The 981,633-nt window shown below is 47.1% G+C and overlaps 13 protein-coding genes and 8 long non-coding RNA genes across 58 annotated transcripts; 10 read left to right on the top strand and 11 right to left on the bottom strand.

Annotated features, from left to right (window-relative positions):
* The first annotated feature begins 2,395 nt into the window (after window positions 1–2,395).
* LOC106047603 (uncharacterized) lies at window positions 2,396–141,341 on the top strand. 3 transcript variants are annotated; one of them, XR_007168350.2, is made up of 4 exons: window positions 2,396–3,597; window positions 23,810–23,958; window positions 128,575–128,740; window positions 140,760–141,341. It is a non-coding gene; the product is annotated as an uncharacterized lncRNA (long non-coding RNA). The 3 variants fall into 3 exon arrangements; XR_007168348.2 differs by lacking the exon at window positions 2,396–3,597 and adding an exon at window positions 5,579–7,927; XR_007168349.2 differs by lacking the exon at window positions 2,396–3,597 and adding an exon at window positions 15,592–16,315.
* LOC106047598 (uncharacterized) lies at window positions 58,289–64,381 on the bottom strand. The gene is made up of 3 exons (XR_001213865.3): window positions 64,255–64,381; window positions 60,395–60,471; window positions 58,289–58,572 (listed from the first exon to the last, which is right to left on the bottom strand). It is a non-coding gene; the product is annotated as an uncharacterized lncRNA (long non-coding RNA).
* Window positions 141,342–150,929: 9,588 nt separating the features above from the next.
* Window positions 150,930–378,221, bottom strand: FGF12 (fibroblast growth factor 12). 9 transcript variants are annotated; one of them, XM_067002500.1, is made up of 6 exons: window positions 378,199–378,217; window positions 361,813–361,940; window positions 226,763–226,873; window positions 220,396–220,499; window positions 159,272–159,470; window positions 150,930–151,241 (listed from the first exon to the last, which is right to left on the bottom strand). In XM_067002500.1, exons 2-6 carry the CDS (start codon window positions 361,823–361,825, stop codon window positions 151,123–151,125), a joined length of 546 nt encoding a protein of 181 aa, XP_066858601.1. In that variant the 5' UTR covers window positions 361,826–361,940; window positions 378,199–378,217; the 3' UTR covers window positions 150,930–151,122. The 9 variants fall into 9 exon arrangements, with proteins under 9 accessions (XP_066858601.1, XP_066858599.1, XP_066858603.1 ...); XM_067002498.1 differs by lacking the exon at window positions 378,199–378,217 and adding an exon at window positions 362,036–362,145; XM_067002502.1 differs by lacking the exon at window positions 361,813–361,940 and having other exon boundaries at window positions 378,199–378,221.
* Window positions 349,384–354,596, bottom strand: LOC136791456 (uncharacterized). Its single transcript, XR_010833586.1, has 3 exons — window positions 354,402–354,596; window positions 352,150–352,271; window positions 349,384–350,925 (listed from the first exon to the last, which is right to left on the bottom strand). It is a non-coding gene; the product is annotated as an uncharacterized lncRNA (long non-coding RNA).
* On the top strand, window positions 360,574–363,908 carry LOC106047600 (uncharacterized). Its single transcript, XR_001213867.3, has 3 exons — window positions 360,574–360,855; window positions 361,071–361,122; window positions 362,771–363,908. It is a non-coding gene; the product is annotated as an uncharacterized lncRNA (long non-coding RNA).
* A 152-nt stretch (window positions 378,222–378,373) lies between the features above and the next one.
* LOC106047599 (uncharacterized) lies at window positions 378,374–379,657 on the top strand. The gene is made up of 3 exons (XR_001213866.3): window positions 378,374–378,551; window positions 379,086–379,186; window positions 379,583–379,657. It is a non-coding gene; the product is annotated as an uncharacterized lncRNA (long non-coding RNA).
* A 6,153-nt stretch (window positions 379,658–385,810) lies between these two features.
* Window positions 385,811–477,983, bottom strand: MB21D2 (Mab-21 domain containing 2). 5 transcript variants are annotated; one of them, XM_013199187.3, is made up of 3 exons: window positions 477,605–477,983; window positions 476,266–476,434; window positions 385,811–389,488 (listed from the first exon to the last, which is right to left on the bottom strand). In XM_013199187.3, the coding sequence occupies exon 3, from the start codon at window positions 389,484–389,486 to the stop codon at window positions 388,224–388,226; it is 1,263 nt and encodes a 420-aa protein (XP_013054641.1). In that variant the 5' UTR covers window positions 389,487–389,488; window positions 476,266–476,434; window positions 477,605–477,983; the 3' UTR covers window positions 385,811–388,223. The 5 variants fall into 5 exon arrangements, with proteins under 5 accessions (XP_013054641.1, XP_066858594.1, XP_013054646.1 ...); XM_067002493.1 differs by lacking the exons at window positions 476,266–476,434; window positions 477,605–477,983 and adding an exon at window positions 442,128–442,359; XM_013199192.3 differs by lacking the exons at window positions 476,266–476,434; window positions 477,605–477,983 and adding an exon at window positions 440,616–442,052.
* An 8,309-nt stretch (window positions 477,984–486,292) lies between these two features.
* On the top strand, window positions 486,293–575,087 carry LOC106039287 (uncharacterized). Its single transcript, XM_067002528.1, has 132 exons — window positions 486,293–486,524; window positions 487,990–488,039; window positions 488,125–488,274; window positions 489,966–490,228; window positions 490,922–491,003; window positions 493,169–493,234; window positions 493,499–493,743; window positions 495,147–495,430; window positions 496,105–496,382; window positions 497,560–498,155; window positions 498,371–498,935; window positions 499,534–499,733; window positions 499,829–500,209; window positions 501,238–501,524; window positions 502,241–502,512; window positions 503,639–503,788; window positions 504,395–504,651; window positions 504,755–504,839; window positions 504,961–505,029; window positions 505,143–505,384; window positions 505,479–505,762; window positions 505,806–506,149; window positions 506,395–506,990; window positions 507,206–507,770; window positions 507,931–508,130; window positions 508,232–508,612; window positions 508,974–509,260; window positions 509,786–510,057; window positions 510,333–510,416; window positions 510,888–510,980; window positions 511,385–511,626; window positions 511,721–512,004; window positions 512,114–512,391; window positions 512,637–513,232; window positions 513,448–514,012; window positions 514,173–514,372; window positions 514,474–514,854; window positions 515,193–515,479; window positions 516,005–516,276; window positions 517,122–517,271; window positions 517,880–518,136; window positions 518,240–518,324; window positions 518,446–518,514; window positions 518,628–518,869; window positions 518,964–519,247; window positions 519,357–519,634; window positions 519,880–520,475; window positions 520,691–521,255; window positions 521,416–521,615; window positions 521,717–522,097; window positions 522,459–522,745; window positions 523,271–523,542; window positions 523,818–523,901; window positions 524,373–524,465; window positions 524,870–525,111; window positions 525,206–525,489; window positions 525,599–525,876; window positions 526,122–526,717; window positions 526,933–527,497; window positions 527,658–527,857; window positions 527,959–528,339; window positions 528,701–528,987; window positions 529,513–529,784; window positions 530,630–530,779; window positions 531,388–531,644; window positions 531,748–531,832; window positions 531,954–532,022; window positions 532,136–532,377; window positions 532,472–532,755; window positions 532,865–533,142; window positions 533,388–533,983; window positions 534,199–534,763; window positions 534,924–535,123; window positions 535,225–535,605; window positions 535,967–536,253; window positions 536,779–537,050; window positions 537,326–537,409; window positions 537,881–537,973; window positions 538,378–538,619; window positions 538,714–538,997; window positions 539,107–539,388; window positions 539,589–540,225; window positions 540,441–541,005; window positions 541,166–541,365; window positions 541,467–541,847; window positions 542,209–542,495; window positions 543,021–543,292; window positions 544,138–544,287; window positions 544,896–545,152; window positions 545,256–545,340; window positions 545,462–545,530; window positions 545,644–545,885; window positions 545,980–546,263; window positions 546,373–546,650; window positions 546,896–547,491; window positions 547,707–548,271; window positions 548,432–548,631; window positions 548,733–549,113; window positions 549,451–549,737; window positions 550,263–550,534; window positions 551,380–551,529; window positions 552,138–552,394; window positions 552,498–552,582; window positions 552,704–552,772; window positions 553,055–553,120; window positions 553,579–553,665; window positions 553,966–554,052; window positions 554,352–554,432; window positions 554,734–554,829; window positions 555,927–556,174; window positions 556,457–556,634; window positions 557,534–557,642; window positions 558,150–558,241; window positions 558,871–559,047; window positions 559,503–559,705; window positions 559,988–560,132; window positions 560,894–561,132; window positions 561,799–561,963; window positions 562,417–562,541; window positions 563,196–563,464; window positions 564,535–564,743; window positions 565,186–565,327; window positions 566,575–566,825; window positions 567,453–567,582; window positions 568,599–568,767; window positions 570,012–570,188; window positions 571,489–571,619; window positions 572,370–572,569; window positions 573,210–573,348; window positions 573,662–573,793; window positions 574,361–574,466; window positions 574,801–575,087. Exons 1-132 carry the CDS (start codon window positions 486,457–486,459, stop codon window positions 574,955–574,957), a joined length of 33,279 nt encoding a protein of 11,092 aa, XP_066858629.1. The 5' UTR covers window positions 486,293–486,456; the 3' UTR covers window positions 574,958–575,087.
* Window positions 575,088–577,215: 2,128 nt separating this feature from the next.
* On the top strand, window positions 577,216–584,975 carry PLAAT1 (phospholipase A and acyltransferase 1). Of its 3 annotated transcripts, none has more exons than XM_067002779.1 (4): window positions 577,216–577,473; window positions 577,875–578,096; window positions 578,633–578,901; window positions 584,561–584,975. In XM_067002779.1, the coding sequence occupies exons 2-4, from the start codon at window positions 577,958–577,960 to the stop codon at window positions 584,621–584,623; spliced, it is 471 nt and encodes a 156-aa protein (XP_066858880.1). In that variant the 5' UTR covers window positions 577,216–577,473; window positions 577,875–577,957; the 3' UTR covers window positions 584,624–584,975. The 3 variants fall into 3 exon arrangements, with proteins under 3 accessions (XP_066858880.1, XP_047932649.2, XP_047932651.1); XM_048076692.2 differs by lacking the exon at window positions 584,561–584,975 and adding an exon at window positions 579,255–580,756 and having other exon boundaries at window positions 577,217–577,473; window positions 578,633–578,881; XM_048076694.2 differs by lacking the exon at window positions 584,561–584,975 and adding an exon at window positions 579,255–580,756 and having other exon boundaries at window positions 577,231–577,473.
* ATP13A5 (ATPase 13A5) lies at window positions 580,747–612,332 on the bottom strand. Of its 8 annotated transcripts, XM_048076672.2 has the most exons (30): window positions 612,103–612,331; window positions 607,975–608,148; window positions 606,845–606,991; window positions 606,567–606,637; window positions 606,410–606,490; window positions 605,788–605,857; window positions 603,855–603,989; window positions 601,445–601,517; window positions 600,505–600,636; window positions 599,710–599,880; window positions 599,338–599,495; window positions 598,920–599,108; window positions 598,612–598,673; window positions 595,973–596,123; window positions 594,649–594,732; window positions 593,416–593,572; window positions 591,901–592,018; window positions 591,235–591,359; window positions 590,923–591,086; window positions 590,067–590,186; window positions 589,219–589,298; window positions 588,911–588,953; window positions 587,998–588,107; window positions 587,096–587,192; window positions 586,438–586,510; window positions 585,667–585,841; window positions 584,969–585,156; window positions 583,388–583,476; window positions 582,503–582,583; window positions 580,747–581,834 (listed from the first exon to the last, which is right to left on the bottom strand). In XM_048076672.2, exons 1-30 carry the CDS (start codon window positions 612,163–612,165, stop codon window positions 581,640–581,642), a joined length of 3,576 nt encoding a protein of 1,191 aa, XP_047932629.2. In that variant the 5' UTR covers window positions 612,166–612,331; the 3' UTR covers window positions 580,747–581,639. The 8 variants fall into 8 exon arrangements, 7 of the variants coding, with proteins under 7 accessions (XP_047932629.2, XP_066858875.1, XP_066858876.1 ...); XR_007168345.2 differs by lacking the exon at window positions 584,969–585,156 and having other exon boundaries at window positions 581,778–581,834; window positions 612,103–612,332; XM_067002774.1 differs by lacking the exons at window positions 584,969–585,156; window positions 585,667–585,841 and having other exon boundaries at window positions 612,103–612,332.
* Window positions 612,333–620,242: 7,910 nt separating this feature from the next.
* On the bottom strand, window positions 620,243–663,345 carry LOC106039277 (probable cation-transporting ATPase 13A4). Of its 5 annotated transcripts, none has more exons than XM_013186312.3 (33): window positions 662,605–663,345; window positions 661,792–662,150; window positions 661,095–661,182; window positions 660,334–660,643; window positions 652,325–652,498; window positions 649,762–649,899; window positions 647,881–647,951; window positions 647,697–647,777; window positions 646,760–646,829; window positions 645,808–645,942; window positions 645,312–645,384; window positions 644,514–644,645; window positions 643,115–643,285; window positions 642,521–642,678; window positions 639,336–639,524; window positions 638,999–639,060; window positions 638,144–638,294; window positions 636,627–636,713; window positions 635,782–635,935; window positions 635,072–635,183; window positions 633,054–633,178; window positions 631,923–632,086; window positions 630,789–630,911; window positions 630,081–630,160; window positions 629,677–629,719; window positions 628,669–628,778; window positions 627,331–627,427; window positions 626,517–626,589; window positions 625,790–625,964; window positions 625,125–625,339; window positions 623,844–623,932; window positions 622,109–622,189; window positions 620,243–621,628 (listed from the first exon to the last, which is right to left on the bottom strand). In XM_013186312.3, the coding sequence occupies exons 4-33, from the start codon at window positions 660,394–660,396 to the stop codon at window positions 621,407–621,409; spliced, it is 3,618 nt and encodes a 1,205-aa protein (XP_013041766.2). In that variant the 5' UTR covers window positions 660,397–660,643; window positions 661,095–661,182; window positions 661,792–662,150; window positions 662,605–663,345; the 3' UTR covers window positions 620,243–621,406. The 5 variants fall into 5 exon arrangements, with proteins under 5 accessions (XP_013041766.2, XP_047932635.1, XP_013041763.2 ...); XM_048076678.2 differs by having other exon boundaries at window positions 625,125–625,288; XM_013186309.3 differs by lacking the exon at window positions 660,334–660,643 and having other exon boundaries at window positions 620,244–621,628.
* A 101-nt stretch (window positions 663,346–663,446) lies between these two features.
* OPA1 (OPA1 mitochondrial dynamin like GTPase) lies at window positions 663,447–716,630 on the top strand. 4 transcript variants are annotated; one of them, XM_048076665.2, is made up of 31 exons: window positions 663,447–663,628; window positions 667,449–667,767; window positions 668,087–668,183; window positions 669,299–669,406; window positions 670,633–670,686; window positions 671,348–671,415; window positions 676,985–677,095; window positions 681,843–681,896; window positions 682,356–682,460; window positions 683,403–683,489; window positions 684,423–684,536; window positions 684,900–684,980; window positions 685,411–685,485; window positions 685,791–685,862; window positions 686,016–686,115; window positions 686,679–686,809; window positions 687,313–687,385; window positions 687,477–687,549; window positions 687,862–687,977; window positions 688,628–688,692; window positions 689,318–689,394; window positions 690,726–690,891; window positions 691,466–691,618; window positions 692,106–692,214; window positions 692,800–692,879; window positions 694,199–694,339; window positions 695,408–695,524; window positions 696,685–696,778; window positions 697,229–697,339; window positions 714,011–714,102; window positions 714,635–716,630. In XM_048076665.2, the coding sequence occupies exons 1-30, from the start codon at window positions 663,600–663,602 to the stop codon at window positions 714,073–714,075; spliced, it is 3,045 nt and encodes a 1,014-aa protein (XP_047932622.2). In that variant the 5' UTR covers window positions 663,447–663,599; the 3' UTR covers window positions 714,076–714,102; window positions 714,635–716,630. The 4 variants fall into 4 exon arrangements, with proteins under 4 accessions (XP_047932622.2, XP_047932623.2, XP_047932624.2 ...); XM_048076666.2 differs by lacking the exon at window positions 670,633–670,686; XM_048076667.2 differs by lacking the exon at window positions 676,985–677,095.
* A 30,809-nt stretch (window positions 716,631–747,439) lies between these two features.
* On the top strand, window positions 747,440–771,422 carry LOC106039282 (uncharacterized). Its single transcript, XR_007168344.2, has 5 exons — window positions 747,440–749,465; window positions 751,353–755,623; window positions 756,201–756,323; window positions 759,679–759,989; window positions 761,553–771,422. It is a non-coding gene; the product is annotated as an uncharacterized lncRNA (long non-coding RNA).
* A 29,259-nt stretch (window positions 771,423–800,681) lies between these two features.
* LOC136791453 (uncharacterized) lies at window positions 800,682–801,675 on the bottom strand. Its single transcript, XR_010833571.1, has 2 exons — window positions 801,046–801,675; window positions 800,682–800,970 (listed from the first exon to the last, which is right to left on the bottom strand). It is a non-coding gene; the product is annotated as an uncharacterized lncRNA (long non-coding RNA).
* A 26,161-nt stretch (window positions 801,676–827,836) lies between these two features.
* Window positions 827,837–829,531, top strand: HES1 (hes family bHLH transcription factor 1). 2 transcript variants are annotated; one of them, XM_067002362.1, is made up of 4 exons: window positions 827,841–828,036; window positions 828,112–828,207; window positions 828,294–828,381; window positions 828,799–829,531. In XM_067002362.1, exons 1-4 carry the CDS (start codon window positions 827,929–827,931, stop codon window positions 829,281–829,283), a joined length of 777 nt encoding a protein of 258 aa, XP_066858463.1. In that variant the 5' UTR covers window positions 827,841–827,928; the 3' UTR covers window positions 829,284–829,531. The 2 variants fall into 2 exon arrangements, with proteins under 2 accessions (XP_066858462.1, XP_066858463.1); XM_067002361.1 differs by having other exon boundaries at window positions 827,837–828,207.
* A 237-nt stretch (window positions 829,532–829,768) lies between these two features.
* On the top strand, window positions 829,769–831,930 carry LOC136791442 (uncharacterized). The gene is made up of 2 exons (XR_010833529.1): window positions 829,769–831,459; window positions 831,622–831,930. It is a non-coding gene; the product is annotated as an uncharacterized lncRNA (long non-coding RNA).
* A 16,512-nt stretch (window positions 831,931–848,442) lies between these two features.
* Window positions 848,443–859,992, bottom strand: LOC125184410 (slit homolog 3 protein-like). The gene is made up of 4 exons (XM_067002526.1): window positions 859,048–859,992; window positions 856,966–858,588; window positions 855,651–855,772; window positions 848,443–854,187 (listed from the first exon to the last, which is right to left on the bottom strand). Exons 1-4 carry the CDS (start codon window positions 859,318–859,320, stop codon window positions 851,238–851,240), a joined length of 4,968 nt encoding a protein of 1,655 aa, XP_066858627.1. The 5' UTR covers window positions 859,321–859,992; the 3' UTR covers window positions 848,443–851,237.
* A 195-nt stretch (window positions 859,993–860,187) lies between these two features.
* LOC106039228 (leucine-rich repeat-containing protein 15) lies at window positions 860,188–876,606 on the bottom strand. Of its 4 annotated transcripts, none has more exons than XM_048076873.2 (2): window positions 876,467–876,604; window positions 860,188–863,058 (listed from the first exon to the last, which is right to left on the bottom strand). In XM_048076873.2, the coding sequence occupies exons 1-2, from the start codon at window positions 876,492–876,494 to the stop codon at window positions 861,335–861,337; spliced, it is 1,752 nt and encodes a 583-aa protein (XP_047932830.2). In that variant the 5' UTR covers window positions 876,495–876,604; the 3' UTR covers window positions 860,188–861,334. The 4 variants fall into 4 exon arrangements, with proteins under 4 accessions (XP_047932830.2, XP_047932831.2, XP_047932829.2 ...); XM_048076874.2 differs by lacking the exon at window positions 876,467–876,604 and adding an exon at window positions 864,206–864,973; XM_048076872.2 differs by lacking the exon at window positions 876,467–876,604 and adding an exon at window positions 863,481–863,926.
* Window positions 876,607–877,230: 624 nt separating this feature from the next.
* ATP13A3 (ATPase 13A3) lies at window positions 877,231–935,732 on the bottom strand. 4 transcript variants are annotated; one of them, XM_067002033.1, is made up of 35 exons: window positions 935,540–935,732; window positions 934,956–935,102; window positions 934,649–934,698; window positions 914,572–914,665; window positions 912,113–912,286; window positions 911,077–911,247; window positions 910,683–910,753; window positions 906,755–906,835; window positions 905,848–905,917; window positions 904,883–905,017; window positions 903,997–904,069; window positions 903,116–903,247; window positions 901,963–902,142; window positions 900,937–901,094; window positions 900,090–900,278; window positions 899,095–899,156; window positions 898,367–898,517; window positions 897,784–897,900; window positions 896,189–896,206; window positions 895,938–896,091; window positions 895,722–895,842; window positions 894,854–894,978; window positions 893,855–894,033; window positions 893,269–893,391; window positions 893,107–893,186; window positions 892,260–892,302; window positions 892,055–892,164; window positions 891,110–891,206; window positions 890,198–890,270; window positions 889,133–889,310; window positions 888,261–888,448; window positions 887,108–887,196; window positions 886,595–886,675; window positions 883,123–883,212; window positions 877,231–881,625 (listed from the first exon to the last, which is right to left on the bottom strand). In XM_067002033.1, the coding sequence occupies exons 4-35, from the start codon at window positions 914,620–914,622 to the stop codon at window positions 881,428–881,430; spliced, it is 3,762 nt and encodes a 1,253-aa protein (XP_066858134.1). In that variant the 5' UTR covers window positions 914,623–914,665; window positions 934,649–934,698; window positions 934,956–935,102; window positions 935,540–935,732; the 3' UTR covers window positions 877,231–881,427. The 4 variants fall into 4 exon arrangements, with proteins under 4 accessions (XP_066858134.1, XP_047932827.1, XP_066858135.1 ...); XM_048076870.2 differs by lacking the exon at window positions 934,956–935,102; XM_067002034.1 differs by lacking the exons at window positions 883,123–883,212; window positions 934,956–935,102.
* Window positions 935,733–954,661: 18,929 nt separating this feature from the next.
* LSG1 (large 60S subunit nuclear export GTPase 1) lies at window positions 954,662–966,689 on the bottom strand. Its single transcript, XM_067002039.1, has 14 exons — window positions 966,533–966,689; window positions 966,314–966,431; window positions 966,037–966,157; window positions 965,588–965,674; window positions 964,536–964,622; window positions 962,390–962,450; window positions 961,561–961,737; window positions 959,871–960,284; window positions 959,479–959,580; window positions 958,509–958,652; window positions 958,061–958,184; window positions 957,427–957,506; window positions 956,657–956,830; window positions 954,662–955,293 (listed from the first exon to the last, which is right to left on the bottom strand). Exons 1-14 carry the CDS (start codon window positions 966,605–966,607, stop codon window positions 955,114–955,116), a joined length of 1,944 nt encoding a protein of 647 aa, XP_066858140.1. The 5' UTR covers window positions 966,608–966,689; the 3' UTR covers window positions 954,662–955,113.
* Window positions 966,690–971,470: 4,781 nt separating this feature from the next.
* Window positions 971,471–973,638, top strand: FAM43A (family with sequence similarity 43 member A). Its single transcript, XM_013186104.3, has one exon. It carries the CDS (start codon window positions 971,687–971,689, stop codon window positions 972,776–972,778), a length of 1,092 nt encoding a protein of 363 aa, XP_013041558.2. The 5' UTR covers window positions 971,471–971,686; the 3' UTR covers window positions 972,779–973,638.
* The last annotated feature ends 7,995 nt before the right edge of the window (window positions 973,639–981,633 follow it).

Genomic DNA, 981,633 nt, shown 5'->3' with positions numbered 1-981,633 from the left:
CTGAGTTCATTTTGATATTTTAGGGCCTGTATCAGAGCACTGCCTGACTGTTTTGAATTGCTTTTACATCCTCTTCACCTCCCACCGCCTCCATCTCAGAGTCCCTTAGGTATTGCTAGTGAGCAGAGGCAGAGACCAACAAAACAGATAATTAAAAATACTGGGACATGGCTAGCGGAGGAAGAGCCTGTAAATACAGGGCACTCAGAAGTGCCAAGAGCTCTGCCAACTTACAATTTATTTTAGCCTCCTGTCTGAAATTACTGGGTTGGTCTGTTTCCTTTGAAAGGCTCCTTTCATGCCAGCCTTGGCACTTGTTTAAGCATTAGGCTGCACTGGGCTGTGGTGGGAAGGGGGCCAGCTGGAACCCCGAGCAGCATCTCTCACCTGCTGCGTGAATGCCTGCATGGAGGATTGTATGTAGGAGCCACAAAAGGAACATTGAAGAGTGCCTGGGGACTTTTAAAAGATTTTTGGCTGTACCAGAGGAATTGCTGATCTCTGGGTTTCCAAGTCACACTCAGCTCAAACTGTACGGATGTGGCTGGTGATCCATCATGCTGCTGGCGATGGATCCAAGTTTCCCAGGTATTTTCCACCTGTGAGAAAGGTAAGCCAGCAGAGACTGCTTGAAGTCAGCATTGCTGGGTACCCAGCAGCCCAGTTGCCAATCTGGCTGCTCCATCCTGCTCTGCAAGGTAGGATTTGCAGATTGCAGCTGCCCTCTCCCACCTGCGCACACTCCCTGATGCTCTTCTTCCACGCCACACTGGCTGTGCCAAATGCCCCTGGTTCATTTTGCTGATGGCAGGCAGCTGCTCTAGCACTGACACCTCAATTTTCACATAGTCTCCTTTCCCCTGATGCTGCTCTTGCCTTATTAAACACTCCCCTGGGCTGCCCTTTCCCCAAAAGTGTCTTCCTAGCTCAACTCTGGTGACTCACTTATGGCCTTTCAAGACCCTGCTCCAAGCAAACACAAACAGCCCCTAGCTGGTGCTGGGGCTCCAGCACCACCATGTGACTCCTATTTACATCTTACTAGCATAATGCCACATCACAGGATATTTTTTTCCCTGCCTGTTTTAGATTTGGATGCTGCCCCATCTTTATTAAAACACGGTTGACATATCCACTGTCTAATTACGAGGGAGAGGAGCATGTGCCTGCCTCACTAGTAGGGTTTCTGACCCGTGCAGCAGGTGAGCTGGTGCAGAAGCACACCAGCACCTGGCCTGAGCACAAACCCAAAGTGCACTCCATATTGCAAGGCCGTACATGTGCTTGTCACCACAGAGTGCTCCAGGAATGTAATTTGTAATTGCCTCCAGCAGGAGAAGTCCAGGTCCTCCTGGTGCTTGCTCCTCCGGGATCCTAACCCAGCTCTCGTGATGGCAGGAGTTAATTCAGCGAGTTAATGCCAAATTGATTCTCTGTAGGCTAAGGGGACTGAAACAGCTGACTGAGGCTGATACCTCCGAGCCCTGCTGTTCTCAGTCCTCTGCACTTCCAGCTGGGAAGAGAGCAGCACCCTCGCAGGTCCTGAGCAACAGGAACAGACCCATCAGAAGCAGGTAGGTCCAGCGGGGGGGGGGGGCTTTTCTTCTCCATGGCCCTTCTCTGTGGTCCTCAGGCAGGTTGGATAGAAGTTGTCTGCTGGAAATCAGGATGTGCTGCTTGGTGAGACCCCCAGGACCACTCACTGCAACTCGGAAGTTGCTTGCTGCTCAGCTGGAAGCACTTTGTGTTCCCTAAATATTCTTCCAATCTGCTGAAGAGCAGGTGTGCATATAGAGCAAATCCCCAGATTCCCAGAAACAAGGGAAGATTTCACCATCTGGGCTACCAAACCCTGTGACCCAGTCCAGCCTACCTTAATTTTGAACAGAAAATATTCAAAATGAGCTGGTAATCCTAAAAATAATAATAATAATAAAATAATTAAAAAAAATCACCAAGAGGGGATTGGGAGTTCTTGCAGGAATAAAACAACAGGTCATTTAAATACAAATTATCACCACTGTAATTGTTACTGGGATACTCACGAAGGCAGTATGAACCTGGGCAAGGAGGGGAGCACCACGCAGCACGCAGTGTGAAGATCAAAGCTAGCTCTGATCGCCCTGTGACCTGAACGTGTGCCAAATGCAGCTCTGGGCAGCTTTGGGATCAGTCCCCAGAGCAGTTCAGCTGCATGAGCACGGCTCGGGGCTGGAGCACGCAACCCGGCCTGTCTGCAAGGCAAATATATTCAGATAATGGGTCGAACTAAACTGCTGTTACTTTTGGATAAAACTCCATCACAGGTAACACTTTGAAAATGGGCCCCTAGCTCCCATGGAGGTGTTTTGATGCCTTTAAGCCCCCAGTTACTGGTATATTATCAGTTTTCTTCATCCATTCCTTGCATGGCTCAACTCAGCTTCAGTGTCAGCCATGGCATGCAATCCAGTCCGTTCTGGTGAGAATCCTTTCCCCCAGAATATCCCATAGAAGAAGCATGAGAACTACGTGTCGGTTCTGCCTACTCCTTCTCCAAGCCCAGCTCCTCCCTAGGAAACTGAAAGCAGATCAAAAATAAAAGCATGAAAACAAACTCGGAGTAATAAGAAAAATAAAAGACAGCAATCTTGTAGGGGGAAAAAAAAAGAAAGGAAAAGAAAAAAGGGGAAAAAAAAAAAGAAAAAAAGTAAGGTGGCAAAAAAATGCTTTCTTTTTCTTTCCAGCGTTTTTTTTTAATCTTTTTTCCACCTGCGGGTGGGAGCAGCACGCCTGATGCCGGGGCTCTCTCTAGCGGCCGGAGCTGAGCAGAGCAGCAGCGCCCCGCACCCCTGGGCTCTGGGCTCCCTGCCGGCAGATGGGGGCCTGCAGGGCCTGATCCGGCCTGGGAGCCGTGCTGGGAGCCGTGCTGGGAGCCGTGCTGCTGCCTTGCTCCTTCCAGCCGGAGCCTGGGAGCCCTCTGCTTCTGGTGGCGCTTGGCAGGGAGGTCGGTAATGGCCTGGTGGCACCTAGGCTGCTGGTGGCCTGCAGGGCGAGGTTTGGGCCGTTTTGCTATTGGCAGTGCTGCACTACAGAAGTGTACAGCTTGTGTTAATTACAGAAATCACGGGCCAAAAACATATTTGTAAATAGAAGTCGCTTGTTTGGCAAAGACAAGCACTCAGAAATTAGGAAGCGGCAGAACTCGGATCACCCAGGTGATGTTAATTTAGCTCCTTCGCTGCTTGGGCAAGATCAGGGTCAGGGTTTTCCCCTGGGCCTGTGCCTCGCCCCGGGGTGAGCTGGCTGGGTGACGAGCCGCGACTGCTGCACCTGAACAACTTAAACATTTAAAAAAAAAAAAAAGGCATTAAATAAATAAATAAATAAATAACTTCCCAAAGAATGGGGAGCCCTGTTTCCTGACAAGCAGCAAAACCACCTACCCCCAACTCCAGCCTCTTACAAGCTCCTGGCACCCTCCAGCATCTGGCTCCTTCCTCTTACAGCCATTTTCACCCAGCCCACAGCCCTGGGACAGGCCCTTTCACACTGGGAAGGATGAAGGATGCTTTCTCCCAGCCCTCGGAGGGATTTAAAGTTCTTTCTGCTTGTGCTGTGAGTATTTTGGTCCCCAACCCCTCCCAGAGGATTAGGAATGCTCTTACACGCTAAAGTGCATTTCGGAGCTTCCCTCCTCACCTAGGTGCTTGCATTAGCTGTTGGTGTGAGTCGCTTAAGCCTGCAGTTCAGAAAGGAGCAAATGGGTTTCTCTGGTTTGCAGTGCTTTGTTGTGCTTTAGGGATCCTTTTCTTACCGTGGTGTGAGCAAGATCCCAGAGAAACCTGTGGCTGCCGATGGCAAAGACGCCTGTGTGATACTTAAAGGTTGTTTCCAAAAACTCCATTTTAGCGATACAACTTCTCGCTGTGCAGCACTCGGGGAGCTGCGCTGGGCACCACGCATTGACCAGTCTGCCTGAAAATGCGGCCTTGCTGCCCTCTCTCCCAGGGGATCAGCCAGAGGCGGCTCCTGCAGCGCCGTGAGCTCCGTGTGAGCTCTGGGCTGTTACAGAGCAGTGCCCGGGCCCCGCAGCCGTTTGGTTTTGTACGCTGCCAGGGGCCATTTTAAAGCTCCCATTGATCTACCTGTATCCTGTGGAAGAGAGATGGTCTCTAGCAAAATCCCCACTTAGTGCTGTAAAAGGAGGGCAAAAGGCATTTAAGGAAACCTCCCTGTTGCTAAATCATTCCCAGTTTTTCTGTATGTGAAGGCAGAAAAAGCATCACTGCTGTGAAGGATATGAGTAACTTCCATTGCAGGGGTTACCTGAAAATCCCTCTGTTGGGGCTCTACCAGCTTGAAGTAGGAAAAACTATTCTTGCCCCAAATTGTTTGAGGTGCCTGCGCAAGAGGAAAGCAGTCCAGCTACAGAAATACCAGCTTTCTGCTGTTTCTGCTGCTTTAAGTTTGTTTTGGTCCAAAAGCACAGCTGTATTTTTTCCCTGAATCCCATGGTCTTAAGCACATAACTGTTCTTGTATCTTGCCCTTCTTCCTTTTTGCAGTATTTACCCTTTACAGCTTAATTGGGTTCTGTATTACTGAAGGCTGCTTGCTACTTAAAGGACATTAGAGAGTTGCATTGAAATATTTATGTCCAGTGCATTACTTCATTAAGGAAATGATCTAAAATGAATGAAGATTGAATTATGCCCAAAATGCCCTATAAAACTGGATGCCGACTGATTACTTAATGGTTCTCCTGATACATGATGCATTAGAGGTCTATGTTGCCTTTAATTTTTCATGGGCTGAACTGTCTTACAGCAACCCTAGCATGTTGGTTAATGGCATTTCCTTGTAACAAAAAGCTTTGTTCTTTTTTTCCTTGACATAAGTGGTGTTTTCATGATATATGAATTGAGGTGCCAAAATATGTTTTGTGCTTGAGAATGTAAATGAGGTTTCTAAAGGGATCACTCCCATTTTGGAGCTAGGAAGAACAGTTCAGGAGACACGTCTGTAGCTCGGGAGAGCCCTTCAGATGCGTTTTCCATGTAGCCAGGTACATGTAAGCGGTCTCTCCAGCTTACCAGTGTGTGGCAAAAGGATGATTCTGTGATTAAGAATGAAAGACCTTAATTTGGTGCTAAGCACCCAACAGAATGTTTGGGCAGCAAAGAGCTTTATCCAAACCTTTCAGGTTTGGGGGCTTTTAGCAAGCTCGCCTTCACTTGGTCTTCAAGGCTGAAGAATGAATTCTTCCAGCCGTGAGCAGCTAGTGCAAATATTAATACACGTATTACAGGATGCAAAGAAACAGCACTGCGATAGGTATTTTAGACACGACTGTCCTTTGTGCATTCCTTTCTCTTCTGGAGTCTTCCTTCTATTTTTTACATTCCTAATGAAAATCATTATAGACTTGTATTGTGGAGAAACTCCAGCCCATGGACACTGGAAAAGGCTCAGAGTGAACCTGGGAACAGCAGAGCCTGCAACAGTGTACCCAAACCTGGCATGTCTGCTCTGCAGCAGCATTCCCACTTCTCCTGGCCTGCAGAACCTATATGGACGCAACTTGTTTTCCAAGACCTGTGCAGTGCCTCTTTTGATGCCTAGGAGGAACCTGGACACCTACATACAGTGCTGTCCTGGCTTTCTGCAGGAGTTTTTGAACCTTCATTAGTACAAAGGAAAATGTCCTTGGTTTAACAGAAACATCTTATCTTAACAGAAATGTCAGCCCTATTTCCTTTCTGGCCTGTCCCTTAATCTTGGTCTCATGCACTAGGAAAATCCAATCCTTGCAAAGTCAATTTTATTAATTGATGTTTATTGGATTATCTTTAAAATCAAATGAGCTTTAGCTGGGTGAGCTGGAAAATAAAGAGCAGGCAGGAAGGAGGTTCAATTCAGCAGAATCCCTTTGCTAGTAAAATGTAGCTCTTGAAGAGCCCAAATTTCTGAAACAGAGGGGATTTCTCCACTGTGAGGGAACAGTGGCAGAAAATGTTGAATTGGGGGCTGGAGAGCTGGGTCCATCTGACAGATCAATGCAAACTCCCAGGCCGAGTTAAGGGTGCAAGCATGGAGTTCTGCACCAGGAGGTGCCTGACCCCCAGCAAGGATTAGGCAATAATTTGCCAGCACCAGGCTTCTCCTGGGGAAATCTGGTATTTTGGTGGTATAATTTAGAAAATCAGTGCATTGACATGCTTGGTGTTATTCACCAGGAAAAATGGTACATGGGTGCGTGCGCCTGGCTCGGGCTGGCATCTGTTTTCATGGTTTGAGGGCACTTAGATTCCCTCCAGGCAGCACCCAAAGCACTAGCACATCAATTTTCTGCATCCAAAATGTAGATAGTTAGCCAGTTGGAAATCTGGGTTTTAATTCTTCTGCTCACTGAGCTACAAAGCTATGTCTCCTTTGTGCCAGGAGAGTGTGCTGGCTACACAAGTTTAGTTTGATAAGACCGTGCTCTGCAGTGCTTGCTGATCAAGCTCTGCTGCCCTGTGGTGAACTGAGCACGCCCAGGGCCAGGGGAAGCCTTACGTGTCCCTAGGAAGGAGGGAGCCCTGGACCAGTTCTGCTTCTATATTGATTTGTGTATTTGATGCTGTCACTGCACTATATCCTGAAATATCCTGGCTGTAGGGACCAAAGTTGACATTTCAGGGAGCCCAGTTCTTGGGCAGGTGGCTCCAGTTGGAGTTTCCGTGGCTTCCAAGGCTTGTTGCTGGCTGTGCTCGGAGCGTCTTCTGGGTGCTGTGTCCCTCTGGGTGCTGGCACGCAGGGAGCCTCGGAAGCAAACGGGTGTATGCAGTGACCAAACAACCAGCAACTGTGTGGGTGCTCACAGGGGGAAAAGAATTGGGTCTTGCACAAAGAGGGAGATGAGGAGTCAGGGTTATTGCAGCTGTGCAGAGTGGGACATGGGGGAAAAGGATGCAAATGCAAAAGAAAGCAAATTAGCATTTTTATTATCCTGCCTCTAGAACAAACTGGTGTTTTTGCTTTGCCTTCCTGGGGAATAGGAAATATCTACTCCTTGTCTTGCAATTCAATGAAAACCCAAAGCACATCATCTGACTCCTGACAGTTTGAGATTTTTAACAGAGCAAATAAGGCAACATGTTTCTTTTTTCTTTTTCCTTTTTTTTTTTTTTTTTTCAAAGTCAAAAAAGGACTTGGGATTTGTGGTAAAAGTTATTAATAAAAAGTGTTCTCTGGGGCAGCGAATTCAGAGGTTGCCTCATCAGACAGTAATTACCAGCCCAGCACCACCATTCCTGAGACAATTGAAATTTAGCCTCCTGACAAAAAATTGATTTTGAAGATTAATTGTCCCCTGTAGCACAGTTTTAGTCCAATCTGAAATACAGAGAGGACAATTGTCCTCTGAGTTTAATAGAGCTGTCTCTCTTTGATATTCACAGGGCTGGAGAAACTCTCCTGGGAGGAAGCACTTTTCGGGGGGGATATACTTTTTTCCTTGTCTGGCTTCCTATGGTTCAGGTGGTGGAAAAAGTCTGTCAGTGTCCCTCTGATCTTTGAACCTATAGGTGAGTTTGAGTCAGGTATTGAACCACCCCCCCGAGGCAGCAGTGGGACACTGGGGAGAAGGGAAGGAGAAGAGGCTGGGTGTGAGGGGGGAATCTGGCATGCTGCCTTTGTTCAGAAATACAAGAGCTGCTAACTCATGTGGGTGGCAGAACCTTACTGTGAAACATTGGTCTCTTGGCAGGTTTAACAGAGGTTTTCTGTAACTCTGCCTGCATCCATCGCCCATGCTTCCCCGGCAGCAGAGCTGGGGCCTGTGCCTGGCGGCTGGGAGCAGGAGGCAGGAGGCCGGGCCTGGCACCTGCATCAGTGCCAGGGCCCCGCTGCCCTTCACAGCCAGCTCCGCTTAGGCTGGGCAGAGACAGTCGGACAGTACCAAGGTACGAGTATCTTTCCTGTTAAAAGTAACTTGCAGCAGGGTGGCCGAGAGTGGAATTAGCTCGGAGTACCCTGGTGTCCAGCCTGGCCTGCACGCTGGGGCTGGGGCAAGGCCTTCGGCCTGGCCTCTCCGTTCAAGGTCTGTAGTCTGCCCCAGGATTCTTCCTTCTTGTTCCTTCTAGGAAATGGGGAAACTTGGAGAGTTGCTTACTCCAAGCAGCAGGGGCTGATTATGTTCCTGTAATTACAGCAGCGAGGTTTGGGATTGCTCCCTGCTGCGGGGTTTGGCAGTTTGATCACAGGAAACCCGTAGGCCTGGCCCGCAAAAGCAGTCGCTGCCCTCCACCTCTTACACCTGCACACAATTACCCCATTACTCCTCCCTTTCTTGGTTTCTTGTGTGAGAAACTTCATATGAATCAATGTATGTAATACAAAATTCAGTAAGTTGATGCCCCTAAGGTAATGCCAGGCCTCTGACAGCATCAGCAGCCGGGGTTGGTACCGACCGGCATCACTGGGGTTCCTGGGCTTGCTGTGAGCTCCTCGGCTGCATTCCCTGCTTATCACAGGGCAAGGTGTGGGAAGGAGGAGCAGCTGACAGGAGCTTTGGGCTAGGATAAACTTTGAAATGTTTTCAGCTCTGAGAGAAAGGCTTCTCCCCGTGGTACTGACAACAGCAAATGATTTCCAGCTTTGCCAGGCTGTCTTCCATTACGCTTTGTGCTGCTGATAACCCTACACCAGGGAGTCAGGGAAAAAAAAAAAAAATTGATTTACGTTATACAGGGAGAAAGAGAAAAGGCAAAATTGAGGAGATAAGTTGCACAGCCTGATGACTTACTCTGAAGTCTCTCTTTCCTGAGCACAGGCTCCAGTGCCTGGGATTGCTTCAGCAGACTGTGAGGGGCTTTGTCCCTTTGTCAGAGGTGCTGCTGGTGGGGAGTGGGGATGTGTCCAGACCATTCATTCTCCAGGGATCATCTTGTGTATTTTTTACCTTGCTTTTGATAGGCTCCTAATCAGAAGAGAGAGAGAATAAAATGAAATACCATATAGTAAAGACACAGAGGAAAACAACTTCTTGCTGAGCTGTGGGTGGCCCAGCTTTGCTTAAGCTGAGGTGCCCCGCTGTCCTCTCTAGCCATCCCCGGCAAACTCGGCAGCATCTCTGTATGTGCAATTAGATTTTTTGGCCACTTGATGTCTCTGTGGGTTGTGGAGAGCCCTGGGTAAATGGAGGTCAAGTTAGAAGTGGAGCTGCATGGAAGCAGCGGTGGAGATAGGTTTGCTGCTCAGAGATGAGGCTTGATGGATTAGCTCAATTCCCTTTCCTCTCTCTGTTTCTTTTAATGGGCTTCAGATGCTTAGCTGAACTGGGGAGCCAGGGAGACTCGGGTGTCCAGCATCCAAAGGAGCTGCTGAGGGCCTGCGCCGATGTGTGCTGCAGGTGTAAAATACACCAAGAAGTTCCCATAGAAATGTGAGGTGAGGGGTCCTGGCCGGCCCATACCCCACCTGCTTCCTCCACGGGCAAAACACCATGGCAGGAAGGGGCCGAGCTACCAGGGTCGTGCGGCGTGCTCCGTGCAGGGGGAGGCGAGGCCTAGTAAAAATCAGATCAAAATAATTGCTTAGCATATATCAGATTGAAACCTTTGCCATTCTCTCATGGGGTCCTGCACAAGGGGATTGCCGTATGTTGCCAAAACCGTGAAACTCAGCTCTGTGTGGGGTGCACCATAAGGAGACACGGGGCTACTCCCGTGGCTTGCTGCAGGTGCGTGACGCTTCCTCTGAGACCAGGCACCCAGGGACATTCAGGCAAGGACTGAGGATTCAGATGGGACAGATGTGCTTGTTCCAGTCCGACATCCTCACAGTCCTAAAGGCAGTGTTTGCCACAAGGCTTCTGTTTGAGTGCTGAAAATCTAGATTAGCTTTTGCTGGAGCCAGACTCTGTGGTATCTCTTTGCCTTAGGACATGGAAAGATGGATGGGCTTGAGCTTGCTTTGGGCACAGTGTAGATAAAACTGGATGTGTTTACAGACAGAGCTGCACATGGAAATGCCTCGGGGAAAGAAGTTTCCACTAGCAATTTCTGTTGGGAGTACTGAACTTCACTGCAATAGTAGCTGGAGGACCCAGCTGTCCCATGCTAAACGGTGTGTATGTGCACAGTTACAGATTTCTTTCCAACCCTTCCAGTCCTAAAGAGTTTTTGAAATTTTGCTTCTGAAAACACAAATCTGCCTGGATACAGGCTTTTGTCATGGTGATTCAGCAGGTCTGTTGCTGCTCCCTAGGAATGTACAGAGCCGTATATAAATCAGATAACTTTTTTTATTTTTTATTTTTAAATTATAAATGACCTTTTTTCTTTTCCCAGCTCAACAAAAAGTTCTGCAGTGACTTGTCTCAAACAGGCAGCTCTAGCTCACGGCATGGCTTTTCTTTTTGGATATTTTGTAATGTTTCTGCCTGCAGTGCTTCCATTGCATTTGCCAGAGCTACTTCAGAGGCAGGAGAGCGCTGTACTGGGAAGATGGGGAGTGGGGAAATGTGCAGCTCCAGCAAAACAGCTTCATCAGGCAGCTTCCCAGCCTCAGGGTGCTCGAGCAAAATTGTGTACAAATCTCATGCTACAATTTTCTGTTACTTGTGTGGGAAGATAAACCTGAAACATCTCAATCTATCTGCTAAATTGCTCTTCATGAGCTACAAATGGCTGCGTCTTAAGAGGAGAATAACACGTTTGAACCCAAATCCTGCTGCTCTGCCTGTGGAGGCAGAGACCAGTGGAACGAGGAACTGTTTTTCTGAGTGAGGCATATAGAGTTACAGAGGGGATGAGGAACCCGCTCACAAAGAAGCACCATGGGGTCTGCTCCTCAGATGAAAGCAGCTCAGGGCTCAGAAGTTCTTAAAGTGAAGGGCAAGGACTCGATGGGGAAATGGTTTGGGAAATGTGCAGAAAACAGGCGTCTCTGTTCACATACTCTGTTTCTGTACAGTTCACAAGAGAAAAAGGAGGAATTTGTTTATTAAACAGCTTCCTGTGACTTATTAACTCCATTCATCTGAGGCTAGAGCAGCTCCCCCCAGAGTGCTCGTTATTGCTTGCCTGAAAATCAGTCAGGATCTGGCCAAGATGATGTTCTGGTTGAAACTCCTTGTTCAGGCAGTAATTTATGCAACTGCTAGGAGACTGCTCAGATGGCCAAATGACTTCTATTAGCATAACTTTAATTCTCTGCTTTTAACAGAAATAATTTGTGCTTTGTATGTTTCTTCAGGACCCTTTATTAGACTTCAAGCCCAGCTTCGTGGAGAGATTAGGGCTCTGTCTCTCCACCAGTGATTGCTTCAGGAGTAATCTTTGAGGCTAAAAGCTGCTTGAATTTTTTTTCAGGAGTCAGACTGGGGAAAAAATGGAACAGGTCGTGGCAGGTATCAGTTCCTAAATCTCCTGTCTTTTCTCAGGGTAGTGTTTGACAAGACTTAGCTGCATAGACAAGTACGGCCAGGCTGGCTTCCTCAGGTTGGTGCTGCTACTTGTGAATTTAGCCAATACTTCTAGCAAATGCTAGCGGTCTTGACTGTATTATCCACCGAAGAATAAAGAAGCAGAGACCTGGGCAAGTTTGACCGGTGTTTGATGTGATAGCTGCTCTCACGCTTGCTGTGGTCTCTCCCAGCAAGTTTCATGGCTGTGGGTTCTTGCAATAACCAAGTCAGCTGGTGCCCTGGCAAAGGACGCATGGGTCTGGGTGGCACTGCTGGTCTGGCAGACGCACGGGGCTCCTGAGAGCCTCTGCTCACACAGGTTCTCAGAGGGAGCAAGCCAAAACAGGAAAGTTTCTTAGTGTTTCATATTTATGACCTGATTGCTCTCTGGAAATCAGCTTATTTTCAAGCCAGTAGCTTTTGGTCAAGGACCAGCCAGAAACTTTTCACAGAACCGGGAACTGCCAAGGCACTGTGGTGTCTGACTTGTGTTGTGATGTGCAGATACCTGGTTCATCTAGAAGTCATTCATAGCGCGTTATGGTGCCTGATGGTGTTTGCTATGCGCTGGAGTGAGGGAGCCCAGCAGGGAAGAGGCTGGCAGAGATTTTGTGAACACGTGGCTCCGGCGGTGGCTGAGGCCAGCTGGCCTCCAGGGTCTGCCTCAGCCTCCTGCAAGGACACGGGCCTCCAGTGCCCCAGCCCGGCTGTGTCAGCACAACCTGTCTGTGGGCAGATGGAAGCAGTGTCAAGAAACCCCAGATCCAAATTAAATTCCCATGTCTCCATTTTTCCCCAGTCAAGAGCTGAGGCAGTTGCTTAAGGGAGGTTATGGCCTGGCAGTGAGACCTAGAAGGGAGGGAAAAGAGTCTGAGAACTTAAGACAAAGTACCTAAGAGATGAACAAGAGCTGCCTATTGAACATAAAATGTGGCAATAAATCCAAATCTGTGTTTTATTAATGGTGATCATAATTAACACTAAACGTCCAGCTAGATGCTGCATAAGCTGGAGAGCAACAGCTGCTTGCTTTGTGCTAAATGAAACCACGAGTGCACAACTGGCAGTATGGGAAAATTCCTGAAAAAGTTCTCCTTCTATCATCTCAGAGGAGGTGCTTTTAATTGATACCATGACACGGGATGAAAAAATAAATAAATTAAAAAAAATCTACTTGGAGCCCTTTGCCTGGATTGCTTCGTAATGCAGAAGGGGGAAAGAAGTCCATCCCCAATTATGGCAATATATTTTGCCAGCCTGCACTGCTGGAGTGTTGCCAGGGAAATTCTCTAATCATCAAAGACCATGTTAGTGTAAATGTGATTTCTGTAGGTCTCCTAAGGGAACGGCTTATGTCCTTCCAGGAGAAAGGCACTGCTGAATAAATCATCGAGCTTTCCTTACCAATGGGACCCTGCTAAGTGTATTGCCCAAATGAAGATTACTTTCCTGAAAGGAGAGGAGCTTTTCCTCCAGGCAGCACACCAGGCTTGCTGGCAGCTGCTGCCCAGAGGCCTGCGAGCAGCTGAGGTTTTTCACGGGGAATGCTGCCTGGACAGCCCTGCAAGCTACCCGTGTGGCTGACGGGACAACAGGAGCATTGTGCAGGCAGGTCAGTGTCTCCTTTTTGGGGGAGAGGATAATGAAATCCAGCGGCAGAGGTTTCTGGAGACTATAGCTGTCCTGTGCTGGTTTGCCCCCCTGCATCTGAGCATCTGCCTGTTGGGCTTTCTGCCTTCTCAGCCCCTGCTACCCAAGGGCAGAACAGCATCAGACAAACTGCACGAGCATTGCCTGACCCGTGGGGAGCTGTGCCTGGGGCAGCAGCCAGCACCTCTCCCCAAGGGGAAAGCAAGAAGCTGCCTACCTGCAGCAGCTGTGGGGAAGGGGCTTAAATGCAAGTGGTCTCCACCCCTGGGGCTGTGTTAAGTGGGAGTTTGTAGCTAACCAGATGCTCCTGGGGCTGCAGTGCTCTTTATCTGGGCTTTCAAGGTGGATCCAGGCAGCCCAGAGCCTGTTCAAATAGACTGTCCCCTCTCGTAGGGGAATTTTAATGGTTAGAGCTGGGAGATTCCCGCTGATTTCAGGGGTAAACAGGTACCTGAATGGCTTTGTGGTTCAGGATTTTGGGTGCTGGCCATGGAGCCCACCCTGCAGGGAACCCACGTGGGCTGCAGCCACTGACTGTTGGAGCAGATGTCTTGGTCCGAGCTGATAACCCTTCGTCTCTGGTGGGGAAGCAGCTGCAGACTGAGTGGATGATGGCTGCTCTAGCAGCTCAGAGCACAGGCTGTCGGAGAGGTTTCCAGTCCCTTTCTGCTGGGGACAGCCACGGGCTGGCTGAGCACCAGGTGGGAGAGCAAGGGGGAGCAGGCGGGCAGCCGGTGGGATGCTGGGCTGCACTGGTACTGCACAGCACCCGGTCTGTGGTGATGCTGGAGACACCGGCAGGGGTACCCTTCACCCACTGTGCTCTGTGGAACCACGTAGGAAAGCTCCCCAAATGCAGCCCCAAATGTTTCACTGTCCTGGCGTCCCCTAGTCCTAGAGCTCAGCTGGGATTTTAGGAACCATTTGAAGGGGGATCTGGACAATGCTGCTGCTCAGATGGGACTGGGGTCCGCTCAGTGATCTCATCCAGCCCTGGAGACAGGGGCAGCAGACACCAAGGTCATGAGCAAAATCCCAGCACTTCTCTGCTCAGCCTCTTGCCATCCCTTCACTCCTCACTTTGCAAAAAGCATCTGGTTGCTCCCTTGCTGTCTTTTCCACCAGAAGGTAATGAGGATGGGAACAGCCTCCGCAGCCAGTACTGTACCTAAGGCTGCAGGGCAGGGTCCAGAGGCAAGCTTTGTTGGCCAACCTGGTGTTGCTGGAACCTCCCATGGCACCAGGAGTGCCACCTAAGTCCCAGCAGCCCCCCACCATGGCAGAAAACCCCACAGGTGTTGTGCTGTGCCCCTTCCCTAAGGTGGAAGCACATTGCCTCTGTCTCTTTATGCCTTTTTGGTTGAAAAACTCACCCTGAAGTCAGGCAGGCTGTCTTACTCCTTGCTTACAGGCAGCCAGATTTACTTCCAGGGCTGCTTTGTGGGAGCATAAGGTTTACCAGTGTGTTGTCCTGGAAATCTCTGCTAATATGCAGCCTGCATCAATTATATGTCTGAAGAAGTCTTCCCTAGGTGGCTTATTTTGTTCTGCCCCTTCTCTCTCCAACTCTGTGTAAAACAAAGTGTCTTGGCAAAAGTCGAGGAAACGCACTGAAATCTTCCTGGCAGTCTGCCCACAGATCTTCCCTGGCTATCCCCTGAGTGCCGAGGAAGGTTAATGAAATAGCGAAGGGATGTCTGATAGCTTTGGCCACATCTGTGATCCGTCGCAGCGGGTGGTCTGGCGAGCAACAGAGTGACCAAGCTGGCTTCTGGCTGCTGGCAGCAGCCCGTGCTAGAAAGCTCTCCGTGCTCTTGTTCTTCGTTCGCTCTGCCAGGCAGGTCTCCAAGTGTGCAGACGGGGCCCAAGAATAATTGAAATGATTAAGAGAAGGAGGGAGGAGAGGAAAGCTGTGCTTATGGGTTGCTGCGGCAGGGTGTGAATGTGGAGATTTCCACCCGGAGGCCAGCGAGGAGCCGGCAGCTCATGTGCTGAGCTCAGGGCCCTGCTGGGTGCCGTGGGAGAGAGCCAGGTGCCTACAGGTCACGGTGTGTTCAGAAGACAAATCCCAGCCTAAAGGTGCCTGTACCTTAAAGCACTGGGCACAGCCCACCTCCTCCACTGCTGCCCAGCTGAGCCAGGCTGTGTTTGTCCTCGTCGGACTGGGGCTGTTCCGCAGGACTCGGCAGCTCTGGCTGCAAGGCTGGGTACCCGACCTGGGGGCGGAGTTGCTTGAAATGAGTGGGTGCATTAGAAAAGCTTGGCTCCAGCGTCTAGCTGGAGACCACCAGGACTCGGAAAGCCAGAGCTGGGGAGTCTTCACACGCTGCTCCTGCCCCTGGAGCATGCAGTCACCGGCCTCTCGGTAGCGTACCCAGTAGCTCCGGATAACGTTGGCTAGCTGCGTTACATGAGAATCTGTCCCAAAGAGACAGAACTGGAGAATTTGGCCCAAATTCTTCTAACAGAAAAGTAACAGCTGATGAACTAGATCTTAAGTAATGTATAGTTGCCGTCTTGTTACAATTAACACTGTATGACAAGCCGTGCATGAGATTCAACAGGCGTTCATTAAAGGTTAGATCCAAGATGCTGTATCTCTTCATCTCCTCACTCTCCTTCTTTCTCCCAAAGCACTGTTCATGTTTATACGGTGCTTTACATTTTTAAAGCACTCTGCAAACATTAACTAATTAATCCTCACAGCCCACTATACATATGCTTTAATTAATTAGCTCTCATTTACTTAACTCACACTGTCTCATTAAATATAAATTGAATGTATGTTTGGGAACTTTAACTAGAAACATTACTGGGGATTTATACAAAGCACGAATGCAAAATATGTTAATAGTAGCTGGAGGCAGCAAAATTCAAATATCAAGGTATTTAGCAAAAAATATGTTGTGGTGTCAGTGAGCAGACTCAGACAATTAGCTGTTCCTATAAAATGCATATGTTGTCACGGCCTTGAAGTCATCGCTCACTCTGCGTTGTTGCCATAGCAATCCTGGTAATTTGCATCCCATAATGCCCGTCTATGCACTTTGTTCCATTAGTTTAATTTTTCAGACTTGCAGAAGCTTGGTGCTGTGTGGGCTGGAAGCTGGCTGTGAGTTGCTCGGATCTGGAGAGCACGGATACAGGCATGTAAATGCCAGTGCTCGGACTGGCTGTGGACGCTGGGTAGCCTGCTGCATGACAACCCCTCAGCAAAGCAGCACTAAGACCGGTACAATTCTCTCAGCTCTGTCTCTTCCTGTTGCATCCTAAAGCACTGAAGAGTCTAACAAGTGCCGCATGCCACCCAAGAGGCAATCACAGCTCGGTGATGACTGAAGTGTTTTTCTAGGAATAAATTTGTAAATCAGAGCATCGAGAGCTGAGAGAGCTCTTATGGGGGCTGTGAGTGTTACTTAGGTTGTGGAAATGGGGCTAGAAATGAAGCATTATCTGGACACCTTAGGTCTGAGTTAGGTCCTCCAAATCCCATAATACTTACAGAAAATTATGATTGTTTGAAGTTTTGTGGGTTATTTCACCTTCTCCATCTTCCCATACCTTGGAGAAATGGTGGGCCAGAACTTTGACTTGTTGCCAGGAGCCAAACCAATCCTTTCCTCCATATGAAATTGAGAGATCTCTAAGCTTTGTTCCCCCAAAGACAGAATTATTTGTTTTTTGACTTTTTTTCTGAATACCTCACTCTCTGTATGTAATAAGCAACGTGCAATTCCCCAGTATTGACCGGAGCTGTATGGTGCAGGACAGAAAGCCTGGTCCTGCAGATGCTGGTTGTGGTGGGAATGGTAGCTGCAAGCATACAGTTTCAGCAGGGTTTGCACATACAATTGTAAGTTTGAATGCTTGTTCATTTAATTGCTGTGCTTTTAAGCTAGTAAGAGCTTTCCATGCACACAAACAAGCTCTTAGCCTGACCTTTTTACTAGAAATATGCATTTCCTTACAAGCTATGTGGTAGCTTGTTATTCCTAAGGGGTATTTCTGGGAGCCATTCCAGGTCTGCTCCTTCCCTTGAGTTACCCATCTCAAGAAAAGTCGTGCAGGCCGAGCACAAACTCCTCGTGCAGCCCTTGCTACCTTCAGGAAGGCTTTCCTCAGATGCTTGACTGATCAGCTGGTTTTCCTGGTGACAGGCAGAAGGTAAAGCTCCTCATTTCTAAAGGCAAACAAGTTAAAAGGAGCAGAAACGTGTTCTGTCGCTCAGGCCGGCAGATTTGTTTGAGGACACACACAAAGCACAGGAATGGATTGTATGGCATAATAACGTTTCCGAGCAAGTTTCACTCAAAAGCATAATGAGGAGTACATGGCACAACACCAAAGTAACTGCTGGAACAAGAAGTATGACTACAATTTGGGAAGGATGTTATAGATGTTGTTTTCAATTGAATTTTTTGGAGCAGTATTACATCTTTCTCTTCCTTTTTTTATCAGAATACCTAAAGCATTCAATAACATCATCTCCTAGCCTTGTTTTACCTCCCAGCAATCTTTCGTCTTGTCCAAAGAAATCTTATACGAATATAAGAACAAACAAGCCTAGTGTCTCATTTACAGCAGCACAGGGGCAAGCACAGTGGTAGCATTCCAAACACTCTTGCTTACAGCAGTTTGCGGTTCAGGGTTTTCATAAAACAAAGGCAGCGTCTTTCTTTTTAGCAGCTCTTTGTACATTTTTCTTCAATGCAATTTTTCCAGTTTTAGCCTGTCTCAGCTTCCACCATCCACAACATCCTGAACAAGGATTTCCCTGGCTGCAATACGCATTTATGATGAATGACCTCCTTTAGATTGTTTTGAATCTGTTTTTATGATGGTTTCGTATGATACCCTCTGGTTCTTGTTCTGAGAGAGTGCATGTTCACTCAGTACCTGTTCCCTTTCTCCATGTCACTCCTGATTTTATGGATATTTTTCTATTCCCCTTAGCTGTCTCTCTTCAGGATAGAAGAAACACAATCTATTTAGACTGGAACCATTTCAGCTAGCTTTGACAGCTACCTCAGGATGAAGATATGAGTACATGGAGCTACCATTCAAATACACTCACCAAACTGCTGTAACTTGTGGGAACAAGTTAACTGAAATCAGTGCCATTTTCAGAAAATGGAGCTTCGGTGCCACGTATTTGGACCATTCAGACCAGTCCGAGGGCACACGAATATGGTGACTTTGCAGGATTTTGTAGATGCTCCTTTTGTAACAAAGAGGAAGAACATAGGGGAAAGGGAATCCAAAGCATTTTCCTATTTTATTTAAGACCTTTCTGGTGGTTTGCAGCTGTACAATATCACAGCTATGAAAAGGCTACTTCTTAGAGCACTGAAAAGAATGTAGGAGGATTGATTATGCTGTTCTGCTCAGGGTGATAATAAGGGTTTGGAAGAGATGTGGAACGTGTTAAGATGTTAGGCAAGCCTTGCTGGTGCTTTTTAATTTTCACCTTGATAGCTAAGAATAATTCATTTTCCTCCAGCTGAGAACTTGTCTCCAGTGAAAAGGGTAAAAAAGTTGAATTAAAAACCTCTTGAGACAGTTGCAAACAGAATAAGCATTGCCTGAGAAGGTGCACGTTGTTAGCCAGCTGGAAGTCAGCTGCTGCTTGTCCCTTCCTCCTGTAATATTTCAGACTCCTTCCTTGTGATTCACCAGTTCATAACAAAATTTACTCTATCAGACAGATTATTCAATTCTCTTGAATAAGTCTGCTTTAGTGCTGTCATGAGAGCCGCCGTCTCTCCCTTTCTGTGGTGTGTCATTCATCTTGGGCAGCTGCAGCAGCAGAGTCCTCAGGAGAACCTGCAAATGGATTTCTTGGGGTCTTGCCTCTTAATAACTTATTTCTTAAGTGACAACATTTCCTGTGGTCTTTATTAGAAAATAACAAGAGGGAAACTGTAGCAATTAAAGTGCCCTGGTCCTTGGAGTTCTCTGTTCTGCACTGATCTGATGTGAGATCCTGCAAGTATCTGCAAAGCCCGTGTGTAAAGGTCCGTTCAACACTTGTACCAATGGCACCTTGAAACCAGGACTTGAGGGAGGTGCGTTGCAAAACCCTCGGGATTTGTCCCCACAAGGACAGGCTCTCTTTTGTGATTGACTTCCCTCTTAGCTGGAGCTGTTTTCTAGGCTTTGCCAAGCAGTGAGAAGATCAGGTGAAATCTAATAGCTTTGCCAGTCATCCAGAACATGGGTGGGAGGAGGAAAAAGTTCCAGCCCAAATTTCTGGCTAGCCTAGAAAATGATGTGATTGATGCCTGTGCAGGGTGCTTGCATGTGAGTTTTCAGCATCCTCTGGACTCATGAAATGTTGCTGGGAGTAGTTTGAGAGTGATGGCAGATGAACTTCCGTGGGGTTTTGGTTCCAGCTCTATTCCTAGTTTTTCTGTTATGGTTCAGTTTGCCCCAATTAGTGCTTTTGGCTCTTGCCAGAATTCTCAGATCAATATTTGCAAAGGGATTTTATGTGGAATCAGCCAGAAAACAAAACAAACAAAAAAATAATAAAATTGCTCTGTGTGTTTATGTGCATAAAGAAATTTAAGACCATTCTTCTTGACCAGCAGCAGAATGGAGACACAAAGTCAGTGTCTGCAAAGAGCTTGCATGGTTACATTTCAGAACTAATTGAGTGTGATCCCAAAGAAACCTCTCAGCTTGTTTTAAGACCCCAATTTGAATTTGGTGACTCTCTTTGAATAATTTTAAAAAATTGTTAAAAACCCTGGCCTGTTGCAAACAGTAGCATAAACGTAAAATATCTGAATAATCCATTTGAAACTGCTACTCATGAGATTTTTTTGAAGTCAATTCTGCAGCCTTCAGAAATACCTGAGCTTAATTTACTTGAGAAGGAACTCACTTTCTGCTTGCCTAAATCCATCCCACCTGCACATCAGAGTTTCAGCAGGTTACAGGAGATTACTATACTGCAAAGTTTCCAACTTAGAGTGTTGCTCTGGGTTGTTAAGAATGCAGAATCATGCCCTCCCCCAAACTTAGCATCGTTGGAGTTGTGATGAACTCAGAGAGAAACACCACGATAAAGCATGTCTCCCGCTCCTCCTTTCCTCTCATTATTTTTCAGTTGGGAAAAGATTTTTTTTTAGTTATTTTCATTTCAATAAGAAAAGCAATATTGCTTTTTTAATAGATTTGGAGTTTTTCCTCTCTGCAAAAACCTCATGGGAGAATGTGGTTAGGGAGAGATGACTTGACTGTTTTTCTGTTTTGTAGGAGATGGAAAGGAGGCGAATGGGAAAGACTGCAATTAAAATGCCTTTTTTCCTTTGCTCTGTCTTTGGCAAAATATGTTCAAGGAAGATGAGAAACTGTTCCATTTCAGTGAAGGAAGCACTAACAATAGAAGTCACAGGAGCTGCAGAAAATTGGGTTAGAAAGCCCAAGAGTGACTGCCTTTCTTCTGGTTTAAAGGCAGGATTGGCTCGCCTTGCTGTGGCCACGACAGATGCTTTTCTAAACTGCTCTTGGAAGATCTTTGTGGCTGGAGAATCCAGGTTCCCTATGCGAGGGCAATTCCAGTGTTTGTCTGTCCACTTTGCTTGGTTAGACATCAGCAGTAGTTTCTGAGTTTCCTCTGCTGCTGTCCAAGCCCATTGCTTGCTGTGGGTCCTGAAGACCTCTGTGAGGGGCTTTGAGAGCTGGAGGCGAGGAGAGGCAGGGACTGAGCGCCGCTGCTCTGAGTGAGGCTAGAGCCTGAGGACTAAGGACAACTTACCTGAATTCCCCTCTTCAGCCCATTTGTCCCAGACAAACGTCTCTGGCTGAGGTGGGCAGGCAGCTGCTCTTCGGGTTCAAGAGCAGGAATAAGCTGAGTTGTCTGTCCCTGCTTGTTAAAGGTGGGTGCAACTGAGGGGGGTGTAACTTGGTCAGAATTCATCACCAAAGGTGCACGTGTGCACACATGCAGGTATGTGAGTCTCCTTAGAGGTCAGAACTACCCTACACAGCTAAAGTGCTTTGGTTACTTAGAATATGAGGAATTAAATCAAATTATCTCATTTGTCTAGCTTTTCGGGGTTAGCAGACTAACCTTGTTAATCTACAGAAATATATACTATTCCTCCATAACACTGTACAGTTTCCCTTTTTTATTATTATTTTACCCGTTAGCTGTTCCTATGTATGTGTCAGGTGGGTTTGTCCTGCTGTATTGGTGAATTTGTTTCCTTTCTGAAACAAAAGTGCAACTGATGTAAATGAGTTCCTCATTTTTCTTTTGGGCAAGAGCCATCCCAGAGCTGGGGCTGAGCAGCTGCTGCTGCGTCACGTAACGAAAATCACAGCCCTGCTCTTACAGCTACCCAGATGAAACCTGCAGCAAATTAAGGCAGCCCCCAGCCTCTTCATGCCGTTGCTGCACTGCCAGGAACTGTTAGATGATGAAATGGGAGGATAATGGACTCGCCCAGAGGTATCCCCCACCCCATCAAAACCCCACTCCTGAGACACGCCTGGAAGGTCGAGGCTGCAGCTCTGCGCTTCGGGAGATACCTGTGAGCTGCGAGGGGATTTCTGAAGGGGAGGAGCAAGCCCTTTGCTTATACCATCCTTTTCCCCGCTGCGTGATGAAGATCTCCCCTAAATCTGCATCGCTGTCCTGAAGGTCTGCGGCTCCCCCGGGAGGGACGCGCAGCTGCGGGGACAGCGGCAGTCACGCGCCGGCTGGGAGATGGACCTGAACGGGATTGATTGCTCTCGGGTTCATCCTTTAAAACTGAGTGGCAGGCTAAGCTGTTGTTTCAATCAATAACATAAATACGCTGCTCGCCCAGCCCTGGGAAGGTGGGAACTCTGTGTGGGGGAGTAGGCATTAAGGTTATTTATTGTCACAGGGCGCAGAAGTGAAATACTGGGCTTCCCTGGCAGATTAGAGATTTAAAGCTCATTTAAACCCACTTTTGGAATCTAATTAAACAGGGACAAATTCCTCTGAACACCCTTGCTTTACTGCAAAAACGGCTTATTCTTCATCTAGGAATTTATAGCACTTTCGTTAACTCGACACAAAGGCCAAATTTGCTTGATAATCAGGAATAGGTTATACCGCAAAACCTTAACGTCTCATCTCGGCACTACTTCGTTAGGATGGCCACAAATAGCCCCACCAGGGACGGGAGGAGCCCTGCAGCACTGAGCCTGAACGCAGCGTGGTAACTGTGCAGACAGAGCCTTTCCTCAGCCGCTGCTCACACCTACGGGAGGAGGTTTCTGTAGCTTGGATCACGGCAGATGGGTGGTGGCAGCTTTCACGGAGGAAACCTCACGCCTTAGCAGCAGAACTTGTAGCCAGAATAAATTCTGAGTGTGCTTGGATGTGCCTCCCCAGCAGCTCCCTGGTTGTCCTGCTCCCTCTTTCCTTACCTTACCTCGATCCAACAGCTGGGCTGGAAAAGCGAACTTCCCCTGAGAATTAACCCTTTCTTATTTTCTCCCCCTCTTTCTGCAGTGGCTGCATTCCCCTAGTGCCCTGCTCCACTCCTTCCTCCCTTCTCCAGGCAGCCCCAAACATCTTCGCCCATCTCTGGAGCAGCCAGAGTCCCTCCAAGGGCTGAAGCCTGGAAGGGGGAGGCAGTTCTACCTCCCCTTCCCCTGCCCAGGGATTACACTGGCTGGTCCAAGGCCCAAGGTGCTTTTCCTCCTTGGCTGAGACCTGCTGCTGAAATACCAGGCAGTCCGCTTTGTTTATCTGGCCGCTGGCCTTTTGAAGGATGGGGCTGCCACGGAGTTGTCAGGAGCACGGCTCTCCAGAGCAAATGAGAACAAATGAGAGGGAGGCAGATTACGGCCGAGCAGCAGTAATCCTGCCAAAACCCACCCTGACGCCCAATAGCTCTTAACCTGTCTGATGCCTTGGGCTAAGGGAGAGGGCTGCCCGCGGGTGCCAGCCACCAGCAGCTCTGCCTGATTCACCTTCCAAGGGCAGCTCTGCCAACAATATTTCCAGGGTGCTGCAGGCTCGGAGCAACGAAGCAAATGAAGCGTTGTGGTCTTACTGCAAGGCATCGCCTCCCTGCACGTCCAGGGGGACACCGTGTTACCCCCTGTGGGGACTTTTCATGGGGTAACGGGGACTAGAGGTGGGAGCAGGAGGAATTGGTGGCATCTGACACATCGATGGCAGAGCTTATTGACAACCTTTTCTATAAATTTTCCCTATAAGTATCTCCTGAAATGGGAAGTTTATAGCAACCAGGATTAAGCAGATAAAACCGAGGTCTGGGAAGGGGAATTGCTTGGTTGGAGCTGAGATCAGGTCTGGTTTCTTGCTAGTGCCCTGCGTGACCGAGGTGCTGTGGAGCTCATTTCAGGCCATGGAGAAATCTGATTTAGTAATTGTGGTTTTGTCACGGGGGCTGGGACTGGCTGCGCCTCCTCAGTGCCTTTCACAGGTTTTAAAATAAGGCAAAGTATTGATAAGGCAGCTATAAAAACAGGATTCCCTAAGTGAGGCAGGAAGCTCAAGCTCTTTGTTATCTGCAGTTTTAGAAGCTATTTCTGAGAGCGTAGCACAAAGTGAGTTGGCCTCAGAGAAAAGAACTTTTTTTTTTTTTAACTGTTACATTGTCTTTCAAATACACTTTGTCTTCCCATAAGATGGGATCAAAGGGACATGGTGAGCTAAGTGCCTGCAATGGTCGAGTTTAGGTAGGTTGAAAGTTTTCTTTCCTCATTATTTCAGTGGAAGTCCTCAAAGGAATCTCGGGGAAAGCAAGAGGAAGCCTACGTCAACCCTCAAAGCTTGGCAGAAGCAAACACGACAGAGCATGCATTGATTTCTTAGAGAAACAAAGAAGAAACCAGGCTGTTCACAGAAAATCTCCCTCTTCGGTGAGTAAGTCAAAATATTTTGCTTCCTACCTCTCTTCCTCAGCCTAGAGGTGTCAGCTGTGTCATCAAATGTGGGATGGCAGGGAAAGGAAGGACTGGGAACTGATGGGAAGGCCGCAGCCCCGTCTGAGTATGGCACAGGGTGCCCAGAAAGAGGAGGAATTATCCAACTCTGCTGTTTCAGCTAACTGGTTCTCTTTATTTTCTTGGCATGTACTAAAAATGACTAAGGTAGTTCTTATTTTCCTACACTACCCTTCTCCTGTAGTTAAATAAAATAACGATGATTAAAAAAATAGAAAAGAACAGAATGAGGAACTGTAACTTCACAGCATCACCTAACCTTAGACAAGTAGAAGTGACTATCTCATAAACATCTTCTCAAGAGACCTGAGTATGTAGCAATGTCCAATAACCTTTAATTCCAATATTCCTGAAGGGCAGCTCTATATTAGTCTTCCCCCACCCTTGTCTCCGCTTCATGTGAGTTTTCTGTCTCATGGAATTCTGAGAAGGGTCCAGAAAGCAGAGGAAAAATACGTATTTCTTTTTGTTGTCATTGGCCAGTGATTCCTCATCACTTTCACCCTACAGATGAGCCATCTCTTTAAATCTAGACTCACAATTCACCTGCTGGTGTTGCTCAAACTCACGTTGCTTTCTGAAACCCCACATTTCTCAGTGTGCTGGTAGATAAACATAAAGGTCACTGAGAAGTCTGCAAACACTTCTGGTAAAACAAGGGTTAGGTTGTATTAATGTAGGACTGTAATTCCCGGTGAGCTGAAATTTGTGGGAATTATGTATGATAAGAGATTTACAGCTCCTAGTCGCCTTATCACTTTCCAAATTAAGACTGTTTGCAACTGCCTTGCAAAACAATTTCTCCATCAGAAAAAAAAATAACTCAGAAAGGCAGAAACATTGCTTACACTTTCTGCTCTGCATCCATCAACATAATTCAGCAGTGATGAAGCTGAGAGTCCAGGTAATGCTTCAGAAGACTGCATTGCACCAGGGGCACGGCTACGGGACAGTGTGGGTGACTTGCTGATATACTTGGCTAGAAGCTGACTTTCCAAATTGCTTGCCATATAGAAAAGAAATAAACGAAGCATGTTAGGACAGATGAGGTCCCTGGTGTGACTGAGTGGCCGTTGTATGTATCAAAACCTAGCGTGCTGTTTTTGTCATTGCACAAGCAGTGGAAAAGGCAATCTTGCTACCTTCTGTCTCAACTCCTATTGCCTTGGGAACAGTCATTCTATACCTGCTAAGCAGACTGTTTGATTAAGTACTAAACTTCAAAAAAAGTAAACAGCCTATTTGAACATGTTAAACATAACCTGTCACCTACTTAGACATTGTTTAAACATAACCTATTTAATTATGCCTTCATCTAAGTCTGTGTGGATCTTGTTTCATGCCGCATACCTTGCAAATGTCCGATAGTAACAAAAATGAAGTGATAAAATATGAGAAGAACCATCAGCTTTTCTTAAAAACGCAATGAACGGTGACACAGGGTTGCAAATCTGTTGTACTGTCAGTATGTGATTGCCTTACATTAGTGTATGAGATCAGGAAATTCATTAGTACAGCTCCCCAGCTGGTACCTGTACCACACTACCACCACCACTGCTGTTTGTGAGACTTTCATACTTTTGTACCTCCCCTTCATTTCACTGTATGGCTGAGTTTGTCTTCTGTATCATCCATTGATTTCAGAATGTGTTTGAAAAAGGGAAACAGGGACTGGGATACAACACATTTTAGTCGTTGTACCATTTTTCTTGCCCATATTTCCCTATATTCCCTATGTAAACCTGCAGGACAATGCTATTCTGCATCTCCTTGCACAGGCTGGGGATGTCCATGCCCACCCCCAGCCTGTTTCCCTATATACGGGTCAGATTCCGGGAAACTTTGCAAGCCTGGGAGGTGGCAGTGTCCCCTAGGGACAGCAGGGCAGCCTCGGGTCAGTAGGACTGTGTCCAGCTGTGGCATGGCCCTGTCCTGTGATCTCAGTCAACCCCTCCACTTGGGTTTTGCTGCACATACTTGCCCTTTACATTGGGACTATGGGTTCTTTGACTTCTTAGAGTCTGTGAGAGGATCTACTGCAGTGGTTTTGTCTAGGGCAATGAAATTGTGATATGACATTGCTAGCAACAAATAGAGCTGAGACAAGGAGAGGAGACAGTGCTGGGATACATCTCCCCCTGCCCACCTTGGGACACCCAGCACGGAAACTGCACTGGCAGGTCCCTGGGGACCGCTATGGACATCTGGAGTCACTGCAGCTTCTCTCTGTCCTGCCCTCCCCTCTGCCACACAAAGGGCTCCAACAGCATCTCCTCTAAGCTTGAATGAAAGCGGCTTGGACCATGACTTTTAATAATGCTGTGGATTCAAAGTTAATGTTTATGTGAAGAAGAAAACGTCTTTCCCTTATGTCTCCTTGTGGAAATCCAGACAAGCAGATGGTCCTTGCTCTCTGTCTGTATGAGAATATGAAGGGTGATATACTGCCATTTCCATTAACTGCTCCTAATGCAAAGAGGAAATGTTAGTAGTCTCTCCTCCCTGGAGGAGAGATGACGCTTGACCTTCTGTTGAAGGAAGAAATGAAGGAGGAAAAATGCTAAGAGAGGAAGATCTGCTGGGATGCTGTCACTGGTAATAGCACTGACCTTTTCCCTGTGGTCAGCAGCTGGCATCATAAAGACAAATGACTTCAACTTGCAAGTTTAAAGATGTTCTTTGTACTGAGCAAGAAAATTAAAAAACCCTCCAGAAGTCAGCCAGTATTTGCAACTTCAGTTAATGCTTTCTGTTCCCTTTGTGAAAATAGTTGCTGTGCATGAAAATGGTAGGCACCTATCGTAATTCAATCCCTGAAATGGGCTGGTTATGAGTCCATTGCAGAGGATTTTAGTTGCAGGTTTCTACAAATTTTCTCTGGCATTCTGATGAGAATGAGAACTACGGGAAGGATGTAGGTGCTCCCAGCCTTAGGGGCCACTGCCACTTAAAGAATGCTTTTATTTATTTATTTATTTATTTTTCTCCACTGAACCTCAGGGTCTCTTTAGGGAGGATAATCAGAGACAGTACATCTATTTCTACCTTTTCCATACGTTCACTTCCAGCACTTACACTCAGTAGCAGGCAGACTTACCTTGCGGTCACTATAAAATACAGTCTGAAGAATAGCCATGGTGATAGCTGCAGTCCCGCCTTTGTGGTTCCAGGTGACCTGGGAGGGCAGCCCTTGCTGGTGCCTTCTAATTTACTGCTCAGCCTCATTTTCTGCCTATGGAGTTTATAAGTTTGCCTCCCCAGGAGTTCCCCAAATGGAGGTCCTGAAGGGAGTTGAGTACACTTAGCACAAACCTGCAAACAGGGCTGGCTGAGAGCTCAGGGTTCAGCCCTGGGCTGTGCGATGATTTCTGTGTGGCGGTACGAATGCCTGGGTGCCTCGCACAGTGGGATGATGGTGTTGTAAGGACATCTCCGTGCTCAGACGGGCTCACCTTGCTGACTCCTTGCAGAGAGCATCTTGTTAACTTCACCGGTGAGAATCACAAGTGAAAACTACCATTGCCAGGGTAGAAAGCTGGGATGGAGATTTCAAGTACTGCAGTGTGTGTAGAAATAAGGGGTTTGAAATAAGGGCTGAGCCTCTCTCAGGAAGGAAAGGGATGAATCAGAAGTGTCACACTTGGAAGAGGTCGCAGAAGAGTTCAGGTGGGGCTCTGTGTTAATTCTCTCTCTCTGTGCCCTCCCACAACTCACCTTCAGCATTATGCACTTCCTTTGCATTTTTAGATTTGCTGGAATCAGTTGCCTTAATATTACAATACTTCTCAGAGCTGAGGGAGTTAACAGTTTACTTTGAGGACAGCACTCTCCCTTTTTTATTTATTTTTCTTTTAAATGACAAGGAATATTCTGAGAGCCATAGAGAAGATGTTTACCTGGTCTTAACTGCTGAAATTTAGGATACCTGCAGCCCTCGGGGTAGTCAGTGGCATTGCAGGGCCCTAGGGGGAGCCTGATTTGGGTCTCAGGCTTGAGGTGAGGCACAGCTGATTTTAATCCTAGCAGCACAAAATGTGGGGGCAAACAACCCCAGTGCTTTAAGGGCTTTTGCATGAGAAGGCAAAGCATCGACAGGACAGTCTAGCTGGCCACGATGGGGTTGATATGCTCTCCACACCACACCACCAGTGGGAGTACCCACTGCCTCAGTGCTCTGCAAGTATTTCATTTGGGAAATAACCCGAAGCTGAAATGCAGGTAGATGTGGATTATGTTTGTCTTCATTGCCGAGTTGTCTCCCCCAGCTCAGGGAATTATTTTTCTTACGGTAGAACAACTGATCATCCCCAAATGCATCCCTTGAAAGGTCTTAGGCTGCGTGCCAGGATATTGGAGCTAATAGGGAGCTCCAGGATGGGGATGGATGGGGCTGGCTGCAGCCTGGAGATATTTATGTGTATGTACACACATTATTTCAGAGAGAGCGAGAGCAGCGTGCTCAGACTGAAATTTACCATTCGAAACCTCTAAACCCATTTTCAAACCGGCCGCATCATTTAAAGGGCCTTGCAGCCCCTGGGATGACTCCAGCAAACCTCCTCCCTCCCTCCCCCTTCCCTGTGCCTTTCACATCTCACCTTGACTGCAGGTGGCTGGATGTGACCGCGGGGAGGAAGGGGACGGCTGCTGTGACCAGGGGACTGCTGGCAGGGGGCGGCCCTGTGCTGCTCATCAGCTGTCCCCAGCTAGGAGGACCAGGATCCGCCGTGGGAACCTCGTCCCCTTTGCCAGGACGGGATGCTGGGGACAGGGGTGTCCCCTTTTGGGTGATTCCTCCTGTGCTGTGTGCCCTAAGCTGCGGCTGTGTGCGCTGCTCGGTGCTCGCTAACTTTCTCTCAACAAGCACCTGGCTTCGGTGGTGAGGACAGCAATTGCTGTGCAAACCCGTGAAGCATCTGGAGGGGCTGTTCGGCTCGGAGCTTCTCCTGGCGCTGCAAAAAGTGGGGCAGCCTTCCTCTGCCTGTTAGATTTTTTACAGTGAATGGATTTTGAAGACAAAAGCTGTAAGTCAGCCCTTTTTCTCTCCTGTTTAGTATATAAAGATCTGTGCTGTGTACAAGAGTCGGGGCTGTGCAGGCTCTGTTACAGCAAGGGGAACTTGGCACACGTACTGCAGTATCATCCCCGTTCTGCAGCCGGCAGTGCTGTAAGAAAATGAAATTCATTGTCTGGTCCCAGAGGGATCCTGTCCATCCATCTGTTACCTATCATTGTCTGTCTGTCTGAGAAATTTAAGCAGCCGCCTTCCTCCGTGCCTTTCACAGAACGGCAGGAACAATCGCAGCCTTTGCCATGCCCAGCCCTTTTCTCTCGTTTCAAAGCTCCATTTAAAGCAGAGCTTTTCTGGGGGTGGGAGGGAAGGAGAAACAAGAACAGACAGGCACTGTGTTTGGGTTGGAAGTGATGATTTTCAGGGAAAGGGTTTTCACACAGGGGATGGCATTACAAAGCCACACAGAGGAGCTGGTCTCCTTGGGAGTGCTCAGTCCCTGCCTTGGCCCCCTGGCTGGATAACTCTTTCTCCCCAGCTCCCATAAGTTGCACTGGGGGGCACAATCCTGGGGGAGCATAGCTGCTGTGAGTGCACAGGGGGAGATGTAGGGGGAGAAGTGAAGGCATTGACATAGCCAGGGCTTAACCTCTGGGATTTTTGGAAATTGAGGACCTGTACTTTGAAGCAGAGGCAGGGGACAGGCCCTACTCCCAGCCCTGCCCTGCTCAGGGCTGCCCAACCCATGGGGCAGCACCCAGCTCTGCTCCTCACCAGCTGGTGCCCCCAAATCAGGTATATTGTGTGTGCTGGGCTGCAGCTACAGCCTGGAGGAGACACCTGCAGCTACCTGCCCTGCGAGGACAACCAGCAGATACAGCCCCAATGGGAAAAGGGGTGTTCAGTTGCTATCATCCATTTGTGCTTACGTCAGGACACGTGGCAAGAACATTTTCTTAGGTTCTCATCTAAGATGAGAGGACACTGCACCCTAGGAAGGTAGGGGAGGAAAAGCACAGCCAGAAATCCAGGCTTCCCACTCATCCCCTCAGCAGGGAGTCCCGCTGGACCCCACTGCCTAGAAGAAACTGTCTGTCAGGGCTGTTTCTGCAGAATACAATCTGCTCCTGAGCCCCAGCCGCTTCAGCCTTGCATGGGTTCAGCCTCAGCATCTGTTCGTCATCCCAAAGCTAATTTCCTGGGGATGTTCTGACATTTTAGAAGTGGTTGCATCACTTGGAAGTCAGGCTTGTTGCTGAATTCCACGGGAACAACGCTGGGCAGCTCGCTCTCGCTCACGCCTAGCAGGGGCACGCAGAGAAGCAGGGACAGCACAGATCCCCTGGAGGCAGCAGATGAGCCCTGAGTTCAGCGCGTTGCCTGAGCTTCCTCTCTGAAACCTCAAAGACAGCACACTGGCAAAAAAAACTTGCTAAAAATGTGTCATCTTTGAACAGCTGCCAGCTTCGTGGTGAAGCTGACCGTGGAGAAGTCTCAGGTTTGCCCACTGTGGTCTCGGAGCTTTACCACAGAATGAGACTCAGGACTCTGTGTTAATGTCTGAAGGTTTGCTCCTTGTGAATGTCTGGCTCCCTGTAAGCCTTAAAAGAGACATCTGGTCTCTTTTTACCACTGAAGAATGAAATATGTGAATTATTAGAAGAGTGGTAGAAGATCTAGGAGAAATGATGGTGTTGGCTAATAAGTAAACAGTTCATCTAGGAATCTGAAGGTGGAAGATGTTAGAGACTTAGTCTGGCAGTGCACATATCATGTGGCAAACACTGGCCAAACGCACCAAACATTTCCTGTCCCCAAAGCTTACAAGGACTAGAGACATTGATACTGAAGGCTTGGTTTCTTTGTGAGATGGTTACCCCTTGGTGTTCTTTAGGGTTGCTAAATGGTGCTTAATGAAAAATAAGAAAACTGTCTAGGCAGTTTAAAAAGATAACTCCGCTTCAAAGACTCTAAGGGCAGCATAGAAAAATGCCAGAATTTTTTCAGTTTGCTTTAGAGACATGTCAGCAGAATACCTCACTGTGGCAAAGCAATGGTCAGAATCATCAGATGGGGTAGGAAATGTGCTGGGCTCAGCTGATACTCTTACACTGGTGTGGTCTTTCTCAATGGATTATCTCCCTCAGCGTGCCCTCTGAGGAACAGCTCATCAATAAATAGATTTGCAGCTTGACTCTGGCTCCAGTTTTCAACAGGCTTCTGAGACGGTTCTGTGAAAACTGGGCTTGAGGAATTACACACCACAAACAGCAGTGGGCATGCACAGTATAACACCTGGAGGCAGGTCAGGCCACGGTGAAGCTCTGTTTCTGCAGCTGGAGTTCCTCCTGGGCATTGCTTTACAGCCTGGTAAAAAAGGTTCATGCTGGGCCAGGCTTGCAGTGAGCAAAGCCACTTTTGGTTTCTTGGAGCCAGAAGGGCCCCCAAGATTCAGTGTCTCAACTTTCCCTGCTCAAGTAATTCATACTTGAATTAATCAAGTCCTTGCTTCATTTGCCTCTTACGTCTGGAAGGTGCAACTCCCTCCAACGCAGATCCTGTGGTCAAAGCTCGAGCCCCTTTTGCAAGACCCAGCCAGTCTTCATGATCCCCTTCGGACCTGCTCGATTCCTAGGCTACCAAATGTGGCTTAGTGACCCTCTCTGTAGCACACAGGGAAAAAGTAGGGGGTCTCTGTTATTGGAAACCACGGGATGTTCTGTACCTGGTTGTGAATACAGATTTCACTTGTTAAGCACTGAGACAAAAGATTTGCAAGAATCAGTCATTTCACTGCCAAAGATAACCGGTTGAACAATATATTAAGGACATTTGAGGAGTTTGGGTAATAAAATAAAACATTTAATGAAGAATACTTTGCAGTTCTGTAATGTCTTTCAGCAGTGGAGATTTACCATCAGGGTGCTGCTTGGATATTGCAAAGAAGGGTTTACTAGAAATACAATAGGTAATAAATTAGAGAGATTAAATCTCATTCTCGTGTATATGTGTTAATAAAAGATCCCCATAATACTCCTGAAATGCAGGAGGAATAAAAGATAATAGCAAAGGTATGCAGTGGAAATAAAACGTTGTGAGCCCCTAAACTAATCAATGGATTAATGCATGAGCAGTGTGAGCAGAACTCTGTCGGCAGCCCACGCAGATCCCAGCAGAGCTCAGCGTTGCATATTGAGATTAAAACTGACCTTGATACGGTGGGCTGCAAAACGTCTGAATGCACTTCCCTGAGATATTGTGCATAAATTCAGTTCCCTCATTAATGCATAACCCACATTTCTATTCTGATGAACCCAACTCATCTTCTGGGGACCCATTGACGAGGAGTGATACAGTTTCCAGAACAGAAGAGGGAAAATGGAACTGCTTTGTATCAGCTCTTCTGCTCTCAGTGTCCAGAATATAGGGGCAGGTCCACAACAATTTTTTTTTTTCTGGGAATTTGACCTCAGGAAGACTTTAGACACCTTAATACCTGTAGATACCTAGCTCATATGTATTGTCCAAAATAATTTTAGAGGACAGAAACCTCATGCTTTGGCCTCTAACAGACTTTTACCCTTTTTTTTTAAGATTCCTTATGTACTAAATCAAGGTGGGATTGCTCTGCTAGCTTCTGACAGCACATGCTGTCTTAGCACCCCATTTTTCTGGGTGCTGGGACTTTCTGGCATTTGTGAGATGATTCTGTTCTTAACAAAGCAATATATAGAACTGGAATGGGTGCCTTCCCAAATGCATCCTTGAAATCACTGCTAGTTTTTACTTCATTTTCTGCTATGTCCTCTTGGATAGACTGTCTGAAAGATGGGCACGTGAGCATGTACATACACATTCACAGACATACATAAAATCCAATCTGGCCAAATGCAAGTTTTGAAAAATATCAAGTCTATTACTCAGAGATCAAAAGTGGATTGAAATTATAAGTTGTTTTTTTTTTTTTTAACCATATGTTATTTTGACTTGAATGTATACTTGCTTCAAGCTGCTCTGTGCAACCATGGAGATGAGAAAAGTACTTTAAGAAAATGAAAACTGGAAATTTTTAAACAGGATAATTCCAGGAGCTGGAGCTGCAAGAGGAATATTAAAATGTCTTGAAACTCACACTGACGAGGCAAATTTGACAACGGTGAATATGAAATAGGTTGGCAGAACTCAGTTGTGTGACCCCGGTCCCCCGTCAGCCAGCAATATGCAAATGCCTCTGTGTGTTTACAAGCAGGCTCTGTTTCCTATGTCTCCCTTATTCTGTTTATTATCTCCCAGTTCTTCTGCAATGGAACAGATTAACTGTGTCAAATTATGTGCTTTTGAGAGACACATCTGCATGGGTAATTCGCTGATGAGCAAAATAGTGTAGCCAAGAATGAAAAGGGGCCGGAGTAGTGGTATTTCACTGAAGACACCAGGGGTTACAGCAGCTTGTTAGAATACTGATCTAGGAAACTCAGACAAACCTAGGTAACAGGACCTGGGGAGAGGGATATGATTTCAAAGCAAGGCTGTCTATGGTTAATATCAGAGGCTGACAAACATTGGAAAAGTTAATCAAGAGTGTAGAGAGAGACTCTGATGTTCAGAGTGTGTTTGCTTCATGACTCTGGCAGGAGAGGATCCCAGGTGCTCTGCGGGATGCTCACATCAACCTGAAATGTCCCTGCTGCAGCAAGAAAACTGGAGCACGGGCATTCACAAGGGGTGCCTCACCTCAAATCAGGGCTTTTTACGTGCCAAGTAAGGAGGAATTGTGTTTAGAAACCTCCAAGTCTCCTAGAGGTTACTGAAGAATTACAGTCTGAACTGCAGGAGGTTAACAAGCTAGGAAAAAGTGATCTTAAGCTGCTGGTGAACTGGAAGAAGCAGGGCTCACCCTGGGCCACCCAGTCCCATTTCTGCAAGGCAGTAAGAGAGACACCACCTCCAGACAACCCCCTAGCACCACCGAGGTTGCACCTTGGCTCCTACCCATGCCAGAGGCTCTGCGGGTGGCTCGGTGGCCGTGCCACTGGGCTCTGCCAGCAGCAGCTGCAGCTTTGGGCTTTGACTTCGCTGGCTGGGAGGCTCCCGCAGAGCCTGAGCGCAGCGGCGCTGGATGCACCAGTTCGCTATGAATGTCTAAGTAGCTTGGCGCATTCAATTAGCAGAAAATTTGGTTTGTCTCCTTGCTGAACAATTGCAATGTGGAGAAATTTAATTTTATGGTGGCTGAGATCCTTTTGTGTGCAATGACAAACTAAGGAAACTCCGGCAGTGCAGCTATCCGTCATGGAGCTATTTTACAATCCTTTCTCCTGCATAAATGACACAGTGAAAAATTCCCTTATTACTTCAGATGGCAACAGTTCTCTTTCACTAGCAGTAATGGATTGAAATTAGTTGTACAGTCCTTGCATTGCCCGGTCATGGAGGAAGGTCTCCCACTCAATTAGGCACAGTTAATTTCATAAGAAGCCACGTCTCCGTGTGTCAGGATCCTCAGCTACTCCCTGGCCCCCATCCCTAAGAGAGAGAAGGATGCAAGTTGCATCGAGTGTGGTGATTTGTTCTCCTGTCTCTGTCTGCAAGACCTTGCCTGGGGGAGCTTCAGTCTCAATAGTGGGCAGGAAGAAGCTTTCTTTCTGTGCAGCTCCTTCCATTGCTGCCTCCTGAAGTTTCTCCTTTTATTGGCACCGACTGCCTTCCTCACCGCTTACATCAGGCATCAGTTTTTGTTAAAGAGTGGATAAAATTTTGTGGTTATCTTTTTCAATACTTTAACAGCAGGTGTGTTGCACCCAGACAAAGGGATAGATGAGGAGACAGGAAGAATTTCCTAGTGCTTTGTATTTTTTTTATTTTATTTTGTAAGTGAGAGGTATTACTGTGGGTGCCAGCATCTGAAAGAAGTGGTTTCATTTTTCTTCCCTAGTAGCACTGTGCACAGAAAATAGCTCTGATCAGCTGTTCTCCTCTCTAGAAACCTTACCCTAAAGATGAGGCCACGAAAATCAATTCAGTCTGCAAAGTTTGGATTTGAAGTCTGCTGTCTGGGTCACAAGGTTTGACTCTATTTCTTATTCTCAAGGAACCAGCCTCAAAATTTAGCTTCAGAAGCAGTTGCAGCTTCCCCTGCCGCAGCAGACGTACAGAGCTGATGTCCGTGCACAACCAGAGAAAGAGACAGAGGATCACAGGACCATGCCCTGGAGGTGACATTTGCAGGAGAGGAGGGAAAGACATCAAAGGGGCTCTGTGGGGAATGTCTGTGTAGATGGAGCGTGTTCTCACTCTGATATCCGGCATTTAGAAACACCATTCCAAAGACAGCATGTACGGAAATACAAGAGAGAAAAACCAGCCTCAAGCTTAAACTTTTTAGAAAGAGAGGTCAGAGGTGACTTGCTCAGAGTTGAAATGGGGAAGAGATTTTTGAGCACAAAGCCAGCACTAACTGACCAGATGTAATATTTAGTGACTTGGAGCTGCAGACAGATTTCTGGTGAAATGAAAAAAGTAAGCTCATCAGTGAGGATAACTTAAAACTTATCTGAAGATGCGGGGAGTCTTGGAAGCTTTACACTGAGATGTTCATGAGTTCAACTATGAGACATTGGCTGGTCATGGGTGTTCTGGGTGAATTTCCCTCATTCATGATCTGCAGTTTGGGGTAGATGATGGCAACAGTTCCTTCCTACCTTCAAGTCTTGTGTTGCTGTTATTTGTAATGAAACTACTCTGTGGAGTGATCTTCTAGTCTCCATGGCTCTCAGCAGAGCATTTCTGCCAAAGAGGGAATGTACTTTGAATACACACTGAAGAACAATGAAGGTGTCTTGTTGGCAGAGTCTGCTATATTAGTCTTTGATAAGGGATGCAGATCCCTTACATTATTTAGATGAAAAGGGCCACTTAGTTTGTCTGAATGTCAGATCTCCTGGGTGAGAGCAACCAATTTATTTATAAGAAGAACTGCACTTTGTGTGTCTGGAGGGAATATTGATTAAAGGAAAGGTTGGAAAGGAGATGCAGGATAGGACAGGCTGGGAGATGACCGACGGATTAACACAGGTTAATTCTGAAAGGGAGAAAATGATTCTTTCCAAATAGCGAGCAGGGATGGAGGAAACCAGAGAAAGCCTTCAGAGCTTTTAGATGTGTCATTTGTATCCCAGACATGTTGGGATTTTCCTTCAGAGATGCAACACTGTTGACCGATGAATGGCCCCAGAGTCGTGAGGAGCTGAGATGATAACATTGCCATCGGTGTTGCTGAGTTCTGAAAAATGGGAATTCCCACTAGTCTCAGGTGTGCTTTTTGTACCTTTTGGACATCACTGGTTCACTGTCTTTCACCTAGCAGGATCATATAGCTCATCGCTGATGAGCAGTCACTAGCTTTATTTGTTTGTTTGTTTCCCCTATATGTCACAACCTCTGAAATTTTGGAATTCTAAAGAGTGTTGGTCTTGGCAGTTTGATGGCAATCTCAGTTTCAACCAACCATAGAGGTGGTCAAAATCAGCACCTTCTGGTTAGTTAAAATTTGAAACTTTTGGTGGAGGAGGGACATTTTCCTTCTGCAATTTCCTATTTAGTTGCCTTTCAAGCCAGTTCTAGGCAGTCCTAAATTTCCACTGCAAAAAATTCTTTTTTTTTTTTTTTGTAAAAATTTTTCTCTGTGGATATTCTTTCATGAAAATAACCTTTTCCTTTCTGAAGATTCCATAAAAGATGTCCTGATGATGCCAAAGAAATCCTGACCCTACAGTTTCCTGTGGGAATAACTGTTTGGCTGAGATATTCAAGTCCGTTAAACAGCACAAGTTTGGTCTCTGTTGCATTTTCAGTGGAGTTGCAGTCCTGATTTTTTTTTTTCTGATCCCGTGTATCATCTGTACTGTTTTACAGTGAGAATGTAATTTACTGAGCCTACTTCTGCAGAATACCACCTGTTCCTGCATGCCAGGAGAGAGTAATCTCTATGTGAATTACTTTGGAGGCTTTCAAGCTGTGGTCCATGGAACCCCATTGATCTAAGGATTAAGTTTTACAAGCCTGTGGAAAATAACTTCAAAAAACAAAAGCTTCCCATCTGTAGGCTTACATTTGCAACCACAGGGGGCCACATTTCTGTTTGAACATTTTTAGGAGTTTACAGATCTAAAGAATTTCGAAGCTTCGCATGCACTGTGATTGAAATGGAAGCTTAGAAAAGCTGGCGTAGAATTGCGGGAGACTTACTAGAAAACCTCTAAAACAAAACTCTACAAAGTTCTGGTTTATGTGCTTGGTAGAGCCAAGAGAACTATTGTTTCTCCTAAAAATGCTCTCCTAAAGGCTGTACAAGAAATTCAATATCGATAAACAGCAACAATGGAAGAAAAGCTTCTGAGAGCAAGACCTCATTGTGAAGAAATTCTAACTACCTACCATTAAAAAACAAACAAACAAACAATTGACCCCAAAGAAGGAAACTGTGCCATGTTTTGTTGCTGCTGGAAATGAGTTGCTCAGTTGGGTTACTATATTGGGTTACAGTGCAGATGCTACTACAAGGCAAGTCAGGTAGGAGATTTCTGATCATATTTAAGAGTCAGGATCTTCAAAAATTAAATATAAACAACAACAATAATAACAACAATAAATAAATAAATAATGAAAGCAGAGACGAAAGAGTCTTCCAGGACTTCTTTCATCTCCATGAATAGCATCTTCTGAGATAGGCCATGTCACCAGTGTCCATGTGCTATGGAGAAGATAGATCCAGGTGTGCTACCATGACTATGATGTGGTGTGAACTCACAATACATGAGACGTAATTACTGTTTTTTCATCTGAAGCGTCTTTGTTAAGGAATATAGGCACTCACTGTCCTGTGGAACGTAGATTAAGGCACTCGCTGGCCCGTGGAAACAGTACATTACACTCAGTGGTACCGTCAGTGATTAACATGTAAGACGTAGTGTGTGTAGGTGCATAAACAATCTGCATTCTTGAATAGGCATTCATATTCTGATCTTTGGATTCTGATTTTTCATATATATTATCATAAATCTTCAACAACTCACTCAAGAGAGCTAATTCTGATCTTAGTGACAAAGCATAGATTTTTCTCTACAGATATTTATGAAGTTATTTTGGTTTTATATCATTTTGACAGAAGAATTAATTATAGTGAAATGGCTTTGTGTGTGTTTCCTGTTATCTGCAGGGCGTATTTTCAGTGAATAATATATCCAAACTAGGTGGAATACCAGAAGCAGACGAGCATATTTCTGAACAGGATAAATGAACCCTGGTGAAGCACTGAACTAAAATTGCATCTCTGCTTATATCCAGCTAATTCACTGCATCGTACAATATATTTCTAGGTCTATGAGAGAATTTTGAAGATATATGTAGAAGCGATTCAATATGTAATGAATGCTTATTTTCAGCAGAGTCTGGATGCTTAACTGATATTAAGATCCTTGAAAATTGCCTTTGATATTCTGAACAAAAAGTCAAAGAGGGTATTTTTGCTTTTGATTAAAAATTGACTGAGCAGGTGTAAAGATATATTTCCATTAGCTTAAGGGGAAAAGTATGTCTACAAAGTCTTCCTTTGTTTTTTATTTATTATTCATATTAAAGGTTACAAGAATAAAGGGAGAGAGGATGAACATGTCACTTCATTATCTGAAGTTAATCATATCGCCCTACTCTCTTCGCTTTTAGGAAAGTCTGTTAGCCAGCAAGGCCAGGAGGGTGCCCGGCACCTTTGCTATCCTATTTCTAAGCATCTGTAACATGGTGCTTAAATGCCTGCTCTGCTTGTCACATACCTGATGAAAAACAGCTTGATGGAAATGATGTGGGGAGAGGAGGACGGAATACAGATTTCCTTATTTTGTCCTTCTGAGGTAGATGCTTTGCATTGCTTTACAAATCAGCCAGATGAGCTATCTGAGATGCAGCTTCCAGGCAGACTGGGGAGAACTGATTTGGAATATCCTGGAAAGGGGATTGTGCTGTGGCGTCACGTTTGGGTGAAGGAGGATATCCTTGTGAGAATGGCATTGAAGCAGATGAGGCTGGCGTGGTTTACATGAGGATGCCGGGGGGAGGACACGAAAAAATGCACACGCTCTGTCTGATATCAGCGTATGTCAGCCAAGCCGCAGCATGGCCATAGGTGTGCTGACAGGGAGGAGATTCTGCCAGCTGTCAAGTGGGGCACTGCTTTAATTAATCAGCAGCGTGACACTCCTGCCCAGGTTTAGGATCAGCAGCGCTGTGGTGAGGGCTGCTTTGCCCTTCAACAGAGGTCAGTCAACGACAGGACTGATAGAAGCAGTGAATTGTTCTTTTTGTTTGTTTGTTTTACTGGATCATATTGGTGTTTGGGGTACAGACAAGGCCTCAGTCTCCTGAGATCTCAATCTAGCCCTTGCATCTAGTATTAAATGAATATTCTAATACTTTTTTTTTTTTTTCATTAGAAATACGTGGTTTTCATGCAAGGAATTTCATCCTAGCTGCTTCTTACTACAGAAAAATAGGTTAGTGGTCTCTTGAGAGGTCCTTACTTATCTCGTCTACTCTTGACCCACCACTTGTCATTTCTACTGAACATGGTTGCTGTTGACAATATTTATCTGGAGAGGAATAAAGTGAGCCCTGAAGGGACAGGACAGGCAGTTCTCATCTGCTGCCTTTATGGCAGTCCCCTGTCTACAGTCTGATTTCTGTGCTCTGAAAGAAGGGAACAGGAACTGAATTCAGCAGCCAGCTACAGAGATGAGGCCGTTAGTAGGCACCAGGCAGAGCAATGTGCCAGCTGTTGGCTATTTTGCAGTCCTAAAAAGAATGCTGGATGCTAGGCCAGTAACCTACACTTACACAGTAACCTACACTGAACCTTTGCTTTCCTCTGCTCAACATCTGACAAAAATGGGAATTGTGATTGGGTTTGGTTTTAGAATAATTATTTTTTTTCCACTTTATTTGACAAGAAATGTGAACTAAGTTCTGTCTGGTTCTTATGTTTGCTGTACAACAGAAGTTTTTAGTGATTTCCAATAGTAAATGGGGGCCTCTGCAGTATCATCATTAATTGGTCTCTCTATGCACTAATTGCATCTTGTATTTTCTTATAATTCCTGTTTTCCTTGATGGTGCTACTCTGCCATAGACCATTCTAGCAGTTGTCCTTACAAATATTTGCTCAAAATGCTCACAGGGTTTCCTAACAGCTCCTCTGTTTTTCCATTGAAATCTCTATGGACTTTCCTCACCAGCTAGTTAATTAGCAGAGGTAATGAAAGCAAATCTAACCGTGGTGTCTATTTCCATTTAGCGTGTTGTGTTCTGAGCTCTGTTCACTGCTGGTTGAGGGCTCAGTGACTGCAGCCCATGCCGTGTACCACAGCGGCTGGGGAAGCTGGCCAGCAGCAGCGGGCAGGAAGGGAATATAGAGCATTTCTTCTCCAGCTCATTAGGCTAAGATCAGCTCAAGCTCATTGCTTGCTGATGGATGTGTTCAAAACCAGTGGGGAGTGTCCTTAGCTCTTGTGCAGTTCCCAATGCATAGCAGATTGTGTTGTAAAGCTGCCTTGGTAAATGGGATGGTCAGGGAACAAAACTTTCCTTTGCCTCATACAAGTGGCTTCTCTTGGAAAAGGACTTGGATGCAGGAGGAGGCTGGGAAAGAGCTGGGAAGTTTACGGTGCGGGCTGCCTGGGCTCTGGCTCACCTGTACACAAACATGAGGTTTCAGGACTGCAGCTTGCAAACTCATCGCTGAGTTATTTTTAATATTTAACAACAATTTTCCAATATCGGTTAAAGGAATTAAGATGACAAGACAACAAGCTGCAAAGTTTTCCAGTTTTCCTGTAGCTTGCACATGCTACCAAGGTCTTGGAAAATGGGTATAATCAAAACCGATGCCAACACTTGTACTACTTTTTAGTTATAACTCCTCATCCTCAGTTACTGTTTCAATGCTTGCATCCTTTGAAATCGAGCAGGAAAATGCAGAAGTAGGAAAGTGCAAGTGGAGGCTCTGCTCCCGTAACCTTCTCCCTACCCGATGAGAGAAGATGTAGTGCTCACATAAGCAGAGACACGAAGAGCTGGTTCTTTTAAAATGTCTTACTACTCTCATTGGAACAGTGAATCTCTGCGGAGAAATGCTGGTATCAGTTCCCTTGAGGATGTTTTATTTCTGTCAGTTGGAAGCTTCTGGTGAGTGCTTCAGAATCCTCCTGTTTATTTTTAAATAAAGAAAACACCACAAAAAGAAAAAGAAAAATGAAAGAAAGAAAAGAAAAAAAAGGCAGAAGACAAGAAAGCATCTATTCTGCAGCCCCTAGAAAGTGACTTCACCTGGTATTTTCTTTCATTGTGGAATCAAAAAGACTCTACCAGGATGGATTAGAGGAAGAAAATAAGAAGCAGAGAATGCTACAGGTACTGACAGTGATACTGGCCAGTTTAAAACAAGATGCCAGAGTCCAAAACCAGGCAGAGCAACTTGGGAAGGTTTGTGGTAGGAGATGAGAAGAGTAGGAGTCAGTCCTAGAGTAGGGGCTGAAGACATGGTACAATCCGATGAGGACAGGCAGCAAATAATAAAGCAACACTCATCAAATCCCACTGTTGGCATACTCAGCACTGCACCCTGCACCCTGGGCTAAATTCCCACCCCTCCTGAAATCCAGGTAGCAGCAGGACTAGGCAGACCCTAGATTTCTCCAGGGGGCTGCAGTAAATATCCCACAGCCAGAAGGAGCAGTGTATCAGGACAGGATGTGAAGATCGATCAAATTAATATCAGAAGCTGGAATGTTTTAAAGAAAGTCAGTTGTTTAGGACTAAATTAAGAACCTTTTATAAATTCTCTAGGCTGGGACAATGCCACAGTATGAAAATGTACTGATTCCCTCCAAAAATATCCCACTAAAAAAAAACAAACACAAAAACACCACCAACAAAAACTACTACTAAGAGGTTATTACTAGGTATAGAGAACAATAAATAATTAAAGCTGTTGATTTTAATGTTTCAGAATTGACAGTTGGAGATGAAGAGTTTGCAAGCTGAGTGAACAGATATCTTTCAAAGAAAAGACATGCATAGCCATTGTGCAGGTTAATTCTAGGCTATTTGCATATTTTGCCTTGAAGAGTAACCTGAACAAAGTCAAATATGATGCTCATTTCAAAATCTTCTGAGGAAAAGGATGGAGCAGAAAGTGGCTGCTGCTGGTACCTTTCCCAAATATCAGCACCCCCAAAGCACTTTGCAGACCACATGTCCATAAATCTTTGGGAGGCTAATGAAGTAGCACTATGCAGCAGTAAAATGAGCAGATGTCTACAGTACTGAGGAATTACAAGAAGTTTAGATAAGGTGTCAAGAATAACTTCACTCACTGTCTTGCAGGCTGTAATTTTAGGCAAGCACAGCATAATTACTGGACAAATGTTGCAAAATAAAAATGTCTATTACAATTCTTTAATTTTAAAATGTGACGACTTCAACAATTCTTGTTCTGCTTCACTAGCAATAAAGTTTTACTGACAAAATTTTCAGTAAAGTAAATTTTAGAGTTACATGTACTACTAAGCTGAAATTAAAACTTCCCTCAAAGTGATTGTCATCCTCTTTCCCCAAGACATAGAAACCATAGTGTGGGCAGTTCTGCCAAGGTGCTATAAAGCAGCACATCAGAGCCTCATGGATGCCAAAGTCCCATGGTTACATGCTTACAAGTCAGCCATCAACAGCATACTGAGAAATAAAATATTTTAGTAAGTGCAATTAATAGAATTGTATAATCAATTTACCTGAAATAATCAATATCAGGTCACAAATAGTCCTTGAGAAAGCAAAGTGGCAAAAGCTATGCCATAAACTATCAAAGATAATTTATTCAGCTGGTGAATGATTAATGTGGCTGGAATTTGGCCAAGACACAGTGGATTTATTTGTTTATTAGAAGACTTGCAAAGGTGATTATAGCATTAACACTGGATTAGTTTTGTCCTTTTAAGCAACTGTTGCTTTGTCAACCCACTCTTAGGTATTTAAAATGGCCTAGCAGCAACGCAAAATCCATCCAAGGCAAGTCCTTTGCATCCATACAAGTACATTGCATCCAGCACGTTGGAAGGATAAAATTTCTTTCCTTGCCAAAAATGTCCTTTTTGACCACTAATCCCAAACAAGCTATGATCTCATTTTCCCACTTAATAGTACTTCAGTACTCTGAGAGTCTTGCTGATATTTTGGGAATCATATGTGAAGTATGGTGTCAGAAATGAGCGATGTATGCAAACCTGATCCCGTAAGGATACATCCTTGGCAAAGCTCGACGCTGTTGCATCATGAGTGAATTAGAGACAATTCATTCTAGGAGAAAAATCCTTGTAAATGGATTTTTTCCCTTTGTATTTATTTTGAGGAAAAGAAAATACAGAAATTGACTTGTTGCAGTTTTGTGACTTTTTTTTTCCCCATGAACGGTCATGCATTTCAATTTTATCAAAAAAGGATATCCTACATCAGACAGCAAAAAGTTAAGTGGATTGTCTGACTTGTCACAATTTTTGTGGTGATTCCCAGGAAAACTGGCATCTCTGAAGCCACCATGCCGAGGTACTCCAGCTGCAGGGGTCCAGCACCAGGATTGACAAAGCCCAGTCTTTGTAGGCTCTGTGATCCAAACAAGCTTATTTATTTATTTATTTATTTAAAATTTCTACTGAAAAGCAAGGTATATTGTATGTTTAGTTTGGATGCCTTTATTTAAGTAGCTAAATTTAAGTCCCAGGGATCCCACCCTAGCAGTAGACACATTCCCAACCAGAAGCAGGGGATGAAAGGGTTGCCCTTCTGCTTTAGAAAAATTTAAACGAGAAAAAAATAATTGACTATAAAAGCTGCCAATATGATTTGAAGTGATGCAATTTCAAATCTGTTGAGCAATTCCTTTCTGAATGACTGAGTAGGTCAGAATTACAGATGTGGGAATATCTTCTCTCATTAAAGTCCTCTCTATTCTTCAAGACCCTACATATGCACAATTATATATTCAATTTGCAATTGAATTTAATTTACATGCTTAATGATCCAGAAACACAAGAACACAGTTATAGGCGAATAGAAAGTTTGGCAACATTCATGAAATAAAGAATGGGTAATCAATCAGATGCCTAGGTTATAAGAAGAGGGAAAGAAAATAAAGGCAGGCGATGGGTGTCAATTCAAAAGCGGAGTATGGACCACTCCGAGAGCAGATAATCAGCCAAAAGGCTAAGAAAAGTAATGACTGCAATGCAATGCCAGGTGCAAGCCTTGTTTGTTGCAGATTTTCAGTGTAATGATACACTTAATCCTGTTGTGCCTCAGTTGCTCAATTTGAAACTGAAATAATCAGATTTTTTTGTTTATTATATCCATTTTAAGTCTTATTTCAAGAGAATTATCATTTGGTTGGTGTCTTTGAACCATAATACGAATATGGTCCAAACAACTTTCCACGACGCCTGGCTTTCTGGCTAATTTCGAAATGATGCAAAGCAGTTAGAAGGTCAGCAGTGTGTCCCATAGAAACACAATTATAGCACATTGGGTGAGTAAAGAGGCTGGAGGGATCTGGGCTGTGGAGGAGATGCTGAGGAGGTCCCTCCGCTCAAGCAGTCGGGGAGTGGGACGTCATAGATACATCCTCTAAATGAGGTTTGCAACAAGGACACATCCACAGAGCAGATCAGCACAGACACGTAGGGTAACCCAAGCTGATTTTGATTTGCCTAAGGAATTTCCAGGAATAAACTTGAGCAAGGAAGAATTTTGGCAGGGGACCTACGTTGTTTGCTGGACAGTTATTGATGGTGTGTGAGAATATGGTATTGCCAGCCATTGTAAGAGGTATTTTTCTTTAATTTCACACTTGACTAGAGGAGATTTTCAGCTTCTGTTTGTTTTGTAGCCTTCAGGATTGGGGAGAGAAGATTTAAAAAGTGAGTTCTAAAGGCTAAAGAAGTGAAAAGATTTAAATGAAACAAATGTTTATTATTGTGACAGTTACATTATTTTTCAGTGCAGTTTCCTGTGTTCTTATACACTAAAACACACAACGGAGATATTTTCAGGCAGATAACCTTTGCATGAGATGCAGAAAGTGTCGGTAGTACAAAAATTCATGTCAGGCTCAGTCTAGCAATCTGTGAACCATTATTGGCCTCATCATCAGGGACCATCAAGTCACTTAAAACACATTGTTCAGGATCAGAAACTGGCAATAGGGTGGTGAGTCCTTTCGGAGTGATCCCTGAAGGACAATACTGAGACACAATAGGAGAGGAAGAGGTACTCACACCTCACTGCAGCTCTTGCAATAAATCTGACCTTCTTCTCACTTAAGGGGTTCCCCAGCAAATTAAACATAACAGCTTCAGGAAAACAAGCCTTGATGTAGTCCAAGCTAAGTGAGAAGAATAAAAAAGGATTTCTTACAGCTGTGGAACTGCTATGCAGTGATTTCAGGAATGCTGTGAGTGTTCGATCAGTGACATAAAGTTAGTCTTTACTGCACCGTCAGGGTTTCTTGTGTAGGTGAATTGCCTTTGCTTAATAGGGGAGGGGGAAGAGAGGAACAGGAAGCTGCATAAAAGATCCAGACACCAAACATGACTCTGTTGAAAACGGGTTGCAAGATTTATTCCGTTAATTCTGGGTACTACTAGAAAATAGACTATAAACAATGTGAGAAAGAAAAGAATTATTTTCCTGCTGCTTTTGACAGCAGTCTCTGTGTGCTTACACTGAGACTCCCTACGCCAGCCTCCAGACACTTGCATCCGTGTTGTCTTGTTTCATCGGTGGCTTACTCCGATTACATCTGTGTGATTAGAGACAAGCTTCATTCCCTACCTTCATTCACTACCTTTTATGCACTCTCACGTTTTCCCTGAAATGTCTCCCCTACGTGCAGCATTTTTACAAAAGGCCACTGGGGCTGGGCAGCACGGGGACAGGACAAGAGGACATGGGAGCATGGGAGAGCTCACCAGACTTTCTGGGATACTGCTGGAGGATGAAGGCTTTGGATGAGGAATACTCAGGCAGGCCAGTGATCAGGACAGTCGTGCTGTCCTTAGGGGCTAAATTTCGAGATCCCATCCTCAGCTGAGAAATCGGACTGAAAGAGGCAATGTACTTGGCAAGATGTGACTGTGTCTACGCAGAGACCAGCCTTGTAAAGCAGCCAGTCGTCTTACTTAAAAGTGACAACAACATTTACATCACTTAAAATAAGGTTTTTGGGTTAGGAGGCATGTTGTTGGTCATCTCATCTACAGTAAGTGCAAACAATGTGCAAACTCCCTTTCTCCAGACCTCAAGTCATTTGCTGCTCTAGGTTGGTTGTAATAAGGCTGTTTAACTTCCCTTTTATTGTGATGTTTTATTCTCCTCTGTTTCTATATCCTCTCATTCCAGGGGAGCAAGAAGGTAAAGAGAACCAAAGGGAGAGATTTCGACGAGATCACATCTGTTAGTGAGAGAAACATTACTGGAATATTGTCTTGTCATTTGCTAGATGGTGCTAATGAAAACATTATGCAATTTGCTGTGGGATAAGAGAGGCTCGTTGCGGATGCAAACAGATGTTTCAGTGCCAAAGTGAAAATGCTGGGAATAATTTTAGGTGTAATTAAAGTACTGCACATTATAACAAGTTTGTACCTTTAAGAGTGTCTCGAAGCATTAACCTTGAATTATATGATTGCTTTATGATAGGTGGAGCATTGCGGAAATTTACCGTAGGAAAGGAGAAGACATTGCACTTTGCTTGTCTTCACAGGGGCTCCTGTAACTATTTAGTGCAATTGCTCTCTCTTAGCCATGGCCCGAAGCATGTTTGAAAACCAAGCTCCATCCCTGCCTTCCCAGCTCGGAGATCACTTCAGTCCACACCTTTCTGCAGTAAAACTGTTGCTGAGGAGAGGTTTCCTCCTATTTCCGTCTGGTGATCAGCTCCTGAAGCCTTGGGACGGATTTGATAGCCCTTATAATTTCCATCCTGCCTAGCAGCAGTGGCCGTTTTCTGGGATATCTTGTGTAGCACAAGGGATGAGTAATACCATTTAAAGGTTTGTGCTGAGAATGAAGGCATTAAGAAATGAGCCCTTAGCAACAAATAGCTCTTCCCCCAGAGGACGATGGTCGCCACACTGTGCCCAAGGCCCGTGGCGTGAGGACGGCTGTTTGCCTGTGTCAGGAGCGCACCAGCCTCATTAGTGTCAGTGAGAGATGCTCACATTAATAATCCCAAATGATGTTCTCACTGTGCCAAAGCAAAAGGGATGTTCTTTTGTGCTCGGAAACAGCAGCTGCGTGAGTTACTGGCGCGGAGGGTATATCCTTGTCAGCCTTAATGGTAATTTATGCTCCCGGGTCAGGCGTTTACAGGAAGTCAGCAGAGTTGGTAGGGGATGAATCAGCAGAAGCAGCATTTGGGGAAGTAACCTCTGGAAGAGGTCTGGAAACCAGCATCCCGCAGGCTGTTATGCCTCCTGATGTACTCAGAAGGATGCTCTGATGCACCCTGCTAGCGGGGATGGGGCAAAACTGTCCCTCTGGTTTGTGGGTCCAGGGCTGGAGATTTCTGCTTGGCCCTGATCCATGCAAGCCGGTACTGATGGGAGAGCCAACAGCGTGATGAGCGGTGTGCGTGGGGAGCCATGAACATGGTGGCTGCATCTGCAGAGAGGCACATCTGTGGGACTGTGAATATAGGACACGCAGGGGTAAAAATGTAGAAAAATAGGATTATGTGCTGAATCTGGGAGCACTCAGTCCAAAAGGAAAGGCTTTCCTGTCCTTAAAGTACCTGAGTGGGTACTTCATCAGTGCAATATCTGGCGTTGGTTTGGGTCCTGCCTGCACAGTGCCGCACAGCACACCGTGATGCTGAGGCCATGGCATCATGAGCACAGCATCTCTCTCTTTAAGATCATCGCTCATCTCTCTCCCACTAAATCTGAAGCTCCTTTCCTTCCTGATGCTGCCTCTGTGTTACAAACCCTGAGCATTGTCCCAGCAACTGAACACTTCTCCCTTCTTGTGTTGAGATGTGGGGCATCGCACCAAAATGGTACAGCTGGGAGTATCCAGGCAGAAGTGAGCACTGGGCCTGTGCAACACGTACAGCTTGGCACAGTGCTGGCAAGGACACTAATTTGGACTAGGATTGTAATTGCAGACTATCTTTTGTTTTCTTTCCGAGGACGTATAGTCTGTGATGCTGTCTTTTTTGCTGTTACTGTTGTTAGGTAGCACTTTTTTCCTTCTTGTCAGCTGAACATTATCACCTCTTAAGTCATTGCCAGGACTTGCCAGATACTTATTTTACCCTTAAATCACTGACAAAATCCCAATAGGAAGCTAATTTATCAAGTAACTGCACAAATTCCAGTAACTGTACATCAATGGGAAAGGATTATTTGCAAACCCAGCCTATGGACATAGTTTTTCTTTTCTTCTGGCCTTACAGATAGGGTGATCTTGTTAAAATGCTTTATCGACCCATATGAACCCTACTCTGTTCACTCTAGTCTGCCCCATTTTAATGCTAATGGATGGCATTTGCTCCCCAGTATTAATGGGTCAGATCTTGATCTGTTTCACACTGATGTAAATCCAGAATAACTCCCCTACAGAGTTCCTTCACAACAGCACTGTTGTATTGTGGTGGACAAATCAGCCAAAATTTCTTGTAAAATAGAAAAAGGTAGAGATCTAGCAGGACAATGGCATTAAAATTCCCGGTACTGAGAAGTAGTTTTGTAAGATACCTGTAACTAAATGTTAGGAGATGATATGGTAAACTGTGGAAGCGGAGAAAAACCCTACCTTTCTGTAAATATTTTTCGAAATAAAAATGTTAAAACCACTTCAGAAAATTTGGCAGGTGATTCAGTTTAGGAAAAAAAAAATCAGTAGGTTAGTTTTAACGTCGATGGTAGCATGGGGAACTTGTGCTGGTGTTTTCCAGGTGCACACAGTTAAATAGCAGGCAGCTGGGTACTTAGTGGTGCTAGTTTATTGGCCTTTATTTCAGGTGAGGCTGGGGACTGAGCCTGAGGTCAGGGCTCAATAGTTAGAAGTATGACTTCATCTTTAAAAGACAAGATGATGGACTCAAATGAAGGTTTTGCAGTAAAAAAAGTGCATGGGCTAGTTGGGAGTTATGGGTGGAATTGTCAGAACGCTGTGAAAATAGCCAAGGCTGTTGTGGCTCTTGTAGGCTTTCCTCAGTTCTACCTTTAAAAGAAACTTAAAGTTACTCATAAAAGAAATAACCATTCATCTGTCTGCAGGGAGAGTAAGCACAGATTGCTGACTTCTTAGAAAAGTGAGCGTCAAGAATCAAAGCAGCTGCTAAATTTGATCGTAAGCTTTCTTTTCTGTAGACTAATGCATACTAACCTCTCTCCTTTGCCCAGCATTAGCCCTACACAATGCAACCTAGAAAACTAGTTGCAGCCTATCCTTACTGTGCTTTCAAGCATGTCGAATACAATCCAACAGATCCGCACATTCAAACCTGCTCAAATGCTTCATTTCTTTGAAAAACATTCATTGAAAAGGCCAGAAGCCTTTGAAAAAAAAAATAAGAAAAAAGTAGCATCGCGTCCATTTTAGTGTGAGTGGGGGGTTGTGAGCGCACCTGACTCTGCCTCCTCATCTGTTCTCAATCACATTTGCAGAGCTCTGAGTCTTAAAGCCCTGGGAGGGAGCTGGTCCTCTTCCCCTGAAGGGCAGTTGTGCTGCCTTGCCTGCTCTCTAGATTTTGAGCTTGGCTGGTGAGGACGTTTTACTGAGACCTGCAGGATGTGTTATGACTCCACTGGCAAAATATGTCTTGTGCCGCACAGCCTGGCTGTGTCCCTACGCACCTGGGAGCTCTACTGCTGAACTGGGTCATCCGAAGGTAAGAGGTACCCCTCGGAGAAGTATTTTGTGTTGGTATAAAATTGTGAATGCATTTAGGCTGAGAATTGCAGGGAGGTTTCTGTGTGGATGCTGAATAACCTCTTATGCTATATGTATATAGGGCACGCGGCTGTTCAGAGCACTGTGTGAAGTGTGTAGCAAAAATAGCCCCCAGCCAGCCCCGCTCAGTAGGTGCGGTAGGTGTTAAATGCTTCCAGCCCTGAGCTGCGCTCCCAGTACAACCTGGTGGCAAGCTGTTTGATCCGGAGCAAGTACAAGTGAGACAGTTGGGCTGACTGCTGGGACTGCTGGTCAAAGGAAATCTGCGGAGGTTCCCTGCGATGGGGGAAAGCTTGGTCAGCTGCTTGAAGGTGCAGCCTGGGGCTGATTCTTTTCCCTCCTCTAAATGTGCCCCAAAGTTAAACGTTTTCTCTCTCTGACCGTGGGAGGCTGTTTGCAGAGTGTGAGAGCCGTGAGTCTCTTGGCTAGGTCCCTGGGCCACTTTCTCCATTGCTAGAAGTCCTTCAGTAGGAGAGGGGGGAGCGTGCTGCAGAAGCAGACATGGGATCGTGGCCTCCAGCTGGTGTGCTGGCATGGTTGACCTGATGCTTCCCCCTCCTGTGACACACTCATGTTTATCGTGTGTTTCCACATCTGTGGACAACTGTCCAGAGCCTTTTCCTCCTGGCATAGTGATTTTGGGACAGTTCTGAGGAGCAAGTCTGTGCTTGGAGGCTGTGGCTAAAATATCTTCTCTGTTGCTTTATTGTCTGCAGCTGAAATCCCAACCTTCACCTGAGATAACTGTGTTAGGAGCTGTTGTACTGATTGTTGCTTGGTTTTTCTAATAAGGCAGCCTGAGATCTTTCAGGTGCTGTGAGAATCTCATTGTAATTGGGAAGGGTGTGGGAAACAAGAGCCTCCTCTTTCCCTCTGCTCCCATTCAGATGAAAAGAGAAATTAGAAATGCTAAGCTGGAGCCAGTGTTTCCCCTGGTCAGCGTTTTTCCTAATTCTTTGTCAGTCTCATTTACCGTTTTGTAGGCTGCGCCTCAGCTATCTGGATTAGATGGAAACCCCCAACAATGACTTAGAGCAACTCAGTGTGCACAGCACAAAGGAAACTTCTCAAATACAGAGATGCTGTGTACATACCTGACTTGGAAAGACCCTGGTGGAACACAAGTGATGTTGCAGGAGGGTGAAACCAATTGCTGTTTCAGTGTCAAGGGCACGATCACTGAAAAATATGATGGTGTAATTGGCTGCAATGACCCTGAATTACCAGAACTCCCCTTTTCAAGACATGGCAGTCCAACATGCTAGCATGCCTTTTCCTGAAAGGTGTACAGTCTGATGTAGCATTGCTAGCAAGGACTTGGTTCCTGCAGAAGCCAAAGAAATGTGGGAGGAATAGAGCCTAAAGCAGGGTAAGAACAAATGCCAGCGAATTCCAGCAGGTGTGCTAGAGGTACAGCTGGTGGCGGTACTGAAGAAGGATGGCTTCATTATTCTGCCTTCTTGAGCAGACAGGAATCAAGTCTGGAGCATAATTTCTGCGCCTTAGTGTGTGACTCTGGTTTAGATCTGAGACTTTGGAGTACGTTGCAATGAGCTTCTGCTCCTGGGAACCCCAGGAATGTTTTAAGAGCAATAATGTACATTGCAACTATTTGTTCCTTGCACCTGAGCAAAAGGGTCCCCCTGACCTGTTCCCTGTTTTGTGCCCATCCTCAAAACCTGTGAGGAACACACAGTGCATTGCAGTGCTAGTGGGCAATCACAGCTGGAGCAGGGTTAATGGTTCTTATTCTATCTGTCCTATTTCCCCTTGGTTTCTTGTGCTTCTGCTCTGTCTTAATTTTCACGGTGTCTTCTTGGTATGGGCTGTTTCTGTTGCTGTTCCCAGGATACCATTCAAACCCCAGTGAATTCAGTCCCCCTGAACTTTGGATTAGATACTGAAATTTTCTTCCTGTGCCTGCAGTGTTCATGACGAATGAGCAGGATCTTTATTTTAAAGCTTTGTCTTAGAAGTCCTGACTGGGACTTACCAAAGTATCTGCTCAGCCTTTCCCACCTCTTACATTCAGCCCCCTATCTTCCCTGATGCTTGTTACCTTTTCTACAGCATGGCTGAAATCTCAAAACGTAGTTTCAGGGCAGAGACCAAGCTTTTATGTTAAGATCATTACTTTATTTGCTTGAGCTAGGAACAGGGTTGAGGAGATGAACTTTAATGCACCATGCAAGCACTGAGCTGTGCTTGCATGAGCACAGCTCATGCAAGCACTGAGCTGTGCTTGCATGGTGTGTTAAAGAGAAGAGGCTGATGCATTTCAGGACAAAGCTCTTCCTAGAGCAGTCTCTGCCTTTGCACCAAAGCTTTTTCCATCTACTGAAATTTCTGAGACTTAGTCGGGAGGCCAATGGGACAGCAAAAATGTAGAGGAAAAATCCTCAAAGGAGTGGTTTCTTCTGTATACAGGCACTCCATGTGTATGAGAGCTTCCTCTTGGACCAAAAAGCAAGACAAGCTAGAGATGCTCAGATCCAAATACTTTAAGTTGCGAGAGCAGGATCCTAATCACTAAACCAAAACTCTGTGCTACCCTCTGAGTACTGACAAAGGCTCTGAGCTCTAAAATAGGAGCTAAACTGAAGGGAGACAAAGAAACAACTGCAGGTCCAGCCTCCAAAGGTTTGGTTACCTCAGAGCAGTAGCTCAGCTTGTGGTGCTCCCTCCAACAACCCTTCTCGCTGTCTGCACCTTGACCCTTGCAGGAAGGGGTGTGGGGGTCTGCCAGGCTAATTCTTCCCTTACCTCTTCTTGGGAGTTGAATAGCGAAGTGATAAGCAGCAGGTCTGGCTGGATATAAACATAAGGAAGAGGAGGTTTTGAGGCCAGATTACCTCTTTACGCTCCCACAGTATCTAACAAACCCTTGGGGGGGGGGGGGGGGGGGGGGGAAGGCAGAATCAAGACAGTCCTTTTTTCTTTTGTCTAACGCTCAAGTATAAAAATACACTTAAAGTAAGGTGAATTTCCAAGATTTAAGATCCCTGCAGTAAACCTCAAGATGCCTGCAAAACAGCTCATTTCAGTGGTGCAGGTAGCTATTGCCTTTAAATGTTTGCTTTTGATGATTTTCCTATTATGCCCTAGCAAGCAATGTTCTAAATCCTTTGCAGGTTAACCCCTGTCGTCGGTGACCATCTGAACTAAGACCCAAAAAAGCACATCTTTTGAACAGGGAGCTTGGGTGAGGAAAGTGTCTCTTTAAATATTACTGTGATACTTGGTGGTTTATTGTTCCAGAACTTGGTGTCTGGACTTCTGTGACCTCCAGCTTTCGGTTTTTACCCCTCACTCATGCAAGGCACAAGGTGAAACCACAAGTGAAGTGGGTTTTGTGTGTGGGAGATTACACCAGCTCATAAAGAACCCAGGCTATGCTGAAGCTTAGTTTGAAAATTGGTAATTTAAAATGAATTTGATTAATTTGGTGGCATGACTCAGTGCTTTGTAACGCATTCTGGTTCAGCAGCAATATATTGTTCAAGTAATCTGCTAATAACATCTTTAGGCTGTTGATACTGAAAACAGCCTGTTTGGAATCGCTCCTCCAACCCCCTGTAACATCGCGGTGGGGTATTTGCCGTGCTGTGGGAGAGGAATGCAGAAAGCTATATTTCATGCTGTAATTTAAAACCACAATGGAGGGAGTTCAGGATTTGGTGGAGGATGTCACTGGGGGAATTAAGGTTTTCAAGCAGTCTGATTTGGGGGCTAGATTTTTGCTGTCCTTTACAGACTGATTTAAAAAAAAAAAAAAAGGATTATCACTGGGAGGGAAGGACAGAAGTTGGAACTAATTAACTTTTATCTTATTTTAAGTATACTTGCAGGTATTGATAACTATCACATTGAGTGTCTCACTCCTCCACAGAACTGCACGACAGAGCATCTCAGAGAATTTCCTCATCTGCTTGCTGGGCCTCCTCCTGTGAGCAGGAAACCTTTAGGGCTCATTTCTAATGATAAGAAATGTCAAGTACTCCAGGCATCCCAGCAACAAACCAGAGCCCAAGGGGCTACCTTCACAACCAGCTGGCTTAATATCTTTGTCTCTCAGACATGTTGTTTCTGTAAGAAAAAGCTGTAACGCGTACCCGATGTGCCGCACCGCTCCTCTGACAGCAGTCAGAGCCAAACAGGGCTGTAAACTTCCCGGTGCTCTCCAGCACTGGTGTCTCATCTCTGCTTCCTGTCCTCTCTGCTCTTTGTGCTGGAAGAATGCACTCTTAAATATCACGGCGTTATTATTTAGACTTTTCCTTTTTTCCTCACGTATTTTTTAAGCAAAACATGATCGTGTTCTATTATTGCTTGCCTCTTTAAATCCCCAACCAAACATTTTCATAGCAAATACTCTCCCACCATATAATTTGTGGGAACTGCCTTGGATTGCCGCTGAAGCGTTTAAGCTTAGCAGCCCTGTTATTTTGAATTGTTTGGTAATCATGCTTGACATGGGATGCTACTGGATCACTTCATAATAAGGGGAGATTGTGAAGAAGACAGGGCACTGTTTTGTACAGGAGTACGTGAGAAGTGCTCGAGGTTCAAGAGCTCCAATTTGAGTGATGATGAACTCTAAGCTGGTAAATAGGCATGTTCTTCTATTTGATGACTAGTTCCTAGCCATAGCAGATGCAAGGAGGGCGTACAGACTCTTCCATTGCCCTCAGCAGCAATATCAGCGTAGCTAATTCTTCCTCACCCTTCTCCCATCCTTAATCTTCTTGTCCTGACTCCCTGCTATGTCTCGCTTTTCTGTCATTGGTTTGCTTAGGTTGCTCTGTTCCCAGCGTGTTTCAGCAACTGTGCAAGATTTTGTTTGTCCTGATAAGGATAAACTTGCACGCTTTGTGGAGAGGTGTGGAAATATTGCTCAAAGTTGACAGTAAAGGCTCTTTGGGGGATGGGGGCGAGCGGCCTTGTTGAGCACACCAGAACAAAGCCAGCTTGAAAGAGGCATTGACTTACCTGTGTAGTCTATTGCTGAAAACGGATGGTTGCCCATTTCCTGGTGGGAATATATTATATATCTGCTTTAGGGCTGCATGGGGACTTGAGGTTGGCTGGTCCTATTAATAATGCATGGGATGGCTGGATTTAAGTCATCATTATGCACAGAGTATAGTGCAGTGACATACTGGTGCAGAAAACGATTCCTTTAATAGGCTTGTTCCTTTTGGCTAGATCCTTTAGATAGCTAGTTTGTTTGACAGCTTTATACTTTTTTTTCACCTTAGTTTCTCATTAAAGCCCAAACATTTTTGCTGAGCAACTGCACGGTGTTCAAGGAATCTCTTCAGGGCTTTCAAGGAGAGCTGGGGCGCTCTCCTGGGGACTGGTTTTCTTGCCATAAAACATGTCCCCGTGCATCCTCCTAAAGGGGCAGATCTCTGAGGCAGGAGGCAGGCTGCACAACCTCCGTGTGCAAGTGTTAAAGCCCTTCCTGCTGGTTTCCCCTGGTCTCCATGCAGGTAGCTTTGACAAGAGCTGAAGACTCTGGGAGGATTTTTTTTAATTTATTTTTTAAAAAAAGACCCTAAGAGGTGTCAGAGGCATAGTTCTTCCTATTTGGATTCTCAGGGGCTGTTACTAATACAGGAATACTCCAGCCTGAAACAGGGTGGTTTCTTTATGCGCGGGTTTCGTAAGCACTTTGCTGCTTTATTTATTCATAAACTGCTGCCTTCAGAAGATGGCTAGGAATTGAAAGTACGTGAACACTGAGTGCAGTACGCTGTAATGCATTCAATTACTCTCTTTAGATTAGCCAGCCTGAAGTGGTATATAGAAAGGATCTTGTAGGGACTGATCATAAAGGAATTTTAATCTGTTTAAACATTGACACCGGTCTCACTGCTGTGGGGTCAGAAAATGGTCTGGAATTCATTTCTGATTGCACAAAACTCTTCTATTTTTCCTCTCTTGCACCATATACTGCTTGTTCAGGACATAGCTTTCTCTTCACTAAATGCAACAGAAGATCAAGTGCACCACCACATGTGACAGCTGATATGACACGAGCTCTCCAGGTGCACCAGCCTCTGATTATTCTTCTTTTGTATTACCTTCATCATCAGCCAGGGACTTTTGTGGGGAAGAGAATCTGGGAATCCCATACCAGTTTGTGGCAATCTGGCAATCTTCACTTAATGAACTTACTACTAACACTTAGCAGCTTGTAACTTTTTTTTTTTTTCCAGACAACATTTTCACGCTAGGTCCCCCAAAAGCTCCACAGTGTGTTTAATCGAAGATATGATAATTGTGAGTTACATTGCTGCAGCTGTTTAAAAGTAAAAAGGGAAAAAATCCATTAAGACTATCTGAATTATATCACAGGAAAAAAGTCTGCTTTCTATTATATATGCTACCCTTAGGCTGAGCTAAATTGCTGCTTTCATAGCTCAGCTGATGGCAGTTAGCTGAGCTGCTTGTATTCCACTAATTTTTTTTTGAATGATTCAGAGATAATGTTAATGTCCTTTCCTGAGCTGAGCAAACCAAGAGAATATCACTGCATAGGTAAAGATGAGCCTGTTTTCTTCCTTTCGAACTTCAGATTGGTGGTATCCTGAGTATTTTGGCTTGGATGCCAAGCTGGTGAGAAATGGTCAAGAGCCAGTTAGTGGCGGTGGTGTGCAGATCTTGCAGTGTCAGCCCCAGGGAGCCAGGCTGCTTCTGCCCTTGAGAGAAATGTGTGGTGCCTCCATCGTCAGCGCTGGTGCTGTGCTATGTCCTCTTCCCCCACATCCCTGCCTATTCAGTTGGGGAATCTTTTGCTGATCCTTTTTTTTCAGAAGGCAGGAAATGGCTGTGTTTGTAAAAGGCTTTTGCATGGTGAACGTAGCCAGGAACCCTTCAGCATGATGGCACCTTTACAACCTAAGTGAAGCCATCCTGGAAGGTGGAGAAGGTGAGATACCTGGGGACCCTGACTGTCCCCAGCTTCCCCTGGAGTCAGCAGGCTTTAGGAGCATTTATCCCACAGGGAGGTTCTCAGGCTCAGTCTAGTTACAGCATCATTGAGAGATGACCTGCAGAGAGAGACCATGGCTTTGGGTAATGGGATTCTATTGCGAACTGCTAATTCTTTTGTCTGAACAGCAGGACGTACCCTAAAGCTCTGTTATACCCATTAACAAGGGCAAGCACGCTACAGCCTCAGAGAGCAACATTAGTAAGTGATAAAACTGTGTGTATGTGTGACTCTTTCAATGGGCAATTTGTTCTAATAGTGTATACGGCTGATAATAAACAGTCATTTTAAGGGGTTTGTCCTGTTCCCTCTAGTTAAAAGAAATGCGCTCCTATTCCTTCATTTACAAAGCTACTTCTTACTGAAATGCACCCTGGTATATACCTACCACACAGGCATGAATAGAAAGTTTTGGTGTTTTGGGTTTTTTTTTTTTTAGTTATTGGCATGAGCTCTGAGTGTGTTAGATTCAAGTTTCACAGGATCCTGATGTAAACATATGATAAAAATGCTTTATCCCAAATCTTTAAGACAAGTCTTAAACAAGGGTTAACTCTGAACGGATCAGGGGAATCAGATTGTTTGGTGGATAACCCATCTCCAAGACTGATAATGGCCATATGTAGGTGGCGTTTCAGCCATTTGCCAGTGGCAGTTTCCCACAGAGCATTATCCAACCTCATGGGAACTCAGGTTAATCCCACTTACTCTTTCCCCTCTGTCTGGAAGACATTGCGGTGGGAACAGATTTGTAGAGCAACGTGGTGCCGAGAAGCTGATGTCTATGCAATATGGATGTCCAGGAGTTGCTCTGCTAGCTCTAACCTGGGACATGCAAGCAGCTGGAGCACACTGGTACCCACCAGGAGAGCACTTCTCAGTCTTGTTTGGAAGGAAATGTGTAGAGATGAGTTCTTGCATTTAGACTGCTCCATGATACAGACCAAAGCCTTGTAACAAAGGATGGGTGGGAGATTTGCTTCAAAAGCATCCCCCTGCTCTGAACTAAACCACTAATCTAGAGGCATCAATTATTTCCTGAAATGTTTCAGGCATCCTCAGAATGAAAGAGAATCCCCTGCTACGCTTTACCTTGGACAGGAGCTATATTGCATCTTGCTTTATTTGTTTGCACCCTGCCTAGCCTTTGTGCTCAAGGACACACTACCCTTCCTTAAAACCGAATGCCCAGGATGGCTTGGGAGCTATGAGGGATTGGAGGTGTAACAGTTTGCTGTGTTACTGCAACAAGAATGTATTTTCTGTCCAGAACAATCATTATGGGAAGAGGGTGTTTGAGAGAAATATTCAAAACCTTCTCAACAATGATGAGGCGAAGGAAAATGTTAAAGCATAAACAAACCATCCTGGGTGAATTAACACTCCTTTCTTATTCCCCACCACCACGTAAGAATGAAGCACAGGTTCTCCTCTCATCCATTACCAGTTCCCGAAATGACAGCAATGCCTATGGGATTAAAAGCACACTGAATCAGAGATGGCTGAAACATTTTATTCCAATCCCTAAGGAATAGCTCTTATGCACAGAGCTTGCTTTTGAGCTTTTGATCAGGAATGTGCAACAACTCAGCCTTGGGGAATGTTTGCAAAGGCATTAGTGACATTTTTCTATCTATTCACATTTGAATTTCACACCCATAGAATACAAACACCCTGTCTTGTGTTTTTTAAGTAGTCTCTAAAAGAAAAAAAACAACTCTGTACTGCTACTCCAGGATTGATATTAGGCTGGTATTGCGCTGAACCTCGCTCTTCAGGGCAAGTGGTTTTCTTGCTGTTTTGTTTTAAGCCTACAAATGATCTGGAGTGACCAAGCCAGGGCTCCCTCTGCTGCTGCCACAACCCAGTCACATCGCTGTCACCTCCAGCAACTTAACAGTACAGCTACATCAGCTGCTGTTCCTGGGTGCTAGGAAATGGGCTGATATAAAGAGCAGCCCTGAGAAAGATTTACAATGATATCCATCTTGGACAATGCTGCTGAGCCATCAGCCCTCAAGAGAAAACTGCCTATAGGGTTTTTTCACTTGTTTTTTAGGGCAGCTTTTAAATACGAGGCTTTTCTCACTTTTTTTTCTGGTGCTAAAATGCAAGTGTCTTCCTAACCTAATGTGGTATGGGGAGAGGAAAGCATTTTCTAGATGAAATGGAAATGCTTGCAAAACATGCTGAGATTTCCACAAGGGACATTAAAATAGAGTGCAAATAACAGGCAAAAATTCCCTGAACTCATGACTTGTGATACTCTGTCCTCTTATACAGTTATTTGCAAAGTCTCATTCAATGCTCTTTGCCATCAGGGATTGCCTAGGCCATGATTTGCAGAGACACTTGTCCTGCAAAGCACCTCTTTCCAGCAGCTGCTGAAAGCTGGGTGCTGACATACTGCAAAGTTAATTTTTTTCCCCCAACTTACTTTGAGAATCACTTGGAAACTTTTCTGGTGAGCATGAGGAATGGTATAGCCCAGGCCACCAGAGAAAGTTCATGTCTACAGGCTCATGTAATAAAAGCAGAGCATATACAAGTATCATCTTTTTTTCTGCAGATGATATTGCGACCTTTGATTCTTAAAGTAGCTTTCCAGAAAGGAAGCTGTGCTCTGATTTCAGCCCCATTCTTCTCTCTGTCCTGACATAGCCAAAAAAGCAAAGCATGCTCTGATGTTGGCAGCCCAACAAAAGTGATATTTTTTAAGGATGAACTGTTCATGAACCATTTTTTAATATATTGAGCACAAATAACCTCTGGATCAAGGTTAGTGCACGGACATTTTTTGGTCTAGCTGTCTTGGAGGAATGTATTAAAAAAGCAGTGTCAGGCATGATTTATCTCACATTTCTTTGCTGTCCCTCTCTCTCCCAGTGAAGGAATACAGCCTTCTGTTTTGGAGCAGATGAGGCATTATCAGAAAGGACAGATTCCCCAGAGCCAGGGCGTCTCTCCAACCTTCCCCATCCCAGGAGCAGGTGGGTGCCTGCCAGTGTGGCCGTGCTTCTGGTGCCCCATGGGAATTGCAACCGGCTGCAAAGCTGCTCAGAGTTCCTGCAGCTGAACTCTTTCTCCTTCTGGAGAACCAGTTTCTTTTGAATCTATAGCAAAGCCTTGGTACTCAGAGCCCACCCTTCATCGGCTTAGCAGCTGGTGATGCCTCTGCTAAGCTCTCAGCAAACTAACCTTTCCATCATCCTTGGGGGTTAATGACTGCTTTGCTGCAGTTGTCTCTTTTTCATTGACTCAACTGTTGTATTTTATTGAAACTCTCCTACCTTTATATAGTCTTCTAGAAAAGCCATTAAAACTGTGACATGTGTAGTCCCAAATCTGAAATTCTCCGAGAGCCACTCTACAAAGAATAAAAATCAGCTCCAGTTTTATCCGCTTCAAACAGTGACTCTGGTGTGTTCCCATTAGTTGTTTGATTTTTTAACTTTCCTTGTTTTGTGACAGAACAAATTAAAAGAGCATCTCAGCTCCCTCTGACAGCGACGCACTTGACTACGATGTACTCGTGTTACTGAATATTCAGGGCTCCTCCTTGCTGTCAGTGCCAGTTTGCAGTGCGTACCTGAATAAGACGTAGCTTTGTGATCGGGTCCCAGGGGGTTTTAAATCCTGTGGCTGCTGGGGAGCTGTGAGGCAGAGTCACTCGTGCAGGCAGCAAATGTGTTGGCTTCCTCTGTGCACTTGGGAGAAGTCGGGCTATTTAGGCACGAGGCATACAAAGCTGCTGCTTTGTAAATTGAGCTCATGTGTTGTGCTTTTTGATTGTTGAATCATTTGTGAGGTTTTGGAGAGCAGCTATGGAAATTGGCCTTTGCTGTCTCTGGCAGGGCAATAGCTTCATGAAAGAAGCCTTATCTGCAGTTATACTGCACACAGAGATGTCCTTGTGCCTCTTTGTGTGCCGCCAGCTTAAACCAGCATTGAGGCAGAGGGTGTAAGGACTTCTTAAAAATCATCATAATAAAAATACCCTCCCATCCCTTTCTTTTGTTTGGTAACGTGGGGATGAGGATGTTGTCAAAGTGAATGAAGCAGGGGGAACAACCCTCCTGCAAACTAGCAAAGGGTCCCAGGGCAGCTGATGCCTTGGGATGTTTGAGTTGCTAAGGTGTAAAATAACTAAGAGGAGGTGGAGGTGCCCATATGAGAAATATGATGTGACCAGCCCTGCAGGAAGGGTGATCACGCACCTTAAGCGTGGCCAGGCCTGTTGTGTCAGTGTATGACCATTACCCCACACACTTCTGCATATGAGGGTGGTATTTCCGTAACTACGTCTCAGTTCTAACGTCCTATCCATCCTTGTACCTCTGCAATGGAGTCTTGCCAAGGCATGGCTATTGGCTAGACCTTAGGAAGAGCTTCTTTTTTGTAGGCAACTGGTATATTCCAACTAAAATAATTTTGTAAAAATATATTAACTAACATAAAGCATGAACTAATTATGTGAATGACGAAAATCCTTGTAAAAATGGAAGCAACAAATCTTTACAAAATCAAGAGCCAACCACAGACTCGAGTAGTGTTCAGTACTCTGGATGTGCTGTACCGGGGATAACGTTTGCCCTGGAACACAGGGTAAAAATTTCCTGCTTTTCAGCTAACTGCCTGCAAGACCAGCCTCAAACAATAGGCTTCGTAGAGAATGGAGATTCCTGTTAGTCACAGGAATCTGTCTGAGCAGTGCATCCAGAGCTCTCATTTTTTTTCCCTTCTCCTTACCATTGAAAGTTATCTTTTCTTTAACTTTGTGCTGGAAAAGCAAATTTTCTTAAAGCACCTTTTTAACAGTGTACATTGTAAAGGCGTGTCATGGAAAAAAAAAAAAAAAAGGCAATGTCCAGACCCAAATAAAATACCATATTTTTCTTTTAGTTGGATCTTTTATTAAAAGCATCAAGATGTGGTAATATGGCCTTATTGCTGATTTCATCAAGCTTATGGCTTTAAAATGTCCTTTAGGCTTCAAGGGTAAAAATACAGCCATCATTTGTCAAAACAAAGTATTTTGAACTGTTTTGTTTCCCCAAAATCTAAGAATTGGTTGTGTGTGTTTTTTTTGTTCCCCACCCTGAGTGACTGATACTTTTTTTAAAGTGAGGGGAAACTCCAAGGATAAAGCTTGAGCCCTCAGGTAGGAACATCTGTATTAATAGTATATGGGAGCTGTGATCTGAGAAAAACGGTTTAAATTCTGTTTAGGCGAAAGGGGTGATGCATTTCCAATATTATTCTATATTCCATGTGGCAAGCTTATTGCTTAAGTTTTAATCCTGCTTGTTCTCATGTTAGTCCCTGTGGAGTTAAGGGACAGTGGCTGCAGTGCCTGATGCCATACGGAACAGGGCTGAAGCTGCCAGAACAGCGTATTGCTGGGCGTGCAGATGTGCTGTCATCTGGATGTCTCAAAGTCTTAGTCCTTCACAAACGACCCCTCTGAGAGGAAGTTAATAGGGAACTGAATTAGTGCCCAAGGTCCCAGCAAGGAGCATGCAGGTGAGGGTGAAAATCAGGGTCCAGACTTCCCTAGCCAAATTCCTGGCGCTGTGCTGGTTTGCCTGGAGGCATCTGTAATTCACTGCAAATGTTAGTTCCCGATTTTTCTTTTTCCTTTATATCTCCTGTCAAATCTGGGATGTTTAATCTTTTCTTTCACTTGTTTGCAGATGCAAATTGCAGAAATCCTCATGAATTGCATCTCCCTTCGGCAGCCAGAGACCCGTAGCACAGAAGCAGTGCAGTTCTTAGAAAGGTGCCGTGGGAAATCCTCTTGCTGAGTCACCCGCTGCTCGGGTGCGAGCTGCTATGCCAGTCCCAGCAAGGCATCCGAGCCAGGGCTTGCCCTTCTTCTAATGGCTTCATAGATTGGAAAGCCTAATTCATTTCATTAGCTAGGTCTGGGGGAAGTTTCGTCTTCACCCGACAACTGCTGCCTTCTCATCCCTTGGTCTCTGCCCTCCTTTTCATCTGCCTGGTTTCCTCTAGATGGCATTGCAGGAGAAAGGGAATTCAGATGGAAAAGCAGATTTCACTGCTGGAGAAAGCAAAGTTGCAGGAGCTGCTTTGCATTTTGATGGTGCTCGATTATTTTATCCACTAGACAAGCACATACAATATTAATACCTCCCGTGTCAATCTCAAACAGGATGCAGATAAGCATTTGCTCTGAGCAGTATTATTGATTGGTTCCTCAGCTAAACAGTTTTTTCCAGCTTTCTTTTTGGGTAATTTGCCAATGATTTCCCAGGATATTCATGTTTGTGCAGGGGAAATAAAAAGGAAAGTACAATCATAAGTACATCTTTGATATAAAAGGACAGTGGAAACTTTAAAAGAAATAAAAACAAGTGAAAAAACACCTTGCCCTTCTCACTTATCTTGTTTTTTACAAGTAACTCACTCTGAGATTGCAGAAACAATTTATTCTGCTCTATTTTTTCTAGTTTGTTTTCCTTCCTGCATTTGACAGTGCTATCTGCATAATCAATTTCACTCTTCCACTGTAGTAATTCCTCTTTTTATGGGATGTTCAGGCAAGCTGCAATGAAGGAAAGATTTAAAGGAAAAAAAAAAAAGAAAAAAAAAAGGCATTCTATGGCTGTCCACACTGGCTGCAGGACTGTGATGCGGGTTGTTATCTGGGGAATTGAGGGCCTATCTTGTCCTTCAAAAATAAAAAAAAAAAAAAGTGCACTCTCCAGATTTTTTTACTCTAAGAGATTTTGGGAACTAAGGAGTATGAGCTTCAATTTTAGTTCTCATAATCTTTCCATTACTCAGACTGTGCTAAGTCCTTTCTCCCTCTGAGTTCGTCTTTTCTAAACTGTGCTAGAACTGCATGCAACCATTTAAGATGTGTATTTCACAGGTGCCTTGCGCATGGTATTGAGCACAGCCACGCTTCCAGGGGCTGGGTCTCCTCTCGTGTACGCTGGGATCACAGTAACCTCCTTTGTGGCTTCATTATGGTGACTCTGTCAGCATAGGATTCTTCAAATGTTTCCAAGTATAGACATGTAGTTTAAAACAGGAATTTAATTTGTACTTCAAAGTTAAGCTATTTTTGGAGTGATCTGAAATTTTAGATACCAGTTCTGTTAATTGAGTAGTCAGTCATCCATACCTGCATGATATTACAGTCCCCTGCTGTCCTGGTGAGGCCTACAAAGCTGGCATCACTTGCAAATGTCATCAATGTACAATTGTTCTCAGTGCTAGGGAGTACTTGTGATGTCGAGATGGGAAGTAATTGTTGGAAATGCCACCTAAAGTGTCAGTAAAGGTTACAGTGCCTGTGTCTCATTTGCCTCTCCTGACAGGGAAGGATGTTGGGTCTGCCAAATTCAAACTGTCTGTAGATAACATATGTGTTAGGACTCTGGTTTCCACTTACTCACAATATACTTTGGTTCGAAACATCTTCTAAAGACCTGGAGGCTATTAAAGTCAGGCTAATAGATTTCTTACCAAATAGACTAGGTTGTTTCCTTTTTGTTTCTTAAATACAGACCCTGTTCTACAACTAAAAGGCTATGTCTGCAGCCTTGAACTATTGAAAAGTCTTTCTTATAAAATCTGCATATTCTGTTACTTTCTTCAGGAGGGATGGATACTCTATAACTTAGAATATAGAGATTTTTTTTAACAGACATTTCATCTCTGTTAATTTATTTGCACCTTTTCTACTACTCATCTTTCCCACATAATTTGCTTGGTCAGGCTGTGTTTATAATATGCTTTTCTCCTTGGTATCCAACCAAAAAATATTGATTTAAAACATTAAGTATAAAAAATTAGCAAATTTTTGTATTCATACCTTTTAAGAAGACATCAAAACAGGACCCATCCAAGACAAAATGTATTTCTGAGGGTGTTTTTCTAATTTCTTCAGGTCCTAACCCGTGTATTTGGAGAATAATGTTTCAGCTGGCTTATTCTGACCAGGGTGAAATGCAGTTTAAAGTCTTCTGGATAAAAATCTTCTAGAATCTAGATTCTCCTTCAATACTTTGATGTGCCCACAGGTATGCAAGGGTGTGTGGAGAAGCTACTGCCTGACCTGCTGTGGGGCCAACACACCGAGAGTGACTCCGGTGCCTGCTGGGTTGAGCTGTGCCTGGGGGCTGGCAGTGACATGAAATCCGTGCCTTGGTGCATGAGGATTGTTGATGTGCTTGGGAGAGGCCCAGTGCCTTGGGGCTTTGCAAGAGGAGACCCTGGGGAGACTGAAGTCTTTGAAACAGTATTGATTCCTGCTTTATAAATCCTGGCTAAAGTCAGGGTCATAAGATTTTAAGGATACTACAAATGATTCGTGTATGTTCCACTGCAGGGAGTCTCTTATTGGTTTGATATTCCCCATTTAATGCACACTTCTAGCATTAGCTCAGCTGCGGTGCTTATTGGGGGAGTTATTGGCTTTTCTCATCCTTATTCATTTCTTTCTTCCTTTCCCCTTTCTTGGTGATTCCACTTAGGGTTGGCAAAGCTGTGAATTTAAGCCAATGCACTAGCTAAGGCACGGGCTGAGGGGAGTGGGAGTTAAATTTAATTCTTACGACATACTCAGAGTGCAGTCTTAGGGAGAGACAGAGGTAACAGGTTATCATGTACCTCAGCGTAGGGTAAGAGGATTAGCCTGGGCCTCATTACAATTATAAAATGATCCATAATTTGGTCGTGGGTGTTAAATCCTGTGGCAGGTGTATGGCGTGCTCCTGTAGGAGGGGGGCACAAAAAACGAGTGTCACTTTGTGGAGAGAACTGGAGTCCTTTGAAAGTGCGAGTTAGCTACTCAAATGGAATTAAGCACAAAACCTTAGAGAAAATTCCTTATTTCTCTGGTTTCGTTTTGGTTTTGGCCCTGTCTTAACCAAAAATATTTACTTAAACTGTTTATTGATGCTTATTATTAAACCTTAGTTTTTGAGAAGCAATATATTTTGAGTAATGCTTGCAATAAATATTCCGCTTACATTCTTTGAAAACTTAATTTAAAAAACATACAGTTGAACAATCAAAGTGTTGGCACTGGACCTTGCTTGGACAAAGCACTTGTTTCCTCTCTGATGGATTACGTTATCTTCCCAGAGCTGCTGTTGCTGCTCCACAAGGAATGCTACTTGTGCATAATAGTCCTAGTCCTCTTTATTGTTTGGTTGATGTTGTTGAAAGGAAAACTAGGAAAAAAAAATGACAATGTTCCTTGATACAAATGTGAAAAAGAGCTCACATCCATCCCAACTTGATTAGCTTCTTTTTCAGCTGTGCCCATTCATTTTCCCCCTGGGTGAAGTGTTCTTGGTGCAGTTAACTGAGTGATGTAGCACTCCCTGCTCTGAACTAGCAGATGTTCGGGTCCCTGATTCCAGGTTCCTCTGTTGTCAGCAGGCCTTGTATCTAGCCATATAATTATGGAGAAATACCGAGTAGAAAGAGAAATTTAGGGCACATGTTGGAGCTAAGCTTTGTATTAACCTTATTCTCCTGCTTCGAACCATCCCCTCTCATCTTGACCTGGCAGCTGCTGCTGCTTCACCTTCTGTGTAGGCATTGACTCACTTTCCCAGCCTCAAACCAGCTTTCTGTTCCTTCTGGTTCACTTTTTCTTGCAGCATTTTGGAGAGGTTACTCAGGTGGCAGAGCTCCTGATGCTTCCTGTCCCCTGTGTGCTCTGTACTTGAACAATTTTTTTTGCTCCAAATATGAAATTCAGGCCTGGGGACCTTACAGTTCAATTTCAGTGGAAGTTTTCCCAATTTATGCTAATTAAGCAAGGCACTACCTTGCTTTATGTTGATCAACTGTTTACTTCCCAGGTTGTGCTGAGGAAGTAACACTCTGGTTTGTGCAGAGCAGTGAAGAGTCTCAATGGAAATAAAACATGAAATCTGGGGCAATTTCAGCTTTTGTGCCTTGCACAGGGAACACTTGCTACTGATATCAAAGTAAATCCAAGTTTCAGACACACATAATCCTTGGCCAGGCTTTGCATGGTGCATTGTATCTTGATTAAATTTAGCCCTGAGAGCGGGGACACCATCTTCCCGCAGTCCTGTCGAGGCTGTTGGGATGCTGACACCTGGCATCCTTCATGGAGATTGATCCCTGCGGTTGTGACTATTCCTTTGCCTGAATCTTTATTGCTCTCTCTATACAGGCAGTTGGATTCCCATCAGCTGCGCTGTGAATGAATGAATAGGGGAATTTTACAGATGGAATCAGAATAAAAGCCATTAGGAATGCAATATTTTTATGAAGGAAATGGTGAACATTGGGCATTAAACAAATCTGGGTTCTTCTGACAACCATCAGCCTTCCTCCCCGCCAAAGTTTGCTCTGTGGAAGCAAAATGCGCCAGTGTGTTTCTCTCCACATTAGGTATTTTGGGCAGAGCTGGTAACTTGTTTTTACACCAGTGTTCCCCCTCTCCACAGAAGGGGGGGAGTTTAGATGGGTCATGATGGTGGGATCTCGTCTCAGATGCTAGGAATGTATTTAAGCAAGAATTATCTCTAAATCACCCTTAGAGCTGTACCAGCTTCTGTTCAGTGAAGGGGCTGATGCCTAAATTAAAACACCAATATCTTTTCTGACCTTGTGCTTGTTTGCAGAGGTAAAGGAGGGCATTGAGCAAACTCACCACCTAGCTCCCCTGGAAACTTCTTGTTCTGTTTTCTTCTCTGTCAGGAAACGAGTGCTTCTTCCAAGGGAAGAAACAGTATCTGCCACGCAAATACTTAGAGCCAGGCAAAACTGAGGAATCCCCTGCTCAGCTAAGCAAGCTGCAGCTCAGCAGGGTGTTAAGAAACAACAGCTCGAACTAAAATGGAGGCTGACAAATTGAAGGAGGTCTAAGATGCGTGTAGGTTGTTTTTATACAGCATTTTCTACGGCTGTCTGATGAAGCACTTAATGGCAAAGAGACTTGTTGAAGTAAAATCAAAGAGGAGAGGCTGAGATTAAAAATTGCAGCTCGCGTACGGATAAATGAGGCTGTTTTGTCCTGTCTGAGTTTGGAGAGGATTCTTGAAAGGCAGGAAAGGAGGATGCCCCCAGGTTCCTTGTTGGAGTGCTGCCTGGGTAAATGGTCTCTTCCAGGGAGGCCTGTGCAGTAGCAACGTGTGTGTGGGGTGGGCTGTGGTGCTCGAGGCTGCTCTGGAAGGGATGGCCCTTGCAAACCAGAGATGCACTGGTCCAGGTTGTTCCTTCAGGTAGCCAGGGTTACCCAGCAGCTGGTGGGACACACGAGGACTGGGGCTTGCGTTTGCATTCAGGGTGAATTTATTTGGGAAAGTGGTCAATTTTCGGTATTTGGTCTTTATTTTCTGTACTAAAAAAGTACCTTCCCCCATTGCAAATGTACATGCAGATTTAAAAAAAAAAAAAAAAGGCAAGCTAAAACACTTTTCTGACCAGCACTGATCTTTTCATTTCTGAAAGCTGAATATGAATGAAACTTGGTTCCAAACTTCTTCTACCAGATGTTGCTTCCATTCCTTGGCAACTGTTGTTAATGTTCTTCAAACCAACGTTACCAAAGAGAAATCCTTCTGGGTTGCTTCGTCTGCTTATTAGTATGCTAGAGCTGGCTGCAAACTGTTCTTCCTGTATTGTGTCCTTCCCATTTCCATTTCCTTCCCCACCCCACCCCCTTTTTTATGGCGATAAATTGGCAATTGAAAAGTCAGAAACTGATTCCAGTTTGAACTATGTGTTTTCCTAAAAATGTCCCTTAAATGCAAATTCTTCCTTTTAGAAGGTGAAAAAACAGATTTAAAAGGCACTTGAACGAGAAGAGTGGATTTTTTAATGCAATCCCCAATTTTTCATTCAAAAACACTTGGAAATAGAAAACGTTACCACAATTAATATGCATTAATCGTTCATCTTGGCAGCATCTATTCTGAGCCAGTGCTCCTTCAGATAAATACTATTATTCTTCTAGTAGAAGTAAATTCTAGTGCTCGCTGTATGTTTTTTTTTTTTTGTGGAATCTGAATATTCAGTTTTCTTGCTTGCTTTTGGAAAATATGGAAGTATCCCCCTCAAAACTACCAATGTTCTTCAGCTGGCACAGAGTCCAGTGGATCATCCTAGGGATACATAGCTAATTTATATAGTAGTCAGACAAGGTACAAATTATAAAAGCTAAACACCATATAGTTCAATGTCAAGTTCTAATGTGAACACAGCATTCAGGCTCAGTGGATTCATTTGAATGACAATAATTAGCGAATATCAGATCTCACCAAGGATATATGTTTAAGGTGGTTGCTTTGGGGAATTATATGCACCTATAATAACCCGGTGGTGTCTCAGATGCTCCATCAGAACCCCTTTTTCATGCCCCATGGGGATGCTAGGAGCGTGCACCCTTCATCAGAAAGGTTTCTTTGCCTGAAAGACCCGGTTATTGAATACAGAGAGCTCATTAGTGCAGGTCAAATACTGCAAAGCAGCATTTGCAAACATTCACTTCTATTCAGCAAAGCTGTTTGGTCCAACTATGTTTATCCTTGTTGTTTGCTATTCTTGAATATTTGCACATATGTTCTGGGGAAGCCTGCTGTTCCTGCCGATATCCAATCTGCATGCAAACCAAGGGATGTGTCAAATGAGTGCATCACCTCCTGATTATTTATTATTCCCCAGGGTAAAAACTAAGCAAAACTTTGTAGTCTTCCACAGAAGCATGGAAGAAACAAACAAAAAAAAAGACTTCATGACTTAGCATACATCATAAATGATTGAAACTGCTGTCAAAGTAGTCCCAATTCCTTGGAAGGAAAAAAAAAAAAGACAGTTTGAATGCTACTATTCCATTTCCCACTATTAGAGGAGCATAGTCATCTAACTAGCATGCTTGGGAGATGCCAAATGAAAGGTTTCATGCTTGGGAAAATGGCGTGTGGGTCATGTTTGCTAATGCCTTGGAAACTGGCACCGCTGAACATCTCTTTAAGGCTATGATGAGGTATTGAGTAAGGTTGTGCCTCTAGTGTGAGGCTGTGGTAGAGGGAAAGGGCACGTGTGATCCTGGGAATGCTGAGCCAGGTTGCCTCTCTGAGAGGCACAGCAAGACTGATGCTGTTTCTGGTGTCCATATTTCAAAATGATACTGAGAAGCTGAAAGTCATCTAGAAACATGGTGTTCAGGTGATCCCAAGCTGAAGAATCTCCAAAAGTGATTTAAGACATTCAGTGTATCTTCCTCATTCAAGAGCAGCCTAGAGATGGGTCATGGTTTATGAACTCCTGTATAGGAGAGAACTGAAGATGGTAGAAGATCAGGCCAGGCTCTTTAGTCAAAAGACTGTAAGCTGACAGTAGTTAATCTACGCTAGAAATAATGTGCAGACTCTTAATGAGTCAAGTATTAGAATAGTTTACGTAAAGACACATTAGATGCTCCATTGCTTGTCATCTCTCTAAAGCCTTACTGCCTTGCTCGAAGGAGAGAGGTGAGAGACCTTGTACAGGAACACCTGGAGCTGACGGCTGGGTTTGCACTGAAGCAGGAGCTTGGGGCTGATCTCTGCATCTGAGGACTGAACGTGAAGGACAAGGTGCAATTTGCATTATGGAGAGAAGGGATGATGGAAAGGATAAGCAATATTGCTTGTTTATTTTCAGAAAGAAATAATGAAATGACTGAAGCCAAGTGAGATACTTTATTTCCTAAGTCTTCAGAGAGATTTGAGATTGCTTTTTAATCAGCCTTTGACAGCTATTTCCCTTATGCATGTAGTTTTCCCTCTTTTCTGTGCTAAGCAAACTTTCAAGGAGTTAAGTGGGGTGATTTATCTCTTGCCTGTAGGATTTGTTTCTATAGTTGGAGCTCAAGAAACACTGAGCATTCAGTCATCTTATCAGCACCTAGCTCCTGATCATAAGGAGGGAGGTCTCAAGGAGTTTGTGTGTGTATATATATGTGTGTATATATATATACACATTATTTTTTAAAAAATATTAGGTTGTGCCTGCAAATGCAGCATGTGCTGCAAGTACAAGAGGCATTCAGTCAGTGATCTGGTAATGGAAATGTCATCCACTTGCATTTCTTCCAGGCAGTATTAAACTCCAGCAGGAAAGGGCTATGAGCTCTTTTTATTATTTTAATGTATGAAATAGGACCTGACTGTTGGTAAATGCATTGCAAGTATTGATTTGAAATCTTTCTAGTGAGAAGTCAGGGGAAGGAGACAGTGAACACCTGCTCTGAAAACTGCAATGTTGGCTCTGAGCCCACCATCCTCAGCTCCTATTAAAGTGGAAGGGTTCCTGGATAGTTCACACCGAAACCTTAACCTCGTTTTGTTGAAAGAAAGTCGTCATCTGCATGATGATGTATTGAATTGTGCGTAGCAGCATTTAAATGTTTTTCCCTTGTGTAAACTGGGAGTAATTCAACTGATGCCAGAAAAGTGACTTGGGGACAGCTAGGTGTGATATCTGAATAAAACATTCAGGAGGTTTTTAACCCGATATTGTTTGAGCTGTTTAAGTATGTCAGAAGTTACTGTTATCTTGGGGGCAACAGGTTGCCTTTAAGCTCTGAATAAGCACCTAATGAAGCATGAAAGTGTTTCCCTATGGATTTTTCACCTATAGCCTCCTGCAGCCTGAACACAGGGGAGGCAAGCTGCAGAGATGTGAGGTCACCGAGCCAAGGTTGTCCAGGACCCTGGTAGCTGCTGGGGGTGGGATCAGAGTCTCTGCAGTCCCAAACCAGTGCTTAATCTGTAGAGCAGATGTCCTCTGAAGATTGATGCATTTGTGTTTTTTTTTTCCTCCAGAACGTTTTAATAGACTTATTACTAACCAGATCTCTTCTTTATCCACATAATAAAATCAGCCTAAGTGGCTGTTTCCAGACAGCCATATTTTTTCTGCACCGATACTACTCTCCTGCTCGCTTTAGTTGCTTGCCTGAGTGATTGAGGGGCCGCGCAGCCCAGCGAGGAGAAGTTAATTGCCTTGAAGATGCTGTGCCGCATGCTGGGTTTGGAGCTCCGTCAGTGCTGTGGCTGGGACAAGGACAAGTGACGCCCAGTAGTGACATGGAGCACGATGCGTCCCGTTGATGTGGGAGCCCTTGTGCACAGAGGCGTGCTTCTCCCCGTGCTGGCTGGGCTTTGTCCCTGCAGGGCACACGATGCTATGGAAAGCTGCTTAGGGGTCTGCCCACATGTGCTGGGCGGAATGCTGCAGCACATGCCGGGATGAGACGGAAATGCAAGCTGGTGGGCCAGCTTAGAGCAGGGACGCAGCTCTTAGACCAGTGACCCAGCTTCTTCTGGCCCTCGTGTGTAGAGCTGTGGGCTCCAGGCTGGCTCCAGAGCAAGCATCCCAGGGAAATTCTTCTCTTTAACATACACGTTTAATGGAGTGTTTATATGAGGGATGGTTTGAACTTGAGTTGGTCCAAAGGTTATTTTATTCATCTAAGTTAAGTAGTCTCATGGCTTCAGGTAGCTTATATCATTTCCCATCTAAATCTTGTAATTGCTTTTAATTCCCAAAATTGAGTGTTATGATCTTCGCAAACATTAACCCTTTCATCCATTGATCTGCAGTCAAAGCAGAGCTGCTAACAGCTCTCAGCTGCAAAGCAACAAGAGATGCTTTGTGGGAATCCCTCCCAGTGCCATCTCATCCATTTCTCTGCCGTGAAGGCAAAATCAAGCCCTCCCTTGCAAATACTTTGCTTTTTGAATCCTAAAGTAGGAGGAGACATTGCAGCCTTTCTTTTTTTTTGTCCTCCTCACCAAGCAAGACTCCATGTGCCACTAACATGGGTGACTTCCCCAAGGTTGTAAGGAACCTGCATTAAAACAGGGAGATGGCACCATAATCTTCAACACCAGGGCCAGTCTAGCATATTATTTCTGTCCTTTCTTTGATGCTTCTTGTTTGGATTTTATGTCCGTGGATGCTCCAAGTCAGTTGGCAGTCTATTGCCCTTGCTTGTGTATATATATTTTATTATAATATTATTATTTTCCAGGAGAGCTACCTTGCTTCTCTATCTAGATGCATTTACAATCTCAGTAGAAGATGCAATTTCTGTGGATGGCCCTGTCTTGAAAAGAAAAATAAGTGCCCACCATTAAAGAAAATAAATGAGTTCATACTTACTTAAAACAAAAACACTTTTTTTTTTTTTAAGAGGATGGAGGGAAACCTTATTGTAAAGCAGATTTCTTTACTTTTTTGGAAAGTAAAGGAAATGAGCCGTAAAGAAGTACATTACCTTATATAAGGGCTTGTTTGTATGTGTGTAGGGAAGAAATGTACATGAAAAATGACCATGGCTGCTACATCATTTTTCAGACTGGGGAAAAAAGAAAAAAAAAAAAAGCAACCAGTTTGAGACCAAACTTCCTGAACTTGCAAGAAATTTTTTGCATAAACATCCAAACCTATGAGTACATCAGTGAGAGGAAAGCCTATGTGAGGTTTTGCACACACCTTTGGCTACGGGAGGGGTGAAGTTAAGCAAAAAATAAAAATTATGCAAAACCCCCAGGCGCCCTAGATTTTGCTGCTAAAACTGCAAAGATCTGAACTCTGCTTTTGCAGCATAATAGCATTCATAACTGGTGATTGTTACTCCTGTGGCGGTGAATTATTCTGGTTAAACCGCAGTGCTCTCTCCTATCAGCTGCACTCTGCTGCGCCTGCACAGCCTCCCACCTGAGCTGTGAGCCTGCTCACCGCCTGCTCACCTCTTCCTGGGTGGGTTTCCCTGGCCTGGCCGTTGGCATAAGCTTCAGCCTCCAGAGTCCACCTGCACCCTGCAGCAGCGGGCAGGGAGCCTCCCGCTGTTTGCCCACCCGTGCGCTCAGCCAGCCCTGCAGAGCCCCAGCACTTGCAGGGACTCGGTGCCCCGTTGCCAGCCCAGCCCTGCGTTGCCTTGCTTTTTTCTCTTACCTCTTTGCACTGCGTTTTGCCAGCCAGCCGAGGTGGGCGGTGGCTGGCGGGGGTTTGCCTGTCATCCCACAGCTCGGGCTGTGGCAGCCACGGAGTTAAATGACTGCGCCAGCTGCAATGTGCTAAGCTCAGCTGATGGCAGAGCGCTGATTTAATCTTTGGAATGATTCCCCTGAGCTGCGGAGATGGCTGCCTTAAATCTTGTTTGCTTTCCCCGTTGTCTTGCACGGGGAGCGGGGGAACAAGTTGGGGAAATATCCTGCCTCTGGTTATTGTAAGGAATTGCAACCGGCTTCCCCGGGGAGCTGGGCAGGCGGAGGGATGACTGGGTTTGTATAGGATGGCCGCTGAGCTCGTCAGCATCGCTCCTTCCTCCTAGACCAGCACACAGGCAGCTGAAACTGGATTTCTGTCTTTTTGTAAGCGGTGCAAGCAGCAGCCAGCAGCACAGGCAAGCATCTGTGGCAGAGCTTTACTGGAAACAAGTAGCTCCAGAGCAAGAGGAGAACACATCTTCCAGGCATTATGTTATCCATAACACTAACGCTTTTAAAATAGCATTTTGAGGCTATCTGCCTCCTGTGCCTGCTTTCTGATGCAGGCAGCAGGAGAGGAAAGTCTCAGGCACCATCTGCTGAGGGGTGAGATGGGTCAAGAGTTAGGGATGTGGAAACTTGGACTGCTCAGGGATGTGAGCCTTCACCCCCACTGGAAAAGTGCTGTTTCCTGTTCATGCCTCGCACCTGTTTTCTCTGCCCTTGTTTGTTTTTGTTTTTTTAATGTTGTTTTTAATGTTGTTTTTTTTTAAAAACTTTTAAATAAGTTCTAGAAATCTGGAGAAATAACTGTAGCTCAATCCTTGATGCTGCGCATGCGAGCAAAATTCAGCTCTAAACTCCTTAGAAGACTGTTTCTAACTCAGCCATCCTAACCAACCTGTCTGTATTCCTGGTGGGGAACCACCTTCTTTTCTAGCCTGTTCACAAGTTGTGAGGAGGTCTCTCTTTTATGCCAAGTGTCTGTGCTGCTGGTGCTTTCTCCTTCCCATATCCCACCGCAACCCCTTTGCAGAGCTGTTGTGACCAGTGGCATCACTTCTTGGATACTGAGATTAATCTGAAGTCTGTTTCTCTGCCAGTGACAGACAGGAATGTGTTGCACTTAATGTCCCTCCAGGATATAAAAGACGGGAACAGGGAAAAAATAATAGTATTGTATATTGTTAAAAGAGTGAAAGCAGACGGCATCGGGTGCCTTATTCCATCATCAGCCAGAGCACAGTCCCTACAACAGCACAGCTTTAGTAGATCTGTGGTCAGCTGGTGGGATTGTGATATATATTGTGTTGGAGTCCTAAAATATAGGCTGGGTTTAAGTGCCAAGGAAGCTCTGTCCTCAGGTTTGGATGCTGGTATGCAGGATTTGGGCTCCTCTCTCTTTCCTGGGGCTAGACCGTCCCTCTAACTCAGCCCCTGCTGGTGGTTCAGATGATGAAGCCCACTCTCATTTGAGATCCATGATTTCAGTCCTTGTTATCCCAGAAACACAGGAGATTTAAAAATGGGATAAAACAGACTCCCATCCAAGATTTTGGTTATACACCCAGGGTTTGGATGTGTCTAATAGTGATTCAAATGTGACTTATGAATCTGCTGTGCTGTTCTCCAAGGTAATGAAACCAGCAAGGTGCAGATCTCTGGTGCTAGCCCCCAAAGTGATTCAATCAGTTCCCTCCTTCTTGGGTGGTTTTGAATGTGAGAATTACATATTCAGCCGTGGGATGTCTTGCTGTGAAGTGTGTGCAAGCAGATATGTAGGCCATATCTGTAAAGACTGGCAAATATGATTTCTACTGGTGCTTAAACAGTAAGGACAGCCTTTGCTGCTCTGTAGATAACATAATCTTTGTCTGTGAGTTTTTCGTCCAGCACTCAGCTGAATAAATTCCCAGCTCTGGGTGTGGGAAGAGGGAAGAGTGAGGGGGGAAATGTGAGTGTGGGGTGGAGTGATGGGGCAATCATCCTGCAACCAGGGGAAGTGGCTCAGCCTGCCATGGAAAAGACAAAAAAGCGTGCCACTTATTACCTGTCATCACTTGCTAAAATAATTATTTTGATTTATAAATGAGATTCAGAGGAATCCAGCTATGACTTTAGTGACTTTATTTAAAAGCATGAAAATGACTCTTAGGAGAATGCAATTTTATTTTGTGTTCACACACTGCTAAGCATGGTGAAGCCTGATCAACAGTCAGGCTCCTGGGTCCAATCTCAGTCCTACTAACAGTAATTCAGAAAAGCAGAAATGAACTGCAGCTCCTTGCCCTAGGCATCCTCCTCTTTCCTCTGCAAAATGCCAGTTAACATAAACCTACCACTTTAGGGAAGTCGTTTGTTTGTAACCAGGTGGTTCTTCACCCTTTTCAGTCACCACTCATAAAAAGTTGGGCCTTTTAGTGTAATATATAGATCAGCAGCTGTGGACTATTTAATAAGCTGGAAATACTTTTTCTCTTTGACAGGTGGAGAACATCTTAGCTCCATAATTTAAAGCTAAATCATATTGGTTCTCATCCTAAATTGGTTCCTCTACATAGCCTCTCTTACAGTATGACTTCAGTACTGACGTGCAGCAGTACCAGAGCAGCCAGGTACCAGAGCACTCTGAGGCTCTCCTAGGGTGCACATGATGCAGAAAGAGGGGTGAAGCCTCAGGGCTGTCTTTGTTCATCTTTAAAAGTGCTTTATTTCAGTGGGACTTGTGTTTTGTTTCCATGAGTGTAATGTGAAACAGATCTGCTATCTTTGGGGCCATTTGGCTTGCGGTGAAGCTTGGGAGCTCTTTTGGGGTGCCAGGGGCCCTGCACTGTGTGGTTAGTCCAAGGCTGAATACAGAATGCAAATTCTGTGAGGGATGCTATTTACTTCTTAAACTATCACATTTGCTTTCAGATAACTTTGGAAGTTGGTCTTCTATTTTTGCTTCAAAAATCAGATTCTTTCATTAAAATCTTGTCAGATGTTCTTTATAATGAATGACAAGAAAAAAACATTGCCATTCCTTTTTTCCTTTCACTCCCTTCCCCCCAACACACACAGAGACTTTAAAAACACCATTATTTTGAGCCAGCTCTGCTCTCTTCTCTGTCACTAGAAGATACGTTTCAAGTGTGGGAGATAAGAGTGGTAAGGGAAGCGTGGGTCATAGCAATTGCTCTCCTTATGCCACCTCTGTCCTGCAGGAGATCAGGAGCTGAAAGGCCAGCAGCGTGTTTATTTTCAGATTGCACCTACTTTAAATCAGTCTCAAACATGCCCATGTGAAGCTGTCCAATGGGATTGGTGAGGTCTTAACTGGAAATTGCATTGTTATCGGTGAGAGCTGACATTTCTTCTTGATGCTGACAAAAGGCTTTAAATTTGCTTGGGTGAAGGGGACTGGTTCCTGTTTGAGACCGGGGGTAGGGATGTGATGGAGATGGTTCCTGTACCCAGTGCCTGGAAAGTGAAGTCCTCACCCTTCTTGCCCCCGGAGAAAGTCCCTGGGTACTCCTGTGACTTTGCAAATGCTTTCAGACCTGTACGATACATGGTTCAGGCCAACAGCTAAACCCTGAGATGCTTTTTTCCCTTGGGCTTACTCCTACCTGAGCTCAGCAAAACACTCCTACAGCCAAGGCCCGAACTGTTCTCCCTTAAAATAAAGGGCTTCTTTCTGCAATAATTCTGTGGAATTCAATAGGTTTGGTAAACGTGTGAATGAGAATGTATTATTGGTAATGTGATCTCATCAAATTGGGCCGCAAAAGTTTGTTTTCAGCTGAAGGGTTGCAAATTTTATTTATACCTTTTACCAGCCAAGCCTCCTCCAAAGCAAGGCACAGGGCTCCCAGCTGGGGACTTCATTAGGAACGTAGCGAAGCCCTGCATGCTCTGCCATGATTGCAAATGGAGTTGTTTTTTTTAAAAAAAAAAAAAAAGCATTAATAAACACTTTAGTCTTTTTGTTCTGTTTTAGACCATTTTATTAAAAATAAATGCATGTCATGTTAAAAACCTCAGTGATTCTACTTCTGATTCCAAATCAACAAAGAAAAGTACTAAAACCCCCTTAAGTCAGTGATTGTACCAATTTCTAAAAGACTGTCACCAACTGCTTTAGAAATGACGAGCTTTTCCAGAAGATTAAGATGTTTTCAGGAACAGTTTGCCAGCTTGTTTGAGTATCTAATTTCAATATTTGCCCAGTCATTATATTTGTTAATAAAATTGAATTGGGAAGGGGAGGATGCCAGAACAGGGGGAGACATTATGAATACGGTTGGGGTTGTTTCTGTCTGAAGTCTGTTTCATCCTGAAGTGGAGCCCTCAGTTCTGGCGAGCTGTGCCTCCTTGGATGCTATTAATGGCATTATTATCCCCAAAAGAAGCAGTCGCGCTTGGAAGACCCATCTGTTTTAATATCACACAGCCACCCTGTATGTGTATGCAGATGGGGATGATTTTTTTCCTCAATGGTAGATCTGCTGTTCTGCCACAGCAGCTACTGCTCAGTACCCACGATTTTCTGGTGAGGTAGGGAGATACCTGGCTTCACCAGGTATTGAAAACAAGCGGTTATGGCCTGCCCCTCCAAACCCTGGAGGCTCGTAGTGTGGTTTTTGAGTTTGAGGTTGGTTTCCTTTTAATACAGAACTCAGGTGTTTATGAATCGAAGCTTAGACTATTGTTCAAGACTCAAATTAATGGGTTTTCCTTCTGTCTGTGGTTACCTTAGTGGCTTGTTCTCTGGCCTGGAGATGTGACGCTTCTATTTTTCTTCTTAAAGATTCCCCAAGCCTCAGGAGAACAGATGGAAGACCTCAGTCTCTGCCTTCCCAGCTGGATGACTTTGCATTCCTAGAACTGTTAGTCCACCTTCAGGAAAGCATTTATTTGACACGTGTTCCCAGGGGTAAAACGTGCCTTTTTGTTCTTTGTGAAGTAGAGGAGCTGCCTGGGTGGAGGACGAAATGGAGCTGTTTGCTTGCAGCCCTGCTGTAAGCGTCAGGGCTCTGTGCTCAGGTGGTCCTCAGAGACTATCCAAAAGCACTCCTGGTTTCACACCACATGGGTGCAGCTCAGTGCTCTCTGGCCCTCAGATCCAGGGTGCCTTCTGTCCCCAGACCCAAGGCACAGCTATGAGGATCACTCAGTTGTGCTTGGGTGTTCTGATATCGCTGATGTATTTGGCCAGCTGTTATTTTCTCTGAAATCTGTATGAAATCAATATGTCCCTCTGAAATGCCATTACCCCTGACATGAAAACAAATGCTATTCTGCTGCTGTGGAAAGCCAAGATTTATCTTTTTAAGAGACCTGTCTGCTGATAGCATCTTAATACCTTGAAGAGGTCACCAGGACTGGAGTGACTGAAACTTTCACTTTCAACTGCATGATACTTTTTTCTGGTGTTAAGCAAAACCATTTCAAGCGAGCCTTGTAAATTCTTGCCAGCCTGAGGCAATCAGTTCCTTTAAATGGTATTTCCTATTTTAAAATACCATAAAATAGAAATAAGTGCATAGGGAAATATACAGTCCACCCACTACTGCTGTATGTCTTTATGGTATAGGCATACATTATATACCCTCCTATGTGTCTGCCAACTGCTCAGCTTAAAAGGTTCTCAGGCTTTCCTTTCTAAATCAAATTTTGTGCAGAGAATTCTAAAAGCCCAGTGAGATATGCAAATAAAATGATTTGCCAATTAACTTGCAGCAAAGCACAGCATCAAAACCTGAGACAAAAAGGTGTATTTCTGGGTCTGGCTTTTAACGCTCAGAACTTTACAGCTTCCAGAATTGCAATACATTGCTGTAGAAAAGGACCCCAAGAGTTTGGTTCCCTCTTCTAATCGGTGAGGCCTGCCAAGTTGTAATCCCAGTGCCACGGTAACTTGTTTTCTACAGAGATAGGATACTAAGTAAAGAACACACCTACACACGCAGCGATGCTGATATCTCAGTGGTGAGGAACGCCTCACTTCACCCTCCCCGTGTCGTGCACTGAGTATCTGCAACCACCAGAGCAGTGCAGTCAGAAGGAGCTTGGGCAGCACCACACAGACACTGCCACGGCTAAAAGCGGAGCCTGGTCATTGCTGGCCTTGGCATAATGAATGGCGTGAGCCCCCTCAGCTGGTCAATTGGCCTCCCCTTTTGCCTGTGGCTGGACCCTTTGACCCTTCAGTCCCAGTGCCAGGCTGTTAGGGAGGGGTAGGAGGTAGCAAAGACCAACAGGCTGACAGTAGGCCTGGGGGAAGAGGTTTGGAAAACCAAACATCAACAATGATAAGATTAGTCAGGAGAGCAAGGTCATTCCTGCAGTCTGGAATTGATTCCGGTGGGGGATTTTGCTGAAAGCAAGTTACAGCCCAAAGCTGTGATTTAGTGCCCGTATTAATTGTCTTTAATAAAATCAAATTGTCTGTAGAGATGAGAGCTCCAGATCTGGAGATCTGAGAAGAGCTCAGCACTCCCTGTGGTTTTTATGCTTTAACTCACAAATATATCTTTCATCTTAAGAATGCTGCTGTATTATTTGCATTCCACTAATGCTGTAAGCCTGTGTGAAGCTTAGGAGGTTGTGTTAGATACTGCATGTACTTCTAGCAAATTTTACAGAGATGCAGCAGTGATGTGTGCACTTAAACACACTGGTAGAGGGCAGGCTGGGATGCATGGTGGATACGGAAATAGGTCCAGTAACTAAAGGACACCGAGAAGTGAAGAGCGGGAGACAGCATGGGAGACAGATGCATGGTTATTCCAGGTTTGAGAGAGATCAAATTATTTGTTCAAAGCCAGAAACCAGGACTGGAAATCCTTCCTTGTGCTGGTAGGTTATCAAACGCTTTCTGGTTTCCTTCAGCTCTCCGGTTCTGCCAGACGTGGGTAACTTTGGTCGCATGCCATATCTGTAGAAATTAGATCTGCTGTTCCAGGCTGCCAGATTGCCTATAAGAGAAAGACCAGCTGGCACTGAGCAGGGTGTTAGGCAGACATGGAGAAATATGAATTCAGCGATGACTGCAGTTGGTTTCGTACTAGTCATGAGACTTCTTATCATAACTCCCCCTGGAAACAGTGTGGAGAGCAGCCATGAAGTACACGAGAAGCCTTAATTGCTTTGTGTTGTCCTGTACGCGGTGCAATTAATATGTGTCAACGTCTATAATGTACTCGGTGAAACAGGGTGAAAGTTGTCAGATGAGAAACTGGGGGAAGTGTTTTTCATTGTTTTCCATCTCTTCTTGTTTTATTTCGTCTTTTCAGCAGAGCAAACTGAATCAGCCAAAACCCCATCAAGAATTGCCAGATGAGCAATTTACCAACAAGCAGAAAGAAAGTGGCAGAGCAATTGAAGTCACGTGGCAGTTACCTTTTAAATTTACTTGTTACCTTGAGCTCTTTGTCTGTTGGGTGGCATAGGTATAGCATTGGCAATTATATTAGTGTTACAGAGTGGAGAACTGGGTATAGACCCTACAAAAACAATCTTCACCCTCCATATGCTGCATGCACCCCAGCATTGCTGGGCTGAGGTACACTGCACTGGGCACAGAAATGCTTTTTGCTTTCCAGTCCATCCCAAATCCAGATGCAGTTGCTACAGGCTCCCATCAAGTTCATCCATGATAATTAGGCTCTAAATGTCAAAAATAATTTATGCATAGATTTCATACTTGAGCTCGGAGGGGTTGGAGGGAAGCTAGATTCAAGCCAGCAGTGCTCCAGCCCTGGCACTCCCATACTCTGTTTTCGTGTGTTTAGACAGATAAAAAGTAATTGCTTATTTCTTGACATGTTTTGGACTTCAGGAACGTTTCTCCACTGCCTCTTTAGTTTTGTTGCACTGCAGAGAAGTATAATGAAGCAGTCATGGTCATAGTCTTCTAGGTCAGTATGTCACATGTGACATCCTCTACTTTCTACGTATATGCACACATTTATCAGAGTTATTAGTGGTAAATGTGGATTCCTCAGGTGAGGAGGAAAACCCTATTTTTGTTTCATTTGTAGTATTGATCTTTTAAAATCGCTGGCTCAAAGAACATGGTTGTGCGCAGAATTTTCATACTTGTCAACAAAAAAGCAATGGACTCTGTCACTTATATGATTGATGTTGTTAATTTGTAAGTCTGGTGGTACATGCAGTTGCATTTTTAATTTATCTATAGATATCATAGCTTAGCCCACTAAAACTGGGCTATTTGCCACCAGTCCATCTTGTGCAAAGCCTTTTTTCAATAGTAGTCCACTTATCCCTGCTGTTTCTTCCCCAATTCCTGCCCAGAAGTCCTGAAATAATTGATTCCATTTATTACCAGTCATACGCCTGCTTATTTGATTTCTTTGTAACATGCAATGTCTGTCTTCATGGTAGAAGAAACAGTAGCTTAACCTTTGGAGCCTTGATATGAGTTGATGGCGCATTGTGTTGGCAGTTTCAGATACTCTGGTGTCCAGCCATAAATGTCTTTCTAAGAAAGACCCTGTCGGAGGTGGCTTTCTCTTCCCTTTTATTGCCGAGGCAGCTAGCTTTGTGGGTGCATGTGCTGTCCTGCAACAGTGATCTTTCCATCTTTGGTCGTTGCTTATCGTAAATCTACTTTATTTAAAATTAACAATTTGCAATAAGCATAAAACAGGCAAGCACAACTCAAACTTTTGTAGGTCCCTTCACCACGATACCTGAGTGTTCCACAAAGGGTGAAAGAGCTTATCTGCACAATATTCTAATGCACTGGAAAAGTAAATCCCAATTTCATCACTTCTTGACCCAAGAGATTTGGGTTCAGTTCTAATAATATTCTTTCTGTCTATAAACCATACCCTCTTTTTTTTTTTATGGATATTAAACTGGGCTTTTCTGTTGCGGAATAAATCTGAGCATGTAACTAACAATGATGCTTTCCTAAGCTCAACCTGAATGTCTTAAATAGCAGAGCATTCATTTACTGAGAGAGAGAGAGAGGGTCTGACAGCCCTTTTAGCTTCCTGGAAAACTCCTGTCTGAAGTAGCCTTTCTCAAGAAGAACTCGAAATGTCTGGTGTCATGGGCAGCCAAAAAAATTAATAAAATCTTGGAAACCATTTAGTAAGAAAGAGCCCTCCACTGACAGGGGCAATGCTACCTGGCCTTAATGGCTTTTTCTGTTTGATTTTATCACTGGCAGTTTGGCCATTCTAGGAGAGAGGCTTGGTGAGTGACAGTCTTCCCTCTTGTGTAGTGCTGATCAAGAGAGATTATTCCTACTGAGATAAGAATTATTCTGACAGTCTCATTACTGTCAAGTAAAAATTAGAGCAGTCCAGTAACTGCAAGTCTTAGCCTGGAGTATCTATTAATTGATGCCCAGATGGAAAGACACCCTCCGTGGACTGCAACAGACTTCTTCATTTTGGATAAAACAACTTACCCAAAGTAATTACACAACTAGAAACTAGACACAGCCCTCTGAGAATGAGATGACTTGCTCTGCTCGGGCACGTCTTCTACTAGCAAAGAAATGTAAAGGACAAAGACAGCACAGGTAAGTATGGCGTTTTTAGAAAGAGCTTTTAGGAAGACGTATTCCCAATTTTATTTTTAATGTACGGTGCATATAGCTATAAAGTGGTTTATAGAAATACAATACATATGAGAAATCCATTTTAAGAGACCTTACAGGCTAATATTTTAAAGGGGAAAAGAGTAATTTGGACCATCTTTCACCTTCCACCTCCCTCATTTTCTTTGGAAGGGTAATGGTAACTGCATTGTTCCTGCTTTTTGTGAATTTCTCGGTAAGATAAATGACACATTAAATATTACTAGTGCTGAGCATGTGACAGGCTGTTGAGTAACTAGTTCTCTTTGAAGGAGCCCTCTGCTGTATATGATATTTGCATCCTTACTTATACCTTGAATAGATTAATTCTCTTCAGCCTCAGTATAAGTGATAGAAAAGCAGAGTTTAGAAAGGTTACAGAGAAGATTATTGACTTTCACGCTTCAGCTGAAACTGAAGCTTATCCTGCCTGGGCTGTTCCAGCAGCCCATTTACAAGTAAGTTTCACATGTATTCCCTCAAGTATTTCACTTTCTGTTTTTTCCACACCAGAGTCTTCCCTTTTCCATCTGTACCACGCAATCCAGAGAATGCAGACTGATCTGGTTTACCACTACCTCTTCTCCACCTTTGGCATATTAATGAAATCAGTATAGTGTTTTCATATAATGAAATCAGTCTCTTGTATTTTTATGGTGTGTTTAAGAGTTTCTATGCTATCTGACCCTGACTAGTTTCAATGACTCTGGGAATTGGCATTTCACTCAGTGGTACTCATCATCCCAGCCAGCCTCAGTGCATGCTGTGGTCTCTGGCTGGTTGTGCACCTTATCCATTCACTTGCTTTTCCTATTTTGAGTTTGCTGCTGCCAAAAGTGACAAATATGACAAAATGGTGACATTTTCAATTTATTGGTACCTATGACCTCGGGCAGGACACATCTTTTGGGAAAATTGGGGCTTTAGGAATCCAGAACAAAATGAAAGAGGATTGAATTATAGATGAGAGGCTATTTGACTTCTTCACAAATCCTAAATCCGAGGCTGCAAACTATAAAATTAGCAGCCTGTGTCTCATGAGAGCTGCCCTCACACCTCCTGGTTCATACTGAATCCTCATCCTACATTCATAGCCTTCTGTCAAGACATCTTTTCCTGGACTGACTTGGCACACTCATCCCCTAAACACTTGCAATAATATCTTCCCCAATCCAACCTGCAATTTACAGGTTTCTGCATTGCAGCGTATTTGTATCACCCCTCAGCATCGTTTCCACTCTTTGGAAGGGCAAAACTCACAGCATGAGAACTGCATAACAGATTAACAGATGCCAGAAGCAAAAAGACTGCAGGCTGAAGTCAGCGGTGATAGCTGGGCTATTAGGAGCCATTTTGGAGTGGGATATGTTACAGGCTGGGGTGTGACGAAGCTCCAGGAAACCTTTGTGGTGCTCATCAAGGCTATGTGCCCTCTTAGTCTTCCCTGTATATTTGTCCCCGACTCTGTCCCTATGAAATTGCAAATGCAAAAAAAACAAAACAGGCTATTAAAACTCGCTGTACATGCATTAAAAACAAATCACACTGTCCCAGCTCAGGAAGGTAATTGGCAAACTCAGAGTGCATGAAATCTCTGCAAAGCTGAGAGCAAAGGAAGAAGCGATGAAAATATCTCTCTCCAAACTGTGTGTTGGTGTTGCACTCTGAGTCATAAATACCAGTTGCTGAGCCACCAGGTGTAAGTCAATATTTTAGTTCAGGGCTGAAACACCCTCTTTCCCCTACTTCAGTGATTTTAAAAAAAAAAAAAAAAGTTAAAATATCTTGAAGATCTTGGACCTCCAAGAACTTTACTTTTGCCTGTATTTTGCAATAGTGAATTACAGAAGTAACCTTGTTGGAAATTACCTTTGTCAGAAATCCCCTAAATACACAAACCAACCTTATCCAGCCTTTTCAGAATGCACAGGGATAGCACAAAGTTGCCTAAGTCAGACTGACTGGACATTGGGGGAAAAAATTCTTTCCCATGAGTGTGGTCAAACATTGGAAAAGGCTTCCTGGTAAGGTGACTGATGCCCCAGGCCTGTCAGTGTTCAGGAGGCATTTGGACAATGCCATCAGTAATGTGCCTTAACTTTCGCTTAGCCCTGAAGAGGTCAAGCAGTTGGGTTTGATCTTTGGATGTCCTTTCCAACTGAACTATTCTATTCTTTTTCTGTGCCTCCTATAATCTGCTTTGCTGTTAAACCAGGGGCTGCTCTGCAAGGTTTGCCCTCTGCAAGACTCAGATCTGTAGTCACAACCAAGAGGCAGAGGAGTTGGGGTGGAAGGATGAAAACTGAGCAGACTTTTTCCACGTTCCAATGTTATAAGAATGCGCTCGTGGATATCTGCTCTTGTTGTGTTTCTTGTCCTCTCTTTCCTTGGGCACAGAACAGCAGCAGAATAGCTGCTGGAGCAAACTATTTCTGCCTCATAGCAAGAACAATACTCAACACAAAATCTTTACAAAAGTAACAGTTAAAAGGGTGTCCTTCCTACTAGGTGATGTTCCGTGCACTAACTGGGTACAGTGTTTTCAGTATGAAACGGGTACTTGTCAGTCCTGCACAACGTTCTTTAGAGATTAGGATGATGTGAGTGTGACCTATTAAAACATGATTCTAAGGGGAAAAAAAAGCGAAAGTATTGGTTTTGCCCTCTTCTTCTCTATAAATAATTGCTTGGTTTTGCAGTTTATGTATCCAGAATGTGAATTCAGATGTTTGCTTGAGTTCTGTAATTGCTGGTAACAGTTGTTTGTAGGATATACAGCAGGTAGTGATAGGGTTAATGCAACACGCTGCAGTGTTAAGCTCTAAGGGTAGCAGTATGCCCTGTATACTCAAGGTGTTTGGATTTGAATCCCATCAACAAATGGTCAGCAAATAAGGTTTAGTGCCAGGCTCATAAATTGCCCCCCTCAGCCACTGATTAAAAAGCCTTCATTACCTCAGCTACTTCCCAGTCCTCTGTGTTTTTGTTTGTCCTGATACCAAGACGGTGTCTGCATTTTTATAACATCACTTATTGCTTGTGTAACTCCTCTTGCCTTTCTCCAGAAGTCATTAGGAGTTTGCTCACCAGCCCCACTGTGCTTTGCGCAGTCTGATGCTGACACGGTGCCAAGGTTTGCACTGTTATGTTTGGATCACTAAGGGAAGAGAAGGCCTCCGGCTATTGATGGCTTTCCATCAGGTCTTGTATCTGTTATCCCTCCTTGTTAGTCAAGAGGGAATATTCATCCTGGGCTGGTTCCCCTTGGCAATCTGGTTTAGGTAACTTTGGCCCAAGAACCCACATGGCTGAACTGAATCCAAATGGGACTTCATATTATCTTTGTGACAACTCTGCCAGGTCCAAATGCTGACAATCACTCTTAATTGCACCTGTTTTCAAGCATGGAGGTCTGCTTTAGGTGTTTGACCACCTAAATGCTCTTGCTTTGACTTCTTTTTCAAGTTTCCTCTACTGATGTCAAGCTGGGGTTAGAGCCTTGCAACCTTTCCGGAATGATCTGCTGAGCTCATGGCTTCCAGGCCAAGCTGTAGCACTCTAAAATTTCAAGCAGAGGCTTAAGGACTGGTCTCTGATGAGGTGCAGAGCTGCTCTCAATCTTCAGACAGATTAGGTGAGGTTAGTAATATTTGCAGACTCACTAAGCTGAAGTTTTAGTGCGTAAGGAGCTCACTGCTTGCGTTATGCGTTAGTGAAAATGAGGATGCTGGTTTCCTTTGCAGAAACTAATTCTGAAAGTCCAGGTGAGTGGTGTTATCTCCTGTTTATTTTGGTGAACAAGTACAGTTCGTCTGGAGCTTTATATCAAGACCTGACATTTCTTGGAAATCCACCTTAACTCCTAAGAATCTCAGGCCCAGCTGATGGAACAAACTGAGAGGAGTTTTACAGAAAACAAGTTTCCTACATCATGGCAGTGTATAAGTCCCTGTGATCTGATCTTTACTCCAAGTTCTTGTATCTTGCTGGCTTTCTTGTTGGGAAAACCCTGTCCCAGTGTGAATTGTTGCACAAGTAATTCTGTAGCAGTGAAAACCTAGGGGTTGCTCTTTGCTGAAACACAGTCCAGTCATTAAAGATGGGTTGCACAACAAAGCTCCGGGACAAAGACAATATTTCTAAAAAGGAAAGCGTGTTTCAGCTGTGTTGGGTGTATGGGACAGTGATACTGTTAGCACAAGCGTCATTAGTCTAAAAGACGCCTGTTGTGTCTTTCTCAAACTGAAGGTAAAATCAAGCATTAATGCAAAATGTGTCTGCAAGCCTTATTGAAGCAAAAAGACTCTTAACATGGATGATTAAGTAAAACATCTTGTGGGGTGCAGTGTGTTTAAGCTGTTCTCAGGAGCAGACATGGTCCATTATGTTTTGTAAAAACTGGAAACTTAAAACATTTTTTTTATTGTTCTCTGCAATATGGAGTATTTAAACCCTCTCATTTTCCCCTGTAATTTTTGCTCTGCTGACTTAAACTATTTTATCAAACAAAAAGTGTGGTTGAACGGAATACTCAGGAATTGCTTTCCTAGTGCTCATAAAAAATAAAGAAATATGTATAAAACAGTCCGTAATGCAAAACCGCATGTTTTCTTGCCAGCCATCATCTGCATCTTTTCACTCTGTATGCCTGTGGGCTTGAAGGATGGAGATTTTGTTTCCTGATCAAAGCAGTAATGGATGGAGATGACAAGGCTCATCAGTCCAGTGCTGCTGATAGTCTTCTTGTCAGAAACACTTTTTCCATCAGAGTTGGTTCCTGACTTACTGCCGGGAGAAGGAGGGTAATTAGATCTGTTGGCCTCGGCCAGGGTGGCTGTTAGTTGTATTTTGAAAAGCCTTGCTGGTTGGGTGATGGAATGGAGCTAAAACATTGGAGGATCCTAAATGTTTGACACCCCCACACACACTTCCATGTCACTTCAGTTACCAGATAGATGGGGTGAGCAGGATGGCTTTGTGTTTCAAGAGGCAGAGGAGAAATAGAGACTTGAGTTAATCTCCTTTTTGTTCGTGTGTTCCGATGTACTATTTATTTGTAGCCCAATTTCTTTTCTAAAGTATCTAAGCCTCATTTCCCCATCTTGGCAGCCTCAGCAATCCTACTTACTTACTCCATGGGGGTCTTATGAACATTAGCACGGATAATGCGCTGTGTGATTCATTGATGATCATGGGCGTGTATTTGTGTGTCAAATACCATTAGCTTGGTCCTTTTCTTAAATAATGCTTCTCAGTCTATGAGCGGTGGTGATGGGACTCCACACGAACACAATTTGCATCTATAGATCATCTGCCAGATGCCACAGCAATCCTTAATGTAAAGCTAATGACTTTTTCAAATGAATTTAAACAGCCTAACAATGAGATGTAACAGAAAATTAAGGACGCCATCACGTTCAGAGGCTAAATGCATGTGGGATGTGTAATAGGATATATAAATGCATTGTTAATCTCAAATTGCACGTTCGCATCCAAACTACAGCCCCAAACTTTATTCAGATAGCTAACGACAAAGACAGGGAGGTGTGCTTTCATCCTTACCAGAAACAGAGGAAGTTTTTATCCAGATCAGCTGAATACTTTTATCTTCAGATATTGCTGGGTCATAGTTTTGGTTTGATTACTTGCATGAATTGAAAATAAAGTAATGTTTTCCCATTGTGGGTGCGAAAAAGGTCGTTACCTAGAGCTGTCCAATTATTGGTGGCTTTTCACATTTTTATGGGCTTATTTAGTCACAGAGAGCAATCCACCTTACATGAGCTCAGGGGCTAGATGGCAGTGTAATTGCTCCCTGTGGGAGATCTTTTGGGGGAAGGAGAGAAGGGGGAATTTTAAAGCCTACTGTCAGGAAAATTGACGTTTAGGTTTGGCTGCTCAATCTCCACTGCTACAAGTAGCCAAGTGTTTCTGACGGAACGGTCACAAATGAAAAGAGCTGCTATTTTCATGTCAGTGCTAGGAATTAGCTCTGGTACCTTATTCTGCTAAATAGATGACATTTTTCTCTCCACAAGCTGTTGTTTCTTCTGTTCTGCAGCCTAAACTTCAAAGTATTTTTGGAATAGGTCCCGCCCTGTGACTTAGAGTAAGGAAAGCACGTAGATTTACTGAACTGCTTCCTGAGGAGATTATTTCCTTGTATGTCTTAAAATTTACTTTTATTGTTCATTTAGAAGTTGTTAAAACTTCAGAAAGTGTGAGTCTAAAGAAGTAAACGTAAAATACAAAGAAAAGACATAATCAGGAGGGATTAAAGATAAATGTGTTCTTTATTGCCTAGGCCTAGTGTCAACCACAGGATGGCCTACTGCAGAGTGCACAGCCTCTTAGGGGGATTTTGAAGGACTAAAATATCGCCTTGACTTTCTTCCATTACCTGCAACAACCTGGAGTCTCTTCTTCTATCTTGTATCACTTAGGGTGGCACTGAAATTTTGGGGCCTCAATGTAAGGTGTCAGATGAAGCTGGATGTGCACCGTGTAAATCAGCACATAGAGCAATGTGTTTGCTCTGAAGGCATTTATTACTTGCAAATACTTTTATTCGGAAACGTGTTGGAATCATTTTCTTATTAAGATCATGTTCTTCTGGTTGTACTTACTTCATTTTTTCCTTTATTTTTGTGCACTTTATTAGGCAGCAGGTGAGAATGATCTCTATTGATTTTTTTGTTCACCTCTGCTCCAGGCTGCCTTTGATTATTCCTCTGTTTGTTTCACATTGTTTGAAATAATTTAGATTCAGGTTTAGTGCTATAGTTCAGCTCCTATTCATTGCATTGCAAGCTTTTGTGTGTGCAACCTACACCAGACTTCCCTTGACAAGGGTAGGAATAGAGGAAATTCTAAAGACGTTCAACATTTTCTTAGTAGCTGTTAAGACTGAGTACAGATTCTTCTCTAAAATCCTGGTTCAAAATAATCCTGGCCCTGCAGATGTAATCACAGATAGATGTTAGATCAAATATTTTACTTCTCAAAAGTAATGTAACAGGTATCCGTTTCCATATAGACTTTTAAGCTGGCTAAGCTCTTCTTGTCTTTTTTTTTTCTCCAAAAAAAATGGAAACTCAGTTAAAGCAACTTGGAATAATTTCATCATGAACAAATTCTTTCATGTAGCTAAATCTAGATCTGGAAAGAGGGTGTCTCTTTGCTGCCAACGATGAGGTGTTTGTGTTGGCAGAGGCGGATCATTTAATAGCAATGGTTTGTTTGGCTGCTGACATAAGCTGTATGACTTGTTGATGTACACTCTGTTTATGATGTAAAATTATTGTTGATATTCCAGGGGTTTATCAACAATAATTTTATCTATACACAACTAACAGTAGTGCTTTCAGTTCCCCCTGTGGCTGCTTGTTCTTGGTCGGGGAAGCTTGTGGGACTGAAGTAGGTTCCCTTTGCAAAACACAAGTCCACCCAAGCCATGGGGACTCTCTGGCCGCATGTTCTTTTCCCACACCAAATGCAGGGTAATATAATGTGCGTGAGGAATAACCAAGCATACTGGTACCATTGAGGAGCAGCTGATGTTAGCTGGCAGACTGGCACACCTCATCAGTGTGCCTTAGTCCACACTAAAACCCAGCAATGTTTACACTTGGCCAAGTTTCAGATGCAGTGCGCAGCTGGCAGAGCCGTAGGCTCGCTCTTTCACAAGGCGGATGGGGTTAGCTTTTGCAATCCGTACAGGTTTTCACTGAGATGCCAGAGAGTGAACCTGGACATCTGAGGTACAGGTGTGTTCCTCCTGTGGGTAGCAGAAGGCCAGTAGCCTTTGGTAAGGGGTGATGGCAAAGATCTGTAGGGGTTTCTGTAGAGTCCTTTCCACTGGATTAATGTATGGTGCAGCCACTGGGATGTGGAGGATTTAGAAGGGCTGGGCCTTAATGCTGGTTCCCATTAACTACTTCCTAGGATAAATGCTAACACTCCCAAAAGCGCATCATGAATGCGTGTGTATACTATATGTATGATCACTTCTTGGACACAAGGGTAGCTACTTGCACAGGCAGATCATGTGTTGCAAAGAACAAAAATTAAGATATTCCAGAAGCACACAGTGCTGTGGGTTCTCTTTTTTCAGTACTCAAGAAATTGCCAAAATCTGGGAGTTGAGCTCCCAGGAACTTCAGCCCTGATAAACCAAAGGAAAGACCAGTTCCTTCCTCTCCTGGTTCCACTGTTAGTGTACCACAAGGACCTCCAGTCTTCCTGACATGCCACAGCATCCCCTCTGCCCTGTCAAGGTGACAGCATCATTACTCCCAACAAATTCACTTCCCGTACGGCATTCTAACGATACGCAGTTCATTCAAATGTACCAGATTTAAATGTATCTTAATTTATGACTGTGTTCTAATCACCAGAAGATGATGAATATAATTAAAGATAATGAATAGCCCCATTAGTCTTTTTGCTAGCTGTGACAATACCTTCAGACAGACACTTCCTTTGTCTCTGTGTGGTGTGAAAAGATGCCTAAGAGAGGGAAAGTTCTCCTGTTGCAGCTGCCTCTCACCCTGGAGTTTAAGAGTTGTATTTAATAGCAAGAATTGGGAGCAAATAAAGAAGTGAGAACTATTTCTCTGTGCTGAAAGGTATATGAGTAATTGCTGAAGATGGAGGTAGAAAGAACTGGCCATACCCATCAAATTTTATATGTCCTGCATGGAGGTCTTGGCGCTCCCACATGCTGGTATTTGCACCTTGCACTTTCTCTGCTCTGCGTTTTTAAAATTCGGGTTTTACGCATCTCACAGAAAACTTTGCTGGCACCTTTATGATATTCACCATCCTTCCCTCACTTCAAGCCTTTTCAGACTGGCTCCAGTACATGCACTCCATTTGCTTGGCATGTTGGTTTTTCACCTCTTGCCTGGTTACAGAACGAGGCTGAACACTCGTATGCTCCAGCAGCACTGTGGATTTCTCCTGTCAGGACTGCAGACAACTAAATGAGGACTGTGGGACTGTGTCTGACAGGTTGTCATGCGTGCAAGATGTACACCCTGACTTGCTGCTTTCATGACCATGTGATGAATGCAAAATGCAAGTCCCTCGGTGTTTTGTTTGGGGGGAAGGGTGAGGTGGGAAGTGCAGGCATGAAGTTGAAGTTTCTTGGAGAAATTTGTTGAGCATTGAACTGGAAGTTGTCTCCAAAGGTGGTGTAGTCTGCAGGCTTCATGATTTGGCTGTTTTTCATGACCTTCACGAGAACCTAGAATAGCATTGCTCCAGGAAGGATGCTGGAAAAGCCTCGCTTGATGACGTATCTGAGGACATCAGCACAACCTCAGGACTCCTTACTGAAAGCGATCTCCAGACCAGTCAGGCTTTGCGTGAGCTTTCTTGGCTCACCAAGAAAGCAAAGATATGAGCAGTTATTTTTGCCTTGGAATACTTTTGTGAGACCACGCTGAAGCTCTGAGGGAGGATTGCCACCCTTTGTGCCTTCTCCACAGCATTTTCACTCAGGCTTCAAGTTTGTCTGGACAGTGACGCTACAAAAGCTGCTGCCAAAAGTTTTCCAAAATCTTCCAGATTATTCAGGATCTCAGGCCTGTCCGAACACCATGGTACGAGCGAGAGGCAGACCATGTAACTGCACATTTGTGCCTGCTGGGGCTGCGCCTTCTTGCTCCCAGCAGGCTACTGAAAGTCATTTGCTGGGCTCTAGCCCTCTTCCAAAACATGATCATGAAGAAAAAGGACAATTTAGCTCTCAGAGTGTGCCTGAGGCAATAGTATTTCTGCACCAAATGAGAACTACTCCAGGCCAGAAAGCAGGGGATGCTGCTAATCTCTCCCTGTTTTGACACTACCCCTTCTGGGCTGTGCTCAGCAGTTATTTATGACTTAAACCTGTCAGCAATGGTGATCTGATCCTTCAAATCCTTCTAGGCCCAGTAGGAAAATTTAATATCACTGGATGAGGGGATGTTCAAGTTTGTCAAGCTCAGAGATATCAGATGTGCCGTGAAACACGGAACTTCAGCAGTGTTTTCCAGCTTTTGATTTCTGGTTATTAATGCATCTGTAAAGAGGTCTGCATAATGTTATGAAAATATGGGGGAGATATCTGTTCACGTGCTCCTGCTAAACCACACATCAAAGTCCTGTAAACATCAAGGGAGCGGAGTTTATTGTATTATGTCCATCACAGAGTGCACTGTTTTAATGTACCCCCAACCCTAAGCCCGCAGGTCAGTGCCAGTGCTCCATCAGCTTCTCTGAGCACAGCTTACAGAAGTGCGAGCCTGGGGAGAAGATGGAAATGAAAAGTAGGGAGGGGTGAAGAAGAAACAGAAACAGCTCCGTGGCCACAGAAGCTGTCTTGAGCTCACTTTCTACAGGGCTTGTTCTATGTGCGCTGGTATTTCTTAGGTGTAGGGGCATCAACTAACAATTGAGTTTTATAGAGGATCAAAAGTCTTTGAATTTGTTCTTGCTGAATAATTTCACTACAAAATAAAGGGAGCTTTTTTTCAAGTGGTGGAAGATTCAATTTCTATTTTTAAAGAGGAAAAAAGGCCACTTCTGCTGCAATGCGCATTTTTATTTTAAAAAATTATCTACACTTGAGAAAAAAAAATGAAAAACTTGAAGAGGAATCTAGTAACCTCAAAATGACATTTAAAGCAAACCAGAAATAAAAACATTTAACATGGAGCAAGCACTGGGCTTTCTTATGAGCCCTCCCACCCCCAGAGCTGGCAGTGGGCTCTGGGACGTGCAGCAGCGCTCGCAAACAAATTCCCTCTGAATTGCAGGAACGGGTGCGTGCTCCCACCAGGAATAACAGCCCGGGGAATTACCAGGGCTGCTGCTGTCGTGTAGCTGAAGTCACTCCCAAAGTGTTTTCCTTCTGCATGAGGTGCCAGAAGCGAGGACCTGGCTGGCAGTGCGCTGCCCCCTTCCCAGGCTTGCCTGCCACGCTCTTCAGCCGTCCTGACAGTTGATTAATGCCTCAGCTGTGGAGTGACAATTCTGTTCTGCACCTTCATCCATCATTCCTGTGCCATTTCCTAGGGGCCTCGGGACCCTGGCAAATTGTCACATAACCTAGCGGGGACTTGGTGTCCCTCCAGTTGTCTGTCTGAATAAACGCCCTGGTTTTTCACAGGTTGCAAGAGGGAGGAAAGGAAAGGGCTTGGGAACCGGCTCAGATCCCCTCCATTGGAAAAGGGGATTGGTGTGGTTCAGGAAGGTGGCTACTTCACTTTTTAAAATGTTTAAAGGAAAGTTGCCCAGAGCACAAAGTTCAGTCCCCAGCTCCCCATGGATGGAAGGAGCGAGGGGCAGGGGAGTCCCAGCAGAGCAGGGAGCTTCAACAGCTGATGGTGCAGGGCTGGTGCTGAGCTCCTCTGCATCGCTCCAGCCCTGCCTCATTTGCCTGTCTGTGCAGGGGGATAATCTGCCTTAAAGGTCTGGCATCTGTTTTACCACTTTAAAACCCAAAGGAGCTCCCCTGATCCCCTTCATTGCAATGTCACGTTGTAATTTCACATGGAATTGCTGATCTTGCCTAGTGAGAAAGCGAGATAAAATCAAGTTGAGAGGCATTTATCTTTTTGCCTTTTGGGCAGGGATGCACAGCTGCTTTTTTTGGTGGTTTTTATTCTGAGTCTGCAAGGACCCCTTGAAGGAAGGGAGAAGCAGGCGTTAACAAGAAGCCCCTGCCTACTCCAAGCAAGAGATGCACAGCTGGCGATTTCCCAGGGGCTGGACAGACAGAGGTGACTCATTCTCAGTGCTAGTGCCTTGCACAACCTCTTTCCCTTGTTAGGAGGATCAAGCTGAGTTGAACACAAGCCTGTGCCTCTTGTTAGCACAGAGCCTGGGGACCAGTCAGCCCCTTACCCTCGACACCAGCAAGGCGCTGCTCCTGCGGCTCTGCCGAGCTCATTTACCTCGTGGCCTGCTGGCACCTTCAGCACGGGGCTAAAGTGAAGGAACGTGAGAGGCACAGCCTCAAAGCGATGGTCTGCGGTGGGAGCTCAAGGATCGCTTTCCAATAGTTCATAAAGAAGCATTAAATTTTTTCAGATCTTTAGGCTGCAGCCACCAGACTAGCTCTCATATAAGCAGGTTGGTTCGTCTTTTGGAGGACTGCATGTGCAGCCAGGTGAGGACCACAGTCCTCCTGATGGGTATGTCCTTAAACGTACACAGGAGCAACAGGTCAGAGCCACCAAGGGCTCTGGCGATGCAGGGGAGAGACCAGGACCTGGTTTCAACAGACTGTGCAACCCTGCACTGAGACTGCTGCACTTGGCAGTGATGGTGGTGAGTCTTTGTATACGTTTAGTGTCCAGGAGTCAGTCACTGAGCCCAGTTTGGGACAGATTAAAGGGAACAAGTATTTTCAGTTCCGATCTTTTAAGATGCGTTTTTAAATTACAGATAAGATTCTTGGGTTGATTTTTGAAACTAGCAGATGTTCTGGCACCCTTTCTTTCTCCTCATGACATTGGACCTGGAACAGGTTGGCAGAGAGACATAAAATAAGTAAATCAAGTATTTATAATCTTCCTCAGGGTCTCATGTGATGGCCTGGAGCGTGGAGAGATGTACGGGACAACCTCATGTGAGGTACCAACCTCCTGGGCAGAGGCTGGTGTGCGCTGGAGGCACCTGCCTGTCTGGGAGGGTTTTCAGATATGCCAAGAGTATTGCTGGATGAATGGGAGAAATAGTTTCTTCGGTGTTTATATCACACCCAGTTTTGAGATTCAGCTAAAGGCACGGATAGCTCTGTCCTCGCCGGACTGGTTGGAGAGGGGGCAGCTCAACGTGGGTTTGGTGGACTCACCTGCAGGAATTTCCAGCCCAACTCCAGCTGCCACTAGCAAGCTTTAACTTCCACTGTGACTCACCTATTTTGTTTAATTTTGTCTTGTAAAACCCCAAAGTGAGCTAATGCAGATCCGTGGCATCTCCAGGACCTGCTGGTACTCTGCCTCCCAAGCCAGCAGCAGCAGCTTTCCTTCTCCCCTGAGGTGCCCGGGAGCAGTGGCTCCTCCAAGACCTTGGTAAGGGAAAAGGCATTTTGAGCCTTCCCTGGTCTCCTGTGACAGTGCTCGGGAACCCTGAGGAGCATTTCAGGTGAATTTGGAGCCTGGAAGTGAGACAGCAGAGCAGATTGCTTTCTCTTGACCCGTGGCAAGCATTAGCTGTGGAAAAATGAAAATGACAGTGATATTTCCTGATGTCTTCTCCTCCCTGCATTGAAGTACTGCTGCAGAGCACAGAGGTGAGCTTGCAGGGCAGGGAAGGACCCACCTCCAGGTCCTGCTTCAGTGCTACTCAGCTGGGGAGACTTGTCACGCAGGGAAGAGGACAGTGAATATATAACAACAAATCAAGTGCCTTTTCCTGGATGGTCTGGACAACAGGATAGGTTTCTTTGCAAAACTTGCACCGTCCTCTGCCATCTGTCTGGGAACTCCGTTAGGGCAAGATGAGTCTTAGAAGGACGTGCAGGGAGAATGGTAAAAGCTAACTTTGAGTAGCACCTACAGTGTGCATACTCAGAGCATCTCTTTCTGCCTCCAGCCAGCTCCCCTGAGCTGCCTGGCTGCTCCATCTCTGGGTCTTGCAGCCCTGCCAGTAGCAGGCAGAGCCAAATCCTTCCCAGGTGGGAGTAGTGTCTGGTGTCACACTGCTGCTTCTGGCTGTGAGCTGGCTGTAATGTTCCTCCAGGCTGAAGAACTGCCTCTGATCACCCTGAGGGATGTGTGTTATTTCTTCCCCAACAGCCTACGTTTCCCAGCCAAGGGGAGCCCTGGGTGGTAACCTTAACGCCACCTCCTGTTGTCCTGAGTAGCCCTCTTTGATGTGGGCAGCACGTCCAAAACCAGGCATCGTGTGGAAAAGTGTCCCTGCCAGGACATGAGCTGGAGGAAGCCCTGTCTCCCCAGTGGGCAGGCTTGCTTTGGGGCTCATCCAGTATGGTCCTGGTGTTTCATTAGCAGAAGAGTCAACAAAGCTGCAGGCAACAGCCGGAGAACAGAAGTTATTCAGTTCTTTCATAAAAATAAAATAAGCTCTGTCCTTTTCTCAGCCAGTGCCCTACGTACTCTTTGGTTTAATAACAAGGTGACATTTTGAGGCCTGGGGAACTCTTCCAGTCTGTCTTCGCTTTTATATTTCAACTATTTTCTGAGATAAATGAAAGGCCTAGAGCCAGCTACATGTCTGCCTAGAGCCAGCTGCCCATCTGAGGTGTCACCTGCATGCTAGAGCAGAGACGGGGTGTCTGTAGTTCGTTGGAACTTGTGTTTTCCTCCTGAATGTAGAAACAAATCTGTGAATGTAAGCGTACATGGTAGGTTATGGGGATTCCTTGACTTTATTTTAAGGGGATGCAGATGCATCCTCATCTCTGATGCCCACTGTTTTTGCGTGTATGTTACCATGGGATTTCTTGGAGCTGTTGCACAAGCCCTACTTGTCTGCTCCTGGAACCAGTGGGGAAATGAACAAACATCCCCTGTGGACAGGGGAGAGAAAGCAGCGTTGAGGGTTTTGAGAAATCCCTCTTCCTCTGCAGGAAGGCTCACTTGTGTCCTGTGTTCCTTTGATCAGATCTGGAGCTGACAGACATTGGTGCTGAGTTTGTTGCTGCTGTCATTTCTGTTTGTGTTTTGAATTTGAAGGGCAAATTTGATTTAAATCAACCATGGTCACAAGTAATCAAAGCTAATGAGCAGGTTCCTATCTGTATTAAGGTAGGTAAAGAATTCAATAATTTTCAAAATTCTTTGCTAGTAAGTCACTTTGCATTTGTCCAGCCAGGGATGATGACATTGCAAATCTAAACAAAACAAGTTGAGACGTGTGTGCGAGCACACTGAGTGGGACTCACATGGGAGCGGATACAATCTGGAGGCACAGTTGCTCTCAGCCAGGAGAGGCAGAAAGATGCTCTCGAATGGGAGAGGTGCACAAGTGAGCCACAGGAAGCTCTTATGGAGACAGGGCAGAGAGAGCTTCTTAGGTCTTCCATTTTGTGACCAGCCTCTGCCCTTTACTCTCTGTGCTACACTTGTCTTATTGCAGGACCAGGTCCTGGGCGCTGCTCCCTGCACATGCCAAGCATGCTGTCAGGGAGTGCCTGTGCTCCCCGTGTCTGCTGTACAGAACTAACCATGGCTCTTGCTTGCTGTGGGTAGATCTCCCACCCTCTCACCTCACCCGTGGGCACCTCTACAGCTCAAGTCCTGAAAGTAACTCCCCATCTCAGCAGCAGGGGCAGGCAGCCACACGCAGGTCTGCACATCAGAGCATTGCGGTTCGACGGTGGCCAGGCAGGAAGCATATGGCAAGCTGGTGATGGGAGCCTGCCCGTGATCCAAAGGCACTTTCATAGCCAGCCACCGCGTGGCACAGAAGATGTTTGTGCAGCATCAGTGGTTTGTTGCAAAAGGCATCCTTTACCAAAGGCATTTCTTGAGCACACAACGCAAAAAGACAGCGAGCCCAGGTTGTGTTTGTCTTCTTTTCCTGTAACTGTTCCAAAGAGTTCTCACGTCAGACTCTCCTGGTTTATTTTTGGGTCCAGTTTTTTCAGGTCTGTTGCCATCCATAACCAGTTCTTGTCTGTTTGAGTTGCAACGTGTATCGTTTTGGCTTCCGTGTGCCTTGTTTGCTAGCACCACTGCTGAAACATAACGAGGTGGGAGCATTATTACACAGAGAGCCTCACTGGAAAAATACTGTACTTAAAGAAGAAGTTGAGAGCATTATCACCACTTAGAAAATACTTGGAGGAGTGACAGCATATGCTGCTCTGTCATTAAAACAAAAGCTGTATTTCAAAAGCTTCTTTCCCCCCAAAGATATTATGCAGATATTACAAGTCTACCAGGAACGTGAAGCAGAGGAGCAGCTGAACGGAGTAGCTGCCATGGAGAGAGGTGGGGGCAGGTGACAGGAATACAGATTTCAGTGGGATGCATTCAAGGAGAGAGGCAGCAGTGTAATTTGCTGAAGACATCCTGGAGAGAGTTAATAAGTATGCAGAAACCTCTCCTTGCTGCAGAAATAAATTAGCACAAGACGAGGTGAGGGGCACCAAATTTCTTTTTTGGAGGGGGGGAGGGGGGGAATACTGGAGGGTGCCTTGGCATGGCTCTGCTTTGCCTGGAACATCCCCCCCTACCTCTTGCTGGGTTTGGATTTTGCTGGCTCACTGCAGCAGGTTGCTGGCTCATTTCTGCCCCGGGTTCTCAAGGGAGAAGAGGAGGGAGCGTGTTGGCAGTGCAATGCTGAAGGGAAGCCCTGAGGCAGAGCCAAGCCTCTAAGGATAAGCCCCGAGTTGATCTTCGCCAGTCGTGCACTGATGGCACAGGCCAAGAGGCTCACGTCCCTTGGGAGCAGGGTGTCCAGAGCTGCTCCACATAGAAAACTTTGGCAGAGCTGAGGATGCAAAACTATGGTAAAGGAGGCAAAGGGATCAGGAATATTTGTTTCAGCAAAGCTTTAAAGAGAGATTGTTCCCAATATAGCAATAATTGAATGCAAAGGAGAAAGGTATTTCTCCTTTGCAGGCTTATTGCTGAATGCTGCTTCCCAGCCTCCTCTCTTTTCCAGATGTTTTGATCGGTAATTGTGTAAGTAATTAAAAATAGTGAAGCTAAAAACCTGAAATGCACCCCCCTTTTTTTTTATTCTCATTCTTGATTCGCAAACCAGGCCAGCTCTGAACGATTGAATTAGATAGGAAAGTTGGAAAGTGTTTTGTGATGTTTGAAACCACGCTTTCACAGCTGCAGTGTAAAACATTCACATCCCATTTCTTCCCCCCCAAGGACGCTCCCGCTGTGCAGTAAATGAGGGTAACGGTACAGATCTTCAAAACGCTCCTAGCCTTTTGCCAGGTGAAAGACAGTTTAAATGTCTGTTGAAGATCATTTAAAATCCACGGTGAATTTTTATTCCTGCAGAAGTTCTCCAATTCATCTCTATTTGTTATATTTGACGGAAGGTGAACACAAGGAAGGTTTTTTGCTGCCCAAGTTAAAGCTGAGCCGTGAGCACGGTCCCTTGTGACTTGTTGGCCATGCTGCCCTCTTTTCTAAGGAGGCAGGTGCTCAGATACAATGAGGCACAATGAAAACCAAGACCACCCTCTTTCCCCAGGGAATCCTTTTTCGTACCACTCCTGCACCCCTTCAGCTGGTTGAAGCCTTTCCCGATGCAGGAGTTTTCCTCGCAGTGCTGGGTACAGAGATTTCTCCTCCATTGAACTCCTTTCCCTTCGCCTCTACTCCGAACTTTTAAGTGTGTTTGCTTCTTGAACTCTCTGTTGTTTTTAAATTTAATCATAAAGGGGAGGAGAAGGGGGGAAGAGAGTGAAAAACGTGTTAAATGAAGAAGAAAATCAATTTTGCATTTGCCTCATCTCAGCAAACATTTACCCAGCCCTTCCCCTCCCTGCCTGTCAGTGCCAGGCACCGTGCCGTAATCCTTTCTGCATCTCCTCAAGCTGGTTGCATCAGGGACGTGTTGCTTTTCGGTGCTTCTGACCTCTGAGTGTGGACCTGAGTCCTTGAGGTATGAGGGAATTTAAAATCTCGTCTCTCCGCATTTCACAGAAACTCGGCACCCAGGTGTGTTATCAGGCACCAGCGCTTGGTGAACAGCATCTGTTCTCACCATGGGTGACACCTCCAGAGCCACCTGTGCTGCTGATGAACTGGAGGGGTTTTGGCGATGGGCAAGGTGATGGGGAGCAGGGGTACTGGCTTCCTGCCTGCCCCCATCAGGGACCTCGCCAGGCCAGTGTGATCCCACTGGTCGGCTTTGGTTTCCTTCCCACAAAACCCCACCTCTGACCCAGGCAGTGATGTGTGCTTGGGGGGGTCTCACGAGGACGTGGAATACAGCAAGGGTGGAAAGTGGTCCTGGGTCCTGGAGTTCAGACATGCTCGTAAGGTCTCTGCAGGCTGTGTGGTGTGAGGTTCCCTAGGAACCTGACAAGTAAAGAGCCACGAACAGCCTCAAAAAGCCGTAAACTCTTTGTCAGTGTCTGCTCACCAGAACAGAAATGTGAGAAAAAATCACAATTTGGAAGCAGACACACAGAGAAAAAAAAAAAGTCATGGATTTTTTATACAGATTTTTATTTCATTTAAAGACTTTAAGTGTTTTTGAAGAAAAAAATGATTTTTAGCAAGAAAAATAAGGTCTGTGCACAGCGTGGACAAAAATGTTGTTAGAAAATGTCTCTGTCCCACTGTAATAATAATTTTGCTGCAATAGAAGAGTTAAATATATATGTATGTATATCTTTACACACACATTGATTCTTCCTCCAAATCCGACATGAATTGGATATTCATTCTAGATGCCTAGAGTAACAAGAAGCACAGCCATGGATATCTTTGTTTCTAATGTTAGTTAGCTTGTTTAATTTGACTCGTCTGCGTTATCAATAGCTATTCATGAGTGTGTTACATGGTTTGAAATCATTTTGCAAGCATCAATTTCCATCAAAGAGCCCAAAAGAGCAGCACAAAGGATCTTCCTTTTTTTTTTTTTTTCCTGCAAAAGCTCGCTTCCAAAGTACCAGGGTATTTGTGCAGTTCCTGCTGGTGTTTCTGTTTGTAGCCGGGTTGTTTGGCTGATACACAGCTGTAAATGAGACGACAAGAAATACTTCCTCAAGATGGCTTGGTTCAAAGCCATCTCCTCAATAGAGGTTGATTGTTAGACTTGGGCCCAGTGCCCAGAGGAGACAATCTTACATAAGTAAATAAATATTCTGTCTGCTTTTCATGAGGGCTGAATGGACGCTGGATGCAAAAGTCCTGTAAGGACTTAATTTATTTAGGACATGAGTAAAACTTTGGTGGAACGCAGGAATGCCCTGAGCCATTTGAAGGCTTTGGCATCATGTCCCTTAAAATGGCAAGGAATTGGTTCTCTTTAAACCTTGGAGATCCTGAAATGGAAATCTCAGGCACCCACAGAGGTGTTGACCAATATGAATTTTTTAGTTCCTCTTTCTTCCCAGAGAACAGAGGGGAAGACTGAGAGCCTTGCCTTCAGTGGGTTTACTGCTGGAAGGGCCTGAATTTCTCACTTTGAAAGCCTTGGCTTAAAAGGACGTTCCCTTGTCTCCTCGTTGTCAGCTAGAGGAAGCCTCACACTTGTGTGCGGCATTGGGTGAGCAGAAACACAGGATTTTAAGCATAATATTTTGCACGTTTTTGACATTGATCTGTGGTCCCTGACCTCAGCATAAAAGTAGAGATGTTTAGGAGTGCTGTAAAGGAAAGGGAGGGTCTAAAGTTTGGGCTTGTTTTGCACTGTAATTCCGCTGGTTCTGCAGTTGTTGATGGCACCAGTCCTGGCTGTAGCTAATATCCCTGCAGGTTATTTCCCGCTGCCTTCAGGTCAGGGAGTACTTCGGTGCTTTCTAGCCAAATAAACCCATGTGCCTCTGTGATTTAAAGCAGACGTCTATCCGCTTTAAAAATAGAAGTAAATAGAAATAGGGATTATCCTCCTAGCATCTAAACTATCTTTTTTGATTGCTTCTTGCATCAAAATCTCTTCAGCTGTAGCCAAGGAAGAAATCAGCCCCCCAGCAATGCTTCTGAGGGGAAGGGAGGCAAGGAAGCTTGCGGGGGCATCGTGCTGGGAGCCTGAGCTGGGTGTTAGCTGTCAGTGTGGCCACTACTGAGCCAGCTGGGATGGGGAAGGTGTCCCCACCTCTGCTCAGCCCTCCCAATGCTGCTTGCCATAGCAGCACATCATGCAGGCCACCCGCCACCAATTGCCTGCCCTGTTTCTGGTTCAACTCTATTGCAACCAACACTAAAAAATAACTCCAGGCAATTATTTGGACCAATGTTTGCTGCAGCAAAAGCTTTAAGAGATTTGCAGAAAGACCTTTTCAGGCTCTTGAGAATCCAAAGTGAAGTCCTAGCTCTAAGGACTACTTTAATTTATTCAAAGATAAGAAATAACCGCTCCAGCTGTTGTTTCCAATTCAAAGGTCAGACTACAAATACCGTGTCCTTGCAACAGACTTCTCACTAACAAGCTACAAGGCTGTCATTAATCTTAAAAATAAGCCAACAAATGGTTTCATGTTGGATGTCTGAGAGGATGGCATTCCGTACAGACACTTTCTGAACTGGAAAAGGATACATTTTGCCTTCCAAATTGTTTCTGATTTATTCAGTTGCCTGCATGTGTAATAAGCAATCCCATAAATACAGTGGTTCTAAAGGAAGAAGTGTTAAAACTGTTTTGAGTAATATCCATGGTCATGAAGAAAAATCCTCAGTGTAGGAGCAACCAGCAGAGGTAGGATCAAACGGGTGACAAAAATTGATCTGAAAATACCAATGGCAACCAGCTAAAGTTTGTTGCATCTCTGTTGTTTCTGTGGTACGATGACAGGCCACCTACTTGATTTACATCAGCTTACTTGGAGAAAGCAATCGACTGTCAGAGAAGGATAGTTATTTAAATGAGCTGATTTTTAAAGATTAAGTCAAGGCAGGAAATTGCCAGAAAGCGTCAGTGAAAAGCAGGGAAATTCAGGTAATCTGCACCACCAGACAGACGGTGATCTGAGCTTATTGTGAGCTCATCTCCCATCGTGTGTGGGGCCGTGATGGACCAGAATGGCTCAGGTGCAGATGCAACAAGAGCACAAAACCTTCCCCAGTCAGAACAGAAAATGAACTAGTTGCAAATATGGTAAGGTAACACTCATAGGAATGGTCTTGTGGCTTGAGAATTATCCCTACAGACCTATTCCACTTACTGGTTATTTATTACCACTCTCCCATTTTGGAAGTGCTCTGTTCATATATGTGGTTGTCTGGTCTAATATGGCATCCAGCCCTATTTGAGGTATAGTCCCAAGCCACAATTAAAGTAATGCTCTGGATTAAACTATTTAACTTTTTTTAAAAAAATAAGTGAACTATTTCTTCTGTAGATCATAAGATGACCTTTATATCTTGCTGATCTGGAAAGATTTAAGCTCCTGGTAGTCACATATTTGTAATATTGAAATCATTTTTTATTTATTAATGATTTGATTTCTGTGGTTGACATAAAAAAAAAAGGTAGTTTGACATCTTCTGTTGTTGTTCTAAGTACTGCCAAAGCCTATTTAAAATAACCCATCTGGATTACATCAAATGAATATAATTTGGAGATAATGTCAATGAAAACGGACTGTTATCAAATGGTAACGGTCTCTTGCTGCTATATGAATACAGAGTATTTATCAGAAATGAGTGTCAAAGGGGAGTGAAAGAGCCACATACTGTAGGGATATTGGAAAGGGATCAGTGTTCTTATATAAGTGCTGTCGTGTGTTTGTAAGGGGGCACTCGAGAGCAACGCAAGATGCTCTGGTGTCTGTGGCATTTGTGAGCCAGGAGGAGCTGCCTGTGTGGCTGTTTATTGCCAGCAAAATCTGCTTGTGTTTCATGGTGAGCGTTGTCAGGCGCTAATGGCAGGAGTGTTGGCATTGCTCTCCTCTTGCACAGTGATGTGGGACTGGGGGGCAAGATCACCGACCGTACCATTCATATTTTTAATTTATCTTAGGACAAACAAAGGTGAAAATCCTGCTAAAACGTGCAGAGTATTTTGGGGACAAGGAGGAATCAAAACCAACTTCAGTGAATGGGGTCTTTTGTCAAGCTGGCCTTTCTTGCTCTCATTGACTCTCTTCTACTATCTCTGCTAAGCGGTCCGGTAAGGATGCCAGGCAGGGGGGCGCTGCAACTCGCCCCGTTATCAGACAGGCAGAAGCAGGGGTGTTGGGTGTTTTGTGGGGTTCAGCAGCTCAGCCAGTTGCGTGCATCCGCTGCGAGAGAAGTAGGGAAGTCTCAGTTCCCTCCAGCGCCTCCAGGCACAGCAGCTGATCCTGCACCAGTGCAGAAATGTTAGCTCCGTTGTTGTTCTGGAAGTTGTTTCGTCTCTCTTGCCAAACACCTGTCATTTTTGGAACATTAATAACTGTAATAACAAGCGGGGATGAAACTGAGTTCCTCGATTGGCAGACTTTTAAAGATAATTCAATACTGTATAATGACTTTTAAAATTAATTTATAAATATTTAAAGCTATGAATATTTCAGTCCTTTCAATTCATTTTGTTAATTATTTAGCTTTAAAGTACATATCACGCTCTTTCCCTCTTGTTCAAATTATACTTTTATTGCATTTTGAAAGCCTCGGTCTGCAGACTGCAGCTGCAACAGCAGCTCACGATCCAAGAACATATTTACAAGGTGGTCCTTGGGCCCTTTTTTCTTTCTAAGGAAGAAGAGAGGACTGCTAGCTGCGTTCATTTTGCATGCTGAGTTTTTTGTGTCCACAACCTGGACAATGATTCCAGTCACACAGGCGCTTGCTGCCCTCGTGTGCTTTTGCAAACCAAAGCTTGGCACATGCACATCTAGTGGCTGAAAATAATGCACGGTCAGGAAGGAAAAAGCGCTCCTGCCTCCTTGCTGAGACCACACCTTGCTCGTGGCCAGGCACAGTGACAGCGCTCCTTTGCAAATAGTTGGAGCCTTGACGATGTAATGAAATTTAATTAACATCTTTGTGATAAATGGACAGTATCACAGACTGGTCCTTCTGAATACCTTAATCACTCTTTTATTAGAAGGATAAGTAGGTCCTTTGTAATTATCAGTCTCTTGGAGCAGACTGGCATTTTATTGTAGGCTTGTGCAGCATCAAAAGCAAGGGTGTACACGTGCACCATGACAATCCTGGGGACTGCTGCATTGCAGCCGGTCCGTTTGGAAGTACTGTTGACCCCATAAGGACAATGAAAGTAGTGCTGAGCTACAGGAAGCTGAACCACAAAAGCTGTTGCAAATATGCTCGTTATTACATTTGAGGAAATGCATGCCACCCCCAAGAGCAAGACAGATGGAGGGAGACCTAAGGAAGGTATTGGACAGCCATGTGGATAAAAGATGCTTTATTTCTCCTGAAATGACAGAGGAAGACAGAGCAAATAAAGCCCCAGTTTGACTTGTCTGGGGTGCCTGAAGTAGGGTAGGATGAGGATAAAACATATTATCTTTTTCTCTATTCCCAGTGCTTCCTGGTCACTTCTTTAACCGAATTCTCTGGGAGCTGTTCTGGAGGATAAAGATATCAGGCACCCTAAATGCCCCTGAGGCTTACATGTCTCACGCTGGGCATCCAAAACAAGTGTGTGGTGTTGTCTGTGTGCTTAAAGTCTGCAAAGTGGGAGGTAATACTTCCTGATATCACGGACCTGCTGGCAAAATGAATTCATTAATTTTTATGAAGCATCCAAATTGCATAGTAGGAGAGTCCTGCAGAAATGCTAATGAGAAAATTTAAGATGGCTTTGTCTGGGGGCAGGCTGGTGGGTGGCGAACAAAACCTTCAGTCACATAACAATCGTCTCTTCAAGGAGAAGGTAAAGATTGTGTTAAATAATGACTTTCTTGCTAATGAGGGTTGCCCTTGTGTACCTGAAGCAAACACTGCAGTCAGGGTTCTCCTTCTGCACCTTGCTTAGCTGCGGATGCTGTAGTGAAGATTACCTCCCATGCCTTGCATTGCTCTAAGCAAAGGAGATCACCTTTACAGCTGGCTGGAATTGCCCTTCAGTGTGCTCCCAACCAGGAAAAAAAGCTGCTTTCTCGAAATCAGACATTCTCCAGGAATCCTGCAATTGCAGGGACCGTTCGTCAAAAGCAGCCAAGTTTTGGCAGTCCTTGTGCCAAAGCAGCAGCTCCTCTGCAGGGCGGACGACCTGAGAGCCAGTTGCTTCGCATACAATGTGAAATAATCAAATGGAAATGCAGCTTTAATTATAAAAACTTCACCTGTTTCCACCCCCTGGTGTGTTCTTGGGTGCTTGCCTGGATGAAGAGGGTCATTGCTTGAAGTGCCACGATGCTTCAGGGAGGAGGAGGAGAAGGAAGGGGGTTACGTGGCAGTGGCACGTGCCTCCCCTTGCACTGCTGCTCCTTGCAGGGGTCTGCGTGGACCTCTCCCACCTGCCTCTGCCAGTCCAACGCTTTGTGCAGCTTTTCCAGGCTCAGCAGCCTCTGAATCCCTGCCCTGCTTACAAGTGACCTTGGGACTCCACCCAGAGCCAGATGCTGCCGTTCGTGCCTCTGCAAGGATTCCCTTCTCCCATGAGGCGTGCTGGTAGCTGCAGGGCGCTTTCTGCAGTGACAGAAATCTTGCTTGCTCCTGCTGTGCGCTATCAGGTTGATGTTTTGTGCTGAACATTTGCAGAATTTTTCTTTTTATCTTCCCTTTAGCGCTCAGTTCTTTCCAAATGCATTTCTCGTTGTTAGATGTGGCTTTATGCTGCAATTATCTGTGCTCTGATGTGGCAGACAACAGGGGTGCTCTGTGATGATGGGTGTCTTTTCTCATCTCTCTCCCGACCTGCCCAGCCTGTCCTCCTGGGCTCACTTGTCACGGTTTCAGAAGCCCCACAGAGGAGCAGACTTACCCCGGCTGGATTTGATGTGTGTTCCTGGTCCCCTTCTCTTTCCCAAACAAGCTTTGCTTGGCTGGTTCAACTCCATTTAATTTCTTTATTTTAACTGGGCTCCAAAGTCTCTGGGAGACTTTTGAAAGAACCATCTCTGGTGCCTTGCCTGCAGCCAAATGAGAGCCTGAAACAGTCATGGGCAATCCCCAAATCCTGTCCCTATTTCTCTCTGCCTGCTGGAGCTGAGCGTGAGGACACCAGAGCCAGCACTTCTCAGGTGGTGCCTCCTGGGAGCGCAGCTGAGAAACCTCCAGCTGTGATGAGGCTAAAGTAGCAGGAGGTAAAAAGAAGAAAGCTGTGAGTGCAGGATGTGTTTGTCTTTCCATCAGGATGATCTTTAGTTCACGTGCACCGTACATCAAAGTCAGAGCTGCATTTCATCCCATGCCCCTACGTGCTTCCGAGCTGCCTTTGGCAGCGATTCAGCTGGCCCAAGTCCCCCTTTCTCTTTGCCTTTATTTTAGTTCTGTGGCCTTTCCTGTGTCATTCAAGTGCGTGTCTCATTGCTGAAGCACTCTTTCGCGAAGAACTCGCCCTGATAAGCCAGGTACTCAGCAAGGGAAAGTAATGATCATGAAGAAAAACAGGAGTAAGCAAGCTTGCCACCTCCCTGCCTGTGTTTTGCCTGACTCAGCTGCACGCAGGGTTTCTGACAGGAGCAGCTCCTTAGCACCAAGGTCACAGAGGCCTCAGAGAAAAGCGCCGCAGTTCCCCACGAAGTCAGAGAAGTCTCTGGTTTGTACGTGTGAGCACTATGAACCAGTTATTTTCAAGTCCTTTCCTTTGGGATGCAAATCCTCCACCCTAGGGGCCATGAATTGCACACGAGTCAGGCGGCTGAGCAAAGGAAAAAGACTTCAAAGGCTTGTTGTCCTGCTTCAGGGGAATGCAGGCTTTCCGTGCTGCTCCCTCTCCAGATCCCAGCAATTTTAGCTGGCTGCTTGAACTTCACTCTCTGATCTCAAGTCCCATGTGAGTTAGGGCAGAGTGTAACGCTTGAGAAAATAAAAACAGCCTTCTGCCCCGGGCAGAAGGAGGATATTGGGTTTTTGTAAACTGCCTCGTGGTCATCACCGTCATCTCTGGAGCAGCAAAAATCAGAGTGGGCTGGTGGAGGTGGTGAGGTGGGATCCTGGCCACCTCTGCCCAATGCCACTGAGGCCACATCTGCCCAAGGGCTGGCATTGGGGTCACCATGATACCCACTCTGTCCCAGCCTTGGGAAGGTTCCTCTGGCCAGGACACCAGTGGGAGTGACGGGGACATGGAGAGACAGGGACTTGTGCCTTGCAGGCTTTAAGGGTGACTGCTGTCTTGAGGAGAAAAAGAGAAAGCTTGGCACAGCTCAACTCTTTTTTTTTCCTGTTTTGTTCCACTACTTCTACTATTCACTAATCAGGCTGCTGGAAGCTGATGATAAAAAAAAATATATAAAAATAACTAAATAAACCACCTTCTGTTCCAGCTACTTGTTTTTTATCAATTTCCTGTGGTACTGAATGTCTCGCCCACACTTTGGAGCATCAGGCAGGTTATGATACCTAGTGGCGTATGTGCATTCAGTTGGCACCATCGCAAGTGTATTTAATGACAGATGTGTCCCTAAATATAACAGGAAATCATGTTCATGTTTGCAATGAGCGGTTATTTTTTTCTTGGTAACACAACAGGATCAGGATTTAAATAAAAGAAAACTGATTATTTGTGGACAGAGATGATGTTCTTCAGAACTGTTTGTCCACTGGGTGTTTGTTATCATAATTAAATTTATTGTTCCAGTTAAACAAAAGCAAGCTTTTCCCCAAAATTAATTAGTCTTCATAATTAGAAATTGTTTTTCAAGAATACATTCAATTTATATGCTAGAAATTACCTAGATTATGTTTTGCTGACAGCTATCAGAGTTGGCCATGCATACCTAATGTTCAGAGATATATTAATTACCTTGCTTAACTAGCTTGCTCAAATATATTAATAACTCCCTGCCTTGGAGAGCTGCTGCTCGCGGGAAGCTTGTTATTGAGATGCAATTTCTCATGATGCACAGTCCCTGCTTAGGTGACATTCATGTGTAGACAGAGGTACAAAAATCAATCCGAAGGAAAACTAATAAAGCTGGCAGCCCTTTCGCCTAAACCTGGTGTAGATGGACAGCTGGAGAGCAGTGGCTTTCTCAGATTAAGCTGAAGTGTGCTAGAAGTAAATGTTCCTTCTTAAAAATGCACACGAAAATGCCGTCCCATCATTTTTCTAGTTTTTCCATACTCCTGGCAGCTTTTGCCCTCCTGCTTGTCTTTTCTCCTTTTACTCAAGATGAAGAAACTGTGGGTTTCTGTGTTCCCCTGCTTCCTACCTTCTTTTGGGAAGGCTGAAGCCTCACCTGTGCCCATAGGACAGGGCTTGTACTGGGGGAGCCGTGCCAGCTTGGGCTCCAGCAGCCCTGCATCCTGCAGCTCCAGGACTCTGAGTCCTTGTCTAGTGCTTCAACCACAGTTTTCTCGGTTGCTTTTCTAGATTGGAAAGATACGCTGCATCTTAGGTTTGGAAGTATTATTCGGATCTTGAAGCAATCTTGCAAAGTTATTCTGTTTTGAATGTAAACAAGAAAGGACTCCCACCTGCTTTCAAGCCACGAGAGACTCTGTGCATCTTATTTCCTCCTCCAAGTTTTATTCTCTTGGTGCTGTGTTTCTCTCTGGATCTCTTCTTCATGCTGATAATTGCTTTGTTGGTTTGTGTCTCATCAGAAAAAAATTCTATGTAAGGTATTCAGCAATGTCTCCCCTTCTTTATATTTAGTTCTACTTTGGGAAGAAAGCAGCAGATTTGGTGAGCTTAAAAAATTCCAGTTAAGCTTGTTCGTCCCTATCCAGTTAAGTACTTTGGCTGCAATTTTCAACAAAAGGAGGTTAAATTCCCCAAATCCCACTGAAAGGCGTTCAGCCCTGTGAATAGTCTAGCCTTAAATACCTGATTTACTGGATCAAAATAAACTTCAGCATGTGCTCATATACCTGGAGAGCTGATACAACAATTGTATCTGGCTGTAAAAGAGACCATTAAAAATTCCTTGTCAGTGTAATGGAACACACTGTGCTTTTAAAAAACAATCTTTCTACCTTAAAAAAAGTTATATACTATGTTTTAGTTGATTCAGTACCCATGACATTCAGCTATATACAACTCTGAGTTGAGGCAGTAGGAATATATGTGCTGTATATACCGAAGCCAAGGTAGTCACAGCTGAGTGTTGAATTCCCTGATGAAGCAACTTGTTCTTAAGGCCCTTATTCCTCCCCATTTATTTTAATTGATCCCAGCCTGTGCTGAGTTATTTTAATGGTCTCATTATTCTGAACTTCTAATAACCGACTTTTAAAAGGAACATATTTCACAAAGACAACTTCAATAAATAAGATCAAAGCTATTCTGGGCTGACTGGGTTGGGTTTTGTCCTCTGCAAACAGAGACGTATGCCTGATGCATTTTTCAAGAGCGGGGACTAAAGGAAGTCGGTATTTAATATTAAAGGTAGGGAAGGTTGGACCATCCAGTAGTTTGCTTTGCAGATGTCAAAAATGCTGTATCGCTTACTTTCACCCAGGGAGCAGAGGTTTAGCAAAAGCCCAGCTGGAATTTTAGGTGCTCAATTCCCGTTTTAAAGATCTCTTGGAGAAGAATACAGCATTCCCTTTGTGTGCTTTGAAAGCCTCACCTTTATTAGGGATACAGCAATTTGTAAATGCAAACCAGCAGAGAAAAATGCCAGGCAGTGATAATTGCAGCTCCCAGAGCTATTTCAGTAGTACCTGCTAATGGCAAGGAACACCACAGGGGCAGGAGGGAATGGCCTCTGTGGTTGGAGTGTGCTCTACTGACAGCTGGAAGGGTGAGGAGAAGGAGAAATTACATCCTTATTTTTCTAAATAATATGAAGTATTGGTGTGTGGGAGCTCCCAGGAGCATGGCACAGTTTGCAGTCAGGCATTGGAGAGGAACACTTACAAACAGCCTTGCGCTGCTGTTGTGGGAGACAACAGGGAGAACTCTTCTTTATCACTTTTTTTTTAATGCATAGAAGGAATTACTGGGCAGACAAGTGAGGCTGTGCTTTGCCAGGATGTTTGTTTGTGATCTCTTCTCAAAATAGACGTGTTATTTGGAAACGTGACACCGATGGGGACGTTTCTGGAGGACGGGATTGTCTCGCATGGCCTGATGTAAAGTTCTCGAACTGATGCAAAAGTTACCCAAAAAAGGTGAACTTAAAATAACATCTGAACACTGCATTGCTTGTGTTTTCTCCCATTGAGAAGCTGACTGAATTTCTATGATATCTGATATTAATGAGCAGAGATTGTTGGGACATCAGAAATGGGGTTTGGGGCATGACACCAAGTGAAACCTCAGCAGTTCAGATTTCCTTCTTTGTTTCTAACAGAGATATGGTATCATGGCTTAAAAATAGACAAATAAGTTGTATTTCTATACTCTTCTATATTCACAAATCAATTTTGTTTTTGACCAATCGTCTTCTTGTAGCCCGATGTTTATAGGTTTATGGCTCAGGTGCATGTTTCTTATTACTCTTAGTGTGTTCAGCTCATTCTGTGGGTGCTCAACTAGTGCTAAAAATCAAGTTAAGTCTTCAAATTTCACTATCTGTAAGATGAGGTTGATGTTAGTTACGCAGGCTACCCACCAAGGAACCTGGAGGAGGACTGCTGGTTAATTTTTGTAAATAGCTCCAAGGCTATAAAGCACCCTGTAAGCAATAAATACTGGTATTTTTATCATGGCATTTTCGATGGCCCAGGCAGTTTCTCCACGGAGAAGTCCGGCAATGTCAGCCATCAATTTAACAGCACGAATCTATCAGGACAGTAATACATTAGCTTCTAGCAATGCTATGTCCTCCCGTTGCAGTTACCTTGACAAATCGCTCGCTTCGGAGGCACTGCATCAAGCACCGTTTCTCTGACGGGGAAACCTGGGTGCTTCAGAAGTGCTGTGCTTGGAGGTGGAGACCTCAGCTCAGTGAAAGACGGGGTGCTGTGGGGTGCTGCAGAGAGGGGCTGGCACTCAAAGAGGCTGAGGGGTGATCTCAAACATCACCCCTCCTGTCTGCAGAGGGATGTCTGACAGAGGACGGGGTAAACAAAGACTAAGCAGGGAGATCTTCGCCGTCCTGGGAGATGGAGGAAGGCAGGAGGACCCTGAAGCTGCTCATGTGCTTCAGCAGGTTGGATGGGAAGGCTGCAATTTTGGCTTTAGGGAATGTGTTATCGCAGTGCCCAATCTGAGTCAGTGTGGTTTCACGGCTCTCTTGTGGAGGCTGAGCAAATTGAGGTCAATCAATGGTATCTATGGGTTTATAGGGGAGAAAAAAGATTTTTTTTCTACACTTGCCCTGTGTAGCATTTGTGTTCCTGATGCAGAGCAGGAGCAAGGCTATTTCATCTCCCCTCCAGCTCTATCAGCACTGCAGCTGGATCTGTCACCTCCACGGAAACTGAGAGCAAAATGAAGGCACTAAAAATTCCCAGGGACTTGGGCAGGGCAATGCCAGGGCTGCTGCTCTTGAGCCACTGCCATTACCTGGGTTAGCCAGGCTGAGCTGTGGATGCTCTAACACATCCAGCTCTCCCCTGCAGTACCAAAATATGGGTGATTTTTGCAGGAAGAAGGGAAGCCAGTAGGCTGGGTGTCTTACATTCAGCAGCTTGTTTGTGGCTGCGTATCGACTTGATGACAAAGTTAAGATCTGAATCCAAGCCCACAATAAGCTGTCAAAAGCCTGTGGCACTACAAACCCCACTGAGCTGCTTGCTAGCACAACAATAAACGCCGTCGCTTTTATTAGTAAGGCAGGCACTGCCAGGACGCTAGCAACACTCCACCAAACAGCTTTGAAAGCAATCGAAAGTGGTACAGGTAATAAAAGAGCAGTGCAGCATTGCACTGACTCAATGGCTCTCAGAGAGAAACTGGGACCTTGACCCTGCAAAGCCTGAGAATGTATTTAACGCGAGCCCCGAGCTGGTCTCCCTGACCTCAGCAGGACGTTCTCTTGTACAGAGCTGCTGAGGGAGCGCTGCTGCTTGTGGACATCAGCTGCCGGGGCTAAAACCTGTGCGCACAGGAGACCCAGACCCTGGCAAGGTGCGGTGGTCGTTCCACTGATGTCCCAACGCTGCTGCCTCCAGCATGCAGGGAGAACAGGGTCTCCTGAGCAGGGTCCAGCAAAGCTGCATCCTGTGGAGGCTGCACGGCATCCCACCCAAACAGCACATGCAATTTTGTGTATTAAAGTCTTTCACCTTTCTTTAATTGCCAAGAGTTGTTCTTACAGGGAGCAAACCTCCTGAGGACCAGAACAAAGTTTATTTTGCAGTCGTAGCCTATTAAAGGAATTGGTTAAAATTAGGTGCATGCTTCATTCAAGTTGTGCATAGAAGCATTTTTGGGGAGAAAAAGCAAATACAGGTTTTTCCTATTTTTCCTCAATCTCTCAGGGTAACTGGGAGATTAACATTCTGAATGATAAAAACCCTGAGTTAAAATTATAATAATTAACTCCAACATTGCATGTAATATCAGGAGAAAACTTTCTTATTATGTGTGTTGTCTTTAATTATAATTTAAAGGTTCGAGAAGGAGAAATTAATTATAGTTTTTATCCTGAGCTTGACAAAACTCAAAACATAAAGCTGATAGAGGATGCTCTGGAGAACATCTTACCCACCATTCAATTTAAACATCATTTAAGAGCCCAGCCTCCTGACGAGTTGCTTAGATTGCCAAATCATGATATTCCCTTGTCATTAAAAGCACAGTGGGAGACCAGTTTCCAGACCTTGTGCAAATGATAATATCTTTCAGTAACCTGAAATAAAAACGCTCGGGTCATGATACCCGGCATTTTGCGGTAACCCTTTTCTGAGGGCCTGTAAACATTCATTTCTCTCGCCAGGTTGCAGGTGTTATTGTGACACTGGTCTGAAAACAGCACTTCTGGACATGATCTTAAGCTAACTTTCATCTGCGTTTGTATGAGCAGTCCATAATCTGCAGAAACACTATGCCGTCCTTACCATCGTGTTGTAGATCCTTTGAACCACTACAGCAAAAAAAGCAAGTTTGCATTTTTTGCTTATCTCCTCCCATGGAAAGCTTGAGATCTTCCCAGGGTGTGGGGCGCTGGTGGCTGCTGTGTTCCAAAAAGTGAGGAGGCTCTGAAGATGCTTCCATGCACAGCCACGGTAGGGATGCCCCATGGCTGCCCCTAGGATGCAGCAGGGTCTCCAGCACTGCGTCAGCGTGGACTGAGGAGCAGTAGAGCACAGCCATCGTACCAGGACCAGCAGCTCCAGCCTGGCGTACAGCCTAGCCTCTTGGAGTTCGTTCTGCTAAGAGAAAACTCTCTCTCCACCATGTAGATCCTAATGAAAAACTCACAGATCTAACACTGAGTTTATAGTGCTACCGCTCCTTTAGCAAATAGAAGCTGCTTTTCATAAATGCTCCTTATCAATAAGCTTAGATACATTTTACAAGTCATAATATCCATCAAATGCCTAATTAAATGAATCAGAGTTTATTTGTTATTGCTGCCAATTACAAGTGATCGTCAGAACATTCCCAAAGTCATTAATTATAACTTATCTCTGTTTGTGTAATGGTTAAGCATTGTGGCACTAAAGAGCAAACTAATATAATCAAATAAAGATGGCATAATCACATATCCCTTACCACTGTGGAATTAATAAGATTTATACAAGTCCGGGTTTACAATTAAAGGAGGCCTGGAGAAGATTTCTTGAGCCCATGAGAGTTTTGTTTCGGGTTTGAGGAAGAAAGTATTTAGCCTTTACAAAATATACATTGTTTTAATAGAAAATAAATGTTCTGTGTGCTGCAGCAGTTTCAGATGAAAGAGAGGGATGGCGCCCTTGGAGGAGTGATCTGTTGATCTTGGAAAGACGAATATTTATTCTCAGGTTGAGGGAGGCTTATAATGCTAGATCATTTGAAATGTTCTAATTTAAAGTAGGTAATTAGTTATTTTAAGTAAACTTCAGAGATGAATTTCAGGGGATGAGATTTTCTCTCGGTCTTAGCGTGTTTTCTCAGAGAGAAGAGGCCATACGCTGCAAGCACACCTCTCCACAGGCAGCCCTTTGTGATACTGAGTCGGTTTACGTGGCCCTTCTGTGTACAGTGGGCACCTCTGGTCCTCTGTGCTACACAGGTGTCTTTACTGGGGTGCACTCTTCTTGCTGTAATCACAAATATCCCAACATTCAACTACAATGGTAGGATTTTAATGATATTTTTTAAAGAAAAAGTCATGCAGCATCTCCAGCCGTTAACAAACAAGAGGCTGTGCGGAGCCATTTGGAAGGAGCGGTGGTCTGAGCTCCACGTAGCATAGCAAATTTCAGCTGCATTTTATGGCTTTTGGGGAGCCTTTCGGCCATGCTGTTATGTGCAGTTTTATGAATTTCTTCCATCTAAATGGACAGGCATTTTGATAGGGAGAAATGCCTACTGCCTTCTGTGATGTACTTTATCACCTGAACACACATCGTTTAACTTTGTGCCTCCTTCTTTGATTATTTCTCCAGTTATAGCTCAAGTTCAGAAAGTTAACGCTAGTGTCGAGTGGTACTGCTGTACTGTGCTGGTCACGGGCAGGCCCAGTTTGTCCTGGCAACCAAAGCAAAACCATTTGGGCCTGGTTTCTCCTAGCTGTTTGTCAGGATCCACTTGTGCCATTTCCAGATGCTTTTGTAGGAGTTATATTTAAATCTAATTTATTGGCTTCATCCTGAACTCCAGATGCCACGGATTAGGACAAGCAATGCCCCTTGGTGTTGAAGCACAGGCACGTGCGCAGCGCAGAGAGGTGAGATTACTCCGCTGGCACCAGTTGCGTCCAGAGCAAACCTCTCATAGGAGATAAAAGCTCCTCGCTTCGAGAGGTGCAACTTTGGGTTGCCAAAACCAGCCCTCAGTGTGTCAGCCCTGCCTGCACGTGAGCTCTGCGCTCACATGGTTTCCCCAGACCCTGAAGCACCTTATAAAGAATTTTTCCCCAAGTGCAGATGCTAAAGGACACCTCTAGCATTTCAGACCTCTGAAGAGCACAGGCTTCTAGCACTTCGCCCCAGTAGGGTGTTGTCAGCACAAATTAATCTTTTTCAACACAGCCAGCGGTAAATGCTACGCAGCTCCCAGCAGAAGCATCAGGAGTGATACAGCCATCTAGTGCTGCCAGCTCTCCTCTCCTCTCCTGCCCCTGAATTGCAAGGTAATTTGCTTAAGGGGCGATGCAGATTTTGTGGTTTGATCTTTAACGTTATTACACGGGGCAGTTTGAAAAAAAAAAAAACAACAAGAAATGGATATTGCAGGCACTGGGGAAGGGCATTCAGCCTGTACTTGATTCAAGCAGCTAGTCTCCAGTGACCGTGAGGAACAACAACATGCTTTTTTTTAATTATTATTTCCCCGTTCCAGGTTGGGAGTAGGTTTATGTCCTGGTCAGATGAGTGGGGGAGTTCCCAGCAGAGAGATTATTTCTGGTTAAGGATAGATCTGGCTTGGACCAAGTTCTTCCTGAGTCAAACCCACTGCAGAGCTGTGCTACATCAGTGCACGTTACCACGCTGTGCACAGCTACCGTCCCACTGTACCTGCTGCAGGTCTGCTCCCATGTTGCATGGTAAAAAAGTTTTTATCCGTGGAAAAGTCTGTTTTCATTAGCATTTTTGATATGAAAACATTTGGGAATACCATCCAGCCTGAGGGTTTGATGTCTCAAAGCAATTTCCTTCTCTTTGTTTCTGGGAATACTTAAGCCAGATCCGTCTCTGAATCTCCTTGGTCCTGTCCTCATTGACGTTGTGCCAGGGGTCTCTTCATGGTCTGTGTCAGTCTGCCTGGTTCTCTGGACAGACCCCAAATACCAGCACTTGTGTCTGCCATGCTTAGCCTGTGTTCCCTGCAGCTCTGTTCACGTACTTTTTACAGATGGCTTTTCAAAACTACATTTCCTTGCCAGGCAGGGAGTGCTCAGCTCTGCCTTGTGCCAGCCGTGGCAGGCTGGTGTCAGAGAGGTGGAGCGATCCCAGGGGTCTGGAAGCAGAAGTGCTTCCTTCATCCTTTTGGGGCTGGACTTGGGTCTTGTTGAGCATCTGTGCCAAGCCCTCACAGCAGCAGAGCCCACAGAGAAGGGGTGGAGCCCAGGACACCACTCCAGGCCTTGTTATTAATTTTTCCTCCTGCATCCACCTCCCTCCCCATCATTTAACCACAGACCCAGTTAGTATTTCGTGTAAGTTAGGAGGAGCAGCTTGTACACGTTTAGGCGTATACATGGACACGTATAAGCATTTCCCTTGGCAGCCAAGAATTAGAAAAGTCTTGCGGAGAGTCAAAAACGTCCTCTAAAACAACCCTCCTGATGATGCCAGCCAGGTTACCTGGTGGTAAAGGAGACCAACTGTGTCTTGAGTAAGGAAAGAGCTGACTCAGCTGCCGGCCTGAATAGAGCCAAGTTCAATAGCTTCTGCAGAGCAAGTAAATATCAGGTGTTAAAAGAGACCCAGATAAATCTTTGAGGATGCTTTCTGTGAGGTAAGGGGTTTTTGTTTTAAGACACTGGATTAGATTTATTGATATAGGAGTTAGTGGCTTATTTAAATTAAGAACCAAATCATCGCAGGGAAGTTTGTTATTTGGATGGTCATTTAATATTTATGAACAAGAATTGCCTGTAAATTAAGGGCTTAATCATCCAAGAAACTCCAGCAGAAAATTTCTCCCATATACAAATACAAGGAGATTCCTGAGCTATTACCCCAGAGTTGGCTTTTGCCCATCTTGTTATAACAAAACACTTGCAAACCTCCTCGTAAAGCTATAAATTACAAATTAATTACAAAATACCCATGGAGAACAGAGATGCAAACCCAGAGGAAATGCCTAGACAGAAAATGGTAGGACTGGCTTCCTTCCAGAGCGCTGGCAGGTCCCAGGGCTCGGGGTCATGCCACAGCAGCCCATTCTCAGGCAAATCTCAAAAATGCTCAAAAAAAAATCCAAATCTGCAGGAATGGTTCTGTGAAATAGACACAGTAAGATACTCAGAATAGAAATCTTAATGTACTTCTATGTGGACAGCAAGAGCTGGGAATTCTGCAACAGACACTGCATGGTAGTTATGTAAAGAGGAATACATATATGTACATTGACCTATATTTTTCCCCATAATTTTGTTCAGAATTACAGATTTATCAATAAAAGGGTGTGGATATTTTTCAAGACCTCCTATATGATTGTTTTATCTCCCCGCAGGCCTCCTTATCTCACCCTTGCAGCAATGTGTGGGAGCAGCTCCCTGATTTACACCTTGCCAGCTGAGGGGAGCTGTTTGCACAGAAGCTTTCTCAAGGGGTCCTGGCTCAAGCCCCCTTGCTTCCAGACAGGCGGTCCAGTCCTTTAAGCAGAGCTTGCCTGGGGTCTGCAAGCAAGTCGAAGGCCAGAGCCAAAGCAAGCATGTTGGCATGTCACAGGTCTTGTAGCAGATCCTGGGGCTGGAGGCAAGTCAGAGCTACCAACCGTTGGCCAGGGAGGTTTGAGCCCTAGTATGCTGGATTTATTCTTCTCTTGGAGCACAGTTTGTCTTGCACTGATTTGATGGGGCTGCAGCCTCATATTAAACCACATCAGTAAACAAATAGCAAGGTAATATTAAGGGAGTGCCTTGAAGGTGCCTCACAACCACCTGGAGAATCTCTGCTGATCTTTCCATGTCGTTGTAAGAGCATGACACGTTCCAGGTGTCCTCCTGAGGTCCTCTGGCTGTCCAAAAGGATGGTGCTCAGGTGTGCCTGCTTAGGGTAGCTGAGATGAGTAGTTACTGAAATCACACTTATGCCTATGTGCTGCGGTACTAACCAGCCATATTGTATCTGCTGTGACTGCGTAAGCCACTGGTGTCCAAGGCCAACTTCAGTTACCAGGTCAGGGCTGCCCCTTGAGCTGCTGTAGTCAATTCCTCCGGGTGTATTTTCCCACTAGCAGACCTAGCTGAAGGTCAGCACGTTGCCCTGCCGTTTTCTCTTTCTAAGCTGTGTGTTAGGAGAGGCTTGTAGCCCCAGGTGAGGCGGAGTTCACTGACCTTTAGAGCCCTCACTTCTTCGAGTGAAACTCCAAATCTGGATTCTGCGAAGGAAAGGATGAAAATGGCATCAGAGGTGAAAAAATAATTTTTCAGGGTGAAAAATCCAATTTCATTGAAATTATAGCAGTAGCCCTAGAAAAATGTGAGGGTGGGTTGGCAGTAAGTTTGGAGGCAGTCCATCTGCTGATTAAATTTGATTTTGTACGTATAGCCATGCTAAACCCCAATTATCGTTATTCAAGAAAAGCACCTGGATTAATCAGACCTGCCACATCCATCTTTTTCTAATGCCTATTCCAAATTTATCTGACTGGCTGTGACTTCCAGAGAGGAAAATTTCACCAACTGATTTAAAATACTGATTACTTTTCCAGCCCTGATATTTCCATGCTGTGGGAAGGAAGAGTCAAAATCAGACTGCCCCGCTTTGTTCCTCCCTGGTGCGTGAGGTGCCCAGAGCCGGCTGTGTGGCACCTGGGGAAAATGCCTTTATCAGGGCTCCTGGGGGCAAGGGGCCAGGTCAGGTCAGTGCTGGGGTTTCTCCCCTTTTCCACTGGTAGTGTCACAGAAAGAGAGAAGCCCCAGCGTTGCTGTTTTTAAGGTGAGTGACAAAGTCTATGCAGGGGAGCATGATGGGATCCAGTGTGGGGATAAAGGCAGGAGTTTGTCTTGAGCTGTAGGAGTCTGCAAACACCCAGTGCAACAAGTGGCAGAGGGTGCAGCGGGAAGGTGATGGGTTGCAGCTCGCTGTTGGAGCCCTACAGGCCAGTCCCCAGCCCTTCCCCTGGGCCTCCTGCCCCAGGAGGGGCTTTGCACAAAACACTCACTCCAAACTTTGCAACGAGCGCAGAAAGCTCCAGCACCCGCTTCCTTGCACAAACTGTGAGTTATGCAGCCACTGCTGAACGTCTTTAAAGAGTGAGTGTTACAGCCAGGCACGTGTGGAACCGGGCTGTGCTGGGAGGAGGTGCCCCTTGGTGGGGATGGTGCTGCTCTGGAGAAGGCCGCAGGGCGAGGGCAGAGGTGCTGGGAGCAGGCCGCGGCTCGGCTGGCAGCTTGTGTGCTACGGGCAGTGGTGGAGCGGCTGGAGATGGGCTTATGCGACTGGTTTGGCCTTTATTAATGCTTCTATTTCTTCTGTGTCACGAGGTCATCTGGAACACATCTAGCGATAACCTTGTGTCAGGGGAGAAGAGGATGTGTTTTGGTAATGCGGCTGAGAGAGAGACTGTTCGGCCTCTGACCACCAGCGATAGCCGGGCTGTCTGAGGGACGCAGGCTGACGAAACACCCAGCCGAGCTCTCTGATTGCTTCTGGCCACTGATTCAGTGTAACAGCCTGTGGAGTCTCAGGCTAGTCCCTGCTGGCTGGGATGCCTGAGGAAGGACAGGCTTCGCCACTACTCAGGCCTCTCTCTTGAGCCAAAGGAAATCTCTCTTTAGTTTGCTTCAGCAAGCAAGGTGACAGAGCTCCGTAGGTGGACCAACATACTGAAAACCTGTCAAAATTGGTAGTATTTTCAGAGATGCAGAGATGTTCAAGCTAGAAATAAGTAGCTGGTCTCAACTCCTTCCTTTCTCAAAGGTAACTTCTGTGCTCAACCAGGCAGCTCTACAATTTCCAAAGCTAGCAAAGATTGATCTAAAGGCAGAGTTCAAATCTCCAGCAAGAAGGCAGCCAGTGCTGGAACACACAGATGAGAGACAGAGTAGATCCTCCATTGTTTGTGATCTTTTTCTTGCAGTAGGATGACGTTCCTTGTGATGAGCTGGTACTAATCGGAATTATTTACTAGGTGTAAGATGTGCCAACTGGTATCCTCTGGTCTGCATTATGCAAGGGAATACAAATGCTCTGTTCTGCCTCTGGCATCCACAAATCTCTGAAACCTGGAGAGACAGGGTAATGGCCACGTGGGCTGTGGCTTATGGTGTGTGGCAGATATGATCACTAGGAACCCAGCGACCTCCAGGGGAAAGTTTGGGTGCTTGTGTACATTTGCTTGGATGAAGATTAAATATTGGTCATGAAAAATGCACCGAGAAAGTGCTTTAGTGAGTTTTGCAATAGCCAGTCTGAAATATTGAAAATGATTCAGAAACTGTCAAAAGTTGGTTTCTTCTCCCTTTTTGATCTTTGGCTTCACTGCACCTTGCTCTTGTGAGGAAAGAACACAAGGCTGTCTGCTTACTTTCTTAAACAATTCCAACTTTCTTCTCTTCCTACACAGAATGTTTATAATCCTCCTGCCCTCTCTTGTCTCCCAGAACATCTTTGTCCTTTAGTTCCAGTGGACCAGCTTCCAACATTTAGACTCAGTGCTCTGAAGCCTCCCCTGAATTTAAGTCATGTGGTAAGATTTCAGAAGTTAATAACACATTTTTATGGAGAGGAAAAGCATTTGAAGAAAAGCACTGGAAATTATGCAGAGATCAGAATTTCTGAAAGATTTTGCAAATTCATAAAGCCTTATAAATACAAAATGAGCTTCTCAGAGGGACAGCATGAACACTTCCTGAAGCCAGGAAAATCACCATGTAAATAGCCTGAGCACAGTGCAGTGCTTTCTGCATACTTTCTTGCAGCACAAATGCTATAGCCCTCTTCTTAGAGGTCCTACCTTTATAAGCAGCCACCAGCACAGCTTGTATCTTTGCTGGATTTCCCCACCCAGTTTTGAATTGCTGCCTGACATCTATTCCATGCACAGTTTTGCAGCTCTGTGAGTGTCAGTCCTGGGACAGAATTTCCTCCTCTCCTTCACTGCACTGCTGCCAGCTCCACACAGTTTTTGATCTCTCCCCAAGCAGACCTCGCTTGCTCCACAGCTTTTGCCCTCACAGTCTGTTTCCCAATGAACCTCAGTACCTTACTTCCTAGAGGGCAGACAACCCAGCAAAGGGAAATATTTGAGGACTTATTCCTCCTCACTCTCTCCTTTTGCTTCAGTCTAATATCAAAACCTCTTTTTGAAGCAGCAGTCTTGCTCTCGCTTGGAATAATTTGGCTTTCCCCATCTACTCTGTAAAGATTTTTCTTTTCTGTCTATCACTCTGACACAGGCAAAGATCTAATATTGTGCCTCCTGAAAGGCTCGAGACATCTCTGATGGCTCTGCAGAGCAATTGGAGATGATACAGCCAATGGGACTGAGCACTTGCGACGATGGTGAGTTTGGCCAGAATTTTGGTGCTGTTTGTCATTGTGCCTTGTGTATATCCAGATGTTACTGCAGCGCAGAATAATTGCCAATTTCCCATTGGCAGTGGGAAAAGGATGTGGTCAAAAGATGAGATAATCTTGATTTACTGAGGACATAATCAGAAGAAAGACTTTATGAGACAAGTATGATCCAAACTATCCAGGGCCAGACCAGGAGATGAGGGTCTTTGGATCCTACTGGAGAACAGCCTGCAAATGTTAGGGATGCTAATTAGTTAAGCTAGATGCCATTATAAATAGAAGAACTGACTGAATCTTTTTGTGGCAGTTAAGCTGTACAATGAACTTATTCATTTCCTTTTTAAGAGCATGCTGATATTTATAAGGTTATTTGTAATTGTTCATTAGTGATAATTACTTGGTTACCGAAAAAAAAAAGGGGGGGGGGGGGGGGGGAGGAAAAGCTTTATGGAAGAATTGAACTGTATGTTTATGAGAAATTAACATCAACCAGAATGCCCCGTTCAAGTCAGCAGCCAGGGAAGATTGTCGAGCAGGCACATCTACTTTTAGCCAGTGCAACAGTGATTTTTCTGGCTGGCATGAATTTCAAGCACTCACATTTCTCCTCTCCCCATGTTTTTTACTGTAAAATAAGCTCTTTTTCCACTGGCCATGGGACAGGTGACAGTGGGGCTTTACCTTCAACAGGTAAGAGATGGTGTGCAAGGCCCAGTCTTTGCTCAAATTACTGTACTCATCAGAATAGTGACCCACGATACATGGAGTAAATTCCTGTGCCAGAAAATCCCCTGATCTTTAACATGCGGGGAGCTGCAGCAGCCTAACAGCTGGTGCCTCATTGCCTGTGTTCCAGTGTTGCCCACGTGCTTGACAGTGAATTAGCTGCTAATAATGGATAGCCAGGCTCTTCTGGAGTGAAACATTTACAAGAACCGACATGCTGCCAAGTTTAAAGCCTGGGAACACAAGGCAATTTCAAACCTGTCATTTCCTCTCAGAAAGGGGATTATTGCTTTGTTATCAGCAAAGATACTGTGTTATGTAGCTTTCCTGCCCTTGAATTATCTAGGTCATATGGGATAGCTGCGGGTTATGTTAGAAAATACATCTTCTGGGTCTGTGTGTTTATATAAGGTGTATATATCTACATAAAGCTCTAACATGGAATTTGCTGCTCACGTGCATACACGGCGCAGTTGCACAGAGCACAGATATGTAAGCATTAGTACTTACAAACTTGCCAATTGCCTCAGACAGCTGCTGTATCAAAGATTTATTGCTAGCTCAGCTCCCACTCTTTTCAGCATTCATGGTGCTTCCTGTCAGGGGCCTAAGAAATTGGTGCAATACCTGAGGCACTGATTGAAGGTAAAGTTGGCAAAAAGAGAGCAAAACAAAACAAAACTTGCTTTTTTTTCCTTGAGCCATAAGTCTTTGGCTTCAGTAGCTGAAATCCACTGCTTTATCCAGACTTCAGGGAAAGGTGCTCTGCGAGCCATCTCCTGATCACAGCATTTCTATAGCTATGCTTATTTCTGGTCTTCAATACGTAAAGGATCAGGTAGGTTCATGTGGAGTGTGGATTACACTGTTGCATGAGGAAAGCTGCGGTTGATCCCACTTTCACTGAGAGTAAGGCATCTTGTGCTCACCACGGGGTTTTGCAAGGCATTTCTGTGGTTCCTGATGCTCAGAGCATACATACTGGAGCTAAAGCACTCACAAGCCTGTACTGCAGAAAAGGGAGCAATGCAGCTGGGTTGGACCTAGTTCTTGAAAAGACTTGGAATCCTAAACCAGAAAGAATTGCTCAGCCATTCTCTGGCTCTTCAGTAAAGCCATGCTTCTGCTGCTGAGCATCTAGTGAAAGAGCAAAAACCACAGTAGACAAATCCATAGTAAGCTGTGGGTTTGTAGAAAAAAAATAATCACAAAACCCTTCTACAACCGTAAGCCTTGTTTCATTTCTGATATGATATTGAAGCATACAATGATGATAACATACACTAATACTTCATTCCTATCTGGTAGGTAACAATACAAGTATTCTCAGGGTGCTCTCCAGTCTTTTATTTTGCATATGTATTTCTTCTGCTCCAAATTCTTTCAGCTACATTGGCCTGAAAAATCACATTATTCAGAATGTGAATATTTCCCGAGGAACAGTTTTAACTTGAATATAAGTTGCTTTCTTGCAGCTCCTCAAGAGCTGAGAATATATTTAGAATAGCCAAGGCTAATAGCCTGTAGTTTTCAAACAGACATTAGCATGATATAGAAAGCAGCGTCCAGCCTTATACAAGCTATAACAATGATTCCATCATCTTGTGCACTGCAATAAATATGTATGTGTGGTGTATGTACATATGTACAGTCTATGTCTATACATATGTGTCTTTGGTACTTAGCTTATATATGTCAGTTAAAATAATGTGTTTGACTAATTAGACTATACACAAAGCATTGGGAGATTATAAGCAATGAATTAATTCTCACAGTTATTGCTTAGGTGCATCTACCTTTGCAGGGCAGTACCTGCTAAATAACATGGTGTCATACTGCAGAATTGCCTTTGATTTACAGCAGCAGCAATGTGCTGATTAACTCAAAGGAATCAGAGACAGCAGGTCTGGCTCTGTCATGGGATTTAATGCATTGCTTTTAACTGTTTCTTTCTTACTGCAAAGCAGCTCCATCACTCACTAGGCATCAGTAGGTTTTAAAAGGGCATTTTCCTCACAGGTACAAGTCATGGGAAATTTAAATTCCTCCCTGCATGAAAAGCACAGGGTGAGGAGAGGCTGTTCGCAGGACTCATTGTCAGAGAATTTCTTTTAGGAAGCATTTAATTGCTAAACCTGTAGACTTCAGTGCTTCTTCTTCTAAGCCAAGTAAGAGAAAATGCAATTTTTCCTGTCAACACCTTGAATAAGAAATGATGAAACAAGCACTCGTGGCAGGTTAATTGTTCCTTGGGTATCTGCAAGCCCCGCACCGAGTGGGTGTGAATATTAACTCCGGCGAGTGGCAGGCTTACCGCGTGGGGAGGCCGTGCTAGCCAGACACACGCGGTCCCCAGAAGGCTCCCTACCCAGACAGCGTGCACACAGCAAGGTCAGCTCAACCTTCCCCAGCTGCCAGCTGAATCAGTAAATACGTCGCTACAGAACTCGCGAGGCAGAGCAGCAACGCAGCCTGCAGTGGCAGGAGGAGAGGAGGCTGGGGTAGGAGTAAAACTAGTGCTCTTTAAGAAGCCCAGAGTGTGAGTCCTAGCTATAAAACCACAACACAGAAATCTTTAGTTGATGCTTCCATCTCCAACCTAAATATCCAACTCACTTGTTAACACACAAGCACATAAACACAGCTTCTTCTCTTTTTCCGAAGGACCTATGTTCGCGTTAAAGCAAATAGCTGGTACACTGACATTTGGATTCATCTTAAACAACCTGCTGAGATATCCTACTAGAAATGCTCCCACCTGAGACCGTTACATGAAGAACTCTGGACCAATTAATCATGTTTCCGGATTTAACTTTTGCTTTCAGCTGTATTTAGTCACAGTGGCCCAAGCCCCACTTCCTTCTGTGGATGAGGGGAAGTAATGATGTCTCAGATATCAACCAAAGAGTTAATCTGCCAAGGTTTTGTTTTGTTTTGTCTTCAGTTCAATATTTGCTGCAGATAACTAAGCGCAGTGACCAAGAACCAGCCCCCAGGTTCGATATCTTGGTCCAGCTGCAGCCACCAGAAGGCCTGGGGGCTTGGCAGGGGGGCAGCCCAGGGACCCCCCTGCCCTACAGTGAATTTCCGGGCTGTGCTCCGTGAGGAGCTGGCAGAGCAGGTGTGTGAGTGTGATAGCACCTCCTGCAAAGCACCGGGCTGGTTCCTTTGCAGGTGTTTTCTTTTTCCTTTTCCTCCTGTGCTGTTTTTACTGTGGTTTGAACCAGTGTTTAATTTGCCTCTTTTCACTTCTTGCTTCTAATAACAGTTCTCTCTCATCTCACTGCTTTGCCTGATCATTTTTCCTCCTCTTTTGTTAGATGTCTGGCTTCTCATGTTCTCCTTTCTTCTCCCCCTGCATATTCAGCCTTGCACACTCCTCCCCACATACGTTTTCATGCACTGCTTGTATGCGCAGCATGTTTGCTGAGTGTCTGAAGAGGCACGGGGAAGATCCCAATCCAGCTCAGACACGGACCCAGAGAGCCATTTCCACGAGTGGGGCAGATCAGGAGACTGATCTCTGCTGGAGAAAGCCAGCTCAGGCAGCCCATCAGTTCTGAGCAGGCAGTGAAAGGAGACTGCTCCTTCTGATGCAAAATTTGCCCCTGGAACCGTGACCTTGCTCTCCTGTCTCTGGGTGAGGGGTTTGTGCAAGACCATGCAGCAGCTCCGTGGCCGTGCCAGAGTTTGGATCCAGGTCACCAAATGCACTGGACCACAATTTTCCTTTTGATGAAGCTGTTGCAGGTGATCTTTTACTTTATTCCTGAGCTCCAGCCTACTTTCTCACCCAGCTTTTTTGCTGGGGTGTCTCACAAAGTGCAGCACGCTACGAGTCCCTGTGTGAGAGTTGGAGTTAATGAAGTCTAACTTCCTCTGGGCTTGTTTGCCGTGGTTAGCTGACTGTGATCTCTAAGAACAAAAGGCCTTTTGTGTTGTCGGAGCTTCATGTGGCTAGCTCTGTCCCTTCTGTGACATCTCTGTAGTCTGTCCCCTGTTTGACACTACTCAGACACCTGGTTTCAGAAAACTGATGGGAACTCCCTTACCCTCCTGTCCTCACCCACTCCAACAGACTGCTGAAAGGAGGCTTCAGCAGAAGCCTACGGCATTGCAGCATGACTGTAAAAGCCACATTTTCATCGGAAACAGGGCAGCTAGGCATTCCACAAAATCTATTTTTCTGTCTTTGTGCCTTTCAGCTCTGCAGCAACAATTGGGCTGAGCAAGTTCTCCCCACCCTGCTGTGGTTAAATGCACGGGGACCTTCAGCTACGCGTGCGTGGCTTCACCTGCAGCAGCTCCCAGGACAGGCTGGCTCAGCTCCTGAGAGCAAGGACAGCAGTTCCTTCAGACAGGCATGTGGTGGTGAGTCTGGGGGATGATCCCTGGCCAAGGACTCCCCCTTTTCTCTGGGGTTTGTAGCAGCCTGGTGGGTGGCCGTGAGGCTCCAAACTGAGAGGCAGGGGGAGGGAAGGAGGCAGGGTATAAATAAGGATGTTGCTGCATGACTCTATCTACATCTGGGATTTAAGCTCCCATCTAGCCAGCTCGCTCATACATGAGTTTTTGAAGAGTGGGAGTAGTCTGGTCAAATTTTCCTTTTGCATTTTCAATTTGCTTCTCTCCACCCCCACCAAATTTCTGTCTCTCTAGCAGGAAAAGACCGGGAGAGCAGAGTGCCTGGCAAAGAACTGCCAGATACAGAATCACCTGCAGATAAAAAAAAAAAATAATAAATCAAAGGCCTGTTTAGTTATCCTTGTATTGCTCAGCAGTGCTGAGAGCCTATCCCAGGAGAAGCCGTTTAAATGCTCAGGCCCAAATCCTGCCAGGCCCACCCTGAGGGAGCTTTCCTTGCCCTTCTTGGTGGTGTCGGGTCAGCCTTCAGTGAGGCTGTGCCCTGTGCGTGGTCAGCGTGGGACGGTGCAGGACAAGTCCCAGGCCACTGCGGCCACTTGCCCTGCAGGAACCGGGCCTCCTGCTGGGGTAGTCAATGTGGTCCCATCACCTGCAGGACGGAGCTGGCTCCTGCCTCCACGGCTGGGGAGGCCAGGTCTGAGCCACTGAATTCGGAGCTGGAGCAGACACGGTAGTTTTCCAGATGGCTCTGTGCAAATGTTATGGGTTGCTTTTTTTTTTTTTTTTCTGTGATAGTTTTGCAGATTTGTAAATGATGCTTGGGGTTTTGGAACAGAAATTAAAATCAGATTTGGAAAAATAACAAGGAATTGGGGCAACCTCAATACTTCATCTTTGATTTTGACTTTCTAACATTTTGTTTACTTCTTAAAAAGGCAAGAAATCAGTTAAAATCTAGAGTAAAAATGTTTCTCATGCACAGAAAGGAAGAAATGTCTTCCATCTTCCTTTTCCCACAGAAGGCTTAAACTTACAACAAAGAAACAGGAAAAAAAAAAAGGCTGGTGAGAGCAATAACTGATGGCTGAAGTGGGTATTGGAGATGCGCTGTTTGTATATCTATTATATCATGAGCCAAAGCAAAGAGTCAGACTGAAAGACATCCAATTAGTTAACAACTTCTCCATTTAAGTACATTTCAAAGAGTCAAATAATGGCAGGAAGAAGCTGGGCTCGCAGCCGCTTCTGCCCCAAAATATCGTTGTTCATCCTCATAGCCTGGCCAGAGGCCAGCTGCTTTTGGGCTTTTAGCCACAGGGTGCATTTAAAAACCATTCTGTGCTCCTGTTTTCTTGTCACTCAGAGTGAAATCATTGTAAATAACTATTTTCAAGTGTGTCCATGTCAAAACAGAGCGTGGTGGTGTTTTTTTTCTGGGGTTGGTTGGAGCAGGGAGCAAAGAGGAAGAGCAGCTCCAGAGCAGAGCACTCAAGCCTCTCCAGGATCTTCTGTGAGCATCTGCTCCATCCTGCGGGTGGTTTTCCTGCTAGGACCAGGGTCTTCAGCAAACACGGGGCTGTTTGATGCCTGCCCATACACTGATTGACATCTGGCCAGTTGTTTTCATCGATGGTGTCAGTTCGTCAGAGCCTTCTCTGGGATGAATAAAACCCCAAGGAAAAGGAAAACTGTGAGTGGAAACAGAGTGGAAATACCCAGATGAAGCGGGAGGAAAATCTCCAAGGAAAGCTTCTTCCTGAGAGCGTTTGTTTGTTATTTTTCCCATGGATCTAGGGATGGCGCTTGTGAGCATCTCAACTAGCCTGACAGCTGTAGAATATATGACCTGTCAAGCCCTCTTTTATTTCTCTTAAAGTACCTCTGTAAGAAAATGATTTGAAGTATATATATGTATATATATTTCAATCATATTTAGGGAGTAAAGAACAGGCTTGTTTTGTTTTGCTATGTTTTGTTTTGTTCAAAAACCTTTTATATTTCTTATAAACCTGGATATTTTTCCTTGAAAATAAGTGAAGAAAGAAAGAAGTAGAAAGCCAGTTCTGGTTAAATCCCAAGCGTCTCAGCTGTTGCATTCACATCCTTTGCCTTGCTCTCTGAAAAGCCTTCTCCATCATGCAGGGCTCTTCTGTGTCATTTGGTTAGTGGGGACATGGGGCAAGGTGCTGGTGGTGACTGCTAAATCACTGCAACTCTGGAAGTCATCACTCTGCTCCCCGCTAGCTCTTGCTCCCACTTGCCAACATTTGCCTGGTGCCTCGGGGGAGCTGGTACTGCCAGATCCAGGGCTGTACTTGGTCAGGGAGGAAAGCAGTGACCAGCTCCCTTTCCCTGTGCTTGCTGAGCTAGGGACCGAGGCCCACTCACAAAGCATACCCGGTGCAGCCAGAGCCACCTATTTCATTCCCAGTCTTCCCAGTAGTTAGAGGACCCGCTGCTGCCTTCCCTAGAAGTGCAGAAGCATTTCCAGGTGGATTTCTACCCTCTCATATGTGAGCTGTGGGCTGGTTCGCTCATTTCTCAGTACTCCTATGTGTGTGTGTATATATATATATATATTTATAGCATGTCTCTGCCTCTGAATGCATGTGCTCGTACGCATGCACTCGCACAAACTGTAGGTGGCACTTTGAGAATTAGCAAAGATGCTGCTGGGGCCTGCGTCGGAGCACGGCTCTTTGGACACCGAGCCAGGGGGAAGGAGGAACAAAAAATGGATCAGTTACTAGTGAGGATGGCAGAGAGGGAGCAGAGGCTCCCTGGAAAAAAAATACCCCTTATTCCTCATGTTTAGTTCACAGGGACTGTGGCATTGAGCTGCTGGCAGCCCCTTTGGGAGAGATGTGCTGATACCCCATGCTTTTCTTTACAGTATGTCTCACTTACTTGCCTCAGAGGAGGAGGGCTGCTGTACTTATCGCCCCAGGAGCTCAGCTGGACATGAATACTAGCTGACCAGAGGAGAAACAGCTTGCTGAAAAGGTTTTATTGCTGTTCAGCGTGGAGCGAGCGAGTGCCAGACACAGATTATGTGTTTGCAGAGCTCCCGGCCCTCGCCTGCTTGAATTGTCAGGAGAGAAATTCAAACCCCACAGTGATCAATCTGCTGTCTGTCAGCATTTGGGAACCAAAGGGCAACCCTGGATCAATCTGTTCTTGGAGGCCTGTCCTCATTTCAGAGATTACCTCGTGTCTGCTGTGGCACATTAACCCTTGAGGTGCTGGGTGAGAGATCCATGTGCTCACGTGGGTATCACCTTTGCATGATGTCTTGCAGAGGGGTGCACAAACTTTGCCCCAGATTTGCTGACTGTATGCTTAATGCTGCTCTGTATGAGAGGGGGATTGGCCTCTCAGCTGTGTACTATAGCTCTACAGCACACAGAGGGCTTTCTTCTTCATTCTGGGCAATTTGTACCTAGATTTTGGGAGATTATTCTGCACTTGTAAGGCTCTCAGTGTCCCTGGAATGTGCATCTCCGGATGCAGTATTAGAGGATGGTAATGGAGAAGAGTTTGCTGTGGTCAACATAAACTGTGAGAAGCCAACAAATATTTCTCAGCCTGCTGAAAAGGTGCGGCAGGAAAACTTGCAAAGTTTCTGGCCTTTGCAGCATCTGGGAAAAGATAGCGAATGCCACCATGAATTTTTCAAAAGCACTAAGTGTCTTCAAAGTCTCTAGGAGTGGGGCCATGATGTGGAGAGTCTTGATCAGTGGTATTCAGGAAATTGTTGCTCTCTTACTCCTTGGAGACGTCCTTAGGGTCCCCAAGGTGCCAGACTTTTAGTCTCACACTGATAGAGCTGTTCTCACCTGGGGTGAGGCAGCCCCCAGTAGAACTTGGAAAAACAGCCATGGGAGGGGAATGCCATTTCACGGGCATGTGGGGTATTCTTAGTTTCTTGCAGTGAGACTTAGCTGCCAAAAAGGTAGAAGTGGAATGGGACCACGTACCTGTAACCTGCTGGCAGATGCTCTCAGAGGTAAGCCCAGTTAGAAAAGCAGGGCCAGGGCACGCCCAAGTGCAAAGCATCTTCAGCCACTGCTCCAGCTCAACCAGTGCTTGCTCTCACCACGTGGACACTGGATTGGGATCAGTCCCTTCTCTGCTGACCGTTGGGCAACTGATTTCCATTCCTCTTTCCCTCTCCATGGTGAGCTCCCGAGAGCTCCTTTGTGCACTGACTGCAGCAGGCCTGGGTGAGGCAGGGTGGGCAGATGGACTTTATGCCTAGGGCTATGGCCAGCAGTATGCCTTTATTATCATCCACCCTGGAGCTGGTGGTGGGTTCTCTGCTTGAGGAAATAACCTGGGAGTGTGTATAATGTGAGGTCTTCTCTACAGTCTTTTCATTCTTTTTCTTTCATTTTGTTTGAAATTGATGCCTGCAAGACACTATTGTATTAATCATGGTGTTTAAAGTGCAAGACTGTATCTTGCCTGTGTCAGTATAAGGGAATTAATTTGCAGGGCTATCCAGGGCTTTGCATGAGCACAGCGCCAGGTAAATCTGCATTCATAATCTGAGGTGTCCTGGGGGATGTTTCTCTAAGAATGCTGCGTATCAAAAAGATACCGAGACTGATGCACTCCCAGAACCGTGACTTCTTCCCATCCCATCCCATCAACACTTTCTGAAGTTTTTTAATGATTAAAAAAAGCAGCCATGTAAAATCTACAGCTCTGCTTCTTTTTTCTTCCCTCCTCTCTCCCCACCAAACTCCCTTGAGTATGACATCATCTGAAGCACTGCTCATTTAGGATCTTCTGCTTTCAGTGCCAGATTACAATGGAGCCAGCAAAGCATGCTTTGTTAGCTTTGATTATGTTCAGCACGGCGCAGGGTGCAGCACAACAGCTGGAATAATTGAGATAATTTCTCAGCTCACGTGGGGGGGAAAGTGATGCAAAAGCAGGAGGAACGAGGAAGCAGAACTGGCAGTACAGGAGCAAGAGCGCAGCAGTGCCGGGGTGTTTCAGCAGCCGGGAGGTTTCAGCAGCTCTTTGGGAGTGCTTGCACCAAGACGATCTGGACTCGTTACTGGAGGGTTGTGAAAGTTGCATCTTTGTGAAACTGCATTTGTCTGAGGCTCATTTCCTAAAGTATAAGGTGGGATCGGTGTTTCTGGCTCTCCCAAGGGGTTGTTTGTGATGCCCCATCCACTGCAGCGTGAATGCGCCGGTGGCTTTTATGCTGAAGATTCCCGAGGTGCTTTGAAAAAATTCTGTCCCAAAGCTTGTTCATAAAGAGGGTCACAGTGACAACAGCTCTGAGCAGCCACTTGAAGCTGGCAGAGGACACTACGTCTCTCAGAAGCAGTGTGAGACCTGCCTGTGCACACAGGGACCTGCTCCCCCAGGAGCACTCTGCAGGAGTAGCTTTCTTGACTGTTTGTACTGCTTTATCTTAAAGGCATTTAGCTGAGTTGGGAAGTAGTTGAAGCCTGCCCAGGCTCACTCTGCTTTAGCTGTAAACGCTGTCTGTGCAACCAGCCAAGGCACGGTGGATCCGCCCTTAGCTTAGGCTTGTTGTGTATTCGGCTGCCCCTCCATCCTGCCAGGACAGAATATCTGTGAGGCCAGTTTGAGATTTTGGGGACAGAAGGAAGTAAGTTATCTCATATCTGTAGTGGTTATACAGTTTTGGAAATTAGTGGCAATGTGTATACTTCAGGACTCTCTCAGTAAGATATTACCCCGGCATCCGCTTCCATGTATCCTGGCAATTAGGTTTTTGTGAATGGCAACTAGCCCACTTGCAGCAGTTACCCTCTGTTTCCAGCACTGGTCACCAGCCACTTGAGCAGAGATAAGATTTGCCTTTTTGCCTTCCTCTTCCATCACTCTGCTGTCCTTCCCCTCGCTACAGAGACATCTCTGTTCTGCAGGTGTCTGCAGCTCCAAACGAGTCTCAGGTAATTCTTCAGAGTCAGTCACATATTTCTAAAGCAAAACTAACAGCCTGATAGGAAAGCCAAGAAGCGTGTTTTGGATGCTACATGTACACAGCTATGTATTACAAAAAGCCTAACATGCCATGGTAAACTTTACTTAACAGACTACTTAATCTCTAAAAATGTTAACCTCCAGGTTTTTATTTACTGAGCTGGTGGTTTATGATGCTATTGTCTAATTGAAATGTGTTCGTTCCTTCTCCTAGTGCCACCGCCAAGCATTTTACTGATATATGGCATGGGAACTGGATGGGATTTGTTTTCTTTCAGAATAAACTTGGGAGACAGATGGTGTTCAGGCGGTACAGATGTGACAGCTTCCATTGCCTTTTTAATGGAGCTTTTCTTGCCAGCTAAGCACTTTTATTTTCAAATGAAAAAAAATGTCGTTTTTCACTGGCACTGTAGGAAAACAAGCAGCAGTACAGGAGGACGGATATTTAGATTTCTACATCCTCAGCAAAGAGGGTGTTTGCATCCAAAACCAGACCTGGAGGAGGCCTGAGCCCATTTCTCATCATCCCTCAAGCTCAGGCTGTTGCACACAGAGCAGCAGCGAGGAGAGTTCTCGTCCTTCCCTCTCCCTGCTGCTGCACTGCGTGCCTGGAGCTTTGCAAAGAGACCGGTGGCTTGTCCTTTCGGTACAGGTAGGGGGGTTGAGGCTCAGAGAAGGGCTCTGAGCTGCACAGCATCACAAAGCAGAGGGAGGGCTGGGAGCAGGGCCCAGCTTGCCTTGCTCTGGGGTCTGCATAGCAAGCACAAGGCTGAATTGCTCCCCTCAGGGTGGGCAAGGGCAGGCGGGCTGGGAGCAGGCTGCCAGAGGCAGCTGGCATTTACTGCAGCATCCAGACCTTTGCAGGTTGGGAAGGCTCAGAACAGCAGATTTATTAGCAATGTGCTTTTTTTTTATTTTTTTTTATTTTATTTGTTAGTTTTCCCCTTGTACAGCTCAGGAGCTTGACCCAACAAAAGAAGTGCTATTTCATTCAATTTCAGTAAAACACTGTTATTTACCATGGGGAGACACAGCACTGCTGCTTTGCATGGAGGATAACTATCTCGGATTATCACAAAGGTGAAGAGTCCAGTAGAAGTGTAGTTAACTCCTTTCCAGAGCATCTTACAGGCAGTCTCACTGTGACGTTACTGCACACCTCAGCCACCTGGCTGTTCCAGGGGCTGTTGTCTCCAGCAGTCCTCGGCTCTCTGCTTCTACTGTGGGTGCCCTCCCCTGCTAGCTAGTTGCTGGCCACTTGCACCAAAAGCCCTGGAAAACAGTGATAAGGGAGGCCAGGGCTGGCTCCAGCCCATCTCTTAGAAGCTGTTCACCTTCCGTAAGCCAGTGCTTTCAGCACTGTAAGCTGGAGAAAGAAATCAGAGCTGCCCTGAAACCCACGGGACTCATGCCAACTGGGCTGGAGTTTCAGTCCAGAACAAAGACTGGAGCTTTCTGAAATGCTGCAAAACGGGAAATTTTGGCCACAAGCCTCTTTCACTTTTGAATAAAAAGGGCTTTTTTTGTTGTAGTTTGGTTGGATTTTGTTTGTTTGCTTATTTATGTATTTAAACCAGAACCAGACTTGCTCCCAGCTCTGAGGCCAGGCTGTCAGCACGGGCATGGCTGAAGCCGTGTCCCTGGTGCACCCAGAGCACAGCTGGCAGCCTGGCACAGCACTGCTACAAAGCTCAGGCCATTTATTTGCTGTCAGGAAGGCCGAGCAGGCTGTCAGCAGGCTGCCGTCATGTATCGCTCTCTGCAGACTGCCTGTGGACACATGGCTGGGGGACCTGGGGGTCCGTGGTGGCCCCGGCTGTCTCTGGGCTGGTTGGTTACAAACACTGCTAGAAATACTCCGAGCAGCCATCTGTGCTGAGATGACCTTGTCTCTGTGTATCCGTCGTAGCTGCGTGGCTTTAATGTGCTTGTGTTCATGGATTGTTGTTAATTTTCATGTCTGACACTGGCCAGCAGAGGAAGGAAGGCCTGGTTTGGTTCAAAGCAAAAGCCAACCTAGGGCCTTGGGTCTCTCATTGATCTAGTGGTGGCTAGAAATCTTCCACAGCCCCCTGATCCAGCTGTTGTGCCTGGGGTGAGGACAGCTGGTGCTGGGGACGTGGTTTGACACCACGGATGAGGTGACCAAAGGGCTGCCTGCTCCCACAGCCGCGGGCCTGCAGCCAGGTTCTTCCTCACTGCTGGACACGAGCTCTTGTCCCACGTGCCAGTGCCTGCTCTTGGCTGCCTCTGGGGTGAGTTTGGTCAGGGGCTACACCAGCAAGTCGTTGTCTTCTGGGTTAGTGCTTTCGACTGACCCCAGAGAGGGGCAGGTGAACGGCACTGTGAGCGCGAGGGGCAGCCCCAGCTCTGGCAGCAGGTAATGGCTGCTCCGGCCTAGCTGGGCCCAAGACACAGAGACAAATGCTTTTCTGGTCTGGGACCAAACCTCACTTCAAACCCACGGATAGCTGGTGCAGAGCATGGCATGAATTCACTCTTCAGTTTTGAAGGAGATGATCTGTCTGCAGTGAACCAGGGAGGCTTTGTGTAGACTGGCTTTTGTGCCAGACGTCAACTGGGATCACCACACGGCTGACACGAGCAAGTCCAGGAGGTTCATAACGCACCTAGATGATAACTTCTTGGTGCAGGTGCTAAGAGAGCCAACTAGGAAAGGTGCCCTCCTAGATCTGTTGCTGGAGAACAGAGAGGGTCTTGTGGGAGATGTGGCAATTGGCGGCCATCTCAGTCATAGTGACCATGAAGTGGTTGAGTTTAGAATTTATGGTGACAGAAGGGAAACCGTCACCAAAACTTCAGCCCTGGATATGGGGAAAGCAGACTTCAGGCTGCTCAGGGAACTAGTCAGCAAGGTCCCCTGGGAAACTGCTTTTGAAGGCACTGGTGTCCATCAGTGCTGGTCAGTCTTTAAGCACTGCCTCGTAAAAGCACAAGATCAGGCGATTCCAAAATATCGGAAGTCAGGCAAGCAGGGCAGAAGGCCGGCCTGGCTGACCAGGGAACTTCTACTGGAGCTTAGGCAAAAAAAGAAGGTGTACGGCTGCTGGAAGGAGGGTCAGGCGACGAGGAAGGAATACAGGGATGCTGTTTGTGTTTGTAGGGAGAAAATTCGTGTGGCCAAAGCCCAACTAGAGTTGAAGCTGGCCATGTCTGTGGGAGACAATAAAAAAGGTTTTTTTAGATATGTGAACAGAAAAAGGAGAACCAAAGAAAACATATGTCCGCTACTAGATGGGGAGGGTCTCCTCACAGACAATGACATAAGCAAAGCAGAGACGTTTAATGCCTTCTTCGCCTCTGTCTTCAACACTGATGATGGGCTTTGGGACCCAGGGTACCCTGAGCTGGAGGACTATGACGGTGGGAATGATAAACTCCCAACCGACCCTGAATGTGTGTGGGATTTGCTGCTCCACCTTGATCCATACAAGTCCATGGGTCCGGATGGGATTCATCCCAGGGTGCTTAAAGAGCTGGCTGACGTCATCGCGGGACCTCTCTCAATTATTTTTCAATGATCTTGGGAATCTGGAGAGGTCCCATTGGACTGAAAGCTGGCAAATGTTGTGCCAATTTTCAAGAAGGGTAAGAAAGAAGACCCTAGCCTGTCAGTCTCACGTCAGTGCCTGGTAAAATTATGGAGAGGATGATCCTTGAAGTTATTGAAGCGCACCTGGGGGATAATGCAGTCATTGGTCCCAGCCAACACGGGTTCATGAGGGGTAGGTCCTGCCTAACAAATTTGATTTCTTTTTATGATAAGATCACCCATCTAGTCAATCAAGGGAAACCAGCTGATGTGATCTTTTTGGACTTCAGCAAAGCTTTTGACACGGTTTTCCATAGGATCCTACTGGACAAAATGTCCAGCATACAGCTAAACAAAAACATCATGCAGTGGGTGAGCAATTGGCTGACGGGCAGGGCTCAAAGGGTTGTGGTAAATGGGGCCACATCAGGCTGGCGGATGGTCACTAGTGGGGTCCCTCAAGGCTCCACATTAGGGCCAGTCCTCTTCAATGTTTTTATAAATGATTTGGATGTAGAACTAGAAGGTGTTTTGAGCAAATTTGCCGACGACACCAAACTTAGAGGAGTTGTGGACTTGGATGAGGGTGGAAAGGCCTTGCAGAGAGATCTGGACAGATTGGAGAGCAGGGCGATCACCAACCACATGAAGTTTAACAATGGCAAGTGCCGGGTCCTGCACCTGGGACGGGGCAACCCTGGCTATACGTACAGACTGGGCGATGAGACGCTGGAGAGCAGTCCCGCAGAGAGGGATCTGGGGGTTGTGGTTGACAGCAAGTTGAATATGAGCTAGCAGCGTGCCCTGGCAGCCAGGAGGGCCAACCGTATCCTGGGGTGCATCAAGCATGGCATTGCTAGTCGGTTGAGGGAAGTGATTGTCCCACTCTACTCTGTGCTGGTGCGGCCTCACCTTGAGTACTGTGTGCAGTTCTGGGCACAACGGTACAAGAAGGACATTAAACTGTTGGAGAGTGTCCAGAGGAGGGTAATGAAGATGGTGAAGGGCCTAGAGGGGAAGACGTATGAGGAGCGGCTGAGGTCACTTGGCCTGTTCAGCCTGGAGAAGAGGAGGCTGAGGGGGGACCTCATCGCAATCTACAACTTCCTCGCGAGGGGGAGTGGAGAGGCAGGTGACCTATTCTCCGTTATCACCAGTGATAGGACCCACGGGAATGGTGTCAAGCTGAGGCAGGGGAAGTTTAGGCTGGACATCAGGAAGAGGTTCTTCACCGAGAGGGTGGTTGCACACTGGAACAGGCTCCCCAGGGAAGTAGTCACTGCACCAAGCCTGTCTGAATTTAAGAAGAGATTGGACTGTGCACTTAGATGGTCTAAACTTTTGGGCAGACCTGTGCAGTGCCAGGAGTTGAACTTGATGATCCTTATGGGTCCCTTCCAACTCGGGATATTCTATGATTCTATGATTCTATGATCTGTCTGCAGTGAACCAGGGAGGCTTTGTGTATGGCTCCTCTTCACGGTGCGGTCTCTTGCAAATCACCCTGCTGCTAGGTGGCCGCGGTCTCAGTTCATCCAGCTCCTAACATATTTTGCTGTTTATCAGTTTAATTGCAAGGGGCCTGCTGCCATGCTATCTGACTGCAGAGCACCAGTTTAAGTGGCTATAACCCTGGAAGTCCGTGCCTGTATTCTCAGGCCCAAATCCCTCTGCCTCATGCAGGCATGCTGTGTCAAACTAGATAAGTGGGTAAATGCTGAAAATTTAGCAATTTAGCACATGTGCAAAGCTGCCAACTGGCAGGAATCCTCAGAGTGGTAAGATGAAACGTTCTGAGTTACAGAACAAAATGTCTGTGCTGGGGTACCGAACTACACATATTTAATGCACTATTACTGAGGTTCAGTGGAAAACCAGAATGAAAGCTATTTAAACAAATCCTTGCCTCATGTAACGTTGTCGTAGTCCAAGTCATTGCTGAGTATATCATGAAAGACAACATTATGCGGCTTTTGTTCAATACCAATTCCTTGTCTGTTTCAAATAATAGCAAGCATTTTTCAAAAAAAAAGAAAAAGGGGTTGCTTAGACATTAGGGAAAATAAAGTTAACAGACATCAGAACTCTGTCTTGGGGAGTTCGCTGCAGGGCAGACACGGGTATAGCAAAAATAATTAGCACTGAATACTAATAATTTATCTACTGGGATAGTAGCATCGTTAGAGATGTCCAAATTTTATTTTATCTGCATCCTTATGGGTTGGATTTTTGGAAGAGAGCTTCCATGTTTCCAGCAGTGAGTTTCTGATGAGGCTGGCAGAAGCACAAGGACTCTGTTGCAGCAGGGAGGAGGGCTCACGTCGGGGTTCGGAGCCAAGTGGTCCCATGGTCCCCATTCGGGAAGAGTTCATCCAGAAGGTCCGTGTTGGACAGCGTTCCTCTGGGAATACCGATTCAGTGTCTGGGTTGCATCGTGTAGGGATGGTTGTGAAAGTCACTTTGGCACTGACTGTGCCCTCCTGTTTATCTGACTTACAGCTATCAGCGGGTCTGCTCTAAAGCCCAGTGAAGGTGAAGAACAGGTCCTTTGCTGAGGAGATCTTCGTGGAGCTCACTGAGGAGCTCTTGCCACTCCAGAAATCTCCTTCTAGCAGGGAGTCGTGCTGCATCCCAAAGCAACTAAGCGTACATGCGCTTAACGAACTCAAGTTCAGCTCCTTTCACTGACCAAAATAAATTGTTTCCATGCCTGCCCAGATTGTAAATTAGTAGAACAAACAGTCATTTAAAATGAATGATTTCAAGTCAGAGGAATACAAATCAGAGACTGTATTTCTTCTCACTGGAGGAATAATGTTTCACCAAAAATATTACTTAGATTTTCAATCTTCTGTAGACCAGACAAAGGATCTTCATTATCAAGCAATCAACAGACAATAAAACCAGCTCTGACTCCACATCTGACATGGCCTGGCTTTGACAGATGGCACCCTTTGGTGCCTTTACACGTAGCGAATGTTGCCAGCTGCCAGGGCGCACATCTTTATTTGGCTTGTGTGGAGCTGGACGCGGAAAGGTTTTACCTCAGAATTCACCAATTCTCTTAGACTGCAGCTCCATCTTTTCTGCCATCCTCACCAGCGTTGCTTTCCTCCACCTGGGCCACGAAGCTGGGGGGTTAGTGGGTGAGCCAGGGTCATGGCTCTGCTGAAGAGGTGTGGGTGAAGGCAGGACAGCCGTGTGGACCACGTTACAAAAGGTTGCCCTCGGACTGGTTTAGATGTCTGACGAACCCGTTATTCAAAAGCGAGCTCCTAATTTGATACAGACTGCTGGAAGCATGGGCACCGAAGTCCAGTTGCACGAAGTACAGCACAGCCTGAACTGCAAACGCTTCGGGCCTGATTCGGGCTGCAGCAAAGTCACCAGGACTCTCTCACTGCCTCCAGTGGGGTTTTGATGCGATCCTTACTGAATAAACAATCAGGAAGTAAACATGTATAGAATCTGATTACCTGGTCTCCAGCCTCTTGATGAACTCTCTGCTGCATCATGTAAATACAGCTTTGGCACGTCAAATTCCAGCAAAACGCAGCAGCCCTTCCATCGTCCCGCTACGCACCTCTGGCCAAGCTCATCTCTGACTGCTGGTCATACGTCGTGAGGGTCTGCTACACAAGTGGCAAGGCTATGATTTACATCTGGCCTTTCTGGCCTAAATAATCAATGGTGAGATCTTTTTTACATGAACTTTAAACAGCTGCAAGTGCCTGCACCAGGTAGCAAATCTTCCCCATAAGCCCTCAGCCTTTCCATGACCCACCACGGCTCCAGGATTGCCAAGACGCTGCCCTGAGATGATCCGAAAGCTCTCTCTTATTTTAACAACACGGCTGTTTGCTATTCTGTCCAGGAGCAGTAAAGCTATCAATCATCCAGAAGGAGACCATTTTAAAGCACACTAAACAGCAAATAATTCTCTGCCCGGGATATTAAAATATCACAAACCACAATTTTCCCCATGTTATTGCCTTGTAGCTGACATCTGTCTGTGTTAGCACTGAGGGACCACGAACTGAGGAGCAGCTTGATCTATAGACTGCAGGAGGTCTATAGACTGAGGAGGTGATGCACTCATACTAAGACTAGGGTAAAAGACTGTGCACAAGAGAGCCTTGTGCAGACTGCTCCCAGGCTTTGCATTGCTTTTGCAGCCCCTTCTTCTCCAATACATTGACTTATAATCACTGCTGTGTTTGAATGACGTGTCCATGGGGTAGGTACAGTTGGACATGTCAGGTAGGGGCTTGGCCAGCATGTCTGCCACAGACCTCTTTGTGAAGGAGAGGGTATCTGCATCAATTGCTGCCTCATTTTGGGGCCCATCTGCTCTTTTGGACCTGGGAATTATTGTCCTAATGACATGCATGCAGTACATCTGTGCCCTCAGCTATTCAAAAACAGTGTTTAGGGTGCTGACCAAGTCAGAGTCTAAGTTATCTTCACATGCTCCTGCAGGGTCAGATCCATCCAGACATCACATGTCCTGGCACAAGGAGTATTACTGGGGAGATAAGAAGGGCACGAGGCTATAGCCATACATAGACTGACACACTCTCTCTCCAAAAAGAAAAAATTATTTGTACAGTCTGCTTGTCCTTCCCAGCCCTTAGGTACTGTTAGATAAACACTGTTAAATAAAATCCTGCAGATGTGGAACAGAGGAGCTTCTCCTAAGTTAAAATCAAGAATGAGGGGCATCATCTGGCATTAAGGGAGAGGTTTTGGAAACAAAGGAGGACAAAGCCCTGTACTGCCCTGTGGAAAGATACTGTATATAGCTTTGGGTGACACAGGAAAATTGGCACATAGCAAATACAAGGTCTGGATTTTAACACCGAGAGACTCTATGTTATTTCCTGTGATCCTCTGACACTGTGCAGTCATTTTGTAGCTCCGAAAATGATGGTCAAGGTTTGACAAAAGGTATAGCTCATCAGTATGTGCAGAAGCATCTGCAAAATCCAGATGGGAAAATGACCTTGGCTCCTGCAGTTAAAGAGAAAATGAGGCTTGGGCAAGATTAATTCCCAGGGTTGCACACTGATTTCATTGGAGATGCCCTAAGGGTGAGTTTGATTCTGAATCCCTTAGAGTTTCCAAAACAAAGCAAAATCGAGGTGGGTGGCAGTATGGAACTGATGTGGGGTTTTGTTCTCTTGTTGTTTTTTTTTGTTTGTTTGTTTTTGCCAATTGTTTCAGTACAAGCTACCATGGTTTAAAACTTATTCCTGCAGATTTGCAGTAGCAGACAACTGTTTGACAAAGAAAAAGTAAGCCTTCACCTTAAACAAGCTCATGCTGCCTTTGGAAAGATTTCACTTCATTGATGAGCCTGCCTTTCCATTCCAAGTACCTCCAGCTTTGACTCTCCGGAGTGCATCCATTCTGCCTCTTTGAAGCCACCGCCTGCTGATGTGTTTGCAGAAGCTTCTCCCAGGGAATGTATTTTTGAACAGAAAAATGGTTTTATTGAATTAATAATAGATGGTCTTAAGCTGCAACAGTTGAAGCTTGATTTCTATATGGATGTGGACTCCAAACTTTGTGCAGGTCTACAGCGAGGTTATCGTGATCCTTGACAGTCAGATATATCCCACTCTTAATCTTTGTGTTGTTTGAAATGCCGTCGCTTTATAAGAGGCCTATTCCATCAACTGAAATAGTGCACTACGTGTATTTGGAGATTAAAGAAAAAAGAGGCAAGCAGAGAATTTTAAAGTTGGCTTCTGTTCTATAGGGGAAAGATGCGGAAAGAGAATCTGAAGATGGAGAACTTGAATTTAAGCCTCTTCCATAGCAAAGTTGTGTCTCTGAGTCTGCGTGGTTAGCTGTGGTGCCACACACTGACTGTACGGTGTGAATTCAGATTTATGTCCTACACTGCAGCCCAGTGACCCTGCTGGGAGAATCACCCAAGCCTTGCTAGTGACGGGCAAACCTTGCAGTGCCCTGAGTGCGACCTTGTGAAAGTTCATTACAAAACTGTGTGAAAACCACCCCTCTGAAGCTCAGAGGAAAACTTCTGTAGATTTATGGCTGAGATGGGAATTACTTGTGTAGCCATTTATTGGTGAGACAGTGAGTGGTTCCTGCATCCATGCCAGAAATCAATGTCTTCCCAGTGAGTTGCTCCCTATTGCTTCTGCTGTCTGTTCTGTCTGATGTGCAGGAAGCACAGAAAATAGCGGAAATTAAACACGAAGATAACACAAAGTGAAACACACCTCTTTTTGATCTTCAAATTGCACTGGCTTGCCTCTTTGTTTAACGGTGAATTCTGCAGAATTATTTCATTTGCCAGTTTGTGCAGTAAGTTGGAAAGCAGAATTAATAAGAAGGAGTGTCAGCGTCAGAGCTGGTAAGTGACCTCTGTGAGGCATAGTCAAAGTGGAAGCTCTTTGCCTTTCCAGGGTCCCGTTATCATAGTTATCATATCCTGTTATCATATCATAGCAGACTACTTCATAAGCCAAAACCTTGTCATCCTTGTCCCAGCCCTGCAGCAGGGCTGCTTGCCAGCGGGTGGAGACCTCGTGCACCACGAGCACCGAGCAGGGACACCAGCACAGGGGTGCTGACATCTCCGTGTCACAGAGTTTGGGGTGCTGGCTCTGCCTCGTCTGGACCAGGGTGCCCTGAGGACTCAGCAAGCACAAGCTTCCAGGGAATCCGGCCCCTGAGAAAGGAAAGCAGCACTGCATTTACCAGCCAAGCCAGGAGGAGCTGGATGAGACTTAAATGTCACCAAAGTCCCAGTTTAGGGACTGGCACTAAGATGGAGTCAATGATGGCTTTTTTCCTTGCAATTTGTCTCAGAGCTAAAGAAATTAAATTCACCCAAGTACATCTAGAAGACATTGTCTGACCTACATCGACCTTCACAATGCCATTTAGTTTGACTGCCTGGCCAACAGTTTCTTCCTCCTCTGTGCTGCTCCTTCATCTTTGTATCAAGCAATGGGCACGAGGGGTAGTCAGCAGCTACCTAAGATGCAGATTAACACACGAGGTTAGCACAGCAGAAACACGCTGCTTTCTTCTACTGGCTCTGCTCAGTATTTAAACTGAGATATTTAGTTCCCATGGGGAAAATTGTACTAGAATAGAAAAAGGCACAGCATGTAGCTATTATTGGGGCAGTGATTGTAATGAGCATGGAAAATGGAACAATATATAACCCATTCTTAATAGACTCTTGGGATGGTTATCCTCTGCTCCTCCTCAGATTCCATAACCAGACACTTTTTATTTTTTTAATTGGTAATGCATTTTTTTTCCTCTCTGGAGAGCTCAGATCCATTTGTATTGCTCAGTAAACATTAATGGCATTTCCCAAAGATGAATTACCTCCATGCCTGCACCAGAGCACAGTGTAAATGAAACAACCTATATATCTTCTCTCTTTCGAAGCAGCTGTTTCACTAGAGTTCCTTGCCCTTTCCAGAAGGCTATGAAAGGTCAAATCCTCCAACTGCCTCAGGTGGGGATGCTCTGGAGCTTGTGTGAGCTCCTTACGACATCGCAGTGATCCCTGACGTTTGCACTGGTGAGATGAGCCCTGGATCTATGGTGACCAAGACCTCTTTTGCCCAAAGTCCGAGAGGGCAGCAGGCTGGGGAGGCATCCAGCTTTCAGTGCATTTAGCAGTTAGTTATCCAGGTATCATGAATTGAAATGCTCTGTGATGAATTGGTACTTTTAGCTTTAACTTTATGGTCACGAAGGTTTGAGCAGATTTGGGATGCTCATATGCCCAAAGACAATGCTGAAAATGTATCAGCTGGCTTATGGCATTTCATTGTCCTTAGTCAGGGTGTCCAAGAAGACCATCACAAAATTTGCCGGTGCCACGATAATTCTTCAGCAGTAAAAGCAGAGCAGTCAAGGCTTGCTCTGTGCTGCTGAGGAGGAGGTAAGCTTTGCTGCCTTTTACTCCATGGAAACAGCCTTCAATCAGCCTGAGGGCTGAAGCATTGGCTGTGGGAGAGGGAAGACGTGAACGCCATGGAAACCATTCTGCTTCTCTGAGGCAGTGCCGTGGTGTTTCTCCTGATTTTACTCATAGGTGCTTGCAGGGGTCATCCCAAAGCAGCAACTGAACACCTAGTTCCAGTTTGGGGAGAGGAACCTGGCCCTGCAGACACTCACGACTTTTCTTGTTGTCTTTTTCTTGATGGAACTTGACATGCAAACATTTAGGACCAGGACTATACCACAGTTGCTGGGGCTCTAGTGTTGGCCATATTTTGAGTCTAAACCCTCCCTCATTGTTGGAGTCCCTGTGTTAAAAGTAATGCATTTGAGTTTATGCCCATTAGGAAAGCTTGGTTTTGTTTGCTTAACTGATGACTGTTCAGAGCCTTCTCTTTTAGGAACTGTAGCTCTCAAAAAGACAGTTTTTTAATGTTTGCCACACGTCTGTGTTTCAGCTTTGCTGGCATGAAACCAGGCAAGATGGCACTTTTCATTTCCTGCTAGCTGCAATCAGCCTGGGGAGCTTACACTGCTCGCATGTCAGCTTTGCTGAGGGAATGCGGACATTGCATCCTTCTGGTGAGTCCGCACTCGTGGTGCACAACCGGTGCACTTTAAGGCATAAAGGTGCAAAGTGAGGCTGGTGACAGCTTGAAGAATTGTGTGGGCTCTATCAGCCAGACCCTATCTGAGCGCAAATTTTAAAAAATGGTGTTGACAGACAACTTTCGTAACTTGCTTTGTTGAGTGTTAGCTTCACTTTACAGCACATCGTCATATGGCAGTGCTGACACGTGGCATGACTTGCTGGCACGTCTTTTGTGCTGGTAGCTTTTTCTGATTTTTTTTTTTCCCCAGTAAATCCCTGATGGCACAAACTGGAGCTGTATTATCAAGTTTTGCTCTTGATGCATAAGCAAGAAGAGCTTTTTTTGTACAGCATGTACTGGCAGAGCAGTGCAGCCATCACAATTAAAAGACAGTCAAGGGTGGAACATAACGATTCCTTTACATTAAATGTATTTCTGTGTGAGGAAGAGCTTTCTGCCGTTGGACTTAAAAATGTCTGAATTCTTCCATTCATTCAAAAGTCATGGCAGCATCTGTTATTTTGAGAGCAAAGGTTTGCTGCAGGCTTAGCAGAGCTAACAGTTGCCAGGGGCTAGGTGAGATGAAAACATCTTACTTTTATGACACACATTTTTGGGCCATTTTCTGTGCTAGAGGTACTCCCAGTGCCATGCAACCATAGCTGGGAAGAGAATTTGTCCTCGTAGTATTACGCAGGCTAGGTAAGGCTTGTAGCTGCTATAACATTAAACTGATTCACAGAGTTCCAGAAATGGTTGTGGCACATATGGATAAATAAATAAATAAATAAAGTCACTCATCAGGACTTTGACACTGGGAAATAACAGTGAGAAACAATGACGAGACTGTAGGAGCCTCACAAAAAAAAAAAAAATCTCTCCTGACTCCCCTTTTCCTTGATGGATAGGCGACAAAACCCCTACGGCCTCATTGAGAGGGAGCCTGGAGAGAAAGCCTGCGAGGCACCTGAGTCAAAAAATGCATGGAGCCCTATGTGGTGCCTGCAAGCTGTGAGTTTTCCCGGGCATGTGGAGAGCGCTGGGGCACCTGGAGCCGAGCAGCTCCTGGGCAAGAGCTGCTGCAGCCAGACCCAGCACGGAGCTGGGCTGTGAGGCCCCAGTGGGTTTGAAGCTGTCCTGCTTCACCTGCGTTACCCCATGAGGGGTAATTCCAGCTTCCTTACAGGTCAGGAGGTGCACGGTGTTTCCTGAGGTGTGTGAGAGGGTTTCATTGTGGTTAGACGCCACCAGCTGTGGCTCACTGTTTGCCAAGGCCTGGCAGAGACCTGCTCTCCACGCCCTCAGAGGCAGTGCAGGCCCTGGGTGTGACCAGGACTAGTTAGCTCTCACTGTGGGCCTGCACAGTGAGGGTCACATGGAGGTGATTAGCTCAAACACAATGGGCCAAAACAGCAGATTATTTTCACATTTGGGCCTGAAATGGCATTTCCAGGGGCTGTAGCAGAGTTTGGCAAAAGAAAATTGGCAAGGCAGAGGCCCCACGTGGGCGTGGGGGGAGCTGCACAACAGAAAAACCAGCACGGGGACCCGCTGGAGCTGCTGTTTGCTTGCTGGGGTCTGGCAAAGAGCGTCCTGCACACAAGGGCACAGCAATTTTTGGTCTCATGTTCTGGATCTGCTGGAGATGCCAGCAGTGATGTTAGCAGGTTGCACAGGGCTGGGCCCGAAGAGGCGTGTGGTACCAAGGTGTGTGGTGCCAAGGGGTGCTGCGGCTGCTCTCGTCCAAGGCCGGTGCTGGGCTTTCCACCCAGGAGAGCAGCCGGGGAAGTTCATGCCTAGCATAGCCCTGAGCCATTCCCTGGGGAAAATGCTGGGAAAGCAAGCAGAGCCCAACTGTGTAGCTCCAAGGTATTTATTAAAAGTGAAGGGAGACCCTTCCCTGGCAGGTCAGCCAGGACTGGTGCAAGGTGAGGGGCTCCCAGCTCTCAGGCGACTTGAAATTCAACTCTCATCCCCCCCAGGAGCTACCACAGAAGCAGGAACCACAGCAAGTTCTGTGCCACTGTGTGAACTCCAGGGCTGCGGCACGAATGCCCAAACCGTGCCCTGGGTGCTTGGTGGCCTGATTAGTTCAGGGACCTGCTTGCTCAGCGCATTGCTCTTGAGGCTCCAGATCTTTTACCGCACATCTGCCCAGTGAGTTAGCAGCTGTCGTGTCTCCCCACACCCCCACCGCCTTAGTTTGGGGGGGGGGGTATCTATAGTCTGTGAGGAAGCTGAAATGTAGACCACGCGCTGTATCAGGTAAGACTGGGCTGGGAGGATGCCCCCAAGGTAAACCTGTATTCGTGACCCAGTGTTGTGGGAGTGGGTGTTCTGAGGCGGGAAGGCGTGACTTACCCCCAACATGCCCCAGCAAGCTTCACTGCCGGTGTGTGCCTTTTAAAGCTAGCGTTGGGCTGCTGTTGGTGCTGTGCTGTCAGCCCACAGGCACCGGTCCCTTGCTGTCCCTACAGCACAGGCAGGCTGCCTGGAGGTTGATGCAGCACCGCCACAACACGAGGCTCTTTACTTTATGGTTTCAGCTTTTCAAACCACAAAAAGCCATGCTTGAAATGCGTTCCTTCGTGCTGGTCCTGGGAGTCTTCCATAACCTTGAGATGTGGCTGTCTCCTTGCCCTCCCCTCTCAGGGCCTGTGCAGCCACTCACCCAGCCCTGCCACGTGCCCATGCTGCCGAGGGCTGCTCAGCGCCTGGGTCAGCCACAGCATCCTGGGGACGACTATGGCCCGAGCAGCAAAACCTCCCCCAGCCAGGGCAGCGCATGCTTTTACAACAGCATCTCCATCACATCGATACTTTGCTGGTCTCTCCTGCAGCTCCTGGGTGCAGAAAGGTCACAGGCCACCGTTACTGTGTGTGGGCACAGAAATGCCAGCTGCCCATAGCACTGCCCATGGAGTGAGGCTGTGTGGTTCGCTGCTGACCCCAAATGGCAAGGAGAGCAGGTGAGAGGGAGAGCCCTGCTCACACCGCAGCTGATGCAGGCTGAAGCAATGCCCCCGGGCTCTCTTTAGGAAGCCAGGGGGGGTTTATTCTTGGCACCTGAGCCTGACTCAGAAGTGAAAACGGCAGCTCATGCTTTCCTCTGTATTTTGGAGTAAGGCCATACTCATACCCAGGCTGCCGCATCATCTCAGGGCTTCCCTTCCTGTAACAGACTTGGCTGTGGTGAGGCTTTGTGTTAGAGGGGTTTGTAGCTTAGGCTACAGGTGTAAAATGAGATGTGTGGATCCTCTGCACGCTGGCAGAAAGGGCAGCAGCTCCTCACCCCCTCGCTGCCCTGTACCCACCTACGCCTTTGTTCCAGCGTTGCAGCCCCTGCCCCCCCCACGCAGTGCATGTCTGCTTACTCCATCTCTCCTTCCCCTTTGCTTCTAACTCTCCCCTAATAAATATGATCATTTCATCCAGCAAGACCTGAAACCCCATTTCTAAAACTCCCCTGGCAACTAATACAGTAAAACAAGCCTATAAATATAAATAATTATGATAAAAAGGCATAAAAGGGCAGACGTGGGTCAAACGTACTCGCATAGTGACACGAGCAACAAATAACTGCACAGTGCTTGACTGTAGATGGAAAAAGCTGAATACAGAGCTGCTAGTTTGTTGCCTGTAACTGTCAGACTCCTAATTCGGACAGGCCATATTTTATTGATAGCAGGGTAAACACAGCCATAAGCCATCCCTACCGTTCCTGCTGTGTAAAAAATCCCATCCATCCCCAGGGAAACGGGAACGGTAACGGCAGTGGTGTGAACGTGAGGTGAAAGGATAAGACAGAAAGCACCGCCCTGGTCTGTGTTTCTTGCACATCATATGCTAAGTTCAATATTCCAAAAGCTTTGTTTTATTTTTAAAGGTAACATCTTTATTATTATTATTATATTTATTAGTTGTTATTATTAATATTATGCAGAGATGAGATTTTTTTCCCCCTTTGATCACAGAGCAAACAGTTTGCTTTTGAAAATGTTAATGGAGTCCTGATTTAAAACATTTTTTCTTCACTTATTTTTTTTTGTGTGTGTGTGTGTTTTCGTTTTGTTTTGTTTAAAACGTTGCAACAGGCAAGATCTGGGGTTCGGTTTCCTCGTCCTACACAAAGAAAGCTTCTTGAGTTCGGACTCCTAGCCACTACCGGTAGGTCCTGCCTTGCTCAGCTGTCGTCGTCTCAGTGTGGTTTCGCCAGGTGGGGTGGGAAGGTGGGTGGGAGGGGAGGAGCTGGAGGTAGGGAGGGTGTTTGTCAGCTATGTCGAGTCTTGGTTAACAACTTTGCCTCCATTCATGGTTGGTGTCCCTGAACTTTTTCTAGAGCGTCCTTGTTTTTCTCCAATTTCATGCAGCGATGGCTCTCTGTACATGCACACTGCAAACAGAAAAGACACCCGTTAACAGCCCTGAAGTCACAGATGTCAGTGACCAGAATGAGTTAGTTCTTTGTATGGAGCTGAAATTTTCACCCCAATGCAAACACACACAGGCTTATGAAAACCCCAGTGACCCAGCAGTAGATCCTGTTCTCAAGCAAGACCTGTTACCTGCCTTTGCTGCCGTGCCAGATCCTCCTTCCGTACTTGGATCCTTCCAACGGCACAGATAGAAACAAGGGATTTCTGCTTTCTCACAGGTAAGTCTTTCTAGGTTTTGTGTGCTTTACTGTTTTTTAGTATTACATTCACATACATAAAATAAACATTCCAGTTACCGGCATCAGCTACTGTCTCAGGATGCTAATACCATCTAATAACAGGTCCAAGAATTACCTGGTGCCCAGTCCTTAATCTCCAACACAAAGTAACTGGCGTCTTGAACCAAAATCACACTTTCATCTGGGCCATCCAAGTCTTCTGGGTGTTAAGCTCTGGATCTGGAAGTGGTGACTGAAGCCCATCTTGGTGCCTTCAGCCAAGACCTGAGGTTTGTTCTCCGCACTTGTTTTTTTTTTTTTTCTCTCTAAATCAACAGTCAGTCAGGGCAAACTCTGTGAGCAGACACGTGGGGATGAGTTCAGTGACGGCAAGCCAGGAACCATCCCAGCTCTGCACGGTCACCTGGCAGTGCCTGAGAACGCAGTGGCTGGAGGGCACCTTCTCTCCAGACCCTGGCTAAGCGACGTGTGCCTCCAAACACGAATCTGCTGGAGCCTAGGCAGTGTCTGCCCAAGCCGTGGCACATCCCCATGCCCTGTGCGGCGTCAAGCATTTGTCTAACTCACCACTGGGACTATGTCCTCGTGGCTGTCCTCGTGCCACGCGAGCTGTGCCAGACCAGGGGCAGGTGCTCACACCGAGAGGAGCAGCTCTGATGAGCTCATTGCAAATACTGAGGCATTTCAAGGGCAGGCACTTTGGAGTGGAGAACTTGAGATGGGTCCAGACTTTAAATCTCATGTCCGGATCTTTACAAAAATTAGGAATGAAAGAACTGATTGCCTACTGCTTCATTTTGTAAAGCTGTCACATCACAAACAACTGCCTGGAGCTCAAACACGGGTGATAGAGCCCATCAGGTTTTGGTTCCGGGTAATCAACAAGAACAAAATTTCAAAAATTATCTGAAGAAATGAAACAAATATGCCATGTATAGAAAAGCGATGTAAGCATTTATATTTATAACCGCCCCCGATTTGCAAATAAATCCTGGCAATTAGAGGCAGGCTGCAAATGACATTATTGCTCTGCATTTTACTCCTAGCTAGATAAACAGTTATAGCAGTGTGCAACAATACAGGACAGAGATAAAGTGCAGTCAACTGTGTATTAATAGGCGGGATATTGCATTGAATATGTGAGCAGTGAAAAAATATGACTTTTCCCATAGAGCACCTTTAACAAAGCTTTCAAAGCAGTTTAAGCACTAGCTGGGCCTCCCAACATGTCTGGGAGGCAGGGGCTGCGCTGCAAACTGTTATTGCAGCATCATTATTTGACGAAAACAAGAAAAAAGAGAACATGAATAACTCATCCCATGTGTCGGGGCCAGAATGAGCAATGCCAGGACCGCCGTCAGCTGCCCGGCGGGACCGCACGGTCTGAGTGCTGCAGGGACAGCACGTAGCCTGTCAGCGGCCTGCCAGGAGGACAGAAGTGAGCTCACGTCCCCTTTCGGCTGCTGAGCTGTCCCACACACCTTGGCGCGTGTTCCTCGACAACCTTGTGGCAGTGACTTTCCTGTTGTGCAAAGCGCTGACCTTACGGCTGCCCAAACTGCCGCTCAGGTGGCCTAGCACTGGACAGTAAGAGCTTAAAGAACAACATGGAAAAAGTTAACGACTGAGAAAAACCTGTGCGCGTGTTCCCTTGTGGGTTCTTAGCCCAAGATGTATGGTCTTTTGATGACACTGAGGCTGCACATCCCTTCTGAGCCTGACCTTGAGCTCTGACGTGATGCTTGCCCCAGAGGGCTGGGTTTTTGTGCCGGTGTTGCCCTAGAGCTGTTCCATACACAAAGTTGTGCCTCGAGTCCAGTGTTGGCTTCACCCTGACCTCTCTGGTCCCAGGCTGGAGCTTGAGGCCCCCTGGGTGAGCTTCCCCCCAGGCAGCCGTGCTTATTGAACTCGTCTTCCCAGCCCCCAGCCCCAGTTCGCCCACATGCCCAGAAAGACAAAGAATCACGCTGAGAAATTCAAGCCACAGTTTGGGATTTTGCATCTACACTGGCCCACAAATCAGGCTGCAGATTTAAACAACATGTGCAACAAAAAAATAAAGAAACCCTGCACCTAGCAAGCAAATAAGGCAGGAATTAGATATTTATCTTCCCGTCTAGCAGGTGATACAAGTACTGACAAGGGGCCTGGCTGGAGGCTGCTCACATTGTGCTTTGCAGCCAGCGCTGTCAAAGCCTCAGCACAAGACAGGCTGTGCCAGCAGACCACGCCAGGAAATCTACAGCAGCATAGGACCGGCGTAGCGTCAGCATTTAGCTACCCCTACAGTATGAGGGTACGCAGTATTTGTATGGCCTCACGTACCAAATATTGCCTGGAGAGTCTCAAAAGGCTTGCACACACGCTGAGCTGCAGCCTCTGCACCACGGTGGCTGCAAACCTGTGTGCACAGCGGCTGCCCGGTGTGCGTAGGCACGGCACCACGAGGGGATGCACGCGGACGGGTGCCCGTGGGGCTTTGAGGACAGGGTGACATGTTGTGCAACACAAGCGCTTGGCCTGCAGTTTGTTACTCCCTGTACTGGGAAAGCTTGAGCGTGACTCACACGCAGAGCTGTTCGTCACGGACCGGGGAGGGGGTATGTTTGCAAATGGCCTGCCGTGCGTGCCCAGATTTTCCCAGCTTTAAACTAAATCTTTGTGGTTCAGGATCACCAGCCCTCGCTGACAGGTGAGTTTGGGGTCCCTGTGTGGGGGGGGGGGGGACACGCTGCCCCCATCACCTGCATTGAGGTGAACCAGCAGCAGCGTGGCAGGTGGCACGCCCGGACGCCGGGGAGGTCTGTGGCTATGCAGAGCGCCAGGCAGCTCTGGAAGGATGAGCAATTAGGCTAGAACAAGACTCCCCTCCCTGCTTTGCCTCGCTTCTCCCACCCACCCACACCCACACACCAAGCCAAATACAGCCCTTAATGTCTGGAAACCAAGCTAATGCTTTGGAGCTTCAATCAGATAATCAGCTCCTATGTCCCAGATTCTAATCAACACATCCATATTCATGCTGTAATTGGAAAGCACCGCGAGCCTGATCCGCTGCGCAGCCACGGGCGTAAACGGCAGGGGGAGAGCGGGGCCGGGCCCCGGGCTGGTGCTTGCAGCTCTCAGTTCTCTGCCTCCCTGCGCACCAGCGGTGCCTGCCTTTGGCATACCCAGGAAACAATTTTGCAAGCAGTTAGGCAGGAAGGGGACTGGGGGTACAAGCAAGGGAGACGGGGAAGGCAATGAGCATCCTTCCCAAAGGTTAAGGCACGGAGGGGCCGCCCGTCACCCAGGAACACACGAATCTCTCATCTGCATGCTGGCACAGGAGCCCAGCCTCGTTTCTGCTTCCCAAGCACGGCTCTGGCACACCACCCACACGGCGAAACGGAATTCACCCCGTGCGGTCTCCTTGGGCATCAGGGGCTGGCTGCGTTTGGGAGGCACCCGCCTTTGTGTGCCCTGACCCCTGCCATGTCTCACTCAGCATCGCTGCAAGCGGAGGAGGCTCAGGGGGTGCCAACAAACCCATTGCCTCCCTCCAGAACACAGGGCAAAGCTTATTAAGTGCATGTCCCATACACCCGGCTTTCCCTGCCTCAGGTCCTAGGGAGCTAGGAGGAGCCAAATTTTCTCCACGTTGCCATTCAGCAGGCGGGTGGGCAGCCCTGCGGGATCGCAGCCTGGCCCCACGGCATCCTCGGCAGCCCGGCCTCTTCCCCTCGGCGGCTGCCACGGCCCCGGGTGTCACTGCAGCAGCAGGAGGCCACGGCAGCTGCATCAGCTACTGCTTCGGTGGAGGGAATTAATTGTCTGAGCAACAGCTAGGGGCAGGAGGGAGCAGGTGATTATGCACCCTCGTTTTCTGCCTCTAATTACTGTGTTCCAAACCCAATCCCAGCTGATGCGTTTCAGAGGCGTTTGAGCTCACGGCTACCCGGCGGCTAAATGTGCGGGGTGCTGCCAGATGGAGTCGGTTTGTTCAGGTAAGGAGCACGGCACAGGATGACAAAAAGCCAAGCAAAAGCATAGTTAGAATACATTGCGTTTGCCCTCTAATAAGATGATTAGGAGTTTGATAGATGAACAAATGAGCTAGTGTGGAACAGCAAACATACCACAGCCTGTCTGCCTGAGAGACAAACCCAAAAGAGGAGCAGTGTTTAGGTAGGACTGAGAGTATTGTGGTGTTTTTTCTTTTTTCAATTAAAAAAAAAAAAGCACTTCTAGGATTTTGTGTGGATTAAGATGATCTCTTTAAAGTGTTTTCATTAGGCCTACAACATCTTCCTACTCAGCAGTGTCTTGCACTTCTTTGCAACATCTGAAGACTGCTTTACTAGAACTGGGATGTTGTCTCTGCAGGAAAACACACCAGGAAGGATCTGGCAGCTGTTTCTTGTGTGTGGATATCCATCAGTGGCAGTAAAGGGCTCAGACTAGTCATTACCAGGTCACCTTCCCATCTGATACCTGTCCAAGTCACAAGGGCTGAGGCACCGTGAGTTTGGATTTAGGGGCAGCTCTGCTGACTCAGAGGGAGTAAGAGTCATCTTCTGCTTTCTGTGGCCAGATTTGCCACCCCAGGTACATCCTGGTTTGGGCCAGGTGAGAGATGAACTGACACGTAGCTCTTTTCAGAGAACAGTCTGGAAGTGATGTCTTCAAGGAAAAGGAAATAAAAATAGCAGAGCACATCCACAATAAGCATCTGATAAAATTCTTACTTGAGTGACTGGAAAAGTCTCCCATTAGTTGAGGTGGGCTTAAATATGGAAATGAACAAGAGGCACCATGGACAGAAGTGTTTGTCCAGCACTAATCACTACAGACACTTAAAGAGATTGAAATTGCTTTAAAAGATTACTTGGTGTCCAAGTGACAATTATACTCAAGCTAATTTCTTGTGCAGTCTGGTTCAATCTATATGTCTGCACTTTAAAGGCTCATTTAGCTCGAATGATCAGTGATCAGAAATAAAAATATCAAAAGAAATGTGTTGCGTATGTGTGTTTTTAACCAAAAGTGGCCCCACACAGTACATTAACTGCTGCCTGCCAGGCTGTTTGCCTTGGCTTTGCCTGTGCACAGATGGGAGAGGAACTTAACGTTTCCCCTGTTGTTACTTAGGAAGTTTTTTGTGCTTTTATATTGATTAAGCTCGATGCTACTCTCAAAAACAAACAAGCAAATCTACCTACACTAAACCAAAACCAACCGCTCCTACCAACGAAGCACAAAAACCTTCCTAGTTGCTTTTGCTCGGAGCAGCTCCAGCATCCTGATAATCTACAGGAGACAAAGCGACCTGTGGGATTAGCACAGCATAAAACTGTGGCTGTGATAGGTCACACACACACAGGTACTACTGCATATATACGTATGCACATGCATAGATGTGGTCCTTAGAAGTTACCTGGGAGGATATTTCATAGTTATTTATTAGCTTATTACCCATTTGCAATTCTGAGGGAAGGACCCTGAATTCAGAAAGCAGTACGGAGCAACAGGCTTCAAATGAGCTCCGTGAGCAGCCTGGGCTTTCTTGCGTTTCCTTTTCCTGCAAAGGTTCCCTTCACTGAGCTGCTGCATAATTTTTCTGCACACGGCGAACGACTGGGAAGTTTCAGCTCGGAGATAATTGCCATTGGAGTGGTGGGTGAAGTGATTCCTGGCAGTGTACACAACACCTCTCCTTCCCAAGGGACACGATCCCCTGGCATCCATTACCCTGCCAGCCATCACGTCGCAGTATTAATGCCGGCGGTGGGATCTGAGCAAACGCAAACCCGGGTGCGTGCTGCGGGTCGAAGCTGGGAAGTACTGGCCTGAATAAGCGGCAGAGCTCACACGCTGGGACATGCCACGGCGCTCAGCAAAAGGGATGTGCACATATAGCAGGGGAGCGCTTCGAATGCTTCCTTCAAGTCACGTCAAAGGGAAAGATGCTGTTAAACCAGGGAAGGAATTGCCCCCGTTCTGTAACATCTCTGCTTGCAAGCTCTGCTCACGGAGACTTTGATGGATGCGGCACTGACAAGTCACGTGGAGCTGAGCGCGCTTTACTCCAGCCCTCCCCACAACCCTCTGCTACCTACAATGAATCTTGGGCTTGGGAACAGAGTCCTCCTGCTGGAGTCACAGCCCCAGACAGCTGAATGCTTTGGGAAGCTGACACGTGCCTCGGCTTGGGCGGCTGCCAGCTCTTTGATGCAGCAGCGCTCGCAGAGGCTGCCTGCAAAGCGTGTGGAGGAGGGAAGGGGTGGAGGAGCCCTTAATTTGGCTGCCAACTTCCAAAGCGCTCGCTCGCTCGGGAGGTTATGTGACAGCTGTGATTGAAGCGAGCGTGGGAGGAGGCAAATGCAGGAAAGGGAAGCTCTCGGGCTGGGCTGGGTTTTTCAAAATGAAAGCCAGAGAGGCATTTGCTGCAATGAGAACTCCGCTGCGGGTCAAGAACCTCTATTATGGCAAGTCTTCCTGTGCGGAGAGCCACAAGGAATATCCTAATTTAATGCATGCAGAAGACAACTATTGAGCCATTCAACAGATGCCACGCATGCTGCATCAAAAAAGAAATCTGGATTCAAAGGAACCCACTGATCAGTGCCAACACCCAGCCACACAGCAAAGAAACACCAGAAGGAGCTGGAAACCCAGCTGGGAAAGCTAGCACTTGCAGAAGCCTCTCGTCCCGCCCAAGGCAGGAGAGGAGGAGACGGAAGAGAAGCTGGTGACCAACCTCATGCCTGAAACAGGTCCCATTCCTCAGCAAAACTCAAAGTGGGCTTAGGGAGTGAGTATCCCTGGTGCCTCAAATAAACAAGAAAAGGCTCCCGGCTACAGAAAAAATAATGAGCGACCGCACAAGAAAAGCAAGCTTGTGCTGTTCTCTGTTCTTCCACCACCTCCACCTTCTGCACAAAGGCTGCAGATGCCCTGTGAATGCCGAGCTGAATTTTTCTTGAATTTCCGAGCAACAGAAAAAGGATGCTTGCTTGTTTCCAAAATCAAGTTAATATCTGTTAATGAATAGGCTTACTGCACTACTTCTCCCCATTTGCCAGTTCCCAGCCCATAAACAAATGTCATGGCATGAGCCTGTGGCACGCTTCAGTAGCGTACAGTCAGCAGTAGCAGGAGGGCAAAAATTCAGCTCCACTATTTCCACTGAAGCCTCGTGCTGTGATGAAGATGTGGCGTGAGAGCATCTTGTCCAACTGTGGACATCTATGATAAAGTTTTCTCTACCCCCAGTGACTTATAAGCCTGTCTTTACAGACAAGCAAAAACATGAGCACCTGTAGATGTATAAGCACATCCCCAGCTATGCTGGCAGGACCCATTTGCCTCCTGTTACTATTGACAGAGTCCCATACTCTAAAATCAGCTGAGATAAACCCTACCTCTAGTGACTCTACACAGAACTGGAAGCCCACTGACTGATGTTGAGAAGTGATCCAGGGCTGCTTTCCCTTCCCAGTAACTTCTCATATGGCTGGGTTTTTAAACTCATCCTTTAGCAAGCCAAAGCTGAGAAGCTTTTATGGGATGACGTGCAGAGTTTATTATACAGGAAAGCAAGTAGATGAAACACTAATAGTGCAGCCCAGCACCTCTCTGAAACTTTACAACCATCGCCCTTGCTTTGTGGTCTTGTTTCCCAACACCCCCATCCAGGCAGCCCCAAATCTGTATCTGCAAACTCACCCACCCTCCACACCACAATGATGGAGGGAGAGATTCCATACCTTCAATGGGTTTGGGTACAAAATGTGATGAGGGTTTGGTTTTTTTCACCCGGTTTCCCTTCATAATTTGACCTTCTTTATTGAGTCCCAGGAACCACGCTCGTCCGGATTCTTGCTGCCGGTACAGCGTGGAAGAATAAATAACGTAGTAGTTTTCAAAGACAGATTCTTTAAATTTGCACTCTGGTGTGAAAACATCCTGCAGTGAGAGAGAGAGAGGGAGACAGAGAAGAAAAAGCAATGGCAAGAATTAATCACTGATCTCCTAAATTAGGCATCGCCGAGTGATACATGGTGGTCACGCATTGCAGTTGGTTTAACAATAGAAAACAACAGGCATCAGCAACACCAGCTCCCAGCAATGATCCTCATCCAGAACACTCCCCACTGAAAGGGAAGGCTTTATTTCCCTGACAAGGCAGAGCTGTGGTTTACAAAACAACCCACAGTGAACGGGCTTGAAAAACGTGCAGGAAAAGTCAGGAATTTGTGTCCCAGTGAGCATGCAAACCCCATCAGAGCAATGCCCTCGTTTGCGTGGAGTATTGTCAAGTGTGTATGTTCTCCCAGGTCTCATCAACAGGGATTTAGGCTGAAATAGTAAGCAAAAAACGCAAGAGAGCTGAGAAGCAAGGAGGCAGCCCTGCTGCTCAGTGCTACTCCCAGTGCCTCGCCCAGCTTCGCTCTTACCTTCCCTGTGATGGGTAAGAAATGTGCAGTGGTCATTGTCTGAAACACTGAGGGTTCTTCAAATATTTATGGGCAAAAAGCAGCTTACCAGGGGCATTTAAGTGGGTTTGGGGAATACAAACCAAGTAACCAACTTAGTTATTTTCAAAAGGGGCAGGAGGAGATGCTGGCACAACGCCTGTAAATCTTTCAATAAAGATAAATAATAATGATAATAATCAAAGACCAATGGAGAAGTCACTTTAAACATACATGATATCTAAGGATTTCTTCAGATACAGAGAACTGGTCTCTGACCTGCCCAGGAACAGAACACAGGGGCTGTCCCAGGTGTCTCCTGAGCCTGCTGGCTGGGGGCTGGCTGTGCCTGGGCCGCCTGTGCTGGCTTTGCACAGACTGCAGGAGGAGGCTGTGCCTGGCTGTGGAGGAAAACTTGCTGTGTCTCACAAACTTCTCAAGATTTTAAAAACGGGGAAATGCTATTAAGCCTCTTTGAAAAGAGCTGGCTGGCCAGGGGGCTCTGGCAATGGGCTCCCAACCCTTCACAGTCAGACACAGTTATTGGTCTGAGATGGTTTTTTTCCCAGACTTAAATGAAAATTCATCCTGTCCAAACAAATGCTCCCATTGGGTTCCTTAAAATTATGATATTATTGAGAAGAAAAACAAAAACAAAAACAAAAAACCCTCAAACTACAATGAATAAGCATTTCTCAAGAAAAAACTGTTTTATCAAACAAAATCCCATTTTGCAGGAGGCGTCTCAGAGCCCCGTGAGTGCAGGCAGGTGCTGCTACGGGCAGGCGATGCGCTCCCAACCCCTCACCACTCAGGTTCCCCCATCCTTCCTAATGGAAAACCCATGACCAACGTCTGAGCAAAGCATCTGGAGTAATGCCACGTATTTACTGCAGACCTCATTTTAAGAGTGAACGTATTTTGAACACTCAGCAACACTCAGGCATGTATTCCCCAGTGCCCCGGGGGTTATATAAAGTGTTGCTGGTCCGACAATAAATCCCGTGTGCAGCAGACCTGCGCAACCAGGCGGGCTTGAAACCACAGAAGATAAAGCGCAGCAGAAAGCGCAGAGCTGGGCTGCACAAACGTGAAGCTTGCATCCATCAGCACCACGCAGATAAAACCACTTTCAGCCCAATGGGTCATTTTGCCCTATCCCTGGGAGCCTTCCTTGCTGGAGGTATAAATATTTTAGGACGAGGGAGTGAAGCAAGTTGAGAGAGAACCGGATGACTTAGAGCACTAGAAAATGGTGTTTGAAGTAGCTTCCCCAAAGATCCGTGTTTGAGCACTCCTTAAATCCACTCGTTATCTCCAGGCTTCGCCTGGCCTTGGAAGACGTGGCTCAGGCAGTTTGCAGCCGAAGTCCTCCCTGCTCTGCCCAGCACCACCGCCTGGGTCCGGGGCTCTCCTCGGCACCGCGCCCAGCCAGGCAGCAAAGCCCATGGTGGGGAGCATCTCTACAAGCAGAGCATCTCTACAAGCAGAGCGGACGACTCAGTCCCTTTTCCCAAGCCTTGGGTACTCCACCAACACAAACGTCTTAATAAAATAAAATTCCCTTTAGGAGGATTGAAAAGTTTTTCTCTGGGGCGGGGTGGCTACCACCTTGCCCAAACAAGCAGCAAAATATTGTATTTTAAAGCAGGTATATTTAAAGGGATCAATTTAATGAAGATATAAAAAATAAAGCAAAAATAACAATTTCCACTAAATGCTTAAGCTCCCCTCAAAATGACACCAGCAAACAAGCCTGCCCAACTGTTTCTGTGAGTTGCCTGGTCAGTTCCTCGTCCCCCCAGTTCAGCTGACATACAGCTCCTGACGCTAACCACGGCACCACCGCCACCACCAATTCTCCAGCTCTCTGTATTAGGCAGGTTTAGAAAACCCATCGATTTGACAGCTAAGTTCTAGTTAAATAACGCCGTTTTATGCACTATTATTATCTTTCTTATTACACGTACCACACCATTAGCAACAACTAGTTCCCACTGTCCCCCAGCACAATTCCTCGTACTGCCAAATCAGCAATCCCCGGGCTCTGCACAGGTTTCAGCTCCAGAAATCTTTCACACAACTGCTGCGTGAGGACCTGACACAAAAACCAAGGGGATGGAGACGGAAAAGCAGGTAAAAGAAAAGAGAGGAGGCAGACAAGCAGGACACAGAGCACTGTCCCAAGCACCGGGGATATTTGGTGTGTCCTCTAAACCTATTTACCACGAAAACCCTTATGGTTTTCTTCATCGATATCTTCTTGGTGGCCAATGTCAAGCCTCCCAAGTTTACAAGGCCCAGCTGTCATGTCAAGTGGTTCCTGCCCAAGTCTCTTGCTGATGGCTTTGTGGCGACTCATAACAAAAGGCTATTGGGATATTAATGGCAGAACCTCTCTACACGCTTTGCTGTCAAAATTAATTGTGGCAATGGTGCCAAAGCAGGTGGGACATGCCGGTTCAGTTGTCTTGTGCTGAGAACTGGGAAGGAAGAGCAGAGCGCAGGTGGGCAGATCAGGCTTCACGCTAACCAAGCTCCTAGCAGCAACTGCAGCATGGGCTGAAATTGGAGATACCTGAAGGTGTTTGTGGAAAACCACTCAGTTATTAGCCAGATCTCTGTTGGTTGTTTTGGTTTTTAAAATAATCTCAGTGTTGATGAAATGTGCTAGATGGGAAGACCCATAATCCAGTATTTTCTCAGCATCACACAGACACAGGGTGGGTAAAAACAGCAGAAGGACCCTCAGGCTGCGTCCCCCACGTGCTTCTGGCAAGCCATAAGGACATCCTCCTCCACAATTAATGCTGTGATAAGCCCTGGGGTCAGCAGCACCCACTTCTCTCCCTCACTTGGTGCAGGGACCTTTCAAAACAGGCTTATTGCAAACCCCACTCAATTATTTTCCCAGCTCCCTACTTGATAGAAATAACATGACCAGGTACAGATGGCTTCGTCTTTTAATCATTAGCCTTTTGCAGTCTTTAAACAAAGAAATAAATCACGCTTCTGTTTCCTGTACAAACTCCACAGTGCTCTTCGTCCCTTGGCAGCACCATCCTGAACCCAGCTCGCTCAGGAAAGCCACTAGTTCTCCTCATCAAAGTGTGGGATTGTGACTTGGAGAAAAAATAAATACACTTGTCTGTGTTATCTTCATGCCAAAATACGTTGACTAAATTATCTTCAGATAGAAAGGAAATAAATACATTTATTTGTTCACTATATGGAGATTCAGAGCTTGAGGCATTTTGTTAAATGTCTCTAGACGTTACTGAAAATGATTTGAAAAAGCAGATTTTTTTTTTTAATTGTTAAACTAAAAACTTGTGTGAAATACTTGTAAAAGAGATGTTAGCCATTTACATGCAAAATGATTAGCATCTGCCTCCAACTTGTTTTCAGTATCTCAGCACAACCCCTTGAACAAAAGGCAGTTCCAGTACGGCAGAGTAATGAGATCTGCTTTGAAAAACAAATGTGGGTCTGGTTTGTGCTAACTCCAGTTTTATTGGAAATCGGAAATCACACAGTTTAGGAAAAAAAAAAAAGTCAAATGGCAGCTATCTCACAGAAAATCACAGAGACTACATTCAGTGGCATTTTGAATCAAAGAAGGGAGCCAAATGGATGTAACTGGCATTCTGGTGGTTTTTTTTTTTTTTCAGTGCATCAGACCTGCTCAGGAAGAGTGTAAGATACCATGGTTTGCCCCAAAAGCTGTTTCTGTTTTAGAAAAACAAGATGTTTAATTTTCCTTGATCCCAGTAGTGTCTCCTGCCATCTGTAGATGGAAATGTGGTTGGGATTTCCAGGCACAAGCCATCCTCTGTATCAAGTGAGCCAGTCTGGTCCTTCAGGGAGGTGTCAGGAGCAGCTGGCTGCCTCTGCCCCCAATCCTGACATGGGCTGGGGGGGATGTGTGAAGGACAGACTTTTTCTAGTCTAACTCATCTTTCACCTGCCATGCTCAGGTAAATCTATCCCAGCTTAGCTTTGAGCAAAACAAGCTTGATTGGACTCTCCTTTGCACTTGTGTGAGGACGGAGAAGCTCCACAAGGCACTGGTGGAGAAACATTGCTGTCAGACCTGTGGACATGATGCTTCAGGAGGCACAGGGTGTTCCAGGAGTGCACAGCCACCCAAGCAAGCAAGGGAAGCACTGACCCCTGCCCGTACCAGGCTGGGGCATCGCCTCTGCCGGCACCCTGAGCATCCTCAGCTGGGAGGTGCATACAGGGCCCCCCGCTATGCACCAGCGTGGTGCTCCTGGGTACCGATCACAAGAGCGGGCAACTTGCCCCTTGCTTTGCTTGGGCCAAGCCCTGAGCAGCAGAGAGGCCCTGATGTCCCCAGAGCATGGCAGGACCGGTGACAGGCAGCAGGAAGGCTGTCACTGGCTGTCGTACCCAAACCCAGCTGTGCTCTCAGCATCCCCCAGGACTGGGCCACTTGTTTGTATGGCTTGTCATTTCCCTACAAACATTCTCAAAATTGCCAAATAAATAAATAAAGATCTTTTTATGTATATATATTTTTTCCTGAAGATGTCCTTTTATTATAACCCAAAGGAGAACGGCAAATATACACATCCACATGCAAACCTAATGACTTAATAAATTTAGTCACTGAAATGAGCGGCAATAAAAGAAAAAGCCTATTCTGCAAGTAGTTTGTGCCACAGTTTAGGAAAGGGATGTTAATTATGAGTGCTGAAATATCTAACTAACATACTCCCAGAGTAACAGTTTTCCTTTGTTTACAGCACTTACGGGTTTCTCTTTTATGTTCTGCACAATTACTGAGCCGGATCTTCCGATGGGATAAAAACACCGAACGGCTCCCTCCCAGAGAATAAGGCTTGGGGTACTTACCAGTGCTAGTGCTAATAGCTGAGAGTTCAGCAAGTCAGTTAAAACATATTAAGGAGCGCCTAGTAAATACGGAATCATAAATATCATGACAGCTGTCAGCAACCAGAGCATCTGCACCCCTTTGATGCCAACAGCACCGACAAGTTCACCATCGGTAGCGATGCGCAGAGACCCGCGTGGATGAAGACACTGGCTTCTCAGAGACACGTGGGCTGCCAGAGGGAAATGGAAATGCCCACAAACCTCATACCAAAGTGCTTGTTGCTGCCCTTATTCCTAGGACAGGGCTTTCGCCCTGTAGGTCCTGTGCACAGGCGAAGCCCCCCTGCAGCCCACAGCAGCACCCCCCCAGGCGCTGACGCCCTGCGTCCAGCCTGCTGAGTGAGCTCAGCGTCCTCCCGCCCAGTGTAGCTTCCTCCACGGCCCCGGGCTGCATCTGTCTGAAATGCTTGGGAATAATTGTGGCTGAGCTCTCTTGGCACGTGATCAAGAACCGCAAAACTGCATCCAAACTGTACATCTCATCACATCTTTGTCCAGATGGCAGGTGATATTCTACTGTTCACACTCCACTTTTCCTCCCCCTTCTAGCTCCATGAGAGATTGGTGACAAGTCTTCCTGGTGGCCTTTTACAAGTAGGAGAGAGCAGATATGTTTTAAAATAACAAGCTGCTACATGGGAGCGCACAGCCCTGCTGCAGAGCGCAGACTCACTTGATGAGACAATATGGTTATCTACAAGTATTTTGACTCTGCCCGAGCCATCTGTGGGTTGGAGGGAACACATTTTCAAATAAATCACCATCCGTGGCAGGTCCAGTCCCCAGCGAGCTGGGAAGCAGCGTTAACTAGCAATCCAACTTACCGCCCCTGAAAAATGTAACGAGAAGGCTATTTGCTCTCACTTTTGCAGGAACTGTCTGTGCCCAGGGTACATACTTGGCGTGTTGGCTTCATTATAAAACACTAAAGCCTGTGGTGGAGCGCAGGTCTGCCGAGTCTGAGAAACTGCCCCAGCACTCCTTGGCAAAGGAACGGAGACATAGGTGTGATTGCAGCTCACGGGGATGTGTCCACGGTAACCCTGCCGCAGAGCAGCAAGGACATCTGCCCAGGCACGTGGCAGGGGATTGACTAAAACCCAGGGAGGTTCTGCAAGACATGCTGAGCTCCTGGTTGCCTAAACTGAGCTGGCTGCCTGAACTGAAATGAGCTCGTATGGAGCCACACGTGCCATGGTCTAGCAGCTGGCTACAAAGCAGATGAACCCCATGAGTTTTTGAGATCCAAACCCAGACTGGTCCATCCCACTGTACCTCAGGATTGCATTCTGCTTTCAGCTCTTGTCCAGTTCACCACACAGACACATTTCTTCTAAACACTTGATAAAGTTAAAAATGCCTGGATTCACTGCACTGGCCTTTGGCAGCTGCTCATGCAAACCTGATAGGAACACAGCTTTCAGTTTAATGAGTGCTGACAAGAACATAACTCAGGACGACTCCTCAAGCTGGGCTGCTCGCTTCCATGCCTCCCCAGAGAGCCTGGGTAGGCTGGGGAAGAACAGGCTCCGGGAAGAAGAGCTGGGTACCAACAACGGAGCAGCTCTGTGTGCAGTTACCCAGGAAAGGCTGCACACTGCGCAACTCGCAGATGGGACGCACACAGAAAAATCACATATTTCATCTGTTGCTCAACTTTCTGTTACTGATGGACCCCAAAATCGAATTCATGGTTGGATGGAAAAAAATTGTATCCTTTCTTTTCAAAACATTAGGCATATTTAGGTTTTAACTGACTATTTTTTAAATTTTGGATCTCATTTCAAGGTGGAATTGGGAAGTCTTTCAAAATGTGGATCTGTTAAGAAGTGGAGCAGTGATCACAGCACACATACGTGGTTCATTCACATGGCACCTGGCCCATGAAGTCCAGCACCACTCTTCTGGAGAAGCAACTGCTTCCCACCAAAGGGGTTTTCTGACAGCACTGTCTCTGATATCGCATTCCTGGCAGCTTGGAGATCTGGTGAAACCCCAGGATCATTTATAATCTAGGAATCCCACATTATCTATTGTCTTCTCTACATTCTGTTTTTCTAACAAAGTGTCTGGAATTGGTAACGCCGCTATTAGCTCTGCTTACTCCAAAGCGGTACCCAGAAACACATCTTTGCATTCAGAGATAATGATCATGAGACAAGACGGGACAAGATGAAGATATGTTAGTTGCATACAAGAAAAACAGATTTCCTAAATTAGCATCACACTGCCTCATCTGCTAAAGCCTGAAATAACCATGAAGAAAAATAATAATGTAAGAACCCTAGAAGCAGGGCCAGATGGGCTGCTTTGGGCCTGTCATCTATCCATAGGGCCACAGAGAGTTTCTTGGCATTCATTTCAGCCCGAGTACAGGGCACAATGAATTGACTTGTGGCCTTTGGACACTTTTGCGATATTGCTATTTTTATTTCTGTTGACAATAATAACAACAATGTATAAACTAAAATAATGATTACGCTTTTTTAAACACGACACTATTTTGTTCGGATATACAAAAGACAACTCTTATTGGAAAACTAGCAGTAAGTATTAGATTTATCATATTATTATTGATACTAAAATTATCCTCAAAGGCTCAAACCACAGTAGGAGTACTTTGGGCATTTAATAAAAACACCCTTGCCATAACAAGAGGAAGGGAAAACCATTTATTTCCTACATTTTTTGTGCAGAGATCCTGAGCGCTGAAAGACCAAGCAGTTTGCTGAGTGCTCTGTAAAACCAGAGGTGTCAGAGCTAGCGGAGAAACTTATTTCCCCTGGGTTCCAGTTCATTTTCTTAGGCAAAGGTCCTCTCTTTCTGATATAAATGAAGTAATACAGTTATAACAACATCGGGGAGAACAGGACCGCGGGCAAGCCCCTGTCTTTGTAAGACAGTCTCCTGCGGACGGCGCTTCAGCACGCCGACAGAACCCAGCCTGTCCTCGCCCCCGCGGCACAGCCGGGCACCGAGCACAGGTCCGAAGAAAGAAAAAAGGCTCTCGCACAATTTTCTGTGCAGCTCACTTTTCGGAGTAACACGCCACGTGGGCAGCAGGTAAGAGGACTTGCCAAGGAGCTCGCCAGGCCTATTACAAGTGTAAGCTGGTGATACACCGAGATAGCCTCTTGGCTTTGACTTAGATTCAAACCACAAGACCGGGTGGAAACACAGCACACTGACACGCTCCCTATCTGCTCTAACGCTGGGAAGATCTCTCCTGCATTAAACCAATTTCAGAGCTGTCACGACCAGGGCTGGAAATTCAATTTCTTGGCCGCTAAAACTTCCACCCTGAAAATGAGTGGTAAAATGAGTGGTGCTAGATTATTAATATTTTGACAGCTTCCTGACAGGGTGGCTACAACCGGCCAATTAACCACAGGCCCCGCGGTCTCAAGCATCAGCTGAGGTTGGGGTGAGCTGGTGTCGGACAGGCTGGATCTCACAGCCAAAAAGGAATGTTATGAAGTGTGAATATTCATGTGGCTTTTGCCTCCCCCTCGTTACAGCTGCTGCAGCGCCTACACAGAGAAAAGGAAAGGTTCGTGGCGTGTTCTTGGGAGAAGGCCAGCTCTGCTGCCCACCAGGAGGGCCGAAGGGAACCCACCAAGATCTCCACCTGTAAGCCTACACCTCCGCATGGTTTCTGATGACCAAGCCAGAAAAAAAAAAAAGAGTAAACAGTGCTTCCCTAAAACCTGTTAGGATTACCCTAAGATCTCTGCCCTGTCTCTGCTGAGGCTGCTCCGGCTGCAGCCAAGCAAACAACCACGTGCCCAGTGCTTCAAATCCCTCTGCTCATCATCCAGAGCACCAGTGAAGGTGGATACATGCTACAAAGCAGATTGTGAAGAGGGGCTGCAGGTTCATTTCTGCTGGTCCTGAGCATCTTTTACAGCCGGTGGAGGAAGTTTGCTGGTGAACATCTATCATGTAACTGAGGCATTGGACTTCAAATTCTGACAGCAGGCTCCTCTGCTGGTCCTGAGTCCTCCAGACTCTGTGTCCTTGAGCCAGACACTTTGGGCTACCGTCTCATCTAAAATTCTTTAGGTTGCTCATCGTGTATGAAAAGCCTGTCTCTGGTTGCACACAATAGAGGGATATTCAGCCCGAGGAATGAATGAGACTCCAGCTCCTCAGAACATTTTTGGGAGAGAGAGAATGAGACGAGAAACGAAGTGTTTGGCATGAAATGCAGACAGCCCTTTGTTCATCTATTTCCTGGGAAGTCAGAAAATCAGCCAACTCTGCTGTGACAGAAATCGCATCCACATATTGACCACGGTGTCTCTGCTTAGCCTGAAAGAGCTGACAAATCCCATAGCCCAGAACAACTTTACAGAGAAGACCAGGCTTATTTATACCTTGAATGGATTTCCATGATACGTACGTGCTGACAGCCTGAGTTATTATTATTATTTTTTCTGTTACTTTAATTTTGATGTGAAATAACTCATGGACAATGCACAAACATTTTGAATGGACCCAAACTATGCCACAGCATAGATCCGACTGTTCAGTGTAGGCAGCCAAGTGACCCACTGTAGCCGACTCTTTGCTTCCCAGGAATCAGACAGATGGAAGTGTATCATGAGGGATTTTGTAGCAATGGCTATAGTGAAATTTTTCACTCTGTTGCACACTTTGCTAGAGAACTCAGATTAGCTTTGGCATCTGATCCTGTTCAGAAGCCAACTAATGACTGCAACTTCCAATCTAAGATAATATAGTCACTCTAGAGAGAGTAATATAATACAGCAACTCTATTTGGCACAATGCACGGTAAAGCAGGAGATCATTTTACTGTGTTACTAATATATAGAAGACTCTGCAACTGTCTTTAAATTATATGACCCAAAACACATCAACAAAGCAATCCTGAATTAAAAATTGGTATCTCCTATTTGTAGCTCCTTACTGCAGCACACACTCTCAGTGAGATCTAGGGTTTGCCATCAGCTCTGTGAGCATTTCATTTAAGTTTACAGGCTCTGTGTTTACAACGCAGGACCAAATGGGTAGAGTGAAAGCGCTGGTGGCGAGGACCCAACAATCGCCCTGCGCATGTTTTGGGACGGGTTCAGTTGCTCGTCTGTCACCTAGTCCCATGGCATAAACATCGGGCACATTAGAGGCACTCCTGGGGGGTACCCTTCAGTTTGCCTGCATCCAAAAGGAACCAAGTTTGCACAGCCTCAGATCGCTCTGTGACACGAACCAAAGAGCAGCATGAGTGCAATTCGGATATTTGCTCCAAAAGTGCACTTCTGATCTAACTAAAACACTGATCCCAGAGATGGCTGGGATGGTTGCCTTACTACAACAGGTTATAATAAAGCAGGCATGTGATGGATGCGAAATGTCAGCGACCTCTTGCACATTGTCTGTCCTTTAAAGGAGCTGGGGGCCCTTTGTGCCCACTGGGAAAACAGGGAAGTGAGCAGCACGTGGCAACCCGGGTGGTGGCTGCACACACGCTCCCCTTCTCCTGCAGTGTGGGGTTTGCACTTCAAGTAGTTCCTTCGTCATCTGAAATGCCTCACAGTCACACTGGGGGTAAGCACAAGAAGCCTTCCAAAAAAGCACTTGCCACCAACATCCACAACAAGAAATAGCCACATTAGCAGTAATAACAGAAAGGTCGTTTGTTGAGCCTGCCTATTTCAATCCCAGTACACTGCTTGCAGGAAGCTACAAGCTGACTATATGTCACAGCTGGATCCTTCAGAGGTCTGAAAATACTCTTGGCACAGTAAGTTTTAAAAACATCTAGTTGATCTGTTCTAACAAACAGGTTAGGAAGGGGAAGAAAAGCTCAGGGCTGTCCTGACCATATCACTGGAGAAGGAATGTATCCTTACCTGCCTTGTGTTGTTTTTTTTTTTTTTTTTGTGCTAGCCCAGAGCAGGGAAAAAAAATGTAAAAGAGAAATCTTGCTCATTGACATAACAGTCCTTTCTCAATATCCACAATATTTCATAGCTTTCGTATGTTTTCATTGACGCTAAATCCTGAATCATTAATGCAGCAACAAGAGCAGAATCAGATCCCCTACGAATCGCTAAAGCTGGACTACACATTCTGTTCAAGGAATAAACACTGACTCATGAATGTTTCAATTAAAATGGATATGATCACTTTCATAACAAGGGAAATGAAGGAGAAGATTAGAAGTCCTGTGGGAACATAACTGCTGGTGCATGGAGTAAAAGACACAAAGATAACCTGAAGTCCCAAAGTGTCTGACTTCACTCATCCGAAGGCTGGGACTTCATGCAGGCAAAATGATTTAGCAAAACCTTATTATGTGATGGCGTATTTGTACTAACGGACCCGGACAGTCACTTGTGTCCCTACAGTCCATGATGCTGGGCTCAGCAACAGGCACACGGTGTCCCACCCTGTTCAAAACTGTCACCCAGGGCAATGAACATTGTAGCCACAAACCACTGTCAGCATATTTCACAACATGAAAGCATTGGGAAGGTGAAAACCTGTGAAGCAGAAATTCAATCAGGCAAGCGGGAGAATGCTTACAGAATCATTGGACTTTATTTACTGGTTTTGCACTATTGCATCTCTACTGACCTAACTGAAGCATATTAACGTGTTGCTAATATGCTCAGAAAGACATACAAAAAGCCCGTGCACTTGGAGGAATGCAAAGAAAGTAACAGCACCATTGGGATCGTTTTACTTATAAGAGGGCAGTAAAAAAAATATGAGGCATGTGAGGCACAAAAGAAAAATAATGAGAGCTGTGAAATTTTACTTTTTAAGCCAGCCATAAAATATAACCTTTCAACTGACAAGGATGCTTTAAGAAGTCTGCTTGCTAAATTTAACTTTGATATAGAGAAGTCTTGTGTTTTGTTCTTTTTTTTTTCTTTTTCGTTAGCGTAAACTTGATAAAAAACGAGGCGTGATAATCCTGGTGCTACACATTTTCAAAAGCCATTTTTTAGCTTTAGACTCTTCAGAGAGCACAGATAACATTTGCATGGATACAAAGCCATTGCAGAAAGACTGTTCCTTAAGGGCAGAACTGGCTGCAGGGTTTAATATGATAGGAACTGAGATTCATAATCAGCAGCATTCACATTAATAGCCATTAAATTATTTATTCATATCAGGCTCTGGAAGCCTGTAGGATGTCTAGGTTGTTCTGAAGGGCTCAACTCTCATAAACTTTGCTGCGTGCCTTACTGTCAGTTACTGTTCTGAGCGACATACCTTCATTTTCACAAGGCTTGAGACATGCTGTTGCCTCCAGCACAGCCGGACAGAGCAGGCAGTGTGCAAGGGCTCCCTGAATTATTTGATCCAGTCCTTGCTACAGCCCACCAATTCTCACCAAAGCTCCACATTATAACCCTCTCATTTCTTTCCCCCACAGCTCATACTGCAAGGCTTTTTCAGAAGCCCGCTGCTGCAGGTTGTTTCTGGTTCCTCTATTCCTCCTGGTTGTTTCTCCTTCCTCTACTGAAAAAACTTATCAAACAGCCCTCACATCTTGCCTGTGAGGCCAGAGGAACGAACAGCAGGGTCACAGAAACTAACCTGAGCTGCAGAAGACGCCAGCGAGGTGGTATTTTGCCCTAAAGCATTCTCACCCTTTTTTCCCCCACTTGTGTCCCCAGCGCTACTGCTGACCTTGATCCATTTAAATACCTCTCTGACAAAATTACACTGTAGTAGAATGTAATTATGCAATCAAGTAATGAGCTATGGCTTTGCTCTTGGTCTCATACACAAAGCCACCCTTGAAGAGGGCGATAAAAGGGGCGATTATTACGAAAGGCCAAAGCAGCCCCATGTACCCACTACCGGGCAGGATGCACGGGACGTGAGCTCTAGACCGTGGTGCTGAGCCGCTCCTGCGGACACCCGCCTCTCCGGCACAGGGGCTGGCGGAGCTCCCTGGGGAGAGCCGAGAGGGGTCTGAGCCTGGAGAGGCTTCGGGGAAGCGTGACGGCATCGAGGTTTCCTGGCCGGGCTGGGTTTGGAAAAGCAGCTCCAGCATTGCACCCTGCTGCCCGGCTCCAGGCCAGACCTGTCAGGCTTCGGCCCGTGGACAACTCATAGATTTTGGGGCGGGTGGGAGGGCATGGGAAAAGAGAAAGTGATATTTTAGGGAGAAAAGAAATTGCCAAACAGTTTTGACCACTGTGTTACTCGGCTGGGTCATGCTAGCGTCACACAGGCAGTTCCACAGAAGCAGGATCAACCCCTTCAAACCACAAGCACGGGGGGATTTGTTTCTCTGCGTAACCAAATGATGCCGTTAGCAGAGCACTTGAATATTGCCAGCTACCTCGCTCACACAGCAGTCCTATGAGGGCTGCAGGAAACCCACCTCAGTGAGCAGGTAAAGGACAGGGGGAATAAGGCTGGTTGCATAAGGTCCTTGGAAAGGCTGTGTCAGAGTCAGAACATGGATTTTCTGAATCCCAGCCCAATGCTTTTGGCATATGTAAGTGCTCAGGACAGACTAGGAAGGCACTGAAATACCGGCACCGAGTCACAACATCGCTGTGGCCCATCCCTTCTCTCTGACTGCAGCAGAAAGAGCATCACTGTCTGGGAAACATGAAGTTGTCAAGCAGCGATACCAAGCACAGACACGTCAAAAAGCCCCAGAAAGTCCATGGAAATGAATTCCCTATCGTCAGTAGCAGCTTCTCCCTAGGCAAAGATAAATAGCTTGTTATGTATGCAGTCTATGTGCTGGCATGTACTCTACAGCTGACAACGTTCAGCCTCCAGTGTAACTTGTCAAAGCCTGATATGCCTTCCCTTAATCAATGTGGCAAGCTCCTGAACACCACGAGTTTCAAGCAGGGGGCTATTGTCCCTGCAGGCAAGAGAACGAGGCGCGCTGTCAGTCTTGCTGCTGCACTTCAACACATGCACCTCCCAGTCATCTGATGCCAAAACAGAGCTGGATGCAGCTCGCAGCTTCACCAGCACAACCCCCCCGAGCTGTGGCTCCTCAAAAGGCCCCAAGACGGGGTGCTGCCACGTCCCTTGGCTCAGCACGAAGAGGAGAAAGAGATGACAGGCAATATGGGATGGCCGCAGTGCTTCAAGGGTCCCTCCTCGTCCCAGTTCTGATTGTGCTGTTTCACGCTGTTCGTTTTGAGCTGAATAGGATGAAGGTCTTTTTGGCTACCATCCCAGCCTGAATCACTCATAAAGCAAATTCCCCCTGTGTTAGCTGCTCCACATGCCTATGCGATGCTGGGACAAAGGATGAGTCTGGGCAGACAGTGACTAGAATACAGCAGGGTTAGGAAAATTTGTGGTCGGATACTCAGGAGTGCTTACAAGGGGAACTGCTGAAATGAGACAGTTTATGAAATTTGACCACCACAGAGCAGCTGGGGACACCTGAGGTGCGGCAGGCAATCCCTCAGCTCCAGAAGCCATTTGAAAGCTGAAGGTGTGCGCTCAGGACAGGGCACCGGGGAGATGTGGCTGCATTCACAGCTCATGCATAACAGCTGCACTGCCTGCACTTTCGGAAGAAATGTGCTGGGGACAGCAGGGAAGCACAGCGATTTCATCTTCATCATATCTGACAAGAGCCTTTTCAGGGATGACCCTGCAGGGTGTTGCTTCTCAGGACTGTCTGGACTGGGAAAGGGATGTGCTCCCTCCTGTGCTTTTCAGGACACCAGTTTGCTGTAAAATCTGTCCCCAAACCACTTGTCTCTTTTGAGTCTCACAATGTGGGCAGTGCCACATCATGTCAACATTTTCCCCTTCCTTCCACTCATAACCTACATTATCTTTTGTCCACTTCTGATTCTTTCTTCTCTATTCCCTGGCACTTTATTTCAGCACAGCGAGCTTCTGTTTCTTCCCGAGCCACAGTTTTACAGAAACAAGACTGCCCAGAAATGCAGCTGCTCTGCTGGGTCCTTCAGACGCAGGCCACACCATGCCATACTCTGAAAACATTCAGACGCAATAACAGAATCACAGAATGTATCACTATTCCTTACAGTCCTACTGGATCCAGTGCAAATGCTTACGTTCATAAGTTATTTACAGGCTGACTTTCTAACACACTCTGTCTCAACTTCATCTCTGTCTCAACTTCAACAGGCCATAAGAGAACTCTCTGGCCACTTCCACCATGAGTGACTGCACAGAAATGTGAGGCAGGATAAGGACATTTTCAGCAAAGTAAGAAAGGAAAGTACTGTTCTCCCAGGGGAAACTTCTGGGACATGATGGAGCAAGAAAGTAACAGGACCAAGGTGACTGTCAGCGTCTCCTCCCAACACAGAGAGCCCCGGCAGCAGATATATATATATTCAGCATGTCCTAGTGAATCAGTACTGTATGGGTGCTGCATAAAAAGCCTGGGTGAGTGCAATACATGCCACGTCTTATATACACCGTGATCCGATATGTGCCAATCACATCTGCATATGTGCTTTCATGGGATTTATGGAGTTCTGCGATCCTGGCTGGAACCCGAGCAATGGCCTAACCTCTCTGCTTTTTTCTGGGGGAATTTTTGGTGTGGATAAGAAGTGTCCTGTCCTGCTGCCACAACTCTGCAGCCAGAACCCCCTGGCCTGCCCTCCACCTCCTCCACACCTTTGCAACAGCCGGTAAGTGGTGAGGAGAGGTGGCTCCTGCCCAAACACAGTTTATTGCTGTTGTTGTCAACTCACTCTGTTGAAAATAATCCATACAGCTGCAGTGAGAATCTCTGGCCACACAGGTTAATTTCTATAAAAAAAGGTGATTCCAAGGCAGAAAAGAGTTGATCGACGGTCAGGAGCCACCACCCTCAGAAGTTCAGACCCTGGGTGTATTTGTTGGGACTGAATGGGGCTTGCATGTAATGGGCACACTGCAAGGAGGCTGCCAGTGCTCCAGTGGGGAAAGGAAAGAGCAGGAGAGCAGAAAAAACCCTCGTGCTGGTGCCCAGCCGCTCCCCTCTGCAGCAGCCCAGGCACCAACCACACTGATGGCAATGCCAGAGCTGAGCATGCACCACGGGCAGCCCCGTTCTCACATGCAAAAGGCCATCAGAAATTGAAACTCAAATCCATCTCAAAACCCATCCCTCCTCCTCCCCAAGAAGGTAACACCACTGATTTGGCAGCGTGGAGGTATATCCACTTCCCACAGCACTTGCACATAAACCATTTTTTTTTCTCTTAGTAGGAAATTTCTTTTGAAAAATCGACTTCTTATCTATTGGGTTCATCATGTTTTTAACCTAAAAATACAGAACGATAATGCAAAACATGCCTGGACCACTGCAGGCAGGCTGAGGCATCTCATCTCTTCTGTTTATCCCTGTACTTAAGAGCACATCACCAGAGGGAATTCCAGTAACTCTTGCCCGTCTATTCCCACCTTATCTCCAGAAATGATCCAGGCAGGGCCTGCTATGGATGGAAAAGGTGACAAAGGAAGGAGAGCGGCTGGCAGAACCACAGCCTCCACGTCCTGACACCCTGGGACAGCTCTGTGACAAATCAGGGGACCTGACAGCTCCAGGACAGAGGCACATTTTAAATAGAGGCTCTCTGCACAGACAGCAAGTTTAGCGCCAGCACGTTATATGGTTTGTGCTTTTTAGGTTTGATTTTGTGCAAATTCATATACTCCTGGAGAAAACAAAAGCAGTGCTGCAGTTTGGTCTGCCTGCAAGGAATTCATTGCAGTGTGCATCTCCTCATCCCTTTGGGGCACACAAACCAGGGACCAGATTCTCCAGGGAATCTGCAACTCCAGAGTAGTCTCTGTTGTAAGTGAGTGAGTATTTAGGGCAATGAGTCCCAAAGTCTGAATATTTTATCAGCGGTGCGGGGACTGGAAAAAACATTGACGTGCATTAAACTAAGGCTGGGTACCCTGACTGACTGCGTCTATCTTGGAAGTAAATATCAAAGAGCTCATCAAATTCTGAACGTCCTCCTTGGTCTCATGGTGCCTGAGTGGAGCAGCAACCATTGTGGTGTTAGTTGAAGACACCGGGGGTCGTTCCTGGAAGGTCTCTACTTCTGCCAGGGATGGGATAGGTTGTGGCTGGCAGCAGGATTGCCCCACTGTTCTGTCAATACAATAATTAATTGCAAGTTTCATTGCCTTCAAATACAAATGCACTACCTACAGATGGGTAAAACTTTTCTGATCTCCCGTGACCTTGAATATCCCTTGACAAAACTTTCCTCAGTATTTTAAATGCTGTTTCTATATTATTGATGAACCCTTCAGTCGTGCCTAGTGAAAATCCTTCAGACATTCATAATGTCGGAGATCGGCTATTTGGACAGGTGACAAGCCCATTTCTGCTAAGCCAATATTTTTCATATCAGGAGTCACCAAGCAATGGCAATAAGAGTGAAACAAGATGAAAGCTGGAGATATCATCCCGGCTCCCAGCTGATTTCCTGAGTGTCCTGCCAGCCGAAGCGTGCTTCTGTGCTTGATTAATTTAAATTGGGAGTTTCTGAAAACAAAAAGTGTAACACTCAGCTTCTAATCAGAGCGTAAAGGTCCTGCAACTGATCAGCAGGCAGTGTGTGCTCAGCCGCACTGCTAGGTACTCCTTCTTCTGAGCTCTTTTGCCAATAATGATACAATCACCAAGCAGCTCTTTAAACCGAGACAAATAACCTCAACAGCAGGGCCAATAGCCTCCCACAGCTGTGGATCCCAAGTAACTATTCCGGGGACCTCTATGCTGGTCCCTCCAGCTGCTTTCTATGGTCCCTCTACACGTTGGAGTTTCCACCTGAATGGGGAGATGGACTTTTCTTCATGCTGCATGTTCCTGGCCCCAGGCTCTCCAGGCACCACGAAAATACAAACCAGGGGCTAACAGAAATGGTTATTGCTAAAAGACTTTGTGCTACATTACTTTTTATATAGACTCTCATTTTACATCGAAATGTCCACCCTTTTCTAACGCATGCACGCACACTCAGTAAACTGTGAAAGTACAACTTTATTACCATGGATTTACCTCAAAGGGTAAAACTGAGCCAAAAATCAATTCAGGTTTGCTGACAAAAAGCAAAATGCTAATACTGGTGTTAGGGAATCAAAATGTCACTCCCCAGCACCTGCAGGAATATCAATCATCTTGGTTTTTACATTGTATTTTCCTTCCTTTGCTCTGCAGCTACTTTGCAGAGCAGCTGGTACCCAACTCTGGCCTGAAACCAACTCCTGCCATTTTCTGTGTCAGGTGTGGTTTCAGGTTTGAGGGTCAGAGGCCCATGGCATTAAAATTAATTGATTTTGAATGGTTCCCTGAATTTTGTCATCAGCTCTGTAATAAGCCTCAGGTTTAATGGTTTCAGATCTGTGTATGTAATATCACAGTGGATGGCCACAAGTGGAAATCTGGCCCTGGGTTTCTGGACCTGAAACCATCAGTCTTTCCTACTTTAATTAGAGCCATAGACAGACTGTACCCAGGAACAGTACATGCTTGGATGCCCATCTCCCAAGACAGATATTTAGCAGTTTTGACATGTAGTTCTTGTACTCACTAAGGCTATCAAACAGCTTTGGCACCTTAGCTCTAGCTGAGCGTCAAAGGGAATTAGGCACCTAAGTCATTTAAGCACATCTGTAAATCCCACAAAGCTTCTGTAAGCATCTTTCCACATCCAAATACTGAAAATCTGTGTTGAAAAGTAAGTAAGTAGAAGACCAATAAAGAACTGTAAGTAACCTAACTATTAGTGTTATTGGAGACTTAGAAGTGGCTATGGTATATTATACATACGGGGCTCCTTAATAACAACAGGATATAGGACAAATTCTAATGCTCCAAAAATAGATAGTAAACAAATTTCTGCATGCAGAGCTGGTCAGGATTATTATCCTGGTCCAAAACCATCCAAAAATCTTTAGCCTGATCCCAGCAGATCACAGAACAGCCATCTTGCAGAGGTACTGCGTGTTTGCAGCTCTTTTTTGTCTTTTTTTGCCTGGCAGCAAAGCCCGGCAGCCAGGGCTGGGAGCACAGCATCTCTGCAGCGGGGGCATTACACTTGGCTGTGCTCGCTTTCATGGTTTGAACTCTTTCAAGGGGAAATGTGCTGCTGTGATTAGCTGGGGTTATTAACAGTGCTCAACGACTTGTAATGTCACCGATAATCAAAAAGGTCTCAAAAAGTGGAAGAAGACAAATTGAGTTAAAATATACAGCCTACCTGCAGCTCACCTTCCCAGGTCAACGTTGTGCCTGTGCCTACAGCCCGCTATGTATACGCAGCAATTAATTCAGTGACTGCAGGTGTACAGGTGAGGACAGAACGTGATTCCAAACGTCTTTGCTTAGAAGACACTCTCAAATAGTCAAGCCTAATTTTAATGAGAAAATGCTGCTGTCATATAAATCACTGACTTCAGGGCCAGGAAGTATCTCTAGAGAACTCAAATCTGTCTGCTCCGAGGCACGAGCAAATATACCAGAACCTATGTTTATGGGTATTAGCCTAACATTGTCTTAAATGACGACAGTACACCTAACTACTTAGTCCAGAGCTTTCCTAGCTAGAGAAGTTCTTCTACCCTTTGTTGCTGAGAGTTAAACCTGTTGCTTTTTGCCCTTCCCATGATGGATATGCAGAACAATTGGTTACAACCATCCCAAGACAATTTCTGTGTCTGTTAATGTTGCTCTCACGTCTATCCGTCCATCTACATGCCTCTGTGTCGTACTTGATCTTCTCTAAAAAAACAAACAAACAGACTAAAAAACTAAAACCCCAAAAAATATTTTCCATCCTTCTAATATTTTATATATTTCCCTCTACACCTTGTAACTCTTACTATTTTCCTCTGGACTTTTTTTTTCCTTGCCATCTTTTTTCCAGTTCTGTGGTTCTGTTAAAGTACAGTGCCCAGAACTGGCTCCAGTCCTCCAGCCGAGGAGCACAGTGACAACGCATTCGCTATGGCTCCCATTCGGAGCCAGAATGAAGGGGGCCTTTTTTATAAGCTTCCTCTTCATTTTTGACTCATGTTCAATTTGTGGTCTGTTGTAAGCTCCTGTTCCTTTCCTGCAGCCTTGCTGCCTTTGATATTTTCCTTCTCTATCTGTGCGCTTAAGTTTTCTTTCTGGAGTGTAACTCATGAGAAACTCATCTTCACTGAACTTTACTCTATTGATTTTCACTACTGCTCCAATGTATCACGGTAATACTTGAATTCTGACCTTATCCTCCAAAGTGAATCCCAATTTGGTACAATCCACACACTCTCCTAGGGGTACGGTCTCCTATCACTCGCACCGTTAATGAAAACGTTGGCTTGAGCCAGACTCAAGACTGACTGTGCCTGACTCCTCAGAGCATGTTCCCCATTTAACCACAACACACCGCTGTGCACTGAGGGCACTTGTTGCAAGTTTGTGTCCTCCCACCTTCCATTAATTTGACCCATTTTTGCCCGTTTTGCAGACAGTAGTGCCTCGTGGAGAGCTCTCAAAAAGGCTTACTAATATCAACATGCATCGTATATGCATCGTATCCCCCCCTCCTTTCCTTTCACCTGTGAGGGCAGTTAGCTGCTCCACCAAAGAAGGCTGTTGAATTGGTTTGAAATGATCTGTTGCAGCATTTTGTGCTTTATACTAATGCAAGATCTGAGTCCTGGAAGAAACGAGCAGGGCTCATCACCCTGCATCCTGACTGAAGTCAATGAGTAGACGCAATGGGACTGAGAGCAGAATAAAGCCTGGGTTTTTCAAACTTAGATGCTTTTTAGATACATAAATCTTTTCTGTTCAGAAATATGGGTTCAGGTAGTTAATAACAGCACTGAAGTGTGAAAAAAAATCAAGGTAAGTCTATAAAAAGTGGATGGACTTTCATGCAGCTAATTCTTTCTACAGAGCTTTCTTTTCTGTATTCTCCAGCTGCTTAATAACTATTTCCCCTTGGAACAGCCCCTCTGTGTCCTCGCTTTTGTTTTTTTTTTTTAACCTATCTTCAGTTAAATCTTCCCAACCCAGCTCTCCTGGCTATCTGAAAGCTGCCTAGCTAAGTGATTTGCTACAAGTGCTCCGTTTGACAGAGGTGGGCTAGGAGAGCTGGGAGGAAGGGCAAGCCCTGAGGGGAAGAAGCAAGCGGGTCTCTGGAACTGGTTCAGGTTTTGTTAATGAGCCTGGCAGGTGAAGGGAAGAAGCCAAGTGTCTGTTTGGCTTATCAGCAAGGACCCTTTCTAGTCTCTAGTTAATTGGCTTTTATTGATTTTCAGGATAAGAGAGATTTCTGCTAGATTCTGAGCAATTTTAGCAGGGATGCTGGACCGCCAATAAGTATGGATTCTCCCCACCCAGCAACTAAGATGCCTCATTTTGCTCTCTCATGGGCTCAGGTTTCAACTTCTGCCAGGGCTGAAGACATGCACGTGCCAAGGAGAAGGAGAGAAACGCCACGTCCTAGAGAGCTGTGTAACATATATCTGGGGGAGCGTTCACAGCCCTGGCTATGGGCATGCTGCTCAATGTGCCTGGTCCACCCAGATCTGAAACGATGGGCTCACGTCCCAGTGGCTGTGACATCCCCTACAAAGGCACGCTGCTGCCCCTGCACAGCCCTGTACTCGGGGCTGTACACGGTGCTCCTGTGGCTCTGCAACACCACCGTGACCTGCCGAGGGCTTCCTCAGTTCAGATTCCTTGAAATGAGAGGCCAGTGGTGATGCTTTCAGAGCAAAGCGTTGCCTGCCCTGGGTTATAGCTCGTGGGGATGTTAAAGGATATAAGACCTGCTAAGATAGTTTTGGAGGACCACAGGATTGGAAGAAATCAAAGCTAGCCTGCTCTCTCCTCCACACTGCCTTCTGGGCAACAGGGGGAACCAGGCGGTTCTCTCTAAAAAAGAGCTTGGGATCAAGCTGCCATCCTTTCAGGGCGAGTACCAGGGAAACTGGGCCAGAGAGCACAATGGAGAGCGAAATCACCTGACAGTACAAAAATGTGCTAAGATGAATTTCTCTTATAACTGGAAACAAAACAGCACATGACCTAGTGAGAGCGAGGAGCCTGCACCTCCTGCTGCTGCAGGCCGTGGCCACAGATTTGCTAATTGCTGCTGTTTCCTCCCCCAGCACCCCGTTATTCTCCCACAGGGCTCCCAGTTCCTGCAGGGACAGCATCCACCACCCCCTACTACGCTGGGTTATGCTAGTGCTGCTGCCAACGGGAGCGGACTCCCCAGGCTGCAGCCCAAGTCTCACTGTGGGTGCTCTCTTGCCCCCCAAGTCCAGTTTCTGGAACTGTGGGCAGGGATTTTCCTTAAGAAACAGGAATTTAGCAGAAATGGAAGGAAATTAGAAACCAAAATCTCTCGGTATATGGAAGTCGAGCACCAACTGAGTAATCCCTATTTTCTGATTATTTTAAACATTAAAAAAAAAAAAAGCATGAAAGCATGAACTGTAAGCTCAGAATGCAGCTATTAAATGTGAATTAACCAGGTGAGGACGTGATGTCCAGCACAGGTACCAGCACTGGGAACCATGCAGAAGACCACAGCCTCCCACAAGTCTGTGACTCCTCCTGCAAGAGCAAGGTGAGATGGCAGATGAGAATCTGAGCTTCTGGAAGACACTGAGTAATTACAGGGATATCAAGAATTGATGTCAGTAAAGACAAAACATACTTTATAAGACTCTGATTCTGGTTTAAATCAGACTTCCTATCTTAAAGACCGTTCTCCAAGCCAGCAGGAAGGATGGGGTAGGGTTGGCAGATTATCTCTGTCCTATTTGCTAGAGATTTGTTTTTGCCTACTCTGAGTGGACAGGACTAGCTGGGACTACAGGACTGACCTAGTCTGGTACTTTGTTTTATGCTTATCACAAGTAAGGATGACTCTCGCTGTGTTCGCCATACTGATGATGTAAGAGGCACCCCAAATGACTGAGTTTTGCAAACTCCAAAGCAAAAGCAAAGGAGGAAGCTGACAAGACATGCTCTGTTCATTTACTTGTCATGAGTAGTTTGGTTTTTAATTATGCATGCCACCGCTTCACGGGGTGCTGGGGACCATTCCACTGCAGCTTATTGTGAAAAGTAATTTAATTCTCAGTAACAGGAATCCTTGCTGCTACTCTGCCACGGCTGCTGAATCCTTGCTTGAGATCAAAATAGAAACCATCACTGGTGTGTGCGTGGACAGGCTCTGAGTGCGCCAAGGAGACACATATGGACACACACGTGCTACACAGGGGGACAGCTATCTACTGGTCATGGGAGCTGTAAATCCAATGAAATGATTAAACCAACTCCAATCGCTAAAATTTAACCTGTAGGTGCATGAAAATGCATAGTTGTACAGGTAAATATATGCAGCAGTACCTCTGTTCAGCATAAGTCCTACAGATTTAACTGGTAGATAAATGACCCTACTACAGATAACAGTGCGGAGCTGCAGGCTGAGAGCCCTGCAGTCAGGGAGGAGACACAGATCCTGCTTCTCATCCCCAGCAGTCTCAGTCCCTGGGTGGGACAAGTGTGTAATGCCAGACACCGCCTGGCAGGGCAGGCCCGAAGGAAAATGAGCCCTGTGAGCTTCTGATGATTTTACCGTTATCTGCAACTAATACTTGGGCTCTGCTGAGACCAAGGGGATACTGGTTACTGAACCAAGGGCAGGGGACGAAGGAAGAAATATTTGCAGAGATCTACTGATGTGATCATTTCCAATAACTGCCTCTGGGTGCTGTGCTAATGAAGGACGGTGTGACTCGTGCAGAGCTCAGCTCAATAAATGATCCTGACACACGAGAAAATCCTTTTTGTGTCTGCAAGGGTTTAACTGTCAAAACCACCAAGGCTTTTTTCAGCTTGCATTTCTCCGTTTTTATCTGTCATCAGTGAAGCCTGGGTAATATCTGTGTTGGACAGTCAATTCTGGCCCCAGATTTTATTTCTTGCATGCAAGTTCTCTTACTATACACGGGAGCTGCCACATCAGAAGAGACTGGGGACTGCCCGATAAAACATCCCCTCTCTGAGCAGCACCAGCTGCTCCAGGGAGAGTGCAAGGGCTCCCATCATGGCAGTAATGGCATAACTTTCCTCAAGGAAAATTCCCTCTGTACCCTTAAAACTTAAAGGTTGGCTTAAATGAAAAGTCACTGCATCAATTCCTCAGCTCCCGGGGAAGCCAAATCCACAGCCGCAGCATTCCTGAACCTCCACGTCCTACCCCAACGCAGTTCATTGCAGAAGAGGAGATTGAACTGATGCATAAAAAGGTAATAGATTTTTAAGTAATAGAAGGGAAGGTAATGTGGCCTATAAAGGGCTATCATAAAAAATGTCACACTGACCAAGGACGGAAAATGACACAGGCAGGTCTGCCCAGACATGTTGCAGCTTCAAGGATAACAAAAAAAATGCAAAAAATACGCAAAGAAACATTACCACTCCATCAGACCCTAGTATTTGTGTCTGTGGGGCCGTGACTATGGTGGCTCCATGTGGACATCCCCACCAGAGGGTGGCCCTGGTCCCACAAGACACGAGGCTCTGCTTGAGGACTCTCTCCCATCCCTGCCGAGCGGGAGCGGGACGGCTGGATTAACCTCCAGCAGCACGTTTGATGTGCACAGAAACCCTGCCAAGGCAGCCTGTCACTTATTAAGAACATTTGTCAAGGTTGTTAAACAACCTTGACAACAAACCCACAGGCAGCAGCAGCAGCAGAAGGGGGCCTGCGACGCTCCCTGGATTTGCTTTATTAATCGTAGCTTCATTTGGATCACACATCAAATGAACTGGCTGCGATCTCTCCCGGCTGAGGGCCGAGAAAGGCTCGAGAGCCGCAGCCCGCACAGGTGGCTGCTTCTCACCTATGGAAAATCTTTCAAAGTGCTCCCAGGGGAGCACCCATGGGTGCTGGCGGAGTATCTCCCTCCTTCTGGTGCCTTCGACCCTCTCCCTGGAGCTGCACTGGGGCTTTGCAAGGAGGCTGCCTCCCTTCTCAGTCTGTCCACCCGCAGCTGAGGCCTGGCCATGGGGCAGCTCCCCAGGCGTGCCCTCCAGCTTGCAGACACCACATGCAGCAAGGAGGGAGGCTGCACGTCCCTGCCACAGCCACAGCCCTGCCTGCCCCAGATGGGTTTGTATGACTGGCTACGGGATTCCCGAAGTACATCTAGGTTGCGTTTTCTCAGGCTGTTCGGCAGAGCTAATGAATGAAAAATTAGCGACGCATAGCACTGCCTAATAACCCCAAAGCTTAAGAGAAACTTCATCCATTGAGAAGTGCTTCATCAGAATGAAAATATCAACGCCTTGCACAGTGGAGGCATGGGTTTGAGTGCTCCAGCAGAGAGCGGCACCCCCATCTCATCCTCTCCCCGTTCCCCAGCTCCCACGCTTGCAGGGCACGGCGAGCTCCCTGGAACAGAACCATTTCCAGCCACCCTTCATCGCTCTGCTTATTGAGGCCTACAAAGTGGCTTGAAGAGCCTACACAAGGAGGAGGTTTGGGATAGTGGAGGTGCTCTAGGCAAAGACTTAACCTGAGCTGTTGACTGGAAGATGAGGCAAGAAAACCAGAAACAACAGCCCTGACCACGAGACTCAGAACTGGACACCAGTTAGCGACAAGCATCGTCCCCGTGCACCACCCAGCTCCTATTCAACACAGACTCCCAGTTAAGAAGACATTTTTAGTCACTGCTCCCTTTTTTTTTTTTTTCCCCCATCTAGCAAACCGATGCTGGAAATAACAGCAGAGGCTTTCCCCGTACAAACCATACCCCTTTTACTTATGCGTTCATGCTGTATTCATCAACCCATTGGCAATGAATGCTGTGCTGGCCACTGACCATGGAGAGGCCCGGGACTCAGAACACCGGTTATAGAGAATAAAGTAAGAATTTATCTGTAGCTATATAGGGCAAGTGGAGTATTAATGAATTCACAATTCATAAAGCTGTTTGCAGTGTCTAGGTATATTCAGCTATGTTCATATTAGGGATTAAGAGGTATTATAATAACAGGGGGCTGGCGATGGTTTAATTAACTAAACCATTTGCATCATCTTGGTCCACTATACATAGCTCAGCTGTATTGCTAGAAAATTCGGGCATTGGCTTGGCTTATGGCTCACTCTGTGAGCTCAGTTCTGCTCCCCCACACATGGATATCCTTGATTCCTCTTCTCAAATTTGCTTGAACGGAACCATTTTCATCCCCTACAGCCAAGGAAATAGTATGTGTGAATGATGACTGGGGAATTATATATTTTATGAACAGAAGAGGCGGGCAAGTGGATTCTCTGATGGATATATTCTGCTAGATAAAGGATCTTTCTGCGATTGGAACACACTGTTTGGGAGAGAACAAGAGCCACTAAATAATATTCGGTCAAAATGTTCTGAGCTTTGCTTTGTATTTATATAAAAGTATGGTTTCTTTATGAAAAGTTTGAACATAGTGCCTCTTTTCTATCCTCTGTGGTTGTAAAATTAACACTGTTATTGTGGTCTTCAGCATTTTCTATTATGCCCTTTAAGTTTGATCTTTTTAGAGAAGCATTTTGTGGGACTCAGGGTGGATATTCTGTGAATCTTTATCTAATAAAACATGACATAGTTACCTGTAGTTGTAGAAGAACAGACGTGAGGAACAGGGTATATACCCTGCCCCACCGTTTGTTCCTAGGACACTCTGATTCCTCATCAGAGGTGATACTGAAATGCCTTATGCCTGTATTCACAACGCTCAGATAAACAACACTGCTGTTCCTAGATGTTCAAGGTGTGTTATTCATTTCTGCCTTGCTAAACCATTATGGTGGTTAGTGGGCAATACGTAGTCAACATCAGACGTGGGAGTTGTAGGCCAGGTTGGCAGACAAATAGAGAAATTAACTGATTCTTCTTAGACTTGTGGTTTGCATTCCTGAAAAGTTTACTCATGACAATTTTCATCCTGATGTGGAGCCCAAACACCCATGTTCAGCTACCTGTGAATTCACCGCAGTGTAGGAAGACCTCTAGAAGAATGGGACAAAAATCAGAACCTTCAACCAAGTTTAACAGGCAGTTTGATATAGAAGAGCCTGCAAGGACCCTTCTCTCAATGCAGATAAGGCTGAGAAAAAAAAAGAGATTATGGACTTCTGAGGGCTTTTCCATCCCCAGTCGCTCTGAAGATCAAAGGCTGAGCCATCTCCCTTGGCAAGGAGAGGAACAACGTTAGTGTCAGTGATGAATCAGCCTTAGCACAGATGAAAAGAGATACTGTTCTGTTTTGCTGAGCTTTCTTATCCAAATATCAGGAGAAATCCTAATGCAGGATGAAAAATTGTTCTTCTGAATGTACAATTAAATATATATCTTCGGGTTTAAGACATTTTTTCCTTTTCTTTATGTCTTTAAACTTGGATAATTTAAAACCAAAGCAGAGCGTATCAGGATTGGAAAACATTTTTGAAATGCAAGATGAATCTAAATCAACCCTGTCAGTCTCAAATTGACAGAACCTCATCCATGGTTGCAACAAGGACCTGCAAAAACAGGCATTGCACAGTTGGGCCAAAGTGTTGCAAAAATGTGGGGGTTCAGCACCTGGGTACAAGTTCACATTTTACAGATGAATGCTCTACAAGTTTAGTAAAGCACCAGCTCTGCAGAAGCACAGCATCTCTCTCTGGTTAGACTAGATCAATATCAGTATAATGAAACAGCAACTCTTTAAAACTGCCTTTGCATTCCCCAGAATCTCAGTTTTCTTTTTTTTTTTTTTTCCTTAAGAAAAAGTCTCTGCACTTTTCAAATGCAAACAAATCCAGGAGCACAAACTGAGGACAAAGGGATGCATGCAGGACGGCTGCTTGAGTTTTGGAAGGTGTGGGAGGGTGGCCCTGGCAATGTGAATTCCCACCTCTCAGAAGTGCAGGTGAAGCTCACATTGTAAGCAGAAGCTGGAAGGCTCTTCCCACCTGGAGCACCCTGCCAAAGACTCACCATAGTCCTAGGGGAGGTGCCCACACCACCACGCTGTGTGGGATATGACACGGCAGTGAATATATACGACACATGGAATTGGTTCCAGCATGGAACAGAGGCAGCAGGAGGACAGCCAGTGTGGGTCCCCAGTAAGTCCATTTGGGGTACTTGGGAATATTCTTTCCATACACCAGCTCAACTGAAAGAGGCTTTTCCAACTCATTCTGCCAAAAGTCCCTAACAGTCTGATCCACTCCCTCTGCTCTGAATGTTTTCCCAAACAAGGAGACTCTGAATCCTGGGGCTGCATCAGCCTTAGAAAGAAAATCAAATAACTGATCACCCAAAGTGACTTCTGTTTCCCAGCCGAGGTCACTGAGGCTTTCTTCCCTTCCATTTCATCCATTCACTTTCATGTTTTACATAAAATAACCCCTATTTCCACTGTCTCTGACTGAGTGGGAGTTCTAAGCTTTTTATGACTTCTTTTTATTCTTGTATTTTAAATAGGAAAGCAGCTTTAATGGAGAACTGGGATTCTTAGTTACCAGCAGATGGGAAGGAATGGAGTGACCACAGGGGCTCCGCTCGCTGCATGCAAAAGGCACGGCCAGCCCACCACGTGTGGCACATCGAGCTGGGGGCCCAGCTGGGACAGTGCTTCACTCTGCCACTTGGTTTTACCCCAGGTGGGGGCAGAGCCCCACACTGATGGGAGAAAAGTCTATTGAAACAGCTTCTGCAACAAACACAGAAATAGAGTTTAAAATAATGTGCAACTTTTGTAAACCATTGGGTCACTCCACTGGTGCTTTGTTTGGAAACCCAAGCCATGTCCTGCTCACGTGGTGATGAAAAATAACAGGCATCACAGTTTTACAGAGGCCAACCTTCAGGACATGCCTTGTTCCTCCTGGAGCCAATGTGTTTTTCAGTGTTCCCTTCTCAGCCCTGTCTTCAGGACGTACACAACCACTACCCCTTCCTGCCACCATCTGATGAACGGATCTGCAAATAAAGCTGGCTAGCTTTTTTCCATGAGTACAAAGAAAACACATTGAAAGTTCCCTTTGTACTTGAACTTTCATTGGAAAAAAGTCTTGAAATGATTGAGGCTGAGTGGCTAAGGAAGGAGGAGGAAAGTAATCCCAAGGAGTATGCCAAAGTGCACTGCATAGAGACTCACAATTCCTCCACACAAGAACCCAGCAAAAACATCCAGCTAATTCTCCTTTGACAGCCTAATATTGATTTTAGACTAATTCTCTATATGTAAATGAAGCCATTAAAATTCCCCATTCTTTGCAATTAGTCTTTTATTGTATTTTTCCAATAAGCCAAGTCTTTGAGATTGGCAAGAACAGGAGACGCACAGAAAAGATGAAGGGGTTTGATGCATCTCCCCCATGCTTCCCCAGCGCATCTCAAACAAACTGAGGACGATGAGATCTAGCTATAAATCCTCAGCCATGGCCCAGAGGAAATCTGGTCTGAATTGGTTTAACAGCTCCTTTTCCAGCCAGAGATTTTGCTTTTACTTTGTTTTCATTTTACTCTTTAGGCTTAAGAAATGTAAAGTGCTGCGAGAGATCCAGTCGCAATACTACTTTGGTTCCAAGAATGCAGTGGGGCCAAATCTTGCCACTGTTCTGCTCTCTCAAAGAAACAATTTGGTGAGATATTGAGATGTGTAGCCAAGATATAGCAGAGGGAAAGGCTGCAGGGCCTCACGTCACGGGCTGAGCAACTGCGTATGTGACAGCAGAAGTGAACCACCAGCCTTGCTAGGAAAAGGTTATTTTTTCTGGGATTGTCTGGAATGTTCTCAGTTCAAGGCAGGACAAGATATTGATGTATTGAACATTAAAAAAAAAAAAAAGGGCAGGAAAGGGAGAAATGAAAGTGGAATCACTCAGAGCAGAAAGGACATTTTCAATCAAATCAGTGTTATGACATAACAATGCCAAACTGAATTTTTTGTTTCAATTCATCTAATTGAAAATTTGTAATATCTTGTCAATGCTGTCATTCTCCTTTTGAAAAAGTATTTTTTTGATACTCAGATTTGCCAGCTACAAAATGCATTAGACGGGACTGGAAGAAGCTGCCTGCATCACCTACTCTGACCTGTGGATTGTGCCGAGCACATCTTTGCGTGGCGTCAGTGTCTGTAACCTTCAGATCGCTTCCAGTTCTCATGGGCTCGCAAAACTGGGAGCTTAAAACAAGGTTTTGCACTTTTGCAGCATCTTTTGTCCCAACATGTCTCATAAATTATACACCTTTTAATGAAACGCATCCCTGCTGGATGAAACATGACAGTAATACACACCATCGGCTGTGGTCTGGCTCCCCGTACCTTCCCAGGTCATTTATATTTGAAGGTGAAGTGCCAGCTAATCAGAAACATGCTGAACAATTACACAAGCTGGGACAGGGCCCCTCCGTTTCAATCATACCCAGGATAATACCACTCTGTTCCATGAATGTGCTATATTCTGCTTGTGTCCTTTGCTAAACCCAAGGCTGCCTGAAAAACGAACGGAGCCTGTGTTAATACCGTATGACACAGTACATTAACGGCAGAGAACAATTTCGATGTAGCCTATACAGGCTGATTCGGAGATGAAGTCCTCAAAAGGCAGCCTGGCAAATACAACTTCCTTTTAGTGTGTATTGTAAAAGGGCAATAAATTACAAACGTCAATATGGATAGTAGAAATCGGAGCCTGTGGGGCAATCTTGTGCTGAATTAAAACAAATATCGCCTTGACTACAGCTGAGGGAAATGGCTGTGGCATCATATTTCATTTTAATAGACTGCAGAGAAGTTTGCCTGGGGAGAAATCAAAGTGACTTGATTATCCCATTGTGTTAACTAACATCCTTTCACATTCAGGCTCTGTCCCTAAACCAATTTAAAACGCTCCCATAAGAGGCTTTCAAGAGGGAGAACCGGGTTAAAAAGCATTCGGAACAACCACTCTGCTCTAACCCTTTATCTCGTGTTGTTACAAGGAAACGTCTAGGTATGTTTTTGGATTTGCAGCAGCAGGAGGACAGAGGAAAAGCACCTGATGCCGGCAGCCTGAATTCAACCTGAATTGTTGTTTGGGAGCCTGCAAGGGCTTGAGGTAGAGTCCGACCAAGGCTCTGTCCAAAATGAAGCATCACCCTTGTCTAAAGCTCTCCACCACTTCCTCAGCTTTCTGTCGTCTAACTTCTCTTGCTCTCCAGGAGCAACTGCAAACCCAGAGGAGAAGACAGACTCACGCAACCTCTCAGCTGCCTCCCACCCCATGTGCTGCGCAAACCACTCTGCCCGCTCCTGTACTTCTTAGGAGCTTGTGACTGAGGTTCACAGCACGCAGTGGTTTATGCATCACTCACAGCGTGGCGTAGCTGCACGGGAGGGGCTGGTTTCTCCAGGGTTTAATGGACCTGTGCAGCCGGAGCCAAGGAGCTGCTCTGCTTCCAGCCTGCGCTCACCTGGCCACCTGAAGTAGCCATCAAGAGAGGAGGAGCTCGCGGTGTCTTTTGTGGAACTCCCCCTGCCTTGCAGTTTTGTTGTGTTTGTACAGAAAAGCCCATGGAAGTGGTTTGCGGTTATGAGAAACAGTAAAAAATACTTTTCTAAAACCAAATAGCATTTGGCAAGCAGTTTGAGAGGAGGAAGGTTATGCCTTCATACTTTCCTGCAAGAAGGAGAAGTAACTGAAGGAGAGAGGAAGTTTGACACTCACAGACACTGACGCAATCTAAAACTCAAGAAATGTTTTGTTTTTTTTCCTAACAAATTAACATCTTCAGCTGTCTATTTTCTCCCCAGAATTTTTCACTGAGATGACTTCTTTGTCAGACAGCTCAGCTTCTTTTGCTGTCTGCGGCGCTCAAGGCCAAGCACAAAAGCAAGTCCTTGTCTGTGGCAGAGCCGGGAGGGAGCCGGGACACAGGTGGTTCCTCGGTGCTGCCTCCTGTCAGCTCCAGCGCAGCAAAGACAGGATCTGCGCCAGCTTCTCTCGCTGTCTTTCTATACATCTATTTTGGTTCCTATGCAGCATCCATAACCATGACAACTGCCTGCCTGCCCAGCTATCAGACATATGCAGAAGCTGTCTGGTTGTCTAGGCAGCAGTGTTTCTGAAGGGTAGGCCGGCTGAAGGAGAGCCTGGACTGAATTCTCCAAATGGTGCAGCACAACTGAGCCCATTTAATGAGGAGAGCGAGTGGAAGCAGCCCTGCCTTTCCCACTGGCGTTACCCCACTGCAACGCTAGCTCCTTGCAGCAGGAAGAGAATCCTGAGCTAATGTCACAGCAAAGCACTTCCAACACTTGTGTGCAGGCTCCGCTCAGCAAACCACCATGACCAGGATGACTTTGGAATCTTCTCCTTGCACAACATTGCGCAAAATACGAGAGCTGCCCAGGTCCAAGGTCTCTGACAGTAACTGGGAAGGGAAGTACCCTATTTTGGTCTCATCCTGATCTCTAGCAGTTAGAGAACACCTTCAAGCTCAAATCACTTTCATCATACCTTACACATGGCATGGAGCAGGTCCCTCTTGGTTCTGCTCATAAGCAGGGCTTGGAATTGAAAAACCTGCAGAAGAGTTGAAAATATCCTCCCGAGAGCCACGGGCAGCTTCCCCGGTAAAAACTCACAAAGTCCTTTTTCTTGACTAAAGTCACTCTCACATTTCTGTTTTCACATTTTCAGATGTACCCTGTTGGAACACAGAAACTGAACTCACCGTAAGTCAATATTATATTTGTAATAGGTTTGACCGTAACTGTCATAAAACCAAACAAGAGAGGGCGAGAACAACTAGGAGGCATATATGCCATTTGTCCTACACTTTTTCTCTTCATTCTGTTCAGCAAATATGGGCTAAACTGACACACAGACTCCAGGATGAATCTGTTCATTACACCTCAGCAGAGAAGAGCGGTACACAAGGAGGAAACCTGCTGGGGATGGATATCTTGTACTCCCGGTACTGACACGGGGAGAAGTTAGAAATTCTACCTTGCAAGCCTCAAGCTCGATTGATAAATGGCCTGGAGTTGCTCTCCTGGACTTTCTCAGTCAGCTTTGTTGGCACACTCCGTGCTGTCAGGGAGGACACTTCGGAAAACGGGATCGCCATCAGTCAGTTTGGCACCGCCACGAATCTCTCTCAAACCTGAGCCGGGTGATGGGGAAACGCAGGACCGAGAACCAGACGGGATGCCAAGGTGTGACAGTGCGTGGGACTACCCATGTGGGCCTTGTTACGCTCGCATTTTAGGAACAAGAAGCTCTTTTCCCCTTTATTGTTACGCTCATAAGCTTTACAGACAGAAAGGTAAAAGCATCGCCGTAAGGGGCAGGGCAGTGGTGTTCTGCACTTCCAGGCCCCATTTATCTAATGGTGCTCAGCGGTGCAGTGCTGATGCCTCAGAATTACATTGCATTACTGAATTTTGCTGTTGTAGGTAAAACTATTATTAAGGTTGTCTGACAAATCCCATGGTAAACCCCTGCTTTCAGACGCTTTTAACTTTGTCAAGTATTAAGTTTGACTGATAACTTCAACTACTTCAAGATGAATTCACCTGGAAACTTTCAGCCATGACAGCTCATACATTTCCAGTTTAAAAAAAAAAAAAAAAACAGGAAAATGTGTTAATTCTCATGAAATTTTCTTAACATCCTTCATCCTCACCTTTCAGAGTAAAGAATATTCACCCAGGCTTTAGCTAAGCTGATGATCTGTGAAAATGAGCAGTTCACACTTGAGTACAGGGGAGATGTGCTATAGTTCAAGAGCTGTTATTTCCTACTGATTCTGTCCAAACTGAATGCATTCCAGTGAACAAATTCCTGGCAATTTCAACTCTGGATGGTTACAGGCTGTGCCAGGACTGCTCTGAATTGACAGCAGAGTGATTTCTTTTCATCTATCTTCTCTGCTGGATCCTGACAAAATGGAGGCGTTGGCCAATTTGAATACAAATGAGAGAAAGCTGGACCAGCAGCCACAAAGAGACACAAAGGGAAATATGGGAAACAAGGCAGGCAAGAGGTGAACTGGGACCGAGTGGGCAGGGATCAATACAGTGAGCTACTGGGAGTATCAAGTTCTGAGTGTAAGATGAAGGAGGAGTTGGTAAAGGGACTGCTAGGAATTAAGAAAAACAGATCACAGAGGAAGCAGGGCTGGGCTGGAAATGAAAAGCATGGGGCCAAGCGAGGTGAGGCAGGCAGAGGATCTGTCTGTGCTGGAGACAGTCTTGGCGGTCTCTGGGGTGAACGTGACCCCAAATGATGACTTCCTTTTTCAACTCAACACTTCAAAAAACCCCAAAGAAATGATACAATGAGACTAGGAATAATACCGATGTTTCTGGGTCAAGTGTTCAAAAACACAAAAACCACAGTTTATCAGGGCAGAGTAAGGGTCTCTTGCTGCTCACACCCTGCCTCGTACAAATAGCTGATCCTTCACTTATACAGGGATCGGGCCCCAGGTCCTATACATTGGAAGGACCCCTCATGCCAGCTTAGAAGACCACTGTCCCTCAGTCCAGCCATTGATGCTTTCTATGAACTGGATCACGAGATGCAGAACAGATATTGAGGAAGAGGGGGACACATTTATTAAACAAATATTCTCTCTACTTACCCTCAGTAACACACCAATCCTTGTACAAACCTCTGAGGAGCAAGGTGGGGGACAGCAAAATTCATGCTCTTCTCTGCAGGGAAGCCAGGACGGTGCAGGACAGGGTACACAGCTCCTGCTGTGGTTCAGGATTGTACCAAGAGACCTTCACCAGAAACAGGTTCCTCTGGCAGGGCAACCTTTGCCATCCAGTCTCCCTTCTCTAATGCACACAGGTCTGGACTGCAGAATACTCCTAACTGAGCCTGATGTCATATTCTCTGCATTTTTTTGCCTCTGCTTGCTGTTTTCCTACACAATTAACTCTCCAGGTGGATATTAGCAAGAGGAAGAAAACCAAACCAGACTGACTTAAGTACCTTAAGTAGAGCAGGAAATCGTGGGTCTCCATGAGCTCAGCAACGTGCAGAACATTAATCACTGAGCCACAAGTGAGACGGAAGCATCATAAACACGTGTATCTCTCAGCACAAAGCAAGGGAACTATGAAAATGCGAAGAGATGAGCAGGTGATTAACTTCATTTAGCTACAGGGAAAAGTAAAAGTTTGCTAAACTAGCGTTGAGCTGGAATTGCCAGTGCAGGTCCCAGCCTAAAGTGTCTCCCCTTCTGAGCCCCCATCACTGCATGAACAAAGGCTCAGGCACACGCACGAGGTCCTGTGGGTTTCTTGCTGAGGAGCCCTAAGAAACAGACTGAGTTCAGGCTGCAGAGAGCAGCCTGGGAGGCCAAGGGACACCTCACCTTCACCTAGCAAACCCGGCAGACTGACCAGCCCTGCTCCTTGTCTGCGGCTGGTTGACCAAGACTGGCGTCCACTGCCCTGGCAAAGGCTGTGACACAGACATTCAGCAACGAGAAAACAGCTCAGGCCATTTCCACCAGCTTATATTGCAGGATCCTTTGTAGCACCATGATTCATGTTTTATAATTTTCTTCCGTTTATGTCTTCAAATTCACTGGCAGCATCCTGCAAAGGTGCATTTACAACCATTTTTGCAATTTTCCAAGGCAATACTTACAGGGCTTACGTATGCCGTTTGTAATTTCCTCCTTGATGTCATTTATAAATTACTTCCACTTAAAAAAAATCTCACCATAACTGGACTTTTATTAAGCCATATATATATGTATATATAAAAGCTGTTTCAAGACAGAGAAAAAATACTAGAAAGTACCCTCTCGGTTTACACAGTCCAGTTCCTGGCAGTATCTCATCATCTGTTTCGTAAGTCCATCAAGTTTAACTTCTAAATGAGTTATTGGGTTGTACTCACTGCCGGGCAGTGACCATTTGTTCTTGTGCCAGCTTTGGCCTTCAGCATAAACATTGCTGGTATTTACCCCGCAGTGTTAACTTACACAGTAATTATAACACATTTCCATCTTCCACTTTGCTGGGGAGTAAACAAATCAGTTGAATGCAGAACACATGAAGAGACCTTCTCTGAACTCGCTCTGCTCAATCTTTTTTAATACAATTACTCAGAAATGCATGCAGAATTACACTGGGTCTCAGTGGCTTCTTCAGCATTTCAGCATGCCCTTAGCCCTCTGCAGGTCACCTGTGCCGGTGACATCCTGCCCTGTCACTTGGCGTTTTTTGAGCTACATCTCACTAATGGTTCTTAGCTGCCTGATGTATGTAGAACAGCCAAAGCTTAAGCTGTTGTTTCCAGCAAACTTAACAGCTCAGAAATTCTTATTATTAGGCAAAATTCTCTAATGTCCACTTACTATGACAACTTTTTTGTGACTGATGTTTCTGTAACTCCAGTCTCCCAGAGCTACCCTTTTCTTCAGACTCAATGTTCCAGCTGCCCATCGCAGTGCCAGCAGCTCCCAGATCCACCCAGCTTCACCACACACTTTGCCAGCCCCGACTCGAGCAGCTTCGCAGCCCAGCCAGTCGCACCCTGCTGGCATCTCTGCGGCAGGGCTCCTCGCTCCCTCTGCAGTTCTCTCCGCTAACCCTGCCCCTCCCAGCTGGACCAGTAGCATGTGTGAAATGACAGCAAATGCTTTGCCGAAGTCCAGATAAATCAAACTTACTGCAGTCGCCCCGTCTAGAAAGTCAGTGATTTTATAAAGAACGGTAACGGGCAATTTACCCTTATTAAGCTCAAGTTACATTTTATATCATTTATGTTTTTGAATGATTCTTCCCTTTTCTGGATAATATTGAAGTTACAAGGATAACAAGCCTGTATATGTTTATAATGTTTATTTGCTCCTAAGATGCTGCTGCTGCTTCTTCCTAGACTTCTCTTTCCCCATCCTCTCTCGCAACACCCTCCCTGCCAGGCACTGAGGAGCACGGTTCCTGCTGTTCACGTATGTGGTCATCTCTTTAAATCACCTTCAATCTCTCCTGCCTCCTCACTGCAAATCAGGCCCACTTCTCCTCTCCTGCATTGATTTTAACAGCCAAACAGCATTTTACTGTTATTATTTTTTAATGGTATAACTCCTCCTCATATTTGTAATTCTCATTTATCCTCCACGATTTCTGACTGGAGAGCAATTGCTCAATTACATTTTGCATTTTTGTGGTCTTCTTGCCTGCATCAAGTATCTTTTATTTTTATTTTTAAATCTGTTTGACTAAGTGTCTTTCCAGACCAGATCTCTGTTTTCTGGGATATTCATTCTACAGTTTTTCCTCTCTGGCTGAAAAAAAAAAAAAAAAAAAAAAAAAAAAAATTTCAAAGCTACTTTTGCATTCAAGCCCTGAGCTCTGCTGCCTAGTTTCCCTCTGTAACTAGTTTCCTTCACTTTTATGAAATCATGAATCTTAGTTACAGCCGAATGTTTAGCCTACCATTTAAATTAAAATGAAAGAGCTCATGATCTCTCAGCTGAAGGTTGCTTCCTATGTCTAAGTCTTCTGTAATAATCTCACTGTTTTGCAAATCTACATTGCTTTTTCTTAGTTCAATAACTATTTGGAAAATATATCCTCGAATTATCACATCCTGGTATATCTGGGCCCGGCATTAGGAGCAGCATTTATTCTCCAGCATCTATTTGGTGAATGGAAAACTCTCAAAATAACATGATTTCTGTTAGTTTTTATCTCACCAATAATATGAATGAGATTTTTGAGTCTCAAATACGCCTTAATAAAATGAAACAGTTTTTATGAACTACTTAAACCTAAAATAATTTCATCACACAATTATAGCCAAATCTCATTAAAGCAGGATGACTACATATCTCTGTACCTATGCTTTCAGCAGAGCTCATATGAAAACATTCTGACACTCTACATCCTCCTTATTCCTACTGAAAGAAGGAAGTACTTTTCCTGTTAATTCCAAATAAAATAATTACGTCGTGCAAGCCATAGTGCCCTAGCAGAGGGCACAGAGAGGTGCCCAGCCCTTGCTGTGTGACAGAGACCCCTGCCTGGTCCCACTGCTGATGGAAACCCTCTCTGAAGCCCCAGGCCACAATGCCTTCTTCACAGCACAGCCACCCCCTGCTGTAAGCAAAGCAGTTCGGGTGTCACTTCTTTCCTGATGTTATTATGAGCCCACTTTAATCACGCTGATATAAATCCAGACTGACTCGTGCCATGTTGCTGTAATTCTCACTTCTTTCTCTTTACCCTGGTCAAAACAGAGATTGGGTTGTGCTTTCTGCCTTCCCAGAGAGATGAAGGAAGAAGGTGCTGAGGCACCGGGCTGAAACACTCTGCTCGCATCTCTTCTGACAGGAGCTGACAAGCTGGGACAAATCCTTGCCCATCTCCCCACTGCCTTTTTCAGATTTCCCATGTACTCCAAACAGAGAAGCCCTGTGTCCCAATGGGAAGCAAGCTGTGGGGTCACCACAACGCTTTCAGAGCCACCAGGAAACGAAATACCACAGGAGGTAAGTAGCAGGCGGTAAGTGAGAAGGGGAGCAAGTGCAAGGGAATACAGACAACCTCCAGCTACAAAATGGAGCAGAAGGAAAACAGACACGATCCCTCCTTCCTGACACACTGGAGCCCAATAGTCAGAAGTCAGGACGAGAGCACATACAGCTTCCCTAATGAGATGGGGAAACAGATCAGCATCAGCTCAGAGCCAGGAGTCTAGATGTTCTGAGATAGCTTTGCCATCCGATGCACCTATTCTAGATGTACATGCACAACAAGTCCAAAATCCAGCAGCCCCAGAACATATGCAGCACACAGCAGAGAGGTGCTTCCAGGAAAACCCAACAGGTATAACAGGTGGGTTAAAAGGATGCTGTCATCGCTGCAAGGAAAAGCTGCCAAGAGATCTAAAAAAGCTGAGACGGAAATGCTGCCAGCATCCGTCTTGCAGGAGGACTGCTGCAGGCTCTCCTCGGTTCTGTGACCGGGCTTCCCAGCAGATCCCAACATCTTTTCCGGAGATGATGGTTAAGAAGAAAAGTGGCAGCTTCAGGGCATTTTACTTAAGCACCTTCTACTAACAGTTCATTTGTGAGACAGACAGTTAATTAACACACAATCGTTGGAAAAGAAAAGCTTTCTTCAGCTCCCAAATTACTTGTTATCTTTTGCAAATGAGAGGGATTTTTCTTCTGTTAGAACAAAAATGTCCCTTGCATACCAGTACCAATAGGGAGGATCTGAGAAATCCCTGCCCTTGGTTATGGGCCGCATCAAAGGACACATTCCTAACGGTGGAAAGACAGGAAAATCACATACCTGCACCTATACTGGCTGCACACTCAGAAACCTCCAATTTGTTAAGCTAAAATCACTGAATTAGTGCATTCCCACCACTAGGTTGGAACTTCCTAACTCACTCTTGCAATATTTTCTGTTTGTTCCCCATTTCCTGTAAACATCCCAATTTTTATCCAGTAGAGCACATTATCTGCTCCATTTTCTCTCCTATCAAATGCAGCTATTTTCACCCTCAGCACTTCTAACTCAGCCCTCAGCCCCGTAACTGTTTCTGTCGCCCTTCTCTGAATTCCTTCCAACCTGTGACTCATAAAGGAGGATTTATTGGACTAAAGATCCACTTTTAATAATGCCTTCTGCTGAAGTTAACTCAGGCACCTTCTGTCCTGTTGGACTGTGGCTTTGAACAATCCACGACAGCATGTCTGGACGAATTTTGCTGAATAAACTCCCAATCAGTGAAATGTCAGATACGTAATGGCAGGAAACATCCTTACAGAGGGAACTTGGGTGACCGGAGGAAAATGCCATAGAGGGAAAATGGTGAGACAACAACATCACTGACCTTAGTCACTTCTGCTGTGAATGTCCCCGCAGTGATCAATACACAAACGTGGAAGCAATTACAAACCATCAGCATGTAACCCCTGCTCTCCCCCACTTTAGGAATCAGTGGGAACAAATCGCAAATTGTAATAAAAACTCACAGATGGTTTCTGGAGACCTGTTAATTAACACTGCAGTTTCCAAACCCAGCAAGATAATCTCCCTGGATTCTCTCTGAGTAATAGCAACAAATGAGCTCTCTTTAAAGGCAGATCAGGGGGAATGTTATCTTCTCGTTCAGAAATGAGAGTGCAAATTAAGTGGCAACACTTTTATTACTGATGATTGCAGGATCATCTGAGTTTCTGGAGTGCCTGGGAGTAGGGATGGTGCACTGAAAGGGAAGCAACACATTTATCAATGCACTGTTCATTAAAATTTGCTAACACAAGAACAGAAGCTATTGTCCAAGACAAATGTAGAGTTGGACAACGATCAGCCATACCAGCCCCCAGACAACACATCATCAAGCACAGATCATCAAGCACAATTTCTCTCCAGTCCCAGCCAGTCTGTCCAAACTGACTTTCTATCCTGGTTATAACAACTCACAGCAATTGTCACCAGTGACCAATGATATGCCCTGGATGCGGATACTAGCCAAGAGGTGGAGATTTGTTAGGGTGGTATTGAGTTGGACAGAGAGGAATGTGGACATGGAAGATGATAACATCATGTAATGAATAACCTCCACCACCCACTCTCCCTCACCCAAGTCTCTACCTTTCCTTTCAAAGTGTCTTTCCTGTCACTGTTTTTTCCTACCTCCTTGAAAAAAAGTCATTTTATGGAGCAGAAAAAAAACACACTATGAACACAGATGCAAATTTGCAAAATTTTTTGGAGGGAGACCTTTGTATTGTTGCTTTTTTAATGGTAACCAGATTGTTCCTTCAAAACAACTGGGACTTTCAGAAAGTTAATAGCTTCAGTCTATATCTGAGCTATTAACACTGCTGTGCCTCCCCTCTTTATTATCACCTAAAAGCTGATACTGCAATATATTAGACATTCACGTAGCATAATGCAGAAAAAGGTCCGTATGCTTCTGAGACATTGAAGACTGATTATTACCTATCTCTTTGATTTCTGGCTTCCTGGGTAAGTTTTAGTGGCCTCTGCAGATGGCTCTGAACCCCTCTGCTGGGATATTTATGTATGAGCTTACTGCAGCAGGTTATTCTGCTGCTGCATGTTTCTGTGGGTCTAATCTTGGCAACATATTTGCATTTGAACTTTAAAGTCATCTAAATACATTCCCTAGCTTTATTCTATTCTGTGACTCTGGGGTCAAACTTACTGATGGGAAATACTGTAGAAAACCTAGCCATAAATGTCAGAAGTAAAGAAAGGGAAATTTGCTAACTTTCTGGTATAGAAGACCTTGGCAGAATATAACCAAACATTCTTATCTAAAGAAGAAAATGAATAACCAAGAGAAAACGAAGTGGTATATATAAATAGCAATACAATGTGGTTCTTGGGTAAGTTGGATTTTTGTTTTTCAGTTTGTTCTTTGAAAAGAAAAGGAATCAGGCATTTCGATGAGCACCACAGAATGAAGAGCTCTGCAGCCCGCAATCCTCCATGCTGCCAGACAAAAACCAACTTGAGGTAGCTGCTACCTGAGAAAAGGATGCCATCTCTCTTCCCTTTTTTCAGTCAAATATGCAAACCCAAACAAAATGGCTACTCTCAAAACACAGATGACCAAACTGAAACTGAAAATCCATTTTGCATAGTTGATGAAGGAAATAGGATTCCTTTCTTCAGCTACCTTCTGGTTGGGTATTTCACAGTATCCAGCTATTAGTACTTAAAACCATCCAGTTCGGCTGACTTCTCTGTTCTTTTAGGTTTGTGTGAATGCTTTACTTATAAAGACTTCCTGGCTCTTTGAGGTCACACCTCCTTGCTATTCCCGAACAACTTCTGTGTTCCAAACACTTGCCATGATTCTTTGCAAAGATCATTATAATCACAAGGCATGTGAGGTGGTGAGCGAGAGAAAAAAGAAAGAACCTTGAAGTCGCCAATTTTTGATATCATAGAAACATTTAGCACTGAACTGAATCCATATTATTTCTTTTATTCTCCAGCAGTGCTCATTAAAGAGGGAGAGTGTGGAGATTAAAGACATTTACTTTCTCGCTCTTGGAGCCAGCTGAAAAATCCAGCTCTGCCGAAGCATACCCCATAGCTTCCCAGGCCTGCGGACTAATGCACTCAGTACATACGGCTGTGAGAGAGAAGACTGTATTAAACACGACGAGCTAAAGGGAGGAAAATGAGCCCAAGAGTTACGGCACGAGACTAATGAATTTTCATCATGATTCTAAGTAAATGCCCCGGTCTTCAACAAACTTGTGTGACGCTGGTGGACTTGCATGAACGTCCTAGAGCTCTGATGTCCTCTCGTCAAATGGGCCTAGCCAGCCTTTTTGTCAGAGACGGCCTTGCTGATACACCCATCGCTATTTTTGAGGGATGTTTGGAGGTTATAGAAAAGTGAAGGTTCCTTCAGCTCCTTCAGTGCATGCTTGTCTACCCCCGGGCTCCTAGGTCCTCTCAGAGACAGGCTCCCTTAAGCCAGAGGCCCACCTAGCTGGGTGTTTTGTTGCTGGCAGGGATGGGTACTGGGTGTACTGGTGAAGAGTGCAGAAACATGGCCTACAGGCCTCAGCCTCCAGCGATCTGTGGTATCCTTGTCTTTAACAGTCCTCACACATTATGTGAAGAAGACTCTTCTCTGCTTTAAACTTGCTAATGTCTTCCTGGCCAATGTTGGCAGGGGTGCTCAGAGAACGAGGCTCACCCTCATCTGAAACTCTCTGTGAGGCTGTTTCCAAGACTCACCTCCAGGCTTGAATCTTTCTCCTTCTCCTTCCTGCTCATAAACATATATGACATTTTTACTGACTGGAGGACCTGCTTTGCCTCAGTGTCTGCATATATCTAATTAGTCCACTATTTGCTCTGCTCTGTCACATAACATAAAGCTTTCCAGGCTCCTTCAAAACTGCTGTGAGAGCACAGCCAGTCACTCACTCTCCTTAAAGGAGAGATGAAAACCCTCTAGTCCTGGTCCTGTTGCTTCATTAAAATATTGCTCCAGGTAAAAATGATTCAACCAAGTTTGAGAGAGGCCTCACAACCTGCTTCCCACAGAAAGCCAAATGGCCAGTTTAATCACACTTTTTACCTTGCAACTCCTTTCACAGCCCCTCTCAGAAATCTGCAGGTATCCCACCACTAAAGGTGATGCATGTCCTATGCAGAAAAAGGATGGCCTAACAGAATTACTATTGTTATGGGAAATGAACATCTTCTTTTAAAAACAAAATATCCAAACATGAAAACAACCTAATGGCAGAACTTCCTTAGAAGCAGATAATTCAGTCTGTTGAGGTTGAAAAGGGCACAGTTACTGAACTGGTGAAGAGTGAAAACATTTCTCCTTTTCATTTATTCAACACAATCTAATGCCATGTTAAATCAGCTCTTCTTTGCAGTCTCGACTGTTATTTTCTGCTGACTCCACAGTTGCGCATTAAAGAACTATTCAATAGTTTTTATTTTACTACCTATCAGAAAGAAAAGGCTCAGAAAATAAAAAAAGCAAAATGGTTGATAGGGAATTCTAAAGAGGCACCTAATCAGGAAAAAGCATCATTTCAAATGTTTTCAAGCCAGAAAATACCATAACAGGGAAATAAAAACTGCAGTACTTTATTGGATTTGTGGATAATCCCCCTATTTACTGGAAGAATTGTTTCTCAATCTTTTATTTTTCTCTGAATATGTATATTTGAGGGGTCACACTATTGAGTCCGCCATGTATTAAGCTAATATATTAGCCGATTTATCTAAATGAACAGGAAGCATATGTAAGCCTACTTTTTCAAATATGTAAATCTCGTTTTTCTCCTCAAGTTTATCATTACAACAGCTTCAGAGCGTTATAATTTACCTACCTAGCATGCAGTGTTCTTCACTATGCAACTACCTATTCTGAGTATGTAAATTAATCTTTATCCTAGTAAATGTGGATTTAGCTTTGTATATCTGACAATGCAGTCCACTGAGGCATTCCTCCATCTTTCCTCCACAAATTTTTCAGAGGAAATACGGTCAATATTTGCATTATTATCAAGAGATTAGGGACAACTGGGATGTTCATTTTAAAAAATACACTGCAGGTTTGAGTGGTGACAGAAAACAAGCAGGCGGCTGTAGGATGGCTGCACAGTGCCCACCATGTACTAGCAGTCATTGCACCACCGGTTTCATCACTAGAGGACTCTACTTGGATGGTCAGACTCTTAAGCACAGCCATCCGTTAGCGCCTGGGAAGATCAGACAGGCAGATGGCTCCTACAGAGAGATGAGTTAGAAAGAAGCAGAGTGGAATATTTTCACCAGATGGATGTTACCAAATTTCGCAGGGCACAAGAGATGCCCTGAGGTCTAGATCACAAGCTAGTATCTCCCCTAGGATCTTCAGGAGGGAAACAGTTCCTCAGTTCGGCCAAGTACTTGAGCAGAGGAGTAACTGGAGGCACAAGAGTTTTCCCCTTGAATTGAGGATGTGCTCAGGTCCTTGATAAGTTAGCTATTGTATAAGGCTACTGAACTGGCCAGAGAAATACACAACAAGAGTCGGGTGTATACGAAGGGATCCTGATTCCAATTGCTAGCAGCGTATGGGAGGAATTACAGCAGTGGCCATCGTGGCCTTCTCAGAGTGTTCTCAGTAAAAACCCAGTAAAGTGAGTGGAGAATCCATGCAATGCCAGTGACTTATAAATGCACTTAGATGGCCTCTTGTTGGCTTGTACTCAGGTTCTGGGTGTTTCAATGTCTAGAGATTCAAGAGTTGCAGGAGGGGAAATATTTGTTGATAATAATACCAATGGACTGTTCACAGAAATGGAGACACTGCTAACCATAAAGAATTTTACAAGCTGAAGTGACACTACTGAGAACAGATTATACCCAAGTATTTGAACGTTAATTGATGACTGCTGGCACAAAGGGGACACCGTGAAAGAGGATATAAATAAAAGGACATAATCACCTAGCGTGCGTGCTGCAGTCTCTCTCTCAGGGTCTTTAGAAAAAATGTACATGGTTACTCAGTTGTGTGCCTAAATCTTGAGCTGGTAAGCATGGACGTCTTGCCATGGACGTCCTGTTTTTGTCCACCTCTCCCACTGCACACGGGAGTGCTTTGTTGTAAATAATAATGGTTTAAATTTTCAGGGGAGACCTGAGGAAGGAGATTACCTAACACCCTGCCCCAGGTTTCAATGGGGTCTGTAGCTGTGACTGTCCAAATTGCCTATGCTAGTTAGGTCTCACGTCCTGCAGACTGCTAGTATGCAGATTTGAAAAGATCGTTGGCTGCATAAAATTTCTTTCGGACAGTCTCCAAATGGATGCTAGGAAACAGAGTCCTATATGATGAGCATGAAACTGAGCTTTTGAAGTCTGTAAATAAAAGGGGAAAGAACTGCAGGGATTGTGATTACTTTGAAATCCCGCTGAAACCACAGGGAGCAAGTATTTACAGCACCACTGGCAATGAAGTAACTAGGTGCCAGAACAGTGATTTAGCTGAAAAATAAGATAGCTAGGTTCCTGGCTGATTCTCTTAGGTGGTGCCAGGTCAATTTATTCCATTTTTAAGTCAAACCATTGATTTCCCCTACTTCACTGCACCATTCCAACTTGGCAGACCTAAAAACCAAGAGCCTCTTTTTGCTTTTTCATTTTTAATGAATAATAGAGATATCCCAAATGGAAGCTCCCTCCAAATGCTGCTGAGGCATACGCACACTTCTGTGGCTGACTAACTTGGGGCAAGCAGGGCCAGGATGGCTGAATTCAGATGGAAACGCAGCTAGATCTGGAGCAATGTCAACCCAGGAAGGCTTCAGGTGTGAGAGGCACGTGTGAGCTCATTGCTGTTTCACAGCACTAGCATCTTGATAGAAAAAGGACACGTGAAGGAGAAAATCTTTTGAGGTAAAAAACAAAGCAAAAAAAAAAACCCTCATGCTGTCATGTAGTTGCTCTCTTATCTATTCAAGCTCTTACACAGTGCCCTCAACGTAGCATCCGAGTGCCTGTCAATCTCCAGCACACTTATCTCCACACTGTCTCTGTGGGAGTAGGAAAGAAATCTTATCTTCACCGTATAGATGAGCGGCTAAGGCAGAGAAATTCAAGGCTTGACTTAGTTACCTAAATGCAAGTTTCTAGTATTATTTGAGATGTCTTGGGGCACACAAGACGTGCACATGGCTGGCAGGTAGGACACGGGATCTATGGGAGAACCATGGTTTTCTGGGGGCCAGGCAGAATATGCTGGCACACTGCAGAGGGAGATAAATATCTAGGTTTAGGCAGCTCCACTGAATCCTGTGTGATGGGGCCTGAAGTCAAGGCAAGGTGTTTGTGGCAGAGCAACGAGCTGGACCTTACAAACTGCCCCACTAGCACCCTAAGGACAGGAACTGCTTTCATCTGCAAAACACGGACATTTGCTTTTTTTTCTTAAATTTTGATTGCAGGCCTATATTATTTCTAAAGCCAAGTTTCATGTGCCTTGAACCTCCAAAATAACCTATGGTTGTCAGTAGCCTGTGCACTGTCCTTTTTCTGGCAGAGTATGAGCACAACCATCTTCCAACCACTCTCAAGAAGAAACCCCCTACAGAATATGGATCTACTTTCTGTCCAACTCAATAGAAATACTCAGGTTGTCACACAAAGAGACAGAAACAGTATCAGAGTAGCCTTCTTCCACCACGTCCATAAGCCCAGACCTCACGCTGAAGGGTGAGCCTACCTCCTCGTAGCAGCATTTACAGAAAGGCACTTTAATTGTAGCTCATGGCAAAACCCTCTCGACAATTTAGGAGCTTGCAACGAGCTCACTGAGGAAGAACAGGAGGATGGTCAAGGTCAGAACCCCCATAGGAGTGCTATCAGTCTTGACATGTACAGCAAATAAAGTTCTTAAACAGCTGCCAAATCAGAAATAAGCTGTATGCAGAGAAGCTGTGCTGGCCTTGCTGCAAGCTGTTATTTGGTGCATTAGGCTGAGGACAGATTTGCAAAACCATTCAAGCAGTTCAGACACTTGGTTCCCCTTCGGATCAGCTCAGTGAAAGAGGTGGTGGTGAAGCACCAGGCTGGCAGGTCTGGTTGCCTGGCTTCCAGAGCATCTTCCTGCAGTGCAACCCGCAGTAACACAGACATCTGCTCTCTGCCACTCGCCCCTGCTGGTTTGGGCTGTGTCTACATGCCTTGCAGGTAGGTCTGCATCCCAGAAACAAAGGGTTAACCAATCTACCTCCAAGGATGAGGCTGGTTTCAGTCCTGCCTTCTGGCCTCTCTCCTGGGACAAAAAGCACACATCAGACAGCATTCTTCCCCCAGCCACACCAGGTACCCTCCATTGTATTCACAACAGTGAGCAGAATCTGAGCAACGGTCTTAATTTACTTAAGTCTCCTGAATACTTGAAAGAGAGGCATTATTTTTATGTCTTTTTTTTTTCCATATGTGAAATCTGATTAGAATAATCCTGGCAAGGCAGAGAGAGTGATAAGCAAGTAGAGTAGGTGAAAAAAGGTAGGTTTGAAGGAGGAAATTGATTTCCTTCTGCCCTTCCAAATTTGAATAATAAACCTTCACAAAGAAGTTCTTTGGAAGAAACTCCTGGAGATATAAAAATTGTAATTAAAATACTCTAAGAAATTATGACTTGGAGCTCTTTACAAAAACAGATTGTTGCAAAGTAAAACGTTTGAGACACTTGCACTTGGAGTCCAGTGGCCAACACTTTCACAGGGTTGCAGGAGAATTAAAAAAAAAAAACACTTGGAATTAGCCAGGGTCATGCAAAAAACCTGGGCCTATGGGATACTGTGCCTGCTTTGCATCCAAGGAGTCACAAACCAAAGAGAAGTGTGACCAACAAGCTTCTTCCGAGGTGAAAAGGTAGAAAAGGTTCTATACTTCAGTTTTCTTATTCTAAGAAACTGGATAATCTCCTTTAGTGGAAGTCAGTTTGAGGTTTCTAGTAGAAAAGTAGGTCTTGCCGTGACTTCACAAAAGACATAATGATTTCCAATTTGCAAAACTGATTATTTCTATGAGATAACCTCTTATTCACTGGGTGCCCAACATCTCTGAAATTTGGTCTTTAAAATGTCTGAAAAAAACATCACTGATTTTGTTACTGCAAAGTTTTCTTGTGAGACCTGGCTGCTCAGCTCCTGGGGCACCACCACATCGCAAGTGCTTCTTTCTGGAGCACTGCTGCAATCCGGAGCTTCTCAGGAGCCGGTTCCAGTTCTCCACCTGCCATCTTGTGAAGCTGACACTGTAAACAGCCCCAGCTCCTTGGGAGGCTGAAAAAGAGATAGCTGCGGAGCTCTGAGCAACTGCACTTGACATATGGCATTAAGATGTGCAAGGGAAGATGGCTGGCAGAGTACGACTCTCTTGTGGTTCTTTTGCCTGCTCCCATTATCCTCAATGAAGATTGCTAGGGACATAAACGCTGAGGAGCCAGAAAAGAAGTGAAATGGGAAGACAGAGAGGAAGAAGCAAGCCCTGCCTACACAGCTTTCAAAGCAGACTGATTTGCTCAGACTTGAGATACTACATAAGTTGTGCTGCTGCTGATGCACCAGTTCCCTGAATAACCACAGTGATACAAAAGAGAGCTTCTGATCAAGGCAAAGAATTAGGATCAGGAAGAAGAGAAGGACTAATCCAGTCTCCGCACATGACCTTGAGCATGTCACACCGCTCCTCTTTGCTCGGTTTCCCTAGCTATGCGATGAAGCTTTCCAGGGTGAGTGGAGAATTATCCGAGATTGTGGGAGAGCCCAGGAGTGACTCGGAGGTAAATGATAACAGATTCATTCTGGGGCCTCTGCAACCCCAGCTGACTTAATTCCTGCCACTGCCCATGATCCAGATGACCTAAACACCCTCAGACCTGCCTTATCCTGAAGGCCAATCATGGGATAGAGCTTCAGGCAGAAGGACTGCATTTCAATGACTCTAACTGGTATGTGAGAGCCGCAGGCTGGGCCCTGCGTTACGCTGACAGCACCGAGTGGTGCTCCCATCACACTGAAGTGGTACTGCACCTCTCTGACCTGGCTGCCCATCAGAGGTTGCTGTTCAGCTCCTCGACCCACCAGGAACGGGAAACAGTCATTTTAAAGAAGCACGATGCCTGGCATGAGTACGCGGGGCTTGAACACTGCGGCAGGGATGCAGAGAATTGCCCTTCTCAGCTCCTGCTTAGGAGAGATTCCTGCTGGTGAAAGTGATCGCCCAGCACAGCGACTGTGCTTGTGGAAACGGCAGAATTACCCTGAAGCCAGCTGCTCAGCTCATTTTGCACATGTCTAGAAAGTTGGACATCACTTCTCTCAGTGCCTCCTCACCTAGCAGACTTGTTCAAAATCCCCGAGGCTGTATTTTCCTCCCTCTTCTATTTCACGCTTACAATGATTTAATGGTGGAAGAGAAAAGGCTATGCAGGAGATTCATGCTGATTTCTATCTTCGAGGCTTTAGAGAGAAGCAGACAATCTCTGCCCAGCTGCAGTAATTCCTCTGCAGTGCTCCAGACAGCATCTGGGAGGCTGTAATGTGTGCATGTGTGCATGCAACTCCCACGCGCAGGTATCAATAATGCATTCGATGTGCAGCCTTCAGAGCAGCCGACCAAGGAAGCTTCTTAAAAAGACAAGTCAACCCTTCAGCCTTCTCAGGAGGAAAGCGGTGAGGAGATAGGAAGACTTACCATCTTCATGCCATGTCTTATTTATGTCAAGAGGGTGTTCATATTTTGGAAGGCTTTTAGCATGGGGCTGATGCCGAGGTATGTATTTGGGGGATTGGAGAGTACATTGCTCTGAATACCAAAATAATTCCAGCTTCCTGGGATTCAGATAATTTACAAAAAAAAAAAGAGCAACATGAAAGCCTACCATTGCTCCCCAAACACAACACCTCTGCACCTCAGATGCCGTCAGTATGCCAGAGGTGCCAGGACACTCTCATAGCCTCTTGACTGCCTTCTTGATGGCTCAGGTGTCAAAACACCAGATTAACCCAAGATTTGTGTGGAGGGATATTTATCAATGTCAGAGAGGGATAATTAATTTAATTTAAAAGTCTTAAGGCTTGTTGGGCTTTTCCACAGAGTGCATTTCCCTCCACTCATCATAGGATGGGATCAGTAGTGCGTCAGCGGGGAAGAAGATCCCCTTTTTAGTCCTGCAAAAGCTAAAGGGAAGGCCTACAAGTGTCCATCCACCGAGATGAATCCTTTCAGCATGTAGTCCAAAACCACACTGACAGAAGATTAGTGAAAAGTGGTTAAGGAACAAGAAAAACAAAGAAGGCAACAAGGTGAGCAGCAGAAGCCTTTGGATGATGTAACTAAAGAACAGAAAAACCGTAAGTGAAATTAGTCACAAGAATAAAAGATCAAACACGTAGCCTAATTGCAGGCAGAAAGGGGAATGGTACACCATACAGGGACTAATGGGTATGATTGCAACCGCGATTACTTGGTTTTCTAGTCCTGGGAAGTCTAAAGATGAGTGCTGGTGCAGCAGAGAAACTTCATTTTAGCTTGGAACATAAGGACCAAGACAGGATTCCAGATTCCTAACTCTGCTCTGAACCATCTTGTCTGGGCTGTGTTCAGCAAAGCCATGATTTTCTCCTCCTATTTTTGACAAAAAATAGGCCATGGCTTGCCTTTTACTATGTGAATTTTCAAAATCTCTCATTTTCTCCTAATCCTATGTCTCAACATTCTGTCTGCCCCGATCTCAAGTCTCCTGTACCATTACAGAGAAAAAAAATAACAAGAAAAAGCTTTGCAGCAGAGTATTTTTAAAAAGCTATTTTAAGTCCAGATTCTACTTAGTTTATTCATCCCCTCAAAATTTACAAGTTGGATAATATAATTAAATACCCCGGGAATACACAACCAAAAAAAAAATTTTAAAAAAAACAAAACACAAAGAAACAAACAAACCCGCTCCCTCTATTCAGGGCTTACATGTTGAGCCTTCCACAAGGGTCAGAAATATTTATAAAACAAAGTCAGATCCTTTGTCAGCGGATCCAGCTGGGGGGAGAGGACGGGCTCTGCCTTTGATGCTCACTGCTGTTCTCCTGACCACTGACACAGGGCCAGATCTGGGCTCAGCCCTCACCAGCACACCCAGAAAAGCCCTTGCAGGGCCTCTTTGGTGAACCAGGCACCCCGAGGCCAGATGCACAGACCGGGCATGGTTCAGGAGGGACGGGAGCAGGTCGCATCCTGCCTGCCGCCAGGATGCCCCTGGGCAGTGCTGTGGGCAAGGTGCCCCGCTGCTCCTCCCCACCAGTGAGCGTGGAGGCTGCACAGCTTGCAAGCGCCGTGGAAGGAGCGCTCTGTGGCCATCCCACGCGCTCCGCAGAGCTGAGCACGCCGCCAGCACGCAACACAGCACAGCAGCGAGGGGCTGCCGGCAGCACACACAGATCCCTTCCACCCCGCTCGCAGCTACACGGAGGAATTGGCTTAGAGAGAAAGCGGGTGGATGGGGAGCTTTCCTTGCGGCGGGGAGCGGCGCTTTCAGGAGAGGTGCCAGAAGATGCAGCCGAAAGCAGAGGGTGATCCCCAGAGCCCACATCCCTGCTGCAAGGGAGAGCTGGGAGCACAGCTTCAGCCGAGCACCCGGGAGCATTTCCACCACCTGGCTGAGCCCATCCCAGCCCCCCGGCCATGCTCCCAACCCTGGCTGAGCACCTTCGCTCCTCCAGCTTCAGGAGGCTCCTGGCAGAGTGTGGCACTGCACCATGCACTGTGGGCACCAGGAGCCAGCCCTACGTCTTGGGACTTGGCAACAAATAGCTAAGGGACCTGAACTCAGCTCCCATGATCCAGAGACTTCAAGAAAATAATTTCTGCCTTCCAAGTCACGACGGTATGTTTTCACAGCACAGCCAGGGATGGTTCAGGCTCCCACCCCACCCCTTCTGCTGCAGCACATTACATTCCCCACTGATCCAACCAGCCCGGCCTGAAACAGCCCAAGTATTTTGCACTTCTCTTCCTTTTCCCTGGAAAACCGCATTACAATCCAGCCATGTTCCCCACTTACAAAGTTTTCTGTCGCTTGGCTCCCAGTTCTAATTACATGCACACACTCAGTAAGGTTTCTTCTTGGGTTTTTCAGCCTGCCTATGACTGTCGTATCTCCTGCCTTCGCCTCCAGAGCCATTAGTCACTGTTTGGCAGAGGCACGCCATTCACTAGTTTTATCCATTCTATATTTGACTTTGGTGCTATCAGAAAGGAGATTCGAATTAGTTCATTAACACACACCTGACCTCAGCCAAACATGTCCTCGCTCAAAACCTGCCAGGAAGGACAATATTTATCCTCCCTCCACCACAAAATAAAATGTTAATAATTCCACTCTCACCTTTGACACGCTGGAGATTTGTCGAGATTTTGCTTGTGGAAAAGAGACAACGTCCCTATTTATGGGCAAAACAGACACAGGATAAATGGCATTAAAAAAGCAAAGCAAGTTGGCGAGTTTGAGGCAAAGCAAATTAATAGCCCAGGGAGAAGAGCTCAGTTCCTGGCTGCTCCTGCATCACCCAGGCAGCAGGATGCAAAGGGAAGGCAAGGAAAGGGAACTGTGCTGCCATCACCTCTCCAGAGCGACCGTGGGGGCTGGAGAAGTGTGTCAGCACCAACAAAATCCAGAGCTGCTCTTGCCATTGAAGCCACGGTGGGCCAGAGCAGTTACCTGCCCAGCTCGGTCCCCGCAGCCGCAGGCTGCCCAGGAGGAGATGGAAAGCGAGGCAGTTCTTCCCGTGACCCGTCAGCTCCATTTAGCAGGCCTGACACCGTTGCATTTTGACGCACCGTAATGCAGACAGCTGTTTGTTTTGTGGACCCCGAGCTCCTGACAGGGTGGGTTGGTCTGAATGTAATGAGTCTGGCAGTTCCCAGCTTAATTTCTTGCAGACTGGTGCCTGTGCCACAGGCACGTAAAAGCATCTCTCATGAGTGGACATTGAAAATACAGCTCGGGAAGCAAATACAGCATAACCCTGAGCAACCCTTGGGGACCTTCTGCCACACCAAATCCACAGCGAGGTGGAACGCCAGCCGCAGCCTGGGCCCATGAGTTTTAATGAATGCTGTCTGCCTACAGAGGAAAACATTACCCTGCCCATCCAGAAAAAAATATCCTTTCTCAAAACACTACTCAAAAACCCCGGTTACCCAGGTTCATCCTTATAAGACTCAGTTATCCACAAGAGCAATGCAGACATCCCTGCCACCAGCGGTCCACATCCGCGGCAGCGTTATCCCCTGTGCACCGCAGCTGGAGGAGCTGCTTCAGTCTGCTCCGCTCAAGTCACCTCTGCTAACTAGGGCTTTCCCTGCACGCCGCCCGATTCTCCGTCCAGACATTTTCTAGAGTTCCCTTCCAAAATCCGACTTGAAGATCGGATTGCATCGACCGCTCTGTTCTGCTTCAACCTCGTTGTTTCCCCTGCAGTGGTTAATTGATCGCACACCATGCACGGGAGAAAAATGGGCAAGCTGTATGCAATGCTACTGCTGCTGGGGACCTGTTCCAAAGACTTGCCTGCCTACTGATCAAAGGTTAAAGCCTGGACTCAAGGAAATCAGCAGCAAGAAGGCTGTGCAGAAGATGGTAGCCCTGACTGCGATTTATCTTTGAGATTCCTCATCTTGCCTCCCTTACAATGTGGAGCAATCCCCCCCACCAGCGCTTTGCCCTCCTCCCCCTTTCACACTTGCAGGAAGTCATGTGGGATCAAAATGCTCCACCAAAATCTCAACATTTTGTTCTGATTTTATTAGGAACGGTAAAGCAATATAAAACACTCTGAAGTTCTTTCAAAATGGGAATCTGTAACATTTCTTTGGGGAAGTGTCAAAATGAGATGAGTCAGCACCACTGGAGTGTTTTTCCCTGATTTTCTTCCAAAATGAAATTTCAGCAAAAGCTCGTAATGCGTCCCAATACTGAGAGACCACTGCTTACAAGGGGAAATGTCCCATTCCCTCTCCTCTGGATGGCATTACATGGAGCATAACACATTTCTAAACGTCCTGCGCAACCCAGGCTCAGAGAAGGCACTTGTTATTGAAGCACACTCGTTCTTTATAATTTGCACTGTTCTTACATAAGCTAGCAAAAACAAGGGATTATGTCCTGCTGTTACTGATTATGGCCTCCAAACAGTCTCGTGCTTGAACAGAGGAAGCCCAGGTCTGACCCGATCCACCTGTGACGCTGACAAGGAGCAGAGCAGCACCGTCCCGCTGGGAGCCTCGCCGTGGTGCTGTGCTAGGGATGTCCTGGGGACACAGGTCCCTCAGGAATGTGCCAAGTGGGAAACGTGCCCACAAAGCCACAGTACTACAGCACCCCAGCTCTCCTGCCAGCCCTCCGGGGCTGACGAGCAGCCCAGGAGGTCCTGCCAAGTGAGGTCAGACCCGTTTCTGGCACATGTCAATCACACGGCCACGTCTGCTCTTGTAGCATCGTGAAAAACCCCTGCACCCAACCACTCACACGGGGGACAGGGAGCTTGTACTGCCAGGGCCCAAGGAAAGCTTTGGAGAGAAGGGGGCAGCCAAGCCATGACGGTGGAAGCACCTAAAGGGGGAAAAGTGACCACTTTGCTATTGATAGCTGTGTTTACAAGTTTCCAAGCTACCAGGGTGCTGTGCCAGGGCACTCATCAGCTGTATTTTAGGAACATTCAATGCAAGGCAGAAATCTCCTCCCAGGGGCTGGCTTTCCTCAGCACAACTGCTTGCCCCACGCCTCCATTTCGCTCCCTCCATACTTATAATTAAGCCTGGGGACAGAAGGAGCTTTCCCAGTTAATGCCTCCGTTCAGCGAGCCCCCTTAAACCACCAGTGAAGAAGAGTGGATGCTCTGGAGGGAAATTAAAAGTACATTAAATTGGGCTCTCGCTGTGCTTTGCCTTTGGAGACATTTCTCTGTCTCTGCTGACCTGGCTCCCTAATGAGGCATGGAAACCAGGGAATCCCCCCAGCTAGCCTGCTCGCTCCCGAAGTCTGCACAAAGGAGATACTCAGGATACCTGTCTGCCATATCTGCACTTCTGACTCCATCGGCTAGCAGGACTGGAGGTCAAACAGGAATTAAAGAAATGGCATCAGTAGAAGCAGTTTAACACCCCAAGCCTATTAGGGGAGAGAATGCAGCGTTTTTGATTCCAGCCCCTGACCTTGAAATGATGTAAATAAGAGTGCAGCAACCCTAGAGGAGTTGTAGTGAAATAGTTACAGCATCACAAGCAGATTAAAAAATACAGTTAATATACATACTTCCCCAGATGCTTGTTTATTATTATGCAAGACATGTTTATTATGCAAAATGATAGAGCAGAATAAAAAAGCAGAGAAAGGGAAAATGAAAAGACACACTGAGCTCTTAACATGACTTGTTTTTTTTCAGTGCTGTTTAGATTTTTTTTTTATTGTGCATAATCATTCCCTTATTAGCAGGAATCTTTGAAGTGATTCAAGCTCTAATTTCAGCATTTCAAACTCACAGGTTTATACTGTAAAACCATACTGAGCCCTCGTAAGCGACCCATTTTTTTCCCTCTGTATTCCGTATCTCTGCTAAGGTTTTTTCAGCCTTTCCAATAAATTATGTATCACGATTTGCCGTTTCAAAAATAATTAGAACTCAGAGTTAAACAACAAGGAATATGTGCGAGCAATACATTTTAGAAGAGAAGCGGTATGCACTTGGGGCAAATCCCATCCCGGCTGCAGCACCACTGAATTATACATACTGTACGGAGAGCTGCAATTTTGGTGTACTTGGAGTGATCGGGTGGGTCTGGGGAGGCTCTACAAGCCCGTGATGAGCATCTGCTCCTGGAGAACCAGGCTTGCACCTCAGAAAAAGTATTTTTCATGCGATCCTTTCCCTACGCTCCTGTGAGATGCAACAGGGGTGATGGAGAGCCAAGCTGGAAAGCTGGGAGCCAGGAGCGAAGGGAAAGCTTCGACTCCACGGAGAAAGGTTACACCAAAGCAGGAATTTATTTGGTAGGGAAGCTATTAACTCCAGACAGGTAGACAGGAGAGCATGTTCTGTGTCTTCTGTTACGATCAGGCTGTAAAGTCACTGGAGCAGGACGTACCTCTTTATTCTGTGTTTCCCTGTCCTCTGCAACAACCAGCCTTTGGTCTCAGCTTCCCAAGAGCTGAGGCAGTACAAGTAACACCCTGCCCTTCATTCATTCTGTATATTGCTGCTTTGGTGTTAAATGCTAACAGGGGATCCTCAAGAGGGCTGCTTAGCTCCCAAAACCAGGTGCTGATAAAAACCTTTGTGCACCACCAGGGAATTTACAGCCACCCCATACCACAACAGATCTCAATGGGAAATCACCAATGACTCTGCAAGCTCGCAGTGAGGACAGTGTTTTTGCATCCCGCTGTCTGCAAAGCCAAGTGCCTCAGACCAAGACGTGGTTTTCTTGCCTACTCAGCACCTAATTCCCCAGCAGACCTCAGAGTTAGAAGCAAGCTAGTCTGGAAAAAACCTCAGGTCTCGAGTGTAAGTAAACAACCCACAAAAGTCATAAACAGCTGCTTCCCAAGCAAACAAGCTTTGGCATCTAATGCATTTAGGCCTGTAAAGCTGCCTGGGGATCTAGGGATGGCTTCAGGCAACAAATCAACCCCACACCGTCCCTGCCCATCTCTAACTACATAGAATAAATGAGGAAACTCAATGTTAAAGATATCAACGTGGCCAAGCACATTGGTCTAGGAGGGTACTGCATGTTTCTGCAAAGAGCTTTTTTGTTGAGTCTGGCTTTCGAAACCCCACTCAGCTCTGCTTTTGTGCTGATTGGCACTGGGAAGACTTTTTCCAAGGGCTGCTTATTCTAAATGCATTCGTTCAAGAGCACACTGGCCCAAACTCAGAAGGAGCTGGCACAAACCATCTCCAAGACCAGGCTGATAATAGCTTCTGGTTTGATCCAGGGCAGAGGATGTCAGCCAAGGTCTCAGCTGGCATACGCAGATTAAACACCACCAAAAAAACCCAAACCCCACAGCGATGATGTGTTCAGCTACAGACACAGACAATCTGGGCTCAAAAGGAGGAAAAAAAAAATACAAAAAGAACCCTTTCCCTGGACAGCTGCATTTTATCTGAAAGCAGTCCCAGGCTTGAGGGTGTTACAGCAAGTCCTAGCAGGGCTAGTCTGGGACAGACAGCAGGCGAGGCAGCCAAGCAGCAGAAAAAGTTCATTTATCAGTGGATCTGCGTGAGTGAACAGTAGCTATGGGGAATATTGACCCATTTTTCAAAAATTCCTCAGAAAAGGTTGGGGACAAAGCAGGTACAAGCACAACAGCAAAGGAAGCTGGCCCGAGACAGAGCAAAGCTGTAGTTCAGGGTCTGCTAAGCAAGGGAACGGGGACAATGTTCCCCTTCTACTTCAGGGTGAGCAGCGGCCAGGTCCGGGCAGCGTGGCCAGGGGCCTGCTCGCCCCAGAGAGGAGCAGGCTGTCAGGTCCTGCCAAAGCAATTCCCCAGCACAGCCTTCGAGACTGATACAGCCAGGCCAAATGTTGGCTTGAAGTGGGATCCCGGCCCCACAAGGAAAGCTGCAGCATCCAAAAGAGTCTGCTTGGATAGGCTGAGATCTTCTGAGCCACATCCAGTTGTTGTATAGGACCCTGGTCTAATCCCGTCTTTGGTGCTATGAGGGATTTGACCTGTGCTCCCTGCTCCTAACAGGCTTTATCCACAAATTTTCTTCTTTCTTGCCTTGGGGTCTGCTCCAAAGCAGAGTGAATTTATCGATTTACTGTTGTAAGACAGAGCCACCAGTCAATACAAGAAGAAAAGCTAGCCCAGGAAGCTCCATCTCCCTGGAGCAGGGATGGGCCAGTAGCATTCGCTACAAACAGAAACCTTAAATCATGTTTATGAAATTAACAGCTTTACTCTCTTATTAGTTCAGACAGAGCTGAATGCTGTCAAGCCATAGCATGCAACGAGGTTCACTTCACTAACCACACTGGCCATCATGGTACATCCCTTATTAACCCTCCCATTTAAGTCAGGCACATTTGCTGGGAATAAGCAGGCTCCATTAAACCACCTTCATTTCAATACATGTATGATTTGATGCCTTTTAGGACAATTCATATAAATAGCAGATATCTTTCCTGGATACGTGGTCCTCCTGCTAACAAAATCTCTTGGTACTTCCCTCCTACCGTCTTCTTTGCCTCACTACCTGCTAGCTGTGTGCTAGCTAGCTTTTCCTCCTCATCGTCTCTAATCTCAGCTGTCAAACATCACGCTTCCAACTCTCCATTTCTTCTTTTTGCCTGAGCCCCACACTTTTCTCTCCTTTGCACTATTTGTTCAGAAAATGTTGACCCCCCACTGCTAGAAAAAGACCCACCCCGGCTGGCTGTGGCTCTAATGCCACACGCTGCTGTCCTGCAGTGCTCAGGTAAGGGGCACTGGGGGCACGAGGAGCCATGGTTCTGGGCCAGGACCCCTTCGTTCCCAGCACTACACAGGTACAGGGCAAAACTTCAGTCCTGACCCCTGTGACACTGTGCCTACAGGGAAGCAACCCTGATAATGCAGCACCACACCACACTTGGTAGTACCTCGATCTACCTACCTTTAGGACTTGATAGCTTTACAAAAAAAAGGAGATTTTCATTGTTAGTAAACCAATGTAATTTATTTAGAGGCAGTCATTTATGTTTACTGGGCTATGAAAGAACAGGAAGCGTCTGGCATCCACAGAGATCCAGATTGATCTCTCTGTCTCTTTTTGACAAGCAGCCAGTTTTGAGACCTATCTCGCCAGGCATACTAACACATCGACTTGCCATTTTCAACCCGGAGCTGCTGGGGAGAGGGAGCTTTGTTACCTCCCATGGGAAAGGGGGAAATCCCAGCCATGTGAGAGGTTTAAAACTGACCAGGAATGCAGATGGATGGTATGGGTCAGGAAACACAGGTGCAACTCAGCCTTTTTTATCTCAAGCTACTTGGATCATGATGATAGCAAAGATTTTGATCCCTTGTCAGTGACCTTGCAGGGGAAGCACCTCAAAATACAGCCACCAAGAGCTTGCTGCACAGAACACCCACAAGGAAACCTAAAGCAAAATTAACTGACAGCTATCAGAGGCATAAATCAAAGCTAGAGCGGTGGATCTATCCTGGTGTGCTTATGCATATCCTAAGTGGTAACGCGTTTCGGTGGTACCATTTTGTTATGCTACAAGCTACGAAGTGGTGTGCCTTTTTCAAGCTGCACCTTATGTGACAGCACGTCGCGCTTACTGGAATTATAATGACAAAAGGAAACCCCACACTGCTAGTACTGTGAGCCCGCAGCCTCTTCTTACTGTAGGAGCTAGCATAAGCATCAGCTTTGGCTGAGTACATGGTACAGCATGTCCTTGGGTCCAAAGGTTTATAGGAAGGCACACAGGAGACAAGTTAGGGAAATGGGCATTTCTGCCCCACGCTACACAGTCATCCTTTTGGTGGTCCTACCTCCGATCTCACGTACGCTTTTAAAGCACAGCAAATGCCGAGACAAGAACAGAATCATTATACTGTAAATTTACACAAATGGAGATGAGATTAAAATCTTGCCTATATGTTTTAAAGATATCATAACCACAGAAATGAGCAGAGTATTATTAACTATCACTTCTTACTATGTAGAACTAGAGCAAAGTTATTTGAAGCATAAAAATTCTGGCAAAGGGCTGCCATATTTAATAAATCACTGAATCAATTATTCACTGTGAAAATCAATTACTTACTTCAAATGAGAATCTTATGAATAACCTCATGCCCTTTCATGCCATCTAAGAAAGTTATAGGGGAATTAGTCAGTAAAAAATGCCTCACTTATCTTTTATGTGCATTAAAAAGACCACACAAATACAGGGTAATTCTGCTCTGGTGAAGCACTCTGCCAACAGAATAGTCCAGAACCATTTTAATGAAGTCAGTGTATTACTGTGGATTTACACTGCAGTCAAAAGCAGAGTATGACCCATTGGGGCACCACCCCCAACAGTTTCTGGGTGCAATTCAGAAGCAATTCCATTCACTCCATCCCATTTCACAAACAGGGAACCAGAATATAACCAGTAAACTGTATAGCCTCCTCTACAACGCGACCTACATTAGGTAACTCCTCAAAGGAGCGCAAAGTATATCTTCACAGGTCAGGAAATATTACCACGACACTCCGTGGAGACACTTTAAAGTGAACATTGCATGGCTTTGCAGCAGCTCCCACCACTCCTGCTTTTAAATGCTTTCCGATACGTGACCATTTTCACAAAAGCTGGCTACAAGTCCCATTGGGGTCTCCTCCCTCCCCCTACAAAACCAAACCATCCCAGGAGCCCAAAGGTGCCAGGTACTCACCGAGCTGTAGAGATATCCCTCAGCGTTCATGGCAACGTACAGACCTGCCTTCACCCCTTGGATTGCCACCACACGAAGACCCACAGGAATTAGATTGAAAAGGGCTGCGGAAGGAAAAGAAAAGCAAAGGTTAGGCAGACATCACCCCGCGGGGCCGCCACTGCTTCTTGCCCCATGGCCAGCCCGTACAAACCATATCGAACAGGGAACAAACGTCTTGCTTCCAGCTACAGGAAAGACCTGCAGCCATAGGGTCAACGTTAAAAGCAGATTTTAAAAAGTACTGAGCTTGTTTGCCTCCCAGAAGCCTAAATATACCCATCAGGATGTCTGATCACAGCCTTTGCAATACCAAGGGCTCGTACATGTGCTCAGGCTAGCGTATCTTAACAGCTTTCTGTGGGCCAGCTGAGCTGTGGTAATGCACGTGTGCACGTCTTTGCCTGTGGCAAACGAGCAACACCACTTCGTTTAGTTTACCTTGAAACAGTTTCAAGCCTAGCCACACTCTCGCATTTGCCATATGCTAAAAGCATATAGACAGGGACCATGGCCAGAATGAGGCACCGTAACTCATCTGTGTGCCTGCCCCTGTGGTCCCCGCTATCAAAGGAATAAAGACACTCAGGAAGTGATACTGCCCTGGTCCTGAGCTCTGCTCCACATTCAGAAGCAGCACTAGGCAGGACGGAAGAAGACAAGACCTTTCAATACTCAATTTTACTGCAATCTTATCGATTAAAGCATTGCAGCCACTTCCTCTCAATTATTTATCTCACTGCTCAATTCTAAATAGACCCTGTGTCTCAGTGAAAGAGCTTTCCCCTGAGTAAACACATTAACGTACGGTCAGGCTTTGGTGCAATGAGCTATCATTTCTATCACAATGAGCTTAACGGTGAAAGGACTGAGAGCGTTGATAGACTACACACTCAGACATTAGCGGGGCTTTGTTTCCACTGAGAATTGTAGGACAAGAGCTTCCAGATGTGGCAGGACCCTTGGTGCTTCAGTTTGTGGACAGGTAACTGGATGCTGTCCCAGGAGCTCGGGATATGGTGCTTGTCTCCTTGCAGTCAGTGGCACAGGCTACAAGAGCTTCATCAACGTCTGAGGAACTGCACGATTTCTAAGAGGAAAATGAGCTCAAAGGGTATGGCTAGCGTAATGGGAACCTGATTACAATGGAACAGAACGCTCGGTGGAGTTGCTTAAAGGTTACAGACCGATACCTTTTCAGATGGAAAACCTGAAAAACAACATAGGGAACAGAAAGCAATGTTGCTTGAGATATCTGTCAGGTGCCCAGGCTAAGCTGGTTTTAGGGTCATCTCCAAAAAGGGATTCATGAATTCTCGTTTCAAATGAACACCCCTTCCTTTCCATCCTTCCTCAAGGAAGACTCAAGGAAGATTCCCCTCGGGCAGCTCCCTGGAAGGGAGGCACATCACGGCTGGTGAAACGAGCCCTACCCCCAGACACCTTGCCTTTAAGCACCATATTCAGTGCAACATTAGTGTGTGCTTAAGTCTCACAAAACCCAGTGCCTGTATTTCTGTGATTTCATGGAGGTGAGGGAAGGACTTCAACAGTATATGGCAAAGACCAGTGTGGGTACTGGTCTGTCAAGGAGTGGAGTCAAGGATGGCACTACTCTGAAACTGTCCCAGGAGGAGATAAACACACCGCAGTGTAGCTACCTGAATTCAAAGAGCTGTGTTACAGCACAGTTCTGCTGTTGAGCAGCTCACTAAACAAGGCGGGCTTATATTTCTATCAGCTCTCACCACCATGAAGGTCTAAAACCCTCTGTAATTAACAAGTCTCTAAGTAATTCCCCTTCCCTATTTCCATACCCCCACCCCCACACTGAAAAATGGAGCATATTAGTGCAAATAATGAAACAGAATGGGCATCATCATTCATTCTCTACAGCCAATTTGTCTTGCATAGAAAACTTGTGACAGACCCCTCAAAGCATCCATTAGGCAGTGGGGTGATAATGCCCAGAATTAGGGGGTGAGAAGTTCCACTTGGAAGCACCCACCTCTCCAAACCTCTCTTTTCTGCATGCCGAGGTAGCACAGCAACAACCCTGTTGTGCTCTGTGTTACACTGCTGGCTCCCAAGCTCCCTTGGAGCCTCCTGCAGACCATGGCAGCGACAGCCCCAGTCATGGCTTTTAGGCATGGCAGAGCATCTCCTGCAACATGCTGCAGAGCAGGGGAGCGAGTGGGTAGGCAGGCAAACAGAAGGGCACGCATCTGACATAGGTAACTGGCAGCCAAAGTCGTTTTAGGAAGCAAATGTTTTCTTCTATTAAAAGCATTTGGGGGTCAATCAAAATTTTGCGAACTCTCAGAACTGTTTCTGCACTCCAAATGGGAAATATGTTTGAATAAGTTAAAGCCTCTGCTGTCATGCGTTTAAATGGATACTTCATCTTGTTTTGGAGCAGATTTCAAAGCTTGTAAGCTTTGAAAATTCTGCTAATCCTGAAATACCAGAATTAGGGATTGGGAAGAGGACTAGCTGTGGTAGGGTAGGACTGTCCACAGGGTGTGATGTTAAAAAAATGAAAAAAAAATATCTAATGCTTTTAAATCTTTCTGTTGCACATGGTAAATTTTCTATGCTATAGACAACTGCACGAGACAGACATGCTCTTTTGTTTCTCATGCAGAAGACAGAAGAATTAAGATGTTTGAGGTCTACCAATTTGCCTTCATTACATTTTCCCACCTCCACCCGTTCCTAGACTTACATCTCATCCTGCTCATTGATGATACCATTTTTATCATACTCCATTCCTAAACCCTGTATCCATGAGTTATGTTGTTCATTGTTACGTTATGGTCATTTATCAGATGCATCGCATTTCTAAACTCTGAAAGCTTACTTGGCTAGGGATCCAAGCTAACTTATTACAGAACTGGAAGACTAGGGCAAGAACTGCCATAGAGAAGATGCGGTCCGTATGCTCAGCTGATATAAATCAGTCAGAGGAGCTAAACTGATTTATACCCAACAATGGCCTTTTACACCCCTGGAACTGCTCAGATTGAAAGAAAGTTCTTCATATATCCCAACACAAGTAAGAAGAGAAGCTGTCTTCATGCTTGTATTAAGATGGCGTGCCTTTAGCCACATGGTAGAAGGAACAGATGTCCCAAGAGCTGTTTCGCGGGAAGCTGGCTGGATGCCCATTCAAATGCCATTAGAACTTGGCTCCTGTTCCCCCCCCCCTCTTTTCTTTAAGAGAGAAGAAGTGGAAAATAAATGTCATCAGCTTCTCAAGAACACACACGGAATGGGCACCAAATAGATAATTCATTCTAAAATTGCTTAAATATTAGCAGTTCCTCTTATATAAATAATTGGGTTTTTATTAGAACTTTTAATTTCATCAGATGTATCTAAGGGACATGTCGCGTCTCATTTTAAATGTTTATCTTGCCAGAGTAAACCAACCTAATGCATTCCATGAAGACTAAGATTCCTGTTGTAATGCTAGTTTGAATAGTCAGGGTGTGGATAAAGCGTGCAGAGCTGATGCATAGAACAGTGCTCACTGGGCACGTACCTGTGTTAAGACGGTTTCTGAGGGGAGAACACATCGATGGCCATGCAGGGTGTCAAGGACCCTGTCACAGCCATCAAGAGTGTCCTTCCGACACCGGATGTAAATTAACCAACCCCTCCCCATGGAGAGGGAAATACCAGTTATCTACTTTTTTGTGAGTTTTGTCCTTCCACAGAAACACTGCACAGACTTCTGAATGGCTGGCCAGGGATCCTCTGGATAAATATTTTAAAACAAAAAATATCAATGAAGTCTGCAGCTGTTTACTTGGATGAGTATGCTTTGACTTTTTTTCTGCTCAAAAATTGAGAAGTTTAGAGGGATGGAAAAGGAAGAAAAAATAGCACACCTTTTTGATATTTCCAGAGTGAAAAATGTGATTTTGTTTTGAAGGTGTAACAGGAAGCTTCATATAACATAAAACATTGACTTAAACTGAAGATTTATAAAGGAGAGTGAGTGATCAGAAGTGAAATAAAACTGAATAAAGCATACTCTTGATTTCATTTTCAGGAGCCAAATATAATCAGGTTGGATTTTTTTTCTCTTCTAATATTCCCTAAGGTCAGAGGATGGGGAAACATTTGTCCTCTATCTTCTCTCAAAGACTTCAATCCCCTGTATAGGCACCAAACTTTCCAGCACAGCCCATGACTTTGAGTGACTGGCTTGGCACATTTCAGCTAGATGCCTCCTGTCCCACCAAGCTGCCAAGGCAGGGCTGCCACCTCACCAGGAGGATTTATGCTCTAGAAGTGCCCTTCAGCCCATCTATTTCCAATTAAGGAGACAGGGGGGAAGTAGCTCCCGAGTTCTCAGCACCTCGCCGATCTGATCTCTGACATTTGAGATAAATAAGAGCCGTTTGGGTGATTTGGTGCCAATGTCAGACTCAGGAGGTTCCTCCTGCACCCACTGAGGTGCAGCCAGAAGCAGCTTCCCTTGTCTCCCGTGCCAGCCTGAAATATTGCAGAATTGTCCTTACATTTTATTTCCCTCTGCTGTTTACCTAAATTCATCTCTGCTTCCATTTAAGCCCATTACTTTGTTGTTCGGTCCTCACTGATAGATGAGGGTAATGAATCCCTGTCATCTCCAGCAGCTCTTCGCATGTCGTTGACAAATAGGCCTCCAATGGGATTTTCTGCAGATTGAGAACATCCTATGTCTTCTTCCTTTTAAAAAAGCAGCTAATACCACCCAGCACTGGGTCATTACTCACCCACTAAAGCCCACTGAGCTCATCACGTGTTGGTGCCTGCCTGACAAAAAAGCACAAGGCCAGACTTCTTGGAGGAAGAAGCCTGCTCAGTCCTTCACAGAGGTGTGCATGCAGGGGTTACGTGGGGGCTGGCTGCAGGTTCTCCTGCTCCAACATGACTTAGAGTTGTGATTGTAATTCGTGGCCTTTCGTTTGTTAAGCACCAACATGTGAACTGTGGGACTAAGACCTGACACAGCATGCTTCAGGCCAGGTTTCTGGTGAACGCAGTCTTTTGGGTTGTTTCACGAGGGCTTTGCCAGCCTCTCACGATTTCAGTCACTGCTTTCTCAGAGCTCCTCTCGTGTGCTGCTTCGCATGTGGTCCCCAACTGCACGCATTGTCCCACCATGGCACCCCACCAGCTCCCTGTCCCAGCACACCTTCACAGGACAATGTCAACGCCTTGCTACATGGGCTGCATCGCTGCAAACAACCCTCACCTGCAGCCCAGACCCTGCCCTCCTGAAGGAGCAATGCCTTCAGTCCAACTAGGAGCTTCTGTAAAATAGAACAGCATGATTTGTCCCCAAACTAAGTAGGTTCTTCCTGCCACAAAGTACATGAAGTTTGCTTCCATCAATTCTACCACACACACCAACTTTTTTTCATCCCTAGTAACGACTGGGACGACACCTTCCACATTGGGCAGGCTAGATGTGATGTCCCTTCACCAGTGGCACAGAGAGCTTCAGACCAACATAGGATGACCCAACTCAAGACCTGAGTCCTAATCTGTTGACTCAATTTGTGGCGCAAGAGACCTGAGCTTTGGTGCCCTCTCAAAAGAATCCATCTGACACCTGTGAAACGAAGAGATTCTGTAGGAAACACCTTGCACTGTTTTTTTTTAACCTTTCTATGAGATTTGGTGTCAAGAAAACTATGTATTTTCCAAAGGGACATTGGTTTGTGTTTATTTAAACCAATATGGCTCCTGCACATGAGCATCACTTTTAAACCTACATGGCTCTGCTGCACTTTGGTAACCTGTGATGGACAGCATGAATCCAATCCCTTTCAATCGGGTTTTGGAAGAAAACATCCATTTAGAAAGGTCATTCAATACCCTCAGCCTTAAGAGTAGCCTTAAAGCACGGGATTTGGGTGAACAGCTGGTTTTCTCCAGCCTGGAAATTCCTGATGCTTGCTGAATTTTTCAGGATAAAATAGTGAAAACAATTACCTCCTCCTTGGAAAGAGAATTCCCCGTATCCTTTGCCCACGTGGCATGTGTATAAATATAATCTCCTTTCTCTTTTGGCAGTAGTTCAAATCATGGGTTTTATTCTCCACCCCACCCAGATGGCAGTTACAGAATCGGGGCGGGAGGGAACAAGATGGGAAACATATGAAATTATACAGGCAAGATTTAAAGGGGAAGTATAGATAGGAAAAAATGTTCAGAAAACAGCTGGCTTCTTCCTAATTTGATCTTTTCAAAAATGAAGCTTCAAAAGTGAGACCCACTAGGTGATGCATTTGATTGTAATTGGGTTGCAAAACAGGCTAATTTTTCTTACTGTAGTCGCTGTTTTCGTCCTTGGTCCCATCAATTGTACCATCTGGGTGCATCTGCAGGAAGTATTCCTGCTGGCTGAATAACCTTGTCACAATTCCTTTCAGCTGGGGTTCTGCAAAGAAAATAATAATTACTATTAGATATACCAAACATGCAGCAAGTAGCAAGAGACCCAATTTGCATGGTCCCCGTTAAACCCTGAGTAAATAAAAAAGTGCTTGGCAGATAAGACAGCTTTCTGTGATTCCTTTCAAGAGTGGTTGTAAAATATTCATATAGACATACAGGCAAATAAAATGGAGATCAGATAAGGAGGTAAAATGCAATGCATAGTTGGTGCAGCATAAAGTACCAGATTTATGCAACACCGCTTCACTGAAAGTTACCTGCCAAATTCAAGTCTTTAGGCACCTTACTATTCTGAATATGCCACTCATTTAGAAGAGAACTTGCTAGCAATGTTGCAAAGCATTTGCTCGTTTCTTATCCTGCCTGTGAAGCCAGCTACCCTGGTTTCTATATTTGATCCACTATTATCTAGTTCCAGTCTTATGCCCATGAAGATCTATTTAAACTGGTGGTATTACAGTGGTGTAAAACCAAAGTAACTGAGCGCTGAATCAGGCTGTGCGAGTCCAACTGTGTGGGATTCGGGGAGCAAAATTCCTAAAAGGAACAGATGCGAGACACCTCCAAAAACGACCTCTGAAGCATTTACGGGCACCTGAAAACGCCTCTGTTTTAAATCCCGTATGTTCCTCCCTTCCCAAACATGTGCCATATACTCTGGTGGGTGAGAATCACTCCTTGTCTTTAGCAGGGTCCTTTCCCAGCCCCATATACCAGGAGACAGCCATGGGCTAGGAGCCCCCCTACCACCCCGGCAACATTTTATAGCCATGCTGAGGAAGAAAAGGAAAACATGAGGAAAAAGCAGAAACAATTTGGCTACGAGATAACTTCACCTGACAGAGCTCTGCAGTCTCCCTGCCATCCCACTGATCAAACACAAATTAAGTGGTCAAAAATTCGGGATAAATTCAATTTTACCATGCGAGGCTTACAATTTGTCACATGCATTGCTTCCGTAACGCAAACTAGCCAGCTACACGCGGAGGGGCAGCCACGCTGGCTGGATGACAGATTTTCCTCGTGTGGTGGGAGTTTGCTGCTCTGTGACCACCCACCAAAAGTAAACAGGAGCTCGTTACTGCTGGCTCAACAGAAAGGGAAAAAAACCACAGTGCAGCGCACCAAAACCAAGTGAGCCTCCCATCCTTCCTGCCCCTAGTGAGGCTGTTTAATAAGCCACAGTCGGTATGTAACCCCGCTCACGTTGTGAGCTAAGTGCTCCCATTAGGAGCCCCCATCTCGAGCGCTTTTGCACCGAGCTGTCCCACCTCCGTGCGAGGATGGAGCCCCCATCCCGCACCTCTCCACTGCCCAAATCCCCCGACACAGGCAGGGAGAGTGGATGTGGATGGGCTGAAGGTGCAAAGGGTTTCAGCTCCAGTCACCCCTCCACCAGCCGGAGGAGGATCAGGTCCTATTTCCCATCTACAGAAGCGTGTGCTTGCCGCTGAGTAAGTCAGCGTCAGCTGGTTTCTCTGCTGGCTTAAACAAGTGGTTTCATCGCAGCCCAACCGTTGTAGGCTTCAGACAGGGTTTTTCCCAGAAAAATTCCCAGCTCCAGGACAGTTAAGTACACACTGGCCATCTACTAAGAGATGATGTCCATCCAGCCAAAATATGCCAAATCGAGACTGTTTCGCTTTGTTCTTCCCAAAATGAAAGATCTGTTTTGTTGGATGTAGGAGCTCGATTTAACTTGCTTTTCTAACAAAGATGTCAAAGTGGAAGGAAATGCAAAGCTGCATCCTCAGGCACAGCCGACTGCACCACCCTCCCTGAGCCCATCCCCTTCCCCCTTTATCTAATACCACAAGAGTAAAGGCGCTAACGGGCATTCTCTGGCATGAGACCTGTGTTTAAGTCCCTGAATGAGTCTCAGCCTCATTTTTACTCTCTGGTTAAATTTTAATGTTTAAGTACTTTGCACAAAATGGAAGAGCTCCCAGCAGGACGGATTTAAAGACACTCCTGCAGCCTGAAGCTCTCTGTGTACTGGGGAAGGGGAAAGACCTTGTCTTAAAGCCCCTCAAGGATAAGAGCAGAGATAAAAAACCAGTCCTGACCCTTCCTCCTTTGTAGGGAAGACAATTTAGACACAGGACAGAAGGCCTTTTTCTTTCAGGGTCCAAGCTATACTTTGATCATGCAAATCATTTTGGAAGAAGTTAAAAACCTCTCCCACTTACACTAAGTAGCCTACCGAGTAAAACACAAAGCAGATCTTCTCATCATTAGTAGCTTCCTATCATCTTAGAGCTTATCAAAACAGCACCCGAGGTCCCCTAGAGCCCCCCTGCATCGCTGCTGTAGATGAAAACACGGCTGTACCAGAAGGCTGTGTCACCACAGTAAGACACAGGGTAAAGCCCCAGCATCCCTCTTTCATCACGGATCTGACAAACACTCAGCCAAGGTCTGACTCAAGCTTCAACAACCACCTTCTTCGTAATCCTGGGCTTTTCTCAGTCAATGCCTGCCAAGGGATGGGTTGAAAGAGAAATCTTATCTTGCATGCACTTTTTTCTGACCTGGTTTTGCTGAAGTTTGAGGCTCACTCCCAAACTCACAGTAAGCTCAAGGGGAGCAAAAGGGAGCTCTACGCCACGCACAAAACCACCATGTTCCTTCCGTCCCTAACGCCGTCTGACAGCAGCAGTGTTCCTGTCTCTGAGCTGCACAGATCCTTCTCCGCAGGAGCATCCCTGTTCCTGAAGCCCTACAGCACCAGCAAACAAAAGCCTTTTCCAGACACCAAAGGGCCAGAAAGCTCTTGTAAGACATACAGGTCTCACCTCTTCTGGTTTCGGCATTTCCTTGGGTCTCTTCCTAGAGGCGAGGAGCAGCACTGGCGAGCAGCTGCACCTTTGGGTACCCTCCTGAACAGATAAAAGCAGCGCAGAGACGTGCGCGGCCAGCACCGAGCTCTCTCCCCTACGCAGGGCACAGCCCAGGAGGGTGAAGGAGTTGTCCGGGCGATGAGGGATTCATCTCACCTAGCACAGGCTGCTCCACAACACAGGCAACACCTGAGCAGGAGTCCCTTTGCATCCCAAAGCCACAGGCACCCAGCTCCACAGGGTGCTGGAACAGCCCGTATTTCTCTGTCAATTGTAAAGGGACCAACGCAAACAGGAGCGGCTATGCCGGTGGCAGCTCAGGGGCTGCTTTACCCCCGGGCATCTCCTGCCTGATGTCTGGGCATGAAGTGGGACACTGGGGCTTGTCATTCGTGCAGCAAGCAACGTGCCTGGGAGGCCTACAGACAAAATTTTACATGAAGCTTGCTTTTAACAAGGATGCACCCATCTTCCTCCCAAAGCTCACTACAGAGTTATTACTCGAAGAGGGGTGTGTAATCACAAGGTAAGATTTTTCCTGCTAGCCCTGAGGCAAAACTCTGCAGGTGGCTTTTAGGAGTCTCTCTACTGTTGTCATATATTTTAGCATCACTTCTTTCCAGCCACAAAGAATGACAATTTTATCAGTCTTCCAGCATTGCTACACCTTATGCTACAGCAATCATGGTTTCTACACTGCCCTTTTTTTTTTTTTTTAATACCAGAAGCAGCAGGTCTCCTGGTCACTTAAAGATGGTGGGACATCCTGGCAAGTCACAGCAGAAGGCAGAAAGACAATTAAATAAGGCTGAGAGCTTTCCATACTTTAGCAACAAAAAACAGAAGAGAGCAGTCCTTCAATAAACACTGGGGGAGAAGACAACCCTGAGACTGTCTAAAATTCCCCCCGTGATACTGCCCCAGGCTATAATAAATAGGAGACAGAAACAAACCATAAAAAAGGAGGAAAAAATTGCAGCACAGCCAAGCACAAGCCCCTCCTTGACCACTTCCTTCCTATAACCCTCAGAATTCACCAGAAATCAAGCTCTGATCTATTCTTTAACCTCATCATCGTGTAGCAATGGGAACTCAGATTTCCCTGCTTTTAAAGGAGCAATATGGCATAACACACTTGAGCTAAACCCATTCCTCCCACTCAGGCTCCTCCGTACATTCGTCTGTTCTGCTGTAGCTTTCCCTACAGAAATGGAACTAAACTAACATGGACAAGGCTTCAGCTGCAACTTAGTGGCTCCCTGAAGACAGAGCCAAGCATTTCAGAATGGGTTTAAGAAAAAAGTTATGACTGCCTTGATCTCAAAGTACTGACTGAGCACAAGAGACTTCCATGCAACATGTACTCCCACCGCAGCCCCATGCTATTAGGATCCCCACGGGATATATAAAGGAATGTTTTTGTCCTTATTTTATAAGGCATACCATTAAGCGTTAGAATGCTCACATTAAAGATCCTGTTCTGGCCATTCATACACAGCCCTTCAGGGCTGAGGCATGGCAGAAAAAATGCAGCAGACCCACTGCATACACCAAGGCAGCGCACTCAGATCCCCCAAACATGACACTCCCTGAGGGCACAGGGGAAGATTGCCCCCCAGAAACATCCCTGGGGGGCAGAGCCACAGAGCAGACCAAGGACAGTACCAGAGAGCAAGAGCTAATTCATGGCTCTGCTCCTGGTCTGCAGCATCTGTCAGGCTAGGTAAAGACACAGCACTCAACTGCTGTTCCTTCCTAAACCAGTCACCCAATAACCAACTCATCGCACCTCCCCTGAGCAGCATCTCTCCTGCTCCCCTTTCCCCAGGCCAAGCTCCCCAGCTTTGCATGCCTTGCTTTTAACTTCCTGGCCCATTTGATACAGCTGAGGGCAACTAAGTCATGATCTGATTGCTAATCTCCTCGTCACTACTTAGACGGTAATGCGATGCTGGCGTTATGCAGTTCAGCTGTCCTGCTGCTGGGGCTTAAAGCCATCTCCATCCAGCATGGGCTGCTGTGCTTCCTGCCACTGCGCTGTATGGCAGCTTGCGTCCCCCGGGGCTTCCCAAAGGATGTGAGGAGTGCAGGGTGCTCACACCGATCTTGTTTGCTCTCCAGGCACATGCTTGCAGAGGCCAGGGGATCATGCTGAAATCAGCTATCCAACAGTCACATCCCTCACCCCCAAAATGCAGGCACTGCTGCAGGTGTTTGCTACGTCGCTAGGAAAGAGAGTAAAAGCTCTGCAGAGTCACTGGGAGAAAAGCTTTTTATCAAAAATATCACTGTCTCTTTAATGACCTCTCCTTTAATTTCTGCTGTGTAAGGTGAACACGGAGCTCCCCCCATAACTGCAAAACGGGAAACACACAAGCAAGACATACTCCCCTAAATGCAGAGGGGAGCTGTGGGATCGTGCACCCAACGCTGCATTCAGCAGAGCCCCACTGAGAGCGCGATCTCACCTGTTCTTGTCGGCAAAGCAGCGGTACAAACACGGCCTGGGCACGTGCTGCAGCATAAACCCCACGGTGAAAACCACCTTATTCTCTATCATGTGCTGCAGGGGGGCTCAATAAAATCTAGTCCCCAAGCTTTGAAAGACCAAGGAATAGGGTGTGACTTTGATTTCCAGCCCAAACTCCGTTGTGGAAGGCAGCCTGCCACGGCCTCGCTTCTTGCAGTTCCCAGAACCCCTCTCGTTGCTGCTGTGTCTATCCGAGGCTTTGGGCTAGGAAACCTGGGGGGACTCAGCAAGGCCCCATTCACAGGAGCCACCTTAATCTCAACGCAGAGTTAATGGCAGGGATCTCTGAGGGCTTTAATAACCTCTTGAAAAGATGAAGGGCTTAGTGACCTCTCAGGGGTTGGAGCCACTGGCTCCGAGGACTCCAGCAATTCGCAGCGATGCTCCGGTTGGCCTCTACCAGAGGCTGCTGGTGCAGAACTGCTTTTAAATTCACTCCAGAAGTGCCAGAGGTCCTCTGTGTTTGCTATAGCTTAAACTCTGAAGCTCTTGGGTTACTGTTCTCCGCACAATAAGCTGTCATTGTCCTCTAGCTCACGCACCAAGCAGCCATTTTACATCCAGCAACCTACAGCGAGGCAGAAGGAAGGCACCTACTGAGTAATTTTGACAGGAGACTCATCAATTTGCCCTCTTTCTGCAGCAGGATGGGCTCCGACTCAAGGCCCCTGCCTGCTCCCAGCACAGCAAGGCTGGCTGAGGCTCCAGCGGCAGGCTCCCAAACCTGGCCAGCACCCGCTGCCCAGCAGAGGACAGCGGTCTGCCGAAGGAGAGCTCCTCCTGTGCCGACCTGAGCCCCGGCCGGGCGTCCTGCTGACTGTCCTGGCGCCCGTGCAACAGTTCTGCTGAGGATGGGACTGTAAACGGGGGGCCTGGAATGCATCTCAGGAGTGTATTCCACCTAAGTGTATTTTAAACGTTTGTTTATTGCAATTAAGCATTTTAGGCTGGATTTTACACCTTCCATTATTCTCATTTTCCTCCGTTCAGGCTGCGGCTGTCATAATGGGAGGCTGATTTATGACTCACTGACTGCGCTCAAACCCGCACCGAAACCAGCATTCGGGTCGGGATGCAAACTGCTTCTAATTTCCTTAGATTAACTCCGCATTTCAAGTGCCACCACGGAAACTGCAGCTTCCCTCCCCTGAAAAGGACGGCTTCCAGAATACTTAATAAGCCAAATACCGCAAACACACGCTGACAGGGAAGGGCACCGAAATCCCCCTTCGGAAGCACGGTGTTAATGAAGGCTCGTACTAACTCGGCACAAAAATGCACCAGCGAGCTCCATGCAGATTACTATGGTGACAGGCATCGGCACAGAACTCGGGGAGAAAAAGAAGATGAAAAGCTGCAGGAGAAAAACGTGTTGGGGTTTTTTCCCACCCAGGAGCTGCTGGGTTCTCTGGGGCGTTGGGAGTTAAGATGAAGTAAGTGGTTTTCTCCAATTAAACGCATCACTGTCGGCAGAAGTTTAATGGCTCAGCTCACTACGATGATTCACCGAACCCACCCAAACTGGGAAGCTGAGGAATAACAGTGCTGGCAGCTGCGCCGGGAGCCGCTGCCCTTGCAGAGCAGGGGTGCCTCGCGACACGAGCTGCGACCACAGTGGAGCAGGAGCGTTTAGCAGGTGCTGTGCACCGGTGTCTGGGGCTGCACCTGCAGCGAGCCGTGCACCAGGCAGGTCGGAGCCTCCTGAGCCACGCGCGGGGCTCCCGGAGGACACTCCAACCGTGCCACTCAGGTGCGGAGGCAGGAAACCCTTTCTCTGCAAATAGGGCACGACGCTGCAAAGCGCTGAGCGTTTTTGGCTCCCATGGGAGTCACCGAGTATGAAAATGCATGCAGGCGGAGGCAAGGAGGGCGTTTCCCAGCCCTATAAAATGTTTACCCATAGCAAAAAATCACAGTAAAATCGTTCTGAGCGGAGGAACGTGCTCCACCACTGGCAGGTCCCGGAGGGACTGGGCAGTGCAGCCCCTGGCGTCCCGAGCTCCAGGCTGGCAGGGGGCAAAGGAGCGTGTGCAGTGCAGAACGAGGGGGCTGCCCCAGCACCGGGAGGCTCCGTAGCAAAGCGAGGCATCCAGCCCCACCTTGCAGAGCTGCCCCAAACCTCTTTGGTTTAAATACAGCCACTTGGGCTTAGCACATGTGCACCTCACCCAGCCCACAAGGAGGATGGAGAGGTGTAACCAGAGACTGACTGATGCTAAGACATTTATTCCTGCGGACGGTGATGCTGGGGGCACCAGACAGCTGATCCTTTCCTGGTGACGCAGAACGAAGGCCATGCCTAGCTCCAGTCCACCGTGATTACAGGGTTAGAGCCACCCTCCAATTACAGGGAATTTATTTTGAGAGGAAAATGGCTCGGGGACAATAGGGCTCCACGGCACGTGTGTATTTACTCATCTCAAGTGTAAATCTCCACCCAGGGCTAATAACTACAGCGAGCCAACTGGTGTTTCCAGGATGCATTACATGAAATAACAGGCTGTGCTGACAGGGATGGCCTCTGCAGCTGAAGGACAGGCTTCCGAAAATGACATTTCCCTAACTCAGAAGGATGATGGGCTCACGTTGATGACAGCACCCATCAAAGCAATCACCCCTTGTCACTGTCGGTGAGTCACTAGAGCAGAATGGCACCTTGTAAGCAAAAAGAGCATCCAGAGAAGTGATTTCCTTTCCTGTGCTGATGTCTGCAAGGAGGAATAGTAATGAGCCCTCCGGCACTGAGCACAGCTTCCTGCCCGCACCCCTCTACCAAGGAGCAGACACGTACAAAGCCCTGCACGACGCCTGCTTCGCTGCTACAAAGCCGAGACCCGCCAGGGAAGGCTGTTGCTCCCTCACAGAGGAGGTGGAAAGGCTGTGTTTGCACCGCACTGGTGTTCACGCAAGCCCTCCCATGTCCAGGGAATCGGCTTTACAGAGATATTAACACGAGCACGAGGCAAGGGACAGAAGAAGGAGTCACAGAAAGCACTGGAAACGAGGGGTGCAGCCACGGGGCCACTGCTGCACGCCTCTGCCAGCCCACCTCTTCCTAGGAGCCCACGGGCACCAGACGGAGGCAGCAGCCAGCCCGCAGCTCACCCGCTCCCCTGGGTCCTGACCCCGTGTGACAGCCATCTCGGGTCCAGGGCTCAAGGAAAAAGAGGTCCCAAGTCTTGGATCAGTTCTCCTAGAAAGCAAATGCCAAACTAGCATACAGGACACGTGAGCTACCCCCCGTGAGCAGTTCCAGCACACAAGCTAGGGATGGCACAGCCACCCCAGCGCTAAAGGCCCGAAAAACGTCCCCAAAGCCCACCACAGCTGAAAGCAATGCGATGACAAGAGGAAGAGGACTGATGGCCTCACTGCCACCAGCTATTTTGGCACAGAGTCGCTGACTACCTCTGGGTGCAATTATTCAGCTGAATACTTTTATTGTTCAGAAACGCAGAGTAAGAGCAGCTGAAGCTATACACAAACTCCATCTCATTAACGGGGAGAAAAGAGATCTGAAAAGTGTAAACGTTTTGATTTTTTTCTTTTGAGACAATGCTTTCTTTGGAAATGCGATGAAAAAAAAAAAGATTTTAAGAGTTGGCGATGAAAGCCGAAGTTTCATTTTAAGAAGAATGAAATATTGCATTGGATCTGAATCCCCTCCTCCCTGCAAACTTCTTTTATTTGACTAGAGAGCTAAAAAATCAATTCTTCATACAGCTGCACTCCTGGGTTTGTTTTCCTCTCCCCCAGGACATGGTTTGTGTTGCTGTTGATCCAGTGTGTTTCAGCAGCAGTCGAACTTTCAAAATCTTTTCCTTTAAAGCGCAATCTTCTACTTCTATATTGACTCCAGCTCTGATGAGGAGAAAGCCAATGCCTGATAGGAACTGAAGGTGTGAAGGAGAGATGCAGGGCTGTTCCAGGATTTAGGCAGGGTGAGCTTTCTTAGGCAAAGAATTAAGAAAACGAGAATTTTAACGGACCAGAAGTTGTAGCTAAAGCTCCTAAGCTGTCATTTTGCAGCACAGTCGATGCCTTGGCCACTAAAGGCTAAGGCAAGCTCATAAGTATGGACAGCAGAGCGCACAAGAGATATTATTTATTTGGAGGAAAACCCTGCAATTATTCCTGACATATTGTGTAATTAGCCAAAATTACAGCATATTCACCCAGAGTGAAACGGAGGATAGCATAAACATTATGTGTGAGCCCACAAGCCGTGAGCGCATTTCACGGGGGCACAAACGTGACCCCACGAGGCAGCCACGCGTGAGCCCCTCCACAGCAGCTTCTCCCCAGCCTGCGTCCGCCGGTGCTGGCTCCCGAGCAGCTCACGCAAAGAAACATCGGGAGGAAAATCCACGCTCCTGTGCTGAAGTAAGATTTAGCAATCAGGCGTCACCACAGCTATGTTGTCCCCAGAGCGTGGAGGGAAGGCAGGCTCAGACGGTGATGCCCGAGCTGCTGCTTTCTGCGTGCTGCCGGGCTTTGCTGCCCGGAGCTGGAAGGAGGGAGGAGAGAAAAGCAGCTCTGCCCGCTCCCCACGCTTGCAGCGCCTCTCACCCTACAAATGGGAATGGAGGGGGAAAGGGGCTCCTACGGGGCCACGTGCGACCCTGCAGGACCTCATCCGAAGGAGATGTTTGATGGGTCACAAATCCTGGGCGATTTTGTGGCAGCACTTTGCTGCTTATGTTAGCAAGGTTGTGTTTTGGTTTGTTTACTCCAATGCGCAACACAAAACTTCTTCGCTGTGAATTCACCAGGTTTCTTCCTGGTTTCCTACAAAGAAGATTTACGGTGGTAATGCTTCTACCAATGCTACCAGGGTAGGACCTAGAATCTGCTCCGCGGGGTGAAAAAACAAGATTAAGAAACACCTGCCTGGGGGACGCATGCCTGGTATCAGTGCAGGGCTAGAGCTTGACTAGCCAAACTTGTGGCCCCTTTGTGTGGTGACATTATCACACTTCTGCACCCCAAGTTTGTCAGAGGGCTCCACGGCACGGTCCCCTGCTCCCCCACGAGGCCCCCCATCGCTAACAGTCCTAGCCCGAGCTGAGCAGAAGCCATCCCTGCTGTTCACGCCTGCCACGGCGCTGTGATCTGTGCTATTCTCAGCTGCCGAAGCTCTCTGCTTCCTCCAGCAACCCGACAGGCCTGAAATACCGCAGAAATGCCGAGAAGCCCCTCACGCAAACAAAACACACTATGGAAACGCCTACGTCGTTCCTCTGCTCGGCTCCACAAGCTCAGGAAAGTAAACTCATTAAAATAGAAAATGGACAGAACACGCTCTGAACAAGGGCTGAGCAGAAAGAAATCCCTGGAGATGCTGTCGATGAGCCCCGTGTGGTCACTGGGTGGCAGCTCAGGGTCCCAGTGTCACCGTGCAGGCACGCAGTACCAGCAGGCATTAAGGTCTCCTGTTGATGCACTGTTCCTCCCGCGCTGCCTCAGCGTTTCTCCAAAGGGATGAGAGGCGTTAGACTTCTTTATTTAACAGGTAATGAGCCTGGCATGTAGAAAAATCAAAGCTGGAACCAGTCGGGCTGTGTTTCGAGATTTTCTTTTTTGCTCCACTGCACTAATGCAGATTAAGCCTTCCTGTAGCGGTTTGCAAGCGTTTTTTGACCCAAAATTATGATGTTACTAAATTTCGGCAATTATTACACAACACCAAAATGTGCATACAGAAAACGTGCTGCTTGTGACACTCTGCCTTGAAACAAGATTACACTTCAAAGAGCAAGATAATGCTAAGACCAGCCAAAGCCTGCCGTGCAATTCCAAGTCCTCTTTCCTTCCTTTTGCTTTGTGAAAATACGCTTTGTTTACCTGCACAACAATTTCAATTTACCAGTGGAGCCAGAAGATTCCTTCAACCTACCAAAAATGCCTGTGGTTTTGGGAAGCCACCACCCACTTCTCTCCATCTAAAGCTCTGTTTTAAATAGGGAGCTGCTCAGTGATGCTTTGAGGTTTGGGTCTTGCTGCAGACACCTCGTTCCCCACGTCGGGCAGCCCCGAGGGTCCCAATGAGACAGGGAAGTTCACCGCCTGCCCTGCTGCTGGCTCGGGAGAGAGCTGTAAGCACAGAGATCTCTCCCCAGGGATTCATGTGCTCAGGATGACACAATGCAGACAGAGCGAAAAAGAAATCCTGCATGTCCAACAGGTCTCTGGCTGCAGCTCCTGCTTCTCCGGCCGCCCAGGAGCCTCTCGCCACATGGGAACTTGGATCGAGCATCCCAAACTTCAGCTGGGGGTTTCTCATCACTCAGGAGCTGCCAGCAGGCTCTAGTTCTAAAATCTAGGATTTATTTCATGGAAAGCAGAGATGTATTTTTGTCAAAACGAAGAAATAAAACTAACAGATGAAATGTTTAAGGAAGTGGAGAAGGCACAGAAGGAAATGAAATAAAAGCCAAAATAAATGTTTATGAGTTGTAAATGACGATGCTGTGTGTCAGCCGGCAGGCAGATCCCGTCCTGAAGAGCAGACAACCAAGCTACGAGAAGCCAGCAGAGCACCGGTAGCAGCACCGCAAGCTCTGCCAGCCCTTTTAGCCACTGTCACAGGAAATCCCCACTGGAGCATGATGTCGGTCCCCGGAGGACGCATGCACGAGTGGCTGGAGATCGATAACTGAGATGTGAGGTGCCTGCAGCCAGCAATTAAGACCCAGACCTGGGTACAGGAGCCGTGCCAGGGAAAGGACCAGCCCCGGGCGGGGCGGAGGGTCCGATGTGTGCGACTCTTGCATCTCCTGTAGGCTCTCGGGTCCCCGGGGAGCCAACGCTGCTGTGCCTTCTTGCTAATTTCTCCCTGTCTTTCAGTTTTCCAGAAGACGTGGACTGGCTTTTGGCAGCCTGGCTTCGCTTGCAGCAGTCCCATGCAACTTGACCTTTTGCAAACAGTTTTGCTTTGGGGAATGAAGAGAATGTATTTATTTGGCAGGTCTGGCGAGATGGGTGGCAACTGCTAAGAAACTATCTGTGCAGCCAGCAAGGGGAGGGGAAAGCAAACCGTGCTGTTCTAGATAAATATCAATTAAGTGAGCATGTTCGATTAACCCCAAGGCTTGGCTCTTTTCTTCCCTCATTGCCATCAAAAACGCTCAAATATTTCAAGTTTTCTTTTCCTGAGAAAGGAACATTTTTTTTTTAATATATCTTTATCCTGACCACAATCAGCTTGCAGCTGGGAAAGAGGAGCCAGTCACAGAATTGTATTGCCTCTCGGTGGATGCCCTGCCTGTTCACGGCAGGTAGCGTTCACCAGTCACACGTCCTCTATACGGAGCACGCTGCGGGAGGGGAAGGAGTGCCCCAGGACAGTGCTGCAGTACGGGGGAGCAGCTCCGTGCTGCACCCACCACAGTGGCTGCATCGAGCCCGGGATCTTCATCCTCACATCCAGCCCCCCGCTGTTGGAGGCAACCAGCCACCTCGCATCTCCCCTTTTCTGACGTCTACCAAAGGAGCCAAGCTCTCCCAACATGAACGCTACTGTCTCCTCTGAAGGAAGCACCACCTGGACAAAATCCGCCCTTCCTCCCCTGTACAGCTGCAGGCACAGCAGAGACATGCGAGGCTGAGAAGGGAGAGGTGTTGCTATTCCTGCCTGCCACCCTGACCCAAACCAGGGGCTGCAGCACAGCTCCACATCCTCCAAGCTCTGAGCTCTCCTGGGAGCAGCACGACCCCTAAGGCATCTCCTTGCAGGGACACCAAGCCACGCCAAACCCCAGCTCCTGTCAAAGCACAAAGCCCCGTTTAAAAAGAATTTATTCCCAGGATCTCTGCTAGTGTTGTTCGCTGGGTGAGGGGCCCAAAGCACGTCTGGGGCTCCAGTGCAGCTTTTAACCGAGATGCAGAGTAAAGCCAGCCTCCAGAAAGGCCGAGCTATTTCAGGACTCTGCTATGTGTCAGAACAGAGTAGAAGCTAAACAATAGACGTAGCAGTTTGCCTTATGCTCACGAAGGATAATGTATGAATACAAAGAATTCCATGTTAGCTAGGCAATAGAGACAAACCCCGTATTAAACTGGAGAGTATAAAGATAGCTTCCTGACGGACTGAATGTGTGCAGCCCCAGTACAGAGCAAGCATTTCGATGCAGGGTTCCTCACAGGACACTTCCAAGACTGAGGTACAACCATAACACAGCCACGGCAGTGATGCTAACCTCGAGCTGGAGGAAAGGCAAACGTGCAGCCCTTCTGCCGGCAGAACACGGAGACGTACGCGTGTTTAAGGGTTAGCCCTCTGGAGCTGCCTTCCCTGAACTGCTCTCTTCTGTACCCTTGGTCCCCTTCTCCTGCCAAGCCATGCAGCTTGCAAATACGAAAGGGATGTCAACCCCTCACATGTTTTGCTTGTTAAAACCCTTCCTTTGATTTTAATAATAATAAATCACAGCTTGGCTTCAACTGTGCAGCAGAGAAGTCCCAGAAATGATGTGCACATGGCTGGTCAGAGGGACGGGTCTAATGGAGCAAATGCCAGAGGGACGGAACAAATGCCTACCTGGCCACCGTGCTATCTGCCAGCTCCTGGTGTGCACGTTTCGGGAGGGGAAAGAAGGAAAGCAGATAAGCCCAAGTGGGCTTGCACTTGCTCCTCACCACAGTGAGGCTCATTATCACGTTTGTCTCTCACAGGAGTGAGATTCCTGCAGCCTGCTCAGCTCCCGTGGCAGCTCTCCGCTCCACACTGCCCGAGTCAAGCTGTTGAATTTTGTTGTAATAGATCTCTTATCTGTTAAAATATGCAGTATCTGGTCTGCCGAAATTATTCTAAGTTCATGCTGAATTCAGCAAAGCAAGGAAGGAAGGAAGGAAGGAAGAGAATTTTGTCTTCCTTTTATATTTTTGGAACTCAAGCTTTCATTTTTTTTATTTCATAACAGCATTTTGTTTAAAAGTATACCTGAAAATTAAAGAAAAATGCACATGAAAAATTCTCCAAATGAAATTGAACCTTTTTTTTCCCCCCAAAACCAGATAGATCAGTCAATGATAAAACGATTTATATGCATCTTTTATTCTATGGGGAGCAAAAATAATCGCTCGCGGACCTCTTTTCCCCATCTTTTCCATTTGGCTGGCGACGGAGGAATCATTCATTTGCATTGCTCTAACGGGGAACCTCCTCTGCTGGCAAATAATTCCCACCGCTCCCACAAGCACAGCTACCCCCGAGGCCGCTGGGGAGAAAAGACACCCATCCCTCCAGCAGCTTGGATGGCTTCCACAGATTGTCTTGGCATCGGCGGCGCCCAGCGCAGAGGTAGCACTGCGGCTCGCTGAGTGACACGCTGCCCTGCCGCCCGTGCTGCGAGGGGCTGGCGGCTCAGCTCTCCGCGCTCCGCAGTAACCCCGCGGCCTCCTCTTCCTGCCCCACGTCAGAGCCGCAGAGCCCGGGGGTGCTCTCCGACCTCCTCACCGCACCCGAGCGCAGACGCACGCCGTGACAGTCCCCACGTTTGGGAGTCACGAATGTGAGCGATGCCACCCCCGGGGCTCGATTTGAGAAAACGAAGCCTATTTGCTGAGCTGTCACGACCGGGAGGGAGCCTTTTTTCCCCCCTCCGGATTACTTTGCCATTTATTAGCACTTGGCGTACACATCTTCATCCAGCTAGTGCTGCCGAGGGCTCTGCTAGCAAGGCGATGCCAGCATTTCCAGCCATTTCCATTGCCCCACTCCTCGGATGCAGGACAGGAGGGGCAGACAAGGGACAGTACCAAACCCTGCTGAGCACCAGGCAGAAGAAGGTGCTGGGCCACCCTCGGCTGGGTGCACACCCAGACACGCTGTATAGAACAGCGCTGGGATCCTGAACCATCCCGCGGGCAGCAGCTACCTGCTGAGTTAATTCGGACACCGGAGGGGCCAAATTCCACGGGTTTGCCAGGTATGGCAGCTCTTCTGAGATGGACGGCTACAAAAGCGGGCAAGGACTAGGACAAATTTGATGGAGAACTTAAAAAGTGCTTTTGCCATGAGCTTCAATCATCATTTCCACCCTACATGAAATCAGAAAGGGCTTCAGGATTTAACTCGGGGCATTTAACAGCTTACAGAGATGACAGACTTCTCAAACGTTTTAAATGAATCTCTGAATCAACAAGGTCCTTCTGTGTCCTTCAGCTAAAGTTGCTCTCATATTTTACTTATACTGCTGTAAAAAGATCTACATATATATACTTTAAATTCCAAATCTCCATGTATTATTCAAACTGAGAAATACCGCAAAGGGAAAACATGTTTTAAGTTACTGCTTTTTTTTTTTTTTTCCTACATGTGAGCCATTTCCTTCACTTTGGAAGAAACCTTTAGATCTCCTTAAGGAAAAGCATCCTTCTCCTCGAGGAACACAAAATATATATCAGAAAAAAAAAGGAAAAAAAGAAGGGAAAAAAAACAGGTTGTTGTCATTGCTGTTCTTCTTCTTCCTGGGGGAAAAAACCTGTTTGACTCTAAGCTCTGCATTCTGAGCTGGAATCCCTCCTACAGAAACGATGCCTGAAGAGACAGAGATGATGCTCTGCAATGGCTGCTGCTGCCTGACCCAAAGGTGACTGAATTCAAACATCACCTCCCCGAGGAAGGGCACCCCTTTACCGGGCTCTGCTCGGACAGACCTGTCGCCACCCATCACGGACGCTGTGCCCGCTGCCCCGGCCTGCTTTCCCCTCCTGCAAGGCTCCCAAACTCCTTGAAGAACTGCTCTGCAGCCTGGCCATGATGAGAGGACAAGCCCAGCCCAGATCCCTGGGGTGCCCTCTGCCTCAGAAGATGAGCAATGAAGCAACAGCCACAGCTTTCGTGAGCAAGCTGGACCCACCGGCCCAGGGCTTCCAGCAGAACTACGCATCAAGCTGAGGAGGAAGCATGCCCGGCTGCTTTAATTCAGCCCGAAAGAGGATGCAACAGCTTTGTTCAACCATTTGTTGGCTGAGAAGCCGTATAGGGCTGATTTGTGTTGTCTTCTGCATTCAGCTCTTGGATCTATCACTCTCTGATTAAGAGAATCTCTACATCTCTTGAGCCTGCATCAAAAAGCCATGCCATACACTGATTTCTTTTGAACCCTCTATCAAGTTACCACAGTCAGAACAAAACACGTACTTTAATCTTTTCTAGATGTACTTTATACACATAGTTGTGCAGGTGGTCTTCAACATACGCGTATTTTGCTCGACACCTGCACCACTGCTGCCAGCAGCCTGTATTAATTCACAATGATGGAATTAAGCCTATGTGTCCAAATTTCCAGCTGCGTCCATCAGACTCAGTGTCCTTGTTTGGCCTGGCTCAAACTGACAAGCCACACCTTAGAGCCAAACACATAAAAGAGAGAAAGAACACAAGAAAGAGAGAGGGAGACCACGCGCAAGAGAGCTGCCTTTGCCCGTCAAAAAGGCAGACGAACCATGTGCTGGTTTTACAGCACCGTGCTTATTGCGGCCGACAAACAAGATGCCTCTGCAGTCTGTTTTCCCTAGGCGCTGATAGCTTTGGTTATACAAGATGTCCCTGCACGGACCTGCTCCCCCACAGCTTCCCAAAGCCCACAGTTACTCATGCCCACCACTGAGCCAGCCTGAGCTTCTCCCAGATGCGAGTTCTCCCTTCCCATACGGGAGCAGGAGAATTTCATCCTCGCTTCGCACGAGCTGTGAAGCGGAGCACAGGGTGCCAGCTCTGCTCGCACCCATCCTTACGGAGTGTTTTAGTTCCGGCACTGAGTTGCACATCATAAACATTTAACCGACGTAAGCTCCCAGCACTACTTTTACAAAAGCAAAGAGCAGAGGGGACACAAGCCCCATCAGATTCCATTTCTGCGGCGGTGCTCGTTGCTGTGGCTCCACCATCGCAATCTCATGAGCAGTGGGTTGCTTAAATCGCAGCGTGCTGGAATGAACATGGGGAATTAGGTCTCTGTGTCAGGGAACTGCCCCACACCTTCGTTTCACCACCTGTAAAATGGGGAGCATGCTCTCCATTTGGTAGAGCCTGTTGGGTACTATAGATGTAAATCACTCTGCGAAAGCTAAGGATTTGGTCGGTTACTCCCTACAGCTAGAAAGCAAGGTCACGTTTAAAAAGGCACCAACAGCTCCCCTCGCAGTGTACCACTTCCAAATGGGATTTTAGCCCTTGTGAACGCGGATGTTTCTCACATTCCTCTCACTGTCTTAGGAACTACTGAACCAGCATATCATTAAGTACACATAATCACTGGGGTTGTGGGTCACTGCACAATGTATGCACATCCCTTAAACCAGTTTCTATTCATTTGCATGTCATTTTCTATGCACGAGAGTGACTCTGCAATGAATAAGTAATCCGGCACAATACACTCCCTGAATAAACAATCCGAGTGGCAGCAAACCCAGCGGCACGCTGCCTCCTGAGCAGCACACCTGAGTCCAGGAGTAGGGTGTAACGCTGAAAAAAAACTCAATTTAAAAGGCTGATAGAGGGAACTAAAGCAGGAATTGTCGATAGCCTATTAAAGGCCAGCTGACATTTTAAAGCAAATTAATTTCTCTTCATTTTTAATTTTATAAAATGAATACAGTGCTGGTTACAAGTGATTGACTGACAGCTCTGAAGACCGAACAGCTCTATTTTTACAGCACTGACTAGCATTGATCGTTCTTCTGAGTCAATAAAAAGTCTTCTTTAAATTACTCTGGTGTGTAACTTATTAAACACCTTCCTTAGCAAGACAGTCCATGTAAGTCAAGGGAGTTCTTAGATTTCAGCGACTCTTTGCAGGCGTTTAGTGAATCCAAGGGAAGCAGAATCAGACCCGTGCAGCTGGGAGCACTGTGGTAGGACCCATAAAGACTCACCACCTACATCCTACTACAAAAGTCACTCAAACTGTGATGCGACAAAGCATCTTGGTATCTAGGAAGCAGGTCTGGACTTCCCACCCTCTCAGTCCTTGGTCTGGGTTACATCATTCAATAGCAAATGGAGATGGAGAGCAATGAGACAGTATTTCATCAGTGAGACTCCCAGGTCCCACTCTTGATCCTACAAAGAGTGATTCCTGAGACAAAATGACAACACTTTTTGGGCAAGAGCCATTTTTTGGTCTGGACTCACAGGGTAATTAATATAGAGGATGGCCCAGCAGGCTACCACTCACCATAATGTGAGGAAAAAAAAGGCAACGCATTTTTTTCCCTTTGAATATGTCAAGCCATGCTATATTTCAGATAGTTTACAACCTCTTTTGGTAATTGCTTTAAAACAGACTGTTAAAAGAGTCTGGTTTTCATAGCATAGCCCACTGCAAGTCTTGAAGCATTTGGCTAGCTAAATGCAATCCCTGCCCCACAGCCTGTGCACCAGGGATGCTGACAACAATGCTACACCATAATTTTCTTTCCTCTTTACTGACAACAGCCAGAGTAAGTGGCCTTTCATGGTGAGAGGCTTTTCCTCTGTTTTTGTTCCTCCCTTGAGTGCAGGTCAAATACCTCAAACCAGAGACCAGAAGAGCAACCATCAGCTAGCTCTGACACCTTGCTGCAGTCGTGACTGAAAGACTTCAGATGTGGAAATGAGGCTTCATGAAAAGATTAATCAACAAAATATTAATGTATAGGGGAACCATGCAAGGATTGCACAAGTTGATGGCATAACGGAAGAGATGAGTAAACAAGCATCAGTCTTTTAACCATGATACTAACACCTGAGAAAAGTACCTGTTCATAGCAGCTTCTCAAATCAATCCGTGTTGTTTTTTTTTTTTTCTCTTTACCTTAGTGGTGGTTTATAGCAGTGGAAAAACAGAGGAAGAAGTAAATAATAATCCCACTGAGAAACCACGAGGGGCCTTCTGCCAGGTACTGAGTTCTCACACCTACCAAGGACACCTGAGAGCACAGAGCACCGCTCGGAACCGAAACTGTGGGCGGTGGTGGGACTTCATCATGGAAATGTGAGCAACACGTACACCAGGGCTGAAGTTTTCCACAAGGAACCGAGACCAACCACACACACACACACGTACAGAAAGATAAAGGAAAGCAAGGAAGAAAAGACAACCCCAAAATGCATTTCTAGGTCCTCACAAGCTCAGTATTAGGTGCAACAGTCATGCAGCTGCCATCTGGAAAGCTTTCTGAGCTAATGAAATTCCCTATGCAACTCCGCTCAAGAAGTAGCACTTGATGGATCTAGTTATCAAATGGCCACGATTCTAATTGATCCTCAGCTCATCGATTTCCTTGTCACTATGCAGAAATTAAGAGCAGACTGTTGAAAAAGCGCACCTACAGGGAGGTGGAAAAATCCAGTCCCGGGTGAGGCCAACCCCGACCCAGCCACCGGCTCTCTGTCGCCGGAGGACCCCCGGCGCTCGCAGACGGGGCAGAGGCGGAGGGATGCTCGGAAGGATGCTCGCAGGGGCTCGGGGAGGAGATGCGCCAGGGCGAAAGTTGGGCGCCGAGCGAGCCCGTCCCCAGCCGGAGGGGGAGAGCCCCCACCCCGGGAGCTGCCGGCTCCGGCGGCTGCCCCACGCCTCGGAGCGGGTCCCCAGGGCCCCGACCCTCTGTACTCACCCGGTCTCCTCCTCACCGGCCTTTTCCTGCCGCTGCAGAAGCGCACTTTGCTGAAGACCCCCAGGACGTGCCTCTCGCACAGGGAGCGCCCGTCCTTGCTGGGGCTGGAGCGGCGCTTGGAGGCGGACACCCGGTCGCTGTTGGACTCCCTCGCCTGCCGCTTCTGCCGGATCAACGAGCTGGCGATAGCCGCTGCCATCGCCGCTCATGGGCCCCCCGCGCCTCGCCAAAGCCGCTCCGCTCCGGGGGGCGCCGCCGGGGCTGGCCGGGCGCGCTGCGCCCCTCGCCCCCGGGGGGGGGGGGGGGAAGGGGGCCGGGGGCGCCCCGCTTAACGCGCTGCGGCCCCGAGTCCCGGCAGCGGGGAGGGCTCAGCCGGCCAGGCGGAGCAGGGAGCCCGGGCTAACAACCATGGCCGGCCGCCGGACCCCGCCGCCCATGGGGTTGCTGTCCCCGGAGAGCGCAAAGCCCGCTGCGGGAGGGTCGGCGGCGAAGCCCCCCCGGGTGGGCGGGCGGGCGGACGGGCAGCGCCCCCGCGCCTTGTAAATCCGGGAGGCGGCCGCCCCGCTTGCAAAGGTCCGTCCGAGGCAGCTGGGGCCGAATCGGGGGAGCGGGGGGGGTCGCGGAGGATCCGAGGGGTTGGGGGGGAAGAGTCAGAGCCCCCCCGGCCCGCGGGCGGCCCCGGCCCCAGCGCGGCGGCTCCCGGGCGCGCACATGGCCGCGGCTCCGCTCCCGGGCTCAGGGCGAGCCGCGCTGCATTTCTGCTCGCACTCCTCCTCTTCCTCTTCTTTTTTTTTTTCCCCCCTCCCCGCTCCGCTGGCGGAGAGGGGAAGGAAAAGCAGCCCCAAAGGAGAGAAAGAAAAAATTTAAAAAAAAAAAAAAAAAAGCACCAGGCCGGCGAAGAAATAAAATAAATAAATAATTAAAAAAAAAAAGAAGGCGGCGATGCAATAAAATTAATTAAAAAAAAAAAAAAAGCGTCCCGGTTCGCGGGCGCGGGCTCACATCGCCGCAGCTCGGCGGCCCGGGCTCACACCGCCATGGCTGGCGCAGCTCCCCCGGCCCTGCTCGCAGCCTGTGCCCGGGCAGCGGGGCTCTCCCCGCCGCCAGCGCCCCGCATCGTCCGGCCCGGCGGGGGGCTGCGGCCGCTCGGCACCGGGGCGGCCCCGGGCCCGGCTGCAGCGGCAGGAGGAGCGACGCGAGGACGAGGAGGAGGAGGAGGAGGAGGAAGAGGAGGAGGACGGCGGGGGGTGCGGCTGCCGCTCCGCGCGGGGCTCAGGATGCTCCGCGGGGCCGCCCGACGGCGGCGGGGCGAGGAGGAGCCGCGCCGTGCCCGCTGCTCGCCCGCATCCTTCGGTCCGGCAGCGAGGAATAACGGGGGGGGGGGGGGTGCCGGGGGGAGGAGAGGAGAGAGGGGAAGGAGGGGCCGGGGAAGCCCCCCCCGGACGCCCACGCCGAGCGGGGCCGCTGCCAAGGCGGCGGGGAGCTCCGCAGCCCCGCGGCGGCCGGAGGGGGGGGGGGGTCGGTACCGGCCGGGGGCTGGGGGAGAATTGCAGCTGCTCCCGCTCGCCCTCCTCCTCCTCCTCCTCTACGCAATCCTACGTGATCGAGGTTCGGATGAGAAAAAAAAAGCTCGCAGGCAGAGCGAGCAGACTGCAGCTCCGCGCCGCCTCTGCCCCTCCGGCCGGGAGCCCCCCGCCGGGCTTCCCCCGAGCAGCCAGCGGCGTGCGGCCACCCCCAGCATCTCCTCGGCCGCCGCCCAAGGCTCCCGAGAGCCCAGCCCCGAGCAGCTCCGCGGCTTTCCCCGGCTCTCCGGGCAGGCAGCGAGCGGCAGCAGCCCCTAGCTCCCCCCGGGGCTGCCTCCGCCGCCAGGGGTCCCAAGGCAGAGCGCCGCGCCCCAGCCCCTGTCTGCAGCCTCTAGGCTGCACCGAACACAACCGAAGGCGCAGAAGTAGCCTCTGGTCATCCCCGCCAGTAACTGCTGTTGCTGCCACAAGGGTGGTGGCTCACCAGATCTCAGGTCCGAGTAACAGCTACCGTGTCTGCGTGCAGAAAAGGCGATGAGCCGTAAAACACTCGGGGGAGCACAGAGCGGGAGAGGGGATCTCAGCTGGGAAGAGAACACCTGCCCCTGGTGCACATCCAGACCAGAAGCCGTGGGGTGAAGCGCGTATACTGGTTGAAGAGGGCACTTGCAACCAACTGGGGATGCCCCCTGGGAATTACCAACTTCAGCAAAATAATCTGTGTCACTACTTGGCGGCATGAACGTCAGCTCTAAACTATTGTAATGCATCAGGAAAAAGGCAAGTGAGATATCCACCCATTGTGACCACAAAGATTAGCCAAACTCTAGCATTAATTCCTGATTTTCACTCTTAATCCTGTGCATGCCAACACGAGGCGGAATCGGGTTCTCCAGGAGAGAACAGGGGAGGAAGAAATTCAAAACCGTTTGAGAGATATAAACGTCTGGCTGTTGATCTCTTTTTAACCACTGCCAATTTTTTTGGAGCAGATTTCACTGTCCCAATCAATAAAGATTTTTCTTCCCTTTCCTGTAACTAAAGTGCTTCATATTTTAATTTTCTCTGCTGGATTATTTCACTTGACATCAAAGAGTGTTGCAGTACAAGGTACAGGCATGGCCTAAAGAAAGCTGTTTGCAATCTGGGAATCACTGCCTGAACTGCCAGTGAATTATCCAAAGCTTCATCTTCAAAGGATGTGAGCAAATCTGATATCTTCCCAAGAAAGAGGTTTTCCATCTCTATATGAAGATACTTTCTGCCCGTAGTCTTCAAATCTCTGGTAAAAGAATGCCGTTTTATCCCCCGCTGTATTAGATAAGTTTCACTTACTTTGTCATGCGACTCATTTGTTTTCTCGTGTAGCTGCAAACGAAAAGCAGCAGCTCTGCACTTAAAAATGATTCTAATCAGTGACAAAGCTGGTCCCAGGTTCTCCTGGTGATTTGTGGGTCTGAAAAGAGAGTCGCTGCAACCCCGAGAAGAAATGCTTCTCCCAGGTCTCTCTGCCTCTGCAGTGATGGAATTAAATTAAAGTAGAGCTTGTGAAACTGAATATAGTATTGCATTTGCTAACACACAGGTCTGTCTTTATTTATAGATGGCCAAGTAGTCCACAGGGTTTGGTTCTCAATGCAGGCACAGCGCCATGAACTCCTGGTGACATTACTGGCATGCGCATCTGCTCTGCACCACTCTGGATCCCGCCCCAGCTTCACAACATTTTCTGAGCAGCCCATGCTTTCACAAAGACTGAGCAAGCCCAGAGCGGTCTCGAGCCAGAGAACCGAAGGCCAATCTCATCATGTCCCTGCACTGTCATTCTTGCAGGTGAAATGGGTTATCTTGGGTGGGCTGCCAAGCAAAACAGAAAAGCCTCTCATGCCTTGTACCCTGCCAGCAGAAGTTCTCTCCTCCAACTTCCAGTTGGGTGAACGGAGCTGAAACCATCTCCATCCATGCATCAGCTATCCCCCTTGGAGGGTGGTGCAGCACACGCTGCTCCGTGAGCCAGGGCCGAAGGCAGCGTCTACGTTCCTTGCTGCTGCCAGTGGAGCTTGAATTGTTTGAGTGAACTGGGCCAATGGGGCATTTTTCCTTAAGGCACATCGTTCTTTATATATCTATCTATCCACATCCTTTTACCTCTCTATAAAAATACGAATAGAATATTAATATCTCTATATTATATAATTATTAAGGCAGCTTTTCTCCCCTGGGCTCCCTCCTCACTTCCAGTCCCAGCCAGGAAGCCGCACAGCCTGCGCTTTGAAGAGGGAAGGAGAGAACAGCGCCCATTCATAAAATGAACAAGCAAGATCGTGTCGTGATCACGGTGGAGAGACCCCAATGCTCCTCCTGTGGCTTGTGGAGAAAGGCCCCATCCCGCACACAGGAGCGAGCAGAGGGTCAGGCTGCGCACGCTGCCGGAGAAGCAGACTGCCGACGCTTATTAAATATCAGTAATTCTGCACCCTGAGCTCAAAGGAGCCTACGCATTAGGCACGGGCTGTGGAAGGAGGCCAACATTTCACTGTCATCTCTGAGGTTTTGCTCACTGGATAAATAAACTCTTCTCTCCTCAGTACTGAGGTTTAAAATGAAGACCTGGATGAATTTCAGGGCTTTGGTGGCTTGAGCAGAGAAGAGATCTAGAATTGCCTTCCCTTACCTTCCTAAACAGAATGATCTATCTAGGTCAAAACGGAGGTTACTGGCATCTTTCCTCAGCAAAGTGCAATAATTCCCGCAGGGCTGCTAACAGAATATCCTGTTTATTTTTCATAGAGCCTTCAAAAGCCATGGGCTATGTTCTGTAGATTCAGTCATTAGACACATCTCTGTTTTACTAATTCTGTACACAGGGAGCTAACTACAGATAGAAATGTATGCCTTTTATTTTTTCCTCTCTCTTTTCTGCATAGCTACTGAAAATGCATGCACGAAAGTTAAGGAAGAGATTTAAATTTAATGCCACTTTAAAATGTATAAGTGCATTTCTGTAGCTGAATGGGGAAAAGAATGACACCCATGTCTGGCCAGTAATTCTGAATGGCCTAATTCACCATTTTAGAGCAGCATAGCAACAAAGCTCTTCCAATAGGAAAGCACCGCTGAGTTTGAAAGTCTGCATGCAGCCACCTTTTAAGAATTGTACCCAATTTCCACACTGGGTAAATTACATCTAAAATATGTGCTTTGTCAGGTCTGCTTATTAAGTGGAATTAAGCCCATATCCATGCTTTATTAACTTTATTCTTTACAAGGTAGCCCTTCGCTGCATGTCTAGCATAATTAAAATTCATGCAGCTTTGGCATTCCCCAGTCTCTCTGCGTGGGTGGACTTTTTTTAAAAAACATGCCTGGGTAACCTGATAAGGAAAAGAAAAGACCTTACAGTATTTTGCTTGTTTTATGCGCAGGGTAATTCCGTTTACAATGCATGGCTTTATATCTATGTTTGGATGCCTAATAAGAATTCACACGGCCCCTTAAAAATCTGCTGTTCTGGGAGAGAGATCTGGCCCTAAAACAGCAGCGGAGCAGGGAAACTGGCTGGCTTTCTGGTCTTTTCTCGCACAGCTGAGCTCTGAGCTGACTAGGCCTTTTAATACACACAGAAGAGCCTGCATCATCTGACTGCTATATTAAAATAAATTATTTAATGGGCCCCTCACCCCCTTTTTTTGGCTTCAAAGATTCAATTAAAACAAAATTTGCAACTCATCATGAGAGTATTCATTAGCTTACGCAGTGCCTTTAAAAACAACTCTAGCCCGGGGAGAAGTTGGGCTTGGCTGTGCCTTAAGAGCCAAGCAGGTAAGCGGTTACGCAGATTGCAGAATGAAACCACTGCTGCAAAAACTGGGCCACAGGCAGCAGCGACACAGCAAAGCCAACTGGAGCCCAGAAAAGGAAATAGTTCTGCTTGGGTTTTATACGTTCATATATAAGTTTTTGCTTTCTAAGAGAGGATTTCTGCTTAACAAAGGTTTTATTTCTCCTCAGTGACTTGTTGCCTGCACCAGGTGGAGGCAGGGAACGCGAGAAAGCTTTACTTCACTGAAGGCGACTGTGGCTGTCTAGGAACGAAAATATCTTGGTGCATTTTCCTTCAAGAAGCTGAATATTCTTTGTCTCCCAGTTTCTGGAAACACCTGCTCAAAGCGGCAGGGAATGTGATTGTCTAGGGGTGCTCCTGCTGCCTGCATCCTGCTGCAAAGGTGGTCTCCACCAGACAGACTCAAAGGGATTAGCAGCAGGGGAGGCATCTGAAACTGCTCCCACATCGGAAGAGAGCCTCGCTGAAGGGTCTGCAACCAAGGAGCAGTGAAAGGATAGGAACAGCACTTGCAGATAACCTTGCGCAGGGCAGAGCCTCTCATCCCACACAAGGGACGCAGAGGCAACCAGCTGCTCTAGGCTTAGGGGCACACACCTCAGGCTGTGGGAAGAAGACCCAAGTGTTGCCTTGCCTGTACCACAGCTGCTGCATTTGAAAGACAGGACAGACAAGTGCCTCCCTTCCTTCCTCCCCCTGCCTCCTCTTCCTCAGCAGGCTCCCTGCACCATCCAGCAACTCCTCCATCTGCCCCCTTGGAGACTTTTTCACCTGCGGCCACCCACTGATAGCCCTAAGCCACAGGAGCCTGCCAGGAGCTGCAGGGGGAAGGAGCGTGTGGACTTGAAGTTTCACCCCAGGTCTTGTATCTGTATTCACAGCACGAGAGAAAGAGGAAAAGACCACGTACCTTGTGCTTAATGCAGAGTGTGAGTTAGATGCTGAACCACCACAGAACCACCCCGGTCGTGAGCCTGAGACTGAATACAGAGTCCTCCCTGTCTGAACAGAGACCTAGGCCTCGGGCCGCAGGGCAGCGGCACTTTCACGAATGAGAAAACTCCTCCAGCCTTCCCCATCGCTCTCTTTGATCCTATTTGAGGACAGCCTCCAGGCTACAGCCCATTTCAGCCCACACCTTCCACAGCGTGAGAGGTGCCCACTTCCCTGAGGTGATGTGGTGTGGCTGGGGACGGGACTGTGGCCCGGCGGCCCAGTTTCAGGCCCAAGGCCAACGAAGGCCTGGGCTCAGGAGGCCTGAGGTGCTGCTCACGCTTCTCCCCTCCCCGTGAGGAAGGAGAGCTGCTCACGCAGTGAAACCTCCTCACGTTGTAACCACGCAGCCAAACACCAATTCCAACCAAAACTGTTTTCAAAACAGTTGGGGAAAAGCCTTTCAATTCAAAGTTTCTGTGAAGCTGACTTTGCTGAAAGTCAAACAGAGCCTCCCTGATTAGATCTTGGCTGAGGTAAAACAGCCCGATGATGTGACTGAGAATGATAAAAAGAAGGGAGGGAGAACAAAACCCCTATTGCATTCCTCCAGCAGGGCTGTGGGACCATCTGCTCCCCAGCAAGTCAAGGCTTGGTGGCATCAACCTCATTAATGCACGTGTGTGGCACTGGCACAGGCCAAGACGGGGAGGAAAGGAGCAAAGCTGTCAAGGAGAACAAACAAACTCTCTCTAGCCCCATAAATCTCTCTATCTGCACATAATGGATTCTGACAGATCTAAAGAGGCCTTGGAAAGTTCCCTGACCCCAAACTTTGCTTGTCTCTTCGCAGTCTCCAAATCCACGAGAAGCCCAGCGCTCACAGCCTAAGGCAGGTCGTATCTCTAATCCTGCCGGGTTGGGAGAGCCGTGCTTCAAAGGGGCAGCCGACTGCTCTGTCACTCGGCAAAGACTCCTTGCAGCTCAGAGAGCTCACGGGAAATGCAGCGACTCTGACAAAACCTGGTACTCCCACTGCCATCGAGCCCTGCAGAGCAGGAGTGCTGGGACATTAATCCTGCCCGCAGGATGCCTCTGAAGTTACATGCATCCAGATCGCATCTTATTTAACCAAACCTGCTTATTTCTCCCACATACTGCAAGGGCATACTCAACACTAAATGTAAATAAGAGATTACAATTGTCATACAGACAGGACGAGGCTTGAAGACTCCCACATTCCCTGTTGTCCTAAAGTGCAGCGTAACGACGACCTAGGTGAATACATCTCTTCCCCCACACACCTCCCTGCCTCAAAACACACCTCTTGCTATTTGTTTTGCCATTTATTTCCCTCCCCAGCAGTAAAACAACTTTTCCATCTCTCCAGTAAAATGAAATCCCGTATCTTCTCTCCCCTGAGTCTCACAAACAGTTATTGCAACCCAGACAACAATAAAGATATCAGGAGCCTGGAAGCAAGTTTAAGTTTGCCAAGGATACAAAGACTAATGCAGCAGTAATTAATGATCGCAGCAGGTCTGGTGAAGGGACAAACCCGAAGTGACCGGGAAATGGAGTGCATTCAAACAAGTTTCATTTTAATGCAGCCAGAACAAACCCCCGGGGACAGAGAGTGCAGACTATATTACTCCAAGACTGGGCACACTTTTCCAGAAAGCAGTGACTCTGGAACTGGGAGCCGTGAGAGATATATGACCGAACAAGAGGTCTCTCTGCAGGACTGCAGCTGAGAGAGCCCAAGCCACCCTGGGGTGCCCCAGCAGAGCAATGCAGGGCAGAAGCAAAAATGAGGTTCCAGTCATACCCAATTTTGCAAACACCCTTAAGGCAGAAGACACGAAGTCTGGTGGCCAGCTGATTATTGTTGATCTGCTGTGCTCAGTCTGGCGATACTGTGGCCACTGATAGTTTGCTGTTGCTGAAAGTCTGGCCATGGGAGGAAAACGTTTGAGGCGCTCTGCATCCAAAAGAATGACAGAGAGGACTTGGCCCTGACTGATAAATCTCTCACCTCTCAGGAAGAACATTTTGAAAACAAGGGACTCTTCAATCCAGCAAAGTCAGGATGAGATCCGGAGGCTATAAGTCAAGGCAAGGCTCGTATTTATTGTTAATAGCAAAGGTAATTCATCAAGAGAATGATATGGCAAGAGTTGTGATGGATTCTCTATCGTTTTATCCTAAGAGTCAACCTCTTTCAAAAATAGATGAGCTGATATCACAGCACACAGGGTACAAAGGACCCTGGAGAGGTCACCCCTGCACCGTGCCAGCAGCGCCTTCATCACCGCTGACAAGGTTGGTCCGAGCCCTGCTGAGGGACCTGCAGCAGTGGAAATCCCACAGCTCCCTTGGGAATGTGGCTCTGCACCACCCTCAGCCGGGAATGGCTCTTCCTAACCTCTCATCCAAATCTCGGTTCTCTAGAATTTTCTTGCCCTATTGATATTCCTGTCACAGAAGACTTCCTGGGCTTGCTCTGTGCAGACTCGAGTAACACAGGAGACCAGGCTGTGCAACCACAAATAGTCCCTTCCGCCTGACCTCTGGGATTCGCCTAGTGCCAGAACTAAAATGAACAGAAAGCCACTTTGCAGAAAACCTCGAGGTTTCAAAGTTACGTCTGTTCCCCACAAGGAATGAAAATGAGACCTTTTGGAGCTCACTGTGAAATGCCAGAGGAGCGAGAAAGCGCAGCGCTGCGGGGGAGCTGGTGGTCACGCCACTCTCAAGACCAGGACTCACGTTTCTGCTTTTGCACGAGGCAGAGCAGTGCCATGAAACCGAGACTTTAAATCCCTGTGCAGTGGACTTTTTTTTTAAATGACTATTTCCTTTCTCCCTCCCACAGTTTTGACAAAGTGGCATTTTTGAAGGGAAAAAGGCTCTATTACCAGTTGTTTGGCTGCTCCTTCTACAGCCATCCGGCACAGCCTCTCAACCCGTATCACTCACACGTGTCTCCCTCCCATGAATTGCATCTTTGGCCTTTTCTGCCCTCAGACTGCTGAACTCCAGAAGTACTTGGGGCAGAAGCTGCAATAGCTGCTTCAACCACTTTGTAGGATTCTTCTAGGGCTTTCCAAGAACTGTTGGACATGGGCAACCCTGTTCCCTTGCTTCCTTTATTCGTACCATCTCTACAGCTCATCCTGGGCAAGGATTTCCCGTACTGTGTGATTTCTTTCCTCCTCTCTGTTTGGCTATGCGTTCCTGCTTGCCTGTCCTCCCTTCGTGTGTACGTTTCTTTACTCACTTCAGGGAAAAAGCTAGTGTTTCTTTAGTCTTATTCTGCTAAGTAACACAAAACACATTACTCAGTTAAAGGGCTGTTGGAGCCCTCATACAGACAAGCCATTGACTGAATTTGGGGCACAGAGACTACCTCTGTAAAACAGCAGAAATAACTGGAGAGAGCAATGCCCTTCTACCAAGCATGGAGAAACAGGCGATGGATCCTGCTTACCCATCGAAGCCCTGTCCTAAAGCTTCCCCTTTTGAAAACAGCTGGGGTTACAGCACAGGAACCCCTGAGTTTCCCTTTCTATCTCCACAAAGAGGGCTGCAAAATTGGGAGCTCTCTTTTCCCCAGCCATCCTCCCCCATTCTCCTTCCCCACCACCCCAGGCACTGTCAGCTCCCCCCCCACCCCGTGGCACCCAGCACAGTGGCCATGACCCATCCTCGCCGCTGGCCCCAGGGCATTTGCAGGAGCCTGTGGGCACTGGCGGGGCAGCAGGGGCACGGGGCAGCCTCTGGTGATGTGACGAGCTGGCAAGGCAGCCAGCAGCACTCCAACTACAGGTGCTGTAGCGCTGCCAAGTGTTGTCGGATGCAGGGAAACTCACAACAAGACCTTTCATCTTTCGTTATGATTGAACACGTCTGCTCTGGCCTGTTGGAAATGTCGTCTTCTGGGATGCTATGGGCTCACCGAGGTTCATGCAAGGTGGTAGGAACCAGGGGGCAAGTTATTTGTGTTTCTTCCTGCCAAAGCTTTTCCACAAGATTAGCTGTGCTTGCAATTGGAAATTGTATGAGTGTGGGGGTGGGGAGTCTAAATTAAAAGCCACTTAAGTGGGTGCTTGAGTAATTATTGGGAGGCTTCTGAAGAGACATTTTTGTCAGTAATTAAGGAGAACATGGCTTTGTGCTGGGTACAGGTGGCAATATGGCAGCAGAGATCAGCAGCACCCCATGCAGGGCTGACCAGCTACCCATTAACCGTACAGATGTGCTGGGATTTCCTGCCCAAAGAGCATCCTTCAGAGTTGAAAGAGGGCCAGGGCAACAGAGAAGAGGAAACCCTGCTACTCTCAGACTCAGATCCTCTCCACCTGGGATGCACAACATGTTTTTTATAAGGCTCCCTAACTCCTGAGGCCCCTGTTCCTCAGCAGAGGTGGATCCTGCTGCTGCCTCTGTCTACAGCATCTCCAGAGGCCCTGAATCCCTGGAAAACCTCCCCATCCAAGGGAGCTGAGGCTGAACACGCTGGCTAGTTCCAGCCTTGAGGATGGTTGGCTTATGCCTCCATCAGCAGCATGAGCAGGTCAGTTGTGAGACTGGCTCCAAGGCTGCTCTCTCTCTTCCCTGGCTTGTTTTCACAGGCCTCATGCAGGCTTTGCCTCCCATTTGCTTGGCTTTGGGGATCCTCCTGTTTCTTCAAGAATGTCCAAACTACGTGCCCCCTTCTCAGTGCTGGGAGAAGCATATTGTTTCTTCACTCTGCTGTGGCAGGTACTTCCAGAAACTGGCGCATCTAATACCTCTCCAGCCCACCTCAAACGCTGCCAACTGTGGGGTTCAAAAAAAGGTGCCCTCGTATAAAAAGGCGGATGTGACAATGAAGTGACTGAGAAATAGAGCCACCTCTAACCCTGCAGCAACTTCCTCAGGCACTTAGGAAATTAAGTCTGAAGATCCGTAGCTACCGGGACAGTGTCTGCCTCCTCATTAAAGATGCAGGTAAAGAATCTCAAAGACAGGAGCAGCAAAAGGAACATATGCAACGCAAACATGTCCTTGTGACGGAGCATATTTCACAGACACTTCATTACCTTCAACAACTTTCAGGTCCTTGCTTATTCACTAGCAAGTCTGAACTGTCACGAGCCAAAAACCGCTGGCTGGGATGATCAAAACGGACAGAATGAAGACGGCTTCCAGACCCGACGATGTTCCAGGGACCCCTCTGCGAGATGCAGCCCCAGCCCCTTGTGCTACCATTGCTCCTGGCTGAACTTGGGGCATGCGAGACACCCCTGTGCTGCACGCACCAGCTCTCGCCCCAATTACACATGCCAGACAGACTGCTGCGACGTTCCCCTTCAAAAACCAGCCAGCACAAGGAGGCGGGCCCCAGGCAATCATTCTAGAAAAAGCTACACGCTACTCCCAGCCTTGTTATTTTATACCTCCAGCAACTGATGCAAGCCTCTCACTTTTCTTTCTTGACCCCTGGTACAACGCAGGGTCTGAAAAGTCTTCCTTCTGTTGCTATTTATTTAAACTACTTCACACGGACTCTGTCAGCTCAAATTTGGCCTAGCTTCTCAATTTTGTGAAAAAAATTGAGCATTCATAACCCTTCAATCAAACTGAAGATATGCCCGTAACATTACACAGCTTGAATGAAAGCTTTTCTTTTTAAAACAAAGGATGTTCCCTTGCGTTGCTTGAAGCCCTGGCACTGGAGCAATTAAGAAAGTGAAACTGGCTACAGACTAAAGTAGAATGGACATGTTTCATAGATCTTCATTGCCCAGGCAGAAAGAAATGTAAACAGGGCATAAATTACAGCAGCCAGAGGACAGATAAGCTGAAGGACAATGCTGGCACAAGAGCAAACGGGCAGAAACTGGCCAAGAATAAATTTAGACTAGAAATTAGACATGGTTTCTAGCTATCGGAGGAATAAGACGCTTCCAGGAGGACTAGCGGGCACATCTCCGCTCTCATCCTGCCCCCTTATTTTTGCACACATTTGTGGAAAGATGACAAGGCACAGCCTGCAATACAGTAAGCCAGGAGACCCTTTCTCTCATCTGCAGCAACAATAACTTGTGTCTTTATAAAGCCCCTTTTTAAGGCTCTAAGAACAGGGAGACGTTTGATGTACACTCAACATGTTTTTTAAATGAGCACTGTCCCCTTACCCTTTGCTAATTGTTCTATCTTAAAATATATCTTTCCTAATGGCCCTTCTCATTTAACTGATGAATTAAAATAAACAACGGCAATTATTGAGTGTTTTTATTTAGTGGTGTCATTAAATAAAGCGCAAGAAAATAAGATCCTATAAAACACAACCGATGTTATGTAAGCGTTGTTAGGGATGCAATGACAGGAGGGTACTCAGTCAAGTGTTTATACTGTTACTATCATTCAGACAGCAGCTCAAAAGCTTATCTAATTTGCAAGCCACTCCTGCGGATCTTTGCTATCGATCGGCGCGGGCTGCAGGGCCGCTGCTTGCCACAAGCTCAGCCCAGGATGGGGAGGATGCCAGCCGCGGCCCTCCTGCCCGCCGGGCTCTGCCTGCTGGACACCCTGGGGATCCAGTGTCAGCTGGGGCAGGGGCCGTTCTGCTGGACTGGGTGGGTCGGGGAGAGAAATAGCCTCAGGGATATAAACTGTGCCCTCGGAGAGCCGGCTGAGCCTCCAGCCTCACACAGCAGCCTGCCCAGAGCCCAAACCTGATTTTTCCTCCACCAACTCTCTTGCAAGTGCTGCTCCAGGGACTGTCTACAGGGGTTCTCTTTGCTGCTCTTAAAGCCACGACAGATCCATCAGCCCCTTGCAAAGCCGGGCAGTGTCACCTTCTGCATTAAGCGTTCCCCTTTATCCATACAACACACGGGTCCGCATGGGCAAAAGGAACGGGTGAGCTGCGTTCGTGGACGGCTCAGAGCAGGAGACCCGCCAGGACTGCTGTCTCCCCTCTTCACCTCTACTCAGCCTAAGGAAAACTTATGCTTATGCCCGTAATTTCTGCACTGAAGCGCTACGTTGCCAGCTAATGCTGTTTAGAAATGAATTGCTGCTGCATAATGTAGGGCAGAACAACAAATACACATTAGCTACATATCACAAATCAGATAATTACCGACCGAGATATTCTTACGCGTGTTCAACCTCTTACACAATGTAATAGGACACTATCAAAATAGAGTTCGCATTACAATGACAGTTTTGGCTTCTAGCACTTTGGCTTTTATTGTAATAAATTCTAATTTTCTGATTTTTATCTGCTCCCTCCCCCCCCGCTTCTGGTGGCACAGGAATTATGATTATGCCAGCTCTAAAACCAGACTGGCTGATCTTAGAGCAGGCTTTCTGCCTGATTCACGAGCACAGCACTGAAGCATTTGGGACACGACCACTGCAGACCATCCTCAACGCCAAGGGCAAAGCACCACGTCAGCAGGCTCGCTTCTGCTCCCAGGTCCACCACCGCCCCGCAGTGACCACTGGTGTTCCTCCTGCCCACGCTTCCGATCCCTCCCATCCATAAACGAGGGCGATGATAACGCTTTTGAGAGCCTTCACCACAGGAAAACTCACAACGAAACTTCCCTGGAGGTGTCCGGAAGGGCTCCCCTCGTTCTGAAAGGACCAGCACACCCCTCTGCTGACACGGCTCTGCCTCCCAGCTCAGCTCCTCTGCACCACGAGCCGTGACCCCCTTGTATTTTACTTCCCCCTGCGAGGCTGTAAGGAGAGCGCCTGGCCCCGCTGCTGCAGCACGGCCTCGCCCCCCCCAGCCACGCTCATCCCCTCGCTGCCTATTTCAGCGGATTTACAGCTCGCGGGATGTCGGTGGCACTGCTGGAAATGACAAGGTTGCCACCTTGCTCCACCAGGACTTCAGTGTTCAGCACCACGGTCCCTCGGCAAGCAGTACAAAGACGCGAGAGCTTGGCAGCCCCGAAGCGGGGAGGACGTGGGATGTGCCAAGCAAGGCTTTGTTTTGCTTAATCTTGTTTCTTTTTCCAGATTATTTAACCCTTAAAAGGTTAATTTGGTGAAAATCCAAAACTTAAAAAAAACTTCCGCTGTATTTTTTCGGAGACGGGGATTGCAAAATATCCTGGAACTTGATGTGTCTCGCAAGTGCAATTACAGGATGGTTTGGAACACCGTAGGACGCCTCAGATTACAAATTCAGGTATTTTTTTCCAAAACAGTGAACAGAACTCATTTTGCCTGTAAATCCAACACCATTTTTGGTTGTGAGGGGCACCCTGGTCACCCCTGCACATCTGAGCCAAAGCTTTCCCAGCTTTGTTTCTAGCGGTCTCTAGTTTATAACAACAACCCCAGTTTTTGCTTTTTCCACAGGGAATAGTCCTGATAAGGTATTGAACGGGGATTGGAAGGGGTGCAATTCATCCGTTTTATAATGAAGCTGGACAGTCCCAGGGTGGAAGGATCCAATGACTGATATGCAACAGAGGAGGACGGCAGCCAGATATGGGGTCTGGAAAGGGACAGAACCTGCCATGCAAGGGGAACCGCCCGCACCAGTTTTGCTGCATAAACTGACCAGAAATACAAGACTCACCAACCAAGCGAGGAAAAAAACAACCCTGACTTTCCTTTACCCAAGCTACAAAGCTTCCCTTTGGGGCTGACCAGGTACCACAGACCTCCGGTGGACCAGGAGACACAAACCAGCCGCTACGGTGTCTCTGGCAGCAGCCCAGTCCCGTACCCTGCGCAGCGCCCTGCACTCTTGTGGTGGTTGCACACAGACAGCAGTTCAGCTCCACCACGCCTCAAAAGAACAGGGGGAGAAAATAGGATGAAAAGAGGCTCGTAGCTTGAGATAAGGAGCAGTTTAATTAAAGGAAAAGAAAAAAAAATAGCAAAGGCCACGCAGAAGCAAAAGGAGAAAACAATTGGTCTCTGCTTCCTATCAGCAAGCGATGCTCAGCCATGTCTTGGGAAGTGGGGCCTTAACACACTCGCTAGTGGCTGCTTGGGAAAGCCAAGGGTTTCATAACGAGAGCTTTCCTTCTCCTTCCCTAGCTGTTCTTGCTGAGTGTGACAGCACACAGTGTGCAATATCCCTTTGGTAGCTTCGGGTCAGCTGCCAGCGACATCCCCTCCCCAGCTCTCACCCACCCCAGCCTGCTGGTGTGGGGGGCTGGAGCAGGTTTTATTTATGTTTTATAAATATGTTACATTTATTTATTTTATTTTTATTGCTCAGCAATAGGCAAAGCACTGGGGTGATACCAACGCTGTTTCAGCTACAGGTACAAAGCCTCAGCGCTATCTGGGCTGCTGGGGGGATATTAACTCCATCCCAGCCAGCCCCCGTACAGCTGTAAGAGGCATAGGCAGCCCACGGTCAAACCCACGTGGGTTTAAAAAAACAAGGATAAAATCAACACCTCCTGACATCAGTCCGGACAGGTGCACGCACCCCGTGTTCGCAGGAAGGGCTCCGCTAACAACTCCTGTTACCCCACGTCCTTTGGAGGGGTAACTCCCCTTCCCTTCCTCTAGTACCGTCGTTATTAATGTCTGCAAATGCTTTCAGAAGATACACCGATTACCAAAAAGCACTATTTTTATACTAGCACGTTTTTCTACACTTTCAGTTCTTTTTACGGCGCGGTTGGCAGTGGGCTGGGACGTGTTTTGGGCCCTTTCGCACAAACCTGGCACCAGCTGCACCAGCTGCCGGGACGATGCCGAGCCCTGGGGCTTCCCGGGACCCAAACGCGTGAGATGGGGGGGCCGTTCCGGAGGGGATTTGCTCCGCAATTCCCAGCCGGTCAAACAAGGCTCACCGGGAGGCTCGGCCCTCCCTCCTGCGGGCACCGTTTGGGAGCAGCAGCCCCGCTTGCCGGCGGAGCGCCGCTGCCCCCCGGCGGCCGCTCGCTGCTCGGCACCGCCGCGCCGCCGCCCCCCGGCTCCGAGGCGAAAACCCTTGCAGAAATCCTCCCCCCCCACCTCCCCCCCAAGCCAAATTTGCCAGACCCCTCCGCATCAGCACGTGATGGGGGCGCGAAGGTGGAAAGACAGCGAGGCAGAAAAGGAGTTTGGGGTCCTTGCGGAGGCCGGGGAGCGTGGGCCGGCACGGTGCCCTCGCTGCAGAGGAAGGGTCCTGGCATCCTGGGGGCGGGACGGGGCCAGGCCCGTAAAAAGAAGTTATTTATAACACCGGGGTGCCCGGGGACAGGAGGAAAGGCAGCGGGCACAAGCTGCGGCACGGGAGGTTCCCTCAGCACCGGGGAGCGCTGCTGCGTGGTGCAGGCTGAGCCACGCGCAGGCTGCCCGGAGAGGTCGCGGAGTCTCCGTCCCCAGACACCCGAGCGCTGCCCGTGACACCTGCTCCGGGTGGCCCTGCCTGGGGGGGGGCTCGGACCAGGTGACCCCCAGAGGTCCCTGCCACCCTCAGCCACTCGGTGACTGTGACAGGCCCCAGAGCCGGGCAGCTTTTGCCTTGCTCCCTTGTGCCTGGGCTCACCCCACTCCAGCAGCACCTCTTCTCTGGCCCCCTTCAGCTCTGCCTGCTCCGAGGACACCCGGCGCAGCGTCCCAGGCAGGAGGAATCCTCCTCCGGCTTCTCGGGGACGGAGATCCTCCGAGATCCTCCCTCCCAGCCCCCGCACGCACTGCTGCCGCAGGTGGAGCTGCAGTCACAGCTCAGGTCGCGCTGGCAGCGAGGGCAGAGCATCGCAGAGGGTTTGCCACGGGCCGGGACTTACTGTAGGGTCAGCTGGAGGGAATGCTCCTCTCAATGCCTGGGCTCAAGAGGAGTGAGGAAAATGAGGGGCCTCCACCAGCCCTCCAGGCTAGCAGAGCAGAGCAGGGCAGCTCCGCACCCTGCTTCCCAACAGCAACCACTGCAGCCCCTGTTTGCTGCGTGCGGCAGATCAGCACCTTCACCACGCCCCAAATAAACCTCCCTGACTCAAACCCTGAAACCCGGAGGTTTTCGGTTGAACAGAAACTTCAAGTAAACCATTTCAGCGCAAACTCTGAAGATACGCCTGCCCTTAAAATTGGTGACAAGAGAGAGAGATGCTCAGCGCCTGCCAAAGTGTGGGGGGGAGGCTCAGGGACTTCCCCAGGAAAGCCAGGCCCTTTCTCAGGCTAGGTTTTGTCCTGTGTCCCCACAGCGAGATGAAGGGGGGACCGGGGACCCGCTGTCCCTGTGACACCCCCTGCGACAGCCAGCAGCTCACTGCCACCTGCTGCTGGCCAGCACACACGCAGCGCAGCTGCACCCCCCGAGGGCTCCCCCAGGGCTGCGAGGCGAGCCCCCAGATGCGATTACCTAGGAGAGAGCTTCTGCAGCGAGCTGGTGGCCCTCCTGCCCGCCTGCGGTCACTGCTGCTGCTGTCACAACGTCACAGCCCCGGGTCCTGCTTAGCCAGGCTTCCCCTGCCAACTACGAGCAGCTCCAGGTGCCCTGCGCTGCAGGCCAGCAAAGCAATCGGTCTCACCGTCCCCGGGCTGGATATCTGCACGTGCTTTGACCAGGATATTTGGTGAATTTGCACTATTTTATAGCATCAGATTGAAAACAAAATCTGAAAGACCTGAAAGCCAGGAAAATGTTTTTCTCTGTAAGCCTGACGCCTGACTGTTCTTTTATTCAGTGCGCTTTATTCGATGGATTTTTAACAAGTTAGAAATAAAGCGTTTCTTTCTGTTGGGGTTTTGGACTCAGAGTTTACGCTTTTTCTCTCTGTCCTGTTCGGCACTGCGGGACAGCCCAGCTCTGTTGTGCTGCACTAATTCAAGCTGCCCGTGCAGCCCCTGTGCTGCTCACCCCGAGCCCAAGCTGTGAGGCAGCGCTGCCAGCCGCCAAGGGCCAGGTCTGCACCTTGCACTGCAGCGCCCGCTCGCCTCCCCAGAGCTCGCTCTGCCCCAGAGTGCAGAACACTGAGCGCGCACCGCGGTCACCTCCCCTCCTGCTGCAAACCCACCCAGTAAGAGGGCAGAACAGCCCCAGCAGCGTGCAGCAGCACCCGGCCACGTCCCCGCGAGCACAGCCCGGCAAAGGGAGACACCAATTTTCAAGCAAGCCCCAAGCAGCCAAGTCAGAAGCACATCAGAGCTTTGGGGTGGGCATCATTAATCACCATGGCCACGTTTTACAGCTGATCACAGAGACCATAAGGGTTTCAGTGCTTTTCTCTGCCCCACGAGGGGTACGAAAGCTTCTTGCATGCTCCTCCCCTCCTGTCTGGTCCCGGGCACTGCAGCCCAGGGCTCGCTCAGAGGCAGGAGGCACCTGAAATAGTCTGGACCTGCGGTTGCCTCACACACAAAATTTACAGCGGGGAGACAGTTTCTGCTCCTTCACCACCCATTTTTACCACAGTCATCCTACACAAACAGCGAAGCTTAGCTTAAGACCCCCGCTGCCAGAATACACACCCAGCGAAATCTGGCGAGCGCCCCTGGGCACATCACCCAGCAGCAGAGGACACCAGGCAGCACTGCCCCATCAGTCCTGGGTATTACAACCCGCAGGGCAGTGCAGACGCACAGATTACAAAGGAAAACATTAGCTAACTAGCTTGGCCTTTGCTGCATTGCTTGTTCATTTGTCTGCGAGCTGTGCAAGTCCCCGCTCGCTCTGTTATTCAGCTCTATTTGTTTATGTAGCCTCCAGCGGTTCTTGCTCTGCCAGTCATGCAAGCCGAACGTTTGTAATTTGTCCTGTAAAATAGGAAATTAACGTAGGAAAAAGGCTGCGTACAGCTTTCCACCACCGCATTAATACCCAGCGCTATATTCCATTTTAATGGAATAAAGATCAGTTTGTGCTGCACCGGCTAGTTGCTTGCTTGGGAAAAGGAAATTTCCACAGACTTGGTCCCACATCCTGACTGCAGCAACAACTGAGATCAGATCATGGGGGCAAAGCTTCTGAGTTTCTTCTCTGGAAACAGGTTTACTCAATATTTATTCTCGAGATCTCCAAAATTTGCAGAAAACAAACAGAAAAGAGACACAAATGCAGATATTCCTGCCTGACTGCCCATTTCTCTCCACAGTCTCTGCTGGACATCGCTTTAGCTCGCCACGGAACAAGTACTGCAGAGCCACAGCCGAAATGAACTTACGCTGGAAAAAGCTGGGACTTCACTGCCAGCTGCTCTCCGACTAGCACATACATCACAAAGGGACGACGGACCAGTCCCTCGCATCTCTGGCCTATTTAAATAAATCTTTGAGGTTACCTTGCCCAGTAAAATCACCCTCAGAGAGCCCATTATCTCTAACACACCACCGCTTTCTCTCCCGGGTGCTGTGTGCCGTCCCAGCACAGCCTGTTTGTACACCGAGGCTTTTCCTGCCCTGGGACGTGCCCTTTGCAGTGCCATTGATCACAGCAAGTAACAAGTACGGGCAGGATGCTGCAAGGCCTCAGCGGGCCGGTGCTCCTTGCGATTTTTCCAGCAGATTTTGTTTTGAGCGTTAACTTTATTGGGAATAAAACGGCCTGAGAACACCGTGCTGCACCTCGTTAGCTTTTACGCCAGAGGAAGTCGTTAGGGGCTCTATGGGACAGTTCCATTTTATAGGGTTCTTCTGGCTTTCCTGGTGCTCTGCAATGCCTGTTACACTGATATGACCAGAAGGCAGCGTAGCCCCTTGTGCTCTAGCAGGACTCTGGCTCAGGCTCCGACCCAGTGCGGTGCTGGCACGGAGCAAGCCCGGGTCTCACCTCCCTGGCTGCCTCCCCGTGGTCCCACAGGCACCTTCTGGCAGCCCCCGAAAAGCCAAAATGACTCGTCGTGAGTAATTATCATTACCCTGGAACACTGTTAATGAATGAAAAGGCTGGCTGGAAACCTGCTGGGCACAGGAGCACGGCTCCAAGAGCGGGGCACAGAGGTGCATTTCTGCAGGCGTTTCCCAAGCTCCTCGGTGGGAGGTGCTGGGTTGAAATCCCCCTCTCGTTAACTACACTTGGGGCGCAGATGTCTGCAAACGCTGCAGGAAAAATGTTCATTTTCACTAAAGATGTTACGTGCATCGCAAACCGGGCTCAGAAGCGCTTTCGTTTTCCTCTCCACGTGGAAAAGGCCTTCCTGTGCTGGGTCCAAAGAGAGGAGTACAGAGAAGTGAAGCAGGCTGGGCTTGGCGGACACGTTAAGGGACTTCTAAGCAGGGCTATTTGGAGCTCCCAGAGCCACGTGCCCATTTTCAGGCTGTCCCCCAAGGGAGGGGGCTCTCAGCCACCCACCAGCTGTGATCACTGCGCCGGTTCTGCCGCTGAGGGTTAATCCGTCCCTGCCACCTTGTCACCAACATGCTGCAGAGCGCGTGGCGCTTTTATCCCTGCCAGGGCTGCTGCTGCTCTGGGGATTCGGCTGCTGACAGAGGGAGGAAGGTTTGGGAAGGCTGAGGAGCAGTTCCTGTCCCTACAGCATAAGAACTGACTTGTTTGAGCACCAAAACGTGCTCCTAGGAGCCCAACTTCACCTTCCCGGCATTTGGCTCTGCAGGTGAGGGCAGCAGCCCCCTCCCCAGCCCCAGGCTGTAGGGGCAGAGGACAACCCCCTGCAGCTCCCCAGCTCAGCAGCCACGGGGTGGCATCCAGGGGATGCTGTGCCTCCTCATTGCACCTGGTGAAGGGAAGGCCCTGGGCATAATTAACTTAATGAAGCTGTCAGCTCTGCGCACTAACAGGGCCTGATGCACGGCATTTGAGGCGCAGCTGCACACACACAGCCACCAGCACTCGCAGACCTCTTAGAGAGCACAAACACCCAGCAGAGCAGCACCTGCCTGAAACGAGCCCAGATACCCACGCTGCAGGGCAGGCGGGGAGCTTGCCCCTTAGTTAAACGTAAGCTCCTGGAGAGCATCTGGGCAGCGAGCGGCCCCGGTGCTTCCCTGCTTCCGCAGCAAGCAGCTCCCCCTGCCAGCAGCTGCCGGGTGCCAGTGGCGGTGACATTCACAGCGATGCCCACACGAGGCCGGTGCGGTGCCAGCAGGCGCAGCAGAGAGCAACTGAAAGGTGGGCTTATTTTTCCTGGCCTTTAGAAAGGACCGGTAACGTGCAGGCGATGGAAAATTAAGAAGGTAGGAAGAGCGGTGAGCGCTTTGGAAAGCAGACAGCAAAGTCCTGCATCCTTTGGACTCATGTTCCAGCTGTGGCAGGCACACCTCCAGTTAAGGCTGGCGAGCACTGAGCACAAGCAGCCCTGTAACACACAGCACCGAACGTTTCAAAGCCGTGGCTGCTCCTGCCCTGATCACACCCAGGTTGCAGCCGGGAGGAGCGCAGCAGCAGCTGCAGGGGCTCGGGGCGAGCCGTGGGCAGGCGGTCGATCGGGCGGCCTCGTGGCACGATTCCCTGCTCCGCTATGGAAATGTACCAGGACACGCTCGGGATTGGCCCCGCACTGACAGGGCACTCTTCCAAGGTGGCTCAATGGGCTCCTGCTCCCCGACCCTCGGGAATTCGCAGTGGATTACCCCCCATCAGCATCTCTGCTCCCCAAATGTCATTTATTTCACTCCACTCATTACGCAGCTTTTTGCACGGTGCCACAAAAAGCAGAAACAGCACGGAATTCAAGTGCTTCATTGAGATAAGCATGCAAAGCACTTTAACAGGTATCACAAATTACATAAAAATGCTCTTTCCAGTTCCCCATTGTGCTTCACTCTATGAATATTACAGCACAGACAAAAACATCATCATGAGGCGTTACTACTCACAACGTGGAACAACTTTTCCCCCAACAAAAAGAGAGACCAAAACAAGGCTTTTATTTTTTCTTCACGGGGCAAGCTATGTTCTTGTGGGAAAAAGTAAAAGCCCAAATCCAAATGTCTTTTTCTAGCAGCTTTCCCCTCCGCTTCCTTCCCTAGGGCCGCAGTTTCCAGAGAACTTTTTGACTCTGGGAGCAAAGCCAGAAGGCAGCCCCCATGCCCTGCAGACTGCTGGCCTCAAATTACTTAGTGGATTATTTCCTTATGATTAAAGGATTCTGGCTCGTGTTCAGAGATGTTACAGCCCTTCCCCCAAGGGGTCCCTCTTTACTCAGCTCCATCAGCATTCAATGTCAGTGTAAATGCTTGGAGAAGGAGGGACGAGCCCCGGGTCTGGGTTCAGCTCGGTGTATTCCTGGGAAAAGCTGCCGGGAGCTGCTGGGTTTGGGGCCAGGGTGGGCACAAGGAGGAGGAGAAGCAGGAAGACTTTGGTTTTGCCTCTTGCTGCCTCTGGTTCCTGAATTATATGAGTGCATATAACAAATAGCTGATTCCAGTAAAGTCCTCGGGGTCCTGCAGGTAGAAGCAAGGGCAAAACCATATATCTGTACATCTGCTGCCTCTTTTCTTAACGCAGCACCTGTTCTGTACAAATACTGCCACAGCTCTGGCTGCTCTAGACGTATACAACAAAACAGCGTTTACATAATTCTAAATAATTCTGAATTCTTAATTCTAAACCAAAATCAAACAACATGCTGTATGTACCCAGCTTACTGCAAGGACTTTTAAGTCCCCCTCACAAAGCCTGGCAGGGACAGGGCAGCGTTGCTCTGGTGGCAGACCCTGTCACCCTGTCACAGCCCAGAGAATTTCCTTGCTCGGCACAAGGATGGGAGGAAGAGGGGATTGTGCTCCAGAGAGCCTGTCTAGCTGGCTGCCTCTCCTCCTGCCCTAATGGGATGGGATTCATAGCACTGCCTGCCCCGAGCTTAAAAATAACTCAATTGAAACTGGTTAGGAAGATTTATGCCTTTCAGCAAGCACCTTGCTTCCAGCCTGCACAGCAGCGATGTCCTGACACAGCACAGAAATATCTCTGTAATAGGAACAGGAGGTCAGCACCACGTTCACAAGGGCCATCCCAAACCCAACCAGGCGTCCTTGCTCCACTATGTGCCTTGAACGCCCGGCTGGCCAGAGGGCTCCTAGCTGCCAGGTTGGCCAGGTTCACTCCTCTCTTTCGCTCCTGTGGGTCCAACCTGCCTGCCTGTGCGTCAGCAGGTCACCAGCAGCACGTGGGCAGCCCTACGGGAAGCCAAACGAGTCTTGTGCACGTTTGGCTAAAGCAAATCCCCCAGAAGGCTGGATGAGTCTGTCTGCGGGGACAAGCCACAAAGTGCCTGCTCCAAGACCTCTCCCTGCTGCTCCTCTGCTTTCTGTGCCATCTCTCCTTGCCACACGAACTTGCAGTGCCAGGACTGAGTGGAGTCCCCCTGCTCAGGAGATGCCCCAGGACTGTGGAAGCTCGTCAGCCCTCCCATGCCTTGGGCTCTGCCACCTCCTGCCAAGGCCTGGTGGCACTGCACAAGCGCTGCCCAGTGGGTGAAGCAAGGGGCTGAGAGTCTCAGCGCTTGCTGTGCTCCCCTGCATGCCCCCTGGTGCTTTGCTCTCCTGCACAGCTGGCAGAACACTGACCCCCTCAGCAGGGCCTGTCTGCCAAAAACCCTTTGTTGCAGGCTGATATCAAGGGCAGGATATTTATCCTACCTATCAGGAATGGATAAATGAAGACAAAACCTCCACAGCCCATTGCTATGTGTGGGTCAGGGTCTTGCTGAGATAACTACATGGCAAGGGCAAGTGCAGAGGCAGGTAAGTGGCCTCGGTTTGTTTAATCCTGGGGTCAAATGAAGTTACTCAAGAAGGCCTTGTACCCATTGTATCTGCCCTTCCAGTGGGCAGACACAGCTCCTTTTAAGATTCAGGCTGCGTGCTGGCGAGCACTCAGAGTGCGAGAGGACTTGCATTTCCAATGCGAAATGAAAATGCCTGAGTCACCATTTTATCAGGTGCCGAATAAGAACAAGTTTATTTTTTCATATGTATAATTATGTTTGGAAGGGGCTGGAGCAGCTCTCAGAACGAGGAGGGGAGGTGCTCGAGGGAGCTGTGCTGATGGAGAGGCCGGGGCGTGGGAAGAGCGCTGCTGGGGCCAGCAGAAATGGATGCTCCCCGGCAAAATGTGCTCTGCCCGATTCTTTCCAATGTTTTTCCTCATAGCACAATAAACGTGTGTGCTTTGGGATGGATCAGGACTGGGCAGGAAGAAAACAAAGGTTTTGTTTGGCTCGGAGGACTCTTTGGCAGTGGTAACACATTTCTGTAATTAAATCAGTCCCAACCTAGGCCAGGAATGAGCAAGGAGCAGCAAGGAGCAGCTGTCCCACTCAAAGCACGTTAACATCCCAGCATTTCCTAGCTAGCGAAGTGGCCAGGACTGGCATGTCTAACACCTCATCCACAGAGATGGTTTCTTCTCAACAAGGAGAGAGAGTGTGGAGGAGAAGAAAAGAAGGAATCACACTGCTGGTATAATTCCTGACATATGGCTTTATCTGGGTGTTTGCCTTCAGCGCTTCAGTGCCTGCCACATAGCACGGCCCCTCCATCAGGCAGCTGTCGATATGGGAAAATTAAGTTTACCCTTAATGAAAGGCCACAGCCAATAAGCAATCAGGCGGCGTGCTCTCCACCCCGGGATTAATGAGCCAGGGGATGTTTGTCTCCTACAGCGCTGCCAACCGTGGCTCTCCCACCTCTGCACCTAGAGCTCTGAGTCACATCCCACAAGAGGAGAGGCACCGAGCCTTTAGCAGGGACTTATCTGTATCTCCGGATGGAGAACATTTCAGGAGCAATGAATGCAATGTGAACGCCACCAGGAGGGGTGCATATCCCACTGCCTCCATCCCAGCTAAGCGGGGGCAGCTGCCGCTGGGGGCCATATGACCCGTTCCTCTGCCTCCCACCGCACCTTTCCTGCCCCTTCCCCTCCTGACAGCAGCAGCACTTGCGTGGCCCCGTAACGACTCAGCTAGAATTACTGATTTGACTGAAAATTAGCCTTAACAAAAATAATTAAAAAAGAAAAAACGTTAGTTTCCTGCTCTGGCTTGTCACCCAGAGGGAGGGAACAAGAGTACATGCACACAGACCACAGATGTCGGAAGCACTGAGGCCCCGGTACCGTGATCCCATGAGAACAACCTCCAGGTCCATCCAAAAACTGAACATGTCCCACAAATCCCTAACCTGAACCAGGTTTCTCAGCCTCTCTGAAGAGAACGCTCAGGAGGTTCTTCCGTCTTTCCTTTTCAATTTATCACATTTCAGACAAAACAAAAATGCCACCCTGACACCAGTAAATGTCCCCTGCATGCACAGATCTCCTCAGGAGGGAGCAAGAGATTTGACAGATGAGTGTCGTAATCCTTTATGCGTGCCTGGAGAGTGCTTAAATATTACTCTGGCCATTTAAGAATCCATAGACTCCAATGGGATCTGAGTCTCTGAACTGCAAGATCACCCCCTTAGATGAAAGAACCTCTCTTACATCGCGCCAAGTGGACCTGAGAAGGAAGCAGAAGGGAATAATCAGCTCCAGGCTTTCAACAAACGTCTGAAAGTTGAGAGGTAAGAGATGAACGGAGATCAGTAAACATATTACCACGTTAAACTTCCACGGGTAATATTTAGACATCACAGAAGCTGGTGCCTTAAGAAGGAGACAGAGAAAACAGAGCAGAAAAAGAGAGAAATCTCCAAAACTGCTCTCAGATGGCCACTTCCAGTGGCAATCATGCTAATTGCACACACGAATTAGGCAAACAATTAGGAATGCATTTTTCAAAATCAAGCCTCATTTGTCTTACTTTTGCAAGAGTTTCCAATCAACAGTTCTTAATTTCAAATACAGAACAGTTTAGTCATCAAAAAGCAAGAGGACGAAGAATACAGGGAACACGACAGGAAAACAATCTCTTCCCCATCTTCCCCACGCTTCTGTAACCAATTCCTTCTGAACATTTCACAGAACGTTTTCTATTGACACAAGCCATAAAACAACTTGGGTTTAATGAACTCCTCTCATCTTAAAAAATCAGAGATAAAAATGTAAATGCACGAAAGAATGTCTCAAGTAACTTTGAAGGGGCTGTTACCCAAGTACAAACACGACTATCTACCATCTGACATCCTGACTGCTACTAACATTCTTTATGGAAATTTAAATTATTGTTCAGAAGCGTAATTTGCCCTTTCATCATTAAAATCACTTACATGTTGTAATTCACCTACCTGGAGCAAGGAAAACACAGTCAGCTTCCCTTCTCTGAATAAGCACAGTTTTAGCAAATCACTTAAGCACGGGCTTAAAATGAACTAGCTGATTGAGGTCACAGCCCACTTCGCCCGTGCACTAGCACACTGCTGCAGGTGATGCAGAGCCGACAAGCAAGCCTCAACCCAAATCCTCTTTTCTATGAAATCTACCTCCTGAAACACTGCCATTAATATTTAGTGCCATGAATGTCTCTGCCTTCGCGCAGAAAAGATAACTGAGCACTTCAAAATGAGTGCTGTTGTGGATTCAGCGTCAGACACCTTCCCTGAGCAAGGCTTTTTTGGAGAGGCGGAAGGGCAAGGCGGTGGGTACCCACACACCCACCACTGCACGACCCCGGCTGCTCGCCGGCCACCTTCTAACCCTGGTCACGCTTAACCCTTGGAAAGCAACGGCCTGCATCTCTTCCTCCGAACCTCCCTGGTAAGCTGCATTCCCACTGAGCCTTAAATACTTTTCTGCAAGAAATGTATAATGCATGGACTTTTAATGGGAGCTTAGTGAATGGCTGGCGTCTCAAACGAGTTTCCAAGCATGAATGAGGAATCGCATCCATACTCTAAAATTCTCAGTGTGTTTTCTGCTAAATACTTAAAATCCAAACCCATTTCCCCAGTTCCAGTGTCCAGACTTGGAGTAATATCAAACCACTTTGAAATCTAGAGTTCTGCAGTGGCCCGAGCTGGTCCCACAGCCGCCTCACAAAGGGTGTTACTGTCTGTGCTGTACAGACGGGACAGACAGAAGGAGGTGCGCTGCCACCCGGGGTGGTTACACGCAGACACCCACAGCCTAAACGTCAGGCTGAGAGCATCTCCCTGCCTTCCCCAGCACTCCGTGGACACCTCACTGATACAATCAGAGGGCTTTAAGCTTCAGCTCGTCTCACCATGCAGGAGATGCGTGCTGCAGGACCTCGGCTGTGCCCAGACACTCTGGTTGCTCACTCTGGCTGTGGGGGAAGCCCAGGTCGAGATGGGCTGCAGAGATCTGCACCAGGAAGGGCAGGAGGGGCAGCAGCTCCCCGCTGCCTCCCATCAGCTGCTCCTCTGCACCATGGCAGCCCACCCTCACCACAGCTCGCCAGAGAGAAGCACAAGAGGAGGTTTCAGTTCATTTTTCCCCTTTACCTCTGCAATGCTCAAGCTATGGTTTGTGCAAACTGCTGTGCTCCCTCCGTTGCAACAAAGACTTACCAGAACTGGGAATGGTTTAAAGAAAGGTAGCAAAGACACTTCAGACTGCAAGACAGACGGCTCAGGAGGGATATGTCTCAGGTCTATGAAATCACAAGTGCCGGGAGAAGAGGACAGGACCAGTTTTGCACCAGCTCACTCAGTACCTGGTCTCAGGGAGGCGTCAAACCAAGCCAGCAGGAACCATGTGCAAAATGAGGGAAGGGAGAGACGTCTTTGTGCATCAGGTAGTGGAGCTGGGGAAACCGTTTCCACAGGACACTAGGATGTTAAAGATGTATGTGAACTCAAGGGGAGCCTGGTCAAGCACATGGAAGAGAAATCCACTGACAATCTCGAAATACACTGAACCATGACTGGCTCAGAAAACTTCCTAAGCTGAAAATAGCAGCTGGGAGAACAGTTGGGGAACATGCCCTATTGCTGTTTTCTCACTTTTTTTTCTATCTGTTTAATGTGGATGGAGAAGGAATACTACTGGGAGAGATGGACACTTCATTCTGGCCTATTTTAATTGCTCTCATGTTTTTCTGTTAATTGATGCTGACTCCATATAGGTTTTTTGCTGGCTTTTTTCAAATGGGCTTCTTTTTTTTTGCCAAATAATGCTTTCCAGCATATATCAAACCCAGTGACGATCTGGTTCTATAACACAACAGTGCTGTGGATAAAGCAAAGCCGAAACAGGGAGTAGGGCATGCTTGCTCCTGGTCTCAAGGCTTAAAGAGAGATTACAGAAGTGCTACAACAGAAGACTGTCCCTTGGCAGTGAGTGGTGCAACGTGCTTATTCAGTAGCAAGCACATCCTTCCAGTGTTTAAACGCAGTGATGTTTTACCAGCCAAGTGAACATTCCCATAAATAATAGAGGCGCACTACCTTTCTCTCCTCCCCAGCTCTGCGCTGGTTTCCCCTTCCACAGCCTGGGAGCACAGAAGCAGCGAAGGCTGGTGGCTGAAATTTGCGCCAGGTTGAAATTGGCACCAGATGTGGAGCTCACCCGAGTGAGTAGGGGGCCAGGAGAGAAACAGAGGAGGCACCTCCAGGTGCAAGGGGGTTGTACACAGCCTTCCCTCTTCTGGATGGGAGGCAGACACGCACCTGCCTTTCCAGCATGCTCTGGGCTCAGCATTTCTCTCTCTGTACTTCTATCATCAAAACCGTGTTTCCTGGCCTTCTCCAGGAGGCTGGAGGATCCCTCCCTGGGGGCTTGCCAGCCAGCGTGCTAGACAGGGAAGTGTCAACCCAAAGGGCATGGGCTGTGTGTACAGAGAAGGGAGGCTCTCAGCATCCAGGAATGCCCAACAGGAGTGAAATTAATTCACAGAAGTGTTTCACCAGAAAAGGATGTGCTCCCACTTAACTGTACTTTTTATTCACGCTTGACATGTCATCTGAAGAAATCCCATTGTTCTAACTCACCTTTCCTAACATCAACCAAAGGGGGAAAGAAAAAAAGAAGAAACCACCAACAAGCCAACCCTGAAAAATAAACAACAAGTCATGTCACCTCTTGGGCGAGGTGCTGTGAATGAGCTGCAGGGCAGTAACAGATCTCCCCAGAGATGTTGCAAGATGTGTGTCAGCCATTTACCAGGCTAGGTGGAGGCAGGGAAGGAGCATTTCCCTTGCTGAGCAGCCTGCAAGCAGCTGAGAGACATGAATCCTGTCCCCAGAACTGCCTCTCCAGGTTAAGGGTAAGAACAGGAAAGGATTCATCACACAAACTCCAGCAATTCTGAAGCAGAGGAAAAAGCACACCGAGTTTCTGTCTTATCCATAAAAGATAAACCCCAGTCATCCGAGAGGAACGCCGGAGCCCAGCAGCAGGAAGTCGAGCCATGCCTGAATGTTTATATACAAATTTGTCTGATCAGCCAACCAAATATTCACAAAGATTATACCCTGCTTACACAGAACAAAAATGCCAGGGGAAATCAGCCTTTCAAAAGCAGCGCGTAAGAGTGCCTCCAGCCCTAGCACCACACCGACTGCGATGCTGGGGAGCTGCCTCTAAACTTAGGAAGCAGGTAAGGAAGCACGGTGCGCTGGGACATGGGGGCTGTCCCCAAAACGTCAGGGTCTGCACATGAATTTCACCGCTGCAATTCTGCATAGAGCCAGGCACACTTAAAACATGCTCTGGCTGCTGCTGGATTTTGCTTCTGAAGGATGATGGCCTGCAAGACCCTGTGAGAGACCAGAGAGTCAGGGCTGCCCACACAGAAAGGAAAAGCTGCTGTCTCCGCCAGCAAAAAACCACCATGGGAGAAGGTAAGCAATGGCAACAGTAAGTCACAGGAATTCAGACAAACACTAACAGCACGTTGGCTGTCTGGTCCCATCGGGCTACCAGTGATTGTTCGGTTTGGTTTGGTTTTCATTTCACATTTCAACAAAAGAGGAAATGCAGAACTTGAGAAGGAATTTGCAACGGAGAGGACTTGGCAGCTCCTTTCCAGCAGTCATTTCTAGATATACCAACACTGAGATGCTTGAGTATCATCACCGTGGGAGTATCAGACACTTCTGGTCCTTCTGCTTTTCCAGTTCAAAAGCTCTGTTTAAGCACGGCCAGCTCCACCCCATGCCCCATAGGGAAGGCTGCTGTAGCCTGTCCCTCCCTTCTTGCACACCTGGGGTCCCCCCAGCACACTCCCCCATCCTGAAACTTCCCTAGACTAAGGCAGAACATTGGGCACTTCTACTCACAAAGACAGCACAACATTTTCAGTCAGATTTTCTACAGCCAGTTTCATTAAGAGTCCCCCCCTTCTCCATCCCTCTCCCTTGGCGAGAGGGTCCCTCATTCTACCCCCATGTTCGTGTTTCCCTCCCACACTGCCCATGTCTTCCCCAGCTGGTGCGCATCCAAATTTAGTGTTCAAAACACTTTTCCATGTTTTCGTATGCCCACACAGACCCATTTTCCTGCTCCTGGACGCTTCCTTTGTATCCTGCCCGGGTGTCCCAGGCACAATTGCCTGGTCCCTGGCACGCCACAGAAGCCTGTTTGAGAAGACAGTGTGGAAGACAGGCTAAAAATTGGGACCAAACTGATTGGATTTGTCATCAAAACAGCACGGGGCAGGGGATTTTCTTGTTCTTTCAAGCCTTTGTCCTGTTTCCAGGAGCACCAGCAATCTCAGCAAGAGGGGACCAGGCCTGCCACCTGGGGATACAGCCTCAGGTCAGACTCCTGACCTGGAACAAACGGGATGCCCCAGCTGCTCCCATGCACTGCTGTCGCTTAAGAAAAAGACTTGCTGGGGAAGTACTGGGGCACATACAAGAACAGAGGGCAGTAACCGTCCATCTCAGCTCTGACGGAGCCAAGCTGCCTCGCCTCGCCGTGCTTGCTGTTGCCCGCCCGTCCCCTCGGTGCACGAGGCAACGCAACGAGGATGGAGCAGCGCGATCGCGGTGCCACGCACGAGTGAGTTTTCAAGTGACCAAACGGCTGTGAATGCACATTAAAGCGGGAAGAGGACACTAATAAGGAAACAATTAATTATTGCATGGGTTGCAGAATGGAATTTTTCCCTCTTATCTGAAACAAACAAAGCTTTGAGGGAATAAATACAACTCCAGAGATAATCCCCAGCTTGGATCCTGGAAGCATTCAGTGCTGAATGTGGAAAACAAAACAATGCTAATGACTCACGCTGGGCCTGTGGGTGGCTCATCACTAAATTAGCAGCAGCTTCCATGCTCCCAGCTGAGCCTGGCGTTGCTGGCTTGCTGTCACAGATCTCCAGGACCGCAATTGAGCACATGCAAATGGGCCCGGCAGCCAATCGCAGCCACAATACTCGAAAGACACAAACATGCCATTTAGAAAAATGCTTCGCCGTACAAAACATGATTACCTCCTTCCATGCCATTTCAGGCTAAGGGAAGAAACGCTATTTTTATTATTAAATGTTACACATCTCTTTTCCTCCGAGGGGCAGAATCTATTTAGAGGCCTTTTAAGCAAACATCTCTTCATACAATTGAAAGCCCTGTGTACTACCATCTCATAAGCAATCTCATTTCGCTCCCAAAGCCTGCTGAACTGTTGATGATATCTCTACCACCTGGCTTTAAACATCTACGACGAGCAGCAGTTTGACCAGTAAAAAAGGAATAGTTTCCTTCTGGTAAGCAACAGAAAGGGCTGTGCAAAGGGAAGTGAACTGATTTGGGAACAAAATTACGTAAACGAGCAGCAGGTCGTTCCCACAAACAAAGCCATGGGATTTCAGTTTCTTTAAGGAACAGGGCTTTGCAAACTGTTCATGAATACCTCCAGAATGGCTAGCAAAAAAAAACCAGAAAGTAAGCCTACCACCAATAATGTCAAATTTATCCAACGATAAACAGGAAGAACTTTAGGGGTGATGCCTGTTGGAAAAGGTTGAAAGCCACTCATCTAAAGCAATGACTCTGCTAAGCACATGATCATCTTAAAATGGGATTAGGTGCATGCGTAGAGTTAAAAGTGCACTTAAACAGTTCGCTGAACTGAGACCCAGGTCCGGAAAAACTCCTTGGTCTTGGAGCGGACGTGACCTCATGATCTTCACACTGCTCTTATGTTGAAAGCTTCTGCTCTGAAAGTCAGCCGCTTTAAGCATCTGCTTATGAACGTGGATTATTTTGTTACTTTCACATTGGAAAAACATTAACACAGAAGACAGAACTATGTGTATGCAGTTATTCAGGAAAACCAATGGAAAAGTAGGAAAAATCCTTCACAAAATTCTTGGTTAACATTTCCCACATGGACTTAAAGTTTACAGCGTGTTACAATTGCCCATAGTGTTTAAACTCCGCCCTTGGTTTAGCTTGGGAGGTGGAGAGAGTGAAACTTCCCTCCTTTGCAAAACCCTGTAAAACTCACGCTGACAAGTGCCACAAACCAGCCAACCTCTGCTTCAGAGTTGCCTCTCACCCTGATTCCAGCTGCTTAAGGAAACTCAGATGAAGCTTACTTTGCCTGCAGCTGTTCGTTCACCAGAAGAAAAGCATTTCACGAATATTCAGTATCAGTGGTGCTCTGGTAGGACCCAGAGAAGTTTCAGACCCAGAAGACCCGCTGAAGACCTGCCAGTTCCAGGCTCCCAGCTCTGGAGCCCAGCCACCTGGCTGCCAGCCACGCACCTCACACCCAGGAAGCCTCCAGCCCCCCATTTGAAGATTTCTGAAAAATTTTATCGCAAAGCGAACCATAAAGCCCTGCATGAAATTGAAGACTTTCCTTCACATAGCTACACTTACCTGGCTGTGAACGCTTAGAAAAAGTTATACATGTAATCTTTAAAATCATTGTAGATCTCTGAACTTCTGCATGATAGAAGCCAAGCTATTTCACCATAAGAACTCTATCAAAGCCATCACTTCTAGCTCAGACAGGCCAGAGGTACCCCAGCACCACAGCTTCCAGGAGAGATACTCAGCATATGTCTACACAGGAAGGTTACTTCAGAATAAAGGAAAGCGGGGATTTAAAATGCTATAGCTATTCTTGAATAATACCCTAGAGGAGTGCTCCTATTACAAAATAAAAAAGAATTTTCATAGTTTTGCTTAATTCATCTCCCAGATGAATTAAACTAAATCAGACAAAGGTATTATTTCAGCTAGCGTATGAGTGTCAACAACAGGAATTACCCTGCAACAGCACATGCACTTAATTTCCACTGGTCAGTACACATTAGTTTCCCAAAGACACACAACGGGATGGGGAAGCCTGAGCAGAATGCACACAGGGACGCTGACACACTTTGAACAGCGGCAGGTAAGGGAGCTGGCGCAGGAATGAAACGATGCCGATAACCCCCAGTGCAACGGCATCGCTTCTCAGCCCCGTGACCAGCTCCTGCCTCCAGCTCACTATTACTTCCACTAACGAAGCTGAGGGCACAGTGCATGTCCTACACCTAACTTGCTGTATACCCGAATAAAGAGCAGTGGGAAAAATTTCCAGAACTGGTGTACATAAGTGTACACAAATGCACAGATCACTGCACAAGCCAAACAAGGAATGCCAAGCAAAACAAGGCACGTTGGTTTTGTTTGTAAGCCAAACGTTAATCTTGAATGTGCAATTTTACATCTTATGTGTGTGAGTCCATTTGCACCTGCAAGTGCAGGCACATTATGGCAGTGCCCCAAATAGTCTCAGGACAAATGCAGAGATGTGTACGGAGAGTAACAGACAGGCTAATAGCAGAGCCACAATCTGACCTTGCCTACCTAGACAGAATGCTCATTGCTATTGCCCCAAATATCAGGCTTAGTGTTGTGATGCATGGAGAAATATAAAGACACTCTGTGCCAGACAGCATTTTAATCTGCCATAAAGCCAGCATCAATCAGCATATTTCCAGGAGCATCTCCAAATTTTACCAATGTTAGAGTCCCAGTGAGGCCAAGTTCAGGGGTTACTTTCAATATGATCTTAATTTCTACTGAAGGCATTGATTTGCAGAAAAGGGATTTAAACCGAGAGATACTTTTTACCCAGAGGTTTGAAAATAGATCAGTCTCTGGACACAGCCAGGCCTCTACACTACTAAAAACAAGGCTGAAAATGTTGCTGCTAGATGCATTCATTCTGGTTGATGAGACAACGTGAGAAATATCTGTGGTTTTAGCAATAATGCACCCAGAGGGGAGTCTACACAGGAGCCTAGGGCAGAACAGGCAAGAGAGAACCCCATGAACAGCCAAATACTAAGTCTTACAGACGAAGACTAAAATACTCACCAGCAGAAGTTTTCATGCTCCTACTAGTGTAGTTAGTACATGCTTTTTTTACATCAAGTCCCTGCAAACCAGGTACTGGCCATCTGCAATGTTTTTTCATAACTACAGTGACAGTTATATCTCTAATTCAATGGTCATCAGATGTTTATCTCACCCTTCGCATTGTAGCAATCTATTTCATTATTTTGACTTCGAAGCTAAAAGCAAAAGTGATTCTGGCAAACCGCACATCCCAAGCAAATGGGGAAATTTATTAGCAGAGAAAATAAATTAACCAAGAAATAAAGATTCAACAAAATTAATTATGATATCATCCAGAAGGGAAATAACTCTGCACGTGCAATACAATCAGTCAGCTCACGAGTTGTGAAACTGAGATAACAAGAGATGTGCATGGAAGATGAGACAGGACATCGCTGTGCCAAAATACTTGCAAAGAAATCCACAAGGGATTAGGAATAAATCTCTTGTTCTGTACTGCTATGAATTACTTGCACTGTCGTGGTACCTTAGGGACCCATTAAACCACATTTTGCAAGGTGCTGCTCCAACAACCAGAGAAGTCTGCCCCTGCACAGACTGAGACAAGTGGCAGCAGACCTCAGAAGCGAAGCATACAAAAACAGCAGCCTAGAGATAGCTAAGAGTGGAGGTGGGGTGTCTTAGCATAGTGGTAACAAAAATCTCGCTAAGATTTCTGCTAGCATCACAACAGAGCTGCACAGCACTCTACAACCACCTTCAGTGTTTTGCTGTTTTTCTTTGAAGTATTATGCCTTAGTTTCTGTCAGTCAGGAGTGGTCTAGGGCTCTGAGTCAGCACCACACACAAGTATGAATCTGACTTTAAGCACGCGTTTATATCCTTATGACTTGTTTTCATGAAAGAAAACGTAGGTAGGAGGAGGCTGAAGGTCTTGATCAATCTGTTGGGTAACCTTAGTGCACAAAAGGCCAAACAGTTTGGCATAACCACCTGGCTATCAGTACAACTGCTCAGACAAGATGATCAAGGGCATGGAAGTAGCTCACAGCACTTCATGCCATTGCTGCTCTAGTCTGTGATTCCATGGTCCTTCCTCTCCTGTAATTTATCATTCTTATGTTGGTTGATATCTCTGATGGGTGTGGTCCCACTAGGCACAATGCCACACGTTTAAGGGCTGTTGCAGGAGTATGTACCTATTTCCTGAGGCATGCTGACTCTATGAAGCAGTAGCAAGGAGATCTCTCCTCCAGCAGGCCCAGCCAGTGACCTCATCGTAAGCAGCAGCTTTCTTCCTTCCCCCTCCCCCCCACATTTTCATATTTTTTAAAAACGTAAAGTCCAACCCCAATGGAAGGGGGAACAAATGCAGCCAGGAAGAGGAAACATATTTGAGCAGCCTGATCCAAAGCAACATGGCACACCTGGAGCGGTCTGTTGGTGGCCTTGTGGTGGTTCGGGCCTAGTACCCGGAGAACAAGGCCAGCTGGGTGTAGTGACAGGAGAGCGTTCCCATGGGCTTTTATAGGCCTCTTTATAGCACAGCATCATGAAACACAGACTATACAACGTCCAGTATCACCCAAAGCAGAAGAAATGAGGAAAGATTCAGTCACCGCATATCCATCAATCACGTCTTAGGACGGGATCCATCAGAAAAGCCAAACCAGCTCAACAGGGTAACCGTCAGGGCACCACATCCAGCTCCTGGTGTACTGAAGTTAGAGGCTACCACAAATGCTAGGCCAGAAGGGAATCGAGGCTACCTCAGCAACAGCTCCCCAAACACCGCCCGTCTCTTCGATGAGTAACAGCGAGTGCTTACGCGGGAGGTGTGGAAAATTCTCTCTCACGAGACTAAGATCTCTCATAAGGAAACAACATAAGCATTAAAAAATGATACTATAAAGACATCCTTGTAAGCATCCGGTACCCAAAGATTGCAATGGTCAGGGTTCAATAGGCAGATCTAGCAGAAAGCCAACTAGGCACTGAAACCCAGTCAAGCTCAAAGCAGCAGGCTCAGTGCTATAACTTCTACAAATCTTAAATAATAATAATAACAACACGGAGTTTCTTTCCATTACTGTTTACCCACTGTTGTAGAAAGGAAAAGTCAGACTCTTGAAACACGCACAGCACAAAGGGAGCTGCAGAGACACCACTTAAAGGACTTCAGTAGGATCACCCTAAAACTCGGGAGCAGTACCACACCAAACCAAGGCGCTTGTATACTTAGTCCCCTCTTCAAACACCACTTAGTTACAGCTCAGGATCAAGCACATCTTCCAGCCCTTCACCCCACTGTGCCCCCATCCTCGCGCAGTGCTCCTTCCTCGACAGGCTGGGAGCCCCCCACCCCCCATCGGAAGCAGCCAGGGGTTCCCTGTGCTCCTAGGGGCATCCCCACTCAAGACGTTCACCACCCTCCAAGCAAACATTGGTACTGCAAACAAAGGGTACGGGGAGACCTCACAGCGTGCCCAGCCCCAAACCTGAGTCTTGTGGGGCTGTGGGCACCCTGAGGAAGCTCACCCCTAAACTGAGCAGGGGTTAACGCCTAGGGTGGGGAGTTCCCGATGGGGTGGGGGACGCACACATGAGGGCTGCTCACGAGGAGAGGGTTCTGCGGGGGGAAATGAGACCCGTGGGGGGGCTGCCGGTGGGATGCGGGATCCAGGTCAGGAGGGGAACGCGGGGGAGGCACCGGGGTGAGAACGGGGCCGAAGCTTTGTGGTCAGCACCTCGGACAGAGCCCGGGCACCTGTGGGAGAAGGAGGAGGAGGAGGAAGGGGAAACGGGGCCAGCCCAGGCCGAGCGGCGCCCGGGCTGGGAGCCGAGGGCGGCGGGGACAAGGACGCGCGCTCCCCACCTGGGCTGTTGCTGGATCTCAGGCGCCTTCCACAGAGACACTGCAGCATATGCGAGCCTTTCTCCAGGAGAAGCCCGAGAATCCTCATGGATTTCACTTTGTGGAGCCCTCCCGCTGCTCGGAAAAGGGACCGGCCCCGCAGCGGCCGGCTCTCAGCGGCGGGGCGCCGGGAGCCCCCCTCGGCCCCAAACTTCCCGGCCCATCGCCGCGGCCCCGCCGCGCCCGGGCTCCGGGGGAGGATGAGGAGGGGGATGAGGAGGGGGACGAAGGGGGGGCCCGCCGCCACTTCTCGGGACTTCTCCGCCGGGGAAGGGCAGGCTGTGCCGGGAAGGGGGTCGGGCTAGCTGGAAGGACGTCAAGCCCTAGAAACGCGAGCGGCCGGCTCCCAGCCCTGCCCCCTGCCGGCACGGCCCCCGCCGGGACCCCCCCTTCCCCTCCTGCCCTCCCCTGCTCCCTGCCGAAGTCGCCCGGGACCCGCCCGGGAACGGGGGGCGCCCCCCGGCCCTGCCGGCAGCGGGGCTGCGCCGGGAGCCCCCGAGCTGGGCTCGGGCAGCGCCGGGCCGGGGCTCCCCGCTCGGCCCCGAGCACGGGACCCGCACCGTGGCTGGGCCGGGCCCAGGACACACCTCCCGGCTTCGGGCACCACTAGCAGCCGTGCCTGCAGGCAGGGCTGGGCCTGCCTCCTTTCGCTTACGGGTCCTTGTTTCCACTTCTGGAGCCTTTTTTCCCCACTTACAGATCCTCGCTTCCACTTCCAGATCCTACAGCGACAGCGCGGGGCTGAGGGCACTCTGCCCAATCTCAACGTTTGGTCTCTTTTCTCTATTTTTAACCCATCACAGCTCGATTTACTCCAAGCTCGGTTTCTGAGCTGCACAGACCAAGGTTGTACCCGGGCACAGGCAGGCACCTGGGGGAAGATGCTCTCTGGAGAGCTGTCTGATTTATTTATGAAACTACTCAGTGCAAAACCCACCCCACACAGCCTGCATGGGAAGCATCCTCCATGGAAAGGGGAAACAGTACACAACAACCTCTGCCATGAACTCTTCCACCTGAATACATCGCAATTCAAAAAAAAAAAAAAAAAACCAACAAAAAAAACCACTGAAGTTTTTCTGGGGGCTGCACTTAGGACATAACACTCTTTGTGCACGTGGGGACAGAGGCTGCGTTGTTAACCCATGGCAGGATGCCCCTCAACTCAAAACAAAAAGTGAGGCACAGTCAGCACCTGGGCTGCAGCACTGGGAATCCCACTAAGTTGGAAAAGTAAAAGATATAAAACACATGGAGATCGGAGTACCAAGGCACATGAACCAGTCCCAGGGATAGCAAGATAAACATTGTTCTACTGGGAGAGGCTATTGAGAATTTGTGGCAAAACCAGTGTTTGTGAGAGCACCACAGTCTTTCATGCCCTTAGTAAACACCCCCACAGTTTCAGTTTTCCTCTAGAATATGAAGAAAACAAGACAAAAAATGAAAATGCTAAATGTTTCATGAAATGGAAGCTCTTATTTTCCAGTCCGTCCTACTTAGTACACCGAAAACAGTACTTAGCTAGAAGCAGAGCCAGTAACATAGAGCTCAGCACCATTAAAAGGATGCAAAGTAGCACAGATCCCAGGGATTAGTTATTAATAAACAATATTACACAGGACCTGGCAAACTTACCAAGTCACAGAATAAAGCCAAAGAGAACCACCCTTCTCTCTGCACGTCCCCACTTACCCGGGATCTTTGTTCCAGCCGAAACCCTTAGCAATGCCTGCTCTACAGCATTCGGGGAGCACTGCCAGGGCCTAACAGGGCTGACACCAAACTGAGATTGCAGCTGTTACCTCTGCCCACCACCCATAGCTTTCATTTCTCTGCTGTACCTGATCAGTGAGGAAAATTGTAGCCCCTCTGAAACAAGGCCAGAAGCAGCTTGCACAGTGAAGCCCTAAATCACAACCGGTGGTTCTCGGGTACTTCTGTAATAGCACAAAAAGCAACAGCCCTGTCTCTGCAAGTGCCCCGGCAGTGTGTTTGAGACGAGAACAATTCTGGATCTGGCAGATCAAGGACAGCACAGCGAGATCTGAAGTCAAGGTGCCCTCCTTGCTTAGCAGCCAGGGAGGAGCTGTAAATGAGGGGGCTCTGATTTAGAGATGCCAACGCTGAAGTGCAGTGCTGGGTACCAGGAGAGAGGTGCACTGAGGTGTTATCTATGTTAAGGCAGCATAGGAAGAGGTAGGTGCTATCACTCGGACATACAAAGATGTGTATTAGACAAGCTACAGAAGTCTGTAAGAAGAACAAATTAGAATGCAACAGGCAGCTGAAGTTTGAGACCTCTGTTCATTAAAATAACACTTCTTGGAAAAACTACTCAGAAAAGTCTGCAAAACTACCAACAAAGTAACCCCCATTTCCTTGAGGGGTTTCCATCATCATCCAGCCAGGATGATGAGCCAGGCTTGATAGGTTCTGATCTGCCAGCACCTGTGCATGAGGCAGGCTCCAAAGGGGTCAGATCCTGACTTACAACAGCAAAGGGGAGCAGAATCAAACTGGTGAAAAGAGCGAGCAAGTGTTCCTTGACATTTCTAAAGGAGGGGCACGAGGACAGCGACAAGCACACGTTCTTTCAAACTGAGTAAGTAGGTTTAAGTAAGCCTAAACAGCAAAATGGAAGCATAAAAAAGGCAAAGGATGATTCTTTAGGAGCCGTGATGCATGACTCAAATGTGTACATGCCACAAAACACTCAGTAATACCATGTACCCAATTAGGTAAGTGTTCTCCCAGTAAACAAAGCTTATGGAACTTGGAAAGACAAAGGGAGCTGACATAAATCAAGATATTGCTAGATAAGTTAACTCATTTTAATCCAAAACCAAAGCAAACCAAAATAAAATTTATTTCTCTGCAAAAGGTCAGCATACGTTCAGACAGTTTTTTTAGTGGGACGTAAATCTTGCTAAGGCTCCACTGACAGACTTTATTACTAAATAATAATGCAAATAACGTATAAAAAGTTACTGTGAAAACGTTACAGATATTTAAGTTTTGCCAGGTAGAAGCTGGGTATTAGAAAGAATAGAGTTCTTCAATAAAAGCGGAGATTGCATTTGCTGAAACATAACGAAAGCTGGGAAAGACTCACTGAGGTCAGAAGACAGTTGCAGGGAACACAGTGTCATGTGTGTTTCTCCCTTATTAAATTAAAATGCCATTGGCCTTCTGAAGCACAGAACAGAAACGAGAATATGTTTGGGATTATGGAATTTAAATTAATACCTTCTACTAAAAAGAGGAATACACTGTGCTCCGATCAGAGAAAAATAAGGTGATTTAGCAGACAAGGCTCTTTGCTAGGTATTAAAATAGCATAATGTGCAGGAGTTTATCAGTTAGTAAAGCCCCAAAAAGAAAGTCAACAAAAGCTCAGACGAGACTAGGCAGGTAATGCAATCCCCTTGTACTCACAGAAAGGCAGGTGCTGATCTTTCAAGGTGCTGGGTCCCTTCTGCTTCTGTTTTTACCTATATTGACTACCTGCAGGCCTTTGAACACCATGACTGGTTCGCAGATAAACAGCCTGCACAAGTAGGTCATTTTTGCGAGTCTTTGCCCTCATTATATTTCCTGGCCAAGCGCAGGTGGATGTGGTGAGAAATGGTCCATGAGCCCTGGCAGCTTTGTTCAGGCTGGCACCAATACAGCCCTCAGACCTTGCCCCCATTTGTAAACCTACACGTCTCCCTGGGAGCACCTGGGGCTCATTTCCCGACCGTCACCCCATAGATCCATCTGTGATCCTTTGGTGTATGTTCCTCAGCGAAGACATAACTGCTTCTTCTCAGCATCTTTCTCTGCAGGAGCCATTTGAGCAAAACCTGCTCAGGAACAGGCTAAAAAATTACATCCCTTTACAGTGCAAGTGCTTATCCTGCTGTCATCATGGTGTTCTGAGTATTCCTGCTGTCCTTTGTCCCTCCTTCGTGAGGCAGAGCGCTAGCACAAGAGCTGTGCTTGCTGTAGAGCCATGCTAACCACACACAGCTTCTTCTCACCCAGCTTCACCGAGGTGCAGAGCACACATCCCAGAGCTGGTGGGGAACTGCAGCAAAAGTTCAGGGGTTTACTGAAGGCCACAGGACGATTTGTGTAAGGAAGGAATCTCCTGTCATTGCTCGGTCTGGTGATTCAGTGAGCCTCTTCCTGACCAGTAAAAAATTGTGCCCATTATAAGGCAAAGATTGCAGCTATTCTGCTGGAAACTACCAGGGAAAAAGTATATCACACACACACCTTCTGACAGCAAATGGAAGATGAGAAAAAAAAAGACAGCTTGATTTCGTACATCTGATGAGAAAGACCAATTTCTTAGTTGCCTTTCCGCGCTCAGAAAGCAAAGCTCACATGAACGCACGTGAACAACCCACTTACTCCAGCTGCTGGTGGGGAGACTTGCCTGGTAAAACCTCAGCCTTCTCTCAGCTCGCCAAAGCAGATTCAGGTAAATAAAGATGTCCCATAGGCTTAATCATTTAATAGGTTTATCCTCAGACATACAAAAAGCTCAACGTAGTATTTGCGTTTCCAGACATTAGAAAGAAATTTAGTGTTGTATGTATCAAATATCTTGAATCAGAGTTAGTGAAAAGTGGTTGTTTGGGATATTTTTCAGCACAGGGACGCTTCCTCAGAAACTGGAACTTTTAAGACTTCTCCAGACATATTTTGGTAGTAGTGCCACTGGCTTGGAACAGATGCTCTGGAAAACAGAGCAAGAAAGGGGCAGCCATACATTGTTCTGTCCACCCACTGCCAGTGCCCCGCAGCTCTGCGATTTCCTCATCCACGGGATGTCTCACAATGCATTTAAAAACCCTTGATCGATTTCTCCGCAACAAATTTTTATAATTGGTTTTTGAAGCCAGTAATACTGCTGGTCTCCTCCCTGTCTTTTGGCAAGAAGTTCTACAGGTTAATCATGCACCGGGAGAAGCTTTCATTAGTTTAAAACCACTTCTTGGAAGCTCCATTTAATGCTCACCTTAGTAGTTATACTGTGAAATGGTAATTTCATGTTCTCCATGACAGTCATGGCTTTAGACGCCTCCGCCGTATTTCCCTTCTCAATTGTTTCATTTCTGAAGACGCTGAAAATGCCTAATCTGTCTCATCTCTCCCCGGGCAGCAGCTATTCCATATGCTCTGCTGACCTTGTCACTGTTCCCTGCATCTTTTCTAGTTCTGTTCCTTTTTATTTGTTGTTTGCTTGAGAAGGATAACTAGAGCTGTACGCAGTATTCGAGGTGCGAGCGTACCAGGGATGTCTACTGCAGTGCAATGAGAGCTCCCATTTGCTCCGTACCTTTCCCAGTAATTTCTGCTTGCTTCTGCTGAGCTAGCACTTTCAGACAGATCCACAGCATCTCTGAGGTCTTCTACCAAAGAGGAAACGGCCCCAGTAGCAACCCCTACCATTAATGACCATGAATAGATGTGTTTCATCCATGGGTGCATTACCCTGCACCCCTCGCTTTATACTGCTGTTAGCTCGCCAGACACTCTGTATCAGGAGATCCTTCTACAACTCTTTCCTGCTCAGTTCTGCTTTCCTTTCTCCAAGTGATTTTGTTCTGCTTGGCAAACTGTCTCCTCTCCATCCCCTTGCTCTTCAAGATCAGTTAGGACCACGCTGGACCGCAGATGTCTCTTCCTCCTCTGATAGTTTCCCCACTCATGAGACCTGACCTGTTTTCTTTGAAGGAACCCCTCAGTGGGGGGAACATCTTCAAAATCCAAGTTCATGACTTCAGCTGGATCACCTTTACCCAGATGAGAGAACTCAGAAGGCAGGATCCCCCCAGCCCTTCCCTAGCCGATCACACCTGACTGCCAGACCCCCATGGGGAGAGGGGCTCCAATGTCTTGCAGGTAGCTGAAGTCCAGCACAAGCCCCGGACATTGATACATTCTCCTTCACACCTGGGAGGGGCAGAAGCACCTTCCAGAGGTGCCAGCTCTGCTCGCTGCTCCCCATCCGACCAGTCTCTCCAGCCTCTCACAAGGGAAAAGCGAGCAGGAAGGCAGGAGATCTCCCCGTCTGCTGATCCCTCCAGGCTCGGAGATCATGCGAGAGAAAAGCAGATTAAAGAGCCGTAATACAGTCAGCGCTGGGAAGTTCTGACCCACGGCGCCCCGGTAATTGAGGTTATTAATCCAGAACAGGCAGCAACAGCTTTGCCTGAGACATGACCCATGCTTAGAGGGCAACAGCTCACCGCTGCGCCAAGGGGCCTGGAGGTGGGTGAGCTCCCCAGCCAGCAGGCCTTGGGGCATCTCGTCTCCTGCGCCTTCAGCAGGTGGCTGCCGATATGAAGCCAACACTGGAACTTGTACTTCAATGCTGGTGCATCTTCTATGTTCAACCAGGATATGCTCTTGGTTCATCCCCAGCCTGCTGCATAACATGTGAGCAACTGGCAGGCCCCTTTCCTCATTTAAGAGTGCACAGCTAATCCATCCGTCTCACAGGGAAACGCTGGGAGGCTTAATAACGGAGATTTTCTGAGGACAAGTGTGGCAGACCACCTCTGCAGGGAGCCAGCTCCCCCTGCCACTGCTGCTGTTGGAGTGCCCCTGGGGTCAGGCATTACGAGCGGGCCCATCTGCCTGCTTCCAGTGACACTCAGAGCCTGGTGCTGTCGCCCAGCTCTGAAGCTGTTTATTCAGGCACACCGACAGAAGACACCTAACGCAGTCTCATCTAGACAAGCAAGTACTTGCCCAACTCCCCGCCTTGGGAGCAATGGTACAAGAAACGCTTTCTGCTCCAGTTCACAGCTCCTTAGTCCACAGCAAAGTTGCTACCAGGACACATCTGCTCGGGCCCTCACTCAGTAGCTGGCCATCACAACTAAAGACACATTTGAAACCCTGACTGCACTGGCAAGACCCCTCCTCTGGAGCCCACGGCTCCCAGCTCCTCCAGTGCAGCATTGCTACAGCTGTGGGGGCTTTACCAGACCCATGCACAGGTTGTCCCTGCTGGTCCTCACGGCAAAGAAATGACAGAAGCTGGGCATTAAATAATAATATTACAGAGGAGTTATAATGTGCCTATACGCGTACTGGAAAGTTCATGTATCAAGAGAATTGAAGACTGGATTTACGAGACCTTTAGAAAAGCCAACCTTGAAAATCCTGGCTTCTTAGGATAGGGCTTCCCACCGCGTACATTTTTTCCATGAACTTGGTTTACAGGATTTTGTGTCTGGGAAAGTTCTTTTCAGAAAACATCTCTCATGTAGTGTCATCCTTATCAGAGAATAAGGGAGAGAAAGAAAGATCCTCAGAACCTCCTCTCTCAGGGACCACCACTGCTTTTGTTTGGGGCAGATGCTCCAGATGTCCAAAAATCAACACCCACTTTTCTTTAAAATGACATTTTCTAAATTATTTTAACTTTGCTGAAATACTTTGGTTGACAACATGATGAAAAATAAAGTCTCAAGGAGAGACTTTGACCTTATTAAAACAAAACGTTCCCGCAAGTTTCTCACACAACATTTGACAGGCGTGCGGGAACGAGGAGAGTTTGGGCTGCCCATGGTTTCAGGACAAAGAGTCGATATTAGCCACCTCTGACACTGCCAGCCACGAGGCAGAGCCATCTCCTCCATCCTCTGCTGTGGCGATAGAAACAAAGCCAAGTAACACCTTTGGGGTTCTTCCCTGCCTTTGACTCAGGTCTTTTAAGGTTCCTGTTGTTAGCGTTTCTCTGCAGCCATTAGAACCAGAAAATAACTAACTATGTCAGGTTGCGATTCTTACGTAACGGCTTGGGGATTTAAGAAAGGCCCCAAATCTGCTGAAAGTTAGCAACACTGCTTCGCAATAATCATGCCAGTGACAGGTAACATCGCCAGCTCCCAGGGATGGGAACCACTGCTGCCTTGTGACATGCTCAGTAATGGCCTTGCCCTGCTGCTGAGGCTCAGGCTGATTATCAGCCCCTGGGAAGCCCTGCTCCCCTATGGCAAGGTAAAAATCCTTCTTTCCTCAGCAGCTGGAGATATCGGACCTCCAGCCAGCCCTGCGTTAGCCTTGTGCCTGCCTATACCAGAAAAGCCACAGACATCGTCCAAACAAGTGCCACGCGATGGCAGTACTACATTTTAGGAATCCTGTCCAGTGCTTTGCAACCCTGAGCTGAGGAAGCCCCTGCAGAATCAAAAGCCACAAGTGCAGACCTCAGTCACCCCGAGTCCTCGGTGCTGCCCAGCCCCACACACCATTTCTTGCCGGGAGCGAGGGGCACCACAGCCATCGCTCCCTGTTCCCAGAGCTGCGGCCTACACATTCAGCAGCATAAATGAGAAGAAATGTACAGTGAAAGCAAAAATGCTCCAAGCATGCTCTCACATCACACGCAAACCCCCGGACCACTGCCGAACGATTTCCTTGCAGCTAGCCTTAAGCACCTGCTTAACCCCCAGCAGAGAGGCAACCTGAACTATGCAGTAAAGTGGTTCACACAAACCCTCCGTACATATTACACACAACAGGAAATGTGGAGGAAGCCACAAGGCCTCCCTTTGCTCTACCTGCTTATTTGGAAGGCCATCCCCATGTCCAAATCCCAACACAGAGGTTTGACTCCTTTTCTCCACCACTTCGGTTCCTTCGCTGCTCCCCAGACTCCCATAGGAGACCTCCATCCACCCCGCACCTCTCTTCTCACCCCGCTGCGTAGCACAGATCTAGCAGGGTGCCAGCTCAGTGCTCCCGGCTGTGGAGCAATCACTGCACTTCTCCACGAGGTCCTCGTGGGGCTGACTTGGGGCTCCTGTGCCAGGGAGAGAAGCAATGGCTGCTTCATGAGGAAAACAGACAAACAGCGGGGAACGTCCTGCCCAAGCCACAGCTCCTGCTGCTTCCCTGTCCCCGCTTGTCCTTTCTCAAGGCCCACTGGAGCAGCTTGTTGTGAAAGACTAATGTAGAAGACCAGCTTAGCTCTTCATTTCCCAGGACGGCAGAGCCAGGAGCTCCTGAGTACACGTGATATTTGAGGGTGTGAGGAATGGAAAGGTCGGCTCCCAGGTGGCTTTCCTTTCCTTTCCCCTGCTGAGTTACAGCAGGGGTCACAGCCACATCATCTGCTTTTCATTCCCTTGTGCTCAGTGTCAAGCCATAACACAACCATAAGCAACCCAGCATCGCTCAGCAGCGTACAGAAGTGCTCTGGTCCAGCTCTGCATGGCCGGATGGCACAGCACACAGAGCTGCAGGGAAGGGAAGACACTGATACTGAGAGATCAGGCTCCCCGTTTTATTTGCTTCACTTCTTCTGCAGCGAGCGGCAGCGAGGCATGGCAGAGAAGAGCTGTGCTCCTCTCCCTGCTCCCTCAGCCACCCTCCCGGTCACAGCAAGAGCTGTCAGGCAGGACCACAAGCGTCCAAGAAGGTTAGTGCCAACGGCACTCTGTGCAGGGCAAAGAGGGTGAAAGGAGAAGGATCCTTTCAGGATGATGCTCTCGTGGGACAGACTGCCCAAGGGACCTTTTGAAGCTACTAAACAGGGGTCTGAGCCTTCAACCTGCTGCACCCCTGCCTCCTGGCGAAGCATCTCCAGGCTCAGAGACAGGAGGGCACCAGAGCTGCCTCTTTGCCCTCTCATCTGAACCAAAAGAAGAGGGGACATTTCTCAGCAGAGATGCCAGCTTTACTTGCACACCATCAGGGAAGCGCCGGGTAATGGGCCTACATTAAGACAGAGTAAATTAATAATCAAGAGCAATCTCTGAGCTGACGTCTGCTCCAGCCTGTGGGACAGCCTCTGAGCAGCTAAAACTAGAGCAGGCCCATTCCTGGGGAACAAGTCACTGGGAAAGCACTGGTCTGTCAGGGATGGAGACAGCCTTGCTTGGAAAATCTCATTTTAAAATTTCTTCCTTCTATTCCTGCCGTCTTGCTTCCTCACATAGGTCCTCACCTTGTAGAAACTGTTGGCTCATGCCTGTGGTACCCAAGATTTCTTCCTTAGCGTCGCTCCCACTGAGGGATGTTTAACGTGGGATTCTTGCTGAGGCCAGTTAGCATTTCTCTCAGGGGTGCTCACACCGACTTAGGATCGATGAAGCTGGCTTGGCCAGTATAAGTGATGCTGTTTATAAAACTACACGGAGTACTTTCCCAGAGCTTAATAATTGCACAGAGATGGGCCCTTCACTGCTGGCAGCAGCAGGGGTCACTGCAGCGTGTGGTAAGTGGGAGAACTCAACTAAAAATAAAAAGCTAAGGGGAGAAAAAACAACAAGCTGAACATCTTGTGACAAGTCACCCCAGAAGCCCTGTCAGTCTGCCAGGGTTGCACTACCTGGGAACTTGGAGGGAGGCAAAGCCATCCACTGTCTGATGCTCAAGAGCTCTTTAGCCCACTCCAGCTTCAGCTGCTTTCCGTTGCTGGCTGCTTTTAACCTAGTTTTCCTCTTCCAGAACTCTTATTTCTGGCTGCAGCCTTCATTAGCAGAGACATGTTCCCCATTCTGTTCCTTCCAGAGATGTAGGCTACATCCCCAAAGTGCCTTTTGGGAAAGTCAGCCGAGGGTGCAGTGCCCTGGAAAACAGGGAGGAGCGGAGCTTCAGGGGTGCGTTTCCCTCCCAGTTCTCAGGAGCCAAACCCAGCTGGTGAAGCTTTTGGATGGGAGTGTTCTTTCCTAACCATTGCCAGCTTTATTTCCAAATGTGATGGAAAGGCTGTTAAGGACAGAGACCTCTTTCCCTTTTCATCATCTGTTTTCTTTTCCTTTTGGTAGGTGATGCAACGCTTTCTCTGTTTTTTTTTGTTGTTGTTGTTTGTGTTTATTTTTAAATCTCCATTTCTGATGCCCTCTTATACAAGGAGCTGGGGAAGAGCTCCCATTTTGCACAAAATGGATGTCCATTGTCAGTGCATGGCAACGCAAAGGCTTCCAGGAACCTCAGTGATCACAGCTGAAAAAGCTCTTTCCTGCTGATCCAACTGCAGAAAAAATCCAAAAAAAATCCAAGAAAGAAGTTTCCCTGAGTGGGATGGATGCAAACTGTTTCCTATCCCAAAGCCTCGCAGCCTCATCAGCAGAGCGCTGCTCTTAATTTAGGGCTGCTGGGAGCCTGGATCAACTCCGACACCCAAGCAATTACACCGCCTGCAGTTTTGAACCACAGTGAGCTCAGCCAGCCCAAAACACAGCCCAAACAACTTTGCACCTGGCTGCCAAAGATGGTGTAAGACATACCTATGACTACTGGCATTAACTCAGGATGTGTCATCGGTTTTGGAAAGCATCAACACCAGATGATTGGGGATCTATTGGGGATGCTGAACAGCAGCAGCAGCGCTGTCCCCACGGCAGCTGCGTACAAGGCTAACAAATCTTGTACAGAGACGCTGAGGTTGGCACTTCTGTCCCCTCTTTCCAAGCACAGATATTGCAGCAGGACTGAAAAAAAAAAAAACCACACCACTTTTTTCCCTTTAAGGTGGCCTTCTCGCTGTGTTTACTGCCCCATCAGGCTTCTGGTCTTCCTCTGTCTCAGGGTTTTTGTAGGCTAAATCCTGCTACCAGCACAACAGGCGCTGGCTGCTCTCCACCCCGAACCTCTGCCAGGCTGAGATGGATGGAGGAGGTTTTAAACGTACGGCGATTTGCAGCAGTGCAAGAAGCTACCAACAGTCCTTCTGCTGAACGTAGCAGCCTGCGTCCCAAAGGACCTCAGCGCAGCTGATTTACAAAAAACACTCAAAACAACACTCTTACATTTCATGGCATCTCTTGTCAAACCCAGTCTCTGCAATGCTCTTGCAATTAGATCTCCTCTGAAAACCCTTATAAATCCTCCCTGTATGTTTTAAGTAGGGGAACTATGGAAACACCCAGCGCAGAAATGCATTAGGGAAAAGTCCACGTACTTTCCAACAGTGCCTTTATTTTTTTTCTTTTTTTGTGCCATCACACCAGCCTCACACCCTGGACCCTTTCAGTTAACAACTTTTTGCTTCTTACAACCAAGGTGCCTTTCAGAGCTCTGCCTGGCTGACAACTTGACCGAGCCCACTAGTCCTCCCTACACAGGGCACAGTTTTGGCAACACGTGGCTTTTCAAGCTCACAAAGGAACATGAAAACCCAAGGCTAGGAGCTAAGAAACGAGAAGAGTGAAGGTGATAAAGCACTGGAACAATTTAACACGGTGAATCTTCCACCGCTGGACAATTTTAAATCGAGATGCGATGTTTTCTATGTTTGATGCTGCACTTCAAGCAGGAATCAATCGAGGGCAGTCCTGCCGCTTGCTCTCTGCAGGAGCTCAGACTGAGAAGATCACAATTGCCTCTCTGACCCCATAACCCAGGAATTAATGCCTGGGAGGAGCTTCTTGTAAAACCTGCCAAACCACTGCCCTTTAAATCCTTACCTATGACTCCTCTGCCATGAAGCCACGACACAGAATCAATTAGAGAGCGGGGAAGGAAAAAGGAAAATAAACAAGAAGTCACTGAATAACAAAGACCAAGGCACGGTGACAGGAAGGTGCAGTTGTGAGCACTGCCCTGCACCAGGCTGAATAGGACCTATTCTGGGCTCACGGAGATCACAGGAGTTTTGCTATTACTGACATCACTGGTACTCAGTTTGTGTCCTCTGCTCAGCTGCAGAGGACACGGGTTTGCTTTCTGCAGGGTCACAAAGCCAGCATCGGTCCCAAACACTGAACAGTCCCACGGCACAGCCAACCTAGGCACGAAGCTGTTCCTTCATTTTAGCTCACTGGCCAAACCGCCTTTGCAGCTGTAATGCTAGGCTAAAAGAGACTGGATATAAACAAAAGGAAAAAGAAGAACAAATCAAAGCTGCCTTTCCATTATTATTGTACCACTGCTTTGGAATCAGCAAAAATAACCTCCCTCGTCAGATCTGGGTTTCTCAATGCATCTCCTATAAAAAGTTGGCAGGGGACTGAACAAGGAATGAAAACTATACCACACAAGTCCTCAGAAAGCCACCAGAGGGTAGCAAAACATTTTAGAGAGCAGCTAACCGGAGCCCAGACAGAGCAGCCTGATATGCACCTGCAGCTCTCCTTACCTTCCTTCCTCTTACTATTTCAGTTATTCACGTAAGTCACATTTTTACTCACCCCTGTCCATTCTTTTCTCAAAGATTCCACCTCGATTTCTTCGCAGATGAGAAGGGAAATTATATTTTGTGTTACTCTCACCCTGCCCCTTGGGAAGAGACTTGTTTCCCCCCGCTTTTCCCCACAGTGCCTGCATTGCCCCCAGGCCAACTCTCCCCTGCAGCGGAGGGCAGCGCACAGCCTCCCACCAGGACGGAGGGGCTGTGCAGCGGTGGTGCCACACGATGGGGAGGAGAGAGAAGGGGATGAGGGTCCGGAGGGCAAAAAGCTGTGTCCAGCAGGTTGGGTGAACCAGCCCCGTTGGTAAGTCCCTATAGTAGGAGCCACGGGATTACTGCAATGGCTTCACTCATGCAGAACGCAAACACCCTGCCTGACATGCTGATGGCCAGTCCCGAGGTTCTGACTTTCTCAAAGCTGGGAAAAGTACAGGAGGGGGAGGAACATTAATTTTTGTAAAGCCTTCTCCACCTCTCCAAAAGCCTCCATTCTCTACCTTGCAGGTTCCCGTCCTAGTTGCATGGAAGCCCCTCAGCATCGCAAGTGCCCCAGAGCCAACAAATCAGCCCTGCCCCAGATCCTCTCGCACCTCTTCTGCTGAGTATTTGGGCAGGAAGACTTGCACGATTTTTTATTATTATTTTTAAGGCTCCCACGTGTGAAATTGTCACCAGGATTATTCGAATCAGGATGCAAGCAATCCTGCTGTCCTGTTTGGAGATGCTCTGTATGGAACAAGGAGACCAGCCAGGAGCTCGGCAAAAAATGAGTCTGGCTTTTAAATAGCTAACTTTTCCTTGCACACTCTGCAGGAACCAAAAATAGCTCCTGAATATTTCAGCAAATCATTCCCAATAATTAAAATTGTGATGTGTTTGCTGTCAATCCTAAATGCGGTGAGAGCCATCAGATAGATTATTCACTACAAATTATTCATCCAGCTGCATTTGCAGAGTTGAAAATTTCCGTTCGCTTAGACCTAAGCTCAAAGACTCCATCAAGCCTCTCAATCAGAAGTTCTTTCATATCTGCTCATTGCTAAAAAAATACACAAATTAGCCTTCCTTTGGCCATCCTATTTGTTAAATACAGGTATATCTCACCAAGCAGGCTAACGCTGTAGTGCAGCTGACACACTGCACTGATTGTTGGGTTATATCTGTCCAGTGCAGCTGCTTTCAGTGCATATTAGAGAGATGGAAGTCATTAAATATATTTTATGCAAACTATACCCCAGACTGGAGCATCATCCTTGTTCTGCGGAGGTGCTGTGCCACATCTGAGGATCAGTGCTTTGTCACAATGTCAGGAAGCAACGGGAGGTAAAGAAAAGGCTATTACAGACCTCCAATTTTGGGGTAAAATGACTGCCCTTGTAGAGAACTTAGCTGCCAGCCTTGCCTCATCAATAGTTGAAACGAAGCATTTACTCACAAGCTCCCTGAAAAGGCACTATCAAAGCTAAAGACCTCAGAAGCACCATCTTCTTGTAGCATCATGAAAAATTTCTAGCATCATCTAAATCCAGTCCAGCAGCTCACTCCTCCATTACATCTTCTGCTTGAATGACAAATGTGAAACAGAACACACTCAGCACAAGAACACATTCTGGGCAAGGTCCATTTAGATGTCTTTTTAAAGAAAGTATCCAATATTTAAGGGTATCTTCACTTTCCTGTACCTGAGGTTAGGACACCTCAGGAGGACGAGATATTTTGGAAACACTGAGCATCCCTGCTAGGACAGTCAGAGCATAGGCATCTCCGTTTGAGATGGTCCCCACTGTCCCCCCAACACGTCTGGATGTTTAATATAAACATTATTACAAATGACTCCACCAACTTCCCCCTAATCTCCAGTCTGACACACTCCAGAAGAGAAGACTGTGAGCTCGAACAGCCCCTTCCTCAGACTGTGTGGTATGTGCATTTCCAAATACAAACCCACTCCTTTTCATCATTTTTGCCCCAGTAATCCTTGTGTTTCACAACACAAAGAAAGCTGTTGCCAATGTCCAAAACAGAGCAAGTACTTGGCAAAACGAGCTGCCTTGTTTAATAGGAGGGCTGCATTTCATTGCTATGCATTTGCATGACTGTCGCACTTTAACGATCTCACTAGCCGCCCCATTCAGTAAGAAGCTACAATTAATTTTTGCTACACCAAATTAAGTACACACCTTCACAAGACAACTCTCTCCGCTCTCCAACTTGCAAAAAGCACAAAGAAGAATCTTCCTTTTCTGAAAAATTGGCAAAGAGGGTGATGGGCAGCCCTCAAAGTCCTCTCCTGGCTACAGCCTTGCCACTGCATGTCTGTAATAGTCCTGCCAATGTCACAACTTCAGGGGTTCGACCTGCGTCTAAACCCTCTACTTCCAAACCCATGAGGAGCTCCATTGAAGCTATTGTATGAATACAGAGAGCAGCTCCATGCAACTCTGGGGAAGAATGACCCAAATATAAATATATATATAAAAGACCTGAGAAACTGGGAAGTTCAAGGTATGGTAACTGCAGGTACTACGTAGCATCTCCAGCAGATGCAATTAAGACCTCTGTTTTGTGAGGGGGAAACGGACAGAGCTTAGCGACCTGCTAACCACAGCACAAGGCTCCACGTGCTGATCTGAGCACCCTCGCCCACCCTGTTTGGGGTCTGGCTCTGCATCCATGCAGCTCAGTTTCCCTGTACTCCAGGAGCTGTAGGTTGGTACCACGCCTGCAACAAAAGCCGCACATCACCAATTTTTCTGGCTGTTCCTGCTTAGGAGAGTGTGACTTCCCCTCATGACTAAGGGGATGACTACTGGGGATGAGGCCATAGGCAAATCTGGAGGGTCACTAATACCCCTTTGGGAAAAGACCCTGGTGCTATGGGATAACATCACACCCAAGTCACAGTTCCCCGCTGAGCGCTTCTCCTCCTCCTCAGTGACGTGTCGCACCGTCGTTCCTCAGTGTCACCTTGATGGAGAGAACAACTTCGTAGGAGGAGGAGTCAGCCTGGAGCAACAAAAGCCACCTTCTTCAGAGGTACACCCACAGAGGTCTGCGGGCCAGGACAATGCCATCACGTCAGGCCAGAATTAAAACTTCTGAGTAGCTCCAGCTCCTCATTGACAGCCTTTATGTAACGACTGAAAGCAATTAAGGGAACGACCTTCCCCCCCCGACATGTCTGCGCACACATGGAATTACAGCACGGATGGGAAGGAGCCTGACAGGCGATTAGCTCAGGGAACAAGAAACCTGGTCAGGAGGCCCAGAGCCCGGCCTTGCTCCTTCTGACTTCTGCAGGACACCGTGTCAAGCCTCGAGGGCAGGGACGGAGGCCAGAAGGTGCTTGCACATGAATGAGTCTTTCCTGCCCAGAAGGTGCCCTCCCTTGGCAAAACGCTCCCTTTGCACAGAGGGTCAAGAGCGTGTTGTTGCACAACTGAGTGGCAATTTTAAGCTCAAGCTTGGACTTGATGGCTTTCTGGGGGTACAGGGAGATGAAGCTATCCCTTACCTGGGATATGCCTGATGTCCTGATAAAACAGTCAGCTCTGGCTTCTCACTCAAGGAACATCCACAAGCAGACTTTTTCCCTAAACATTTTAGTTCTGTAGCCAAAGTGGCAATTCAATAGCAGGTGAACGCAGACAGGGTAGCGTGAGGAAAGATGATCAACAGAAAAAGAGGAGTTATAGCCAAGTTTACATAGGCAGAAGAAGCACAGAAGTGCTGGGGGAAGACAAAGGCATTCGTTTTCAGGTTTGAATATGTGAGAACTGTACAAAATCTGGACCTAAGGCTAATAAAAGCAAAAGCTTACTAAGAGTGGTGAGATTGCACACGTTCACATAGAGCCTGCATGGGTGGCTCAGACTGCAAGATTTTAAATAGAAAGTATGTAATAAATGGGTTTAGGAGAAGCCTTAGTCTACAGAAAGTGATAGTTGCCTGGACATCAGATTGCACCTGCCCCATTCAGCCACTGGACCCCATCCTGGAAGAGGTGACACAGAGCTAAAACCTGAGGTGGACCAGGTGTGGGCAAGGCACGAGGGCTAGAGCTTTGCACCGTGTGCTCTCTGGGAAGACACAAGTCCTCTCCCGTGAAACCCCTGAAATCCCACTGTAGCAGAAATTATCTTACCAGGGAAACAAACAAAAGACACAGCAAGACAACAGCTTTCAGTCTTTGCACATTTGCATCCCTGTACTAAGAAAATTTCTCCAACTCTTACCCCCAGCTGTGAACACCCTTGTTTGTAAGCCAACACCTCAGTGCCGTTCTAGATTCAGCTCTGACACATGTTTTTGCAGGCTCAGTTTAACAAAGAGCCCAGAACAGTGGCTCAGACTCAATTATAGCTCAAGGAAAAAACAACAGAGCACATGTGGTTTCAATGAGTGTCAGTTCATTAGAAATTTGGCTCCAGAGTGCTACCCGGGAAAGACAGGGCTGGCTTCTCATCTGCTAATTAGAGCTGTGGTGCAGAGATTAGCAGGGAGCTGAGGCTGGGCAAGCGCCCTCCCCTCCTGCAGGTATTTGTAGTTCATCGCTGGTGTCTGCAGGGAGCTGCTCCCACCCTGCTTTGGGGACTGCATAACGTAACCCTGTGAGTGTGTCAAAAGCCTGTGTAGGGCTTACAAAGCTTTTGGGGAAGAGGCAGGTAAGCAAGCACAAAGCACAGTGTTTACCCAGCTCAGTGGGGTTTTACCCATTTGTTCCTGCCACTCCAACACAGGTGAACGACCAGCACCTCCCACCGTTCCTGCTTTTCCACTTGGTTTGGTCCCTCTGGCTTCTGTGCAGATGCTGCTGGCGGGCTTCCACACCCGAAGGTGCTCTCATCTAACCAGGGCTTACAGATTTCTGCTTAATTTGTTCAACAGCTGAGCTGTGTTTCCCCAGCTGAAAGATCTGTAGGGTGTCCTGCCCGGCCTCCACGCACTCCAGAGGGCTGCAGGCTCCCGAAGGTCCCACGGTCCGTCTGCCCACGCTAGTGCCCATATCTCAGGCTTCCTGAGGAGGCCGAAGTGGCGCTAGACACCCGTATTCAGAAACAGCCTCACCCACAAAGACTTTCCAGACAATTCTGTTTTCACCTCAAGTCAGATGACGTGCAACGTGAGCAGCTTGCCAGAATTGTCAGCAAATGCTTCTGCTCCTGCTAAAAGCCTTATGTCAGGGCTGAGCAGTAAATCGCTGTATCAGTCCTTAGCCCAGCCCCAAACATCTCTAAGACCATCTCCAAGTGCCCTAAGCACCTCAGAAACACGTTGCCCGTTCTCACACGCTTGGTCTGCACTTTGCCATGGGTGTTGGCCAGTGCAGGTTGAATGTTTCTCCTCCACAAAACGTTTTTTTTTTTTTAATGACATTTTCCAGAAAAAAAAAAGTCATTGTGTTTTTTTTCCCCTCAGTTTTGAAGAAGTATTGTAGTTTGGCTGACTGGGGAAAAAGTTCACATTTCCCACTAAGAAAAATGTGTGGGAAACTAGCATTTGCAAAGCATGTGGTGTAACAGGAAAGGATCGTCAGATTACCTGAAGAACTGCTACTTGCCTCCACTAAAGCTCTATTTTGGTTCAAAGCCCTACTTGCAAATTCTCAGGAAGCAGATAATACAGATTTTCTTACAGTATTTCAGACTAATTGCTTCATAAGAGATGGAATATCCTCAAAATAGGATATCTATAAACTTCTGATTCACGTATTTGCCATTTAGGGTTCTTATGTATACGTGTATTTTTAATGAAGATATAGAACATCATGGGAAAAATAATCCGATTTGCAACTTTACCTATGGATTAAGTTTAGTGTGCAGTGAATCCAGGTTGTGTGAGTGTGCTTTCGACACAGCCCTCATTGCATTCAAAACATGATGCAGTGGAGAAGCCACAGGCTGAGATGGATCGCACCCAAAGGGTTCTTCTAATGCATTAAAACCTTTTTGCCATAAATTGATCAGTATCCCTAACACATCCCATCTCAGATGTGCTCAGAGTTCACAGTTTCTTCTTTTTCCAGAAGATTTCAACACAGCGTTGCAACTAGTAAAAGCTATGATAGGAAGTTCTATAAATGAAGCTTTTAAAGAGAAAGTTGAGCAGAAAAAGTTATCTAAAATTTGCAGACAAAACACACTGGCTGTGTCCGTCCCGACAGCTTGATACGGTGCCAAACACTAAAGCACCTCCTGATATCTACGGGCAAAAGGCTCTGCCTCACTTAAAGGGTGAGTTTCAGAGTTTAACCCAGGAACACTGAACCAGTCATGGCACACCACACGGTGGGCATAACAACACCCCAGAGCTTCCAGGGCAAAGCAGCTCCTGGTTGCAGAGTGGTCACAGAGAAGTCACTCCCAGACCGCAAACCTATATGAATAAGCCTCTCCACACCTCCCCATCACCCTGAGGCCCCATTTTTACTTCAACGTTTCCCAGAACATTGAACATTTTTCCCAGTATCAGCTTGCAGGGGCAAGAGCTTTCTCGTGTTTTCATATTCAAGGATGAATTCGGAAGAACAAAAACTACTTGTTTTCAATGTGTCATCCTCATGAACAGACCCAACAAGGTCTCAATGGAAAAGCACAGGCTTTTATTCATTACCATCTACCTACCTATAAACACACAGAGAATAACCCCAGAAACAAGGAGCTTGCCACCCTTGAAACCTTCCGGAGACACAGCACACTTACGTGTGCTTATACCCACACACTATCGGTGCTCTTAAATACATTTTAAGTTATCGGGCCGGTGAGGGAACAACAACCTTCAGAAGAATGTGTTCAAAGTGATTAGGAAAGCTGATGGAGCACAACAGCCACGGAGATTTTCTTTCCACCTCTCAGCAGACACAGAATGAATTGACTCATCCCAGCACAGAACCACAACACCAAAACATTATACCTAGAAATGTTTTTTATGCTGTATGTTACTAACGCTGTATGCTCCGCATATACAAGGAGACAATGCAGCAATGACACCATGACAAGAAGTGTTAATTTTACAGCCCCAGCTCAAACTTTTTTTCCCTCTAGCAGACGTAAGCAAGCAAAGTGGGATCCCAATTCAACCACGAGCCAACCCTGGCACCGCACTGTTGCTGATCCAACCATCTGGTTGGAAAGATTTTTCTCTCCCTCAGCTAGCTGCCACCTCGCACTCCGTAAGCGACGTCTTATGACCATTATCAGCACCAATTATAAGAGGCATCTGCCTGCAGCGAGAGAACTGAAAGCAGCACAATAAGGTGTAAGGAAGGCTCCAGGCTGCCTGGGCTTATGGCAGCTCCCACGGGTTCACTGATGAGAAGGCACCGACACCTTTTAGAGGAGCTACTTGGGGAACTGCTGCTGGCAACGAGGCGCGGGACGGGGGAGTTGCTGAGCTGTAGGAGAAGCAGGAAAGGGAAGCGATGGGGTGTTTAGGAACTGCCCTCATCAGTGTTCCCAAAGATACTTTGGGCTCTCAGCAACAGCAGGGGAAGGATAATGGGAAATAGAGGGTTGGGCAGGGGGCATAGTACAGCAGCACCCCAGACCCCACCCAGCATGCAGGCACTTTCCTGACCTGATTCAGCAGCAGCCCTGCCGCCCAGGGGGAGTCACCTAAAGCCAAACCTGCCCGGGTGTCCACAGCACAAAGGCAGCAGTGTGGGGACACTCCCACGATGTTTCATTTCAGGAAAAAAACAAAGGAAGCCACTGCAAGCACTATCTTGAATGAAACCCGCAGACAACTACTGTTGCTCCAAAACATCAACTGCCCTGTCCCATACATCCATCTGTAACTAGCATGGTTCAACACTTTAAACAGGTTCACCACAAAAGCTTAAAAGAAAACATTAAAAAAAGAACCAAACAGGCTGTTACTCCTAGAGGAGGCTGTTCCAGAAATTTGTCCTTTTGCTAGTCATAAATTTTCCTTCCAATTTCCAGCCTAAGTTTATGGCCGTAATTCCAGTACTGGCACAATACAAGGCCCTACACATCCTGCACATAAGCATCAAGATTTGTAAATCATATACAAGAGACACGAATATGCTGCCATCTGCACACAGAGGAGCTGCTCTGCAGTACACGTGTGCACGTTGCCATCCCAGGGGAAGGGGAGGACGAGGAAGGGGCAGCTGTAAGGTCACTGGGAAGCTGTTGCTACGCGATGGCTCTTTGGTGACTTAAACCAACATAAATTTGATAGCTCAGATTTAATCGAGCTATCTGCAGTGGGTGCTAACGGGAATCCCTGCTGGCAGGCACAGCAGAGGCCAGGCACCAGCAAACAGAAGAACAACAAAAGGTCTCATCCCAAGAGATGGCCCAGGCACAGGACGTCACCTGCTGTCAGTGCTGTGCCGCAGTGCCGGGACACTGACAAGGACTGTCAATCCACACCTCCTTGTAGCTAAGAATGGCCTAGGCTGGAGAATGTGAGACTGTTCTTTGTTTGTATTTTGGGCTCGACAATGTGTGAAGGTTCACAGCCCTGTGGGGGTCAGCCCATCACAGTAATAGAAAGGTCAAAGACGAAATTTAGGATCAATTCCTCCTTCCCCCCTTCAGATTATAGGGGAAGAAAGGAAGGATTTTAAGGCATGTCTTATTTTATGGCATGTCTTTAAATGAAGATGTTCAGTCCTTTAAAATCAAAAGACTCTAGCATTTTTCATATCAAGTATTTCCATAACCAGGTGAACACCCCAAGGGAACATAGGAAGGCAAAACACTTTATTCCACAGCACAACACATTTTCGCTGTTTAAAAAACCCCAAACCCTCTACTTCTGTATTCTACCAAATTTACCAGTGAAATAGGAAATACTGTGCTGTCCTTCCCTTATTGCAGAATCTCATCCTCATCTCCAGTTTCAAAAACTTAAAATAAAAGCTACAGTCTGGGGAGCATCAGGAGCATCTGCTATGATTTTCAAGTAATGCAGAGAGCTACCGCCAAGCTAGACAAAGTGTGATGGTCCTGCGAGTGGCTGCCACAGGCTAAACTAATTGAGCTGCATATTACACAGATGAGTACACAAGGCGAGATGTTGTAGCAGTGGATTGCACTGTTTGAATGACAATCTCAGTCCACAGGGTGTGTGAACACAGCCCTGCAACAATGCTCCTGGGCAGAGCTCAGTGGGGCAAAGCCATAAGGGACCTGGACTCTGGAGAGCTGGGCAAATTGCTCAGCCTCTGACACTTGCAGCACAGTTACATTGCTCACAGAGCAAACTTTGTGAGCTGTACATGAATGACAGATTTATCACTGCAGTAACAACTCCTTTTCAGTGTCTTTGTATTTGTAGAGCTGGGCCTTTCCAGCAATGGGAATTGACATTTTGATGTAGGCAAGGTCTGGGTCCAAAGTCATAAGCACACAGAACAGGTAGGAGTCACAACTACTCACATATCCTAAGTGTGGCAACACATTCACATACTCAGTCGCATCCCCCATTTTTAAAGGGAATTTAACACTCTTGTAGTATAAATATATATTCAGAAGCGTTAGTTTCCATCTAAAGTTTTTACTCAGGCACTATTCCCCCTACACGAGAAGGAAAACGGTGGCCCAAGCTGTGAGACTTCTCCTTGGCTCTGCCCAGCTCCCAGCACTCCCTCCACAGCACTCCTGGCCCCTGTAGGAGTGTGGCACCAGCAGCAGGCAGGGGACTCAAGGGAGTGCACGGTGTGAGGAGTAACCCCGGGACTGCTTTGCCATTTAACAATGCTAAGGAGGTTGAGGACAAAAGACCAAGGAGATGTCATAGGGAGATAAACTCTGGCCCGAAGTGGGGCAGACCAATAAATGCCATCACTAATTGCTGCTCCCCAGGTAGAAGCTCGGGCAGAAACATCACCAGCAGCTTGAATGGCTTTATTGATATTTACTGTCCCTTCACCCCGGTAATTCACACAAACAAGAGATTAAAAGAAAGAAGGAAAGGCACAAATAGTGGGAGGGAAGAAAAGGATAATTAGTGCTGTCAGGAGCAGGAAGATCAGTAGGGCCCGAGCGACAAGGAAAAGACAAGAGGGAAGGAAGGGACGAACAGGCATTTAGTATTTCAAGCACAGAGAGGTTCTTGCAGCTAGGGATGCCAAAGCGAGACTTGCTTAGTATTATGACTATGACAAAGCAGAAAAAAAACAGAACACACATTGATTAAAGCAGCAGGCATCTCCCTTGGATGCCGAGACTCAGCAAGGGGCTGCAGCTTCCCAAGGAGGCGAGCATTTAGATTTCAGCTATTCCGAGACATGGACCATATGTCGGGGCCATCTGGAGGCTGCTTTATTTGATGGATGTCGGATGCCTCCAAAGACACCAGGGAAGGGAGCTGAAATATTGGGAGCTGATTGATGGTGAGGGCACTTAACTGAAGATGACCCCACTTCTTACACATTCACACCTGCTCTACAAGAGCAGCTCAAAAATAGTCTTCCCAGGGGAGATGGCATCTTCTGCGGCTCTCAGAAAGCAGTGGCTTCTGATGAAAAATGCAGTTATTTCACTGACAGCTGGTGAGCTCGGTGGGGTGGCCTTTTTTGTGCTCTCAGCCAGCAGTCAACAGCTGATCCACGGCACCAACTGCAGGGTCCCACTCAGCACCAGACCTGGACCGTCACTGCATCGGGAGGTGCTGTAGCAATGGACAAGGCCTATGACACCAAGGGTCCTCTGTGCCTTCAGAGACACAAGCACCTCTTGAGAAGGTTTACCAGGAAGAGCAGCTCTGCCAGGCCACCATCATGGTGCAACGTAAACAGGAGGAGAGGACACCTGTGCAGCACTATTCATGAGGCCCATTTCCTTTCATCCACAGAAGACAGGATGCCTGGGCCCTGGCATTGACAGGCCAGTTAGCTTTGGGCTAGGCATCTCCTTCTCCAAGTTACAGGAAATCTTTATTTTCCAGTTAAAAATAAAATAAACAAAACGACAAGAACCCCAAACTCTTGCAGGCAGGGGGTGTTACTCACATCTACCAGACCCCAGCAGCATCCAGGCAACAAAGGCCAGCAGGTAGGAACCCTCCTGCCCAACCACAACCAGGCCTTTTGCTGAGATCTGTGCAGACTCCTATTTTGTCTCACACCAACAGGGGGTGAAAGGAAGCACCCAAAGCCCCGTCTGTCTCTGCACAGCGAGAGAGAGCAAGCAAAGAGCCCAAACCCATCTCTGAGAACAGCTTTCAGAAAGCAGCTCGATAAAGCACCTTGCACTTTGTCCCTGCCTGGTAAAACAACAGTAAACACTTTTTCTTCCCAGCATTCAACAACATGCAGCTTGAGAAGCCATCTGAATACAAATGCTCATTACCCTCAGCAGACGGAGATCTCCATGACTCACAGCCAAGGACAGTGTAAAATATGCTGCCATTTTACAGCTCTTCCCAACAGCCTCTCCCAGCTTGCTGCCCTGTTTTAATAGGCCCCGGGATTACGGCGCGGGCTGAGCTGAATTGCTGAATTACAACCGCCAGGGCTCGGCGATGCGATGCCGTCCTGCTTCGTGCTCTGCTTCTCAGGGAGAAGAGGGAGCTGCTCCGAGCAAGGCAGCTGCAGGCTGCCAGCACCCTCACGGACGAGCTGCGGAGATGCCGTGGCTGTGATGTGGCTTCGCACGGGCTCAGGTGGAAGGTGCCTGATGCCCCACTGCTCCAGCATGGCTCCAGACACTGGGAGCTCTGAGAAATCCCATTTTCTCTTGGCTGCTGCTGAGCAGCAGGGCCTGAGTCATTTGTGAGTTAAAACGGAGTCAGGTGAGGGAGCTGTGAACACGAGCACCAGCGAAGAGCTGGGCTCTGCGTTTGCAGTGTTATAGAGATGTGCCTCTGGAAGCCATGTGGGGACAGGAGGACTACTGGGGATTTTGCCCCTTCTCGGTTGCCCACGGAGGACTTCAGCTACCCGTACACTGAGTCAGCCGGGACTCCGAGGGCTGGGGGGATTTGGCTAAACATGGGATCGCAGCCCACTGGCTGTCTTCATCAGCAGGCAATGAAATGATGCCCCCTTACTCGTCTGGAGCTTGAAGTAGGGCAAAGACAAGACAAGAAAGTCCTTCCAACTTCATCCCCACTTGGGCTGCAGCTTGTGCTTTGTATTGTCATCCACTCAGACAAGGACTGGGGTTTGGTGACAAGTCAAGTGACAAAAAAAAGTACAAAGAGTTATAAATATGCATCAGAATCTCAGGTTGAAGATCAAGGGCAATTTCATGAGAAAATCCTTTTAGAATCAAAAAAGAGGTGGTAAGGGGAGGGTGTATGCATAAAGCTTCGTAATGGCAAGCAAATGAAAACCCTGACCTTCCTCCCTGGATAGGAAGGATGAAGAGCCTTCCTGTGCAAACTGACACAAACTTTGGAGATTTAAAGCTCCCTTCATCTTCTCCAAATTATTAGTTTTTGCAATGAAGGCAGTCTTTTAGCATGCATTTCTTCACCCAGTCAAATCTCAAGGAAACCTACTGCAGCAGCTGACAAAAGAGAGCAATTAGACAGGTCTGGATGTAGCCATATGCCTCCATCAGGCAGCCACAGTCCCACACTGAGTGAGGAAACCAAGTGTCCGTCAATAAGAACGTGTTTGCTCTGGCGATCCCCATTGCTAGCACTGAGGACGCAGTAACACACAAACCTTACCAATCTAGATACTTCAAAATAGGGACTTCTTAATCGGGTTCTGAAAATCTCCAGAGTAAAATGCACAGAAAGTGTCTTTGTGGGATAATTTACGTGAACAGACTTTTGGATGGTCAGCAGATCGCACGATGATTTATTTCCCCTTGGCCTAGGAAACGTGGAATCAGCACAAAAGGTATAAACTAACGGTAATGCTTGGACCTCACCTAACAGAAGAGAGAGAAAAAAACTCTTGCCAGGAATATTCCACTCAGTGACACCAGTTACCAGGAAACAAATCACATATGCTTTGCAACATTAGCTTAGTTCTTTGGAAGAGCCACCGAGACCACTGCAATGCTCAGGAAGGAACACAGAGCGACAAGTGATGCTGCGCTCATTTCCACAGTGCTGGGGCTGCTAACTTCTCTAGCTCAGCATTATGAGCCATAGTGAGTCACAGGCTGCTTCGTTTTCCCATGTAGTTGCTAGTTGTCCCATTTCTGGGACAGCTAGCAGCCTAGCAGAACTGCAGCCCCCATGCTTGGAGGAATGCATGGGCTGGTTTTTGTAACGAGAGAGATAATGCACAAGGCAGAGCCCTCTCCACACTGCTTTTATTCACCATAACCACCTGCTAGCATCCACATGTAGCACTCACCTGGCTCCGTGAATTATTGCCAGATTAGGGTCCAAGATTTCCTACAAATGCCCCCAAGACCTCTTTGAGCTCCGGCAGCACCAGGTGAGACCATGCACACACACAGTGGCAGCAGGAGGAGGGTCGAGGCAGCTGTTGCTCTCAGGACTGCATTGTTATCCCTTACTACCCATGTAAGTGATCGACTCAATCTTATGTATTATCTGGGCCATATGTTAAAACAAATAATATCTGTCACTTCCGCAACATCCTTTTATCCAGATGCTCTACAAATAGTGCATCTGGTCTTCTTCCCACTGCAAAGAGAGCCAATAATTCAGTAGGTGCAGGAACAGAGTCCATTAAAGCTTACTGCATACTAGTACAATTATCTCCATTAGTGGGGAGGTAAACTGAGACACAGAAGGACACATCTTTTCCTCCAAGGTCACACAAAATCTACTGCAGAGCAGAAAAAGAAATCAGTGCTGCTTATTTCCAGCCCAGGCTTTGACCATAATTACAAATGAGAGATGAAATTTGGCTCCCATTCTAGAGGTTGGGGAAGTTCAGGACCCTGAATCTATTCCTGGCTTTTGCTTTCAGCTTCAACGTGTGACTTTGGATAGGTCAAATTTTGATGCCTGCTCATTTGGAGTGACTGACCATGCTTAGGCTCCCCATATATGAGAACAAGATGCATCCATTAATACCGGGTTAGACAGTTAGCATGCAAATATAAACACATTTTGTTTTAAAATTGGAATCTTCTGGTGACAGGTAGCTCTGTCTGCTGTACCCCACCAGTGAGCTGTAATGTCAGTGTCCCTCACTTAGCAAATATTCTGATGACAGATGAGTTCAGGCAAACTAAACTGGGGAATACACACTCCAACACAAGGAACAACCATCCCCACCGACCTGCCTCAAACCTTCTCTTGCCCTGTGAGATGAAACATACATCAAAGGGTCTTCCTTGACTAAAGACCCTTCTGCCGTTATTAAGAACTGCTTAGGATCTCACAGGTAAAAATGCCACTGTTGGAGAACACCAGCTCATTTTAACGGAACTGTTTTCAATGGAATTACTGTTAGAAATGAAGCTTACAGTTAAAAATATATATATACAAAAAAGAATAAAAACAGCAAAGCAGGGAGAGGTGCTGATGCACAAGCTCCCTTCTGCAGTACTGCCCATTTATCGTCCTGCGCTGCCCAGCCTGGAGCAGTGCTTGCACACCCTTTCCTTGGGGTTTTACACAAGAGACTGAAAAGTTCCACATGCAGGCAAGATACACCAAATCCACACTTTTTTTTTGCAAGACAGAACTCGTGTTTTGTGGCCAGACGGCAGGTCAGCTCACCGCTGCGTCAGGCAGCCCGGCGAGCGTCAGCCTCCTGGCAGCGCTGGGGGACGGGTCTGCACGCACCTCTCTGCAACACGCGCTGCAAACGCTCCCTAGGTCACATAATGTCCTTGGAACTAGCCGGCAGCATTAACTCCTGTTTCACAGGAAGCTCACCTCATCTGCACTGCAATAATAAGGCGCAAATTGGAGATGTACCTCTGGAAATGCTGATTTTCACAGCTGACTGCTGTATTTTCTCCAGCTGCTGAGTAAACTCCAGCTGAAATGTAAAGGCTTTGGAGTGTTCAACACTCTTCAAAGTCAGCACAGGAGAAATGTTGGCCTTGACAAATTCACTTGTAAAATTGCCTTTGAACTCTACTGGAGCCAGGACTTCACTGCCAGTACTTAGAATCGGGCTGTCCCCATTAAACCTGCCCAAAGCCACACGGTGAATTAATAAAGGTCATTTATATAGGTATTATGCATAACAGGCCAGGAGATAGTCCTGAATCAATTTCCATGAAAGCTGGAGCAGAAAACCATTCAGTCTCGATTTTAGCATTTCTAGCAATGGAGAGTTCACTGAAATCCTCAGTATCAGTTACACTGCTCCCGTGCCTAATTATCTTCACAGTTAAACTTCAATTTATTTCTGGTCAGAATGTGCCTACCTTTTATTTCTAGCCACTGGATCTTGCTGTACATTAAAGAGCCGTTCCCCATCTAGATACAGACGGATCAAATCACACTTTGATAAATTGAGTTAATCACATTCCTCTAGCCTCTCATTATAGGTCATAATTTCTGGTATTTTTCCCCCGGTGTCCTTTTTTTGGTTACAGGTATGACGAACAGCCTCAGGTATTTTACATGAGATTGCACCAGTGCCAGTTTCAGATCACCTTACTGCTGCTCCGAATTTCGGCGGGTGCCCAGCCACAGAGGACATTTGCCTGTTGCCAGTTACCAGCCGGGGCACCCCGTGCAAATCTTCTCTTCCAGGGAAGCAATTGCACCCCTACAGCACCCGTAAGCACAGCCACGACGGATGGGGATAGGGAGAGCTCCGGTTATGTCCTGCTGCTCTGGTTCAGCCAACTCGGCAGTGGCCCTGCACCTTTTCAGACTGGCTGCTTTTCGGGAACAGCTCACCCCTGCAGCTCTCTGCGCCCAAATGGATGCTTTTACAAGCAACACTTTACATGTGACTTGCTTCCAGTTCACCAGCATGACAACTCTGAATGATCTGTCCTCATCTTTACCCTTCGAGGTCACTTATCAAGCACTCAACAGCCATGAGCCAACCTCTGACAGACCCCACTAAAAAACCCCAAGCCCTGAACCCAGGGGCCCCAACCCGTTTGCTACACTAGCAGCCACTTCAGGGTCCCACTTGTAATTCTGAACAACAGACTCCTAAATTCATAGATTAAGTTATTACTTTTCAAGACTGCCATAATAATAATACTTAACATTCCTTGAGCAATTTACATTTTCAAAGTGCTGCAAAAATGTTAATTAACAGCACGCTTACACCAGCTTCAGGAACCAGTCGCCTCACAACTGCTGCTCCCTTCACATCCACTTTTTCCAAAAGGATGCGTCAGAAATCATTTAAATCCCACGTTACAGGCAATATTTTATTCTATTACTTGAGCTTAATTTAAGGTCCAGCAATAAAGTGGAACTAAGGACGTTAATAGCATCTTTAATAAATTCATGTAATTCTTACCTTCTATTAGGAGTACAGGGGAAAAACTTATCAAATCTCAGTCCTCACTGCACTGAACAGCTCTGTTTTCTGTGCAACTCATAAGTGCAAAGAAACCTGACTTGTAGCTGGATCCCAGCATTTCCAACATTCCCCATATTTTGGCCCAGCACAATTCGGCTGTAACAACCTTTGAAACTCACAGTAACGGTATCTTATTTTGGAAGAGGCTGGCACAAATCTGCAAAGGATCATCTATTTTTATATTTTACTGGATGACACATTTTATTCCTGCTTTAGGGAACAAGCCCAAATCTGGATGTTGGAAGAGGCTTTTCCTGCAGAAGCATCGATCTGCTGCTGCTCTGCAAGAGGTCTCTGTAAAGCACTGGCCCCTGGATGCTGTCAGGGAAATAACAATGGGCAAAACCAACCATAAATTCCAGCTAGTGTGATAATTTCCATTAGTTGGCACTTGTCAGACTCATAGCTGGATCTCAACGTCCTAAACCCTCCAAACTATTTGGATCCAAATGTTTCTACGTTCCCCAGCCTCTCTGGAGGCTGGCAGAGCTAAGTAGGCACTTTGAAAAGTGCTGGCAAAAAAGTTGAAAGTGAAATCACCAAAAAACGTCTCCTGACATAGACCTGGATACACAACATCCAGAAAAAAAGGTTGCCAGCAACTCTCGAAGCCTAATTTCATCCGTCACTGAGAGCAACACACAACAGAAAGCAGCTTATGCAGTGCCCTGCTGAGCATCATCTGTTTAGTGTGTATACTGCAATTTTAAAAAATGTGTGAAAAATGAAAAACTATTTAAGTCCAAATGCTGAATTTGCAGACTCCAGCCTTATGCCAGACAAGATGTTGATCTTTAAGCTTGTCAACCTGAAAGACTTTTTATATTTAAGGAAAATGGCTCGCTTGTGTTACAGCATCTGAGTGAGATGAAGTCCATCTGGAGCAGGCGCAGAGCAGGGTCAGCAGGATCGGCCGCCGAACGGAGCCGCCTGTGACAAAGACTAAAACAGCTTGGCCCATTTAAGCCTAGCAGAACCAAATGCAAGAGGGAATATGATCATCCCGGAGGTATTTATAGGACAACCTCCGTACTGGAGCCAGTACAGATAAATATGGCCAGGAATACACATAACCTAGAAATCAGAAGAGTTTGATCGGCGCTGGGAGGCTCTGAAACAGTTTCCCAGCAGGAACAGTGTTTTTAAGAGGGCACTTGAAGTTCACGAATGCGACGTACACATTTAGCAATGGGGGAGGAAAGCAGGCCAAGTGGCCTAGGTCTCTGCCCCTCCTTATTCAGTATAGTGGCTGGTTATGTTGGAAAGGGATTTTAGTCAGTCCCACCTCTCCAAAATACACTTCAGTTTCCACCTGCGGGCCAGCTGATGCCTAAATGTTGTCTTTCAGTTTTGAAACACAAATAGCAAGAGGGAAAATTCACACTGATGTTTCTCTCATGAGATAACAGCTGCTCTCTATTAGCGTTTCTTACAGACTCTACTCTTGCTAAATGCCCGCTCAGCTCGGCAGAGGTTTGACAGGAGAAAGAACAAACTAGCAACTCACCAATTTGATTACCGCAAGGCTAGGGAGAAAACCTGCCAGTTTCAAATAAGAGCCAGCACTGGGGCTTGCGTGCATGCATGTAGGAGTAAACTTTACTTACGTAAAAGCTCAGCTGTCTTCAACCCTGTGCGGTGAAAAAAACTGCCTCTGCATCAGCTAGCAGCATGCACAGGCTCAGACAGCCAGCAGCAGAACAGCCATGGCTAAGGAAGCCATCTGCAGTAAGAAGGGCTGCACCAGCCTTCTGCTGCATGAATGAAGCAAAACCCAGCCATGGCACCGTCCTTGTCCATGGAGCACCTCACCTCTAACTCAGGTCAGATGCTAAAGCACCGCTTTGGTCTACCACGGACTCCCCAGGAGAGACAAGGTACCAGCTGCACAGTACGTGACAGGCGTCTGAGCGCGCAGGCAGTCAGATTTTCTACTTAAGTGCTGTGAGACAAGGGATCTTCCGCTTGGAGACATGCTTGCATGCTACGTTTCTTCTCTGTGCTTCCTCAGGACACAATTCCAAATACCTGGATCCCAAATTCCCAAATATCCACTACAATCAATATCGCTGCACAACTGACTGTGCTTGTGGGGAGCACTTAAACCAGACAGCTCGGTCCTGATTTTCCTAAGAGAAGCCAGAGCAGGACAAAGCCAGGTTAACTGGGGACAGAGCGAACAGAGAGAATTAAGTTTATGTGCCCACTGACATAGCCTGGGGGATTTGCTGAGAAACTGCAGTATTGCCTGTCCAGTCCACAGAGAAATTTCTCCGAAAAACATCAGAGCATTATCTATTACTCTTCCTGTTAGCGACTTGCTTGTGCTCCTTCCCACCGTGGAGTCTTCCCTGTTTTCCTGGACAAGCTGCAGCACAGACACAACTGACTTATTTTCTTTCACATTTCTGATGACCTAAGAAAAGCGTGCTTGACCCCAGACAGTTTAATTTATTCATAAGACAGCCTCATACCACATATCACAGCTATGGTTTATTTATGAAGCACACTTGATCTGGCATGTTTCCAAAATATGTTCCACTTAGCTCATAAGCATCTTTTTATTGGAAATCAATACATTTAATAATTGCCCTGCACACACCTCCGGAAATCCTGTTATCACACTCAGCTTCATGATTTTATGTTGACACCTGCAGCACAGTCTACAGAGGGAAAGAGAAGCCACCATGGGCGTGACAGAGCCAGGGGTTAAGTAGCACCAGTCCCCAGTTTCTCCAATTTAGAGATGATTTATTTATTTTTTTACTAGGAGACCTAGGATGAGCTCACAACACAGATGCCTGGGAGCAATGGGCTGGGCCAGGCACTGAAATGCTGTAGATGCAGACACCGGATGAGACCAGTGATCAACTGGGATGACGCTTCAGCCCAACAGGCCTAAATCCTGCTCCCTACCTTTTCCAGGTTGTCCACAGACATCCCGAACACCAGATCCTCACTGCGGGACCCTCAGCACACCTCACGGTAAGCTTCTAACACATGCCAAGTCCTCTCTTTATTCCTGCCCTTTCTTTCTCAGATCATTTGTTGTCATGGATGTTACCTCCAGAACTGCCAAGACTCAGTTTCCTTTACAACTTCTCGCAAAGCCCTAGCCCTTGGTGCTAGGTTTAGGAGCCTAAGCACAGGCAACAGCTTTGCATACGGTACGACTGGTGGTGCAAACTGCAGTGGATAATGCAGCCAACCACTCATGAGGACAAGCTGAGCAATTCTCTCAGGTTATGAGGAAATGATGCCGTAGAAGCAGGAACTGCTACGCCCTGCTAGGCTTTTTCAGGACTGGCACAAAGCAGCCCTTGTGCTCAGCACACCAGCGGCCTGTCAGCAGGAGACAAAAGGGCATTGCAGCACACAGACTAGGAGTACAACAGCACACATGCAGGTGTGTATTTGCCCTCAGCACTCCACGGCACCCAGCACTTTCAGCCCAGCTGAGCCCATGGTATCTGACAGTCAGCATCTCACATATCTGAGCAGGCAACACAGACATCATCTTCTGAAACCCAACTGGTGAACCATCCTCTAGCAGCAGAGGGACACAAACCAACCTTCCCAAACCATTAGAGCTTCACAAGGGAGTACACAAGGTTCGCGGTCTGTCAGGAGCAGTGATTACTGTGCATGTTTTAGGGCACTTACTAAGTTGTGCCTGCTAATAGCATTGTTTTCCTTCTGCTTACAAAACAGGTGTGGGATATTACCAGTGCTCAGAAAAACTTCTATGGTTTCCTACAAAGCAACATCTCCATCCCAGAAAACCTACAGCATGGCTGAGACCCCTGGGAAAGGTCACTCTTCTCCTTTGTTTTCATGAAGCTGGAGATGAAACAGCCATCCAATGAAGCCTGCCAAGCCCACAGAGAGAACACGGCTGAACTTGAGAAAAGCAGCTCACATCAAGCTCCTCTTTTAGCATGTCACCAGAAGGCTGGCTCTGCAACACGCCGAGCGCCTACCAGTCGGTATGGGATGGGATAACTGGTAGGAGAGCAGCAGCTGCTATCGGGTCTAAGCAAAGTCAGTGACACTTTGAGCCCAGACCAATTGCACTTGCAGCCCCCAATGCAGCCACAGACAGATGATTTCGTGCCTCACGGGTGGACTCGTGGTGCTGGCCTCGGTGCAAAAGAGAGCCAGGGGGCACAAGGCCCTTTCCTCCCAGCTGCACTCAACACAGTTCTGAGCAACCCCCTTGGGCCCCTTCCCACAGGCTGAGCTTTCTCCAGAGTCACCCCAAACCACGAACTGCTACCAAACAAACTGCTCAGGATTCGTCCGTCCCAGCTGGGTTACGGAGTCACCACCGAGGACATGGCCACAGAGCCTGAGCACCACCAAAGCCACCCCGAGCAGCAAATAACTGTTATGGTCAATATAGCACAGGGCCTGGCCTCATGTTGGGTCAGCTGGAGGCTTTTATCTTGTATTTGTCCCTGCCCCCTACAAGAAACAAAAATTCTTTAAAATGATTAATTGTCCTCAGCAGTAATTAATTATCCCCAAGTAGTGAACTGAAATGACAGCCTGATATTTCTACTCAATCCTCAGGGGAAAATCGGGTTGTCTTGCTATGCTCTCTCAAGCTGACAGAGTTAAAAATAGGAAGTTTAATATGCAGTCTGTAGGACTTTTTCTGCCTGTAAGCCAGTCCCAAGGGAGGTCTCAGTTCAACTGCAAACCCACAAAGTCCCGCTGTCCTACACCAGCCAGTGACATTTATTGCCTTCCCATGCAGCCTAAGCTCAATGAAATACTAGCAAGAACCAAGGAACTTCGCCAATTAACACAATAAATGATGATTTAAAGCAAGAACTTTTAAAGCTGTGAGCGACACCTGCTAAGAGCTACATGCTAGAAGCAGCACATGGAAAACCAGAGGTTTTAGCTCACTGCAACTGGTCTGGGAGCAGGTGAGAGACAACGGGGTGGGCAACTACACATCTACTTGTGCTTCTGCTTGTCCCAGTGGGTCGGAAACTGTAACTCAGGGAACAAATTAGTTTTGTCCTAGAGGTGGTTTTCAGGCTCAGGTTTCTAGTCTTGAGACAGGTAACAAGTACAGACCTTTCTCACGCTGATCAAAGATCAAGACTACAAAACATATTTTGGTTAATTTGTATCAGTCCTTCATTCCAAGCAAAAGCTGTTACAAGCTCATTTCATCAGTGTTTCTGAAAAAAAACTGAAATCACCTCTTTTTCTATTTCACTAATAAAGCAAAAACTTGGGGGTAAAAAATGGAAAAATTTCCCACAGGATTAACAGTTTAATTTTCCTCCCTGTTGAACTGACTTTTCCCTAGCACAACCCTATTAAAGGAACAACTACAGAACGGAAACCAAGCTTTTACTCAGCATTAAATCCCAGTGTGCTGCAATAGCCAGGCGGGTTGTCAGATGCTCTAAAGCACTGAGAGCTGCTTTAGGGAACATCTATTTTCAGAAAAGGGGGAGGAAAGCATCTTTTTCTATACCTTAAGCAGCAGCCTCTCTTCTAGCTCCTTGGTGTCTGTAGTGTCTGTAGAGCTGTGCTGGAGAAACCCAGCTGCTGCCATGGGCAGGATCCCAAGTAAAAGGCACCAGCACCTCAGGTTGCTCCTGAGGCCAGTGCAGGTGTGGCAGGGTTTGTCACCTCCACTGTGACTTTTGGCCTGAGTTAACAAGGCCAGGAAGATCTGACTTGGCAGATCTGCTGTTCTATGCTGGCTTCATAAATCTGCCCAGATTGGGGATCTACAAGAACCATGGTGCAAAGATACCCAACCAGAGTTTGGAGACAGAAATCCCTCTACTAGCCAGAATTTAATTTTTCTATTATTATTTAGTATCCTAAATTCCCATAGTAACAACAGCAGCACAGCATTTCTCTAGGGTAATGACAGAAATAGTTTCTGCACCTGTGTAAGTTTATACCTGCAGTCATTTCAGGCAAAAAAATCACCACCACCTGTAAGAGGGCTCCTTCCTCGGCACAGATGTGCACAGCTTTCCCCAGCCCACTTCTAGCTGTGGCAAGGGGGGTGCTGCAAGCTGTTTGACACTGATCTTGTGTTACCTGTGACCACCCTGCTCTGTCAGAGAATGAAGAAATAACTGCCAAGCGTTTTGCTCCTGCCACAGGGGTTAGATGTGCTGTCTTGAGAAGAGGGGCTGGCTCTCAGCACCACCGCACGTGCCCCTGCACAGCCTGCTTAGAGCCTGAACACAGCAGCAAGCACGGGGCGGTTTAAGGCACAGCACGTGGTTTGCAATGTTTGTTTCCCTGCAAGGCTGGGACCCCAGCCCAGACACAGCTCCCTGTGTGACACAGCATCCACCAACATGCTGCCCCATATGCCACTGCCCATGGGTGTGCTGGAGCAGCTCCAGCACCACGGCAGAGCTGTGTCCAGCCACACACGTGCCTCAGCAACGCTGTGCATGCAGACATGGAATTACACAACAGACCCCAGGGGACACGTGGCACAGACCCTCATCCTGCTCAGCTTCCAGCCCCGCAGTGCTGGAGCCCAGATGCTGGGAACCCACCACCCCTCGGAGCAGGAGGTGACCCCTCCTCAACACCTGAACCAGCCCCACGCTACCTTGAGCTGCCCTGTCCCCTCCATTGATCCCTTTCTTGGAAAAATGAGGTAGCAACTTTACCTACACTTTTTTTTTTCCCCCTCATCCCCCAAAAAGGATGCAGCACTGGGAGGCACAGAACTTCTGGTGAGGTTTTCAGGCTGCTGCTGCATGACAAATCAGTCATCCTTGTCCCCTACCTCCCACTTCATTTCAGAACACCACTACGCCTTGCTAGCAAGCTTTGTTGGCTTTAAGCTGATGAGTGTTGCCTGTTGATGTGCAACAAAGGTTTTGTGCCCATGGGCAAGAAATAAGTCTTTAATCCAAAAACATGCAGTTCTCCCCCTTCTCATCCCCCCAAGCTTTTCACTACATTTGCCTTTCCATGGCCATCACATTGATACTACCAAAACCCTTGCAAGACACAAATGTCTTTTGGTTGTTTCAGTCATGACTTAAGACAGAGAAAAAGGAAAAGAGGAAAAAGAGCAATCTTGCAAGAGGCATTTGCTGTGCTTAAATAACTGCTTGTGGTACAAGCACCAGCCTCCTGAAACAGCTGCACCTGAGTGCAAACAACACTTTGCTCCTCTACCTACTGACTGAAGCTGTGCAACACATGCAAATGAATACATGGGGACGCTGTTTGGTAGGTGGGACCCTGCAACAGTCAGAGAGGGGACCTATATTCCAGCTATAGAGGTGCAGCCCCTTTACCGTGTTCACCCCAGAAGCCTATTCTAAGAAATGCTCAAATTCCAGCCAGGTTTCAAACGCGCAGAGCCTGCAGAGCACCCCACATACCGTGCAGCTGGTGCCGGAGCTGCCTCACACTCCCAGCCTTCTGCAGGGGGAGTTGCAGCTGGCACCAAACCTCTTATATACAGCTCAAATCAGGGTTTTAAAACCCTGGCTCAGAGGCACCCATTGCAGGTCGCTGCCCACACGGCTGCTGGGGGAGCTCAGCAGAATTAAACCCTTGCACTAGCCAGCGGCGGCTGTTGTCCCTCGTAAGCACAGTGGCAGCACTGCATCATTTACTACACGTCTCCTGCAGCCGCTGCCAGATCCTGCGCTTTAGGGGCATTTATTTTAAGTGTCATTGTTTTCTGTGCATTAACATATGCTCCAGCCAAACCCTTTATTCATCATTGCCAGCTACCTCGCGGCTTGTTGCAGCCAAAATTAAAGAGTCTTGAAAGCACTACCTTAATTCATAACCAGGAGAAGGAAAATAGATCTGTATACATTTGAAGAACTTTTTAAAAGTCAAAACCCCTTTTCCGATAAAAATAACTGCCACAGTCTTTAGTTAGAAAGACCAGCACCCACAGGGGTGTGAGCTAAGCAGCTGTGATGGGACACGGAGAGTCCTCCACCAATGCTGGAAGGGACACGAGGTCCCTTGTACACACAGGTCATCGCACTGCTCCTCACGTCTGCAAGAGAAGGCTTTATCGAGCCACCTTTTCTTGGTGGGAGACCACCTAGCAGATCTTTGTATGCAAGTAAACCCTTGGAAATGTAAAATTACAACCTGCTAGGACTAGCTAGTAGCATCAAACCCCAAGAGGACCCAGCTTATTTCATGGGTTGGGCTGTCATTGCTAGAGGAAACTGAGGCACAGGACACCCACCTTTTCCCAGAGCAGCCTTTTTTTTTTAAAGACACATTCAAAACCAACCATATGAGTTTTTTTGTTTTTGTTTTTTTTTTAAGAGAAATCACATTTGCTGGATCTGATTGCCTCAGGTCAGCTGAGGAAGTTCTCTGAGGGCTCTGGGAGTCATGGCCTTGAGTGAGAGGACCAACTTCTGTGCACAATTACATCTGTGTGCATGCAAAAAGCCTCATGAACCACCACCACCGTTAATGTCAACCCAAAAGAAGAAAATCTAGTTAATAGCACGTTAGGAAGTTCTATTCCATTATTAACGGAAATGTTTTCACTAGAGCAATTACGCAGCACACTGAAAGAAAGCTGCCAAGAGACAAAGCACGGCTGCCGATATATGTTTATATATGGACTGGCTGAACCACTGCCATCCCGTGCCTACTGTACCCTCCCCAAGCAAAAAATATGATTGCAAACATTTGCGTAGCTAATTACTGACCTACAGCAGCACGATAATGAAAGGCTGTAGGGTGGGGAAAACAAAAAAGACATTTGGTGCTTACAGAATTAAAACTCACTACTCTTGGGGATGCAGAATAAACAAACCAACTCCGCACAGCAGCGTAAGTGCTGAGGAAGAAATACCACATAGGAGGCCGAAAAAACAATTTTAGGTTAATTAAGATCCATGAGTCAAAGCCTTCCTGACAGCAGAAGGGACAGAGCAGCCTGGCTGAGTACCTGGGCCCTAAGAGCTGCGCAGCAGCCCTTGTCCTGGGTTCCCCAGGACCTGCAGGCTCCTGAAACTGGCTCAACAGCAGCTGGAAGCAGCACCCATGTTAAATTCCTGAGAAAAACCTAAAACTTCAGAGCTAACAGTACAAGTTCCCACTATCAGATGCAAAAAAAAAGTTCTTGCCTTTTCACATGGGACAAGGACTCTTGGAGAAAAAATTGGCATTAAGTAGTTGTAGCAGAACTGCCCGTGGTATAGGAATAGCAAGAGCTGGCCTTGCAGTTGTTTGATTTTCACACTAATGAACAAGTTAAGTTCATTTCTATCATCTTTATCATTCGCAGTGGCAGGCAGCTGAGGAAGCACTCGAGTTTTCCATGCATCAGCTTCTAGGCATGTTTGCAGTTCTTTGTGGCTAAGCGTTATGTCTCCTGTTGTTACTGGTGATTCAGCCTCGCTTCAGGTTTTTCCTTCTTCCTCAGTGCGAAAAGTCTAGCTTTAAAAAACTTCTCTCAAGCAGGTTGTGAACAAAATTGAAATAACTGCAGTGAATTAATTGGCAGAGACAGAGAAGCACCCCAGAGTGTTAAAAAAAAAAAAAGACGACTACAAAACTTTCTAGAGGGTGAGAAAGATACACATACAGCCAGGTGGCCCTCAGCCTTGCGCCCTATAAAGGTGTGCAGAGCAGCTGTCAAAGCTGCAGCTCTGCAGGCTTTCAGGCTGACCTTCGCACAGGCACAAAATAAAAGGTGTGCATGGAGAAGCCTGCCAGCCGAAAGGAAAAGAACCAAACCACCCTGCCTTGGAGCATGCCTTGCAGTCATCTGTGCTTTGGCAAAGGAAGAGCCCAGCGCTGGTCGTCAGCCCAGTAACGGCAGCGGGGAGGCAGGAGCAGGGGGTCAGATCTCTGCTTCTTTCAAGATGACCCCTGAAACGCTGAGCTCGTGATGTTATTAGCATCAGCAAGCAAGGAAGCCAGCCAAGAGCAAAACGTGTTTTATCTTTCAGTCGGTAATTGAAGTGGGCCGGCATTCAACAGCACACGGTGCCAATTTTTCTTCGAACGCCCAAGTGGAGCGCACCTCTCCGGCACGGGCTGCAGAGTGAACCCGCCGCATGCTGCGCTTTCTGAAGTTCAGCTCTGACCGCTGCTCAAGATAGCCAGCAGCAGTCTGCAGTGACATAGGGATAAGTTTTCTGCCCCGCATGAATTTTCACCACGATCAGAACGGATCACTCAAGTCAAATGAGAAGAGAGCAAGGGAAGGGCTGAGCCTGCCCGGGGCTCTGCAAGGCTGAACTCAGAGGAGCAGGGAGCGCGTCAGGACAGTCCTGGTGATGTGCAGCGTCTGCAGTCCGAGAGACAAAGGCACAAGTTCACTGCTCCAGAAAGAGAAACTGCACTTCAGAGCAAGAGAGCTAAAATAGAAACTATAGCCTTCATGTAAAAAATAGATGAGATGAGGATTTTTGGTTTCTCGGCTGACCTATGGGCCAGGACAGGGTGCAGAAAGGACTCCTCCGGGGGTGCGGGTGCACCAGTGAGACCAGCCCTGCCCCAGACTGGCTGATGATCAGGATGCTGCTTCTGCTGTGCAGCTCAGGGCACAGCCCCCAGCCCAACCCGTGCTCACATCTGGGCAAGTTTTGCAGGTGATGAGGGGACATCCTCAGGGGCTGCACATCTGCATCCCTATGCCAGGGTAGAGGCTCCAGAAGGGAATTCTCTACTTCTGCTCCCTCCTCTCCAATCCTGTTCCCTGCCGTATTTACCCCACTAGTGGGAAGGGTGAAAGATCCCCATCCCTCTCCCTGGGGCAGGACAGGAACCAGATGGGGACAAGCATCAGGAAGACAAAACTCTGCCTCAGAAATGCTGAGGGGAAAAAAAAAAAGCCTTCTTTACAGGCAAAGTATGTACTCAGCTGCCTTACTCAACCGTAATCAAGACTAATAATCTCCCATAGCTGTAAGGTCTTCAACTGATGGGCAGCCCAAAAGCACAACTCTCCAACAACTGCTACAGGCATCATGCTCCTCACAAAACCCTTACGTTTCTGCTGGCCTGCAGCAAAGCACCCCCTGAGCAGCACAGCAGCTCCTGAAACAGGAGGTGTTCCCACTCCTGCCAGAGGACACGGCTGTCCTCTGCCTGGCGAGTCACATCAGGCCGAGCAGAGGGGCAGCATTTTGCAGCACGTGGAAGGAGCAGCAGGCGAGTCCTCCGCACGCTACTTGCTCCTGGGAGCGTGTTGAGGCAGCCCCAGGCACTGCAAGCCTCAGCCGGGATGAGCCTTAAGCACACAGCAGGAGCGCGGGTGATTAGAGGCTACAGGCCATATATCATGCGCTAAATGGCCAGCAGCCTTTGTCTCACCAGAGCTGTCACCTCGTGCTGTAAGGAGCAGAAGAGCCTAGTTATGCAAGTCTTGTTTAGTGCTTGCAGTCCTCAATGACACCCTGCGTTTAGGAACCCAAGACACGGAGCAAAATTAAGCCCAGTGTAACTGCCCTGTCCACTCCTCCAAAAAACAAAGTGACTTGTGTTCCTGCAAGAACAACCGAAAGCCGATCACTTGGGAGGGTTATTTTGTTCAGAACGCATGTTTTTAGCTTTCTCTTGGACCTTCTAGCTGTAACACATTTTTCTTTAATTAGTTTAGCTTAACCAGCAAAGAGCAGAGTTGAGGAACAAGGGTCTGCACATAAAAGCATCTGAAATTGCTGGCTGGCTAATATAGCCTAAATAGACACTGCAATCTGCCTGTCAGACTTATTAGAGGGTAGTATTGTGTTCTGTGTATTACATTACCATTATTGTATTTTCCAGGAGAATGAATTATCTCCTGGTAATGATTTCATATGGGTAAATGAGGCTGCTAGGCTTGCTTCATTAGCATCTTTTCTGCAGCCACCAGCATGTAAATTAGAGATTCTCCTGGACCATGTGAAGGAGCAAGTGTTTACTCAAGTGTTTTACCAGGCTGCCAACACAAGCATCTGTGTCCTGCAGGTCCTGCTTCTGCTGGGATTGTGGAAGCTACAGACACTGGGGTATAGTGGAGATCTGCGGACAGAGCAGCTCCAGGCAGAGATGGGATTTGATCCCCATCTGTAGCGTTACCTCCTGATGGCATGTGATAGGTGACCTCTGACCAGAGCAGTGAAGTTTTTCACACATTCGTCTCTTTTATAAGAAACACCCTTTGAATAGGTCAAAGTGAATAGCAAGTATTTTTTGGTATTTCCTGGAAGAAGGGTGCGGACAGTTGTGCAAACTGCCCTGAGAGCACTTCTGGGACTTCCACCCAAATTGCCTGCCCAAGCTCACTTCTTCCCACCCTTGCGTGGACCCAGCCAAGGGGCAGGCAGAGCTCCTACTGCCCATGCCCAGGCCCATTTTGGATGAGCAAGGTGGGCAGTGCATGGGCAGTGCAGGACTACGGGCAATCCTCCCAGGGAGCACAGCGCCGTGACACTCAGGGCTGACATCGCCCTTTCATATCCTCTCAAACCAGCAGCCTTCCACAAACGACACATGGTCCCCATGCCAGCACCCATGCCCACCTTCAGCATCACAGCTGGGTCACTTGCACAGCCCCCAGACCCTGCACAGCCAACAGCACAAGGCAAGGCACAGGCAGGAGGGGGCTGCAAGCACTGCACAGGGATCAGCTGCACTGAGACAGCACAGGCAAGGCCGGAACAAAGAGAAGTTGGGCACCAACCCCAAACCCAGAGGTTTAAAAGTGCAGTTTGCCTCCACAGGGAGGCATGTAGGGGTTAGTACAGATATACAAACCAGGCTACAGAAAGTTTACTGCACTCAAAGATGGCCACGGCACAAGCAGAAAGCACAAACTCAAACTCTGAGAACTGTGCGTCCTTCTCGCTTACCCGAAGGTAGTTGTTTCCAAAAAGAGGGACTCAAGACAGTTAGAAGTGTGGCTGCAAGCCCAGCAAAACCTCAGCTACAAAATGACTTACAGGGTGAGGGCAGGTGTTGTAGTGGGAAATGCTGGGAATCACTGCTGCAAATACAAGTGCTCAGAGCTCCTCCGATGGCTTGGCTGGCAGCAGCTGGGGAGAAGGGGCATTCCTCCATCGAGGTTTTGTCCCAGTCCCCCAGACTTCCACCACACTGAGCTATTCACACTTGCATGAAAAATAAGTGACGCTGAAGTCAATGATAGGACTGGGTAGAGAGGAGGTCACGTTATATATAACAATACACGATGTGATGCAAAACCACATGTAAAACCCACCACGCTGCTGGCAGGAACAGGAACCAGCAGAACTACCAGGCATATGGCAAAATCCAGTTCCTGGAACGACGGAGCAGGCAAAAAAAAAGGGTATCTTAAATTTACTGCTTTAACTCCCTTCTACTCAATTAGTGGGGTGGTTAGCTGGATTTATCACTGGATTATAAAACAGAAATACTTCCACGCATATAACCTGTAAAACAGCGCCAGTCGAGACTCACGAAGTCCCTTTTATGACGACATTAGCTTGTCTTTTAGAAGGCAATGTGTTTGGTAACTAGCTGGGGCATTCCCAAGGAGAGCTCATTTCACCAGTGCTCACCACGCCATCAGCTGATCACAGCAGCCCTGCCGCTGGTGTAATAGGAACTGCAGCCAGCGTGCACAACAGAGCAGTGGCCGTCTAACAGCATGTCACTGCCTCTTCACAGGAAGCACTGCAGTTATTTGTACCTACGTCTTCACAACCCCACAATTTCTCAGTCGTTCCACAGTCACGGAAATCCAGGGAGAGATGAAGTCAGGGAGGCCCAGCAGGCTCCAGAAAACTCCCCTTACCTGGAGGGAGGTTTTACTCCTACTTGGCCAGAGCACTAAGGCAGCTCTCAGACTCCCCTAGCCTTAACAACCAAAAAGCTGGGCCGAAAGTTATGCAGGGGCTGATCGCTTGGTATTTAATTCTTTTAGAATCCCCTAAGCAGCTGGAGTACCCCGGTATTTAAGGGTTTGAGCTTTAGAAACAGCTTTGGGAGCAGGGAAGGGAGACCCTGTACAGCAGGTCTGTATCTAAGGAGGCAATAACAACTAAATTTCCCAATCATACTTTTCATCTGGTGCCCAGGGTTCAAAGCACCCTCAAACCACACAGACGGGAAGTAAAAGCAGCTCAGCGTGGGGGACAGCCCTCCAGTGCCTGTCAGTGCCGGTGAGGACGGCTCCCCCCACATCACCCTTGTAGCCTGAGGGTCTGCTTTCCCCAACAGATGTAGATCTTTTCCAAGAACTCTTGGATTCAGCTCCAAACTGAATCCCAGCTTTTCAGCAAATTACAGCACTGATTAGATTTACGAGATGATTAAGAGCCCTTCCGAGTCCAATACTCAGGTAGCTAAGCTGTAGCAGGATGTTCTACCACAAAATCCTGAAGGCAACGCCAATTTCAGGTCGAGTTTCCAAGAACGGTGCGTTCTCTGCGAGCAGGCTGCACTCCGCAAGGTCTGCCTGCGGCAGCACCTTCAGGAAGTCACAGCTACAGTCACGCGCAGTCAGCTGTGCGAGGCCATAAAGGCTTCACCTTTATGGCCTCATACCCAGCCAGTAACTGCCATAGCTCTGGGCTTCAGCCTCTAGACATGAGCTACATGGTACCCAAGGCAAAGCTCAGCCACAGCCTGCTAGTAACCGTAACAGCTCAGTGACTTACTCCTACAAACCAGACCATTTTACAGCCAATGTTCCCGAATCCAGAAGATACCGAAGTATTTGCCAAACTTAGCCTGCTGTAGGTGAGTTGAGAAGCCGACGAGGATGGCACTCACCTCTGAGGATGGAGCAGGGCTGGTGTCACTCGGCATGGCCGCAGCAGGAACACGCATAGCACTGACAGCATGCCACGGAGCGAGACACGCTACCTTCAGAGCAACGAGCTCAGGGTTTGACAGCAGGTGAGCCAGGGCAGGCTCAAACACAGCACAGCCTGCAAAGCCCCAACCAGTCCTCTGCACTGCCCGGGCCAGACTGTTGCCGCCGGCAGAGGCAGCTCTGAGAAAATAAACCCGGGCCTGACATCACAATGGTGCCATGTAAACGCACCCTGCGCACCGCAGCCATGCCACACAACGGAAAACCCTCCTTCAGCAGGGAGCAGCCCGTAGAAAGTAATTAGTTTTCATTAGTTATTAGGAACGTGAGCCACTGTGGGTACAATTATAACCGTGCTGCAGACACTGCACTCCGACTGAGGGCAAGGCACAGCAGAGATTTGTTTGCCGTTGATAATTGTTCCCTGCCTCAACTTTACTCAAGCAGCTACAATTATTAATTTGTAAATTTCAACGTCAAAAGCAGAGCTGACTAAACAGAGGCAAGGTTAGTGAGAAAAACAATCTACTTTTCTCCATCACATTAATTTTTTCCAGCCGAGCTATCTTTCTTTTTGAGCTGATACTAAGGGCATACATATTTAAAGTAAGTCCCACTGGCCACATATGCCAGAGTGCAGCATAGCAAAAAATAATTAAAGTAATTGTTTTTAAGGACAAATTATATTCACTTCAATTTTCCTAGGATAACAATTTGCACAGTTGAAAAGAAATCAGACACGAAACCCCGTGCTGAATTCATTTCACTGCTATAAGCAATTCTCCAGATCCTTCTCTGGGAAGAGCGAAGGTCCCGTTTACAATGGGGGTGGGCTGGATGTCACTGCCATGTGTTTGGACCGAAGTCACACAGTGGAAGAAAGCCCTGTTGAGGATAAACTCTGTCCATGGGGAAGGAGCAGACTCCAGGACCTCTGTTCCTCTACAGAGAGCATGGCAGGAGAATGCTCTTAGCCTAGAGACAAAAATGAATGTACGTAATTACTTCGAATAACAAGAAGTCCATTACAAAAAATAAAATAGATATTTGCCTCTGACAATTAAAGAAAAAGCTTAACTTCTTCTACAGCCTAATTCAAGTAAAAAGTGAATAAAGGAAAGAAAAGGGTGCCTTAGGTAAAAGAACAACACTTTTTCCTCCCAAATCATAAAAGCAGAAACTGACCATCACTGTTCCGAAGTGTTAAAGTATTTTCATGGAACATGGTCAACATCTGGGACCGTTTCAGGCTAAAATCACATTAGCACATCTCTCAGAGTGCAGCCAGGTTGGTTCTCACCTCTGTAAACCCCTTTCTGTCCAGCAAACAAGCAAGTTTGTTACAGAAATACCATCCTGTAAGGACAAATCTGTCTCGTGATTATCTCCATAACAGCAGAATCCCACAAGGGATGAATTAGCCAACATCATTTTTCCACCTTTTCCAAAATGATGACTCGGTTATTTTCAAAATCCTTTTTCCATTCATCTCTGCTCACGGCATGTGTAGCTTGCAAAAAAAAAAGTTCCTTTTACCATCTTCTGTAATTAATTTTCTCCCAGCTGGACAGCAGAAAACAAAACCCCCACGAGGCATTTGTGCGTGGCCCTCAGTGGGCCGCAGCAGCACCGTGTATCTGAGAAGTGGCCTCAGCACACTCGGTGTGCTGCTGCACCGATTCATTGTCCTGCCACTGAACGTACCTGGATGTTTATTAACAATGAGGACAAATATATTTTATCTTTTGTGCCAAGAACTGTCTTCTTGAATAAATGGGGAGAGGCACTAAGAAGGAACCGAGGTATTGGTATACTTAATACAGAGTATCACAGCATTTGACAGGATGGTTACCACACAAGCAACAAGAAGTTTAAGTGTGAATTGTCACAAATAACTCATGTTTGTTTAGATTTCTCCCCCCTCAACAGAAAGATGGGCTGCACAGCCCAGTACCCCGTCTCCTCCAGAGCATTCACAGGCAGTCACAGCAAAAGCATCTAGGTACACACCATGAATATTAACTACTTCTCACAGTATTCTCTTATTCAGTGATCATTTCCTACTTCTCAGAGTTTAACACCTTCCCCCCCCCCCCCCCCGAAATTCAGGGATCTAGGCATTCATTAACCCCACCCACAACGCCCTTGCCAAGCGCAGCCGAGACCACATCAGCTCCCGGGGTTGAACCCAAACCCCTCCATGGAGGACCTCAGGGCTGCACCTGAATTTCCTTCCTGAGCCATTCCCCAGAGCAATCCCTGACCAGGACCTCAGCTCCCGTAGCACCGATCATTTAGGAGCACTGTGGGACAGGGGATGCAGGAGTAAAGTTCCCCGGCCGCATCCTAAAAATCTGATCTCAAATTTGCCATTGTGCCTGGCAAAAATACAGCTCTTGAAGGCAATCCTGTGTCAAGATCATTTATCTGAAGCTATTTCTGAGATGATTCAAATACCACTTAGCCCACAACAAGTTCACAGCCCACTGCTAACAGACAGACTTGCTCATGGGCAAAGGGTAGTTTCTCCAAAGCAGACTATTCATCTCTCACAGGCTATTCATCTCTCAAAAGTCATCATGCACCGGTCATCAGCTTCAAAAACAAAGGAGATCTCTCAGGCATCTTTAAAGCCCTGGGTTCGCTCCATTAAGTTTAAAGCTTGCAGCTATTTCTTTGGTAGAAGAAAGGATTCCAACAGCATACTGCTGTGCAGGGAGAGGCAAAAGTCCCACCACACTACTCTAATTAATAAGGACCCGGTACCTCCAGTCTGTGGCTAGGAGACACAACAGTGGTAGCTACACCCTCCATTACTGATTTAAATGTTTAGAGCATATGCAGGTGAAGCAAACTTACAACAGGAAAAAAAGAAAAAACAAACCACAGTATAAAAAGTAAAAGGAAAGAAGAATGTGCTTTGCGACTCCCATCTGCATTAGATCAATTTAAAGCACCAGTTCCTAACTACCCATAACCTGAGCCTGTTTATCCAAAGGACATCCTCCCTTTTGCAGGAACAGCACGTGCCTGGCAACACCTGCGCCTGCAACTACTCTCAAGGGTTCTGACTTGTGAGCACACCTAACCAGCAGCCCTGACAAGGGCCATATTTAATTCCATATATATTTACTGATTAAAAGCTACATTAAAGCAGAGCACAGGTTGAAAGCATGCATACCAATAGCACAGAAACCAGCCCACAGAGACCTGCCAGCTGCCACAGGCAAGCGCTCAAATTTCCAAGCCTGGACATGCGGGCTTACAGCTAACCCACGCGGTTCACATTTTGCAGTTTCCAACTTTGCACAGTTACTACCTGGTGTAACAACACACATCTTCATTCCCACCACGTCGCAGCAGTGACAGGAAATTCAAGACATCACATTTGCTAGCTCCCCGCATCGAAATCATGACTGCTGAATAAACTTTCAATTACGACGGGGAGAGGCTGAGGGTAGGGGAGATAATCCTTAAAAGAACTACTTCAAATGCAGACTAGGATGAGATTTCAGAAAGGCTAACTTATAAGCTGTGTGATGCTTTTGTTGTTTTGATATCAAGGTCATTCATAACACCCAGATGCTATTTTTTCAAAGGAAGCCTTTAGAAAATATTTTCTATTTGCCTTTTTTTCAAATCAGCTGATTCTTATTACAAAAATCCCATTAATTGAGTGCCACACAAACCATCAAAGAATTCCTTCTCAGGAAAGAAGACAGACAAACAAGGCAGCAAGATGATCAAGGAACCCTGTTTACACAGAGCTGAGGAAACCCTGAGCTCAAACCCAATGTGAGATAACTTGAATCAGCTCAGCTTTCAGTGAAGGAAAGCTGAGTTTGCCTGGGTTGTGTTGGGTTTGCTCCTCTGCACCCAAAGGCTGTGTACTTCACAGATACTATGGATTAGTTTATTCTTGGTACTATGCAATAGCTTATGCATGCAGGTCAGCTCAAGCCATGAGTCTGAGGATGGTTTTGGGATGAACACACCATTCTGTCCCTGTGAAAGCATTAAAAAAATCCATTTTATCTACCCTGAATGGTCCTTTCATTAGGATGCGTTTGGGGGGATTCTCACCCTGCAAGCCTTCTACACTGACAGCTTTTGAACCTTGGATGGAAAGAGGATGTGTTCTTCAAGGAGGCAAGAGAAGAGCAGCATGGCCTGCTGTCCTCCCAGATCCAAACAAGATGCAAACTTCAGGGCTTCTGAAGTTGGCTGGCAAATATCCCAAGGGACTAATAGCATACAGCCACATTGGAGGAATTCACGGGAAGAGAACACCTCGCTGCTCCTCCATAGCAGCTTTTTCAGCTCAAAAGTGCCCAACCAAGCAGCCCTGTGGGGCACAGAGGAGGCTGACGTTGTGCTACAGTGCTCCTCCAAGAGCTAGAAGGTGTCTTAAAGAAAGACCCTCTCTTCTAGGTTTGACAAGCGAGAAGCCAACAGCAAAACACTGATGCTTGAGAAAAAAGTTGAAGTAAATGAACCTCAGGATTTGTTTCTTCTCTGCGTGTCTCCTATTAGGTTAATTTGCTTTATCTGTCTGCGCAGCTGAAGCAGGACTAGCACAGAGGAGCCAGCACTGCTCATTTCTGAGAACTCTGCTACTCAGCAGTGCTGAATCTGGGCAGACAGTCACACACCAGGAATATGGGGAAGTCAGTACAAGTCCTATTTAGGAATGATAAGTACAGAAGGGAAAAAATGGAGCAACTCTCAAAAGGAGAACTTCCTTTCCTTTTTTCAGAAAAAGGATAAAGCAGAGATTTTACTCTTGTTCCTCAAGTATCATCAGGAATGGATGAGAATAAAAACTGTGCTACTGCAGTGGATTTCAGCAAGGAAAAACTAGAGCCACACGGCTGTTACCAAACGCCCTCCAAACGTTAACACCACCGTCCGGATGACAACGTACGAACTCGAAAGTGCTGTGTCCAACACTGAGCCACTTAGAAGCCCAGGATTAAACACATCACCCTGGAGAAAGGGAAAGGTGATGACAAGGAGCCAAAAGCAAGGAGCTGTACGTTTATAAAGAAGGGTGCAGGGGTGAAGCTAGCTAGTAAAATTAAGAACCATACAGATTGGGTTTTTAAGATATTAATGATTATTTCAGTGCTATTTTGTTCACTTCCACTTGGTGGTGAGGAGGAAGCACAAAAAAAAACTCACAGATTAACACTTCTTTGCACGGGGACAGCAGTTTGGTGCTGTATGCGTGTTACATCACCATCTCTGCGCTCCTTTCTCTACTACCGACTAAGCAGAACCTTAGACTGCAGCTAATTAAGCAGAACGTGAATTCAGCAGGATTGGATGACTTGCACCAGTTTTAGAAGAACGTCCTGAAACCCTCTATTATTGCTATCAATTTTAAACTTGGGCACGTGGAAGTTGGGGTGGCTGGAATAAAACCGGCTGATGTGACAAGTATTTTAAAAGGTAAATAGAAAATTCTAACAATGATCCCCAGCAAACTAAGAGTGATAAAACTGTATAAAATGGAACTTCTTCAGAACAAGCAGTGTCTGATATTAACTTTATTTTATACCGTTACTCAACTTGCTTTTACTCTTAATTTTGTCAGTAAAGTGATACTGCTGATTTTCCATGCAGAATTTAAGCTCATACTACACGATTTGAATAAGATGAGGAAAAATAATCTGACATGTATTAACGTATGAAAAAGCATTTCATGCAGTGACGACTAAGTCACAGGTACACATGTATGTTCCTACTGAGGACTTGGCAGAGGCTGGTTCTTGAGCCTGTGTTAACACATGTCAATGAATAGAAGGACCTAAAATCATTACTAATTAAGTCTGAAGATGACAAACAGTTGACAACTGAGATGTTACCAACAAATCTGCCTGGCTAAATAAGCTGCATCAAGAAATGTAGTACAGACTTCTGCACTGCCACATGCAGCAATTTTAAGTGATGGGAGCAGCATCCTGTAAAGCCGTTGATTTTGGCAGGAACTCACTGGTCAACACTCAATAACAACATCGAACAACAACAGCCAAGCACACTGTGCTGGAAGAGTCCTGAGGTCAAGAGAGCTCAGAGACTTTGGATGGATGATGTCAAATGAAAAATTAATGTGGTGTTTGACATCAGTACAATCAACATTACAATAAGTTTTAACGCTTGTGATTCAAGAAGGATACCAAATAAAACTGGATCCAGCGCGAAGAACTACCAAGAGAATGATTAAAGGACCAAAAGCTCAGCTTGGAGAAAGGCTCCAGAAGCACCATCTGTTCCCCTGAACGAAGGGGAAGGTTAACAAGACAGTCTGATCACAGTTTGCAAGTACCTACGTAAGGAACAGAAACATGATCAAAGAACTCTGTCCTTTAGCAAATACAGTCTAACAAGAGGCAACACAGAACTGGACAAACGCGTGCCCAAAGCAATATGTGTTTATGACAGCTAGCTCATCAGCTCGCAATGATGTTGACAGTGTTATCAGTACCGATACCCACCAGGCTGAATCCATAGCAGTGAAGGCTGTCATGGATTCTCCAACACATTAAAATTGCAGTATGATATTTTTTTTCCTTCCTCAGATGCAACTTTCTAGCTAAAGCAGGGATTCATCCAGGGCTGCCAGGGGATTTTCACAGCACAGGCTTTGCATGAGCAGCTCTGTGCGTCCCACGGGGCCCCTGCAGCAGGAGCGGTGCGCCGAGGTGGGACTGCGGCGTGCCGCTGGGGACAGGCTGTCACTCCGGCAGCTCTCAGGAATCAAAAGTTTAAGCCTGAAGCATCGCTGCTATGTCATGGGCTGCCCAGCATTCTTCTCCAAGCTGCTGTTTATCACAGCACCTCACCCCTCAGCTTCTCCCACAAAATGTGACTACTGGGGTAGGACATGGGGATTCACCTGGAGCCCAACGGCATGGAGCTTCAGCTCAGATCTGATGCTGCAGATCCCCAGTCCTATAACCAGGCACAAAGTCCTTATTTAAAGAAACTCCATTTTCAGCTTAAACATTGTGTATTAATTTTTTAGAAGGACGGGGGAGGTGGCTTTCCTTCAAATGTTCTTCAGCTCAGGAAGCTGAGGGAGCAGAGCACCAGCTGCAGGACCCTCAAGTTCCCCACTTGAACCACTTATTTCTGGCTCAGGAGGTTGTGCAGAGGTTAGTCACCGCCCCTGGAAGGGCTTTAGGATAAACACTCCCTTATTGCAGGCCTGGGCAGCATATTTAACAGTCACCTGGGGGAATAACCCCACAGAGTTAAGAAATGAGCAATTTAACCTCTCCAGCATGGTTTCATAACAAGCTGCGATTCCTGTGTGCCCCAGGTCTCTGGCAGGACATCTCCTCAGAGCCAGGAATAAGAGCAGAAGCAAGCAGAGGTTGTTTTCGGGCATGTGGGATACTTTGGGGGAGCCCAGTGGATGCACGAGGTGCCCTGGGGCTCCCTGCTTCCAGCCCCAGCTCTCTCACCTCGTGCTCTGAAAGCTCCGCTGCCACCCCCGGCTGGGTCCTGCCGCTCCTGCATGGAGCCACTGATGTCAGGGAGGGAAGGAGGGAGCCCGGCCCTTTCTGGCAGCGCAGGCACCTCATGTAAATTCATTGAATAAATGCAGTCATTTCTCTCAGCTGATCCATCCCCACGTGCGCAAGCTGAAGCTGTGCCAGACCCTCATTGCAGCCAGCTCTCCCACAGCTCGCCACTCCTGAAGGTGAAAGCGTTCGTCACCCTTATCAGCATTTCCTCTTCCCTTCTCACCCCAAACTGCCCTCCCCAAATTTCCTGGCCCTCTTTCCTCAGGCAGACTTGCTCTGGACAAGTCAAAACGCAACCCAGGCAGAGCCTTGAAAGAGACCTTGGTGAGAAAAGGACATTATAAAGTTATTTTAAGTAAGGAAAACTGCATTTCCCTCAGAGGCTGACTTCAGTCCCTAGAACCCTTGAATTTTCAGGCTTAAACAAAAAAGCTGTTTCCTTGATAAGGCTCCACAGCAGCTGATACCCACAAAGGCATTTCACAAGCACCAGTACACATAAGTGACTAGAAACAAAACCGGGGCCATCTTCACTGGATGCGGACACAGGCTTCAGTTCCTGCAGTCAGTCCCCAGGAGCCTGTTTGTTAGTCACCCAAAAAAGCACAGCCCTCAGCTCTTTGTGGAAGAGGAAGGCTGAGCTGGATCAGCTGGAGCTGATCCTTTTCCCTCTGTTTTGGGGTAACCACCACCCCCTAGCCCGACCTGAAGAAAGGAGTATTTAAACACGTGAGGCTCTCAGTCAGCAGAGCTGCAGTCCAGAGCCCACCTCACTCAGATCTGCCAGGCCTGCAGCACCATTTACCACACGCCACAGGGCTGGATACAACATGAAACATCCTCTCCTGTTTGCCACCTCCACACGATGCTCTGAGCAGAAACCTACACATCACCACGTAAACCCGGGGCTTTCAGAGTCTGCCTTGCTTTGTGCTACACAGCTTCCAGGAGCTCAAACCACATGCACAAAACATACCCCATAAATCACTGACCCTGGACTTTTATCCAGCTGTGGAAGATCTTTGCGTTTAGCTTCTCCCCTTCACTTTTATTAACTGTAGCTGATAGATGAAGCTTTTCAAGTAGAAAGCGGAGTTTGGGTTCTCCAATATCAAGCACAGGCATCTTGGAGAGAGAAAAGCAAGGGAGGCACTGACAGCATGAAGTGAGAGAACTGTCAGAGGAAGGGATGGCAAGAATCTATTCCAAAGAAAACAAGCAACTGGCCAGCTGAGGAATGTTTGAGACATTTTTCTGTGTTTTTCTTTCCCTGTAGGGAGGGAACAATATAGAAATTGGTGCCACGTCCCTTTCCAGACTGTCATACAGCTCTTGCTCCATCCATATGCACTGCGAACAACATGAAGCATTGCTTGTTTTCCAGAAGTGACTGGTGATTGAGGATGCCCTAAATTGAGACTCTTCAGATGGCTTTTAATTGCATTTAAGATAATGTGCAACAATTTATCAAGTCTGTTACCTTTCAAAGCATCTCCAACTCATCTCTAAGAAGAGGCACTGCAGTCCCAGACCACTAGGAGATCCCTGCCCATACCCCACCACCTTTTCACTGCACATTTTCACACCCAGGCATCACAGGGCAGCAATGACAGCAATGACAGAAGTCGCCCTATGGAGACATGCACGATTGCTTTAACCACACGGTAGTTAAGACTTGCTTCCTTAAAAAAGCATCTCCACATTTGGGACTCAACCCAAAATTCAAGCCTCAGAACAGCTGGGATTACAGCTCAGATGCCTTCGGCTCCCTCCCTGAGCTTCTCTGCTCAGAGGAGCAGCTTTCTGCTCCTGCTCAGCACAGGCCCCGACACACTTGGGCTGGCCACGCTGCCAGAGCCAGGAGCCACCACCCTGCCTGCTGCGAGCAGCCCAGCATGGGCATCTCACCTCCAGGAGGGGAAAACAAAAGCCAAGAGCAGAACTAAAAGCATTCACATTTTTCTCCCTGCCTTGCATGTTGTACAAGATAAGCTGTCACTGGATCTTTTGCAATTGAAACTGGATTATAATCCAGTCTGGAAGACAAATATGCCCAGTTTTGCCCAATTCCTTGTTGTTTTCCATGTTTTCTTTTCTATTGTGCCTTAATAAGATCAACCCACTGCTTCTAGGTTTCGCACAGCTATAGGGAACTTGTTACTAGATGTTAAATATGTGTAAACCATTAACAGATTCTCAAACACGTCCCCTCCCTGAAGGACTGGGTGGGGGGAGTGGGGAATAGTCTGCCTAAATGTTCACATTCAGCTCCTTTATGCTTTATAACCACTACCAGATTATTTTCAGCTCAGTAATACCTCAAAGGAACGACTGGAATCAGGACCAAAAGCATGAAGCATCATACACAGACACCACAAGAGGTACAGCCTGTCACCAAGCACTTAACCTCAACAGGTAAATCAAAAAAAGCAGGCTGCACATCAAAAACAGAGAGGGATGAGGCTTGACCAAGGTCTCAGAGCAAGTCCGTGGAGAGGCAATGTTATTACCTAGGTGTCTGGAAACCATGCCAGCAGCTTGTTCTCCTTCCCTGACCACAGTCACCAGGCCACTGATCTTGACCCCTAACTATAGCTTCATTGCAGATGTAAAAATATTAACAGTACGTGGGATCTGCACCACAACTGCAGTCATCATCAGATATTCTCCTCAGCAGCAGCTAGGGGATGATTTGTCACTTCTGCATTCACATTCACTTAGGCTCTTCAGCTCCACACACACAGCCCAAACAGCAGTCACTCATTCGCCATTTGATCCATAAATAGACCGGGTTGGCAAGAAGCAGGTCACCAGGAAAGTGCAATTCAGCAAACAGCACCGGCACCTATCACCAGCCCCAGCAAACCAAAGTGACCCTGGATACTCCAAATCGATGGATCTACAAGCACGGCCTGCCCAATTCCTGATGCTGACTTGGCCATCACAAATGCACTTCCACTCATCTCCATCATTAAGACCCATCACTGTACAAATCCTGACCTGGGTGCAAGCAGGGGCTCCGAAGAACAGATTTTCCAGCACAGCTCAGAGAAGGTCCATCTCTGTATACACGTCCAGGCAGAGGTGTCTCTCTTATACATGCACAAAGGTTTATGCCAGATCAAGCAAATATTGTTAGAGCTGCAGTCCTGACTCTTGATGTGTTGATGCAGCGATTAGCCATGAACTTAGCTGTGTAGCAATGTAAATACCAGACTTAACTAAGAGGCACCATTTGCATCACCATTGCAATTATGCTGATTTGCTACTAAAGATAGTTCAGGTACCATTTGCTATCAGTGTAGCCCACTGGCTGCAGACAGTGTGGTAAACGGCTGCTGTGGTAGCAAAATTAACAAACATGGGCATTGCAGGGGGGTATGTAGAAATAAAACAACAGTATGTACATTTAAGTCCATAGTCACTGGACAAATACAGCTGCCATTTGGTAATACCAGAGCAATCCCTGATGCCAAAGGACAAAGCTGCAAACCTGGTACCATTCAGGGTGCCTTCCAACCATGGGGTCAAGCACTGAAACAGCCCAGTGAGCTGCAGGGGCCCTGGGGCACTTTTGACACCCCTGGCACAGCCAACAGCTGGAACTGCTGTCTCCCAGAAACCCCCCGTGGGGAAAAGTCCTCCCAGCTGGCTTTTTTTGTATTAGTATTTTTGTATTAGTTTTGTTGTTATGAAATGCCTTTCAATTGTGATTGAATTAGAAGGAGCAATCTTGATTAAATTTACATGAGAAATGTGTTCCTCGGGTCCGAGTTGGAAATAGAGACCAGGACTCTGATCAGGATACCTGTGTCCCAGCTATTCAAAGATCATTTCAAGTCCGTGTAAAGAAGGAGTAGGAAGAACATCTATAATACCAGAAAATTGTGGGGAGAAAAAAAAACATTGATTTTAACTGCTAGTAAAATAAGCTACTGCAGTTGCTGTGTATGTGGATTCACACAGGCAGGACTAATTCCTCAAATCCTTACTTGGATTTTGCACAGACAAGAGGCAAGTATTTGTTTCTCTGCTCACCAAACACTCAAGGAGCTAGAAAACTAAGAACTGTTTCTGTGAAGCATATTGTTATTGTAAGGCTACATCTTGCATGGCTGTACTGGCCAGAATCCCTACTGAGAGGGCGAGTTTGGAGTGTGGTTCCCTGCTTCAGTCCAATCTTCTTCTAACACTGCAGCAACTGGCATGAAAACCCTTCCTTCCAGGCTGCTATGGAGAAAGCAGAGATTTATGCTTGTCATGTCCACAAAAAAATTGGACCCATCACACAGACGGGTGGCTCTGCTCAGAGGCAGAATGTCAACAGCTATATTAAGCAGAGGTCCGGAGCGTTTCCAAAACAGCTTTTCTTCTCCAGGCACTAACCTTAACCCTGGATTTTACCTACTATCATTTTCCTTCTCTTCTTACTCAGAACACCTCCATGTGATAGATGCCAGATGAATATTTGTTTCTAAGCCAAGCCTCTTTCTGATTTTTAACTCGTGAGTGTTTCCAGCATCTCTGCATACCTCACATCATGAAGATGCTGGTGCTTCCACGCGCCTGCCGTGCCAATGAAGACATTTGGGGACTGTTATAAGTGCAGGTACCACCCCAAAGCTCAGAACATTTCATGAGCACTAAGCCTTATAGCAGCCACAGGGAAACATTGGCACCTTTGTTTCACAGACAGAGGCTGGGATTTGCCAGTAGCCAAGGCTGCTGCTGGTCCTGCTTCTGCCCCAGTTCACAAACACCTTGGCAGAGGTTGCTGCACCAAACACTGCCCTGGTGATGGAAGACACTACTTCCCCACACATTGCCCAAAGCTTGCACCACACCTGACTCAGGGAAGGGATGAAGCCCAGCCAGGCCCTGCAATGCCCGAGGGGCTTCTCACGTAAGCCTGGAGTTCAGAGGCGTGACTGTGCTCAGCTTCTGTTTGACGTACCTAGCTTTGAAAGGCAAAGAGGAAAGTTTGAAGTCAGCCCATAGAGGAGATGTGTGCACATCTACACCAAAACACAGCAGAAAGAGCCCTCCTGAATCAGTTTTTAAAGCCTAAGACATTTCTCCCCACGTTAACAGGTCTGTCACCAGGTTCCAGCCCTGGGACACAGTTATCAGCAATCGCTCGTCCAGTACTAAGCACGGAGCTGTACGGAGACACACAGCAGTTGTCAAAGCAAGAGAGGCCCATACCCTCCATTCCAAAGCTTATTTGATGCTCACAGGCTCGTATCCAGATTTCTTCCCCTACTACAAGCTATTTAAAGGGTTGCTAACCCAAAATGGAAAATAGCTGTTTTATTTTAAAGCATTAACTAAAATCACAACAAAGCTCCGCGTGCCCAGCATGCCAAGCCAACACACACAGAACAAGACAACCAAAATGCACCATTTTCTTACTCAGCTTCATAGCACCTTCCTGCTTCTCCAGAGACCCTTCCTTCACTCCCCACTTCCCCCTCCTGCCTGGCATATCTTCATAAGCCCCTCAGGCATCACCTCTGCACTGCTGCTTCATTCTGCTGGGCCGGGTGCACGCTTTGGGGGCTCAGGGGGTTTTGCCTTCAGCATCCCAAAAGGTGCAGACAACTAACCTGTAGCTTGCAGCCTTCCTTTTCCCGAGTGGACGGATGTTAAGTACATCTGAAGCTATTAGGGAAGACAAACCAGGTTTCCATGGTTATGGGAGCCTGAGCTTCTTGTCTCAGGAAAAATGCAACGCACGAACTGCGGGTAGGAAAGAGCAGAAACAAGGCCAGACTCATGGGCAGTGTGTAGCGCAGCTCCTCGACATTTTTCATGCAGGCACCAGCAAAAAAAAGGCTTTTATTGACCGCCTGGAGATCTGCAGGCTTCGGCAACACTAGTACTATACACAAATTCTATTGCACTTGTGCTGTGACAGCATTAGCAGCGTGTACCGAGGGGCAGGGCTGCACTTCTGGCCCCTGCTCACCTGGGCGAGCCCCCCCACCCCTAAAAGAGGCCGGTGCTGCAGGATATGGCATTCCTCACCACTGAGATCAAGCTGCCAAGGGATCTGAGCTGCCCGTCTCACAGCGAGATGGAACAGGTGCGGGCTGCTCTCTGGGGCCCAAATAAAATGCTTGCGCATGAAAACCCTGGGAAGGCAGGATTTGCAGGTGTGAATTTGCAAATCTGTCCCATTAAGTTAGGTTTGGGCTCAGTGCTGTGAAAATACAGACGCACAGAGCCCCAGTCCTGCCCTCCCCTCCTCCAGCCAAAGCACAATGCAGTTCCCTTCCCTCACACTGCCCTGAAAGCAGAACGGTTTGCCATCAAAGCCCTTGCTGCTTCGAACCGAAACACGGCTGAGGCAGAGGCTGCTGATACAATGGGGAAAGGCCGTAACTGCAGGGTCCCGTCACATGGCTGAAGTAATGGCTCTCCAGGGCACAGATCATCACAGCCTCCATCCCTCTTGAGGTGCTGGAATAGCAGCAGAACCACATTCATTTCCAGGCAAATTCATTCTTTCAGAGCAGAAAAAAAAAAAAGACTTCAGGCTTATTTTGGGAGCTCAGACCAGGGAATCAGCAGCTTGCACACTGGCTGATCGCATTTCCCTAGCCTCCTCCTGTAACCCTCCCTGCAGCTACACAGGCACCGCCTGTCCTGACATCCGTTGGCTAAACCAGAGCTGCACAGGCTCACCAACAGCTATACCTGGCAATCAAATGCCTCTAAACACGTGAATCCTGTGCTGGCAAAGCCTATCTGAGCAGCAGCACCCAAGACTGAAGTCAATAGGCACTGCCCCTGGGTGCTGCTCACCCATCCCAGCTCCCTTCAATCCCAAAATCACTGTCTGGTTGTGTACCAGCAGTAACGAATGTGGGAGCACAGACTACTATGGGATCGGATCAAGGTAAGCCAATTACTCTTCCATAGTGTCTGAGCCTGATCTGCAATTAACAAATCAATTAAAAGATTATTTTCCCTTCTCCTGAAGACAGCCAACCTTTCACCGTCAATAACACTGCACCCTAGTCCTTGGGACTCCCCAGCAGAGCACAGGATGAAGTTTTGGGGGAAGAAGCTCAGAAGAGTCCAAGAACAACAAGGACAGATTTCTCCTATTTCAGGACATCTTTGGCTGGTTTTGACCGCTCATGGATGACTGCATTTTCCACAGAGTCATCTGTGGGAGACTAATTTATTTGGCAAATGAGAATCCATGGGGTGCAAAAGCACAAACACACACACAGTGCCAGGACAGTGCTCAGATCCACATTAAAACTTCTCCAAAGTGCTTAGTTGGAGAACAGGCTTTCATAGGTTCATATTCTGTAGGACAATGATTTGGTAATTTCTTTGACTGCATCCTACTGTGCATTGCAGCTAACCCAAGCAATCTCATTAGATCCATGTGAAAATTACTGGAACTCAGCACCCATCGGGGTGTCTTGGGCAAGTTCCTTGCTGCAGCAGACATTTTATGCACTCCTTAAAATACATGTTTGCCTTAGCAAGGGTTCCTCCTAAATGATTAGCCTCACTCTCCTTCAGGCTGTATGCTACTCATGTAGCTCCCCTAAAGAATCCAAGGGTTCAAGATGAGCGCAAGAATCCAAGGGTTCAAGATGAGCGCACACAAGACTTACAGGTACTGTACACCCAAAGCAAGGATTTGACCCTGCTCTTTCACCAGTTACCTCAAGAATGTCCAGAAAATCATTGCTAAAACACTGCTGGCCAAACCCATCTGACAGAGCCACTGAGCTGCTCGGGCTGCATAGCATCACATTCACGCCTTGTGGTTTGTCCAGCCTTCTGTTAGCTCCAATGACTTGTGCCATTAAGCCTGATTTACCTGACTTTGTCACCCTCTGATCTCTGCATTCATTTCTGCCCTCTGCACCAAGCATCGATGCCCTCTCTGCATTCAAACCCAAGCACATTTTTAACAAACTCCCCAGAAATTCCACAGGACATTCAGATAGGGTTTACTTTTCTTAGAGAAGGAAAGGCTACATGCACAGAAACCATATGAGCACTGCTGCCCTGAGAGGGGAGAAAGTGTCCCTTCTACTGGTTATAATCCTCAACTCAGTTTGGTTTGCGTCAGGAACTTTCAGGTCCCCTTGGAACATCCAAAGGGATGACTATCCCAAAGCAAGCCAGGCTGTTCCCACAGCTTGCTAAAGCCTGAGTTGGGGAAAAAACCTTTGCAGACTACACATGTAAATATCTTTATGTATGTATAGACAGATAGCGCCCAGAAGACCAGCAAGCAGGACAGCCTACAGACAAGTGAAGGTTGTGTTTGCCATGCTTGTTTCCTCCAAAGACAATGAATCAAAGACTGAACAGAGGGAACCTTCACATCTATCAGATACCTCTCAATAGAATTCTTCCATGTAATACGCTAATAAGCAGTGGTTCAAAATAAATCAATAAACCCAAGTAACCAGAGGAAAGGATTTATCGATGACAAATATCCATTAATATCTTGTTGGTTGAGCTTCAGAGAAGGCCTGGCAAATATATAAATAGCTACATGTAATGTTTCATATGCAAAACCAAGCTTGAGAATGAAGTGCAAAAGCAAGCTGAGCTGTAACGCTGGTGCAACTCTAGAAGCCATCCAGCATCTCAGCCTCCATCTGCACACAACTCGCTTCTGCTGGAGAGGCAATGCAGCATCTGGTGCTGTTCCAGCACCTCAGAGACAACCCAGTGCTCCCACCCCTCCTGGGTAGCACCCATGAGCAGTGGTGGGACACGACGCAACGCACCTCCGCGGCAGCTACGCACAGATCAACGTTTCACAAGACCTGGGACTGGGAAAGGCCAGCACAAGCCTGAGAAATGAGACTGCACCAGCTCTGGGACCAGTTCACGGGCATGGCGAGCTCTGCAGCACCAGGATCATTCTGGAGCTCTGCACTGCCTCGTGTAGCTCAGTCTGTAGCAAGTCTATCTTGGGCTTGTTTCCATCCATTCCTCTGGAGAAGGAGCCACCAGCCACATTCAGTGAAGTGCTGCCCTTTGGTTTTAAGATACCACCACAAGGGAAAGCATACAGAGCTTGAATTAATACCTGCTGACCTACCAAGCCATGGTTCGTGAAAGCAAAAAAAACATATACTGAAATAATTCTCATGCCCACCTTTGGTTTCTGACTACTTTTCACATATGATGTAGCCTTACCAAATTTTTGGACTTAAATAAGAAACAGCCTGTCACCTGGGTGCACTGCTTGAAGAAAACCAGCCAGAGGGACAGACTTTCACAAACTTAAGAGAATTTCTTCTGCAACACACTGCTTCTTGAAGGATGCACTACGAAAGTCTTTATCTTGATTCTTTTCCTCCAGCTGTTGAGATGTGTTTTCTCATTTGTTGCTTTTCAATATTATCCAAGCAGAGATTAGACCTTCCCTGATACAGTGAACACTAAGCAGAGATCTTTGAAAAATATCCATCTTCCATACAGTACAATCAACCATGAGACACTGAAACATTGAAAGCAAGTGTTCTGAATTTAGAATAAAAGCAAAAACCAACACTACCCAGAAGTATCTGTTACTTTCAGAATGGAGGAAGTCTAGGCTTTCTGAAAAAGTATTAAGTTACTCTGCTTCATAACACTGCTTTCCTGGTCCCCCAGTTTCTTCTCTTTTTACGAAGTATATCATTATATAGATAGGCTAGAGATAAACACTAAATACTTATATGTCCTTTTCCATTACAAGCAGTGGTGTCACCTACATTGAAATACTTCTGCACGCTTCCATTTCTACTAACTGCTTGGTACCCCAGCTCCTATAATTTGAAAAAAACATCCACAAGAACATGCACACACCTCTAAATCACCGCACAGCTCACATCAACCTCTAGGAAAAATACACATTTGAGTGAGTTATGCAACTGTTCCTCTGGACTCCCCGATTTTCCTGCTGGTAACTTTTTTTGAAGTTGGAATTCAAAGGCTGGCTCTGAAGGTTTGGTTATGCCTCAGAACACAACTCCCGTCCCTCGCCACCCCAAACAAAGGCAGCGCTGTCCTCAGCGCACTCCTCTTCTGTGTCAGTGTTACTCCTTCGGGCAGGCTGATGGCACGAGGCAGCCAACAGCTCTGCAGCAGGGCATTCAGCTCCTATTTATTAGGACCACAGTAATCTCTGAGGACAAATAGGATGCTGGCAGGTGGAGGAAGGAAGCATACACCTGCGAGACCTAGCTTTCTCTTAACTCTGCAAAAAAAATCTTCATTTAAGATGAGAACTGATACCTCTAATATCTGTCTATACATACATAAAGATATTTACATACCTGGGTCAACAGTGAAAAGCATTTAATTTCCTCAAAGCTCCCTAAACCCCAGGAGTAATAAGCGCTGGAAGTGGGCATAAATACTGTGCCACTTACTGCTGCTCTAAGCTGACCTTCTCACTGTTTCTCTATGCCAAAGGAGGGCAACAACATAATACTCAGAGAGAAATCATCTGCTTGTGAACCAGGCCCACAGATGCTTCCTCAACAAGCCCCCAGGCTTCCTTCATTACCACCATTGAGAATTGTATTTTTTTTCCCTGCATAATGGGGAAAAATTCTAAAAATCTGCATTTTCACCACAGACAGTCTCACCAGGGTAACTGCAGTGAGGCATCTGACACGGGGCCAATAAGAGCGCTCTGCCATGTTGAACTGACCCAAAATATTTGAAAAAGATCTTTAATAAATTCAGCCACCTTCCCCTACTACCACACTGCTTCAAGGAAAAATTGTGGCTCATGCCTCTGCTCTCTGAGGGAAAATCCCCAGAGAATTACATCTTCCACAAAGCAATGCAGTCTGCCTTTCATTAAGCATATGAATTTCCTCATGTAACACCTGAAAAGGTGTTTCATTGCAAGCTGTTAGAAGAACTCATCCTTTCACTTTGGAGGGTGACCTTTAGCAAGCTGCTCCTGCTCAGTGCCTCATTTCCCTCTGTAACACCAGCAATGCTCAGGGCTTCTGGTTTTGTGGCACCGATACCCAACCGAGTGCTGCACGTTACGAAGTGCTGGAGTTTCGCCTGCTGGACTGACTTGATGGGAGGAAAGAGGGGAGTCCAGCTGCCAGACTCAGCTCCTGAAACCATATTCATTATGAGAAAGAAAACATCAAAGTCAATGGAAGTGAAGCATTTTGGCCCTTTTGGCAAAAAAGTAACCTTCATATGATCATACCTCACCTGAACATGCTTTAGATGTTGAGCTCATTTTGAACAGACATCAAAACAAAACAACTCAATGCTGCTGAACTGATTCTTTTATGTCCCACAAATTTTCCATGTTTTTTTTTTTGTCTGGGCAAAACAAAATGTTGGAACACAAACTTTCCAGAAGATGGATATTCTGAAAGTTGTTCAAGTCTAAACCAGGTTTGAAAGGCCTTGGCTTTAAGTAGTCTAATGTTTCTAATTGGCTGCTGGGTCCCTTGCTGTATACAAGATGAGCCTCGTTACTCCAAAAGCTTTCTATCCCCAAAAGGAGCTGACACTGCCGGCTCCTGGCTGGGCATTGCAAAAGAACAAAATGGAACAATTTCAGACAAGGATTTTGATTTCCCAGGGATCTGCCGTGTGTTTGTGAAATGGCTGCATTATTCGAACAGACAATATCAACTTTACAGCACTATGGGCACCTTTAAGTACCAGCAATGTAAATACAAATGCACGAATAGGGAAAGAACTAGGGAAATAAAACCAAATAAGTACCAAATAAGCAAAAATAGGGAAAGAGACTAAATAAGCACTCACTGATACAGATGCTTATTGACTTGGGCTTCTTCAATGGTGGATGCAAGGTTTTCCATGAGTATCTCTAACTAGGGAGGGAAATGCCACCAGTCCCAGGCTGTCACAACACCCTCCCACGTGCACAGCTATCCAGAAGCCAGCAGCATATAGGTAGGTACCTTCACCCTGAGTTCAGCAGCAGCTGCTGAGAAAGGTTGGATCAAGGTCAGATATTACAAAAGCATCTCCTGCTACTAGACCAAAAAAAAAGAGGAGACTGGGACTAGAGCCACTGAGTCCCCTTTTTGCCTGGGGGACACACAGAACACGTCTTTGAGAAGCAAAACATGTCACACACTGGTTCAGCAGCAGCTCTCACTCCCTCAGCACAGGATGAAACCAAGACCCAAGTGGCACGCCCCTGGCAGGGTCTGATGAGACAGACTTGCTGATCTCTCTGGAGCAGTCCTGGATGCATCTGGCACCAACTAAACCAAGTAAGCTACTGCCTGAGAGATCTCAAACATTAAGGCAGCACAACTTTTCTAAATCCTGTCATTCAAAATTCCTGATCCCCTCCCATCATAAAAAGGTGATGAGTACCAGACAGCTGAAGCACGCATTCACGCATCCCTAGGTATTCGCCTTGAGTGAAGATTCGTAAGGAAAAGAATAGAAACAATTATATAAAGAATAATGTTCTTTGACACTATTTCTCCATGTTGCCTTTTCTATTACTGCAAATATTTGTCTCTGAAGATCTTTTCCTGCATGAAGAGTGAGATTTACTGTGCATGGAAACTTTACAGGTTATTACTTCAAGCTAACTACACTTTAAAACTTCATAAAAGAAGGTTATTGTAATAATTCTATATAACATTTGTACATTTTAAAATTAAGCAGCAGATTATATGCAAGATTAATAACATTTTTGTAGCTCTATAAGTATGCTCTTGTATTTTAAAATATGAAATGTATTATAGAAGTAAAATCTCTCTTATACTGAAGGATTTAGGTCCCACCAGAAAGTGCATATAAAGCAAGCCTTATCAGAAGGAAAACTGGGATCGTCTTTCAGACAGAAGTCTGTTGTATCCTGCAAAATGATGCAAACGCAAATGGAACAGTCTTGCAATTATAGCTTATAGAAATGTTACGCCATTCAGCGTAAGACATGAAGTGGGCAGTGATGCATGCCGGCATTAGATCACACACAGCTTCATTTACCATTCAAGGTAACATCCATCCAACCAGGTCTTGTGGCAAATCAGCCACAGTTATGGAATCCCCAACTTCTGCCATCACAATAAATATGAGACTGTAAAGCGGTTATTGGAGTCGACAGCATAGGAGGAGAAAAAGATGTTATGAAATGCCAGCTGATTAGCAATTGCAACAAAAACATGACAATTACTTGGACTGTTCCTTAGGTCTGTTCATCTTCATTTCCATAAGGATGTCTGTCTTTGGGTTACAGCCCACTGTTAGAGAAGCAGTTCTCAGACCTTAAGTTCTTTCCAGTGCCTTCTGCCACACCATCTTTACTAGGGACAAGATCAGGGCTTTGTCTGAGGCATGGGAGAGACATTACCACATCCTGCCTGCCTCATAGGTACAGGCCTGACAAGAGCTCAAAGGAAAAACCGGAGAACAAAACATGTTACAACAGCAATCACCTCAAATAGATAAAGCCAGAACAGAGGTTTCCTGCCATCCTTGCCTATCCTGCCAAACAGGTCAGGAGGGCTCTGATCCTTCTACAATCTTTGACCACCATTTAGGATGCTGCAGCACAAGTGTGTATGTCCTGTATGTCCCCGGGCCTGACACTAAGCTCTTACCTTCTGTTATTAAACACCGCTGCTCTATTTGTTGCTGAACTGCTGAAAAACAGACCCATCATCTACAGAACAGAGAACTGCTGCACTAACTCTGCTAGCCATGAGAGCAGCGGGTGTGGGATGCATCCCGTAACCTCGGCTGTCTCAGGGCATCACTGAGCCACGAAGTCAGAACAAGAGGGAGGAGCTGACAGCACCAGCAGCCCAGGCAGAAGTATGTTCTAGTGGTGAAACGGCTCCAAACCTTTAGGACGACCAGAAGAAAACAAGAGCTCAGTGCCCAGCTTCCAGCAGACTGTTTGTTCTCCCAAACAGATCCATTTCTGTACACCCACCCCCTGCCACTTTCCTGCCTTCACTGCATCAGGCAATTCGCTTTTGGACTTCTCATCACTCTCATTCTCAGGTGCAAGCATCGGCTGACCTCTGAATCCAATGAGCTTCCACTCTCCTGAGCACCAGCCCAGTACGAACAAATACAACCATTCACACTCTCAGACCATGCTGTTACCTCAGTGATCTCCTTACCATTCAGCAACAAACCAAACAGGGTTTTAAAGCGATGTCAATACAACATGAAAATTCAGAGGGAGGATTCAAGCCTGGAGTCCTGCTGCTCCATGCCTTCCACTCCCACACCAGCCCCAAGTCCCCTTCCCAAAGCCCCCAACCTCTCCAGCCAATTCCACAACATTAGGATCTGGATCCAACCACTGCCAATGGCACATATCACCCAAGCGAGGTCTGAGATCAGCAGGGTAAGATACTAAAACCACACTGGCTTCCTAATACAAATCCCTGCATAGGTACTGAAGACATGCCTCAGCCCTAAAGTGTGCACAAACAGTACTGCCGGGACACCAACATCCATCCCATTTATTACAAAGCCAGACTGACACACCACGCCTTCTGTCCCCATGCACAAAAACTTCTGTAAACCAGAGGTTTAGTCGCCTTTCTCCTCCTGTAGAGCACTGACATCAGGGGCTGAACCCAGGTGATTTACAGGCTGGTGTCCTGGACTTGGCACAGCTGGGCAGAAGCCTGGCTCCCGATCTCCACACTTTTTTGCCAGCAGGGGATGAGCTGAGAGCCAAGGGGTTTCTTTCCTGGAGGAGCAGCAACTGATTTATTGCCTCATGCAGTTGCAACCAGCCCCTCCAGGAACAGAGCAGGCAGCCCGATGTGTCTTTCAGCAAAATGAACCGTCCGACACCAGACCCATCCAGGTTTGTCTTCCAGCAAGAACCGAGTTCACTGTCCACGCTTTGCTATTTCTGTATTGCTCTGTCATCATCTGGGGGCACAATTAGAGACAATTTGATTGCATTTTTCCTCTAGGAGGAAAGACTCCTTCGTTAAAGTCGTGACATCCAGCAGCCGTTGGCTGATAGCCACCGTGGTCACTGGTTCTGGTACCCTGCAGCACCACCACACATACACGTAGCTCGTAGCTACTGGTGCCAACTGGGGCTATTCTGAGACAGAGGGGCAAAAGGCACGTGGCTCACAAATCAAGACAATTATCTGTTTTGAGTAATACTTTTTTCATAAAGCTACAAGATAATCCATCCAGGTAAGGCCAGAGCAGCAACCTTCATGGGGCTAACCAGTTTCACAGGGCCTTGGATAAGCATTTGAGCCAGTAACTGCTGACAGAACACTTGTAGCTGAGGCGTACATGGAAATACCTGATATAGTCAATTATAATACTTAAAATCTCATAACCACTTCTTAACTGTCCTGGGGAATTGCATGGAAAAACAAATATTTAAATTTTAAATGAAGCATTTGTTTGTTCTGTTTGAAGTGGGCTTTGTCTTTTTTTTTTTTTTTAAGTGAAGCAATTTCAAAACACATTCAAACTAAAGCATAGTATTTGGGACTGAAAGACACTTGAAAAGAAAAATACAGGATTTCCTGCATGGCCCTCCTTTCCCAGCAAACACCACTGTTTACTTTTGTAAAAAAAATGGTTTAGACAGCTAGAAGCAACTGTTTCTCCCAACAACTTAACCTCTGTACTTCAACAGACAGACAGAAGAGCTACAATGCTGATTATGGAAATAATACCATTGAAAATAATTATAGTGCTTTACAATCCATATGTACCTCTACCTGGGAAGGCTTTAAAAGCAATGCACAAAATCAACAGTGGCTCTGTGAAATCACCAAGAGTTATTGTGGTACCTCCTTACCACACAGCACGCAGTGGAAGTGTCGGGCTGAAAAACAGTTGTTTTGTTCATTGCACCTCAGGCATTGGCACACACCAATAGGGTCCAAGGTAATAGTAATAGCAGAGGGTTTTCTACAGGCTAGAAAACCTGACATTTTTTTTAAGGCAGTTCCTTTTGTCTGTCTCCGTGCCTATAGCCCACCACAACCACTTTCAGGATAAGATGGAAAGCTGCACTAAGGACATGCTCTGTTTGCCCTGGATGACTAAAGAGCTGTGCAGCTTTTGGGTAATAACGATGACTTCAGGAAGAGCAGTAAAGCAGCTCAACACCAGACTTACCTTTGAGGTTACTGAGTATAAACTCAGTGTCCAGGTGAGCATAAACTTGTTTCAGTGGTGGTGACACCAGCTTTAACAGTTGTTGGGATTCAGCAAGACTCTTCCAGACTATTCCTGAAAACCTTTAAATAAAAGAGGAACCGCGTACGGTTGTATATGTATAGAAGTACTGCTATAACAGACCATCACTCTAAAAATTGCCACCGTTTGACTGACTTGCACAGCTCAAAGCATTACTTGCACTAGAAGATCCCTGGGCATGCAAAGCTCAGCTTCAGCCCCAGTTCCCTGCTCTCCATTCCACAAGCAGCACAACACAAGGCTAAATTCTGCACTCAGCTCTGCTGTCACCATCCTCAGAGTGTGCACAGAAGGGGCAACTTTATCAAAACCAGTATTTTCTTACTATAAAAAACAATTAGGTTTTTAAATAGTCTGTTCTGTCCTCGTATACTTCCCACGGCTGCATACTTGCATTGCTTCAGCATGTCAGGCCTGTCCTCACTATTTCTGGGAACTTTTTAATCAAAGGGGGTGGAAAATTTAATCTTAGCTGGTTTTGTTACAAGTCTTGCTATTACTAGATGCTGCATTTTCTTTTATTTTGGGGAAAACGCACTATAAATACAGTTTAGGTAGGAAAGCCTGAAACTCATGTTACTGAGAGATGAATCATGCAAATGAAATTGCCAGGTAAATCTAGATGCCTGGTGCTATGTTCAGTAGTATGAGAGCGAGGGGTCTCTACACATAGCCACTTGTTATAAACATACTTCATAGTCATTTTTAAGATGGGGTGAATATTCTTACTCTTGAAGACAGTGCATAATGATTTTAATAGCAGTTGCTAACAAAATCCTCAAAGCTATATGATTTCAACCAATAAGGCAAACTATCTGCCTTCAAAGCAGCAGGAAGAAAATCAGAAGTAAATCAAGCCACAACTGTTTGGTATTTTAACATTCCCTTAAACCAAAACGAAAAAAGTCTTCTCCAAACCTACTTAATTCATTAATAATTAAGGGCTCAAGTCATTTAACTAGGTCTTCCAGCCTATAATCACACAACTATCTCCACTGTCTTCTCAGTTCGGTAAGGCAGCAGAGACCTGGCCTTCGCCTACTGACCAAATCGCTCATTCACTTCTCCAAGTGCAAGCTCAGGGTAGCTCCACATGGGCTTTATTTAAAAGCTCAACTGGAAAAGACTCAGGACAGTAATTTTTAAACTTCTCCACTGATTTCTCCCTCACTTCTCATATGGCAACAAAATGGCTACGATTTACAGTATGGAATTTCTCCACTGGGAGACACTGATGGGAAGAAAAAGTTTAAAAATTAACAGCTGACTTTGTCAGTGCAATTATTTGGGAATGTATGGCATTGGTTAATAGGCAACATCAGAATACCAGGCTCACTGGTTGATAATAAAAGGAAATACGAATTGAAGGCTAGAAGATATCTGAAAAGCTCAGCTTCAGCCTTCAGAAGAGATCAAATATGCTCAAAGTGTTACAGAAAGCAGGTCTTGCTGAGGAAGCTTATTCTGCTGTCAACCCAGTTACACTGCATGGCTTGTTAGTATCAAATTAGGAAATCAAGTTTTCTTTTACATAACTTTTACATAAGTTTTTTTTCCCCTCCATATACTAGAAGGTGCTGGATTCTGCTTTTTTTTTTGCTGGTTTTGTTGGCATGTCTGCTATTTTCCTCTAGTTTATGGTATTGGAACCACTGAAGTTTAGGAAACTGGATGGGGGACTACTATAAAGCAGCAACAAAGTGCACACTTCCGCATCATAGCAACGATTCTCAAGAATAAGTTCATACCACGTCTTTTCGTCGGCAAAGTTTCAGAAAACCAAACAGTCTCAAAGACTACCTGTGATGAAACTGAGTAATTCTGGCCATTTGCATTATTTAATGTTTTGTGTTTGCTTCTTGGCATTCTAAAGCCATGGCTGTAAGACGTTCCTAACTAAAGGTCAGGCAAGTTTTACACCCGGTGAAGCTCTCTCCCAAAATACACATTCAGGACTGCCCATCAGTAAAGGGGGAAGCTCTGAGGGCTGTCCTTCAAGGCAGAAGATTATTCCCCCGCTGAATTTCATATAAGATTTGACATAACCACCTGTAATTTTCCCCCTACTGTATAGATCACAGCCAAGTTGCAGCTGCAATGCCTGGAGCCAGATCTTCAATGCCCAGGCAGTGATAAACACTCGGCTATGAAACGAGGATATGGATAAGTACCTGAGTGGATGATGAATTCTGAACCAGAGTCGGGGTTCAAACTCCTCAGCAGGATCATGTCAGAGATCAACATCAGCTGGAAGAGACCTCAAGAAGGTCTCTAGTCTAACGTAGGCCTGAGAAAGGATTATCATAAGTCTTGAGCACGCCCATCCTACCAATAACCCTTGGCTTGCTGGACTTGGAGAAAGAAAATCAGTGATAGTACTTCACATTGGAGCAAGCGTGGCATAAGAAACTTAATGACCAGAAATGCTTCATTCTTCCTGATGAGGCCTTCTTGCTTGTCAGACTCTTCACAGATACCGTTAAAATCAAGGAAAGTGTTTTTGCATTAATAATACATTCTTAGTGACTGAGAAGCAAGGACCTTCCCTCATTATGCCAATAAAACATTCAGTACTTCTGACTTTTCTTCATAAATCCCCCAAGCAGCCATGTTCAGCAAACTAACAACTTACCTATTCAAGACTGATGGCAAATAAAGTCCATCTAAATCAGGTTTCAACATAGGGATGAAAAAAAGCTACACAGATTAAGAAAAACAGATTTCCTAGTTAGAAACACTATTCCATACTTTCCTGATTTGTTTCACACATGCTATTAAAAATAGTGAATAAAACACCTTGCTTCTGGAAGTACACATCCTGGTACGTACACAAGACACTGCAGTATTGCTCCCAGGCCTCCAGACTATTGAGCAAACAGCCATCATCTCAAGCCACAAGATCTCTTCTGAAACATGACGACACTCTAAATAGTTTAATTCAATCCTAAGGAAAAGCTGGAGCTTTCAATGTGTATCCCGCATAAATATCAAATCATAAGGTTCATCCAAACCTGGGACCTGGGAGAAGAAACTCAATGAATTAGCTCGATGATCTGTACTCTTTTCGAGTACAAAGAACACTTAGAAAAAGCAGGGAGGGATATAGGAGCTATAAAAAAAGGGAAACATCCTTGTATCACTGACAGAAAAATAGTAAATGCTTTCTTCAGTCATTTTAGCATAACAGCATTATTCAAATCTTTATATTTTGAGTGAAAGCATTAATTATTACACCCATCAGGAATATTTTTCATTGTCAATTTGCCTTTTACCATGCTAATAAACACCAAACTTTGCATGTAAAAATTAATCATGTTATCTCATTTACAGGTCAAAAGACAGACTAAAATAGTTTCTGCAATTCTCCTAAATAACCAGATTTTGCATATCAGGTTTTATGGCATATTAGAAATGAATGCAATTCAAACAGGATTTGAACAGCTGAGTAGATAGAGAGGGAAAGATAAGAGCAGATAAGAAAAACCTTGCAGTAAGCTAAGCCTTTTGAAAAAATGCTTTTAAAAAGTTTTTTGTTTTTGTTTTTTTTTAAATTTCAGGACCCTAAATGAACTAAGAATGGAACAGTTGCGTGCAGGTCATTACTCAAAGTATCCACAGATTAGGCTTCCAGCCACTGCACATATAAACAGTATGTCAGAACAACTTAATACATTAAAAGAAACATTTTAAAGTACTCCAGCATTTCATTCACGCTAAATGCGACTTCCACAGCTCCCACGTAACTCAGAAAAGTGGGGTGGAGGAATTTGTCTGCTCCTTAGGTATTTTAATAATAGCCAGATGACTAAGTCCTCCTCCCGATTTTATAATATTTAAGCCTATTTCTAGGGTCCTCTTTCCACTTTGTTTTGGTAACACGGCGGGTTGCAGGTATGAACAGGAGCACAGCCACTTCTTCCTCCTCGCTATCAGGCGTGTTGGAGCACAGCCGCTTTCTGGGGTACCATGCCCACTGCCCCCAGCATCAGCTGGGCTCCGGCCATCCTCTCATCCAGAAGCTGCCCAGGCCTACCCACAGGGTCTCAGCAGCTCCCTGCGGATGGTTAATAAAGGCACTACGGACCCAGTTATCAGCTCTTCTAGGTGGCAGCACATCGCCAAGGTTTGCTCACTAGAACATTTGCCAGTCCCACAGAGCAACCCAAGCTCTTGCCATCATGGAGCTCTCCCAGGACATGGCCATATTTGTGCTGCATTTAATGTGATTTCTAATGTCTGTGAAAGGAACAGACATTTGTTTCACTTGCTCTCTAAAATGCATTAGAGAACAGCACGCACGCAGTCGTGGCTTAGCGCCTTACACTCCTCCAGCATCTTCCAGCAGGGACCGAGTCTGAAGCAGAGGAACAAAACCTTCACAAAACCCTGCTCCAGCTGAGGTGGAAACCCAGCCTCAGAGACACGAGTACCTCTCTCTCTCCAAGTGCAGGTGTTAAGGTCAGGCAACCAAAGTGCTCCCCTGCTACACACAACACTGGTTCCCCCTGTGGAAAAGCACAGCCTGGGGCAGGGGGGTGGATAAAATACATCAGGACATTTATCCCCACCCCAAAATATATTTCCCTGTGTCAAACCTCAAGCAGCCGTTTTGAGAAGCGTTGGCCTCAGTAACACGTCCCGCACAGCACAGCACCGTGAAAGGCAGAGCGCGTACGCAGCGCCTTCCCTAATGGAAAGGGAGCCACGTGGGGAAGCTTCTGACCGACCTGATGGAGGTTCAGGTGTTCCCTGGGAAAGGAACAGTTTCGTAACAAAAGCAACTGCACCACTGCTTGGTTTCCGTCACACAGAATAAACCAAGACAACACATGTGACCCCGGTCTCCAAAGCCACCCACCTTACTACCTATTTACAAACTTTGTGTTGAAGTACGTGCCGCAGGCTCACAATAACCAGGACACCTCCAGATAACGCATGCTGTAGTACCTTTTCCATGATAAAGTACATTTGACGTCAGCACCCCAAACAGCTCCAGGCCACGAGCTACTGCTGGGCTCACCAAGATCTTTTCTTTGATCACCAAAAGAAAGCCACGAAGGTGGGAAGAGCACACAGCAATCTCCAGAACCGCCTGTTCTCACTCGCTGCCCTCTCTCCCCTTGTCCACAAAGCCTGTCTGCAATCCTGACGTTCACCGGCTCTGTTAAGTTTTGATCACAAATTCTTCAAGGTGACAACGCTGTCCTTTTGGGGCACAGGATGCAGATAGCTGCACAGAGAAAGCTGGCCATGATGCTGGATCTGGCCAAGGAGGCTTCAGGGGGTGTAGATCGATCAAACCCCCCTGCCCATTCACGTATCTGCGAAGCAGCAGGATGCAGAGACCTCAGAGCTGTTAGCCAGTCCCAGGAAGGGCAATTCCATGCTCTTGGGTAAACCAGACCTTACTAGTGTTTTTACAGAATCTCATTTAAAAGCCTGAACATTGCAAGTCTGTGAACAGCAGCATTGTGGCTTTCCTGCAAAAGCAAAAAGCCTGTTCCTAGTCTTTGCAACTAGAAAGAAAACAACTTTGATAGCACCTGCCTGGGACAGTCACTCTGCAGAGATGTCCTCTGCAGACACCTCAAAGCCCTGCTGCTTTGGGACTCTCCAGCAGAAGAGAGCTGTAAGGCCAGATCCTGTCTCCTGCCACCCAGCCTTCTGGGCAGGAGGCTGCTCTTCCCCAGGGAAAGAGGACCTGCTGCACCAGGGATACATCTCCAGGCCAACACCACAACCAGCAGGGCAGGACCATGGCTCAGAAGACTGACAGGAGCACACCCAGATGCCAGCGGGGCAGCCAGCAATCTTGCTTTAGCTTTGCTGTCCCAGCAGACCAGCCACATGGCTGACAAGAATGAGTCCTCCTGCATTTCCCAGCCACCAGTATGCATCCAGTGCTGCCAGCAGCCTGCCCTGCACAAGCCCTCTCCACGGGAGGAGAGGGCACCGAAAACTGGCTGGGCCCTGGCAGAAGGTGGGCAGCGTACCCCTGCTCCCCATGCAGCACACACAAGTCCTCATCCCCACCTCAGACAAGGTACAAGGGATGACATTTCTCTCTCACTGCAAGAAAGGGATTTCCTTACATCTCCACTGCTAGAGAAAAGGGTAGAGGAGCTTTGGACGAAGGAGGGCTCCCTGCAGCAAGGCTCCTGCAGTCCGCCCCCGCTCCGTCCCGAAGCCTAGGGCCATGCAGCTCGACTCTTGCTCGGCTGATTTCTTCCCCAGCCTCCGAGTCCGAACAGCACCGTGTGATGCTCCCTTCCCTGCTACACGTCTTTCTGACTGACAGAAGAACCTGGCAAGGGACCAAGTATTCTTTAACCTCCACATTAACTATTGTTAGCTTTGGCAAAGCCCAGCTCCCGGGATGCCGCGAGCGGTATCGCTTACTGCTGCAGCCCGCAGGAACTGCTGTAGCGGCGAGATTCAGGGAACAGGGATCAGGTAGCAGATGCACAAACACAGCGCTCACCCACAGCGTCCTCCCTCCCCCATCACCTACAGAGCTTCGGGAGCAGCTACAACTCTTAAGCTCCTCTCTGCTGGACAAGGTTCGGGGACTGTGAACAAGCAGAACCGAGCCCGTTACAGAAGCTCAAAGTTAGATGAGGCCAAGCGTTACTTCCAGGCCACTCGGATGTGCTGGTAGCATTGCAGATTCACAGAGGGCAGCAATTATTTATCCTTTTGTACACTGGGGGAGGTCAAAACGTTTGTCCCTGGGTTTGACTGTTAGACAGAGGCACAGGCTGCTCCACCACCTCCCTCTCCAGCCCATGGCAGGACCCCCTTGCCTGCACTCTTATTGCAACAGCCCAAGAGACTGCAAAGCCCTTAGTCCTGCCGTCGCTGCACAAAGCCCAGGGTGCATCCATCTCCGTCGTTCCCAACCCGCCCAACCACCACAATCAGCTCCAGCGGCTCTGAGCAGCTCCAGAGATGAGCCTCCAGCCCCCTTTTTACAGAGGCTTTTTTTTTTTTTTGCAAAGCTTCGGCACCGGCCACATCCAGGCAGCCAAGTTGTCCTGGGATGGCAAATCCCAGGCAGGAACATCCACAAAAATCACTAGGCACAGCTGAATTCAGGGCCCAGAAGGGAGGTGTTGGTTTTACCACCACATGCTCTTTTATAGCACATGCTCTTTACCAGTACCTGCACAAAGCTGAATTTGGACGTTCTAAGACTTGCACTGGGGAGGTCTGTGGGGTGCGAGAGGGCTGCAGGAGGAAACATTCAAAAGCACGGGATGACTTCAGAGAAACGCCTTATCAGGGAGTACACAAGCAGCGGTCTCCTAACAAGGCTTGCAATGCAGAGGCTTGCTTAATAACGTACACAAAATGTAAACAAGTCCCTAGCAAGGCAATGCAGTTGCAGGTCCATCTAAGGTCAGTCACAAAAGCTCAGGATGTGAAAGGACTGGGCTGGCTTGTACCTTCCCTCTGGGGAGGCAGCCTGCATTGTGCCTCGCTACCCAAGTACACAACTTCAGCCCATTAGATCTGTGCACCGCAGGCCTTCCCGTGCTGCTCCGCCATGAAGGGAGTTTCAAGAATTACTTCAGTGCCAATACAACTGGACCCCTATCACGAACAGACTACCTGCCTTCTCATTTTTCCATTGAGATGCCAAAGTTGCTGGCATACCTCCTTTAAAGCCATCTCTGCTTTGGACCTGTCCCATTCTGGTGGCATGATTTCTGCCAGGGTTGCTCTGAAGAGCCGTCTTCTCTGCCTAGGTAAATCAAACCCACAGAGGATGTTTCCCACCTCTACCCCAACACAGAAAACCTCTAGTAAGTGCAAACTGCTAAAACATTTTGGAAAACCTAACAGGATGACTCTTAGGGTTGTCTCGCCACCAGTAGCCCTTCCACCAAAGCCAAAAGCCCAGGAGCAGAGCACCATGGAGCCTGTCTTGCAACCAACAAACACCAGTACCAGCAGCCCAAAAGGCTGCCTTGCCCAGCTGCTCGTTCCCAACTCAGGCAGCGATTGCATCGTAACAGATCGGTTTGCACAAGACAGGAATCAGGTGGCTCTCTACCAGGTGCTGCTTTTGTCACCAGCTAGCTGGATCCTTTTCCTTTGATTTCATCGCAGATGTTACCTTCCCGTCCCCTGCACAACTCCTCTGGTTGCGTGAGCTCCATCAGAAGTTCCAGAAAGCTTTTTGCCTGCATGTGCAGCACATGACAGGGCACATAATGTGCTATTGTGAAGTCACAGTCTACTCGCTTCGCATCAAGGCATGCACCAGTAGGACATACAAAAAGCTAAAGGTGTCCCATCTCGGGTTAACTGTGAAAAGAGTGTCGGCAGCCAAAAAAGAAACCAAGACTAGCCTGACTGCTATGAGCTTTTGATCTAAATCAAGTCTTTGCAGATGCATTTAAAACAAAAACTTACCTGTCCTCAAGCCCTACTAATTCCATTGATTACTGCTCACAAGAAACTGTACTTTGTAGGACATGCTGCCTCCATATGATTGAAATAGCTTTCCTTAATCAGCATATAATCAGATATTCCCACACAGGAGAACTATAGCCCTGATTGACAAGATAGTTACAAAAATAAACCTGAGGTTTAAATATAGCTTGCTCAGCTCCCTGGAAGGTATGTACTATTGTGTTATACAAGTCTACCATCATTTTCCTTGAATTAATATAGCCCATATTCCCCCGCTGCCTTGATATCTATCAATTAAGCAGCTACCGGAGTTGAGTTATAGAGGAGAGCTGGCAGCTAGGGTTAGGTGGGAATGGCAGCTGGCCTTGTCACTGCGTGGACTGACTTACCATCAATATTTCATCGGCAATTAACATTTACAGATTTCGAGTTCCCGTACCAGTTGAACGTGTGATGTCTGATGCAACTGTAGAGGTAGGTAGGTAAATAAACGTGCAGGACTACACAGCTACGTGCAGAAAAATACACATCCTTTCGTGTGGGGCACATACGCCTGGGTTGGATCCATGTCTCTGCACGCAAACACGAAGCTCGGCAGGCGATATTTAACGATTCCCTCTTCCTAAGGTGGACAGTTCAATAGCACAGTACTCGGTGCATTTCTTCCGATCTATCAGGATGTTCTGATGTGTTAAATATGCAGCGTAATGAGGGCAGAGCTCTATAGCCCCGCTCTTCCCATCTCCGAAAAAAAACCAAACCTGGGGTATTTTTAAAAGCCATCCAAATTACGAAACGCTCTTAAAAAATCTCTTAAAAACATCCCCGCCGCTGCCCGAGCACGGAACACGGGACAGACCTCCTGTTTATTATGCAAATCCCCGGCATTAAGAAAACAAATCGCCAACTACCAGCTGGCTCGCCCTCCGCGCAAAGAAACCGGGAGCAAACGGCGCCCTTCGCCGCGCTGCCCCACCTCGGGAGGCACCGACACCCCCCGGGGGGGGGACACGGCGCCTTCCCCGGGCCCCCTTCCCCACCGCTGCTGCAGTGGCACGGCTCGGCACGGCACGGCTCGGCACGGCTCCCGGCAGCTCCCAGCCCCGTTCCGCGCCCGGAGCCCGGCCCCTGCGGTGCTCTCCCCGCCGCCCCCCCGGCACCCACCTTTGCCTTCCATCTCGGAGCCCTGCTGCGAAGCGTCCGGGGGCAGTCTCCGGCGGCCGCTCTCCCTTCCTCACCCCGCAGCCCGGAGCCTGCTCCGCGGTGGGGACGGCGCCGTCACAGCCTGGGAGCTGCAAGCAAGCAAGCAGCGGGGGGGGGGAGGGATGAAGAGGAGGAGGAGGAGGAGGAAGGCCGGGAGGCCGGGCTGCGGGGCGCTGCGCGTTACCTGGGCGCCGGGCGGGCGCTGTCCGTGGCGGAGCGGTGCTGGCGCTGCCGCTGCGGGGGCGAGAGGCTCCGCCGCCCGCCGCGCTGCCGGGGGCCGCCCGCATGCGCGCCCCGCCCGCCGCCCGCCTCCGCCGCCCGCACCGCGGCAGCGCCGGGCACGGCTGCGGGGGGGGTCGGGGGAGAGCCCCCCGCCGCCGGGGGATGCGGAGTGGGGCCGCGCCCCCCGCCCTTCCTTCCCCGCTCGGCTGGGGAGGGGGTGGGGGGGGGAAGCAGCAGCCCGGGGCACGGCATCGGTTGAATTCCCGCAGGTCCGTGGGCAGGGGGGACCCCCTGAAGTGCCCCGCTCGGGTGGGGGATAGCGCCCTGCTCGCCCCCAAAGGAGAAGCCAAGCCGAGCCCGCAGCGCCCACAGACATGGAGAGGTTCCCGGGGAAGCCCAGCCTCAGGTTAAGGCCTGCCCTGGGTATGGATTTGGGAGATTAATTATGCTGATTCATAAAACGTCCACCTTACGGATTTGAGTTTTTGCATCCACCACTGGATTTTGTTCTCCCTTCGCTTACTAGTGAGCAGCCCTCCGCTAACACATTGATAAAACATTCGTACCGGGATCAAGTCACCTCTACATAGACAGTAGGTTGTCGCCTTAAGTTTGTCCCTACAAGGAAGTTCCTCCAAACCTGGAATTACTCCTCTATTATTCTCAATTTCCCCCCCACACTTTTCTACTTGAACAGGGATCGTAAAACACAGTTCTGGGCTTCATTTTATGAGCTGCGTTACTGAAAAAGCATTGGAGAGCATCCCCTCTGCGTGCTGGGAGCTGCACATGGAGGATAGATGGTTCCTGTACTATGTACGTTCCTAAATAAAGGAGCAATTATTCCTCTCTCCTGCCCTTTCCTAATACAAACTGGTGGTTGTGTTCACCTTCTCACCTGCATGCCCAATACTGGCAAACCAAAGTCAACGGTCCCAGAGGCTTTCCCAAGCACCTCATCCCAAGCTACCATAGCCCATTGAGAAGAACATCTCATCTATTCCAGGACTCAATATTCAGGCTTTCTGGGTGAGCAGAGTCCAAATACATCAGAGAACTGACAAAGCACAATTACCTTAATTTGACTTTCTAATCAAATCAAAATTTCTACTGTTTTATAAGTTTTTAATTTACTGATGGACTCCTACTTCCCCATTGCTGTCTTTACCCACCACAGATACCAAACTGACCAGACTACATTTGCGGGGTCAACCCGTGTGCTTTCCAAAAAGCGATGAGGGAATGGGTCTTTCATAGCCTATTATTCCTTATCAGTGTTCCAACGTGCAATCAGAATACACACCAGAGTGCTCAAGAGCTCCTCAGCCAGTTTTTAAAACTCTGAATCAAATGATCAGCTCCCACAAACTAAAACCAGCCAGCCAAAGGCTGGAGGAGCAGACTTGTAGTGACTTTGTACATTGGTGTGAATCTTGATCAACCAAGAGACAGAACCACGCGGTAGGAAAATGGACTGAGGTGAAGGGAGAAGTTGTTCAGAGACCACGCGCAGCACAGGAGAGGGAATACAGCCAGGGAGCCAGGCGGCTCTCGGAGGACGTTAAGGTTCCTGGCACCAAGAACAACTTTCACAGGAAGAAGTGAGGGCAAAGGGACACCGTAACTGGTAGGGTATGGCTGGGCTAGTCACCAACAACTTGTTCTGAGGCAGCATTTGCAGTATCAGGTGCTGGACCAAGGAAGCAAAAGACTTTTCAAAGCTGTATGCTCCCTGGAAAGCCAACAGCCAGCAAATTCAGCTTGGCAGGAAAAGCTGGGGAGCTTTTTCCAGTGTCCTGAAAAGGAGACCTGTAACATGCTCTCCATGTGCAAAGACTGGTTGCTTTTGTTTAGGTTTTGTTTTCATCATGGAGCTCCTCTTGACATAAACAGACTTGAATTAGGACTCACTCTTGGGCAGTGATGCAAAACAGAACATTTGTCAGTTTTTATTTTGTTTTTGAACTCCGAAGCCTTTCCTCTTTTGACATAACAGGTAGGAGCAGAGTTGTGCAGAACACGCAGCCCCACCAGTCCACACATTCATGCTCAATCACAGCTTATCAGATCTTTGTGGATCACATCTGGGATATCACAACCTCCCTTCCTGTTCACGAAACCATTACCAAGCCTTAAGATTTACATTCTTAAAACCAAAAAACAGAAAAAAGGGAGAAGCCCTCCTATGTAGAACAGTTGCACCCCTTGAAGGCTCCTCTCCTCAGTTTGAAGCAGCAAATTCGGGGAACAAATCTGGTGGCTATATCCAACTGCCATTCACAGATAGTCTTTCAAACTACTTCCCACTAGAAATGAACATAATATTGCCTGTACTGTTCTCTGCATTTCAACTGCAGCCTACATTAAAGTCTCAGAAAGGTTGGACTAGCTCAAGTTAGATCACATTACTGTTCCTCCTCTAGCATCTCAGGAAAGTCAGATCTGTTTCTACCGTGGCTTTCCAAGTAAGCAAGCATCAAATAAAGATACATGCGTTAACAACATCTCAGTAACACAGCAAGTTGTTCTCTGAACCACAGAAAGATCGAGCACTGCGGCACTCAGGAGAGGCAGGTGTGCTGACCCCAGACCCCTTCCCACCCGCACCTTTTGAGCCAAGGTAGGAGAGCTTCTAGAGCACCGCTCTCCTGTATTGAGTCCACGGCATTGCCAGCAGCATTTCCCTTTCTTGTTATCTGTTTTCCTCTCATGCTCAAGCTTTGGGAGTAGACTGGAATCGTGGTACAAACAAGGAGGTTGCTCAGTCCAAGCACAGGCCACCCTGTGCAGATCCCATCTTCATAGTGCCCTGGTGTGTCCCTGGCTCATGCCATGGCAAGGGAATTGTGGTTGGAAAAGGCAGAGTTATTCACCCTTGAGGTACAGGATGGGGTGTGTGGAGGTGAGGCTTCTACGTGGCAGAGGAAACCTCAGCCTGGACAGATGAAAAGGGACTCGACCAGGGCTCAGCTTTGCTGCTCCCCCATGGTGCTCCACAGCTGGAAGCATTGCCTCTGGGCCCCAGGAACCCACTGCTTTCCCCACTGATGGGGGCACAGCCTGCCACTTCTGCCTGCCCCCTCTCTGCACCGGCTAGGTTAGGAGCTCCCCTGAGCACAGACACAACAAGGCCAAGCGGCCATTTCGACACTGCTGCAGACAGTAAGCCCGTGTGATGATCATACATGGTGTCCCAGCTGCTGCTGTTCCTGCCCATCTGCTCCCCTGGCACCGTGCCTCCTTCTCCAGAGGGAGCCTCCATTGGCGAGGGCACAGGCATCAGCCAAACCAGGAGGTCGTGCCTGAAGCCGTGCACGTGCTCTTGTGTCTGCACGGGGCACTTCTACGGGAGGGTGGATGCGCCAGGAAGGAGCAGACCACCAGTGGTGGGATTTCATCTGCTCACTGCCAGTTTCTGGTGATGACCACCTAAAAAGGGCAGCAAACCCAGGCACAGAGGCACTAAGGCAATGGCTGGGGACAGCTTCTGTACTGAGCACTACACAACACAGCTGGCCATCAGCCTGCTTCAGTTCTACGCTTTGATTGCCAGAGAGAATCCAGGTGCCAATGACACAACGGGTTCCCAAAGTGCCCAGAAGCCAACCTCAGCATCCAGATCAGACAGATTCCTGCTGCTATCACTGCTGGTCACAGAAAGGCACTTGCCCTGCCCAGAGACCCTGAAGATGAGGAACAGTTCAGCCAAAAAGCAGCTGCACTGAGTTCTGACCAAGGAGGTAGAATAACTGCTTGCCTCCATGGTCAGCATGGGCCTAACCTCGAAACCAGTGCACCCCTTGAGGAATGGGGAGCAGGGCTCAGCCATGTGCTTCTGGAAATCCCATTTTCTGTAGCATCTGTTCCCCCAAAATGATAGGCATCATTAGCTAACTGCCATCATTAGCCAGTAGAAGACTCCTTTAGGACAGAAAATAAGACTGCTCCATTACCACACCAGTCTCAGAAGACATCCAAGGACTATGAGCAGTGCTCCGAAAAGCACAAGCCAAAAGAGCAGGTTGCAAGAAAATAGGCTGGGACACTGCAACAGCAGGCAGGACCTCGGGTGCTACTGAGATAAGGAGTGGGGCAGGGGAAGAGGAGGAGTAAACAGAGAGCAGAAGCTGTTATCAAAGAAAATAAGTATTTACAAAGTACAAAAAAATGTTCTACAACCTGCCATCCATCACCTTGTGATGATGTACACAGCTTCTGATTGTGAACAAGAAACACCATCACCAGCTGAGGTCACTTCCTCACATCACCCAAGTAATTGCTGCACGCAGAGTGCAAGCGCATTAGGAGCTGGTGTGTGGAATAGAGACTAAAGCATGCCACAATCTTTGAGCAAGTGCAGTTTAATTACATAAAACTGCTGATCAGACGTTGAGATTGATCAGACAGTATTGTATTAGTAAAGCAGAAAGCACTAAAAGCCACAGAGGTACCAAAACAAGGGAGCAGTTTTGCAGTTACATGCAACTGAAGTCTAAAATCACCGTGGAAGAAAATCAGGAAGGTAACCAGCCTTTTACTGGCTCACAAGAAGGTCCTTCCAAGCACCAGCACTGGGCTGGGAGAATACCACCAGCTTTCTACTGCTGTTCTTTATAAGTATCCTTAGATGGATGTTTGCATCAGTTTGTTCAAACACTGAATTCAAAGACTAGATGTTTGATTCACCAGGCTATTAAAAAAGTCACAAGAAAGGTCAGATAAAAAGTCCTAGGATTTGTGCATCAAAACTCCCTTAGAAGTGCAGAAGTATATTGGAACACACCAGCCCATTCAGCAAGCAGCTCCCCAGAACATAACTTGAGAACTCCCCCCCAGCTTTTTCTGTCTTGCCAGGCTGGGAAAAAGGCAGGGCGTTAGATAGCCACCCGGAAGAAACCCTAGCACCATTAACAGGAGTCTTGGTGTTGACTTTAATGGTAGCTGGATCTGACCCAAACTCCTCAACTCCAAAATGTCATTTTCTGGGAGGGACTGAGCATCCTGAGCTCCTCAGAGCCCAGGGAAGCTGCTGGTTGTTCCCCATCCTTGCAGAAAGTGCTTTCAGTGCCAGCTCCTGGGCCCTCTGAGCCCCACCACGGACTTCTGGTTATTCAGTTTAGTAAATACCTGGGTCACCTCCTCTGCCAGCTGTGGGCAGAGAGCTTTCAGAAGTCAGGTTATTATACCATTATAGAAGCTTAAGGCTTTCATGCAAAAAAAAGTAAATATGAAAATAAGCTGCTCAATGGAGCCACTTAAGCATTAGCCCCTTTTTGACTTAATTGAAAAAGGTAATTACATCCATTCAGCATGCTTTGCACAAGAAAAAGGAGGCTTTTCAGAGCAGAGGCAGGAAGGAGCTTCCTGCTGGCAGCTCACCTGTGGCAGCAGCAGGCAGCCTGCCCTCCTAAGAGCCAAGTGCGAGGATGCTTGCAGGGGATGGACTATTTATCTTAAAATCCTATTACCTATTTGCCTGCTCCTGTTTCCTACAATAAAAAGCTATTAGCTCATCACTACTCTTCAGCCATCAAGGCTGAGCAACATTCATATCCTTTATATGCTATTACAAGACATCACTGCAGACTGACCTCTGCTGAGGCCCAGCTCCCAGCAGGCAATTTCTTTGCCTTATTCCTACCATGTAACAACTGTTTCTAGAGCACTGAACTCTGCCCTCTGACCCTGCAGTCCTGTGAGGTGCACACCAAGAAGACTATTTGGTACCCACCAAAATCCTGAGCAGTTGCCAGACCTTCCCAGCGTCACTGAGGTAGGGAACAGGCAGAGCCTCGGGCACAAGAAGTCGCCTTCTATCGAGATCCAATGCTTTTTCCACTTGCCTGTGTTTACCCTGCTCATTTTCATCATTTTCCGGAATGTTACATTCAAACAAACGCAACCAAACCTGCAGAACCAAGACCAGCAGCATTAGTGTATTCACAGTGCAGCTTTCCCCTGCCTCAGGGAATCAGATCTTGCTGCGATAGCTCGGGCTGAAACCCATAGTTTATCCAAATACAAAAGGCAGAAAAATGGTGTATCCAAATACAAAAGGCAGAAAGAATAAAAAGTGCTGCATGATACCAGCACCTCTGGCAGCCATTTGACCTGACCACTAGAGCTTGAGTTCCTCTTGGCAGATACCATGGAAAGAGCATTGACAACAGCAGCAAAATTCAATTAGGAGACAGATATGCAATAGGAAACAAAGAAAAGGACTGAAGGAAGAAGAATGACAAAAGCTGACGGTAATGCTAATTAAACTAATACACTCAGCTGCAAAACGGGAAGACAGACCAACCTTAGGTGTGAAGTTACTTATCTCTGCATTAGTTGCCCAGGCAGTGACACAAATTTTAAGCACTTGAACAGCCATGGTAAAGGCAGAACCCATTCACATGCTCAACCTGAAGTACAGACTCATGCATTTTGCTTGACTAGCACCTACACTCCTAGCGGGGAAAATAGAAGTGGAAAAAAGCTGCATCAGTCCTCCCCAAAATCAAACCCACAAGAATGGGCAGCATGCAGGGTTCTTCCATCCCTGACGTGAAGGGTTGTAAGGTTTGCAGGAAGACTTGATCCCTGAAGGGAACATTGTTAGCTCTAGCTTGCCTGGTGAAGCCAAGCTCCAACCCCATTTTAACCTCCTGGCACCAGCACCCAGCCCATCTAGCACCAAGAAGCAACGCTGCTTTCCTAAGAGTGGGTTGCTCTCTGTTCCTACATCCTCTCGGTGGGATATAAGGTGTGCAGTGAGAACACTAGACCTTGTGACTTGGTTAGAGCTGCAAGGACAATCCTTTTCCCCTGGAGGAAGGGGGTCTGTCACCAACAGGAAAGCACCAGTCATGCACAGAACACGCCCAAAGGCTGTAAAGTTTAGCAAACCCTAGTTTTCAGTCAGTTCTATATCCAGAAAGGGACTTCACCTGCCTCCTGTCCCCAAATCCACTGGACACTAAGCATAAACACTCTTCAGTGGGTTATTTCATAAAGTCTGCCAGGATACTGCATGTGTCTGCTCTTCTCTGCAGAGGTTTTTCTTATAGAAAAGCTTGGTTGGCTTGTTTGCTTAGCTTGTATACATAAATAGCAATTTCTTTAAGCCTTGCTTTCATTGATTGATGGGATCTCACTGTTTTCATCCCAGAAGCTTTGGGCTGCAACCAACCCAAACAGTATGAAAATCAGCATGCCTGAGCCTGAAAGTATGAGCAGCATCTGGAAGATGTTGCTTGCTGCCCCCTTGCCAGCTGTGGCCACGGCATAGCCAGGAGATGGATGCAGGGGATTCAGCTACATCCCCACCCACACGACCAAACCACACACATTCACCACATGGTCTGCAAAATACAGCTGCTTAAAAACTGGCAGGGACTCAGCCCTACCTGGTGAGTACGTCCCCTTCCATGGGTGGATGAGACACAGCAACCTAGCTATAGTATTTTCTTAACATTGCAGCATCATCTTCTAGAGACAGCGAAATATAAGTGTGGAAAGTCTCAGGTTCAAATTTGACAGTAAACCCAGCTGCAAGATACCAAAAACCTGTTCACTCTCCAGCACTTCTCCACCTCTGCTCTTGTTGCAAGCTTTTCAGCAAAGGTTAACACAAGGTTTTGAGGTTGTGGGCAGTGTCTGTAACCTGCTGCTGGTTGGATAGTCAAATGGACTGCGGCAAGCATAGAGCTTTGAGGTAGAAGCACACGCACCGGTACATATTCTTCCTTTATTCTACAGAGTCCAACATACGTTAAGTTTTTATATTTTTTCCCCATCATGAAGAGCTGTCCAGGTGGGGTTTCAGAGGTCAATTCAAGAACCAAGTCCAGAAAGCACTCAGCTTACACCCATGTAGGATCAGACTCACGTTCTTCTTCCCATCCTCCGACCTTACCCTTGAAGATCCTGCTCTGGCCCAGAAGCCCTAGGAAGGCAGATTTTTAGCTGTGTCACAGTATTACACACATCTGGTATGTAAACCATAGCTGGCAGAACAGCCAGGTCAGAGGATATGTCAAGGTGCAGTTTTGCCTCGGCCTGCCCCAGCCATGCCCAAAGCTGACCTCCATGTGCTTCAGGAGTCAGAACAGGCTCTCCACTGCTCCTTCCCTCCAAAGCTCACTCTTGGGATCTCATTTTCTGCAGCACGCAGAACTAATCTTCCCTCCTCTGCATTTCTAGAGCCCTTTTCTTAGCTCTTTGTTCAGAGAAAAGGGAATTCCTCTTCCTTAGTCAAAGTGACTATTTTCCACAACTAGAACACCAGAACCAAGCAGCTTCTTCACACAGCACTACGAGGACATTCCTCTCTTGTCAGAGGAGCAGCTGTGCAGAGGATGAATGGTGAGAAGAAAATCAGCTCCTTGGGCAGTTTTTACAGTATATGCTGCATTAGCCATTGGATTGAATTGAGGTGAACGCTAGGGACACAGCAAGAAGGCCTTGGAGAAGTCCTGCACTCATCCTGCAGAGGTATGTTGAAGGCATGTACCAGCTAGCAATGCAGAAATGCCAACTACAAGAGATTTTCCTGAGCTAGGGAAAGGACCCCCTGGAAGTAACATTCTGGATGGAGAGGAGCAGCCCGAGGTCATCCCCAGCAGGGGAGGAGGCGTGGGGAAGTAATGGAAAAGATGCCAGGGAGGGCTGGTGTGGGAAAGGGGGACTTCTGCAGAGCGTGCGTGAAAGTAGCCACAGCTTGGGAAGCCACTGACATCTCCAAGGCAAGTGACACACAGCTTGAGGGGCTAATGGCAACGTCCACTGCCACTGGGAAAGCAGGAATCAAAAATGAGGGAAAAAACGAAGAGTTCTGATCTAGACCAAGCAGATAGCTGAACTGGCATAGAAATCTTCAGGCTAGACCTGTCTCCTCCTGTCTCAGCCTGAGAAGAGATGACAAAATACCTACAAAAGACAATTTACTGCTCGGATGAAGTCAAATGAGATGTAAAGGGAGGAGAGGAAGGGCCCAGAGACAGACTGATGTGGGACACTTGCACAAATTTGGATTGAAAAGGGCCAAAGCACAGCATCTTCCAGGGGACTTTGTGGAAGACAGTCTAGAGAGGGAAGGGAAGAGCTGAGAAGTGTCCCAGGCTGCACGAGTAGGACATCAGGGGACAGAAGGGCCGGCTCTGATGAAGGCATTTAGCAAGTCAAGGTGCAGAGACAGGCTGTATTTAGAGAAACATGTGGGGGCTTGAACAGCAAGCTTGTTTGGTAAGGAAGCGCTGCCAGAAGAGAGGGTGGGCTGAAGGGGAAGAATAACAGCATGGATAGGAATAGATACAGGGAGTCTGGGAAATGGGAGAGGGTGCCTGCGCTCATATCCAGGAGACAGGGAGGAAAAAGGAGAGCACATCATCTTGCACGTCTTAAAAGCAGAAGAGATTTTGGTCAGAAAAAGAAATGAAGGCAGAGGAAGGAGGTTTGGAGTGACTCAAGGTGGCAGGAAGCCAGCTGCAGCTGAATCCCATGCCAGCAAGCAAGCTGGAGAAGGAAAACTATTTAGTCAGCAAGGTGGCAGAACTGGAAAAGTTTAGCGCATTCAGCATGGCAGTGGAGTTTGAAACCCTCTGAGTAACAGAAGCAGAGGAAGCCAAGGCTGGAATGAACCAGGACTGGGCTTCAACAGGCTCCACACTGCACTGGGGTGAGAAAGCGAGAGGGTCGGGGTGAAGAGGGACCAGCAGGAGCAACCAAGAGGACAGACAGCAAACAGAAAAGATGCAACATCAAGGCTGGGTGCAGCATAAACACTGAATGATGGCACATGCAGTAAACTGGCAGCAGCAAAAAAAATAGAAAGAGCAAGTGGGAAAGCAACAGGGTTGTTTTCCTGTGGGATGTTTTCCTGCCAGCACCAAGAAAGCACGAACTGACAAACATCTCCAGAATGAAAGCATCTGCTGGAAACACCTACTGCCCGATCCTGAAAATTCACCGTGTCATGAACATCCAAGAAGTGCAGCAACATAGCACTCAGGGTGCCACCTCCCGGGGCCAGCAGCGGGCAGGGGTCACACTGAACTGAACCCCCCTGGCCCTGGTGCTTCAGGCTGCGAGGCAGCCCTGCAGCCTGGGAGCTGCAGCTAAAACACCTCCCCAGCTCCCGGCCGCAGCCTCCCACAGGCACTGCAATCCTGGCACCTGCACGCAGGCACCAGCCGTGCTCACCACATGGAGGAAAGCTCTGGCCTCCCTGCCCAGCACCCAGCCGTGCCATCGCCACCTGATACTCCTCTCCCTTCCTGCAGCACCCACCCTCTCCCTTGGTTTTTCGTTCCTCCTTTTTTCAGGTTTTCTGCTCAGCCCTGTGCTGGAGCAGGCTCCCTCCCCAGACAAGGCTGAGCGCTCGCCCGGTCTCGCTGGTGTCCCCTGCTTCCTCCAGCACCAAGGCACAGGGGGCACACGCCGCCCCTGCTCAGCCCCCCGGCAGTGCCCACGAAATGCCATCCCTCCGTGCCTGCAGCCTCCCGAGGCCACGCGAGGCTGTGTACCTACCTCTGCCCTCTCCTGGCTGGAACAAGAAATGGCGAGCTCGGTTTTTTTCTCCGTCCCCTGCACTGCAAACACTTCTCTGAAAGCCGATGCTCACACTGTAGGCTTACTTTAACCATCCCTGCAAAATTGTGGGCCTGTGCAGTGTATATGTTTTATGCCTCCAGGCATATTAGCATTGCCCAGATGCCTTCCTAACAGATCACACATGCACCGCGGTAAGAGCCCTACGTAAATTGTGACAAGGAGTACAGAAAGCAGCTTGCGCTCAGCTAGGCATGGAGCAGCTCCAAGTGCACCCATTATTCTCTAGTGTCTTACAGCAAGCATCCCAAATCCTAAGGCACCACCGATCATTCTGGGCTAAGACTATGCTCGACTGCTAGGGCCAGGCAGAGCATGAGAGCACACACGGAGAAAATTGCTTCTGCAGTCCCTTTAGTGGCTCTTATTCCCACACGCATATTTTCAGGTGGGCCACATAAGGTTTTAATCCAGTTTGGGCTTGGGGAAGCTGGCTGTATTGGACACCTTTTATTTTTTTTCCAGGACCTTAGCATGCCAGGTGCTCCAGGTGTGAAGCCATCCCAATCACCGTCTTTTGCAATTAAAAACCAACACAAACACAGTCTCTCTTCAGGCACTTCTACAAACACATGCCTAAGCAGCTCCATTCCCAATCCCCACCGGGAGAACCTTGCCAGAGCTGGGGTCAGGACAGGGAGCACACCACCCAGCCCTCCCCCAGAAGCAGGTCTCCTTGCCTGCTGCTCTCTCTGACAGGCAGGTTAACACCACCTGCTCTTCTTGCTGGGCTGGATCATTCTCTGCTGTTCCAGTTTGTTTAAACTGGCATCACATACCCGTCCCCTCTCACGCACACTTGATGAGAACTCAGAAATCAAATACAGGAATCTGTCTCACCCGAGCCACTCCATAGCGGACTTCCCACCTATGAATGGTGAAAAAACAACAGGAGGCTCCAGCTGTGATGCCAGTGGCCACACAGGTACATTCACTTAAATGCATTACAGATATTGCTGCAAACAGAGCCCCAAGTGCTACAGATGCACAAAGGGGACAATCACCCATTATTCCTGCCTGATCCTGGCCTCGCAATCCCCATCCTGATTAAATTACTGAGGCCAGGATTATCAGCAAGATAATCAGATGCTCTGTCTAATCCAGATAACTCAGCCTTACTGGGTCTCACTGCACAGGATTTCACTGACCACCCAGCCAGGGCATCCCGAAGCATTACATCTCATTTCCACCACTTCGAGGACTCAGACATCCACAGGACTAGTGCATAAGGGAAGGCTAAGAAAAGAATTCCCAAATTTAGTTGAATGCTATAGCTTGCTTAACTGCTGTGGCTCTGAGAGCTCCCTGGCCCAGCGCAGTCAGGGCGGAATCTCCACCTTTGTTTTTTTGATAAAGCCTCAAGATCCCAATGCATCTCTCAGGAGCAGGGAGGTGCAGCTTTGCCCATTCCAGACAGCATTTTTGGTCAAGATAACCCCCCTGTAAGGTTTCCATTTTCTTGGCCTTAACCTTGCCAAACAATGCTTGTGCTTACAGAAGACATGAGATCACCTTGAGAAAAAGATCCTGGAGAGGGGACAAGATCTAGAAGTGAGGGTTATTCCACGCTTGGAGAATTCAATATCTGGACAAAGGCAAGAGACTTTCAAAATTCTATGCTCAACCCTGCCCCTCTTCAGCTGAGACCTTCCTTCCCATGTTTCTACAAGTTCATCACCCTGGAACAAGAGCTAGGAGCTCAGCGATGCTCTGAGAAGGAAGTCCAGCTTCGGGCACCTGAACCTCGGCTAGCAGCTGCATTGCACAGCAAGCGGGGCTTTGTTCGATAAAATGGCACGGACAGGGCGCGAAGACAGAAAATGTACCTGATCTTTCACCAAGCCCTGCATTGTTCTCAGACAGCATGAGAGGGTATTTTAAAATCTCTTCTGCAGACCTGCACAAACTGAACTCCTGCTCTGCTTGAAAAATGAATAACTTGGAGGCTTTCATCACCTTATCAAAGTCCCTAGTGGCCCCTGCCTGCCCTCCCATGAAGAGTTTGATCTCCTTTTAGGAGGAGGATAAAGCTGTCCTTGAGCAAAGCTGCTTTTCAGAGAGGCATTGTGCTGTTTTCATGAGAACATCAGACACCTCCAGGTGTCCCTCAAACACGTATCTATCAATAGTTGCGGCTCAGATTTTTTCCAAGCAGCTCACAGAAAATAGACCGTAGGCATCTGACTTCTGTGAATCGCATTTCTAATGTGCCCTTCAAACAGAATAGATGTCTAGATTACATTTCTGACGCTGCATAACTATGTGGGTCCAGCTTATCTCCAATTACAAGGGCGAACAGGAAGAAGAGGACTGGGAAGGAAGACGTTGAGCTGAGAACAGATGAAAATGTTGCTGGCTGCCATCAGTTCGCGCACACTGCCAAAAGCAAGGTCATGCAATACTATCTTTCTGCATTGTTAAAATCTCAAAGGTAAAATGGCACTATCACTGCAAGGGTATAAATGGCTGCATGAAACAATCTTATCTCCCACCAGAGACAATGGATTGTTACCTGAGATAACCACATCCTTCAGCAGTGATGAAAATTCACCAGATCGAGAGCATCGATGCTGTTTTAGGCCATCTCCATGTGGAAATCAACAGCCTTCCTTCACTAAGCTTCAGGGAAAGGAAATAGGAACAGCAGCTGGCTGGAGTCAGACACTGAGAACTGAGATGTTCACTTTTGTAGCGAAACTGTTCATCGTGCATTTATACACAGTCGGTATAAAAAGATCTTAACAAAAAACATCCTTGTCGTTAGATTTTTCAGATTCATCCAGCAGCTGGAATCCAGGGCAGCTCCCTTTCTCTGACCTGTAACAGAACCTAGTAAGACATATCCATGAGGAAAGTTAAAAACCTCACACAAAAGTGTCTAGATGCAGTTGCTAGAATCTGATAGAAAAAGGGGGACAGGAAGAAAAAGGGGTTAGCTTTTCTTTTCATACTCAGTCATGGAAACTTTGAAGTTGAGAGTTCTGATTTCTGCCTGTTTTCACTGATATGCTGCTAATCAGGCTGTGCAGAGAGCAACGAAAACGCATCTGCCACCTGTGGCGCAGAGACCTGCCTAAAATTCTTATTTCAGGACTGACAAAACGAGCCGCCATAGCCCCTGGTGGATTTACTTCTTTGGGCTCAGTGAAGATAGATGGTGCAATCATATCCCTCAGCTATGTTCACAGGTGAGTGGAGATGGAACAACATAACGATGGGATGGAAATTGTGGTCTAAACACCTTCTCAAGAGCAGGACATTAGCTTAAAAATAACGACACAAGCTGGAAAAAATTGCTTTTCTAGGCTATTTTTCTTTCTTTGGAAAGGTGGAGAAATGAGGTGGCATAGCACAGGAAGGAAGGAAGATATTAAAGTGCAATAAGCACAATCATTGTGCTGATACACTGGAGAACACCTTGTTGCACAGTTTGTGATTTTAACAAGCCAGAAACTTTGTGGAGGTAATGAGGACTTTGAGAACAGAGTCTGTGACACTCAGACATTAACAAAAATACAACACACCTGTGCTTTGCTGAGGACTCTCACACTGTTCAGGTCAATGAAATCATTACTGCAAGCATTTCAGGCAGGGATAGTCCAGAAGGAACAGTCAGTGCCCAGCACACCAGGGCTCTGGGAACTTGGCATTTGCCATACAGTACGAGCTATCTCCCCCCCTCCTTTTGTCCCACCATGGGACAACATTAGTGGAGGTAAAGCAAAGACGTTATTGTTAACTTGCACTGCTTTTGTGAGAGCTCATGAGGCTGAACTCAGATGCCTCTGGACAATTGTGGGAAGATGAAAACATTTCTCCACTCATATCTAGCTCCACGTTTTATCACAGACCACAAATTACAATATATTTCTTTTTAACTCACAATTTCAACAAGTGACCTATTAGGGAACTAGCAACAGAACCATCTCCCCTCCCTGCCAGCTGTGCTTAGCCAGGACAGCATCACAACCCTCTCTGCAAGGTGCGTGATGCACACAGCAGGGATATCCCTGCATACGCTGGCAGCCCAAGATGTGATCTGATGGCAGAACTGTATCAGTGCCATGAAGTGTCCAAGCTGAACCAGTCTCCCTGTATTGCACCACTGACACCTCACATCACACCATTCCCCACCACACATCTACAGCATAGGTCTGCTGCTGCTGAGCAGCAATTGAGCTTGCTGAGAATAATTGTGAGCTTAAAGATCCTGGACTGAAAAGAGATATTTCTCTTTGCAGGGGAAGGATGGTCTTCTGCTTATCAGCTTAACTAATCTGTGCTTGGCTGTTCTTTGAGATTCAACGGCAAGTCCTCTCACAGCCCAACAAAAAGAAACCTGGCATTATTCAGTGCTCATCTTTTTTTGTTGTTTGCTACAGCACATTTTCCTGCTCAGAGTCTTATTTGCAATTCTGCAGATGTCTCCAGGATCACGCACAAGGAGACCGACTCAGGTTCCCCCATCTTCACTTACCCAGGCATACACAGAGCTCAGCTCTGTTCTCACAAGCCCAGGCTCGCCTGCCACCACCCACCAGCAGGCAGACTACATGCTCCTGAGGTGAGGTTTAACTAAGCAGCTGCATTAGCTTGCTCAGGAGAGTTCAGCTGCCCTCCTGAGCAGGGCAACTGCCTGGCTTCACAGCAGGACCCCTTCAAGGCTTCCAGTGCTTCAGCCCACCGCACCCAGCAACACAGCACAGGGGCTCTTTCTGATGTACCCCTGTACCGAAGCTGGGTTCAGGTGAGCACCCCATGAGACAGATACAAAGCAGATAGTCTGCAAGGCTCAGCAGGCTCATACTCAGCTTCCAATGGAAATGAATGCCCTCTTCCTTGCAATTAATCACATAAGCCAAGGAACCCTTTCTCCTTCCCTCCATGATGCTTTGCAAGGGTATAAGATCACCAAGAAATACCTGTTGGTAACTCAGTTTGTTAGTAATAGTACCAAGTAAACTTGACAGTGGTCCAAGGTATGTCCTTTCTTTACAGTCTGACCACATTCTTCCCCACAGATGAAGACGTGCAGTTGTTGCTGGCTGAGGCATTATTACCACACAAGGAACCATCACCTTCAGACATCTTAAGCCCAGCAGTGTTTCCAAGGCTTCAACACCAAGCAAATCTCCCCTGCTGCTGATTTATTACCTTGGCCCTTTCACAGTGAAAGGCCAGGCAGCAGGGCACTTGCTACTTCCAATAGCCCTATGGCTGGCTCTGGCTCTCCAGGCCCACCAGCTCCTGGCACACACCACCAAGCTCTGGCCTTTCCTTGTACTCACTCACAAGTTTGCTTCCAGCTTTGTTAAAATCTCCTGTTGACAAAATAATTGAAGGGAAAGGGGAGAACATTCACCCACATCCTTTGAGATGACAATTTCCACCACTTCACAGTTTGGGGTTCAGCCTTATCACGACCACAGGGCCTACCCAAATCTCCTCAGGAGACCAGGCCCAGAATGCAGGGCCTACTCCTTATTTTGTACACAGATTCACGCTAATCCCACTTAAAAGCCCACTTACTTCTCAGTCCATCGCTAGCTTTCCTCTACCTGCAGGACCCACTATTCCTTGGAGCAGAAACCCAGCAGGGTGACCTTCATATGGCATCCCTTCCTCCTTTATAACCTTGTGCCACCAAATGGCCGCTAACACAGATCCTCCTCACCTGGGCTGCTGCACCCAGGTGGCTGTGCCCCCGGTATGAACCTTCCACAGCTGCTGCTTGTATGTGACGAAGGGTTACTGGGCAGAAGGAAATAAGACAGCTAAGGGATTTTCTCTTGTTCCACTTCTTTGTGCTTTATAGATGGGAAGGAGACACAACTGCTGTGAAGCTCAGCCACCGCTGTCGTTACTCCAGCTTGCAGATGGAGGTAAGAAACGGATCCCAGACCCTCGGGGCCTGTCATAACATTGTTCTCCCTCTATGCTTCAGCTGTGTGTTCAGAGCTAATGAATTGGCTTTTAACACAAGCAAATTCCAGGTCTGGCCACTGGTAACCCTGAGTTCACACAGGTCCTGTTAATCTGCTACAAGCAGTAGGTGCTCAGCTACTGGGGCAGGCAGGGCCCAGGTTCAGGATGAGCCGGGGGTCAGCAAATTACAATGTCAGGCTGTGCATGGGGTGCCCAGGACCTATACAGAAGGATTTAATGCCCCCGTATGAGTCCAGCCCATGATTTGTAGCAGGAGCACATGTGCCTACTCTGGTCTGTGTCAGGGTAGGGGTCAGTAGGCACTAAGCAGCTGGGGGTGACAACCCCCTGGCTGTGTCACAGTGTGTCCACCTGCACTTGGGAGTGTGCACAACCCTCACTTGTCCCAAAAAGAGAGGTGTTATTTTGCTAATTTTGGCTGCTGCTACCATCTCCAGTTTCTGCAACTCTTTTTTTTTTTTTTTCTTAAGATATGCAAACCATGAGAAAACAACAGGAAATGCTGGCAATCATTTAGCAAATTGAGCAGTCAATCTTATTCCTTTGCTCACTTGAGCAGGCGTGCTCTCTGGTGAGTATTAGTGTTTGCATAAGGAACATTAGAGCTGCACTTAGCAGTTTCAGCCGCTGCAGTTCCCGCTATTGATTGCTACCATTCAAGCCCAGCTCTAATGCATGTCAGCAGACATAAGCTAGGAGGCAGCTATGTCCCCACTGGGAGCAATGATATATTATCGCTCTCTTCAAATGAACCTGGAGAAATTCTATATATATTTAACAGAAATTCCTGGCTCTACCTGACTGCTAGGGAATTTCAGTGGCTGCAGTAGTACAAATCAACATAACGTGTGAGGAGAATGAAAATCGGGTACTAAAAGTGAGTTATGCATACAGGAGATTATTCTACAAATAAATTCATGAATTCTACCCCACCCACTTCCCCCATCCCCCTCTTCTTTGAATTCAGGCTGGTAAACGTGGACATTTGCTGAAGTCCTGTGTGTAAAACAGAACAGCAGAAATCTTCCCCATCATCACCCTGGCCATCAAAATGTTTGATCTTGCCAGGCACGTGAAAGGACAAGGCCACAGGCAGACAACAGCAGGCTATTTCCAGTAAGAACCGGGCACCTGCAGCGCTGCTGCGAGGCTTTGTTCCTATTTAGATTTGTAAGCAGAGTGGATATTTCCAAGCTGGAGAATGTTGTGCAGTCGAGAGATACCTGAGCTGGCGCTAAAAGAGCTCTTCCCAGAAACAGAAGCTGCATGGGGTCTAATTAGTGCTGCTGAAGGGAAAAGCAGATCAGCGTGCATGGAGAGTGGCAGCAGCAGAGCCGCCCTGGCTGCTGGTCCCGCATGGAGCTGTGCTGTGTGGGCACACCGGCTCTTTCTTCAGCAGGGACCGCGCTTGCTGGGAAGATGCACTCAGAGTTACTTGGGAGGCAGCTCGCTGGATGTGGTTAGCTGAGGTCTTCGTGATAAATAAATCCCACCCCTGGTCACAAATAAACTGCAGAAATTCATAACCCCCCGAGCTTTGTGCAAAGATATGTTTAGGTCTTTAAGCCATGTGCAGCTGTATAGCCGGAGTTTTTCATGCCTGAAATAAAAGCAGTTGACAGGATTGGGCCACTGGGACAGCCAGGCTCCAAGCGGACACGATCACCCAGGCGTCCCCTCTACTCTGCTCCCAGTGCCTCCAGAGCACAGCTGAGACCCTTCTGTGCATGCTGGTGTGCGAAGGCACGGCAGGGCAGGAAGGGCAAACCAGGCAGGACCTCCTCTACAGACACCATAAAGACCCCCTGGCCCATCATATGGGAATTGCCTAACATGCCTTGCCCTCGCACTGCTGCACTGCACTGTCTTCCTGGCTTTTTTAGGCATAAGCACTGAGGTGGGAAACATCTCCTGCAGAGCTTCTCTAATCAGAACTTCCAAGACATTGATATAGCAAGAAACTGGAAGACTAAAAGCTTATGAAGTTCATTTTCCCTCTCAGCTTTGCCCTGTGGAGGGACTGTCCGCAATGCACTGGCTTTTAAATGGTTTGAGTTTTTCCAAGGGAAAGGAGGCATTTTTGAGAGTGTATTTTTTTAAACATCCACAGCTGTGTGGGCTTATATCAGACTGCAGGCAAGAGACCTGCACTGTGTCTTGAGGGGGGAAGTGACAAGACCTGAGCTGATTCTCAGTCTTCAAAGCACAGCCTGTTTTCCATGAAACCCAGCTGCTCCCATTTGTGCTGTGCAGCTCTCAGGCTGATTGCAGGGATGGGCAAAATAATCCTCATTACTCTGGTTTGCACTGTTCCAGCACTGCCCAGGCATGCAGAGGTCTGGGCTTCCTACAGCCTTTTGTCTCCTGCAATAGGGTCCAAACTCACTCAGTTCCTCCAAGACAGGGCCATGGTGTCCCCAGTGCAGTAAGATGCACAAGAGGAAAGCTCCAGGAACACAGGAGGGGTGTAAAGGTAACAGCCAGGAGCCTGGCTGGACTTCATGTGTGGAGGAGCCTGTGTCTGCTCCACAGAGCTCTCTTCCCGTACTGATTTCTTTTATTTATTAACAAATACACTTCTCTGGGCTAGGAAACAGCCCACGTGACAAGTCATGTTCCCCCAAGGGGAATCCAGCCTGGAAGAACACCCATGTCTGTAATGGCCCAGTACTGGGCATTATTCACCCATAAAGCAGCTCCCATCAGCATCCACTGTCCTATTCCTTTTCCCCGTGATTTCAGAGGAAGATGCACATTCCTTTCAACCACAGAGCACTGAAGAGGAAAAACAGGCTGCTGGCTTATTATGACCACACCTCTCTTTTCCAGAAAGCACCAAAACATTCTTCCCTCCTCGCAGTCCCACTGCTGGGTTTCCACCTGCCGGGTGGGCTGCAAAGGGAACAGCCCAGAGGACTGACTGGGTTGTCCTCGTAGCTTGCGTTTCTTTTGAGAGCGTGATTTCTGTGTGTGCTGGACCAGCATGCCTGGCAGCCCTGTGCATCAGAAGAGCAAGCCAGCACCTCTGAATTATTTACTCCAGCTCACATGGACTTGTATTTCTCTTCCTTTTCTGCACAGTCACCATGACGCTCGCCACTCCATGAATAAGCTGGAGAGCCAGATGACACAGACGATGAGGTTGCTGTAGATGATTATAACAAAAAATGACAATGTATTTGCAATCCAGCTCCTCTGAGCAGCATCTTATTTCCTTTTAATTCATTATTGTGTAGCAGAACACCTCTGGAGAGTTTATTTAAAGATGTTTTGAAGGGGAGCATGGGGCAGGTTGGGTGCAATAGGGAGGGACCAGTTGGGCAGCGTTTGCTTTCCATCCCTCCTTGATGCTGGGTTTCACACTCTCTATCTTCAGCGTGGATTTTGATGCTGAGTAGAGCTGTGCCTTGGGGAAAGAACAACTGAAGAACTAGCCTCGTACTACTGACCTGGTAACATACACCTCGGTGGACTTATGGGTCCTTTAGTCACAATTGGCTGATGGTGTTTCAGGACCCTGTGGTTCAGTTTCTACACTTCCCTTTAATTGATGGTCTTGTGCTTTCTCTGGAGGCCTTCTGTAACAACTTCACACCATTGCTCCTTCCATTTCTGTTAGTAGCAGAGACAACGTTTGTGGAGCTAGCTAAAATATTTAGCAATTTAACATCTAAATATACTCAGAGCTGTCCAGGGGTTAATGACATCACTTACAGATGCCAGTTTTGCCACCAGTGGTCAACAAAATAATGTAATGAATCTAACACTGTGCACATTGATCGAGAATAGACAAAACCATTGGCAAACAGAGGGAACCTCAGAGGAAAACTAAAAGGAGGTTGCAGGTTTGGGTGTTTTTGCACATGTACTGCACAGCATGGGAGGCAGAGGGGAAACACGGCCCTCACAGAGACATTGTTCCTGGTCCTCGTTCCTCATTGCCCTGACTCTTGTGCATTAGCTCAGTGGCTGCTGTGTGACACTCACAAGCTCCTGGACACAAGCGTGCCCTCCTGGCAGCACTGGTCGTGGAGTCTTCTCATGGTCACTACACAGGTCACGCTGCTGATGGCAACAGTTAGATTTTGCAGTGGGCTCCCTCAAGGAAGGATCTTCTCGTCTGTGCTGTTTCAGCATCTCTTGCAGTATCTCTTGACGTGGGAGGTGCAGGATGCTGCCCCCCAGCCTGCCGTCATCTGCGGATTCAGACTCAGTGCACCCTGCAAGCACAACAGCCGTGTCTGCTCTGAGAGTGCTGACTTACCCTGCAAAGGAGGCACAAGGTCGGGAAGGGGAGCTGGCTGGCTTGCACAACAGCACCTTGGCCTTTCTTCTCTAATCAGCTGAAGCCGTTAGCAGTGGCTATTAACATACTGTGCGCATGAGCCTTGGCACACAGGAGGCAGGAGAAGGACACAAGGTCATTCGCACCTCAGGAAAAAAAAAAAAAAGTCCATTCCTTTCTTCTCACAGTTTTGTTGTGAATTGGTTGGACAGATCGTAAAATCCTCTCCCTGTCCTGCCAATGTCATGATGGGATGAAAAGTAGAAAGGAGCTTTGGAGATAAACAGATGCGTTAATTAAAGTGTCTAACAACCTAAGCTAAATCTAAGATTTGTACTCACTGGGGTAGACAAAATCAGCTCACCTCTCTCCTCACCACCTCCCAAACAGAAAGCTGAAACAAAGGGGTCAGAGGAGATGAGAATCAGGGACAGAAATATCTGCTTGGGTGCAACTTTCACCTTGCACTACAGCTTGCTTAACACTTGAGAATCATGCATATCTTCAAATGGCTTCTCTCTTCCTAGCAAGACCGCATCCATGCCTTGATTATTGATTATTCCTAACGCACAAAATCTGAGGAGGAGAGACAAGTCAACTTGAAAAGCCTGATGCCAAGTCAGTTGAAGAGCCTGATGCCCCCTGCATGCACCCACATCTCTCTGCTTGGCAAACCAGGCTGTCTGGTGAGTGAACGAGTGTGTGTTCCTCTACCACAGAAGGTCAGTAAGATAAAAATAACCCCCAAAAGCCCACATTCAGCTTGGAAGCACAGTGCTGAGCCAGGGACAATGATAATGGGAAGACACAATAGTTCCTCACATCAGCCCTAAAATTATAGATTACAAATGGGCAATGGGAGGAGAAGGGATGGCGGACTATTTTGTCACTATTCTAAAAGCATTCAGAGGAAATAAATTGGGATCCATTTGACAGACAGTTCTCAAAATGTGCTAAATATAAAGCTGAATTTCCCTAAATATAAAACATGACAGCAAGAGACCAGCAACTTTCTACTATATATACATATATATATTTTGCACCCTTACCCCCTTCACACTATGCCCCCTTGTTTAGCCTTTGCCCCATGATGGTTATTTTCCTTTCTGGAGAGCTTAATCAGGAGCTATTAAAGACAGTAACTCTCTAAGCTGTATAATGTTAAAAGTCCATTAGCTCACCCCAAGCAAGCTGGCAGGAGGGAGATGATGTACTTGCTGAAGTTGAACAAGCTATTTGCATGCTGAATATTTCTAATCACCGAGCAGTGCCAGGAGAATCTGAACATCACTGCACTCACTTGCCCAGTGACCTTTCAAACGCACTCGCTTTAATACAAAACCAAGTGGCAAAATGTATCCTGTGCTGAACCTGCAAAAAGGGACTTTTTTTTTATTTAATCAATTCTAGGTTACAGCTATGCACATGCTACCAAAAATTGAAGAAATAATCATTAGCAAAGCCTATCTTCCCTTTCCCTCTGCCACATTCACTTGCACTATGCACAGTTGCTTGCATTATGCATAGGTTAATAAAAGATGACAGATGTCTGCTTACTTTTCACCTGATCACAATCAAGTTGATCCTGCAAAGAATACACACTCAGTTTCAAGCACATTTTCAAGTCCCAGTGGACTTGAATGGGATTTGAAGTCTGTCCCACGGCCCTCCAGTCCCAACTTTTGGGCTTCAGTCACTGACCTGTCTTTTTGTAGCAGACACAAGTCTGCCTCGCAATGCGCTATCATCCTCCATAAGGACACCAAATGCAGAAGGGTGCAGAGCTCAGGTGCCCCTGCCAAGACCAGAACTGCCGTGGCTGCCAGAGCAAGGTTGCTCCCCACTGGAACAAAGCAGTCAGGGAAAGCCCAAGAATTTAAATCAAAATTAGAGCTATTTCTCACAGTGACAGGAGGAAAATAGGAAAGGCAGACCTTCAAAGAATAGCTCTTTCTTTGCCTAGTGGATGGTTAAATTACCAGTATATTGCCGAACCTCCTGCAATGAGTGACTGATGCCCAGCTGTAGCTTTCTAGTTACGGCACTGACATTTCTGCAGGCTGGAGTAGTGGAAAACATGAAGAAACTGATTTATCACAGCCAGCCAGAAGTGACCGAGGCTTCACATAGCATGCTTGAAGGAACAGAGATTGCAGCCTTTCACAAAGCTCTTGGGCTCTCTGTTGTCTCCCTGTGCTCTGAGTACTCCCTGCCAAGCTGGTGTTTCTGCCAGCAGCTCAGGTATATAGCCTTGCACAGACAGTCTCCCAGAAGTGACAACTGGAACCAGTTAAATGAGCTGTTTCTCCCATCGTGCTACTGGCCAGAAGCCCTAGGGAAACTGCAAAGGCAAAAGCTTGTCCCAGGAGTAGGACCACAGCCAGGATGCCCAGTGGGATGGGGCGCTCTAAAATGCTTGTGCGAAGCACTTTCTAGAACACCCCAATAGGAAAAGCACTGCAGTCCCCTCGAAACTTGCAGGAGGTAGTGAAGAATAATAGGTCTTTGCTATCTAAACTGCCTGAGTGCTCTAAATCCCACACAGAGACCTATGCATTTTGCAAGTCTGCCCTGATGTGTAGTAGGAGGCAAGAAGGGAGTAGGAGAGGGAGCAAACTGAGCCTCTGTCTGACAGACAGAGCACACAATGCCTCTCTGGGCTGACAACATTCTTCATTAAGTAGCGCTGTAAGTTTGTGGAAAGGAGCAAATACTAGGCTGCGAATCAAAAGCATCTGGAGATTAGGATTCCGCCTCCTTGGAAGACAGACAACCCAGGCAGATGATACAACGCTTCCCCAGACCTACCTGGGAAACTGCTTTCCAGTCTGGTAAAAGGCCAAGTCTACATTCCCCCCACAAAAAAAACACACACACCTTTTCCTCATAGCGCATGAAGACAAAGATGGATACTTTTCAATATGTTTTTTAATTAAAACTGAAAAGAAAGGAGCACACACCAGAGCTTGACGTGGGCTAGCCAAACCGCTGGTCATCGGGACGCTGAAGTGGCATGAGGAAGGCTGAGAGCTGTGCTCCTGCGCAACGCAGGAGCAGCGCCACAGACGCTGGGGCGCCTGGGAAAGCACCCTGCCTGCCGGAGGGCTTTCTGCTGAGCAGATCTCTCACGTGGCGATGGGGAATTGCATCCTGGAGCCCAGCCTCTTTTCCCAACAGACAGAAGTCCTGGAGATAGGGGAAAAGACGGTTTCAATGAATCTGCATTTTCGAAGCGCTTCTGGAGAGGATTCCCAGATGGTTCTTTTGCCCCCGCTGGCAGGCTACACGGGTTTACAGAGACTCATCTTTGGCAGTAGCCGTGCTGGTAGGACCCAGTTCTGCTTCCACTGAAGTCAATTCACGTCCTTCCCCGGCCATAACTGCAGCTGCACCGGGGCTCACCATCACCAGCCGATTGTGCTTTAAGGTTAAATCCTCATCCAACATCCATCTAGCCAACAGCTCCTGAGAGCTTCTTCATGCTCGTGTGTACCAGTAGATTCAGGTAAATGTGAACATCTTGGCTGCAGCAATGAGATAAACTTTTCAAGCATGCCCAAGAGATGGAGGAGCCAAAAATTAATTTTAAGTTGTGACCTGGGCACTAGATAAGGTATTGAAACCTCCCTGCTATCTAATAAAGCAATGCAGTTTCCAAAGCTGCTGGTGTGTTGCTCCACCAGCCTGGTTTCTTTACTGGACAGGCTGGGCTAAAGAAGTGACACATTTTTCACACACAATTTTTATCTGTTAGAATTTACTAGATACGCTCCTCATTTGTCTGCCACATATTTAAAAAATACTTCAACCTGCTCTAATAATCACATTTTAAAACATGCATCAAGTTTGGATCAGAACAGCTTCTCTGGGAAAATCAGTAAGCCCAAATTGCTGATTTAAGGCCTAAACATCAGTCACTGGCCAGCCAGCCACAAAAAGCCACTCTATCCTTGAAGTTGGAATCCTTGGAATTATTTTTATGCTTGGAATTATTATCCTTGGTATGGTTATTATCCTTGGAATTTTTTTTTTGGCTCAGACTAACCCTTGTTAGTGTTGCACTACAAGTTTATGTGCAAACAACTTCTGCAGACACGAGACCAAGGTAAGATCTCGTATGTCCCAGGGTAAGTCAGAAAAGTCCACAAGAGTCAGGGGACTAGTAACTGCCGTAAGGGATCAGGCCTAATGCATGCATCAGAGAAGCAAGGTAGCTCCTTTGCTCGAGGTCTGGCTGATTCACTTTGCACACACCACTGCTTTAGCATTAAGTCCTTATCTAATGGCAAATCTGTTTCAACAACATGCAATACATATCAATGCAATATGCACTGCAACACACAATACGCATCCAAAGAAATATGCCAATGCAAAAATCTGACTTCTCAAACATAGCAGGGCTAACAAGGAAGTCTTTTACAAAAGACAATCAAGAAATCACCTGAAACCATGAGACCCAAAGGGCCTCAAGCAACCGGTACCTAATAACAGATGCTAATTCATGAAAGAAACATAAACAGTGGGGCTGAGGTAATGGCAGAGATTTCATTAGTGCAATTAACATTTATAATGGTATGTTCTTTAATAGAATTTAAATAAGGCTTTGAATAATTACACACACTAAAACTAACATTCCATAACCTTATTCCGCATGGAAAAGCAGCAGAAACAACCCTCTGGACTGTACAGGGTCCAATTATGAACAATTACATTCAAAAAGTAGATCAAAACAGAAACAACTCTTCCCCCCAAAAGCATCAACATCTCTAAAGTCAACCTCCTCCCCTAGCGTGAGAAATGTGAAAACAGATGAACTGGGCTTCAGCCCAGTAGATTTGGCCTCATCAAATTACCAGGAGTGCTTTCCAACCCAGAGTCTCTCTCATTTCTTTAGGGTCATGGAAGCTCAAGGAAAAAAACGTGAATTTCCTAAGCAGCAGAAGGTGAGTGCTCCCTTCTGGGGGCCCAACAGTGTCTATTAATTATGGAAGCTTGAAAAAAAATCTATATAACACTGGTATATGTGTTTATGGTGCCTGTCCTCCTTTAGAAACTACTCACAGACAACAGGGATGGGTGCGTGAAAAAAAAAAAAATCAAAGCAGCATATGAAATACTAATATACTGTTTCAAAATCTGCACCGTCCTGCAGAACCAGGAATTATAATTTATTCAGATTGTTCTCAACAGATCCAATCTACGCTGGATATGTAAAAAACAAGAGACTAAGTCATCAAGGAAAACCAACTGAAAAAAACTGCACACTGTTTTGTTTTTAAAAAATGAAACAAAAGAAAAAATCCCAAGAAACATTAATGAAAGCTCAGAAAAATTTGTCGTCGATTCTGAAGTGGGGCCTTGTGACATCATCTGGGTTAATGAAGACAGAGATGGACTTCCCTGGGTTCTCAGTCACTAGCTGCTGCAACTTTTTGGCTAGTCGGTCATCGGGCTGGTTGGGGTCCCCTCCGTCTGACTGCGGGGAGGGGATGCTGGTGGTGCTGCCTCGCCGCTGGAGCTCTAGCGTGAGCCGGTTGGCTGCTTTGACGTGCTCGATGGCAGTTCGAAGGTGTTCGGCAGGGTCTGAGCGGACTGAGGACAGCTTCCGCGCGTGCAGCATGACGGTTTCTTCAGAGAGGTGCTCCAGCATGTTGCACTGGGGGATGAAGTAGTTAGGGCACATCTTGTTGACCAAGCAGTGCTGGAGGTCATCAATGAGACCCAGGAGGAAGTGGGCGGCGTAATCCTCCTGGGCCAAGTAATTGGCCGGTAGCCTGTCACACGCCCACAGCATCATGCTCCGCAAGTGATACGGACTGATGGCTTTGGGGCGGGACAGCAACTTGATGATGATAGCTTTGCAGGCCTGATAGGCTTGCATGAGGCTGCTGGAGATGCACTTCTTCAGCTGCACTTCACTTCTGGCAAATGACAGCCTCCATTCATTGTCCTTCTTCCCCTTGTAGGAACATGCAGGCACTAAGTAAAATCCACTTATGACTTCCTCCTCTGTGATCTTCCCATCCCAGAAGTGGTTCTCCATCAGCCAGCTCTGGGCCACAGCTGGCCAGCCTTTGAAGGACACCACAGGAACAATGTCGTACAGCATGCGGCTGCTGCCCACTCCCAAAATGATGGATATGATAGTCCCATTCTTTTCTACCTTCTCCACCTTTGGCATCCCTCGCTGTGGCTTTTTCTGGATCTCAGAGAGGACAATGCTAATGGAGTCATAGAACCAGTCTGCGACTTTCGTTGGGGAGAAGAAGTAATTGGTAGCTCCGTTGATATGGTCCACGATCGTGCAGCAGTCCTTCCATTTGCTGATGGTTCCCTCGTCAAAGAGCCGCAGGCTCAGCCAGGAGTGGCACAACGCTGAGTGGCGCATGTCCAGCGTGACTGGTTGGTTGCGGTCATGCAGCTTCAGCGCGGGCACAAGCAGGGTGAAGTCCATGTCATAGTCTGTGCCTCGGGCATACACATTCAGCTCATCAAGGTCAATGTCCACTACACCTTCCCGCACACCGCCTGAGAGCAGCAGGTACTCATTGGCTACAGGCAGCTTCTGGTCAAGTTTCTGAACCATGCCTGCAAAAGAGAGAAAGAGGAATCCTTCCGTGAGAAGGCAAACAGATTTGGGATACAGGACTTAAATAGGACTAAAACTCATCCCATGCTCAGCAGGAAAATAACGCCTCCAGGGGTATCTATCACTGTTAATGCAACACAAACGTACATCAGGCCAACTTTTAGTCCACCCAACTCAAGGCAGGGCCATCCCTGCACTCCTGGGAATGGCTGAAGTCCATCCTAAACATCATATCAGGAGCAATGGAAAAAAGAAAAAGCCTCTGTAAAAACACAGCAACACCATTTTGAGGAATAAATTCAGAAGGGAAAACATCTTGTGGCAATATTTGGTGTTCCTGTCCAATCCTCCATGTGAAATTCCTTGTAAAATATACTTTACCTGTTTTATTGCTTCCAAGAGCACTGGACCCAGTTCATTTTCTGCCATGAACTGGGATGATTTTCCTGCCAGGCAGGTAAGGGCATAACCTTTTTCATTTCATGCAGCTCCAGAGGCTGCAAGAGAAGGAAATAGCTCTGGAGGAGTGCTAAGAAACTTTTCCTGCTAAGACCTGAGCTAATCCCATTTTGCGATCTTGCCACACGCTGCCCCATTCATCCTTAAAGGATAATAACCAAGAAAAGCTTCTGTCAACCTCAAAGACATTTTCTAAGGCTAAGATACACAGCAAATGACATTACCCTATGGAGCACAAAGCCTTGTGCAGGCCAAATAAGTGGCAGTCACTCCTTCCTTGCACCCAGATGACTGGGATTTCTAAAGGGTACCTAAATCAATATGACTTCTGGAGACAGTACTGACACAGCTTCCAAACCCTAACATTGAACCAGTGCAAGCAGTGCACTGCTTTAGACCCTAGTCGATCCTCGGTGCTGTATACCCCAGTCGCAAGTTGTGTTTGAGACCCAGAGGGTGGAGGCTGGGTCAATCACATCACAAGGACGGGGAGCAGTTGCTTTTTTCCACGCATACAAGTCAGCACCAACCCTTATTGTGGGGCAGCACAGCTATTCAGGATTTGTGGTGTCCCAATGGCCCATCCTGCCTCTACACTGATCCAGAATTTTTCACTCAGGACTGTGATCTGTGGCACCCACCACACAGATCTGCAGATGTTCCTGAGCGAGACAAACAAGACATGACCATCCTATAGTATAAACTGTTCAAACCTACAAAATTCAATAAAGGATGCATTTTTTCTAAAGAATTTTTTTTTTTTTTAATTTGAGGGATGAAAAACGTCCTGTGAAGTTCTGTAGTGTCCCCTTTGCATCAAAACTTCTATCCTATGTTACAGTCAGAACCTCTGACTGAAAGAGATCATATAATTTTCTGAAAGGTAGAGATTCTGCACTGGGGAATCTACGCTAGGATGAGTTGCTCTCCGTGACCAGAAGAGATCCTCTGTTCTTATTCAGAAGCAATAAGGCTGATGAACTGACTTCATTCAATCAACAGCAAGTGAGACTGAAGTCTTGCCTTTTTACACGCTCCAAGGTCATCTGCTGGGAAAACAATAATGAAGCTCCAGGACACGTATGATCTACCTCCAAAGCCAGATAAGAGCAGGAGCCACTCCTGCAATGTTAATTCGAACGCCAGCTTACAGTGCCCCCGACTTCACTGGCACAAAGCAGAGCTTGCACTGGACAAAGCCTGGGCAGCCGGCTCTACTGCCAGAGGGGCTGCAAAATGCCAGGTAGCAGAGAAGAGGCTTCTACTCCTGGTGAGTGGAAAACATTTTAGTAAGAACTATCCCACAGAGTTAGAGCCACAGCTGTCCAAGCACTGTCACAGACACTCCCACAGAAGAGACACTTCTCTTCCCGATAGGAGAGAAAGAAAAGGAGAACACCAATTTCAAACATCCTTGCAATAGGAAATGCTTTCTGCCCACAGAACGCTCTTCACACTTCCTCTAGAGAGAGGATGTTTGTTGTGCTCTTCATTAAGTCCAGTTTGCAAGGCTGAAGACTCCTGAAAGGGAAAGGTGCAGTACACTGCCAGTAAGTCACTTGCTCTTCTCCCTCCAGAACTCTAGATCTACCAACAAAGGAAGAACATAAAAAAATAATCAGGCAATGGCTACAGGAAACGATCCAATACATCATCAAAACCTCTCTACCTGGATGGCTGCAGAGTTTAAATCCAAACCCTTGAGCCATGCCTGTCACAAATTTTCCCCTTCAGGGCTTTGACCAGGAACATCTACAGCTCTGCCACAAAGCTAGAGAAGGAATTTCTGCTAACAGGTCACAGCAGCATCGCTGATCCAATTAAAGCTGTGGAACAAGGGGTTGAGATGAGGTCCCTTTGAGGAAAATATATTTAGAATAAGCATAGAGTGTTCTATAAATAGCTGGGACAGCCAAAATCAGGATTCAGTAAGGCTTTTGGGGTTTGCGGTATGTTCAGACTGACCCCCTTACTCACAAATCTATTTGATATGTGAAAGGATTTCAAGGAATCCCGTGAGCCAGCACTGCATGGCATACACTACCCTGGCACAAAGCTTTCGTCCCAAGTTCCAGCAACCCAAAAGCAAGCTGCGAGAACCACGTGTATGCACAGCAGAAGCAGGTACTCCAGCTCAGCAAGCACGCAAGTGCAAGTATGTAGAAAAGTAATCAAGATTGGTACTTGACCCAAGTACTTAAGATAAGAGCACCAGAGAGCCATTGGGATTCTCATCTTCCTATCTTCGTACCATGAGCAGCCAGGAGGGGTTACAGATAACCTTGGGGAAGTTGTAGAAGCCCCATGGAGTTGTCTGTAAGGACTGAACCCAGAACTTGTAGGGTCAAACACAGGATTTTTATCTTAGCAGAAGCACCAGCTCTCATGGCATCAGAGGAGGTTCATAGCTATTTAAGAAGACTCTTGCTGCTACTAGGGAAAACAATTTGCAACCATACCTTGCATAATGTTCTTTTGAAAAGGTTGTTTGGCAAAGCTGGCATCTCGCTAAGAGATCTGTGTTCAGTTACCACTTCTGTCTGAAGTGCCTTAAAGAAGCTGTTTTCTTAGTTGTGTAACCAGTTTAAGACATTCCCAAGATACAAAACTCAGCATCATAACAAGTAACTGAGTAACTAGGCTTACAAGCATGAGGAAAGCAGAGAATACGACAAAATAAGAAGGAGAAACTGTAGGCCAGGCTTGCTGGTTAGTTTTCTAAGCAGTGAATTCAGAGTGGTGCAGGTGAGCAAATGAGGTCTAGAGAGGTTTTCATTTCTTTGCTGTTCCTTCAGTGGCAGGAAAATAGGATTTATTTTTACTCCAAGCACTGAAATACAAGGAGAAGGAAAAAAAAAGGACAGAGAAAAGATATTTTAATTTTACATAACAACTAGATTTGGGATACATCCTTGAATGAACTGGGACTCCGATGCACATGACACAGAGACTGTTCTGTCCATTAAAAGAAAAAAAAAGAAGAAAAAAAAAAAAGCAATGCAAAGATGTTCTCCAGCCACTACAGAATTTCAGATGAACTGATTTCACAGTCTTCACAGTGTGTGCTGGGATCTGCTGCTATTTCATGACCAGTTTTGTGTAAATAAGGAGGAACTTACAGACCTGTCTTAGAAGAAACTGACCACAAGAAAAAATTACACAAAAACTTATTTCTAACATATGCATTTCCTTATTTTGGGTTCCTTCTTGATGCCTTCCTTCCTGAGGCCTTATATACGCAGCTGTTACCATTAAAAGAAAATGTGAGCAGAAAATACCAGTATGTTAGCCTGACCTAGTCTCATCAAACTCAGTGCGGAGATGTCCAGGGCAGTCACTGAATTAAGGGACGCTTCTGCTGCATGTGAAATTGAGAGGCCAAAAAAGCACTGGGGTGCTCAGAAAGGCTCCACAAAGGAGGAGCTTTCAGAACTTCGCATGCAGCAGAAACATATCACAGGAGTGCTTCTGGGAGCCGAGCCTGACCCAGGCACTAACTCTGCACTGCTCCCTGCTGCACCTTACACCCCAGTGCCTGCAGTTGCAGACACCTTGCTCACATTCCACATCAGCCTGCTGGGAAGGAGACAGCCCAAAGAGTGCACGGCCTCCACTTTCCTCCTGCACAGCCTGTGGTGCTCCCTGCAAGCTATGGGGACCCAGAGTTACTGTAACATCCCTGTCCTTGCAGGCTTTCGATGCCAGGAAAGGAGGTGTTTGCAAGCTTGCTCAGGAAGCTAATGTGGACCCTCACATACCGTCTTCAAATTCTTCAGACCACAGGTGTGTTCTATACATCAACAGCACAGGAAGCAACAAGAGGCTACTAAACCAGAAAGATACCAAGAAGGACCCCAGGTTAACAGCAAGGGGCTGCAGCCCACAGGCAGCTGCACAAGGGAGTTGAGCAAGTAAAAGCGATGTTAGCCAGCTGCTGCTCCTCATTGCCAAGCTTTCTCTGCTCACCTCTGGACTTCCCCATCTAATCTGATCTGAGAATTTCTGCACAGCGCCAGCTGTTACAAATAGCTGCAGCACAGAACAAACATGCCCAGTTCCTGTCTTTTGGCCCCGCACCGGAGTTGAGAAGAAGCCCGTGGGTCCCCTGTCCAACCACACTCGGGCACAAAGCGCTGTGGGTTCAGCCCAGGGACAGGGTGCAGCCCGTGAGGGATCGGAGGAACTTTGATACTCAGATGCTTTACATACTTAACACGCGTACATCGACAGAGGGCTGGGAAGGGAGGACTGGACAAAACTGGCAGTATCCTTCACCCAGCTCCTTTCTTTCACACACACCAGGAAAAAGTCTACAGAATTAAAACTGTGGGTTTCTCTTGTGAAATCCAACACCCAAGCTGGTATTCTCACCGATATCTTCTTGCCCCAGCTCCGTTTTACTTTGCAGGTAACTTGATTTCCACAAAGCAAGGGAGTCGGATGCTCATTTCCTCAATCAATAGCAATGGTGTGGTGTTCTGGCACTCATCATTGGTTGACCTTGCCTTTAAAGCCTGCCCTCTCCAAACCATTAGCCTGCGCTCTAACACAAGTCTCCGGTTACTTGCAGCCAGCATTGCGCAGACCTGCCTACTGTCTTAAGCAACATTTTTTAGCGATCGCATTGAAAGAGAAAGAAAGAGAGTATCAGACTGCTGCAACTGCAGCCCCAACACCTGGGAAGAAACATAGCTAACTCCCCCTCAAAAGAAATCAGCCTAAATCCCCCCTGACATCAACAGGGCTCTATATGTACATTCTTCTGTAGAGCCACCCAGGGTAGACCCATCCAAGGTGCCAGGGACAAGCGAACTCCCACACCAGGAAGCTCTCCAGAGGGGTTCCAGGAAGGAACCACGTCTCTGAGGAGACAGAAATGCTGGCAGCAGTTTTGATTCAACAGATCTCATTTGCCCTCAGTTGTTCAGCACTTGCAGCAAGAGTCCCATGCACGGACGCCTGGTCTGTAGAACTGCATGCCCCAGCTCCAGGCGTGTTTTCTGAGATATGCAGAAATATCTAACAGGGAAACTAGCTATGCTTTATTGGGAAGAATAGCCGAGCCCACCCGTTGGCAGGAGCTGACTTACCAGCTGTCAAAAGCAGGGGTAGGGTCCATTCCTTCCACTAGGGTGGCCAAACAACACTATGCTGGGTGCCTGCCACCCTCATCCCCTGGCAGCCTAGGAAGCAGCCATGTACAACCGATCATCCTTGTATAATGAACTCTTCTACAGGAAGGGCTAGGAATCACCCACATACACCACTTTGCCTCCCTTCTTTACGCTGGTTAATCTGTCCAAAGGACCCAGCGGAATCAGGGCTCTCGAGTCCATCCCAGCTGTACCTAGTTCAATGCTTAACCTTGGGTCTGTCTTTTTTCTTCTGTATAAAACCACTGCCCCCCTTAGCACCAAAAGCTAAGGAATTTTGACCTCCAGGATGCTCAAAAAGTTCTTGGAGTTGCTCAGACAGCATTGAACGCACACCAGATGTTACCAGCAGAGAACCAATTTGTACACTCATGATAAATCTCAGGATCTCTCACTTCGGCCAGCAAAGTCTTAACCTTGACTGCCGAAAGGAATCCTATGAAACCCCAAGCTAGTCAAAACCAAAAAGCTTTTGTCATTTTTAGTAAAGACACTAGATAGGCACTCTGCAGTTTCTGGACAATTCTGCTGCAAACAGCAGATCCTGTAGAAAAGGAACATTGTTCAAAGGCAAGCTCCCTGCAGAGGTCTCCCAGCTATGCCCAAGTGACGCGTGCTGAATGTGAGGGGCTTCTTTAAGACAGGGATGAGAGGCTAACTCTGGCGCAGCTGGCTTGCACCGATTCTTCTGTTTCTCCTGCTAATTGCAAATCTATTTATGAGCAGCACGAGTTGCTGTTACGCAGAACTGAAAGAGTCAGCTCTTTCGCAGTGTCTTGAGTTACGAAGCACTTTGTGAGATGGCTCTTGGCGGAAGCAGGCAGGGGGTGGGAGGGGAGCGGGGAGACTGCACTGTGTGATACCATTTAGTCAAACATGGGAGGCGAGTGAGGGAAGCTGCTCTTTGCAGGCTGATACACCAGTGTCCTACTGATTTTGCTCCTTTTAGAAATCTTGTGATACAGTGACAGAACACACTGCAGGGGCCCAGCACCCCCTTGTAAAAGAAACCAGCTTCTTTTTCCAAAGTCTCATTTAAAAACAATCTTAAAAATAGTGTCCCACTTTTTGTGGTTTTTTTTTTTTTTTTGGCTCCCATGTGCACTAGTGGAAGTCACCCAGCTAGCTGAAATTCTGTATGCCAATGCAAAGGGGTATTTCATAGTGCATTGGGGAGGGGGGAGGGAAGGAGAGAGAAAAATGAAAAGAAAGAAAAAAAAGAGAAAATTTTAAAAAAGAGAAAAGAGAAAAGAAAAAAAGAGGAAAAGAAAAAAAAGAAGAAAAGGAAGAAAAACAGAAAAGAAAAAAATATGTTGGGTTTCCTGCCTGCCGATTGGCTTATCCAATGGACTTACAACAGAGTTACATTAGCCAAACTGCAATCAGAGGGTCTGAAAGCCTAGCAAAGAATATGAAGTGCAGGTGAAATAATTGTTTGAATATGTGTGATGGTGACTGAGAGCAGATGACAAGCAGAAGAAAGATGGGAAAGAAAGTATCTGGGTTTTCCCAAACTAGAGGAAGTATTTACAGCTTTGTCTTTAACAGCCCTGACAGACTTATCTGGGAATGTCTCGCTGCTTTGTAAATCATTCATGCTTTTGGTAGAGTCAGTGCCTTGCAGCACTGCTTCACAAGGTCTATGGTGCCAGAAAGCATTTCCTTTTGCTGGTGTGGCAGGAAATGGAGAAACTCACCTAACCGCAGCACCTTCCACAGGTCGCTCATGAGTTTACAAGGCACAGCCAGTCAACTTTTCTCCACACTGGGAAAGCTAGCTTATTTAGGCTTTGTACGCCTGACTTAACGTGTTAAGGTGTTAATGTGTTAAGGTTAAAAGGTGTTAATGTCACACCTGGGTGACCCCTGGGATTGCTGGGCCCTACAAGAAATGAGGTGGCCAACCCTGCATGTTGCACAAAAAGTGACTTCTCTGTGGATGTCTTCACAGCCCCCTGGAAAATACCTCAACAGCCCTAGCTGCTAAAGTAGCTCCACTCCACTGCCAGGTTGTTCAATGCAATGGAGTTCTCCCCAGAATTTCATCTCACCTTCAGGATATTCCACCTGGAGAAGCCAACACTGATCTCACCACTTTACAAAGGGCACCGATGACACTGGAAAATAACTGCAAGCAGGACAGGGGAAGGCTTTGGAGACTGCACAGGAGAAAAAAACCCTGATCCTCCTTGAAGCTCCCATCCAGACCTGGCTACTCAGCGCCAGGTGCCTCTCACAGACGATGCGGCAGCGCTCCAGCAGTGAGCAAAAGGAGAGCAAAGCCCTTCCCTTCTCTTCCCAACCCAGGAACTCCTCGTGCTGCAAGTCAGTCGGACGGGCACGTGTACATGATGGGCAGAACGTGACTCCAAGGTTGCAAAAGCACTTCGGGCCACTCTGGGATGGTTTTCTGTTCTTAGTTCCTGCCTAGTCTCCATTTGCCTGTCCCGACAGGGCTCAGATGCTACAACACTTCATGCTCCGGTGCCGGCCGTGGGCTATGCCCAGAGGAATGCCAGCACACCCTCACGTCCTGTAAATAACGCAAGAGCCTCCATCATAAATGCACTGCGAGCTGTTCCTGGCAGGCTTCCTGCTTGCAGTTATCTAGCACACTGGGAATTTTCTCCCCAGCTGCCTAACCACCAGCCAGTTTTCTGTTCCCGTGGACCAGGTGTTTTCTACAAAGACAAGTCACAGTCCGAGCAAATCACAGCACTATTCCTTACGAACTGGGCCTGAACATACACTGCCCATCCTCAGTGCCTGCCTGTTCTGTAGTAACAGCTCTGCCTTGTTGCAGAGCAGCACGTTTGTCCTTGACTGGAAAAATTGTCACTAAATTATACAGGAAAACTTCCTTGTGGGGTGTATATGGCTACAGGAAGCCATAAGAAAGCTGACGGATAACCACAGTTGTAATTCAATTTACTGTTCTGGATTGCGTCCTGAAATCCATCACACATGGCTCCTGGGGTCAATGACATGATCAGAATGGCATCCCATTCAGTCACTATCAACCTCTTCATCTGCCTATGACTAAAATCTGTTTAGCTTTTTTTTTTTTTTTTTTAATTATACCATGGGATAGGTTAGAAAAGGGGGAACAAAGGATGATTCCAAGAAACCAACCAACTCTCAAAAGAGCTCTGGACACAGGAAAGCTCCGTTCTCTAAATGCCAAAGGAAAGCACATGTCTTCAGAAGCCCTTCTGAGGCATCTGGTGGAGAAGACATGATGCAAATCCTCTCCCCATCCCCTAGAATTCATTGGACTGTGCATACATCCCTGGCCTGGCCCCTCTGACAGATCCCATATCCAAAAACTGGGACAAACCAAGACAAACAGACCAAACACATCTGAGCCACCCAATGCCAGAACTACAAACCAGTCTGCTTTGTCCCTGCAGATCAGCACAGATTAGACTAGCAAGACAAGGCAGGGAATGCAAATACTCGGTCAGAAAGCGCTGAATTCAAAAAGGCTTAAACACTACCGTGCTGCCTGACACCATGAAGCTGACAGCAAGCTTCCCTGCAGTACTAACCAATTTCCCACTCACCACAGAGAACATTACCAAAGCCATGTGGAACCTGATCGACTAAAATATCTATACAGAATGTATTTGTTAAGGCCCCATGTACAGCATCAGCTGCACGAAAGAAAATTGCTGCTTGGCTTTGACATTCACGCATACACATTGCCAGAGGAAGAAGTTATAGGCCAGATCTTCTGCTAGCAGAAAACATAGCAGCTCCCCTGAAGTGTGTGGGAACACTTGGCAGAAATTGCAGGGGCATTCCTCCTCCCTTTCCATGGGAGACAGACAGAGGAAAACCTTAGCTTTCCAAACCTGCTTGCACATGTCCCATTGCTCCTACCCTCCTGCCCCAGCCTCATCTTGCAGTGGTTGCATTTGACAGCCCATGAAAGCAAGCAGAAGGAAGGGAATGGATGATCTTTTTTCTAACAGTGACTGTCAGTCCCTAAATTCTCAGATTTTAGAGTCGCTTATGTGCGGCTGAGCACTGTTATCTGCTAAAGAGCATAGCAGGAAGCACTGTGTGGATTCCAGCTCCATCGAGTGCCAAGCCCTCAGCCCTAGCAGCTGTCAAGGATCTCTTATCCCCGCAGCACAGGCAGAGGCCAGGAAGCAGAGAGCCGGGACAATTTCAGCAAGAGAGCAAAACAATCTCTGCTACGACACAGCAGAACCTGGGCCACCTTGAATGAATGCACGCACAAAATTGTCACCGTCTGGCACAGGACTCTGAAGGTGCAGAGCACTGCGATTTAAGAAAGCAGCAGTGAGAAGTCACGTAGCCAGGTGGCCCTGCAGGATCCTCTGCCTTCCTTCCTCTGCCAGGTGTGAAGTGTTTGGTGGGGAGGAGGAGCAGGGGGAGCTCTGGCAAGGGCTGGCAGCGCTCACAGCTACCTGACGCCCCGCAAACATCTGCGGTGAGACAAGGGATGTGGTTTTGGAGCAGTGCTCTGCTACCAGGAACAGGATTTGGAATGCTAGTGCCAGTACAGGCATGAGGCACTCACGGTCCTTTGCACAGCACTCTCACTCAGTTTTGCCTGCTCTGCTCACTTGGGAGAAAGTCCAGGAGACCAGCCCCACATCTGTCACAAAGCCTCTTCATGCTCACCTGGTGTGAAACAGAGCCTCACAGAGGCATTTAGTTAGAGCAGGCCTGGTGATCTCCCAGCTCACCAGGACGACAGTTAAATTGTGAGGTTACGGACAGAAGGGAAAAGCAAAATTGTTGCTGATCACATAGACAATTCACAAAATATGTTCCACAAAGACATTCTCTCTGAAGTCCTTTCTCATCTAAAAAACCAGTGGAGTGTGGACATAAGCAAGAATTGGGTTCAGAGAACTGTCAGAAAGTTATGCAGAACACCTCATGGAGGTGCTCGAGGCCAGGCTGGATGGGATTTGGGCAAGCTGGGCTGGTGGGAGGTGTCCCTGCCTATGGAACGGGGTTGGAATTAGATGATCCTTACAGGACTTCCAACCCACACCATTCTATGATTCTATGAAATTCCCTAATATTTCTGTAGCAATAATGAAAAATGCTGAAAAGCTTTGTTGACAAGTGCTGATAAAGAGAAGTTAGGCTTAGAAGAAGCAGGCACATGGAGGATGCAGAACTTTCACATGAAATCAGTCATCAGAAAACTCACTTATATTTTATAGATGTTGTTGTGAAAACACTTTACAAAATTTCCCCATGGACGCTCAGCTCCTGCAGGGCCTTGCCATTCTTTGTATGAAAACACTTCCCAGTCAGCACAACAGGAGTGGATGTTGTCAGAACACAGCCCTGCTACAAAGGAAGCAACAACTGATAGTGTCCTCACTAGTTTCCCACTGACAGCTGGCCCCTCTCCCCATGATTAATGGACAAACAAAGAAGATTATAGACCTAAATTTGCTAACAGTTAATATAATTAATTGCACACGGTTGAAGCAGGAACATGTGGGTGTGGGATGGCCCTATAACAAGGATGTTCGTTCCTGAAGTCAGACAAAGCTGATGTACAGCTCATGCCCCGAAGACATCTGAGCATAATCCTACTTATTTGTTCCTGGCTGCATTTGGGGAAAAGCCTGGCAGAGGCAGAAAGAGAGAAATACTGATTTTTAGCTGAAGCCAATCAGCAACAAAACACAAGCCATACACTGAGCTGCACTGGCCTTCTGGATGGGAAAGACGCTGCTGTGACAGGCAGCTCCACTCACTAATCACCGGTCCTGCTCTGCGTGTGCAGCCCCAACGTGTCACCCCGACGGGCAGATGGAGAGCTTTGCCACAGCACTGGGGCTACAAAGAGCACTAGAGCACAAACAGGCCCACGTGCAGGAAAGAAAAGGAGGCTAAAGTCTTGCCTGGCAAGGAATAATGGGGGATTTGCTTCCTTGCTGTTCTCATCCTGGGATTTTGTATACATCTCCAGATACCTGCTGTCCTCTGGACACCTTCAGACCTCAATTATGTAATTTCTTCTACTCAAACACACGCTGCTCTGCTCTCCCTGCCTCACAAAACAACCCACCAGGAGGAGCACTGTCATTAGGCAAAAAAAAAAAAAAAACATCTCAGATTTGCTTCTTCACCAGGGATGGAAGGTCTCATACTGAATAGAGCTTGGGGCATCTCCAAGCTACGCTCAGACATCAGCCAACCTTCACCCACAGGCATAGCCTACAGGAGCACAAAAGCATGCCAATTCCCGAAGAGGCAATGTTTGCTTGCGCTCAGATATGGCATCGGTATTCCCTGCCTACAGACAGAAGCATCTTCTAGAAGGACCCTGTAAAGTAGAATTAGCTGCTAAACCACAACTTCCTGCCCAAAATTATATTCTGAGTAAGCAAAAACTATCCCACAGAGCCTTGGGTTTGAGAAAGAAACACTATTCTTCCCCTTGGCAAAAAGATGGCTTATGAAATCACGATGCTAATAAACATCTCTTTGCTTTACTGAGACATCCTGCTTTGCTGCTGGCTCTTGAGAGAATAACATCGAGGTTCAAATCCCCATTCAGACTAGTTATCCAGCCACCTTAACAATAAGACAGGAAACATTCCCCCTTAGTATTGACACATTCATTCTTGTTCTATGTATGAAATCCCCACAGGAGTTGTAAAAAAAAAAAAAAAAAAAAAAATCCAGGAAAATCGGGACATGCAATCACCTCTTCCGTCAATAGATGGCACAAACGCATCAGTGTGCCCGGGCTGCAGAGCTCCGCACGCCTCTGGGATTTGAGCAGAGAGAAAAAGAATCGGTGAAAAACAAAAGGCGATAGTTTTCACACTGCAGCATGGGCAAGGGAAGAAGCCACATACAGGCACACAAACATCTTTCCCTGCCACCTGCTAGGGTTTAAAATGAAGAGAAAGCCAGCTCTGACACAATTATCACTACAAGGGAGAAGATGAGACCTATAGTACCAGGCTGTCTCCTACCAAACCACATTTGGTATACAATTTTCATCCGCTGTATGTTAGAAGTCTTCAGGTAGCACACAGAGCATGGGGTGAGAGCAGGATGCAAGTCTAAGCATGGATAAGCCAGAAGACAGACAGCAAACCTGTCCACAAATCCTATTTAATGCCAGCTTTCCAGCCTATGAGGACTGAAGGGAAAGGCCAGCGTTCTTCCCAAGCCATCTGTACAGGGAGCCTTTTGTGCCATTTCTCTGAGTATTTGTGCCGCTTTAGCAGCAGCATAACAGAGCCGGCAATGTGCACTGTGGCTTCAAAGCAGAACAATGGCTGGTTATAGAAGCACTGTTAACAATTTATTGCTAATGCATTTTAATAAGTTACGGAAAAAGCACTGCTCCAAATGAATCACAGGTAAATGTAGTTCAACATTTAGATTTTCTATTTCTCCACTGAAAAACAAGCAAACTCACAGCGAGCACCCATGCAGAGGCACAGCTCGTACGTTCGATGCCAGCAGGTACTTCATTTTAAGGAAGAGATCCCTTGGATGATTCTGACTAAACACTGAAAGATGAGGCCAGCACTTAACTAGTCAGTTTCCCTTATTTATTCTCATCCTCAGAGCAGAGCGAATACAACAAAAGTAATCTAGGAGCACTCTAAATTAAATGCAGACAGGGTCATCTACGAACGCGCATACATCCACGCTATGTATTTGAGGAGCAGCACTGGGATTTTGGAGCTGTTTCAAGGCAATAAATTGAGAGCCTTCCCAGAGATGGTGGAGAGGAAGGGGAAGCATTAAGAAAAAAAAACAACATGGTCCTTGTAAAGCAGCATTTGTATGTTTAAGACCAGTCTATAAAATTTCTGAACTAAATAAACTCGGGTCTCCTACAAACCCTTCTGAAGCTGCATTTACACAGCTATTGGTACACCCACATGTCAGGTTTAAGCAGCAGAAACCTTCGTGGGTGACACCAACATGTTTCTCCACGTACCCCAGGATGCTCCCCACTCTAGAACCACCGCTCAGAGGCTCTCATGGGAGATGCTGCTGGCATCTCTCTCCTGCTGGCTCAAGGCAAACATTACCACAGGTGATCTATACAACAAGCCCACTTCAAGGTCCAGAACCCATGGTACTGGAACGTAACACCTGCACAGCTTGCCATGGGTTCACTGATGCTCTAGGGCAGGAGGGGGAGATCACTCGCTGCTAGGAGGCTGGGTAGAAGGAGCAGTTCACAGCCGACAGGAGGAAATATTCTCGTTTGGGAGGTCAGGGTGGCAGGGACATTAAAGGTCCCTGAGGGCAGTCACACAACTGCCGAGTACCAGAGGAACCAGAAGATGCAAATGAAATGGCAAGAGCGAACTGAGCCCTCACATAGCCCCAGAACCTGCAGATTCCCTGAGGAACAATTGTTGAACTCTGGGTTTAAAGCAAAATCGTGGCAGCTCGGAAGAGTATTTCAGCTCACAAGCCTGAGACCAGAGTTTGTGTAAGAGAAGAAATAAATGTGGAAACAAGTGAAGCAAAGATTGCTTAAGGCAAGGAGGAAATACAGGAATCAGGCTTCAGGGGAGCCCGCACTGCGGAAGAGCAATCACTTGATTGCGTGAAGGACAAATGCCGGGTGATGGCTGGCTCTTGCCCACTTGAGATGCTCGGCATGTAAACAGCTCTGGTTTAGCAAGCCCCCAGACCACAGCTGCATTCCCCATGTCAGCAGCTTAAGAGACAGCAGCCGCTCTCATCCCCCCCCCGCTCAGCTGAGCTGACCTGAATCCATGGCCATCACGCAAGCCCTGTGTTCCCTGCAAGCAGAGGCGCTCATCCTGCTTTTCCCAACGTGCAGCCAGCTAGATCAGAGGCAGCTCTGCCAACTACTGTGTTCAAAGCCTGTAACAGGAGCTCAAGTATGAACCTGGCCCACAGAAACACACAAGAAACTCGGGGTTTGTTGCTACCTTTGCCTCCAGGCTACAAGCTGCCAAACTGCATTTCCAGACTTCCTTCCTCAGAAAAATAAAACTGGGATTCTCACAGCATCATCTACTGACTCCAGAAGTTGAAGCTTTAATGAGAGCATAAAATTTAATATCACTCTTGATTAAAAACAGAAACAAAAACTGCAATTATGAGCTGGCAACACTGCATGGCACCCAACTGGTATTTTGCCCCCTGCACTGGAGAAAGACAGGAGCACGCCACAACTGCACCAGAATTGCACCAGCTCAGGTACAAATCACCTTGGCCCTTGAATACTCTGGGCAGAGTTGGTGTGTGATGGTGGAGAGCCTCCCCCTCTGCTGCTGTGACAGCAGCATGGCATGCCAGCAGTCTCCAGGATAACAGGGAAGGCATTTTTACCTCCTCTCTGTTGCTGCAACTGCCTGCCTCCCCAATGCTGATCCCACTCAGCGCCCTGCAGTCCTTGTGCACACACTGCGAGGTCACACACACACACACACACAAGCCATCCAAGGCAAGGGCTGGGACAGAAAGCTGCACGCTGTGTGTTGCACGCATTTTCTTCCCGTTTTATTGTCTTTTAAAAGCTGTTAAGACGAAGGGGGGAAGAAAAAGAATCGATCGATGGAGGAGTTGCAATCTCTTATGAGTATCTGGAGAGCCTGGCTCTCAGCTATTTTCAGCAAATTAGCGTGGGGCTCTTACACCCTTACTTCTGCTCTCTGCGAGGTGAAAGCAGGACCGCCAGCTCCGTGACTCACACAAACACAAGGAAGCAAACATTAAACAAACCGCCTGCTTGCTCTTTCCCAGGGCTTATTCACACCCTTCGCAACTATTTGATCTGCCTGCTCCAGCGCATCCCCAGTCGGTTCACACAGAACCGCTGGCAGAGTTCAAGCCAGATCTCAAACTTTCCAGTGAACAAAGGGGAAAAAAGAGAAACATCTGAACTTTTATGACGGTAGCTATCAACGGCCCCTGGCAGTTGGGCAGAAATCATCATTATGTTCTGCTTCAAACCGTTTCTGGCTATGACACAGAAGACCCATTCTTATCCACCACCTCCACGTACTAACGTAACAAACACCTACAGACCTTTGCGTCCCAGAGATTTCAAATCTTGAGCCATAAATATGCGTTTGCATTGTGTTTGGGTCCTGTCACTAAGCAAAAACATGCTGGAGGTGCTTGACAAGTTTTCAACACTCAGCATTTGGTCATGTTACCAATTCCTACCAGCCTTCTGCATCTGTCCTTTTGCTGAAGACCCCAGTTTCTGAAGTCATAAGACTGTGCAAAAGTCTCAACTTAAATTTATGGAAAAAATGAGCAATTTCCATCCATCACAGCTGCAAATAACCAAAAATACCTGAAGGAGATGAAGCTCAGAAAGATTAAAAAAAGCTGAAGAAAACAGAACAGAAGTAAAAATACACCAGGAGCTTTTATTTTTAGAGTCAAACTTACAGCTTCTGAGTGCCACAGGTTTAGCAAGCCAGCTCACTGCTCTTCCCTGTGAGGTTTCCCTTGGGTGGCTGGCATCAGCTCTCTCTACAAATTTACTTGGTAAAACAATGGCAAAGTAAAACTCACTGGGCAGAAAGGTGGCACTGCTAGGAAAGGGGCAGAAGGAACATCACTGATAGTTATCCCCTGGGACGGTGATGCCCTGGGAAAACACACCAAAAGGGGATCTGTCTGCAGCCCTAGGGATGGCAAGAGCCTTGCATGTGCCTCCCAGGACAGACAGCTTCCTTCTCTGGGGAGGAGTGATGCAGTGCATGCAGGGCTCTGCACACCTCCAGGCTCCTCCACCTTCAGCTGAACACCCCAGCACATCCCCCGGGCCGCTGACTAAAGGAAGGGGAGAAGACCATCAGCACCCGACTTGACTCAGCTCTCAGGGCTGGCAGACTCCTGCTGACACCCACAGCACGGGAGCAGCAAACCTCTGTAATGCCACGCTCTGACGCCAACAGCTGCAGCCTGCAGCGCTGCTTGGGGATTATCCTCCTGTGACCCCCTCCAGCTCCGTTCTTTGATCTGCCCACCCGGCTCCACGGGCTGGCACAAGGCCAGGCTCCCCAGCCTCCCTTCCCCGTTACTCCATCTGGCCAAGTCCTGGCCTTTTTCAGCACGCAGCTGATGCAGCGGGCACGGGCACTCAGCCCCAGCGCCCAGTCCCTGCTCTCCCGTCCTTCAGACGCCCTTACAAAGGGCTCCTCCAAAGCTCTGAGAGGCTGTGACAAAAGGATGTTTTGGACACGAGGCTCCTTGCGATCACTCGTCTGTCTTTCCACGTGTCTAGGTGCACGCAGGGAGCCAAGAGGCTCCCTGCCTTGCTATTTCTGGATGCAGGCAGACCCTCCTCTGCCTGTGCCACTGAAGATGTCTGAAATAGCAGACAGGCCAGCTCCTGGCATTTGGTTACCTTCCAGGCTCTCTGTTTAGCTTCCATCCAGTGATAACGGATCCCTGCCAAGAAACTTAGTTGTCAAGGAGACACCTTTCAAACAACAGTTTGGTAGAAACTCTGTTATTGTCAAGGGTAGCACATCTCCGAGGTAGAACACGGAGGTTAACTGCCTGCTAGCTCAATTGCAGTTGGAAGAGATGGAAGAGAAAGCCAAAAAGGAGTTGGCAGCTGAGCCAAACCCTGGAGATCGTAATTTCACACACATACAGGATGCTTTGGAGGCAACTGCAGAGGTCACCAAACAGGCCTGTGCCCCTCCTGGCTGCCATGGCTCAGCCTCCCTCTCGCTCTCCCACACTCCAGAATGCAAAGAAACAGATCCCAGCCTTTAGCTGACACAGACTGTCTCTCCTCTGGGAACTGTCTAGGGCCTTGCATCCTACAGGTGGCAATATTTAACTTAGAAATAGATCTAAACAGGAGCACCCATCTGGAGAGAGCACAGGACCAGACAGGTAGGGATCAGTGCTCAGCAGACAGTTGGCAGGCGCTTCCTAACGAAAGACATAGCCAAAGGGTATGCAAAGAACATGCAATTCTCTAGCTCCTGCATGTTTGCTCCCAGTCCTAGCAGAGGACAGATCTTCAGGGCAATAAAAACTGCTTTCTCATTTGCCTGCCTTCAGCAATACCACTTTCTATTTCCTCTTCTATGTTCCCACCTTCAGGGGCTGGGTTAGCTAGGAGGGAGCAATGGAAGTCCCATTTGCCACTTCTAGCCCTCTAACTGCAAATAAAGCCACCTCACAGCAGCATCACTAGCTACCAAAAGCTTCACAAACAGTCAAAAAGCAGCCAGAAAACAGCAGCCAGAAACAAAGAACATATGTGGGCAACTGGGGAGAGTTACCCAAACGTAACCTTCAAAAACAGGCAGAAACGAAGCAGTCACAGGGAAGGAAGATATCTGCAAAACCACCAGGAGTCAGCTGATGCATTTCTAATTGCCTGAAATGACAGCTCCTGACAGCATAAAGCTAATCTTTTATCTCTTGAGAGGAGTTTCAAAGGTAGGAGACATTTCCTGGCATAAGGAAAAAGCTGAGCTGGGAATTCAGGTTATAAGGCACACAACAGAGAGGGAGCCATTTTAAAGTCCACAAGCACTTACTACAACACGTAGCTTTATTTGGTGCAGCCTCTTCCGTATAAAACATGTAAAAATAGCAATTGGTAAGACATGAAAATCAGAGACAGCGGGCCTGTGCCAGAGACATTTAAAGGGAATGATAATCTGATGTTACGGTTTCAAGTAGCGATTTAAGACTCCATAATTAATTATTTGCTCTATGCCAGCCATGAATGAGGAGGGAAGTACCAAGGTTTATAGCTCCATTCTTGAGATAAAGCAAGCCTGAAAATTCAGTGGATGGTGATGAACAAAATTCATCAAAGAACTCAGCCTGTGAAGCTGAGAATTTCTTTCTTGCATCAATTTTTTGCTCAGTCTCCCACCATCATACAGAGTTAGGCAGTTAAGCCTCTCATTGTCTGGTAGCTGCAATTCAGCACCAATTCTTCACATGGCAAGGTCTTCTTTGAAGAAACTTCTACTAAAGAAGAAGAAAGTATTAGCAGATAAATTGTTAAATACTTTTTACTGGATATATTTATTGAAGTCCAAGGGCCATTCAGCCTACAGAAGCAAATCAAGAAGTACAAGAAAATTTGATTTTTTTTTTCTTTTAGGAAAGATCAGTTGCTACACCTTCACACTTCCCTCCCAGTAACGTGAACTTAGGATCCCTGCAAAATTGTATAAACTCTACAAGTCATCACCACAAGAACTGCTATCTTCTCAGCACCATGGTGAAAACATGGTGACATGTCATCTCAAGTGACACCCTGGGAAAATGGGTACACAACCATCCCCCAAAGCTACTATCTCCATTGGTAAGCCAACGGAGTCCTCAGAAGAATTAGTGCTCAGTGGAGGGATAAAGAAACCCCAGTGTGGAGAAAGGAACTTCAGAAATGTGACTCTAGTGAAACGGTGGGTCTTATAAATAAATTGGAAACGAAAGGTAAAAATTGTGCCTCTCTATGTTAAATAAATATCAAACAAATCCACAGAGCTGTACAGATGATGAATGCATTATGATCAGGATTTAAACATTCTGAAAATTTGACTTCTTTTTGAGTTGAAACAAAGGCCAAAAACCTCTGAAATTATTCACAAAGGGAAGAATCTAAAAATATTTCAGATAGCTGGGTATAGGAAATAGAAAATACGCAAAATGCTTTTAAAACAACTTGAGTGCTCTGTTCCAGAAAAGAAATGTCAAGTCTTGTTATTTTTCCTTTCCAACGGAAACTGAGGCAAAGCAGTTTTGTGAGTTACTCTGTTCAGATGGAAAATGGTCAAATGTTTTTGTAACAGCTGTGTTTATCAGGTGTTTAAAACAAGGGAGCTGAATAGGATGCTCCCATGACTGAAAGGCTGAATGTTCAGCCGTGAGCAGCACAGGCAAGCGTTTCCCTTTTGTAAAGCACCGAAGGACACGTGCATAGCTTCCTCTTCCCTCGCTTTTGCACACGAGAAAGGTAGTGCCCATGTGGATGGACAGAACTGGGATCCTGTCCAGCAATACCAGAAGCCTAGGCTTGGCTTGGCTACCAGGCTTGGCTGCCCCAACACACATGGGATAAAGGCGAACAAGCTGGAATCCAGCCTGGAGCACTTTGCCAAAGCTATTTGCCAGGGGGAAATCCCAAAAGAGTATGGCCTGGATCCAAGGATGTGGGGAGAGAGAATTAAAGAAGTCCATCTGAAGTTGACCGAATTTCCTTCTCTTCCAACTGCTACGCAGTGTCCTCAGGACTGACGTGAAATAGCTGTGGATCTTTCTGTGAAACAGGTATCAGGACAAGGAGGACGCTTCACTGGAGAAACAAAGGAGAATGGAGCAGAAATATGTTTGTGAGCTTGTCCTACCCTCAGCACAAGCCACTCCTTGCACTCTTGCCGGACTGGCCCCACAAACCCCTGTCTCCATGTGAACACACAGGAGGTCAGCGTCTTGCACACCTAGGCAACATACGACGTGGGCAGGCAGCACCGGCACGGGACTTAAGCCAGACTTGGTGCCAAGACAGACACCAGACAGCTGATTCAGAACGACAGAGCCAGTTGGATTGTCCCCAGAGCAGGAACGGGCCCATACCTTTCTAATCCTGGGAAATGCAACAAAATGAGAGTTTGGAATCCACGGCTCACACCAGGGCTTGGCCCTCTCTGCTCAAAAAAAAGCCCTGGAGAAAATCATTCAGAAAGAAATGAGATAGGGAGGCCAACCAAAAGTAATCAGCAGACGCCAGCCAGAAGGCAGAATTATCCTAGCCGTTAGTGGTGTGCTGAGTTTCAGCTGCAGATGAAGGCCACAAACTTTGACAGTACGGGAAAATTCGCTTCAGGGCCCCCGACAAGCCAATCCCAAACCACAAAGTTAGGTTCATTTAACAAACAAAACACATTACAACTAGCCTCTTCTCAGGCTTAACTTAGGATTTTCATTTATCTATCTATTTATTTATTTATTTTGTCATTTTTTTGTGAATTTATAGCCTTCAGGAAGCTTGTTTCTCCCAGCCACAAGCCCTGGAGGAACTGAATATTCTTCACCTTTTATGAACAAAGTTAATTGCATTGGGCTGAACAAGCAAAATGACAATCAGGCAAACATCAGCATGTTCTCAAGGCTCAAAGATCCAGAGGGGTGGCAGCAGAAATGAAGAGCTGAAAAGCATGTGGTGTCTGCATCCCCAGCACTCAACAGATCACTTTCAAGAGATACCTCTGGCCCTTCTTTACATGGCCAATTATCCCTGCTCATGCATGTGTGCTGGCAGATACCAATCCTCTTCCTCGGTATGAGAAGCAAGCAGCAGTCCCAAAATAGCTCTACCAATATCCAAGAGATTTCTCTCAGAGTCAGGTACAAGTCAGTGTAAGCAAGGACACTGAACATAGCCTGTAGCAAGCCTGTAGCTCTCCTTCCCTGGATCAATTTATTAATTTCTCCTGTGCTGGTGATTATGAAGAGGGGGAAGGGGATGGGGAGACAGAGACAAGGCCCTTGTGTGCCATGAAATTAAATGCATAGCAGCAGCCATCATTAATGATGCATTATGGAATAACAAAGGGAGCCCGGCTGATTGACAGTCCCTAACAAGTTGTGTATAATAAACACTTCTCTCCAGACAGAACGTTCCTGATTATGGGATATGTTCCCCTCATGTTACTGGCGGATCCATTGTGATAGATGTGCCCCACTTCAAAGGGGAGAGACACCCAAAACAAAAGGAGGATTGACTGTGAGACGCTTGACTGGAGGAGGCAGGAGGCCACCTTGCTGAGGTCTGTACCGAGCGAAATGCACAAGGCCAAGAAGTTGTCCAGGAAAATAAATGGCTGTGAAGCAAGCATGAACATCAAGGTGAAATATCACCCTGCAGTACCGAAGTAAATCCTCCAAATGCCACTACAATTGCTGTGGATTTAGCTTTCTCAGAGCAGGATCAGGAGTGTGCTTTTATGATCTCCTCTGACAGGGGGAGTATTAGCACAGCTCTACACCTGCATCCTAAGAGCGGCACCCCAGTGGAGGAGACAGACTCCCTGCCTTCCCTCGGCACCAGCCTGGTTTGGGATTGACAGATCTCCAAGCCTGGAGCCTTGGCACTGCGCAGGGCCTGCCCACACCTCTCTGGTTACAGACCCAGCCGGCTCGTGCTGACCAACATTCCCGGGCCCCGGTGTCTCAGCTGCCCTGAACAGCCCAAATCCCTCTCCCCTGACACCACTTAGTGCAACCACTGCTGCCTCCTTCCCACACCCTTCTGGCAGTGCTCTCCTGCCCTCCCACTCGACCCCAAAGGCCAGAGGCTGCACAGAGCTCGCACAGGCTGCTGCTGCCCAAGCTACGCCATAGCCCCTGAAGCAAGGAGTAAGCCGCACAGGCAGGGTCCATCAGCAGGGCAGTCCAAGCAGAGGCTGTAGGGTCCTCACAGGACTAGGACAGACACCACCACTCAAACTATGCAGAACTGCTCCAGTTCAGAGTCCCCCAACCCCGTCCCACCAGCCCAGAAGGTATCTCCAGCAGGAAGAGGCAATTCCTACACCAATTCCTCAGCTACTAGCATTAAGGCTACAGCTCAGCTTAGTTGGGGCAATTGTATTTCCTGGAGGGGACAAATTTCCTTAAGGGGAAAGACAACATCTCTGTAGGTTTTGAACATCTTGGACCTTGCCCCTCAGGACTGAATCCAAACTGAAATGGGATGGAAGGACACAAGCTCAAGAGATGCAGAGGGAGCACTCCTAACCCTGGAAAGTTCATAATCAGAAAGGTGCCTGAGCAAACCCCCCTGACCAAGCCTATTTCCAGGCTGCCTGCAAGGCAGAGGTTAGGCCCTGTAGCACGTGATGAGGAAGTTTGCTGGCAGACGTTGAGAAGAGGGTGTACACTCTGAGTTTCCTAGAGAGCAATTAAAAGGGAAAGGCAGGAAATTTGCCGCTCTGTAATTAATGCCCGTGAGAAGTCAGAACGGAGGGTGACATCACTGCAGTTAATTACAACTAGGGGGAAGGGTAGGACTAATCATTATCCTGACCCTGTGATCCATATCTGACTTACTGCAATCATGCTCCCCGCTGGATTTCACAGGGAGAACGTTTCCCATGCTCAGAAGCATGCTCCAGATGGCTCTGCTCATGCCAAGCATGTGTGAAGCCAGCCCTCACGTATTTCACATGGATGTTAAAACAGGAGAGCAGCCAGTAGTGGGGTCTGGGGACAGACAACAGGGCTGCCCATGGGTGCTGCAGCAGGCCACACACCCCCTTGAAGCTCCTGCTGTAAGATCCTGCAAGGCACTGAGGAGCAGCCAGGCCTGACCTTTCTTCCCCATCCAGCTCTTAACTGCCTAAATCCCTTTTTCCACATCCAGCCCAGATCTGGCATTACTACAGCAGCCAGAAATAAACAGACATCTGGCACCAAATGCAAGTGAAGCACTTCTGCACCCCTTGTGTCAAGACAATTCTCCCCAAGCTGTCACCATCGGTGCCCTGGAAGCCGCTATTTCCACTTCCACACACAGGATGGATGGGAGCTCTCTGCAGCTCATTGCCATGGCTGGGTAGATGGGTCTCACAGAGCAACGAAAGCCAGAAAAAGCAGGAATTGCACAAGGAAGGTCTGCTCTCATCTGCCACCAAGGCCTGGGAACACACTATTGCCACGTCTTGTTTTCCTGATCAGCCCAAGGAAGGGACTCTGGTTCACTGTAGGAAAAACTCCAAGGTAGCTCCCTTTCTGAAAAATAATTGTCATCATGCTGCACAAGGTCACAAAGTCCGTGGGGTACCAGGTTTTCAGACAAGGTCTTCAGCTGCCCCGTTCAGCCATTGCAGCCAATCCTTGGAATCTTGTCAGCCCTCTGGCTTGGTGGCATTTGGCTCTCCCACTGCCATGCAAAAGGATACAAGACTCTTGTCAAGCGGTCTGCAGAAACACAACACCACAGCAAAGAATCCCTCTGAAAAAGGAACTAAAACAAGGCGGATGGCACGCTACCTTGTGCCCTCTGCCACCCTGGACAGACATGATCCTAGTGTGCAATGTGAAGGAAATGATTTGCAAAACTGTTTCAGAGAAACAGCGTATCGCTACCTAGAACTGTCGGTTCCAAAGAAATCTGCATGAGGCTAAAAGTTACCCAGCTTTTACAGACAGAAAAAGAAAAGCCAGACCCTGAGGGAAGGGAAGGGGAAGTTGCATGTTTTTACTTTTATTAAGAAGATTGTTCTTTGCAGAGAGTGTGACGTTAGTATCCATAGCCACTATTTTGGCACTGCATGAAAGCAACAGGCTCAAAGCAGAAGCAGGGAAAGTAGCCACTCTCTGATGAACTTTTCAAGTGCAGCAAGTTAAATGTGACAGCATAAAGAAAGAAAACCCACTGTCCTCTACTTTGTCTTGATACAGGCGGTGTTATTAACACAGAGAAATGATTTTTAAACTCCTTTTTAAAGTCTGTGTATATGCAGCACTCCACAGAACCTGCCAAAAATATTTAAGTATCGCATTGAAAGACTGTCAGAGACCCCACATATCTTTAAGTCAATGAAAACCTCCTGGTATTATTTAGATACGCTTCAATAATGCTACAAAGATTAAAAATATGATGCAAATCTACAGAATGGCTTCAAAGTAAGACATCAGTTTATTCAGAAAGCCACACTAACAGGCCTGTAATAAATAACTGTTTGTCTGCAAAGGTTCATTACAAATTCTTTTAAAAATCTTTTTCACATTCTCCTCCCCTTTCCCTATTCTGGTTTGCAGAAAGACTGTAGGAATCCCTGGGATTAAGGGAGAACTCACAATCCAGTAGCATGCAATATTCAACCAGTCCTAAGGCTATTACAGCACAGTGCTCCCATGCAGAGATAAGCAATGGTTTAGAAAAATATGTTAGCAGTTCTAAACATCAAGATGATTTCACACCCCAATGGAAAATATGCAGGCTAATATCGCAGCAGTCATTATGGCATTCAGCATACAGTCATGCTAAAATCCACAGAAGAATACGGCTACATTCCTTCACACGCTAAGAAGAGTGATCCAGAGACCACTGAAACCAATATGATTTTTTTTCCCCTTAAGTGGGACCTGGACTGGAGCCTATAAAACATTAAAATCTGCAAGCTTCCACAAGACATGGAGGTGAAAAACAGCTGCATGGGCACTGCTGAGATACAGAAGCACAAGGGCAATTTGTAACACAAACTACAGTATGTGCTTATTTTCTTTCCTACTAGATGGGAAGAACTGAGTAGAGAATGGGGTCAGCAATAAGGTCACATAGCTGGGCATTGCAAATAACTAATAAATATGAATAAATAAGTGAACTCATGATTAACTAGGGAATGAAGCTAAAGTAAAACCAACCGCATCGCTTTTGCAAAGGCCAGAAAGGTCATACATGGAGCTTTTGAGAATGGAGTCAAATTTTAATGGGATGTTTTGAGAAGGGAGTTGAGGTGAAACTAGTAAGTAGTCCTAAACAAGTGCAATAGTTTTTCTTCATGAAAGAGCTTTAGGTTGCAAATTTTTGTAGCACATAGACTAGCATTGTATTACTTCCAAGCACACAGACTCCCTGAAGGTACAGAAACACAGTAAGGTAACCTAACACACAGATATGACCTTAAAAATCAACCTAGCCATCTGCCTCACCTGCTGTTGGAGGAGGAGAGGCTGACCCAGAGTGTGTTTGAAACTTTCACCCAGAGCCCCAAGGTGGGTGATGAGCTGACAGGGAGCAGAGCGAGTGCTGGGGAAAAGAAAGGCACACCTATCAGAAGAAAACTGGAACAGAAACCCAGTCACATTGACGTGCTGTGTGAACAGTTTGTGCAGGAAGAAAAAAGCTCAGCAGTGAATGCCATCAGGATGCCTTTGCCTAGCAGTCCAGGGCAAAACTTGTCCAACAGCAGCAGCTAACTCTTCACAGACCAGCGCTCCCAACAGGGGAAGCCTCCTCCTTTGATGAAATTTTGCAGCAAGGACACGAAAACCTGAAGCTCCTCTAGGAAGAAGCCCTTTCACCGGAGATCCAAAGCACCTATTGACTGGTGGGTGACATTCCTGTCTACTAAGAAACAGCAGATAAACTTGATGAAAAGCAATTAGCAGAGGGCAGAGTGGTGGAGGAAAACCAACGAGAAGTTATCAAGCTGCAAAACACAACGGTGAGCACATCACAGAAGCTCACACAGGTATAAAAAGGAAAAAAAAAAAAAAAGCAGCAAAAGAGCTGATCTGTCTGCACAACTGAACTGCTGTGCCATTTATTTTTAAACACCCTTATTGCTCATGATACTTGTGTCTGCCTTTCCTCTTTTCTCTCTCACCTGCACCGGAGCAGCAGCCCTACTTGCGTGAAACCTGTAAGCTCCAGCACTCATTAGGACGATGTCTGCACGACACGTCTGTGCAAAAGGCAAAAGTGACAGGGGTGGGAGAGAGAGCTTGACAAAGCAACGGTCAGTGTTCAACACCAGTGGAAAAACAGTCCTGGGTCAGTTCATCTGCCGCAGACTGTCTGACCGTGGCAAGTAGGAGAAACGTCAGGGGAAGGTGTAAAGCAGCAGAGAAAACTTAGAGCAATACCTCCTCTGATACACCTTCCCCAGCTTCAGGCAGCGAGTGGCTTTAAGGTTTCGGCATGAAGACTTCTAAATACTAAATAGCTCCTGGCAGATGAATTCTCTCTGAATTTGCACAATTCCTTTTAAACCTGTTTATATTTTGTCCTTTACATGCCCAGGACAAAAAGCTCCATTCTGTAACCACAGGCCATGGGAATTGTGTGTATTTCGCTGGCCACCCAGTAAGTTTATTGGTGCCTGTCATTCCTCTGTGGTGCAGAAAACGGACAGAAGCCCTGTCATAATCACCTTCTCCACACCACTCACTACCATTCCGGTCAGGGGACAAAGGAGGCTAGCACAAAGAAGAGACTCATCTTAAAACAGAGGAGCAAACGCCACAGGTCAGGAGTTCATTATTTTAAGCTGCGGCTTTTCTAGAGAATTATCTCAATGGTTTGGGCCTCTCTACTGCTGCTTTAGAAGGAAGAGGGAGATTATATTCAGGCCCAGGCCTGGCAATCAGAAAGAATCGTCTCTCCCAGCCAATGCCAGGTCCGGGCAGAGTGCTTCTGTGAGCGATATCAGCATTATCAGCCCAGACAAATCCCATTGCATAACGGAGGATGGGGCAAAGGGAGGAAGGCACCAGGGCACGCACATCCCTTCTAGCACTGCTGGCTAATTAGATCTTGCTCTAGGGGAAAGAACTGACAAACTTGCTCTGTCTGGTCCATGCACTGCTAAATTGAAGCTGATATTTGAGGGATTTGTAAGAAGAGCTGTAATAGAAGCATGCTGTCATGGCAAAAGGGATGATACAGGGATTTGTCAGCAAAAAACAGTTTCTTTGTCCAGCCCACCCTGCAGAGAGCTGGAAGAAGAAGAGGATGGGAGCCCATCCATGGTTAGGGCTTTAGTTGGTCTTGCTTTAAAGAATCTGGATGTCAGCAAAAATAGATTCATGCTTGGCCAACTCTAAGCTGCCTCAAAAGCTCGCTTGTTGTCCCGTACTCCCACGGGTGTATTCTACTCCCACCTGAAGAAAAATCTGTGGACAATAATCTCAGCCCTAATAAAAGCATTATTTTTTTCTTTTTTTGTTGAAGCAGAATAATAGATCTAAGGTCTATTTCTCCGGGTGATTTGTTTCCTTCCTACATCCTGACCAAGTCTACCCACACAGTAGCACTTTCATTTAACAGCTCAGGTCAAGCAAGAAGAAGCAACTCTAGAAACAGCTCTAGACTAAACACAGCTCTGAAATAAGAAATAGCTAGCCAAATGGCAAGCAGGGTGCCGATATGTTCCTCTGCTCATCACATACTGGCCAATGTGAATGGCAAAACTAACACCTGAGAGCACACCAAGCCATAACTGACAGTTTCACATCCAGCCTTCAGCCTGTCGGGCTACAGCAAGGCGAGGCAGCGGCTCTCAGGGCACCATTGCAACCCTTTGCTCTTCCCAGCAGCACCACAGCAACGTGGACCAAACTGTCTTGAAAGGCAGAGTGAAAAGAGAGCACTGCTGCACAGAGATTTCATTTCCATAAAGCCAACAGCAGTGTGGGTATTAGAGGTGATTTTTCCATCCAGGACATTTCAGGCCCAAGGCTAGCACTTCAAGAAAGGGACAGAGAAGAGCAATACTTCACAGGTTTTGTTTCTCCAGCCTTTCCTTTCAAGTGTCCTCTAAGTCCCCAGCATGCAGTAGAGTCCATACTTAGTGGTGGTGCATACAAATCTTAACTACAGACTCAGAACCGGCTGGGGATTGATAGAGAAAAGAACAAGCAAGCCTGGCTTGTTCCAAAACAAACTCAGCACAGGTTGCATTCCTGGTGCTCCTGTCAGCTTGGAAGACACCACACGATCCTAACCAAATCCATGGTGTCTATTCCTCTGTCCCTAGGACAGAACATAGTATGTTGTATAACTATGCTGCACAATGTTCGTGTTGCCAGAAAACCTGCTTTAGTGAAAAAAAAAAATAATAATTTATTCAAGGTACTTTGCAGTATAAAAATTTCTCTTTTCCACAAAGGTGACTGGGTTGTGTTATCATCTCTACTAGGCAGTGTCGTAACCTCCTCCAAATACACCTGTAACGTCTGCTCCCATCTAGTTTTCTTGTTTAGGTTTACTCCAGCTAAGCAATATTTTTCAAGAAAGAGGAGAGCTCCTGATGGTAACACATATAATCAAGCCTTTTCCAGACTACCCATTACGGTCTATCAGCCTGGACTCCTACCCACTGGGTAGACAAGAGTAACCCATTTTACCTGTGTTTTTTCTGTCCCCATTAATACTAAAACTAAACCAGCCTCTGGAATGTGCTGCAACCTAGCACTGAGGGACCTGCCACTCACGTGTACCCACCTTTATTCATTTACTATAAGGAAACTTTGACCTTCATTCCCTTCCTTCTTGTCTTTGCTTATAGCTTTACCCTGAAGCTACGCAAACATAGTGCATAAGTGGTACAGTAGCCATCTGCATAATAAGATCAGCTTGTAGTAATATCACGTATTTAATGACAGAACAGCTTCATCCCTGACCTCAGGAAGCTTCCTGGTAGCATCATTCTCCGGCTCAGCTGCTCACTTCGCCCACAGACTTTTACATGCACGCTGCTTTTGACGGCTGCCTCCATCAGTTACATCCTTGGCTTTGTGTTCCTCTCCCTTGATGAGCTCTTGCAGATATTACACCCTTTTGTGCTGGCTTCAAGCAGCCCTCTGTTGTTTATAGGCACTTGTTGCCTCCTCTGGAGCTTTGAGATATATTAGTGTGCTGGGTTTTCCCTCCCATTCCTCTTGCTAAGGCTGAACCTGTCTCCATAGGTCCTTCAAAACACCTCAGGATGCTCCATGACATGAGAGAGAAGGGGGATAAAAACAGAGGGTGGAGAAACACAGGTTTTTTCTATTTATTTTTTTTTTCTCTCAGTCTGCACTCAGAGGGTCCTCCACAAGGTGTGGGACAATTGTGCCTACCAGGGAAATTCAGTTTAGCTACTTAATGGTCTCCCTGCTCAATATTTCAAGTGTTTAATTCAGGAACAAACTCCTATTTAGCTCATAAGATTAACTCAGCTCCAGCCTCTCTTGCTCTTTGCTTTATCAGCCTCACTTGCCCCTCTTCTAACAATGTTTGGCTGTCACACTTTTTCCTGGCACTGCCGCAGCTTAGCCCTGCTGACTTGCTCAACTTCATAGACCAGGCTATTTGTAACGTTACTTTGTAGAGCCATCTCTTCCCTCCAGGTTATGCCACCTGTTACAATTTATGAAGGTGTTTGGTGGCTCCTATACTCCTTCCTCACCTCTATCGTGTAATAATATGCCTATCCCCAAATCAGAAAATCCCATCAGTTTTAGTCACATCGTCATGCTCCAGTCCCACCTACACTAAGAAGGTCCCCATTTCTCCTCCACTGGGTGATTTCATCAGACTTGCACCTTGGGAGAGAAACTGAAAGGCCAGTGAGATTCCCGACCGGTTCTATAATGCTGTATGAGAAATTTTTCAGGGACTGTGTACCTGCTGCTTCCAGCTGTGCTGCGAGCCATAATCACTAGGGGCGCATGCACAAAGACCTTGGCCATCTCATTCAATTCACTCTGGAATTTCTCTCTCATCTTGAAAGCCTCTGCTTGGTTCAGCTTGGTTTCCATCCCATTCCCTCACATAGAGACACCTTTGTGTCTGTTACACCCCAAGCAGACTTTTCCTGTCCAACTCGGTCAGTTCTGCACATACCCACCGGCAGGCTCACATCACTGCACAAGGCCATGTCTCTTCTCTCCCACAGCTGCCTGCTTGTTACCTCTGGTTAAGGCAGAGCCATTCCCATCCTGAACAAACATCCCAGGTTTATAGACCTCATACTGTCTCCCAGATGGTCATTTCTCTGACAGCTCCTCCCTAGCTAAGGGAGGATATCAAGGAGGAATACACAGGAGACTCCAAATCCACAACATAAGAATGCCTCCCAACCACCTCATCGGTGCAGGTGGGTGCTACAGCCATAGGATTATGCCTTAAGACACTTCTAAGGGCCTGGGAAGACTCTCAGGGTGCCATCTGCCTCTGCACTCTGCAGCTGAGCTCATGAAAGGGTCTGAGATCAATGGTTCCCCTTGGCATTTTTGCCATGCTGTTTACCAGACAGCTTTTGTTTCCAGATATGATAGTTAGAGGGAAACCTAATACTCATGCGTGCACCTGCTGACACAACAGGAAGACTGTGAAGCAGTAGATGTGTGCAACCTGATCTCCTGCATCAACTGGCCCAGGCTGAGCACGAAGCTTAAACCCATTAGAGGGGTCTTCGCTGTGACTAAGCAGCACAATGAGATTAGACAGGAGGAGTGGGGGCCAAGTAGAGGGCCCCGCAGCCCTGGGCTTATGGCCACAAGATATTAGGCACTACACATACAAAAAACAAAATGCACATGGGAGGTAGGGCAGGCTTTGGGTCCAGATGACAAGGTAATTTTTTTTCTGCAGAAGTCGTGTTCGGTTTGCTGCAGCCCAGAGCGTGGTTGTATATGGGTAGAAGAAGACTCGTGCAGGAGAGGAGAGTGCAGGATCGGGGTCAGGACAGCAGAGGCACCTACCCTGAGGCAGAGAGGAGAGCGTGGCTACCAGGGAGATTTGCCTCCTCTCCGAAAGGGGCCCAAGGGGATTCTGAGGCTTCTGGATTTAAATCCTGGCAGGGGTCAGTGCCAGCTTCTTTTCAATATCCCCTAAGAAGGTCAACATGATAAAAGCTCACCCCCTCAGTGCTCAACAATCAGCAATTACCAACCACTTGAACAGCAGCAATAGGTTCTCCTCCTCTCCCCGAGTTTTATTACCCTGCAAGTCTGTGAGTGGGTTCAAAGGAACAGATGTCTTCATTGTGCCTTCCCCCTCCTTTTGCTCACAGGAAGAGGTGGGGCAGGGAGAAATGAATTTTCTCCAAATTACGTCCTTAGCCCACTGCATCCTCTCCACTATTCAATGGTCACAGAGCTAGGAAGGGAACTGCAAACTCCTGGTACTGCTGCAAGTTATTCAGAGCACAAGTGACTGGAAACTTTCACACTGAATACACAAACAGCCTCTTTATCCAAACAGCACCCACGCTTCCATTTTAAATCTTGGTGGTGAAAGTAAACACAGGCTTGGTAAATACATTTTACTTCATCTTTACATCCACCCAGGCTTGGGTTTTGTGCTAACAGGGCGGTTTTTAACCTACCAGTTCACACCTCAGCCTGCAATATGCAGCATTACACTGTTTAGCATCAAAGTGTGCACGCTGTTCTGAATGACATTAAAGGGACCACAAAGTACTCCAATATTTAAGAGAATTTGGTAGCAACCCAGAAGTAAGGTCTTCTGCCAGCACAGCCAAAAGGTACAAGAGATGCGTGTGATTCATGATTAACAGAGCTTTGCCACTTAAACACTCACCGTATAAGCCCAGTCAATTTGCCACTTGGTGCCGCCTTTTGCTTAGACACAGGTGAACGCAGGAAAGAGCCTTCCTGGCATAAACTGTGAGCAGCTTCGCAAGATTTTGCTGACAGTGCCTGGCCTTACTGACCTGAAAGAAGAGCAAGCTTCCTGCTTTGAAAGCACCAGCCCCTGCACTTTAAGCAGAAGGAAAGTCTTTAGCGGCTGGGTAGAGAACATCAGACACAACATCAAACACTGAAGAAATGAGAGAGGCGCAGCTGGGACCCCAAGAACCTTATTTAATAATTACATAGAAAGTGGCAAGCCAGACCATGCAAACACTGCTCCCCGAGCTGTCGGGGTCTACAGGCACAGAGCTGAGGGAGCACCACATGCTGCTTGAAGGACCACCGTCTCCCACAGGACACCAAGACTGCACCCAGTGGTCTGTGGCAGCCCAACGCTTGGTCTCTCCCAGTTTACTGGGAGAGGTACCAAGGGCATTGAGCAGAGATCGCTGTGTCAGCTGCTCTGCTCACTAGCACCGCAGATCTGGTTTACAGTCTACAGTCCAAACCCGAGGAACAATAGGAAGAAATCCTAATTTGTAGTGAAGGCAGGCAGCGCTGCTGAACCACGGAGAAAGCTCCAACAGAGGCAGACACAGAGAGGAACCGTTGTGTCAAGGTGCAAACAGCTTTCCCACGGGAACATAATGACAACTCTGCACTTCTCATCTCCACCCCTTCCTGACTCAGCAGTCACAGAAACAAACCACAGCTCTTCCTACAGTTCCCTTTATTAAGGGCAGAATATGGTATGGATTTCAGCAGAAGACTTGACAGAACTGGAGCTCTTCTTGGACTAAGAAGGGGAGACAAGCCCTACCACCACCACCTGTACTTCTCTTTGATGCGTCTATGCGCCAGGCTACTAGCACCCGGCGCTCTGGATGATGGAGGCAGCTGGTGGTACCCTGCAAAAGTTTTGCATAAATGGGACTTCTGACCATCACAGACACAAAAATGTAGAATCCCCATTCCCCAGTGCCAAGATTTGCTACTCTGTGTACACCAGAAACTCTCTCTGTGCAGTAAAACGTCTGGTTCAGTTGTTCATCAGTCGAACTTAACACTTCCTTATTATGGGTTGCCAAACCACCAGTTTCTGCTCTTCGGGACTCCCCAGGCACCAAGAGCAGCACACAGGTCCTTGGACTTAACCCCTGAATAAAAGTTTAAACTGGTTTGGAGTTGAAATGCCCCAATTTACAACATCAACGCTATAGTCCAAAGAGCTACCTGCTAAGATATGGACTAAATGCAACTAAGCACTTGTCATTTCCTGCACTTCTCAGTCTCTATATAAGCAAGTCTTAAACAAACAAATATGCAGTTACAGTGCAAGACTTCAGGCAGCTGCCCAGTCCCATCTTTGCCATGAGTCTGTGTATATATATAGGCGCCCCCCCACCCCCCAAAAAAAAAAACTTATTCCAGCAGCTCTCTGGGAGGCTGCCAACTATGACTGCAAAGAGAAAAATAGGTGAGCTAAATCACACATCTATTTATGAAAACAATTTCCTCCATCTCAGCAGAAGGTGGAAGGAAATACAGTTGGCCAATAAGACCCCAGTGATCTCTATGCTGATGGTATTTGACAATAAAGTAACACCTGGAAGGGGAGAAACCGTGTTAATTTGGGCACAGACTGTCTGTAAGTATCTCCATGTACTAACCAGGACTATTGCAAGACGTCTGTGTGCATCTCTCATCCCACCATTCTCCTAGACCTTTGCTAAATCAAAAGGAACTGTACTTGCCATGGCTGCAGTTACAGACGCAGCCCAGCCATTTGATCAAGTTATTACCCTTCTAAACTCGAAAGCCAGCTGAGAGTTCTGGAAGATGTTTTGGCACCACTTTTAGCTGAATCATGTAGTAATATAAACCACATCTGTTCCACGCACGTGATCTGGAAAGCATCTTTTCTTCAACAATTTCATAGGAGGAGAAGGTAAAATTGATAGCAGCTTGGCTTGTGGCCTTGAGCACACAGCAGACTGAGGGAATCAGCTTTTCTAGTCCAGGCTGCAAAAGAGAAATCAATCTAGTTTATTCTCCATAACTCACTAAACCACCTCAATTATCGCTGCAGACAGTGAGCACAGCCCTGCCAAGCTCCTCAGCAGAACTTCCAGGAACAAGTAGGACAACCTCCGAAAGACGATCAGCAGAGATTTTTGCTCAGGTATGAAGAAAAGCAACCAAAGAAACAGTCAAAGGCAACAGCTCAGTCAATGGTTAAAACAACCCAATGAAAGCAAAAGTTAACAAAGGATCACAAGCTGCCGGGCTACTTAAAATGCCACTGCTACTTATATCCTAAGGACATGCTTCAAAGCAAAGGAAACTGTGTCCTATTAATTGTTGCACAGACTTGAGTACTAGAGGGCTCTGTCCCCAACCAAGACTACTGATTGTTACTGGCAATATAAACTAAAAGCCTCTGATTTTCAACATCATATGCTAGTTCAAGCGCTACTGCCAAACATTAACTTGACACTTTTGGGATGGCACTACTGGATGCGTATCGGATGAACCCATATTGCTGGTTCATTTTCTGCCAAGACCCCACTGGAGAGTGTGGGCGCTCCTCTGACTGCAGCACCGGGAGCTACGTGAAGATGTCTGTCAGCAGAACATTCTTCTGGGGCAGAAATCTTGGGTAGCAAAGCCAGCTATCGTGTCGTCTCTTTTTTGAAGCCTGACATTTGGAAATCTGGCATGTACAACATCACCTGTGGTAAAGATAAGGTGTATGCATCTGTCCTCCAGAAGAAAAGTCTAAGAGATGGAAGAGCCCGAGCTCCTTGCAGAGCACTCAGTACCACCAGGCACTGTACACCATTTCAGGTCTCTCAGCTCTTCAATAGACAGATTAAAATTCCTTGTTGCATTGTCACGGAAAGAAAAACAAAGAAAAAAAGAGAGATTAAAAAGCTTTGCTCACTCACAGGCCTCCTTAAAGAAAAACAGCAAAGAGTTAAGTAAGGACTGACCACAGCTTAGGTTTCGTCCTCATCAACCTTGGCTGCATGCTTTCAATACCAATGAAGACAAGAGTTAGAAACAGAAGAAAAATAAAGTAAGAACAGGCAGATAAGGGGATTTCACAATGATCTAAGCCAAGAGATGCTGCCCTATGCTGTCCTTGAAACAAAAAGTGAGAGATCTTTTCAGAGACATCACTAGAAGCATGAAATTGATCTGTCTAGGAGCATTTTAGGTTGAAAAAACATTATAAACTGAATAATATTATTATTAATAAAAATAATAATAAATCTTCCTTTCCTCTTGCATTTGGCACTGAAAACAAAGCAAGCTTGCAGAAAACGAGTAAAACCTTCCAGTGAACCACAAAGAAGTTTTGTTTGTTTTTTTCTTTTTCTTTTTTTTTTTTTTCAAGGGCATCTTTTTATTATAAAGTGCTATGGTATAGAGAAAACTGATCCAGTCTGCACAGCAAGTAATATGTGTCTCAAACCATAGTGGACAGAGTGATCAAGGAATGAATGCCGTTCAAAATGACTTCAAGAATGGCCTTATAAGCAATATGGGGGGGGGGGGGGGGGGGAAGGATCAAACACCTTTCTCGGCATCTTACAGGCCATGACACCATTTGTTTCAGTTAAGCTGCAAAACACCTGTGAAAGGACACAAATGCATTTCTGTCACAAATTGGAGCTTCCCGATACTGCTTTACACGACAGATTTGTTTCCCTTACAGAAGCAACAACCAGGAATCCCTGAAAAGCCCAGCCCGGTTAAAAGGACGTTAAGTAAACTCTCAGTCTGTCTCTCTTTGCATAACGCACTGCACATGGTTACTCCTACGCAACTTGCCCAGTTAAATAGCACAACCAATCTGAAGCGATCAAATTCAAAAGATCAAATTCAAATGCTGACATTATTTATTAATTTGATATCACTTTCAAACTACCTGAACTAAATTAGCTGTTTAAGCCAAAAGCAAGAGCTGCTCCGTATTAATCTGGGAAAAAATGCATGTTGCCTGGAACAAGACTCCGGGTTGTTAACCCACTGTACATGAAGCACACGCATCCTGGCTGCTATGCCATCAATTTCAACCATCCAGTGTTTATAGTGAGCCTTCCTGCACCACAGAGATGACCCCTAGCCTACCCGGGTCTTTGGTATTCAGATCTAACTAACCATCCTGATGGGCAGCTGAAGAATGAAGGACACGCTTGGAATTGCCAACCTAAAACATGGAAAAACTCTGAGTTCCCTCCTTATTCCCAAATAAATCTCCCCTTTTTGAATGTCTACTGTTTGTTAGTTCAAGATTCTCTACATAATGGGAGGGGCTGGAAATTCATTTTAATTTTTCTTAAACGTATGAGAAATAATGAACCTCCCCCAAAGCCTCCAAGCTGAATTACCCTCTTTCCAGGAATTAGGAATTTGTACAAAAGTATTCTTGACCTGCCAAAACAGCAGTTTGGAAGAATGCTACATAGCAGCAAAGAAATGGCAGACGACAAAAAGTCTGTTTGCACATTATATGCTTTATGATACAGTGCCATGTACATGCCATGAATCACAGTCCGCCAAATGCCTTCATTACTTGGCTCGTGTATTCGTATCCAACCAAAGCACATCAATTAGCTCTCCTTTCCAAACAGCTAAACACATAATAGTTATTTATGGCTAGAGACATTTTGTTTCAAAATAGCCCAATGCAAAATTTGCAGCATTGAAGCTAAACAATAAGATACTAGTTTGCAAGTAATCCTGCTGGCCTAGGAGATCAGAATTCCTGAATTGTTACCTTTTTATTATTGGAAAGGAAAGAAATTTGCTTTTACAGGAAACAATGAGTACGTAGTTTGGACGGACAGCAATCACACCTCCAGATGGATGGAGAAAAAGAGGGTGGGAGGCAGGGTGAAGACACAACCCCTCCCGCCTATGAGATGGAAATAACCCGTACTGTTTGCAAACAGCCTTTACATCAGAAGGCTGAGGATGGACAAGTGAACAGACATCTCCTTGGTCTGTGCAGACAGATGCCACCGGGGCAGATGAAGCTCTCCCTGTGTGGCAGAACATGCTTGTGCTGTGTCAGTCTGGTGGCTCTGTCGGATACAAGTGCACTTCAGGTGTCCACAGCAATTCAGTATCAAGTCACACTGTAGTCTGGGTGAGCACTGCGTGTACACATCATTTAGGAGTGCTTTTGGCAATTTGCAGGTGAGGAAAATACGGGTGCTGGCAAAAGCAGCTCATAAATAAACAAGACTATTTAAATATAAAATAAAATGCAATGAAATGCACTCTGTGGCCACAGCAAGTCACTTAAGAATTATGAGACGCTTCCTGACAGATTGCTGGTAAGCACAGACTATTTCACCCTCCTTTAGACAGCTAACAGGATCCAGCCCTTCCCACCACTTAAAATTCAATACTGTCAGAGACTGCCGACTCCTCTGTACATCGGAAGCAATGGGGGAAGCGAACAAAGCTGCTTTACTTTCCTCTAATCTTTCTCCCTTGTGTGGCTGCACCAGATGGTGCCGTGCTGCAGGTTGGAGGGAGATAATAAGCCCAGAGGAAACAAAATGGTAATATTAGGTTATAAAACAGCTGACCTTCAAATATGACGTCAGCTTGTGTTTAATTGATGGGACAGGTCCAGACAGACAGACGCATGCACACCGGGATGGCTGTGTGCAGCACCTTCCTTTCTAATATGGGAAGAAGCCATACGGCAGCACTGTTAAAATGGTCTGTTCAAACTTTACAGGTGTGAGAACAAGCAGAGAAAAAGACAGTCTCCATTTCTCTCGAGATGGGCAGACCCACTCAGGGAAAGCATTCTTGCTGAGAGTGGTTTTCCTTTAACCCCTGGTTCAGCATCTCCATTCTCTGCCGTCGCCTGCCTCTCCCACTGCAAGCAAAGTAAAATAACCCTACAGTTAGAGAGCACTGATCTTCTGTAAGAGGAAAATTATCAAATACAAGACGGTTTTAAGCATCTGGCTACTCTGGCCCAGAGCTTTACTTCCAGCTGCCATCACTGCAAACACTGCTAGTGGTTTTATATACCTCGTTGAGGGCTGGGGATATCTTGCTTCGGTCAAGCACTGGCTCGGGAGAACTCTGCCACAGCATGCAGTAAAATTCTGCAGCCTTGTTTGGTAGCTGGCCTCAAGAATTTCCCACCAGGCTAATGCTGAGTGATGACTTTGTGTGATGCCCAGCTTTAGGATAAAGAAAGCAAACCACACTACACATGGACACTGGCCCAGCCACCCGTCCAATAGCGCACGGGTCCCCCACCAAACCTTCTTGTCCCACAAACAGCCCTGTAACTCCTCGTTGTCCTCAGAAACCAAGAGTTGTCACAGGCTGCTGGCAGGGGAAATGCCTTCCCAGGAACTCGGGAGTTTTGCACAGAGCTTGGAACTGGGACAGCAGTGATTTAACATCTACCATTAAAAGCAGTTTAAAATTTAATGGTCAGAGCATAATAAATCCTATCCTTACATTTTCAGCTTGCAAGCCAGGCCACCGGTAGGACAGAAATAGCTTTGCTGCAAGGCAATCAAGAACAATTTCAAGAACAAAAGTATTTTACAGAGAACACAAACCTTGGATTGTCTCAAACCATGGCCTTCTCCAGCACCTTTGATGCTAAGACACGGAGTCAGGAAAGGAGGTACTCAAGCAACCAGTAGTTGCCAGTTAGATTGGGTACAGACAAGAAATGAGGAATCAATCCTGAACTGTAGTGCAAAACTGGAGCACTGTCCTCCTTGGTGCAGAACAGAATAGCAACAACCCTAAAAATAACCTTACATTTTACTTCAGGGGTCTCATTTGGGTCTAGTCTACTTCTCATTCTGTTCTTAGCATCTCAGAGAGCTGGAATCACTGCCAGGTTACTAAGCAGGGCACTAACACCTGCACGTACAGGCGCTGCATGCTCACAGTTTGGGCGGCACTCCCAGATCACTGCTGGAGGGATGCTGGCCACACGGTTGTTCTGCTGCGCTGAGGACACAAACTGTTTTGCCTTCCTGTGTCAGCAGGTTTCCAAAGCCGACAAGAGGAGGAACCTTTCACCTATCCACCAGACGCACAGACCCATCCCTTCACCCCCTGCTGCCATACCTGTAGCTGGAAAACAAAACCACAGACTCGCGCCACCTTGCTGTGCAAGGCACCAACAAGGCAAAGACACACAACACAGGGCCGTGGACAAAGCCAAGCAAGTGGTGGGGTTTGTGTGACCAGCTTAGCTCCTGACCTTTTCACGTCCTTCAACAGGAAGGATTCAAGTGGATGGATGATAAAAATGAGGCTGCTTTAGCACGGAGAGGACATCAAAAAGAGGTTTTCAAAAGCAATACCACCTCCATCCTACGCACGCACTTTCTCCTCTTACCTCCTTAGGTCAATTGCCCCTGTAATTTAGGGCGATACACCACTAACTACAGCCTCTTTAATATCCCAGTCACTAAAGTTTTAATGCCTTAAAAACAAAGGGATTGGGAGAGGGGGTGGTGAAGGGAGTGGTGTGAAGCTGTGCTGTGCCAGGGAAGAGAAGAGGCCTCTCTGCAGCGTTTTGATGTAGGCTCCTGCTGTTCTAATGGAACCTTACCCAGAAAAATAAATCTTTAATTAAAGAAGGCTGCAAACAACCACAATGGGGCTTTTTCGTGGCGATACGAACCCTACTGCAGTTTCTAAAGCTCTTGGTTGAACAGAGAGCGAGCAGCGGCAGCCCCACACGGTGCTGAAGTCCGCATTCCTAAAATTCCCCGGCACAGGCAGGCATGCTCAGAGAAGGCTGCTGGGTGGCTCAGGGGTTATTAGCTGAGAGTTCAGGTTCAGATGTGCCACGGGACAGAGGTCAGGGCTCCTTGTCCCTCCAGGGTTTGCTTTTGGAAGTCTTCAAGTATTCTCAGCCTGGCACCCTCAGTGTCCTTTCCTCACCCACTATTGCACAAAGCAGTTTCTGCTTGCATTCCTCCAGCCGTTACAGCCCAAGCAAATGCTGTAAGGTCTCCGGGGCAGAAGTGCAGGAGATCTGGACTGCAGCAGCCTCCTGGGAGGTCTCATGAAAACAGCAGCAAGCAGCTTCCACCCTACTCCCCCCCATAACCACTACATCAGCGTGAGGGAGGAGGATCGCGTTAATGCAGCAGGAATCAACAAGCCCGCTTATTTCTCATTCCAAAGCGAAGACAAAGGTGGGGTTTGTTCAGCTAGGCGATACAGCCAAGGCTTGCAAGGAAGGCAGGAAAATATGTGGGCATTTTAAAATTTTGTTTTGGACCTCGTCCCTTCAAATGGAATGTGTAGGGGAGTATTTTATGGAAAAAAGCACGGACAAAAAATGGAAATGCAGATGAAAAATACCTGGCAGTGCTCTACACCTGTTCAGTAACACTGCTCCTCTAGAGAGACAGGTGAGTGGGAGGAAGGGACAAAGCAGAAAACAAAATCCAGTGCTTTAAGCTTACTTTATCCTAACTTCAGAATGGGAAGGAGTCAATAAAAACTTCAGAGTTTTAGAAGAGAAATGGAAATAAACATTTAATTTCCGGGCACATTTTAGAAAAAATACGGCACACTAACACTGGAAAAAACAGAGCTGAAATGTAGCAGGGAAGCCTGGCTGTAAAATAATAAGATATGAGTGAACGAAGGTCCTTAAATTCCCCATGCTTCCAGCAGAGGAACACAAACAGCAAGTGGAGAAAATGAACTGCAAAGGTAGACATTTAATTTCTATTATATGGTAGAAGTTCCCTGACAAATCAGCTTTGACAAATGTGCTAGTCAAATTGCACAATCCTTGTTTTTAAGCTATTCATATGCAGTGTTTAACAGGAACATTTTCAGCCATAGACTCTGAGCTGTATTTGGTAGCTACAGTGCTAATAATAAACTGTTAAAATATCTTGCTCATTCAGCTGACCAACTCCCTTAAAACATCTTGTGGAAGAAGCCAATGTGCTGTTTGACCAGGAAATAGGTTGTCTTGGAGATATCTTCACAGTCAACAAAAGCTCAGTCAGTCACTTTGAGTGATGCTACCTAGTAATCTGCACATTAACTTCAAAGAGAAAATGAGGATATCAAAGCCACTGAAAGAGAAATCAACACCTGAAAGAAACATGCTGCTCGTCTCCCATGCACTGCTAGCTGAAGGAAAAGCTGCAGCAAGAGGAGAGCTTTGATCTCAAAATGTGCTGCTACCTCCCAGTGTAATTAGGTCACAAGGAGGCTAATGGTGTTCCTGCACATATAGCCATTTAGGTGAAAATTACAATCTATGCTGTTCTTTCAGAACCAGTTTCAGGTCAGACTTGCAGCCATCACTCCTTAAAAAGAAAGTTACCGCAAGGTTAGACAAAGAGGCAATCCAGAAGTGCCACCTAGTTATGGCTAAACTGCAAGAATTAGGAAGATTTTAGTACTACAAAGCATGCAGCAGCTCTACAGCACTGGGCATCATTTTACAGACTACCAAATATTTGCTTCCAAAATAAATCCCTAAAAGCAGGTTATTACGTAACCAGATAAGATGCTTATATCCTAGACCTTTAATGGGATGCTAAAAAGAGATGCCATTCTCCCAAATAAAAAGTGGAGCCAGTCCTGCCCAGCTCAAAGATGCATCAAACTCCCCATCACCAGCACTAGACACAGAGACAAAATGTCATGACAGAAAGTAAGTTGAAAGCCAGCAAGATTAGATTCATGCTAATGCAAATATTACCCCATGCTTGGAATTCAGGATTGTGAACGATGGGCATGAGGTCTCTAATCTCCCCCCAAATGCCTTACCATGCAACAGGCCTTCTGTTGGGCTTTCTCCTCCCCCAAAAGACAGATTGGTGCACTAGCAGGTGCTGGATCTAGAGAAACATGGACCAACACCATCCACAAAGCATCCTAAATTCCATTTAGCACACGCTCTGATGATCCACCATAGTCCAGAACTGATGGATGTTTATTCCCCTCCTGAGCTGCTGCGAGGTCATTGGTACAGGCAGCCTTGAGGTCTGCCGGAGATGGTGTTCCCCCAAGGCCTTATGCAAGCACAGAGATGCACTTAATGGATCAACATCTCTGCTAACTCAATAGCGTCTGAAACCACGAATCCATTAACTGTGGGCCTGCATATTTGTAGCACAGAACTGCTGCATAATTTTCTTAATAGTGCCACATATGACTTGGGAGTAGGCCAATTCCTAGGCAAACAGGGATGTATGCAAATGCTTAGAAACGTCAGGAAGAAAGACACAGTCCCTGTATAGAGCATTCCTGTCATCAGCTCCAGTTAAGGGGAAAAAGAAAAGCCTTGTCCCAGCTGTAATGAAGGGTCCCCCTGGTAGCAAGAAAAGTGGCTTTGCTCAGAGAATATTTGCATCTCAGCTGAATTAGTTAATGTGTGTTGAACACTCTGAAAATTGTGAAGTAGTATATAAATGCTAAGGATTGTTATTTATTATTGTTTTGGTGCACAACAGCGGAAAGCACTGCCATTTACAGACGCAAATTAAGAACAACAGGAGGTCTATGGACACGCTGTGGGTCTGGGGATTTTGTTCATTTGTCTCTCCCCATTCCTATAGAAGCCTCTTCAATAGGACTGCTGCAAGCCTCATCAAGCAGGGCTGTGTGCCACAGTGGAACAGCTTTGCCGAGATGGGACAAGCCCTCCACCTGCAAACCTCAGCGGCACCATCTCTCTACACACACCTCTCTCCTACACTCCAAAGCACTGTCATCGATGCCCTTGATTACCAGAATGTTGTCACCTAAATTATTTGGTTTGGGCAAAGTAAGAAATGCATACGTACATACATAAAGACACGTACACATTCCCAGGGTAACGAAAGGGTTAGTCACAAAGAGCTGAGAGCTCCGAGTGACACGCACTGGCACATTAGAGTGAGGTGATTCATACACACAAGTGATGTCTGACAAGACCGGTCTCAGCATAAGAGCAAATTTTTAGACATCAATTTCTTTACCTGCATTGTTAAGAAGCAGCTTAGATACAAAGATGATTCTAAACCTCCTGTCTGCGGCTTTGGTGAGGGAGTAAGAGGGACTGTCTGGCTTTTAAAGCAACTCAGGAGTGCTCATTTTTCCAGAGCCAGAATTTATATTTAAGAAGATCAAAATCACTTTTTTCCCTTTAATTTTCCAGACTAACTTGTAGCTTTAATGTCTCCAGCTCTGACTCAAAGAATGCTGTGCTTAAATAGCACATACGACCCCCCCCTTCCCCAAGATAATTAAAATAACTGCAGAGATATTGTCATTCTTTGGTGTTGCAAGTCTGCCAAAGTGGCTGTTTTCAGATAACGCTTCTGCCTCACCTGCGTGCTTTACACATTCACAAAGTTCAGAGGGTATTGGGGAAACCTGGGAGTACAGGGTCAAGCTTTTACAGACAAGTTAGCACATAAAACAAACCCCTCTGACAGATGCTCAGGCAAATTCTAATATCTCCTTTTTCTCAATACTGCACTTAGATGTGCATTACAGATTGCACACAGGAGAAAAAAAAAAACACCAGGCATTTAATTCAAACGGTGCAGCTTGTTCAGAGATATTGCATTTGCAGAGAGTTGCATTTTCCTTAAGCTAGTGATTGCTTACTTGGTTGCCCTACTGTCTATGATATACAGACATTTCGGCAACTTAAGCTTGGAGGGCCAAATATCAAGGGGCCGATATCAATACCTGATCTGCCATTCACCACGCTTTATGCAACTTCCAAAAGGCAAATTGCAGAGGCAGAAGGCAACAGAGCCCCTGAAGAGTTGTTACAGCAACATTCCCTCCTCTATTTGCAGAGCTGAAAATTGTTTTATGAATACCATTCAACCCAAAGATTAAAATAAACAGTAATTCACTGTCCATGCTGGAACAGAAGCAAGCTGTGCTGGTTGTATGGCAGGGACTGACCACGGGAGAATAGCTGTACAGCTTATCCCTGTGTACGGATCCGCATCCATACCCAGGCTTCAGAACTATATATAACAGAACAGTGAGCTAAGGCACCTCTGAATCAATAAAACCACACCACTCTGAATGCTGGCAAAGGAAGAAGCGTATTTGGAAGCACATTAGGATATCTATCTCATCTCTTCTCCCAAGACAAGCCTTATTCCATCTGAATGAAATCGGCTAGCTCCTGTGCTTGCACTCAGCTCCAGATTCCTCAGTGCACCAGGCAGTGCTGGACAACCACATTCAAGAGTGGCAACATAAAAAAAAGAGTTCACACGAATCAGTCACAAAGTACCTACAAGAGCTCACAAGCTCCTGCAGAATGTCCTCTAGAGCAGGTTCCTGTCACACGGAGCTAGGGACAGAGATTAGAGTTATCAGCTTTGACACTCAGCAGGACTGTGTCACAAAGGATTAAAACATTATATCATGAGGTGTCAGCAGACGTAGCTTTCCTGCTGTTACACCACTAAGTTATACGTTAATTAGTGAGGCACAAAACAAACATGAAGTATCTCCAAGCACCTGCCCCATGGATCAGGCCCAGCCAGAGCTATTAGCACAGGATTCCTTTCCAAGAGGAAGTTCCACTGGGTCCCAGGATCACCCAAAGCATCACCAAGAGAGCCATTAAAATGCAAATGTAGAAGCCTGAAGGGAAAAACACTGAAGTTGATTGCATTGTTTGCCTTAATATTTTTGAGAGTTCTGTAATGCAATCCCTTCCTCACAGTCTCAGCATCTGATTTTCTAAACCAGGTCATATATGCACCAGTGAATAAAAACATCCTTTCTTGAGAGAGGTGTGCAACAGCATCAAAAGACCCTACAACACGAGCAGAAGAGCTGAAATAAGTAATTGTAGAACAGAAAAATCACATGGCCTAACTGTTTTTGCTACAGAGCGAGAACCAACTTACCTATTTCTGGATGCAACTGCTGAGAAATGTTCCCTAGCTACTCAGCAATTCAGGACCAAATCATTTATGAACCCTCACTCCATCAGTGGGTGAAGGAAATTCCACATGGTCTGACTGAAAGCCACAGTAGAGAAGATCTAAGAAGACCAACAACATCCCACACATAAACCTCTACTTTTCATCTAAATCATGACCTAAGAAAGGTGTCATAGGACACAATAAATGATTCTGTCCCAATTTCTTACAGCTACCTCAGCAGCATTTCTAGCTTCAGCTCTGTCTGGCATTTTCCCCTTGCTTGGCATTGCCAGATTCTGCCAAATTACATCAGCATACAGCCTGTACCCAGGTTGTATTCTTTAAACTAATTTATCAGAGTTTTGGGATCCCTTCAGAATAAAATGAGATTACTTGCTACAACTGCCTAACCCAGTCAGGTTGTAATATCTCTCCCAGAAGCTGAGCTGTACTTGATCCCAAAGCCACCACTAGATCAACACATGATGGCAGAGCAACTACCTGTCGTCACTACTGGAAGACTCCCTGAAGCTCTCAAAAGCAGACTTCCATTTCCAGCTGTAGTCTCAGAGGGTTGCACGGTTAAAGTACTCTAAGATGAAGAACAGCAACACCACAACCTTTCACCAACTGCTGAAGCACAGGAGACAGGGGAAGCCTTGTAGTAGCACTGAGGTCTCACATTATTAGCCTCAGAAAGTTGCTGTGTGAACTGGGGGACAGCTCAAAATGGAACATAGTTCTAGGGTGTCTGGAGTCAGTATTTAAGCGTGATTTTCTTTGGGTGAAATGGATACCACCCACCTCCTGTTCTACCAGCCGAAACCACCCAGAGCAGTGCAAACTTCTGCCCAGAGCCCTAAACATGAGCGGGCGGGAGTAGCTGCCACTGCTGTTTCAAAGGCGAGGATGTTAGGAACCTTAAAGGAATGAACTCCCCCCATTCGGTGCTGTGCAAGTTGTACTTTTTACAACAGCATGCTCACAACAAAATGCATTAACCACCTTCTAATTAAATACTTTCAATTAGATTAAAATTATACTGTCCGACAGATTAAATATAATGCATTAACAGGACTGTAATAACTTCCTTAGCATCAAGTGTTTATTAAAAGCTCAAAAGTCAAATATGCTGGGGGGGAGGGGGGAAATTAATCTTCCTCAAACTGAATACTACAGCAGATGTTAATTCCAGAAAGTCACTGAAATGGTGCTTTGAAAGAACTAAAGGAAGTCTATCTGACAAGGGTGTACATGATTCAGGAACCTTCAGGTTGGCTGAAGTACTAATCCACTAGGTCCAGGACAATTCCTCTTTGCAATAAAAGGGAATATAGCAAAGTGGTAGAAATGAAAGCAGACAGCAGAGTTCTCCGCAATAAAAAGAAAGGAAAATCCATAGCAGCATCTGTCAATTGGAACGTCAGCTGCTGCTGAAAGATTTATTCTGAATGTCTCATAATCTGCCTTCCAGTTGCATTAACAAAAGAAAGAAGCCAAATCCCATATTTTTCGCAGTTAGACAGGAAGACAGGGTTGTGCTAACAGAAGTCATAAAACTTCGCCAGATATAAAATCCATAGGTAGGATAGGGAACCTATGAAGTATAGCTGCAGCTTCCAATAGAGCTTCACTTCAGCCTGCTGAACTCACACCCCATTACTAGTGATCTGAACAAGACTTGGGCAAAGAACTTGAGATATTTATCTAAAGGTCATTTTTCAGCTCTCTCACCCTTGCTCCCATGCATGAACACCTCTCTTTTCTCAATAAGGGAAGTTCTGCAAGTGCAGCATCCAAAGCAGTCTTCTGCTTTATCTCCCGTGGTAGATTGTCTGCTTTTCCTAAGAATACCAGGGGAGATACCCTTTCCTTACCCACAGCTCCATCTACTCTAGTGCTTGTGTCATACCCTACAGATTGGCAAATTAAAGAAACCTCTACATGTACGTTCTGTGATGAATGGACTGTTGGTCTCAGGAAATTTTAACTCCTCTTTCAGAGGCTATCTCACCAAGATACCAATGGACAGAACTGATGGTTTTATTTTAGCATACAGAACTTAACCCAGCCCAGCTCTCAGTTGCTAAAGGAAAACCCAGCTCAGGAGGGATGTCACCCTGCATAATGCATTCAATTCTTAAAGCTCACTTTTCATAGCAAATAAACTACAGCTCTTGCTTTCCCAGTTAGCACCTACATAGTCAAACGACAAGGTTCATACACTAGCATCACCTAGATGTAAGTAATGGATTCAGTGGCAGACTATTTTTCTTAGACTCCAAGAGAATTGAGAGGTCCATGCCAGGACCTCTACCTGCAGCTGCCACTGCAGGGTCTCACAAAGACATGCCTGGAGCTCCGCTGTCACCTCAGTCACTGTTCAGAGCATCATGCTGAAGCAACCCTGGCGATTTGAAGCCCCCTCGACTGGAAGTGAGAGCTCATCTCTCGGTCTAAACCACATTTTTTTCTAGACTGTTCCCATCTAACTTACCTTGCAGAGTACAGACATGGAGGGTCTGTGTGGACAGAGAAAAGAGAACAGGGATGGCTTTCAGAGACGTACCTGGGAAAACTGTCTTTGCAGCCAAAGGATTGGCTGCACAGGGGCAAAACTGTATGGAACAAGGCCTGAGAAAAGATGCAAAAGTTTTGTCTGTACAAGATATTGTTAAAGTCATCAGGAACCTGGCTTTTGACAAATCAAAATGAAGAAAGACAATCCACGCTATCCAAAAAACTTGCACAGTTTAGGGGCTCCCTTTGAGAAGACCAGGCCGAACTAGCACCTAGCCTCCTCCAGGCTGGACTGTGCGTGCAGGCTGCTCTGCCTCTCTGACTACACATCTGTCTTGTAAATCACCAAAGCTACAGAAAAACATGCCCTCCAGCCCTCCTGAGCAGTGCTGTACGTGCCTTTGTTTAGCTTCACCTATAATCAGCTGCCGAAAAGAAAGTTGAACAACTGGTTTCTGACTAGAGCTGCTCCAAATGTTCCAGCATTCGTGCAAAGTCATGTAGAAGAAAAATGGAAAAGTCAAAAACCCAACAACTCGTGTATCCTGGTTACCATCCTCCACTATAATTATAAAATTGCCCTTAAAACATAATTACATAATTGGGCTTGGCAAGCATTCACCCAAATCTTTTACAAATATTTCCCCAGACTGAAGGAACAGGCGGTGGGCAGCCTGACAAGCCTGCCATGCGAATTTGTGCCCTTAGGACATGTTCCTAGCTATTACACTAAATACTTTGCATCACAGCCTAATGTTTCAAAACAGTAGTTGAGCAAGTGAAGTGCCGGTGTCTTAAAATAAATTGAGAGAAAATGTTCAAGCTATTTGCACCGCACATGGCGAGCGACCCCCCTTCGAACAAAGAGACGGAGGAGGCTAGCGGTCCTTTTTAACTGGTAACAGAGACAGAATCCCCAGGGGAGGTGAAATTGGTTAGCTTCTGATAGCTACAGCCAACTGGAAGCTATCGACGCCTTGCTAGGGTTATACCGCCAGCGTAGCACCCTGTCCCTTAAAATAAAACAAAGAAAAGAAAACACGACCTCAAATGCAAGCAGAGAAACCTGTGGTCTGCAGGGAGTGGGAACCCACCAGAAGCCAGAAATGAAATCTGCAGTACAGTAGGGCTGGTTTTAGCAGCTGTGCATTATGCATTCAGCAGCACGGGGAATGCCAGCAGGGAGCCTTTATTAACATAGGCCTCCGAGTATACAGTGTGCTCCTGTCATGATTGGCCTCTCTTGAGAAAAGGTGCACACATACAAAAGACTTAACCCCAGAGAGATCACACCAATCCTGTTGCTATTTCATCAGCCCGACGCCACAACAGAAACAAGAGAATTTCTGTGATTTATCATAGATGAACAGGCAACAGTTCCAACAATGCCTGAAATCTAGACTATATTGGAAGGTTTCATCGGCAAGTTACACCAAGTAGGGAATGGGAAAAAACGCCACACAAACCCACACAGAGTCACACTACCAACGTTGTCCTGATATACAGACCTCCAGCGCAAGGGAGGCCACGAAATGCCTCTCTTGTAGAAGATGCTAATAAAAGCAAGCTGTTGTCAGGACACCTGTGTCCTCAGCACAGCAATCTGCACCTCCACCACGTTTTAGAGGCCCCGCAGTCCAAGAAGCAGCTGGAAGCCCTGCTGCAGATGCAGGGGCCAGCAGGGTAACTCCATGTGGGAAGCGGGTACTGGCAGCAGAAGGCTTTTGCTGGCACCAGCTCTGCCTCCGCCACAACTTGCCTCCATCGCAAACACTTGCTGGCACACCCAGCTCAGCACCGGGAAAACACCCCAGAAAAGAGGAATCATCAAACCTCAGCGCCAGGAAATGCTCCGAGCATAGGCTCTCCACCTCTCCCGTATCAGGTGCTGATACAGGCTCTCTTGAGGTCTTGTCAGCAGCTCGGAGTGGCAGCTGGCTGCCAGTCCCTGACGTGCAGCCTGTCGGCAGCCCAGGCCCAGCCCTGGGGTGTGCAGCTCCTGTCCTGTCCCACACAAGTGAGGTGCAGCCGCTGGAGCACCAAAAGAGGGGCACCAACTGGAACTAGTCCTTTCCCCGATTCGGGGGGGGGAGAGAGCAACAAGAGCAAAGGGAAGGGCATGAAACGCCCTGAGCATCCCCGTTCTGACCCTACAGAGCAGAAAAGGTCTCATGATAGGAAATAGAAACAAAATGCCAGCCTGAAGAGCTCAAGAACTGCTCTAGACAACTGACTGCTAGTGCGTGCCTAGAGTGGAGGAACGGTCTGTATCTGTTCATAACTCCTTGCTCTATTATTTTTGTCTCCTCTTGTTAAGAAGTAAAACGTGAGAGTCAGTATCCCTAACAGCAGGAGCTGCTGTGAGACAGCAACAGCACTAAAAATTTCAAGAGGCTGTTTAATATGCAATGTTCTAGTTCCCAAGAGCATAATATATGTTTTCCCCCCCCCTTTTTTTTTTTTTAAGCCTAGCACATTTGCACTTTACAGCACTTTTTTATTTAGGTGCTGAACAGAAAGAGACAGGTAGTCTTTATTAAATAAGTTTCCAGGAAGTACTTGTACTGCAGGAACAATGCTCTCAAGGTTAGGTACCCCTAAAAGGTTTTGCAATATTAATGCTGTGCTCTCATCACAATTGCAGCAAGTGCTTTAAAAACCAAAATAGCATCATCTGTAACATTATCACTCAATAAAAATAACCCTTTATCACTCCTTAAGCACAAAAAACCACCAGAGTCACGGACAGACTAAGTAATCAGCTCTTTTTGCGACTGGCAGGCAGAGACTTGGTCTCCCAGTCAATCCCAGCCAGCCCATCATCTACGATACAAGACTCTCCTCCACTCCTTTTCTTGATTAATGCAGCCTCCCCTCCCTTGAGGCTCAGTTATACCTGTGTTGGAGACAAGTAATTATCAGGCACAGATCAGCACGAGTATGGATGGTTACCCAGCACAGGCACGAAAAGCCACCTGTTGTTTCAGGGCAGGGTGCTGGCAGGACCATATGGTTGGTTTTGGTGATTAAGTATGGGATGCCCACGGATAGTCTACATGCAAAAAATAATTCCCCCAACCAATAGCCAGGTCATTTACAGCCCTATTCTAATGCTTGGGGCACAACATTTTGGACAAAGGTATGGCAAGCAGAACCTCTCCCTAATTTTATCGCAGCACAGCTCTTGAGATCTCCCATAGTTCAGACATTAATAGCTGTGCAAGACAGCACACGGAAGAAAATGAGTTAATATAAACAGAAAGCCAAGATCTGAGCGAGAGGGCAAGCCACACAGAGTACAAACATCTGAGAATCTGTGCAAAGTCTGCTCGCCTATCAGTCATCCATGAATTACGGACCAATGTAATTAAATCAGAAAAGCTACGTTTAATTTTCCTATCATCACCCGATGAGATAAGAGCAGTACGTATGGGAGGGATCAGGCACAGGGGAAAGAGCCATTTATTAATAAGTTAAATCATTTTTAGATTTAAGAGCCTCTCTGGCTAAGATAGGTCTGATCTACAAATGTAACTTCTGGGTCTAAGGCAGACGACTCAGATACCCCGTCTCTATTTCTGTCGTGGGCTTGGTCCTGAGGTCTTGCTTTTTACAGAAACACGTCTCATTGCTAACTGTGAGATGTAACTTCAATAGAAATATAGCTTCTGTTTAAACCCATTTTTAGTCTATACATTGAAAATTGAAGAATGCTTATCTCCCACCGGTTACATTAACAGATAGCCATGTTAATCTATGCTATTCCTAAACAACCCAAAGCTGTTTTCATGAACAGCAAGCCCTTAGGGTGCACCCGCAGAAATACAAGGTACACCACAACCTATTCTTTCTTCTATTGCCTATTCCTGCCAGTGAGACAGGAAAAAATGCCGTGGTCCCTGTCCCCTGCAAAGACAAGCAATGCTTTAACACGATCACATCAAGCTTTTTCTACCTACCAGCCAAACACTGAGAACTGCTGTTCTCACTGTTTTCTGTCCTCTCTGCTTCATCTCATCAAGCCCTTCTTCCTCAGCCAGTTATTTAAAGCCCTGATAGAAAAATGTATCACATCATAATAGTGGACGACTTCCATGGGATCAGGTTTTCAATAACAAAAATCCTACAGACTTTGTTGCAACCAGGGCTTTACCATGTAACTTTTTTTAAACAGGAAGGGAAAAACATTTATAACAGCAACTATAAATATACATGCTACTGACTTTTCAACTTGTTGTCCTTGTTCTCAAGCTAAATTTAGTCTGTTATATCCTGTCCAGCCCTTGGTGAAAAAGCAATAAACAAAATAGTCTGTGCAAATCCCAGAGCAGACAATTATACTTATCCGGGTACTTTATAAGATAACCAGCTGAACAGGTAAATGGTCATTTGGTGAGCGTAGGTATGTTCATGGCTACAGAGAAAGTGGTCTATTTCTGGGATAGGATACCCCCACGATACAGAAAATAATTATGATCACAACGGGATAGCTCTGTGCTGCTGAATCAGAAAAGTGATGTAGGTTATTCACTGTGTACACACAGACCATACATTTGGCTTGTGCCACATATGCTTCAAGGGTCTACGTGCACCTCTGAGCCACAAAGAACCATTCCCTGGCCACACCTGCTGATTACCCGTGTTCTTATTTTACACCCAGAAACGGCTGGGATATCGATTCAAATCCAGAAGACTGATTTAAACTCTAACCTGCAAGCGAAGAGCATCCTTTTGTATCTTGAGGGCTCTCGTTCCTACGAGTTATCTCTTAGTCAAAATAAGGTAAATATTTATCAGGAAATTAATGCCTACAGAACCAGAGTTGTTTGTCATTCCGCTGCTAATCTTAATAAGCCTTAGTCATGCCAGAGCCCAGGTGATTTCTGCAAGGGCCAACGCGTCTCACCCCGGTTTCAGGATCCCTGCCCGCGATTCAAAGTTTCGCGCAGACGAGGACTCCCCCGCCACAATCTGACTTGCTCCACTCGCCGCAAGTTTTGCAACCCAGGCAAGAACCGCAGCTCAGAGGATGCTCCTGCTCAAGCATCAGCCGGTCTAATAACCAAAACGAGTGGAAAAAAATACATAAAAATAAAAACCTGTGTTTCCTACAGCTTGGATAGCTGGGGGGAAAAACAATACAGGCTCGGGCTCGCCTCGCCTGCAGCCCTGCTGGCTCGGCGTACTCCTCCAGCACCGGCCGGCTCTGCCACCCTGCTTTTCCTCTCTGCTTGTACACACAGCACTGCCGAAGGGGAGGTGGAAGGGGCCAGGAAAAAACAGTTTGCTGGCGGTGAGAGCGGCCCCGCGGCCGGAGAGCCCGCAGCGGGGGAAGGCTCTGCCGGTGCTGTACGGCCGGGAGCCCTGCCCCGAGGTCCCCGAGGTCCCCCAGGTCCCCGAGGTCCCCCAGGTCCCCGAGGTCCCCCCAGGTCCCCGAGCGGCACCGCCACCGCCCCCGGTCCCTGCCCTACCCAGCATGGAGAAGATGAAGTCCTTCGCCGTGTGGATCTCCAGGGCTCTCTGGTCGTCGTACTCCCTCTGGTCGTGCTTGGTGAATTCCTGGATGAGTTTATTCAATTCCTCCACCCTCGCTCCCGATCGGAAATCCAGCTCCGGGAAGGGAGGCTTGCTGGTAGTGCCGGCGGACCCTGCCTTGCTGGCGAGAGGCGCCGCCATCTTCATGCAAAAAAAAAAAAAAAAAAAAAAAAAAAAGGGAAAGAAAGGCGGGGGGGGGGGGCGGAAAAAAAAACCCACACACACACGCACACGGGAGGGGTTTGCAATGGTGCAATGGAAGAAGGCGGGCGGGCAGCCCGGGCGCGGAGGCTGCGTGCGCGGGGAGGTGCGGAGCGGGGCCGGGAGGTGCGGAGCGGGGCCGGGCACGGCGCTCAACAAGCGGCCGCGCTGCCCCCGCCCGCCCGCGGCCCCGCCGAGCCGCCCGCCGGGCTGGGGGCCGGCCTGAGCCGTGCCGAGCCGTGCCGAGCCGTGCCGGGCCGGGCTGAGCCGTGCCGAGTCGGGCTGAGCCGTGCCGGAGCGGCGTGGGGGCCGCCTGCTGCCGGGGGCGGTGGGTTTTGGGGGGTGGTGCGGCGGCTGGAGTCGGAGCTCCGGCTCAGAATCTGATGCCTTTATTTATTTATTTGTTTGTTTGTTTGTTTATTTTTAATTTAAATTGAATTGTAAACTTCAGTAAAAGCCTTGTCCTGCAAGTGGGTTAATAATCGGCTTGGAACTCTGCTCTTCCCCCGTGTTCCCAGAGGCATTCTGTGCTTATTCCTTTCTGGCTCCATAAGGCATCCCGTGGGTTTTGTGTGTATATATATGTACACACACACATGCATACATGAAGTCATTTTATTGTATGTTCGTGAAGCAAAGACCAAGACAAAGTATCCTCACTTCTGCACCAACACCGGGAGCTCCACAGACAAAGGGTAGGGGAGGTGGGGTGTCTGAAGACTTGAAAGTCCAGCAGCTTGTGCCAAGGACCCAAACCTCTGATCTCCATCCATTCCCCCACTGTCAAGACAGCATGCTTTCCTTCGGTATGTGTTTTTGACACCTACTGACTTTTCAACCTGAAGTTACATCCTCCCCTTAGCCTGATATTCTGACCCTGGTCCCATCACGGAGCATATATAGCATGATCTGTTATCTACCTTGCTGCATCCATTTGTCTTCCTGCCCAGGGAACCCACAAATACATTGTTAGCTTCTGCAGGGCACTTCAGTGCTATGGCACTGATGCAAACTGCATCAAAAAGTATTATCCTCTGAAGCTTGGCAGAAAACAAAGCTTTTGTCTCAGTCCCAGACAAAGGTAAACTCTCTGTACCAAATTCTGGAGTGAGGCATTCAGACAAAAACCAGGAAGGTGGAACTAAGCGTTCACAGGCTGGTTTCCCTGATGCATGGTAAATGCAGATATTAGCGTTTAGACCTGTGCTCAGGGCTGTGGCCTGGTTCCACAGGACCACTAACCTTGGTCAGAAATGGGAGCTCAGCACCCCTGGCAGTGGGACCTTATCTGAAACAAGAATGAAAATCAAGGGTAGATTTGGCCCCTGTGGCAGAAACCACAGCCTATTCAAAGGAGAACAGGCACCGCCTGTGGCTTTGTTCTGTATTGCCTTACACAGACTCTGAGGGCACTGATATCTCATTATCTACGAAATTATGTCCCAAAGGCAAAGGTAGGAGTGCCGGAGTGTGCATCCACATGCCCTCTGCTGGGTGCACGGGCCTCACTTTGCACAGACGCCACGCACAGCCAACTGTGACACACATGGACTTCATTCTCCGGGCGAGCCTTTGGAGACCAGCTGCATTGCCACATGAACCTGTTTGACTTTGACCAAGCACCTTTCCTTCATCTCCCTCCCCAGCAAAGCCTACAAATAAAACCAATTTACTGATGGTGTTAACACACTGTGGGACCTGAATTGCAGAGGAGCAATTAGAGGTGTTTGGTGGTGGTGGCCTACCCAGAGTGGTGTTGCTAACCTGGCTCAGCCCATGCGCACCCATGCTGCCCTGCTGTAGTCTGTCTGAGCGCTCAGAACCTCTTGCTTCCTGCCCCTCAGGTTTTGAGAGCCCTGTTGCTATTTCTCTGCAGTGTTTTTGTCTGGGGTGTCAATCTCATGCAGGCAGACAGCTCCCTCTTGTGATAACACCGCTCCCCATCATCAGCATGCACAGAAGTCGCATTAACTCCTGAACCCCAAACCATGCCGAGACCTTCTGTTTTGTTCTAGGTCTCGTATGCCTGCTATAACCACTTCTAGTTGTGTGGGGACCTTGTTCCGCTTCTGTGTAGTGCAAACGGCCAGCTGCTATGGTGCATGCGTAGCTGGCACCACTTGGTGAAGTAGCTGGACCTTTAGATATGAGCTGTGCTTTTCAGCCCTAACTCTCCTGCCTCATCTCTTTCAAGCTGATGTTCTCCACAGGCTTCATGGACTGGCGGGCTTTCTCCTCTACCTTTATCTTGGTTGCTGCATCATATTTCAGTACTGGAACTTCCAGTAGTCTCTTCATGAGTGTTTTGTCTCAGATCCTGTCCTTCAGTGGGTCTCCAAATGGTCAGACCAACTCTCCACCCACATCAGTCTCAGACATACTTCCATTCTCTTTTTTTTACCTCTGTTCAAAATGGTTAAAGCCCATTCAGTAAGTTTTATAGCTAGCTTTGACTGCCTGAATTCACGAAATGCCTATGGAAAACACAAAGTACTTCAGAGACAACAAATGCCAGAAGCAATGGAGATCTCAGTTTCACTGTCTTTTTTCATGGCACCCCTGCCTGAAGTTATAGTCATTTTCGTATTTCCAGAAGGTTTCCATTAGACAAGGGTGTCAACTGCTCCATGTTTCTTGCTCGTCTGGAATTTGGTTTGTTTCTGGTACCATGCATTATTCAGACATTTGTCAGACCCAAAGCATGTGTTCATTTAGTGTCTGAGCTCAAACCAACACTGCTCACCAAGAGCACTGAGCAGTCAGATTGCATTTTCTTCAGGAGTCTGACAGGTACTGAACCTCTCTGTCCCCACCCCAGTGCTAACAGAAATTCACCTTCAAGAAAAGCATTGTACTTGCAAAACAAGGAGCCTCCTTACTGTCTTCCTCAGAAACCTCTGAATGGGCTTGGGTCCCTCAGTGGCAAGTGGGATCTGCTGCACTGTCATATGCTTGTTAATACCCTTGAAACTGCATCACTTTGCAATTTTCCCTCATCACATCAGTGCAATTTAAGATCTCTGAATAAATACACAGTTAATTCAAGTCTTACGTAAATCAAGCACTGGGGATTATTTGAGCAAATAAATGAGAATGAGATTGCAAGTACGGTTGGCCAGGGGTTTTTCTACCAAATCTTTTTTCTTTCTGAAACAGAACTTTTTGTGGAAACACAGCAGCATCCCTAGAGCTCTTTCTGTGGGCATTATCTGGGACCTTGGAAGAACCTATGGCCTCTCAATAGTGGGTCCAAGACTTACCAGTAAGGATACTCACCTTATTTAGGATAGGGATTGAACACCCTGACTACTAAGCTGTTCCTTGCCTGCACTGGAAGCTGTGCCCTCCCTCTTACACATACCCCTCCTTTCTCCTATGTTTTCTCTTTCCTTCAGTGTCTTCCTCTTTTGCTCCTGCAAAACAGATTTCCCCATCTTTTTCTCCAGCAGAACAGATACCCTCTTTTCTGCTCAGTGCCACTTCCAGCACTTAGCAACAGAATAGGCCACAGAGAAATGAATCGAAAGAGAAGAAATAACTGTTCTCACTTCTGTTGCATGACCTGAGACCTCAAAATGCTTTTCACACTTGAATAGGCTTTCTCAAAAAACTGCTGGATAGCAAGTGAGTATTAATACCACCATCCTAAGACTGAGGAAACAGGTCTGCAGTAGCTATGAAGACCAACTGGCCCAGGATACCCAGGGAGAAAGAGCAGACAGCCAGGGCCTGACCCTTGGTGCATCTCACTGAGGTGCTGAAAACTGGTAGGGGAAATTAATTGGAGCAAGACACAGAAATAGCATGGAGTCAGATAAATCGTCTTAGGCTATTTCACTGCAATTGAAATTATGGTATGCCACAGAATGAGCTAGTTTCATCCCTCACTTCATAGGAACTGTACGCAGATTTTCTGAGGCTACAAGTAGACTTGAGGAGCATATTTCCTTTCTGTCCTTAGCACTGAAGCAGCTGTAGCTCAAAGCCTCATGTGGCAAGGGGCTTCACCAGAAACAAAATTATTGACTGGAAATGCTCTATTTCTCCTGCCTGGTGGCTGCAATTGATGCCTTATGTTTTTGTGGTACATCCGAAGGTGTTCAAGGGCCCTTTTTGCCTTGTGTTGCAGAAACCTGGTCCTGGCCTATAGAAGAGGCTGTCTGAATGGATTAGAAGAGTGACATGGAGCAGGGAAGTGAGCCGTGCACAGGCAGGGAGATGCTCAGTGGCAGCCTGGATCCTGCTGTGCCATCCCCCTCCCTCCTTCACTGGCTCTGCTCCTCCAACAGATAGCTGAGCCCAATACAAATTTTCCCTCCTTTCCCAGCACTTTCCCACACGCCTCTTTTTTCCTCCCTGCTCACTTCTTCTGCGTGGCCTTAATTCCCAGACCTGTGACAATCCCGGGAGTAGGGAGCCAGAGCAGCTGAAACCAAAGCTGATTTCACGTTTATTGGGAGCTCACTTCCATTATCCTGCCCTGGTAATACCTTGTGTACTTCTGCCGCTTTGCTGATCTTCAGATCTTTCCCTCCACTAGCAGCCCCTAGGTTGGCTCTGGAGTGGGGCCTTTCGGGGGTCCCAGGCAGGACCTCACCAAAGCATTCCCCGTGCTTCTCTACATCAGGACTTCCTCATACTGGTGCTAGAAACTTTGCTTCTGCTGCACACACTCTAAAAATGTCTTCAAAATGGCAGATACAGCTAGCAGGCTTTAGGCTCACCAAGGCTGGGATCAAAAAAGACCAGGTTTAGTGCAGACTCAGGGCAAAAAGAGACTTTCTGATGAAGTCTGGCAAGACTTGAGGGAACTGTACCGAACATAAACTCATGCAGCCCCACCAGAGCACACCCAGACTTGGGAGATCTGGATCAGTCAAGGAAATGGGCTTCTGCCCTGTATCCACAGGGCTCCCCCTCCCATTTCCCAATTTACAGAGCAAAGTCAGTGTCATTTTGGCCCGTGGACCCCATTCATTTTACCACCTGGAACTGTCTCCACGTGGCGACATGTGTGGTACCAGCTGTGAAAGTCTGCCAGCCAAAGCAGCATGGATTCTGTTCAGCTCTGTCCCTCTCCAAACACCTGGTGCCCAAGATACTTCCCAGAGACCATGAGATGCTTCCCCTGCCCTTGTTCTCTCTCCAGACACCAGAGACTATTTCTCAGTGTCTGTAAGTAAAAATCTGGGTGATTGCAGGCACAATTGCTGTATACAGAGGATTGTAATAGATCAATAGCACCCAGCACATACCACAGTCTCGAGACTGTTTTAAAAAGGGATTTGTCGCCTCCTTGACAGACTTAAACTTTTCCTCCAGATTAAAAAAAGAATATGTCCCTCCCATGAAGAGTTGTGATGTACATCCTGTCAGCAGAACACAGCATCGAGCCATCCACATGGCACTGGAGCTGTGCTCATTAAAACATTTTGAAACAATGGGATTGCATCTGTCATAGCCAACCTCAAAGTATCCATACTCAGGATGCTTATAACATTTTCTAAAAAAATAGCAGACACTTAGAGCATATCCCAAGCAAGAAATCTATCATTGCAGCTCATATATCTACCAAGGCTTTTGAAGCAGGGTTCTGAGAAGTAGACTCCTGATTCTCAACTAACTACAAACACTAAATATTTAAAGACCTCAGACAAATCATTTACTGTTCTTAGTGTCCTTTAAATATATACATACATATATATATATACTGGTCATCTGTTTATCTCATTGTTTAACATAACTAGATTGTACAATGGCTCCTTTGAAGTTGATATGATAAAGTTAATAGACTCTAAGTGGGTTGGCTCAGGGCCTCTGTAAGCAATGTTTGGAAATATTTCTGCTGCTCATTTCCATGGTTTATGTCAATTTTCTGTCATTAGTTTTATTTATAAATTGGGATTATCTCAAATAGTAAAATTTGGATTCAGATCTGAGCAGTGTTGGGAGTTGTAGTGCTGCACTGGAGCTACAGCTCTGGTACAGGGATATGTCCAGAGCATGAAACACCTGATCCATGTGCAAATTCCCCCCTACACAGAGAGGATACAGATTTGGTGTTTGCTTTTTGTTCCATATAGAATAAATAAATTCTGGTTGGGCAGATTGGAGAATACAAACAGAAAGACACATTCCCTTTCACATCTCCATGCATTATGTATGGCTTGACTACACTCATTGATGTTCGTTTGTAGTTAATTACTTGTATTACAGTAATATCAAAAGCCACAAATGAGAATCAGGGTCCCATTGTACTGGAAATCAGATATAAACATAATGAAGAACTGGTCATTAGCACTCCTGTTTTATTTCACTGTATATACTCAGAGATCTCACTCAACAACTCGCTTCCTACTCCCAGAGCTTAGAAAAATTACCAGCGAGTCTGTGCCTGCAGTGATGGATAGATCCAGGGTGAGAAAAACCAATTACACCATTTCTCCTGCATCATCCCGCTGCTCACAGGGTGGCTGCCGGCAGCAGTTTAAGCCCCACATCAAACTCTGCAGCTCTTGAGCAGATTTCAACATGGCACCCAGCATGCAGACTGTCAAATAGCAACTGTCCTTGTGATTTAGACATACCTGCTACTTCTTTGGAGCCTCATTAAGAGCAATCCCAGACTATGGGACAGTGGTGGTAGTTGTAAAAGATGGGCATTTTTTCCAAGTTTCCCCAGCCACTCTTCTGTGTCCCTGAAGAATGCACTACTTACAAGTTGGCAGAAAGCAGTGGGAAAACAGGAGGTTTGCAGGAAATGCTACAATTCCCTGTAACAGCATCCACACAAAGAGAAAATGCAGTCCCTTGGTCATGTGTTAAAAGCCAATACTCCCTTTCCTCTGCCTTTCCCCACCTTGTGCTCCCCGTTAGAATATCCTAATCTGTAACTGATTGTCAAGCCACTGATTTCTCAGTTTCCCATTCCTTAGGATGAGGAGCTAAAAGATTTCTGAGTGTATTTCTATAAAAATACATTAGCATAAATGAAATCCAGGAGACCTGAGCTCTGTCATGTATTTAACTGCTCTACTTCACACATCTTCTACTTCTACCTTTCCACATCTGATGACAAAAGGGAAATTCCCTGGCCACTGCAGACACATTGTTAAGAGCTTTTTTTTCTTTCCTTTTTTTTTTTCTTTTTTTTTTTTTTTTTTCTGTTGCTGAGAAGCAGAATTCAGCAAAACTCTAGCTGGCAAAAAGTTTCATTCATGGAAGAAGGGAAGACCTGAGATGAAGAGAAACAAAAGACAACAAAAATCTATAATGAAAAAAATCTCCTGTAATGGTTGTTGCAGACTGCCAATGTGTCACATAAAACATTTTAGTGGTCTCTAATAAGGGGTAGGCGTTCATGTCCTGAACACAGGACTTGTCTGTCTGCCAAGACAGACACTTGCAAATGAAAAATAATGAAAAAATGAGGGGGAAAAGGAAAAGATACGGAAAATCAAGGGTATTGTGCTTTTCACTACAGAAAGTTATTATTGTGCCAGGACCTGGACATGAATGGGGTTTTCTAGTTTTAGTTCAACTTATAAATCAAATAACTAAAATAATTTTTCTACTTTGAGTACTGGGCATGCTATTTCCTGCTTGCTGGAATGATCTGCATTTCCTGATAAGTGTTTCGTGCTAGCAGCTGGCCATACAAATACCTGAAATACACACGGATCCCTTGGAAATGCAGAACATTCTTTGGTTCAAGGTTATCAATCACCTTTTGTCCCATGGACATTCAATGCATGGATGTGCAGTGTTGGGATATTTGCCACAGTGACACTTTTGAAACATTTTCCTAATTGAATTATCCAAACAAAAAAACAAAAACAAAACAAAACCGAAACTGAACAAAACCATAGCCTTTGGTCCTAGAATCCACCTATGACTCCTGTTCTAACAGTTTGGCATGTTGTCTCCTGAGAAGAAAATCAAATAAAGTCACCATGTTTTTCCTTCCCTCCCCAGCTACTTTGCAGACACAGGCAAATCCTGATGTTGCTCCTGTCAGCTTTCTTTCCTATCCCCTACTATGAACATGCAAGAGGTGAATGACGATGGATGCCTGGACATTTGCTCTTACTTTTGTTGTTCTCAGCCCAGCAGACACTTGCATCTGACAGCCTTAGCTGCATGGCTTCAACTCAGGGGAACTGCGGCATAGCGCTAGTGTCAGGCGCTGTTCAGCATGTCTCCCTCCCATCAGGTGGTAGAATAACAAATCTGCTGAAAAGCCTACAACTACAGTCAGCAAGGAGTTTTCCTTCAGGGATTGTATTAATAACAACAGAGCAAAAGCAGTTAGCATAAGCAGAAAAGGGAACAGAAATGCTCATTAGAAATGGAAAAGTCTCAAAACAGATATTGTGTAGCCACTACACTAAGTCTCTTGACCAGTGAGTTTGGAAGAGGAGCTCAGCACCACTCCTAAAATATACCAAGTCCATGACAGCACTCTACCATGCTCTGAATCCAAGAATCCCCCAAGAAAAAAAAAATGTGGGGAAGGAAGGAGGAAAGAAAATAGAAAAAAAAAAGAATAATAAAAAAAGCAGCAGCTTAAGCAAGGCAGATGCCACTGGATATAGCTTTGCTCCAGGGCTCAGTTCTGGGTACACCATTCCTGTCACTGTCATTTGCTTGCTGGAGAAATGACATCTCCTCATCATAAGCCCCATCCCCTGCAGCACCAACGTCATTAGGGAGACTGGAGCGGTAGGATATGACCTGGAGGCCTGAGTGCCGTGAGCGCCCTCAACAAGTAGGAAAAGTGATGGCTATAGAGAAAACTCCCCAGAGCTAGAAGGGAATACAAGAGTCTCCCTCACAAACTGGACAGCCGTAAGTGTTCCAGCTGACACCATTAGAGATAACCTTGATGTTGACTGAATTTGCAGCAAACGACTGCACCATGGAGACCCAGAAAACTTTACAGTTCCATGGTGCTATTGATGTCTGTGAGGTGGGAGTGAGGGTGCAGAGCAGGGTTCAGGGAGTCCAATTCTGTTAGGTTGATGAGTACTAGGGGAGAAAGAAACAAGCTGTGGACAGCAAAGTCCACCCAGGAGGGGTCTGTAGTTGCAGCTAAGGGACCAGGCTGCTCAGCTAAAGGAAGCAAACAAGGAATTGATCAGTTGCTGCTGTATGACACATGCAGTCACGGCTTCTTGCATGCAAGCTTCCAGGGTACAATCAAACACCATTAGCAACTTATACTGTTAGTCCGTGTACTCATGTAATCCTAAGTAAAGCAAGCTCTTTGCACCTCCCTAGAGCTAGAGAGTTTAGGTAGGGTCAAGGGTATGCCAGTGGGAACTCTATGCAGGATCAAAATCTCAGAGTTTTTCTGCCATTTTTGCTATGTGCAATGCATTTTCATGGGGTTATGAGGATGCTTTCCTGTGATTTCATGCTGTCTTTCTTTCTCAGAAACAAGATCACTGGTCTCTGCTGTCTATTTTTGCCTTTCTTACCCTAATGAGTGTGCATTATAAACTGAGGTGTACAGCATTAATAGACCCCCCTGGAAGTATTTGTAAATAAAAGACTCTTGGAAACCTTTTATAGGGAAGCCCTATAGACATTAATAGATAGTGAACACTCTTCTATAGGCATTGTTTTTCCATTAGTCTATACAATTCAATAGCGAATTACATTCCTGCTATCAAATCCCAAAGGATGATTCAGAAAACCATTAGAAAGGATCTAATTCTCTGTAATTTTCTGTAGTAATTGAGATAAAAGCCTTTCAGGGTGTCCTCTATTACTGTTCATGGGAATTTTCCATGGGAAAATAAATGATCAGTTTAAATTCTCCTTGGTTACTTAAGCAACGTAACACCAGTAAATTCTGGACATTTATTCAGATAAAATTTCCTTTCATTTCTGTGGGAAATTGGCTTAATTTTGGGAGACAGTGGGGGCTAAGGATTAGGTCTACTCTTTGTGATTTTTACAGCTGGACATCAAACTCCACCTTCTGCTTGACCCAAACAACCACAGTGATTTTGCCACTTCTTTCCTGTGGGCTGGCAGGGAGCGTGTGCTTTGTGGAGGCATTGCACTCCATTAACACATGCAGGCTCAGTATTTCAGCGAACCCTGAGCTCTGAGGCCCATGGTATGTCTGGACACTCTCAGAGTGTTAATTGAAACACCGCTACTATTTTTTCCAATCGTGATTGAAAGACCTTTTGAGTAGCAACTTTGCTTTGTGCCTACCTGTGTCTTGTCCAGGAAACAGAGATGATGTTTCTACAACATTGTGCCGAGCTCCTGAGAAACCCAAATGTTTCTTTGTCCCTTTTCTCTCTGTTTGCTGCATCACAAGAGGCACTAATAGCCTCTGCAGGGAACTCACTGCAGAGCCTTGGGAAAAGGTCACACATATGAGAGAAGACAAGGTCATAAAAGCCATGGTGACACATGAAAGACCTTAAAGACAAAGATCACTCTTGTGCTATGCTTTGTGGGAGCTCCCCTTGTGAGGTTGTGACCTGTATTTTGGACTACATAAAGTAGACAGTCAGACCTCTGTGAAATCCTGACCTTGCTGACAACAGCAAGAGCTTGTTTGCTGACTTCCCTGGGTTTCCGGTATGAGGGGTTTGTCCACGGACCTACCATGAGCCCCCTCCAGGTACTGCCCTCTGCACATCCTCATGCTTTTTCCTCCAGCCTTCTCCATTCCACCCTGTCCTCCACCACTCTTTGAGGTTAACAGGAAGCTGCTCACAGTAAAATTACAATTATGGCTTCTTCTCGTTTCTCAATCCTACATCTCTTCAGAGCCAAGTGTTTTAATATCGCTGGCTTCTTTACATGCAGCTTACAGCTAGCTCTCCTTTGGAAAAGCCAGAGATGAAGCTGGGTAGAGAATAAATCACTTTAGCTTTAGTCGTCTTCTCTGATTCTTGGATCTGTATTTTTCCCTATCTAATTGTCTGCCTCCCAGACACAGTGTAAAAGGAAGTTATTCCTATAACCAGAAAATGGGCTAATAAAACAAGAAAGTCATTAGAAGCTAGAAGTTGTGAAAAGCCATCCCTTACCTTACTGAAGAACAGAAGCCTGCAGAAATGTCTTATCAGAGATGATCATCACCTCTGCTTCCAGCAGGGCTTTGGAGGTGTTGGATACACTCATCAGCCACAAGACTTTCTGCTGGAGTTACTGCATCAATTAGCCACATAAAAACATCATACTCTCCCCACTTCAAGCAGATCCTTCCTCTCAGTGCATGGGGCCCTCCTCATCTTTATCCCACAGTCATTTATCTTTTCTGGTGATGCACTGCACAATTCCTGGCCTGTCACTGATATCGGTGACCTGTCTTGCCTCACAGTATCACAGTATCACAGATTTCTAGGTTGGAAGAGACCTCAAGATCATTGAGTCCAACCTCCGACCTAACACTAAGTACTCCACTAAACCATATCGCTAAGCTCTACATCTAAACTTCTTTTAAAGACCTCCAGGGATGGTGACTCCACCACCTCCCTGGGCAGCCCGTTCCAATGCTTAATAACCCTTTCGGTAAAGAAGTACTTCCTAACATCCAACCTAAACCTCCCCTGTCTGCAGGGGGACTGCAACTTTAGCCCATTCCCCCTCGTCCTGTCACCAGGCACATGGGAGAACAGACCAACCCCCACCTCGCTACAGCCTCCTTTAAGGTACCTATAGAGTGCGATAAGGTCACCCCTGAGCCTCCTCTTCTCCAGGCTGAACAACCCCAGCTCCCTCAGCCGCTCCTCGTAAGACTTGTTCTCCAGACCCCTCACCAGCTTGGTCGCCCTTCTCTGGACTCGCTCGAGCACGTCCATGTCCTTCCTGTAGCGAGGGGCCCAAAACTGAACACAGTACTCGAGGTGCGGCCTCACCAGAGCCGAGTACAGGGGCACAATCACTTCCCTAGACCTGCTGCCTCCACGCACCAAAGTGTGGCTTTGATTACATCGGTGTCCCAGCCACTCTAAATCCCAGCCACTTAGCAACAAACTTAAAGTAGGTCACAATGACTTGGGAAACAAATAGCTTACAAAGCTAAATCTTCAACATGTCAATGGCAGCACTGTATAAGCAAGTAAAGCGTAAATCCTCGCAGCACCACTACAGGATGTCATTGTAATATTCCAGAGACCAAGGAAGAACAGAGCGCTCTCTGAATGAGCTCTTTCTGCTTTTATTAATTTTAAAGGCTTTTGCTCTGCACTTTATGAAATTACCATAACTTGTGAACAGTGCTCCTTCTTCATTTGTCACTGGCAGAGTGAGTGGGTAGGGAAAGGACTCAAGGATTTTCTGTTTTACTCCATACTAAATTCTTCTGTGAACTTAGGCAAGCCACCACACCGTGAGTGTCTCAGTTTCCCCATCTGCCAAGCACAGGCATTATTTGCTCTGCAGGCAAATTGAGCGCTGCTGACCCTAATTCAGTAAAGTCCTTAACAGTCTGCCTACCTTGGAGCTCTTGTTGAAGTCTTTTGGGAACTTTGCTGTGGCTGTTGACCACAGTAGACATTATGATGCTCCAAATCCTCCCAGCCTCCTGCTCCCCACCTCTTCCCCTGTTAAATTGGAGGACTCAGAGCATCTTTAAGTGCACTGTGGTCAACAAGCACATTTTCTTCTCTACATTAATTTGTATTAGGAGCTTGCAAATGGATATAAAATCCTCATTTCACAATGATTTTTTTCCCATGTTTAGAGTGACAGAATTCAGACTGCACCAGTGGTTTTTTTCAGAGTTTCCATTGGGCTTGTTTTAGCTAGCTGTATAAACATTCATTCAGCTGTAGCAAAACCTTCACAAATCATTTCCTGTTATTTTTACAGACAGGTGTTTTGTTCCCACGTGACAGTGAGACCCCACAGTTTCAAATACTTACTGCCCATAGCTGATGTTTGCCTTAGTGCACTGTGTAGGTACACAAGAACTTTCATAGTATTTTTTGTGTGACTTTTGCTGCACGCAGCTCCTTCAGCAGTTACTTTACATGAATGAATTTCATTTAAAAAAAAAAAAGTTTTGAGATTTTGAGCTGAAAAGCACTGTGTAAGCGCCTAGGGTTATTTTCAATTAACAATATCTAATTCCATGCGCACCATGAATCACATTTTTCCTCCCTCTTTAGAGCCAACATATTAATCCTTTGAAACAAAAATGGCTGCATTTTAATGAGAGTTTAAAAGGGTGAAAGTTCTGCTCTAGTACACGGAGCATAATAGATTATTGTTGTGATGTATATCTTCCATCCGCTCACTTTAATGTTCAGAATAATATCTGGAAAGCAGCCCATTTTATCTCTGGTCTCTCCCCATTCACTCCACTTAGCTTTCAGCGTGTGTATTGCAGTTAATTTGAAGCTGATATGTGTTATTCCTTATGGGCAGTACGTTACCATAACACCAAGAAAGATTACAGGGTTGTCCTCTGCACGTTGGCTTGCACAATGAATCTCAGAGAAGTCCTTTTAATTGTGTTTTCCTACATTACTTGGAAGTACTAGAACATAAATGAATCCCTGGTTAGATGAAGTCCTCAGCTGAAGACACTGGGCATGGAAAAGCCTTCCTTTGCAGGTCTGCAGTGGGTTAGCCCACATCTGTCCTCCTTCAGGGGCAGCTCAAGTCACATCCAGGCAATGCTGACTAGCAGGAGCTCCCTCCCAGACAGACCCCCACCCCTCTGACAAGTGTCTGATGTTCTCATTTATTTCCATAGCTCCTGTAAAAGTAGTCAAGATAATCAGGAAGGCCCCAGAGGGAGCCTGTCACCTCTCCTGATGTGGGTTGGAGGGGAAGGGAAGGGATAACCTTGTCCACCCGTGAAGCATGGTAATACCTGGCAAGCAGCAGGAAATTGCCTATCCCATTCATGCAGGACACCAAAACTGATACCTTGTCCATGCACCTGCCTTCATAGGGGTGTGAGAAAAAAGGGAGATGTTTACCAGTACCTCTGTGTGCCCTTTTATCCAGCTGTGCTCTGCTCTAGAGCTGAGAAGCCCCGGTAGGCATTTGTGTTGTGATGGAGAGGGGAGAAATGTCTATGGAGGAGGCATTTCTGAAGACTTGTTTTGCATTGCATGGTCAGAGGAGAAGGCCATGAGAAACAGGCCCACTGAGCTGTTCATGTCCTGCGCACAGATTAAGTGATAGAAAATAAACATGAGAAAACAGATACAGGACATCACAAAACCGATAAGTAATAAGGAAAGATGACCACAGGACTGCTTCCCAATCTGTTTGCCAGTGAGGCAAATTCTGCTTACAAAGAACCTCGGAAGGTCACCATGATTTCCTCTTGGCCCACCTGTAACTAAAACAATAGCATGCATGCATATTTGATTAAACCTGATCAGCTTCCCTATCTCCATTAACTGGACGTGCACCATGGCACGTCCTAATGTAGGCACTATATTGTGTCACCTGATGTCACCAACACATTCTCTCATCCCACCGTGTACTTCTCAACTGGTTGTACCTAGAAGCAAGGGCACGGCAAGGAAACAGTCTCAGACTTAGAACTGTCTGTTGTAGTGTAAAGATGCTTTTATACAGTTATTTTGTATTTTCAGTATCCTGGCTGCAGTAACAAAAGCTCTGCTAAAACATCAGTTTAGGCATCAGAAAATCCACTGGAACAGCTTTAGAAACCTCAACAGTTCAGTTGCAAATTTTACTGTTTTTATGGTTTGTATCAGACTTCTGTATATCAGCTAGGCCCTATGTAAACAGGAAATAAAAGGATTTCCTCATATATAGAGCTCTGAACTAAAGTAGATGAAGCAGGTGGATGAAACTACAGTGGCTGTGAGCCCAGTGTGATAGCAATTCAGTGCAGATGTTTACTTTTCCCACTGATGTATAGACAAACACAATCTGATTTTAAACAGTGTCTTGAGCTGGGCAGAACTGGTTTCTTAATTCTGAGGACAAAGGGAGAATTGAGGTAGATTGTATAATGCTACCCCAAGGTTTAAGGAAAGAGCCTGCTCTTCTGCAGAAAAACAAACTGAATGAACTGACCATCTCTCAACTTCCTTTGATGACTCTGCTCAGGGCATGTTAACAACAACATTCCTATAGGAGAAGAAAATGAAGAGTTTGAGCACGCAGAAGAAAGACTCTATCAGATGCTCATGGAAGAGTAAAGCAGACACCGGACTTGGTTGCAGAATGCTGTGGATAAAACTCCAACAAATCATGCCTTCAGCCAGGGCAACCCAGGGATATTACAAGCAAAAGTTATTGAGTCATTGACGTCTGCTGCATTGTATTGCACAGGAAAGCAGACGCAGGCAGGTCCATAATGCAGGGTTGTTACAGAGATGGATAGATGACTGGCTGACCGACATTTTGGCTATAATACACAGTGGTACTGCTGATCTGTTATCTATGCTCTCCACAGGTAATTTAGCTCCCAACTCCTAGAGCTATCTTGTTCTTACTTTCTCAGTTCTGCTCAGTTATTGTTAATGGACTGTGACTTTTTAGTTTGTTTTGTTTTAAGTATATTTACTCAATTTCCAGCAGGAAAGCTGTAATAGAAACTGTGCCTTGCAGTGTGTTGGGGAGTGGACACTGACAGCTGTGTGTTATAGCCAAAAGATTGATCAGCCCCTCAGTTGTCTGCCCATCTCCCCATACAGCCCCATACAATGAAGATGTCACGGGTAAGTTAAACCTCACTTTCTTGCTGGCATGTTTCTCTAACAACACTAGCTTCCTTTCTCTTAACGAGCCTACGTAGTGTTGGGATGCTCCACTACAGCCTGGCATCCTCCAGCAGAACTGTGTGAGCCTGCCAGAGGAAAGGAAGTTTCAAAGCTGTTATCAGTCTACTTGAGGGTCCCTAAATTCAGAGGGGAATACAGTCTGCAACTACGTGCTCTGCAGTGAAAGCAGAGGGTGAAAAACACCTCTGAATTTAAAATACAGTTTTGTATGTGCAAATCTCTGCAGATACAAGAATTTGTACCTGCTCAGTTACCAAAATTAAGGACAGGATGGAAGAATAGTTATAATTACGACAACCTGTGAATTTCATTCACACCCAGGGGCCATCAGATGTTCTGTAGTTATTTATGAGGTAAGAGCATGAGGTAAGCAGACTTATGCAAGGTCCTCATGCAATTTTGCTTCTCTGCCTCATCCACATATCCTGTCTGCAATCTCTCACTTCTGTCACTTGTGTCCAAATCAACTCAGGATAGGAGAGAAGCAGTAGACAGGAAAGGACAATGCTACCAGTGTTAGTATGCTAATTTGTAATGATGGCTGGATTCTTGTGGCTCATTTAGACAGAATCAAATGAAAATTAATTTGCTATTGGCAGTTAACCCTGTAGGCATAACATACACCTTGCAAGACCTGATCCTGATATCACTCAGAGATATCAGGAGATTTCAGATGCGTTTTTCATTGAGTTCAACAGAATTTCTCTGGATTTAGCAAGGAAGATCAGTCCTTGCTTTCAGCATGTTGTTTAAAATAACACATGAAAAATTTCCTCTCCATTGTAGCAGAACAAAAGCCCTTCTTACTGCTGTAGCTGGAGAGGCTTTGGGGCAAAATGCACGTCGGCATGTTACCCTCAACTGTCTGATTTCCCTGCTTAAGAGATGAGCAAACTAGGAGTCATCAACTTCAGCTCATCACAGGAGTCAGAGCACCTGTCCCTTTGCACTATGCGTTCTGCATGAGATGAAAGAAAAAGCAAGCAGATCAGTGCTTGTGGAGCACAGCAGCTAACTGAAACAGAGTCTCACAACACCCCTGGCCTGGCTTGGCCAGTCCCTGTTGGCCCAGATTGGCATCTCCATTAGTTCAGATAATGTGCTTAAGCACACTGCTCCTGCTCCCCCCTAACCAGCTTCTTCCCCTACAGCAGAGATGTTTGGCTCTTAATAAGTGGGTAGGATGTTTTATTATTTCATTGGGGTGAAAAAGAAACTGGAAGACAAGACTTTAGAGCATCACTTCCAGGCTGTGTTTCAGCATAGCAAGTGTTTAGCAGCAATGCACACTCACCCCAGCCCTACTGATGATTCCCACTCGCTGCAGTGAAGCCCTCGAGTTGTGCTACAGTCTGAGAATCTGCTTAGTGGCCCAGCTATGAATATACAGCTTCACTCTTTTGCCTTTTTCTTCTTCTTACAGACAGATCAGTTCCCTATTCTTAGCATGGGCCTCACAAACAGTTGCACTGATACAACCAAGTGGGTTGTATCTTCCTGCCCTAGAGCAGGAAGAGATGTAGGCATGGCAATTCCCTAAACTGTTGTCTTTGCCACATCTTCAGGACAGGAAACCCTTACCCTTAAGATTTCAAAGGACTGGACTGAGTTTAACTGTACACAAAAGCCTAGCACAAGAGAGAGGTGCGTTTTTAAAAAGCTGATCAACAAAGCTTCAACAGTGTTTCTTGGAAGCGTTTTATGCTTCCACACAGGAGTCAAATGCATAAATTCAAACCCCACTGTATATGATGCTGTACAAAAAAATAAAATAAAATAAAATAAAATAAAATAAAATAAAATAAAATAAAAAATAAAAAAATCAAAAGGAGGATCTCTGCTTCAGAGAGCTCTCATACAAGCATAAGGCAAGAGTCTGTGAAGAAACAATTGGCCAGCGTGACAGATGGAGAGTCCTGCACCCACATTCACCCAACACCACTTTCCCATTGGTGCTGCAGGAAAGGAGACTTCTAAAGAAGTGAAAATCACAAGTTTGTTTTATTTTTCTTCCAGTAATGTGGAAGGCTTGTAGAAATTTCAGATTTCTGTCATCTGTCATAGGCTGACTGACAGATGAATAGTCTTAGCAGACCTTACAACAGATCTAAATTTTTTTGTGAGACTCAGGACATAAGGTAGGCATCCTCCTGCAGTCACACTGTCTTTGAGTCTGATCACCTTTGACCAACCTGGATGACTCCTTCTCCTCTTTTCTTAGAGCTGAGTACTGAAAGCTACAGAAACAGAGACAGGCTTTGGCAATGCTTTATTGGCATGGCCAATAAAAACACACACTTGTATACAGAGTGAAAGACCTAGGAAGTTTTCCAGAGTCTCAAAAGGCCAATATTTGCCTTGCAATACTTCTAACTGCCATGAAATGCTTCATGTTTATTGTAGAGCAGCAGTAAGTGTTGGGATTATGAGCACTAATAACTGTATTTATTCACAGGCCTATCATCCATAAATAAAATATAACCTTTCCTTGTACTACAGGGAACTAACTTCACAGCAAAACTCTATTGACACCTTGCTTATGGCTACAGTGTCACTAACACCAGCCAGCTATAGCTCTTAGAAGGCTCTGATGCTTCAGCCAGATGCCAAAAGGAGGATTTAGAAGACTACATTTAAGCACCTTTGGAAAGGTTTCCTGGCAGAATTAAGACACGTTATTTAGGAAGACCCACCACCAATTTTGGAGCTGATCTAACAATCACTGAAGACCTTGAAGTAAATCTGAGGACTTCACTCTGCTGTGGATGAGTTCCCATGAGGCAGAACCCAGGATGAAGTAACAGTGTCAGCACGATGGAGAAAGTATAATAAAAGGGGATACATGAGGCTCCTGGCAAAACACTGCAGGCAGGATGTCAGTGAGACTGTTTGGAGTTGGGGATTGAGAATGGGGCTCTAATCAATAGCCTTGAACAACATAGGAGCCATTTCCTACAGCCTACTTAAATCACCTGAATTTCAAGAGGTGCTGCTTCCACAGACAACCAAAGAGTAATGTATTTAAGAAGGTAAGTAACGGTACACTGTTTTAGCAGTCTTGGCTCAGCAGAAATGCCTAAACTCAGAGATAGGCTATGATGAAGTTTGAATCCAGAAGCAACATTATTCATCTGTCAAGAGAAATGGGCCCAGAGCTAAAGTTCAAAGCTGTGTAGGAGGATGCAGCCATGAAGCACACAACAACAAGACCCCCAGCACAGCAACACTGGGTGCTGGCCTAAGCAGATGGAAAATGGGGAGGTGAGAACAGGGACTGCCTGGACAGGAGCCCCACTTTGTTCCTTGCAGCAGGGCCCATACAATGGGCAATGCTGCATGCTGCAATGCTGGCTGTAGAAGCTTAATTTGGGGATTTTCTCCCAGAAGTCTGACCTAATGAGACACAGCAATGTTTGCATGCTGCTTCTACAGCTACCTTGTCATTAGAGATGCTTATTTCCCAGGTGGGCATGTGGTTTTCTATCTCTCTGGGTTAGGAAAACAATGTGATTACACAGTGAATTCAAGCCTGCTGAGTTTTAGGGAGAGGTAGTGTCTGATATGCATCATTTATAAATGGACATCGTATTGCCATTGCATAGGCAACACTATCAATTTCTCTTCTGCATGATTTTTTTTCTTTAGCATTTCATAAATTCCTTCCATTTTTCTTAATACTTAAAGCCCAGAGTGAATCAATACTAGTATTAACATTGCAAAAAGAAAGTATCCCCAGCAGAAACACAGAAACAATTGGTCATTTTGCTTAAGAGCCAGACTATTTGTACTGGTGACCACAGGAACAAGTGTAATCTGTCAACAGATTTTCACTTTCATGCAGATACATTTCTTTTTTCATTTAATTTTCATTTGCTTTTTACTTTTTTCATTTACTCACCTTGCACTTGACTGTGACAGTGGATATCTCATATTTAAAACATAAATCTGTGAGTCTTGGATTTTACTGTAAAACCATGCAAAACTGTCTTATTTCTAAGGCTTGCCCATTAAAATTTCACAGATGAGAAATTTAAACACTAGGCTTATGCAGACCTGAGCTATAAACAACCCCTCTGGATTGGAAAGGCCCTGGTTTTCAGACACTTTACTCAGAAAGGCTTTGGGCTTTAAATGCCCATAGTTGAGAAATGGAAATTATGTTGTTAGTTGCTAGATGGAGATATGCCAGCTATTTTCTGTTTTGCTTCCATTTCACTGGGCTAGAGGATCATTGAACCAGGGTGGCCTTGAATTTGGATCGAGAGCTCACTTCAGCACTTGTCTGCGGAAGGCCTGCTGCTTCAGGTGAACGGGCACCGTGCTTTGTACAACAGTTCAAACCTCAGGCAAGGGTGAAGTCTACCCCCTTTTTGGCAACCAGATCCCATTCGAGATGGCAGGGTGAGCTCCACAACTCACACTCCTCTCTCCAAATTCTGCTTACATCCCAGCCAACCTCCTTTCCTTCCCTCAGAGAACCCCTCATTGCTTCTACTTCCAGAAAGCAGTGTGTCCTCTCCCCTGCAGCATCCCATATTCGTGCCCTACATGCTTGTGCAAGGATTTTCGGATTGCCTCCCTCATTAAGACACAGTGAAGGTCTCCTCCTTGTGTCCCAGGAACACCAACTCCACGCTGCCCTTACAGGCTGCCATGATACTGAGTACCAGCAGTCCTGCAGGCTCTCTGGGTGACATTTCTCACTCTTGTTCTGCAGACATCTCCTAAGGGCTTTCCTGCTGTCCCCTCCATGTAGTATGATAACTGGACTCCTCTAGCTCTAAGTGGATCATTTCCTCTCTCATTTGTCTCATCTCACAGCAGCCTGGAGGTCTGCTCCCATTTATTTTAGTCTCACACAAAGCTGATTTCCTTGTTTCCGTTTGATTTAACTTCATTCCCAGACAATTTATGTTTTCCCTTGTTAGGGAGACCAGTTCTTGGATTAAATGAAACCAAGCTGTTATTACTGGTGTAATTTTTTCCCCACTCCTCACTCACTGGGACACTGGATAGCCTGTCTCCACCGGTAAACTGACAACTGTCTTCAGTCAGGGTACCCTGACCTATGTGCAGTGAGCACAACTCCCTCTGCAGCTTACAAAAAGCTTGTAGGCTCCTACACAGCTTGAGCTGGAGGATGGATTTCAAGCATACACAAAAGCCAACAGCCCTGCTTTCAAGCAGGGGGCAGACAGGCCAAGAGATGCTTGCCCCAGCACGCAGGGAGTGCCTGGGGAGCTGCTGCGGGGGAGTTCTCAGGGGACCGCAGGGCAGGACTACAGCACACTTCACACAATACAACTGGAGGCCTCCTGAGGGGAAAAAAAACCTCATGGTCTCCTGCCTAATCTTGTTCTTCTGATGACCCAACATAGCAATTAGTTTAGTAAATTTCCAGACTGCTCTATTAGTGCCACAGGAGCAGAAGCCAACTGGGTTCATGGGTTGGAGAGCTCAGCTTTCAGCCCGTTGTCCTAACGGCCTGCCGTTCCCTGCGTGGCACTGGAAGCGCTCTGCTGCTGGTGGCGTTTGGGAATGACAACTGCGTACTGCTGCAAAGCGTTGGAGAAGGCCATGTGCTGGTGAAGGTGGAACTGCCTCGTGGCAATCGGGCAGCATGGCCCTGCTCCTCCTCTCCCTGCTCCCTGAGCATGGCCTCAGTTCACCGGATCTGTGTACAAGGAATGGCAGAGCAAATGGGAGACACAAATGTGCTTCCAGGGCTGCTACAGAGCCACCTGAGGGTGCAGCCTCACTCCTTACTCAGTTTGCACTGAAGACAATGCAACTTGGACAGACATAGACATTATTCCTCCACCTCTGTAATACATCTCTAGGATCTGCAGACTGGGCTGACAAGGATGTTACAAGGCTGATTTACTGGTAGGGGAGTAACATGCTTTGCTCCCATGAGGGAATGTATAGTTCATGCCCCACCAACAGAAATTCTGAGCAGAATATTACTCCCTACATCTTGCTGTAACTAAAAGAGCCAGGGAGAGCTGCTCCCTCCCCCTCCTCATGCTTTAAGACAGGGATTATGGTGTCTAAGGAACCATGAAGGAGAAACTCTCTCGACAGTATTTCTAGTCTTCTCTGCAGTCTGTTCTTGCCACTGTCCTGACAAGTGTAAATCATGTTTCAGTGTAAGTCTGGACCCAGTACATCTGTCATGTCCTGGTGGCAATGTTGGCTAGGCTGTCTGTAAATCCACTGAGAATAATGTATTTGTGCTGCAGGATGACATCCCATAATGAGATTGCGATATTCCGTAGCCTATGATTTGCTATTTGTGACAAAGATAGATTTCATGAACAGCAAGGCTGCTGGGAGACCTGCTGGGCTCAGGGGACATTCATAAACTGGGGATATTGCTCACCTATTCAGCGATAACTCAGGTACACAGGAGGCAGTTTCTTATTGCTTCCTAGACCAATTGCTAAACACCATTAGCTACAAATCTGGCCACATATTTGCATTCAAAACACCACACAACACAAAATAACTAACTGTAGAAAAGCACAGTCAAGAACTGCATGTATTTACGTGCCGGCCTATCATATCAATCCAACTACATTTAATATAGCAAGTATAATAGTAAAAAAAAAAAATAATTTCCATGTCTTGAACAACTCTGTTTATTCTCCTCAGAGATTTAGACAATTAATCCCTTTCATAATGAAATTCTGCTTCTTTCTTTGCTCCCAGTTGTAGCTTATTTATGGAAAGCTTAAAAAAATTCTTCATCCTTATTTATGGAAATACACATATGCCATGTTCTTCCCTTCTGTGGTGCGAGCAGAAGTTGTATAAGACTGCATTTATGCATATGTACAAATCTGCACATACCTTCATGCTACTCTAGCCCTCTTAGCTGACAATACAACTTAAACCTAACTTATTTTCCCTATTTCATTGGGAATTGTGATATAAATCATACTTGAGACTAGGTGCCTAAGCAGTTTGCAACTCTAAAATTAAATAAATGGATGTACGTATTAAATTCTGCAGAAGATGCGCTGGTATTAGAAAGGTTTTAGTATACATCATTAAATGTTGTGGTTTAATTGCTTTTTGGCAAAGCATGATGCAACAAAACCTGAAAATTGCTGTAGAGTAAAAAACTCACCTTCTGCTACCAGGGAATGAGCACCAAGAGAAATGACAGACGGATCCTACTTTATGGACACCGAGAAAACATCTGCTTTATTTTCACTTGAACTGAAGTTTAACAGTGTTACTGCTGATTGCAATTTGTGGAAGAGGAGAATCGGGCCCATGGTTTAGAGAAGACCTTAATCAGCCCAAACTTAGTAAAGCAGATGAATGAATACATCTACCTCATTTTATGAAAGCAGACTCAGAAATGCTGTCTTGTTCAAAGCCAAACAGCTAAGAGGAAAAATGTTTAAATTCAGCCTCTCTGTGGAGTTTAGCAGAATTAGGAACTCAGCCTAAGTCTCTTGAGCCTCAGGCTTGTTTCTCTGGCACTGAGATCAGCTGTCTCGTCTTAATTTGGCAGGGGGCTGGAACTAGATGATCTTTAAGGTCCCTTCCAACCCAAGGCATTCTATTTAAATGCACAGTCCTTTTAAATGACTGTTTTATCCTACTAGACTTCCTGTTCTCCTTCATTTACATCAACATATGTAGAAACATGGCATAGAGTGTCATGTAAGTCAATAAAATAAAATAGAAGCCAGGGTACAGCAAAAACCCCAAATCCCCTATCCATGCACAGCCCATGGCAAGAGAAATGGATGGAGTGATTGCTATGTTACCAGCAGCTGAGCGCCTTATTATTCTGAACTGAAAATTGAGTTAGAGTCATTGTGAAGTTGATGCTGCCTGGACTACCACATAGTTGTACTCAGTTTATTCCGAGTGTGCTTCTAGCCCTAATTTCCCACAACTGGATCACAGACATCCCATTTTACAGGTGGATAAAAATATGAGAAAGCAAAGTGAAGCCATCTGTCTGTGGACATACAAACACGTATGTAACAATGCAGAACAGATCTCAGTGTCTCCCAAGCCTGTCCTATCAGTCCCTGCAGGTAAAGCTGCATACACTTCACCTGTTCTGGGCACTGTGCATTCACATGTACAAGTAAATGTATTTCTGTTGTTTATTTCCTCTGCTTCCCACCGTCACGTATCTTGCTCTCCCAACACAACAGCTGGCCACAGCTGCAGATGGGTATGAAATGCTTACACGTGACTCAGTACATTTTGGAAAGCTGCCACCTTCCAGTATTGTCCCACAGATGAGGGCATCCAGGGTCAAATCCTACAATTGGCGGAGTGGACAGGGCTTCCCTGACTTCAGCACTGCTGTGTCTCCTGAACCACAGTAGGCACTTAGCTCATTCTCTATAGCCTCCATCAGGCAAAGGGCTTCTAAAATAGCTTAAAAGAACCATTGATGAGTTTTAACATAAAAGGTAGAATCAGGCCAGCAAAGCTGACCGTTTAAATCCAGCAGGTCACTGACTCTTTTGTGTTGATCTGAACCAGCATAATCAAAACCTGGCTGGGTTGCACTGGTGGTCTCTCCATCACATGTTACTTGCCATCTCAATTTCAGAGTGTTTCAGAGAACACTCCCACCCCTTCCTGCCCTGCTCTATGAAGAAACAGTTGGTTTGAATAATCAGATCCTTTTTTTTTTTACAACATTCTCTCAGAAATCCCAAATGCCAGAGACTGCACATCAGCACGTACAATCTCAGCCATTCACTGACTGACTGAATATGACATACTGTTTACAAATGAATACTACATATATTTCTGCCCTGTAAAAACAAAACCAAAACCAAAAAAAAAAAAAGTAGTGTAGTGACACTGCAGTGACAGCCCAGTACATCTGCAGAAGTTGTATTCAAGAAATACTACCTGCAAAGGGTGAGTTTGTCTGTAAAGAAGAAGTTTGTACAGTCCCTGGGCATGGTTTCAAGCCAGTGTTTGCATGAAAAGTCCACGAGGTTTTGCAAAGCAGGTAACAGAAGGACCTTGTAGTGTGTTTTGTGACCCATATTTCAGGCTTATTACTACCAAAGGACAGAAGCTCCCTGTTGCATTACAGATCTTCAGCAAAATATCATGGCCACCACCACTAAAAACACTAATGCTTGATTTATTGCTGGAATCTGGAAAAATGTTAATCCACTGATGTCTCAATTTTTACCATGCCTGCCCAGACCTTTGCCTGAAGCTAATTTCTGTTGCCTTTGGGGGCGATGAAGTAGTTGTGCTACTGTATGTTAGGTGACAGAGATCCTGTTGCAAAGTTGGTTCTTTTGCCCCAGTGAGTGTTTTGCAAAAGAGAAGAAAGTGAGGGTAAAATCTTAGAAAATAATCCAGGAAGACAGACTTCAAAAACCCAGGATACTGCTGAAGACCTCATGGAACGTTTTGAGCCTCCCTTTTGCAGCCAGGCCCTCTCATTTCTACATTTGATCAATGCAGCAGGCCTAAAACTTTGTAGCAAATACGTTCAAAAACTGGTGTTTTCTCCTCTATTAATGGTTGCCACAAATGATGCAATGTTTGGAGCAGCGTCTATGCTACTTACACATTTTTTATTTTAAATCAAGTTTAAATCACTAGGCTGCCTCACATATTCAGCTTCATGTGTTCTGATCTCCATGTTGATAGCTCAGCACGGGTATGCAGAAGCTGTCCCAAACAGAGCCAGTGAGAACAGTGGGAAGGGAAGGCAACGAGCGCTGGCCAGACAGGCATAGATGGTAATTTGGGATGATGAGCTAAGTAAATTAGCTGGATGCTTCTGTAATATGATCAGTGACAAAATGGAACTGACAAATGCACTGCTATGGTAGTAACAACAGTAATTCACTTGTGATGACTGCATGTGGATCTCCCAAAATTAGTTTTCCATGTTGTTTGCAGTCTCAGGTAAGTAGTAGTTTATCAGTGACATATTTTCTGATTATATTTCTTAAGTTTTTTCCACTGCTATAAGCACTTGTGATACTTGTTCTTAGTGATATCTCCACCTGCAGAGGATTGCTGTGTGGCAAGAAGCACTAGACTATTCATCAGGTTGTAGAGCAGTGCACTGCCACATAAACAGGCCTGTGCCTCTTAAGAGATTCCTGCCAACCTTGTGGGACCTGTGCCTGCTTGCATCAGCTCTTAATTCACCCTGAAGAAAGCTTAACGATGGGCTGGATTTGTTCTTAGTACAACTCTCTCGACTTCAGCAGAGTTTCCTTTGCAGTGAACTCGTCCTGACACACTCACATTGTGCAGCCAAGCACAGCAGCAGAGGCTCTGGCTGGCAGGCCATAATCAAATCCCATTTCAAGTAACCTGGCCAGCCTCCTGCCAGGGATTTGGAGCAAGGAGAGATGCAGCATGCCAAAGCCATCTCCTGCAGAACAGCATTCTTCCCTATTATTTAGTTATACTGATACTGACAAATGTATTTTTGAATCCTTAATTTCTGCTATCTGGGGCTACATCATCAGTGAATTGAGTGTTCTCTTCCTTTCAGAACTTCCCATGAATAAGGTTCTCCCTTTCCTCAGAAAAACTGGTGAGCTCTCTCCTTACCCCGAAGCAAGGGAAACTTGCCATTGCCAAAGAAGAAAATGCTGGGCTTTGCTTATGGAATTCTGATGAAGAAAAGGAGTACCTTTTTATGAGGCACAGAAAATACTTGTAGGAGTTTGTGCCTTCCCCCCACCAAGGAATAAGCCTTCCCCAGTTGTTCCTGTCCCCTCCCTCCTAATCAGTACCAATGAAAAGAGTAAGCAACGAAGGGCCATGGCATTCCTGTAACAGCCCAGCCATTACCCAAGTCAGAGGAGAAAGACTTGGTTGAGTGAAGTTTCCACGTGATGAAAGAGTGATTCCAGGTCTCTCCTGCTTCCTAACAGAGAAGGACTCACAGAATGCGTATCTCAATGATCGCCTAGTTGCTGTGGTTGCAGAAGGACTGGGTTTTGTCATTTTTGCAGCTTCCTTCAGGTCTGCATTCCTATTCTCTGTTGCTGAGAAATAAAGAGATTTGGGAGACAGCCCAGACTTCCTGAATTGTAGCAGTAGGTGTCTAAAACCTACTCCTGAATTCCTGACAGCATTCTACAAATACTCTGCGTTGTATGAACCACAACAACATTCAGTTTGCTCTCTCTGTCTGATCTGTATTCAGATTTTCTGTGCTCTGTTTCTCATGAATGCACCAGAGTAGTCAGTGTGAGTTCCCAAGGTGATGGACTGGAAGCTGTGTCTTGGAACCCATGATTTAGAAAACACCAGCAAAATACCTTTTGATCATTGGGTCGGGATCAGATATGTCTTGCTGTAATAACAGGTCCTTTTTTTCTTTCATGATTTTTCACTTTTTATCATTTAAAATTAAATTTAGCTGTGGTTTAAAAGACCGTCATTATAACTGGGAGAAGTGTTACTGTCCAGTATTGCAGGTACAAAGATGAAGCTTAGTAATAACTCCTTGCTTCTAGGTAAACAGAACTGTGATTTACAAGCTTGTAAGGCTTGACTGTACTCAGAGTCACAGTCCAAGTACTCAAGTATTCGGCAGTACTCAACATTCACAGCTAACTGTGAAACATTAGAGGGAAGGGCTGGTGAAGAGGGACAAGGAACGGAAAGCCTGCTCCACTGAATCTGTTCAGCTTGTCTGCAGCTGATGGTCTGCTGCTGGCATTTCCAGATTAGGTTCCAAAAGATCACAAGCTCCATCAAAGGCAAGTTTCTTTTACAACATAAATGCTGATGTGTGGCAGGCAATAGTAACGATAGTACTTCAGACAAAGCAGGGTATATTTTACTATGAGACTATGGTACCAAGAACTGATTCAGACAAGTAAAATCTGGAAATGCATGGAGGAACTAAGAACCGATCAGACTGCTAAAACCACCTATGTGGAAATGGATACAGGTGGGATCTTAGCCTGAATAGAAACATGCAGTTCTCCCGGCAGAAATCAACCAGAAAGCCTGCCTATCACATACCGCTGCTAGACTTTGAGTAGCAACATCCAAAAACACAGCAAAGGCTTGTGTCTGGAGAAATAATATTGTTGCCCTTTGCATCCTATGGACCAGAAAGAAATGAGATACGATAAAACCCAACAACATTGTTTGGGGTTTTGTTGTTGCTGTTCTGGGAGTGGCCTTTCAGAGTATATGAACAGCAGGGCTGGCTCATGGCAGTCTCATGGCCCCTGATGATTGACACTTGGCTAGTGTCAGCCCAGTTTGCACTGCCACCTCACGGTGCAACCCAGCAAGAGCAGTGGTTTGGTTGCTACTGGAAGATCTGTAGGAAAAGACCCTGCCAGTCCTTCTTAAATTAAAATCCTAGATGGTGGAGGCAAACGAATCTGCACTAGAACAGTGAAAGCAGCAAGGCTAAATGAGCACTGGTGGAAAGAAAAAATCTCGTTTTTGTCTCTAATTTACGTTCAGAAGTAGAAATGGCAAGAGACCTTTCAGAACAATGAATGTACTTTGTTGCAGTCCAAGGCAAGCAGAAACCAGGGCTACATTCAGCTGGTGAATGCTCTCCTACAAAAGGTTCCTGAGCATTCATGCAGGCTTGAGCTGTTGGAAAATGTGCTGGTCTGCTACAGGCTGGCAACAGTTCGGACTCCTTTCTCTTGCCATTCCTCTGTCATCATTTTCAAGAGGCATCCCCCTGAGGCAGTCAGGGTGGTCCCTGATGGAGTACCATGGCCAAGTTGGAACTGTGCTGGAGACCATGGAGACCACGGCCAAGTTGGAAGCGTGCTGAGGTCAAGAATTCCTTTCACCAACGTGTTACTATGAGACTTCACCTACCGATGCAGAGGAGTTGGCTGGTTCAGTGCCTGCCCGTTTTTCTGCTGTGGATAAATCCCTCTGCCCTTTTACCACCCACAGGGATACAGAGGAAACTGTGCACCACCACACATCTGTACTGCAGCATCAGCAGGCCTTGCTGAGGTTGGGACAATCACATGCCATATTTAACTAGCGGCTTTCTATTGCCATCTCTTTGTTATTCAAGAGTCTATAATTGGAAGGCTGTAGAGCGGGGGTTATTTGAGAGCTGATGCCTCCCACTAGGGAACCAAGATATAGATTTTCTGATTACCTACGTCCATCCTTTTCCAAAGGCTTATACAGCCAGCACTTTCTTACGACTACAAGTTTCCTTGAGAGAAAAATATATTCTAACAAGCAACCCTTAATCTTTCAACCACTGCTACACAGAAGTCTTAGAATAAGAGTTCCTGCAGTATAACACTTTTGAAATGTATGTGCCAGGAGTGATAAAAAAGCTTTTATATACTCGGAAAACAAATCTGTTTCAGTTGGGTGCACTCAGACATTCCTCCTGATTTGTTTAGCATACATCTTCTGTCCAGTCTGTCTGAACAGAGACCAACGTAATGAAGCCCAAAGATGTAAAGATTTTAGATCTTCTTGTTATGTTGTGGATGAAGCAAATCTTCGGTGGGGTGGTGAGCATCAGACAACAGAAAAAAACACATCTATATGTGCCTTGATTTATTGCATAGCAGCCATATGGCAAGGTTTGTAGTTCCTGAATAGATAGCAGATTTTTTTTATTTTTCAGAAGTTGTCACATGGGAAATCCATGAAGAATCCTTACAGCTAAGAGGCAGGTGGCTGACAGCTACCATACCACACATGCTGCTGTCAGATGGAAATATCCCCACGAGCTGCAGCTCTCTGCTCCATAGTAGCGACCAGTTCCTGCCTGCCTCATCTAGCTTGGTTCTTTTTCTGCTGTGCAGTCCTGCTTTCTGGTTTAGGTCATCTCCAAGGCAGACACAGGTTTGTAGGAGCTGGCATCACCTTCACCTTCAAGCACTGATTATTTTCCTCATGTTTTGGGGATGAGTTTTTTAACTCCTTCTTCCCTATTGTCATCATTTATTGATAGACAGTGTCAGCTTGTTTGTTGAGTTATCGTGTGGCTTGTATACTTTCATATTTATGGAAGAAGACAAACCCATCTTACATATTAACATTTATTTGACTACAAAAATAAGTTCTTCACACTCAATGACCTGTGTTCTTCCCCACCCCTCCAGGCAGAAGCCTCACCCAAAATATAACTCATGTTTATTGTCCTGTCAATCTATGCAGTCTTGTTAGACTGAGGGAGGGTTTCATAGGCAAAGGCAGGGCTCTAAGTAATTCTTTTGGTTCCCCAGTGTACAGATTTAGTGGAGACGTTCTGCTTGACTGCTGTTGTGGTGATACATTGGCAGAAAGGGGCTCTGTAAGGAAGAATAGATCAAGTCCTGATGGTTTCCTAGGTCAAAGGCAGTGAATAAGCTGCACCACCTAGCAAACTGGAAACCACTGCATTTTATGGAGTTATGACAAGCTGCAGCAAAACTGCATTAATCAGACAAGGATTTATTGCCACCCACAGACAGTGTGACTCTGCTGAGATCAGGCTTCACATAAGACAAGGTGTAGTACAAAAGCACTTTGGCAGAAAGGCAGTGCCCAGAAGACCTTGCAGTCCTAATACGCATCTGAGAGAATGAAAGGATTTGTCTCTATACTAAAGACAGATGATGGAGCAGATGTACCTCCAGACTGTACACTGCAGCTCAGGACCCCAAACCAGCTGATAACACTCAGTGTTAAAATCACCATTTGGACAGGCAAGAATAGCACCCTACAACATTTTCTTGAGCTAGTACACCTCTCATCCTGACTTACCAGATCTGTCCTATCTCAGTATGGCTAGATCACTTTCTTATAATTTCTTTGCATCTGAGTTAGCAAGACCAAGCCAACATCTGGACGTACACTACAATATCCACCCATCACTATATAAGTAGGATGCAAGAATTAGGATTTAACCCTGGGTCTTCTGTTCAGTATCTACCTGAAAGTAAACTTTCAAGTTGGGCCCAGTGAAGAGGAGTGTGTTTCATGGTTGAGGAGCTGATGGAGGGGAATACCCAGTTGCAATCATTTCACCACCAACTCGTTTTAGTCTGAGGGATGTTGAACTTTCCTGCTGGCAATCGCTGGGCTATAAAACTGTGATGCTTATTTAGCAATCACTGTAGTAAAATTAGATAATATGAATACATTTTATTGCTCAGCATCATCCATCATCATGTACGTCACTTAAAGAATCTTGATAAAAAGAGATGAAGAAACACTCTTGGATAAAAAGCTTTTTTTTTCCTAGAAGTTTAAAACCTTTTCAGCAATTTGTGGAAATTTCTTAGATGATCTTTTATGTAGCATGTAAAAGATAATCTTTTATAAATTACTGTAATTATTAATCTTTTATAAGTTACTGTAAAACTTACTAAAGAATCTTTTATACAATGTATTTCATCTCTATACATCTCACAGTATGTCTATAGTATGTCTCTATATTGAGACTAGTTTTTACCCATAGGTTTCAGGAGGTGCTATTGAGCGGCAATGGTGCCATGTTAAGGACCCTACCATGACATACCAGGAAATGCTGAAAAATATTTAAGCTGCCTAAACTGCATCACCCATCACTTTCAATATTGAATGACTACAGTGCTTCTGTTATACCCCTGCTCCGCTTCATTAACCTGGCAACCAGATAACTGCTAAGTTTTCATTCCCTAACAATAAGGTTACCATTATTTTTGAGTTTTCACTTTACATTATGCTCTAAGTCATGCAATGGCAAAGGGAAGCATTTAAGATAATCACGCTACTGTAGAAGACTCCTTTTATCTTTGTACTTTCAGCTGCAATCTGAGGCAATCAGAGAATATGACTCAGGGCATATCTACGCAATGCAGAGATTTTCAGTCTACCATTGATTCACTGCATACAGGAAGTTTCCCCAATGCAAAAAAAAAGAGATTAAGAACAGTTTCCAGAGCTGAGACCTCTACTACTGTAGTCTGGGTCTTGTAGTTCTTTGAAAGCACCAGAGAAAACGTTATTCAACTACAACGAGTTAAATACTGTTATGCATGGACAAATATTTTAAAGGGCATCCTTTTCTTATTCCTAGTCAAAGGCAGCCTAAAATACCAACAGATACCTGGCAGAAATTGAAAGCCTTCCATTTTGAAGTGCCAGGTGATCAGGACACTTCACTTCTGACTAGCTAGAAATTACCTTGAAGCTTATTTTTCAGAAACCAGCAGGAGCTCAGCACCTGAATATCTTGAAAAGGAAATAGCTAGAATGACTACTTACTTTTGAGTGAAACTCTCTGCTGCTTTCTTCAATTACTAATGATATAACCAACCTGAACAGTTTGGGCCAACACTTCCCATAGGATTTCAAGCCCCACGTTTGGTTCTTATGGCATACTCCAGCCAAAACAATGGTTAGTTGAAAGAAACTCCCAGAAAATGAGACGGGGAGTTTGGCCTGTATTTTTAAAATTCTACTGACCTTTTCCTCATTAGAGGCTAATTCTATTTTCACCTTTCAAAAAGAGGCTTATAATTTGGATGGGAGGGATGTGTACTTACCAGAACTATGCTTTTTGACACCACATCTGTCCAACTTCACTAAGAATCAGGCTTCTGGCCAGAATACAGTTTGGCCAGATCCCTGTAACTGAGTTCCCTATTTCGGCTACATTAAGTACATTCAGCAAGCTCCAGCCCAACTGTATATGGGCAAAGTCTCATTTGCCCAGCACCAAAAACGCTGTTAGGGAATAAACAGGTAAGTTATGAGGAATCACTGCTGGCATCCTGCCTCCTATTTACCAAGAGAAAGAGAGCGTCTAGTTCTGTTCTGGGCATAGAGCCACATGGAAGACGTATTGGGACAGAGACCAGTGCAGCAGCTGGAAAGAAAATGAAACTGCAAACAGCAGGAGTTGGAAATATGATTGTACAGAAATAGCAAGGGCGGAACCAGGGGACATCCCATGGAAAGAGCATGAAAAATGCGTATTGGTGTAGAAGTGGGGACAGATCTTGGAAAGCAGTCTAGGACTGGCATAAGGTAAGGACATTAAAGAGCAACCTGAGGCAGGGTGAGAGGAAGGGCAGAACATGGCTCAGGCACATAGAAGGTGAAAGAAAGGACACTGTACTGCCCAAGGTCTGCTCTCAGCAAACAGCAGCAAAAGCAATGGCATAGTAAATAGACCAGCTCACGGGTGAGAAACTAACAAATGCCACCAGTAATGCCATAGTACATCAGTGCTCACCAGTCCCACCTCACCAGTAACTTTAAGGTATCATTACAGGAAAACTTGAGGAAGTACTTCTCATTTTAGTGTGCTCTAACAGAAGAGAAAAATATGACACGCAAGTTTCTACTATATGCATAAATTTGTTAAAAAAAGCAAAAACAAAAGCTCCCCAAAATAATTAAATTCATGTTCTCATACCATTTATAGAATCCAAAGCTTTGTACTTTGATAATGATAGAATTTAAAACTACCTTTTCTACTGTAGTTTGGCCTCATTTTCCATGCACATTGACATTTAATTGCTTTATCACATATTATTTATCCAACAATATAATGTTTTCCAATACTCTAAACATCTACCTATTCTCTTCTATCCATACTTTCAGCAACTTTCTTTACATTTTGGTTCCAGACTAAAATATCATACTTGAACTGAGCAAAACAGCTTAGCAGACTACAGCTCCCATGCACCCCAGCTTTCGCCCAAAAATCATATCAACCCTTCCTTTTATGATATTGAATTCTGCTGACTGTACAGTGTGAATACCCAGTCTTTCAGAAACCTTCCTTTGCCCTGTCATTATCCTTTAAGTATGGACTGTATTTTGGTAACAGAAGTATGACTGTATATTTGACTTAAGTGAATATGCACTGCAGATATTTGTGCATCATCTTCCTTATCTAACATGGCCATAAATCTGTGTCACCTCGACACCTCATCAGTCACAATTTTATGGTGTACTCCAAATCATTGCTCAGAATATTAAAGACTGTACGCCCAAGAACTAAGTCTAACTTAACGGAAACACACCCACACTGTGACAATCCCTTGTTTTTAGCTACCTTCTGGGGTTGCATGTCTACCATTTGCAGCACTGGATTTATCTAGGCATTAGTGCAGACTGGCCCTACTGGATGTCCTCCTCCCTGTGCTCTTACCTTTGTTTTAGGTGGCCTCCTCAGTGTCTGGTGGTGTCCAGAGACAGCAGAGGTCACAAAAGTTAGCAGGAATAGCATCAAACAAGTAGACTAGTGAAACCAGTGTCTTTCCTCAGTTACTGGCTGCAGTCCTGATGACAGTGATTGACTCCATGGATTTGGCTTCAGTCTGTTAAAGAAAATTACTCGTGAAATTCATTCTTAAAATTTGGAGAGAAAAGAGAGGACTGTGCCTAAAGATACTAATGAGGAAACAAAAATGTTTGCCAAACATGATGGAAGGTTATCCTCAGTTTCATAGCCTTCCAGGACTAGAATCAGCAAAATGCTCAAGAGACCTCAAAGCCATTTGAAGCCTTGCCTAGGCTCACTCAGACCAATAGGGCTAAACATAGACCCGACAGAAGACACTCTTAAATGTCTCACTGAAGCAGGTCTGAATTGCAAAAAATTGGAGACAATCTTAAACAGTATGTCCTGGAAAAGGAATCAAAAGGCAAAGGCCATAACGTCTGTCTGTCTGTCTCAGTCTTTGAAAACTGCTCATGCTTTTCAGGCTTATGTAAGCCAAGTTCAGACATTAACATCTAACAGGATAACAGAAACAATAAATCTTGTTTTACTCATTTTATCTGCAGTACCAAAGCAGTCAATAGATTTGCACATATCACATGTAGTGACTTGTGATAAAGAAATCATTTGCTGTGTGAGTGGCAGGAACCAGATGATCCTGATTGCAGCGAGCTAACCACTGGGCCCTGCTGTTCTAATGGCATGTATCACACCTCACCACCTCAAATGCCAGGTGTGGTGACAATGGAACTTGGACTTGAGGAAGAAGTTACTGCCACGGTGCTCGCTGAAGAACAGATCCCCGAACAATCTGAACTAACACAACAGATCAAAGTCAGACCAGACACTGAAAACAAAACTACAAAGCAACTCCAGCACGCACAGAAAATTGCTATCGCATTACAGTAAGATCTACTAAACACACAAGCCCCAGAGGGAATTATATAATAGGTAAAACAACCTCAACCCGGAAGATTTTTTGCTTCATTTAATTCATTGCCAAATAACAAACTTCTAATCACCAATTCAGGAACTGTAAAAAAGAGAACATAAATAATCAAATGCTTAAGCAGGCACCTTTCCTCTCCCTTCCCCATGCTCAGTTCACAAACATCTATCTTCTGCCTCCACCACCTCAGCACCCCTGGCTCTCACTGCACGTTATGCTCTGCCCAGCCACCTCCTGCTCTGAGGAAGCTGGGGTGCTGCGTGCTCGTGCTGTGGTTTCCTTTCACCGCCCTGACGTACCGCTCTTATCTTCACGTACCGCTCTTATCTTCCCTTCTGATCCGCTTGCCTGGACTGCGGCACAGACCACACCAAGCAACTCCTGTCAGCAAGGGCACTGCACCGCCCGCTGCAGCCGGGGCCTGTCACGCTCCCAGCCCTGAGCTGTTTCTGGTGGGTCCAGGACAGTTCCTGACACCCTGAGCTGTGAGTCAGCAGAAACAGGGCAGGATGAGGTCCAGTGGGGAGAAGCAGGGTCAGACACAGCCAAGACATGGGATGGAGTGGGATGAGGTGGCTGGCAGCCCACAGGGCACATGGCTGGGCAGAGTAGGGACGTGACAAGGCCCGAGCATGGCCACAGGCTGGGCTGGAATGAGGCTGAGGGCAGGGCTTTTGGGTGGAGGCCTCAGGTGAGGCTAGTCAGGGCGCATAAGTGCTCTTCTTATCCCCAACACTGATCAGCTTTTTCTTTTTTTTTTTTTTTCAGACTTTTTAGTACCAAAACCTCTCTTACCACCCACTTCTGTTATTCACATCTCTGTGACACCTCTCAGCCCCCTGATTGGCACAGGGGAACATACCTTAGCAAGGCCGGCTCTCCCAATGGTTTACCACCGTGAATCCCAGAAGTGATTTACCCTCAACTCACCAATTTTATGCTTAGAAAAGCCAAGCAGTCTGGTAGTGTCTCAACTACCAGCCTTCCAGAAAGAAGCCTCGCCCTTCTCTGCACTTCGCAGTGCTTGGAGTTTTCTTGCCTAGACAGCTGGAGCAATGAAATTAAATCACCTTCAAGTCTTAAACATTGCTTCTCTGCTGAGGTACCCACAGCTGGCATCACTGCTGCTGTTTCATTTTGGTGTTTTACAGCTCAGGTGAGTGCTTTGAACTAGCCTGGTAATTTCACTCACATTTTTATTCTGTGGGCCTGCTCATCGTCTGTGAAAAATAAAATACCTTTTGGGCTAGAAACACAGACTGACTTCTGTGGGAAACCAAGGAAGATGAGCTCACTCCATTGAGCAGATGCTTGATATGAAGACCTGGCTTCCTTTCCACTGTGACCTCTGCCAAATCCTGTAATCTCATGCTGTTCCATCCTGGCAAATGGGAATAAATCAACAGCTCTGAAATTTGGTCTGTGCAAAGCTTTTTAAGAAATAAGGAGCAAGCCCATGTGGTGAATGTAACTAGAGTAATTTATTACATTTGGCCTTTAAGCACAGCAATCTGGAGATTTCTGCTCCTTGCTGTCTTAATGCAGAGAGCCCAGAAGAATGTGTTAGTGCCTCTAGTTGCTTAGAAGATTTTTCTAAGTATTCTTGTCTTATTATTTTCTTCACTTTATTTCTTTTCTGTATTTACATGTTAACACAAGGGAATAAAAAGGCTATGGGATAAAATGAAAGCTCTTTTCCATAATAAAATTGTAACTAATTAGTATACTTTTTTTTTTTTCATAAATCTTTTCTCATGCTCCTCATTCTGTGATGGATATATATTACCAACTATATATAAAACAGTTTTCACAATGGGAATGCTCAAACACAGGAATCAGAGAGGGACTCAGAAAGGCCATGGTATTTCCATCATGATTGGACAAGGCCCAGTCTAACTTGACATAATTTTGAAGTTACCTGGTCTTTAAGCAGGGAGTAAACCTGGTGACTTTCAGAGTTCCCTTCCTTCTTAAATTATTGCAGGATTCTGCATTTTCTATGTGTTGGCATGGGATTATTCAGCTGGAGAATGTTGGCTGACATAATTCTAGCTGAATCAAAACATTGCCACATTTTTACACATACAGTTACACACATGGGCATACTATCCTGAAATAAAGGTAGTATATTGTGATATTATTGATTTGCTTTGGAAACTATTGTAGTATTGTTTATATTCTCTATGCACAAGAAAAGAAGGAAGAAGTAAGATTGTATGTGGCAGATACATTTTTTCTGCACGAGGAATAACTGCAGGGGTACGATGAAAGTATTTTCCAGCTCTGTATTGTTAAATATGAAAAGGTTGCTTATTTCTACAGAAACATCTAAATTTCTGGGTTCATGCAAGTTTTTTAGTATAATGGCAATATATCCTTCTGATAATCTTAATAGCCATTCATCTTGTAACACTTATAGAGATACTACAAATCAATGATGCTCAGCAAGAACCGGACGTCTTTGCTATTTGCTTCCAAGGTTTGGTGTTCAATCCCAGGCTGCATGCTTCACTCGTGATCTGTCTTTCAACACTGAGAAGCAACATTGGCCTCTCGCCCTCCCTCTACCTGCTGAACTCTAATGTAACATATCCAGAGGCTTTCTTCTTTGGCCCCCATCCACAGTTGTCAGTACTCTTTCTCAACAGATTATATCATATTTAAAGGTTAAAAGAACTCTCACTCTCTGTCTGTCTCTCTCTCTGATCATAAAAGCAATATATATGCATATGTTCTGGTTGATAACCAACATTTACTTCATAGCAGCATGGTAATTGATATTCTTCATGTTTAATCTGTATTTGTTCGACTTTGATTATCCAATTATTTTCAGACTCAGTGGCAAAGAAGGAAGCTTGGAGGTCTGAAATGTTTTGTTTAAATTTTGACCAGCAGAACCCAAAGCAAATTATTTTAGCATGTTCAAAATACAATTATGTTTTCTACATTGTCACATTTTGAGCTTACTCAGTCTGATAGAAAATGCTATCCAACTGTCTTTAGTTTCTGGAGAAGGAAATACCATGCATATGATAAAATCATCATCATCATATGTGGTTAGCTTTACTTGCTAAACTTTGTTCACAAAAATATGGATATATATGTATGCAAACACACTCGTATGTGAGCTAGAGTCTGAAATGCTTTGCTGATGAGGAACCTTGCTTACTTGCTGAGACAAGCCTTGTTTTCCTCTATAGCTCAAAACTCAAATACTCTATTTATAAATACAGTTGACTCTAAAGCATACAGTAGAATGCTGATCTCTCACTCCACACTGTTGATGACACAGGTGGTCTCCTTTCAGTTTAGTTCATTTCAGACATAGAGCTTGCAGAACAAAGTACAAATAGCAGTGCATTTCACAAGCTTCATATCTTGCTAGGGTCTTACTTTGTGATCTGAGAATGGACTGAGCAACAGGTTAATGTCCCTCTCTCTCTCCACTTGTAAAAGCAGTAGGAATTGCCAATCTGGGATTTTAAATTTTATTTTTAGATCAACTCAGTCACCTCTTGGTCGGTTTTCCTGTAGGGATGTGATCTAGTTAGTGGTGAGCAGTAGTGGTTCCAGTAGTTGTGGGAAAAGTAGGATTTAGATCAGCAAAGTCTATATGAAAAAATGTTGACAAGTTTCTTCATTTTTACATAATTTATAACTGCACATCTCTATTTAAATAAAAAGGAAATTGTACTAGAAGATTTTTGTGAAGCAACTGCAGTAACCAGTTTTAATAGCTTAATTGCAGGAGCCATTGGATATTCAGAGAGCTCTCATACTGTAAGAAGTGTCCATACCTTAGGACCATACTTTGAGAAGAAGAAAAGTGATATCCAGGAGTAACAGATGGAAGAAGTCACCTTTCTCAAACCGACTAGGAAGAGGTAAGAGGTTTGCAGGATTACTCGGGACACAAGGAAGGGGATGGAAAGCAAAGAGCTGCACCAATTCGTTTTTGTGATATATATGAAAAATCAACCAAGGACAAACAGCTGTTTAAAACTGACTTCAAGTAAGGCTTGCTAACACTGGAGTTCTGAGAATGGGAGGAACAATGCAGGCTTCGTCAGCTTCAAAGTAGCTCACTACAGTGAGCAGAAAATTCAAACAAACTTCAGCATTCATTAAGCCAACCTGAGATTTCTGAATTTAGACACAGCTGTGTCTGTAATACCAATTTTATTATAGAAAAGGAGCCAGGAGTCCCTTTAATTTACACTAGAATGAATTAGGACCAGCACCACCAACATACAGTACAACATTCGAAGTGAAACTGTGCAAGAGCAGAATCAGACCTTTGCAGTAATGTAAACTCTTTATCTCTGTAGGTAACTTAATTTAACAAATGATATGATTCAAATAGAATGCACTACTCTACCTCTGAAAGAAACTACTGTTAGAGACTGGTCTTTGAACTCCCCAGGTTTGTTACATATTATAGATCCAAGTCAATAAATATACTATACATCAAATGATATACAGATGTGAGATCACTGAACTTCAGGAAGCCGGAGACAGCTGATTGGATTATCACTGAACAATAAAATATTTTTTAAAAATCCCTGCACAAAGCAGGCAGTGTAAAGAGAACAGTTTCCTTTTGCCAGAGATCTGCTCCCAAAATATATATTCAAAGGTATCCTTTATATCTCTTCAACATGTAATATACTAATCAACAGACCTGGGAAAACTTCTGGATTTTTATATACTGATTTACTAATCTCATAATTGCAAGTGTAGCACCCTAAAATTAGAAATAAACTAGTTTTGCCTATCACGGTCTTTACTTTAGACAAATACCCATTGGAATGCCAGCAAAAATATTGTCTCATGTTAAGAGGAAAAACGTTATATTCTCCTCTTTGGTATGCTGGAAATTAAATACATTGTGAGTGTATTTCAATTCAAATATAAGAAAGGCCTTAAAAGTTATAACTTACGTAATACATTTTCTGTATGGTACACATCTGTAAGCACCTAATAAGCTCATGAATATTACCTTAAAAATGTATTTCTGTTAGGTTACAGTGTAAGAGTACTGTTTGCACACAGGAGTTTTGTTCAGAGTCAATTGACAGCTGAGAATATTGACAAAAAGCTGTTACCTTTTTATTTCTGATAGCTCTGCACTGTTCAAAATGTAAAAAAAGAGAATGAAGTTTTTATTATTAAAAGTGCATCTATACTCTAATAATGCTATATTTCAATTTCAATATCATTGCAACTATCAGATCAAGAAGTCAGTTTAAATTTCTAAACTAAGCTTCTGATTGGAAAGCCAGCAGTTAGAAAAACAACTTCATTTATTTCTCTACAGAACAGAAGTACACTTTACTCATCGAAGAAACATCCCTTTATTTTCTAGCAACAGATTTTTTTTGTATGTACTTCCTTCTCAGCCTATCAAAACTTGTTGCTCAACAGAGCAAAGGTGGGATTAATTGCACTGATGTGTAATCTAAGTTTCCCTGATTATAGCTTTATGGGTCTTGATTGTTTGTTTCATAACTCCCTAGTGGGGGTTTACCAAAGTGCTGACTTGGGGGTAGCTCCAACCAGAGTCCAAGACAGAAAGCTTTTTCAAAGAACCAGAGGTCTGTCGATGCCTTCTCAGACACAACGTCAATAAAAGCAAAGCAGAGCCCAGAGGGCACTGGGAGTTCCAGAAACTGTGACAGAGGTCTTGCGTGTTGCAGAAACTGATTCAGTCTTTTGTTAGGAGAGAGGAGGAACTTACTTATTGCCTGAATAGAAACAAAACGTGAAATTATAGGAAGATCCTTCTACTCACACAAATTGTATCAATTTAACTAAAATTGACGCAGAAACCCAATGAAGTTAAATTTTTACAAAGCCCAATGAGATACACTTCTATTGCCTGAAAATCAGATAAAGGTGTTTAATTTATATGTGCAAGTTTACTGAGCCATATATATTCCGAATTAAGAGAATCTGTGCAGGGTTCTGCCATTTGAAACACACCATTTTGTTAATCTAATTAAAATTTCTTCTAAATATAGCTTCAGAAAGAGTAGACCCTGGAATATACCTGTGCTGCAAAAGCATTCCAACAGGATAACCAGGACTTCATATCAGGAAGTGACATTTCGGCTGTGTACTAGGTAGCAGTTTCCTTTGATGTCACTATGAGGTTCAACTAGCCCAAACTTGTTAGCTTAGAGGAAAGAGATTTTGTGTAATTTTCCTCATTCTTTAGTCTTGCCAAGCTTCCTATTTTTATACTGTCTACAACATCACAGGTTGAACATAACACAGTAAAGTGAAATTGCTATTCATTGGAGAACATCAGGACTCAAGAAAAATAAAATGGAGTAACAAGGTTTAGATACTTGTGGACAGTAGATATGCTGGAATAAATGTGCAGCAAAAGCTGAACTAGACAGTACCATCTAGAATTAATCAACTGTTTTTTTTTTGTTTTTTTTTTTACATTTTTACTGTTTGATTTTTCTTGCTTGGGACATTTTATTTTATTATTTTTTTTGTCTTTATAGTGCTGTTCCTTTGCTGGGGTATTGAGCTGTTTTTGTCTCCTGTGGCATGTAGCTTCATTCTGCAAACATTAAAAGAGAGTCTCTTTAAGAGTCCCTTTCTGACCACCAGCCAGAAATAAAGTTGTATGCGTTATATTTCAGTATATTTTTGTCCTGTTGAGGATATTGCAGCTCACACTGTTCATTGAAAAGCCTTACTATTTGCATCTTCTGCAGATTTTGTGTTGGAGATCCATTTGTGTCACCTAAAGGTGTGCCTGTCAACAGACAGAACGGAGGAAAATTTCTAATGTTGGCTGCAAATTTGGGAGAAATTTGGTGTTTGGTTTCAAAAAGAAATATAGCAGTATAGAGTATTAGGAAGCCAGTCATAGGGATTAGCTACTAGGTATGTGTCAATTGCATCCTTGGTTTAAGGCAGAATTAAAATACAACTTCTTTGTAAGATTTTCTGTGAATGCCATCCCTTGGAAAGAATTTTAGCTTCATTGTATTAGAAATGAAGAACTGCTGTTCTTCTTCAGGTTGCTGTGCAGTCCAGGCCGGTATTTTTATATAAATGGTTGCATCTCCCAGATTCTTTTCAGGGATACAAAGCATGCCCATGGAAAAGAGAAACATCAGGCCTACAAGGTGATCAGCTTGACTATCGGGACTGCAAAATACTATCACAGCCCAATGGAGTCAAATGGCAAGTCCTTTCCTTTTCATATTCTCCATATGTAAAAGAGGATATTAATATTTGTCCCTCCCTGAAAAGCCAGCAGTACTCCAGTTTGTCATTCACAGAGTACCTGAGCTGGCATCAAACAGGAGTGGCAAGGTGATGGAAAAGGCCACGCAGCATGGCTGGGAGCAGCCTGTTTTGACTGCAGTGTTCATGGTGCTGCAGTGCCCCACATTTGCCATGGATGAGGAGGGCTCAAAAACATTGCATCATCGGGATGTAAGGATTTACAAGATGTTGATTTCTTTCCAAAGTGGGCAGCATCTCCTGTCCACGGAAGACTTTTGTGTCTGCTTGCAGATGGACTCACATCTTGTTAGAATCCTACAGAGCAGCATCAGTTTCATGAATGAGGAATCTGTAAACCATCTGCAGAAGGAAAGCATCAGCATACGTGGAGGGTAACTGCTACTCATTATAGCACTAGGGACAGCCATTGCCCAGTTACCACTTGCTGGACCAACATCTCAGCAGCCCTGCTGCTAATGCAGTGTGTTCAATGCAAATTTTATCTGAAGGTCACTTATATTCCACTCCTTGCACTGAGGTCTTCTCAACTGAACTGGAAAATTGTAGCCAATGGTTTTATGCAGCGAATAAGTCTCCTCTGTCTCTAAATCACAGAAATGCTCTTCCTTATGTACTGATTGGCAAAAATACAGATATTTTCTAAGGAAAGGATTTTCTTTGGAGAGGGAAGCTTACCACTCAAGCAAACATCAGCTGCCCCCATATGCTGACTTTTTGATGAGCTTGTGTGGGGCATGAGTTTGTACCAGAATACAACCCCAGGAAAGAGAAATTAACTTCAAATATATTTATGTTTCTGCTCAGCCTCCTCTGTTCCTTCCTTTTTCTCCTGTTTCTGCAAGCAGCCTCCTCAGTTATTCCTTAATGACAAGTGAATATATTTTGTGCTGAGTAAGGGGAAAGGGAGTTGAAGAAATCCCAGACATTTAAATAGTGAAACCATAATGACCTTAATCCTGAGATTTACCATCACAAATGGAACGTGGTTGTAACCAAGAGGCCTCTCTTCCAGAAATCCCTACTGCCAGAGCCACCTACCTTTAGATAAAAAAACTAATAATAACAATAAAAAGTTGTGGTCTGGGTTTTCCAGGCAATGCAAAGTAACATTGTATACGCTCTGATTTTCCTTTGATTCTCATCACTAATAAAATCTAGGTGACATAAAAAACGTAGCTTCCTTCAAGCCATTTCTTTACAGACTCCAATGCAAGGGATGAAGAACAGTGAAGGCCCAAGTGGTAGAGGGAATGATCAAACTTCTTTTTCTCTGCCTACAACTAACAGAGATTTTATTCACAAGGCCCAGAAAATTATCTTTCATTTTTCAGCAGGGCAATATGCTGGCAATAATATTTCAGCATCTTCATGAATTTTGCCAATGACAATCTGACTGTTCTGAGTAAATTAAAAGCTTGTGGTCTGCTGCACTGAATGTTAGTTTCAGAAAGGCAGAAAATACAGTGAATATAAGAAACCCCACTTACACTAGCAATAAAAGCTGGGCAGAAGTTTTAAAATTAAGAAAGTTGTCTTGCTATCTATCTATCTAGCTCTATACATATAAACCTATAAAAATGCAAACTAAAGTTTTAAATATACAAAAGCAGCAATAAAAATTTCCAAAATCAAATCAATTTCTCCAATAGGCAACAAAGGGTGTCAAAACAACTCGCACAGAATAGGAGCTTTCCATTAATATGTGCTTTCCTTGAGGAAGATAACCCAGGGAGCCCAGATGGTACAGGATTGGTCAGAATTTTACAATCGCCTCCGCCCTGTGGTCAATATATTCTTCCGTTTCACCGTTGGTCGTCCTCATTTCCCTCTTGCTGAGTACAGCTGGTGGATTATTATGTAGACTGTACCACACAGAAGACTTAACTCTGTCTTCTAGTATGGGGACCCTCTGGCACTTACAATGCACTTTAATTTTATTTTGTCTTTCAGTGCTGAATACCACAGGGTAAGTAGCACAATGCTGAATGTACCTTAGTTCAGGAAGCTTAGCTACTGTTAATGATAAATATCCTTTCTTCACCTTTTAAACATGGAATGTTGTACAATTAAACTGTATCATTTTTAAAAAGAGGAAATAATAGATTTTTTTTTCCTAATTCTGCACTGGCTGCTGTCTGTGAGAGAAATTTGTAACACAAATTTCTAATGGCACATCTGAAGAGGAGAGATCTTGACAAAATATCTGTTGTAGTTATCAAATGTTTGACTCTCTAAGTTTATCTACAGTATCATTTGCCTTAGGACTTGCCTGATGTGTAACAGTTTAAATAGCACTGAGTGGAGACTAAATGGCAACTTGTCACAGCTTTCCCTTTCTTGTGGAGGAGGAAATCCAAGAAGGAAAACAGAGAAAAAGTTCTTACTTTATCTCTCTTCACACCTCTTTCCTTATTGAGCTTTAGCTCAATCTGTCTTCTAATTGCTTGGTGGATTTCATTGATGAACTAGCTACTGTTCGTGTGATATTTAGTCCTAATCTCCCTAGTCTATCTGAATCTCTCTGCTTAGATTTTGATGGTCTGTTGGGACATTCACTGTGATGGATTTGCTTAAGGATAGATTTTCTATACTGTGTCAAGTACAAGAAGGGTAATTGGGGTGGAGGGCACCACAGAGGCTGGAGCTGGACCCTGCCTCCTGATGCTGTGGACCACCGTCAGAACATGTCAGAACTGCTTTGTAGCCTTGCAGTCCTGGAAATCCCTTTCCTATAAAAAAAACTCCCAAATAAAAGAGCCATCTATGCTGTGATCTGTGATGGGATTTCGGTCTTGTGTCAGCTCATGTCTGCAGTATTTTTTAGCACCATAAGGAATATACATCTATGTATATGTCTATGTCTATGTCTATGTCTATGTATATGTATATGTATATGTATATGTATGCTCCTTGCCCTGCAGCATTTTCAGGGTAAGTTAGAAGAAGAACTGAATGAGATGACAGCTTGTGGTCATAAGAGATATGCTGTGGTTAAAGGAAATAGCCTTCCAACAAACAACATTGTTATACAGTACACCAGTTTATTGGCATTTACACACTCTTTTGCAAGAGTGGGGATGACAATGCCATGAGCAAGTTCACAGCGAGTTTTTTTATGTTATCCTGGTATTGTCTGAGCATAGCTGCATCCAGCCATCCCTCCTGTAGATCCCTGTACCTAGAACTGGTCTTTCAATTCAAAGGGATACAGAGCAGAGGATACTTCTACACTCAGATAAGGTGAACATATCCCACCTTTTACTCACTCTCAGAACTTTTTCATGAAGGAGTAAGGACAGATGGGAAGAGAAGGAATCAGATATGGATGAGGCCCTGGGTCTGGGCAGTAATTCAGTAAGAACACCTAAAAACGTACATTGTTCCTGACATTCTTTCTTAAACTGTTTCATTGTGTGTTTTTTTCTTGGCAGTCTCAGACAAAGACCAACTGGTGGCTTGAGAACATGGGATCCTGAAACAGGTAACTGCTTGTCCTTAGCGCTATTGTCCAAGGCTGGTTTTGAATATACTGTATCCTTTTCCTTACTTTAATGTGTGTGTTTCAGCTTACCTCACCAGATGTGATTTTAATAACAACTCAAGACCATTTTGTGACTGGACCCAACCTTGCAATGTGAACCAGGGTGTGTGGATACGAACCAAGCATGACACTCCAACTGATGGAACAGGTCCTGATGGAGATTATCCTGATGGAAGTAAGTGCTTGTTTGTGGTATTGTTAATTTCCTTTTGAAGACAGCCTGACTATCTATCTTCTTTCTATTTTATGAAGAGATTCATGAAATCCTTTGAAATGTGTCAGTTTGGTTGACATGTGTCTTTGGCTTTTCACCATGCTCAGTCACAGGTAAATTAAACTAAGTTGCACCATCGTGTGTTGGAAATCTGCACTGGTAAGTGCAGTAGAAGAAAGCAGAAGAATGTTAGCTACCTCATGCTTAAGACCTCACAGAGAAGTCAGTGACATGCAACAGATCATTATTCACGAGAAATTTTGTGGTCAAGTTACAGTGATACCTGCTAATGACAATAAATGTAATGAGTGCAGTACTGACACTAGGTAATGTTCATGATAGCAAAGTTTTACAAGATCAAGTCGGAAATTAAAGAATGCCTTTAAAAGGCTTGTACTCAGCTACATGTGATTGAAAAACTGAGGTCTAAAGTGCTCATGTCATCAGAAGAGTGCTTGGCATGGCTCCACCTCTACCTGTATGAACATGTATCCTTGTACTTGTATGTATCCTTGTATATGTATGTATCCTTGTACTAGCAGATCTATTTATAGGAAATCAGTCTGCAGTGATATTTTTTTCTGTAATTATCCTGAGATTGGAATGGTCACCTTCTGCCAGACTCAGTTAGTAAGCAGATTAGGACAGTATCAGTTTGGATTTTTAGTATTTTGTTGAAAGAAGAAGTGAAATACTTTAAACAGAGATTCACACAACTAAATAATAATGTCTTTTTTTTTTTTTTTCCCAATTGGCACAGACCATATAACTTCAAATATTACTTAAATTTTCTTACCATCAACAAAGTCCTAAAACTTTTTAATGAGTATTAGATAATTTTTGTGGAGAAATACTCTACAATCTCTACAATGTAGAAATGGTCTTTTTTTTTTTTTTTTTTGGATTTCTTTCCACAGTCCACAGTCAGATGGGAGAAACTTGACTAACTGCATTGAGGAAATGTGGCTTTGATCTTAGTACATGGAAGTGATGGGAAGTAAAAAGCTTCAGCCCTAGAAAAGTAAAATGAGTTCTCATATTGAACCAATTCAAACTAAAGTATTTCAAATCCTAAAAGCAAATATTGTGGGATTCTGAATTTTGAGAAGTTTCAGTCATTTTGATAATGTCAAACCTGAATATTTTAATGGAAATCTCTGTATTTCTTTTTTTCTATCCCTCCTGTTTTGAGACAAAAACAAATGTTGAGGGGTTGGATTTTTCCTTGTGCCAGGGATTTGCTTATCTTGAGACCAAAATACTTAGAGGAAAATATATATCCTGCAAGAGAAGTTGTACAGCAGATTGCATAGCAGATCACATTATTTTCCTTTGAGGAAAGAAGAAACTGAACAACCATCAGTGGGGCACTGTATCTGGATGTGCTGTCTCTTGAAAGAGGTCTAAATTTTGTTTGTGATGCCAAAATAACCGTTCATGTGTGATAAGATATATTTTCTTTGCTGTCTAATTTACACTCCACTTTAGATAGCTATGCAATGCTAACTATTGCAATGTAAATTACAAATCCCTTCTACTTGGCTTCTTTGTAGTGTTGATGCACTTGAGTTCTTCTGGAGTTGTACTTCAGTTTTAAGTTACACCTTACAAGTTACAAAGATTCAGCCCTATTTTTTTTTTTCACTCTGCAGAAGGCTATTTCATCTACCAAGAAGCAAGTAATCTGATCCCATTTGACACTAACAGACTTGAGAGCCCAGATGTTGTGGTTTCTGGAAAAGTATGCATAGACTTCTGGTACTATATGTTTGGGTCAGAAGAAATGAATGAGTTGAGAGTGATTATCCAAGACAGCACAGGGGAGTCTGTGGCATGGAGTCGGAAGGGAAACCAGAGTTCCTCTTGGAATTATGGTGCTGTCATTCATACTTTTCCAACACAGAGAAGGATAAAGGTAATATATTTTCAGAATAAATTTCTTTGTGCAGTGTCAGCATTAATGTTTGTTCTCCCTTTGCAAGCTGTAAAAGATTGTGCATGTAAGCTAGAAAATATAACCAAGAATTTCTTGTTTTACTTTTTGTAAATATAATACCCAAATGCTCTGTGCCAATGAACCAAGAGAAGAAACAAACAACCCTGAGTTTTATTAGTGTTTTTAGCTAATGGGTAAAATATATTTACTTTTCTCTCTCTTTCCTTTCTTCCCACCCTCCCTCCTTCCCTCATTTCATTGTGAAGACAAGGACTTTAGGTGCCTAACTTAAGTGCAGGTTTTTCTGTTGCAAGCTTAGGTTTAAACTTTGGGGTGCTGCCTACATTCAACTCCTCTATAGAATCCAGACAACTAATCTTAATAAGTCATCAATCAAAAAATAAAATAAAATAAAATAAAATAAAATAAAATAAAATAAAATAAAATAAAATAAAATAAAACAAGCAGAGTGCAGTGTTTCATCAAGTCCTTACCTTGCTACAGAATATATATTTTAGACTTCTGAGGAAAGCTAGGAAAACTGTTCCACCCTCAGTTCCCCTGATGTCCTTAGAGATAGACCAGACAGAGTATTTTGAAAACAGGTTGAGGGAAATTCTGTCACATTTGCCTGAGTAATTGTTGCAATGATTCACTTTACATCCTGCCTAGGTCATTTTTGAGGCTGTCCGAGGACTGACAGAGTATGGGGATACAGCACTGGACAATGTGAGAGTAAGGGATGGATCCTGTGGTAAGTTTTATATTTGTGCCTTAGCATACACTCCTTCCTCATCTCTGTTTAAGCTGTTGACCATTATTCAATTCCATATACAGTATCAAAACTCCTTGTAATTCCAAACCACAAAAGAAATGGCAAAAGCTTTACAGCTCACTTCATTTAAATGTTATCTGTTTTGGTGTAGATTCTTCCCAAATCTTTCCTCACTACCTCAAATGTAGAGAATAAGCTATCCGCTTCTCTGCAAATGTGATCATTTTCACACAGTTCAACAAACTTTAAGTTTGAAGTCCGTCTCTAAACCCACCCAAGGATATGAACATTGGTCATGAATTACAGATTAAATGATCTAATCAACATTTTACAGCAAACCTCTGTTCATATGAGCTCAGTAAATAAACAGAACTTCCATATGTAGCAATAAATAAATAAATAATGGTGAGTCAATAATGCTGAATTGCACTACATATACTGTCTATGAATCAGCAGTTTGAACTCGATTACTGATCCTCTAACAAATCAGCCAAGACTTGCACAAGCTGTGAATGATTTGGATTCAGAAATGAATTACTGTTACATCCCATCTTTACTGTTATGAATGCAAAACTTATAAAATGTGAATTCTACAAGGAACCTGCTTAATATGGTATAGAAAATGTCATTAGGTATAAATAGGCCTCTCTGTGAAACACTACTCATATAATGATGATAAAATGGTTCAAACTACACTAGGCAGGATTTTTGGAGGGTGAAGAGTTCCATTCGGGTCCACACCCTCAGAATATGTTATTTTCTTTAAAATTCTGTGCATAATACTTGGGGCTCTTTTGGAGAGCCAGTTCATTTTTTCCAGGCTTATTACCACACAATTCAGCCACTGGATGGTGCACTAAATGTAACTCCAAGAGGCGAGAGAAGTGCTCCTCCCTCTGTTCAACTGTGTGGCTACTAATACGATCAGTTCAGTGAATTATTAGGTCTTGTTAAAAATAAAATAAAATAAAATAAAATAAAATAAAATAAAATAAATCCCCCCAACTTTTTGCTTCTAGAAAAATGCACAATGGAATAAACATTTTAATCAGACTCATAAAAACCTAAATGTATGTCCATTTGTCACATGAAAAATTAGTTTCCAAGGCAATTTTAACAATCAGTCTTTGGGTTATATGTTTGGTACTCATATTGTCACTTGCAGAACTTCTTCACCTTACATCTCGAGAGACAATCTTAGAAAGAGGTTTTCTTTTGTTCCTTTTCTCAACTCTACAACAAAGTTAACTTAAAGCTTGAGAGTAAAAAAAGAACAAAAATAAATTTTTGTGCTGCATATGCGAAATCTTCAGTTGCGCCAGACTAGGGAACTGGATGTGAAGAAGTGGGCATATAAGAAGGAGGTGTGCAAGAAGCCAGTGCATGCAAAGCAGCTGATCCCATTTTGCAAGCAGTTTATTAAAATGTGTCTTCAGCTTTGAAGTTAGAGATCATCAAGTGAATGGGATCATTTTATACAGAGCTTTATCAGTATATACTGAACATCAGTTTATGTGAAGTCTATTGTCTTTTTCTAAATTATAATCATAAGTATCCTGCAAAACCCCCCACTTCCAGCTGAGTCTGAATCACATGGTGAGCACAAAAAAGTATGTAGTTGCTGTATCATAATTTACAAATCTCTACCTTGTCCTCTTATGACTTTTCTATACTATAACCAGACTTGTTTTCTATACTATAACTGATTTTTTTTTATAAATAATGCTATTAGTAATGTCAATAATAAGGTTGGATGGGGCTTTTGGCAACCTGATCTCGTGGAACGTGTCCCTGCCCACGGCAGGGGGGTTGGAATTAGATGATCCTTAAGGGTCCCTTCCAGCCCCAACTATTCTATGATTCCATGAAACACGCATCCAATTGTAAATACACTTACAGTTCCAGAGAAGCATGCGGGGACAAGCTTAGTCACTGTCACCAAGCTAACAGTCAGATGAGCTCCTAAGAACTCAAAGGACCTACGTGTACTCATTTTTAAATATAGGTCATTCCACTTGCTTCAGTGAAAATCTTCTAAGTTTAAGCTGGTGAAGAGTAAGTTGAAATTCGTGTATGTTGGTTAGTATGTAGTGTTTACGGAGTAATGTTATAACTCATTGTTACCTTGTCTTCTCCATTGACAGATGCAGTTTCCACCCCTGTACCACCAACACCTACACCAACAGAACCTATACCACCTCCACTGACAGGTAATTTTATCCAGTCACATATGCTAGTCAAAGCATTTTAGAAAGGCATTTCTACCAGTGCTACTTAAATGCTTTAGTTAATTTCTCTGTGCGTGTTTCTATGGCACTGCCGTATGAATCTGTTTTTTTCTGTTTCTGTCCTTCCGTATGTAATCTATAAAATGAGGGTGACTGTGTTTTCCCACTGCACAATGCAGGTATGTGGTGGCTTTTCTGGATGCACCAATATGTTGATGAGAACATATTCCTTTTTCCTATCTCCAGAAGCAATTTGTAGCATACATGGGGATCCTCATTATTACACATTTGACAAGCAGCGTCATGACTTCATGGGTACCTGCACCTACACCCTGTCCAAGCTGTGTGAGAGCAACAGCTCGCTGCCCTACTTCAATGTGGAAGCAGCCAATGAACACAGGGGAAGCAACACTCATGTGTCCTATGTGCAGTACGTGGATGTCGATGTGTATGGCTACAGGATCAATCTGGGTAAAAACAGAGTTGTTAAGGTAAGGCTGAATGACACTATCACCAGTAATTCAAGAAATTGTAGTGCAATGACTACAAGCATACAGTGATATTTAGGGGGCAGTCAAATATTTAGGACTAGTAGTACTATAGAGTCCTTAAAGTAAACATTGGGATTTCGGAACTGAAAACACAGATTAAAATGTTGTACTATGTTGCTAGGAGGCAGGACCAGAGCTGATGCTCCAGATAGCTTTGGTGGGCTAGCCTACCTTTCAGGCTTGCCCCCCATTCGCAAACTTATTCTGCAGCAGGGAATAAAAAGGCCCTTCATTAACTGCGTCTGAGCTGGTGGTTATTTTCCAGGCCCATGTGGTGGCCTATAAAGCTGCATGCTTATCCGTGATTTCTATTTATTCCACATAACTGCTAGCTTCACTTAATATCTGGCATTTGCCATAAAACAGGGCCAGATGAGAGTCCCAGAGAGTATCTGATGACTCTCCTCAAGCTGAATGTATCACTTGGCCAGCTATTGTATTTTAAGACTTCTTTTTGGCACATTTCCATGAAGGGCCAAGGTAGCAGATACATGTTTGATTCAAAACCCACAATAAATGAATAGCTCACCTTATTTGATCAACACCCTTCTTACTAAAAAAAAAAATAATAAAATAAAATTGCAGTGATCTATGTGAGAGGAGATAAAGGTTTAAATATACACAGAGACCTTTCCCATCTGATCTTTGAAGCACAGTGAATTTGATATCCACATTTCTCCAACAGTTCCTATTTTATATCTTTCCATTGTATTTACATTTTTCATTACGTATGTTCCTAAGTAAACTAAACTTTCTTATGTATATAATAAGAACAAACGTTCAAAGTAAATATTAATTTTATTAAATTAAAAAAAAAAAAACCTTTATTTGAACATGTGGTTTCTGTTGTTTGGCATCTCGTGAAAATGAAGAAGAAAGAGAAAAAAAAAGAAAAGAAAAAAGAAAAAGAAAAAAAAACTTTTTCAAAATTTGTCCAGTCTGAGACTCCATTCTAGCTACATCTTTTGAATATTATACCATGTTCTTGTTTTATCCAAAATTAAAAGGTCTGCCAGCAGTTACTCCTGAAAGACCCTGCTAAGTTTTGGACTTTTTCCAGCCGGGTCTGGTTCACCAAGCTTGTTTTGACCACAGTCGGGACCTCAAAGCTAAGTAGTTGCATTGCTAGGTCTTAATGCCTTAGATCATTTGTCCATATACAGCATTCATGTTACATAAAACTTTAAATAAAAAACAATAACACTATGGTATGAGTTCTTAATGCTTGTACAGGCTCACCGTGCAAATCCTACGCTCAGTATAGGAACATGGTCTAAGAGGATCACCATTAAAAATACTTCTTTTAAAGTGATTTTAAGGATTGCTCTTCTCTGTCCCTGCAGGTTGATGGAGTCATTCAGGTGCTCCCTCTGACCTTGGTGCACCCTGTCAGTATTTCCTTAAGCGGGCAGTATGTTGTGGTCGCTACTGACTTTGGGCTGAATGTCAAGTTTGATGGAGATCACAGAGCAGAAATCACTCTTCCCAGTACCTATATGTCAAAAGTCTGTGGAATATGTGGAAACTATAACGGGAACAAAACAGATGACTTTCTGAACCCAGATGGAGGGATGGAAACAAACTCGGCCAGCCTTGGAAACAGTTGGCAAGTTTATAATGACTCAAGGTAGGACTCCAACCAGAATGTTTGGCCTTAGCTATTGGTTATGCAATGAGCAGTATTTTATGCAACTTTTGTATGTAGGCCAAAAATGTCAGGAACAAGGAATAAAATATGTTCTTGTCAGTGAAGTTCCTTCACATATCTGGGTAAACTTTCCTAGTAAATTCAACAGTGCTTAAAAAGAGAAAACTTGAATATAACACCTGCAGATGCCTACTAGAATTTCAGTTACTGTTATAGTATATTAATGCTAATACTTAAAGATCCTGTTTGAACTCTTCTGAGATACTTCACCATTTATTTTATAATTATACAGTATGTTATTTAATGATGACAGATGTTTAACTTTGAATGCTTTTATTTTTTGTTTGCTCTTCCTAGGTGTCTGCCATGTCTAAATCTTGTTTAAACTTAAAAAAAAAAAAAAAGAACCCAAAATGAATGAATTAATGTGGGTTGATTTTTTTTTTACAGGCCTCACAGAAGTTATAAGGTTGAGATCATATTAAAATCTGAATCTCTATCCTAATTGTTTGAAACGTTGAGCTTTAAAATATGTCATCCTCAGCCTGGGGCCAGCCCTGCAGTTTTGTTAGATGCAATTTGAAAAGCATCTTGGATGCAATTGCATGCAAAGTTTGCCAGTAAATTTTTACACATCATTTTTTCCACACCAGGTGCTTGCCAGATGATGGCCATACCCCAAATTGCACTGATGCTGAAAAACATATCATCCAAAGCAATGACTACTGTGGTCTGGTCACTGATCCCAGTGGTCCATTCCAGAACTGCCATTCAATAGTTGATCCACAGAGTTATTTTGATGCCTGCCAATATGATCTCTGTGAACTTCATTTGAGCAATGCAGCCCTTTGTCAAAACCTGCAGGCTTATGCGGACGTGTGCCAAGCAGCAGGAGTCCAGCTACAACCATGGAGAAATGCAACCTTCTGCCGTATGTATCAAAGATTACTGGAAATTACCACTTGTCAGAAGGATATAATTAGGACTGCCTGAGGAAAGAGCATTATAAGATACTGTTTTAAATTCCTGTAACACTGTGAATCTTGACTGATTAGGATAAAGATTTCAGAATTATGTGTAGTCCTCAATTTGAGTCCTTTAGGAAGACTTCAATGAAACTACTTAAGCTGTTTCTGGATGAAGGGAAAAAAACACTTTCTAGTCCATCTTCAAATAGAGTTGAGGGCTTTTCCATTGAAATCGTATAGTGTCCCTATATCTTTGTTGAGGGGTATTACGTATGTCAGGGACATTTGACTTAGAGGTTTTTTTGCCTTCTGAGGAAGTTGTAGCTAACTTAAGTGTCTTTGAGAAAAAACAAAACAAAACAACAACTTGTTTTGCAAATGCTTAGTTGACATATGAGAGTTTCACGCACTCTACTTGCAGAGACACTGAGCTATCTTCCGCCATTCTGTAGAAAATCAGCTGGGTCAGATTTAATTAATGGGACAATGGACAGAGAGGTGTATAATGTAATTCTGTCATCTCTGTCTGCTTAGGAAAACAGGCTAAAACAGAGCAAGGTTATGTCATTAAAAACTGAACCACAACGAGTAAGTATGCAAAAGCTGGAAAAAGATTGTTCAAGAAATGTTAATTCCAACACCTTATCACTTGAAAATCTCAGTCTTTAAAACCTCTAATTAGCTTTTTTTTTTTTTACATGCCCTATGTCTAACAAGGTCTAAAAATAGAATAGGGCACTTGTACATCCTGATTATTTAACAAACATTAAACATATTGAGGAAATTAAAAAAATATAAATCAAGAAGCTACAAGACTAGAATTCAATACCAGACCTATATGGCACATATCAAGGACAAATAAAATGACAGTGACATCCTCAGCCCAGTGCAAGTAACCAAAGAAAACACCTACAAGAGTAAGAGGTCTCCTAAGAAATTCTCACCGTGAGGGAGACATTAAAAAGCTCAAAGCTCAAACTAAATTAAAGGATGTTTAAACAGGAAAGGCATGCATTAGATTGCCAGACAAATCCAGGATGTCCTCAAAATTTCAGAACAAAATAGAATATGTAATTAAACAACCCCAATATTTCAATAATTAAAAGATAAACCTGTGTATTACTATTTTTCATAACACAGCACTAGCCTGTCCAGCCAACAGTCACTACGAGCCCTGTGCTGCAGCCTGCCCTGCGACCTGTGTTGACCCATTAGCACCCTATAAGTGCAGCCTGCCGTGCGTGGAGGGTTGTGTGTGCGACAGCGGGCACCTGCTCTACAACGACCGATGTGTGCCCAGCCAGCAGTGCGGGTGCTGGCACAATGGGCAGCACTACCCGGTGGGCTCGGAGTTCTGGACGGACAACACCTGCTCCACAAAGTGCACGTGTCCCGCACGGGGAGGCAAAGTCCAGTGCTCCAGCGCCTCATGCCCTGCGGGCCAGTACTGTGGTGTGCAGAATGGGAAACCCGAGTGCCTCGAACACTCCTACGGCATCTGCCACGTCCACGGTGACCCTCACTACGTTACCTTTGACAAGGTGACGCACGACTTCATGGGGAACTGCACCTACACGCTGGCCAAAGTGTGCTCCAACAGCTCCGTGCCCTACTTCAATGTTGAGGCAAAGAACGAGCATCGTGGCAACCCCCACGTGTCCTACGTGCGCGAAGTCCTGGTCGAGGTGTACGGAGAGCGCATTGCAATAGTCAAGCAGGAGAGGAGCCAAGTGCTGGTAAGGAGCTGGGCTGGCACAAGCACGGTGGGTCTGCAAGGCAGGGCTGGCTTTTCTTGGTAGGTTCTTGCATGTACTAGGGAAGAGGGGTCCCCAGAGTGCAGCACACATATGGCCGGGCAAGCTGCAGGGGTGTCTGTGCGAGTGGGGCTCGTGGTCCCGTGGGGCTGAGTGCCCCAGAGAGACCACGGTCCATTGCGGTGCGTCTGCCCTAGGTGAACGATGTGCGCCGGACCTTGCCGGTGAGTGCAGCAGGAGGTGCCATCAGAGTGAGCACAAGCGGCCGCTACATCGTCCTGGAGACGGACTTCAACCTCAGAGTGTCCTACGACGCCGACCACTCGGTGGAGGTGAGGGTGCCCACCACCTACTCCAACCTGACCTGCGGCATGTGCGGGAACTTCAACAGCCGGCGAGAGGACGATTACATGATGCCCGACGGGCAGCAAGCCGCAGACTCCAATGCGCTGGGGGAGAGCTGGAAGGTGCCGGACGGTGACCCGTCTTGCGGTGTGCCCGTCCCCCCGGAACCCTGCAGTGCAGAAGAGGAGAAGCTCTACCAATCGGAGCAGTTCTGTGGCATACTGACTGCCAGACCAGGCTCTTTTGAGAGCTGCCATGCCGTGATCAACCCCCAGAGCTACTTTGAGACCTGCTCCTATGACCTTTGTGCCCTGAGTGGCAGCCAGGAGGTCCTGTGTGGTGCCCTGGAGGCCTATGCTGACGCGTGCCAGGCAGCCGGCGTGACTCTTCTCCCCTGGAGGAATGCCACCTTCTGCCGTGAGTTTCTGTACAGAGCTGAATCTTTGAATAGTTCCCTTGCTGTCTCAGGAGGCTGCTTTCAGGCACTAACTGACATACAGTTTAGAGATCTTAAATTCTTCACATATTCCCCCACAAAATATGAGCAGATAATGTTCTACAAAATACATCTCATTAATTTTTACTGCCAGAAATGTGAGGAGAACTCTGTTCATTATCCCCGGAATCTATGTCAAATAACTAGCAGCAGGTCACTGATAACGTGGAATCACATCTGAGATTTATAGGTTGTTTTGCCTTTAACAGGTTTGTTCCTTTCCAGTGTACATTTAATGACTTCCATAATTCACATACCAGCTAAGTAGTAGACCTAACATAGCATTAGTTTTCATTTGGATTTTAGGTTGCTAAACATCAAGGATATATGTTAACATTCAAGCCTTTTTCTGGTAGAGTGTTTTTCGTTTTTGCTTTCTGATTTCAAAATAGGAAAGAAAATTTAGTCTCCCATGAAGTTTCTGATAAATTATTGTCACTAGTTCAAAATAATCCCATTTTGCATTGTGGATGTATGTGAGCTGTGATCATCAATGAAGAGCCTTTTACTGTTTTTCAGCTGTTGCCTGTCCTCCTAATAGCCATTATAATCCATGCACCAGTGCTTGTCCTGCAACCTGCACTGACCCTCTTGCATCAAAGAACTGCAGCAAACCTTGTGTAGAGGGATGTGAATGCAACAATGACTTTGTCATCAGCGGGGGACAGTGTGTGTCCATGAACAACTGTGGCTGTCTTCTCAATGACAAATATTATGAGGTTTGTCTTAGCACATAGTTATGGGGCTTTTTTCACAGTTCATCGTTAACTCTTAACTTTTTAAAATTTTATTATTATTTTGTCATTTCTAACAGAAAGGAGAAGCTTTTTGGCAAACAGACTGTGCAGGCCAATGTGTATGTACTGGAAGTGGGACTATAAATTGTAATTCCAACACATGCAAAGCAAGCGAAGTTTGCAAGGTGCAGAATGGACTCCTAGGATGTTATCCATTGAACCCCAGCACCTGCCACATTTTTGGGGATCCACATTATGTAACCTTTGATGGGAGACTGTACCATTTCCAAGGAGACTGCAATTATACAGTTGTTGAGGCATGCACAAATTCTTCTGAACAGTTTTCAGTGACAACCAGAAATAAACATAGAGGAAACCCGAACTGGACAGCCTTGGACTCAGTTGCTGTCACACTGAAAAATCTTCATATTGTTGTGAGGAGAAATAAAGAGACCTATGTAAGTGTTCTACTTTAAGCACAATCTATCATATCTGTGCACAGCATTTTCCAACCAGAAGAACTGAATCAGGTTTCTCTACTTCATTCACCTTCAAGACTACATATGCCAGAAGGCACATAAGTATTTTTTTCAAAAAGTCAGAAATCAGCATAGCGCCATTATGCATTATGTCCAGTCGAATCATGTCTGCATGAGGTTTTAGGAAAAACAGCTCCATCTGTAACTTCATCCTTAAATAGAGAGCTTTTGCTGAACTAAATCTCAGTCTGGATTTTACTGTTCTGGTCTTTAAATCAGAAGTAATATTTTTGCTATACACTCTCAGACCCATACATACCAGAGATAGCTTTAAGTTAGCTAGTCCAAGTATTGCTATGTGTGTAGCTGTGATAATACAGTGCTCAACTTGTGCTATAAACCCATATTCATTGAATCATAGAACAGCTTGGGTTGGAAGGGACCTCAAAGATCATCCAGTCCCAAACCCCCTGCTATGGGTAGGGATGCCACCCACTAGATTAAATTCCCCAGGGCCTTGCCCAGCCTGGTCTTGAGCACCTCCAGAGACGGAGCATCCACAACCTCTCTGGGCAACCTGTTCCAGTGCCTCACCACTCTCTGAGTAACGAATTTCCTCCTAACAGCTAATATAAATCTCCCTCTTTCAGTTTGAAACCGTTCTCTTTTGTCCTATCATTAACTTCCCGAGCAAAAAGTTACTCTCTATCTTTTTATACGCCCACTTTAAGTATTGAAAAGCTGCAATGAGGCCTCCCTGGAGCCTTTTCTTCTTCAGGTTGAATAAACCTATCTCTCTCAGCCTTCATTCATAAAAGAATATTCAATATATGAGATAAGTATCTAGCTGATTAGTCCCTGACCAACTTCAAACTTTTTTGTCTATCTTGCTCCTTAGAATAAGGCTGACTTGGTGAAGAAAGCTACAGTATTAGCAGTGTAGACCGCTCCTTTGTTACTGGGAGCTTTATTGACTAACCTGTTTGTGTGGGCTTTGTTTTCTTTAGGTGGATGGATTTCAGGTTTCTCTTCCTGTGGATCTGAAGCATGGAACAAGAGTAGCTGTAAAAGGACATTATGTAGTCATTGATACCTCTCTAGGGATCCAGGTGAAGTTTGATGGCGACCAGGAGCTTTTTATTCAGGTTGATGAAAGTCTCAAAGGACAGCTGTGTGGTCTGTGTGGGACATTCAATGACAACCAGCTGGATGATTTTCTTAAACCAGACAAAGTCCTAGAACAGGATCCAAATAAATTTGGTGACAGCTGGCTAGTGAAGGATGACAACTGGATGTAAGTATCCAATAATATTAAAGGAAACAGCAAAATACCTGGAACACAGAGCTTCTACTTAAGAGATAAACACACATAATATACATTTCATAGAAACCTTTTTTTGATATTACTTGTTGGCTAGAATTGTCACCTTTGAAAAATTCCACATCTCAGTAGAAAGCACTTTATTTTTAAAACTACTCTTCAGTGGTTTTCAATATGAACTTTGTACATTTTATTTGAAATTGGGCTCCTTTTTTGCATGTTAACTTGATTTCTTCTTGTTTCTCTATGCTAAAATATCTCCTTTATATCATCCAACTACAAGAAAGTTAAATATATGCCTCAGATTCACCTCCTAACATAATTCTACATTGATTAAGATAAGCACTGTCTATTAATGCTTTCATACACAAATTAGCTATCTTACTATCCACAATAGTGAATTGAAATTATCTTCCTTTTGTTAGATATCTGGTTAGCTGGTTTCTTTTGCCTTCAGTCTATGGATGGGTAGTCATACCTTAACAATTCACTATTGTACTCTTAATGGGGAATTGTGAGTCAAATTGTAATATTTCTCACCTTTGGGTTTGACAAACTAAAGATGAGAATACATAGCAAATCCACAGAATTTGGCATAGAGTTCTATTGTTGTTGAGGTGTACCTTACAGTGTAGAGCAAAATATAAATATGTATTATATAACCATGATGCTGTTTATTTTTGATGCAGATGTAATCCAGTTGCAGTTGTACCACCCACCTGTGACACAGAAAAAGAGAAAGAATATGAAGAAGTCTGTAAAATTATTTTGAAAAATAGTGGGCCTTTTGCAGTCTGTCATTGGTACATTCCACCACAGCTGTACTTTGAGAGCTGTGTCTATGACCTGTGTGCCACAGAGGGGAATTCTGAACAATTTTGCAAAATTTTAGAGGCATATGCTGCTGCCTGTGAGCTTGGAGGTGTAAATCTGGGAGAATGGAGGAAAGGTACCATCTGTGGTAAGTCACAAGGCCATTTAGCCAATAGCAATGCAATTAAATCCTCATGTTACAAATATAAACTCAAATGACTAAAAAACTGAGAAGAATTTCAGAGAAGGTGATTCAGGAAGACATAGAAAACTTTTGATTGCTCAGTGTCTTACAAAATCAAGCTTCTAACCTATGCATTTAATGGTCTTTCAGTGTTCACTTTAAGCCACAATGTTTGAACATTTTTGACTTCAGAGAATTTTTCAGAATTGGGTCATGAAAGCCAACATATGCTGGCAGTTAAGTGATGAGCCAGGGAAAATTAAGCACTTACTGTTTTCTTTCAAACCAACTTGTTATTTTTTCCAAAAAAATCACCATTCTGGCTTTAATAAAATATTTTTTTTTGTTTTTGAGAAGTGTTAATACAACATTTACACCACTAGTCTACAGTTCCAGGTTTTAATCAAGCATGTCAAATAACTTTAGAAGTGTATAAACCAGAGCTTAAAATTAATAAGGGAAAATCCTGCAACTTGACTTGAGCTCCATTTAGCCTCTGAGTCATTACACTGTTAGGGCCTTATTATCTAGGTAGACTAGTTAACATAGAAGTAAGGCTAGAGACATGAAACTGCTTCTACAACTACCAGAGGTGATCACCAGAAACAGAAGAAATGACAGCCTGAGTCTATGACATGAAAAGACATTCCATAACCTCTTTCAAATCTGAGATAATATTTCTTATCACAATTTAGAAACTGTAAAAGAAATGTTAGGTCATTCTCATAATGATGTCTAGATTTCTACCCAAGCTGCACTTTGAGAGCCAGCTGAATACCATTGTGCCAAATAGGAGAGCTTTGAGCAATTTGCAGTGACCAAGGATTAAAACACAGCCTAAAAATAGAGGATATTAGTGCATTATGATAATAATTAAGTAATGGACTTGTAAAGAACAGATGTTCTCAGATACATTTTGACATTTAATAACCAGTGTTTCTGTACGGATTGCTTCTACTCACTCTGTTATAACATCTACCAGTCTTTAATGGATATGAGTACATGAGATCTAGAAGGACATTATCAGAACAGTGAAAAGATTCCAGGCCTCATCGTGGAAACTGTTTTTTTCTATCTGCAACATCTACAGCTGCACCAACAGCCTGCAATATATCCTGCACATTTGATGTTGACTTCTGTGGATGGGAACAGGCGATCAATGACAACTTTGACTGGAAAAGGAACAAGGGGCCAACACCCTCACCAGACACCGGCCCTTCCTATGACCACACAACAGGAGGTAGGAACAGCAACCAGTATCTGGCTGTGCTTCAGATAGAGCAGTCTCTGAGAAGACTGCAAAAAGCCTCTTTTAATAGGAAATCCAGGCAACATGTTTCCAGGGCTTTATCCAGAGCCTTCTGCAGCAGTCAGGAATTTGTCTTGGGATAAATGACCAGTGCAGCATGTGGATGAGTGTGTAACATGTTTGCATAGTTACCTGCAGATAGGCTTCAGCAAAGACATACCCAGGCTGAGACTGGATCACTTCAGTTCCTGACCCATAATTTAGGATGCTAGCCTTTCCCTAGGGAGGAGAACAGTGTAATCTGCTGGAAATCCATCTGGGGACAGGAAATTTAATGGTGGTGCTGGGTGAAGGAAAGCTGTAGTATTATAGACTGACTAAAGGTCCATATCCTAACACCCATACACTCACTGGCCAGTGATGTCTAGACTTCTATTCTGGAGAGAACAGCGTTCCACTTCAAGTACCACGAACACTATGTGCAGACTGCTGTCTTCATGTCTCCCACAAAAATGCAGCTGCATTCAAAATGTAACTGAGGTATTTTGTGTTGCCCTGATTCAGCAATATGAGAACTTACCACTCTGCTATTTCCAGATGGCTATTACATATACCTGCAAGGAAGTGAGCACAAGCCAACTGACATAGCTCGCTTGGTCAGTCCAGTGTGTGGTTCGGAAGGACCGCACTGCTTCCGCTTCTGGTATCACATGTACGGGGTGGCTGAAGCAATGGCCCTGCGGGTGTACGTAGCTCACAATGAAACATCAACGCTGGAATGGAAAGAAGCTGGAAACAAAGGGGACAGATGGCATTTAGTAGAGGTCACGGTGCACAGCAAAGGAAACATGCAGGTAAGGGCAGAGGTTCTAACTGCCATCTGAGACAGAGTGTGCTTTGAAATGGCACACAAAGTCTGTGGCTGCAGCTAATGCTGGAAACCATCCCTTCCCTTAGATCATCCTCGAAGGCATGATAGGTGAAGATTTCCGCAGTGACGTAGCACTGGATGATCTGTCCATTGAAAAGGGATACTGCCCAGGTACCTCATCACCCGGCTTGGGAAAGGGCAGCTTGCTTGTCGGGGCAGTCAATGTAGTTTCTGCCGTGAAGAGGATCTGGTCAAGGGGATTGATTTGCATGTGCCATTGTGTCTCTCGTAGGCGATTTGACTACAACGCCTGTCCCCAGCACATCAGCGCCTGGGACACCAACACCCTCACCAGGCTCAGGTGAGTGGAGCAGACGAGTCATGGGGCTGCAGCGCTCTGGGCAGGGTGGGCTGTGGAGAGGAGGTGGCAGGAGGTGCATCACTGAACGTTTCCTCTGGTCCTTCCTCTGCCAGGGACCTGTGTGGTGGAAGGAGACCCTCACTACCACACGTTTGACAACCAAATACACCACTTCATGGGCACCTGCACCTACACCCTGTCCAAGCTGTGTGAGAGCAACAGCTCGCTGCCCTACTTCAACGTGGAAGCGGCCAATGAGCACAGGGGAGGCAACACTCGCGTGTCCTACGTCCAGTACGTGGACGTCGATGTGTATGGCCAGCGCATAAGGCTGGGGAAGGGCGGCGTGGTGACGGTAAGCGCAGGGTGGAGCAACGTCGGGGCTGTGTCAGGACAGAGAACGTTGCAAACGGGTTGCTCCAACTCTCTCTTGGTTTCTGTCCTTGCAGGTCAACGGAGTGGCAGAGGTGCTGCCCTGCACCCCATCGGCAGGCGTGCAGGTCTCGTCCAGCGGGTTCTACACTGTGGTCGCGACAGACTTTGGCTTGAGAGTGAAGTTTGATGGGAACCATCTGGTGGAGGTGACGCTTCCGAGCACCTTTGGGCAGAAGGTTTGTGGCATGTGTGGGAACTACAACGGGATGGCAGCAGACGATTTCCTGAACCCGGACGGGGTGCTGGAGCCAGACTCCACCAGCCTGGGTAACAGCTGGCAGGTGTCCAACAACAGCAGGTGCGTGTGGCCCCCGCGTAGGCCTGGGGACGCGTCGGGCAAGGGGAGGGGGAGGCACCAGGAGAAGCCCACAGATAACCCCGGGGCCCTTCTCCCTGCCTTTCCACAGCTGCTCAGCCGGACAGCCCGCCCCGCCAGCCTGTAGTGAGGCCGACAAGCAAGTCATTGCCAGCAGCCGCTTCTGCGGACTCCTCACTGACAGCAGCAGCCCGTTTCAGGTGTGCCACGCTGTGCTGAGTCCCAGCGGTTACTTCGACACCTGCCTTTACGACCTGTGTGAGCTGGGGCTGGATGGCGAGGCCCTGTGCAACAGCTTGCAGGCCTATGCGGATGCCTGCCAGGCGCTTGGTGTCAAGCTCCCTGCGTGGAGGAACGCAACATTCTGCCGTAAGTCAGAAGCAGGGAAGCACCCCGTTTCCCTGGGCCGGCTAGCCACCGTGGCAGGGAGCACCCTTTGTCTGTCAGATCCCCCTCGTGGTCCTTTCCCTGCAGAAGGCATCACGTGGGAGCAGCTGGTGGGAGCGGGGTGATGATGACAGTTGCTAAAACATGTGGTGGAGCCTGGCTACTTTGAGGGCATTCTGAGTGTAGGGTTACCGATGGTTTCACTGCTACTCCTTTTGCCTTGGCAGCCATCACCTGTCCAGCCAACAGTCACTACGAGCCCTGTGCTGCAGCCTGCCCTGCGACCTGTGTTGACCCTATGGCTCCCGTCACCTGCAGCCTGCCGTGCGTGGAGGGTTGTGTGTGCGACAGCGGGCACCTGCTCTACAACGACCGATGTGTGCCCAGCCAGCAGTGCGGGTGCTGGCACAATGGGCAGCACTACCCGGTGGGCTCGGAGTTCTGGACGGACAACACCTGCTCCACAAAGTGCACGTGTCCCGCACGGGGAGGCAAAGTCCAGTGCTCCAGCGCCTCATGCCCTGCGGGCCAGTACTGTGGTGTGCAGAATGGGAAACCCGAGTGCCTCGAACACTCCTACGGCATCTGCCACGTCCACGGTGACCCTCACTACGTTACCTTTGACAAGGTGACGCACGACTTCATGGGGAACTGCACCTACACGCTGGCCAAAGTGTGCTCCAACAGCTCCGTGCCCTACTTCAATGTTGAGGCAAAGAACGAGCATCGTGGCAACCCCCACGTGTCCTACGTGCGCGAAGTCCTGGTCGAGGTGTACGGAGAGCGCATTGCAATAGTCAAGCAGGAGAGGAGCCAAGTGCTGGTAAGGAGCTGGGCTGGCACAAGCACGGTGGGTCTGCAAGGCAGGGCTGGCTTTTCTTGGTAGGTTCTTGCATGTACTAGGGAAGAGGGGTCCCCAGAGTGCAGCACACATATGGCCGGGCAAGCTGCAGGGGTGTCTGTGCGAGTGGGGCTCGTGGTCCCGTGGGGCTGAGTGCCCCAGAGAGACCACGGTCCATTGCGGTGCGTCTGCCCTAGGTGAACGATGTGCGCCGGACCTTGCCGGTGAGTGCAGCAGGAGGTGCCATCAGAGTGAGCACAAGCGGCCGCTACATCGTCCTGGAGACGGACTTCAACCTCAGAGTGTCCTACGACGCCGACCACTCGGTGGAGGTGAGGGTGCCCACCACCTACTCCAACCTGACCTGCGGCATGTGCGGGAACTTCAACAGCCGGCGAGAGGACGATTACATGATGCCCGACGGGCAGCAAGCCGCAGACTCCAATGCGCTGGGGGAGAGCTGGAAGGTGCCGGACGGTGACCCGTCTTGCGGTGTGCCCGTCCCCCCGGAACCCTGCAGTGCAGAAGAGGAGAAGCTCTACCAATCGGAGCAGTTCTGTGGCATACTGACTGCCAGACCAGGCTCTTTTGAGAGCTGCCATGCCGTGATCAACCCCCAGAGCTACTTTGAGACCTGCTCCTATGACCTTTGTGCCCTGAGTGGCAGCCAGGAGGTCCTGTGTGGTGCCCTGGAGGCCTATGCTGATGCGTGCCAGGCAGCCGGCGTGACTCTTCTCCCCTGGAGGAATGCCACCTTCTGCCGTGAGTACCTGCCTTAGATTTGCAGAGGAAAGCGGGCCTCTCCCTGTGCCCAGTTCCTCTGGCAAAGCACCGATCAACGATTCGTTGTTCTTCCCCTTCCCAGAAGGTAGCCCCTTACTGGCGGGCTTTGCAGGTCCTAACTGTCCCCTTCCCGTTGCAGCCCTGCGGTGCCCTGCCAACAGCTACTATGACCCTTGCATGACTGGCTGTCCTGCCACCTGCGTTGACCGACAAGCCCCGCAGAACTGCTCCAAGCCCTGCATGGAGGGCTGCGCGTGCACCTCTGGCTTCCTCCTCAGCGGAGACACCTGCGTGCCCGAGGCCAACTGTGGCTGCCTCTTTGAGGGCAACTACTACAGCGTGAGTGAAAACCCTGTTGTGGCTCGCTCCCCTCCCGAGGCACTGCTTTGCCTCTACTTCCCTGCCTGACGTGATGGGGCTCCGGGTTTCTCTGCCTGCAGGAAGGAGAGCACTTTGTGAACAAGAACTGCACGAGACAGTGCCGATGTGAAGCCAACGGCCAGATGGTTTGCTCTGTGTTGTCCTGTGGTGAGGAGGAGGTCTGCAAGATCCAGGACGGCCAGCGGGGCTGTTACCCGGCCAGCACAGCTCTCTGCCACATCTACGGCGACCCGCATTACAGCACCTTCGATGGGAAGCTTCACCACTTCCAGGGCTCCTGCAACTACACAGTGGTGACGGCCTGTGACAACTCCTCCCTCGGCTTCAGCGTCAGCACGCGCAACGAACATCGGGGCAGCAAGAGCTGGACGGCTCTGAACTCGGTGGCACTGTCCGTGGAAGGCCTCCACATTGCACTGCGCAAGAACAAGGAAGTCTACGTAAGCGCCCCTCACTTTTAGGCCTGGGAACACAGATATCCAAAGTACCATTAGTAGCACGGTTCCCCCAGAAGAGCTTGATGTTGCCTGAACCTGCTGGCGTGCTCACACGAGAGCACAGCGAGTCTCTGAGTGGGGCAGATAGTTCTGCTGGCGCAGCAACAGAGTTTCTGCCTGCTGTCCCGAGCTTTCTGTGTGCTGTCCGTGGGGTAGCTGCTGTTCTCGTAGGGCTGGGCGCGGTTTCTCATGCCATCAGCGCTTATGACTCGATGGGCCCTGGCACCATCGCAGTGAAGAGGAGTGAGCTGCCAGCGGAGGGCCCGTCTTTATGCTTGTCTCTCCCGCTCTCCTCCCTGTTCAGATCAACGGTGCTCTGGCCTCCCTGCCTGCTTCTCCAGCCCCAGGTGTGAACGTTTCCCTGAGTGGCTCCTACGTGCAAGTCTCTACCAAGCTGGGCCTGCAGGTGCAGTTCAACGGGGACCATGAGCTCCTTGTGAGGGTGTCCGAGAAGCACTGGGGCAAGCTGTGTGGGCTGTGTGGAACATACACCGGGAGACAAGAGGACGACTTCACACGACCCGATGGCGTCGTCGTGCCTCACATCAATGACTTTGGAGACAGCTGGAGGGTGCCGGATGACGAGTGGCCGTGAGTCCTTGTTGTGTCGTGTAGATGACGAACAAAGGGGAGCATGAGAGAGGGGAGCTGTGAGCGGCCCGAGGAGGGAGGGTTGGTAGCGGCAGGCAAGGGGCGGGGGGCAGGAGGCAGTTGCGGGAAAGCGCGAGGGAGCGCATGGAGGCTCCACAGCAGCAGGCCCGTGGCCCTTGTGTCTCACCTCTGTGCTGCATCCACCCGTGGGATGTGCTGTCTGCAGCTGGATTCCAGACATGTGGCTGTTCCCCTTTGTCCTCAAGGCTGGCTTGCTAGTGGCAGTGCCCGGGCCACACCACACGGTCAGGGTGCGTGGTGCTGTCTCCCCGTAGGCGCTGTGCCCTGGGGCCCTCGGTGACCTCCATGCCGGGCCCTGTGTCCCACTCCACACACCGCATCTCGCTGCTCCTGACCTTGGAGAGGGTGGGCCAGGGCATGAGCATGGTGCTATTGCCAAGCTGGTGTGGTCACAGGTTCCTCAGCCATCTGCTTCTGTGTCTCTGATGTCTGTCTGCTTTGCAGGTGTGAGACAACCCCTGAACCATCTCCGCCCTGCTCCCCCTCTGCGGAGGAGGCAGCTAACAAGGAGTGTGCAATCCTCACGCAACCCAGTGGCCCGTTCCAGCCATGCCACGCAGTTCTGCCACCCGAGACGTACTTTGAGAGCTGTGTCTATGACCATTGTGCCACAGGTGGCAGCACGGAGCAGCTCTGCAATGCCCTGGGTGCCTATGCTGCAGCCTGTGCTGAGGCAGGTGTTGCTCTGGGAGACTGGAGTGATGGCACTGTCTGTGGTGAGTGTCCCGTTGATCTCGTTTGGGGTGCGGGTTCAAGGAATAGGGCGGCACGGGTTGCTCTGTGTATCACCAGATGTTGTTGGGACAGTATACTGGTCATGCTGGGATGCATCTAACTTTGTTTAGCGAGACTCCTTGTGACAGGGATACTGTGGCATTCTTGACCTTCACTCCTTTTGCCATGGTATTTCGTTGTCTGGGAAGGGTGGAATAACTGCATGGAAGAAATCACCATTATGAAACACAGCTTCTATACCTCTTTCTCATTGTAGGTCCAACAGTTCCTCCAACCTCGACCCCCTTGCCAGGTACCACAATGCAGCCTCCCCACACAACATCACCTGGGACAAGCACAGGTATGTTTAATTCTTGTCCATGTTTTTTTACTGGCTGTGGTAAGCGCTGGGCTGAAGTACCTTCACTTGGTTGGCCTCCTCACCTGGCCATGAGCATACCAGGGATGTAGGTGTGCCGTGTGGGACACTGGGCAAACACGGTAGCCATCACCAGCAAGACCCACATGGTGCTCAGGTTCTGTCCTGTCCCATGCCCACCTTCTGCTCGTGGCAACTGTTCAGGTCCTTTCCTTTAAAGCCCCCGTTTGAAGGACAGAGGGGCTGTAGGGAAGGGGCTATGCTTCTCCTTTTATCACCCAGCTACGCTGGTGGCACAGCCTGGGAGTAGTGTGCCTCTTTTTGAGGAGTGATCCCTGTGTGCTTTCTTCCCTGGGCTTCTCTTGTCATGGCGTTGGGGTGTTTGGGCAGGGTGGACCAGCTGCCTGGAACAAAATTCCCATGTTGACACAGACCTCTTCTGCCTATCCGTAGGCCCGCTGCCTCCAACAGCCTCGACTCCGTTGCCAGACAGCACAACACAGCCTACACACACACTGCCACCAACCACACCTGGGCCAAGCTCAGGTATCGGAGCCTTCCACCCCCTTTTTTGCAGTTGTTATTAGCTGCTTCAGTTGTCTTCACTACTGTTAGAGGACAAACGGAGCATTTGCGTTGGAGGGGCTGTTACTTTCTTTGTGCCACTCAATTGCTGTGGTAACAGACATTGACTACTTGGACCCTTTCTAAGCTGTTACGGTGGGATCACTGCTCTGGGCACCAGTGCCTGAAGCATTGAGGGGTATAAGTGATATGGAGTGGCACTGTAACAAAAAGTCCAGTGTTGACACAGATTTCCACTAGCTCTGTCTCCCGGAGAACAGCATAGACGAGTTAAGGGGCTGCAGCGTTCTGGGCAGGGTGGGCTGTGGAGAGGAGGTGGCAGGAGGTGCATCACTGAACGTTTCCTCTGGTCCTTCCTCTGTCAGGGACCTGTGTGGTGGAAGGAGACCCTCACTACCACACGTTTGACAACCAAATACACCACTTCATGGGCACCTGCACCTACACCCTGTCCAAGCTGTGTGAGAGCAACAGCTCGCTGCCCTACTTCAACGTGGAAGCGGCCAATGAGCACAGGGGAGGCAACACTCGCGTGTCCTACGTCCAGTACGTGGACGTCGATGTGTATGGCCAGCGCATAAGGCTGGGGAAGGGCGGCGTGGTGACGGTAAGCGCAGGGGGGAGCAACGTCGGGGCTGTGTCAGGACAGAGAACGTTGCAAACGGGTTGCTCCAACTCTCTCTTGGTTTCTGTCCTTGCAGGTCAACGGAGTAGCAGAGGTGCTGCCCTGCACCCCATCGGCAGGCGTGCAGGTCTCGTCCAGCGGGTTCTACACTGTGGTCGCGACAGACTTTGGCTTGAGAGTGAAGTTTGATGGGAACCATCTGGTGGAGGTGACGCTTCCGAGCACCTTTGGGCAGAAGGTTTGTGGCATGTGTGGGAACTACAACGGGATGGCAGCAGACGATTTCCTGAACCCGGACGGGGTGCTGGAGCCAGACTCCACCAGCCTGGGTAACAGCTGGCAGGTGTCCAACGACAGCAGGTGCGTGTGGCCCCCGCGTAGGCCTGGGGACGCGTCGGGCAAGGGGAGGGGGAGGCACCAGGAGAAGCCCGCAGATAACCCCGGGGCCCTTCTCCCTGCCTTTCCACAGCTGCTCAGCCGGACAGCCCGCCCCGCCAGCCTGTAGTGAGGCCGACAAGCAAGTCATTGCCAGCAGCCGCTTCTGCGGACTCCTCACTGACAGCAGCAGCCCGTTTCAGGTGTGCCACGCTGTGCTGAGTCCCAGCGGTTACTTCGACACCTGCCTTTACGACCTGTGTGAGCTGGGGCTGGATGGCGAGGCCCTGTGCAACAGCTTGCAGGCCTATGCGGATGCCTGCCAGGCGCTTGGTGTCAAGCTCCCTGCGTGGAGGAACGCAACATTCTGCCGTAAGTCAGAAGCAGGGAAGCACCCCGTTTCCCTGGGCCGGCTAGCCACCGTGGCAGGGAGCACCCTTTGTCTGTCAGACCCCCCTAGTAGTCCTTTCCCTGCAGAAGGCATCACGTGGGAGCAGCTGGTGGGAGCGGGGTGATGATGACAGTTGCCAAAACATGTGGTGGAGCCTGGCTACTTTGAGGGCATTCTGAGTGTAGGGTTACCGATGGTTTCACTGCTACTCCTTTTGCCTTGGCAGCCATCACCTGTCCAGCCAACAGTCACTACGAGCCCTGTGCTGCAGCCTGCCCTGCGACCTGTGTTGACCCATTAGCACCCTATAAGTGCAGCCTGCCGTGCGTGGAGGGTTGTGTGTGCGACAGCGGGTACCTGCTCTACAACGCTCGATGTGTGCCCAGCCAGCAGTGCGGGTGCTGGCACAATGGGCAGCACTACCCGGTGGGCTCGGAGTTCTGGACGGACAACACCTGCTCCACAAAGTGCACGTGTCCCGCACGGGGAGGCAAAGTCCAGTGCTCCAGCGCCTCATGCCCTGCGGGCCAGTACTGTGGTGTGCAGAATGGGAAACCCGAGTGCCTCGAACACTCCTACGGCATCTGCCACGTCCACGGTGACCCTCACTACGTTACCTTTGACAAGGTGACGCACGACTTCATGGGGAACTGCACCTACACGCTGGCCAAAGTGTGCTCCAACAGCTCCGTGCCCTACTTCAATGTTGAGGCAAAGAACGAGCATCGTGGCAACCCCCACGTGTCCTACGTGCGCGAAGTCCTGGTCGAGGTGTACGGAGAGCGCATTGCAATAGTCAAGCAGGAGAGGAGCCAAGTGCTGGTAAGGAGCTGGGCTGGCACAAGCACGGTGGGTCTGCAAGGCAGGGCTGGCTTTTCTTGGTAGGTTCTTGCATGTACTAGGGAAGAGGGGTCCCCAGAGTGCAGCACACATATGGCCGGGCAAGCTGCAGGGGTGTCTGTGCGAGTGGGGCTCGTGGTCCCGTGGGGCTGAGTGCCCCAGAGAGACCACGGTCCATTGCGGTGCGTCTGCCCTAGGTGAACGATGTGCGCCGGACCTTGCCGGTGAGTGCAGCAGGAGGTGCCATCAGAGTGAGCACAAGCGGCCGCTACATCGTCCTGGAGACGGACTTCAACCTCAGAGTGTCCTACGACGCCGACCACTCGGTGGAGGTGAGGGTGCCCACCACCTACTCCAACCTGACCTGCGGCATGTGCGGGAACTTCAACAGCCGGCGAGAGGACGATTACATGATGCCCGACGGGCAGCAAGCCGCAGACTCCAATGCGCTGGGGGAGAGCTGGAAGGTGCCGGACGGTGACCCGTCTTGCGGTGTGCCCGTCCCCCCGGAACCCTGCAGTGCAGAAGAGGAGAAGCTCTACCAATCGGAGCAGTTCTGTGGCATACTGACTGCCAGACCAGGCTCTTTTGAGAGCTGCCATGCCGTGATCAACCCCCAGAGCTACTTTGAGACCTGCTCCTATGACCTTTGTGCCCTGAGTGGCAGCCAGGAGGTCCTGTGTGGTGCCCTGGAGGCCTATGCTGATGCGTGCCAGGCAGCCGGCGTGACTCTTCTCCCCTGGAGGAATGCCACCTTCTGCCGTGAGTACTTGCCTTGGATTTGCAGAGGAAAGCGGGCCTCTCCCTGTGCCCAGTTCCTCTGGCAAAGCACCGATCAACGATTCGTTGTTCTTCCCCTTCCCAGAAGGTAGCCCCTTACTGGCGGGCTTTGCAGGTCCTAACTGTCCCCTTCCCGTTGCAGCCCTGCGGTGCCCTGCCAACAGCTACTATGACCCTTGCATGACTGGCTGTCCTGCCACCTGCGTTGACCGACAAGCCCCGCAGAACTGCTCCAAGCCCTGCATGGAGGGCTGCGCGTGCACCTCTGGCTTCCTCCTCAGCGGAGACACCTGCGTGCCCGAGGCCAACTGTGGCTGCCTCTTTGAGGGCAACTACTACAGCGTGAGTGAAAACCCTGTTGTGGCTCGCTCCCCTCCCGAGGCACTGCTTTGCCTCTACTTCCCTGCCTGACGTGATGGGGCTCCGGGTTTCTCTGCCTGCAGGAAGGAGAGCACTTTGTGAACGAGAACTGCACGAGACAGTGCCGATGTGAAGCCAACGGCCAGATGGTTTGCTCTGTGTTGTCCTGTGGTGAGGAGGAGGTCTGCAAGATCCAGGACGGCCAGCGGGGCTGTTACCCGGCCAGCACAGCTCTCTGCCACATCTACGGCGACCCGCATTACAGCACCTTCGATGGGAAGCTTCACCACTTCCAGGGCTCCTGCAACTACACAGTGGTGACGGCCTGTGACAACTCCTCCCTCGGCTTCAGCGTCACCACGCGCAACGAACATCGGGGCAGCAAGAGCTGGACGGCTCTGAACTCGGTGGCACTGTCCGTGGAAGGCCTCCACATTGCACTGCGCAAGAACAAGGAAGTCTACGTAAGCGCCCCTCACTTTTAGGCCTGGGAACACAGATATCCAAAGTACCATTAGTAGCACGGTTCCCCCAGAAGAGCTTGATGTTGCCTGAACCTGCTGGCGTGCTCACACGAGAGCACAGCGAGTCTCTGAGTGGGGCAGATAGGACTGCTGGCGCAGCAACAGAGTTTCTGCCTGCTGTCCCGAGCTTTCTGTGTGCTGTCCGTGGGGTAGCTGCTGTTCTCGTAGGGCTGGGCGCGGTTTCTCATGCCATCAGCGCTTGTGACTCGGTGGGCCCTGGCACCACCAGCGGAGGGCCCGTCTTTATGCTTGTCTCTCCCGCTCTCCTCCCTGTTCAGATCAACGGTGCTCTGGCCTCCCTGCCTGCTTCTCCAGCCCCAGGTGTGAACGTTTCCCTGAGTGGCTCCTACGTGCAAGTCTCTACCAAGCTGGGCCTGCAGGTGCAGTTCAACGGGGACCATGAGCTCCTTGTGAGGGTGTCCGAGAAGCACTGGGGCAAGCTGTGTGGGCTGTGTGGAACATACACCGGGAGACAAGAGGACGACTTCACACGACCCGATGGCGTCGTCGTGCCTCACATCAATGACTTTGGAGACAGCTGGAGGGTGCCGGATGACGAGTGGCCGTGAGTCCTTGTTGTGTCGCGTAGATAACGAGCAAAGGGGAGCATGAGAGAGGGGAGCTGTGAGCGGCCCGAGGAGGGAGGGTTGGTAGCGGCAGGCAAGGGGCGGGGGGCAGGAGGCAGTTGCGGGAAAGCGCGAGGGAGCGCATGGAGGCTCCACAGCAGCAGGCCCATGGCCCTTGTGTCTCACCTCTGTGCTGCATCCACCCGTGGGATGTGCTGTCTGCAGCTGGATTCCAGACATGTGGCTGTTCCCCTTTGTCCTCAAGGCTGGCTTGCTAGTGGCAGTGCCCGGGCCACACCACACGGTCAGGGTGCGTGGTGCTGTCTCCCCGTAGGCGCTGTGCCCTGGGGCCCTCGGTGACCTCCATGCCGGGCCCTGTGTCCCACTCCACACACCGCATCTCGCTGCTCCTGACCTTGGAGAGGGTGGGCCAGGGCATGAGCATGGTGCTATTGCCAAGCTGGTGTGGTCACAGGTTCCTCAGCCATCTGCTTCTGTGTCTCTGATGTCTGTCTGCTTTGCAGGTGTGAGACAACCCCTGAACCATCTCCGCCCTGCTCCCCCTCTGCGGAGGAGGCAGCTAACAAGGAGTGTGCAATCCTCACGCAACCCAGTGGCCCGTTCCAGCCATGCCACGCAGTTCTGCCACCCGAGACGTACTTTGAGAGCTGTGTCTATGACCATTGTGCCACGGGTGGCAGCACGGAGCAGCTCTGCAATGCCCTGGGTGCCTATGCTGCAGCCTGTGCTGAGGCAGGTGTTGCTCTGGGAGACTGGAGTGATGGCACTGTCTGTGGTGAGTGTCCCATTTGGGTGTGTTTTCATGACTGAGCTGTGACGATCTCCCGCACAGATTCTGTGGGAACGAAAAGTCAGAGATAATGGGTGTTCTTTTCTTTTACATTCCTTGTCCTTAAGTCCTGCGGCTAAGGTTTAAGATCCTGGACCCTCTCATTGCCACAGGAAATCTGCTGGGTGTGCACAATACTTTCCCGACTTGCAGTCCGGGAAGGCTTGTCTTCTCTTCCAGAGGTGTCCTACCCAGAATGTTCTTGTGTTCTTGACAGCATTGCTCGTCCTTAGTACGGAAGTGGCCTGTCCAGGGTGTAGTGTCATCAGCGTTTTGGCATTAGGAAGGCAGACGTTGCTTGAGGGATGTTGGGAGATGGCATCCCACTGCCCATCAAAGATGACTAAGACCTTACTGATGACTGTCCCTCTCTTACTTGAAGTGCTGCTTCACAGATGAGTCAGAATGGCCCTGAAGTTGTAGGAAATCATTGACAGTATCCAGCCCAAGACAGAGCCCCTGACCTTCTGGGAGGCATAGCAAGGTACCACCTGTAGAGGTGGAGAGAAGAAGGGGGAACCCAGAGAAGGGAGAGAGGAAGAAGCCTTCACCAATGAACACCGGGGAATGCCCGGGATGGGGACAATGTCTTGGGAGCAGCCTTGCTCCTCAGCCTGTCTGTCCTCGGGTTGCTCTCTACTACACCAGGATGCTGCCTACTTGCACTTGGGTGGCCATCCTCACCTGGCCATGAGCACGCCAGGGGTGTAGGTGTGCCCTGCAGGACACTGGGAAAAGGTGGCCCCACCCTTACTTTAGAAACTCTGCTTTCCTTTCTGCACCGTATCCAGCTCCCCCAACAGCCTGCAATTTCTCCTGCACATTTGACGTCGACTTCTGTGAGTGGGTCCAGGAGGAGTCCAGCAGCATCGACTGGATAAGACACAAGGGGCCAACACCATCGCCAGATACCGGCCCTTCCTTCGACCACACGACAGGAGGTAGGAGCAGCAGCCAGCTTGTGGCGGTCATTCAGGCCGAGGGGTGTCCTTAGGAAGATGGCAACAAACGTTTTCCAACAGCAAATACAGGCCGAATGTATCCTGGGTTTGATCCAGAGCCGTTTGTAGCAGTCTCCCCCAGGGCCAGAGCCTTCCTTTAGGAAGCTTTTCAGGCGTGGAATCAGTCTGTGGTACTGCCAGGACAGGCAAGGTTCTGTCGTGCAAGGGGAAAAGTAATGCAAAGCTTGATGGCAGACTGTCTTGGGGGAACAGGAACGGGTCTCTTCTAGGAGACACTGGCTTCTCCAGAAGCCAACGATGAGTGGGCCCCAAAGCTGCAGAGCCATGCTAGGGTGATGGCGGTGCTTCGGAGGTGATGCCATTGCCCTGCTCAAACCATAGAGCTGGCATGTCCTCTGGGAGCACGGTTTGTAGGTAGACTTGGGGCTGGGCGGTTGTGGCTAGTGAAGGAGCTCTCTTTGCTCTTCCCTCCTTTTGCCTGCCTTGAACTGCAGCAGGAGGTGCTCCCACGACTGTGCCTGGGTTGTCCCTGGGTGCTTTGTCTAGATTTGATGGTGTGCGACAGTGTGGCTGGCACTTTGTTTCAGACGGCTACTACATCTACCTGCATGGGAGCGACTATTACCCGTACTTGGTGTCTCAGCTGGTCAGTCCGGTGTGCAATTCAACGGGACCGCACTGCTTCCGCTTCTGGTACCACATGTACGGGGTGGCTGAAGAAATGGCCCTGCGGGTGTCCGTGACGAAGGACAAAGACCAAGTGCTGGTTTGGGAAAGAACTGGGAACCACGGGGACAGATGGCACTTGGGAGAGGTCACGGTGCACAGCACAGGAAACATGCAGGTAAGGGCAGAGGCTCTAACTGCCATCTGAGACAGAGTGTGCTTTGAAATGGCACACAATGTTTGTGGCTGGAGCTAATGCTGGAAACCATCCCTTCCCTTAGATTGTCCTCGAGGGACAATGGGGGGAAGATTTCCGCAGCGACGTGGCACTGGATGACCTGTCCATTGAAAAAGGATACTGCCCAGGTACCTCATCACCCGGCTTGGGAAAGGGCAGCTTGCTTGTCGGGGCAGTCAATGTAGTTTCTGCCGTGAAGAGGATCTGGTCAAGGGGATTGATTTGCATGTGCCATTGTGTCTCTCGTAGGCGATTTGACTACAACGCCTGTCCCCAGCACATCAGCGCCTGGGACACCAACACCCTCGCCAGGCTCAGGTGAGTGGAGCAGACGAGTCATGGGGCTGCAGCGCTCTGGGCAGGGTGGGCTGTGGAGAGGAGGTGGCAGGAGGTGCATCACTGAACGTTTCCTCTGGTCCTTCCTCTGCCAGGGACCTGTGTGGTGGAAGGAGACCCTCACTACCACACGTTTGACAACCAAATACACCACTTCATGGGCACCTGCACCTACACCCTGTCCAAGCTGTGTGAGAGCAACAGCTCGCTGCCCTACTTCAACGTGGAAGCGGCCAATGAGCACAGGGGAGGCAACACTCGCGTGTCCTACGTCCAGTACGTGGACGTCGATGTGTATGGCCAGCGCATAAGGCTGGGGAAGGGCGGCGTGGTGACGGTAAGCGCAGGGTGGAGCAACGTCGGGGCTGTGTCAGGACAGAGAACGTTGCAAACGGGTTGCTCCAACTCTCTCTTGGTTTCTGTCCTTGCAGGTCAACGGAGTGGCAGAGGTGCTGCCCTGCACCCCATCGGCAGGCGTGCAGGTCTCGTCCAGCGGGTTCTACACTGTGGTCGCGACAGACTTTGGCTTGAGAGTGAAGTTTGATGGGAACCATCTGGTGGAGGTGACGCTTCCGAGCACCTTTGGGCAGAAGGTTTGTGGCATGTGTGGGAACTACAACGGGATGGCAGCAGACGATTTCCTGAACCCGGACGGGGTGCTGGAGCCAGACTCCACCAGCCTGGGTAACAGCTGGCAGGTGTCCAACGACAGCAGGTGCGTGTGGCCCCCGCGTAGGCCTGGGGACGCGTCGGGCAAGGGGAGGGGGAGGCACCAGGAGAAGCCCACAGATAACCCCGGGGCCCTTCTCCCTGCCTTTCCACAGCTGCTCAGCCGGACAGCCCGCCCCGCCAGCCTGTAGTGAGGCCGACAAGCAAGTCATTGCCAGCAGCCGCTTCTGCGGACTCCTCACTGACAGCAGCAGCCCGTTTCAGGTGTGCCACGCTGTGCTGAGTCCCAGCGGTTACTTCGACACCTGCCTTTACGACCTGTGTGAGCTGGGGCTGGATGGCGAGGCCCTGTGCAACAGCTTGCAGGCCTATGCGGATGCCTGCCAGGCGCTTGGTGTCAAGCTCCCTGCGTGGAGGAACGCAACATTCTGCCGTAAGTCAGAAGCAGGGAAGCACCCCGTTTCCCTGGGCCGGCTAGCCACCGTGGCAGGGAGCACCCTTTGTCTGTCAGACCCCCCTAGTAGTCCTTTCCCTGCAGAAGGCATCACGTGGGAGCAGCTGGTGGGAGCGGGGTGATGATGACAGTTGCCAAAACATGTGGTGGAGCCTGGCTACTTTGAGGGCATTCTGAGTGTAGGGTTACCGATGGTTTCACTGCTACTCCTTTTGCCTTGGCAGCCATCACCTGTCCAGCCAACAGTCACTACGAGCCCTGTGCTGCAGCCTGCCCTGCGACCTGTGTTGACCCTATGGCTCCCGTCACCTGCAGCCTGCCGTGCGTGGAGGGTTGTGTGTGCGACAGCGGGCACCTGCTCTACAACGACCGATGTGTGCCCAGCCAGCAGTGCGGGTGCTGGCACAATGGGCAGCACTACCCGGTGGGCTCGGAGTTCTGGACGGACAACACCTGCTCCACAAAGTGCACGTGTCCCGCACGGGGAGGCAAAGTCCAGTGCTCCAGCGCCTCATGCCCTGCGGGCCAGTACTGTGGTGTGCAGAATGGGAAACCCGAGTGCCTCGAACACTCCTACGGCATCTGCCACGTCCACGGTGACCCTCACTACGTTACCTTTGACAAGGTGACGCACGACTTCATGGGGAACTGCACCTACACGCTGGCCAAAGTGTGCTCCAACAGCTCCGTGCCCTACTTCAATGTTGAGGCAAAGAACGAGCATCGTGGCAACCCCCACGTGTCCTACGTGCGCGAAGTCCTGGTCGAGGTGTACGGAGAGCGCATTGCAATAGTCAAGCAGGAGAGGAGCCAAGTGCTGGTAAGGAGCTGGGCTGGCACAAGCACGGTGGGTCTGCAAGGCAGGGCTGGCTTTTCTTGGTAGGTTCTTGCATGTACTAGGGAAGAGGGGTCCCCAGAGTGCAGCACACATATGGCCGGGCAAGCTGCAGGGGTGTCTGTGCGAGTGGGGCTCGTGGTCCCGTGGGGCTGAGTGCCCCAGAGAGACCACGGTCCATTACGGTGCGTCTGCCCTAGGTGAACGATGTGCGCCGGACCTTGCCGGTGAGTGCAGCAGGAGGTGCCATCAGAGTGAGCACAAGCGGCCGCTACATCGTCCTGGAGACGGACTTCAACCTCAGAGTGTCCTACGACGCCGACCACTCGGTGGAGGTGAGGGTGCCCACCACCTACTCCAACCTGACCTGCGGCATGTGCGGGAACTTCAACAGCCGGCGAGAGGACGATTACATGATGCCCGACGGGCAGCAAGCCGCAGACTCCAATGCGCTGGGGGAGAGCTGGAAGGTGCCGGACGGTGACCCGTCTTGCGGTGTGCCCGTCCCCCCGGAACCCTGCAGTGCAGAAGAGGAGAAGCTCTACCAATCGGGGCAGTTCTGTGGCATACTGACTGCAGGACCAGGCTCTTTTGAGAGCTGCCATGCCGTGATCAACCCCCAGAGCTACTTTGAGACCTGCTCCTATGACCTTTGTGCCCTGAGTGGCAGCCAGGAGGTCCTGTGTGGTGCCCTGGAGGCCTATGCTGACGCGTGCCAGGCAGCCGGCGTGACTCTTCTCCCCTGGAGGAATGCCACCTTCTGCCGTGAGTACCTGCCTTGGATTTGCAGAGGAAAGCGGGCCTCTCCCTGTGCCCAGTTCCTCTGGCAAAGCACCGATCAACGATTCGTTGTTCTTCCCCTTCCCAGAAGGTAGCCCCTTACTGGCGGGCTTTGCAGGTCCTAACTGTCCCCTTCCCGTTGCAGCCCTGCGGTGCCCTGCCAACAGCTACTATGACCCTTGCATGACTGGCTGTCCTGCCACCTGCGTTGACCGACAAGCCCCGCAGAACTGCTCCAAGCCCTGCATGGAGGGCTGCGCGTGCACCTCTGGCTTCCTCCTCAGCGGAGACACCTGCGTGCCCGAGGCCAACTGTGGCTGCCTCTTTGAGGGCAACTACTACAGCGTGAGTGAAAACCCTGTTGTGGCTCGCTCCCCTCCCGAGGCACTGCTTTGCCTCTACTTCCCTGCCTGACGTGATGGGGCTCCGGGTTTCTCTGCCTGCAGGAAGGAGAGCACTTTGTGAACGAGAACTGCACGAGACAGTGCCGATGTGAAGCCAACGGCCAGATGGTTTGCTCTGTGTTGTCCTGTGGTGAGGAGGAGGTCTGCAAGATCCAGGACGGCCAGCGGGGCTGTTACCCGGCCAGCACAGCTCTCTGCCACATCTACGGCGACCCGCATTACAGCACCTTCGATGGGAAGCTTCACCACTTCCAGGGCTCCTGCAACTACACAGTGGTGACGGCCTGTGACAACTCCTCCCTCGGCTTCAGCGTCACCACGCGCAACGAACATCGGGGCAGCAAGAGCTGGACGGCTCTGAACTCGGTGGCACTGTCCGTGGAAGGCCTCCACATTGCACTGCGCAAGAACAAGGAAGTCTACGTAAGCGCCCCTCACTTTTAGGCCTGGGAACACAGATATCCAAAGTACCATTAGTAGCACGGTTCCCCCAGAAGAGCTTGATGTTGCCTGAACCTGCTGGCGTGCTCACACGAGAGCACAGCGAGTCTCTGAGTGGGGCAGATAGGACTGCTGGCGCAGCAACAGAGTTTCTGCCTGCTGTCCCGAGCTTTCTGTGTGCTGTCCGTGGGGTAGCTGCTGTTCTCGTAGGGCTGGGCGCGGTTTCTCATGCCATCAGCGCTTGTGACTCGATGGGCCCTGGCACCATCGCAGTGAAGAGGAGTGAGCTGCCAGCGGAGGGCCCGTCTTTATGCTTGTCTCTCCCGCTCTCCTCCCTGTTCAGATCAACGGTGCTCTGGCCTCCCTGCCTGCTTCTCCAGCCCCAGGTGTGAACGTTTCCCTGAGTGGCTCCTACGTGCAAGTCTCTACCAAGCTGGGCCTGCAGGTGCAGTTCAACGGGGACCATGAGCTCCTTGTGAGGGTGTCCGAGAAGCACTGGGGCAAGCTGTGTGGGCTGTGTGGAACATACACCGGGAGACAAGAGGACGACTTCACACGACCCGATGGCGTCGTCGTGCCTCACATCAATGACTTTGGAGACAGCTGGAGGGTGCCGGATGACGAGTGGCCGTGAGTCCTTGTTGTGTCGTGTAGATGACGAACAAAGGGGAGCATGAGAGAGGGGAGCTGTGAGCGGCCCGAGGAGGGAGGGTTGGTAGCGGCAGGCAAGGGGCGGGGGGCAGGAGGCAGTTGCGGGAAAGCGCGAGGGAGCGCATGGAGGCTCCACAGCAGCAGGCCCGTGGCCCTTGTGTCTCACCTCTGTGCTGCATCCACCCGTGGGATGTGCTGTCTGCAGCTGGATTCCAGACATGTGGCTGTTCCCCTTTGTCCTCAAGGCTGGCTTGCTAGTGGCAGTGCCCGGGCCACACCACACGGTCAGGGTGCGTGGTGCTGTCTCCCCGTAGGCGCTGTGCCCTGGGGCCCTCGGTGACCTCCATGCCGGGCCCTGTGTCCCACTCCACACACCGCATCTCGCTGCTCCTGACCTTGGAGAGGGTGGGCCAGGGCATGAGCATGGTGCTATTGCCAAGCTGGTGTGGTCACAGGTTCCTCAGCCATCTGCTTCTGTGTCTCTGATGTCTGTCTGCTTTGCAGGTGTGAGACAACCCCTGAACCATCTCCGCCCTGCTCCCCCTCTGCGGAGGAGGCAGCTAACAAGGAGTGTGCAATCCTCACGCAACCCAGTGGCCCGTTCCAGCCATGCCACGCAGTTCTGCCACCCGAGACGTACTTTGAGAGCTGTGTCTATGACCATTGTGCCACGGGTGGCAGCACGGAGCAGCTCTGCAATGCCCTGGGTGCCTATGCTGCAGCCTGTGCTGAGGCAGGTGTTGCTCTGGGAGACTGGAGTGATGGCACTGTCTGTGGTGAGTGTCCCGTTGATCTCGTTTGGGGTGCGGGTTCAAGGAATAGGGCGGCACGGGTTGCTCTGTGTATCACCAGATGTTGTTGGGACAGTATACTGGTCATGCTGGGATGCATCTAACTTTGTTTAGCGAGACTCCTTGTGACAGGGATACTGTGGCATTCTTGACCTTCACTCCTTTTGCCATGGTATTTCGTTGTCTGGGAAGGGTGGAATAACTGCATGGAAGAAATCACCATTATGAAACACAGCTTCTATACCTCTTTCTCATTGTAGGTCCAACAGTTCCTCCAACCTCGACCCCCTTGCCAGGTACCACAATGCAGCCTCCCCACACAACATCACCTGGGACAAGCACAGGTATGTTTAATTCTTGTCCATGTTTTTTTACTGGCTGTGGTAAGCGCTGGGCTGAAGTACCTTCACTTGGTTGGCCTCCTCACCTGGCCATGAGCATACCAGGGATGTAGGTGTGCCGTGTGGGACACTGGGCAAACACGGTAGCCATCACCAGCAAGACCCACATGGTGCTCAGGTTCTGTCCTGTCCCATGCCCACCTTCTGCTCGTGGCAACTGTTCAGGTCCTTTCCTTTAAAGCCCCCGTTTGAAGGACAGAGGGGCTGTAGGGAAGGGGCTATGCTTCTCCTTTTATCACCCAGCTACGCTGGTGGCACAGCCTGGGAGTAGTGTGCCTCTTTTTGAGGAGTGATCCCTGTGTGCTTTCTTCCCTGGGCTTCTCTTGTCATGGCGTTGGGGTGTTTGGGCAGGGTGGACCAGCTGCCTGGAACAAAATTCCCATGTTGACACAGACCTCTTCTGCCTATCCGTAGGCCCGCTGCCTCCAACAGCCTCGACTCCGTTGCCAGACAGCACAACACAGCCTACACACACACTGCCACCAACCACACCTGGGCCAAGCTCAGGTATCGGAGCCTTCCACCCCCTTTTTTGCAGTTGTTATTAGCTGCTTCAGTTGTCTTCACTACTGTTAGAGGACAAACGGAGCATTTGCGTTGGAGGGGCTGTTACTTTCTTTGTGCCACTCAATTGCTGTGGTAACAGACATTGACTACTTGGACCCTTTCTAAGCTGTTACGGTGGGATCACTGCTCTGGGCACCAGTGCCTGAAGCATTGAGGGGTATAAGTGATATGGAGTGGCACTGTAACAAAAAGTCCAGTGTTGACACAGATTTCCACTAGCTCTGTCTCCCGGAGAACAGCATAGACGAGTTAAGGGGCTGCAGCGTTCTGGGCAGGGTGGGCTGTGGAGAGGAGGTGGCAGGAGGTGCATCACTGAACGTTTCCTCTGGTCCTTCCTCTGCCAGGGACCTGTGTGGTGGAAGGAGACCCTCACTACCACACGTTTGACAACCAAATACACCACTTCATGGGCACCTGCACCTACACCCTGTCCAAGCTGTGTGAGAGCAACAGCTCGCTGCCCTACTTCAACGTGGAAGCGGCCAATGAGCACAAGGGAGGCAACACTCGCGTGTCCTACGTCCAGTACGTGGACGTCGATGTGTATGGCCAGCGCATAAGGCTGGGGAAGGGCGGCGTGGTGACGGTAAGCGCAGGGGGGAGCAACGTCGGGGCTGTGTCAGGACAGAGAACGTTGCAAACGGGTTGCTCCAACTCTCTCTTGGTTTCTGTCCTTGCAGGTCAACGGAGTGGCAGAGGTGCTGCCCTGCACCCCATCGGCAGGCGTGCAGGTCTCGTCCAGCGGGTTCTACACTGTGGTCGCGACAGACTTTGGCTTGAGAGTGAAGTTTGATGGGAACCATCTGGTGGAGGTGACGCTTCCGAGCACCTTTGGGCAGAAGGTTTGTGGCATGTGTGGGAACTACAACGGGATGGCAGCAGACGATTTCCTGAACCCGGACGGGGTGCTGGAGCCAGACTCCACCAGCCTGGGTAACAGCTGGCAGGTGTCCAACGACAGCAGGTGCGTGTGGCCCCCGCGTAGGCCTGGGGACGCGTCGGGCAAGGGGAGGGGGAGGCACCAGGAGAAGCCCACAGATAACCCCGGGGCCCTTCTCCCTGCCTTTCCACAGCTGCTCAGCCGGACAGCCCGCCCCGCCAGCCTGTAGTGAGGCCGACAAGCAAGTCATTGCCAGCAGCCGCTTCTGCGGACTCCTCACTGACAGCAGCAGCCCGTTTCAGGTGTGCCACGCTGTGCTGAGTCCCAGCGGTTACTTCGACACCTGCCTTTACGACCTGTGTGAGCTGGGGCTGGATGGCGAGGCCCTGTGCAACAGCTTGCAGGCCTATGCGGATGCCTGCCAGGCGCTTGGTGTCAAGCTCCCTGCGTGGAGGAACGCAACATTCTGCCGTAAGTCAGAAGCAGGGAAGCACCCCGTTTCCCTGGGCCGGCTAGCCACCGTGGCAGGGAGCACCCTTTGTCTGTCAGACCCCCCTAGTAGTCCTTTCCCTGCAGAAGGCATCACGTGGGAGCAGCTGGTGGGAGCGGGGTGATGATGACAGTTGCCAAAACATGTGGTGGAGCCTGGCTACTTTGAGGGCATTCTGAGTGTAGGGTTACCGATGGTTTCACTGCTACTCCTTTTGCCTTGGCAGCCATCACCTGTCCAGCCAACAGTCACTACGAGCCCTGTGCTGCAGCCTGCCCTGCGACCTGTGTTGACCCATTAGCACCCTATAAGTGCAGCCTGCCGTGCGTGGAGGGTTGTGTGTGCGACAGCGGGTACCTGCTCTACAACGCTCGATGTGTGCCCAGCCAGCAGTGCGGGTGCTGGCACAATGGGCAGCACTACCCGGTGGGCTCGGAGTTCTGGACGGACAACACCTGCTCCACAAAGTGCACGTGTCCCGCACGGGGAGGCAAAGTCCAGTGCTCCAGCGCCTCATGCCCTGCGGGCCAGTACTGTGGTGTGCAGAATGGGAAACCCGAGTGCCTCGAACACTCCTACGGCATCTGCCACGTCCACGGTGACCCTCACTACGTTACCTTTGACAAGGTGACGCACGACTTCATGGGGAACTGCACCTACACGCTGGCCAAAGTGTGCTCCAACAGCTCCGTGCCCTACTTCAATGTTGAGGCAAAGAACGAGCATCGTGGCAACCCCCACGTGTCCTACGTGCGCGAAGTCCTGGTCGAGGTGTACGGAGAGCGCATTGCAATAGTCAAGCAGGAGAGGAGCCAAGTGCTGGTAAGGAGCTGGGCTGGCACAAGCACGGTGGGTCTGCAAGGCAGGGCTGGCTTTTCTTGGTAGGTTCTTGCATGTACTAGGGAAGAGGGGTCCCCAGAGTGCAGCACACATATGGCCGGGCAAGCTGCAGGGGTGTCTGTGCGAGTGGGGCTCGTGGTCCCGTGGGGCTGAGTGCCCCAGAGAGACCACGGTCCATTGCGGTGCGTCTGCCCTAGGTGAACGATGTGCGCCGGACCTTGCCGGTGAGTGCAGCAGGAGGTGCCATCAGAGTGAGCACAAGCGGCCGCTACATCGTCCTGGAGACGGACTTCAACCTCAGAGTGTCCTACGACGCCGACCACTCGGTGGAGGTGAGGGTGCCCACCACCTACTCCAACCTGACCTGCGGCATGTGCGGGAACTTCAACAGCCGGCGAGAGGACGATTACATGATGCCCGACGGGCAGCAAGCCGCAGACTCCAATGCGCTGGGGGAGAGCTGGAAGGTGCCGGACGGTGACCCGTCTTGCGGTGTGCCCGTCCCCCCGGAACCCTGCAGTGCAGAAGAGGAGAAGCTCTACCAATCAGGGCAGTTCTGTGGCATACTGACTGCAGGACCAGGCTCTTTTGAGAGCTGCCATGCCGTGATCAACCCCCAGAGCTACTTTGAGACCTGCTCCTATGACCTTTGTGCCCTGAGTGGCAGCCAGGAGGTCCTGTGTGGTGCCCTGGAGGCCTATGCTGACGCGTGCCAGGCAGCCGGCGTGACTCTTCTCCCCTGGAGGAATGCCACCTTCTGCCGTGAGTACCTGCCTTGGATTTGCAGAGGAAAGCGGGCCTCTCCCTGTGCCCAATTCCTCTGGCAAAGCACCGATCAACGATTCGTTGTTCTTCCCCTTCCCAGAAGGTAGCCCCTTACTGGCGGGCTTTGCAGGTCCTAACTGTCCCCTTCCCGTTGCAGCCCTGCGGTGCCCTGCCAACAGCTACTATGACCCTTGCATGACTGGCTGTCCTGCCACCTGCGTTGACCGACAAGCCCCGCAGAACTGCTCCAAGCCCTGCATGGAGGGCTGCGCGTGCACCTCTGGCTTCCTCCTCAGCGGAGACACCTGCGTGCCCGAGGCCAACTGTGGCTGCCTCTTTGAGGGCAACTACTACAGCGTGAGTGAAAACCCTGTTGTGGCTCGCTCCCCTCCCGAGGCACTGCTTTGCCTCTACTTCCCTGCCTGACGTGATGGGGCTCCGGGTTTCTCTGCCTGCAGGAAGGAGAGCACTTTGTGAACGAGAACTGCACGAGACAGTGCCGATGTGAAGCCAACGGCCAGATGGTTTGCTCTGTGTTGTCCTGTGGTGAGGAGGAGGTCTGCAAGATCCAGGACGGCCAGCGGGGCTGTTACCCGGCCAGCACAGCTCTCTGCCACATCTACGGCGACCCGCATTACAGCACCTTCGATGGGAAGCTTCACCACTTCCAGGGCTCCTGCAACTACACAGTGGTGACGGCCTGTGACAACTCCTCCCTCGGCTTCAGCGTCACCACGCGCAACGAACATCGGGGCAGCAAGAGCTGGACGGCTCTGAACTCGGTGGCACTGTCCGTGGAAGGCCTCCACATTGCACTGCGCAAGAACAAGGAAGTCTACGTAAGCGCCCCTCACTTTTAGGCCTGGGAACACAGATATCCAAAGTACCATTAGTAGCACGGTTCCCCCAGAAGAGCTTGATGTTGCCTGAACCTGCTGGCGTGCTCACACGAGAGCACAGCGAGTCTCTGAGTGGGGCAGATAGGACTGCTGGCGCAGCAACAGAGTTTCTGCCTGCTGTCCCGAGCTTTCTGTGTGCTGTCCGTGGGGTAGCTGCTGTTCTCGTAGGGCTGGGCGTGGTTTCTCATGCCATCAGCGCTTGTGACTCGATGGGCCCTGGCACCATCGCAGTGAAGAGGAGTGAGCTGCCAGCGGAGGGCCCGTCTTTATGCTTGTCTCTCCCGCTCTCCTCCCTGTTCAGATCAACGGTGCTCTGGCCTCCCTGCCTGCTTCTCCAGCCCCAGGTGTGAACGTTTCCCTGAGTGGCTCCTACGTGCAAGTCTCTACCAAGCTGGGCCTGCAGGTGCAGTTCAACGGGGACCATGAGCTCCTTGTGAGGGTGTCCGAGAAGCACTGGGGCAAGCTGTGTGGGCTGTGTGGAACATACACCGGGAGACAAGAGGACGACTTCACACGACCCAATGGCGTCGTCGTGCCTCACATCAATGACTTTGGAGACAGCTGGAGGGTGCCGGATGACGAGTGGCCGTGAGTCCTTGTTGTGTCGCGTAGATGACGAGCAAAGGGGAGCATGAGAGAGGGGAGCTGTGAGCGGCCCGAGGAGGGAGGGTTGGTAGCGGCAGGCAAGGGGCGGGGGGCAGGAGGCAGTTGCGGGAAAGCGCGAGGGAGCGCATGGAGGCTCCACAGCAGCAGGCCCATGGCCCTTGTGTCTCACCTCTGTGCTGCATCCACCCGTGGGATGTGCTGTCTGCAGCTGGATTCCAGACATGTGGCTGTTCCCCTTTGTCCTCAAGGCTGGCTTGCTAGTGGCAGTGCCCGGGCCACACCACACGGTCAGGGTGCGTGGTGCTGTCTCCCCGTAGGCGCTGTGCCCTGGGGCCCTCGGTGACCTCCATGCCGGGCCCTGTGTCCCACTCCACACACCGCATCTCGCTGCTCCTGACCTTGGAGAGGGTGGGCCAGGGCATGAGCATGGTGCTATTGCCAAGCTGGTGTGGTCACAGGTTCCTCAGCCATCTGCTTCTGTGTCTCTGATGTCTGTCTGCTTTGCAGGTGTGAGACAACCCCTGAACCATCTCCGCCCTGCTCCCCCTCTGCGGAGGAGGCAGCTAACAAGGAGTGTGCAATCCTCACGCAACCCAGTGGCCCGTTCCAGCCATGCCACGCAGTTCTGCCACCCGAGACGTACTTTGAGAGCTGTGTCTATGACCATTGTGCCACGGGTGGCAGCACGGAGCAGCTCTGCAATGCCCTGGGTGCCTATGCTGCAGCCTGTGCTGAGGCAGGTGTTGCTCTGGGAGACTGGAGTGATGGCACTGTCTGTGGTGAGTGTCCCATTTGGGTGTGTTTTCATGACTGAGCTGTGACGATCTCCCGCACAGATTCTGTGGGAACGAAAAGTCAGAGATAATGGGTGTTCTTTTCTTTTACATTCCTTGTCCTTAAGTCCTGCGGCTAAGGTTTAAGATCCTGGACCCTCTCATTGCCACAGGAAATCTGCTGGGTGTGCACAATACTTTCCCGACTTGCAGTCCGGGAAGGCTTGTCTTCTCTTCCAGAGGTGTCCTACCCAGAATGTTCTTGTGTTCTTGACAGCATTGCTCGTCCTTAGTACGGAAGTGGCCTGTCCAGGGTGTAGTGTCATCAGCGTTTTGGCATTAGGAAGGCAGACGTTGCTTGAGGGATGTTGGGAGATGGCATCCCACTGCCCATCAAAGATGACTAAGACCTTACTGATGACTGTCCCTCTCTTACTTGAAGTGCTGCTTCACAGATGAGTCAGAATGGCCCTGAAGTTGTAGGAAATCATTGACAGTATCCAGCCCAAGACAGAGCCCCTGACCTTCTGGGAGGCATAGCAAGGTACCACCTGTAGAGGTGGAGAGAAGAAGGGGGAACCCAGAGAAGGGAGAGAGGAAGAAGCCTTCACCAATGAACACCGGGGAATGCCCGGGATGGGGACAATGTCTTGGGAGCAGCCTTGCTCCTCAGCCTGTCTGTCCTCGGGTTGCTCTCTACTACACCAGGATGCTGCCTACTTGCACTTGGGTGGCCATCCTCACCTGGCCATGAGCACGCCAGGGGTGTAGGTGTGCCCTGCAGGACACTGGGAAAAGGTGGCCCCACCCTTACTTTAGAAACTCTGCTTTCCTTTCTGCACCGTATCCAGCTCCCCCAACAGCCTGCAATTTCTCCTGCACATTTGACGTCGACTTCTGTGAGTGGGTCCAGGAGGAGTCCAGCAGCATCGACTGGATAAGACACAAGGGGCCAACACCATCGCCAGATACCGGCCCTTCCTTCGACCACACGACAGGAGGTAGGAGCAGCAGCCAGCTTGTGGCGGTCATTCAGGCCGAGGGGTGTCCTTAGGAAGATGGCAACAAACGTTTTCCAACAGCAAATACAGGCCGAATGTATCCTGGGTTTGATCCAGAGCCGTTTGTAGCAGTCTCCCCCAGGGCCAGAGCCTTCCTTTAGGAAGCTTTTCAGGCGTGGAATCAGTCTGTGGTACTGCCAGGACAGGCAAGGTTCTGTCGTGCAAGGGGAAAAGTAATGCAAAGCTTGATGGCAGACTGTCTTGGGGGAACAGGAACGGGTCTCTTCTAGGAGACACTGGCTTCTCCAGAAGCCAACGATGAGTGGGCCCCAAAGCTGCAGAGCCATGCTAGGGTGATGGCGGTGCTTCGGAGGTGATGCCATTGCCCTGCTCAAACCATAGAGCTGGCATGTCCTCTGGGAGCACGGTTTGTAGGTAGACTTGGGGCTGGGCGGTTGTGGCTAGTGAAGGAGCTCTCTTTGCTCTTCCCTCCTTTTGCCTGCCTTGAACTGCAGCAGGAGGTGCTCCCACGACTGTGCCTGGGTTGTCCCTGGGTGCTTTGTCTAGATTTGATGGTGTGCGACAGTGTGGCTGGCACTTTGTTTCAGACGGCTACTACATCTACCTGCATGGGAGCGACTATTACCCGTACTTGGTGTCTCAGCTGGTCAGTCCGGTGTGCAATTCAACGGGACCGCACTGCTTCCGCTTCTGGTACCACATGTACGGGGTGGCTGAAGAAATGGCCCTGCGGGTGTCCGTGACGAAGGACAAAGACCAAGTGCTGGTTTGGGAAAGAACTGGGAACCACGGGGACAGATGGCACTTGGGAGAGGTCACGGTGCACAGCACAGGAAACATGCAGGTAAGGGCAGAGGCTCTAACTGCCATCTGAGACAGAGTGTGCTTTGAAATGGCACACAATGTTTGTGGCTGGAGCTAATGCTGGAAACCATCCCTTCCCTTAGATTGTCCTCGAGGGACAATGGGGGGAAGATTTCCGCAGCGACGTGGCACTGGATGACCTGTCCATTGAAAAAGGATACTGCCCAGGTACCTCATCACCCGGCTTGGGAAAGGGCAGCTTGCTTGTCGGGGCAGTCAATGTAGTTTCTGCCGTGAAGAGGATCTGGTCAAGGGGATTGATTTGCATGTGCCATTGTGTCTCTCGTAGGCGATTTGACTACAACGCCTGTCCCCAGCACATCAGCGCCTGGGACACCAACACCCTCGCCAGGCTCAGGTGAGTGGAGCAGACGAGTCATGGGGCTGCAGCGCTCTGGGCAGGGTGGGCTGTGGAGAGGAGGTGGCAGGAGGTGCATCACTGAACGTTTCCTCTGGTCCTTCCTCTGCCAGGGACCTGTGTGGTGGAAGGAGACCCTCACTACCACACGTTTGACAACCAAATACACCACTTCATGGGCACCTGCACCTACACCCTGTCCAAGCTGTGTGAGAGCAACAGCTCGCTGCCCTACTTCAACGTGGAAGCGGCCAATGAGCACAAGGGAGGCAACACTCGCGTGTCCTACGTCCAGTACGTGGACGTCGATGTGTATGGCCAGCGCATAAGGCTGGGGAAGGGCGGCGTGGTGACGGTAAGCGCAGGGGGGAGCAACGTCGGGGCTGTGTCAGGACAGAGAACGTTGCAAACGGGTTGCTCCAACTCTCTCTTGGTTTCTGTCCTTGCAGGTCAACGGAGTGGCAGAGGTGCTGCCCTGCACCCCATCGGCAGGCGTGCAGGTCTCGTCCAGCGGGTTCTACACTGTGGTCGCGACAGACTTTGGCTTGAGAGTGAAGTTTGATGGGAACCATCTGGTGGAGGTGACGCTTCCGAGCACCTTTGGGCAGAAGGTTTGTGGCATGTGTGGGAACTACAACGGGATGGCAGCAGACGATTTCCTGAACCCGGACGGGGTGCTGGAGCCAGACTCCACCAGCCTGGGTAACAGCTGGCAGGTGTCCAACGACAGCAGGTGCGTGTGGCCCCCGCGTAGGCCTGGGGACGCGTCGGGCAAGGGGAGGGGGAGGCACCAGGAGAAGCCCACAGATAACCCCGGGGCCCTTCTCCCTGCCTTTCCACAGCTGCTCAGCCGGACAGCCCGCCCCGCCAGCCTGTAGTGAGGCCGACAAGCAAGTCATTGCCAGCAGCCGCTTCTGCGGACTCCTCACTGACAGCAGCAGCCCGTTTCAGGTGTGCCACGCTGTGCTGAGTCCCAGCGGTTACTTCGACACCTGCCTTTACGACCTGTGTGAGCTGGGGCTGGATGGCGAGGCCCTGTGCAACAGCTTGCAGGCCTATGCGGATGCCTGCCAGGCGCTTGGTGTCAAGCTCCCTGCGTGGAGGAACGCAACATTCTGCCGTAAGTCAGAAGCAGGGAAGCACCCCGTTTCCCTGGGCCGGCTAGCCACCGTGGCAGGGAGCACCCTTTGTCTGTCAGACCCCCCTAGTAGTCCTTTCCCTGCAGAAGGCATCACGTGGGAGCAGCTGGTGGGAGCGGGGTGATGATGACAGTTGCCAAAACATGTGGTGGAGCCTGGCTACTTTGAGGGCATTCTGAGTGTAGGGTTACCGATGGTTTCACTGCTACTCCTTTTGCCTTGGCAGCCATCACCTGTCCAGCCAACAGTCACTACGAGCCCTGTGCTGCAGCCTGCCCTGCGACCTGTGTTGACCCTATGGCTCCCGTCACCTGCAGCCTGCCGTGCGTGGAGGGTTGTGTGTGCGACAGCGGGCACCTGCTCTACAACGACCGATGTGTGCCCAGCCAGCAGTGCGGGTGCTGGCACAATGGGCAGCACTACCCGGTGGGCTCGGAGTTCTGGACGGACAACACCTGCTCCACAAAGTGCACGTGTCCCGCACGGGGAGGCAAAGTCCAGTGCTCCAGCGCCTCATGCCCTGCGGGCCAGTACTGTGGTGTGCAGAATGGGAAACCCGAGTGCCTCGAACACTCCTACGGCATCTGCCACGTCCACGGTGACCCTCACTACGTTACCTTTGACAAGGTGACGCACGACTTCATGGGGAACTGCACCTACACGCTGGCCAAAGTGTGCTCCAACAGCTCCGTGCCCTACTTCAATGTTGAGGCAAAGAACGAGCATCGTGGCAACCCCCACGTGTCCTACGTGCGCGAAGTCCTGGTCGAGGTGTACGGAGAGCGCATTGCAATAGTCAAGCAGGAGAGGAGCCAAGTGCTGGTAAGGAGCTGGGCTGGCACAAGCACGGTGGGTCTGCAAGGCAGGGCTGGCTTTTCTTGGTAGGTTCTTGCATGTACTAGGGAAGAGGGGTCCCCAGAGTGCAGCACACATATGGCCGGGCAAGCTGCAGGGGTGTCTGTGCGAGTGGGGCTCGTGGTCCCGTGGGGCTGAGTGCCCCAGAGAGACCACGGTCCATTACGGTGCGTCTGCCCTAGGTGAACGATGTGCGCCGGACCTTGCCGGTGAGTGCAGCAGGAGGTGCCATCAGAGTGAGCACAAGCGGCCGCTACATCGTCCTGGAGACGGACTTCAACCTCAGAGTGTCCTACGACGCCGACCACTCGGTGGAGGTGAGGGTGCCCACCACCTACTCCAACCTGACCTGCGGCATGTGCGGGAACTTCAACAGCCGGCGAGAGGACGATTACATGATGCCCGACGGGCAGCAAGCCGCAGACTCCAATGCGCTGGGGGAGAGCTGGAAGGTGCCGGACGGTGACCCGTCTTGCGGTGTGCCCGTCCCCCCGGAACCCTGCAGTGCAGAAGAGGAGAAGCTCTACCAATCGGGGCAGTTCTGTGGCATACTGACTGCAGGACCAGGCTCTTTTGAGAGCTGCCATGCCGTGATCAACCCCCAGAGCTACTTTGAGACCTGCTCCTATGACCTTTGTGCCCTGAGTGGCAGCCAGGAGGTCCTGTGTGGTGCCCTGGAGGCCTATGCTGACGCGTGCCAGGCAGCCGGCGTGACTCTTCTCCCCTGGAGGAATGCCACCTTCTGCCGTGAGTACCTGCCTTGGATTTGCAGAGGAAAGCGGGCCTCTCCCTGTGCCCAATTCCTCTGGCAAAGCACCGATCAACGATTCGTTGTTCTTCCCCTTCCCAGAAGGTAGCCCCTTACTGGCGGGCTTTGCAGGTCCTAACTGTCCCCTTCCCGTTGCAGCCCTGCGGTGCCCTGCCAACAGCTACTATGACCCTTGCATGACTGGCTGTCCTGCCACCTGCGTTGACCGACAAGCCCCGCAGAACTGCTCCAAGCCCTGCATGGAGGGCTGCGCGTGCACCTCTGGCTTCCTCCTCAGCGGAGACACCTGCGTGCCCGAGGCCAACTGTGGCTGCCTCTTTGAGGGCAACTACTACAGCGTGAGTGAAAACCCTGTTGTGGCTCGCTCCCCTCCCGAGGCACTGCTTTGCCTCTACTTCCCTGCCTGACGTGATGGGGCTCCGGGTTTCTCTGCCTGCAGGAAGGAGAGCACTTTGTGAACGAGAACTGCACGAGACAGTGCCGATGTGAAGCCAACGGCCAGATGGTTTGCTCTGTGTTGTCCTGTGGTGAGGAGGAGGTCTGCAAGATCCAGGACGGCCAGCGGGGCTGTTACCCGGCCAGCACAGCTCTCTGCCACATCTACGGCGACCCGCATTACAGCACCTTCGATGGGAAGCTTCACCACTTCCAGGGCTCCTGCAACTACACAGTGGTGACGGCCTGTGACAACTCCTCCCTCGGCTTCAGCGTCACCACGCGCAACGAACATCGGGGCAGCAAGAGCTGGACGGCTCTGAACTCGGTGGCACTGTCCGTGGAAGGCCTCCACATTGCACTGCGCAAGAACAAGGAAGTCTACGTAAGCGCCCCTCACTTTTAGGCCTGGGAACACAGATATCCAAAGTACCATTAGTAGCACGGTTCCCCCAGAAGAGCTTGATGTTGCCTGAACCTGCTGGCGTGCTCACACGAGAGCACAGCGAGTCTCTGAGTGGGGCAGATAGGACTGCTGGCGCAGCAACAGAGTTTCTGCCTGCTGTCCCGAGCTTTCTGTGTGCTGTCCGTGGGGTAGCTGCTGTTCTCGTAGGGCTGGGCGCGGTTTCTCATGCCATCAGCGCTTGTGACTCGATGGGCCCTGGCACCATCGCAGTGAAGAGGAGTGAGCTGCCAGCGGAGGGCCCGTCTTTATGCTTGTCTCTCCCGCTCTCCTCCCTGTTCAGATCAACGGTGCTCTGGCCTCCCTGCCTGCTTCTCCAGCCCCAGGTGTGAACGTTTCCCTGAGTGGCTCCTACGTGCAAGTCTCTACCAAGCTGGGCCTGCAGGTGCAGTTCAACGGGGACCATGAGCTCCTTGTGAGGGTGTCCGAGAAGCACTGGGGCAAGCTGTGTGGGCTGTGTGGAACATACACCGGGAGACAAGAGGACGACTTCACACGACCCGATGGCGTCGTCGTGCCTCACATCAATGACTTTGGAGACAGCTGGAGGGTGCCGGATGACGAGTGGCCGTGAGTCCTTGTTGTGTCGTGTAGATGACGAACAAAGGGGAGCATGAGAGAGGGGAGCTGTGAGCGGCCCGAGGAGGGAGGGTTGGTAGCGGCAGGCAAGGGGCGGGGGGCAGGAGGCAGTTGCGGGAAAGCGCGAGGGAGCGCATGGAGGCTCCACAGCAGCAGGCCCGTGGCCCTTGTGTCTCACCTCTGTGCTGCATCCACCCGTGGGATGTGCTGTCTGCAGCTGGATTCCAGACATGTGGCTGTTCCCCTTTGTCCTCAAGGCTGGCTTGCTAGTGGCAGTGCCCGGGCCACACCACACGGTCAGGGTGCGTGGTGCTGTCTCCCCGTAGGCGCTGTGCCCTGGGGCCCTCGGTGACCTCCATGCCGGGCCCTGTGTCCCACTCCACACACCGCATCTCGCTGCTCCTGACCTTGGAGAGGGTGGGCCAGGGCATGAGCATGGTGCTATTGCCAAGCTGGTGTGGTCACAGGTTCCTCAGCCATCTGCTTCTGTGTCTCTGATGTCTGTCTGCTTTGCAGGTGTGAGACAACCCCTGAACCATCTCCGCCCTGCTCCCCCTCTGCGGAGGAGGCAGCTAACAAGGAGTGTGCAATCCTCACGCAACCCAGTGGCCCGTTCCAGCCATGCCACGCAGTTCTGCCACCCGAGACGTACTTTGAGAGCTGTGTCTATGACCATTGTGCCACGGGTGGCAGCACGGAGCAGCTCTGCAATGCCCTGGGTGCCTATGCTGCAGCCTGTGCTGAGGCAGGTGTTGCTCTGGGAGACTGGAGTGATGGCACTGTCTGTGGTGAGTGTCCCGTTGATCTCGTTTGGGGTGCGGGTTCAAGGAATAGGGCGGCACGGGTTGCTCTGTGTATCACCAGATGTTGTTGGGACAGTATACTGGTCATGCTGGGATGCATCTAACTTTGTTTAGCGAGACTCCTTGTGACAGGGATACTGTGGCATTCTTGACCTTCACTCCTTTTGCCATGGTATTTCGTTGTCTGGGAAGGGTGGAATAACTGCATGGAAGAAATCACCATTATGAAACACAGCTTCTATACCTCTTTCTCATTGTAGGTCCAACAGTTCCTCCAACCTCGACCCCCTTGCCAGGTACCACAATGCAGCCTCCCCACACAACATCACCTGGGACAAGCACAGGTATGTTTAATTCTTGTCCATGTTTTTTTACTGGCTGTGGTAAGCGCTGGGCTGAAGTACCTTCACTTGGTTGGCCTCCTCACCTGGCCATGAGCATACCAGGGATGTAGGTGTGCCGTGTGGGACACTGGGCAAACACGGTAGCCATCACCAGCAAGACCCACATGGTGCTCAGGTTCTGTCCTGTCCCATGCCCACCTTCTGCTCGTGGCAACTGTTCAGGTCCTTTCCTTTAAAGCCCCCGTTTGAAGGACAGAGGGGCTGTAGGGAAGGGGCTATGCTTCTCCTTTTATCACCCAGCTACGCTGGTGGCACAGCCTGGGAGTAGTGTGCCTCTTTTTGAGGAGTGATCCCTGTGTGCTTTCTTCCCTGGGCTTCTCTTGTCATGGCGTTGGGGTGTTTGGGCAGGGTGGACCAGCTGCCTGGAACAAAATTCCCATGTTGACACAGACCTCTTCTGCCTATCCGTAGGCCCGCTGCCTCCAACAGCCTCGACTCCGTTGCCAGACAGCACAACACAGCCTACACACACACTGCCACCAACCACACCTGGGCCAAGCTCAGGTATCGGAGCCTTCCACCCCCTTTTTTGCAGTTGTTATTAGCTGCTTCAGTTGTCTTCACTACTGTTAGAGGACAAACGGAGCATTTGCGTTGGAGGGGCTGTTACTTTCTTTGTGCCACTCAATTGCTGTGGTAACAGACATTGACTACTTGGACCCTTTCTAAGCTGTTACGGTGGGATCACTGCTCTGGGCACCAGTGCCTGAAGCATTGAGGGGTATAAGTGATATGGAGTGGCACTGTAACAAAAAGTCCAGTGTTGACACAGATTTCCACTAGCTCTGTCTCCCGGAGAACAGCATAGACGAGTTAAGGGGCTGCAGCGTTCTGGGCAGGGTGGGCTGTGGAGAGGAGGTGGCAGGAGGTGCATCACTGAACGTTTCCTCTGGTCCTTCCTCTGTCAGGGACCTGTGTGGTGGAAGGAGACCCTCACTACCACACGTTTGACAACCAAATACACCACTTCATGGGCACCTGCACCTACACCCTGTCCAAGCTGTGTGAGAGCAACAGCTCGCTGCCCTACTTCAACGTGGAAGCGGCCAATGAGCACAGGGGAGGCAACACTCGCGTGTCCTACGTCCAGTACGTGGACGTCGATGTGTATGGCCAGCGCATAAGGCTGGGGAAGGGCGGCGTGGTGACGGTAAGCGCAGGGGGGAGCAACGTCGGGGCTGTGTCAGGACAGAGAACGTTGCAAACGGGTTGCTCCAACTCTCTCTTGGTTTCTGTCCTTGCAGGTCAACGGAGTAGCAGAGGTGCTGCCCTGCACCCCATCGGCAGGCGTGCAGGTCTCGTCCAGCGGGTTCTACACTGTGGTCGCGACAGACTTTGGCTTGAGAGTGAAGTTTGATGGGAACCATCTGGTGGAGGTGACGCTTCCGAGCACCTTTGGGCAGAAGGTTTGTGGCATGTGTGGGAACTACAACGGGATGGCAGCAGACGATTTCCTGAACCCGGACGGGGTGCTGGAGCCAGACTCCACCAGCCTGGGTAACAGCTGGCAGGTGTCCAACGACAGCAGGTGCGTGTGGCCCCCGCGTAGGCCTGGGGACGCGTCGGGCAAGGGGAGGGGGAGGCACCAGGAGAAGCCCGCAGATAACCCCGGGGCCCTTCTCCCTGCCTTTCCACAGCTGCTCAGCCGGACAGCCCGCCCCGCCAGCCTGTAGTGAGGCCGACAAGCAAGTCATTGCCAGCAGCCGCTTCTGCGGACTCCTCACTGACAGCAGCAGCCCGTTTCAGGTGTGCCACGCTGTGCTGAGTCCCAGCGGTTACTTCGACACCTGCCTTTACGACCTGTGTGAGCTGGGGCTGGATGGCGAGGCCCTGTGCAACAGCTTGCAGGCCTATGCGGATGCCTGCCAGGCGCTTGGTGTCAAGCTCCCTGCGTGGAGGAACACAACATTCTGCCGTAAGTCAGAAGCAGGGAAGCACCCCGTTTCCCTGGGCCGGCTAGCCACCGTGGCAGGGAGCACCCTTTGTCTGTCAGACCCCCCTAGTAGTCCTTTCCCTGCAGAAGGCATCACGTGGGAGCAGCTGGTGGGAGCGGGGTGATGATGACAGTTGCCAAAACATGTGGTGGAGCCTGGCTACTTTGAGGGCATTCTGAGTGTAGGGTTACCGATGGTTTCACTGCTACTCCTTTTGCCTTGGCAGCCATCACCTGTCCAGCCAACAGTCACTACGAGCCCTGTGCTGCAGCCTGCCCTGCGACCTGTGTTGACCCATTAGCACCCTATAAGTGCAGCCTGCCGTGCGTGGAGGGTTGTGTGTGCGACAGCGGGTACCTGCTCTACAACGCTCGATGTGTGCCCAGCCAGCAGTGCGGGTGCTGGCACAATGGGCAGCACTACCCGGTGGGCTCGGAGTTCTGGACGGACAACACCTGCTCCACAAAGTGCACGTGTCCCGCACGGGGAGGCAAAGTCCAGTGCTCCAGCGCCTCATGCCCTGCGGGCCAGTACTGTGGTGTGCAGAATGGGAAACCCGAGTGCCTCGAACACTCCTACGGCATCTGCCACGTCCACGGTGACCCTCACTACGTTACCTTTGACAAGGTGACGCACGACTTCATGGGGAACTGCACCTACACGCTGGCCAAAGTGTGCTCCAACAGCTCCGTGCCCTACTTCAATGTTGAGGCAAAGAACGAGCATCGTGGCAACCCCCACGTGTCCTACGTGCGCGAAGTCCTGGTCGAGGTGTACGGAGAGCGCATTGCAATAGTCAAGCAGGAGAGGAGCCAAGTGCTGGTAAGGAGCTGGGCTGGCACAAGCACGGTGGGTCTGCAAGGCAGGGCTGGCTTTTCTTGGTAGGTTCTTGCATGTACTAGGGAAGAGGGGTCCCCAGAGTGCAGCACACATATGGCCGGGCAAGCTGCAGGGGTGTCTGTGCGAGTGGGGCTCGTGGTCCCGTGGGGCTGAGTGCCCCAGAGAGACCACGGTCCATTGCGGTGCGTCTGCCCTAGGTGAACGATGTGCGCCGGACCTTGCCGGTGAGTGCAGCAGGAGGTGCCATCAGAGTGAGCACAAGCGGCCGCTACATCGTCCTGGAGACGGACTTCAACCTCAGAGTGTCCTACGACGCCGACCACTCGGTGGAGGTGAGGGTGCCCACCACCTACTCCAACCTGACCTGCGGCATGTGCGGGAACTTCAACAGCCGGCGAGAGGACGATTACATGATGCCCGACGGGCAGCAAGCCGCAGACTCCAATGCGCTGGGGGAGAGCTGGAAGGTGCCGGACGGTGACCCGTCTTGCGGTGTGCCCGTCCCCCCGGAACCCTGCAGTGCAGAAGAGGAGAAGCTCTACCAATCGGAGCAGTTCTGTGGCATACTGACTGCCAGACCAGGCTCTTTTGAGAGCTGCCATGCCGTGATCAACCCCCAGAGCTACTTTGAGACCTGCTCCTATGACCTTTGTGCCCTGAGTGGCAGCCAGGAGGTCCTGTGTGGTGCCCTGGAGGCCTATGCTGACGCGTGCCAGGCAGCCGGCGTGACTCTTCTCCCCTGGAGGAATGCCACCTTCTGCCGTGAGTACTTGCCTTGGATTTGCAGAGGAAAGCGGGCCTCTCCCTGTGCCCAGTTCCTCTGGCAAAGCACCGATCAACGATTCGTTGTTCTTCCCCTTCCCAGAAGGTAGCCCCTTACTGGCGGGCTTTGCAGGTCCTAACTGTCCCCTTCCCGTTGCAGCCCTGCGGTGCCCTGCCAACAGCTACTATGACCCTTGCATGACTGGCTGTCCTGCCACCTGCGTTGACCGACAAGCCCCGCAGAACTGCTCCAAGCCCTGCATGGAGGGCTGCGCGTGCACCTCTGGCTTCCTCCTCAGCGGAGACACCTGCGTGCCCGAGGCCAACTGTGGCTGCCTCTTTGAGGGCAACTACTACAGCGTGAGTGAAAACCCTGTTGTGGCTCGCTCCCCTCCCGAGGCACTGCTTTGCCTCTACTTCCCTGCCTGACGTGATGGGGCTCCGGGTTTCTCTGCCTGCAGGAAGGAGAGCACTTTGTGAACGAGAACTGCACGAGACAGTGCCGATGTGAAGCCAACGGCCAGATGGTTTGCTCTGTGTTGTCCTGTGGTGAGGAGGAGGTCTGCAAGATCCAGGACGGCCAGCGGGGCTGTTACCCGGCCAGCACAGCTCTCTGCCACATCTACGGCGACCCGCATTACAGCACCTTCGATGGGAAGCTTCACCACTTCCAGGGCTCCTGCAACTACACAGTGGTGACGGCCTGTGACAACTCCTCCCTCGGCTTCAGCGTCAGCACGCGCAACGAACATCGGGGCAGCAAGAGCTGGACGGCTCTGAACTCGGTGGCACTGTCCGTGGAAGGCCTCCACATTGCACTGCGCAAGAACAAGGAAGTCTACGTAAGCGCCCCTCACTTTTAGGCCTGGGAACACAGATATCCAAAGTACCATTAGTAGCACGGTTCCCCCAGAAGAGCTTGATGTTGCCTGAACCTGCTGGCGTGCTCACACGAGAGCACAGCGAGTCTCTGAGTGGGGCAGATAGGACTGCTGGCGCAGCAATAGAGTTTCTGCCTGCTGTCCCGAGCTTTCTGTGTGCTGTCCGTGGGGTAGCTGCTGTTCTCGTAGGGCTGGGCGCGGTTTCTCATGCCATCAGCGCTTGTGACTCGGTGGGCCCTGGCACCATCGCAGTGAAGAGGAGTGAGCTGCCAGCGGAGGGCCCGTCTTTATGCTTGTCTCTCCCGCTCTCCTCCCTGTTCAGATCAACGGTGCTCTGGCCTCCCTGCCTGCTTCTCCAGCCCCAGGTGTGAACGTTTCCCTGAGTGGCTCCTACGTGCAAGTCTCTACCAAGCTGGGCCTGCAGGTGCAGTTCAACGGGGACCATGAGCTCCTTGTGAGGGTGTCCGAGAAGCACTGGGGCAAGCTGTGTGGGCTGTGTGGAACATACACCGGGAGACAAGAGGACGACTTCACACGACCCGATGGCGTCGTCGTGCCTCACATCAATGACTTTGGAGACAGCTGGAGGGTGCCGGATGACGAGTGGCCGTGAGTCCTTGTTGTGTCGCGTAGATGACGAGCAAAGGGGAGCATGAGAGAGGGGAGCTGTGAGCGGCCCGAGGAGGGAGGGTTGGTAGCGGCAGGCAAGGGGCGGGGGGCAGGAGGCAGTTGCGGGAAAGCGCGAGGGAGCGCATGGAGGCTCCACAGCAGCAGGCCCATGGCCCTTGTGTCTCACCTCTGTGCTGCATCCACCCGTGGGATGTGCTGTCTGCAGCTGGATTCCAGACATGTGGCTGTTCCCCTTTGTCCTCAAGGCTGGCTTGCTAGTGGCAGTGCCCGGGCCACACCACACGGTCAGGGTGCGTGGTGCTGTCTCCCCGTAGGCGCTGTGCCCTGGGGCCCTCGGTGACCTCCATGCCGGGCCCTGTGTCCCACTCCACACACCGCATCTCGCTGCTCCTGACCTTGGAGAGGGTGGGCCAGGGCATGAGCATGGTGCTATTGCCAAGCTGGTGTGGTCACAGGTTCCTCAGCCATCTGCTTCTGTGTCTCTGATGTCTGTCTGCTTTGCAGGTGTGAGACAACCCCTGAACCATCTCCGCCCTGCTCCCCCTCTGCGGAGGAGGCAGCTAACAAGGAGTGTGCAATCCTCACGCAACCCAGTGGCCCGTTCCAGCCATGCCACGCAGTTCTGCCACCCGAGACGTACTTTGAGAGCTGTGTCTATGACCATTGTGCCACGGGTGGCAGCACGGAGCAGCTCTGCAATGCCCTGGGTGCCTATGCTGCAGCCTGTGCTGAGGCAGGTGTTGCTCTGGGAGACTGGAGTGATGGCACTGTCTGTGGTGAGTGTCCCATTTGGGTGTGTTTTCATGACTGAGCTGTGACGATCTCCCGCACAGATTCTGTGGGAACGAAAAGTCAGAGATAATGGGTGTTCTTTTCTTTTACATTCCTTGTCCTTAAGTCCTGCGGCTAAGGTTTAAGATCCTGGACCCTCTCATTGCCACAGGAAATCTGCTGGGTGTGCACAATACTTTCCCGACTTGCAGTCCGGGAAGGCTTGTCTTCTCTTCCAGAGGTGTCCTACCCAGAATGTTCTTGTGTTCTTGACAGCATTGCTCGTCCTTAGTACGGAAGTGGCCTGTCCAGGGTGTAGTGTCATCAGCGTTTTGGCATTAGGAAGGCAGACGTTGCTTGAGGGATGTTGGGAGATGGCATCCCACTGCCCATCAAAGATGACTAAGACCTTACTGATGACTGTCCCTCTCTTACTTGAAGTGCTGCTTCACAGATGAGTCAGAATGGCCCTGAAGTTGTAGGAAATCATTGACAGTATCCAGCCCAAGACAGAGCCCCTGACCTTCTGGGAGGCATAGCAAGGTACCACCTGTAGAGGTGGAGAGAAGAAGGGGGAACCCAGAGAAGGGAGAGAGGAAGAAGCCTTCACCAATGAACACCGGGGAATGCCCGGGATGGGGACAATGTCTTGGGAGCAGCCTTGCTCCTCAGCCTGTCTGTCCTCGGGTTGCTCTCTACTACACCAGGATGCTGCCTACTTGCACTTGGGTGGCCATCCTCACCTGGCCATGAGCACGCCAGGGGTGTAGGTGTGCCCTGCAGGACACTGGGAAAAGGTGGCCCCACCCTTACTTTAGAAACTCTGCTTTCCTTTCTGCACCGTATCCAGCTCCCCCAACAGCCTGCAATTTCTCCTGCACATTTGACGTCGACTTCTGTGAGTGGGTCCAGGAGGAGTCCAGCAGCATCGACTGGATAAGACACAAGGGGCCAACACCATCGCCAGATACCGGCCCTTCCTTCGACCACACGACAGGAGGTAGGAGCAGCAGCCAGCTTGTGGCGGTCATTCAGGCCGAGGGGTGTCCTTAGGAAGATGGCAACAAACGTTTTCCAACAGCAAATACAGGCCGAATGTATCCTGGGTTTGATCCAGAGCCGTTTGTAGCAGTCTCCCCCAGGGCCAGAGCCTTCCTTTAGGAAGCTTTTCAGGCGTGGAATCAGTCTGTGGTACTGCCAGGACAGGCAAGGTTCTGTCGTGCAAGGGGAAAAGTAATGCAAAGCTTGATGGCAGACTGTCTTGGGGGAACAGGAACGGGTCTCTTCTAGGAGACACTGGCTTCTCCAGAAGCCAACGATGAGTGGGCCCCAAAGCTGCAGAGCCATGCTAGGGTGATGGCGGTGCTTCGGAGGTGATGCCATTGCCCTGCTCAAACCATAGAGCTGGCATGTCCTCTGGGAGCACGGTTTGTAGGTAGACTTGGGGCTGGGCGGTTGTGGCTAGTGAAGGAGCTCTCTTTGCTCTTCCCTCCTTTTGCCTGCCTTGAACTGCAGCAGGAGGTGCTCCCACGACTGTGCCTGGGTTGTCCCTGGGTGCTTTGTCTAGATTTGATGGTGTGCGACAGTGTGGCTGGCACTTTGTTTCAGACGGCTACTACATCTACCTGCATGGGAGCGACTATTACCCGTACTTGGTGTCTCAGCTGGTCAGTCCGGTGTGCAATTCAACGGGACCGCACTGCTTCCGCTTCTGGTACCACATGTACGGGGTGGCTGAAGAAATGGCCCTGCGGGTGTCCGTGACGAAGGACAAAGACCAAGTGCTGGTTTGGGAAAGAACTGGGAACCACGGGGACAGATGGCACTTGGGAGAGGTCACGGTGCACAGCACAGGAAACATGCAGGTAAGGGCAGAGGCTCTAACTGCCATCTGAGACAGAGTGTGCTTTGAAATGGCACACAATGTTTGTGGCTGGAGCTAATGCTGGAAACCATCCCTTCCCTTAGATTGTCCTCGAGGGACAATGGGGGGAAGATTTCCGCAGCGACGTGGCACTGGATGACCTGTCCATTGAAAAAGGATACTGCCCAGGTACCTCATCACCCGGCTTGGGAAAGGGCAGCTTGCTTGTCGGGGCAGTCAATGTAGTTTCTGCCGTGAAGAGGATCTGGTCAAGGGGATTGATTTGCATGTGCCATTGTGTCTCTCGTAGGCGATTTGACTACAACGCCTGTCCCCAGCACATCAGCGCCTGGGACACCAACACCCTCGCCAGGCTCAGGTGAGTGGAGCAGACGAGTCATGGGGCTGCAGCGCTCTGGGCAGGGTGGGCTGTGGAGAGGAGGTGGCAGGAGGTGCATCACTGAACGTTTCCTCTGGTCCTTCCTCTGCCAGGGACCTGTGTGGTGGAAGGAGACCCTCACTACCACACGTTTGACAACCAAATACACCACTTCATGGGCACCTGCACCTACACCCTGTCCAAGCTGTGTGAGAGCAACAGCTCGCTGCCCTACTTCAACGTGGAAGCGGCCAATGAGCACAGGGGAGGCAACACTCGCGTGTCCTACGTCCAGTACGTGGACGTCGATGTGTATGGCCAGCGCATAAGGCTGGGGAAGGGCGGCGTGGTGACGGTAAGCGCAGGGGGGAGCAACGTCGGGGCTGTGTCAGGACAGAGAACGTTGCAAACGGGTTGCTCCAACTCTCTCTTGGTTTCTGTCCTTGCAGGTCAACGGAGTGGCAGAGGTGCTGCCCTGCACCCCATCGGCAGGCGTGCAGGTCTCGTCCAGCGGGTTCTACACTGTGGTCGCGACAGACTTTGGCTTGAGAGTGAAGTTTGATGGGAACCATCTGGTGGAGGTGACGCTTCCGAGCACCTTTGGGCAGAAGGTTTGTGGCATGTGTGGGAACTACAACGGGATGGCAGCAGACGATTTCCTGAACCCGGACGGGGTGCTGGAGCCAGACTCCACCAGCCTGGGTAACAGCTGGCAGGTGTCCAACGACAGCAGGTGCGTGTGGCCCCCGCGTAGGCCTGGGGACGCGTCGGGCAAGGGGAGGGGGAGGCACCAGGAGAAGCCCACAGATAACCCCGGGGCCCTTCTCCCTGCCTTTCCACAGCTGCTCAGCCGGACAGCCCGCCCCGCCAGCCTGTAGTGAGGCCGACAAGCAAGTCATTGCCAGCAGCCGCTTCTGCGGACTCCTCACTGACAGCAGCAGCCCGTTTCAGGTGTGCCACGCTGTGCTGAGTCCCAGCGGTTACTTCGACACCTGCCTTTACGACCTGTGTGAGCTGGGGCTGGATGGCGAGGCCCTGTGCAACAGCTTGCAGGCCTATGCGGATGCCTGCCAGGCGCTTGGTGTCAAGCTCCCTGCGTGGAGGAATGCAACATTCTGCCGTAAGTCAGAAGCAGGGAAGCACCCCGTTTCCCTGGGCCGGCTAGCCACCGTGGCAGGGAGCACCCTTTGTCTGTCAGACCCCCCTAGTAGTCCTTTCCCTGCAGAAGGCATCACGTGGGAGCAGCTGGTGGGAGCGGGGTGATGATGACAGTTGCTAAAACATGTGGTGGAGCCTGGCTACTTTGAGGGCATTCTGAGTGTAGGGTTACCGATGGTTTCACTGCTACTCCTTTTGCCTTGGCAGCCATCACCTGTCCAGCCAACAGTCACTACGAGCCCTGTGCTGCAGCCTGCCCTGCGACCTGTGTTGACCCTATGGCTCCCGTCACCTGCAGCCTGCCGTGCGTGGAGGGTTGTGTGTGCGACAGCGGGCACCTGCTCTACAACGACCGATGTGTGCCCAGCCAGCAGTGCGGGTGCTGGCACAATGGGCAGCACTACCCGGTGGGCTCGGAGTTCTGGACGGACAACACCTGCTCCACAAAGTGCACGTGTCCCGCACGGGGAGGCAAAGTCCAGTGCTCCAGCGCCTCATGCCCTGCGGGCCAGTACTGTGGTGTGCAGAGTGGGAAACCCGAGTGCCTCGAACACTCCTACGGCATCTGCCACGTCCACGGTGACCCTCACTACGTTACCTTTGACAAGGTGACGCACGACTTCATGGGGAACTGCACCTACACGCTGGCCAAAGTGTGCTCCAACAGCTCCGTGCCCTACTTCAATGTTGAGGCAAAGAACGAGCATCGTGGCAACCCCCACGTGTCCTACGTGCGCGAAGTCCTGGTCGAGGTGTACGGAGAGCGCATTGCAATAGTCAAGCAGGAGAGGAGCCAAGTGCTGGTAAGGAGCTGGGCTGGCACAAGCACGGTGGGTCTGCAAGGCAGGGCTGGCTTTTCTTGGTAGGTTCTTGCATGTACTAGGGAAGAGGGGTCCCCAGAGTGCAGCACACATATGGCCGGGCAAGCTGCAGGGGTGTCTGTGCGAGTGGGGCTCGTGGTCCCGTGGGGCTGAGTGCCCCAGAGAGACCACGGTCCATTACGGTGCGTCTGCCCTAGGTGAACGATGTGCGCCGGACCTTGCCGGTGAGTGCAGCAGGAGGTGCCATCAGAGTGAGCACAAGCGGCCGCTACATCGTCCTGGAGACGGACTTCAACCTCAGAGTGTCCTACGACGCCGACCACTCGGTGGAGGTGAGGGTGCCCACCACCTACTCCAACCTGACCTGCGGCATGTGCGGGAACTTCAACAGCCGGCGAGAGGACGATTACATGATGCCCGACGGGCAGCAAGCCGCAGACTCCAATGCGCTGGGGGAGAGCTGGAAGGTGCCGGACGGTGACCCGTCTTGCGGTGTGCCCGTCCCCCCGGAACCCTGCAGTGCAGAAGAGGAGAAGCTCTACCAATCGGGGCAGTTCTGTGGCATACTGACTGCAGGACCAGGCTCTTTTGAGAGCTGCCATGCCGTGATCAACCCCCAGAGCTACTTTGAGACCTGCTCCTATGACCTTTGTGCCCTGAGTGGCAGCCAGGAGGTCCTGTGTGGTGCCCTGGAGGCCTATGCTGACGCGTGCCAGGCAGCCGGCGTGACTCTTCTCCCCTGGAGGAATGCCACCTTCTGCCGTGAGTACCTGCCTTGGATTTGCAGAGGAAAGCGGGCCTCTCCCTGTGCCCAATTCCTCTGGCAAAGCACCGATCAACGATTCGTTGTTCTTCCCCTTCCCAGAAGGTAGCCCCTTACTGGCGGGCTTTGCAGGTCCTAACTGTCCCCTTCCCGTTGCAGCCCTGCGGTGCCCTGCCAACAGCTACTATGACCCTTGCATGACTGGCTGTCCTGCCACCTGCGTTGACCGACAAGCCCCGCAGAACTGCTCCAAGCCCTGCATGGAGGGCTGCGCGTGCACCTCTGGCTTCCTCCTCAGCGGAGACACCTGCGTGCCCGAGGCCAACTGTGGCTGCCTCTTTGAGGGCAACTACTACAGCGTGAGTGAAAACCCTGTTGTGGCTCGCTCCCCTCCCGAGGCACTGCTTTGCCTCTACTTCCCTGCCTGACGTGATGGGGCTCCGGGTTTCTCTGCCTGCAGGAAGGAGAGCACTTTGTGAACGAGAACTGCACGAGACAGTGCCGATGTGAAGCCAACGGCCAGATGGTTTGCTCTGTGTTGTCCTGTGGTGAGGAGGAGGTCTGCAAGATCCAGGACGGCCAGCGGGGCTGTTACCCGGCCAGCACAGCTCTCTGCCACATCTACGGCGACCCGCATTACAGCACCTTCGATGGGAAGCTTCACCACTTCCAGGGCTCCTGCAACTACACAGTGGTGACGGCCTGTGACAACTCCTCCCTCGGCTTCAGCGTCACCACGCGCAACGAACATCGGGGCAGCAAGAGCTGGACGGCTCTGAACTCGGTGGCACTGTCCGTGGATGGCCTCCACATTGCACTGCGCAAGAACAAGGAAGTCTACGTAAGCGCCCCTCACTTTTAGGCCTGGGAACACAGATATCCAAAGTACCATTAGTAGCACGGTTCCCCCAGAAGAGCTTGATGTTGCCTGAACCTGCTGGCGTGCTCACACGAGAGCACAGCGAGTCTCTGAGTGGGGCAGATAGGACTGCTGGCGCAGCAACAGAGTTTCTGCCTGCTGTCCCGAGCTTTCTGTGTGCTGTCCGTGGGGTAGCTGCTGTTCTCGTAGGGCTGGGCGCGGTTTCTCATGCCATCAGCGCTTGTGACTCGGTGGGCCTGGCACCACCAGCGGAGGGCCCGTCTTTATGCTTGTCTCTCCCGCTCTCCTCCCTGTTCAGATCAACGGTGCTCTGGCCTCCCTGCCTGCTTCTCCAGCCCCAGGTGTGAACGTTTCCCTGAGTGGCTCCTACGTGCAAGTCTCTACCAAGCTGGGCCTGCAGGTGCAGTTCAACGGGGACCATGAGCTCCTTGTGAGGGTGTCCGAGAAGCACTGGGGCAAGCTGTGTGGGCTGTGTGGAACATACACCGGGAGACAAGAGGACGACTTCACACGACCCGATGGCGTCGTCGTGCCTCACATCAATGACTTTGGAGACAGCTGGAGGGTGCCGGATGACGAGTGGCCGTGAGTCCTTGTTGTGTCGCGTAGATAACGAGCAAAGGGGAGCATGAGAGAGGGGAGCTGTGAGCGGCCCGAGGAGGGAGGGTTGGTAGCGGCAGGCAAGGGGCGGGGGGCAGGAGGCAGTTGCGGGAAAGCGCGAGGGAGCGCATGGAGGCTCCACAGCAGCAGGCCCATGGCCCTTGTGTCTCACCTCTGTGCTGCATCCACCCGTGGGATGTGCTGTCTGCAGCTGGATTCCAGACATGTGGCTGTTCCCCTTTGTCCTCAAGGCTGGCTTGCTAGTGGCAGTGCCCGGGCCACACCACACGGTCAGGGTGCGTGGTGCTGTCTCCCCGTAGGCGCTGTGCCCTGGGGCCCTCGGTGACCTCCATGCCGGGCCCTGTGTCCCACTCCACACACCGCATCTCGCTGCTCCTGACCTTGGAGAGGGTGGGCCAGGGCATGAGCATGGTGCTATTGCCAAGCTGGTGTGGTCACAGGTTCCTCAGCCATCTGCTTCTGTGTCTCTGATGTCTGTCTGCTTTGCAGGTGTGAGACAACCCCTGAACCATCTCCGCCCTGCTCCCCCTCTGCGGAGGAGGCAGCTAACAAGGAGTGTGCAATCCTCACGCAACCCAGTGGCCCGTTCCAGCCATGCCACGCAGTTCTGCCACCCGAGACGTACTTTGAGAGCTGTGTCTATGACCATTGTGCCACGGGTGGCAGCACGGAGCAGCTCTGCAATGCCCTGGGTGCCTATGCTGCAGCCTGTGCTGAGGCAGGTGTTGCTCTGGGAGACTGGAGTGATGGCACTGTCTGTGGTGAGTGTCCCATTTGGGTGTGTTTTCATGACTGAGCTGTGACGATCTCCCGCACAGATTCTGTGGGAACGAAAAGTCAGAGATAATGGGTGTTCTTTTCTTTTACATTCCTTGTCCTTAAGTCCTGCGGCTAAGGTTTAAGATCCTGGACCCTCTCATTGCCACAGGAAATCTGCTGGGTGTGCACAATACTTTCCCGACTTGCAGTCCGGGAAGGCTTGTCTTCTCTTCCAGAGGTGTCCTACCCAGAATGTTCTTGTGTTCTTGACAGCATTGCTCGTCCTTAGTACGGAAGTGGCCTGTCCAGGGTGTAGTGTCATCAGCGTTTTGGCATTAGGAAGGCAGACGTTGCTTGAGGGATGTTGGGAGATGGCATCCCACTGCCCATCAAAGATGACTAAGACCTTACTGATGACTGTCCCTCTCTTACTTGAAGTGCTGCTTCACAGATGAGTCAGAATGGCCCTGAAGTTGTAGGAAATCATTGACAGTATCCAGCCCAAGACAGAGCCCCTGACCTTCTGGGAGGCATAGCAAGGTACCACCTGTAGAGGTGGAGAGAAGAAGGGGGAACCCAGAGAAGGGAGAGAGGAAGAAGCCTTCACCAATGAACACCGGGGAATGCCCGGGATGGGGACAATGTCTTGGGAGCAGCCTTGCTCCTCAGCCTGTCTGTCCTCGGGTTGCTCTCTACTACACCAGGATGCTGCCTACTTGCACTTGGGTGGCCATCCTCACCTGGCCATGAGCACGCCAGGGGTGTAGGTGTGCCCTGCAGGACACTGGGAAAAGGTGGCCCCACCCTTACTTTAGAAACTCTGCTTTCCTTTCTGCACCGTATCCAGCTCCCCCAACAGCCTGCAATTTCTCCTGCACATTTGACGTCGACTTCTGTGAGTGGGTCCAGGAGGAGTCCAGCAGCATCGACTGGATAAGACACAAGGGGCCAACACCATCGCCAGATACCGGCCCTTCCTTCGACCACACGACAGGAGGTAGGAGCAGCAGCCAGCTTGTGGCGGTCATTCAGGCCGAGGGGTGTCCTTAGGAAGATGGCAACAAACGTTTTCCAACAGCAAATACAGGCCGAATGTATCCTGGGTTTGATCCAGAGCCGTTTGTAGCAGTCTCCCCCAGGGCCAGAGCCTTCCTTTAGGAAGCTTTTCAGGCGTGGAATCAGTCTGTGGTACTGCCAGGACAGGCAAGGTTCTGTCGTGCAAGGGGAAAAGTAATGCAAAGCTTGATGGCAGACTGTCTTGGGGGAACAGGAACGGGTCTCTTCTAGGAGACACTGGCTTCTCCAGAAGCCAACGATGAGTGGGCCCCAAAGCTGCAGAGCCATGCTAGGGTGATGGCGGTGCTTCGGAGGTGATGCCATTGCCCTGCTCAAACCATAGAGCTGGCATGTCCTCTGGGAGCACGGTTTGTAGGTAGACTTGGGGCTGGGCGGTTGTGGCTAGTGAAGGAGCTCTCTTTGCTCTTCCCTCCTTTTGCCTGCCTTGAACTGCAGCAGGAGGTGCTCCCACGACTGTGCCTGGGTTGTCCCTGGGTGCTTTGTCTAGATTTGATGGTGTGCGACAGTGTGGCTGGCACTTTGTTTCAGACGGCTACTACATCTACCTGCATGGGAGCGACTATTACCCGTACTTGGTGTCTCAGCTGGTCAGTCCGGTGTGCAATTCAACGGGACCGCACTGCTTCCGCTTCTGGTACCACATGTACGGGGTGGCTGAAGAAATGGCCCTGCGGGTGTCCGTGACGAAGGACAAAGACCAAGTGCTGGTTTGGGAAAGAACTGGGAACCACGGGGACAGATGGCACTTGGGAGAGGTCACGGTGCACAGCACAGGAAACATGCAGGTAAGGGCAGAGGCTCTAACTGCCATCTGAGACAGAGTGTGCTTTGAAATGGCACACAATGTTTGTGGCTGGAGCTAATGCTGGAAACCATCCCTTCCCTTAGATTGTCCTCGAGGGACAATGGGGGGAAGATTTCCGCAGCGACGTGGCACTGGATGACCTGTCCATTGAAAAAGGATACTGCCCAGGTACCTCATCACCCGGCTTGGGAAAGGGCAGCTTGCTTGTCGGGGCAGTCAATGTAGTTTCTGCCGTGAAGAGGATCTGGTCAAGGGGATTGATTTGCATGTGCCATTGTGTCTCTCGTAGGCGATTTGACTACAACGCCTGTCCCCAGCACATCAGTGCCTGGGACACCAACACCCTCGCCAGGCTCAGGTGAGTGGAGCAGACGAGTCATGGGGCTGCAGCGCTCTGGGCAGGGTGGGCTGTGGAGAGGAGGTGGCAAACGTGCCTAACTGCACAGTGCACTGGGTCTGACTTGAATGGAAGTACCTTCTTGTGGGGAGACTCTTTTTGACAGTGATACAAAGTCATTCTTGCCGTACACACAGTTTTCCATAGTGTTTGTATAATCGGAAAGGGTGGAGGAGCTGCCTGAAAGAAATCCTCATTCTGAAAAGCAGCTTCTATACCTCCATCTTGTTCTACATCCAACAGGTCCTACTACCTTGCCAGATATTACTACACAGCCTCCCCGGACAACAAAACCTGGAGGAAACACAGGTATGGTTGTCCCCTGTTCATCTTTTCTACAAGCTGTGGTAAGCACGGGGCTAGAGTACTTAACTTGGTAGGCCGTTCTAAAGCATACCAGGGATGCAGGCATGCCATATGGGACACTAGGAAAAGATCATGGCCAGCAAGAAAAAGACTAGCAAGGAGCTCAGGAACTGTCACCTGTGCCAATCTCCTACTGCCTGAGGCAACACTACTGTTTGCTTCCTTTGAGGTCCATAAACAGGGGCTAGAAAAACTGTACTAAAGGGGCTGTGCTTCTTTTTACAACCCAGCTATGCTGGTGGGAGAGCACTCGAGAGGTGTGAGTTTTTCCGAAAAGCCACTGTGTGATTGCAGCTGTAGGCTTGTCTTGTCATGGTGTTGGGGTGTTTGGGCAGGGCGGACCAGCAGCCTGGAACAAAACTCCCGTGCTGATGCACATCTCTTCTAATTCTCTCTTGCAGTGGCTCCATCAACCCCCAAACCTGGGACCCCCTTGCCAGTCACCACAACACAGCCTCCACACACGTCAACTCCCACACCAAGCTCAGGTACTGTCACATTCTTGGCCCTACTCCCACTGCCTGTGGCAACTCTAACATTTGCTTTCTTTGCGGCCAGTGGCCAGGGGTTGGTGGAAAGTCTGTAGTAAAGGGACTGTGCATCTTGTTTACCACCCAGCTATGCAGGTGGAGAGAACTTGAGAGGTGCAAGTTTTTCAGAAAAGCCTCTGTGTTATTGCAGCTGTGGGCTTCTCTCATCATGGTGTTGGGGTGTTTGGGCAGGGTGGAGCAGCTGCCTGGAACAAAACTCCTGTATTGATGTAGACCTCCTCTAATTCTCTCTTGCAGTGGCTCCATCAACCCCCAAACCCGGGACCCCCTTGCCAGTCACCACAACGCAACCTCCACACACATCAACACTCACTCCGAGCTCAGGTACTATCATGTTCCATGTCCAGCATCTACTGCCGGTGGCAACTGTACCGTTTGCTTTCATTGAGGCCAATAGCTAGGGGATGGTGGAAAGGCTCTAGTAAAGGGGCTGTGCTCTTTGTTTACACCCCAGCTATGCTGGTGGGAGAACACTCGTGAGGTGCAAGTTTTTCAGAAGACTCACTGTGATTGCAGCTGTGGGCTTCTCTCATCATGGTGTTGGGGTGTTTGGGCGCAGTTGACCAGCTGCCTGGAACTAACCTCTCATGTTGATGCACATCTCCTCTAATTCTCTCTTGCAGTGGCTCCATCAACACCTAGGACCCCCTTGCCAGTCACCACAACGCAACATCCACAAACGTCAACATCCACTCCGAGCTCAGGTACTATCATGTTCTGGGCCTATCACCTACTGCCTGAGGCAACACTACTGTTTGCTTTCTTTGAGGCCCGTGGCCAGGGGTTGGTGGAAAGTCTGTAGTAAAGGGACTGTGCATCTTGTTTACCACCCAGCTATGCTGGTGGGAGAGCACTCGAGTGGTGCAAGTCTTTCAGAAGACTTGCTGTGTGATTGCTTCTGTGGGCTTGTCTTGTCATGGTGTTGGGGTGTTTGGGCAGGGTGGAGCAGCTGCCTGGAACAAAACTCACGTGCTGATGCACACCTTCTCTAATTCTCTCTTGCAGTGGCTCCATCAACCCCCAAACCTGGGACCCCCTTGCCAGTCACCACAACACAGCCTGCACACACTCCATCACCACCAAGACCTACACCAAGTTCAGGTATAGTGTTTCTTGTTTAAACATCTGTTATCTCCAGTTTCTATACTGTCCATTTGCTTGAAGGCCCAGTGGCAAGTGTACTTTGTCTCCTGTAACTGGCCTTAGATTCTGCTTGTGTCACGGTCGAGTGCTGATGTTATTTCTGAAATGTCACTTTGGAACCACTGCTTTGGCACCCTGTTGCCGTCATGCAGGGTGTTCTATTAAGCATGAACCAGCTGTTTGGAATGAAACTCCCATGCTGACATAGATCTCTCACTCTCTCTTGTGGTAGGCCCAATTACCCCAAGACCCACAGTTTCCTTGCCAGACACCACAACACAGCCTTCACATACAACAGCACCATCCACACTCCAGCCAAGCTCGGGTATTGTTGTTTTCAGTACCCGTCTCTTATTTCCTGCTTTAACTGTTCAGTTTTCTTACCTCAGTTCTCACAGCCAAGTGAATTTTAATAATGGAAGGTCAGAGCTTTCCCTTGCATCATGCTGTCTGAGTGGTCAGACAGTTGTTCAGTGCAGAGTCTATATGTCACTATGGAAACCTTGCTCCAGATCCCATTTGAGGTAGCTTCAGGGATTTTAGTATCAGTAGACCAGCTGCTTGGTATAACTATTCTATATACCCTTTATTGCCATGTGTGTAAATATTTTAATTAACATTTTCTGTATCAAGTTTTCAACTGTTATATATATGGTTTTGCTTGTAGTATTTTGAAATTTAATTTAACTTCTAAGTCTAGCTTTTATTTTGGATATAATCCAATTATATGGTGCTGGAAAAGGCAGAGTCATTGTGGTAATTTTAATTTTATTACTTAGAAAATACACTAAAATGTCAATAAAGATAAATATAAACTGCTTCCTTCCTCCAGTTTTAGGCACTAAACAGAATCAGGGTGACTTTCAGTTAAAGTAGAATGGTGTTTTCTCCTGTGGAAAGTTTGCATGCCTCTTTTGCACTCTGTTCTTGACTGATTCCACCACTATTACATCTAAGCAGTAATTATGAAATAAAATAAAATGTATGATGGGAACAAAGTTACTGCAGCGGTCAGAGCAGAGATTCAAATGGAACTATTCTGTCTTTCTTCCTAGGCCATGCCTCCTGCAGTGCCTCTGGAGATCCACATTATAACACTTTTGATCACAGAATTCATCATTTCATGGGAAATTGCACTTACACCCTCTCCAAAGTGTGCAACGTTTCTCAGAGGATTCCATATTTTGATGTGTCCACAACAAATGAGCACAGAGGAGCCAATACCAAAGTCTCTTATGTGAAATCAGTGCAAGTGGAAGTCTATGGCAATCAGATTTCTATGCTGAAAAACAAGAAAGTGAATGTAAGAAAATACTTGTTTAAAAGGCAATATTTTTCAACTGACATACAGATAATGACTTTTTTTTCTGATTGTAGAGTTCATAGAGATTTTTCTATTTTTTTCATTTGTTAAATATACCTCTTATAATGAGATTTCAAAAAAAAATTGCTCATATGAAATATTATTTAATTGCTTCCTGTTCTCCTTGTGCACAAGATCATATTGTCCACTAAACTCTTCTACCTGCTGGTATTTGTAGGAGTTCTAGCAGCAGTACGTTAACTTTTACAACTTGCTTTACAGGTGAATGGCAGGAGAATGAACCTGCCCATATTTATTGAAAGGAAGATCAGTATTCAAAGTAGTGGTGGATATGTTCTCTTGGAAACTGACTTTGGACTGTGGGTGAGATACGATGGAAATCACTATGCAGAAGTCTCTGTGCCCTCTGATTACAGTGGTCTGCTCTGTGGCCTGTGTGGTAAGTCACAGGCTTAGTCGCTTCTTAGTGAGTTGTATAGACTCGTGATTACTCGAACTTTTTCCTTAGCATGTCATAATTACTCTACACAAACCTAGTCCTTATCAAAGGGACTAGAATTTACAGCAGAGAGGAAAAGTTGCAAAAGTTTTTCAGTTTCTATCAACTGTTATAAAATTCCTGGTAATATGTTATCTGTCTGGAATGCTGTGAGGTATAACTACAAATAACATTTTTAGCCAGATTAAAAAAAAAAACCAACAACAACAACAAAAAAACACTTTAATTCTACAGTGTATATTTGTAAGAGTAAATATTTGCATGCATCTACTCAAGAATTCTACAAGTACATTTTTCTGTTACTTACATTCTGATGATAATGCCTGAACCTGAGCAGATATAGTTGGAACAACATTCTGAAATCTGGATGACTACATGAAACATACTTCAGGATGGAAATGGGATTGTAGAAATTGCATGAGTAGCTTATGTTAGGAGTTTCTGATTATTCTTTGATCTGGATCATCTGAAATTTCCTAGTTCGAGTCTCTCTGTTTCAGTGTTTTGCACTTTCAATTCAGAAACCTATCTAAGGATGTAATGGTGCAAATGACACCATTTGAATTTTAGTCCACCAATATTAGAGATTTATTTTCTTTAACTAAGCAGTTCTTTCTGGTATACAATTTGATCTAAGTCTCTGAAAGCCAGCCCTTATCAGTGGTCAAAGTCTAAAACACAAGTGAGCTCTTCTTATGTTGTCCAGTATAAATTGATGTTGCATATATACTCTCACTAGTTCATTGCAGTGTATTTTACAGCCTGAAACCTAGCTTTGTTCTACCTAGGTGTTAAATTCATGTATCCCATAAATCTTTTTTTTTTTTTTATCCTCTCAGGCAATTTCAATGGTGATCCAAATGATGACAACATAAAGCCCAACGGTGACGTTGCAAGTAGTTCCAATGAACTTGGAGAAAGCTGGCTTGTGCCTGAGAATAACACCATGTATGTAATGGAATCCAAGCACGTTTGCTAATCAAACTCTATAAAATCAAATATCTATCCACTTGCTGGCGTTGTCATCCAGTACCATTTTGCATCTTCCAACTGCTGGTTAGAAGTAGGGAGCTCCCCCTTCACATTGAACAGGGAATGAGAAGAGGGCTTGTATCCTTTAAGCCTTTTTTTTTTTTTTCCAAAGAACTGTGTGCTGAGTAGGGTTGGGGACTGGGGGTGGGGGATTTCAGTTCAGTTCTCTGGAAATCATTAGCTGATTGTATCCCATAGCTCCTTTTTCACTTAAGAATAAATCTTTAATTAGTCCAAATGGCATTGAAAAGGGATTCCATTCAGAGATGGGCTTTACATCAACCTTTCAAAGAAGCTGGATAAAAATCTTGTGACGGTAACAAAATACACCCTGTTGTGCAGTGTTATCATGTGTCAATCTTCCACCATAGATCTAATAGTAAGAGATGTAAATAAACACTTTATTTTGTTTGCTTTCCCCAGTTGCTCCAGTGGGATAGAAGAAAAATGCAATGCTGATCTGGAGAATGACGCAAAGAAGAACACTGCATGTGGCATGATCACAGACCCAAAAGGTATTCTGTTTGTAGCCCACTTTGAGCCATGTGATGGGGCACTTTTACTTGTGATGTCTGCTCTCTTTTGCCCATTGTTCTGAGCTCATACTGGAAACATATAAAACCTCCAATTCTGGTGGCCAAAATAAAATTCATAGGTCAAGATATGTCAACTATTCAGACAGTACCAAGGAGTCCTTGAAAATTTTCTGGGAATGTTCACAGGGAGTCATAGCTGTTCTTTGATTCATAGTGACTTTCATTCTGCTTTCTAAATGAAATAGTTCAGAGGGCACTGTCATTTCGTGTAGTACAGATACTTTATCTGAAATTCTGTAGATGTTCCCTGCATTGGAGATCCCCTGCAATTGTCTAGAATTAGTGGCTTGCCTAGCCAGGAACTCCTATTTTTTGTAAACTATGTTGTGTCAATCCTGCAGAAACAAGAGACAAGAAACAAGCCTGATACAGAGAGCCAAGTTTCATTGCATGTGCTCAGTTTCAAGGGTTGGTTTAACTTACTAAACAGACAAAGTCAGGCTGGAGCACTCAATATTTTTGCCAAGACAGAACATAGATGGTGGTGGTGATGAATTCCTCACTTTTTTTTTTTCTGTCCTTCTACATATCTTTCTTAATTTACACAGGACTCTTCAAGGATTGCCACACCAAAGTGCCTCCAGAAAATTTCTTTGAAAGCTGTGTTTATGACATGTGTTTCACTGAAGGACAGGAAACATCCTTATGCTATGGACTGCAGGCCTATGCCGAGTCATGTAACAATGCTGGAATATGTATAGAGTGGAGAAATGCTACTCTTTGCCGTGAGTGTTGTGATTTACAAATATTTATTCTAGATTTAACTTCAAAAATATGCACATTCTCCTCTACCTTTCATGTATGTTATTTCATTTTATGTAATGCTTTGAGTATAGTCTATCTTTTGTCATGTCCTGGGCCTGCTTCAGCTTACATACTATTCCAGTATTAATATAATTCACTAATTTGCATGAACTTTTGGATACATTTGGGTCTAATCCTTCAAGCTTTAATAATTTCCTATTTGTGACTTGGAAAGGTTTGATTATATATATATATATACAGGTAGGTGTATCTTGTGTGAGCTTCTGCACTGGGAGAATAACTGTTGCTTTGCTCTACTGAAAACCACCATCCTCAATGCAAATACAGCTGATATTTCCAAGGCTCCATAAACAAGTGCTCATTGACATCTTTCAAGATCCTTTCAAGCGATCTTATTTTTTCCTTTTGTCTTTAGCAATGTCCTGTCCTGGAGGCAGCATCTACAAGAGCTGTGGTACCAGGTGTCCCTCTACTTGTGTGAGCACCTCAACCGTCACTTCTTGTAGTTCCTTACCAGTGGAAGGTTGCTTCTGTAAGGAAGGCTATGTTCTGAGTGGAGACACGTGCGTGCCAGAAAGCAGCTGTGGCTGTGTTGATGAAAAAAACCAGTACCACCAGGCAAGTTACTCCAGACATTTTTTAAAGAAAGAATTGAAAGAACAGGGTATCTCAATTGTTATCACTGTGAGGAAAAAATAAATATATATTAATAACACTAGCACAATTATTATTTACACTGTTAATAATAGCAAAATAGATTCACTTTGAGAGCCTTCTTGATCAGTGAGCTGTGTGATCATATATATCACACACATTCAAATGCTAGTAATTTGATTGTCTTTTATGATATTACCTGCCTATTTATCTTGTAGTATATAGTTCTACATTTTTTTCCCTCAGCTGGGTGAAAGCTGGTTCAACAGTTATCCCTGCAATGAACGCTGCACCTGCAATGCTAAAAACAAAATTGTATGCTCACCCTGGGAGTGTGGAGTACGAGAGGAATGCAGTGTCAAGGATGGCGTGCTGGGCTGTCATTCCAACGGTAAGTCCTCCCAGAAAATTCTGAGAGTCTGTGTCAATTCCATAATCAGATCTGTCTGCTCCCCCTAGCTTTCTCATAAATATCTTTTCATGTGTGGTGGCAAAGATAGTTTCAACTAACTGCTGCCAGTGGTAAGAGACAAAAAGACATGATGATCTGTCTTGCAATCACAGATCCTCTTCAGCTGTAATTTATGTCAGCAAAAATTGATGCTGCTCAAAAGCTTGTAAGGTCACTTGGGTTCTTTTTGTCTTGATAATACAAATTAAAATCCCAAATCACCAGTGCTGTGAGTTCTAAATTTAGGAGTAATTGAAAAGAACTTCTATTTCTGAGAGCCTGTGTGTTGGCAAGTTCTTTAAATATCTAGATATATAGATGCATATTTATTTACATTTATATTTATACTTATATTTGCACAAATAATTAAGTGGTTTTTTATTGCTATATAGGAAAGCTCTGGATTACTCTTAACCACCATGCATCGTAGCTACAACAGCATATGGAAACAGATAAAGAGGTGTTTTTGCTGCAATGTTGCCAGTTTATACATAATTTACGAACTAAATTTAGGAGACACTTTCTGGAAAATTTTCATTTCCAAATTATTGCCATTGTCATGAACCTGAAATACCTCTACAAAAGTTTCTCCACATAATAATAATCAGGATTAGGTTGCTGTGCTAATGCAAATGTCTTTCATCAGTTGCGTCCATGGGGAAATCCAGTCCAAAGTCCTTAGATAATTTTTTCACTTTCAGGCCAAGCAACGTGTCAGGTAGCAGGAGATCCCCATTATTTCACTTTTGATGGATTGATGTACACCTTTGTGGGTACCTGCACCTACACCTTGGTTGAGGTCGTCAGCGAGAGTGTCAACAATATAACCATCCTTGGCAAGAATGAAGACCGAGGGCTACGAGGGGCCACATACCTGAAGGAAGTCTACATAGATCTGTATGGTGTACGAATCACCCTTCAGAAAAGCAAAGGAATCCTGGTAGGTGGTAGTACTCTTTATACCGGCAAGGAGTATCTTAAAATTAGCTCACTACAGCAGCTGTAGGAAAAAGGACCTCTGTGTTTCATAAGGAACACGTATGCATATCCTTAATCCTTACAGGCAACTCCATTATCTTGATGTTGTGGGGAAATACAATTTCTGACTGTTCCCAAGGCTTCCGTTCTGGGTTTACTGTTCTATTGGCTATGTCTTGGGGATGGAGCCCAGAGCCTCCGGAGCTGAGAACTGTCACCTGAACTAAAGAACAGCCCTCTCCGTTTCAATACCTGTCATCAACCCAATCACCTATAGCTAGCTGACATGAGCAGAGGAAAATACAGCTGTGCCATATTGGTCTGGAATAGCACTGGGGATACATGGCAGTACTAAAAGCAGGGAATCCTCCCTATGGGAGGGTAAGAGCTTGTTCAGTACCACAGATCTTTTCAGCTCCCTGTTAAAGACACAGGCTATGAGTCATGCCCAGCTCACCTCAGCTAAAAAGCTGATTTCTGCAACCCATAGTTGGCATGTGCAATAGTGGAAATGTAAAGGATCTAAAACTGTCACAGAGTCATCTTCAGCACTCCAAGGAATATAGATTGTGAACAGAAAAACTTTCATGGAAGAATGTCCACACTGACAAATGATTTATGTCTCCAGTTAAACAATGAGAGAGTCTACACTCCAGTGGAGAACAGGCTGCGGGGCGTGTCCATTGGAAATGTTGGCAAATACATAGTAGTGGAAACTGACTTTGGTGTGGTAGTGAAATATGATGGCGATCACTATCTGGAAATCACCCTCCCACAATCTTACTTCTCAAAGGTAAGATTTACTGTGTAAACATACTGGCGCTCTTTCAGAACTGCTGCTTTGGTTATTTAATTTTCATTTGCTTTCTTCCTTCCTGTATTTTGCTTTTGCATCTTTCTTTGTAGCTGTATTAACACACTTTTCTTCTACTATTTTTTTTCTCTTCGCAACAATTTCCATGTATTTTAAAGGAGTACTTCAACAAGATGACACAGCTAGGGGAATACATCCAGTTTAAAGAATTAAATGGCTTGAAGTCTTAGGGTATCACAGATTTATTGCAGTGACTATTTATTTTTCTATTGGTGCAGCCAGACATCAGTGAGTATGTCTGAAATGTCTAATGCAAGGATGGTTGTTGTTAGTGTTTTGACCACATCATTCCATAGGCAATGAGTAAGACGTTACTGGGGAAGCTGGGGTAGAACAGATTGTGTTTAGAATATGTTTCTTGTTCATTTGCAGGTACATGGTATGTGTGGTAACTTCAATGACAATCGTGAAGATGATCTGTCCTTGCCCAATGGTACAATTGTCAGTATCACACAGTTTGGCAATAGCTGGAAAGTGGAAAAAGACAGTGATGCAGGGTAAGCATAACTTCATACCTTCCATCTTCCTTTGAAAAACAGTCTTTCTTTAATTATTTTGGCCATTTTGCTACTTTCTAACATGTGAACTATAATATATGAGATTTTCCTCTTCAGTTTGAAGCTCAAAGAAAAAGTCATCACTACAGGAAACCACTGTACAGGCCAGATGGAAACCACAGCCATTCTAATGATCTACATACACACTTGGGGAACTAGGCTTTGGGGTAGTCCACAGTGTGAACATAGACTATGTTTAATTTACACTGAAAACACTTAGAGCAGGAGGATGGTGTTGGGGAACAGTGAGGGTCAGCTGAAGGACATGCCCAAGAGTGACAGACAGGGTTAGCCAAGGGTCCAGATCACCACACAAGTTCGCAGTGACACATCAGGTCTGCAGTCAAGCTGGGAAGTCAGTCCTCTAGTCAGGGTCAGGTTTAAGGGGAGTAACCAAGGTCGGAAAGAGCATGGTGATTGCCAGGCAGGTTTACTGCTGCTACTCTTTCAGTCATAGACAGAAGGCAGCAGTCTCCAGCACTATTTATTTAGGACCTTTCTGTAGCAATAAACATTTCAGTTTCTGTCTCAGTCTCATATATGTCCCATATGTCCTTGAAACTCAAATGCAGCTGTTTCTGTGCTTTCATGCAGTTGTTTATCAGACTCAAGAGAAGATGATGTTCCTCCTTGCACTGCTGTGAATAAACCGGTCATTGAAAGCCAGTGCGATGTCCTAAAATCAGACAAATTCAAAGCATGTCATAGTCTGGTCAATCCTGAAGACTTCATAAAGATCTGCATCTATGACATGTGCCAGTATAACGGCATGAAGTCCACTCTCTGCGACATAGTTCAATTTTATGTGGACACCTGTAGGAATCAAGGCATCACCATTATATGGAGGAACAGCACATTCTGTCGTAAGTGCACAAGCGAGTGAAAAATCAGAAGCTTGGATGGCTGATAGCATAAAAATGAATTAGCAGTATTAGGTGGACAAGTTACATAAAAGATAATTAAACCAAAATTCTCATAAAATGTAATTCTATTATTATGATTTTATGACTTGGTTGCGGTGCTGAATTGTGTTCAGGTTGAACTAAACCCATTGATTACTCAGGACTAGACAAGTAATGGATAGTAGTGTGGAGTTAGAATGGTTTTAGTAGCCAAATGAATGTCATGAGATACTGCCTCACTCCATTCATTCAACAAAGCTACCAACTAATTATGAAAAAAAAAAAAGATTACAGGATGGTAGGTTTAGGGGTTTTGACGTTCCCTCCTCCCCCACCCCCATTCCCAATTTAGTTTTACATTGTAGAATTAATTGTCACACAGTTGTGGAGGACAAACCAGTTATCTGATTAAAAAAGAAGCCAGATGAATTTGAATTCCTCAGAAATTCCTTACTGCCTCCTTGCCACAAACTGGGGAAAATAGTGGACAGAGGAACACTCTCTGCTACCCTGTTTCTTGATCTGTCCTCTTATGCATCTCTAGCCATTGGCAGAAGTAGGATATAGACCTAGATTAATTTTCAGTCTGACAATACACGTTTGTTGTTCTTGCACATGTTTATGTCTGTGGTTAAGCTAGACATACTCCTGTTTTGCATCACTGGAGGGACAAACCTAAGAAATTTGCCCTAATGATTCATATTTCTAAAAGTGCTTAGAGAGGCATTTGCAACTGAATATGAATGACCTAGCCCCAGGTGCTACTAGTTCAGACATGCCTGTAATAAAACTCAATCAGCAGCTCCGTTGAGGGTTCTGGTTTTTTTTGTTTGTTTGTTTTTGCTTTTGTTTTGTTTTTTAATGAAATATCAAAACTAAAAGATATCAACTGATTGATGATGAAAATCAGCTATAAGAAGGCAATCGTACACTACCATTTTACAGGCCAAGCTGCGGCTTTCAGGCAGGCACAAGTTTGCAGTTTCTAAATGTATTTAATAACACGGGTTCTTTTCCTTTCACCCACACAGCATTGCCCTGTCCAACCCACAGCCATTACACGAACTGTGCCTCCGCCTGCCCATCAACATGCAATGACATTTTTGCCTCGTCCCTTTGTGAGAAGACGGAAGAGTGCACAGAGGGCTGTGAATGTGATAATAATTATGTGCTCAGTAATGGCAAGTGTGTACCTCTCAGCAATTGTGGCTGCAGGGATGATGACAACAATTACTACAGTGTAAGTAGTTTGTGGAGCAAATCTCTGACTGCAAAGCTTGTAGGAAATTGGTCCCCTGTCCAACTGACTGAGAGAGAGAAAAATCTTCAGTCTACCACTTAAAACACCTTTCATCTGTTTAGTAAACTGCAGGCTCAAGTATTAGGAAATGCAGGAGCACTTTGCACCTGAGGCCAAAATTAAGGCATATTGGAAACTAATCAGTTGATCAGAGTTAATAAGGTAACCTATCCTAGTCCTGTTTTATGTTCCAATTCTAACATGAAAAACTGAGGTGTTCCCCCCCCCAGGCTTTTAGTGAGACTATACCTGGATTAACCAGTTGTGGAATGGCCAGCAGGACAAGTTGCACCTAACCAGCCCCCACACCTTTTGCTATTGACCTTCTACTGCATTGCAATGCTGAGCACCTTGGTAACATATTAACATAACTTGTGTCCAGGCTGGGGAGACCTGGATAACTCCACACTGTGCCAAAAGATGTCAGTGTCAGAACAATGGTGTCATCGAATGTACAAGCTATAGCTGCGATTCTGAAGAAACCTGCGTGATCAAAAGTGGAAAATACAAGTGCAATCCAACAGGTATGTGCAGGCAAGTTTTCACTTGCTATTCCATGAAGGCTGGAGAAGGAGGAGGGATGTAGGTGTCTACTCCTTCCCTGGCCCTTCCAGCCTTTTCCACATGGAAAGGCAGGTGTGCCAGTGCTATTGATGACACATTATTGACCACAAGAAGGCCTCAGTTCTCAGAACATGAAGTTCCAGTACAAGACAGAGAATTTTAGAGAGGAGTGGAACAAGGGTTTGAAAGTTTATATACATTTATAAAATTGGCAGTTTGGTCTGACTGGTTTAAAATTATAACTCAGGTATGCCTGTGAATCCTTTGGCAATAATCCACCTTTTTTTTCATTGCATGTTGACTTGAAAACACACCAAAAAAATAAAGGCAAAACGGGACAGAACAGATCTCAACATATACTTAGTAGGCCAGTCAAAGAACTTTGGTGCTTTTCAGACAGTACTTGCTTTGGCTAAGCTGCTATTTTCGGGTGTCTACCCTGCTGTGTTATAGCTAATTCCATATTCCCAAGGTAAATTGGACTGTTTAGTAGGTAGCTTGTTCCTTGTTGACTCTGTACTACAATTTTGAAGAATAGGATGGCATAGGTCCTACTATACTGATGATCGGTACAAAAGCATAGTACAAACTGATCTTCCCCCTGCTCCCTTTTTGCAAAATACCACAGCAGAGACACTTCAGCAGTGTTAAAGACAGCTTTGCTCTTTGGATAATGGTTGGCACTCAATGGTCAATGAGAATACTTAGGCAATACTCACTGCATCTGATTGTTAGGTCTGGTGAACCCAATGATCAATTTGGTAACCTCAAAAGAAATCAGTGTGACAGCAGTGTTGCATTTCAAAATTACACACTTCTTGTCATGTTCCAATAATTTTGTAGCAACACATTGCTGAGGATTATGCAACTGACATCTCTAAAAGCTGACTGCAAGCCATGCTGTGTGGCAAAGTCATTCCTCTGCAGAGGACCAATGTGCACAGCTTAGTGCCTATGAAGCCTATAAACCCTAATGCTGTGCTTCAGTTCAATTGGCTCTCGCTGGTTTTCAGCAGAGGATTGAGTTTCTCTGGTTGGCTCTCTGAGTGCCCATTCACTAGGGTGATGCCTGAGCACCTATCTTTATTTTAAGAGAACTGCATGCTAGCAGCAATTGTTTTTATCTAACCTATATTAAACTGATCCATGGATAGGACCTTGCAAAGGTGCATGCAGACTGAACAGTAATGAAACTCTTCTCCTTTAGGTTTTGGGACATGCCGCATCATGGGTGATCCACACTATGTCACCTTTGATGGTTTGGTGCACCACTTTCAAGGGAAATACACATATATTGTGGCTCAGACCATCCCTGATCTACATGATACTCTGACACCGTTCAGCATCGAAGGCACGAACTATCCTCTTCATCGAAATTCACGCATTACTTACCTGAAAGAGATTCTCATCAACGTTTACAATCACAAAGTGAGATTCAGGGAGGACAAGCAGATATTGGTAAGTCTCTTACTGACTGCAAAGCACAAAGGTTCTCTCTTGGAATAAAACACATTAGAGTAATAATTGTCTGTTTTGAAGAACTTAAGTATTAAAGCTAACTGCATTATTAGAGCAATGCTATGGGGCAACAAAAATGTGATTTCAGTTGTGTTGATATTTTTTTCTCTACAGCTGTGAAAGATACAATTCTACTTAAAATAAATGAATGAATAAATAAATTGATATTTAGGAATTAAATACCAAATCTCCAAGACTTGCAATAAAGCCACATAAAATTTTATCAGTTGTAGGGAAAAGTGTGAATTATGCTAGGAAAATTTTATTTCCATCCTCTTCATTGATATGTAAAAGTGTACATTAGCTCATACACACACTTTTTAGCTCAGTAATGGAAAATTCTTAGGATTATATGAGAACTGTGTCCAGAGCACTTTCCTTAATATATGATTTCGTTACTTTAAAAAAAATGAATACTGAGGGTTTTTTTTACCTGGTTAAATTACTGAATATATCTAACATAAAACTAGGAAAGAGGAATGTTCATTTGTAATGTTTTCCTGTATTGAAGCCACATCTGAATTTGGCTGGTATATTATGAGTTATAACTTATTCTTTCCCTTTTAGTTGGATGGTGTGAGGGTGAGACCCCCTGTTCGTCCTCATGACGGTATTCATATATATCAGAGGACAAGAAGAATTTATCTGGAGACAGATTTTGGCTTATATGTGAGCTTTGATGGCAATCAAAATGCAGGTAAGTGATGCTAAGATAATCTGCAGGAGTATTTATGCCCCAAGTCAAAAAATGTTCTCATTCTAAAGGAAGTCTAAACCCAAGGGAAAACTAGAAACCTTTACCCTTTAAGCCTGTGGCTTTTTGTGGTATGAACTTCCAGAAAAATTAAACAAAAAATATTTCTCAAGAAAGTGTAAAATTGGCATTTATCTGGATGCACCTGAATTTAGGAGAAATTGGATGTAGAATCAGACTGTTCTACTATTTTTCATGTAAAGTGAGGCCTGAGTGATGTAAACAGAAGCAAACTACTTTAAACTGCTGATCAGGATGATGGGGCGAAGTCTGGATCTGCCCCTTTGCCAGCTTAACCCAGTCACAGGACTGAGGTCCTCAAGCTAAACAACTGTGACTGCATACTTTTACATGCTTCCTCTCAAGTCTATTCCTGATAATAACATTCTGTAGCATTTCTAAGTAGGACTTTTATATCATGTACCTGATGTACATACAACTCATTAATGTATGTTGAACATGCATTACCTCCTCTGTTCAAAGCAGAGCTACCCGATTCACAACATAATATAGTGATGTTATTTCTGATCATTTCAAATCCTAAAATTCCTAATGCAGAAAGGATGTGTCTCTTTTATAGGAATTCTGTTTCTCAACAAGCAAGTGGATAGTAAGTGAAGGGCAAAGATGGGTCGTGCATTCAGTTTGTTGCAAGGCTGTATGCACTAAGAGCACTCAGGTGGAGATGTCGTGCCATAACATTGGAGATTCCCTATTGGCAGGAATAAATTACTTTTTTCATGATCCATATTGCAGAGCACAGAAAACAATCCTGTGAATCCACATATGAACAGTAGTTTAGGACAGTGTTTATAGTGATGTATGAGGCCCACATCACAGTAGCAACTATAATCTGAATTGTGGAAGTACTTTGCACTTCTTTCCACCTCTTCCATACCCTTGGAAGGAAATATTTCTGTGTAATGGCTTTTTTATTTCTTTCTTCTGAACTTTCCTAGATTTAAAGCTGGCCAACACCTACAAGGACAAAGTAGAAGGTTTGTGTGGTGACTTTGATGGGAGACCTAGAAACGACTTCACAAACCCAAATGGCGTTTTGCTGAAGAATGTGAATACATTTGGTGAGAGCTGGAAAGTTCCTCTGAAAAGAAAAACCTCTCGTCTCAGGTACTTAATTTTCTACTCAATACCCATGGCAAGCACAGCCACTGGAAGTCAGTGAACTAAACCATACTTAATATCCAGGACTAACTGCGCTGTCTGATTTCTGTTATTTCTTCTTTCCTTGGTCTGTGTGAAGGGAATTTTCCTGCTCATCACTACAGTGAACTATAACTGCCCCTCTATCTAGCCAAAAAAGGCCTGAACTATCACTGCATTACTCCAGTTCAGTGTCCTTATTTGGCATCACAGCCATTACAACTGCTAGGGGACAGAGATGAATAAGGTCTCTACCAAGCTCGTGGATCCTGGCAAAGATAAAGTGCATGATTTGCTGTATGGACCTGAGGGAGGGCAGATCCCGGTTCAATGTCATCCCTCCCTCGGGAACATGAAAGTATCTCTGAAATCATCAAAATGAATTCACAGTTCCTCTCAGAAGAGGTTCTTTAAGAGTCTAATTTCCTTACTTTCATGACTACACTGTGTTTTCTTCCAATACATAAAAAGTTGGGACATTCTTTTGAGTAAAATTGAATGCGATATTTGTGGTCAGGCCAATTCTGCGCTAATAAGACTATACAGAACCTTGAAACAGGGAATTAAGTTTCCTTCTCTCCTTCTACTTTCTCAGTTTTCTTTTAAAGGCTTTTGGAGGTTTCCTAGCCAGTAACAGAACTTTTTTGTCTGTAAGTAAATAGAAGTGTATTAGTTGTCAGAATATAATTTGGCTGCAAAAACTTGTCTAGCAGAATAGTAGAAAGCAGTATGTAGGCTAATGTCAAGCATAAAGAGGCTGTGGAAGCCATGCCTAGAGAATAATTCTGGCACTTCAGGCATGCAGCCAGTTCTTCAGTGAAAGTGAGAATATCTCCAAGGAATGGTGGCTTACTCCAGTTATATCATTCTGACTAACATTCAAGTTTTATTGAATGGATTGGATAAAAGAGGCACGGATGAAACCTGTGTCATGCAGAATGTACAAGGAGATAAGTACAGCTATCATTTTTGAATTAAAAATCCACAAATCTCTGAAATGGTAGGAAGTGTTCTAGTACATTTTTTTGCTTTATCTATTTCCTTATATCAAATAGATTTGCTTTATATATTTCCTTCCCATTGCCATGAGCCATGAGAGAGAAATAAACTAGCACTTCTACCACAAGGCAGAAATACTCTTGTGGTGTTACTGGTACCATGAATGCTGGTTGTACAGAGAACTGATGGTTTCATAATGAATTCATTTCCAGACGAGCTGTCACTCTAGAAGATGAGTCTGAGGAGGTACAAGACACAGGACTCTTCCAAGGCTGCAGTGAAAATCAGCTGATACAAGAAAACAGAACTTCTGATTGTCAAATTCTGACTAAGTCAAATGGTCCTTTTGCAAAGTGTCATTCTGAAGTCTCACCAGATTTCTATTCCATGTAAGTGTCTACTGCAAACAATCTAGTCTGTTTTTTCCCCATTTCCAAAACAGCTTTGCAGCTTGTTTCTGATAAGAACTGTACATCTTCAGTTTTCAGGAATTGAGGATATTAGGTGTCTTTGGAGAACTGGGGCCCAGTGCTTCCATCATTGATATATTTAGTACCCCTTATTTGCTTTTAAAGAATTGTGACAATCCATCTTTCCATCTATTAAGAGTTTCACTTTTCTGCTCGCTCTAGAAAGTAGCTTTCCTATTTTCCTAGAGAGATAAAGCAGCAGTGTTAAACATTATATCTGTAAACTGGAATTCCCAGTGTTTTTGAAGTTCTCCTCCACATTCAGTACTTGGCTCTATTAGATTCCTTTTAGCAATTCTAGCTTCATAAAATGTATTCTTCAAGCTATAGCCACAAAGGCTGAAGCTGTTAGCAATACTTCTTGAGTCTTTCATGGAGCAGTGCTAAAAATAGGTTAGTGGAGAATAATTAACATGGTATCTGCAATAAAATTCCTTCTGTTCATCTGGCCTCCTATGTACACAGTTCCTATACACCTCCTTTTGAACTGTATGAAACCTGTCGGTTCATCCACACTTTAATCATTCATCCATCATCGGTCATAAAATTGCCAAGTCGCTACCAGTTTTCTTAAGTCATATAGTTGTAACTAACATTTAAAGATAGTCCCACTTCAAGTCTCTCTTAGCTGTCAGAAGAATGTGAAGGTATCTTAAGCCAAACAAACTAGATGACTGGCTTCAAGTTATATATCCTGATTCTTAATGTAAGTCTGTCTTTCTCCTCACTCTAGAGAGATTCTGAGATACCATGTATTTGCAGATCCTATTCACCTCAGTTCTCAATGCCTTTTAAAATCAGGCCATTGATATTCAGATGATGATCAAAGTTGAGAAGGTAGCACTAGCAAACAATGCTGGGTAAACCAGAATTCTGCACAACTATTCAATGTATATGAACATGGGGAGGGCACCCAAATATTGAAAGAAGTGAGTAGTCCAGATATAAGACCCAGCAGCACTAAGAAGTGATCCATAAGCAAGATGTAGATATGCTAGTCAGAAACACAAGCAGATAGCAAAAAATAACTTACTTGTTGTTACAAGAAGTCAGTTACCTGCTTATTGCTTCTGTGTGTATGAGTACATCACATAATAGCAGCAGCAGCACAACAAATGACCTGATCAAATGGAAGTAACTCAGAGTCAGGCAAAAAAGCAGCTGAAGATAAGCAATAACAAAGGTATTGGGCATGAACGCTTTCTCGTGTTGCAAACAGGAGCTGCATCTTTGATATGTGTGTGGACAGAGACGACACTACTACCTTATGTCGCAGTCTGGAGGAGTACGTGCTGGCTTGTCAGGAGAAAGGAGTCAATATGGAAGGCTGGAGGCAACAGACAGATTGTGGTAAGCACAGGAAAAAAACACAATGTGGTTTCTGCCTAAAAGTCTCTAAAGCTGAGATTTTAGGCATTTCCTAGAAGCACCATATTTCAAAGCTTCTTAGCTTTGATAACATGTTGAGTCACACTTCAATCATTGCTCATAGTTTAGTGCACACCCATACTCTTCTGTCCCCTCCTCTGAGTCTTATGCTGATGTTTTGCATTTAGACCCCAGTTTAGAAAGTTACTTAGGAAAGCAGAGCAGTCAGCTCCCCTGTCACAAGAAGTTTTATGAGAGAAAAAAATGTCCCCATTCCTAACTTTTCTTTAAGACTTAAAAAAAAAAAAAAAAAAAGCTAAATGAAATCTTACAATAATCTCAAATCCTTTTTACCATTTTTTTTTTTTCCAAGTTGGGATAGTCATCAAACCATACCCGCCCTGCATCACCCATGGTTAGGTGACTTTGTATTCTTGATGAAACACACTTCTCAGAGCTGTGAAAGCTCTGGTACTTTCAAGGATAGCTACCCTGAATGTGTGAGAAGTTATTTGAAATCATTGAAATCTCAGACTGAGAGCACAGCATACCAATAACTTTCACAATGCACTTCCTGATTTTGGAGTGACTCGCTTATGTCAGTAGCATCAGATATGTATGAACTTCTCTGTGTATGTTCATCATTTTGCCTCCTACAAAGTGGATCTGAAAAGACAACATATAACTAACACACAGCAACCTGTTATAACTGGACTCTCCTTATTCTTACAGAGATGCCGTGTCCAGCCAACAGCAAATACAGCTCATGCATGTCTGCATGCCCAGCATCCTGCAGCGACTTGACCAGCCCCTCTGAGTGTGAATGGCCTTGTGCTGAAGGCTGTGAATGTCTCCCTGGCTATGTTCTTAGTGGCTTTGAATGTGTGCCTTATAGTCAGTGTGGCTGCACATACCTCAACAAATATTATGAGGTACAGTATCTCAGCGGGCCAGACAGCTCTGGCAGTGCTAAACAATATTTTCTTCTGCTAATTATTTTGACAATCTCACTGTTCTCAGCACGTAACTTTACATTAGAAACAGAGAACGATTTGTTTAATAATATTCTGGTCTCTGGAGGAAGGGGAGAGAGAATAGACCCCTCAGTCTGCCTCTGAAACTTTGCTTGCCAGAATACTCAAGGCGGGCACTTAAGGGAAGCATATGATTACTCTCTGACCTCCATGTTAATTCTTCACCTTTATCATACTAAAAAACAGCCTCATACTTTTCCACATTGTCTTGGAGGCCCAATGGGATGCATCTGCCACTTTATTTCCAGCAACCGTTAAACATTGTTGGTTGCCCACGTACCCAATCTGGGGCTAGGATTTCACACCCCAAACTCTTCTTTTGCTTTCTTTCTTGAGCCTTCTTTAAGTTTCAAAGAGCTGGGTTAATAGGCTGTTTGCTTGCTTTCTTAGTACAAGCTTCTGAAATATATATATATATGCCATGTTGCCATTCATCAGGAAGACATTAGAGAGAGTAGCATGGGTCTCCAGCGCTCCATACATATTTTCCTGGCTGATTTTGTTTGGTATTTTTCAACGTTTAACTGCTGTCTTCCAGATTGGAGAAATATTCATCACTGATGACTGCTCTCAGAGATGTCAGTGCACGGAAAGCTCCACTGTCTCCTGCACTACAATAGAGTGTGGTTCTGATGAAATCTGCAACGTTTCAAACTACGCTCGTGGGTGCTACAAGAGTGAGTCAACCGCTAACCCTATCACCTTGTCTTTCATGCTAAGTCTTGACTTACTGCTTATAGGGCATTACTGGATCTGGGATAGATGGAATAATTTGAACAGTAGAAAATCCTTTAATAAGCATACAGGGGATCTTTGATGGTCTATCGTAGAAAGTGTTTCTCTCCTGTACTCCTGTTGTCAAGTACAAAATAATAGGTCTTAAAATACAGGGCATGTCCAGCATTAGCAGTCAGTGTAATCTAACCAAGAACAGTTCTCTCAGGGTTGGATTCTCTGAGATTCTCAAGTGTTTCTCCTTTCTTTTTCTAGTTGGACCATGTATGCCAAGTCCTTGTCAGAATGATGGAGTTTGCTCTGAAACAACCAATGGTACCTCTCGCAGCTTCTACTGTGAATGTTCTGAGCTGTACACGGGACAAAGCTGCGACATTGAAAGAATAGGTAATAAAACTATTTTGGATTTCACCCTGCATTACACACACCAATATCAAAAACATGTGCTATTATGGAGAAGACTGAGCTGACTTTTAATTTCTGTGCTGTAAATCAGTAACCCAGGCAGGTGTCAGATCAGACTGGGACCTCATCACATCTTTTTATGGACATCTTGTGATTTAGTCACAGGCAGGACAGAGGCTGACCCTAGAAATAATTACACTGCATGTCCTATCCAAGCCCTTGACACTATTTCTTGGACTACATGTTAGGCGTTGTACCACTAACTAGGTGGTCATGTCTGTACTGGTGAATCCAAGCAGAAAGAAGGGGGTGAGACCCCTCAGCAAAGAGATGCAAGAAGGGATGACAGCAGGGATGACCATACAGGGCCTGGGTTTGACACCACTCCCGACAGCCACGTTAGTCAGAGAACACAGTATAAACCAAGCAGATAGGCATGTCTGCTTGCTGCCCAGATTCCATAGCGAGCAGCTTTACAGTTGGGATTGAGAAAAATCTTCCATTCACAGCACTCTTAGCTTACATTAACAGGGCTCATTTCTTCTTCAGATCTAACAGGGACTTCTGAGAATCATACAGTTGCCATTGCTGTTGGAGTTTCGGCAGGTGTGATTGTTGTCCTCATTCTCATCTCCACCGCAGTGTACCTGCACAGGTAAGCCTTTTCCCATATTTGCTACATTCAGCACAGTCAAAATGCAAACTCCTTTTAGCACCTGTAAACTCTCAAAATTCCCCCTAGTCCCATACTTTCAGGACCAGAAAGGAAGTACAGCATTCAGGATCTCATACGAGGAATGTGAGGGAAAACAGCCTTTTCTACAGCGATGAACATATGCTCTTCCTATTGCATAAGGCATATGAACCATTATCACAAAACTTAGGTTTCTCCAAAATCTGACATTATACATGCTCACACCACTGTTTAACCTCCCACTACAGATAAGAATAGAAATTAAAGACGGTTGTTGCTATTTGTTTTTGTGCAGAAGGAAGAGAAAGATGTGTACGGTTGCCAAAGCAGGGGATTCATCTTCCAACCAGTCCAGGGATACATCGGATGACAACGTATATGAACAAGATTATGGCTGCATAGTGAACACTGCATTTGATCAAGATGAATCTGCACACGATACATACCTATAGTTAGCATATTTTTTAATTTTTAATTTTTTAATTTTTTTAATTTCTTTGTATTACTTTCTGTTCTTGTATCTTAATAGTGTATCTAATACTTTGAGAAGAAACAATAATAAATATTATTGCATTTGCTGAAGATCTTAGAAATTTTGTCTACATTATCTCTCAGATTTCATGTGTTAGACCCGAACTGAAATAAGTCTTAATGCACATTACCGCTGTGTTATCCTCAGAAGCCATTTGAATAACACTAAGTCCAGATAGAATTCAGCAGCACAAGTGAGCTGCACACTATCACATACATGCCTCTGATAGATGCACAAACTATGGACTGATGAGGTCAGAATTAATTATAGCATCCCAGGCAGGTCTTCTTGAAATTATTTTACCCAAAATCTTCAATGGGAGGGGATTGGTTGATTGAGCCGGACACAGTTCTTGCTCTTCTTCTGACAAGGCATGGTTGACTGGGGAGAGAAATATTTAAGACACCGAGGTTATCTGGTGACAGATGACCCCCCCCCCCCCCCCCCCCCCCCCCCCCCCCCATTCTCCCCACTGGGAGTGCCACTCTGAAAGAAGCAGTTGTTTGAATGACAGCTGCCTCCTTGCTGTCAGGACAGAGCGGATGAGAGCAAGGATTGTCATCAGCCCCTCTCTGTGGATGCTAACGGTAAGCAAGAGCATAACTTAACAAAAACTCTCTGAATAAACAGATCCTGTCATAAATTCTCCTTGGGGTCTTAGCAAATTCTGAAGCTGCCACATTGAATGTGGTTAGAGATTTGCATCAGCTCAGTCCTGGATCATGCTAAGGACTCCCCAGTAGCAAGTTGTTTGCAGCAAGGCCTAACAACATTGTACTGGTATTGGATAGAGGTAATTTTCATCCAAGAAGCTCCTATGGTGCTATGTTTTAGAGTTGGGGGAGGAAAGTGTTGATAACACACCAAGGTTTTAGTCATTCCTCTGCAGTGCTTACACAGAGCCAAGGTCTTCTCTGTTTCTCACACTGCCCCACCAGCAAGTACCAGAAGCAGGGAAACCATACAGGCAGGACAGCTGACCCCAATGACCATAGGGATATCCCATACTGTCTGATGTCATTCTCAGCAATAAAAGCTGGGGTAAAGGAGGAGGAAGAAGGAGGGACAGTGCGGGCTTCCTGTTATTTCTGACACAATGCTGGTTCTTTTTGATTTGCCCCTTCTTTCTCTGCCTACTATATCCAGAATCTCATGCGTGCTGTCAGCCAGAAGAGTATTTGTAATGTCCATGGACAGTCAGGTGGATAAAAGGCCATTCAAGAACATGCCAGCAGTCCATACATGCACAACCCAGCTATTGAGGAACAGATGTGAATGGAAAGGGGCTTTCAGTCTCATTACATAATGAAAACAAGTTAGTGCGAGGGACCTACCTGTGCACAAATGAGCTATCAACCTTATGCTGCAGTTTCACCACATTCATAAAGGCATCTTTCCTGCCTGTTCAGCAGCAGCTTCCTATTGCTCTCCCATACTTGCTAACAGTGCAATTCTGTGAATGCTGAGCAGTGCTGACCACGCTCACCTCCTGTTGTAGCTGGCAGGAGCACAGCACAATCCATACCCTAGAGGATCACAGCCCTAACTCTCCAATGCAACATGGCTCATCTGTGCCCAGACAGAGTAGATTTCTGGGTTTCCATGGATCCGCTTTGCTATTTCAATACCATAGGAATCACCTTGGTTTTCCACTGCAGGGCCCTGTAAACACTTCAGATTTGAAATGAGGTAAGAGAGAAAGCAGAACTGCAACCCAGTGCTCCACTGACTCAACAACTTCATGTCGATAGAAGCCAGAAAAACGACAAATGTGACGCTGCTCTGATCCTGTAAATCAACCAGCTCTCTCGCCTGACTTTCAAAATGCTGGGCTTTAAATACACCGCTTAGTTCAACTTATCCAGAGCATGCTTTTGTTGGTAGTGAACCCTCCTTTTTAGCAAACTGTGGCGGCCGTAGCCAAGGGGACAGCCACATCTGCTCAGACTCACCCACTCCTCATCTCAGAGGACTCTTTGCTGGACACAGTGCACCGTGAGACTCCTTCTGTGTCCGGAGAGAAATCCCTGGGCCACAATACGAGAGACACATCGAAAGCTATCCTACATATCTCTTTGCCCTAAAACGGCAATTGGAATTGACTTTGAGCTCCACCTCCCTCACTTCTCTTTACCAGCACAGTGAAACAGCAGCTCTGCATCGCCTGCCCCTCTCCAGAGGTCTCGGGGTGGGAAGGATGCCCACCTACCCCTCCTCCAGGAGCAGCCCTGCGGGGGGACCGGCCCGGGGGCTTTGCGGGCGGGCAGCTCCCCGGGGACAAGCACGGGGATGGTGCCAGCGCCGCCTGCTCGGAGCCGGCCCGGCTGCTGGTTATTTATAGCGGCCGGGAGGAGCCAGGGAACGGGGCCGGCCTCCGCCGCCAGCCTCGCCCCGGGCCGCAGCCTGGGCACGGCGGCAGCAGGACGGGAGCTGGGGGTGAGCGCGGAGCCGGGAGAGCTCGGGGGGGGGTGGAAGATGGAGATGGGGCTGCCGGCAGGATGCGGCCCCTCGGGGAGATGCAGCCCCCCCGGGGTGCCGCAGGGCAGCGGGAGAGCTGCAACCGCAGCCCCCCCGGGGGCTGCCACCCTCCAGCGGAGCCGGCCCCATGGGGCTGTTTTTGGGAGAGCTTCCGAAGGGCTTGGGGGTGGCGGGGGGAGCAGCTCGGCGCCCTTATCCCGGGAGAGGGCCGTGCGGCGGGTGCTGAGAGCTGGCCACAGCCCGCGGTGGCTTCACCCTTTGCCCGCATGGCGTTGCAGGACGGGGTGGATTTCATTTCATGCCCTGTGCCAGCACGCATGTGCCTTGCCCTAATGATCTCCTGCCCTGCCGCTCCCCAGCAGATGCCCTCTGCACGCCCCAGACATCCGCAACGCGTCTCGCGTTGAGCCAGAGCGGCACGTGGTGACCCGGCACGGTGAAGATGGCAGCCCCCGAGAGGTTCAGTGCTGCCCACCCTGGTGACCCCCAGCCCGGGGACCTGATTGAGATCTTCCGGCCGGCTTACCAGCACTGGGCCCTCTACCTGGGGGACGGGTACATCATCAACGTGACGCCCGTCGGTAAGGCTGGCGCAGCCCAGCGGGGTGCAGTTTTGGGGTGACTGGGGCCCTGCCTCCCTCCCGGCACAGGTGGTTGGCCCCACATGGCCTCAGCTCTCCTGGCAGCTCCGTGGTGGAAGTGGGGAAGAGAGCAAGGAAGGGGCAGGGGGTGCAGATATGGCTGTGTTGCCCTGGGCCCATCTTTTAACCCCTGGTGACTTTAAATCCCATGCGGTGAAGCAGGGATGGGCCGGGTCTCCAGACCTTCTCTACCACTTGGGAACATGCTCAGCACCAGCCTGTGTGAGGGGCTTGGGCACTAGGGGAGGCTTGTGGCTCAGGGTGGGGGAATTGCAGCCTGAAAGGCTGTGTGGGCCGCCCCCCAGGTCCTTTTGGGTTTTTGCTGTCACCTTCACTGCTCCTGGAGATACACATGTACTCAGGGGCCCTGAGCAAATGCTACAGATGGCAAAAAAAAAAAAAAAAAAAACTCATTTAGAGTCTCAGGGGGGGCTGTATGGGGCTGGCCTGGCTCACCCTGTGCCTGCCTCCCCCAGATGAGGGGCCCCCGGCCACGCTGGGCAGCGCCAAGTCAGTGTTCAGCCGAAAGGCCCGGGTGAGGATGCAGCTCCTGAAGGACGTGGTGGGAAATGACACTTACCAGATCAACAACAAGTACGACGGCACCTACGCTCCCCTTCCTGTGGAGGAGATCATCCGGCAGGCTGAGTACCTCATCAACCAGGAGGTGTCCTACGACCTGCTGGGCAACAACTGCGAGCACTTCGTGACGCTGCTGCGCTACGGTGAGGGGGTCTCTGAGCAGGTAGGTGACGTGGGGTAGCCTCCTTGCAGAGTCTGCACAGAAATTCCTGCAGCACAGCCCCCAGACTGCATGGGGACAGCAAAGCCCCAGGGCAGGGCCCAAACCATCACAGCCTCACCACAGCCCCTGGGCCAGGTGATTTGCTATGGTCTGTGTGCAGCCTGGCAGTGGCCCTCTTGCTCAGCCCAAAGGTAAGGGCATGGGGAACACCCCTGTCCCCTTCTACTTATAGGGCAATTGTCTCTTGCATTCACTTCATTGCCTTGATTAGCTCTGCCTGCTCTTCATTAGCGTGCCTGGAGGAGAAAATGCTCATCACGTTGCCAGCCTGTGTTTTGCTTCCCCCTTTGCAGGCCAACCGAGCAATCAGTGCCATCGGGTTTGTAACCGCTGCCGCCGGTGCCTTCTCCCTGCTGGGCTTGTTACGGAGCCGATCCAGAGAGAGGCAGTACTGAGGGGCTGCCGGCAGGACACGGGACATGTGGTGGCCGTGGCCACCACCGAGACTCACTAACTGACTGCGTGACCCTTGCTGAGGGCAGCGCTAGCCTGTTTGCCACAGCTGCTTTCATGACGCTGCCTGCGATGACTTTTGTGCTGGTCTGGGAGCACTTGCAAGCAAATTCTCCATCCTCACAGCCCAGGGCTCTGCTGAGGGCTGGTACGGACTTCCAGCACACACGTTTCTACAGCCTGGATCCTCTGGGCCTTCTGTGAATAACCTTTCTTAACCTGTGTGAAGAAACATTTTTACTTTTTTAAACATTTTTTTTCTTAAACAGAAGCAATGCAAAACTATTGCTGACGGCTGTTGTGTGCCTTCCGAGGGCCCATCCTGGTGGAACCCCGCTGCTGAGCCAGCGGGAGAGGCACATCCCATGTCTCAGAGCTTGCGCTGCGGTTCCCAAGCTCTGAGCCCCTCATGCGAGGTCTGGAGGTGTGGGGGGAGCAGGGCCTACAAGCTGCCTCCCTCAGTGTTTAAAATGGGTGCTCTGGTTTGGGTGTGATGGTGCCTGGCTCTGTTTTCTCCTGCCTGTGAAACTGTCCTTTTGCCTGGTCTCCCTGACTCCCTTTGGGATCCAGAGGCTCCTGGTTTGGGCGGTCTGACAAAATCCCCGGGCAGCTTTTCCTCTGGCAGCTGTTTGCCCACACTGGCACCGCTGTGCCACTGAAGTTTCAGTCTCCATCTGTGCAGGAGTTGTTGACATAGGACGTGACCAAGCTTACTCCTTGGTCTGCCAAAAGGCTGAGGTTCAAAGAAAGGGCACCGTGGACTGCAGGGGCAGCTGGGAGCCTGCCTTTGGCTCTGCCATGACAAGACACGGAGTCCAACCAGCGCGTTGCTCCAGCAGGAGGAAGAGCCTCCCCCAGCCAGCAGGATGGCAAAGCCAGTGTCCCTGCACGCCTGCAGAGTGAGCTGTGCATCCCCAAACCTACAGAGCCCCACCATCTGCCAGGCACAGTGTCAATGTGTGGCTGCTTAGGAAAAGTGTGGTTTATTGTTCTTTATGGAGAATGTTTGGCTTGCACGTTTGGAACTGTGCTATTTGCGGGTTGCATACTGAAAAAAAAAAAAAAAGGAAATCCTGTGTTGCCTTCACCACATGCAACTGCCTGGACTGTTATAAGAGATGGGAGCAAAAGCTGTCTGTAAGCAGCTTGCTATTTTTGTCTGCTCTTAACATGTATATAACTGGATCAGAAGCTTTTTTTAAACAGCAGTTGTTTCAATGTTTGAAATAACAAGGCCAAGCCTTCTGGTCGTATTTTGTAGTGCTCTCTATTGTTGCAATTAAATAAGATTCTTTTTAATATGGGAAAATGTATTATAATAAAACTGAACCTGGACATCCTATTTTGGGTCCTGTAAATGTAGCCAGAAGTTCTTTTGAGGCTGAACAAGGTGAGGATAACAGAGCAAGCACAGCTGGGCTCGGCTTCCTGTACCGTGCAGCAGCGAGCACCAGCGCACATTAGTGGCTGCCTCTTGGCATGACCTGGTGAAAGCAGGCAGCTGTGGCTTAGCCCTGCTTTCTGCCCGGTGTGCCCTGAAAGTGGCGGTGCCATGTGGCACCAAACGGAGGCCAGAAGCTGGCTGTGACAGGGCGCCAAGTGTGGGCAGGGGGGCAGCTTTTCCTTCCTCCCCCTTCAGCAGGGCATCTCCCTGCCCAGCCCCAGCTTGCTGCAATGCTCGAGCTTAAACCTTCCCGGCACTCAGCACGTTATATCTGGAGAGGGAGGGTTAGGTCAGGACAGCGTGTGCACCCTCTCACAGCTGTAACTTGCTCTGGAGTGGAAGAAAACCAGAATTACATCATACGTGGAATTTTCTTGTAGTGCTTGGAAGCTGCGGAGTTTAATTTATAGCAGGATTTTGCAATTGCACATGTGCTCCTCGTTACGGTCAAGGTTAGGTCACTAATGGGGCCATCTAGCTCAGGGGGTGCATTGACAGGGTCTGGTGGAACAGCAGCCGCAGCCACCGCTTCACTGTGCTCAGTATTGCCGGGCCTTTGTAGGAGGTGCTGGCAAGGCTGGAGAGCTGCTGTTGCCATGGAGTAGAGTCAGAGCTGTTATTTTACCAGCAAGTGAGAGAATAATCCTCGCCCTTGTTCCAGGGCACAGCCAGCCTGCCTCTGAATGGAGGGGTTGTTCAGGGAGTTCAGAAATCTGAGTGATGCAAGTACAAGCTGGTCAGTGCAGGCACGGCAGCCCCGTGCCTAGCTGCAGGCTCTCCCCTAGCCCCCATGCTCGTAGCTGGGGTTAACGTAAACCTCAGCCATGCGTTTGGCTGCAAAGTCCTTTGTGTTTACTGGAGGCCAGTTTGGATCCCTCTGCAGCATCCTCTGCCATTTTCGGTACTGGCTCTTCGACTGGTACCCAAAGCAGGCTTTAATCAGCATCCAGAGGTGCTTGTTCTGCAGAAGAACATCCTGTGGAGTGAGATGGCACAGCATTAGTGGAGAGGGACCAAAGCCAGCTCCCGTGCCATGTGCCAGCTCCATTATATCAGGAGAACACCAATCTCAGGCTGTTCTGCTGAAGGGGATAACCAAGGGACAAGTTTATATTTCCTCCTGGGGCTGTGGGACACCTGGGAACGTGCTGCCCTGCAGGGGACAAGACCTGGCATTGGACACAACCCACCACTCCCACCTGGGATGGCCCAGCCAGCCCTGACCCACAACATGCCACTTTGTGAGCCCCTGGACCTGCTTTAGGGCTTAGCCATTGCTGCACAAGCTGGTGCAGCTTCTGGCCTGGCTGCTTGCAGGGTAAGAGGGAAATGGTTTTAAAATCAGGGCCAAACGCCAGACCCATGCTGCTCCCTCCTGGGCAGCTGTACGGCATTGCTCACTCTATAAAGGCTTAAGGGATGGGGTCTAAATTTTCTCTGGAGATGTATCAAGTGTATTTGATCAACATACAGTGAGTCGAGTCTTGAGGAAGAAAAAGAGAGAAGAAGGAAAAAAAAAAAAGACCCTGAGGATTTGTGCTTCTGCAGGAGGAGAGCATGGCTGCAAATGGGGGAAGAAAGTCCCAAATGGATGCTGCTCCTGCTGCTCACACAGGGGAGCAGTCGGTAAACAAATGCACTCACCTCTGTAAAAAAAGATACACAGAAGGTGGCCAGGAGCATCAGTAAGACATAAACTCTCCAGATCACAGGAGTGCACAGAAACTGTTGGAAAAGACAGGAGCAGCAATTAGGTTTGAATGCCTTGCCAAGATTTGCATCTGTTCCTAATGATTTGAGGGGCTGACTAACATGTTCCCGATGGCATGCATGGAGGAAGCAGTAGGCAGCAACAATAATTCCTTGTCACAGAGATCTTGGAGGGTCTGATGCCAGCTTCCCCCTGGCACATAGCTCCTTGACATCTCCACTACTGACACTGCTGCTGAAACCAGCAGATTGGGTGCGCAGGGCAGGATTTGGTGCCCAAATATTCTGGGGAGCCACAGCCGATGTGCAATGTGTGCATGTCCACACTAACGGCAGATCTCTGCCTGCCTCCATCCGCTGTCAGACAGCTGGGTTCCCGTTATTGGGGCGGCACAGCTGGTGGCAGCCACCTGTCCTGTGCCCTGGCCAGGCAGAGGCAGGCACAGCCCCACGGGAGCTCACCCTGCTCCAGGAGGGGTGGCAGCAGCAGCCATCCCTGCGTGCTTGCTGCTCCAGCCAGCAAACCTCCAACGTGCAAACCCACACTCCGTGCCGTTGTGCTTTTCTGTTAGGAAGAACAGCTCAGCATGATATAAAGCGCTTTTTCTTCTTCTCCCCATCACCACCCTGTCTGCAGCAGGGAGGAGGATTGCCTCGTTAATCAAGCCCTTGTTGGAGGGATGTTCCAGAAGTCTGAAAGGGCTGCCCAGTCAGCATCAAATCAGCAAATTCACTTCCAAGATGACTGTAGCTGTGGCTTGTGCTCTATTTGTCTATGTAAAGGGCAAGCAAAAAAATGCATGTTTTGTTTGGGCTTACCTGCATGCCACGGTACACGGCATCAAAGTCGGCAAAAAAGAGGAAGAGGCAGACTGCAAGCTGGAGGGCCAGGAGGACAGAAAACACGTCTGGGGAAACAAGAGCATTGGTGGGCCAGGGAAAGGTCGGTTTTGATGACCAGACTCTGCAAATAGGTTGATGGGAGCCCCAAATACCAATACTGTAAAACTGCCAGCCTATAATTTTTTAATTTTTCTATTTTTGTTATTGTTGTGGGCTTTTTTTTATGTGCCTAGAAGAGCTGTGGAATTAAAACCTAGAGGAGCTACTACTCCCCAGCAGCCTGTTGCAAAGCTCACCACCTGCACTGTTTTTCTTGCACAAGTGATTTGGCACTTTCAGATTCCTAAACAAGCACAGGGATCTGCCTCAAAAGGGCTCTGCTGTGAGCCGCCCCAGCATCCTTCCCCTGTGCTCCCTGCTCCACCTGCTCAGCTGAGATCTGGACAGCAGGCAGCGGAGAAGGCAGCTTGCTCTTGTGGCTGGGTGCTGTGCGACTGACAAGCCTGGAGGTGGACAATGCTTGTGTCTTGCATGGGGAGAGCTTGTCTGGATTTGCATCCTTTTCCAAAGGAGCAGGAGGCCATAAAGTAATGGCAAATGGCTCAGGGGTCCAGAGGTGCCAAAATCTTGGCAATTAGCAGGACCTGAGCACATAAAACTAGCTGGCAAATTGGGTCAACAGCTTCCTGCAACCTTCCTCACTACCAGGGTGGAGAGGTGACAGGGCTGAGTGGGTGGCAAAAAGAAGGGAATTGCTCTTTGCTTCCTCCTAGTGATTGTTCCTGAACAGGGATGAAGCACAGAGGTGTGAGCAGATTCCTCAGCTGAGAGTCCTCTCTGCCCCAGGCTGGCTGCTTGAAGGGCAGCTTCTTCTGGCCTTACCTCTCTTCTGCGGGTGATCAGGGCTCAGCAAAATGGGTTTGGGACCTGCCTTTTGACAAAATACCTAATGAAATCAGCTCTGCTGAGGTTAAGCAAAATCCTGTCCTCTCATCCATGAGTAAAAAGCTGCAATTGCAAAAGAGCTATCAGTCAGCTGGAGCCTGGTAGGGGTAAATCATGTCTGCAAAACTCAAACAGAAAATGAAAGGTTTCTGCGAGAGGATTTTAACAGTGATATTATCACAAGCTTTTCTTTCTCATCTCTAGGAATGGAAGTCAGGCAAGGTAAGACCACATCTCAGAGGAGCTCTTTTTGATGTGGGATTTTAAAACAAATACATCTGATCCTTATATGCTATCTGTGTTCTCAGTAATACACAGTTCTGCACTAAACCCAGTACATCATCTTCTGGAAAGCACATACTTTCCAAGATGCAGTCTCCTTTTTCAGCTCTGCTGCTTCTTTTCTCAAGGAGGAAGCTAACACATGCAGTGCTCAGTGTGTTTTTTAGAGACGGGGAAGTAGGAGCTCGGATACACAACAGTTATATTGCATGCCAGTCACCGGCATGGGTACAAAAAAAGCCATGGCATCCCTTCCCTGGCAGCCTCTCCTGCCATGGTTATTTTGGGGCAGGGAGCCTGCAAAGCACACATAACTCCAGCTCTACTCACAGTTGGTGTAGATGGGCTTCCGGAAGGGCTTTCCCTTGGAAAAGACAAAGGCCACAATGATGCAGTTGATAGTGGTCAATGGCCACAGTGTCGTGTCTTCGTAACTGAGGACAGTGCTCTGGGCACTGCTGGTACCATTCCCCTTGGGGCTGGTGGCGAGCACGCTCTGGTTCCCCAGAGAGCAATGTCTGTAAGGTAACGCTCAGCATTTTGTCCCTGCTTTCTCCTGCGAGAGTGAGCAGCAACAGCAATTCCCTCCTCTCTCCTACCCAGCCTACCGTAACAGCCAGATATCACCCACAGGAATGAAAAACATATTTAAAAAACGAACAAACAAAATCACAAAAAACAACTTAATCCCTGCCCCGCGCCAAAATCTCGTCTCCCAGGCGAGCAGTGAGAGCAGTGCTCAGGACACAGAGATGAGGAAGCATGCCCCAGTAGCCCGCGCACCATGCTGGCACACCATGCTCCCAAACCTGCAACCATTTTAAAGCCAAGCCGGGATCAAGAAAACCCCAGCCTCCGGGCTGTGTTTGGGTTTGTGGTTTTTGTTTGTTTGTTTGTTTTTTCCAGCAGAGCTTTGCAGCCAGGGGAGGGCTGCAGAGGGGAGCAGCGAGCCGCCATGTGCCCGAGGCTGGGCTGGCCCCACAACGAGAGCTGCGGGCTGGGTGTCCCGGGCGAGGAGAGCGACTCACCTCCGGCTGGCCAGCGCTACATACCAGGGCTGCTGCTTCACCAGAAGGAAGCCACAGGTCTGCATGGTTACAGTGAAGCACACGTTGAGGACAACAGAGAGCAGCAAGGGAGGAGAGATGAGCTGGCCAGGGGGGCGGTAGGGTGCCAGCTTTGGATAAGCTTCGGTCAAGCTCACTGGAGAGAAACCAGTGGTGTTTGTGGTCAGTGGCAGTGCAGCCCACCAGCAGCCCTCTGCACTCACTGGGCAAACAGAGCCATGTGCAGATCCCCCATCCCAACATCAAGGGTGAGAAATGCATGCCTGGGTCTAACGAGCAGGCAAGAAAGGGCTTTATGTCCACTGTTTTCCATCTGAACCCTCTCTCAATCCCCACCCCAGGGAAACACTCAGGGAAGATGGAGAACATCACCCCCACTTGCAGGCGGGGATTCCCATGGGAGCCCAAGAGCCATACTGGATCTCATGCTGGGACCATGCTGGAGCTGGAGTTACACTGAGCCCCGCTAGAAGCCACCAGAGCAACCTCTGCTCTTCGCATCGAGTCTCGCATCCGAACCCTATCAACTCTGTAGATTCCTGTAGCTGTGTTTGCAAAGGACTATGAGCCAAATGACACGCTCTGTGCCCAAGGGATTGCTCTACCACCGATGGTTATGGTGTTATTGACAGCAGAACTTGGCTTCTCGTTTTAATTTTTGTAGGAAAAAGAAGTTGACTATTTATACTCAGGCTCTCCAACAGACACAGCGGGCTTCCCCATGCTGCTTACTTGTTAGGCAAACCAGAAGGGTAATGACAACGTCTTGTATCAAATACTGGTGATTCCCAAAGATTTGCAGCTGCTGGAACAAAAACACAGAAGAGCCCACCTGATTACCAATGTCAATTTTGAGGACACCAACTGTAGCACCAAATGCCACTTCAGAGCAGCAGCATGCCAGCAACAGCATCCTCACCGCCCTGATGCAACCTTTGAGCACGAGCAAGCCCTTGCAGGTGACCCAGTGGGATGTGAATATTTTTCCACCCTTCTTCCAGCAGACAGCAGTACCTATGGACCACCCAGACCAGGTCACACAGCCCCAACCTGCAGTAACTGCAAGCACAGCCAGAGCTTCACGTTGTGCCAGGCTTGAAACATCTTTGGGTAGGCGAGACATGGACACAGTTGGTACAACCAAACTAGTGGCTGTGGAAGCAGGGTTATTTCATCATTCGTTTCAACTGTTCTGATATTAACTGAAATACTTCATGTAGTAAATTATTATTCAATTATCCAGCTTTTCACATCTTCAAAACTTTATCCTTACTCTATCTTATTCCTTGAAATCCCGTATGCCTTCTCTCCCCTGCTGAGTAATACCACTGAAGATAAAAACCTGTAGTGAGTACAGCATGGTGATAAAAGATTGGCATTAAACACTTACCCAAAACAGCAGAGCAGTACCAACAAACTGAATCAGGCCATACAGGGTCAGGTATTTAACCACAGCAAAGGAAGAAACCAAAGCAGCTCGACCTTCCCTGCTCAAACACAAAACAAAGCTAAAAAAACCCCTAACCCACCCAGTACTGGGGTTTTAGTGCCACAGGTTGTTTCTGCTTCTATGGAGAGTAATTCCTTTTGTTTAGAATCCTTAAGAAGAATGGAAAATAGTTTAAATTCCATAGGCATATTTTGGCCTTAAGATAATGCAGAGCCACCTAAGCACCCCTCATCTGCAATGTTTTGTTTCTTTGTGTTTATTCTCCAGCTACAATTTTAATACCTGGCTTAAGCTGCTGCTTTTTCATTTATAATTTTTTCAACAGTTCTGGGAATCAAGTGCATTGCTACATAAAGAAGTAATTGTCTTTTCATACATTTGGCTAAATGGCATTATTCCTGGCTGCTCAATGACTGCATACAGCATATGGATATCAAATTTTTAAAGTAATGACAAGCAAATCTGTCCTGTGGTCACTGCAATCCCTGCCCTCTTGTGTAACTCTACTCCTGTACTTGTTCCAAAAATATCGGCCTCTATGGGCAACACTCACAGTATTGGAATTTAAGGATTTAAAAAAAAAAAAAAAAAGCCCCTTATGCTTTATTTTATGCAGTTACTGGGAAACAACTAGGTTTGGTTCATCAGCATCTTTCAGAGTAGCAGTGGACACAGCTGTGTGTGTACGTATATATTTTTATACACACATATTATAGCCATAAATATTTAGTTTTCATTACCAATCTGTCTCAGGAACCTGCACATGGCTGTGCAACTCCCACTTGCGACCCCGCACACCAAGCTCAGTGCAGGCAGCAGCATCCCAAGACAGCACAACTGACCTGATCAGCTCCGGCACACACTGGATGTTGGGGATCTGGGAGGTGAAAGGTGAGGCCACTGATGCCTCCTGCTCTGACAGTGATATCCCCGCATGGGCCATTTTCAAAGCCTGAAATCCACAGAAGAAGGAAGCTGGAGATGCATTCCCCCCTTCCACACACACACACACTTCCAGTGGTGCTTCATAATTTTTGCTTCAAGTGTCCTTTGTAATTGATCTTCCTCTATTCTGTGGCCCATCTGATCTCATTTTCCAGGTATCTTTCATTCCCTACAGCTTAAATACTTTGTTTGTTCATTTAATCCCATTGTACCTATTTACAGTTCTTTGAACTACCCTGTATGCTCTGTCTCCCACACTGGAGTTTGTGCATACCTATCCTGTTAAACAATCTGCTAAGCTATTTAAATTAGCATTTTATCCTCTTTCTACTCCTTTCAATCTCCTGTTCATATTTCTTTTATTGCTTTCTTATAAGATCCCCATAACCCAGCCTTGTCACCTCTGCTTTAGTGCTCAGGAGTGGGCTATGGATGACTTTCACCAAACTAGCTAATGCATTGCTATAAAATTATATTATGATAACACATTTATCACAATAATATAATAGATAATAGAATAATTATTTTTTTAATCATTAAGGCCCTCCAATTTGCAATTGTAAAATCTGAACAAATGTGTAAGAAGTATACTTATTCTAATATCTGGAGAAAAAAAAGCCTTCTATTATTGTGTGTGTTGGTATGTAAAAACACACATAGGTAGTATTTTACAACACGCTGACCAAGTATACCCACAGGCTAACGTGGGAAATGCTGGTGACAAGTTGTGCCGGGCAGCGTCTCACCACAGTGCGCTTTAGGTTGAAAGAGGTAAAATTTAAGGAAAGCAGCAGATTTGCTCATACATACCCCACAGTCGTTGGCTCCGTCACCGCACATGCCCACGTAGTAACTATTGGAGGAAAAGGAGGGAAAACACTGATGAAAGGAGGGAAAATGGGAGAGAGGGAAGGTGTTTGTAGGTGCTGGAGGTTGGCTCAGTGTTCTTATCTCAGCCTTGTTTCATGCAGCTTTCCATGCTGTGATGGAGCAGGGGCCGAGGCCACAGCAAGGCCTGCATGGGGCAGGGGGCCTGGGGCAGCACCAGCAGGGCCAGTTACACTTCAGAGAACACCTTCCCTCAGTTGGATACAAAAAGAAAGCCAACAGAACCTTACTTGAGTTTCTGGAGCTCTTCAACAAGGCTGGATTTCTGGCCAGGAGACATTCTAGCAAAGACAGTCGCATTCACCAGTATCTGCAGGACAGAGCAATGGGCTGCCTCAGGTGGGCGTTCGTTCCCTGCCACCCCGCTGAGGCAGGATCAGGCCTCCCCGATGGGTGCCTGACACCGTCCTCTAATGCAGTCTCCCTGCCCCGACCACGGTTTTGTTACACTTAGGATAAGGTTTCTCCTAACGCCACCTTTAGCCAGCTCAGGTTTCCGCCTCGCCCCTCCGTGGGAGACCAGCGGTCACCACACGCACTGCGGCAGCCGTGGAGCAGCCAGGCCTCATACCTCCTCCCCGGTGCGGCACAGATGGCTGGTGACAGTGGCAATAACACTGCTCAGCCGGGGGGTTTTCCAAGCTGTCCAGAGAAGTCCCTCTCCCAGCACCAGCTCTTTAACGGGAGGGTGACAGGCACTGAAGATTTCTGCTGATGGGTATGGGTATTTCATGTTCCTGTTGTCACTGCTGAACAGAAGACGTTGCCAGCTCTGGCAGCAGTACATGGGAATGGGGTTGATGTTTTTAATTAAACTGAAACGGAGGAGGTGACTGTGGAGTAACTCCACTGTGCAGCTGCTCACAGCACCTCAGCTACCCTGGTCAGCCGAGGACTCAGCAAATACAGAAAGCCAGCTGTTTGGGCTGACCTTGAGGCAAGCCGGGAGGCTGCCGAGTTGTCAGAAGTGACAACGCTACAGGTACTGACAGAAAAATACCTTTCTCCAGCCAGAACACTACTGTCCTTTACACATAACAGGGAGGACGAGCAAGCACTTTGTTTCCTCTGAACTTACTTTTGGCAGCAAGCTGTAGAAGTGCTTTACGAGAACCTGGTAGGATTTCCCATTCATGGCAAAATGGTAGTTGCAGCTTTCTCCATCCAAGCTGATCTTTTCCTGGGCATTAGCACATACCTCCGAGAAATAAGAAAGAATTTAATCTCAGACTGAGGTCACCACAAAGCCGTGGACCCCAGGACTGACCCATCTCTGGAACTGCCCCTGTCCTGGTGACAACAGGCCCCGAGGTGTCACTCAGCCCATGACAAGGGCAGCATCCCTGCCCTTGGGCAGCAATCCCCCTCCTGCTTTGTATCCAGCTCTGCTGATGGCCCCCAACACACCGCACTGTTGCCCACCACACAAACAGGGACACAGCATCATTTCTGCAGTCCTTTCCTGTAACTTCAGGCCTGGCAGTGCTTGATCTTCTAGCTGTGTTCCCACAGCTAGAAAATAGCTGTTGCCGATACCTGTTAGCCACAGATGGCTAGTTTAAACACTGAAGTTCGGTCCAGCAAATAATCTAACAGACAAGTATTTTTAAATGCATTAATTAGGCACACTTCAAGCATGAAGGAAGCAGCCACTGCATCTGCAGAGCATTACCACTTATTCATGTAGTTATTTTGTACGCTGTCCTGAGCAAAGAGTCTCTGTATTAATTGTTTCTCCCTAGCAGATGAATGGTCCATATCGCACCCCATATACCCTGAGGTAAGTAGGAACCAGCCCCTTTTACTTCCTCCCTTCCTCAAAGCTGCCTCAAAATGCTCAGCAAGGAACCCATACCCCAAAAGCCAGCTATTAGACATCAAAGCTTTGTTAATTCGTCCTGGCACCTGACAGCAACCCCCCCAGCTGCACATACAGGGGCAGCAGCTGTGCTTGCTTTGCTGTCTTCTGCCAGCTGCCAGGCAATGGAAGCTGGAGTGGAGCCCTCTGGTTCACTTGCTTCGATGATGATGGCTTTGCTGGCCTTGGGAATCATTTCCGCGCTCCTGGCCACTGTGACTGCTGTCTGGAGGTTGTCCCCTGCCAATGATAACAGAGAGGCTGGCCCTTTGTGTCCTCTGTCATGCCCCAGGTGGGGGCTGTGGAGCTGCCGTGCGATGGGGATGCTGGAGGAGCGAGCCCTTCCTGCTCTGCTCCTGTTCACCGTGGCTGGAGCTGGGGGATTCACCTGTGACCATGACGCTCCTGATGCGGGCGGCAGCCAGCTCCCGCAGCACAGGCTTCGTCTCCTGCTTCAGGCGATTCTCCATCACCAGGAGGCCCAGGAACACCAGCCCGGACTCTGCCTCCTCTCTTGGGGCAAGGACAGAAACACAGGTGCTGCTGTGCTCAGCTGGAAACAGGCTTGGCTATGCAGTGAAATGCAACTGGCACAAGTTCAGTGCTCAACAAGCACCAGCATTTCTGCAGCTTCAGCCAAGCCACGGGTCCCCTGCCTTGTGGTCCCCTGGAAGGAGCAGCCCAGCCAAGGTGTGCGCAGGGAGGGGGAAGAGATCTGCAGGACCAGGCTGGCTGAAACCTGCAGGCTACAGCATTCAGTATGGCTTTCTATCACAGTCCCAATCCATGACCATACTGAAGCACAATTACCAGCTTTCATTGCCCTTTGATAACAGCTTCGGAAATTCAGCTCAGTGAGCTTTGCAAGAGCAGTAGTTAATTGCAAGGCAATTAACAGCATAATCACCATCTGCTGAGAGGAAGGTGTGATGCAGCTCAGCTTCCCCATACGCTTCCGTAAGCAAGAGAGGAGGGGGAGGGCTGGGTCAGGTCCTAACGAGTTGGTAAGGAAGCAAGCCCGCAGCGATGCTAGCAGCTCCTCAGCACATCTTACCTCTCCAGGTCACTCACGTCTACATCCTTTCCTAGGCTTAGCACTTTATGGGCCAGTGCGATAACTCTGAAGCCTTGGCTTGTGTACATCTTAAGCTCCTTTAAAAAATCAGCTGGGACTGTTTACAGGAGAAAAGTGTCATGGTTAGAATATTCCATCCTTGCTGACTGCTCCTCTGGGGTTAAGCCTGCCCTTTAACACGCTGTAGAGCCTTACAGCGCTCAGCTTTGTCATAGAAGTCAGCTAAGGCTGTGTAACTGACTGTTCAAATAAGTGATCTGTGCATCCATTTTCTACTTCTTAAATGCATATTAAGGTGCAGGTAGGTATGATGCATTACCAGGCAGAGAAAAAAGGACTGATTCCATCATTCTGACCTGAACTTTACAGCATACATGCTGAGTACTGCTCAGGGAGTTGTTTTTATGTTAATGCCTTAGTGGGAAATTTCTCTAAAGTCCTAAATTTTCAATTCTGATGGTTCCAGTAAAAAAAAAAGGGGGGGCAAAAAAAAACTCTAAAAGCAGAGTTCCTTTTAACTTCGCAGTATTTTGTAATCACTACATACTGCAATCACAGCTTTACAGTGTGGTACCTAATTATTTATTAAGCTGTAATCAATACAAGAACAATCAAGACAGGAGGAGAGGAGCTATTTGGAAACCTGAGAAAGTGGAACAATGTTTTTTAAGATATCTTTCCTGCTGATGCTAAATTGTTTGGAGGTTTGTGTCATTGGAACTTACATAGCTTTAAACTAAGTTTTTCCATTGCCCCTCAAAACCATTTTCACCTGTTTTCAGGTCATTGCCATCTCAAATAAGAAACAACAGAGACGCAGACCACAGGTTGGCACCCTTCCGAAGTATTCAGTGAATATGACCCAAGTTTTATGTTTGCAGGCAAATTGGAGAACAAGCCTATAATATTGCTCTCACACACACAGAAGAAAAGCCTATGTTTACTTGCAGAGGGAGGACAGAAGTCCTGGCTTGAGTGTTAATAGCAATTATCCTTAATAACAGTAATTTGCATGTCCACAGCAAGTTTCCCATTGCTGAGATTTAAAGCCTTTGTGAGCTGGGTCAATAACTCTATGCTGAATTTACAGGTCAATAAATTAACAGAAAATTTAAGGACTCATGCAGCACAACAGAGCAGCTGTGACACATGCAATTACCGCTATCCCACACCTTCTCTGGGTATTTTGACATACCAATGTTATTTACGAGCTGTATCTCCAGCTGATGCCTGTCAGCTGGGTGATGTATAGCGGCTGAACCACAGGCTGTGCATCTCACTAGCTGCTGGGCTGCGTGCATCCTAACTCACAAACAAGCTTATTTGTATAGTTAACTAATGATATTTAGCTTCTGTACTGACCCCAGGCTTGTTTCTGGGTTGAATTGTACATATGTAGTAGCAGAGTGAGTGCTGCAAACCTTGCTAACACAAGGTCTGGTTTGGATTAAGTCCAAACAAAGACTGTAAAGGTGCCCTTCCCCACATCTGTACCAGTTTCTTGTCTGCATAAGCTGGACACTATTTCTGGTGCTCCTTTCATGTACAGGTCATACTGTTCCTCTCCAATCTTCTGTGAAACAACAGACATCCTCTGCAATCCAGAGGAAAATGGGAATTGATGTAGGATTGCTATTCCTTCCACAGGAGCCTGTAAGAGGTTGGGAAAGGGAGATGTTACTTAGGAGGTTGATTCATAGATTACACAAAGCAAATCCATCCTGACCTTCAGCTCATTTGAGCCTTTCTGGCTTAGGTGATTTATTATTGTTAGGAGACAATTTTAGTATTTTCTGGCTATAGTATCAGATCACCGATAACAAGTTTAGGAACCACAGTTTCAAAAACAGTGGCTTCCCAGCATACTTCCCAGGAACCTCAGTGTTTTTCTTAATATTCAACTTGTTTTCAGGCTTTATCCCAGGTTTTCTCTTAGCAACCACATACTGGTGCAATATTCCTGGAGTTACAGACAGAGGAACTGAAAATTGATGTTACAGTGACATTACCAAGGGAACAGAGCAATGCTAGAAATAAGATTGTTTTCCATGTTGCCACAGCACTGTCTTTGTGGTACTGCTGACAGAAATCACCCCTCTTCTGCTGGGAAGAAGCTGTCTGGGTTGATGCACAGGCTGGAAATGTAACAATTTTCAGCCATTAAAACACAGAGCTCCTGCCTGGATTTTCGAGAGATGGGGTGAAGCAAACAACACCATGCTTTGGGGTGAGGCTGGTGAATCTGTCAGTAGGGTTGCACAACCATTAGCAGCAAACTTATGGTCCATGTTCCTAGCTGCAGTGCCCCAACCTTACAGTGCCTCTTCCTGCAGATAAAGTCCTGCTTTAGACATTTTTCTAGATTGCAAGTTTTCTTTACACTGGTCTCCAGTTAGACTTGTCATATAGCTTCATTATGTCAGCAGTTTTATTGGGTGAGGAAGCAGAAGTCTGTATCTGTTATTAGTGCAAATAGCAGAGCTGGAAATGAGAGAGTTTTAGGCACAAGAGCCCTTCTGGAAGCTCAGGAGCAGCTCCCCCAATTTAATCAGAATCTGCTTTTCTGGTCCTCAGCTTCCAGGCACTCTGTTTGCAGGGAAGATGCACCACAGGACCAAGAGTGGAGGAAAGGCATATTGCCCAGGTAAACAGTGCATGTACTAGAAGCTTCACAAGCTGGATGTTGAAAGCACAAAATTATTCATTCCCAGAAAGAGCCGGACTCACGCTGCTGGCCTTCGGCCCCGGTCTAACGACACAGGTGTGAAGAGTACCAGCCCCATCCTGAGATGCGTTGGACTCTTCTATCTCCTGTACAGGGAAAAAAAGCATTATTTCTGACGCTTCATGTTTTGTATTTTTTGGCTTCACACCTGTCTGTTAAAAACAGGGATGGCAGCACATGACAGCATGTTTCCCCTTTGCTGTTGCCACCCAGCTGCCACAGTGTTTTGTTGTAATCTATGAGGTCTTTCTATCCGTCATCACTGACAACCTCCCTGCAGTCCTGTCCTTAGCAGAAGCCTACAGGGCACTGCATCTTTAGACTTGATGAGAGCAAAAAACCTGTGTCAAATTTTGTTTTCTCTAAATTCAAGTCCCTCAGAAATTTAATGTCATAGCAACGAAAGGAAAAGAGAACTAATCCCTATCTAGCTGGTTTTATCTTCCAGTCTCCTGCTTTAAAAGACTCTCACTGATGTTCTGTGCAGAAACAGGGTGGCAGTTTTAGGTGTAGGATGCTTTAGCCCTCCAACTTTCCTACTTTGTGTACTGCCAAGGTTCATTCCCTCTCATTGTCCCCTTCTGCTGTTGTGCAGCTCTGCTGCTCCTTGTCCTTCCATCAGCCCGATGCCTTCCCGCAGTGCTTCTGCGAGAGCTGCATCTGTTTTATGTATTGATTCAAGTGTCTTGAGGAAAAGCTTGAAGGAGAAGAGATGATGGGGCAGTTAACTGCAGTGACCCCAGGGCCCTTGCAGGCTTGGATGGGGAGAAGCAGCACCTTTCCTTCCCATGCCTTTCCTCTCCTGCCCCCCCAGCACAACCCTCCCCATCACTGCAGGTGTGCCCCGAGGCTCAGCCTCTCACCCCTTCCCCAGCTGTCTGTCTTGCTGTTCATTCAGCCTTAGGCTCCAGCCCTGGCTTCTCCATAGGGATGTCCCTTTGCTAATCAGGGAAAACAGCCCTCAGCACAAGGGCACAGAAACCTGCCCGCATGCTTCCTCGGCTGACCTGTGCTGTGCACGTAGCCAGCAGCGCAGTCTGAGCCCCTGCTTCCAGCAGCAATGCTCCCCCTCTGCTTCATTACAGTCCAACATTTCCAGACCAAATTAAAAGAGCAAACACAGGCTTCCCTGAGGAAAATGATTGCTGGACTATCAAAAAAACCAGTTACAGTGCTGCAAATCTGCCATGAGGTTAGGAGGGATAACAGCAAATTCCAGCTGTTGTGACCAGGAGTGAAAGGGGTTCCCCTACAGACATGCCTTTGAGCTTGGCCTTGACCCGGGGGCTGTGCTTTGGAGGTTGCAGAGGACACGAGTCACGTTACCCAGTGCGTGCCCTCAAACATTTTCAGGTCCAGTGGATCTCCTTGAATCTTCTTATCCAAAACCACCAGGGAATGGCAGCTCGCCATGGCTCCGCACACAGGCCCCCAGGGCAGAGGAGTGCTGGATGGAAACTTGTGAATTTCCTGAAACCTGGTTAAAAGCAGAAGGTTAGTGGGACTGATAACAAGAAGGATGCAGAGAAGCCCCCAGCTAGCACATACAGGTGCAGCTTTGCTGCATTTAGTGCAGCAAAGAGCATTTAGAGCCCCAAAACAGCAAGCAACGTGCTGTCCTACCCTTCCTTCTGATAACAGCTCAGGGGCACTAAGAAGGCCAAAATGTTCCCAGTAATTAATTGTCAAGAGTTCAGCTTGATGCAAAGTAACTGAGAAGGGAAAACAGAGGGGCTGGTACAGGCCTGCTTAGCAATTGCTGTTTGGTATTAGAGCAGAGAAGACGCTATCAGGAAGAAAACAACTTGCAGCAGAGATCTCCAAGGCATTTAGCAATATGGCCTTGGAGAGCCTCCACTTCCACAGGTAGATCTTCCATCTGCAAACCCACAGACACCAGATGCTTGTCCCTCACCTTGGTTTTAAAAAACGGGTAAGCCAGACTTCTATTGAGTTACTTGAGGCACACTATTAAAGATCCATGTCCCGATTTATTTCTGTGGAAAGCCTTGAGATTTATTCCCTCCCTGGCCCTGCAGTACAGGCTGAGCACGTGTGCAGCTGGGCTGGGTGAAGACTCTGTTATTTCACCACGAAAGTTATTTCTCAAAGTCTTCTCACAGACACATTTTTTCCTTCTAAGAAACTGGCTGGCTGACAAGCTGTGTCTGCCAGACCAGAACACAGCCCATTACCATTTAGGCTGGCATGTTAAGGAGAAATTTAAATAAATTTTATTTACCTTTGATCACCACTAGCATCCCCTGTTTCTAAAACAGGCACAGTGAAATGCATCTGGAAGCAAGCAGCATGACAGCTCGCAGCTCTATTAAAAGGAACAATGAATCCCAGGACCTGTCATCCCTCTGGGCCATCAGAGTCTGTTCTGTTTCCAGCAAATTATACCTTGTTCTCAGGCTGGTCATAATTGGCTTATTAATTAATTAATACTTGAGAGACACCGTGAAAATGCTAAACAACATAAAACCAACAAACATTTGTATCTTATTAAACATACAATAGGATATTTTGCAAGCGGAATGAAATTCCTTTACTGTCATTGCCTCATGGTATTCAGATTAGCTGACAGCTAGTCTTATAATGTGTTTAAGAATGTGAATATTTAAGAAAGAGTAATTATGTAAATACACTAATGAGATCAACACAGCCAGCGATAGCTCCTCCTTGCATTCTGGCAAGCCACCAGCACTGGTTCCCAGCTGGGCATAGATTTGACATGTCAGCAAAGACAGACTTATGTTCTGACACCTCACAGAGTTCCTTATTACAAGGATTTATTCTAATACACGGGTCCAATTTTGCTCTGCTGCCCACATGAGCAGATACTACCTGCAAGGCTACCTTGGTGGAAATCCCCCTGGCATTTGCCTGCCTCCTGGGGGGCTCCCAGCCCATCCAACATCCCTTGCTCAGCATGGCCTCCCTGGGGCACTGGATGGGCACCAAGAAGGGACCATGCTATCTGCCTGCAGTTTGGCCCTGCTGGAAGAGTATTTTATCAGTTGACACTTATTAATCTCTTCTCATTAATTTGCATCAGATAGCAATTTTCTCTCTGTCCTTTGAGGAAGTATTGGGAATGTGATTTTTCTCCCACAATGAATTCATCCTATCATTCATTATAGCATGATTATCTCTGTGGTGTTGAGGTATCTTATATATTAACAGCACCTAATGAAATCCAGGAGTAGATATGGGTGTGTGATTTGTCCTGGCCACTGCAAAAGATTAATATTTTGAGTTGGCTTAACATGCAAGTTGCACTTCAGAACTGAAGTCTGTTATTGTATTTTAATAATATGAATTAAATAGTATAACCTGGATATGGTCAAGTTTAATATTTGCGTACTAGATACATCTTGAGGCTTTCAGTGCTCCTTGGGCTTGGATTTGAGATGGAGCATGCCAGGGCTATGAGGGAGTCTGTAAGGACACCTAAGCTTTGCAGGTCTGATCTGTGGTCTCATGGATTTTTGCAGTGTTTACAGAAGGTAGGCGAGATTTGACAGGCACTGAAGATAGCAACACTTCATTTCAACAGAAGGAGCATTATCCTAACCCTTAAAGGATGAAAGGTTTATTGAACAGATTAAGAATATTTATTGAACTATGCTGTGAATGACATAATTGAAAAGCTCTGTGCATATTCTCCAAATCCCCACAGAGTAATTAAAAGCACTCACACTGCTGCTGGCTTCTCAACCACGCGTTTGTCTTGAATTATCAGCCACACTCACCACTACACCAGCCACTGTATTTGCAAGGAAGGAGCTGAGCAGAGGGCAGGGATCTTCACCTCCCTGTTTCCCCCAAGCTACCCACCTCTTGCTGCATGTTCTTTGCTGTCTCTCCCTATCCCATGCAACCACCTCCCTGCCAACCTGACTGCTGGGCAGTACCTCTGCACTGGAGATGGGTTCCCTCTAAAGAAAATCCTTCCTTACCGGCTTCCCTCAGAAGGGAGGACACCCCACAGGTCCAGTCCATCTTCTGTCAGTGTGCCTGTCTAAAATGAGATAAATAGCTGTTACCCTTTTCCTTCCCACCCCTTCCCCTGACACATCCCCAGAGCTCCTTTCTGGACAGGGTAAGGAAAGCCTCATGCCCCCAGTGTCACCCTGCCCCACAGGCACCTGCAGAGGATGTTTTCATGGGGGCAGGTGAGGGGAGATTGGGGAGAAATAAAAATAAGAAATAAAATAACCGCTGTGCATTCCCCCAGCACCATTGAGTGCCCCAGGAAGTGCCTTACTTTGTCAAAGCAAACAAGGTTGATCTGCCCGCAGATATTAATCCTCTGTGGAGTGATGCAGAAAATCTTCTTTTTCTTCAGCCTCCTTTGGGCATAAACAGTGCCTGTGGTCAAGGCAGCGGGGATCGCAGGAGGCACAGCCACGGTGAGGAGGAGGAGGGCCATAGCCACTACTTCTGCCACCGGTTTCTGCAAGCAGCCAGAGAAACAGGCAGTGGGAGGGGGGCAAAAGCCCCCTGGGGTCCCTCCTGCCACAGAGCAACGCACCCCAAGCTCTGACCATGGATTTATTCTCCTTCTTTCTGTCCCATCCCCCCACGCACACACTTCTGGCATCAGCAGACTTGACTGCAGAAGCAGAAGATATTCCAGTGGCCTCGGAGCTGGCACACAGCCTAGGGGCATTGACTGTACTTACTTGATGGTACGTGAACACGCACACGGTGTAGATCAGTCCCAGCACACCGATGGCAGAGAGGCCTATGATGAACTTGAAGGCATCTCTGTAGAGCTGGAAGTTCATGGGCTTGGGGTAGAGGATGGATCTCACCAAGTCACCTTTAGCGGTGTTGAACCCTGCGTGAAGACACGAGCCTTACGTCGCATCGGTGACAAAGCGGTGGCATGGCGAGCCAGTTCTGTCAGAAACGGATGGCACTGCACAGGCCTCAGCTATCAGGTGGCAACGAGGACCGCTCGGGTGTGGCAGAGCCACAAGGAGACACCAGCTCTCCTATCAGCCTCATGGGAAGCCATTTTCCCCAATCTGGTCAAAAAACAAAGGACATACCAGTTTGCAGCACCACGGCTCTCACTGGCCCTCTGCCAGTTGGCTTCGTCTGTATGACTTCAGTCCCACAGAAGAGGACATGTCTCCGGTAGTCCTCCATGCTGTGGGTTTTCCAGGGCATCGGACTCTCCGTGAGAGGCAAGGGGGTTTTAGTAACCGGAATACTTTCACCTGAGAACAGCAGCATGCAGCTTCACTTAAAGGGGATTTAAAAGTCTTATCAGATTGTGCATATTAAAAAATAACAGCGCCCTTTTAGGTGCTTAAACTTACCTGACTAATGAGCTTGCTTAAGTACTTACAGATGTGGATTTGTGGTGACAGCCATTACAGTTTTCATGTCAGAGTCCATCTGATGGCTTCTCTGAGCATTTTCTGTCAATGGGCTTGGGACAAATTGCACCCCTGGCCCAAGTTCAGGCCTTGCAGTGGCTCAGTGTTTACTATAATGCTGACTCATGTGCTCATACATGGCCTGCTTGAACCAAATCACTGCAAGATCAGAATCCAAAAAGCCAGAAAATACATATTCATTGTATTTGAATTATTTCACTTTCTGCTCCTGACTGTATTTTAATCCTCCTTCTGTGTGTGTGTGGATAAGAAATATATATTACACAATGGCAGTGTTCAAAAGCCCAAGACAACTGTGAATTATTCAAGCCACAGTTTTCCCACCTCCTGCTGCACACTATTCTAATAAATAGTAAACAATTTGCTGTCAGAACAGAGAGACACATCTCCCTGACAGAGAACCTGCACAGGGTGTTAACATTTCAAACTCCAAGGCTGCACCTGTGAGCATCCCTTCATTCACAACGCAGCTCCCATCAATCAGGACGGCATCACATGGCAGAGAGAGCTTTTTTCTGTCTAAAAGAAACACATCTCCTGGGACTAAGTAACGAGACTCCAGCTCTTTGCAACCTGTAGAATAATATGAAAATGGACTTCATTTGTGCTCAAATTCTGAGCTATAAAAAAACAAGTTTCAAAGCACACAGCATCCCAAAACTTCTACACTGCATGATTTAAGACCAGTGCCTTTTAGAAATAAAACTGGCTGAAAAGCAACAGCACAAAGGTAAGCCTTTGTCTGAACGTCTTCCTCCAAGTGGGTGTCTGCAGTTTTACTGGCTTAGTGTCCACAAAATGCTGACCTCAAAAACCTATCTAAGGCCCTTACATCTCCCATCAACCCTAGGAATTGCATATCCGAGCACCTTTGGGAGGCAAAAATACTATAACCCCTATTTTATGGGCAAGGAACTGAGGCACAGGGAAGGAAGCGTGTACCTCAGTGGGAGCCATATATCCAGACTCCACTCCTCAAGACTCGCTCGCAAGCTACTGACAAGCTTGTGAAAGTAGCCTGTATCAGGGCAGGGAAGCAGATCTCTGAAGGCCAGAGTTGTTATCTGGTTGCTTGTTTGGGAAATTAAGTTTTCCAAGCTTTTCTCAACTCTCAACACAAATTACTAGGCTTGCCTGTATCATTACAGATGCTGCAGATACCGGTGATAATGACACAGATGCATCATTACCGCATCGCATAGGCTGTGCCCACAGTTCTCGCTGTCCTGCCCAGCTCACCTCCCTCTGCCCTATTCTCCCTGCAGCTCGCCCTTCACGTTTCAGCCATGGAAACCAAGAGGAGCTGTACAATTCCAGATACATTTCAACACATCAGTTAATTACACAGGCCTGTGAGGAAAATGAGACTCAGATGACTCACCTTCTCTCTTCATGCAGACTGTAACCTGGACTTTGTTATGCTCCTCAACAAGGTCATGCAGCTTAGTAGACTGCTGTTGATGGGAAAGTGATAGCAGTGTTGAAACACCAACACTCAAGCTGAGCAGCATGTTACAATTCACTGATCATGTTAATATCATAGAAACTGAGCTCTGCTGAGTTATCCAGGGGAGTTTTCACATCTCTCTTTAGAAGTCAGGATGCTGATTCATAGTTAACCTAGAACGAGCTGCTGTAGAAACTTGGACCAAATTTTCAATTTGCTTTGACTCATTCCATTGTAACCTCCCTTGTCTTTCCTGGGGCTATCCCTGCTTCATAACAGAGCAAGTCTCCTCAGCTGCAACACTGCTACCTGCAGCCCCTTAGTAAGGGGCTTCTTTTTGCTCAACAGTCTTATCCTTGCTAGGAGGCTTCCAACAAAACAACCCAGTTGTAAAGACTGCCATTACAACACTGCCGTTGCGAGAAGAAAAATTCTAATTTGACTGGGTGTCTGTGCTTTGCGTGTTTTTGCAATCTAATGCGGACAATTATGTACCCTGAGATAATGATGAAGTCAGCTGTCATTGCAAGACCATTAGAGAGAATGCACTATCTTGATTTAGAAGTTGCAATTGAAAAAAAAAAAAAAACTAATCCCCAAGTGTGGATTTCTTCATTAGCATTGTTCTTCTGAGGATGTCAAACCAGTTTGAAGAATATCCGGAGGCCCCAAACATTGTAATTTTTCCTGCCAAAGTTATCAGTCACACAATAAAACTGGCCTTGCCAAGAAAAGCTGAACGGGCCATATCTGTTCTTGGTGCTCTGCAATACCAGGGCACGACATCACCACTTTAGGGATAAAGGTACTCTTAAAGGGATGCAAGTGCTTGTTCAACACGGGAGTGCTATTCATCCTACATGACACATACAGATTTTAGCCTGAGATACAGAAATGGCATTCATGGCCAACACACCTGTGCTGGCAAGAGCCCCAGCTATTCACAAAGTGCTCGCTGAGACCGGCATGAGGCTGGAACAAGGCAGCAATACAAGCATGCCCTTGGCAGCGAGGGTGCGTGGTGCATGGAGTGCCGTGTCAGCAGAGCACTGCAGTGAGCACACGCTGCCCAAAGGCCCTCAAGCCCAGAGACCCACACAGGAGCATGCTGTGCCCCCCAGCAGCCCATGGAAAAGAGGGGTCAGCTCAGCCCACAGCTAACTCCCCCAAAGACAAATCATTACCTCCCCCAGGGAGCATTTCGCAGAGCAGCCTGCTGTATGCCTGGCTCAAGAAGCCATTCCCATGGCTGAATCTGGCCCCTGACCAGTCATTTAGTGCAGGAAGACTGGTCTGAGCAGTGCCTTTGGAGGCAACGTGAGCTATGCCTGTCTTTGAAGCAGCACACAAGTGCTCGGGCTGGCTTTGAGCAGGACTGCCAGCCCCTCACACCCCATGGCTGCCTTCCCGTCACCCCAGCACCACCTGCAACATGTCACTCCATCCATGGGAGCTGTGCTCCTCAGCACTGTCCACTAATCCCTGCATTCTTCCTGCAGATTAACAAAACATTCACCAGGACTCAGTTCCTTTTTGCTTTTAAATCTTGACAATGCAGAGGAATGCAGTAAGTAAAATCCAGAACAGTCTAAAATGTTGCCTGCCAGACTTCTGTTCCTATCACTTTACTTTTTCTCTGTATTTTCATTTGTATATTTTCTCTTTTCTTCCTTATCACACCTTTTTTACCATGTGGTTTTTGCCTTCCTTGTTTATTTAAAATGAGCTCAGAGGCTAAGGAAGTGGTTTCCAAATTCCCTGCAAGTGTTCTGCACTTTCAGCAGGAAGCTGCAGACACCTCACCTGCCTGAATGCAGAGACTCAATGGCATGCAGCCACTGTGTAAGGCTCACCTTGATCTATGTTTCTCTGCCACAGAGGCTGAAGATTTCAGCCATCACAGATGAGTGCTTTAGGTCAAAAGGTGAATGAGCTGAGACTACTAGAAAATGCTTCTAAGCAGTAAAATCTGTGACAGAAGTGTTGAACAGCTTTGAGAATTTAAAAAAAAAAAGTCACGCTTCTTTTTGCTGTTAAGACCCCACTATTCAGCGGACCTTAAAGGAAGTCAAGTCTCCTGAAATTACAGTAGCAACCAGACTCATGGGTGCAGTCCACCGTCTTAAAGTCCTATGAACCCCACGTGTCAAGACTTCAGTCCTCTTTAATTCTTGGGAAGATCAAGACCACTAGGTCTTTACCTTTTACTCTTCTGTAGTAACAAATCTGCAGCAATACATCAGAATACAGAGTAATAAAAAAGAAAAAAATACCCAGAAAGAGCACAGAAATAGCTACTTATTGTGGCTGTGAAGTAGTCGCTAGCAGGCTGCACGGCACTCACCTGTCGAAGGTCATACACGGTTAGGCCAACAGAAATGATCGACAGGACTATGATAGCCACCGAATATTCAATGTAGCCTTGGCTCAGCCACAGCGTGAGGGTGAAGGCTTGGAATACATAGAAGGGGTTTAAAATCTGCAAACAGAAATGTAACAGTTGTCAGGGGATGGACATAACACTGGGCAGCAGAGACGGGGTGTAGGAAGAAGGGAGAACATTTCATTACTATGTCTAGGAGTCTTCAACACCAACTTGAAGGATTGTTTTGCCATCACAAGACAATGTTTTCATGGTTGTTTTAGAGCATTAATAGCCCCCCATCTCTGAGTTTACCAGCTTACATGTTACTCATGGTATTTGTAATTAAAAGCTGTTGCTAACCAGTAACTGTGCAGCAGCAACTAGGATGGCAACTTAAAGTCAGTCTTAAGGGACTTTTAGTCAGTTGGTTTCTCACTGTATCTAACAAAGGTGACCTTAACATTGCTGTTTCTAAGTAATCTCTACACAGATGGGAGAGAAAGAGGGAAGAAGAATGAATTGCAGTAATTGTCTTTAATATTTTGTGATGTAAGAATGTCAGTGTGGATATACTTATTTACAAGAAGAAAAATCTCAGAAAAAAAATAAGGGTCTGTGGGGCCATCAGTCTCAGACTACAGCTAAATTGAAGGCTTGATTTTCTCTCACTTTCATACTTTTGGCTACTCTACCTTGTGACAGTTCTACAATACTGGTCATCACTCACTATAATGCATTATGCTAAAACAGGCAACAAGCCCCACTGAAATTCAACTCAGAATATAATTGTGGTTATTGTGGTACATAACTAACAACAAAAGAGTTAGATTAAATTTTTCAGAGAATTGCCCACTATGCGGTGTGTCTGAAGGAGTGACAGACTTTTCTGTAGAACTGATATAACTAAAATAGCCACCGAAAGAGCTGTCTGCATAAGGATTAGAATTGAATTATTCATCTGACAAATTTGGTCCCTCGATGAAAATTTAATGCACTCTTCAACATTCACTAGGACAAAGAGACAGACACTAAATCAGGATGCCAGCCTTCAACCACTGACGCTGTATCTGGACTGAAATACCACCAGCTTACGAGGACCACTCTGCCTTCAGGCACCACCATCAATATTTCAATCACAAAGCTTCAGACTTGGATGGAAGTGCAAAGTTCAGATTAAATAAACTTTTTTAGAGTGCTACACTGGAGTTCTCTTCAAGACCATCTCCAGAGGGCACTGAAAAGTTGGTGATATGAAATCCAACCAATTTCAGGGGCCCTGGAGCTTTTCATGTATTTTGTGGGGTTTCAAAAAACTCCTCTTGAAGTTTAGAAATGTGCTGACAGATACTAGCTTGGAGCCCCATCATTCATAGCTCTTTTCTATTTTAGAAATACTGATGTGGTATCCATAATCCGTTAATGTGAACACTGATGACATGATATCCTGTATGCAAAGCCTCTGCTTACAGGTTGGAAAAAATTTATGTCTACCATTTCTATATGCAAACTCAGCCAGTAACCATCTACGTGTCTCTCTTATCCACAAGATGTGTTAGGTTTCTCCTCTGTGGAGGAAGGATAGTCTTGCAGTATGTCCTTGTTGACAAAGGAAAAGTGTGCCTTGCCTCTATGCCATAGGAGAAAAGGAAGTTGCTAGGTGAATAAAGCAATTACAAGAATTTTGCAAGTGCTTTAAGCACACTCCTGATTTACACTGCTGTTGAGGCCACAAGCCCAGCAGCAGAATTTCTGATGTTTTATACTGCATTTGGACTGTTAAAACATAAAGGAGGTTCATCAACTTTCCTGTCTCATGCCTATGAAGCATCAATTGCTCCATCCCAGAGTGCCCAGGCAAAGTCTCAAAATCACTTCCTACCTGTTCTACTCAACGCCAGTCTGACTTACTAACCTCTTTAAAAAGTAGCTTCCAAATGGGGCGAATTTCAACTTCAATGGCATTAGGCCCACACACCAGCTGCCTGTAGGAAGGGAGAGAAGAGTTCCCCATGTTATAGTTTAGTCACACAGGTAAGACTTCATACAGAAAGCTGTGTGCCCAAATAATATTAACAATTATCTAAACAAGTAACTCCTGGGGACACAGTTGGCTGAGCAGGACAAATAAATCTGTCAAGAAGCTATTGTATCTGAGAAGATTTTACCCAGAGGCGGAAGTTTGCTATTTCCTTGTTGAAAAGATTGTCAGTTTGCTGCTAAGTCCCATGATGAGCTCTCTGGAGGGCTTTTAAGGAGATGCTGGCAAGGTAAGCCAGTCAAGGCTTGCTGTGCCCTGAACCCAAGCTGGAACTGGTGGTGTTTTCCCCAGACTTACTTTGGCATCACTCAGAACACAAAAAGCTCAATAAGGTGTGGGGGATAACGATTTTGCACCTTCCTGAATGCCACCCATGCAGTTTGCACTGCCTTACTACTATGGTGAGTAGCAAGAACCTCACGTGAAATTAATACAGAGAATTAATAGGTCATATGGCCATAATTAGCTCAGGTATCAACTCATATGTAGACTGTACCTGATCTTCTGGTCTTCCCTTGTCAAGCCAGCTCCAAACTTGTGGTGTATGCTGTGACATGTATTGCTGTCTTCTAATGATCTGGGTGAACAGAAGAGAGTTCACACAGGGGACTCCCTCACTACAGAGTATTTTATAACAGGTTGCTGACACTCACCCAACTCTCTTGAACTGTTTTACAGAAAAGTCCCAAATGTAACGGATTTTCTGCACCTGTATACATCTCACCTGCAAGATCAAACAGCAGAAATTCCTTTTGACTTTCAGGGAAAACCACCTCGTTATGTTACAGAAACAGTTCCCCTTGTCTTAGGAGAAAGCTTCAGCTTATGAAAACAGGATTTGCAGGAAGATGCTGACAGAGCATTTTGGGGAGCCTCCAGGTGCCTTGACTCCTTAGTTCACCCATCATCTTCCTGCCATGTTTCTCCTTACCTTTAATTGTGGCTTCTTTGCAGCTCTGTTTATAACAGAGTCTTTATCAGCTACGAGAGGACATTCTGAATTACTGCCATCAGGCAGTGGCAATGCAGACAAATCAATCCAGGTCACCTTCTTCCGGGTGTATCTCTGAAACTCATCCTAAGGAAATAGAGCCCAGTTTACTGACAACCCCAAATGTTGCCTGAGATAATGCTTCCTGACTCTGAGAAGTACATATGAGATTCCCAGAGAACAGCAGCACTGTGGCATCATTGTAGTCATAGCAAATGTAAGCCCATAGCAACAGGGATGCTGGGTATCAGTGCTTTAGCACCGATCAGTAAAGCACTTTGAAGTCAATCACACAGTCATCTCCATTTGCTGTGATTCATGCTTCGGAGGAATTTCAGAGAAGATGAAACCGAGCCAGATGTGCTTCAATAGCTACTGGGTGGATATTCAGTCTGTGGACCAGACTAGAGCTAGCTGGAAGTAAAAGCTTTCTGAAATATTTTTAGTGTGGACATTGAATCCTCAGCATCAGCTCCTGTGCTCTGCAGATCTCCTATAATGCTGTGTTACTTCTTACACATCCACAGCTAACAGCAACTCAGCTTTACTGTTACAGATGCACTTGTCAGACTGAATTGTCCTTTAATCACTTTAGTCTCATCTAACTAGTTACAATAAGCAATAGATTACTCTTTTAGTGGTTGGAGTGCATTTATATTAGGGATATCATTGCAATATTGACCATTAAGTGTTTTAAGTATTTGCTTTGATAGAATTGTGTTAGGTTTTACTTTACAGTGTTGGAGTCCCAGAATACAACTAATGCCTAAAATCTAGCTCTCCAAAACCCATCTCCTCAACATTCTCTGATAACTTCAAAGCAGAAAGGTTACTACCAGATGCAATTTTTGAAGATGAGCCCTCCTGCAAAGGCAGTTGGCTCTACCTCTTGTACACAGAGGATGGGAAGAGGCAGAGCTGCACTGAAGTTTGACTCATCCCTGCCCCTACACTTCCAAATGTGGAGTGTTAGTAGCCTGCTGCATCATGCAGGCACAGGAAGACAAGCTGCCTCATTTGGGAAAGCAATAGGTTCTGCAAACAGCAGTAAGGTATGAGGGTGAACCTACAGTGGTTCTGAGCAGAACTACGTCCGCCTCTTCCAAGCTGCAGGGGATGCAGTTTGCCCACACATCCCATTCCGGCTTCCAGTAGAACAGCAGCAGCAGAGCCCCACAGGACATGATGTATCCAGCAATGCACAAGGCCTTGCGGCAGCCTTGGGTTTTGTAGCCAAAAATCTCCTGTACAGCAAAGAGAAAGCACTCTTTGTTAACAAGCTTGACCTTGGCATTTGTTCATCAGAAAGCTCGAGCTTATTGAGAAGAAACACTGGTGACTGAGGCCCTCATAGCAGCCTGAGGTCATTTTAGGAAATTAGAGTTTGCTGATTGACATGGCATAGTTAAGCACGCAGAGCTGCTGGAAGGAGGAGGATGCCAGGCTGCTGCCGACAGAGGAGTGGTCTCGCGTCAGCTCTCCCAGGATTTCTGAGAAATTAACTCTGGTCTGGAGCTTTTAACTTCGAGACCTGTCACAGTAACATGTCTTTCTGCAGTGTCAGCACCTGCCTGCAACCCAGGCAAATGTCTCCATGTGAGCTCAGTGCCAAAGCCCACCTTGCAGAGGAGGAACAGAACAGACTCTGCCTGGGGGAGAGAAAATGGCCGAGCCCCACGCAAGTCCTCTCAGGTGCCAGGTACTGTACCTACTGGTGTGTTACCCTCCACCATGCATGCTGTACCTTGAAAATGAGTACATAAGGGCCCTTTTGGCTTTGTATGCCCCACTCACTCACCAGCAGCCGTGTCTGTGCCTTTCTGCCTGCCCCTGGGCACCAGAGCAGGAACCCAGGCAGCCCCCACAGCGGGGCTCCCTCTGTGACACCCACGCTAGTGTAAATTGTGTAAACACTTACTTGGGACAAGAGCTTTTGTTTGTTTAAGGCTGAAGTGAAAACCTAACAAACGATTATTTCATTTTTGTGTTGGAGCTTCCACTGGAAATAAAACCATTGCCTCAGTGAGGTGTCTCCCTTTCTGCTGCAGCAGTCCCCTTTGTTTCCCCACACAGGGTGCTTCCTGGCCATCTCTCGGCTCCCTTCCCTGCCCCAAAAAGCCCAGCAACATCCCCCAGGGCTGCTGGCAAGGGCAGGGGTGCAGGGAAGCAGACGCAGCATCACCCTCATTGCTCTGGGGTGCTGCTGGACAGGCCCCTGGAAGAAGCTGCAGGAGGAGCCCTGCACCATCACCTGGGTGAGACACCCGAGCCAGAGCTCACGTAGCTGTACCCACACTGTGTGGCCACTGGAGCGTGAGGCACCTGCCCCCAAGGAGGCTTTCAGTGACTCTGCAGTTGTAGGCAGAAGTAGGCAGTAAAAGGAAATGTTCCTTTATATCTACGTGTGGCTACACTGCAGGGTCTAGGTGTTTTCCAGAGCAGCTTGCCAATTAAACTACACAATGTGACATGGGAGCATAACCTGCTATTGACACAGCATCTGCATTTGAGAAGAGGCAGGGAAATGTTATTTTAAAATGTGAAAAGTATAAAAATGAGGAAGTCCCACATCTGAATTACACACCAGAGAAATGACAGAAGGAAGGCTGGCACTTTACAGGATAGAATACGCAACAAGGCAGAGCTCCTTGGTGAGGGCTTGTACCAACAATTACACAGGTTCAAGTTCAGGTATAATTTTAAAGTGATTAAAAAGCAGTGGAGTAAGCACCTATTCAGTTTTAAGTGAGCAATTAACTTGATTTATCTGAACTCTGATCATAATCAACATAAACTAAGCTGAAATCAATGCAGTTCAGCTGAAATAAAGATAATCATGCAGCCCTTGTACCAGCTAGCAAAATCCATTACAAAACGGCACTGCAGCTTTTAAAGGTGCAACATGCAAAATATTTTTTTGAAGGGCACCAAAGTTTAAGCCAATAACCACAGATGTTGTTTGCAGGGTTGGAGGGCAAACCAGTGTCCACAGCTAGGGAAACTCACGGCAATCTTCATTTGCTTGCCTTTAAATAGAAACATTTTTACGAATAAATGACAAAAGCACGCCTGGAAAGCAGGAAGGCTGGTGCAATAGCTGGGACCACAGCTCACCCACAAAGCAGTGAAGAGAGTCAAGACCTCAGCCAAAGCTTGAGAAGAGCCACAGTGTTAGGGTTGGGTGGGTGCAAGGCTGGGAGCTGCCCATCCAGCTGTTCAACTCCACAACGGGGCTGAGCCCAGGCATGAGCCCAAGCAGAGGGACAGAGCAGTCAGTTCTGATACAGCCACAACACACAGCTGAACAGCCTGACCACCCTGCACCAGCTGGGTACAAGGGAACCCCTGCTAACACACAGCCCGTGCCCAGGGACTGCACGCTCAGTGCTCACAAGGTTGTGCCAAGAGCCAGAGCTGCGGGAACCCCTGTTCACTGCAGGATTGCCCTGATGAGCTAGCACCTGCCTGCACGAGGAACAGTCCCCAAGAAGTGCAGCACCTGGAAGCAAACAAGACAGGAAGAGGACGTGTTACAAAAAGCAATGCCCAGCTCAAGCCAGGCAGCCTTGCACAATGCATGCTGTGTCAGCAGCCTCCAGGGCAGAGCCAGGGCCCTTCCCTGCCAGCAGGGCTGCAGCCACAGGCTGGATGGGGTGAGGGAGGCATCTCCTGGAGGTGGGTGCAGCTCAGCTGGGAGCACTGGTTCCCAGCTAAAGGGCTGCTTGTGGCAACAGCCTCCCCCAGCCACCCTTGCTGGCCCTCCATCCCCATTAGGGAGCTGGTACTGCCACTGCTTCCTAAGCTCATAGAAACATGCATGCTTGGAGGGCCACCTCCCCACACCAGCTAGTGACACCCTGAAGGACACTGCCTGTAGCTATGCATGACACAGAGGATCACTTGCTGAATCCTTACCTGTCTCCCAGGGCACATTTTTGATTTTGTGCTGAATCCAGCCCACTTCAGCCAGCCCGAGCTCCCTAGTCTGAGCTGTACACACAGCAGGCAAAACCTAGCAGGGATTTACCAGAGGCAGCTAGCAGTGCTGAAGCCCCACCACTATTAGTAGCCCTGTGAGCAAACCTGGTGCAGAGACACAGGTGTGCTCTGTGGGGCAGCATCTACCCCACCTGTGCATGCCCTCAGTGCCTGCATCGCCATAGTGCAGGCATTTTCTCAGTCCCCAAGGCTGGGCAGTGACACTGAGCAGATGCTGGGAAGCCTCTGCTAGCGTCCATCTGCTTGCAGAGGACAGAGGATCCCACTGTGGGAAAAGATCACTTCTGTGCTTCCAGTGCATGCATCACATATGCATGTAGCCCTGCACATGCATATATGCACATGCATATATATTTTACACCTGTGCAGAGGCATCTACTTCTGTGCCCACGTCATGCACAGAGAACACCTGTATTCCAGTTGTTCCCTGAACAGACAGCTGGAGGGGAAGGCCTTACTCCCACAATCACCTGGCTCAGAGTAATCAGTCCACGTTAGCAAGCAGAGGAAGAGTTTCCTTTACTGCAGCCCTTTCAGGCTGCCGCGCATAATCAATGATCAATAGTCAATAATCAGTTACAATCAAAAATATGATGTAGATTCAATTAATATTAATTAAAAGCCCATAAGGACAAAGTTTTGCTCTGTAAATGCTGCCATAAAAGACATAAACGGATTTCTCTCATGAGAATTGCAGTAGACTTCAGTCATCTGCCCAATTTTCCTAGACCTGCTAAGCAGCGGAGACCCTGCATGGCAGAAGAAGAGATTTAAATGCTGCTTCAGAGAAGGATCGAGGATAAAGCTCATTTGTTAGCACCTTCCCTGTGACTTGCTTTCTGGTGACATGATGATATGGGAAGGGTACCTATCAGAAGAGAGAATCACAGTTAGGGTGGAAAAGACAATGGAATAAAGAGGGGGGAAAGGGACACTGCTCCATGGCCAGATGACTTCTGGTGGGCAAAGAAGTCTCTTCCACGGTCCATGCCTCTGGACTGAAGTACTATGTTCCTCAGCCCTTGCTTGGCCAAAATCAAAGTCAGCAAGGACTGATGCAGGGCTTTGCCTTCACCAAGGCTATGCTGAAGAGACGGTGCCCAAATGGTGGGTGAAAACAAAGAAGCAGAGGCATATCCAAAAGAAGCATGTGGGAAAAGAGGTACACAAAGAAACCACCGCAGTCCCCCACTCCTTACCAGCTCATTTTCTTCATCCTTGTTGAGGAGCATGTAATGATCCTTCCAAAACTTTTCCTCCATCTGACTGCCTTGTTTTCAGCCCTGGATGTCCTTGTTGGTGGGGTCATGCAATGTCAAGCTTGAGCTCGGAGCAGCGTTATAGCCAGCTCTCACTGCTGTCCTTTCCACTGCCTTTTGAAAGTCTCATTACGCACACATTTCTTATTATGCTCCCAGGAGAGGGAGGAAAATCCACCCTCATGTGTAAAGCCCTTAAATGCCTGGCTTGTGTAACACGTGCATTTCTCTGCTTCCTGGTATCGCTGTGCTCACCGGGGTGGGACAGGCTGGAGCAGAGCACAGAGGGAGGGCGTCTGTGGTCTGGTGCCAGGGAGAAATCAAGGCACGGGGCAAGGAAAGGGGTGGGAGGGTGCCTCAGCCCCGCAGTGAGCTGGCCCCAGAGCAGCCAGGCCAGCACCAGGCACTCCCTGCAGGATGCCTGTGGTGAGATGCTCCTTACCTCAGGTATGGCACAGGCCAATGCAAGAGCTGGCTGGCACTGTGTGCTTGCATAACCAGCTTATGTAAAGGAACCTGTGATCAATTGTGTGACAGTCTGAAAAACGTTAGCATAAACAATGTCCTCCTCCAGGACATCAAAAGACTATCAGATTTATGGATCACCAGCTACCCAAAACATGCCCAGCTTTGTTCTCAGGCCTTTGTATAAAAGACAAATCTCATGCCATCCTATTAAGCATGCAGTAGCCACGGAGTCGCAATCCCACAAAGAGAGTGCCCCAACACCAGCTCGGGGTAGCTCTCACTGGCTGGTCCAGCAGTGCTGCCTGGTGAAGGGGATGTCTAACATCATGACAGAGAACAGGAGAGGTCAGCAAGTTTCCTGACTCTGGCTCATCAGCAGGTAAGATTAATCGTTAACGGTATTGTGCCTGGTGGCTTTTCCCTTTTCCTTTTGCTTATGCTTAGATTGCTCACATTCTGCTCAGGCTTCATTATACTGGTACTTGTTGTAGTACCAGTAGTTAAAATAAAATCCATCAGACTTAGTCCATGGTCTGTTGCCATTTTATCATCTGATACCCGAAGAACCCCTTTGTCCTGTGAGAGTGTCAGCAAGAGGCATCTCCTCTGGGGACAAGGTCGCAGTGCCTGGGTCTGGACTTGGCTTCAGCACAGTGGACATGCATACTGGGGCACTGACCTGCAGGGGTAGATCTGGTTTGAACCCCCCCACTAGCTCTGAGCGTCCCCTCAAACCTACATTTTGCTTCAAATTCTGCCTGAGATACAAGGCAAGCAAAGGGGCTGGGTGGATCCTCTGGGATCCAGCTGGGCAGCACAGCCGCACTACACACCTTCCAGTCTCCTGCGCCCCCGCTGTCAGGGACATTTTCCAAGCATTATCCTAAAATTGCTCTGTCTCACTCCCATTCTCCTTCTGTCACAAAGCCTGAAAATGACCATTTATCCAAGCAGGAGAAATGTGCTGTATGGAATAAACTGGAATAAGCTACATATTTGTGTGAAGAGAGGCAATGGCCCTGAGTTTGCTCAGACTGCTAGAAAACCCTTCTTGGCTCAGCCACAGGGAGGCTGTCACTGATGAGCCTAGAGGATTTAGACCCCATAGAACAGAGACTTTGTGCAATCTTTGTGATGGCAAATCAGAAATTCTTCCAAATTTTTCTTCCCCTAGGTAGGAGAGAGAATGATACCCAGAGACTGCAGAGCTTGTCTGAAGTCCACCAGTTCTCCCTCTATCTGCAGCTTCATCCTGGAAAATATTCCAACAACTGAGAGAAGCATCTTTTACTAGGCAGACTGCTAGAAATAAAACTATTTATCCATATTTCTTCTCTTTGAAACAGAGCAAGGAGAGGCCAGGCTGTCTGGTACTGTGATGAGCTAAGAGCACTTGTCACTTTGCTGCATCCTCAGTCTACCTGGGGATGGCCCTGCATGGTCCAGCCAGATCCGTGTCTGCAGCTGCAGTGGTATCCATGAAACAGCAAAGCTGGACCAAACACTGAAGAATCCTGAAAAATCAGGGTGATGGTAGGAAAATGCATATTTTTCGATTTTTTTTTCCGCTTCTTTTTTTTCCTAAGCATTGTCATTTTGAGCCATCTGGCTGAAGTCAGATTTCAACATCAGTACACAGTCCCCTCTGCCTCTCCCTCTCCTCTGAGGGGACATCGCCAACCTCCTCCACCACACTGCTCTGCCTACCAGCCACTCTCACGCAGCAACCAGGATGTGATATACTTGCAGGTCACTCCATTGTTTTAAGAAGAAACACTAATATCTGAGGAACTGTGTAGTGCTGGCACCTTGGCCTTTCACAAGGTCCATCTGTGTCCTCTATAACCTTCTTGTGGCGAAAGGCTTGTACACAAAGAGGTAAAGTACAACCATTGCAAGCATGTGGTTGCTTAACACCAACCAACGCCTCCTGTAACTCTCCAGGGGAAGGGAACTCATGCAAGGCATCATTAGCAGGGTGGTTTCGTTAGATTTCTCTATTTCAGTCACCTGGGGTGAGGTGCATTTTATTTACATCAATATGATCTCCAGTGTCTGGACTGGAGTCTCAGCAGTCCCCTCGTGTGGGGCAGCAGGCTGCCCACTGCTAGCACATTTACAAAGAGCTCTCCAAGCTGGGTGGGACACCTCCAGTCCCAGTCCCACCAGGCTGTGGTGCCAACATCTTAAAGGTGAAAAAGAGAGGCTCGGGGAATTAGAGACTTGGGGAATTACAGGGCAGTCAGCCCAACCTAAATACACAGAAGGCTGCAAGAGAAAACTCTTAAGCAGTTTGTAAGTAGCTAGGGGATAGTGAAGTGATAAAGAGCAGCTAACATGGATCTGTCAGAGGAAGATCCTATCAAACCAATCTCATTTCCTCCCTGACAGGGAGATGCTCCAGGGAATAAGAGAGAAGCAGCTAATGTGGCATATTTAGACTTCAGTAAGGCTTCTGATAGAGCTCCTCAAGAGATATGAGGGTACTGGGAAATAGGATCCTTTCATGATGGGCTGAAGGGTTGAACTCAAAGTAGCTGTCAGTGGTTTGCTGTCCATCCCAGGGGAACCCAAAATATTCATATTTTTGATAGCAGCCTGGATAATAGGATGGAGAAGGCAACCGAAATGTGCTCATGACACTGAGCTGGTAGAAGCATCTGCTTTAGAGGAAGGAAAAAAAGCAGCATGATTTGGGCATGTCAGCCATATGGAGTCACCATATGAAATTCAGTAAAACGCTGCGCTCAGTAGCTGGAGGAAAAATGTACCAAAAAAATGGGGAGGTGGTCTAAGTGTATGCCAGAGCAGGAGGTGTAGCTAACCACGGCTGAGTATCCCCTTGCCAAAACTGTGACTGTCATTCTGAGTCACAGATACAGGAGGGCAGTGAGATCCGTGAGATGGGAGGAAATTATTCCACTCGACTTGGTGTTAGCAAGGTCTCGGCTAGAGTTCAGGCTCTAGGAAGGTGTGAGCTAAATGGAGAGAGTGCAAATGGTAACACGATTAAAAGTTGGGAAAACATGACCCATGAGGAAGCGTTGAATAACTGAGATTGTTTAAACTAGAATAGAAAAGGCTGAACTGAAACACAGAAACTCCTATAGTACACAAAAGAAGACCGTCAACTATATTTTTAATCCTATTTTTGTCAGAGACCAGGAGAAACCAGGCTAATTTCTCGTTAGATTAAACAATTAGATTTTTGGAGTTAGGTTCGATATTTAGGAAGATTTTCTAACTTAAAGGGTATTTAAATACTCAAACAGGCTACCCAGGGCAGGGGAAATCTTGTCCCTGCTTTAAGGAAAGCTAGGACAAAATTTGCCAAGGGTGATCTAAGGACAGGCCTTGCCTCAGAGGCAGGAGATGTGCAAAGTAACCACGTCAGGTCCCACTGTGTGATCTCTGCAGGATCCCCCTCAGGGGGAGATGTGACCCCTGCACATACCGGGAAGAAAGTTTGCTCTAAAGTACATCACTCACTAGCAAAGCAAACAAAACATGCAGATGGGCTTGAAGAACATAAAACCCTGTGATGCAACCGGAGCAGCTTCGTCTGCTGACAGCGGCCTTGTCACGTTCAGGCCAAAGGGCGGGACGCCATTGCTGTCCGCACAAGCCCTGTGGACTCTGGGGGGCCGTCCTCACACACTGCTCTGTGCTGGGACAGGATGGCGCTGGGACCCTTCTGGGCAGGGAAGAAGAGCCTGGACAGTCATGAGACCTCTTGATGGTGACAAGCCCTGAGTGGCTGGAGGGGGAGGAAGTTTGTATTGCCTTGGCCCGCTGCCCATCCCCGAGTCCGTCCTGCTAATGAGGGGCATGGCATGGTGCCTTGCCTTGGGAGAGCCGGATGCATAAGGCCCCTTCCCCAGGTCTGTTCACCCGGCACAAGCACCTGCTGCTCTGAGCCCCTCACCCACCAGGATGGGCTGTTTTCGCAATCTCCATTTCACAAGAGAACAATCAAGACAAACCTGAGTCACAGCATACCTGAAAGTCCTTCTCTTCACCTGCTGGTAGCGCTGCCCAGGGCAGTGGTGGGGTGGCTCAATTTCCAGGAAGATCCTGTTGTTCCCATGGCTATTCCCAAGGAATCTCTGTCAGGCAGCGCTGCTGGGCTCAGCCCGGCTGGGACCCTCAGCATCAGCACTGCAGGGCCCTGTGTCCACAGGGGAAGGTGGTGGGATGTGCCCAAGGCAGCACCACAGAGGGGCTCTTCAAGGAGCCCTGGGCACTCTGCGTGTGGTTCCTGGATCTGGAGCTAAAACGCAGTGCTGCCTTGCCCAGGTTCCTTGTTGGTTATCTGCTCACCCCACCTGGCTACCTGGCTGCTCGTGTGGAGGACATTGCAGTGCTCGGGGGGAGGGGGGTGCAGGTTGCGCAGCTTGCCTCTGGTGGGTCTCTGCCTCTACTTTGGCAGGCACTGAGGATGTACGGCAGAGTCAGGTGTTTCAGACAGCAAGAGAAGGGCAACAAGGGTAAGGTGAGAGACCTGGAGAGCTTGTTCAGAGCTCTGCCTCTGCCACCATTTCCCCAAGATGCCTGGCAAGGGCCCTCATTTTGCACAGGGGGTTACACTGAGAAGCATTTACGACCTTCCTAACCGACAAGCCCAACCAGAAGGCTGGGCCCACAGCTTTGCTGGACTGCAACGGAGAAGGAGACCCTGCTGAGGGGCAATCCAGAGCTCTTCAGTTCAACTCCAGCCCTGCACAGCTCCTGGAGACACATCTCCAGGCCCTCTCCAGCTGCTTAGTCAAGCACAGGGGATCTTGGCAGCTCCTGGAAGAGGCAAATTCGCAGGACAAAGAGCTCGCCGTCCAGAGCCACACCACAGGGCAGTAGGAAGCCCAGAAAGAAAGATGGGTGAGGGACGTGCTGGGGCTTGCCTGCATTTTTCATCCTCTCACATTTTGCAATTTGAACCCTCCTTCTTGGTGCACAGCATGTCCAGCCTTACTGCTGTTCAGGTTCTTTTTCTCCTTTGTGCACTTATTAAAGCTCTATTTTTGCCCAAGGACCATGTGTCCATTCAGCTGTAAGAAAATGTGAAGCTGTAGCCATGCCAAAAGACTCTGTTGCTGTATAAAGAAACCAGCAGGTAATGTACAGAAGGCAGTAAAACAGCACACTCTGTCCCCAAAGAAGAAACAAAACAAAACAAAACAAACAAACAAAAAAAGATTTATAATTAAATTGATATTTATTTCAGCAAATAAGTCAGGCTGTAGTCAGTGTAATCTGTAGAGTTAATCAGGCACAAAATATTCCATTCAAATAATCAATCTCCTCTCCCTAGAAGTTTAAAAGGCAGCTAGAACAAGCATGTAAAATCTCTGCTTTGTAACAACCTGGCGTGTTCTCCAGCGCTCACAGTCCACAGAACCAAACACGTGCCAGTAATGAGCCACTCATTCCAGCTGCCTTCCTGGGACATTCTCCATTTCTCCTGAGGATCCTGTCAGTGACCCAGGCCCATTCCCTGTGGCCCGACTTCCAGGCAGAGGAAGACAATCATCAGCCTGTGGCATTGCCGATGTACCCAGACTTTGGAGACAGCGCCATGGTGCCTGCAGCCCCGCAGAGGCACCCTCCATCACCAGGATGTGGCCACCAAAACTGGCGTGGAAGGTTCCACGTGTCCTTATGCTGTTCCCTGGACCATATACTTGCCTGACCTCACTGACCACCCAGTCACTGGGGCAGCATGACCGGTCCAGTTGGTGAATGCCCTGTTTACATCCTTGGAGCCAAGCCACGGGCTGGTATGCCCACATTCCTGCTCTTCTGTCTATATGGAGAGGGTGGGATGCTCCCATACCATTTGTGCCCTGAAAGGTCGGAAAGCTTTAGCAGTAGCAATAACAGCACCACGAGGGGCAGCTCGAGGCTCATGTGTGTCAGCAGTGAGCAAGCAGCGAGCTCTGTGCAGTGGCACTCAGGAGGAGGAGTGGGGCTGGAGGGGCCGTGCAGGAAGGAGAGGGCAGCCGGCGGTGCCCAGGGGTGCTGCTGTCAGGGCTGCTGCACAGCCTGGCTGCTGGCCACTGGGCCAGGGAACATGGGCTGGCAAGACCCAGTTTAGATGTTACAAGAGAGAGTAATGAGTCCTCTAAATTCAATTGTTGGCATCAGGCACTTGCACTGTATGGCAACAGAGTTCTTTGCTTCCTTTCCTTGACCTGGCTGCTATAGGTACCAGCTCCTGGTGCCTTGTTTTCCTGGTTGATTCTTGGCAGGTACTTTGTTTCCACAGCCCTGTCTGTAATCCCCCTGAAGACCTGTGATGTGCATCTAGTTACTTAGGAAAAAAAAAAAAAAAAAAAGGCGGTACCTGAGTGGAAAACTGGTGTGTCTTGTAAAAGGTTTTGACCTGTTAATGTTATTGCACACCTACAACTGTTATTGGCGATGGTCTGCATCTTTTAGCATTTTTCCTCCTTTGCTTGTGTGTGCTGACAAGTGGGCTGGGATCTGGCATGCTGAGTAGTAGACAGAAACTGTGATGATTGTATCAAAATAAACAAGTAACAAATAAAAGAAAGTGGAGCACAAAAATAAAAATAATTTCTTTCTTTCATTGACTAGGACAATTGTATTTCAAAAGAAAAATCAAATTTTGACATTAGCTGTTAAGAGTGGCTGCGTGGCTCAGTGGATTGGCTGGGCTCCAGGGAGCCTGCCCTTTGCTTTAGTTTAAGAGAGCTAACCAGGATGGACAGTGCCTGCTGGCGAAGATCACTGGGGTCTGTCCAACCGGTGCCCTCTGCCAGTCACAAGACGAGAAAGTGAGCTTGGATCTTTGGTCCTCTAGGGGATTTTTTTCCACTGTATTTGAATAGCTTGGACTGCAGACAGGGACTGTCAAAGCCACATCCAGAGCTGTCAATCTGTCTGCCCTTACACCGCCCCAGAATTTGCAAAAAAAGAGACCACCCCAGCATGGGGATGTGAACTGGGAGCTCTGATGTCCCCCCAGAAGTGAGGGAGCAGATGGGAGCTTTGATGTGTCTGTATGCGCAGCTCTCTGCAGCAATGATGTGCGTAACACATCACCTATCTCCTGATTGCCATGGAGTTAAGCTGTGTAAGCAGTTCAGTGCAGCAGTGACAGACCACATAGCTCTGCTGATCAAACTGTGGCTGATGCGAGTGAGGGAAGATGATAAAATATGCCACACTACAACTGGAGACACTGGACTTGCACAGGAGCAAAAGATTGACATCTTAAAGACTGGCATAGGTTAAATGTCACCTAGCATCTTTATTCTGTTTCCTTGCAGGTAAGACTGTATTTCAGCAGTAGGCAAGCAGGTCTTTGTCTTGTCAACCCTACAAACTCCATAGGTTTGCCAAAATTGACACTTCTATACTATTACCAATTGTGACATAAATATTTGCCTAGTCTGCAGCCTACTGCAGCTGCCAGTTTGTTACATGCAGCAACGTATTTCTTGTGTGCAGGAGCTCACAAATAGGACAGTGAATTTGATCTCCAAGGAAATTGTTACTGTACCCCACACAGCAGATGGCGGGAATAACTCCACTAACCTACTCTCATGCTTTCTCCTGAAGCTGCAAGGACTGCATAGAGCAAGAAATAAAACCTCTAGCTTTCACCTACCAATGGGATTTGTTGCAAACTGGGAATGCTTCTTAACTTTGGAGAGATATTCATGAACAAATGTGAACCAATTCTGGTTTGTGTCACATTATGTGGCCTTGTGGTAGGTATTTACCATTAGATAAATTGCAGTAGGTTAGGAGGTATTTAACCCATCTACTTGTGTCAAAGTTGTCTAAAATGAGGAAATAAATTCTGAGTCAAATAAATGCTTTATTCAAGTTGAAACTTTTTCTTTTTAGAAAAATAGTTATTTTTTATGCATGCTAAACACTTTTCAAACACAGTTCTAATAGACAAGTTGAATAAAAACAATGCATAATCTCCAGTGATTGCATTTGGTTTTCCAGTGCTACTTTAAAAGACCAAAGGAGTCTTTACCATGATTCCCAATCTGCCCAACTCCTTGAGTTTCTGTGGCAATGCAAGCCCGGTTTAGCATTGGATTGTGGGAACATATAATCTCCTGTGTTGAAGTGGTCAGAAAGTGCTCCTTAACCCTACCCAGGAAATGCATGGGCAAGCTACAGCTGTGAAAAACAAATTGTGCAGTCAGTTGGAGGGGACAACTTCCCCACACAGACCTTATCCAAAGAATGAACTGTTCTTCTTGGTCCTAAGCCTCACTGACTGATGTCTTGTTGTACCCAGCTGCGGACAGAGCTGTAAAATGTGGTAAGCAGGAAGTCAGCCTAGCATCAGAGGGCTAAGAAAATACATGCTGGTGGAAGCTCATTTTTTTGGTTGGATAAACCTTGCAGGAATGCTTGGTGCTGTTGCATTTACATACTGCAGAAGTTCAGCACAATGAGAAAAGCATCCCTGAAAGACATCACTGCATAATGCAGCTCGTGAGAAGGATGCAGCAACGGTGTTTCAACCATGGGCACTTGGACAGTCTTCAACTGGCTACTCCATGTACAGCTGGCCATTCCTATGTGGGTGAAGGGAGAGGAGATAACAGTGTTATGGCTTCATGCTACTAGCCAGCTTTTCTGCATCTGGTTGATTAAAAAATGAGCCAGGACCAGTTAGGCTTAGAATGGGTGGTAGCAGTGGGTCAATCCTTCCTCTTTTCTTATGTCTCTGAGATAGTCCTTCTATAGCCAACTGCAACTGTCCTCGATGTGTCCTCCGCAGTTTCCTTCAGAGTGTTCCCTCATTGCTGTCAAATGTTGGATTGCTATGGCCTCCCATATTTTCCTCTACTGATATTGCCACAGAATCTGAGAAGAAGGTTTCATTCAGAGGTGGCCAGGATGAGTCCTGCTCTAACACCCGCTGCAGCCTCTTGTAATGGCTCTTTGAGTGGTACCGGAACGTCTTTTTCAGCAGCAGCCACAAGGCTCTGTTCTCAATGACAGCTTCCTGTAAAAGAAAGAGCAAAAGGAAAATTTTGGAGGACTCAGACAGCAGCTTTTCCTCTTCATCCACAGGACACAGGGCAAGTAGTGGAGACCTAGATCTCCCACACTCTCCTGTTCATCCACATCCCTCACATAGCCTGTTACTGAGGGCTTCTCATACCAGCTCTACCAGAGCTCTACACCAGAAAGATTCTGCAGGATTTGAGTAGAAAACACCAAAAGACTCCTCATCGTTCAGTGACTTGGGACAGGGTCTGATACATCCTATTCACTAGAGGAAAGAAAAGGTAGCTGGGCCTGGCATTCCTTACATCCAGTCACTCAGATGTGGGGTTCTGAAGAAAGAGAGGAGGTGTGAGGTAGCAGCAACAGTTTTACTGGATATTCCCCAGCTGGACTGAGAAGGATGGAGAAAGAGTGGGACCTGACCCTGCTGTCTCCCCAGATAGTGTGACAGGCACATTCAGAGAAGCACACTCACCTCGACAAGAAAGGACACGGCGAGTGTGACTGCAAGCATTATCACCATGGAGATCCGCCAGGTGGTGGGGGTGCAAACAAGCTGGGAAGAAAGCAGAAGCCAGTAAGCAATGTGTGCACGCTAGGCACTGGTGGGAGCTTGTGTCATCAACAGCCAGAATCCCACATTGGCTGTACATTGCTGACAAACCAATATTGCTACTTATCCTGAGGAATTATTGATAAAGAAACATTTAAACTTATGACCCAGCAGAGAAAACTGTACTCCAGAACAGCAGCAGGAAATCTAAATGTTTCCTTTCTTCCTAATATCAAAATTAGTTCCAAGTATTTCTAATTCCAAACCCAGTTCCAGCTTCCCATAGCTGGCAGCAATGGTTTTCTGGCTGTCGCTCAACTTATTTTGGAGATGCAGCTCAGATCCAAAATTTGGATCAGCAGTTTCTTCAGGGCTAGGCTATTGCGGTTTCTTATTGCCACTCCCTCCTTTTGACTTCTCAGCAAATCCAGTGCAAGCCCCCCAGATTTGCAGTTCTCCCCAAAGGCATTTTAGCCCCTCACGGCTACAGTGCTGACACTGTCCTGTGCCACCACAGCCCACAACAGGACTAAGACTTGCTTTCAAGTGCCATCTCGTGGCAGAGTCTTTAACTGGGTGTGCCTGCTCAGCCTCTGCTCTCTAAACTGTTAACAAGGTGAGGCAGCTGTGCTTGGCTGCTTGGCGTTCAAAATCCAGGTATGTTACTCTCATCTGTGTTTCTGTTTCTTTCATTATTTCCATTTCTAAATCCACCTGCCAGCTCTCATATACAGATACAGGAGTGGAAGCAGCATCGTGTTCAGTACCTGTTATCCAAAGCCACCACACTTCATCGTTCTGTTAACATATGTACTAAAAAAAACAGCTGTGTATTTCTTTTGTTGTTTTGTTCCCGTGACTCCTAGTACAAGGCTGTGAGACAGTCACAGCAGAGGATATTAACATCTTCCTTACAACTTCCAGCCTTAACATATTAATGGCTGGGTCTACTGACAATGCTGTCCTACAGCCGATGTAGATCTTACCCTTCCCCTGCACTTCTCCTAGAATGAATTTGCACAAGGCAACTCCCAGCTTGTGTTCTGCCAGACTAAATAAACCAAGCCCTGCTGGTACTTACCAAGACAAATCATCTGCCATGACAGCCTCACTAGTCTTCCTCTACAGCCGTTCTAAACCCAAATGCTGCTTTAGGAAATTACAGGCTGTCTGACATTTAGACAGGGAGCCTGAAAATGTTGGGGAGTGAGTACCGAAGATTGCTGAGAATGCTGAATTTTCAAGAGGAACTGTGTGCAGCACAGGCTGAGAATCAGAATTGCGTGGTGTTTTAGTTTAAAGGTGCAGGCCCTAGCTCCTTTCTTCTGGCTTCACAACTATCAAGCTACAACATACCAATCATGGTAAGTTTAGCAATGGCGTCTCTTGCTGCATGCACAATTCACTGAAACAATCAAGCTGAAGTATAGCTGTCCAGTTGTCAGAATGCACAGATCTTGGTTTGTTAAATATCCTAATAGTTGTGGGGCTACCATGTCTCCAGAAAGTTCTTCAATCTCATCATCTAAAATCCATCTCTTTAAATCTGATTTGTCACGAGAGGTGCCAAACATCCCTGCAGAAATCTGTGCCTTTTATTAAAAACAGTCACAGTGCAGTTCTACTGGGACTGGCCGTGCAGTGGAACAATACTCACATCCATCTTAGAGTAGAGATCATCGATATCAGCAAACACCAGAAAGAGGCAAACACCCAGCTGCCCCGTGAGCACCAGTATGAACACATCTGAAGGGACAAGAACAAGTAAATAAAACCACGGGTATATGAGCACTTTCAGCTGCTTGCCTTTACTACAGAAGATTGTAACCATAATTTTCCATGTTAAACACTCAAAAAAAAAGATAACCCATTAGATAACAAAGAATTTTCAGCAAAAGAAAAGATGAACAGAGTAAAACCCCAGCTTCACTCAGTCAAGCAGATATATATGAGGCTGGGACGAACCTTGCACGCATAGATTTAAAATGTCAAAAGAGTATTTTGATCATTTGATCTGACCTCTCACACTGAGAAGCCAGAGAACCTTTCAGCAAGTCTCACACCAAGCTCATTATCTCCTGTCATTCAGAAAGAAGTCTAGGATGTAGTCTTGCTCTTGTCGATATAATTAGGAGCTCTGCCCTCCATTTTAATAATATCAAGACTTCACTCTTGATCAGAATCTAAAAAGTCTGAGTAATTGAGAATCTACCCTCTCTCCCCCCCAAGGCAAATATTGCAATGATATGCAAATCAGTTTTTTCTCCAGCTGGCATGTGCCAGACTTCACCCTCCATCCACTCACTCGAGTTTTTCCCAATACTGATGACCTTTCTGCTACCTAGGAGGAAAGGCCCCTCCTCACTATTACTGTACCTAAACATCCAAGCCATGAACCCTCCGGCATTAAATTAGTACTTTAGCACAAAAGAGCTGAACAGAGCTTTGCCTGAGAGACAGCTTGTCCCACAGACAAAAAGAATAGCCCTCCTATGCCTCACAGCAACTTCCAGAACTTCAAAATCACATGCTGACCTTCCATTCATGGCAGTCATTCAGAGACAGAAAAGGCCTACTAGACTTCATTACAGTTTGCTCTAACATAATATGGCTGCCTTGAGTACCATGATGCTTCTGCAAGACAACTCCACCGATTTTTATCAAACTCCATTTGTTTGTTTCAGAAACCCAAATGTCTGGGCCAAATTTTTAGCAGCACAGAAGCACAAAAAGTAGGCCCAGCTCAGAGAGCTGCTGATTAAAGGATGCCGCTGAGACTAAAACTTCCGAAAAGCTGACCTTTAGTCATTTAGGGATCCACTATTGGGTTCCTACTTTTTTGGCTGGCATCACTTTGGTCAAGTTTTAACTTTGCCCTAGTGAATTGAATTCATGAGCTGACCAACTCACAGATCCCTCCCCCCCTTCCCACACTTACAGTTTGTGTAGATAGGTTTCCTGAAAGGCCTTCCCTTAGAAAACACTAGAGCAACAATGAGGCAGTTGATGGTACTCAGTAGCCACACTGTGGTGTTTTCATAGCTCTTGTAGCCATTGTCTGCTTCATTAAGGGCTCCATCTCCCATCCCATGGAGGCCCAGGCTGGAAACAGAGGAAGAATTCTCCATGTGGCTGTCTAATGAGAGGCAGGCGCTGTAAAAAAGCATCACTCTGGTCAGAGAATGATCTCTGTCCTGGTCATTTCATCCGGCTTCCACCACCACTATCAGGCATCCTTCCTCATCATCATGATTTTCTCCTGCTGTCACAAGGATGTAGGTTGTTGGCAGTGCCCCCAGTCTTACCTACTGAACGTGGCAGAGCCTGAGTTCAAACCTACATGGATACTCTGGTCTTCCCAGCAATCCAGTGCTCTTCTTAGTGCTCATCAGAAGTGTTCTTACCACTAGCACTGTGCTGCACTTTTTGGAGAGGTTAGGGACCTGCAGACACCACTGCTTACTCTGTTAGCAGCTGGTGGGGAAGCAGAGGGTCTGCTTGCAGCTGCTCATCCACACTATAGTCAAGCTGATCAATAGTATCATGCAGACCTGTCTCTCTCTGTCTGCCCTGTGCCACCCAAGTCCCAAGAAGGGGACCTACCTGTGTATATCCGTCTTGGAATACCAGGGCTGCTTCTGCACCATCACAAATCCAAAAATTTGCATGCTGAGGCTGAAGAGGATGTTAAGTACAACAGAGAGCAGCAATGGGGGTGAGATGAGTTGGCTAGGAGGCCTGTAGGGAACCAGCTTTGGGTAGGCATCTGTGAAACTCACTGAAATATGTACAGGCATGTTTACTAGTGTGTCCAAAATACCAGCAGTGCTGCTGTGTATTACTGACTGCTATCAATGGCCAGCACTTTTACATTCCGTAATGTTCACTATAGCACATACAAATATTATATCAAGTACAAAACACAGCTTTATTTTCTTACAAAATCTTATTGGCCACAGAATGGGTTAATTAATGGCATCTGTCTATCATGAGGCATTTTTCAAAAACAAATGTTAGATTTTGATTTTATTTGGCTACTGTCAGGCCCAATGCTATAAGGATATGCTCCAGCTCTTCTGTTCTCTTTTGGTCACTTGTCAAATTTGTCTTGGGATTTTTTGTTTCTTTATGCTCAGCAACTGCACCACTACGAGTTACCCATTTCAGAGCTTTCTCTTCTCAAACAAGATGCCTTATTTACTTATCTAAATGTCAAGTAGTCAACACAGTCTCTTTCCATCCTTTCTCTACATAGGAATATACATTTCCAAGGAGGTTAAAAATATGTGAGATCCATTCTCTTAATACAGAGGATGACTAAGGGGCTTACTTGTCACACCAATTACAGTGGTAATAGCCAGATCTTGGAACAAAAATTGGTAATTCCCAAAGGTGTTTAGTTGCTGAAAAGAGGAACACAAAGAAAAAACATTACAAATCAGACATTTGCTGTCGGCTTGTTCATATCATCTCCAGAAAGCCATATTATTTTCACGGAGCTAATGCTCTGCTGTTTCTTCTCAAATTCCAAGAGTACGCTACTGAGCAGATAAAGGGACCGCACAATCCACTACCCTGCCAATAGATTCATCATCACTGGGCCTGCAGTGAATGCTCTCATTTTGTGCATTGTTCGGACTAATGACACTCCCAGTTCACTTGGTGTGATAAAAAAGAAGCCTCTTTGAAGAGACACATCCTTTCTCAGTGCTGTGTGACTTCTGAATGTGAAGCCCTCCTCTCTAGTTGGGAAGGAGACATGTAAAAGTGGCTTAAGGCATTCCAGGGGATTTTGCATACTGTCAAGCTAATTCATGCTTTAAATGCTGAATAAATTGCAACAGCATATGCTTGTGCCAGATTCTCCCTTTTCACAGACATATGTCCTTATATGAAATACCATTTAATATCTCAGCCTTCTTTTTGCCCAGAGCAGATCCTGAGCCCATTGGCTGGAGTTAATGAGAAGAATTCAGTTTTCAGATAAGTGTACAGAAGGACCATAAGATCATGTCACAGAAGTTTGCAGCTCAGGTAAACCTCTGTATCCTAGTTTTATTGTGGCTCTCATGTCATGTTTCTCCTACAAAGGAACAGTAGCTTATCCCATTCTATTGAACAAGGCCCATATTCCCAAGACATACCCAGTACAGTAGGAGGACACCAAGGTACTGAATGGTGCTGTACAGTGCCATGTACTTGAACATGCAGAAGGAAGTGACCAGGGCAGCACGACCTTCCCTGTGTGAGAATAGGAATAAAAGACAACAATTAGGTGATGGTCTGCTCCCTTCTCCAGTCGTCTGAAAGTGCAGTTGAAAACCAAGGCATTTGTCACAAGGACAGAAGGCTCTACTACTTTCTTTACTGGGAGGTGAAATAAATAAAATCTGGCCTGAACAAAAGTAAAATCTTCACTTGCAGAAATCTTGCTGCAAGCAAAACAGCTTGATTCCAGCAAACCATGTTCCCAACACTACAATTTATCCCAGCAAGTTTTCCTGTTGATACTAATAGTGCAGATAACAATTCCACGTGAGGAAAAGCATACAAAGCCAAGCAGCGCCTTTGTGAGTTCAAAATGACAAGTCCTCTCTTCCTGCAGTGACCATGTAGTATCCAATGACAGTAAAAGACTCTTTCCAAGTCCTTCCGAGTTATTTATCTGGCAACTAAGCAAAATTGGGACCCTGGCCTTCTTCACAGCAATAGCAAATGCCTTTGGGATTTTAGAGGAAAACCCACGAGAATAAGGAAGACTCCTATCCAACGTTGTAGATTCCTCAGAAAACTGTGCTTAGTGGTTAGAGCAATGGACTAGGCTAGTTGTTGTGTCTATTCCTAGCCTCACTGCAGCTCACAACATCAGACAGAGGTACTCCTCTGAGCAGCAGTTGGAGGAAGTTCTAGGAAGAGACTCCATGATGAAATAACGTGCAGACCCAGTGCTAACGCTACTCCTAATGAAGTTCATGGCTCTAGACAGTGAATTCCTCCAGCTTGTGATATTCACCGCAACAAATGCTTAAGTTTGGCACAGCCCTGCTTCCTTCTACTTTCCTCAGTAAGAAGCAGATAACTTACCTTTTTCAAAACTTAACTAAGGGAGTGGCACAACAGATGCTAAAGTTTTGCTTGCATAGGATATTAGAGACACAGCCTAATAGTAGTGAATAGGTTGACATTGTGGACATTTGGTTCAGCAAATTTGGACATAGCATTGTTCATTTTGCATTTAAAATATCGCTAATGACAAAATGCTCAGCTGTAGTTGCCCTCCTCCTGTATCTTTGAGGGGAAAGAATTAATTTATCTTAAAGGAATTTCAGATAGTAACTAAGCAAATGGTAATTTCCATATTAAAGACATTTATTTTTCTCCATATATATACATTCTGGCCTAGTGGGGACAGTTAACACTAATATTTGAGAGGAGTGGGGACTGTCTTCTTAATGTAACAGGAAACAAAAATCCATGCTTACCTGATTAGCTCTGGCACACATGCTATGCTGGGGGTTTGGGATGTGAAAGGTGAAGCTACAGATGCCTCCTGCTCTGACAGCGATATCCCTGCATGCGCCACTTTCAAAGCCTGAAAGGCATAGTCCTCTTCAGCACTCACAAGCCAGAAGGACCCAGGAACTAACATGTCAGCCAAGAAACAAGTTCTTATTACAGTATGTGTTCTGTGAACAGCAACCCTTTCTCACTCCCTGAGTGTGCTCCACCAAAAAGGTTTATCCAATAGGATGTGGCTGGGGCATCAGGTGCAGAAGCAGTAAGGGGATGAGAGCATGAGAAAGTCCACTTGCCACAGACCCCAAAGCCATCCACCAGCAGCTGCAGAAGACAGGTTGGCTGTGCCTCCTTTGTCATGCTTCCATGCAGTCGCACCTTAGGTAGACAGTCTAGCTTCTCTGCTTGCTTACCCTGGGAGAACCCTTGGGACTTTGTTTAAATGCAAGTGAGTGCTTCACTCCCAAGATGGCATTGCTCCCACTGCCACAAGGATGTGTGAAGTCATGGAGTGAACTAAACCTGCCAGCAAACCCAGCAGGTAGTTATGGACACCTCCTGAGCATGGATCATTCCTCTTGGGAAAAAAAACATTCCTTGCCTTGCACTTCTAAAACATGCACTTACAACCATCTTGTAGGGCTGTATCTGTTTCCCTGGGAAACCTCCTCCTCGCCCCTGTTATCCCCTACCCCCCAAACCTGCAGGTGTTGACAGAAAACCCAGTGGAGGATTTGGAGAATCTTCTGCTGGTTTTTGTAAAGGAAATTAATCAGTCCTCAACACCGCAGTTTGCAACAATATCAGCTCTTGCATGGTTAGGGGGGATCAGGCCTGAATCAATACTAGTGGCAGGAAAATTGCTCTATAAATAAGCAGAGGGCTCCCATCTCCAGCATGTGCTCAGTTTGGGGTGTTCTACTAGCACTGCACTCATTTTTTAAATAACTATATTGTAAAGAATTTTCACTTACCCCACAGTCATTGGCTCCATCTCCACACATGCCCACAAAGTAACTAAAAAATAAAGTGATCTACAGTTCAGTGCTGGGAAAAATAAGACCTATAAACAGGAGGGAAGCAGAGCCTCCTCCATTTATGCAAGCCATGCCAGCTTCAACTCCAGAAAGAGAAGTAAGAATGAAAGATGAACATAGAAAACTCAGAATTATGCAAGTGTTAGGTATTTGTTCGTTTGCCAAACCAACATGGACTTCAGCGTCTCTTAAATAGGCTTGTGAAACTTAATTGCCAAGCTGTACTTTTGTAGAAGCTTCAGTTTTGTGTGCTTCTAGGAAACACTATGTTAGAGAAAAGCTAGCTCTTTAGAAGTCTGAAAATTCATCACTTCCTAACTCAGTGCTTATTAAGAACTTACTCCAACTTTTGAAACTCTTCTACAAGGCTGGATTTCTGACCAGGAGACATTCTAGCAAAAACTGTTCCATTCAGCAGAAGCTGTAAGGAGAAAAAAAAGAAAGTGATTTCTTAAGCACTTGATGTAAGAGTCAGTGATAATCTGGAATAGAAACCACCAAAAAGTCGTATTTCCAATCAACTGATGCTAGACCCCAAAGCAGGAAAGGTTGAGGATCAAAGATAAAAGGTATCTTGATTTGGAAAAATAACAATGACATCTTGGACATGAGGCCTGGTGTGTCATTTATCAGATGAACATATATTACCAAGCAGGGATTTACTAGAAAATAATTCATGATGCTATCTTTTCCAGTAAACTGACAAATCATGCCAAATTGCATGCTGTGTAATACCATGTTTTCTCCTTTTCTTCAACACCTGAGAGAAGCAGTTCTGTGCAAGGGCCAGGCATATGGCCACAAATGTTTTAAGTCATGTCCTTACATTATGAGACCGGTCTGATCCTCTTGTGCAGGAAAAAAAATAGTGAATTTTCAGACCTTTCCCCACACATTAACATCAGAGATTCAACCAGCCCACAAGTTATTTCAGGCTTAGAGCTGTTTCCAAAAGATGTCCTGATACAGATCTATTCAGCTAATTATATCAGGACAATTTGAATCCACTGATTGGCAAGCCTACCCCAATTAAATAATCCAGATCTTACCTTTGGAAGTAAGTGGCTGAAATGCTGTGCTATAATTTGATAAGATTTTCCACTCATGGCAAAATGGTACTGGCCTGATCCCACTGCCAGCCTAATTCTTCTTTCAGTCTGACTGTCATCTTCCTGTAAAAAAAATCCGGAATTAGTGCTCTTCCTAAGCCCTCAAAAGCTACTGTGTGTGTTTACAGGCAAAGAAAAGGACATCCCATGAAAAGGGCACTTGTGAAGACTCTGGGAGAGCTGGATTCATGGCACAGTCCCTTTGCCTGGATTTGTAAATATATTTAGGCATATCATGCTATCTATTTCAGTGTGAACTGGGTTCCTTATATGCCTTGAAAGCTGGACCTCAACATTCACAGGTTTGGCAGAATTTATGCAGCAGTGCCAATCTGATGGGCTGTGAATGAGAGGGGCTACAGGGAACATATAGGCATCATAGCTAGGCATGCCTTCTTGCAGTGAAATACAACGAAGATGCTGCTGAGGCTGGGCTTTGGTGGATGGGGGCCCCTCAACAGCCCCTGCAGAGATTTCCTACCATCTGCCTGACTCTAATACTTCTTAGAGGAGGGTCAGCACCTTCAGCCATACTCTGCAGGGAGAGAGTAACAGGTCTTTGTCTCAGTTCCTTTGTGGAGATGCTTGATGAAATACAATTTCTTAGCATAGCTAGCCTATGTTTCACTGTGTATATACAATTTCTCAACTGTTAATCTGTGTTTTAATTCTGCAGGTATGGGAAAGCACTCTATGTGTTCAAACAGGGCTTGTACCTTCAGTGCAGTACCACTGAGTCCACCCCTCTACTACCGAACCTACCTTGCAGGGAAACATGCTTGAAAAGTGCATCAGCTAAGCATGAGGGCTATAGTCAAATCTTGTGTACAGCTGTTCTCAAACCTAACCCAGACAGTTAGCAAAAATAGTGTTTACAGGATAATATGCTAGGAAGAAAGCTCAAGGGTAGTAAGTACATCATTGTTTTTAAACACTTTTCTAGCACATAACATTCTGACATGCAGATGATGGTGAATAACTGGTCTCTGTTATACTAGCATAATCCCACTGTATTATTTCAAGCATTCCAACTCAGTTTGCTTTCCTGCTGCACATCACCTGCTTTACACTCACCAGGCTTCCATAATCTTCAGTTTTGTTTTCTTCTAGTGGTTTCCAGGTAACAGATGCTAAAAAAGATCCAGGTATTTTGTTTGCTTCCACAAGAATCACTCTATTTGTTGGAGAAATCATCCCAGCATTTTTGGCAACAGTTACAGCTGTTTGAATGTTATCACCTAGAAAAATCAAGGGCAGTATTATCTACAGTGAGGAATTGTTTATAAAGGAAACATTAGCCTTTTCCTGAATTCCAAGTTTTCAAATATAATCACAGGTATCAATAAAATTTCAGTGTCTATGCATAAGGAAGTATTTGATAAAGATCAAAACTTTGCAGACGAGGTCTCTCTCAATAATTAAATATATATTTCATCTGGCCTGAGCTTGAAGAAATCTAGTTGGGGAGTGTGCTTCTAGTTTCTGTGTTTTAGGCAAGAAAAAAATAAGGGATTCACTCTTAACTTGCTGCTAGTATCACTGATTCACAGCAATTGCCCTTAAATGTCTTTGGTGTAAGACAGGTACTGAAATAAGTGAAGCCCAAGAAGACAAGATCTGTGTAATTCCTGAAAAAATGTCTTTGGACCATGGAAAAACTCAGATTTATCCTATTCAAATCCAAATCAGCTCTTCAAGAAAAAAAAAAGGGGGGGGGGGGCGATAAATAGGGACTGGTAGGCATGAAGTACCAGATGTCACAAGGTTCAGTGTTTTATCCTGGTATCCATGCTTAAACTTGGCTCATTTATAACAAAAGAATTTCACAAGACCCTATAAAGAGGGGATCTGGCATGACATGACTTCATGCACAACACCTGATAACCTTAGTACGGGGAACAAATGGGCTCACTAGAAAGTGTCAGAGGAACAGCAAGGCTGATTTATGGTGAAAGGGGGACAGATAAAGAGTCAGGTATTTGACAAAGCCCAGTGAAGTTGTCAGGGACATAAGCCTGCATAGGTCAATTCATGTGATTATTACAACACAGTTGCTTCTTGGACTGTAATTGTCTGAAAGACACAAATGTCTGTGCCTTCCTACCAGTGGTGGTGATAAAGCAGCAGACTGCTTGTTCATTCACGTATGGTTGAATTCCTTATCTGGGCGAGCAGCCACATAAATAATCCATCCTATTTAGATACCTGTGACCATAACGCTCCTGATGTGGGCAGCACTGAGCTCTTCCAGTACAGGCTTTGTCGCTTTCTTCAGTCGATTCTCCATTATCAGCAGACCTAGGAATGTCAGATCTGATTCCACCTCCTCCCTTAAGAATGGAGATGAGATGGAGAGATTTAATTCCTCTTTTTCCTTTTGGCCTGTTTTGCACTGAATTTGCTGATAGCCAGTTACTACGGTTAACCGTCCTGCCTAATTCAGAAGGATTAAAATAACTTGTTTGCTTTCAGCAGTCTAAGGCTGTCTGTCTTTTGTGGTGTTATTTCAACGCCAGCTGGGTTTGCATTCTACCAGCAGTAACTGGTGCTGATGGTATATGGAGGATCTTCACTTGGTTTTCATCCTTCTATGCTAGTCTTCCCTTGTTCTGAAGAAACAGTTCAGTACATAGCCAGCTTCCACATCATGTTTGCTAAATTATCAAACCAAAACGAGACAATTTGGTGTACCTACTCCACATACCAAAATGAAGCCCGATGGATAAGTTGGGCTGTTTTCTATTAATGCACCATCCCCAGCCAGCACGCAAAAAAGACCCTGATTTTCCTGCAGGATTCCCAAACTGGTCTGATGGTCTGATTTGAAAAGTTCATGCACGCTACTCCTCCTCATTTGAGGTCTGTACAATGAAGACACACACCTCAGTAAACTCATCAGCTACTCTTAACAGTAGGACCCAAGCAAACAGCATGTGGGATCTCCAGCTCTGTTCTCTCCTATTCTCTTTTTCACACCTGCGCTATTGCCTTTTTTACAGTTGAACACAAGCAGTTGAGAACGGAATTTCATAAACAATCCCATCACTGAGGCCTAAAATAGAGGTCCCCGGGAACCTCAGGAAGCCAGGGTGACTCTGAAGTGTTTGAGAGAAGTTAAAGCTTTCAAACACTTATTTTAGCCACAGCTATAAGTAGGAGGTGAGGCCAAACACTTGCATGGCAGTAAGAGCAGCCGAGTCAGGTGATGCTGAATAGTCACTGCTTTCATAGCAGGACTAGTGTTTGACATCCTGTCATCCTTTTTCTCCTAGTAGTATATACATCACCCATGATATAATTGCACGCAGAGCTGCAAAATCTGGGCCATATCATACACATTTGCTCATTGGGTTGGATAAGTCTGTTATGACACCTGTCACAAGAATTAAACAAATCATTTGCACTTTGCCTCAGTGTCAATGGCTCTTTTTGCAAAATGAAATACAAACACTGTGAAAAAGCAAGTGAGCCCTGTCTGGATTAGGACCTGTAGCTAGTAAACAAAAAGGACAGCACATGCACCAAATAGCTACAAATGTTTCACAAGTGGTATTTCTGGAGTATCACAAGCAAGAGCTAGAGGGATTTGGGTAAAGAGCCTACAGATTCATCTGGAGGTGTTTTTGAGTGAGGCCTGTGTAAAATTAGTTTCTTGAGAGTAGAAGTTTGCTGACTTCTCTAGAAGCTATAGGAAGTTAAAGCTATAATGCTAAAGGAATGGACCAAGATAGCAGCAGAAGATAGTCTGCTAACTTTGACTGGGCTAGAGAATAGGTAGCATTATGGGGGTCATCTGCTGCCTTTGCTTAATCAAGGAGACAGGAAAACAAAACAAAACAAAACAAAACAAAACAAACAAACAAAAAAAAGAGAGACCGCTTTGGCTGAAAGCCTGGATAAATATGCAAAGAGATTGGTAGAAATGATGGACTGAGAGAAGGGTGTACTAGGCTTCAGGGTGTACTAGAGTTAAACCTCCTATGTTGATCCATTGTTAAGAAATGTGTAAAGATTCTAGGCATGTGCTGTAAGCATGGGGTAGTGAAGTGCCCTCTACTCATTCTCAGATAGACATATATCCAGATTTAAATCAGACTCTCTTTGGCCTGAGTCTAACAAAACTATCTGTACTACAGCCCTGCTCCTAGCAGAGGCTTTGTGGTAACGGTATTACGTGAGGCCCATGGCTGAATGTTGCTGATAAGAAGCAGCCTACTGCTTACCTTGTTAGATCAGTAGATTGCCTCCCTGTCTGTAGAGACTTACATGCCAGTCCAATGACCCTAAAGCCCTGTGCTGTGTAGAACAGAAGCTTGCTTTCAAAGTTCGATGGGACTGTGAAAAGAGGAAAAGACAGTAAAGACAGTTCATCAGGGCATTAGACTGCTTTTTAATAAAGATAGAATGGTTTTGGAGAAGGGAAGGTTTGTTCCCAGAGAACAGGTACAACTAGATACCACCAATAGGCCAAGGGCATTAAAAGAAGCTGCTGAAATGAGCTTTGATCAATAAGAAAATCATTGTGTCTCCTCTGCCACTCTGCACTGAGGATTCTAAGCTGTTCTGCAAAGACCTACCTTATTCTAGGGTGTCATGAATGAGCTGTGCTCTTCTAGCTGCCTACCCAAGGTTTGGAAAGAAAAGAAAACTTTTTTTGGTGTATACTGGACTAGTAGACTACTCTTTCAAATATTTATTCCAGCAGAAACTGCACACCTTTTACAACAATTGGTACTTGCTTTTGTCTGCTAGCCCTGAGAAGGGCTGTATGAAAGCTTACCCTTAGACTTGAAGCACAACAGTGAGACTAACTTTTCAGGCTGAGGTATAAGGTCTTAGACCCAGAAATCTCACTTGGACCTTCCACTTCAACACACCATCAAAGGCATTTATACATACGTGTTTCTAGGAAGCATTTACAAATGTTAGTTACCTGTTTCTGCTCTGCATAATGTGGCTACCATTTCTGGAGCCCCTTTTGTGAAGACCTGTTTTTCCCCACCAATTTCCTGAGCAATGACAGACATTCTCTGCAAGGCTGAAGAAAATGGAAACTGGTGTAAAATGATAACTCCTTCCACAGAGGCCTAGGAGAAAAGCAAGTGGATTAGATATTGCAGCATGGGTTTTAAACTCTGTCCAAAGGAGTTGAGTTCTCTGAACCGTGCTGTGAAGCTAACCATGTATGATGGACTGATTTGTCAGAATGGGGTTAGAAAAGACCAGTGAAATTTGTACAGAAATGTTTAGGTCAAGCAATAGGAAAAGTTCACTGACAGTTTTAGCAGACTGTTAGATATAATTTACTAAAAGGAACTCACTAACCCTATTTCTTTAACAAGACTCTGCTAGGTTTTACACTGGTCTTGCAAAAGAAAAAACGGACATCTGAAAGTCAACCCCTGTTGTGCATCACTGGTAAAGACGTGACATCAGGTGCTGGAACCCACTGTAGCCCCATGTGCTTTAGAGATTATCATCACTCAGCTGAGACTGGACTGAGTCTGGAACCACCAGAAGAGGTAAATTCCTGGACTGGACAATCTGTCATCTATCAACATCCTATGCAAATCCCTGCTTCTAAGGTGAGCAGCAAGCTCCTCCTGGCATCTCTTCTTCATCAGAGAGAGCATGGTGATCTCCCTGCAGGGAGTCCAAGCAAGACGAAGTGTAGAAGAGATGTCTTGGACTAGGACAACTAAACATTTCTCTACTAAAAGGTAACTCTTATTTAACAGTTTAACTTGATCATGAATGTGAATCTTGCAAATAGCTTACACTGCTGGCTTTAGGTCCAGGTCTAACAACTGTGGCATGTGTGGATCCTTGACCTTCAGTGCGATGTCTGCTGGAATCATCTATCACCTGTGTATTGAAAGACAAAAATCTTTTACATCATAGCAGCAAAGCTGAAAGGAATCTTAAGGGATCATTTAGAGCCTTTCCTTCCCTCAGAACAAGGTATCTTATTCGTTCTTGATAGAGGTTTGTCTGACCTCACACTAAAAGCTCCTGAAAGAGAAAACTCAATGCCTCCCTTGGCAATCAAATCCAGAGCTTCACTGGCTTCACTAAGATATTGCTGTACTCTTGCACAGCAAATACCTTGTGTCACCTCCCAGACAAATATTTTGTCCATTACAATCCACTAAAACATGTAAAAAACATTTTTCCTAGATATAACATACATCCAGTGGAAAAATAATAATAAAAAAATTATGTTAGTGTAGAAAGCAGCATTCACTGCTCTTGAAGTCTTCAACAAATCAGCTATGGTTTTTTTTAATCATCACAACATGACTGTGAGAACAGAACTATTTTATGGTGTCAAAGGGCACACAATTATTCCTGTTTCAAGTAATTTATAGCTTTGGTGGGTTTCTGCCTAAGGCTGAGATGGTGAAGTGATGCCCCAGGGAAAAAAAATAGCAAAGCAAACCAAAAACTCAAATTCCTGACACTACTGGATAGTTTATTCCATGAAACTTGGCTGTTTTACATATTTTGCAAATACAAAACAGACAAGTGTTAAATATGGGTGTTGTCAGCTAATCCAGCCCTGAATCTTGTCTTACATCAGCAGTGGCTTGTGGCTATATCTTCCACCAGGTAATTATTGACTGTTTCTCTTACCCATCCCACATTTGCAGCCCTTCAGTTTTTCATAAATGTTCATTTTTTTCCTCAATTGATCAGATAGTAAACAGGGACATGGATGGCATTTGTAGGTAATAGGACAGAGAATGAAAGCAGAGTGCTTTGAGAGTTACTCTTTTTACTCTGCTCTCATTACTCCACAACTGTAGTAGTTCTTTCCCAGCTGTGAGGCCTTCTACAACCCTTAGGTTTGAAATCCCATGCCCATGTGAAACATCTTCTCATTGACAGAGCTCTAACAAAGGTCGAAGTATTGTATCCATTTCAAGGCTAGCAGAAATCTGTTATATGCTCCGTAAAACCAGTCTGCATCTACATGTAAGTTACATCTGGGGCTTCCTGTCATCTGGCAGCAGCCACAATCAGAGTTAATACCCCAGTAGGGTTTGCATGATATTCGCCACTTGAAGTCAAATGATTTAAATACTCAGAGTACCCCAGGGTGAAAGCTCTAGGCAGAAACAAGGAACATTTCTCTAAAAGCCTAAGCATGTGGTATCCCTTCTGGGATTATTACTTACTGTTTTACTTATGTGTGGGAAGTGGCTTTTTGCATGGAACAGCTTGAGATATTTCTCCTTTGCAATAACATCAAAACTCCCCACTACTATTTGCATAATAGCAAAGCGCAGCATTACCCAGTTAGTTGACTCAAACATTTTCACATCCAGTGGGTCTCCTTGGATCTTGCCCTCCCAAACAATTAGTGAGTGACAAACCACCATTGCTCTGAACAGTGGGCCCCAAGGCAGGCTGTGGTCTGCAGGAAAACTGTGAATGTCCTGGAAACTGACACAAAAGACATCATGAAAAATACCATCAGAGAACACCAAACACCTGTGACTAACAGAAAAAAAAAAAGAAAAAAAAAACTTAAGGAGAGTGTTAAAGTCCTATCCTGTGATCAGACAATAAGCCTGTTTCTAGGGACCAGTCCTCCCCCAGAAGCAATTTCGCATGCACATCCCTCGCTAGGATACACATGTTCAGAACAGGCATATTCTGCATACTTAAGAGTCCATTGGGATGGACAGAGAAACAGATTATTATGAAATATCTTACTTGAGGTTTGTGCAAGGATTTGAGCTGTGAGGCTCATACAAGTATGAGCATCTTTGTCCATGCACACTTCTGGAAATGTAAACGGGCAAAAACATTGCCACTCGGTTCCTGCAGTGCCCATCTCACGGGTAACAGTGTCTTCTTATCATAAAGGGTTGGGGCGCTGCTGCAGCTTTGAAATCTAACCTAGCATGTCTACTGCAGACTATCCTGCCCATGTGTGCTCTGCCTAATGCTGACAATAGTGGCTGGGATGAGGCAACCAACCCATTTTCCAAAGGCTACAGAAATAATATTGGTAGTTTAAACATGGGGAACTTCTAACTGTTGTTTGGCATTAACTGTCTTTTAGATTTGTTCATATATCCAAGAGGAGAATCTGGTCACTATTCTACCAAATTTAACTTCCATTGGTTGTCAAAGAGCCTTACCAATTTCTTTCAGAGGGCAGCAAGCCCCAGAGATCCAGGCCATCTTCTGTTAAGGTGCCAGTCTAAGTTAAAATGTACATTTAAATAAAATTCACACATGAGATCTCCAAGAGGAATAAAAAGCAAGACATATTTTAAGAAGTTACTGTTCAGAAATGCCAGCATGGTGCAGAGCGAAAGTGCTACCAACCAGTTCCTAGATTCCAAGAAAAACAACAATGCACAACAATGTCTGCTCAGACAACAATCTGAAAAATGCTTGAGCAAAACCCGTACCCTCCCACCCCTAGCATTGCTCCCATTGCTAGCACGAGAGTAACCAACTCATAGCAGTTACTTTGTCAAAGCAGATGAGGTTCAGCTGTCCGCACATGTTGATCCTCTGTGGGCTGATGCAGAAGATGCCCTTTTTCTTCAGCCTCCGCTGGGTATAAATGATCCCTGTGGTCAAGGCAGCCGGCAAGGCCGGGGGGACAGCAATAGTGATAACATCCAAAGCCTTCTTCACTACTTCTCCAGCCTCCTCCTGACATAAAACCAAAGACAGTTATCAGCAAGAAGATGGCAAGGAGTGCTGCTTGGATTGTCTGAGTATAGCTTTCTTCATCTCTCCTCCCCTGCACTACAGGTGTTTCATGATCTAGTGTTTTCTGCCCATGGTACATTACATATTCATCTCCCTCAGAAATGAATTGTTTTGATTTAACCAAAGGACTTAATACTAAAGAGCAGCCTCCAGACCCTCCCTCACTCTCCATGTCAACAAACCTGCCAAAGTTCACAGTCTCCTATGAAGCACATGAGTTCAAACGTGCCAGATATGTTATTGCACCTTCAGTCAAGCCCAGCTCACCATCAGGCAGCACACAAGAAACTGCCATTTTTATGGTTATTCATCCAACCACCTACAGACGTAGCTCTGGGCTCCATACTAGCGTGATGGTGAGATATGGGATAGTGGTAAAAAGGAGGGCACAAAGGAAATTGTTTTTATGTGCAGGAAGAGACATGGAAGTAAAAGTTACATTTTTAAAAGTAATCTCTAATTTGAAAGCATAACATGTTGGTGTTAAACTGACTGCCAGTGCACTGAATGTTGGCCTTGTTATTCTTGGATCAAAAAAGGATCAAATGCATTTCAAATTGGGGTCCCAGGACAGAGACACTGCAAACTAAATGCAATTTGCAGTTCAGATGGATCTGAAAACCATCACTAGAGTTCTATTATTACTGCTTCTGAGCTTGGAGTTTTGACCATAAACCATGCTGCTTTTGATGTGCTGAATTTTCATCATGTTCTCATTCTCCCTTCATTGATACTGCTTCAGACCACAGGAAGCTCCAGTTTGATACTATTCTGTATCTATTTTATGTAAGAATGAACCACTTATCACCTTCAGATAAACACAGTCACGGAAGAGAAAGAATGTAGTGTATCGTGACTGAATCTTACACCAGTCTGACAAGAGAGTTTCAGCTACTGTGATAACATCAGCACGTATTTTACATACTACAAAATGGGAAGAGAGTCTAAAAAAAGTAAAAGCTTCAGGGCAGTCGCTAAGCTATGCTCTTAAGCACACTTTCTTTGACATCCCAAGGGGAATTCAGTTTCTGCAAAATCAACCTTGCCACTCAGCACTTTGGCTTTCCATTGGCAGATAATTATCAATGCATGAAATGATTTCTAAGAAGTTTTTAAAAAAGCTCTGAAACAATTAGGTTTTCAAAATTGCCCAACTATTGTTTACAGCGCATTGACTATGTCTTAGACTGACCTTGACACACGACATGAGAATGAGTGAACTATTTTTAAAAGCGTCAGGCAGTCTCCAGAAATTTAAGGACCTATATGGGAGCCCATGTCTCAGCTACATTGTGGGTGTACCTGCTGCTAGCACTGTCTCCTGGATGGCCACTTTTAGATGGGTGTTGCAGTCTTGTCTTGTCCTATCTTCTGCTTCTGACTAGTCTGTCTGGATTATTTACCATTTCATCTTGCCTGGAACTACTGATGGGCACTTAACTATCACACAGCTCTCCCCACCATGTTCAGATGCTGTGTGACTGTGCCCTGTTTGGTGATGACACTGCCTGTGCTCTGGTCACCCTTGGCTCCTGGCTTGCCTTCCCCTAGGGAACAGCTGGCCCTTGCTTCTTCCTGACACAGCAAGTCTTAGTTCTACACTGAGAAACTTGATTAAAATTACCATATAGAATTAATAGACCCCAATGAATATGGCATATGAGAGAAGAGCTAACACAGTCTTCACAGAGGGAATTAATGCCCCATAAACCTCCTAGAGAACTCTGGAGAAAATAAGTTGCGATGTGGGTGAGTGACTCAATTGATACAAGACACTTAGATTTCAAAAGTTATTTCCCAAAAGCTCTCAAGGATATTAAGCTTAGTGATTACTAAGTGAAGGTTTGCCCACTATACAAATGACTAAACAAAGATAGGAGAAAAAGTGCAAAAGGAAATAGGGAGCTCTTTATAACGTCAGTAAATTTGGGGGATTTATGTTTATACCTGTACTGTTCAGGGCTCTATAATGTGGAAGAAAAGAGGCTGAAGGAGTGGACAAGGATCTGTAAGTCATGAACAGTAGGGAAATATCAAATAGAAAGCAGCTGTTTGCTGCTTCTCTAAATCAAAAATCTACAGTGCCTTCAGTGATTTACCAGAAAGTAGGTTTAAAAACATCTTTACACAGTACATAATGAAACTGTGGGAATCACTGCCACAGGTGTTGTCAAGGCCAAGGCATAAATGAATTTAAAAATCTATTAAACTAGACTCTGGGGGATTTTCAGTGGCTATTAAAGCTAGACAATCCAGACACAATCAACGGCTTACTGAATTCTTAAACCTTTCTGTTCAAGAAGCCAGAAAACTATACCAAGGAAGAATTGTTGTATAATTGGTTCTTTAATAACCTCTTTCCCTAAGTATCTAATACCAGTCACTGTCAGAGACAGTGGATAGGGATAGAGGGGTCTTTCATCTGAACTGAAGTTTTTGGAAAGTTACCTTTTCACAATGGCATGCTAGTCTGTGTCTGAACCTATGACTGACTTCAGATTTTTCTAGGAATGTACAAAAAGTGCCACAAGAACTCTCTAAAAGATACTTGCAGAGTGCTAAGCTCTTGGGATCTCCCATTTTCAGAGATCTAGAAAGCATTCTGCCAATCATATGTATTTGCTCTATGTATCAGCGAGCACAGGGTAGACAACACACAAATAAAGAGGTAGACACTATTCAAAAGGTTACTGATTTATAAGACATGCAGTGCTCACACCAGATTTACTAAGAACTCAGAAGAAATGAAAACTGATACATGGTGGGTTTGGGCACCTTAGAATTAATATCCAAGAGCTTGTGGTGTCACAAAGACAGTTGCCTCATATACTAAAGTGGAAAGAATCATACTTTTATATATAAATGTATATGAAGCCACTCAAGTTCAAGTCTCTTTAAACTGGCTGTGAGTACTTCTCCTGCATTTAGTAACTCACCCCATTAAGTGCAAATACACACACTGTGTAGATCATTCCAATGGCTGCAAATGCTATGAGGCACATCAGGAACCGAAGTGCATCTCTGTACAGCTTGAAGTTCATGGGTTTAGGGTAGAGAATGGACCTCACCAGATCTCCTTTGGCTGTATTGAAACCTGCAAGACAAACTAAAATCATTACAAGGGGAAATGATTTCCAAAAGTTCACTAAGAAAAAATGGAGGATTTTGAAATAACTCAGAATTTATGTAACTAAGAAAGAAGGCCCAGATCCTTCATTTTACTGTATGTGAACTACTCTGCAGAGTATAGGAAAAAAATGTCTTAAGCAGGAGGATTTTTTCAACATCTCAGAAGCAAAGCAAAATTATTCTTTGCAACCACAAGCTAATGTTTTTTTGTAAAAGTTATGTCAAGCAAACTGAAACAATGCATAATAGCTTAGCCCAACCTGGGATATCAGTTCCCCACCTGACTGTTGTGAATTTGGGTTAACTCCTTTAACTTAAGGTGCACCAGGGACTTTTTAAGTCAGACTCTGTTGCAATAAGAAAAACCATGAAAGGAAAAGCAAACTGAAGTGTTGACTGACCAGTCCGCAGCACCACAGCTTTCGCTACTCCTCTGTCATCTCCCTTGGTCTGTATGACCTCTGTTCCACAGAAGAGGACATGTTTTTTGTAGTCCTCTGCACAGTGCATTCTCCAGGGCTTCATGTTATCAGCTTGGGGTAAGCAGGTCTTTGTTACGGGAATACTTTCTCCTGGGGAAGATTATCTCAGATAAGGAAAAATGCAGTACACCTTAAAATTAGCCTGCTGACTTTGAAGTCAGTAAAGTATCTAGGTGGACAGCAAACATATTTACTAGAGAAACCAGTTTAGAGAAATGTTAGTTTTATATCGTCACATCTTCAGAGTGAATAGGAATTTGCAGCCTAGCAAACAAAGAACAGATCCTGCCAGAGAAAATCTCTCCTTTGCATCAGTACAGTAACTTCTTGTAAGTCTGAGAAATGAAAACAGCCCAAGGAATTGGAACAATGGCTGTAGATACAGAAACTTGAACAGAGACCTTAACTGGTGTTGTATGACTCCAGTTGATGGCCACAAGTTGTTCACCTAGTTTGACCTTCAGGTGCAAGCCACTACACTATTCCCTCAGGCAGATTTAACATGACATTAGCTATTTCCCATTCCTAAGAAAAATGAGAGCCTTTACCTCAGTGCTTGACAGCTGACAAATATCCTATTTATGTCAGAGCAGATACATTCAGGTGAAAAAGCAGAAATACTTTTATTGAATATCTGGTATCTCGGGCTTTCTAAATGAAAGGGGGTTCTGGAATTTCTCATATATATTGAAATTTCAGAACTGTTGATTTTGATTTGATTCAGACTGAGACCAAATCTAAAGACAAGAAACAGAACTATGAACATCTCCTGCACCCAAAATCATTTTCTCTGTGAACTCTCCTAGCTGGTATCTCCTCCACTGCTATCATATGAATGTGAGGTTAAGTGCATGCAGATCAAGACAGATACTCCAGCTGGCTGGAGACATTGCAGCAGTCAGGATGAAACATTCAGAGAAATCCCTACAGTCTGAATAGACTGGGTGCCTGTGTGGAAACAGCTTTTTTTCCATATCTACTGTTTCTTTTCCTGTCCTGTTCATTCCTCTTCACTGTCTGCCCTTCCTTCCTTTCTAGTTAAAGGATTACTTGCTAAATATTGTGCCCCAGAAGGGAAGAAATGGATGAGCTGCTCTTCCCAAAGTCCATGTTGTCTATTTAGAGAAGCTGGGAATAACTATTGTATAGTCTTTTTGATAGCAAACATTCCAAAGAATGCCCTTCTAGGCTAACTATGGACTATCTCATAATAAGAATGATACATGATAATGCTAATGCTGTATGTCCTGTGCCACTGTCTGAAACCACAGGGCCGTGATGATGTTTTAATGGTAAGCCTGGGAGGGACAAGCTGTACCTGTCAGCATGCTTTCATTTACGATGCACTGCCCACTGATCAGGATGGCATCACAAGGCAAAAGGGCTTTGCCCTCTTTCAAAACCAGAAGGTCTCCAGGAACAAGATGGTGCGATTCCAGATCTTGGAAACCTGTAGGTGACATGTAAAGGAAACTTTGTGCTTTGCATGTTTCTCTGTGTTAAGAGGAAAAATACAAGGAGCCACCAGCTGAACATATTATTACTTCTTTATAATGGCTGATAAACAATGGACTGCAAGAATGACCTAAGAATACAACGCTCCATGTTAAGAAAAGTCTAGGCACCAGTTCAAACTGCAGAATTTCTTTTTATCTCCCCATACCCCAAATCATAGCTGCTATTCCAATGTCCTGACCTAACTCAAGAAGCTTGGATCTACATTTATTACTATGACTTTTCTTACTTTGACTCCCTCTTTTTGGATTGTTCTCCAAATACCATGACAATGAACAGACTTTGTATGCAGCAATTAGGTGGACTCATAACCACTAAGTGATTATGTGGTTGGCTTTGTCAGCACAGCTTTAAGAAAAATGGCATCGTTTTCCTGATAATGTTTTGCTAAGGCTGTGCTCACACAATTACAAATATGATTGATGTGCCACAACATACTTCTGGGTCAAACTAAACCAATATGCAGAAGCTAGTTAAAAAGGTTGAGAGACAATAGAGGAAACTGCTCTGGAAGGAATTTGACACTACATATTCTCAGTTTTGATATAAATTGTTGTTACAGAAATGAAACACATAGAAGAAAGAAGTGTGCAGGATTCACCTTCCTTATTTCTGCAGACAGTGACCATGATGTTGTTATGAGACTCAACCAGTCTGTGCAGTTTAACCGATTGCTATAAATTAAAGGAGAACATAAAAAAAGTGTTACATCTTATGTGATGCAATTCATCCACTAGCAATCATTCCTTTCTGTTATTTGTGGTTATGAGAGCCCTCATAAACTGGGGTCTGTCCCTGCCAAGAACTGTACAATCATACAGAGAAAGAAACTCCCCACCCTAATTATGAAGAAGGTGTAACAAAAGGTTACAAAGCAAAGCACTGGAATGGGGAAGGCAGGATGTGGGTAAAGTACCACACAAAGATTATTATGACTAGAAGGCCAGGCCACTGCACCTGCTACTACATAATGTCACGAGACTAAACCTCTGAGTAACTCTCAGAGCACAGTACATATGCATGTTGTAACATATTGGGCTTTCTCAGACATTACAAATAAGACTTCCTTGTGGAGAAAGGTGAGATGTCTCACCTACCTGTCTAAGATCATATACAGTCAAAGAAATTGACAGGAGAGACATGATTATGATGGCAGTGGCATACTCCATGTAATCTTCCGCAAACCACAGACACACACTGAACAGCTGGAACACGTAAAATGGATTCAAGACCTGTTGGAGAGGGAGCATTACTCAAGAGTTAGCCCCATTTAAATGACTCCAGTATACCCAGAAAGCCCATTCTGCTGGAGATGGGCTAGAATAAAAGCTATTGAAGTAAGTGTTGAGACTCCCCACCCTCTTTCTGATTTTGTTAGCAGTAGCTTCAGTCTAATCACCCTGGCCCATCTCCACTGAAAGAAAGGGCCAAATAATCTGGACTAATAAGGATGTTATTTGAGATGTGAATGGCTCAACCTAGTCCTTGCTTTCCTCTACTCTTTACAAGAAATGTAACAGAGGTGAGAGGAGATCAAGATGTGAAGTGAGCACGGAGCTCACATACCATTGGCACCACCTCCACCTTGCTTAGGCCACACGTATAGCCAGCTGCAGTCTAGAAAGGCATATTGGTGCTTTACGCAATGCTGTGCCCAGAGTCATGAGCTCATTGGACCTCTCTGAAGCTGTAGGCATGTGCCAGCTAGTGCTGTTCACCTCTGCTGATTAAGAGACAGTCTTTGCCTGGAAGGTTTGATTCTCAGCACAGCTTGTAAACATTCACTGACCCTTGCAAGGCCAACAGAATGAGCTCCTAGGACACAGATACACACACACACTAAGCAGCTGCACAGGCATGGGGACGGAGCATTTGGAAAAATGGAGAATAAATGAATTAATGGTGATTTTATAAACAGGATGTGAAAAAAGAGTATGCTTGATAGGTGACTGCTAGAAAGCTAATTCAGACATAGGATCCATCATATTCTATATGCATACTCTGCATCCCCAAGTAGCCTTAAGAATAAAAGCAACAGAAATGTTGAACCTCTTTGATGAGTAGTTTCCAAATAGGGATCACTGGAACATCAATACTGTTTGGCCCACATATCGCTCTCCTGTATGGGATAAAGATACATCACTTACAGATAAAATAGTGACGATATAGCTTGCTCAAGAAGCTGCAGCTTTCAATAGTCCAAAGAGCTTGTATCAATCCTAATGTAAACTCTGTGAGGATCTTTCTCCAAGAAAAAAGATAAAAAAAAAATTAATACTCCTTACAGTGCTTATGTCAAAAAAGATGACCACATCCGTGAAATCCACTCAAAAAGACGAGGTATAACACAGCCATTAGGCAAATGTTTCCAACATGCAAAAACACCTTTGAAGCACCATAAAAAAAGAATCCTGCTCCTAAAAATAAATGATCTGAAAACAAAAAATTCTGCATAAAGTTAATCATAGCATGACTTGAATGAAAGCTTCAATGTGAGCTTATGTCAGGAGCTGTATTTTCAGTATTCAATCAACAAAAGATCATTTCTGTATTTAGCAGTTTCAAGAGTACCCAGTGAGTACATTTTATAGTGATACAGTAGCTTGTTAGAATAAATTCAATGACCAGAATTAAATAATTTATACGTTCAATATAATTACGTGGAGCCCCACTGAAGAAGCACACACACAACTTATCTGCACTGTCTCATGGAGGCTTTCTCCTATTGCAAACAAGAACTGCTCAGAGTTAATTACAAGACATAGATATTTCTTGACTGAGAACAGTATTTTAAAAACTTTGACAAGGAACACACAACATTCTCTAGCATTTTTCATTCAATTTTTGCATGTATGGTCACTTCATCTAAAATTATGTGCTTATTAATGTATATACATGAAGCTCAAGAAAAGTGCACCAGCAGCAGTAAATTTAAATCTCTTTGAAATCCATACGCTGAGTATTTAAAGTGCTTTAAAATATGTACCTGATATTCTGTTCATTGCAGGTGAGACCAGAACCAAATTTGGCATGTATAGCTGAACAAGTGTGGTGGTCTTCTAGGGCTCTAGAATATAAACGGAATGTTTTCCTTAGGGTGTTCCTTAGGGTGTTATTCCAAAGAAGCTCGACTTCCTCAGAGACTCATGTAACCAGTGCATGAAACTCACCCAACTTTCTGAAACTGTTTTGCATAGATATTCCAGACATAGCGGATTTTCTGCACTTGGATACTTTTCACCTGCAAAATAAAGCAGGGACAGCAATAGCTGAAACCCAGCAAACAAAAATATTCCCAGGCCTGCTCAGAGATATGCCAAGAGACGAGAAAGGCCATTCCAGGATAGCTCCTGAATCACTGCTAATGCTAAGCCCTTGCAGAGCAGTTATCTGTGAGGAATGCATGCTGTCATTTACGACTTGCAAAAGGAGTCTGTCCTGTCCTGTGCAATAATAATGAAGCCTGTTAGAGATAATGGTGTTTCATATCAGCTGGAAGAAGGCAATGCTATACACCTATACACACAAGTAATAAAGAAAGCAGCTCTAGGGGCTCTTCCTACCCAGTGCAATAAGCACTATTATAGGCCAATGAAATCTTCACTCGGCTCATACCCTGATTCAAAATGGAGCTATAACCACAGTCATTAACCTAACAAGAGGTCTGTAGTTAGGAGCAAAGGAGCTGCAATATTTGCAATGCTAAAAACTGGACTGGGAAATGAGGGACTCAAATTGCTGCAGAAGTAGCTCCTTGGGTACTCTCAGGCACTACACAATACTCTGTGGAATTAGGTAGCTTAAAAGGCAAAAAGGTTTTATAACTAACATATAAGTAGGAGCTTTTGAATTGCTAGTGAAGGATTAAACTGATCTTTGCTTCTTGAAATACGTTCTTTTCTACCTAGATGTTTTGACTGATACTACTGTTGCTCAAAGGGCCTATTATTTAAGGGCTATATTGGGCTTTTTTATGTTACTAATGCAATCCTCTGAAGAATGTTACAAATCAGTCTTCACTTTCATACTGTGCCAGTTGATTAAACTAGCTGGCACTAAACTTCCTTATGTACATTAAGATACGGTCACACAAAACAGCAAAAACAGCAAGAGCTTTGCTTAGCTGAAGTTGGGTTTATAATGAAAATATCTCCTAAAAATTGCTGTAGATACAAAAATAAATGCTAACAATATGTAGTTCTTTTGTGGGTTACCCAGTGGAGTGATTTAATGTCCATACTCAAGAGGCAAATATTAGCAAATGTACCATTGCATTCCCATTGCTTACACCAATTTAACATTTGATGCTAAGCAAGACATATAACTGCACTGTCCGGTTTACTTGTTCTAAAATAGGGATAATTGTGTTTACTCAACTCATGAGGGACCTTCTGATTTGCTTGGATCAATTTATCATCTGCCTTCTCCCCAGTGCCTCACTGGGATCTCCAAGCTATGGAACTGGCAGAGACCAGGGTAATTTTTTGCAGGAATGGTTGGCAGCTTAAGAGATGACTCCAACAAACATACTTTAAAGCACAAATTGATGCATACAAAGGCAAGAAAGAAAAACATGCTTCAGAGCCTCCTTGATAAAACATTTCTGGAGATACAGATAGAGTTTTGCCTAGGCACTTTTCTGTTCTATTTCCCCTCAGCTGCATTCATCCCTGTTTTCATATTGCTGTTGGAGTTGTGATGTTCAGTTCCTCAGTTTCCCTTCAGACACACAGGCACCCCTAAGCTCTTTGATTCCTATGCCAAGAATGAGTGTTTGATATGGAAATCTGATTCGTCATGGCCAACTCCAGCGTTTTGAGTGTCTCCTATTTATAATGTAGGTCACCTCTCTTTTTCATATCCCCCTTTGGAGTAAGAGAGGATTTTTACAAAGGTGAATACAGTTCTCCAAGCTTGTCTTTTCACAGCTCACTATGTTATCAAGCTGCAAGTCTCTTAGCTGGATATGTTTCACAGCTCACTTTTACTCCATAAAGCCTGGCTGAGATTTGCTGTCATCTCCCAGATGCTGCAGGCAGTAATTGACTTACTTGTAAACTTGGCTTCATTAAGGCTTCGTTGAAGATTGAGTCTTCTTCAGCAATGCCTGGATAATCCAATTTACTTTTGATAACTGCAGACACAGAGATCCATGTCACACTCTTACGTGAATAAATCTGAAATTCATCCTAAATGAATATAAAAGAGAAGTGTCACAATTCCCCTCCAAATCATACCAAAGTCACTATTACTTTAAAGTGAGTGATTACTGTAGGCCTTTCTAGAACACTGCTCAACTTTTTTAAGGAACTAGCCAACAGCAACCTCCCAGCACCTGTGATTGATAGGTACATCAGCAGAAGGGGAGCAGAACCACAGTCCTATCAAAATGTGAGTACTGCAAAGTAATTCACCCAGTGCAGGTCCAGTGCTTGGCTGATAAGGGTGGAATGTGAACACCCAGATCATGACCAATAAACAAGCAAACGGTATAGAACAATCTGAGATTGTGTGATCATATCGTAAAGGGAAGGTCAAAAAGCATACAGCTCTGTACTGCAAGACGGATGTTCAGTATAATACCTTTTCACCATCATTCATGTGTTAACACTTCATTGGAGTAAATGTGGTAGAAGCCATGACTCTCTTAGAGTAACCTTACACAAGCTCTTGCCACAGTGAGGTCATAATCTTGCTATTTATTTATTATTTTTTTTATAAAATAATTTCAACATTGGAACTGCCTGATAATTAGTATTGTTGGCGCAGTCTTAGAGATTAGAGCAACTACTGTAATAAGTACCGTCGTGTTAAGTCTCAGACAGAAACACTGGACCACCATGCATTAAAGCCAGCTATGGGACTGACTTATATATCATATTCAGTACGTGAGAATTTTGGCAGATGGAAAAAGCTGATTACCTCAGCTGGCCAGGTTCTCAAAGCAGAGTTATTACACCTTACTTAGAAATGACAGAAGAAATATAAAATTATGAGTTCTTTTGAACAATTTAAGGGTTTAAAAGAAGACCTTTAAGAATTTTTACATATCTTAATTTTTTGTTCACTTCTTTTCTTAAACCCATGTTATGAGTAGAATAACATTTATTTTCTGATATTTATCTTTAATTTAGATTTCAGAATTAGTAGACATTGGGATGCAGATTGAGATGGGAAGCAATGAATAACACAGGTGTTCATTATTTAAACTAAAGTGAGTCAAACTTCAATAACAGAAGTGAGTTAATAGGCTCTTACATTGCCATTGCAGAGATGATGATAAATTATGAATGAAGGTCTTATGTGAGGCAAAAGAGAACTCCAAGGATCAAGCTGACAGGGTTACTTCTATTCTCATTAGCAGTAGCCATCACATTTAAGAACTAATGTAATCAGAAAGAATATAGGGGGGGAAAAAAACTGTTATTTTCACGCAAAGGACCCAAGAAAGAAACCTGCAATTGCCAAATGCCCAGAGCATATTTTCAGAAAGCTTACTGATAAAAAGAATGTACAATATGATTCAATTCGTGTTTAATTACACGAAGGATCATTTTAAAACTCATTTATGTGAAAAGTGCTTGTCATGGCAAATCCATTTAAAATGACACACAAGAGTAGGTAATTAAAAATGCAAACTGAATTGAAGATTAAAAAGGGAGATTAAACCTAATATGCTTCCTATTAGGTTGCAGATTGTTTCCGTATAAAATATGCAACAAGCAGATCTGTGATTTTCAAAACCCAAGATTCTAACTGCATACTGTTGTGCTCCTTTAAGAAGGTAGCTCAAATACAATGGTAGCACGTTCCATTTTGTAATTGCACACGCCATTGTTCAGGAGTCTTTGAAGCATAAAAAATCAAACTTGTTGAAGAAAACTAACACTGCCAGCTCCTGGAGTATTCAGGCTCAGCTGGGATTCAGAATCAAGTTTCAGTTTGCTTCTTTCAGTTTTGCACTAGCTTCCATGAAATGAAATCAGGGTTTGGGTATGTGGCAGAGCTTCAGCATGGTTTTCAATGGATAGAAGAACTACTAGCAAAACATAACAGACCTGAAAGCATTATCTGCAGGACTATGGCCTTATTGGACACGTGAAAGGACTGATGGAAACCGGAGGCACACAGACATGAAAAACAAGCAGTCTATGCTTGCCCTCTTCCTTATACTGATCCCTCATCATGCACTGTTGGACACTGCTGGGGACAGAGCTACACAAATCTTTGGTTTGGTCCAGCGGCTAAATTCTAGCAGAGAGGGACAGCTTCACTAGGATGGCCAAGTGAGGGAAGGAGAAGGACCTCCTGGACACAGCCAAGCAAAGAGATGCTTTAGAATCTGGAGAAAAGATTTACGATGTAGGAAAGACAGGGGTGGTGGAAGGGAGGAGGAAGGGTTGACAGCAAACAATACAGTCAAAAATCCAGTTATCATCTTACACAGAATTTGTAAAATACTACAGAAAGTTCTGCAGCTCAGTGGTGCCAAATATATTACTGCATGACATCGACAACATGAGAGATTTCAGCTAACTGGATTCTTTCCAATTAACTCACCTTCCAATTAACTACATACTAGGAATTAATTTAAAGATTATAGTAAGCACTTACTGTTGTTCTAAGCAATACAATGTCCGCTTCTTCCAAGCTGCAGGGGATGCAGTTTGCCCACACATCCCATTCTGGCTTCCAGTAGAACAGCAGCAGCAGAGCCCCACAGGACAAGATGTATCCAGCAATGCACAAGGCCTTGCGGCAGCCTTGTGTTTTGTAGCCAAAAATCTCCTGTACAGCAAAGACAAGGAAAAAAATATTACTATTTGTCTTAATGAAATACCTGGAATACTACAATTTCCCATCATCAATAGCTCTCCCATAGATACTGTTCAGTATGGCACTGTGAAAAAAACAAGTCATAGAACTTACGTTCTTTATGGTCCATGATTAGAAAAATAATTTTGCATACTCCACAGAAATTTTCATACACTTGCACAAAATGTGGACTGCTATAGACTGACCAAACCTCTAATACAGTTTTATGTAGTTGTGAAACTGTGGATGAACAGCGAGAATGAGTTGGAGTGATACGAAAACATAAAGGCCCTAACCTTTAGGCCCTGAGACATGAAACCAGACTTGCTTGGTCAGCTGTTTTAAGGCCCCTGGGTGAGACTAGCTGAAGCTGCTTTGTACAACTTGGCATTAACACAGCACTTGTAGGGCTGTTACCACCTTGCACGGTATCTCCAGTGTGAGGATTCTGGACCTTGCCAATGTGCCACTGTCCTAACATCCCAAAATAATAATAACTGTTAGTAAGAACAGCTAATGAACACTTGCGCAATGCCTGACATGTTCAGAAGGCAAAAGGAATCTACTTACTCTAGCTGTATGAGTAGGTATTATTATTCCATTTTTAAAGCTGGGGAAATTGCTACAGTGAAGCAAGGTGACCTGCCCAAAACTTCAAAGGGATGACTGTCAGCAATACAGTTTAAATGCTGTCAGGTCACAGTACCATGGCCAAATTCTCTCTCTGTAGCACTTGCAGGGCTTGGGTAAAGGTGAAACAAAACGTATACAATGATTTTACAGAGCAGACCCAGCCCTGATCTAAGGCAGATGGTTGCACAGCTGCAATTACATCGGATGACCACAAGAATTTGCACATAAGGGTTAAGATTCCTCAATCTCCTTCTTCCTAGTATATCTGCAGCAATTGTGCAATCTGCTTCCCAGTATCAGATATCTGCGGCCACAGGTATTGCAAAATCCATTCATAAGGGGAGAAGAAACGATAATGTAATTGGAAGGATGAGTAATACTTAATTCCTGGTTCTGTGATGGGGTCTTCGCTTGTTACAAGAAACACAGGCCCTACCCAGTGGTTCCACTCACTGCCTGCCCTATGTCATTCCCCAAAAGACAGCCTCCATCTTCCTAGGTGGTCTCCATAGGGATTCTAAAGGGAAGAAATCGGCAACTGTGGGAAAAACAAACAAACAAACAAACATGGAACCTATGTCTGCAAGTGGCCTGCATTGCACAGGACCTGTTTATACCACCTTGAGATGCACATACTCAGCCTTTTCAAAGGTTTCTACAGTCTGACCAGCCCATAAGGCAACTTTATAGCAGACAGAAGGAAGCTCATAGAGGACAGCAGATAGGCAAAGCTGTTAGAAGGTAGCTGATGTGGCAGTCGTGCTACTAGAATTGACTAACTGCTCCTACAGACCGGTAAAGGGCTCTCCATGCACATCTGTCTATTTGTATTCTCAACAAAAAGGTTACAAATTAGTGTCAGCACTGGCATACAGAACAGTACATACAACAATGCAAACTCACTGTTCACAGCAATTGGTTACTAGCAAGATGCAGGTACTTGGCTCCAGACGTTACAGCTTGTCAGCAAGGTAAAGAAACTCCCAAGGAAATAGAGATGCCTAAGGGAAGAACTGTTAAAAGAATGTGCCTTCGGATATCCTCCAGTAAATAGGTGTACCTGGAATAATTAGAATAATCTTTTCAAGCTGGGATGGGCATGGATATCAGGGTGGGGAAGAATGAGATGGCTGCCATGTGCATCTTGCTTCTGTGAATGAATCATTCCTTTAATTTCCAGCTTTTGCACCTTACACCCAAAGTCTGAGAAGTCAATAGGGCTGTAGTTAATACAATTAAAAAAGGAAGAGGGTGGGCACTTAGCACGTGATTGGCAGTCATTTGGGATCATCTTCTGTTGACAGTGTTCTTCTCTTCTGAAATGCTAAATGATTCCCCAAGCCTGACATAACAACTTAACCAAGAGGTCCACCCACCAAAGCAATGTGTTCGGAGGGGTAATGGTGCCTTCTTTCATAATGGCAAGGCTGGGGTGAGTCATGCAGCAAAATGCATCCGTCCAATTTTTTATATTTTTGAAATGAAGCTTCTGCTTTATGTAAATAAACATCCAAAAGGGCGGAAATAAAAACATACTGCAAACAAATCATCCCTGTTCACTACAGAGCATTCACAGAACAGCAAGCAAACAGAGAGCAAACAGGAACCATAGAGCTAGGGCAGATTGTTTCTTTCTCTGCCTAGGAAACCAGGCACCTATGTATCAAAATATGGATTTGAGTTCTACTGACACCTGCCTATGTTTCCAGACCTTTGTTTTCCCCTCAAAAAAACAGTTTGATCCCTTAGATCTCAATACGCTTCCCAGCATCAAGTCAGCATCAGCATTCCTCATTTTTGAGAGCTAGGAGAGAGGAAAAGAAGGAAAATAGCTCAGCTGGGAAGAAAAAAAGACATTCTCTCACGTCACCCACTACTTTGCTGGTTCTTGCTGCTTCTGACAATGGACTCGCCTGAGACAGATACCCTCGAGCTGTTTTGACACTGTGCATGCTCTGCCCTATGAAAACTGGTGTTAGTTCAAGTTGCTTTGTTCATTTCTTGATGAACGTGACGCTTCTGAACGTAGGTGTTCGGGAGCTCTACAAGGAGTGCTCTGGGAAAGAATAAACACTGCTGTTTCATATCTGGATGTGCAGCTTGATTCTAAAGCCAAAGCAAAGCAAGGTTTTCCCAAGGTCTGGAAATGTCTGGAGCAGGTTACCTGGGCTATATCATTCAGAAGTAAAACTAAGCAGGGAAACAGATTGAGCTCCAAAACTGACTTACCCAAAGTTCCCTAGGCAGGAACTTTTCGACACTCAGCTTTAGAATAAAATGTTCTGTTGGGTTCAGGTGTTTTTTCTGACTCTCTGCCTTCAGCAGGAAGGACTATAGCAATGAATGATGGATTCATAAAAACATTTAGTAGGTAAATAATTCCTTGTTGAAACAGAAACAGTATTAGTGAAAATACTTCTCACTTGTCATATAAGTCAACAAGTGGAATTCCTCTTCAGGTAAATTCTCAAAAAAAAAATCTCTTCTCAAAAACGAGGTAAATATTAGACCCACAACACAGGTAACCACAATATGCATGAAGTGGGAAACAGGCACCCACATAATGCAAGTTTCTCAGCAGGTTTATCTAGCCACGTGAATGCCTTACAGTAATTAGCGTTTGGAAATCCTTCAAGCTTATTCAGGATTTGCTAGGTCTATACTACAAAAGATCTCCAAGCAAATCTATGTCCGCTATGGGAAACAATACTTCCTGGGCTGGCAAAAACCCTGATGTTGATGTCACCAGTAAGAACATGCCTGTCAGGCTGATTTTATGTTGTTAAGGAAAAGAGAATAACTTTTGCTGGCTTATATTTCAACGCACAAGGAGGCTGTGCTGATGCAGACATGCTTCTTGTGGAGACAGGCCTGAAACATACAGATTTGTACCATGACAACTTTTCTACCATGTGGGCAGGTTTTTAGGGCTTGATGTGTGCATTTGCCATATATAACGTTATACTGCCAAATAACTTGGGTTCATAAGGGCACGAGACAAAGAGATGGTAGAAAACAAAGCTAAGATTAGATATCTGGAATACTCTGAAGGGTTTCTTGCTATCTCACAGGAGATAGCACTGCCTACAAAAGAGGCTTATATTCAGGGCTCATCTAATCTCTGTAGCATAATTTTCAATAAGTCGTAGTGTATTGTAAAACTGTTTCCTTGCCTGTTAGCAACCCCTGTCTCTTGGGACTCCTAACAACCAAAAGTGACAAATACAGAAGGGTTTCAACTCGTGAGTAGAGGGTCTAGGGAGGAGCCATGGATTATTGGACAGAAAAAGCTGTCAGACCTGCTCAGCTGGCAGAAAATATGATTATTCAATGAAAGGCTCTTAGCTGCGTTTACAATCATACAAAGCCAACACTCAAGGGCTTATTACTCTAGTGTAAAGCAAGTCTCTGTTACTTACAGTTAAATGAAAAAATTCCTGTAACTGCAAAGTCATCTGCACAGCAGAAATTAAATGCAAAAGTGAAACAAATTCAGGTACTTTTTTCCTTGGTGTTAATGTGGCCTGTAGCTACCAAAGAGAAAGGATCTTATACAGTGGCTGTGAAATATCATACTTCTGGCAAACCAATCACCAGATACCCTATTACGAATAACCTGTTGCTATAACAACAGATAATAGGATTAGACTTGAAAGACTGGCAAAGATTCACAACAAATTTAATAACAGAATCTCATTCTTAGCAATTGGAACCTGTTTCATTAGAGGTTTGTTTCTGTTCCCTCTGAAGCCAGGAGCAATACTCAATGTTGTTCTATTAGAAACATGGTTGTGCCTTTCAGAGTCCATCTTCAGATGTGAATTTTCCAAATTCAAAGTATATAAAATTCCTGGACCAGATTCCCTTAATAATTTTGGCATTAGGATGCAGACAGCTGCCAACGTGCAGCAGCAAACTGGGGTTCACCAGCTGACTGACTGTGGCTGTCCCTTTCCTTCAAACATAACCAACCTGGGAACGTAAGATAAAGATCTGCTTCTGGCAAATCCTTCCTGAAGCAGCAGCCTGCTGAAGTCCATTACAATCTTTTGCACTCTAGGGCTTGCACTTTGCACTTTAGGACTTGTTCAAAGACAATGGTTAGTTCCCAGCTGTACAGAGAAGACCATCAAATTGCCAGGGGGCATAAAACCTTGATTTTCCTCCCTCTTCCTATTCCAACAAAAATTACTTATTCTCAAAAACACCCTCAAGCAGATCTTTCTGAAGAAAAAAAAAAAAACAAAAAACGGCAATTCCTGGAATAAATCCTGTTACCACATCTCTTAACCCTCTCTGAGGCAAGCTGCTGTGCCCAGTGCTCGCACACTACTAATTCTTTCCAGTACTGCAAATGGTTATACAAAGATATCATTACTCGTGCTCTGAACATATATTGCTAAGTTTCTCCTGGGTAACAGGAGAGTGAACTCTGCTTCTGAAGTACTTGCCCCTGCAGCTCTTGTTCAATTAGATGTGCTTTAGCCGTGTAAAATAATCCCATAGACACATAAAAGGATATATAGGGTAGATTTTCTAAGTCAGACTGACTATTCTTAAATACAGGACCATCTAGCATCTCAGTTGTACAAAGAGACACACAACACTGGAGAAAACTCTCAGTATTTATTCTCATTAGAGTTCCCCAACATTCCCCAGCAAAATCAACAGGGAAAAGCATTGCTTGCCCAAAGTCCAAATTAACAACCTACATGCTTTCAAAATGCACGAGCTATTTCACTCTGGAAGAACTGGCATCTGAACGTCAGCTGTTACATTATTACATGAAACAATATGATCTTGTCTGAAGAGTCAAGAACTGCTTGTTAGTAATTTGGTTCAGGTGGATTAAAATGACCTAAAAATAATGTAGAAAAATACTCTGCATGGCTTAGAATTTTAAAAGAACGTTGCAGGGTCACTGAGACATCATGTGCCAGTGTCACTTGCTGTGGCTTCCAATAGTTTAAAATACACGATTTTAACAAATAAATGTCTGCACATAATTCTCCTTTACCCCATACACTCTTCCTCACCTCTGCTTGAACAGTCTTTTTTTTCTCTTTCTTCAGAACTTACCGTAACCACATACCACTTGCTTTTTCTTTCATGCAAATACACACACACAATAGCTGTTCTTTCTCTTTTGTTTGTTTCTTCCTTGTCTCCTTACAAGCCCTCAGGCACTCTCATAGACCTCTTCTTCTCTCTCACACAAATCTTTTTTCTCTCTCTCTTACACACATGTACCAAGGACAGAAACATACCCACCAAATCTAACAAAATTTGGCTATGGTTTTAATTGCACTTATGAGTCAACTGCTTTTTCAATCTTTTTTTTCTGTGATTTTCATTTGGGACATTTGGGAATCCCAGGCGAATGAGCACTGTTCTTGTTCACTGCAGGCACTGAGAGCAACTGCCAGACACCTTGAATTCACAAGTGCAGACTGATTCCACAATGTGCACACGTATCAGCTGTGCGTGGAACACATCAGAGTCATGGTGCAGATCCCAGAGCACTGGACTCACGGCACATGTACTGATTATGACACTGGTGAGAAACAAGAACAATACTGGAAAGGTAATGTGGTATAGATGACTCCATGCAAGCATAACCTGGGTGTCCCAGTAGTGCACAGCTGGAACTGGACATGCAGTGTACGATGGTGTGCCTCTACCCAGAACCAGACAGGTCCATTTAAAACGTAATTAGCTCAGGCTCGATTCTGGCATTGCTAGTGACAGTGCCAGTAGTGGGAAGAGAATGACAGGGCGTATACAGTCCTAGAAGGAAGAGGCAGGGTGGAGCACAGGCACAAAACCAGCAAAAGAAGCTGGGGAGCATCAGCACCAGGGCTAGAGCCAGGAGCGGGGTGCTGTGAGCAGGTTTAGTAACTCAGCTGCAGAGCCAGTTGGGTTCTCTATTGCAGTCTGCTAATTAGTCCCCACCCTCAGAGCCAGTGCCTTGCACTTCCTGCAGCGCTCCCTTCATGCTGCTGGATGACTCTGTACCACGTTCTCCAGCACATCACAGATTACCCAGGTCAGCATTTTGCAAAATATGACATCTCTCCTTCTTTGGATGGCAGAGAGCTGACTGAAAATCTCTATTTTTATCTAGGGATAACAAAAAAAACATGCTTTTCCATGACATGCTCTCTTTTTCACTAAAACAGAATTCTCAGTGAGTACATTTTCAAGATTTGTCCAGGATTTCTGGATGTGAACTGTCATGTCAGCTTGTATGTGACTGTGTTTCACTAGGTTTGCTGAGGCTGCTGTACACCCAGACATCCTACATATTCTCATAGCAGAGCTACAGACATTGTGGTTCTGCAGCACAGGAATTTTGAGAAGCACTGCATTTTCTAGACATGCATGACAACTGTTGCTGTACAGCTGCATCATGGGTCTGACATCTCCAGCAGAATCTGTTAGATGGGCATATGCATATGTGACAAATAGCTGATCTGTAACACGCGGTAATAATAAAGCAGCTCAGAAGCACTGAACTTACTACAGTTGTGCACTGGGCTTACTATTTTAAAGCAGCAACATGCAGTAGATCAGATACTTTGTGGAAATATGAGACTCATTTCTACGTTACGGAATGCATGTAAACATAGCCCTCCCTGAAAAACTCTGGGAAGAAATATGGTAGTATTTAGAAAAGCAGCTTTATAAAGCAGAATAGAATAGTGTTGCCAATTCAACAGGCTGCTTATGCTAATAATTTATGCAAACATAACACATGTGGTTTTATGTTCCAGAGAAAGCCGAGGGTCCCAGTCCTCATCCAACTGCAGCTGACTCTAGAGATTCAGCTGTCAAATCGTTAAGAACACCTCTCTAGGCCATCCCTCAAGCTACAACAAGGCCAGCTCCAGCTAATTTTACAATGCCACATCAATATTCTGCCATCTTCTTCTAGACTCTGTCAAACCATCCCCTGTTGGAGGTGAAAACCAATTAAATCCAGTGGACTCATACAAATTAATTTTCTTTCTGCTAAAGAAAAAAATATATATATATATCCCTTTCTAACTGCATGTTTCTGCTATGGAAACACCTCCACCATCCATAACTAAATTACCGACTGTAGCATTTTAATGCTGAACATGTGCCATCTGCTGCTTCAAGTTAAGAAAGACCTAGACAAAGATACAACTCACCATCTCGTTCTCCTCTCCCTGGTTAAGCTGTGCATAATGGTTCTTGGCAGGATTCTCCCCCATGAAATGACCCTCTGGAGACTTTCTACAGCACCCTCAGGACAGGTCTTCAGCGTTGTGTGGCTTGAACTTCCACACTGAGGAAGTGCTCTAAGTACACACCTTTCTTATAACTTTGCTGATGTTTGAAGAATGGAGCTCCTCCCTCTCTGTGGGGTTAGCAGGTAACATTCATCCCTCCTCCTCTCATTCTGCTGCTTGGGTTTTTTAGATTGAGGGGTTACCTTCAAACAAAACTCACTCAAAGGCACTGGGAGAAAGAAAAAATTACATCTAACATGTTTTTGCCACGGTATGACTCCTAGTCATAACTCTGATAGTGCAGCAAGTGCTGCTGGCATGCAACTTTCAGGGGAGGGCAAGAGGGGAATATTTCTCCTCGAGAGATTATGGAGTCACTGGGGACTAAGAAGTGTGTCCAAACGAGAAGCAAAACAGGCATTGCTGTTGTTATACTCTTAGTAACCAGCCTGAACTAAGCGTCCAGCTGTGATCCCCTCATATTCCTTGAAGAAAAATTCAAGCTCTGGCATTGCAAACAGTGGCCTCGGTTTGTGCAGGTGGATTTATGCACTGACTGTGTTGGAATCAAGCCATGTAGGGTCTGTAATGTTTTTGTTCATTATTAAGAATATTGTTACAGAATGTCTTCTGACCTCACTATAGAGCATTGGGGAAGGTAATTAGAGTTATTTACTCACTCTTCAGGGAAACTGGAGCTTCAGGGAAACTGATGTCAGTGAGATGGATACAAATTACTCTGACCTCCAAATCAGGACCAAAAGGAAGCTGGCAGAAAAAAAAACAGCAATCAGAAAATCACCTCCTTTTTCACTACTGTGGGCCGAATTGTTTGTTAGTCTTGTGATTCATTCCCAGTACTACTTCCTTGTCCGTTGCTACTTTTCAAGAAGTTATACATCAAATATCGTAGGAATGAGGCAAGGAGAGACAAACCCGTTCTTCCAGAAAATATGTTAAGGAAACTAAAATAGTATTTCTAGGGTGACTGAAACAGATCAAGAGGTGTCAAGTTAGTTCCTATTCACCGGTATTTTGTTTCCATGGGGCATGGGCTTGTACTGGTTCCATACACCTCAAGTACCATGGAAGGCCAGTGCCTGTTTCATGCAGTGGCCAGAGAAACTGAAATGGGAGAAATGCAGGGAAGAGAGAAGATAAAATGGGGGAACTAGGCCAATGAACACAAGAGAAGCCAATTTCAATTTGTTCTTTTGAGACTCAGCAACAGGAACTACAGTTATTACATGAGAATCACAATTTTCAGTTAAAAATTAAAAAGAAAAAAATGCAATACAGTCCATTTCTGATAAACCTGTTTATAGGGATCAGTGCTACCTAGAAGTTACAAAGGACAGGAAACAACCACCAAGGTACCTTTTCCAAAGCAGGCTGATGATTTTGGGAAATGACTCATTATTTTGGGAGGTGACAGCAGCAGAAAACAGGAGTGCCACACACACTTTTTCTGCCTGGTCAGCTTTTGCTGCATCTGCAAATGTCAGTCTTCCTACTCGTAGTGTCTGTAGAAGGCTTGGGTACAGTAGGGGTCACTGAGCTGCCATTTCATGGAGAAGAGAAGTGAGCTGCATGCAGGGTATCCCACCAAACCTGGACCTCCAGGGAATAATCAGGACTCATCCAATCTATTTACTGTTTATAGGCCGAGTCCAACTCCTGATGACAATTTCTACTCCTACAGGACACCCTTTCTTGGGAGATTTGGTTGTTCAAAACTGAAAACAAAGGGAAAACAGATTAAAGGTGTAAAACATTCACAATTTCTGTAAGCTGGCAACCTGTCATAACATTCCAGTAAAATCTGTTAATCTAGAACCCATGAAGATTGTGGAATTTGTCCATTTTACTTAAGGAGATTCATTTTCTGATGTAGAAAAGGCCCCTAAAGCATCCTACAGTAGAACCTTTAGTTAAATGATGCCCTCTACTGTTAGAACTAAGCATTGCAGATTAGTTTAGAAATAAAAAAGTTCCTTGTATTATCTCCTATAGATGGTTATCATCATTCCTCTTTTTAAATTGAGATTTGCCTAAAAACACAGATAAAAGCCACAAAATTTATTGGTCAAGTTAAAATGCAAAAGCAAAGATAACAAAGATTATGCCTTAAAAGTTAAAAACAAAACAATAAACCTAAAAGCAAGCAAGCAGGAGATGCACGTGCCTCACCTCATTCTTACACCTTTAATCTCAGTCTTGAAAAAGCATCCATGTATCATGTCATCCTTTGCCAATCTTGTGCAATTTAATTTGCTCTGAAAAAACCCCACTGTATAAACAGCAGCCTGGCTTAAAAAACACTCCAAATTTATTTTTCTGCACAGCTCTGCAGCGATAAGGGTGCAGCTCGGTGCCCAGAGACAGCACAGAGAAGGGAAACGAGTGAGGAAACATGGTCTGCAGGGAAGGGGGGGCTGCTTAAGCTGAGGAAAATAAGACTTTGAAAAGTCACGAGGAGCTTTCAAACACCTATGCCCTAGCTGCAAATAAGAAGAATCACGGAATCATGGAATCATGAGGGTTGGAAAAGACCTCCAAGATCATCTGGTCCAACCACACAGCACCATCAACCCACAGCACCATCACCTAAGCACCAGGCCCAGCCTTTCCTTGAACACCCCTGGAGGCGGTGACACCACCACCTCCCTGGGCAACCCGTCCCAATACCTGACCGCTCTTTCTGAAAAGAAATGTCTCCTCATTTCCAACCTGAACCTCCCCTGGCGCAACTTGAAAATAACATTCTTCGTGTCCAAGCTAACTTGCTGCAAGAAGGGCTTAAACTGGGGGCCAGGTGAAGCCCCTGACCCTGGAGGTCCGCATGGGCAGCCTGGGCACGCACCCCTCAGGCACGGCCTGACCGCGGGAGCCCCTGCCCGTGGGCAGAGGGACAGACCTCCCAAACCTCCTGCTTCCTCCTCCTCCTCCTCCATCATCATCATCATCCCCCGGAACCTTCGTTCAGGCAGGCGCCGTTTCTGGCCGGGCGCTCCGCAGCGGGCCGCGGGGCCGGAAGCGGCGGCAGCCCTGGCAGGCCGGCGGCGGCTCCACCTGCCCTTGGCCGCGGCGGCCCCGGGGGCGCCAGGCGAAGCGGCGGCCGCCCGGCCTCCTCCTCCTCGGCTTCCTCCTCCTCGGCCTCCTGCCGGCACCTCCCGGCCCTCACGATGTGGCGGACGCGGGCGGCGGCGGCTTGGTGAGCGGCACGGGGCAGGGCGGCCGCCGCCGCCTCCCTTCGGCCACGGCGGAGCCTCGGCCCCGCGCCCCGCTCCGCGATCGTGCCCCGCGGCCCGGAGCGGCACGGGCCGGGAACGGGGCTCCCCGAGCCGGGGGAGAGGGAGGCCTGAGGCCTGCCGAGGCCCGCTGTGCCCGGGGAGGGAACGGGGCCTGGGGTGTCGTCCCTGAGGGGTGTCGTCCCTGAGGGGTGTCGTCCCTGAGGGGTGTCGTCCCTGAGGGGTGTCGTCCCTGAGGGGTGTCGTCCCTGAGGGGTGTCGTCCCTGAGGGGTGTCGTCCCTGAGGGGTGTCGTCCCTGAGGGGTGTCGTCCCTGAGGGGTGTCGTCCCTGAGGGGTGTCGTCCCTGAGGGGTGTCGTCCCTGAGGGGTGTCGTCCCTGAGGGGTGTCGTCCCTGAGGGGTGTCGTCCCTGAGGGGTGTCGTCCCTGAGGGGTGTCGTCCCTGAGGGGTGTCGTCCCTGAGGGGTGTCGTCCCTGAGGGGTGTCGTCCCTGAGGGGTGTCGTCCCTGAGGGGTGTCGTCCCTGAGGGGTGTCGTCCCTGAGGGGTGTCGTCCCTGAGGGGTGTCGTCCCTGAGGGGTGTCGTCCCTGAGGGGTGTCGTCCCTCAGGGGTGTCGTCCCTCAGGGGTGTCGTCCCTCAGGGGTGTCGTCCCTCAGGGGTGTCGTCCCTCAGGGGTGTCGTCCCTCAGGGGTGTCGTCCCTCAGGGGTGTCACCACAGGAGCGATGTCGCAGGGCAGCTGGAAGCCCCCGGCCTTCCTCCGTAGATGTTGTGGCAGTGCTGAGTGAGGGAAAAGAGCCCCGTGCTTTTTGTTGGGGTACACTCCAGTGGCTGAGGGAGCTGGGGGTGTTTTTTCTGGGGAAGAAGAGGCTCAGGGGAGACCTCATTGCTCTCTGCAACTGCCTGAAAGGGACTGGTGGGGAGCTGGGGGTCGGCCTCTTCTCGCAGATAACCAGTGACAGGACTAAAGGGAATGGCCTTAAGCTGCACCAGGGGAGGTTCAGGTTGGAAACGAGGAGACATTTCTTCTCAGAAGGAGCAGTCAGGCATTGGGACGGGTTGCCCAGGGAGGTGGTGGCATCGTCGTCCCTGGGGGTGTTTAAGGAAAGGCTGGACGTGGTTAGGGACACGGTTTAGTGGGTGACATTGGTAGCAGGGTGATGGTTGGACCAGGTGATCTTGGAGGTCTCTTCCAACCTTTATGATTCTATGAAAGATTCTTTCACAGTTATAATTAATAAAAGTATATATAGTATGTCTTTATGGAAAGTTTGTCCCAGCTGAGGTGGGATATTTTAAACTGTTAAACTGGAATAATGCATAAGATGTTAGGTATGCTTGGATATCCTACTATATTAGAATGCTTGGATATCCTAGTAACAGACCGCTATTTTTTGCTCTTTTTTAACAAGGTATCTATAATCTGTGTGATGCTAACGTAGACAGGTCACAGGCCTGTATTCAGGCAGGTTCTAATGGCAGAGCTGCCTGTGTCCGGAAGGCTAATTTTTGGTTTGTTTGTTGTTAAACGCAGTTTTCCAGAAGCTTTATGTTTGTCAGTCATGGAACGCTTCATTTAGTACTGTCAATTTGGCTTTCATTTCAGTATCACTGCACTTTCAGTGAAGATCTTCAGTTAATTTTTTTTGTCAGCTTTTATCGATAGCTTTTAGCAGCAGGAAGAGGAAAGAGTAAACAGAACTTCTGGAATAACAATGGAGTTGTTTGTTTTTAATATAAGATTTTATATGTAGAAGGAAAGCGAATAGGTCTTTACATGAGATAGCACTCAAAAGGCAGTTGTTGTTGATCAAGTTCTTGCCATAACAATTTCTGATGGAACACAATTTTTCATTCAGTTTAATCAGTACAGAACGAATGCAATACAAGACAGTATATTTTAAAAGAACAATCACAGAGAAGAAAGTTATGTACCATTAAAGTACCTTTAATCAGGGTGAAGGCCGATAACCAGAAGTGGCTGCAATAGTATGAACTGAAAAATTTAAATATCTGCACAATGGTAGTGACAACACAACAAAAGGAAGAACTGCACAGTTAGCTTGCTTCATCGTGGCTTACCACACCCTGATCAAAACTGTCTTCCAAAGCAGGAGTTAAAATATTTCTAGCATGGGGGCATTTTCACTTTTTTTATTTCTGTGTGTCCACTTCTTGTATTGGTACTATCTGCGGTTTATTTCTGATGCTTTTGTAATTCCATGTCAAAGAGGAGATACTTGATATTGCTTGAGGGGTTATTCTGTTCCCGCTTATTATGCTTTTGCTAGATAATGAGTTTCTTGCTGCAAGAGCATAGATAGTCTTCAGAACTATAGCAGCAAGAGGGTAAATTTCAGAATTGCATTGACTTTTGTGAAAGAGGACTTCCAGAACAGTTGGTGGAGTTCTTTTTTTATTTTTAATGTTGCCATTACATTAAAGGAAATTTTTAAACATACACCATCTGCATTTTTTTAAGAGAAGTAAACATCACTGATTTTTAACTTTTCATCCAAATGCTCAATTTCTGTGTCAAAAGTGCTTTTATAATGAAGTCTTCCACTTGTTTGGAGGTAAAGAATATGCCTGCGAAAGAATGTCATCGGTAGTACACAGAAAGACTCAGGGAAAGGACTATTTATTATGGAGCTTTTTTTCAATTTCATATGATTCACTTATGTATTCTCTTTAAAATTCCTCAATATTAAATGATTAAGGATTATGGGATGAATAATTTGCCTTCTTAATAGTTTGAAGCACTTTCTACTTTTTCATTTGTCCTCTTCATAAGTAAATACACCGGAGAATATAACAAATCCTGAAAAAAGCTTTAAGGAACGAGCATTAATTTCAAGAACTGTAACTTCACTTGTATTTTGCATCCAGTAAATGGTTTAATGTTAACTCTTCGGTTGTATTTTCCATAAGCTAGCAAAGCTACCTCAAAATGCTAAAGCATGTAGATAGCATAAGTGAAGGTGTACAAGTAGCTTTATTCCAACCCGTGTATGTAGTTTAATACAGGCAGAGTTGATAAGGTTCATTGTTTTAACGTATTAATTGCTGAGTTCTGTTTTCAGAATCAAATTGTTCACACTGAAATTTCCCAGTGTTTAAATCTGAATTATTTTACTGAAGTCTTCAACAAACACGGTGCAAGCATGTCCACAAGTAATCTTGTCTGTGCATGACACAAGACAAAACAATAATGCTGTAAGCCTAGAACCACAGAAAATTAAAGAAACTGAAAGATTTCTTCAAGTGCATCCTTCAACTCCACAGGAGGATCAGCTTTGCTAGAAAAGTAACATGTATTTTGCAGAGGATGTTTTTGTCTGCATATTGTTTTTTGAAGTCTGAAAAAAGTTAGTTTCTCTAAAAGTTAGTTTTCGGTAACAAGATAGGCCAAAGTATCAAGTTTTCCTTTATGATCCAAGTTGATCATAGTCATCTGTGGACTCTTAGATAATGGTTGCCAAACTGTGTTTTACCATTGACGTGATTTGTCTTAATCCAGTGTGGAAATTAAATTCACCTAACAACAGAGTTCATAAATGGGATTAAAGGTGTTCTTTCTGTAATTACTGGAAATGCTATACCCTTTAATACTGTTTACAGCTTTTTTTTTTCCTGGTAGCATAGCAACGATTGCTGGACATTCAGAATGATGCTCTAATTTATCTGTAACCAGCTACAGTGTAATGTGAATTGCTTCTAAAGAGGTTATAGAGTTAATGGTATGTTGAAGATATCTGTTACTGAGAGTTTTTCTTCCTTTCTTTCAGTGTCATCTGCCGGAGTCTAGCAAAGAGCAACTATGGAATAAAAAGAAAATCACCACTTCAAAATTTGCATCTTGTTTCCCGAAGTATACATCATCCCTACCATCCAAGTTCAAAATTTCAAAGACCTCCATTAAGGATATCCATTCAGCAGTTCTCTTCTCTTAATCGTCTTCCCTTTCGCAAAACAAAACTTTTAAATGTAAAGTACGGATACCAGTCCTACAGGAACTTTTGGCTAGCTAGACTAGCATCAAGGCTTCTCAGAATTCGCTACATTATATTAGGATCTGCTGTAGGTGGTGGTTACACAGCTAAAAAGGTATTTATCTTTGGAGGATATTCTACGCATATTTATTTTTGTTGTTACGGGTTTCAGAACACTAATTCTTGGTAACCCACAAAAATACAGAATATCGTTGTTCAGTTAATTAATGAAAAGAAAGATGAGTGAAATTGGAAAACAGATTGTTGAGAGAACTAGTATAGATTTCAAAAGACCTGAATAATATTATACATATCTGAAAGATGGTGGGTTATTATGCTTTATATGTAGGTACCACTTTTCAATAGATGGCTCATATGCTTCTCTACGTGCATTCCTTCTATTTCTACTGTATTTTTTTTCCTTTTTGTATTAGACATATGATCAGTGGAAGGACATGATGCCTGATCTTGATGATTATAAGTGGATTGTTCCTGACTTCATCTGGGAGCTTGACGAACATATTGACTTCGGTATTACAAAAGCTAAAATGTGCATGTGCTAGTGTAACAACTTAAACACAAGGGTGTGATTCTCAGTGCCTGGCTCCAATGTAATAGTAGTGTTATAGCAGTGATTTGGGTGAGCTTGTATTGTTGAAGTGTTTGGGGTACGTCTTACCAAGTTACTTGTATCATTGTGTTTGTCTGAAGAAATTAAGCATTATTTAGCATTGAAGTTCCATAATTCATCTTTTCATTTGAGAACATTCTTGGTCCTTTGTTTTGTCATGTACTCCCATTATTCAAAGCAGACTTCCAGAATGAGTAACAAATAAAAATGTAATTAGACAAGTAGAAGGTAGGTATAATTAAACAACTGATTGAAACACAGGAATTTATAGAAATATCTGCAAAATTATCTTGAAGATGCAGAGTAAAGAAAAATACAGATTTTATTTTCCTGAACCTTCTAGTTACATTAGATTTCTTGCATATTCTCAGATAGAAGTCTAAAAAACAATCACTGAGTTACCTCTTACATATGAGAATAGTTAGGTAGTGTTCTTTTAAAAAATGTTTGTGAACGTTTTAACTACGTGTTTGAGCATTGCATAGGTAGTCTTGAATGTTGGGATTGTAGAAGTGAGACAAGTGTTTTCTTTCTGTGATTGCTAGTGAACACTACGTTTTTATAATACTGTAAAATGACGGTGTTTTTTTGAAACAATTGCAGAGTTGGGTTATTTATGAAATTGAAAAATAACTTTTTCTTAAAACATACAGCATAGTTATGCTGTCCTTTAATTTAAAAAACATTGTCTCTGAAGTATGTGAGGCAATGCATGAAATGTGGTGAAATGCAAGAATAAGTTGTACAGAATTTAAAGTACATAAGGCAACCAAGTTATCAGAAAGTTCGAAGTCTAAAAAAGCAGTTGTTTTTTCAGATCTGATATTCTTTCCCAACACTAATGGGGGGAGGTGTATGTGGAAAGCAACTTTTAATTATTTATTTAATTTTTAAAAGTTTAAAAGATAAAGGTATGCCTCGGAACAGTTACAAGGTTTTATAGCCTAAGCTGTTCCTATTCACAACAATAGTAGGAGAGAAAAACTGCTCACTAGCTTTTGTACTATTTTCCTAGAAAAAATTATCAAAGCCCTTCCTGATGCCGATGACCTTGCCAAACTTCTGCCTGACTTTGACAAGATTGGAGAGAGCTTCGCTTCACTGAAAGGATTTTTTTCTCCTGGTGAGACTAATTTTTCAGCTTAGTTTTAATTTTGAGAACATAAGATATTACAAGATGAGGTTACAGCTATGTCCTTTGATGCTAAAACAAAGTGGATCCTCAAAATGCATGCCTTTCATTGAATTTCTCATCTCAAAGTGGTATGGACACAGGTAAGTGTAATGGATTTTTAAAGGGAAGAATTCTGTTAGCAAGTGCTGGGAACCAAAATGTGACTGTGAATAGAAAAATAGAATTCTTTTTCACCTCTAAACAAAGATAGAAAGTTAATTGTTTCAGTAAGTCATAGAAGCTGCAAGTGTCCTGCTGGAACTTGCAGAAGTTGTGAGTGGCAGTGGACAGTAGTAACAGTACTATGCTATAGCTGTTACAGGAAGACAGAGTTGGATAATTAAGAGAATGATGGTGCTTAATGTTGCAGGCATGTGAGATAAGAGATTTGTAACCTGGGTCATCTTTGGGTTGAGTGATGTCTTCTGGAGCTGTGTCCAGGCAGAAAGACTTGCTAGGAGATTCAGGTTAGGTAGGGGCTGCATTTCAATGCAGTATGTGGGAGTTCTAAGTCCTTCACAAAACAGGGGCATGGTTTGTCAATCCACTGTGTCCAGGTACTAGTACACTTAGAGGTTTTCAAATTTTAGATTTAAATAGGACATTTCTAACCAATGGACTTTATATTTAAAAATTATTGATTTCATCATCGTTATCTGACTTGCTCTTTAGCACAGCTCAAAACTTCACCCAGTCTTTCTTGTAACAGAATGAAAGATTCTTTCTGATGTATATCTTAATAATTACCAAACAACATAAATTCATAGTTATGAAAGATGATAACTCTGGGATATCGTAGTCACCGCTTTAGGTGTTTTTGAGAATATTTGCATAACAGTGTGCCTAAGACGTGTGTTTTCATTTTCTTAAAATACTGTTAATGGTGGAATTAGTTAATTCATCTCACTACAAACTCAGCAGGGATCAAGATCAACAGACTGACAAGTAGATGACAATCTCCTATATATTTTGCCTGTTTAAAACTGTGGTGTGTTATTGACTGGTACTGTGAGGTATCACCTATTATAATGGAATTTGTTAGCATACTCACCTGGGCATAGTTGCCATTTATGGTTTTGTGGTCCTCCAAATGAGATAAAGATCCCTCATCTTAATTTTGCATTTTGTTTTGTATTTATAATTTTTATTTCCCCTCTTCTGCTGATTTTTCACAGGTTACAATTTGGTTAGTGAAGTCATAGGAGCTTCTGATCTACTTCTGTTGTTAGGTGTGTAAAAGCCCTTTTTACTGCCCCTAACCTGCCTCTTTAAAGCAAACTCTTAAAACACTATTGTACTAAGAGGAGTGAATATCAGTGTAAACACATCTATTCACAGCAATTAATTTTGAGTTACAAATACCTTTCAACTGTTTTAAAAAATTCTTAGATCTGCCCCTGTGAGAATGAGTAGTTGATATTTATCATAGTCCTTAGCAGATGCTTTTTGTAGGAAGCTTATTTTGAAAACGTCATTAGAGTAGAAAAGAGTGTGTGTGTGTGTATTTATATATATATATATATATATATATACATATCATTACAACGATGCAATTGAATTTGTATTATCATCTTGTGTATCAGAAAAAAAGTAAAGTTAAAAAAAAAGCTTTTACAGATTAAATAGTCTAGCTGACGCTGCCTGTTCCTTTTTGATAATAACTACTTTGAGTCGCAAATTAGATTTGATATAAAATTTTCAAATGAGTTTCAAACTGAGTTTTGTTTTCAGTTATTTGTGGTGACTCTTTGGGTTGATAGCAAGGTTATTGATTTAATAATACATTGGGTAATAATAATATGTAGGTTTATTTTACATTGATTAGGTGTTTTTTTTAATTTTTGAAGTGTGTTTTGCATGTTGTAATGAATTTTTCTAATTGTGTCCTAGGTTCTCCTGGAGAAACAGCATTCAGAGCTACAGACCAGGGATATGACAATGACAAGCAGTACAAGAAGGTAATTACTCTCAAGCAAATATGAATCTCTTAATAACAGGTAGTTTTTTTAAAGTGCTTTAACAGCTAGTTGTAGATACTTATTTGAAGCAGCTTAATAGAATTTATCTTTGAAGAGAATGCATTGGTTTTTTTATATATAAACAGTATAGTGCTAAACACATTTTGGTGTAAGGAAAATTCTAGGCAGTCACAAAAATCTTTAGGTATTACATTCTTCAGAAACTTGGTTTCTAAGAAGGTCATTTTAGTTATTTTGTGTGCATTTGGAATTTCTCAGGACACGCTCTCAGTAGCATTTGAACTGATAGCTTATTACTGAAGTTGCTATAGGCTTCTATAGTTATTTTAATTTTTTTCTGCTTGCAACTCCATTTCTGTTGCCATGTTCACAGTTGTGATTCTTACTGAAGGATCTCTGCTGTAATAAAGAATTTCTGTTTGTAAAAGAAATCTTTTTTTTTTAATTTATTTAAAAAGTGTATAATCACATTTTTCTTAAGATTTCCTGGAAAAAAATATTACTGTAATTTCATGGAAAGAAAATGCTACTGTATTTAAATAACTAAAAGTGTTAGCATTTTTTCCTTGAGGTAAAGAAGTTAAAATTAAATCTTTTGCTTTAATGAATAGTAGATGTTATTTCTATTTAAATCCTTGATGGTCAAGTTGCTCATTCTCTAAAGGCTTTTCATTTTTCCTCTGTATATTGTGTTTTGTTTTTTTTTTTGTTTTTTTTTTTTTAAAGAATTAAAGTGGTACATATTGGGGAATTTGTAAATTATGAAATATTTATTTTTGCAACTGAAAAAATGTTTGCTGAACTGGAAATAGAGTTTTACGTGAAAGACATTTCTGTATATGCAGGCATGTATACATTCTACATTCATTCTGCATGGCAATATGAAATACAATGAAACCTGTACAAAGCATACTTCTTATATTGTTTTTCCCCTTTGGAACACTGACAGATTTCTACATAAGAAATAAATTTAGGTTTTGTTTCCCCCTTGTCAGTAAGCTGTCCATACATAGAAAATTATTTTCTCTTGAATGATTGCTTAGCACAGGTTTCACTGTTTAAAACGAAACAAAAAACATCCCTTAACTATGGATTTGTGAAGAAATGGTCATCTTAATTTATTGTCATCAGTAAGTAAATTAATTGAGATTTTTACTGAGTGCTAGTATTATCACTGATACTTATTATTCCATTTTCTCACATGCAGTGACCACTGCATTTTAACGTTGCCAGCAAAAATGTAGTTGCAGTAGGGAAAATATCAGCCCATATTAAACCAGTCTGAGTTTTAAAATTTAGTCTGTATAATAATTTTTATAATTCCAATTATATCTGACAAATTCTACTTAGAAGATGTTGCTTTGTTAATTAGTATGATCATTTTTGGTCATAACATTTCAAAAAGGACAGATATGAATAGCTAACATACCACAGTCACTTGGTTTATTGGCAAGCAATATTATTTTCTAGACAATGAGTAAGATGGCCTTTTTTCATACAATGCTTTTTCACTGCCAATCAATACCAGTTTAAAAATTGTTATTGTACGGATGCATACAATGCTATGATATTAAGTATGTCTGATGATCAGCTGATGAGCTGTTTTTCAGCGTTTCATTACGGAAAGATCAGTAATGGCAAATATCCAGGGATATGTTATTTGAAAGAATTCTATTCTGTAGAATTGTTACTGGGCATTGTCCGCAGACAGGGCTATAAAACTTTCTGTAGAATGAGAGAGCGCATAAGAGCAGTGAAAATTGTCCAGCACAAACTACTTTTCCAGCTAATGTGTGGTTTAGTTGGTAACTTTTCGTTTGATACAAGAAGTACAACTCTTCGAAAAGAAAACAAAATTAAAATTACTGGAGTGCTCAGATCAGTAATTTAAATAAATGGAATTTAAATCTGTTTCCATGTGGATTCAATAAGAAATTTTGCTTTCAGAGAAAGAAGATAGCTATACAAAGCTCCAGTGTAGTAAAACATTTTATTGTGTTGTATGTTTTTTACTGTGGGAATAGTTCAGACTTTCACTGAAATGGCAGTATTGCCTTCTTGGAAAATTATTTTGCAGTACTTGTCTATCTTCCCTCCCCAGAAAACAAACCAAAACAGGAAAAAAAAAAAAAAAAAAGAGCTCTTTAAGAGTTTCAGCTTCCTATTAAGGCAAACAGGCTCCAAAGTTTAAAATTTCTTTATAGTCTGGGTTATAACCAAAATGCAACTCAACTTTTGATTTGGGGCTTAGAAGCTAGGTAAATAAATAATACAATTTATATTATTCAAAACCAGGCATACAGTCCTTTCTCGGCCTTTGTCACTTTGACACAATCTCATGCCTTAAGAACCTGGTTCACTGTGGAGGATTTGGCAATGACTAAAGTGCCTTGCCTAGCCAGCAGAGGGTCACCTTCAGTAAGTGGAAGCAGCAGCGCAGGAATTCTACATGAGAAAGAGGTTTTGGAAAGGAGTGTCACTTGACTTGGATATCAGTTCCACCCATCATGTGGCAGTTCGGGTGAAAATAATGTTGTACTGTGAATTCGTTCCAGTTCTGTGATATAGTATGATTATGACCTCTTTGAGACCCAACTTCTGGAATGCTTCTTCCGTACATTTTCTTTTTATCTTGTTGTTGATGATTAATATATCCATAAGGACTAATTGTCCACTAATTATTTCTCTGGAACTTGGCTGGCTGATGTCCAAGTGAGCATAAAAATAAAGGAAATTACAGAATCTTTGTGATCCATGTAAACCTCCTTCCTATCCAAAAAAAAACTACATCAAAACAAAACTACATGCTGATACAGCTTGTAGGGGGAAAAAAAAAAACTAATTAAGTTAAAATCTGCAGCTCTTGAAAAGTAGTAAGAAATAACTTTGTAGTTATCAAGTATGGACAGTAATATTACTGTGGACAAAGTTGCAGACATCAGGCATTTCTTTATTTCCCTTGTATGGATAGCTTTCCAGAACACACACATGCTGGACAGGAAAACTGATGCCCATATGTTTGTAAATTGCTTCTTATATAGTTCCAGGGCCATTTTCAGGTATTCTTTGTATAGCTGACAGGTTGTCTCTTGCAGTAGGATGATTTTAATATTTTTTTTAGCTTTCTCATTTTTGTTTTGTTTTTGTTGTTGTTTTCTTCGTAAATTACATGACAAAGTTTACGTAACTTTAATTAACTTTCTCTTCTGTATTCATTGCCCAGTTTCATTCCTAATTTAACAAGGCATGGGCTCTGGATGCTCTTGAAAATGGGGCACACATACAGTTGTGAGGAACTTTTAAATTAAAAATATCCAGCTGCCAAACAACATATTTAACTCTTAATGTAAACTAATGTGTTTTGATTTTTTTCAAGTATCTGCAGTTACAGTATCAGCACTTGTTTTGGGTTATTTTATTTATTGTGCACCCAGATTCTCATGATGGCTTTCCAGAGTTTGTGCCATCAAGTTTGTCAACTAGTGTTGTTCTACTTTCTTTGATAACATGATTGATAATGCTTGTAAGCAATTTATTAGTTTAAATCCCATTAATTGGTCAGCATTGATTTTCTAGATGAAATTATTATTTTAGAAAATAATTAGTTTTACATAGGAATGACTGATTTAGGGAGTTGAGGGCTGGGGGGGAACAGTGACAGGGAGATGTGAAAATTTTTATTTATATCCTAGTTCATACCAGGCTAGGTGTTGTGTGTGTTGTTGCGTGCTGTTCAAGCTGCTTCTTGTTTTGTTTTGTTGTTGTTGTTTGGTTGATTTTGTTTTGCTTTGTTTTTTTGTTTGTAACTTATGTAGTAAGAAATAGAAAACAAAGGTAATAATGTTATTGGCTGATGTATACAAAGAAGAAAGTGTTACTGAGCAGCAATCTTACCCTTTTAACTTGAATACTCTACTAAGTGGGGTGACTTCACTCTAAAAAGGTTTTTCATATTTTTCTACGGAGTAACAGTCAGAGGTACCTGACCTCCTAGAAAGTAATTTCATATCAAATAGTTACACTTGGTGACTTCAAACAACTTCTGTTACAGTGCTCATTTAAATTCTAAAAGGCCTTCATGGCAGGTTTGTTCGGTGTTTTTTCTGGTATTTTCTTGACCAATAACATAATTTTTAAAGGAACCATGCCAGGTTATATTGAGAATTACCTTGCTTGTGAAATGGTAAAATGTTGTTGTTGTTATTCTAAATATAGCTATGTGGATGTCTCTCTCTGTTGCTGTATGGAAGTGAAATTGAACAGTTGGTTGCTTTTGTTTCACTCAATTTCTTGGCACAGTTCAAATGTGTTTGCCCGTCTTCCAATAAAGAGATTTAATAAATCTCAAAGTGGTTCAATAAAATACAAATGTGAGGATTTTTCTATTCTAGAAAGGTTATACAAATTGCTATTTAACAAATGTTTACATTTGGTCATTTGATTGTCTCTTCTTTTATCCATTCTCTCCTGTGTTGTTTATCCTTCTGTGTACATGCCTGTGTGTGTATTTCGTGCACCTAATGTATAAATTAATGGCAGATGTCTTGAATTCTTTACATCAAAGTTTTATTCCAGGATTTGTTTTGACTCCTGTAGTACATTTTTGAAACTCCATTTTACTGAAAGTTTTCTTAGAAGATGTAACATTTTTTAAAGACCTTAATTTGAATATTTATTTTTTCTTTTATCTACATTCTCTGAGATAAATTGTACATAAGATTCCAGTAGAAGGTAGTATAGTATCTTTGAACCAATGAAGACTTTCTGAAAGGCAACTTACTGTTGCAGGAATATTTGGCGTGGAGGAAGAAGAGAAGAAATCTAAGCTTCACAGAAATGCTGAATAGTTAAGAAATCAGAATTGCATTGCAGGGATTTTGAAGTGATCAGGGAGGATTATGATAGCATTATTCTAAACTGCAAATTGTTACAGAAGTGAAGAGAGGGCTTTAACTTTATGCTTTAGAAACTGTTTTGCTTCTCTTACTTTGAAGGCTAAATAGCAGGAGAAGTCATCTTTCTGTAAAGTGTCTGCATTGCTGAGAGCAAGAACAAAATGAGAGCTCTTACATTACTGACAAAGTTGAGCTGATTAACGGTTCTGCGCCAATTTGTGTAGAGTATCCAAAAGACCCTAGTTAAATACCTGCATGGTTAAGTTGTGAAAAATTGCTGATACTTAAGAAATTCTGATATTATTTAGTTGAGATGAAATCCTGAAACCTTTGTCAATATTTTATAGCAATGGTGGTTGAATTTTAATTAATTTATTTATTTAGATGTAGGTGCTCATTTAAAATTGAATATTTTTAAAATCTAGCTAAATGTTTTTATTTTGTTTTTCATGGATTTGCAAGGTACACAGTTGTGCTGGTTGTATCCAGTTCCAGCTAGCTAGCAGGAGATCTTGATAATAATATTTCGCTTTTGTTTGAACTGACCCATTCATACCTGTTTTTCATCTGTCTTTGTCATGCCCTTTGGTTTAAATTTGTTCTCCTTACACCCCCAATTTTTTCCTTTCCTTTTTATTATAAACTCATGGCAGAGCCTGCTTGGTGAACTCATTCTGTTACAACAACAAATCCAGCAGCACGAAGAGGAAGCACGCAGAGCCGCTGGCCAATATAACACGGGCTCGTACCAGCAGAAGCGAAAGGTGATGGCTTAAGGGACAATATGTACTGTGTTCACACTAATCGAATGCTTCAGCCTCCTGCATATGAGATAGAAAAATCTAACTTCTAATTAAATCATGGGCCCAAATAATTATTATAAACAACTTCGGTACAGGTGTATAGTTGTCTTTCAGTTTAACCAAATTGCTTTTCAAGCAGAGTGTTAAAAGCAAAACAAATATTTTGTATCACTTTGAGTGCTCTCTACCTTTATAAAACTGTTACTTAAAGTTGATATATTAAAAAGTGCATTTAAGGAAAGTATGTGAATAAATATCCAGTTTACTTACTCTGCTGTTACTTGCTGACTATAGCTATATCTTTTGAGAGTATAGCTATATGTAGGCAATACATCTCTGGGAACATTTTTTTCCTGCTTATAATATTACAAATCTGAAAGTGACAGCAGCTCTTTAATTGCCTGTGCAAAATTGTTTCTAAATACTCCTGTTAAAAACTCTGTGTTCATCAAACATATTGCTTGTCTATTGTCTCTCTTAAAACCTAGTTTATATTGATACACTGTGGTTGTTGAACATCCACAAGTGACTTTACTTACTTCATTTATGAACTATTCATTGTTATAGAGCTGAGGCGAATTGGAAATACTTCCTAATTTGGGATATTTTAGTAGTCTATTCTGTTATAGCCTACAATTCTTAACCACGTTTCTTTATTGTTTGCTTCAGTGCCCCCAAAAATATTTGATTCCTCATATCTTTGAACAGCTTTGGAATTGAGCACTGGATACAGTACTTACTCTTCTGTATGTTTGAAGATACTTCCCACAGAAAGAATAACACAGTAAATGGGAATTAAACTTTTAAGCAGTTGCATAGCTGCAGTTTTCATGACTTGCAGTGTTTTAACAGAGGAAATCACTTAAATCAATTAGTTCTCTGAAACTATACTAGCATTTTAAATTTAAGTATTTTTGAAATTTAGTTAGCTAATATTATCTCTGGATTTAACATAACTCTTATGTATTCCATCATCAGTTGTGAATCTAGACATCATATAACAATACAATGGAAATGCAATTATTTGAGATGATTTTTTATCTCAAAAGGTGTCCTACAAGAGTCAGAGGGATTTTTTTTTCTATCCTCACATTCATTCCCTTCCAAATGAGTATTTAGAAGAGGAGAGATGTCTTCAGCGGTCTAAATGCTCTCTATCTGTTCATGTCCTCTTTTTTTTTTTTTATTAGAGGTAACTCCTTCAGCCTCTGACAGATTGTGTACTGTTTATTCAGACCGCTGGAGTATAGAATAGTAGCTTGAAGTTTATGATCAAGTATATGAAGGCGTAAAAGCAATACATTATTTGATATATAAAAATGTATTGGCATAATAAAGGGAATTGGGGGAAAAAATGAGCTTGATATTACATTTGTTTCTGTTGGAAATTCTACCTTGTTAGCACTTTCTTGCAATTAATTCTACAATTCCCAAGCTGTGAAATAGCTGTAAGGGCTATCCCTGTAAGTGTTATCCTGTCCTCCAAGGCAGGTACTTCTTTGTGTTTTCTGAGTGTTGGAAATCTAACTGCCCTTGCATATAAAAAAAAAAAAATCTTAATTTAGCATTCAGGTGTGGTGTTTGGTATCCACACCTAATGACAAGGAATGTCTCTTTTTTTTTGTCACATTAATCTTTTTGCTTGAAGTAAGTTGAAAGATGTGGTAAAACATTTTCTTTAATATATTGACATGAGGTTATAAATCAGATTCATTTATCCAAATTCATCTTTGGAAGAAGAAGTTGTTACTGTCATTGAAATATGTCATTGCATGTCATTTTGTTGGGGCATAAACTAACCTTGTTTATTTTTTTTAACTTAATTGGCTCTGCTTGCCTACCTGCTAGAGAAAATTACTGTTTCATTTCCATTCTTTGAAGTTCTGTTGCTTGATTTACTTGCACATTTTCTATTTTAATTTAACTACTCGATGTTAAATCTGCTTCAGTTATGAGATAATTCTTACTGTTATTCAACTTATAATCAGGAGAGGGTATTAAAAGCAAAAATGTAATTGCTTCCTGTTGTTTTTTGTCAGTCTTTTGATAAATATTTAGCAGTGTAATTGATTATTCTTGTATAGCTGTGATGCGCATGGTTGCTTCTTGTGTTTTGTGTAGGTATTGATATATTCATTTATAACACTGGAAATAATTGCAGTTCTTCTGTTGAAGATCAATTTAGAATTATTTATAGTCTAGTTAGAGAATAAATAGTAGTTTCAAAGGTACTGAATTTTCAGAGGCACATGCTTATTTTATACAACCTGTGACAAAAGGTGATTCCAGTGATTGCTGGAAAGCAATCACTGTGCAAAGTGAGCAACTATAAAAGAATAAAATGTGAGCTTCTGCTAATCTTAGTAAATAGGTATCTGCATCTTTATGTGCAGGAATCTGATTAAAAATGGCCCTACAGTTTTCTTCTATTATAAGTCTTTATGGTGGCACTGTGGAAAGAAGGAGGCATCTCGATGTCCAAACCTGGCTGAACTGGATTAAACAAAATTTTATGTGTGTAAATATATAGATATATAGAGAGAAATAGAGGTATTTTAGCACTTAAGTTTTTTAAGTGAATAGAAATCCCAGATTAGTCACGTCTGACTGTTAGTACTTCAGAATGTTATGGTAGTTTTAACTTTTATTGGCAAATTAAAAAATAGTTAGCAATATTAGAAAACACTTCTTTACTGTGAGGGTGACGGAGCTCTGGAAGGGGTTGCCCAGAGAGGCTGTGGAGTCTGCTACTCTGGAGATCTTGAAAGAATGCCGTCCTGGATGCCATCCTATGCAGTGTGCTCCAGGTGAACCTGGTTGGCACAGGGGGTGGACTAGATGATTTCCAGAGCTCCCTTCCGACCTCAACCACTCTGCGATTCTGTGATTAAAAAGTGTATGTTGAAAATATTGTATATACTAATTGCGGCTAAATGTTCAAAGGATACCTGAACCAAAAGCTGAAACATAACGAACAGTTCTAGAATGATGTGTATTTTTAACATAACTTACCTAATTGTCCTTGACAGAATTATCATCTAGTGCTAGGTAATTCTTTGCTTCACATCTTGCAATGTGTAGCTGAGTGCAATATTTTTATTTACTGTGTTTAACATAAGTATACTGCACGTAAAAGACATTGCTCATGTGGTTAGAAATAAACCACCTGTAAGTATGCTCTTCAAAGATGCATCAAGGCCCCAGAAATACTTTCAGAAAGAGCTTGTTTAAGAGCAGAAAGTGGGAAGATGCTAGCTGCTTTGAAAATCTGCACCAAATGGAAACTCTTTGTTCACCTTCTCTTTCCTTTATTTTCTTGTTTTTCCTGATACACTACACTATTCTCTTTGCCTTTCTAATTTTATTTTCCCCTTATGTCTCTTAGGTGTTTGAAGTGTGTGTATATGTAAACAAACAGTTACATACACTGTGCTGTAGCTGCAAGCATCAAATTGTCAGTGTGCTAAACTTCCCTTTCTGATGCACTCTTGCTATCACTTAACTAATCAGAAAAGAAAAGAAAAGAAAAGAAAGTTAATTTGCAATACTTGCCCTTTGCTGCTTGTGAATAAGAAAACAACTGGATGTTGATGGAAATATCAACTTGATTGCTTCCTGTAAAGTGCATACGTGATCCTGTGTATTATAGGTTTAATACCTTAATGTTGTCAATATGAATAATTTTGATTTATTGTTTAATCTGTAACAACTAGAGTGAAATTATAGTAACTAAATTGATTTATATTCTCTAAATGACAGATGTCATCTGCATGTTAGATAATCAGTCTTTCTGATGTGAAGCTAACTTGAGTTGTAAATGTTACAAGCTTTATTTAGAGATTAAGGCTTTTACCTAATTCATTCTTTCAGTGTGAAAGAATCTTTCAATTATCATTTTTTTCTAAATTTAATTACATCAGTCAACCATTAAGTTTCATGTTGCTTGTAAAGATTTACACCATATGGATTTGTATTGCACGGTTCATGCTTTTGTCTATGATATTAAAAATGGATTCATTTGAACAACTGTCTATTACATCTTGATGAACCAATTTGAAAAGTATCTGACTAAAAATGTCTCTATTGCATTTATGACTTGAACTTCAAAATGTTTTGTGTTCTAATAGCCTAATTTTTCCAGTTTTTTAAAGTAATTTAAATAAATCTAAAACTACCTTTCAAGACTGTCAGAACTATATTTTATGAAGTTGAACATGAATGTTTAGGATTATAATTCTGAAAAACAAATCTGAAATAAAAATCCCCTGAAAGTTTCAGAAATGGTGAACACTCACCTGAAAAGTACTTTCTGTAACAAGCAGGTGTTTTAGTGACTGCGTCTTATCAAGTACATGCTAATTCAGGACATAAGCATAAGAGATCCTGGGAGTTTGACCACATAATTGTATTTAGGCTAGTGACCATACAAAGTTGTTTTTCCCCTAAGCCCACTTTCCTACTACAAAATCTTGAAGGGTTAGTTTTTGTGTTTGCATGCATTGGAGTTTAGACCTTTTCATGTGATCCTCCTGTTGCAGATGGAACTTTCCATCAGCTGAATTTTAAATGCAAATTGAAGAATTTTAGTTGCTTTAAAATGCATGTAAAATCAATCTTATGTGAAATGAAGCTTTCAGTTTATGATTTGGTTACTTGCAGTGGATTAACTAAACAATGTGTTAGTAGCCATGATTATTTTTCTTTGTAGGTTTCTGACAAAGAGAAGATTGATCAACTTCAGGAAGAACTTCTACGCACTCAGGTAACTTTCTGAGTTACTGATGTCTTAAGTAATTATTTGTGTGCAGCAGTTTCAGATTTACTAGATTAATATACATCTGAAATATAAGATATTTGATAAAAATTAAGAACTGGAAGATTAAAAACCACACTTCAGTATTCAGGGATAACCATGCTGGCCCAGACTACAGGTCAATATAATCTGTTCTTTCTTTGACAGGGGCTGACTGAATGTAAGAGGGGAGTGTAGGAGTAGGGGAAATGCATAATCATAATGTCCCAGAATATCTTCCTTGCTTTCAATGCTATAGATTCCTTAAATGTGGAGTATGCCAGGAGTGGAGTGCTGCTTCATTACAACTGATATTTCAGTTTTTAACTTGTTTTTCATAGGTAAAACTTTGCTAAACTGTACTTAAAACTTTGCTAAAATGTACTATTTCCATAATTATGACACTACATTTGTACCACTGTTTTCTAGCTCAAATACCAACGAATGCTTGAGCGACTAGAGAAAGAGAACAAAGAATTAAGAAAATTGGTACTGCAAAGAGATGACAAAGGAATTCATCAGAGGAAGTTAAAGGTACTTATGTGTTAACCATTAGTATAGAGATACAATGTTTTCTGTGATGGTATTCTAAGTTTTATCTGTTAATTAATATATGAACTTTTAACATTTGTTATGACACTTCTATGCTTTTTTGACATGTTAAGGCTTTTATATACCAGATTTTTTGAACTATATTACTTTGGGAAATGGGTTCAGTTGAAGAGCAGAAAGATTATCAGTTCTAAATAACTTATCTAAATGGAAAATATGAATTGTGGGATATTTTTTGTTTGTTTGTTTTTATGTAGCTTCACTATATTTGCTAATAAATATGCTTCCAGTTTTTCTTACACACACGATCAGGTACCTCCATGCTTTGTAATGAGCATTACTGAGTTTGGTAGGAATTTAGTAACAGAGTCAAGAAACATCTTTTAATGGTCCTGTATAAATACATAGAGATTTAACCAGGTATGCTTTTTGCTTTTGATCAATATGGGTCTTCATCTTTCCTCTGGAAACCTGAAGACAAGAAGTTTTTACTTTTACCGAACGAAGTTGATAGTTCAATACCTTCCTTAATGCTTACTGTTCAACTAACTGGAAACTTAAATCTAGGTGTGTAACGGAAGAAACTCAGTTCAGCTTTGTACTTGGAAGCTGTGAAGCCTGAGCCCTGTTGGACTCTTGTGCTGTATATAAGAGCCCTGATTTTCTTCTTTCACAATGCATCTGCAGCTGTAGTATGTTTATCCACAGAAGGCAAGGGGTGACTTTACATGGTATTGTATTTCATAAAACAAATCTGTGCTGCAGTGTATATAGTTTAGGTTTCTAACTGTCTGTTATTCTTTGAGGAGAATATAAACATGCTTTTACGGTTGAATTTATAGTATGTACAGATGAAGTTGTCTGAAATCCAATATTTGTTCTGTTAGTTGGCTGAGTGTATTCTTTCTGCTTTTATTTTTGTAGAAATCTTTGATTGATATGTATTCTGAAGTACTTGATATCCTGTCTGATTATGATGCCAGCTATAACACTCAAGATCACCTACCTCGAGTAAGTCAATAAAAAGTCAGTTGTGGTTTTTTATTGTTTTGTTTTGCTTTTAACTTAAAGACTGATCTTACAATTGGATAGAACACTGGATTATCCTGGAATATAATTAAGAGTTAAAGTTAGGCTGTTTTCTTGGATCTCCAAGGGTTTTGCATAAATACATATTGCCCATTTTAAGTGTTGAAGTTTGAGAGTAACCAGTGCAATATGTTAAGTCTGCCTTGACTTACGGATAAAACCCTGTCTGGATCTGGATATAGCTGCTGTTATCAACCTTTTATTTTAAATGGTCTCACTCGCTATATCCCAGCCTTCTCAACTTTAAAAAAAAAAAAAAAAAAGTGCTTTTAAGGTGTGTATCAGTAGAGCTGAGAAGGTAAAGGTGCCCCAGCTAATTCCTCACTGTAGTGCTGCTGTTGGAGGGGAGGAGGTTGCCTCGTCTTAACTGCTGGTGTAGTGGAGAGATGGGAATGCTTCCTGCTTGTGCAGCCGCCTCTGGCATTGGTGGCTTCTATAATGAGCTGGTAGGATGGGATGTGACAATAAGTCGTCAAGTCTTGGCCTTCTCCAGGGAGAAGCAGCATCTACCATGTTGACTAATGTTGAGCCTTTCACCTGACTGAAAGGACTATGCACAAGCAGAGAAGCACTGGCTGCTGTGAGAACAGCAAGCACTTCTTCCTGTCATTAGACGGCCTGGCAGATTAGGCCCATAGGCTGCTGTATGGAGAGTGCTGTCTGAAGCAAAATTCAAAATTTTTGCTTGAATAAAAGTTAACATTTCTTCAGGGATTCTATATTTAAACAAATGTTTTTGTTGTCAAACATAACACAGCCAGCATTGGTATGGATTAACACATATTTAGTCAGCTTTTGTCTAAGCTTTCAAAATGGTCTGCTGAAAACCAATGGTTGTTTAAACTTTCTCTTAAGGTGGTTGTTGTTGGAGATCAAAGTGCAGGAAAAACCAGTGTGTTAGAAATGATTGCTCAAGCCCGTATATTCCCTCGAGGGTCTGGGGAGATGATGACACGTTCCCCTGTTAAGGTAAGAAATGTCATATCTCTTAATCAGTATTTACTGTATTGTACTATCTCTGATTAAGCTATTACTTGAAGTGTATGTGAACATTCATTTATAAAATGGCCTCTATCTAAGCAGGTGAGTTGTTAGTTAATGAGAAAACTTGGTCAGGCCAATATGAGATCTGTATATACTGCCAGAGTAGTAGTAGTTCTTACTGTAAGTACTCCTGTATTTACAGTGCCCACTGTATAAGTAGTTCTGTGCTGAGTAAGCATTACATACGTATGTCTGCCTGCAGCGGGAAGTATAAAAATGTTATGTACTTCTGATGTTTCTCCATGTTAGTTTTACCATGCTTTCTCAAGTAAGGCTTTTACAATTCAGGTAACCCTTAGCGAAGGTCCCCACCATGTGGCTTTATTCAAAGACAGCTCTCGGGAGTTTGATCTGACTAAGGAAGAGGATGTAAGTATAAAAAGAGGTGACTGGAAGTTAATGTGATTTTTAATTTTCTGAAAATTTTGTATCTTTATGGGCTGTTAGCCCCTGTTTATTTAGAGTGAAGTATGTTCACTGGGGCAAGGTATTATATTAGATGTTACATTGTCTCTTAATAGGATTTTTGGCTAGTACTTAGATGGGTAGAATGATGTAGGAGGAGACATTCTGGGGAGTATACAAGGGTCTGCAGGTAATCTGCAGTTTAGTGCCCCATTTACCAAACTAGTTATTCAACAAGCATGTTTTTCAGATGCGTATGAGACATACTCATTCATGTCTATAAACAGATTTTGAACAATCCCTAAGTAAAGGGTTTTTTTTTATGTTTGTCATTTTTCTTCTGTCATGGTTGGGGGAAATATTATGTCTGATATTTTGCTTTTTCTTGAAACAGCTTGCAGCTTTGAGAAATGAAATAGAAATCAGAATGAGAAATAGTGTGAAGGAAGGGTGCACTGTTAGCACTGAGGTAAGGCTTGTGCAGATGTTTGCTACTAAATGTTTGACATGTATATCTTTTGTAAGTATTCTTCAAATGACAGACTACAGCAAATCCAATTTGTATATACTTAATACTTTGTCCTACACAAAGTGTGTTTGAACTGTTAAAATCAGTTTTATATCACAAATATGTGCATATAAAATTGGACCTCCTATTTAAAATTGCAGACTTGCTGGCTTAAAGTGTGTGTAAATATGTTTATTTTGTGTGTTAAGTACATACAAAGTAGCTCTGTGTATGTATAAATATTTAATTTCAATTTTACTTCACAGACTATATCCTTAAGTGTGAAAGGTCCTGGTTTGCAGAGAATGGTATTGGTTGATTTACCTGGAGTAATTAGTGTAAGTATGCAGTGTTTTAAAAAAAAAAAATCTTTAAGATCTGTAGGTAAAGTAATGTTATTACTGAGAACATTAACTGTTTTTGTTTGTTTTTTCCTTTTTTATATCTTTCTGTTTTCTTCTTTCCTTTAAATATATATCTCTGTGTAAAAGACTGTGACATCAGGTATGGCTCCGGATACAAAGGAAACTATCTTTAGCATCAGCAAGGCCTACATGCAGAATCCTAATGCCATCATCCTTTGTATTCAAGGTAACAAGAATCTAGATGGATATCCAAGTGTCAGGTTTTTGTTGTTGTTTTTGTTTGATTTTTTTTGGTTTGTTTTGTTTTTAATTCTAATTCTTACGTTCCTTTTGGAAAATTCCTGATTATTTCCATGCATGGAATTTATACAGTGTACAAAGCAGCATGCTATGAAATGCCCGTTTGTAAATTTAGGCATCTTTTCTGTCAGTGACAGCAGAAGCTTTGATAAGATTTTTATCATTAAAAAGAAAATGGTGATAGTAATCAAATTCAAGATTTCTACAAAAGTGCTTTTGGAGGTAACAGACAGTGAAAGAGATTAATATTTGAACAAGCTGGCAAGTAGTGTAACTTTTAGTTTTGGTGGGAACTTACACTAGTACAATGAAGTTAAATTTTTATGATACTAGGAACAAAGAAAGTTTTCACTGTGTGTATCCGAAAGTTAAATACATGTGTAATTTTACTGTTTTACAGTTGTAATATGAAACTTATTTGATGCCTACCGTATCTTCAATACTGTGACTCACCTTATATAGTCCCTAAAATATAACTGTTTATTTTAGATGGATCAGTGGATGCAGAACGCAGTATTGTCACAGACTTAGTCAGCCAAATGGATCCCCAAGGAAAAAGGACAATTTTTGTGCTGACTAAAGTTGACCTTGCTGAGAAAAATGTGGCTAGCCCAAGCAGAGTGAGTTTAAAATTTTTTTTTCATGTTGTGATGGCTAAAGTCACACACAGAAAAATGTTTGAGGCTGTCAAAATTATTGATCTCTATTCAATATGACATTTTTTTTGAAGTGGTTTCTGTTTTAATCTCTCTTAGGCTTTGCTTTTAGTGGTCAGTGACATGATTTCAGTCAAGTTACAGCTTGGGTACAGCATGCTTTTGTAGTGATTCCTTTCAAGTAAGTGACCTCAGGAAGTGGAACCTGCTGGGAAGGCTTTAGGGTATTCTTGGATAGGCTTTTTCGCTTTATTTCATGATTTGTGATGTTATGCCTTATTTGTTTTATGCCTTCTTATATTTCTTTTTTTTTTTTAAATATCAGTAGAACTTAAAGTCCCTTGACAAACTGCTTCTTAGAGTAATCTATGCTTACATACATATGCAGCTGGCTGTAAAACTGCACTGAAGGAAAGAATATCTCTATGCAAAATTCACCATGTTTTTTTTATCCTTTATCTTCATAGATCCAGCAGATAATTGAAGGCAAACTCTTCCCAATGAAAGCTTTGGGTTATTTTGCAGTTGTTACTGGAAAAGGTAAAGAGAGCTCTGGCTCTGCTTATTTTCTCTTTAATAGCAGAGAAAACTGTCTAAATAGAACTGTTGCAGCACTCTTTTCTTTCTCCAGGAAACAGCAGTGAAAGCATTGAATCTATTAAAGAGTATGAAGAGGAATTTTTTCAAAATTCCAAGTTGTTGAAGTATGTTGGAATTTATTCCTTTTACTAAAATGGGCTTGTGCTGGTAAATGCTAGCATTAGTTTTTCTTGTTGAACATGTTATAAAGATTGCAGTGCAGAAGTGCTATTTGAGATGTTTTCTGCTTAAATTAAGCACCTTGTTGAGGTGACAAAGCTAGTCTTGTTACCTAATACTCACTGTCAGTGAGCAGAGAGAAAGAGAGATGAGAGGATGAAAGAAAAAAGCAAAGCTTTCTTCTTGTGAAGAGAAAACGGGGTCCAGGAAGCTTGGGTGTGCATGGAATAATTTCCTATAGCTGTCTTTCTTTACAGGACATCTATGCTGAAGGCACACCAGGTGACAACAAAAAACTTAAGTCTTGCTGTGTCAGACTGCTTTTGGAAAATGGTGAGAGAGTCTGTGGAGCAGCAAGCAGATGCTTTTAAAGGTAAACATCGACTTCAAAAGACAAAGTGAAATAGCAACTTGCTGTTAAAACAGTTCTTCCACAAGCATGTAATGCTGTTTAGCCATCATGCTTGGATAATTGTTTTATATATTTTGTATGATGACAACTTCTCATGACATGACAATTGCTTCATTTAATCTTTACAAAAGCACGGTAAAAATAATTCATGCTGTAAAGGACTTGCTGTAAAAGCTGGAGGAGTCAATAATTGTGAAGAAAACAAATTCAGGCCTTTTTTGGGCAAAGCACAATTCCTCCACTACCTTCAAATGTGTTTGAAATGGCATTCTCTGTACAGATACCATCTGATCAGCTGGGTCAGTGCAGAATTGTAAGTTGAATGGGACTCTTGCCACCCTTTCCACTTTGTGGTGTGTGAATCCTGCAATTTGTAGAAACAATGTATGAGCACAGATGGTGAAAAAAAATCATTCATTTATAGATGCACTTGAAGTTTTTGGAAGGTTTGTCATACGCAATATTTGTTGCAATTTTAGTAACTTCTAAACTATAAATATTTCTAAATAAAATATAAATTTCTAAATAACATATAAATTTCTAAAAATAATCATGACGCACATGTAGACAATTTAAAAAGTTAAGGCCTGTTTTCTGATTTCTTTTTGCAGCCACACGTTTCAATCTTGAGACTGAATGGAAGAATAATTACCCCCGGTTGCGAGAGCTTGACAGGGTAAATTACACTACTGGCTTAATTTGTTTGCTACAAAGTGCTTTGAAGACTGTGGGTTAAAATTCATGCCCTTTAATCTCATTTGTAAAGGTTTCTTAAAATTAGCATAAATTACCAACACTTTAAAATGTGAGGACAGTGTAAACTATTCTAGGGGAAGGAAATACTGAGTTCTCCCATAGCACACTTCAAAGTTGTAGTAATTTAATGCTTAACAAGTCCTTCACTCATCTAGTATACAGTTAATTGACCTAAACTGCCCACAGGAATACATCTGTTTCTTTGTGATCATGATTAATAGAACTGACAAAGAGACGTTACATTCCCTGCTCTTTCCAACAGACAGAGTAACAAAACAGTTATGATCCCGTTCTCTAATTCTTTTATAGAGACCCTAAATATTCAAATGCCATGCCTGGCCAGAGGCATGCAAGAGATGGGTGGGAAGATGCATGGTAAACCAGGGTAGCTTATGACAAGCACATACATTGTCCAGAACATGATCAGAAGGTACCATTATAGGCTTAAAGGCCCAAAGAAAAAGTTTTTTGTTACTCTTTGCATAAAAATGTGGTCAAACTGTACTTAAAATAAAATCCTATTTCCTGTTTTTCCTTTTGCGTAGAATGAACTATTTGAAAAGGCAAAGAATGAGATTCTTGATGAAGTCATAAGTTTGACTCAGGTTACACCAAAGCACTGGTAAGATAGCTTTTCTGTTTTTTAGTTAACTAACAGAATTTACCATTAAAATATAAAGGGTTTACTAATAAAATTATCCAATATAGTTAGGAAACTGTTTTTCTTAGGACAATGTATTATTATTTCCTTTGTCGGTATAGAAGTGTCCAGATTCACAAATACCTGTAGAATCAACTGACTAAAATTATGTGATGCCAGTTAATGTTTTGTTTTGTTGTTTCAATATACAGTATAATGAACAATAGATATTTTTATGATTCTCTTGAAATACCTATTGAGATTTAAGGGAATGGTCATGTTGAAGATGTTCATTTGAAGTTTGAATCAATAATTCCTCTTAACTTCCTGTTTTGGGTTTACCAGCGTGCATGTCAAAATAACACATAGCACCTTGTCGAGGGGAAAAAATGATTTGTATCCCTGTGAATTGGAGAGTTGTAAGTTGAAAGATGATTTAATTCTTGCCTGTAAAAACAGCTATCTCCTTGGTAGCCAAAATGAAGTAGCACCTTAATATACTACCCTGCTCCTCTGTAAGGCACACTTAGGTATGAGAAAGAGAGAACTTAGCCTAAGTATTTTAAGTGTAGCATCATTTCATAGTAAAATCACTGTAGATGCAGTCTTAGAGGAGAATGGCCAATGAAAAGGATTGCTTTGACAGCCTGTTTCATAACAGACAATTACAGTTTCCTTTAATGCCTTTGCCTTCAGTGACCTGAATTGAACTGTCACTTGGTTATTGATTAAGAACCAAGGTAATATGTCTGGCTCTTAATGTCATTAAAATAAGTCCAGGCATGCAAGTGTGATCAGAGAAAGTGGTGTAAGTGCTGTATTAGTGTGGATTTCTGTTGTAGTCCAAACATAATGCAGTTTTGTCATTTTGTTATTTGCTGCTATTGGCTATGTAATAGGTGCTGAAGTTCATTTTATGTTGTGGATTGGGTAGGTTGAACTTCTCAACTTGCTTCATTATTTATCAAATCTGGGATGTTTGTTGGCATGTTCCCCACCTGCCGTGCATATGGACACACAGTTTGCATGGTTATACTATTACAGTTAAAAGGTGCAAGGAACCCTTATTGTGCAGTAGGAGTCAAAAGTCTTGTTGAACTGAACTTCTGAAGCTGTCTTTTCTACCAAAAACATTGTGTAGCTTTGTCCTCAAATCCAAGTGGATTTGGGATGAAGTTGTGCATTGATGTTAAGGAGTATTTCCTGTGTTCTATAGTCCTTTGTCAGTGTTTCTAAGAAATTGAATTCACACCCTTTAGACAGTTTTGTTTTGTTTTGGAAGCCATCATAGATATTATAACTTTCTATTTTAGGGAAGAGATTCTTCAGAAGACATTATGGGAGAGGGTATCTACTCATGTGATTGAGAATATCTACCTTCCAGCAGCACAGACAATGAACTCAGGGACATTTAACACAACTGTGGACATCAAACTGAAGCAGTGGACTGACAAGCAACTGCCTAATAAAGCAGTAGAGGTTAGAATTTAAGTGGATTAAGATATTTCAGCTCTGTAAATAAAGTTGTGCTTCATTTTCCTATTTACCATATCTTTTATTTAAAATTTAAAAATATATATCTGTGTAAAGTCTGTTAAAATGCAAGCATAGGTCCAGAGAAGTAAATTGATGGTTTGAAAGGCTATCTGCAGTTCTTACCAGCTTACATGTCAGAGAAAGCTAGCACAGTCTTGATGTCAAGAAGAATGTACAGCATGAACATCATATTTTGTTCTTCTGACGAATTTCTCTGTTAAAGACAGGAGGAAAAAAAGCTTTTAAAAGCTTAAACAGCTCCTTCAAACTAGGTATGTTCATATTTTATAGATTTATGCAAGTTTAACAGAATTTAACTCGCTCCATAATGAAGTAACCTTTAGAGTTGACCTTGTAGTAATGGATAAGACAGCAAAGGAAAAGTCAGTGACTTATGCTTGTACTTTGCTTTCAGAATGTATGTAAATTGTTGCAGGAACTGTAACAAGTGTTCCTTTACAGGTTGGTGCATGGTATAGTGGTCTGCTTCAGTAGGTGTTGTCTTCTGACTTTCTAGGTTGCATGGGAGACGTTGCAAGAAGAATTTTCCCGTTTCATGACAGAGCCAAAAGGAAAAGAGCATGATGATATCTTTGATAAACTGAAGCAAGCTGTCAAAGAAGAAAGTATTAAGCGACATAAATGGAATGAGAGAGCAGAGGATAGTCTGGTATAATGTAGTGGGTTTTTTCATATTGTTGCTAAGTGCTGTTGAAATCATTTGACATAAGTTGCATGTTCAGTATCTTTGTATTCTTTAAATGTGAGAATCATTCAGTATTAGCTTATTTGCTCTGTTAAGTATAGCCACATAAAAAAACGTTTCAGTGCCATTTTTATAGATTCTACTATCTAGAGGGATTTCATGTTGTTTGTTGAATTTTTTTTACATTACTTATGCTAGGCTATACCAAAGGGTCAAATTAAAGGCACAAGAAAATATTTTTGTTAGTGCTTTGAAAGCCTTTTGAATAAATCATGTGTGTCCAATAAATGCTGTTGTTTTAGACATCAAAAGGTGAAGAGGATATCAGAATTAATTCTGTGTTGCTATATTGCTTTTTTTGTGGTTGTGTGTTTTTTTTGGGTTTTTGGTTTTTTTACTAAATCCTGAATAAATTACTTATTTTATGCTAAAAATATGTTCTGTATTGCAGCGAGTGATCCAGCACAATGCCTTAGAAGACCGGTCGATATCTGATAAACAGCAGTGGGATGCAGCTATTCACTTTATGGAAGAGACGCTCCAAAGTCGTCTCAAAGACAGTGAGTTGTGTGATATATTCTGGTTGTGTTCTTTTTAATCTGGGCCAATTTTCTCATCACTGCAGTGCAAGATTTTGTATGAGTACAACTGAGATAGTAGAGACAGTTTAAGGTGGCACTGATACTGATGCAAATACTGGTCAAAATACAGCCTGAATAAGCTAGTAGTGCTCTTCCTTTTGCAATAAGTAAGGCAACCAGTAGCTAAATGATAGAGAGATAGAGAAGCAAAAAATGGCACAGAACTATGTAAGAGGATTGCATAAATTCAGGAAAATAGTTGGTCCAATTATGGTTATCAAGCATAATTAATTTTGATGCAAGTTGCAACAAGTATGATTTGAAACTCATGACTTGAAATATGGAAGCTGTAAACAACGCTGTCTCAGTGGAGGGATGACATGTTTCTTATATACTTCCTTGAAATATCTACCAGTGCCCATTGGCAGTCATTTTTTAATTTTAATAAAAGATATCTGACTTGTGACACAAAATATCTATTCTTCATCTTGAGTCTATTTTTAGAACTATAAATTTAGCTTGTTGCATATATTTCATGTGATACTACCATGTTTCTTTTTGTAGCTGAGTCTGTTATTGAAGATATGGTGGGTCCAGACTGGAAAAAAAGGTGGATATATTGGATAGGCCGCACCAAAGAACAGGTAAAAGAATAGGGACTGGGGAAGAATATAAAGGAAAAAAAATAAAGTTAAAAAATAGAAATAAAAAAACCAGTTCCTTACATTTAGAAAACTTTGATTATTACTAGGTCAGTTTTCAAAAATACCAACCCTCTTCACAGAATTTATGATTTCAAAAACACTCTTAGGTTTAAATACTTGGTAATTGTTGTTGCTTTTAATTAAGTTTTAAACATTACACCCTCTATATATTTATCTTACAGATAGATACTGGTTTGTAAACTGTCTTCTATTCTTCAGTTGAATTACATCTGTACTATTATACTATTGACCTGGATTTTATTCTTTCAGTAGAGAGAAATTGATGAAAACAGGGTAGAAGTCGCTTTTAAGCAGAAGTCTTGCGCAGTTTTCTATCGTGCTCCATTTGGATTTCATTAATATGTGACAGCATTATCACTGGTGTTGTCACAGTTGTATCTTCTGATTGACTGTTTTCGTCATAACCTCTCTTCTCATTTACTCCTTTGGAATTTGCTTTTTTTAAATTTAAATAGCACCTTCATTTCAGTGCCCAGTGATGATGGGCTTTTTATGTTACTTTTTCTAGACATTTCTCAAACTGAATCATACTTTAAAGAAGTAAGTAAAATTTAACAGAATACACTAGAGAGTAATGTTTCAGAGGAAGGAGTTTTACAGTTAACTGTGCAGCCAGGTATGGGAGAAAGGCAGTCATTTCAGCCTATCTTACTTGAATTTTATGAACAACGACTTAAATATATGAGTCCAGTGAGCTAAAGACCATGAAGACTTCATGCTAGCTGATAGGCAAAGCTGACAATTCTTGTTGGTTTCAGAAAGCCTATGGTCTGATTTTTGTTTTGATTATTCTTTTCCTCCTCCAGTTAGTATCAAAAGAAAACGGCACAAAATTTCATGTAAATTTTTGGTTGTATGTTTACTGAAGGGGGCAGATACAGTTCAAAACTAAACAGGAGTTTGCAGAACAGCAGAATCATTTAATTAAACATATGAATGTGAACCACACTAGCTGATATTCCTGAAGGGGAAAGGAAGCTAACAGCTTTGAGTTTTTTCTAACCTTCCATTCCTCTTCTACGTTTCTGTGCATAATGAACAGAAAAAAATAGACAATTAGCCATTTATAATTACTCTGTATTAGATGTCTGTACACAAATACACTTTCGGATCACATAAATGTAATAGTGTCAGAGATATTTGACACTGTCTTATTAGGAGATAGATTGTTTATTGAGGAGGTGATTATGATCTCCAAATCTACAATAATCAGTTCCAACTAATCATTCTTATCCTAGAATATTCGTAACGAAACAAAAAATGAACTCGAGAAGTTAATCAAATGCAATGAAGAACATGCAGCTTATCTGGCAAATGATGAAGTGACAACTGTCAGAAAGAATCTTGAAGCAAGAGGAATAACAGTGGACCCCTGTCTGGTAAGATGCCATTGTGATAAAACATATGGAAGCTCCCTGTGAACATTTGGATGTTCTTTCTAGATAGTATACAAAAGATTGTGTCTAAATACTGAGTTTGTAGTCCAGATGTTTGCTGCAGATGTTTGCTAAATGACTGCTTGCACGCAATTCACAGACTTCTGTTGGCTGTCAGACAAGTGCAGTACAACACTTTGGAATCTGTCGGTTCAGTCTGAACTCAGAATCTGCTGAGTTCTCACCAGCAGCACAGGCCTGAATTGTGACAAGGCTTGTTTAAAATTATTGTTCATATGTTATACAGTGGAATCAAGGCCCTTATGAGCAAGATATGATAAAAACATGTTGCACAGTCCTAAGCTTTCATTGTGGTTGTATATACAGTTCATAACTACATCCAAGAGAGGGGAAATTTGTAAAAACACTTACAAAAAGGCAGTTCTATTAGAGTGCCCTGAGGGAATGTAATGTGGGTTTAAAATGTTCTGTAGAATGATTTATCTTTTTGCAGTGTAAGGCTCTTAACTATAATTAGACCTTTTATCTAATTAAAGATTAATTTTTAACTAAATGAAAATTCAAACAGTAAGTAATAGATGTGGATATTTTAATGGTGATTTTTTTCTGCAGTAACTTTAGCTACATTTTCGATATTCATGCATGTGTTTATTCAAGGTAGAAAAGTTATTTAAATACCTGTTGCCTGTTTCTTATATAGCATTTATCATCTCTCATTTTTAAAGGTCAGCATAGTAATCCACATCTGCTGTATGAGTGCTAAGCAACTAATTTTTTTTTAAGAGCCTTGTTTTCTAAGTGTGTTTAATTTTGAAGAACTGGAACATAAATATGGAGAAAATGAAGAAAAGTTAACCATTTTTGTTTACATAAGACCCATTAAATATTTCTTTGTGCTTTAATCTGGTTTAACTAGCAAATTAATTTGCATGACTCAAAAATGTATTCTTAACGTTAAGGTGAAGGTTGCATCATGCCAAGAGCAGCATAATTTGTCATATTCTGTAGTATATAATTTAAAAATATATTAAGTACTGGTTTTTTTTATAGATAAAAGACACGTGGCACCAAATTTATAGAAGATATTTCCTGAAGACTGCTTTGAACCACTGCAACCTTTGTCGAAGAGGTTTCTATTACTATCAACGGCATTTTGTGGACTCAGAGGTAAAAATGTAGGACTGATACACATTGTTTTGCCTTAAAATTTTCAGTTAAGTTGAAAACATCCCACAAATACTTCAAACTAGTCTAACATTTCTTTTGTATCCTTTATCTGAATGTAGCTGGTAATCTTGGATGTTTTCTGTGAGGCTTGTGATTTATTAAAATTCCACCCTGGTGGTAATTATGTAAAATGACCACTAGAGGTCACATACGAACTCAGCATCTGCGAATTTGTCAATGTGCATTGAAAATACACTGTTAAAAGCAGTATTGTACAACTAGTGATATCTTGTTGGCATCCATTTTTCCCACTTTTACATTGATATTTGTTTTCTTTATTGGTACTAAATGTTCAGAGAAAGCATTAAGTAAAGGTGTTTTTATGAAATAAGCATGGTAAGTAAGTGTTCAGAGTCGATGCTTGGAACCCCATGTGATCAACAGGGGAAAAAAACAACAACTGCATTTTAAGTCAAAGAGAAATTACTGAAAGGGTGGAGCTCCTGACTTTCTGTGGAGTTTTGTTTTGCTTCTAAATGAGAAACAACTATCCTCATGGAGCCAGAAATCTTTACTGCTGCAGAAATATCTTTGTCTCTGAGAGACAAGAGAATGAGATTGTAGGGTAGAGAGCTGCCACTCTGTGATGTCCAGCCACCTTTTTTTTTTTTTTTTTGTCTTTTAAGGTGTCCTTAATGTGATGTTAGTTCTCCTAGCAGGTGTAGAAACTGTCTCTTCTGTTGTTAATTAATACAGCCTTTGCTCCAACACTGTCTTCAGAAGCATTTACCAGATAGGGAGTTACAATATGGAATTCAGCTGTTGTCTTTCAGTGTGTTACAAACAAGTGTGGTGTTTCAGTGGGTATTAGGTTATACTCACAACCTTGCTTATGGGATGTGTAAACTTTATTATATCCCTTCATATGTCAGTTTCTGTTGAAAAATAAAATTAATAGATTGAAAGGAGATACAGTGTATTAAATCGGGCTGATATGTTTTTTAAGACGTATATTTGGTATATTTCTTTGTTACTTCCAGCAGTTATTCTGTGGGATTTTTATGCGAGATCAGGATGTACATACATATACGTAGGGCCTTGTAATTGTAGGATATTTACTGGACATCGGAGGTCTAACGGTACGACTTCCTTCGTTTCAGCTTGAATGCAATGATATTGTCCTCTTCTGGCGAATTCAGCGAATGCTGGCAATTACAGCAAATACGCTGAGGCAGCAGCTTACTAATACCGAAGGTAAGGCTCACAGTGAATTGAGGTGTTTGAAATAAAAAAAAAATGTTTAAAGTTTTTTAGCATTCCTCTAGTTCTCTGTTCCTTTCATGCTCAGCATGACTGGTTGATTTTTATGTCCTGGTTGGGTAATAAAAGAATGTAAAGTAACTAAAATTTGACATTTCATTTACATTAAATTAGAGTGATTAATGATTTAACAGCATTAAATTAGAATGATTTAATATAAATGGAATGTCAAATAATTAAGATACTTTCCAATTTAAAGTATTTTCAGCTTATCTGATGCCAATTGTCTATTTTTCCAAGCAGAAAAAAAATCAATAAATAGTGACTACATTTTTCTTTCTCAAGTCAATGTTGCTATATATTTTAATTTTAAAATATTTTATATTTTAAAAAAATGTAGTTGCAGAAGTGCTATTGCTCACCCCTCCTTTGTTTTTCCGCCAGTAAGACGCTTGGAAAAGAATGTAAAGGAAGTGCTTGAAGATTTTGCTGAGGACAGTGAAAAAAAGGTTAAGCTCCTAACTGGCAAAAGGGTCCAGCTTGCAGAGGATCTCAGTAAGTACCTGCTTTATAGTCTTTGGGAAGTTGCTTGAAGTGAAACAGATTCTGACCTCTGTCCCTATGAATGGGAAAGTAAGGTTAAGAACACCTAACGCTATGTGGCTCACTCACGTACTAGTGTTTTGTAAGTATTAAAAATGGATTTTTTTTAAAATATATAGTCAGATCTTACTGATTTAAATGTGGACATGGGCAGTAAAATGTGATAGAAGAATATAATTTACACTAGACGTATACTCACTGATATAAATACATTGCACCAGTATATTGAGAAATATAGTTAAAACACAGTAATGTCATAAAGGGTGGTTGCTGTTTTTCTAGTACAATATGGTTAATCCACACCTCTGAGACCTACCTGTCTCTGGGTCATTTGGTCTTGACTATATAAGGAGGATTTGATCACACGTACTTTTAATCGTTGGGTGCCTCCCACAGATCTGACGCATTTAACGCAGATTAGTTGGAAATGCCTTTGACTTACTGACCAGCTGTTTTTAGTCCTTGCATACAGAACCAAAACCTGTCAGCTTATTAAGCTGAGATGACCGTTATATTAAGAGACAAAACAAGGAAGAAAATCTAGCAGATATAACCTTCTGGAAGGACTACAGTTAGTGTAGTGATTTGAGTCACTCAGCAAGTGTTACGGAGTTATGTTGTTAATATATTAAGTTCTTAAACAGTGAAAGGTTTGAAGGGGACAATCGAGGCTGGGGTGCTACTTGTGCTAGCTACCTCTGCATCCATTGAGGTTTAGACTGACTTGTAGCTGCTGGGGCTTCCTCTTGCACATGCATTGTTTCCTTGGCAGCATTCTGCTGTTGTTCTGTGAGGCTTCCACTCAGACCCTCTCTGTACACCCAGACTGGCAGGAAAAAAAAAGAATGTTGTGCAAAAGGAGAAAAAAAAGTTTATGATAAATTTATGATAAATCCATGTGAATACATAAATATGTGTGTTTGGAGATCACAGATTGTTATTATTGAAATCTCAATCAATTACAGTATTTGTCCTTTATAAAGTGTTGCTGTAATAGTTTGGAATTGTAGGTAGGAGTTGTAGTGAATCTAGGACAAATGATCTGTCTCTTAGGCTGTTTGGTCTCTGAAATAGCTAGTGTGACTAAGTTTTATTATAGGTTCACAATTCTCTCCACGCATCCTGTATTGCTTTTGAAATCCTGTATCAGCCTTCTTTTAGCCATTCTTTTGGATGGAAAGTATTTTACAAAATAAGGTTTCCCCCTCCCCTTCCTGCCAATGTTGAGGTAAAACTAGTGGTGACCTGTACAGCGAAGCACAGATATTTAATGAGGTAATGATCTCCTTTTATTACTGAACAGCGCTGTTTGCTTTCTGACAAATTGACTTGGGATTTTTGTGTTGTCAGTTTTACTTCTCACCAGCATAAGGAACAACCTTCCATTTCAAAGCAGTAATGGCTGGAGTTTTTATTTTATAAACTCAGATTAGACCTGTAGGAGCACACTGTCTGTGTGATTATAAACGTAGGTATCTGTGCTTTAGTATGTATGCTTCAACTTTGTAGTATATATTTCATAAATTACCATTTAGCAAAAACACCATCATTGCACCAAATTTCTTTAGATTCGGGAGATCACAGATCCCAGGCACATTTTTCTAATGAAATAATCATTATTCAGTGCAAAATGATGTATGATGACATGCTCTGTTTTATTGTACCTATGGGAAGATTTTAAAACCACCACCGATTAGCTCTGTTAGTCAAATCAGCAATGTTCTCTCTACTTTCTGCATGCTTTTATGGCTAAGTGGTGATAATTTTTATGGACAAATGACAGGGAAAGGGGATTTCTTTGCCTTTCCCATAGTGAATAGAGTGCTTGTCTGTGTTGCAGTTTTTTTATCCTCCCAAGTCAGACTTTGATAGTGTAATGCATTGAACTCTCAGGTGGCTTTACAAGTAATTTCATTCTTACAGCATTGAGTGGTGATCAGAACTCTGCTTAAGAAAGTCATCAGTCCCACAATGCACATTCATAAAGTATTTGTATTTTAATTAGGAATGGAATGGAAGGGATCTACTGTGTCATAAAGCCCAGTCTCCCTCTGTTATAGACAGCTGCGTTTATATAATCCATCTCATTCATTTATTTTGAGCTCCATCTTTAAATCAGTTGACTTTTGGGGGCTTGCTATTCATACTGAAAACCTGTTCCAGTATATCATTCCTCTGATGGCTACAAACTCTTTTATTTTCCATTGTAAATTTGTTAATATGAGGCTCTGCTTGTTAATAGAGTTTCCTATCAGGAAGCTCTATAAACTCTATCTATAAATCTAACTTCTTTATATACCTGAGGTTGGGATGCTTCTTTTTAATACTGATGATACGGCAATCCTGCCTTACTTCTGTCTGTCAGCTTTTTAATGTTGAAGCACTGAAAGTGTTTTATTGTTTGTGCAAGATACTGTTTGATGGCAAACTATAACATGGCTATCCAATCTCATAACGAGAGCTCACATAAGTCTCAAAATTTACTTCAGCAGGTTTTGTCTATATTCTGCATCCTGGAATTGTATTTCAGCCCTCTGTGAATTTTCCTTGACAGCCTTTAGGTCCTGAGTCTTGCTGCCTTTCCGTGTTTATTTCAAACAGTTTCTGACAAATTACATGTTTTGTAATGTATTGAAGGTTTTCTTCAAATAGAGGCCTTTATCTGTTATGGGCTCCTCCCCAGGAGTATCATTTTGATACTTGTGCCAGTGAACAAATACTAAGTTTATGGAAATAAAGAAGCCCTGGGACTGGAGACATCTGGAAGAAATGGTTGTAAGATATAAAAAGAGGCAGAGCAGAAGATGAATATCTGAACTGGGAAAAAATGACTTTAAAAAGTTTTCAATTCCGCCATTCTTACAGATTAATAGCTTTTGAAAGAGGCCTGCAGTGGGTGTACCCCAGAGTCCTGCCCCTAGCAGTGAGCAGGTATGGGTACCTAAGGAAAAGCATAAGAGCAGGTTAAACATACAGCAATGCTTCTCTAGTGTGGTCTTTCAGCATCTAGCAATCTGTGGTTCCAAGATTTCGTAATCCTGAGGTAATATCTTTGTGATTAATAGCCCTTCATGATTTTTTTCCCCCTGTGAATTTCTGTAATTGCTTTTTGAACTCATGTAAACTTTGGCATCTGCAACATCCTGTGGCAATTAGTTCCAGAGTTTAACTACACATTGTGTGAAAAAGTACTTCCTTTTGTTTGTTTCTGAGCCACCTGCCAGTTTCATTTGGTTTTCCTTAGTCCTTGCACTGTAAAAAAACATTCAGTAATCTTTCTCCCTTCATTTTTTGTGCCTCTTATGACTTCACAGATGCTTATGCTACCAGCACTTGCTCTTCTTTTTCCTGGGCTGAAAAATTCTTATCTGTGTAGTTGCTCCTTGCAAGGACGTTGGCAGGGCTGATTGAAATCATGAAACACCCTTTGTAGTTCTACTAAAACCTTTTTGAATTGAAAGAGCAGAACTGCACACAATATTTGAGCTGTACCTGCCTTCTAGATGTATACAGTTATATTATGATGCTTTCTGATTTTTATTCTGGTCTTTTACTAATAATTAGTAAGTCTGTTTCCTTTCTTGACTGCTCCTTAGCAATGAGCTGATGATTGCACAGGGCTACCTGTTACAACCCCAGGTTATTTTGAGAGAAGTAACAGCCAGTTCAGAGTCCATCAGCCTAGTCATTTTCCATGCTATATTCAAAACTGTAGAGACAGTTGAAATGTTTGTTTTGCTGACGATGTGGAAACAAGAGGAAACTGCTGTCTGTCTCTTACTTGTATAACTGGGTACTTGAGGCATATTCAGCAATTGGTAGGAACCTCTTCTAATGTAGTTGTTTACAATCTCCCTCACAACTCTGGTGCAATATCTGTCTCGAAGTTCTTCACTAAAGTCGTCTGACAGTTGAAAATTGTAGCCAGGTCTTTCACCCCGTGTTGACTTATCAGCAACAACAAGATTTATATTTGCTTTCCAGTTGGTAGATGCTTCTAGATTGTGCTGGCTGCCAAAGGACAAAGTATTTTGATATGAAACTTATGTTATACAGGACTTGGTATTTTGCTACATGCTTAGCTAAATCAGTATCTTAAATACATCATGTGCTAGGTTCTGTAAGAAGTAAAATAAGGTAGAGTGAGCTAAAAGTATTATGGCAGACATTAATCTTTTAAAGGAGAATTTCCGCTCATAAAAATGTCAAGACTGCCTTATTTTTATTGCATGCTTTAAGGCACTGCCTGTGTCTTCTTTTTAGCAGTTTTGTTCATAATAGAAATTACAGAGTAGTAATTTTAGTAGAAATATTCTGTAGTTCAGAGCAAAACTGACTACGTGAATAAATCTTAACTTCCTGTAGATTACTACTTAACGTGGCTACTTTTGTTTTTGTTGAACTCCCAGTGAAGGGCTTCCCAGAACTATCCGTTTTCAGAATGCCACTCTGCTTGGACTTGCTTCTTTTCTGTAGAAGGCCAAAGCAAGCTTCCTCAGTAGCATGAACTCTGTACAGTAGTTCAGTTGCTTTACACCTTTTCCAACACAAGATGGCAATGATTGACCTTTGTGGGAGTGGGGAGGATTGGCACCAGCTCTGCTGCCATGCTAAGCCTCCTGTCCCTGGTTACTATTTCTTGTTTTTTGATGCATGCACATAGCATACGCAGTGGGCATTTGTTGCTTGGATAAGCTGTTTGTTTTTTTTTTTCCTCTGGGGGAAGATGCACTTGCCTAGCCTTGTCCCTCTTGTTTTCCACGTTCTGATTTATTTATTTGTTTTGTTTTTCCTTTGTATATGAAGATTACAATTTATGAAGATTGTAAGGGATGATAATTTTTTCTCAGATATATAATTCTCATTAGCAAATGTATGGCAAGCTTTAGTTTAATAAGCTTTGCTACTAAATAACTGTTAAAATCTGAATACTTTAATCATTTCGGAAAGGAAATGGGATCTTCCAGCATTTTATCCTAAATCTGAGCTACAATTGCAGTAGCATTTAAAACATGCTAGGTGGTGCACGTGTACGTTGTATACTTAAAGTGGATCTTACTTTCAGGCCACCAATGGGAGCTTTGCCATTTACTTCACTGGAGACAAAATACTTTACTGAGCCTAAGAAAATACACATGTGATCTATCTTCCTGTATTTCCTCTCCTTTTTTCCTTTCAAACAGCTAAACTAAAATGCAAGGGAAAATTTTATGGAAAATTTATGGAAAAATTATTTCTGTACAGGATAATCACAGTAGGACACACAGTACATGCAAAGCATCTTTCCTAGGCCAGCATGCTATTCATCCAGTGTCCTGTTTCCTCACAAGCTAAAAAACAGAGAAAGAAAATGCAGAACTTCACTAAATTATATGTGAAACCACATGCATTTCCATGGGATGAGTCACTGGCAGAAAGTGGGAAGGAGCTTGCAGAATACCTGTGGAAATGTGGAAATTTGATCCAGAAATTACTAGGTGTGAACGTGAAGGGGTCAGCCTCTGAGTTCATTTGTCAATAATATTGACACCTGTACAGGTGTCCTGGGCTAGCTGAGACTTCATTCTGCACAAAAGCCTTTTGAAATATGTAAGTAGTGAGCCCTCACATGAAGAAATGAGAGTCCTTACCTTAGGGTGATTTGTTTAAATTCTGTCATACATTTGTAATGTGTAAAATATAACAATTTGTGGAACTTAATTATTTTCTTGTAAAGAATAGAGCATACAAAAACTAATAAACCAGCGTTGTAGTAAAATACTTTCAAGTTTTATATCTGAAGACGTTACTTTAGAGTCCACACATAAAATCCTTACCATATTACTTCTTGTGTTGAATCCCTTACAGTTGAGTGCAAACCTTGCAGTTGTGCTGTGCTGCATTCTGTTTTGCAAACCGTCTTTGAGCATGAATGATTTAATATCGTGTACTTAATAAACTGTAATGCAGCTAGCTAACAGTAGTTAAGGTTGGTACTTTCAAGTTGCTGACTCAGGATCTGGGATTTCTGTGATGTATTTGGCTAAGCTGAGTGGGCTCTCTTGTGTCTGTTGCATGTAGCAAACTGATTTAGATCCAAGTGAATCTCCTTTTTTCATTATTCATTTATGCGAAGTTGAGGAAAAAGTCTTTGAGCAGTACTTTGCAGATAATGACTTGCTGTGTGGTTGTTGGTTTTTTGTGTTTATTTTTTTTTTCTCCTTTCATCGCTCTTAGCCGCAGAATAAAAATGCTATGTGAAACTAATCCTATGTTGTGGTCATTACTGTAGCCTAATTAAATTTCAGTCCTTTGAGATGACTGTCAACAGTATTTTGATTTTACCTCTATCTTATGTGACATTGTTGATTACATATGCTCATGACTTAGCTTTGACTGACATTGTTGATTACATATGCTCATGACTTAGCTTTGACTTGGCTTTCTGAAGCCTTTGCTTCTCTTTTCTTTGCTGTTATGGGCTTCACCTTTTTTAAAGGTTAAAAGTTTCATAGGGGAAAAAGCTCAGCTATAGGAAGAAAGTTCTTCTCTCAAATGGGCATATATCAGATAATTTCCCCTAGAAACCAAAGGCAGACAAAACAGCTCAAAATGCAGCTGTTAGTAGTCTTTAAATCAATGTTTAAGGTGCTTGTTGAGAAGCAACATGGTTTTCAGTGTTTACAAGAGAGAGGAATAAAAGGTATAATTTTTAAGATATTTGAGTTAGAGTCCAGATGTTATCCCCACTGCACAAGGGATTCTCAAAGGAAGGCATAGAAGAAAGGAAAGCATCCTAGGAAATCCAAATGGAGGAATAATTTTTTAAGAATCTTCAGAATTATAATTTTGTGCTCTCATTTTTTCCATGATGCCTAACGATTGTTTGAGAAGCTACTGCAGTAAAAATGTGGTCACTTCATAGTTGTGAGACATTTCACAGAAAGGCAGCATTTCTTCTTTTGCTCCATTCAACTGGTCATAGCAGTGTTCCTGAGGAGCGTGTAGTTACAGTCTGATCCTGAGCTGACAAGCTTGCACCAGGAGGTGTTGTAGCCTTCTATTCACACAAAATCAGAGTGGCCATTTCTCCCTGGGAATCATCAAACACATCTTCAGGCTCCTAATAAGCATGTGCAGGGTAGCTGCTGTCTTCACAGTCCCCTACCAGCAGCTCCCACCAGGATGCAGGACATGGCCTGCATCTTTTCAGAGGCTGATTGTCACTTCGAACACGTTCATTTCTGCCCACATCTCAATCAGTCCAATAAAGTGCTTGTGTGGGCCATATGTGTCTAATGAGTTCAAGATTTACTGGCGGCAGCCCCGTGCAGGTGGCGGTGTGACTCCTGGGCTCCGTGTGAGCTCTGTAGAGAACCTGGAGCTCCATGATGCAGAAAGTTGGGGGCAACACGCTTGGAATTGGTTGGTGCCTTCGTGTCTTCCAGTTCCCCTCCTTTGAATATGAGCAAGTCAACAACATGAAACTAAAATGCATCCTGTTAGTTTAGTAGATTTGCTAACTTGCAGTTACTAGGATAGAATGCAATTCAATTGTTTTTCACATGGTTATTGATTTTAATTCCACATAAAGAGTTTATGAAATTAACCTAAGCGTGCTTTGATATGAAAGACCCTGGCTGAATGTTTTTTATTTTCTTTAAGTTCTGGGGCAGCTGCACAAAACTGACGAATTAGAACCAGAGGAATGTGTAGGATGGTCTCTGTCAAAGTGCAGATAAGGTAGTTCCTGCTTTGTATCATGGCAGAAAGTGCTTTAAAAGCTGCATCTTCTCAGAGAGGGAAGTAATCCTCAAGGGAGAACATCCATCACGTGTAAACCTCCTGTGATGGAGTGATGGTTTACTTAACTTAAGAATCCCAGGTGACCAAAGTGCGTCTGCTACGATTCCTTGAAGTTATTGATGAAGAGTTAGGCACTGGTGTCCAGGTTCCGAAATGGGTGCTTACAAAGTTCAGCGCATTTGTCACTGACTAAGCGAAGTCTATCACTTAAAGTTGACGTTGAAAAATGATGATAAACTGCCGCATGAGTAATGACGTATTTAATCCCTGTTAATCTAGACCTATGCCTAGATCCACATTTCTGGTAATCGAGGGCCATTCTTTCCTATGCCAAATTTATTTTTTTTCCTAAAATGCCCTTAACGATGCAACTATCAAAATATTTAATTGGATGCTATTTTCTTTTCAGAACTGGTTATTTGAGGGTAGCTATTAATCAAGTTTTAAGTAAGTACTTATCATGTAGGGATTGCTACTTGTGGAAATGCAAAATTTTAAACTTACCGGTGTGGGTATTTGCTTAGAACTAGTATGGGACTGTGGAGTGTTCACTTCAGAACCTGAAGAAATCAGTGAAATGGGTGCTATGCATTTTTAATATTGTAATGGATTCTACTTTGCTTCTAATGTGGAACTGTATACAAATAGATTAATATTTTCAGTTACGAATGATAATAAACTAAGAAACTCATAGCAGAAAAATCTGTTTTTCCTCAGAACATGATGACAAACTTCATTTTTGATGGTCATTAACTTCATTATTATTGTGATCTAAAAATTTATCACAATCTAATTTTCTGATAGAGTTTCACATAAATATTCCTGATAGCATATCAGATCATTATTTAATTAAGTGCTGCGTACATTTTATTTTGGGTGGAGAACCAATGTATATCAGTTATTTAAACTGTTACAGTCTCCTTACACTTTCATAGCTCCAAGGGTACGGTAGCCTTTACATAAGTAACTTTATAGCTGTATGTGTCTTTTCTGCATCAGTTAGAAAAAAGTAAATTATTTTACAACACTGGATGAATCATTGGGTAATATTTCTGGTTTGCCTTTACCTTCTACTTTTTGCCATTTCCACCCAAAATAATGAGTGACATTGTGTTCTGATACATGCTAGGTTAATTTTCTTGATTTTGAAATGAAAACTGTGTCTGTAAGTCTGATTCAAGAGGTGAGTCTGTTTTATGAGGTTTCCTTGTCATTCTACTGCTAAGCTCCTTCTAGCTGTCCAGTAGGCAGCAAAACTAAATTCTGTTGAAAGATTGAGTTATTAGAACAGTTTTAATTAAAAATCTAAGGTAGAGACAGAGGACTGGAAGGAGCCCAAGTCCTACCTTGCTACTGCAGACATCATGACTCTCAAACTCGATTATTAATCTTTATTAAGCTGCATTTGTACGTTAAGCTAACCTTAATGGCAGTATAGAAATGTATACTAGTCTCAAAATGTGGCCTCACATTTTGCAGTGGTAATATTTAGTTTCTTTCCTGTAGACAAGAGGGACTTGTGTAATAACCTGTAGAAACATCTTGTATAAAGTCAGAAGTCTGCTTAGTTGTCACTTCTGCTTCAGGCACATACCTCCGCTCTATGTTCCTGCCCTGCCAGGGACAGAAAGACTTCGTGCTTGCCAGTCTGAAGAGCCCTGGGGACAGCTCCAAGAAATACAGTGAGCTTCTGTTCTGTTTGGCTGAGGAGCAGGGAAACGTGTTGTCGAAGCCATTTCATTAAGCTGCAAAGGTCCCACTTGCGAATCTGGGGCAGCTGTAGGTCAAGACATTGATTGATTGGTAACCTACAGTTTCACCAGCACAATGCACAATTCCCGTTTCTGGTGCTAAAAAGCATTATTAGTAATGCTAAAAAAATGTGGCAAAGCTCAATACCTTGTAAAAATAGCTGAAGTGTTTTCAGATTAGGTTATCTTCAACTGCTGCCTGGTTCTCTTTAGTCTGAAATAAAAGTGGTAACTGATAGCTTTGCTCAGATAAAATGTGTAGGGGAAATATGATATTAATACTTGCAACAGAAGCAACTTCAGTGATGGCAGCTTTTATTTTTACTTTTATTTTTTTCTGCCTAAAATGACTTAAGATTAAAATTTTATTAGGTTCTTAGAACAGGCTAAATTTACAATCTAATTGATCTTTTCCTGCTTTAGAGGCAGATTCACCTGTAAAGAGGGAAAAGAAGAATTTTCACTCTGTATGTCTTTGTAAGGAACAGTTTCTCTGTTTTCTCCTGTTAATGCCATGCTAAAGGAAATTTTTCAACCAGGTCAGTTACAGATGAAGTCATAGCTGTGAAAATGAGATTCTGACTGACCCTTGGAGATCTTAATAGTGGTATTGAAAGAATATGACTGGTGCCTTCTCTTGTTCTAGGGTTTAAAATAAATATTTCTGAGAGGACACTGAAATACTGTCTTTATTTTGTAATGAAAATATCTCGCCTGATGCACTTCAGTAGTTAGAGTATGTCTCTGTCCTCATCATCGTCTTTCTGGGACTGATAACAGGAGTACACTGATTCCAGATGTCGTATGGATTAAAATGCCAGTTGGCTGAGGATGGCAAAGGGATTTAAGGTGGCAAGTAGAAGGGTTGTAACTAACTCTGAATATAATGGTGGGTATATGTCTGAGAGGGGAAACCTGATCCATAAATGTATTTACGAAGCTTAGTATCAGAATTATCCCGTTCCAGTGAGCATACTTTGAAATCAGAATTTTTAGAAAGAATTCAATTAATCTGGTGGTAAATTCAACTCTTACTACAGATTGCAGTAGGTATAAGAAACATGGTCATAGTGAAGGCAAGCATCAGTTAGCATCTTCATTCAAACTGCTAGTAACTGAAGAGTATGTTAGCTGTTTTCTGCAAGCTTGCATTTTAAAGGCTGTCTATTTCTAATGATTCAGGGATTGACTACGTGAACTATTATAAATTCCATTTAAACTTTGCCGAGTTCTGCAGTGCTTTTATTACACTAATGAGCCAATTGTTTAAGAATCATTCACATGACTCATCCTCCTGTTCAGCCTTTAAAAAAAAAAAAAAAAGATGCTGAAACTCTCTTGACAAACCAATATTTATAACAGTTTGACAGCAGGATGAGGAACAGCGTTTGTCTTTGTAACAGCTTAAAGAAAAGGCCTTTCCAGCACCCAGCCATGCAGTTACAATCTTGACCTCTTTCTTATGCTGGGAACATACATAGAGCAGACAAGCAGCACCTCCCGTGTGTTTTCTTGACCCTTTGACTGTCCATTCACTTCCCATCTGTTTTGCAGCCTTAAAGGAACAGAGGGGGCCCTCTACTTATAAATCTGTCTTTGCAGCTGATAAATGATGTTCTGTCTCTTTAAGGGCAGCCTGGGTGGTTTTGCCGTTTTTTTCCCTCTTAAAATTTTAGCTTTCCTCTTGTCCTCAACCAGAGGAAAATATGGTATGCGAACAAGAGGAAACTGGCAAAAAGTGCAATGGGTGGTTTCAAAGGATTGTCTAAATTTCAGCAGGACATGACCCTGCCCCGATCAGTGAATTACAGGAGCTGTTAGACTGCGGTGGGGTGAGCCAAGAGAAAGCGTGTTGGTGCAGGTCTGGTAACTGTGGGTGGAAAGCCTGCTCCTTGCGACGTTATTTGGAGTGCCTTTTAGCACGCTGCCTCACGCTGTTTCAACAAGAGGTCTGGCTTTTGCGTGGCCTTTAGAAAGTTCAGGAATGTGGTGCAAATGGTTGAACATCAGGGAGACTTTTTTTTCAGTTCTCCACCTGGATGGTTGTAGGGGGTTGAGTACAAGTATGGGGTCTGTGTCTTAGGTAGCCCTAAGCGAAAATTCAGCTTTCAATAGGAAACTGTGGAACGACATTTCCAGCTTTTAATAGCGTGCTTCTGGGCATCTTGGTGAAATCTGACTACAGACTGGGCTTTTCTTTTTGCTCGAGGAAAGATGATGCATTCACAGCAGTAAATTCAACGTTTTTGCCACTATGGTTAATTAACCGTAACACACAAGTAGCACAGCAAGCAGTGACAATGTTTATAGGCAACGAAGGGATGAAGAAAGGAAGATTAAAAAAAAAAAAAAAAAAAAAAGCAGAGGAGGGGGGCTAAAACCTAAGTAAAATCCAGGGCAAAAGGAAGAACCATGAGCTTACAGACATTGACGCCATTTAAGTATTAGTCAGAAGTAGAAATCACTTTAATGTAGAACAGGATTTATAATGAAGTATTAACAAATTTTATCATGCCTTTTCATGCTATGTGCTTCATCGAAGTACAGAATAAAGATGCATCTCTGTCCCGAAAGAGTTTACAATTTTTCTTGATGGTGCAACTGAAAATCATTGCCATATTGGCAGACGTGTAAACAGGGGAAAGGGAAGCATTTTGATTTGCCTTATATAACAAAATCCTCATGCAGTTTTCTCCAAGTTGTGAGACAGAGAGACATGGTTATCTTAAAAATTCTGTGCTAAATCCACTGCTTATTTACGTGTAAGTATGTTTGATTTGAATGCCTATAATTTCATTTATTTTTAGAAGCATAAACAAGATCAATTTTGTGGAGAGAGGTCACATCTTATAAAACCAATTAATGCAGCTGGAAAATACCTAGAAACCTTTTTCTTGCTACGTAAAGTATTGCTGAAATAAGTAACAGGCTTTATTTTAAGATCTGTTTAACGCTATTTTTAAGATTATTTGGCCTTACTTCAGGAGTTTTGTTTGTTAGATTTGATATTTTAGTTGTTTCACTTTAGCAGCGATTCTCTAGCCTCTGTACTGTTAATTGGTAGATGGCCTGCAACCAGTGAGCAAGCAGTCCTCGTGAGAATGAATATTTGAGTGGGTTTTCTTCTGAACGTCTCATGATGTTAGAAAAGCCAACTTTATCTGTGGCTGTGGGTTTTTTTTTGGTGTGTTCAAAGCATATCCAAATCCTAATTACAGATCAATTAGTCTGGGTTTGAGCCTTTTAGATCTAGTATCACAGGATTAATGAAAAGAAAATGAGTAGGTAGCAATATCATTTCTTATGGAGATAAGGATAGACTGTGCATGAATGAGGATCTCAAGACATCCGAATAAAGAATTTCCTCATTCTGTCAGTGAAGTTTTATGGGATATGGAAGGAGGATTATGGGAATATTCACAACCAGATCAAGACGCATAATGAGCCGATGTAAGAACAGCTTATCTTTTAGGTAAACACAGGGTAAATGGGAAATAGAATAGCCATTCATTGCCCCTAGGCCTGTGAATTTTACTGGTCTGAAGATGGAGAAAAGGGTTCAGTTACAGTTATTCTTCATTGATACAATTTGATTTTTTTTTATCACTGCTTAAGTGTTATTTATTTGTAACTTCAATTCTGCCTCAAAACTGTCAAAGACACTGTGTTCTTTCTAGAAACTATAGTGCATATTTAAACTTCTGAAATACCATATAATAAGATTGCAGTACTTCAAAGCCTTCTGTGACACTGGAGCATGGCATAACAGTACTGAGCTAGTTTAACATGTTACAGAAGTTTGCTAGCAAGCTGAATGCTTTTAATCCAAGATTTAATTCTACATGGAAAAACACAATCAGAATACAAAGGAAGGGCAACAGGTCACTTAGTCTGTCTCATAATTACCTTTTGTAGTAAGTGTTCTTACCTGAAACCCAAGTGATGTTCGGGTTTGACATGTTCGTACATACTTGTAAATTAAAGCACTTTTTTTGAGGAAGTTTTCTATCAATAATATTTTGGTGAAGCTGTCAATGATAACCCTGCAAATCTGACTACACAGATTGTGTATTTCACAGAGAAGAGAACTGCATCCAAAAACTTCCTCAACTAAAGGCAGGTAAAATCTGACTCTTGAACTGCAACAATACATTTTTGTGGCAAATGCAGTGTCATAAAGTGCTGGGGAACCTACTGGGATCTATCCTAGAATTGCAGCCCCTGCTCTTGTACTCTTCAGAAAAGTTCTGCCAAGCATTTATATTTACTGGTTTATTAAGATGTGTGCAGTGTCAATGTGTAACTCTGCAGTTCCCCTATTTAAAAGGTAAGCTGATTTGACATACCGTTTCTCTGTGGTACGGAATGGACTTGTGGGGTCAGTCTTACAGGTTGGCTGGTATCTGCTGCGGCAGGAGGCTTTCCTACTGCTAGGAATGCAGGGCATAGCATGAGTAATTGCAGCTATTTGGCAGTCATTGTAACTGTTGTTTCTTAAGAATAGCTAGCATGTTTTTTCAAAGTATTAAATTACCCCAAGACCTCATAATTATTACAGTTAAGCAATCATTTCAATTCCGTCCAAGTATAAAAACTAATAAAGTTCTCATAATATGGAGGCAGTTTCAGTGTGTCTGTTCTCTGAGCAACCACAGCTGATTCAGTACATTCTGGTGGAATAAATATTTTCTATCCTGTTATTTTAATATGCCCTAATCAGAAAATTAAAATAGCTTTTGTTGGCACAAACCTTTTTTTTTTTTAAGGGTGAAATAATAATTACAGATTTTTGCTGATGCTATTAATTTCAAGACTTGAATATTTCATTAGCGAGGAGTTGAGAAGGGAAAATATTTGCATTTAATACTGCTAAATCTGCCTGCTTTCGCTGAGTCTAATAGCTTGATCAATATGAAAAATATATTTGGGGAAAAATGTACTAGTTTATAGTTACTATATAAATATATATATATCCACTCCAAAAACAAAGCTATTAAACAACATGAAGAGACCTTCTGAGCGGTGAGATTGAATCTCCAGTTATCACTGGCAACTGCTGTTCATTTTGGAGAGGGAGATACAGGATTAACAATTCCCAAAAACGTGTTGACTCTCTCCAAGATAATAGGACACTTTTTTCAAATGTTAATTTTGTAAACATATGCAGCAGCAATATTAGAAGCTGTGCTAAGCAGCTGCCTAATAAATGCCAAATTATTGTTTTTGTTACATGAGAGGTTTATATCCTGACATGCCAAAAAAATCAAACTACTTTTTTCTGACTTAAGAATAGCAAATGAACACTTCAAACTTAGTGAGAAGAAGTGATTGTGTGAATTCTTTTTTTTTTTCCATTGGCAGCGTTCAAAGGTTGTCTCTGCTGAACTGGATCAAGACTTTTTCTGCTAAAAAAAAAATAAAAACCGGCTACTGCTGTTCTGTAACTTCCAAAAATACAGCTTTCACCCTCAAACTGACTGTAATCTTCATTTAATATCAAAGTACGTTAAAAAATGAAGGCAGCTGAAACTAGAGAAAGTTCTTTGGTGTTTTCTTTAGGACCCAGAGCAGGATTCATGTTCCCTGTGCCTCTGTGCTGGTAGATAAGCACTGCTGGGGAAGGGGACACTGAAGTGTTGAAAGTATAAGTGATTTGCCTTTCATCACCTAAAAATTGCATGATAAAGATGTAAGTTAGAGATTTCTTCATTCCCATACAGGCTATTTTACATATTTTATTAAATGCTAACTAAAATTCTGTACTTCTGCTAGAACAGGACTACAGGTTTTTGTTGAGTTTGGGTATTAGTACTGCTCTAAAATGGTTTTCATAATTATCTGTGGGATTGGCACTTTGTTACTAGATGAACTTCTAGTTCCCTTGGCTACATTCTGATATTCCTGTTTGAGGACCTACTTCTTTCTCCCATAATGCTTATGTATCCCCATTTAAGGATAATAGCTGTATTTTTCGTTCTGTTTTGCTGTTATTTCAGCTCAGCAAAGCAAGTTTATAACGTATGGTATTGGCAAAGAGAAGAAAACATTAATAGAAGATAGATTTAAGAAAAAAGGAAAAAAAAGCCCAAACCTTGTATATCAAGCAACATACAGGTTTAATCCAACAGTATTTTTTATCTTGGAATGCGGGGGAAAGGGGAGAGACAGGACATTTTTTACATGTTTATTCTCATTGGACTTATTTTTGTCTGTCCCCCCTCTCATTTTTCCAGTGTGCTTTTTTTCATGGCTATAATCACACAGAAGGAGCTTCTATGAGGATGTGGTGAGAGAGAAGAAGGAAATCTTGTAGGCTTTAGATTCCAGCTAGGTTCTAAACCTTGGTTCATGAGTTGTTTAATAAATCAAATAGGCTATATGATGACAAGTATTGTGTAGAATTCAGAAAAGAGTGGAAAAATGCCTAAAATCCAGTATTTTTCCCAATGTTACCTTTTTATTCATAGTAGTTACTTGCCGTGATGTTCCGGTCTTGTTTTTTGTTGTTGTTTTTTTGTTGTTGTTGTTGTTTGTTTTTTTTTTTTTAAGAAATAAGCTCCCATCTTTAGTGTTTGTATAAAATAAGGTTCTGCCTACATCCATCTGGTTACTACCGATATGCAAGGAAATAAAGAGTAAATGTTAAACATTTTTAATATTCTATATGCCCTTTTGTATAGGGGTATTGAATACTGTTGTTTGGTTGGTTCCCTGAAATTCTGCCTGCTGAAAGGTCGCTTCTTTTTAACTCTTTTTAGGATGATTTGTGGTTTTTGTGACGCTTGTTGTAGATAATAAGGATATTTGATTAAAAGAGAGGTGGGTTAGTGGACATTAGTTAAAGGGTAACAATTCCCTACATGTAACAGGTGTACGGTAGTTCTGCTGTGCATGACGTAATGGAAGTTTCAGGTTTTTGAAATACAACAATATGGGATTTCTTTGGTAAATTATGGAATTATTAGCATGATAATCATGAAATGTATTTGTAGAAGTTCTGTGTTCAAAGGGAACAGTTTCATTTCTTCTGATGTGGAAAAATGTAAGTAGCTAGATATTTAAATGACCATCTTTTTTATTTCTTCAGAAAAAGTTCGGGAAATTCAGGAAAAACTTGAAGCTTTCATAGAAGCCCTCCATCAAGAAAAATAGATTTTAGACGAACAATTGTTCAAGCAGGTAATCATGTTTAGATCATGAAAGAATTATTATACTTTTCTCATTGTTCAATATAAAACAATTATTCATAGATTATTCATTCTTAGATGCACGTTTTCATAAAGACATTGTGAAAATTCCTTTTATTTTATTCCATTGCATGGCTACTGCTGCTTCTTGCTTCTAATCTGCAAAACTATAGTTTCAGCTTTTACACCACAAGTGAAAGTGAAACTTTATAGAAATACAATTAATGGCTAGTTATTCAGATATTGTGAAACACTTCAAGCTATTTGATTACTCTTTGTTTGTTATTTTTGTCCATGTTAAGAGAAAGGCTGTAACTAGCTGGAATGAAAATTAAGGAAGCATTTTTCTTGTCTGTAAAGCATTTTAAAATCTTTTCCTTATAGGCACTGCATATTGCAATCAAAAATAATACACATTCAGGTCACTTACAAATATTGTTCTTCAGTATTAATTGTCAAAAACAAAAGCCTATGTGCTGTGATGTATTTGCATGCATTTTAAAATAATCTCCTTTCTGTTTCAGAAGCAACTTTACACAAGAATGCAGCCTTTTCCAGGATACCTTGCACAAAGAAGACTGAATAAAAATGGCTTTTGTGTCCCATTCTGTTTCCTATCTTTTGGGGAGCATCCTGAAATGTTGGAGGAGAAAGAAAATAATGTCTTATGGGATTGAGAAGTTCAATTAAAACCTACCTGCTTTTTTAATTTTTGAAGCTAAATGTATACAGCAGAAGAATCTGACTTGTGTCTCAGTAAGATAGCCTGAGAGCTCACTGAAGTTGTACATTTAAGGTGTTTTTTTTTTTTCCTGATAGGAAAAAAGGCTTTCGTTTTTGGCATCTGTCTTGTACAGTGGAGCTGGATCAGATTGATAAAGTGATTTTATCTGTTGTTGGTTTTTTGCCTGCAAATGATCCTGAAAGTTTGACGTAAAGTTTAGTATTTGTATGTACATTAAACCACCCTTCCAAGTCATGCCACTTCTATTTGTTAAGCTGTGTTGAAACCATCTGTGATCACTCTGGTACAGAATTTAAAGCATGGCATTGAGATCTTGAGAGGAAGTTGTGGATTTTGTTAAAATCCTAACCTCCTGAGAGACGTCATCCAAGGAATTCTTCTAGTGCTTTCAAGTGAAAGTACAGACTGCTATTCACTGACACCTTAAAAGGTTTGGCTCAGGAAATAATGTCAACAGCTGTTCCTTTTACCAATTCTTTCCTAATACATGTTGTTACTCTGAATCATAGCCGATTACATTTCATTTCTGGGATTGCACAGACTTTGATTTCCTTTTTAACTCCTCTCTTCCCCATAGGTAAAAAGTAAATTGATTACATGGAAAATGTAGAAAGATACTGTGTACAACTCGAACTTGTCCAACCTCCTTAACTAAAAAAGCAAAAATATAATTAATTTCATTTTTCTAATAGCTACTCTAAGACCAAAATCACTTCTATATTGAAGTTAAACAAAAGGTCCATCCACACCCACTTGATTTCTATCATTCAATACAGTAAAAATAATCAGTAAATATAGTCTTTTTTTTACTGTTTTAGTTTTGCCATAGAAATGTCACTTCTGACAAATTTAAGCATGATTTAGGCTCTGTCATAGGTGCCTGGTGATTAATCACCACAGTGTTTTTCTGCCCACACTTTGCAACAGATGATCTGGATACACTTCTGAATGCTTCTGTGGAAGAAGATATCAGGCTTATTAGGCTTACAACAATTTGTTTTGCAGTTGTCTGATTATGAAGGTTGAAAAAATGGACATAGCTTTATTTTCCTCTCTTGAAAAGGCTATTGGTTTTTGAACTTTCGGCAATTAAAAGAGAGGATTCCAAATATTTTATGACAGATACTTTTTCTGTTTGCTCTCACTGAAAAACAGAGAACTTTGGTAAAATTTTCCCTAAATATTCAGACAATAAAGTATTTAGTCCCTTGTACAAAAAGTTAATATAGAGCTATTCATAAAATGTTGTTGAAAGGTTAAATATTTCGAGGTGATCTAACTATGTTTGGGGATTTTTTGTTTTTGTTTAAAACTGCTTTATGAAAATGAGTTTTTAAGCGTTGAAACAATGAAGAAAAAGCTTGTATCATCATCATTTTCTGACAGTAACTTTAGAAATGTATGTTTGCACAATTGTGAAGACAGAAGACAGATTCCATAGGCTGTATAGCAAGCAAAATAAGTCTGTACTTGTGTTAAATTTCTCTTTGTATTAAAAAAACAACAACAACAAGTTTTGCATTACTTCAAGAGATCACTGTTTGAACTTCTGTGTAATGTAAATGTTGCAAAATTTTGCATCCAGTGGTCCAGCATTCATCTCTTTCAGTGTGATGTTCCTATAGTTTTAGTTCTGACTTCTCTGTGCTGCTCATCTAAGACTTAGCATGATGTATTCCATGAAAACTAGGTATTTATTGAATAAAAATGTAACCGAAGGAAAAATAAAACGTGGGTTTTGAACACAGTGCTATTGCACCTAACTTACGAAGTCACTTTGGCCTTCTTTTTCTCTTTTGTTAAACTGTGAAAATGTATGCTGGAAGTTAAACATAGTTAATGGGACAATGGTTATGAGAAATATAGAGTATTTAGTTTACCAACCCATGCATGAATTCAGAAAGTATATCTGGTTTTTTCAGATGAAGAAGAATACTAAAAAATTGATTGCAGAAATACTGTAAAACTCTGATATGGAAGGTGCTGTGTATTTGCTCCACAAAGCTTAAATTGCAGACATGCTTATCGGGAGCAGTAAAGAATTATAAGTCTGCAGTAATTTGATTTCATGATTAGATTCAATTAACCAGAAGTGATCTTGGCAAATAAGGAGGAGGTAATTCATTGCTGTTTTATAGGACTTTACCATAACTTTTTACTTCCTCTAACCTTAATATAAATTATGCTTAAATCTAGCAAGTTAGCATCAATTAACAAAGTTAAAAATAGAGTTGGTAAGCACTATTAGCAAGACACTTTAAAATTACTCTTTGTAAGGATTATTGTAATAAATAGTTATGTGTAATCATGTTAAGCAGCATGAGAAGCATGTGCTGTTACACATATTTTTAGATAACAAACACAATTATTTGAACTGTCTTTTAAGATTTATATGATACAGAGAAATGTAAGTCATTCCAGACTGTGGGTCTTGCAAAATCATTGTAGCCACACAAACCAGTTTTAAAATTAGGAAAATTAACGTGTCAGATTATTTTCCAGTAAAACTGCAAAAACCTTCCTTGTTTATTTTTCAAATTCAGGTTATTTTTCTATATTACATAAACTACCATCATAGTCTATGTAAAGCAATTTGTCTGTTATAAGTAGCAAAGACTGTAATTTCTGTGGTTTTCTAAGTTTTGAGAGGGAGGCATCAAGGAGTGCAGATATCGTTATTACATGAGTGAATATCATTATTACATAAATGAATATTTCATTTCCAAACCATGTTACTTATGTCATGTAGATATGGTAAGATATTTCAATTTTCTATAAACTGAGTTTATGAGCCATGGTTTAAATATGAATGGGCAAGGATATTTTTTCTGTCATTTCTTCATGAAAAGGGCACGGATGGTGCTTTTTCACGTGTCAACAGATTCTTCCTTCTTAGTGGTTTCAAGTAACCTCATACTAAGTTACCAGACCATGAGACGTACGAAAAACTTGGTAAGTGCAGTAAGTTAGAGAGTGAAAATGTCAATCAAAACCCTTATTCCAAACCTACTAGTATGTTCTATTTCAACATTAAGGATCATTTTTTCTGAGCATGTTTTGAACCTAAACCGAGTTTTGATCTTGTATTCCCAGAGCTAAGGTTTAGAGCACTGAATTTTCATGTATCTTAAAACTTAACTCCAACAGTCATATTAAAAGGGCACAAGAGATTTCATCACTTCTGTTGAGAAACGTTGAAATATGGAATCTAGAAATCTGACCCAGGGCCCTTTGAGTCATTTAAAACTGTCCCTTCTTGGTAGAATTTGGTTCTGGAGATGTTTGCAGGATCCTTTTGCCAGAGAAGGTGTTGCTGGTCTGTGATGATCTCCACATTGTTGCAGCAGAAATTTTCTTTGACTATTTGGGGTGTGTTTCTGTTTTTTGAGATGTTTTAGGAAATGTTCCAATCATGCTCCCTCACATGGAAGAGGGGATGCACATCGATAAGATTACTCAGATAGTGGGGTACCTCACAAGAACTTGGTATGTATGGCTATCTGAAAAAAAAAAAAAGGCAGCTAATAAACTAACTTCCTATTTACTAACTAACTTACTATTTTCCTTTTGTTTTCACTTCTGCAGGATGCAGTTCCATTGACTGCAGAGAACTCCATTGACTGAGAAGTAGAAACCTGCATATTTCCAAAGCCTGGAGAGAAAGAAGAGGTTTGATACAAACTACCCTGGTAGCATGAACTATTGCTTTTCCAGTTATTGCTGTCTCGTGTATAGACATGACTCTAGAAGCTTGATTTCCAGGCTAAAAGTCCTTTTATGAACACTCTCTGATCACCCACACAATGGAAATATATTTATTTTTCTGTAGAGCTTAATATTGGCTTAAAGAAAAAAAAAATAGTTTAATCTTAACATAAAGATTTTGAGCAATCTTAAATCTTGAGTGATTCTGTCACTTTCCTTGGTAGGATGCCTTAGCAGTGACTTACCATCTCCAAGGTACTTGTTTATTTTTTATTTTAGTTTAGACCTATTGGATCTTGTTCTATTTTGTAATTAGTTCAGTAATCCATCTTCCCTTGCAGAAATCTTTACAGACCCCAATCAACTACTTGCTAGTTTTTATTCAACAACATAAATAAAATGCATCGTAAATCCCTTGCAAGGTACATTATACATAGTCAGATAATTCTTAAAGATGTGGTTTGTCAAAACTGCTATTTGCTCTATATGTCTGTTATCGCATAATTATTTTTATAGAACAAGGCTGTAGTTCAATATTTAAGTATATAAAAAGGTATAAAATATATATACAGAAACAAAGGGAAGAAGCTGAAAGGATACAGAAATTGTAATAATTATTTATGCTGTATGCTGGAATGTAAAAAAAAAAAAAAAAAATTCTGTGCACACAAATCTTGTTGACATCTGCCATCACCTCTGTGCTGCAGCAAGTCAGAAAGTAAAAATATCCAAGCTGTCATTCTGTAAATGAATGGTAAAATTATGGGTGTGACATTAATTTGACTATAGAAGTGATTCAAGAAATAGTACTTGACAGTACTTCTGGAATAGCTCTTGAAACAACTGCAGAGTCAACCTCAGAAACAGTTTGAGAACCATTTCTGGAATTTACTCTAGGCAAACTTCCTGGGTTGGCATCAGAAGTTAGCTGGGAAACATTTCCAGAAGTGGCTCTAGAAGTGATTCTAGCAAGGTTGAGAGTTGAGTCTGGCAGATATTGTAGCAGTGTTTTTGAATCAACTCTCAATGGGGGATCCAGGCATGGTTCTTGAGCTGAATCCAGAAACGAGCCTGCAGTTGGCTGTGGGATTTATTCTGGAATCGGTTCTATTGGTGCACTTCTAGAACCAGTTCCAGAATTATTTCTAGTCACTTCCGCTGAAAAGTTGTTTACTGTGCATAGATACAAATGGTTTGTTTGTGTTACAGAACACTGATAGAAGTCTTTTTCTTGCTGCTGCTGCTGGAAGTCTGTAGGTTGTAAGACAGTTTCAGGAGCAGTGCATCCTATTCTGTGTGTTAATGCCACTTTCTGACTCAAAAATGGATTTCTATCCTATCCTTGATAGTGACAACCAACAAGATGAACTTTGTTCAAGTTTTTCACCCCAAGAATGACAATGAGCCTCTTGAAGGTTAATCGGAGTGGTGCATTTATTAACGTCTTGGATTAAACCATTCCTAATGCAGGTAAATATTTGAAGTTTCAATTAAAAGAGTACTTTATAAAAGAAATAGCTAAAATACAGTACGTAGAATAGAATACAGTAGATAACATAAGCCTCTTCAGCTCTAGAATCATAAAATCATAACCAGAGATCATTTTCACTTCCATTTCAAGAAAGTGTTTTCTCTTTTCTAGCCTTACAAAACAGGTGTCAAGCTAACAGTATGCCCTGTATGTTTAAGAGCATTCAAAGCAGTGTTTTGCTTCATCTCCACAAGCCAATTGCCTATGACTTTTGATGTTTAGAGATGGAACATTCATTGCAACCTTCCGTTCAATGAGCCTGTTCTGGTTCATGTGAAAATCAACATCCTTTTTTGTGTTGCTGCCTGACAGGATGCTACAATACTATTAGCATTTGCAAAGGGTTTACTCCGTCTAATAGTGCAACCCCCAGATCACAGGCTGCTCAGTTTGTGTTTCTCTATTATGTGAAAGACACAAAGAAGCTGAGGGCTGGCAAAGGCCTGTCAAATCTTGTAATGTAGCAAGCGACCCCAGAGCTTCATTCTGCTTTATATCATCCCTTGTTCCCCATCCCACCCTTTCCCTTGAATGGGCTCTGAGGTAGGTAAATGAATTCAGCGGTATGGTAGGCGGATGATTCCTTTCTGACCTCATTCCTGTACCATTTGTTTCCAGGCTTGTTGGAGGGAAGGGGACATATCTGAACCTTTTGTTTCAAATAATTTTCTTGCAGGTTGGGGAGTTAATGCAGACCTTGTCTGAACTCACCCGAGCAGAAAGTGTTCTGGATACATGTCCTGACACGCTTGGTCCCTTGGAATTGCCACATTAAAGGAGGAAACTGTGAATTGGAATTCTTTAATGTTTGGCATTGCTTAAACACCTGGACACCTTTTTTTTCTTTTTTTTCCCCAATGCATGTGTGTTTATATCCTGTTTTATGCTTTGAAACATCCGTCTTAAGAGCACGCAAGAAGCAAACAAAGAACAAGCTTTGAACAGCCCAGTGTTAACTTGTTTTAGTCGGGAAGAAGTTGTTGAGGCTGAGATACAAGCTGAGTACAGCGTACACTGAACAGTGGCTTGCAAAGGGGCATTTCAGATCAGTGTCTGAAATTGGCAAGGTAGTTCTTAGCTTTGAACAGAGTCATGATGGTTTGTTTAGGGATTGATCTTGGATCGTGTGTTTCATGGTAAGGAAAGCAATGGTTTCCCACATACTAAGACTGAATTTGAGAAGCAGTGAATCTTCTAATGCCAGATTTGCCAGCACTGTGCATCCTTAAAGATACTTCTGTGGAAGGAGGAATAGAGGAATGTGACCACCAGGAGAACATGAGGTGGGAATATCATTATAGCTGTCCTGCATAGTTGGGAGTTTGTCCTCTGCACAGTCATTGCTGGAAGATATTTGGAAGATCTTTTTTGCCTCTGAAGTAACATATTATGAAGATGTTATATATAACACAAAAACGTTAACACCCTTAAGTCTTAAGTATATGTAGTAGTAAGTATACAGTATCTGAAGTGTGAAATCATGATTAAACCACAATAGGAAACAATTTACATTATTTCACGCTCAGTGTTCTTGGAAGTATTCTGCTGAAGAGAAATGTTCTGGATAATTTCAGCTGCCACAGTAGCATGTATCTGTGGGAGGAAAATGGGAGATGTACAACCACCTCCATCTATCTAGTCTAGTAGAAATATAATGAGAGGCCTGCTTATGATCTGAGCTCATCGCTTTATATTGCACATATGCTTTACAGAAGGCTCCCACAAGCCAAATGAGACATTGGAACAAATCTGCTAGAACTTCAGCTAGTCTAGTCTCGCAGTTGATGTGAAAAATACAGACATAAAGGGAATGAAAAAGGATGTTCGTATCCCAGGTAAGGGTGTTGCCTTAAAACCATAGATGTGTTAATGATTTTATGTTGATGTTCCGTAGCTTGAGTGTACAGACAGAAGGGATGTTTATCATATTGATTCCTGTACATATTAACAGATTTTCTGCATGTGCTTGTAAAACTTCATGATAATGACATTTTATGATACAAGTAGTGTTACTCTTGAAATCAAAATTCCACATCCTGCACAGATTCAGGGCATTCCCAAAACAAACTCTTTGTTCATGCTTCATTTGTGACTCCTCTGTGGCATGTTTATGTATCTCAGGTGGGAGATGAGTTTATCTAACAGTTGTAATCCCAAACCCACCTAACCTGAAAGTTATTTGCATGTGCAAATTATCTTTGTAGTTAGGACTAATTACAGACTAATTATATCAGCCAAATAGGATAGCTTCCCTGACCCCTCCCCCATTGCTAAAGGAGTTTGTACTTTCACAGGCCTCCAGTGCTGATGATACATAGCTTTGTGCAAGTCCTTGTCTACTTTCTCACTAGCAAGGCCAGCATGAATATTGGCTGTATAAAGCCCTTAAAATCAAAAAATGATCCTCCACCAGTAACCAGGAAGGCCATCACTTCTGTTCTTATCATGTAATACCTCTGCTCTAACCAGTGGAAAAAAGTCTGATTTTTGTCTTGACTTTTATATGGCTGGTCTGATCAATTGGATCTTTTTTGCACAGAAGCTTTTTTAAGCTATTAAATGTTTGTTTCACTGGCTGCCAACGGATACTATTTCCCCAAGGAAAATAAAAGCATACCCTGAAAAAAAACAAAAAAAAAAAAAAAACTTTTTTTTAACCTCCTGTCAGTTTATGCATGGTCCATCCATCCATTCAGCTGGAGAAGATAGCATTTCCCTTTTCAATAAAAGAAAATGATTTTCCATTGCCCAGTGCCTGAAAATTAGAATTCAACAGGGCTTATGGAAGTGCAGCTAGCAATAGGTTATCTTATGAAGGTTTATCTCAGTGCACTGCTTGTTACAGGTTTTTACCCACCCTGTTTGCTTTTCCTGCCTGCACAACTTTCTTCCCTGTTCTCATCTGTCCTATTGGCATGTAAATTACTCCCACACCAGGTGACATCCTCTGCCCTGTGATGTGCTGAAGGTCAGATTAGATTTTCACAGTAGAGCCACCTGGCTTGAAAAATGTATACAGTGTGATTCATGCTACTGCTCACATCCCTTTTCAGTTTAGTTTCTGGCATCCTGGTTTTAGCTGCAAGTGTGTAGCACATACTTTGTGAATATACCTATATACCTATATCTCAACTTACATACTATGTATGCAATGAAAAGAAACATGCTACATCAGAAATTCTAACTTTCTGCATGGTCTATGCATAACCCAGAACAGAATTTATATAGGTGTATAATCCAGTCTGAAAGACAAATGCTATTAATAAAGAGTAGCAGAGAAGAAGCATTGGAGATGGGTTGGTGGTAAGAGGCTGTTTTCATGTGGAAACAAGGGAATATTATACCACTTGCTGAAGCTTAAAACAACTCCCGGATCCTCACTGAAATTGAGCGTCGTGATGAAAAGACTTGTAGCCTGTTGGGACAAGAGATGGGGATTATAAGAATATTAATGATTCCTGAGAATCAGCAGGTGAGACCTAATGCACACATTTGTCCCTTACCCCTACCCCAGTTCATCCTTTTGGTAAACAGTACATAAAGGCTGGGTTCCCAGAGTGACTGAACTAAGTTCCTGATTTTTTTATTTTATTTTTTAAATAAAGAATAGAGGAAAAGTGAGGGAGGGGGGTGAAGAAGATTGCAGTGGTTTTGCTGCTTGTCCCAAGCAGAAGCACGGACTCTTCCTTTCATTTGTAAAGAGTAACTGTGTGGCCGAACCAGAAGTCTTGTGACATTACTTAAGAAAGCAGAATGGTATCTTAGCATCCAAGGCCTCATTTAAAACATAAAGAAAAGCCTGCCTTAGAGCTTGGATAAGCTGGAGAGGAATCTCTGTGACATATGTGCATTGTCTTAAGAAAGCATAGGATAAAGCCAACTGGTGGGACACAGCCCTTAATACACTAGGGATTTGTCATGCCTATTTTAGTGTATTTATTAGCCAGTAAACACCCAGCATGTGGAGTCCGTGCAGTGACAGTATGTGATGCAGCACACTGTTACAGAGAGTGAGTGGCAGGGGTTACTGTATGGGGCATTGATTCCTTGGGCAAGGTGGGCAAAGTATTCTTACTGCATCTCCCAAGTGAAACACAAAGATGCTGTCAATAGTAGTTCTCACAAATTAAGACTTTGCAAAATTGTCTCACTCTTTCCCTGTGGTGTGGGCTAAGAGGGATTCTCATGGATGCTGATCTTGTCCCAGTTCTGACAGATTTCACCTGCAGGCACAAAGTAGCACGCTCAGTGTAGCAGGGGGAGGGAGGGATGGCTGTCAGCTCTTTAGATGAAGCCTGGGTGTTGTCAGCCCTTTGAGGCCTGAATCAGTGACTGCACTGAAAAGAGAAGAACATGCTTGATTTTGTTTTAATTCAGTGTTGTTTCCTGCTTTTTCTTTGCAAAACTGGGTCTGTACTGTTTGCTCTGTCCTTTGATCTAGCACAACCCCATTCTACTAACTTTTCATTCTCCTGTCCATGGATTGCAGCAGCAGGTAAGTGACAAAGTGATATGACAGTGGGAGGTGTCCTGATGAATGCAAGGGAGGGACATTTAGGCTGCTTTCAGTCTAGGACCTGTGCCACTTACCAAGGGCTGGGCATAACTGGAGTACTAGTCCTCCATATATCTGCCTCTGGAGTAAGGCAAGTGCAAGCACTTTCCCAGGTTCATTAGGCTTCCTGGAAGGGATACTCAGGTGAAGCCTTTCTGGCTGTGCTGAGACACAGATGACTGAAAAAAAGTATGGTTTGGTACAAACATACCGAATATACTGCTGTGCCAACATCTGATGTAGCCTGAAGCTTGCAGAACATCTGTCAATGAAGCTGCATTAAGGTGAAGGTAACGTTTTTGTAAGTTTTTCAGCCTTCCCAGGAAGGCTTCTTTACAGCATTTTAAATCCCCCTTGAAATTTCAGTCTGCAAGAGCAGTAGTGCCTGACTCTGACAAAATTGTTGTTGCACTTATTTTGGAAGTGTCTAAGCGTAAGGACACTTGTTTGTTGTATCCTGGTGACAACATCAGAACAAGATTTCAACAGTGTTGATGTTAATCTGAATGTAACTCAACAGCACTGGCTTTTGTGGTTGGATTTGAGTCCCCAGCAGTTGAAACTGAACTGCTGCCTGCTCAATATATTTTTTCTAGTAACTGATGCATCTAGGTCAACAAATTGACAGGCATTGCTCATTTTACTGCTTGGCAAATATTGAACTAAAGTCTTCAGCACTGTAACACTGTTGACAATTGCAGGATAATGGCATTGTCCTCTTTTGTTACTGTGAAGTGCATCTTTGCATCTGATTCTGGCATATAACACACTCTGTAAACAACAAGGGATGTTGTCATCTGGAGTCGCAAGTGTTTGCTCTGACAATATAAACTTAGTGCCTGCTCTCTGAAACCAAACAGTCTGTGTCTGCCATGGTTACTTCAAACTGATCATGAAACAAGCCACTCTCTTCCTGAAAACATTGGAGGGCAATGGCAAAGCTGTTGTTGAAGTTCTTTTCTGTTTGGAATGCTGTCCTTACCACACTCCTTTATTACATTGCAGGTCTACGTTGAGGAGTCCAGACTAAGCTTCAAGAGCCTGAAAGTGGAGAAAAATACTTGGCAAGAAAAAAAAAAAAAGATTAAAAAAACCCACTGAATTAGTACAGTTAACGTTGGTCTATCTGGTAAGGAAATGCTTTGTTGCAAACACACTATCTGTTCTTTCTTTTCCATAATAGCATATTAGAGGAAATGCAGCTGACATGAGGTTCCATCACACACATCCTGTTACCTGAGCAGAGCACTGTTCCTTGCCTCCTCCTTATCTTCTCAAAAATTAAACTTTAGCCCTGCTTCTGTGAAGGTCCGGCATCACTTTAGTCCCAGCCACACGTAGTTTCATTTCAGGGTCTCTCCCTTCCGCTTCACTAGTATCTCTGGCTCGCTTGTTTGCTAACATGAGTCATCATTCAGGATCAGACTAGAATAATTCAGCTGCATGCAATTCAATGGTAGCATGCACCAGGAGAATGGAGTCATTAACAGATTTTCTTCTGTGCTACCTTTCCGTGCTATATTGTTCGCTATAGCTTTATTATTTATTTCATGTTTAGGTCCAGGGTGAGGATTTAAAGCAGAACCACCTTTCTTCTATTTCACACCTCCACTTTCACCCAGAGTTTTTATTTTGTATGTGAACTGTGTGGAATCTTTGTTTATGCAATGGTTTGCAAGCTAAAATGGCAGAGAACCCTAATCAGAATGAATCTGTTTGGCAAGTGTCTACTGTACATCTGCTGTTAAGATATTACATAAGAAACATTAACCCAAATGCTGTTAGGAGGTGAATCTACAAAGAAAGGGAGCCTTTGTGGATGATGGATCCTGCTACTCTCGACAGATGTCCACCAGCTTGCAGGATTGGTCCCCTCCACAGATACATTCAAAAATTAATCCACAGCTTTTTATAACCCTAGTGGGGACACAGATAGGTTGGCCTGTGCTGCTTACTGCCTTTTGGGGTTGAATTAATGGTGTTTCCTTTTTCTTCTGTGTCTCAGAAAAAAAAAACAACAGCTCTGCCTTTGAGGTTAATGCAGTCACAAACTAAAAAGAAGCCTAAGGTCAAAGAACAAGAAAGAGGCCAGCATGCTGTTCCCAGCCAGGTGCTGAGATGGGACAAGTTGTATGATCTACTGTCTGCATTTTGCTAGACTTGTCTGTGGTTGTCTCTGGTTATTCACAGAGCTGGGGGCTATGGGAGATGGGATTGTAATTGTGTTCCCAGCAAAAAGGAGAGACAAAGCTCCACGCTTCAGGAAAATGCCACCGTAATTCTTCTTATATTAGTTCAGAGAGGCTCGTTGATCATGAGGCTGGAAGCTTTTGTGACTGATGTCAAGTGACTGCTTTTGGGGATGATTCACTTATTGTCTATAAGGCTCTTTTTACCATAAAGCAGCTGCTGAAGCCTCTATTTCCCCTAAACAAAACTGTCTTGAACTTCCAGGGGAGAACAAGGCTTTCACTGTGCCAGCCTTGACTGAAATCACGGCCAGGAGGGAGAAGTAAGACCAGTTTTCTTGCTTTTGCAAAAGCAAACTTATTTTTTTTCCCATCAGTAGCTGTGAAGTGTACAAAGGAAGTAAACAGCCACCAGCCCTATGAGAGAAAAGAGCCTGTCCATTTTGTAAAGCTGCAGTATTTTCGTGTCCACCTGCAAATGTGGACAGCAGAAGTGGCTGCTGCTCTGGCTAAGCCTACCAAAATTGTGTACTGCAGAAGCTTATTTCCCAGCAGCTATACAGTTCAGGTGTTGGGTTTTTTTCTCATATTTAAGGCTGACATTATCTGTTCTTTACAGAAAGCTCAACTCACGCAATTCTTGCTTTTTGATGACATGTATCCCCATACACTGTTCACTAGAGAATGGGGCTTGCAACTAACTTAAAGATAAGGAAACAATTCCCAGAAAGGTTCCGCTGGAGCTTTTGGGCCCTTCAGGTGAAGGGAGTGGCAGGGAAAAGGACAGGCTGTCACTTCAGTAGGGGACAGCAGTGAGTTACTGTGAGCAAGGGAATGACAGCCTCCTAACGAGCAAGTTGGACTCTTGGTGAGGCAGCATCTTCCAGCTTCCCTGTTAGTAGGAGCTCAACAGGCCAAAGAGCCTGGCAGCAGCCCACCACTCTGTTTGGGCTTTGGATTAGGACTTTCTGCACGGTGACAAACTACCATTCCTGTACAGATGGGGTCAGCTGAGTGCTGTTATAAAACAAAGTGGAGAACACTTTATATTGCCATTTAAAACATTAAGCTATTCATTTAAAAGGTTTGGTGTGTGGCTTCCTCAGGCACTGCACATATGTATGTTACAACCTGGGCCTATCCATACTAAATAATATCAATTCATTATCTCTGGTCCTTCAGAAGCTGTTGGCTTCAAATTTGTTCCTCAGAATAATAATCAGTTGATTTTTAGAATGAGAAATAGCTGTAAAACCCTGAACAAAACCTTTTCTCTATCAAAAATGTTCATTCATGGACTTCCAAAGTACGTGGTAGAAAGGTTTTTGCAGAATTTGTCAGGTTCCTTGATTGTGATAATTTTATGATAAATGTTAATGTGAAAATTTCCTTCTGCTATAAGGAAATACTGACTGAACAAAGGCTTCCGTATGACCTGAACTAAGTATTTCCTGGAGTCTACCAACACCTGATCCTAGGCATCACCAGAAACACTGCTCAAATGCAGCAGAGCAAAAGCACAGCTTCTTTCCAGTGACTAGGGAGAAACACATTTGCAAGGAACTGTCTTGGGCAGACAGACCTGCAGAGAGAGAGAATAAGCATGGCATGCCACGCTGAACACTTTGAGCTGTTCCGGACCCCAACAAAGCCCTGGGAGAATCTATTGAGTTTTAATTGTACAAACCCACGTGGCTGAAGAGAAATACAAGGGTGGCTTTTTTTACTTATTAGAATTGTAAAATCGGTGCTTTGGTATGGCCTTTTTCTCTGGAAATGTCTCTCTGTGGCAGTATGCTGTGTCTGAAATCCACTTGCTCTGAGCCCTTCTTGAAATAGCTTTCCTGTACGTAAGGCTTAATTTAGAGTAAAGAGACAAAAGGATTCCCTTGGAATCACATCACATCGTATTAGGTGGTAGAGGACTGAGGGGATGTGCTAAGACTTATGTCAAAAATCTTTTCGGAGAACTATGTCATGAATTCCTGCTCTCTTGTAGAATTCCTTTTCAGTGATTTTGCCAGTATTCAGGTTTTCGGGTCCCCCAGAAGGTCATTCCCATTAGTTACACATTGCTCAGCCATCACTGTGATTCTACAATGTTGTACAGTTTGTTTGCAATTACTGTAATGAACAATCAAGACAAGATTAACTCAGAAAAGACCGTCTAGACAAACACCCACACACAAAACTTTTTTTTAAAGTGACAATAAAGAGGAAAGGGTTGGCCAGCCAGCCATATAACTTTTCAAGCAAACATTTTCAAGACAGCAAACATTGATTGCATTTGTAATAACATGAAAACATATCTGATAGGTCTAAGATACATCTGAGGTGATGGTTTTTTTCTTGGTCTACAGGGGAGAGATCCTGAGGTATAATGCATGCTGATGGTCATCTTGGTTTGTCCTGTCAGCGCTGATCTTGGGTTTTCACGGTTGCTTGCTATGGCATGGGTACGGGTCCTCTGATTTATATGAAGTTTTTCCTGCTGTTTTTTTCCACTGATACTGGAAGTGAAAGGAGCTTAGCAGTCTTTGGCATGAAGTATTTCGGCTAATATCAGATTTTGTGCTTTTCCTTGTTTAATTGTTTGTTTTTACAAGGCCAATTTCTAGTGTAACATACATACTTCACAAATAAAAGTATTTTACATCTTAGATTTCTTCTTTATTTTCTTATAATGGATTGTCTTGGGCAATTTAGAGACATCAAGGAACAAATAAAATTCCCTTTCCTGCTTATATGCAGTTTGTTAAAAGTATTCTCACTGCTCAATATTTATAGCTGGTAAAAACCGGAACGTGCCACTGTGATCATTTGCACCAAGCTTCCAACTTCTGTCTGGGCTAAGAGACCTGCAAGAAAGAATCATTGAGGACTGATTTAACAACTCTCTGTGATGGATCTTGTCAACGGGTAAGTTTGTTAAGCTTATTACTGTCGTTGATAAATGTTACCACCCTGCTTTGGCCAGATTTGTTCTGTAGCTTCCAGCACTGAGATCTCATTCTGCCTTTTATGTGCTGAATTAGAATCTGTCTTGAATTGAATGTGTTTCCCCAGAGCGTTACTTATGACTGAATGTTGAACTTAGAGGCTAGTAATTCTGTTCTCTCTCTGCATAAGCGAAGTTACTGAAGATAGCTTTCTACGTAGACTCTCCCAGCTTCAGCCATAATACTTAAATGTACTGTTGCTTTTCAGTAATCAGAGCATTTTGTACCTGCAGACAGGGTACCCTGCTTTGCTGATGGAAAATAAAAGAGTGTACGAATGAACCAAAAGTGTAAGTGCAGCTCAGGAATTCTGCCTGCTGCTTCTGCCGTACCTGACCCCGGGCCTACGATCCTGGTCTGGATTTGGATCATGGCTTTATATCTGTTGTGGACATACCCGGTCAGCTGCCATCCTTTGTGGAACAGACCATGCAGTGGGCCTTCTCAGTTGCTGATGAGATTTTTGGTGCAGTCAAAATAAAAATCTTTGCTCAGAGCTAATGATTCCCCAGAGCACCACCCTGGTCATCTGAGGGGGACTGGCAGGTGCACCCCTTTCATCCTTGATTTTTTTTTTTTCAACCAAACTTGCGGGGTCTGGCAGAACTTGAAATCACTTTTCTTTTCATTTGGCATTAGCACAGTTGAAGCAAGAAAGTTTATGTCTGGAAACGGTTGAGGTCTGAAAGTAGAAAATATTAAGTCCAGGCAAGGAGAGCCTTTAAAAGAGAAGGAATTTCATGGAAATAAAAACAGTCTAGTCCGTTAAGTTCCTCTCATGGACTTTTATGAGGACAATTATTAATACTGTTGAAAATTACTCTCGTGAAACGTGTTAATGGGAGCTGAGCTGGCTGCTGCCAGAACAACTGCACCCTTTACAGCTCATTTGGAGACAGAAATATTCAACGAAGTAGCCTACAGGGTGCAAAGGTTCGCGTGGTGCAGGCTTAGACTAACTTAACATATGCCCTCTGTAGCCTTGGTATTGTCCAAAGCCTAATGCTCATAATAAAAGAGAGAAAAATTGGACCCCAAGTGGCAAGGATTGTAAGCCCCAGGAATTCTCCTAATCAGAGATATTCAGCTATTTTTAGTTTATAATGTTTAGCCAAATAGCAACAATGATTTTTCTTCTTTTTTCTAACTCAGCTGCACGGTATGTTGGAGGGGGTCTCGATGGCCTGTGACCTTGCCTTTATCTGTCGGTCTGTCACCACTGGTCTTCAAAGCGCAGCTTAAAGGATCTGAGGCTTCTGTGTGGCCTTGATGTGATCTGCTTTCCTGGTAAAGTTTTTCATTAGCGGGTGCTTTTTTAAGCTTGCCGGAGCTTTCTTGGCTTGCACTGTGGGATGCTGCTGGCTCTGGGGCTCTCCTGACCCCACAACCATGCTTAATAACTCTGTACGGCCTGTATTTGTAAGCTTTGTGTGCGTGGTGGATGCTGCTTCTGCATGGTGGATACAGCTTCCTGCCCCATTGAACAGGCTTTCTTTTCTCGTCTTGCCTCCAACATATCCATCAAAGACTCTTCAAAAGAGCAATTATTTTTGAAGTACAGTTGGTTAGATACAATGACTGAGCAACACGGCCATCCATTTGCCCTTCCAGTGCTTACTCACCTGATAATGGTACTGCCCTTCCTTCCTGTTGCTGCTGTTTCAGTCGTACATTTCTCTTCCTCTAAATCTTGAGAGAGAGAGAACACATCTAACAAAAGAGCAGTCAAGCTGCATCAGACCAGTGGTCCGGGTAGCCCAGTATCCTGTCTCAAACAGTTGCCAGCAGCACATACCTAGGATAGAGTGAAAAACAGGGCAAGTGTACATGCTGCTCCAGCATAGTCTGCCAGCTACATGTGGCTTGTGAACTTCTTATGCCAGAGTTGTTGTCTATGTATTAATAATGGAGTTTTCTTCTATAGATTTGTCCATAGCCTTTTTCCAGCAGAAGTAGCTTCCCTGGTGTCTTTAACAAAGGACAAAAATTTGGTTTTGCTTTCATGGTCCCTGCATTTGAGTGGCTTTCTGTGGACACCTGGAAGCAATTGTTGGCATGGCTAAAAAAATCTGTCTCAGTCAACAAGAGAAAGTTGTTCATTTATGTATGCAAGTCTAGGGCAAAGGAGTTAGGTGCCCCTGTGCAAAATGACTGGAGTGTTTAGAAAGAAAAATGCTAACAAAACTGTGGCTAGGCCTGGGAGATGCTGACCTTTCACTGATAGGGCAGGTAGGACCAGTTAGTTCTTCCCAGTTAGAAGCTAACTGCACCATTCCTACAGTGTGTTCTTGCAAAGAGACCTCTCTGATTTCGCTGCAGCACAAAGATAGACAGACAGACCTGTGTATTTCGTCCATCAATAAATGTGGGACAGCAGACTGATCGGCTGGTGTTCCTGCTCAGCAGGTTCCCCAGGAAATAGGTTTCTGTTTCTTTACGTAAGACTTCCTGCAATCTCAGCTGGTTGAGGAGCCCTTGGAGCACTTCTGGAGCAGTTCAGACAGGTTACTGTGCATTGGCGTGAGGAGAGGCAGCCCCTAGCTATGAAAGAATATGCTGGGACCCCCTTATTGCAGACCTAGCCACCTACGCATCAGAGCTCTTCTTCCTCAGTTCCAGCAGAAGGGTATGACAAGCGCTAACTGTAAATCCATGAGGTGAGAAGGACACCTCCAAAATGTTTTGTTTGCTTTAGGGAGGTTTGTGTAAGGGGTAGGCCAGAGCAATTACCAGCATGCAACAAGGTGCCTGCTATGTTCATTGGAGTGTGTTTCTTTACTACGTGTCAATACAAACGTAGAGCCATTTTTCAGAGTTTGCCAATGGCTATAATTGAAAAGGCATGAATTGCCCTCAAGAGATTCCCTGTTGCTCTGCGTTATTATCTGCTGGATGGCAGCTCTATAGGCCATGTATCATTTTTTTTCAAATAACCAGTTAATTACTAAATAAAACAACCCAGCTTTCAAGCTGATTAGCCTAGATTAATGACCAGCAGCATGTTTCACTCTCCTCCACAATTTATCATGGAAAAGAACTATGTCTTTAATGATTTAGGTACCTGGTCTATTGAGGCTTGCTCCAATCTGTGCAGCCTCCAATTTGATTTAATTGCTCTTCTTAGTTTGTGACCTGGAAAAAACCAAGTGACAGCTCCCATTAGTGAAGCCCAGCTTGCAACTTGCTTGCACTGTTACAAAGGCTCACTGGGTGTCTTTCTATGCTGACTTCATTAAGAAGATATATAGAGGTCAAGTGTCACTTTGGCACAGAACAAGTACCGTGCCGTTTATCAGCTGAAACAGGTTGAATCAACCTGTGTATTTTATTTAAGTTTATATTCATTCTTTTTTCCCCTCTTATAGTCTTTAAAAGATGTTTTCAGAAGTTTCTTATTTTCTTTAAACTAAGATTGAATTTACAGACTGGCCTTAAAGGCATTAATTGCACTTCATTTATTGTTACTTTGGCATGAAAACTTTGGCATTGCACTCCTCTACAGTTATTCAATAAAAGGTCCTTTGTTATGAGGACCTATTCAGAGCCCTTGAGTTTGCTTCCTAATTAATATTAGACTTCCTCACAGTTGTGCTCTGGAGTACAAATGCTCACTTCCCAAGGATGTTGCTGCAAAGGCACATTGAATGTGTCTTTAAGTGCATCCTGAATTACTGACTTATTATTGGGTAAGTCCCTGAAGTCTTCACTTAGCCAAAATTCCCATTTAAGACAATGGACCTATGGGAGTTGTCTCATCATTAACTGAACTCCAGCAGTTGTCTGGCACTCAGTGAACTAAGTCATGGTCACTGCCCCTGCGAGTTTACCATCTACATTGGAGACAAAGACTAAACAAGACTGAGAAGATAATGAGGCAGCATGAGCTGGAACTGGGCTCCTGCATGCAGTATCACACTTTGTTCTCTAGGTGTTTGTGAAGGGAGCGGGTGACCACTGGAACAACGCCAGTCACTGTAGTGGTATTAAAGGCAGATTTTGGCATGTGCTGTTGCTGACTGGCTCTTTCATTGTGCTTTTCAGCAGAGGCCAAGACAGACAAGGTCCGTGCTATGTTGCCTCCTCCTAGGGGGATTTGTGGCCCTCCTGGCATGGGAGCTGCTGGAAAGGGTTGCTTTACACTGTCTTGTTCTGGGCTTTTCCTTCTGAGGGAGAAGTACTGTCATGCTGACACTCACTAAGGTGTTAAATCTCCGAGGTTAAACTTGCCTGGTGACAAGACCAAGGCAAGCTTGGATAAATGTCTGTGTGGTACACAGCAGTCCCTAGCTGCAGTCCCCTCCCAACTCCCTGAGACGGGCTCTGCAAATCACCAAGCAGGATACCTGGGCAAAACTCTCTTGTGAGTAATAGACACAGTCACCACGTCAGTAACATTGGGTCAAGTGGCAGGAGCACATCCTGCCCATGTCAAGGCCAACTACATGGTGCTGGTGACCCATGGGAGCCTGGAGGAGAAGCCTGGAGAAGTAAGGGGCACCAACAGGCTGGTGAGGGAGAAGGTTTGGAGAGAACAGGAGCTGTGGTTTGCAGCTAAGGAAAGCAAGGCGGGAGGTGGTCAGTGCTTTCACAGGTACATTGTTACCTTGCTGTGGGGTGTAGGCAAGCTTACAAGGCTGCCCCATAGCCCAACTCCCCTTCTTATTTTTGGCTATCAAAACCATAACAGGCCTAGGAGGCGATGGCTGTTACTGCCTAACATACACATTCATAGGGATCTCATAGGGATCTCAAATCTGTGATTTATTTCTTCCACGCCACAGGCAAGTGTTATTGGTAATCCCTTTTGCAAGGAGTAGGCTCTTGGGGAACTATGGATGGGGTTGATTAGTACTGGTATAAGAATCATTATCAATGCCATGGGACCTGTGCTGTGTGCCGTAAAGATTCCTGCCAAACCTACTAGAAGGCCCTAAAGCTCTACAGCTCCCTTGATCTACCCTCTGCATAAGCCTTATTACTGCTCTGTCCCCCTTGGTGCTGTCCTTCATTAACACGTGAGCTCTCATACTGTCATTGCTGGAGAGGGAACTCATCCCTACACAGAAATCCGTTGCAAAGAAACACGTCATTATTTTGTATAGTCCTTGCCACTACTCTCAGAGTGGGTACTAGGAAGAACAGAGGAAAAACAGGGCCTGTGTACGGTAACTCCCTGCAAGACAGCCTTGGAGCTGTTTTTGTGCCATTGATAGGTACACGTGTATACCTCCCCACCCTGTGGCTGAATGACCCTGAGTATAAAACTTAACATAACTGGGCAATTGAATGTCACTGATTTATTTGCCCAGCATTTACATGAAATATGGGGAAAACCTGGTCAAGTTTCTTTGTTTTTCACCGACGTTTATTCCTGCTGATGGAAACTGATATGTCCCCAAGGTGTGTGACCCAGTGCAGAAAAGCATAGGTCTGTTCCCACAGCCAGCCCTTGCCCTCGGGGTGCTGGTGCAGGAACCTCCCCAGCAGTTTCCCATCCCTCGGGCTGTGCACTAGGACAGGGACCCGCGGGTGGGATACCTGCAGCAGTTGCAGAGCACAACTGCTTGTGGCTGTGCCTGATGTGGGTCTTTGTCTTCATCTTGCAACAGCTTCAGCCCCAGCCTCTTCCCTCACCGTCTCTGCCTGCTGCTCGGAGCTATTTGGCTGCTGTATGAATCCAGCTGTGAGTGAATGCATGCAGGTGTAAAGCCCGTTCCTAATCCCCTGGCTGTGCACCCGGGTTCCTTTGGTACGCTTTGAACACGTGCCTCAGATCTTCGTTTCAGTAGGTAAGACTGTTTCTCATCTGTGCAAGTTGATGTCTTATGCTTTTTGGGTTTTCCTAAAGCAGCCTAAAGTCTCCTAATCCACCCTTTCTGCCCCATATCTCTTGCTGGCTGTGCTTCTGAGCCCTGGTGCCCCACAATGGCTCACTTCTGTCCCTAGAGAGCGGGGGGGTTGCTTTGGGAGTGGAACAGCTGCTGCCAGCTGGCAGAGGGGATGTGTGACAGAGCCAGCATGGCTCCCAGCTGCTGGTGTGGGCAGCATTTGGGTGAGGACTGACACAGGGGGTGCACCAGGGCACAAAGTTAGCCAGATCCACCTTTGTGGCCTGCAAGCGGCTATCAGTGCTGAGCAGTGCAAACCTCTCGAGGGGGAAAGAGGAGAAGGGGAGGTTTCTCCCATTTCAAACCCTCTCCTGTTACTAATGGGGACAGGTTATGGCCATGGGAATAAGGCATGAGGCATTGATTCATTGAGCTTTTTCTTGTAATGCTGTAGATCTTCATTAATGTTCCCAGTTGTGCTTTCTGCTGCTCCCAGTGGGGCCACTTAATGACGTAAAGAGCTTAATAAGGAGAAGCTGTGGTCACAGCTGAGGGGAAGGGTCTGCCTTACTGCTGCCAAGGGTTGTGCTGTTTATCACACGCAGCATCAGCCTCTAAATATTTCTTACCATTGGGACTGAGGGAATCACTTTGCAGAGGTTATCCAGTAAATCTGGCAGGGCAGAAACAGAGACCAAGGTCTTAGGACCATACTGAGCTGTAAAAGTATCTGGCAGGTTTCCGGATGGGGCTGCTTGCTGTTGTTCCATTCTCCTTCCTGGGGGATCCCAGAGCTCCAGGCAGGGAGCTTGCTGCTGGGCCTAGTGCCATGGAGCTAGGGGAGCCTGGAGCTCTGGGAAGGCCAGGGGAGTAAGTAAAGGGAGGAATCCTGTGTAACTGTGAGAGTAAGTGGCCCCAGAGAGGGACACATGGAGACCTGAGCCTGGGAGAACGAGCAGGCATGCACACAGGCACGAAGGGACAGCAGGAGTCTGTTGGCAGTCCCTTAAATGACAGATATAAGGGGGCTTGACACCAGAACCTGAGTGGGACTGTGGTGTGTGGGGATCATGGATATGTCTTTGGCTTGACCTACAGAAATTTTGGAGGCTTTGGCCACGCTCTTTGGATCTGTGAATGTGCTGTTATTCCCAGAAGGGTGACTGTGCATGTGACTGCCCTGCAGTCACTGCTCTGAAAACTCTTCTTTGTGCAAATCCATGAGGGAGGAAGGGCTGTGTCTGTAGCCATGCAGAGTCATTTGCTTGACCCCTGGTGGAAGAGCATCTTCACTTTCCAGCTGGACAGGCAAAGCAGCCCCGGGCATGTTAGGATAGTTCCAGACCTGGAGGTCTTTACTTCAGCAGGAGAAAGTCATTGTGTGAAGACACAGCTCAGATGCACACTTCAGGGTCTTCCCTCTAGGTGTCCACCCAAACACCCCTCGAGCAGGGCTTGTTGAGCCTTCCCCATCATTCAGGATGCTTTTGCTTGCTAGGGGCACTGGTGTGCAGGTGGACAAATCTGCAGTCAGGGTGGCTGCGGGGTTCTCAGTGCTCTGGCATGTTAAACATGGATAACATGGGCATGTAGCTGGGTGTGAATTGATGCTCAGCAGTTAGTGCAGAGCAGGTGTTAATAGAAGGTCATCTGAGGCTTCTCTGCAGCATAATTATGGGGCTATTTCAAGCTTTCTGCTTTGGTTTTAATGCAGATCAGTGCTGTAAATTGTCAAGAATCATGAAGTGAAAGCGTCTCTGTGGCGACTGGACCAACTGCCTTGTAGAAATGCTTCTTGCATACTAAATTTAGAAGTTCAGCACCTGAGGCTCCAGTTTCCAAGTGTTTGGAATGCTTTCCAGCATTGAAAGCATTACCAGATGCTAAAGGTTGGGTCATGACACTGGCATAAAAAGCATCCTCCTCCTTGTTTAACCCCTCTGTGGTCCAGGCTCAGCACAGAGAGCAGCATGCAGCCAAACATCTGTGCTGCCCTGTGACTTTGAGGACTCTCTGAATAACCCTGCACTGCAGAGAGCGGAAAACATTGCCGCCTTTCTCCCAGCTGAGGAGTTTCAGGGAAGAGGGACTGCTGATGTCAGATGTATAGGGCCTCTGTGGTTCCCTACTGGTCCCTGTACACAGTACGAGGGCAGGCAGCTCAGCCTTCGGGAGCTCAGCTGATGAGCTGAGATTTGGCTGCAGTCAGCAAGTCAGCTGGACTCAATTCTCACGGCAGGGTTATAAATGGGGGTTCTGGTTTCTTGCACTACATGCCTCTAAGTTATTTCAGTTCCTAGAGTGATAGCTGTCATGTCTCTTCTCATCTCCATTTCTTTGTTCACAGCCTGCCTGTGTCTGAGTAATACACCCAGGAACATCCTTCTATTTCCTTCCAAGTGCCCAGGTGTCTGCAGAAATTCCTTCTGCTGCTCCCTACGTACATGGTTATGAATTTTGTCTTATGCTCCTTGTAACCATCCAGTTCTCATGACTTCTGTCTCATCGTAGTCCCTTTCCCTCTTGACAGTACTCCCAGATTTTTTTTCCCTGTCAGATTTCCTTAGGACCACCCTCCATACTAAGGTTGCCAGTGATAACACTGAAGAAATCTTGTCCAAATTTTGTCGATGAGGTGCTCCATTAGTTCCCTATTACTGCTCAGCATTGTTCTCCTTCCCCTGCAGTCACTTGCAGCCAACTCCTTCTATTCATACCTGCCTACAGCTCTTAACCAGGCCCATCTTCTCCAGCTCAGCAAATACACTTCCCATTTGTTGCGGTGCCAAGGTACTGTAGCATATGCGGAGAAAATCGCACACTCGCCTGCCCTTTCACAGGAAGACCATAGGTGACACGTAGCATCAACTGGTTTGGGTAAATTATTCCATTTATACATGTATCTCTGATTATACTGTCCTTACATGAGGATGGCCACGTGGGGTTAGAGCAGGAGTCTGGAGGCCCGGTGTCCTCTCTGCAGCAGATGTCTAGGGCAGAGCAAGACGAGGATGAGTGCATGTGACTCTCCTTCTGTGGACTGTTGCACCTTTTAACTCATCTGTTTTCATACCCAGGGGTTTCCTTAGATTGCTGTCTCAGGAGATCAGATCTCTCTTCTGAATACTTGCCCCGGCATCCATTCTCTTTGGGGAAGGGCTTCACAGGGTAGGTACCACTGCTGGCAGAACGACCACTTCTTTGCTTTCTATCTTTGGGGCATACCTACATTCTCATCAGTTTCTACCCCACACACAGCAGTTCAGCCCTCTTGATTTAAAAAGTTAAAGAATATTAAATACTTAGTTTCATATCCTCTACACTGTGTAGTTCTCATTGCAACGAATCCGACTTTTCTCCTGCAGTTCTTGCTCTCCAACAGCTTTCTTTGCTACTCTGGCCTTTCTTATGCTGCAAACTTAAAAGCACTTTATTTAATTTCAAGAACTTTTTTTTTTGGAGGAAAAAGGGGTGATTGTTGATTCAATGAGAACCAGAACTCCTATCTATGCTTTTTCTCCTAGTTTTCAGGTGCAACATCCAGTTGTCCTCTGTGCCCTCAGATTTGCTCTGAGCGTAACAGCACCAGGAAAGTTCTCCCTGCCTGTAAGTTTTCTGCAGCAGGCTGGTGATTTACTTGGTTGACAATCGTGCGTGTTGTTGCGCTGCACGTCACAGCTCTGCTGCATCCCCTTTGCACCAAGCATCCTCCCATCACCCTCCTTCCTCTCATGTTGCTGCTCTGTTGTTGCTTAAATGGTTTTATTGCAAGGAACAAAAGTAAGTCGAAGGGGAATTGTTTTTAAAATCAGGCCTGCTCCCTAGACTTTGCAGGGCTGTGAAAACAGGGTTTCCCTTTGCTGGGGCAACCGTAAATTTTCTGCGGTGATGTTGCTATAGCAATGGTGTTCGATCCCTCTCTGTTAATATTGCCCTTTTGGAAGGGCCCTGAATAGGCACTGAGGTAGGTAAATGTATGCGGTGACACCGAGCGGGTGATTCTATTCTGACAAATTCCTGCACCGTTTGTTTCCAGGCTTGTCTGAGGGCTGGGACGCAGTGTTGGGCTTTTTGTCCCACGTGCTGCCCTCGCGGGGACGGAGTTAATGGAAGCCTTGTTCGGAGCCGCTGGGGCAGAAATTTTTTTGCTGAAGGAGACAAAAGCAGAACAGGCCACCTCAGAGGTTGCTTTGGGAAGGCTGTCTCTTGGGGGCTCTCAAAGGAAACGGGAGATAACGCTCAGCCCAGGGGACTCATCCAGTATTTTCAGGCGCCTTCCTCTCTTCCCCGCCACCTTGTTCTTGCACATCTGCCTCCTACAGCATCTTTTCTAGGGTGGCAGGGAGGGGGGATCTCCAGAAGGCATTAGAGTTCATTTTTCACAGCCTGACAAGAGAATAATCACCAGCATTGTGCGACACAACCCGGAGATGCTGTCAGGGCAGGATGGCTGCAATGGGGCTAGCAACAGAAAACAAGAACAGAAAAGGGCACATAAGGCCAGTGGCCAACTGTGGGTCTGTGCAGGACTGGTCCCAGCACAGTGGGGCTGTTGCTGTCAATTTTCAGCTGTGGTTGTACCAGCAAGTACAACTGGGACGCGAGCATGGACTGAACAAGCAGCGTGTAGGCTGACAGCACCCAAAGCTGCATATCGCTAGCTCTCTGGGGTTTTATTTGAGGCTTTGGATATTCATGTGTTTCCTGGATACTCGTGTCTTCTCATGAATGCTGCAGTTCCTGGTGTAATTCATTTATGACAGACCATCAGCTGCATTAGTGGAAATACATTCATGGGGGCCAGGTAACATTGCACACCGTGAAGGGTCTGAGGTGCCCACCAAAGGTACCCTATGATCACTTCATGCAGAGGCAGGATCCCCACTGAGCTCCTTCTAACCAGGCCCATGCTCTTAAGATTTCAACGGTCAGCTGCTGCTTCTTGTAACCCTTGGAGCTGGGAATGCGATAAAAGCAAGGTGCATTAGGGCAGCTGAATAATCCCATGAGGGTAGAGGTAGGTTGCTCTCATGTGGAAGACCTCCAAGACAGAGATTCAAACCTGAAGTCATGCTGCTAGTGCTCAACGTCCGTTCTCTGGGGACAGCAGCGTTTTCACCAAAAGGGAAATACTGTCAGCATAAATTTATCAGAATATAGGATCTTTAGAAATGAACAATGCTTTATCACTATAAAATAGGGCCTTTCGATTCTATTGATTTCTAAAAGAGGAAATAATTTCTAAAGAATAAATTATTGGATTTAGTCTGTTTCTGCTCTGCAAGTGTTCTAATTTTTCAGATGTGCTATGTAAGTCTGGGGACTCATTTACATGTCTGCCTAGAAGGAAGAGTGTTTTGTGGTGAGTGGAATGTGAAATAATTTTTTTCTAAATTTTTCTAATTAGCAATACAGTCAGTCTTATCACTGTTCTTCTGACTAGGACTGAATGTCTCTGTAGTACAAATAACTCGATCAATCCAACTGGATGTTGGCATTTTTAACACAACATATTTGGACATTACATCAGTTGTAAGTATTGATGCAGAGATTATTAATCAAAGGCAGCCCATGGACTCTGATCAATAGAAGACTGCTGCTGGGTTTTCTTTTTTCTTTTTTTCCAAGAGTATCTTTTTTTTTTTTTTTTTTAATTTCCTCCTTAAGCTTTCTTCCCTTGCAAAGCTTCCTTTTCAGTGCTGCTTTTTTGCAGAGAGAGGAACCTGTTTTTCAGAGATATCAGCACACAACTAGTTGTTAACTCAGAAGGACAGGAAGGATGCTCAAATGTTGGCTGCAGTTTATGAAATGCTCTGAGGTGTGTCAGGAAGGAACCATGCTATGGAAGTGTAAAACCTGGCTCTCAGTATGATGACCATTGTCTGGGGGAAGCAACACACCTCCTGTTATTGATATAAATTTACTAGGAGCAAACTGGAAAAGAGAAATGTATCTGTTTATGTATTTACTGCTTAGTGGCTGCTGTGATGCAGAGTGAGGAGCAACGGCATCTTGAGTGTCAGCTCGTCTCTGTTGGGCTGCGTTTTGTCAGCTGGATGACAGTTCGACAAACACTTGTGTCAGTGCCAAGGCCTGTATTCACGTGAGTTGTACTATTGAACGTGGTGAGACTTCTCGCGTGCAGATGCTTTTGCAGAATGAAGACCCTAATCCAAGGGATTTTGTCAGGGTTACTAAAGACTTGCCCTGGGCCCAGCCGCGCATGCCTACCTTAGAGGGCGAGCAGGGTTTCTCTTGCCTTGAGCCTGTTGCTGAGAGTTGAGAGGACTGTTGGTTTATTTGCTTCTTTTTTTTTTATGAAAGGGTTCACTCTCTCTAAATACACATGCATAACTTCCATTTGCTTTCTTGGGACTGATGGCCCACAGAGGACTTCAGGGCCTTGTTTCTGCTCACACAATGTACGATTCTTTTGTCATGCAGAACTGAGTTTAAACTCCAAGCCCAGATCATTTACAACCTTACAGCTAAGAAAGAAACCACTCTCAATAGCACATAGTAACGTTGTCAGCCCCTGTAAATAATCCCCTAAACCATACAGCACTCTTATGAAATAAGTCTGGCTGAATGACTTGGGGATACTGTGCTTTATGGATGACACTGACCATTCAACAGCCTGGAATTAAAAAAAAACTTCTAATACTGCCATTTAAGAGAAATCAGAACTGAAAAGCAGCTGTCAAACTTTAATTTGCTGGCTAATGAATGACCATGATTCTATTCTTTAATGATTCTTGACCCTAGAAACAAAATGTATTAGCACTCTCAGATTTTGCACAGTAGTGCTAAATGGGGCATGTAATGTACTAATTTAGTGCCTCTTTAGCATAATCACAACCTACATGCACAGCTACATTTCCTTGGCAGGCAGCTTTCACAAGACCTGTAAAGAACTTACGTAGGACATTTCACCCTATTATTCATTTCACTGATGTCTGGGAATCGATATATGTGATTTTTTTTCCCTGTCCTCTCCTTCTCCACAAAAAAGTATAAAATCATCCATCGATCTTCCTGGGGTGATTAAAATGCCAAGAATACTTTGCTTTTCTCTACCTGCAATGGGGAGGTATGTTTTTATTCTGTGTTCAACCTTTAAATCTAAGAGTCCACAAAAAGGTTGAGTTGGGGTATAAATACTACTTTCCAGAAGAAATACAGGGTCAATCAGAATAAATTGTGCTAGCCAAGGGCTGTATTTAGCATGTTACTTTGAAAGAATCACACGTGATCAATATTCTTGGTTAAAAAATAAATAAATTTGAAATATACAGTTTTCAAGATCATCATCCTAAAAATCTGTTTAGCAGCGGCTTGGCCTGGCTATCCCATTCAGAAGAAGAGCAGCATGAGAGACTCAAGTATTCTGCTTGTTGACTACCAGCTTGCTTATTTGTTTCTTTATTGAGGATTCCCTTGGGTCCCTGTTTGGCTTTTTGACCACAGGAAAAAAAAAAAAAAAGGCAGAGTTATCTTGTAACATCTGTAAGCCAACAGCTGCTTCCAATTTTTTTGTGATTTTTTTTTTTAATTTCTAATTTTTTTTGTTGTTTGCCTGTTCTCGTTTTTTGGTTAACACCAATACATGGGGGATGTCCACAATGATTTTGTTACAATATCAGGCTCTCCAATTTCACAGTGCAGTTGAGCTAATTTTTATTTATTATTTAGCATTCGCTGTGTCTAAATGATACTGAGGAAGGAGTTCTGCATATCTGGTGTGGTCTACAGTGAGCAGAAGCTGTGCGTGCCATGCTCCTACTTGGGGTTTGTAATGAAATCAATCCTTCCTGAACCTTATTATCCCTTTGCATGTGTGCAGCGCTGTCTGGCCTGAGACCTCAGACAGCCCTTGCCTGCTGCCCTGTGGGGGATCGATTAAAAACCGATAGAGCGGGCTGGGAGAGAGACAACACACAAGCAACCTTGCCTTTCCTTGCTCTGGAAACAGGCTGTCTTGGTGGTTACAGGAGAAGGCGTGAAGCTCCGCACCTCTGTCTGTCCTGTGAGCGTCTTGGCACTGCTGGAGGTGTTCAGCCAATTAGCGTGGCCAATCCCTTCCTAAATGTTTTTATTTCCATGTGTAGGCTGCACTTTAGAGAGAAAATCCTGGAGAAACGCCAGTCTCTTTCCAGAAATTCAGGAAAAGGAAATGGGATTGTTAAATAAAATAGACCGTGCTGAGGTAGGAGTTCCTCGGGCAGGCCGTGCAGCCTACCAGCGCTTGCCCCCTGAGCGCTGCCACCCAGGCAGAATGGGGCTGCCTGTGGGCAGCACCCTGCAGGGCCGGGGGCTAATGCAGCAGCTGGCTCTGTATATAGGACACAGGTCTGCTCCTGGTTATGCAGGTGAGATCCTCAAGAACAGGCCAGATCGGTGTGTTACCCTGCATTTTTGCCGTGTGACTGGATACTCCAGCAGTGATACAGAGTTTGAAACAGCATGTATGAAAAACTTCCCTTTGGTGAGAAACTGAGTCCTGCTGCCCTCCCAGATAAAACTGACTTCTAGGGAGGGTCATCTATGCTCGAGGCACAGCTCCATGGAGCATTTGATTGATGTTCATTCTCAGGGCCTGGTGAATTGCTCCAGCTGGGTCTATTGCTCTGCAGCCTGTGATTCCCACAGATGTTCAGGATGAGGACTTTGGAGGCAGGAGAGTTTGTGGGGTTTGAAGGAAGCAATGCAGGCTGGCTTTAGAAGAGATTTTCTGTATGTCAGTGAATCATTCATGAATGCAGAAAGAAATATAACACATAATTGCTATATCTGAAGCTCTTGAGCTCTGTTATTAGCAACAAGTTAAGAAGCAAGCAGGGGCTTCAATTGTTGCAGCTGTTTTTAATAACAAATACTGATAACTTGCATCTCTCCAGAGGTGATCCATAAAGAGTATAATCTATACTGAGTTGACCAGGTAGCAATTTTTCTTTCATCTGCAATAATAATTAATGTTAATACTTAATTACACAAACACTTATAGACTGTAAGGAGGTTCTTTGTGGTAGGTGCTGAATTGCTATTAAAATACTAAATAAGTAGAAAAATGAATGGTTCTTCTCCATAGTGCTGCCTTGTGACATGCACACAAATTCCTGCTGACCATCACTGCAGAGGCAGAATCCAGCCACTTCCTACTGATGTTTGTTCTGCTCTGAATAGAGTCAAATCTGTCTACTCCAGTTAAGAACCCGATTGCATATTTTAGTTCTTAAGGTGATGGCTGTATTATCATATCTACAGGCCCTGAAGTGTGCCTGAGCCTGAGGAATCTCCAAGACAGCAGGGGCCTGTTCAGCAGGGTTGGGTCCCTATTAGTAGGTGAGTAGGGAATTCAAGCTCTGTGCAATACCTGGGAATGGGGTGGGAGGCTGCAAACTGACTTCACAGAGCAATAACGTTGTGCTTGAGTGATGCGCAGAGCCTTGCTATTGTTTGGAGGCTGGTGTGAGGTATGCTGCCCGTTGGGAGGATAGGGAAGAGGTGGTGCTGTAAGATAGACTGTCAGATTTGTCTTTTGTGGCCACGGGCTGCAGAGCCCAAAACTCTGTGTGTCTATGATTCAGGACATAAGAAAGTAACAAATGATGCATATAGGGCCAGGTTTTCTAGGCACATTCTCCCCCTTGTAGCTGTTTGTGTTGGAGATCTCAATACCTTTGACAAAAACAGGCTTTGTTCTTTAGCTGGACTTAGACTTGACCCCGTCACCGTAGCTCAAACCTTATTTACCTGCCAGTCCTCTCCCTACAGCGGACTGACTCAGGAGATGGTGAGTGAAACCAGCTCTTGTTGATGGCAAACGAAAGCACTGAGGTGTGAAGGACCAGGAAGGCAGGCTGAAATCCCAGCAGTCAGCCCAGCAAAATGCTGCCTGTCCCAGTGGCTGCTGGCCTGGCTCTCAGGGCGAAGGTGGGAGGGGGGGAGAGCAGTGCCAGGACTGTGGGTGAGGTTTCCTGCTAGCAGAATTTACAGTTCAAGTACTCCATATGATCCTGGGCACAGTCTAGGCCAATACTCAGAGCAACCAGGCGCTGGTGGTGGAACACGTGGGTGTATTGCATTGTGAAAAACAATGTGTGAACGGCAGCTGAGCTGGGCAGCATGGACTGCAGGGATCTCTTCTTCTCAGCAGAGATCACTCAGTGCCACCACATGTGTCGAGGCATCAAAACTTACCTATGCCAATGCTGCATCTCCGTTTTAAAAGAAGGCATGGGTTCTTTTGCACATGTAGTATTTAGTTAAGAAACCTGGGTGTGGTTGCCTGGGACTGTTCATATGCATCCCTGTAGCTCTTTAGGAAAGCAAAAGCAATATCCTGGGATGCTCTGAGATCCTCTGGTTGATGCAGCAGATCTCTTCAGAGATAAAGGAGTCACGTAAGAAGCAGCCAGTCTTGCCCTTTATGGGTGCCAGTGTCACCCAAACCTACAGCTAAATCCATTCAGTTCCATTGCAGTCAGGAAGGAACTGCAAGTCTCAGCCCTGTCCTGATGCCTGTAACCCAAAGAGGTGCCCCCCTCCCCATGCTGGGTGGCATGTCCCACTCGTGCTCTCAGCAGCTCCTATATTTCTTTGTGACAACAGAGGGCACCAGCGGCCCTTGGTAATGCTGGGCTCTGCCCTCCCTGGCTCCCCAGGACATGCAGGGCTGCTCCTGCACCTTCGGACACGTGGGAGAAAACAATCTTCAAACCAAGTGCATCCTGCTCCTCAGGTCTGGGGAGATGTGTGCAGTGGGGCTTGCAGCTTGCTCCCACTGGACCTGTGTGGGTGTTTGTGATAACGTGCAAATCATCATCTGCAAGGAGTGATGGCTTGGATACAGCTGGTGGAGGTGTGTCAGACCAGTGCACATGCATGGGTTGGAGCAGGGGAGGCTTGCACCCAGACACCTGTGAGCCTTTTTGATTCCTCCAGTGGCCATTCTGCGCCTCCAGCCCAGCAGGGCCTAGCCCTGCCATCTGCACCCAAGCAGAAGCTGCCGAAAGGTGGGGATTTGAGGTTAGCCTGCAATGAAATGGTTCAGATCAGGGGCTATGCCTAGATCTGCCCTGCATTACCCCAGAGTTCAGCCTCACCGACAGCTGTAGAACACGTGAGGTTTGCCTACTGTGAAGCCCGCAGGGACGACCCTGAGCTAGCTCTGAGCTACTCCCTGTAAGCTTTCCCACCAGAGTGGGAAGGAGCCCAGTGCAGGCTGGCTGTTTGAGCCTGAAATCCCCAGCAAATCTGGCAGCCCTCCGAGCTGTTGATGTGCAGCAGTACCGCAGCTAGTCCGTTTAGAGGTAACCCCTGTAAGCTGCCCCAGGCTGCCCCAGGGGCGGTGTAGGCACACTCACACCCCCTGAAGTAGGAACGAGGCTGCTTCCAGTCTGCTGTGCCACTGATGTGCAAATCCTCTCGCCTCCCACTTAACTGCTTATGTTTATCACCTCTGCAGGTGCGTTCAGTTGTAGGCTGCCTGTGGAGAGATGCAAAGAAGTTCAAGCTGTATTTGTTACTTTCCTGAAGCACGGCTAAGCAGGTAAGCAGCAGGCACTGTTAGTGATAACCCACTGCGTTTGATCACTATGTCACAGGGCAAAATAATCAGGGAGTAGAGCAACAAAGTACAGGCACAAGTACTTCTGATGAACAGCCCCTCTAGCAGAACATCCTGATTTATTGCTGTTGTGAAAGCAGAAACAGGCGGTGATTTTGTTCCTGCTTTCTTCCACGCAGCGCTGGGAAGGAGTTCCTCTCTGCTCTGGTTTGTGGGATGCTTTTTCTTTGTTTCATCTTAATTTGTGTGAGGAAGATGAAGGGAGAAAAACAATGATGGAGGGAAAAGGGCTTTGAGCAAAGAAACAATGTGTCACACACTACTAAAAATGTCACCCGACTCAGTGACATTAACAGGACTACTTGCAAGAGCTCCTCACTTGATCTAGTCCCTCAAGTAAGGGTTGAGTGTCTAAGTAGACAGATCCTGGCAATATCAGGCCACAGAGCTGTGCATATGAACCACAACCTAGAGTCTGTACTGGGGCTTCATCCTTTTCAGTCCTGCAAATTTGATGCAGCAGGACCATTTGCATACCAGAAGATTTACTCACATGAGCACAGGACATTGGATGCTCTATTTATCTGCAGCCTAGAAACATGAAGGTCCCAAGTTTCTTCCACTGCCAGGGGACATGTGAAAGCTTTGAGCACATGCTACAGAGATAAGTAGAGACATATGCTGTATGCCAGGCCAGGATGTTTTTATAAAGAGTTTCAGGCCATGTCTGGTAAAACATTTAATAACTTTTCTGCCAGCAGCCAAAAGGCAGTCAAATATTTAAAAGCAGCAATAAAAGTTCCTGTGTGAGTCAGAGTCCTACAGAAATCCTGCTAGTGAATTTCCCCATGGTAGCCTGCAGGACTAGCTGGAAAAAATACCACAGAACTCTGTTGGTATGAAATATTTTTTTAACAAGTCCTTGGAAGTGGCATGGAATGTCCCTGCAAAGCCCCTGAAACCAGATCCCAGGCTATGTGCAGCCTAAACAGCAATTCTGGTATTTTTTACTATGGCCACAAATCCTATTTCACTCCTAGGGAATTACAGAGAGGCCAGTTTCAGTGTGACCTTTAAGTGGCATCCTGTTTGCTTATAGAAGACTATGCACTCGTGCATATTCCTTTAACCTGGAATCCAGTACACTCAAATGTCCGTGCCACAGATAGAGCAAAATGCTGCCCTGACACACGTGTGGCCTGGACTCAACTCTCCTTTCTCCTTTCCTGCAGAGCTCTGCTCTTGTAGTGCTAATGAAGTACATCTTTTCCTTTCAAAGTCCTCAGGTGATCCCTTTCTGCAACGAGACCCTGGGCTTTTTTGGAAATGAATCTCATTAGGACCCAAAGCCATGAAGGCTTCTCTGCTAATTCTTCCTGCTGCTAAAGCCTCGTCAATAGCCAGCACGCCCTGGCTTGGCTCTGCTGTGGGCAGCAGCGCTGGGGTCCCAGGACTAGGCAGGCACTGGGATCTCAAAGCAGATCACTCTGATCCCAGGCACACATGCAGGTGTTTGCCACACTGCTGCTCACCCACTTGGACAGGAGATAATGCTAACAGAGGGAGCAGAGAGGGAGAGGAGGGATGATGCTGCAGGCACCTCCCCGGCAGGTTGCATGCCCCTCCATTGCTATGCTGCAGTAGTGCAGGGTGCTCTCTGATCTTATTTTGCAAATTGTTTCCACACTGCAGTTCAGGTCTGCTTTGGATGCTCTTCTTCTGGAGCAAATCTGTGAGCCCTGTTTAGCCTGAATTACCCCTCACCACCCCAGGACCCTGACACTTCTTCTCTGGCTGAAAATGTGCTGGGAGCTGTCTGGGTTTCTTTGGGGTTTCCAGTGCCTTTACCCATTGAAATGGGAAGGGGAAAGTCGCTTCCTCAAAGCAGAACATCAGGAAATGTTTTCCTTCAGCTTGGCTCTAAAAAGGGGGCAGTTGGTAGGGAAAATAAGTCTTTCTCAGAGCTGCTTTGCGGATCCCTCCACAGATGCACTAAGCCAGCGTGGCAGCATCAATGAGCATGGGAAACCTCACTGGAGAGGCTTTGAGCCAAGCAGGGTCAGGCTCCTGCAGACACAGATTGCCACCATGCACAGTGGAGCCTATCAGTAGATTTGCAGCCCTGAATGTCCTAATGCCCAGTCCTGTGCTCTAACCACAGCCCCGTCCTCCTCGTCTTGCAGATTGAAGCCTGAAACAACCTGCCTGGCCTCCTTCCCCACTTGCCGTTCAAGGTGAGTGTACGATCTTTAAAATAACCTGCAGGCAGGGTGAAGGCAGTACTCTCCCAGCTGTGCATGAGGGCAGTGCTTCTCTGTGGGGATGAAGAACGCCTCTCTGCCTCTGGGCCTACAGAGGGGGCCTGCGAACTGCAGCACGGGTGGTATGGCCGAGCCGGGGAAAAGCAGAGGGTTTGGCACCGAGGGCATGAAATAACCTCCCCGTCCCCCTGGCCTTGTCCCAGGCAGAGACCCCAGCTCTGCGTGGTGCTTCCCGCAAGCCTGGCGAGCAGCCGTCCTCCAAAGGTGTCTGACCTCTGAAGACGTGCCCTTGGCTGCCTGCTTTGAGCACGCAGCAAAGAGACACCGAGGCAGTGTCTGGTTACTGGCCTCAGCCTCCTCCCTTCTTCCTCCAGGGCACGAGGTCTCCCCTCTTGGGTGTCAGGAGAGACTCTTCCAGGAGAGTGTTTGGCAGGGCAAATTTATTACCAGCCTGTTGTGACTTGTTGCAGATTTGGGCAACACTTGAAGAAAATGCTGTCAGCAACTGCATGCTTCTCGCCTTGGAAGCCCCGGAGAGCCTTTGTGGGCTCAGCTCACTGCCACAATCCCTCATTCCCAGAGGCTGAGGGAGTGACAGGGTCCGAGTGCCAGGCCTCCATTGCAGCACGGGGATGCCTGCCCGCAGCCTGCCTCAGGGTTGCTCCCTCTGAGGATGGACGTTGTGCCCCAGGCAGCTGCAACCAGTTCTTGTCAGCATGGCTGTACTGGTCTTGGGTGCAATATTCGGCAGGACAGCAAATGAAGGCAAGGTCCCTCCAGCCTTGGGTCAGCATAGGATCTATTGAGCAATTCAGTGTGTTTATCTCATGATGATAGTGCAAGCCTGGCTTGTCTCTGCCAGGCCCTCACCAGTGCAATGCCTGGCTGTTACATCAGAGCTGATGTTCAGACCAGTGGGTCATGCTCCCAGGAGAAGGCACGCTGCTGGCAAGTTTGTGTTTGTCCCAGTTTGCGTTTGCGTTTTTGCCCAGAGGAGAAGTGCCAGAGTCCTAGGGTAGGCAGGGGGATTCAAGCTTAGCAGAGCTCCCAAATCTGTTCCGTTTAAAATCCTGCACATCTGGGATGGCACTGGTGACTCCTGCACTTGCCTCTGTAGGCACACGCATTGCTCTTTGTGAATCAGTAAGTACATTCCAGCATAGGTAGCATAGAGCATTTTTTTCCCTGCTTTTGCTGATAATAGGCAAGGAAAAAAACCTCCATGTGCCTGTAGGATGCTGAAGCATCCTTGCTCAGGCTTAAGCACTGAGCAGGCAGCATCCATCCCGTGTGCAAGATCTCACTCCTCCAGCCTCAGTGCCCAACCTGGGAGTACTGACAGGAGAGGATGGTGTCCTGAATGGCTGCGGAGATGTGGTGGTCACCTTTGGCTGATGGGATGTGCAGATGCTGGTGTTTCCTGTGTGGTGGGGAATTCACGTTCCGCAGCAGTCTACGGGTTTGTGGTGATTCATGGAAAACAGGAAAACCTAGTCTTATCTTCAGGGGGAAAACTGCTGCGCTTCAGGTTTCAAAGCCCTTGGTTCAGTGGAATTACAGGTTCAAATCCTGAGAGGGTCAAACAAGGTCTTTCTTCTTCTGAGACAGATGGAGTGTCACACAGTAAATTGCCTATGATTCTCTTTGTTAGATGCTGTGTTACTTTGAAAACGGCATCATGACAAATCTTGGCTTTCTGCAAAATAAATAACTGCATCATTTATCAAAAAGGTTTGCTTTCAGAAATGTCGCCACTCTTTTAAAGCATTAGAGACTCCTGGGAATGAAAGAGACCAGAGGAGCACAAGATGCCACTTTTCTTTACTTACTCTATTGTATTTGACATTTTGCTTTTTACAGGTTACTTGTAAAAGCCCCGGTGAGGAGTGATCCCCATCTGGGGCATGTTCCAGCAGACGTGGTGGGGTGTGACAGCGAGGAACGCCCGCTGCCTGACTCGTCCTCAAGCTTGCTGCATCCTCGCTGCCTGCCGTCACCCTGCACAGGAGGAGCTCCAAGGTCGCACGTGTCCCCACGGCAAGCCTGCTCCTTGTAATGCAAGATATGGCTCCTTGGGGGCTGGCAGAATCATGCCATCAGGACTGAGCGGTAAATAATCAGCCTGTTTCTGCCTCCTTAGCTTAGATGACACATCCGGAGGACTGATACCGGCTGGGGCATGAGGTCCTGTGCTCATTTCATACAGACCATTACCGCAGAGCAACACGTCTGGCTTAGCTGCGTGTAGCATCACAGACAACACAAATACACTGCTCCAGCAAGGCGTTTGTCAAATGCGGAAAGTATCACAGGCAAATTCCATCTTGGGACTTCTTCAGGGACCAACGCATGCAAAAACATCTGGCAAGGCAGGGGAATAGTTTTGAAACTTTATATTTTTTTCTAAAGATGTACAGTGTTCAATCATAGCCTTATAGTTATTCTTTGTCTAGGGTAGAATATAATGCATGAAAAGTCAAAAAGCAGCAAGCTCATTCAGCGAGATCAACAGTAGTTCATTTTATAGCATGTGCAACAGTGTCTTATTTTGTGCTTGACACAGCAAACATTCCTAGTGTCCAGCCAGCGTCTTAGAAGCTTTATAAAGAGACAGACGAAGCAAGAAGTACTGCAAGCTGCTTTTGTGTCTTCTGCTGGATGCCCTCAGTGCCTTGCAAATGCCTGGGAGTCCAAAGCAGGACGCAGAAGTTGGCGTCCCCTGTTTACACGTGGGAAAACAGAAGTAAGAGAGTTTGACTCCTATTCCCAAATGCAGTCGCTAGCTTTGTGTCTCTGTCTTTTTCGTGCCAAACCGTGAGAGTTTTTAATGTTCTGGCATGTGTGCAGAACAAAGACCAACTGTTCGCTGGTTTAACTGGTTTGACTTGTACACAGCTCCGTTGAAAAGGTACCTTAGTGTGAAGTCTGCGTAGCACAGTGAAGAAGCAGATGTTCCCTCCATCCCTGCTGCCCATCAGGTCTGGATTTCAGAAATGCCCCAGCCGAAGCCAACAGTGTTTGCACTGTCCAGCACTGCTGAGAGCTGGGCCAGGTGTTAGATCAAATGTCTGGAGCTGAGAGTGTAACATTTTTTCAGATGTGCTTCTCAGTGATTTTTTTCCAGACAGATGCGGGAAGTCTGTGGTAGAGCTGGGAACAGAGCCTGTTCCTGTGCTGCAGGAGGCTGTGTGTCTGACAAGACACAGGCACGGCCCTGCAAAGTAAATGTTGTGATTTCACAGGGGGAGCTGAATGGCACCCAGCAGTTGCACCAGGGATTTTTCCTTCTTTCCAGGCTCACAGGGGTTTGCACTGTGGCTAAAGCCTCAAAGCCTCTGAAATTCAGCAGGAGGAGGCTGGTGCTTCATGTTGGGTCAGTTGTGCCAGCGCATCTTTCGAGAGGGTACTGGTGTTTCTGTGTGCAGCTCAGCTATGGGACGGCCTTCCTGGAGGATAACCTGGCAGGAAGGCTGGTGAGACACAAGTGAAAAGCACATCATAAGGCTGATCTTAATACCAGCTTTCACAGAAGAGTGTTTTACACCAGGAGCAGTCTGTTGACTCCAACAGTACGTAAAAAGCTTCTTTCTTAGCTGAGCAGTGGAATGAGGACTGGGCTTATGAATGGTTTTGCTTGCTTGTGTGAGTTTTCCAGAAGAATCACACATTTCTTTCCTTTCTAATTCCTTAATTGAGCTTATCCGTAATGGGAGAGCTTGTCATGTGCTGCGTCTGAATGTCACATCCCCTGCCTGTGCTGGCCATATGGCAAACCCTGGGAGCAGCACTGGGGCTGCCAAGCGTGGGCAATGCCTTGCTGGCCCTTCTGCAGCTGGGTGACATTAGTAAGGCTGGGATGGCCACATGTTGTGGAATGGACTGGATGAGCAGCTCCCTGCTGGTCTGTCTTTTCCGTGTTTGGATGGGAGCAACTCCATGGCATAGACTTTTCTGGCCTAGAGCTTGCATGAGTTCACATTCAAAGATTACTTTCTCAAGACATTCTCTGTTATTTGTTTAAAATGTGCCATTTCCGTAGGTTGCACCTGCTCTCAAGGATACCACCCAAGGGTAAATACGGAGAGGGCACAAAGCCAGCAGCGTGAGTGCAGGTTCCATGGGAAATGCAGGCAGGTATCTCTACATGGAGTAAAATGCCAGGCTCTGGGTGTCTGCTCCATTCCCCTGCTCTGGGATGTGGCGATGAGCACCCAGTCTCCAGAGCATGGAGACTGCTTGGGTGGCTGAGCTCCCTTAAAAGAGGAGTTCAAAACTGCATCTCAAGCACACCTTTGCCAGAACAGGTCAGGAATTGCAGCTTTTCTTGAGTAAAATTTCAGTCAGGCTTAATTTTCTTTTCATTTCTGTTTTAAAAAATACTAAATATTGAGCTCTCACTGTGTAAAGAGAGGAATTTTAGGCTTAAAAGCAGAATTTAAACTCTTCATTTAGAGGGGAAAACTGGAGGTTTTTCCAGTGAAACTGCTTCCATGGAAAAAGTTCACTGAAGAACATTATGGTTAAAAGTATTTCAGCCATCTGCCATATGAAGGAGGTTAAAACCTCTCAGACCTCTCCCACTGTGAATATGCAGGATTTTCTTCAGTAAAAGGCTGCATCTTTCACCTGTGGATGAAGTCTCCATTTTTTGATCGATATCTGTATCATTGAAACATGCAAATGCAAAGGAGTTTGGGTGTAACTCTAGCCGATATGTGGCAGAGAGCACTTGTGGGCTGGCAGCAAGATGGAATCAGTGACCTAATCAACCATTTCCCTCTCTAATTGCTTTGATTGTATGGTTTAAAGAATTACACGACGTGTATTTTAGTTGGAACAAGACACTATTATTGAGTAAAGTGCATAATAATTGTGTTTCAGGAGGTGAAATAAACGTCGATCACCAGGCACTTTAATCCATCATTGTACTTGGCTAAATTACTGAAATTGCACTACATTCAATACTAAAATTACTTGTAATAAAGTGATTGCTGAACTGACACTCACAAAAAGATGTCTAGTACCTACATTTGTTTTCCTATTTGACAATTTTAGGCTTCAATCTAGGGAGGAGGACTTCCTGCAGCCTTCATTTTGGTTGATAGGAATGGAGGGCACGTAGAGCCTTGCAGAGGCAGGGTCTTTTAGCACCGAAGGACCTGCCTGCGTGAAGTACCTCCAATTTCCTTTAGCTTTCAAGTCCTTCCTTAGGTCACTGGATAGGTCCATTTTCCGTACATTTACAGAAACATTAGAATTTGACACAAACCTTGCTTGTAATGATACACCACTTGCTTGTATTGCTGTGCAATTTCTTCACTAGCCCTTCGCTAATTAATACCACATTTTGCAGCCTGGGATAAGTGACTTGGCAAAGGATCTATAACATGAACCTCGCTCCTGAGTGGGGGGGAAAAGGCATGTTCCTCATGCTGAATCTCCAATAGCACTTTGGAGATGACCACGACTTTTGTTGATTCTTCTTCCTGCAGTCCGTACACGCTGCAGGATTTTAGTTAGCAAAAAGCAAAACTAAAAGCAGAGGTCTTGATTTCGGTTTCTGGGTATGACATTTAGATCAGGCCCACCTAAAAGGACATTACTTTTTGTTTGATGTAGTACTCCAGTGATGTTAACAAACTGTATAATTAACTGATGCTGAGCTAAACTAGGCTTTAAAAAACAAAAAAAAAACCTTTAGGTGACGTATGTGGCCACACGCTTGGGAGAATACATGGGATTTTTTTCCACAGGCTAAGCAATATCCTTTTGCAAAGGTATATAACTGCTTTCTCGTGAGATTGAGCAGCTGAGGAAATATCTGTTTTATACGGGGAAAAACATTTTGTGGTAATATGGAAATGATCATTTGATTATAGTTTACAAGAATTTTGTTACTGACTCCTGTCCTTGGAAAACTGACTTGCTTTCTGAAGACCAAAGCCTTCTTTTCTTTCTCAGAGGTTTTCCCAGCCTGGCTTAGAACAGATCTTCAAGAAATTTAATTGCAACATGTTAGAATTTCTCTTTGGAAGAGAAACACACAGTACATCCAGGAAACACTGAACTTAAACCCTCTCTTGATGTTTCCATGGCCTCAGCCAGAGGGATGAAACCTTTCTTCATGGCAGGTGACTTAATCTGTAGGTTTACTGACTGTCTTAACAAAGTATCAAACGCTCTTATAGATTTTTTTTTCTGCCTTTCCTTTAGATGAAAGGAGATGTGAATGTCGTCTCCATCAGCAGTCACTGCATAACATATTCACATACTGTACAGTCTATTAAAAAGTTTCAATAAGCTAAGCAAATATGAGGAATTCTGATGGGAAGGAATTAAAGCTGTCCATTTTTTTCTTCCAAAATAAATATGCGAGTTAATCTGAAAAAGTGAGGAGTGCCAAATATTCATCCTATGTGCTAAAGTGAGTCATGGTAAAGGCAGACAGTTTTATAGTGCAATTTCTTTACTTGTGCTGGAAATGGATAGCTTCCAAGTGACACTTATGAAACAATTAGCTGTTCATGGATAATCTGATTTGTATGGAAATGTAAAGATAAGCGATTTAGCTGTGATCTCAGCTGCAGAGTGACTGAGGGTGGTGGGCTATACTCAACAGTAAAAATCCCTTTTCTTTTATCAAATGGCACTTTCACTGAAATGTGCTGGATTCAAGCAAGTAACAGCTCCCTTGTCTTTCTTTGCTAGGATGACACACTACTGATTTGCATCATTAGAGATCCTTGCTGATGGCTAAACTGCTTTGCATCTAAATGAGACCTAACCTGAACAGCTGTTCAACTGGTACATGTGAAGGATTTACAGTGCTGGGTAAGGTCCCCTCTCACCACCAGTCTCCAAGGGAACTCTGCTCTGGGCTGCTAGAAAACATGCAACTTTTCATACCTATGTGTCTGCAGCTTGGGCAGGGGGCAGAGGTTGGGGGACCAGATGGCCAAAAAACATCTTGAAGCCTTTTTACATTTTAAAGCTAAAATGTTCATTTTTCAGTCTCTCTCTTTTCCTTGAAATTATCATGCATATGATGGAAGTGATGCAATTTTTATTTTCCATGTGTTGCACATGCCCATTGTCCGTGCCCAGAGAGATGATGCTGCCTCTGAGAGATGAGCTGAGGACCCAGCCAGTCCACCTCCATCACGCCCAGAGCAGCCAGGCTTTGACTGCCACTGTTCTCTGGCCCCATGGATTTGCCGGCCCCTGCACAGCTTTGTAAAAATGCTCACACCTCCTTTGACCATATAGCACCAAGCTAGTTGCGTGTAGAGGGATAGTACTAACTGTATAGCAAAGGTCTGTCCTGCATCCTAAGATGCTGCTTGTGGAAGAAATTGTGATGAGGGCTTGCCTTACTCAAGCTGTAGACGAAGGCCCTTTGGGAAACTTTTTTTTCTGTGATATTTTCAGCTTAGTTTCCAAACCCACAGAGGCCTGGCAAAGACTGGTAGGCAACCAAGCCTTGAGTGACTCTTCATCTGCCTGAACCCTCCCTGTAGGGCTGCCTGTCTGTGGAGCAAACCACGTCATCAAGGGCATTGTTAACGATGCGTCAGAGATAAGAGTAGTTCTCAGCCCAGAGAGAGCCTTGAGATGGTTTGGATCCTTAGCTAAAGCACCAGGGAGGCCCATATCCCTAGAGCAGAGGCAGTAGTGCCCTGAAATCTAAGGAGCAGAAAAATACATGCACTCTGTTTAATGTTAGAGGTAGCACTGCCAGTGGCCAGATTCAGAACAATATTTAGAGGGCTTCTAAGACAGCATTTGTAGATTTGGGTGTAAAAGCCTGTAAAAGTGTTTGGTTGCCTAGCAATGCTAGCAAAGGCAGGCAAAGCGTCTTGGTCTGGAAGGGATGCTTTAACGCTGCTTATTCCTCCGCTGAAGCTAGAAGAGAAGGCAACGAGTGCTGTGATCCCATCAGCTCTGCAATAAGTCCCTGATGATAGGAGGGCTCAGGGGTGAAATCCGGCACCTGGCACCTCTGCACCAGGTGTTAAGTGCAGAGCTACTGATGGTAAAGTCCTTCTGGTGCTGCTTAGTGGGGAGGCAGAGCTCAACCTGTTACAAACACATCTCCCTCTCTTGAGTGTGGTTGGTTTTATCTCCAGGTTAAGAGGGTCTTGGGATCCCAGATGGAAGAGGAAGCTGTTTGGCTTTCAGAGCTTTGTTTACTTATATGAGACCTAACAAACATCGTTGTTAAGGCCCCTCAGGAGGTCTTTCTTATGAAGCTGGGGCCTATTGGATTAGGCAAATGAGAGCCAGAGATTTCCCTAATAGCTTGACAGGCCGTGAGGGATTAGACTCTTGTGGGCTGGTGTAAACTTGTGGGACAGAGGTGCTGTGGCGCGGGTCTCTTAGCTGTGGATAAATACCTTGTCAATGCGGGTTAATCTTGTTTGCCTTGTCTTCCGTAATGCCGTGTTACAGGACATAACCTCCGCCAATTTAATCGCTGTTGGGATTGAATTGTAGGCTTTTGTTTGGTGCATGCACCTCCTCCGTTACGCAGCGCTTTTGGCTTTACAAGGGTCAGTAATTAATAGTAATTTTTAACTCACATTGGTTCAAGCTCCTGAAATAGTTGCTCCTTTGGGACCAAAGGTTCAATTGCAGCTGACTGAAGGCAGCTCCCTCTGCAGAGGCCCTACTGCTGCCCACGTGCTGCGGATCTGCCGCTCCTTTTTCAAACAGTGGTGTTAGCTCTGTCTGCTTCCCCAGATAACCCAGCAGTCCCTTCCCCGGGACTGGGATCCTGCCTTGTCATTATGCTGTGCTCAGGGCAGCGCGCCAGCACTGGCACGGCACCCCGCGATGCCTGAAGGACACCCCCAGGGAGCACACACCCCTCCCTGGCACACTCTGGCACCTTTCACTTAAGTGAAAGTGGGAATTGGTGGTGACTGTCCTAAAAGGCAGGGGACAGTTAGCTGCAGAACTGAAGTGCAAGGGCTGTTAAGGGGTTGTAAAGAAGCTGCATGTGGGACTCCTCTGTTCCTGGCTCCCTTTACCTAGCTCTGATAAGTAAAGGGCTGTTAGTGTTCAGAGCTCACAGAGCTTCATGGCTTTTGTAGGATTTCCCATGGGTTGAAGACTTCTACTCGTGGCCAACCCAGAGAAAAGCAGGCTCCTCTGCTGGGCTAGGTTTGGCCCCCTCTGCTCCCAGGGCACAGGCCAGGATTGTCTCATTAAGGTGCAGGGTTATCCCATCCAGCCCCAGATTTTTCACACTTTTTAGGTGTCTTCACATTCTCCCACTCCATATCTTCCCCCGTCCCTCCTTACGCATACACCAACAGCCTAGCAGAGCTGGGTCCACCACAGGAACTGGCTCCAAAAATTCACAGCCACTGGGGACACGCAGCCCCACGTCTTCCTTGGTGGATGCTTGCTGGAGCTGGGGCAGCCAGGGAGGTTCACTGCAGCACATCCCCGGCGCAGAAGCAGCCTCCTCCGGAGCTGATTAGCATCTGCAAGGCTCTGGCAGGGGACAGTGCAGGTGGGAGGAAGAGCTCAGGCCGGTTCCATTTGCTCCACAATAGGCGGCATCTCTCTCAGTTGTGCAAATTGCCCGTGCACTCCGGGGGGCCGTAAGCCCAAATTGCTCCTCAGAAAGCTCAGCCCCTCCTTCCCCTGCTCAGCGCAAGGCTCAGCCCTGCGCTGAGCGGGTGGCAGAGCCGCAGGGAGTGGGGCAGATGGGGACAGCACGTGTCAGCGGTGCTGGATGCCAGGTGACAGCTTCCCAGCGGCAGCGACAGGAAAGGCTGCCCTGTGTGCGTGTGCTAATGGCAGGCACCTGGGCTCAAAAACAGCAGAGACGGGGGTGTGAAAAAAAAAGAGGCCCTGGTCTTGTCCCTGACACCTTCAGTCACCCAGAAGAGAAAAGCTGCAGGTGCCCCACGGTCTGTAAATAGAGACCTTGTAGGCTGGTCTTGTACTAACACATCCCTGAGATAGCATCGAGTCTTCTTGCATGAATGAAAGGAGCTGTGGAGCAGTGGTGTGTTGGGGGGGTAACAGCAAGACCCTCATCAGCTGCACACAGCATGCTCTTCTGTGCCACGCGTGGGGTGCTGGGCCGTGTCAGGCCCTGGGGCTTTCCTGGCTGTCCCACTACATGAGGTGCCATCCATCTCCCATCCATTTCTCTGTCTTCCTTTCCTTACAGGTAGTGGGAAGTTTTAAATCACCGTGTGAGCACAAAGGAGAGAAGCTGTCAGGAGAGCATGTGTGATGGGGGATTTTCACTCTGTGCTGCAGACCTCCATTGCCTCCCTGCCTCTGCTTTTTGCACATCACAGCACCTACCTCTGGGAAAGACGAAGCTGAGAACCAAGAGCCGTCCAGCACAGAGCCCCAAACAGACTGGAGCATCCATGATATGGTCTCAGGAGACCCTGCACTAGCTTCTAAATTGTCTGTGGAGTGGGACCTGGCAGAGTGAGGCACAACAAAGGTTTTGGACTGAAACAATAAGAGGTAAGATTCCCCCTGCACGTGCATTACTGGCTGCATTCCTTTGTGCTACAGCTGATGTAGGCAAGCTGCTTGGGAGAAACAAGCTGGGAGAAGAGTTATACTGGCTCGTGTTAGCACTGCTTAGAGCAGAAAGGCTTCATTTGTTTTGAACCTCCTAGCAGACAAATGCTGTGCCCTGGCTGCAGACCGAGATCTGAGCTAAGCAAGCTTACAGCTGCACCCTGCCAAAGATGAGTTTTCCATGGCTCCAGAGGAGCAAAGTTGGTCTAATGTGCTTTATTACTGCTCTTTATTCTTAGTCTGCACTAATGAATTCTACTAACGCACAAAACCCTGCATGACAAAGAAGCCCTTGATCTTCTTCCACACCCCTCCTTGTTTCTAACCCCTTTTAACATTTCCTGCTGATAGACAGCACACCTCAGCAGGTGGCAAAAAGCAGTCTGTGTGCGGTGTATGCTCCTGAAGTGAGCTAGCTGAGTCAGGGTCTTTCCTCTCCCAAGATCTCACCCTTGTGTGGTGAGGAAACAGTACTCTTTACCAGGCCAGGAGCTAGCTTGCATTTTGACCTGGAGCTCTGGTAGCAGCCCCTGCTTTGTGAGGCAGGCCCAGGAAATTCTTGGGTTAGGGCTAAGAGAGCAGTTGCTATCTAACTGATGCAGCTGTGGATATCATTCGTGTTCCCACAGCCATCTTTTATCAAACACAAAGCTTCTGCCACCCTTCCCTCCCTAGGCACGGGAGCCTCATGGAGCAGAGCCATGAGCATTTGTATAAAACTGACCCGAGAAGGAAAAGGAGAAAGAAGGAGAGGGCTCCTCCTGTTCTGGACAAGATGCTGGGCAGCACAGGACACACATCACTAGGACAAGTCAAAGTTTTCAGTCTGAGTGCTAGGCTTTATAAACAATTAAAAGTCATGCAGACAACTGCTTATATATTGTCTGTGACTGCCATATCCTGCTTCAAGAGTCTACCAGTTGCATAGTTCTAGGGCTGGCCTTTCTGCCTAGCAGGGAGCTATTGGGGTAAAACCAAGTTCCCAGAAGCAAGTTTTTTGGCCACCTCCATCTGTACAGTCCAAACGTCTGTGGAAGAAATACATTGGGAATACATTGTCACACTGTCCATCATCATCAAATTCTGTGGACTCTTACCTCTTACTGTGCCTTTAGAGACCGCTTTGTTCTCCGATTCCTTTTCTTTAATGGGTTCTGTCTTTACTTGCTGGAGTCCTTGTACTTAGACAAGATGCGAGTTTTGCATCATAAAGGGCTTCCTAATAGCCAACAGTGTGTCCTGCTGCTCCATGTCTCCCCTTGCTGAAAATTAAACATTTTCAAATAAACTCCTAAAATTAGGAGCTGAATGTCTCTGTATCTGGGGGTCCTTGTGCATGGCTGGAAATGAGACGTTTCTGGCTTTTCCCAGGAATTGCAATTGAACGGTTCAAAAAATGACAATCCCTAACAAAACTTTTTACAAAGTATTTTGCTTTAAATACTTTAAATCACATTGGATGTATACACTTTTGCTCATAGCTTTCCTTGCTTCTCTTGACAGCACACTCCAGTGACATCCCAGATCCCTCACTGAGAAGGGCTGTTGGGTGCTCCATCCTCAGCTAGACTTTCAGACCCCTAGGAAGGGAACAAGAAAAGAGAAGGGAAGGCTCACTGCAAGCAGAAACGTTAGCAATTTTCCTTCACCACAGGAGACGCTGCAATTCTGCATCTGCAGGCCCTAGTACCGTATTGCCTCGAGTAAGTAATTGTCCTAAGCGTGATCTCCAGGCAGAATCAAGTCCTGGTCCAAAGCAGTGCACGCCACCATTTTCCTGGCAACCTCCAGTCTGTCTCCTTGTAACAGGCTTCCCAACTGACAGGCTTCATTTTAGGATGGTAATCACATAGAGAGGCTGTAGTAAGTGAATTTAATTTCTTTTCTGGCCTAGCAGCAGAGCCTCTTGGATGAATGGTCAGAGTTTGCATTTAAAAGCTCAGTGCAAAAAGTAGTATCTATGGGTGATTGAGCTCACAGTGTATCCCGTAAATCTGCACTTCCTCACTGTATATGAGAATGCTGGGTGTTGGGAAACCTTCAGAACTGTAAGCGGAGAAGGAGCCCCATTAATTCCTGTCTAGACTGGCTTCTGAGCCCAGGTTCCAGAGATGAAAGGGCACTTTATTAAGACAGGGCATAAATCCACCCTGCCAACAAGTCCACACTCCTCTGGATTATTTACACCTCTCTCCCTCCCTCTGGTCATTGCCTGTCCCTATATAATCTACATTAAAGTTCTGACAGGATTAAGCCAATATATCTTAACTTTTGAATATCAGGCTCTGTGTGCTTTCGTTTCCACCGTGTCACAAAAAAAAAGGACTTCATGTTTTCACAGATAGACTGAAAAAAAGTAGGTGTCTAAGGAAGGGAGCTTGTTGGACATTGGTCGTGGGGGTGCAGAGAGCATGGGCGTTTTAGGACAGAGCCTCTGAGGAGAGCAGGCCATTTTACTACAGAGATCTTGTGACTTTTCATTGCTATTGCTTTATTTCTTGTTGTTGGAAAGTTCCTATAGACAGTCCGTGGTTTTTTTACTGGTTATAGAAAGAGCCCCAGCACTGTAGGAGCCTGGTAGATCCTGTCGTCTTTGTGTTTGCATGAGCTTTCCCACCTTTCCTTGCAGCCAGGCAATGAGGAGCAAGCAGTGCTTGTGGAAAAGAACCTCAAAGGGACTTTGACACAAGTATTTTTAGGCTGGAACAGTAAAATGTGCACTCACTGTATCAATGTCTCTGCAATGCTGGCACATGGTTCATTTCACAGCTCCTCTTCAGAAACAGGAGTGCGGGCTGGGGCTTATAGCAGCTAGGTGGGTGCTATGCACTGAAATGAGAGGCAGGCACGGTGCCTGCAGCTTCATTCAACAAAATCTGTGGATGGCATGGTAGAGTTGCAGGACTGCAGCCTGCAAGGCGACATCCAGGCCCTGCTGCAGGACCGGAGTTCATTCTCCCCAGGCATTACCTGGAGCATTACCAGGTGTTGTAACCAATAGCAAGGTCAATACTTTGGTAAGAGCAACAGTTACTTTGGATTCATTTGTTTGGAAGGAAATTTGAGTTCACGAGCACTCTCTGATGCAGGACTTCCTTCCTGGGGCATGTGATGATAGAGCTGTACAATGCTCAGAGCTGTGTGACTGAGGCATGCTGCAGATTTCAGCACATTGTGGCAGTGGCAGGCTAAGCGAATGACAAGTCCTGTTGAAAGGACACGCTTGAATTTTTGTGCAGAGATCTGAAGAAATCACAGTGTCACAGTCTGCTCAGGTCTGCGTTTCAGCTGCCTGCAGTACTTGCAATCCTTTTGTATTCTCTTTCTGTTGCAGATTTTAGTAAATGAGCTTACTGGTATGTTCAGTTTGAAGTCATTAGCAAATGTTTACTTAGAGTGAGTTTGAAGCCTATAAAAAGGACTATCTGAAGTGTTTCCAAGATTTACATTCATTTGGCCAAAGAAATCATGATACCTGACTTACGTGTACAGTCCAAAATAACCAGGCTGCTCCATTTTTTAGTATCAAGGGCTTGCACTAAACTTAAAAAAACTGCTTCCAAACCATGGCTCAGTCAGACTACAGAAATATTTCAAATAGGTACACTAAAATAAATGAAAAGCTTTTCACATACCTGGGGAGGAAAAGAGGAAAAAAAATCACTGAACGTATTATTCAGCAACTTTCATACTCGCAGAACAGTCACTTTTTCAGCAGCGTTAAAGGCCAGCTTAATCTCTTCATTAAGTAACCAGCTTGGTCTCTCCATGTGCTGCACCACCTGAAAGTGCAAGTAAAACACCTGACTTTTGCCTTTTTGCCCTTGTTGTCTAGTTTATTGTTATATTTGGGGCCTCAGTAAACTGCAGTTGTTAAACAGATTCTACCCTTTCCTTTCTAGCAGCTTTCTTTGAGCTGAATGAGCTCAGTGTAATCCCCACGTCCTTTCTGCTCATACAGCTGGATGAATTTCCTATGCCTTATCATCCTTTTTGTTCTCCTCAGTGCAGAGCCAGGTTTTTGTCAGGATAAGCAGAGGGCTCCATTGCTCAGGGCCACAACTGAGCACAAGCCCAAGAAAGACAAGAGCCTTATTGAACCTGCCCCAGCCAGGACCGTGTCGCCCCAAGCCCTCCGGGCAAGGCACTCATCCTCTGTGCGGGGAGAGCACCTGGCAGCTGCTGGATGCAGGGATGGGGCATGCTGCGTTTGTGCTAAGGACAGAGCAGGAGCAGTAGGGTTTTGTGTCGCAGAAATAGCCCACAGAGTCCCAGAATTACTTCCCACTGGCTTTACTTTGGTTCATCAGTTTCTGTGTCTCAGTGGGTAGAGTCAGCAACAAGTCTCAACAGCCAGCTGTTAGCATGGCCTGGGAGAAAACACTCAAATACTCAAAAGTAGGCAATATAGGGAGAACAATCTTTAGAAAGAAGCTGATTTTTTTCATTTTGTGGGGCATATTTTTACATTTTCTCCAGTCTAAATTCACCAGGAAGCAGGTTTCATGGTAATCTCTTATATTCCATCTTTTTATACAGAGAGAGCCTTGCAACAAATATGAAAGATGGTATAAGGACCAAGTCTCTATTTACCTGCAGAACCTGATTAACAGTGATATTGTTAATATGCCCTGTGTTGCAGGCAGTGCTCTGATGGCAGTGTGTGTGAATACTCTAGATTGCTTGAAATTAGGGGCTGCTGTTAGTGGTCTTGTTCCTGCAGCACAGAGCACAGCAGGGTGCTTCCAAAATACAAGGTTATTACAGGGACAGGTGACCCAGGGAGGACCTTCATCCGCTGCCCTGATGATAACTGAGCTAGAAAGTTTGACACCATCATGAGTGTCCCTGCGTTGCCACAAAGTCTTGTAGTCGGCTGCTGTTTAGACATGTCCTGTGCAACTATTTTCAGCTGTGTTTATAGACGTGAGGAACAGAGGTTTTGTCGTCTAAATACTCAAATACCTTTTCACATAAGGGAAGCAGACAGGTTAGTTTGAATTACAGGAGCAAAAAGTTTCCCCAAACCTCCATCTGGCTGTTCCATTGGATTTCTTGGTTGTACCTAGAATCTCCCCTCCTTTCTGCAGGGCACAGCTCTCCAGTCCTGTAGAGACCCAGTCAAGTGCTGGAGTACCTCTGTTCTGCACCAGCTGTAAAAAAGGTATTTCCCCCGAGACACTGTGAAATAATAAAATGACTGAAAAAATCAACAATAAATAGATAAAATTGTAATACCTTCCCATAAAATAAGTTGTTGTTTTATAATCAACCATCCTTCATCAGATAATACTGCTGAAGGAAGAGCTACTTCCAGCTGGCATCTGGCCCATCTTTCATTTTCATCAGAAGGAGGTGAGAGAGAAGGAAATGGTTGGGATCTTCCAAGAATGCCAGCATGGAAAACCCCAACACCTTTGTACTGGAAAGATGCTGCCATTGGCTCTTTTAAAATAACACTAAATAAGAGCTGGGGAGAATTATCCAAAAGGCAGAGAATTTTTGTAAACTTTTGCTATCTAGCAATGTGGAGAGACCCTTTTCTTCTCTGTTTAACTTGCTTGTTATTTCCTCCTTCTGGCATTTATTAATCTGACTGGTTAACCATTGAGTCCAGCCTGCAAACAGATCTCATCACAAATCCTGTTCTCCACGGTGTACTGGGAAAAGGCTCTGGCTGAACAAACTCATGTCTTCATTCCGAAGGGCAGAACTAAATGGTGGAGATAGATGTTTACCATGAAATTCACACTAAAGCTTTCCCGTTTGGAGCAGCCAGCAATGCTGATGACACCAGGATTTCCATTTGTAGACAAGCTGCATTTTGACAGAGCCCTTTGCAATTCATCGACAATTTGGGTGCTTCTGGCTATGCAGTATTCACTGCACCCATCCCAGTCCTGATAAGACAAATCTGGAGCCCTAATCACAGGGGTAGTGTGTTCAATAACCATTGCTCTTTAATTGTTTCTGATCTTTATCTCCATCTCTCTCCCCTAAGGTTTTTTTTTTTTTCCTGTGGGAGGATCAGTGTTTCTCTTTGAACTGACTTTTCCTTTCAACATTTATCATTCAGGACTGCTCTAGTGCTGTTCCAGCACAGAAGCTGCTTGCACACTATTTGTAACAGCTGCTTTTTTTTGAAGTTTGCTATTTGTGGTGTGATCCCTTGCTTAAACCACTCGACATTGCCTTTCCTTTTCAACTGTGCACGAGACCCCCCCACTGCACAATGTGCTGCTGCCAGAGCTGGGCCTGACCCCAGCCCTCCTGCCTCCAGTGGTTTCACATCTGACCCAGGGGGAGCATTTCCATGTGCTGCAGGGTGACCGGGCTGAAAGCACAGCCTGAGCACAGTGCTGTGAGTGCGGGAGGTGAGCCACAGCCAGGTGTGATGTTCAGGTGGGGGCTGATCCCAGCTCCAGGGGGATCTGCAGCTCTGGAGACTGGCCTTTCAGTCTGGGGATTTTGCAAAGAAAACCTCAATGCGCTTGAAATATGAACAAGTGTTTGGGATAACGGAATGAGTGAAAAATAGTGTGAGGCAGAAAGAGAAATCAAAGCTACAACCTGATTCCATCAGTGGAGTCATCATGTCCTATGGCTCATGCATTATTTTGTAGCATGAGGACCAATTACTGGACAGCTCTGCCATTTGCATCTAATTATTAAAATAAATAATGTATACATTGACCCGAAAGTGATTTACTCTCACAAATCACCCTTTGCATCGGTAGCTGACAGGACTGCTCATGTCTGAGGAGCTGAGAAAGCCCGTGGTGCTGTCCCTGTTCCTGTACAACATGCTCTGCGGCTCCTGTTGTTTAATCTCTGTCCATCCCCACCTGAGCGGGTGCCAGAAGAGAACCTGCTGCACCCCTGGGAGCCCCAGCCACCAGGATGCAGCAGGGCAGCTCAGTCAATATTGACTTTACTGCAGGCTTTGGTGCACAGCGATGGTTATCTTGTTCACTGGGTAGGATTTAGCCCATTAGTACAAGTGTCTTTGAAGCCATTAAATACACAAAATGAATGGACTTGAAAAGTGGTGTGTCCTTTCAAATGGGGGCATGTTATCAGCCCATGCAGGTTATAAAGACCAAGGCCTGTTCTTAGGGCTGCATACTGGGCAACAACTGTAAATGGGACTCTTACGGGGTGATCTCTGTCTGCCGCGCTTGTTGGTTTGGCATATAACTCTCCCTTGCATTGTTGGCACAGCACTTTGCAGGGTTTTCTTTGTTGGTGCAGCTGTGCAGCCCTGCTTTCCTGGCTCTGGCATTAGACTGGCTGAAAACTTTCCACCCATGCATGTTTGCCTTATGGGAAGGAGCATTTTGCACAGCATGAAACTTTCCATTGTATTCATGATCAGTTCTGGGCAAACTCATTCAAGGTAGGAAAAAAAAATCTGGTCCACGAGAGCTGACTCCACGGGCACAGGCACCCCAGGGCGCAGACAGCCCCGCTCCTTGCTCAGAGGCAGGATTGCTGCCAGCAAGGGGTGGCACAGCCTGACCTTGCGAGTGTGCCCACAGAGGCACGCTGCTCTGGGCAACGGAGTTCTGCTGACCCGGGTCACGCCAGCCAGAATTTCAGGAGACAGCCCAGCGATGATCTGACCTGCTGTGTGCAAAGCTGCGGTCGCTTTCCCCAGCTGTGAGTGGGAAGCTCCCAGGTAGCAGGATTTCCTCCCCTCTGCACAAGTATTTGGCAGCCCCTGAGCTGGGGTGGTATGAAGGTGGGATCACTGGAGGAAGGCCGTAACGAGCTAGCCATTAGCACAGGAAAGGTGTTTGCATGGTGCATGCAGGCTGAGCTCCTTGCGTGGTGACTACAGACAGGTAGTGCTCTGGGTTCACTTGGTGCTGAGAAATACTCTTCCACGACCAGCCAGGGGAACAATCCTGGGGGGAGAGAGAGGAATACCCCTGGAGGGGTGGGGAACCTCCAGGGACCAGGTAGGAAGCAGCACAGGGCGCTCTCACCCCCACGTCTGCCTGCAGAAGCCCAGGGTGCGTACACCTTGCCAGCCCCCAGCTCTGCCTGGTGCAAAGGGCTACCTCTAAACCAAGAGAAGGAACTGCAGCTGGAAAACAGGGCCCATGGTGTGCTGCGTTAAGGGTGGTTGATCTCACCTGAGATGGGTGGGCTGCACGGCTGTACTGCCCATAAATGCTGACTGGGGGAGCAGCTTGGCTTGCTGCTGCACTGATGGGGTACTCAGGTAGGGAGCCGCGTCTGGAAATGGGAGTCTGTCTGTCTCTCTTTAGCTGCAATCTAGGAGCTTCTGCATTAGGAATGAGAAGAAAGGGAAATGCAGGAGGTGAGAAGAAAGTCTCTGATACCAGGCTTAGGGCAGCAGAAAAGGGATGGACTCCAGTGAGGCTCCAAACAGAAAATGGAAATAAATCTGTGGTGGGTGGCACCAGGCCTAGGGCTGTTCATGGGTGTCTCTGGAGAAACAGAGCCTCTTGCTCACCGTCCTCTTGTACTGCAAGTAATCTTGTCCTCCTGGAGAAAAAACTAGGGACAGGGTTGTGCTTGGATGAAGAGAGGAGGCAGCTCTCAGAAGCTTTTCTGAGAACTGCGTCCTGGTGGGTGTGCAGAGCTCCTGTGCTCGTTTGACCTATCCTGCAGGGTGGTGGCATGGCAAGTGCTCCAATATTCGTGATGCCCAACTGAGAATGAATTCTGATAACTTTATAGTGCTTCCCTATATTATAAACCAACCTTCAATTCATGTTAATAGCTTGATATGGGATTTAAATGCTCTAAGTGAGGGAGAAGAAAAAAAAAAAAAGCACTGGTGCCTCTGTTATTAGGAGGTCTTTAGCAACCAGGACAGGTTTAATCATCGAGTGGATAAATCTGCAGTTGGATTAAAGCCTAATTGCCCTGTGATGAATCCCTCTGCAATATTTCATATCAAGCACTTGGTTTACAACCAGGCCTGAGTAGGGAGCTCTGCAGTGCCTATTGCTGCGCTCGGGACACTGATGCAAATGCCTGGTTTAATTTTATTCTGGTGCTTTAGAGAAAAGCAGAGAAAATAAATAACTTACGGGCTCTGGCAAAGCAGCACGAAGGTGTTTCACTGTAGCTTTTTTCCCAGCTAGAAAACAAGCGCCTGTGTTTTACCCTCTTTGCCTGCTGCGGGCCAGAGGCTGTTTCAGGTCTGCTTTTGGGCTGCTCTCTGAAAGCTTGGCTGCAAGGCTGGCTTGGCAAAGGCTGGAGCAGCACCAGGCAAGCCGGCTTATGTGGTGACCTTAGCGCTGTGGTTGCTCTTGCCAGAGGCAGTTAATTTCCCTAAAAGCCGTTCCTCAAGGTACTTTTAAGGGGCTTGCTGCTAACGACCTGCTGGCTGTGAAGCGTTGCCTCTAGCCACCAGATCCGAGGTTTCTCAGCGATGTCCAAGGGTAAAGCTGAGGGCTGTGTCCTTGTGCGAGCTAGGAGAGGGAAACGTGGCCCTGGACTTGCCCTGTTTGCTACGGGAAGGAGGCAGCTTGTGCTTTGCTGGGTTTTCCCATTAACTCCCTATCTCCTAATAAAATACTACCAGGAAAAAAAAAATCATTGTTCCTGCCAAATTTAACAGGAAATTGAGAATAAATATTTTACTCCAGCAAACTTGGTTTTTAGCAGCACAAGCTTTTCCTGGGGGTGGGTAGACGCCTGCTTGGTCTATCCTTTAAGCCAGCCCTGGCAGAGCAAGTCACTGCGGGGAGCTGGGTGCTGCTGCAGCCCACACGGGAGCCGGGTTTGCTGGAGGGGATGTAGCTGTGGCTGCTGTCACACCTCCCCATCCACCTCTTACAGGCTTTTCTCACAGCTAGCCATATATGCAAGGGGATGAATGTGAGTTTTGCTTCCAAATGTGAAATCAGCTTCGTGTAATACCAGTTTGGGGCAAAAAAGGAGCATTTTTAGCCCTAGTCACATCAGTAGAGATGCCGAGGGTGCTGCTGTGCCATAGGAAAGGGGCTGAACATACAAAAGGGGTAAATGAGCTGAGGCAGAGCAGCAGACGCAGCGTGGCAGCTATTGATAAGCCCTGGCCTGGGCACGGCTCTCTGAGGAGGCTCTCGGCTGGTCTGCGGGACTGCTCAGAACAGGGCAGTGCTCCTCGGCCCGTGTTGTGTGGAGAAAAACGAACAGCCATTAAAAGTGATCAGCAGTCCTGGCGGCACATAGAAAGCCCAGAGAGTAGGAAACAAAATGCAGTTTTTCTGTATCTACTGGCGGGAGGGGGAGTGGGAACACACCTTTTTTAATCCAGAGGGAGAAAAATTACTAATGCAGTCCAAAAGCGAGGGGGAAGGCAAATACTGCACAATGAAGTAAATAAACTGCTCTGAAATAGCCTCATTAAAGCAGCCCACGATGTTTTTACAAGTGGATTTTATTTTTTTTTTTTTTTGCAGAGGTGGCAAGGTGGCTTATTTGGAAGGGGTGATTAGTACCTGGAAGGGCAGGGTGTGGGCAGCCTGCAGCTCACAGAGCGGCCCATGTCTCCATCCAGCCCAGCTGCCTCGGCTGGGGGAATAAAAGCTATCCCTCCCACCTCCTGGGAAGGAGGAAATGAAGTCCCCAGGCCTTTGTGGGCTCATCCAGCTCCTCCTGCGAGGGATGGAAACAGCCAGGGTGTGGGGTAGGACACAGCAGGAGTTGGCCAGGCGCCTCCGGCACGCAGGGGTGAGCGAGCTGGAGGAGGGTGCTGAGCCCCAGCAGCATCTGCACCTCCTTGTAATCAAGGCTGAGTCAGAGCTGTACCAGGTCATGTTTTTTCCAGCTGAGGGGAAACTTGTGCCATGCATTCACCTGCATCTCAGTGCCTGCCAGCTCTTACACCAGACGTTTGAAAGCCCACACGTGGTATTTTCACCAGCTGAGCAAAAGTCTTCTCTGAGCGGATAATATCTTGTTGTACAGCATCATTTCTGAGAAAGTCTCATCCTGGAGAAAAGCTCTGTAGTTTACCTCTCTGTTTTAATTTCCTTGCCTGACGGCAGCAGGCCTGAGTCTGCCAAAAGGCACCGTTGAGCTCCACAGGCTGAAGTGCCTGGGGGCATCTTGTTTCTGCAGTTTCTCCCGAGGGACTAAAACCAGGGCAGAGCTTCATCTGCATCACCAGCCAGGGTCCTGCAGGGACAGACTCCCAGGAATGGAGCCTGTACCTCTCCTTGAGCCCTGCTGCTGCCGCTCAGCTGCACAAGGGCTCGTGCCCTTGCTCCATCAAGCCCAGAGAGCCCAACTCTGCCCTGCCCAGCTTCCAGGTTCTTTGTCCCCAGACTCCTGGAGGTCACTTGGGTGGCACAGCCACCCTGCCCGAGCTGTGATATGGGATTGTCTTGGCAGGTTTTTCTGCAGTCACAAGCCTCAGACGTGTGAAGTGTCTAAGCGCTGCTTTGTGTGCTCAGCTCGGTTTGGATCACCTCGGGCAATCTGTGAGCACAAGAGCTCCATCCTGTGAAACCTGAGTTTCTGCGAGATTAGGGACGTTCAGGTTAAGGCTTTAGGGTTTTTGATGTGAAACCATCCAGACGGTCTGAATGTCCTTCCAGCTGGGGCTGTGCTCCTTTGAGGGCTTGAGGCTCTGCTGAGCTTTGAACATCTAACAAAGCCCCAGACCAGACAAGCTGTCCTCGTTCAGTACAATGTTTGCTCGGTTGTAAGAGAAATATCTGTAGTGGGATGCTTTCAGCTCCAGGGAAAATCAGGCAGGTTTTCCATAAGATTTTTAAAACAACCTATAAATTCATCCATGGAGGCGAAACTCCCTATCAAAGCCATAGTTTCTGTCTAATACCTGCTAGAAAAAGCTCTGCTTTCAGCTGTTGAGACAGCTAATATCATTCCTGTCTGACCTGCAGGTTTCATCCTGCTATGTTCTGTGGGGACTTTTCCCAGACTACAAGTTAGACTAGATAAACAGTTTCATATGGACACAAGAGAGGTAATTATATCTAGGAATGAAATGGTATTTCTCCTGTGTTTGACAGCAGTAAAATGCAAAAGAGCAGTTGAAAACCAAAGGGGAAGAATATCAGAAAGAATGAAAAGTAAGGGATAGGAGGGATTTAGACAAATTCACTAGAAAAGGCACCTTCCTCTGAGGGATTTGGAAATGCAACCAACAGTTACATCAGGGAGAATGCAAAAAAAAAAAAAACACACAAAAAAAACCTGCAGTCTGTAAAGATCTGTTCTTTTTTACTCCTAAGCCCACATCAAGGGTGATTCAAGCACCCTCCTAGAAGAGAGAAAATCCATTGGTGAATGTTAGTGAAATCCTGGATTTATGACAAACAGCTCTGCAAATCTCCTTTCTCTGGCCAAGCCATCCTTTGGACTGGCCTGGATGAAGAAGACTGGGAATGGCAGGGAAAGCTGCCTGTAGAGCTTTTCATGTGGTTTCCATGGCTGGAAAAGCATGGCTGGGTTCCCTGCCTCCTTGTAAGTGGTCAGAACAGCTGTTTCATTTAAAGTGGGGCTTGAAGTCTCAGGTATGTTCCAGGAAACCAGCGTGGCAGGGAGCGAGACCAGACAGCACGTGGCGTGCGGCTCGGGGAGATCGCTTGTTTTCCTTGAGGGTCTTTGCGATGGGCTGGGCTGAGCAATCCTGCTGCTGGCAGCCCTTTGCACACCTGGGATGCTAGGAAGAGACTGCATGGATGCCGTGGTGCTGTGCACACGTGCTGCGTTGTTTTTCTCTGCTCCGGTTTGGTTCCACTGCCAATGGGAACAGCGCTGCTTTGCTTCCAAGGGACAGAGTTCATTCCTATGCTTCCTTATTGAGGCATTTAAATGCAAGCCCCCGCTGAGATAGCTGGAGAGCTGGTTGATGTTGTCTTGGTTCTCAGTGACCAGTGCCCTCTGCTCGTGAGCAACAGATGAAATCTGTGAGCTCAACGTGCATTGCTGGTTGTGTGGGGAGAAAGAGAAGGCCAATAGCAGGTCAAGCCAGGAAGACTCAGCAGTCCTCTAGAAATAAGAGGGGAACCCACCAGGACGCAGAGGCAGTACCCCTGGCTGTGCTGCCTCTGGGAGCTGTGGGCGGCAGCCAAGGGAGCTGTGCTCAGCTCCCTTCTGCCTGCACCCTGCTCCCCCTGCTCTGCCCACGCTCACAGGAGCACCGTACTGGACTCATCCCAGCGCCTGCACTGGGAAGGGCTCCTGCAGCCTTCTGCTGTCCCTGCTCTGCCAGCGGGTAGAGCTATTCCTTCATTGCTCTCAGTACTTTTTTCTCTCTGATGGCTCCTGCTCCCCATGTGCACGGCTGGTTGTCCCTGCTGGTGAGCAGCAAAACCTCCTGCAGTTTCACTGCTGAGCAGATCCTGCGGTTGCTCTTGGCGTGCTCCTCTAACTTTGTTTTCCATCCTGCTCCTACTGGCCCTCCTTGCAGTCTGATTTGTTCCGCCAAGTGCCTTCCATGAAGAAGGGAAAGAAGGCAGGAAGATGCTTTTCACCCGGCTCTCAGACATGAAGTCATCAAGCTGCCTGAGTCCAGCTTTCTTGCACTCACTGGCAGCACGGGACATGGTCTTGACAGCCTGGATGCACTGTTTCTTCAGCAGAGTACAATGCCCCTTTGTGCAGGGCTCCTGGGCTGGCCAGGTTAGGTTTTGTTTGACAAAGCCTCTTTAAATTTCAATTTTTTCTCCATGGGGTTGTGAAGAAAAAGATTTCTTTCTTCTTCCAGTCAAATCTTAGCCTGAGTTTGTTCAAAACAAGTCTGTGACCCTAGAGCTAGGTTTCAGGTTTGCAAATAAACCTGTAACCCAGGCAGCCCAGGCATTTTGTAATCAAATTTGTGCATAACAAGATGCTCTGATTTCAAGCCTGGAGAGAAAAGATGGGGCTGGGAGGCCAGAGAATTGCCTTTTACTCCAGCTTCTCCTGCAAGCTGTGTGTAGAAAATTACACCATGGCTCTGTTTGCAGCTTCATTGCTTGTCAAGTGGCACCGAGCAGTTGAGATGTCTTGCAGGAATGGCGTAAACCTCTCCCCACGCTTCCAGAATGCCTGAGGTCCTTCCATAAAGACGATGAGAGAAGTGAGGGGGATGGAGGGAGTTTCCTCTGGAAAGGGGAATCCAGAATGAGAAACACATTCAGCCACTGCACAGAGTAAAAACACACGCGCTTTGATTGCAGGAGCCAGACCGTGCGTGCCTCACATGTGCAGCTGCCCAGATTTATGGCCTGTTATCCTCCTGGCAATTACTGGATGTTGTGGTGGGCTCTGCATGAGCGATGCGCAGGTTGCCCACACAGCCCGGCCTTCTGAGAAATGACACGGCGCTTGCCATGTGCTGCGGCCAGCAGCAGCTGTGCTGGAAAACCACCACGGAGGAAATCACAAGTTAGTGAGTCACCGAGACCGCTGCCAGCCTGTCAGGAGACTCTCCATAACTCAGTTTTCGTGTGCTTGTGCTTCTGCTCTGAAGCAGGCTCAGATGCCACCTCGAGCAGCGGGGCAGTTGCTGGAAGGTGGCAAGATGGACCTGGTTTTCATTCTCCTACCCCAAAGGGATGTGAGTGCCGTGGAAATGGGAAGTCTCCCATGCAGACTGCAGCACACCCCTCAAAGGCCAGCAGAGATGCTGCCCCGTGCCCCCCGCCCTGCCCAGGAAAGGTGCTGCTTGGGACGGGGACAGGAGCACGCTGCTGCCACGATGCTTCTGGCCCTGCTGCAAGCATCAGTATCGAGGTCTTCCCAGAGCTTTGGTCCAACTCTGAGGTCCAAGTGGCTCAGGCTTTATCTGTGCATTGGGAGATCCCTTGCAGCTGCTCTGGCCCAAGAGCACGCTGCTGTGCCTTGGACACAATTGCACTTACATCATTTACATCTATGAGAACGGGCAGAAAAGCTGTTGATGCAAGTGTGTCAAGCAGGCAGAAGGTTTGTAACATAAAATGCAGGCGTTTATCCAGCCAGCCGGCAGAGTAAGGGTTTTCTTAGAATCCTAGAATGGGGTTGGAAGGGACCCTTAAGAATCATCTAATTCCAACCCCACTGCCATGGGCAGGGACACCTCCCACCTGCCCAGGCTGCCCAAATCCCCATCTAGCCTGGCCTTGAACACCTCCAGGGATGGGGCACCCACAGCTTCTCTGGGCAGCCTGGGCCACCCTCTGAACAAAGAATTTCCTCCTAACACCTGATTTAAATCTCTTTCAGCTTATAACTGTTCCCCTTTTTCCTACCACTATCTTGTTTTCCTTCTGTGCTGCCCAGGGAGATGAGGCTGGAGAGCAGTCAGGCTGTGAGGGCGCCTGGCTGAGGAGCTGGGGGTGCACAGCCCCAGGCAGAAATGTTTCCTGCACACCGAGGAGGATGCTGGAGCCCATGCTGGGGAAAGGGCAGCGTTGTGCTGTGGGACACAGAGCAGGTAGGGATGGTGCCGCTGTCCCCCTACGGAGCTGGAGCTGCCGCCCCTGCCTCCCAGCTCGTCTCCCCCACCCGTGGCTTTAAATGCCTCTCTTCCTTAATCCCAAACAAGTGGGAGTGGGATGCGGAGCAAACCATTTCCAAATGCTTGTGCTGGGGGCTCTGGGCTGGGTTTTGCTCTCCTTAAAGCCAGAGGCAAAATCCACAGGAGACAGAGGTGCTAAGATACTCCCTGGCTGAGTATCAGATGCTGTTTTCCTTGGAAAAGAGAGGGGTCCATGAGGTGCAATTTTGTCAGTGAGCAAGACCAGGTATTTTCAACATCAAAACAGACAAGAAAGTAGAAGCATTTTCTATGGAAACGTAGTTGGATAAAGACTACGTTTGGGATTTGTGCACATAAATGCTTTTACTGCTTTCTTTTACAAAAGCTGGGCAATAATTCTTGTTTCGGAGCTAGAAGATTTTCAAGCAATGAAAACACTCCCTTAAAATCCCCGTTTTAAAAGCAGCCCATTCTGCAGTGAGTTTTTGGATGACTTCTCACCGCGTTTCCCAGCCGGGGCTGTGCAGCACATGTTCCCTCGCGGCAGCAGGCAGAGTGCTGGGGCTGCCCGATCCGCCCAGCACTGCCTTCTCCGTTTTTAGACTCATTTCTGCCCTTAGCACCGACGTGTGCTGTGCCTGCCTTCAGCAGGAGATCCCCTGCGCAATGGCTGCTGGCTGGTGACAAACCCCGGGAGATCACAGCGCTGGGGAGAGGTGCCTGGGAGGCAGCTTGACAGCAGGGCAAATTCCTAGCTAGCAGTAACGCGCTCGTGCGTTGTTGCTCTTTGATCAACCATGCTTTAAATTGACACTTGGACTTAACTTGCTCTGACTTCCACGTGTAAACTAGCTCGATGTAGGCAGGTCCCTCAGGCTGTGTAAGGATGCCTCCAGATGAATGTTGGTGTGTTTTGACGAGGCAGCCCCCCCCCATTTTCTACCCTCTCCGTCCCCTCGGCAGGGAGCACCCACCAGCGCAGCCGGACACGTATTTCAGCTCCTTCAGCTGCCCAAAGCTCTCTGCAAAAGCCCAACGTGGGGCCCTCCAGGTTGAAAAGCTTGGTCTCCCCTTGGACAAACCTCCCAAATGGTGTCAGAAATGCTCATGAAGCATAAGGCGGTCTTTCCTCGGTGGTAGGAGTAATGCTGGGTGGCACTGAGCTCAGTTTATTCGGTGAAAAGTAAACGTTCGTACCGGCTGAAACTGTTTCTGAACTGGGATCACGTTCAGTGGGCAATCTGGGAGGGGAAAAAGACAGAGAATGAATGGCAAAACAGCCAGACTAGCAGATGGATTTTGATTTGAGAAAGTTCTCTGCATTGTTTCGGGCTGGTGTTCCACTGCGAAATGTGGGATTTGCTATTTCTGCATGAAAGAATGAGTTTACTGTTTTTAAAAAATATGCAAGTGAAACAAATGAAAAGGAAACTGATTCTCGTGGATTAAGGTAAATGCTCTGTTTGACCAGGTGTGGTTGAGCTTTTCTTACTTTAGTTTTGTTCTGTGTGATGCCTTGTTTTGGAAAGGGGGAAGGGGAGAACACATTGAAAACATTTACGCTAAATCCACCCAAAACAACTGCTTCCTGAGCTAAAAATGACCATTTCCCATCGGTCCCCTTCTGGTCAGACACAGCGACGGAGGGCTCTCCTGCACACACCATCAGTGCAGAGAGAGCTGGCTGCCGTGTGTGACCTCTGGCAGTCACACCATGGCCCACACCGAGCCCTGAACCATCCCGCAGCTGGTGCAGCTCTGGGTGGCTGCTGGTGTCGTGCCTGCTGCGTGAGCTGCCTGCCGGGGAGCCCTGCTGCTGCCACGGCCTGCTGCAGTGGACAAGGGCTCCCTCTCTGCCCTGCGGCTGCTGGCGCTGCTCAGGTGCCGCTCTCAGCTCTGGGGTGGCCGCTCCTCAGCGGAGGTGACATCTGCAAGCATCCCCAGGGGACAGGCTGCTTCGGGTTAGATGGAAGCTGGGTGCCTGGCACCCCAAGTCCTCCTCCTGCGTGCCTGCAGCCGGCAGTGCAGGTGATGCTGGTTATGCACATGACTTTGTGGTGTGAGTTGGGCTTGATCTTCTCACTGAGCGCTTGCACAGATGTCCTCTGGGTCTCGTGAACATGTGTCTTCAATTAATTCTCATCAGCAGGGCTGAGGTAAAACACTTTTCCAGTTGGAAAACGAGATGCCTGGTGTACTTACTCCAAGTGGCAGATTTTCAGGCCGGGTCTGCTCCCATTCAGACTCCTAAGGGCAAATTTTCCACCACCGTGCTGAGAGGCAGCTGCGGGGACAGCGCGGGGCTGTTTGCATCCAGCACCCAGAAGGTGGGACGGTTCGGGCAACGTGGATCCCACCAGGGGACTGCCCTCCTTTAGCTTCCTCACCTGGAAGCTGGCTCGACGCAAATGTCCCTGTCTCCAGCATATGCACAGACTTGTTAGCAGGGAACACGTAGGAAGTGACCCTTCATTGTTCCCAGTGTCATTTTACTGCTGAAAAGCACCGAGGTCCGTGTGACAGGTCAGCTTTGTGTGCCTGCTAACGCTCGATGCTGCCATCGCTCTGATTTCTACTGGCCCTTCCCTCAGCACTGGATTCCCTTCAGCAGGGCAGATGTGAGGGTATACAAATCAGGAATTAAAAAGAACAAGCCAGCCCAGGCTGGCAGCCTGTTCATCAGCCTCCGTAGGCTAAAATAGGCTGGCTGCGCACAAGTCAAAATAGCAGCAGTGATTTGATTCCTGTGTTCAATCTAGACACATCCAATCTGTATTTTCTTTCCTTTCTCTTACCCGAAGGATGGAAATCTCGCTCCGAGTGACTTGTTTTCCTTTGTGCAGGTCACGTAAAATGCTGCCCCTGCGCTCCTCCGCCTGATGGCCTGGCTTCGCTCCGCAGAGCCCCCTGGCAGAGCTGGAGCAGGGCGGAGATCAAAGCTGGAGCTTCTCCTTAATGGCTTTCCTCTTACAAATTTCTTCTCTCTTCTACTTCATTTTTTTTCCATAATCAGAGTCTCGACTCCTTTTTTGTTCCTATTCAGGCTCAGGATCAAACAGGCCAGACGTCTGCTGTGGTATTTTTTTTAATCATTTTAATGATTTAATGATTTGTGGAGGTGGGGGGGGGAGAAGAGGGAAATGAAAATAATGATAATACCAAAGAAATGACACCATTTCTTTAATTCAGGCATGGTTGGGAGTGCCTTCTCTTCCCTCTTCTTCCTTTTTTTTTTTTTTTTTAATCTTGAGGAAATAATCATGATGATTGTAGCCGATGTATGTTGGCAAAATATTTAAGCAGACTTGTGCCTGAAAAAAACATGAATCACATCTATGTTCTTTTTCTTTTAGGAAATACACTGGTTAATGCTTTTTCATCTGAAAATACAAAAAAAAAAAAAAAAGCTATTTGAAGCCCTCCAGGTTTTCGTGAGTCAGCGGGGCCAGGCTCTGGAGGCAGGTGTGGGAGGAAGATTGTGGCTGGGAGGCGTGCAGGATGCAGCCCCTGAAGCCAGGCTGCTGGCTTTGTGCACAGATCCGTGCTGCCGTGCTACAGGGAGCCTCAGCTCGCAGAGAAGTCTCGTTTTTCAGTCAACATGACACCGTTCATGCTCTGAAAGTTACAGGCATCTTTGGGTTACATACCAGCACCAGGCCAGCAGATTATATGCAAACTCACCCACGCCGCTTGTTTTGGGAGAGGAGGCGCTCAGCATGCCAGCCGTCTCTGGGAAGAGGTCCTTTTGCAAAGAGTGATGGATGGTGGGAATTTAGGCTGTCATTGTGGTCCCCTTATTTAAATTTAAATGCACGTGAAATGTTTTCTGATTACGAAGAGGTCATGTTAATGTACCGACCGTATCCTGTCATCTTGCTTTTCATTTTCTTGTGGAAAAGCTAAAAACTTGAAGCAGAAAAATCAATACAAGCAAAACATCCAAATGTGGTGTATAATTCCCCTTATCTGCATGCCATCGCTCAAAACAAATGCATCAATCTATTTTATGTTCCATGGTTATGAGCTGCCCTGAGGATAATCAAATGCACCTGCAGGAGATAAGGTCGCTGATGCCAGTTCCCACCCTCTTCCACTCTAGCTCCAAGTTTCTCTGCAGCTGCCTTCGCCAGCTCCTTGTCCTCTCTTGGTTCCATTGCTATTTCTTTCAAGATTGCTTTTCCATATGGATAGGTTAAGTATAGGTTTTTTTAATGCCGCATACTCTGGAGAAATGAGACTCGCTGAAAACCCAGCGATCGTAGATGCGATCCTGCGAGTGAGAAAGAGCACGGAGAAGTGCACGGCGTGCCCCTGGCGGGAGGGCTATTGATGTGCCTCCATCTCCCTGGCCCTAATCAAGTTCTCCTCTCAGCCCGTGTCCTGCAGGCCCCTCACTCCCTTCAATGAGGTGAAATTTGCAGACAAATTTCTGCCAGCAGGACGCTGGAGCTCTCCTGCGTGGCGGGATAAAGATCCCTGCAGCTGGGGAGTGCGTCTGGGCAGCCCCCTGCGTGCTTGAGACCAGCATTTTGGCATCCCCATCGGAAAATGAAATAAGACTGAGCTCCCCGGTGGTTCTGCAGCCCGGCTGACCAAGGCAAACAAGTGTGTAAATGGTCCCACATGCTGGGGGTGCGTCAGGAGGAGATAAATTGAGCTTTGTGCTTCTGGTCGTGGTGCTTTGCCCTGCTCTGGAATTGCTTCTCTTATCTCGGGGCAGCTGCCCTCCCCGAAAGGCGTGCGGCTCTGAAAACATGACCTTCCCCAGCTGGTTACCTGGGAGGAATATTTGAAGCAATGCAACCACCGTTTTCTGCCCTGGTATGGAGGGAGATGGGAAAGGTTTGGGGCTGCAAGCGCTGCTGTTGCTGGGCACCTGCCAGCAGCAGCCCTTCCTTTACACTTGTCATCCCGTTAGCTGCTCCCCGTCACCAAATGAAGACTGTAAGTGCAGGATAAACAAAGAGCCCCTTTATACGAGGCAAGTTTTGGGGGCAGAAAGGACTGAAAGGCTCAAGATACGGCCGGGCTTAATGCCGTAAATCTGATTAATTTACCTTGTGACAATCGTAACAAAACAGCGCGGGCTCGGAGCCGTGGCTGCGGGCTGACCTTTGGCTCGCGCTGAAAGGCAGCGCAACGGGGGCTGGGGCTGGCCAGGGGAATGCCCCAGCCTTTCGCTGCTACCTGCTGCTTCCGACAATGCAGTCGGACACAGCTCTCAGGGCGATGAAAAACGCCTCCCCGCCGAAGGCCCCTTTTTTCTCCCGGCCCTGGACGGGGCCAGCCCAAGGGCGTTTGGCTGGGGCCGAGCTAACAGCGTGCTCGGTGCCTGGATGGGCATCAGGCACCAGGCAAAGCTCCCCTTTGGGCTTCAGGGCTGCACCCTGCGTCACCACCTTATGGGGTGAGCCTTGTCTGAGCTGCCCAGCGTGGTGCAGAGCTGAAAGCACGGATTTTTCTGTGCATCCCCCGAGGAGCATCTTCCTTGGGTGCCCTCTCGCTGCCCGATGAGCACGGGGTCCAGCTGGTGCCCTGAGCTGTGCTGCACGGTGTGAAGGTGGATCACTAAATGCCTCGTGTCCCCATCCCACAAACCGCTTGTGCTTGCGAGAACTGCCACAAGGAAAGGTTCTCCTGTGTCCTGTGCTCGCCAGAGGGGGATCGCTGGGACCTGATGCACGTGCCAACACTGGTTACTGAATTCACATCTTGACTTTTGCTTACAGACCCAAATCCTGTCCTTTGACCGTGCTGGGGACAAACACTCGTGTCAGTAGATGCTGCATACTTTCATCTGGGGCTCTGCTAGACCCCCTGGGCAGGACTAGCCATGCGAAGAAGTCCTCTCATAAAAAAAATAGGCTCGAAGCACAGCACCCCCACATAGGCATGAATTGTGCTTTACTTTTTATTTTTAAAAAATCCTAACAGATTTTCTTTCTTTCAAGATTTCCTGGAAGTAACGTTACACATGCAGTGAGGCAGGTACCCACGCAGCGGGGTGACGTCCTCCCTGCCTGCCTGCACTCCCTACCCCCTCCATTTGGGTTTGTGGCCAAACTCCTCATTCACATTTCAAGCTCCCTTCTTTACACTGCAACTGTTGGCTTAAGTTCTTTTTGCAGAGTAACTGTCATGAAGAAAGTTTGGGGGATTTCATAGCTTATTTTATTTTTATCAGCTTAAAAGTAATGGAAACCTTAAAAAGGAGATGAAAAATAACTCTAGATTTTAATGGGACCTTATACCAGCAAACAGTTGTCTGCCTTTAAATGCCTTGGCTGGTATCTCCTGATGTGCATCAAAAATAAGTAGTTAATAAATGCATTTTGACTGGAACATCTGCTGCAGCTCTTGGTTGTTAAAGTTTAATTGCAGAGTAGAGCATCAAACTTTTAGACAGTTTGGGGACAGAGATTGATTGGGGTCACCAGGTTCTCCGGAATAAAATCCCAGCCCTTATCTCTGAAATGCAGCGTCCAATTGACTTTCTCTGGACCGTTACACAGCCCACGGTGCTGGGCAGCCCAGAGTGGCCGAGCATCACGCTTCTCAAAATCCTCTCCAAGCAAATGCCACGGCCCTCCGAGGGCTCTTGGAGGCACAGCTTTCCCCGCAAGGACCGAAGAAGTGCTGATGACACCGGTGGGACGAGGGCTCGGCCATTTTCCACCCTCAGGCTGTATCCAGAGAAGCGTTGTTACCTGCAGGACGGCATTCTCAAGGTACCCAGCTACACGGGGCTGTGTGATTAAAAAATGCCAGTTGTTATTCAGCCAAGCCGAGCGTTTCCATGCAAATCACTGAAATCCATTTAGTCCAGGATTCTAGCCTGCAGGACAGGGAAAGCCTCAGCCTCTGAGCAGAGCTGGGCTGAGCGTGGTGCAGTTTGTCTGACAGGAAAATAAGGTTAAAGAGAGCACTTCACACCGAAGCTGTGGCTCATGCTGATTACTCACCGACTCCCAGACAGCTTGGATTTGCCAATCAAATCATTTTTAGCCAAATGTGCCAACGCCAGCCCTGGCCGCCCTCTCCCATGCCGCCCAGCGCTTTGCCAGCCCTGGGGAAAGCCGCCTTGGATGGCCCTCCTGCTGAAGCCTGGGGCGTTTCTGGCCCCCTTGTCTGACAGACAGGTCGCCCCTTTCTCCCCAAACCGCCCGATGGGGTGCAGCCTCTGGTGGGACAGGTTTGGGAGGACAGGGGGCTGGGAAAGCCACCAGGGCCGGTGGGCAGAGGGGACCCGGAGCCCTCCCGGTGCGTTTTGTTCCCCAGCCCCTAATCCGCCCTTGTGTGCTTCATGGTCCTCCACGTACTTCAGGTTTGGGGAAAGCAGATTTCCCTTGTGCCCCCATTGATTTACCAGCGCCAGGGTCTGGCTGTTGCCCTGGGTAATTGGCAGCAGTGACATATCTGGGCTGAACTTTATTGTATGTGTTAGGGAAAGTCAGCAAACAGAGCTGAGTGCGCTGTCAAGTATTGCCTTTGACTTTCTATTGCTGCCGTTTGGGGCCTGTTTTGTCCCTGCACTGAGAAAGCCTCTGTTCTGGTGGGGGCTTTGTCTGGGATGCTGGAGGTTAGTCTGAGGAGAGCCGTCTGAGAGACCCCGCTAATCCCTTTTTACTTTTTGAACAAGAAAGTCAAGTGTTTTTTATAATAATAATAATTTGAGCTAATAAGTAACATGCTGGCTGGAGCCGCAGCTGCCTGGGGTGGAGCAGATTTGTTTTCTCCATCTAATTAGGAAGCCTGAGCTAACGTCTCACATGTCGCCACTCGCAGTCCCTCTGGAGGGGCCTGGGGTCCCACAATTATCTCCAGGCTCAGGGTGCCCAAGTTTTGCCATCCAGGTCCTGCCGTGCCCTACACGATGGGAGCCCCCGGGCTCTGCCGTGTCCCCGGGGCAGGACACCCACCCAGGCACCAGCCCGGGTGAGGGCAGGCTCCTCCTCCTGTGGGCAGAAATGATAATTCCATTATTCCTGTAATTCCTCCACTCTGCGTTTCTGCCTCATCAAAACGCATTAGCAAAGTAAATCTCCGTCAGGCGGGGAGCTCTGCCCTCCTCCCCGGGACAACCCTCCTCTCAGCCTGTGGGAAGATTCAAAGCACGGCGCTAAGTGAAAAATCATGCAGCTGGGGCAGGCAAATGCCCGGACCTGTGTTCATTAAGAGTATTGTGTATCATCTAGATGCAAGAAAGTTTCAGGGCATAATGATTTCCTCTTCAGCGACGGGCGCAGTTTGGTGCCAGCTCGGAACACGGGGAAAGCCCGACCTGTTCTTCTCCTGCCCGGCTTTGGTGGCTGTTTTGCAAACACTTCAGGAAAGTGTTCAAATTCCCATAAAAATGATTTTCGGTGGAAGATGAAAGAAAATATATATTTTCTATTCAGCGATTTTTTTCGGTAAGATTAACTTCTTGAGACCTCAACTTTGGCCCTAGCCGGCCTTGACAATGGCTCCTTTTTCAGAAGGTGATGCAGCTATCTGTAATTAGCCACGGCTAGTTAATAACTCATCTGTTAACGTCTGAGCCCACAGACGGAAGGCTTCGCTGTACAAGGAACCAAGGTTAGGCCAACAAGGATAAAATCATGTCTATTTAGGTCTAATGAATTCCATTTCCATTGTTGCTGCGTGGTGTTTGGACAGTCGGATGGATTGCTCAGCTCCGCCACCGCCCCCCGAAGGGCTCTGGCTGCCGGCGGCTCAGGAGTTCCCTCTCCCTCTGCTAGCCTCCTGGGCAAGGATGTAATTGCAGAAAATGGTGAGAACAATATTCTGCACTCTTTAGTTTGACCAACAAGTTGTTCAGAGTTTTATTGGTGGTAGCTTGTTTAAATTTCATTATCTGTTTTTGTATCCCCTGAAGTAACAGAGAACGTAGTTCAACTCCAGCCCCCTGTTGAACATAGTCCTTAACGCAGTCCTGTTATGAGATGCTGTGCCCTGTGAATTTCTGCCTTCAAATATAAGAGCAGGGTCCTAGCTCTGGTGCCTCATAGCCTTTGGTTTGGTGATTACGTTCGTTCTTTTTCAAATGCCTCCAGAGCTCTGAGATATTTGGTACGGCACAGCTGAATGCTGACTGCCTTTGAATAATCCTGATCTTTCTGTGTCTGCATTTCACAGCAAGCACCCAGCTCCGTTCGTTGTGAAAACCAGCACACAACCAGGCGGTGCCACCACGAACAGCCCCAGCTGGTGCTGGCGCTGGCTGCAGCTAGCAGAGAGCTGGCGAGGAGCCTTCTCCTGGTAAAGCTTTAGTGACCAGGCCCAGTTCTGGTCATCAGTTTGAGAAAAGAGGTGACGAGGAGCTCCACAAAGGGACATTAAACTCTAAGACACCGAGGCAACTTCTGTCTGAAAGTTCTGCCTGCAGACTGTGTGGTGCTTGAGGGACAGGAGCAGTGATGCTGCCCCGAAATTTCCGAGCAGGACGGCTTCCTGCTGCATCTCCGTGCTGCCGACGTCTGCCCCACTGACCTGCACTCAGGAGAGAGATGTACTTGGAAATAAATGCTTAGGAATAAACATATTTCTGGCTAGGAAGGGCACGTTGAAGTAGGAGGAGCAATGGCTCTGCCCTGCAAAGATTTCAGATTTTTGAAAGCTGAAAACTCTCCTGGTCTGCACCTAATTAAAAGACTAAATCTTGATGAGGATTACTTTATATTTTTTGCAAACTAGAAATCTTAAACCATTACAATCAAAATGAAAGTTCAGCTTCGACAACCTTTTAAATGTTTGCATTTTTGACTAGGGTATTTCTAAACTGTATTCCCATTTGTGTGACAAGCGCTTGACACCAGAAGTGTGCCTTTTCCCATTTCAAAAACTGAAAGAAAAATCACATTTCAAATTGCACCCAAACTGACCCTTTCCCCGAAACTTTCTGCTTTGACGTGCTGTTGAAAAATTCCCACCCGGCTTTAGTCATGGGAAAGAATTTTCTCCTTAATGTTGTTTTGGTAAGAAAAAAAATAAATCTTTGTTTGCATGACTAGGTCTCAGTCATGAAAATCTGACCCCAAAAAATGCTGCTGAGGGTTTCCTCTGGCTGCAGAGAATCGCAGCGAGACAAGTCATTAGAGAAGGTGCGTGCTTCAGCGTGGTGGGACCTGGTGGGATGGGGGGAGAAGAAAACTCTGGAAGCTCCTTGCTGCTCACGGGGTGTTTTGGCCAAGGTGGAGCACTTGAAGCACATGAGCTTCTGAGGTCGGGCTGTGTCACATCCCACCCATGCACACACGTGCCGCGGTGACGCTGCTGAGCAAGAGCTTTGTGAAACAAATCCTCTTCCAGGCCTTGGGGGGACCGACGCTGCTGCTTCTCGCTGCCTCCAGCAGGACACGAGGCCTCCTCAGGACGAGCAGTTTTGGGATCTCCACGAAGGACAAGCCGCACGTTGTCCCACGTCCCTGACGTCCAGCCCGTCCGTGAGACAGGCAGGTGTTTATCAAGGGTTTGGGTGATTCCTTGGTATTTCTCCAGAGTTCTTGTCGTATAAAGCCAGGCAGGAAATCTTGTAGCAATGGTTTTTCCGGTCTGACTCGCAGCCAGGCCCGTTTTGAGGGCTACCTGGAAATAGCTGGAAGATGGTCTTGGCAGGAAACCTTCCCGCAGCGGGAGCCCTGGCTAGGAAGTGGAGTTGGGCAGGGATTAAATCCGGCCTTGTCAAACCTTGGGAAGCTCTGGGGTGTGCAGGAGAGAGAGGATGCAAACACAAGCACTGCCCCGCTGCTTTAAGCTGTGTTTCCCAGAGGACATGAGCTCCCGTGTTACTGGGACACGAGCCTGAGCTCCGCTTGGCTCCCCTGGAAATCCCCCGGGTTCCCGGGCTTGGCCATGCCTGCTTCTCTCTCCCCCGCTGGAAACCAGATTAATTTCCTTGTGTAACTGTGCTTCCTCCCTCCTGAACTCAGGCTTTTCAACATGCTCTTCCCTTTTGGCTGCGTGGTCAGTGCCGGGTGAGCTCCTCTCCCTGGGAAGGATGCTAAAGTTTGTCTTTGTGCCGAGTAAAACCAGAGTGACCCTCAGATCGCTCCCCAAACCCCTGTCTTTAGTCTGGCAACAAGAGGTAAATCTTGTTACAGTCACAGTCAGCCCTACAGAGGCTGGTGGTTGTTGCTGGCTTTCCCACTGGAAAATGCTGTGTGACTGATGGACAAATTCTTGGAGGTTTCAGGCATTTGGCTCCTTACAACACCAAGCATGCAAAATCACCCGTCGTGTTTGGTCCAAGCTAAGCAGACCGAACCGCAGCCTCTGTGGTTAATAATTGGAGCTACAGATAGGAAGGGAAGAACAAGAGTTCCGACCTATACATGCTAAGTATCTGAACTTGAAAAATGCTCAGCATTCAGCCTTCAAGAGCACTTTTGAAGCTGCCTGTGGAGAAAATAATTAAAGAGATGAAAGATACAGTGACTGATAGCAATAAATCACACGCGGCTGTCTTTGCCCTCTCAGCAAATGTAAATCACTTTTGCCTTTAAAATACGGCAACAGGCATTCTCCCCAGATTGTTCCGAATTTATTAGACAAGGTCATTAGGAATGTATTAGGGCAAAATCTGAATTTATTAACTGAGTTGCTTAATAGCTTAATTGTTCAGCCAGTGGCGGCTGCGTGCGCTGCCAGGCTCGGAGGCGCGATGCTGTCCCGGGGGACGCCGCTGCGGCGTGGGCATTGCAGCTCCACGGGGTCCAGGGCTGGGGCCATGTCTAATTAGGCAGGTGTGTTTGTTTCCCCAGTAATTGGCTTAAAGTTGTCCAGGGCGTCTTTTGAGAAGGAAAACCATAGCAGGGGCTGCAGCTGGACCGTCCCAGAGCTGGTCTTGGGCTTCGTGTGCGTTAATTTGGGGGGGCGGTGGTGATGCTTGGTGCCAGTCCCTTCTGGGACCCGCCTGCAGCACGCACATCCCTAAGCCCTGGAGCTCGCTTCTATGGACTGAAATGTTTGAGTTCAGCTGGATTTGTGTGTGTCCATGCAGGAGGCCCTTCTAGCCTTGAGCTCGAAGGAGCTGGGGCTGGAACTGCCCTGCAAGGAGTCCTCCTCGTGCCGCCAGCCCCTGTCCCTGCTTGCAGGGGGTGCACGCCGCAGCGTTGCCCTCCCCATTGGGACCAATCTCCAGGAGAGGCGTTTTTGGAAGCAGCCAAGCCCAGCAGCTCATCGCACAAGTTTCCCTGCCCCAGGGACAGGACCGGGGAGCGGGGCTGAGTCACAGGGCTCTGGCAGTGACCGCACTTCTGAGGTTTTGGTTTCACAGAGCGCTGAAGGATGGGGACCGGGCGTGCCTCACTCATCTCTGTGTGTTCAAAATCACAGAGCTCAGCTCCAGCAACAGGAGAGAGGTAGATAATCCAAATACCAGGTTTAGCATGGCTTTCTGCTCACAGAGAAGCTCCAACTGCCTAGGCACCTCCAGGATCCATCCGATAAAATCTCAACACCCACATCTGCTACCCTCTCTCTTAGCTTAGTCAAAAACAGCTTTGCATTTGCTTGGCAGGCAAAGCCTCCACTGAGCCTGCCAGCTGAGACAGCAGCTTCTCCCAGGTCAGGAGATGCACAAGTGAAGACTTCCAGCGAGGACCAGTTCCTCCTGGGATGTCCAGTTCCATGAAGTTACACCATTTGCTTAGTTTTCCTCCATTTCTGGGGGATAACTTGGAGTCTTGTCTTCCTCCTGCTTCCCACTCTTGTTCTGCCTGCCCAGGGGTGTGCAGGTACCCCAGAAGTTAATGTAAGAAGGGACGGAGGTAACTCTCCTGAAATCACTGGATATTTTGCTTAGTGGCGTACTCCATGGTTAGACCCCCGAAGTTTTCACTGAGGCACGTTTTCTCTTTCTCCCTGGTGATGGGTAGTGCCAGAGTAAGGAAGAAGGCAAGAGGAGAAAACATGAGGTTAATGACTGCAGTGACAAACTTTATTACAGCAGCTTTATGGGGGGAAAATGTCTCACAGTCTTTGCCACACAACAATGTCCCGACAGACATGATGTCATTGCGTCTTAAAAGGTGTTTGAGTTGGAAAATCTTTTCAGCAGTGTTTTAAGGGGCTGTTTAAATGATTAATAAGGTTTATGCATGTGATTTATTATCTCAAAATAAAAACGTACAGTAGGTATAAAATGTATTTGAAAGGGATGACTGTGTTTATTAATGTTACAGGTGTTATATTCCCAGACATTTATCAAAATAAATAAGCTTAACTCCAAGAGAAGAATCTGGTCACACATCTGCAACCCGGGACTATTTACGTCAGAAGGAGGAAGTTTAGGGCAGAATATTATTTTGAACCTTGAATCACGAAATACTGCAAACATGAGATTTCTCCTGTGTTCCCTGCTCGCTGTAGTATCACCCAGGTATTTGACGTGTACGGTCATTGTGTACTCATTAAAGCTATATTAAGTGTTTATTATTGCACATCTGAGAACTGTATTTCCTCCAAGCATGGCTCATTTAGGTTAAATTCTTCATCCCTGCCCGGCAGGCAGAGGGGAGGGACAGCTGCTGGGGGTGAGGACCGCACATGGCCAGTACCAAAATCAGCCTCGGTCGGCTGTTTGCAGCCTTTCAGTTGTTTCTCTTTCACATTCCTCTTCCCCACATGTAGTCTCTTCCAAGAGGCCAATTTACGTTTGTAGCACAGTCTTTCTGAGCCTGAGTCCTGTGCGTGTTTCGTTTCAAATATTCAAAGAAAAAAGCAAGACTTCCTTTATTTCCAGTGTAAGTTTTGCTTTTGTGGAAGTTTTCAGTGACAAGACGGCCTTGCTCAGACACAGCTCATTCTGTACATCTCTGCATGGCAGGAAACCAGCTGAGATGATCAGAAATGATGAGGCCCGGGATCTCCTCACACGCCGGCTGTGTGACAGCTCCTTGCCTCTTTCCTCACTGCCGAGGGACGCGATCCCCGGCGGCTGTGCCCCTGCTGCCCTCAGAGCCTGTCCGGATCCTGCGCTGGCTCGAGGGGCTTCACTTGCCCGTGGTGGGGAGAGCCCAGGCTGTGCCATGGCACTCAGAAGTCTCAGGCCTGACTTCCCCAAGACGTTGTTTCCTCCAGCACGAAACAAAGATAAGTATTTCCCTGACCCGGCGGCACTGAGGGTAAGGGTGCTTCCCCCTATGCACGCATGCACAGATAGAATCAGAACCTAACAGAGACCGGCTGAGAAGCCCCCTGTCCTCCCCAGGACTTACCTACAACCCTCTCACTCCCCCAGGGACACCGGTGTGCCCCCTGCCCTCCTCACATCTCCGTCCCGTGCCCCCAGCCCTGCTCACGGCACGGCTGCCTGCCCATGCCCGGGGGCCCTGCTGCTATTGCCTACAGCGCCCTTTGGGCACCCCCTGGCATTTCCAATTTTTATTAAAATAAGCCCGAGTGGAAATTGCATTCTGCCTCCTCTGGGGTTTCCATGGAGCAGATCTAATTATCTTTCTTTAATAGCACTAATTGGTGGGCTTACAGAGCCGGCCACTGCCCCGCTCCCCCTTTATCCCTCGCGCGGCCCTGGCCCCTCGCGCCGGCTGGGATTTGAGCACGGCCGGCCGCCTGGTGAAACCGCTTTGACTTCTTGCCCTCAATTCGCTCGTGCTACCTGAGCTCCCCAACCTGTTGACAGAGGAGCTTTCCTTTGTCTTTGCAAATTGACACAGCTGCACGCTCGGCAAACAGACTCAGACGCTGAGCTTTGGGCTGAATGGATCCTCCAGATTAGCGCGGGGCAGAATCAGCTTTAAGGCAGCTAAGCTGGAGCCAGCGGCAGGAGAATGGAGTGAAGCTCTTTATCAGGATTCACTGCCATAGAAAGGGGCTCCTCGCTCTCGCAGAGATATTTACTTCCCTTCGGGGACGGCATTCCTGGAGCCGATAGCTCATCGTGACCCTGCACCGGAGTTAATTAGCCTACTGTATAATGGGGAGATTCGCCCGGAGATTACACGAGGTGATCCCTCACCACACACGCTGTTTGCTGAGTGCTTTGGGGCTCTTGGCAAGCACAAAAGCACAAATGCAAGCAGCAGAAAATCTGGCAGGGGGTGGGGGCCGACAGCGCTCGGACGCAGAGCCCAGGACAGGGGCTGAGCCCTTCTGCACCCCGTGCATGAGGGTTTTTTGCAACCCCCTTTGGAAGTGGGCACAGCAGTGAATGTGGCAAAACTGGAGAAAAGGGGCAGAAAAGACAGGTGATGGGCAGCCGTGTTTGCTGCAAACTGCTGGCTCAGCCCGTCTCACCCAGGGTTTATCAGCACATGGCACGAAGACCAGGCACCCAGCCGGTCACCCCGTGTCCTGTAGGGTTACTTTGGGCATGCCCTGCAACAGACCCTAGACCTTTTCACAGTCCCCGTAGGACCAGGCTCTGCCTTGAATTAAAGCCAGGCTGGGCATGCCGGGGGGGAAAAGCATCCCTGCCATCTGCCTGCCCTGCCCTGCCCTGCGGCACGGGACAGGATCGCAATAGAGGCAATTAATGCCGAACAACTTGTTAATGCTTTTATAGCAGGTTAAAGAAAATGCCCCGTATAAAACTACAGGAGACCCTCTATAATTCTACACGGCTGTAAATATGCATTAACTTAATTACTATCAGCAATTACATCTCAGTTTGGGAACAGTTAAAGTGGGTGCACACAAAAAGGGATTATTATTCCTAGAAAATGAGTGCGGAGATGAAAGGGATTTATTTCTCACCAGCTAATGAGCAGGGGCAGAGGTGCAGGGCAGCCTCCCCTCGCTCTGCAGGGCTCACACAGCAGACGCAGGCAAGAGGAGTGCACGGGGCAGGGGTGAGGGCAGCGAGGTGCAAACGTGCTCAGGGCTCCCTCGCTGCTCGCACCCACCCCAATGGCAGGGTGAGGAGCAGCAGGGCTGGGGACAGCAAAGAGTGGCTGTGGCAGCTCCCTGCTGGGCTCTTTTCTTCATTTCTCCCCTGGGCTTACAAGCTTGTGTTGCTTACAGCTAAGGGAGCTGGCTGGAGATGTTTGGGATGGATGGTCTGCATTTCACAGGCATCAGATTTTGCCCAGAAATGTCTGAGTTGAGCCCAGAAAGAGCTAGGAAAGTATCTCTCCTTGGACTGAGAATCTGTCTCCTCCTCATGCCTTCTTACAGATGTTTCTAACCCTGCTCCTTAAAGATAAATGCCTGGTTCCTGCTAAATGTGCCCCGATTCCCTTCCCTGGTTTTGTGCCTTGTTGTAACTTTCTCTACGAAGTTCAATATTTGTTGTTTCTCCTTCCTACCACGAGTTTTGGATGTGTAAGAGATGCTCGTTTTTTTTGGTGTTGCTCCAAATAGTTTGAGAACTATGTGCCTCACCCCAGAGCACTCATTTCTGCCTTCAGACATTTTTTCAGACCCTTTTGGTACTCACCAACGTTTCAGCACAGTTTGCAGTGTGAGCACCAGAAGGAGGTAAGCACTTCCCCGTTATCTGGCCCAGGAGCCCCGGGTGTTTAGCCACAGCACCACTCTGCTGGAGCCAAATCCTCCACACTGATGGTTTCACATCAGGTTTTGCACTCTTTCTTCCTGGACATGTAACTTCACATTGGCTTACAGGGCCCAGTCACATCGGTCATGGAGATGCACAAGGTTCCCAATAACTTCTGTGGCTGACCAGGACGCCCGAGGAGGCAGTCCTGGTTCTGCAGGATCCTTTGTACAATGTGTAAAGCAGCTCCCACACACATCCTCGTGTCTGCCCCGCTCTCTGTAGGCTCCAGCTCCAAGGCCCAGAGCTGGGTTTCAGCCCCCCAGGGAGGCATCGTGGGGTCTCCGGGGTGCCCTGGGCTGGGCCTGAAGCTGCTCCTGCTCTTTGAAGATGCAAAGTGCCCTTACTGACAATCCCCAGCCTCAACATAGCTGGAGATAAAGCTCCTTTGTGATTTCCAGTGCTTTTGTCATGCACGGGGCTGCCAATATCAATAACTGCGATTATCAATTATCAGCCCAGCCAGGAGCTGGAGGCAGAAGGCAGATGGGGAAAGCATGGGGAGGTGGGGCTATGGACAACACACCGTGCAGCAGCCCTGAGAAGGGGAAAAGCTGAAAACGGGCAGGCTTCAGGAGTGGGGAAAGGGCAAGGGGCGTCTGGATGTACCCAGGCACTTCTCCCGCCCAGCTGCTCCTGCCCTGGGCTGCCACCACAGGGCCCTCCTAGCCCACGGTGCTTCCTCACCGTGCTGGTGAGGGCTGGGGCCTGGCTTCAAGTCTAGTGCACAACGTGGCACGACACGACAGGACACAACACAACATGATGCTACATGAAACGAAGGTGCTCAGAGCACAGGACCCCTCCCAGAGCCACCCAGCACCCTATGGGAGCCCCCACGCCAGACAGCAGCGCAGCCGGCTCAGGCTCTCCAGTGCAAGCAGGGCTGCGTGGCTGCCTGGCAAAACCCATTTGTCACTAGAGAACATGACTTTGTCACATATCATCTGCTTTCAGTTCTTGATCTACTTCTGAATGCTGAGCTCATGCATGTGTAGTGCTGCTTTGCAATTCGTTATCCCTGCAAATGGCAACCTCTCCTGCCACCATCTGCAGTCAGAAAGCCGCCCAGGAGGAGCCTGGGCTCTGGAATGAGACTTGGAGCAGTAGCAACATTTGAGTGCAATGGTATTTCCTTCTGAGCAAAAAAAAAAAGGACCTTCGACTTGTTTTCTCTCCCCCACGCCCCCCTCCTGGAGGAGATATTAGCCAAGATGCACAGATGGGATCGTTTACAGTTTCCTTTGGAGCTGCCTTGGCCCTTTCAGGTTTTGTTTATTCGAGCTGGGCTGTCAAACAGCCGGGCGGAGGGGACGGGAGGGGACATCTCCCGCGTCCCGGCCTGGACCAGGGCTGCTCAAGTTCCCGGTCTGACAGGGGTGATGGATGAGGAGGGTGCTGGCTGCAGCCCGGCAGGGCTGGGGACCCGCGGCTCGGTGTTTTGCTGGGCCTTACATCCCTGTTGTCAGTGATGGGGGAAGGCACCCGGGGCAATCACACACGGGCAGCGGGAGAACCCCCTCGGATGGAAGGTGCTTCGGTTCTACAGGGGGACGTCTGGAGGGGTGCTTGGAATTTTTGTTTTGTTCTGCTTGTGAAAACGCGCGCGGTTGCGAGCTGAAGTCAGAATGTGCCTACAAAAAGCAGGGTCTAGAGATGACGGAGAGACCTGCAGCAGCAAACCATGGGGAAAGCTGCCGAAAGTCAGGGAGCACAGCCCAGGAGGATGCCATGCACAGCTTTGGTAGTACATTTGGCAATACACACTGGTGAGGAGCATGAAATCAGCTGGCAACCATGCAGCCCAGGTCCCTGGGAATGTCTGAAGCCCCTGTTACTTGCAGCCCGTGTGCCAGGCAGGGGCTCTGCAGGGCAGGAGGTGTGAGATGAGGGCAGCAGGGCTGTGCCAGGCAGGGATGCCCGTGCCCACGCAGGTTGTTGCTGCATCGGGCAGAGGGCCACCAGCTCCTCCTTTCCGAACGGAGCCTGGCTGGCACCAGCTGGCACCGCTTTTCATTGCTGCCACCGAGCAGAGCCGTCCTGCTCTGAGCTGCTGGTGTGCGACCGAGGCTGGGTCCCCACAGCTTTACTCACAGCTGCAAGCACCCCGAAACCCCTAGGCTGGAAATGGAATGAAAACAGGAGACCCGAGCTGGAAGAAAGCAGCCAGGGGTGAAGCAAGACCTTAGCTGGATGCGCTGGAGGAACTGCTCCGGTTAGCCGGGGTGGGAAGGAGGGGATTTCCCCTCCCTCCGCCTGCGCTGCTGGTCCCAGGCCAACCGCAGCGGAGCAGTAAATACGAGTTCCCACCCGGCAGCTGCCGGCCGGCCGTGTGCGGTGAGTCAGTGAGCCCTGGCCACACAGCCCTGCAGGCAGCGGCAGCGGAGGAAACCCAGGGCTGGAAAGCAGAGACCTTCTGCTTCGGGAATGTGCTGGGACGTGGGCGAGCTCCGTGGAGCTCCGTACGCACCGGTGCTGCGGGTGCGCCCCGGGACGCAGCGCTGGCACTCAGCACAGCAGCTCGCGGCCGGGAGGAGCAGGGCTGGCAGCACAGCAGCAGTGGCACCAAAGGGCCGGGGTTGAAGCAGAGCTGCCTTGCAGCTCCCCGGAGCAATACATCAACAGCAGAAGAGCCGTGGTGCTGCGGCTGGCCGGCGCAGCTGGCAGCAGCTTGGGCATAACCATTGCTGCCTCGGTGGCGGTGGGGCAGGGTGGGTGTCTGAGCACAGGGAGGATGCTATTTAGTGATAATTCCCCAGTCCCCCAGTGTCTCACAGAGCTAACAAACAGGAGGATCTGAGGGGCTATTCCACGGGCAGAGCAGATTTGTTATAAGGGACTTCCTCTCCTGGGCAGATGGGACAAAGGGGGATAAAGCCAAGCAAAAGCACACGGCCGCTTATTTCCCACCGACATTCAGGAGAGCTGAGCCATACACACCTCCCACCGCGCCGGGGCTGTGCAGGCACACGAGGAGCCGCAGCTCCTGCCCTGGAGCCTCCAGCCTCAGAGGAGGAATTAAAAAAAGAAGGAAACCCAAGCTCGGAGGAGCAGCAGCTCTGCAGCCCCTCCACAGATCTCCATCTGGCAAAAGAAGTGCAGACAGGGGCATGTTCCCTCCACATCAGCTGCACAGCGAGAGCAGCTTAGATGAACTCTCCTGGCTGGTAATAAAATGATTTTACATATGTAGGAAGCAGGATGTGCAAAGCCCAGGAGTCTGATCTTGTTTCTGAGATCAAACAGAGTCTTATTGTACAGGGGTGTGGAGCTGATGTAACTGTCTAGTGTGCCGGACACAATCGCCGTGGTTACGCAGCTGGACCGGAATAAAGCAAGTCTGTATCTGAACTCATTAATTTTTACAACCAACTGAACTGCTCTGCCTTTTTCTTTGGGCTTTTCGGTGGCTGAGGACCATGGCTCTGTGGCAGAGGGGTGCTCTTGCCACACCACACGGCAGGATGGGGCCAGCCCCCCGCCCAGGGATGCGGCACGGATCCCCCCCGAGACTGGCCGGGAGCGGGGGGACCAGCGATGGAAATGTCGGTGTACACAGGGGCTGTTGGTGTCTCAGCTACAGGTTATGTCAATGTTTCCATTAGAAACCCCCTTTTCCATGTTTATAGCTTGGCTGTGAAACTACTCTCCAGGCTGGGCTCCGGCAAGCGGGGAAAACCCAGGGTTTTCTGCTGAAATATTCTATGCGGCTGCTCCTACACTACTTTTTGACATGGCTTGCACAGTACCCTTCACTTGCACACACACCAAGGGTGCCTACAGGGTACACGGGTGGCAGTGACTGGCCAGCAGACCTGGCAGCCCCTTACCAGCAGGGCTGCCATGCAACAGCAGCATAAACTCTGCGGTAAGAGCTGCCCCTCTCTGCTAACGAGGTAATTGGTGCCATCAGCCCATTAAGAAGGCACCCCCTGCAAGGAGCTCAATTAAGCCAGCTACATAAAACGCTTTACAATCCCTCCCTCAGCCAGGGCCCTGACCCTAACCTGGCTGAGCCCTGCAGAGCACCTTGGCAGCCACCATGTCCCTGGCTACAAGCACTATGCTCCCCCCCTGCCACCCTGGTGCTGGTGGCAGCAGCCCCGCCTGCATGAAGCATGGGCCTGGGAAAAAAAGGTAAAGCGTGGAGGAATTTTCAGATTTTTATCTGTAAGGAATCAAAATGTAGTAATTCAGATTTATAGCTAATATTGGAATATTGTCAATGGCTAATTTAGCCTTGTGTTGCAGCACAATGCATTTTTCAAAGCTATAAATCAAAACAACATCAAGAAGGCAGGAATTTATTTTTATTTTTTTGAGGGTGCTGAGGTCCACAGGCAGCTCTCAGACAGGCCAAATACAGCGACTCCCATCAAGGCGCTCCCAGGTAGGATGCTGCCCTGGTTAACCCTTACCCCAAAAATTCTGTGGTCAGTGCACAGCCTGAGCATGTCCCCACCTGGCTGGGACCTGGCAGCCCTGGGTCCCCAGGGGCAAGCTGTCCCCTCCACCTCCTTCCCTCCCAGGCCATCGCAGGGGCTCCATCCAGCAACTCATCCCCCAACAACCGATGGGGAAAGAGAGGGGGGAACAGCCTGCCCCAGCTCCTTGCTGGCTTTCTGCTGCCTTTCCAGCATGCTGGAGTTACCATGGTTAGTTTTCCACTGTTCCCCTTGACCCCTGCAGATTTCCCTTATGAGTTAGTGTCCTGGAATGCCTCTTTATTAGGTGTCTCGAGAAGTAAAGCTGACCTGATGCCAGTGCCCCCACACTGAGGACTTTATTAGTTTTTTAATTTTCTGTCTGGGTGCTCTCGCTGCCTCAAACTTTCCACAGCTGTGAGGATTTATTAATGAAGGAGGCTCGTTTGTGTCCTGCCTCCCCTTCCCCTGCTTCTTAATAAAACCAGAGAGTTTGGGGCACTGGCACGTGGAGGGGCTCAGAAGAGACTTTGTTTCCCCTGTGAGGACGTGATGCTGCCCGCAGAAAGGGCCTTTGTGCTGGCAGGAGGTGGCAGCACGCTGTCCCCGCGGCGTCACCCTGTGCCACGCGTGGCCGAGCCCACAAATGCCTCCCCTCTTCCCCATCATTGCTGCTCCTCAGGGCAAAGTATGCTTTTTTTCTTTTTTTTTTTTCTTGCATCCTTTCTCCCCAGACAGGCAGCTCCCTGTCCAGGAGGAGCAGAGCCCTGCTTTTCCCTGCTGCTGCTGGGCAGGGGACACTGCTGGAGCCAGGTGGCATACGGGTTGCCGTCCCTGCGGGGACAAGGGCAGGTACAGGGGAAAAAGTGTGGGTCAAATGTTTGGTTGTCTGGGTGTTTAGAGGGAGCAAGGAGCAATTTTGACCCAATTAAACTCATCAGCTGCTGCTGGAAAGAGTGGAGGAGGTAGCTGAGCGTCCTGCCCTAGGGGCAGCTGGAAAACGGGCACAGGGAAGGGAAGAGGAAAGGAAGAGGAGGAGGAGGCAGGGATGAAGGATGTAGAGAGAGCGGATGTGCTGCACGGGCAGGAGAGGAGGATGAGTGAGGCTGAAGGAGCAGAGACACCGCAATATAAACATACCATGGGGATGCAGGGGGAGAGGGGATGGACTGTCAAGGCAAGAGGAAAAAACACCAAATATTTATTTGTCCACAAAATAAGTCTCCATAGCAATGAAGTGCCTCACAACTCATTTCCAAAACAAGCGTGGCCAAGCGGTGCTCGGACAGAGCTGCGAGGCGTGGAGGGGCGGCGGGGTCCTGCTGTGTCCCCGGGCAGGTGCGAGGTGCACAAACCTACCAGGGGTTTGTTGGGCAAGGGATGGAAAAAGCTTCAACAGCTATCGGGCTTCCAGGGGCTTAGGGTTACACCTTGCCCTCCACGATGGCAGGGGCAGGATTGGGCCCCAGCATGTGGAGGGTCCAACCCAACACCTCCATGGGAAGAGCTGGCAACACCGAGCTCCTCAGACAAACATCACCGCGAATAATCTGGCTCTAAACCTGCAGGGCCATAAATCCCAGTATTTTGCTGCCAGCTGAACAATTTGTTCCTGTAACAAGGTGCTTTAACCTTGCTTCGCGCTCATTGTTCTGCCCTCTTTGATTTTACTGTAAGTGACTGAATTCGCTTCTGGTGTGCTGCCAGCGCCCCATCGATCGCAGTCCCATGAGGACTGCCGAGTGCCCCGGTGCTGCCGGCAGGGCTGCGAGCCCTGCTGAAACCCAAATCCCTTCGGGGACTGCAGGATCCCCCCAGGAACCGACCAGCACTTCGAGCTGGCGAGGAGAGCCCAGGCCGAGCGCGCTCTGTGTGGTTTGAGGTTTCGTCTGCAGTGGCTGGGGAGGGTTTTGGTTCCCAGCACCTCTCCCAGAGCGTGCTGGAGGTAACAGGGGCAATAAAACCGCCCCCACAAAACCCACACTTAACCGAATGTTTCCAAGCCCAGCAGCCACTGGGGGGACTGATCCTTCTCCTCTTGCTGCTGTTGCCAAAATTCCTATTAACCCCCCTGGCAGCAGGAGCTGACTCCCATTTTCCAGCCTGTAATGCCGCCTGGTTTCTGTCCCTCGGTGCCTGAGGGCTTCTGCCTGTCCCCCCCCTGCCACACACACACTAAAGGCAGCCTGGCGAGTTCTGGCAGTGCCCTGGCAGGAGGCTTTGTTCCCCGGAGCCCACCTGCCCTGGAAGCGCAGGGTGATGGCCGGGCTCGTGACCGGGAGGAAGCCGTGGCCCTGCCGCCAGCGAACAATCGGCGGAAACGGGCTCGGCGTCCTGGGGCTGGGGAGGGCGGCGTGAGGATGGGGCAGGGACACACCGCCCCCGCAGGGGACAGTCCTGTCCCTGTCCTGGCTCTGCCCCACACGCGTGCGCCCCTTCAGAGGGAAAGGGCTGTGGCTCCTGACCCAGCTCATGGTGGGGGAGCATGAGGGATCGAGGTGGCGCATGGTGCCCACGACACGATCCGTGTGGCACGGTACTGGGTGTGCGCGGTGCATGGTGTGCTGCACGGTGCCCGGTGCCTGGCATGCTTGGCGTGTTGCACGCTGCTGTCTGAGCATGGCACAGCGCCCGGTGCGTGGCGTGCGGTGTGCGAGGCCGGGCGCACGCTGCGTGCTGTGCGGCGCGCTGACCTCTCGCTGCCTCCGGCCCTGAGCGGGGGCCGGGAAGGGAAGTGCCGCCGGTCCCGCTGCTTTCATCGGGAGATCTGGAGCTCAGGAGCCTGCCCAGATCCTAATCAGTGTGGGAAAGAAACGGCCGGGCCCGCTCTCGCCGCAGCCTGCTGGAGACGCCTTTTATTTTCATAAACTTTATCGCAGCCCGCAGCCCCTGATAAACCGCCGTAAATAAGCGCAGGGGAGCGTGGCGCACGGCCAGCAGCCGCTCGCAGACGCACGCGCTGGCGGCCGCTCCTGGGGGACGTGCGGTCGCACGCCAGCCGCCCAAGCCTTCTTTCATCCCCCGCCGCGGCGCGGGGACGCCGCATGGCCCCGGGCCCTGGCCGAGCTGGGGGCTGCTCCCTGCGCTCCCACCCCAGCCCCACGGGGCCCCGGCGGGGCAGGATGAGGCCGCGTCCTCTCCAGGCGGCGAGAAGGGGCTCGCGTCCCAACTGAAGGCCGAAAGCAGCAGCAGGTCTCCGTGCCTCCCCCAGGGCTGCGCTGCTGTGGAGTTTGAGGATTGTTGGGCTATGCCACAAATTAATAGCTTGGGCTGCTTTCTGTTTTCTTCTATTTTTTTCGCTTTGCTAGAAAAGTTTGGGTTTTGTTTAAAAAAGTTTACATTCTTCTGGGAGCACGGAAAAAACAGGATCTGGGGGGGGTGTTTGCACGCTCGTTCCGCAGGCTGACAAAGACAATTTTCCATTTCTGTTTGCAGTTGCTGGGGGTGGAAGCCATCCCTGCGCGCTGGCGGCTGCCCCGGGGCGCCTGGCTCCCCAGCACCCTGCCCCCACTGCAGGCAGGGGCTGGGGGCACGCGTGTGCTTTTCTTTCATTTTGCACCGTGACTTGCGGTGGCCACCCGTAAGGGACTGTCACCGGGGTTCGGCCAGGCATGTCCACCTCTGGCAGGGACACCCGTCGGCACGCCGTCCCCGCTCTCCCCCAGCACTCCTCGTGGCGTTTCACCCCGTTCCCCCAGCCTGCCACAATCCCTTTTCTGTCTGCAGCCGGGATAAATACGCTCTCTGTTCCGCCGCGCTGGGAGCGCTCGGCAGCGGCTTCCCCACAAGCGAGCCATTGAGAGCAGCTCCCTCAGCGCCATCACCCACAGCTCCGTGCCCGTCCCAGGGCACCCTGCCTGCACCCCCTGCCCGCACCCCCTGCCCACTGGCAGGGCACGAGCAGAGCCCCCGGGAACACCCGTCCCTGCCATACCCCGCTGGAGGAGGAAATGCAGCCGGCCTGACATGTTGGTTCTCGACAAACCCGTGTCAGATGTTACTCATCCCTGCGCTCGCTTCCAGATGCTGCCCAACGCGTGCTGCTGGGTTATCCACGCAGGGTTTTCCTAGGGGTGCCCTTGGACCCCATACTGCTCAAAGCCACGCACCTGCCAGCCCTGTACAGCAATTTTTTTAATATTGACATTTTTGTGCGATGTTTTAAAATGCCGAGGGGCTGTTTCTCCTACGGCCATACTGCTTGCGCCTCTGATAGAGGCGTGTTGTAGGGGGAATGAACCCTCCAGCTACTGCAAATGAGAACTACTTTATTTTCCGGGCTCACCAGAAGAAAAGCTTTCAGAGGCAAACACAGCGACTCTCTGCAACTGTTTCAGCTCTTGGAAGAACACCCACTTCTTTCAGCAGGAACGTTTTCGTGTCGGATGTTCCAGCTATGCTCTGTGCAATCTTTCACACGAGGACCTCTAGAAGCTCCGCTCCTCCTTGTGCAATGCCTTGGCTCTGGGTCTTGGCTCTGCTGAAAGCGGCGGAGTCTGAGGGCTCCTTGGGGCCGGGCAGATTGGGCCCCTGGGAAGGCTGAGGAAAACATCCAGAGCTACGTCTGTGTTTGTGAGAGCCCTCGGAGGGCCACTCAGTGGCTGCGTTACTCACCTGGCCACGCTTCAGCTGGGGAGCTCGGGAGCTGCTTCGCCAGCGGGTTTTCGGGCCTGCAGCAGCTCTGCCAGCTCTCCAGAGGAGACACAGCTGCAGGGGCCTGGGCCTTCCCCTGGGGTCACCGTGACACAGTGACACACCGAAAATCAGACACTTGGAGTGCCTGACGTCCTCTAAAAAAGCTGAGGAAGGGGGTTTGTCAGCCGGAGTCCTCTTGGGGAGCTGGGCAGCACGAGGGCTGGTCCCCCCTGTGGTGACGGTGCTCACCGAGGTCATGCCCGTGGCAGGAGCCACCCCCGTGTCACCACCTCTGCTCCATGGGCTCCTTCTGGAGGTCTCTGGTCATGAGACGAGCTGAGGCCCATCTCCGGTGTCCTGTTCACCCCAGAGCCTCCAGGGACTCTCTGAAACGTGGTTTTGTGCGCATGACCAAGGAGTGTCCTTGAACCTTCCTCTCTGGGGTTTTATTCTCCAAGGTGCTGGCAACAGGAAAAAGCTCTCCGTGCCCTTCCCCCACCCCAAAGCATCCTTTACAAAAATAAAATGCCCAAAATAGCCCTAGACAGTGCTTGACATTTGCCAGACAGCTGCTCTGGGGAGCGCTACAAAGGTTATGGATTGCTCCGTGCTTTCCTCCTCCTGCCACCCCGCTGCCGCCCGCGTGAGCCTTGGAGCAGGGCCAGCTTCCACGGGAGCTGGGGAGAGGTGGCGTGGAGAGAGCGGGGACAGGGAGGCACAGGGACACCCACCCACAAGGTGCTGGGAGCCTCAGCTTGGTCATCCAGGTGGCTGGAGACAGGCAGAGGGGCTGCCCCAAAGTCCCCACCTCACCCCAGGACACCTCACCTGGTGTGGGGTCACAGCCGGAGCTAGCAGCTCCCCAAAATGTGCTGGCTTGGCCCAGGAACCCTGCAGGAAGGAGGTCAGGGCTCAGAGGAAGTTGTAGGAGGCTCCTCGGGACACAGCCTTGAGTCAAGCCATCCGGAGCAGGGCAGGGAGCAAGGAGGGTGCGAGGACACCCCGTGCCGACATGAGCACCTGGAGCAGGATGTGGCACCATGGGGAGAGGCAGCAGGAAGGGGCTGCCACGGCCAGGCTGGTGATGAGAGGCAAAGGAGAATGTTGAGAGGTGATTTAACCACCTGCAAGTCAAGATGGCCTTCCTTTGGTGGAGGAACTGAATTTTTTCAATGAAACTCATAGAGGCTCTGCCGTCTTAATCGAACTGAGAGTTGAGCAGCAGCAAGGCACGACCCGCTTGTTTCAGCTAGCAACCTAATAAATATACACACGTGCTTAAAGCGAAAGAGTCAACAGCCTTTAAATAGGAAAAAAAGGATGTACATGGGACGGAAATTTATCACTTAGAACGGGGCCCTTGAGATGCTAAATATGGTGAAAACTGCTTGGAACCATAAGCGAGGAAGGGGGGCACTGGAGGAGAGCACATGAGTCCCCGCAGCCTGGAGCTGAGGCAGCGTGGGGGGCACAGCACACAAAGGTAAGCATGGAAAAGGTGATGCAGGCCTGCAAAAGCACACGAGGGAGCACACTGCTGTTTTTCCAGGGAATTTAATGACCAAAGCTAATGAGTAGCAAGGCCCAACCTCGGCCATGGGGCATGCAGGACACTCCCCAGCCCAGAAATGTTTGGAGCCCAGTGAAGTTTCCCTGACTGGCGGGATGGATCCCCAGTCATAGCCCCGAGCCTCACACACAACCTTGTTATTTTTTATTTTTTTTATCTTCATGTTTACTAAACAAAGGTTTCCAAGGAAGTGCTGGTACCAGCTGAGGCCGTGCTGCGAGTTTTCTGCGCCATCTGTCTCGCTCCCTGGCCCGTGAGACTCTTTTGGAGACTCCTCAGATCTCCAAGAAAATGCACTTTTGAGACGTTTTTCCGTGCCTGTTGATCCAGCCTGCACACGGATCGGTCCCTGCAGTTCCACCACCCAACGACTTTGATGTCTACAAGTCTGACACGCTCACCTCTGAAGCATTTCCCATCACATGTCTGGCTGTTTATACCTTTGAGGCACGCAGCCGCTCTCTTCTGTTTAAGGGCTGTCTTGACCACATCAGCAGAGTGAGAATTGCTAAAAATAGACGAACTGGCAAACTTCATGATATGGAAAATGACATGCTTTTGAAATCTCTGGAAAAGAATGGATTCTTTAAAGTGGAGTTTACAAACACTGATCCCATTATTTATGGTAGCTGTAAAGCGCGGTGCGCTCTGGAAGCACTGTCCCACCGAAGCAGTGTGTTACTCATTACGGCGGCGTTAGAGTCCCCCCGGCTCCTCAGCTGTGAGTTAGCCGAGAGATCAAGCTCAGGGCATGCACGGGGACCAAAGGGAGCTGCTTCCCACTTCGTCCTGTGCAGGGGTGATGAATAGGAGAGGGGGGTGCAGGGGCATCTGCTGGAGACTCTTGCAGCACCAGAGGACGAAAGCCATGCAAAGAAACCAAAGAGTGGCAGAGACGTCTCTACTCCAATCCTTTGAAAAGTACCCAGATCGCCCAGGAATCTTTCTCAGGATCTCAGGATTTAAATTTCCCTGAGACCACTGCTTTTCCCCAGCCAATATATTGTCTCTCACCCACTCCGATTTTTTCATTCTTTAAGCCCCCGGTAGCCAAGGGAACGTGCTCCATTTTATGCCAGCTGTCCTGGTTGCATTGTTTCTTTTAAAAGATTTATTGCACCACTGCTCCCTGCTCCTCTCACTATTTCCACCAGAGGATTTGCAGACGTGGGTGAGTGTTGCAGAACTGCCTGCACCTGTTCCTCCGAGTCCTCCTTCTCCTCCGCATCTTGCCCTTCTGTGAGGCTCTCCTGCGGGAATTCCTCTCCCAGGCTCGTGTTTCACTTCCAAGCCGTACCTTCGGAGCTGGGACCATGCTCCGGAGTCTTGGCACTGCAGAAGTGAGAGGTTTCTCAGGAATGTCCTCCGAGGCTCTGGGATCTGCCTCAACTGTCGCAGCCACGTTTAGATGTATGGGTATATACACATGGAGGACATTTCTGACATCCCACCACAATGGCAAGCGATCCCCGCTCAATTCGAGGGTGGCCTCTCCGCGCAGCCGGCGGTGTCGCCAGCCCCTCTGCCTGTGCCGTTCCCTGCTCCAGCTGCTGAGCTCCTCGCATGTCCTTGCTCTGGGACACTGCCTCGGCTCTGTTTGGAGGCGATGCTGAGCCCTGCAGGTCCCTATCCAGACTGGGCCGGTGCTGCAGGACACCAAGGCTCTTGTGGTGGTGGCTGGAGCTGGGATCTTCAGGACTTTTCCCATTCCTCCTTCAACACATGTGCGTGGGTCTCCCCACCCACGGTGCTCCGCTGCACTGCTACGAGGAGGCTCGGCAGGGAAATCCCTGCCATTAGGACACAGCTCCCCCGAAATCCGACGGGCTGTGTCCTCGGCTGCTGCCTCCCATGGTCAGCATGGCGGGGCACGCTCCTGCCCTCTGATCTCCCCCGGAGTGAAGCGGAGCACACATTGCCCGTCAGCGGAGCAAAGTGCACAGAAACCCCCCCGGGATGTCCCCCGACTGCCCACGGCAGCACACAGCCCGGCTGCAGCAGCGGTGTCACGCAGCACAGGTGGCGTTTGCTCTGTTCCAGCTGTCCCTGGGGTCACCCTGTGCCTGGGGGGCTCTTGGCTCCCCTCTGCCATGCTGGGCATGGGGGTGCGAGCAGGACTCCGGCACTGGGGTCAGTGCTGCTCTGTGGTTATTTGCTCTGCTGTATTTTTAACTTTTGCATCTACCTGACATTTTATGGCCAGACGATGTTACAAGGGACAAGTGCTATCCATTACGCACTGGAACAAGCTCTTGCTCACTGCCTCACAGCTCCTGGGACACAATGCCCCCGTGGCCCCACGGGCCTGGTGCTGGCTGCCCCGCACAGCAGGGACACCCCGGCATCCGAGCAAGTGTCACCAGGCACAGAAACGTCCCTCACATCCAGCCAGCCCCGGGAGAAGCACAATGACATTAAATGACAACAAATCCCCAGGGTGGCTCACTGCTGCTGCCATCCCACGGGAGGCTGCATGAAAAAAGGAAAATAAAAATGTCTGTTAGGGGAGGGCACCAGCCCCTTCCTTGGTCCCTTTGAGAGAAAGCTCCCACCAGGATTAAAGTTTCCATGGAGGGGGACGTGCACGTGGCCCTGCGGCCGCCCCAGCTTCGGTTTCAGCCACCGGGCTGCCCCCCCGCCGGCTCAGCTGACACGGGGACAGCGAGGACTTTGCACCATCTGGGCACGGGGAAAGTGTGACCGAGGGACAAATGCCACCCGCGCTGATGGCACCAGAGCCCGAGCACGCAGACGGCGTCGCCGGCCGCCCTGGCTGCAGGGGGGAGGTAAAAGGACCCCGCCGGTGGCCGCGCACGGGTCGCTGCCTTGGCACCAGCCCCTCGTTGTGCCTCCTGACTGAAATTTTCCAGCCTGCAGGGGCAGACACCATGCTCGTCCTCTGCGGAGAAGCCAGACCCTGCGAGTGGCTCCCTCCCAGCCCGGCTCTGTGCCCGCTGCCAGGCTGCCGGGCGGCATTCCTGCGGGGTCTGCGGCCGAGGTGACCCCTGGGGACAGCCTGGTGGCAGCAGCAGGCGACGGCCCTGCGGGGCTACCGGCCACCCGCGTCCCCTTGGGCTGGGTGCTGCCAGGACGTCCTTCACCTCCAAGGTGACGCTGCCCTGTGGTACGCTGGCAGGGCCCAAATGGGATGGATAGGATTAAAACCCACCCCGCTGTTCAAAATGCCCCCACCACCAAATCCCATCTGCTGATGGCAGCCCCCAGATGGGAAACGGCCGGGGGGCGGCGGGGGCGGCTCTTTCTGGAGGAGCAGCTGCAGCCAGGTGATTAATGGCCATTGCCAGAGCTCGGGGCTTGTGCCATCTGATAAGATGACAAACCAGCCCCGTTGTGGGGGAACCCATCACGCCTCACTCAGCAGCCATCAGATAAGAGCGGCCCTGGAGGAGCCCCATTCATCCTCCTCACTCCTGCCCCCCGCCCTCCGCTTTCACCCTGCTGGGAGCCCTTCACAGCGCAGTGTGCAGGGGAAAAGAGCCAGGACTGAGTGGTTTTAGGGCTTAGGGGAGGGGATTCCAGTCTTCCACTGTATACTAGTGCCCTCGTAGGATCTCGCCAGCCGCGGTGGTCGTGGTCGGAGACGCGTGACTGCTCCATCGGTGACACGCACCCAGCAGTGGTGACCTGCAAGCCTCTGCATGGTGCTGAGCACATGGAGACGACCCTGAAGGTCCCGGGGAGCTGGGGGGGTTCAGCCCCCAAGGTTCAGCTGATGGAGGCAGGCATTAATCCCTCACAATTCAATCCCAACCTCTCCATGGCTCTTGTCGTGGGATTTGTCATGCAGCAGGGGCACTCAGTGAAATTACACTCCAGCAACCCTCGGGGTACCTTTTCCTCCCCCATTGTTCCTGCTGGATGGGGAGCAGGGACGGTGGCGGGGGGGGCACCCGTTGGGACGCAGGGCAGCAGGGCGCACAGCACCCGCACACCCCACCCCGCTCCTCCTCGTAAAGGCTTTCGCAAGCGATGCCCTGGGGCGGATTGAATTAGAGCCTAATAAAGCAGTGGTAATTTGCAAACTGGAAATGCTCCAGAGCGCCCAGGACTAATTCATTAAAATCCTCCCCTCCCTTCCCCTGGAGGTGTGCGGGTGAAGGTGGCCGAGCCGCAGCCCTGCTGCTCCGGCTTCCAGCGCTGCCCTCGCTGCCACCGCGCCGCTTTGCTCCCAGCAGGGCCGACCCGGGCAGGAGCCATGTGCAAGTGCTTTGTTGAAGTGGTTCCAGGTTACAGGTAGGGAATTTTGACCAAAATAAAAATTTCACATCAAAGAACCAGCTTTTGGTTGGATGATTTCAGTATTTAAAAAAAAAAAAAATCATTGCAGAAAGTGTTTGGCAAAAATTTCAAGCGCAAAACTGCATTTGTCTTTTCACACTAGTATTGGAATTAAAATAGATATTCTTCAACAATAACTCTTTTCTTTGAAAAAATAGAAACTAGAGTAGGAAATACTTTTTAAAAACCAAAATTTCTGGGTGAAATGGCTGGTTTTGAGCAGTTGGGCTGATGCCCTCCTTTCCCAAAGAAGTGAGAGTTCCCTGCACGTGGCAGGGCAGGGTCTTTGTCGCAGCATCCTGCTCCTCCCTTGCTATGGTGGGAAGGAGATGGTGACCCCAGACCTCTTGTGGGGCCAGGGGGTGCCAACCCCCCCCCTCCCTGCCCCTTGGGGACAGCATCCCAGTGCGGGGGCTGGACTGCCAAACCCAGCCAAACACCCACAGGTCCCTCATAATTTTGGGGTAGCCGAGGGGCCCTGGGAGCCGCAGTCCTGCTCAGCCCCCTTGCTCTCCCTGAGCTGTGCGTGGCGGCGCAGGGGCTTGAACCCACCGCTGGGGCTCCGATCGCAGCCCGCTCCTTGGCTGAGCCCCGGGCTGCCTGCAGGCAGCAGGTGCCTTGAATTCGAGCCGGGGGCTGAGCCCGGTGCCTGGGGGCTCGGGGCGGCTCTGCCATCCCAGCAATGTGCCCACTAAGCAGGGATCGGCAGCGAGCAGAAACGCTATCCAGAGTTATCCGGAGCTGCCCAGCCAGCGGGCAGCAGCTGAGGCCCGGCGGCCGGGAGGCTGCCCGCAGCCGGCCAGGCCCTGAGCCCCCATCGGCATTTTTTGTGCATTGCCAGCCAAGCTGTCTGCCTCCCAGTTGGCTCCTGCTGCCGCTCGAGCTGAGGGAGATGCCGGGCTTCCTTGCCCTTGCCCCTAATTTCCGAGCCTGCAGCTCACGTTGCAGGCTTCTCCCTGCGACCGTGGGCACTTGGCCGTCGCCTTTCCCATGGGACTGCAGCCGGAGCGAGCTAATTCACCCTCCCCACATTTGCATCCCACAAATGATGCCCAACAAATACAACCGGTACAAAAACAAGGTCGTTAGCACCTATATGCATTTACACATGTGTGTATGCACGCACCCATCGAGGCAAGGGGTGAGGAAAGCTGCTGCCCGCGGGGCTGGAGGCAACAAAACCCTGGGTGGTACTGAGCAGGGTGCTCCTGGGCCCTGCTGGCACCCAGCTTGCGTGGCTGCAGTCAGACCTCTGCGAAGTGTCAATAAGGCCAACGCTCAGTTGAAACTGAGCCTCAAAGCCTCGGAAAGATTTGGCTGGTGCTTATTGAAGATTTGACTGATGTGTTTGGAAAGTGTAACAAAACCCAAAGGAGAGGAGGGCCGCACGAGTTGTTTGCTTTTCTTGCTCGTTTCTGGCAAGCAGAAACTGCTGACCCCAGGCTTCCAAGTTCAGTTCCTCCGCAGGCAAACTTCCCCACTTCAAGGGCTTGCAGGGGAGGGTTTGGGTCCGCGCCTGCAGCCAGCTGTAAGCGTTTTCCCCACTCGAGAGGCCGTGCGGGGATGCTCGCGGGTGAGAGGCGGCGTGGCGAGCAGCCTGCCGGGGGGACCTACTGGGAGGGGACGCAGCTTGGCAAGAGGTGCTGCAGCAGGTCATGTCTGACACTGTCCTCACGTCCTTCCAAGATAAAATCCGCTCTGTTTTATAAACACGGTGTTTGCTAGAGGATAAGCCCTTCTTCCTCACCCATCTCTGGGAGGGGGGAAGCAGAGCGAGGAGGCGCTGCCCTCGCCCAAGGAGAGGTGAGCAAGTCCCGGAGCGGTCGCAGCCATAACAAGTGGTGAAGAAGTGTGGCAAGGTGCTGAAGCCCCAGATTTTCTCTCTGTGCTGGATCCTGTAAAGATAGACGGGGCTCAGAAAGGCCATGCTGTGGTCTCAGGTCCGCAAAGACAAGGCCGTGTCACCCTCTTCGGTCGGCGTCTGGGCCAGAGCTTTTCCAGGGGAGGGTTCCCATCTGACACTCGGCTCGACCCGTGGTCTCTACCACCCCGTCTCATCCTTGTGTACCCAGAAACACCACCGTCTGCCTGCAGCAGATGCCCATTTTGCACTGACACAGTACAGGGAAGAGTCCCAACACATTTCCTTAGAGCTTTGCTTGGTTTGATTCGGTCAGATTTAGCAGTGGATGAAAGGGCTGGGATTCTCAGCTCTTAGCTGGTTTTCTCCACCCAGGAACAGCTTTTGGGTCCCTTCAGGAGCTGAAAGCAAGGATGTGGAGGCTTCTGGGTTTGTGTGGCTCTGGCTGGATAGCCAGCACCTCTTGGTGAGGGTTCCTGAAATACACAACAGGGCACCACAGGCAGACGGAGAAGTGGGTGGCAGGGCAACAGCACGGACACCCACCTCTTCACAGGCTGTGGGGCATCCAGACCTCTTTCTGGAGGAAAAAGGGGTGACTGCCTTTCTTCTTACACCCTTAACACTGCCACTGGCAATGGGCAGGTCAGAATATTTGACTGAGCACAGTGAGAGCCGCAGGACGGCCTCAGAGCTGAAGCAGGCAGTACCTACCCCCGAGCGATGTCGAGGGGCAGCACTGCGGCAAGGGGCAGAGAACCTGAGGAGCTTCCTTTTAATTGATCCGAGTTCGCTGAGCCTGCCAAGTTAATGAGTCCCCAGCAAGCAGCTTTAACAGGAGCCCACGGCAGGCTTAAAGGAACGAGATGAAAATGAGGGCAGGAACAGAGGCTTGTCTGCAGAGCCTGATCCACCGGGGCCAGCGGGGCGTGGAGGAGCCGGTGAGGGCTGGGGCAGTGCGGGGGCACAAGGTGGCTGTCGAATGTGTGGCTTCAGCGCTTTGCACCTCTGCCCCCTGCCAAGCACAAACCCCATTCCTCTGGTCCCCCGCTGGCCATTAATCCCCCGGGGCAGAGGGAAGGGTAGCCCCCACCCTCCGTCCCCTTCGGTACCGCTTGTGTGTGACTTCAGCGCTGGGGGGGCTGCAGGAGCACCCGTGGGTGCCATTCTCCTGCCCCCATGCCATGCCGCAGCCCCACTGAGCTCAGCCCCAGCCAGCCGGGCTGACCAGGGCCAGCTCCAGGCACTGAAAGGGGCCATTGTGTGCCGCAGGCTTTGAAGACGAAGGCCTTGTACCCGTGCCAGGTGGCAGTGGGGTGGCCACGGCCGCACCACGGCGCTGGGGCAGCTCCCGGCTCACGCGGCTCCTGCTGGCAGCATCCCCACAGCCGCTTCTGCTTCCTCTGCTTAAAAAAATAACACCAACAACAAAGTTGGGGGAAAAGGTGAAAGCAAACAAGGCAGCAGCCCTTCCTTCCCCATCCCTCCCACAGCCCCTGCAGCCGTCGGGGGCTCAGATGTTCTTTGCCACCCGCAGGGCTGGGGGCTGGCAGGGCACCCGCACGGAAGCGGCCGGGAGAAGAGGCGGCGGCGGCGAGGGCTGCGCGCCCCAGCTCCTGTTTGTCCCGCTGCACGGCCAGGCCGGGGCAGGGCAGCTGCTGCGAGTTCACTGGAGCAGCACTTTCCCACAGTCGGGAGGAGTGACACATGGCTCTCACACATTCCTGCGCCGGCAGGCTCGGCCGCGCTTGGCCAGGAGTCAAGGCAGGCGGAGGGCTGCCGCGGGGAGCTGCTGATTAGCAGGTTCCGACTTTGGCACCGGCCTGCGGAGGGTGAAGGAGGCGGAGGGGGCAGAGCAGGCGTGGGGGCTCCGGGGTGGCTTCGCGTGAGATGTTTAACCCTTTGGAGGGCCAGAGCAAAGCCTCCCCCACGGGTTTTGCTTGGCTTCCTGAGCCTGCAGCCTGCACGGGGACCAGCAGCGTCCTGGGGGGGCTCCGCCAGGCTTAGATTTGAGGACACCCGGCATTTCCCATGCTGGAGAACCCTGCTCCACCACAGGGCTGGAGACGTGAGCAAGGGGGTGTCTGATCCAGCCCTGGCCCACTCTGCCTGTGGGAAAGTGGTTTCGTGCTCGTTTCCACTCCTGCCGTGTGTGTTTGGGCAAGGAGCTCTTCTCCGCGGAGCCTGGAGCGGCTCCAGCCGCAGGTGGGGTCTCTGGGTGCTGTAATGCAAAAGCTGTGGCAACGGCAGAGCTGCAGCACCACCAGGAATCGCATTCACACGTTTCCCAGTCCTCCCCCAAATAAAGAGGAGCTGGTTTCGTGCCTTCCTCTCCGCCTGCTCTCATCGCCTGCTGGTTGTGCTTGATTCCAGACTAACCATGACCTCCTCCTAGGCTGGAAGGAGTTTTGTGCCAAAAAGCCGGAGGCAAACCTTGGGATGTCTGGGGGAGCCCAGACAATGCAAACGCTCTCTTTTATCTCACCTATGTATTTTTCGCTCCTTGCAATTAGCCGCCTGCTCTGTCTGCTCCCCATTTCCCTGCAGTTCCTCCCAGCAGCCCTGCCCCCGAAATGTCAGGAGGGAGAGCCACATTCTGTGCCCTTCAGCTCTTCCGACAGCTTTCGGGTGGCCGCGGGCGCTGCGTTGGCTGAGCTGCGGGCACGGCGAGGCTGGGTACTGCCAGCACCACCAGCCTCCTGCCCCAGCCCTGCGGATGGAGCCTCTCCCTGCCTCCTGCAGAGGGACACCAGCTGGGCCTGGGGGCTGGATGCGGCCCCCAGGGACCAGCAGGGCCCCCAGGGACCAGCAGGGACAACCCTGGCAGGTTGTCCGCAGCCGTTGCCTCCTGGCGCTCTGACTCCTCTTTCTGCCCATCTTTTGGAAGCTTCCAAGAAAAGCCAAGGGAAAAAAAGTACGGAGGGGTTGCGTGTCGTGCCGAGCTGGAGAGACATCTGGTCTCCAGTGCCCAGCGTTGGGGCGGACGGGCTCTGGAGGAGCACAGCATGACTTTCTCATTCCCTGGATCTGGAGGAGGCAAGAGCAGCTACCTTTTTTTTTAAAGATGTAATTAAAAAAAAAAAAAAAGAAAAAAGAAAAGATGAGGGTTCCCACTGGCACTGCTAGCTGGGTCTCAGAGAGGTTTTGTTTGCTTGCCACGTGTGATCCCCAGACCGGGGGAACCATGGCAAACAGGACCGCAATTTTCAGTCCTTCTGAAATAGCGAAGGAAGCAGGGCAGCCTAAAGCCCTTTAAAGTATTTGCTTTTACAAGAAACCAGATAGCTGGATCTGTGCTGTACAAGTGCTGCTGATACGTCCTCTTCCTGCACTTGGCCGTTACCTGGCCATTTCAAATATTATTTCTCAAAAACCACTTCCATAGATCAACAAAGGCAGCCCGGCAGAGCCGTGCAGCTGGAGAGCCGGTGGTTTTGCCAGTCGCTGGAGCAGAACAAACCAGCAAGTACACACAGAAACATGATTAATGAAAGACAGACCACAAAGCCTATAAAAACATATTTCTTGCTTTTATTAGACCAACGCAACTGTACGAAAAGAGCAGACAATCCCAGGACGCCTGGACCGAGGAGCACGAGGGCTGCCACCACCCGAGGCAGCACGTGCGCGTCTCCTGCCTGCCCGGGGCATGGGGACACACGGGGTGGGTGGTTGTCACCAGGGGTCACCCTTGTTGTTTTGGCCTCTCCAGGCACTTCTTTTTGAGGTTAAAAATAAAATATCCCGATGAGGAAAGGGAAATGTTGCTGCCCCTGTTCAGCTCCACGGAGAGAGAGAGATAATGGTGGGGAGTCAGGGGGGGATCGGCGGTACCCCCAGTGCCCTGACACCTCGCTTCTTGGGTGGCCAGATAGATGCCTGAGCATAGATATTAAAACACAATATGAAAAAAAAAATCAAAAAAAACCCAACAACCACCTTTTCCCACTGTTTGAGGCAAGATCTCCTGAGTGAGCGCTGGCAAAGAAAGGCATCTTGTTCGGGGGGCTCTGAAAGGCAAGATGAAAGGGGAAACCTACATTTTTCAGCCCAGCCTGTTCCTGACATGGGAAAGTAGTGCAGACAAGAATAGATAGCTTGTTGGCTCATTTTTTCCTTGACAGATTATCTGTGTGAATGCGCCGCACTAAGCCGGCAGTCAGAGGCCAGGATGCCCCAGCCCTGCCTCTGCCCCCCGGCTACCTTGAGCGCCGGGGGGAGCGCCCAGCCGTGCCCCCCACCTGCGCGGCAGCCTCCTGCCACCACGCTTGGGCTCCTGCGGCCGTGCGAGTGTGGAGATCTCCATGCCCAAAGCCTCCCCTGGGACACACGGGATCACGGGGTTGTTAAAATAAATGCAGGTGCCACGCGGACGTGGTGCCAGCCTCCCGCAGCCCCCGTGCGCGGGGAGGCGGCAGGGATGTGGCAGTCCCGCTGCGGGGTCACGCTCTTTGCTCCCGTGGATATATGGATCCCTGCCAAAGGGCGGAATTAGTCGCTGGATTGCCCGGCCCCGGGCAAGTGCACTGAAAATCGTAAAGGAGGCCAAAAGCAGCGTGCTAGTTTAGCAAAATGCAATTAAGGTACAATGCGTTTGGGACCGCCTTTGTCCCCGTTTGAGCCATTTGGGTCGCGCTGGCAGGTTTTTACCCCACGCTGAAGAGAAAGAGCCAGAAACGTGCTTAAATCATGATTCCCCTTCCTCTCGCGGGGGCTGCGAGCCGCAGCCTCCCCAGCTGCAGCACAAGCCCTGAGCACCGAAAGGCGCAGGGCAATGCAGGGTGGGTCCCTGCCGGATCTACGGGATCTGTATTAGGATCTGGCTGTGCCTGGCTGTGCCGTGGGTCCCGGGGGGCTCCCAGCCGCCCGGTCCCAGCCGCAGCCTCCCCGCCGCAAGGTGAGGCGCAGCCCGCGCGTGTGCGTGCACCGGGAGCCTGTTTGCATATGAAAGTGGCCGTGTGCTCCGCGGGGCTGTATCATTTATTGTATGATCTTATCTGGCGCGTGCCTCAGCCGCCCTTTCCCACACTCTGCATGCTCGGCTGCCAAGGCCCCGGGCTTAGCCTGTCAGCATTACCCGGGCTCAGCAGGCAGGCAGTAATTCCCTGAATAAAGAAAACATTTTAAGGTTTGACAAGTCCAGCATTTGCATGTCTGTTTTCAGAGAAATAACCATCTCAGGGGATTAAGCCCTTTTTTTTTTTTTCCCATCCAGCCCAAAGTATGAAAACATTCTTGACATAGTTGCTTGAAAAAAGGATTTCTATAGAGTAAAATACCTTGCGTCCTGTGTGAGTCCAGTGATTTGCTTTGAAAAAAAGAAAAAAAAAAAGGAAAAAAAAGAAAGAAAAGAGCCGCTCCAGTCCAATGGGTTGTTGGTTTTAAAGAGGGAAACGCGCCAGCAAGCGCCGCAGTGCTCAGGCGCCGCGCGCACTGGGGAGGATTTGTGTCCCCCGGCCCCGCTCCATCAGTGCCACCCCTGCGTGCTGCCCCCGCGGGCTGCAAACCTCCCACCTGGGTCCCCAGGGGGCTCGCTGGCACCCCTCTGCAGGGCTGTTTTGGCCGGCCGGAGCTCTCTGAAGTGCCAGGACTCAGCTGAGCCACCCAGGGCTGCAGGGTGCCGAGCTGGTGCGGGTGAATCGCCGCCCGAGGAAGGGCTTTGCCCGGCACACCGGGGAGGCACAGACTGCTGTGGGAGCTCCCGCAGCCAAGGGGAATCGGAGCAGGACCTGGGCACTCCGCGGTGCAGGAGCACAGCCCGGTTTAGCATTTTAAACACCTATTTTATTTGCTAGAAATAAATCGGATTTCCAAAGGATGAGCCACCCTCTGACTCCGAGGAGGAGGTTGTGCTTTGCCAAATCCAGGGATTTAACCCGGGATTTAGCCCTGTGCTGCAGGCTGGGCGAGACGAAGCCAGAGCCCGCCGGCACGGAGCTGCCCGTGGGGGCTGCGTGGCGGGGCCGGTGCCGAGCATCCCTGGGGACGCCGAGCAGCACTGCTCCTCCAGGTGCCAGCCACGTGCCCACAGTCCTGGGCTGCTCCCGGCCCCTCTGTCTGCCGAGGCTGTGCCAGCTGCTGACAATTTGTCCGGGTGCTTTGCCTTGCCCCCGCCTCTCCCCCCGGTTTTCTTCACAGCTAAACGGGGCTTTAAACTGGGGGATAATACAGCTTTAACGCGGGGAGGCTTAAAAAGCAAAAGTGAATCATTCCTCAGTTCTCCTTCCCGTAATCTCTCCTGGTAACATTAATTATGAGTTTGCGCAGAGTGCCCCAAGGCAAGCGCCGCTTTCCCAGGACAATTAAAGTTACTTAATTATTAAAAACCGTGTGTGCTGTTCCTGCGCGCTCCCCAAAGCACCGTGAGGCAGGCGGGCCAGCTCGGCTCACACACTTTCTCAGCGCGGCGATTGAAGCGTCTGTGGGAAAGTCTGCTCCTTTGTAACTCCTCCGGCATAATCTCCCCAAATCCCACCCCGACGGGCAAGCGCCGCCACCGGCCCCGTGCGCGGGAGGCGTGGGGCACCCGGGCTGGGGACACCGGGTGCCACAGCCCCTGGCAGGATGCTGAGCTGCCGCCTCTCGCCCCACGCCCAGCAGAGGCCCTGTCATCTCCTGGCGCACGCCCCGGCACTTTTGCCTTCCCTCGACAAAGCTGAACCCGAAACAAAGATTTTCCCCAGCGCTGCCACCGGCAGCCGGTTTGACTCCTTGAAGTAATCGCTGTAATTGACCCTTGCAGGCGCTGAGCGCCTGGGGAGCGGGGCCATTCATCAGACTGACGGGGTGTGAAAGCCATAAACTCTTTGGCGGAGCTCGCTCCCGGCCTGTCGGCTGCACAGCGCTCCCAGCGAGCCCTGACACCCCCTCCCTGTTAACCGGGGGCCACGAGGGGTGCCCACAGTGGTACATCAGCCATGAGATGCTGGGGAGAGCCCCGGGGGTGCAGAGGATCCCACTGGTGCATAGCCATTTTTTCCCCCAAATCATCTGTGTTTGGGTCAGCAGCTCCCGGGCATGGTGTGGGCAGGCAGCCCAGTCCGAGCACCTTCCCCTGACTGCCAGGAGCACCAGGAGGGCCTTGCTGTGCTCCCCCCAGCCAGGCTGGCTCCTGCACCCCCTAGGACGTGGGGTCAGACCCAGCTCAGCGCTGATGCTCTGCGCTGCCGGCAGCACAGGGCACAGGGTGGTGTCACCACGCGCCGGTCCCTGCTGGGCCAACCGCACCCCATCTGGGGCGGCCGCCCTTCACCAGCCCAGGTACGGAGCACACAAATGGCTTTTCCTCGGGTGAGGAGCATCTTCAGGGCATAAAGCTGGTGTAGGAGGTGACAAACGCAACACAACCCGCTGTGAGAAATAGCGCAGGTCTGGCTGGTCCTCCCGGCTCTCCCCAGCATCTCTTCTACATGCTCGCAGCGAGACGTGAGCTCGTGACACTGAGCGAGCCAGGTTGAAAGACGGCCACGGGGACACAGAGCACAAGATGCCCACCCTTCCCCACACCTCTCCTCGCAGCCCCACGCCAGCTTGTCCCTCTCACACGTGGCTCGGGCTGCAGCTGCCCATGAGGCTTTTCTCTGGCTGCTGCTCTTCCCCTGGGAGCTGCTCCAGACACTCCCGTCTGGATGATCCTTTCAGCCCCATTTGTCTTTCCACCAGTTCCTCTGTTCCCTCCAGTGTTTTTTTGCTCCGTCTCTGGCTGCCTTCAGGGAGCAGCCCTGGCCTTCACCTGCCCAGGTGTCTCCATGATATGCTGGGGGCATCTCAGCAGGGCAGGATCCCTGCCTGCCCAGGGCAAACACTGTCCCTGAGCTGCCCCAGCACGTTGCTTCCGATGGGTGATTCGTTCCTCCTCCGTGATGCTGCCTCTCCCAGGTCTGCAACATCCACATCTCACCAGCAAATGCTCACTTTTGTGTCCAAGCCATAGAGAAAGAAGGTCAGATCCATTGGGGCTCCTCCCCCAGCCCCGTAACTGCCCTGAAAAACAACAACTCTCCGTCTCTCGCTCCTATCGCTCCCCATCCTGCTGTTCCCGGGCCAAATTCTCATCTCCTCCTTTTCAGATAGCATCGTTCCATGGTGCATCTAAGGCTGCAGGGGACAGCAGTCTACCTTCCCATGTCTGAAACTGGTGCCTTAAGAAGGCAGACCTCAGGCTAGCAGGACACAGCATGCTAGATGGATCTTCCCTTCACTCCCATTTCCCATTTACACCTCTTCCTTTCATTTGTTTCTTCCAAAATGCACTGAACATGTTGCACAGAAGTGAGAGTGTTTTAAAGAGCTGGCAAAAGGTGAGCTGTGGTTTCGTGCCCTGGGTGATGACTGCCTCCCTGCCCACGTCTCCCAGAGACAGAAGATTTGGGATCCCTGGATGATCCTGCACGGGATGCCCACGTGGCACAGGGAGGCTGCGAGAGGAAGCCCCCGTGGGGGGCTGCCCCCCAGGGACCTTGGTGTCTGCTTTCACATCGTCAGCCTGGTGTGGATGTCCTGGGCTTCAGCAGGACTTGTTTCAGGCCATCAGGGGGACAGACAGGCCATCCACGTGGCCCCGCAGTGACACATTGCTTCGAGGGACACGAGGCGGTGAGGACAGCCCCGCAGGGGTTCAGGCACTCTGCAAACCTCTGCCCGTTCCCTGTCCCCATGCGGGGCTGGTCCTCTGCAGTCGCCCCAAGCCACGACTGCTTTCCCCATCCTCCAGAGGCCGTTTGCTTTACGATCTGTGAACATCAGGAAGAAATGAAATAGCAGTGGAGAATTCCCTTCAGCAAAGCTTTGATGGTGAATGATGTGCTGCTGGGCTGTCTGTTCCACAGAAAAAGAAAAAAGGAAAGAAAAAAAAAAAGAAGAAGAGGAAAAGGAGGAGGAAGGAAAGAGAGAAACCATCTGCTTTTTTTAGCAGTTCCTCACCACAGGCTCCATCCCTGCCGCTAGGAAAGGCCGTTCCTCCTCTCCCCTCCACTCCCGTGCAATCAGATAGTCCCCGGCTGCCCCCGGGTTAATTGAAACCATACGCCGCTGTCACTTCCAAGTGTTAGCAGCACAGCGGCCGCGGAGCCGAGGTGTTTTGCACAGGATGCTGTAAGCGGGGCTGGCGCTGAAAGGCTCGCTGACAGCCTGCAGGACGGCCCCGGCCCCTGCTCTGCTGCCTCCGCGCCCAGGGGGGGACAGGGCCGTGCCCCGCGTCCCCTGAGCCCAGCCACAGCTGCTGCAGGGCGAGGCCTTCCCTCCTAGGGGAAAAAAAAAAAAAAATGGATTTTTGTAAAGAAATGATTCCCGGAGCGAAAGGAGGCCCTGAGCCGCTCGCGGAGGGCAGGAGCAGGTGGTGCTGTGTGCCAGGCCTGCCTTTAAAGTGCGAGCGGCTAATCTCACCCCCATAAACCCGGCGTCGTGCCGGAGCAATCAGCGGGCCTAAGCGCTTTCATGTCGCTGGCAGAGCCCCAGCGAGGCTCAGGGGTTATCCGGGCTGAAGTGCATTCCCACGGGAACGGCAGGCCGCGCTCCCTGCTCCAGGTGAGCTTCAGGCGGCCGCAGGGTGCCGCGAGGCACGCGTTGCCCTGCTGCCACCGCTCCTTCGCGTGCTGCCCGCTGGTCACGGCCATTGCCACAGCCTGTCTCCGATGCTCACGGCAGCGGGGAGGTGACGGGGACCTGCCGGGGACGCAGCCTGCGCCGCGCACCCATCCCGTCGGCGTCAAGGGCAGGCCTGGAGGAGAGCCGGGGGGGAGCCGCCTTGATTTAAGACGTGAGAAGGTCAAAAGTTTTCTGGAGCGGAGCTGCTATCATGGAGCCGAACACTTCATCCCCCTTTTTATCTGCCCCAGTATTTATTGTCCATGAGCAAATACTTGCGTTTTTATAAATTCCTGCAGAGTGAATCACCCTCCTCCTGTTTAAACCAGTGAAGACCACATCAAACGCTATCACTCCATCTAGAATTAATCATTAATTTGAAGTATTTGACAACATTTTGCCAGCGTTATTTTGTCCTCCCCCCCCCACCCCCTTAATAAAGTCTAAGCCTCAGTGCTAGGATTTCTGTGGGAAACCCCGGGCTCAGTGCTCACCCTGCCCAAATCCGCCCTGTGAGCAGGCAGGCACGTGTGGGACCCGGTGCTCAGCATCCTCAGCACCAAACGTGGCCGTGCTACCAGCCCAGCACACACGCTGCAGTGAAAAAACGAGGGTTTTCCTCTCTCGGGGAACCACAAAAATGTTGCTCGGGGCTAGAGGGTCATAAAAGGAGACGGAGCCTTCATTTGCCTGCTCTCATCGCAGCCTCTGCGAACAAAGTTTAAAATCAGGCCAAAATCTGATCTCAGATGCATGCATGTGGCTTCTATTCACTGTAGACGGAATCCAGCCTCTAAACGCCACATTTTGTGCTTTGGGTTTGTTTTATGTGTGAGGCATGTGTTTTGCTAGGACACTGCATTTCATTTAGAAATTATTTTTGACAGGCCGTATGTTTCGTAAATTCCTGCACGCCAGGTCCTGCAACACGCATTCCAGATCTGCTGGCCTCTTCAGAGTCAACAAATCGGAGTGGTTTTGCTTCCTGCTCACAAACAAGCCATGAAATGACCTTGATTTTTCCAATGTCTGCGTGGCTGGGCATTTTCTAGACTCTTTCTATGCCGCTACGTTGCAGCCTGGGGATGGTTTGTAATCTCGCCTGTTATTGATGCTTTGCTATTTAGAGAGCGTGGCTGGTTGCTGGAGTCACGAGGCACTGCTTCTTGCTTTGCAGCAGACGGGTGAAACGTAGCGACACACACGGGCACGCGACAAATGCCAAACACAGCCTGCTGTCCCCGAGCAGCACGAGGAGCAGGATCGGCAGGCACCACGAGCTGGATGTGCCAGCGCCACCGTGGCGGGCTGAGCCAGCTGTGGGTGCTCGGCATCTCCCGAGCACGTTTGGGCATTCATCTGGTCTTTGAGTTCAAGAGGAGCAGGCATGGGACTGTCTGGCAGGATTTTCGCTTTTCAAGGCTGAGCGAGAGCCCCTGGGGAGCTCCGGGGGCAGGCAGCACAGGCAGGCTGGCTCCTGGATGTCTTTGCTTGTCCTCTCCTGCCTCTGGCATATGGGGTGCTCACATCTCAGGGAACTGCAACTGCCTGGGGCCGCGATGGCTCGCACGCAGCACAGCAGGACACACGCGGCACCGCAGGACACACACGGGGCTGGTGACAAGGACGGCTGCCGGCCCCGGAGGAAATCACCTGCCAGCCCCCCCCCCAGTTACATCCCGTTTTATTGCAGGGCAATAGTGGAGGGAGCGGGACAATAGCGCTCCGTAACAATGTGCCAGGACACCCTAACATCCCTGCAGCGAGCATCCATGCCCACCCTCTGCTGGCATTTCTCCACCGGCTTTATCACCTTATCAGCCACTTGAATACACCTTTTTTATGGCATGAGCCTTTCAGTGGACCTTCTGAAAGACAATGATGGGCCTTTGAAGGTCTGGCCGATCCTGTTTCCTGTATGCTCCTGAGCCTTGTATACATTTAAATTCGACTTGTTAACTTTATAAGGATACTTCAGCCTCGTATTGTACTGAAATTGGCTGGGATCTCAGTATCTCCCTTATTCCCACGTACTTTTTCTTAGAATTGCTTTGTAGTCACGTTATTGCTGTTGGGAGGCTCGCCTTTAACAGCCTCCAATAAAGATATGAGCCTGCGAGAGGGCACCCGTAGCCCAGCACCGCTCGGCAGCCGCAGCCTGCAGGTGCCTGCAGTGCGTCGGGCTGCCGGGGCCATGGGGAGGCAGCGGGGTGGCTGAGCACCCCAAATGACATCCCCCGTCTCTGCCTCTCCATTCTCTCTTTGCATTTTCTAGCATTAAAAAACTCGCAGCTGCGTTAACGCAGCGTGATGTGCTGGGGCTGGGCTTGCTGCTCAGCTCCCTGCGCCGCTTTGGGGCATTTCTGCCTTCCCCCTGCGCTCCCGCACGGACGTGTTTCCGAGGAGGGCGGTGAACACGCTGCCCTTCGCCGCAGAGGGGAAGGACAAGGCCCTTGGAGCCTTGTTGCAGGACGTTTCGGAATTTGATTCGATGTCATTTCCTACAACACTCCAGGTTACGTACCCAGATCTGCCTCTTTATGCCTAAACTTCTGGAATCAGTGCAAAGTGAATGTTGTACTTGCAAATGTATTTATTCATTACACTTAGCAATTAGCTCTTGGTGTCAGTAATTAAGCTGTAAATTATCCCCTTGTTTATAAAATAACAACATCCTCCGAGGGATCATGTTTTCTATTACAGTAATTAGTAACACATCAGTTCTTGACTAGCATGTAAAAGATCTTCACCTTTTTTCTCCTGGCATTAGCTAGCTTGAGAGAAACTGTTCTCCGGTGAGATCTCAAGCACGTGCCCTGCGCACACGCATGGAGACAGGGTCACCAACCTAAATGACATACGACCGTCCGCATATTCTTGGACTAATTTTAGTTCTGCTGTCACCTCGAATCATAAGTATTGATCTCAGCGATGTAGCATTCAAATTACATGCACATTACGATATTAGTTGGTCTCCGAAACACTGCCAAGCTCAAACAGCACTGAAGGCATCAGTGGGATCAGGCGCCAAGTGCAGGTGATTGATCAGAGGCCCCGGATTGATCAGGTTAATCGGAGTCCGTCTGCTCACCACTTACAGAAAGGCGCTGGCTGTGCAGAGGCTGTATCCTACAGGAGCAAGGTGCCGCACTGAGGTATGCCGTGTTTTCTTGAATAAAGTGTTTTAAACTGAAAAGCTGGAGGTAGCGGACATTGGTGGCGCAGCTCTTGATGATGGGAATGCTGTAAAATCCTTCTTACCATCCCCGAAGGAGGATATTTGCTTTTCACAGCCTGTGTCTGCCCCTTAAAGCACTAAAGTCACCCTGTAGCTCTCTCTCTGACTCCCTAGCAGCAGCCCTCTCCCACCGCTCTTAGCCCGTCAGCCCTGATTTATAAATAAGAAAATCAATATTTATAACCTGCAGCCTGCTGACAGTCTCAGAGGTGTCCCGGTGTGTCAGTGCTTGACCCCGGCTGCTCAGCACAGCTGGCCTGCAGGAACGAGCAGCAGGACCGAGGGGGCCAAAATGAAATATATATATATTTGTATTGTTTTATTATATTGGTGCAATCTGTGACATGCTACACTGCTTTCAGCAGAAGAGGTGGGGGGAAAACATGTTTCTGCTTCTAAAAACCACCAGGTTTTAGAAGCCGGGGGCTGGTGCAGGCACCGAGGGATGCTCTGGGCCCCTGACCGCCCACAGAGGGACCGGTTCCAGCAGCAGCCGCCCAGCACCGGTGGGTGCCCGGCCACTCCTTCGGCTGCCTGCACTTATGTCCCCAGGCCGGGGGGCTGGCACCCTCGTCCCTGCCCTCCACGGCAGGCCGGCACTCGGCTGGACTTGGTCCAGCAGGAGGGATCTGGTTGTTACTGCATCTGCGCCCATCCCGTGCCCTCCAGGTGCAGATGAAGAGATGCTAAATGTATTTGTTACACCGCAGCGACCCGATTGCTGCCCTGTGAAGGACATTTGCCTGCCAGCTGCCACTGCAGGGCCAGGATCGTGCCCCAGCACTTCCCAAAGGGTCCAGGGAACCCAAATATTTCCTGTCTGTGCCTCAGCTGCTGCCGGGGCTTTAGGATCAGGCGCGGTTCGCACCCCGCTCTCCCTGTGCTGATTCATGGCCTCATAAATACGAGAGGACGATCAGCTGGTGAATCCAACGGGGAGCTGAGGGCGGCGATAAGTTCAGCCTCTTTCCTCGGACTGATTGATGATGAGGAGAGGGAAACGTGTTGGAGAATAGGATTGATCACTGCGGAGGAGCGCAGAGGCTGCGGGCAGGAGCTGCTAGACCCTGTAGAGTTTCGGCACCAGGGCTTGGGGAAGGCTGAAGGGCCCAGGAGCCGCGATGCTGGGCACCCATGAGGCCGCGGCAGAGGCAGCCAGGATGTATGCCTGCTCTCGGAGCCACAAAGGCTGGTGAAGCTCCCCCCCCGGCCACGCTGCCCCCTGGCCCTGCTGATCCAGCTGCTCAAAAAACGGAGGAGCAAACAGCATCCAGGAAAGGGGTGCTTGGCAGACAAGGGGCTGACACAGGGAACCCCATGAGGATCAGCCCTGCAAGCACGCAGGCACCGTGACACAGAGACGGCAGCCTCAGGCAGCGTCACAAGTGGGATCCTAGTAAATAAATAAGTCGGCTCGCGCTGCCAACACCTCCCACCACGCACGGAGAGGACAGCAACCGAGAGACGCTCCTCTCCTCCGGGATTTGTGGCTCTCAGAGGGCTGCAGGCTAAGACGTGCGTCCTGCCAGCTGGAGCTGCATCTTGCAAAAGTCACAGACTTGTGCTGGAGCAGGGCCGCCCTGGCATGGCCAGCAGGCTGCACATTCATGGGCCGGTGAATTCAGGTCATACCCCATGGAAAGAGCATCTTGGAGAGGAGGGTATAAGGCAGCTCACAGCCTCCAGCTGGCAATGGCGGTGGCAGATACGGGTCCAAGCCCTCCAAATAGGCTGGGGTTAAGGGGAAAAAGCTGGGGCTGCACTATCTTCTGCCCGTTAACACGTGCGGCTGCTCCAGCCCAACCAGCACTGCGAAAATCGTGATGGTTATCAGGGCAGGAAGGGAATTCCCATCCACATGGGTGGCATGCTGCAGCTGCCAAAACTCCCCCCCCCCCGCCCTCCCCAGCTCCCAGGGCAGCGTTTCCCTGGTTCAGCAGGATAGGAGCCTGCCAAGAGGAATCAGCTCAGAAAGAGATCCAGGTACCCTGGCTCGTGTCCCAGCGCCCTCCCTGGTGCGGAGCTGTGCAGCAGCCCGTGCCGGGATGGGGAGGTGGAAATTGGTTGGTTCCTGCCCTGCGAGTCACCCGAATTTCTCAGGGTGGTGCTTTGCTACTCCAGCAAAACCTCGGCTGCTTCACCCCATGGCTTTCTGCGTCGGGATGGCCGTGTGGGTGACCGAAGGACGGGTGCAGGTCTCTGGAGCCCACGGGTGCCCTCCCCAGAGCTAGGGCTGTTGCTGTGGGATGGCTGCACCTCCCCACACCCAGCCTGAGTCACACAGCTTGGAGCAGGATGAACAAACACGTCAGCCTCTTCTCTGCGGCGGCATCCAGGCAAGAGCTGAAGGCACCCCGCTCCTGCAGGGCATGCACCGAAGGAGCAGCCACCAGCTGAGAGCCCCGAGGCTCCTCTGCCCCTGCCCCTGGGGTCCTGGGTCTCAGCAGATCCTGGGAACGGGTCCCCAGCGCCCAAGAGGGCAGGATCTGCTGGAAAAGGGGGCTGCCGGCCCGCCCAGCGAGCTGCTCCTGCCAGCAGGACCGGGCAGCGGTGCTGCTGCTGAAAGCTGTTCTGCCCTTTTTACTTTGAGGACCCGGTGTGCAGGAAAGCAACGTCCGTGAAAGCTTTGCTTTGTCTAGGGAGCTCCATCAGGAAGCCAGTTTGAAAGTGACCTTGCCCAGAGATCTGGCAAACACTCACGGAGGAGAAAAATCCCTGAAAGCTGTCCCGAAGCTACCCGAGACCGTGTCTGCCAGCAGGGTGGCTGCGCAGGAGCCCACGTGGAAGCACGTGTGCGGGGCCGCCCAGAGGAGCCGTCTGCAGCAGGGCCACGTGTCCCCGGGACGCGGCACTTGTTCTCCAGCCTTCAGGCTGGTGACGACTTCCAGCTGTGGCCGGGCTAGGATTTCAGTCCATGACCTGCAGGTGAAAGGCTTTGTGTGCCATTCCTGGTCCCCAGCTTGTGCCAGGGGTTCTCCCTGCCATACCGCAGGTCTTACAAGCAACTTGCTTTCTGTGTTCTCTATATTTCCTGCTACCTTTGGATATTAATGCTCTTGGATTTCCAGATGCACACTTTGGTCAGGTCTGGGCTGCTTTCTAAAGGACGGGAGAGCAGGCACAGCCAGCTCTGCCACCTCCTCGCCTCCTGCGTGCCACACCGGCAGCAGCACCCTGTTTTATTCCACCTCCCTGCCCCTGGGCCTGTGCCCAGGACTAGTCTAAACTTCTTTGCCAAGGCGTTTTCCCTCCAAGATGTTCTGCGAGTCAGTAATGCCCCGATGAGCTGTCTACATTTTTCTCCCAAATCTTCTTTGGACAATTCCCAATTTGTAACCCAAGATTACCGCCTGAGCAAAGAAAACCATTGCCAGACGACCACAGGACAAGGAACATGCCAGTACCTGGGGCAGCCCCTTATCTCGGGACAACTTCTCCCCCTTGACCGCCCTTTCCCAAGCAAACGCAGGGCTGGAGTAGCCCAGAGGATCTGTTCCAGATCCCCCGGTGGTTACGAGCCTCTTCGCCACCTCCTTCCAGCTGGAGCTTGGCCTTGGCCACTTCATTTCCAGGGACATCCTTCCATGTAAATCCTCCCCTTCCTCTCCTGATCCCCAGGGAATTCACACGCAGGCACGCTTCCGCTGCGGGACCGCAGCCCTCGCACGTGTACGGCATTTCACAGCAGGCAGGCAGAGGCGGAGACCCACAGCGGGGACGCCAGCGCCGCTGCCACCCGTGCAGCGGCCAGGTCGGGGCTGCAGGATTTCAAGGCCCCGAGAGAAGCTCCCCATGAGAAAAAAACCTCCTGTGGGCTGCAGCGGGCAGGGATGGGGCCGGGACCAGGCCCCACGGCCCTCACTTGCAGGAGGGGAGCTGCTGCCAGCTCGCCCGGCTGGGGCGAGCGCTGGCGGCCCGTAATTACAGCCTGCGCTCCCCGCCTGCCCCGCTCCATCCCCAGAGAAACCGACCTGTTGCCAGCAATTAGAGGTGGTTAGCAGCTCCTGGGCTACCATAAACATGGACGTAATTGCAGCCTGTTCTCACTCCCAGCCCAGGAGGGACCGGCTGCCCGGCTTCCCATTTCCTTTGCAAATCCCCGTGGGAGGGAGAGGACTCGCTCAGGAATCGTGGTGACCTTATTTTTTTTTCACCCCCAAGTATTAAAAAAATATTGGCCCACCCAAACCTTTTAGGCTGTTCAATAATGTGTTGCGGTTTTCATGCTAACCAGTTGTCTCCGACTGCTGCATGACGGCAAGAAAAGACTTTTCAGTAGCTCCCTGATGCAGTCTCAATATTTTCTCCGCTCCTTTTTGTCCGAATGCCTAGATAACTGAAGCTTACCTCAAATATTGCTCATCCAAACTTAAATCTTACAAGCTGAAGGCTGCTTTTTGTTTTTAAATTAAGACTTGTGGTTTGACCAAGGAGCTGAAAGAAAGCCTGGATTTGTGCTTTTCTTGTAGTTTTAAACATGACACTCTCTTTTATTTATTTTTCCTTTTTAAAGCTCTCGTGGCTGTGCAGGCAAGCCTCTGCAGAGACAAGGGCTTTGCCCTGGTGAGATCTGCAAACATGTCTCTTCTTTCTTGAACTTTATTTTTCTCACGGTCTCTGAAAAGGCAAGATCAGGTGATATGTGTGGGATTGGCCCTGTACAGGTGCAGATCAGGTACTGGAGGAGGTGGAAAAACATTACTGTGTATACTCAAAAAAAAAAAAAAGAAAGAAAGAAAAGAAAGAGAGACAGAAAGAGCGAGCGAGCACATTTTTGAATAGGCCAGGTCTAGTTCTTGGCAGGATGACTCAGGCTTAGCTGGCAGACTATGGGAATAGGAGTGTGAGAAAGCCAGTCAAGCGGAGGGGAAAAAAAAAAAAAAAAAAAAAAAAGATTCAAGTCCCCAGGCAAAATACCTTTTTTTTTTTTTTTTAAAGTAACCCCACGAGCTGCGCGGGCCAGCCGGAGGTGGTAGAGGCGCAGCTGCAGCGGGGCCGAGCGCCGGGCACCACGCCGCGGTTTCGCGCTCGCCTGGGCGCCCTCGGGAGCGCACGCACCGGTGCACCTGCGGCCGCGCCGCCCGCACAGCACGGCGTGCCAGCACCAGCAGCGTCACCGCGGTCACCTCGGCGTGCCCGTGCCCGTGCCGGTGGCGGTGGTGGCCCCATGGAGATGGGCACCGCGGGCACCGGTGGGAGCCGGAGGTGTGAGGGCCCGCGGTCTGCTCCAGGTCAAGGGGGGCAGAGCTGCTGGTGTGACAGGCATCGTGACAGGACAGGGGCATTGCGACAGGACAGGAGCATCGTGACAGGGACAGGGGCATCGTGACAGGGACAGGGGCACTATGACAGGACAGGGGCATTGTGACAGGCCCCAGGGCACCGTGACAGGACCTGGGCACTGTATATATAGGGTCGGGGGCACTGTGACAGGATCTAAGGCACCGTGACAGGGACTGTGACATCATGACAGGGCTGGTGGCACTGTGACAGGGACATGGGCGTTGTGACGGGACCTGGGACATCGTGACAGGGACAAGGGCATTGTGACAGGACTTGGGACATTGTGACAGGACCTGGGAACTGTATAGGGTCTGGGGCACCGTGACAGGCTCCGGGTATCGTGACAGGACCTGTGACATCATGACAGGGACGTGGGCACTGTGACAGGACCTGGGATATCGTGAGAGGACCTGAGGCACTGTGACCGGACATGAGCACTGTGACAAGACTTGAGATATCGTGACAGGACCTGAGGCACCATGACAGGCTCCGGGCACCGTGACAGGACTTGAGATATTGTGACAGAGCCTGAGGCACTGTGACAGGCACCGTGATGACAGAGCCCTGCCGCCCCCCGCCTCACCCCGCAGGCAGCGGCCCCCCACAGCGCAGCTCCCCCCTCCCCGTCCCCCCGCCCCGCTGCCGGCGCCCCCCGCGGGCTCCAATTAACCCGGCAATTAGCGCCGGGCCCTCCCAGCGGAGCGGCGCCCAAGGGGTTAAACCCGCGGCCGCCCTCCCGCCCCGCGCGCGGCCCCGTTGGGCCGCCCATTGGCCGGCGCGCGGCGCGCGGCGCGCGGCCAATGGGCGGGCGCCGTCCACGAGCCGGGGCGGCGTGCGGGCGGCGCCCATTGGCTGGGCGCGAGTGTGGGAACGGCGGCGGGGGACGTTTCACACGAGCCGCGCGCGTGCGGCGCGCGCTATAAGTAGGGGCGGCCAAGGGCGCGCGGCAGCCGCGCCGCGCCGGTCCCAGCGCCCGCCCGCCCGCTGCCGCACGGCCTCCTCCGCGGCGGCGGGCGCGGCCGCACGATGCCGGCCGACCTGATGGAGAAGAGCAGCGCCTCGCCCGTGGCCGCCACCCCCGCCAGCATCAACGCGACGCCCGACAAGCCCAAGACGGCGGCGGAGCACCGCAAGGTAAGGGCCGGGCCGTGCCGTGCCGTACCGGGCCGTGTAGTGCCGTGCCGGGCGCTCACCGCCGCTCTCTTGCAGTCGTCCAAGCCCATCATGGAGAAGCGGCGGCGGGCGCGCATCAACGAGAGCCTGGGGCAGCTGAAGACGCTCATCCTGGACGCGCTGAAGAAGGATGTAAGCCCTGGGGTGGGGGGGAGAGAGCCGGGGGTGCGGGGTGCCGGGGGGGAGCCGTGCCGGTGTGAGCCGCCCTCTGCCCGCAGAGCTCGCGGCACTCCAAGCTGGAGAAGGCTGACATCCTGGAGATGACCGTCAAGCACCTGCGGAGCCTGCAGCGGGCGCAGATGACCGGTGAGAGATGGGGCTGGGGGGGGCGGAGGCGGCGGGGGGTGCTGGGGTGCTGTGCATGGGGTGCTGGGGTGCTGGGCGGGGGGTACCGGGGTGCCCGACCCCATCCCCGTGCTGTGGGAGCGCCGTGCTGCTGCCCTGGGTGCTCCCCGCTGCACCCTGCATGCGTGATTCTGGTGCTGGGAGGGCTCCGGTGCCCCCTGCCCAGGGGTGCTGGGGGGGCGGTGCTCACAGGATGGGTCCCCCAGTGCTACGGGGTCGGGGGGGGGCAGCAGGGGTCTCCGCTCGCCACCTGGGTCCGAGGTGCTGGGGGGCGCGGTGCTCTCTGCCTGGATCCCCCTGCTCCAATGGAGGCTGCAGGGTGCGATGCCGGGGGGCTGCGCAGCCCGCTGACCGCCCCGTGTCCATCTCGCCCCGCAGCTGCGCTGAGCACGGACCCCACGGTGCTGGGCAAGTACCGCGCCGGCTTCAGCGAGTGCATGAACGAGGTGACGCGGTTCCTCTCCACCTGCGAGGGCGTCAACACCGAGGTGCGCACCCGGCTCCTGGGCCACCTGGCCAGCTGCATGACCCAGATCAACGCCATGAACTACCCCGCGCCCCCTCCGCCGCCCCCGCTGCCGCCGGCCGCAGCCTTCGGGCCACCCCTGGTGCCGCCGGGCGGTGGCGCGGGGCCGCTCCCGGGCATGCCCTGCAAGCCGGGCACCGACGCGGCCAAGGTGTACGGCGGCTTCCAGCTGCTGCCCGCTTCCGACGGGCAATTCGCCTTCCTCATCCCCAGCACCGCCTTCGCCCCCGGCGGGGCCGTGCTGCCCCTCTACGGCGGCCCCCCCACGGCTGCCACTGCCGCCTCGCCGCCTGGCCCGCCACCCGGCACCGCCGACTCGGTGTGGAGACCCTGGTGAGGGTGGCGGGCACTGGACTGGACTGAGCACCGCACCCCGTGCTGCTGGCACGGCTGTACATAGGTTATATGTTCATATTGGATTGTGCCTTTGTACCATAGCACTCCCTCAACAGCGTTTCGTGTTTTACACGAGATCTTTTTTTCTCCCTTCCCTCCCCTTCCTTATGTGACACCAAAGATTTTTTTTTTTTTTTGAATGCTCTTAAAATAAAAGTCTCTTCCATTTTGGAAGGCCTTTGGAGATAAGTCGGAGTGCTGGCGTGTGTGCGTAGGAGGGAGCCTGGCTCCTGGCTTGCTCCCGGCCGCCCGTGGATTGATTGTGCTGCTGCAGGGCTGGAGCTGTCAGTCAGACCCTCTGTCCCCTCGCCGCCTTCTGAAACCACCCGGCCCCTCTCCCTGCCCCCGGGGCAGATGTAATTACTGCTTCCTTGGGAGCAGTTCAGCTGATCAGACTTGTTAAAAAGAGCTTATGTTTGCAGAGCTGGTGAATGCGCTGAGGGAGGCACCTCCGCTCTCCTCCTGGCTCCCGGGGCTGGCCGCGGCGGAGCAGCCCAGGTAAAGCGAGACGGATTCGGCACAGAGCCCAGCTCTCCGGGCCCGAGGTGGAGCTGCTTGCAGGATCCTCCTGCCCGGACCCCGAGGGGCCCGCTCCCCAGCCGCGGTGTAAATCACAAGTGACTCCAGTCCGTTGATTTACAGAAGGGTGCCTGCCAGCGGCTCGTGTTACAGAAACGCCAGGCTCTGCGGGACAAACTGACACGAGGGCTCCGTCTCCAGGCTGACAGGCTGCAGCAGGCGCTCGCGCGGCGCTGGGTACCACCTCCACCTGGACTTGAAAGCGCAGAGCCCTTCCCAGCCCTGGGCACGAGGCAGGCTGTGCTGGATGATTAATGCTCTGCATGTGGTTTTGATAGAGTCGGGCATTTCCTCTGCTTTAATATGGAAAACACATGTCAGGGGGAGCGATGTGGGGCTGCGCGGACTACCTCCCCTCCTAACTGCGAGTGGCAGCTGACCCCTCTGACTTGGTCATGCCCCATTTCCAGGCAAGATGTGAGCCCTAGATAGAGGCAAGCGGTAGTCTCGGGTTACAGCTTGCATCACCCTTCCTAACAAGTCCTAACTCAGAGCGGACAGCTTTAAACCGTGCCAGGATCCACTGGGGATTCCTTCCAAATCCCACCGCAAAAGCTTGTTGGGTTTTGCCTGGCTCAGCCAGGTGCATGACTGCAGCCAGGTGCTGGGGAAATGAAAGCCGTGGAGAGCAGGGGAGCAGGCAGATGAAACCCGCTGGGCTCCGGAGCCCTCCCTGCCCCATGTGTACAAACAGAGCCTCCTGTTCTGAAACGCTCCTTGGGATGGATTTTGGAGGGGGAGGCAGGGGGATGTGTCTGGGATCCATTCCTGCAGGGCTTGCTAATGAGGACGTGGCTGGTGATGGTTGTCTTCTAAAAGCGGCTGCAGAGGATGATCTCCTGAGCACCTGGGTGATGAAGAATGTTCCTCTCTCCTTTTTCTTTTTTTTTTTCTTTTTTTTTTTTAAGATAGTTTCCCCTCCTGAATCTCCTCGTGCCTTTGCTGCTCTGTCTTACTGCTGCCTTCACGGTGGCTGCAAGGCTTGGGAATACCGGATTTGCTGCCTCCAGGCAGGCGTGCAGCCTCCCACCGGCTGCAGGTCGCCTCGCTGCGCTGCAGGTAACGTGGGCGGGCCTGAGCCCACCTTGTTTTTGGGAAAACACCGGTGGGACCTGTCCATCCGGGAATCTCACCACGGGGCTGTAGGACATCACCTGCCACAGCCGGGCTGCTCGAGGCCACCCCTTCTTTTGGAGCAGTTGGTTTGGAAAGCATTTTAAGGGCTTTGCGGTAGGTTCCTGGAGAACATACAGCAAATCCAGGAGTGAAAGACAAGACAAACCCATTTGCTGATGGGGTTTAAATAGCCTAGCATAAAGCAGATATGCCGTGCTTGTACCGGTTCATCCAAAGCTTTGTTTGTTCTATCCCACAGCCTGTTGACATGAGAGATCTGCTCGAGTCTGTGAGATTTGAGGGGATCAGAGCAATTCCCAGGAGCCGTGCTCTTGATGCCAGCTCACTCAGACCGTGACAAATTTGGATGACAAATAGGGCTGGGGGTCTGTGGGCCCATAAGCTTAGGAGTTACCCTTCAGGTACAGCAAGTGCCTTCGCCTTTGATCACACTGGTGCCGTGGGATGAGCTTCCACAGGAAGGGAGGGACGGGGTGCTGGGGAGGGACAGGGTGAAGCTGCTGGACGGTGGCCTCTCACTGAGGACCCTCACCCCTGGAGGTCTCACAGACGCCTTCCTACAGATGCCAGCGGGGCTGCACAGAGGCACCGAGCAGAAAGCCCCATGACCGGCTCCGACCCTCGCTGCTGATTGCACTCCAGCTCACTTTGCTGCCGCCGGCTGCACGCACACGTGCCGCACACCTGCCCGCGGCCCCCAGCACCCCTCCGTGCCCCCAGCACCCCTCCGTGCCCCCAGCACCCCGCTGTGCCCCCAGCACTCGCCATGCCCCTGCCCTCGCCTCCCCGCCTGCCCCGCGGCCGCTCGCTCCCGCCGGGCGCTGCCGCCCACCCGGGAAACCTGTCATTAAAGTCAATTAACTTTTCCCACACTCCTCGCGAGCGGCGCAAAACCCCTCCTCGCTTCCTCCTTGGCTCTTAAGTGCTACCATATGGCACGGGCCCCGGCCCCCCCGCGCCCGCCCTGCCTTTGATTCCAGCCAGACAGCCCCGGCTTTATGATTTAAGCCGAGAGAGCCCTCGTACCAAGCCCTGGGCCGCGCTGCGGCCAAGGTGGTTTTTTTAGCAGGCAAGGCTGTTTTCTGGCAGGAAATGAATAGCTCCCAGATGAGCTCAGGAACCTGAGAGGTCGTGAGAAAGGAGCGAACCCCCGGCGCGGTGGCGGGCTGCCAGGCGGTGGGGAGGGAGGGAGCGCGCCCGCGGCACACGAACCCGCTCCGGCCCCCGCTGCCGGCAGGCGCCGTGGCCCAACGCCGGCCGAACGCCTCCGCACGCCGCGCTGCATGGCCTCGGCCGCCCGGCACAGGCCTCGGCCTCGCTCGTGCCAGGGGCCGCCGGCCGGCCTTGGGCTGCCGTCCAGGCCTCCAGCCCCGGGGGCCGGTGGAAAAGCAAGCTGGCGGCACGGCTGGGGAGTTCTTTTAGGGGGGGACTGAGGGTGGGCAGCATGGGGGGGGCCCCCCACGCCAAGCTGGGGGTGCTCCCGCTGCCCACTGCAGTGCTCGGGGACAGGATGCTCCTGGCCCACAGCTCCCAGCCGGGGTGCGCAGCCCGCCCCTAACCCCACGGAGGGGCCCGATCCCCCCCAGCCCCTGCAGCCACCCAGCACCAGCGCCCGCCTTCGCTCCGCTGCTGCCCCCGGGGCAGGGTGGGGAAGGGGACCTGTGATTTACAGGGGTGACATGTGTTTTACTTAAAACAAGTCAAACAAAAGCCTGGTTTGTTTTGCGGAGCGCAGACTTCCTGGTGGGGTCAGCCCAGACAAATGACTCCGCTCCGTTTCATTAAACATTTGCGGCCGGCCACGCCATCAGCTGGTGCTCGGGGCCGCGTTCCCAGCTGGGACGGGGCGCGGGGGGAAGCCGTGCAGCTGGAGCCTCGGGGCGCCTGTCCCCCCAGCCGCTGCACTGCGTCCCCCTGGTCAGCAGCATCCCCTGCCCCAGCTCCGCTGTCCCCCCCTGGACACAGCCACATCGGTGCCACACGGGGAAAAAGCCATGGGAACCATTTGCAGGGGCGAGTGCTCCGTGCCCCGGACCCGGTGATTTCAGCCTCACAAAGGCAGCACCCCACTGAAATAAAAGCAGCATTTCCATACAGACCTGCCAGCACCACAGCGTGGATGGGGCTGGGACAGCCTGGACATACGAAGGGGACACTTGGTGCGCCCAATGCCACTGCTGGGGCAGGGTCACCCCGCAGGTGACACCCCTCAGAGCCACGTCTCCCACCCCCTGGGGTGGCACGGGGTGCACCGGGGTGCCCCGCAGCCTTTCCAAGGGCACCCCGAGTTCCGTCAGTGCTTCTGGCTGCCGTGTGCCAGGGGGTCAGAGTGCTCCCGGCAGCGACGTGGGGCTGCGGCGGCTTTTCCTGCTGCAGAAGATGGGCTGCGGTCCTGTTCTCTGGAAACCATTATGAGTTCTCGAAACCGTAAAACAATCTGGCTGCTCTCTCTCTCCTGCTGACGTTGGAAATCTGGACAGTGTTTGTACCGAGAGAGAGAGGCAGGAGGATGTAAAGACACATGCCGAATCCTGCAGCCGCGTATCGTGCCTGGCTCCGGCTCCGCAGCCCCGCTGCAGCCCCGGCACAGGCGCAGCCTTGGCAGTGCTGAGGCGTGCGGGTGCCAGCGAGGGGAGGCTGGCTTGGGCCCGAGCCCGCCACAGCCCCGCAGCATCCTCCCCGGGGCCAGTGACTAATAGAAAGTAGGACCAAAACACGCTCGTCCCGCCAAGCTCGGGGAATATTTGGCTCTGTTTGCAGCTCCAGCATCAGGCTGAGCCCTGTCCTCAGCTCCGTCGGCAACGCACTCGGCTGCAGGCCTGGAGGATAACCTGCCCTCATCCCAGCAGGGGAATTAATTGTTTTAGGGGCAGAGAGCACGTGGCCCCTTGCACCCAGGGGTGCAATTGCAGCGCGTGAATGGGGGGCAACACCTGAGCTGTTTCCATTTAGAGGAGGGGCTGCGGCATCCTTCAGTGCTTCCCTTCTGAAGGCATCCACACACAGGGCCAGGTTCTTACTGGTGCGAGCTGGAGCCCTTCTGCTCCCACTGGTGGGGCTGAGAGCCGCGTGAGGGTCTCACGGCGAGCACCCCGGTGGCCGTGACGCGGACGTTTCCTTTCTCCTCGCTCCTCACCGTGGGGCGGGCGCTGGCTGGTCCCACAGCACGGAGCTCCGCGCTTCCCTTCCCACGGGACCGCCTGCGTTCAGCCATCCCCTAGCTGTTATTGTGCTCGGGAGCAGCGGGGCTGGCAGCCCGACAGCCCGTGCTGGTGTTTCTGAGCGGGCTCCAAGCAGCTGTTAGCGCTCGCAGGCGGCGCTGGCGCAGGCTGGCCTCCCCGCTGGGCTCAGCTGCGTGGCCAGGGCTGGGGGGCTCGGGTGGGCGCTGAGCTGGCAGCACACAGCCAGGGGACGTGGGGACAGACCCACGGGGACAGGGTGTCCGTGCCACCTCCCCGCCCGCGCTGCTGGGCGGGCAGCGGGATCATCCCGTCCAGCATGGAGGAGCCAGCGCTGGGTTTTTGCCCTCTCTTTTCGGGAGCACAATGAGGTTTATCTCAGCTGGCTGGAGGTGCCGCGGCCCCCGGCGGGCTGAGCGGCATTGTGTTTGCTCAGCCAGCGGCACGGCAGGAGCGAGGGCCGGGTCACAGCGCGCCTCTGGGGAGCTGCCGGGGCAGGCGGCGAGGCAGAGGCGCTTCCCCTGCCCAGCAGCATCCTCCTGGGAGCGAGGATCCCCTTATCGCCCCCATTTCCCTGTCTGGGGGATCCCACAGAGGCCGTCAGGCTGCAGACAAGGCTGGTTTTAACCATCGCCCCCTGGCAGAAGGACGAGAGGACCTGGTGGGACAGGCAGTGCACAGCCTCCATCTTTCACGGGGGAGGCAGAGCAGCAGCCAAGTTTCACAGCTCAGAGTTGTCCCCCCCTGCTAGAGCCCACTGAGACCCCCCTCCCAAAACAGAGCTGGTTTGTCACTTGCTGGGGTCGCGTCCTGAGGAGGTTGGGCAGGCTCCTGCTCGGACCCATCCCAGTCTGCTTCGCCAGGACCAGGCGTTAGGAGAGCCTGCGCCAGGGCTGTGCGCTGGAGAGGATACACGGCCAGCCCCGGGGCTGCCTGCAGCCTCAGCTGAGGACAAAGTCTTGTTTGTCTTCCCTTTCTGTGCAGGGTGCTGTGCTCTTGGCTCCCCTGCCCCGCTGCTGCCTGTTTGTTTGCGGCGCTGGTGCAGAAAATTGCCATGTCTGTCACTGCCAGTGCTTTGCTAACGGTGTGGCCGCCTGGCTCACTGGGCTGGAGGCAGGGCCCTAAGTCCCCTGGAAACCTTCTCATCCCAATGGGCGAGGAAGGGAAGGGCTTTAAAATGCATTGGTTTACAGGGTGCCTGAAATTAAAATAAGACCATGAAACGTGCAGGCTCCTCGAGGCGACCGTGCCCACTGCACCGAGCCCTGCTCCCACCTTCCTCGGTGCCTGCTGCTCACGCCGTGCCCTGGGCCCAAGGGAGGTGACACCCACGGACCCAAATGTCCTCCTTGCTGGGCTGTGGCCACCCAGGTGGCATGTCTCCAGCTATCTGCCTGCCCAGGGGCTCGCCGAGTGCCTGAGGCTGGGTGTGGGCTCAGAGGATCGACGCTGTGCCCAGGGGAGCCCGGTCCCCCCATCTGTCCCCCCGTGGCTTGCAGCACTGCCCTGGGGGGAGGCAGGCACACAGCAGCCTCTTGCTTATCGGGAAGAAGATCAAGAGGCAGCTTGATTACAGCCACAAGGGCCTGGGTGCACAAGTACCTTGGCAGAAATAACAGGGCAGGTACTTCAGAGCTCTCCTGAGGGCACAGCTCTGGATGGCCACCGCCTGTCCCCTCGTCCCCCCACGCCTGGACACACTTCCCCAGCAGGCACGGAGGCTGCAGGGATCTTTATCCCGCCACGCAGGAGAACTCCAGCGTCCTGCTGGCAGAAATTTGTCTGCAAATTTCCCCTCATTGAAGGCAGCGAGGAGCCCGCGGGACACGGGCTGAGAGGAGAACTTGATTAGGGCCGGGGCAGGCGGCACGGGGAGAAGGAGGCGGCTGGCAGGGAGCTGCTCCAGCCCTTAACCTCTCCTCGGGGGCCTGCAAATTATATCTGCTAATGGTCCAGCCCCCTGGTACCCTACCAATAAGTCGTCTGGCTAAGTGCAAGGCAGGCATTTGCAGGAGGATTTGCTGCATTGTCATCACATTTAATTTATCTTGCGATGATGTTAACCCAGTGAGTCCCGGGGACAGCAGGTAAGGAGCCTTATCAGCACAGCTGGCGGAGGAAGGAGGCTAAAGGGTTTCGAGGCGCACAAACAGTTTTTCCTCTGTGTGTCAGATGAAAAACCCCAAATTCTTTCAGCATAGTCCTAGTCCCAAGGCCCCAGAGCTTTCAAAAGCCCGGTGGCAGGCTCAGCCTGGGGTCTGTGTAGGGCATCACAGCCTCTGCTGCTGCCTCTGTGGACCAGGGCATGCACTGCACCGTGCCACCACAATGTGCCACCACAATGTGCCACCACCCAGCGCCACCACCCAGCGCCACCACCCCGTGCCACCACCCCGTGCCACCACCCTGTGCTACCACGCCTGCCCTGCCGGCAGCAGCCCCGGACACGGTGCTGCCGTGGGGCTGGGGCACACGGGGCAGCTCCCTCGGTGCCAGGAATGATTTACACAGTGTGCCCAGCAGCAGAGTCAATTAAGGTCACATTTCTGTGTCGCCAAACAACAGGCAGCTCTGGGTTTGGTCCCGCTGAAAAGAAAACAAAAGCCACCCCTTGAAACGGGGTCTTTGAGGAGGTTCAAAGGAGCGCAAAACAAAGGGCGGGCTTTGTGGTCGCCACTCGTCCTGCGCTGCTTCCAGGGCCCTTCCCGACCAGAGACACTGCTAATGTGGCAAGTGGGAGTTTTTAATTGTCCGGCACAAACAATGCTGGCATATTTAGGCCGGCCTCATTAGAGAGCCATCCAAAATGCTTGAGAAGCATTCCCACCGCTTAGCATAAATAGCAGAAACGCTCTTTCACAAACGGAGCAGGTCCCATCTGCTCCCAGCCCGTCCTCACCTTGACTCCCAAAGGCATCCCTGCCTGCCCACTATGGGGTCAGCGCCGCCGCCCCGTGGATCCCAAATCCCAGCACGGGAACCCGCCTTCCTGCCCCTGGCTCTCAGGATGCTCCGTGCGTGGCCAGAGGTGGGGAGCAGAGGACAGGGGCCACCAGGATTTGCAGCAAGTGGTGCTGGAGCAAATTCCAGCTGGGAATTTGCCCCATCCAGCTGGGAGCCATGCCGAGTGCCCCTGAGGTCCCTGTAGCCAGCAGCTCGGCCACGTGCCCTGGGGACCTCAGGGGCACTCGGCATGGCTCCCAGCCGGATGGGGTGGCTCACAAATGGCCCTGCCGTGCACTGGCTGCAGCCCTGCACACGGGCTGAGATGGATAAAGTGTTGAGGAGCTTAACCAACCATGCTGGACCTGTGCTGGGGATCAGGAGCTGGTTCCCCCCAGCACTGCTGACCCCATTGCTGGTCCCGTCCCGCAGCGAGATGCCGGGGCAAAAGCCCTACGCAGGGCAGCCGGGGCGGTGAGCCTGTTTTCACAGCATGGGTCCTGGCCAAGAGCCTCATCAGCAGGCAGGGATCAAAGCGAGCTGACCGATACCTGATCCTGGAGCTGGAGGGGGGCCGGGGGGCTGCCGGTGCCTCCTGCCCCGCATCTCCCTGCCCGTGCCGCCGGTCCCACGGCCCCGTGCTGCCCTGTACCGCACAGCGGCTTTCGGCTGCCTCTTCCCCCTCTGCCTCCCTCTTCTCGGAGCCAACCAACTCCCCTCGCTCCGCAGTTTATTAAAAACCCGAGGTACCTTGGAAGAGCCGGCACAATGGTGAACTCGATACAGCTGCCTTGTATTAATGGACTACCCCTTTTGATTTTAGAGTGGAACTTTTGGCAGAAAACCAGCCTCAAAAAAGGGAAAATGGCTGTAAAACTCAGCAAAAGGAGGGGGAAAAAACGGCTTTGATCAGAAAGGCTTGAAGATGAACGGCGGTGGTGCCCGGACGGCCTGCTGGAGGCTCGGCTCGGTGCTGCAGAGGGGAGTGGGGGCTGCCCGGGGAGCCGGCGGGGCTCGGGGGCAGCAGAGCCGCAGCAGCGAGAGGTTCAAAGGGCTCCGCACGAGGAGCAGCACCGGAGGATTATTCACTTTCTATATTTTCACTCCTGCAGCACACATGGGAATCTAATTGGCCGGGATGAGAAATACAGCCAGACAGCTTACAAGCAGGCTAGAGAAGACAGAAAAATATTTGCAGCTGCAAGCCATTAAAGGCAAACCCAGCCTCGCTCTTACACTTTAATTACCCTTCTGTATGCTTTCCTCCGCGCACCAGAGCTAACGTCAGTTCAAAAACCTTTCTGATCTTAAAAGGCCAAGCGCGGTGCCTCGCTGCTCCCGGCACCGGGCTGCACGCGCCGGCACGGCCAGGGCTGTGTGCTCGAGCCCCGGCGGCACGTCCCCTGCTGCGGGGCCAAAGCTGCCCCATCGCAGCTCCCGCGGGGCCAGCAGCAGCCCTGGGGCACCCAACGGGGTCACTTGGCTTTTTTTGGTGGGAGACTGGTTTTGTGCCCATCTCCCAGAAGCACCGGTGTGAGCTCTGCTGCTCCAGCTCCTTTGCTGCTCGTTTCCCTTCCTGCCGTCAGCCGGTGACAGCGGCGCTGTTATTGCAGGTGCTGCTAGCTGCTGGCTCTCCTGAAACCCAAGAAGAGCCGTGCTCGGTCTGTGCCACTTCATTTCAATGCTCCGGGAGTTAACTCTGCACCAGGCAGTTTTAATCCAGCTATAAACACAGGAGAGGGGCCACGAGGTTGCTTAATGGGGCAATTTTCATCGATTATTTTGAACCTTTGAATCATCCTCCTTCCAAATGCCCCAACAGGGTTGAGTCTGGGTTAATTTTACAACCGAGCTTAACATTGCTTGGCTGCACCAAAAGGGGCATCACAGGACTCGTGTAAGAACCCTGAAAGTCGTGGAGGCCCTCGGATGGAGGACCTGAAATTCGTATGTGCTGTTTGTGTTATCATTTATGACTCTGAGTCATTAAATCCAGCTGTGTACATGGGACGAGGGGAGAGCTGCCTGGAAAGGCTTTGGCACGGCTCACCGGGGTTTCGGCAGGGAGGTCGCTAGTCCCGAGCTCGGTTTTGGGGTGCTGAGCCCTGTCCCTACAGGCAAGGGAGCTCAGGGGCAGGGTGGGCACAGGGGGACGGCTCTGAGGGAGGCCGTGGGGGGCACGTGGGGGCATTGTGCAGCAGGGCCGTGCACGGGGCCACACGCTGCCCTGCCCCAGGCAGCATCAGGAGGGCGCTGAGCGGGTGCGTGCCCACCAGGGGCCGGGGAGCGGGCGGCCCCGATCCCGCTCACAGCCGGGGAGGCCCCGTGAGGACTAAATAAGGATGCTGGCAGCTCCTGGCCACCCGCCCGCTGCTCGCCCCACAAATCACCCAGATGGAAACCGGGGCGCGATGGACGGCGGTGTGCAGGGCCCCGCAGGCCACGCTCCGTGCCCGTGGCAGCAGCGGGGTCGCTCCCGGCTCTGCCCCCCTCAGACGCTTCCCCGGCCCCCGCTGAGCCCGGGGGGGTGGCGTGGGGAGTGGGGGGGGCGGCAGCTCCAGATTGGAACCACATTGAGGCACATTTGCAACGAATTAGGCCGGGAGCCAGCAGCGCTTGCTTGGCCGTGTGTGCAGCCAATCTTTGGGGATTGTCAGCTCCTCCCAGGTTTCCACAGCGGATGTTCCCCGGCCAGAGCGCAGCTGGGCTCCGGCGAAACCCTCGGCAGCTTAGGAGGAGGGGGGCACGGGTGGGGACCCCCGTGCTCGGTGGGGATGTCCTGGTGGTGCTGGGCCGGGGGGTGCACGGGACGGGGAGCGCCACAGCGGGTGGCACAGCTCCCTGCTGATGAACCCCCCTCGAGATGTGCTTGAAATTGCAGGTGCTGGTGTGAAATCCCGCCTGGGAGGTACCTGAGGAAAGGGCTGACTCCAAAGAGGGGGAGCAGAGCTCCAGCAGGCAGCCCTGCCGGGGGGTGAGGGGATTAAAGCCGCCGTACAGAAAGGCTTTGAGTGTTCTTGTCAAGGACTGACGCTAACAACTCATGTGACAACCTGCCAGGAAAACTTTTCAGATCATAATTCGCATAGCGTTTGTATCGTGTTCCCTTCCTGTTTAAAAAGGCAATATGGAAACCTTGCGAGGGGTTATTTGCTGGTCAGGCTGGTTTGCTGGTTGTGCTCCCGGTCACGCACGTTCCCATAGGAAGTGATGCCACCACGACAGGCACTATCTCTCAGAACAACTCTATCCCCTCTCCAGTTCCATTTTTTCTAATAATTCATTCCCAATTAAATAATAACAGCTAATGATTAGCGCTGGGTGCATATTAAGCCCGTGGCAGAGCAGGAAATTGGGCTGCCTCCCCACAAACCGCAGCACCACCTTCCTGTGTGGCATGTCAAACGGACAGCGGGGGACAGGGAGGGGACACTGCCTTCCCCTGCCCACCCCGGCCCTCACAAACCCATAGTTTTTCACCAATCCAGCCCCCAGTCCCGTGCCCAAAAGGCACACCCTGGGTGCAGCCAGAGCCCCCCACATGTGCACAACCACGGCACGGCGCTCGGCCACGGCTGGATGCCGGGGGCCCCAGCAGCACTGCGGCTCTCTGATAAGGCCATGTCTGCTGTAAAACGACCTTGTGTTTCGTGAGGAGGGATATTTATGAAATGACAGACAGCCGTGCTAATCTCTCGCTGGCAAGCGAGGCTCGTCGTGCTCCCCGGGGAGCGTGCTAGCCACCCAGCGGCCGGCCCCAGCCTTCTGCCCCAGCCAGGGCAGGTGGGCGCTGGGGAGGAGCTGGCAGCCTGCCTCTCCTCTGCTGGGGCTCACCCCCCGGGCAAGAAAATAATGAGCTCGGTGGCGAGCCTGAGCCACAGCGCCAGCACTTGGCACAGCCCCGGGCCCTGATGCCCATGCACGGCCCCGGGCTGCAGCACGGGGGGGGGGCTCCGAGGGAGCCTCGGCTGCCTGGGCAGCCCCAGCTGTGGGGGCCGAGCCACCTCCCTGCGTGCCAGAGCCCCCGGTTCACTCTCACCAGCAGCGCTGCAGCAGCAGCCTCCAAAACACGGCTCCCCCTTGGCTTTTTATCACCCGCGCAGCGCTGGCGAGGGGAGGGAGGCCACCGCCGGGGAACATCTGGGCTCCATTGCTCATTGTCTGGCAATTAATGTCAGCGCTGAAGACAGAAGGGACGTCAGATATTAAATAAACACAACCGCACTCTGCAGACCAAAACAGTCCCGCCGGGGGGGAGCACACATGCGCACGCACAGGCGTGCCGCTGCGGCACAGCACGGCCAGGGCGCAGGAAGCGGGCTGCTCGCCGCACACGTGTGTGCATGGCCACGCACGCTTGCAGGCTCCCACACGGCTCGGGTTTCACCTCGGTTAAGACAGGCAGGGAAAAAAAAAAACTTTTTTTTTTTTTTTTTTTTTCCAGCAGGCAAATTACAGCTGCAAGTGCGGAGACCTCCTGAAGCTCTACCCACAGCGCGCTGCCTGAGGGGGTTCTGTACATCCAGCAAGCAAAGCAGCAGGGATGGAGGGTCCCACCCTTCCACCCTCCCATCCCCAGGGCTGATTAAAAGCCATCTTCTCTCCCCCGGGGCTGATTAAAAGCTGACTTCTCTCCCCTGGAGCCTTCCCTCCTGCTCCCACCTCCCTTTCCCCACCCAGGGGGTTCCAGGACCAGAGGCAGAGCGGAGCATGAGAGCGGCTGGGCCCCCGGGGATGCTGTCTCAGGACTAAGCCCCACGGCCGGGTCAGCCCTTCCCCACTGGCAGCCTCACACCCAGCCGAGGATGTGCAGATTTGCTGCCAGCTCCATCCCAGCCCAAGCTCGTGGGCGGTGAGGAAGAGGAGCGCCGCAGCGGGGCCTCATGCGGTGCACCCCGTGTCCGGCTCCTCCTGCACACCGAGAGGGCTTAGGGCTGATTTAGCCTCCGGAAGCTTTTGTTCCCTTGCAGAAGCACAGTCTCTCTCTCTCTCTCTCCCTTGTCCTTAGCCCCTTTTAATATTAAGGTCAATAGGTTGATGATTAAGCAGGAAAAGGGCATGAAGAATCAGCCAAATTAAATCTTGTGTGCAAACAGGTGGGTGTGAAATTTCAATCAATGGCTGGTGTTAGCGGGGACCCCTGGGATCCCGATTTCCCAGGGGAAGGCTGGGCAGCCCAAGGGGGATTTGGTACAAAAACTCCAGACGTGGGAGAATAGAAAAAAGTCTTCTCAAAAACCAATATTGACAAGGTCCCTGTGTTTGCACCCCGGCTTTCCCCGGGAGCACAAAGGGAGGTGATTGTCCCGGGCGCGGTGGGGAGGGGACGCGGGGAACTCAAAGGTGAGCGGCCCCCCTGGCCCCCCAGCCCCAGCCCCTCTGCTTAATCCCCTGCTCGCCAGAGCTTTGAAGTCACCAGAGGTCGAATATGGGATGTAAATCACGTTAGCCGCGCTGCGTGATCACAACGCCATGCCAGACAATGCCGTGTCCCCACGGTGCCCATGCACCCTGACGAGTCGGGACACACCGGGACACACCGGGACACACTGGGACACGCGGGGCACACCAGTTCAGCCCCCCCCCAGCAGGCACTCGGCATGGTGCATGGAGTGCAGGCACGCGAGCAGGGACAGGGAGCAGCCACAGCGGGGCTGCCGATAGCGGGTGGCTTGTCCCTGGGACTCATTAGCAAGGGCTGCAGGCGCAGAGCTGTGTACAACACGAGCTGTTTGCTGTGGCGTGGGGTACTGGGGCCATCCCGCAGCGCTGCACATCTTGTAAGCATTAGCGTCACGTAAGAGCAGCCTGCACAGAAGGATGTGGGGTTTATGGGGCTGTAAAGCGCGCCGTCCCCGTTACAACAACGATGCTGCCGTGCAGAAAGGCGCCCTTCGCGCACGGGGCTCGGGAGCCAGGTGTGCCGGGAGGGAACACGGGGGGCTTGGAGGCTCTGCTGTCGCTCTGAGGATAACAGAGGGAGAAAAAACAGGCACAGGACAAAGCAGGAGGAAGCACCCAGGAGGTGCTGGCGGTACCTGCAGGGCTGGGGGACCTTTTAGCCAGTTGGGTGAGTGAGCACGAGGCTGCCGGCATCTGCCCTCTGTCCCACACGGCTTCGGTGGCCTCTGCTCCGCCCTGCCAGGGAAGCAGCCTCCAGGAGAACTGGTGGCAGACCCAAACAATCAACCTATTTCCTTTCTTCTAGCCACCACAAATGCACTATTTTTGGTGGGCTTTTTAAGCATCTTTTTTCACCTTTCCACACAAAAGCTATGGCTGGTAGTTCGAGACCCGCACGGGAGCTGCTCGGCCCTGGTGTTACGGCGTGCCCCGCCAGCCGGTCTCCAAAGCCCCCGCGGGCAGGCAGGAAATATCTGCTCCCAAAGCTTTTCTCCTTCTGCTTAACTGGGAGGCAGCGTGTGGGTTGTTGTTGTTTTGGTCTGGTTTTTAAACAACAACCAAAAAAATGTTGTTGCTGTGGAAAATATCTGCTCTCCATGGAAAATGCCTCGTCCTCACTGTACACGTTGTGGGCTGTACCAGAAAACATCTGATGTGCTTCCAAAACAACTGGGGCATTTATTTTCCTATTAGAGTGGAATTTTTTTGTTGGAAAACACAGTTTTACCTAGTTTGCACTGACACTTTCCGCCAAGCAAACTGTCCCCAGAGCACCCTCCACCCCCCGGAGGTGATATCGTGTGGCCTTACTCATCCCAGCGTGCAGGAAACACGGCTGGCTGCCCTCTTGGGGTGAGAAGACGGAGGAAAAGATGTTGTTTTAGGCCATACATGGTGCGAGGAACAAGCGTTGAGCAATGAAACGCACCCACCGGCCTGCCAGTATGAGCCGGGGTCGGGCTGACCTCGGACGGTTTTGGAAATGCCCTTTTCAGCCCTAGCACGTGAGCCACCCGGTGCTGTACCTCTGCTCCTTGTCCCAGAGCAGAGGAAGGTCTGGCAGGTAACTGTGCTGTGGAGTAGAAATGTTTAACTATCAGATCTGGAAAGCTGAACTGATTGTGTCCCTGTGTTGCCAGCATTTCACAATGTAAGGTATCAACGGGGCAGGTGATAAATATCTAACGTATTTATATCAGCTACTACAGCTGTCGAGTATCAACATAAATCAAAAGCTTAGAAACTAAGCCAAAACCCAACACTACCTTTCAGTTTAGCATTTTCCATGATTATTCTGTAGAAATGAACCTGTTACCTTCAGTCTTTGCCTTCAGAGGAACAACTTTCTGAGTGGAGCCTTACACTGCTAGGAAATGTCGGGGCAGCTCTGGCAAACATTTCCTCTGCGGTCCCAACAGGCAGCCTTATGGGGAGACAGCTGACATGAGTTGTTCCAACAACTGAGTCACGTCGGAGGTGGCACGCAGGGTAGAGAGCGCCCACAGAAGAAGCCTCAAAGAGCACAAGCCCGACTGCAGCGCTGCAGCAGCGCGAGGGCATCTGTACTTGTTTGGCTGGGCAGGCTGTGCTCAGAGCAAAAACAGTGGTTGTGCAACGACACAGCAAACATTTCCAGCTGAAACTGCATCGCTTCTGTTTAATTTGTGGGGAAAAGCCACAAAATTTTGCTCAAAAGTGAGTCTACTGTCCTTAAAATGAGCCTGCGCTTAGCACGAAGGCAGGGATGGTGGCGGCAGCACCCCTGCAGGTCTGTGCTCCTGCGCAGCACGAGGTAGGCAGCACCCAGGGGTGGCTGTCGTGGTCCCTGCACAACAGCTCTAGCTCAGCTCAAACCTTACAGCTGGGGCTTAAGCCCTGCCCTTGGGAGGAGATGCAACACTCCCAGCTGGGGAATATCCTCTAGTACCACACAGAGCGTCACGGCAAAGCCTCAGGGGGGCAATCAGGGAAATTGCCTGTGCCTTCCCACATGAGCCACAGCACCTCCTGCTCCTCGAGTGTCTGCAGGTCCAGAGCCACCACAGCTCGCCGTGTCCAGGGCTGGTGAGAAAAGGGACGACCCACCGGCACCCAGCCTGACACAGGAGCCACGGTCCTGCGTGGCACGGCAAGGCATGGCACGGCACGGCAGGGCACAGTATGGCACGGCACGGCATGGCACGGCATGGCGTGGCATGGCACAGCATGGCATGACACAGCAGGACATGGTACAGGATGGCACAGCATGGCACAGCATGGCATGGCATGGCATGGCATGGCAAGGCAATCATGGCACGGCACGGCACAGCAAGACACAGAAAGACACAGCACGGCATGGCACAGCACAGCACGGCATGGCACAGCAAGACACAGCCCAGCACAGCATGGCACAGCACAGCCGCTGCACAGCCGCACTCTGCATGGCTTTTTTTTCCCCCGAACAGCCTTCTAAGGAAACATCTGCTGTGCCCCCACCCTGCACCAGAGCCGAAGATCAAAATAAAGAACTTTTGTCTTTTTATTAAGCATTTTAGTAAACGTGACTATTACATTCATATTATATTTCCCTGTTTTGTACAAACACATTTAAGTCAGCACTAAGAGGATTACGTTTATGGCGCACCAATCTCTGCTCAAATGGGCTGACTAAAGAAACTCTTGTTAAACAGTGTTTTCTCTAATGCCTGTTGCTTTTCTTCCTTGCCTTAGTGCTCAGACATCTATCCAGGCTCCCTAAATCCACCCTCCTCGTAAGCTTTCAGATCAAGACTCTTCCCCCTCTGCCCCCCTCCGGATCCTTTAATGCAGCTGAAGATGAACATTAGCGCTTGGTTCAACTGCACTGGAAAGGGAAAGGGCAGATTCATCAAAATCTTTATACCTCCATAGAAAAATGTAGCCTTTTGCCTTTCCTCGACTGAATGCCTTTTCTAGAGGGTATTCATTAGGGGTTCGGTCTGTTTTTGCAGACAGCTCCACAGATGTTGACATTTTTTTTCTTCGCTGGGTTAAGACGCCTTCTATAGGCTTTCATTCTTCATTTGTTACTTCTTTATTATCCAAGAGTGGGGGTTCTTTTTTTTTTTTCCCCCTTTTTTTTTTTCCTTTTTCCTTTCTTCCCGAGGAGTTGACTCGGCTCTCTGAAGAGAGCAGTAGTAGCCAGCCTCATTATTATCTCGGGCCCTTTTTCATCGCCCCGGCAGGCCGGCCGGGGCCGCGGGGCCATTGTGGCGGAGCAGCAGGTAGCTGTGGCACGGCAGGGTCAGCGCCGCGGCCGCCACGGTGCCTTTGTGCGCCCGCCTCGTGCTGCCGGCCCCTGGGGACCGCGCTGGGAAAGGTCGGGAGCGCGCCGCCGCGCGTACCTGGGCTGCTGTCCTGCTGGGAAATAGCTGGTTGGAGAGGAATCAGTGGACGGCAGGGAGGAAAAAATACAAAAATTGATTTAAAAATAAGGAAAAATAATAAAGCATGGGATGGGAGGCAGAGGGGATGGCATATTGGCAGGGCTGGCGATGGTACTGCTGTGCATGGTAGGTCCTGGTGGTGCCACCATCGCCTGCAAAAAGCAAACCGGGCAGTGCTGCTGCGTGACAGTGCGTGTCCACAGGGTGCAGGTCAGGGAGCTACGGGCTCGAGGCTTGTGCCTTCGGGCACCAGGCTAGCCAGTTTTGCATGGTGAGCTCTCCAAAGACAGTGATTTGGCTCAGCGTGGGGCTTGGTGCTCCTTGTGCCCCACTGCCGAGAGCAGCCACACCGTGCCTCTCCTGCAAACCTGCACCAGCCAAATGCTCCGTCCCCAGGGCCAGCAAACGTCCCAGTATCTGCACCCCTGTCCCCAAAGGAAATATACGGTGTATCTAGAGATATTTCCCCAAAAAGACCTCGAGGAGGGACACAGGTATTGGCGAAGGCATCATAATAACCCAAGTGGCACTTCAGGACCTGCCGTAAGGGAACCCAGAGGTAACAGTTCCAGCCTATTCACAGATGGGCTCATTGTGTCGCGGTGCCGCCGCAGGCCGTGCATTATCTCGAGGCAAAGAATAGCCCCGCTCAAAGAGCCTCCGGCCCTATTCCCACACCCCCCAGTGACCGGCCCCAGGCTGCCCGGACGCGCAAACCCGGCAGGGCCGTGCGGAGGCTGCAGGGATCTTTATCCCGCCACGCAGGAGAGCTCCAGCGTCCTGCTGGCAGAAATTTGTCTGCAAATTTCCCCTCATTGAAGGCAGCGAGGGCCCTGCGGGACACGGGCTGAGAGGAGAACTTGATTAGGGCCGGGGCGGGTGGCGCGGGGAGACGGAGGCGGCTGGCAGGGAGCTGCTCCAGCCCCAGCAGCACGGCTGCCAGAGAGAAGGGAATATTGATGGGACACTTAAACCCCCACCATCGCGTTCAGCCCTGACCATTATGCTAAAAGCTCCTGGCACGTTCCCTGTCATCATTTCAGCAGGACGGCTCACATTATCCTTGCACATCGTCCCCAGGGAAGTGGCACTAATAGATGCGGGATCTCAGGCAGGTGCCTCCTCCTGACATCGCTTGTGCTGGAGGAGCTAAAAGCATTGTGAGACGTGGCCAGCCCTCGCTCCCTGGCACTGATCACCCCGGGGTTATGCTGGATGCCTCCTGCCTCACTTAGGTGACCAGGGGCCTGGTGGCACCAGCAGGATCCCCAGGACAGGGTCTGGCCCTGGCCACCAGCGCTGCAGGGCTCTCTCCTGGGGGCTGGACCCCACCTTGCAAGTACCAGTCCCCTGCCCCTCGCAGCAAAACCCCAGCCCCAGTCAGGGGCAGCTTTCCTAAACACGCCGAGCGACGGCATCCGTCACTGCGCCTGCTCCTTCTCTTCCCTGTTTGTTTGTCTCAGCCTTTGTCCTCCCAGCTCACACGCACCCCGCGGCATTAGCGATGCAGAGGCGCCCAGCAGCAGGACCCGCAGCTTTCGCACGAACACTGCGGGCGCTGGGGTTTATAACCCAGAAAATCCGGGCTCTAAAGGGCTCTCCCTCGCGGGGGAAGGAGGCGTTCCGCCCTGCCCAGGGCGACTTTTATGCCATTGTGCCTTTTCAGCATTGCATTAAGGCGGCCAAAGAAGGGGGATTTTTAATGGTTCCCCGGGAACAAAGCGGGAACATTCGGCCCAACTTCATTACAGAATCATCTGAAACGCTTGAGGAGCGTTTCCCACTAATTATCATAAATAGCCGAAAAAAATCTTTCACTCCAAAAGCAGGTTCCATCTGCCCCTCTGTGTTTTCTCACCTCCACTTCAAACGGCACGGCAGTGCCCCCGCACAAAGGGGAGACTCCATCTCCGCTCCCCTCTCACACGGGCGCTCTAAAGAAATACAAACAGGCAGCAGATTAACATAACTTGTTTGCACCTTAAACAAATAGGCAGCTTCCGCCCCTCCGGCTCTCCCGCTGCCCCAAGGGAGGATGTGCCGGCCGGTTTGCCTCGCTCTCGCTCTCATGCCCGAACCCCGCATGCAGCGCGGGCTGGTCCCAGTGCCTGGGCATCCCCTCGCTGCCCCAGCGGCTCAGAGGGCAGCTCAGGCTCCGGCAGGGATGCGAGGCCAAGGAGCCCGTGCCGGGGACACGTGCACGTGCTGGGTGGGCACACGGGGTGGGCACGTGGCGAGGGAGCTGCGACCACAGCAGGGGCAGGCTCCCTGCGGCAGCAGTGGGACTTGCCCACGGGGGCTGGGGTTATTTTGCGATTTCCCCCCATGCAGGTGTTTGTTCCCCCCTTTCCGCCAGCCACAAGAAAGGGCTGTCACCCGAGGGCCCCCTTCCTGTCCCCTGGGGTCCCCACGGCTCCACCAAGGGGACCGAGGCAGGTGGCAGGGGCAGGGCACTGTACCCGCAGTGATGGGACGAGGAGACCTCGGGGCCCACATCTCCTCTGCACGGAGCAGAAATGGGGCCAACAAGGGCTGTGGGGCCCCCAGGCCATGCTGGGGACCTGCGGGCCCAACACTGCTTGGGGGCACACAGGGTGTCCGGTCTCTGCTTCAAACTGCTCATCACCTGAGGTTAGCAAGGAGCTCAGGCAGTCACGGCAACAAGGAAGAGGTTTACAGGACTTCCAGCAGCTTGGAAATGCTGCACAGGGATGCTCAGCACTTTTTTTCCAGTCCGAGAACCAGAGGCATCAAGTGCAAAGAGAGCAGAAAGCAGGAGGAGAGCAAAGGGTGGTGCGGCTGCATTGTGCTGCTGGTGCTAAAATCTTTTCTGAGTTCGGAAAAAAAATATTAAAAATTAATTGGTGAAAAAATCATCAGGAGCTGGCCAGTACAATGGCTGTCCCATTGTGAGATGCCTGGGCTGCCCACAGCAGAGCAGGGAAGGGCATGCAGGGGACATGTTGGGGGAAGCCTCTCCTTGGCACCGCAGCGAGGTGCAGCCCAGCAGCCACAAGCCTGGCAGGATGTGCTGGGCACGGTGCTCCCGCAGCACGCCCCGGGGCTGGGCACAGCCACAGCCCTGCCATTGCCACAGCCTGGCCAGGAGCTGCCGGGAGCTGCCTGCTGCCTGCGAGCCGGTGGGGCCAGCCCTGTATTTTCCTTGCAAATTGGAAATCAATCACAGCAGGAAATTCCCCCGCTGGGAAGCCCTGGCTGTGTTTTACAGCACTCGGAGGTGTTCCAGGAAGGAAGGCAGGGCCCTGGCGGGGCGTTACGTGGCCGGGGAGCTGCGGGGATGCTGGCCGTGGGGTGTGCAGCTCGGCAGGGCTGTGCCCCTGCCGGACCCACGGACGCAGAGGACAGATGTGCTCCACAGAGAGGGAACCGGTGCGTTCTGGAGCAAACACCTCCAGCCTGACCCCGGCTTTATTAATAACGAGTAATTAATAGGAGAGCAGACGTGCCTTATGTCTCTGAAGACCTTTTAAGATGTGATTATGTTGTGCTAATCTCACCCCCAAGTACTTCCCTGTTTAGACTGCACCGGGCCATTAAATATCCACCAAACCAAAGGAGCCCCCCCTCCAATCCCACGGGAGGTGCTCGGGGTCTGCTCCCCGGCAGCCGGCCCCGCTTTCAAACCCTCTAAATCAAGCATGAAGCTGAGCCCATATGGGCTGCCAGGAAAAACACTCCCTTCCCCTCACCTGCATCTCATTACCCGCAGTGCCAGGCTCTGGGGCCGCTCGCTGCAGCCCGTGCAGATGTGCTGCCCCTGCTCACCTCCCCTATTTCACAGCCGTCATCGGGACTTGGCGGAGCAGCCCGTGACACTGCACAGGCTTAGCAGAGGTGTGTGTGCAGGTCCCCAGCGTGCCGCCACGGGCACGTACCCTAATGCAAAGCACCAGTCCCCCTCCTTTGCTCTTGCACTATGTTGGTGAGAAGTGTCCGCTCCCTGCTGCCTGCTGCCTTCCAAGCCCACAGGGTCCGGCTCCCTGGGCTTGTGCGGGTGGCAGTGGCAGGGAAGGTGTTTCTGTGCCCGACAGGAGGTAACAGCCAGCCCCCAGGCCAGGTCTGCGAGGGGAAGGCTCACTACGAGGAGTGACACGCTGGTGAGCGGCCCACGCTGGGGACAGGTTCAGCTGCAGCCTCTCCGTGCGAGCAAAGTGGCTGGCTGTGCTCAGATGTCACCCTGCCAGGGGACAGGGCAGGCAGCATCCTACAGAGGTTCTGGGGATGCAAGATTTAGAAATTGCATCTCTGTTTTGTCACTGGGTCGCAGTGTGTAACCTGCTCCCACCCCGGCCTCTGACCGCCGGCACCACCTGGGGACCGCGCGCTCCAGCGGGAGGCAGAAAATCCCCGCTGGAGGTGACGGTGAGGGCAGCCCTGGGGTGAAAACACTCCTCTGGTCAGCCCTTCAGAGCGTGGCAGAGCCGCAGGGAAGGCTTTAATATCAGCAGAGAGGAAGCCGAGACAGAGCAGGCAGGAGGCAGGAGCGTTGCGGTGGCCGTAGCGGTTCCGGCACGTCCCGGGGTGCTGGGCTGGGAGGCAGCCGGGGCTGGGCACGGTGCCACCACCACCTCGGTGTGGTGCCCCACGGCCACTGCTCGCCCTTCTGCCCCCCGTGGCCCCGCGTGGCCGTGGACAGGCGGTGGCAGCCACTGCCTGTGTCGGGATGCCACCTAGTGTCGCTCAGCAGAAGGTCCCATCCAGCAGCGACGTGGTGCTGGCTCCCCAGGCTCACAGCATCTCCGGGGGCCACCTGGGAGGCACCCCAAAACCACCCGGGTCCTGCGACACCCACCCCTGGGGGACAGCACCCCACTGATACCTCTCCACAGCCCGGCGTGGGCGCACGGTGGCCATCGCTCGGACGCTCAGCAGCCTCACCGGTGGCATGGGAGGACCACGGCCACGGGTGGCGTGGTGGAGGAGGAGGACGAGCTTCACGCCCAGCAGCGTGGCCCCCACCTGCAGCGCCAGCACAGCCAGCCCCAGGGCGAGGGAGACGCGGCAGTGCCGCGGGCTGGGCCGCAGGGAGAAGGCCCTGGGGTGGTACCCACCAGGGGACGTGGGTGAGGAGGCCGGCTGGGGGCTTGTGTGGCCTCGCAGTGGGGGTACAGGGGGTGCTGGCCTCGCCGTGGGTGCCAGAAGAGCAGGAGGCACTTGTATGGTGGGAGCTGCCCGTGGGGTGGTTGGCATCGGTGGGATGGCAGGAGCCGGAGTGGGCAGAGCAAGATCTGGGCTATTGGCCTCAGGAGGCTGCAGGCTTATGGTTGCTGGAGCTGAGCAGAGGCTGGAGGCCTCCTGTGGCACAGCTGGTGACGGGGTGCTGATGGAAGCCTTGGGTAGCACAGCTGATGATGGGATAATGATGGAGGTCTTGGGTAGCACAGTTGGTGGCGTGGTGGTGATGGAGGCCTCAGGCAGCCCAGTTGGTGATGGGATGGTGGTAGAGGTTTTGGGTAGCACAGCTGATGACGGGATGGTGTTGGAGGCCTTAAGCAGCACAGTTGTTGGAGGGGTGGTGATGGAGGTCTTAGGCAGCACAGTTGATGATGGGACAGTGATGGAGGTCTTAGGCAGCACAGTTGATGATGGGACAGTGATGGAGGTCTTGGGTAGCACAGTTGGTGGTGGGGTGGTGATGGAGGCTTTAGGAAGCATAGTTGTTGATGGGTTGGTGATGGAGGTCTTAGAGAGCACAGCTGATGATGGGATGGTGATGGAGGTCTTGGGTAGCACATTTGGTGGTGGGGTGGTGGTGGAGGCCTCAGGCAGCCTGGTTGGTGATGAGGTCTTGATGGAGGTCCTGGGTAGCACAGTTGGTGGTGGGGTGCTGATGGAGTTCTTGGGCAGCACAGTTGGTGGTGGGGTAGTGATGGAGGTCTCGGGAAGCACAGTTTGTGATGGGATGTTGATGGAAGTCCTGGGTAGCACAATTGGTGGTGAGGTGGTGATGGAGGTCCTGGGTAACATGGTTGGTGATGGGGTGGTGATGGAGGTCTCGGGAAGCACAGTGGGTGATGGGGTGGTGATGGAGGCTTCCCGTGTCACAGCTGATGATGGGGTGATGATGGAGGCTTTAGACATCATGGTTGGTGATGGAGCAGTGCGGAAGGCCTCAGTTGGTACAGTTGGCAACATGGAGGAGGTGGCCATAGGTAATGGCATGGCTGGCAGTGCCATGACAGGAAAGGTCACCGATGGCAGTGCAGTCTGTGCTGCAGTGGGTGAGGCTCCGGGTGACAGCAAGGCTGACATCCTCTGTGATGATGCGGAGGTGAATGGCAGAGATGGGGTGAAGGAAACTGAAGGAGGCAAAGTGGCTGGACAAATCAACTGGTCGTCCCTCAGGGATGCCACCGCTTGCCCTGCCAGGTGGGGTGGAGTCTTGCATGACACTTGGGCGGACAATTTTACCTTCTCACTGTTCTCCTGGATCCAGACATGCAGGTAACAGAGGTTGCAGTCACACCTCCATGGGTTCCCGCTCAGATACACTGAGCTGAGCCTCTTCAGCGGGTCCAGGAGTCCTCGTGGGACACTCCTTAGCTGGTTCTTTCGAAGATTGAGGGTTTTCAGATTTGGGAGAGGAGCAAAGACCTTGTCATCAAGAGCAGAGAGCTGATTTGTTTCCAGCTGGAGGTCCGAGAGCTTGCTGAGCCCCATGAAGACTCCTCTCGGCAGGGCTGACAGCTGGTTGTGGGACAAAATGAGTTTGCCAAGAGACGTCAGATTGACGAAGATGCCAACTGGAAGTGTGACTAAGCTGTTCCTGCCCAAGTCCAGCTCCCACAGGTGTGGCATGCTGTCAAAAAGGCAGCATGGGAGCTCCGTAATGTGGTTTGAGCCTAGAGTCAGCAGCTTCAATTTGTTTAATCCAAAAAAGCCCTGGGGTGGGAGAACCCTGATGAGGTTGTTGTCCAAGAGGAGTTTCTCCAGGTGGGCCAGGCTCCTCAGAAGCGTGGGTGGCAGTGTCCTGAGCCTGTTCCTCTGGAGGCTGAGCTCCAGCAGCTCCTGCTGGGCATCCAGCAGCCCCTCCGGGAGGTCCTGCAACTCGTTCTCGTACAGCCGCAGGACTTGCAGGTGGGGGAGTTTGCTAAAGACATCTACAGGCAGAGCCGCGATCCTGTTCCTAGCCAGGTCCAAAAAAGTTAGATTGGCAAGAGAATCAAAAATACCTTCTGGAAGAGACGAGATCGCGTTGATGTACAGGGAGAGCTCTCCCAAATGCTCCAGCCCTTCAAAGAGCCCTTTGGGGATGTGGCTGATGTGGCTGTCCCTCAGCTCCAGTCTCTGCAAGCTTGGGAGGTTCTGGAAAGTGCCCACGGCCAGTTCTTCCAGGGAGGCACCAGAGATCTCCAAATCCCTCAGTTTCTCCAGACCATCAAAGGCTCCAGGTTCAACCACCTTGATCTTGTTGCCGATAAACAAAATCTTGGTCAGGTTGGGCATGTACCTGAAGGCACCTTTCCTTACAGCAGTAATGCTGGTTTGCACAAAGACCATCTCAGAAATGAAGGGCTTTGCAATCTTGGGGATCTCTTTGACATCGTTTTTTGTCCCTCTGTAGACCTCCTGGTAGTCCTTGGGCATTTCGTATGGATCTTCACCCGGGGTTTGGTCTTGGCATTTATGGGGGTGGAAGAGGAGGAAGAAAATGAAAAGGAAATGCTGGTACATCGTCCTGAAAAAGGGTTTCAAATGTCAGATTTGAAGAACAGTAAGACCTGCATCCACAGCTCTCAGAACCATTCTGTTCACATATCACAAATCATTTTACTTGAAAGAGAGAGGTTATATAAACCAGAATATGCTGCATTTACAAGAGTTCACTTGTGTTGGTACCAAGGGATGGAGAGGAAGGCAGAGAGCCAGCTGACAGCATGGCAGTGGGGGAGGCTCCAGCAGAGCTGGGTGGTGTCTGCTCTGAGTCTGCTCGCCCCACGTTTGGGCTGTAGGCTCAGATGCGTCTGGATGAAGCAGGCAGAGAGCTGCTGCCCCTTAGTGCTGCCCCAGCAGGGCCAGGACTCAGCAGGGCCACGGATCGCTCACACAGCAGCAGCGCCAACCAGCCCTCTGCTTGCTGGCAGCAAACCTGAGATCAGACATGTTCCCAGCAGCCAGCCAGCACCAGACGACCTTGTTTACACAGCATATGCCAAAAAAACTTAGCCTGTGGAGCAGCTGGCATCCCCACAGAATGTAACTTTGGAAAATCTAGCATTACTGTAATTTAAAAAAAAAAAAAAAAGAGCCAAGCCCCAGCACAGGTGTGAAAGCACCAGTCCCTCTCCATGAGGCAGGACACATCTTCCCTCGTCTTTCACGACGCCACATAGTGGTGCCACCACAGCCCTTCGGCACAGCACACGGGAGGGCTGCCCGGTGTCCCCAGGAGCAGAGACCTGAAGCGACGATGCCTGGTGTATCCCTCTGCCTTCCTCTTCCCCCTGCCTCGCTGCAAATCCCTGGATTTGCTCTGGCCATCCAGGTCAGACAGCTCCACAGAGCACTGTGCTGGGTGGGCTCCCTGTAGGTGCTTCTCTCAGTTCCGAAGGGTTAGTTAAAACATTACTTTAAACGCGTCCTTTTCAGGACCCCTGCTAATCACATTATATTTTGGCATTAGTTATGCAGCTTTGTCAGGTAGAAATGGTTGACTTGTAAGCAGCAACCACGTTTAGGACTAGGCTCACTAAAAGACTTGGTGATGTCCGCAGATTTCCTGTCTTAAACCCAGCATCAAGGGCTCCGACCAGCAGCTAGGAGCTGAGCTCACTGGCTCACATCCACCAGCAGCAAAATAAAGAAAGAGCCATGGGCTGCTTCTCAGGCATCCATCAAAGCTAACCACGGCAAAAGCTGACTCCAGGAGGCTAAATTTGCTTTGAAAAGACCTAGATATTTTCTGAAAAATGTCGAGAGGTCAGCAAAGCCAGGAGGCTGCAAACCGTTGGGTTTGGACAGAAAGGGCTGAGAGGCGAGGTGTGCGCCAGCCGCCCCACGGGGCTGCACACCCTGGCTCCCTGCACACCCTGGCTGCGGTGTCCCTGCCTGTCCCTCTCCCCAGCAGCAAGGACACAGATCAACAGCTCCCCAGAACCACCCTCCTGGCACACTTTAAAGCATTTCGCACCACCGACTTGCCTGAGCGCTCGGGAACGCGTCCAGCCGCCGGAGCTGTGCTGTGTGAGGCAGGGGACGAGGGGTCCCATCACCTGGGGAGCTTTATCCACGGCCCAGACACGGGGCTTGGCTTTGCAGGGCTGCTCGGGGAGATAAGCACGCAGCACAGAGCCGTGGGGAGCAGTCCCACGCACCCCAGGAGAGGATGCAGGCGCTGCCAGGTGTTATCTGCTGGCACCACGCAGCAGCTCACATCAAGGGAAGCCCGAAGATCTTCAGGCCAGCCTGTTTTTCCTTCCTCGAGAAGAGGCTTATGTAGCTGGAAGGTGCTGCTGTGAAGCCGCTTGGTCAGGCTGGTAACGGCGGTGACTTCTGTGGCCCTGCTGGGCAGACACAGAGCCCCGTCCTGGCGGCTGGCCGCGGGGCTGTGGCTGGCCGGGGGGCTCACCTCCGCTGGGCACCAGCCGGGGACCCTGCTGAGCACACTCCGCTGATGGGGCAGGCTGGGAGACCACAAACCTCCGCCCTGCTGCCTCCTCTCCCTCTGGGCAGCGGTGGGGAAGGAGCTGGCAGCGGTGGGGCTGAGGCGGTGGGGAGCGGCAGCAAAGCAGCGCGCCCCCGAGGGGGGACCCCGGGGCCCCGTGGCTGCGGGCAGGCCGGGCAGGACGGCTCGGGGGAGGGCGGCCGGGCTGTGGCAGGGCCCCCCCGGCTGTCCCCGGCCCGGGACACCCCGAGTCCCGCCGGCCACCAGATGGAGCAGCAGCACCGCGCGGCACAGCCCCGGCCGCAGCGCCGTCGGGGAGAAGGGTTCAGCTGGCTGGGCGCGCACCCACGCGTGTGCACAGACACGCACACTCACACTCACACACACACTCACACACACACAATCACACACTCACACACACACACACTTACTCCCTTAGGGCAGCACCGGTGTCCTCTCGGACCCCGATCTCCCCGGGTGCCAAGCCCTGCGGGCGGCACCCAGCGAGCAGCACCCCCGCGCCCCTCGCAGCCTGGCCCAGGGCCTCCAGCCACAGCCCTGCAGGATCACGGCCACCTTCCCCTGCAAGACAGACGGCGTCTTCCCCCTCTGCACCTCGGGAACGGTCTGCACGGAGGTGATACATACACTTTAATAATATTTGAAACACACAGGAACGCACGGCTGGGTGAAGAGGCACCACGAGTCCGGCTCCCACACAGCGCATGGTGACGGTGGCCACGGCGGGGACATCAGTGCAGGACACGGGGCGTTGTTTCTCGGGCTGATTTCAGTGTAGCCGCTGCACCAGCCCGATGACCACGAGGAACAGCAGCACATGCCCGAGTCCTAGGGTGTAGCAGGGAGCCCAGGTGGTGTTGCCACCTCCGGGCCCTGCGCCGTGACAAGGACGCTGACCTGCAGCGTGCCGCAGGGGGAGCGCAGCACCCAGGCGCCCCGGTACTCGGTCCCCGGCCCCGCCGCCCGGCTGGGAGGAGGAGGAGGGAGGCGAAGGCTGAGCCGCTGGCAGCTCGTGGCGTTGCAGGACACGTGCAGGGTGCCCTCAGGGTTGCTGTAGGTGCACTGCCCTGGTGCATCCTCCCCGGGCACCGCGTCCCAGCCCTCATCTTTGGTACACGCCAGCTGCCTGTGGGTCACCTCCAGGAGGGGCCGGCCCTGGAGGGCGGCCGGGCTGGCGCAGAAGGCTTGCACGTGGAGGAGGGGGTCGGCGAAGACCTGGAGCCAGCCCAGGAGGTAGGCGAGGCGGCAGTCGCATGCCCAGGGGTTGTCCTCCAGCTCCACACGCACCAGCTCCTCGTTGGCATCGAAGAAGCCCGGGGGCAGGCGGGACAGGCGGTTGTGCTCCAGCCCCAGCGTGGCCAGGCTGGGCAGCCCGTCCAGCAGCCCCGGCGGCAGGCTGGAGAGGTTGTTGTGGCCGAGCTGCAGCGACATCAGCCCCGCCAGCCCCTGGAAAGCCTCGGCAGGGAGGCGAGCCAGGGCGTTGTGGGAGAGCGCCAGGCTCTGCACCGCCGAGAGGTTGGCGAAGACGCCCGGGGGCAGCGCCTGCAGCTGGTTGCGGGCCAGCGAGAGGTGCAGGAGGCCCGGGGTGCCCTGGAAGAGGGCGGCGGGCAGGGAGGCCAGCTGGTTGCCCTCCAGGCTGAGGAAGGTGAGGTTGGGGAGGCTGGCGAAGGCGTCGGGGCGCAGGCTGCCCAGGGCGTTGTGCTGCAGCTGCAGCCGCCGCAGCGCGCCCAGCCCCGCGAAGGCCCCAGCCGGCAGCTCAGCCAGCTGGTTGCCGTCGAGGTGGAGCTCGCCCAGCAGGGACAGCGTCCTGAAGGCGCCAGGTGGGAGCCGTGCCAGCATGTTGTCGCTCAGCTTCAGGATGCGGAGGGTGGCCAGCGGGGCCAGCAGCCCGTCGGGCAGCTCGGCCAGCAAGTTCTGCGAGAGGTCCAGGGCCTGGAGGCGGCGGAGCGGGCGGAAGATGGTGGGGGGCAGCACCTCGATCTTGTTCCCCCGCAGGCGCAGGTCCTGCAGGCGGCAGGCGGTGGCAAAAAGCCCCGGCTGCAAGGAGTGGATGGCGTTGGAGCTCAGGGAGAGCACAGTGAGGCTGGGCAGCCCTGCCAGCAGCCCCGGGCTGATGGCTGGCAGCGGATTGCCCGAGATCTCCAGCTCAGCCAGGCTGGGCAGCCCCCAGAAGGCGCCCACCTCCAGCTCCTGGATGTGGTTGTTGATGAAGACCAGCTTGGTGAGGGTGGTGCTGGAGCCCAGCGCCCTGCTCCTGATGCTGCTCAGGGCTGTTTCCACGAAGAAGAGCTGGGTGGCGTTCCCCGGCAGGCCCGCTGGGATCTCCCTCATCTTCTCCCCCGAGCAGAAGACCTTGGAGGTGTCGTAGCACTGGCAGGGCGGGGGGCAGGGGAGGGGCAGCCCCCCCACCAGCAGGGACCCCAGTCCCAGCACCACGTAGACCATCACCCTGTGCTGGAGAAGGAGCCCAGCATCAGCTGCTGTGGATGGTGCAGCAGGGCCACCAGGCTCACCTGCACCCAGCCACACAACGCGGGGGCCCTGCTGGTTGTGTTTCTGACTGCCCATAGAGAACGTCCTTCTGGAAGGAATGTTTCAGAGCCAGACTGTCTGCTAAAGGAGGGAGGGTACGTGCCTGTGCACAAGCAGGGGCTGAGCAGAAGCACCCAGACCACCACCATTTCCTCCATGCCTGGGACACCTGCTGGTGCTGCCTGGTGATGGGGGACAGTGCCCATCCCGCTGTGACACCCACCTGGGGCATCCCATGCCATGGGGTGTTTTGGACTTAGAGCCGTGCCCCGGAGCACCGTCGGGCCTCTCCCTCCCGCCACCTGACTTGTTTCCAGCACTTCCCACCCACCCCGGGCCCCCAGCAAACCCATCCCAAACCCCCTGAGCCCTGCCACTTACCGTGAGCGGCATCGCAGGGACCCCCACCACGGGGACTGCCACCACGGGAACCGCTGCTGAGCCCGCTGTGAGGAGCGAACCCCGCCGAGAAGGGAAGATGTTTTGTGGGGCGGATGTGGAGGCAGCTGACAGACCGTTCCTGCTGGGGCGGAGCTGCCCCTTTCTGCTTATCGGCAACAACAACCCGTGTCCTTGGAGCGCTTCAAAAATCAGCCCAGCCCCAGGGGACCGGAGGTGAACGCACGCAGGGCACGGGCCAGTTGCCATGAGCATGTCCTGGCAGGGAAGCGGGGCCGTGGCCCTGGACGTGCCCTGTGGCCATGGCAGGGCCCTGCTGCCATCAGTGGCACCGGTCCCACACCGAGCTCAGTGTCAGCCTGCTGCAGCCCCCCAGGAGCCTCCCCGGACTCTGTTAATTCTCATTGAGAAGTGAGGCTGGCAAACGTCCCTTGCACAACAGAGGGGACCAGGCACAGCGCAGCGAGGCAAAGCAATGCCCTGGTGAAGGAGCCCACCTTGGGACCACCGTGCTGTGGCTTGGAGGGCAGAGCCACCAGTGCTTGGCAGCCCAGGATCCAGCCGGTGCGTCCAGGCAGCGGTGGGGTGGCCAGAGGGACCCGCAGACCGGCTGAACTCCCCAGGAGAGGCAACCTGCCTGGAGGAGCAGTGTACAACCCTGTGAGGGATGCCCTGCAAGGACAAGGGTTGGAATGGGCTGGGGTCGCACCCAGGACGTGGAGAGACCCCCGGGGAAGGAGGAGGAACACTTACATGCACTCAGCTGGGCAGACGGTGATGTGTGGGGAAACTCAGCGCAAACCCTCAGAGCTCTGATCTGAGGACAGGGCTGCACAGGAGGCGGTCAGCAGCTCCGGCTCCATCAGGGAGCTCATTGAGGTCTCAGCTTGCTCTCCAAAAGCCATCCTGCTGCCGTTGGATGGCCAAGCCCTCCCATACCCCAGGCCAGCCTGGGCTTTGCAGCCACAAACATCTGGCCCTCTCCCACCCCCAGCAGCCTGCTTTTCCCCAACATGAAAAAAAAATCACCTTGGAGAGGCAGTAAAGCAAAGCTCCTGTCCCTGCTGGGTTATTCCAAGGACGCCACTCAATGCAGAGGAGCAAACAAAGAACTCTTGGCACTGGAGATGGACAACCGTGCTTTAATGGGCGATCACAGAGCAGTACCAAACAGCCCCAAGGCACAGTCCCATGTTTCTAGCCGTTGTGCAGGTCCCAGCCCGAAGAAGCATCCCATCACATACACGAGCACGGGTCTGTTTGCACCAACACTGCCTCACAGAGCACCGTGGGCAGCCCAGACGATGGGGTGCGCACCCACTGCGACCCTTGTCCTGTAGCACCATTCCCGTGCAGCCCGGTGCCGCTCGTGCTGCCCCGTGCCCCAGCACCGCTCAGGCTGCCGGCAGGGCCAGGCGCGGAGCAGGGGCACCGCGGGGCGGGAGCAGGGAGAGGAGAGGCTGCAGCTTTGCCAGGCAGGGACACAGGAGGGCTGGTGGCAGCGCGCAGCTGGGTTGTGGCCATGCTGCAGCACCCAGGACACGCAGGCAGCCCCGCAGTGCTGCTGGCAGGGGAAGCACAAGTGTGCGGGGCCGAGAGGCCGCCCGAGGCAGGGCAGGGCAGGGCGCTCTGCTCTCGCCGTGCTGCCTGCAGGCAGGGCGGGCGGCGTGGACGCGGCCAAGTCACTCGGCTGTGCTGCCGTGGCGCCCGCCTGGGCTGGGGGCCAAGCGGAGGCCGCCCAGCCCCTTTGAGCTACAAAGGCACACGGCCTTCCTCGGGGCGAGGGCGTGCGCCCGGCTCCCGGCCCTGTGTGATGGCTTCGTGCCCGTGTGCCCCGGCACGGGCAGAGGCTGAAGGCGTGGGGGGAACGAGGCGACAACAGGCAGTGCGGGGCAAGCAGCAGGCGTCGCTCCAGGGACGATGTGAGGTGAAGGAGGAGAAGTCCCAGTGCTCCATGGCCAGGCTGCAGCTCCCTGCTCTGCTCCGGGCAGCCCCTGCTCAGAGCTCAGCCCCCACGCCCTGGCTGCTGGCCCCCAGGAAGGGAGCGAGCACAGGGGCTGCGCAGGAGGCAGGAGGGTTTGGGGACAGTGCAGACAAGGGGGACACCGGTGGGTGACACCCTGCTGCAGAGCAGGGACACGGCAAAGCAGAGCAGCAGAGGGGGATATGGCACGCGGGGTGATGCTGGCCCGTCCAGCTCTCAGGTCCCTTGTCCCCACGGGGAGGGGACACCCCCCCAGCACCGCTCCCCAAAGGGTCTGCTGGGGACTCAGGCTTCGTTGGGCGCCTTCATCCTCATCAGCACGACGTGGCTCTTCTTCCTACAGCTGTAAGCCACCAGCGCCACCAGAGCGCAGAGCAGGGCCACGCACACCAGCACGATGACGGCCACCACCACCCCGCTCTGCAGGCGGGTCAGCCCCCAGCGCCCCCCTCCTTCCTCCTCCTCTTCCTCCTCCTGGGGCCTGGGGGTGACCGGCGGTGGTGCCGTGGGGGAGCCCGCCTGGGTGCCCCCCGGCGATGTCCCCTTGGAGGGGAGGGCAGGGAGCGGGGTGCCGGCGGTGGGGCCGGGCGGGGTGGCGGGGAGCTGGTCCTGCCGCAGCCCGGCGATGGGCGCTCCCCGCAGGGCGGGCGGCTGGGCGCAGAGCGGGGGGGTCTCACCCACCTTGTGGGGGTTGGCCTCCAGCCAGGCGCGCAGGGGCAGGATGCCCTGGTCGCAGCGCCACGAGTTGTTGTGCAGCTTCACCTCCCGCAGGGCGGCCAGCGGGGAGAAGATGCCGGCAGGCAGGTTCTCCAGGGAGTTGGCGTGCAGCTGGAGGTGCCGCAGCCCCGGGGTGGCGGCGAAGAGGCCCCGGGGCAGCGTCTGCAGCCGGTTGTTCTGCAGGGAGATGTTCTGCAGCTTGGGCAGCCCCCCCAGCGCCTCGGCGTCCAGGCGGCGCAGGGCGTTGGAGTGCAGGGACAGCTCCAGCAGCTCGCCCAGGCCCCGGAAAGCCCCCGGGGCCAGCGTGCGGAGCTGGTTCTTGCTCAGGACCAGGAGCTGCAGCTGGGTGAGGTTGCTGAAGACGGCGGCGGGGAGGGAGGCGAGCTCATTCTCGTAGAGCCACAGCTCCCTCAGGTTGGGCATGGGGCCGAAGGCCGCCGGGGAGATGTCGCGCAGGCGGTTGACATGCAGGGTGATTTTGGAGAGCGCGCGCAGGGGCAGGAAGACGCCGCCAGGCAGGGCGGTGAGGAGGTTGTTGGAGAGGTAGAGCTTCTGCAGGTTCCCGTTGTGCACGAAGAGCTCTGGGGACAGCGTCTCCAGCTGGTTCTGGTGCAGCCCCAGCTCCTGCAGCTCGGGCAGCCCATCGAAGGCGCCCGCCGGGATCTGCCGGAGCCGGTTCTCGTAGAGCCGCAGCACCTGCAGCCGCGGCAGCCGCTCGAAGGCTTGGGGCGGCAGGCGGTCGATGTTGTTCCGGGCCAGGTTGAGCTTGGTGAGGCTGGCGAGCTGGTCGAACACCCCCTCCGTCAGCTCGTGCAGGTTGTTCCCGTGCAGCTGCAGCTCCTTCAGGTTGCTCAGGTGGGCGAAGTGCGAGGGCTCCACGCGCAGCAGCTGGTTGCTGGAGAGGAGCAGCGATTCCAGCTTGCCCAGGGGCTGGAAGACCTGCACCGGGAGCTCCTGCAGCTTGTTACTGGCCAGGCTGAGGTAGCGCAGGTCGGGCAGGTGCCGGAAGGCCCCGGGGCTGACGCGTGACAGGTCGTTCTTCTCGATGCGCAGCCCGATCAGCAGGGAGGCGTTGCCGAAGGATGCCTCGCCCAGCTCGGTGATGTGCGTGTTGATGATCTGGAGGGTCATGGCGTTGGCGGGGATGGGGCTGGGGACGGTGGTGATGCCGGCGCCGGAGCACTCCACCTGGGCGGTGCGGATGCACTGGCACTGCTCCGGGCACTGCCCGCGGGCAAGCTGGAAGCCCACCAGCAGCAGCAGCAGCCGCCAGCTTCCCTGCTCCATGGGGCCTGCGGCAAAAACAAAGGAGGAGGCTCAGCACAGTGCTTTGCCAGACCCGCCAGGGATGGTGCTGCCTCCCTCTGCGAAGTGGGGCTGGCCGCACGCCTCCCAGCACGGCTGGGGACAGGCAGGGCAGAGCCGGGGCTGCGGCGCCGCGCTGCCACACCACAGCTATTAGTGGCATCCCTGGCGCCCCCCGTGCCTGCTCTCCCAGCGGCAGGAGTGTGGTTTCCTGTTTTGCAGTGAGCGCGGTGAGCTGGTCCCAGCAGCACAGCCCCGAGCGGCGGGGAGCCCCCAGCCAGCGGGTACCAGCCTCAGCTGGGATGGGTTGGAAGGGACCTTAAAGTTCATCCAACTCCAACCCCCTGCCATGGGCAGGTCCCTGAGCACAGCCATCATCTCTCAGCGCACCAGGGGCACCTTCCCCAACCTGGGAGCTTCGCATGGAGTAGGGCAGCAGCCTGGTGCCCGGCTGGCAGCTCCCGGTGGCACAAGGCAGGAAGAAACCCGTGGCTCCCCCAGGCACGAAGCAGGGCTCGGCCAGGCAGGTCTGGGAGCGCAAAGCGCCGGGGAAGCGCCTGTTGCTGCAGGGGAGGGAGGAGCCCTCGGAAAGCCAGCGCAGCTTGTGTCTCACATATGGAAACAATATGCATCCCAGAACAATTTTGTTTATGGCAAGCCATTTATAAACTCCACCAAACGCTTTGCACATCAAAAGCCCTGCTCATGTCACTCCCTGTTAAGCGAGCGTACAGAGCATCCAAGCTGGAGCACGGTTCACGGAAGACAGCTGAAAACAATTTCTCTCCCTTTCTCTTTTTAGGGACAAAAACTTACAGACCGAGGAGATGAATATCTAGCCCTTCAGCATCCAGGTGGTTCTAACCGCAGGCCCCCTAAATTTTGATCCTGCCCCCACTCCGTATTCTTTACAGGTTATTATTTAATATACTTTGCCTCTACAACTATATCACCTCCCACAATGCGTAAGCAGACTGTTTATTGGAGAACCCCTTACAAGACAAACATCTCCATCTAATCCAAAGGTGCTCAGCATGCACATCACTCTGCCACGCTCCCACCTCTCAGAACTGCCCCAGGGGTCCGTGGGCCCGGGGTGATGCTGGCGGGGCCGGCAGCGGAGAGGAGACTTACCCGAGTGTCCTGCAGCCGCGAGCGCCGAGTGAGCACAGCTCCGTGCTGGCAGGAGAGCCGAGTGTGGTTCACGCTTCCCCTCCCAGTATATAACCCGTCCAAATCAATGAATCAGCACAGGGGCAGCGGCGGGGTTACGGAAATCGCTGCAGCAGAGCCGTTTCCAACTCGCATTTCCTCAGCAAACAGAGCAATTGTCTCGAAGACGGAGATGCTGGTTTCTCACTCGTGAGCCCCAGGCCCCTCGCCTGAAGAGCAGCAGCCAGCCCCGAGAACACGCCGCACACGTCAGCCAGTGCCCAGGGTGCAGCTCGGCCCCGGGAGCCCCCAGAACACAGCTGGGGGCTGTGACCCATGGAGACAGGTGAGGCCAGGCCCCCGTGGCACCATCCTGCCCCTGGCCGTCACACAGTCACTGGGGCTCCTCCACGGCATCACCTCGGTGTATGCGCAGTGCTTTCTTCATTTGCTACAGCCCCTGCGAGATTCAGGACCCGTGGCCATGCCCGGGACCACCCCGCAGCAGCACACTGGGGCTATCCAGCCGCAGCAGAAAGGGTTGGGATGAGCAGCTGGGCTCCCTGCAGCTCCCAAGGTGCCCCAGCATCACCCACCCACGAGGTCACGTCCACCCGGGGTTGCAGCTCTCATCTGCTGCCCCAAAAGGAGAAGCAAACCCACAGGGTGCCCGCAGGCACTGCCCCACGCTGCTCTCCTTCCTCAGCAGCCCCGGCACAGGGGGATGGAGACCAGCACCCAGGGGTTGGGGAGCAGGGAACAAGCTCCCCTCCCAGCCCCGTCCTTCCTTCGGGGTGCCCACTGCCAGCCCTCCCCGTGCCCCCCCAGACCACACAGACCCGTGGGGGTGGCTTTGGTCCCTGCCACTGTCCCCAGCTGCCCCCTGCCCACCTGTCCCTGTCAGCCCCATAGGCCCGATCCAGCAGCAGCCAAGAGCGGAGGTTTGGGAGCCGACAGCGAGGGAAAACCGATGTGCGTGGCCCCTTTTTCCGAGCCAGCAGCAGCCCCGTGCTAACCACGGGGCAGCTGGACTTCCCTACAGCCTCTAATCCCGTCTCAGCCCACCCACATTTCCAGCAGGCCCTGCTCAGGCCCCAGCCGGCCCTAACGAGCTGCCCGAGATGGGAACCACGCGGTGCTGGCTCCGAAGGCCGGGCGCTGGGTGCAGCCTCCCCCTGCCCGCTGCCGCCCCGGGAGGAAGGCTGCTCCCATCCCGCGCAGCAGGGTGCTGTGAGGCCAGGGCTGGCAGCACGCAGGGGACAGGGACCCTGCTCACGGTGGGGACAAAAATGAGGTAAACAACACAAACTGCAGGGCCGGAGAGGGGAGTTTCCAGCCACACTCAGACAGGGATCGTGGGAAGAGGGTGGGAAGCAGGACCGCAGCTGGAGGCAGCCGCCGCTGACATGCCAGATCTAATAGGTGCCCCATGGGAGCCGAGCGTGGGGGGCCCGGCGGCTGTGGGACATGGTGGCCGCAGGCCCCTCCCTGCCAGGCAGCGGGCACCCAGGCTGGTGCTACCCTCACAGCATCCCCTGGTGCTTGTCTGCCTGCTCCCAGGGCAAAACTTGGGGATTTGGGCACGGAGAAGGGGCATTTTGAAAACACTGCCCACGAGTACTTTATGTACGTGCCATTGACACAGCAGATTTTCCCAGCACCACAGTTCCCAAACTAAATTCCCCGTTTCCTTCCGAGTGATGCAGCTGGAGGTCAAGCAGCGGGCCTGGGAGCTGCCCCTTCCCTGCAGCCCTGGCACGGAGCAGGGCTCGCCCAGCCCTATTGCACCCTTATCGGCCAGCTCTGTCTGCCCACCGCCAGCGCCAGCGCTGCTGGGCTCCTGCCTGCTCTGACTCACCCTCGAAGCACACAGCTTTTCAGCAAAACAACACAGAAATCAAAACCCAGCGCTGCTGGAAAACCACCGCTCCGAACCCAGGCCGACAGAAGAATGTCGGACTCAGCTCCTTCCAGCAGCACAGCCCCAGCAGTAGTGATGGGGGGGGATGCAGCGATGGGTACTGCACCATGAGAGCTGGGGCATGGGATGGCTGCATCCCCAAACACCCTGCCCCCAGGAGCAGGGGAAGCAGATAAATCACAGGTTATGGTGATGACTGCCCTGTAACAGCACTGCCTGAAACCCAGCACTGACAAGCTTCCTTCTGGGGTGACTGTGGGCTCGTGTATGCTCTCCCAGCGGGAGGAAAGGCAAAGAGCTGCCAGCTTCCAGAGCCCCACACTGCACCCCAGGGACCAGGCACACAGGGAACAGTCCCATCCACCCCAGGGGACACCCAGCTGGGAATCCTGGTGCAGAGCAGCACCTACACGATAGGTGGGGAACAGAGCAGAGATGTCCATGCATGAACCAGTAAAGGGCCGGGAGGGGCAGTTGTGGGGCACCCTTAGAGGGATGACATGAGGAGAAGCCAGCCTCACCACACAGCCCCAGGCTACACACAAGGAGAGGAGTGGATGCAGGCAGGGAAGGGGAGCTCGCCCTAAGCAGCCCCTTTCTCCTGGTACCCCCAAGCCCCAGCAGAGAAGCATCACGCATGGCTGGGTAGGTTTGTGCCTCGCAGCCGTACAGCGGGACTGTCCCGGCTGCATCCGTGCTGGCACGCTCCCAGCACATTCACACGGCCGGGGCTGCGGGCACAGCAAAGCTGGGCGGCTCTGAATCACCAAGGGACTCAAGACAGCTTGGAAAAAATCAAGTAATCACTAAAATTAGCAGCTTGTGGGCTTGGCCAGAAAGGAGCATTACTCATCTGCCAAACAGCTGAGCGTGCTCACCCACACAGCACTGCTGTGCAGCCCAGCAGCCACATCCCCACCCCATGGCCGGCCTCATTGCCGTGTCCCCCCCCCCCCCCAGTCCTGGGGTCCCCCTCTGCAGCAGAAGGATGCAGGGATATGCTCCTGGGGTTCCCTGCTGAACAGCCCTGGGACCTGCAGGAACCTGCATCGGGCATGTCTGGACCCCCTGCCCTCTACAGCACCAGGCTGGGACCCCCCCAGGTATTTTGTACTCCTGCAAACCACCCGTGGTGCTCAGAGGAGCCCCCACCTCCTCCCCAAGTGCTCGTGGAGCGGCTGGCTGAGGGCACGGGGCCAGGGCCTGCTCTGTGAAGCAGAGGAGGAGGAGGGCTGAGCGCTGGGCCGTGGGCCAGGGGAAGGGTCCCCGCCGTGCTCCAGCCCAGAGCACGGGAGGACAGGCGGCCCCAGCCGTGCTGCAGCTCACGTAGGCTTGAGCGCGACCGATGGGTGAAGTGCACTGGGTACTCAGAAAGCTGTGCTGAGCCCTCCCCTCCACGCGGGAGGCACTAGCAGCCCCTTCCCCAACGCAAACACACCCCTTTTAAGAGCCCAAACAAGAGATTTCCTCCACAGGACCAGGGATCCAGCCCCAGGCTATTTTTGGGCACCTGCTTGAGGCACGCAGGGCTCATGGTACTGCTCATGGTACAGGACATCCCACTGCCTTGCCTTCAGGGCGCTCAGGGGCAGGGCTGTGGAGGGGGTACCCAGGAGCATCCCTCCCTCTGGGGGAGCAGCAATGTGGGCCTCAGGCTTGCCCTTTCCACCCAGGCACCAGCCTAAGACCCAGCAAACCCCTCAAGGTGAGCGTTTACAAACATGAGCCCCAGCAGGGCTCGCCTGGCCGGCAGGACCGCAGCAGCGCTGGGGCCGGTTCCTCCCTGCAATAGCAGCACGCAGGGCTTGGCCCAGGCCCAGGGCAGCGCTAGGCTGGAAGGAATGCGGGGCCTGCAGCCAAAGCCGCCCGGAGGAGCGATAATCCGAAGCGGAAAGAGCTTGTCCGATGGCGGCGCGGGCGTCAAGAGCCGGGGGAGGACAGGGCAGAGCAGGAGGCAGGGGAGGCCTGTGCTGTGAGGTCGTCCCTGGAGCTGCTCCGGGGGGGCTTCGGACCCTGCTCCCAGCCCTGACACCAGCACAGGGGGCCAGGCCCTGCCTCAGGCCCCCGTTGTCACCCACTCAGCTCTCCCACCTCTCTGGGAAGGCCCCAGCAAGCCCCAGCTCCCTACCCTGGGCCTTTTTCCATCCAGAGAGAAACAAACGCACAGCTGACATCTGGCACAGCACAGAGAAGGACGAGGGTCTGACAGTAGCAATAGCTCATGGGGGGCCAAGCCTGGTGGCAGGATGCCCCCTGGTGCAGTTGTGAGACCCCCACCTCACAAAGCTAGCACGCAGCAGCCCAAACGGCTGGGTGAGGGCTCACGGGCCTGGGAACACCCAGCAAGGGGCTGCGACCTCAACCAATTTGACCCCAGGGCTTGCTCGCCTCTGCAGTGAAGCTTCAGGCCTCCAGCTCACTTTGAGAGTTTGTAAACACTGGCGCTTACAGCCTCAGCCCCTGGGTGCGTGGCGTCAGTCCCATCTCCTCCCCGGCGATTCTGTAATCCCTAGGAAATGCTGCGCTCCCCTCTCCCAGCTGCTGAATCAGCTCCCCCAGGCGAGATGCACTGGTCCAAGGCCTGGAGGAGGGACACAGCCAATTCTCTGTAACGTCAGCCAGAGGATCCCAGAGCTCCTGCCTCTCAGCTGGCTTTTGCACGAATTCTTGAACGCCGGAGCGCTGCTGGGTGTCTTCTCAGCCAATGCCTCTGAGCACGTTTGCCACCACCCTGCTCCTCCTTGCCCCTGGGACAGGGAGGAGCGGGATGTGAACGCAGCCCCCGATCCAGCGGCTGTGTGCTGGAGAGCTGGCACAGGAGAGGACGCACCAAGGGAACAACCTGTACCAGGTTGCGTGCCCGAGCAAGCTGCAGTGAGTAGGGCACTTGAGCTCGCTCACCTCTGTGAGCAGCAACAAAGGCCCTCAAACAGTCGCTGATCTCATGGGGCAGAGGCAAAATGGGAAGGGCAGAGGCACCAGGGGATGCAGGACAGCAGCCAGGGACCAGGCAGGTTACAGGGAGAGGAAAGGCAACAGGGACTGGCTTCCTCACCCGTCGGGCTGCTAGGAGGGGACGCAGCAGGCTCGGCCCCGCCGAGCAGAGAACAGCACCTGCAGTGACATCGCACTGCAAGCACGCTGCGTGCTCCCTCTGCCCCGCATGGCTGCTGTGGCGTGGAGAGAGCAGGAGCCGCAGCCACAGGAAAAAAAGCCTCAGAGTACATTACAGAAAACCTTGGACAAGCCCCACTTGACGTACTCCAAGCACGCCTATGAGGATTCAGACCCCGAGGCGATTCCTGGACACAGAGGTCTGGTTAACGCACAGCTGTAAACCACGGCTCTGCGTCCCCCGCCTGTACCGCAGCCAGGGGCGTGGGGCTCGCTCCCCGGGTGCAGCACGCAGGCACGCCTCACCCCCACCTGCACCCAGCCTGGCAGAGGATCGGGCCCCCCCAACCTCTTCCACCTCTCGGTCCCCCCCTCAGGAGCTGCAGGCTCAGGAAAGCCTTGCCGTGTGCTTTTTTCCCCAAGGAGCCCTCACTGCTGCCTGCCCTTCTGCCACATCTGCGGTCACGCTGACCTGCAGGAGAGTCCCTTTGCCAGGCTAGACGGATACAGGATATAAATAAGGATTTCCTTGGATTTTCCAGGCCAGAGGAGATTTCCAGGACAGGCTGAGCTATGCTGGGCAACAAGTAGTGAATCAGAAGCAGGACAAAACATGACATCCCTGTCACAGGGGAGAAAGGAAGGCTTGGTGAAACACCCCAAGGTCGTATTGCTCCAGCCTTTTGTTGTCTGCTGACTTCACTTCCCCTGTCTGGCTCAAGAGTGGGGAAAGCCCGATGACAGCATGCAAAGACAAATCATCCTCCTCTTAGTGCCTGACTGTACACAGCAACATGCCAAAGCCCCCACGTGCCAGAGCTGAGCGATTGCAGCAAGTGAGCCAAAGGAGACCGAGCTGGCCTCATCTGGGGGCTGGGGCAGCCAAATGAAGACTCAAAAAAGCTGGGAGCTGCTCCTTACCTGCTGCTCTTGTGCACCCTGCCCACTCAGGACAGATTGGACATGCAGAGAGCCTGCTGTATGTCAGCACAGCAATTAAACTGTCGCTTTTTCTTAGAAACCAGCATGCATCCAAGTGCCTTACGCTGTGAGCCCATTCCTTCAGTGCTGCACCAAGGAAAGCAGCGACCAGCATAACTCGTACAATTTCCTCGCTAGCTCAGATTACACTTATCTCCTGCCTGCTGAAAGCAGATGCTTGCGTGGCACCAATATGACAGCCCTGGAGCTGGCAGAACCCTAAGTGGTCATTACAGTTGTCCGAGAGGAACCTAAATTTGTACTAATTGCCTCTTTTTAAGTGCTAACTTGCAACGAGCCAGAACCGCCACCCAAAGCTTTCATGTTGTTTTTGTGCTTCCCATCTAAATACATTGCAATAAAATATTCTGGGGCTTCTGTTCATGAATCTAACCCCAGTCTGCTTCACACTAACTGCAGTCACATTCCTCCTCCTTCAGAGATGTCTCTAACTACTGCCAGGCCTGCTAAATTTTAGACCTCACAAGCAAGACAACTGCTATTTAACACCCCAGGAAAGGCCTCTTAGTTCAAATATCAGCAAGGCTACAAAAGGACTCCTAGATAACAGGGTTTCATACCTGAGCAGGCAAGCCACATCCAGGGGCTCTTTAATCCAGCCCTAGCTTCTGAGCGCAAGGGCAGAGCTTTTAAGAACAAGCTAAGTAATGTAATTAAGATAAAAACTAATAGTTAAATCTAAGAGCCACCAAAGAAGCACACGCCACCCAACAGCTACCAGTCTACTTACAACCTAGAATATTCATATAATTCGAGATATTCATCAGCATTTCAGTAGGAAGACCAAAACCCACACTGTTGTCTAGTGGCCGCCTTTGTACATCAAACACTTGAAAGAGCTGGAAGTCAGGGCGCAAGGCTGCGTCCCGGGAAGGTGTAAGGAGCCCTGGGACTGAGCATGCCTTTCTCACGCCTGCACGCCGGGTGACTCTGACGAAGCACAGCTCGCTTCTGACTCTTTGCAGAGACAAAGCCACAGCTATTGCCTCCTGAAGTCAGACAGGCGTATGCGCCGCAGCCAGCTTCAAACAGGCGCTGACACCTCAGGGCCTCAGATGAGGCCAGCCTCCTACGCTGTGCTGCATGCCAACGGCTCGCAGCCGAGCCCAGGAGGGACCATCAGTGCCAACTCTGTGACCAGCCATGCTGCTGCGGAGCTGAGCTTTGGTCCTGTGCATCTGCCTTGTATTCCAGCTTCCAGACACTGCAGCGCGCAGTGAATAAAGCCCTGCTTTTCAGACGTCCGGTCAGAATTTAAGGATTAAGGCGTTTACTTAAAATTCAGATTTGTAGTGATGGTACAAAGTTTCAAAACCAACCAAACAACAGAATTCACCAAGGTTATACTTCTAGACCAACATCTTTCTTAGCTTCCTCTGGCTAACAGGAAAACACAATCAGCTGTGAATGGTAACAGACATCACCTTCTTCCTCCTACATGCTGGAAAGGGGCTGAGAATAGAAAGCGAAAACAAGGACATACCATTCTCCCCCCTCGCCTCCACTCCCTCCCCCTGTCCTTTTTAAAAGCTATATTCCAGCACGTCCTCCCCAAAACACCATTTGCTTTCTCAGGAAAGAGATAAGAGGCGAAACAGCATTTGGAGTCCTATAGGCAACCTTTAAACAAGTTACAGCAGTGCTCCCACAGAAGCCTCCCTACGCTGATCCCATTTTTTTCTTCCAAATGGAGAACTTGTTCCCGCAAGCCAGTCACTCAGAAACACCTCTCCTGTCGAAGCAGCACAAGCACAGCAGCAAAGCAGGGCATTTGGCAGGGACAGGGCTGCAGGAAGCCAGCAGCACGTCGACCAAAGGCCTGAGCACTGTGCAGAGGTGACCACAGCTTTTCTGTCAGCTCTCCCTCTGAGTTTGTACACCAAGCGCTGTAGCAACGTACAGTGATTACAATCAGCTTTGGCAAACACTGTAAGGTATATAAAAGCATATTTTAATTACGTTGTATAGACACAGCATTTATGGTTCTTGCTGTGAAGATTTGTAATCCATATCTGAACCAAATGTGAACCGTCCGAACGCTCAAATTGAACAGAGCAACGCTCCTAATCCTCTCTATGGCTAGTACCCTCTACCTTTTTAAAAAACTTGTCAGAACTACAGGCTGAGCAGGAATCTTTCTGGAGTGGAAGAGTTGCCTGATTTTGCCCACTACACAAAGACTGAGCACAACGGTGACAGTCTGGAGTGCTAAAACCAAACTGTGAAGGCAGAAGAATAGCTGACAATAGACAACCCTGCTATTAGTAAGTGGCTCAGCACTCTTGCGGGCTGGCAACTCATCCCACCAGGCAAGAGTAGTTAAATCTGTTCCTCTGACACTGTTGGTTTCTACTATGGTGCTGGGAGAAGTTCGGGTTGGAACACCTGAGACATGAAAGCCTAACTGTTCAACACCTTGAGCCTGTGAATAGGTAAAACCTGGAGTTGCAAGAGGAATTGACATGGGTGTGCTGGCATCTATGTTGGACGCTGCCGTCATAGTTGTCTTCCAAGATGATTTCAAGTGCTCTGTCACAAGAGAAGTCACAGTCTGGGAGTAAGTTGACCCAAACGTCTGGTATGCGGTGGCTGTGGCTGGCAGGCACTGCAGGTGCTGATCTGTTAGAGCCACCAGAGAGATGTTCCTTAGAGAGAGTGGGCTGTCACACACTAGAGATTGCACTTCTTTTACTATCTCCTTGCTCTTCTGGAGCCACTCTTGGAAGCCAAGAATCTGGCAATCACATCTCCAAGGGTTGCCATCAAGGAACACTTCTTGCAGCTCAGGTAAGGCGACAAAGAAATCTCCAGGAAGAGACTGCAGCTTGGTACTATTGAGGTAAACTTTCTGAAGGTGCTTGAGATTATGAAAGAGGTTTCTCGGAAGAAACTCAAGCCTGGAATCAAAAAGGGAAATGTTCTGCAGTTTCTGAAGGCCCAGGAAGATACCCTCCGGCAGACTGGAAATATTATTTGTATGCAGAGAAAGGCCCCGCAGTTCTTTCAGACCACTGAATGCGTTCCTAGGAAGAACACTTAGCTCTGGATTAAAACTCAGCACGAGAAGCTCTAAGTTTGTCAAGTTACTGAACACAAAATCTGGTATCATTGAGAGCTGTGTGTGATACAGCCACAGGCTACCAAGATTCCTCATTTCTCCAAACAATACTTCTGGAAGAGACTTCAGTGGGTTCCTGTACAAGGTCAATTTAGACAGGTCATGCAAGTGCAGAAAGAGCCCGGGAGGCAAAACCTCAAGTTTGTTTCTGGAGAGCGTTAGTCTTCTGAGCTTCTGAAGTCGATGAAAGGCATCAGGGGCGATGGACTGGATGTCATTGGAATGCAGGAAGAGTTCCAGCAGTTCCCTCAGGCTATCAAACAAACCAGACTCAATTGAAGAGAGCCTGTTAAAATACAGTATCAGCTTCTCAAGCCTGGTTAATGCACTAAATATATTTCTAGGCAGTACTGCCAAAAAATTTCTTGACAAGTTCAGTACTTTGAGTTTGGCAAGTTTCTTCAGCACGCCACTAGGAAGTGCTGTTAGTTGGTTTTTGTTCAAGAAAAGCTCCTCCAAACTGGCTAGTCTGTCAAACAGATTCTCTTTGATGGATTTCAGCCTGTTACTTTTAATGATCAATTGCCGAAGGTGTACCGTGTCATCAAACACTTCCGGAGGAAGTTCAACCAGCTTGTTATCTAGCAGTCCGAGGGCTTTCAGCCTTCTCAAGCCTTTAAAAGCCACTGGTGAAATGAGAGTGATATTGTTTGAAGATAAGATGAGATGCTGCAGCTCTACCATCCTAGAAAAAACATCCTGCAAGTATGTTACGTTAGTGTTTGTTATGTGAATTTCTGTCACGTTGCGAGGCAGATTTAATGATTCCAGGTCTTTTATGTGAGGGCCAGAGCAATGAATTGCGTTTTTGAAAGAGCAGTCACATTTCTCAGGACAAACAGATGCATCCAGCTGGAAGAAAAGCTTGATCATCACTGACAAATGAAACATCAACATCCTTGCTGAAGCACCAGAAACATTAGCTGTTACAAAAGATAAGAGAGTGTCAGGATTTGATCACAGGTAGTTAATAACTAAGCAGACAAAACTGTGTGAAGATACCATAAAATGTGGAAATACATATGAAATTTCTCTTGGCTTGAAAACAAACTTCAAAAATCTATTGCTGCTGACTGCAAATATTTCTAAGGCGCTCAGCTTACATGGAGAGTAGAGACAAAGCCCTATTGTAAATCAAGTACTCTCTATTAATATTTGTACTCGTCAAGTATAATTAAAGTGTATGAAAATCAAAATGAAACTGCTTAAGTAATCAAAAGGCGTGTATTTATTTGAACAGAAAAGCACTACGCTTTTATACATAGAAAATCTTAAAAGATCAGAAGGTCCCGCAACAACAATATTTTTCTTGTAGGTTATCTAAAATTTAAAAATAAAGTTTAGCCTGCAAAAATAGATAACGGAGGTAAAAAGGGCATCCTACGACTCCCGTGATATTTTAAGTAACGCCACACAGTTCTGCTAAACCATTTCTCAGCATTTGTAAGAGATCACTTCTTGGAAAAGCTCAAGAACACACAAGAAGCAGACAGACTATTTTTGATGTAGCCTGAAAAAACACCCAAGAGCTCATCCATTAAAGGACAGCAGTGAGCCTCTAACAATGAACGAGTCTCATCTCTACAACCTAACACAACACTAAATTATCAGAAGTATTAGAAATAATGAAACAAAGTGAGAGGAATGAATTGTTATGATGCTAGCTAGAATGCTGCACCAGTAAAGGTGGATCTGCATGAAACATACCCCGCAGTCTGAAAGCTGCATATATTCCCAAACCAAAGAGGTACAGGAAAGCAATCATTAAAACATTGTAGCTGTAATGATAATATTTCAAAGACCAAGTCAAACAGAAATCCTTCACAGTTTAGAATTACTTTAGAACTGCCCCCCTTAGTGAAACCAGCAAGTTCAAATGCATCAGAAACCTGAGAGTCAAGGAAATGGCTGATCCGCAGGAGAAGCAGCAACTGGGACTGCTGTAGATGTAACTGGAATTGCTAAAACTGTGTCAGTCTTCAGTACTGGGAACACTGGGAGAGAGGAGGGCTCCATCCTAGCATACCCTTTTCTAGGGCCATGGATAAACCTGAGAGACGTGTACAAAGCCAATCACTTAAAAAAGAGTCAGGTAGGACAGCTGAGCTTCTCCTGTGCCTGAACTGCTGACAAAAGCATAAAACCATGGATAAAAACAACTGCTGCGTCAAAAAAAGCAACAGGAAGTATTAATTTTTTTGTTGTTGTTGTTAGATTCAGAGAACTGAAGACTGGTAAAATCAGCATCCCTTCCTAGGGAAGGAATGGACATGGCACCCAGTGATATCAACTGCTGGCACTACGGTGCTGCAAAGCTAGCTCTCATTGGGCTTTCTAAACCTCCTCAAATGACACTGTCAGGAAAATTAAGAAGCTTGAAGATTTCACATTTCCTAAGTACTTTTCCACGCCAAACAATCTTCAGGACAATCTGGGAATCTCGTCTCACCAAGTAATTGCCACCACCCGTAATAGTTCAGTAATTTAACATGGTGCCTAATTTCCTTTTTCATGTTCAGATGAATGTAAAAGCTTGTAAAAATGATTTTGAACCTTTGTACTTTAGAAACTTATCTGCTTTTCAGAGGCAGATAAGAGGGAACTTCTCAGAAGCATAGCAGGCAATTGGGCTTCACCATGATTCTGCACTTTAAATGGGAAGTAAAAGAGCAGAACGCATCCCCTAGATAACAGCACTTCACTCATATTTGTGTAGCTACCATGAACAGCCAAAGAACATTACAAGCTTCAGAGCAGATTTTGCCTACGCTCAGCTGTGGGAGCAACTAGTTCCCATAGGCTGTACACAGCTCCTACATTAGAATTTGAGACCACTACAAAACAGGAGAAAATCCGAAGTCTCAACAAATGCAAGAGCACAAGACACTTGTAGCTTCTTCAACAGTGAGAGTAGAGTACATACCTCAACTAGCACAACGCAGATCTGGTTAAGAGTCAAAAATCTATTTCAGCATGAATTACGGTTGGTAAGAAATTTCAAACGTGTAGCAGTCTGATACACAGACACATTAGATGTCATAGGAGTGGACATGTTAATTTTAAGCTATCAAGTGCAATTGATATGTACCTTCACAAGGCTGCTCTTTCCCCTTCATGCAGGATTGGAATCAAAACAATTTGAGGAAGGAATGAAGTTTTCTACTGAATGCTCTGGCCAGATAGTCCAGGGTTGACCCGCTTGGCTTCTGTTTTTCGTTCAAGTCTTCTGCAGTCACAGACCAGCAAAATCTAAAGTCTGAAGCACGCTGAAGAGAGAAAAGCTTTATGTTACCATAATCTTAGCTTTAAATTGAATGATTAAGGTTTTGTAATTAAGTAATTTGTTAACCAGGCATTTCAAACGCCTTGTCTTCAAGTTGAAAATAATGAGTGCTTAAACGAAGGTAAGCTGCAAGATGGAAACGACGTCTTTATTTCTGTGTGTTTTTTGTGAAGATGACTGTGACAACAGTGACAGCTCACAACCAGGATCATTCACTCAAGTGTCTTTGCAAGATAATACTTCCCAGGCGTCAAAGAACAGAAAGACTATCTGGATGGCAGAGGGTAGGAACAAGTCTCTATCATGTGTAAAAGGTCTGGCTTTAAAATGGCTTTCATAAGGCAGCAGGTGAAATTAAGGCTGCTATTACCATACGGCAGAAGAGCAGTGCTCCCACCTGCACTGCTAACACATGGCATACATACATCACCACCCCTATCTTCAAAAATAGAGGCACTGAGCAACACAACCCATGACAGCAGCGGGAGTAAGCTTATGTTCTGCAGCAAGCTTTGGAGTAGATCTTACTGTGTAAGAGTAATTAAAAACAATTTCATGAGACTAATGAAAAGAGTTAAAATATCTTTTCATTTTAATTTTATTTTCAAAGAGCTTCAGTCACAAAAATGATTTACAAGGCTATTTACAATTCTATTGTACAGTTCTTTATGTATGCTTCTTGACAACAGGGTACCATTCTAGAGCAGCAATACATATTTTAAATACAAAGATGTTGTATCAGTTCAGATTTAAAAATAAAAACAAAGCTGAGCTTCTAGAGAGCACTGTAACGATGAATCTTTTTATCTGTGTTAGGCTTCAGAAATTCACGACAAACTAAGTAGTTTCTCGTTCACATAATTATCAAAGAAGATGCAGTCTGTTGAAAATAGCTTTAAAAACCTGAAGCTTTACTGTATAAAATCAACATATTCAAGACTCTTAAAAATTGTCAAAAACCCACAGCTTTCCCTTAGACATACAAAAACCTAAGTTTACAATTCAGAATTTCATGGGAGAAATCCTACAGAACTTTAGCTCTCGCAATTTGTGATGACCAACATAAGCATTAAAAATTTGCAGCATAAAAAAGGACTCCACATCTGCTTAGTATTGTACTGTATACACAGATACAGTACAGGATTTCTTTTTTTTTTTTTTTACCCAGTTTGGGATGACTGTTCAGCACAACCTTCATGAAGAAAGAAAAAATAAATAGAATTAAAAATCCAACAACTTCTAAAAAGTGCAACAGTAAAATTTCCCAATTTAAAGTTACAATGAATATGGCCAGTCAGTTCTGTGGGTGTTTTAGCCATTTCTATTCAAGCATTATTCGCAGCATTTTCTTTTTACAGTAGATTTAGTTCTATATTACATGAAACTAGTTACTGCTAATTAAATCTGAAGGGAACAGGAAAAAAAACTTTAAAAATAACCCTGAGGGATATACAATTTAATGATCTTGCAATTTACTTCTAAAAAGTAACATTTATTATTTAGCAATTGCTTTGCTGGGTAGACCAGTCCTTTATGTATGTGCATAAATAATATTTAATTTTTTAAAAAAATATTTACAAATCCTAATACATCAAAGCAAAATACGTACAGATTGAAGTCTGCATACACAAATAATTTAATAAATCAAACTCCTCAACGTAAGGCCAAAATATACAGCAGGAAGAAAAATGTCTACCAAGTATCTAGTGGAGCTCACTAAATTGGTCTGTTCACCTGAATTCAGACTTCCAAGATGAACACGTGAAGAGATTTTTCACTACAATATGAATTTCATCTTACTTCAAAGCAGAAACTGAATATGCTAGTTCAGATCTAGTTTGTTGCATTTCTGAAAACCAGAAAAACTAAATTGCTCAAAATGAGAAAAATTATAGGTGGCCAAGCTCAGCTTTTGGGCAGGAAGGCATCAATGCCAGTAACTGCAGAAGATGCAAAAGCTCATTCTGTGGCTGAACTTACAGCAAGAAGAAAAATTCTTGGAAAAGCTGATTTATTATACTTGACTAAACGTCAGAAGCAAATAGGTCACAGCTCAAGCACGCAACCTCAAAAACTTTTTACTAATTCTGAATGCAAACCTTGAGGAAGCTAACTCCCATTTGCAAAATTTTCAAGTTTAGTAAGTTCATGACCTATTAACCACTCAAACAAGTGGAGACACTTGGCAATTTTGGTTTTAAATTGAGTGCCCTAACATGTTCTCTGAAGACAAGCCCACCTTAATAAGCTGTTCCCTCTTCACCCTGTAGATAAGTCTAATGAATTAGAATGATTGAAAGATTAGCTGCAGAAAACAAACGAGCTGAGAGAAATTACCAGTTTAGAGAAAGCATTAAGCAAAAGCATATTAGAGGGGAAGATTTTTTTTCTTTCACTTTCTGTTGGAACAACCAAGCTAAAATGATCAAAGAAATGAAATGGAAAAAAAAAAAGCTTATGCATTTAAGGATAAGTCACAGCTCCCAGGTCCAAGATGCATAGCTTCACAAGAGTTTTCAATTAAAGTATTATTTTTCTTTAAATCTGAATACTACTTACGCAGCCAGGAATTCTTCATCAATTATTCCATGCTACAAATATTTCATAAAATCAACACTGACAAAAATCAGCCAACTGACTCAAGTTCATGATTAACAAGTTTATCCGAGTCCATGATCTCAGACCCCTTAAAAGTTACCAATGCTGTCCGAAGTTAATAACCCCGAGAAGCCAGGCTAACAAGGCTTGTACATCGCTCTGCTGAATGAATGCTAAGAAAAGCACTTCCCCCTTCTTCCTATTCTACCCCCGAGAAAACAAACAACAAAAAAAATCAGGAAGAGTCAACAGCTGGACTGGAGGATAGCACATAAGCACACTATTTATGAGCAGCAAGTGCTAACAACTTAAATCCCCAAGTTCCAGGAAAAAAGTCTTCCAAACCACGTAGCACCACTTTAAATTCCCCACTGGCACAGTATGTCCGACACTGCAGAAACCATAACATGAGCGGTGGGGGATGCTGCCTATACTATCTTACAGAAAAGCACAAGGAAATTAGGCTTGACCTGAAAAATTCCACTTATGAGAACAATTCTGGAAAGGAATTATTTCCACAGGAATTAAAAAAATAAAATATAATCCAAATACACACAATTCAAATTAATCCCAGCTAGTCAGGGAGCTCAGGGCCCTCCTTCCACTCTTCACATGAGTGCTCTAAAGGACCCAATTTCCTTCCTTAAAGTGTCTCTAAAGTATCACAACTCATCTGGATCCAAGATCCCTTCCCAAATGTTACAGAAAACTGAACAAGTCAGTTTTATCTGGTCGGAACAGACTGATCAGAAGTCAGTACTTTTATCATCTTCCCAAAGACACCAAAGAAGATTTTTCTGAAAGTTTAGCAAGTTGAAGATGGATGGCAATAAGTAATTTGTGGTTTTGAAAAAAAAAAAAAGGAAAAAGACTTAAAAACTTTGCATGTAAAGACGATGCCCTATTCTACATTGCTGTAGATCTATTTTTCTAGTGGTCTTGTGTTTTAACACCACCTAATGGCAAAATGATGTATCGCTATCCAAAGTGCTTAAGCAGCATTATTAGTGATACAACTTTGTGTGTATGTGGGTTTTTTTGGAAAATAATGTCGACATAAGCCTTATCGCTCTGCAGCAAGACAGACTTTAGCTCATGTATTATTTCTTAGTTTTGTTTTATACAGCTACATATAGTGCTTAAGACGCTGGCAGACTCTTTGAAATGCAGATGTTCTCAACATGCACAAATCCCAAGCACGGGCATGTGAAAATATTCCTCCCACCCCACCCCACACGCAGCAGTAACTCTGGCCTTGCTACTTTAAGGAATATAGGAAAACTACCTTAAGATTTACAAATAAAACATGGTCCACAAAGTGATAAACCAGCCCTTCTGCTGGCAAAAGCAAGGTCTGTGGAGAAATGCATAGCTAAATGTAATAAAACATGATACAGAATGAAGTGTTATATTCTCCAGCCTTCCTTCTCCAACAATTTTAAGAGTGTAGCCAAATGCCTCCTCCTCTGAAGTCTACTGAAGCCCTTCCTCAGGTTTAGCTAGAAAAGCAGCTAAGAACCCACTTGAAAGCAATGTGCTTTCTTCTTAAGGATGGGGCATATTGCTTCTACAGCATTTCCAGTTCCTGCTGTGGCAGACTGAAGTACTAAAATCCAAACGTTATACCTGGAAACACTCCTTACTAGCATGGACAAATTTAGAGGTACACACACCAAAACTTTAGAACCGTTCTGAGGCACAAAATTTTTCAGCAGTGAATATTAAACAGAAAACAAACCAAAACAAAATGTATGACAAGGTTTTGCTTATTATGTGCCTCTAGTACTATCATGAAACCATTATATTATAGACCTTATATTAACACATGCCCAGGTAAGCAAGTTAGAACAATGGTTAAGATACTCCAGGCAAATAAAGTGAACCTTTTTAACTGCCCTGCAGTTTAAATCTTCAGATGCATCTTGTTTGGGAATAATGAAATTTGAAAGGTAGAAGGAAACACAATCTTTTTTTTCTGCCTATAGTAACCTACATTTTTAAAATGTATATCCGTAAGATGTCTGGCTCTGAACTTTGTATTCAGAGAGATGAAGCAGTTGGAAAAATCTGCATTAGAACTTGACATTTAGTATACTGCGATTTCAAATAAAGCTTTAAAATTACATTCTTCTCAATACTACAAAGATACATGCCACCAAGATCCACTGTTACGTTAAAGTGATGATTTGATATGAACCATTTTCTTGGGATGGTACTTTAGCTTCTGTTGTTGTTCTGGGTTTCGGTGGCCATTCTGGATCAACCATCAGTTCCTGAGCTAGATGCATATACTTGGCTTTTGGCGCCTTCTCTCTGCAACCAAACAGGGAAGAAAGGAAACAGACTCCACAGCGATCCACAGCCTCCTGCAGAAGTGAACATATTTTAAAGTTAGATTATCATAGAAAAAAAATAATGCAACAATACAGTAAATCACTAGAAAAAAAATCTAGTATTTTAGTTTCTAAGTTACTGTGCCATTGTCACGTGGGATGTAGAAAATATAGCAAAGAAGCTCTTCCGTTGGGTCATCCCTTCTATAATGCAGTACCAATGACATTTTAAAAACACTAAGAAAATCCAAGTATTCTGTATTATAGCAACATCTAAGGTCACCAACAGCTTTCATGCATATTTTAAAATAGTTTAAATAAATACAGGTAAAACAACAACCATTAAGTGATGTTACTATTGAAGAGTATCAACCTAGTCCAGAAAATTAAGTCAAATTCTCAGTCTCAAAACTCTTTTTAGTTGAAGGCATCCAGCCAGCCACAAGAGGCAGAATTTAACTTGCTGATACAGTGAGACCTGACAGTGCATCAATAATAGGAAAGAAGACCCATAGGCAGGTAAAATCCTTATTAAAACAGACAAATTACAGAACGTCAGTATTCTCTCAATCCTCAATACATGTAATTTAGCTGGAGAAAAACACTATTCCTCATTCTCAGGACTGGACTATTCTCACTTCCCAGACAGCACCTACAGTCTGTACACCTGACATTTTAATGGAGAGACATTCTCTAAGGTCTTCTTCATGTTCTGAATATAAATCGGCGATCTAAACCAAACCAGAGTCTTAAGCGTAACTTTCATTCTTCAGTGACCACACATCAACATGTTCTTCAACAGCCTCAAAAAGGCAAACACACTCCTGAAGTGAATACATTTAATAAAATTTAGTGCTACAGAATAACCCATTGTAATGCTTAGCAAGAACACACATACAACCCGCTAAGAGCAGTAAGTCAGAGGCTTAAAAAAGAAAAAGCTAGTTTATACATAATTCACACAGATTTCGTTCACATATTAATGACAGAGGGGCAGACTCAGCTAAAATTCACGGTCACCTGAAAAGCAGAAACTAAGACGTAAATTCTCCTAAACCATCTGGGGTAGTAATAAAGTACTCTAACTTACCCACCTTCTTTGTTTCATTTTTACCTGCTGTAAATTACTGCTCACAGTGTTCTAAGATACTAAATCAAATTAATTTAATAAAGAACTGGGTAAGACCCAGAGTCAGCAGTTCTGCTTCCATGCAAATCAAGATACTTCCAGCCCTATCATGCTGATCTGCGACAATGCAAACAAAACTTGCTAACATGCAAACTGATGATGAAGTGGGGAAAGTCTTAAAGGCCGTCCTCTGGGTTTGCTTCTTGATTCTTGGAAAACAGAGCTAAAGTCTGTGTCAACAAGGAGAGAAATATGAAACCAGAAACCTTTCCTTTTAATATCCAAGCTAGAGAAATCTAAACAATCTTAAGATAAAACAACAGACACATAGATCTTAAAAAGACAAAACTGAATTAATGTGCATGCACTCAAATGACGACAGCAAAAAACTAGTCTCCAACCTGAGGCGGCTGGGGTATGGTGAGGCGATATTCTCCTTGTTTGTCTCGATTGAACACAACCTTCCAAAGGATCATATCAAGGAGGACAGTCTGTGAGACATTGCAGTGAGTAGGAAGAATTAAAAAAGTTTATGATCATTGGTTGTTAGTGTGCACATTACAAATAAAACCTGAAATAGCGTGTTAAGGATAGACTAATTCAGTGCCAGGCAAAACAGAGCTTACGTTATTTGTCAGTACTTAAGTGATAAACATTTTCAAGTGCTGACATGAGATATAAGAATATGAACACATACTTTAAATCAATAGCAGTAACGACCAAAACTGCATCCACCAATACAAGTAAAATTCATTAATTCACATTGTTAATGTGCTTCAGTACTCTTAAAAAAACAAACATGAAGCACCAGAGACTTTAGTCCTTAAAGCCATTTCCCCTCAAACCATCTTTAACATTACAGCATATTTCATCCTATAGCTGTGCTTTGTCTGTTTTAAACCCATGGCTTTCACAAAAAAGCTTTTCGTGTGGCAAAGCCAAGCCATCAGTAGGAATTCTGGTGGCTCTGGAAGCTTCACCAGCAGGAACTGTTCCGGATTTTGGAAAAGAGGGTGGAAGTCAAACAGTATGCTCTGTACATCCGGTTATTTTCCTATGACTGTGTGGGTGCACTTCAGAGCCTTGAACAAATCTAGCCATACAGGCCTGAAGTCTATGACTCTCTGATCTTCAGACAGAATCTGTGTTTGACATCTGACTGACTTCTGCCATTGAAGAAGCGGAGCTGATTGACTAGACTTCTATAATGGGCTTTAATACCTGGTAGAAACAATGTGCATATGTTGCAAATCTAGTCTGGCATCCACATGGAAGGAGCAAAAGCTTCACACAGCATTTCAGTAAATAGGTTTGTAACAACCACATTTGGAAATAACTCCTGCTGTAGAAACAACTGAAAAACTACACAGAAGCAGGGACAAAAGTGTCAAACTGGGAAGCCTGACAGAAGAAGAGATCAAATCCTTCCCTGTATCTCATCATTGTGAGGCACTTGAGGGGCAGTTACCAAAGAATTAGCCTGAGCAGAACCAAGTATAGGTGATACACCTACACAGTCCATTGTTGAAAGAAAAATAATATGCCAAGAGCAGGTTTTCCTTAATACTTAGAATGTGGACTGTTGCACGCAATAGTTCTGTAGTGAAAAGTCTGAGAAGAAAATGCAGGCAGGGACACAAGGCCAGGAGGGCAGTGAGCTATGCTGGACGCAAAGGAATGAAACAGACTGCAATTTCTACATGACACACTGGAGCTAATGACTTGGCACCACATTAAAAAGCTTCAGGAAGCCCAGAGTAGTACACTTAGAGGTGGACAAATACAGTTCAAAAGGTGGGACATAAGAAGGCTGAAATTATGGAAGGTGAAGTGTGCACTGTAAAACTAGATGTGGGATTTGAGGATCACTAGACAGGACTTGAATACTAAGCAAGTTTTCCAACGACACTAAATTGAGAGGAGCTGTTGAGTCCCCTCTCTTTGACTAAACAAAGCACTAAGATAGCAGTGAAAGTGGAAGAAACAGGCTTTTAAGTCAAATGCAGCATGTCCCAAACAATTAATGTCACAAAAACCAAATTTTACAATTCTACTCCGCTACTAAAGCATGGGCAACAACATAAATAGGAAATTCCACATAAAGAAATGTGACAAATCATCCCACCAGTTTTGCTAATGAAATTAACTAAAATGTTGTAAGATACCACCTAAAACTTGCAGAGGAAGAAGAGAGTCTGGGGTTTGAAATACTTTGTGAAAGCAATGCTTTACAGGAAATATATTGCTTAGGTCATGCATACTAGGAACTCCAAAGTTTACAGGTGGATGCGGCTACCAACAAGGCCCAGGAGCAGAACCTTACAAACATTTAAGCCAGAGGAGAATCACTTGTCCTCAAGAGACACGTGCTAATACGTGGAGGAACACACTGTGCTAGATCAGACTTTCTACTAGAAAGGGAAGGGGAAGAGGGAAGGGAAAAAAAGTCAGTCTAGGAGGTTTACAATTTATCAGAAAACCAAAAAGCCATGATTCTGCAGAATAACTATATATTTGCAGAGATGGCAATATACACAAAATTCAACAAACAAAAAGGGAGGTAAAGAAGAAAACTAAGAGTTTAGTAGCACAAAAAAAATGGAAGCATGAAGGGGAACATTAAGGGAAGGCTCCATCACAAACAGGGTTAAAGTAACTACAGAAAAATCTTAGAAAGGCACAGGATCATTAAAGAAAGATAAATTTGTGAACAACAAGGCAAAGGCCAAATAATTTAGTATCTACTGTCACGTCTTTTGGAAAAGACAGGTTATCACTTACATGAAAGCGATGAAATATATGTTCCTATCAGGAAGAATGTAATAGCATACATTGCACATTATACTTGGAACACATTTTGATCTCAAAGCCTTGATCGCTTTTATTAAAGTATCCTCAAAACTTTGGTTGATGTTACTTTTAATGATGTGAACAGAAGGGAAAACTTGGTCAACTGGAAAAAATATTAATGCTGTAGTAATCTTCAAAGGCCAAAGTGGTATGAGCCAAGCAAACATTATGCTGGTTACCTTGATAGCAATCTCTCACATCGTAATAGAAACACTGACTAGAAGGTGCAAATAATATTATATAGTAAAAATGTATACTTGTAAAGTACTAGATAATGTTAAAAGGCTTTTTCATCTTGCAGAAGAAAAACAATAACTAATGGCTGCAACCAAAACCCAAATGTATTCAGGTTGGAAATAAGGCATCATTTTATCAGGAAGAACTAACCACAGGAATAAATGACACTAGCTTTGCATCCAGACTTCCTAGAAGATGTGTCTCTTTTAACATAGATTCTCAGAAACAACATGGGTGTACCTGGACAAAAGGCAGGGAGTGTTTCTGCCCATGTTAACTCTTGATTCACAGAAGAGGAGGTTAAAATATCCTGAATGACTGACTTTGGACAAGATCAGGGCTAAAAAATGCAAATCTGCACAAACTTCTGCACTTAGACCAGATCAAGTTATATAGACAGACTTGCATTATTCTGAACATTAAGCTATGTTTATGATCCAATTGAATGAAGATAGGCTCCCATAATGATTTTATATAGTAATATGTTATTCTGACTTGATTTAATGCAGCAAATAAATATGGAGAGTATTCTTGTATGAACTAGTTGAAATAAATTGAGTTTTTCCTTGTGACTAAAAAGGGTTTTAAAGTTATGCTTGTAACACGGAAAACACTGACACCTTAAATCCAGCCTGGAAGGATGTTTTTAGAAATGTAAATCTAGAAAGAAAACAGTGGTCCACTTCCACTGATGTTATGTGAAGAGAAACTTTATAAACAAAAGACAAACCAAGCCCCTAAGAAAAACACTTGATAAGTATTTTTTTTTCCATTTGAATTTCTTACCTCTGTCAACACGGACACAGCTGCATTGATGATAACAATGAAGAGAATTCTTAGGCGCCACTCGTATGGCACACACACGAGCTGTGAAAAAAGTTGCCAGAGGTTAACACCGCAAACATTTAAAAACTTATTCAAAACTGACTCCAAGTTATGGATTCATATGCACATGTAAATATATAACTACATATGCACATAAACCCAGATGTATTAAAACATATTAATACTTAATGCAAGTCCATTAGGTTACATTGCTTCTCATTCTTCTTGTCTCCCTGAGAACATTTTAATGCCTTTAAACACTCATCCAGTTGAAAATTCAATGTGAAGTTTTATCAAAAAAGAGGGATGCTAATTTAAGCATTTCAGTTGTGTCTCTACATCCTGATTTTGAATAAATTACCTCCCCTCCCCCAGAGATTAGAAATTAAAACTCTAAAGGGTCAAGTTTGCTCAAGAGGCAGCCAGCCAGTTATCCCGAGAAGTACAAATACCCACATGTCTGCTGAATCTTACCTCAAGAAATGTGTCAATAGATTCAACGGGATGCAACATGATGAAAAATATGAATACATAAAGAACTATCACAGAAGTAACAAACAGAACTGTAAATAAAAAAAAAAAAACATTTTATTCAGACCATCCCGCAGTCAGAGTTTGACAGGTCTTACATATATCATAGGTTTGCCCTCTAAATATCAGCATCTAAACCTCATGAAGATACTTTTTTTCCACAACACAAGCTATGCTAATATTCATAGAGACAGAACAAAAAAGGACTGAAGTATCTACTTGCAAGAGTTGGGATTTTTTTTGTTATTTCTTTTCGTTTTTGTTTGTTTTTCTTTTGAAACAGGTTAAGACCACAAAGCCAGAGTGATTTAGGAGAAAATTCACAGCAAGCTTTCAGCTGAGTATCTCCATTATCCCTCTCCCAAAGTACTTTATCCTCTCCTTATTGTTGGAATATATATATATATAGATATACAGATATACACAGCCTTATATCTTTGTCTCTAGTTATGCAATAAGTCACAGGTAAACAGAAGTATTTGTTAACAGACCACAACTAAGCACACAACTTTCTACTGAGCAGTTTTTCCCAGTTTGTTACAGTTAAGCTTAAAACAGAGTAATGAGTTCAAGATTCTGAAGACTAGCCAGCTGATTATTAAAATATACCAGATATCTTTTCAACAGAATTATAAGAACATTAGCAAGCAAATACCGCAAACGTACAGGCCAACCAATTTAACATTAGATTATTACAAAAAGCAAAGAGTTCAGTCTTATCAACCTGCCAGAAATGCCATGAGTCAATGAGAAAACTTCAGACAGTGCCATGGCCCTGCCTGCGCTTACAGCATTTCCCAGCTGCATTCTCTTTAAAAGTATATTATACATAATTAACTTTGAAGACATAGATACTCTTGTCTTATACAAACAAAATAACTATTACACCATTGTTTAATACTTCCTTATTTCTGTCTGTGATTACCAGAGGACAATTATACTATGTTCTTCTAGGAACCCTATTCCTGCTGAAGCAGCACATCAGAACTGCAAGCAAGCCATGGATGAGTAAGTGTAAAGTAATTCACTTGGAGTTTTACTTAACCGTATATAATAAGCTAACATCTTATATAGCTGTATATAAGAAAGGACTTACAATTTTTGTAGCATGGTTGTCTAAAGGGCTTTCCTTTAGAAAAGACAATTGCCACTATGAGGTACTGAAAGCTGGATATAAAAAACAAAGTTGTGTTTTCATAATTTTTAATGTTATGTTCATCTTGATGAGTCTCATTCCCATCATGTGCAGAGCTGGTGTTTGTGGCATCCAATATATTACACGCACTACAACACAAACATTTAACACTGAGTTAAGGAGAAAAGGCAAACAAGGCTGAACTGTAGTCATTAACAAAAGAAATGGCAGAACAAATTACTGCAGTAGTTAAAAAAGCATATCCGTGAACACCTACTATACATAATGAGAATTAAACTCAAGATTGTGGCAGGGAAGTAACAATTTTTGTGAATTCTGTGCTTCAAGTTCTTTTATGCTTCCAGCTTGTAAGTTCACTACATGAACTGTATAGGGACTGTCACTGTGGATAGACTCTGAAGACAGGTAAGAAAATACTGTAAACTAGAAAAAAATATTAAAATGAAAACACCTCTTCATTTTCAGAAATATGAATTTGATTTACTGGAACTTTAACAGGAAAACAAAACTTTATATTATAAAGTTGAAGTAGATCTGAACTATGAACTTAAAATTTCAATCTCAACTGTCCCAAAGATGAAGAGTCTTCAGACCCTGCAGTCTGGCTCTGACCCAATCCTGCATCTCAGTCATTGTATAGCTCCTATCTATTAGTATGCTTTTAACAAAAAGAAATGATCAGTAGACTAACAAGTTGCCATACAGAAGTTTAATGTACAAAATCTCCAAAGTAGGTAGATAAAGAAAGAGCATTACTGATGACCCCTTTCTGATCATTACTATATCACATACAGCATCACTGAAACACTTACTCGGATTCTGTTGTCCAAGGTTCATACCAGGGCTGCTGTTTGACCCAAAAAAATCCAAAGGTTTGGAAAGCAAGACAGATGATGATCTGAGACAAAACGGAACACAGAAGTGGACCTGAGATAAGACCTGATGGAGGCCTTCGTGCGACAAGCTCCTTCCAAGCAGGGTTCAGACTCACTGTAAAAAGAAAAAAATATATATTGCATCATAACGGCTTTCAACAGTTAGCCTGTTCACATTCTGTGGAATTAAAATGACTTGCTGATGACCTCTAGAGCTTTACACTTTGGAAATTTACCTGCATAGTCCCAAACTAGGAGTGAGAGACCACCTGGAAAAGATTATACATCCCTAGATTAATGCCACCGTGCCTTATATAGGCCAGTTACTCCTTGCAGCACAAGACTATAATATAAACCATAAGACTTAAGGAATTAGTGCGTCTGGCCAAACTCCAGATATGCCAGTCATAAAATTCTAGGGTGAACTTCCCATTTGTTTCGCACAAGAGCTTATAGCTAGCTTCCTTGATCTTGGTCTCCCATTGCTTCAACGCAGCAATTTCTATTAAACTCGAAAAACAGAATTCTGCTGTTAGTTGATGAAACGAGTGCCAGGGTCGTATGTGGAATTAAATACTTCACCAGATAATAGTTTGCAAGTGTAACAGTTTCTGGACAGAAGTTCAACTAAAAATGCAAGAAGTCAAAACATTTGAGAAAGATCATGTTGGAACAATTACTGTTTTGGATTCCAAAAACAGCTTCCTCACATCAGGTAAGATTTGTGACTTCCTGTACTGTAAAGAGCTACTTTTCTAAGCTCATGCCCATGACCTGCTTTTTGCATGAGGACATTTCACAAACATCAGCTGAATCTGATCCAATACGGAGGTTTGGTGTCTAGTTAGTTTGTTTTTAAATGCAGATACTGTAATAGCTGTAACACCTTAACTGTACACAACCCAGTGCTTATTCCAGTGAACAGTAAAATGTTAAAGAGAATCTGACCACATAAAAATTGCTTCATTGAAGCCAGCAGGGGTAGTTCAGCACAATACTTACTAGTGAAGACAACCACCAAAATGATTGCCAAATCGATGAAGAGAAACTGGAAGTCTCCCAAATTGCTCAGGATCTAGACAGAAACCACAACTGAAACATTGGTAATTTCTTCACACCAAGAAGTATCTTACAGAGAAACTTCATTGCATCAATTGCTTAAATTTTACTCTATACATCAGGCAGTCTCTTGCCAAACTGGATTCCTTTATCTGCAAATTTTGAGTACTCTACAACTGATAGATTAAGAAGGTATGCAAATTTCAGTTTCAAAGTGCACAAGCTTTTTTGTAACTGAAAGCTGTTTCAATTACAACTTACATTACTGAATCTTATAAACCCATGAAATATTAGCTTAGGCATACAGTTCTCTAAATACCATAACTTCCGTATGGAGTCACACAGTTGTCAAAATTTCCACCTCAAAGGTCCATTTGTATTTTGTGATCCAAGTTAAACAGGTCACATGCCATACTGAGAGTCTAATCGCATTAAAAGGAAATACTGCTTGCTTTTTCTCCCTCCTAACATTATATCTGTAGCTGCTCTATTTCAATCCCTGCTTAAAGGGATCATACCATTCTTAAATAAAGCTAGGATATTTTAAAATGTTGACCATTTTTAAGTAATTGAAAAATGTATATTTAACTTTTATGCTTATTTGGACTCCAACTGTAGAGACTCTATTCACAGGCATTAATTATTGCCTTTTTAAAATATATCGTGTTTTTCCAACAGTTAGCACAAAGAATGCAAACAATGCTGAGACTAACATTACTTTTAATCCAAAGACAGTTTTTAGAATGTGAATGTTGCACATTCGCAAAGAAACTTGCAACTATTTCTTAAATATTTAATGAACTTTTGAATCTGAAATACATTGACACTGTGCTTTAACCACAATTAAATACTTACAGAATATAGCAGAGTAACACTGATGTACTGGATAATGCTGTACAATGCCATGAATTTAAATACACAGAAGGAAGTTATTAAAGCAGCACGACCTTCCCTGTCAAAACAAATGCAATCATATAAGTTGAAAGCTTTCTGTGCAAGCAGTTACACTCCACTTAGCAAAACATTAACTGCAATTAAATGTATCCTCAAGCCTTCTGAGTGACACTAGACTGAAGACAAGCGCTCAGACAGAAAAAACAGGGTTCAGAATGGTACAATTTCAAATACAGTCGCTAGTATGCCCACTGAAGTGAGCCACCACCATCCTGCAGTGTTCTCTGCTTTTACATGGCTTTCTAACAGAGGTTTTGAAATGAAGGTTGGCCTGCAAATGCTTCTGTGTAACATAAATTTACTACATGTATTAAATGACCATGCAGTCACAACTACTGACTTCAGAAATGTTTCTGTATATTCATTACTTCGTTAGTTCCACATAGATTAAATTAGATTCTTCTCTGGACCTCTGTCCAAAATTATTATCTAGCTTACAATTCTAGAATCAAAATTGGTCAAACTCCACCTAGGAATTTTTTTTTCTATTTAATATGGTGCTGAAAAGCAAAGACATAGGAAGAATTTTATTGCTTGCAATTACACACAGCCTTTGTGGAAACTAAAGTAGTCATTAAGACATCAAATTAAGTACTAACACATAGAACCCTCTCTCATGCTGTAAGAAATGAGCTTTCTATGGACTAAAGGATTTAAAACAAAATACTAAAGCATACTTTTACAAGTCCTTACTCAGAGTACCTTCAGTAAAGAAACATTTACTTAAAATGTACTGCTTGACCTTTCCTTCAAATAGACCTCCTGTAATATCAAACATATATACTAACACGGCGTAAATAGAATGAGCTACAGAGACACGTTTAAGCTCACAGCAAGTGGCATTACCTGATCAGCTTTGGCACGCAGGAAATATTAGGTGTCCTGGAAGTGAACGGTGATGCCACAGAAGCCTCGAGTTCAGACAAAGATATACCACCATGTGCTCTCTTTAGCGCCTGCCAATTAGTATTGAAATAGAGAACATTTTAAAACATGCTTTGAGCTGTAAAACTTAACTGAGCAGTTCTACACACAAAATAGAAATACTTACACCACAGTCATTTGCACCATCACCACACATGCCCACATAGTAACTATAAAAAACAAACAGATGTTAGGATTCTGGACTATTCCCTAATCATACTACGCTTAACTCACTTCACCAAATACTTCTGTATTATTTGACATGCTCTGGGTTTGTGCAAACAAATAATTCTTGGTGCTAAAAGCAATTACTGTTCCTATTATACATATAAGGAAGCAGACTGAAAAGTAATATTACTCATTATTCATTTGATTAACCTGGCTATCAGCCCTCTATCATTCCGAGAAGGTCTATAGCATCTTTACTGTAAGCAGGACAGACTTTTGTACTATTTTGTATAGCTACGAAGTTTTTTAAAAAAATAATCCTACAAGTGTCAAAGAATAAAATAAAGCTTCTGAAAAATCATGAAGGAAAGAAGTAGTTAAAGGAGTAACAGTCTCTAGGTTAACAGTTTGAGCCTTGACGCTGACTGACAATATATTGACAGTAAGTGAATGGAAATCATCCCATTAGTACTTCTTTAATACGCAAGTTTGATCCATTTGTTCACTAAGCCAAACAATCAGATAAATAAACATGCTAGTCAGTTTAGTTATTCAACACAAAGTTTAATGAAAAGTCTGAAGCTCACACAACTTAGATACCCACAGCTAACCAGTAGATGGTGGTACTCTCATTCTAGGTCAGCTAATAGGCTTATTTACCAACCCTGGGAAGTGATCTTAGCCCAGTCTTTCATTTGATATAAGAGTTATCAGCATACGTTGTTTTTTTTTTTTCTCCTCATCACACCAAATACCCTGTATGTGGATAACCCACCATCCCTTTCTATACTCGAAGAAATACTTACTCTACATTTTGTAAAGCTTCCACCAACTGAGTTTTCTGATCAGGTGCCATGCGAGCGAACACAGTGCCACGTAACACAAGCTGGAAGACAGAAATTTCTTAGTGCTTACAGGACACAGTCTGTTCACCATCAAAAGTGCTCACATTCAAGTAAAATGCTCACCTTGGGTACCAGGTCCTGAAAATGCTCCAAAATCACTGCAAATGACTTTCCATTCATCGCAAAATGGTATTTGGTCATCTGATAATCCTCAAGGCTTTCATGGACCAATTTAACTGGAATATCCTATCAAAAGTAGTTTAAATCTCTAGCTGTAGTGCATTTAAATAGGTACTTTGTAATTTCAAGACAATACACATAGGACTATTCCTCAAGATACCACCCTAGTGCAGGCTTCCCAAAGTTGTACTTGAAAGAAAACCTCATACAACTAAAGCATTTATTTACTAACAAGAATACATGGCGCCACGTTTCCACTACATGTAGCTAAAGCAGTCTTGACAGACTGAAATGTGGAAAAAACCTTCTGCACAGCTACAATGTCAAATCTCTTATTGAAGTTAAAGTAGCTCCTCAAGCTATTTTACTATGCCTCGATATTTTAAAAACTGTAAGTTAAATAGTACAACAGTTTTGAGTTGCTACTTAATGGCAGATTTCCTATTTAAAGGAATAATAATAAGGGAAAAAAACTGAACAGGAAAACTAATTGTTTATACTCTTAAGGGTGTAACAATGCTCAAATTACCTCTGAGTTTATGGCTGGTGATGAACTAGTGCATCTTGCAAGGGTATCTGCATAATGCCAGTTGATTCTGGCAGCCTGCCCATCCTTTGGAGGTAGTGCTTCAGCAATAATGACCTTATCCTGAGGTAGAATCATTCCACAGTCTCTGGCCACAGAGATAGCAGTTAACATGTTATCCCCTGTGAAATAATTGCATTGTAAAAGGTTTGAGTTAAAAAAGGATCTATAGCACGTAATGATATTTAACACAAAAGAAAAAGCTGTAACAAAGTCAGTTTTAAGCCAGGAGGAGGACAACTGCTGAACGTACCAGTAACACCCTTAGGGCCAAACAAGTCTACAGGTACAGATGTCATGGTTTTATCTGTTAAATTCCTCCCCTGCACTAGCATCACGCCTTTTTAAACATGGTTATAGGTCATGCAAAATGAACACAGTCCTGTTGCTACCCATTATAAATTTGTTCCAAAGTTGTAATATTTGTGATTTTAAAAAAGCCAAAGCTCATATCTCATGGAAAACCTAGCACAGATAAACCCAGCCCACAAGCAGGATAAGAAGCTATTCTTACAAAAAATCCAGAGTGACTTACCATAACATAAGTCAAAACAGTAGGGACAAAACCTCAGGAGGTCATGAAGTTCAATCTCCCCTTCAAAGCTAGTTATGAGATTAGACCTGAACTTTCCCCTAGACCAAAGACCTCCAAAGATTTTTCACCCTTCAATTCAATACAAAGTAACTTGTGAATTCTATGAAGTAGAACTGGAATTAACCCCTTTTACTGATTTCAGGCCTCTGACTTGCCAAAACACCTTTCAACCAAAATGAAAGGTCTGAATAGTTTCACAATAGTTTCCAAACTTCATTCTTGCATACATACAGGATAATCCCAGCCTACTGACACTAAAATTTTACTTCATACACTTAGAATTAAAATAAGTCAGTCCAAAAAAAGACTAATTTTTATATTTGGAATATGAACGTTTACATGCTAACCTGTAACCATGACAGTGCGAATGTTGGCTTTACGCAAATCTTCAAGTACAGCAGGGGTTTCTTTCTTTAGTTTGTTTTGCATTATGATTAACCCCATAAAATCCATGTTGGTTTCAATAGCATCTCTGTATAAAAGGAGGCAAGGAGAAGAACATCGGAAGAATTACAGTTATTCGATGTAGTCTAAAGAACCTGTTTCTGGTTATCAAATTAAAGAGAAATTTTTATTTTAATGTGAAAAGGTGTGAAGAATTCACTTTATAAAAAGCGACCCAAGAGAGACCATCATTCTCATTCACTTCTACTCATTTCTTTTGTTTAAATTTAAAATAAAAGCAAAAAACAGTATAAAAAAGCAGTGTTTCTACTCAAGCATAACTGTATGTTTTTTCAATGAGAACTCATTCTAGAAGTTACATTCTCAAAAAGAAAGGTTACTACTGGAAAAAAATGCTCTGAAACAGCATTTACAACCAAATTTTAAGATGTTTAGAATGCACAGCTAATTTCTTTTCCAAATTAGCTGAACCTTAACGTAAAAAGACACCAAATTCCATTGCCAAAGCTACAGATTAATATACACTAAGTAAAGCGACTTATTAATTTTATTTTACATGAAACTCAGTGTATTTACAGGTCTCATGTATTCCACTGCTACTGTAGATTTTAACACCTTATCTTAAATTCCTAGGTTCTGAGCAGAGCACGTATAATGAATACACAGAACAACATGTCAAGACAGAAGCCAGCTAAAGAAGAGTAATAATTGGTTTAAGCCAAAGTAAACTTTATGTGATTAACACAAAGCATGCAGCATTTAAAGCCTGTTACTTAGCTAAAAAATAAAATAAAGTGAAATCACTCTTACCTATTAATAGTTTGAACTTTGTGCCATGTAAGCTTAGACTCCAATTTTCTGTGAGCAAGAGCAATAACTCGAAAGCCCTGCTTAGTGTATTCTTCCAGGACACTTTCAAAGTCAATGGGAACTTAAAAAAAAAAAAAAGGTCAAGTTTAGAGTTATTAAAATTAGTCACTTTACAGCTGAGCTACACAGGAAAAAAAACATTAGCTTGTTCCTTACCTGTTTCTGGCTTACACAAGCTGGCAATCACTTCAGGGGCACCTTTCATATAAGCATCCATTCTCTTTTCCCCAAGAGTTTTTGCTATTACACACATACGTTGCAGAACTGAAGAAAATGGAAACTGGCGCACAATTCCAATCTCATAACCGGTCTGTGTAATATGGGACAGAAGAAGAAAAAGGTTATATACATAAATGCTGAAAAAAATAAGAAAAGAGGTAGATGCTTAACTGAAAAATCATACTTACTGAAAGCTCAAACAATTCCTAAAAAAAAGAGAAACATTTATTGTAAATATTTTGAAGTATTTTTCCAGATACAAAGTATTTAAACATAAAACGTTAAATAAATGAATCTATACAACATTCCCAATATAGTTGCACTGCTTCTGTAATGGATTTCATAGAAGTTGAATACGAATGTACTACATCTATTCAGTACCTTTTAGATTAAATGAGACATATCAGAATTTGATTTGTTGATTAGAAATTTCAAGACCTTTCACAGTCCAACCCGTGTCTGCTTAGCCTGTGCAAATGTCGTGGTTTTGGCTGGGATAAAGTTATCTTTGTAAAAGCTTGTATGATGCTGTGTTTTGAATTTTTGATGAAAACTGTGGTAACGCTGCGATGTTTTAGTTGTTGCAGAGCAGTGTTTACACAGAGCCAAGGATTTTCTAGTTTCTTATGCTGCCCTGCCAGCCAGCAGGCCGAGGGTACACAAGAAGCTGGAGGGGGCACAGCCAGGACAGGGGACCCACACTGACCAAAGGGATGCCCCATACCACGTGGCATCATGCTCAACAATAAAAGCTAAGGTAAAGAAGGGGGAAAAATTCAGAGCGATGGTATGTCTTCCCAAGAACCTTTTACATGTGATGAGCCCTACTTTCCTGGAAGCGGCTGCACACCTGCCTGCCAATGGGAAGTAGCAACAAATTCCTTATTTTGCTTTGCTTGTACATGCAGCTTTTGCTTTACCCAGAACTGTCTTTATCTCAGCCCACGAGTTCTCACACTTTTAACCTTTCTGATTCTCTCCCCCATCCTGCCTGGGGGAGAGCAAGCAAGCAGCTGTGTGGTACGTAGCTCCTTGCTTGGGTTAAACCACAATGCTAAATTATAGAAGTACCAGGATATTTCAGAATGAGGCCATGGTTGCTGATTTATACCACAGAAAAATCATGTAGTAAATTTTAAGAATGTTCATAATTTGTCAATTACTGCACATTAACGACTGCTGTGCACGTACGCTGAGTTCTGAACAAGCTTCTATCCACTGCAGGAGAAGACTCATAGAACAACCATCCTGCTATACCCTCCTGCTAATTTACTCTGTCATAATCTGTGTATAGTCACTCACTCCAATTCCCTGTTTACAAAAAATCTGCTAGGTAAATTTTATTTAACCTAGCACTTAAAACATCCATCTCTAAAAGTACAGGGGTGGCACAAATTCCATACCATGCAGTGACTTTAACAAAACATTATTCTAACTGAAGATGCAAGGTAAGCACACCTAAGTACTTTATTAGCACATTAAGAATTTGGTAATGATACTAACTATAAAATGCCTAGGCTCAAAAAGCATAACCAGCATAACCTTATAACCAGTCGATAAGGGTAACAGTGCTGGCAATCAGTCTGCTCATCTTGAAAGTGCCATATACTTATGCACTATCTTCAACAACAGATTAAATGTTTTCTCTATCTTTGCCATCAAAAAAAATCCCAGTTCTGATAATGTTTGAATTATATCATCCAGGAGCACACCATATAGTAAAAGGTATTCATTAAACACAAAGGATTAGTTTAATTTAACAAATTGCTTTGAATTTTTATACCATTTCTTGATCAGTTGATTGCTTGGATTCTGGAAAAAGTTGTTTTGAAGGTCGAACCACTGTTGGCATGATTCGATTATGAAGGGCTGTTTCCTCTTCTGTTGCTTCTTCTAAAATCTGTATGAATTAGTTGGTTATTTTTAATACATTCATTAACATTGATTTTCTCATAATGTAATTTTCAGGAAAACAACAGCCTTGGAAATCAGCCCAAGGCACAATAATCCTTCTAAACAAGATTTACCATGAGTGTTAAGTGTTCTAATTCAGCAGTTAACTTGAGATCCACTTAGTTATTTTACATTTTTATTATATACAGTAAAATCTTGCCAAGCATCAGAAAGCAGTAAAATCAGCTGTTCAGAGGCTCTCATTTCTATGAATTGTTGCACAGAATAAAATTTAGCAACACTTACATATTAAGACTTCCTTTTCACATTGACATACAGGCATTTTCAAAAGCCTACTGTTTTTAAGTTACGGCTTTCAAAGTCACATAACGACATATCTTGTATTTGAAAGTGCAGGAAACACCAGATTGCTGGACTTTATGCTACTTCTCTTGAAGAAAAGAGACACTTACCCATCCTATTGCTTCAAACATCTTCAGATCAAGTGGGTCCCCAGAAAGTACCCCTTCAATTTTTGTAAGCGAATGACAAGTTGCCATGCAAGCAACAAACTCAGACTTCAGCAAACTTTCGCTGCAAGCCCTCTCTTCCGGCAAAAGGAAACTAAAACAATGAAGTTATAATATACTTAGCACCATAATTATTTAGTATGAGCCAATCCAAAAGGTTTGTTTAGATTAACAGACAAGAATTGACTGTACAAGTCTCTTCACTTCTATTTTTACACATCACAGAAAACAGATTAAGACTCTGCGCTGGAATCTTCAGAAATAGTCAAAACTTTCACTCAAAAATTCTGTTAACTCACACTGTAGTTTGATTTCCTTGTACAAAGGCTTCTTAGCACTTTATATGCAATTCAATTAGCTAAGTCAATTTGTTTCAGCAGCCCAAAAAGTCAAGAGTTAAAAGGGTAGGATTAAGGAAACATGCTGTACTTTAACTGCATCATTTCTGCAGTATGAAATTAACAGGATCTCAGATTTTAACCAATTAAATTCTGCCTCAGCTTTTTAAGAGTTATAACTTTCAGTACATCTCAATCTTATTTTCAGTTGCATTTCTATAGCTCACTGCAGAAACACAAACATTTGATCACATTGAATATTCCATTCTATTCTGCTGAGGCTGTTAGAGCACAACTACGTCTCAAATTTGCTATCAACTCTTTTCTCCTTACCAAGCATTTTCTACCCGTTGAATTCCCCAAAGATCCAAGCCATCCTCAGTAAGCGTGCCAGTCTGCAAAACAAACCAAGGGGGAGTGGCAAGAAAAAAAAAAGAGCTTTCAGAACCAAGTTATCCTTGGGCAGAGCAAAAAATTTACAATTAATGAGACATATTACATCTGAACAATGTTTTATTTCATTTTCACTTAAAAATCAAGAATTCAGGACAGAAGATACAAATATCTGCCTAACTTTTTTGCTAGTAATTAAGTTCCAACTTTGTTAAATACCTTAAAAACATTCAAAGCAATTGTGCCCCACCTTAGGGGCAGGACACAAGAAACAGATCCATAAAATCCACACTCAATAGCTCAACATCTCTGTATTTGGGGGGTGAGGGCACCAGAAGACTTACTTAACCCTTAGTACTACTCTCTTACATAGTTAAAACATTAACTGGAATATATTTACAACACTATTACAAAAAATATTTATAAGGGAAATAATAAATTATGTTTGGATATTTAAGATTTCAGATAAAAATCTCTATGAAAGAAACCAGTGGATTCTGGATGGTGGCATTACTGTCTTTCAATCATGTCTCTGTTAAATAATAATAATAATAATACACTGGATTGGCTTTTCATTGAAATAAATGTAAATGAGAAACAAGTCTGGCCTCACAGTTCAGACTTCAAGAAGCCTGTGTGCAAAATAAAAGCTCTTAAAATCCACAACACTCGCAATTTTGGGTCGCCAGTAAGTCAGGACTTAGCAGTCTTGAGATAAAACACAAACTGCATATTATAAAAACTTTTTAGAGCACACTGTAAATTAATTAAGTTAGCCGATGCTAAACATTTAATACTTGGAAGTTAAAAGGACAATAGCAACCTAACTTATGCAGAAGTAATGCATTTCCCTGTAGTTACTAGCATATACAAAATCCCTTTTATTACACATTGTCTTTTCAGGTAGCAACACAAAGTTACAAAGTTTACCCAACCTTATCAAAACACACGAGATTCAGTTGGCCACAAATATTTATCCTTTGTGGGCTGATGCAGAAGATACCAATTTTTTTCAACCGTCTTTGTGCATAAACAATGCCAGCAGTCATGGCAGCAGGGAGTGCTGGAGGCACCGTGATAGTGATTATGTCAAGAGACTCGATGATGATGGTATGAGCTGGAACCTGCAATACGGGTCAAATTTAATGAAGAACTCAACACTCAAGAGTGTCACTGTCTCAATGAAGCGCTACATCACCGTTACCAAAAGCAAAATCTACGCAGTGCTTTCACTAGCATAGTGGGTTCTGGAGTGCCCAGAAAACTAGCATATCTTTCACCCACTCAGTATCAACCATGATAATCCAGTCCTAAAATACACACAGTCCATAACTTCAACTTTCCACTCTTTTCCCTGCAAAACTTTAAAACAGCAAATGAATAATGCAAAAACTTAAAAGAAAAAAAAATGAAGTTATCAACTAATCAATTATCAGTTTCTTGATGAGACTTCTTCACCCACAGCATACTTTAGATTTGCCGTACACAATTTCTTCCAACTGATTATCAGTCAGATGGCAATCTTACGTCCAAAAAGGAAGAAAAGATCAGGTCGGTAACAAACTCAAATTTCATCATAATATATCCAAAATTCTGCTTTTCTACTGAATCTTATTTTCATTAAGCTTGCTTTACTTGTTCCATCAACAGAAAATAAAGCAAAGACATTTTCACTTAAAATCTAATTGTTTCTCATCATCTGAAGTGTGATGGAAATCATAATCAAATGTTTTTTTAAAATAAGGTGGTTCTGGACAAGAATATAGTGAAACAAAAACATACCTCATTTAAGATGCTATTGACAATCGTATAAAGAAACCCAATGCCTGCCACCACTACCAGAGAGAGGAGAAACAAGTAGGCATCTCTGTAGAGTTTAAAGTCAGTTGGCTTTGGATATAGTATGGAACGAACAAGTTGTCCTTTAGCAGTACTAAAGCCTAGAAACAAAAATGAATGAGTTATCAGACGTATAAACAAGAAAAAAAGCTATTCAAAAATATTAAAGTCTTCAATGAATCCCTTAAGCTACTCATTTCATTGAGACTTTTTCAACATACAGTAACGTGTTTTGCAATACTATAATTAAGGTGCTTCAAAAATGTACACGTATGTCATACTAAGTGCTCCTCTCCTGTGACAAAGACATGCAGCTGATGTAAATCAACTCTTCCTCTACAGGGGCAGTAAACATTCAAGTGGTTTATAGTTTACTATCATCCTATTTCATGATTTTTTTCTGAATACCATCTTTGTAAAACGGAATCCCTAACTACTGCAGCCTGCATAATTGTTTTTAAATACAAAAAACATTTATCTAAAGCTAAACCTTTAAAATATTAGTATGAGTAAACACTTCTGTAAGAAGGGCTAGACAGAGCAGATTTTAGGCCAACGTTATGTGCTTTGACAAAACCATGGACCAAGAATAGCATTTTGTGTTGTCAATGACTCCATTAAAATAAGTGGAATCCACCACAAAGCCAACCCAATAGTATACTAAGCCTTTGAAAAGAGGCATACATAGTTCAACCAACCCATTAAAAAAAAAAAACTTCTAAAGGGCTTGAAAACACACAAAGCTGGGTCTAAAATTAATGCTGGAGACTGATTCACATCCCTATTTGCCAGCTGATACTCCCCATACCATTATCTAGCTCTGTTACTGTTCTAACAGACATTTATCGCATTAATTGGGTTATTGATCCACCCGTAGCAACATTCAACACAATACACTGAAGTATCAGTTGACATACACCTAGAAAACTGAGTATTAGGTTAACAAGTGGTAAACTTAAAAGTCTATACCTGTTCTCACTACTAGAGCTTTGACTAATTCTCCAGTATAAAAACGGGTTTGAATTACATTGGTTCCACAGAACAAAGTATGCCGCTTGTGCACTTCTGGACTGTATATTTCATCTCCCATTGTTTTGGGGTATTCCGAAGGATTTGGCAGGTTAATCTTCGTGACAGGAACACTTTCACCTTAAATGGAAAAGGAGTCTATAAGCAAAGTCAAATAAGAATAGGCACTTTTCCCTTCACAACTTCAATTAGAACAATACAATTTCACTTCAGCACAGATACAGACTTACAGAAGAAGTCTTCTTCCTTACAGCAAACTATCAGACAATCCTTCACCTATTAACCTCAGCTCATCAAGTTCCTTACCCAACCCTTACTTCAAATTAGACAAGTGCAAAATACAGCTCAGAGAAAAACAGAACAAGCTTCCTTCTACTGCAATGCATCACCCCATCTTCAGTAAGAAAAACTAGAAGCTGATGGAAATTATTCTGAGCTCCTTTAGTGACTGAGTATATTCAAACCAGGACAACAATTTTATCTGTTGCTAGCAGCAGGAAGAGGCTCAAATATATTAAAAGAACTGAATGTGATAAAATGCACAATCTCTGAAGTACAATTTTCTAAATGCTGCCAGTTTCGACAGATTATCCTAGGAATAACAAAAAGGCCATTCTATTCATTCAAGCTGTTCTGCAATGACATCAGGTTTCTGGTCTCAGAATATACAGGCAGCAACTTGAGATAATTATTTTGTTTTTATAAAAACAGGCAGAAAAAGTAGGCAGAAAAGCCTACTCGCTACCATCGTTCTTGACAGTGGTTAAAAAGTTTGTGCTAAAATTTTCTACAGAAACACACTGCACAATTCAATCTGCACTGAGAACACCAAGTCAAGAGGCAGGAAGATATACCATTAAAAAGAAAGCTTTTCAACAAGAAACCACCACTCATTTTTGGAGTTGCCAAGCTCTACCAGGCAGCTGTTGCAGATAAACATAAGTACGTTAAGTACTTATGAGCGTAACTAATTGCAAGAACATACACAATTGAAGCAACATAAGCACTTCTACTAGAGCACGCTGCAAGCTAAGCATGCACAGATATGAAATAGTGTTTTTAGCCACACAAAAGCGTACCAAATTGTCTTTACCTGTTAACATGCTTTCATTTACAATGCAAGTACCACTGAGAAGTACTGCATCACATGGCATAATTGTCCCATTAGATGGAATCAACATGATATCTCCAGGCACAAGATCGGTGGAAAGGATTTCTTCTATTTCTAAGCATCAGAACACAAACAATTTTACCTGAAAATAGCCACCAGCTACAGAACCCAATAGATCCTCACAGATAAGATCCAGGTGGTGATTATAACCATATATAATCTTATAATATAAGATTCTATTCCACTTTATTAATTGCACTATGAAAAGTTTTTAAAAAGATCAAACAATAGCCACTGATAAAACCAGTTTTATCAGGGATTAAACCCTAGAGTACATAAGTATAGTTTATCGTAACAAAAAAAGTAGTCAAGATCATTTAAAAAATATTAGCAATAAAGTTCATTGTAAAGACAGAAGTCCAATACAAAGGCATGCCTTACAAAATGGAATCTCACATCACAGCCTAACCATCTTTGGCTACTGCAGCATCCAAATGAGCAGACGTCCAGAAATTAATTTGAAGCCTCTGCTGTGTAATAAAATGTAATGGAAACCCACAGCATGCACATTCTGTAGACCAAAAAAGAAATTACAATGATAACCACATACCTGGAATGGCAGGTATGAGAACAGGAAAAGCACCTCATCTAGAGCAAACCCAATAGTCTCTAAAAATACCATCCAGAAGAATAACGCTAAACAGATGACTACCCTATCTCAATTCCACTTCACAAGATCTTATTTTCTCATGCAGTTTTGCTAAGAAATGCAAACATTTCAAGCTGATCAAAGAACAGATATGATAACACTCACACGTAATGGGCAATTTAAACTCAACAGTCCAAACACCTGTGAAATTTACCTTGATTTCCTCTGCAGACAGAAACCCTGACAATGCTGTGAGCTGCTACCATGTCATGTAACATAACATATTGCTACAAGGGAAAGAAAACATGTCATTATTTCGAAGCACAGCTCCTCTTCTTCTAAATGCACATTATATCTCTACAAGCAAAAATTACAAGATTCTTTACTAATACTTTTAGAACAAAATATTCCTTGAAACATTTTTTTTAAATTGTTTATGAAACTATTGGCAAATAAGGTTCAAGTGCATCAGCCTGTACAGGTTCCTACTTTTAAGAGCATTCTGCAAAAAATACACTGTCACAAAATATTATTAAAAAATTTGCTCCTTAACATACATAAGCAAAAACTGCAGTATTTGTATGAACTTAAATGAGGGAAATGATTTATCTTTTTCATGTGTGTGCATGTGTCTCTGGTCTGAATTCATGGGCTGCAATTTAAGGATAATTACTACTTTCTTTTTTATTGCCTACTCCTAAGTCTACACAGAAAATGCATCACTAACTTCATCTACAAGTTTGGCTGGTGCTCAATTACATCAGACTTTTCAAATAGAAGGAAACTATGCAAGATGGAACCAATACAATCAAATTCAACTTCCTATATAGATTTGCATCTGAGTTTTACTTAAGTGAGGCAATATTTCCGTTATCTGAGAAGGAGGCAGGCCAACCTGCTGATTCAACAGCATGGGAAGTCAGCAGAAAAGGGACTCAAGAGTACCACAGGTCCAAATTCCTCCAGATCAAAGACAGAAAATCCCTAACAAGATTCTACCTATATACTTCTGAAAAATTCTTAAAGATTTGCAACCAATTTCATATGAAAATAGCCTGATAAATAAAAGCTGAAATGATGCATGTTTTATTTGAACTTACCTTTCTAATGGTGTAGAGCGAGCTAACAATGGATATTACAGACATGATCACAATTGCTAATGCATAGTAGTGATATTCATCAGTGATCCACAATATCACACTGAACAACTGAAAAATGTAAAAAGGATTGAGAACCTGGAAGAATGACAGAACAATAAAGTTACACCAAAAGGTCACATGCTTTCTCAGTCAGAAGAGTTCAAATCCTCCTCAACAGAAGACAGAAAACTATCAGTCCTTTACACCTGATTTTTGCCTGTTTTGCCAAACTGCTCCCTCTGTTTCACTGACTCCTCAACCCTTCGGAGGTACAGTTCTCATTAAAATAGCACATGAACACATACTTTTAAGATTGCATGCACCTTCCCCTACACAAAGCAAAATTATAGATAATAACTTCCAAATTACTTTAAGAATTGTAACTTACAACACATCAGATATTTACTTTTTATTAGTAAATATATTCTTACCCATCAGCTCAGGTTTGAGAGTTTTTGTTCAAAATGTTCTAACATGTATTACCACATGAATAACGTGTCAGTTACTCAAATCAATTTAATACAAGGAAAATGAAACAAACAAGAGTATATGGAAAAACAAATTTGATTCAGTGAGTAAATTGTAATGCATGATCTCCAGGCTGATAGTGCAAACACAGTCAGTGGTTTTAAGTACGAAATGAACAATAAGAAAATAACATTCATAATCTCACAAATAATTCTGACACTTCTTTAATGTCCTTAGTAAGGCAGTACATTGTAAACTCTGAAGAGCTTGCAGCAAAGGCCTCTTAAGTTTGGAGCTCTTGAGAAAAAAAAGTCCATATCCTTTGGCTTTACATTGCCGGGCTCTGGAGGAAGGTTTTCATTTCATGTTACTATTTGAGGACTACTCTAAGAGCCACTGTACTCCAAGTAACTTTTAATTATACACTTTTTTGTGTGTTTGTAAATATAAGATCTTACCTCCTTAATCAGAAGCTTAAAAATGTAAGGCACTTTCACAGCAATTTCATTTACTCCATAGAATGCTTTCCTGCATTAAAGAAGTATCAAAAAGACACTTAAAATTTTAAAGATCTTATTCATTTTTAAATTCCATTAGCATGAGAAAGTATAAAATATCATTTAACCCATGGCCCTTTTTACCACATTTATCATTTCAAAAGGCATTCATCATAAAAGGTCTATCCAGTGAGATATTACACATTTCAAATATGAAAGTAATATTTATTTCAATTGAAACTGCACCTTCATTTTTAGGTTCTTTCACAATGAGATTTCTCTATACAGTGTGCACAGGTCCAATCTTAATGAATATGTCATTCTGAAAGCCAGTATGGGGTTCTAGCTAAAGCTCAAACAAATGTTAACTCCTACCCTGAAGTAAGATACTGTTTTCATGGTTCTGTGTCTTAATTTTATCCTTAGCATAACGAAATGCAAATCATGAAAAGGGGAAGCAAGAAACATTCTGATAGGATCTGAGTTGGTTTAATGACATGAAAAGCTTCATCATGTCAAAGTGTGCTCTTAAGGACTTGTAGGAAAAGCCACAAATCAATAGAAAGTGGAAGGATCAAGCAGATGCTTCCATATTTAAAACTCTGAGAAAGTCTCATTTGGAAAAAGAACAACAAGGAAGGCAACAAAACCCAGAAGTAATTCAGAATGGTCTCAGAGACTGGTTTTTACCCAGCGTACACATAGGAAAAAGCAGAATTCCCTACATCTCCTGACAGCCTTCTTTGAAGGAAGTTTAAGAGACTGTCTGTAAATACTAACCACTCTCAGTTGCCTTCTAATGCTATTAACATTTGAAGCAAAGGTAATTGAATGAAAACAACTCTTCCCTCCAGTACTGTAACATTACCTGTACTCATGCATCCCTTTCGTCAGCCCTCTGCTGTGTTCATTATGAATTGCAGAACAGAACGTAGATTCATCGAGTCCTCTAAGTAACGGAAAAAGTCAATGAGTTATTTCAGAAACCTGGTATTTAAAATCAAGTGTACAGCAACAAGAGAGTGCTGGGCCCTTGCCAAGAGCTACACTGTATTAGAAAAGAACAGTCTATAGATTAATGCTTTTCTAGCTATTTTTGTCATGTTCCTATGGATATCAGCGAGATGTTAGAAGCGTTCCTCTTACTGACATGTCTTACACCGAAGGATAGTCATACCTTCATTTCAGTTATGAGCTACATGTCAAAAACTAACTAAAATACTAGCCTAACTGGCATTCAAAAGCCTGTTAAAAGAATATGTGAACAAGTTATATAAAACATATGAAACCAAGAGGTATTATTGTTTCTTCAAATTATCTACTTCATTTACTTCTAACAAGTACTAGAAGCATTTCAGAAACAGTATCAATCAATTTATCTGATAGCCCTATACTGAAGCAATTCTGCAGCTATCACAATTCTTGCTATCCAAATTTTATCCGTGACTAGGTAAAAATACAGTCTACATTTCAAGTGCTTCCTCAGCACTGGAAGACTCATCTTCATAGGACTCCTACATGGTGCAAGAGGAAATACTATGATTTAGAAGACCTGCAGGTAAGAAAGCATACCTGAAACAATATCATGTTCACCGTTATGGGATTGCTGCAATTAACAAACTCATTAAGGACATATGTCCAACGTTCAGATATATTATCTAGCAGATATGTTTTGGATGCACAGGAAAACATCATTGCCTTCCAAATGGTTTTCACAGACATGAAAAAACAGCACAAGGTGTTTGTGTTTTTTTTTTTTTTATATTGTGTAACCATTAAGTTACCTACTAAAAAGGATTCAGAGATGTCCCAGTGAAGAAAAAAGATACTGTGCATAGATAGTACAAATTATTTCCATTCTCTAGAACATGGGGAAAGAAGTTAAACAGCCTCACTACTGCAAAGACTTGGACCATGTTTCTGGCAGCTTCTGGTAACACCTTCATATTCTCTTAACAATTTGTGTGTGTAAATCTGGTCACAGGTTTACCAGGTTTCCCTGAAATATTTCAAGGTCAAGGATTTTAAATATTTTTATATCAATATGTAATTGTCTTTTCATAACTGTGCCTTTTGCCCCATTCTGTCTCAAACAATTTTTCTTTTTCCTGAAAAGTGGGAAGTGGGCTTAGGAAGGGCCCCTGAAACAAAGTGCTTTATATGCAATGTGCTTTATATGCAATGTGCATATCTGCATGTGCAACGTTCATGCTATGACAAAGCTTTTAGCAGGGTGTTATCTCAGTCCCTAGCTCCGGTTCTCAGCATACACATTATCTTCCACTCTCCCTTTCGCTATTTAGACCCGGAACCGCCTTCTACTCTATTTTCTCCTGGAATTTTTCCTCAGAAGCTCTTCTCTCCCAGTTTTGCCCAGAAAAGGAAAGTATTTCAATTCTCAGTCCACAGTGAGAGAAATAAGTATCTCCACCTAAGTGTTACAGAACTGAATTCCCAAGGCATTAAATAAACCCCTTTGGGCACATACTTTATTACATAAAATACTCATCAAATCACCAAGGGATTCATTTGACATTAGCTAAAACAAAACAGACATACAGGGTCAAAGCTGCATCCTCTTTGGTATGTGGCCAGGTCTGATTTAGTTTAAGAACAATTACACTTGCGTTTCCTGTGTTTAAAACAGGGATCTTAATGTTACATCACTATGAAAAGAACAATGATACAAAACTCAAGCTCTCATAACTGAATTAGCTGCCTAAGAAATCTTAATTTGCTTCCCTTCTGTATTGTGATAAGTCTTTAATTATGTGATCACACTGTTCTGTCTTCTGGATACCTCCATAATCAACTGCACAGAGTAAACTTATCTTCATTATATGGTATTGTGCTTGGATGCCAACTACAACTATATTGTTTGCCTTGGGATTTTATTACAAAGCCCTCTGTCTAGTGTCCCATTTCTTTACAAACTGATTCTCTATCAGGTTATTAGGTAACACTGATTTCTGTTTTTACGTAAGAACCTGAAGAGTAGCTTAAGAAAAGTATCTCAGTGAAAGCATCTAGTCTGGATGTAATTCTGAAAGGCTTCTCAGAATATTTATACTCGTAAGTTCAGCTATTATTTCCCACGTGGTATCTAGAACTTCACTACATGATCATACCTAATTCACTTTAGAGAGAAGTTACACCAAACTCACTCATATATGACCTTGTACAAAAGTGACTTAGTACTCTACAAGTCTCAGGTGTGTCTCAGATGAGGCTCTTTCCCTTCTTCATTATCCGGCTGCTAAATACTGGCTTCTAGAGCTCAGCTACAGTACCTGATTAAACCAGTGGCCAGGCTGAATGGTTACTAACACATCACACAAGTGAGAATTTGGCATATTAGCAAGAATGTGATTGAATGAATGCTCACAGAACTTCACAGACATATCTAAGATTTTTCAGAGGCTTACAACTTGGCTGAGTTATCACAAGGACATCAAAAGGCACAGTCAAACAGTGAGCAAATACCAAATTTCAAGTCACAGCTTTCATGCTAAGGAACAACGCTTATTACTAAACTTGTGGGGTTGTAAAAATTTCGCTTGTACCCATTCTCAGCAGAAAGTGTAGTTTCAATTTGGTCTTTTTAATCTCATCTATGGGAAATATTCTTTTTGAACAGTTTATACACCTGTAGTGTTGCTAAATTTAAACAGGGCCCCATAATGTAAAATGACAAGCATCACTACCTGCACCGGTATAATTCATGAGGCTTAACATAAAAAATGTATACAAAGCTATTAATTATTTACACACAAAGTGAGACATTTCCACCCTCCCAGACGAGTTCTCAATTTCGTAACTGCCTGTATTATGATCGTTTCTTGTAATTGTTGTCATTGCTGATAACTTTCTGCACACACTTTTATATATTTGCACACACTTTTTTGGAAAACAGAAGAAACATCGACAGAGTAGGTTTCTTCTTATAATGTTTTGGTTACTTTTCCTTCAGTCACTGGTCATTAATTTTTTTCTATATGCAGTGCTTTTCTACATGATGGCTTAGTGCAGCGATCAATGATTCAAGTCAAAAGGAGAGGCTACATTTCTCATCGGGACTTCTACTTTTGAAAAGTGGTTGTCAGAAGTGGAGAAGCCTGCGTTCATTTAACTTGTTAGCACTATGGAAAGGCCTCAGCAGCAGCACCAGAAAACAGAACTTTGTTCTTCATCCCTGATGCCATGCAACAGTGCTGCTGGTAAGAGAAATTACAGCACTTCACATTCAGCAAGCACAGCTGCTTTAGCCACTAAGAGGCATTTCTATCAATGCAACACACCTGATACTGTTACTGAAGAGCCATCAGTTTCAGCTCAGCTGGACTAAATGTAGCTGCACAGACCTACACAAAGGTGAGCAACAAGGTATGCAAGTGAATTCCCCTCTTCCTAGATACTCCTTCTGGATCTAGCTCAGCAGCAACTCAAAAAACAACATATTCCATCAAAAGTAAAGTTTTTACAAGTTTATAGGAGAAGAACTGCTGCCTAAAATCAGTTGCTCAGATTCTCATACACACCTAGAACAGGCAAGAAGCCTGCAGTGGCATGACGCGTGTCACCCTATGTAAGTCATGCTCAATAACGGTAAATTAAGCGAAAGCATTCTTTAACAGTGTGACTCTGGAAAATCTCTCTCCTCTCAGAGTGGTTCAAAGACTCAATAAGCTGAAACAGCTAGTCAGAATATGATATTATTTTTCACCATGTTTTTAGGTAAGTTATAGTTACCAAAAATGCAGTTTGAAGTAAAATACAGAAGGAAAAAGTATTCTTACCGTACAACATCAAAACTTTGAACTGAATCATTCCAGAAATACTTCACACTGTGATGCGTGAAATAACGAATCTGCAAGGGCAACAGACATCAATATTAAACTGGCACCACTTAGCACCTCTCTTGTGATTGACTTTATTTTGGACAGTGATAGAAACTGAATTCAGAAAACCTACACTGAAAACTGAAAATTTTTCTTTCAAAATAATCTTTCAGAAATTCCACAAGGTTCAGTAGTAAGAGTTACTGAGGAAAAGATCTCTGTTCCACCTAAGGAGCCAGTTAGCCTTTTAGACAAATGAAGTAACTCACATACTGTACTGTGTATGCTTACTCTAGGTAATATTTGCAGATCCTTTGAAAGTTATCAACTGTAGTACTGAAGGTCTACTTACAGGCAAGTATTTTTTCAAATCGTTTTTATTTTCTTCCGCAGCAGATTCACAGAAATGAACAGCATGGCCATTTGAAACCTTGTGTACAATAGGGTTAGGATTCTGTAAAGGATTGGCTCCCAAGGAAGGCATAACGCGAACTTTTGCACAAAACCATATCTTGAATTCATCCTTAAGGAGAAAAAAATGAGAAAAGGTTGATTAAAACAGCATTTCAACACCACATTACTGCAGTGGCTGTAGTAAAGTCAAGCAAAACAAGTCAACAGGTGACAGTCTATACAGAACTAAAGAAGTTATCTTCAACTTAATATTAGATGACTTAAGAATACATTTCTTTCCACAATTCTGAAAGAATGTTTTCTGCACTGAAAGGGTTGATTTTTTTTGTGGCTTTTTTTTCTTTTTTTAAAGCCATGAATCTTAGTACTTGAATTTTGACATTTTCAGCCCTTGAAAAATATTACATTTGTTCTGTAGTAGATGGGACTACGAGATTTCTATGCATGCAGCTTCACCCACCCCACAACCTAAAAGAACTAAAGATATACCTGATGATTATAATGTAATAAGGGACTGCACATAGCAATAGTGGAGGAAAAATATAATCTGAAATCATACCACACTTGGACCTCTACTTTTACCTTAATTTGGCTAATATAACATTGCTGACCAAGACAGGAAAAAAACTGAAAATCGCGTATCAGGTTATACAAACAAGGTAACTGCTCTGTAACCTTTGATGAAAATGGTATCCATTCATTTAATTCTTAGAACTCAAAATCAAAACTTTATTTTCACCATGTTCTCTGCAAACAGCTGTTAGTCTTCCCATATGGGCAGCAAGGCTATGTATAGTAGCAAGGAGCATAGTTCTGCATTACTATAAAACATAATAAAAACAAAATCATATAAAAAACTATGAAGTTAAATCACATCTACCTGGCAGGCAAGAATCTGTACAATTTAGCACGCAGCAAGAGACATGAAACAACTCCCAACTTGCAGAAGCACACCCCCGTATCTATAGACTTACGGTTGTTCTCAGCAGAACCACTTCACAGTCTTTAAGCGTTGTCCTTTTGCACGTTGCTTTCACACGCCACTCAGGCATCCAGTAGAGGAGGAGGAGAAGAAAGCCACCAGAACAGATCACTCCTACAGTAACTAGCACCAACTTCCATCGACATAGCTCATAACCATAGATCTCCTGTATGGAAACAGAAACAAATAACAAGCAATGAGCCTGGAGCAGAGAAGACAGAGGGGACCTCCCCAACATATACAAGTAACCAAAGAGAGAGTGTCAGGAGGATGGGGCCAGGACCTTTCCAATGGTGCACATCAACAGGATAAGAGGCAACGGGCACAAACACAACAAGTTCCATCTGAATATGAGAAAATACTTCTTTATTGTAAGGATGACAGAGTGCTGGCATAGGCTGCACAGAGAGGTCGTGAAGTCCCTATCCCTAGAGATGTTCAAAAGCCACTTGTGCATGATCCTGTGCAGCGTGCTCCAAGCGACCCTGCTTGAGCAGGGGGTCAGACTAGCTGATCTCCAGAGGTCCCTTCCAACCTCAGCCAGTGTGTGCGTGTACATGACTCAGTCTTAATTGTTCCAGCTTGGGAAGCCAACATTAATTTTTCATAAAATGCAATATTTAAAGGGAACCAAATTTCAAAACTATTTTCTCGTTTTCCTCTTCTGGAGGAGGAAAAGATTTTTAAAAACTTACTACATGATGGGGAGGTAACAAAAAGGACTGGTTGGCTCAGTCAGCAATACAAAGATCTGTAAAAGCCCCGCAAATGCAGAACATACACACTGTTTAAAACACTTCATTATAGGACCTGTCTCCTTTCTGGACTGCTCCATTAAGATGTAGTCTGAAAACCTCACCATAAGTCTCAGAGAAACATCATGTTTTTGGCCATGACCAGCACACAGCACAAGCAAGTTAGGCATTTAAGAAAAAATAAAAGCAAGCACATTTGGTTTTTCTCAAGTGTAGGTTTTACCAGATTAGCATTTGATTAGCTAACATACACAGTTTTGGATTACTGGTGAGAACAGATTTTCATAATACTTTCTAAAAAGCTATGTAAAAATTGTAAACTTGTACGTTTGTAAAATATTACTTCTTAGTAAAGGAACTGGATCATTTTGTCTGCTATTTAACAAGAAATGCTATTGTGAAACATTAAGAGACCACAAGCAGCACTATCCAAGGTTATGTACCTTGCACCAGCCGGAAAAATCCTCTTCTCCTATTAAAAAACCCGCAGAGTATTAAGTGTGCCTTGGTCAAAGGCATGTACCAACTTCACCTGATGACAGCTGGGAACAGTACATAATTCAGTGGCTTACTAGATGCCGTGCTACATTCCTGAGTTTCACATTACATCACTAGATTATATTTCCTGCTGCAAAATGGCAATGAAGTTTCCCATTGAGTCCCATCTGCATTGTTTGTATTAACACCAACTTTTTGCATACTTTTGAGAATTTTCATTAAACAATATTATGTTTACTAAGAAAACACTTTTCAAGATGTTTGTTTCGTAGCCTTCTCAGCTTACGAAAAACAGAGACCAAGCCCATTATTCTCTGATACCCCCAAAACACTGGAGGCAATATTAAATTCTTACCATGAAAAACATGGAGGTGAAAGATAGAGGGAGAGGTTAATGCTTCTTTTGGGACAAAACAAAGTTATTCCCTCCAAAAAGCATTTATTTTAACGATCAAGACATAAGCAGTGCAATTTGACTTTCTGATGTCAGGTGCATTTACCTACTCTGTCTGAAAGGTGCTCTAATGAACAACTTTTCCTAGCAGTGTGCATGAAGAAAGAACAAGGAATTCAACTTGCAGGAATTCATCTTTTTAAAAACTAGAATCCCTATATAGCCCGAGTATTTTCTGCTGTCTGTAAAAAGGACTGGAAATTTAAAGTTCAGCTGGTGCTATATTTGTCAAATCTAACTGCGGCATCTTTCAGGAAGAACAATAAGAGATATCTTTGCTCCACCAGGAAGTAAAGTTTAAATGATACCAAACACCCATAAAACTGCTCTCCACGTTTTAGGGAGTGGGGTCTTACCCGAATAAACATGAATATGCAAGAGTAAGCAGAACTAGATTATGGATAATTAATTTGTTTTAAACAACAAGAAAAAAGCTCCAGAGTTTGGAGAAAATAAAAAATACCTTGTTCCACGTCCATTTTCCTTTAAAAAATTGCTAAATAACAGTATCTGTTATCTGTTGGATTGCTGACCTAAACACAGCCAACCCAGCACCTTTGCAAAGGCTTTCAGCAAAAACATTCCTTATCCCAAGATTAGATTTCATAATACCTGAAAAGATTAGAAGTACAAAATTCTTGTTTTAAACTGAGACAGTATGCTTCCTGGTGGAATATGCCCTGTCTAGACAAAATCATAATCTGTTTCTTTCACTGTATAAAAATAGAGTACAGAATTACTTACCATCTCATCCTCCTCTGCTTTATTGACAAATTTCTTTTCTTCTTTCTCCATCTTTAGTATGATATGGAACTTCTCAACTTGAGATATGGAAGACCTTTAAAAACAAAATAATTAAAAATCAAAGCAACGTTACTGATTCTATACCTAAGTATTAGGATGATTAGAGGTTTTTTTTCCTTGAAGTGCATACCCATAAAACACACTGACAACATATGAATATAGATCTTGAATTTGCACTGTACTAGTTTCCAGCAGTAATGACCCAAAGAGCTCCAGTAAAATATCAAGATTTAACACAGGATGAATATAAGTGAAATATTGCAGAAATGGCTGGCTTTGACAGAGAGAAGTGCTTGTACTGATTTACCTTACTACATTCTACATATAACAAACTGAGAGGGGTTTTTTTTGTACATTCTACAAGCTTCACGATGGAAATGTAAACTAAATCTGTTACAAAAAGCTTAAAAATAGGTGAAGATTACACACTCCTTTCATTCTACGCTGTAATAGCTTCAAATCAGATGGTTCCAGAATCCAGGCTATCCTCAAGGAAAGGTGTTGTAGCCCTAAGATGTGCATTTCTCATTGAAGCAGAAAATTGGTATGTGTTAAAAAAAAAAAAACAAAGGGCAGAAAATAAGGACAATGCTAGAAAGATCACATGGTCTTCATGTTCCCAGCATAATATTTCTAAATCAAGACATGCTTAATGGTTAATTAGTCTTTTGCCTGTTTTCCTCCTTTTTTTTTTTTTTTTTTTTTTACTATTGTTTTGAGCAACCTGATCTAGAGGAAGGTGCCCTGCCCATGGTAGGGGAGTTGGAACTAGATGATCTTTAAGGTCCCTTCCAACCCAAACCGTTCTGTGATTCTATTATTTAAGAGTTTGCTTCTGATAGCAAATTCCTGATAATTACAAATCTTGACAGGTGCTTTGAGGATAGATTATAAACACAAGTTTCACGAACACAGAAAAGCAAGAGAGAATATCAAGACGTCTACGTGATGAACGTATTGCAAACAGATCCCCATTCCAACAGGGAAGGACTACAGACAAAAGGCTACCACATACTACAAGGCTCACCAGAACTTTCAGCATCACAAAGAAAATCAAAGCTGCCAAGTCCAACAGTGAAAAAACACTGAATAGCCAGTGCTCACCTGCCAAAGTGTGGATGGATTAAGCATCATTCTTGCTATTGACACTACAACCCTTTTCTCACTTACTGCACATATATTAATCTGTCTAAAGACAGACCTTTTTACCATAGCACATAAATACTCCTCAAGCATTAAGGATGCACTTTAACAGCACAGCTAGTATCAAGGTTATTGTAATTGTCATTTTTCAGACAAAAAGAGATTCCAAAAAAAAATCAAGCTGAAAGCCATCTACTTAGCTTCACCTCAGCTGTCCATTGAAAGCTCGGAGACAACTGTTCAGATACTTAGCATTAAGTAGCATTATGATAAAAGCACAACTATTACCAGGTTCCTTGCTATCATTAAGTCCTTGACATTTTTGCTCCTCTCAAAGCCAGCCCCTGGACTGAGGCAGATCAATTCAGCAACGCCAACCTCAACAAGTCCTTGCAATCCACTCCCACATCCAACATCATCACATCCTTGCATAATTTGAGACCTACTGCCATCTTTCTAACTACGCCAACAAACAAAGGAGGAATCCAACAATGGTTTGCTGCCCAAATTCACACCTCCTCTGAAATCTGTTCCTACCTCTGACTAAAGGTTTAGTGGAAGAAACACACACACAAAGCTGAAAGCTGCACCACAACACGGGGCTCTGCTACAGATGAGAAACTCGGCACTTCGGTTTGTTTGGTGAAGCTTTTTTTTTTTCCTGTATCACAGGAGGCTGATTTGTTAACAACTATCCCCTTTGATAGAAAGCCCAGCTTGCAGTTCTTTCGTTAAGCTGAAAATTTTCTACTACTGTCCAATACTGAACGCTAGGACTATCTTTCTCCTCGCAAATTAATTTGGAAACTGAGCCAAAAGATATGCATTACTGATACCTCCTCAACTGCTATGTATGTTACGCAAGTTCTAAAACACATTTTTGGCTAACCGCTACTTTCATTCACTAAGAAGTTTTATCATCTGGGGAAAAATATTTATGGAAATCAGTTAATGAAGTCTGTCCTAAACCTATACAGGGTTGCTACAAAACCTTATGAGAACATTTTTTGAATTAAGTCAAAATTTTTATGTACACTACACAAATTACACACTTAATGAAAAAAAAAAGTCACGTACCCAGAAAAAGTCATGTATTTACCAAGTGATGTTTGTAACAGACTTCACAGTTCCATGGAGAATTTACTACATCTATCAAACTTGAACTAGTCTGCTCCTACACAGACAGGTATTCCCTGTTACATACTGCAACATCAAAAACCGTGCCTGCAGGCTCAGCCCCAGCCTTGATAAACAGACCTAGCTACAACCATACTCGATACAGGAAAGCACCGGGTTGCAAAATAAACGTTAACAGCTTGCAGACCAATAAACTTAAACGGAGTGCTTTCCCTTCAGCCAATACATCAGGACAGGCAGCACCGCGGGCACAAAGATGACTGCTGGAGTTCAGGGCCGTCCCGCAACAAGAAAGGAGCATCAGGCTGTGAGCCCAAAGGAGCACGAGGGGAAATCTCAGCACTTAGACCGACAGCAGCAATTCCTGTGTTTTAATGAGTTCTTTGAGCAGCTGGGTAGAATCACACAGGGAATACACGAGGAACATTAGGAAAGGCTATTTCTGAATCACGTCATTAGCTCGATCTGCATTGTTTCATACAAACTCACCTTCTGAGCAACGTTTAACTAATACATGCAATCTGATATCTCACATACTGCCCCAAGTCTTCCTTGCTAAAGTGAAACACAGATTTCTAACCTTAGAAATCATTAGAAATCTTTTCTTAGCTGGTAGACCCTGAAAATCATGACTGTTCAGCAATGAAGAACAGTACACTTTCTTCTCTGAACTTATCCCCTCCAGCACATCATCAAGCCATGCTCAGCATCAGGGGTTCAAATGCTAGCTAACCTGGGTTTGCTTCTCCCTAACCTCCCAAAAGCTAGAGGTGACCACCACCACAGGGTTGCCTTCCCTGGATTCAGACCTCAGGCTGCTGCGTCGGACTGAAGAAAGTAGCAGCAGCATCTCACCCTACCACCGTAGGGATCTGCATTCAATCTTCACTTCCTTCCTCCTATGACGTGATGGGAAATTAAACATTTCAATACATTAAATAATTATTTAATTAAAGACTTAAATGTAAGCCCTGGACTTCTCAACCTACAAGAGTATGCCAGCTTGCTAGTACTTAAAGTGAGTACAAACTCGACTCGCAAGAAGCAGCGTGGACTCAGCAGTATTCAAATACCAAGTGCCTCTGATCCAATTCCCCAGAGCGAACACTAGAGAAATCCTCTCCCCATTTAACAAACCAAGAATAGCAACATAAAGGCAATATCTATTCATTTTTGAAGGAGCCAAAAAACAATGCAAACAGTGAAAGTTACCATTGCTCCACTGCGCATAAGCTTGGGTAATTTTTATTCATTGAGCTATTGTATCAGTCAGAAAAGTAGGAAGTATCAAAAAAGCCTGTCGCAGAAATGCTGTTTGCCACAGGCTACGAGAATGAAATCACTCAGTCTTTTAGAAGAACAGATAACGTAGGTATAACGTTAACAAATGGCACAGAGAGCAGCTGAACGCTGACTAAATTATAAATACTTTTAGGAGAACAAGCTTGAATCACAGCCTTCAGCAGTAAATCTGCAACTTTATTAAAACGGCACATACTTCAGAGCTAAAGCAGATCACAAATAGATCGTTGGAGAAATTACAGCAGTATGCAGAGCCCTAAAACTACATGCATCCCCAAAAAGCAAAGAAAACGTTGCATCTTTTCCTGAATTATTGCACTGATAACTATGTGTTGATCTACCCTGACTAAACAACCAGGATGCTAAGAAGTTTCACCAAAATATTTATAGGCAGTTTGTAGCAAGTGTAAAAAGGTGCAAATAAATTCATAGCAAACTGAAAAATGTTAAGAACCACAGTGAGTCTCAATCAAGAAACCTGAAGATTCTGCAGGTCCTAATTTCTGAGGACTGCTAGCTTAGCTAAGTCAGCTAACAGGTGGCATAATTAACAAAATATTGCAGTTCAAATCTTATCTGCCAAGTTTGATTCAGGGAGAAGACATTTTCCCTGTATTCTCCCCAGCGTTTGTCCCAAGTCTGTAATCCTTAAAAAACTAATTCAGCTTTAGTATACATCAGTGCCATCAGTTTATTCTTCCAGTTTTTCAGTTCAACTGGAAAAATCATAATGGCAAAAGAAAAACGTCAAGGGCTGGAAAGACTATAGTTACAAAAACAGAAACTTGATTCCTCCTGCAGTTACTGGATAATTTAAAGTAAGTTTCATAGATGAAAATAAATTTTGACAGCTCAAGACATAAAATCCATGTATGTACACTCATAAAAAATATCAAGTTTCTGTCTATATATTTATACTGTGTGATCATTTGTCTATTTAAAATACACAACTAAATTTACAAAATTTTATCTTACACATTCTCTATTTTATTGTTTTTAGCTATCTGTAAAAAGCCTGAGATAACTCAAAGTTTCTCTTACCCCCAAGCAGCCTAGCAGCCGTCCTCTGCACTTGCTTTTGTCATCATGAGTTGTGAGGCCGTTCTTAATAACTCAGACCCTATCTACAAGGGAAGTCCTGACAAATGAACTATTTTGTCTAAAATCTAAAAAAAGTCTCCAAGGGCCTTTCAAACTGTTATCAAAAGATTAACATATCAAAGAAAATTTGGCACTGCTTGGAATGTGCTTTTTTTTTTTTTTTCCTCTGCTGTGCACGAACAATTGCAATACTGTAATTGGGCTCGGACGGAGGCTGTGCTTCCAGGCATCAGCCTGCCGGTACAGCTCATTCTATTCAAGCCACAAATGCCTCCCAAGGATCCTACAGACAGCTTCAGGTCTATGCATGAGCCCTGATATTATCTGCATAGCTGAAAGCGTATGTTTCTGACCAAACCCTTCCTTGTATTTACAGCTGTCATGAGGAAAGACAACAAAATTCATTTTAAGCTGCAAATCAGTGATAAAGAAGGCAGCTGAAAAACACACATTTTTCATTCTAAACGTTTTACATTTTGTCACAGGGCATAACGATGTGATCGCATAGATCAAACTAAAAGAGGTTTGGACATCAAGCTGTACAGAGCTAGAACAGGTAACTTGGTCGCTGCCTCACCACTGCAGAAATCAGTGTCTTTTCTGTACAATGATCAAGCAACACTGCTTTGGTAAGATGACAAAGGGCAAATCCAGAAATACTGCAAAACAGACAGGGAAAGCTAGAGACGTGCATGAAACAGGCTAAATTTTAAAAACATGTATGTGCAGAGATTAATACAAGTTGATCTTCCTCAGCTCCCTACATAATCACTGTAGCTAAATAAGCACCTAAATTTCTACAGGAAAGAATTAAGACCGAGAAAATCAATTGGCTCATCTAGAAAAAGATCATAAAACATAGCTCAAACATAAATTGTGTTCCTGAAACCTAATCTAGTGTCTTAACAAGCAACCCATCTGGCTTTGCGGGGTCCAAAAAGGGTCCATTATGGTGTCGTTAAGGGTTACTGAGACACTAAAGATTCCTATCCAGAACTTACTAACGACAAATATATCCTCCATTAAATGATACTTCACAGCCCTGGAGTTGAAAATTAAGTTTCTAAATGACCTGATTTCATTACAGGTCTTCCAAATATCTAAATTAAAAAAACATCACAAACAGTCCTCCTTAACCGTAAATACTGCCTGTTGCATAGCAGACATCTTATTCAGCTGTACCCTGACTAGCTGTCAAAACACAGAAAATCCCTGTTTTGTTCTGAAAATAGAAAGCCAAACATCATTTCAGTCACTCAGAAATCAAACGTTTCTGCCATTTACAGACGTGCTCCCAATCCTTTATCTCAAGAAGGAATCAACCTACCGCAGTAGCAGACCTTACAAAGGCAACATTTATTACCAGGTTTTATTCTTGTTCCAGGAGCATGCAATCCCCACACATTTAGAGCAGTTACCAAACTGAGTGCAGTTTTCCATGCATTATGGTAAAGGCTTTCAGCGTTCCATACAATGAACCTACAATTTGTAAGCAACTGCTTTACATGTATAAAACACCAGCTGATGTTCAATCTCTGCCATACAGGCAGCTGCAAAATGCAAAATTGAAGAAACAAACTATAACTGGCCAGTAAGAGGTGATTATCTGAGAATACATCAGATTTCAAATATGTTCAATTTCTTTGGAAAGATGAGAATGCAGCCTGGGTCATGGCTGTCCATTAGCAGAAGAGAATGGCAGTACATTTTACAAGGAATTTTTTACAAGTACATTTTACCGGAGGAAAAGCACTGACCTTCCACAGAAGTCAGCTTTTCACATGTGGATCAGGTGCTGCACAGGCATACTTGGCACGTCCAGGGTGATGGTGCTTTCAAGGACAGCTCTCCATGTGTACCTCAAGCCTAATGCCGAAAGTTGCTCTGAACAAGTTTATTTTGGAATTTGAATCTCATAAGATGCTTATATGTATCTCTCTTATCCAGCCCCTAGCAATACAAAACAATTAAAATGCTCCTTCAAAATTATTCTAGACAGTTTAGGAATGTCTAGGAAAAAAACTTTCTTCACAGGAAAAAAAAAATCTGTTCTTAACCCAAGGTTTCCTTTGCCATCCTGCTAAAGCGACTGCCTGGTTTACGCAACAGTTGGCAGCACTGACCACGCAAGGTTGCATTCACTAAGTTGTTCTTGACTTGTGTAATATTTAACCTGATGTCAGAACTGCTATCAGCAGACAGGAAAGAAGTTCTAGGTACAGTTTAAAAGACCACAATCTAGAAAAAGCACACTTATAAATGGGGCCATAAAAATAGTAGGAAAAGTCTTATCAGCTATTACTACTCAAGTCTGCAGCTCCTGCCCTTGCAAATTGCCAGTGAGTGCCACAAACAATACCTGAGCTGAGTCTGAAGCCCTGAGCTCATTCAGAATGAGCTGCACCAATAAATAAATGGACGAGCAAACAAGGTTAAGTTGTAAAAAAAAAAAAGAAAAAAGACAAATGAATTAGAAGCACACTCTTCTGAAACTGTATCGCGTAACACATTGCACACTAAAATAAATCACTGAAAAAAGCAAACTTGAATAGAACATTTGAAGCTTTCAAGAGCTAAAACCAAAGTTTCAGCCCACAGTGCCTTGGAGAACAGTCCCGTATTTACATTCTAGTCGTCCTCTTTCACATAAGAGGTCTTATTTTAGTATACGCGAAAATAACATTGTCCTTACTAAAATTTCTCCACTGGCTGCTTTTGAAAACATTGGCAGAATCTGCAACCCCTGAAAATGAGTGAAGGACCATTTTTAAACAGACTTGGAATTACAAATGCTCAAAGGCTATAGGAATGGCCTGCTAAAATCCACATTAAGACATTTTGTCTCCAAACAGCTTGTCACCAGGATTTATCCGTCCTTCACTCATCGGCCAAGGCATCTCCTCAAAGGAAAGCTTCCAAAGCTCCAGATTACAGCTTCTCAGTTTCTAAGGAGCTTCCAGACACATCTGTGCCCGCACTAGGCATTTCTGCACCTCTCATGTTCACCGCTATGGCCCTGTCAACAGTGACAACTTCCACCTCGTTTCTGTGACCAGAGGCACGACCTGTGACAGACGGGATCATGCGACGCCTCTGGCTAGGAAGGATCCACATCTGAGCTGCAGCAGCAGGCTGAAGACTTCTTGCACCACCTGGCAAGCACGACACCATGCACGCACAGAGTCTTGTCTTTGCCTGCCCCTGGAACGTAAAGCCACGTCACCCAGAGATCATTTCCAAACTGAAACAAATCACACGCTTCATACCTGTTGCATAACTTAGCCTAAATCCTGGGGATATTATGTTTTTATGACCTTAAAAAACAAAGGTTACCACATTCTTACTTCCACATACACTATTACGACCTTACCTGTGTTAACTTAAACTTGTTAAGTCTTTCAGTATTGTTTTAACATTAATGTTTATTGCTAGTTTGTAACCCAAATTACAAAAACAAGAGATACTCTCCTTGAAGGGCACCTTCAATCTGAGAAACACCTTACACAAAGGGAAGCTGTTGCCATTTACAGTTCTCCAGTAGCTTGTGGCTGCACCCCTAATTATGAAATTAACCACATAACATACAATAAACGTTTGTACACAACATACAGGCTGAAAGAAGTATGGAAGATCAAAAATCCTCCAGCTATATTTTGAAGAGAGCTAAGGTTATAATTTGTACTACAAACAAAGCTTAACACTTTAGTCAACTAACCCAGTTCTAACAATAAGAATGACATAATAGTTTCATGAATACATGGAAATTTTACAAGTACACGAGCTAAATTTTAACAAAGCCCTCCACTCAATACCTATTTTATCACTTCCCATCTTGGGCTTTCTGTTATAATACAGGCTTTTGTTTCTGTGTTTAGGCTTAAGGAAGACCATTGTATCCAACAATCACCAAACCAAAATCGTATTTACATTTGTGGAGTGTATTCTTTGTAAAGTATACTTTCTGCAGGCTGTAATAGCAATTGCAATGTTTATAGTAAAATACATACTACATTAAGTAAAGATAATCCTATATCTAACAATGACCTCATATTGTAATACATCGTGATAACAAAGTACTACAGCCTATACTATACGGAAAACTTACTTTCTAACTGGTCTTCAGATCCTTTTGTTCAGATCAATTAAAAATTTTCTACTACTGTAATAGTATATGCAAAAGTTGAAGACACGTTAGAAGAGGATTTAGGAAAACAGTCGGTCATATCAAGGACAGCTAGTCAAGCGCTTCACCACTTAATCTTCCTGGAATCTCATTTATCTTACTTCAAGCAGCACCTACTTACATTAATGAAAATTTTCATCTGAGAAGTCAAGCACCAAAAGCCAACATTCCCTAACGCATGTCCCCACTCTCAGGCACACAAGAATAGCCTGTCCTTGTTTTTAAATTTCTGGACCCCTTACCTGGCTGCCATACAGGAAAGAAGGTCTGCACCACAGTCAAGGAATCCAATAAAGCATACATTCATTTTAGATACTTATTATTCTCCATTCCAAAATAGGAAAGAAACACTAGACTTTTGGGTTAGAATTCAGGGACTCCAACAACAGGGACAATGAAACGTTTTCTTTATTCTTGGAAGGGAAAGTTAAACTGTTTCAAACACCTTGGGTAAGGCACAGCGCCGTTACACCCAGTGTTAGCCATCAACAGCTGAGCACTAAAGCCCCTTCCAAAAAGACCCTCCTTTTTCACAAGGCATGAACTTGACTCAGACCTTCTATTTCATTAAACAACCAAGACTACCATGGTTAGATAACAGAGATGGCAAAGATGCCCCATCCCAGCACCAAGAGAACCGCAAGCATTCCAGGCGGAGAACTGGGAGTCTGAAGACCCAAATGCAGCAACAATGGGTCCTTTCAAGGAAGCATTTCCCCTCAGGGGCTGTGCCAAGAGCCCAGCCTTTCCTGCGTGGCTGCCGCCTTATTGTGCGGTGTAGAGTATCTACTTCCCTGGGATGTATTTGCTTTTGTAGTATGGATGCTCAGTAAAAGGAGGCAATGACTTTTTTTTTCCCCTCTTCCTCTGAATTCTTGGAAAATATTTTGAGGGTAACATCAGAACATTGGAATCAAATTTCAAGGAGATGATCAAGCAAAACCTAATTACATGAGATGAACCTTCCCTTAAAAGTTTAGACATTTAAACTTCATTTCTTCAGAAGTGCATCTAGGTGGCATAGGTATGACTACAGTATATTTAGAGAACCAGTCACGTTCATTATAAGCAAGCCAACTGCTTTGGCGCTTCTATTTTCTTTCTCATCATAAGTACAATTGAGTACCTTTTGTTGCTCTCTCCACTGAGCCTTCTGAACGAGACAAAGTTCTTCTTCATACTTTTCTAACTTCATGATGTACAGTTTAAGATTCCTGAAGTTCAGCTTACGTGACTGCTAAATGCAGTGTCTTCCAAATTAACAAAAATGACAACAAATTATACTCCCTTCTATTTTTTTCTTAATGAAGTGAAGGTATTTCCATGCGTATAGGTTAAACTTAAGCACTTAAACCTAGGTTTTCTAAAGTTTACTGAAAGTGCATTTTTATTTTCAAGTCATGCTAAACTGCTATAAAGCCTTAATCTTGCATCACATTCACTTTAGTTAGATCAGAAATGCTTCAATGGATAGAGTTCTTCTCCTTATGTGCAAACGCACCAACCAACAGAAATACTACACACAACGTTGCTAAAACTGTAAAAATAACAATGTAAAAAATTAAAGTTAAATTATGTTCTTTGATACAACCTTTTTAAGATGTTAAGCAGGACAGCTTACCATGTCTGAATTCTAATAACCAAAATAATACGTAACAGAAAAATCTGCAAACCAGTTTCATTCAGAGACTAAACAGCTATAGAAGAGTATTTTCTCAAGCTCAAGAACGTACATAACCTGACAGCTTAGTTCCTGAAAATGATTGATTTACTCTCAAAAGTACCATATGAGGTAAGATGAGAAAACAGAGAGTGATGAGTTATGTTCTCTGTCCACAGACTTAAGTTTGACAAAGGCAAGAAGAGAACAGGAGCGCAGGACTGTAACATTAAACTCAGTTCTGCCACGCCTGTAATGTAAACTTTGGCCCACGTCCACCTAGCTACTATGTCCCAGTCATTCAAAGAGAGTCCTACAAACCCAGAAGAGCTTTAGTTATTTAGTGAACAGTTATCCCTCAAAGAAGGACTTCTACAATCAGTGAAATTAAATGAACTCACAAAAGCCTACTACAATACATTTCATCGCTGCCCTTAAATAACTCAGTCTAAATGGCACTCGTGTACCTCTTGGGAATGATTTCTACAACATCAGCAGTGGGAGACATCTCCTGTAAATGGAAACAGGCTGCAAAAATCTGACACTTGATCTCCCTTCAACTGCTGCAGTCTTCTCAGCACTGACTCTGACAGTCAGTAAAGGTCTTCACAACTGCTGCTTCCGCTAAGCAATAGCTTTGGGTCACCGTTGCATTAATATTTAACATTTAATCTGCATAATTACCTAAAAGTAGAAATTCTCCTTGAACAGATCAAATCTGGAGCAATATTGATGTCAGCATTTCAGCCACCATTTACAAATCTTCTTCCTTCTCAAACTACAAATGTTACCTAAGCAGTACTAAGAGAAGTAAGAGTACCAGGCTTCTCTGCCATACGGAGGAAGGTTATTTTTCTTAAAGCCAAGACAGGAATGCTGTAATTAAGTACATTAAATGTATCAAGGAGCACTCTTTTGTCTTTAATTGCTGACCTCTAAAACTGGAGTATCGCCAGTGTCTACTCCAGTATTCAGAAGCAGCCCCTTGTCAGATACCACAGGTCCAGATGCTCTACTCAGATCTCCCCCATGAGCCTTGTTTTTTTCCAAAAATGTTATGTCAAAACAGTGGTTGGCTTTCTAAAGCATGGTACGGGTTGCCACCATCCTCTACATACATCATATGCTTAAATAGCTTTTGCTTTATATGCTGTATTTAATAAACACGTTACAAGGCTTCCAAAATGAAGAATATTGACTTAACTAAAAATAATAATAATATAAAATTAGCATCCTAAGCATTAGGATGTTTCTTGATGGAGTAAAACATAGATAAAATCCACATTTTGGAAATCTAGAAAAGATAAGATGTGAGGACAGAGTGAAACAGTAAGACAGACAGCTTCTGTTGAAAGGAGCTCACCAACCAGCACAGCCACTGCCCAACTAGCCTGTGTAAATCCTCCCATCACATCTGTCTTACAATCAGCAGCGTTACTTGACTTCAGATGGACAGACAGTTATGGCACTTAATATGGCATTGCTCCCCAAATGTTTATGCTATGTGAGGATAGCAGCAGGCACAAGAAACAGAGGCACTCCGTGTGTGTTCCATGCGCAAGACGTAGGCACAAAAAAAAAATTTCTTTGCACTAAATGAGAAAAACACTCTCGTGATCCCACCCTGCCAACGGAGTTATGTGAACAAACAACCGAGCCAGCACAGAGGCAGCAGCCATTTAAAGCACCAGATAATCATTACTAAAATGGGCACAGGCTAAAAACCGGTGTCACAAGTGCTAGCAGCATAGCAGTACCAGCCTGAGACACAAAAACTTCATAATGCAGGCTCAGAAGGCAGTTATGCCAGCAGTCCCACTACAGGAGCTCCTACGAAGCGGTGTAGCTGGGCAGGTGAGGGGCTGGAACAGCAGAGAGCTCCACGAGGATATCTGCACTAGCACAGGATATGGTAAGGATTCTGTTAGGCTGACCGGTTGTAAAATCTGTAGATAACGTAACGAAACTTACAAAGGCAGGAGCCTGTGCACACCTCCAGCCAAAGGAGCCTACACAACAGTCCTTCGAAAGCACGCCTGTTCGCTCAGAGATCTTCCACCCACCTCTGCTCCAGAGACGTGCCTTCATCCATGGGCTGGTCCCACCCCAGTGCAGGGGAAACTGCTGCTGCAGGACAACCATACGGAGTAACAAGCAGGCAGAAGCTGTGTTTCATACACTCACTGCTGGCACTTAAACCTGGGTGTCAAAACCAGGACCTTTAACACTGCCGGCATTAAGGCTCAGTAGATTGCCTCTAGCAATAAAACACGCCTATGACGCAGAGAAGTACTGTCAAGACCTTCTCCTGAAACAAGTACCTAACTTCTTTTCTGGTCCTTGCCAAACAGACCAACTGAAGACAGCATCGATCCAAAGAATGCGCCCTGCAAGGCTGCCCATTTGACAGCTCTTTTATGTACCCGTCTGAATTACCAGCTGGCCTGAAAAGAACTTTTTGCTGGCTTGTCAGACCTGGATTTCTGCTGTAGTGACAGAAGCACCAGTTTTAGACAGTAGACAAAGACCGTTCAAGCCAATGGAACAGCCCCTTCGAATTTACCGGGCTTTGGATCAAGCCTTCACAACAACAGCAGATAACATTAAGATTCCTCCACTCCCTGATATAAAAACATTTTTTCTATTTGGAAAGCATGGATAAGAAAAGCCATCCTTCTGCTCAGAGAAAATATTATTTAGCAATTCAACAGCAAAAGGGCTGTTCAGGAAATTCACCTGTACCCAGAAAAGACATACAGCTCAATAAACACTACTACAGGGTGAAGATAAGGTAAGATAGGTAATGCAATCTAACTGCAATCTAACTGCAATATACTATTGCAACCTCAATTATTGGAGGCCAACCCTCAACTACATCATTGAACTTTCAGCTCCTCATGTCTACTACTGCATTAAATTTGTCCTGCAGAAGATAAACTCTTGCTGCTCTTAACACCAATCACTCGGGCAGATCTAAAGGACAGAGTTATAATGTAACTGTAATTTTCTTTACTGATTTGGAGGCATGGTATTATACCAAAATGCATAGGATTAAATTAATTTTTCCATACATTCCAGTTATCTTAAGAATAAGTCACCAAAAGAGAAGGACTAGTTGGATACTTTGTTTTGACATGAAGTCTACTGCAGACAATTAAAAGCAATTCTAAGAGGGCATGAGAATAACAATGCTTAAAATAGGATGGCTCTGCTGGCAGTTGGACTTTCTGCTTTGAAAGTTATCTGTCCTCACTAAGACTTCCTCTACTGGTGTATGTACTGAAGTATGTGTCCTTCAGAGATCTCCAAAGGCAAAGGTGGACCTTTCTAGCGACGATTAAGCACTAGGATTACAATTTAAGTCTAAAGCAGTAATTTGAAGCTACTGAAACTTCCAGAATAACTGAAGATTTCGCAAAGCTGTACTGCACTGAAGTGACAGACACACACTCCCATGCCGTAGAGCTTCTACCACAGAGAACCTCCCGGCAGCACGAGAACCTGCTCCATTTGCAAGCAGTGACACGAAGCACAGCATCTTTCCACACTGATCCAAGCAGCGTGGTCCAGCCATCAGAACGTCTGCAAGGTCTAAACTCACTTTGTATGACCACAAAAGCATACATTTTGTATGACGGACAGAAAGCGTCCTCTGCATTTTCGTCTCCTTGTCCCAACACAAACTAAAATTGGAATCCTTTAAAGTGGGGTAAAAGGTACGGCAGTAGACAGCTTAGTCTATTCCCCAACCCAAACCAACTATGCTTGCCTTTCCCAACACATACTAGCTTGTTCTTAATGGCCACCAGTAATAAGACTTCTTGAAGTACTATTTTACTGTAAGCAAGCTAAAAGCACAATCCGTGCTTTCCTTGAGTAAACTTAATCCCATTTCAACCTGTCCATAACAGTCTCAGAAAACAGCATTTCCTTCTTATAAATTTAAAACACTTGAAATCTGTTACAGTCCCCTTCGCCTCCTCATCTCCTGCCAAAATAACTGATTTTCTTCCATCTTTATGATGTTGTTTCCTCAAACTCCGATCATTTGCATTTCTCTTCTCTGAACTCTTTCCAAGTGGTCTGAATTCTTGAATTTTGGCACCTGAAACAGATACTGTGTGCACACCGAGGCTACCAATAGTAAACAAAGCCAAAGGATTTCAGCTCTACATCTCACTGACAATATTCATGTTTAAACATCCCAGCACGATATCTGCCTTTTCTGAAAGCAGTGTGACACTGACTCATGTTCAACTTGTGATCCAGTACACCCCCAGGTCCTTTTTCTAGTACCTAACCAGTTATTTCTCACTCTGCATTTGCACAGCTGATAATTCCTGCCTAAATGCAGCAGTCTGCATTTGTCCCTATTGAATTTCATCCTATTTTTCAGGTCATTTTGAACTCTCATCACATCTTCCAACACATAGTCCCTCAGAATTTAATAAGCACGCTTAATCAGCCAGTTGGCTGATGCTTTCATTAAAGGCAACTGTATCCAGGACACAACCCTTCAACATAACCTCTCATTTCAACACTGAATCATTAATTACTGTTCTCTGAATAGAATTACCTTCCCAATTTTACACTTTCCCTAAACTACTTTCCTCCAGATCATGCCTCCATTTACTTATGAAGCCATTAAGATGTGGAAAATCTTTGTTGAAAAAATAATCAAGAGACAAGACTGCCAATGCTTCTACCCACAAACTCTTCTGCTCTGAAATAAAAAGATATTAGTCCTTTGATGTAATTATTCTCCCACAAAACAGTCCATGCTGCTATTCTACTTATCTTCCAAGAACTTGAAATATGTAAGCTTATTTATCTCAGTTTTTTTCCATTAGTTGAGATGAAGTGAACTCTCAGACTTCCAGCTCCTCTTCTTCAGCTCTCTTCCATTCTACGTCTCTGAAGACTCGTCCTTTGCCAGATTTTTAGTACTTGTGAGTACTTCTAGGTAATCTTTTAGCATTTATTGAGCTTTTTAAAGTCATTTTAAGAATTTTACAGTGAAGCTTATCATGGCCAGCTGATGAAGAACCATTTAAGCGAACTACTCTCCAGTGCAAAATCACAAATATTCATGCAAGTATTAATAAGATTATCCACCTGTGTGAAGCTGTGTTAGAGGACAAGCAAATTAGGCAATGAGCACCTTAAATGTTTGCATCTTCTGCACAAATGTAAGTTCTCCACTGAATCAAGATCACTTTTTTCCCATCTTCCTCCTACTAAAAGTGTACTTTTTACAGGAATGTTGCCTCTTGCTCGTTGCTATTCCGTTTGCATTTTGGCCTTCCCAGTATCTGTCCCCACTGATTCTTACGACCCTTTCCTGAACGTTCTTTATAGGGCAACTTACTTTCTACATTCAATTTTTCTTGCATCCAAAGTCAGAAAAAGCTAAGAGTCAGTCTTACTACTTTTTCTATTTCTCAAAACCCTTTCCATTTTGCTGTTGTCTCCCACCCTTCATAAGGACCAGGAGCTCTGATTTCATAGCTGTTCTCATTTTTCGCCTTTCATTTTAACATCCTTTACCTACACTAAAATCTAAAGGAGATGCCATTTTTGTTGTTGCATGTACCTTCTAAACTGAAAACACATTACAGAACTTTGATAAAGGTGAGAAAAAAACCAGAATCGGGTACTTTTGGTTTGGGGGATGGTCTACGGGTAGTAAATACTACAAAAAATCTCAGTCCAACTAAAGAAGCAATGGACTTACTACTATTTCCAGTACCTGGTCCTCTTCCAAAGAGCTGTTTTAAGATGACCAGTGTAACGCCAGAACTCTAATAAATCAGAACTACAAAAAGAACTCAATTCATTTAAAGGACAAATACGTGATCCATGCAAGGAAGATGAATCCCAAGTGCAGCGATTTCTGGTAAAACAGACAGGATTATGAACACGATGACACTGCACCACTTTGGAGCAAGCAGCTGGACTGCCCAGCCATGGACACACTGCCAAACCCACGCACAGGGCTCCACGCAGAAGGTGCTGAAGGTTAAATTTCCTTGTTTAAATAAGAAAAAGAGCTGCAACATACAGCACTTCAGATTTTTGTGTACGCCTCCTTCATAAATCCCAAGCAGTAACAATGAAACACCAATCGTTTGTTATTTAAGGCTGCCTTTCGGCTACCAAAGATTAAAGTTTGCAGTGTTATTTCACTCAGGAATAAAGGTGTCAGACTTGAGGCTATAATACAACTACAGTTTACTACAAACTGAACATTTGTTCTCTGCTAAGCAGATTACTTAACAAAGGAAATAGCTTTTTTATGAATGAAAACTATTTTTAGCTCATTGTATAACAGTGAAAGGGAAACACTTCAGCCTTACTGCTATTTCAAATATTTTTTAAAACATCTAATTAGGAAATTTGATTTTTGAACTAAGATTTCTTTTGTACTAACTCTACCATGATAAACATGGCCAGATTCAAGCACTAGTCAGAACGCTGGGTTTCCTTCCCCACAGAGAGAACCCAAGATGTATTAATTGGCACACCACCACGCCTACAGGCCCACAGCAGGCTTGCCTGTACTATATACCACACTGCGGTCATCTCCACCCAAAAAAGTGCACGCTCACTCAATTCTCCAATGCAAATTTCTAAGTACTTCAAAAGCTGAGTCTAACTGTATGCTGAAGAAGCATTTATTTGCACTTTACTCTGACAACGTCTGAAAATTGAGGAAATGAAATCTGAGAAACTCCATTTTTCTAGTTCCCAAAAGTTAAAGTTTTATAAGAATTACTTAAAGAACTTTCTTTCACAACATCTTAAAGGAATGCAATCTCTTCCTTCCACGCCAGGCTCATACCAGACAGACATTTAACAAGGAAAGTGTTAAAACAGTTCTCTCCAGCCTCTGATAAGGACACTTAAGTATACCTCTCAACTCAGAAATTCTGCACGCCAGAAGGACGGATTCCTACAACCAACTTTAGACAAGCTAAGTCAAAGTAATCTACTGCTGGCATTTACAGAAATAAAGCAAACAGTATCTGAAGGTTTCCAGGAAAAAAAAAGAAAGGAACAAGGGTCCAACAGTTAACATGCTTGATGAATACCTGGCTTTTCCACGTCAATCCCCTGTTCTAGTACAGATTGCGTCTGTGACATGGGCAACCCACTTCGACCTGGCTTTAACAATAAAAAAGCATTTCCACAGAATGCCCCCAGAATGAATGGAACTTGGCTCCATACCACTGAAAGTCTAGGTCCTGTTGGCTACCTTTTACCCCCCACAAAAGACAGTGGAGACACCACCTCCTTGAGGCAAACAAGAAAAGTTCTTCTGAAAAATTCATCAATACATTTATTTTTTTTTTAAAGGATTCATTAGGACCTCAGCAAAACAGTTTGCCTGATGCATCATGCCTGTCACATGGCGTGCTGGCCATGAGGAGGCCTGAAACATGAAGTTTCTCAATCTTACTCAGCCACCATGATGCAACTTCCCCCACGCTGATCCCGGCAGGGCCCTGCTCAGACACCTCACTCCTTGTCTTCCAGTTAGAGACGGATTAGTGCCTGACACAGACATCAAACGCTCTCTGGAGGAGAAGGGCTGAATAAAAAAAACAGGAACAAACACTTATTCTAGAAGACAATTAACAAAAAAAAAAACAAAAAAGCATAGGGTGAGAGCATGATGAGTTCAGTCCGGAGAGTGCTACTGAAGACACCGAGCAGAGAACCCCGAACAGCACCACTACCAGAAGACTTTCAGGAAGCCAGCAGCTGCTGTCCAGCAGCTCTGCTGGAGAGAGATTGCAAAGTCGCTGGATAACTTCCATGGAGCTTCTTTTTTCCTCCTCATGAGACGGAGGGACAGCTTTAGCCGAAACCAAAGTTAACAACATCTCACAGCTTTATGGGACCTCAGATGGGGCAGGTATAAATGGAGAGGTGAAGGGAGACAGGCAGCCAGAACCTCAGCAAGAGATTCTGAAGGAGATGAAAGCTGAGCAGATAGAAGCCTGGAAAGGGATGAGCACAGCTTAGCAGGCTAAATCCAAATGTAATACCCTATACGCTCGTGAAGTTGGACAGAGTTCCTCTAAAAGACTGAGACAGTAAGTTACCATGGTAATTGGAGCACTTTAGGAATCCAAGCAACATCAAGTCAAAAGGCGTAACTAGTAATAGCAAGGCACAGGAGTACAATAAAAACATTCCACTTGAACAGTCTAGCCTAGAAACTGCTTTTTACTTCAGCAGACGCACCTAGACAGAAAGGGAGCCATATCAAAAAGGAAAAACACGCAGCAGCAAATTACATGCTAAATAGAAGGGTTTAACTGAGAATTAGAGATGAGATAAAGATTAGAGATATGGAAGTACAGCAAAAGAAAGTGTAACTGGAAAGTTTGACACTGACTTGCACCGGAAACATCAAGCAGTAGAAGCTGGAACTCCAGCCACTAAGAACAAGCAGATGATGGCTACCTCCCCAGCCACACCAGGTCAGTATCACCACCTCCCTGCAGGTTGACAGTTCGTTACGTCAGTACTTGCTCTGAAAAAACTTAAAAAAAACACACGCTGCTCCTTCCTTCAGAGACTGATCTTGGTGACAAGACTTGCTGCAAGTTATCTGTGGCAAGGTAAGTCTTCCTGCTTTGGGTTTGAGCTGCACAGAACACTTCGGGTGGCAGAGTGCAGAGGTACAAAAAGCTGCCAAGGGAAGAGATTCATTTTCGGTAGCAGTGCCAGCTTGAACAAGAACCTGGGAAAAGGCCTGAAGTCTGCCCCGAGCTGTACCACATTGCACTTGGCCTTCTGAACCACTTCTCTGTCCCTCACATCAGCATCACGACTGGAACGCTTACCCTTTTTCTGAAGCCCTTCAGAAGCCGAATAATTCCGATCACATCGGCTTTCCCTAGCTGACCTAGGCGCTCACTCTGGAACATCCCAAGCTGTCAGAAGCCAGTGTTCTCGTGTTCTTCCTCACGGGTGACTACACTGCTGCTAATACACAACACTGGTATTCCACCAAGCCATCTTATCAGCGTGTTTCTTAGAACTGAGGAGAGTTAGATCAATACTAATAAATTTTCCAATCAATCCCCATTTCTAGGTTTACATGGTTCGTGTTCATCAAAAACTGTAACGCTGCGTCCACAGATCACTAAGAGAAAAAGCAGTGTACAAAACCAGCAGCATGGAGCCCTATGGCCATGCTACGTACCACGACAAACAAACATTTCCTCAGTGTACACGCAGTCAAGGTCTGCTGCTGTCACCTATGACACCGATATGTGGACACTGAGTTTAGCAAGGCCTGACTTATTCCATACGCTGCATTTAAATAACGCCAAAATAGATGTTTCTCCAGAGATTCAAGAAATTCAGTGTTCTGCAGTAGACAACACAGGACCTTACAGAAGACAGGTTTATGTTAATGAAAAGAAAAATCAGCTATTCAAATATGATGAGACCGACGGCAGAAAGATATAGCTAACCTGTCTGAAGAGCCAGTGTGTGGACAAATCTCATACAATGGCTGAGTCACCTAAAATTAAAGAAAAAAATACAGTCAGAGAAATGAATAGGCTCAATGAAACTTAATCGCACCTGCTGGGAAAATAGCTTACAGTTCTAGGTAGCATTTACAGCAAAAAACACATTCTGAAGAATTCTAGAACTGGAACAAAATTCTCAATAACCAGAGGTTAAGAGAAGACAGCCAGCAGTACAGCCAGGCGCATCAACAGCCGTGTCACAACACTCCACATGTCAACCACCTCCGACTGCTGGAGGCTGCGCTACCTGGGCTGAGGCAGACAATCGCTTCTCCAAGTGCCCCAGCAGGAGCGAGCAGCCGTCCAACCACAACACCTGCGGGCACAGCTCGCGAGCCAGCACGAGCGGGCTTTGGGAGCCAGCGCTGCAGGTATGGAAGCTCTTCCCCTTCACCTTGAGTGATTCAAAGAAATTCTGCTGCGTTAAAAAAAAAGTAAAGGGGGGGGGGGGATACCCTGCAGGAGGAGATGCCTCGGGGGGGGAGATGCCTCACAGGGGGCAGATGCCCCGCAGGGCTGAGCCCACGCTGGGAGCCCCGAGGCGAGGCATGCGGCCCCCTCGCTCCGGCTGCCCGCCGCTGCAAATGCTGCCGGCGGTGGCGGCGGATGAAGGTGCCGGGTGCCGGCGGCGCTCCCGGCCGTTCCGCAGGCCAGCGGAGCGCCCGCGGCCGCCTCCATGCCGCCAGCCGAGCCCCCCGGTGCCCGGCGGGGCCGCCCGCGGGGCGCTGACTCAGCGCCGGGCCCTCCCCCTGGGCCAGGCTCTCCCGGCGGCCCCCACCGAGCGCGGCCGTGCCGGTTCCGGCGGTGCCCGCCGCCCAACCCCGCACTCACCGGCGGCGCCTCAGCTCAGCCCCATGCCGGCGGCCGCCCGCGGGACCGGGACCGGGACCGGGACCGGGTCCGGGACCGGCGCTCCCCGCCCCGCCCCCCCCCGCCCGCCCGCCCGCGCGCGGCTCCCTCGCGAGCGGATCCCGCCGCCACCGGCTGCACGCGCTGGGCGAGGCAGGGAGGGACGGCCGCCGGAAGTGACGTAGCCCCCGCCGCCGCCGCGAGATGCCCCCCAGCAGCCCGCCCGGCGGAAGAGAGGGGAGGGGAGGGGCTTGGGAAGGGAGGGGGAGAGGGCAAGGGGAGGGGCGGGGCTTGGGGAGGGGGCGGGGCTAGCGCTGGGGGACACCGGGGGGGGGGCAGGGCCCGGTACCACTGGGGATGCCCGGGGCTGGGGGGGGCACAGCTTCATTAAGTTGGGCGGGGGGGGGGCACAGAGCCATTAATGTTGGGCTGGGGGGCTCACAGAACCACCAAGGTTGGGCTGGGGGGGTCACAGCATCGCTGAGGTGGGGCTGGGGGGGTCACAGAACCATTAAGGTTGGGCTGGGGGTTCACAGAACCAATAAATTTGGGCTGGGGGGCTCACAGAGCCATTAATGTTGGGCTGGGGGGCTCACAGAACCACCAAGGTTGGGCTGGGGGGGTCACAGCATCGCTGAGGTGGGGCTGGGGGGGTCACAGAACCACCAAGGTTGGGCTGGGGGACTCAGAGGATCCCTGAGGTGGGACTGAGGGTACCCACAGCATCATTAAGTTGGGCTGGTGGGGGGGTCACAGAATCATTAATGTTGGACTGGGGGGCTTGCAGAGCCACTAATGTTGGGCTGGGGGGGGGTCACAGCATCACTGAGGTGGGACTGAGATGGGCACAGAACCATTAAGGTTGGGCTTACAGAACCATTAAGGTCACAGCATCTTTAGGGTTGGCCTGGGGGGGGGGCGGTCACAGAACCACTGATGTTGGGCTGGGGGGCTCACAGCATCGCTGAGGTGGGAACAGACCTCTGTGACCGTCCCATCCCACCGCCCCCCCGCCACCACCACCCACCGAACCACGTCTCTCGGCCGCTGCCGGGCCCGCAGCAGAGCCAGTGCCATCCCCAGCACGGGCCGGCAGAGCTGGAGGAAGCCGGGTGAAGGCGATCGCCAGCCCCAGCTCCTGTGGGCCTCGCCGGCAGGCTGCAGGGAGCTGCGTGGTCCCGCGGGCCCGGCATACTCTTGCCTCCAGCTGCTGGGCTGATAGCATCTAAAACCACGCTGCCACTTTCCAAATATCCATCCGTAAAGGCACATGTGGCCGCAAGGATGTTGGAGAGCGTTGAGAGGGAAGAGGGAAACAGCTCATGGAAAATCGCCCCGTTGGAGGTGATCATCCCTGGGGTTAGCACCAGGAAAGCCCACAGAAAACTCCTGCAGAGGGGCCTGGCAGCACCTGCAGGGGAGAGCCGAAACCCAGCGCTTTATGAAACCAGTCCCAGGTCACCCAGGTCCTGCTGGCTGGACCCCAAGAGGAGTGCGAAGGGCTGGTATCTCCCTCTGCTTCCACACGTGCCGCCAGACACACGCCTGCCTTTAATAACCCATCTTACTCCGCTGCTGCCAACAGCGCCTGCAGCCACCTAACGATAGGCTTATCTGAGCATAGCGGTGCCCGAGCAGCTCGTCTCTCCTCGCAGGCAGCCCTTTTCCATGTCACTGCTCGCCGCGACACGCTCAGCTGAAGCTCGTGTGCTCTGTGTTCTCGGTTCCTAGAACCCGGTGTTTAGCTCTGTCAGATGCGTGTGCTGCTCAGATACACCCAGCCAGGAAAGCCAGCTGGGGCGGCAGGGCTGATTTGACCTGCTCTTGATTACTGCCCCAACGTGTGCATCGTTCCAAGCACTGTACCAGAAATGTTTCTGAATGTTTCCAGGTAATCTATAAACACCGGTGTGACTTCACTAAGTACACCTTCGGGTTCATTTTCCGGATGCATCAGTTTAAGATTCTGAAGAGCACCATAAATCACTGAGGGGTCTGTAAGCCATACGAGGATCTGTATTTTCCACATAGTACGTTTTTTTCCAGCAGTTCCGCTTCCTTGCAGATCAAGGGAATCAGTCAGCATTGCATCTTTTGGCGTGCAGCCAGAGCAGGTTCCGGAGGGGAAATGGCCCAAGCCCATCGCATCGCCCCAGTGGCACACTCACGGTGCTTCTCACACAGCCCCCGGATGAGTCAGCCCAGCAAGGTGAGCCAATATGAAACTCTACCAGTGAAACGTGGAAAAGAAATGGTTTTCTGTTGGTCGAGAGTTGAACTGATTCACCAGGCAGGCACATGACCACTATTTAAGGGAACAAGAGGAAAAGAATGGGAGAAACAAAAGCGCCCGTTTTGGCAGCCGCCCAAAATTAGCTGTAATACTGAACTGGTCTGACTCAAGTCAGAATGATCATCTTCCTACATTCAGCGCGTCTCCTCACCAAGAAAAGTTAAAAACATTATTTCTGGAGTCAACGCATTCACAGAAAATGTTGGAGTTTAATTCTGTGTTGGCCGCATACTTCATCAACCTCCTTACTGCTTTTGCCAAGGATTGGGGTTAGATTAGCCAAGTTTTGGTTAATGCTTACCTAGGACATAGCAGTTACTGTTTTGGGATAATGACTCAACAGTTATTTCCCCTGATTCTCTGGAAATTCAGTGACACAGTATTTGCTGAGAAATCAGTATTAAAGATTTGATGGCCATGTTGGGCAGCTTTAAAAATACTTCTGTGCGCAAGTTTTCCAGCTCTAGTTTGATGGATGGTCATTAACCAGTTCTGCATATAGCCTGGAAGAGAAAAATATCACTGTTAGATATGGGGACACCATTCTGTTCATTTTCCAAATGAAGAACAGAAAAGCTTACTGAATAATTTCAGCTTTTCTCACCACTGGGTGGGGATCAATCATATTGGCCATATATATTTTCACTGAATTCCCCTAATTAATTACCCCCTCTTTCCGGACCATTGATCTACCCAGTGCTATCAGCTTTCCAAATGTTCAACTATATTTAATTCATTATTATTGCCTACACCTCCCCTTTTAAGCAGGATGTTTTGTTTTATTTTAAAACCAGAAAGCCTCCTTTTGTGACATTGAAATGGTGATGGCTGAGTCATCTAATAACACATTTGTGAAGAACTCCCCCAATTTCCATTTGGATTGCACCGAAGCATTTCCTCAGACTCTCCCTTATTCATGCTTTTAGCCTTGCAAATTTGGCGTTTTTATAGCACTGCGTGCCTAAACACGTGGTGCCTGTTGGAAGTCGTCACTCAGCACATTGCAAACGGACCAAACTGTGGTCACTTCCAGAGAGCAATGCACAGCACAGCGTCTCCCTAAGCTGGCTGTTGTGTCCTCTATGTGTGCACTCACAATTGTTTGCATTGCCTTTGTAGCTCACCCTAAAACTGTTGCACAGCTCCCATCACACCTCACACAAAGCCAGTCCTCTCCTCGCGTTGGCTTGGCAGAGCAGGACGAAGCTGTCCTCCCTCCCAGGCCATGCAGCGAGCAGCGGTGCTACAGAGGCTGCAGGGAGGGCACGGGGCAAGCGGCAGCTACGTGGCACTGCCAGAACAGTCACGTGAAGGCAGGAGCACCGAAATGGGTACCGTTCTGCCGGGATATTGAGAGAAAACCAGAGGCAGCACACGTAAATGGGAGTAGCAGGCATCCATACATACCCAGAAACGAGACTGTGATGAGGAAAAGTCTAAGATCCTTTTTGGACTAAGTACTGACTGGTGAAAGAGCCTACCATATGACTCAAAGGAGAAATATTATGAAGTTATTACTGCTATTAAACAGAAGCTCTTATTCCGTCATTCCCTATTAGTAATAAGAGTAAAAAGATTTGCTCTGATACATACTTTAACATGTTCATCAAAATTCCTGTAGTCATTTTCAATTAAAGGTTAACTTCTCATCATCTTTTTCAACCCATTGCGTATTCCAACGTATTATCTTTATCCACATTAGAAGGTTTCCCTTACACCTAATTGCTTTTCTTTTTCAGTCTCTGGCAAATTTCAACTTGTTTATTGCTTCACAAACCTCAAACCATGCAGGCTTTTATTAATTCAAAGATTAATTTTGTGGTTGGCCTGTTCCCTCCACCCATCTCCTCAAGCTGTTTCAGCTGCTCTCCAGCTCCCTTGGCATTACTCTGGTTTGGAGCACTGCAGATGCCTGGCAAGCTCGGCTCTCCAGCAGCACTGCTAGCTACATTTTGTCTAGGAAAGGGACAGGTCACAGGACAAACTGAGTTATGGCTTAGCAATAGATCACTGTGTTCTGTTCTTTTAAAGCATCAGGTCTTCAACCTGGTAGAAAAAAAAGAGGAAAAAAAAAAACACAGTAGAAATAACAGTCTTTCTCTGCTCAGTTCACCTTTGTGAAACTTGCTAACACAAGGAACTGATCCAGAGCACACACTGCAGTGCTGTCACAGCTTTTGGAAATGTTACGTCCATTTACAGCCAGCATAATTCCTCGAGACTTTGCTCGAAAATGTGGGAACACAATAGCAGCCCAGGGCTGGAGGACAGAAGCAGCTCTGTCAGCCTGCTTAAATCAAGTCCAGCAGCCTTTCTTAAAAGCTTTCCCATGACTATTTGGATTTCATAGGCACATATATTCTACCCAAACATGTTTTCTGGTGGGTCTGAACTGGGTGCAGGACCCAATAAAACTGTCTCACCGGCTCCTTTACAACTCCTGCAACTAGAAGAGTTGCCACATGCGACATCTCGATCGCTCCCTTCACAGCCTGATCCCCACGCAGCAGGTGTGTGCTCCTTGGTGTCCCTGCATGTTCCCTGGCGGATGTGCTGAATGATGCCAAGAAGATACATGGTGTTTAGTGAGTGCTCTTCCTCAGGCTGACTGATCGTACTTTATATGTTTTCCCCAGTCTGAATTTATCTACTGTTATCTTATCTTAAACTGCAGATTCTTGAGGGCAGAGATGTCAGTGTTACCTGCTGTACAGCACCTACCTGCCAGGGGCCAGCTAGGTTTATGTGCTTCTGCAGCACAGAGTATAAAAATCATTCAACTTTAAGAACATTTGCAAGGTTTTTTCTCCTTTGTGCATGATTTCTAAATCAGCAAACACAAAAGCCTAACTGGAGATCACATTGGTGTACAAAATCTATCCTGTGCCAAAACTAAGATATCCAAGTAGCAGAGAAAATAAATCAAAACCTACTGTTTATTTATTCACTCTCCTTAATGTGCATATGTTAGCGTGTTCCACCCTGCCTTTTCTGGTAGGACTGTATAAATATGTGCCTTAGCTCAGAGAAGGTTCTGGGAAGGTTTCTCCCAAGTGCACGGGCATGCAGCTGGCCACACCTGGCCACCGAGGCTGCAAACACACCTCTGCTAGCCCTGTGCCACCCAGTCCTCCCTGGGGACAACCGCGGGGCCTCCTATGGGACTTTCCTGGCAAGGAAAGCCTCTTCCTACCTTTCCTACCTTTGTTTGCTTTTCCTGACCTCAGCTGCTTGCAGGCTGGGGCTCGCTGCTGGCCGATGTTCCCAAGGTCAGCGGGCTGGCAGCAGCACCACGGCCGCACGCTGCACTCCTACGCGCATCTGGCACCTGCACGGGAACATCAAACCCCGGCCAAGTGCCTGAGCTCCCGAAGGCACAGCCAGGTGTACAGAGTGTCCTGTGAAATGGGGGCTGGCAATCTGCAATCACGGTTTTACTGTTCAAGATGAATCATCAGCAGTTGAGAGGCACAAGTCTTTAAAAGCCTCCTTTTAAAGCTCCTTAAACTAAATTGGCAAGTCTGAGTTGTTAACAATTTATTATCACTTCTCTGCCAGAAGGTCTTGAGAAACAGCTTAAAGAGCAAATAGTGCAAAGTGCCCAAGATTGTCACAGCTGAGGCCTTTCTTTTCTCTCGTGTCACCCTATCCTATTTTTTTTTCCTTTCTCCAGACATTCAGCTCTTCTTGGATTAAATAGTCTTGCTAGTAATTTCCATTACAACAGCAGCATATCTAATAAGTCACATGTCTTCAGCAGCAGTCACAGTGAAAGGGGAATTCATCTCTCCATTTATTAGAACAAGATCTTAAATAGTCACTTTTTATAGCAGACAGAATAAATAGTATCGTGCTTTCCCATTCCTCTTGCCATCCCCAGTCCTGCCATGGAAAGCAGCAGGGAGGCTGTGCCTGTTTACAGCGTACTGCTCAGGCCCTTCCAAGATGATTCCCTCCCCAGAGGTTCCTGCCACAGCCTTAAATGAACCTCTCTGCAGCTACTGGGCACGTCACTGGCTTTCTTGGTACTTGTCCCTGTTTTTTTCTGTCTGTCTTTAATGCAGAAGTCTTTTCAGCTAGCAGGACATCAGACTTTCCCTGACCTGCACTGTAGCTCAAGGAAAGGGGTTGGTGAGCGCCTCTCCTGCTTCCACGACTGCACCGAGCTGTCCTGTAGTCTGCCGTGCTGAGCACACCCAGGTGTCTCCAGTGAGGACGCCGCTGTCCCGAGGGTTTGCACAGGGCTTGTCCCGTCCAGATCCAGGCTAGGCAGAAATCTTTGGGTACCATGGCAGCTCTGGTGGGGGCAGCAGCAAAGCAGAGGCTGCAGCATTTTCTCCTGCGAAGGAGGGTTCAGTTTGGTAGCAGGTATCCCAGCCACGTGGAAAAATTGCCCAGGGGACCTGGCAGGTCCTGCTACAGCTACTGACTTCGCTAAGAAGTATTCCAGTAAATGCAGGGAAACTCCACCCACGACAGGGAAACCCAAGCCAGCACAGACATACCAAAGCAAACAAGTAAATAGGTAAAATGTAGGCCAACCTCAAAGGCAAGACTCTTGAGAAACCATCGCTTTTATCTAAGAGGGTACATTTAGCAAAGGGCAAGTGCTCCTGCACTTATTATTTGGCTGTAAGCAAAGCGACTGCGAAATTAACCTGCCTCTGCCCACCCGGCACAGAGGAAAAATTCAAGCTCTCGGGCAGCTTTCACAACTGGAAAAGCAGATATGCTTTTGAGCTGAAGAATGCACACACACCGCTAATGGACCTCACTATCTAGCAGCACGATGTTTTGATTTCATATTAGAATTGCTTGAAAACGGAGCGTTTAATACCTCTATCATTGTACATTTCTCCCTCAAAGTATGTTTGAAGGACTTAATTTCAAGCATATCTCTGAAAATGTATTATCCCAGGCTGATGGCATCAAAGAGTGAATTAGGAATAAAGCCAAGTGAATAAAAACAAAGATATATTTCCTTTCAGTTACTGTGCAGCCTTCACAGGCTACAGAGCATTAGATTACTGAAATACCACTAACGCATTCTTCAAGATCTGCAAATTAGTGCCTTGCTTTCATACCCTTAGTATGAAGCAAGAATGCAATCCTTGTTACCACTCAGCCCAGCGAGAGCTATGCTGTGATGAGCAGCTTTAGGTTTGCAGCACTGGAAAAATGTCTTTGAACTAGTGCTGTTTGCATTCCCAGTTTCCGAGACATATTTGTCATAGCAAAATTCCCCTATTGAACTGAAAAAAAAAAAAAAGAAAAAAAAAACTGAATTTGATGACTGTTTTGAGGAGATAACTGACAGTGCATGCACCGCTTGCTTTCATCGTCTGTTCTTTGACATCAGCCGTGGAGAAGCAGAAGCCCTTGCTGCTGCCCTGAGTCAGGCTGAAGGTCCCCGCACACCCACCCACCTCTGATGGGAGGTTGCTCAGAGAAGACACGAGACAGGGGCAGGCACGTGCTGAGGAGATGGAGTGAGCTGAAATTGAGGGCGAGAGGACAGCTCCCATTCCTGCCCATCAGGGAATCAAGCACAAACCCCCCTTCTAGTGCTATGCTAACAGCAATTGTAATGGGGGCAGAGCAAGGAATGTTTGGTATCCATGGCTTATCCAGAGTTTTAACACAGAGCTTAAACCAAGAATATCCCTCTTCTGGCAAATTAAGAGACATCTCGTGACCGCTGCTGTGGCTGGACACAGAATGTGATTTTAACAGTGTGGTCCAAGAGAAATGATTGCCACACTATCCATGAGCAATAGCACCCAGTTTCATAATCCTGGCAAAATTAGCATATAAATATAACCTGAAACAGCACCCTCACTGTACACACAACTCGCTGTTGTTATGATAGCATTCCTACACCATACTGTCAACTTCTACTACTCCCTCCTGAAGCCTCTTCTGGACGGGACTTCACAGCACTGCAGCCCTCCTTTGTGCATTTGTGCAAAGTGGCACTTCAGGGCCCTTCAGGGCCCGGGGCTGTCACAGGTCCTGCTGCTGGCCCAGGTCTCCTGCGGGGACCCGCAGCCCCAAGGAGAAACGCAGCCGTACAAGTGTCACCTCCAGCCTGGAGGCTGCCCATGACCTCACTGCAGCAGAGGGTTTCTTCCCATCCAAGCCCCCACTCTGCTCCTTGCGACACTTGCTGCACAGAGCTGACCTTGCACCAACAGAAGCAGAGTCCTCACTTTCTTACCATCGCTCCTACGTTCTCCTGTGCAGCCCCAAAGCTGGAAGGAGCAGAGGGTAGGAAGCAGGCTAGAGGAAAGCCGATCACTGCCAAAGTGCTCCCATCCCGCCAGTTCCTGGGGGGATTTCTCTGCCTCTTGGTTATGTCAAATTACTGCAGATGCATGGATTTCCTGATTTCCCTTGTAGGTGGAACATTTTCCAGGCCCCACCTCACTTCAATGCCACTGACAGAGGATTTTCTTTTAGCCAGTCTGAGACCACGAAGGCCTGAGGGGTCCGTGTGCACTAGTGTGCTGGTTTGGACCAGGCGCACGTCTTTGAAGCAAGTTGTGTGATCAGCCCGATTAGCTCCGTGCTTTGCTTCACATCAAAGTAGCCGTGGAGCAAAAGAACCAGGTTCCCTTTGGGTGAGCTAAGCCTGCAGCTGCTCTCCGGGATCCTGCCTGATGTGGTGCAAGTGCTAAAGCAGCTCAGCCTCCAGAGCCAGGCTAGGGCCTGTCCAAGATGAAAACCCTCTGGAACATACCTGCGGCCCCTCCTCTGCGCTACAGGCCTGGTCCTGCTGGGCCGCACTGCTTGCTGGTGAAGGCACGGATATCGGCTTGCTGAGGTGCTCCAAGGGGCATCTGTAATCAGACCTATTAACCATAATCAGACCCATTATCAGGTGTGCTGTTTCCACCACTGTCCCTGCTCACCCCACTTCAGAGACAGACACCTTCGCCCCCTCACCACTGCCCGTGCCCGCATAGGACACACCAATGCTGTGTCCTTGCCATGGGTGCCCATGGAGCTGTGACACATGGGGACGAGCTCTCCCCACCACCAGCAGCTCTGTGGGCAAGCCAAACTGTCAAAGGGAAATCTGTGGGCCCAAAAACTGGGCCAGAGACACCGCAGGGCTTGGGCCCTGGCCCAAGGAGGGCATGCTGCAGTTCATTAGGCACAGGCCGAAGCCATGTCTCCAGCACCAAGCTACTCTCTTGAGCCATGCCAGACAGACAGACTGGTTTAATTGTGCCTGCATTCCCCCAAAAATTTCTGAAGAGATTCTGAAGTCATGAGGCAGAAGGAAGATTGGAGGCACGTAACCACGCACCAAGCCGGCAGCCTCTCAGCTGCAGGGCGAGGTATTCTCAGCTCTAGGACACTCGTGATGTTTCCACAGTTTTGCCAGACAGTAAATACACGGTGTCTAAGTAAGGATGAAAGCAAGCCTCTGGCAAGAAGGCAATGTTCTCTCACTGGCAGTAATTAAGCTGAAATTACAAATGGACACAAACTGCTAACATTTTTTGTGGCTTTATGCAGACTAAATTCTCCATCCAACCTTAAATTAAGCTCCGTTAAAGACAGGGCAGGGAGAGGGCTGAGAAGCTTGGCGCAGCAAGGAGGCGATCGGATTGTCACGGCTGCTCTGACTGAAGCAGAGCTGCATTGGGGGAGCCTGGGGCTGCAGTCAGCCCCACACACTGACACGCACGAACCAGCCTCGCAGAAAACAGATCATGTCTGAGGATCACTGTGCCTTTCTGAAATTGTACAATAAAAGTTACCTGCCCACTCCTCGCCCCCTGCTCTCCAAGCCACCCTGCTCAGGCTCACTGCATTACTCCAGGCTTTCCTCAGTAACAGCCAGGCCTGGGGGCTGCAGAGAAGCCAGCAAGGGTAGTCGCTTGCTGTCAGGAGTTAGGGATTCCCATCCCCACCCCAGGACAGCGCCCAGCAGCCCGACAGAAGTGCTCTGGACTCTCCTCCCACACCAGAAGAGGGCCTCTCAGGTGCTCTCCCTCCCAGGGCTCAGCAGGGCAGCAGCTCCAGAGCCTCCACTTCCAAGCAGCTGCTCATCACGCTGAACAAGAAGCTGCTGGATCCTTTCCACCATCCTTTGCCCTCTGGGGTCCTTTCTCTTGAATCTGTAAGGTATTAGCATAAGAAATGACTAATTACTTTTGCAGCTCCACCCTAATGAAGCAAGCTCACCTGCCTCCTCAGGACAGGTCATGCCCCAACAGCCACCTGGCTGCTGGATTGCTCCAGACACCTCCGAGGGCTCTGCAGACAGCGCAGGCTCCAGGGCAGGAGGAGACAAGTGGCTGTGAATAGCAAAGGGGTGAAACAGCTGCTCCCTGTGGCTTTCAACCCCCTGCGCTGGGTGAGCGAGTGGAAGCATGCTCATGGTGGCTGGGAAACTCAAAGGGAGGAATGTGCAATTGCGTGACAGCGCTTCCCACTGCTCACACACATGCAAAGGTGCAGACCCACCTACGTGCCACACTGGGTCCTCCTCCCCCTGAGAAGCAGCGTGCCAGGTGCCGATGGAGACCTCACCCAGTGGGCCGTGCCTGTGGCAAGGACGTTGTTGGCACCCTGGTGTAGCCCTGGACCTGTCCGTGCCAGTGTCCTCATCTGCGCCTCGCTTCCCCAGAGCATCCCCTGCACTCCTCCCAGAGCAGGAGCAGAAAGATGCAGCAGCAGCCCCTCAGGAAAAGCCTTCTCCAAAGCTGTGCCTGCTTGGAGCATTCCCACCCTCACCATTGTTTTGGGAATAGCTGGAAAATGTCAGCAGGGCGCTGGGTGCGGGTGGGGGGTGGGCAGGAAAAAGGAAAAACAGATGATTAGATTTTTTTAAATCAGCCAATAAATTATATTAACTTTTCCATTGACCTTTTGTCGGGTCACATTATCAGACTAGTGAATATGGTTCATGAAGATAGTATTATGCTCAGATTTCAAGCTGTGCAGAAAATGCATCCCAAGCAATACCCCAAAATGGAAACGTCAGCTCTGCCAGAGGGATGTGCCGCTGGGTGCATGGGTTCTGGGTGCTCCCTCCGGGAGCAGGGCAGAACCAACACCCATAAATATCCCACTCCAGTTCCTTGCAGCACCCTCCCTGTTATTATTTAAAAGGCCCAGTTCCCCAGCAGGCTGGGATTTTGTAAGGCCTGATTTTGCCAGTGGTGCCATTTATTGCATTTTCTTTGAGATTGCCTGCGGAGGGACCTGCTTGCAGTATGTGGCTAGGACAGCGGGGGTGAGGGCATGGTTGCAGGCACCAGGCACCTATGTGGGGCAGGCAGGACCGCATCCCCGTGCAGCACGCACCTGCTGCATGACCATGAAGCCGCTCATGCTGTCTCTCCTGTGGCTGTGATGCCTTTCGGGAGGACCAGCTGGGGACATCGGTGTCCCTGCACAGGCACTGTGTCCCCAGTACTGTGCTCAGTGGGGACAGTGTGACTGAGCCTTGGCAGGTGAGGAAATGATGCAGGGCAGGAGCAAAGCGCTCACAAAGCCACAGGGGCAGAGCTTGCCTAGGACCAACATGGGTCACCCTCAGCGGTGTGGCTGGCAGCATGACCCTGCTATCCCCAGGCCAGGGCCATCCTGGCCCCCATGCAGAGCCCCCCTCACCCTCTGCTAGCCCAGTGAAGCCAAAATTAGCCTCCCCTCTGCATGTGCCGGGTAGAAGAGCCACAATTGTATCTCAGGAAGGCATTATTGTACTCCATGAGCCCTATCTTATCAGGGAGAGGAAAATAGGACTTTGACAAATTGCCTCTGCCGTGGCTGGGGTGAGCACATGATTTTCAGGAATCGCCCACCACGGCCACTATTGTTCCCAGCCCCGGCGCTGCGCGGGGCCGTACCGCACGACCCTCCTGCTGGGGAAGGAGCACGCGGGGCCCCGCACATTGTGTCTGCAGCCCGGCACTGTGGCGGGGAGGCGGCTGAGGTTGCATTGATCCCTTTATCGCCAGCCTTGAGTGCTGATAAGGTGACATCACCCGACGGAGCGAGGACTTGACCCCTGTTGCAAGAGGAGATTGTTATCGGCGGGCTCTGGCAGGGCCGCGCTGGCCGGCAGCTGGAAGCAGAGCCACCCCGCGAGCCTTTGACACGATAGGAAGGGCTTGTTTAGCCCTGCACAATGGCTGCTCAGATCCTGCCCAACAACGCTGCAGATCGGCACGGGGCAGCCCCGGAGCACACCAAAGGCACTTGGCTTCTCCTCCGCAGTGGCCCAGGGGACCCAGCCGCTGTCCTGGGATGTTCTGCCTGGCCCCATGGAGTGCCCAGGCCCCAAAGCACCCGCTGGGCCCAGATGGGTGCTGGTCCCAGCCCCAGGCAGCCTGAGAGCAGCCCGTGGGCCCATCACAGACCATCCCTGCAGGGAACAGGGGCTGCTCCTGGTGCCTCTCCACCGCCAGCACTGCTGCTGCAAGGAGTAACCAGGAGGGACCAAAGAGCCTCTCAAGCAGATCCAGACAGAGGCAGAAGACCTGAAAGGCAGCTGTGATGGCTGTGCTTGACACACGCCACCCGGACAGCTCTCACAAGCCCCCAGTGATGTCCCACATGGGATGTCCACCTGCCCCATAGCGCTAACAGCACATGGGCCAGGCTGAGTGTATGCAAACAAATACGTCCTTCAGCCACTCGTGTAACTGTGGCTGCTGCGGGGCTGGCCTGGCAGCAGTGCTGGCGGTGGGCTGGAGCCAGCACAGGCTCAGCAGGCAGGGAGAGCGCCTCTCCCTCCTGAGTGACCGTAGCTGCTGGGGCTCATCCCCATCAGAGGTGCTGGTGCTGCCAGAACCCCTCAAGTACCCCAGCAGAAGTGGGTCTGGAGGGAAAAGCAGCCACAGGGGGCTACAAGGGAGCATGTAGAAAGGGTCACAGGTGACAGCAAACCAGCCACATTGCACTGCCATGCAATACCTACCTGCTGTTGTGTGCTCTGTGCCCTTTTCTGCTCTGCTGCTGGGTTCTGGGTCCCAAGGAAGGATGAAGGGGCAAAATGCCAGGTGCTGCAAGCATCACAGCCACCCAGCCATCATCTCCCCATGAACCTCCCTGTACTGAAAGCACAGCCGAAATCCCTCCGTGTGGCTCATCTTCATCACTCTGCCTGCAGAACACCTGGTGATGGCCATAATCCCACTGTGTTCTGCTCGCTACCCATGGTACTGGCCTGTTGTGCCCCCTGCGGTGCCCCCACCTCCATTCCAAGCTCTCTGGGCAGGGACTCTCCCGGCCAGCACCCAGCTCAGTAGGAAGCAGTTCAGGACATGGGCTGTGCATGAAGAAGAACCACTTCTTGTCCGAGCACTGGCAGGTCCCGCAGGGCAGCGCTGCCTGCAGACATGGCCCACAGCCCCCCTGACAACCCATGAGAGGTGACCTGTCCCTGCCCAGCCAGGCACTACGGCCACCCGAAGGTTGTTTTATAACAATGGGACACAAAAGCAGGCAATGAGGCAGGTTGGGGGGTCCACCTCGTCCTGGCGAGCCTGAGCCAGGCAGTGGCTGGAGCAGGACCTGTGGGGACAAAGCAGAGCCAGCAGCACGGTGACCTCCTGCCACCCGCCCTCCTGTCCTGGTGGCCACAGCCTAGGGACTTCCCGAGCAGAGGTGGCAGCCCTGGCCTGTCTCCTTGAGCTCCCCTCATCACTCATCCGAGTTTCACTGCCCAAAATATCCCACAATGATTTCCGCAGCTAATTTGGGCCGTCTCTGAGTGTTCCTCTGGCCAGTTTCGTATCAGACCTCCCTGTCCCTGTGCTCTGAGGCACGGCACTGGCGCTCGTCCTCGCCTTTCCCCTGCTGCCCTGACGGCACCAGCCCCGTCACATCCCCTTTTTGAGAAAGGCTCCCACTCCGAGGTTCACGCCATCTGCTCACTCCTTGCTCAGACACCACACAACCCCATGTCCTTGCTCCCCATCTCGCAGCTCACACACCTCTGGGTGCTGTGGACAGCCCTGCTCCCTGCTTGGCATGCAGTCCTGTCCCTTACAGCCCCTCTGTGGCCGTGCACAAGCCAAGGACACGGCTGGGACAGTGTGGTGGAGCAGGAGTGAGGCAGCCCAAGTCACCTGCTCCAAAACCAACCACGGGCACCGCTGCCTCCTCTGGAGGCCCCGGCCTCCGCAGACATCCTCCAGGGAACAGCTGTGGTGCCCACCCCGCAGCCTGCCACACGGACTCCTGTTTCACTTGGTGTTATCTTATCGCCATAGGAAAGGCAATACAGCAGAAGAATTTCCTTTCCTTTATGTTTCCAGCCTCTCCATTGTCTAGCGTCTGGATTTCTGAGCCTCGCCACTCAGCAATTCAGCGTGGGCCTTTGGAAACGTGAACGCAAAGGCTCCTTATCAGCACGAGCTCTGCAAAGTCTGCAAAGTCTCCTGCGGCTGCAGACAAACCAGGCAGGGTCTGCCCACCCTGGGGCCCCGTCCTCACCCTGTTAGCAGTTTCCCATCACCCGAGGCAGGCCCCAGCTGTGCCCTACACCTGGGGCCAGCAAAACGGTGTGACACAGAGGAGCAGAGCAGCAGCCACGCAGGTCCCCATGTCCCCAGCCAGGATCCTCCTGTGGCTCCGACCCAGAGAGCTCAGGCTGAGCATCAGCATGCCCACCACCTCCCTGCCTGGCACAACAGGGCACAGCCCGTGGATTTCAAAGACAAGGCTGGGGACAAAGCAGCGCTTGATGTGTCACAGCTACGTCAGCACAGGCTGCGGGGGCCCGGCGATCCCACGCGCTGCAGCTGCGGCTTCACCAGCGCACACGTGTCCAGTGCTGTGAAGACGAACTGGCTGCTTCCTCCCGATCCTGGTGGGGGCTCCCCCATTTCTGCAGCTTCCTCTGCTCTGCACCACACAGGCTTTAAGGCACAAAGTCACCCCAGAGAGAGAAATTTCTTCGGGCTGGCCGAAGGTGCCCGAGCACAGCCCCAAGCTGCTGCTGAGTGGGAGAGGCTGAGGAGCAGGGCTGGGCCAGCTCCAGGGCACAGCCACATCTCCAAAGTCCTGCTGGGAAGGGAAGGAGCCAGCCTCACGTGAGGAGGGCACTGGGGGACCCAGCCACCTCCTCCCAGAAAGGGGAACCAGCTGCATCTGAAACTAGAACCTGCCATTTCTCGGTAGCGATGCAAGCAAAGCTCAAAGCAGAACAACTTTGGGTTTCTGTTTTTCTCATGCACTCCCTCCCCACCCTGTGACACGACAAAAGGGCTGAGGAGCCCAGAAAGTGCTGGCTGAGGGAAACTTGGAGTCTTTCAACAGAGGGAGAATCCATCTTGCCTGGGACCTGCGCAGCATTTCCTGAGCACCTTCCTGCAGAGCCAGTTCTGACAGACACCAAGAGGGGACAGCTTTGCCCTCTGTCCCCACACCCCGGGGACACGGACCACCTTTGGGGTGGCCCATCACAGACCCTTCCCGCTCACCAGTCCCCGGAGCCCAGGTGAGGACGTGCCTGACCCAGCCCAGAGCCTGGGGGCCTGGTGCTGCTGCCACCCCTGCAGCTCCCGTCCCCTGCGGGTGCCAGGACAGCTGGGTGGCACACAGCTAAAGGCTGCTCTGCATGGGCTTCCAGCTTCCCTCTTCTCTTCACTGGCTCACTGGAGTGTGGTAACTTCCCACTGGGGACATGGCAATGTTTGTTCCTTTGTTCCAACAGTTACGACTCCAAAGTAACAAAGGCCGGGGGGACACTGCCAGCCCCAGTCCAGCAGTGCAAAGCCAGGTTTTCTCCCCTCAGCCATTAGGGCCCTTCCACACCACCACCACCCACGGGACAGACCCTTTTCCACAGCCCCAGGACCACTGGGGCATAGTTCCTCTGACTCAGGAGCAGTTTCTTTTCCTTTCACCCTCACCGTGACTTCTCTTCGTGTCCCAAGATGTCTTGGGCACCTCAGGCATTTAGCCCCGTGACGTTATACCCTGACGTCCTGCAGAGCTGCTCCTCGCCTCGCTGCCACCAACCAGCAGCTCTCCAGACCTGCTCCGAGTTTAAGGCTTCCCAGTAGGAAAAAAAAAAAAAAAAAAAAGGAAAAAAGCTGGACTTGAGCCACCGTACAGCAGGTTGACAGCACAAGGCTGCTCCTCGCAGGGACGTGTGAAGCCCCCAGACCAGCTTTGCAGGAGCCCCTACCTGGCAAAGCAGCAAGCACGCTGTGCTGGGACCGTCCCCAGGGCTGTTTTTCCTCCAGCTGGACAAGGCCGTCCCCTAACGGCAGGAAAGGGGGATTTCAGCCTCCTCCGGAGAAAGATCCTAAGTATTTTTGGAACAGGCAGTGCCAGTGACCACAGGACCATCTCAGCAAAGCTGAGAGCAGGGCAGCCCCTCACCAGCATCCTCCTGGGGCAAGAGCTGTCATCTCCCAGATCCCGGTGCTGAGCCCTCAGGAAACGGCCACGGAAACCCTGGCCTCCAGCCCGATCGGCCACACGGTGTGGCACACAGGGCGGCAGCTCCGCAGGGTGATGGAGGATAAGTTTTTTGTGCCGTGCTCCTCCGTAAAGCTGCAAGTGCAGCTTGTGCATCCCCTGCTGTGTACTGTAAGAGCTTCATACCCCAAACCTGGCCAGCTGGGGAGCTGTAGCAGGAGGGCAGCCGGCAGCCAGAGCCCCAGGACACATGGCCTCTTTCCCTGGTCAGGTCACCTAAATCAGCTCTCTGGGTATCAGTGCCACAGGTAATATTGGCCAGGAAAATGAGTTGCTTTTGTCACAAAGCAAAGCCCCTCGGAGAGGCTGGAGGTGCTGCAGACCCCAGTGAACAGCCTGGAGCTGGTCACAGCCCGCACGCTCCCTCTACACACACAAGGCGCTCTAAGAAAGCGGCACTCAGAAATGGAAACTTGACTCCTGCAGAAAGAGAAGCAGAAAGAGGCTCGTTCAGCAGGTGGCTGCAGGGAAGCACAATGTCTCCTTTGTGCAGGCTCATGACAGCAGAGCAGCCCCGGCATTGCCTCACGCCTCACAGCTGCTCGTGGCTGCTGTGCTGAGCTGTCAAGACGGCCAGCCTGGCATTCCCCAGCAAGGGTAGGGCAGGGCGGATGCGGTTCAGCAACAGACCAAACCACCACAGGAAAGCATTAAGGCATTAATTTAACCACAGTCCTTGCCTATTATTTAGTTTGCCCACTGCTCAATAGCAGCATAAATATTAATAAGCTTTTGGGCCCAGAACTCTTTTTTTTTTATGGTCGTCCTTCTATAGAGGCAATAGTCTTTTAGCACAAGCAGCAGTCTGCACGTAACAAACTTGAGCAAACATTACTTACTCAGTCATATTTACACTGTCCTCCATTCACTCATGCAAACAGCACAGGGGTTCAGCAAGTCTCGTGGCCAAGGGTTTCTGTGAGCAACAAGCAGAATTGTCCAAAGCAGCAGGCTTTGGAAGGGCCTGCCCACCAAGGAGGCTCACGGGAGACCTAACCCTACCCACATGGCAGGAAAAGGATGAGAATGATATCGGAAATTCACAGAATCACAGAATGCTAGGGATTGGAAGGGACCTTGAAAGATCATCTAGTCCAATCCCCAATTCCGGTAGGTGCAACATCAACTAAGAATTCAAAATGCTTTGAAAGAAAAGAAATAGAAAAAAAATATAGAGGGTACCCCAAATTCAGTTTGGCAGGTAATTTGACAAGTAATAGCTTCAGACAAAACAAAAAGAAAGAAGTGTTTCTGAGCTATGAGGTCCCTAGCATAGTAGTAGGACAAGCACAAACCATCCCTATGAGGAGGGTGGAGAAGTCTGGTAAGTGACCAGTTTGGTGAAGGCACATCCTCTTCAGGAAACAAAGGCAAAAAACTTCTTCTCCAGGACAGCCAGACAAAACAGCCTCTTCTGAGAAGCCAGTTTCCTTTATGGGACATTGACTCAAAATACCACTGACCGTATTTGTTCCGTGTAATTATGCTTTAGTTTTACATCTGACAGGGAAATATCCTCCCCTCCAATGATTCTGTTAAGAACTTCAGAGCAGGGACTTGGGAAAACAGGAGCCAAGGTGACTCAGGGGAAAACGGGAGCTGCTGTCAGGGGACCCTCTGCATGCACAGCGCAGCAAAATTGTACAAGACAAGCACACAAAGGGTCCCAAAGGCCACAGCAGTTGTTTGCATGCCCCACATCTGCTGTGGCTCTGCTCAGCAGTTGTTTTCATATTTCCATCCACACTTAAGGCCTGGAAAGTACAAAATTACAGGACAGCATTCTCTTTTTAGTATCAGAGACCAGCGTCCACATCTGTCACTGTGCTTCACCACCTAAAAGCAAAACAGAAACTGACTTTGTGTCTCCAGTCCTATCATTACTTCCCATGCTGGATTAGAAATGAAAAGCACTGACCACGTACACACAAATTTTCTCAGCAGGGCAACTGAGAAGTAAATCTCACATCTGACCCCAAGCAAGCAGTTTTTTTAGGATCAAATACTAATGTATGCACTAAGACCTATTACAACATTTCTGAGACTAGATCAACGTATAATAGAGCAGCAAGACAGAACATGACAACATATGAAGTAAAATCCTAAACATGTTTTAGGACAAATGAGCACCATTTTTTTTTTGCCAGCCACGTGGAATTGATGTTTTAAAATACCAGTGGGAAGTCACACAGGAACACAACTGATAACAGCTCAGTGTGAAGGACACAGAAGTAGCATTTTCCTCGCATGGCATTCCGTGCTCTGCTCTGCCTTAGGCTGGGAGATAGGAAGTGGTTTCAGTGCAGGATTTCACAGAATAGGGCTCACAGAGCAGAAAAGGAAGAAGGCAATAAAGATTCTTTTCAAGTAATTTTTCAACACACTGAAGTATTCTGTCAAATCAACAAACAAGCTTACAAAAACGGGAGATGAACAATAGTGTCTCAGTGTAATAAACATCACTCATTAAGATTCAACTGTTTAAAGATTTTTGTCAGTTTTACAGGGCTAGCTTTGATCCCAACAGTTACAAAATACATCCTTTGTGGAAGGAAAAAACACTTCTGCACCTATCTTCTACCACTGAAAGGACTTCTCAGCAGCAGTCAAATGTCCGGGCTGACTTCCAGATAACACGAATGGCCAGGTCTCTTTTGTTCTCAGAAAGGATGAGCTCTGAGTATCAGAGCCCATTCTTATCAAGGCCAACCAGCACAGAGCTCGCAGGTGAGCTAGTGATGCCCACTTAGTTCATGCCTTCAGGACAGTGCAGACCCTGCCTTGGGAAAGCCAGATACCAGTGGCACAGCTAAGCCTCCAGATGCTTAGTGATCCTGCGAACTTTCTCCTTCTTGTTCCTGTTCCCGTGTTTTTTCCAGGGCTTTCCCACCACATTCCCAGAATTGGCTGTAGGCACAGACACGAGGCCACTGCCAGGCCGGTACCCCATTGTAGCCCGGACGCCTTTCATCAGGGCACGAACATTCTCCTGGAAAGGAAGACATAGCGATCAGTGACTGATGAGAAGATATTGAATCACAAGGAACTGTGACATGTTAATAAAACCAGACACAGGCAAGCTCAAACTCTACAAGACATGCTCAGTCCCCAGCTCCAGAGCTGCAGGAAAGGTCAAGCTGTGCAGCTGAGTAAAGTCTGCCAGTACTTTCCAGTTCTGCCTGCAGCCGTGCCTCACTGAGCCAGGTCCTCAGTGCTCACCACTGCAAGCAGAGGCAGAGTGTTTACAAGACACTGAACTTCGACAGACATTAGCTGTGGCGCTAGGACTGATTCTCACAGTCTCTGCTTTGCACACAACACATTGTCTCTGCAAACAAATCTGGCGTCTGTGAAAGCCAGAACCTAAAATAACTTGCTTGAGTCTGGAGTGTGGGTAGCACTGCTGGGGCTCACAGCCAGACGTGCCAGCACTTTGGGCAGCCAGAGGAAGAGTCTGGTAATCCCAAAAATTCTTTTCAGGTCATAGCTCTCTGAAACAGCTTGCTGTTTTTGAAAAGGGTCTGAGTTCTTGGTTTCAAAATACATGACTATCTTTAGCTGTGCTGAAACAAATACTGTTCATACCCAGCTACTCAAGCTGAATGGATCACGCTGTGACACATTTACTTCACTGCTAAACACTCCATTCTGATCTCTGTCAGGTGTGCAGACTTCATCAGTTATGCATCTGACATTTCACTACAAGTCATTAATATTTCTTTTCAGTAGTTTAGGGGCAAAATAGATCCCTGTGGGACCTAACAAGAAGCATATAAGTTAAGAGAAATTCTCATTTTCCACTTCATTTTGAGACTTCTCAACTAGATTTCAAATCAGTTTCTATGTTCTATTCTTTTCTTCTTATTTTAAGTTCTGAATCAAAATAACCTCACAGTACTAAACCAATTGTCTTAAAGATGGTTATTATAGCCCCCTCTAAATATGTGATCTCAAGAAGTAAAGCTAGTTTGAAGGACCTGTCAGTCCCAAACCACACTCCTGGTCGGTTGCTGTCATACCACCTTTTTCCTTTGTCTTTCTTTCCAGTCATTCTCCTGTTTGCTCAAGATTGATGTTAGGCTCATAATGACAAGGGTCACCCTGCTGACAGTTTAAAATCAACTTATGTGCTCCTTATTAGCTTATCTTTCAGTCACCTACGACATTCCCAGTGACTTATGAGATAATAAAAAGAACACAGAGCTCCTGGGTAGAAATTAGGTGCAGATCTCATAGCTTCTAACACCATTAACTCAACCCAGCAGCCCTCCACCCTCGAAGCTATTTTTTCCAGTAACTATGACACACCAGTGCCGCTGTAAAAATTCCTTTAAAATTTCCCCCAGAATTACCTGGTGGAAAAATGCTTTGTCCACCACGTTTTCAATTTGTTTTGCTTTGGTATTCTTCTCAGGCTTCACCTGTCTGCTGGCCTGGACAGTTCTGCTGTCTGGGCATCTTTGATGCTGGTGCTGAAAATCGTTTGGGTCAATGCCAGGAGGTGGATGGCAATATAACAGCTTCCCCTGTGAAAACAGCGGTGTTGAGTTGTTATCAAAAAAACGTTAGAGAGACCCCCAGAGAGGAAAAAGAACAACTCCAAAGCTAAGAAAGGCCCCCAGAAGATCAGGGCCTCACACTAGCAGACTATCAGTACACCTGGTCTCTCTTCCCAGGCAAAACCCTGCTTCAACTCTTAAGTTAAAGCACCGTCCCACTTCAAAACATCACTCTCAGATGCAACATTCAGCTTCAAACAATGCAGTACAAAACTCTCAGAGGAGTACTGGAACATCCTATTAAGAAATACTCAGCGATATGTTGCCAAGAGGTGCTGTAGAAGCATGTAATACTACAACACTCAGAACGGCAGTCCTTTGTGCCAAATATTGACCCAACTAAACAAAATGGTTTTAATTCCAGAATACCTGCTGCCTCTTTTAGAGAGATGATGATTCCATTTATTTAAAACATAAAAATAGTGTAATTTAAGGAGTATTTTAATGTACAGCGATTTTATCCAAAGAAAAAGAATTCGCTTTATTGTTGTTCTTCATGCTCCAGTGAAACCTTCAGTTCACCTCTTATCAGGAAAGAAAACCCAGATGTAGAAAGAACTTACATTGACATAGTCTTTTAACACATATCTAGCTGATCTTGGCTGGTCTGGCTGTCCATGGGCTGTCATAAAGCCTCTCATATCTGGAAGACAAATCAGAAGTACATTCCATGTCAGTACAAGAGAATTAACACATTCTTCTCGTCTGCCTAACTGCACATTTATATCTTTCCTTAAAAACAAAACAAAACAAAAAAAAAAAAAACCCACTCCCTCAGAAAGAGGCTTCCGTTGGGGAAAGCATGGAGGAAAGGGGAATTCTTCTGACTGCAGAAGAAATGCAGAAGCATCCTAACCTGACAAGAATGATGTGAGCTGACATCTCCCTACCACCAGAAAACCTTTTGTTTTTTAAATTTCTTTTTAAAACCAAAGATTAACTGCATCAAAGAATCAGACAAGGGAGATAAACCTTCACTGCATTCTTCACAGCCTAATTCAAGACACAGTTGATGGGAGGTATCAATAAGGATGAGAGTGCCACAGAACAACTGGTAGCTTCAAGGATACAGCAGTGTACTACGCAGACTGGCAGGACATTTCATGAACCTCCTTAATAAAAACACTACATCTGATCTCCTAAGGCCATGTTCAGGACCAGGCACATAGAAAAGGTTTTAAAGGTATCATCACTTACGTCCGTATGCTGTTAGCAGCTCCTCAGCTGTTGGCTTTCTATCTGGATCCTCATCTTCCCTTGGCCTTATGATACTTATTCCATAGGTTGCTTCCAAAATGTTTCGTGGGATATGCTGGCAAACGTAAGCTAGTGAAGGAAACCACCTTGTGATTTTCAGCTACACAAGTAATCTTGCCCATGTCACTCCAAGCGCACATGTTAGAAATGGTTTTGGACTTTGTCACAACACAAAAAATTTTTTTGTTGTTGTCAGAAAAACAATGCAAGTCTGCTAACAGGATAGACTTGAAATGAGACAGGGAACAACAAACCCAGCAGGGCTGTCTTATCCTGTACGCTCTCAAAGTATGACCACACAAATGCCTAGCAGGGCTGGAACATGCTACATCCCATATTCCAGATCCAACACTTGCAGCCACCCTCACAAACCCCATGCAAAGGATATTAAAGAAATGGGGGGGACATGGTCCCTCATCTGGTCTATAGGCAGAATTCCAGAGCAAATCATCTCTGCTTTGGTGGAGATGAAAGATGGCATCACCAGACCAGGACAGTCACAGAGGCACAGGCCAGGCTCCACATACAAGGTCTACACAATAAATAACCAAGGAGGTCACCAAGGCGAGACAGTGTCCATGGAGGAAAAAGGAACAAGAGATCAAATGCACTGATGAAATAGAGATGCAAATGAGAATAAGACAAAATGTTACTAACACAGATATCTGCCCTGCTGGCCCCAGCCAGTGAATTAAAAAAAAAAAAAAATGTCAAAGACAGCAACACTTCCAGGGTTCATAAATAAGGTGTCCAGATGGGGGCAGCAAGATCTTCAGCTCTCTCATCTGTTGCATCACTGCCTGTCAGGAGAAAGCGCTCCAGAAATCTTTCAGGTCTGTTGGACCTTTTGAAATAGGCAGGAGGCTGCAGAAGTACAAACGCCACAATGTTCACTGTAGCTCTGGAGCTGCCAACTCAAAATTATGAACTTGATCAACATGAAAGAGACAGCATAACTAGACTTATTCATAGCAATGACTGTGGACAAGAAGGTTGGTTTGAAGCACGACCTTCAGCTACTCAGAGGAGCACTTAATTTTCAAAGGTTCTCTCCTCAAGGCCAGAGTTGAAAAAAGAAGGGCCAAGCTACCTAGATTAAATTAAGACATGGGAAAAATATTCCACTGCACAGCATCCCTCTTGAAAGATTCTCAATGCATAACAAGAGTTTGGAAGCAAGGACTAAAGTTTCAAAATGATATACATTGAGCACACTCTCTCCAACGTAAATGCTGCTGGGCAGAGTTCAGGTTGGCAGACAGCTCTCAGAGAGCCCACATAGCTGCAGCTATTTCATGAGGAAGTTCTCTTCTACCAGGGAACAAAATAAATAAAGCAAAGCTCTTCGTCAACAATACCTGAAAGTGTTTCGTACGTCCTGGTGTAGCAGACACTGACACCTTCTTATTTCCAAGGATTGTGTTGATGGTTGAACTCTTGCCTACGTTAGGGTAACCCACCTAGATAAAGTAGAATGGTAACAAGGATATTAGGCAGGGTCATGCCAGAATATCAGCAGAGCTCTGACAACAGCACTTTAATAAGTAGTATTGAAAAATCAGGTCAGCAGTAAATACTGAGTTCCAACACTTTAGAATTAATATTTCCACAAAACCCTTAGTGATTTGCGCTTGCTAGTTTTTTATCCTTACACAAAGCCAGGCTGCAGGATGAACGTTTCCCATGGGAGGTGTATGGAATTAAAACTTAGATTTAGCAAGTTCCATTTTAAGCACAAGGTCCAACTCACCAGTCCAACATTTACTTCCCCATCCTTCACCCTTGGTCTATTGTGCATGGTTTTGAAGATCTCCAGCAGTTCATTTCTCTGTACCAGATGGCTGAAGTTCCTGATGTTCCGGTTCTGCTCCTGCACATGTTGCACTGCAGTACCATCAGTTCTTTCTATCCTCTTTGGGGCAATACCATTCACTTTGTCCCCACCTTCATCTTCAGAACACGTTTGCCAGGCATCCTCTTCATCATCTTCACAGTCTTCATATTCGTCGCTAGTGTCATCATCACTAACCAGAACTTGGCTTTGCAAAGCACTGCCTGTGGATGTGCTTTCTACACTATTGTCTGCTGTGTCATCTTCTTCTGGACTGGAGCTTTCCTCCTCAGAATCACTCAGGTCCTCCGCTACATCTTCAGTACCTAGTTCCTGTGTGAACAGTTTTTCATAGGTGAAATTTAAAGATGGTACCAACAGTCTTGCACTTTACTGTATTTCTTGCAGTGCCATTGACTATCTTTTCATTATCCAGATCACAAGAACTGACAATCCACTCCTAATGTCTCACAGGGTGTTTTTTTAGGGGTCTTAAGAAAGATTTAGAAAAAGCTAACCCACTTTAGGAGACTGAAAAAAAATATTCCTGGTCGTATTGTTAGCTTCATTGTGAAGGTATTAGAGGTTTCTCTCTCCAGGACCACAATTGTGAACGTGCACATGCTCACATTTCATCCTTACACCTAGCAGCAGCAGAGCCCAGCAAATATATATATTTTTTTAATTTGTCAAATGTTCCTAGTAATAGGAATGAAAAAATTTCCAAATGTCCAGAACACAAAAACGTTCTGTTTCGTATCTAAATATAACAATACAGTAATTTCTAGCTGTCTCAGTTTTAGTCTAAACCGTTACATTTCTTCCCCGCAAGCAGTTCACATTTAAACATAAAGACCTTTCTTATAAGGGTAGTATTTTTGACCTTTTTTTCAAAAAAAGACAAGAGGGCCAACACATTTTACATCAATCTGTAAAAACATTTTATCCAAGAACTGTGAACCAGCTGAACAAACTACATATTTTTGAAAGAAGATAATGGATATTCCATAGCTGAATGGCAATGGCTCTAACAGATGAGCCTAGCAAACCCTGAAAGTGGAATTTATTGATAACATATAACTTGAGGCAGCAACACGTTTTGTTCCACTGAGCAAGAAAGGTTTCTCAGTTACTTTAGGTTCTCAAAGAAACACCACCGCTCAGCAGGAGAGAAAAATCCTCTGTATAGATAACCACGTCCCTCACAGCATCCCTCTTGGAAAGGATTCCAGCTCACCTGAGTTATTGTTTACGGACAGATATACAAGGACTGTTTCTGTAGCTACTCATCAGTAAGCTCAAGGAACAAATTCACATTCTACTTCAATATTCTTTACCGTTTCATTAACTTGGAAATTGCAAGCGCTATGAACAGTGACTGAAAGGCGTACCGCTTCATTCACCATTTTACTTTCCTCACTTTTGTCTCTGAATCAGTTATTAAAATGCTGTGTTATAACCACACAGGTCCATAGAGAAATCCTTCCATGAGACAAAGACTCTGCCTTTCTTTCCTAGAAAGGAACTCAGGTATATCACAAGCGTAACAGCAAAAAAAGTTACAGAGGCAGCCAGCACACACCCAGTTTGAACTGGTCATTTACAGTACCTTTTCTTCTCCAGATAGCCGTCTGCACTCTGCCAAAGCTGACCAGAACACCACTTTTATGCCCTCTTTTTCAAAGAACTGTGCCCAAGCAGCCCGCTGCTCTTCACTCAGCAAATCCGCTTTGTTTATAAGGATCATGTTCTCCTTGTCACTGCTGACTTCCTTAACATAACTTTCCTGAAGAAAATAAGAGAAAAAAGTAGTTCTTACTCTGGTCTGGACTCCTCCCACAAGGCGATATAAAAGCAGCAAGGCGAGTTGTCACATCCAGCCCCATGCGAGTGTAGCTAAGCTTACCATCCCTTGGGCTAGATAGATCTGCTGCTGAGCAGACAGCTACAGGCACAAATGGGAGCATGCAACCACCGCAATACAGGTTGTTTCTGGCCACGCGTGCAAACATCTTGTCTGCTTAGATTGATGGCAAGACATTAACCAGCAACTCACAGCAAGAACTCCTAAGACCGACCGTTTGAGCTATTTCATATTGCATTGACGCAATGCAATGATGAATGCACTGACTGCGCTGCATGATGGAATAAAAATGGATAGTTAAGTGTGGACACTTCCAGAGCACAGTGAGGAGCAGAAACATATCTGCAATATAACGCCAGCAGAACTGTCTCTAAATCAACTATGTTTTGCGTGAAACATCAAAAAGCACTTAAGAATAATGTAATGCCAGAATTCTTGAATAGTAAGGTATCCAGTTAAACACAACAGCTGAACAGCTTCAAGATATGTGGCTTAATGTACTAAAAGAAAATAAATCACGTGAATACACTCTCAGAAATAAAAATGAAAGCAGTCAAGAAGGTAGTTTACTTACCAGATCTTGGCATCTAAACAGAAGGGGGTTTCGAGCATCCACAATCTGGACTACAATGTCACTGCAATAAATAAAAAGAAGCCCCATGAAATATTCCTTCTTACACTGCCACAAAAAAGCAACAACACTTTACTCACTTTTGTTTTTTTAATGAATTTTACCTATTTTATTTGTATTATCCTATTACGTACCTTCACTGAATTAACAAAGCACCTTAGCATTCCACATGCCCTAAGAGAGCCACATTTATGCCACAAGGCAGCATTGCTGTGCAATACTTCTGCCTGTCTTACTCAGCTAATTCTCCTGCACAATAAGCAAGGGGAAAGCAGGTATGCATGTTTGGCCATCTACCCTTTGGAAATGGTCGGCAGGCAAAAACAAGACTACAGGTATTCTATCACTTAGAATGTTACTGAGAACTGTGGTAACATAGCTTTGTCTCTGTCTGTCCTCAGCCCCAAACTACAGCAATGTTCTACAAAGAAGAAGAGGTGGTTTTCCTACACAGTAAGATATTCCAGAACACTGTTGTCCCCTTTGCATGGGGGAAGATGTACAATCTCCCACAAATGACCTGCAGATACTGAGCATTTGCTGTCAGGTATCTTTGAAATTTCTTTTGTACTCTTTGCATCACATAAAGCGTAGAACAGTGGAAGAAGAGTCTTACACATCAATAAAACATGTTGTTCCTCCAAGTAAGAAAGGCCTTGTAAGTCTGCTTTTAAGAAATCCAGCCACCAGGTTGCCACCACGTACATGACAAAGACTCATCAGTTCTACGTGCAAATTAAATGCAATGGCTTCAGATATGAGCATTCATGTTTCTTTTTTCAAAAGGGTAGGAAAATATAACTACATCATCTTCCACTAGAACTTCTCCAGTTACATGATTTAAAATACTGGTTAGCAGATGCTGATTTTATTTGTTTGATGATTCTATTTGTTGATTTCTGTTAGCTCCAGACAGCTTCAGAACACTACAGGTTGAACGGAGGAATTTCAAGTCTCACAAGGCAGTTGCTTAAAAATAAATAAATAAGAAACCCCAAGGAAGTCATCACATAAGTCACATGGGTACAAAGTACTGAACATTTACAGAAATTCAAAGATCAATTTGAAAGACAAATGACACCATGTACTGCGATAGGATAACAGAAAAGTTATTGAATGACACTGCTGGGAACTAGCTTGAAACAGTGATGAGAAAAGGCTGACAATGAATCAAATCTAACTGGCAAAGGAAGGGACTGGATGACTTTCCCACTAGGTTCTAAGACAGTATACTCGCCCTACCTGAAATAAGGAGCTACAACAAGAGCCGAAAAGCATTAATAACACATTCCAGCCTCAAAACACACACTTACAGGGCACATCACGATATGCCGTAGCAGATGCTCCTGACCCAGCCCTCACAGACTCAAAGCCCTGGTAGCGCCCAGCACAAAGACACTTCTGTGAAAGGATCAGCTCACCATGACCTCACTGATGAAGTATTTTTCAATTTTAAGAAAATCAGAAGAGATGCTCAAAATTAATTACTACTGAAATTAAATGCCCCAGTCAGATTAACTTAGGAAATAGCACTCCTATTGTATTACAGCTCTGCAGAGCAAACAAAGCATTTCTGTGATATGACAGGCTGCTGTCTTTTGTGCACTGCTGCAATTTCTCTGCATGACAAGAAGCCAAAGACCAAGAGGCTCTTTCTTTCCAAATGCTACTTCGTTTTTCTCCCTTCTCTCCCACCCCTGGAAGTCAGGATACAACTGTGTGGTTAAGAGATAGGGGCAAGGGTTAATCTTGGCATAAGACCTCAAAGAAACATTCTTAAAAGATGCCTCCCACACAGAGTTACTGGAAGAAGCCACAAGCAGCAGCATCTGAAGAATCACTGGAGATTCACAGTGAACTATCTGCAGAATTGCCATGCTGAGAGCTAGTGTGCACTATCAGCTGCTCTTCCTGACGTCACCTTTTGATCGCTTCAAAACAAAATCTCTTCAGTGCTGATAACAGAACATTACTTACTGTAATTGCTTTTCCAGTGCTGAGACACTTGATACATGGCTCAAAAGCTTCAATTCAGGAAAAAACATTAAACATTACTTTTAAAAAGCAGGCAGTAATTTATTTTTTTTACCTTCTTTCAATGACTCTCCAAAGTTGACGCCAAAACTCCAAGTTCCGTTCAAATGGGGTTAGAATTAACTTTTTTTCTTCCTCAAGGCTATGGTAAAATAGAGTAAAGACATCACATTTGGCCCACGTCAGGCAAAAAGCACGCCACTGGCTCTTCCTTAGGCCCATGAGACTTTAGTTACAGAGAGAGCTATCAAAATCAGACTCAAATGCAGGTACTGTTTCTGCTAGTTTTGCAAATAGATGAGGCACCCAGGTAAAGTCATGTCAGTGGCACTGATTCAACAGGAACACAACGGCTCCTGACTGTACCAACAGGGAAATGCTAAATAATGAAAAGGGCAAGAACTCATCAAAAGACTTTCCGTGAAATTTCAGAGCTGCAGTAACAAACCTGGGAAGTTATTCCAAATGCCAGCAGTTATTACTCAACCAAGTATCACCTTGAGAAAATAACGTATTTCAGGACAATACCTGAAATAGCTCTATACAATCTTTAACTCACTATTAGCAGAGCCTGAGCGACTTTGCTCAGGGCAAAGCAGGCTCACTGTGTGCATGCAGATACAACCTAACTCGCCAGGCCAGCAGAGGCAGCACAGGACCAGCACAATCTGCTGTAGACAGAGCTGGCAGCACCATACTCTCAGGGCAGCACTGCTGCTCTTAGATGACATTCATCACTCCAAAGTCAAGAGCGCAACACGCTCCGTCGTGAACATTAGGGAATCACAGGGGCAAGGCTGAATGCAGTACTTTTAATAAACCAGATAACACAGTTTGGAGATTGAGGAACAGCAGCTATGGGTAAGCACTGCAAGAATTTTGGCTGTAAGCAGTACAAGACTGTGCACGCACAGTAGAACTACGTGGAGCTCACCACAAAGGTGTGTCTGTACTGTGACTGGGATGTACAACCTTCTAGAACAAGTACAAGGAGCCACTGAGAAGAGGTTAATTTTAGATGTCCAACAATGATAAATACAACCCACCTCTTCCTGCAGCTCCAAATCTGACCAGCTATATACCACACACACACAAGTGCATACTCACTGGGCAAGCTGTCGCCTCCATTTGAGAAAGCTCTCTCTCTCAGCTTGCTTCAAGTCCTCTGCACTGGTTGTCCTATCCCAATATGGCCTGCAACAAATGCAACTAAGAATTACAAGGTGTTTAAGGCAGGGGATTCATCTCTCTGTCCACCATGCAGAGAGCTCAGGAAAGGTTTGCTGGGTGGGGACAGCCTGCAGCCTCGATGCACCAGCTCCAGCAATGCCCAGCTTTGAGCAGAAAACCCATGTAACCAGGATAGACGTGCTGGGGCTGGCAGCACCCGCATGGCAGGCAGGCACCTGCGCACTAGCACAGGTTTGTGAAGGGGAGGTCACGGCATCCCCCAAACCGGGGCAGTGATGAAGCAGCGTCCCATCCCCAGGCTGACGGACGATGACACCCGAGCCCCCCACCGCAGCAGGACCCCGTCCCGGCCTGGCAGCACCCACCTCCGCGGGATGCGCAGGAACTGCCGGTTCTCCTCATGCAGCTGCCGGACGTGCTGGGCCTCCTGGGCCGTGAGGAGGCCGGTGCGGGTCTGGGCTGACACGAACTGGATGTTCAGCCGCTCTGAGGGACGGGAGGGAGAGACAGAGGCAGTCACACAGAGCCTGGGTGCGGCTGGCAGCACCCCCGCTGCCCACCCCCTCTGCCCCAGGACCCCTTCCCCAGCCCGCACCCACAGCCCCAGCCGCGGGACCCCCCAGCCCGCCGCCAGCCCCTCACCGGCCACGAAGCGGGTGCCGGCCAGCTCGGCCGTGGCCAGGAACTCCTCCAGCGGGCTCTGCTCCACCGCCGACCGCTGCTCGGGGCCAGCCTCGTCGCCCACCTCGCTGGCGTGCCGCTGCCGGGACGGGACAAGAGGCAAAAGCCGTCAGCCCGGACCGACCCGTCCCCCCCCCGCCATACGGAGCCGGTCCCCCCGCCCCGGCCCCGCCGCCCTACCCATGAGGCGGCCCCGCGGCGCCCCGCGCCCCGCTGCAGGCAGCGGCCCAGCCCCGCGCCCCGCTTCCTCCCCATGCGGCCCGCCCGGAACCGGCCGCCCCAGGAACCGGAGGTCCCCGCAGCCGCCGCTCCGCCGCGGCCCCGCTGCGGCGTTCCGGGGAGGAAAGGTTCCGGGCGGTGCCCTGTGGCCGCCCTGGGCCCCCCTTGTCCCCCCCCCGGGTCCCCCTTGTCCCCGCCGTGTGCCCGGCCCGGCCCCGCGGCCGCTGCTCGCTGCCCTGCCCCGCCGGCCGTCCCTGTGTGCAAAGGAAGAGGGCCTCGGTGAGATGCCCGCAGCCCCCTCGGAAGCCTCTTTCCCCTCGTTTTTTCCCCCAAAACCACCCCACGCAGGGCACACGGCGGCCCTGGTGCCTCAGGGGATGCCAAGGACCCGCGGCAAGCTTTGCAGAGGGCCAAGCCAACAACTCCGGCTTTCATCCAGCCTTCTTCCACACACCCACCTGAAGCCTTCGGCAGTGTGCATTAGCAAGGGTTACTCTGAGCAGAGCAGTGCTGAGGGAGACACAGACTAGGTGACCCAAGTGACAGAGACATCCAAGTCTCAGCTAGGTCCTTAATTCCCTATTTTTAACTGCAGCGTCCCCCAGCCCACCCGTCACTGTGCTGCGCCGACCCGAGCCAGATGGGTTTCTTCTGGTTGTACCTCACCTGGCAATATGCTTCTCCTAGAAGACATTTACTGAGGAAGAGTAAATGTCTTCTAGGAGAAGACGCAGGAGCTGCGTAGAGGTGGCCTCGGTACCCATGCACATACATTAGGGGCTGAGAGCTCGGGACAGCACGGAGGAGATGGGCACGAGGCCTCCAGAAGCGGAGCCCCGCTTGGCTGCACCACCAGGGGCTCACCAAGCTCCTCTGCACCATGTTCACAGAGCGCCTGGCTGGCTGGAGGGCAGCCACAGCTGGTGGGACTTCTCACAAAAAACTCTGGATAGACAAAGGAGAAGTCTGCTCCTCTTCCACTGCGGGGTAATCATCTGCTTGTGCCAAAAAGGCTGGCTTCCCTCCCAACTTCTTCTGCCTTGGAGCGAAACCATTGCTCCAGTTTTTCATGCAAATCCGGAGAATTATTTAGTAGCAGCAGCCCATTTTCAAAAGCCAGCAGTGCCAGTGCATTTTGCCTAGAGGAAACATTGTTCTTTCTGGACAACTTTTCCTCCATTTTCCTTTAAGGCAGCACTGGGAGATCTCAGGACTGTGTCTCTGAAATATTCATGTGATGGCTATTCATTATTCATGCAGTTTCACAATGCTTGATTCAGCGGTATTACCGGCTCAAGCCTGACAAGCAGATATACTAAGAACCCCCCCCTACCCCCCAAGGCACCCCTGAAAGGACACGCAGACCGTTCTGCTCTGTGCAAAGTTACATCTGCCTGAGTCCCCTTGTTTGCAGCTGCAGTCAGACACGTGTCAGCACGGCAGGGAGATGGGCCTGAAGAGCAGCAGGGCTCCCGCCGTGCAGGAGGGCACCGTGTATTCACCCACGGTCTGGAGAGCAGTTGGGACGGGGCTGGCCAGGGAGGGGACAAAGTGGTACGCAGAGCCAGCAGCAGCGCCAGGCTGTCCTCACACGTGGGACAGAGGTGCCAAAGGAGCCCTGGGCCTGGCAGAAGGGCCACCACGACATGCCACAGGGCAGGCTGCATCCATCCTCCGCCTGGGATCCCCAGGAAGAGGGGGAGCCTGGTCTTTTGGGAGTGGGCTCACTCCTCTCCAGGAGCAGGCTGAGCCCTGGAAAGGCACCAACCCTGCTGGTGCCCTCCGGCAAGTTTTTCAGACTCCACTTATTCCACCAGCCACACGAAGATAAAATCACCTTCCTGCCTGTTGGGGTGGGGGAAGGTTAATCAGGCAGGGCCACGTGCATCGGAGCAGGAAGGGGATTTCTCCAGCTTCCCATGCACTGGCTCGACCCGGGCTCAGCCCCGCTGCCCCATGGCTGCCCGCTCCCCTCTCCACGGGCAGGGGCTGCCCTCGTGGCACTGGGACATCGGGCAGAGGACACCGCCCCAACGCCACCTCTGCCCCTCGGCTGCTGGCACAGCAGGAGGTCGGGTGCTTGGCACGGTCCGTGAGCACCTCCTGGGGGCTTGGCCCCCTGCTGCCCTTCTAATTATAGCAGCGGGCGCAGGAAGCGCCGGGGCCGCCTGTGCAGGAAGCGGGGTGTGCCCGCCCTCGGTGTCTGAAAAACAACCGCGGTGGCGGAGGTGTGCCGCGACCGCCGTGGCCTCAGCTGCCCTGCCCAGAGGCACATCCCTGGCACCCAGGCTGCGGCACCCCGAGCTGTGCCGGCAGCATCTCTCGGTGTGCCGAGGGGGAGCCGGGGCCGTCACCGCGTGGGCACCCCACGCTCCTCACACCCTCCTGGCATTGCTCCTTCCAAGTCCTGGCCCATCAGGATGGGGCGCTGATGCCCTATGGCACCCACGCAGGGTAGCAGGAGGTGTCAATTAAAGGCCATTAATGACCCTTTTCCTTGAGAGCAGGGGTGTGCCTCACACCACCCGCTGCCCAGCCCATCTCGGGCTGCCCCAGCACCGCGCAGCAGGCAAGAGCTGGAGGAGCAGCGCTGGGGCAGGGGACACAGCGCCCGTCCTGCCCTGTGGAGCCTGGGCTCTGCTCAGGCTTTCATTTTCATGGGAAATCCTGACATTTCAACGTTTCCTCTGTCCCACTTGGGAACAAAGGGTTGAAGCTCCGACACTTATCACAATTACAGAGCCTCTAAAATGCTTTGTTTTGGAAAATACTGAAATGCCGGTTTGAAACGTTTCACTTTGACTGTGTCACTTCGGCTGCTGCAGCAAGATGAGATCTGCTGCTATCTAGGGTGTGTTCACATGCTGACAAAATTGATACAACCCCATGAATTATTTCGGCCTCATCACATCCACTTTCCCCCATCGGCAGGCTGCTCGGGCAGAAGCGGCATCCTCTTCCCGCTGCCCTCCCCAGCCATGCAGACCTCTGCCAGCTCCGGCTGCAGGGTACAAAACCCACCCCGGTGCTGGGGCTGCTCCCCACAGGGTGTCACCCATCCGGGAAGCACCAGCGGGGCAGGCAGCACGTTCCCCAGCAGGGGTGGTGGGCAGCACACCCCGAGCCCACAGCCGGCAGTGGGGTGCAGCCCTGGGCCTCATCCCGCAGAGCGAGGAGGAGGAGGGTGGAGCAGGGCAGGAAGGGGGAGCGCTGCCAAGGGCCAGGCACAGCGCTGCAGCGCAGGCTGCGAGCAGGGAAGGCCGGGCTGCTCGGGAGAGATTGTATCTGCCAGACTTTCCCACGCCGTGGAAAAGCTCGCCGGGCGGGCGCACAGAGGCAGGTGATGCTCGGTAGCTGCTGGTGTGTAACGTAAATGGAGAGCTGGCTGCTTTGCTCCCCCCCAGGCTACAGGGCTGTGTAGATAAGCCCCCGGCGTGCATGCCCTGCAGAGCTCGGGTCCTGCCGTCCTCGCAGGGAGCCTTGTGCTTGTCCCGGCCCTGCAGGGCTGGCCGCTGCCGTGCTGTGCCTCAGGTTCCCCTCCTGGCAATGAAACGCAGACATCCACGGGAGCATCCCCACGCTTAGGGCTGGTGTCTCAGACATAACTGAGCCTCTCTGTGCTGCCAGACTTCATGCAGACACCCAGCAGCAGCACCACCCAGCCTTGGGCTGGAAACACCGCAACACAGCCCCCAGCTTGGGGCTAGGAGGGGTCAGCCCCGAACCGAAGCAGACAGAGACGGTCCTGATGCTAATCAGGCCCACTAACGAAGCATGGAAGGCTGCAATGATCTGGCACACCAAACGGTGAGAAAGTACAGTTAGGAGCCGAGCTGAGACAATTTCCATCCTTGGGCAGGGTTTAAACCACAAGGCGCCTTCCCTGCAGCTGCACTTTCGGCTGGCCCATAGGCAGCTGCGCTGGGTGCTGCTCCCCGGCTGCGGCACCCGTCGGGCTCCGTGAGGGGCGACACCGAAACCTGCACCCCAAGAAGGCAGCACGGGATGGAAGTGCCACCCCACGTATGTGTGCTGAGCCCATTACAGCATTTCAGAGGGTGCAGGGCTTTATGCCCAGGACGAAAAATGAAGCCTGCACTTTCCAGAGCCAGCCACAGGCTTTCTAGCGCTGCAAAAGTGCTGCGCTAGACCCGCCAGAGACAGGAAACGCCGTGTGTTGCAGACACACACCCAGCAGCGCCTCTGGAAACAGATGCGGTCATGGGTCCCCGCCGCCAGCCCGGGCTGGGCCCCTGGGGACCGCGTCTGCAGCGCTGCCCCCGGTGCGGGGCTGGTTTCGGGGTGCAGCAGCCGGGGGCAGCCGGGCTCCGAGCAGTCGGGCCCCGGCCGCTGCGGTTACCTGCAGTTCCCGGGCAGTCTGCTAGGTGGCACAACGCAATAATAATAACGACAATTTGTTCTAATCCATCCAAACTCTGCAAACGGTTTGCCAGGCGATTTAAGCGCACTTTTGCCTGTTTTACCGCATTAATAAGTATTCGCTGCCGTTCCGTCGAGCACTTCTGGACACCCCGAGAAAGCGGCTCGGGACTCGCTGCCCAGAGGGCAGGACAGCGCTGCGGGGAGCTGCGGCGAGCAGCCGGGGGCCGCCTTTCTGAAGCTCTCCGTTAGGGGAACGTGCCCGAGCGCCCGTAGCAGAAAGCTGCAGGAAGCTTCTGGTCTCCCTGCTGCACCGGGGGGGGGGGGGGGCTCCCCTCGCCGCAGCCCCCCGCTGCCCTGCGGCTCCGCGCTGCCCGGCGGCGGGGCCGGGGCGCTGCGGGGCGGCGCTGCGGGGCTGACACCGCCCCCTGCCCGCCCCTCGGTGGCGGTGCCGGGGCCGGGGCCGGGGCCGCAGAGCAGCGGCGGCGGCGCAGAGCGGAGCGGAGCGGAGCGGCGGCGGCGGCGGCTCCGCGGGCCGCGGGCAGCGGGCGCTCCGCCCTCGGTGCGCGGGGCCTCCCCTCTCCGCGCCCGCGGAGCGCCGGCGCCCGCCCTATATCTCCGGCCGCGGTCCCGCGAGGATGTGAGGCGGGCGGGCAGCCCGGCCGCCCCCGCCGTGGCATGAGCCCCCTCGGCCCGAGCCGGCGGCGCGGCGCGTAGCCGAGGCTCGGCGGGGCGATGCTGCCCTGGAAGCGGAGCAAGGTGGAGCTGGGCGCCGGCGAGGCGAGGCGGCAGGGCAAGGCCAAGGGCTACGCGGTGAGCGTGCACTACTCGGCGCTCACCTCGCTGGCTCGAGCGTGCCCCGAGAGCGCCCTGCACCGCGTGGGCAGCATGTTCCGCTCCAAGCGGCGGAAATTCCGCGTGACCAGCGAGGATCCCACGTACACCGTGCTCTACCTGGGCAACGCCACCACCATCCAGTCCAAGGGCGAGGGCTGCACCGACCTGGCCGTCTGCAAGATCTGGAGCAAGAGCGAGGCCGGCCGGCAGGGCACCAAGATGAAGCTGACCATCAGCGCGCAGGGCATCCGCATGGCCCACGCCGAGGACAAGGGGCTGCGGCGGCCCGGCCACCTCTACCTGCTGCACCGCGTCACCTACTGCGTGGCCGACCCGCGCCTGCCGCGCGTCTTCGCCTGGATCTACCGCCACGAGCTGAAGCACAAGGCGGTGATGCTGCGCTGCCACGCCGTGCTGGTCTCCAAGCCCGAGAAGGCGAAGGCCATGGCCCTGCTGCTCTACCAGACCTCGGCCACGGCGCTGGCCGAGTTCCGCCGCCTGAAGAAGCGGGACGACGCGCGGCACCAGCAGCAGCAGCTGGTGGGCGAGCAGAGCATCCCGCTGGTGCCGCTGCGCAAGCTGCTCAACGGGCAGTGCTGCTACAAGCCGCCGGTGGAGCGGAGCCGCAGCGCGCCCAAGCTGGGCTCCATCACCGAGGACCTGCTGGGCGAGGAGCAGGAGGAGCGGGCCATGCACTGCGAGGACTGCGAGGACATCCTGGAGGCGCTGGGCGAGCCCGAGGGCGAGCTGCTGCGCTCCGGCGCCGGCCGCGGCGAGGCCCCGGAGCTGGGCCAGCTCCTGCGCGACCTGGGCGAGCTCAGCCTGGGCAACGACCTGCGCTCGCTGCGCGCCGACCTCCGCGTCCGGCGGCTGCTCTCCGGGGAGAGCACGGGCAGCGAGTCCTCCCTGGAGAGCAACGGCCCCGACGGCGCCGCCCCGGCCTGCAACGGCGCCGAGCAGTCGCCCCCCGGCGACCCGGAGAGCGGCTGAGCGCACGGCGGCGCCGGGGGCGCACGGCTCGGCCCGGGGCACCGGCGGCCCCCCCGGCAGCGCACGGCCCCTGCCGGGAGCGCGGGGCTCCGCCGGGCCGCCCCCGGGACGCCGGGGTGCCCCCGAGCCCCCCCGGGAGCACCGGGTCCCCTCCGCGGCCAGCGCACGGCGTCCCCCTGCCGGAGCCCGTGGCTGCACCGGGGAGCACCGGGACCCCTCCGGCGGCACCGCGCGGCCCCCCCTCGGGTGTGCATGGCCGCTGCGGATCCCCCCCGGGGCCCCTCCGGGAGCGCACCGGGTCCCCCCGCGTCTCCCCGGGGCCCCTCCGGGAGCGCAGCGGATCCCTGCGGCGCCGCCGCGTCCCGGGACCGGGGGCCGGGGGCTGCCGCGGCCCGAGGACGGGAGGTGGCTGCGGGCTGTTTACCTCCGGCTCAGCCCTTGAAGATCTGCCAAATTCCTGGAATAGCTTTCCCCGGGGAGGGAGGGAGGGAGGGAGGGAGGTGTTGCGCCTTGTTTACAGTCAGAAATCTCACATCCGAGGGGGGGGGGGGGGCGGGGGGCGCCGTTTTCTACATTAAAGTCACTCCATCGTGCTGTCGTGTCCGAGAGGTTTGCACTGTTGTGAATTTTTTTTATTATTATTTTTAATTTAGACCCTTTTTTTTTTGGGCCCCGGTCCCGTCCCGGTCTCAATGCTCTAGATCTTTTGCTGTGCAAAAGAAAACTCTACTTGTGGCTGTTCACCTGTACATAGGGAAATGTATGCAAATACATTGGGTTATTTTTAAGAACACCACCATCGCGATCTCCTCTGTTTGCACATACGTGAAGAAAATAAAGATGACGATAATTTAAAAGAACCGGGGTCGCTGTGGCGATTTGTCCTCGTTTGTGTGCGTTCCTGGAAGGAGTCGGGGGGGTTAGCTCCCTCGAGACACGTTGTACGGGGTGCTTAAGGTCTTTTCTGAGACACGGGGATGGGATTGCCCCTGCCAACAGGGACGGGAACGTGCGCGAGGCCTCGTGTCTGCTGCTGGATCGTAGCTCTTCTATCACTGCTAATTATTATAATCACCGGGGCTGCCTTCAACCGCAGCACCTGGGCTGTGCCCTGCTGGGCTCGCCGCTGCAGCAGGGCCGGGATGATGCTGGGTGCTCCAGTAGGTGGGAGTGGGACGGGACTGGTGCGTGGGGTGATGGTGCGTGGGGTGATGGTGCGTGGGGTGATGGTGCGTGGGTAAGCAGCCCCTGGCCCAGCCATGCACTCTGGGGCTGCCGTGAGGTTTGCAGCTGGGTGCTGCAGCACACAGCCACCGCTGGACCCTCGCTGCTTGCGCTGCCAGCCCGAGCCAATTTCATAACCTCAGCTGGGGTGAGCAGTGAAGTTGATTAGCCACAGGACTGCCGTGGTATTTTTAGCTCTAAATCTGTTTGCAAGTGGCAGGCTCCCAGGGCAGTAGGGATGTTCCGGTTTCATTTGTCCCCAAGTGGAGGTATCAATTAAGAGATAATTAATCTGGCATTTCTGATGTCTCCATGTTTTCCCCCGTGCTGCAATCAGGCAAGGTGCAGGAATGTCACCCCATGGCCCAGCCATTCCTGAGTCCGTCAGCTGCCGGGGCCAGCCCGGACTCCTTGTGCAAGGAGCCAGCCGCCGAAGCTGTAAATACCTCATTAAAACATTGCAAAATCTGCCGCCGCACCAGCGAGGAGCTTGTACAATCGCCTCGCCGTGAGTCAGCGTAAGGAGGGAGGCACGGCGGGGCTGCCCGCGCAGACGGGGATCCCGGGGAGAGGGCTGAGCACCTTTTGGAGGTGGTGGGGGTGAAACGCAGCAGGGAAAGTCCTGCACTGTTTTCCCCCATTCTGAGCTGCTCGCCCTTCAGGGGGGACCTTCAGGGTGCTGGAAGTGGTGCCTGACCCCGCTGTCACAGCCCGTGTGTCGCGGAGCGCAGGGAGCAGGTCACTCAAGCGCAGCGGCGCGAGCAGAGCCGGGCAAGCCCGGAGTGTCACGGGCTGTTCCGAGCTCGCGCCAGCCGCTGAGTGACCCGGCGGTGTTTGCTTTTACATCCTCCGTGTGTGCTTAGAGGCGGTTAATGGCATTAGCTCAGTCAATGCCTTTCCCTTCTCCAGGAGAGCCATCATGTCTGCAAAAGTAAGGAAGCGATTTTATCGCATGCCATCGCCGCAAGCAGAATTCCCCGAGCAGCGGGAGCTGCAAGCAGGGCCTGAAGCATTTCCCCTCGGAGCCATTAGCCGGGCTACCGTGCAGTTTCCTTGGGAGGAAGAGGCCAGCACAGCTCATTAGCTGCAAATGTAGAGTCCAAATCCCTTTGTGATATTTTCGCACTGGAACCATTGAAAAAACTCACGCAGAGCTAGCGTGCGAGGCTGTCCGTGTGTGCTCAACTGCCCTGCCCTGCCCTAGCAGCAAGCACAGGCCTGCAAACCCCAACAAGTGCATGTGAGAAAAAGAAAAAGGTCATTATATTTTCTGCGCAGCAAGTCTGAAGGAGCATCTCCCTCGGGTGAGGAGAGAGACCCTCTCTGTACTAGGTCCAGGTGAAGCTGCCGATGGTTTCCCTTTGAGACAAGCAGCATCTTGCCGGGCTGCAGAGCTTGCTGGCAGGAGGCAGCCCTGGGAGAACGCCCGTGCTCCCGGCACAGGGCTTTGGGAAGGGCTCCGCGGGACACGCAGCCCCTGCCGAGGCCGCTCCCCGCTCCCGGCGGAGCCTTGCATTCCCCTGCGGATCAGGCTCCCTCCGTCAGCGCTAGCTCAGCTCCGCAGCTGGCGAGGGTGAATCAGCCCCTGACGCAGCTGCAGCGTGTGGGCTGCAAGAAAGCATGGCAGCCTCGGCAGCTCTGCTCCCCAGGAGCCAGCCACCCCGGCCCAGCACCCATTTCCCAAGGACATCCCCGCAAAGGAGAGAAAAAGCAGCCTAAATGCTCTGCCGGTACGTTTGGGCCATGCGGGGAGAAGTCCAGTGTCGGAATAGAGGTTTGCCAAACTGCCAGTCCAGCCTTGCTGGCATAAATCACCCCCCTGCCCACGGGCACAGCAGCCAGGGGAAGGCGAGCCGTGCCCTGCCTGTCGGGCAGCCCAGGGGGGTTTAGCACCGAGCTCCGCACAGCCCTGGCCTCGCAGACAGCGCGATGAGCTGGCCAGCCAGCACCCGCGGCAGGTACAACAGCAGGAAAGGCCATGGTCCTGCTGGACGGGCACGCTGGAAAGGTGTGGTGTGTGCGACACAGGGGGCAGCTGCGGGCTAGGAGATGGCACGCTGGGCTGGTGCTTTGGCAAGTCACCCTCACCAGAGGCCTGAGCTTTGCCAAACGCGTTATGGCTAATCAGAGCACGCCGTTCTCCCAGGCAGAACACCAAGAGATTAAGGGAAAAAGAGCACTTGCTGCCAGTGCCGCTTGTGGACTCCATGTGTCTGCTGGTGTCCTGCTCCTGCACGTAGGGATGGAGCTGAGGAGAGCTGCACAAATGTGCAAGTGTTTGCGGGATCCCACGTGCAGCCTCTTGCTTTTCTCTGCCCTTAGCATGCGCTTCTCCAGTCCTTAGGCCTTCCTCATCCCCGACAGGAAAAAATATCATTTACAACCAGAAAAACTAGCCAGCGGCCGGGTGGCGTGAGCCAGGTGGCAAAGTGACTTTTAGCACAGACTCGGGTACTGCTTCAGGCTCAGCGTTGGTGCCTTTCAGTTCAATGTCACACCTGTCCAGGAAACACCCCGTGTGCCTGGCCAGCGGCGATGCCGCAGGAATTGCTGCCGGCGGGGCTGCTTTGGGCTCCCAGCTGCAATGTCCGGCTGCACGTCCCCAGGCCAGCGGTGAAAACCTAATGTCTTCTGCAGCACACCATCAGCACCCTGCACCGAGCCCAGCTCCAGCTGTGAGCCACCCTCAGCTCACACCTCGAGTCCCCAGGGGCAGCGGGAAGGAGGCAGGATTTCCTGCACAGCGCTGTGCTGGAGCACAGCATCTGACCTGCCCCAGCGCTCTCACTCATCCTCAAGCCACCAGCACTGCCCATTGCCTAATTCTCGACCATTACACCAAACCCACCATTACTTAGTGGGGAAAAAACGCCAAACCCAGCCGTCGATGGGGAAAAACCTGCCTCTCCTGACGATTGTCCTGCAGCCAGGATGAAGCCCAGCATTCGCAAGGCAGCCCCAGCCCCCGGCTGATGCTGAGCCTGCGTGCTGTGAGAGCGCTGCCCCTCACCGCCCCGCTGCCCTGCCGGGGGGATGATGTTCGGGGACAGGAATGCGAGGGCAGGGACAGCGTGGGGCCAGGGTCCAGGCCGGGTCAGTTCATCTGAAGGTGACACCTCGGGCTCGCAGGGGGACGGGAAGGGGCCGCAGCTTGGTTCGTGCCCTGCGAGGTGGGCGAGCTGTGGGGGGGCGGGCTGGGTGTTGCTACAAGCCAGCGGGAGATCCGAGTTACGCGCTCGGAAAAACATGACATCCCCCTCGCCGGTGGGAGCTCTGCGCGCTGCGAAAACACCAGGAAAACGGTTACATAAGGAAGGGCACGGGCCCCATCCTGCCCTCAGCCTGCCGCTGCAGCTCTGCGAGGTGCTGAGCCCCTGCAAGGGGCTGTGAGGCTCTGGGCTGCACTGCCCAGCACCCACCAGGATCTGGCCCTGGTCACGAGCCGGATGGTGCTCTGCGCTGCTGCTGAGGGCAGGAGAAAGGCCGCAAAATGCTTTTCCTGACCTGGGAGATGCTCTCTGTGCTCAGCCCTTCAGCTCCATCCCACGGCCCTGTCCCGGTGCTGGCACATCATGCGGTGCGTGGCACGTCATGGACCTGTCCCCATGCCCCAGCGTGTCCTCACCTCTCCGTGATGTCAGCTCTACCCCGGGGAGCTGCCCCCAGCAGCGGGGTTGTGCAGCTCCTCCTGTGCTCCCTGCTCCGAAGTGGGGACATCTGGTGTCCTGCCCCCTGCTGCCAGCCCTGCCACCTCCCCGCACAGAGGGGTGACACGCTCTGCATCACGTCCCCGCTCCGGTGCGGGCTGCCTGCTGTCCCAGGGGACGCGAGGACAGGAGTCGTGGCTCTTCCCATGGCACCGTGGAGTTGCAGGCAGTCTGCTGGGATGCGTGAGCAAGCTACGCGGTGACATTAATTGCAGCTGACAGCGCCCCTGGGGAGCGATGGTGCCGAAGCTGCTGCTGCTGGGGGACAGTAATCCTCTGTGCTGTGCTCAGAGCGGGGCTTGAATCCCATGGTGCTGAGCTCTGGGCTCACCCCGGCTCCAAACGTCACGGTGGCAGGGACACCTCAGCCCTGGGGGACAGGAGGCATCGTGCTTGCCTGGAGCTCTGGCTACGGGGGGAGCAGAGCAGGCCACAGTCCCAGCCCTTCGCCAGGCCCCAGAGCAGCTCAGCTCCAGCTCCCTCCAGGCTGCAGGGGAACCTTCAGGAGCTGGGAGGGACCCGCGAGCCCTCCTGCTGCCTGAATCCAGCCCTGGCACAGCCCCTGCTCTGCATCGCTCTGCCCTCTCCAGCCAGCGCTGCCTGCAGCTGGGCTCTGCCTCCCCCAGCCCCACAGGCAGCACGCATGCTGCCCTCCAGTTTCCCCGCTTGCTCTGGCTCCCTGTCCCTGGCAGCACCTCAGGTGCCGTATCTCGCATCCCAGTTTCGTGCTGAGGAAGAGCTGCCACTGCTGCTGCTTCAGCAAGCGCTGTCGAGGAAGGCGAGGACTGCCTGCATGCAGCGTGGGCAGCCCAGGTCTGCGAGGGCTCCTCCTCCTCTGGGCAGCAAAGGGTTAAGGGAATTGGGATGGAAAGTTGATAGAAATAATTCACTAACTCCTGTAAGAAGATTGCGATTCAGCTTAATTATCATAATTACGTCTTCAATCTCCCTGCTAACTATTCCGAAACAGCAGCGCGAGATGCGAACGCAGCCGCCCGCCTCCCCTGCCAGCTGCGGCCCGTCCCCAGCCGCAGGGACGCGCTGCTCCCCTGCCCCTCGCTGTGGTGCTGGGTTTCCTCCTGCTCTGCCCAGCACCTCGGCTCCAGCATCGGCAACTGGGGGAACGGCAGAAAAAAGTCCTCTGATACCTGCTTCAAACCAAGTTAAGATGTCCCAGGTGCTCATCTGGGTTCCCCGAGCAACCCAGGAGCCACGCAGGGTGCTGGGGAGGTGGCAGGCGCTGCTGCTGCTCCCCGGGGAGGCCTCATCCTGTGCCTCCGCAACTTGCCCCTGCCTGCAGCAGTACTAGGGCAGCCACCGGCCTGTGCTCACCTCCACGCTGCAGGCACCCCATCCCAGACAGGGAATTTTAGGCATTTCGCTTCTCATTGTCCTCCCCCACAATGGCATTCTCCTGCTGTAAATAGCCGCCCAGCCGAAGACACAACAACGCGCTGCTTCCCCCAGACAGCTCCAGCAAAACAAACGAAGGAAGCGCGGAGGGACCGGAGCAGAGCCCGCTGCTGGATGGGACACCCCAGGGACCCCACAGGGACCTCCAATGGACCCCGCAGCCCCTGGCCCTGGAGCACGAGGGCCAGAGGGAACAGCACCAGGGGAGACAGGCACAGCTGCTTCCAGCCGTTGCGGCACTGAAGCAACTTCTCGCCGCCGCCTCTAACACCGTGACCAGCAGCGAGGTTGTGCGCTCCCTCCCCGAGGAATGCTGCTAACTGAAACCGAAGCGCAGAGGCAGAGAAATGGCTTGACGGAGCGGTGTGGTAATTGTTAAAAAGAAGAACTTGTTTTCTTCATCTTGCAACTGAAAATTGCACAACGAGGCTTGCAGCGTCTTCTGCCCTGCGTGTTTGCAAGCGGAGGCTTCGGGGCGATATAAAATTCAGACTGCTATACGGACCGTATGCTGCCCGTAAGGGAGGCAGCCGTGGAGGCTGGGACGGCGGTGGTCACGCTTGCCTTACCCCTGGGACACAAGCAAGCAGGACAGGGCTGCACAAGGGAACAGCAAGCGGCGATTTGCCCACTGGGGCAACGTGCTGAGGGCTTTGGGGTCCGATTATAAAGCAGGTTTTGCTAGGCTAAGGGCATAAATGGAGGCTGTTGTCATACAACATGTACCCAGGGCAGCACCTGCAGGTCGGCAGGAGGACAGTGGAGATGCTGGTGACCCATCATTTCACAGCCTCCTTCACAGCCTTTTCCTCATAAAAGCCACCTGCAGTCCTGTGGAGGATGCAGCCCGGGGGCTGGATGGGGCACAGCACCCGGGGAGGAGCCAGCACCTCCGTGGCGATGGCATCTGCAGAGGCCAGCCAGGGTGCCCAGGGGCAAGGCAAGAGATGTGCGAAGCAAGGAGAGCACTGGAGAGCTCAGTTCTCTGAGTTGCCACAAGAACAGTTGCAGTGATGATGAATTGGTGAGGGGTCTAGAAAACAGGTCTTACGAGGAGCAGCTGAGGGAACCGGGGTTGTTCAGCCTAGAGAAAAGGAGGCTCAGGGGAGACCTGATCGTGCTGTACAATCACCTTAAAGCAGGCTATAGCGAGGTGGGGATTGGGCTCTTCTCCCAAGCACCAAGTGATAAAACAAGGAGAAATGGCCTCAAGTTGCACCAGGGGAGGTTTAGGTTGGATATTAAGAGAAATTTATTTACTGAAAGGTTTGTGTGGCATTGCAATAGGCTGCCCAGGGAAGTGGCTGAGTCACCATCCCTGGAGTTTCTTCAAGAAACCAGTAGATGCAGAACTTAGTAGCATGGTATAGCGGTGGTAGACTTCAGTACTAGGTTAAAGGTTGAACTAGGTGATCTCAGAGGTCTTTTCCAACCTGAACGATTCTAGGACTGGAGCTGTTTAACCCGTATCTCCTCTTCACATGAGGCACAGATGGTCTGCACATCAGCCCGGGGTAGAAGAAAGCACAAGTCCCTGAGCCAGCTCCAGACCCGTGAGCCCACGCTCAATTCGAATTTACTGTTTGCCTTGGTGCAGCCCCTGTCTACCCCAGGCACAGACCTGTGATGTAGAAAAAGTTAAGAAGAAAACCCTAGCAGTGGACAGAGGAGCCTCCTCATCCCCTTGAAGATGAACGCCTGGCCACGTGCCTTGTGCTGCCTGGGCACGTCGGGGGGTTCTTGGTGGGCACAGGCTGCTGCTGCCCTGTCCTGGATTTGCCATTTGGATGTCAATAGGAATGTTCCACCGTGGGTCAACAGTCAGGGACACGGTATTTTATTCAGCTCAAAAAAGGCAACTAGGTGTTAAAAAGAAAATGGGGGAAAAAAATTAACCCACAAAAGCCTTCCAGCCCTGTTTTGTCCCAGTTTTAAATGGCAAAATCTGTACTTTGTTCTCAGCTGTTGTTGCAAAATTGAACCACTTTCAGCCTCTCGCCTTACTTAACCACAGGCTACATCCTCGCAGAGCTGCTGAGTGCAACGCAGAATCAAAGATTGTGCCTGGCCCAGAAACCTGAATTGTGTGAACTTCGCTAAAAGTACACAAGGAAGCCTGGCTTCGAAGTGCAGCGGTCACAAGCCAGTGAGCCCCCAAAGAACCGGGGGTGCGTGCCGCACCAAACCAAGGAGCTCGTGTCCAGCTGAGACATGCCGTGCTGCACATCCGTGCAGTGCCCTCCCCAAAACTGCCCCGGCCCAGCAGCCCCGAGGTGCTACGTGGGGCTGCACCTCATTTCCCAGGCAATTTGTCCATGAACAAACTGAGCCTAGGCACCACTCAGGAGCATTTCTGGATGGAGGAGACAGGGATGCTGCTGCTGTCAGCAGGTAACATGGGGAGGATAATTTACTTATCAAGCCATTTAACGTAATTCTCAGATATTAATACTGTGCTTTCTATTTCTTTTAGGCCTTGAGTAATCCCTTCGCTGCTCTGACTCACGCTAC

The sequence above is a fragment of the Anser cygnoides genome, chromosome 9 (assembly GCF_040182565.1).
Source record: "Anser cygnoides isolate HZ-2024a breed goose chromosome 9, Taihu_goose_T2T_genome, whole genome shotgun sequence".
NCBI classification, from domain to species: Eukaryota; Metazoa; Chordata; class Aves; order Anseriformes; family Anatidae; genus Anser; species Anser cygnoides.
Note: the sequence above shows the minus strand (reverse complement) of the source record. Positions and strands in the feature narration are given on the sequence as shown.

Excerpts from the sequence above, each read along its gene's own strand:
- FGF12 (XM_048076685.2), bottom strand. The coding sequence starts at position 247,063 with ATGGCAGCGGCTATCGCCAGCTCGTTGATCCGGCAGAAGCGGCAGGCG. Across the intron at positions 159,471-220,395 it reads AGGGATATCTCTACAGCTCG|GATGTTTTCACACCAGAGTG; the intron begins GTGAGTACCTGG and ends CTCTCACTGCAG. Across the intron at positions 151,242-159,271 it reads TGTACCCAAACCCATTGAAG|TGTGCATGTACAGAGAGCCA; the intron begins GTATGGAATCTC and ends TTCTGTTTGCAG.
- MB21D2 (XM_067002493.1), bottom strand. The coding sequence starts at position 442,338 with ATGAAGATGGCGGCGCCTCTCGCCAGCAAGGCAGGGTCCGCCGGCACT. Across the intron at positions 389,489-442,127 it reads CTTCATCTTCTCCATGCTGG|GCATGGTTCAGAAACTTGAC; the intron begins GTAGGGCAGGGA and ends TCTCTTTTGCAG.
- LOC106039287 (XM_067002528.1), top strand. The coding sequence starts at position 486,457 with ATGGGGACCCTCTGGCACTTACAATGCACTTTAATTTTATTTTGTCTT. Across the intron at positions 488,040-488,124 it reads AACATGGGATCCTGAAACAG|CTTACCTCACCAGATGTGAT; the intron begins GTAACTGCTTGT and ends TGTGTGTTTCAG. Across the intron at positions 514,855-515,192 it reads GCAAGAACAAGGAAGTCTAC|ATCAACGGTGCTCTGGCCTC; the intron begins GTAAGCGCCCCT and ends CTCCCTGTTCAG.
- PLAAT1 (XM_048076692.2), top strand. The coding sequence starts at position 577,958 with ATGGCAGCCCCCGAGAGGTTCAGTGCTGCCCACCCTGGTGACCCCCAG. Across the intron at positions 578,097-578,632 it reads CATCAACGTGACGCCCGTCG|ATGAGGGGCCCCCGGCCACG; the intron begins GTAAGGCTGGCG and ends TGCCTCCCCCAG. Across the intron at positions 578,882-579,254 it reads CGTGACGCTGCTGCGCTACG|GCCAACCGAGCAATCAGTGC; the intron begins GTGAGGGGGTCT and ends CCCCCTTTGCAG.
- ATP13A5 (XM_048076672.2), bottom strand. The coding sequence starts at position 612,165 with ATGGAGGAAAAGTTTTGGAAGGATCATTACATGCTCCTCAACAAGGAT. Across the intron at positions 599,881-600,504 it reads GAATGAAGGGATGCTCACAG|GTGAAAGTATTCCGGTTACT; the intron begins GTGCAGCCTTGG and ends TGCTGTTCTCAG. Across the intron at positions 590,187-590,922 it reads CAAGCACAGCTGCTGCCCCT|GTATGTGCTAATGCCCAGGA; the intron begins GTATGTGCAGCT and ends TATTTCTCGGAG.
- LOC106039277 (XM_013186312.3), bottom strand. The coding sequence starts at position 660,396 with ATGGGGGAGAATCCTGCCAAGAACCATTATGCACAGCTTAACCAGGGA. Across the intron at positions 636,714-638,143 it reads TGTTTGAGTCAACTAACTGG|GTGATAGATGATTCCAGCAG; the intron begins GTAATGCTGCGC and ends TTCAATACACAG. Across the intron at positions 635,184-635,781 it reads ATTATGCAGAGCAGAAACAG|TCCCATCGAACTTTGAAAGC; the intron begins GTAACTAACATT and ends CTCTTTTCACAG.
- OPA1 (XM_048076665.2), top strand. The coding sequence starts at position 663,600 with ATGTGGCGGACGCGGGCGGCGGCGGCTTG. Across the intron at positions 684,537-684,899 it reads TGACACGTTCCCCTGTTAAG|GTAACCCTTAGCGAAGGTCC; the intron begins GTAAGAAATGTC and ends TTTACAATTCAG. Across the intron at positions 696,779-697,228 it reads GCAGCTTACTAATACCGAAG|TAAGACGCTTGGAAAAGAAT; the intron begins GTAAGGCTCACA and ends TTTTTCCGCCAG.
- HES1 (XM_067002361.1), top strand. The coding sequence starts at position 827,929 with ATGCCGGCCGACCTGATGGAGAAGAGCAGCGCCTCGCCCGTGGCCGCC. Across the intron at positions 828,208-828,293 it reads TGGACGCGCTGAAGAAGGAT|AGCTCGCGGCACTCCAAGCT; the intron begins GTAAGCCCTGGG and ends CTCTGCCCGCAG. Across the intron at positions 828,382-828,798 it reads GCAGCGGGCGCAGATGACCG|CTGCGCTGAGCACGGACCCC; the intron begins GTGAGAGATGGG and ends CTCGCCCCGCAG.
- LOC125184410 (XM_067002526.1), bottom strand. The coding sequence starts at position 859,320 with ATGCTCATGGCAACTGGCCCGTGCCCTGCGTGCGTTCACCTCCGGTCC. Across the intron at positions 858,589-859,047 it reads TCCCTGCGATGCCGCTCACG|CACAGGGTGATGGTCTACGT; the intron begins GTAAGTGGCAGG and ends CTCCTTCTCCAG. Across the intron at positions 854,188-855,650 it reads ACGCGTTCCCGAGCGCTCAG|GACGATGTACCAGCATTTCC; the intron begins GCAAGTCGGTGG and ends ACCCTTTTTCAG.
- LOC106039228 (XM_048076871.2), bottom strand. The coding sequence starts at position 876,494 with ATGAAGGGGAAAGAGCAGCCTTGTGAAG. Across the intron at positions 874,302-876,466 it reads GAAAGAGCAGCCTTGTGAAG|CTAATGTTTCTGGTGCTTCA; the intron begins GTACATATCAAT and ends CTTTTGTAACAG.
- ATP13A3 (XM_067002033.1), bottom strand. The coding sequence starts at position 914,622 with ATGGAGAAAGAAGAAAAGAAATTTGTCAATAAAGCAGAGGAGGATGAG. Across the intron at positions 899,157-900,089 it reads ATCTCGTGTGTTTTGATAAG|ACTGGCACGCTTACTGAGGA; the intron begins GTTGGGTAAACT and ends TTTGTTTTGCAG. Across the intron at positions 891,207-892,054 it reads TGCGTGCCAAAGCTGATCAG|GGAAGGTCGTGCTGCTTTAA; the intron begins GTAATGCCACTT and ends TTGTTTTGACAG.
- LSG1 (XM_067002039.1), bottom strand. The coding sequence starts at position 966,607 with ATGGGGAGGAAGCGGGGCGCGGGGCTGGGCCGCTGCCTGCAGCGGGGC. Across the intron at positions 961,738-962,389 it reads TGTTTAGATGCCAAGATCTG|GAAAGTTATGTTAAGGAAGT; the intron begins GTAAGTAAACTA and ends TATTTTCTTCAG. Across the intron at positions 958,653-959,478 it reads GACGTACGAAACACTTTCAG|ACCTTGTATGTGGAGCCTGG; the intron begins GTATTGTTGACG and ends TTTATTGTGTAG.
- FAM43A (XM_013186104.3), top strand. The coding sequence starts at position 971,687 with ATGCTGCCCTGGAAGCGGAGCAAGGTGGAGCTGGGCGCCGGCGAGGCG.